Source organism: Hermetia illucens, chromosome 1 (assembly GCF_905115235.1).
Source record: "Hermetia illucens chromosome 1, iHerIll2.2.curated.20191125, whole genome shotgun sequence".
Taxonomy (NCBI): domain Eukaryota; kingdom Metazoa; phylum Arthropoda; class Insecta; order Diptera; family Stratiomyidae; genus Hermetia; species Hermetia illucens.
In genome coordinates, this window is record NC_051849.1 from 53,619,001 (window position 1) to 54,772,433 (window position 1,153,433).

The window sequence follows — 1,153,433 nt, forward strand, 5'->3', positions numbered from 1 at the left end:
ATGATACTCAGCAAAATGATACCTCTATTATACAATTGCTGCATTGCGTGATATCCCCCTTTTTATGTATAAGACAGTAGTCAGGTATTGATTCGCTGTCCCACTCCTTGAGCATCAGTTGATGATGGTCGCGTCCATATTTAACCAATTCGGCTGTAATTCCATCGGCTCCTGGCAACTAATCGTTTTTAAGCCGGTGCATTGCACGGACTGTTTCTTCGATGCTTGGTGGTGGCAGCATTTGTCCGTCGTGTGAAGTCGCTTCTCCGTTTGACGGAATTCTTGGTAGGTTCTTTGAGAGCGCCACATTACTCGTTATGCAGCATTCTTTCGTTCCGTTGCTTGCTTAGATTTATCCTGAAACAAGCCGTTCCAACTTTTCTTGCGACTGGAACCAAGTATGTTTATGGTCATATCAATGATAACGTTCTTCAGATGGTTGAGAAGATCATTTATTGATGCTTCACCTCCAGGACATCTGCTAGCTACGGTTACTGTGGCATCCATTTCCCACTTATAGGTATTATGGAGGACTGTGTTGTGAATGACTTCAGTATTCACTCTCACCTGATTGTCAGAGGAGATTGTAAGTGCAATTCGAGCTCGGAGCACTATGCCAACAAGGTAGTGATCCGAGTCTATGTTGGCCCCCCTATATGTTCTGGCATTCACCAAGGCTGAGAGATGGCGGCGTTCGATCAACACGTGGTCAATTCGGTTGAAATTCGTCCTGTCTGGAGAGGCCCACGTATGTTTGCGGACCGCTCTCTGCGCAAACGAGGTACTTCCATTTCTTGCGATCTGCAGTCCATTATCATTGGTGTCCCTATGTAAGCTATGGAAGCCGACGTATCGCCTGAATACCTCCAAGTATGACTTTTGGGGGGTCCGCTCAACTGCTTCGTAGAAGACATCCTTCTCCGATTATGCAGTCTCCTCTGTAGGGGCGTGAACATTTATGGTGCTTATATTTCTAAATTTGCCTCGCAAACGCAGAGTACATAGCCTTTTGCTTATATTTTGAAAGCTTTTGGCTGACTAAGAAACCTACTCCGAGCACATAGTTTACTGGATGGCCAATAATGTCATAATCACATCCGAAATGAGGACATCTGCGATCGATATGCACTGATGATGGAAAAGTTGCGAGAGAAGCGGATGGTATGAATAGTATATAAAAATCAGTGGCACCGGGCTCTAAAAACGCATCAGTTAAAGACTGAAATTGATATAAAGAGGACCAGAAAGCTTTGTAGAAGAACATACAATCGGCTAAATGACCATTTTGGAGACACATCGCCGAAGAAACAAGCTCGGTATCTATAAAAACAGATAATGCAGATTATCCATATCTGTATTCAGACGGGACTTCTGATGCTCTTTTCCGATAAAAAAACTTCTGTAGGGGTTAACAGATGTGTCTTGTCTTCCCCCAGCTTTCTTTCCCCACTTTTAAAAGCTCACCTAGGTGCTTGGGAAATCCTCGAAAGACACCCTAAAAATGCTGATTTTTAAGATTTTGCGAAAAACAAAATTTTCTTAAATTCGGTTTACTAACTCTCGGTCGGTCACAGGCACGTTTTTCAGAAACAGTTGTACCGATTGACACCAAAATCGGTAAGAAGGAAGAAACTGTGAACGCCCACGCAAGCAGTGAGTTATATCGCACTATGTGAAACTTGAGGGGTGCAAAAGGGTGGTGTACATTTTTTTTCCCTGAGGCTACCAAGTGAAAGGTCTCGATTAATACTTTTCATTGCTGGCCTCAGTTCTGACATTTAATGCAATAGGGGGAGAAAGGGGGCTGGAAATTGGTATTTTTTTCGCAGATACGTTTTCAGAACATACTCAATGCAAAAATCGAAATACCGTCCATACCAATATCTGTTTAAGTAAAGTTAATAATGAAGTTAATAATTTTCAGTATTTAAACAAAGTTAATAATTTTCAATAATTAACTGTCAAACCCAATCTCAAGTTCATCTTAGAATCATGAAAATTTGCAGTAATATAGGCATAGGTGTCCGGATGACTCAAGCGGTTAGAGCGCTGGACTGTCGTAACGGAAGATTGCGGTTCAAATATCACTGGCAGTGGAATTTGTATCGTGATTTGTAGTCGGATACCAGTCGACTCATTTATGAATGAGTAACTGAGTCAAATCGGGGTAATAATCTCAGTCGAGCGCAATGCTGACCACATTGTCTCCTACAGTGTACTGTAGTGTATCCTTACGGTCTTGAATAAAGTGCCCTAACACACTTCAAGGCCCTGATCCAATATGGATTGTTGTGCCAACAATTATTATTAATATAGGCATAGAGCATAATCCCACCAAGTTTGGTAGAAATCGCACTATTATTAACAAAGTTATAGTAGGTCAAAGTTGTCATTTCATTGCAAAATCTAACACTTTTAATGTCAGTATCACGTTAATGTGAATAATCTGAATAATATATTATATGTATATATATACATTACCCGCTAAGTACAAATAGAACAAATGTCCTCCTGTTTCCTCTTTGACCAAAATACGCACATTTCCGCCAGTTATGTTACACTAGCTTGCTTTGTGTCCTTATTCACACTTTCTTGCTGGAACTGGGTTGGGTTGTCACGTCATTAGCTTCCACCGTCTTCTGTTTTATCTCAAGGCTCGGTTCGACCAGCAACGGCCAAGCCCTCATTTACAGTGAAAGCTACCGAAGCCAATGGATGGGTCTTGTGTGACGACACCAATTCTTCCGGTTACGATACAGAGCAGTATGAGCAGCTAATGAGGAAACTCCTCTTAACTGTAAAGACTGCATCCTTGCAAAGGATGACACTACGCTTCGAGTCGGTAGGTGTATACCGTAAAATGTTACGGATAAACTTTGCAGACGAAAGCGCGAACAAGTGGCTTAGACAGTACCGCTCCAATTTCAACGATGAGCGCCACTAACAATGAAGAGGGTCTCCGAGCTATCGTCATTTAAGAAGTGCTTTCTCTGGCTTCCAGAGGAGAAGCGTAATAGTGCTGAGGTCCTGAAACAACTTGGAATCCAGAATAACCTCAACACCTCCTAGATGCCTAGATGCCAATAGGCAGTAAAACAGGAGGAAGAGCCGATAGCCCGGGAACTTTCCACGCTATCGACGTTCCTGAATCCGATATAAAAAATGCTCGCGAACAAACGGGCTAACGACTCTACTATGTTGGTGCGGAATTTAAGGACTTGTTGCATGCCAATCGAAGAAATAGATCCCGCTCCTGCATGGTGGTTTAAAAAGATCTCTAAACTATCTTGGTTAATGACCTATGTGATGGCGATACCACAACAATCAAATTGACCATGAAGAATCAACAGGTAGATAACGAGATTCTGTTTCTCTTATGACGTAGACGAAGTTGGCAGTGAGCATTCATCAGAACTAGCCAATATGTCAAAAATAAAGTTATGGGAATAATAGCAGGATGTGATGTTAACACCCACCATATATGCTGGGGAAGTTCCAACATCAAAGCAAGAGGATCGATACTAATGGAGTATCTAGTAGGACCGAATTGCATATCCACAATTTCGGTAATTAATCAACTTTCTTCAAAGTGGTCAGGCAATAGGTCATCGACATCATGGTCGCATGACATTGCGACTCTTATCGGAGAGGGAGAGTATCAAACGATAGCACGCTCTCGGATCACAGGCGAGTTTATTTCCTAATGGGCATAGATCTACTTTCACCCACTCCATTTCGGAATCCACTTAAGATCTCTGAAAGATGCAACAAATCCATTGCTGGAATTGAGAACCCAGATGATCATACCTATCATTAGAGAAGCTTTCGAACAGAGCTATCCACTCAAGATGTCAAAGAAGGGTAAAACACCATGGAACTCGGATTTAGCGAAACAGAAGAGAACGACAAGGGTGCTCCTCAACCGAGCACTAAAGATCATTGCTTCAGCCGCAGGTTGGCACATTGTTAATCAGTTGGATATTTCGCATGCTAGAGTAGAGAAAGAGTTGCCCACAGTAAAGGGTTCTCTCTCCACTATTATGTCCCCTGGTAAAGGGCACCTTGCTTTGGCTCCCGGATCACACAAAGGTCTTCGCACAAGCATTTACGGACGATATGTCCGCGATAATTATCGGCAAGTTTGCGGGCAGAGTATGTGGCCGACTGAATGCAATACCTCATGTAATCCACAGTTGGTGCCTCCATAACGGACTCACGGTGAACACTATTAAAACGGGACTAATTATGTTCACTAGAAACGCAGGTGGGGAATCTAGCTAACGTGGAAGCACAAAATCCACGAACAATACCATAAATCCTGCAAATTGCTCCAGTGTTGCACGATTGCGATAAAAAAGACCTGGGGACTTTCACCAAAAGCCCATTTTGTTGTATGCATCTGGTGGTCGAGACTGAACTTTGCTAACAGCAGGAAGCTGCTGACGCAGATTCAGAGGCTCGGTTGCCTGATTATTACTGCATTGTTCCAATAGTACGCTTCCCGCGGCACTCGAAGCTATTCTTAATTTACCCCCAGTCCATTTGGAGGTAAAACGGAAAGAAGCTAACGACGAATATATACTTGATACAATCATACGGTCATGCGTCCATCCATCCATTTTCTTGGCAAACATCAGGTCGCTCTGATGCCCGCCGATCATATGGTTTTCAGATTCGTCTTTGAAAAGACATACTCCATCGTAATCATAAAAAGAGAAGAATGGTCCATAAATGGTTACGAGTCTTTTGGGGCTAAAGGCTTAATAATCTTCACCGTCAGTATTGGAAAACGGATCGAGAGCAGGGGTGTTCTCGGGATATACGATTACGGAACTGGCTCGACCTCTCGGAAAAGTGGCAACCATATTCCAGGCGGAGATACATGCCATTTTATTGGCAGCAGAAGAATGTTTGCGTCAAAAATGAAGGGGTCGCCCCATTCAAATCTGCTCCGACTGAACGAAACGTTCCTAATGTGGAGGGCCTGAGTTGTTAGTGCTGTGGCGCCCCCCACTAAACTAACCTAAAGAAAACTAATTAAAAATACAAACAGCGCAGTGCATACCACTTTATTCGATACAAAATCATTTATTTTCATAAAATTGTTTTCAATTAACGTAACCTAATCAGAAAAATGTATATAAAAAAATAATTTTATTTAAAAATGGCGTCCAAATATCCCTGTCGCCAAGAGTGGTGAACTACATCCAAAATTATTTTGTTTGCTCTATCTCCGCCTATATGGTGGACAGCCTCTTTGAACTTTTCACAGAACATATCCTTTTCAAAGTAATACGAAACATAAGCACACTCTTTTTCCGAACACTCCATCCACGGAAGGAAATGAATGCAGATCAAGACTCCATAAAATGCGAACTTTTTAAAATGTTCATAGAAATTTTCGAAGCTGGGAAAAATAAAAAAAATAAATTAATGGGAATGATAAATGGAATTAATGTTTGTACAGGAGACATAATTCGACGTATAGTCTTGCGATATGGGATTTTCTTTTTCAAAACGGTCTTTCAAAGTGAAGAGGAAATAAGGTCAGTGGAATTTCTACTTTCAATGCAGGAGGAAATTGGGTTGTCCACTCTTGGTTAATTCTAGTCTAGGCTCCAGTATAGGTTTTATTTTATATAGAATTGGAAACAAAGGCAAGACCTAAAATTTTGATTGAAGTTATTGCACGAAATGGAAAGCATTTACACGATCAGTCTGATATGAATCATTCAAAATCACACCAAACTCATGTAAAATAATGACTGACGAACATTACAATTTTCAAATAAAATCACTCAGTCTGGTCAGACTGACGGCAGACTAAATGTAGCACATGTTGATCATTATGTCATCAGTCACTGCATGAATTCTCAATAACCCTGACGTACAATACAAAGTATCTGAAAACAACCACTTTGATTTACAACTTTGTAAATGGTCGCGTATCTCCATGTTATCGTGGAGGGTGCCTTCTTCCCCATAGTTGGGCCCTTCACTAGAGATAATACAGCGATATGGTATCCTTATCCACCCGCTATCATGGATGTATTTAATTACTCTGAATTGTAATTGAAATTGACTTATCTAGTAGTCGTATGTATCTACATTGCTTATCACCATTCTATTCGGGTGGATTGCATACATATCTTTATCTGAAAATTGTTCAAACAATGGCATATTTAGGGGAACCCATCGATGAATAATAAGTAATATTTCATAAATTGGTTGCTCATTTTCAAATAACAAATGAATTACTTATAATTGTTATTTGATACTTGCAACTAAATTTTGCATGGCACTAGGGCGGTGATTGACTTGTGTCTGGACTGATCGTGTAAGGCAACTCGTCATCATTAGCCAGTTTGTGGTGAATTAACTGATGCCAGGCTGATGATGTAAATGCCATCATAAACCTTGGGGACTTGTTCTGTTCTATTAGGAAGATTTTACTCCATTCTCATCAAGGTACTCTCACCTGTACTTCTTAAGGCTATCATGTTCTCCGGGGAGCTCAAATCCTAAAATATCACAGATAGAAGTGATAAGTGTCTCATGATAATACTTCAATAGCTCCATCCAAAATTCTTCCCGTATTGAAGGATGCATATTCATATACATGAAGAAGGATAAGTCGATAGCTGGAGAACCATACCGCATTTCCTGTAAAACAATAGAGGTGTTAGCTTCATCATTCAACCCATTTAATTTGTCTTTCCATTTATACCTGAAAATCAATCATTCGGATATCAGCTGGATTTTCAAATCCCTCCTTCTTATCATAGTGAAACAAGACATTGTTGCGATTATAATCCCCATGCAGGATCACTGAAAATGTTTCATCTACTTGACGAAACTGTTCAAGTAATTCAAGCGGTTTATCTCCATACAAGCTCTTAAACTTATTTAAAGCCTGAAGAAAGACAGGAGCACATTCGGAACCAATACGATCGACATACTGGAAAAATCGTGAAAAAGCTGGATAGTACACAGCCTCATATATATTTACACCTTCTTCCGTAGTGAACGGAAGTGGTATTATGCCACCAACGAGACTTTCGAATTCTTCGTCCCCTCGAATCCTGGATGCATACGTAACAGAATGGTATTCTGCTATCAATTTGATCATCAACTTCAAATGCTGTTTATCCAAATGCAAACGAGGTCCACCACGAAATCCGTGAGGAGACAAATTTTCAAGAACTAGGCAAGATTCATAGTTTCCTTTGCTGATAGGAGGTTCGGATGATTTTCCACTGAGCGATGTTATAATCGTGGAGTCAGGGGATTTGTTGAGCCCTGAAATGGACAGGAGATGAACAGATGCAAACCACATATTTCAATAAAGAGGCGTCTCTAGCCTGCTGTTCTCCTCTTTAAAAAGCAACATACCTGCAATATTGCCATATTCTGCGCAATACGTAGTTGGTATCCATTTATCAACGTCAATCTTGCACCTGGGTGAACCAGTAATCACTTCCTTATAGTATGGAATAATTTTTCCATACGCAAATATTTCATTTGCAAATTGTGTATATGCTCGCACTGATTTCCGGAAATTTTCGTCACCCTTCATGAATTTTATGAATAAGGAATGCTTAGTTACTCTGCAATAAAATCGCTGATATTTAGAAACTTATTCGAAATAGAACTGAATTCTATCTTACTTGCCAGTTGCAACATTTTTCGTTGAAAAGTTAAAATCATAGACGGCTGACATGAAGCCACTTAAGTCTGTTCTAGATCCTATTGACTCGTCAAGCAAGGACGTCTCATTTGGCATTTTCTCAAGGATTTTGTCCCTCAGTGTAGTTTGTATGTACTTTAGGTGAATATTTTTTAATTTGTTCTCCTCATCTGTTTCTGCGGTATCCCCTGCAACTTCTTCACGAGGGATTTCATAATCGAGGTCAGCCATTTTTATATCTATTGTAATACTGTAAAATAAATGGATGATATAATGTGACTCATGTATAACTGATCGACTGTCTGGAAGGAAAAAGTCCACTCTCAAAGTTAATTACTTCCCGATAGAAATAGAAAACCTTCAGTTCCACTCCCCCGAAGAAAAAATATCTACCTGTGTAGACTACTTCAGCCACTTATTCAGACCCAGGTCAAACGCGGACCCCATCTGAAACTCGGAAGTCACCACTGCAGTCAACGATAAAAGGATGAATATGCCTATGTCCTTTTTACCCCAGCCGCCCAACCGACATTGTCAGAATCGGCCCGTTCGCCTCCTCCTTTACCTCCCAAGGAGAAGTTCATCATCTAATCTAACAATAAAAAATTATCGGATCCTGACGGCATCTCCAACTTTATCCTACAGAAGTGCGCGCCCAATATCATCTTGCAATTCTCTTCAACAGCTGCCTGAATAACGAACACTTCTCTGTAACCTGCTGATACCTATTCCTGAGAAAGGTTGTTCTGGCGACCTCAAAAATATGAGGTCCACCTCTCTTCTATTCAATATTGGAGAAATTTCGGAGCGCATCTTACTAATCCACTTCAATAGGCACTACTCTTCTATCATCCCACTAAATCAATTCGGCTTCGAAAACCCCAGGTCCACTGAACAGGCAATGATTTATCTGCAAAACCACATCCTCAATCGCCTTGAGAACAGGCAATTCACTGTAGCCTCCGCCTTAAATTTTGAAAAGACATTCGATTCAGTCTGGAAAGAGGGCCTGCTCTTCAAGCTAATCCAGACCTAATTCGACCAATTCTGACCTATATTTTCCCAGCATGAGTTACCATGTTTCTAACGTAGCTGAAGCCCTTAAGCATCCTCACGACCAAAGCCAGCAGGCCGAATCTAAAATTACACTAAAAAATTTCTCCCCTACGCCCTTTCTGGGACATCCCACATATGATCAAACTATCACGCGTCAGACTGAAGGAGCTATCCCACCCTAAACCACTGATAAAAAATTTTGCCACACGTACCGTCTCATTTGACGAGCGGAGGTACTATGTGTCAGAGTTGGCGCTCCTCTTGGACAGTAATTCTGCGCTCAATCATCACGTTTTCCTTTCCTCTTTTATCTTTTCCTTTTATCAGGGGTCTTCCCCAGATTTTAACAGAGGCTAACCGCGTTCAGACAATGCTTCGAAAGTCAATCCTCGCGCAGGTGTTGATCATTTTAAATTAATTGCTAGATCTAGTCTAGATTAAGGTAGGCCTAGTGCCAAGTCTGTAGGTAGTATAGTATGAGATCCTTTTTGTTAACCTCTTCTCTGAATTAAGGCCATTCCCTTCACCAACTAGGGTCTCCAATCCACGTTTCCTCAATCCCTCAATCTTCTACATCCCCTCTTGCCTTTAGCGCTTGTTCTTATGTGGGGAAGCTAATACCAACCAGGAAGGACTGGACTTTACTCTCATCCCTTTGCTCAATCCCGCCCACCGGTGCCTAAAATCCCTCATCTTATCGTTTACTAGTACGGAGTACTGTTTTGTTTTGTGTTGACTGATTGTTTAGTTGTAAGTTCTAAATTATTCTTCGGTTTAAGTATATGATATGTCAGATGAACAATGACATTCACCACATCTCTACTATATGTCATGTTACATACTTTTTTTAGTCACGCTTGCGCTCTTAAGTGTATTATATATATATATATATCCCACGTGTTTTTGTTTTTCTTTGCTCAATAAATAAATCTGAAATCTGTACATACTTTCTTTTCAGACTATACATGGGCACGCGTTTGCTCATCTTTAGAATGTGCACCAAAATGGCTATGGGAAAGATGGGCAGAACATAAAACCAGAATGAAACACGAGGGAAAAGTTGCGTTGCAGTGGCTCGGAACTTAGTACCCGCGGTTTTTAGGAGTGAGAACATGAGTTCCGGCCGTCGATACCCCTCGACCGCAATGCCTCGGTGGTAAATAATGTGACCAACATGACATTTAATACCACAAGTGATCCAAATTTGTTGTAAGAAATGTTCAAGCGAAACACAGCCCTACCACAGGCACATATTCCGAAAGCGAAGAATAATATGCAGAAAGGAGACCCTCGTTCGATGAAGGCGGTTCCAATACCCACCGCATTAGTTCAAGCGGGACAACCGTAGGAGATACTCCAAGAAATTGATTCATTCAGGAGAAGCTCTTCAATTTTTAAGTCTCCACCAATGTCAAAGCCAGTAAAAAATCAAGCTGAGAGAAGCTCAACAAATGCCAAAAGTAAAGGAGTGTTTAGAAGGAGCTTGAAGCAAAAATATGTACTTGAGTTTCCTATGTTTAGCATGGAGAAGTACAACATGCACCAAGCCATTAAAAATGTGATGAGAACCAGTAGGATCATTTATAATAGTTCGTAATAGCAGGAAAGAGGTACCAGGAAAAAGTCGAAACCTGCGGCCCAATATTTCCAGCAAAGGCAATATGGGGTAAGCAGAGATGCTAAGAAAAGTCAAAGCTGACTCCAACCTAAAACCAACCACCCACGCGGAGCAATATCATCACGATCGGAAGAACCCAAAAAGGCAATATTTGAACTAAAATAATCAGCTTAGACACAATTTACCAACTTAAAACCTTGGGGAGAGTGTCACAGTACGGGCCCAGAAACAAGAGATCTTTATACAGTGTAGCATCCAGAGAAGAAATATATACTACATTAAAAAACCAATTAAGTTGGAGGAACTTGGGGAAATACCGATTGAATAGGAATTCGAAATGCATATTATACTAAGGAAAGAAGGGTTGAAATAATCAACATATTACCGGAAAGGGTAAATGGCCGGAATTTAGAAAAGCGCCAACTACTATGGGAAAAGGAAGTTTATTCAAATAAACCTCAATCCTTGCAGAGTCGCGCAGGATTTGCTTGAGCGGATCACCTTCGAATCCAAAATGGAAGTTTCCACTATAAGTCAACCCAACAGAAACTGTGATTGTCGCTTAAGGATCAAGATTTGTCCAGTGGATCGGCGATATGAGCATGGGGTCGTCAAGCTATACAAGGTATCACGAGTCAATCGACAAAAGGGGTTGCGGCTTATGATAAACCTAATACTATTCAGCCCTGAACTGGACTACACCAATGATGAGCACCCGACAATTAGGTTTCCATGTGGCTCAATGTGCCGGAAGTGACCAACAGCCAGTTGAATAGTGAACTAATCAGAATTCGATCAACTTGCTACCGAACCAGGCAAGCCGATCGAAGGGAGCTCCTTCCACCGTGGCGCCTGCCTGCCCAATTTTATGAAGGTTTGCCTATCCAAACCAGCCTGATGTCTTTCTCAACTTGCAGCCACGTTACGGGTCTTTGTATCGAAAAGCTGTGAATCATGCGATCAGCTTCATTAGCCGACTTCTGCAATGGAAATCATCAGAGATGGCGATGCCACCAAAATAAAGAAATTTATAGCCATTTTTATCGCGTTTGTGTTTTTTGTCGCAGGTTTTGGCACCAGACCATTGAGTTTCTTGTAGAGCGCAGATATCAACGCGCCTTTTCCGAAGGGCTCTTACGAGTTCCTCGGTTTTTTCCAGTGAGGGTGCTAATATTTAGCGTGTAGAAACGTATTTGTTTTACTCGAACTAACTTACTTACTTCCTGACGCCGTCCATGCGTCCAGAACCCTTTTCCATTGCTCGACAGGACCAAGGCCCGTCCTACTGCTTCAACTGAAGTGGACACCCCAGCATTTCTCTGAGGCTTGCGACTCAACCCCATCATTTTTTTTAACGACAACGGCCTGTCACGGAACCTGTCACCAAGAGAGATCAAGTAGAATTTTGCATAAAAAAAACAACCACAAGATGTCAACCTGTCATTCAGTCCAATTGCAAAACCACTAAAATTAATGATCGACGATTCAAGTGCATAACACAAAATCCAAAATTGGGAAATATAACTTTGGGCTCTTTTTATAAAAGTGTCATAATTTATTTCGTGAAAAAAAAAAATATTTTTCTAATGCGTTACTATTGCTTGGATTTTCCTCTGGCACGGTTTAGGAATGTATCCATTCCATGTTATGAGTTTCATGGTGTACCATTCATGACAGTATTGGCACCCACGAAAAACGTAGCAACCGTTTGTATAAACATAATTAAAAACACCAATATGATTGCGATGGACGCTATTGATGCAAGGCTAGTAAAAACTATGAACATACCTGGCTATGGTATAACAGAGAGGAGGCACCATGTCAAAACTATAGATCATTTACTATTTAAGAAAATTGAGATGTGTAAATCTACCCTAAACAGTTTACAGGGGATGTTGTAAAAAAATAATGAAACAAGCGAGATCTATGTACAGAATAATAATTTGAGCATGCGTAGAATTTGACAGTTTCCACACTTGCACCAATTTCCTTGCGAATAGATTCAACAGCTAACATGTGTTCTAATAATGTTTTGTCTTACACCAAGCCTAACAGGCATTGAAATCCATCTTTTTTAAGCCGCTTCAACAACTCCTCCAGATGGTCGCGATAAGTTGTTAAAAATCAATATTTTGATAAGAACAATTTCACTAACCTTTCGTAGGAACTGATTTCAATCGAGGCACTCACTGGACACTATCAAAGAACTGAATGTGCCACGCAAAGTGCTCTTTTACTTCCATGGCCAGCATGTGAGCTTTACTTTGTTTCGAATTTACCCCCTCGGGTTTCTCCCAACTTTGTAATTAGAATGCATACCATTCTGAGAAAGCAGTTACTTCCATTATAGGGATGTAAGAGGAAACGCACATACGTTTACATGATGGCGGTCTTACTTTTATCAAATGCGTGTATGGTATGAAAAGAACACCTGATAATTAGAATAAAATGTAGCATATAAAAGCTACTACAGTACAAACATTGACTTTGCATTGAAGTACATTAACCGCGGTGGTAATAGCAGTAACTAATGAAGTCATTGATTAAAAACGTTCAAAACCGACCTGAGTATCACTCACTCGAAGTCTGCTACCTCAGCAGCAGAAATGCAAAGCATTAAATTTCAAGTACAACATAGACGTACCAGGTAATATCCTTCCATCATAATTTGCTGGATTTACTGGAACAAGCAACCAATCGATCTTATGGAAATATATCAAAGGTTAATACGGCAAATTGTTAAATGGTCTTTTATACGCGTGTTTATTGGAATGGTCAGGATAGGTATGCATTGATTTGTATGATATGTCCATAAGAAGATGGCATTTTATTTGTGGGTAAATGTCCAGTCGCACTCCATCTGCCAGACACATCATCGTTAGATGCAGCATGAAATTGGCACCGAGTTTCTACGTTACCGTCATCATCTCCAACTCCAACGACTATGGTTTGATTACGAACTTGCAACTGGAAGAAGGGTTACTGGTGGAACTTGTCATTCAGTTACTACACATTCCTGTGTGGAGTGGCCAAATCTCCCATAAGGTGCGTCCCTTCATGCGGATAAGGGAACCTTCGGTAGATGCATTATGGGATAAACATGGGCTGTGGGAAGGACACCCAGAAATGAAACCAAATATGGAGGACGAGTAAGATAGTTTTTTACGGTGCAGGGCTTCGGAAACCCAATACCGGCGGTTTTTGGGAGTGACAACACGGGCTTCCGGCCGTGGTCGTCCAGCGACCACAGTGCCTCAATAGTGGGAAACTTTGCAAAGTTGACAAAGTATGTCATCTAATGCTACAAGAGGGCTTAGTGGAGTGGAAATGAGACCTACACCGGATCCTTTTCGTAAAAGCTTAAAACTTGGAAGGTCACCAATAAGGGCAACATTAACCCTAGTCAGTCGAGGGATTCGGAAAGGAACTTGGATAGACGATCGTGGAAGACGGCAAAATGCAACAACTATATTTCGCTGGGGAAATGAACTTTGTGAGTTCATCAAGGAGGCGGAATATCCACTGAAACTAAGTTAATTAAGTTGTCCTATATTAGGGTGATGGAGCCCAAGCGCTATGTGGCAAAGTCACGCGGAAGACGCAGGTGACGCCTTCTCAACATAAGGTAGATGAGAATGCGGGCAAACGGAGTAAGAATGTTATAAGTGAATTCCTTGGTACCCGATAAGCGGCAGCGGCATAGAACAAAGTGCCATCAAAAAGATGAAGAATACATATGGAGGTACACAGACCACTAATATTAGCTTGCCGATAGAATCAGAGAATAAACTGATTACCGTGGGCAAGGTAAGAATAGGTGGGGTAGTGTGTCGACTCAGGGAGCAAGTATCTCTCAACAGATGCTTCAGATGCCTCGATTTCGGTCACTCTGCAGCAGCATGTACTAGTGAGCACAATAGATCGTGAAAGTCCAGGAAGTGTGGAGAAGAAGGGCACCTTATCAAAGACTGCACGGGAGATCCACGATGCACGTTGGGCACAGGAAAAAAAGGAAACGAACAACCGGCACGTTGCAGGTGGTAGAAGGTGGCTAACATATAGGAGGGAGGTGAATCGTAGAACTGAATAAGGTTGACACAAATCAACCTCAACCATTGCGTAGCAGTTCAAAATTTGCTCTCGCAAACCATTCGAGAGTCGAATGTAGACGCGGCGGTAATATGTAAACCTTACTGAAATTACGTTAGTGCTATGTGGGTGAAAAACTCATCGGGAAACGCGGCGATATAGGCAAGCATTCTCAGGAGTCGGCTTTGTACAGGCGAAAGTCAACGGCGCCCATATCTACAGTTGTTATGCTCCTCCTAGTGCAATATTATAAGAACATGAAGAGATTCTAGACGGCTTGGTGTTGGACGCTCACCCCAAGTGATGGCACACGGTTGATATAGGAAGTACTTGCATTCCTTCGGATTGGATGAGTCCCCAGACTGAATGCGCCGCTACACCCGAGGACCCAGAACATGTTATGTTCCACTGTCCGAGATTCGCGAATGAATGTGGGAGGTTAAAAGACACCCTCAGCGCAGTTATCGGACCATAATTTCGTGGAGGAGATACTGACGTCCGAATCAAATTAGAGTGCGATAAACGTAACCTTAACTGCGATACGGGAATCCTGCAGGAACTGAAAGGAGCTCGAAAAGCGCGACGGTCGCGTGATTTAGTTGTGCTGATGTAAACCAGAGCCCTCCTTGCGAAGTAATACTTCACGGTGTCCCGTGGGATATGGGCGGAGAAGTGGGGGAGGGTTTAGTGGGTGAGAATCTCACACACTACCGCAACCTGGCGCAGCAGCATCTTTTTAAGATTTCCACCTCCGCCCATGAAAAAAACAAAAGCTACTACATATTACCGCCAGATAGGCATTGTTCTACTCCTGCAGAAACAAAAACCTAATGTAAAAGAAGGACAAAGACGGCTACGGCTTCGTACTAGGGCAGAGGCAACTCATCAGACGCTTCCTCACCTCTGCCCTGGGAGCAGCGTCACCGTCAGCAAAAAGCAAAAAGATTGCCGTTGAGGCATCCGCAATAGCAGGTAGGCTGGAAATATACAGATTGAATAGAACAGAACTAAGGCAGCTGCCTTGCGGTGAATCATTTTGAATCAGTGTCTGGCAGTTGCCAGCTCTTACTGTGCGCTCATGCAGGAAGTTTAGAATCCACGACGAAATGTCTATAAGAATAGCATGATATTTAAAGCAACATTTTTGTTAGTTTAGCTAAAGCTTTTCGTAGACATTTTGGATGTCAAAAGCAATTGCTGATGCATGCAATTTTTCCTATTTTTCCGAAGTTATGTGTAACAAAAGTTCATTGAGACATTTGCTTGTGGATTTATGCTTCCTATAAGCATAACTTCGGTTTGCAAACATTCAAAATCTTCTAGGAAATTGTAAAGCCGGTCTTTAACCATTGCATTTAGTGTTTTGGTAAAAACGTTGATTAGCAAAATTGGTCTGAAATCGCGGACGTCCGTGAAATCTTTTTTCTTTTTAGGATCGGAACTACACGCCACTCCGGTGGCACTGATTTCTGCGTCCATTAAGAATTTAACGCCTCTAACAGCTGTGTTTGAGCAGGCTGCGCAGTATGTCACCCTTCCCTGGAGCTAATGAGGAAACTGGATATATGTACCAACCACTTCCATTTTTAAGGTTTCATGTAAAACAAAACCTTGTTAAAATCGCTTCTCTGTCTGCCTGTCTGTCACACACGCTTTTCTCCGCAACGGCTAACCCGATCCGAACGAAATTTGGTGGACATATGAGAACTATAAAATCCCAAGCATACAGTGAGTAACTTAAATTTATGTGGAGTTTAGAGGGGCGCTCCCCAGGAGGGGGGTGATAACATTTTATTCATCGAATGTAGTCATGTGGGGTATCATTAAGTATCTGATATTAGTTCTGACATTTTGATTATTTGATATTCGGAGTCGTTCGGAAATGGCGCCGTAATAAAGCGCTTCGCTAAAATGCCAAGAATTGAAGCCAAGCGCGTACATGTGTTTCTTCAAAAAACCTAAGGTTTATGGACTAGGTATAGCAGATTAATGGTCAGTTAAGATTTTATGGCTAAAAATGGCATTCTACTTTTTAAATGCATTTTTCTCGAAACCGCATGTTGAAAATCGACTGCCACCATAGCCTAAAATCTATCCAACCAAATTCTTTGAAATTTCCACGACTTATTCAGAACATATTTCTACGGACCGCAAACTAGGATAATTGCGATTCATTCAGTAGTTTTTTTTTATTCATTGAAGAAGCTCTAAAAAAAAACCCAAATTCAAAAAAAAAATTTAACACGATATCAAAAATTTAGTTTTTAATATTTTTTAATAATCCTAGTTTGGGGACTGTAGTTAAGTCTGTACGTTAAAATGCCGTTTACTTTTTTTTTCATTAAGATCATCACAGCGCCCTCTAGCGTGGCAGCGGAAAAACACCTTTTTTGGAGATGAGTGTATAAATTGCCCTGTATTTCAATAACCAGCTATGTGATCGGGGTGGAAAAATTACTATGCACGCTCAAGATATTTATAAATCTATGGTGATATTTGTATCTTTATCCAAAAAAATTCTAAAAAAAGCCAAAAAAAACGGTATTCACACGGGATGACCCCCTTAAGTATGTACACGCGGAACTGTCATGCACTCATCGTTCCTCACATGGGGGAACTAATTTTTAGTCTTTTATCTTTCGAGTTTGTCACAATCTCGGTTGATGGTGGATTTTACCTAAAACCAAAACTAAGTACCAAACAGTTAGGCTCGGAAAGGCCCTTCTAAAGGCCGCCATCCACGTTCAATTCGGCCTGTGAGTTACGCTGAAAAAGCCCGGAGTACACCCGGTTGCCACTTGAATTGAAAGCACCATCAACACACGCCAAACCAAGCAGCGTCATTAGTTCAACCCTGGACGCAAAAGGCTGAGCATTTATGAACAAGTCGGGGTACTGGAAGCTGAGCCCTTCGGGTATAAAGATTTTGTGCTTATCTTATGTGGGAAACTCTCTATGTACGATTTTCCATTGGTACATAGATAAAAATACAAAATAATCCGTTATATTTTGCCAAACACCATACATACATATGCACATTCTATGATAATATACTATTATTAACTTTATTTTTGCAAATATCGGAACAGGATGTATTTTTATATAGATGCTCCACTGTGATTTTTCCGGATTTTTCGGTTGGATAGGATCTGAGAAGGAGAGCACACTTTTTGGAGCACACATTTTGAGCCCTCACATCCCAATGTTTCAGCCAATATCAGAAATGAGATTAGTCTTTAGTACTAATTGACTTTCATTTCCACATTCTGTGAAAAGAAAGTACACTCCCCTTTCGCATGTATGAGGAACTCCCCTTCAAACTCAACACAAAATGGCGCCATTCGCTGCATGCAAAAGGACGCAAAGACTACATATTCTCACCAAATTTCATGCCAATCAGTTCAGCCGTTTCCGAGTAAATCGGGCGTGACCGAAAGACACAGAGACAGACGCACGGACGGCCAGACGGGCAGACAGGCATTGGATCGATTTTAATAAGGTTTCGTTTTACACAAAACCTTAAAAACGCCTGGAAGGCCGTTACATGAAAACACCCCCTTAATCAAAAATTTTAAGATTCCTGAAAGTAATTATAAATTATTTATTTACTTTATATCAAGTACCTAAAGGTGCTTGTATCCAATGGAAATATTAATTTCTGCTTGTCATATATAAAATCAAAAACTCAATAGGTTTCTAATATGAAGTAAGAGCTTGAATTGATTTCTAATAAACCCATAGACTGGTCGTTATTCTACGTAATTGGTTTGTTGTTCAATCCAAAGTCAGCGAAAGAAAATCCAAATGGAGTGAGTATTTACTTGTAGTGAGCATTCTCTTCTTCAAAAATTATAAACACCATATGCATCGCCCGAAACAATAGTTCCTTACTGAGACTAATCACCAGAACTATGTTATCAAAAACAAACTTTACATGGGAGATAAGAAGATCATAAATTAAGCTTTCACTCGGTACCAGCCACATCGCCTTCTCTTGGAGGAACTATTGAATCTGTGAGATAGTTCACCCACTAGAAGGTATCGTGGAGCGCATGCTTGAATCATTCATGTGGGCTCCACTCTTTCAGATCAACCAACGATCAAGAGATCGAGATTGAGAACTGAAACGGCACTTTCGTTTTGTTTATCTCGTCTGAATTTAGTCACTTCAGAAGTAAATCCGCGGAAACTTTCCAGATAAGATAACACAATAGACAGCAAAAATATTCCATATGTACCATGATGTCCGCTACTGATTCTTAGCTCTAGCGACTAGAAAACGCTGCACAGTATAGACAATTTTTACAGCAAAAGACCTCAAAAACAGACCAATCTTCTGCACTTGTGGTAACTTTTTCTTAGAACGAGTACAGATATGTGTAATACTCAGTCATACCTTGTTCTTGAGGACAAATAAACAACACCTATCTCACTATAAGATCCCGATCGAAAAAGATACAACAATCAACGAAAACCGCAGGCGGAATACTGAGCTACCTCAGCGAGCTAGAACTAGCTGTTCTTTGACTTCAACAAGCTGATTGTGCATAGTAATAGTACACGTATTATCGCTATCAGAGCTGCCAATTGCGGCCACCTTTTTCGAGAGACCCTGGTTTCAAAGAGAGCGGCACCTAGGTATAGTGTAAGTTGCAACATCCACGTGAAAATTATAGTAGGAGGTAAAAAAGCTTCCATAGAAATCAAACATGAATGGATTTTTCAAGAAGTATGAATTCTTCGAAATTCCTCATATACAAGTAGTAGTCATTCATTCAGACTCTTTAAGCAGATTGTTCTGCTAATCATGTTCCAATAAAAATAACATGTATCTATTTGTCTATCCTACTATCATTAGATAACAGAGGGAAAAGCCCTTTAGCCGCCCTAATATGTGGTACATTCAGCCATGAATGAACCCAACAAATATTTAATATCGAATATTCCCAATTAAAATTTGGCATTGCTCGTCATGGAAGGAAAGCTATTTTTCAATAGTAGACTACTTCTATAATTTTCGACAATTTCAAGGTAATTGAAACATCTTTAAACCTTGCCTTTTTTAAATACACATCTGGCAACACGAGTGTACTATATCGTACGCATCTGAATGGAAACTCACTTTTAATCAATTGTGTTGTCAAGCTTCAATTGGCTGAAGATCGGGTTACTCAAGGCAGACGCTACGTTTACTGAGTCATGCTGTTTACTATACTACTCTCCACTAATACTAGCCAGGCAAATTTAGAAACAATATCAATCATTTTTAATTTACGAACAACCCTCCATAGGCACAATATTTAAACGGCCCATACGAAAGACAGTTTCCTCTTTGACCCCTACGCCAAAAGGTCACACTACAGCAGTCACTATGTCTGCTTGCCTCGCTCTTAAAATTTTTAAATAATATGTGTAGTCTGCCTCCGAATATGGGCACATGGGATACCAAATGAAAGGGTTAAATTAACGCTAACTTCTAATATTAGCGTAAAATAAGGGAGCCAAGACGCAAAATGTATGCACCATTAAGTCTAACAACAGCAAAAAAACTGAAAAAACACGATCTTCTTCTACAGCGTTTGTCCCGTTCAGAAGTGGAGCCGTCTCGTCTAGATCCGTTTTAAAGGTCTGATCATTGGTGGTCAAAGGGTAGTATAGGTTCCCAGGGCGAAATGTAGATTGGTACCCACGATGGAGCATAAAACCTGGGAAACGCCCACTGAACCAACACCAATAGCTCTACTACCAAACCCTATCTCCACCTCCACAAGGTGGCCGCTGGCAACTCTTTCTTAACGAAAAGCTGCAGACGGAGAAGGATGAAGGCGAGTCTCCTGCGCCTAAAAACGGGACAAATTGTACCAACCGGTTCTCCAGGTTGGGGGTTGGGTAGGGCTGATAACCCTACTTGGAAAACCGAAGTCACGAAGCCACAACAGGAGCCTCGGACTGGACGGATAACACAACGACGAACCCGACAACGACAAAGGAATAACCAATTGCGCATTTTCTCATGCAACATGCGCTCCCTGTACAGAGATGAAGCTGCCAAGCAGCTATCCGATACCCTGTGCGAATATAGGGCTGATTTAACAGCGTTACAGGAGATGCGTTGGGCAGGGACGGATTTCCTGGAGAAGAGTCACTACACCATATATTATAGCGGCCATCCAATAAACGATGTGCTCGGAGTAAGTTTCTTAGTCAGACAAAAAATTAAACCCGCTGTTATCGGCTTTGAAAACATAAGCGAACGCGGATGCCGCAATAACCGCAGTCAACAGAGATCCTGGAAATGAAGCATCAACAAATGAAAAATGATCTTCACAATCACTTGAAGAACGTTGTCATAAACACGGCCACAAACATACTTGGCCCGAGTCGCAAAAAGAGTCGGAGCGGCTGGTTTGACGATGAATATAAGCTAGCTACGGAACGGAAAAATGCTGCATTCTCAAAGAACGCGGGCACGCGCGGAGACTTATCACGAACTCCGGCGAGCGGAGAAGCGACTTCACAGACGGCAAAAGGAAGCCTGGGAGAACCAACAGGTCTGTGAACTCGAAAAGTACAGGGAGCAACCGCACTAGGTGCGGAAGTTTTACCAACAAGTTAGCAGGATGAAGCCTTACACACCTCGATGTTCATCCTGCTGAGACAAAGAGGGAAATCTGATTTCCGACAGAATGGGCATATTGGAGCGATGGGTTGAGTACTTTGATGAACTACTGAACAATCAGAACATCGGCGAATAGGAGGTCCCACCAACTGAAAACGATGGACAATTACTGCCACCACCAAGTATAGAAGAAACAGTCCGTGCAATTCATCGGCTTGAAAATCATAAGTCACAGGAGCCGATAGATTTCAGCCGAATTGGTTAAATATGGAGGCGACCAGTTACACCAAGTGGTTCATCAACTTGTGCTCAAGGTATGGGACAGCGAATCAATGCCTGACGATTGGCAACGAGGCATTATCTGTCTCATACATAAAAAGGGAGATATCACACAGTGCAGCAATTATACAGGTATCACGTTGCTGAGTACCAACTATAAGATATTCTCCGCTATCTTGCTAGGCCGGATAGCCCCATACGCCCAGAACATCATTGGCCCATACCAAAGAGGCTTCACTCCAGGCAAATCAACAACAGAGGATATCGAATTGGTGGACCTCGGCGCAAAACCAGGATGTCTGGAGTTCCTTATTAAGGCAGGCCTAGACCGGATGCCGGTTGTTGCGCCGTCGATGATGATGATGATGAAAGGTCTGATCTGGATGCAGTCACGAGGCTTTCAGATCACTATCCAACGGTGGCAGTCGCTCAGTTATGAATGACTATCTGAGCCAAATCAGGGCAATAATCTCGGGCGAGCGCAATGCAGGCCATATCGCTTTATACAGGATACTGTAATCACCTCCGTTACGGTCTTGAATGAAGTGGTCTAACACACTGCAAGGCTATCAACCAAATGGATTGTTGCGCGAACGATTATTATTATTTCTGAGTTGTCATAATCTCTGCAGATGCCGGATTTTACCTAATACTAGCATTAAGTGCCAAGCATTTAGGCTCAGACGAGCCTACCCATTTAAAAGAACAAGTCGGGAAACCGGAAACTTGACGGTTCAGATATAAAAGATTTTGTGTTTTCCTATGTGAGAAGCATAGCGCAGTTTTTTTTTGGCTGACAGCATTAACTCGAGATATTTAAATTGCCCAGTGCTCAACAACGTACCCAGAACTGATCGAATTAAATATCTCGGGTCAATGTTATCAGCCAATCGAGAATTGCGTTTTGAAATTGCTTCACACATTAATGCGACCTGGATGAAGTGGCATTCCACAACTGATGTTCTTTGGGATCCATGTATCATGTCTCAAATCTAAAATTTACCGCAATATCGTCCGTCTGCCACACTCTATAGTTCTGAGTGTTGGGCGACTATAAAAGACAGTGAAAGGCGTCTTGCGGTAATGGCGACGAAGATGTTGCATTACACTGGTGGCGTGACATGTTTTGATCACGTCCAAAATGAGGATAACCGCGATCGATATGGGGTTGCACCGATCGTGGAAAAATCACGTAATTCGCGCTAACGAAAATTCACTTGTCTGAACATCGAAGTCAACGGTAATCGACCAAAAAGTCAGCCGAAAGAACCGGAGCTTAATACGCTGGATAGGGATTTAAAAGCCTCGCGATTACATCCAGATCAGGCGTTTGATAAAATAAAATGACCCCGCTTGTGAATGGGACAAAGGCTGAAGAAACGATGTGAGGAGCGACGAGCGCATAACAGCTCTGTGTCACATAGTTAGAAATTCCTAGTTTTTAGAACGCGATTTAAATAAATCATCTAATGGAAAGCACAGTATTCATTCATTCATTCATTCAGTATCATACGCTTCACACTCTGAGTTTAATATTATTAGCAAATGCGAAGAATTTATCCTATAACAGATATAAACAAGTCGAGAAACCGGAAGCTGGGCGCTTCAGGTATGAGAGGTTTTGTGTATTTCCTTTATAAGGCATTTGAGCTTGAATTTGTCCCATTAGTAGATGACACGTAATATACACATATATTATGTAAGAATATCTGGGTATATTGACATTCAAAATCTTGAATTTCTAAGTGACAACTTTGACCTGATATAGCTTTGTTAACAATAGTGCTATCTCCTCCACTTGGTAGGATCAAGCTCTACATTATAGCCTACATTGTTGCATTGGCCAGTCACTAAAAATTATAGTAATTTACTATTATTAACCTTATATGAGAGGGATATCGGTATGGAAAGTATTTCGGAGCCTAGGCGCCATATAGTGGCAGCTTCTTGATTTTTTTCAGATTTTTCGTTTGGGCAGTTTCTGAGAATGGCCCCGTTAAATAAAAGATCAATTTCGACCCCGCAAACTCCCCCCTTTTCCAATAAATTTCAAAACTAAGGCCAGCTTCGGAAAGTACTAACTGAGACCTTTCATTTGATACCCCACATAACTACATTTGGCGAAAAAAAATGTACACCACCCTTTTTTGCATGTTAGGGGGCGTCCCCTTAAATTCGACGTAACAGGATGTATGCATGAGCGTTCACAGTTCCCACCTTCCCACTAAATTTCGTGTCAATCGCTGTCACAACCTCCAACAAAAATAGACAGACAAACAAACAGACAGACAGACTGTAAACCGATTTTAATAAGGTTTTGTTTTGCACAAAACCTGGGCTGGGGAGAAGTAGATTCTTCATGAATGGAATTTTAATATTTCATTCGAATGTCAATTATTCTCGTTAATTATGTCGTCAGCATCTTATTGAAAATTGCTAAGTTTGAACTGCTATAACTTTGGCGTTAATGGCCAGATTTCCATGAAATTTGGCACGTGTGTATTGTCCTCTATGTTGTTACGAAATTGGGGAGTCCTAGGATGAATTTAAGGGGAGTTTTCAGTAAATTTCTAAAAGTTTAGATTTCACCTAAGCGCACCACCCTGATTTTTTCGGATTTTTAGGTTGGATAGTTTCCGAAAATGAGTCCTTCAAGTGCGTACATTTTGACTCCTCACTCGTCCACTTTGCAATTCACGACAAAGCTAAAGTACTAATCGAGACCTTTCATTTGATACCCTGCACGACTGCATCTGGTGAAAAAAAATTGTTGAATCCCCCCTTTGCACGTATGGGGAGCCTCCTTTAAACTCCACCTAAATTTATACCACTCGCTGTATGCATGGGATTTTATAGGTGGGGACGCAGATGTAACGGCAAAGGGGCAATACAGTCATGTGAAAATCAAACCGTCCAAAAAGTGAAGGAGTTTTCAGAAATTATTATAGATTCGTCAGGGCAAAAATAGAGAGTTCGAGGAAATGCAAGGTATGTTAGTCTCGGATGCAAGAAATCGAAACCCCTTCACATAGCAAATGATTACAATGTATGTGCTGTGGGTTGGGGCAGTCGAATTACGAACACCAGCAGCCGTATTTTGCTCGAAGCTTTTGCGAAACTGGACTTGGTCCTAGCAAACACCGGAAATGTAGCCACTTTTCGAAGGATAGGCGCAGGCTCAATAGTCGATTTGGTATATGTTAGTACCACATTAGCGAAGAGAATGGTCTAGTTCGACAGTGAGCACTATACTCATAGCGACGACCAGATAATTGTCTTTCAAATCGAATATAGGTCACGCAACGAGGTGCGTTCCCGCGGAATTGGAAATCAGGGCTGATTCGTGAAAACCTTTGAAGGGGATGAATTAACAGAGATGCTACTAGGAGGCCATGGTCCCGATGGAATGGCTTCAGAAAAAGTAGCACAGATAATGAGGTGCATAACGAGAGCATGCGATGCTGCCACCTCCTCACCAATAGACGGTCAAATTATTGGTGGAACAAAGAAATCGTCGAGTTGCGGTTTGCACGCTTCCGAACACGAACGACCCGCTTACGATTTAGAAGAAAACCAGACTTCAATGTGAAATAAGAAGTATACGCGAACTTTCGAGGTAGACTTAAGCAGTCTGTACGGACCAGCAAGCGAGAATGTGCCAAGGAACTTTACACGGAGGCAGACCAAAATCCCTGGAGAACATAGTACAGGGTTGCTATGAAGAAGACAAGAGGACGAACACCACAACTGACCTGCCCGCATCTTCTTCTTGATATAATGATGGTTATCTGTCTCAAAAAATATAAACATGGTTTGGATGCTATTCTCAATAGAGCTCTTAAACTCGCTGTTAATACCAGGCCCGACTAGTTTATCAGCGTATTTTAGGCATGCTTGATAGAAGGAATTTTTCCCGATCGGTGGCAAAACTAGTGTGGCTCCCGAAGCTCAATAAACAGGATATCCATCATCATACTGCCAGATTTCTCTTATAAAACCGGTGCGAAAAATGTTCGGGGGTTATCTACAAAAATGCGTTCAATTCAGGCAACTAAGAATAGATAAAAAAATCACTGGCTAAAACGGGTGCCCCTAGTTATTTTACTAAGCTCCTCAAAAGTTATCTCTCGGAAAGGACACTTTGGTACTATACGGATGAGGGACCTAAGCAGTACACCGTAACAGCTCAGTGTTGGGTCCCCTCCTATTGAAGGTGATGTACAACGGGGTCGTTGACATTGCCGTGCGAATCCAGGCCATAATAATCGGCTTTGCAAATAATCTAGCCGTGGTTGTCGTCGCGAAATAACCTGAAGATGTTGGCGTATATGCCAGCGAAACCATCAGCGCCATTAAAGTGTGGGTAGACATGGCACAGCTTGACCTTGTGGAACAAAAGACGGAGGCGGTCTTGATTACCAACCGTAGGAAAAGGAATACCATTAGTATTCGAGTTGATGGTCTCATCATCACTTCAAAGCCGATCAAATATGTGAGAGTGATGATTGATACAAAGATCAATTTCGAGGAACATTTGGACTATGCCTATGAGAAACAGGCGAATACCAACTTATCGTTAGCGCGGATGATGCCTAACATTGGATGTCCAAGTTATAGCCGCAGATGACTCGTGGCCGGAGTGGTTCGATCTACCCTGTTAGACGCGGCACCAGCTTGGGAGGAAGCACCAGCCTCTGAGAACAATCGGCATTAAGGGTGTGCAGCGCCTTCAGGACAATTTCAGGCGAGGCAGCGTTTATCTTTGCGGGAATGATGGTCATTCTGGGAAGTTAGGCACACTGCCTGTTCGAGAAAAGGAGAATGAATCTACCAGAAAAATATATAGAATACCGAAAGGTAGCGGAACTCACTGAAAAAGTGGCAACAACGGTGGAATGACTCGCAATCTCCCACACTCTGATTCCATGTGGTGAGGAATGTATTCAGCTACGACACGACTAGATTAACTACCATCTGACTTAATTCTTGTCAGGGCATGGTGGTTATAGGAAGTATCTATACCGATTCAGGTTGAATGATTCACCGTTTTGCCCTGAATGTGGTTATATGCCTGAGGATCCGGATCATGTCATGATCTACTGTCCACAATTTTGCTCAGAGAAGATGAGCCTGAAAGAATTTCTTAAAATCAGCATAAGCCCTCAGAATATCGTCGGGGAAATACTGAAGACGGAGCAAACTGGTGCGCAGTGAATTCCGCAATCACAAGGATACAGGTCGAACTTAGAGAAGCGTTGCGTGCTTCGCAAAGAGCGGAAGGCTTGATCACAGGCTTTCGAGCGAAATAATGCTTTACGGCGGTCCCGCAGGGAAGGATTCTCGTAATCCTACTCAATCTCTCCTTCTTCTATCAGTTTTGCTGACTCCACTGCCAACTCCCTACAACAATCCTGCGACCTTCTCTGCACCTACTTCTCTTCCGTGTTTTATCACTCGACCCCTCCACCCTCTACGCCTCTTGTAACTGCAGACTGGTCCGAATCTCTGGCCATTCCTTTCCTTAAGCCTTCCTTGGTTGAGTTCTTCATTGGTAATCTTGACCCCAATCTCGGACCTGGCCCCCTGGGCTTCCTAACCTCTTCCTTCTTAACCGTAGAAAACATATTTCCCTCCCCCTGAGTATAATCTACAACAAAAGTCAAGATGAATGCTACTTCCCCCATCTCTGGAAAGAGGCCCTTATCATCCCTATCCTCAAGAGCGGAGACCCTCCTCTTGCTGTGAACTACCGCCCCATCTCTCTTCTTGATCCAAAATCAGCACCATGCACTTCGGTCACCTCATTGTCAAAGAGCAGCATGGTTTCGTGAAACATAGATCTTAGACTTGAAACCTTCTGGTCTTTACCAACTTCGTTGCTAAATGCTTTAATTCGCGACAGGGGGTACATGCTATTTGTACTGATTTCTCCAAAGCCTTTGATATCGTTGACCATAATATTCTCCTCTCTAAACCTCATTAATAAACTTCTCTTCCTCAGTCATTCCCTGGCTTTCCTTCTATCTCTCATATCGTTCCTGCAAAGTCTCTTTTCATGGTTACTCATCTCGTTCCTTCTTTCCTTCCTCTGGCGTTCCCCAATGCTCTATACTTGGCCCCCTACTCTTCCTGTTTTTCATCAATGACCTCGCCTCCATCCTCACCTGCCCGTGTTTGCTTTAGGCAGACGACCTCAAATTATTTGCCTGTTTCGTCTCTCTCTTAGAGACAACCCCTTTCACTACTGACCTCCTTCCAAGACCTGGATGTAATATTCGACGACAAACTTCGTTTCAATTTCCATTTGGTTGACATCATCAATAGAGCTTCCAAAATGTCTAGTTTTATCCTACGTTCTCCGTTCCGACTTTACCTCAATGCAGCCCTTTTTAACACTCTTCAATTCCCTTGTAAGAAACATCCGTGAATATTGCTGTGTAATCTGGTCCCGCTTCCGCATCTGTGACTGTCGCGCTTTTAAAATTGTACCACCCATTCACCCGGACTCTCTTTTATAAAAAGAACCCTCCACGATATTACTTTCCGCACCGCCTCTCATAACACACGGAGTACGGATACTTTTGAAATACCCATCGCGAAGCTCGAGATTTAGTTCCACTTCTCGATCCCGACAACGCCCTACAGTTTGGGTCCTTTAACGCTGTCTCCTTCTTCAGTTTCAAGCGTAAGATAAGCCATTTACTTGCTCCTTGCTCTGAGGACAATATGTAATAAGGAATTTGTTTTCTGTGTATTGTCTTCATTAAATAAACAAATAAAGTGGAGGTTGTTTTAGTTGATGAGAATCCCACACATGCAAATTGTCGCGGCGGTATCTCGATAAGATTTCCCCTTCACCAATAAACAAAGCAGACAGACAGTAAACCGATTTTAAAAACGTTTTGTTTTACACAAAACATTGAAAATATATATTTTTTCCATGGAGAATCAGACTGTTTTTCCCGTAGCTTCGAAACACCCTGTTTAGTCAGTAGTTTGCAATTTCGCAGTAAGATGACACTACCAGTTTGACACTTCTCACCCTCGCCCAATCCAATATGAAACTACTTCAACGGTTTCCCAATTGGAATCGGCAAAGGGCGATCTGCACGGTCGGTCGTTTTGCAGCTTGAAAGGTAGTCGGCGATTTGTTTTCATCTTATTTTGCGATTTTTCGTCATTCACTTAAGATAAATTTCCGTCGTTTCACCCAATAATTTCCAAATAGCTTCACAAACTCATTAACAACTCGCGGAGGCGAACAAATTCTGAATTTCTCGTGTGTTGCATTTCAGTTAGTGAGTGAGTGATAAGAAGTCACACCGGGGGAGCAATGGCACAGAGCAAACTGAACGATTTGGCTGGGAAATTCGGCAAAGGAGGTCCTCCAGGCCTGACGACGGGATTGAAGCTGTTGACCGCGGTCGGAGCCGCTGCGTACGGTGTCTCACAGTCGTTGTACACAGGTAAGTCGACCGGCGGCTGACCACGGGACGAAGTCCTCCTGACTTAACCTCAAACTGGCATTACCATGGTGTGGTGCGAATTGCGAAATGTATGGAGCAATTTACGTAATTATCTGCGATTGGGTCGGTTTTTGGATAAAAGCTTTGACGTCTATCGAAATATATGGGAAGTTGCGATTTCGACAATGTGAAGCAAAAACAATCATTTCGCCGGCTGTTGCGTAACTTAACTCGACTAACCTGTACTTGATGGGGATCCTTCACAGACTTGTTTACAACCAAACGGGATATTGTCTTCAAGTTTCTGTAATTGCAGGTCCTCCCGAATCCTGTCTATATACTACCAAGATTGGTTGGGTTGCTGTTGCGTGTTCACCTTGGAGTGTGAAATATAACCAAAAACAACCTTATATGCGAAAATAATCGAAGATTTTCACTTGTTTATTTCAATCTATTGAATTCTAGATGAGAATACTAAGCTTGAAAATGAGTGACAATTCGCAGGAATAATAAAGTCCCCTTCGATTCACCATATCAGATGTCTTTCGAGCGTCTTGAGGAAAGTAGCCATAACCCCCGCGGGAGCCAAGGATGTTTCCTTTCTTTTGGGGTCCATTTAAAAAAATTCTTCTATTAAAGAAATATTTTTGAGCAATGTGCGCAGAATTTAGATCATTGCCTCAATAATTTTTCATTGATCTCGGGAAGGATTTCGGCAGCGTTAACAGTGGGTGTATCTGGAACGCTCTATGCAAGGGGGTGGGGGCATTCCTGAGAAGCTAATAACTATGACTATAACGACATAGGCCTAGACCGGATATCAGTTGTTGCGCCGTTGATGATGATGGTGATAACGACATATGACACCGCAAAACGAACGTCACGTACTGCACGTTGAAGTCCAAAGTAAAGTCCGATTGAATTGCATCCTGTCATCGATATTATTTTTCTTTGTTATTGGTAACGTTTTTTACGCAAGATTGGCGGGGGACAAAGAGTGCTTAGTGGATCTTTCCTCAAATACCTCGAATATGCTGACGACATCTGTCTACTCTCGCCGCCTCGTGGACTTTAACCAAACGGCTCTTGGTTTGCATAAGGAGGCAAAGATAGTTGGACTGATACCAAAACAAGTCAAGAAACCGGAAGTTGGACGCTTCACGTATAAGAGGTTTCCCGTATTTCTTTTATAAAGACCTAGAACGTAATACATGCATAACATATATTACCTGATAACATTAGGAGGACATCATCCGCATGCTGGGTGAACAGAACTCGGGCATGGACTTTGGACATTGGAGGGTAAAGTTCATGAATGCCAGGAAGGACAAATCTACAAACGTGGGGAGTTTCATCTTGGTATTCGAACTGGACCAAACGAGTCAAGGTGCTCAGAGGAAAGCACCATATGGTGCTCCACTTTTTCCTAGATAGACTGAAATTCAGTCATTTCAGGAAACTGTAAAGCACTCCATTTTGAAAGCGAAGAACAATGAAGGTCTTCGACTCACACAATATAGAGCAAATTGCAGCATCTTCGGTGCGCTCTCTCACAATGGAGCTGCGCGCGGAGGATAGTGCGCAAAGGGACGGAACCCCCGTATGTGGGTTCGCATTGGTGAAGGAACTACAGAGTGAATCCTACCTGCTAGTAACTTCTCCTACACTACACTCCAGTTCAAGTGATCGAATCTATGCAAACCGGGCACCGCAAACCAATCAAGGTGCTAAATGGAAAACACGAATACGCTTCTGTTTTCCATAACACAATAGATTAAGTTCATGTTGAAAAACATAAAGATTGGTCAAATCAACCTGCAGCATGCCAAAGCCTCCTCCTAACTGTTGGCAGCGAGACTGACAAAGCTGCAGGATTTCCCCTACATCTTTCTGGTGCAAGAGCCGTGGGTTCAATTTAACAGAATCTCTAGCAATAGATCAGTAAAGGGAGCTAGGATCTTCTACGGTGACAGATCCATAAGACCGACAGCTTGCGCCCTGATGTCAAGACAGTTCTGTTCCCAGGACTTAGTTACGGTCATCGTACAATATCAGATAAATGGTGAGAGAAAAAACATCACAGTTGCCTCCGCTTATTTACCCTATGATCCTTTGTATCCTCCACCGACGCAAGAGCTTGGGGATCTGGTGGCGTATGCATAATCAAGTGGTATCGAACTCTTAATAGGTTGCGATGCGAATGCTCAACATATTTGTTGGGGCAGTAGCAAATGCAATCCAAAAGGAGAGAAGCAATTTGACTTCATCACTTCAGCTGGTTTTATGACTGCAAACGTAGGGTGTGCCCCTACGTTCGTGGGACCAAGAAGAAGCGAAGTAATTGACCTAACAATCTGTACCTCAAAAGTGTTAGAGTTGATTACACACTGGCGAGTGCTAGACGAGGTCTCACTGTCAGATCACCGATACCTAAAATTCAATCTGACTATTGCGGGCAAACAGTCTACAGAACAAAGACGGAACCCTACGAAAACGGATTGGACAAAATTCAATGAACTTCTTGGCAATAAAGTGCAGTTCCCTTGGCGACTAAGGATCTTTTGGCGCTGGAAGATGAATTGAAAACTCTGAACTGCACACTTTTAGAGTGCTATGAAGAGGCTTGTCCTATTTCCCGAGGTCAAAGTGGTAAAACGGTTCCTTGATTGGACCGCGAACTGCAAAAACTCAGGAAATCAACCAGGCGGCTTCTGAACCGTGCTTGCAAAAGTAATAAGAACGGAAACTGGTTAAATTTCAGGAATTCACAGCGAGAATATAAGAGGCTCGTTAGGTGTTCGAAACGAGACTCCTTTAGAGCGTACTGTGAGGAACTGGAAGGTGAAAGAGAGATTTGAAGGCTGTGCAGAGTCCTTAAAAGGGATGAGTCGGCCAAGTTGAATTCTCTTAGAAAATCCGACAGCACTTTCACGAGCTCCAATCTGGAGCCCTCCTGGAAGACACCACCCGGAAGAACGGGTGGGAGAAATGGCAGGGGGAGAGTTGACGGTTCTTGCAACCCATTCAACATGCAAGCGCTGCAAGAGGAACTGGAACACTGCGAAAGCGATTGTTACACATGAAAAGGTGAGAGCTGCCATACTGTCCTTTGAACATTTCAAAGCACCTGGCATGGATGGCATCTATCCGGCAATGCTAAAGGAAGGTATGGAGCACTTAGAGCAGCCTCTAAGAAATATTTTTTCGAGGATGTCTTGCTCTGGGCTATGTGCATTCCTCTTCGCAAAAGGTTAAAGTGGTGTTCATATCGAAACCTGGGAAAGATGATTATTCTAATCTAAAAAACTTCGGACAGATCAGCTTGATTTCATTCTTGCTGAAAGGTTTGGAGAGACTGGTGGAGCGTCACATTCGTGGAAACGCACTTAGGTCGCACCCACTTAATGAAAACCAACATGCTTACCAGTGTGGAAAGTCTTGTGTGTCTGTTCTTTATTCTTTGGTTACAAAGATAGAGGATGCAACTTTGAATGGTGAGTACGCGATGGGGGTGTTCGTGAACATTGAAAGGGCTTTTGACTGTGCATTTTCAAAAACTTTATGATGCCGCTAGGGCGCATGGTGTTGATGCTTTAATTAAAAGGATCCATGCTAGGCTAACGCAGAGATTGGAACTGGATGAACTTTGCCTCCCTGACATGAGGGGTACTATCCGTCAGCTCTCCGAAAAAATGAAATATCTGCGAGTCACTCTACATAAAAGAACTTCTTTGGAAGAAACATTTAGAGGTAAAGATGAAACGAGCTCTCACAGCTGGGGCGGTGCAGACAGACCTTTGCCTCGACATGGGGACTCAGCCCTCATGTGGTAATGTGGATATAGGTTGCTATCATTAGGCCGATGTTCGTTTATTCATCAGTGTGGTGGGTTAAGGTGGGACAAAAAGGCTTTCACCGTAAACTAACCGCACTGCAAAGAACTGTGTGTCTGGGTATTAATGGTGCCATGAGCACGACACCGGCGCAGCTCTAAAAATGCAATACTCAATTTGCAGCCCCTGGATATATTTACTGAAAGCACTTCAATGAGAGCAGTTCATAGCCTAATTCGATTAGATCTATGGGGAAACAATGGATGTGGGGGCGCAGAGCATTGGAAGAGTTGCTGGGAGTACTGAATCCAGTTTTTACAATTCCTTCCGATTCTCGTGTCCCCATACATCTGTTTGGTAGGAGATATGAAGTTACTCTGAAGCGTAGAGAGAACTGGAAAGTCCCAGAGGATTGCGTGGTGGGATATACAGAAGTCTTCTACACCAATGCCTCAAAAACAGAAGAGCGTTCTGGAGCCGTAGTTTACCTCTCGAATAAAAACGAGAAATGGGCTTTTCCTTTGGGGCAATATGCAACGGTTTTTAAAGCCGAAGTTTATGTGATCCTAAGGGCGACAAACTGTGTGATTGACAAGCGGTTGAAGGACAAGCGCATCGCAATCTGCAGTGATAGCCAAGCTGCATTGAGGGCGTTGAATAGTCCTTTGATCACCTCGAAAATCGTTCAGGAATGCAGAAACCGTTTAAACTCTTATCTCTAGATTCAATACGGTGGAACTACTCTGGGTACCTGGTCACTGTTGCATAGAGGGAAATGAAATCTCGGATGCTTTAGCGAAAGAGGGATCAATCTCGCCTATGCCGGCGCCGGAACCAGCAATTGGAGTAGCATTGGCTAAGTCTGTCTTCAAAAACTGGGAACAAGCTTCCCACAATGACAGGTGGCAGAGCCTAAATGCTGCTCGACACATCAAACTTTTCCTGCCAGAACCGAACATACGTACCGCAAAGTTTGTCCTGTCGGAAAGCAGGAGGACTAGTAGGCGTATTGTGGGCATTTAGACAGAATAGGAATTACTTAACACGATACGTGCCCCTCCTGTAATAAGGAAGCGGAATCCACGAAGCATTTCCTATGTGAATGTCCCGCCTATGGTCGCAGCAGGCATCAGATCTTTGGTGCCGATGTTCTCCAGTTACGACGGGTAGCGTTACATCCACTAACGGAAATCCTACGATACGTTAACGAATCTGGAATATTCTGTTAGATGGGGGTGGCGGTACAATGGGCCAACATGGCCTGAGTGCTCAGAAGCTGTAGCTTCTCCCCCACCACACACACACACGTGATAATATCCAATAATATCCACTTCCGGGTAATATTGACATTCAAAGACTTGAATTTGCAAGGAAGCGACAAATCTTTGTTAGCAATAGTGCGATTTCCACCAAACTTGGTGGGATCATGCTCTATGTTATAGTCTAGGTTGCTGCAGCCAATTATGAAAAAATTATAGTAATATACTATTGTTAACATTATTTGAACATAGCCATAGCGTAAGCGCCATATACAGTAGTGGTCAAAACTTTGGAAACTTCTCTGTGAGGAGAATCAAATGCTTGTGAAATTTTTATTTATGTATTTCAAAAAAATTTTTTTTTTGTGTTGAAGCTTTCTGTATTTGTTTTTGCATGGACATTATTGCTGTGAATTTAAATTTTCAAAAAACAAAAACCAAATTCAACAAAAATTCAAAATCGTAAAATGTTTAACCGGTCAAAACTGGGTAACTTTTTTTTAAGGTTGGATATTACAGTTTTTAAAAATGCCTCGTACTAAAATACTTTCACATGCGATAAAGGAACTAATGATAAATTCAATCGAGAATGGTAATACTTTAGGAGAAGTCGGAGTGCATTTTGGTGTCACAAATCTGCGCTATGGAGAGTCCATAAAAAACGGAAGGAAAGGGGTAGATTGTTCAAAAGGAGGTGGATGCCTAACTGCGCAGATCCTTGGTTACCGCTGTGCGTGACAATCTGCACAAAAATAGTATACGAGTACATGTTCGAAATTTGCGGAAACTCATAAAGGTTGAATAGTCGCTGATTGGGGTCGCGTGTTGTGGAGCAACGAAAACAAGCCTAATCGGTTTGGTACTGATGGAGTTAGATATGTTCGCCATCGAGGGTGGAGCCTGAAACGGCCCCAAGTACCCATAAAGAAGCATGGGGATGGAAACGTAATGATCTGGGGCTGATATCACTTTTGTGTGAAATTTTCGGTACTAACAACATTTGTTATATATTATTTATTATAGCATATGTTATTACATGCTCATAAAAAGATGGGAAAATACTGGGTCTTCTCACAGAATAGCGTTCCTAAGCACACTTCCAAGTTTGTTCATAATTGGCTAAACGACAACCAAATTGCAAAACTAACCTGGCCTTCTCAAAGAATTGATCGGAATCTTATTGAGCATCTTTGAGAAGAGTTAGACTAACGTATTTGAGACGTACTTCTAAAACAGCTGAATGGCTGCTCTCCAACAAATGGTTTACAACTCTAGTGGATGCAATAATGAGGTCAATTGAATCTATTCCACGAAGATGTGAAGTAGTAAGAAAGACTAAAACCTATTCATTAACCTATTACTCCTTTTTAAGGTTTTTTATGGTTGCTCCTGCTTGTTGTAGGAGGCAACTAAAAGGGATAGAAATGGCAGTGGATAGGTCACACTTTAAGGAAGCACGGCAATTGCAATGTGGGCTACACCATGCATCCATTCTCTCAAGATTGCCGACAAGTGGGTTACCACAAGGGCACTTGGGGCAGAACAGTAGAGGAGTTGAAGCGCATTTCAGATAACCGCGAGCGATGGTGCGTCAGTGTGGTTGACGCGCTATACCCCATCAAGGGGTGTATGCCAATCATATATATAACATATTAACTGAGGAACATGTTCTTTTCTTCAATATGAAGGTGAGGTGACTACTCTTGTCTGCAATTTATATCAAGTAAAGCAAAGGGCGGTGAACAATATTTTTGGGAATCCCCTGCGAAGTGATGCATGCAGATCTCCCTAGGCGAGATTTTCTCGAGTCCCAACATGAATGTTTGGCATTGAAGTCTCCAGCTACCCATAATTTTCTAAAGCTTCCCAATTGTTCTATAGAGATGCTAAGTCTCGGAAGGCAGTGTACAACAGAAATTGCAATAGGATGACCCCATTCGACTGTGTATATGAATGTGACTTCAGTATGGTCTTTAGCAACATGTTCCATGCAGAAGGAAACAAGAGGTTCTCCAAACATCGCTATATGCGTATAAAAATAAAATACATAAAAATTGTCCAATCATATCAACTAATAGATTCGCCAGAAACTGCAACGATAAAATATAATTGTCGATGGTTAAACGACTATCCTGAGTCGCTGGAGACGACCAAGAGGGGAGAGATATCTCAAAAATCTAAAAAAATTGCGAAATTGACCGTGCACGTTCGCTCGCGAATGATGGGAGTGGGTCCTTCGAACACTTCGATTCCTCACATGTCAATACACAAAAGTTCACGTGTCCTTGCCGGCGCATGGTGTGTACCGGATCCTGAAAGACAAATCAAACACGGGGATTCGCACGAGCCTAACGAAATAATAATAATCAATACGCCAGCTAAACCTGGAAATAAAAGAAATAAAAAAACGAGTCGACAGTGCGCGTGGAGCCGAAAAAGTCCGGACTCGAGTGCCTCGATCATTGTTTCTCCTGCCTCAGATGTTTAGTGAGGCGCGGCCTCTGAGGTTCTCTCCCTGCCTTGATATCCTCAGGCGATTATATTGGAGGGTGTTCCTTTTTCTGAGAGATTTTCGGGGTTAAGGAGGAGGATAGAAGAAGGAAGTTCTAAAAAAAATCAAAAATAATAAGTAATTAAAGAATTAAAAAGAAATTAAACATAATAAAAATAAATAATGTAAAAGGAAATAAGTAAAAATAATGAGAAGAAAAAAATAATATGCGTACGAAAATAAATTACAAAATTGTTCTACAAAAAAATTCACAATCCCTCACAACGAGCTTTGTGTGATGTTTGCCAAAGTCAGCTTCTAAACCTGCTTCATTTTTTTCATCATCATCAACGGCGCAACAACCGGTATCCGGTCTAGGCCTGCCTTAATAAGGAACTCCAAACATCCCGGTTTTGCGCCGAGGTCCACAAATTCAATATCCCTAAAAGCTGTCTGGCGTCCTCGCCTACGCCATCGCTCCATCTTAGGCAGGGTCTGCCTCGTCTTCTTTTTCTACCATAGATATTGCCCTTATAGACTTTCCGGGTGGGATCATTCTCATCCATACGGATTAAGTGACCCGCCCACCGTAACCTATTGAGCCGGATTTTATCCACAACCGAACGGTCATGGTATCGCTCATAGATTTCGTCATTATGTAGGCTACGGAATCGTCCATCCTCATGTAGGGGGCCAAAAATTCTTTGGAGGATTATTCTCTTGAACGCGGCCTAGAGTTCGCAATTCTTCTTGCTAAGGACCCAAGTCTCCGAGGAATACATGAGGACTGGCAAGATCATTGTCTTGTACAGTAAGAGCTTTGACCCTATGGTGAGACGTTTCGAGCGGAACAGTTTTTGTAAGCTGAAATAGGCTCTGTTGGCTGACAACCGTGCGCGGATTTCATCATCGTAGCTGTTATCGGTTGTGATTTTCGACCCTAGATAGGAGAAATTATCAACGGTCTCAAAGTTGTATTCTCCTATCCTGATCCTTCCTGTTTGACCAGTGCGGTTTGATGTTGTTGGTTGTTTCGCCTTCGGTCCTGACGTTGCCACCATATATTTTGTCTTGCTATCATTGATGTGCAGCCCAAGATCTCGCACCGATTGCCGCCTGCTCGATCTGAATGAAGGCAGTTTGTAGGTCTCAGATGGTTCTTCCCATGATGTCGATATCGTCAGCATAGGCCAATAGTTGGGTGGACTTAAAGAGGATCGTACCTCTTGCATTTACATCAGCATCACGGATCACTTTCTCGAGGGCTAGGTTAAAGAGGACGCATGATAGCGCATCCCCTTGTCGTAGACCGTTGTTGATGTCGAATGGGGCTATCCGGCCTAGCAAGATAGCGGAGAATATCTTATAGTTGGTACTCAGCAACGTGATACCTCTATAATTGCTGCACTGTGTGATATCTCCCATTTTATATATGATACAGACAATGCCTCGTTGCCAATCGTCAGGCATTGATTCGCTGTCCTATACCTTGAGCACAAGTTGATAAACCACTTGGTGTAACTGTTCGCCTCCCTATTTAACCAATTCGGCTGTAATTCCATCGGCTCCTGGCGACTTATGATTTTTTAGCCGATGAATTGCAATTTTTTTAGTTCAATTTAATTGTTTTTTTTTTAATATCGACTCCATTAGTGAAAATGAGTGATTCCCTCTAAAAATTGTAGAACATTGCCTGCAAAGCATGTAAGTTATGTTAGATTGGATCAATTTCATGCGTATATTGCCGATAGATGAAAGCCGCACATAACCGGCATCCGCGCATGTATGTAACGTTTATAATAGAGTGCGAATCAGAATCTCGGGAAACCGGCAAATTTAAATTTTTAGTTTAATTTCATTGTTGGCAAGACATCCGTATATACATCCCCATGCTAGTATATCTTTTTGAAATAGAGTTAAAATAATTGAAGACTGGAGTCCACAATGCTCTCAGAATTTTCGGGCTGATTAATTTAACCTCTTCGGTTGACTAAAATAAATATTATGTTTTCACCCAATTGGGATATTTTAATCCAGATGGGCGCTTCCTTATGGAATCTCGTTAAACTGTGAATTCGTACGAACTCAATTTCCCGTGTCTGTCAGTACAAAGGGGTATAATCCCGAGTCTTGGTGGATGCAAAGCACCCCCGCCAGCAACACCATTGCATGGGGTTATTTAGACTAAACTGTTCCTTGCAAGTCTTTCCCTGCCGGTGATTTCTTCTGCGATCAATACGCAGGTATCTAGCACTACTTATAGTTGTCCTGCACGGAACCAAGGACTTACCGTCCCGGGCACGGAACAGCAGTTGAAGGTACAACCCCTTCCAGCCGCGCATTGTCAAGTGCGGAAAATAAATTGAATCCTCCGCTCTTGCTTCCTGCTAAATTTTGGGTGCAGAGCTCTTTCCGCCACCAGAAAGAGTTAAAAGGTCAATACTGACGTCCAAAACCGTAGTTCACGCAATTCCTTTGAGTATTTCCCTTTGGTCACGTTTGTTTTTCACCAGTCACTGACACTGCAAGTCCTCCAATTTCCATCCTTTCAACTTCCGGATTCACTTTCACAAATTACACCTCACCTTTCGAGAATTGCTTAACGACTGGAGCTTATCGCCTGTAAATCTATCAGCCGGTCGCCGGTTCGGGTACTCTCTGCAGCAAAACTAGCCTCAACCAAAACAACTGTTACGCTTGTATTTTACAATTTATGACCCAGTCAAGTTTAAATGCCAAGTCAATGTTCCCTTTTGACCGGTTACAAAAAGTTCGAATATTGTTATTATGTACAAATGAACAAATATAGAAATGAGTTTAAGAAATTTTAGGGAAAGGTAACAGGTGGTAGGTTTTCGATGAATCAAATGAGTAATTTTTAAAATTTTAAATAGTTGATGTAAATGAATGCCGGAGATAGGAAAAAGGAAATTGGGAAAGGTAAAGGTCGTTAAAAATAGAAGAAAAAGGAAGAATATTGAATAAAAAGGCGAAGGAAAAACTGCATCTGTCGCACAGACGCGGACTCTATAAAACACAGTTAGTAGTTTGTAGTAGACTATCCGCACATGGGCTCGGCTGTTAAAAATCCTACATCAACGATTTCCATTCTGCAATAGTAGCTTCCCAGAAAATTTAATTACATGACAGTCACTTCGTTGCATATTGCCATTAGCCACTCTAAGTTTTAAAAATCTAACAAATTTTCTATATTTCCAGTCGAGGGTGGTCACCGTGCCATCATCTTCAGTCGTATTGGTGGAATCCAAAAAGAGATCTACCCCGAAGGCTTACATTTTCGCATTCCCTGGTTCCAGTATCCAATCATCTATGACATTCGTTCACGGCCCCGTAAGATCTCTTCACCCACTGGTTCCAAGGATCTTCAGATGGTGAATATTTCTTTGCGAGTTCTGTCACGGCCTGACTCCACACGATTGCCCGAATTGCATCGGCAACTTGGTCTCGACTACGACGAAAAAGTTTTGCCATCGATTTGCAACGAAGTGTTGAAGAGTGTTGTCGCCAAATTCAATGCATCTCAGTTAATTACACAACGACAAATGGTAACTTTTGAATTTGTAGGAAAGACCTCTTTTGTCACGTGTTCACCAACAATTTATTTTTTTAGGTTTCATTGCTCATCCGGAAAGAACTTGTGGAACGAGCTCGCGATTTCAATATCATCTTGGACGATGTGTCTTTAACTGAATTGAGTTTCGGAAAGGAATACACAGCTGCCGTCGAATCGAAGCAAGTCGCTCAACAGGAGGCACAGCGGGCCGTGTTCTTTGTCGAACGAGCGAAACAAGAGAAACAACAGAAAATCGTTCAAGCTGAGGGTGAAGCCGAAGCTGCAAAAATGATATCCTTTTCATATTCAATTCAATTTAAAGTGTTTGCATTTATTTATCAAAAGTTTCAATCGTTTCAATCAAGGAATTTTCCTTTAACTGATATGTTCACTTAGGTTTAGCTGTGTCACAAAATCCTGCGTACTTGAAATTGAGGAAAATCCGAGCAGCGCAAAGCATTGCTCGAACGGTGAGTGCCCTTTTCCTTTAGCTCCTCCGTGACTTTAAATATTCAAAATTCTAACAAACATTTATCCTTGCAGATTGCCAACTCACAGAACAAAGCCTTCCTCTCCGCGAACAGCCTTATGTTGAACATCCAGGACCCATCGTTCGACGATTTGAGTGAAAAAGTTAAAAGTAAGAAATAAAACTTACCATCACACGCGCGAATTAATCCTAGTGACTACGTTCGAACAGATAATTAAGACCAACTAAAACCGCTCGCCCCTGAATCTGTCGAGTCTAAAGTTCCAAAGTTTAACGGTTAAATCGTTGCAAATTAAATTGTCGTTCAGGGAAATTTATGAAATAATTTATCTTGCACTATTGCAAGCAATCAGAGCGAACGGCGTAGTCGAGTATGTAGTTTTCCAATGTTTTATCAAACAAAATACACTTTGCATTTGGTTTCTATAATTTTGTTAATTTTTAATATTTGTCAGCTCGGTATCTTTAAGTAGACGCGATTCAATTGAATTATTTTGGTCGCCCATGTTGTTAGGGAAGTTTATTGTTCCAAAAATCAGAAATATTGCAAATGAAATGTCTTATTTTTTACTGTGTTATATTCATTTCTATTTCCAATGTATCTTTTTTGGAAGCAGGAGCCAGAACAGATGGATCGCATTAAAAGAAATATTTGAAAATCAAGAAAACTTTCTTTCATTTCAAACACATCCTTCCTAGTCGCTTTCGTTCCCTTTCCATCCATAAATAAGTCATTTCATTTGGTTCATTTTGATCTATTTCGATTTTTCCCTTCCGTTCTTGATTCGGTTACTTTTCCTTTTTAAAATTTTATTTTGAAATGAATCAATGAAATGCAAAAATTCTTTCAGCGGATGGTCCTTGGATTCCACGCCAAATTACAAAGAATGGAGGGGGTGTGAACGGTGTCGCTCACGAAACTGCAACTCGAATTGTTTAACTTTTTGGGACATTCAGTTTATACAAATATTTTTTAATAGGCTTAACTGTTTATATGTAGCTTTCTATATTGTTTCAAATGTAGTGCAATAAAATTGTGGTTATTTTTTTAAATTCCGTTCATCATTTGCGCAGAATTTAATCGCACCATAAGTCATGCTTTCAATTCGTCGGTATGCGAAGCAGTAATTTATAGAGAATCGAGTATAGGACAAACGTGACAATGGACACATTAAAAAAGGCAGTTATTACTGCTGGACGTACTATAATAACGCAGAGGGTGCCTAGTTCTAAAGCTAAATGCCACAGCTGTAAACGAGTGAGAATTCCTAGGAAGAGTTAAAGGACTTAGCGACAAGGCAGGCAATGGTGGTAGCACGTCCACATTGTTTCTAATTAGGGGTTCAGTTAGGTAGTTATCAGTGGCCGCTCCGGGGAGCCGAATTAGCGCAGTGGTACCCCGTTTTCACGCGACCAACTCCTAAAAAATTATTGCTGGGGGGAGCGCAGAGCCAATTAGTAGCATTCATGAAAAATAGTAGCTCTCTTACCCTGCAGCTAGAGATCCTTGTGGTCCTCGAAGAATGATTTAAATGTGTGTCCATATCCTGACTCTAGCTAGAGCTGGGCAATCACAAAGGAAGTGCCTGAGGGCTTCTCCGACCTCTTCCCAGGTTCGACAGCCCGAATTGGAGGAATGGTCCGTCATAGGCCAGTGCCAGATGATGAGAACTCCTTTGTCTCGAGTCACAGTCCCCGCCGCGATCGACTATACGACAATCGCCGAGGCGCTACTTACTGGAAAATAATTCTGGCCGTCCAGGAACAAGGACGTAAACTCTTGGGCCAGACCGTGGATCGCGTGCAAAAATTGTAAGATCAGAAAGCACGTAAAAAGGGAAGTAGGTGTATTCCCTCGGTCGACCAAGCGCTTCTACACCATCCATCTCGACATCATTGTCCCTTTGTGATATTCACACGGATACAAGTATTGCCTCACAAACATCGGCAAGTTTACGTTTTCATGTGCCAAGGCCCTCTGTCGAGAGCGGATCCCGCGCTTTGGTGTCCAGCTGTAATCATCACGGACCAAGGAATGTAATTTGAGTCTACTCTTCCCTCAAAGTTAGGCAAGCTCATGGGTTTCAAACGCCAGATCCGCAGTCCAATTGAATGCTGGAACGTTGACACCGGACACTAGAAGCCACCTTAATTGCTCGTGACGATCCGTCGTGGTCGCAATCTTTGCCTTTCGTCCTCGGCATTCGCACAGCTCATTGAGAGAAGTTCACGGCCAGCTCCGCGGAAATGGTGTACGAGATGAGTCGGCGACTTCCCACCGACTCTGTGCTGGATATCAGAGCAGGGTTAAGTGACTCCCGCATGTTGGGTCTACTCAGGAACGAAATTTCGAAACTGCGGCCGATGTAGTCCTTAATATCTACGGCTATAAACCTCGAAAACGGATTATAAAAAAGTGAATCAAAACAAAGGGAAAGTAATTATAATATTTATAGCAGGAAAAATAAATTGTTATAGCAAATAATAATAAAGTCTATTGAATTGTTAAAACCATATGAGGTCAGCAGCTCTTAGATAGTACGAGAAACTCACCACTGACAGTCGCCAGCAAAAAACAAACTGCGCCTACCAAGGGTCTGCCAAGAGCAGAGTCCCGTCTGGTTAGTCCATCAGCCCGCTCATTCCCCTCTATGTTTTTATGACCGGGAACCCAGAGGAGCGTGACTTTGAGCGTGTCACCCAGGTTTTTGTGCGCGTCTCCAGCTTGGAAGATGTTGCGATTAAGTACAAAGTCTGAACGGCCCCCTGGCTGTCAGTCATATGTTACCCTCAGGACTTGGGTCGTACCCCAGCCATTGATAGGCTTCTAATATCGCCAGAACTTCCGCTTCGGATAAGCAGGCGAATTCCGGGAGACCATAGAACTCGGCTACTCTATGTGTATCCGAAACCTTTGCACCAACTCCACACACTATCTTGGATCCGTCGGTGAAGAATCCTGTATCATAACCTTGCAACGCATCAACTTTCCTTTTCTCTGCCCTGGTTAGAAAGTCGCAGTTGACTTACCTCGCTAGAGCCGAAGAGGAAAGGCTTAGCAGGAAATTCGCGGCAGTAGTGAAACTCCTGCGTTCCGCAACGTCCCTCCAGAAAAGCGAATTGATGGAAGGAAGTTCCGTAAAAACTGGGCCGATGGAACCGGAAGAACTTCGGCACCGCATTCCCCCCTACAGGCGAGCATAGACAGCAGCGATAAACACGCGAAAAGCAGAATCAGCCGCATTTTCAAACAGCCCACTGCACAGCGAATTAGAAGAAAAGCGGAAAGAGACAGATGCGTGTGGAGGAGACTTTATCCAAATAGTCTCTAATGCCCAAAAATAGAAGGTAAAGAAGGACAAAAAGAAGCATCCCACCATGCCGCCAGGAAACCATCTGTCCAAAGCCAAGGCGGTTACGAATGGATAATCACCAACGGAAATGCCTGGAAACGAAAAAGGACATGCCTCTGCTCATTTAGCAGACAAAGGGCAAGATATTTTCAGAAGTTCTCAGTGAAATCCGCTATACGATGAAGACCAAATACAGTGAAGCAGAAGTGTCTTCCATACGGAAAACGTTGAAGACAACTAACAAGAGTACGAAAGAAGCTCTCTCCCAATAACCTCTTGACCGCCTCGCAGAGTCAAGAGACTACTGGAGAAGAAGGTTCTCCATTCTAGCCTAGAAAATGAAATCTGACCTCCTCACTGTCTCAAATGTGTGGAGACAGCGCCCGAAGTTAACTAATGCCGGATCAGGTATCACCCCTGCGAATTGTCCAGGCTCAAAATTCGCTGTGGTGGAAGTCACCGACCAATCCGCGGGGAAACTCCTTAACAGCGGGAAAATCAAATTGGATTGGTAGTCTGAAGGATACAAATGCGGATAACCCCTTCCAAGTGTTACAGGTATTTAGACCATGGGCTCAAATCTACACTTTGTCAGGAACTCGACAGGATTACAGCATGCCGTCGGGTAGGTCATCTAACGAACAATGAAAAACAGAATTTTATACTCTGCAGGGACCGTTGTCCGTCTGGCAAGAGCGTTGTACACGTTTTTTAGCGCTTACCTAATACCGAATCAGAAGATGCTGGATTTTCGATGTAGGTTTGATACTCCGGAGGATCCTGTTTTGAACACGGAAGACCGAATCTTGATCAAGGTGGGGTTTTAATGCTAGGGCTCTTGTCTGGGGCATGCTTCACCCAAATTCCAGAGAAACTTATCCTGGAAATGGCAGCGAAGACCGGTTTTAAGCACAGGATCCACGACAAAGTTCCGGCGCCCAGGCTATGGACGTGGTGGCGTTGTAGCTGACACTCGTAAATTCAATGATGAACCCGATAACGACAGCTTGTGATCCTTCCAAGCCGTGACAAGCATTTTATATACTGGTGGACGGCAGGAGCTAGGAAAAAAGTGTCATAAGCTCCGCGTTAGGCCCAACGTTTACACGTCCGGAAAGAAGCATGCGCCACAATGGCAAACTACAGATCAGCTACAAGAAGACTTCATAGTGCAATAATCAAAAGCAAAGTACGCTGCTGGCAGGACCTAATAAACGAGGATCTGTGGGGAATCGATTATAAATTTGTCATCCGGAAAATCGGGGCTCCCCCGCTGCCCTCCAACGCATCACTCTTTACCTCTATGTCCTCCGCATCCATTATTAAACACAGTAACAGCGTCGACACTGAACTCCGCGATCTTATAAAACAGTTTTTGCTGTAGGAGCAGATATCTAGCAGTGACGGATGTCCACTGTGAGAGACTCATCCGCGTGCACCGGACGGGCGCTTCCTTCTCAGACGGCCGTTCAAAAAGGACGTATCACTCCTCGGTTCGTTTTCTTCTCATCAAAATGAAACGTTTCAAGCAGCAGCCTACCTTCAACATTCTCTATTGTAAATTCATGCAGGAGTATATTAACTTGAGATACATGAGCCCTTCGCCCGAGTCGTTGTCAACTTCGTAAGACAGGAAATCCTCCTTCCTTCCACATCATAGCATGCTGAAGATCATCCAAGTGAAGGAAAAGCTGCCTGCTTTATTCTTTCGCTTCTGTCATCTTCAATGGACTTTCTATCAACGAATGTCTGCACGTTAGATCGAAGGTTCAAAACTGACATCGAGAAGATTACTGGTAGATCGTCGTCGCCCCAAAGATGGTCAATACCAACAAATATATTGGCGCAACAATTCTCAATGTTCTACGGGCTTATATGCTAAGCACATTTATCTATTATTATTATATTACCGATTCTGCAAGCTCCCCGGGAGCTAGCCGAAGATGAGGCTACCAATTGTCCAGATCTGCTAGCGGGTGCTGATACATTCTCACAGCTCAGAGTTTGCGGAAGGAGCGCATAGCGTTGTTCAAGGTAGGCAGTTCCCCGCTAAGTAAATGGACAGCTAATGATCACAACGTCCTATTGTCCATTTCAACCTATCGGCTTGCCATCGCAGACTGTCGGACTGGCTTTGACTGTCACCCGATGATGCATTTCGTTTCCAGGTAATATTACCGACTTCCGAGAGTTCGGTCACCTTACGTCATGCGCTTTCTGTTATTGATCGTCTTTCTGATTCTTTAGGTTGGATCTTGGTTATTTTTAATATCTTTATGCAGGGCCTCTGTTCCCTGAAGATGCCGTGGGATGACTTGCTACTACCCACTTCGCGGGCCTGCTGGAATGTGTTGTTGCTCCGCCTTTTTGACCTTTCATAGGTGTCTGCACCACGTTGGATCGGTATGACCAAGGAGAATCATCAGCATTGGGGAGCACTTATCTCAAAGATAAAGGTGGCACCGCTTAAGATGGTATCGCTGCTACGCCACTAGCTGTACTGCACAGCTACTCGTTTGTCTGTTCGAAAGATACACCGCACTCTCGGTGGATGAACCAATCTATCATCTTTGTTTGGACTCTATGGTGAACCCTCATGGATCCGTGGGCAAAATACGCATCGGAAGAAATATGTGGCAATCGCATGGCTGACATACAACCTTCCGTGCATCACGCTTACTGGCACCATATTGCTAGTGTGGATAATCCCGCGGATATGGACTCATGCTGAGTCCGCTCGTGTCCTCATCGACTCGGAATGATTTTCGGCTTCGAGCTTCCTTTCTTGTCCGGCCGAGCCGTGGTAATGCCCGGATGATTTTGAGTTAGTCGGGTCCGTTCCCGAACAGCGTCCCGCCCCCAGCACGCCCGCTCACACAGAGTTCAAATTGTAACTCCAAAATTTACGTGCTGCCCTTCATATCCAGTTAAATTCTTGAGGGTCTTACGTGAGCACCTGTCTGGAAGATTTAATCCCACGGTCTTCTTAGGACACGGATTGATTTTGTGACCAGAATCAGAGCCCTACTGAGACAAGGCACAACGATACCGGTCTATACCAATTGCAAGGTTTAGCATTCATACTGGTGGATGCAAGACCTACTTAAATCTCTACCGAACAAAGGAGTACGGCACCCGTGTTGAAACGCAACCACGCCGAAGCCCGAAGGTCTCTTCTCGCTTGAGCATAACCAACAACCCCCATGAAGCTCCCGCTCGGGGGCCAACCGCAAATAACCGAGCTGTACTCACATACAACGGGAGTTCACCCGAAGTATGAGAGTCCAGGAGCTATCTCGGTTCCCATGGTACCAGTATACCCCTGGTGAGGTTTCGTGACCAATTTGTCACTTCAGATGAGTCCCCGTGCAGACTCGGGTCTGATCGCCCTGATTAGGCCTTTGGGGCATTCGCTACTGCATTACGGCCGGCAAGCCGAAGTGAGTATAGCGTCTCCCGGTGCCACCACTATGGAGGTTCTCCTCGGCCACTTGGTTTTCGTTTGGCCGACACGGTTGCCGCCCCGTCTTCCTCACCGCCACGTCTGACCACCCCCTTCATATCCAGTAATTCGCCGGAGTCCGGCGAAGACGAGCGATGTTTGAGAAGTAGCGGAGAATATCGACGCACGGACACTGTGGATGTCGCTGGCCATGCCACGGCCTTTCATCAGCCGTCTCTTCGGAACCGTCGCGTTTATAGTTGACTCAATAAAAATTTTGGTGAAAATTAAAAATTCAAATGTTTTGATTCTTCCCTCTCTCGCTTTCTAAGTGAAACGCCCGCAGCACTGTAATGTTTGTTTTGCTCTGGCGATATCAAAAAAACTTGGATAAAAAAAATCCTTTCATTTTGCCTATTGTTCTAAAAAGCTAATTTACACCATTTTGAATGGATTTATTGCTTCGGATGATATAAAATTGACATTAAATACTTTAAATAACATACTGAAAACAGAATAAATAAACTACAAATTTGAGGAATAAACACTTACATAAAAGCAAACTTTCTCTTTTCATAAAATAACATTCAAAACAATTTCAACTCGCTCAGCTAAAATCGATCTCATTACGGCCGTAATTTGTATCTTTTAAGTAGTACAGACTTTGATCATTGATAAGAGCCGTAATGATTTTCCGAAAACCTAAAAGAGATGCGAGTTTGTATCGTAAACTAATCGACTGCACCAATTCTACGACATGCGACATATTCTCTTCCATGGCGGGGGTCACATTAGTTAGCACTTGGAAGCTGTAGAAAAAATATGGAAACTACTTATTTGGTTTTTAGGGTATTGGTAATGTGTGTTACCTTTTCACGATATTTTCAATGGTGTTATCTTTTAAGTCAAAATAGTTACAATAATCGTCGATGTAGTCTCTTCTATCCAAGAGGATGTATTGATTAAGAATTGCCTCGGACCAGACGATTTCGTAGGAATACGCTCGTTGCAATATTAAAGCTTGGGGAATACTAGACACGGAGTAAAAGTTCGGTTTATTGTTCTGTGCTGAATACATTCTTTTTCAGGTTTAGTTACAAAGCAGTCAAGAGCAAATAAATATATCTACAATTGCGATTCAAGACTCACCTTAGATAATTATTAACCAACTCTCTGAAGACTGCATACTTTTGGATATTCAAAACGCATATGCAAGTTTCCTCGTTTGCAGCCAGCGCCGCGCTCGCCAAATGGTTCTGCATAGCAGCCAGTTCAGCTTGAGCCACAGTCTTCTGAGCAAGTTTCAATTTGTTATCCATCAAAAAATTTTCAGTGGCATGAGTGAAGTTCTCCATTGCATGGTTCAAATCGATTAGAAGTTCATTCGAACAACGTAGCCTGGATTTCTTCGACATCTTCCCGTCCTCTTGGTTCTTGGCCGGAGGTGGATCCTCAGCAACCTGATAATTTGATATGATTTTTGCGAATGTAGAATTTCCCTCAGTCTCCCACATTTCCGCTAGCTCCTTGAACATGGAAAAGTGCAAGGCAGTTAGACGGTAATATTCACGGTTTTGCGGGCATATCTCATGAATATATTGGATGATTGCTTGACGAAGTCCTTTGGCTTTATCTTCATCGAACTGTCCGAGTAAGGACTCGAATTGGTCGTTGCTGATCAAGGTATCGATGCAATAGTACATTTCCCGATATCGACCAATCCCTGTTAGTAATCTCACAATTAAGTTCCATGATTTTGCGGCACTTAGAATAGAGTTGAGGGTTTTTGCTCTGTTTAACACATTCGCGATCCCTTCCATGCACAGTTCATGCACGAAACATTCATGAGCCTTGATGAGAAGTTCTACGTATATTGTATTCTGTTTTTTATGTGACAAAACCTGCGCAATACATTATTTAATATTGTAAACATGTTTGCAAAGTGCAATCCACAAACCTGTGATGTTCCGGAATGGTTGGTTGGCAGTCCATAGCGTCGTATGATATCCCTGAGGCTATCAAAAGCATTGACAACTTGCTGATTTTCTTCAAGATCCCGTTCATAGTCTTTGTTGTCTTGGTACTTGCGATAAATTTTTAAAACATCACAATAATCGAGCAAACAGTTTCCTAGAAGGATACTATTTGTGCCTAGTTCGAGAATAAGATGAAAATCTTTTTCCAAATCAAATCCCCAAAGATTTGTTTGGATAGTTGGCAGAGTCGGATTGAGAATGTAGAAACGAGGTCTTATCACAGCCGTGGCGATTTCTGCGGATAAAAAGTCGGCAACCTGAAAGAGGAAACATGCCTGTATTTCAAACGTGTCCTTAGAGCCTAAACATTAAGAAGTGGGAAGTGAGTACTAAATTATGTAAGTGCCATTATATTTCAACATCAATCTTTGGTGCTAATAACGATGCAACGGTAAACTCCGGAAGACTACAAAGACAGTGATCATTTGCATATTAACTTGGACGGAACTCGTGTTTCTTGTTGGAATTCTGGACTGTTTTCCCGAAGAGGCATATGTTACACAAAGCTTGGACATGGGAAGAAAAAATGAAACTAGCACTAGGAAAGTTGTTGGTTTCTCATAGCCAGAAGGAAAGGAGGACCGGAGTTTGGTGGAGAACGAGATGCCTAAGGCACGAGATCACGAAGAAAAAACTCTGGCGCGGTCTCCACTGACACGTTTTTTGGCACTAATCGTCAAATGAAGACCACACTTGTGTGACAACTACAAGACAGGGGTGCAAGAAGGATGTTTCGTTTATTTGGGAGATGGAAAATTTCAGGACCATGTTTTGTTTTTTGTGCAGTGACTCGCAGACCAGTACCGCTTTATAACTTGCAGCGACACAATCCCGGCCATCAGCAAGGAGTGTGTTTGACTTGAGGTCACCGGGGAAACTGGTGACCGAACGTCGACGGGGGCAGAGGCACCACGCCGCACTGCAGGCAACAGTTTCAGTACTCGCCAAAGCACTCTTCTCCACCGTCCAGCTGAGGTTTCCGCTGAGGTTCGGGACGAATTCCAAAGAGCGTGTATAGAATTCTCGGAAATGGATCCTGTGTATAAACCAGATATTCCCAGGCTCTATGCATCTCCAGCAACTCCGGGAATTCTATCTCAAATCAATGATGAGATTGCATCTCGACTATGTGCAGATATGTCGTTGCTGCAACTACAATTACTTGTGTATTATGGTGCAGTTACGGCTGTTAGATTGCACGGTCAGAAGATTCGCTTTCATGTTATTGGTTTGAGTGACCGAAAAGATCCACAATGGAAATTTCTTCTGGAACGTCGGCGGGACTCATTAAGGCAGGACATTGCTAGACTGATTCAGATCAGCATTGGCAATGCCAGCAAACGGGTGAGAAACAAAATGCAGAGGGTTTACAGAAACTATCCAAATCCCAACAGAGCGACCAGACAGCGCAGTTTTCCGTAACGGAAGTGAAAGAATACTGGGGTGGACTTTGGCGGTTGCTCGCCCAGCATGCTGAGCATGCTGAGTGGATGACCCGCCATGCCAATACGCCTGGTATGAATTTTGGGAATGTTACCGAAGAGGAAGTTCGACGAACCATAAACAACTCGAAGAACTGGAGGGGCCCAAGTCTAGATCGGGTGCAGAAATTCTGGTATAAGAAATTTGCCAGCGTACACATTCGGTTGACACACAGCATTGGTTATGAATCGGCCGGAGGAATTTCTACCCTTCCTCACTGTGGGGATTACCTATATTATACCTACGAATAATACGGTGCAGGACCCTGCCGACACAAGACGGATTACTTGCTTAGTGGAAGGGTCAATGCGCACCTCCAGAGAAGGGGTGGCATACCACCTCATCAGTGCATACATCTGCGGGTGCTAATACCTTAGAGCCCATCCGTATACGGAGGGGCATCTTCCAGGGGGATTCGTTGAGTCCCCTTTGGTTTTGCATGGCACTGAACTCCATTTCATGGCTACTGAATGATGCTAGAGGGCATGGTTTTGCAATAAAGTATGGCCTACGTGCTAAGTGCGAACTGACACACTTGATGTACCTAGATGACATCAAGCTGTATGCTGGTACTGACAACCATCTTAGAAGTCTGTTGCAAATAGTAGAAATGTTCAGCTCTGATATTCGGATGGAGTTTGGATTGGACAAGTGTCGCATCCAAGTCATTCGCAAACGTCATCACGAGCCGCATGCCGGACATAGCATTGGTGACCTCCACATCCAAGCTATGACCGAGACAGACTTCTAAAAGTACCTAGGAATTCTGCAAGGAACCCATGCTCGAGTTGGTGATCTGAAGAGCACCCTTCCTGCTGTCCGAATTCCGGCGACGTGTAAAGCTGGTACTGAAATCACATCTCTCGGGGAAGAATAAAATAAGCGCGTTGAATGTATTCGCTATCCCTTCACTGGCTTACGCATTCGGAATATTGCCGTGGGCGAAGACCGATCTGGAAACGTCCAGCGGCGGATACGGACAACTATGTCCAAATTCCGAATGCATCATCCAAACTCTGCCGTGGAGCGGATGAACCTGCCTCGTGACATCGGAGGTAGGGGCGTAGTTGATGTGGCGGCACAACATCATCACCAAGTCGCAAATACTGCGAAAAGTGTAGGCGCAGTTACTGTTCCATGCTGTAATCCACTTAGAACATGAAATTCACTACTAGTAGTGAGACTTCCGTCCGTGATGACAAAGCACTTGCCATACAGCATACTAAACATTATCGCTACAAAGTGGCTGGAAAACTCGTTCTTCAGGAGGCTGAAAACCAGGCCATCCAACCAGATGGTATCAAAGGCTTTTCCCATGTCTATAAGGCAAGCGCCTACGCATTCACCATTGTTAATCCACCAAACGTTACCTTCGTTATTGCATGTATTGTCGAATTTCCAGACCGAAATCCGAATTGCGCATTTGACAATAATTCCTTCGTCTTGATTTGCCCGTTCAAGGCTTTCAATACCAAAAATGCTTGAGGTTACCAGATGATCTCTTGTTTACCCTTCTAAATATGGAAGTTAACTCCACACATGAGACAAGGTAATCAAGCAGATTATCACTCGGTATAAGATGAACCTGCAAGGCAGCGCTAAACTTGAGAACTGTATAGCCATTAATTTGAAATTGTGGACATCTCGTTCTACAATTTCCGAAGGTCAGGTTGGCTGTAAGTCCGTACTGGACCGATGCACCGACTCAAAGTGCTCCCCTTTAAGTTCGAGTTTCAGCGCATCATCCTGCTCTCAATAGTAATTGTTCAATACTGATCACAGTTCATTCATTTAAACTTGCAATTTGGCAATATGGCGCTCGTAGCAAGGGTACAGCTAAAGTTTTGCGCAAATGTTATGGCCTTGTGGTTTGTGGCCAATATTTGCCTACGGTGCTATCCCTAAAAACCGTATTGATTATCGCAGGTCAATTGTCCGCGCAGAAAATCGTGGTATTGCACATAATCTTCAAGTTTCTAAAATTAGCGTATGTATCTTCCTATATTGGATGTTATGAAGTTAATATAATTAAATGCCACTTTGAGTGCAGATAATAATAATAATAATCGTCGGCGCAACATTCCATATTGGATCAGAGCCTTGAAGTGTGTTGAGCACTTCATTCAAGACCGTAACGGTGTACTACAGGATTACAGTACCCTGTAGGAGGCAATGTGGTTGACATTGCGCTCGTCTGAGATTATTACCCTGATTTGACTCAGGCGAACACGAAAAGCGCGTCACGTATCGCAAAAGTTCAATTTTATGAGCTTTTTGCATGGGACTTGTTGTATATTGCTTCATATAAGTCCATGTGATTAACTTTATTTGACAGTTCTCTCACTCCGCACGCACGCCGTCATTCCGCTATTGTGTTTCGGCCTTATTGCAGCTTCACCCTTCAGAGCATACTTGACAGTGGATAGCCGGATGCCAAATGCTGGCTCTAGTCCCTCCATTATGGAACTATATCCTCGGCGAGTCAGTCCGTCAGCTCCATAATTACCAACGGTATTCCTCAGCAACTGGTAGCAATTTGACACCAACTGACTATATGCGGTGTTGCTATTAAGTGCTGATAACGCTGCTCAACTATCGGAACAGATTTGAATGATGTGCCAGCACCACCTCTGTCACAAACATTATCAAAATAAAATGGCATATATTATCGCTTGGAACATGGTCGTCGAACGTTTTCGAGAGATCGAGCCAGTCCTATAATCGGATTTTCCGAGACCACCACTGAGCCCGATTCGTCATGACTGACAGGTCGACGAAGATTAAGTTTTCCATTCCAAGGACTGGTGGCCATTTTACGACACTTTTTCTGTTTTTTAGATAACGATAGTGATAAAATATGGAAATCATATAATAGGTGCACATCAGAGTCATGTGATGTTTGCCCAGGGGCTTCCAGGTAGACGCAAGATCATATGATTGGCCGCCCTTCTAGACGCCAATGACATCAAACCTACTTAACATACAGCAGTTTCTTGCCGTTAGCAAAGTTCAGCCTCGGCAACCAGACAGTGAAATGCATGCACAAAATAGACTCCATTATGGAATCCGTTGTGGTGAAAACCCCAGGCATTACCGCAATCCTTAAACGCCAGAACAGTCTGCAAAATGTATGATATTGCTACTGAACATGACGCTTGCACTTTAAGTTAGAGTGCAGATGTCCAAATACTTGACTGTTTGTACCAGCTGGATTTTCCCCTTGATAAGATGGGTATTGTGTAGCTGACCCATCTAATATTTCTGATGAATATAATTAGTCCAGTCTACCTATCGTTCGCCGTAAGTCCATTACGGAGGCGTAGGTTGTCTTCGGAATTGTATCTAAGAGGTCACAAATGCTTGCTTTAGGACTTTTTGTCCTCCAGAAGTCATAACAAGGTGTCCATTACTAGGAGCCATAACAAAGAAGAGAAAACCCTTAGAACATCCTGTCTCGATAGACGTTCGACCAATATGTGGATCCTTCTCCACTCCGCCATGTTAAGAATTCAACGATTCCATGCTATTCTGGCGCGTAACAAATTGCTAAAAACCAAGCATGATTGAATGCAATTTGAATGTCCATAAATGCGCCTAAGATGTTTTTTTTTGGATATCGGCTTCTCATTTTTTTGCGGGAGCTCAGGGAGTGCTGCTGCATAGTATCTCCTGCCAATGGATCTATTAGTCTCTCCAGACCTTTTAGTCGAAAGGAAGACTGACTGGTTGGACGCTTTTGGCATCTTTGTAGGTAGGAAAGCTCTTTATTTGGAAATAAATATCACCTTTACATGAACCCAGATAATTCGACTAAGAGCGAATATATGTATACCACCCAGGAAGCGTGTATCCGTGTGCCACACAAACTCATCTCATCTCTCTCTACGAAAACATCTAACACCAGAAGAATACCTTGCGCTGCTTCAATTGCTCTATCACGATCCGAAAAGTAAATTTCGAAGTTTGGCGGGTGTATTCAAACCGCTTCGTGTTCCTGTCAGTGTTGATTAAGGAAACGCCCTCTCTCCACTCCTCTTTGTTTTGGCAATGGCCACACGAGACAATCCAATGTCCAATGTCTGCTTTATGCAGATGATGTTTCCCTAGCGTCTCATAGCAGAAAAGAACTTATTCAAAAATGGAATGATCGCCTCATGCAATACGGTTTTCGATTGAATCTGAATAAAACTGAATTCTTGACGACCAATCCCCATGAAACAGGCACAATCACTGTAAGCGACAGTAACCTGCCTAGAACTGTGGGATGTAAATAGCTCGGGTCAATGCTATCAGCCAATGGAAAACTGTGATGTGAAATTTCTTCAAGCATTAGTGCAACCTGGACGCAGTGGGATTCCACAACTGGTATTCTTTGTTATCGAGGTATCAACGATCGTCTCAAATCTAAAATTTACCGCAATGTCGTCCGCCCAGTCGCCTTCTATGGTTCTGTGTGTTGGCCGACTATAAAAGACAATGAACGGCATCTGGTGATAATAGAGACGAGGATGTTGCGTTGGACTAGTTGTGTGATACGGTTTCTTCGATGGTATGGTCACGTAATACGCACTAAGGAAGGCAAGTGACGACCGGCCGAAACAACGGTGGGTTGATACGCTTGATGGGGATTTAAAAGCCTCGCGATTGTATCCAGATCAGGCATTTAATAGAACAAAATGGCGCAACCGATCACCGCTTCAACTTCGAGGTCGCCTCGAGGGAGTACCTTTTTCCTCCGACCTTACGCTCTTCTTCAAAACTTTCTAAACCGTTGAAATCGACTTCAGAGCTCGGTTGAGGAATGTCTTTCTCACTTTCCTCTCTTTTGCCGATATCGAGTTCCACCATGGTTTTTTACCTTTCTTTGGAATACTGAGTGGAGAGCTCTCTTTAAGAGTCTCTTTTATACTAGTTGCGATCATCTGGGCTGTTTTCTCAATCCCAGCAATGGAATTGATATACGTCGCAGGGACATTAACCCTTTCAATCGTTCAATGCGATTCGGGGGATAACACGATGTTAGCACCTGCAAAAACTACGGTAGAAAGGCATCCAAACATTGTAAAAAAAAAAACTTCGAAAATGGCTCCAAAAATGTATTGAGATTTGTTGGCTAACTTTACTGCTTCTAGTCCCACTAAATTTATTATTCACGCAAATACGTATATTTATTTCTTTATGCAGAATTATCAGAATTTTTTCAACGCCTTTCACCAGGACATTAAGAAGATATGTATTTGAACTAGATAAAAATATTACTTACCTCTTGCTCGGACATCTGACTCGACATCAGAATATCACTTATCACAACCAACTTCTCCAGACAGTCCTCTTCAATCGCGTTTTTCAATAGGAATAGTGCATCTTTTGTCTTAAGCACATCCAAGTACTCCTTATCCAAGTGCATGGCCGCTCTATACACCATCAAAATCCTTTTACCAATATCAACGCCATGTTTTAAACGAAACACAATCCCCTGCAAAGCCTTCAAAACTTCTTGTTTCTCTCGAGAGGGAATCTCTTCGAATTCCAAGTTTGTTACACTGTCCACTACTGGAGGCTTTGCGGGTGGTACCATACCATCTGTTGAAGAATAACAAAAATAATGGCATTTTTGAAGTGAAATTTAAGGAAATATACAAGAGTTTATGGCAATTAATCGTTATTTTCAATATTTATTATAAAATGACACTTACGTTGACTTTTATTCCTTCCCAATATTCTCTTATTGAAATGCAGTGCATTGTTTTCCACGTCAATCAATAACTGCCTTAAATTATTCGGTAAATTGTAAATATGCGTTATGCCTTCTGCCATCGCCATACAGAACACAATAAAGTGCAGATCTATAGGTCGATAATCGAACATTGCCTGCTGTCGCAACGCTTGAACAATATCGCCATCATCCAGTAATCTATAAATTAATACTTCCAGTTTCAGTCTTGTAGTTTCCGTTAAATCAACTTTTTTGGCTTTAAGATTATCAACTCCAGACAACTCCTTCAGTTCTGGAAATGACTTGTAGAGAACGCAACGTTCCTGCACCAAAACTTTCTCATAGTAGTTTGAATGATACACCTCTATGTCATCGATAGTCAGATCACTTTCCAGATATGTGAGAATCATTTCAAACTCGACATTATCCCGATCGAAAAATTCATTGGGCAGATGAAGATTGCTTTTTATTACGTCTAGAGATTTTTTGAGGATATGATATCTCTGACTGTCTGAGATAAAATCTCTTGTAGACACGTAGAGATAGAAGTTGATGAGAATTTCCGGTGGCAGGATATAGGTTTCAGTCTCCTTTTCATATTGACTTAGATCTAGTTCTCCAGGGCCTTCCTCGACGCTGTTGACCCACTTTGCATAGACAATGTTGCTTATAGTCATGTTCAAGATTGTTGCTAGTTGGATTGCTTTCTCGAATTCTCTAACGTTTTCCAGAAACGAACAAATTTTCCGGCATTCACTGCGAATCGAATAGCCTGGTTCGGTTATCAGACGTTCGTAGTCAATTTCAGCTTTCGTGAACATAATTATTTCGGTAACTCTTTTGAGAAGTTCAAAATCATGCCTCGGTCTGCTTAAATTTGCCTTGCAAACAGTGTCTAGGAACATATGTCGATAGTGAGACGAACTGAAGTTATATTTCAAGTGGAGGAAGATGAGCTTTATGCTGAAATCGTTTAGACTATATTGGAAGGTATCGGTGAGTGGCAGAGTGATGCTCTCGTTGCTGACAGCTTGGAAATAAAATCTAAGGCAAGTGACGGTTTCATCTTCAAAAATATGCTCTGATGTATCGAGAAGGAATTTCGTTAAATAATTGAATTCGCTATCCTGTAAAAATATTAGAATTTACTTTGTTTCAGTTCTGAAAATAGTCCCCAGTTAAAACTTTTTCACACTTGCCTTGAAAAATATTTGAAAACTTTGATACAGCGTCCTCACATGCTGCGTCTTGACACTATATTCGATCAAAGAAAGGCAAAATTCCAATTCATCATTGCATCTTTGGGTTTTCTTCCCAAAATTCACAGAAGTGAGCAGCCACGTTGCCCAGCACCAATTCAAATTACGATCATTAGTATCTGCAGCTAGTATGGCGAGTATTGGGAAATTGTAAGTGATGGCGTTTCGTATGAGATTCAGGGACATGCTATATGACTGTCTATCATTTATTATCTGAATGAACTTTTGGTATGAGCCGATGTCTTCTTCGGAGGATTCACCAGCACTTAGCAAGATAACCGCGAAAATATCCTTTTCTTCGAATTGTTGTAGGAGTTTCAATTGATTCCGAGATTTTTGAAGATGAGTGGTGTCTCCAGATGATGAAGATGTAAAAGTGTCCATACTTGTTGCTTGCTGGAAAGTCAAATTAATAGGTTCATGAATAGAAACGAATTAAACATTAAATTTATCAATCAAATGCAGAGGTGCCATTACATAGTATAGCCGTAAGTTCTGTCAGTCAAACAAATGTTTACTTCTCACGAAGTAATAAACCAATCAAACCAAAAAATTTATTCAAAATGGTCGACGCTAGCAGCTATATAGGTCCGAAGTCTGTGAGGCCAAGCATCGATCGTTTCACGCACGGCTTTTCTCGAGCTGCATGCACGATGCTGGCCTTCAAACTCTTCAAATCTGTGTAAGTTCGATCGCAGGCAGTCTCTTCTAAGTTACACCAAAGGCTGTAGTCCAGAGGATTTAAATCTGGGCTGCCTGAGGCCCATTCATCCGCGATTATGAAGTCAGTAACATGCGCCACTGCTGAATTATCTTGGCTTTGTGAGTTGAGGCCGAGTCCTGCTGGAAGTACCACAGCTTTCCAACGAATAAAGATTCAGTCAATGGCTCGACTACATCCTCTAACATATTTTCGTATACGCTCGTAGTGGTTTTGACGCCGGCTTCGCAGGAATGAATATCATACTCCACGATATGAGACGCCCCATGACAGAAATCGGATGGTGACGACGTTGGGCACGCGGAGCATTTTCTTTGATTTCATAACAATTGTGAGCATATCAATCATTTTATCCGTTGAATTTTTCCTCGATGATTTCTACCATTTTTCTTCAGAAAGTAGAATTTTTCGATATTGTTTACCGGGAAATCGTTGCAGAAGAGCAACACACCGAGTTCGCCGTATTTCTCCTTCAGTTTTTGCGTTAACAGATGGCTAACGCACCGCCGGTACACACCGAAACCGAGATCTTCTTGTAAAATACGACTTATACTTCGAGTTGAAACGCCTATTTGCGCCTACATTCGTTTCTTCTTGCGGAGAGGATTGCGATGAACACGCTCACGTACAGCATGCACGACATTCGGGCAACCTACGGAACGCGGGCAGCTTTTTTAACAAACTATGAATCTTTTTCGCCGCATTCTCACATTGATGCAACGCAATAATCGCGATTCTTTTTTCATAGTTACTGAACTTCATCGTGTTGTCTTCCACGCACTACTGACCTTCGGAACCTGAAAGTCTGACGGAAGTGGGGTATGTTTAGGTACTGTCTGTGCGCAGTGTTACCAGTTTCGGCGGCCTAACATTTCTCGCTATACGCAACTACTGACAGAACTTACGGCTATACTATGTAATATCTTTGAAATTGAAATTTAAGTTTTCGTCAAAAGTTTCAAGATAGTTTTTAAATTATAATCTGTGATAATTCCAAAATGAGGCACGCATCAGAGGCCGCTCAGAGGAGACCAAATAGCGCTGTGGAGCACCGTTTTGAGAGGGGTCTACTCCCCCAGTTGGCTTAGATCTTCAGGGCCAGTCCGTAACATTTAACAAGGATAGTAGCTCCCTCACCCTGTGGCTAGAGATCTCTTTAAGGTCCTCAGATAGCCCACCTCTTGTTCGCAACCTGGCACTAGCTAGAGCTGGACAATCACAAAGGATATGCCTGAGGGTTTCTTCCTCCTCTCTGCAACTTCGATAATGCGAATTGTAAGGTAAAACGAGTCTTGTTATAGGCGGATCAAATCAGCCTCAATTTGGCTCAGGTAGTGGCCCTTCGCCATCTACCTTGCGTCCCAGCCATCGACAGGCTTCCAGTATCGCCAATACTTCTAATACACTGTGTGCATCCGCGAAATCCCGGAACCGACTTCACAGACAATCTGTGAATACTGTGTCATAAGCTGCAACACGTCGCTAGTCTTCCACTCTGTGCTGCTGGGAAAACGCAGAGCATTTTTTTTCGTGGAGCTCGGCTTGCCTGTGGTGTTCAGTTGGGAATACCCAGAGTTCTCGAGGTGGTTCGTCTAGAATGTCATTATCGCCGCACGGCTTCGCTGTCCAACATTCAGACTCGCGTAGTCTCAGAGCACTGCACGCTACAGCGTATTTAATGTGGAGGTTTAGAAGGATGAGGTGCAGCAGTACTTTGAGGATATCTGTCAGGCAAGGACTGCAGAGTTCCACCACACCAATATCACTAAGTCTTCGGCATACGCCACCACTTTCATCCCCCTCCCGTCCAATATCCGTAGAATTTCATCCACTAGTATCGGGCAGATCATTATCGTCCTTAGTAGATGTCTTTAACACAAAAAAGATGAGGCTGATTTTCCGAAAGTCCTTTATAGACTCATGACCACACCTACCCGTGCGCGTCTCCAGGAGTGCGGTACGTATCTGAAAGAAATGCAGCTTCGGTAAATGTCGAGAAGCTTTGCACAAAACTTTCTGAAACAGCCCGGAGATTTATATGCGGAAAAACTGTTTATAGCCCAGTTGATTTAATCCTCGGTAATTATCGATTTGATAATTTTAGACGAATGGGGTTGCATACCCTCCAAGCAAGGCTCTCTGCTGGCAGAGAAGTGGATTTGGGCTAGCAGCTCCAGGGTCAGGAAGATTTAGAACAATCGGAAGGATTCTGAACCCTTCGAATTTTTAAGAAAGGACGTGCTGTTATGTTCCTTGACTAGAATCTTATTCAGTCTCGCCGATTTGATGATGCTTTCAATGTTCTGAAAATAGTCCAGCCGGGACTGCTGGCAGGCTGAATGGCCAACTTGTACCTCTTTAGGCCTTTGTATGGCTGCTAGCATTTGCGCCTCTAGCCGTTGTTGAAGACCTCCCTGGCCAGCTTTTTGACGCTAGACGGATCTTCATTCCATCACGGTGACAATATCTTCTTCAGTATTTTTCGGGGCATGAGGCTTCGAAGGCGGTTTGGAATGCTTTTTTCCAGAGACCCGAATGTTGACTCTTTTTCGTCCGCCGGGACCATGGTTATAATTCGCAAAACCTGTTCTTGATAAAAACTTCTTCTCTTCTTCTCTGAAAGGGTTGGAGATCCCTATAGCGAGATTTAGACTGAAAAATATTCAACTGTGATCTGAGAAAGATCTCTAATCTCCACCCTGAAAAGTCCCTTGTCGATTAGTAGAGTAATATTAACGATCTCCTTCAACCGTCATAGTACACCGAGCTTGGGAAATGGAAGGTTAGTGTACTGTCCTTGTTACATATCGATAAGTTTGTGTTAATAATAGAGCCAAAGTCATCACTTTCGTTGATTTTAGGAAATTTAGATGCGTCGATCTCTTCTTCTCAAAGGAAGACCAGTAGATTAGCTGAAGCGCATTTCGAGTGTTGCATCTGAGGGCGTGGAGCGTCGGTCACCCAATTTCGCTGCTCTGGGTTCGAATCACAGTCGTAATGAATGTTTGTGTTCGTTTTGTGTTTGTCTCGCTTATCATTTGCACACCGTTATGTGTGGTGATAGTGAAACTGAAGCAGAATCTGTCTGTGTGAATGCCCTATGCATCACCAATGAGTGAACAGAAAACACTAAGCATTAGCAGCAAGAGAGGATCGACATAGAAAGCCAAGTAAAATATTCAGAAGACTTTCTCAAAAGAAAGAGGAGATCGTGCCTATTACTTAATTAGGATAACTAGTTCCATTCCTAAATCTGCACACAAAGCATCTTTTGAACACCACTTCCAGATGTGGTTGCGATCGTATATGTTGTCCTATAAAACAATATCATTGCGAGCGCAATGCTGACCACATTGTCTCCTACAGTATACTGTAGTGTACAGTTACGGACTTGAATGAAGGGCCCTAACACACTTCAAGGCCCTGATCCAATTGGATTGTTGCGCCAACGATTATTATTACTTAGGGGAGTGAAATGCACTGCATCGCGTAGCCAGCAATGCAATTGTCGTCCTTCCTCAATGTGTGACCTATCCAATGCCATTTTCGCCTTCCCATCACAAGTTCTTCGTTTTAAATAGTACCCGGCCAGCGTACCCTGACGGTAAGTCGCAGACAGGTGCTCATGAAGGGTTAGAGCTTTTGAGTGACAGTGGTGGTCACGTTTCATATGTTATTTCCATGTAGCAACACAGAAAGAAGACTAGCGCAGAACAGTCGAGCGACATCCAACTCGATACACCGTCGGTGGAAACTACTCTTCCTAGATATATAGGCATAAGTTATCTAGATAGCAGATGCCATGAGCGTAGTCTAGTTATTTGAGGAAGGATGTCATTGTGCATTGAACTCCTCCACGTTCTTCGGATAAGGCAGCATGTAGAACGTCACCGGTAACAAGAAGTAATAATGTTGGTGACAAGATGCAACTCTGGCAGATTTCGCTTTCAACCTCATATTCCTTTGAGATTTTACCTCGATGTAGCACGTGACAGCTCTGATTATAGCTATTAATTTCTCTAGAATGCCCCCCCCCCCCTCCTGCGTAAAGCACACCAGATAAACTTCCCGTCAACCAAAGCTTTCTTGAAATCGATGAAGAGCAGATGAAGCGAAGATCTAAATTCCGAACACTACTCCAAAATGATCAGCTAGGTTTTGATGTCGTTAATGCAGAAGGATCCAGAGCGGAAACCAGCCTGTTCTCTGTCGATTAAGCTTTCGAGGTGTCCTTTGATGCGTTTCAGGATTATTTTAACTATTATCTTTACGATGGCAGGGAGTACGAGGATACCAATACAATTGTCGCCTTCAAGACAGCTGCCCTTCTTTGAAATTTAAACGATCATCTTTTTTCCACCCTCTGGGAAAAGTCTCGGATTCTCAGGATTTCCGTACGATTGGAAGCAGTAGCAGCTGCAGATGTAGCGATAAATAACACCTACCGGCCCCATCACACGACCATTGAAAGATTTGCGATCTTATGCAATTTCCTTCGTAATGTGGTATACAGCTCTGAAATTATTGCATTCTGCACAACTTCCGCTTCTTTACGTCCCTTCCCCCACTGTCGAACGACAGCTGAATCGTATAAGTGGTCGGTGTTGAACATGCGGAGGAATCATCAGAATATCTTATAAACGGTACTCAGCGACGTGATACCTCTATATTTGCTGCACTACGTGATGGCCCCCCTTTTATGTATAGGACAGATAATGTCCCGTTGCCAGTCGTCAGGCATTGATTCTCCGTCCCATACTTTGAGCATCAGTTGATGAACCACTTGGTGTATTTGTTCGCCTCCATATTTAACCAATTCGGCTGTCATTCCATCGGCTCCTGGCGACTTATGGTTTTTAAGCCGGTGGATTGTACGTTTCTCCTATGCTTGATGGTGGCAGCATTTGTCCGTCGTCTTCAGTTGGTGGGACCACCAACTCGCTGATATTTTGGTTGTTGAGCAATTCATCAAAATACTCAGCCTCCAATATGTCCATTAGTAGTGGAGCTGTTGGTGTTGGTTCCGCAGGCGTTTCCCAGGTTTTATGCTCCATTGTGGGTACCAACCCTCGGTTCGTCCTGGGACCTATACTAGTCTTTGACCGCCCCCATACAGAAGGATCTCAGCTCTTTAACCCTGCGAGAAGCGGCGACCATTAAATGACGTCTCTCTTGCTACGCAAACCCAGAAGAGGGATCCTAAATTTATTGCTGATCGCGATGTGGTCAATCTGACAGGTGCGGACGAGGGTCGTCTGGGAGGTGTGGTTTTCATGTGGCGAAGGTCGTCTTTCAGCAGGCGCAGCAATCCCGAATCTGTGAGACCCGATCGCCTGTCGAAGACCGGATCACTTGGGAGTTTTGGGTTCTCCATAATGGCGGCTTTCAGCGTCCGGTGCCAACGTTCTAGTATCCCAATGGATTGCAGATGGTAAGCCGTAGTTCGCTGGCGTTTGAATCCCAGGAGTTTGCATAACTCCGAGAAAAGGGTGGACTCAAATTGCATTCCCTGGTCAGTGATGATCACTGCAGGGACGCTAAAGCGAGGGATCCACTCTCGAGAGAGAGTGCTTCGGCACAAGATTGCACCTTAATGTCCTTCAGAGGTATTGCCTCAGGCCACCGCGTAAACCTGTCGATGATTGTAAGGCAATACCTGTAACCGTGCGAGTGTCGCAAAGGTCCTACGATGCCGAGGTGTATGGTGTGGAACCACTTGGTAGTGCGGAGAAATGAGCCCACTTATTTTCTTACATGCTTGGTGACCTTACACTTTTGGCATGCGATGACCTCTCTGGTCGAGGAGTTATGTCCTTATTCATGGAGGGCCAGAAGTATTTCTCGGTGACTAACCGATTTGGCGTCCTGATGCCTGGATGCGCTACGTCGTGAACTGCGTGGAATACTTCCTTGTGAAAGGTGGCCAAATGTATGGCCTGGGTCTCTTTTCCGAGTATTCGCAGCAGACAGAGGTTCGAGCTTCAACTTCTTCAACATTTGACCGGTTCAAAAGCGGCTCATCTTAATCGGTTGCGCGATTTCGTTCTGCCAAAGGCTGAATCTGGATGCAGTCGCGAGGCTTTCAGATCACCATCCAGCATATCAAACAATCGTTGCTTCTTTCTCATCGACTTCGATCTTCGGACCCATGTTGGCAAGTGGATTCCCATTAGCGCGAATCGTAGACGCCACTTTCCCAATTTTTCTACGATCCGCCAAACCCTATATCGATCGCGAACATTTTTATTTCCGATGTGATCATAGCATTGTATGGCACTGGTTCAATGTGACATCTTCGTTTCCATTACCGCGAGACGCCGTTCATTGTCTTTTATAATCGGCCAACACTCACAACCCTAAAGGACGACAGGCCAGTAAACACTGTTTTAAATTTTCGACTTGAGACGTTCGTTGATACGCTGATCACAAAGAACGCCAGTTGGTAAACGCCCCTTCATCCAGGTTTCGCTAATGCGTGAAACAGTTTCATAACGTAGTTCACCATTGGCTGATAGTATTCATCCGAGATATTTAAATCGCTCAGCTCTGGTCAGGTCACTGCCTCTGACATTCATTAGGATTGGTCGTCACCAGATATTTGTGGACTTTAAATAAACATAGAACAGCATCGACCGACAATTTCTGTATAATATTATATTAACTCCTACGGAGCGAAGTCATTTTCTCTAGTCGGAGGAGTAACAGATGACAATACAAAATGAACTAACTAAACAAGACAATGACCTGGCCCCAATAATCTAATGCTAGGAGAGCTGGGCAATCGCAGAGAAAGTGCATGAGGGTTTCCCTTCCTTCTCCGCAGCTTCGGCAATGCGAGTTGTAGGGTAAGCCGAGCCTAGCGGCATGGTCCCCTATGGGCCAGTGCCCCGTGCAGACCGCCGTAATCTTGAATGCATTTGCACGCGTCTGACACAGGAGCTCTCGTGATCGGGCATTGTTATAAGCGGGCCAAATTCTCCTTGATTTGGCACAGCTTGTAAGCCTTCGCCATCTCAGGCCCGTGGCTGCTAGGTAGTGCGAGTAGACTCGGCCCCCGACAGCCGTCAGCGGAACACCAACTGTATTCCCCGAGGGACTGCCAAGAGCAGAGCCTTGGCTGGCCAATCCGTCAACCCGCTCATTCCCCTCTATGTTCCTATACCTGGGAACCCAGAGGAGAGTGACCTTGAGCGTGCCGCCCAGATGGTTGAGCGCGTCTCTGCACTGCCCCACCAGCCGGGAAGCTGTCGTCGTTGAGTACAAGGCCTTGATGGCCGCTTGGCTGTCGGTCAGAATGGCTATGTTACGCTTGGGGCTCGAATCACGCTACAGCCATCGACAGACTTCCAATATCGCCAGTACCTTCCGCCTGGAATACACTGGTGAAACCTGAGAGACCATACCATTTGGATACACCGTGTGTATTCGAGAAAACCCCCGCGCCAACTCTCCATAGGCCATCTTTGATCCGTCCGTAAAGAATACCGTGTCATAGTCTTGCAACACACCGCCGGTCTTCCACTTTGCCCTGGTGGGTAGGTCCACAGCAAAATTTCTCGTGAAGCTCAGCTTGCGTGTGACATAGTCCGTGGGGGATGCCCAGATTTCTGGAGGTATTTCATCTAGGATGTTGCTGTGGCCGTAGAACGTTGCTGCCCAGCATCCGGACTCGCGTAGTCTGATGGCGCTGCACGCTGCAACATATTTGATGTGGAGGTCTAGGGGGAGGAGATGCAGGAGTACATTGAGAGCATCTGCCGGGCAAGACTGCAGAGCCCCCGTAGCACCTGTACACGCGGTTCTTTGAATCCTATTAAGCTTCGTTATATTGTATTTAAAGCTTGGTACTTCAATATGTTGACGAAGGGTTATCAAAAGAATACCCAAACCCAAGAGGGGACTAGAAAACTCATTTCACGTGCCAAGCTGTCTCTTGCGGATATTGAGGGATTATCTGAAAGACCGTTCCCTGCTCTATGAGACGCTAGAAGGACAAAGGAGGATGGAAATCACGTCGGGAGTAGCACAGGGGATCCATCCCGAGGCCGAACCTCTGGAACGCTTCCTGCGATAGTCTGCTGAGACTCGATATGCCCGAAGAGTCGCGCCTGGTTGGTTATGACGACGACGTTGCGGCACTTGTTACTAGACCCACTGTTGAACAAGCGCAAAGCAGACTCTGCATATTGGTGCGACTGGTAAGCGGATGGATGACTGCTGACGGTTTCAACCTTGCGCTGGAAAAAACCGAAGTAGTCATCTTGACCAGAAGGAGAATCCCGACTCTGCGTCCCATATCGATCGGCGAGTTGACTATAGAGTCAAAACCAGCGGTTAAATACCTGACCTGCGGTTGACGCGGACTGCAAATCGGTTCTAAGATTTGAAAACGCGAACACTTGGTTATTGGAAGGAGAAAAAAAAAAGGCAAAGCATGCTGAAAGACAAGGCTGGATCATTGAAGAGGAACCTTTATAAAATAGAATAGCGGAGTTTTCTTATGAATGTGAATATCCTCATTAAATCAAGCTAAAAAAACAAGACATACAAAATAGCAATACATATTGTATGTCTCCTCTTGGCTCCTTTGCGGAGTAAAGGGCATCTACGCGGTTTTTTTTTGTTATTATTGTTTCACCCATCATCTCTATCATTTTTTTAGTGAGAGGGTTTCATTATCAACATTCGTTGGTAAAATCTTATTTGGGCTAGCATAAGTTTATATAGGAAAACAAGATACAAGATAGAATTAAACAAAATACTTACCATATTTTTCTCATCCCCCAAATTCTTGCTTCTCCTCTTGAACTCCTGCCTGGAAAAGCTTTGGTGTCGTTTTGGTTTCTCAACTACATTATCCTGACAGAAAGCGCGAATTAAGTGTTCTCCAATCGCCGGCGATTTGAACATCTTCGCAAATTTCGCCAAATGCGGCAGTGGAATGTCAAAGTACTGAGCAAAAAGTACAAAATGAAGCCAGTTATCCGCTGAGGCAATATCCGAAATATGAATGTCTGGCCAAATGTTAGTTTGAAGACTTTTCGCGATTGTAACAATGGCATTGTATGTACGAACTGGAAATTCTCCAGACGATTTGTGATAATCTTTGATGATTTTCCTTTCTGAGATCTTAATCAATTGGTCCGGAAGAGTGATTTTATCGTCAATGGTGTCGCATGATAGCTGCTTCAGTTTCAAATATGCTCTTATTGCTTTCGTATCGAAACCCAACATTTCAACAAAAGCTATGCAACTGAGCACAAAGTCTGGTTCATGGTTAGCTCTCAAAGCCATTTCAGTCACGTGCTCTGCAGATATGCATAACTGAGCCTTGGAAATTTTTGAATAATTGCCAAACTGATCTAACAAATGGCAATACACCGCATAAGCACTCCGATTCTGCCTTATGAAATCACAATAATTGAGCTGTATTTTTGACGCATATTTCTTGCTGAGTGTTTCGTTGGAAAAGCTGACTAGCTCGTCACCCAAATCTTCAGTGATTCGCCGCAGGTTAACTTTGTTGAATTTCTGCAGGAAATCTTCCATCGTAACTGTACACTCTGGTTGGGGACATTGTGCTCTTTTGATCGTCTCTTCAAGATACGGAAGTTTTTCGAGCAATTCCATGTTTTCTGGCTTCTTCATATCCTCAATCGTAACATTATCCGCTAAAAGTTCAAATAAACGAATCACTGGGTTGTCGGCGTACAAATTCGGCCGAAATTTCTGGAGATAGCTTCCTACGCTTCGCGAAACTTTCCCAAGTTGGTGTGGATCTTTTATGTCGTATGATTTAAGAGAGATAAGAAGAGCAATATCATCTTCGCGATTTGGAAACTGAGGTTTTACATCTTCAAGGTCCGCATTTAAGATTGGCTCCTCCAAAAGGATGTTAAGGTCATCATTTTTGATTATATATTGAATGAGCGGGAGCTCTTTGATTAGGTTGCGATTTTCCAAAAAGCTTTCCGTTGTAAAAAGTCTTAACAAAATCTTCTGCACATTTTCCTTTTCGTCTGGAAAGATGTAACCATTTGCAGCGAACATATTCCTTAATACTTCAGGTGGTTTCACGATTTGTAAAGCTTCTCTGAACATCTCATCGTCGACTTCCCAATCGTAGTAAGTTGGCCGTAACTGTGTACTGATTTCGATCTCTAAACTATACTTTTTACTGTAATATATCGTAGTCCAGATCAAGAGCTCATTGCAAAACTCCTTAGATACTAAATAACGCCAAGCTTGTATTCGATCAAGCAGTGGAATAAGCCAATCGACTCGTAACTCGTAGTACACTGACGCCACTAAACGTTTTCGGAAATCCTCCCCTTGGCTGTAGAGATTTTCTAACTTCAAGTCGCCTATGCTTTGAGTGATTCTCCGCATTAGCGATTCATTTTTCGCAATCTCCAACAGCATTCGACATTGAACTTCATATTCTTTTGAACGTCTCTCAAAATCTTTCGGATCTCGTTTTCTCAGGTGTTCCAAAAGGTCGATTTTTAAGGATAAATCTCCCGTCGAATGGGCTAACTGGAAATACACATGCTCGACATTTCTTCCAATGTTTTGGAGTACGTCTTGTGCTTTGCAGATGAGTCTTTCTTTCAGCAGGCGGGTGACATAGATATCGACATGGTGGTCGAAATATTTTCGACTTTCTTCCAATGATATGCGACGTTTGCCGGCCAGGTATTCAACACATAAATCAATGTAGCTTCCTTTGGTGGCGACATCTTTGATTACAGCAACATCATCAGAAATCTGTAAAAATGAGATTCATTCATTTAACTTTAATATTAACTTGAAGTACAATGGAAAATTATATAAACCTCAGCTTTGTATCGCTTTGAAACAAATACATTTTTTATGATAGGTGGTAGTTGGTCCAACAACCGTAGAGAGAAAATCGGAGCCCGTGGATAAAATTATACGAAGAGTGGGGCCCGGAGTGAGATTTTCTATTGAAATTTTTCTTCTGGGGGCCCGAGAAAATTTTAGGCCCAGGGGGCGCGCGATCTTCTGAACTAGGTCGGGCGCACCCACTAGAAACCACCCTCCGTTCCTCCAGCCAGAGCCCTGCGGAACCACCACTACTTCCGGGGTGGGTTTGCCCTTAAGCACTCGTGCTCTCCGCCCTTTGAGCTTTCTTTTAACTTACTTCCTTCATACTCTCATGCTCATTTTCAGCACTTGGGAAGTGAAACATCACATGCTCTGCGTCCTCCGGTGTACCACTGCATACAAAACAATTCAGCGAAGCATCCAGTCCAATGCGATGCAAATACCATGTGCCGTAAGAAACTGGAGCAAGGAGATAGTTGGTTTCTCCGTGCACAGAGCATTGGAAGAGCTATTGGGAGAACTGAATCCAGTTTTCGTAATGCCTCATGATTGTCGGATCCTCATACATCTGTTTGGTAGAAGATATGAAATTATCTTGAATCGAAGAAAAAACCGGGAAGAACCAGAATAATGCGCGTCAGGATGCGCCGAAGTCTTCTATCCCGATGGCATCAAAAATAGAACAGGGTTCCGGAGTAGCAGTCTATCTCTCGAATAAAAACGAGAAGTAGGATTTACGATTCTAAGGGAAGCAACCTGGATGATTGACGAGCGTTTGAAGGACAGAAAAGTCGCAATCTGTAACGATAGTCAAACTGTGATTGCGGGCGTTGAGCAGTCCTTTGATTTCTTCAAAAATCGTTCAAGAATGTAAAAACCGATTGAACTCTGTTTCTAGATTCAATACGGTGGAGCTACTTAGGGCACCCGATCATTGCGGTTTAGAGGGAACTGAAATCTCGCTTTAGTTGCTTTAGAAACAGAGGACTCAATCTACTCCATGCCAAGATCGGAACCAGCAATTGGGGTGTCAGTAGCATTGGTTAACGCTGCTATCAAAAACTGGTAACAGGTTGCTGAGTCTTAATGCTAAATACACTAGACTATTCCTGTCAGAACCAAACAAACATACGGCAAAGTTAATCCTCTCGAAAAGCAGGAAGACTTGCATAATTCCCTAGCTGGGCATATATTCAGAATAGGATTTTTTCAAGATGATACGTGTCCATCCGACTATGGACGTATGGGCAAATTTTTGGTGCTGGTGTGCTCTAATTGCAACGGCTGAAGACATTCGACAACATTCTTACAAGTGCTGCGGGTGCACTAGCTACCTTTTGACATGGATGCTCTACTCTCTTTTTTTATCCGCCAAGATCAACACGACATTTTCCAGCCAGACCTTTACCGCTCTTAACATCTCCGCCGGGTAAACCGCCATATCGTTTGGGTGCTTTGTTGCAAAAATCGACAAAGTCGACAATTTCCGACGAGATGCATAAGAGCTCCATTATATATGACATTTCAAAGCAGGAGAAGTAGTAGCGAGCCCCGTGATGATGTACTCTTTTGGACCACTTTGACGATGTACTGTTTGGAACACTCATCCGTGCTGTACTAAAGGCCTTGGATTGGTAATTCCCGACCAGCCTTACCAAATATCCAGGAACATCTATGCGCTTTCGATTCGGTCCCAGTTAACGTCATTGATTTTAATTTTAGCCTCCAGTTGCAATATGGCACAGTAACCACCAGAATTCAGTACACCTTTTGCCAGGCTTGCCACGATGATAATTGCATTCACCGTAGAGTGGACGCATCCAAACTCATACTAGCGCTAACAGTCTGATGTAGATGACTCTCTCCAACATCTTCCCCATTGTGCCAAGTAGACAGATCGGACGATATCATGCTGTTTCTCCGGGTGGCTTATTGCGTTGGGCTGCCAACATCCACTTTTGCTTTTTCCTCTAGGCAGGCAAAATTCCTTCTTTAAGCCCGCAGATGTTGGCGAAAAGGTCGAGCTGGGCTTGGTCTTCACTGTCAACTTCACAGCTCTGTTAGGAATGTCTGCTTGTCTCCCGCTCGATCGCCGCTGCTGTGTTTTCCCCTAAAGCCTCTTAGCTTCGGAATATCCGGCCTAACAAAGTTATAATTTCGTTTTTCTACCAGTAGTTGGGTTACCTCGTAGATATAGCAGTAACTCATGCTGCCACTTCCCACTCTATGGCTGTACCATTCAGGAATATATCATTCTCGAACGCCACAGAAAATGTGCCCGCTGCAAAGTGTTCAACATCCCCCCTGGCAACCCAGACGACACTCTGTAAGAGCTCTGTTTGAAGCTGAGCTCGCCGTTGGTCTACATACAGATTGCGTGGTAGTCACTGTGAGTGCAGTCCGCACTAATTTACCAAGCAACGCTTCTAATAAAAGCGGCGCTCACCGATATCAGGTCCAATGTAGACCCCAGGCCCGTTCCTCTGAAAGTGTATGAAGTCCCAACCTCCGCAGGTATCACGTTTAGCTCCGCGAATGCATCGAACAAAGCACGACCTCTTCTATTCGTTGTCTAGTTGCACGATTCAAAAACACGTGCAATAAAATCACTGTTATGATTATCGACAAATGTGCTCTTGCATCCAAAACTAGAGCGCTCAGCATTTGCTCATATTCGTCAAAGGTAGAGGGTGGTCCATTATTTCTTAGGAAGTTTGTCCTCCGCAAGCCTATAGGGCTGCTTGCCCCGTTTCATCCTTGACCCAAATGCCACCGCCGTGATTTGGATAGGATTCACTAATTATGGCCACATAATTTTCTCGCGGATGGTTTGCGATAATTGGTCCTGCACCGTCTGGCAATGGGTAAGGTTGATTTGTATTAACCTCATCTCTGATTTGCGTAGAGAATTCCTTGCATTCCGGGAACCTACTGCTGCCTGCAATGTGCCGGCGATCCAAACTCTCTTTGGCTTTGCACAGTGGGCAATTGGGATCCGTTCCACGGTCCTTGTTAATAACGCCCTCCGCTTCGCATCTCTTGCATTGCTTCGATCTGTCATCCGCACTGATACATGCCTTTGCGATATGACCGAAGCCATGGCATCTAAAGCACCATTTCAGTGCCAACTGCTCCCTAAGACGACACATAACTCATCCTATTCTTACTCGTCCTAATGCAGACAGTTTGAGTGCTGTCTCTTATGGAAGGCTGATGATGACGATTTGTGCTTCCCTATAGGCTTACCCTACCTGAATCTTGAAGGCTTCGCGTACCTCCTTTTTTGTGGAGACCTCATCTGTATCCTTACGGACTATAGAGATCTGCGGTCTGCTAGACCCTATTTCGATTTCATGTCCTAAAAAATTTCCAATTTGGCTCAACGGTTTGTTTGCCGTTATATCCTTCGATTTCTTCACCATCCATCTACAGCAACTTACGTTATCTCCCAAATTGGTGAGTTTTGGGTCTGCCTTCACTCTCCTGAGGATTATACCATATGACCCTTCGCCTTGATTGAAGATGATAATCAACTCCGGACGTATCTTCCTTTTGTCTTTGTTTTTCTGAGGTACCTCCTTCCTCCCATTCAAGCACCCACATCCTCTTTGTGAGGTCCATTTCTTCTCTCCGGAATTGCACCATCAGATTCAGCCGCCATCCCACCTCCTCGACTTTCTTGGAAGCTGAACCCTTTTTCCTCTCAGCGGTTTGCTGCCCCGTTGATTTATTCAACCGTTAAGCCTCCCCCCGGTTTCTCCTCTTCCAAGTTTTGAGTGGGCACCACTTGTGTTGCCTGGCTTAGTTTTCCACCGCCCGACCCCTTCAATACTCTTTAATCCTGGACCAAGTCGTACGCTATCGGGCGTTCCTTAATAAATTCGCAGAGTTCCGATTGATCGCTGTTACGTCACTTGGGTAGTTAGGAGTCATAGTTTGCTCCTTTCCGAATACCGCTACACTATCTCTTCCTTGGAAGTAGAACTTAAATTTGCAGGGGCTTGTGCCCGGAAAAGGCACTTCTGAACGCTCCTTCAAGTTCGTTTTATATATATACTTAGATATCCTTCCCATGGCTGATTTTTTGCGTTTTTGTTCGCACCTACCTGACCTGGGCATAAGTATACACGCACATCTCCAGATGCATACACATGCAAGCCCATAACACATCTGCCTAACGTCCTCTTGTCCGCACGAAGAGACGTGAATGATAGGGAGATCTAGCAACTCCGCATAGGATGCAGATATGTATTGATCAGAAAATGACCAAAGAGAGTGAATAGATAGGAAAGGTAATTCTGTTTCATAATCATGCATTTCGCTAGCAAGTGTTACTTCACCTACCATTTTCACTTGAGTTGACTTCTGGCTCTCATTTAATTTCTTCAATAAAATAAAAAAAACGCAGAAGGGTTCCCTTCAAGAAAATCGATAACAGATCTGATTTTCTCTCTGTGCCGTTTGTTGCGCGGTTGAGTATTATGTAATTCCGCTATATGAAATCCCAAGGATCTTAATCCCTTTTGAAGAAGTATCGAGTAGTGGATATTTTCCAAATATTAGTCCCACGAGTCCGCCCCTCCATATAGATAGAAACAGTGTAACACATTGTTAAGACCCAGTATCGCTATTTTTTCGACATTTATTTCCACTCCGTCTTTTTTAGAGCCAGGGTTGTTTAATAAAAGTCCATATCTTGGGAGAAGAACAAAAAAAGTATCTACTTAGGAGAGATGTTCGTATAAAGATGTGATCCTTGACATGTAAACTCAAATGTGAACTAGACTTCATGATAGAAGTTTCGGGGAAATCTGAGGCACACTGCCACGAACCAACCCCTATGGTGCATAGGCGAAATTGGCGGTGAGCTATTGAATATAGAGATTCGCGGCAGCCACAGGAGTATATTTCGGCATTTTTCATTAATTCTACGCCATTTGTCGATTGTTAATGAGTACGATTGAGAGTGATAATCTAACCAAGTGAAACCAATATACGGGACCATCGACTATTCACCAAACATTTAGTAGAACTCCATTCTAATAAAATTATGGCTTTGACGCCAAAACTTTGAGATCATTGCGACCCAGCCGTTGTTTTTCAGATGTATGATTGTTGCAGATGACCTACTTCTCATCACAATTTAGGATCAGTCCACCTGCCGTTTTTTAACGGATACAAAAACACCCTTTATTCGGAAAATAGATATTTTTTTTAATCCCCCCCCCCCCCCCGCTCATGTGTCACAATTTTTGCTGATTTCGGTGGTGTGACATTTAGGGTCCAGCAGCGAGTTTTCAAATTGTTTGGCCTAGTTTTGCTTCGATGGAGGCACTTCAAGACAGTTTCCTGTAGCATTCTCGCTTAAACCCCTTTCAGCCAGGTACCATAGCTGCTGCCTTGCATGTTGCGGAAACGTATTCCGGTCGCTAAAATAACCCTGGTAGGCAACATAAGCGACTGGAATACTAGTTCACAGGCGCCAGACTAACCGCTTGTCAAGGAACCACTAACATACGTTAAGTAGGCAACTGGACCTTGCCACCTCTTTCGATCAAAATAGTTATTATTTTCAGAAGGACCTTCTCTTTGTACTTTGTCATGTCTCGCTAATGTTGATGTATGATGAATTTCCAAGATTTCGATTACTGTATTCTTCTGTTTCTGTCAATGCTAAAAATATTTACGTCGGCATGTTACCGACTTTCACTGATATTTTCGCCTGCTCGATTTTTTCAGTGAAAAGACATTTTTTTCTTCTAAACAGTTCACTGGCATTTCAAGGATATTTTATTTCCTCCGTCTCTACCTATTTTATTAGGCGTAGTTAGCAATTGTGTGGCCTATCCGTTGCCACTTCCGCCGATGCATCCAATTCGGTGCCCCTCCCCCTTCTGGCAGCAAGCACGTTTCCAAGATATACAAATTGATCAACGCCTTCGATGATCCACCCATTAATGGAGAGTGCAATGACCCGTCAGACTGAGGACCTTGGTTTTGTTGGTCTGACACTATTTGCCTCTTTTCAAATTTAGAGCCACTTCGCCAAGGTCCATGACCCGATGAGAGGAAAAATAAATGTCATCAATGTAGTCGAGGAGTTTAAGGAGAGATATTATCGTCCATTGAACTCCTTCACGCCCTCCGGACAAGGCAACATGAACAACGTCACCCATAATATGAAGAAATGGTATCGATGACAAGATACGACTTTGGCGGACTCCGTTTTTCACCTCCAATTCCTCTAAGATTTTAATACTCCTCCTGCGTATAGCACGCTAGATACTTTGGCGGACCTCTGTTCACGCTGTCAAACGCTTTATCGAAATCGATGAAAAGCAGAAGAAGCGAAGATGTAAACTCCACGCATGTTTCAAAATGATCCGCAGGTTGTTGAAGTGATCAAGGCTAGTCTCTGTCGAGGAAGTGTTTGAGGTTTGATAAATTCCAACATTATTTTAGCTATAGTCTCTTGCAGCATTGGATGCCACAGAAGCTAAGTTGCTATTAACGACCGAGACCACATTGGATGTTGGCCTTTGACAGTAACTTTCCTACTTCAAGACAATTGTGAAGCATTTTCTACGTGAACATATTTTGCTTTTTGAGGTTACTACAATGGCATTACAGAAGAATATCAAAACAATTGCATTAATTTTTGAATTAAATATATACCGACTGATAACTCCTCTGGCTTCGAAAAGAATCGATCAATGTCATATTTTCCAATGAAAATATTTTCGTAACAATAATGTCTATACTGGGAAAGGTTAATAAAACGAATGAATTGTCAACCACAATCTATTGTCAGCACTCTGTTATGTAAATATTGATAGCAGCACAGCTTCAAATAGCAACTGTCCGCTTTTTTATAATTAACAACTTTAGATTCTATTCTTCTCGGTTGTTTTATGTTTTACAACAATACAGGCACCATAGGTCAGGTTGTTCCTTATCATGGAACTAATGTAACACTGCAACTGGGGCTCTGAATAAACATAACCAATGACCTTTCAATTAGCCTTTCATGAAAAGAATACTAATTACCATTAAATTGTTTTATTTTGTGGAATGTTTATTTGAAATATTCAATTGATAAAGATATTGCTGCTAACCAGATTAGATGCTGTAACTTTATTCTATGACCGATCAAATAACTTTGACTCACTTGAGCAGGTAAAATAGGATATTAAATGAAAAAAAAACTCTCAAATTATGTTGGTTGATCAATTTTCGTGTAAAGGTTATTTTTTAATTCTCGACGCAATTTTGGAAGCTTGCCCTCTTCTATGAGCTCACTGATTCGATGGGGAAAGGGAAATTGCTCTGTGTGGCAGTATCCTTAATCCCGGTAAAAATGATCTCAACGACGATTGAAAAAAGCATCAATCAGCGACAGATCAGATTTTCTCTCTCTCAGATGCACCATCTTTCCATCGAATTCAAGGCCATTTATGTTACATGGCCAGGGTGAAACTATATAGAGCCACGAAAGAATTCGGTTCCTGACAAAATTTATAAGATTGATTAGGCTGACCCTGACCAATGTGCTCTCGAGACGATTGAACGGTCTAAGATAAGGGGGTGCTCTATCATGCGTCCTCTTTAATCGTGATGCTGTAATTGCGAGAGAAACTATCCTCTTCAAGTCCACTCAACGATTTTGCTATGCTGACAATACTGACACTATGAGACCCTATATAGAAGAAACTTTAAACGGTTCCAAAACTGTATTTCTCTATTTTTATTATTTTCAGTTGTCCATCCATGATAGCACCATGTATTTTGCCCTCCTTTCACTAATATGCAGCCCAATACCTCACGTCGATTGTCATCTGTTCGATCTGGATGAAGGTAGTTTGTACATTTCCCTTGGTGCTGAGGTGGTGGTGAGGAAGACGGGGCGGCAATCCTGTCGGCCAAACCAAAACCAAGTGGCCGAGGAGAATCTCCATAGTGGTGGCACCGGAAGACGCTGTACTCACTTTGGCTTGCCGGCCGTGATGCAGTAGGCGAATGCTCCAAAGACCTAATCAGGGCGATCAGACCCGAGTCTGCAAGGGGACTCATCTGAAGTGGGAAATTGGTCACGAACCAGGGGTATACTGGTACCATGGGAACCGAAATAGCCCTTGGACTCTCATACTTCGGGTGAACTCCCGTTGTATATGAGTACAGCTCGGTTATTTGCGGTTGGCCCCCTAGTGGGAGCTTCATGGGGGTTGTTGGTTATGCTCAAGCGAGAAGAGACCTTCGGGCCTCGGCGTGGTGTTGCGTTTCAACACAGGTGCCGTACTCCTTAGTTCGGTAGAGATTTAGGTAGGTCTTGCATCCACCAGTATGAATGCTAAGCCATGCGCTTGGTATAGACTGGTACTGTTGTTGCTTGTCTCAGCGGGGCTCTGATTGTGGTCGAAAAATCAATCCGTGTCTTAAAAAGACCGTGGGATTAAATCGTCCAGACAGGTGCTCACGTTAAAACTCCAAGGACTCACTGTACATTTCCCGTAATTTGCCATAAATAACACACTTAAATCGTGGGTGTACAAGAAAAATTTGGTAAGTCCAAACCTTCTCGAAATGAGTTTAAAACTTCTTGGGTGATTTGCAGTTGGTGTACTAATCTCCAAGTACATAAAACATGTAGCATTTGCATAGTAAATGACAATTTTTTCCCTAAATTCAACATGTAGCCTTGTTTTTCCGACAATGAAAATCCACGAAGGACTAAATACCTTCAAATTTGTATTTGGTGGAAAAAAGTCATCAAGTGCACTTAGAAGATGTTGTCAATGCGTGGCAATCAATTCTTATAAACACAAATAATGCAGAAACCCATTAAGTTCGCTCTAGTGGCAAAAAACTTCGACATTTGGACAGATGTTACATCCATTGACCATAAAGCATTTCCCCAAACGACTTTTCCATTGTTCAAAACAGTTTCAAATTCACTTATCGGGGTGTTCTTTATGCTTTCCAGCAATTTTTGTTTTACCTCCTCCACAATGGCAAAACGCTTTCCGTTCATGTTCCTCTGGAGTCTGCGGAACAAAAAGAAATTCCAAATGGTGAAAAGGGGAAAATCGGTGTAATCCCGTTTTTAGTTAAAAACTACGATACAGAGAGCGCGGTGTAAGCCAGCACGTTGTCATAATAGAAGAGAAGAACAAAAACCAGACGGTTTGAAGATTGCAACTGTTTCATTAATGGTATAAAAACGACAGCAACCAAAGGAAGAGAGAAAGCTGCAACGCAGACAAATCTCATGCCAAAAGAACGAAATTCCTGTCAGTGACATTCGATTTGCAGTAAAAACAAGTCGGGAAACCGGAAGCTAGACGCTTCAGGTGTAAACGATTTTGTGTTTCCCTATGTGTACATAATTAAAAAAATCAATTGCCCTCTACCCTCAATTTATGTCACTCACTGATGTGTGGGATTTCATAGTTCTCATCTGTCCATCAGGTTTCGTTCGGATCGGTTTAGCGGTTTTGGAGAAAAGTGCCTGTGACAGACACACAGCCAAACGATTTTAATAGGATTTAGTTTTACACAAAACCTTGAAAATGTCGTTTACAAGCTCTCTATTTATGAAGCGGCACCCCCAAATGACGCTTACTGTTATTGCTGGGTCGAGTTGAACGGCAAAAGAGGAAGCTGCTTGTTTCAGTACCCAACATCCGCATTTCAAAATCGCTTTCCCCACTCTATAAACGAAACTTGTCCATGGACGCGCAAAAAAGTAGTATTTGATGAAACTATGCTACCCACCCATGGTTCCCGATTATTATCCAACTCCAGCAAGGTAAAAGACACCAAAACTAAATTACACAAAATAAACTTTCCTTCACAGAAATTAACAAAAACGGCCTACCAACAGCATTCAGCATCATCAAACAGATAAAGCTATAAACCACCCTCAGTAAGGACGAGAATAGCAGCATTATTAGCAGCGTAACCAATTTACATACGATGCTCTTATAATGCAGCACAACGATAAAATAAGCGTGGAACAGCCTCAGATTGATGTTGGCGTTGAGATAGCTGCAATTTCAGATTTTGGACAAAACTACGAAGGTGAACCTAATCTTCTTCTTCTTCAGCCTTTTTCCCGCTCAGAAGCGGGGTCAGTTCATCTTGATCGGTTGCGTCATCTGCTGGATGGAATTGAGCGGCTCTAAAATCGCCGTCCAGCATATCAAGCTATCGTTGTTTTACACGGCGTTTTGGTCGCTTCCCATCGACTTCGATATTCAGAACAATCTTGGCAAATGAGTTTTCGTTAGCGTAACTTACATGTCCATACTATCGAACATCACTCCCTCACAGTTTTTCTACGATTGGTGCAACCCCATTTCATTTAGGATGTGACCATGGATTTTTGTCTATTAAACCCCTCCACATTCTCAAGCCAAGATAGCATAAGGCCGTAACCGAGAAGAACGAGAAGAAAGGGTTCTGTGATAATATGCAACCCTAACGGAATCAATTCTCCTGAGAATTTAGCTTGCTACATCGTCATATGTCACTCTATTAACAATGTGAAATATCGATTATTCGTATATCCGGCTAATTCTTACAAATTTGCTCGGGGTCACCAGAGAAAATCCCGGTATGTGGTGATATAAGAACAATTTATTCAGAATTAATAATTCGTATTGTTTTTATTCGCAAGGTTATTAAAACGTCTTTGCATTTCCAGTTTAAAAACCTCGTTAAATCCTACAAATTCCAAGCAGGTGGAGGGGCTGCAGAGAATCTCTTTATTCTTCTTTTTCTCTAGGCTTTATCCCGTTCACAACGAGGTCGGCTCGTCGTGGTCGGTTGCGTCATTTTACTCTTTCATTTGCTTGATCTGGATGCATTCGCGAGGGGATCTGAACCCTTCCACCGTATTAAGCCACCATTGTTTCGGCTGGCCTTTTGATCGCTTCTCACTGATTTTGATGTTGCAACCAATTTTGCCAAGTAAATCCTCGTTAGTGCGAATTACCTTACCATATCATTGAAAACGCCTCTCTCGCAATTTTTTCATGATCGGTGAAACCCCATATCGATCGTAGACGTCGTTATAGTCCAACATAACATCTTCGTCTCCATTACTGCAAAATGCCGTTCATTGTCTTTTATAGTCGGAACACCGGAACGCCACTTCATCCAGGTTGCGTTAATGGTTGGAACAATTTTATAACGCACTTCTCCATTGGTTGATATCACTGACCGGAGATATTTAAATCGCAGTCACTGCCCAGTCATAGCCACTGACAGTGATAGCGCTTGTTTCACTTAGATCGGTTCCCAAAAATGCATTTTTTCAGATTCAATCTGAGAATGTGTTGCATGAGGCGATCTTTCCATTTTTGGACAAGCTGCTTGAGATAGCTCTTGTTATGAGACGCCAGAAAAACATCACCTGGATATCCCGTGTGACAGTGTCCATAACAAGAACAAAGAAGAGTAGTTGAGACTTAATGAACACGGATGAAGATACGAAGTGGTTTTTATACACCTGCCACACGCTTTCCAAAGCTCAGATACGTTGTCATAATGTCCTGTTGCTTTCCCCGATTTCATTCTTTTTATTGCTTCGTCGACTTCAATGTCGCTGACAGTGAAGACCATAGTGTTTTACGTAGGCACCTGTCGTGAGACTTAATCCTACAGTCCTCTTCAGACACGGATTGATTTTGTGACCACAATCAGAGCCCCGCTGAGACAAGTCACAACGGTACCAGTCTATACCAAGTGCATGGCTTAGCATTCATACTGGTGGATGCAAGAATTACCTAAATCTCTACCGAACTATGGAGTACGGCACCCGTGTTGATACGCAACACCACGTCGAGGCCCGAAGGTCTCTTCTTGCTTGAGCACAACCACAACCACCATGAAACTCCCACTAGGGGGGCCAACCGCAAATAACCGAGCTGTCCTCACATACAACAGGAGTTCACCCGAAGTATGTGAGTCCAGGGGCTTTCCCGGTTCCCATGGTACCAGTATACCCCTGGTAAGGTTTCGTGACCAATTTGCCACTTCAGATGAGTCCCCGTGCAGACTCGGGTCTGATCGCCCTAATTAGGTCTTTGGAGCATTCGCCTACTGAATCACGACCGGCAAACCAAAGTAATTACAGCGTATCCCGGTGCCACCACTATGGAGGTTCTCCTCGACCACTTGGTTTTGGTTTGGCCGATAGGGTTGCCGCCCCATCTTCCTCACCGCCACCTCTGAGCACCAATGTCGCTGACAGGTGGAATTGCTCCAAATGTAGGCAGTGCTTGCGGAAGTGGAGGATGAAGAAATTCTCCCATTGAAATCTGTTGGAAATATTCTCGCCGGTAAGCAAAGTGCCGTTCATGTCATTAACGCAGCAGACGTGTTCGATATCCTGTGTGCATTGCTGTCGGCTTTTGACAGGTCGAAACGGATCTTTCTCACCTTCCTAAATGTCTAGTTTATCGTAGAGATCTTGATTTGCAAGACAGCAATCAACGGGCAGGACGGCTTTGCAGTCAGGGTCGATCGTAAAATGTAAGTGCCTTATGAGAATATATTCGATTTACGTTTTACTGTTCCCACGATAAAATGTAGGACGATGAGGCAATCCATGCGCCAAGAACCTCTGGCCATTTCTAGACAAGACCGGGGCTCGACCTGGCGCGTTAGTGCCGAGCGACCGAAATGAACGCCCTAGCATTTCTCCAGGACTCGATATCTCAATACGATCATTTGTTTTTAATGACATTTAATGAATTTTCTTGGTCGGTTTGCCGCGAGACCTGTTATCGTGAGTGATCAGATAGGATTTAGCACAGTGAAGCAACTCCAACTATACTTTATTTATCTCTTTCCCTGATCTCAGCATTTTTTTATTACTGAGGAAAGTACAAAGTACGTACCAGCTCCATGCAGGAGGAATAGTTTCGCGGGAAGGTCACGAGTCCAAGACAAAGTCGGCGACCTTATCTTACATGAGTATTTAGTTATCATTCACGGAGGGTGGAAATTTACCAGACATTATTCGATTAACAATCGAGGTTCTTTCACCTGTTCGGCTGCTCAGCATTGTGCAACAAAAGAACTATGGAAAGGCATATGACCACCTGCAACTTCTTTCATAGCTTCTCTCGCAAACCCTCTGGTGCAATTCCTTTAGTCACAACGTATGCTACGCTGGACTCCTCGCACTCGTTCACAAACTGAGAAATTCAATAACGCGACGGTGAATCAAGCCGGGTTCCTCAAGCACTGCGGAACTACTAACACAATTCATGCTGCGTGTGAGAAGCATCGCCTTCTTTACATTGCATTTCTGGACAAACTCATCTGGTATGCTCTACGTTAATACCTAGTAACAAACCAGTTTGTGTGCTCGGTTAAATTGCTCTCCCACGATCTGGAAAATAAATTTCGAAGTGTGGCGGGCATATCAAAACCGCTTCATGTCTCTGTCCGGGTTCATCAAGGAAGCGCCCTCTCATCACTCCTCTGTGTTCTTGTTATGGACACCGTCAAACGGGACATCCAACGTCCAGCGCCCCATACAATGCAGATGATGTTTTCTTAGTGTGTCATAGCAAAGCTGATTTCGAGCAACTTTTTCAAAGGTTGATTGATCGCTACCAGTGTTGCCCAGAACTAAGCGATTTAAATATTCATTGAAGTCGCTTCACGCATCACCGCAACCTGGATGAAGTGGCGTTACACAACCGGCGTTTTTTTGTGGTCGACATATCAACGAACGTCTCAAGTCCAAAATTTACCGTAGTGTCGTCCGCCCCGTCGCACACTATGACAATAAACGGAGTTTCGCGATGATTGAGGCAAAGATGTTGCGATGGACTAATGGCGTAACACACCAAGATCCCATCGGAAATAAGAATATCCGCGATCGATATGGGGTTGTGCCGATCGTGGAAAAATTGCGAGAGAGGCGTCACGTAATTCGTCCTAACGAGAATTCATTTGCCGAACCTGGTCTGAACATCGAAATCAATGGGAAGTGACCAAACGGGCGCCGAAAGAGTAGTGATTTGATACGTTCGCGACTGCATTCAAATCAGACCTTTACCGGAGTAAAATGGCGCAACAAATGAAGACGCTTCTGAATGGGCCAAAGGCTGGCGAGGAAGATATTACCGGTGATAGAGCTTAGGCTTGTCGGACTCCACTGTAAACTTCAAATTCCCCTAGAATTTGTCTGGATGCAGCATGCGATATTTTACGTTGATAACAGGTATTAGTTCATTCGGAATACTTACTCATAATCGATAAGGAGCTGATGGAGCGGAGATCTTTGAACACTGTTCCACAAAGATCGGTTAAGAATTGATGTGGTCAGCGTAAAAGCATCCAGAACGAAATCTAACCTCCTCTTTGTCCGCTTTCGGATTGCTACCTCATGCATGCCCGGCTTTTTTGCAAAAATTTATTCCGCGTTTGGGATGTGACATTATTTTTGACTTCTGGCGCAAAACAAAGAAATCCTTCTTTCACGTTAGTGGTTAATTGCTCATAAGAATTCACATCATATTCATAAGTAGAAGTAACAATTTGTTTTTGATTGAAGGGGCAAGTAGTTAGCCTTCCTCACCCAAACTGGAGACTAAACTCCCTTAAACAAAACTCACGTAGTTATTAAAGCTCACACTTTTCACTTGATATGGAACTACACGAAGACAGTATATTGTAACATGAAACTGCATAGAAACATCTGAAAACTCCAGCCCCAAACATTCATGAAACATAAAAGAAATATCTTCAAAATAATTTCAATTTCATTACCTTCCATGCGCGCAAAATCACATCCTTCTCCGAGGCACTGGGCACTTTCTTACGCTGTCCACTCTCCATGTTCACGACAAACTGTTCATTCTTTGCTACACTTGGCGCCGATTGCTGCCCATTTTTATCAGTTCCTTCCACGGTTGACTAATTCTCGCCCGTCGCCACCATCATTAACGTTGATGCATTGCTCAAAACAATTCACTGGTCACTCTCTTTGTTTTTGCGTATTGTTTACAAGATTGTAGCAAAATTACAGCGAAGAGCTGATAACGCGAGTCTGCGTTGATTTATTGTGCAATTCCGGGCCTCCCTCGGCAGAGATAAGGGCCCCGGCGTGTAAGGAATGTCCCAAGCGACACAACCAAATCACTCCAATTGGGAAATGAAACACTTGAATGCGTTCTGAGTCATCTCCCCGTGTTTAGGGCGAAAGTCTCCACGATAATAAGCCTATTTAGCCTTTCATCGATATTTATTATAGGCTCTTTTCCTGGCTGGTATTTAAATTCAATTAGAATGGACGATAATTCACGGAAACACTTCTTTGTTTACTAGAGGCATCGCAACAAGTGTCACAATCAGATGTTTGTGCAAAGCAAACGTCAACTTGCTATAATTTGAGCAGCACGTTCAATGGAGGCGAGTCTTCGAAATTATGGTAAATATGGCGCGGAGAATAATAATTGTTAGCTAACGCCGATATTGTATGTTTGGCGAACTTTACAATCAAAATAATACCCTTGAGGTATGAAAGGGTTTTGTGTATTTTTTATATAAAAGTATTTGAGTGGATATTTGTACCTAGCTCGTAATGTATATGCATATATTATGTCAGAATATTCACTTTCGCGTGTTACTAACATTCAAAATCTTTGCACTGAAGCGGCAACTTTGGCCTATTATCGTAAGAATAGTGCGACTAAACCAAACTTGTTCAGATCATGCTTTCATGATTTTAGGATGAACTTAGACCTTTCATTTGATACACCACATGATTATATTTGGTAAAAAAATTTGGCTGGTCAAAGGGTAGTACAGGTCCCAGGGCGAAACGTGGATTGGTACTCACGATGGAGCATAAAACCTGGGAAACGCCTGCTGAACCAACACCAACAGCTTTACTACCAAACCTTATCTCCACCTCCATGTGGTGATCGCTGGGAGTTCTTTCTTAATAAAAAGCTGCAGACGGAGATGGATGAAGTCTCCCGCGCCTAAAAACAGAACAAATTATACCAACTGATCCTCCAAGTTGGAGGCTGGATAGGGTTGACAACCATACACGGAAAACCAGCGTTAGGAAGAAACAAAAGGAGTCTCACAGCACAACGACGAACCCGGCAACTAAAATGGAATAACGATTTGTGGATTTTTTCATGGAGAGGATGGAGAGGGAGCTGCCAAGCAGCAGCCGATACCATATTCCAATATAAAGCTGATGTAACAGCGTTGCAGGAGATGCGTTTGACAGTCACTACACCATATATTATAGTGGCCATCCAGCGAAATAATGTGCTCGGACTATGTTTCTTAGTCAGCCAAAAAATGGAACCTGCTATTATAGGCTTTGAAAACATAAGTGAACGGCTATACACTCTGCGCTTGCGAGGCAAATTTAGGAATATAAGCCTCATAAATGTTCACGCCCCTACAAAGGAGACTGCAGAATAGAAGAAGGATATCTTATACGAGGCAGAACAACGAAACGAAGTCTGTCCCAAGTATGATATCAAAATCATACTTGGGGATTTTAACAGTCAAGTATGGACGGAGTCCGTATTCAGGCGATACGCTGGCTCCCATAGCTAACATCAAAATACAAATGATAACAGACTGCGGATCATTCAATTCAATTATTGGAAACATAAACGCCTCTTTGAAAAGATTTAAGCCAATCTTGAAAAGTTTTCCAAACCATATATAATTTCTTGTGCCGACATTCAGCTGACCTAGCTTCTATAATTTCGTTATTTTGACAAATCATAGTTCCCCCGTACTGTTCTCCCCTTTTGAGAGGGTAGCTTTCAAGGCAGAGGTGAGGCTTTAGTTAATTAATTCAATTTTGGTTATTTAATTTAATTTTTTATTGTATTTTTATTTTATATTTCTTTGTAATTAATATATACTCTTAGAAATAATATTTTTAGAATATTAAAATCTGACCGGTTCCGTTATTATTGTTTTAAAAATATCTCAATAAAGGAAAAAAGATATTAAAAAATACTAAAGTACCAAAATGTGACTTTTCTCTCGCTTAAACATTAAGTCAGCAGTTTTTCACTATTATTTTTAAACCTTATTAGAATCGAGTCGATGGCTGTCTGTCCATCTGTCTTTTTTTTTATACGTTGGAAGATGGAAAGGTTCAAAACCTACAAACCTACCGCTAGCTCCTGCCATACGGTTATGTGAGACTTTTACTCACTAAAACCACCTCCTTTTCCTTCGCTTACCCCGCGGGACTGCCATTTCGGTATTACATCGCGGGGCAGGATCAGTTATGAACTGCGGCTCGTTATTTGGAACTTTCTTCCGAAGCTCCTCCCTTCTCAGCAGATTGTGGATCGCCTTCATTACTTTTTCCACCGCCCTCCAAAATGTTTCAGAGGTTAGCATGTGATCCACGATATTCTCGGGTGTTAACCGTGCCCCAGCGTCAATTTCCGCCTCCGCTCTGTGTGCGGCGAACCGCGGGCAGATAAAAACAACATGCTCCGCATTCTCCGGAGTCATCACGCTTGTCGGACAATACGGGGAGTCGTCACGCTCGAGGGGATAAAGGTATGCACCGTACCGTGTCCGCTTAGGAATTGAGTTAGGTAGGAACTAACCTCACCGTGCCTTCGTTTGATCCATTTAGAGACATCTGGAATAATCCTGTGTGTCCATCTTTTTTTGCCATTCCAAAATAGATAGGTATAGGACTTGCCGATTGCATATGATGGGTCATAAAGACGTCGACCCTCGTTCGCCAAGATGTCAATGGGGATCATGCCTGCTATCACACAAGCGGCTTCGTCTGATGTTGTACGGTAAGCGCACGACGTTTGCAATACACTCAATCGATATGGGGCTGCGATTTTTCTTCTATTTGCTTCCAACTGCAAAGACGGTGCCCAGACTGGAGCTGCATAAATCAAGATGGAGCTGACAACTCTCGAGATCAGGAGCCGACGGCTTTGCCTAGCCGTTTGTGAGCACCTTGATCTCATCAATATCTTGTGCCACGATAGTCACTCCGATATCGTCTGCGAAGCCAATGGTTGTCACTCCTTTGGGTAGTGGCAACTTTATAATTCCATCATACATTATTATAAACAAGAGAGGACTGAGGACTGATCCTTCTGGAACCCCGCAGCTTGTTGTATACGTCTTAGGTCCATCGTCCGAATCGTAACATAATATCCTCTCCCAGCGAAATTCCATGACTATATGCACCAGGTATTTAGGAGGCTAAAACTGCAATTATTTTGCTCCATTTTGCCGTATTAAAGGCATTCTTCACGTCGAGAGTAACTATCGAGCAAGATTTATTGGCTTCTATTGCTTGGTCTGCAATTTTCGTCACCGCGCTGATGGCATTGACGGTAGGTCTTGCTTTTCGGAATCCGAACTGCCTGTCTGAGAGACCTCCTTCTTTTCTGTGATTGGTACAAGCCTATTGAAGATGATCGATGCCGATGCCGTTTAGCAGGCATACAGGCTTATAAGACGAAGGATCACCCAAAGGTTTATTTGGCTTCGGGATTAACACAAGCTTCTGTTTCCTTCACTTTTCCGAGAAAATCCCATCTATGAGGCACGTCGTAAATGTTTCAGCGAACCATCTTGGAACTGTTTCGACAGCTACTGTCAGCACTTTATTCGGAATGCCGTCTAAACCTGGGGTTTTATTTTCGGCAATCTTCTTCGCGGCTTCCAGGACTTCCAGGACTTCTTCCTCGGGAATTTCGCCGAGATCTATCTGGACAGTGGGTAGGTTCGATTCACTTGAAACTGTCTGTCTGTCCGTCTGTCACACTCTATTTATTCGGAAACGGCTAGACCGATTGTCACGAAATTTGATACGAGCGTGTGATCTGTTGTTCCCTTTATATGCAGTAAGTAGCACCATTTTGTGTTAAGTTTAAGGGGGGGCTCCCAATACATGCAGGAATGCAGGGTGCAACATTTTTTTTTCCCAGAATGTAGCCATGTGGTGTATCAAATGAAAGGGTTCAATTAGTACTTTTCGACACTGGTTCCATATTTTATATCGGGTGAAACATAGGGGAGGGAGGGCTCAAAATATGACCATCAAAAGCTGTAACAGATTTCATTCTCAGAACCTATACAACCACACATCACAATGGTGTATCTCTACGAAATCTAGGCCTCAAAATACATCCGGTTCCGATATCTGCATAAATAAAGTTCAGCTGGAACTGCAAAAGTATATTATAATACGATTTGTATAAAGGATGACATAAGGCACAATTTGGTTAAGTTTGAAGAAAATGCAACCATTATTAACAAAGTTATAGTGGGTGAAACTTTGTCATTTGACGTCGCAATCCCATATCAATTCGTCAATATCACAACAGTCAGCTGATATGCATTTTATTTTTAGTGTTTGGGTCATTTGTATATCAATATCATTTACTCCAGACAGACATGTGTGTATGTAGGTGTACATGCGTTCTAATGAAGTTTTGCGGGTAGTTAATCCAGACAAATTAATTTGTACATTAAACCAGCCGCAATCAATATATGTACTACATATGTACATATGTATACTTTTGTATATAAAGTAAACCGGCAGTAAAGGCAGGTGCACGGATATGTACAATATTCGGTAATAGGTAGTTTGTTTGTTTAGGGTGAGAATAATATCTATGGCTGTAATATGTAGGCATATCTTGTAGTTTGGAAAAATGAGAAGGAATATGCTGGATTCTTAGCTATATACGGATGGAAAAATGTGCGTAGAAGTTTCTCACATGTTTTAAAATGAACATCATCAACGGCGCAACAACTGGTATCCGGTCTAGGCTTGCCTTAATAAGGAACTCCAGACATCCTGGTTTTGCGTCGAAGTCCACCAATTCGATGTCCTTAAAAGCTGTCTGGCGTCCTGACCTACGCCATCGCTCCATCTCAAGTAAGGTCTGCATCGCCTTCTTTTTCTACCATAGATATTGCCCTTATAGACTTTCCGGGTTGGATCATCTTCATCCATACGGACTAAGTGACCCGCCCATCGAAACCTATTGAGCCAGATTGGCGGACTTAAAGAGGATCGTATCTCTTGCATTTACCTCAGCATCACGGATCCCTTTCTCCAGGGCTAGGTTAAAGAGGACGCATAATAGGGCATCTCCTTGTCGTAGACCGTTGTTGATGTCGAATCGTCTTTAGAGTGATCCTGCTGCTTTTATCTGGCCTCGCACATTGGTCAGGGTCAGCCTAGTCAGTCTTATAAATTTCGTCGGGATACCGAATTCGCTCATGGCCGTATACAGTTTTACCCTGGCTATGCTATCATAGGCGGCTTTAAAGTCGATGAAAAGATGGTGCAACTGATGTCCATATTCCAACAGTTTTTCCATCGCCTACCGCAGGGAGAAAATCTGATTTGTTGCTGATTTGCCTGGAGTGAAGCCTCTTTGGTATGGGCCAATGATGTTCTGGGCGTATGGCGCTATCCGGCCTAGCAAGATAGCGGAGAATATCTTATAGATGGTACTCAGCAACGTGATACCTCTACAATTGTTGCACTGTGTGATATCTCCCTTTTTATGTATGAGACAGATAATGCCTTTTTGCCAGTCATTAGGCATTGATTCGCTGTCTCACACCTTGAGCACGATTTGATGAACCGCTTGGTGTAATTAGTTGCCTCCATATTTAACCCATTCGGCTGTAATTCTATCGGCTCCTGGCGACTTATGATGTCGGAAATCAGATTTCCCTCTTTGTCTCGGCAGGATGAACATCGAGGTGGGTAAAGCTTCATCCTGCTGACTTGTTGGTAAAATTCCCGCGCCTGGTGCGGTTGCTCTATGTACTTTTGCAGTTCACAGACTTGTTGGTTCTCCCAGGCTTCCTTTTTCCATCTGTGAAGTCGCTTCTCCGCTCGACGGAGTTCGTGATAAGTCTCCGCGCGTGCCCGCGTCCTTTGAAAATGCAACATAACTCGGTATGCAGCATTGTTCCTTCCGTTGCTAGCTTACATTCATTGTCAAACCAGCCGTTGCGACTTTTTTTGCGGCTGGGGCTAAGTATGTTTGTGGTCATATTTATGAAAACGTTCATCAGGTGATTGTGAAAATCATTTGTTGTTGCTTCGTCTCCAGGATCTTTGTTGACTGCAGTTATTGCGGCATTCATTTCCCTCTTATAGGTGTTGCCGCGGGCTGTGTTGTGGGTGGCTTCAGTGTTAACCCTCACCTGATTGTCAGAGGGGATTCTGGGTGGTGTTATTATTCGAGCTCGGAGAGTGTTTTCAAAGCCGATAACAGCAGGTTTCATTTTTGGCTGAATAAGAAACCTACTCTGAGCACATGGTTTACTGGATGGCCGCTTTAATATATGGTGTAGCGGCTCTTCTTCAGGAAACCGGTCCCTATCCTACGTATCATTGTAACGCTATTACATCAGGTCTATATTGGAACATGGTATCGGCAAGCTGCTTGGCAGCTTCATCTCTGTACAGGGAGGGCACCTTCCATGAGAAAATGCGCAACTCGTTATTCCTTTGTCGTTGCCGGGTTCGTCGTTGTGTTATCCGTCCAGTCCGAGGCTCCTTTTGTGGCTTCGTAACTTCGGTTTTCCGTGTAGAAGCCCTACTCAACCCCCAACCTTCATGACCAGTTTGTCCCGTTTTTAGGCGCGGGAGACTCGCCTTCATCCTTCTCCGTCTGCAGCTTTTCGTTAAGAAAGAGCACCCAGCGGTCACCACGTGGAGATGGAGATAGGGTTTGGTAGTAGAGCTGTTGGTGTTGGTTCAGCAGGCGTTTCCCAGGTTTTATGCTCCATCGTAGGTACCTATCCTCGTTTTGCCCTGGAACCTATACTACCCTTTGATCACTAAGATGAACATAAAACCTTTATACCCGAAGCGCGAGCTTCCGTAATTCCGACTTGTTACTTTTGAGAAAATGCTTTCCTTTTATGAAAAAAAAAAAGATATGTTAGGGAAAATTATATTTTTCTTCGAAACTATGCACTCTATCCACCAAATTTTTAGAATTTTTTTGTAGGTTGTTAAATACAGCGGGTTCTCAAAGGGTTCGACTTTCTTTCAATCTGTGTGAGAAAACCAGGTTTTGTTTTTGTTTATTTTTGTATAAAAAATTCAGGTAATTACATTATTTTGATCATAGCTCCGTTGCTATTATATTTATCACACTGACTTCTATCAAACCTTATTTTAAAAGCCTTTTCAAACACTTTAAGAGAGCATTTGACCAATTCTATTTTTCTATTTCAAGTTGCTGATTTTGCGTTATTCGACCTTGAAAGTATTAATTTTTTGTAGACATTAGGAATTTACGTTTGATTGGAAATAACTTAGTCGATTTTACACCTACAAAAAATAAACACCCCTCCAGGGGGAGGCGCAGATCGGCAGTTTATAACTTTTATTTCTTATATCATATTCTCCCCACTCCAAATTTCATGTTAACCGGTCTTGACTGCAAGAATTCGGAGGTTGAAAGCTTTAGGGACTGGACTATATAATTTGTTGAAATATTATTCATAACTACACTCTTTAGGTCGAATTAAACAAAAAAAACATTTTCTAATGTACATGTACGTATAATATTTCATTTAAGTTTATCATTCCAACTTCCATTGAAATTCTGTCGTTTTTCTAATCACTCTGTGCTTTAGTACAATAGTTTCTGTGTACGATTGTACGTTAAAAATGCATTTCCAAAGTTCAAATTTTCAAAATAAATTCTATTTTTGTTATTCGTGCAGATGATGAAAAGTTTTCATAGATATTCAACTTTATTCCATAAATTGACTTGGCATATATTACAACCCCGCGGCAATCGTATATAGCAAACATCTTTCAACAACAACAACATTTACCCACTTGGCGCCTGACCTCTACAGTTAATTCCGTCAACTAGATATAAAAACAAAATAAATAATTAACTTTTCATACAAACTTGCGCACAACCACTTGCTCGGGAGCCGTTGCTGCGCTCGTCTTTCCTAAGACACGGTCTCTCCTCAACAGCTCTATGCTTTCTCAAGACGGCTTCTCACCTTCGCAGGTAAGATGTGTGTGAACCTGATGCGATGCAGATACATCTACCAGCTCCACATTTACCTGTGCTCACTCTGTAAGAAGACATTGTGACTATACAGTTGTATGCAAACAGGTAATCGCGACTATGTAAATGTGAAGCAAAAGAACTGACCATTTTCCTGCATTTGATCGACACACATGCATTTTGCCACATGTGGGCTGAGGAAATGTGGATTTAATCAATGGCTGAGGAAAACCCATCATAAAACAGAGTTTTGATTCTACACTATCTGAATCTAAAGGGATAGTGATTAGATTTGTTGGTAAGGTAAGATATTTGTCGTTGGCACCTCGCTCCTGTAAAAGAAGGTGAGGGAGGCAAATCGGGCATAAGTTACGCGGTTGTACTGTAATTTAGAGGTCATAGTACCTGTTGCAAGAAGTAATGATTAACATATAATAGAATGTTTGGTTTTGAATATAATCCTTATCTGTGAAAATTCTTCTTTTATTTTGAAATTTCAGCAAGTAAATCGCTGGAGTTCTACCGAGTCTCTGGATAAATATCATAGAAATCAGTCACTTTTATAAGTAGATATCTTATCCTGTTAGATCACGATGCTCACAGGCAGGACTAAAGAAAGTCTGAATTCTTGATCCTTTGGTGGTTTCTATTCCCAGATTCTGCTAATTCAGCGTAATCTAACCATAAAACCGTCTTTTTTAATAAGGCGGACTACATTTTCCCCTCGAAGAAACTTCCGAAATCGAGTAGTAGATATTATAAAACTAGCTACATCTGAATCTATTTTTAGAAAAACCTAAACAACTAAATACCTAAAAACCTAAATACTAATACTTAATATTATTAGTTTTAATTATTTCATATCATTAGTTTCATCATTGATTGTCTGTCAAGCTCGTACACATAAGTTCGAACTATTTCTCGATCTTCACAAATCTTATATAATGCTACTATGTTAAATCAGGCTCCAGTAGTGTCATACTCCCACACTTTCAAATTTCAAGCAGCTGCAGGCCTTGTTATAATACTGTTATAATACTTTTCGGTAAGGATCTCTTCATTCAACCATTCCTATCTGGAAACCACCTTAAGTGTTTCGTTGTTGCTACCCCTAAAACCCTGCCACACCTGCTGTCGAAGTTACATATGAACGAAAACTGCAGCCAGTTTTTCCACCGGATAACTCTAACAATCATTCCTCAAGAAATATCCCCCCAACTTTATCTCGATAGTCCCTCATTTCATTGTAAGTAAAAGTTGCTCTTACTTCGACCCTTTCTTGATTCACAGGCAAAACCGAATTTTAGGCTCAAATTTTGGGATTAATGTGGTACTACGAACTCATTCACAAGCTAAAAGATATTCTTAACTCGCATCTCTGTAGCTTAATACTTGGTTTCCTAGATGGCCAGCAATTCTAAGTGAAAGTTAATTGCAAGCTGTCCATGTAGTAGCCCCGATAGGATTTATTAAGACTCTGTTTGCAACACTGCTTAGAAGAAGAATCCAATTAAGGTCCTGAAATATTTCGGTGATCTTATAATATATGTGCATTTGTATGAACAGAACAGAGTATTTTGTGAAAACGATCCGAACTTATATTGCACCACGCCATTCCAGTAAAAAGTTGGCTTTTACCTCTTAACAATATTCTTCCATCTGCTCCACTTTTAATTGTGTCCGCCGATATTTTTTTCGAGCTTGTGGGGTAATTAGAATGGACTTCTCCACTGTTTGGATTAGGATTTCATTACTGATTCGAAGAATATATGGTAATCCACTTTTCCTCAATTGTGACAATAATCATGTTCTGTTCATTAGGCAGTGTAGAACCCATCGAATCGCAAATTATTTTTCAAAATGTAGTAAACAGATGAAGTTGACACCCCGACAGCATGGGATGTCTTCTCAGGTTTTACTCGACAATCTACTTTGAGAAAATCGGACTCCGATTTCACATTTCGCTCGTCAATTCGTTATGGTTTCACCGCCTTTACGGAAACAGCGAGTCCAATACGACACTGAACTACAATCTAAAGTCCATTTCCTAAACATCTCAATTAAAGTCAGATGAATTTTTGTAAGGCTTTTGCCACGGGGGGTTTCAATTTTAGTAAAAGATTTCTGGATCTTAAAGTAATCACATGGAGTTCATGAAAGATATGAGGTCTCTTACCCTAAAATTAGTTATTGTTTTGAGGTCGCCAAAGAACGGTTTTCCTAGTGTCAGTTAGCTGGCTCTAATCAGAGCTGGACGATTAGAAAGGAAGTGCTTCAGGGTCTCATCATCCTTCGGCAGTGTGTATTGCATGCTATTCCAAGTCTGGCGCATGCTCTCCTATTTGCCAGTGCCCCGTGCTAGGAACGCTATGATTCTATAAGCATTCATTGACCGACCCGCTAATTTCTCTCTATATTCTAGTATGTAGGAATTCAGAACAAAGAGCCGTTGAGTGACTTTATAACTTCGATGACGATTTGGCTGTCAGTTGAAAGAAACTATATTTTGTTTAGGAGTTAATTAACCTTGGTATATTCAGGAAGGCTGAAGGATTCAGATATGTTGCTCCGACTCGACTGCCCGCTTTTAATCAGTCGATACATAACTTTGCCTTGCTTAGTAATCCCATATTAAAGTTTCCAGCCAGCTTTTGTGTAACGTAGTCTGTAGTATGTGAGGCTGAACTTTTTCTAGAAGAACATAGTCAAAAGGACTTCAGTTGACTATAATTCTGAAAATTTATCATGCAAGCTCCAGTAAACTAGATTTTTATCCATTGCTCCCTTTTTTCGTCTGTAGGCCTGATCTGGGAGGAGTTGGGAACCTCTCAAATCAATTTAACTAATGGGTCCTCATCAGAGCGAAAACTGAATTGTTGTACCAGAATATGTTGTCCTAATCCTACAAATGTCTTAAGTTTTTTTCGCTTGAAGTAAGGCGTGTTGCGTTCGATGTAACACCATTACCAAAAACTCCATTCTCCTTGTTCCTTTGTTCTCCCCTGTCCATCAGCCGCCTCTCGATCAGCCGGTCTCGCTAACCCTGGCCTTAAACTTCTCGAGTCCATGCTGTCAGCGACATGCGCAGTAGCGTTGACGGATGTCAGATCATTCCCCTCTGTCACGATCAATTCGTCCGGATGCATTTAATAATGTGCAATATGCGGCGAAATTTACGGTAAATTGCACACTATAGAATGCATTATTTGAGTAAATTAATCCCGAAAAAGACGAATGAAAGTCTGCTCCCGTCGCAACGCCGCCGCCACCACAAGTTAAAAGATATATATATAGATATGAAACACCCTTGATATTGCTGATAAGATCTACAATAGAAAAGCTACGAATGCAACTATTGTAAATGCAGCTAAATACATCCATAATAATGGTCAAAGGGTAGCGTGGTTTAGTACTCACGATGGAGCATAAAACCTGGGAAACGCCTGCTGAACCAATGCCAGCAGCTCTAGTACCAAACCTTATCTCTAACTCCACGAGAACGGAACCAATGCCAGCAGCTCTAGTACCAAACCTTATCTCTAACTCCACGAGAACGGAACGGGAAAAATTGTACCAACTATTCCTTCAGGTTGGGAATTAAGTTGGCCTCTACAGAGACCACTGCAGAGTTGGAGAAGGATACCTTCTACGAGGCAGTAGTACGAACCCTCAAAACTTGTCCCAAGTATAAAATTAAAATCATACTTGGGGATTCAGACGATACGCTGATACGATATTAAAATCATACGAAACCCTTATGCAGGCGATACGTTGGCTTCCATAGCTTGAATCAAAATACAAATGATAACGGACTGCGTATATTATTCAATTAGCAGTGTCAAAAGAAATGGTTGTTGTAAGTTTCTGGTTTCCGTAGAAAGCGGTGCACAAACATACGTGGGCCTCTCCAGACAAAACCACTTTCAACCAAACTGACCACGTGTTGATCGAACGCCACCACCTCTCAGCCTTGATGAATGTCAGAACATATAGGGGGGCCAATATATACTCGGATCACTATCTCGTTGACATGGTGATCCGAGCTAGGATAACAACAACGCCCAGAATCCCCTCTAACAGTCAGATAAGAGTTAACACTGAAGCCATCCACAACACAGTCCTCCATGACACCTATAAGAGGGAAATGGATGCCACAATAACCACAATCAACGGAGATCCTGCAAATGAAGCAAATGCAGCACAAATGATCTTCACAATCATCTGAAGAACGTTATCATAAATACGGCCACAAACATACTTGGCCCCAGCCGCAAAAAGAGTCGCAACGGCTGGTTGGCGATGAATATAAGCTAGCAACGGAACGGAAGAATGCTGTATACCAAGTAATGTTGCATTCTCAAAGAAAGCGGGCACGCGCGGAGACTCTTTACGAACTTCGTCGAGCGGAGAAGCGACTTCACAAACAGAATAAGGAACCCTGGGAGAACTAACAGGTTTGTTAACTCGAAAAGTGCAGGGAGTAACCGCACCAGGCGCAGGCGTTTTACCAACAAGTCAGTAGGATTAAGCCTCGATGCTCAGATGAAGCATCGACGCTTATCTTTCCGAGCTAAAGAGGGAAATCTGATTTCCTACAGAATGGGCATATTGGCGAGGGGTTAAGTACTGATGAACTGCTGGAAAACCAGAACATCGGCGAGCTGGAGGTCCCGCCAACTGAAGACGACGGACAAATACTGCTTAAAAAACATAAGTCGCCAGGAGCCTATGAAATTACAGCCGAGTCGATTAAATATGGAGGCGAACATTTATAGCGTTGGAAAAATTGTTGGAATATGGATATCGTCACCATTTATTCACCGACTTTAAGGCGGCCTATGATAACATAGCCAGCGTAAAACTGTACACGGCGAGAATTCGGTATTCCGACGAAATTGATAACACTGACTAGGTTGATTCTGACCAATGTGCGGTGCCAGATAAAAGCAGCAGGATCACCCTCGAGACCATTCGACATCAACAATGGTCTAAGACAAGGGAATGCCTTATCATGCGTCCTCTTTAGCCTGGCCCTGGAGAAAGTGATCCGTGATGCTGAGGTAAACCCCAGGGGTACGATCATCTTTCCGTTCACCCAACTACTGGTCTACGCTGACGATATCGACATCATGGGAAGAACGACCCGAGACGTACAAACTGCCTTCATCTAGATCGAGTAGGCGGCGCGATCATGGGCTGCACATCAATGAAGGCAAGCCCAAAACAACCAACTAACAACATCGAATCGCACTGGTCAAATGGGAAGAATAGAGATAGGAGACTACAACCCCTACATGAGGATGGACGAATCCGTAGCCTACATAATGACGAAATCTATGAACGTCTAGTTGTGGATAAAATCCGTCTGAACAGGTTGCGGTGGGCGAGTCACTTAATCCGTATGGATGAGGATGATCCGGTCCGGAAAGTCTATAAGGGCAACACCTATGGTTGAAAAAGAAAACGAAGCAGACCCTGCCTAACATGGAACGATAACGTAGGTCAGGACGCTAGACAGCTTTTAACTATATCGAATTGGTGGACCTCGGCGCAAAACCGGGATGTCTAGAATTTCTTATTAAGGCAGGCCCAGACTGGATATCGGTTGTTGCGCCGTTGATGATGATGATTAGCGCAACCTGGATGACGTGGCGTTCCACAACTGGTGTTTTTTGTAATCGATGTATCAACGAACGTTTCAAATCTAAAATTAACCGCAATGTCGTCCGACCTGTCGCTATCTATAGTTCTGAGTGTTGTAAAAGACAATTAATGCGTCTTGCGGTAATGGAGACGAAGATATTACGTTGGACTAGTGGCGTGACACGTTTTGATCACATTCGAAATGAGGATATCTGCGATCGGTATGGGGTTGCACCGATCGTGAAAAAATTGCAAGAGAGGCGTCTTGGATGGTATGATCACGTAATTCGCGCTAAAGAGAATTCACTTCGTTTTGAGAATGAAGGGGGTCCTAAGTCCGCATCAACTTAATGCAGGACCGGACCAATTGAGGAGCAACTTACTCCTTCTTTTCTGGTCCACGGACCCCTCGCAGGGCTTGCACCCAAACTTTTTTAAAAAAAGTCAAGCGACGACGGCTTTACGGTTTCTTACCGATTTGCCTCTGCCCTGGTAAGAAACCGTAAAGCCGTCGTCGCTTGACTTTTTTTAAAAAAGTTTGGGTGCAAGCCCTGCGAGGGGTCCGTGGACCAGAAAAGAAGGAGTAAGTTGCTCCTCAATTGGTCCGGTCCTGCATTAAGTTGATGCGGACTTAGGACGCCCTTCATTCTCAAAACGAATATTTCAGCCCTGGCCAGCTTTGGTCAACAAGGCGGATTTGCGCTCAATATAATTCGTAGGCATGTCGTGTTTTACGAATTATATAAAGGAGCATTCAACATCTGCGAGCCGCTACGGTCACGCTGCTCCCAGGGCAGAGGTGAGGCAGCATCTGACGATTTGCCTCTGCCCTGGTAAGAAACCGTAAAGCCGTCGTCGCTTGACTTTTTTTAGAGAATTCACTTGTTAAGATTGGTGTGAGCATCGAAGTCGATGGTAAGTGACAAAAGGCCGGCCGAAACAATGATGGTTTGCCACGCAAGATGGGAATTTGAGAGCCTCGCGATTGCACGCCGATCAGGCATGTGATAGAATTAAATGACGAAACCGATCACAACGAGCCAACTCCGTGTGTGAACTGGACAAAGGCCGAAGAAAAAATAGAAGAATAAAGCATTGCTTTATGGCGAAAAGAAATACTGTTGAAGACAAGGCTTGGCTTGATGAAAACATCGAAAATGTCCACAAAATAATTTTGGATGACCGCAAAGTGAAGTTGATCTAGATAGCTGAGGCATAAAAGCTGTCAAACGTGTTGCATATATCGTGCATGATTGTTTAGGTATGTGGAAGCACGGTTTTGTGGGTGCCGTCCGAGCTCACAACCGACGAATCAGAGCACTGTTTCAAGCTGTTGCTCCATAAAAAACCGAATTTATGCGTCGTTATGTGAGAATGGACGGAACACGGCTTCATTATTTCATACCAGAATCAAAACGATAGTCATCTGAGTGAACTGAACGTGGTCAACCGAGTCCAAAGCTTGTAAAAACGCAACAGTCGGTTGGCAAGACTATGAATCGCATCAGTATTTTAGGATGCGCTTGGTATAATTTTCATCGACTATCTTGAAAAGGGAAAAACCATCAACAGCAACTATTACGTACAGTTATTGGAGCATTTGAAGGATAAAATCGCGGAGAAACAGACACATTTGAAGAAAATTAAAGTGCTATTTCCTCAGGACAATGCAACGCATCACAGATTTTTACTCAGCGACTTTTTCATGTTCGCGGACTTCAAGAAAATGCTCGCTGAAAAGAAATTTAGTGCCAATGAAGAGGTAATCGCCGAAATTGAGGCCTATTTTGTGGCTAAAGACAAATCGTACTACAAAAATGGGGTCGAAAAGTTATATGACCGCTATTATCGTTGTATCGAACTCGTAGGCAACTACATTGAATAATAAAATCAAATTTGATCAAAAAGAAGTTTTTTTTCTAGGTTAGCCTATGAACTTTTCAGCCCAAGCGTTATATTGTCATTTTCTAACGTTTTCAGATGTTTTTCCTTCATATTTGCTTCTTTTCACAAATAAAACTGTAGAGGTTTGTATCTGCGCGATTACTTTAAAAATCAATATCCTGAGATCAATCTCAATGGTCCTCGTTAAATGAATAAAACCTTGATTAAGATTTTGTACTAAGGCGTTACAATTGTACCGCTAAACTCAGGTGTGCAATCGAAACGACCTTAAGAAGTCTTTGCCACCGAGCGCCGTGTGCCTGTGTGTGTTAATCAGGTTTACCTGGCGAGGTGTGCGTGGTGCACTGTCGAGACGGCCACCTTCGCGCCGCGGCAACATCTTTGGCCGCCGTGGATGTGACTTGGTCGGCTCTTGGCGATTTCGCAGCCACAATCCCGCAATAGTTGCCGTGTCGCTCTGCGCCGGAATGTTGTTCCTTCTCTCCCCGTTCCACGCGCGATTCAACAGTTGAGTGCGCCGTGCCGTGAGCTGTGCCGCGAACGCCATCGACAACAAATAGCCACAGACGATCCGTTGTCGCGAAAATCCGTTGGGTTCCAGCGCGATACTCCGGGACCCGCCATCGACCGCGACTCCATCTGCAACCAGTTGCGGAGCGCGGCTCCACGACCAGTCCAAGACGAGGTGAGCCCCCGCGGTCCCCAGCACAGCAGCAGCGGCAACCTGGTCGCGAACGCCAGTCTTGGGAAAAAACTGCAGAACGTCTCGCGAGGAAGAATCATTCGTTTCTTGACCGTCGCTCGGATGGACACCAGCGGACCGCCACTCGGCCACGGAAGCACGGCTCAAACAGGTCCCACGTCTTAACCCTTTTCGTCCAAAACTCCTTCTCCGGGCAGTTGTCCTGCAAGTGATCGAATCCTCGCGAGTGTTTCCGACTGCGATCCTGGCCCCGCAGTTCTGGCGGGAGACTTCCGGACGGGATTCCTGCGCTCCCCGAGGAATAGTGAGTTCGCGCGGATTAAGCCCGTCTTAGTGCATTGAGCGCGGCTGAGTCGGATCAAGGGATTTAGTGGAAGATTTAGTGAGTCTCGGATTTTTATGGTTCGTTCGCGGATTTTGTGGATTCTTTCCGGTCTGCCCAGCGGAGTGAAGGTCGGCTCGTCTGAAGTGACCCAGGGACGTCTTGGATGATTTGTTTTTGTGGTTTCGGTGCCTCTTGTGGTGCAACGCCTTAAGTAGAGTTACGTGTTCCGCCCGAATTTTATTGCGCTGTGATTGCCATTGGCCTTTGTGGAGCCCGCAACGGTCCAGGAGGACCTGCCCGTTCGGTGCGATTGAGTGTCCCGCGCAGGGAGTAGTGTGCAGTGTCCAAGTGCTCCGGGCACCCAACAATTGCGTTATCGGAATCAGTGTTTCAGTGCCAAACTCGTAAGTTGGAATGGAATGCAACGTTGATGGGATTAAACAAATGCAGCAGCCGCTCGCCGTCCGGAGTTAGCGGAAAAAGGTAGGATGATCGTTTCCTGTTCTCCAGGGGCCGCTCGCCCCGCCGAGGACCGTGCCAAGTGCAATGTCTGCCTTTGCCATTTTTGTCAGCGCTTTCTTGCCGAGTGAGTTCTGGTTTTTTGCCTGAGTTCGTTCTTTGCCCTCAGCTACGATTCGCTAGATGAGGTCGAACGATGACTTGGGCCGAGGAAGAGTTTACTTTCTTGGATGTGCAAGAAAGTTTCTTGTTTTGGCGTCGACCAAGTTCTCGGGATCACGGGGAAGAGTCTGGAATTCCATAGGGTTCAGGAAGTACTTTTTAAGAGTTGGGATCTTGCTAGTCAAGTTATTGGCTAAGATGTTGACGAAGTTCTGGGTTTTTTGTTTTCTTCTTGATGCGGATCCACGGTATTTTGTTCGTTTCGAATGACCTTTGTGGAGATGAAAGCGAATTTGTACCCGAGGGTCGTGATTCTATCTAGAAAGAGCTTACTCAGCCTTTCATTTGTCGATGATATATTCTAGGCGAGGAAACCTTTTTTCCCAAAAGATGATTTCCCATGTTCCTGAATTGGTGCTTAATTGCATTACAAATGACTGAAGGCTTCACACAATTCTGTGTTGGTTCCCAAAGTGGTAAATTTTCCTCAATCCTAGCGACGTTTCTAATTTTTGGTTGGTAATGTTTAATTTTTTTTAGTTTTGCGGCTAAGCATCAAGGAAACTGCCAACAAACTTAAAAGAAAAAACGAATGACGGAGAACATGGGAGAATTCTTTAAACCAATCGAAGAGTTTTAAGGAGAATTCTTAGCGTTATGTTAAGATTCGGTAAATTAAGAAGCAATTGCTGTAGGGTTCTCCTGTTCTTTCTTTGGTGCATCATTTTGAACTTCATTCCTTCTATTATCGCTGTTACTTCCTCAATATTGAGTGAGTTCTACACTCTTTTTAGGCCTGTCAATTAGGCGCGCTAAGATCGGGTTTGTCACTTCATTTGGTCATAAATTTGTCCATTGTATTGTGGTGAATAGAACAACTCGATCGTTAATTCTGCTAACAGAGCGACGGTGTGCACATATTTCCTATTATATCAAAGAATCATTTTCCAGAACTTCTCTGGTAACTCCACGCTAGTTGGTGTTTTTTAAAAAAGGAATCATCATCATCATCAACGGCGCAACAATCGGTATCCGGTCTAGGCCTGCCTTAATAAGGAACTTCAGACACCAATTTGATATCCCTAAAAAAGGAATCACTAACCTAATATCATGATAAGTGAAGCAGCTGCACTAGGGTTAACCGGCTCCTGGGGTTCGTATTTCCATGTCAGGTTGGACAACAGCGAGAATGAACCTCAAAAGTTACTGGTGGAAGTTGGAAAAAGCTATGAATTTCTAGGATGTTATTAAAGAGATGAAAAATGTATGTATGTATGATCTTTTACCTCTACAATAACATCCTAGAAACTCATAGCTTTTTTCATTAAGCGCACTCGACCTTGAAATTAAGTAAGTAATATTGTCTTTCAATATTGGTCGCGATAGACTGTGAGCTCTTTGTTCATCGTTGGGCAAATAATAAGGACCGATAATACGATGGTCGAAGTGTAGAATCTTCTACATCTACGAAACTACTAACCAGGGACGCTTCACCACTGAAGGCTTTCTTCGCAAAGTTAGGATCAGGCGCTAATTGCTCCAAAGCCCAGTACGCGAACATTTGACAAAGTTTGCCTTTGTTGACCATTAATTCTTCAATTAATCCGCCAAGTCCTTCTTCATGATACGAAATGGACTAACAGGCACGGCAATAATTTCTCTGAAGGATAGATCCTGCTACATGAGCTACCGTTCAAGCTGTCTTAAAATTACGGATTGTACGACTAATTACCGGTCTCTGCCGGACGACCACGAAGACCATACATTTGACGGACTACACGGAACATTTGGCGAACAGAGCACTGATTTTGATAATAAATTTTAACACGTGTTTAACACGTTGTTCTAAATTGAACTTAAGGGGGAGGGATCCCCATGCATGCAAAAGGGGGTGTACATTTTCTTCTCACTGAATATAGTCATGGGGGGTATCAAATGAAAAGTCTCCATTAGTACTTTGTTAAGGAAGGATTGCGGGGCCCGCACTGAATCACTTGTTTGAAGGACAAGTTTTCAGAGTTCGAAAAATCTGAAAAAATTATGGTGGGTGTTGCACATGGTATTTAGGCCCCAAATACTGTCCATTACGATATCTCCTCAAATAAAGTTAATAATAGTACACTATTATGTTTTGAAAATTTACTGCGACCCCTATTAAGTTCATTGTAAAGCACTATACTTCAAAATCTGGTGGAAAGCCTATTGCTCAAAACTGCTACTTCCACCTTAAAGTTCTATTCTCCACGAGATTAAATATTCACCGTACATATACTAAAAGTAGAAGTAGAACCACTGTGTACCCAAATATTTTTACACGAAAAAACAACAAAACCTTTCATACCTGAAGCGCAGAGTTTTCGGTTTTTGGCTAGTTTCAATTTTCTTCTGACGTTTCGACGAGTCGCCTCGGTACTGTCAGGAGTTAAGTATATGATGAAAGTCACTAAGGTTTGAGCTTCAGAAGTTTTGCTAATAAGTGGAAACAACTTCAGCAATTAACATGAAAGAAATATTTTGCCATATTTAAGGATTGAGTGCGCCCAGGTATGACGAGAGGGGACGGGTGGAAACCATTTCCCAAGGCCTGGAGCTTCTTCGGAGACCGGGATTTGAAATTTCAAAAAACGGCGGCCGCATAATTTTCACTCCATATTGTCGAAAGTGATCATTTCTTTAACGAGCCCATTCGCCGAAACTACCCAACCGAAAAATCTGAAAAAAATCAAGACGCTGCCACTATATGGTACCTAAGCTCCGAAATGCCCTTCATACCGATATCTATTCAAATAAAGTTAATGATAATATATTACTATAATTTTTAGTAATTGGCTGGAAAACCCCCTTTAAGTTCATTCTAGCACCACGCAGTAATATATACTATAATAAAGAACATGCTCCTACTAAGTTTAATGGAAACCGCATTATTACTAACAAAGTTAAAATAGGTCAAAGGTGTCGCCTCTTTGCAAATTCAAGGCTATGAATGTCAATATCACCCGAAAGTGGATATTTTCACCTAATATATGCATATATTACGTGCTAGGTACTAATGGGACAAATGCACACTCAAATATCTTAAACATAAGATACACAGAATTCAATGACCGGCGATACCTGCATGGAAATCGGCAAACACATCAGTTTACGCGCTTGTAATTTGCAATCTATGCAGGGCAATAATTTCCAAGGTAGTAAATTGCATTGTGTGCATTTTACTACGAATATACCATTCGCACGTGTATCTTACGTAGGCACAAAGCCTGTATTTAAAGAAATGTCGTTAATAAGGAATTGTCAGTCCGATCGATATAACCAAGCCTATCTGTGTCCGGATAGCTGAGTGGTTAGAGCACACGGCTGTCGTACGGAAGGTCGTGGTTCAAATCTCGCTGGCGGCACTGGGATTTGTATCGTGATTTGACGTCGGATACCAGTCGACTCAGCTGTGAATGAGTACCTGAGTCAAATCAGGGTAATAATCTCGGGCGAGCGTAATGCTGACCACATTGCCTCCTACAGTGTTCTGTAGTGTACCGTTACGGTCTTGAATGAAGTGCTCTAACACACTTCAAGGCCCTGATCCAATATGGATTGTTGTGGCAACGATTATTATTATTATTATCTTTTTATCCCTAGTGAGGCTGCTAGGAACGACCGATTTGACCTAAAGTTTGAATTGGTGCTTCACCAAAGAGTGTTTCGTTCAAATTCGCATTTAGAGCGTTTCTTCGGAATAGCTTACGTTTAATAGACGAAAACGTTATTTGATGCATTTTAGAGGCATTTATATCTATTCCATACTTTTTGGCCCATTCAACAATATTGTCAATCTGATCCTGTAAGTCCCTTGCCGTTGTTAAACAGTTGATATGAGAGAACAAACTGCTGCTAGTCGGTAGGTCAGCTGTATACAGTTGGTAGAGGATAGGTTCAAGTACACTTGCCCTGGGAGACCCCTGCCTTCATGGTTGCTCGAGGGATCGTTGTTTTTGACAACAACCGTAGATAGCTAATCAGGTTGCTTTGGAATTTTGGTGGTCGGTAGTTAGTGATTATTTCAGCCAGGCTAATCTACTCTGGACCCGCGAACTTCAATTGTGCAATGTGTGTGTTGATCTCGCTTTGGAAGGACTAGAATTCTCGCGTGTTTTGATATTACTGAGTTGCTTTAGGAATTCTTTTCTGGGTAATCTGGTGGGTTTGTTAGCTTTTTTCTTGGCTACATTTTTTTTTATATTTAGAACTTCTTTGTTAGGCTCAAGACTTCGGAAAAGTTTCAGTTTGTTATGAGTGACACGTTAAATAATTACCTAAATAATCTGCAATGGAAGATAATGGCAAACAGGATTTTGGATCTTCTTACGACCCTTCATATGAAGTAATTGCTGCTGCTGTTAAGTTGCCAACAAACGAGTCATTTTTTCGACTTTTATCAGCTATTTTCACTTCCTTACTTACTGACTGTGTGTAACGCAGGATTACCTTCCGAGGAGCAGCACGTGTTCTATATTTTCTACTGGCTTAAGTTTTATATGAGGGTAGTATTGAATCTCGAATTTTCATACAGAATTGTTCGCATGATGTTGAGTGAAGTAAAGGTTTTAGTTGAAATGCTGAGGCAGTCATGGCGCTATGCCTTCGATTAATCTATTATGATTATTGTGATGAACTGATTTCAAAAGTTTCGTATCCTGCCGGTGTCTCAAGCGAGAGATTGAAGCAACAAGAATAAAATTTATATTCTTTAGTGTTTTCTATAAGTTATTTCAGGAACCATTTGTATCCTTATTTCAGTGTTATGAAGTGTTATGGTGGACGTATAGTACTCTGTCACGATTGGGGCGCTTAAATTACCAAAAGACTTGATAGAGATATTTGGTTTACAAACTTTTTATATACATTGATTTTGGTATCGTTCGAGAGTTACCGGGACGAAGATTGAAAATAAGCCCATGAAAGTTTAAAATATGCATTCCGTAAAATTTCACAAAATTCACGGTGATAACCTCAAATATAATCTAGGCCTCAAAACCGAACTCATCTTGATATGAAGCATACTTATATACTCAAATAAAGTGTACAATAGTAATTGATAACATTTTAGAAGCTTGATAAAGAAACTTCCCAAGCGGAATATTTTCCAGTGCCCACGATCCTGGTAAATTTCGTGCAAATCGTAATGTAATCAGCAACCTTAAAGAGCTTGTGATGATAGTTTCATAATAAAGAGATGCGAGAGAGTATTTTGAGAATGCGTTATCAAGACTTGCGAATTCTCACGTATAACTCTGTGCAATTATGGTGTGGGAGAATTGACGCATCTTAAAAAATACGAGTAGTGCACACAATACTATATAACCAGGAAGCGTCTAATTCCGACTATTTGGCTTACCGAATGTTATAGGTTTGAGACTATATTTTGATATGTTGCCTTTTTTAAATTTCACTAGTCCATGATATTATTGAACGGGCTTTTCATATTCATTCGCATTAAGTAAGTTACAGTTGAATTTGGTTTCGTAGGTTTCACAAATATTATACCTTTACAGCGTCGTTTTACAGGTGACTTTCTAAAGAAATTGTTAGTTATTTTTTACTGATCGTTTCAAGTAATGCCAGTTGGCAGTAAGCGAGTTGATTCCAAATTAGAAAATGTGAATAAACTACCCATTAAGAATAGTTAACCATTCAATGTCAAGCCCTAGGTTGCAATGAAACTTTTTCCAAGGTTGGAGAGTGTGGATTAGTTAATCAGTAAATATCCGTCAATGGTTCGGGATTTGGGACTGTGTATCTTAAGGATGATATGAACCATTTGCTCTCGGAATAGTATAATTTCCAGTAAATGCGAACAATATTTGCAGGGTTTTTTTTCGTCCAAACGCTTCAATGATTGCTGGGATTACGGTACATCTTTCATCTTTATTGTGATTCAGGAGAAAACGGCAAGTTGGGTTCGCCTTTGTTTCTCTGTATCTACTTGAGTCCCAGGTCGACAAGGGTTGAAATCGCCAGCCGCAAACTTTTTAAGCCGACCATTTACTGGAGGCGGGTGATCCTGCGAGTTTTGTCGAATATGATGATTTTATGGCAAAACTCGAATTTCATCTCCTCCGATTTTTCCATTTTTCTTTTCATTTTTATTTTGACTGCGTGATGGTTGAGAGAGTAGAGCGTCAGTCTCTCAAACTCGTTGCTCTGGGTTCGAATTTCAGTCATCATGGATCTCTGTGTTTGTCTTGCTGCTTTGAGTTTATCATTTGTACAGCATTACGTGTGATGATAATGAAGCTGAAGTAGTCTTATCATAGAGTGCGTGGATGTCTCATACTCTACTAAGGTTTCAATGAGAAACTCGATTTAAATATGACAATTTCCCGGTAGTTACCGTTTGTTTTTAGTGTAAGGATAACAAAATCATGACTTTTAGTAGTATTATTTAAATGCTGAGTGAAAGGTACCATTTTCTGCTCTAAAATCTCCTATGTCGCAAATGCAATCCAAAATTTTGTACTCGGAAAAAATCTATGGTGGATTTGTGCTGTTATCAGAAGTGTCGTGTATGAAGTAATTTTTTCCTAATTATTCATTCCATAATTGATCGCAACTTATCTTCCATAGTGCTGTAGCCATCAGCTCCTCGCTCCCAGAACATAGCACCCATTCGTCGAATTGAAGAACACTCAGGATCTTTTTTCTCTTATATACCATGGTTTTGACATTGCTCGTGGACTACTAGTTGGACTTAATGAGTTGCTCATTATTTGCGAATATTAACGACGGAGGCATTCAGGTACTAAATAGAAGAAATTGGGAATTGCAAGGAAACCAACTTTCTGCCCTAGACTTGCGTTCGTGTGAGAGTAGTGGATCAGTTTCTTTGGTTCATGATTAAGAATTCGGTTTATTCCGTTGTCTTTTTGTTCACACGATCTGATGTTGATCGTCAATGCTGAATTGGATAGAAGTCACTTGATACCTGACCGGAGATTTGGCTTAAGAGCTGAGCACCAAGGTAGCTGTTGGGGTGTCAAAGTTTTTCAAAAGTTCTATTCTGGTTCGATAATTTGTGATTGACTCTCTCGTCTCATCCTGGCGTCTGGTGGAGGATTACAACTCCCTTATTTATGAGGAGGAGTTTCGAATTCTCATTAGAAATGATTCTGAGATTATGTTTCCAGTTTTTCTGATACATTATCTTCTTATATGATTTTTATCCATACATATATTCCTTTGGTTCCCTGAATATATCAGGGTAATTTTCTCGGTCTTATGCTTTGAGCTTTGGATAGTTTTAAGGCTAAATTGAATGGCAGTTAATAAGGAATCTTCAAATTGTTGGCAATTTAACCGCTGTTAAATTTTTTTCAACAGTTTTTTTTCATGCCTAATACTTATTCTACGACGTTTCATAGCAAATTTCAAGCTACTAAAATCGATATTTTCAGGAGGCTTTCCAATGGCGAATCGAAAAATCATGAAAAGTTTTGCTGAAACCATGATCCGATGATTAACTTACATTGGATAGAGGCATGGGGAAGTTTTAGGAGTCCAGTAAATATCATGATTTTGGGCAGGGATCAGCGGAATACACCTAAATACGCGTGCATTGTTTGGTCATATAATATGAAACTATTTTTCTGAATTGGGCAATAGAGAAGTGAAGGGACAATCTACTCGACTTCATTCTTAAGAACCAACCAAGCAAGCCACTCGATTAGAAACTGTGATTTTTATGAGCATTCCCAACGTCTTGGTTGATTCCCATACTTTTAGGTAGTCTGGGGATTTCTAAACTTTCGAAGATGTCCAACTTCTGTATTCCAGCGTTTTATGTTGTGTTTCTTATAGACTATATGCTTAACTATCGTTGATTTGAGTTCTTTTACTGTTCGCTCAATTCTTATTGGCGTATGTACGTCCCTAAGATGTTCTTTGATTCTGGTGGTTACAAGTTTTTCTGTTTTTCTGATGTAGATCTGGTCACATTCTGGTATCTTACAATAAATGTTGGTGTTGAGCACGGGATTTTTTTATTTTGATGTCTTCAGTTGACCTGTTTAGGGTCATTAATTCCTTTCTCTTTAGTTATATCTTGTTACAGCAAGTTGTCACTACACTTGGTTTTTCCGCCAGTGCTAAGGATGTATTTTTTTCCTTGACAAAGTTCTTCTTGCTTAGTAGAAGCATGTCAATTCGGTGGATCACGGAGTTGACAGGAGCCATTTTTTGACTCAGGGTGTTACTTCGAGGGCGATTTATTCCTTATTTATTATTTCTCAAGAAAGAGAGGCTATTTCTTCCCTTAATCTGTAAAGAATATTTCTGCGGAATTGCTGAGATGTTCCAGGCAGGTTTCAGCAAAACATTGTTGAAAGTTTTTTGGCAAGATTCATTCACATGTGTTGGTTAATTATCAAGGAACCTAATACCGGAAACGCAATGAAACCTTTTGAAGACTTAAATGTAGTTGATGGAATCTTGTGACTTGAATTCAATGAATGGTCTGTGAGGGGAGTTGGAAAAAAGGGTATGAGTTGAAAATTTAAAAAATTCAGATGGCTTAGTTGACGGGTAAGCAATTCAATGCTGTCACGACCAGTCAAACTTTCCTGTTTTACCAAACTTCCTAACTAGATTTTAAACTCTTATCTCAGCCACCAGCGCTCCTAAATCCTAATATAATCATTCTGCAATAGGTTGCTGACCACTAGTAATGTACAGATGCCTGCAGAAGTACGATAGTAGATCTTCCACATAAAATGTTGCTACAGGGAAGCTCTTTGCTTAAGGGATGCAACTAGAGTGAAATTTTCAGAAAGTCTTTTTTTTTCTTTTGGGTTTTTTCGATAGTTTAGAACAACATGTAACATTTTCTGGATCGTATCTCAAATAGTTTTTGAGTTACAACCTTCTAAGGGTAGCTGTTCGTCGGTAATAAATGTGCGCTACCTGAGGGGTGGTCCTTAACTTATTGCTTGGGCTACGCGGGCATTGTAAATAATCATAATAGTACTAGGGAGCACATACACGGATATATATATAAGTAGGTAATAATGTGGGAAATTTTTCGCATATATTTTATAGTATATTTATCGATTTACAACAATCAGATCAGTACTTTTATCTTTTCTTTTTTCTCAAAACTACATTTTTTTCAATTTACTGCAATTATAACCCGATAACATATCGCCCGATCTGCTTGGTTTTTTTAGCGTATTTGGTATATCTTTCTTTATACAATGATCCTCCAGCATTTTTGGCCAAAAACCATAAAATTTTTGGGAAACATTTTAAATGTTTTTTTTCAACTCCGTGTTTATTTTCTTCACAATTATGGCTCGTTGTATGAGTAAATAAAATTCTTTATCTTCTTCTTTCTTTCCTTTAGCCTTTGTCCCGTTTACAAGCGGGGTCGGCTCGTCGTGACCGGTTTCGCCATTTGGCTCTATCAAATGCCTGATCTGGTCGTTTACCATCGGGTTTAATGTTCAGACTAATCTTGGCAAGTGAATTCTCGTTAGCGCGAATTACGTGATCATACCATCGAAAACGCCTCTCTGGCCATTTTTCCATGATCGGTACAATCCCATATCGATCACGGATATCCTCATTTTGGATGTGATCAAAACGTGTCACGCCACTCGTCCTATGCAACATCTTCGTCTTCATTGCCGCAAGACGCGGTCATTGTCTTTTATAGTTTGCCAACACTCAGAACCATAGAGAGGGACAGGACGGACGACATTGCGGTAAATTTCAGATTTGAGACGTTCTTAGATACGTCGATCACAAAGAACACCAGTTGTGGAACGACACTAGTTTAACGAACTTTTTTATTTTTTTTTATTTCACGTACTGTGACTGATAATCACTGTAGCAGTGGGGGAGATTTTTTTTTGGAAGTTCCGGAGATTGCGGATAGTTTGCTGGGGGTCGAATATTTTCTTTCCAAAAATTTCGCTATTTGTACATTATATATCCAAAGATATACCATCAAAATTTCAAAAATTCGATTCATTAGTTTTTTCCGAAAAAAAAACTACCTTCCGTAGACTAACAGTTGAGCCCCGTAAGGGGAGATATATATGCACCTAGACGGTCGATCGAAATCTATTTTTTTGGCATTTTCATCAAGTTTGAGGTCTCCAGGATACCTGATAAAACGACAAGGTAACATTTCAATAAATAAACCAGTTACAGCAGAGAAAATGACACATATTTTACGAGGGTTTTATTCGTTTCCAAATTTTCAAACGCATTTTCCTCAAAACCTCGTTTTTTTAATCGGTACCAACAAAATTCTCGAAAACCAAAGAACCAAGTGCCTTTAGGTATTTTGTGGTTATTCTATACACCACTATTTAGGCATAGGATTTTTTTTCGGTTTCTTAGTTCTATTTTTATAGGAAAAGTAATTATTAATTTTTAGCCCAAAAATCATTATTTATAATTTTATGTCCACCATTTTTGTCATAAGTCGATATCAAAATCGGTTTTGATAAGTACTAGATTATAGCATCTATTATAATTTAATAATCTTTTTGGTTTTTTGGGATGATTTTTGAAACAACTCCAATGGGTGCCGTGTACGTAGGTTTTTTTTACAGTGCTCCAATAATTATATAAAATTCTTGTATATTTTTTATTATTTTAAATAAAAAGTTAAAATTAAAAATATTTTTGAATGTATATAATTTTAGATAATCAAACCCCCCACCACAGACACCTACTTTCACTATTCAAAGAAAAACTCCGAAATTGGTCTTCCGTTTCTTGTCAAACTGAAATTGACACTAACTTTATTTGTGCTGGAACATTTCAATTTATGCTTCCGAATATTGTAGTGAAACGCACCTTCTTTCAATGATGTGATACCGTGAAGTTCTCACTATACTGTGCAAACCACAATACAATATTTGCAATCAAAAGATAAGTCGGAGGACTTGAAGGCGGAGTCCCTACAAGGCTTGAGCTGTAGTGGAAAGTAGTTGTGGCGATGAGTCTTTCTCTGCAAAAGCTTACATACTTGCGACTTTAAGATTTCACGTTTGAAAATGTTTTAATGCATGCAAACCTGAAACTGAGAAGGCTGAGGAAATTACTTCTTCCAGTCGTCAATTTTCAACGGAGAATACTTTGAAGAAGCTACCGCAACTAATAAATGATGAAAAGATATGATTCAATAGTATCTTAATATTGTTTTATCAATCAAGAGATTTCTAAGACGCATAGTGCAGAAATTCGCACAGAATGATTCACTACCATCGTTTCTGAACATGTACTGGCGTTCGTTTGATATTTGTTTATGATTATTTAATAATGAAGTCATCTAAGCAACTCAACAGCCGCAAAAGTTAGATTGGAAGTAACTTTCCCAATACGGCAACTGGTTGAGCTCTACACTCATCTCACTTATGTACACTATGTATATGCATGGAATTATTATGAGCAACTAAATGACACCTGAAGCGTTCGCTTTATTGTTGTGAATCACAAATCAGAGGCAGATTTAGCGAATGTTGCCGTTTATGCGTTCGAATTCGTTTAGCACTGTAATGTTAACTCTGGGACCAGATAAAGTATCAAATTTAAACGTGGTCTCCCTAACACATGGTTGGCATTTCCGGCTCATGTCGTTCACCCAAAATGTCGAAAGTGCCATTTCTCATCAAGTCATATTTAATCTTCATCAAACAAATCCTCAAAAGGCACATCACGCACATCACAATTCATCTTCTAAACTTTTTAGCAACAAATTAGCGAATACCCAATCACAATATTTACCCGGCGATCTGAGTCATTACACGAAAGCCGGTAATATTGACCTCAACCGCGACTCGCTAAATAAGAAAAAAATATAAACATTACTGATATTGAAAATAAAAGTTGTTGCCCTCTTCATACATTACATATGCGCTCGCATATAAACGTAATTTACCGCATTCATACGACAGCGGACATATTAGGCTGCTCAACTTGACACACCGTTTTTCACGTAAATGTACTCGGCGGTATGTAATTTTCTTCATTTTTTCCAGCTTAGGTTGCGACCAGCGAGACCAAGTTTTTCTTGAAGGTCTACACGATCTGAAAACATTCCTATGTTCTCGTTATTGCATGAAATCGTTCAACTTACGCCGATTTGAATTAAGGGAAAAGGTATGCGAGCAGGTCCCAGGTAAGACAGTGCCGGGTGCAAGAAAGTCCCAAGGAGAAACTGTAGGAACTAATCTATTTTAAGAACCCTCGCAATCAGTCCAGAGCAAAACGATGACATATGCAAAAATTCCGAAAAAGAAATAAAATTCACCATTCATGTATGCAAGGTATATTTGTGGCTATGTCCACAGCTCTGGTCAGCGAAAAGCTAGTTTTGTTAGCAACGAGACTAGGCAGGAAGGCAGGCAACTAGGCAGGCAGCTGGGGCTCAGTGGTTGCCATCTTCTTGAAACTAATCGAAATAGCCATCGTCACACAGCATCTCTAAGCAGCGAACCACTACACAGCTAGAAATGCGAACAACAAAAAACCGCCTATGCGAAATAAAACACGTTTTGGAATTAATTATTTTTAAGCAGGTTTAAAGTCATGTTAGCCACATTTTTCTTGCAATACCAAACCGAAACAGCAACAACGAGATCAGACTTAGTCTCTTTGCTTCTATGTGTGCTGAGGTATGTTCTGCAATGGAAGAATTTAAGTCTAAGACTTAGCGGACGGGAGAGAAGGGACCAAAAGTCGGAAGAGCCAGATCGGATGGAGTGTAGAACTAGAACCAAGCCAAGTTTACTTGCTTCGGTAGATATGTAAGTGCGCGAAACGCACACATTACACCTCCATTTACTCTCTTCTGTGGCGGGTTAAACGGGGAGATCATAAATGATTTCGTAGAAATAGTTATTTTTTATTATGGGTGACCTGGATCGGTGCGAAAAAGCTTTTATCTTTAAGCCGGAAGGAAATTTCCAGTGAATACATCTGATTGCTGGAAAACATGCTCATTTTGTGACTCCCGGGGATGGTAACATAATCTCAAAAAGTAAGTCCTATTTTGTCAATAATTCTTTATTTTGCAGCCTATCGATCTTTACGGTTAAGGAAGGACCTTAAACTCATTGCAGAAGATTAGGTTTCATCTGTTCGCGAAAACCTTTCTACATTTCCCACTGCAACTTTTTTGAGGGCATGTTTTCAAGCAAAGTCTAGCTTTTCCTTATCATTTAAACTACGAAGTCTAGCCACCCACCTCAAAGCAGCCCACGGGGCTCCACACTGCACACTTGATTTTTTTTCTGTGGTTTGCGATAATACGGGCTGAGCACACTCGTTTACAATACGAACCTCATGGGTAGCCGGCCATCCCAATGTTGGTATAGGATCGTTGTTCTTGTCTCTACAAAAGATGCTCCTAAGAAGTCAACGATGTGGAGTTGCAATGGAGTTTGTAGTAGTAAGTAACATTCAGAAGCTCCTCGGTCAAGGAGAATGGTTGAAAACTGTACGGAAAATTGAAGTCGACCGGTATGAGATGATGATGATGTGATGCCGTGAGTAAACCGTATTAACTTGTTTGGCTGGCATTCGGCCATCATGGGAGTCTACCCAACTCCGTACTCGGTAAATATAAAATACAATATTGTACGCAATTATGTGCTTGCATTTGACCTTGCGCTCCTTAGTTGAGGTGTGTAAGCGAGCTGCTGGTAGTTAGCCGTTGAAATGTAAACCACACTATATGGTCCACTGTTGTGATGATTGACTTTTCTTTGGCCTCGCTACGCATGCATAATTACTTGATGGTTTGTGCCTGGACAAACAATTTAGAGCCTAACGAGTAGTGCTCCAAGGTAAGGAAAAGATGAAATGTTTCTGGCCAGTAGCAATGGGAATGGTAATACAACGGCTAAATTTATGGGAAGGCAGTGTTTGTGGTGGACGAAATTTGATAGCTGTTCAGTATTTTGAGGCAAATCTTATTATCGCCTTGGATGTTCGAAACGGACAAAACCGTCCAGTTTAATACAAATATTGAAATCCTATGCACGTATTATTGTGCAAAGACCCGAACATTGTTGCAGTTTATAATGGAATACATTGGACAAATTAACGCACGCTTTCCAAAAATAAATTCTTGGGAAAAAACGAGGACAGGCATTTTTACGGAGACGGTTTCAATATGACTGTATTTTGCAATGAATTTGTCAAAATTTGATGCCAAAATATTCCTTTGTGAGCAAAGAAGTTCTGGCTAAGCATCCAATAGATGATGGGTAGCTCCAAATAAAGAAAGTATCACCGACAATTTTGGTGTACAAACCAGTTTTTGGACAAAATACATCAGTTTTCGAAAATGTCTATCCTAGGAGTAACGTGGTCCTAAGAGTAGCCGGGTACTTATGGATGAATAAAAAGGGGCGAATGGGATACCTTTTGTCCTGGGCGAAACATTTAGTCAACAATTTCCAGATTGTTTCATGGGGTAATGAGCCGAGAAATTACATTAGAGGAAAGGATTCAATAATATTCAATAAACACTACTTTAAGTCCGATTTTTTTTTCAATTTCAAAGGTAACATGTGGAAAAAGTGACAACTGAAGTTAATCAGCATTGCTAGACGAATGTGCAACAAATAAGTGTAAAATCCTTATTTTTGAGCTGTCATTTATCGACTTGTTTTAGTTATCAGGTTTTTAATTAATATATGCGTGTCAATTTTGCTGTTATAAACTTGTTCATTGAACAATTATAAAGCCAAGAATTGGGTTTTGACAATCACGTGAGCAAAGCTAGATCTTACAAAGTATAAATTCCGAAACGGACTTCCTTGGTCCGCTAACACCATCAGCAGTGCAGCTAGACCGAAATATCGATAGATATGCGGTTCATTCCGCTATGATGTGCGTATCTGCATGCTCGGATCCTAGTGGTCCATTGTCATCAATTCCTCCCTCTAATAGAATATTCCGAATTTGTTCATTTCCGTTAGTGGATATGATGCTACCGTTGTAGTTGGACCCATCGGCTCCAAAAATTTGATGTCTGATGTATCACATAGAAAATGTTCCACAGATTCTGCTTCCCCCTGACAGGATGGACACGTATCATCTTGAAGAATCCCTGTACTAAACATATTCCCAGCTAGTGAATTATGATCAATCAGAATGTCCTCAATACTTCTGCATGTCTTTCTGTTTTTTTGACAGAATAAACTTTGTAGTATCTTTATTTGGTTCTGTCAAGGAAAGGTTGGGGTGTTTTGCAGCATTAAAGCTGAGCCACCTGCCTGAAGCAAAATTAGCCAATGCTACCGACGCCCCAATTGCTGATTTCAGGTTGCCGATCTTAGAATCGCACACATTTCAGCCTGAAAGACCTTTAAATATTGTCTCAAGGGAAAAGCCCACTTCTCGTTTTTATTCCACCTCTAGAATAAAAGCGTTGCTCCAGCACTCTGAGGTCCGCCTATATAGCCCAAAAGGATGCGAGAGCTCGTTGCATTTTTAGCTTTGTTCCAAAGAAACTTCTTGTTCAGGATAGCTCCCAGATATTTCACTTCTTCGGAGAGTTGAAGGGTCATCTCTGGAAAGCGCTTTGTATCCTTCTTTTGGTCAATAATACCATTGTGGTTTTATTTGGATTTACTGAAAGTCCATGCCATTCAATCCATCCAGTCAATTCAACGGTGCGTTCTGTATATCTACACACCGTTCCCATATCTCCAACAACAGTTACAGTTCGTGCAGTTCTCATAGTAGTGAGTTCATCATCATACTCCACAAAAGTGGCAATAGCACACCTTCTTGGTGGCAACCTTTCGTCGTTTCCGTTGTTAGGTAGCGATCAATACCCATTTCAGCACACAGTCTCTGCGATAGTATAGCATATATGCACTTAATAAACGTTTCATCAACATCATGCTCTCTGGCGGTATCACAAAGCTTCTGGAAAGGTACGCAGTCAAACGCCCCTTTAATGTCCACGAACGCTCCCATCGTGTTCTTGACTTTCAGGGTTGGATCCCTAATCTTTGAAACCAAAGACTGAAGAGCAGACTCACAATCTCCGCTATGATAGTCAGGGAATTTGCGCGAGTTCTTGTCGTTTCTACCTCTGGGTCTATGATCCTAAAACTTCTGGAAGTCAATAGAACAATCTGAAGTGTCAACCCATCCTGATATCCAAATATTAATTACTATTACTACTTACTGCCAATTGAAATAATCCCTGCCTCTGGTTTGCTTGGATCAAATACTTTAATGGATTTCGGCAATTTTATTTGTTTTACCCGTTTTAATGTGCATGCTAATATCTATCAGGGATAATATTCTTAAAATTACAAACGGAGTAGCGAGAAATGGTGGCGAGTGCACCCACTTTATAAGTAGGCCGCTGATTACGGCTGCGTTTTCTTTTTGTCCCTGAAATTAAAAGATTTTATTTTATATTTTGAGTGGTAGACACTGTGGATTTTATTTTCCGCATAGCTGATTTTACTCAAGTCTTTGGGGAGTGCCGCCCCCACATGCTTGCGGGAGGTGATCAGATCCGAGTCTGCAAGGAACTCGTCTGAGCTGGCTCTTGTTTTGATGATTTTCAAATAAACAGGATAACAAAATAATGCGATTTAAACCTTTTGTGGGTCTTCTTCCCTCTTCCTTCTCCTCTTAAAACATCACTTCGATTATTTCGTCTTATTTACTAATTTACCCGACATTCTCTGCAAAATATTGCTTGAAACAACTTTTTGTATGAGCCGTAGGTTGTATGTTGATGGAGCTTATACTATATCTGATAAAACAATGTTAACATTGCTCGTCCTTCACTTGTGACGTGTCAATACTGTTCCTGTTTCTTTGTTTCGAAGTTATCGATCTTGGTTACTGGCTATGCCCTCCTTTTGAGGTAGTAGGAGGAGTTTGCGAGCTTTTTCCCTGTTAATTATTTGAAGGTCTAGTGGGTTTAGTTGTAGTTTTTTTTTGTAAAAGGAATCACGGAATACATGAAACTCTTTCAGTTCAGCTCGACAGTTTAGCTTAGCTTTTCTCTCATGAGTAAATTTTGATGATGTCAGGCGCCAATCGTTCTTTTTTATATAGCAAGGCTAGACGTGGGCATTTTATGGTTTTGTGAAAAACAAACTCTTATTAAAAGAGGTTTATTGTCTATCTGTTTGTCCATCTATCTATCCAGTTTAGCTGAAGTTAGGTGAAAACCTTGGAAGGAAACTGCTTCAGGAGCGTAGTGCAGTATGTGAGATTCTTATCCATGAAAACCACCACCAGTTTCTACTTCTTTCTTCAAATCCTGCTAAGCATTGCTCCGCAAGGAGGGCTTCGCTTTCACAAGTTACGTCCGACTCAATAACACACGTTGTCCCTCCTGCAAGTGTCCTGAAGGCACGCCTACACATTGCTTGCACCACTGAGCGGTAATTTAGGTTTACCTTCGTTCGATTACTCTCACATTCTAATGCTTCTTGCCAGACTGGTGTGTAAAATAGTGTACAGTGCACCACATCGGTCAAAATTAACATATGGCTGTATCTCGAGCCTCCACTATTAGTTAGTCATCATCCGTGCTAACGGCATACTGGTATTTCCCACTTTTTTGGCTTCAATAGTCCCCCGTTCCCCCACTTATTTGATAACCGGCTTTGAAGTGATGCATACTAATCCTATTTCTTCCCCTACGGTTGGTATTCAAAAACACCTCTGCTTTTCGTTCGGCAAGGTCAAGTCCAGTGCATGTGGTTCAAGGTTGTTTCGTGACGACAATGCCAGCCAGATCGTCTTTCCGAAACTGATTATTGTAACCTTTGTCCTTCTGCCTGTTTGTCTGTCACAAGCATTTTTTAAGTAGCGGTTATATTAACTGATACAAAATTGGGCGAAAATATTTGTACTATGAACCCACGCGCTCTGGTTGAATGATATCGTGTTACGTCGAGTATGCAGGGGGCGCGATGCAATAAATGTAGCCTTGTGGCACAGCAAATGAAAGGTCTCGAATACTGAACTTTAAAGCAGATTTTAATATCAGTTGAAAAAGGGGTGCAGGTTTTGGAAACCGGTAACTTATTTCATAATAGAAAATCGAAGAAAAATAATGGTGGTACCTATGTGCGACATTTAGGCGGGAAAATATTCTTCATCTCTCCAACCAAGTAAAGAACCGGCGATGTGTTGCAGGGTTACGATACGGTATATTTTACCGACGGATCAAAAATGGTCTACGGAGCAGTTGCAGTAGCGCTCTCCAATACGCACAGTGTAGTTGAGTCTTATGGTCTCCCAGAATACGATAGTGTATTTCTAAAGAAGGTTCAAGCGATACGAGCTCCAAGTGTAATATAGCCATTCTACCTGACAACCAAGTTGTCAAAAAGGCTTTGTGCAAAGTGGCATCACCCTCAAGTGCAGAGACGTGCTAAACAGTTTCCGGTCATAGAGACTTAAAGGAAAGTGAGCAAGCCTACAATTCATTTGATGGGGTTTGACGATGGTGGCTGTAAAGAAAGAAATCCACTTTTACTACTTGACAGCTGCTGATCCCAGGTGACGAAGGTTCATCACCTACAGCAAAACCCAACTATAATTGCTTTTTTTACCAGAAGTACTGGTCTGTTGGGAACTTTGTCGGAGAGGAGGAAGAAATTCTCAGGTACTGCCTCTGCGAATTGCCGGCTCTAACTAGAGCCAGACTGCGGGTATTAAGTAAATAATTCTTCGTGGATTTCAAATAGATCTCTGGGGGAGTTGCTATTCTTCATGAACGCTGTCAGTTATCCTTGAAGATCGGTTAGATTCTGCACTAAGCCTCACAGAATTTCTCGCAGCAGTCGTAGTTTGAGGAGTTTTGACCAATTTTGCGGTAATATAGGTAATTTTTTTATTTGAAGCAATCGCATTTATTTCTTTATTTGACAAAATATTTATTATTCATAAGATTTTCCGCCGTTAGCTATAATCTTGGCTTATGTTTCTGGTAGCATATGTGTTCCGCGTCGAAAGAATTCTTCATATTGGCTGGCGATTGGCGTACCCATTTTTGGGCACTTACTGCAGACTCGAAACGCTGGTTAGCTAATCCGTGAGCCATCGACCGAAACAAATGGAAGTCTGATGGGGCAATGTCTGGTGAATAAGGCGGGTGGGGTAACACCACCCAGACGAGTATTTGCATGGTAGATCACCTTTGTGGCATGCAGCCTTTTATTATCGTGCTGGAAAATGACCTTGTCGCGTCTGCGCTTCCATTCGGGTCGTTTTTCTTGCAGCGTATGATTCAGATGCAATAGTTGCCGCCGCTGAAGGTCTGCCGTCACCGTTTGACTAGGTTTCAAGACCTCGTGCTGGATCACTTCTTTCTGGTTCCACCAGAAGCACAGCAATTTCTTCTTACCGCGGATGTTCGCCTTTGATTAGGATGGTAATGGTTGGCCTCGTAAACCTCCTGATTTTTTGCACTTGGAAGTGTCGTGGCAGGTCCTCTTTTCGTCATCCATTTCGATGCAAGAACTACTTTTTTTCATGCCCTTCAAGAATCAATTCTTAGACTTGCAGATGTCTTCCAATGGCTCTCTCACAAATGACGTCTTACAGGCACAACACTTGACATTTTCACGCTACAAATACACTTGTTGAGAGGATAAAGAAATAATGTGAATTGCGTTAGATAGCTGACACATAGGCCTTTCGGATGCAGATGTTGTCATCTGTCGGCAATGCGAACAGTTATTTTCCCGCACCTAATGCTTAGCACCATACTGGAAATTTTAGTGAGACATAATATGTCAATATCATATTGTGTGAAGTGTATAGAAAGTTTTCTATAATTTAGCTACCGGTTCTCGATTCCTTTAAGATTGCATTAAAATATTCGACTTCCACGTACAAGTTCTTTAACTTCGTTACGTTCCCCGTGGTTAAATCGTGTAAACATTTGGCTCTATTTTTTGATTCTGAGTTCATGGTTGCTCATCCAATGTAATCCTATAATTGTTGGTGCTAACCGCCAAATTTTGGTCCAATGTGGAAGCTTCCTACTAAGACGTTAACCAGGTAGAACATCTTCTGCGAGGTTCAGAATGAACTTGTCGGAAATTAGTTGCTCTAATAAATAAACCGCATGAATTTTGCGAAGTGTCCATTGAACTTTGATTGGGAAACTGTTGGGGGTCTTATGGCTTTCCAAAATGAATGCCCTTGAACTTGAGAGCTCTGCTGCAATATTGTCTTACTTTTTGATGATGGTATCTAAAATCTAGCAGTCAATCCTATCACGTAGTATCGTTTGGGGTAGGGTTTTCATAGCTACTGGATATTATCTATGCAATCTGATGCTTGGCGACAAGCTCTTAATGTTGCTTGTTCAACATGGCTCTTAAAACTGCATGATTTTCTCAATTTGTACATAAGGATTGCTCTGAAAGTACACAGAATCACTGTGAATTTTCCCAAACCGGCATAGTTCATCATGATCAGATGGGAAAGTTTTCAACTTTTCATCTAGCGCAGTCAGACATTTCTTGGTATACTTGATCATATTCCGAACTTTACTATCTTTTCAAAGTGAGCATAGCTTTGTGGGACCTTTTCATCAAGGCTGCTCTGGGCCTGTGCCAGCATCCCTCAGGGATTTAAGTCGAATATGTATGATACCAAAAGAAGCAAGTGTGATAAATAGAGTCTTCTTAAGATGATGGCGTTTTGGGTCCATTTTCAACATCTACAAATGCTTTCCACCGTCACTTCATGAATTTTTGACTCTATCTCCTCCCAAAAACATTAAAATGTTTCATCATACGCAGTAGAAATAAATCAACCATGACGTCATCCACAATCAATTATTGCAATCTTTCCTCAGCACAGATAAAAATATTTAATTTTTACCGGTCTTTCTTCTCCAAAACACTGACGTGTGTGGGTGTGACTCTACGAAATACATCTCAAAGTAGCGTTATTATACAATTTCCTGTCCAACAGACATTTTTAAAAGTTTCATTGTTTCGTTTCTTTTTGCATGTTTAGCTACATTCAAATATCAAATAGATGAAAATGGCGTAGATCACAGCAGGTCATCTAGTTGCTAGAAAGATGGTCAGATCATCATAAATTGGAAGCACGTTCGCAATGCGTCCAGTAACTCATTCAAAAGTATAAATATGCGAATGTCTTGGGATTTATGAACTTTGCTTGAAGGTTTCAGATAATTTTCCCACCATTAGAAGGTGTTTGTTGGCTTATTATTTGTCAGGTGGTTGTGTAAATAGTGTATGTCTACTCCTTAAGCTTTGGTGGGGCGTGACTAAAGTGTGAGATCATGTACCTAGGTTTTTTGTACCGATTGATAGATTGGATGAAGGTTACGTTGATATCTCCCACCCGAAGACTGCACTTAAGCATTGAAGGTTGATTGAAAGTTAGGTTAAGTAAACTTTTCTACAACCCTTAAGATAAATCTAGTCCTAGCCAATTAAATTGAACCATTTTTAGAGGGAAAATAATAAAGAAAAACATATCTTTTTCCGATCAAATATGAGAAATTGAGCTTACTTCATTTGCAATAGGTTTTAGTCTTTTGAGCGGAAGTCATCATTCCGCAGAAACTGTACATGCTTCGTGGCGGAAGTATGAAGAGACGGGAAGTGTGTATGTTAAAAGTCGTTTCATATATCTTTCCATTTTTTCGTACAAACCATGCTAAAGGTTGCTAAAAAAAGTACTAAAATTTGATTGAGAAAGTCTAATAAAGCAAATTTTCAATGAATTCAAACCACAATTAATAAAAATTATTACCGCCTGCAGGTGAGAAAATATTTCAATATTTCTTTTTATAATGCCAAAACTTGGTCATATTGAATCCAAATGTTGTGTCTGTTGTTAAAGATCAGCGGAAAACATTAACAGTTCCATCATCATCACCGCATTATACAATAATTTCGCAATTACACAATATTTATAAAAAGTGTAAGTGTGAAAGAGGCGGCGCAGCGAGGTGGTAAATGACAAGCAATCAACAAACGGCGATATGCTGACCACAGTTTATCTCGAACCCAATTCATCACCGTTACATCAGTTACGTTGGTTCGGTAATGACATCGTCCATACATTCAGTTATCACTTACAAAGAACGAGTTACCACCTTACTGTTTGCATCTTTGAGCCCGGTGACCGGACATTCCATTGTACCCGTCGAAAGGTGATAATCGAAATTAGCAAAAACATAATAAAGCCCAGCAACCATTGAAATGAAACCATATTCGAAACGAAATAAGTCCGACAAGGCTAACGACTTCCAATCGCCGATTCTGGTCCAACAAACAAGGTACTTATTTCTACCCCGGATTGTCTTTTTTTCACGCAGATTATTATCAAAAGATTTAAGCCAGAAACTTGCTTTTCGACTGCAATGAACTCAAATTCATTTGTACATGTTCCCCCGGCCCGGCTTGAAGGACGTTCACCTCATACAAAATCACCACCACCTGATGATACCGGTAACAACCTATCAACAGATTAAGACGAGGTGTACAAGTGAAACGAGCCAGAGTATCAGTCAGAACGGCAATGGCAACAACAACAGCGACTTCTTCAACACCACCGGCAAGAGCCAACAACAATAACAACCAATCGAAAGAAAAATTCCCTCCCGATGAATACAAATCAACAATAAGAACGGCAGTGAGAGATCTACCTGCAAAAAATGATAAAGCAGCCGAAATGTGGCGGGATTTGAGGAAAGGTGGAATAGCTGGCTTTAATCTGTGACAGGGAGTAATTGAAAGGAGGAAAAGTGAGAGGGAGCGAGGAGATAAACATGGGGCGGTTGGGTAGAACAAAACGAATGCATGCATACCTGCGCATTAAAAATTTGATTGAGGGTTTCGACGGATATCTGCCCCTGGATCGCATCGTTTTGTTACGTTTCATCCAGGCGAACTAAAGCTCAAATCAAAGAATCTTTTTCCATAGCCGCACTGGACTGACCATCATCGATATGGATTAGTATGATCATTCCACGATTATCGCACCAATAGCACTAATGGCAATAATCATAATTCGATACGTTACAGGAGGAAATATAGAAAAAATTTGAATATCTGCTTAATTTTGTTTTTCGACTTTTTTGTGGAGTGAAGTAGCGAAACGATTGGTTCTAGTTTCGGCCGGGATTGATTCTAGAGTTTGGTAGAAGATTCGAAGAATTGTTCGGCACGTTTGCACGGATTTTCTCCAATGAGCAGATGCGGCTAAAATAAGTGATTAGTTTACGTTTGTTCCTAACATAAATTCGAAATGCCACCCTTTGGTTTTGGTTATTTTTGTTGTGAGCATTAAAGGCGGGGCGTGCGTGGCTAACAACGCTAATGAAATTCTGGTTGGGAGAGTAGTTTTTGGTTTTTGTTTTATAGCTAGAATATTCATACCCCTTTTAAATTTATCTTCTCTAAAGTGGGTTGTGATAAACAGGAGGGTTGGACATTTTATGCGCAATATGCATTGGAAGAGCAAACAGATGCTATTTCATTATCTTAAAACAGATGCTCTTCTTCTTCTACTTTGCAACAGTTCGATGATAGCAGTTGAATTCCCGAACACTTCGTCCTGACTTCGCTCAGTCGAGATACGGGGTCTCCCAATTTCGGAAATCGAGCAGTGCGTGAGCATTATCAGTTGAATCCTCTCATCAGCTTTTGGGGGTTTCCTAGTGGCCGTTTACCCCTGCTTTTGAGTGGTATTTGTAGTTCTCGTGTTTACTCCTTTGTGGAGTATAGGGTATCAATACAGACTCCGGTTTCAAATGCTTCAGTTTCATTATCATCATCAGTGGCGCAACAACCGGAGTCCGGTCAAGGCTTGCCTTAATAAGGAACTCCAGACACCCCTTTTTTGTGCCCAGGTCCACCAATTCAATATCCCTTAAAGGCGTCTACGCCATCGCTCCAAGATATTGCCCGTATAGACTTACCGGGCTGGATCATCCTCATCCATACGTATTAGGTGACCCGCCCACCGCAATCTATCGAGCCGAACTTAATCTACGTGGTATCGCTCATAGATTTCGTGTAGGCTACGGAATCGTCCATCCTCATGTAGAGGGCCAAAAATTCTTTGGAGGAGGAGGAACGCGGCTAAAAGTTCGCAGTTTTTTTCCTAAGAACCCAAGACTCCGAGGAATACACAACGGTCTTAAAGTTGTAGTCTCCTATCTTTATTATTTTCGTTTGACCAATGCGATTCGATGTTGCTCGTGCTTTCGTTTTTGACGCTGACGTTGTCAGGCAAGACGAAATGTATCGTCTTGCCTTCATTCAGTTTCATTATCCTCACACTTGATGTTGTGCAAGTGAAAAGCTTATAGCAGCGGGACAGTACAAATATGAACACAAACATCCAAGACCGGAACTTGAACTTGGCGTAATGAGAGCGAGAGGCTGACGCGCAACCAGCTCGACTACCGCACCCACTTTGAGCAGGTGTATTATAATTACAACTCACTGTTGTATCTCAGTCCTCATCCGTCGTCTACCCTGACCGAACCTAAACTTCTCGTTCAGACTTGACATTCGAAAGCATTGATCTTTTGCTGTCCGGCCTGTTTCATCGTCCGCATTTCGCTACACAACATAGGACCATCTGAATCAATGTTTCATATATTGTGAACTTGGTTTTCCCTGTAAACATTTCTACGTTATATAGGGTGCGGCAGCATAACTTCCTTTTTTCAAAACTCAATAAAAACTACTGTATGCATCGGAAAATATTTATTTATTTTTTATAATGTAGGTACATGTCTAAAGTTTTTACTTACATTGTTTTGAAGATCAAATCTGTTAGATGATGTCCCCCATTCTCCATACATTGCGTAAACCGATTTCTGGCGTTTGTCATGACTCTTGTTAGCAACATTGACGCTCTCACTGCTTCAATGTTCTCAGGTGATCTAACGGGCCGAGGGACTCCAGTTCTTCTTTTTGTCGCACTTGCAGTTTGTCTGAATGTAGTGACCCATGTAACAATTGATTTGCGATTCCGAAATGCACGCTGTGTTGCAATAACCGAACATTCGCTTGAAAAGTAAACCTCAACGGCAAAGGCACGCTCCTCACTATTCCAACGCATGATGGCGACTGAACCGTGTCGGGACAAATCTTTACTGTATCCCCTCTTGAACGAGACTACTAGCGCTCCGCTATGACATCAAGTGGCGCGCATTTTAAAAAAGGAAGTTATGCTGCCGCACCCTGTATAATTGTTAGTACGAGGTAAAATGTTTTATTTGCAAATCTGATCCGCCTGTTGATTTTACCTATTTGGTTGCTGTCATTTGTGAGAGCTGTGCCTAACTACACAAAACTGTCGACTTTTTCGAAGTTGTTATCGTTTATTGTCATGTTTTGTCGCATTGACGGTTTTTTTTTAGGCCAATTTCGTTCGGAACTTCGTGAAGGTTCACGACGGTTTCTTCGCGCTTTGTTTATCAGGATATTTGTATCATTGCCGTAGGCCACTGCTTGGGACGATTTATACATTTGCGTACTATTTAGATCCACTGGCATCTTTCGAATGATTCACTCCTGAGTGGTATTGAATAATGTTGGGGCATTACTTTAATTTAGGTCTGTGCCGAAGTATCTTGCTAGCTGGTTTTGTAACTTTATTTGAACGCTAGATTGACTCATTGTTATTGTGATGAGTCTAATAATTTTCCCTGGAACTTGAAATTTGGGTAATGTTTTGTACAGCACCGAGCGATTGATATTATCATATACCTTTTTAAGACGATGGACATCATGGTTATATTCCCAACATCTTCAGACTGTTTGCTTCACTAATAATATCTGACTAACCTTTGATTTACCACGTTCGAAGCTTCCTTGATATTCGGCAAAAAGATTTTTTGAGATAGGTTTAACCCTGCTTTAGATAAGTTTTCATGGCGCTTTAGGTATATGTTGTTTACAATGATGACATGCTTCCATAGTTCTCACAGCAAAGTTTGTCTCATTTTTTATAAATGCTGCAACAGGCACTTTTGCGCCAATCCCCCAGCCTAACTTTATCAGACTAAATAGTGTTTATGAGCTTATGAAGCTTGTTTGCTATTCTTTCATTCTCTGTGGTGATTTTAATCTTCCTATGTTCTCCTGGCCTACCACTCCCGGACTTCCCTCCTTCCCCAATAAATCCACCCACCCTTCCCTTCCTTTATCTACTTTCATGTACACCTGTGCCACCCTTCCTCCAAACCTCTTTTGCTTAAAATTGGTCAGTCTATCTCCCTTCCCTTATTTTCAACAAAAGCCCCGAAGTGAATCATTTTCCCGGCTTGTGCAAAGAGGCTCTCATCATTTCCACTCACAAAAGGGGCGATCATACGCTTGCCAAGAATTACCGTCCCATTTCCATCCTCTCGTCCTGTTCCAAAATCTTGGAAAGATATATCCGCGAATGCTTCTGTTGTTTCTGAGGGTCTTAAGTGAAACCGTGACTTCTTCGGCCTCACTTCACGTCAGTGCAATCGCATCCTGGTGTTGGTTTAGCGTCTGCAGAATTTGCTCTTTCAAGGCTCCGATGCCATGTCTTCGCTCTGAACCTTTTCAGTATCAAAGCTAGCAGCTTGTATGCGCCTAGTACTCTCATTATTTGGTGATTGCCATGGACATTTTGCTCTAGTGAGGTGCTCCTCAATGAGGACATAATTAACTGTTTAGATGAATTTCCATCTGACCAGGACCGTGTCCTTTTGTGGTACCGGCGCTATCAGACGCAAAGCGATGAAATTTGCACGTTTCTCCTGTAAACGAATTTTCTGAGCCTGCTTCTGTTCTCACTAGTTATATCATGGATACTATGGCTCCCAGCATTTCGACAATTGATTTTGGGTATAGGTTTGATTTTCCAATCTTTGCATTAAAGTGGCCAAGTACTGTTTTCACGTCATTCGAGGGCAATGAATGAATTACTAACTTAAGGCAACTACAGGATTCGTCTTTTTTATAGAACTACCTTTGTTTTCTGTTAAAGTTGGTTTTTACTCGAAGTGCGCCAATTCTCCCGTTGATTGGTCTGAGGTCTGCGATATTCCAGACGAAATTCTTGTGAACAATAAAAGCTTTGCCGCTTTTTTGCATTTCGGAGTTTTTTGCGCTTTTGAAAATAGTGTACACTTCCTGCAAGGCTCTAATACACTTCCTTATCCATTGCTTCAGAAATAGAGCAAAGCATTGAATAATGATTCAACGCTTTGAATAATTCAAGTTGCAAATGGTTTCATATTTGCGGGGAAAAAAATTACCAAGAGGTTTCGAAAAACTCCGCGAATATATCCTTCTCTCCTCAGTTGGAGACAAGGTTAGTAGTGACGACCGTGGGGCTCATATACTTGAAACCTTTCCCTGGAGAAATGTTTGCATTCTTCCTGATCACGGGGCTGTCATGGTAGAATAAAATTTGACGAGTTTCAAAAGTCTCTTCGTTTCTGCCTGAATAGAGCTTAGTAGCTGCGGTAGTACATAATGGATAAAGAGAGGCTTAGATAAGTCAAGGCTTTGCCTAAGTGAGACTTGTTTTTAGAGTGTATATGATTGAATTAGTCCCCTCAGTTCAACGAAGCTGACTGTGCTTGTAAAGGATGTCTGTCAGCAGTGGAGTTACCGAAACGTAATTGGGGACAAATTGTTGATATCGGTCCTCTACTCCGTTTTTTTGTTTTTTTTGGACTTTGCAAGCGTTCATTTGCAAGCGCCTGTATCTTTTGTATTTTCACGAGTATTTGAAAGATTCACTTGTTCCCTTTCAGCTCCTCTTTCCAGATTGCTCGCCATATACTCGGTGGCGAGGTGCATACTCCACTTAACTTTGGCGAATTTAGATAACTCAATCATTTTCCAAATGCACGGAGTAAATTTACATAAATCTTTATGTGAATTCTGCTCCTTTTTTAATTAGTGGCGCTCATTCTCTGCCCTTCAGGATTGTGGAAAACTTGCCTTTTGCCTTTTATGATCTTCAAAAGTGAAGTCGGGATTGTCGAGGTTTTGCTAAATAAATACATTATTTCTGGCCTGGGACCGTCAGTGCTGTCGAAATTTAAGTTAAAACTTGTTCCTTTGACTTTACTGTGAGTATTGGCGAAAGTGGTATCCTTCTTTGAAGGAACTATTAACGACCAAGCATTCGGTTTCTCATTCCCAGAAACTGTCAATACTGGCACTTACTCCCTTGTCCTGAATTAGTTTTCGGAGAGTTCTTTTTATTATCCATCCTGCGTCCGTCAATTGCAGAGGATTGGTTTATTTGTAGTAGGAGATTGCAATACGTGCTCCGCGGAATTGTATGGCTTATGGTGTTCGCCATTGTAACTCTCTAGCAGCTTATATCGGGGGAGGGGGGGAGCAAACAAAGTTTTGGTGGTTTACTGGTCTACCAGTTTTTGAGCCAGCTGCTTTTGTGGTATATTCTTCCATAATGTGACGAGTTCTCTCCTTAGATATGGTTGATGTACTAGGTTAGGCCGGCGAAATTATCATAATGAAATACTTATCTATTATTTCTCCTGGCTAGCCGGATATAATCCTTATGTTAGGAATACGTTTCTTGGTTCTTAACGTGGTCGCCTCTACGTAATAGGGATTATAACTTTACCCATAAATTTGGAGAATATTATGGACCAAAAGGGCACTCGCTCTAGTTTATTACACCATTTGCTTTGAGGATATAGGTAACGTTGGCGTACCTTATTATCCAATAACTTCCAATGGTTTAAAGTGCACCTGATGCTATTGAGCGTTATGTTTTGACAAAGTGGGTAAACTAGTCCCACACAACAAACCCAGTGCTTGAAATAAATATGTTATAAATAGCCCAGGTCGGGGAGGTTCAGATTAACACCTTGAAGGTTTTGTTTTACATAAAATCGGTTTACCGTGTGTCTGCCTGTCTGTCATACCTATTATCTCAGAACCGGTTATTCTTATTGATACGGAATTTGGTAGAAAGGTGGGACCTTTGAATCCCACTGCATGCATTGAGTAAGATAGTTCCACTTTGAGTTTACGAGGACGCATCCATGCAAAAGTGTGAAAAGTTTTCTCATCAATGATAGTCGTGTTGGATATCAAATGAAAGGTCTAGATCAGTACTTTGAAATTGGTATTAGTTTTGACACTGGTTGCAAATGGGACGAATTTGCGGTCCAAAAGTCTATATTATAGTTTGGTGGAAAACGCAATATCACTAACAGAATTATAATAGGTCACAGTTGCCACTTTTGTGCAATTTTTTTTTTGTATTCTAAGGCTTTGAATTTCAATATCATAATAAGGGGAATGGTTTGACAAACTAAACGCATAAATATTACGAAGCAGGTACAAATGGGATAAATACCCACTTAAATATGCTTATATAAGCAACACTCAAAACCTTTCATACCTGAAGCGCTTAGCTTACGATTTCTGACTCGTTTAATTTTCGAAATAATGCAACCCTAAGGTATTGATATGTTCTATCACACAAGGTAGGTCCACTGAAGGAAGGCAGGGACTCAATAATAAGTGGCTTTGCTTGTTGCAACGACGTAAACGGATGCAGCAAAGAAATAACACTCTCTTTAGGGAGACTCATTAAAGTTAGCTTAATAATAAAACGCTTCTTAGAGACAATGAGAGCCTTTCTTTTGTCACGCTGGATGAAGACAGTTGTAATGGTTTCAATTGGTATCCTTGTGAGGGTTCAAAATTAAGACCTTCAGTTTTGATTTAAAATTATTATTATATATATATCTTTTCGTTTTTATTTCTTACAACGGCTTCAAAAAATGCTTGCTCCTGACAGCGGGAAAAGAAAATTGTCAGTACCAGCACCTGACAACCTCAGTAGAAATTTGTTCCATTACACGACACAAAAATGGACTCATGAAAACATCGGAAACAAACACCCTCGAAAAAGATGGGTCCATTTTCAAAAGGAAACGTGAGAGCTCAATTCCACTTCAGAAGATCGTTCATTGTCTCCAACCCCAAATTCATCTCTAAGCATTGGGAAGATAGTGATGGACGTAGGTAGCGGTTTGATCATCACAAAGTCTGCCCGTTTGAAATAGGACAGGAAGGCAAATGAAGGTTCATAGTCAACGATCTACATATCTTTGAAAGAGATCGAATCTGGAAGGTGATAATTCTGGGTGTCAGCCCTTTTTGAGCTCATTACAGCATTCAAGGAACTTATCAAAGGATTAGCTTGTTTACCTTCCAAGATTAAATATCTTATTTGGGATTCCCAAACATTAATACAGAAACTTCTAGTACATCCACTTTTATCTATTTCATCGTAAAACCAATCTCTAATCTGCAAAGTCGTCACAAGATCACAGATCGTGCAAAACTTGAAAATTCACCAAATGCTTTCGAAGAATTCAAATGAAAACAAGTTTAAAAATCCAATCATTTTTTTCTGCAACATTGTCCACTTGCTTAACCACTAACCGTCACCCGCCCGCTTCTGAATAATTTCAAGAGCGCCTGGACAATGATCTTGCCAACTAGCCAAATCTAGAATCCATGATCGCTGATCGTGTCACTTTTTTTCTCGTTATTATAACGCCGGGCATTATATTATGATACTTGGGTTCAAAAAAAGACAGTAACCTTGCAAAAACTAAACGATGTTATAACTTAAATCGTTTCTTTGCTTGTTTTTGGTACCATCAGATTTATCTTGTATCTGTTTAATTATAGATTTAAGATTTTGCACTAGAGAAAGGTTAGAATTGATGATCTAAGAATTAGGGATGTTATGATATGAGGTAGGAACGAGTTTAAGATGTAGTTATGAGTTCTAAGAAGAGTGACGTAAGTTGTGAACAAGGATTTAAGCTGGCTACTGCAGTCAATTTTATAGGTACGAGACATTCGAAAGGGTACATTCGGGGTTATATTTTTGGTTGTTTTTGATTTACTGTACCATTCTAAGTTAAGTTGCTACCAATTTTGTTGGTCGGTTTTCCATTGAGTTTGCTCTGTGTGTTCGTTACCCTTCCATGATGAAGAACTTTTCAGCCAAGAACTGTTCGATATCTCCGCAATCAATTACTCGAACATTGAACTTTCTACGTCCTTCAGTTTCCTTTGACCCTGAAACTGGTCATTCATTGCTCATTTCTTCCTAAGCTTCCCAAACTAATAACTTAATATTAATGCTCATTGACAGTAATACGATCCTAATCACTTCAAACTAATCGCAATGATAATAATGAGAGACAAAAACACTTCACAGCTTGAAAAAAAAGTCATGAGGGTCACAAAAAAATGATATCTTAAGTAGTGAAAGCAAAATTCCGTGTCTGCTACTCGACCGAGGCTCTCAATAGACCTCCGACAATGTCATCACCAGTTGTAAGGATATTGAAGGATCGAATTTCAGCCTCTTAACTCAGCTCGCAGGTAGGTAAGACTGTGGGCAGACAGGTAGACCACCACCATTTTTACTCACCTTTTGCCGAGGTAATTCGGTTCGACGAAGCGGCAATCATCTTTCAAGTCTCGTGCTATTTACGTGCAATTGCCCTTTTTGATTAGATTTTTTTGTAGTATGTTGATAAGAAGGGTTACTGTTAAAAGTATGATTTTTTTAACGAAGTGTTTCAAAGAAAAAGGTTTAGTTTATTGTGACTTGTTTTTGGGAGGAAACAATTGGAGGGCTTCTTGCTTGGGATACAAAAAACGCAGGATTGAACTTAGAAATGTAGAAAAATTATTATCGTACCTGAGTTTTACACCTTAGATCACTCACCTGATATGCTCGGGTATGATTTTCTGCCATTCTATCTCCGCTTCTATATGAAAGTTTTGAAAATGTTATAAAAATTGGCAACCCTAAAATGCATCTGATGATCTGAAAGGATGAATTTGTCCTTGGTTGCGCCCATGCATTCTTTCTTGTCTCATCCACGTGCAATTATTGAATTTGTGCTGTTTGTGGTTTTCAGGGCGTATTAGCCGGTTTGCTCTTGTACATCCATATAAGCTGGACTTCTCCACGCTACCATCAGTTTGTATGAAATTTACGCTACTCTTCATTGATTAGCTTCCACACAGCCATTCCTTCTGTTTGTTGTACCAGGGCAGCGCCAGTAGTGCTGGCGAAATGCAGCCCTATTGTGTCGCCTTCAAACAAAATATCTATAACAATAAATTCGATTTACTTGCCGTGCTGTAGGTAGGTAGCTCTCAGTGATTTTTTTTGCCAGATACATTTTCACAATATTTCTTTTTCGTAATATCGTGTCAGATACAATAGGTGGAAATATTTCACTCTAATTTTCTATTGTATCAACGTTATTGACTTTGGAATTAGATGGTGTTTTGTGCGGAGATTGTGTGGTTATAAAATTGAAGTGGTTGCTGTTATTGGACCGATATTGCACGAAAGTGGTGGAGTTATAAAATTTTTTTGTTACAACGGAAAGTGGTTTCTATTTAAGGCTCTTAATTAATTTTTTACGAATTGGATTTTCAAAGGCAACAGCGGGTTGACCTTGCCTTCGACTTTTGTGTCAATATGGGTATAGTAAGTTTTATTGCGTGCGCTACTAGACAATTTGATACGTCAAATTAACGATCAATTATAATTCCATGAACAATAGACCTGTTGCAACTAATGTTAGTCATAGGAAACTTTTATTCTTTACCTCCACTCTGTAGATTTTCTACTTAGTAAATTAGTGTAGAGTAGGTGATCTTTGCTTTTACCAAAAAAGGCAATTTTTGATTTGATCAACAATGAGCTTAAAATTTATATGTTTCGCCACTTTATCGGAGCGTAAAGCTATAATTCCGGAATCGCAGAATCAAGGAACTGCTAGGGCATAGAATAAAGTTGGACCTTTAGTTCTGATGTGAACCAAGGTATTACTTGTTGTCGTTGTTGAGGCCCTAAATCCCGGTTTGGACCTTCACCTTCAGAATGCACTGCCTCTGAAAGTCTTGAATCCGAGCATGCACTATTTTCGTCTGATAAATGCACTCAGCGTTTTCCACTGGTTCCACTGTCCTTCGGGTTTTCCCTCGAAGAACTGTTTAGGTATTCGATTGTCCATGGCGTTTGACCACGCTTCGCCCCGATAATGCTTCTCAGAATCTTCTTTCAAAAGCGTTCATAATGTTCTTAGATACTTATGTGAAATATATGTTTTACAAAAAGCATAACGCAGGTCTTCCAATTGATTGGTAGGCGCGAAGCTTCGTACTCATGCGTATAAACCAGGACGGAGTAGAACCCTTAATATTTGAATGGAAGCCCCTCTTGTACCCGCCAATTGTTTTGTCGGCATACACACTGATCTTACGTTTTCCTAATATTGCAAAGGACTTTTAGGACGTATAAAGCAGATGATTCTGTAATTTGCGCACTGTAGGTTGTCCCTTTTTTTGGATAGGACAGATAACAGACTTTAACCACTCGCGCGGCATTTACCCTTGACCCCAGACATTGTGGAGTAGGTTTTTGGTTGTTTAATAAGTTCTACTGGCATATCATCAATACATGGTCCTGGTTTTGCTGGCTTTTTATAGTATCAATGTATTATTCGTCAACTAGTCTTGTTCCTTCGAGTGATTGGATTGCGGGTGCAAGGTTAAATGGATCCCTTTACAGAGTGTAGTTTTTAACGCTTATCCTCTTTTACAAAGTGTAGTTTTTTTAAGAGGTGGAAATCTTCAAATGACTAGCCTTTAGGGCTCATGAGGGATTTTTACCAACTAAAACCACCTCTCGCCAAGCTGCAACTCAGATTTCCCCATCCAGCATATTTAGGTTTCGTTTTTATTAAGAAAAGATCCTGTGGTGCACCCCAGCACTTTGGTTAACTTCGCTGAGTAACTGGCTGGTCCTCAGTAGCTTATATCTTTAGGCATCTTTTATATTAGTAGGTCGTTTGGCTTTACTCCTTTCAGTCGTCTTAGGGTTTAGGGTTTTTTCCTTTCCGTTGTGCGGTTTCTTTGCCATAGTTTGCGAGCTCTACGTTTCTCTGCAATTAGTACGCTAACCTCCTATACATAGGACAGTCAGTATATTTTTTATTCAGCCCATGATGGGTACAGGTGCCTTTTGTATCTTTATTGTTAGCAGATCGATCTCCTCCTTGAGTTGATATGCAGTGTCGATTTGGTAACTTATGCAAACGATTTCTTTGATGTGCTTTAGAATACTGTCCATTTTGTTTGTCTATTAGTCGGCTTGGAGGGATTGCCTTTTTTCCTCACTTTTTCGCTGATAAGCATCATACAGTCGAGTGGTCGAACATTATATTTTCTTTATTGACAACATGGATGTATTCGTCTGAAATCCTCTTAGTTACGAAGAAATCAATGACATCGGGTGTTTTTCTTACGCCAGTTGGCCAGTATGTAGGTTTACCTCTGGAGTGGGAACTGCACTTTTGTGTTCTTCCTGCTTCAAATAATGCTCTGCATCTGGATGTTGTTAACCTAGATCTCCAGAATCCATTTTTTGCGTTCAAGTCACCTCCTAAAATGAAGGGTGTTCCGATGAACTGGAAAAGCCGAGTGAAATCTTCTTTTTTAACACGGGGGCGGGGCGGATAAAGAGTAGTAGAGAGTGTAGTTTGTAATACAAGCCCCCTCCCGGCTTTCCACTACTTTGCAGATTTTCCTCAGCTCGTTATCACCATGACTCCTTTTTTGCCTCAATGTCCTATTTCCTGTTCATCTGAGGCTAAATTTCTTTTCCTTTATTCTTGCGTTTCGTTCTGAGTACTTCCTTCCTTCCTTCTCCAACACTTTCTGGCGCTTCCTGGGGTGTAATCTACGGGCATCAAGTCGAAGTAAATTCTTGCGTATTTGGATGTGTAGTGGCCTGCCTTTTACTCCCTTTGTCTTTGACATACGACACCTGCATATGGTTTCAACCGGAAGTCCGTTCGTCGAAATGATCTAACATCTAGAATGCTAGAGAACAATCTTTTCTGGATGAGGATATGCTTTGTTTTTTTTTAATAGAGTGCTATCTAGAAATGCCAAGGTTTTTTTATGGATACGCTTATGCTGAAAGTATCTACATCGATTTTATGATTAGATTTTTGCTATATGCGAAACAAATGACGTGTTTGATGTTATCATTCGATGCATTACGACGGCTGTAGCCATCAATTGCTCATCTGGGTGTCCTCTCATTTCCGACTTTTGCGTTAAGTCGGCAGTGAATCCAAAAATCTCCCCAGTCTATCGCCTTTAATATTGTCGTCTTTTTCTTCAGTTGACGAGTGGACATTCGTATAGCTATGTAAGTGTGCATTTTTACCCTTGAAATCGACTCCAAACGATCGGGTTCTGGATAGCTTCCCTTTGTTGAAAATCATGCCTGATCTCAGGTCAGTAATTTCGCGGTCAATCCATTTCGTTTTCTGGACTGCTAGCACTTTCAGTCTGTAGCTGTCTAGTAAAGGAGACTTAACAGCACCAGTTCTGCTAGGCGATCTAACATTCCAGCATCGCTTCCGTAGTATCAATCTCTTCCAGGTTTTAAGCCAATCGTTCCGAAAATCACCATCTGGAGGAGGCAGACTTATTGTTTTCGATTCGCGGAAAATTCGATTGTCACCCTTATTCATTTGCAACTCGTGAGATTCCGTATCGCGAGTTATACAAACTTTGATTGCCAATTGCTGGTAATTATATTATTTAAGTTATACAATATCATCACATACTTCGAAAAGGAGCAGCAAGATGAATGCAGGAATAATATACATCAAGGAAGAACTTGAAAGTTGTCGTTAACTTGTCCGATGACATAATTCAAAACTCAAAATCAGTCACTCTCAATCATGAGCCACTTAATAGGATTATCATAATTCAATATTTCCCAATGTTTTTCCAAATCGGGGTCAATTAAATCGGAAAACAATAAACCAAGATACTTTTAAAACACATTAGACAGCACATAGTATATTACACAAGTATAGTACATATAAGACGACTACGGTTTCGTTCAGGGCAGAGGCAAATTCTCAGACGCTGGCTCCCAGGGCAGAGGCAAAGGTAGCGTCTGATGACGCTACGCCTCTGCGGTGGACAAAACCGTAGTCGTCTTTAAAAAAATTAACTTTGGGTGTAAGCCCCAAACGACGAAAAAAAGGGAGAGGCAGTTTCCCTCCAATTGGTCTGGTCTGCCATCAAGTGGATGACGGATTCAGGGTTCCCCCCATTCAAAACAAGCGACCAAGATACGTTTGTAATACATTGTTTTTGTACTCTGAATGCTTTACTTTTGATACTTAAAGGTGACAATGGATGTGGCTCTATCTTTGCTAAATTGTGACAAAAGTCACACATATAAAAATTTGTTGCATTTCCTGTTATAAAGTAATTCTATTCGGCTTCTCAAAGTTTATGATTCTATTTTTTCGATTGCGCGATCACATCTTTCAGTTAGTGAGGCCGAGAAGCGTAGGGCTTTCATTGTCTGGTAAACACTGCCATATGTTTTTTTGAGCACCTATCATACACTCGTTATAAATTGTCTGTCCACTAGAGCTTACTCTACAGCGCTGCCATAATATCACAACTATCAAAGTCTCTTCACTTTAATTTTTTGTTTTTTGCATTGTTCCGTTGCGATATTCTGGAATCTTCTCCAGATAAATAAACCATGTTCTGTCAAAAGTTTGAGTACTTGAAGTACTTCCTGTTTTTTCTACAGTCCTATGACTTCCTAAATTTCCATTATATTTCCTAGTCGTCTTGAAATGCCTGTATTCCTTGGCATATGCCTTGGTCCCTTAGACTTACGGCAAAGGGGGAGGGGGGGGGGTCTCTTGGTTTAGTATTCAACCCTTAGAAAGTCCGCCGGCCAACACTGTACTTTTTCATACTTGTCTATTTGCCAAACTCCATAGTGGAGGCTTTTATATTGTTCGTAGGTGATAGCGACATCAACTACTTTTTTATGAACCGCTTGTGACAGCTAGATCTGGCCAACATGGTATTAATTTAAGTTTAGCTGTGGAATTTTATTTGCACAGCATACTTGGGATTTGCCTGTGGTCTGAACTTATGATGGTATCCATCTGTTATATGCTTAGTGTTGTGATTCTGGACGTCCCTGCAAGTTGAGCAGTGACGGCCATTGTTCGGTGTTCATGTCTTCTATTGTAAGCCTATCATTTGCACAACACTAAGTTGATGAGCAACCGGAAATTGGATGTTGAATACAGTTCCGATATGAACGGAGGGTTGTGTAGATGCTCTATGATCTGCAAAGAAGTGAACAGAACGCATTTAATTCACCTAAAGTGAAGAAAATCACCCTCAGTACAAGATCAGAGTTGGTTTAACCTGTTAAAAGGGAACATTTAGAAAAGTGGTTGCTTTGGATGGACTTTAAGTTTTATGTACATGGAAAGCATGATTTAGATTAGTAGATATAAAGTGAATAGTACGTCGTTTCACACATCGTTGGATGCTTTGGCGATGTCTGCTACTACAGAAAGGGGCTACAGAAAATTTGCGGAAGAGTTATTGGTAGCAAGGCGTCGAATTTAAATGGCCTTCCCGACAGTGCACTGTTGAAATTATATCGGAAGCCTTCACCGGAGTCATCAAAGTATTTTTGATTGAAGGAATTTTCCTCCATTATGAAAAATAGGAGTGAGAGCGAGGGGATACTATAAAAAAATTGCAAAAAGGCTACTCCCTATCATCGAAAAGGAATTATAGTGTAGTGTAGTAAACATAGTGTAGGCGCGATGCTTCCTAGTGAATGCTGCGAATTTAGCCAGGCGGAGACAGGGCTGAACAGACGCTGTATGGAATTGGGTTTCCGAGCTGGTTGTCTAACTTCGTAGGGGGATATTCCGCTATGAAACGAAAGATGAATCATAAGAGGCGCGCATGGTAGGGTCAGAGGTGCAGTGGTGGAGGAGAAACGGAGGGGGGATTCCTCCGATCTGGGAATAGAGAAATTTAATCAAATTAACTGAATCGATTTCAACATCATTTTCATCGTTGGCCCGTTTTTTCCTTCCTTCGACCCTAGGTAGGACAACAACACGATTCTGTTGCCTCTCTTGTGAAATGTCATTCACAGTGGCATACTTGACTTACCTGGTATGTATGTTTGTGTTCGCCGATGAACGACCTCGGTTGCAGCTTCGAAAGATCTTATGGCTAGAATGAATTGTTCAAGATCTGAAGGAGGAAAAGGCCGAGGAACGAAGGAAAAGGAACGAGACAGGCTTACCAGCACCCAGGGCGCCTTTATTGAATTTGTTTATATTATGACTTGTGCGAAGTTGAGTTCCAATGCACAATGGCAAGGATGATGCCTAATAAATGTGGATCAAGAAAAATGCGGAAGCTACTTAAAGTTGGTGTAGCACCAGTTTTAGCGAAGGGATTAGCCTTAAAAACCAACCCTAGGTGAGTTACTTCAGCCTTGACCACGACAAAGGCCGTATTCTACCTAACGTATGCACTATTTATGTGAGATCAGAGTGCACCATCTACTCGAGACACCAGCAGAACAGGCTTAATATAAGAGTAGAACTCTATGTAATAATTTGGATTCGGTGATCAATCCGAGAAACTATAAAAGACGCTTAAATCAGAGGAATGCTGGTTGACAGTAAAATAAGGCAATCCAAGAAGAATTGTGGAGGGAGGCGGATATGAAAGAGTGTGGAGACCTGTTAAATGGTTGGATTAAAGCCCAATTAATGGTGGGATTATTGAACAAATTGAGGAGAAAAAGAGGAGGAAGTCGATTTTTAGTGAGGAAAATCGCGACATGTGGCTGAATTCAGGTGCAGACGTGTCTTCTTAAAATCCCTCCTTGATCAGGCATCCAAACTCACAAATTTCACGCCGAGTACATGTTGCAAGAAAATATCTGCACACCACACTGTAATTATAATTTGTTCACGAAAGTAGTGAACTTGCGGCGATCCAACATTTCTTGATAATAGAATATACTCTGAAGCTAATGAACTAATTGTTCAAATGGGTAGCGATTTTATATCATCATAATCAAAAATAGAAGCCTAAATTTTACTGGCAAACTGGTACTGGACCATTTGAAATCATGCCGAGATGATGTTTTACCTGATAGGCACTACGGTCTAGACTCTGGCGTCGCTTCTCATAGGTCGAATTTAACTGGCGTTTGAGTAAATCACGGTTAATCTATACCGTGATGCTGGGAAGAGAACAATGATAATCCATTTCAGTACATGGGACAATATATACCGATCCAAGTTAGGGTAAGAAGGTCTAGATTACGGTCAATATGATTTCCAACAAGATTGCAGCGTCCATATCTTCTCAAGGCATCTCGAGAAGTCCTCAACTATTTGGCGTTATACTATTCTAGATAACTTTTTAGGAAAAGTTGAATTTTATAACGGTAGAGTTTAATTTTAAATTGCACTCCGTTCGTGGAAACAGAAACAGGACATCTTTTTCCAGCTCGGTTGAAAAATCGGGATAGTCACCGGCCCCTAACAGGTTTGTGCCACCTCAGTGAAGTAAAATCCGACCTCCGAAAGAGCAAGCCTAGTGAGAACAACCTTTCTCCAAACCCCAATTCTTCCTCTTTCACCCGTGAGTACGGTAGGATAGCGTAGAAAATTCAAACTTCACCATGATGTTTTTGATGGGGCGCGACTGCTACGGGTTTTTCTTGGGGATTGAAGAAGGTACTTCGTTGAAGAGAAGTCCTCTCAGTATAATGTGAGATGAAATTGGCAATTCACTCTCATTGGGAACCATCCAACGCAGCCTAGATCACACTTCTTCTAACATGCCTGACTGTAGCCTTTGTTCATATCCTTATATATGACTATTCTCTCACTGGTATCATGGTACGCATTAATCGTGACTCATAAGTCCGCTCTGGGATGAGATCGAAAGTTGAACATTTACCAGCTTCTTAATTAATTGATCGATTAGAAAATATGAAATGCAAAATTTTGAAGGCAAAAGCCTAGGCGGTTTTCGCTTTCTCCACTATCAAAACACATTTTTTTTCAGGTCGTGGTTAAGAAGTCACCTCTACAAGTGCGAATACTAAAAGTGCACATGTACCCGTATGTACGGAGCTCAATTATTTTCGAATTATTTCAATCTTTTGCCTCCTGAACAGCTTAACAAAAGTTAACCTACTCTCGTTTCCTCCATGCATTCCTTCATTCAAGATCGTATAATAAATCACTGAAAATTCTTCCAAACCCAAACCCCAGCAGCAAAATTTCTCTCTCTCTATCTTTCTGTCTCAAATTAAGTTAAAAAAAATTAAAATCTTAATAAAACCTCATAAATAATTGAAAATTAACGTCTAATTGAATATTTCTCAAACACTGGACTGAAAAAAATGAACCAAAACGAATCATTTCTGCGGCATTGCTATCGTGTCGGCAACACATTTCTTCGCATTTATCATCTTTTATGAATGCCTGATGATGAACGACTTCTTGGAAAATGGCAGTGCCAAAAAAAAAAAATCATTGATTTTTTCACGGTGAAAAACTTTCTATTTCAACACGGTTGCAAGTGGAGGAGAGAAGGCGAAGGAGGAGCTGATATGTTGGCTGATCCATTTTCCTAAAACCGCGTAATATTGGCACACGCCATAGTCAAGTCAGTCATGGCTACTAACATCGGTAGCATAACAATATCTTCACTGCAGGTATCTATGTGGCATTTATAATTATTCTGAGATGCCTATTCAAGTGAAATACCTTCGTTTTAGATAAGGTTCAGGTGAGCTCTACGAGAGTGTGTGCACGTAGTGTGCGGTACGAAAAAGTATGTAGTTTTAGAGCCGCGGAAGTGAAACTCCATTGATAGGATTGCGTCATTGGATCAGCAGAATAGCCAAAAGTGATGATAGAAGCTTTCAGGAAGTGAGAACAATTCAGCTCTATATTTGGTCTCCGGGATCCTTACAATGGGAATTAGGTAATTTGTGTGTGCTCAAATTAGAGTCTTTGGGTTTACAAAGATAATTTCCTTTAAAAACTGAGTAAGCCTACACATGCTTCGTTTTCGTTATGCCACGGGAGAGCCTCTTCATATCAAGAAATTTTTAGGTGTGAACTTTACCCACATACCATTAGTCCACTCGAAAACGTTCAAGGCAACCGTCCTAGTAACCATAATAGATTGTCTATCATAACGAAACAGAAAGTGTATGCTATGCCAGTTCCCATATAAATAACCGTTTTAAGTAATGCCTCCCAATTCATGCAAACCCTCCACTGGCGTCTATTATTTGTGCGTGTCAGAGGTTTGATGCAAAAACCTTACATTTGAACAATACCATCTGTTGAAATTGTTAAAACTATCCATTAGCGGTGAAACCATTACCGTCCCAATGAATGAATTCTGCACCCAAAAAGAAATCAAAATGTGTTGATGGATGTAATAAATAACTCCTCATTTAAGTACGGGCGTTGAATAGGGCCCGAGTTCAATTCGAGAGCAGAAAATTTGGAACAGTTTTCAATAAATTAAAGCCTTCAACCGAAACATCATTGTATGTGCCGCCTTGCGTTATAACTATTATTACTAACATTCAATAAAGTATCTGTTGTGCAAACAGTACTCACAATAATAATAATTTCTTTACGCCTTCACCTTTGACCGAAAATACATGGTTGGATTCAGTTAACCCTTTTGCGATAGAAGGTGTTATGCCTACGGAGCTGAAGTCCTAGAGGAGCTTAAAACTTGTTTAGCAGAGAATCTTTGAATCTTTTTATTTTTAATAAAACTGAAGATCTCCCAGGGAGACAGCGATTGGTTGGGAATTTCCAAAAACGATATATATTTGAAAATTGAAACAACACAAAGGACCTCCACCTCGCGGGTTAATACCTCTTTTAAATTCGAGTTGAAATATCTTTTTAAGCATTTATTAATTTCCACACACTCACGTATGTACGTTTTTAATTACATCTTTCTCTGCAATTTCCTTTTCATTTCAGATTTAATCCCCCGCAGAAATTTCCAGCTAACAATAATGTGATTATAAATGTAAGTTTTCGCTATTAAGTGAGTAATACATTCAATAAAACATAATAATAGTAAAAACGACAATAAAAGCATTTTAAAGAATTCCTTAAACGACTACGCAACCATAATCGCGAAACGGAAAGCGGTACGCGAACGCCTTTTTCACATAATCGGTTTATTAGATAATGAGAAACTTAATGGAAAATTCACGATTTTAAGTTTTTACTTTTCATTTTAAATTCTTTCAAAAATGTCGGGCTCGTCGACTACCACGAACGCGACTACCAATGCGCAAAAGGATTATCTCACGTTGAATAACCACACAAGTAGTAGCCATCAGCATCCGCATCAACATTTAAATCGGTTGAAGAGTAATAGTAATAGTAGCATCAATAGTAGTAGTAATAGTGGCAATATAACGGGCAATAATAGTGTTCTAAGTAATGGTGGAAGTAGTGTGAGTAGTAAGCGATCCTCGTTGATAATTGGTGATGCAAGTTGTCCTGGAATTGAGCCACAGCCACAACAGCAGCAAAAACAGCCAATTCATCATTTGCATCCACATCAGCAACAACAGAAACCTTCGGGAGTGTCAAATGGAATGTTTGTGATGAATCCTTATCGTCAAACGCATCATCACAATCATCAACGCGGCAGCAATAATAATAGCAGTTTGAGCAGTGGCAGCAGTATCAGTTCGAATATGAGGAAATCTTATCCGTCCAGTGATCCTAGCAATTCCAGTTTTAGTTCAGCATCTGTAGCTGGTTCTATACAGGTAAGTTTGAGTTTTTGATATGACTTTCTTTCATTCATAGTAACAATATTAATATTACTCCTGATGAGAGGGAAGAATAAATGCCAGTTTGTCACTGGTAAACCTTACATTTCTAACGAGGAAAGAACGGAAAAAAACGAGAAATATTTTCTGACCGTGAACTATTTTCTATGGAGCATAACCGATTATCTGTCGCTCATTCAATTCCCAAATTATGACTATGAGTGCTGTCGGAAAGATACTAGATTTAGATTTCATCTGAAGTCAAAATTAAGCCTGCGAACTCCCATTAGAAATGTTGAAAACAGTCCGTTTTTAAGTCTTTCAAATATCCAAAACGACGTGATAGTGCTTTGCCTCATAATGGGTGCCAGAATACGACCTGATTACTCTCAAAAAACTCCATCAGTTAGAAGTTACCTTCAAACTATAATTATTTCAAAGAATGACGAAGATAACTCCAAAAGCTGAAAGTTATCCCAAAAAATGATTCGCGAAAAGGTTATTCCTTGGAAACTGGCAGCCTTTTATTGGCTACAATTCAGCTCTAATTAAGCAAAGACAATTACATCATCTCATGAATTTAGGTTCTAGAAAAAGCACATACTTCTTGACTAAGATTGTCGCCTAATTAAGAAAATAAACAGCACTTTCAGAGCAAGAAATCATTGATCGGTTTGGCACGATGGTTCTTCTTTGCAAATGTTCGCAGATTCGAGGGACCTTATCTTATAGGCAAAAGTTACATTCTCAAACTCATTGATCAAGGCTAAAGTGCCTCAAGACAACATACTTCTTCCTACCTTTTTACTTAGACCTGCTATTTACGGGCGATCTTCCTACAGATGTCTACTTTGTAATTTTTGTGGATTGGAGTATCCATTCCGTAAGCTACTGAAATTAAATGAGATAGGAAAATGATTTGATGGAAACAGATTGAAACGAAAAAGGTCCAGATCAGAGATTCTAAAATATATTCTAGTGCTACAATCGATATTCCCAGCTTCAACTGGAATCAACGGTCTTGATGTATAAGGCAATTTTAATACCAATTTGGAAACGAGGAATTTAGCTCTGGGGCTTTTCACGTTTGCCAAACATCTAAGTCCTGCAAAAAATGCAATCGAAATTATTAGGGCACATTGCCATCTTGGTTTGTTGAAAAATCCACTCGTTATGGAAATCTGAGAATTCCATTTATCGAAAATGGGGTTTTTGGACTAGAAGCATCACTCAAAAAATTTGCCATCATATCCCGTAAAAAACTTGCTTACCATCCAAAAACAACCTCTTGCAAAATAGATAAGCTGGTTGGTTGGTTTACGTGCCCGCTCTCTTTCGTAGGCTACGAAAATAATTCCTTGTGGTGTCTCAAATCTTATAGGGGGTGCTATCCTGGTTCTGATTTTCAAGTCCAATTGCTTCGTCCAAGAAAATTAGGAGTAGGGGGTATCTTTTCCGATGAAACCCCGCTCTATGTCCACTGCTTGGCCTTCGGTATAGCCCGGGCAATTGCATATGAAGTTTGCAAGGACTTGCATTGTGTTGTATTGTGAGGTAAGCTCGTTATGCATGGTAAACCAAAGTAAGCCCTTCATTTTTGCTGAGTTGCATGATAGCCACATCTTGCCACCTGGTATTGATGCATTGAGCAATCAGAATTACATTTTATAGAAATAGGCGGAGGTTTGACCGCCAGTCATATTTTGCCCGTCCAAACTTTGTTTGATTAGCGCATTCGCTCGTTAGCTTTCGTCTATGAACCTGTAATCGGGAGCCAACATAATCCAGGCACGGAGCAAATCACATATACAGATCAATGCGATATGGCCTCGTTTTCGCCAACGATAAAGTAAGTAGTGGACTTTAACGCTTTTTTCCGCTAGGCTGTCTGCACAAATTGCTATGTTTCTCAGCTTACCAAGAGTTCCAATTGAAAAACATGGGCTGCCAGGCTAAATGACTCTCAGAGGCCATGTATGTTAGCTAAAGAAAAAGGAGAAGAATGCCATGCGGCTCTAAGGAGATCTCTGCTCGCTGCTTTACCACTACTATAACTTTACCATTCTCCGACATCTTTCTAGTTTCTAACTTTTGGTGAAGCTAATCATTCTTGTGGTACCGACTGGCATGGTGTCGGCACATGCAGCTCTCTGTACGCTGTTGAGCTTCTTTATATTGTGGTTTTACCTCGGGCCACCATACAATCGGTGCCAAAATGTGAATGGCACATACTATGGTGGTGGAGCGAGCAACTTGCGTGTCGAACGCACGCAAATGTTAATCGCGGTGGCCATGACATCAAAAAACCATTTTTGACCAGCTCCAAATACACATTCGGGGAGTCTCATATCTTCGGCTAAAAATTCAGTATATACTGCGTGGCCTCAGGCAAGGGACCAAGGCTACATATTCTGGCCGATTTCCGAAAGCAAGTTTGTCGCGTGTTCACGATCTAGCGCACCTAGGCATTCGGACAATGAATCGGTAGTCACCGTAAAATAAGGACCTTAATTCTTGGGACGGACCGTGCATCACATGTCAGAAGTGCAAGACTACAAAGCATACGAGAAAGAGGTAGATGTATTCCTTCGGTCCACCAAGCGTCTTCACTCAATCCACCACGATTTAATTGGCCCTCCGTCGAGAATGGATGCTATGCTTTGACATGCCCTGAATTATAATCACAGACCGGGGAATGTAGTTTGAGTCCTCTTTTTCCTCAGACGTCGGCTACAAACGCCACCGTACAACAGCGTGGGATGCTTGAATGTTGACACAGGACGCTGAAGGTCGTTATAATAGCCGACGCGGCCCCTTCGAAGTCCTCGAGCAAGGCCGGAATCATTATAGTCTCAACGTCAGGGGCACATTCAAGAAGGTTTCCTTCGCTCGTCTAAAGGGATTTGCATGTCGAATAACACAAATGCAAATGAAGACTGCCATGACACTACTGCCGTGCCCAAAAAGCTACCTTTGGTTGCAGTACCTGTGTTTCTTGAAAAGTAGTTTTGCAGGTGTAGTAAGCTATTATGGCTTTCTTGGTCCGAAATTCCATATTTTGTTTCCATTTAAGGTCAGTATTGAGGCAAAATATTTCGCACTAGTAAACTCTGGCCACTCACTCATGGCAGGCTGAAGTCCGGTATTTTGGTTTTAGTGGTAAATAGAATTATGTCACTGCTTACAGAGGGAAATAGCCCTGAAATTAATAACACCACGTCATGCGTGTACCCTGCAACTCTTACCCAAGTTTTCTAGTTTGTTCAGGATGTTATCCATAATCAGTAATTAGAGGATAGGAAGAATGGCTTCAGTTTGGTAAATTAACTGTCCTCCTTAGCGTAATTGGCGAATCTAAGGCATTGCAAGGTTTTCAGTACAACTGGAGTAAAGCTCTGAAGTTCTTCTTGCAGCTTCACTTTTCAACCTTCAAGATGAAAACAATTCCTAGTTGTCTCCAAAATCATGAAATGCATACAAGCCGTTGGAGGACTACTGTCTGTATTTGCTTCAGCAGCAGGATTAGCAATTTTTCGTTGAAGCTAGGGAACTAGTATTGCGGGAAGTTATTTAAAGTCAATTTTATCCTTTGTTCTGCAAGAATTAATGAAGCATCTATAATTGTTCGGCTCAATGTGCTACACTTCTGGTCGGCATTGTGGGCTGCACTAGATAAGAGATGTACGTTCTGTAAAAATTTCACATTTGGTAAAACAGCTATATCCAAGTCCGGTTAAATTACTTCAGGGAGGACGGATTTCTGTGTTTCTTGAACAGAATCTTACTAAGTCTTGACATGTCGCTGTTGTTTTCGATGATTGATGGAGAGCCAAGAAATCTCAGAGAGGTCTTCAATCTACTAAAGTGCTGCAGTGGCTGCAAGAATTTATGACTTTAGCGGATATTAACGATGCCTCTAGTTAGTTTTCCAGATCAGAGGTCTTCAGTCCTGCACAGTAGTATTTCTTGGGACAGGGGGACTGTAACCTTTGAATCTATATTTCCAGGAACGCCTATATAAGGATTAGTTGTTATTGCTAGTTTAGATTTTAAGACCTGAAAACAGTCAAATCCCCTGGGGTTTCTGAAAGTTGTCGATGCATAGATCGGGGCATAGAAAAGTTATTAAGTCCTTCTTTGCTTTATGGCATGTTGCCTCTTATATGCATGTTGATACAAGAATAATAATAATCGTTGGCATGATAATCCAATTGGTTCAAGGCCTTGGAGTGTGTTAGAGCATATCATTCAAGACCATAACGGTACGCTACAGGATTAAAATAGCCTGTAGTAGACAATGCCCACCCCCTTAATTATTACTCTAATTTAACTCAGTCAGTGGTATGCGATGTCAAGTCACGACGCAAAACCCATTATCACCAGTAAAATTTGAACCGTATGACAGCCTAGCGAAGAATAGTTTATAATATTTTTCTTGGAGTGCTATAATGGTTGAGTCCCTGACCAGTGACTCCTGAAGTACCATAGCACTATGTCGATATTCTCCTTCTTCATAAAAGCGAACAGGTAAAATATGTGTCGAATGTCAAACCCTTTCAGAAGAGAGGGTTGATGTCCTCACCGGAACGTTGAATCCGATTTCAGCAAGCCATTTGTACTGTCGATAGGGTTAAGGTTTTTATCTGACTTTGAGGGTCGAAATACCTTCATTTCTACATAGTGCTGAATATTAGATTGTAGTCCGCATTTTTAGTTTTCTCAGACAGCCCTCGCTAGTATGAATAAGGAGAGGTAGACTACTTTCTCCATGATTTTCCAGTCTGCCAAGGGAATAAGGTAGTTTTGAGGGAGCAGCCTACCTCCACTAATAATAACCTTCTGCAAACTAATTTCGTCAATATACCTCCTGGAGATCTCGGTTTGAACTTTAAATCGCTCATCTTAGCTACAGAATCCCGCCACGTTTACCCCTAGTACGTGATAATATTACATGTATTACTGAATCATGCGGTTAGATCAAGTTAGATCGTGAAAGGGAGGCTCCCCAAAACATAACTCAAAAATCCGTAAAGGAAAAACAGAGAAATCGTTAAACTTTGATAGCTTGCAGTTTCCTTCCACGGTTGAAACAGGTTATGACTTTTTTCAACTACAGAGGAAGGGGAGGTTTCTGACAGCTTTCCGCCCACTGTTTCATGCCAAATGGTTGGAACATTGAAAATGTAAATATAAGGTTTTAGAAAATAGATACTGGCTTCAAATTTCGTTTTTGGACTGCTGTCATTTCTATGACAATTAGTCGGTCAAAACTTGGTTTCCGGTCTCGCTTTGGATGTAATTTGTCGTGAATCTGATGTGTAAGTATGGATGAACAGCTAACCCGAGAATCTATAGAAACAAACATGGAGTATCCCAATTCGAGAAAATCCTCAACTCTACTGCAATTTAACTGATGTCCATTGAAAAAATGGATTTCACTATTATCAGCTTGAAATCGAACAAAAGGAAGGAGCGCAAGCAAGAGAAGAAACTCCAGGGTAATTGTTGTGGTAACATCATTCACCGTATCCACAAAAAAAGGCGACAAACTGGTGTGCGAAAATAACAGAGGCATCTTACTGCTACGCGTTGCCAGCAAAGTATTCTCAGGAATTTGGGGAAGGGACTCAGACTGGAAAAATGTTATACGTGAATATCAAAGCAGCGTTAGAGTTGAACGATCTGCAGCAGGCCAAAAATTTATGGTTAAGTAGGTGTTAAGGAAATGCTTGGAATGTCAAATATGTGGAGACTTCAAACAGACTTTTGATAGTAAAGATCGTGCAGAACTGGGTTAACCATGCCAGCAAAATTAGTCTGGCTTATAAAATCGACGATCGTTTTCATAATAGCTCCAGAATACGCTGACTAACCCATTTGGCTCCGGAGATCTTAACCGGCTGGATTCCGCTCCCTTTGCCCTTCCGAAAGCAATCACGGTCTTGAGAGATTGTGACATCAAAACAATGTCGATTAAGCTTTTCAGAGCGGCTGCTGATACTTACCAGCCAACCTATTTGTCATTTAAACAGGGTTAAAACATGAATATTACTTCATTGTGCTTTCCGCTTTCCGTCGACTACTGTTTAAGTCGTACTAGATGGTGGCCAATGTTTATAATATCTTGCCCCGATACTTTGTTGTTGCAAAAGAACTCTTGGTAGACCTTGAAATATCAGTAAGTTTGCTCGGATTTAGAATAAATGAAAATAAAACGGAGGCAGTTATGTACACCAGAGAAGAGACGCCACATTGACGTAATAATAATACTAACGAACGTCATTTTGAAAGCATTGAAAATTTCACATACTAGGATGAGATAACAAAACACAAATGGACAACAGCAAATTATGAACCGAGGAGATGGCAAAAACATTTTTGTGCAGAACATTGAGAGTAGTTCGCTTTGAAGATGCAATGACTTCAGAGGATTGGTCATCTGGATCGTAGCAGCATCGCTAGAATCTCCAAAAGAGTATTCAAAGCGGAAAATTGACAAAAGGAGGCCAGTCTGCAATGTGAAAATAGTGGCAGACACAATGGACACTGATAGTGAAATACAATTATGTGTAACGAATAGTCATTGAACCGAAGGAAAAGAAAGGAAGCCAGGGTCTAAAAACAGCTGCAGCCTTACAAAGAAACAGAAAAGACTCTTTCAGCTGTTGCCAGTTTTTCTGTCGTCGGACACACATCCCTGGCTTATTGTCTTTATTGAGAAGAATTTTATCTTTTCGGTCATGTGAAGGCATTTTCGAGAGTTGATATTTCGGATATTAAGGCTAGTAGCTCAATTCCTCCTCTACTTTGGCTATCAGGCTCTGAGAGTGATTTTCTCCGTAGTGAAGCTCGATTATTCTCGTTGTGGGTGATTCTAATTGCGGCAAATCTTGACAATTTTTTCTCGCCCTCTCTCGACCTTTGGGACTGCTTTCCATAATATAGCAATGTCCTGACTGTAACAGAACTGAGCTATTGTAATATTCTTGAAATAAAGTTTCCTCCATTTTTCGTATAGAATAATAATGGCGAATAGCTACTCTACCACTAAGTTGGTAGTAAGAAAATAAAAACGTCTGCCTTATCGTTACCAAGGGCAAGAAGCCGGCCACATAAACGTTTCCCCAAAAATGGTCCCAGTGACAAAAAGTTATTGAAAATAATGTTTTGTCAAATTAGTCCTTTCTCGCCGAAGCTGTAAATATGCTTTCTTTTTTCTTTAACACTCCTAAGTCCAAGAAAACAAAATATTACGATATATTGTCCGTAAGCCATGCGTCTTACTCACTCGCCAGGTATGCGCGGTGTCGTTCTGTATCTAGATTGAAACTCAGCACTCAATCCAGCCGGCTTTGTGGGACGCTTTTTTTATGGTGATGTATAGAAATTTTGTTTTTTTTTTGTGCTTTTGCAGCTGACCTCTTATTCATTCATTCAAGTATCCTTCAAAGCAGTTTCTTGGTAATCTGGAAATATTTGATAAGCCAGGTGTCGCAGAGTAAAGTTTATCCCTGAACAGCAAAACGGAATTCAGAATCTTTTCGAATCTTACATTTTAATCTAATTATAATAGAAAGAAACAAACCCTGAAATTCTCAATGTCTTTCTGGCAAGAAAACAAGATCTGTATTCCATGTCACTCATCAACACACATAGCAATTGGCTTATCAAAAAGTAAACAGTGCTTAGCCTAAAATCCAATTTTTTTCTTCTTCTGGTTTTCTTCATAATTCCTAGACAGAAAATCACAATGTCGTCGTCAACTTGTTCCTCCTTCATATGTTATTTGAAAAGTATGTTCGTATCACCCTCTACCGCGCCTTGAGCAACAGTCAGCCTACCATACATGAAATATTGTAAAAAACGTAACACAGAAAAGAATTTGGAGCACTTGGGTGGGTGGAAGTGAACATACTTACCGCATGTCATACATGCACGAATTTTTTTCATTGGAAATTCTCTACGTTCACCTTCGAGACTGTATTTCACTCTATGCGTCAATCGATAAAAGATTTGGGGCTGGTTCATTGAGAAATTATCTGTGCATATATGTAGGCATATATGCAACATGGTGATTTCGCTGGAATTGCAAAAAATAAGGTTTCTGACATACAATCTTGGTAACAAAGTAGATAGTGTGAATCATACAGTCGCCACACTCGTCTACAGACTTAAATTTTGATAAAAGATTCGTATACAACGCTTTGGCACTTTATGAATCATACGACCATCATCACATCTTCGGAAAAAGATTGAAATGAAATTAATGGTAGCGATAGAACCTTTTGGCACATAACTGTTAACGACTCAGAACTATCTGTTCTAAGGTAGATCAGATAAGGTCAGAAATAGATGACAAAGTTTGTTCCAGTACAAGAGGTTAACTCGTATCTAATGCTATCAAACTCCATAGGTCAACAAAATAGCCTCGAACATGGTGGCATTAACGGATTCTAGCCCAATGATGGATGGTTTTAAGTTGATTAGGGGTAAATAAATGATGCATGTCACTTCAGTGATTTTATCAGTTTGGAGCGAAAGATGGTTGAATGGCTTTTCTTGGGGCTATATGTATATATCTTCAGAGACTTTAGAAAAGATACACAATTTATCTTTAACAACAGATGCATTTAATTCCGTCATCATTTTCCAACCATTTCAGCTCTGATTTCCTCCCTGTAATCGATACCGCTAGTATGTGAAAGTTTCCTTCCCATTGCTGCGGAAGCTCATAAACCAGCCGCACACATATGACAGCGAAAAAACCCGCAATGGCATGAAGTGTCCCCGCAGAACCGCACTCACATATGATCACCTATTTAATTTATGACTAATCACCCATTGTTTATGGTAAAAAATCATACTTGCCCGGCAGTGTGGAATTCTCCCAGCTAACTTTATCGGACCCGAGCTGGTAAGTCTTCCAAGCGTTCATACCACAGTTGTAAGACGGGGGAAGAAAGCCACAAAGAATCGATTTCTTCCATAAAATAATAATGAAACTTGGCGCAAGTTGCGGATGGTTCGGTTACGAAGCTAACAAATTGCATTTCATTGCATCTGAAAATATACGCGCTCAATTGATCCGCATCCGCTGTAGTTGGATAAGTGGATATAGGTTCACTCAGGGCGGACGATGTTAAGTTCTGCTCTGCGTCTAGCGTATGCGAAACCCAACCGAAAAAAAACAATCATCAGAAACCGTGGTTTTTCTTTAATTAAATCTCTAATCCGTTTGATTAGATGACGGCTATATGTGTGCCTGCGTCCGTATCGAGCGGGGTACGACTGTGTTCCGATCTTCTAAAGTCAATAGAAAGTATCTGAGCAAGCACATATACTTAGGTCCGTATTTTCTAAGTTGCGGTTACACTTTTTTCCAAAGTCTTTTGTAATTAATTTTTGTAAGGTGCAGTGTGGGTACAGAAATTATTATGGGATTTTTAGGTTTCACGCATTTTGCTGAGGGACTGAATAAAAAACTTTTAGATTCGTCGATGACATTAGAAAACAGATGTAACGCAAGAAATTCTTTTGATTCAATCAGGTTGGAACATAGATTGCTAGCACGTTTTCAATTCGATGGGAAATGAGAAATTGAGTTGTAAGCAAATGGTCATGGTGCTTTTGCTTCTTGCAGAGACGACATTGTTTTCAATTGTCTTCTGGGAGAACATAATTAGAAATTTCGATTCAGTCATTCGATTGTGGGACTAATTTGTTGGGTGGTTTCCTGTGGTAGAAATGCTTTTTACAGAAAGTAAAATCACTCACAATTGTCGGAAACAATTTCACTCTTAATTACACTACCACGTATAGGAGAAACACATTGTTAAATCTAAATTGATTAGAGAAAATTTCTATCGGTAAAATTGATCCCAATTCCATTTTAAAAGTTTTGTGTAAAACAAAACCAGGTAGTCACATCTTTTGAAACGACTCTAAACGCAACACATACCCTTATGGTTGTTCTACAGTTTCTCTTTATGTATATTAGATAACCTATGTTGTGCCCCTCCCAAACTGCCACTATGTAGAGGAAGCTGCAACTTGCGCCCTTGGCTATAAGTAATTTACTAAAATAATGGGGTTTTCCCACATTGAGCATTTTTCTTGTCAAAATCATATTTATGTTAGATATATATCATATATGGTAGCCCTTCACCCCTTGATGGGGTATAGTGCGTCAACCACACCTATGCGCTTTCGATCGCGGTTACCTGAAATGCCCTTCAGCACCCCCACGACTTAGTGAGAGGCGCGTACTCGTCCTCTACTGTTCTGTGCCAAGTTCCCCTGGGGTGACCCATTCGTCGGCATCTTGTGAGAGTGGATGTCACAGTATACTGTAGCCTGCAATAAAATTGTAGTCTCTCCTTAATGTGCAACCTATCTACTACCACTTCCGTCTTCCGATCACAGTGTATAAGAGTGTCAGGCCTGTGCGGCGAACAAGTTCTTCATTTGAGTTAGGCCAGCGTACTCCGATGATATGGTGCAGTATGGTGTCCACAAGCGCTTAGAGTTTTTAAGTAACAGTGGAGTTCACTTTCTATGTGCTGCTATATGGGAATATAGCAACACAGAAAGAACACTACCACAGAATAGTCTCAAATTGATCTTGTCATTGTCCATGGAACTCTCCCACGTCCTCCGGGCAGGCAGCATGAAGAACGTCACAGATCACGAGAAGAAATAATATCGGTGACAGGATGTAACCCTGCCGAACTTTGCTTTGAACCTCAAAATCTTCCGAGATTTTACCTCAATGTAGCACCTGACATTTTGGGCCATCATATGTCGCTCTGATAATAGCTATTAGTTTCTCGAAATCGATTAAAAGCAGGTGCAGCGAAAATCTAAATTCAGGATTATTTTAGCTATTATCTTTTCCACGGCAGGGAGTACGCAGATACCCCTTTAATTGTCTCGAAGTCGGTCCCCATCTTTGGGATTTTGATGATCATCCCCTTCTTCCACTCTCTGGGAAAGGTTTCGGATTCCCAAGAATTTCGTGCTAGTGGAAGTAGCAAATCTGCAATAATTGGAGGTGCAACGATAAATAATTCTGCGGGGAGAGCTTCAACTCCAGCAGCTTTGCTGCGAACCTCACCGAATGTGATACGGTTAACAACCATGGTGAAGTGCTCTTTCACTTTTTCAATTGTTCATCATCGAGGATGAGAAGTCGACACTGACCTTCTTCACAGGGCCATCAAACGATTTGCGATCACATATAAGCTCTTTCATGATGCGGTATACCAGTTCTGAAATCTTTCCGATCTGCGTCATCTTGTGCTTCCATGACCAGCGTAATAACAAAATCACTATCCTAAGCAAAAATTCTCTTTTATCACGGCGTACTCTATGCTGAACTTCTTGGGATTTCACTCAGTATCAGAGTTCGAACGCGTCACGCCCGCCATCACTCGTTTCGGTCAGTAGAGCCTTCAATCACTTCCGTTCATTGATCCACTTCCACGACTCCGCAGTCAGCCAGATCTTATGATGCCCTTTCGGGACGTAGCCAACGACCTATGCAGCACTCGAGAAACGAGCATTTTTGATGGCAGCCCAATGCTCATGGATATTCTCAGGAGCGTTACTCAGTAGATCTGCCGGTTGATACCAAGATGGCTTTCCCCCTGTCGAGCGACAGCTAGGTTATACAAGCGGTCAATGTTGAACTTAGGGGGTCGCAGCTCCCCAACCCTACAAGAAGTGGTGGACGCAAGACGCAAGCGACCGTTCGATGGTGATCCCTTTCGAGGCCGATGTCAGCGCCTCTTATGTTAAGCACAACCAGAAGACAACTCGTAAAACGACTGCGGATCACTTCTACCCACGTTTTCTATTCCTCCAGTAAGTAGGGTTTCGACCATAAAATGTATGTTCCTTTGACATTGACGCGTTACATATTTTTGTGATGCATTGTGTTATATGGATAGTTCGGTGCTTGGTATATTAGGATGGTCTTACTCATACATCTATGAAGAATTCCTCACCCGCTGTCTTCATAGTTCAAAAATTGTCTGGTGGTGCTATGAGTGCATATTTTCTAAGGTATCAGGACATGTTAGGCACGCAGGGTACAAGTTTCTAAAAGATTGGCAAAATTGGCGTTCTCAGGTCACATTTATTAGATGAATTAACACTTATCAGCATTTAAAAAGTTTGAAATAAAGTTTTCGACAAGAAGATTGTTTGTATAATGTCGCAAATATCTGAACACGAAATGAAATTTAAAAGAAAAAACGCTATTATATCGGATAAGTCAGAGAATATGACGTTGTAGTAAGGGTCTCACAAGATTCGGCACTGGGACCTTTGTCGTGGAATGGGATGTATGATAAAGTTCCTGTGACGATTGTCGATTTTTTAGAGGAATTGTCCTTTGGTGTGGTGTAATGGCTCAAATTGGATTGCGATGGTCAAGAACCGTCCTAAGTGGCCGGAGACGACCAAGAGGGGAGCTACCCCAAAAAACTAAGAAGATGGCGAGTTGACCCGCAAATATTGAAGCTCCATTGAAGTGCTCCGTCGTGCTTGCGCGACTCTGATCCTGAAAAATAGTAGTATCTACCGACAACAACACGCTAGCTAAAACTCAAAATACAAAAAAATAATGGCTCGACCGCGTGCATGGAGCCGTAAAACTCCGGACCTGAGTGCCGCGATCGAAAGTGAGGATTCGCGACGGATCACATCCTTGATCTATGTTCCCGCTGCCTCAGATATATAATAACGCGCGGTCTTCGAGGTTCCCTCCCTACCTTGACATCCTCAGGCCATTCTATACGAGGATGTGAATTGTTGTTCTGGCGTGGCCTACGCATTGGAAAGGACACGTGTTTTTTTTGCAAAATGACACGTGAGGGATCGAATTACTCAAAGGAGCTTCACATTGACGAACCTGACTAGCATATGGGCGTTTCGGCGGAGCACTTCGATGGAACTTCAATATTTGCGGACGGTTACGGTTCACGGTCAATTTCGTCATCTTTTTAGGTTTTGCGGATAGCTTTTCCCTCTTAGTCTTATCCGACTACTTCGGATGGTCGTTTGACCAGCGTCAATTCCATTTTATCCTTAAAGTAGTACTAAAGCATCCTACAGATGTGAACTTTTATGCAACGGACCGCAAAAATAGCTAGTGCCAACATGAAGTCGATGAACATACGGTGATCTGCAAGCCTGCTCCCTAATATTGGAGGATGGTGACTGGTTGGCAGGTTAAGAGGCACATAGAGTATGCTTGACAATGGACACGACCGCTGAATTTGCAAAAATGCTGCCGATGCCAGTGGGCCGAAACACTATCGGTGATTGCTCATATTTGAAGTGTTGTGATCCATTCTGCTTACGTGAGCAGAAATTCTTGAAAATCCCCACAGATGAAAGCCGGAGAGTTTGGTTTACGGCCTGATGGCTCTGACGTCTGCAGAAAGACATCATAAGAGAAGTTGTTGGTTTTGGCGGGCATGATCTCAGTCAATGTACTTGTGCGAGAAATGAGTGCGAAGGTATCGGGATGGGTGCACAAGTTGCAGGAATGCGGCAAAGTTGGGGCCGCATGGTCATTGGCAACGCAGATAGGACGAGTCGAAGAATAGGTGGGCACACAATGTTATTCCTGGGGAAAAAGACGTGGCTTCAGTTCCTGATTTAAGCTAATGCCAGGCCTTCAAAAACGAACTGCATAAAGTGAAAAGCCAAGAAGCGTGATTCACAACTTACAAGTGAATATCCATAAGAGTGGAATTGGTCACAAATTAGTTGGGCAGATAGTACTAGAGAAAAGAGCCGATTTGTTGCTTTTCCACTACCAGTATCAAGATTGAGGTTAACGCTCGTCATATTATGATATATTTGGTGCCGCTGCCATCTTAGTTCGAGATGTGAATGCAGGGACATGACCAGGGAAATGATTTCGTCCAGTTTCCAGCATTTGCCCCACCCCAAGCGATTTTATACCTTCTTTTCGGGAAAAGCTCGACCCCTTGAGGGACGATATTGGAAATAAGGGAAGGCACAGTTTTAGTTGGAGGTGAATTAACGCTAGACCTCATGAGTAGGGTATAGTTGAGCCTCTTAGGAATGTGACACCTAGTGATGGTCACCAGAGCGGAGTTTTATATTTCGACATTTCAGCGAAGTGGTTGCGAGGGCACTATACAAAACGTAACTTTTTCTACGTAGCAGCTAGTGCAAGCAGTGTAGCGGTGGAGAGTACTTAGGTAAGTCGTGATGGTTATATGCGATTACCTGCCATGTCTACCTAACCCAACGGTTATCGTCGGACACAAAATAATTTGGAGATCACAGTCGGAGCCCTGCTGTGACTGGCAGAGCGGCACAGTTTTATACTGAGTGCATGTATGCAGTATGCGAAGCCTTTCTAATACCTCTACTGCAACTAAGGGATATGTCGCCCGAGTTGTACGGGACAATCTCACGCTTAAGCCCACAAGAAGCTCTGAACGCGGTATATATATAGCCACTATGAAATTACCACAAAGGGGCCAAACCCAAATAACCGGGCCGGGAACACATCCCAAGGAAATTCTTTTCAGGCATATGAATTCGGAGGGATCTTCCGGTTGCTTAGTCCCAGATAAACTCTGGTGAGGCCTCGTCGTCAAAGTCATTTCAGTTGTATCCTTTGCAGACTCGGGTCGTCTGTTGCTCCTGGGCAATCCATTCGTTCTTCTTGTCAGAGCAATTTGTCCTTTGCTAATAAACGTCATTTTCGTACTTCCCCCACTCCCTTCAAATCGATTCAGCTATTAGTTTCTGACTCGAACACAATCAATCATATATAAATACCTTAGATTTTTCAAATGTTAGTCATCAGGATACAAGTTAACAACGGTCGACAATGATAAATTAGATGCCAAGGAACAGTTGAAAACTAATTGTAAAAGCATGTGCGTACTACGGTTGAAAACCTGACCAACGAAAGAGAAAAACTTCTGATATGACACGCAGAAATTGTGTAATTTAACGAGTTAGGGTAGTCGCATATTTCTAGTGGACTTGTACATGTCTTGAAGTGCCTCCTAAGATCTAAACACTATGCTGATACCGTACATGCTCATCAAATCAAATTCAAATTACGATAGCTGCTCCTACTTCTAAATTCTCAGACAATTTCTCTGTGGCTCTAAGTCTTCACCACCAACAAGGCTTTCAGTGATGAATAACATCGCCTATGCATATTTACATTTTGTCCATTTAGGTGATAATTGCATTCCCACATGCCTTGATTACCATCCCGATGTTGTTGTTGTTATTGCCAAGCCCACCTATCCTCGTCGGCGTTTTATTGCTGCTGTTTGCTGTTGCTCCTGCAACTTTTCCAGCAATTCCCAATACCCAGCCCCACGCATGCAAACGGTCCGATGGTGATCAGAAGACATGCTCCACGATGCACTCAGCGACGCCGCAACATCTTAGCCGACGCACCATTTTAAGGAACATTACGGCCATGTCTCTAGCAAAGGTGCTAATTGGACCTTGAAATATCTTAAGACAGTGGTGAAGTTGCCGCATTAGAAAAATCACTATTTCAGCTGCTATGGTTGGATGGCTGGTCAATAATATGAGAAACGTTCAAATGGACATGCACTGATGCAGAAAACTCCTCATTCTGTGTCCATTTGGTGTCCGGTAAGTGAGCATGGCATGGAGTGGTGTGAGTCGCTACAAGCAGTTTTTGGACTGAAGTGTTATGAAACATCGGCTAGGAATTTCGATGAAAAATCCAAGAGGAATGTGGAAAATGCATTGAGTTCCAATGACCAGAGTTAAGTTGATATGCGATGATGTAGGATGTGGTTTGGTCTGTCCAAAGGGGGCACTAGATGATTGTAGCAATTGGTTCTTGGATACTTATCGTTTGGGATACCAAATGTGAAAGAATCTTGGAGGAGAGTATCTTTGATTGAGTGGTTATAGAGCATCTTTCAAAGTTCTTTGACTTTTTCAACATTTTTTATCGATGAATCCATTACTAAGGGGAGGATGTTTACTCGTCCTAAGCTTGCTTGTAGTATCCATTTATGGAAGTGAACTCGATATTTAGAAATTTATGGTTGTTCCGTTTTCATGTTGGCGCTTACGATGATTTCATCATGGAGAAATTTTTAAGTGTTATAGCGTTGCATCGCCCCTAAACTTACAGAGTCAAGAGTGGATCGTTTTCGTTATGCATTGTTAAGCAATCAAAGAATTCGCAAAAGCAATCAACAGAAAAATTAGATTTGGATATAGTGAGTCAATTACACTTGAAGCCTATTCACTGCGAGCCGATCATCTAAATATTGCGATACTTCAACTTAATTTCGGGCATACTCAATAAACGATCTCAGACAATAGAAAGCAAGCCGCCGCTATTCCCTTGCATATATTGCTTTATATAACAGTCTCCACGCTGAAGTCTATAAACACCAAGTATCATCCATCCAATTTCTTAAATGACGGACAAGAAGGCCCTTCAGAAAATTTCGTTTCCGAAGAAAAAACAAAACCAATCGGCAATCTCACGCTAGTTCCAAATTAGGTTGATAATAATATTACACATAAGCCGTATTAGCTGGAGTGCCATTGAGCCTGTCTTTGTCCAGACAGTACTTGCGATACCTTCACTTTGTACCCTTAAAATCAACAATCAACATTTCCAGCCAATGGTAACCGGCCCAAGATGATTTACTTGATCATTGACTTTCTCATAATGAATGCAAAAATTATTCAAAAATATCTTGAACTTCTGGTTGAGCCATTCAAGAAATTTATTTTCAAGTTATCGGTCGTGTTGCTTCGATTGCATACAAATGATCGAGTGACATAAAATATTTTTGGAAAAATATTTTGAAAAAGATATCGCTGAGATTCGGAGGTTGGCGCGTTTGTTGAACTTGTTGAAATGGACGAGTTTTTTTTGGTTGACTTCTGTAGTGTAATCAAGAACTGGAAATAAAATTTAATTTTCTCTTATTGTTTAGTAGACATTCTGGATATTCACATTTTTGTGTCAGATGCATATGGATACTGTAGCTACCCTAATGAGTATTTATGCATTCTATGAAAAAATATGTTAATTCATTGAAATGTGCCTGGAGTAAACTCATTTCGTTCATTTCCACGTTTACATATCTATGTATGCATGGAAACTGTCATCGAATGAAGTATCCTAAAATTTGCATTTCCAATTGGCTGCTGCATTTGGTTCTGTTTTAAAAATGCTTGAATTGCCATGAGATCGATGAAAGTATTCAAAAGTAGGCGATAAAACAGTTTAAGATAAATAAAACTAATTTATTTTGACATTGGCTTACATTTCCACATGTGGCTGTGTTTTGAAACGTGAAACGTGAAACATGTGCTTCTTTCTCTGTTTTCAAATTTTGTTGTTACATAAGCATTAATAAAAGAGAAATAATGTTGATGCATAGAATCATCTGTGATTTTGGATGCCTTCAGGATACAGGTCACTTTAGCGCTAACATGAAATCGATCGGTACCAGCGTTTTTGCTGTTATATAATATGGAGGAGCTACTGTCCTATTATGTCATAGAATTCGTGCACTGAGTGAGGTTGATGAGTTCTTGCGAAAAAGCAGGAGTCAGAGCATTGCATCCCCTTAGGGGTTTCGCCCAGGGCAGAGGCAACTCATCGGACGGTGCTTCACCTCTACCCTGGGAGTACCGCGACTGAAAGTGACGACAGGTGGTAATATATATAATCGCAAACACGAAGTGAGTGCAAATTATATTGAAGTGACATCCGTCGTATGTTAAGGCCTAAACTAGGCCGAAGTGAATTTTTTGTTGAGGTTGCAAGGAGTCCTGAGTCTGCATCCACTTGATGACTGACTGGACCACTTGGGAAGCAACTTAGTTCCTCTCTTGTGGTCCACGAATCCCTCTTTTTGAGTTAAACACTCAGCCTCCAGGACAAAAGTGAAGCCGCATCTGATAAGTTGCCTGTGCCCTGGACTAAACCGTCACTCAACATTTTTTAAAAAACTTCGGTGTTTAACTCAAAAAGAGGGGTTCTTGGACCACAAGAGAGGAAGTAAGTTGCTTCCCAAGTGGTCCGGTCTGTCATCAAGTGGATACGGATTCAGGACTCCTGGCATCCTCAACGAAATCCAATGTGCTTACAAACGTGGCAGGGTTGATAAAAATCATGATGTTTTTATTTCTGACAGATTTTATTGATTTAAAAAAAACAAGTCGTAATACCGGAAGACGGGCGCTCGGTTATAAAGATTTTGTGTTCATCTTATGTGAGAAATTCGCTATGTACGATTTTCCATTCATATATAGCTAAAAATACAAAATATTCTGTCATATTTTGCCAAACCCCAAGATACGCATATATACATACAAATGTACGACGTAAATAAACAAACAATGTCTATTACCGTGTATACATACACATATCTACCTGGAGTAATTGTAAAAAAAGTCAAAAAAGGAAAACATATCTTGGGTGCAATAAATTTACCTGAAATGACCTTCTATACCTTTGCTAATAATAGTCGTATTGCTTTCAAATTTTTCAGGATTATGTCCTATCTTATCATCTATACTGATGTGCTCCTGGGATGAACTTAAGGAGCGCTTTCCGGCAAATTTCCAAAACATGGGAATATACTGTTATTAATTTTATTTAGATATCGGAATGGGGTGTATTTTGAGGCCTAGATTTCATATAGTTGCATCACTGTGATTTTTTTCAGATTTTTTGGTTGGATAGGGTTTGAGAACGAGACCTGTTTCACTTTTTGGGGCACACATTTTGTGCTCTATCTCCCCTATGTTTCACCCAATATCAAAAAAAAGATCAGTTTCGAGAAGTACTAATTGATCCCTTTCATTTGATACTCCCCATGACGATATTGTGTGGAAAAAATTTACACTCTCCTTTCGCATGTTTGTATGGGGAGCCGGCCTTAAAATTTAACTCAAAATAGTGCCACTCGCTGCATGTAAAAGGACATACAGATCATAGGTTCTCACCAAATTCCATAACAATCCTTTCAGCCGTTCCTGAGTAAATCGGGTGTGACAGGCAGACATGCAGACTGAAATTGAACCGATTCTAATGAGGTTTTGTGTTCACACAAAATAAATCGTGATTTTTTTTATATTTATAGCAAATTTATCTTAATAAAAAGGTGGGCAGGTAGGTAGGTATCAGTGGCCGTGTCGAGGAGCCCAATTAGCGCTGTGGTTCTTCGTTTTGATGCCACAAACTCCTAACGCCATGACTATATAGTTACTCACAGTCTCGCCTTCGTTTACATCTTCGAAACAGGCTGGGTAATGAAAGGCAACAAAATTGGTATTCTTTTTTAAAATTCCAACGTAGAATGTCTTAAGCGAGGAGGATGGTCACCAAATAGGTTGTGAATTTGTGCTCAACCATCTTCATTCGATAAGGTTTGTCGAAAAATTGGGGACTTGGATGCTTCACGAACTCAACGAAGAAACGGAGTAAAGACGCTTTCAAATTGGCTTTCAGCATTGTGCCTGCACAGAACACAAGCAATATTTCTTTTACCGAATGGCTCCCGGCTCCAACACCGAACGTCAAGCAGAACCTTCAACCAAGAAGAAGAATTTGCGCTTGGTAGTACTAGAGAGGTATATTGCATTGGAAGATAATTGAAAGAAACAGTATGGTCAGCAGGGAACTATAGATTGCCACGTAAATGAAGCAGTTCAACTGAAAAGAGCAGAGCGACCAGGTTAAAATATACTACTTTACAACAACCCTAGGCCTGATGTTGCAAAAGTGGTGAAGAGTGCAGTCTAAGAGGTCCGATAGAAGGTTTTTTACCATTCACCATATTTTCCAGATCTTGTGGTATCTTTTCCGTTCCCCTCAACTTTCCGATGAAATGAAATATCTGGGATTTATTCCAGATAAGAAGCTACTTCTGAACAAAGACGAAGATAAAACGAGCTCCTACAGCCTAAAAGGTATGTCGGAGGACCTTTGATTGACATAGGGAGTCAGACTTTATGTAATAATGTGGATACATGGTCCTATCGTTAGGCTGATGTTCGCATCTTTGGTGTGGTGGGCCAAGGCGACTGAAAATAGTATCCACCATAAGCTAGTCTCCTTAAGCTAAATGTCTCGGACGGACGGAAGCATTGGTCATAAGGGCCTGAAGCATTAAAAGACACACTAGCAAAATTGATTCCAGTGCTCGATTGATTTCGGATTCCCATACGTTTGTTTCATAGTAGATATAAAGTAAGCCTGAAGTGCAGAGAAAATTGAGATAGACCAAAAGAACTCATGGCCTAAAACTGAGCAGGGCTCTGCAGGGATTTACCAATCAGATAAAAACAAAAAATGGGTTTTTATTCTTTAGGACAATATCCAACGGTCTTTCAGACTCAAGTATAAGAGCAGTATAACCTGGGTATTTGGCAAAAGATTGAAGGACAAGCGCGTTGCAATCTACACCAACAGCTCAGAAACCTTGAGGGCGTTGAATAGTCCTTTCATCAACTCAAAAATGGTTAGAAATATGGAACTCGTTTGAACTACATATTTGGACTCGATCCGGTGCATGTACTCTGACCATGTAATAGCTGCATTGACAAATATATGAGAATATATGCAGGGAAATTGTGGCCGTTCCTACTGACCATAACTAATTGTTTGACCATATGTGCAGAATTTTGGTATTACAAGATAACACCTGTTTATCCTGTAATGCAGAAGCGGAATCTTCGGAACACTTCCTATGTGACCCGTCTGTATCAATTGTTGGTCCTGATGTTTTCTAGTAGCAGAAGTGGGTTTAATTCGCCTTTTTATAGTTGTATCGCGGTTAACTGTTTTATAGAGTTATCTTGCAACAAAAGGAAAGGAAGGAGGAAAAAAAAATTGAAATAAAGCAAGAACAGGGTGAGATATTAAACTGATTATGTTTTTCTATTGAAGTTAAATTCATGTCATTATGTATATAATAGCACTCCTTTCTGGCAGTACTTCAAGTGGTCAGCCCCATTTTTGACAGCTCGGTCCAATATGTACTGCGTTTTTAGCACCTCGAATGTGAACTTCGAGCCTGTCCAAAATAGTTGTTTGCAATTTGCGTATATTGAGGGTTTGACATCAACCCAAAGAAAATACCAGCGTTTTGTTGGTACTACATGCCTCCTTTCTCACTTCGGAAGAAATAGGGCCTGATGATGCCAGGATGCCATAAACCGTGTCAGAGTATCAATGATCGAACACTAGTTAGTTGGTGAACATAACCACTTAGCTGAAAAGGAGTCTTATCCGAGTATATGCTTTTGCCATTGCGTTGTCTATGGTCGCTCTGGTTCAATTCCTACGTCAGGATAGTTTTATAGGAATATATGCCCAAATACAACCGGAAAATAAACCCAGCATTTCTGAGTCTGATCCGATGCTGATTGCTATGGGTATTGTGTTTCCATTACTTCGTACTGATCTCCGTTTAGCTCGTGGCTTAAAGTCCAAAAGGGTGTACTGCCAAAATTTTCCACGGTACGGTGAGTCGCTACCTACTGAAGTCATAATTTGTACCAAGCTCACGACGAAATTACGTTGCACATTTACAACTGAGCCGAAATTTCAATAATAGTTTTCAGTAGTTTCCATATGTTCAACAAGATGATTCATGATGAAATGGTAAAGCTTACCGAACATTTTTGCAGTTGAATGTCATTGATAACTTTTGGATTACTTTTGTTTTTGAAAACCGACGATCCTACAAACCCTGAAATTTAAGTGTGTAAGGAAACTTCCGGAGTTTGTAACATGAAGAAACCTCGTGATGCCAGGTTGATAGGTGCCAAGTTTTCGTAAGCCTTTGTAGGGCTTGGTTATCATGATATAACTCATTGAGTCTGATCATGGCCAACCAAGAGAGGAGAGGTTTCTAAAAACTTAAAGAGAAGAGGTAAAGTTGAAAATACAGGTTTGCCACTCCACTGAAATGTCCCGCCGTAGAGTAGAAAATAAACATATCATGGAAAAAGGGAACTGCGAGAATCCGAATTTCCTCGTTTGCCGAACTCTATCAAAGTTTCATCCCATCTGTTACTTTATTCTGAAGAAGAAGAAAGGATGTTAAAAATTCTTCATACCAATTCAACAAAGAGATTGTCCCCTAGTATACAGTTTGGGAAGGACACTTCTCAGAAGCTCGGACGGGAAAACTTTTCAGCATATGGCGGCTCGAAGGCAATCATCAACGCGAGCTTAAATCTCAAAACAAGTACGAAAATGCCGAGATCTCGAAGTATGTTAATCAAGGGGCGGGAAAGAAAACTATACTCTATCCAAAACTAAAGAATTGAAGGTAAGTGCAGGTGAGGCCTTGCCGAGCACATAGTTGAGACACTGATGTATTTTTATCTGACACACTAAAACGAAGTTAGGAGTCTTCCACAGGTTTACTTAGTTGGAACCCAATGTTGGATGCAATTTGTAATGAGCGGCAAAATGGCGGATGGCCAGAGTGGCCATTGGGGCTGACCATGATAAATCACGAAGACGGCAGAACTATTCCAAAAACCTAAATAGAAGTGGTGAAGTTAATTATAGAGTTCGCCATCCTCAACTACCCAGCTGATTACACTGTGCCAAAATTTGTATCTGTCTCAAAGCATCTTCTTTTCCAGGCACTTACATTTGAAACTTCAAACGGAAGTGCCAGAGTGGCAGATGAAATACTTGCAAGAGAATCAGGACGAACTAGCAGCAAGTGTCGCAGATCTGTCACCAGAGACTGGTTAACTAAGGTGACATTGATATTTAGATGTAAAACTGAAAGTTACGATTATACTGAGGAAATTGTGTGAAAGCCTAGACCTCAACATTAGGTCAGGGATCTCCCTTGCAAGGTATGCGTGCCAGGAATCTCTCCCATGTATTTGACTTTAATGTGCCAACTATGGTTGAAAATGTCGTGGAACAACTGTGTCTATTTGTTCTAGGTTTTGTGAAGAAGCTGATCTGTTGGGAGTTGGTGTTTTGTGGACTACAAACGTTATGTCTAACAATCAGGTTAGAAAACTGAAGAAATCTACCCTGCAAAGAGATTTCGGGCTACTGAGTACTCATCTGCATACGGGTTTTGAACGTCAAATTGAACTAATATTTGTCTGTCCGTTAATTCTTATGACCCTCTTTCGGTAAGATTGTTCGTCATCAGTTTAACCATCTAAGTGACTGGAAAATCATTGAGCTGATAAACCATCAATTTGTACGTTATCATAAATACATGCTGCCAATCCAATTGTTTAGGACATTTCCTAACGGGCGGTACATACATATATAAGGTGATGAAATTGTGTCAATTAAAACCATATCTGCCGTACTAGATCCTTTATTTTTCGGCTAGTATAGTTTGCGAGCTGCGCAGGTTAATGCAGCAGGGTAAAAACGTAAAGAAACGTCTCTGACTGAGCCATTCCCAAAATTTTAAAGATTTTCTGGTGAAATAAGCACCTAACTCATCTGCCGAAGTCCACGCTTTGAAGATTATTTTTGGGTTCGATTTTGGTTACTGTAATTGTTTGTAAATTGAAAATTTTCTGGAAGAGTGCTGCAGTGAACACTAACTTTTCTGCTAAAGTTCTAGGCTTTCTAATATAATACAAAAGTACCAAAGTTAACATTGCCGATATGTCTTACACAATGGCTGCGAAATTATCGCAGCATATTAAGGGAGCTTGCTCCTTTAGAAATTATCAGAAATTCAATGCTTTCAGTTTTCGTGGGGGATTGAATCTTCGATTTAGTAATTCTATCGATGCGAAAACCCAAACATATTTCACTTCGCTTGCACGAATATTGGCGGTATTTAATGGGTAATAGGCAACTCTCCTATTTCGTTCAAAGAAGAAGCGACTCATGAGTCGATGCCACATCTTTCCCCTCACAGCAACGTGATTAGGTGTTGGTTGCTCCCTTATTTACACTGATGTATACAATTTGAGTGCGAATTATATTCAGAACGTAAGCAACCTGGTTCAGGCCTTAGCATAACCCTAAACGAAGGTATCAGTCGGGATGAACATTTTTTGTAGAATCTTCTGGCATCTTGGCCAGGAAATGGTAAACTGACCCAAATAATTGAAAGCTTTCTAAGAGTGCTCTAGGCAACTTTGCTTCATTTGGGAAAAAAGAGCCTGGAAAATCAGTGAAGGTGTTTCAAATTGAAATATTGAACTCTAATCCAAGAGGCGCGGAAGAGATCCTGAACAATTCTACTGAGAAAAGCTAAATTCAAGTGTCACTATATTGAGCTGGTCTTAACGCTTTACAGTCTGAATGGGAAAGATTTTTTTGGCATAGTCCTTGCTGTAAAACGCTACAAGAAGTCTGTTTATGGATTGAGGGGATGCTTAGTCCGCATTTACTTGATGACAGATCGGATCAATTGAGGAGAAACTTTCTACTTCTTTTCTTGGTTCATGGACCTCTCTTTTTGGGCTAAACATCTAACTTAAAAAAGTGGACCGACTTTTTTTCGTAAATAAAAAACGTACTTCAGTCAAGCTGGGGCATGAACAAGTCAGTTTCTGCACTCATGTTGCATTTGCGAATGTATTTATAATTGGGAGTCACTTTTGGTCATGCTACTCCTAGGTTACGGTAGGACTTGCAGAGCTGCCTCTGCCCTAGACGGGAATGTCAGTCGCCTCTTTTGTACAAGTCTGCCATTCGATGGCATATGGTATGAAACAACAAAAAACAAATATTCTTCTCCTACCTCCTGGTCGACCCAATCTGTGGCGTGTCATGTGACTATTCATAAATTATGAAAACGACTGGTGCATGTATTTCAGAAAAGGCAAATATCTGCAGTGGAGCCTTTTAAATCGTGAATTTCGTATGCCTTTCATCACAAATGAACAAAGATCGGTCGCGATAGGATTTCAGATAAATTTTTATTCTAGAAGATTTGCACTACAAGAGTAGCTCCGTCCTTCCTTGTGAAATCTTACCGGTCTTATCATTTGGATATGGAAGGAGTAAGAATCCAAGTCTGGGTTCCTAAATAGAGAAACATAAGGGGTTTGAAAAACGGAGAGAGTAATTTCTTTGCTGCATATTTTTTGCCTCATATTTTTTCATAAAATAAAATCTTTTTTTTTTTTATTTTCAGGTGAGTCAGTTCAACTCAAAGTCAAAGTCACCTTTTTGGTAAGTTTCATAGAATGCATTTTTCCAACTATTTCATCTCCGCGTAAAAGACAGAATTACTCCGAGCTGAAGATCACCTATTCGAGGTTGTTTTTCACATGAATATCTTTTATTATGGTAAAAAACGAAGGAAAGGGGCAGAAAATTGAACTGTTTGCACAATTACAAGGAAAGGAGATATATAAATTAATTGTTTGCGATTAAGAGTAAAAATAAGTCAATAAATCAAGTAGCACCGATATTATGAAATATGAATTACTCAAAAGCAAGCTTCTTTGATGCAGTGAGTAGTTTCATGGATCTATCTACGAAGAATTACCGAAGGTTATCTGGTACCACAGAAACAAGGAAATTGAAACCATTACCTATTGCTTCAGGCTTTGTGTTACTTTGTAGCTTTGAGCCAAAAGCTGGATCTTGGAGAACATGCAGAATAATCTTATTGCAGGTGTTTAGTTCCGGTTCCGGTTCTTCACCTATTATTAGTTCTTGAAGATGTCTTATAGCTCATTTCTATCGATCTCGCTCTTAAGTGTTTTATCGTTTTTCGTGTTGTTTTCCTGGTGGATCTATTGTAGCTTTTCCGAAATAACCAAATCTTTTGTTTTAAATACAAAGAATTTTTTTCTTGCATTACTCAAATAAAGCAACTCTTTAGACTTCCTCTACCACTTTCATTGACCCACTCTGAGTAGCTCATAAACCAATGAACCATTTGTTCAAACCCAGTCAGTCTCAAGAATTTAAATTAACTGTGATACGAAAAAAAGTTAAAAGGTTATCCTCACTCACCTTCAAATGAATAAAAGGCAAACGAGTCTATAAGAGAAACCATTTCAAATAAAAACACTAAGCAATACTTAATGAATTAAACACTTGAAAATTTTTACTTTCTTGAAAAGTCATATAAACAATTTGGATCATTGAATGACATTGTGAATTCACCATCTTTTTCCTGCAAATTTATGCATACAAAGTTTTTACTGACTTCTATTTTTATGATGCAACTTTTTTTATGCGGAAATGTAGTTTAATTAATTTACGGAAAAGATCATGCGAATGCAGACACCTGTTCAAAGATAAGTGAAATGAGAATTTTTTTGTAAAATGTAAATCTAAAGAAAACACTGCCTTTTGGGGACTTTTTACTGAATTTCCGCATACAGGGGATTTCGGGAATCAAACGGGAATAGTCTTTATTAATTTAATGTTTAAGACTGCAATTTGTCTGTCCATCTGTCGGTCTGTCACATGCACTTTTCTCAAAAACGCTTATACCTATTGACACGAAATTCGGTGGAAAGGTTGGAACATATAGGAGGAGTGTGGGGATCGGCAACGGGTCTAGGCTCCGAAATATTCTACGTTTTGATATCTGCTCAAATAAAGTTAGTAGTAGTATTTTATTAAATTTTGAAATTTTTTTACGGAACTCCCTTAAGTTCATCCTAGACCCGTAACGTTTTGCAGTAATATAAGATTCAATATGAAGTATCATACTAGAAGGTTTGGTTGACCTCCTCCTAATATTAAGAAGGTTGTGGAAGGTTGAAATTGCCTTTTCCGCGTCAAACTGGTACTCCCTAAGAGATAAAATGTTAGTTGAATTGAATATCGGGCAAAGTAAAAGTATATACTCTACGATCTATATATAATTGGAGTCATCGTGTACCCAAATATTCTTATACAAAAAATCAACAAAACCTTTCTTACCTGAAGCGCCGAGCTTTCGGTTTCCCTTCTTGTTAATTTTGTCAGCGATTTATCCTTTTCTCATCCTAAATAGAGCATTTTGACAGTTTTCTTCTAGGTTATGCTGGATGACAAAGAAGCTGATTGTTAGTAGGTACTTTAACTTGTTGCGGAAGTTAGAAATATGGTTCCGTGCCTAAATATTTTCATTTAAAAATTTGTCCGTAGGCTCTACAATGCCGTCAAAATGCCAAAACCGTTTTCTGAAATTGTGCCAAAAATTGTTTTCTCCAGATACTATTATCCCCATCCAACAATTGTTTCGGTTCCTGGAAAAGGAGTGCTTTGCCATACCAGGTCATATGGTAATTCACGAACATCTATTGGGAATTCGGTCGTCGATATGAAGGTTGGAATCCCGAAAAATGTCTAAAAAATCTGTCATAAAAGTGTTTCCCTTCCCGGTTCGCTAGGCTGCGTAGGCGTTAAAATGTACCCTTCAATAGCACCTTAAATTGTCATATAATATTAATTCGACAAGATTTCTTTAGCGAAAGTGGTGCCTGCGATACTTTGGCCTGAATATCCAAATGGATAGGGAACGGCCCAAAAGCAAGTCGAAACACCAATAAGTTGATACACTAGACGGTGATCTAAGAGCCTCTCGACTCCACTAAAAAATCAAGTCCAACGTTAAGCATTGGAAAAGTACCTCAAATATTTTCGAGAAGTGTCGAACCTATGTCCGTAACTTCGCACTAGTATTATTTCGTTATTGCCTACCCATTGAAGCAATCACTTTTTGACTGAATAAATACACCCATCGGTGTTTTCAGAGGATGAGTACACTTGTTGCATTCGTTTGACTCGCCTGTCATATAGAATAGTCAAAAAAGGCAGGACCAACAGTCATAAATTTGACAAAAATGCTGTCTCTTTCTTCCCACAGCGTCGCACACTCTCTTTAGAACTTCAAGATAAAATAACAACAACATTATAATTGGAGAAAATAATTTAAAGGATTTCGTACCACTCCAACTTTTATGTGTTTATTTCAGCTCCTGAGGACAGTTTTCAGAGACTACAATTCAATTCAATTGCTTCTCAATTGTTACCCAAAAAAAAAATCGTTCCATTACAATCTGGCAGACAAAATTTGCAACGATCCTTTCCACAAACAATAACATCTATAGTTGACACGACATAGGTATTTTGCAATCTGGTTCAATTAAACATTTTATTATGTTCATAAGCTTCTCAAAAGATTTTCAAATATCAAGAAAGAAGGTTTTTGTCTTCTTCATAAATTGCTTTGCCCGCCCTTTTACGTGCCCATGCTATATGTTAACAAACGTATTTTCGACTAGCAGATCCGCTTAGGCAATTGCGAAACATCCATGTATTTGTATTTTAGTTTCTGGTGCTACCCCACGCATCGGCTCAAGTTCACGCGAAAATTTTGTAAATGACTTGGGATAGATTGAAATGTTAAAAGGACCTCCCCGCCACTCTACATTCCCGCGAATGGCGGCGGAACACTTCAGTGAAGTTGCATTATTCACAGGCGGTCCGTCATTGGCAATTTCACCAATTTCTTTAGTTTGTTTGAGTAGTTCAACTTCAGCCAACTTAGATGGTCATTTTGGCAACATATCATGTCGTTACTACGGGTAGTTGCTTCATACCAAACGTGTTAGATTTCATTGCTGCGGTAGTTTACAACTTCTGACTGTTGATTAGTTCGTGATCTTCGTTCGCCCCTTAAAGTACTACCCATCAATTTTTGCTTTATATTTAACTAGGTATTCTTCGATAGATGCGAAGGTTTATTATTTTGTATTTAGGGAGGAATATGCCTTTTGCGCATCCATACAGTATATTTCTTTCTTATTTCCGAGTTGTCACAATGTCGGCAGATGCCGGATTTTACCTAATATTAGCACTTAGTGCCAAGCATTTAGGCTCGGACGATCCTACCTACTTAAAAACTAAAGGGTGGCCGATGGTAGGTTAATGGGAGAATCCATCGAGAATTCCCCGAAGCATCGAGCACGGAAATCAGAATGGTTTACTTCTGCATGCTTTGAACCAGATTGTGCGAAAGTCCCAGGACATCAAGGAAAGCCGTGAAGGATTTAGGTACAATACTTGTAGCTGACAATATTATGGGGACTACACCCACCCGCTCGAGACGCCAAACTTCTTTCATTTCCCGCCTCTGCAGCTCTGCCATGCAAAACCAAAGGGGACTCAACGAAACCCCCGGGAAGATATACGTATACGTATGGGCTCTGAGGTATTAGCACTCTCAAATGTACGCACTGATAAGGTGGTATGTCACTCTTCTATGACTGTCGCCGTAGTTTCAAATCAATGCGATACACATGTAGGGCATCGATTCGCTAGGTATGCGGGACGCTATCGAAAGCCTTGTTATAATCGATATAGCAACTAAAGAGGTTTCTTTGGCCTCTGGTTGCTTGTCCTACAACTAACGAGTCGACAATGAGTTGCTCTTTGCAAACCCTTGACCCAACTCAGCAAGGCTTCTGCTCCTCGGACAGAATGTTGTTGGTCTCGAGGTGCGCATTGACTAAGAATGGACGCATTCCACTAAGAATGGACGTAACGAATCTGTAGAGGGTTGGGAAACAAGTAATCGGTTTTGTGTCTGCGGAGTCCTGCACCGTGTTCTTTTTAGGGATAAGGGAGGCAATCCCCGCAGTGAGGAAGGGTGGAAATTCCTCCGGCCGACTCATGACCTGATTTATACTCTGTGCCAACGGACTGTGTACGCTGGTAAATTTCTTATAGCAGAAATTCTGCACTCCATCCAGACCTGGGCCCCTCCAGTTCTTCGAGCTGTTTATGGCTCGTCGAACTTCCTCTTCGGTAACATCCGCAAAATTCATGGCAGGCGTATTGGCATGGCGGGTGCCTTCGGCGGTGATCCACTCAGCATTCTTAGCATGCTGCGCGAGTAACCGCCAAAGCCCACCTCAATACTTTTTCGCTTCCGTCATCGAAAACTGTACTGTCTGGACGCTCTGTTGGGATTCGTTGAGAGATTTGAAAAATCTCCGCTGGTTCCTGGTGTATGTTGCATTCTTTAGTGTGCCCAGAATTTCAACTACGGGTGTCTCACTCTTATTATTATTTTCATTTCATTCTTAACGAAATTATGCTTAGGTTTGATTATCACACTGCAAATGATGAGCTTACATTAGTGAGATATGGCACAAACATGGGTACAAACGATCATGGTGCAATCGGAACTCGAAGCAGGGACAACGAGAGGCTGATAGCCAACCAACTTGGCCATCGCGCTGCTTGCCTGCCGTTTTAAGATAGGTTATAGAGAGATAGAGATGATAAGGTACAATGCATTTCCTACAGCGTGTCTGATTATTGCGCCCTCCAGTTTGAAAAGCCCAGAATCGATCTTCTATCTGCGTCAATTGAACCTTGTTACGCGTTTCTTCTTCTTTTCCTGTCATCAACAGTGGCTAAACCAGTATCGAGTTCTTAATACCTCTCCGCTGAATAGTTCGTTCACTTATCGGATAACTTTCCACCTAAACATAACCAGACTTTAGCGTCCACCTGTCGTATTCAAATAGTAGCACAAGGCGTAATAGTCTCTTGTAGATGCCTACCTTGTTTTCTTCTGGACATTCAGGGCAACGTTGACTTTCTAAGTGTTCATTGTCATCCTTAGTGAGAAGGGTACCTACGTAGGCAAGTTGGTCTACTCGCTCCAAATTGTATTCTTAAAATGGGATAATCTGCCTCATGGGGGTCGTGGTATTTGCTTTTCATCTCAATGATCATAGGTCCTACTTCACCTGGCGCGGACTTCAACGCTTGGTACTTCTCTTAGTACAAAATATTTATCGGGCTGTAACACATACGTCGTCCCACATACGTTTTTGATTGTGTGGATTTCACGAGTATTGTATCTCCGGGATCCTTTTGAGTTTTGACACATAGTTTTGGGTCAGTTCGTTTTGGATTTTCAAATGGATCTCATTAGTCAAATTGTGATCTTTATTAATTGAACTAGTTCGACCAGTATTTTGGGAAGGAGTTTACAGTCGATTCCGTCCTAAACTTGTCAGAATCGCGAAACAGAAGGTGTAGGCGTATGTCGTATTCCAAGTACTTTTCAAAAACTGTTTTACTTAAAATAATTGAGCCATTTTCGAATGTTTATATTTGAAGCTCAGTGGTAGTCCCTGATGGTATTTGACAGCAAATTCTTACAGTTGTCCTTCCATAATATTCATTAACATGTTACAACACGTACATGTCAATCGGATTCTTTCATAGATTTCGCAATAGAGACGGCCATTCCTTTCGCATACTGGAAATATAATGTTTTTTTCGCTAGTATTGCTAGACTACCTTCTTTTGCCCAACTCCAGGAGTATTATTTAGTATTAAACTATGTAGGACTGCTTTTGCTTCGTGTTATGATAATTTGGAGCTTTTGAGCATGACCTTCTTTTGGATCGTTCAAAATAATAAAGAATCGGTTTGTGACGTTGTCAGGTTCAGAAGTTTTTGAAAGTGTTGAACCCATTTTAAAGAGAGTCGTCTGCGGCTTTTGACCTTGTTTGATTTGCTTCACATATTCCATACTGCCGTTTTGTGTCGTTTTTATTCATGTTTGTTTGCTTTTTGCTATTGGTAAAAATTGTGAAGTTGGGAGAATGTGAGGGGTCTGGAATGGATGAAGTAGCTTAAGAATAACATAAGCCCCTTGGTTTGGGTGAGGCAAGGATAGGATTTGCCTACTCTCTGCCAGTCAAAAATTTGGTTATCATTTCTACATTAAATGACGATTTAGGGTAACTTTTTCTAATGGTGAAAATTTCCTTGCTGATTTCAATCCCCAGAAACTCATGATTGTCCAATTTCTGTGGGTTATGGTATGACTGACACAGCTCAAGTAAATTTAGCGCGTGTTTGACCATGACTTTATTAATGGGGGTGTTTTGGAGATATCGTAGAGGATTTGGTTAAGTATAGCATTTATATTATGGTCGTTTTGAATATGCCGAGTATTTCCTCAACGCATAGCCTCTCCACTTGATAAGGGCAGGTGTTGATTCAGATAATGAAACTGGAAATAATTAGGAATTGTTTATAGCAGAATATCTTGACATTTGCGGGAGTGGGCTCATTGATTGGATACTGGGGTGTGGGAATTTAAAGGCGCTGTTTACATGAGGTAGAGCCTTAATGTGGGGAAATTGGCACTCAACATCAAAATATTACTGTGATTGGCATTGAAGGAGTTTGAGTTCCCCTCTTATTGTGAGAAGCTCCTGGAGAAGCTTTTTTTAAGATAAAAGGATATGTAGATAATGCGGTCATAAATATCACAGGACAGATAAACTCTACACTATTTTTTCAAACGTCTAATTGCAATTAATGATCCTCAAAGTTAACCAATGGAGATTGGAGTCGCTTTCAAACCATCTACCAACAGTCGTGTTCGCAGATGGAATTTGGTACCCAAGATTGCAGATCATTCCTCTGATGATTGCCTATTGAACTGTTGAGGGAAAACAGGTTCATATTCTATGTAACTTTGATGCGGTTCAATGCAAACTTTGGGGTAGACTATTCTGTCTTTGGATGTACGAGGGTTTTTTTTCCAGGCGTGAGGAATTTTTTGTTAAAAAAAGGAATGCACCTTTGGAAATATCGCCGCAAGGCTGCGACTTCCCTGCCAAATCTTTCGATTAAATCCTTCGTTTGTTGCGAGGCATATAGACGCGGATTGTGGCGGTGCAGTCTTACGCCTTTGGTCACTTTTCCCCTACGACGATTTTGGATTGCCCGTCTGAGCTTTTCCAAGGTTTCACAATAACTTGTCCAGTTTATTGTGGTCACTCTAGGCACAAACTCGATAAGCAGTACATGATGCCGATCTCTGCTGCTTAAACTTCTTTGGTTTGGGCGACTCGGTATGTTTCATCCCCAGTAATAATGGAGTCTAAGAAGACTTCGGTATATTTTTGCGTGCAAAAATCGGATGACCGCACGAATTTTGCACTTGGCAGTGACGGCGATAACGGGCTCCACCACGGATGGCTGTCATATCTGACCAACACAGTCGCGCGATTGTTGTTGCGATCGGTGCTGGGAGAATCAGTGAACAAGGAGGGGGGGGGGGGTGAGTTACAGCCTTGGGAATCTTATTTTTGAAACAAGTCACGTATCCTGTTTTAGTTCCAGAGCACTAGGAACTGAATAGGTTGATCATCACATGTACGAAATATTTAAAGATGGTGATGAAATTGGACAGGTTGGGTCAGTGAGGAGCAGCACTGATAAATGATCTTCATCTGGTCGCCTCTCCTTAACTCCCTAATTTGTTTGTAATATGGTAATGTTTGTTGTAGTTACTTGCTTGTATTGCAATTCACTTATTACTTCCTTTTTTTACCTCGACATGTGTCGACATTTAACGACCACATACTTGAGTTCTGGGAATTTTAACAATTGACTGTCAAAACACCACTTTCCGTGTTTCAGCCATTGGTTCGCTTAAAGCCACGTTATGGATTTTCTGGAATGTTCAACGTTGTACCTACATCAGAGCGAAATTTAGCACCGTAGTCGATTTGAAGGTCGCCTTCTCTAAGTTATGTAGACAAGCCAACCGTAACACAGCCCTGCTTTTGGCTTTCCCACACCTTTATTTTCACTCGGTTTCATTTCTCTTTCCTGGTAGGAATTTTTGCAAAGGTGTTTTCGGTCGACTCAACATGTTGAGAAACAAATTAGCGAATTCCTGAACTACCTACTTGATCGCCAACTCATCATTTTTACTTTAGTGGAAAGAATGTTCAAGCAATTTAGTTCTCCTTTATAATTGGTCCTACATAGCGTAATAGCTCATATAATGAGTCTTTAAACATTTTAAATATTTTCTGAATAATTATATTTGTTCATATTTTTTTGTTCCGCTTTTATTCGATTCTCACTCTTTGTTTTATTGTTGGAAACTTTACGATTGTTCCATGTGCCGTGAATAATTCGAAGTATATAGTTTTCTACAATTTTCTTTTTGTTTCATTTCATTCATTGTGTTCTGCTTTTATTTCGCGGAAAAAAAAACTGAAAGAAGAATCAAGTTACCACCAGCCAGGAGTGACTCTTTTTAAAGAATTTTATGCATGGTTTTGTTTTAAGAGGTGTATACGTACACCTATAACTTGATAATGTATCTAAGCACAAACATATGTCGGATCCCAGAGGTAACACGACAATCAACAAGTCTTTGTTTCTTGTAAGGAGGTAAAAAAGAATTTCAACAATTCTTCATCCATATAAACATCAAGAATGTTGTGCTCAGTGGAATGTCGGCTCAAAGGTGGATTTTATTTATTATAGAATAGTTTTGGTATGGACAAGAAGAACCGGTGGAATTGGAGACTTCATTTGAGGAGTAAGAGTCGTAAATATGTGACTGAAAAGTGACCACGCATTGGGTACACGAACAGACTTCTGAAGAGGACACAAACAATTTCCTGGAAAACGAAAGACCATTTAAGTTCAAATATTAAGATTTCAAGACCAGTGAACTTGGTGATCTATAAATTCACTTAATAAAGTCTTTCAATTTCAATTCTCGGTAACATTCAAATGCGAATAAACCTCCTCTGCACCTACATGAATTACAATCGAAATTCCATGAAAGTTCCTCCATACGACTTACTTACCCCGGCATCATTACTGCACGTGAAGAGGTCATGGCAATGGCAAGCTCTAGATCGGCCGTTGAAATACTGAAATAATAATCCAAAACCTGAATTGAATCCATAACCAAAAGTAATCCAATGAAAGGTGACAAATAAAATGAAAAACGACCAGGAGAAAAATGCTGAAGAAAAAGAAAATCCAACGTCCAGTACCAGCCTGTACAATGGAATGTACCCAAAGTATGATTGCTATTTTATAGACCCGATCAAAGAGACCCACATATATTGATCGTGTCCCGCCTTGCGAACTCCAGGCCTCACTTCTATGTACTCATACATGACCATAATATAATACATAGTATATGCTGAGGTTGACTAAAAATAGAGACGACAGTCAATAGCCAGACTTGTTTTCTGACTAATATAGCAAAATCCTAAGTCTTGAACGGAGAAAATGCAATCATTGCAGAATTTACTCACATACATAATAGCAGTATTTTATGCAATTGATGCTATTACGTGGCATACCCGTACACCTCATGCTGCATGAGATCAAGTGAGCTTTATATGATCATTGGCGCTTCTTCATCATTTACGGCATTACATGGCATGAGGAGAATTGCGAGCAGCAATGATCAATGGTAATGATGGTGATCATCTTCATCATCATCATCATCGTGGCTGTACGATGGATGGTGCATCTTGGAATCAATGATATCGACTGCAACACTGACCTCCAAAAATTGTTTGAGTTTTATTTTGGCTGAAATATCATTTGGAAGTCAAAACAAGATTTGTGAACTTGATCGGTGAATTAGTTCATGTTTTGAAAGTAGTTTTTATTTATCAGAGTTACCGAACGCATTTTTTGAATCTGAATCTGAATCTGAATGCATTACTTAGAACTTTCAAGTAAGGACCAAAAGGCTCACTTTGAAGTGCTTTTGCTGTAGCGGATCTCAAGAGTTATTAAATTAAGCAACCTCAGGCAGTAAGAGTGATATATGCCTAGTGGGGTTTAACGCGACACTGTTCTCTAAACTATCACATGGCTACCTGCAACTACCTCGGAAAAGCTTTAATCAACAAGGGTTCATAACGCTTCCCACTTATAGAAGAGTTCCGTAGATTCAAAAACCTCCGGGTGTTGCAGGCAGCGAACCGTCCGAACAAGTGCATGCGGAGAGAGCAATGGTTCTAACCTATGATACTTTTGTACATGGAGGTGCGGTTCCTTCCCTTCCCTCTACCCAGCTTAAGCTAGTGAACGGATAGATGGCGAGAATACTTCGAGCAGATTTTAATTGAAAAATTTGCGCATCCTCCACTTCCACAATCATTGCCGACATTTAGAACAGTGCCACCTGTTAGCGCAACTGAAGTCGAGGAGGCAATAAAAAGAATGAAACCGGGGAAAGCCACAGGACCTGACGACATCGCATCTGAGCTCTGGGAAGCGAAGAGCCGAAACCCAACCCTGTGGCTCAGTGAATTTTTCAATCGGGTTATTCAGGAAGGAAGAACACCATCTGACTGGCAACAAAGTACCACAGTTCCAATATGGAAAAAGAAAGGAAGTCCAGCAGAATGTTCAAATTACCGTCCGACTCGGTTACTTTCCCATACCATGAAGATTTTTCAACGCATTCTTGACAACCGTATTCGCAAAATCGTTGAAACAATCGTGAACTAAACCGAATTTGTCAAAAACTGCGGAACTACAGACGCAATACACGCAGCGTGGTTACTCATGGATAAACACCGTCAGAAGAATCGCTGCTACAGTCTCCGAGAAAAATGCGTGTGATGGATAGACAGACAGACAGTAAACGGATTTTAATAAGGTGTTGTTTTACACAAAACCTTAAAAAGGAGAGAGTTGCGATCCCTCTAACTACCGAATAATAGCATTAACTCAAACCACCTTATCAGCGACAATCAATACGGATTTCATTCTATGTGCTCGACCGGTGACTTGATGACACTTCTCACGAAAAATCTTCGGCATTGCGAAAAATGCGAGGGAATGTTTAGAGTTTCTGAATCGTTGCAAAAAAAGATTTTTTACCATTCGACTTAGCGTAAATGTAAAACACTCACGTTGGACCTAGACTCAAATACAACTCCCACATTTGGGCGAGTACAGGTATAACTGCACTGTCGGCTATCATGAGCTGAGTTCAACAAAAAGCTTTTAGACTCATCGGTGATGTGAGAATTATATCACAAATTGAGCCCCTCGAGCGCAGATGAAATGTTGGATGTCCTTCTGTCCTCTATCGTTATTATAACGGTCACTGCTCCCTGGAAATATCAGGTCTTATACCTTGTACAGCCTCTCCCAAACGCAACACACGGCTAAGTAGCCGCTACCATCCCCATACTCTAAGGCTCAGTGCTAGTCCCACCATGAAATACCACCTCTTTATCTCGGACTATACAAATGTGGAACAGACTACCATCTTCTATCTTCTCGTCTGAGTGCAACGTACCCATGTTTAGGCAAGGAGTGCATCGCTACTTTCTTCACGATCAACCCCTTCCCTATTCCCACCTCTAATTTCTTTCCTCCTCGCCAAGGCTGTGCTATAGCTTTATAGCATCAAAGGGCATCCCCTGAGCTTTAGCATCATCATAAAAAAAAATAGTTCTCAGGATATCATCGTTCGCGTACATATGCATCTGCTTCTTCCAGGTTCCTGAGCATTTCAGCTATACCACCTCCCAAAAAAAAAGTTTTTCCTTTTGGATAATCGAATGCCTTGTGGAATCAGGGCCCTAGGATCGTCTGTGACGCGACTCCATGAGGTTAATTTAGGAAAACATTACAACTTCCTCCATGTTATGACACTGTTAAATTACATATCGAGACACGTTTTGATGGACCCAACATTCAGTTTTGCGCCCGCTTCAAATTTCTCTCGTTATTGCCTTTAGACTATATACAAGTGCTAAAGAACTGACAAAGCCAATGATCCAGTCAACTGATCTGTACATCATCAGCGGGTCTGACTAACTTTTACTCAATTGACAACAGACTACAGTGAAACCAATCTTTCACTATCTCCCATTTGATGTTTTAAAAAACACTTGCATCTCACATCCGTATGGAGGAGGAGAGGCTCTCCTATTTTGATAATGTTGTACACAGTAAAGATCTATATAGCTTAGGAAGTAGTTACCATACGCCATATGAACCCGATTAGCTTCGTAGTTTCGTAGGTGAGAGGCAAGGAAGTACAGTCTACACCTAAAACCATACCAGGAGGGAAACCTTACAGCATCACCTTCGAAATCGGGTAGTGGAAATAAAGGTCGAACTTCGCGAAGGCCACTTGGAAAGTCTCTTCGTTATGCGTGCCACTCGAAGCCGTAAAGAAGGTGATGTTAATAAAGGAAGAGAGGAAAGGAGTGGGATATGCAATCATCTAGTGAAATATTGCAGGGACAGTTAGAGTGGGAGAAGGCGAACCATGTAATGAGTGACATGAAGGTCCTGGGGTTTAGCATGAGTATCTGTCATGTAGGCACAATCCCAAGGTTCTCTTCGGACATGGAACGATTTGGCGACTCCCGCCTTGGCTAGCACAGTGGTAGGCTACTAATAGGTATGGCGCTGGAGTTGTAAATGTGTTACATGAGAATGGTAAGTTAGGCGAGATTAAACAAAAGTATCGTGTGTTTGGCAGAATCAATGATCATAAAGAAAAATCCGTGTACTTCGTGCCGGCAATTTGGACAATAGTCCACGAAATTGATTTAATCTAGTAGGGTGGTAGCAGTTGATGGACGTATGGCAAAGCCCTGTTGTTCTTTAGCTACAATGTGGTCAAGTGAACAGTCAACCAATCGCTGACATACCTTTCAAGGATCTTACAGCAGGAGGAAACGAGGGAAATAAGACGGTAATACTTGAAGAGTGCATGATTACCTTTCTTGTGTAGTCATGAGACCCTTGAGGGTTTGTTCCCATATTCTAAAATGACCTTCCAAGCTTTTGTTAAAAATTATGCAGAGATGAAGGGAAATGAATTGATTGCTTATTAGGAAAAAGGCCAAAAATGGTAATGAGGTACTCGAACAAGGCGGGGATAAGGAAGGGTTATGTTAACTTTTCATATTCACCGTCGCTAATGCAAGCATACTTACGATTTTTGTTTTTCTTTGGATGTTAATTTTTACTATATTAACGTATGCACACTACATCCAACTAAGATAGAGTCAGTGGATGAATGATATCAAACTAAGTTATACCCTTAATCAATTGATATGTATGATAAGTTCGCAAATGCTTCGATGCTGCTCTTTCTGCTTTGTCAATGAAATGGGATCCGATAGTATCGCCGCTTATTTATTGATGCCCTCTCAACCCTTTCCTTTGTTCTTAACGCGTTGCGGACATTAACGCACCCAATACAATATTGGGATCCTTTATAGTTGTAATAATGTAGAACTTGGAAGTGTCTCACATGTGTCGAATTTCATGTGTTTCATCTCTGAGCAGAGCTTCTCACCTCAGGATGCGTGAATATAGTTTTTGTTGTAAACTATATAGTATGACCAGTAAGAAAAGCATCGCAGCTTTATGCCATGCCTGTGAATTATGCGTTAAAGTAGCGCTTCATTTGGGGATGTGGCGCGGCAGGATTCGCAACATTCGAAATTTATTTCGAATGTTGCGAGCGAATAGATGGCGCGGATCTATCCACTTTGCGTGGCACACCAAGGGAGTGGAAGATCGCAGTAATTATGTTTTTCAGACCTGTCACTGAATTTAATTATTAAGTTGAAAATTGCTAAAGAATATGGAAGTCCTTTTTGAAAATAGAATTTGAGTTGAGTTTACTGTATAGAATTCGCGTTGAGTTTGCTGTATAAAATTCGCATTGAGTTCGCTTAAATATTTCAATAAAAATAATAAGTAATCATAATTACTTAATTGGATTACTTAATTGGTGACCCCGGAACTCGCACCAACAGCATCAACAACTGGGATCCCGAATTCCCAGAACCTGCAAAATTGAAAAACTCAAGCACATCATCATCCCCATCAACAAATCGCAGTCTGCGCAAGCACAATCGCCCAGCAGGCAGCCGCAACAACCGATTGGAGATAAATAAGAGTTCCGCAGCCGCAGCCGCCATCGCTGCCGCAGCCACTTTCGCCGCCGCACTCAACTCCACCATCGCCGACATTGGTGAAGTTCTATTAATGACAAAAATTCGTCCGAACAACACGGCAGAAATAGAACTTCCAAGGACTGAGAAATCCTTCCAAAACATCAGTAGACCGTACGGCAAGCGATTTTCACGCGTTCGCATCTACAGTTGAGTGTGGAGTGCCGTGGTAAACATCACGAAAACGTGTCACATCTCCACATCCCGAGTCGGAGCAGAGGCAAGAAAGAAAAACGCGAGAAAACCTTCTCTACACAGTGTACTGCGCGACACACGTCGGACCCTCACCAGAAGTGGATTTTCACGCGACTTCCCGTACGCACGCCCTCCTGCACAACACCTTTCACGCACCGAACTAGTCATCATTGCCACAACGATCAACAACGGCAACAAACGGACGTCCCCAGCACCGCCAACGCCGCAGCTACAGCCGACAAACAACGAGGAGTTATTCTTAAGAGAAGTTATTATTCATTTATATATAATATATTATTTATTCAGTTAAAAAAAAAAAATAGTAATAAAAAAATTGAAATCGCTGCAAGAGACGGCGTGCAGGTGTTTAGCATCGCGAGTCCTCCATTCTCATTGGTGGTGTTTTTTTTGGTCTGCGCTGGATAGCGTCCGCTTCGTTTTTTCTCGTTTCGTGCGTGCATTTGTGGGTGCGGCCTGCCGTGTCGGTGTAAAGTTCACCGCGTTTCAGAATAAACTCACCGCGTTTGCATTTCAATCTCGTACTTTTCGTGAAACAAGATGTCTTTTGACAATAAAGACGCAGCAGGCCCATCGAACCCACAAGTGACCGCCCTCGCCGTACGCGTTCCTCCGTTTTGGCGGCGGAACCCCGAACTGTGGTTCGTGCATCTGGAAGCACAGTTCCAAATGTCCGGCATCACATCGGACGCGACCCGTTTCAACTACGCGGTGATCGGCCTGGACGAAGAGTCCATACTTCTGGTGTCCGACGTGGTGAAGTTGACATCGTATGTGCAGCTCAAGAGCGAGTTGATCAGGCGCCTGTCGGCAAGCGAGTCGGCAAAATTAGACCACTTGCTGGCAGGTTTAACCTTAGGTGATCGAACTCCCAGCCAATTGCTTCGTGAAATGAGGCAATTGGGTGGGAGTAAGATCGGCGAAGACCTGATCAAGTCGCTCTGGCTGCGTCGGCTCCCGGAGGGCACCCAGGCGATCCTCGCTTGCGTCTCCGGTTCCTTGGAGGAACTGGCAGCGACGGCCGACCAGGTTCAGGAGGTGTACGTACGCCCAACCTTGGCGGCCGTTCAACCACCGTCGGATGAGGTGGGTGAATTGAGGCGCGGGATTGCTGCATTAACAGCCAGTATGGCCGAGATGCGGGCGACGTTGGACGCTCAGCGTTCGGGCGCCAGATCGCGAGCACGCTCGCGGTCTGCCATCCGAAAAGGGCGATCAGGTAGCAGGTCGTCAAGACAGTCCACGGACCCAGGGATTTGCTGGTACCACCGCAGATTCGGGGATAAAGCGACAAGATGTACGCTACCGTGTAGATTCTCTTCTACCGCAAAAAACTAGGTCCGCGGGGGGTTTTGGCGGCGGCCACCCAGAACGCAGCACCACGTCGCCTAACTATTTTTGACCCCCTCAGCAGGCGCAACTACCTCGTCGACACGGGTGCGGAGGTTTCGGTTCTTCCCGTACCCCAGCATCATCAACTTTTCCCTCAACCGCTCAAACTTGCGGCAGCAAATTCCTCCCGCATAAACACGTACGGGTATAGGCAAGTGGACGTGAGTCTTGGCTTGCGTAGGACGTTTTCGTGGCGTTTCATCCTGGCGGATGTCAGCTTCCCCATACTAGGCGCAGACTTCCTGTGTCACTATGGATTGCTGGTGGACTTGCAAAACAAGTCTCTTATAGATTCCACGACCAACCTTAATACGTCGGGACATATGGTATCTCACCCAGGCAATAATCTTTCCGTTCTTTTAGAAGACATTACCGACTCTCGTGTTCGGGCACTTCTCCAAAAGTTCAGCCAGATTACTACCAACTGTAGTCTCTCCAAACCAGTGAAGCACAATGTGCAGCACCACATTATCACTACTGGTTCCCCGATCTTCTCGAAGGTGCGTCCTCTACCATCTCAGAAACTGGCAATTGCACGGAAAGAGTTTGAACAACTCGTTCAACAGGGTATCTGCAGGCCCTCAAACAGCTGTTGGTCTTCCCCACTGCATATGGTCCCTAAGCCAAACGGCGAAGTGATGTGGCGCGGCAGGATTCGCAACATTCGAAATTTATTTCGAATGTTGCGAGCGAATAGATGGCGCGGATCTATCCACTTTGCGTGGCACACCAAGGGAGTGGAAGATCGCAGTAATTATGTTTTTCAGACCTGTCACTGAATTTAATTATTAAGTTGAAAATTGCTAAAGAATATGGAAGTCCTTTTTGAAAATAGAATTTGAGTTGAGTTTACTGTATAGAATTCGCGTTGAGTTTGCTGTATAAAATTCGCATTGAGTTCGCTTAAATATTTCAATAAAAATAATAAGTAATCATAATTACTTAATTGGATTACTTAAGGGATACCTTCAATAAGACCACTTCTGGGATTCGTCTAATACCGAAGATAATAGTTTGGCCCTTTTTGTTGGTAAGGGGAATTATTTGCATAGAAGAAGAATGTCAGTACCGAACAATTCCAACTTGACAGCTGTGTCGAAATAACTGCCTTTTCAAAGCTCAAATAAGAGTTAAGTCTAATATCATCTGTTATTCTACTGCCTGTAACCCCTAAAACAGCTTTCTTCTCTTTTATTTTTAGGTGGTTTTTAGTTCTGCAAAATATCGTAGTTTTGTGGAGATACCAATTGAGCAAAGTAGTAAAGAGGATCTACGAAATTTGCCTGTTGTGAACTGGCCAGGTTGGGATCTCTTCTTGGCAGTCCCTCGATGCGTGCTGCTGGCGACTGTCAGTAGCGAAATCTACTCGCACTACTTAGTAGTCGCTGACTTCAGATGATGATTTGGCCCGCTTATAACAATATCTGATCGCAAGAGCTTTTGAGCCAGACACGTGCAACTGGTGTCCTTTGTGATCGACGTATCAACGAACGTCTCAAATCTAAAATTTACCGCAATGTTGTCCGTCCAGTCGCTCTCTATGGTTCTGAGTGTTGGCCAACCATAAAAGACAATGAACGGCGTCTCGCGGTAATGGAGACGAAGATGCTACGTTGGACTAGTGGCGTCACACGTTTAGATCACATCCGAAATGAGGATATCCGCGATCGTTATGGGGTTGCACCGATCGTGGAAAAGTTGCGAGAGAGGCGTCTTCGATAGTATGGTCACGCAATTCGTGCAAACGAGAATTCACTTGCAAAGATTGGTCTGAACATCGAAGTCGATGGTAAACGACCAAAAGGCAGACCTAAGCAACGGTGGCTTGATACGCTGGATGGGGATTTGAAAGCCTCGAGATTGCACCCAGATCAGGCATTCGATAGAGCCAAATGGCGAAGCCGATCACGACGAGCCGACCCCGCTTGTGAACGGGACAAAGGCTGAAGAAAAAAGACGTGCAAATGCATATAAGATTATGATGGCTTATAGTGGACCATACCCCTGACTCGGTATATCTTACAATGCACATTACCGGAGCTGCGGAGAGGAGGAAGAAACCCTCACTTTGCCCAGTTCTAGCTAAAGCCAGACTACTAGCACTAGGTAAACGATCCTTTGCAGAGCCAAGGGCCCCTATTTTTTCTTACCACAGTCGTCGTGACCCTAGGAGTTTCTGGCATCAAAACGGTATACCACAGCGCTAATTGGGCTCCCCGGAGCAGCCAGTGATACTTACTTATCTCTGCTTCAATGAAGAGTTTCTCAGTTAACAATTGTAGCATTAATCGGCAGTTAAAATACACTGATACACGCTATTTCTCGATCTTGTAACCTACCTGCATACCTACCTATCTTTCACTGCACACGCTTCGCAATTTCGTTACTATTTTCTACTCTCTGTTTTCTTTTTAGACATATGCTTCATCAATACCAGTCAAAGCTTCTATCTCACACAGAATACTCTGAATGATTAAAACTGGAGAATTGTTTGTTTGTTCCTAAATATTAGCCAGCTTCGCCAGTTCAAGCTTTCAAAATAAATTTTCGTTACTAATTTACCATACTTCGTATAAGCAGAAATTCCCACGAGGTCCTTCTCCAGAATTCCGAAGAAAATATTAAAATTCCCACCCACATCAAATTTAGTGTTCGAGAAGGTGCTTCCTAAGAAAACCATTCGCCAATCATTCATTTCCGGATCTTGGAAAATTCCATGTAAATTTCACATTGAGAAGGGAACAACTGCTTCTCGAAATACTGTATATGTGAAAATGAAGTAAAATTTTTTTGTCTGGTTTTCCACAAAAGTAGGCTGCGGTTTCGTCTAGGGCAGGCAGCTCTTCAAACGAGTGGCAGTCAGATACCACTTAGATTAACTCATTAGACGCTGTCTCACCTGTGCCCTGATCCCAGGCAGAGGCAACTCATTAGACGCTGCCTCACTTTTGCCCTGGGAGCACCGTGACCGAAAGTGGCAACAGATGGGAAACTCTCCTTTATATAATCGGGCCAAGTGGGAAGAAATTTACTTCCACGTTTTAGGAACCACAGACCCTTCGTTTGGGGCATAATACCCAAGTATATAAAAAGAAAGACTAAGAGTTTGGTCCGGTCCAATATAAAGTGGATCTGGACTTAGGATCCCCCATATCACAAACAAACAAAAATCGGTTTGATGGTTTGATCTTACCTTTTATTTACTAAAATATTTCCCAGAACTTCCTGTGGCTGATCTGGTATTTGATAACTTTGAGTTCTGTGTTTTCTATGTGAAGCCCTACCAATGGAATATCGATTGGTATGATTAAAGAATCTTCTTCCTTTCTTGGCTGTAAAGTTTAATAAACATAATATGATATTTTGGGAATTAGTTGTTACCTTCTTTAATGTGTTCCTTCTCTCTTATTTTGGGTACTTAAATTTACTTCACACTGGATAGTTTTCATTTTTGTGATCCCGGGCAATATCTTGCGTCTAGCTTATGCCACCCTTATGACGCTTGAGTTGGTATTTCGTCCTTTGTTGCACTTTAGTATTGCCACTGACTTCACCACAAGCTAAATTTTAAATATATTTTTACACATTGGTGGTGAGAAGGCAAATCTCCTCGGGATTTTTTCAAAATAATTCCAACTTTCCTCTGACCGACGGGAATTGATGATGACAATTAGTAGGATGAGTCCTTAGTAGGATTATCTAGCCCGTGGTGTTCGTTTACTGTCCTATGAGCTTGCGCGAGTTCACCTTAGTGCCTGTAACTATTCTGCTTTGAAATTGATGACATGGCTACTGCATATAAGTTTGGGACTTGCCTTGCACAGGCAACTTCTAGTAACATTGGAGTCATTATACCATTTAAAGTTGATGGTCGGTCATCTATATTCTTTGTGTTTTGATCGGATAAATCTGGCCCTTGGAGAGTTTATCTGACTCAAAATCACTAATCAGCACCTTGATTTAAAATCAATAGTTTGACGTGGAGGTTCCCAAGGAAGAACACCATGCATGGCTGATGTGTATTTAATGTCCTATGTATTCATTTAATTCCAACCTTCAGGAACATAGTCTTTTCTTTCCATGGATCAGTAAAGTAGTAATTAAACTTGGGAGTACATATCCCCTTTTATATATTCCTTATCCTGTGGTTTGCGGTAGTTGCTTAAATATGACTTTTAACCATCTAGCTGGAAAGAATGGATTTATGTGAATGAGAAGCCATTTCTTCAGTCTCTGTCACCTCTCCCTGTCATCTTGGTTTAGGTAGAATCGAAAATTTATTTTCTAATCCTTTCCGGAACAAATCTGAAGCAGTTGGCTGTGTTTGGTTGATGTGGCATTGATTCTTTATAATTAGGTTTCATGAGTGGTATTAGCTCTCCTTAAAATTTTTCTATGATTTAGGGAACGTACTCTACAGCCAAAATACGCTTTTCAGAAGATAAACTTTCATACGGATTACGAAATATATTTTTTTAGAACATTCATATAGCTTAAAGTCATGTACATATATTCCACTTGATCCTCTCAGGCCTGAAGATTTTTGTTGTCGTTTCAATTAAAAGGGAGTGACCTAGTTCATTGAAGTAACCCTGTTGAGAGTGGTGCGGGATGATTGCTGCTGATTGTTTTTTGAAAAAAAGGGGCATTGTCCTAGTCAGGTCTTTTTTATTTGTTGTATTATCCAGTAGGTTGCTAGTTAGCATCCTTTTCCAGCAAAGTACATTATTTGAGGTGGTTGACTACGGAGCGACTTCGTAAATTTTGGCTATTCAGCTTAACTAAGTGGACTGAAAAATGTATGTTATTTTAGTTTCAAGAATACCTGTTTCTTCTTGCAGAAGGTCCTGGTAAAGGTCTTATTAAAGTATGCTCTAATCTTCGGGTTTATTCATATGACACAGATATTGTAAGGCCTGCCAGTGTATTTATCCTCCATTGAGGAATTATGAACTGTTGCGTGTGTGTATGTTGGAGGAGAAGCTACAGCTTCTGAGCACTCAGGCCGTGTTGGCCCATTGTACTCGCCACCCCATCTAACGGAATATTCCGGATTCGTTAACGTATCGTGGGATTTCCGTTAGTGGATGTGATGCTTGTCGCAACTGCAGAACATCGGCACCAAAGACCTGATGCCTGATGCATCCATAGGAAATGCTCCATGGATTCCGCTTCCTTATTACACGAGGGGCACGTATTATCTTGAGTAATTCCAATTCTGGACATATGCCCAGCTAGTGAATTATGGCCTGTCAGAATGCGCACAATACACCTGTTCCTGCTTTTCGACAGGTTAAACTCTGCGGTACGCATGTTCGGTTCTGTCAGGAAAAGTTTGGTGTGTCGAGCAGCATTTAGGCTCTGCCACATCTGCCTCTTTCGCTAAAGCATCCGAAATTTCATTTCCCTTTACGCCACAGTGACCAGGTACCCAGAGTAGTTCCACCGCATTGAATCTAGAGATAGAGTTCAAACGGTTCTGAAATAATAAAAAAACTTGTTAATTTCACTCAGTTCAAACGGTTTCTGCATTCCTGAACGATTTTGGAGGTGATCAAAGGACTACTCAATGCCCTCAATGCAGCTTGGCTGTCACTGCAGATTGCGATGCGCCTACCCTTCAACCGCTCGTCAATCACCCAGTTTGCCGCCCTTAGGATCGCATAAACTTCGGCTTGAAAAACTGTTGTATATTGTCCCAAAGAAAAAGCCCACTTCTCGTTTTTATTTGAGAGGCAGACTCCGGCTCTAGAACCCTCTTCTGTTTTTGAATCATCGGTGTAGAAGACTTCCGTATATCCCGCCATGTATTCCTCTAGGTCTTCCCAGTCCTCTCTACGCTTCAGGGCAACTTGATATCTTCTACCAAACGGATGCATGGGGACACGAGAATCGGAAGGCATCATAAGAGCTGGATTCAGTCCTCCCAGTAGCTCTTCCAATGCTCTGTGCCCCCCACATCCGTCGTTTCCCCATATATCTAATCGAATTAGTCTATGAGCTGCTCTCATTGGAGTGCTTTGACTAAATATATCCAGGGGCTGCAAATTGAGGAGTGCATTCAGAGCTGCGCCGGATGTCGTGCTCATGGCACCAGTCATACCCAGACACACAGTTCTTTGCAGTGCGGCTAGTTTACGGTGAAAACCTTTTTGTCTCACCTTAACGCACCACACTAGGGATGCATATACGAACATCTGCTTAATGATGGCAACGTATATCCACATTATCACATGAGGTCTGAGTCCCCATGTCGAGGCAAAAGTCCGTCTGCACAGCCCATAAGCTCTACATGTTTGTTCCAAAGAAGTTTTTTATTTAGAGTGACTCCCAGATATTTCACTTCTTCGGAGATTTGAAGGGTAGCAAAATCCATCCAGTTTTCTTCTTTTTGTGAATAAAACCATTGTGGTTTTATTTGGACTAACTGACAGATCATGTCTGCGACATCAGCTGTCTATTAAAGCAATGGCACGTTGTATATTCCTACACACCGTTCCAAGATCCCGATCAACAGCAAGCCCAGCCACGTCATGGGCATAAGCTTGATCGTGAATTGGCAAATTTTGCAGTTCGGATAGTAGTGAGTCGATCAGCATGCTCCACAGAAGTGGCGAAAGTACACCTCCTTGGTGGCAGCCCTTCGTTGCTTCTGCAGTCAGGTAGCGATCGACACCCACCTCAGCGCACAGCAATCTTTGCGTTAGCATAGCATGGATCCGCTTAATTAAAGCATCATCAACACCATGCGCTCTGGCGGCATCACAAAATTTTTGAAAAGGCGCACAGTCAAAAGCTCCTTCAATATCTACGAACAAACCCGTCGCGTACTCACCATTCAAAGTTGCATCCTCTATCTTTGTGACCAAAGAATGAAGAGCAAACTCACAGGACTTTCCACGTTGGTAAGCATGTTGGTTTTCACTAAGTGGGTGTGACCTAAGTGCGTTTCCACGAATCTGACGCTCCACCAGCCTCTCCAAACCTTCTAGCAAGAACGAAGTCAAGCTGATCTGTCTGAACTATTACTGACATATGTTATGGGTGATGGTTATGGATGACATGAGTCATTATCCTTTCTACATCTTTCATATCCTTGAGTATCAATAGAATGAAATTAAATGAAAAGTCGATGTTTGTGTCTTCGATTTTATGTGAACTACTTTGCTTTGGTGTCTATTGAATACCTTCTTCGGGGCCAGGGGATGAACTACATTTTTCATCTGGCAGCAGTATTATGCGGGCGTGTGGGTCATATTCATATTTTTACTGCGTTTCATTTTTCAAAATACCCAATCATTAACTTAGAACTAAATTAACGAAAATTATTGATGTTCTGCAACATATAGGAGGAAAAAGTTACAGCCAAATATTTGATAGACGTACCCCTTAATATTGTCTGTGTAGTTTCGGCATATTCTATCAAAATAACCGAGAAGCAAAACAGTTATATAATTTTATTCCTTTCATTTAAGAACGCTAAAATCCGTGTAAAATTTTTCAGTTAATTCAGGTTAATTGTACATTTCCACATATCAACGATCCCCTTAAATAGATTTTTCATCAAAGCAAAGACGCATACCTCCCATTTTTACTGAAAATATTGGCTGAGGCAAAAAATGGCATTCCTTTTCACTTACTTCATCATTAATCACTTTCCTTCTATCCATACTCGTGCATGTGATAACGCTTCAATCGATCTAAATAGATCAACACCATATAATTAACTGTCCAATGTTTTCCCTTCAGCTCTAATCCTCACGTAGGCCAACACTTTTCACACCATACGGGCAAATTCAAGACGGCAATAATGTAAAAAGCATCTAAAAAATAAGATATCCAAAAAAACACGGAATACCCCTGGAATCCAAAACATTTACCGAATTCCAGAAATTAATTACCAATTAAACACGAACTAGAGGATTTTTTCAGTTGCTTACTAGAATTCATTGCCAGAGTGGCGGAATTAACTTCTAAGTAATATCGCAAAAGATGGTATCGGGGGAGAAGGGGTGGCTGGAGGTTGTGAATTATCTACTGGGTTTGTACTCAAGTCGTCAGATATGTACATACATTACGATTTAGGCTAAATTAAAGATGGAATAGTTAGATATTTATGGCATTTTGAAATTTCGATGAGGCGCCAAAACTAGTGAAAAATTGCTGGAATGTTTGTTGATTTAGTTTAGTGCCTTGGCGTTGTTCGATTGTTTGCCCAATAAGCAGAATAGCTGGGAAACAATAGGCAGGCAACTGACCTTGGTTAGACATTATTCTCTCATGGTAAGCTTAGGTTTTTACCGAATTCACTAATTCTTCAAAGATATTATGATTTTGGCGGAACTGAGCCAGTTTGCGTTGCTGTTTGTGCTGCAAATAGCCAACCGTAAAGACACAGGAGGAGTCTGTTTTTATATTGTCGCGCAATGATAAGGTTCCTTATTTTCAATTTCACTTTGTTTATACACTACTTATGAATACGCATCCGTATTCAATTTCATGAGTTTTCTGTAAATAATGAATTTATGTTTCTATAGTCCTTAGCATAATATGCTCCTCTGAACTACATAAATATGTACATATGTAGGAGTAGGTGTAGTTTACTGCTTCAATGACTATCAACTTCCGTCTAAATATTTGGTTGGTGTTCAGTTTTTGGTAGTTTTCGTAAGAGTTTTGTTGTGGTCGAAGTCCATTTGTAGTTTTACGTGACAATGTCCTCTTAAACAATCTATTTCGTTAAACCTGCTCCTCCAGCCCTAAAAGAAACCATTTTCAAACCTGTTGCAAAAAAGCCTCTTTATTTTCTCACCCCAAAGCAGCCGAGAATCACTGTCTTATTTCATCTTTTACCTCTTGTCATACAATGTCTTCCAAATTTTCATCTAACCTCTTCTTTTTCTTCAGCCTTTGTTCCGTTCACAAGCGGGGTCGGCTTGTCGTGATTGGTTTCGCCATTTGGCTCTATCAAAGGCTTGATCTGGATGCAATCTCTAGGCTTTTAAGTCCTGATCCAGCGTATCAAGACACCATTGTTTCGACCTGCCTACATTTCTAACCGATCCTCAGAATATCTTTTAGTAGTTGCCCTTGGCCCAGGGAAAGTGTATGTCGTAGGGGTTCATTCTGGCCCTTCTGCGATTTTTACCCTCTGTCCAGACAGTAAGGCTTTATTGCGTGCTGACCCTTACACTGTTTTCCCCTGCTTCCTGACTGATAGACTTTTCGCAGAAGCAGGCCAATTTCAACGGTAAGCTCGGTTTTATTGACTTCAACTCGACCAAACCCCAATACTATTCATTCAGAATCCTGGAGCATTGCTCTATAATCTAGCTTTCCTTCCGCAATTGTGACTGATTAACATCTTAAAAAGAACAAGCAAATTTATTCAATCATTTTTTTTCTTAAGAAGAGCTTCCGGCACACCCAATATTCTGCTAGTCTGCGCTTCTATAATCTTCTTTGTCTACACTCTCCTTGATGTCTGTACCCCCTCCACACTCCATTTTAACCTTATGGTTTCATCTCTATTGACAAAAGCTACCGCATGCCATTCTGTACAGAAAGCGCAAAATTTTCGGGGTCCTCTTCGTGTGGCTCGAAATCTTTTTTCACTTTGCGCTTTTCACGCTATGTTGGTGTTACTACGTATTGTAGTTTAGTCCTTTGCATTTCAAACCACGGTCGTAATTCCTTGTTGTGGCCCTGACGTAGCCATCGCTCCACTGAAGGCAGGACCTACCTTACGATTTTCCGTGTATAATCTCCGTCAACAATCCCGATCAAGTAATTCTCCCACCGAAGTTTGATGTGCCTTATTTTATTTGCACAGGACGAAATATTTTGTCATCATGCAAGCATCAAAGTCCTAATGCAGCGTGCTGAAAGTCTTCGAAGGATCTTTTGTTTATGACCCAACTTTTCGAAGAATACCAGAGGAAGTTTGTATCGTAAGAAATTTGATGCTATAGGGAAGGCCTTATGTAGGCTAAAATAGACTCTGGTTACTTACAAAAGCCCTTTACGGAACTCTTCATTCATGTTGTTTCCATCTGCGATAGGAGAATTATTTAATTGTCTGAAAGTTGTATGAGTCTTCCCACTTTTAGTTTGTATATAAGCTGCTAATTTTGCTTCCATACATTTTTTGGTTAATTTCGTTGTTGCCCCCATACATAATACTAATATCATCAGTATAGACCAACAATTGGATATTCAATGTACTCACTCCTGTGTTTAGGATAATTTTTTTCCGTTGCCAGGTTAAAGAGGATGCATGATGTCGTGTTTCTTTGTTTCAGCCTTTTGGGCATAATAACTACTATCGACAGTGAGCTGGTTCTTTTAACCTTCATCATTTTTTTCATGGTCATGGAAGGTTTTATTTTAGGCCTTTATCCCGATGAAAGGGTAGTATAATTTCTGATGGTTTCTAGAAGTCAATTCTGCTTATTTCTGTGGGGTGAATCCTCAATGATATGGATCAATTACCTTTGGAGTGTATGGGGCTATCCCCTCAAATATGATAAGGAATCGTCTGGCATTCATCGTCCCATACTTCAAAAACCACATGATGAAGTTTGTGGCCTTTGTATTTAATTAGCCTTATTGAAGTAACAACGGTTTCACGATTTTTTCAGTGGTGATCTTTGGGAATGACTACTGCATGGTCCGGTGGGGAGCATTCTTTGAAAAGCGATGGCTTGCGATTTCGTCCACTGCATTCTTTTGTTTTGTAGTTAGTTTGAAATTATCATCAAATTAGTCCTTCCGATCCCTTTTCCGACTGGTGCTAGAGCACTTCACCCATTTACGGTGTCAGCAGCGCATTTTTGTAATCGTTCCGCAGCTGTTCGTCCTATCTTCGTAGCCGTATTAGTCTTAAACTGTAGTACAGTGGTATTTTCTTCCTGGGAGTTATAAAACCTAGCCCCTTATTGGGTGCCAGGGTTCGTGGTATTTCCGTGTCGAATGGTCAATCTGACTGGAAATGATGACGAGGAAGTGCTGTTGCTATTGGAAGGACAGGGGTATTCCATGATAGGTATTCTACAAGTTTTGTCGCTTTTGCCAATGGAATCCCCAAGACCATGTCAAACAATATCAGTATTTTGACACCCGCTTATGTACCAATCAAAGTCCAAAGTAAGGCCAATTTCGGACAGTATTGACTAGGACTCCTTAGTGGATAACTTCGACGGGGAATATTGTTGTTAAGAGGTGTAGGTGCTGTGGGAATACAACGTAGATTAATTAATCTTTAAGATTGAGATCACAAGCTGAGTAACTGAAATATGATATGAGATGGAAGTAAGCATCGATTTAAAGATACGTAAAACGAATTACTTAGAAATATGGAGAAGCTTTTATTTGGGATATTGGCGAATATTTAGCAAAAGATTCATTAATTGTGATTGCTGAGATGAATATTGATTTTTAAACGGAGCAAAAAAGGCAGAAAGGTCTTGGAAATTTTTCCAATTTCAAAATTGTTGTAAGATAAAATTGTGATGTGGAGACAGATAACCTATCTGTATGTACATTAATCACCCTAAAGTGAAATATCATAATACCATCATCGCGCGATCCAAATAAAGATCCCAACATCATAACATCACTTAACATTTCAAAATTACTCAACATCACAGTATCACCGCAACACCACCGAGAAGAGAAGGCGTCTTCTTCGTCTTCAGCCTTGGTCCCATTCAGAAGCGGGGTGAGCTCGAAAGTGATGATGATATTAATTATGCGATAAGACATTGCAAAACATCACCAAACTTCATTATATTCATAAGAGAAGCGGCTGTGCTGATGCCGACTATCGCTTGCGAATCTGTTAGTGCTATGATTCCCTGTTTTCTTCGCAGGATTTGGGCTGAAAAAATGAGTGATATATAAAACGGTTGCGGATTCGTTGCTTTAAATGAACTTTTGATTTCTAACGTTATCGCTCAGTAAAGAATGTCGCCTGCTGATTGATGTGTGTATGGTGGTGGTCTAGGTTATATTGTAATGTATTGTTCAATATATTATACCGTTCTTTCTAGTCAAAGTGATGGCAGTGACAGTCGAGTGCCGATGCCAACTTTCGATTGCGAATTAGTTAGTGTTGTTTCTTATCATTATTTGCATGCAAGGTTCCTTCTTCATTCATTCCTACTTTGCGCTACCGTACAATTTACTTTATAACTGTGATAAGCGCTGTGTAAATATCACTCTAGTAATAATATTGACTGCGGGGAATAGTATGTGATGTTGGTGATACAGCACCCAATGCACAATTAGGGTAATGACATATAATGTTTGCGATATTACTTTGGGAATCCTCCATTTTTATGGCCTGCGTATGCCAATGCAGGGTGGAAAACCAAAAGTCCGCGGTTCATGGACGCCTGAGGCACGAGAAGCATCGATTGAGGATGTGATCCATCGACGATCTTCCCTCTCGACTACGGCACTCGGATTCGGATTTTTCGGGATCCGCGCGCGTTGTTGAACCTTTGTTTTTGTTTTCTTTTGTGTTTTATTTCCAGCTTAACACTTTCCCGATCGCCCGCTCAGTAGCGGATCCTTCCTTCTTCTTGGCGACTTGTTTAGACTGCCGCACGGGAGTATTTCTGCGTTTCGTATGATTAGACGAAATTGTCCGCTTCCTGCCATATGAAAAATAATACGTATATTTACACATACTTCAAATAAGATCGATATTACTTGTTTTTCGTAATCTTTTGAATCACAATATCTTTGTGACAATGTAGAAGCTCGCTTCTGAACTACTCGTATTATATCCCTGCCACCAATTTTATCATCACTATTATTTCCTGAATAACTGTCAGAATAATCTGATAAATTGTTTAAATAAAAATTTTATCGCGATTGGCAAATTTTTTAAAATGATAGGCAAATTTACGAGCTCACAAAGCAACGGAGCTAACGCAATTCAATGCGGATCTCAGTACTAAATAACAAATTGCTGCTACTATGATAATAATTGTTTATCGTCATGGCAACCGCGTAATAGAAAATTAAAAGTCAAGACGGCTAAATGGTTCCGTATCAGGGCAGAGGCAACTCGTCAGATGCTGCCTCACTCTGCGTTTTCGTTTTTTATTTTTTGAAGCTTGGACCAAGAAAAGAGTAAGTTGTTCTTCATTTGGTTCGGTCCGACATCAAGTGGATGTGGACTTAGGACCCCTTAATCCACAAACAAAAAAACTGATTATTAAGTAATCGGTGAGTAACTTTCAACCATAAAATGCTTATTAATAGGCTATGGGTCGGTAAAGTGTTAAGCTGTGTGCTTCCTCCCGTTAGGCACGCGCGACATCCTGATACTTGTTTGTTTGTTAGGTTCTGGTACGATCCCACGCATCGCTGAAAGGACATGTGAAATTTTGTCAAATGACAGGTGAGGGGCTGAAGTGTTCAAAGGGCACCCCCTCCTCATTCTTGAGCCTGGCTAGCAAAGAGGTAAGCGTGCGCGGGTCGACGGAATACTTCCGTAGAACTTCAGCATTTGCGGGCGGACCTCCACGATCAATTTCATAAATAAAATACAATAAACATCAGCAGGGTCGTTTCCAAATATCCGAGTCCATACGAAAATATAAGCTGGTAATTGTCTGCAGGCTACAAATTTTGCTCCCTCAACTTTTTCTAACTTTCCAGAAGTAGGCAATGGTTTTCATAATTGCTAATTGTGGAAATTTCTACGCCTTCCTTAAAAAGTCAGTACCACTTAGCCCTCACATTTGTCGAGGTTTCCGTAATTATTTCATCATATTCGCATCAGTGAGAAACTGAACGTCCCATACCCTGGACCTCCAGACTTCTTTCTCACGATGTTACAGAGAAGCTTCCTGTTTATTTTGATGTCTTTTTTCAATTCCTTGAATCGAGGATTTGAAATTTCAAGGAATTCCAAACGGCTCTGTGGAGTTTTGATTGAAATTAATAGGCTTCTAATTTCTAGAATCTTCTGCTAGTTGCATTTCTTATGTTTTTTTTTTATTTTTGGGTAGGGCGGTTGGATGGTTTTTCGCATTGAGGATTAGATTCCTGTAAAGGTAAGTTGGTAGATTGCCAACTAAACGCCTCCCCGTTATCAAAGGGCTAGCTTGGAACCGTTTGGCACCTTTAATTCGAGCTAGTTTTCCCGCTTTTCCGCCTTCCACCAGAAAAGAAGGTGTAATCATCATCTACCACCCCATTGTAAAATACATAGTCGGAGGATCGTGCCTTCGCAATCTCGTGCAGATAAGAGCCCACTTAGAATCTAGGTAAAAAATAATATCATTATGTTTTCGGTATAACTGACGATTATCCCTTGCAAACTTCTATTCATTCGGTGTACGTTGCCGTTCTTTATGAGCAATCGCATTCCTTGAGTTATCTCTCTTGCATTTGGTTATGTTTCGGAGACAGTACAGTAGGCAGACGACACCCGCAAAGCCTATATATTTGCTGAAAGTGGTTACGATACCCCTGCTTGCCAAGAGCATCTGCCCATATTTCCGCGCCCTAGACTCTGACTAAAGGTAGGACTTAAATCCGAAACTCTTGCTGCAGTAATCCAGTGTACCTTTGATTTCAATTCGGTGGTCGGGATTTTTTTTAATCAAGCAGTTTTTTTCAGAGCAAGGCTGAGACCATGGGCAGTCATCTGTGTGCTCATTGCATCAATATGCCAAGCCTACTTTGGGCCTGTTTGATATTAACAAGGATAAAGACCTCAACATCATTTAGTGTGAATCCTCTGGCATGTTAAGTCTTTCCAGACCATCTTACTGTCACGGAATTGCTACGTTTATGTGGGGTTTTATTGTCAAGTATTCTAACTAAAAATTCGCCCTTCTATTATAAAATTCAATTTGTGTATGCTGATCAGTGCTATGATTTTAATTGACATAACACATATTCTTTAAAGAGTGATTTTCGTCACAGTAAGCTTTCCGAAATCCGGCCCTAGGATTGAATTCTGTGCTACCCCCGAAGAGATAGGAAGCAGATTTTCCTTGGCCGCCCAGTATCTCATAGAGCAAGGAGTGGCCGCTCAGATAGTCTTTCGTTATTCGCAAGAGGTAGTCTGGAACATGGAACGACTTTTGCTAAAGGAACAAGCATATCTGCCTATCTTAACAACAACCTCAAACGTTACGAGGAGCACTACTCGTCGTGATCGACGGTTGTGTCTTTCAGTTCGATGAACCCCACCCATGGCCTCTATGACAGGATTCACCGAGAATCATTCCGCTCTCAAACCAAATTGCCTTGCGCATAAGTCCCCTTCGCAAGGTTAAATTTTGAGGGTGAAAGGTAAGAAAATACCAAGCATCAACGAGGAAATGTACGTTGATCGCAAATAGTAGGTCTCCCTCCCATAGTTCAAGCATAGTAATAAATTCGCAGGGTCTTTATTTCTTTGCAATCTATATTTTACCTCCTCCTTCCTGCACTTTGTGTTTGCCTATGTTGATCGCTGATTGCGGAACCGTATATTTTCAATGACTGATATGTATCTATGTCTCAGATGTAATCTCTGGTCTGGTCTTCAGTTTGCGAATCTTTCCAGGCAGTTGATTGCTATAAATTAGAGCATGTGTGAAGTAAATCCAGCAGGATTCCATGAAATTATTCATACAGAAATTGCCAATTAGTATTGTATTTTCTTCGCAATTTCCGGCTAAACAGTGCGGAACATCAACATAATCGTATTTTAATGAATGCCCGTTGGCTAAAAAAATTGATTTGTTACAACACCTTTAAAATTAACAACCAGACATTAATAATTCTGCAAAGTTCGATTTTATTACATTCTTCCATCGTTGATTGCATTCAGTAAAAAAAAATCACTGCCTACTACCTTTCCAAACTTACCACGCTTCAATCCCATGATTGATACTTCATTTGAGAATCGCCCATAAATAGCAATCTTTTCGTTATCTTAATTTTTCATGCATCCACCACACTCGTTTCGTATATTTTAGCACGTAATCGGCTTCTTCCATGAGAACTACTGCAATATAATGGATACCTACGCTGCTATTTCCACAAATCGAAAATTTTTATGATCTACGTATGAAGAACAAGTTACGCCTCCTCCCGGCCATTCTTAAGAATCTTTACTGCACCTACTTGAATCGATCCTCAAAGCGAATGTGTAAAGCCATTACCATCATAAATGAATTTTAATATTGTTGTCTAGGAGGCGAAATACAGTTGGTTCGAATGCCTGCAGCCATCATAGCGGGGCTGCGGATACAGCACGTTCACATAAACCTCCAGATATTTCGGTTTGAATTCTGTGGTGTGTTCTGTGCATTTTCTAAAATTACCTTTATAGATCACACCTCATTATCCCAACTTCACGGACCAATTCAATTCAATTTTGCGGCCATTGATCCGCCACTTTCGCTTTGACTGACTGTCTTGACGCTGTGGACCTGAACTCGCCGGTCATTTGTCAAAAATCTTAAATTGATATTGAGAATCCATTCGAAGGCAGTTTTTTCCATATTTCAAAGTTCTTTATGGTCCATAAGAGTCTAGTGGCGGATTGGTAAAGGTGCGCATATGGCCAAGACGCGGCGCGGTAACTGGGATGGTGTAATGTGCAGATATTGTATCTGAAATCAGTACCACAATCATGATCGTGCCATCAGCGTTAGTTTCATCTTTTTGTTATTGCTCACGAACCTCTGCAGTCACTTGAAAAACTTCGGTATTTTTCCTTTTCCACTTGAGGTACGGAGCTGTTGGTTCACCGCGGTTATGATTGTGTTTTCTTTCGTCGGCTCCTCTGCTTAAATTTCGCCTAATAGTGACTGAGTACCGACTGAAAATGGAAGTATTTTTTGAATACGTACCATAAAACCATTTCTGGAGAATCAAGTCGGGGCACTTAAGATAAAGAAAACATTAAAACATGCTATCTAGGCTATGAAATAGTGACTGCATCAGATACTTGGCTACTGGGCTACGCAAATCCAAACATGCTTCAGAGAAAGAGACGATCAAGTCAAAAGAGATTAGGATCAACTGGTCCCAGTGATCGTTGGTTGCCTAACGTATATTGTACAGTTCCGTTTGTGTCGACACAAAAAAATAAAGAAGAAAACAGAATTCAACACTCCTAGGCCAGCAATTCGATCGTTAATCCACCTCCAAACTATTTTTCTTAAGTAAAACACCTTCAGGTAAAACCAACAACTCATAATTTATATTAACAAAAACGCTTTGGACATCCAGCGTCAATTGCCTGGTATTTTATCTTTTAGATACTCCGGAGAAAAATTGCGGATCCGAGAGATATATGTACATCTATTAGGCATTTGACCGGATAGTGTTTGGATGATTGCAAGAAGGTCGCCTCCATTTCAGATATTTAGCTCGGCTTAGATAAGGATCGTTTGTGATGTTACTACAGTCGTTGCTTGATTTGAGAATCTAGCACTTTCTGCAACTCGTACCCCAAAGACAAGCGTTCCAGCTGAAAACTTCTCTATTTCCCTGCTGGACACTATGCAATCAAAACCACTTGAAATGGTATAATCTCGACTGTGATCCAGAGTGCTGAGTATCTCTGATGAAATATTTACAATGCAAATCGTGAAACGTGAAAATTTCCCTTACCTTTATGTTTCCTAACGATCAGTGACTCTACCATTTGGAGGTTGAAGTTGGGTCCATATCGTTCGTTATGTGTAGCGCAAACAGATCGCACAAACTCATAAAATGGGTTCAGTTTTGCTGTTCAGATACTTTACGAAAGATTTTTAAGATGATATGGGAGAATGAACCATTTCTTCTCATGTATCGGTTGTTTGTTTGTTGCTGTAGATATATGTAGTTTAGCAATTAACATTCCAGACCATATGACTAACTGATGAACGGCAGATGAGTGGTTGGGTTCCGAGTCCTCCATTACTCTATCGACATTTAGGAGTTATGTATGTTTCGGGTTCTTTCAATGGGAACAGTGTGTGCAGGGAAAGATTTAAAGGGGATGTTGTTCATAGCAAGAGGACCTTTAATTCGACAACAGTCGCAATGTTCGATATTCGACTAATCAAACCAAGAAGAAAACCCAACTTTGAGCAGTGATAAATGTAAACTCGTAAATAAAATTTCGATTTTTTTCTTGCATCGTGGCTGAAACCTCTCGCTCAGAAATGGCATGAAAAACACACTTTCTTTGAATTGTGATTACTTCTGGCCTATTTGAATCCTCCTTGCTTTGCATCACATCAGACCCTTCATCGATCTTCCTAACAAAATCGAGTTGGGCCTTCCATATTGACTAGGACCAGTTGTATCGATCCTAGTCAACGTAATCCTTTAGTCTACACTTCTTTTATTGGTCCCAAGAAGAGTGCACATAGGAGATGCGTCTCCCGGCGCATTGCTTGAATTTTTATGGTGGGAGGACAGCATTGCGTATGTTCGACGTTCTTTGATCACTTGCGTGTGAAAAATGTCGCGCATTTACTCTGGTGTTAGCTTTGTGCATGTCATTCAGTGCATTGGTGTGCGGTCAAGTAGGCTGCCAGTACGTGGCAGTATGTGTCATAACAATTGAAGCAAGCGGCACACTGCCATCGGCACACCAATTCACGAATCACCTCATACCTATCCCGCGAATACGCAATGATATTCCGTGTTCGCTAGAAATTTGATTTATTTCACCCGTGTATAGATTCTTGATTGGTCCCAATATGCTTGGTAGTAGACAGTGTTCGAAAGCAACAGTAACTCGTTCAGAGTTGTGCATTAAGGGTCAACTACTTCGCAATCTTACAGGAGCTTTTTCTACTTCTTCAGCCGTTGCCCCGCGGGGTTGGTTCGTCTTGATCCGTAATGTTATTTTTTCATATAAAGTCCCAATTTAAGTTAAATCGACCGGCCATTAAATCATCGTCTGGGTTTTCGGTCCATCTCTTGGGTTATTTCTTACCAGATTCGGTATTCAGACCAATCTGAGCTAGTGATTTGTAGCCTTGAACTTTTTGGTTGTCTTCATGAATGAAAAGAAAAGACTGTTTCTTGACTAGGGACAACTCTATTATATTTATTCGCAAATATCGATATTTCGGGAGCCAGTTGCTCCCTCCTTAGTGCTTACAATCTGAGCTAATAAGTTCTCGGCAGCACGAATTACATAACCAGACCATTGAATTTTCCCACGACCGATGCAACCCCATATTGAGAACGAATGCCCTTAGTTGGAATATGATCATGTCGTGTTACGGCCAAAAACAGTGGCGTGCCATTCATTGCTGATGATAGCCGGATTGCACACAGAAACAGGGTAGTAAATTTTGGGTTTGAGACGTTTTTTGATGCTGCTGACTAGTTGTGAAATTGCGCTAATTCGTGAAGCTGTTTCATGGCGTAGTTTACCGTTGGTTGACAACATCGATCTGAGATATTTCAATCGCTCAGTTCTCAGCAGGTCGTTGCCATTGGCATGTTCATTGGGGTCGGTCGTCAAAAATGTTATTTTATTCAGATTCAGTCGTGCCGCGTTACGTGAAGCGGTCTTTCCATTTTTGGGGAAGTTGATTGTTGTTGTGAAACACTAGGCAAACGTCATCACAATGTCCATGACAAGAACAAAGAGGGGAAACAGAGGGTTTATCTCCCCAGTGCACTTGATTCGACTTTATCATCGTTTTCTGCTCAAGAAACGTTCTTTTGACCCGCCATAACATTTTTGTCATCAACATACATTACTGTTTGGGTAGACTTAAATAATAGCACTACTGCGTTGTTTATTACCTTCATAAGCGGTCCATTAGTAAAAAATTCCAGACATCCCGATTTGCATCGTTGTCCATCAATTCCAATTCCATCTGAGCCAGGGTCTACCACGTCTTTTTTTCCTACTGCGCTGTTGATGGGTATTTTTCTAATAACGTGCTCCAGGGCTATGTTAAAAATCAAAGTGGCAGAACCATCTCTCTGCTCCAGGCCTTAGTCAGTTTTTTGACAGTACTGACAGTTCTGTCTCTGTGTAGGTTGGTTAATATCATATATATTGTTCATAAGGCACCATTTTCTTTTTGGCGGCATCGCTTCTTTTCGCTGACTTCGTCACTTCAGTTTTTTCCTACAAGCGTATTGGTTCTAGCACTGATTGAAGGTCCTCCAGGGGTCTGCTTCTCAAAGAATCTGTGAGTTCTGAGGTGGTATACACAATATACAGGCAGCTTCTATTTGTTTGATTGTGTTGTATTTGAGAGCGTTACTTCGTCCTGACGGGTATTTAACTGATATTTCGTACGATCTCACTGTGAGGATATTAGTAGCAATCTTTTTCTCAATTAGTAGATGGTCCATCTGATTGAATGTGAGACTCATAGGTGTCTCCGAAATATGTTTATGAATGTCGCGATCTGAGAGACGTGTGGAGCTCATAATCGTATTCATACTGGAAGCAAAGTCAACAAGCTACTGCCCATTATTAGCGATGCTATGGAGGCTAAGCCTCATTGACGAAGTTGCTTAGTAAGATGTCATCCAAAGGCAACAAATCATAAGTCCTTTCGAAGTGGTAATAGGCCTCTTTTTTGCCGACTTCTTACTTTTTTTGGGGTGGGGAACGGCTAATCAGTCAGACATTAAAATAATCATTTTCATACGGATCGCTTATAGTGTTGATGGTCCAACTTACCTGAAAGCGTTTCGGTCCTGGTTGCGGAATTTCCCCCCTGGATTATGGTCCAACCTCTAACTTCGTGGAAATGAGTCTTCTCTATTATGATAACATCTGTTCCACTGAGAAGAAATATTACTAGTGGCAAAAAATTTGGCAAAGGTTGTCCGAAATAATTTTGTAAAGTGACAATCAACGTCGCTGGCCTTATTTAGTTTACGAGTAACGATGGTTCATACAATTTTATTTGACTAGGCGATGTTGCTCTTATCTGTATTCCATATGATCCAGGAGTTGCATCGTGGGTTACCGAACAGACTGCGATTTATAAGCGTGTTGGAGTGCTCTTTCAGCAGTTTGACTTGAACAACCGGAAATCCGACCCTAACGTACATAAACCGAAAATGAGAGGGCGGTGCAATATACAGAGACCAAGTAATTCCTCCTATGGTATCGAATTTTGCCGCGTGGACAGACTAACAACGACTAACTTGTCTCACTTATTACGTTGGTGTAGCTGTTATATATGTACTCGTATATTGTATAATCCACGAAGGATGGAGCTGTACAAAATAATGCATGATCTTAACAGCCCAGAAGTTCTTCTTCCGTTTCTTGGGAGAGGTAAACTTGGGCAACTAGCGACCCGCCGTAAGCCTGCATCAGCAAAGCATTTAAAGATGAAATCTAATTAATTTCTATTCGTTTTTATATAATCGAAATTCCAGCGTGCCATGCTAGGCCCCATTCAAAACAACCAATCAATCCTCTTTCGGATATTCTTCCTAGTTCTGACTTGAATTTGGTATGCATCAGAAGCAAATGTATATACTTTTGATACGGATCCAGCGTTCGTTGATATTGAGGGTAAGTTACATTGGATAACATAGGTCACATGGATAACATGGTGTTTCTCCTATTGAATGATGAGAACCAGATTCCTGAGACGTGTAAATCTGATCTCAAGAGGCTGAAACTGCCGGTAGAAAGCGTTCACTCTTCTGCATGTTTGAGGATTGGGAGATCCTAAGTTCGCACCCACTTTTTTTGGTCCACGAACTCCTCGTTTGGGTTTTAGTACCCAAACTTCAGAAAGTAAAAAGCGAAGACGGCTTGACGGCTTCGTGCCCACATCAAGTGGATGCAGACTTAGGATCAATACTCGAACAAAATATTTTAACGCTGGCCAAAGTATTGATTGATTTACGCGTAATAAAATTTGTAGTCATATCATGCTCCTTAATTATATAATGGAATATTTTACATCTGTGACCCGCTTGGATCATGCTGCTCCCAAGGCAGGGGTGAGGCAGGGTCTGACGAGCTGCCTTGAAGTATTGTGGAATATTCTATTATTCTAAGCATAGTGTTGGCATTACACTCCTTGTGATTTTGGACATCCTTTCCGTCTCGGGTTGTCAACCCTACCCAACCCCCAACTTGCAGTACCAGTTGGGTCATCCTTCTACGTCTGTAGCTTTCTGTTAAGAAACACCTTCCAGCGATTACCACTTGGAGATGGAGATAGGATTTGGTAATAAAACTGCTGATGTTGGTTCAGCAGGCGTTTCCCAGGTGATATGCTCCATCGTGTGTACCAGCCCATGTTTCGCTCTGGAACCAATACTACGCTTTGACTGTAGAATACTGTAGTATACTATAGATCAAAGTAGTTTCCTGGGTGATGTTGGGAATGTTTCACATTGGATTTCGCGGATGTCGTATTTGGCTTTTAGTTATACTACTTCTTTCTACGCTCAGTTTATTTTCTCAATGAGCCCCTGAAGACAAACACACCTTCAAGAGCACATACAAATTTTAAAGAGGAATACTTGTACAATTTTTTTAAGAAGTCATGAATGATCCACATTTGTTTTGACTTTGAGTGCATCTCGCCTTTCTTTCATAAAACCAAACACGCTGACGTCAATCCTAAAAATTTCTCAAATGTTATCATAAACTTTTTTTTATGGAAAACCTGTAAACTCATTTCAGCACTCAACGGAAAAACTCCAAAACGTCTGGCGACGATGCTGTAATTAATTGCGGAATTGTTGCCGTTACTGAGTAGCTCCTATCTTATTACGTCTGTTAGTTCCGTCGCCAGCCAAATAACCTTCCATTCAATATCTACCAGGAAAAATCTCGATTTTGGGGCTTATGGGTCACTAGATGGACTGTTTTCTTTTTCACTCCATTCAATGTCCACTATCCAAACCGAGGCAGACGGAAGCCAAATAAATATTGTTGGCCCTAATTCTGAACCTTGTGATAATGCCAAGTGAGCATGCATTAAAGAAGTGGCACTCCACTTAAATGGAATGCAGTCAATTTGGGTTCCCTTCAATGATATAATGCGACATTCTTTATCCAGTAAAAGTAAAAGTGATTAATTGCCCTTGGTCAACCGAAGAAGGATGTCTATTTGATGTGGGCCTTTTAAGATGTCCTAAAACCTGTCGTTCTAAATCGATTAAGTCGGGGATAATACCGGCAACGTTTTGAGTTGCTGAGTGGCTGGGTGAAAGGATTTTCAGTAATTGTTTTCACTTAAGTGTCCTTTAGGATATTGAATGACCCGTTTTTTAGTCCACAAAGAAGATTATTGCTGGTCGTGATGTTACCACCGAGAACCGGCTTAGAGGAAGATTCAGACAGAAGACAAAGTAACGAACGTATCTCTGCATCTGCGGTAGAAATGAGAAATCAGATATCTAATTTCCTTAGTAGCCACAAATTCATTCATTAGAGTGACAGAAATGTGAAAACGAAGAATAATGGCGGATAATTTTTCATTCTCACTCTAATCTCTATCATTGCCTTTGTTGCCGTTGCTGCCGTTTTTCTTGCCGCAGATATGATTTTTCTTACTCGCCAGTATTTCGGTTGTTTCATTAACAAGAAAATGTGAAACTGAATTACAAGAAGGCATTTTAAATAATGCATTTACATTTTGATTTAATGTTAAATTAAGCGTTGGTAGTGTTTAAGAAAGTATTGGGTTATGGATGGACATACAGACGTTCATAACATATATAGTACCGACGGAGGATTTTCGACAGGTTGACGATACGCCATTTAGTGTTGAATTTGGAAGAGAAGTAATGAAAAAGAATGTTTAGAAAAAACAAATTTATTGCTAATGATTGTTCCTTGATTGGGCTTTAATTCATTTGCTATTAATTATTTCGTTTCGTTGTAAAACAGCAACGGACAAGTTTTAAAAGTATGTAATTGTTTTGTATCGGCCTTGCTTGGTTTCTACTGACGAATCCGTTTCTCAAGTTTGATGTTGGGCCTGGCTGATTTATTACAATCATTTTTAGGCATGGAACTGTTAAATCTGTCATCGGTTAGTGGTCAAGGAGAGGTTTGAGACTAAGGGCATTTGGTTAGACCTACTGGCACTTTCAGCAGTACTAGATTTTTCCAATAAATCTTCAGAGAGCTTGCAGCTGGCTGGCCCTCAAACTGAATAAAGCAAATAAAGGTTTCATTTAGTTGTAATAAGGGCTTTCAATAGTTAACTCAATTGGTTTAAGTTAAGTTTCACTATGCTCTGTTATGTGGCATTTTCACTTATATAGTCTGGTCTAGAAACTCAGAGTTGCGAGTGGGTCTTTGTCTAGTCCAACTCCAAATCTTCTTTTTGATGTGGATTCATCCGAACGGTATCGTCAAAACTACTTTAATTGCAAATCTAAATTGAATTGATTTGTAATGTCTCTCCCACATCTGACAATAAAAATGATGTACTTTCTTCATTCCATCAAATGGCTAAGTTTTACAATGTCTTCATCAGGATCATGTTCTGCAAATGGTAAACAAGTCGGGAAACCGGAAGCTTTACGCTTCAGGTATAAAAGGTTTTGTGCTTCCCTTTGTGAGGAGCATACCGCAGTTCTCCATTGGCTGATAGCATTTACTCGAGATATTTACATTGCTCAGCGCTATCAGCTGCAGTACCCAGAACTGTGTGAATTAAATATTTCGGGTCAATGCTATCAGCCATTGGAGAACTGCGTAATGAAATTGGTTCACGCATTAATGCGACCTGGATGAAGTGGCTTTCCACAACTGGCGTTCTTTGTGATCGACGTATCAGCGAACGTCTCAAATCTAAAGTTTACCGCAATGTCGTCCGTCTGCCACTCTCTATAGTTGTGAGTGTTGGCCGACTATAAAAGACAATTAACGCCGTCTTGCGTTAATGGGGATGAAGATGTTGCATGAGACTGGTGGTGTGACAAGTTTTTGATTACATCCGAAATGAGGATATTCGCGATCGATATGACGTTGCACGATCGGAGAAAGTCCGCGGAAGGCATCTTCGATGGTATGGTTACGTAATTTGCATTAGCGAGGATTCACTTACCAAGATTGCTCTGAACATCGAAGTTAATGGTAACCGACCAAAAGGCCGGCCGAAACAACGCTGGCTTGATGCGCTAAATGTGCATTTAAAAAACTCGAAATTGCATCCAGATCAGGCATTTTATAAAATCAAATGGCGTTTTACACAAAACCTTAATAAAAAACATAATGTTTGTCATGAAAAAATTGGATCATCGACGGCGCAACAACTGGTATAGGTATAGGCCTGCCTTTATAAGGAACTCCAGACACCCCGGTTTTGCGCCGGGGTCTACCAATTCGATTTCCCTAAAAAGCTCTCTGGCGTCCTGACCTACGTCATCGCTCCATCCTAGGTAGGGTCTGCCTCGTCTTCTTTTTCTACCATAGATATTGCCTTTATAGACTTTGCGGGCTGAATCATCCTCATCCACACGGATTAAGTGATCCGCACACTGCAACCTGTTGAGCCGGATTTCATCCACAACCACACGGTCATGGTATCGCTCATAGATTTCGTCGTTACGTAGACTACGGCCGGTGGAGGGAAAGGAATAAACTCCACCTCCTGGGAGACTCAGTACCACTCTTATTGTCTAGACTCAGCCAGACAAGGTCAACAGTAACGGAGATTCGTTCAATATAATTAATACCCATGTCATGCTTTTGAATGAAATCATGTGTATATTGGAGCCAACAACACCTGTAACCGCTTTCTTTTAAGGGGAGATATGCATACAGCAAGTGGTCAAAAAAATCTATCTTCTTTCTGCATTTTCTTGAAGTTTGATGTGTACAGAACATCTGGTGAAAGCGACAAGGTAATGTTTCGTTAATTAAACCAGTAGCCGAGAAGGTTAAAAGTGTTTTACGACGGTTTTATTCATCCCTAAATTGTCAAACGGATTTTTCTCAAAACTAGGTTTTTCTAATCGGTATCAAATATTCTCAAAAACCAATGAACCGATTGCCTTGGGATTTTTTTGTGGTTATTCTATAGACCAATGTCTAGTACTTGTCCTAGGATTTTTTTCTGTTACTCAGTTCTTGTTTTATAGGCAAAATAATAATTAATTGGAAATCATTATTTATATTCAAGCGCCCGCCATTTTATAATAAATCGATATTTTCAAAAATCGGCTATAATAAGTGCTCTAAAATATTATATAATATCTTTGTACAGTTTTGATGTTTTTAAATAAAAAAAATTAGACCTATTTTGAATGTATATTCTTTTGGGCAATTCAAACCCTAATCCAAAATTTCAAATAGTTTCCTTGAAAAAAATCCCCAAAAATGACTTTTTTATTCTCCGGTTCCTAGTTGTATATTTCCACTTAAGCTGCTCCGCAAGTAGAGGTGAAACAGCGTCCGACGAGGTTGCGTCTCCTTCAACCACGAAATTGTCAGTATACATTTTGGAAATTGTACGGTCGTTTTGAAGAAAGTAAAAGATGTTGGCGGGTACAATGGGCCACTAGGGTCTGGGTGCTCCAAGGCTTGGTTCCTCTCCCATCACACAAAGGATGTTGGCTTTAATAGTCGTATTGGAACTATATACCACTAGAAGTTTTAGATCTTTAATAACTTTAAAAATTGAGGTCCTTCGATAAGAGGAAATTCATATGTTATCCCTTCTGTCAGATGAGCGGAAGTCATTACAGCTAAGGGTAATTTAATTTTGGCCAGCTGCTTCATTGAAAAGTTCAAAGTTGACATTCTGGATGGTCGAACTAATAAGGTGGGGGTGGACTACTAGTCCACGGTTGTGGAAAAATTAACAGCATTACAAAAACTTTGAAACAAATGAAGCTCCACCTTCGGTTGATGAAATCTCTTTTGTGATTGCTACATTCGGATGTAGACCAAATTTCAAAATACGGTCGAATTTGCTAATCATGGTTATTTTCAAGTCGAATAAAAATGTCGGGTTTCCCGGTCTTCCCGCATGCATGTCTCATGCATATTCTACTTTCCATGGGGCTACTGAAAACACTCAACCCTAGGTTAAATTTAGACGAAGGAATCAACATGGAGAGCTATAATGAATAGAAATGCCATCTGGAATTTGAATTGAAATTGAATTGAATTTTGTTAGTCATGAAGCTAGAGCTACGTGCATCGTACTTTGGAAGTTGGCCAATAGTGACCATGTAGGTTCAATCGCATCTAAATTATTTTTGGTAGGTCAAAATGTTTGGTATTTCAACTCCATCATTTAAAAAATTCTTAGCTTCATCCGTAATATAAAATAATTTTGGAAAAAATGTAAGCAAAAGTATAAATTCCATCGTTCGTTCAAATTTTCTTTATTGGAAATAGAAATCTATACAAAAATGAAACGCATGGATTAAAGATAAAACATCAGCCAATTACTCCCTACTTCCACCAATATGAATATTGTTGAAAGAAAGAAGAAAAGATTACGCGAAAGTCTGCAAAATTCAATAGGAAAGAATATTATCAAGCTTGTCAGGTCATCAAGAAAAAGAAAGAAAGGAAGCTGCAAAGTTACATAAGTTTTGAGTGGCAAGAAAGGATGTTGGGACAATCGTGTCGCCTAAATTGTTTGTAATGATTTAAAGGGGGATTTGCATGGTCAGCCGATTCCAAAAGTGGATTATAATCCTACACTGAGGTCAACGAAAGTCAAATAGATATATTTATTCGGATACCGCATTATTTTCCCAGCAATTACGAAGGATTGAGAAGTGTGGCGTCATGGTTCAAATTCTTACTTTCAATATACTTGACAGCGTGCTGAAAGTTTCTGCACCTACGCAGAAGAAAATAATGAGACGTATTGTTGCGCTGTTTAGTTTGCCCATATCATTTTTATGGGCATTTGTTACCCAATATAGATGGGTAGGTGATGCACGTAATATGGCAAAGTGACACCACCTTAAGGGGGTCATCCCGTGTGAAGGCCGTTTTTTTTTTGTCTTTTTTTGAAGAATTAATATTTACTGATATCTCTACTATATGTGGTAAATTTTTCAGCTTGATATCGTAGCTAGTTTTCAGAATACGTGTCAATTTATGCACCCATCTCCAAAAAAAGGTGTTTTTCTGCTGCTACGCTGGTGGGCGTTGTGTTCATCTGAGGAAAAAAAACTAAATGGCATTTTAATGTGGACAATATTCCACGGTTCGCAAACTAGGATAATTAGAAATATTAAAAGGTAAATTTTTGGTGGGCTTTGGCAACTTAATTTTTTGGATTTTGGTGTTTTTTTACGGCTTTTTTTTATGAATAAAAAAAACGAGCCGTCCGATTGCAATTATCCTAGTTTGCGGACCGTAGAAATACATGTTAAAGAAGTCGTGAAAATTTCAAAGAATTTGGTTGGATAGATTTTGAGCTATGGTGGCAGCCGATTTTCAAGATGCAGTTTCGAGAAAAACGCATTTAAACGCAATTTAAATGTGATTATCAACAGTAAAATTTTAGCTCACCATTAATCCTCCTCCTTTAAAAAAGTTTTGTAAGGCCGATTGTTGCTCTCTGGTTTCAATTCTGGCTCTTTTATCGAGGTCAGTCGATCGTCGTTCGGACCGCCAAATTCGCGTTTCATTACGGCGGTCGGCATAAACCTGACATATGTGACCAACTTGACATCCCATTGTCACTACGATTGTGAGAATGCCATTGAATCCTTCATTGAAAATAATTACAGCCAGAAAAGTGGCTATTTCTACGACCTTGGCCCCAGAATGAAGGTGTTTAGGAGCGAAAGTCCAGATCAATGCATTTAGCGACTCATTGTTATTCTGGGTCTCTGCTCCTAAACATCTGTTCAAGAGATCATCTCGTGACAAATCTTCGTAGATTGGTTTGATGACTGTTTGAACTTCTTCAGTCAAAGGTGCCTTCTCGTGGTGGAAACTATCCAGTTCTCCTTTAGTTTCCGCTTTGCGCCATTTGCACCAACTGTCCTCGTCTGCTGGACAATTTTGATGCTGAGGATTGTCGTCTGTAGAACATTTATGGAAGAAAGTTACCCAAATTTCTTGCTTCATTCCTTCTATCGAATTTGCGTGTCGACGAATAGCTAGCCCAAAGAATGTAGTGAGGTCGTTAATAACCTTATCAGTAAGTTTTCCAGCCCTTTTCACCAATGCCTTTGTGATTCTTCTCTGCATTTCCAAGCCGCGTTCCCATTTATTTCTCGACATATCCTACGTATTCCTTTTTTACTACTACGTATATTTTATTATTTGCAGAAATTTGCAGAAATACCGGAGAAAACTCCAGCAAAATCCCATATACAATATACAAAACTTGTCGCATTGGAACATCCATGTTCATGCTTGCTAAAAGTTTCTTTGCTGATGTTGATACGAAGTCTTTTTTCTTCTCTAATAAGTATCGATTCCCATGAAATACTCGTTTTTTAGTGCGAGCATGACGTTGAACGTTAAAAAGATCTCCCTTCGTAAGATCCATTTAAAAAAACCACTGAACACACAAACAGCACAATACTTAGAACAAAATATAACTGAGTATAGTTTGAAAGCCTTTCAGTACTCTTTCTAGACTGGATTATCCTTTTTATTCCAAACAGCAAATAAGTTTAGACAATTGATTGGTTTTCCATCTTTCTATATTTATACCTGTGTTCGAATTTATAAGGCTCAGGTAAAAAACTAACAGGTAGAAAAAGATTCAATGCTCTTTCTCGTCGAGTACTCTAGCCGCGGCTGCAAACTCCTTACTTGTTTAACACTGTAATTTCTGAACGGCTCGGAATATCGGAAAATCCCTTTGCCCACATATTCTCCACTATATATAGATACAATTCATGCAAAAAAAATCAATTTCTCCAACCCGACACACGGGATGACCCCCTTAAGGTGTCATATCATATTACCACCACCGGACGCGATCCAAACATCACTTCATCACCTTTTGTAATGTCTGTTTCAATGTTGATGTTTGATGTTTTGTGAGCAAAGCGCAAACCAGAGAGCAAAAGATGCTCTCTGGTTAACTATGTGCGGTCCCATATGTTTTTCCCTTGTGTTTGTTTTTGATACTTTGGTCGTCATTATCCTCGTCGCTTTGTTCGCCATTTCACCATGTTTTGAGCCTTAGCCAGATGTATCAGCTGAACCCAGCCTTGAACTTATTTGGCGTTCTGATTTTTTTGGGCTTTTTTCACCATTTCTCACACGACAACAAAGATACAGTCTGACCAAACAAATCATGTGCTATTTCTTAGTTATAATAAGACGATAGATTTATGCTCCACCTCTATTCTCTTTCCATAATATCCTCTTGCTAAGCAAGATCCAATCGAAGGACATGACAATCTGAGGCTTGTACTTCTACGTAATGACCAATGGTTGGATTGGGCGTAAGCCAAGGAGTTTGATTCGCTTGGTGTTTGTTTCTTTATACTTGTTCCAGAAAAGTCTCTTACTTAAGACCACGATTAAAAATTTTATTTTGTCTGATTCTTCAAACGACTCCCTTGTTGTTAAAAGGTGGAAGTCCTTTCGTTAAAATAAAATTGCGTTACCGTTTTGTATGGATATTCTCATGGCGTTAAATTCCCGATAAAAAGGTAGTATAATTACGTCACAGTATGTATTTGAAAGTGAGTTCCTATATGCTAGAGCTTTAAAGATGAGCCGATAGGAATATTCTAAAATAGTGAAGAAAAATTTTTTTCTAAAGGCATGCTTTCGTTTCCTTAGTTCTCTGGTAGTCAACATCCACTCCCCCATTATTACCACTCTGAATTAACTCAAGTATTTATTTAGGGCTGGTCGGTTTGATATTCATGTTTCTTGTTCACTTCTTTTCTGGAGTATAGGACCTGCGAGTGGTTACCCAAATGAAACTAACCTCCTTTAATACTGCTTTCTATCGGGATCACATTCGAATTAGCAAACCAGGCGCCATAGTAGAAGGACAGTGTGATGCTTCTGATGTTTCTTATAAGCGGTTGTTTTTGCAGCCAAGCAGTTAAGTAGATCTCCTATTCAAAAAATAATAAAATGTGGTGTCATAGTGTGAGGCTGTCTGGTGTAGTTTGGGGTTCTGCTCAGCAAATTCTCATGGGCGTTTTGAGGACGACAAAACTGACTGAGATATTTATTCCTTATTTTTAGCCAGTTTAAAAAATTTACAAGCCATTCAAAAAGTTACATTTAATAATATTACTGCTACAACACTAAAACAAAACAGCAATTACGTCAGTGGAATGTTCCAAACTAGCCTCATCCCCCTCATTTAAAATCTGTTCCGCAGAATTCTTTAGTTGATAAAACTTTCTCCCTGGTAGGATTTTATAAGCGACGCCTTTCAACATGGAAAGGATAGCGATTTTGACCAGGAAGAAGCCCTGATCTGTACAAGCTGCGCGACTAATTCTTCTGTGAAACCGCTTCGACTCACATATCACCTGTACGTAAATTTTGGACTGAAAATGGCATCATCTCTATGTATCTCCGCTCCTATTTTAATCCTTGCGAAATTTCATATATACCCGAATAAAAGGCGATATAAAAGCAAAGCACTTTACTGACTTTGCTGAGCTAAAAAAGTGAATTGGTATTAGCTATCAAAAAAAGCTGAATTTAAAAAAATATTTTGAAGAATGGAACGGCTTCGATCATAAGATGTACTTTTGAGCAAAAAATATTTATAATAATATTCTTTTTAAATAAGTTTAGCCTCTTTTTAGCATCCTGTCATAAACCAGGGCAGCATAAATCCAGACACTTATCCCTTAAATTCATCCGAAATAATTATGATTTTTTTTACTCACCTCAGCAATTAACTTTTTGGCTTAAATTTGCTCATTTAAAGTAAGAAAATTGTCTCCTTTTACTTTCCTTGCTGTATTTAGGCATTAAATGAATAAAAATCCTTAACTTTAACCGTCCTCGATGGACGCAGCGGACGTCCTACTGGCGACTGTGAAGAATAGAATCTACTCATATTACTTGCCTTACATTAGCTTCAGAGCGTTTACAGCATATGCTAAGACTAAAGGATTTGGTCCTCCCGCAACACACCCCGATAATGAGAGTCTCTCCGGGGCGTACAAAAATACGACAGCGATCACGGGGGTATCATATTTTCGCCCCTTTCATTACAGTGATTGAATTTGTTAGAAGGTTAAATTCACAGTGGATGGGGCAGTTATTGACTGATAGAAACGTTTACATTCCTGACCTCTTCAATAGTAAAAATACTCATTGTCGACGTGACACCTTCAAGAGGCTTTTACGCCTCCTGGACAATGGTTTTCGTAGTTTTTATTAAATATAGTTCATCACAATGTTGGTTCTTAAATATGTTTTTTGGATTTTTTGCTATCTGTTTTTGGTATTTTTTTGCTTTAAGAGATGAGCGAAGACCGAAACAAGGACAAAATTTACGAGAGTAGATCTGTCAAGGAGTTCACGGTCTTTGGACCAAAACGCTTGGAGACGTATGATAAAAGAAACTGGGGCTTGTTTTGGGGGCAAATTATAATTTACTCTTTTTTTCGGAACGCGTTTTATTTTCGAGGATGTCAGAGTTTGAATTCCTTCTTCTGGGAGACCCGCATCTAATTTTCATTTCCTGCTAAGATAAATGGTTGCCTGGTTTCTGAACTAGAAACTCCATATCTTCTAACTGAGAGAAGGGAAAAAATTCTCGTTCATAGCGGCTGTAGCTTTTTTCGTTATTCAGTGGAAACTACAATATGCTGAGGGCTTACTCAGGAATTACATTCGATAGTTCTTCATTTATAAAGAACTAAAAAAAAGGGATGTGTCAACCATGTATAGAGAATACACAACAGAATTGAGCAATTAAATTTATTTTTCTTCTATAGTATGGGTTCTAAATGTATTCATCAGATAAGAGACCATATTCAGAATACTGTCATTCGAAATCCTTCTGGTTTTAAAATTTAAAGGTCCATTTTTTGAAGCGAAAAATGATTCATACGCGGAATCCACTGGTTAAGGATGGTAAATTAACATCTCAAAACTTGAGTGATTCAGAAAGAGCCGTACCGTAAGATGGTAACTTATGTCCATACTTAAACACTTGAGAAACCGGATGCAATCATCACCTTAAATATAAGTAAATATTGGTCTTTAAATATCTGAGAACCTGAAATAATTTCGAGATTAAAATAAAAAAAAAATAGTAGTTTTCTTTCAAGTTTTCGCCAAAGATAAATATGTACCTCAAAAAAGACAAGTCCTTTGTGGATAAACTGTGAAATTTCCCACCGTCTGAGGATCACAAACCAAACTAGTCATGTCCTTTACGAAAATGCATCCAGAAATCCAAGAAATGAGCAAAAAACAAACTAAGGTTTTCCATATGATGTCAAATAGATCTAAGCAAGTTTATCTTTTGACAATACAGATAACATCTTATATCCCTTGTACACTTGCAATACATCGCAAGTGTGGAAGGTAACATGCCTATGTACCATGCATACAAATAAGCTAACCTCAGGTATGTGCACGTCTTCTAACATGTGTCCAGGCCTATGTTAACTGTGTCAAGGATGCAAATAAGGGCCCGCTAGGACGTGACATTACTGACCTGTTTACCATAACAAGCGATGTGTCTTCAAAATCCTTGTCATTGTTGTCTGGCCTTGCACATCCTTTTTGTTCTGTCCTTCAGTTAAAAGACAGTTACCGAGTATTTACCATTGAATAGACAACGGAACGGAAAATGCGTACCTGCCTTATGCAAATTTAAACGGCAAACAGAAATTCCCAGCCTTGAGCACATGTGTACTGACATATAATGACAAAGCGCCTAGGCCCTCCCCGATTGAACGTTCCCCATTACATATTCTGGTGAGGTAATGCACAATCTGCCCATAGGTTAGTGTTCGTTTATTTTATGCATTAAGCAAATTATTCTTCACTCTTTTATGACTTTTATTTTACTGATTTACATTCAATTTGTATACGTTCAAATTGTTTTGTGACTAATGTCCGCCTGCGCTTTCTATGGAAGCAAGCGTGGTACATATGGTGTATTGTGGGGTTACCAATGTGGACTAGTGTATTTCTCGCTGGAGGAGCAATCTTGCCTCTTTCAAACATTCTAAAACCATTGGTTTCCAAGATCTGGCCTCCTGAAAATGTGCAAGGTTCGACTGCCTTGCTGAGTACCTTCCCTTGGAAAATCAGCTCTTACCTCCATTCCAACACGCCGACAACACCACCAACCTGACTAATGTTTACTCAGTAAATACGCACTAGATCAATATATGGCATATCGTCCAATTGTGAATAATTTTTTCTCACCTGATTTAAAATTCATGTCACACCGCCAGGTAAGACGTCCAGGACAAAACGACGAACGTGCCCGCGATATTGTTCAATAATTAGTTTTGTGATTTATCAAATTTGGAAATGAGAATGTAAACACCTGGAAAGTTTGATTGTAGCCTGCGGAGCCGGTTGCAGAGCGATTCGGTCAAGCGGGATCAAGTAAAAGTATCACCTCCGTATCTGCTTACACCATAAATTCAAAACGTAGACCCCAAACGTATTTGTACATACATAATTTATTAATCCATACATAACTTAGATCAGGTGCATTTGGTACGTGGTACAGTGAAATGCTGAAAGATTGTTTTATTTGAATCTACCGTTCGTTGGTGGATAACGTGGATAACGGGTCATCGGTTGGTTGGATACTATCCACTTTTGGTCTGGAATGGCCTTTAGTGGTTCTCTAAAGTGTTATGAATGGGAATCTGATCAGAAAAGATAATTTTCCAGAAGAAAATATTTGAATATAAAGGTAAAGTATGGAGTCTTTTTATTATGCATGCTTTTGCGCTATATTTGGTTAGTTAAATATGGTGTACTCTCTGATTTAACGCTTCGGTGGCTTCTGGAATAATTTGTACATTTTTCTCCATTAAAACATTTGATGCAATGTAGACTGAATTGAGAATGAACTATGTCGGGCAGTAAAAGTCAAAAGATAGCTTGTTCTCACGTTGATGGGAACAGCAAATTAAAAAAGATAAAAAAGTACGGGTGCTGGACGATAGATAGATTTATGAAAACAGCGGCAATAATTTGAACGTTGCCAGCTGTTTTTTCGTTGAAGGGTAGTTCTAATCTGTTGAAATTAGTAAAGTAATTCAGTCCAAATTTAGTAAAATTGGGGGCAGAACTTTGAAATACCGAACAGCAGTAAGAGCAACACTACTAACTAAGAGTAACACTAAATCTGTGCCACTGAGTCAGTGAAGCAAGGGAAGACTTCTAGAAGTTCTATCTCACAACAATTTCAAGTACAAACTGAAGTATGCGCTTTCTACAATACAAAGTACCGATTCGTTTATTGCTAATTCCTGAGAAGATTTGACATTCGAATAACACATGCAGCTTCATTGGACCAATGGCGTCTAACAGAAATCTTCCTATTGACGGAAATACACAAATACATTCAGCATGTTGCTTTGTATCCATCAAAGGGATTGATTCTCGCGGCTGTATCAAAAGTGGTCGTGGAGTAGCACAGTCACAGGGGGATCTCCAAAAATGGCTTGTCTGTTAATGTGCTATCATTTCTTCTGTGCTCTAAGCCAAGCATGATATGATACATTCGAGAAATTTAACAGTTCATTAACTCGAACCCCTAAGGACGTAGCAATTACTCGGTGTAGGAATTGACGTAGGAATTGTTCGGTGTATAAGAGCATCTATTCCTTCAGTCGATGTCAGAAAGATAGTGAGAAAGTGACTTTGGCGGGTTTCCCCAGGAAAGATCCGAAAGGCAAAACGTTCAGCAACTCTGGTGTAAATTGACATTGATAACTTAGTATTGGCCACGTAAAGTAGCACTGCCGTTTTGTCGGAGTTAAATGTTTCTTGAGTCAACGGCCTAAGATCCCAAACTGATGCAGAATTTCATTGGTCATTTCATACGGGTTTGACACTGTCTTCTAGAAGTGCCTATGAAAAAGGAATTTACCGAACGTCCCGTCTCCTTCAAATTCCGTTTTCCAGCTTCTAGAGGGCGTTCAAATAAGCCTCTCCAAGAATAATCTCATATACCTTTTCGAACTACCTTTTATTTTCACTTTGACAGCCCACTGACAGCTCAAGATAAATGTAAAGAGAAACAAACCTACCTAGTAATCCGCTTGGGTTTTGTAATATCTGTTTTGGTTTTTCCAGAAATGCCATTCGTCATCGCCTTCATCTACAAACCCCATATCAGTCTAGATTGTAGGGCGAAGGTTGAACAGACTTCGTTTTTCACGTTGAATAGAGCCCAAAGAAAGGTGTTTCAGTCATACACAATGAGGTATAATAATAAACAATGTTGGAGAGCCCCTTTAATGCTGTTTCTGTAGTCATTGTTCTAACAAAATATTTAGTCTGCTTCCTTGTAAAACACTCTGAGGAGCCTTCTTTTATAAATATGGAAGAAACTCGCCTTTTGGTTTTCCTCTAACTTATAAACAAGATGCGTTCAGGCAAAATTTTCGATTATGCCCCCGTTAATTGGTTTTCATAAGATTAGAGACAGCTTTGGTGATGATCCTGACAAAAATTTTATACTGAAATCGAGCCTGCTAAGTAAAAATACGGAAATAAAGAAACAGGACCATAATTTACAAAGTTTTAGTATTTTATTTTGGTTGACTAACTGTGTTAGCCTGATTTTTGTTGTATGCATATGTTGGGTCGTTTGTATATTTAACGAGTGTACGCATATGTTAGAAAAAAAAATTCTCTAAAAACAGACGGCTTGCGATTTTGTCTAAGTCAAAAGCAGCTCATTAGATGCACCTCTGCTCTGGGAGCAGCATGACCGAAGTGGTTACAAGGTGTTACTTGCCATGCACTTGATCGAAAGCCTGACTAATTGTTGAGAAACTTTCTCCCAATTTGTATGGTCCACAGACAAAACCGTAAGTCATATGTTTTTGAAAAATGGGGAGTCAGTCCAAAACAGTAGGCTCCAGTTTCGGGCAGAAACCAAGGTTTCTCCTCAGTTGGTCGGGTCTGTCACTATGTTTGTATTTTGTAACTTCTTGATTTTAGCTGTAAAAGGTGGAAGATAGATAGTCCACACATTTTCTTGCCTTTGGATTGCATTTTCCAAGTATGAAACGATCATCCTAATTTGTGGCAGCCCACATTGATCCTTCGTTTATAATACCAACGGTTGCGTCTCTTCATTGTTTCCCGTGATTGGCCGTTAATTATAATGACAATAATGGGTGAAGCAACAGTCTGAATTGGATCTAAGTCTGGAAATGCGTTAGAATCATCATCCAGAATCTAACTCAGGAATTCATTCACAACTGAGTTGATTAATGTCTGCCTTCGAGCTTTGATACAAAGTCGCCTGTTACCAGTTTCCGTCTTAGTCCCATTCCCAGTTAGTTAACTGCTTGTAAATTTGTTTTTCATGGGGCATCAATGAGAGGTATCACGTTGCTGAGTACTATCTATAAGATATTCTCCACTATCTTGCTAGGCCGGATAGCCCCATACGCCCAGAACATTATTGGTCCATACCAAAGAGGCTTCACTCCAGGCAAATCAGCAACAGATCAGATTTTCTCTCTGCGGCAGGCGATGGAGAAACTGTTGGAATATGGACAACAGTTGCACCATCTGTTCATCGACTTTAAAGCCGCCTATGATAGCATAGCCAGGGTAAAACTGTACACGGCCATGAGGGAATTCGGTATCCCGACGAAATTAATAAGACTGACTAGGCTGACCCTGACCAATGTGCGAGGCCAGATAAAAGCAGCAGGATCACTCTCAAGACCATTCGACATCAACAACGGTCTACGACAAGAGGATGCGCTATCATGCGTCCTCTTTAACCTGGCCCTCGAGAAGGTGATCCGTGATGCTGAGGTGAATGCAAGAGGTACGATCCTCTTCAAGTCCACCCAACTACTGGCCTATGCTGACGATATCGACATCATGGGAAGAACCACCCGAGACGTTCAAACTGCCTTCATCCAGATCGAGCAGGCGGCGCGAGATCTTGGGCTGCACATCAATGAAGGCAAGACAAAATACATGGTGGCAACGTCAGCACCGAAGACGAATCAACCAACAACATCAAACCGCACTGGTCAAACACAAGCACGAACAAGAATAAGGATAGGGGAATACAACTTTGAGACCGTTGACAATTTCTCCTATCTAGGGTCGAAAATCACAACCGATAACAACTACGATGATGAAATCCGCGCACGGTTGTTGTCAGCCAACAGAGCCTATTTCAGCTTACAAAGATTGTTCCGCTCGAAACGTCTCACCATAGGGTCAAAGCTCTTACTGTACAAGACTATGATCTTGCCAGTCCTCATGTATTCCTCGGAAACTTGGGTTCTTAGCAAGAAAAATTGCGAACTCTTGGTCGCGTTCGAGAGAAGAATCCTCCGAAGAATTTTTGGCCCCCTACATGAGGATGGACGATTCCGTAGCCTACACAATGACGAAATCTATGAGCGATACCATGACCGTCCGGTTGTGGATAAAATCCGGCTCAATAGGTTACGGTGGGCGGGTCACTTAATCCGTATGGATGAAGATGATCCCACCCGGAGAGTCTATAAGGGCAATATCTATGGTAGGAAAAGAAGACGAGGCAGACCCTGCCTAAGATGGAGCGATGGCGTGGGCCAGGACGCCAGACAACTTTTAGGGATATCGAATTGGTGGACCTCGGCGCAAAACCGGGATGTCTGGAGTTCCTTATTAAGGCAGGCCTAGACCGGATACCGGTTGTTGCGCCGTTGATGATGATGATCAATGAACCCCCTTGCTCTATGTGACCATATGATACCCCATCAATCCTCACACTGTCTCTATCTTACTGAAAAGTACAGATGGTTTTAATTACTCGTAGTTCGTAGAATTTACACTTTTCAACATGAGCTGAACAAATTTATCCCATGTCCGCTTAATGTCACTTGAACTGCGAATAATGTACTTCGTCTTTGCACAGTCAGTTTGGAGTTAATGATCTTCTTTTCCCCTGCTCTCCCCTTTTAACGCTGCATATACAACACGTGACTTTTCTCAATTCTTTTTCACGGACGGATATTTCCAATGTGGTTTTATTAAGGTTTTGTGTAAAATAATTCGTTGTATCGGAAGTCAGCGGAGATACAATGTTGCTAGTGGAGTCAATCAGATAAAAGACATTGTCACTTGTAACTATACCGAAGTTGTGCTTTCATTTTACTTTTTCATGGGTCTTCCAATGTCCCAATGTACAAATTTGCTGGATTGTTACATTTTTAGATAGCGAAAAGTTAGATGTCCTTACTATGTTAGACTGTTGCAGAATTCATCCTGGATCCTTAATTTCCTTAGGTAATAGTATTCTCTTTTCCGCCAGTAAACGAATTGAGTTTTACTTAACAAGCTCGTCCGCTTCTAACATCTCGGGGTATTGTCAGTAGTGCTTTATTTAATAATACCGGCATCTTCGTCTCCTTTCTGTCTCTTTCCTCATTAATAATCCATTAATAAGTAATATCGGACCTTGATTTCTTGTTACAGCTACCTTACTTTGTTAAAGGAGATTGTGTCAAATAAAAGTACAATTTGTTTATTTAAATTATAACTCTATGTACTTTTGTTAACCAATCTACCATCCTAGAAATAAACTAAACTAAGCTCCTTACCGTAATAAACTGCGCCTCACATAGCAGCTGCTGGAATATAAACCTCTTCTCACGTTGGCCGTCGTTGTCCTTAGAAAGCGGTAAACAAACTTATTAGATAATAGTTCTGAACTGAAACAATTTAAATTTTGTGAGAACTCCTTACGCGGGTGGCATTATTTTGCTCTGGGAGGATATTGCGGCGATAAGGAGGCTCATCATATATGCGAAAGGGAAGTGTTAATTTTTTTTTTCGCCATGTTTTTTATGGCCATCTGCGATATCAAATGAAAGGACTTGATTAGTACTTTTTTAAACTGATCCTATTATTGATACCGAGTGAAACATAGGAGAGTGAGCGGTCAAAATGTATGCCTTAAAAAGTGTAACAGGTGTCGAATAATCTGGAAAATTTCATTATGGTACATTCATACAAAATCTAGGCCTCAAAATACATCCTATTCCGATATCTGCTTAAATAAAATTAATAATACTATATTATCATATTTTAGAAATTCACCCGAAACCCTCTTTAAATTCATCTTAGAAGTACAAAATTGGCTAAAGTTGTAAGTAATAACATAATGTATAATTTTAGAAACTTCGACATAAATCCAACTATTATTAACGAAGTTATAGAAAGCCAAAATTCTGTATTTCACGGGAATTTATCACACCCAAAGCGAAGCGTCCAGCTTCTGGTATTCCGACTTCTTTAGTATTTTTTCTTCTGAAGTCAGAATGTTTCACATTGACTTTGTCCAAACGTGCCAATAGATCTTCAGGTCATCTTTCTTGAGGCAGCTTCGCTGTTCGCAGTTCGCTGTCTGATATAAGTTTTCCCGAGAGTTTCGCTTCAAGCAGGCAACTTTCGAGATCCAAATTTAATACTTACCTCACCGTACTTCTTCATTTAGTTACATATAATCAAACTTCAGATATTTAAGTTGAGATTTAGTTAAGGTTTTACTGATTTACCCTACCCAGAATTCCGAAATTTAGCACTCTACAATTACGATTAGATAAATCTTATTTGACATTATCCTGGGATTTCGTTATATCGCCATCGGCAGAAACTCATACCGATCCTCTAGACTACGAAGTGGCGACATTTATCTAATTGATATCATGTTTCGACAGCTAGATGGATTATAATGTTAATTGTAACTAACGCTCAGTCTCTATTTGATTGGCGTAGTTCGTATTTTTGATACCTTCTTTAAATAGCAGCCTCCATGAGCCCAGATGAACATAAGTAGTAAGTACAGTACTGATGTTTGCCTACTCCATTGTGCACATCGAAATACGGGAATTTTTTAGTAGTGTCCTTCCCATTAGGATAGGACAGTATTTTTGTACAATTTTGCTTGTATAATTGACGCTTAACGCTGTTCTTTCTTTTTTAAATGAGGATTGAAATTTCTAAAAGACACTGGCCTATCCCTTTACCCATGGAACCATTATCAAGAGGCAGATCCAGCTCACCTTAGCTAAGGTTACTTTCCACCATAGGCGCAATTGGTATTTGCACCTTCTTAGCCTTCTCTCTTGCTGAGAATTCACGCTGGATAGGACTGGCAGTATTCCCCGTAATAAAATTTTCCGTACCATCCTTACATTTAGAGCTTTTTCTATTTTTTCCTTTCCTTGATAAATCTCGGATAGTGGACGAGTATGTGTTCCGAATCCTTCCACACAACATCGTTGCTTGAACAATCGAATAAAGTATGCAATTAAGACTTGTAAAGGTAGTCATTGGTATTCTTCATGCCTCACCAAAATCTCGGTGAGATTATAGCTGATTTTCCCATGCTTTGCTCTGTGACCACCTCATGGACGATCTAAATATTGTAAAATGATTTAAAATCCGCCAATCGAGTAGGAGAGAGACATTAGTCACAACTAGCATTCATTGGTTTCGTGGCCGTTGTTTACTTATAGATCTCTTCCTTTTGGGAATCTTTATCTGAGATGCTAAGCAGCTACTGTAGCTACTGTACCATTATTTGGGTTTTCTTGTATGGAACGCGATTTTTTTGACATTCCCAGTTACACACCTTTACGATGCATTGTATTATATTTAGAATCGTCTCTGTGGTGATGGTAGCTTATTTGAGTCATGCAAATTTGTTTGTCCATTGCTTGTGCGAATAGACCTGACGTTGGATTTGGAACTTCCAACGATTATGCCTCTTTCTAGTTTAAAAAAAGTGCTGCTGACCATAGTGGAGTCATCCCTGCTAATCTATGAAACCATACTTTGCGCCGATTTAGCATTGATGAAAGTCAGATCTACAATTGTGCCAAAGCAAACAAACCTCTAATGAATTGTGTCCCCTTGTGTTACGACTGCACACAGCAAACTATCGAAATGATGTATCTATAGTCCAAACTGTCATAAATTACTGCTAACGTTTCTGTAGGATTTACTTAATATAGCAATTTTGATCTGCAATTTGGGGACAATTTGTTTAATGCCCCTTTGTGTTATGCAAGAATACAGACCTTTGACAGCGAGCTGACGAAACCCATTACAATGAGCCTCTGAAAATGCCAACGAGCAACCTTTCGAAGGAGAGGACAGCCTTTTTTTCAAATTTTCAAAAAATTGAGTTTCAAATGGTCTTGGTTTAGGGCCATTGTTATTCATAGACTACTCTGCAGGTCTAGTGAATCAGTACAATTTGCTCCTATTGTAGGATTGGATGATGGGAACAAACGGAATAGATGATAATTGCTAATATAGTGTTTTCCCGCCTTCGCAGTGCGTTCGACTCTCGTCAAAATAATCCGTACTCCTTTCACACCATGCATCCTAGCCTACCAGCCAACGTTGCAAACAAAGTCGATTTTATTTTTGTCTAACTTGCCTTTACCCCATGGGTTTCTCTTTTCCAAGGTTCTGAAGAGGACATCTGTAGAAGTTCTGCATAAATCGCTTCCATTGATGGCCGTCAATGCCCGGCACCTTATTGATTTTCCGGCCTTTGTGACTCATTCCACTTCTCCCAATATTTTCTGTGTGTTCGACCGCTGTTCCTGTCAGTCAAGTGACAGTGTGAATGTCGCTGATGATTGATTACATTGTATGTGTGAGATTGGGGGTCCTTTGAAGTACGCTGCCTATTCCTGAGACGTTTCGGTATCTTCCTCTGTGAGTGCGCCTTGCTGCTTTCTACTAAGGGCGCTTTTCGACTGGTAACCATGCCTCCAGTTTTTCACTACCTTGCGATTTTCGCTGTTATTTGGTACTCTAGTTTTTTAGTTTCAAATTGAAGGACTGGGTTAGTTTTAACTTAGTAAGTCATTGAGATTCGTCTCGTATGCTGGAACACCACCTTGTAGTGATGAAAATGAATGTATCTGTGTGGTAAGAACATTTGTTTTATTTGTGCTACGTGCAAGCTCAACAAGACGTTGTCATTTAATGTGTCCCGTAGAAAATGCCCTCCCATTTTTCGTTGATATATTTCCAAGTTACCAACTTTGTAGCTTCATTCCAAGGCAATAAGTCATAAAATGCTATCCAGACTGTCGTAGAAATATTCTTTGATTGATTGATTGATTTGATTTACCTCATTCAGGGTATGTAAGCTGGTAATTAAAGGTTTTGCTAACAGTGAAGTTGATAACCCTTGATTTGAAATCCCTATCCAATATGAAACTGACTCAAAACTCGCGACTTTATTCCTCCACTTTTGAAAACTATGTATGTGGGTAATCTGGGAACCATTTTTGGATTGGTAGCACTTTAGGTTTGTTAAATCAAATTTCCTGGAAGAGAAATTCAACAGCAGCTTATTAAGTTCACATTCTATCGGTTTGCATGGTCATTTCCTTCCCAGGCTTTTATCCTGTTTCTTCTTGTATTTGCGTTCCTGAATTACTGCGATTAGTTTTTGATGGATCACTCAAAATCACAAAAGGGGGGAGGGAGGGCAATGTCAGTGTTGACTTATGGGCCGCCCCCTTGACGAACGATTGGGACCAGGTAGAATTTAGTATGGTGAAGTTGTTTCACCTATGATGGTCGTCATCCTATACTTCTTTGCTTTCCTTCCATTCTATCCATTGAGTATCCTACTTGTTGTGAGAAAACGTACTTAGTATTATCTTCAATAAAATCATTGACTGTCGTAACAAAAATGACCATGCCAATAAAAAAGCTGCAGAAAATTATGAGGGTGTCCGTCTTACTTGACACAGCAGGACGGGCTCCAGACCTGTCAATCATTGAGCAACAGTTCTTGACACGTGGATGGCGTCAGGATGTAAGCAAATTAGGCTGCGCCACAATTCTTTGCCTCTGTATTGGTATCCGTCTTACTATTGAGACAATAATTAGAGTCGGAAGATACACATCGATGTCTGCGCTCTGCAAGAAAGTTGATGGTGTGATGCCAAAAACTGCGGCATACAAGTAGAACGCGAACGTGGTAGAACTTCTTAAGAAAGAATCTAGTTTAGCAGCCCTGCGCTTAATATGGTGTTAGCATTACTAGCTATGATCTCAGCTGAACGTACGATTGATTTCTTTGCTGCAGACGCACCACAAACAGGTCGAGTAGATGCCGAGAAAGACGTCTTCTGGTAACTGTTTGACACAAACTCCTGTAACGTCATTGCGGGTGATCTTGATGGTAATGTGGTCGAAAATGCAGACGGAAAGGGAGGAAAGGCTTTAGGACACGTAATGAGGGTGCGGAACTTGTCGTCGATTTTGTCAAGACTCATGAACTTATAAGATATTGTTTATTAAGCAGTTGTTTAATCTTCTTATATTTAATAATTGGAGCAATAAGATGGAAATTGATTGCTGCACTCCTCCACCACTAATTAAATGATGAAAACTCGTGAGTGAAGGGAAGAAATCCTTCAGGACATTAAGCGTGGTAAGCGGTTCATCAACCGAAATACCTGACTTTGGAATAACGATGTCCAATTGAAGGTCGATAAAAGTAAACACTTCTATCGGAAGCTTCTTGTAGAGAAAACATTCGCTAAGTGGCAAATTTATAAGAATGCGAACAGGGAAGCAATGAAGGCGGTTGTTGTTACCGGAGCAAGAAACTACAAAAATCTTTACAATAGATTTGACGCTAACCGAAATAAAAAGTGGATAAAAACTTGAGCCTTTAGCAGATATGTAATACTCATTTATTAAACACTTCTCGTTTAGAAAATAATATCTGTAGATAATCTTCATAGAGTGGAATAATATCATCAATAGTCAAAACAGTTTCTTGTGTGACAGGGAGTTTGACGTTTATCGATAAATTGCTGTGACCAACCAGAAAAAGAAGAACTTCACTGGATAGAGTATAATTCAACCGCTTGAAAATATTATATTTTTCTGATGAAATTTGCAAAATTAAGATTATTTTTACTGAGAAAACATAATTGCCTGATCAGCTCACTGATATTTATATATACAGTCGAACCTGGATATAAGGAATTGCAAGGGAAACTCACTTAAATTCCTTATAAACAAGTTTTCCATTTATCCAGTTTTCCTTATACAGAGGCTTTCAGCAAAAAATTCCTTTTATCCAGGTTTTTAAAATCACCTGGTGTATTTAGTATTACAGCAACTTTGAGTTTTCATTTAAATACAAATAAATAATCCGCATGATAAATAAAATTAAAAAGAGTATATCAATATCAAAGATTCTTTATTTCATAAGTCGTCACTGTAATCAGTCGAATACATAAATGGAATGAGTGTCTATCTCATAGATATTAAGTTTTGAAAAAATCAAATATTTTTGTTTGTTTATCAGTGACCACATTTTCAACGTTTCTTTCAAGAGCGATAATATTTTCGAATATCTTTGGTTCGGTTTCACGCTGTTCAAAAAATTTTGTTAAAGTATGCAGTGCCTCTAACGCTTCCCTCTTCTTTACAAGTTTTATTTCAAGAGTATCGCCGTGATCTTCATCACTATCGTTTTCATTGGTGTCACACATTTGGAGGGTGCTCACAATGTCGTCGACTGTTTGCTCTCCTGTAACCTCGATATTTTCATCGACGTTTACATAATCTTCGAAGCTAGGTACCCTCTCACCGGCATTGGAAGTTAATTCAGACCACTCTTGGAATGAAGGCCGTAACTCCTCATGTGAAGAGTCCCATTCGGAATATTGGGGCTCTTGTAAACCATTTATCCTGAACCCTGCTTTCATAAAACAGTTAGCTATAGTGGTCTGGGTTACAGATAACCATGTTTTTTTCACAAATCTCATTGCGATGAGAACGTTTATTTCCAAGCTACCGTTGCTTTCGAGATTTGTTAAAATATGGCGAACAACCTCCCGACGATAATTAATTTTAAAATTTTGAATCACTCCCTGATCTAGGGGCTGCAGCTTGCTGGTGGAGTTTGGAGGTAGGTAGACAACTTTTATGTGTTGTAGTTCATCTGAGCTGTAATGGGCAGTACAATTATCGATAAAAAGTAAAATTTTCCTATTTTCGAGGCGCATCTGAATATCGATTTTCTTAAGCCATTCCGAAAAAAGTGCTGCAGTCATCCATGCTTTGCTATTGTTTTTGTATTCAACAGGAAGAGTTATCACGCCTAAAACAGAAAAAAATCTATAGTATTTTAACTATCGACTCATAACCTTTATTCTGTTAATGTCATTTATACAGTAACAGCGAACGAAGAATCTTTTACTCACCTGCAAAACATCTGGGTTTCCTTGACTTGCCGATAAGAAAAACGGGTAATTTCTCAGTGCCAGTCATGTTCGCACATAAAAGAATAGTGACACGTTCCTTGCTGTACTTCCCACCATGACACGAAATTCCCTTAAAGGTAAAGGTCTTATCTGGCAAGCATTTAAAAAAGAGCCCTGTTTCGTCTGCATTGAAAATGTCGTTAGGAGAATAATCTCCCAGCAAAGCGGGAAGATCGTTTATCCACTGGCTACATGCGTTGATGTCTACAGCACCACTTTCACCAGAAATTTTTTTAAAAATAAGATCATTTCTTTTTTTAAAGCCATCCAACCAACCGTTGCTGGCGCAAAAACCGCCAATCGTCAACTTCCTAGCAAATTCTTCAGCTTTTTCTTTCAAAATCGGTCCATTTACAGGTACATTCTTGCTTTGGCACTGTTTCAACCACTCCACTAAACACTGTTCCAGATTCGGATATTCCGAATTACGATTTCTTTTTATTTTGCCATGTCCTTCAGAACACTCTTGTTTGATTTTGTCGCTTTCTTTTAAAATACGACACAATGTCGACAGCGGCACGAAATATTCCGCGGATATTGCATTCCGAGTTTTTCCGTTTTCAAACTCCTTTATCAATTTCAATTTCTCACTTAAACTTAAATTTTTTCTCTTGTTTTCGGACATGACAGCCTTTTATTATTAAAAGAAACAAAAGTTATAGCGGCAAAGGAACAGTAAAAGGTTTAATTTGCAAGTGAAAGAATCGTCACCACTATCACCGAGTTTCAAATTAAACTTTGAATAAACAAAAAATTTCAAAACGTGTCACAATAGAAAATTGCACGATTCTAAGAAAAAAAAAGACCTTCCCTTTTTGTCGTTCAGGGGAAAATTCCATATATAGAGGTCATGACAACTGAATAACATAAAAATTTCCATTTATAGAGGCTCCGGAAAAAAAATGAATTCCTTATAAAGAGGTTTTCTATTCCATATATAGAAGTTCGAAAAATTGAAAAATGTTATTTTTTCTTTGAAAATTGAAGGTGCACGAAAAAATGTTCCATTTAAAGAAGTTTTCCTTATATCCAAGTTCCTTATATCCAGGTTCGACTGTATATTCTTTCGGTTCCATTTACCCTACCCTCGACTTCATGAGTTTTCATGCAATATTACAATTCTTGTGTACCGCATTAGGTACCACTCCATCTTAATCCTTTACATTTTGCGTTTGTTGATTCGCCTTTTTTGGGGACGCTTTGCTCATTAAGGCAAGTTGTGCCGATGCCTGGAGGATTGAGACTCCCGGTAGAATGATGAAATATAATTGAACTCTCGACTTGAGAAACACCCACTTGTAAAAAATATCAAAGAACTAAATATTTTGAAGACCTTGATCAGTTTAAACTTTTCGGTCCTCCGTTTATTAAAGCCTTGGATTGACCCCTACTTTGGCCAAAGTGTCGTGTATTTATTTTGTCCTAACAGTCTTCATAGTTACTTTTATATCAAAAGGAATCGGAACTCTTAGGCTCGGATTTACTCTCTTTCCAACAGTACTGGTTATTTGTAATCACACCTCCATGAGTCCCTTCTGGAAGGTTCAAGAAAAGGAGTTCCGTATATATTTGATATACTCATTCATCTTTAGACATTTTCCGTTACAAAGTCTCCTTTCTGAGTTCACTTCATCCCTCCTAACTTCACCCCTTCCCTTTTTCTTCGGGTTTGGACAGATGATAGGTGATAAAGCCCTGTTCATCTGGAGGAGGGAAAGGTGAAGTTCCTACAGTTGTCAGATAATTGGAATTTTTGTCGTCTTATCCCTCACACTCGACTGACGTGATTTTTTTCTACCCCTTCTCTAACCGGTATGGAGCTGTCTACAACCGGCAATTTTTATTTTATGTTTTTAATATCTCAATACATTCTTACCTTTAATAGCTTGCAAAATAATAATTCTCATTTCTTTCTACTTTCAGGTATGTAAGCTTATAATCTTTGTAGTATGCTGAAGTCAATGAACTGTAAGTACCAACTGTCAATAAATAAATAGTCCCATATATTCACCAAGCTGCAAATCAGCTACGTCAGGAATATTATTCAACCTTTAACTGCTTATTATATATTCCTCGGTTTCACTCGAAAACCAATTCTTTGGAAAAACATTCACAGCCTACTCCTCTGTTATTCATCTTAATTCTTCTGAATTCTTTCCGATTCCTTGAAATATCGCAACCACCAGTTTTCACGGTTCGTCAAAGACTTCCAACCTACTTACACCTATTGTAAATTGATTAAATTTCATGGAAGTCTCAATATCAACATATGCCCGAGCAATTTCCACAGAACCATATGCTCCTTCTTGAAAAACGTCCTGAATTTTTTCACTTTTTGTCCTGCTACTTTGCTAGCCATCTTAGTTTCCAATGAAAGAATTCCGGTATTTCGAGGTATCTGCTCATGTCCAGAATATCTTCATAAAGAAATCTTCAAAACAAGTCATCGTTAGCATTTTTCTTCATATGACACCACAATGACCACTTCTTGGAGCCTTTCTTGTTCATAAGAAATTAGTTCTAGCGAAGATGCTATCTTGTGCCAACGAGAAGCTCACTCATATCGCCGGGGCTATTGCCTATAGCATTCTATGTACCCCAGGCTAGCAACCCTCGACCTTTAAACTTGTAGCTTCCAAAAAATAAAAGAGGTAATGCTCGTGTTCATCTTCATATGTATCTCCGTATAAAATATGTATGAGCATCTGCTATGGTGCAGACATAGTTTGTGTATCTCCTTCAAGATACCATACCCTCACTGCTGATTCAGAATCAGTTTCGTAAGAATTCCTTTCCAAAACGAAGGCGGCAGATGAATATTTCGTGGAGCTACCAAAAAGACCTTGAAGGTTGTTGTTTACCAAATCGTGTTGCAATTCTTGGAAACCTGATAGTGGTGGATCGAAAACAGGTGTCTTCATTAAGTATACGTTTACAAACTTCCGTAACTTTAAACGGTCTGGTTAGTCTTCCGATCAATTAACTTTTGTCGTTGGCAATTTGCCTAAGATCCACTGATGACTGACCACCCGGGTGGTTACGGAAAGGAATGCGAAGCTTAATTTTTGCAAGGTAAGGGAGATTTGTAGGATTTTCGTCCTTAATAGAGTGACATTCTGGGACTTCAAATGCGAGGGGTTGAAAGTTGAACATGATTATTTCTTGGATATCAAATGACATAAGAAAAGTTGAGACATTAAACAGCTCCATTGGATAAGTGACTAGCATTTCCTGTAAAAGTACATATTGTCGGAGTTCTCACACGAGGTCGATTTATCTTTTTTTCCCTATGATATGCTGAGTAGTCTTCGCTGAGTACTGATCATATTCTTATTATTATCGAGCAAAACGATTTATGATTACACTTTCTGTATTTTTCTGCTTACATATCTAAGATGTTCTTCATTTTCCCCGACATCTAGTGTATTTCCAGCAGCTTGAAGAATTCCCTGCTTCCGTTTACAAGGGCAAACATTTCGCATCCTCAGTTCAACGGACAAGCAATAAGTCGTGTTGCATTCGATATTTTTTCTCAATGCAAGTGACTATGTATGTAAGTTTAAACAATGCTTCTACATACAGCTCTTAACTTACCGGGGGTTCCAGTAAATTGTCTAGTTATGACTGGGTTTGCGCAGGCTTCCTGTGAACTGTTGTATGTACATAACAGTTCTACGTTGGAATATTTTCTACAATTCTTCTATCCATTCTAACGTTTTTAAGATAGTACAGACTGAAAACCACAGTTGCAATCAAATCGGGCAAATGATGAACCTGGGGACCATGGAAAATGTTGATTTGATACTGTATATGACACATGAGACGGAGGGCAAAGTGTTTAATAAATCGACATGCATCTTCTTCATCATTAACGACATTAACATCCATCAAGCATTGTGCATGAGACGATCAGCATGTGGACGTTGGAGATAGGCTGTTGCTTGGTAGCTCTGTAGGGAAGTGTGGTGATTTGTTTTGAAGTTCTAACTAAGCTTGCTAGTAGAGTCATAATCCTTCTCTTTGCTTCCCTTGCTGCTTTGGTTCCAAGAAGTTAGCACCAATATTTTCGCAATCATGGAAAAATCTTCATCATCAGGTCATTCAATATCAGCCCAAAGCGCCCAGCATTTCCCTACCTCCCCTATCATTCATTACTGATATTTGATAACCCAAAAGAATACTACTTACCTGTGTCTTTACCATGTCTCTGCACTGATGATTTTTCTCAATTGATGAATGGATTGATCGAATAGAAGACATATTGATGGTTAGGAAATCCGATGAAGAAACATTTTCTTGGATCATTTAGCGGTTGTTATGTGGTAGTTAGCTGGAAGAAAAATGAACTGAGAAAGAAAAGACGAAATGCTCTCAAGAAGTTTGCAAGGAAAATGTGATTTTGTCGGTCAATCAACTGTGGTAAGTGATAATTCTTGATGTGTTTTTTCTCAGGCATAGCGTTTGATATGGCTTCGATGGTGGTCATATTTTTTTTATTATTCGTATTTCCATAAATGATGATTTGTTTGTCATGTGTATGACTCTTGGTACTGGTTTATCTGTCATTTTTTGTGGTACATATGTGAACCTGCTCTTCGTACTTGAAACCTGATCATTTTTACAATGTTTCAGTAGCTGCATCCCCTTCTATTGCAGGACAATGAGGAGGATTTGTTAAAATTCATTATACAATGTAATCTCGAATCCTGACAGTGTTTGATCTATTTTTGTTGCTTAGCTTGGGATTAGGCTAGCTAAGAAGGAACTTTTTACTTGGCCCTCTGTACTGTCCCCTGAAATTGCCGGCCTCCCGCTTGCGGCATTTGTAGGTTCGAATCTGAGAATGTCGACCAGAGGCAGAGGGTGCGTAGATTCTTCACTGAAGAATGCCGAAAAGAATTCAATTCTCTTCATTCGACTGTAAGAACCCTTGCAACATTATCTAGCGCAGATTGTTACTTCTGGTTCCAACATTGATGAGCCAGACTCGTGGTGGGCCAATCTGTCAGCCTCCTCTTTCCCAGTAATGTTCGGATGCCCTGGAACCCACATCAGCAATGTTTCGTTCAGTCGGCCAAGTTTTGCCCGCAACTGGTGTCAATTCTACATCTAGTGCTGATAATGCTGCATGACTGTCGGAACAAATTCGGACCATACGACCCTGCTATTTTTGTTGAAAGCATTCTTCTACTGCCAAAAAATGGCATATACTTCCGCCTAAAATGTAATTGTCAATTTTGCAACTTACATTCGAATTTTTCGAAAACACTCCTGAGCCAGATCAGTCTTCCTCGATTGACCTCTTGGTGAAGATTATTAGGTCTGTAGTTCCAAAAGTTTGTTATATCGTCTTAAACATAAATCTGAAAAATATGTGATCGGGAGGTATTAGAGAAGAAGAAGTTTAACTCGAAGTTTAACGCATCATGTAGTCGAGATAAGCTTCTGAATACCTAACTGTTTATACCAGCTGGATTAATATCTCTGATAAGATGAGTAGTGTGTGACTCCCCCTCCGCCTAATGATCTTAGTAAACATAACTAGTCCAGTCTTCCTAGCGTTCACTGTGATGCACTTTCTTTGGATTATCTGCGTATTCAATCGTTCATATACTGTATCTGCAAATTTTCCATTAATTATTATGACTAGATCGTCTGCAAATTTTCCATTAATTATTATGACTAGATCGTCTGCGAATGATGGCGCGAACATCTTCATGTCCTGCAGGATGTGTGTTAAGGGAAAGGCAGCCATCCGCGTCACTTTCAGCCCCTAAGACGTCCTGCCTCAATGTTGGTAGTTGCCTTGGTTTTGGGTACCATCGATGTTGATTATATCTAGTATTTTAGGTTTTTCGACATCGTGGTTACATACATATTATATTTCTTTCAGCTATTGGAGTCATCTTGGCAAACTACATTCCAAGTCACTTTGAATAGAGATTCATAGCCTTAAAAGAAAAGACATCCCACCTATTCGGAGCTGTGTTCGGGGCTCGGTTTTCTATTGGGGAAGTCCGCTTTTTTGGAGGCACTGCAAGGTATTTCGGCTCTTCAATTCGTTACATATTCCCGCTATGACTAACGAAGAAGTTCAGGCCTAGCATTTACCGCTCTGCCTTCTGGCTCATGTTATTCCTGTTTGGCATCCCTACGGTAGCATATTTCATTGTAAACCAGGTCCCACGACAAAACAAAGTTGTTGACTTATTTCATTTTTTTTTCAACGCTTCTTCTGGAGTTTTTCTGTTCTCAGATTTCAAATGGGCAGAAATTGTCACACTTCTGCAGGGGAAGAGTAGTGCGTCCTTTTTATATTTATAAGTTACGAAAATCTTAAACACCACTAGGTGTGGCTTCCCTTTTCTCTTGAAAGAGGCATAGTCAATGATGTTTGCAGTTTTGGTAAAGGGATGAATAAAGTGGAGTGGGTGGGGGGATATACTGCGAGAACTGCTTTCCCACTGAAGTGAAGTTTAAATTTACAACTCTACCTCGGGACAGGGCATCCATCGTTGAAAAAGGTCAGTAAGGGAAAGGCTACCCTCCAACCGCCTCCAAAATCGAGCGGCCAGGTCTGAGTAATCAGACCATAGTGGTCCATTGTACTCGATTCTCACGTATAACGGTATATCTTGGATTCGTTCATGTATCTCAGTTCTAGCACTTCAGCACCAACAATCTGATGTCTGATAGGCGGGGCACTCACATAGAAAATGTTCCGTGGATCCTACTTCCTCTCCTCAGGATAGGCACGTATCATCTTAGGGAATTCCTATCCTGAGCATATGCCCAACTAGTGATTTATGGCGAGTTAGAATGCCTACAATACTCCTGCAAATTTTCTTGCTTTTCGACAGGATAAACTTTGCCGTATGTTTGTTTGGTTCTGACGGGACAAGTTTGGTTAGCAGTATTAAGACTCTGCCATCTGTCATTAGGGAAGTTGTGCCCAGTTCAGGCGTTATTAGCAAATGCTACTTTCACCCCCCACATTTCCGATCCGGATATGGGGGAAATTCAACCATCTTTTGCTAAAGCATCCGAGATTTCATTTCCCTCTACATAACAATGACCGGGTACCCAGAGTAGTTCTACCGCATTGAATCTAGAAACAGAGTTCAATCAGTTTCTACATTCCTGAACAATTTATGAAGTAATGAAAGGACTGCACAACACCCTCAACGCAATTTGATTATCGTTACAGATTGCGGCGCGTCTGCCCTTCAATCGCTCGTCAATCATCCAGGTTATCGTCCTTTGGAACGCATACGCTTCAGCCTGGAAGACAGTTGCATATTATCCAAAAAGAAAAGTCCATTTATCGTTTTTATTCGATAAGTAGACTCCTACTCCAGAACTCTGTTCTGTTTCCGAGCCATCGGTGACGACTTCTAGCCAGTATATCCTATAAAGTATTCTTCTGGTTCTTTCCAGTTTTCTCTTCGTTTCAAGATAACTTCATGTCTTCTATCAAACAGATGTATGGGGATCCGATAATTAAAGCAATCTCTGCATTAGTATAGCATATAATAATAATAATAATCGTTGGCGCAACAATCCATGTTGGATCAGGGCATTGAAGTGTGTTAGAGCACTTCATTCAAGACCGTAACGGTACACTAGGAGGCAATGTCAGCTCGCCCGAAATTATTCCCCTGATTTGACTCAGGTACTCATTCACAGCTGAGTCGACTGGTATCCGACGTCAAATCACGATACAAATTCCACTGCCACCAGTGAGATTTGAACCGCGACCTCCCGTACGACAGCCTTGCGCTTTAACTACTCAGCTATCCAGCACTGTAGCAGCATAGCATAGGTCCACCTAATTAAAGCCAAACAGTGAACGACAGATTCACAGGATTTTCCACGCTGGTGTTGGTTTTCATTTCGTTGGTGCAATCTTAGAGCCTTCTCGCGAAAGTGATGTTCAACCAGGCTTTCCAGACATTTCAGCGAAAATGCTGTTAAGCTGATTTGTCTGAAGTTCTTTAGATTTGAATCTTTCTTAGGCTTAGGTATGATGACTACTTAACCTTCTCCCAAAAGGTAGGCACGTAGCCCAGAATAAAAAATCCTCGAAAAATATTTCTTAGAAGTTACTCTAAGCGCTTTATAGTTTCCTTTAGCATCACTGGTCAATGCCAGATGCTTTTATGTGTTCGAAGGATTTGAAGGGTTTGCAGAAATCAATGCCAGATGCTTTTATGTGTTCGAAGGACTTGAAGGGTTTGCAGAAACCGCCAATTTTCTACCTCCCACTTCTGACACTTGCCCTCCCGAATCGTGTACTTCAAAGAGTGTCTCTATAGACTCAACTCTGGAGTTCGTGAAAGTTCCATCCGGTTTTCTAAGAGAGCCTAACTTGGCCGACTTTTCAAGGATTTTGCACAGCCTGAAAATCTTTCCTTCCAGTTCTTCACAGTATGCTCTAAAGGAGTGTTGTTTCGATCGTTTTACGACCCTCTTGTATTTACGCTGTGAGTTTCGAACGTTCCACCAGTCTTCAGTCTTTTTCCTTTTGCAAGCGATTTAAAGGTCATCTGGTTGATTTCCTGAGTCATTGCAGTTTTGCTGGAACCGTTTTTCCGCTTTGGGCTCGGGAAATATGACTCTTCAAAACACTCTAAAAGAGTGCGATTCAGAGTTTCCAATTGATCTTCTATCGCCAAAGGTGTCCTTAGTCTAAGAGGTTAGATATTGTCTTCTATTTGTAGTTAAGTCTGAAATTGATAGACCAGTAGCTTACTTCAAACTACAATTTTGTTTTATAGTCTATATATATATATATATTTAGGGAGCTAGCTTTGTACTGATGAAAGGGGTAAGTTCCTCCCGAAATATATATATACACTATAAAATAAAATTGTAGTTTGGAGTAAGCTATTGTCCTTAGTCGCCTAGGAAACTCTACTTTGTTGCCAAGAAGTTCAGTGAATTTTGTCCAATCCGTTTTGCGTCTTTGTATTATAGACTGCTCGCCTGCAATAGTCAGACTAAATTCTAAGTAACGGTAATCTAAGAGTGAGACTTCATCTAGTATTCGCCAGTCTCTAATCAATTCTAACTACTTCAATCATAAGTAAGTAGAGGCAACTATGACGTTTCTCCAGTTGTCATTAACCTGATATTGTAAGTTTACCGCAACTAGGTCCTGAGAAGAGGATTGCCTCAGCATAGTTACCTCTAACAATTTTGACATCGGGACGCAGGCTCTCGGTCTCGAGGATCTCTCATCGAAGAAGATCCCAGTCCCATTTAACGATCCAATACCACTGATTTTATTAAAACGAACTCGTGGCTCTTATATCAGAAGTGTATAAGGACAATCCTGCAATTTTGCTATCCTCGCTGCCAGTAGATAGGGAGAGGCTTTGGCATACTGCAGGTTAATTTGAGTATCCTTTATATTTGGAGACGTGAGTGTAATCTGATGTGAAAACCGCCACCAACTGAAGACTGTGGTCCGTCCATTGTGGATCTCAGCAGGGACACCAACTTTTCCTCTCCTGCCACCACACTTCTTGATATAGCCACGCCCATGCCTCCATGTCCAAGGAACTTCGCCTTCTTTCACATTGCCTGTGTTACCGTCGGCTGGAAAGCCTGTCAAGTTCACGGTGTCCCGGCTGCATGAACCTGTTTCCACATACCGGAATTAGACCAGCTTCTATTTTAAGGCTCCATAACTTTGTGAAGTGAGTGATCGTCGCAATTCTTCCTGGGGTTTGCAAGGAGTGATCTTCTTCTACTTTTTACTCATACTACTCATTCTCCCCTATTTCGGGGGTAGGATTGAAAATTCAAGCTTTTAAGCAATGATTTCAAAAAGCCCATCCTCTCTCTCCATATTTTCTGCTTCTTGATGCACTTGATGGAACCCAGCAGAATCCTTTGTATTGGGGGCTTGTCATCCGCTAAAGCAGTTCAGGTCCTTACTTTGTGGCGCTCTACCACACAATTTAAAAACACCTAGAAATAATAGTTCAAATCACATAAGAAATATATTAAAAAATTATTATCCCATCACAACCAAATTCTGCGACCTACGCTGCTATCTTCTCATTTAGTTCAAATAAATTGCATTTTTTTCTTTAACCCACTTCCTGACTTAAGTCTTAGCTCAAGTCATGTGGACTCAATCCTCAATTTTATCTAATGCAAATTAATATTTAAAGAATTACAAATGCGTGCATCAAATTCATCGTTACAGCTGGCAGGCACAATACAAACGGATCTGGAGATTTCGCCATAAGGCAAATTCAGACAAATTACGCTTCAATGTCCAGCCAAGTGAAAATATTCGCGGGCTTAAATGCGAGCACTAATCTCTTTCATTTTGATTGCAAATTGCTGACTACAATCAAAACAGAAAGTGCAGTTATGACCGATTTTTCCGTCGAAGATGAAACAGCCATCATAGATTGTACGTACATAGTTAGTGGATACCCTAGATCAAGATAGGTTCGCCGATAGTAACCAGCATCTTATCTTAAGCCATTACGGAGTTTGTCTAGTTCAGACGGGCTCCATTCTATTCTTCTTTCTTCCACCTCAGGTATTTGTTTTTCATCGATGGGAAAAGAAAAAATGTTTCTTAGCAATTTACGTTGGAATCTGGCACAAAGTCATCTTTTCTAATCCACTTGGACGGAAACTGGCTATGCAAATAGAATATACGTTAAAGGTGTTAATCCACACATGATTTGCTCAGTGGTGGTCGGTTTAATCTTAAGCTGCAATTTAAATAGGAAATACTCATACGAAGGTGCGCAGTGAATTTTTTTCTCGTAAAAAGTTTGTTCTTAGAAGCAGGTGATGAACACTCATCGCAAGAAATAGAATGGAATTCTTTACTCAAAGTATTTCGCCCCGGGGTTGAGATTAATATGTTGAATGTTGCGAAAATGGAATAAGGTTATTGTTACAGGTGAAGGTTTTCGGCAGACGCTTTTCGCGCTGTTGCAGACACTAATTGTGCCCCTTCGTATGAGGTCTGGGGAATTTTATCTGATTGAAAGTCTTCAAACCAGTGCAAGGTGCATTACATATGAGCAGAAAGCTCATTTTTTAAGCCTCATTTAAATCATATGATATTACTATCCATCCTCAACCACTTTTTTCCAGCTCCCAACATCTGATGCAATCCCAAAACCAGAAATCATTGTTCGTATCTAGCAAGAAAGATCCATCATTGATACCAATGATAAAATTCCATTCTTACTTTCTAGACCAGTTCATCCTTAACCCCTTCAGATTGCCAAGGGTCAAACTTTTTGTTCCTCTCGATTCCCGAATTCCATGCAGAGGTACTACGTAATGTTCACTAAAACCATATCTTAACTTGTAGTTGGTAATCTTGAAACGTTGTCTATTTCATCTGGAGATCAATCTTCAGTTCAACTAACTTCACCTGCACTATCCACTCCGTACATATTATGTTCTTGTGCTGAGCGCACGGATTCGACATGTTCAATTTTCCTCGGTCCAAAATGCCAAACGATTAGTGGTCAATCAACTTTTTGAGTCATCATCATCATCATCATTCTTAACCGAAACTGAAAGGTAGAATCATCATGATTCCGCCGATGTCGATTGCTTAAGAAATACAAATGAAAATCAGAGTGAGAAAAAGAAGAAATGAATGTGCAAGAAAGCAACTTTTTGATATGACACAACATTGTCCATTTGATTTTTTTTTTCTGGAAGGAGGAGGTTTGTGACAAGATGGTAAGAAGTTAGAATTGTTATGGATGAGTTTGGGAGGGTATAGCAGAGCGTGGGAGATTGGGGGTAAATTGTTTGTAGATACATTTGGTGTCTTATCCACCTTGCTCGACGCAGACTTTCACATACATATCTTATAGATATTGTTCACCATTTTGAACGTAAAATCCTTAAGATGCACATTTGAACCTCAATGACGTATTGAATCATAGAACCGAATAGGAAAGCGCCTCAGAATTTTCCTATTTGTTCTTATATGGTCTAGTAATTGGAGCAGACCAGATACACGGTAATATTTCTCATAATATAATAATACTCGAAAACTGTATAAAGTTCATTTTCAAACCACGGCCCGTCAGCAGTCATTTTCACGACTATCTTGTCATCAATCTTTTAAATCGAAACAATTAGAAGATTTTTCTGTTCTTGGCAATTTTTTTTCTTTCAAAAACGTACATGTACATTGTTTCAGGAGCTTTCATCGTCGTTGTAACACCTGCTGAATCAACACTAACAGCTCTACTATCAAACCTCTGGGAGCTCTTTCATAATGAAAAGCTGCAGACGGGGGGACAAATTGTACCAACTGGTCCTCCAGGTTGGGGGTTGGGTAGGGCTGACAACCCTACAAGGAAAACAACTTGTTACGAAGCCGCAACAGGAGCCTTGGACAGGATGGATTTCAAAACGACGAACCCGGCAACGACAAAGGAATAACAATTTGCGCATTTTCTCATGGAACGTGCGCTCCCGGTACAGAAATGAAGCTGCTGAACAGCTAGCCGATACCCTGTCCCAATATAGGGCTGATATAACAGCGTTACAGGAGATGCATTGGACAGGGACCGGTTTCCTGGAGAAGAGTCGCTACACCATATATTATAGCTCGGAGTAGGTTTCTTAGTCAGCCAAAAACTGAAATCTGCTGTTATCGGCTATGAAAACATAAGTGCCCCAGCCGCAAAAGGAGTCGGAACGGCTGGTTTGACGATGAATGTAAGCTAGCAACGGAACGGAAGAATGCCGCATACCGAGTAATGTTGCATTGTCAAAGAACGCGGGCACGCGCAGAGACTTATCTCGAACTCCGTCGAGCGGAGAAGCAACTTCACAGACGGAAAAAGAAAACCTGGGAGAACCAACAAGTCTGTGAATTAGAAAAGTACAGGAAGCAACCGCACCAGGCGCAGAAGTTTTACCAGCAAGTCAGCAGGATGAATCCTTATACACCTCGATGCTCATCCCGCTGAGACAAAGACGGAAATCTGATTTCCGACAGAATGGGCATATTAGAGCGATGGATTGAGTACTTTGATGAGCTACTGAACAACCAGAACATCGGCGAGTTGGAGGTCCCGCCAACTGAAGACGACGGACAAATACTGCCACCACCAAGTTTAGGAGAAACAGTCCGTGCAATTCATCGGCTAAAAAATCATAAGTCGCCAGGAGCCGATGGAATTACAGCTGAATTGGTTAAATATGGAGGCGACCAGTTACACCAAGTGGTTCATCAACTTGTGCTCAAGATATGGGACAGCGAATCAATGCCTGACGATTGGCAACGAGGCATTATCTGCCTCATACATGAAAAGGGAGATATCACACAGTGCAGCAATTATAGAGGTATCCCGTTGCTGAGTACCATCTATAAGATATTTTCCACTATCTTGGAACTGTTGGAATATGGACAACAGTTGCACCATCTCTTCATTGACTTTAAAGCCGCCTATGATAGCATAGCCAGGGTAAAACTGTACACGGCCATGAGAGAATTCGGTATCCCAACGAAATTAATAAGACTGACTAGGCTGACCCTGACCAATGTGCGAGGCCAGATAAAAGCAGCAGGATCACTCTCAAGACCATTTGACATCAACAACGGTCTACGACAAGGGGATGCCCTATCATGCGTCCTCTTTAACCTGGCCCTCGAGAAAGTGATCCGTGATGCTGAGGTAAATGCAAGAGATACGATCCTCTTCAAGTCCACCCAACTACTGGCCTATGCTGACGATATCGACATCATGGGAAGAACCACCCGAGACGTACAAACTGCCTTCATCCAGATCGAGCAGGCGCTGATTGGCGCGAGATCTTGAGCTGCACATCAATGAAGGCAAGACAAAATATATGGTGGCAACGTCAGCACCGAAGACGAATCAACCAACAACATCAAACCGCACTGGTCAAACACAAAGAAGAATAAGGATCGGAGAATACAACTTTGAGACCGTTGACAATTTCTCCCATCTAGGGTCGGAAGTCACAACCGATAACAGCTACGACGATGAAATCCACGCACGGTTGTTTGCCAGCCAACAGAGCCTATTTCAGCTTACAAAAATTGTTCCGTTCGAAACGTCCCACCATAGGGTCAAAGCTCTTACCGTACAAGACAATGATCTTGCCAGTCCTCATGTATTCCTTGGGTTGGGTTCTTAGGAAGAAAAATTTGCGAACCCTTGGCCGCGTTCGAGAGAAGAATTTTTGGCCCCCTACATGAGGATGGACGATTCCGTAGCCTACATAACGACGAAATCTTTGAGCGATACCATGACCATCAGGTTGTGGATAAAATCCGGCTCAATAGGTTATGGTGGGCGTATGAATGAGGATGTCGCTAAGGAGGTGAGACAGGAATAACCGCCAAAGGTTCCGAACTGTCTAGCAGGGAAGCTCGTGTTGACAGGTGCTCCATTCAAAACTTTTTCAGTTTTGTTGTGAAACTTTTCCAGGCAGTTTTGGAGTACATAAAGATAGGGAGAACATTTTAATGAACAATTCCTAATTCACAAACCTTGTTAAATAAGAATTGCATATCTTCAGCTGAACGCACTTTTAAGCGTCACTATAGCAAATCGATTGATGATCGTACATCCTCTGTAAACTGTGACATTGTTCGTATATATAGCGGTGTGGCATATCAGAATATCTTGATTAACGCTATTTGAAATAGGTTTAAGGTTTTTATAAATAAGGACCCTAAGGTCATGAAGTATACGTATTTCGGGCACCAACCGTCCCCTTCTTCGGTGTTTTATCAGTGTTTTCCTTCAAGATAAAACACTGAGGAAGGGGACAGTTGATCTCCGAAATAAGTATTTGTATAAATTAGATACTTTTAGCCAATAAAAAGGAAAAATATCCTCGAAGGCAATCTTTCATTTTTTTAAGGTTTTGTGTAAAACAAAACCTTATTAAAATCGATTCAATGTCTGTCTATCTGTCACACGCATTTTTCTTCAAAACGGCTAAACCGATCCAAACGAAATTTGGTGGACAGATGGGAACTATGAAATCCCACGCATACAGCGAGTGGCATAAATTTAGATGGAGTTTAAAGGGGCGCTCCCCATACATGCAAAGGGGGGATTCAAAAATTTTTTTCACCGGATATAGTTGTGTAGGGTATCAAATGAAAGGTCTCGATTTGTACTTTCCGAAACTGACATTAGTTTTGGCACAAATTGCAAAGTGCGTGAGTAAGGAGTCAAAATGTACGCATTTGAAGTGAGATAGGACTCATTTTCGGAAATTACCCAACCTAAAAATCCGGAAAAAATCAGGGTGGTGCGCCTAGATGAAATCTAGGCCTCAAAATATGTCCCATTCCGATATCTGCTCAAATAAACTTACTAATAGTATATTACTACTTTTTAGAAATTTACTGAAAAACCCCCCTTAAATTCATCAAATTTTGTGCCAGCATAGGGGACAATATATCGTATATATGTGCTAAATTTCATGGAAATGAGGCAATTAACGCCAAAGTTGTAGCAGTTCAAACTTAGCAATTTCGCGGGAGTTTACTGCTTCCAAAGCCATGCAAATCAGATGCTGACGTCATGATTACCCGGAAAAATTGACATTCGCGTGGAATATTAAAGTTACATTTATGAAGAATCTATTTATCTGCAGCCCTTTTTAAGGTTTTGTGTAAAACACTTATGTGAAATCTAATCTTCGAGAGATGTCCCATTCCGGTATCTGCTCAAAAAATTTACTAATAGTATATTATCAACTTTCAGAAATAGACTAAAAAACTCCCCTTGAGTTCATCCTAAGTGTACTAAATTTTGCACCGACATAGAGGACAACCTCGTGCATACACATGCCAGGTTTCATGAAAATCCAACTATTAGTGGGAAAGTTATAGCAGTTCAAACTTATCAATTTCGTGCTAATTAACAGCATTCTAAGCCATACAAATAAGATGCTGACGTCATAATTAACGAGAATAATTGAAATTCGAGTGAAATATTAAAATTCCATTCAAGAAGAATCCAATTTTCCCTAGCCCTTTTTAAGGTTTTGTGTAAACACAAAACCTTATTAAAATCGGTTTACCGTCTGTCTGTCCGTCTGTCTGTCTGTCTGTCTCTGTCTGTCCGTCACACGCATTTTTCTCGGAAACGGTTACAGCGATTGACACCAAACTTGGTAGAAAGGTGGGAACTGTGAACGCTCACGCATACAGTGAGTTACGTTCTTTTACGTTGAATTTAAGCGGGGTCCTCATACATGCAAAAGGAGGGTATACATTTTTTTTTCATCAAATATACTCATGTGGGGCATCAAATTAAAGGTCTCGGTTAGTACTTTTCGAAGCCGGTCTTAGTTTTGACATTTGTTAGAAAGGTGGGGAGTGCGGGAGTTGAAAGTGACCATTCCTTTAAGGGGGCCATTCTCAGAATCTACCCAATCGAAAAATCTGAAAAAAATCAGGAGGCTGTCACTATATGGTGCCTGGGCTCCGAAATACCTTCCATACTGATATCTGTACAAATAAAGTTAATAGTATATTACCATAATTTTTAGTAATTGGCTGCAAAACCCCCCTTAAGTTCATGTTAGCAACATGAAATTTCGCAATAATATAGGGTATAACATACCCGAACACGATCTCACCAAGTTTGGTCGAAATACCACTATTACTAACAAAGTTCTAATACGTCAAAGTTGTCACTTCCTTGTAAATTCAAGACTATGAATGTCAATGTCATCCGAAAGTGGATATTCTCAGATAATATATGCATATATTACGTGCTACGTACAAAGAAATACACAAAACCTTTCGTACCTGAAGCGTCCAGCTTCCGGTTTCCCGACTTGTTTATATTTGATGTTGGTTAAATTGTTTTCATTCGCTAATAATATTAAACTGAGCGCGTGAAGCGTATGAGGTTGACCATTATCAACATAGGGCTTTCCATCAAATGATTTATTTAAATCGCTTTCTAGAAAATAGAGAGCAATGGAATTTTTAGCTATATTACACGGAGCTGTCGTGCACTCGTCGCTCCTCACATCATTTTCTTTTTCTTCAGCCTTCAGTTCACAAGCGGGGTCGGCTCGTGATGATCGGTTTCGTCATTTTATTTTATCAAATGCCTGATCAGGATGTAATCGCGAGACCTTTAAATCCCCATCCAGCGTATCAAGCCACCATTGTTTTGGCCGGCTTTTTGGTTGCTTACCATTGCTCTCGATGTGCTGACCAATACTGGTTGTTGAATTCTCGTTAGCGTGAATTACGTGACCACACCATCGAAAACGCCTCTTTTGCAGTTTTTCCACGATCGATGCAAACCTATATCGATCGCGGATATTTTCATTTCAGACGTAATCAAAACGTGTCACGCCACCAGTGCAATGCAACATCTTCGTCCCCATTACCGCAAGACGCCGTTCATTGTCCTTTATAGTCGGCCAACACTCAGAACTATAGAGAGTGGCAGACGGACGACATTGCAGTAATTTTTAGATTTGGGACGTGCGCTGATACATCGATCACAAAGAACACCAGTTGGGGAACGCCACTTCATTCAGGTTGCATTAATGCGTGAAACAATTACGCAGTTCTCCATTGGCTGATAGCGTTGACTCGAGATATTTAAATCGCTCAGTTCTGGCAATGGCAGTAACCTGCCCAGAACTGAACGATTTCAATATCTCGGGTCAATGCTATAAGCCAATGGAGAACTACGTTATGCTGCTTACATAGGGAAACACAAAACCTTTTATACTTGAAGCGTCAAGCTTCCAGTTTCCCGACTTGTTTAATTATTAAAATTCATTTAATAAACGGTTTCAAAATTATCAGTTATTTATCTATAAACATTGCATCAAGTAAGCAATATTTGTAGAAACTTTTATGGACTAAATTCTAAAGGTGGTTAGAAGAAAAGACAGCTCCTCGCCTGATCACCGACATTAAGTGTTGTTGAAAGTAGTTATTACTTAGACGCAGGATCGTAGTGTACCTAGACTTCTTGGGGAGGCATAATGTCAAAATACTTCACCGTTTTAAACATAAAAAATTATCTTCTTATAGAATCTTATGATTGACATTCTATAAATAAAATTGTTTTAAATTAAATCCACTGACAACGGTTTTCGTCTAAACTTTGTATTTTTAGCTATCATTTTATTGAATTTTTCTAAAGCATGTGTAGCCCTCCTGAAGAGTTGAAAGTACTAAATAACGTTTAATAACTAATTCACGTTTTAAAAAGAGTCTAGTAAACCCAGCACTACGTTATCATGCTGATATTTTATTGTCCATACTGTCTAAATTCCTACAACAAACTTTTTTATTCTTTCCATGTTCGCATCTTTAATCTTTTGCCGTATTCGTTCCACCATAATCTCGTTTTGTCTTCACTGGGTTTGGTTTGATTAACGAGTTTTGAACGATAGTCCCCAAATTTCTTAGAAGATGCGAATCTCAGATATTCTTGGACTCGAACTTGGATCAGGCTTCATTCGTTTGTATGAATTTCAGGACAGCTTCACAAAAAAATTGTTGCCAAAATGTATATCTACCGCTGGAGATATTTGTTTTAATACTTTCGGTATCTTTTGCTGGAGTATTCTCTGGCTTTTTGCTCGCACGTTTATGTGTTATTCGATATTTGCTGCAACCTGCTGTTAATGCAGATCAAAACATAAATATTAATTTCTTCTGTTTGGGCTTTCTAATGAATCTTGGAGACGATGATGGTGCTTTTGAAGGATGAGGGCTGGTTTAAGCAAGTTTAATAGTTTCACTAGTTGGTCCAGACGCCCGGATGTGCCATGTATTTTGATGGAATTGATAAATTTTTATGTTGGGGCTTGGCTTGTAGTTGATGACCACATGAGAAAAAATAGACAAATTCCTTGAATTTTCGTAAACCGAGAATGGTGGAGTTTCGGTTACATTTAATCGCGTTTTGCTGAATTTGAATGTTTGATTACGTTTGTGAAGCTCGTAAAATTTTGAGATTAGGGTAGAATTTCTGCTGTTGTGTCTGATGAAGTGAAAAAACAAAAGTGCTTAAAGATCAACAACTTTGTTGTGATGCATTCACCTGGGTGTTCATATGTAATTAACTTGTTTTGACTCTTCTATGCAAATATTGTATTTATTTTCGCCTAACCCAATATAATAAGAAATAAGTTTCTTACTTCTCCACCCATGTTTGTTTTTAAATTTACGTCAAAGTCTTGTTGATGTTCATCATGATCATAGCCTTTTAAACATTCTATATAGATGGCTTCGTTCTGAATCCATACAATTTCTGCAACTTTGGGAACGTATCCGTAACCCTCGATAATAAAGACATTTCAAAGCGTACCCATTTTATTTTATATAAGTTTTATGACCCTTAGAATTCCAATTTTATAAAATAAGCATTTTATTCTACTTAGAACTCATAAAAAATATCCCCAACCCACTTGAAAGAGAATGCCCTAACCATTCCAGACAGGACCACCAAAGTCGATCAAATAAATTTTTTTGTTCTCCTCCTACGTCCAATCATCTCTATCCCTCTGTTTTGAGCCCGATTCCTCCACGTTTTTAATTTACTCAAAACCATGCACCATTCTCTCTAAAACAATATAAATACTAAAAACTTGAAAGAAATGCATTTTTTTCTGCAAAATCCATAAATCAGTCTGCCATAGTTGAATCACAACAAATTTAAAATTATATTTATGACTGCCTACGATAAATGTCTTGTGTTTTGCTTTTTGTTGATATTTGATATATCGAACGTGATAAATATAAAAAACAATTGAATTACTGGCACGAGCAAATCATTGAAAGTGACTGGAAAAAAGATTGAATGTATTTGAAATTGAATCAAATAAACAGTTGGGGGTCCTTTGGGTTTTTATATGTGTATCGCAGAGGGCATTGTGTTGAGATTGCTGGTATGGCTGGTACAAGACAAATTAAAAGCAAAAGTTCGTTTTTGTTGGCGGCATGTACGGACTTTTGATGGTGAATGAGATTTGGGAATTCATGCCAATTTCAACTTGTCTATATGCTCCTGAGTCTATCAAGTAAATAGTATTGTTTGTGATCTCTGTTCAGCGCATAGAAGATTTTCACTAGTTCTGCTTAATACCTCGAGATTTTTTCATAAATTCTGGACTCTTTATAATCGACCAATGGATAGAGGTGTAAATAAAAAAGAAGAAGTTGACTAAAAGTGAACCTTCGTTGACTTCTCCCTTGATTGCCAGTAAGTATTTTTTTTAGAAAACAGGTAAACGTCTGGCCTTCAAGTCAAATTCTCTGTGCTAAGAATGCTGGCCTACCAGCTGCTAACATTAGCTTCGAATACTTGTCGGGAAAACATTTTTTTTACGCAGGAATACTCCTATTAATACTAAATTTGTTCCATATCCCTGTATGACAGCAGATATACTGCTGCCCCATTCAAATCTCGCTGGCCAAATCTCTTATGGAATCAAGCTGGCAGGATATCGTGGTTTCAGCACATTACATTGCAACCGCTCGACAGAACTCGACTTAAGCTCTACTTAGTTCACCATTTTGTCCATAGCCGATGCTTTGATGTTATGATCAACTTAGAGATTTCAAGATCAGATGTCAGATGAACATTTTTTGAAAAATAATTTTAGTTCAACACCAAAATTTGATTGAGGGGACGAAAGGGGTTCAAATTTTTATTTTTTGTCTTTTGTTCAAACGATTTATTCTTTGACAAAAAGACAGATATTTGGATGAAATTTTGTATATATATATTGCCATAATAGTTTAAGTTTAAACAAAGGATTTATGAAATTTTCCAGACTGGTTTTTGTTTCCAACACATTTTTTAATAAAATGTCAAAAATTGACGGCGTTCGTGATTTCGAGTCACAGAGACGTTAAAAAAAAAAACAAAAAAATGTGGTTTTAATCAGCATAAAGCTCTCTACAGAATGAACCACAATCAAAAAATTTCACCAAAAAATAACAAAACGGTTTTTGGCGCCAAAAACCCTGATTTGAATCAAAATATTTAGCACTTATTTTCGTCTCTGAGGTTCATTCTATTGCTTTGAATACGATAACATATTAAAATTTCAAAGCGAATAGTCAATGGTTTTTTTTAGTCCTCCACGCCAATCCAAAAAACATCGTTTTGAAAAAAAAAAATGCGTTAAAAAGTTTATTGCAATATTGAAAATAGTCACATTTCAGTACACAATCCGAATCATAACTGGTAAAACTAGTTTCCAAGTCTAGTCCAGTTCTATTTATCACCATCATCATCAACGAAGTAACAACCGGTATCCGGTCTAGGCCTGCCTCCGGACATCCCGGTTTTGCGCCGAGATGCACCTAATTCGATATCCCTAAAAGCTGTCTGGCGTCCTGACCTACGCCATCGCTCCATCTTAGGCAGGGTCTACCTCGTCTTCTTTTTCTACCATAGATATTGCCCTTATAGACTTTCCGGCTGGATCATCCTCATCCATACGCCCACCGTAATCTATTGAGTCGGATTTTATCAACAATCTGACGGTCATAGTATCGTTCATAGATTTCGTCGTTATGTAGGCTACAGAATCGTCCATCCTCATGCAGGCGGCCAAAAAGGCTATGGTAGGCTCCGGAATCGTCCAACAATTCTTCGGAGGATTCTTCTCTCCAACCCGGCCAAGAGTTCGCAATTTTTCTTGCTAAGAACCCAAGTCTTCAAGGAATACATATGGACTGGCAAGATCATTGTCTTCTACAGTAAGAGCTTTGACCCTATGGTGAGACGTTTCGAGCGGAACAGTTTTTGTAAGCTCAAATAGGCTCTGTTGGTTCACAACAATGGTGCGCGGATTTCATCATCGTAGCTGTTATTGGTTGTGATTTTCGACTCTAAACAAGAGAGATTATCAACGGTCTCAAAGTTGTATTGTCCTATCTTTATTCTTCCCGTTTGACTAGTGCGGTTTGATGTTGTTGGTTGGTTGGTTTTTCGTGCTGACGTTGTCACCATATATTTTGTCTTGCCTTCATCAATGTGTAGCCCAAGATCTCGTGCCGCCTGCTCGATCTAGATGAAGGCAGTTTGTACGTCTCGAGTCGTTCTTCCCAAGATGTCTATATCGTCAGCATAGGCCAGCAGTTCGGTGTATTTAAAGAGGATCGTACCTCTTGCATTTACCTCATCATCACGGATTACTCTCTCGAGGGCCAGGTTAAAGAGGACACATGATAGGACATCCCCTTGCCGTAGACCGTTGTTGATGTCGAATGGTCTTGAGAGTGATCCTGCTGCTTTTATTGGTCAGGGTCAGCCTAGTCAGTCTTATCAATTTCTTTGGGATAACGAATTCTCTCATGGCCGTGTACAGTTTTACCTTAGCTATGCCATCATACGTGGCCTTAAAGTCGATCAAAAGATGGTGCAACTGATGTCCATATGCCAATAGTTTTTCCATCGCTTGCCGCAGAGAGAAAATCTGATCTGTTGCTGATTTGCCTGGAGGGAAGCTGCACTGTGTGATATTTTCCTTTTATGTATGAGGCACTATCTGTCTGTTGCCAGTCGTCAGGCATTGATTCGCTGTCCCATACTCTGAGTACAAATTGATGAACCACTTGGTGTAATTAGTGGCCTCTATATTTAATCAATTCGGCTGTAATTCCATCGGCTCCTGGCGAATTATGATTTTTAAGCCGATGAATTGCACGTACTGTTTCTTCTATACTTGGTGGAGGCAGTATTTGTGCTTCGCCTTCAGTTGGCGGGCTCTCCAACTCGCCGATGTTCTGGTTGTTCAGTAGTTCATCAAACTACTCAACCCATCACTCCAATATGCTCATTCTGTCAGAAATCAGATTTCTCTCTTTGTCTCGACAGGATGAACATCGGGGTGTAGAAGCTTCATCCTGCTGACTTGTTCTGTCTGTGAAGTCGCTTCTCCGCTCGCCGGAGTTCGTGATAAGTCTCCACGCGTGCCCGTGTTCTTTGAGAATGAAACATTACACGGTATGCAGCATTCTTCCGTTCCGTTGCTAGTTTACATTCATCGTCAAACCAGCCGTTCCTACTCTTTTTACGGCTGGGGCCAAGTATGTTTGGGGCCGTATTTATGATAACGTTCTTCAGGTGATTGTGAAGGTCATTTGTTGATGCTTCATCTCCAAGATTTCTGTTGACTACGGTTATTGTAGCATCCATTTTACTTTTATAGTTGTTGCGGAGGGCTATACTGTGGATGGCTTGAGTGTTAACTCTCACCTGATTGTTAGAGGGGATTCTGGCTGGTATTGTTATTTGAGCTCGGAGCAGCATTCCAACGAGATAGTGATCCGAGCCTACATTGGCGTCCCTATATTGTCTGACATTCTTCAAGGCTGATAGGTGGCGGTGTTTGATGAACACGTGGTCAATTTGGTTGAAAGTGGTCCCGTCTGGAGAGGCTCACGTATGTTTGTGGACCGCTTTCCACGCAAACCAGGTACTTCCAACAACCATTTCGCGTGACACTGCTAATTGAATGCTCCATTACGAAATCAATGCGTTTGAGATCCGAGAGTGTGATGCCGTTTGACATTCTCCACTCTCCGACCAGGGTTGAGATGTCAAGAGATGCCACCGTGGTGTCGATGACCTCTCGCCTGACCACGTCAAAGAAGGTGGGTTCATTACCCAAATTAAGGATCTGCAAATCGGTTGCTACTAGATACTCCAGTAGTCTCGATGCTCTTGCATTGATGTTCGAACTTCCCCAGCATATGTGTGACCGTTGATATCACATTCTGCTATTACCCCCATGCCTCTACTTTTGGCATATTGGATAGCTCTGATGAATGTTCCACTGGGAACGTCTTCTGCGTCATAGGTGAAATATGCAGAGCACCATAGTATCCCTTTATCTCCCTGTTGACTTTTCATGGTTAGCTTAGCCGATGTGGTGTCGGCATTACATAGGTCGGTAACCATATTAGCTTTTAAGTTTTTTGAGACTACCATGCAGGAGTGGGGTCGATCACTTCCATTGGCATACAACAGGTCAGCATGTTGGAATTTTAGGTCGACAACCCACGGCTCTTGTATGAGGTATATAAACGTCTTGCAGCTATTGATCCGACGACTGATAAGTGCAGTCGCCGCTTTACAATGCTGCAAATTTATTTGGGGTGCCGAGGGCTGCACGTTCCCTTCAATGGTTTTAGGAGCCGACTTTTGTGACGGTCCCGAGCACCTAGTCAAGCCGGCAGCCCGATTTTTTCCGAACCTTCTCAACATCGGGGTCGGGAACGCCGATAGTGAGAAAAGTTCCCGACCTATCGGCCCTCTTTCCTGTTTTGCGGCTTAGCAGCATCCGGGTGGAAGTGTTGAGGTTATTCCGCACACCAAGTTGTTCTAGAACGTCAGGACCATTTCGCTCTTCTTCTGGAAGCCAGACGAAGCACTTTTTTAACGATGGTAGCTCAGAGACTCTTTTCAAGGTTAGTCGCGCACCCTGCCACATATCGTTGAGGGAGGAGCAGTACTGCCTAAGCAACTCGTTCGTGTCTTCGTCGGCAAAGTTTAGCCGCAACATTTTACGGTATACACCTACCGACTCAAAGCAAAGCTTAATGTCTTGCGAGGATGCAATCCCTACAGCTAGGAGGAGTTTCTTCCTAAGTTGTTCGCATTGCTCAGTATTGTACTCAAATGGATTAGAGTCGTCATCCTCTCCGTCGTCTTCGATAGCATTGGCTGCAAATGAAGGCCTAGCGATTGCTGGCCGAGTCCTCTCTGCTGCCTTTTATGCCGAAGAGTTAGGATCGTTCAAGGATCGCTGCCGCTTCGGTTTCCTCTTAGCCGCAGGTACCCCGAATGAACCCCCCCCACCCCCCCCCCCCCCCCCCCTTGGATTGTGCCTTACCAGGAGGAAATTTGTTTGCTGTCCGTGGATAGGTGCTTACCCATGGGCAAGACTTTGGCCTCAGCAGGTGACACCGATTGAAGCCTGGGGTCAGAAGTGCTGACAGAAGGGGCCTGCTTCGGCTCGTCCGTTAAGGACTTGGTCCCAATTAGATTGGTTCCCAATTGAGTAAGTGGAAAATCTGAGTCTAGACGCGGGTTCTCCATCGATAAGTCAGACCTCGGCACGGTAGTCACACCCTGGTTTTGATTACCGCGTGGCTTCAAGTGTCTCGAAGTTCTTTAATTTACCTGTGTTTTCTTATACCTTTCATACCGATAAATAAATAAATGTCAAATAAGGAAAAACGCGGAAATTATTCCAATACTTCCGCCAAAAGTGCAATCACTTCTGGTTCTATAACATTCGCCTCTAATCACTGACTCGAACAAGCTTCATTGAGCAAATTTGTAACCATCGAGTGTTGTGATTCCAATTACAGGCACACCACCCAATTACTTTCAGATATCCACCAAACTTACGTGCACAAAGTCAACGGAACTGTTTTCCGTATTGATCGCAAACAAAGACAAGACACCGTATGGCGGCGAGAGAGTGTCAGTTAGTATGCAAGGAAATCACGAAATGCATTCAGAAAGTAATTCCAGCATTATTTCGTCAATTCCTTTCTGCTGCAACACGTTGGGGCCTTGTGATTTGAATTGCCCCTGCAGACTGACGACAACCGACCAAGTAGTCCCGTTCAAAATGGGCAACAGGCCAATCTTCCAATCTCCAAACTAGTCGTGGCTAATAATAACAATACGCCAATAGTTTACATAAGAAACGGGTGCTGGTAAGGAGTGGAGGGGATTGTGGTAAAGTGATTCAAGGATTTCTTAAGGAAGTTGTGGGTATGAGGGCTGGATTTCTACAATTCTTCTTCTACAATGTCTTCAGTTCAATTGAAATCTTTGGAATTTTTTATGGCTATCTAAGCTGAGCTTGGAGAATATCCAGGTCCTTTCCTGGCTTTTCTGAGAAAAATAAAATAAAGCCGCTCAAAAGTAGAGTTAGCCTCACAATATTTAGTATTTTTGACTTTCAACTTTTTGGATCCAATTATTAGTTGAACTAGATTCTCCTTTCCTCCCTCATCCCCTATATCCTCCAATTTACAAGTACTTCAAACTAGACTTGCTATTCTCAGTCATAGGTCGGAAAAAACTCCAATTTATAGGAAATACTCGAAGAAAGTGCCGCCAGCAAAAAACTCAATCAGTACAAAGACAAAAACTACAATGGATAGAACACAAGAAAAGTACATCCATTCGCATAAAACAAGGAAAATTGAAAATTAAACGAGTGCACGATTATGTTCCTCTAACTACTCGCACGGCACGATTTCGATCCCTGTTCCAGGGATCTATTTTCATTCTAAAGGGAGACCAATCACTGTCAATCCAATCCATCTAAAGTCGGAATACTAAGCGGGTAGCGGGTTTCGAAGTATTCCTCTGGCTCCAGCTACAGATAGCTGGCAACCGTTACCAGTCGGTAGTGTTAAGACTAGGTCACCAGGGTCTCTTCAATTCAATGAATTTCTAAAATTGCATGCAAGAATTCTGACATGATGACTTTGAAGTGTTGCATCTGAATCGAATGTCGGGTGTCTATTCTTTCGTTGTGTTATTGTAGGTACCATATGAGCTAAAGATACATAATTGCATTTAAGATCGCCTCGAAGCGGGTGAGATTAAGATTTTTGCTGATGTGGTGGTAGTGTTAGGAAGTTGATTGTAGAGCAAATGTTGCTTTCAGGAAATATTGTTAAATTGTGTTACTTTGTGACGGTAATTGATAACCATTGTAGAAGGTGGAAGAGTTACGAAAGATGTGATCTTTAAAGTGGGAGCAACTGATGGGAAAATGCAGTTTTATGGAATGCATCACTCAAAGAATGACCGGTTTTGTTGATTATCTTTCAATATGTGACCTACATGTACTGTAGTAATAATTACGTAACCAAAACCAACATAGTTGGCCAACTTTCATGAGAGTAAACTTCCTACAACGTTATTACGCACCTAAAAAAAAGGGAAACAAGTAGTTATAGCATGAATAAAAAATTTTGCTAATTAGGTGTGGAAAGCAAATGAAAATCAGGTACAAGTATCTATATTTTGGAGCAAAGATTAAAAAAGAACATAAGATACCGACAAACCACTTCATCATTTCCTTCAGCGCCCTTTATGAACAAACATTTTCTTCTACCTATAATGTACGATCAAAAATCAACTCTAAACGCTGGGGATCCTCGAAACCAATCCCCATATCTAGAGGTTTATAATCTTTGCGTTACAAAAACCTACAGCATTTTATTTTACTTCGAAAACACAGTCAGTACTGCTCCTCCCGTAAGATGTGCGGAAGGGTGCACGACTAATTCTGAAAAGGTGAACATCTGAGGTGAACATCGTTTAAAATGTGTTTCTCTAGTTTATAGAGGAGGGGCGTAATGGTATTAAAGTCTTGGAACAACTTGTCGAGAATAACCTCAACGCCCCTAGCTGCTGGAGCTGATGGGCAGCAAAGTAGGAGAGGGCCGATAGGCCGAAAACTTTCCTTACTATTGGCATTTCTAAATCGGTTCAAGAACGGCTCTACTACGGGATCATGGTGGTCACGTTACAAGTGTGGGCTCCTAAAACCACTGAAGTCACTTTGAAGTCCCCGGAATCTTCATCTGACGCGTTGTAAAACGACGACTGCCCTTGCCAGTCGTCGGATCAATAGCTGCAAGACTTTTGTATGTATACCTCTTGGCTTCGCGAACAGTAGAAATTTTGTCGTAATCTCCACATTCTTCCCGTACCGGCGCATTCACAAACTTCACCAGACGGATATACCGCAACATAGATGTACACGGATTCTAGGGAGAACTTAAAAGCACCATCAAGGAAGTCGCAGAGAAGGTCGTGGGATACAAATCCCGTTGGTTTCATCGCGCGGTCACTGAAATCAAATAAAGCGTCGGGTGCGACGAGATTCTGTTAAAGCTGTTAAATTCCGATGAAACGGGTCTGATAAGTGCGATCCACCAACTACTGCTGCAAATTTGGTAGGACGAGGAGATCCCAGACGACTGGTGCAGTAGCATCATCTGTCCCTTTCACAAAAAAGGAGGGTTGACGTGTACCAAAACTTTGTCGACTTCAAGTAGGCATACGACAGTATAGATCGTGGAGTTCTGTACAACATAATGCTGCAATTTGGTGTACCAGCTAAACTAGTACGACTGACGAAGATGATTATGACCAAATCTACCTGACAGGTCAGGATTCAGAACAAGTTGACTGATTCTTTTGAAACATATACTGATTTGAAGCAGGGCGATGAACTGGCGCCGATGCTCTTCAATCCAACACTCGAATACGCTATCCGAGCAATGGATAGCAACACCAGCGGGACGCTACTCATTAAGTCGACACAATTGTTAGCGTACGCAGATAACATCAATATCATGTCTCGAAAACTAACCGACGCAGAGAAACGTCTGCATACTCTTGATACTGCTGCGAAAGAAGTTGAACTATTCATCAATGAGGACAAAACGAAAAAACTGATCCAATCAAGAAGTAGGACGTCAGTTCAGTCAGTTCATTCAACATCACCGTAGTGGAACTCAACATCGAATTCGTAGATAGCTTTATATCTGGGTAGCAGCCTGTTAAAGGCCACCAATGAAACTGACGAGGTCAAGCGACGGGTACAGCTAGCGAATAGGACTTTCTTTTGGGTCCTTCCCATAATAAAATTGAGGCATGTGCACGAAAACACGAAGCTCTGTGCATTCAAAACCACCATGGGTGCGAAACCTGGACCTTGATCCAAGGTTCAGAAATTTGCTAAACACATTCGAAAGGAAAGTCCTTCTGCAAATTTTCGGAACAATTCGCGAAGTCTCGAAATTCGTTAAAACGCCGTCAATGGGCAGGGCATGTCCCACGAATGAGGGACGATCGCATGCATAAAAAGGTTACGAGCGGAAGATACGTGTCAACGGAGTAAGACTACGAGGAAGAGCACAATGTATACAGGCGGCGAGCAACTATTGGACTTCCAAGATTGAAGGACGCGGTCACGCGACCAAGATAATTGGAGGACAACGATCCAGGGGACCAGGCCCAATAGCCCCAGTAGTGCCACAATGATAATGATGATGATAGGATTTGGTCCAGTCTTGTCTGGTTGTTCGTGTGTTTATCTAACAGAGCTCGGTCTGTCCATGCATGCAGCCGGGCTTCCAGTATTCGATTTATTTTTCTACTGTTTATAGCCAGATTTTCAAAGCAAACTTAGTCTTCCCACAGTGACATCCCTATAAAATCGTGAAATTGTGCCAAACTGATTTTTGGAGCGGGTTTTCCGGCATTAATAGGTGTTTACCTCAAAATATGGAACTCGGTCTTATTTTTCTTTGTTTGTTTTTTAGTGGTTTCGAAATACAGTAGATTCTTGTAAGTCGTAAGTTGTGTTCATAGGTTCAAATATGGTGAAGTTTATGTGTCTTGATTTAATTTATTGATAAATTGAGTAATTTAGAAGCATGTTCATTCATATTTGAAGAAAGTTGCTGAAAGTATTCTGTTTTCGTTGCAGGTGAGTTCAGCCAAACTAAATAACTATTGACCTTTGGTAAGTTATAACATTAACATTATACTGTAAATAAACGTAAACGACGCCCAGTCCTGGAGAAGATGGTAAGTGGTGCTTGAATTATAGGCGCGTATTATGGTGGTGGTCAGAATTTGGCAGGGCGTTAAGAATGTGGTCATTGAGACTGTGCATCCTTGTTGGTACAGAAGCTTCATCAATGGGTTTAGATGATGGTCAATTTTCTGAGGAATCTGTCTACCAAACTATGAACGTTGGAAGTAGGGAAGATTGTCTATTTAGCTGTATCTTCTTTTGAACCAACAGCAGACCCGACAGTCGGGTTACTGCTAAGTGGATGGCTGTTGAATTGAGGGCCAAAAGATCTTTCAAATTCCAGCGCTTTCTTTCCGTCACTTCAGATTGGTTTCCTGTTTATGATCAGGATGATATGCGATTTGCTGTCAGCCCTTATAACTGTCAAAAGTATCATGATTTCGTGCGTCAGATGCTAGTAGCCTGTCGAATTCATTGTCTTTTCTGACTAATAGTGCGCCTTTATTGATGTCAATTCGAATAATATTATGTCATGCCTCTGAAATATAGTAGAACTATGATTTCGGATTATCAACCATGATAGTGCAGGATTTCCATGGCGGGGATGGCTCTTTGTGCACTTTATTCATTAATAAGCAATTTTGGGCGTCGTGCTCAAAGGTTTGATAGTCATAATATGTGCAGCATTATTTCTGGCCTTGCCTTTGTAACTTTCTGGTGAAGCATATATTTTGTGACAGCTTTGGGCTCCTAAGAATGGATAAATTTTAAAGGTTTGCCTTACTCTTTCTCGCGCGTATTAACTTTCACTGGCTCGCCCCTCCTTTCTTACATTAAGGAGCTGTTGTTGCCTCTGATCCGACTGTAGTCAGGTACCACCCACTTGCATAGTAATATTATTGCTGCTCTTAATTTGAAATCTTAGGAGTTGACTGCTTTCGCACATATCACACATGTGAAGTTGCTTATATTCTTTCCTGAGGTTCATGATCCTCTGGGCGAGATGGCATAGTCAACTCCTCTAACATGCTATCCTCTGAGAGGTTTTTTAGGAAGTGGGTTTCGTTGGGGCCGCTTATTTTGAAGTGCTTAGAGCCGCAAACGAACCAGTTTCTATAATAACACGAATCATCCATAAGAATAGTGTGTAACTATTAACTTCTGGCTATGGCGCTACGTAGAGCGGCCGAATAGCACATGAGGTCCTCGGGAAAGCCAGTCCTTGGAAGTTACAGAATTTTTAAGAGCGATTCCAATGGTCGCATGAAACAATTTTCTCAATTCTGGTCGTAGATGACTTTTTGATGGGCTGCTCTGAGCTAGTTGTGACAGTGTATGCGCAACTAATGCATGGTGGCGATGAAGTTTATGGGGAAAATCAGGTTTTTAATCAGAATCCTCAGTATCCATCTTGCATACACCTTCCGGAATTTCAACTCTTCTTCTTCTTCTTCTTCTTCTTCTTCTTCTTCTTCTTCTTCTTTGTAGCTATTATACATAAAATTTAATTTTTGTGAATGGTTCGCTTAACCAAGACATTTGTCGGAAATGAATAGCCTCTCGCCCTTGTTTTCATGGTGAGTTTCAATACGGTTAGCTATGAAATGTTATGTTACTTTCGAATGCATTCCATCATCTATTTGAAACTGCGATGTAAGTATTGGCACCTATATGGGCCTGTCCAACATTAATTCTGAATGGTCCCTTTCCGCTGGATGCTGGAAGTTATGTACTCTTCATCTTCATGTTCAATATGACATCCTGAATATGAGGAAGAAAGGGAATCGCCTTGACTTTGTAGGTCCACATCAAAAATGATACAGATATAGCCGGTATCTATTACAGTAAAAGCAAAATCAGCCCTTAGTGAACATTGTCGCATATCCAACCCTGTAAATTTAGGATTAGGATTTAGGATTAACCAATGCTGGTTGCTCCCTTTATGAGAGGCATTCCGACGTTCTGCTACAACTTGATAGTACGTATTGGTTCCTTTGGTCGCCTGCAGGTATCTATAGTACGGTAGTTGGCAGTATTCCAACAAAACAATCAGTAACGTAAAGATATTCTGGAAATGATACTTTTAATATCCAAAATGGTAAATCTATCTAAAGGTAGCGAAAATGGCGAACTTGGCGTGGTTTCTGCAATTATAAATAATCAATATTCTGGGAATCAATGAACGCAAATAGGCTTAAAAACCTTGACGGTCTTGGCATTGATTCTTAACCCGTCTATCTTTGTCTGTTTTTCCAGAGTCGTTTAACTAAGGTTCATGAATTCATGGCGGAGCAAGCAAATGTAATGTGAAAGATTCAGTCATTTGTAAAAAAATAACATTGTCCATTAAACTCCCTCACGATTTCCTTAAGGAGCATTGCATAACTGCCGAAATAGTGCCAGTGATGCCATGAAGAAACGAACCGACCAAATTGAGTAACGCCAAGCGATGATACTGGAGAGCGCCAGTCGAGGCAGCATTACTGACCGGAACTAGTGGACGAAACTAGGACACATATGTATTAGGGAACTACATACTTCATTGTGGAATGCTCTACTATGCCAGCCAAAGAGTTGCCATTGCATTTTGCATGTTTCCAGATTTCCCTAAGCTAGGTTAGTTTTGGTTTAACTAATCCGCGGATTATTAGTTACATCTTGGAAGAGGGAGAGAGTATTGTTTATACGCATTATTTTGTTTACCTGAACGGTATCTTCGTGTCTTTGAGGGACGCTATCTCCACATTTTCCGGGTTAGTGAGTCACCAAATTCTTCTTAGTAGAGTTTGCCAGGATTCTACCATAAGGCGGCATAATATAGAGTACGCTGCGGGTAGACATAAGTTGTGTTCGTAGAGAACGATGCAAGATATTGTGTTTTCCAGTAGCTTTCAGCAATATCTAGCAATAATAATACTAGAATCATATTACCAACGTGTGAACAGGGGCGTGATTCTATTGTAATAGAATCTGAATTTGATTTTTGTCCAAAAAACTCTTGACAAGTGGTTTTCACACATACTACGTTGATTATTGATTGAACCTCACTTACTACATAATCGCTAAATCTCTTATTAGTCATCAGGTATTCTAGATCGTTCAACCTCTGCAGTTGGAAGGTATGGGTGGCAAAAAATTCAGATACTTTTCTGTCTCTGCCAAGAATTCTGATTATCTGATCCGTATTGGCATAAATTTATTTTTCTTCCTTGGTACTTCCTGGGTCTTTTCTCTATTTATTTTGGGTCTCCTAAGCAAGTCCTTATGAGTGCTCCTTTGAAATTCAGAAGTGAAATGAATCCCATATGAATTAAGAACGAAGTAGAATACACACTTTCGAATGTGATCCACTATGGAAAAATCAAAGGTTCCGCAAATGCTATCAACATCTCCATGCTAACAGCTAGAGCCCTGCGCTGGTGTACTCTATTCCACAACACTATCCGTTCCAAACCTCGAAACTGAAGCACTTTTCATTTAACTAGCCACGAAGAGAAAGTGGAAAAATTGACTTCAACCAGATTTTTTTCTAACATTTCTGAACCGCAACCACACGGTGACTCCAACCAAGCTAACAAACTGAAAAAAGAACAATTTGTGATCATCATCTAGGTCTGTTGATATTCGCAAGATTACGCGCTAGGTCCGCTATTGTTCCGTGAATTTTACCTTTCATTCAGTTTGGTACACCACGAAAGGTACCAGCTCAGTCAGGTCGAGTTGTATGCTAATTTCGCCCAGGCACCAGAGGCAAGGGTTGCCTAAGTTCAATCGCGCGCTTCGAGGCCAAAGTTGGGAATGTTCTCTAGTCACGAATTCGCTCAGAAAGATTGAAGATGATCTCCTTCTTGGTGTGTTACATGATTGCAATGAAAATACAAATATTACAGACTCACGGTTGTACTTTTTTCTTAGTCGCCTCGTTATGGCTACGTGGTATTGCTTCAGTCCGCGAGAAGCCAATTTTTCACTGTCCCTTACCGCGTTTAAAACTTCACAACTCAATTGCAATAGTGAACTGATAAATTGATAAGCTCCTTTGACTGGCGAATTATCTGACCAAATGGTCTGTAACCTCAGCTTCAGAGCTAAGAGTGTTGGTATCTGTATCCACGAAAAAACTACGATACCACACGATTTGTTGTGTTTACAGTTAAATGGTTTCGGGCGAAAATTGACTTGTACATTTTCAATCTAAATCTCCAGGCTCTTCCATCGAAATTAGACTGGAAATTACTTTATTGTGTTTGGGTGTAAAATTGGAATTGAGCGCTAAGTGTATGTATTAAGTACTGTTCGGATAATAGGAAATTGCTAAAAGTATGACGTGAAATATTGGCTACTAATGGTAGTTTGCCTAGTTGGTCGCTGGATTCGTGCACTCGCTACCCCATTCTCTCAGCCATATTTCATACGATTCGAACGTCTATTACCTATATGGAAATACCTTGACCCAGTTCGTTTGCACTAGACGCTTAGAATTGATTGATTGGATAATCTAGACCTTCGTGATTACATCGATTATGGTTTTGTATCCAACATAATCGCTATTACCTATACGTACTTTTGTGGGTACCCAAATGTCTGGGATACGATGGCTACTTCATCATAGAAGCGTAAATCATATGCCCGTAAGATACTGTGGCCAAGTGTTTTAAGTAGGCTCGGAAGGATATCGTGTGGATGGAAATTGTTAGGTAATTGGTGTACACTCCTTTTGATCACGTACGGGCTAATCAGCTTGATAATGACGATTTGGTATGAGCAAGTCGATTATGTTGTCAGGCAAAGCAATATTCAGCTATCACAAATCTAATTTATTATTGGAGATTTTAGATGCATATTTGGTGGTAAACAGTTAGGGAAGAGACTGTAATATATGCATTTAGTAGGTAAGATTCATGAGCTGTTTCCGCATTGTATCGATGAGTAGGAGCACCAGTAAGACATACAATTCGATAGAGGGGCCCTGAGGATGGGTTTTGTCACAATAAGTAGGGCAAGTTGTAGATATAAAGATAGTTATGCCAACTGTTCTCTGAAACGGTTTAGTTATTGTCAAGATCCTTCCATAATGACATTAACTGATAATGCCTCTACAAGATGCTGACCCTAGTGAGTGCATCTTGGGTTAGTATCTTGTAGAGGCGTTATCAGTTAATGTCATCTTGTTTTCAGGAAGTAGAACAATCTAGGTGAACAAGGCTATTTCTTCTTTGAGTGTTTTTGGCTAGAATGACTCGAGAAAAAATGTTTGTTGTTGTTTCCGTTTTCGGCTAAAGCAAATTTATTCCTCGCAGACACTGTATTTCGGGAACCAACTGCTCCTTTCTTCAGTGTCTTATATTCTGTTACATTCTGTAACCGTTCCCTTCCTTCTTCAGTGTGTTCTGTAAGGGACAATTGGTTACACTCCGTATCCCATTGGAGAAGGGAACAGTTGGTTCCCGAAATACAATGCCTGCCAGGAATAAATTTACTTTAGCCAAAAACGGATAAAACACATTTTTCTCCAGATTTCAAACATTGCCTGATAGTAATGACGGTAGTTTTCCTTTAATCTAAAAAGGTGCTTTAAAGTTTTCTGTAGTTTTTACTACTTAGGTCGGATTTAATTGATTGAATTTCTAAGCGCTTATATCAAAACGTTAGAATTTCACTATATTTAGACAATTTATTTCAACGGCACAATGAACAACAACTGACGAAAATATAACTCGCAATAAGATAAATCCATACGGTGCAAATTCACATGATTTAAATTTTTTATTGCAACCATAACGTTTAGTTCTTCTCCTATGTTATGCCATCGGACTGATCATACAGTGAAGTAATTTGCCTTCCTTTACTTTTAACTTCAATCTTAAGTCTACAGCATACGCTGTGCCATTTTTAAAGGGTCGGAATCGTTCCGCTCATTCGATGGATACTTCCATACTAAGTGTCGAATAACAACTATCGCTGTAACGTTTGCTGCGGTACTATGCTCTCTTGTCCAGGGTAGCTATCGCATTGTCAAGCTGTGGCGTTAGCGGTGATCAAACAGGTAGTTCATACGGTCCCCGGCAGCCACTGGCAGCTTCCTTCGTCATATCACTTTTCCCGGCTGTGTATGTTTCCTCGGGAACTGACCCACCCAAACCTCCATCTAGACCCCCATCTCCCCTATGTCGTCCCGGACGACCAATTTTCCTCCCTTGCCTGCTCTACATTGTACGGTGAGACTCCAAATGCTGCCGACAATTCAACGATCGCTCCAAACCAAGTTTCGTGCACAATCTGTACTGAATTAGTGGCCCATGGCACGTTGGAGTCCAGATCAGTTGACGTTAAACCGATAGCAACACGCTTCATCTCCTGCTGTCATTCGGGACTCCTATGGTACTTATTTCAACGACCTGCTTCTGCTAGTCGCTTCACCACCAAAGCAACTCTTCATATCCGGACTGGCTTATACTATCTTTTCGGACGACATTTTTGAATGCATCAGGAGCAAAACCAGCACATCTTTGGCGCCTCTCTTGTGTTAAAAGCTGAGAATGTCATAAATGAAATAGATTCTTTCAAGGAGATGTATTCCAACAAATCCGACAACTTCTTCCGACCTTTCATTTGCTCGCATTTTTCCCCTTTTCCCTTACATGTTTGTAATTATATGTATTTCTCGGTGCTAAGTGAATTCATTTTTGTGTATATTGGTCCGGATGGCTCAAGTGGTTAGAGCGCTGGGCTGTCGTAGCGGAAGGTCGCGGTTCAAATCTCGCTGGGGGCAGAGGAATTTGTTATTGTAATTGGATGTCGGACACCAGTCGACTCAGCTGTGAATGAGTACCTGAGTCAAATCAGGGTAATAATCTCGGGCGAGCGCAATGCTGACCACATTGCCTCCCACAGTGTACTGTGGTGTACCGTTACGGTCTTGAATGAAGTGCTCTAACACACTTCAAGGCCTAGATCCAATATGGATTGTTGCGCCAACGATTATTATTATTATTATTATCAGCCCCTGATATGAAAGGAGAATTATTCGACAATAGCGAAAATTATAACTATATAATTATAACTATAAGAGAGGAAAACCATCTCTTCAGTTCATTGCTTATGGTGACTTTAATTCCTACGCCTATCGCCCCCAAACCTCTTGGATCTCCACTCCTCTAATTCGCCCTAACTCCTTCCAACTTCCTCTCCCATTATGCAACTTCATGAACACCTCTGTCTCAACTCTCCCATATTATGCGCAAGCTTGTTAAATTCAACCTTCGATTACCGCAAACCCTTTTCCTTTGTATCACTCTCAACCAACTATATCTTTTTAAAACTCAACCTAGCTACTCTGCCTCACTGTTGCTCTGTTATTAATTTAGTACTATGCTCCAATGAACGTCTCAAATCTAAAATTTACCGCAATGTCGTCCATCCTGTCCTATGGTTCTGAGTGTTGGCCGACTATAAAAGACAATGAACGGAGTCTTGCGGTAATGGAGACGAAGATTTTGTGTTGTACTATTGGCGTGATACGTTTTGATCACATCCGAAATGAGGTTATCCGCGATCGTTATGGGGTTGCATCGGTCGTGAGAGAGGCGTCTTCGATGGTATGGTCACGCAATTCGTGCTAACGAAAATTCACTTGCCAATATTGGTCTGAATATCGAAATCGATGGTAAACGACCAAAAGGCAGGCCGAAACAACGGTGGATTTATACGCTGGATGGGGATTTGAAAGCCTCAAGATTGCACCCAGATCAGGCATTCGATAGAGCCAAATGGCGAAACCGATCACGACAAGCCGACCCCGCTTGTGAACGGAACAAAGGCTGAAGAAAAAGAAGAAGTCACTCACTATGCTAGTTGCTTAAAACCTCTCAAACTCACTTGGCGGATATCCATTATTATGTACATCTGAGCTTTAATCAAGATCTTGAAGTAACCTCGAGAGCCACTGCCCTAATGGTATCGTCGTGCTTCGAGAATGACTGGCTTCATACTAACAGAAGAACATGTTCTGATTTTGAATCTACCCAACCCTTCTTAGCACCACTTAAACCTTTGGTTGGAAGCATCCTCGGTTGATCTGACCCTTTTCACGTAACCGTGATTGTCATGCTCTTGAAAAATTGAGCCCAAATTTGACTGATCCCTTTTCTTTGAGAGGCACATTGTCATCGGCACTGTCCTGCCTGTCTCCACTCTTAATCTTTCCTTAAACTAGGCAGAATAATTCTTGATACGTGTCGCGGTGGTTCAACTTCATTTTCACTACTCGATTCCAAGGGGATGTCGCTGCTATAACTTAGCAGGGCTTGGTTCCTTATAAAGTTTTTTACAATTTCCTCCTTGGAGGACGGGGGGAGGACAGCGTAGAATTGGATTATCTCTATATTGTCCTCTATAAATAAATCTAATAATCTGAGTGTAATTACGCGGTATTTCTAGCGATTAAATTATTTGAAATAATAAAAACTTGTTTCTCCTATTTATTTTTAATTTAATAATTGTGTCACTTTTACCTCACCTGTTATTGTTCTTTTTTGAAAAAAATGATGAGTTGACCAAAAAATACAGCATCAACTAATTTCGCTACCATTCGGACTGATTTTGCCTAAATTACACTGTCGAAAGCCACTCTAGATTGTTTTAGAAAAAAGTCTGCTAGACACCATGGTGAAGTTATCAAAGAGGGTTATATTGTGATAGGCTGTTTCCCCCATTGTGACTTTTGCTTGCCCGTCCTATGCTTGATGAGGTCAGCAATTGCCGCGGACAAGGCTTGCAAAACGATTGCCTTTGAAAAGTGGCTATGTAGTAGTAATACTGGATTTTAACTTCCAGTATTACTACCACATAAGATTTTAATGCAGCCATGTAGAATCGGATACTTTCCTCAAATTAGGGATCCCTAGATTCTCAATTCTTATAATCAGAAATGAGGTCTCAGAAATTGTTTTCTGATACTAGACTGCAGTGAGCCAAGAGAGTACTACGTATATCGTTATGTCAGGAGTTTATCAATGTTTCGGGTTGGGACCTTTTTTGTGGAACGTGTTGTACAATTTAGAGTTCTGACCGCATGAACTGTGTAAAGAAGTCATTTAATCGTCCTGACGGCAATTATAGTTACAAAGCCCAAGCATTAGAGAAGGCAATGGTGATCAGTTTCATCTGAATGTCAAACACCGTGAGGTGACAATCTTTAGTAGCCTAAGAGGGGCACTTGAATTACATGTGAAAGAATTCAGGATCGGGAAAGTAAACTGCACCCGAATAGCTGCGCATGATCTCCTATTTGAGTAAGAGTATTGGTCAACGCCGTAAATCAGAGAGGTGATAATTTTGCATAAGGCGCACCATTTGTTTGCAGTGTATTTAGAACAACAAAGTGTAAGACAGTGTGTGTCAAAGCGAAAATAATCTCTTCGATTTTGCACTACCTACACAAAAGAACGAGACTGAATCTGTTAAATCTGGCTGAAGAAGAAAAGAATACCTGAAAGATGGCAGCGGTAATGTAATTCTAAAAAAGGTCGTTCGAATCCTACACAAAATGTGCGGTTACAGCGGAGAGTTAATATTTCCTTTGATGTCTAACATTTGTGAAGGACAATGAGAGAGCTAATGAAGGTGGGTCATAAGATTTCACTGTTTAACCGAGGAGATGCTAAGGTGAACACATTTGCTTTATCGGTTGGCTACCCGCTCGCTAAAAAATTTTGTAAAACAAGCAGTGCGTCAAGGAATCATGCGTCAAGTCCTGGAGATACCACTTATCGATCAACAATCAACATTTTTTATTGAGAAGCTGCTCTGAATCTGGTATTATTTTCGAGTGCCATCAGGAGGCCTAATTATAATGGGAATACCACCTATTACGAGCTTACACATTTTTATTTGTCAACTCCGTTTTGTTGGGTAAAATAGTTTTCACCAAGAAATCTTTTCAGGTCCTTTTGATTCGTTTTGCTTCCTGCGGTTTTTCTGGTTGTGCTGTTCCACGAAATTTTTCTTTGGGCTACAAAGTGGTACTATTTATTGATCCATGTATTAAATCAAGACAACGCCTATCCGTTTAGCTATTAATTTCAGGTGCGTCTGTGATCTTTATTATCAACATTTAAGGGGTTTTAGCGCCAAACTATCAAACTCTTCCTTTTTCGCTTTTTTCTTAACGATACCACTTCCCAATACACCGTTTGTGCATGGCTGAATGATATGATAGAATAGTAAGAAAGGGTTTTAATTGCGCGCGGAGATAATATTTGCTTCCCAAATCTATTTCTATGACTGCACTTTTCTTCAGGGAACGCCCATATTTTATGAGTGCATTTCTCTTATAGAAGTTTGCCTGTTTTATAAAATGAATCTTTTAAATCGCTCTCCCGAAATCTTGACACCTAAATTCAACTCTCAAATCAAGAGGAGGAGGGGGAGTGGATGAATTTTGTGGGATGCTTTCAAGAAAATGCAAAATGAACTTAAATTCATATTCCCAGCTGAAAGTAGTTATTCTGATGTTGAAGTCTTAAGCTCAGTAACTATCAATTAGGGAGCTATGAACACTAAACAAATATTGAGAAGTTATCTAAGTGATCAACCAAAACGGCTTAAACATACATTGTCATTGAAGAGCATCCCCCTTCACATCATATTGCAAGCATGAGCCAACTTTAGTAGTGCCGCATTGTGAAATAACACCATTTTCTGTAGTGTCCAATTTAGCATAGTAGTAACTAAGTTGTAGATGAATCGGTTTTATAACCGACAACATGGAAAGAAAGCAATCGCTGTTACCCAAGCAGTCTGGTCACTCGGGATGGCGAAAAAGATCTGTATCGTACATCTCGTTAAACGCCCATATCAACGCAAACAGGATATTGAACACTTCCGTTGTGTTAATGAGAAGAACCTTACTTTGCTTACAGTATGACGATCCGCATCGGATAGATGGCGTGAATATTTCGAGCAGATTTCAACGAAAGAATTTGTCCATCCTCCACTTCTACAAATACTGCCGACATTTGGAGTAATTCCACCAGTCAGCGCGACTGAAATCGAGGAAGCAATATGAAGTCGGGGAAAGCAATGGACCTGACGACAATGCGTCTGATCTCTGGAAAGTCAATAGCGGGAAACCAACACTTAGGCTCAGTCAATTCTTCAATCGGGCTATTGAGGAGGGTCGAACACCATCTGACTGGCAAGAAAGTACCACAGTTCCAATATTGAAAAAGAAAGGTAGTTCAGCAGAATGTTCAAATTTCCGCTCGATCCGATTGTTGTCCCATATCGCGAAGATTTTTGAACGCATTCCTAACAACCATATTGACGACATCGTTTAAATAACCGTAAATCAAACCGGGTTTGTCAAGAACTGCGAAACTATTGACGCACATCGGGAGAAACATCGCCCTTTTTACAATGCATTTATGTATCTGGAAAAAGCTTTTGACTGTGTGCCACACGAATCATCTGGTAGGCTCTATGACAACACCTAGTACCAGAAGGTTAAATAGGTTTACCAAGATCCGAAAAGTAAGTGGCCGCCATGTCAAAACCGCTTCGTGCCTCTGTTCGCAAGATGATCTCGAGTAACTTGCCCAAAAATGGAATGATCACCTTATGCAAAGTTTAGTTTGAATCTGAATAAAACTGAATTCTTTCAATGGATCCCCATGAAACAGGCACTATCACTGACAGAATCGGTAAGTATCCAGAACTGAGTGATTTAAATATCTTGGATTAATACTATCAGCCAATGGAGAACTGCGTTGTGAAATTTTTTCAGGAATTTGCGCAAGCTGGATGAAGTGGCGTTTTAAACCTAGTGTTCCCTGTGATTGACGTATGAACGATCTAAAATTTACCTAAATGTCGTCCGCCTTGTCGCCCTCTATGGTTCTGAGTGCTGGCCGATTATAAAAGGCAAAGAACGGCGTCTGGTGGTAATGGGGACGAAGATGTTGTGTTGGACTAGTGGCTTACCACGTCATGATCTCATTCGAAGTGAGGATATACGCGATTGGTAGGGGCCTTCGATGGTATGGTCATGTAATTCGCGCGAACGATTACTTGCCAAGATCGGTCAAAACATCGAATTAGATAGGAAAGAACCAAAAACAAATGGATCGTACTATCATTAACAAAGTCATAGTAAGTAAAAGTCCTTCCATTCGCATCAAATAACTACTTTCTAAGAGATAAAATGTCAGTACCACGTCGAATTGAATATCGGGTATATTCAACGTATTTACACTACGAGTTATATATAGGTGGAACCATCGTGTAGCCAAATATTTTTACATAACGAATCAGAATCTTTCATACCTGGGGCGCCGAGCTTCCGGTTTCCGACTTTTTGGTTTTTAATATGCCTCAAGCTGGAAGACGAGCATAAAAACAAACCGCAACTTTCATTAAGGGTACCAGAATTCCAACTCGATGCTCACGATCAAATATCTCGGCTATTGCATCTTCACCTTTTGCGAAAATTGTTTTAAATTGCAGATATCCCCATTAATTTTAGGAAGTTTTTTGAACAAATTATATATCTGAGCTTATATCCGGTTATTGCTTTGAATTCTAGGAGTATTTATGCTTTATATAATATAATAGATTGGTATGTAGCATTAAGCACCACTATATTACATTACCAATTTTTTAAACAATTTCGTTAGTTGCAAGTTGGCTCACCGAGTGAAGCGGTGGTTGTTCTGTTACTAAGCGCTGGAGTGGTTATGTAGTACTTTGATGGAGGATCAGATAACTTTTTTTCTCTTATGATTAATTATAACCATATCGCAATATACTATAAATATGAGACGTTATCAATTAAACCTTTTGGTTGTAGCGAAATTCTGGTTCTCCGATCATCGAGGTTAAGTGCTTGTGAGGCGGATTAATACTGAGATGGGGCACCATGAAGTAGAGTGTCTCTTTTTGAACTTTTTACGTATCTTTCTAAAAATATTCCTTTCTTCTTGCTCCTGGGTTGTAACAAAATATACAGATAATGCTTTTCAAACTTCCTGATTTGATTCGGTTTCGTCCATTTTAGGGCATCATTACTACTTCTATTTTTAAGCGAGCTTCGGAAAACCTGTGCTCTTAGCACGGACATGTATTCAAAAAGGGATTTCTCAATAAAAAAATAAGATTTTATTATTTTAGATACATCTGTCTTGGCCTGAAAAAATATATAATATATATTACCTCGGTTCATAAGTTTTTTTTTGTAAACTGGGACAATATTGAAAAGTGGTCCAAAACCATGTTGTCTCCATTTACACCGATGCGTCTGTAAACAATTTGTTTAATTTCCTAAAAAGCATGCGTATCCGTTCTTTACGCCTTACGTACTTCCACGAAATGGGCTCAAAGAAAGTCCATAAAAATTGGTGAATTTCTTCCCGACAAATGTTTATTCAGCAAAAAAAGCCAGAACCATGAACGTTACAAACTTCACTTCATGTCTACAATTATAAAACGTGACTTCTCTAGAACATCTTCATTTGTTATTCATCTCCAAGAAATTTTTTCTCCAATGGTTACCACAAACGGACTTATTTCTGAGCAAACGTGGTCCCCATCATTTTCATCTTCTTCAACATTTCCAACATCATCATCAAATTACTACTACAAAACTCCCATAAATTTGCCCCGTCATTGCCCTCTGCGTTTGCGTATGCCCTCATGCATACATACATATGTAATTTAGTATATAAACTTGAACTTATTGAAAATAAAATAAATTTCCTTTTTTTTCTCTATTTTTTTATTTCTTTATTCATAACATTTCTATATGCAAACTTTCAGGGTCAAGAAAGCCAAAGTGCGGCGCGTCAAAAATGAAAACTTTCTAAACACAATGTCATACTATACAAATGGCAATAAACAAATACATTGACAGCAGTTATTATTCTCCATTCATGTTATATTAAAATCATTTCACACATAGTTCAGAGGAAATATTCGTTACTGATGAGTGTCATAAATAGGACTAGCTACACACGTATGTAGATGTGCCGAACAAATATCTTTTTATCTAAATATTTTATTTCGATAAATCAATCTAAATGAGTTTGTGAACGTATGTCGGAATGATATTCTTGGGGTTCAATGTTACTCATATTTTTTTGATAGGAAGGCGAAATGTAGAGCACTAAATTGCAACGAGGTGACTATACTCAGATGATTTACTTCTGAAGTGAAAGTGTGTCTGTCTCATTATGGGATTGATTTGATATTATTTATTGGATAAAATATTGATGATAAATTAGAAGAGGTGAGGCAGGTGAACGCCAGGAAGGCGATGGTAGTAGTCTCAATGTCAAAAGGTCGGGTTCATAGAAAATTTCAATCGGAAAGATATCAAGATCGAATTGAAAAATTAATTGAGTTATATTTAATTTGAAAAGATTGTCTAAAATGGAGAGTAGTATTTCACTTGTGCTGGTTGGGAAATATTCTGAGGGGAAAAAATTAACCAATTTGGGAGGACGGTTGAAATTTGCTTCGTAAATTGGTTTCACCCAACAGCACTTGCTCGGAAAGTAACAGGCGACGTATCTTGTCGCTCGTCTACAGACGTCGTATTTTGATGAAATTGAAAGTAATAAATATATAATAACAATGTAAGAAAATGATACCTATTGATTTATTTCTGAAAATAATATGCTTTCTCATTTCTCATATCTCACATGGCACATTCTGAACAGTTCAAATTAGAGATCAAAAACAAAGTCCGTTGGATCAGACAGCTTTGCCGGACTTTACAACAATATGCAAGGATGACAGCGCTTTACATAAATCTGATGGTAAAAATCCCGCCATCGAAATCACTGGCAACAACTCGGGTAAAGGTTGAATTTTCGGTGCCATCCCCTGAGGGGGTGGAAAGTTTATGGAGGAAGAGAGGTGAGGACCTCGCTCGAGCCGGCCAGTCATCTACCTACAATTATGATCCCTTAAATTGTTGTTTCCTCACTTCCTTTCATCTTCTGTGGCGACTTTAATCTTCCAATGCTCTCCTGACCCATTACTCCTGGCCCTCCTTCCCTCCCTAATAACTCCACCCACACTTCCCTTCTTCTATCCACTTTCATGTACACCTGTGGCGCCCTCCAGTTTAACCTATCTAGAAACTACTTAGATCGCACTCTTGACCTTGTCCTCCTAACCTTTCTGTGTGTTGCCGTTCCCAATCCCTTCATGCCCCGTTTTACGTTGCCCTTGACGCTCATCGTCCTGCTCCCGAGTTCGACACTCTCCTGTCGCTCGCAAGCCTTCCAAGTTCAATTTTCGTAAGGCGAACTTCGAAGGTTTGAACTCAGCCCTGGCGGCAACTGGCTCCCCCTTCTCTCTCCATTTACGTGGGACCAAGCACTCAACACCTTCTGTACCATTGATCTTCTTCCTTGTTACGTTCCCTCCTCTCCTAAGTGCTTACGCTCTTCCTGTCTTCTAGAACGTATGCTGACTTAGTTTTTTTCAAATCTCTACGTTCCTCGGTCAAATCCTTAATACGTAAGTCCAAAAACGAATATTTGACCGGTGTGGAAGACTCACTAAAGCGCGGAAACCTCAAACATCTTTGGTCCCACATTTGCAACTTCAGCTGTCCTGCCCAGTTATTCCCTCTGTCCATTAAATTCTCTGGCACCTCAGTTAACTCGCCACAACTATAATATTTTGTGATTTACTCTGCTGGTACTTTTCCTCAGTCTATGTTCCCCCTCCTTCCTCCGAATCCCTCCCGATAGTGGATGTAGCCTGCCTCGCATCGCCTTTTACCCCTATCCTTGTCGGGTTGGCAAATTTGATGCCAATGTCGCCCTTGACTACGATGGTCTTCCAAACCTCTTTTTGTTCAAAATTGGCAAGTCCATTTCTCTTCCCATATCTCTTATTTTCAACAAAAGCCTCGAAGAGAATCATTTTCCCGGCTCGTGGAAAGAGGCTCTCATCATCCCCATACAAGAAAGTGGCGATCGTACGTTTGCCGAGAATTATCGTCTCATTTCCCTCCTCTCCTCCTCTTTCAAAATCCTGCAAAGATACCACTTGTTTCCCCTTCAATCTAACCTAAACACTCTGGTTCGTTGGTGCTCGACTAATGGTTTAGCGCTAAACGACAGAAAGTGTCACTCTATGTGCTACTCTCTAAAATCCCCACCTACTTCTTTCTCCTAATCTCTTAACGGACATTTGTTATCCTGCTCAAATTCCACTCAAGACTTCGGAGTCACTTTCGACAATAAGCTCCGCTTTGAGACCCATTGCCTCGAAGTCACCAAACGAGCAGCAAAATTGTCAGGCTTTATACTTCGCTCCTCCTCTTATTCCGACTCCATCCAACCCTCCTTGGCTCTCTTCAATTTCCTCGTGAGTAATATCCTCGAGTACTGCCCCGTGATCTGGTCACCCACCCGTAACTGTGATTGTCTTGCCCTTGAAAATGTGCAACGTAAATTCACCCTTTCCCTCTGCTTTAAGAAAAGCTTGCCTCGTGTTGACTTCCCCTCCCGCCTCGCCTTCCCTTCCCGCCTCGCCTTCCCCTTCCCTTCCTACAACTGCGTAGATTTTATCTGGATCTATGTACTTTTTTTAAACTTTCCTCGGGTCTGATGGACTGTTCCGCCGCTAGCGACATCACCTGCGTCTTATAACACACGTAACGCAGACATTTCACTGTGCCCTTCGCAGAGCTCGAAGTCTACTTTCATTCCCCGATTCCTAGGCTTTGCCGAAATTACAACGCACAACAGTTTGGTCCTTTTAACTTCTCTACTTTTAGTAGTTTCTCTTCCTACTGAGGACAATAAGTAATTGGAGCTTACTCTGCTTGTTGTCCGTTAAATTAAATAAATAAATTAGGGGTTTTCAGATATCATAAAAAGTTTAAAAGTTTGGATGGGCATTACAATAGGAAGAAGAGAGAGAGGGAAATAAGAAGCTCTCTCCTCTCTAACCCTGTTAAAAAATTGCAGTGGCCATCTGCCCTTAAAAAGTTATGGCACCCCAAAGTACGGCTATGGCTATGTCAAAACAGTAGAGTCTAACTCCAAACTCCATCCCCATGGTATAGAAAAGTATGACCGGAGAAGGGGGATTCATTTCTCGCATCCCGCATCGAGAAGTTACGGCGTCATCATCATCATTATCAACGACGCAACAACCGGTATCCGTCATTATACATAACAAATCCAAACCGTTTCTGTTTATTTTCCTAAAAACGTAGACAACAGTGTACCGCGGTTCGACGACGCGATTATATTCCAAAAATTTTCACCAAATATACTTCTTTGTATTATAATATAGATAGTAGTTTGCCATTAAGTCAAAGTATATAGAAGAGAATGGCTAAGGCGTTTCCAGGATTTTATTTCCCCAAAAGAGCTCAGCTCAGCAAATTAGATTTCATAATTTCTATATACTTGCAGTATGCTGAGGTATTTGTATATTTCGTTTGAATTTGTACCTTCAATTTGAATAAAATTTTTGGCTGCATTCTTTGTCGTCGATGTGTTTTCCAAGAATTACTATTTCCATGCGACGTTTTTCCATCCAGTTCAGTAGGAATATCAACATGCAATTTGCTTTCATGCAAAGGATGGAATAAAGGATTAAATTCCATGCAAAGCCGCAGTGGGCTAAGAGAATCAACTTAGTAGATTCCCTGCCTAATTGGTTTCCCCTGATGTTTGCAAGGATTCCGATAGCTTCGTACCCAAATTCTTCATCACTGTTCTCAAGAGAATTATTCATTTATTTTGTATGCCTGCTTTACAACTGCTGTATCAATTGTAATCTATTCTTTACAGCCTATGGAGCCTTTTGCGCATCGTTTTGCTGCTTTAAAAAGCAGTTTCAAGTGATTAGTGCCAACTGAATTCAAAAGAGGTTTTTTGGTTGAAAAGTCTTCTCCCATAATTCTTCACTATTACTCGTTACTGGTTAAAAACATTCTTTTCCGAAAGTTGACTTAGATCTGGGAAACCGACTATGAATGTTTACTGGAGCCAAGATCTGTATCTTCTGCTCTAGGTCTACCAGAGCAGTATACGCGGACGACGCATTTGATTCATTCAATAGGTTTGTCAAATCATACGATACTTAAGTCATCCCCCCTGGTGGATAAGCATACTAACGTCAAAAAGTCCACGGCCGGAAATCCAATGTTCTGTTCGTCTTTGTGCTTGTCTCGGCTGCTGTAAGCTTATCACTTGCACTAAGTATGATAACAGTGCAACTGAAACACAGTCTGATCGACAACAAAAGTGTGAAAAAGAAAATAATAACAACGAATAGACTGTGATTTTTGTTTTGTATGAAACAAAACCTCCATCTGTCCATCTGTCTGTCTGTCACAGCCAATTTACTCGGAAACCGCCGAACCGATTGTCACGAAATTTGGTGAGAACATGTGGTCTGTATGCCCCTTTACATGCAGTGAGTAGCGTCATTCTGTGTTGAGTTTTAAGTGGGGCTTCCAATACATACATTTTTTTCACAAAGTATGATCATGTGGGGTATCAAATGAAAGGGCTCGATTAGTACTTTCCGAAACTGGTCTCATTTCTGATATTAGATGAAACATAGGGGAGTGAACGCTCAAAATGTGTGTCCCAAAAATTGAAACAGGCCTCGTTCTCAGAATCTACCCAACTGAAAAATTTGAAAAAATCACAGTGATGCATCGATACGAAATTTAGGCCTCAAAATATATCCCGTTCCGATATCTGCACAAATAAAGTTAATAATAGTATATTACCATGTTTTAGAAATTTACCGAAAACCGCCAACCCCCTAGACATTTGGCAAAGTTTGAATGCAAAATTTTATTAACTAAGTTATTGGAAGTCAAATTATTGCATTTCATGTAAATTTATTGCATTCTATGATCTGTAAGGCGTCATCATCATATGTGTGAACTTATTTGAAAGGCGGGGTCCATGGAGACATTTCAGCTTTTTTTGGTTTCTCAGATGGCCTCAAAGGCCGCGCCTCACAATACGACTGATTCAGGAGGAACTTTAATCGAGGATGCGATGTGTCATGGATCCTCCCTTTCGATTGGGGCATTCGGATCTGGAATTGTACTTCTTCGCACGCGCGGTCCAGCGGGTTTTTTTTTATTTCCTTCAATTTTCAGGTTTAGTTCGCGTGTTGTTTATTCCGATAGGCTTGCGCGAAACCCCGTGCTTAGCACAGAGGCGTGCAAGTATGCGCCGACGGAGCGCTTCGATGGAGCTTCAATATTTGCGGGCGCACCTTCTTTTTAGGCTTTTGGGATAGCTCTCCCTCTCAATCGTCTCCGGCCACTTAGGATTGTCTTTTGATCAACGCCAGTTTTATTTTGCATTGCAACCGATCCTAATGAAATAGGGACTATCACGTCAGTGGCAGTGACCTTTCCAGAACTGATCGATTTAAAAATCTCGGATTAATGATGTCAGTCTTCACCATTGACTTTGACTTTGACATTGACTTCCTTGAAAACGTTTGAAGTAAACATACTTCCTCTATCACGAATGATTCTGGTGCTATCCTGGAGACGACAGATTGCTTGTGCAGGCGATTCAAAATCTTATGTGCGGTGACCTGATAAAATATAGCAAGGCAGATTTCACATGGTATCTTCCTTGATGGCTGAAATTGACCCGACAAAGTTGATGTTGTTTGTATCCACATAGTCTGCTTTGTTGATTGTGTCGTTTAGGCTTCTTCTTGGCCACGATACATCCTAGAAAAGTACTAATACAAAATAGGCACTGAAGAAGGATACGTGTTGTGTCCGAAACACGTGTTTGCTACCTTAAAATAAATATAGTTAAATTGGAAACTTTTCCTTTTAATAGTTTTATCTAAAAAAAACTAAGGAACCAATGTACCTTTCAAGGTTTTCATCGATAGGCGCAGCTTGAAAAGTGTCTTAAAAAACTCATATTATGTGGGAACTGCTAGAAGCGCTTGTTGTCTTGCTTTTGTTAATCAAACGTGAGGGCCTCGTTGTTTCATTTTATGCCCATATTTTGATACACATCCACACTCATGCCCCTCCCACAAGCTTTCTTCTGACCGGGTGCCAAAGATCACAGAGTTAGATAGACTTGACATTCACTGTTATAAACGTCAGGACCAGTACCCTAGGCACACTATGTGGGTGGTGAGACTAGGCTTTACGGTAGGCATCAGTAGCCGGTCCGAGAAGCCCAATTAGTGTTGTGGTTCACCGTTTTGTTGCTACAAATTTAGACCGTGACTGGCGGTTGGAGTTCATCATCATATTTTTGTTCTCTCGCTCTTTCCTTTCTTTGGGCAGACCTTGAAGAGGATCCTTTTGTACTCAAATATTCTCCCTATCTTTTCAAAATTTGCTGAGTGCTGTGACTTTCAGATTACGTTTTTTTCTTATTTATTTAAATATAATTTTACGTTGATTCGAACCACAATTCCTAATTTATGCAAGCTAAAAAAAATACACGCGTGTAGAAAAATACCCACTTAGTGCAGATCAATAAGAAAATCCAACAGTTTTTTCGGGGATTTAGTGAGAAGAATTTTGAATTAACATACCTACATAATTGGAAGTTACCGGATTCACCTGTTTTCTAATTAATTTTTTAGCAATTTTCGATTGTAACTAATGAACAATGATCTGGTTGAAGCTGCTCAATTCATTCAAGGAGATTTCTTCTTACTTTTACCCCAATTGCGATTTAATTAGCGGCAATAGTTTGAAATCTACAACCAAAAGGTGAAAACATCCCAACCAATCAAATTTTCCTAATGGCTTACCAGTTAAACATATTAATTAACATGAGGTTGTGCTACTAATTTAGTGCATCGAATAGTTAATTCGATCTCGTAGATTTGAATCTTAGAGAGTGCAAGAAAGGAAAACAAAGAGGTTTTACATACGCTATACTGATACACGTGCTCTCCTGAAAATACTGTAAGTGGAAGTACATTTAGTGGCTCTGAAGATGAAGTCATATCGTCGGAATGTCCTTTCTAGCTTTTTTTGAAAGGATTGATTTCTAGGTCAGAAGCAATGAAAGTTCTGAATGGATTTCAGAAAATGGAGTATATTTTAGCATTTGTCGGCCTTGCCTCGGCAATGGATTTGTCCTCTTTTTCGTCCTAAATATTCAAAGAAAGTACGATTATGTTTTCTTTTCTGGCGGCTGTTTGACCTGCAAGCTTTTTTATGGTGTCCTCAGGGCAGCAGGACAATTTTATTAAAGTCTATTCTAAGTTCACATTATTTACTGGCCAAGAGAGAAAATTGTGGATTTTCAATTAAAAGCTGAGTATTTTTATTAATGGGGTAATTTTAACTTGTTTCGATTTGATGAATCTACCATGAAATACACTTCTCGTAATTCAAAAATAATAACAAAAAAAATAATTTATATTCCATGAAACTTGCCGAATTCTAAGAAAGGCGTGTGCGGATGACCAGACGGAAGTGGGATAATTGGTCCGCCAGCTCTTAGTGTGGCTAACCGCAAAAGCCCCGTCGACACGTGCTTGCTCTGTATTGCCTCTGTATTAACCAGGCTTGGGAATGTTGACGTACTTCTTTGGGTACTTCAGCTCCTTACACGTTGTTTACAAAGTCATATGGCTTGATGCACGGTGTGTTGGGGGTTCGCACGGAAAGATGAAATGCACAAAAAATTAAAAAAATTTCCGGCGATTTCCTTCCGAGGAGGTAAGGGAGACACGATCGAGAAAAGGAAATCCATGCCGAATTGAATCCATTCTTCTTAAGGTTTCAGGAACAACCTTTGTATTTCCCACCCTACCTTGGAACTTTCTGGCGGCAATATATGGAGATGTCCCTTTTTTATTAATTTTTGGGTTGGTCTCTCATTTTGGCCTCATCATAAAAGATGCATTACAGGACGTGAACGATACCAATTCTTCCACGTTGCAGGAGTCTTAGAAGGGGAATGAGAAGTCTTTACCTGTGCAACCGATATGGAATGATGAACTGCCACCGAGCTCGTCGAGCGTGGGTCGGAGCTATTCCGGAGGCCCGGAGGCTCAGCTGATTTTCACATCGGACCAAGTCGCAGAATATACCAAAGAACTCGAAAATATCGAATTTTGGCAGTCAGTATTCAGACCAGTATTATTAGGACCAGTGTTATCTGTTTTCTCCATAATCCCTACTATTCTGCGCCAAGCACCTCGATGTGAACCTACCCGGCGGCCATCTTGGGATAGCATAATGAATGATTTTTACTGGTATTTTGGGGTTGTGCACCAATGTACTTCTTCTATCGAGATGAGCTTAAACCAAAATCCTCCGTTGTCACGTCGCAGACACTAGCTGATAAAATTTCCCAGTTTGGTCCCCATAGGACGATCTAAAATGCGAATTGGCCTGCACTTTGTTGATCAGGTTGTCGGCATGGTCTTCTATTCAGTATACGAAAGTTATTTCAATTAGCGGTCATTTCCGCTTTCCAGATTACTGCTCAACTTCCATTTGTCATGGCATTCGCAATGCTGTCATGGGGACATTCGACATATAGGAGAAGAATGCTTCTGTCGAGCAATTACATTCAGTCTAGGCTCTCTAAAGTCGACCTCACAAAATTAAATCTTTTCAGATCAGTCTACGATTTTGATTGCAACCTTGCCTACTTTCACTTGTGTTCCGCATTTATCTACTTACAGGATCGGACAATCAATACAGGTCCATTTTGGGATCTGTTTGCCGGTCAGCAATAGGCGATCTTTATTGTTGCGAACAACTCGTTCGAAAAAATTGTTGACCATTGGAACGGCATTAGAAATGCTTTGGTTTATAGGGGGGAATTACATTATCAGGAAAAAAGAAATCTGATGTCTGCTTCTTTCGAGCCTGATTAGCATCATCGCCACCTCCAATCATCCGCATCCGATGTTATTTGACCCTGTGATGCACGTTATGCACTCTAGAGGGTAAAAATTTACTGGAGTGAAAAGATTCCTGCCTATAGACAGTGTTTTATATCGAGTACAGATAAGCCGCCTGTCATTGAATCCGAAGGAGACCAAGTTCGTGGTGATAAACATAGAAAGTCGTGATGTTTTTTTTAAAAATAAATCAATGTTCCAATATCATAAATTTAATAGACAACTTAGTGTTGGAATGCTTAGTTGCTAGCCATTTTCTGAGTTATTATATGGTGGTAAAACATGGTCATGACTGCGCGACGGTTGACGGGTAGAACTTCAGCCTCCCAATCTCACTGCTCTAGGTTCGAATCCTAGTCGTCATGGGTGCCTGTGTTTGCGTTGTGTTTGTCTTGTTGCTGTGAGCGCAGCTTTAAGTGGGATGGTAGTGCGACTGAAGCACAATCTGACTGTATGGATGCCTTATACTCCAGCAAGGAGTCAATCGAAATGTATTTATATAGACTGATGTTTAGAATAAGCATGGTCATGGGAATATCACAGGTCCAGGGGAGGTGTAGTTAGCCAAATCTTCGGGAAACCCTCAGAGATCAATTTCAGGATCGATTGTTGGTCATGGATCCCAAGATCGCATCCGAAGTGGCATCCAACAAGAGCTGATATTATTCAAAGATTATTATAGAGGAATTAAAAAAATAGTTTCACAGCAACCTCCGCAGGAATGGAACCTGTGAGAACTTTCCGACGAAGTTTACGATCGAGACTGATGCAGACCTTGTTTCCGCTAGCAATAATTACCGTAAGCGAATTACATGCCCGTATGTATATACGGAAGCGAGTAGAATCGCCTCCTAGTAATTCATTTTCTGATTCGGCTATAGTGGGGTGTACATGTTTAAGCCACACTGCTGACAATGTTGCAATCTGAAAAATGCCCAGATTTGGGAAAGTGCTGGAAGATCGAGCGAAATAATCATATCCGGGCCTTCTCACTTTATAAGTTTGACTCATCGGTTCGGTTCCTATGCCTCTGAACGGACCTTAAAACAAGTCGGGAAACCGGTAGCTAAGCGCTTCATATTTAAGCGGGCATGTGTTCCATTTGTACCTAGCTCGTAAGGTTTATGCATTTCGTTTGTCAAATTATTCACTCTAGTATGATACTGACATTCAAATCCTAGAATGCAAGCAATTTTCACAAAAGTGACATCTTTAATATATTATAACTCTAGTGATGGTACGATTTCCACCAAACTTGGTAGTATTATGCTCTATGGTATGGCCTATATTACTGCTTTGATGATTCTACGATAAACAGGTATCGGTATGGTATTTTGAGGCCTAGATACCATGTGCATGAGCCACCATATTTCTTTTCTCTTACAAGGACATTCCAGCTGTCATCATCATCTGCGGCTCCATCAAACGGAACATATCCAGTTCGCCTTTCAGACTCTTACAAGGACATTCCAGCTGTCGTGGTGTGCTTGCGCTTCCGAACCGATATGCAACGGAACTCAGACTAGAGCCGCCGCGTCCCCAACTTTAACAAGTGTATAGACACCCAGAAAGCATAAAGAACTGAAAAGTTCCCCAATCACCGGCCAAAGGATCTATGTTTTGTACGGCGGCACCATTTAGTTCCGAAGTTATAAGACAGTTGAGGATTGCATTTATATCGACGCTAGTGAAATCAACCTGTTGATGAGAACCAAATTCATCGCAAAAGGAGAGACCGTTGATGAAAGCCCCAACCTACATTTATTTTTATTTTATATATTTATTTATGTAAAAATTGTTACATATTTAAAGTATTGTGAAAAGTAAAAAATGTTACGCCGTAGGAGCCGGCGCAAGGTTTTTTTTTAAGATAAAGTTGGGCACACTGTGGCCTCAGGCGCTCCGCTAGTTCTCCTCGTTCCTCATCCTGTTATTAACATTGGGGTTCCAGTGGTTTCGCTTCTGGGGATGAGTTCTGCCTCGATCGTGACATAGTTAAATTTTACGACTTCCGCTTGTTGTGGGACTCGGAGGATTCTTCGCTAGTAAATTTAGTTTAGATTTGCACTCCCCGTGGCAGCAGTGGCGGTATGGGTGCTACCGTTTCTGCAATGTGACCCGAAGGCCTGGTTCCGCCTGATTTAATGACGCGTTCGTCCACCTGGGCGAGGAGTACTTCTACTCAAAGTTAAAGGGCAGCCTCATCAAGCGACTGTCGGTAAGTGAGTCAGTAAAGTTGAATCACTTACTGACGGAACTCACCTTAAGCAACCGCTCCCCGAGCAAACTGCTGCGTGCGATGAAGAGTTGGGTGAGGGTAAGGTCGGGGTTGAGCTTCTGAAGTTACTGTAGTTGCAGCGACTTCCAGAGAGCACCCAGGCTATCTTGGCCTGTGTGAACTTCGGGTCTTTGGAAGTGTTAGCGAACACCGCTGGAAAGATCCACGAGGTGTGGTCAGTGGAGTTGTACAGTCTTGGGTGCAAGGTCTTTAGAAAGGGCGAAAAGACTTTAGAATTTATTAGTACTGGAGCCACCTACTACAATTGGTTTTATTGTTGTGTATATGCATGCAGTTCGGGATCGATTTACTCCCTTCCTCTGTACAACTGCTGGAAGTAGCAGTGGGTTATTATAATCAATTACCCCGCGTCAGGACCTCAATTCAATTCTGCGTTCGATCTTGAATTTTTGCCTTTTTAGTGCTGTAGTAATTACAAAACTGCAACATCCTTTATATATCAAAAAAGGAAAGAATATTTGGATGCTCAGACAGGCGGACGGTCATAGCCAACTCAGATTTCTATCACACTAAACACCGCAGGGGTAGGCAATAAGAAATCACGATATTCATAAGCATCCAAGAAAGACGACAAAACTGAACAACTCAAAACCTTGTCCATCGTCAGCTCTGTATAACCCATCAAGAGTGGTGACGGTGACCTCCTGACGTCACTCAAGTGCGGGTCCATCTTTTGTATTTAAACGTTTTACCAAATATCTATGTTGTTCCGATAGCTGAGGCTTGTTAGAAAGCATCAAGCAGTGAAAGTTAATAAGCAAATTTTACAAATATTTCTCTGCCTCCTAAATTAATCAAATTCAGTTTGCTTCGATGAAAATAGCGTAAATTCTAACTATTATCCACTCAGTTCAAAGTTCTAATAATAATTAAACTAAAAATGAAAACGAAAATAAAACCTAAAGATTCTCCTTCTTCCCAGAAAAAAACTAAAAGTCTTTCACCTCAACCTCAGAGTAAGACTTTCATCTGCGCATCTATGTATCTTCCAGATCAAAACGGTAGTTTACAACAGAATGAATAATTTTTTTCGCATTAGCATCTATTCTACGGTTATAGTCGTTCATCCAATTTTTTAATAGCCAAGCAGTGTGCATTCTTGCTAAAAGTCCGCCCGTTTTGTGCTCTTTTTGCTGTTATAGACACATTAGAGAAATTTTATGTTCTTAATTTGGCATACAAGCACAAACGCGATCTTCCAAAATTACAAGCCAATTACTCAAGATGAAGCGGATTAGACCAAAGGCGTACGAAATTGAAATTAGTCCAAAAATTCTTGAGCGGATGCTGTGTGCAGTTATTCAATGGCTGGTGTTTAGCGCAGCATATAGTCTGGAATTTGGTAGCTTAAAGATGGTGGGCGAAGTGTTGTCGATTGTGGTAATCAACAGGTATACATATGCAATTTATACAAAAATAAATAGAACTAACTTTAATTAACTAAAGCAGAGCAGATGCCGGTGCTCATTATCAGCTGAGTCTGGATGCAATCACCGAATTTGGTAAGATATGGAAGCAATCAAATCGGATGAACAGTGACTATTCACCCTCTACACTTAGTGAGAACCCGTGATATATACAATCTGGAGGAAACAAATTTTGTCCGCGAACATAAAACCCAAAGATATTTGTTATCAGTTAAAACAAGGTATCACGCTAGCTCGGGTTCGAACCCCAGTTCGTCATGCATCTTTGTGCATGCCCCGTTGTTGTAAGTTTATCACTTGCACAGTATTCGACTGTGGGTATAGTGACATCGAAGCAAGATCTTATTGTAAATAAAATGTGGAAGGAAAAATAAAATGTAGCAATAATGATGAGACTGTTTAATTGCCCTATACTGCACAAAGGAGTGAACAGAAGTCATGTAAAATAAGGGAAATTTGACTTTTCGAAATATTCATCTTAGTGAATGCAGAGCACACTGTTAAGAATCCCTTTTTGATGTCACCAATTCCCAATAAAGATTCCATAAATCAACTATTGCAGAAGGGAGGTTCCTACGTGGATTTGCAATATTATTGCGTTGTCTATCCTTCCAATTTAACTTACTGAAAGTCAGTTTTTGTCATCAAAATTGCTTCTGCTATTCCTTCTGGATTCATTCATCATCATCATCAACGGCGCAACAACCGGTATCCGATCTAGGCTTGCCTTAATAAGGAACTCCAGACATCCCGGTTTTGCGACGAGGTCCACCAATTCGATATCGCTCCATCTTAGGCAGAGTCTGCTTCGTCTTTCTTTTTCTACCATAGATATTGCCCTTATAGACTTTCCGGGTGGGATCACCCTCATCCATACGGGTTAATTGACCCGCCCACCGTAACCTATTGAGCCGGTTTTTTTCCACAACCGGACGATCATGGTATCGCTTATAGATTTCGTCGTTATGTAGAAAATTGATAGACCAGTAGCTTACTCCAAACTATCATACAATTTTATTTTATTATGTATTTATATATTTCGGGAGCAACTTACTCCCTTCATCAGTACAAAGCTACTGAAAACAATTGCGATTCTACAACAAATTCAACAAGTAACGACTATTGGGGATTTACTAAAAATTTTGCTATTCTGTCAGACTGATTTGGAAGAAATTAAGAGCCGCATTGTGACGTTGATAAAACCTAGGATCTATAGTCCAAGCCAAACTCGATGTAGCGGATGAAAAGGGTCTGTATGAAATCAAATTAGACAAGTCTTTAGTGAATCACTGGATTGGACGATGATTAAAAGGCCATTCTAGTTGCTCGCAGTCGACCAAGAGCTGTCCCAAAACCCTAAAAAGTTACTGAAACCATGAAAGTTCGCTCGCAAAAACTGAAGTTCCACTGAAGTATCCCATTGACACGGCCCTTCTATGCTAGCTAAGCTTGGAAATTTTGGGGTTGTTCCTTTTGGACACTTTGGTCCCTCTCGTCTCATTTACCATGTGATTGAACCGATGCGTGGGACCACACCGGGATTTCAAAAATAAACAAGAAAACATTAGACCGATCTATCGAAATAAAAATCGCGCGAGGCTAGAATTTAGAAAAATAAGAAAAAATCGGGATAACCGCGCATTGATCTTTACAACTTGGGACCCAAGTTCTTCGATCCAGAGGGGAAGATCACTTCCCGTTCTTCTGCTTCGCTTCTCTAACTCCCGCGAGCTCACGCTATTAAGGGCATGTTCAGTTATTATGATATGATAATACCAGTCGACTCAGCTGTGACTGAGTACCTGAGTCAAATGAGGGTAATAATCTCGGGCGAGCGCAATGCTGACCACATTGCCTCCTAGTGTACCGTTACGGTCTTGAATGAAGTGCTCTAACACACTTCAATTCCCTGATCCAATATGGATTGTTGCGCCAACGATTATTATTATTATTATTAATATCAAGGCCAGGTGGGAACTTCAAAGTCCGTGCCTCATGAATATTGGCAGGAGAAGCATCAATTGAGGATGTGGTCCCTTGTGCATCTTCCATCTTGATCGCAGCGCTCGATCCTGAATATAAATCATATGAAAGGTACTAGTTAATAGATGAATATCGCGTGAGCTCGTTTTCTTCCTTTTTCTTGTGACCAACAGAGGATAACCATTGACGAGATGCACCCTTGCATAATGCATTCCGTTTTATCAAATCTGAGGTTGGGATAAATCAATCAAGTATGCATCTCTTTATTAATATTTGACCGCCTGGTCCACGATTTTGAGCAGTTATAGGTTATATATATTATATATGGTTATAGTGGCCCTACTGAAGACAAAAGAGGTCATTCGATAGTTGTTGCGAATCTTAAAAGTCATGAAGTAAGAAATGTGATTTTTTTAAAATTACGTTAGTGATAAAGGATTTAAAAAATAGATATGCAAGTGCTAACTCTGCTCTCCCATTTGTCCTGCGCAATCAAAACCCACTGCAACTACTATAAAGCAATATGTAGTGGGGTCCGTGAAGAACCAATCAATTTCCCATTCTTCCATTGACTATACCGGCAATCTTCCTTCCCTTTTCATTTCCTTTTTCTGCACTTTAACGGAGCCAGTCATAATATTGGTCGTACCTTCTTTCCAGGCAAGCAATAACATATTCCCACAAATTTTGGGGCTAGTGCACAGCTTGATATGGTACGATTTTTCCCTTTGTGAATAAATCTTCATGGAAGGGGATCACGTACCTAATGGGCTAAGAGCTCTATTGATTGACGCGTTACAGTTTTATTACCGCAACAAAGCAAGAGAAGTGCAGCGTAGTATATGCCATGACAATAGGAATTCCACTATTATGTTGGTGCGGGAAGAGGAAGCTGCCACAAATAGCAACAATTGGTCTACTACATACTGTGTCACCACCTTACCATGGTCCTAGGAAGGACGCCAATAGTTGATCCACGAGGATGAGCAGCTAAAAAAGTTGGAGTACTTCACCTTGATTCTAAATTCTATAATATCCGGTAAAGTTGCACCTTTTGTAGATGATATAGCAGGGCATACGGATGCGAAGTAATCCTCCTAGAACTAGAAGTGGAATAATCGCGACCATTAACGCACCCATGGACGATTCCGTTGACTATATAAAGTTGAAATTTATGAGAGATACCACGACCATTTGATTATGGATAAAATTTGATTCAATAGCCTGCGTGGTCTGGTCAACTAATCCATATGGGGTATTATCTAATGTAGAAAAGGAATGAAGCGGGGTTCTCATGAGGAGCGACTGCATCGGTCAGGGTGCCAGATAGCTGCTGGTGATTGTTTAGGATATGCCATCCTACATCATAAGTCCACATCCACATGATGGTGGACCGGACCAAATGGGGAGCAGCTGAATCCCATGTTTTTTGGTCCACAGATCCTTAGTTTGGGGCAGTCAAAAATCAATCAGTCAAAACAAAAATGACTAACGGGGCAGAGGCAACTCTTCAGTCCCTGCCTCATCTCTGCCCCCCAGCTGATTTTCAACATGCAGCTTCGAGAAAAACGCATTTGAAAAGTAGAATGCGATTTTCAATCATAAAATCTTAACTGACCGTTAATCTGCCGTACCTATTGCATAAACCTCAGGTTTCTCGAAGAAACACATGTAAAGCCTTGGCTTCAATTTTTATGATTTTAGCGAAGTCATTCAAACGTCATTTAGACCGATAAATACGCGCTTTATTACCGCAAAATAGTGCTAGAACACACTCTGAAAGCTAAATCGAAAGAGATCAGGCAGGGTTTTGTTCTCGATCTTTCAGTATCGCACTAGCATCCTTGTAATCATTGTAAAGCAGTGTGTGAGGTTTAGATCCCCACTTTACCCGCATTTCGTCGATTTCAAAAAAGCTTTCAACAGTGTTTACAAGAAGTATATTTGAAATACTCTTCGCAAGGAGGCATTCCGGAGAAAGTAACTGCTATTATCAGAGCATTGTATGATGTCGTAAATCGAGATGTAAAATCTCGGAGGAATTTGATGTTCAAAGCGGAACCCCGTCGATCTGAGGGACGTGAAGGTTTTTAAGGTCCTGCAGTATTTGCCCTCAAACAACTCGAATACGCTGATGGTATCAGCTTCCTTTCTCACTGAGTTCCACACATTTGGCAAACAGCTTTAAATTTGAGGAAGGAAGCAGGCAAAGTCAGGCTAAAAATAAATTTCAACAAAACCAGATGGCAGTTGTGGTACTAAATAATAGAATATAAATAGTCCAACATTTGCTCATTATACCATTTTAGTTTTAAATATCTATTTGGTAGTGGATGGAAAAAGAGAAAACGCATGAACGCGAACCAAAAACGTGTACTTTTCCTTTAAAATTGGTCGCAACACGACCACACCATACTGTGGCGGTTCAAAGAATTTCGGTCAAGCAACATGACTTTTCACGGTGAGCCACGTGCCCAGTCAGAAGTATCGTACGACGGCGATGAGCTGCTTATTCTGTTAGAATTAGACACACGTGTATCTGTAGGAGAATTTGCAGGTAAATTGGACACGTATTATTTGAGAGTTTCCCGCCACTTGTAATAGCTTAGAAAGAAGAAGAAGAAGAAATTGACTGTCCCCTGCTTTCCCGTAACTCTCTGCACAGAATAGTGACATATGATCTAAAGTGGATATAGTACAATGAGTGCTACAGGTCAGCACAATGGCTAGAAGCCGATGAGGCTCCAAAACACATTCCAAAACTGTATACAAAAATGGTGACTTTTTGATGGTCTGCAGCTGGAGTTATTCGCTATTGGTTATGTTATGTGGTTAAGCGATGAATGAACAGAAATACTGTGCCTACCAGATAAAATGAACGGAAAGTTACGTATAAGACAGCCTATATTGTTCAGCAGATGAGGTGACACTTCCCCATGACATCGCATAACCTCGTATATCCAGAATAATCGCGGAAAAATTAATTATTATTAATTACAGAGTCTGCCTCACCCCCCATATTCACCCGCATGAGGCATTAACAGTCTAAATCCGCTTTCGCTATTTTATCTAAATCCCAGGGCTATTTCAACATCAAGATCAAAGCTCCAAGTTTTCATCAACTCACGTTTGCATTATGACATTGGGGTATTCTAGCATGAGATAATATCAAACCAAGAATTCCTTTGGTATACGGGCCAGATATTCCTGGATGGGTTGATCAGAAGGTGGCAGTGGAAGTGGGTAAGTCAAGCATTAAAAAATACGAAAAATCCATTCTGGCTTTTCCTGACGCACTATCCTAGAATGACCAACGAGTGGGGTGCAGAATAGTAGGGGAAGGTGTATGTTTCTTGGTCAACAATGGTGGTGGGGTGAGCTTGATGCGCTATGCTCTGCAATGGCAACCATTATATATTGCGTCACAAAGGAATCGGATTTCGTTAGCCAGCAGATGTGGATACGAACCACACTTGCTCTCACAAGTATTATTCTACCGGATGTTGTTCAATCCCGACATTGTGTTCACTTACTTCTTACTTCTCCTAATAATTACTTACACTGGGGTTTGGTATAATAAGACCGAATTAACAACTCTTGGAATAAAGAATCGGTTACTTTGCATGTGCGGTTGATATTTGGGTCAACTACTAATACTAATAACTTGTTTACGAAGATCTCAATTTCTTCCGGGCTTTGTCGTGCAATAGTCACTCCAATGTGATCTGCGACGCATATTTTGATTAGATCAATAGAGCGCTGTATACTCAATATGCTGTTACAAATTATAAATTAGGGTAGGGTAGGTAGGGTAGATCCTCATGGAAGACCCCGGATTTTCGGATATATTTTTTGTTCATTGTTCAGATCGCAGCACAGCAGCCTTTCCGGGTAGGACTGAATACAAATGCTCTCCAGGTATTTGTGAACTTCTTCTTTGTTTAAGGTGCATTCAAAGTAATTTTTTTGTTGAATTTATTATTTATCTACCGCAATTTCGCACTCAATCGTTTTTGTTATTATGTTGATTGCATCGACTAAAGTTGTAGGCAGAAAATCGCGGGCTTGGTATAAAAATTGTGTTGGTCTCTCTTTCCCTTAGAAATCTAACTTTGTTGGAATTTCCATTGTCGGCCCTCGAGAAAGCTCCGGAGCTGTGGTACACACCTCCTCCTCGTGTCGACTATGTATGGATAGGTTTCACGTTTCGAAATCCAAACTGCTTGTCTGAGTCGAAATAAGTTTATTCTAGATTATCTAATCGAGTATCTTACCTATAGTGTCTGAAAGGTACATTGCGGAAAGAATGGCCTTGTTTCTGTTATTTTTACTAGGGGAGAGAAGAAGTTCTTTATTTTAGGCATGCCGCGAGGATTTGAATCAACAAATTTAGTGTTGTATTGACGGCGACTAACACAGCTTTGTTCGGGATGTCATTTAAGCCTGGGGTTTCATTTTAGACATTGTTTATCGCATCGTCAGTAACTTTCTCTGTAGTCATGTCGGGGTCTATCTGAACGGTGCATTGATGTGTCTCACTCAGAATATCCGGAACAAGATTAGTAGCTAAATCTTGCAGAAAGTCTAGGTTGGTGATGTGCGCTGAACAATTATCCTTCATCGATAACATGACCGCCTTATATGATAAATGTTACAGGTCGGAGTCGGCTACCTTGCATAATCCAAGTTGATTTCAATTGGCTTGACTGTGCCTTATAACTTCAAGAACTTCGCGGTGGCATGACTTTTATGTCGATGCGGTTGTCCCCATTTCAGATGTGTTCGTGACAAGTTGCGTCACTGGTTCAACGTCGTATCTATGTCTCCTTTACTGCGAGGCGTCGCTCACTGTCTTTGACAGTCAGTCATTACTCAGTACCATAAGGGGAACTGGGCGGACTACACTGCGGTAAAATTTGAATTTTGGGCGTTCACTGATACGCCGATCAACAAGAGCGCCAAATCACTCGGTAGTGCTTCTTTTATTGGGGTCGGTCGTCAAAAATTCTGTTTTGTCCAGTTCCGGTTTCAGGCCGTGCTGCATAAATCCATCATTCTACTTTTGTATGAATTCCCTGGACATTAGCTTTATTCTGCGACGCTTGGAAATCATCATCATCATCTGAATAGAAAAGTATATAGGACTCTGATCGTTGTCGCGGTAACAAGTTCTATGATAAGAACACAGAGGCGTGGCTAAACGGCGTTTCCTTGATATACATCGGCATGACTCTGTGCTGTAATTTGAAAATTATCAAATTTTATATATGAATGACATGATTTTGCATGGAGTTTGTGTCAAATTTTTCCCGCTGAAGGGTTTGATTATAAACGAGAGGGTAAAAGTGGTTCCTATTGCTCAGCTTGATTATCCGATTATAGCCGGAGGAATCTTTTTTTTTTAATTCTGGGCACTATGTCTTTGATTTTTGCGCTCATGTTAAGCATTTTGATACTGTGACCTTTGCGAACTTTTCTAGAAAGCCATCTTCCAGAATTTCTTTTATAACGCGCCGCGCCTTATATAAGGAACTTAATACCCTTGTTAAACGAACTCCGCCATGCTATTAACATAGTATGCTGGTCCCAAGCACAGGTAAAGGAGGAGGGTTTGAGGCAACGTACTCTGTACTATCCTCAGTAAAACAAAAATAAAATGCTGAGATCAGGGAAAGAGATAAATAGAGTATAGTTGGAGTTATTCTACTATGCTAAATCCTACCTGATCTCTTTTGGTGACAGGCCCCGCGACAGGTCGACCAAGAAAATGCATAGAATGTCGTTACAAACATGATGATCGGATTAAGTCACAGGCCTCGGAGAAATGCTAGGGCGTCCACCTCAGTCGACGCGGTAGGATGGGTCCCGGTCCTGTCGAGAAATGGGCAAGGTTCTTGACGCATGGACGGCGTCAGGACGTAAGCAAGTTAGTCCACACACAACGAACAAAACAAATACGTGTCTGCACGCTAAATGTTGGTACCCTAACTGGAAAGACCGAGGAACTCGCAAGAGCCCTTCGGAAAAGGTGCATTGACATCTGCGCTCTGCAAGAAACTGGATGGTCTGGTTCCAAAAGCTGCGACATTGAACGCGAACGCGGTAAAAATGGCTATAAACTTCTCTATTTTGGTAGCCCACACACTCAATATGGTGTTGGCATTGCCATCTCAGAGGGTTTCCGTGATGCCATTAAAGAAGTCGAACGATTTGATGATCGGCTGATGAAGGTCACCATTATATCAGCTAATCGCACTATTCACTTCTTCACCGCATATGCACCACAGACAGGCCGACCTGATGCCGAGAAAGATGCCTTCTGGCAACTTCTCGATGAAAAGACTTGTCACATGCCTGCTGACGATTACATAATCATTGCCGGCGACCTTAATGGGCATGTGGGTGAAAAGGCAGACGGTAACAGGTGCCATGGAGGAAAGGGGTTCGGAGCGCGCAATGAAGGTGGCGAACGTATAATCGATTTTGCGGACACCCATGACCTTGTACTTATGAATACATGGTTCATCAAACGATTGTCTCATCTTCCCACATTTTATAGTGGGAACAATAAAACGCAAATCGACTATATTCTCATAAAACGCCAACATTTTACCACTGTCACTGATTGCAAAGTCGTTCCCTATGAGACCGTCGCACCTCAACATCGGCCGTTGATTGCTGTCCTGCGAATTAAGCCACCGATAAAACAGCGTGAGGAACGCACTGGCCCGCTGCGCATTAAATGGTGGCGATTTGGTGAGAAGAAAGAAGAAACGGTCTCACTCATACGATTGCCAACCATTACAAATGTGGAAGAATCATGGAACCAAATGAAAGACACGATCCACAAAACGGCCTCTGCAACCCTCGGGGTCACCAAGCCGGGTAAGCGGTACATCAATCGAGATACTTGGCTTTGGAATGATGATGTTTAAATGAAGGTCCGTGAAAAGAAACGCCTCTACCACAAATTTCTCGACGATAAAACGCCTGCTAATTGGCAAATTTATAAGAACGCCAACCGGGAAGCAAAGAAAGCGGTCGCTATCACCCGAGCGAACCATTTCAAAAATCTTTACGATAAACTGGATACTCGGGATGGCGAGAGAGACCTGTATCGACTTCCTAAAAGCCATGATGAACGCACACAGGATATCGAACACTTCTGTTGTGTTAATGACAAGTACGGTACTTTGCTTACCAACCGTCGAGCCGCAACGGATAGATGGCGAGAATACTTCGAGCAGATTTCAACTGAAGAATTTGCTCATCCTCCACTTCCACAATCATTGCCGACATTTGGAGCAGTTCCACCAGTCAGCGCAACTGAAGTCGAGGAGGCAATAAAACAAATGAAATCGGGGAAAGCAACAGGACCTGACGACATCGCATCTGAGCTCTGGAAAGCGAAGAGCTGGGACCCAACACTGTGGCTCAGTGAATTCTTTAACCGGGTTATTCAGGAAGGAAGAACACCATCTGACTGGCAAGAAAGTACCACTGTTCCAGTATGGAAAAAGAAAGGTAGCCCAGCAGAATGTTCAAATTACCGTCCGATCCGGTTACTTGCCCATACCATGAAGATTTTTGAACGCATTCTTGACAACCGTATTCGCGAAATCGTTGAAATAACCGTGAATCAAGCCGGATTTGTCAAGAACTGCGGAACTACTGACGCAATACACGCTGCGTGGTTACTCATGGAGAAACACCGTGAGAAGCATCGCCCTCTTTACATTGCCTTTCTGGGTCTAGAGAAAGCGTTTGACCGTGTACCACACGAACTCATCTGGTATGCTTTACGACAACACTTCGTGCCAGAAGAACTCGTGCGCTGGGTTCAATTGCTCTACCACGATCCGAAAAGTACAGTTCAAAGTATGGCCGGTGTATCAAAACCGCTTCGTGTCTCTGTTGGAGTTCATCAAGGAAGTGCCCTCTCATCACTCCTCTTTGTTCTTATTATGGACACCGTCACACGGGATATCCAACGTCCAGCGCCCTACACACTGCTTTATGCAGATGATGTTTTCCTAGCATCTGATAGCAAAAATGATCTCGAGCAACTTATTCAAAAATGGAATGATCGCCTCATGCAACACGGTGTCAGATTGAATTTAAACAAAACTGAATTTTTGACGACCGATCCCCATAAAACAGGCACAATCACTGTCAGCGGCAATGATCTGCCCAGAACTGAGCGATTTAAATACCTCGGGTCAACGCTATCAGCCAATGGAGAGCTGCGTTATGAAATTGCCTCACGCATTAACGCAACCTGAATGAAGTGGCCTTCCACAACTGGTGTCCTTTGTGATCGACGTATCAACGAACGTCTCAAATTTAAAATTTACCGCAATGTCGTCCGTCCAGTCGCTCTCTATGGTTCTGAGTGTTGGCCGACCATAAAAGACAATGAACGGCGTCTTGCGGTAATGGAGACGAAGATACTACGTTGGACTAGTGGCGTCACACGTTTAGATCACATCCGAAATGAGGATATCTGCGATCGTTATGGGGTTGCACCGATCATGGAAAAGTTGCGAGAGAGGCGTCTTCGGTGGTATGGTCACGCAATTCGTGCAAACGAGAATTCACTTGCAAAGATTGGTCTGAACATCGAAGTCGATGGTAAACGACCAAAAGGCAGGCCTAAGCAACGGTGGCTTGATACGCTGGATGGGGATTTGAAACCCTCGAGATTGCACCCAGATCAGGCACTCGATAGAGCCAAATGGCGAAGCCGATCACGACGAGCCGACCCCGCTTGTGAACGGGACAAAGGCTGAAGAAAAAGAAGAATACCCTTGTTAAACGTAGTTAGCTATCAGTTCCTCTGTCACTAACCGCCTATCTGAAAACAGTTTGCCAGAACAATCATCGAATTACTGAACTTGCTGCTAGTGCAGTAATTTTTCGGAACCTTTATGTTATTTTAGATTTTCTCACAATCCGTTGATCGCCTGGCTCCATGAGAATTTATTTACTGGTGGCAATCTTATGAAGGTGGCACGGGGATATGGTTGGCTTTGGGAGACGATGACGTTGGTGCAAATTTTCATTAAAAAAATTCAACAGTTCAATAAATTTCGTTTGATAAAGGCTACCGAGTGCATCGAAATATCACAAATATGAAAAAAACTGGAACAGTATCTCTGAAAATTCCGTTTGAAATAAAATATCTACCGCGAAGCTTCTTATCAAAGTGTAAAAATTTTTGAAATTGGCAATCTAAACCAAAGCTCGCAAATAGCCGATACTCCCGATTCAGGTGAACGGGCATTACATAATCCAATGTTCCGATTCTTCCACATGTGCACGGATTAATTCCTCTAATAAAGTGATTCATTTCCCGCTGTGCTGAACTAATTTTGTCGTCAGTAAAAAGTACGTGATGAAATAATAATCAGTTCTTCCGTATGTTACATTTACGTCTAACATTCCAAAAAAAACAGTAACCCAAAGGTAGATCCAGGCTGCGATTATCAAATGAGCGTAATGGAAAGCACAAACAAATTTTCAATCAGTCCCGTAACGGAATTATAAGCAAATTATGTAATGTTGTTCATTATTGTGAATAATTTCAATTAACCGATGTACATAATTGTAATTATTTTCTAAATTGAGCCCCTTAAGACCATTTTCAATTAAAAAATCAAACTCTGTACTTCTTTCTGGAGCGACTAAGCTTGGGTTACAATGAAAAAATTGAATTGATTCAAATCAACCACCTGGCGAGAAGAATTTCTTTGTTTAACCAGGTAGGTCCTCTGTTTTGTGCGGAACTTTCACTTTAAAAAGATACATATGTCGCCTTAGATATTATGATGGGATTCAAAATGGTTTTGCATTTTTTTCTTCATTAGCCAATATTTGGGAAGTATGAGAAGTGCTTTTTGAGGAAGAGTTTTCGTTTTCTGTTTGTTTTTAATAAATATCAGGTCGGAGATATCTTCCAGATGGAAATTCCTTTGCAGATCTATTACTTCACTGGAAAAAGATTTGTATAAGAGTTTATATGAAAAAACCGCAGGTAAGCAAGCACATTCAAAACATACAAAATAGTTAAGCTATTCCCCGTTCCTTTAGATTACTCAACACCAATTATCATTTGTCTTCTATATTGTCCATTCTAGTATTCAATTGAATAATAATAAGAAAAAAAAAGCAATTTCACTTTTATTCAGTGATATTTTCTTGAATGTTTTTTATTGCTATCTTAGTAATAAATTTGCTACGTCTTAAACTATCTGAATCTCGTGAAATATGGGCGTTAATCGTCGCAATCTGCATAAAATACATAATTCGTCTTGTGCCATTGAACTATTTGAATTTTTTCAACGGAAATGGCACGATAGGCAATAATTTTTTGCTGGTCCCAATCAGATAAAAACTAATGAGAAAAACTCCGACAAAAACCAATGCATTTTATTAGATAATTAAGAAAAGTAAAATACGACAAAGTCCCTATTTAACGTTGCATAAATTATAATAAATAAAAAATCAAATTGAATTCAAATCGTTGTCCATTCAAACTAACAATTTATGCATATATAGTACTCATATCTTTTTGAATCCTCTCTTTTTGTCCACCGATCGCAGCACCAATCATCTAACTTCATTAGGTTTAAGTGTTATGTTGCAGATATTCTCTTTATGTAACTGGGTATCGTGCTTTAAAGTTCAAAAACAGGAAACATTTAAAGATAATAGATTGAAGATAATACGATTTTGGTGTGGGCGGATGCTTTCTTGTCCGCTCAATGAAACTTAACAAATTCTGCAAATAACAACAATCGGGGGCTAGGCTTTGATGCAGTCAGTGTATATGTGAAAAACGGAAAAGAACTGTTCGGCAGACTTACAAGCACCGTCTCTACGTAGAGCGAAGGAAATGAGGTTAAAGATGTCTTAAAAAATTTGATATTTTGAAAACGATCTTTACTGTTAGCCATAAATCTTACAAATTTCTATGGGTACATGCTTCAGAATAGAGATTTTCGGATTTGGAGAAGATCGTAATTCTTTTTATTATTGAATTTTATTTTCGGTGATCTATTAGTTCGTTTCTAGTGTTGCAGTGCGAAATGTGTTTTGTTATGTTTTAGAGGGTCAATGTACCTACGTTTCAGAACGTATGTTATTGACAAAAGAAAGTTAGGATGACGTAAATGCATTTTGTTCTGAAGAAAATATGGTTACAGTAGGCAGAATCCCATGATTTATTGAATTGCTTGCTGCAGATTCCTGAAGGCGGTCTTTTAGCGGACTTTATTGTTGGTACATTTGATATTATCAAAAATCGTACCTCAGAAATAGAATCCTTCAAAGTCTGACTACATTATTTATTTCTATGCCAGAACCGAGAACACTACATACAGAAGATTGATTTTCCGGCGCATTGTTTGAATTTGTATGGTGGAAAAAAGGCAATGCGCATTTTCGACTTTTTCAATCACTTGCGCGTGAAAAATTACTATGGTGCTAGTGTTGATGTATAGGGTTGGGAAATATATGCAAGAAAACTATCTAGGCGTCATCGGCACGCACGTCTGTTAGCTACCTCGTATCCAACCCGCGTATTTGCAATAACATTCAAGACCTAGGAACTTGATTTGCTCCCCCTGGATGTAGTCTTCTTGACCAGAATCTTTGTCTTATTTTATTTTCAAGCAATCTCGGAAAATGCGATTACTTGTCTTTTGAAATGTTGATATCCAATCTATGATAGATGATAATAAATTTCGAGCCTTAGATATAAGTACAAATCTATCATTTTTCTATAATAGGCAGCAATTCAGCATCTGGGTCGCTATCTTACAAATAGAAATAAACAAAGTGATAGTGCAGGGGTTGATATCCTATTAACAAGTTCCTTACTCGGATGGAAGTATAGCCTTAATAATAATGGCTTTATTTCGTTGGTTTTGGGTTACACGTCCTGTCCTTTGAAGCAAGTGTTTGTAAGCCTCGCTCCCATATTCTCTTAAAGAATTGAGTTTCTCTCGTTTCCTAAGTAGCTTATTATTAAAGTCCAGTTGCTCTTTTGTCTTTGGTGTTGCTTTGAGTTGAAGTGTGAACATCACAATGGAAGTCTGTCAGCTATTTCTAAAGGTGCATCCAGATTCTAGGAGGTGTCTGGGAATACGGGTCTCTGGAATACTGGTCATGCCGGGTTGAGTCTGTAAGGTCATGTCGTTCGCGCTCTTATGAACTGGTCCTTATGTGAATGTTGATTCTTTCCCTAACTTTCGACGTGCAGTTACTCATGTTTTCTTTCTTGTGGCTAAGGAAAAGCTGATAGTCTGCGAGTATTTGCTTTGAAACGAGAGTTTGAGAGTCTCTAATACTTGGTGTTCGGTCAGTTTAATGAATTCCAGCAAGGAAGAAGACTGAAAAATACAACATTTCTTCTTTTATGTTGGGTTAAATAAACGGCAAGAATGGAAAGGGAGGGTTGTAGCGAGATGCTATGCCTACGTCCAGAATATATCGCTCGTTCTCCTTTTCTTTTCATTCATAGTCAGAAGGAAGATGTTGTGTCGGGGCAGGTATACGGTTGGTAACGGAAATACTTGGCGGGAAACTATGCCTTATTGTCGATAATACTTAATCCCAAGGCAAAGCAAAGGCTGCATTGAAGTGCATTTCGTCATGATTTTGTTTTTTTCCTATTTCTTTGTGGGGAATAAGGAACAGATTCATTCAACATTTGGTTGGAATTGCAACTAGGCGCTGGATCTGGCCGCCTCTAATGGTGCATTTTTTTGTCGGATCCTTAGAGAGAGAGAGTGGGGTGGGGTAGAGTGATTTCTCGCGTTTTCCCTTTTGATTTTTCTCATTTCATCTTGCTGCTCTACGCTGAGGAGCAACTCGTTCGATGCTTCTTTTACTAGTGTATTTTTTGCATATTTTGTAAATTTAGATAATGGCACTTTGCCATCAGAGTTTTGCTGACAAAAGAGTCGCATTGTCAAGTATTATGGCTAGAGGGTGCCATAAGATAGGTAGGATTTCCCTCTTTGCCAATATTGGGGTCGTATCGAAGACGAAAGGAAATGAAGGAGCTGAGGTAGTTTAGAAGTTAAGAACAATAATGCTCACTGGTTATAACACTTCATTTATTTCATAAAAACAATGGCACTGACAACTTCAACAATGGATGAATTTCATAGAAACTTTAGTTGATGCTGAGTGTGAGGAAATGCTGACCTATATATCAAGGTCAGATATAGATAGAATTTGTTCCGAAATCATATAGTTTTCACAGAAGACTTCTAGACTCCAAAAGAGCGAATTTGGTGCGCATTACTACTCGAACATCGAAATTGGGGAATATCATTTTAATAGGTCATATATCACTGAGTATTCGTAATTACTTTAGTAATGGATTCCCCTAAGAATGTGTGACTTTGCATACTTCGTGAGCATCCATTCTTGAAGCGTAGGGTAACCGAATTTTAAAGATTTTGTATAAAAGAAAATCTAATTAAAATCAATTTACTGTCTGTCTGTCCCCTTGTTTGTCTGCTTGTCGCTTACCATGGACTCAGAAACTACACAACTGAAAAATCTAAAAAACCATTAAGTCACCCCTGACGATAGGCCTTAAAATACTCTTCTTGCCAATATATGCTCAAATCAAGTTAATAAAAGTATATTACTATATTTAATTTATTCATTCCGAATAGATAGTTCCACAATAAATTTTATTTTATTATAATATTTTCCCTGTTTTACTAATTTTGTTTGATATATTTATAATTTTGAATTATTCTAATCATATTTTTTTTTTCAGGTGAGTTCAACGTTTTTCTGCACTTCCCGGTAAGCTTACTTTCCACTTTCTAATTGAAATGTGTATAATCTGTTAGCCAATATTCAAATGATTTCTAATGACGCACTGCAGAAATGAGTAGCTGGTTCCCGGAATATTGTGTCCCATTCGATTTTTCAGCCTATTTTTATTAGGGAACGGATTATATTCTAAATTCTCAGGGATGCGAAATGAAAGTTTATTTATTCTTATTGGATAAGAGAAGCTTTCCAAAATTCGAAAATATCTATTCCGTGAGGCTATTATTGAGCATGAATAGGATATAAGGTTAAAGGATTCGGCATGCTTACACTCAGAAGGAGTAAGGGAGACTGCAACTAAAAAACATGTCGAACATGAGTATAGGAACACTTATTTAAAATTGAAGTGATAACTAAGTCCCTCCGCAGGAACATAAATTATGACTAAGTAGGTAGAATAGATGGAGAAGAAGAAAATATGATTCAGGGTAAATAGATATAGAAAGCTTTCAAATATCCTTCACTTACAAAATATGGAACTTTCAGTGCAAATAGCAAATATCGCGTGCGTGCGTAGGTGCATTGACCCTATAAAATCACAAAATGTTCTGGAAAGTGGCTTAGTAAACAATTCTTTCCAAAGAATTGGAGGTAATATTGATGAGGTCATGTTCATAATATTACAAAAGTGATATCACCCGAATTATCACAATATCACCCTATTTTACTATATTTTACTGTAGTGGATGGACATTTTGCCTTCTTTCTTGTCTTAAATGAAAAGTTTATTCTTCATTCATTACCTATTGGACACTGCTGTACATTTTACACTAGGTTTGTGATGTATGTTGTGCAGGGCGAGTATCACTCTAACAATAAGTAATATTTGGTATCGATCGAGACTAATAGTGTTGGTCACACGTACTGTTAGGGTAATGCAAAGTGAGGTTTTGTGATAATAATAATAATCGTTGGCGCAACAATCCATATTGGATGAGGGCCTTGAAGTGTGTTAGAGCACTTCATTCAAGACCGTAACGGTACACCACAGTAGACTGTAAGAGGCAATGTGGTCAGCATTGCGCTCGCCCGAGATTGTTACCCTGATTTGACTCAGGTACTCATTCACAGCTGAGTCGGCTGGTATCCGACGTCAAATCACGATACAAATCCCATTGCCACCAGTGTGATTTGAATCGCGACCTTCCGTACGAGAGCCTTGTGCTCTAACCACTCAGCCATCCGGACAGGATGTTTTGTGGTAATACTTTGTAATGTGACATTACTTTGTAATATCACATCTCTCAAAAATGATATGATATCAGTTTACTGACTAAGACATTCTTCTGGCCTAATCGTGTTGGCGACGCTCTTTCTCTAGTAAAGTATTGCGGGAGTGAAAGAGAGGGTAGGGGGATCTCCGAATTTTTGATAGAAATATCGAAAATTCATTATAATTCAAGAAAACCATGAAAAACACATTAAAATCGGTTTACTGTCTGTCTGTCTGTCTGTCCGTCACACGCATTTTTCTCGGAGACGGTTATAGCGATTGACACCAAATGGTTGAAAGGTGGGATTTGTCGCTTACGCATATACGTAGATTTTACGTCGAATTTAAGGAGGGGTTCCTATACATGCAAAAGAGGGGTGTACATTTTTTTTTCATCAAATATAGTCATGTGGGGTATCAAATTAAGTCTTACTTTTGATATTTGTTGGAAAGGTGGGGAGTGTGGGGGTTGAAAGTGATAATTTCTTCAAGGGGCCCATTCTCAGAAACTACCCAACCGAAAAATCGGGAAAGAATCAAGAAGCTGTCACTGTATGGTGCCTAGGCTCAGAAATACCTTCCATACCGATATCCCTTCAAATAAAGTTAATAAGAGTAGATTACTATAATTTTTAGTTATTTGCTGGAAAACCCCCCTTAGGTTCACCCTAGAATTATGTAGGCTACAGCGTAGAATATGATCCTACCAAATTTTCTGAGAATCGCACTATTACTAACAAAAACTTTGAATGTCAATATCACTTGGAAGTGGATTTTTTCACATAATATATGCATATATTACGTGTTATATAATAATGGGATAAATGCACACTCAAATCTCTTTATAATAGAAATACACAAAACCTTTCATATCTGAAGTGTCTAGTTTCCGGTTTCCCGACTTGTTTTTTTTGCGACTTTTGGCTGCTTAAGTCAAAAGGTGTGAGTAAGGTACTCCCTAATTGGTTACTCCAATATCAGCTGGATTTAAGTTACTTGTTCTTCACTACTATGTGCCCATCTCAGGCAAACTTTTACCGAGGTATATTGCCAGGTATTTATTGATTGGTGTGATTGTACAAACAGTTTATGGAAATGACTGAGGAGTAAACCTTCCACTGTTTAAATTAAAAACCTGCGTTTCAAATTTTATTGAATGCTTGGGTCATAGCTATGAAAACTGCGATGTAATATCTTCCTTCTTCGAGAGCATTGATCATTTTCGATATCATCCAGCGAACTTGTGCTCCTTCCTAAATTCAAACGGATGATTTGCTCAGGTATTACATTTTTGTTCCGTAGGATTGGCGATAGTTTGCAGGGCAGCACTTGTTCCAATACCTTGGACGTGGTGGAGCAGGATTTACCAGCCTGTGTGCTTTTTGATTGTCGCATTCGCATTTTTCCAATAGTTTACTAAGTAAATATAGCAAAGCAGTTTGGTAACATTTATTGGCAACTATTTCAAAATGAAAATAGTGACTAAGTTATGTGCTAGGGCCCTTCCAAGAGGAACTTTTTTTAAGTAATGCTTTATATTTACTTCACATGTGCAGGGTTTTTAGCTTGGGATTGATAAAAGATATGAACGTTCGATTAATCTGATTTCCTCCAATTGTCATAAACTAGTTTCTTTCGGCAGCGCTAAACCAAGTCTCTTTCATTCTTTGTATTGATTATTTTATTAACAAATTTCAATGACGAGTATTCAATGGACTTACGAGTAGGTGGCCCGTCCAAGAATGACTCCTTATCTGCTAAACCTAAGCGTTGTTTTGATTTTGTTGAGTTGCTGGTATTTGTGAGTTTTGGACGAAACGCGTGAAAGAATGTTCTCTGATATATTTATCCTTAAAGATGAAAGAAAAAATCTTCTCCTTCTAATTAGTCTTCTTCTTTTTCTTTAGCCTTTAGCCCGTTCACAAGCGGGGTGGACTCGTCGTGATCAGTTGCGCCATTTTATTTTATCAAAATCCTAATCTGGATGTAGTCGCGAGGTCTTCAAATCACTATCTTAAGCTACCGTTACCACGTCTTAAGCCACCGTTGCTTCGGCCAACCTTTTGGTCGCTTACTATCGACTTCGATCTTCGGACCCATCTTGGCAAGTTAATTCTCATTAGCGCGAATTACGTGATCCAAGATCGGTGCAACCCCATACCGATCGCGGATATCCTCATTTCGGATTTGATGAAGGCGAGTTGAGCCACTAGTCCAACGCTACATCTTCGCCTCCGTTACCGCAAAACGCCGTTCATTGTTTTCTGTAGTCGGTCAACACTCAGAACCATAAAGAGCGACAAGCTCACTCTTAATAGCGAGTGATAGTGCTTTTCCTTTAATTAGTATTCGTAAGAAATGGTTTTAGATTATGCTCCCCTGTTTGCTTTTATTTTGTCATGTTTACCCGCTCTTTTGCTGTTTCCTAAATTTATTTCACGTGGAAACCCCATTTTAAGATTGCTATTGCTACCATATCTCCATCAAAAAAACCTGGTAAAATATTTTAATTTGTAAACTTTAAAGATTATCTAAAGTCTGACCGCATGGGATCTTTAATAAATTGTTTTGACGTATGTATACTTCGAGTACACATTTTTAGATAATCCCAGCATCACAATTCCCAAATTGTAACCTTGGCTCCAAAGCTCATCATCAACTTCACATAAGCATTGTTTCCCAATCTCATCTCAAGCACACTCCAAAGTTACTTTTTCACACTATACCATTTACCAGCCGAATCTCAAAACCACACACAATTTTTCAAAATGACCAGCAACCATCATAAAACAGTTAAAAATTGTTCACCACTTCCATCAACAATCGCATAAACTAACCGTTTATTATGAGACATTAGCCTGGATATTTTGAAACGCATCCAAAACATTTATCATTGAAACATGTTGTTTTCATAACTGATACTTAGGATGCTACTTACGGCATGAAAAAAGAAGTTAGATTTGCGCTTCCACGTACTTGGATCTAAAATTTTAATTGTGGGAATCACTACAATGGTCTTCATATTATTACTCGACTATTAACAAGTGGGCATAGTCTCTCATGAGATGAAATTTTAAGTCAAGTTAATAATTATTAGGAAAACAAAAGCCTCTTTTTCTAGGAGCTTGGGAGAACGTTTTTGGTGAAGGTGCTTTTTTCTGGACCACTCTCTCTTTTTATATGGGCGTTCTAGGCTGTTGCGGAAAGCCTACATTTATTTGAAAAACAAACATTGAAGTTTGCCTGGATAATTTGATGGATCATTATTCGGATGGCAGCATTCGAATGGCTTGTTTTCGCTCCCGGGGTTATAATTTAGCTCTGCCTTTTTTGGAGAAATGCTACTTCAATGTAGTGTTGGATTCTGTATCTACGAGTCGGCGACATGATCAACTCTGGTATGCGGGAGATGAAGATGCGCATAAATTTTATCAAATAATTACATTCATCTAATCTGGGTAACCGAAAAATGTGGGGTAATCATTTTGCGCAGCGGCTCACCTTGTAAGACGGTAGAACAATGCCGGTTACTGGCGCTACTGTTACGCCGAAAGACTCATTTCATCTCAGACCTTCTCTTGAAAAAAACGCGAAGAACTGTTAAAAGCATTCACCCGAAAATAGAATCCACTTAAACACACAGTTAGCTCTTAACGAACGTCGCTGTTTTTTCATCTATAAGTGAACTTTCCACTATTGCACTTTTTAGAGCATTTCCATCTCGAAGTGAAATTATCAGTTGAAGAATCACCGAAAAAAGATTTCTTCGCGGAAACAAAAAAGGCACTAACCCAACATAAACGGAATATCAGTGCACATTGATGGCCGACCATAGTCGTGTAGTGCTTGGAAATGCTAAAACTGTTTGTAATTACTGACTTTATGAGGGTACTATTACTACACGCCACAACGGAATCCCCAAAATCTTTGAAACAACAAAAAGTTGAGGCAACAACACACTTTTGCTGTTTTAAGACAAAAGTGCTTTCGGTTTGTTGTTTTGCGGAGAGATTTTGGTAGAGACTCCTACAATTATCTTGTAAAGAATATGAAAATCTTAAGATTGAGGCAATTATATTGTTTTTGGGGGGAAAATTAGTTGTCTCGATTACGGAGTGTAGGAGGATCGTATTTGAGAAAATATGTATATGAAATTGCAGCGAAAAATTATCTAGATGTTGACGCATTATACAATGGAATTGTTGAACTACTTTCTATTGACAGGCAAATGTGATTTATGTAGTTTAGCAGTTCTGCCTTCGGGTTTGGGTGGTTTGCAAGCCCCAAATTAATATTATATAAACCGATGGGGTCGTAATGAATGAGGCTATTCATTGAATGCTGACAACAATTTCTGTTTTCAGCTGTTTGAGAATATGGACGGAAAATTTATGTAAGCTATAAATGATGATCGGCAAAAAATGGTTGTATTTTTTAACAAATTCAGTCATTCGGATAGAACATTATTCAATGCGTTGTGGGGTTCAACGAATGTAATGTGTATGGCTCTATCCAAACTGCTCTAAGAAAATGGTTAGAGTCTCTATATCTCATACAATTTGCATTTTTGGTTGGTGCTTATAACCAAAAGTAACTGCGCTATACACATAAGGACACATCAGATATCGCTAACACAAAGTCTGCGGCGGTGTCTTATGGAGAAAACAATGTCTGTCTAGTCCTTTCCAATCTAGGGTAGGTAGGTATCAGTGGCCGCTCCGAGGAGCTCAATTAGCGCTTTGGTGCGCCGTTTTGATGCCACAAACTCCTAACACCGTGACCGTTGTTATGGGAGCAGGGAAGCAGCGTCCAGCCGGCTCGGATCTGCAGAGCCAGCCCGTAGCATTCACGAAAGACAGCAGCTCTCCCATTCTGCAGCTAGAAATCTCTCTGAGGTCCCCAAAGAATCGTTTACCCAGTGTCCGCAGCCTGACTCTGGCCAGAGCTGGGCACTCGTAGAGAAAGTGCATGAGGATTTCCCTTCCTTCTCCGCAGCTTCAGCAATGCGAGTTGTAGGGTAAGCCGACCCTAGCGGCATGGTCCCTTATGGGCCAGTGCCCCGTGCAGACTGCCATAATCTTGAATGCATTTGCACGCGTCTGGCACAGGAGCTCTCGTGATCGGGCTATGTTATAAGCGGCCCAAATTCTCCTTAACTTGGCACAGCTTGGAAGCCTTCACCATGTCAGGCCCGCGGCTGCTAGGTAGTGCGGTAGGCTCCCGACAGCCGCCAGCGGAACACCGACTGTATTCGCCGAAGGACTGCCAAGAGCAGAGTCTTGCCTAGCCAATCTGTCATCAGAGGGGAGTGACCTTGGGCGTGCCGCCCTGACGGTTCAGCGCGTCTCTGCACTGCCCCACCAGCCTGGAAGATATCGTCGCTGAGTACAAGGCCTTAATGGCCGCTTGGCTGTCGATCAGAATGGCTATGTTACGCTTAGGGCTCGAGTCACGCTCCAGTCATCGACAGACTTCTTTCCTATCTAAATATCTAAAGTCTGTCTACTTACGATTACTGAAGAAAGTTTGTTCTAGCAGATCAGCGCAGAAACTTCTTAAAAACGCCTGGCAAATTTACTTGCAAACATACTGTACATCGCCTCGTACGATATTATCCCCGCCTCGGACTTACTGTCGCTGGATGTTTAGTAATCCTTATACTGCAAGAGCTGGTTATATTTTAACTACCCCGCATACAGGTCGGCTTCAAAATGGTGATGCTTACGAAAATCTAACTTCTTTCATGGGGCTTTGTGATGAAAAGTACTGTTTACGTTTTTTAATAATAGTAATCGTTGGCGCAACAATCCATATTGGATCAGGGCCTTGAAGTGTGTTAGAGCACTTCATTCAAGACCGAAACGGTACACTACAGTATATTGTAGGAGGCAATGTGGTCAGCATTCCGCTCACCCGAGATTATTACCCTGATTTGACTTAGGTACTCATTCACAGCTGAGTCGACTGGTATCCGACGTCAAGTCACGATACAAATCCCACTGTCACCAGCGAGATTTGAACCGCGGCCTTCCTGCTCTAACCACTGAGCTATTCGCATACTTATGTTTTTTGCCCCGCGAATTTCTTTCTTCACTTGAGCACAGTTCTTAAGATATTTCGTCGCCTCAACCAATGCTACTTTTGGCGTTATCCAGTTTTTGAACGCTAATCGCGGTATTGTACGTTCCACAATAGTGAGATATCTGTGAAGGCAATGTTCTTTAAGTCCATCATCAGACGGGTGTCGAGAAAATGAACGTCAGACAATTTGATTCTAGTTGGCCGAATTTGATGCATTCCGCAAATCCACATAGTTTCAGGCAAGCCGTGAGCCAAGTGAGATCGATTTACAGAAAAACGATTGCCAATCTCAAAGTTTTCTATGCCATTCTATGCAACCCAGAACTGCAAATAACGCTCTTTGTATTACCAAACAAACTCAATCGTCTTAAAGTTCTTTTCCGAACCTTTGGGAACTCTCCACGCCCGGAGAGATCAAAGCTTCACGCTCCGCTCTCGCCAGGCCTACCTACGCTTCACGTAGAACTAAACAAAAACATATAAGTTCGCTGTAGAGAGAAGCGTGGAAGTTGTAGATTATGTTTGCCAGAGTGGTTTAGAATCCATTATCGTTATTAGGGTGTAAATGCTTCAACTGACTGAAAACGTTAACTGTGTTAGAGCAAGGTTTGGCTTAGCATTTCTTGGGAGCCCATGTTTTCGTCAGGATTGCACATACAAGCGAAAATTCTGCCTAAGTCAACTGTAGTTTTTTGGTAGGCCTTTTGAGCAGTTATCCTACAAATAGAAGTTACTGCAATTATTTGGCTAAGGAACCAAATGACGGCGCGATGGTTGAAGGGATAGAGCGTCTCAATCTCGCTGCTCTGGGTTGTGGTTGTCTCGTTGCCGTGAGCTTGTCACTTGCACAGCGTTAAGTGTGATGATAGCGAAACTGAAATACATTCTGATTGTGCGGACACTCTATACTCCACTAAGGAGTGAAGAGGAAAAGCTTCTATTAAATCAATTGTGGAAAATCTCTTTGTCTATTTTCTTGGAACGTGTTCTAACACCCTAACCGTACCCTGGGAAGCAATGTGATCTGTATTCCGCTTGCCAGCGATTATTGTCTCAGTTTTATCCAGGTACTCATTCACCACTGAGCCGATTGATACCCGACATCCTATGCTATCCTGCCTATGCTAGAAATCTATCATCTATCATTATGGTATTGTGAAAACAATATATATAAGCTGAAGGTTGGCTTCTCTAAATCACGTCTCATAGGTTAGCTCGTCTAAAACACGTCCCCGACATAAATAAGTAATTTGAATTCTTAAGCGGTGGAAAAGAAAATTTCATCAGAATTTATTATTTTGACAAATCACAAGAAATGAAAGTTTTATCAGAAGGTATAATTTTGAGAAATCAAAGGTTCGCCCTGAATGAAAACATCCCATCTGATGTCGGAAGGGCAGTATGGCTTCCGAACTAACCGGTCCACTGACAGAACTGAATGCATGTGAGCAACTTTATTGCTCCTTGTGTTTGCAAATACGTTTTCACGGTATGGTAGGACGGCTTTGAGTGTATAGCTCGACCTGAGTAAGCGACACAAAAAATAATTCCTTGGACCGTCATTCAATAATTAAAAAGGCAGATTATTCTGGAAGCTGCATGCCTGCAAGTCTATTTGTTGATGGTTTCCGGGATTAGTTAAGCAAAGTTGGGATGCCCTTTGTCGGGCTGAAGAATCACACTTCCCTCTGAAATCACTGACTTCTCTCTTTCATAACTAGGTTCACTTTTTTGAAATCCATATCTGAGTAACACTCATTGTTCAAACCATATTGGTCGTTGGGATATCTCAAAAAACCGCACCTTCAACATATGAAGACTCAATTTCAGCGTTATAGACAAAGAAATGTTGTTGCCAACTGATCGGGGCTCATCTGATGCCAATTTAAACTACTAAACAGAAATAGGTGGCCTATAAAAGGTTTTTCCTTCAGATATCGAATACCGGAGCCTAATACTCTTCACTACTGTACTGGAGTTACTTATGGATAATTCGAACGCACCTTTCATATCCACATATTTCAAAAACCTAATCGTTAGAACGCTCCACCACAAATTGCCGATTCGGCCTCATATTCCGACAAATTCATGGAGAAATTGCAGTAGCTTCTTTTTTATCACTCCGTTCAATTTCCGCTTTTTTTAGTCGTCGTTCATATGTTTCACCATTGCAACCGCTGTACTTCACGCTGTACCCGATTCCACCATATAGCTTTTCAAATTTTGCTCTATCCTTGGCTCAGTCTTGACTCTTTTTCTTGTGCTTTTGAATCTTGATTAGGGGCAGAAAACGTATTCGCTATCTGTAGCTGCACCTTCGTACGTAGAATAACCAGGTTATTCATCCAGACCGAATCAACGGAAGTACTTTCGGTACTCACCGTGTCCGCTTAAGAACTGAGTCAGGTCATAAGTCGGCTCGCCATTCGTATCGTATCCTATAGTAGCTTTCGTTGCCGAAAGTAGTCAAAGATTATATTTAGTACGCAGTTTGGCGTTTCTATTCCGATGAGCACTTCGATGATACAGCATCAGGTTTTATAATTCCCAATCTGTGGGGAAAGACCTTTTTTTAAGCAGTCTGTGGATATCTGTGCGGTCGTATTTCGTGTCATTGTAATTGACAGTTTCAGTGCTTTTTTGGGGATTGAATCAATTCAGAGGGCTGCATTTCTTGGACACTTTTCATTGTATCCTGAACTTCGTCTTCGGTCGCTGAGAGATCTCTTCGATACTTGTTTATATTATAGGGCAGGTTCCCGGATGTTGGGTAAACTATCTCTTATAGCAATCTAGGGCACATTATGGGAGAGGACTTTTTACATTCTATTGCCAACATTAATGGTTTCTACGCATGGAAGTATTTCACGCTCGATATATTTGTTGGGGCAACTGTGACGGCTTTCCTACAGCCTCTCCAGTAAACTTGGTATTCCACAGCGGTACTTCAAGAAATGTATGCTCATCAAATGATCTCTTCAGGTTAGGGTCTATTACTCTACTATGCCAGCATAGGGCTTGTCAATATAAACGTTTGGCTAGCGACTTCGAGTAAAAACGTTTCCCTTTTACTCATTTCCTCTCTTTCCCACTCCACGACGTGAGCGTTGAAGTCACCAGAAATGCGTCTCTTGTTTGTCTACCCAGCATATTGCAATGCTTTGGAATTATCAAACTTGATGCTGAAAGACAGCTGCTAATGTAGAGCTCATCGATCATAACCATCCAAAATCGTGTTTTCAACGCTTCATTAATTGCTCTAAAGCTTCATGTGTTTATGTGAATATGGTTTCACTAATTCATTTTATGATTTTTTTTTTATTGGCTTTGATGGAACTCCTCGAGGCTGGGTATCGAAAAAATCCCTTCGGTGAAACACCAAAATTGAAAATTTCTGAGTGACTCTGCTCTTTCCGTCGTCGTCCCCTTTGGCAGTGGTGGGCAAACCTTGCCAAGTTCCCCGCGGGGTTTGTGGAAGGAAGCTATGATGTTCCGTGCCCGGTTTTTGATGCTTGGTGCACATTATTTGGCGGTTTGAGGTATTCTGTGGGCCTGCTTGTCTGTCACATGCGGTTTTCTTAGAAATGGTTCTACCAATTAAAAAGAAATCTTGTGAGAGGGTTGAGTGTGAACCTCCACATTTGCAGGAAGTAAAAATTTTGTACTTTTAGTTTAAGCGTGGGTGCCATTCATTGGGGTCTGCAATTTTTGTTCGTCGAATATGTGGAATACTTTTCGAAACAGAAGAAGATTTAATATCTTTTTCATTCTTTTGAGCGCTTCGATCCTTCACGTTTCATTCTTCGAAATTCGCGTGTCTATACCGATGCATGGGTCTGTACCGGATCTTGAAAATAATCACACAAACAAAGGGAATTCACGCAAGCCTAACGAAATAAACCAATACGGGAGCTAAAACCTAAAAATAAAAATAAAAAAAACGACAACTCGACCGCATGCGTGGACCCATAAATATCCGGACCCGAGTGCCGCAATCGAGGAGGAAGATCCACGACGGATCACAGCCTCAGTCCTTGTTTCTTCTGCCTCAGATTTGCATTGAGGCGCGAAAGCGGAGGTTTCCTTATGCACATAAATCACTATCCAAACGAAATTGTTGATCGAAAGAATTTCGGAATCAACTAGTTTGGCGCGGATTGCGACAGTTGCTCTAACGAGTACAATCCAACGCACACAAGGAGGATGGACGGAAACAAGTTTAGAAAACAGATTTGCCTTCAAAAAAGAGCGATACACCTTTTAAATCCCATAATGGAATTTGCAGCTTTACGGTCCTTGCTTCATCATGCTGGACGGAAATCTTAATTTACACACTCCAGAACTATCGTCACTGACCTTTTTGCGTCTGATCGTAAATTTTGAACAAACAGAGCCTGTGGTATCTTTTTTTTGAGTAAATTGGAGGTGCACGTTTGGAATAACTTTCTTCCAAAGATACCCTGTACTTGAATCCCATCCTACTCCAATTGCACTACTCACTCCGCTCCTAACTCACTATTCAACAGCCAAAAACGATCTCCTTTTTTTCATCAAAAACCGGTTCTTCCATCCCATCTCCCGCTCATTAGTTGTTCTCAAATCAGCCGGTCTCGGTTGACCTGCCTGGAATTTCGAAGTTCATGCCGGCTCAGCAACAAGCAAGCTATGTTGGAACCTTGCGTTGCGATAAGAAAAAGAAGATGTTGTCAATGTCGCAAGACCGTGGCCACTTGAAAATGTTAACAGGAATGTTAATTTTAATAATGTGGATTCAGTAAATGAAGACAGCTATTGGGAATTTGGGACCAAGGATAGGGTGTTGCTAGCTAGATGGGTGATGTCGGAGAGAGCCGTAGCAGAGATTCTATGCAGGTCGTCGAAGGGTTGATCACTGGATCGGATGAGGAATGTTTTCTTTTTGTTGACTAAGCCTCACTTTTGCTTTTTTGATTTCGAAAGGATTATTCGTTTATTTCCTTATCATGTTGCCTAATACATTTCGATTTCGAATTCAAGAAGAAGACGGCGATGGTGAAATTATTGTTTGCATCTTGAAAAACAATGACTTAAGATAATCCATGATGATATTGGCCAGATGCATGAATGATTCGTTCATCTCAAAGAAACTGCCGATTCAATGAATTCAACGAGTTCATTGTCAGCATAACCACATGTGCACTTTCCCAAAGTTTTCATCAAATTCCAAAGCCTCCACTTTACTGAGAAGACAAACAAGACTTGATGTCAATGCAGCGAAAGTATTCTACAAACAGAACCTCTAATAACTCTGGAAACTTATTTACCATTCCTCGTGGGGTGTTTGCTTATTGACCAAATCCAATCAAAGAATAAAATCGAAAGCAATTCACCAAATTCAAATTACAAACAATAATTTATCTTCTCATTATTTACAGACACACTAGACATGTCTGCAATGCACACACAGTAGGTGCTTTTCAGGCATAATTTCGTCAAGAATGCATGAAAAGTGTCCCAAAAGTGAATGTGTATTTGGTCAAATCCAAAGCAAACACACTCCATTGAAAGGTTAAATTAAAAATTAAGAAGGCAGGACTGAGTGTGAAGCGGTGGGACGGGACGGAAAGGAGGGACAGCGGCGCTTATTTGTTGAATTTATTTTAAATCTTAATTACTTCTGAATTAGGACAAGTAGTCCAAGGAATTTTTATTGATTCACAGAACGCCTACGCCAGAGAGTTTCCAAAGATGAATTTTTGACATTGTCATTGTGGTCTTATCTGAAGCTGCGAGGCTTTTTGAGGCCTTGCGCATTTTTGAAATCGTCGTACTACCATGACGATGACTGTTGCAGAGATGACGGTTAAGTGACTGACAATCACCTGGTGTCAGGTGTATCTTACGAGCAATCTTCAAATAATTTCAATAATAAGATAATAAGGCTGAGCGAAAGTGAGGGAATCCAAGTTTTGTGCAGTACATCGGACATCAGTCCTGCTTTTATGCCGTCTAATCGCGACAGGCTCTTGCTTTCGACAATGACAATATTGATATAGCAAAAGAAAGGGCAAATAGCATGCGATTAGTGCTGAATTATGGTGAAAAACAAATTGAAAGTCAGAACTCATGTTTCTTAGCATCCAACCTATTATACGAGGGCCGTAAAAGTGAGTGTCATTACTCTTGCAATTGTAAATAATGATGGAGTACACGACCTGTTACCGCTCTGGCAGCTTGGATGCAGGAACAGTATTTATCTTCCTAACTGCACATCCAAATCATGCAGTGCAAATTAATTTTCTTCTCGAAATTTATTGATCATCTGGCTCACTCGACTACAATGCTGTGTTTGATTATTGATATTGCACTGTACCTATTCAAGAATTTACAGCCTTTCATGACTATTAACTGACGGAAAAAACAGTAGCTCGTATTTATTATCTGCGTTTTTTCCTCTCTTAGCTTGGAGATTCTGTAAAATTGTGAATATTAAGCTTGGATGGTACCTGACTTCGTGCTGAAATGCTATACGGTTTTGGCAGACTGGATTAATGGTTCCCAGACTACGGTTGTTATAAAATTCGTAAACGTGCGAAATTTTCGGTGGTAGGTCCTTCTGTTCATAATCAATTTGTTAATGATAGGTTACGGTAACGTGTTGGTTTCTGATTTTCAACAAAACGTGAAATTTATAATTTGTAGTTAAACACATGAGGCGTATTGAGGACAATGTGATGAGATGAGTAGTGAGCTGGTAATGAAACTGGTTAATGATGTTTCGCACGAGTTAATGGCCGATCAAGCTCAAGTTTTGCGGTTTTGATTTAGACTGTTATGAAATGGGTACTTTTGGTGGTTTCAGTAACTATGGTACTAATATCGGTTATTACGGATATCATTTATTACTTTGAAAAACTGGGAAAACCACTCAAAGAGCACCTTCACATAGTCCATACCCTTAATCGATCTTTTTTTTGTGAATAGAGCGTTTGAGATCATACAAATGCTATTGCCGTTCTGCGGTCGATATTCAATGACCGAACCCAAACAGAAAGTAATCACCATTGATCCTAGTGTTAGTTTAGTTTAGTTTACTGGGGGGAGCCAGCTCAGGCCATTGTTAGGCCCATTGTACTATCCCCGTAAATCGCCTATTCAATAGCTTCCCACCTACGGTGTTCGCAGGGTTTAGCGAATCTGAGAACATTCTCCAGAGGCAGAGAGTGTGCAGATTCTTCATTGAAGAAAACGTTGCCAAGGTGCCTTCGTCTAAGATCTGAGGAGGCCGGGCAGCTACATAAAAAGTGCAGGGCTGTCTCCTCCTCCTCCTCATATTGGCTGTACATAGCCGAAATCATCGCCTCAATCTTTTCCATATGGTAGTTTAAGGAGCAGTGTTCCATTAAAAGTCCAACTAGGGTTTTCATGTCCCATTTCTTAAGGGACAGTAAAAATACCGCTCTAGTGACCGTAGGCTCTTTCACAAGGATTTCAACCTGCTAGCTAGAGTCCAAATTTCCCCACTCGGCTGTGTGAATCCTTGCAATTTCACCCTTCAGAGTAGACTTGACAGTAGATGGTTGGATTCAAAGAGCTGGTTCTGGTCCCACTATTGTGGTTTCAGACCCTCGGCGAGCCAGTTTGTCAGCCTCCTCATTATCAGCGATGTTTGAGTGTCCCAGCACCCACATCAGGAATGTTTGATTCAGTCACCCAAGTTTGAGCAGCACCTGATGACAACTCCACACCAACGGGCTTGATATGTCGTTACTGTTTAGTGCTGACTGTCGGAACAGATTCGAATAGTGCTACCCCTCCATTTTTGTCGCAAGCATTCTTTGCTGCGAATGAAATGGCATATATGGTCGTCATTTTTCCGAGGGGTCGGGCCAGTTCTATAATTGGATTGCCCTTAGATACCCCTGCGCCCGATCCGCCCTCTATGACTGACTGAAGAGGCTACTTGTCGACCATTTTTCTCTTTCGGTGATTACGACAGTGTATGTCTTTTCAAAGACGAATCTGGAAACCATATGATCGGTCGGCATTAGGGCTACCAGATGTTTTTCAAGGAATTTCCAGATAGACGCATGACCGTGTGATTGGCCGCCTTTCCACGCCCCAATGGTATCGAGCCTATCTGCGTCGTTGGCTGCTTTCCGTTTCACCTCCAAGTGGTTATGGGGTAAATTTAGGATAGCTTCAAGTGCCAGTAATACTTGGCCAACCAAGTCTCTGAATCTGCGTTAGCAGCTTCCTGCTGTTAGCAAAGTTCAGTCTTAGCCACCAGGCGATTCATGCATACATCAAAATGGATTTTATTATGGATGTTTACATCCAGTATATCCGTTTTGGTGAAAGTCTTAGCTCTTACCTATCGCATTCCTACAGCACCAGAGGAATCTGCAGGATTTCTGATATTGTTCCTGGATGTGGTGCTTCCACGTTAACTTGGAGTCGAAATGTACTCCTAGATACTTGACTGTTTGTGCCAGCTGAATTTCCTCCCTGCTAAGGTGGGCTGCGTATAGCTGCCCCACCTGACGTTCCTAGTGAACATAACTAGTCCGATCTTCCTAGCGTTCAGCGTGAGTCCATTGCGAAAGAAACAGCTGTGGATTTCATGCAGAATTGCCTTCAAACGGTCACATTCTGTGTCCGCAAACTTACCGGTAATTATTACGGTTGGGTCAACCCCAAGTGCTTGCGCGAAGACCTTTTTGTCCTCCAGGAGCCACAGCAGGATATCCATTAGCAACAGCCATAACAGTGGAGAGAGAACCCCTCCCTGTGGGCAGCCCCAGAGAAATCCTGCTCCAATAGACTTCTGGCAGACCGATATGAGGATTTTTCTCCACACTAGCATGTGAAGCATCCAACTGATTAGCAGCGGTTCGATTCCATGCTGTCTTGCCGCATCACAAATTGCCGCGTATGAGGCATAATCGATGTCCATAAATGCGCCTAAGGCGTATTCTTTTTCTGACATCGCTTTTTTCAATTTTTGCCGTAAGTTCATGGAGTGCTGTCTCCGTGGATTTGGCATTCTGGTAGGCGTGTTGCCTATGGTGGAGTGACCATTTAGGAACTTGTGTATCCCTTATGAACCGATCTACTAGTCTCTCTAGTCCTTTTAGCCGAAAGGACGTTAGACTGATCGGTCGGAAGCTTTTTGCGTCTGTGTTGGTGGGTTTTCCTGGTTTGGGAATGAATAACACCTTCACATCACGCCATTTAATTGGAATATAAGCATGTGCTAGGCATGCGCGATATATATTCCGAATATGTAGACCCAGAGTATTCATTCTCTCTATTACTAGCGCAGGAATGATGCCCTCCGGACCTGCAGACTTGCATCTATGGAACGAGTTAAGTGCCCATGTTAGTCGCTCCAGTGATACTACTTTGCATGCCAGATTCCAGTCTCTCGGTTGAGGGCTATATGCACCTGTTGGCCCCGAGATTAGATTTTGGATGCTACCTAATCCTAGTGTACGTTCTATGCATGTGAAAAATTTGAAATTACTATATATGTCTCCTGTTTATTCCTTCGTGGAGTATAAAGCATTCATACATCCCTTTCCTTACTATTGTGTATCCTTCCTATTTTATTTTCGATGAGACTGTATCTCAGTTTCATTATTACCATAATGTCGTGCAAGTGATAAGCAGCAGTAAGACATGCACAAAGATGAAACAAGGCGTGAAACCGGAAACACGGCGCTTCAGGTATGGAAGGTTTTGTTTGTTTCTTCTGTGTATATATTTGATGCAGAACTATCCCATTTGTACGGAGCTCGTTATGTATATGCATTTAACATTTTTACTCACTTTAGTGTGATATTGATATTTAGTTGCAGTAAATTTACACGGTAAAGTCAACTTTGAGCTACTGTAACTTTGTTAGTAATAGTCTGATCAAACTTGGAGACTACTACAAATAATCTATATCTACTACATATTGTAATCTATATCTACTATAAATTCTTATAAATCTAGGATAAATTTATGTGGGGTTTTACTCAATTCCATGGTCAATATAGTAATATACTATTATTAATTTAATTTGAGCAGATATTGACATGGAGAGTATTTTGCGGCTTGGACACCGTATAGACGCAGTTTTTTTTAGTTGGGTAGTTTCTGAGAATGGGTCTGTCAAGAAATCATCACTTTCGACCCCTTCCACTACCCACCTTGCCATCAAATGTCAAAACGGCATCAAAAAGTACTAATCAAGACCGACTATATTTGGTGAGAGCAAACTTTACACCCCCCTTTGGCATGTATGAGGGGGGATCTCAACGCAGAAAGATGTTACTTACTACATGTCTGGGCGTTCATAGTTCACACTTTCTCTCAAAATTTCGTGTCAATCGGTATAGCCGACAGATTGCACTAAATTCCTGGATCCTTTGCTTTCATACAGAGCAATATTCAAGGAATGTCCGGATAGCTGAGTGGTTAGAGCGCAAGGCTGTCTTACGGAAGGTCGCGGTTCAAATCTCAATGGTGGCAGTGGGATTTGTATCGTGATTTGACGTCGGACACCAGTCGACTCAGCTGTGAATGAGTACCTGAGTCAAATCAGGGTAATAATCTCGGGCGAGCGCAATGCTGACCACATTGCCTCCTAGTGTACCGTTACGGTCCTGAATGAAGTGCTCTAACACACTTCAAGGCCCTCATCCAATATGGATTGTTGCGCCAACGATTATTATTATTATTAATATTCAAGGATATTTCTAATGCAGAGGTAAAGTCAGAAGAGGAACATAGGATTAAACCGCATATTTTGGAAGCACGACTGACGATGTCAACCGGGTGGAAATTGAAATAAAGCTTGTCATGGAAGGCCCGATGGAAAGGGGGAATCACCCCCCCCCCCCCTTCTGAATTAAATGTCAACATTGACAGACAGACAGTAAACCGATTTCAATAAGGTTTTGCTTTGCGTAAAATCACAGAAAGGGATAATAGTCGAATACGGATTGTTTTCCTTCCGAAACTGTAAAATGTCCACATTGGGGCCCATTTTTCAACATCATTTTCACCTCGGGCCACGATTTCCCTCCACCGCCCTGCACCGAGGGACACGGATTCCGTCGCTTATTTCGCGTATTTCGAGAAAAAGTTAGTTTTTTAGTTTCTTCACTAGGAACAACGGAAATACATATTAATGACAAATAAATGTTGGAAATGGTTTGGGCGAGTAACACATTGAGCAGTATTTGGTGACATTTAGGAGCGGCTTTTTCACAAAGCACCAATACACCAGTCTCTATATTCAATTGTAAAAAACACAGAAAGTCGTCTATGCAAACTAAGTACTGCCAGGTGAAAAAAAAGGACGGTCGCTAATAAAAAATTGAAATAAGAGCAGGTCTAGTGTAGAACCTGATTGAACTCATGGAGGAGAGGATAAATTGGATGAAGAATCATTAAAAGAAACTCTGCAAAATTGCTTCGAAAGGTATGAGGCCAGCAATGGGATAATTGATGGTGATAATAAGTGAAAATTAAGTTTGCGGAGGAATATGTTGCAAATGATGGGGTTAAAGGCTATAGAGAAATCGGTATAAACAACATCACTTACCGTGAATTAACACATCAAGTAACGATAGTCCAGGAGGTTAAAAATAGTCGATTCATAAATCACAGAGGGACCTGTTACACTTTTTGATGGTCTTATTTTGAGCCCTCACTTCCCTATGTTTCAACCGATATCAAATATGGAACCAGTTTCGAAAAGTACTAATTGAGCTCTTTCATTTGATACCTCACATGGCCACATTTTATAAAAAAAAATTTGCACCCTCCATTCACATATATGGGAAACCCCCTATAACTTCACACAAAATGGTGCTACTTGCTGTATCTAAAGCCATTTCCGAATAAATTGGCTGTGAGAGACAGACAGACACCGATTCGATTCTAATAAGGTTTTGTGTTTACGCAAAACCTTAAAAAGGAAATCATTCTGGTTGAACTTTGGAAGAGCAGAGCAGAACGGGAAAGGTACTTCCTACCCGAGCCATGAAGAGTAAACCAAAACTGGTTCCAAGGAGTTCCAAATACTATAATGAATAGAATAATAGAGCTAAACGGCAATCCTTAAGAGGGTTTTGTAAAGGTACAGACTTACTCGAGGTAACTTCGAAAATAAAATGGATTCAAAGGATTCTTCACATGGCAAAATAAGAGAATACCCACATAGTTGTTGATAGAAAGTCGTTTGCCGAAAGGTGGGGATTTTCATAACAATGGGGTCATTGAGTACGCATAACCATAATAAAGGCCGTTGTAATACATGTATGTACCGCCAAGAGACGTGAACTAAGCTTTGTTGAAACTGGGATTCTGTTAGCACAAATACAAAAACTCGGCTACGTAAGCATTACTAAGGCGACGAAAAACGAAAGTGGAATAGCATTAGCCTTTGAACAGGGGTTCGGATCGCATGATCGGAAAACTCGAATTTTTACTAATTGGGGCTGGGTATAGGGGTTTTTCGAAAAAAAAAAATGGAACTGGTTCAAGCCCTCGGCTAGGTGACACCATTCAAATCCATTAACGCAATTAACAATAACAGTACGAAAAGGAAACACGACATCAAGCCTGATGTGGTTGATAAACAGGTGTGCGGATTCGCTCCCAAATGGTTCGGTTTTATCACGGAGAAACCAGAGCTAGGTTTTAATAACGTACCATCCACTATCAAAACGATTATGAGAACCATATTGCAAGGCAGGCCAAGGGTTTTTCGAAGAAGGTAGAGGCCACTATATCGGCATTCTTACTGTACTGTAAAAGATATAAAAATCCTAATAAAGCCTCCATTGAGGAGGAGCCTAGCTATCACTTTAAGCTTTGATCTGCTATTTGCAGCCAGCCAACGGATTACTCACTCCTCCTCGCAGCTTCTGTAATGCGAATTGTAAGCTATACCGAGGGTGGTTGTATGGTCCCCTGCAAGCCAGTGCCACGTGCACTTTGTATGCGTTTCCACGGGTTTGCCACAAGAGCTCTTCCGATCCGATTTTGTTATAGACGAGCCAAATCCTCCCTGGGCCTCCCCGGGCTGTTAAGTAGTGCGAGTAGATTCCGCTCCCAGTAACGCGCAGAATGTGCCTGCCGAGGACCTGCAAAGAGCAGAGCCCCGTCTGGTCAGTCCCACAGTTCATTTATTTCCTCCTATGTTCCTATGATCGGCAACCCAGAAAAGTGATTTTGAGCATACCACCTAAACTGCTCAGCGCGTCCCCACAGCCAGGAGAATTTCGCCGCTGAATACAAACCCCGTATGGCCGCTTTGCTGTGGATCAAAATGGCTATGTTACACTTGGGACTCAGCTCCTATCCCAGCTATCCAGAGGGTGGCAGTATCCCCAGTACCTCTGCTTGGAATTCATTGGTGAATCCTGGGAGACCAAACGACTCGGCGAAGCTACGTATATCCGAGGAATCCTCCGTACTAGCCCAACAGACCATTTTCGATCCAGGTATCCTTTTCTCGAAATTCACAGTGACATTATTCCCTTTTTTCGAAATTTCACTCTCGATCGCAGATTTCAGGGCCTCGATGTCTCTTGGCTTGTTCAAATGCGGCCTGATTTTCAGATGGGCCCACAAAACAAAAGCAGTATAAGATCTGGTTTGCCCGCCCATCAAGAAACTCCGTTCTTTTATGGAAATCAACGGATTCGGGAACTTCTCTTTCAGTCGGTCTAAAACTTCGGTAGTTGTTGGCGAAGTCGCTCTGTCTTGTTTGAATCAAATTCTCGACAGATATATTCATCTGGGACACAAAAAGAGGCCTCGGTCCATATGCCCTGGTGGCGGCTGGTGTGACCAGTGACGTTTAAATCCATCTCTTTGAAAAGTAGAGCTCGTTGATCACCTTGACCGAGATCGCACATCAGTTTCCCAGTAGGGGATTTAAGCATGTTTAATTTTTTGACTTTCCCTTGTGAATCGAAGTGAGGTTCGTCACTGAAAACAAACACTTTCTCATGACGTTTTACATTAAATTCTCTCTTTTGAAGGCGCGCTGCACCACAACCTTCAGTATACTGCTCGACGCCAAATGCATATTATCCTTGAATCTATGGAAAGATGAATACTAAACAATTATTTTCGCAGACAGGGTCTGATGATTTACCCCTGCCCTGGTAAGAAATCGAAAATGTTCTTCATCATCATCAACGGCGCAATAACCGGTATCCAGTCCAAGCCTGTCTTAATAAGGAATTCCAGACGGTCTTGGTATCGCTCATAGATTTCGTCGTTATGTAGGCTACGAAATCGCCCATCCTCATGTAGGGAGCCAAAAATTCATCAGAGGATTCTTCTCTCGAATGCGGGCAAGATTTCGCGGTTTTTTGCTAAAAACCCAAGTCTCCGAGGAATACATAAGGACTGGCAAGATCATAGTCTTGTACAGTAAGAGCTTTGACCCTATGGTGAGACGTTTTGAGCGAAAGCTGAAATAGGCTATGTTGGCTGGCAACAACTGTGCGCGGATTTTATCGCCATAGCTGTTATCGGTTGTGATTTTCGACCCTAGATAAGAGAAACTTTCAACGGTCTCAAAGTTGTAGTCTCCTATCTTCATTGTTTTCGTTTGACCAGTGCGAGTCGATGTTGTTCGTTCTTTTGGTTTTGGCGCCGACGCTGACACCATGTACTTCGTCTTGCTTTCATTAATGCGCAGCCCAAGATCTCGCACCGTCTGCTCGATCAGGATAAAGGTAGACTGTACATTTCGCCTAATATTTTTTTACGTTTGCATGCTAACCTCTAAACGAGAGGTCCCTGGACCAAAAAAAGTTAGTAAGTTGCTCCCCATTTGGTCCGGTCCGACATCAAGTGGATGCGGACTTTGGACTCCTTAATCATTAAACAAAATATTTTCGTATAAAAAAGCATCGTTTTGCTACCTAGGAGTTCTAGTTTTATACCCTAACCCTAATAGCTTTTCTAAGCTACACTTTTATATTATACTGCCGCAAAACCCGAGACTTTGGCAGTCGACCTCTCTCTACGTAATTCTCAATACTCGTACGGATTGTGCACTCTATTTCCGTCGATCCGTATCACTGGATTGTGAAGCGTACTAACATTTTATTCGTTTTATTTACAATTAACTACATCTGAGGCGTATTGTTCTAATTCTGAAATTAGACTTGCTCTGGCAAAGGGCCTCAAGCCCATTTATGCTTCAGTGAATGTTGCAAAAACATGCACGAATGGTACGTAGGTGGTTATCAGCGGCTACTCCGAGGAGTCCAATTAGCGTTTTGATGCCACAAACTCCTAACATCGTGACTGCTGGCGAAAGGGCAAGGGAAGCAGAATCCAGCCTGTTCAGATTCTCCTAAATAATCAAACTCTGAGACTAGGTTCGGGATCGGCCACAAAATCGCTCTTCCATTTGAAATACTACTTAATCTCTATCCTCTACTACTAATTACGCGGTATTTCTAGCGATTAAATTATTTGAAATAATAAAAACTAGCTTCTTCTATCCGCTAGTATTAATTTATTGGACGTGCAAATACCAATATTTCGGGAACCATTTGTTCCCTTCGTCTGTGCTAAAAAGTCAAAGAGCGAATAGAAAAAGCAAGTTTCTATTATTTCAAACTTTCTTTCTAAATTTTTGCTTGTATATGACATTTTCAGTATCACGTAATCGAAGTTGTTCCACAAACATCTTGTTTTCCGCAATCTTTTCCATGGCACCATATTGACATTCCCCTTACCGCCATAATCTTACGTACAATCTTACATCTTGAACCACTTAGAAGTCATTGCACTCTTTCATCTGATCGAAATTGACAATCATTCATTCACTCCCAACCAAAAATCTGTACCTAACACTTTTCGATAATCAATCTGCCATGATTCCCATCGACAAGAGCATATTTTTTTTTCATAGATACAATTTTACGTTATGTATCTAGTGAGAGAATTAAGGCTTATCATTTTAACATGTCATCTGAATCCCATTATTTTGTAGTGAACATGTCACTAAGAATTCCACATGGTTGGATATCTTCAATCATGATCGGACCTCACATTGGACACTGATCACTTTGATCGGGTTAGCTTAAACATTGACCGATACGTGTGCATTTCTGCCTGCATCCGGTTACCCCTCGCAGACGACTATATGTCGAAAAAGTGCATCTGAATACTGTCTTGACATTAGTATGCACCGTTATATGTTAACCGTTTGTTGGCCCTTCTTATGAACTTGCGGCGTCTACGTTGGTGATATTGTTGATTAATGACCTTCGAATTCTGTTTGTTATTCGAGACAAGAAGTAGGAACACTTGAGATGGCTTTGAAGGGTTTAAAAGACTAACCGCCTCAATTTTGCAGTTACAGCCCGGATTTCTCGGTACACGATGTACCAGAAAACTATCGAAAAGGCAGACATTAAAGTCAACAAGATATCTGAGCTTTAGATACTTGATGTAAAGTTTCAGAGTCAATAGATTCCCATTAAAGATAGCCCATTTAGTCATTGCAACTTCAAATCCTCTTCCATATGTGATCACCTGACCAATCCTCGTCCACTCCATGGCTTTCTGTGCACTCGAGTTTTTGTACCACCGGAGGATTACTATCTATCGAAATGTTAGGTTGTCCGGTGCCGTTGCATTTAGTTAATTCCGTGAAAGTGAAATATTTATTAGGGAACAAATTTGAGGAAAATCCGTTGTCCAACTGAAATTTATGCAAAGCAGGGAAACATTAGTTCCAGCTTGTAATCACATGCATACATCTATGCAGTAATCTTTGAATGGCGCCACGATGTAAGTCTCATATGCCATCATTAACACTAATAAATAGCTAATCATTTGATCTTTGTCACATAAATTGGATACAATTTCATTTCACTGGATGTGGAAGCGAGGGTGAAAATGGAATTAATGAAATCGCGATGCTGATCAAGCTATACCGTTTTTGGTATGAGAATAAGATTGCGGTAAGCTATGTGAATCGGATTGGTGTGGAGAAATTTTCCGACCTCAGATGGAGGTAGCACTACGGGAGAACTGTTACTCTATGGATGGGTGGCATATGATTGTGGCGGTTTCCTTTTTCTTCAAAGCTACTACAGCTCCAATAGGATCAATGCTGGAAAACCCATTAAATCCATGTATAAAGAAGGCTTATCACAAAACCAACTTACGTGGTTAACAACATCTTAATTAAATATGACCCAACCGAAGGTTAGTCCCAATTACTATTAGTTCATCGGCATAGCCTTCTGTGTCTGGGTCAAGATCTACCTCAGCGCCCTTATTCCGATCAGAACATGAAAGCAAGAACAGTTCGAGGTTATGCCCCGAATTAAATGTTCCCTACGTAACGTGGCGATTATTTATGGGTTACGCCGCATAAATCAAAGTCTCTCCATCAAGCGTCTGTTCTCAACTTGGAAGCTAAACATGGCCTGGTAATAACCGATAACATGAGCCTTACATTTCACTTTGAAGATTGCAATTAATTTCGGTATTTACGAGCAGTGCTGCATCAGTTGCATCGCTGCTGCCTCAGTAGTTCCAGCTAGTAACTAGGTACATGGAGGCAGATTCTCATCGATCTTGCTCTTCTCGTGCGCCGTAAATACATATCTGTATCTGATCTATGCCTTTCCTGGATTCGAACTTGAATAACTGCCGATGCCTGACGCGGCTAACATGGTCGATTGCTGCGCGCCATCGTCATCGTCGTTCATGTCTTCATTATTACAGAATCTCACGGGCATGCAATCTTTATCTGGCGGCGCTTCTTCTCAAAAGAAAATATGTAACATGGGATATATGAATGTATCTAGTATATCCAGCTAATCGAGGAATAACATGTGAAATTGGGTTACTTCCATGTTACTGTGTCTGTAATGTCTGGTGGGTAATCTTAGCTGGGAATTTTTCATGCTGGATGTCAGTAGGTATTCCGCTAAATTGAGTATGGAAAGAAATGTTAAGATCAGTGATACGAGGGCTCTCTAGATCTAGTTCCACTGACACTTGTCGTTAAGAACGTGGGTTGTAGATATGCTGGGTATGAAAACCCAGGGGCTAAACCTTATTGTCCTTCAGGTACTTGCTGCCACTGTGAAGGTAGTCTGCATACTAATTTACACTTGTTGCTCTCCGCCCTTCCAAATACCTCTCTGATTCTAGTCGTAGTACCAGATAGGAGCTCATTAAGTACGTGCAAATGCTACTGTCGTGCAACCGAGCCCTATCTTGATCTTTGAATGATCAAGAAGTAATAACATGAGGAAATGCTATGAGTACGAAATTAATGCGTAACGTCTTCTGTTGTTCCATTCATTTCGCGCTTTAGGTGTCAGCAACTATTTCCTGGCGTAACATGATGTTCAATACATCACTAGGATTTAGTCTGATCTGGGATCCAAAACTATAAATTATGAAAAAATAATTATAAAATTAAAAACAAAATCCGGTCGATTCCGAAATATTTTCCAAGAAAATATGGACAAGGACAGTTAATTGTTTTCTTCCGAATGACAAGGACATCTGTTCAGGATACAAAGTCTAGAACAGTATCTTTTGCGCAGAAGAATTCTTCAGAATATGGGTGTATGCACTTTATACGGAACTACGATAATTGAGGTGGTTTAGCTTCAGGATCTCGACCTTGTACCCACATTTGAAGTCTTTACTCTGTTGGGGAATTACCATTTACACAGCTTTAACTATTATGATACTCGCGCACAGTGTCATTGAAAATGAAGTAGCGGACAAAAAGTCAAAAAGAATAAACCCTACAGAGGTCCTACGTCATTTGCAGAAGTGAATCTTTGCAAGCGTTCAGCATTTTAAAAATTTTCGGGGACTACGTTGGACACCGGATAATTAAATGACGGGTTAACTAGGATCCACCACGGGGGCTAAGCGACCGCAAAACCTAAAGATATGCCTAAATTTACCGTGAAGGTCCACCCGCGCCTGAATGCAGCTGTACTGAAGTGTCCTGTGGATAGACGTGTGCACACCTTTTAATATGGAATTGGATTGGAATTTGGAATTTTTTGAGAGTTATTTAACTGAGTCTGTAGAACTTCAATCAACACAACAAAAAAATAAAAAACAACAACGCGGATAAAATAATATATGAAACGATGATGTAAATAAAATTCAGAATAAACACGCAAGTAAAATAAGGAACAAGGAAAATTAAAATAATGGACGGAAATGAAAATCCGTAGGTTTCCCAAAAAATTTTAGGCTAATAAAGCTCAAGGAATTTACATACTGAGATCTTTCATTTGTTATGCTCCAAAATCGAACGAGATTTCGCCATCGATATCGCGCCCGGAATTAGATCAATGAACCTTCGTAATCTCCCCTAAATAAGTTTCTCCTTACCCGACTCGCGTGTACAGTATTTAGCTTTGATCAGCTGGATCGTTACAAAGTTTTTCAGTCGACCCAGAGGTACAGAGGTTTCATCACATTCCGCACAGAACCTGCATGCAGTGTCCGTTGATATCCCTAGCTTCCCTAGGTGATAGTTTAGACGACAGTGAGCAGTGACAATTCTGGAATAATAAAAACTTGTTGTTTCTTTTTCGTTGGTGTTAATATTTATTCTTGCAAACACCGATATTTCGGGAACCACTAGTTCCCTTCATCAGTGCTAACAAGTTTGAAAAAGTTTTTATTATTCCAAATAATTAATCGTTTGAAACACCGCATAATTTCACTCAGACAGTGAGAATTCCCACAATGAATCGGAGATTCTTTTTGATGAGGTTTAAGCAATCCTTTGTGCGTATGGGTTCGTACCCCTCTATAAGCACCCTGGACTGCTCTATTCTTGGTAGGCCCAGCCAGTATAGTTTCCTCAACTGTTCCTTCATTAATGTCATAGACATGAAACCGTTTCCGATTCCACAGAAGGGTTCTGGCTGCTATCGGTGAGAATAGAAATGTTCTGCTCCCTGTAGTTTCTTTGGAGATTAAAAGATCTGGCGTATATTTCCGTCTGGAATATGCTAGTGTACCTACCCATTGGCTCCAAGTACATTTTCCTTGGAGCAATGACACCGCCAGCCGCCCCCTCTGCTGAGGGATCTGTCAGTGTACCAAGTAATCGGTTCCTGAGTTAAGCCGTATGTCCCAACGACGAGCTCCGAGTTTGCCTTGTTACTCCAACGTGTTTCAAACTTCTTATCAAAGTGAAACCACGTTGTCATGTTATCCCTTGGTATGAGCAATTCGAAATACCGCCTAGAAAGATTTAGTGCGAAAAGGATCTTTTTATCCCATGGCTTTGTTGTCCTTTAGCACCCTCGGAAGAGAATCAAAGATCTAAGGCCTCTCTGGACTAATGCTGGGAAAATATCATCTACTTCGGGTGATTCAGGGGGTTTAAAAGTTCCCATTGCCCACCTTATCCTACCTTCTGAGCATATCTTTGCTAGTTTCCAGTTCTCCTTTCTTCCCCTTTTATTCGTTGTTGGGGTGTTGGGCAGAACGTTGTCGTCTGGCGCCGAGGGGGTAGCACCCCGGAAAATGAGTTCTGAGAAGCAGGTGTACCCTGCCTTCCTCATTCTTGATAAACGTCCTATCTCCTTTCTTCAAACAGTCTGATGATGTTGTCCCGCCTTTGGCTACAGCTTTGTAAAGCCTAGTTACTTCTATGATCTTTTCGATCCCTTCACAGAATTCCCTGAGACTGTTCTGTTTTGCTTCCCTGATCGCGTTGCTATACGTCGTGAGTGCACTTTTGTACCTCTGCCAGTCTCTGGTTTGTTTTGCCCGGTTCCGGTACCTCTGTTCTTATTCTGGATAAGTTCCTGACCGCATATGCGTCAATGATGACTGTGTTGTGGTTTTCCACCATTGATTTTAGTTCCAGTTCGCCCCTGATGTCACCGCCCTATGATGGTGGGCCATGTTGTTGCTCAGGGGCGTTACATAGGATTCCCAATCCGGTCTCCTAGGATTGCTTATTATTCCTTTTTTTCACTCAATGCCAAATCTAATTATTATAGAGGGCTCATCCGACACCCTCCAATTCCTGACCAACCTGTTCATTAGATATTTCCTAGAGTTATGTCTAGTGCTGGTCACAAATGTTGGAGTGTTCCCTAAGTTATATATTTGTAAATTATTGCTAAAAACAGATTCAAGAAGGTACTCACCTCTTCGATTGGTGGCGCTGCTTCCCTAGACTTCATGATGGGCGTTGCCATCGCAGCCGAGGAGAAGTGGTGACGCCCTCTTCTCACAGTACTTCACCAGTTTAGCGGCTTGTTTCGGTGGAACCCGAATATCGTCTTCAGGGAAATATCCCGACGCCACGACTGACTGCTTTTTCTCAGCCTGGATTGTTGGGAGTATTCCTTTCATGCGGGCTAATCTCTGCTGCTCGCCGTTTTCTTGGCTCGGATAAAGAAGGCTTAGTTCTATTCTGAGCCTTCTTAAGGGCCTCTTCCGATTTCAGACCTTCCTTCAGGTAGCGTCTGATATATTTATCTCAAACGTGCTTTTGCTGGTCCCTGCTCTTTGTTGTTTTGTGTGTTTGTTGGTTGTTGTTCTCGCAATATACCAATGTTGACCTTGCATCCACTGCTTGACGTCCCAAATTCTCCCTTCTTTGGTGTAATCACCTGGCTCTCAGTATTTCGGAGATGTGCCTCCGCCTGATTAACCAGTTTGTTTGCGGCACAGGGTCCCGATTTATTGGCTGAAGTTTTTTTTATTTTATTACGGGTACTCATTTGATTCCCACGAGTATGGGGGCTAGGAGGTTCGCCGTGCCATATCCCCCCGTAGCACGGTAAGGTCTAACTTACTCACTGTTGTCCAGGTGTCAGTGAAATTCCGTTCGAATACAGTCAGTTAACCTCAACTGCAAACTATCCAATGGGCACGGTTCACATGACACCCTGGGGTGGGGGAGGCGTTTTTTCGACTCCCCAGTCTAGGTCCGTAGCGTGGCTATCACCACTTACCGACGGTCTTGGTAGACGGGGGCTTGACACCTGGAAAGTCACGCATCGCCCTAGAGGAGAGGCAACTCACCCTCAAAGAGAGATAGGTTGACCCCAGAGAGTTATATTCCGCGTCAGTTTCTCCTGCAGTGCATTGCTTGATCCCTAACTTACATATAAATTCCTTCGTCGCGAAGACGTATCTGTTTTAATAATGTTCAATAACTTTCCTCTTCATATTAATTTCCATATTCACCATAAAAGGAACAGTTATAAGTCGAATCGATCAGATCACTGGTCTAGCATGATGAACTTTAAATTTCAAATAAACTTCCTCCCATGGTCAGCTCATTCTCCTCTCATCATATAAAAAGATTTCTGTATTGTTTTTACCGTCCCGAGAAAATGTATCCGATGACAAGCAATTGGGAGAAAAATCCAAGTTCAGGAAAGGCGCAGATATAGCCGTTTTTTTTACTTCATTCTTCCCTTTGCCATTCGAAACAATATCCCACCTTCCAGTAATGCCTAGCAGAGAGGCAAGGACCAACGAAAAGTGTGAATTATAGGAGCTTCTCCGAAGTAACCAGAATATTGGGTGTAACTTTGTCATCATGATGGATGATCTAAATGCCGACGTCTTTCGGATATCTGATAGGGAAACATAATTTCAAGAACCATAATAGTGAAACGTTTTGAAAATTTTCGTAGTTTCCACCGTCGTCATTGATCACACATTTTTTGAATGCAGAGCTTGCTGTAGTTTGATGTTAATTGATCGGTAGCATGCGACAATCAAATTGACTATATCACAACCAGCGCCAGCTTTAGATTTAGAAGTGACTGCCTTCATCATGGTGTACATTGAAAATTTACTTGATACCCCTTCTTTGAAACTTTATATGTTTCCTCTTTACTCATTTCTGGAATAGAGGGCATCCACACACAGCATACACGTTAATATTTTCGAAGTACCATTTGCGGAGCTCAGTTCTGAAGGTTAAAATACTTCCACAATATTTGAATTTTTCGCCATTCTGGGAAGCAGATCGCCTTCAGCGGGGACTTTGATTTACAACCTTGTAATCCAGGTGGGATCCACGATAATTGCTCATAAAGGGAAGACTTGTGGGATGCATTCAGCCAAGGTTCCAGACGAGTCACTGTCTCTGCTGAACACTCAGTATATGAGTAAACCAAAGGCAAATCTCGAATCTCATTGGTTTTGGTATAACGCAAAACGTGGGACGAAAAGCTTGTCGCTTCTAATGCAGGAGGATTTCTCCGCGATTGCTATGAGCTATTTTCAAACCATATGTAGGCAGCTAATGGTGTAAACTAGTAACCAAATTGATCAACAGGCTGAAGTATATAAAGTCAAACATTCTTGAAAATTCAAAATGAAATGAACAACACTTTTTAAGGTTTTGTGTAAAACGAAACCTTAGTAAAATCAGTTTACTGTTTGTCTGTACATCTGTCTGTCTGTCACACGCACTTTTCTCGTAAACGCTTATCGCGATTGACACCACACTTAATGGAAAAGTGGGAACTGTGAACGCTCTCGCATTCAGTGAGTTACATCATTCTACGTCGAATTTAAAGGGGGTGAGGTCTCCATGCATGGAAAAGGCCGGTGTAAATTTTTTTTCACCGAATACAGTCATGTGGGGTATCGAATGAAAGATCTCGGTTAGTACTTCCGAAGCCGATCTTAGTTTTGTCATTTGTTCTCAAGGTATGGAGTGTGGGGGCGAAATTGATAATTTCTTCGACGGACACATTCTCAGAAACTACCCAACCGATAAATTCAGAAAAAAATCAAGAGACTGCCAACATATAATTCCTTGGTTCCGAAAAACCCTCAATATCGACATCTGTTGAAATGAAGTTAATAATAGTATATTACTATAATTTTTTAATAATTGGCTGGAAAACCCCCCTTAACTTCATGCTTACACCACGAAATTTTGCGGCAATCTAGGCTTAATATAGAGCATGATCCTCCCAAATTTGGTAGAAATCGCAATATTACTTACAGAGTTATAATAGGTCAAAGTTACCCCTCCTGTGCAAATTCAAGACTTTGAATGTCAATATCACGCCAAAGTTGATATTCTCGCATAATATATCATGATCATCATCAACGGCGCAATAACCGGTATCCGGTCTAGGCCTGCCCTAATAAGGAACTCCAGAAGCCGGGTTTTGCGTCGAGGTTCACAAATTGGATATCCGTAAAAGGTGTTTGGTGTCCCGACCTACGCCATCAGTTCATCTCAAGCAGGGTCTGTTTCATCTTCTTTTGCTACCATGGATGTTGCCGTTATAGACTTTTCGGGCTGGATCATATGTGCATATATTAGGTGCTGGATTTTAATAGGGCAAATATCGACTCAAATGTTTTTATAAAAGAAATACACAAAACCTTTCATACCTGAAGCATCCAGCTTTCGTTTTTCTGATATCTAGTCAATCTCATCTTCACCCCCAACCCCGCATTTTCTGGGGAGGAATAGAGGCTTCCACAAAATTAGTTTGTTATGGTTTGTGAGGAGGGATCGTATAATTTTTACTCTGGATCTGGGTTTTTCCCTAACGACCCTAACTATGGCATCCAAAATTCTGAAGTTAGTCTAAGGAAAACGTACAGTTTGTATAGTTTGACTCATTCGATAGAACAACTAGCCCAAGCAAGTAGATCGCTTCATGAAGCCCTTAAAATCGACAAGAGCACGAATTGAGACATTGTCCTTTTTAGGTCAAATCAAATCCGCCGGTCCAACTATAAAGGAACACAGTGTTTGAAATAAATAAAGTCAAAGGCATTTTGGCATAGGATTTTTTATGTATTTTATGATCGAAACTGAAAACTCTCCTGTTTTTCAAAGGTGTTCATGAATGTATGCTACTTAACCCCCTAAAGATTCTAAGATATACTTCGTTAATACTTGTATCACTATGAAGCCTTGCAAAGAAGTATCTTTTTTTCAAGCGTAGACTACCTCTTGCCGGTATAAGATCCCCTTTGGCTGTCTTCCTAATATGCCACGCATGATAGCCTACATCCATGAACTCAGGCGCAATTTCAGCTTTTCATGTCGCCATCTGTCATGTTGCTATTAGTTCTGATGACCGACGCATTAGACCATGGTATCTTTTCTGCTTCCTAATCCATCTTTGCTTGAAAAGGAAACAACATAAAGGGTGTTAATGTCCATGGTGAATTGTGCCAACTCTAGCTAGCGTATTCCAACTGTCGGGCCGCCAAATCATGCTCCTACGACTGTTACAAACATTGACTATGCTTTCAACACCACGCAAATTCTCAATGGCTCAGCTCTTCATGTGCCGTTTACTGCACGCTTTTCATCTCTCTAAAAAAGATTTATTACCTTCAAGGTATGCTTTTACAAACATACAAACATATATCTCGTTCGGCAGTTACCCGACTGGCTTATTTAGCGCTTGTCTCTCATCTTTGCGGTGTCTTCCCAGATCTCGTGGTCGAGTTTTGACCCGTTTGGATGCTCAAAACGGCTTATCTGCATGTCGGATCACTTTGTTTTTGCTTAAGGGAAGATGACGATGGCATTGATAGCGTCGTGATGATGATAGCGCGATGATGAAGTCAAAGACGACTTAAGAGGAGGCAAAAAGCCAAAACAATTCATTTCAAAAGAGACAGAGGAACACGTCCGTACTTACAGCGGATATCATGTGCAAGGTAATGCAGCAGCGAAAACACGAGCAATTTTGCAACGTAAACCAATTTGCAAGTACTTAAAACAAAACTCATTTTGCTTTTCACGAATCCGCCATTTGTTACAATGGCTGCAATATATTGTCCATTTCTTCATTGGTTTCGTCTACTTGCAGGCCCGGCCGTTGCGGATTCTTGGTGTGATGTAAGGGAAAAAGACAGTTATGGCATAATAATAATCTCGTACGTACAATGTAACGTAGAATGTGCACGTTGCTCTCACTATTTCTTACGTTCTACGGACTTAGTGGGGTCTTTGTTGTCCCCATCGTGTCTTCCACCATTCCTCCCAGTGTAGCATGTTTCCACGTTTCTTTTTTCTTGAAAGAACTTAAATTCAATTTAGCGGCAGATTTTAATCTGTTGTCGGGAAACACTTTATTATTAGGGCAAACTACGGTATATTTTTTTCAGAATAATGTGATCCAATTTATGCGCGGTTATGGGGGAGAATCGATAGTAATCGATTTTTTAATATGTGCTCAAGGCAAATGATCCAGAAGTGACTGAAGCCTCCCACTGTTTCCGGGTTGTGGTTTAGGTCACGCGAGTTGTAGGGTCAAACATGAGGCTTTCGTTAAGGTTATGCGGCCACGAATGTAGTAATCTAGAAGACGTTCTGCCGCAATTCCTTTCTTCCATTCAAGGAAATGACACTTATTCTTTATTAATAGAGTTTCCTAGAAAATTCTTTATTCCGCACCGCTCAGCTTCCAAAATTACTCAAATTGATTTATTACCTTTCCAGTTGCGCCTATTTCATTGTAATTTATGCTTCATTGTTATCTTCTCGCAACGACCTGAAAGCCTACACTTTTCGTGTCTTTTCACATCTAGCTGTTATGCACTTTTTAGATCGTTGCATGCCCATAAACTCTTTGTCTTGAGGACTGTACCGACGACCGAGCCCATATGGCTAGACTGGCTAGAATATCTGCCTGACGGGACGGTGCGCCCTTACAAAACTCCTCAGACTAAAGCGTTAATTAACGGACGATCATTAAAATTAATGCTTATTACTCACTACCTACCACCTGCTTATTCCTGGCGCTTTTTCCTACTCCCATTTTTCACACGACCTGTTCGCATTCGCACCGCTCACCTTTGTGGACAGAAATAATCGTAAAAAGATACTTTCATACAGCAATAGTGTACAGAATTAAAAAGCTGAAGTGCTTAAAGAATGAGAAGAAGATTGTCTTATGGTGCGTATAGTCTGAGTGGAATAAATGAGGATTCTTGGACACCTTTCTCAGTGCTTTGCTAAAAATTATGTAAGAGCCTAAATCATTGCGGGCGATCGAAGCAGCAGCGTTCATTCTTCCTCTGGAAAAATGGTACCAAATGACTTTTAGTATGTGAGAAGCTTGGCGTCTACATATGCTGTGAAATGTATCGTTTAATGTCTGCCCCAGGTTGACCACTTGCCGCTTTGTCACTCAACGCACCGCTGATGGATACTTGATGTGCGCAAGATGACAAAGTCACCTGGATGGTAACTTGACCCTTGATAACATTGTGCCACCATCGGTCAGCCGACTTGGTCGGAATATTTAACGTTTGGACAAAAGACTTGAGGAATGCTGCGGAATGCTTTAAAGAGTGTATTTGTGTATTTCTGGGCATGATGTCATGATAAAAGAAGCCCCATCAGAGCTCGTGGAAGCATTGAAATTTGTTTTTTGCTTCCGCTCCTTGTGTTCTACCGCTAGCATGACATTTTTTTCTGGTGCAGTTCTGAAGAATGCGTCAGGTAGTGGTGATCTGTTTTTTATACACTACTTGAAACTTTGCGATCATCCTATGACTAAATGCTCTTTCTTTTTACAAACGAACGGGAGGAACCATTTGAGGAAATTGTCATAACTATGGTAAAGTAATATTAGGCGCCCAACGTGGGTGAAATTGTTGAACAAAAGTGGGGAGATAAGTTGTGGTTCAATGCATATATATATATAGTTAAAAAAGCCCACGGACCCTCTTCTTGCCCAACCGGACCGAGGGGCGACCAACCTAAGGTTTGGCTGAAGGCATCATCCAAAGGCCCGCATCACAGTGATGATGCGTTTTAACGCAAAGTGTGTGCCACCATGCGAAAATGTATTACTACATCCCGATTGTCGCAAACACTTCAGCCAATGACGCGAAGGTTCTACACTACAGAGACATGGATCTTCTATTGAAGACAGTACGAATCAATACTGAAACCCATTAGATCAGATTGTTAGCGGACAGGACTCTTCGGACTAAAGCACAGGTTGGAACGATAATCGCTTTTTGCATCTCCATGTATAGTCTAGCCCTAGATCGAGCATTTTCAGCGCTTTATGTAAATTCTGCAGGACTAATCCCGTCGCTGAAATTACCACTGGGACTACTTCGATCTTTTGTAGTCTGCCAAGGGGCCGTAGTTCCGGATTTTTTCGTGCTATTTTTCAACAGTGTTCCGGTCCAACGGTACGGCTACATCGATTATAAAGCACACTCGTTCTTCCTTCAGAAGCAGAACTAGATCGGGTCTGTTATGATTAACACTGTGGTCGGTGGCAATAGTGTGATCCCACAGTAATTTGACCCGATCATTTTCCAAGATTCTCTGCGGAGTATACTTATAGTAAGGATGCTAGGTTGCCACTAAGTTATACTTCAACGCAAGGTTTTGATGGAGAATCTTGCAGACGGAGTTATGACGATTGGTGTACTCGTTACTGCTCAACATCCTGCACGCAGATGTTATGTGCTGGATGGTCTCCTCTTCACAGTTACATAACCTACAGCTGGTGATGAATGAAGAATGTATCGTTTATAATTTTTTGTTGGGAGTGAAGCATCCTCAATTGAAGTTAGGAATGCTTCGGTCTCATAGAAGAGTACATTAGTCAACCATTTGTTGGAGGCTTCGATGACAATGCCTGCCAACAACAAATTTTTTATATGACCTCCGTGAATGGGTTTTTCTTTCCACATGTCGATCTTCTGTTGGACTGAAGTAACATTCGACATGGGATCCCATTCTCTGCTTCTCAAGTTCAAAGGAGATAATTTATTATCTGCCATGGCGGTAGCCTGATGTATTTGGCTAGAGGATTGTTTCTTATAGAAAAACTCACGAAGAGAATGCACTTGATTGTAGTGCATCGTTTTTAAATCAAGTACCCCCCTTTCTCCCTGATGACGTGAGATAGTGATGCTCAATTTTTCGGCAGCTCTATTGTGCATGTTGTTGTTTTCAAGAACTACCCTTACCCGTCTATTGACAGATTCTAAATCCTTATTACTCCACTGTATCACACCGAAAGTATTGTTACGAAAATCACTTTGGAAAATTATGTGTGACATCAATGTGAATCGTAGTTATGACAATTAGCCAAGACACCAAAATTGTATAACAGTAGGGCGAATATTTAGTTACGATAATTGTCAACAAATGACTCTAATGCCGGTAGAAAGATCCTGTCGCAAAGTAGTTTTCTAGTAAAGTGTTTACATACCTTCCTGGAATGTTCCGCGGAGTATAAAAGGGCCGGAAATCCGCCCACAAAGTCAGTCTGGTTCTAGAGTTAGAACAGATCGCGTCGAGTATTAATACGCCTCGAATTGTACTAGTTCTAGTTCTATAATTAGTTGTGCAGTGCGTTTGTATAATTTAATGTTTAATAAACGCTTGTACTAAAGTTATAGAACGCATTTTTGGTTTAGTGCCACGCAATCCAGTGATACGAGCCTACGCAAAGCAACTAACGTAACTAGTGACTAGTACGAATAGCTAAGAACGTAACAATTGGTGACAGCGACGGGGTTACGTATAGGAAATCGTAAGAATTGGTGACAGTAGTAGAAGTACGTAAAAGCAAATTCGTAACAGTATATAGAAAGACGGGAATGGCGAAGTTGTTGATTGCCATGATTTTATTTTTCCCGTACAGCTCAGTTTCAAGGACAAGAGTCAGCTCCAGATTTGATTATTGCCACAGCAGGTGTTGTTGCTTGCAATATGCCTCAATTCGGATGTTATTTTGGCTGTATCCTTCATTGTCGGTGTGTTTTCCCCGAACAATTGTTTTTATGCGACATTTTTCCAAACCCAGCTACATGCCGATATCTTTGCTGAACTGGTGATGGTGATGTCCAGCAAGGAGCGAAGTTGGTTCTTGTCTTTGGCATACAATTTGATGTCGCCAATATAAATTAAATGGCTTAATGTACATTTCGAAAATATGCCATGTTTGATTTGGAACCCGTATTTGCTTTCATGCAGAAAATGGGGTAGCGGATTCAAAGCCAAACAAAACCACAGCGGGCTTAGAGAGTCGCCTTGGAAAATAACACGTCTGATTGGTATCTCTCCTGATGTTTGTGAGAATACCGATAGCTTCGTCCTCCAATTCTTCATCACTGTTCTCAGGAGAAGAATAACATTCGGGTTGATTTTATACAAGCGTAACACTTGTAATAACCATGAATGCTATATGGAGTCAAAGGCTGATTTATAATCGATGTAGACTGTCGAGATATTTCGATTTTGGTGGACAGCCTGCTTTACAGCTACCGTATCGATTATAAGCTTTTCTTTACAGTCTCCGGAGCCTTTTGCGCATCCTTTTTGCTCCTCAGCTATCAATTTATGAACATCAAGATGTGTTGAGATGTTCGCGCACAGAACTTAAGTGCAAACCTTGTAGATAGTAGGAAGACAAGTAATTGGTCAACATTTCTAAGGGCAAGAGGCACCCTGTTCCTTCGGAATGAGGAAAGTTACCCCCTTGGTGCAAAGTTCTGGAGCTAATTCAAGATCGGTAATCATCTGATTAAAATGATTTGCCAATATCCTGTGAGTGCTCTTGAACGGCTTCAGCCAGCATTTGTGAATTTTTTCAACTCCTGGCTCCTTCAATTACCTGCTTTTTCAATGGTTACTTCTACGTTATCTGCAGTTATGTCAACCATGGTCATTTCGGGGAGGGCTTCGTATGAACGCATAAGGTGGAAGCTACGCCGTTTCTAAATTGCAATGGCTGGGTTCGCTCCAAACACCAGAAATCTTCTGCCTGATCCAGATCGAGGTTATTTTCAAGACCTGAGTTAGTGAGATTTTTATAGAATCCCCGTTGAAAGCTTTTCTGATGCGATTGGAACAGCAAATTTCTGCTTCAGCAAATGGATGATTTCTTCGATTAGCACATCGTTGAAGAAGTGGTAGTTTCCAATGATGTTAGCAACGCAACTGTGCACTCTTGGTGATGGATTTCTAAGATGTGCTTGCGTGACACGACTCTTTTGAGAGTCGAAATACCCAGAACGGTAAATTCTTCCTGCGCTTAATTCTGTTATTCGTGGCAGCTGCAACATATACCAGGCTATGGCCCCTGCCGCAGAAATCTCGCTAGTCAAGCAATCAGCCGTAGTTGCTGAAGTAAACTTTAGTTTTGGGATCCTTGGCCTAGCGTCCGGGAGAATCTCAGCATATTCTATGAAAGCGACCTGGAATGCGGTCAAAGCCTCATTATAAATTTAATCGACATCCTCAATCACTAAGCTTCTCCTGATTACTGGGTTCATGAAGTGCCTAACAGGGTGAGTAGTTGACGACTTCAAACTGAGCTCAAGTAAAACTTCGTGGAAAATTTGTTGCTTAGTTGGTAGGGCAACCCGATTATTTTTCAATATCACACGGTATTTATTGATGACGTTCTGCTTCGTGTTGCGTGGACGATAAATTTGTTAAGTTGGTTCGTCCAAACCATGCGACGCCAGGCCTCCCGTCCCTGGTGGTTGACGCTAAACCCCCAAAACATCTAAGGCCAAAGAGCCGCCGTTGCGTTGTTGAGCGACTCTTAACCGGATTGGGTCCTTTCTTCGTGCCTTTAAAAGAATTTAAAGAAATGTCCCCAGTTTTATTCCCACGAGTAATGGGGAACCAGTCAGCCCTGTAATGTTGCAATGCCCAATGGTTACCTTCAAAGCTAGGGAAGCCATTTAGAGGGGGGCTGCTGAAATACACTGTAACGTCACTACAATTCATCCGATAGGCGCGTCGATTCCTCCACAACGGATTACGGATTTGTTAAGAAGGTTTACTTCCCTAGAAAGGGAAGAATAGGTAAGGGAAGACGAACACAAATGAAAACGTTCTGCTTGTCCGCGGCAAGTTATTTACAATATCATCTTGCGATATTTGTAGTTGAACCGGTGGGTCATGTCACTATCCGTAACCCATGACACGCGCCTGGTCGCATGCAGCTCTGCGTTTGCAGCTCAGGTCAGGATTAACCTGGTACGCCAGGTATATATATCTATTATTATTATATCTACAAATTATTATTATTATTCTGTTTAGGGAAAATCGCATCGCGTTCTTGAAGAACTATTGTGCCCCTTTTACTGGTTATACGAGTAGTGTACCTATTGATCATAGTATCTCAAGCAGGCCTATAACCGTTAGGAACTTTAGTATGTTCCCTACTTCTAGATCTTTCAGCCTTGCATCTGGTAGTAAGTGTTCTCCCAGATGCCCTCGACCTACTTTGCACAAGTGCCGGACACTGTTCCAGGACGTGTATAGAGGTTTCGTCCTCCTCCTCACAAAACCTGCAGGCAGTGGCCGTACATATCCCTAGTTTCCCTAGGAGATAGTTCAGCCGACAATGACCAGTGAGAATTCCCACAATGATTCGGAATTTCTTTTTGGTGAGGTTTAAGCAACCCTTTCTGCGTATGGGTTCGTATCCCCCAATAAGCACCCTGGACTGCTCCATTCCCGCTAGGCCCGCCCAGTATAGTCCCCTCCACCGTTCCTCTTCATTTCTTAGATTCATAGCCATGAAACCGTTTCCGATTCCACAGAAGGGTTCTGGCCAGTGTAAAGGCCTCCCTGCTCCCTTCTTGGCTAGTTCGTCCGCTGCCTCGTTGCCTTCTAACCCAGCATGGCCTGGAACCCAAAGTATCGAGACCTTGTTGGACGAGCCAAGTGTATTCTGTCTCTCAACGCATTCCCACACCAATTTAGAGTTCACCTGGTTGGACCTAAGTGCCTTGATCGCTGCTTGGCTATCGGTGAGAATAGCTATGTTCTGCCCCCTGTAGTTCCTTTGCAGATTAAAGGAGATACATTTGTCTGTGGCGTATATTTGCGCCTCGAATATGCTAGTGTACCTGCCCATTGGCTCAAAGTACATTTTCCTTGGACCAATGACACCGGTACCCGCTCCTTCTGCTGTGTGCTGGTTTAAGCCGTATGTCGCAGCCACGCTCTCCCAGTTTGCCTTGTTACTCCAACGTGTTTCAAACTTCTTATCGAAGTGAAACCTCATTGTCATGTTATCCCTTGCTATCAGTAATTCGGGATACCGCCTAGAAAGAATATCGATCTTCCTTCGATTTAGGCAGCTCCTCGCCTCACTCATACAGCAGGCCATCCTGGATATTACCCTCCTTGCCTGTATTTGTATGTGAAGATGGAGAGGGGTTAATCCTAGAAGGACCTCCAGGGATGCCGTTGGGCATGTCCGCATTGCCCCACTGATACACGCACAAGCCTGCCTTTGGAGCTTATGTAATTCCCTGGCTTGTGTGCTGAGTTGGGTTCTTTCTGCCCAGATTACCGCTCCATAGGTAATCATTGGCTTTACTATTGCAGTATATATCCAAAATAGTACCTTCGGGCTGCAACCCCATATTTTTCCTGCTATGGATCTGCAAGTCATCAGAGTCCTCGTGACTTCCCGACAAGTGTTTCGGACATGTGTCTTCCAGAGTAATTTTTGGTCTAGCGTAATTCCCAAATATTTGACCTCTGTTTCTCGTTTCACCTTAATATCATGTAATGTTATGGCTCTCAGGTGATCAAGCTTACGCCTCCTAGTGAATGGTACTATGGTGGTTTTGGCTGAGTAGATCCGCAGTCCCACCTTCCTGCACAAGGCACTAGTAATCCTTAGTCCAGTTTGGTTTCTATCACATAGGGTATCTTCATATTTACCCCTACATATTAAAACAATGTCGTCCGCGTAACCCTGGACTTGTATTCCAGTATTAGTTAACACGTCCAGGAGTTCATCCACTACTATACTCCACATCAGCGGCGATAGCACCCCACCCTGTGGACAGTCTTGAGTGCACTCCCGTGCGGCTCAGGGCATCTTGTATCTCAGTGTGTGATGTGTTGTGGAATGCTCCTTCGATATCCAAAAACGCACACAGTCCCATTTTTTTTCGTTTCTATGGCATCCCGTAGTACCTCTGTCAGGTGATACTGAGTAGTTTCAGTTGACCGTTCTGCCTGGTAAGCGTGTTGACAGTGTTGTAGGGGATTACGCTTTAGAACGTTAGTTTGAATACAGTTGTCTTCTCCACCGTTTTGAGTATGAACGATGTTAGGCAAATTGGTCTGAAAGATTTAGAGTGAAAAGGATGCTTTTTACCGATTTTCAGAATAAAGACTACTTTTGCCCGTCTCCATGCTCTTGGTATGTATCCAATCCTATGCCCCCCCTTACCACCCTCAGAAGAGACTCTATGATGATTCCTAGGCTTCTCTGGATTAGTGCTGGGAAAACGACATATACTCCGGGTGATTTCAGTGGTTTAAAAGTTCCCACTGCCCACCTTACCCTAGCTTCTGAGCATAATTTTTTGGTAGTTTCCAGTTCTCCTTTCGTCCCATTTTATTCGTTGTTCGGGTGACAGGCAGAGTATTGTCGCCTGCCACTGTGGGATGGGATCTCGGGAAATGAGTTCTGAGAAGCAGGTGTACTCTGTCCTCCTCATTCTCGGTAAATGTACCATCTTCCTTCTTCAAACAGACAGAGGATATTGCCCTGTCTTTGGCTACAGCCTTGTAAAGCCTGGTTGCTTCGATTAGTGTTGCCGCTTCCCTAGACTTCGTGATGGGCGTTGCCGTCGCAACTGAGGAGAGGTGGTAATGCCCTCTTCTCACAATACTTCACCAGTTTAGCGACTTGTTCCGGTGGAGCCCGGATTTCGTCTCCTGTGAAGTCTCCCGATGCCACGACTGCCTCTCGGCTGTCAATGAGATTTGGATAGCCACAAGGTTCAGGAACTCTGAAAGACATACTATATCTTTTAAATTACGTTTAAGAATTTGGTTTTTCACAAGAGAAGTCCCAAATTACCTGCATGCATCCTCCTTGTAGACCGCGAATCTGCTCCCGGTACACCCAGGGCTTCTGAGGTAACTCTATTCCAATGTTCTCTTTGGAACTTGCCCTTGCAATTACCGCAGCTTTCGCATGGTGGAGGTTTATCTGGGCTATCTTAGTGCTGGCCATTGGCTCCGTTATTGTTTGGAGCTCTTCTCCACTGGCAGAGTATCGTCCTCCGTCGTAGATACATAAATAAATACAACAAAGTAAAAATCGATGTCTTGAAATCGCAAGTGCAGAACCTCCCCTTAAGTTAAGCGTTGAAGAAAATGGGTATGGGATGGTGGACGAACTGGGTTTCGTCTTAGTTCTAATTTCTCTAAGCTTTTGAAATGAAACCTATCAAACCTACAAAAGGAAAGTACATAGATTACATTTCCTTTAGTACATGATATATAATACAAATTTGCTGAAAGGGAGAATGTATTATCTTTCGAGTACAGAGGTTAAGCTTTTCTGAAAAGAACCAACAGTTGGATGGGGGACCGGTTGTATTGTTATTATAAAGCTCAAATTATTATACTATATATATGTTATTATTATATCTACTGACAGCTATCAACTCAATTCTGACCAAGAACTCTCATTTTTTTTCTTTCCAGGTAAGGATCTTCAGGTTTTCTGTTTATTACCCATAATTTTGCAAGTTCAGCACTCTGAGTGCAAGTAAGGTTATTTCATAGCCTCTTGATTCAAAACTGGTGAGCAACGACTCTTTTTAAAAAGCTATTATTGAACATGGAAGAATTATGAGGCTATATACCAGGCGAGACATTAAGCAAAAATTTATCTGTAACAATCGTTACAAATCGTCTTAGTTCTCATCAAACTAAGGATTCTTGTAAGGAACAAACGATTTCACATGAGAATTTAACGAGTGTTTAAGATAGAAATTGTACCGATGGAAGTGTTAACTAGTGGTGGTCGACTTGTATTCGGTAAACTATGAATTAGTTTTAATGATACAGATATAGTTTGGAGCTTACATTGTCGCCATAAACTGGCAAATGCCTTGTTTTTGTTACGCCCCAAAAGTGCGAAGTTTACGTTTAACTCGAAGACGAAACTATCTTAAAATACATTTTTGAATTTTATGGAACTAAAGGCTCACTATCTACTGTAATTATCTTTATTATTGTAAAGGCTTCGTAATTTATTGTTAAACGTGCCATAAAATTTATTACCTTGTTCGAAGGAGAACTTTTCCTTTTTCGTTGTTAAACTGGGTAATATTTTACACCATTAGGCTGATGCACAAATGGAAAAATAAACGAAGGTCATTCATCTAGTGGTTCGCTGATTGCAGTGAAATAGAAAGGATATGTTGGACTTACAAAGCATAGGGTGAATATACACGCATGTGCATATATGTGGACTGAATAAGATGCGAAAGAGCAGATGAAACGAGAGTAGACGAACCTAAAGAATGCAGCCAATGCAAGTGTGTCTATTTTGATAGGGATAAACTGGTTAGGAAATGTGCTGACTTTTTTAATTTTGCTGTACAGGAAGCAGTGTCCAAGGAATATATAAAGTAGTTTAAACTATCGTGGAATAATAAATTACATCTCCGCCATCCACACCCTGTAAACAGCTAAAAAATTATTATGTATTGGATTCCATGAAAAGCGAATAAACTGCTTCACTAATTGATCACAAATCTACAACTTCCTTGTTGATTGTGGTTTTCAACAAGCTTTTATCTACATTCTCTGATTTCTCACTTGAATAATAATCGTAGTTGCGATCTATGGAAATTGAATAGCCTGAGAGCATAATATTAACGTGATGTCATACTTGGACGTTATTAGATACAACTGTTGCGCTAGATTCAGTACAATCTCCAGGAAAAATTCGGTCCATTTGCGCGGCATGTAAGCCATAAATCAATCTGATGAATTCAGAAATAATTTTGCATTATTGTTATTAGGATTTGTATGACTTTAGAGGCAGATACTGGTCTTGATTGTTACTTTTTGTCTCCTGGCCTTTGAGCCCAAGCAACATTATTGAAAAATGATTTTAACATTTTGTTTTTCTTGCATTCCAAAAGAAATCTAATTCTGACGTCTATGAGTCAGCATCATTTTGGTGACTATGTAAGAGGAGCCATTGCTGGAGAGAATTTTATTTTATTTATTATTTGAAAATGAAGTGTTGAAGCATATTTCCTCTCCTTTTGCATGTTCCTTGTGGTTATTCTGATATTCTGAACTCATTTGAGTAATGAAAACAGTTCTGAGACTACTGGCTTGGTTTCTGGGATTATAAGTTTTTAGACCTCAGGAGAACGAAAATAAAATTTGACCGTTGATTGCTTCTCCTTTATCTGATGAATATTAAGGTGGACTAAAAAGTTATAAAACTTTAAAATTTGTCAGAAAACTTCGTCCATCCCCGTTTTATCGGTCCCATTATGTACCATTCATTGTCGAAGATTTGTCACAATTCCGGTTTCTTCACCTCATCTTCATATTTATGTTTCCAATCCTAAACTTTAAATTTTCCAGATTTCAAGTCTATTTTCGCAAAAATCTAAAAACTATCATCTCTGCACAGCATCACTCCACTATCTTGGCTCACCAGTATGTCTTAACGGAAAATTAATAGTGTGCCACAAGTTCTTTGGCTGAGGCCTTTACAATTCAGTTTATGGTTAGGCTAGAATTTATTAAAGATTCTTATCTGATGATACCCAGCGAGGGTGCAAAGAATAGTGACTTGATAATAGGTTTTCTATAAAACGGTTAAGTTTTAAGCAACAGAGAAACATATCGGTCATTGCATGAGTTGAACGAACGATAGACAATAGTATCTGTGTGCCTGTGCGTGTGGGAGATTTGTTTGCATTTCCGAAGATTAATAGCTCCATCAATGTTTGCTTCTAAGGAAATTCATTCTCATCTTCTTTCCTTCATTGGAAATACAACAATGGGTGGTTTGGACAATGCGAAAATATTTCGTGGTTTGTAGGTACGTAATCAACGGTGGAAGTGTTGAGAATTGATATGTATTTGGATTTGGTTCAATAATAAATAAACGGATCATGTGGCTCATGTATTTATTTGTTGAGAATTTTTGGGGATGACTGCGCTTTTCGGTTCTTTATTTTCTAAGGTGAAGACGGAAATTATTTGCCTTTTTGTTTTGGCTTCAATATTCACTTTCAACGGGAAATGTATTTGCTGCTTTGTATTAACCTAGAAAACAGACTGGTATCTCTAAAGAGATGACGCTGGTGGAGTCCTCTTTTTTCTATTTTTAGTCCCTTTAATTTACTACATATTTGCACAAAATGAAACGTGAATTAATTAGCTTACTGGAGATGGATTTTTATCTGTCATATTAGGCTTGTCTGCACAAAAACCAAAGGGAGGGGGGTAGGCTAGGTAGATGTATTTACGCACAGAGTGTTGGACTTCCGCAATGGAACGCCGTCAGACTACGTACTCAACACTTTTCCCCATCGACAGAGAGCTAACCTGGAACCGTTTGTCACATTACTTTGAGCTATCCCGTGAGCTCTCCCGCACCACGGAGCCTTCAGATCAACCGCTTACTATCGGGCCCTTTCACCGGTGGAACTTTAACTTCTTTGCAACGAGAGGAACCCGAACCGAAAGAGATCCCCTGTGTTTAAATAGAGCTTCTGACGAATCCCATCTCACCTTCTACCTTCTTCCTTGCTCCATTGCAAACATTGGTAAGACTGAAAACGTCCACTTCGAAGCTGGGTACGGAAATATTCAGTCTCACCATGTTTCCGATTCAGCCATGCACCTAAGTTACGAATAAGCCGCGCAGTCCATTTGCCCCTAGTCTCATTTTGCTAAGAGGGTTGCCATTCATCTAGTGTACTTTGCTGTTCTTCATGAGCAATCACTTCCCTTGCGCTCGTATATGGTTTTCCGCTCTTTAGCAAGAAGGACAACAGGGTTCACTCCCGCGATCGCCATCACGGCCGGTTGAGAGAGAGTACGGTACGCAGACGCTCTCTTCTCTGCAAGACGCTTACGATATACTTCCTTGTCAAGACCGTCAGCCCATACCTCTGCGTCGTAGAGCAGGGTAGACTGCATCGAACTCATCAGGGGACGTCTTAAGGTCGAAACTCCAGCTGCTGCTTTGATTGAAAAAGCTCATCTTTGAGTGAAGAGTCAGTCCAAGGTGCTTTACCATTGGTTTTGATTCAATTATCGACTCGCCGATCGATATGGGGCGCACGATCGGAACTCTCTTTTTTGACGGGATGATTACTTCGGTTAAAGTGTTGGAACACTTCATCATCTACGACATCATCTACATAACCGACCAGGCGCGACTCTCTTGGCATGTTGAGTCCATATGATAATCTATAGGAGGCGTTCCAGAAGTCCGGCCCAAGTAGATCTCTGCGCTATCCCCGACGTGACCTCATCCCTTCTCTGACCCTCTAGTGTTTCATAGAGTAGGGAGCGGTTCCTCAAATAGTTCCGCGTCAATGTTTTGTTGGAAAGTGATCGCCATTGTCACACAGAAGCTTCAAACTTTAATCAACTCATATTGGCGTCGTGTCATCGGCTGTCTCATGTAGGGGTTTATTGCAATCATATGCGTGCATATATATCTTCGCTGGCCTGCTTAGTTTGCAAGGCTATGATGGAAAGTGTGAGGCTTTCCTGTAAAAAAAAATTCAAAACTATCAAAACTATTCACGAAAATAACTCCTTCTACTTGAACATCGATGGTTATTTGCTGTTATAGCTAAGCCTTCTTATCATATTTGGTAGATTATGTGTATAGAATATGGGTAATCCAGCTTTGAACTGGAGTCCGTCTATTGCCAATAACTGCGATTTGTAAATTTCGTAAAACGAAGAGAAGGCAGATAGGGAGAAAGAGATCAGTTATCATTCCGAATGCAAGCAATTCCGAATATTCAAAACTGAAACCTTAGTTTAAGCATTTGAAATACTCCAAAACCGAAGTAACTCCTTTAGGAGTGGCAGCATCTGATTTGTGTTCACCTTTTGGTCCTTTTTCCACTTTAATGGACTGGAACACGGTTTCTCCGTGATCATAGATTATTCTAGCTACCAAAGTATCCGCGAGCCTTGAGTTGAAGATGCCCACGAATTTTACCTGGATGTTCCAAAAGACTTTCAAATCATGACGTACTTGTTCAGTTCAGGATCCATACTTAATATACAGGGAAATATAAATAAAACGCCTATTATCAGTGATTTTCACATTGGCACAACAGCATGATAAGTGAGCAGATTCTCGATGATGACTTCCTCAAAATCATAATCTTTCTTCAGTAAAAGGGCAGCGCCGGTGATCGAACCATTTCGAGTAATTTTATATTTTGTGAAGTTGACATTATGGCTTCTCCTTAAATGTGTCTCGGAAAAATCAAAGTGGGCGTGCTTTCAAATAAAAAACAACCAATAGTTGTGTAGGCCGGGTTCGTGAAATCAGGGTCGTGAAGTTAAACGATGTTTCACCTCCATAAATTTATGATAAGTTTGACATTATTGAACTGTCGCTGTTATCCTCTGCTATTTTTGGCTAAACTGAGGTCTTCAATCTAATGTTGAACTGAGGGAATGGGGATAGTTTGGCCTGAAATTGCAGTGAAACATGTTCCCTAGCGGCTTCTACGTTCGAAAGAGTTGCTTTAGCAAAACATTTGCAAAATTCTTTGTTTGGCCATGTCATGTCGCTTATTTTCCGTTTTTGCCAGTTTCCCTATACCCTATACCTGCGGTAGTTGGTGGGATATCCTATTTAACCACAGTGCAGTAGCGTGGTGTTTCTGTTTTGGGTCTTGGTCATTCCCCACTAGGATAGTTTTTTGTGCACTGGACGTACTTGTGTACGATCGAACTGTTTTGTGCAATATCCCCAAAGTTTTAACACAATACCCACCATTAATGCATATCCCCCCCCCTCCCTCTCTCCAAGAGCAATATTCTGGTAAAAGGTAGACTTCACTCCGAAAATCTGACCGAATTCTTGACAGGTATCGAAAAGTGTTTATTGGAACATTCCCGATTTGGACTTTATTGTGAACGAAAGAATGTGAAGAGCCTTGTCCTTCTATGTTACAAAATTAGCAACGGTAACAATTTTAATGGAGCGCCTTCCATTGTAAAATCCGAAAGGGTATCATTCGGGTCAGTTTTCCTATAGTGGCCTCTGATAATGAAGGGGCTGATTACTTAGAGCTGGTGGCATGCCTGTTAAAACGTTTCAGTCTCTCAATTCTGAATTCTATGTTGATATTCCCGGTGGACACTCTTTGTGTTGGCCTCTTTTGCTTGGATGTGGACTGTTGAGATACAAGTAGCTGTCTGAACTTGGAGTGAGGGGGGGGGCATCAATTCTCTGACTTTCACTATATCCTTGAATTCGCTGAATGATTTCATTAACTACCCCATTTGTTCAAATTGAGTTACATTTTGTATTTCTATTCGTGTTAGAAGGTCCTCCCTGTTATCAAGCATAGAGTCCTGAATTTAAAACAACTACATATAGAAAAAGTAATTATAGAAGACAGAACTACTAGCTTTGTCTGAGGTATAGAACCCTGCCATATGGGCCTGAAATTTCTTGGTGCACTTTCTACCATAAATCTGTGAATAGGCAGGTTTCCAGGAAAGGCAGTCGCAAAAAATTAACTTTTAGGAATGAATATTCAACTGATGGAAAAGTGAATTTGATTCACAGGAGCCGGAGCTAGAATGAATCCTTCTTGAATGGATGAGGTGATCTACTTTGGCAGTTGTTTTGAGCAGAATGGATTCTAATGTAATAATGTGTTTGGTAATTTCCCTGGAAATGTAGCCAACCTGTTGACGTGCTTATTTAATAACAACTCTTTACAGCCCGTCCGTATATCAAAAGGGAGGGATTAGTTGAGTCCCCTTTAGCTTTTCATGATGTTGAACTTCCTTTAAGCGGCTAATGAATGATAGAATGGCTTCGTCAGTAAATATGGACTACCTGCTAGGTACGCGTTGGCCCATCTGATGACATAAAGCTGTAAGCTGCTAATGATGATTATCACAAAGCCGTGTTCCACATAATTACTGTGTTTAACCGTGATCTTCTAGGACAACGGTCGAGTTAAAGCAATTCACAAGGTTATCACAAGGAGCAAGCAAGTCGTGAAGATATCTCCAAAAAATATATTCGGGGCGCATCAGGAAATACACCAAAAGCCTGATCAACAGAAGGAAAGCTGGTTTCTGCTCTACATCTTCGCTGAGTACTTAACACTTTGACACCTTTCGGCTCATTGAAGTGCATTGTTTGGAATTTAGGAAATCGTTCCACTTGCTCTTGGTCGATTTTGAGAAGGCATCCGACGGCGCAAACAGGAAGTGCACCTAGAATATCATACGCAGGAGGGATATTCCGGGGAAACTATTATACTACATATTATCACAGAATGGCGCAAAATGTCACGTTATGGAACGAGGTGGAATCTCTGAGGTATTTAAAGTCAAAGGCGAAATTCACCACAGTATCATTTTGTTGGCGATACTTTTTCTTCACGTTGTCGGTGGTGTTCTTTATACTCCCTTGGCTATAGGGCGTGGATAGGTCCAATTTCCATTTTTCCTCAAAAATCTCGGCTATGCTGGTAATACCTGTTTACTCCCTCCCAAATGGCTATGAATCTGAAGAATCATCATTCATCAACATGCTGCGATGATTAGCATCAGACGTTGTAGTTTATTTGGTGGAGCTGATTGGTCGTGAGGAGATATACACGTTCTTCTCTCTCGCTTGCTGCAGTTTTGCCACGTCACCTTATTGTTCCGATCAGTATTTTCTGCGTAATTGTCGAACAAGTTTTAATATTTGCTTTGGAGTCCTTTGATGATACGGCCTTCTCCGATTCACGGCACCTGTATCAACGTCTTCTTCCCGAAGAAAGACCAATAATTTAACTGAAGAATACTTCGCGTGGAGGGACACACTGTTTGCGTGGAGGGATCCAGACTGGAAACCACTGCTGGTTGCTACATAGAGTTGCCACGCCTGAAAGTGACTGTACTGTCCTTGAAGGTTAGTAACTCCTGTCTGAATGCTACCACGTCACTCTCCAATGATACTTCTTCTTTTATTGTCAACCGTTTTCTTTTTTAATTAGAGTCCAGGTCTTGGTCCCAAGACTAATCCGTGAAACAAATCCACCCTGCTTGCCGCCACCAAGGTAAGAGTGTTAATTGAAAATGAAGATGGTCAAGGTATTCAGAGTCCACACACTGGAGACCAAGCTCTCCTTTGGCTATGCATTCTTCAGCGTATGCTGTTCCACTCTGGCTTGGACGATCTCCGGGCTGTTATTTAGGTTCATCTCCAGAAAGTACCACTTGCTGCTAAAATATGACTACCAGGCAAACAGAACCTTGTTGTTTAGATGACCCTATCCTCATGCCCATCTAGCGGCCACCCCGGGGAAGTCGTATGAGGACTTGCCTAATTATGCAATCTTAACTTGAAGCATAGTCGGCTGCCTAATGACAATTACTGTGAATTTGATTTTATGGACCCACCATAGTTTTTTGCTATTTCCACGTATTTTTTCTCCATTCTCTTCAGACGGGCAAACAAAAAATGCTAATTTGGCTAGAAAATTCTTAAGCTGCATTTAGATGTCAGCCAAACTGCACAGTTTTTTGGTATAGTATCTGACTTGTTTATTAGGCTGTTTTGCTTTTCTCACGATAAAAGCCTATTATCAAATCAGATAATCAATTTTAATTGGTTCCTTCTATTTAGTTAGAGCTCAAAATTCAAACGGACTAAATTCATAAATTCATTCGATAAAAATATCAGATTAAACGATGTCTCGGCCAGATAGGTGAATATATCCATGTTTGCATGCATAAATATATAAATCCTTTTGTGAATTATGGCAGAAACGCTCCAATAGTTTATGCAACATTCGAAAGACAGATAAAAGATCCAGAGAGACCCCTTGTCTCCTTAGATACATACTTAATTTTGCGTATGTAAATCTTCATCGTTTTTCAATAGAAAGTCGCACAGGATGGGTAGAATCTTTTGAAAACTAAGTTGTTATGCGACTAAATTTATTCTGATACATGCAAATTCGGCTCTTGACATTCTCTATTCGTATTGCAAAATCTAATAAAAATGGAAACATAATATTCATATCTTATTTAATAGCTTATCCAGAGAAAATAAGAAGAGATCAGTGAACATCTCAAAATGTCGCGAAGACAATGTCAAGTTCAAAACTGAATAATGGAATGTATCGTCGCAGCAGATTGTATAGAAACAGGTTGTTTATGAGTTGAATGGACGTGGAGAAACGGTCAATAAACGAATAAGTACACAGGAGGTAAGGTGTATTGGAATATATCAGATAGATCTCTTATTTAACCCAGAAACATCACTATCATAATCTGCCTTGACTTCTCTAAGGGATAGAGGAAGACCGCAATTGCTGATGCAGCTTCTGGGATCAAGAGATATTTGCTGTAGGGGTCAAGTAGGTATTTTGATCCTGTGACTTCTTTCATTGTTTCAAGACAATTTATCGTGTGGTTAGTGCTTACTTCCAACAAAGTAGGTTTGGCTATTTCAAAGGTTTCCTTCAAACGAATTTGTGTACTATATCAAGTGGCTCCCAGGCTCTTAGCGACTGCTTTCATTTTAAAATAGTATTACGACTCTCAGGTCACTGGTCCAAGTTAAGTATATTCACTATCGCGATCATGTGGGAGCGGCTATTCTCTGCATGAACAACCGACCTGCGCCGCAGTCTCCCCTAAATACGTTTCTCATTGTAAAACTTAACTATTTATAGATGTCACCAAGCAAAATAGCAAATACCCAACTGGCTATATAGCAATATAAAGATAGATTTAAATAAATTGATAACCTCCCATGCTATTCTCTCATTTTCCATTTTCCGCAACAGAGTCCACTGCATCCATGCAGGAAGAGGTTTTAAATTTTTCTTATTTGCTCATTTTTCACAAAACAAAATGAAGGAGGAATAAAAAACTGAGAAAGGAAAAGATTGGTAACGGTACGAGTGTGACATCGTTGAGATCGCAATATCTTCTGGATTGTATCTTTGTGATGTCGTTTGATTGAGCACGATAAAAGGAAGACATTAAAATTTAAGACGATGATATTCCACTACTATACATTTGTACCCTGCACTCGTCGATATGTTTATAGAAGTGCGGCATAGTAAAATTGAACATTGAGCGCAGAATTGTACAACATGAGGACCAGAATACAACAACCGCTACGAAATGTGGAAAGGAGGTCTTAATACTTAAAAATGATGTTATGCACTATTCTACTTTATTTTTATTCCTGTAATATTCCTGTTGATATATGGAAAGCCATGATCGTGGAAAATTGATTTTGACATTGTCGACAATGGGTGCTTGACTGCGCTGGAATTCAGGAAATGGATTCAACATGAAATGATATGATTATGACATTCCTGGCTTGCATTCGTCGAGAAAAAATGTTTTCCCATCAAAGTCATTACATGTCTCCAAATCAGTCATCCGAAAGACACTCTTATAACTTAAGTAAATGCATCTTAATACTCGTATAATACCAAATTTTCTAGACCCAGATATCATCCCATTATCATGTGTTGGCGTATCAGCAAATAACCCAACAAAGTTCATTTCAAATGTTAATTTATATACAAAAGGCCTTTATCCAATTGAATAATTGAATTAAATATGAAAAAGATAGTGGAGATTTTCTAAGTAGCCCATTGAATTGATAATTTGTTCAGTTCACAGTTAGGTTGAAGCATGCTTGAATGAGTCGAAGGGAAAATGTGAAAGAAATGATGATATGAAAGCCTATTCTTCCTGGTTTTTTCGGCTAATCATTGATCCATACACCTTCGAAATCCCCTAATCAATTTTCAATTTCTTTAGATTATTGAACGATTTCACCTGTATCTCAATGATTTAGAACGAATTTATGCAAGTTTGGCTTCTTGAATGGGTTAAAATATTGGCACAAATGGCTCCAGATATTAAGTATCACAATCAGAGCCGCTTCTCTAGTGAAAATTATCTCAACGCATGTTTAATATTTAGATTCAGTGGAATGAAAAAAATTTGCATAACTATTGAAAATCATTCCTGTTATATTGGGCATTGAGGTTTCGAAAAATCGTTACCAGCCTCCGTAATTTCGGCTACTCATTAAGAGTATAGAAAATTTTCGCCAGGATTTTTGCGGAGAAAATGCCGAGCTAATTGGAAAACTTTATTGTTGCGCACATTAGCAATCAGCCCCGATATACACAAGACTTTTATTAGGAGACCAGTAATATTTCCTTGCCACAAGAGACAAATTGTGAAAAGGTTGAGAAATACTTAGTAAAATGTGTATACACTTCCTGGGAGTTTGTTCACACAGTTTACCTACTCTACTATCGGTTAAAAATTGAACCATAAGCAATTCAAACGCATTTAATGAATTCTATCACTATTTTTCCATTAAAAATGAGATCGATTACGTGGAGTACCTAAAACTTACTTCAAATGTTTCGATCCATTGAAAAATTTTATATGTATCGCGTTGTGTAAGTCCGGATTAGATTAGATGGCACTGGGAAGATGACAAAAGGACTAGCAATGCATATTAGTGAGGTAAACGGTATTCGTTCTGGACCTCCCATTACGCTTAGCAATCCTCTGCGCCGGACCAATTGTAGAAAATGTTTCTCCCATTCCTCTCAATGGGACCAGGATCAGGCCGCGTTTAGTGTTTAATTTAGTTTAGTTAGGTGATGGAGCAAGCCATTCAAGCCTTTGTTAGTTTCATTATACTGTCCGCTAAAGTTGCCCATTTAGTGACCTGTCGCCTGCGCCGTTGGCCGATTATTTCAAATCTGATCAGCTCTTTCAAAGGCAGCGGTCTCCTCTTCCTCAAATTGGCTACATATAGCCGATACTATCACGTCAATTTTTCTCATGTCGTAGTTTGAGAAGCAGTGTCCCGGTAAGGGTTTTCATGGTCCAATTCTTAGGAGATAATAAAAATACTGCTCTAAGGTCTTGGGGTATTTCACAGAGTCTGCAGACAGGAGTTCATTTGGTTGTGCGAATTCCTGTTATTTCATCCTTCACAGAAAACTTGACAGTGGGTGGCCAGATGTCAAATGCTGGCTCTGGCCAGCTTATTAGCTTCCTCATTACCTCCGATGTTCGAATGTTCTGGCACCTACATCCGGAATGATTAGTCCAATCGATCAAGTTTTGGCAGCAATTGGTGACAACTACACACGTGGCTTGTTATGTTGTAGTCACTTAGTACTGATAACGCTGCTCAGCTGCCGAATAAATTGCCATTTTTACCGCAAATATTCTTCTGTTGTCAATAAAATGGCATATTTCTTCGCCTGGAATATACTCATCATTGTGCGAAGAGGTTGGGCTAGTTTCATAATAGGGTTTTCCGAGAATACCTCTGAGTCCGGTCCGGCTTCTGTAACTGACCATTCGGTGAAGTTTGTTGGTAGTGTGACCATGGAGTTCTCTTCTTTTTCTTTAGCTTTTATCCCGTTCACAAGCGGGGTCGGCTCGTCATAATCGGCTGCGCCAGTTTATTTTATCAAATGCCTGATCTGGATGTAATCATGTAATCGCGAGGCTTTTAAATCACCACCCAGCGTTTCGGCTGGCGTTTTGGTCGCTTACTATCGACTTCGATGTTCAGACCAATCTTGGTAAGCGCATTCGCGTTAGCGTGGGCTCCAGAACCACCATATATTTTCCAAAGTATTTTAGATGAACGCATGGCCGCATGATTGGTCGTCTTTTGTCGCCTTTCCATGAGATAATGATGTCGAACCTAAATATTAGGTTGTTGCACATGAAATGGCCGATTTGGCAATCAAGGGAAGTTAGTTGCGATTTTGCTGTATCAAATCACCATCAGTTGGCGCTGTTGGTGTCAGATAATGAAGTATAGATACTCCTATATTTAATCAAGGAGTTATTTCAGTTTTCACCATCGTTGTGTGAACAGTGAATAAAAAGGAAAAAAGGATGGAAAAGAGCCAAGAACGTATACTTTTTCTGTATGAGTTCAAACTTGGTCATAAAACAGCGGAGGCGACTAGAAACATTAACAGCTGGAGCTGATATGGTAAGCGGACGAAGCACACGGCGGTGGTTCGAAAAATTCCGGTCAGGCGCCGTAAACCTTCAAAGTGAGCCACGTGGACATCCAGGACCATCGATTGACAACGACGAGCTGCGTTTGCTAGTTGAATCCGACACACGTTAGTCTGTGAGAGACGTTGCAGAGAAAGTGGACGTATACTATTCGATAGTTTCCCTGCAGTTGCAACAACTTGAAAAGGTGAAAAAGCTTGACAAATGGGTTTCTCATATCCTTACGGAGCCAAACATGGCGCTTCGAATGGAAATTTGCAGTTCTTTACTCTCCCGCAAGAGAAGCGATCCCTTTTTGCTCAGAATAGTGACATGTGATGAAAAGTGGATGTCAGGCGATGACGGCTTTACGGTTTCTTACCAGGGCAGCGGCAAATCGTCAGATGCTGCCTCACCTCTGCCCTGGTCCGGCATTAAATTGATGCGGATTTAGGACCACACAATTCTCAAAAAAATATTTTCAGCTCTGCCCAAGCTCTGGTCAATAAGGCGGATTTGCGCTCAATATAATTCGTAGGCATGTCGTGTTCTGTGACTTATATAAAGAAGCATTTACCATCTGCGAGCTGCTGCGGTCACGCTGCTCCCAGGGCAGAGATGAGGCAGCTTCTGACGATTTGCCTCTGCCCTGGTAAGAAACCGTAAAGCCGTCATCCCCTGACATTTTTATTTTGATTAATTAAATACATTTTTGTAAGCTTTACAGTCGTTTCAAATTTTAGTACCAAATCGGCCATTTCATGTGCAACAACCTACTAAATCATTAACTGCTTTCCGATGTATGCATACATCAGAATGGGCTTCATCATATGGATGTGAACACCCTCCGAAACGCAGGTCTTGCCTATGACAGTTCTACAGCACCAACACAATCTGTAGATTTCTGACATTGTTCCTGGATATGGTACTTCCACGGTAACTTGGAGTAGAAATGTACTCCTAAACACTTGACAGCTTGTACCAGTTTGATTTCTATCTGCATTAAAGCGGGTAGCAGCCTAGGAGAATGAGGCATATCCATGAATACGCGTAACCCCGCCATTCACGTTCAGTTTGGTCTGCCAATTACGTGAATGGGATGCAGTTGGTCTGCCGGTTTTGACTGGCTGAGCGAGAATTTTATATTAATATTTATCGCTGGTGAACATTTTTGATAAACGTCTCAAGGCCTTCTACATCCAGGGTTGAACTAATGATATTGCCGGTTGATGGATGGTACATTCAGTTCAACTGGCAAGCCGGAATGAACATGAATGGTGGGCTTAAGGGGTATTTTTTTCGGATATTGTCTTCTCCAGCCTTGCAGTGAACTCATGGAGTGCTGTCTTCGTGGATTTGCCTTTCTGGTATACATACCAGTTGAAAGCAATTTAGACTGATTATTTGGAAACTTTTTATATCCGTGTAGGTGGGGAATAAATGTCGCCTTCATATTATGGTAAGCATGTGCATCATATATTCCTGCGCAACCATGCCCTGTATTACTAGACTGGAAATGATGCTAACTGAGCCCGCAGATTTGTATGTTTGCGACGAGTTAAATACCTATTTTACTTGCTCAAGTAATCCGTCAGGTTCTACATTGATGAGCTCAGGGTTGTCCCCTCACTCAGGGTTGGATCATTATTATCTAAAATTGGTTTTGTTTGTGTTTTTTTAAAAATTTTTTCATAGTTGGCTGCCGTACCCTTGGTTTAACTGGGGAAAGTAAGCCATTATCGGCAGAGCCCTTTCTTGCCGAGCCAGGGTTAAAATTGAGGGTTACCTGGTACCCAGCGTTCACTATTCATATATTAAACTCGTGTGATCATTCAGCCCTCGGCATGGTGGCCACACTTTGGCTTAGGGTTTTAATTACCGCTTAGTTTCAGGTTTCACCTCTGGTTCCCCAGGGAATGGTTCTTATGTAGTTCCTTCATCACGACAAGGTAAGGGTAATTGTCGAGGAAGTAGTGTAGTGTTTGTATCTTTCATATTTCAAAGGAGCATATAATAGGCGGAGTTTACTTTTTATTTTTTCCTTCTTTTGTTCTGTGAAGGCGTGGAGACAAAGTCCAGACACGTTACGTTTGCAACTAAGTCAAGAAGTAGCTACAGCTAGCAATGTTTTAAATATATGTTTGCGTTGGAGGCATGGCCGATCAAATCTCTGTAAATACAAAGATGGAAATTCTGATGCAAATACAATGTAATGTACATCCATGGAATTTCACGCCGTTTACCCCTAAAGAAAGACAGTTATGGAATACACCAGCTTGCAAACACCAGGTCATATGGATGGATGTCAAAAATGCATTCAATCCCCCCAGCCAGGGCCGCATTAAAAGCTGGCTGATAAAAGTGCTCCTGGAAGTTGCAGGAAAGCTCAAAGGACGAGCATCATAAGGGCCTAATGGTAAACTCACCACACGAAGTAATATCTAAATTATAATCTCGCGAGGCTGGGGTTGGAGAGACCGAGAGTAGTTTCTAATGAGTGCGAATCCCACACGCGCGTTTTAGGTCCGTCGTTTGTGCGGTGGAGCTGGAGCATACTGATTTTCCATCTTCGTGTACGCACAAAAGAAAAAAAGATATTTAGTATGTTAGATTATTCGCTTTAGTGTGATACTGATATCCAGTCTTTGATTGCAGTAAATTTGCACAAAAAAAAACAACTTTGACCTATAATAACTTTGGTAGTAACAATGCTTGTCCTATCACGGTAGTATTATGTCTACATATAAAATCTATATTACTGCAAAACTTGGTGATTATAGAGTAAACGCAATGGTAGTTTGCAGTCGATTTCCAAAAAATATAGTAACAATAAATCTAGTAAAGTCAGTAAAGCAGTCAGATGTCCTTTGAAAAGCAAAAGTGAAGTAGATTAAATTCAAGCAACGACTGACTGTGTCGTAAGCATCATAGATTGTTATAGTTGTCCAAGTTAAACACACGTCGAAAAAGAAGTCACAAGGCCACATATCTTCAGACCTTAAGGAGTAACTAGCTAGGAAAGTCGATCGTTCCTTGATATTTTGTTTGCGGCAAACCATTAAAAGGGTGAAGAGATTTGTTCAGTGCAAATCATCACCATGATTCACAAATGGTAGCAGTTAGGTATTCTCTCCCCCCTTTATTGAAGAAATCAAATATCCAAATATATCTATCCTACAAGTCCATCTTAGAACATTATTGAAAATAATATTTGCAGCTATAACCGGCTAAATGGTCATAGTGATGATATGCAGTAGATTTATAAAGAAAAGGGTATGCCTCCAGTTCCCACCTTCGGGAAATTCTATCTCTTCCGTTTTATGGTATTTTTTTTCTTAATTGATTTCAATAAGACTATGCGGGTTTATTACCGCTGTATTTAATGCTTTACAACTGATTAACCTAGAGCAGTGGCACAAATACTAAAATTACTATAAACATCCTAGACGCAATCGAGATTGGATATCGTGAGGTTGCCGTTCGATGTTCCTCTTTTATCGAAGCGAGCTTTTTTCGCAATGGTGAAGGGAACAGTTAATTCCTAATAAGCTTTTTTAGCAAAAATAACCATTCCATGGAAGCAGGCGTCTTCGATGGTATGGTCATGTAATTCGCACTAACGAGAATTCACTTGCCAAGATTTGTCTAAACATCGAAGTCGAAGGTATGCGACCAAAAGGCTGACCAAAATAACGGTGGCTTGATGCGCTGGATTGGGATTTGAAAACCTCGCGACGACATCCAGGTCAGACCTTTGAGAAAGCAAAATGGCGCAACCGATCACGATGAACCGACCCGGCTTGTGAATGGGATAAAGGCTAAAGAAAAATTAGAAGGAAAAATAAAAAAATCTTCCTAACAAGAAAGGAAAGTAACCTATTGAGCCGGATTTTATCCATAACTTGACGGCTATGGAATCACTCATAAATTTCGTCGTTATGTAGGTTACGGAATCGTTCATCTTCATGAATGGGGCCAAAAATTCTTCGGAGGATTTTGTTATCGAACGCGGCCAAGAGTTTCAATTTTTCTTACTAAGAACCAAAGTTTCCGAGGAATACATTAGGACTGATCATTGTCTTGTACAATAAGAGCTTTGACCCTATGGTGAGACGTTTCGAGCGGAACATTTTTTGTAAGCTGAAATCGGCTCTGTTGGCAGCGGATTTCATCATCGTAGCTGTTATTGGTTGTGATTTTCGACCCTAAATAAGAGAAATTATCAACGGTCTCAAAGTTGTAGTCTCCTATCTTTATTCTTCCCGTTTGACCAATGCGGTTTGATGTTGTTGGTTGGTTGGAATTTGGTGCTGACGTTGCCACCATATACTTTGTCTTGCCTTCATTGATTTTCGGCCCAAGATCTTGCGCCGCCTGCTCGATCTGGATGAAGGCAATTTGTATGTCTCGGGTGGTTCTTCCCATGATGTCGATATCGTCAGCATAGACCAGTAGTTGGGTGAACTTAAAGAAGATCGTACCTCTTGCATTTACCTCAGCACCACGGATCACTTTCTCGAGGGCCAGGTTAAAGAGGACGCATGATAGGGCATCCCCTTATCGTAGACCGTTATTGATGTCGAATGGTCTTGAGAGTGATCCTGCTGCTTTTATCTGGCCTTGCACATTGGTCAGAGTCAACCTAGTTAGTCTTATCAATTTCCTCGGGATACCGAGTTCTCTCATGGCCATGTAAAGTTTTACTCTGGCTATGCTATCATTGATTCTTGTTGGCTCGCCGAAATATGTTTAAGCTCCTTCAGCCCTTCCTGGAAAGCCTGCACTTCCCTGCTGTTCCGCGTTAAGAGTTTTTGGAGCGGTTCAAACGTCGGCGATCCTGGGATAGTGACTATAACATGCATTGGAGTTGTCCTCCTTTCTTGAACTATGACCTATTCATTATCATTTCCAGTCATACATTGTCCGTATCTATCAATATAGATAAATTAATTGACGTCTTGCAAGTTCTGCCCGTTAATTCAATTAGGAAGAATGCAATGTGTAATGATCAGTTAGACCTTTGCTTTGTTGGAATTTACCTTGCTCTGACTCCTTCCTTCCTTTTCCAAATCCAGAGCCATTGGGCCAACCAAGGTTCACGACTTGGTGATAAAGCGAACAGGTGTCATCAGCGTATCGAGTTGTTTGAGGAAGGGTCATAGTTTCCTGAAACTGTTCTCTGGAGTGTCTCTATTACATAGAAGATTTCATACACACTTGTTCGCATTGTCGAAGCTTTCTCCATCATGGACTCTGGTAAAAGCCTGGCTCCATTCTCCTCATTCGAGGGGCAGAAGGATACTTAACTTTTAGGAAACCAGGATACCACTTTTAGTATTTGTGAAAGTGACGAAATTTCATGATATGCATTGTAGATACTCGATTTGTATTCAAGCATAATACTGAAGATAATATCCCATGTTTCCCGTGAACAAATAAATTAGTTTAAAATTGAATCTTTCAGTAAAGAACAATACTGAACATTTAAGCCTCGAAAGCCTACACTTCGTAAAACGAACATGCTAACCACATGCTTCGCACCACAGGGATCAAACTTTTCCTTTTCAATTCAGGCCCATGTTTTTGTCCAAACTTTCTTTCATTTTTCAACGGAATCCATTGTGAACAAAAGAATTATGTCTCCGTGTACCAACAGGCGCCATAATATTTTTTAATCGATCTACTCTTGCGCCATTTCACCAATTATTGTATTATCTGAATATCGAAATTATAAATCATGAAAAAAATGTACTTTACATTTGCATGACATGGTCATACCTTCAAAAAATTCCGAAATATAACCAGCCAAAAGATGTAGGTGGACATTGTCATGTCGCACGCGGCACGATATCCAATTCCGTCATAATTATAAAGATATTCTCTTGAAATTTTCTTTATTGCATAACAACCACAATAATAATTACCTGACATGGCGACATTGGCCGAAAGCGGTTGCGATTATGAGTTGTACTTAAATATCGCAAGCAAGACCCCTGAAAATATTTGAAATGTACAACTGAGCTTGGAGTAACAAACAAAAACACAAAAAAGAGCCAAGCGGGTGGATGATGTCCGGAGCAGAAAAAAGTCAGTAGGAGCAAAAGAAAGGGTGACCTCACGAATTGACCAAGTAGTGAAATTGACGGAGAAGTTGTTTTTTGTTCTCCGGGTTCTCTACATGTCAAGACAAAAAGGAAAAATTACTTTTATGTGGATGATATTGAGTCGTGCTTTTGCTTGGGATACTTTTTTATCTGAGATATACCACTGTGAGATTGCTCGTTTTTCATCTTAAGAAGTCATTTATTTGGCGAACAGGTCAAAATTCTTCAGAGAATCTAAATTGACAAAATGGAATTTACTTGCGGTGATGGTTACGATGCGAAAATTATGCAAATAGCGAAAGTTGATAAAAGGGACAGAGTAATATTGGCGTGGGAGATTTTTTTCCAAATAGTGCTAAACGATGTCAGTTGAGTTAATAAATATGATTGATTTATTTGAAGAGTCTGGACTTATTTTTGAATTGTTTTTCTGATGGAGTGAGTTCCAAATTAAACAGGACCAAACGCTAGTTAAGTGGAGAACTCCCAAAGAACACCTTGTTTTTGGTCTAAGATATCTAGTTCACTCCTTTCTTTACTGTCGTTAGCTTCTAGTAGCTAAATTTAGATTTTCTAGCCTCTAAATATAGAGTTGATATTGACAATGCAGTTTTTTTTTCGGAAAACATTAGAAGTGAAAATTTGCTGAATTTGTGCACTAGTTTGATGACTGTTTGCAATAAATTGACGTAAAGGGAAGAGAAAGTCCAAAATATACAATGCCTAACATATAAGCAAGCAAATACTTTAGTGAAACTAATAAGTTGCAAATTTAATAAAAAGCATATTCCACAAAACATTGGATAATTAATTGATTTGGAGCAAATTTACGCAACAGTCTCACATAATTTCTCTGCAGAAAATGATGTGAAAGTCACCTGGGCTTCCTAGAGGATTTACGGCCTTAAAATAGATAATTAATTCAATAATTATATTAATTACGGCTGGAGAGTGTAATAAACAGCTTTTTATCTAACTTGCAGTACGAATCTCTGAATGACTATCCCGCTCAAACCACGAATGTAAACGTTACAATTGGTAACTGGGTTTTATATTCTTACACACACTTAAGTATAGCTTCTGGATTTCGATTAATCAGAAATGTAGTTACACCCTACTAATAGGACCATTCACTTTTAGGTGACATTACATAACAAAACTCTAGAAGAATACTACCTTCCCCACACCGGAAGGTGGCCCTTATCATCCCTGACCTGAAGAGCGGAGACCCTTTTCTTGTTGTGAACTAGCGCCCCATCTCTCTTCTCTCGTCTTGCTTCAAAATCTGGAGAGATACGGCAACGATTGGCTGACCACGTACTTCGGTCACGTCATTTTCAAAGAGCAGTATGGTTTTCTGAAATATAGACTAGTCTTTACCAACTTCGTTGCTAAATGGTTTACTTTACGACAGGAGGTACATGCTATTTATACTTATTTCTCCAAAGCCTTTAATACCGTTTATCATAATATTCTCCTCTCCAAACTCTCTCCACACAACTTCCCTCACTCAATCATCTCCTGGTTTCCTCCCATCTCTCATACCCGTTTCCATGTTTACTCACCTCGTTGCTTTACTCCTTCCCCTGGTGTTCCCCATATATATTTGGTTTCCTACTCTTCCTGTTTTTTATCAATGACCTCGCCTCCACCCGCACTTGTCCGTGTTCGCTTTACGCAGACGTCCTTAAATTGTTTACTTCTGTTTCGTCTCCGCTGGAGTGTGCCCTCTTGCAGTCCAACCTTGATACTCGTGTTCAGTTACTGAATGTCACCAAATGCCACTGGATGTGCTATTGGCTTAAACCCTCCCCAAAATCCTTTTCTTATTCTCTTAGTGGATAACCCCTTTCACTACTCACCTCCTTTCAAAACCTGGGTGTAATATTCGATGATAAATTTCGTTTCAATTCCCACTCTATTGACATCATCAACTGAGCTTCCAAAATTTCTTGGTTTATTCTACATTCCGCTTCCGACTTTATCTCAATACAACTCTCCTTAATACTATATTCTTATAGTATAATATTAATAATATTGCTGTATAGTCTGCTTCCTCTTCCGCATCCGTGACTGCTGTGCTCTTGAAGTTGTACAACGTAAATCCACCCGGACTGCTTTTTTTTCAAAAGAATATTCCACGGGTTGACTATCCATCACAGCTCCGCACTCAAAACCTCCCGTCCCTGCAGCAACGCCGCATCTTCCTTCATTTGTGTCCCCTTTTCAAACTTTGTTATTGCCTGATGGACTGCTCTGCCCATTCGGATATTATTTTCCGGATCGCCTCTCATAATACACGTTGTGCAGACATTTCTGAAGTACTCTTCGAAGAGCTCGACATCTACCTTCACCCCTGATCCCGAGGTTATGCCGGTCTTACAACGCCCTACATCTTGGATGGTGCGATTTTTAAGTTATAAGTCGATTTTTAAGTTAATTTCGCAGACGCGAAATTTCCGCAATTAACCTTTAATTTCGCCTCGAAGGGAACAGATTTTCATGCTGGAAACTACTCTATTGGAAGCAAACTTTTTATTTTGAAAATCAAATCTTCGCGCTCTACCTTCGTAGTTTCCAATGGACTTTTTATTTTAAATGACCCTTTTGTGAACTTTATGGCATATAGATTAGGTTTCTTACTTCTCTCGGTGTAACCGGAGTTAAGGGATTTTTACTTTATATTTGCTCCTCTGTTCGTTTGTCCGAATGTCTATTTGCTTGTTATGCTCATTTAATTCGGAAGCGATTACACCTATCAATGGAAGATTCAGTGGAAACTGTGACCCCAGACATGCCGCATCGCTTTATGTTGAGTTTTACGGAGGGTCAAATATGTACGCAAAAGGGAAAGACAAATTATGTTTTACCAAACATATTCATGTGGGACACCAAAGGTATTTTTCGATGCAGGCACCAGTTTTGTCGTTGCTTTAGTTTGGTCGGTTGCAAGGACCCATTGTCAGAGAGTACCCCACCGATAAATTTGAAAATGATGACTCCTAATGTCTTAAAACACACGCCAATTTTATGCCGGCTCAAATAAAGTTAATATCAACATTTGGCAATTTTGCAACTAAACAAGGACCACACAGGGGTGAAAAGTTGTCGCTTAAAAGAAATGTTACAACAAACAGACATGAGTATATGCATCAAGGGTGAAATTCGGAAGTCTGGAATAAGAAATAGGCCGAAGTATGATGAAAGGGAGGTTAACGTATCATCAAGTCACAGTGCGATCAAGAGCAAGTTGGAATATCAGCAAGTCTTCAAGTGAAGCTAGCGGAAACTTTTTTGCTTTATGCAAACTATCACTTAGTGAAGTCCGTGGTTTATTGACTAATATTGTATTAGTTTCTTTCAGATTGTCTTCAAAAACGTGGACGCAAATGCTATTATTTTACAGCCTAAATTTAATCTATTATTGTGCCTACTCTCACTACCGTTCCCCTCTTGTCACGCAAACATTATTATACGGAAGTGGAATTACGTATATAACTTTTGCTGCCATCTCTTGTACAGCTCCTTCCTAGTCGCTTTGCGGAAGTCTGCTATTTCTCTAACCGGTTTCCCCCCCTTTGTCCCATCCACAAGCGGGGTCACCTCGGACAATATTGGTTTTCCGGTATTGGCAATACGGAACGCCTTTGCTTTTTCATCCTCCAGGTTCACTTTAACCATTTCTGATCATGATTGTATGGCACGTCTTTGGGCTGCTTAATATCTACGAACACCGTCACGTCGTCTGAGATACCAGACATGCGAAGGCCAAGCACTCCATCATACATATGGTCCAAAACGGGACTTTGTGGAACACCTGCTATCACATCTCGCCTTCGAACATCTCGTCCTACAGAAAAAACTGCCGACTGATCGAGCTAGGTAACCTCTTTGGTTTCCAAATTAGCAAGTTTAGCCAAGGTGTCCTTAATCCAGCAACAGTTGAATGAATTGAAGGCATTATTGACATCTAACGTCACCATCGCTCAACGTTTACCAACAACCAACACTTCCCGAGCCAGATCCGCGAGTACTTAGGTTATACTAATATGAAAAGCTGGATTTGTGTGACTGACCTTAGGAAGAATAGAAGAATTCCGCAGTGCATGATACGTATGGAGAAGATAGAGACATTTAGTATCCGAAGGCCTGAACTTCATGATAGGGTTGATGCTTTAGAGAGGATTTTCAGATGTCGGCCTACTATTACAGTTTTAATCCATTACCAAGTCAATTTACTGATTTTTCCAATGGTTTAAAGAAGCTTCATTGATTCTCCACATTCTAAACATATTTTAATTGCTTTATCTTTGCAACTCGCAAACTTTACATTGCTAAGAACGACAGGCAAACTTCTGACCGATTTTCTTGGCTCATCGTCAATCTGAAAATATGCTGCTCGAATGGTTTATGCTAGTGTTTTATTATAAATGAATTTTCTTTAGAGTATATCTTCTATCTCTCTACCTAATGGAAATTTTGAGTGCAATCTAATTCTATAATTCCGGGGTTACTGAAGATAAATAAAACCTAGATGCAGCAGGTCTAAGCATTTCCTTTTACATATTGTCTTTTGGATGAACTTCGGAAAGGAATTCTACCTCATAGTGAAAAGTATCGCTTCGGTAAAAATTTAGACTACTTTCCATAAAAGGAGCTTAAGATATTGGCTACACACTTTCTTATGTTTAGGGATTTTAGCAGAAATTTTTCAATCCTCGCCGCGAGTGAATTTTGCAAATTTGGGACTACAGTAATTGACGACTCGTACCTCGTTCTTAAGTACTCTATGAACTCTCAACAATCTCCCACTTTCCTTAGTTGTCTTTTAAGAAGTTATGGAGGTATTAGGCCAAGCCTTAGCTCACTCTTCTCCTACCTTGTTCACCTTTATTCTACTGGCTCCTTCGGCGTTTTATTCATGCTGACCGGGATTCAAGTCTGGAGTAATGAGGTCAAGAGGCTGATGCTCAATATCTCGACCACCACATCGGTTTTGGATGAAAGAGCGTCTTTAATATGAAGCGGCTAAAGAATGCCACAGGCTGCACAATACCAGCTCAGGAAGAAGTGGTATCAGATGAGAATACCAGCCATTGTGAATTCCCTCTCTTGCAAGCATGCGATCGAAAAATTTACTTTTTTCCGCCTTTTACGTATTTCGTCCACACTGTATCAAATTTTATCGTGATATCGATAAATGATTGAATTTTAATACAAATTTGGACGAAAATTCCGTTGCTTTGGATTTGGGACACATTACGCTGAGGGATTGAAGTACCAAAGACCCACCCTTCTTAACTGGTTAGGGCGGGACAAGCGACCGCATACCTATGGGTGCTTCATTGGTACTAGACTTAGGTTCTGCAGGACCCGGTTTTCATATTGTTGTATAGCACTGCCTTCATAGTTGAGAACAGTCACTTTGGATACCTCTTTTGAACATCCCCTATACTTTAAGTTAATTATAGACCTCCATAGCATATGATTTCCTAATGCCATAATATTTATTATTATTATTTCGCTGTACAAAAGAAATAACACTGTCAATGTGATCGTTGTATCGCTTTACTGAAAGAGTTCTTGCCAGCTATAAATGGCCCTTCATTTGGAAACACAGTCTTTTTTGGTTTTGGATAAACGATGGTTGATCCTAGAGCCGTTTCTAATTCTTACTAGTTTAGAAATACCAGAATAAAATTGGCCCAATTTTTGGGAGTTGTAGAACGCCTTATACATTATACCACCCTTTTCTAACTATCTTCTAAGTAATTTAACCAACGGTATCACTCCTTTTTCATGATTAACGATACCATATGCATAAAACCATTAGTCAAATTTATGACCTAATAACCACATGCTAATTATTTTATTACAATGCAAAGTCGATATGTAATTGCACCGTTTAACTCAATCACTTCAATTACAATGTAAACAACCATCGCAGTAGAAAGAAATTAATTTCGAACTGTGTTTTTTACCATTGTATAACACATACGCTCCATGTACGGTTTTGCATGAGCCGTTCGCCTACAAAGCAGTGGGTACCAGTTGCACTGAGTTTAGTGGCTTAATTTGCATTAACAATAGATTACAGAAAAGCACCGCGCCCAATTCGGAACAAATTGAAAAATCAAACAAAGCAATAAGATTTTAGATAGCCGAGCGAAAACAACTAAATCCCGTGAATGACGACTACTGATCCCAAAATCTCGATAATATTTTACATCCACTTCGTTTTTCTCTTTGTCAATAAACTAGTTTTCGATCAATGTCAAGAGCACTTGTCATAATTCCAAAAACGAAAAACAGAAATGAGAACATTTCTCAGATAGAAAAGCAGGAAAAAAACTAACAATGTTTATGCAAATTGACAAAGATTTTTATCTTTTGTGAGTAAATGCCGGAATATATTTTGAATTTGATCTAAATTAAGAAAAAAAACAAAAGCTTTTTGTAAGGGTCCCAAATTGAATATTTCATTCAAAAATTATTTCTTTTGTGTGATCCTAACATAAATAAATGACCAAGTTCTCCAGCTCAATATATTTAAATCCGACCTTCGACAACAAGCATTCACTCTGGAGTATTTCTATTTGGAGATTTCGAGAGGTTTGGAAGATTAATGGTGCATTACTCATCTAGGAAGCGAGTAAACAAGCCGGCGATAATCAGATCATGTCACTTAAAGTTTTATACCCATAATGCCCGCAATTAACCCTGTAATACGAATTGACTTTAATTCCTTGAGTGCTTGTTGAGGAGTTCGAAAAATGTGTCTGAAGGTCATTGTACGGGTGACATATTTTCGTTTGACAGATTGCAGTTTGCTTAGCGTGTAGCCCATATCCGGCATTTAGGTGTTTGCTCCTGATATAAATAAGTAGTTTGTTCTCATTGAAATTCTGCAAAAGTATGATCATCAGTGGAGTCATCCAAAATTATGGAATTGGAAAATCTGAAAGTTAATTATTTTTTTAATTCAATTGCGAACACTATTGCTGAGCTAAGGTCTCTCTCAAACTTCACACCTACGCATGTACAGAGGAACTTGATCTCGATTATCCTCTTCATCCAAAGCATCTCTAGACAGTGAATTCTATCTTCCGAAAATTAAGGGTTAAGATGATATTTATAAATAAGCGATGACGAATCTTTCAATGTGTTATGTTTGTTAAGCCTTCCATTGAGTTGTTGATGACTTATCCACACATTAATTGGACGCACGGGAAGAAATGAATAATCCACAAAAAGAAATTTTCATTTTGACGAACAAATTGTGTCGATGACAAAGGCTTATTTGCCGAGTGGTGACAAACCATTTCTTTTCTGCTCACTATAATTTTGTTCATTGAAAATAAGAAATCCCTTAGAGAGATTATTAAGTAAAAAAATGCTTTAGTTGATTTGAAGGTCGTGGTATCAGTATCTTCTAAATGTTTATGAAGCAGTTCCAAAGAATCTGGGGTGCTTTCCGCCGTCGAACTTCTAAATTCAGAAAACCTACCGCTTGCGATTTTATCCCAGGCATCAGGCGCTGCCTCACCTCTGTCCTGAAAGCAGCCTCACGCACTAGTGCAGCACACTAATTGGAGAGAAACATTCTCCTTAATTTTTGGTCTGGGGCCCTTCTTTTTGGGACGCTTCTAGACACTGGGCGCTTTCAAATTTTGGAGGAGGACATCCGCAGCTGCAGCAAGATAGGATGGGTAACTTCCTACTTTTTCTTCTAAAAAAGCTTTTCACCAAGGATCAAAAAGAATTAGCGGATATGGGTTTGAACTTCGCACGCCAGCGACCATATCTGACTAAGGAAGAGATCACTCCCAATAATGAGGCAGGTATTTAATTTAAAAACAGTGAATTGATAGATACAATCTGAAATAATGTGGTTGATATTCTCATATAATAAACTGAACTTCAGTAAACTGAGGAAAGCCTATAAACAAATAAAAATAACCAATCAGTTGCAAAAAATGTCCATGTTTTATATAAAACCAGACAAAGGGAATGTGGTAGTGATAATGGAGAAAACAGGTTACAACATAATTTCAATTGAGGAAAGATTTTTTGCCGGATTCAATTAAAAGTGTAGAAAAGCCTCCAGTGAGGGCCGCTACTTCATCAAAAATCCAGCCAACCTCCTACTGTCGAGAACAAAGGTTCTGCCTCAGATTCACAAACCTGAAGATCTATTAGAAATAGAGAAGAACTCATTAAGAAGCTAAAGGACGTGTCTCCGGGTAAATGATTAGTGTCATGTCACATGGAAGTCTGGTTTCCGAGCATCCTAATGATAAAAAAGTTCTTTAATCTGCAAGATGTGAAAAATCTATATCCTTGACGTAGAAAGCTAAAACCAGTATCTTCATGAAACTTGCCGGAAGAGTTATCTGGTGGGGATGCAATGGGGAATACACTGTCACCCTTTTTGAGTGACTTATTTATGAATAGAACCGAGAGTGATCTACAGTCCAAAGGCTTATTTCTTAAAATATGTACAAGATATATAGATGACACTTATACCATTGTACATAAAAATAAGGTTTTGTTTCACACAAAACTTTAAAAATGGAGGAAATGCTGGATGTTCAGAACAAGACGCATCGGAGCTTACGACTCATGATTGTTAAATTGAGCAGAGTGGAAAATGCCCATTCTTTGGATTAAAAATCATTAGAGGAGAAAAAAGGACTCTATTTGACATCCTTGGGAAACGCATCCACACAGAACAAACTATTCTGGAAAACACATACTACTTCTGTCCACAAGAAATGGCACCTTTTCTTGCATATATCCATAGATTGTTCTCAATGCCCGTCAGTAAAGAAAAGATTGAAAAGGAGACAGGATATATCATCGGAACTGGGATCAAAAGCGGCTTCAAACCATTGTTCAATAACCAATAACCATCATAAAGAAAAAAAAATTAAAAATGGAAGTAAATGTTACACATCTTTTTAATAACATCGAAATGAAAAGAAAAATGGGGATCACGTGCTAAGCGGTTTCGTCAAAACTGATGAAAGGTTTGGAAATCGACATCCAGTAGAATACATCAAATCAACACTGGACTAGGATACCCCAAAGACTAAAAATTGAAACACGAGTCCAACAGCGTATACAAATTAAACATCCAGATTGCGAGAAGAATTACATAGCGTAAACCGGTCCTTTGCAGAGAGTATTCAAGAGAAGCGGAAACGTTCAAAAAATAAAAGGGAAAGTGTTTGGAATAATTAAGACTTGCTTCTTTCTATTCGTTAATGGTATCTATTGGGCTTGCAAATACCGATATTTCGGGAACCATTTGTTCCCTTCATCAGTGCTAGCAAGTCTAGACTAGACTAGACTAGGCGCTCCGGGTACAAGTTTTTGAGTTCATCTTATATGAGAATGTTTCTACGCACATTTTTCCATTTATATGTGGCTAAAAACCCAGTATATTCCCTCATACCTGGAGTAATTGACATTGGTATATAAATGATTAAAAAACTAAAACAAAATGTTTCCCTGCGATCTCCCATTCACGTGCGCTCACTTTGTTGCGGTTTTGACGAATTGATATGTTATGGTGACATCATACACGTTACACAAAATGTAAGTTTCACCTTCTACAACCTTGTTAATAATAGTTGGACTTTCTTCAAACTTGTCAGAGTTATACCTTGTGTTATCCGTTATGCAAGTGCCAAATTTTACAGTTCTAGCATGGACTTAACGGGGGTTTCCGACTAAATTTCTAAAATATGCTAATATGCTATTAGTGTCTTTATTTCTGCAGATATCGGAACGGAATGTATTTTGCGGCCTAGATTTCGTTTAGATATACCAATGTGATTTTTTTTCAGATTTTTCGGTTGGATAGGTTCTGAAAACGAGGCCTGTTACACTTTTTGGGAGTCACATTTTGAGCCATCACTCTCCTACGCTTCACCTACTATCAGAAGAGAAGTACTAATTGAGCCCTTTCGTTTGATACCGCACATGGCCATATTCTGTGAAAAAATTTGCACTCTCCATTGACATGTAGGAATATGGGCCAATTGAAAAAGTTCTTCCTCTGTTTTCGGCCCACGGAGCTTCTGTTCTGGAGTAGAATTCAAGTTTTCACAAAAATAGACGACGAGTTCGTTCAGAGCAGGGGCAACTCATCAGACGCTGCCTCACCTCTTCCCTCAAAGTAGCATGACTGAAGTGGTTACTAGATGTTGTTTGTCCTTCTAAACTATTCATAACACGACATGGGCAGGAATTATATTGGATCTATAACTTAATTCGCGCCGTTAGTTAAGAGATGGCGTAACTTGATTATTATTCCATCGTTCCAATATTCCGTACGTGCGTTGGAAAGCTACTGTCATTGTGCGTCGTTTTCAGTTCATTTGAAGTGTACACAACTATAATTTTTTTTCACTCAAATATTTGTATTTGGTGGGATCTGAGGGATGTTCTGTATTATGAGCTGCTAAAACTGGGTAAAAACATCAACGGAGAACGCTATCAAACACAATTAATCTATATGACGAGAGCAATAGCCGAAAAACGCCCGGAATATGCGACCAGACATGAGCCCATAATTTTCCATCATGACAACGCTCGGCCTCATGTGACAACGTCGGTCAAATACTATTTGGAAAACAGCGGCTGAGAAGTTTTAGCTCACCTGCCTTATAGTCCAGACCTTGCCCCGTCCGAATGCCATTTTTTCCGATCGATGCAGGATGCCCTTACGTGAATACGGTTCACATCAGAACAGGATATCAAAAATTGACTCGATTCATTCTTGTCCGCCAAGCCGGCGCAGTTTTTTTTAGGATGGAATCCACGCATTGCCGGGAAAATGGGAAAAAGTCATAGATTCAGAAGGACAATACTTTGAATAATACTATTTTCATGCCTTTCTTTTGAAAAGAAAAACGGCACGAATTATGTTATACATCCAATATTTTTTAAATATTATATTATTACGCTGCGTATTCTTTGAAGTCTACGGTACGGTAGTGTACCGTTCCGGTCTTCAATGAAGTGCTCTAACACACTTCAAGGCCCCGATCCTATGGATTGTTGCACCAACGATTATTATTGTCATTATTCTTTGAAAAACAGAGGCCGAGATAAGCTTCCAAAGTTTCAATGAATCGAAATTTTCTGCATTGTTGACCTTTGATTCGTATTCATTTACTAAATAGAACCTCTGATGATACTGAACCGACTAACTATTTAGCATTCGTGGTTTGCTTTTTGGATCTAACCTATCTTTCCATTATCTACCGTGAGCCTATTACCAGCACGGATACCTTTGGAATGATTCATGAGGAAAATGGACGCTTCAAGGTCCTTAGCCTTATACTGTTCTATTAAATATAATATGAAAATGCGGTTTGGTCGATAAAAATGTATAGATACCGTGTAAACTACATAACACACTGCTAGAATGCATAAGTTTCATGTCAGGTCGGGAGTTCGAATCTAGCTGTGCAGCTACGTGTAGGGGGTCCTGTATGAAAATCGGGTCCTTCTACCGAGCTTGTTTGTATAAACCACCAACTAACTGTGTTCCTAAACTGCTATCATGTGTAGGGAGAGTTTTGTAGAACTTTCTTCGCTAGTTCTTCTTGAATCCATTAACAATGAGGCTATTTTTAAAGTCTCCTCCACGAAGTTTTATCTTCAAAATTAGCTTCTGTTTCCTGCTCTTATTTTGCTTACCATTAGTCATAAAAGCCTTCAATAGAGTTTTTGAAGCTAGAAGGATGGCTTACAGAGGATGTGGCTAGGAATATGTGTAACTGGACTTTCTACGATAACATAATATTAAAGCTGGGACTGCTATTTTTGTTTTTTGTCACTTCTTGTGTACACTTTGTAGAGCTTGGATTCCAAAACATAATCAATCTCGTTTTCATGGTTCTTTTATTCTTAGTTAGCTTCCGGTCAGCAGGCCTAAAGGCGGAGGAAACGGGGGATTCGGTATAGGCACGGGGTATTTTTGAGGGGAGGGGAGAAGTAATAGAAATTCCAATGATAAAAGGGCGAATAACGGGGGCGGCACATCATTTTGACTTCAACCTCCGTTTTTCTACAAAATTTTTATCTCGCACTAGGATTCTCTTTCTGTGGCCCTGCCTATGAGATTTTGCGTCAATTTCATCATCAGCGTACTTTACGCCATGTGAGTGACAAGCACAAAGTATAGACACAAACATTCGTGACGCAACCAGGATGCAAACCTGGGTCACACTATTGAGAAGTTACCGTCTAGTCCCCTTGGCAATGGTCCCATATTATTTGAACAAATTTGCACATTGTATATAATCCAGGTATCTTGCCATCCATTCTATGATAAATTGTTAGCTTAAGCGGTGAGGTCATTCGAAATCACTTCGAGCTCCCATCTGTTAAAAGGCACTTTGTACAACCATAATAGTTAATCTTTGATTCAGGATTGTTTGTGCTGGCTTAATTAAGGCAGTTCCGATGTTTTGAAACTACAGTTTCGTTGGCCTACCTGCGCAATACGCATTATTCACCTCCCTGCTTTTTATACTCCGAAAAAAACATTCAAATAAACTAAATAATCCTGTGGTCAGCGGAATTCATGAGATATTCTGGGAACGCCCTGCCCAAAGTCTACTGCTTGGTCCTCGCTAGAGTCTTCTTCTGCAACTGTGTTTGTTGTGAGGTGAGTCCATTCGTGATTAATAATCTCCAATGGTAGATATAGTAGAATGGTTATCTAGCATATATTCTCCAGTACTTGCTCCGTGATAAAACAATGGGAGAAAATTGTATATCTTTTGTTATTTAAGAGAGTTTGTACTTACTTCCCTGTCATATTTTGCACACTAAATGTTATCAGGCCGGCAAGTTCATCTCCTTATTCTTTGCTCTGCCTTTAAGACAATAACCTCACGAAAAGCCGACGAAGTTATCTCCGAGATGGGATGAAGGTCGTGGGGATTCCTTCCGAACATGATTGCTAGTACCGCCATGACTGGCGCAGAGATACGGATTTGTACTGAGTGCGAGCATTGATACCGTTTGGTGCAAGGCCCATCTAACACTTCTGCCATATTTAAGGGGTACGGTGCCTGAATTGTACAGTGCAATTCTACGCTTGAGTTCGTAAGGAACTTTGCCTGCGATATGAAGACAACCACCATGAAACTCCGACAAGGGAATGCAAATAACCGGTGCCGAGAAAACATCTTTCAAAAATTCTCCTGGAACATATGCTCTCAGAGGACCATCCCGGCTCCCATAGCACCATTAGATGCTTCTTGCAGAACCCCCGAGCATTTCTTGATTACAAAGCATTTCATTTTTTCCAAATAATACTTACAAAGTAGTTCGGCCATAGAAAGGCGGAGCTATTTTTTGCAGCCGTGATATAGTTCTTGGAAAGCTTTAACCTATATAGTCATACTCTTTTCAATACAGTTCCCAAAATGCGGTTCTTTTAAGACAATTTTGAGTTTGGAGAAAAAGCCACAAGGACTGAGATGAGGCGAATAAAGCAGCTAGGGTAGGCACACCATTTAAAGCCAAGAATAGCATAACTAATGGCGTTGTCGTAATGTGTATGTCTGCAACATCTGGTCTTAAAAGAATCACCCTTCTTGTGGTCCGTTCAGTGAAGCCAATCAGCATTGGTTTGATCTTTGATGTGACATTTCTGAGTGTGCCCCATTGTTTTATTGACAATTCTTTGAAGAAAATTAAGGCAGTACCGCTTTCGTAGCTGAGTTGTTGCACAAGGCTGTCGTACGGAAGGTCGCGGTTCAATTCTCACTGTCAAGTCTTCCTTGAGCGAGGTTCATCTTGAATTAATTCTCAGCCATCCTAAAATGGTGGCTTCTATAGGATATCACAATTTTCAAAGATTACACTTGCAGATTTCCCGAGTTTATATAATTTCTCTAAATTGCGCCGTTTTATTTTGCGTGGCCCAAAAAAAAACTTAAAAGACACTAATTTCCCATCCCCTTGCATACATATGTAGAACTAGTTCAAAATCCATCTTCTGCTGCATATTCAGTTCTTCATTTCAAGGTTTTCCACAACTGCCAATTTTAGCAATATTTTCCCACCCGAGCCACTCATCGTCAGCATCATCATCACCACAATTCGTATCACTCATCAAGACTCAACGCATCTCTTTGTTCCAATTTTAACTTCGGGGCGGGTGGTATCTTAACTGCGCGGTGAAACCACAAACTAATTAAAACTTCCAATACAGTAATTCAGAAAAAACTTTTTGCAGACCATTAAAAATGCATCCAATTATTTGCTTCCTCCCACCCTCTGGCTGCAATTTGGCAATCGTAAACTTAATGTCTCATTGAGTCCTTTTAATGCTGCAGCGGTTTTTTTGGTTTCACTCGGGCTCTTACTAGGGGCAAGATTGATGAATATCATAGAATGGAATAATAAATTATAAATTCGATATTAAATTCAGTTGAGTGGAGTCTTAAGACGGCCGTTTATTGGGGATAGTGCATTGATTAAGTTGTGTAAGAATGCATTTTGATTCCAATTAAATTTTTATTATCGTCTTGACCTCAATTTGGAAGAAATTTATCAGTCTAGTGCCTTCACTTCCCTGTTAAATAACGGTGCAGTGGAGGTGGGCGTTTGTTGGGTTTCCTTGTCGGATTTAGTGTTTATTAAGTACGAAATTTGATACTTAGTCATTTTGAATGTAATTTTTTTGTCTTTTAACCTCCATTCATCAGCGGGTCCGTTCAAAATTAAGATTGTATGCAAGTAACAGGTGAGTGGCAGGCAAATTATGTAGATACACTACCCCATGAGGTTCCACCGATTTACTAATAATGAACCCTTTCTATTTTAGGAATTATACCAGCGAAATACCTTGTCCTAGCTTTTAATAATGAACTTCATATTAAATTTATATCGTTTCGGTGTATAGACTTCCATTAATATTTTATTGTTGCTTTCTGTGCCATTAATAATCCGTTGCGCATGTTTTAGTTAAATTCAGATTTTCAGGGTGCATTCTCTTTGGGTTAGAGAGGCAACAATTAACCTTAAGTTGAACCCGTAATGCAGAATAAAACCAATTTGCTTACCTCTTTTGAAGATGCCCAACTTATTTACTCTCTTAAAGTAACTTTTCCTTACCCTATTGATCGGAGAGCTTCGGTATGTGCACTTTTTGAACCACATATCTATTTACATTTATTTGTTGTCATGCACGTGAAGGATATGTGGACTTTGCCCAGTGTGGCAAAATTCACTTGATCTTCGGGGATATCGTTTCTAAGTTTTTTTTAAGGTTTTGTGTAAAACAAAACCTTATTAAAATCGATTCAATGTCTGTCTGTCTGTCACACGCACTTTTCTCCCAAACGGCTAAACCGATTCGAACGAAATTCGGTGGACAGATGGGAACTATGAAATCCCACGCATACAGCGAGTGGCATAAATTTAGGTGGAGTTTAAAGAGGGGGCTCCCCATACATGCAAAGGGGGGATTCAAAAAATTTTTTCACCGGATATAGTCGTGTAGGGTGTCAAATGAAAGGTCTCGATTTGTACTTTCCGAAGTTGACATTAGTTTTGGCTTGAATTGCAAAGTACGTAAGTAACGAGTCAAAATGCACGCACTTAAAGTGAGACAGGACTCATTTTCGGAATCTGCCCAACCTAAAAATCCGAAAAAAATCAGGGTGGTGTGCCTAGATGAAATCTAGGCCTCAAAATATTTTCCATTCCGATATCTGCTCAACTAAACTTACTAATAGTATATTACCAACTTTCTGAAATTTACTGAAAAACCACCCTTTATCCTAGGACTTCCGAATTTCGTACCCGCATAGAGGACAATATTTCGTATATATGTGCTAAATTTCATGGAAATCTGGCCATTAACACCAAAGTTATAGCAATTCAAACTTTACAATTTCGCGCGAATTTACCGCTTCCAAAGCCATGCAAATAAGATGCTGACGTCATAATTAACGGGAATAATTGACATTCGCGTGAAATATTAAAGTCGCATTTATGAAGAATCTGCTGCCCTTTTTAAGATTTTGTGTAAAACACTTATGTGAAATCTAATCTTCGAGATATTCCGGTATCTGCTCAAAAAATTCACTAATAGTATATTATCAACTTTTAATAAATTGACAAAAAACCACCTCTTAAGTTCATCCTAGGTGTTCTAAATTTTACACCGACATAGAGGACAGCCTCGTGCATACACATGCCAAGTTTCATGAAAATCGAACTATTAGTGGGAAAGTTATAGCAGTTCAAACTTATCAATTTCGTGCTAATTCTTCGCTCGCGCTCAGTTCTGGCAGTGGCAGTAACCTGCCCAGAACTGAGCGATTTCAATATCTCGGGTCAATGCTATAACCCAATGCGTTATGCTCCTCACATAGGGAAACACAAAACCTTTTATACCTGAAGCGTCAAGCTTCCGGTTTCCCGACTTGTTTCATCTTTAGTTCCGTTCTGGGTTCGGCTCGTCTTGATCGGCTCCCCCTTTTTCTTTGTCAAAGGCTTCATCTGGGTGCATTGGCCAAGCTTTCAAATCACTATCCAGCGGATACGGCACCTAAATGCAATCCCGCACAAATGCCTACCCACATGTACTTGTATCTAACTTACTGGGCGGTGTTCTGAGCAGTACTACTAATACGCCGATTATACTTTCAGGAGCAAAAGTTCAGCCACGACTGATACCCATCAATCATGGATATCATTAGATGTGGCGCTGGAGTTTTCTTTTTTCAAGCAACTTTGGGTCGGACTATAAGACTGAATTCAGAAAGATAAGATGATTCAAAGTAATCGTGAAATTTCTCTCCTTTAATGGTAACTACTGAGTCGCATACGCAAATTTAAAGCATTCGTTTAGGAGATAGAAGCAAAGCCACAAAGGCTGGTGAACAATGTGACGCAAACGAGTTGAACGTCCAGAACTGTTATTGCTGACATTGTTATGCATGCGAATGTAATGTGTGAATGTATGAAGCATGTATTTTTTTAGACCCTTACTTTTAAGGAGTGCGTTCAGAATGTTGTCATCAGCCCACCACGTCTAGTATTCACCACAATTCCTTTTCTATCTGTTCAAGAAAATTGTAATAATTTTGTGCTGAGCGAGGGCTGTACAAGCTCTTCCAGCTGGGGAGCACCAGAATATTTTAACGGATAGAGTAATTTTCCTGATAAGAATTTTCAAGGCAGCAAAACCCCTCTCTTCGAAGACTTATCAAGTGACTGTTGCAGGTTCCTTCAGTGTTTCTCTCACAAAAAAAAGGAAAAACTACCACTAATTGAGTTTCCAAAGGTAATTTGAACGGACCTCGAAGGGTAGCTTCTTGATTGCTGCTGTTTTCTAAAATTGTTTATTTAACTCAATAACAACTAGTGCAAAGTGGGCATGGCAAGATCCTGCGTTGAATGTAATAAATCATTTCTTTACCGGCGAATTTTGTAATTCTGTCTAGGAAACACATAAAATTTGGATTATTCATGGCAATTCATGAGTTCGAGATACTTCACAATCTTTCACTTCGGTTTTGGAATGAAAACTACTCCAAGCGTTCAATTTCAGAAAACATGCAAACATACGAGTATCAATACTCCCAAAGTGAAGATACCGTTGACTTGCGATGCATAGCATATCAACAATAACTACGTGTCGTCAAGCCGATTCCCAGATTTGACAGTACTTCATCCACGGGGCTGAGAAAGATTAACTGTATTTCCCCCGAGGTAAACGACACAAGAGCAAAAGACAGGATTATGATGAAAATCCATATTCCTTCAAAGTCTTAGGAAGTCTATAAAATGTCTTCATTCCTCACAGTTCTGGGACTTCTCTCCAAACGCGCTTCAGCTTCTGTGCATCTCGTTGTGGATGTTTTGCTTACAAGCCGCTCTCGATCCACTGCATTTCGGTTATTGTTTCGTCTGCGTCTCTCCAACTTGCTTCCGACGTCAACATCTTCTCTACGAGATTATGGAGCCCAATAACTACGATGAGGGCGCCATTCATACTGCCTTTTCCATCGTCGAATCTTGGACAATAAGACTTAAAATGTTTCGGGTCCTTAAATATCGTATTCTCCCGTATAGTTCTTTCCTAGTTTCTCTTCGGAAATACACAGTCACCTCGGGTGTATTCGCCCTATTTCTCTGCAAAGATAGTGATCTCATGTGCTAGAAGATCCAAGAGAATCATCGCCGCGATGTGATACCCTGCCTCACTTGATAGTATCCTAAATGCGCTGCACACTCTCAGGGCGATCGGTCGGTATGCCGAACTCACCCTTTCCCGGTCAACAGTGTTGTCCAGTGCTCCTGCCCAGCTATGAGTCGCGTATAATAGGATGGATTTCACTACCCCTGCGATTAACAGTTGGCGAGTACACTTTGGCCTTCGAATATTAGGCATCATCCTTGCTAGAAATGCACTAGCCTTTGTTACCTCATCTCGCATATAGTCCAACTGGACCTTGGAACTCAACTTGGCTTAGATCATTACTCCAAGGCATCATCCTTGCTAGAAATGAACTAACCTTTGCTAGCTTATTTCGCATATAGTCCACCTGGACCTTGAAACTCAACTTGCCATAGATCATTACCTCAAAGTGTCTAATAACCGGCTTTGAATCGATTTTGTGATTACTAACCCAGATTTTCGAAATTTTTTCCTGCAATTGGTAATAAAGACCACGAGCATCTTTGCGTCTGCCAGGTACAATTTAACATGCTTTGATGGTATGAACGATTTGAGTTCCATAAAGTTTCACTTTCTCGGTGTGTTTCGCAATTGCAACCAACGCCAAGTCGTGTGCAAAGTCCGTCAATGTTTCTAGTATACAAAGCCCAGGCACTCCATCACACATTATGTTAGAAAACAAAGACCCAAATATGGAGCCTTGAGAAACATCTGATGTCGCATAGTATTCCTTTCGCCCGTCATACTAAAGAATTCTCCGAATTCCTCACATCTAGCGTCACCACCACCCAATGGACGAGACTTTCTGAGCCAGACCCATGGCCATTGCCTTCGACCTTAGAGCGGGCTCGCCAAAACCAATACTGCTGGTCTGATAGACCACCCACTAGTTCGACGAATGGAAGCTACCTGTCGTATATCACCCTTTCCAACATCTCCCCCATAATGTCTAAAAAGTACATAGGGCGATATGAAAAGTGTACATTAGATGGTTTTTGAGGTTTTTTTAGCCGGACCTACTTGCACCTTTTATACTGTGCATGAACACATGCTCATCAATCATTCGGGGCCGATTTTCACTGTCAACTTTAGCGCTGTAGTTCCTTTTCAGTAACCAAGGGGATCGATGTTGAGGTCTCCTTTTTTCGTATTGTGAGAAAAGAATTGTCATTATTTTCAACAAGAGACATTGGAACGTCATTTAATGTGATTTTTGCTACCAACCTTGTGTCATTACAATCTGGTAGGCAGCCTCCCACGGATTCTTGTCTCGTTTCCCGTATTGTCTTCTTAAGGCCACTACGAAGATCACGATATTCTTTCTCCAGCTCCAGCTGGCTTTTTCTCTTGTCCTTTGGCAAAATCTTTTCGCTTGCAGAAACGATGGTCTCAACACCGAAATTTCCTGGTTTCACCAGTATTTTGGTTTCCTACTGTGCTGGAAATGCCGCTACAGCATTCTAGAATGCCATGCGTTAATTACCTGCTAACATAATTGACTCACATTTTCCAGCGACTCACTTTTTTTCAGTTCTTTGGACCCTTCGGATGTCGCCTCCTTTGTTTCTAATCTTGAAAAAGATGGCCTGGTGGTCACTGTGTGTATAGTATTCGCTCGCTCGCCATACCATTCCCAACGTTACTGAGGTAAATCATATTGACGATCGAGCTTAACCCTGCGCTTCGAGGTCTGGCGCACATCCAATGTTGGTTAGTTAAATGTCCAGCGTCTTAAAGGTTTCAAGTAGGATTTCGCTCCGTCATTCGGCTCCTTACTCCAAGATCCACGCATTGAAATTGCCGGCAATAATTTTAAGGCTGCGGTCTTTAGTATTTAATATCAAGCTGTCTACCATCACCTCATATTGCGCCATTGTTACACTAGTAGAAGCATAAACGCTGTAGATATGGACACCGTTGACCTTTGCCCTTAGAAAGTCGGCTCCCGGGAATATCATTGTTTCTTATATGACTTTTCAGATGTATGGTTCATCCATGTGGCACTATCGTAATTTCCGTAAGGTTTGCAGATTACTGTCAAGTCTACATTCAGCTCTCAAATAATTTATAAGAGCAGGTCCTGAGCCATCTCGTGATAGCTGGAATTGCTTTGTATCAATCTCATTTAGTCCTATTTATTTCCGCCTATATGCTAGACACCCGCCACTATTTGCAGCGTGCTGGTCATCTATTCTCTTTGCACAATAAGCACCTTGTATCTCTAGCACAATTTTTGATCAGATACCACTTTCCTCTCACTTCCTGCACCTTTTAGATTGTGTTGACTAGTGCATGTTGCTGAAAAATTAAGGAAAATGGAGCATCCAAAGCACCTCTTAAAAGATACTTTGCCCGCGGTTACCAATTTAGCCGCTAATTCTACCGGCACGCTATAGAGATTTTCCAGGACGAGTCATTTTCATTCATACGAATTAGGTAACCTTCCCTGTGCCGCCTATTGAGCTAGATTTTGTCCCAAACGAAGCTGCTGTAAGATTGCTCATAAATTTCGTCGTTCCATGGGTAACGGAGTGCTGCATCTTTTCCTTCTTCGGAGGTCTCTCCTCTTCACCGCTACTAAGAGTCACTGTCTTCTAAGGTAAAAGCTTTTTGAACTAACAACTCCCTTCCTCCTCTCACGTAACTGAAAGGAATTCTCTGGCTTAAAGGTTGGCAAAGCCGGGAGGGGAAGGCCAGCTCGAAGTAATGTGTCAAGCGGTTTCAGGCTAGTTCTTTGATGACAGGGAGGTGTTTAGTTGGTAGTCCGGGGGTCCAACACTCTGTGCGTAAACGCATTCACTTTGCCTACTCCCGCAACAAAAAAGAAGGTAAGAGCTTTGTCTCCATGATGAGACGTTGCACCTGAAACAGTTTCTGTAAGTTGGAATAGGTTGTATTGGGTGACAGCAATCGTATGAGGATTTCGTCGTTTTAACTGTTATAGCTGCTAATCGGTTGTGATTTTCGACCTTTAATTTGAGCAATTTTCAATGGTTTCCAAATTGTACATACCTATCTTTATTGTTTTCGGCTGACCGGTGCTAGTTGATGTTTATGTTGTTTTAGTTTTTGGTGTTAACGTTGTATTTTATATTTCGGGTGTTTATTTATTTATTTAATGAGGACAATACATAGAAAACCAATTCCTTATTACATATTGTCCTCAGAGGGAGGAGCAAGAGAATGGCTTATTTTACGCTTAAAACTAAAAAAGGAAATAGAGTCGAAGGACCCAAGCTGTAGGGCGTTGTAGGACCGGCATAGCCTCGGGATCGGAGAGTGGAAGTAAATTTCGAGCTCCGCGAAGGGCACATCAAAAGTTTCCACACTATCCGATTTGGCGGAGCAGTCCATCAGACAATTGCAGAGTTTGAAAAGGGTACACATATCAAGGAAGATATGGCGTTGCTGTAGGAAGGGGAGATTGAGGGTCGTCGGTCGATTGAGGGAGTCGTGACGGATAATCAATCCCTGGAAGGTTTTTCTTGTAAAATAGGGACCGGGTGAATTTGCGTTGTACAGCTTCAAGAGCGCGGCAGCCTGGAAGAAGGGTCATAACAGGTGAGGAGATCGGACAGGATATTGTAAAACGTATCTAGAGCTTGGTCACACGATGAGTTTCTTAATATATGTACCCAGTTGAAAGACGCTAAAGCTGAGTTCAGACCGTCAAAATTGGCTTTGCGGAAGTTGAACTTAGTGGATTCACGCTTGGTTTTGGGATTTGAACGAGAGAGCTCCGCTTAAAATTCAAACGCGGCGTGGTGAGCGTCAGTTTTGACATACGAGGATGTGTGTGGCGCTCGGGGAGGTTGGAAAGGAAGAGATGCGGTTTTTGGTGGTATTGAAATTCATGGCAGGTGTTCATAAAGGAAGAAAGTGGAAGAGAAGAATGGGAGAGGTTGTTGGAAGGAATTGGAAGGCTGGGATGATTAGGCCAGTGGAGTATAGGGAGGTTGAAATCTCCGGAAAGGAAGAAAGGGAGGTAAGGGAATCTGACAGTAAGGAGTTCAGACAAACTGTCAAACAATTCTTCATACAGGTGAGAAGGGTAAGCACGGGGGACATATACACAAGGCAGAATGAACGGGAGGAAGTTTGGCGGGGAGACACAAAGAGCAACACGATCAAATTGACGGCCAGAGGAGGAGAAGATGAGTTCGGCGGTGAAATATTACAATTAGGACCCCACCGCCGGCGGACTTACGAGATGCATCCCGGTCCCTATCAGAGCGGAAAGTGGAGTACCCTTCGGGGAGCTCAGAGTTTAATGTGGCATCGTCCAGCCAGGCTTCGGAGATACAGATGGCATGGTGTTGCTGAGCCAGCGCGGATAAATTGAAGGCCCCCAGCTTGATTCTTAAACACCTAACATTCTGATAAATGGACGGACAGTAAACATGGATCCAGTTATATAGCAGGCAGGCGGGTTGCCTTGTTATGTTCTTCCCGTTATGCCATTATCGAAAGTGTAAATCAGCAGTTGAGTGAACTTGAAGATGAACGTGCCTATCGCGGATCATTTTTTTCGAGGCCAAATTAAAAAGGATGAATGGTGGAGTTTCCCATAGTTCTAGATGGTTGTCAATGGTGAAGGGATTCGATGGTGATTCTAGTGCTTTTATCTGTCCTCGCATATTAGTTAGGGTAAGTCTAGTCTTGAATTCGATGAAAAGGTGTTAGAACTGGTGGCCATATTCCAACAGAGAGAGAGAGAATCTAATCTGTTGCTAGTTTACCTGGAGTAAAGCCTGTTTGTTATGAGCCGATGATGTTTTGAGCGTATGGGGCTATATGATCAAGCAAGGTTTCGGGTTAGAAAGCGGCAACCTAATTCAAAGATCCATTCTCAGAAGATGATACCCAACCCAGAAATCTGAAAAAATACATGGTGGTGTCTGGATATCTAGTCCTCAAAATACTTTCCATATCAAAATCTGTCGAAATAAAGTGAATAATGGTATATTATCCGATTTCTGACTTTTTTTATATGTGGCCAAATTTTGCACATAAGCTGGTTAGTGTAGTTCGTTGCCTGCATATTTAAAGCCATTTAACTCTACATCTATCGGGTCTAGGTGACTTAAACCGATGAATTGCACAGACCGTTTCCTCCATGTTTGGAGGTGGCTGACTGTCTGTATAATGTCGGTTAAAAATTGATAAGCAAAAGTTCAGCTTAGGAATTAACTGTTTTCGACAATATCACTAAAAACATGCTCACCTGCAGGTTTTATAGATAAGTTATGTAATGCTTTCTTTAAATAAGTTTTTGGGTATGTGCGGTACAATTTCCAGCAATTGAAAATGTGTTTTCCGTGATGCTGATAGACCGAAAGTAGCATGTCATTTTCACAAAATTTCATTACGTAAATCATCTACAAAGCCCTTCATACCAAAACACGTAGCTTTGAGTCAATTAATTTCAATTACGTAAGGATCTACTTAATCAATAAATAATTTTACCGTGTAAATTGCAATTATTCAACAAATCATCCAGCGTTTTTTCACACAAGACGGCCTAAACAAAAATCTGATCAATGCCCAATCGTCCATTGTTCCAAAGACCTTATTTGGATGGGGCGAGTACAAACACTATTATCTATAAATAATACAATCAATAACATTGTTCGGTTTCAAAATCAATCTTCGCTTTCCAAAAATTAAGCTATAAAATTACGGACGATTTTTCCTTTTCCAAACCATATCCGTGACTGACGTGTTCTAACAATGCTCACACTCCATGGAATTTATGATTTTACATTAGCGACGTCCATTATACAAAATTAATTCATTTTTCTTGTAAGCGATCACTACTTACCTCACTAACTACTATTGTGAATCTTTTCCGTGGATTTAAAGATTTTTTCAAAACTTTCGATTTTGCGTAGGCGCTTGACGTCCATTTAAAGTAATGGCCGTTTTCCCATTTTTGTTTTGACGACTGTTACCTTTTATTTACTCCGTCGTCATTTTATTATGTGTTCAGTCAAAATGTAATTTATAGTGTGAAAATATCTTGAATAATAAAAAGATCCAGTTTAATCGTCTATAGACAGTTTTATTTCATTATGGTTCGTTTCTAAACTAATTTTCCATTCAATGCTGAAAAGATGAGACTCTTTTGATTTGCATTTGATTCATCGTTTCATCCATGTTGTTACTATCTACCTTGCAAATCAGGTAAGAAAATATAAAAAAAATTATGATGGGTAATTTGAATGTTCCTAGGAATATTTATCATAATAAAGTTGGATGCTGCAGGGAGTGGACTGCATTGGAAATGTTTTGGCCTTTCAGAGTAGAAAATAAAAAACTGATTGAGTTCGCTTATTAATATGGTCCATGTTTTGCATATCTCCGTTATTGTAGTGCTATCCTATTAACTTTTCGTATTGAACCAGTTTGAATCGTGAATCTTTTCTAAAAGTAATTTGAGGAAGGTGAAAAGTATCTGCATATAGAAATGCTGCCATTCATTTTTTTACTTTCCCTTTCAACTCTTCATTTAACAAATAGGATTTGTCTAAAAGTGCACTATAAAGTAATGATTCACAAATCGAGATGCAATCTATCTCCCGCCGGGAAATGAAGGTTTATTTTAAGGAAAGGAAGATTTTTGCGGTGAAATTTTTCTCTCTCCAAAGAAACTAGGTCGCTTAAACTATAGCAGAAATGTAGAACACAGTATACTGTCATTCAATGCCAGGTCGCCTGCAAATCCTATATTGTCAAAATTCAACCTTAAAAGCTAGCTCGGGAGATGAACGCATTCTGTAGTTTTCATAAATATTGGACATACGATTTGGACTTTGGAGCTTACTAATATAAATAAATAAAATCTCCGAATTTGTAGCGAGGGAAAGAGCAGTTTTTTATGACAATGTGCTTCAGTTGCTTTCATGACTTTTTGACAAACTTGCGCACAGAGTATTGGACTCCCGCAACAGCACGCTGTTGGACTACCAACTAAACACCTCTCTGTCATCAGAGAAATAGCCTGGTATCGTTTGACACATTACTTCGGGTTAGCCCTCCCGCTCTCCCGGCTTTGGGAGACTTCAAGTCAGGGAATTCCTTTCACCAACGGAAGGGGAGGGGATGAAGGGAGTTGTCAGTTCAGAGAACCCCTTACCATCCGATATCTCCGCCGGTCAAGTTCAATTCCAACTACCGGCTCTCTTCTGCATCTCTCTCTGACAATTTTGTCTAGAGAGAGCTCCCCTGTGTCTGCATAAAGCTGCTGACGAAAGCCGTTTCACCTCTTGCAAGAGAAAAAGATGTGTTCAGCGTCGTCCGCCACTCCATTGCAGAACACACAATCAAGAGATCGCGCCTTTCCCAGAGGGTGGTTCTTCCCATGATGTCGACATCGTCAGCATATGCCAGTAGTTACGTGGGCTTGAGGATGGTGCCTTTCGCATTAACGTCTGCATTGTGACTAACTTTTTCCAGGGCCAAGCTAAGGAGAATGAATAATAAAGCATCCCCTTGTCGAGAGTAATCCTGCTGCTTTTTTCTGGGCTCTCACATTGGGGCAGCCAGGTCAGTTTTATTAATGTCGTCGGGAAGTCGAATTCTTTCATGACCGTGTACAGTTTTTCCCTGGCTATGTTATCAAAGGTGGTCTTGAAGTCGAACCCTCTAAAATTAAGTGAATTTTAAGAGGAAATTCGGTTGAAAAAAAGTTTAATTAAAGGCAGCTCCTAGGTTTTTTTATTCCGTTTTTTTTTTAAGAATCGAGGGATTCTTAAGTCCATCCACTTAATGGCGGACCAGGCCAGTGGGAAAATAATATGCTTTCTCGGTTCTGGCCTTTGTTGTTGTCTTCAATATAATTCATACACATGTCGTGTTTTTGAATTAATATAAGAGAGCAAATATCAACTTGTAATCACTTCGGTCACGCTCCTCCCATGGCAGAGGTGAGGCAGTGTCTGATGAGTTACCCCTGCCCTGCACGAAACCGCAAGTTATATGATTTTTTTTGTTGTTATTTTTGAACTGCAAGTGGTTTACGACATTACTGAAGTCCTAAGTGAAAATGAGAATCTAAACTATTTGTCATATTTCGTTGGGTTTTCCATTGTTGAGATTGATCGGATTTTGGACTGTGTTTTCTGGGGCCCGATATTATCACGATAACTTTCTGGTATTAGTTCGAGATCTGGTTCCTTTCGATACCATCGGTCATCGTGACAGGCATAAGCACTATGATGTTGTGATCCGTAAATAGTCTGATGTTCTGCCCAGCAAGTTTAACCATCCAAAACTTTTAAGAAGTGACAATCCAACACCGTATCCGTCGCTAGAAGTATAATATACCGGTATTATACACTCGGAATTGAAGAAGGGAGCAAGTTGTTCCCGACATATCTACATATGCTGAACAAAAATTTCTTCTAGCGACGGAGACGGTGTTAATTTCTATTTCTTAAAACATTTTGTTGGAAATGCCGCGGATTACATCCAAAACTTGCCTGGATGGATTACATCCAAAGTTTGCCTGTTCTGTTGTTGAGCCAATATTTTACAGAGTCTCCAGTGCGTCATTACATATGAAAACATGGCGTGCTATCGCCATTTCGTACTATCGGTCGACTTCCATTGAATACGCGTAACATTTGCAGATACTGTCCTGACTCGGTGGTGAAGCTCTATCCATTTGAGCCATCCGGACACCGTCTTTGTATTTCGGAGTATGGATTAACATATATGTCGTTATCTGCGTCTACGAGGCACCATTTAGCATAAACAAGCTTCATGAAGAACATGAAGCGAGGTCATTCTTATCGTTTGACAACCCCCGATGGCCACTTACATGCTGTTGCGTACTGGTCTGCTTCGGAATTAAATATCCAGTAAAATCTACATTCACTAGGAAGGAAAACTTTTGGACGTGATGTAGACCCGATCTTGACCAACAACATTGACATTTTTGCGATCACGGGTGAGCTTCCTGTTTGACTGCGTGTAGCTCTATCCGAAACTCTGTGGGTTTGTTTGACGATTGTTGAAATAGCTGCGTTAAGTGTATATCTGTTATTGAGAGCAAGGATGTTTATTTATTTAGTTAGTTAATTAATTTAACGGACAACAAACGGAGTAAACTCCAATAACTTATTGTCCTCAGGAGGAGGAGAAAGCAATAATCTTATCCTATGCTTAAAACTACTTAAAGTAGAGTAACTAAAAGGACCAAGCTGTTGTGCGTTGTAATTTCGGCAAAGCCTAGGAATCGGGGAATGAAAGTAGACTTCGAGCTCTGCGAAGGGCACGATTAAAATGTGTGCGCTACGTGTGTTATTAAACGCAGGGCGGCAGGTGATGTCGTTAGCGGCGGAGCAGTCCAACAAACCCGAGGAAAGTTTAAAAAATGTGCATAGATCCAGATAGGATATACGCTGTTGTAGGAAGGGGAGGTTCAGAAACCGGACGCGGGAGGGGTAGTCCACACGAGGGAAACTTTTCTTAAAAAAGAGGGAACGGGTGAATTTACGTTGCACATTTTCAAAGGCAAGACAATCACTGTTACGGAAGAGTGACCAGATCACGGAGCAGTACTCGAGGGTGTACCTCACGAGGGGATTGAAGAGAGCTAAGGAGGGTTGGATGGAGTCAAAGTCAGTGAAGGAGCGAAGTATAAAGCCTGACAATTTTGCTGCTCGATTGGTGATTTCGAGGCAATGGGTGTCAAAGCGCTTATTGAAGAAAGTGACTCCGAGGTCTTGAGTGGAATTTAAGCCGAATAAGGAATGTCCGTAAAGAGAATAGGAGAAAGAAGTGGGTGACTATTTTAGAGAGTAACACATCGAATGATACTTTCTGACGTTTAGTGCCAAACCATTAGTCGAGCACCAACAAACCAGAGTGTGTAGGTTAGATTGAAGGGAAACATAGTCTATAGGCGACGGTATAGCGGAAAACAGCTTAAGGTCGTCTGCATAGAGCAAACAGGGACAAGTAAGGAGGAGGGAAGGTCGTTAATAAAAAATAAAAATAACAAAGGGCCTAGAATAGATCGCTGTGGGACGCCAGAGGAGGAGGTGAAGGAGCGGGAAGTGCAGCCGGATGGAAAGGTAAGAGGTAAGCCATAAAACAAGTGTTATGAGAACGCTTAGAGACGAGAGTTTGGATATTTTGATCTTGATTTACAGTGTCGAAGGCTTTAGCGAAATCATTTAGGTATGCACTTCTTGCCATGAATTTAGAGGGTTGGCGAAAAAGTTGGTAAAGTCAAGCAGACTGGATGCAGTGCATCCACGCTTAACGAACGTTATGTTATGTTTGACATTGTTTACGCGATGTCGGTATTAAAGGAAGGCGGCGTATATCTTGTCAACTAAATTATCTGACTTTACTTTTCATTCGCGTGCGTTATTGTACGAGCTATCTCTCCCCGGTTCTGCAATACTGTTGCGGAGTTCAGTGATATACCGCGGTGGAAATACAGTAATGATTTTTATATGTTACCGTTGTGGATGTGTTATCTTATTCCTCGCGAATTTTTCTTCACTATTTTAAACCAAATTTTGGGGTCATGGGATTGAAGTCTGGAAAACTCTGGTCACTGGACTGGAGTTCACTAGTCGGACTGTTATTATTAGCGTGTTGCATGCTCCCGGCGTCCTCGTTGCTACTGCTTGATCGTTTATCTTCAATTCTAGAAGGAGTTTCTTTTTAGAATGAGAAGAACCAGGAACGGATCAAAAGGCAAGTGGCGAAGAAGCGAAATTAGGGATTACGAAACGTACACGTAGTAGAAGAATTAAAAGTAGAAAGTTTCACCGAAGTAATTAAAGAACAGGTTGAATGCTTTAAATCTATTATTGAAGGAATGTGTGAACTTCTTTTGAAGAGGAAGTTTCTCCAACATTTGTCTTATAAACGGCAATGCTTTAACTTCTCCAAAACTTGATCAACCATCCTTTGACAGAAAAATTCGAAATGCTCTTAAATTCCAAATGGAAGTCTTCATCTCTAGTTTTGAGTATTTTAGATGTCTCAGACGAGCAATATGCGGTAACTGTAAATATTGATGAGGCAGTAGCATCAAATAAGGTTCTTCGTGCCGTTTGGATTACAGCAAAACTCCTGAAGGCAGTTCCTTTTACACAAATCTACTATACAACATATTTAGATGTCGTAATATTATGCCTTAATCCATGAGGTAAATAACAGAGGTGTTCCTGGAGCGGCTGAACCCTCTAGAGGAATGTTAGTGAAAGATTACCGAAAAATAGACTATTTGGGCAGGACGTTATCATCGACCAATTTAAATTTAAGAAAGTGAAGCATTTAGTTTATTTTGTGTATTACTTTTTAAAGGATGCAAATGAAAACTGTAGAATTCAGCAGTCTTTAATACTCTTAAAAAAATTATTCTGGGTTATTTTGTTGGGCCCATTCGACAGATACATACTGTATTCGCAATGAGTGAGTTGAGAGTTGATTCAACTTTTCATTGATCGACCAGTTTCAGCTTTGACCAAACTTCGAAAGCTACAAGCGGCTGGCCCTATCGAACGGACAGCAGAGGCAAGGATATTCAAAGGTGACTAAAGGGCAAATTCAAGCCAATTTACCAATGGGAAGCCATGGAATTGTTCAAATTGGAGGCCGCAATCACATACTGAGGCTTCATCCACTTTAATCTGTGATTTCCTCCTCCAATTTACTAAAGTCCAAATTAGATTGTGACCCTATTGAAGACTTAAGACTAGCAACAGGATTTTGTCCGGACAGACCAAATATACAAGTTGAGGTCAGCCTGATATTCAATGGTTTAGATAGTTTAGCGGCAATCTAGTTCATGTCTACCGTCGATGCTGCATAAGCTATGATTTCGTGATACCCAACGGATTTGGAAAATTTTTTAAGTTCATGTCTGCACCTGGAATGGTCTATTTGCGATTCTTCACATTTTTGGTTATTCATTGTAGTGATCTACATATGCTACTACTTACTGAGATTGTCGTTGCTCCTTATAACGAAAAATTGGCAGATTTGTACAGATCGCTTCATACCTGCAACACTGAAGAACTTATTCTGCACCATTGAATCCTCTTCATCAGTAATCCATTTTAAGGGATTATTTTAATACGTTAATAAGTTCGTTAGTGTTTGCAATGACTTAATCAATATCTGAATCTAGAAAGCTTCCGTGCCTTATAACTTTACATTGGTTTCGTCTGTTTGGTTGCCCTTGCATTTTCAGTTAGTTTAGCTAACCTCCAGTGCAGGCTTTTTGGTGGCTAAGGTAGTAACCCCGTAGTGTTCCATATATTCTCCAGTTTTAATTTTCAAACTAGTCACATCCATTCATAAGGGTACCAATGTTAAATCAAATACAATTGAAAAGTTAGATTAGTACAACTCACTGAAAATCATTGTATAATTTGTACCATTGGCGGTTGGACTTTTTGTGACCCTTTTATGGTTAACTTTCTAACTCGTCTTAATGGAGACATATAAATTACGTCATTTTGAAACCTCCCCGTTTGATCTAGTGACGAGTTGAAATCTTTCTATACACGTCAATTTGATTTCAAAAATGGGATTTTTTGCTGAATCATGCCCTTAACACTTCGTAAATAATGAGACAAATATGACAAGGCCCTTTTCACGTAGTTTTCCTTATACATATGATGCAACATCGGAAGAATCAATAAAAAGAACTTGTATAACTTTATTGAAGAAAATAACAAGAAATTATTGAAAAGAAAATATTCTTTGATTGATTGTTAGAAACTGAAAGGAGTGAGATTGACGTTGTGGCAGTGACTTGATTTCAAACCAATAATCATATCTGATAGATGCAGAACCATGCATTATATAAAGGTGCATTACTGTTCGTATCTCTTTGGTTTGGATCACTATTTCTTTTTAGATGAACTTTACCTTCCAATGAAAGTATGACGTACGATTGAAAAGTTTACATCATATGAATCTATTGTTAAGAGATGTTTTCAAGAAACGATAAATAAGATACACAAAATAAATGACAACGGGGTCACGTCTGTCGTTTAAGGTTCGAAATGCTTAGAGGTTTATTTAAAGCACACGAAAGATGCATTGTGCCCAATGCGGATTTTCTGAAGATCACAAACTCAAAGGGAGCAAATGATTTTCGAAGAACTGCATATGTGTCTTTGGCAGGAGGGTAACGACTATGTTGTCAGTATTATCAGAAGCGATTGCTGAACTGTTTAGTTTGAGTCCATCCCACCCCTGAACTGCCAATCTAGCTGACCATTGGGGTAATAATAACATTAATAACATAGCAACCATATGTGAAATTTAAACTAATAATTATATCGAGGCGATGTAATCAACGTTCCTGGCGGGGATAATAAATTGGAATAGGTTTATTAAGGTTTAATTTTAAACATGAATTTCCGTTGAGGGAAAGTAGAATCAGTTTGTTTGTTCGGACATAAATTCAGCCAATGTAAATACGGCGGGCGCAACTGGCAATACCATATAAAATAATTGAAAAAGGAGAGAAAATGAAAAAAAATAATGAAAGCGAAACCAAAATTCTTATATAAAAGAATATTAAATAATATAATAATACAAAATGATAAATAATAATAAAATCAAAAGAAAAAAGAAACATACAGGAATATTGGCCCTCTCGAGTTCTAATGGTACAATTCAGAAGAATTGTTTAAAAACTTGTCAGATTTAATTATAGTATTTTTCTAAGGCTTTCATATCCGTACACAGTTTATTTACTCCTCGCCTACTGTTGTCCAATTATTTCCCTAAGCTGCACCACAAGTCAAGCTAAATGCATTCAATCGTACCGAAGCGAGATCCTTCATCGATGAACTCCTGTACTGCCATTCCCATCAGATTGAATTAAATCTTCCCCTTCTGTGACCAAACCGAACTCCTGTAAGTCAAAGTATATTAATTCTCACTGTACGAATTCTCACTGATGGAGGAAGAAAAACGCACAAAACCCAACGCACTGACCTCACTTCGAAGTGACTTCCCTAATGGATATACTTTTCAGACCAAACTGAAGTACCCGATCCAGCTGTTCAGATGCCCATCCTTCAGCCGGTCCCGGTCCTGTTTATTTCTAATTCCCTAAACATAGCCTTAGAAAACTTTGAAGTTGGTACCAGCTCAGCGACATCATCAACACTCCATGCCTCGCTTAAAAGCAAAAGAACGCTATGTTCGAACGTTGCGTTGTGAAAACAACAGCAACGATCTACAATTAGATACAAGCCAGTGAGGTGCATGTTCATTTACATCGTTCAATATTGGCTTCCACTAATTGATAATTCTAAAAAAATGCCGAATTGTTGGAAATGTAAATGAATTCTTGGGGTTAGGGGAAAGCAACCAGTTATTAGGCTTTCTGTAAAATAAATGAAATTACTCAATTTAAAAGCTACATGTTGAAGTTGAAAGTGGGAGTTGGTAAATCGAAAGGAGTAAATTGGGAAATCTAAGGAGTGTTAGGACGGGAGAAAACGAAGGAATATTGCATATTATTGAATACATTCTTCCGTTAGATTGTCCACGGACAAAGCAAAGAAAATGTTGTCAAAGCTGCGGCCACTACAAGTTATGGAATAGATGAAGATGCCAAAGAAGAAAATATTACTATTGTAGTAAACGAAATGATATCAAGACTAGATGGGTTCAATTTTGCGTCTGAGTTTCACTCCAGCTTCCGCCCAAACAATCATCATTCAGTTAGGTTGAAGCAGCCTTACACGATTAGAGGGGTAACAAAGCTCCTGGTGTTGATAGAATATCGATGAAACCATGGAGAACGGCGGAGCAAACTTTACAGCACTCCTAAGGATGAATGAAAGAATACCCATTATATAAGAAGGAAGATAGACTCCGGTACAACAATTACAGAGGCGTTCCGCTGTTGTGTTTGTCATACAGAATCCTGACGAAAGCTATTCGAAAAAAAAGTTACGTACATGTTCAGAGAAGATCATTAGTGAATATCGAGGTGGCTTCAGAACTGGGCGATCTACAACTGAGCAACTGATAGATAGGATTGACGGTAGCATACTGTATAAAGTAATGTTAGATTTTAAAATCCCCTGGAATGCTGAAACTGACAATAGGCAGCACAGAATCAAGGTCACAGTTAAAGATTAAAGGAAACTTGAGACAGAGCTTCAGTAGAGACTTGAGTTTGAAGCAAGTAGACGGTTTTACTCCTACTTTATTAACTATATGTCAAAGTTGCAGAAACTTTTTTAGATGTGGAGTTTGTAGCAAACTTGCGTTATTGTTTATCATAGAAACTGTTTAACATAGAACCATGGTAAAGCATCTGATTCCTTTAACGCATACTTGGTCTGATGTCGAACGAATCAGATTGCTCCATTCATATTCCATTGCACATTTATGCTCCAATCCTAAGTTCATACAAGAGCTGAAGCATCCTTCAGAGGAAACAATGAAGCAAATTATTCAAAGGATAATACGTGTGCCCAATTCAGATGCTACTAGTCTTTTGCACTCCTGTGTCTAACAGTTGGTATTGACGATGTATGTGATTTTTGACATGAAGATATTTTCTGGTTCCTGGCGGTCTAGATGGGGCCGGACTGTAATTGGAATTGGATTTCTTTGGAAAGGTATTTCAGACGTTTTGGATACATCTCGGAGTCATCCTGCATTGAATTTCTTTGCAAGTACCATTATTCATTCCATTAGATATTGTCAATAAGTTTAACGAAGGAATTATCCAGCTTTCAATCGGTGGAATTTCTGAAAAAACATATTATTGCTATTATTGACAAATTATGATAGCTTCACATTCCTATGTTTCCCACTATGATAATCGTATCTTTTTGAATCTAATTACCATTCTGATTATGTACCCGTACAAAAGACACAGTTTCTTAAATCCACTATCTGCATCCGCTAAGAAATTTATTACGGCGTTACCACCTGCTTAATTTATTCATAATTATCATATTTGCCATCAATGAATTAAGTACGCATATTTCTAATGTTTTGCATTTCTAACGGATTTTGCAAGCTACATAACCACGGAAAGAATTTTAAAGTAAATTTGTGAAAAGGTAATCTTCTGGATAACATGAGCAATTAATACTGCCCAGTGTCCGCATATGCAGCCATTTTATAAAGGTCCAAACGAACCTACATTGACCTTCTATGGTTTAATTTTTCCCATCTTAAGAACCCAGCGTGCATCCGTTTATGCTAATTGTATCCATTAAAGAAAGAGAAAACTTTGCATGGTGCCTGGAACAATCAAATTATAATATCAGCGATCCCTCTGGGGTGTAAGATATGTTGATTTTATGAGTCATTATACTTGGAACTACGTAAAGAATTGGGTGAATTGGGAAGGCTATGTTCATAAATTAGAAGTGCGAGCTGGGGGTCACACGTGCAATGAGTCCAGGATCTGTAGAAACTCTTAGAGAAATTGCTTATGTGCAAATGAACATTAAATTCTCACGAACTTGTACCTAAACAAATTCTCCGGATCAGATAAATTCCCAACTTGACAAATTGTTCATTGCCAAATTCATGACTGAACTTTCTGATGACACCACATTTCACTTCCATTTTCTCATTTCCGCATCTCCACTGCCTGCACCCCGTGTTCAAACGTGAAACTACCAATCCTCAAGCTTATGATTAATGTTCTGCGCAACGATTTCGAGAAAGCATTTTAAGGACAGCTCGTAGCTACTGCATTTTTTTTCTCAAAACATAAATCATGCCATTTGGAGGTCATCGCAGTTGCTATCTTTAGGAGAGATAATTGCCAAGAAAGAACCTCGAGCTGTACTCGTGGTCTCCGATCGAGTGGATTTTTAGCCTCTAACAGTCAAATGGCTATTGTAGGTCACCCAGATGGCGACTGTAGCTTCTGCTGCTGCTGCTGATTCCTTTCTTTTCTTTCTCTCATTACAATTGACTTATTGATAATTACCTGTTTTTGATCGAGAAGTCGAGTCAATTAGTCAATGTATGAAAAGGAGGTGTGGACGCTTCTTACTTGATGTGAATGAATTGCTGGCAGCTTAATTGGATAATTAATATTTTGTGATTGGTAGGCAACTTGTTGTTGGTACAGGAATTGAAAGGCAATGCAGCTGGTTGGAAATAACTGCAGGGTAGGCTTGTTTGTGGAAATGCTGAGTGCGATTTCATAAAATTTGTGAACTTAAAGTTAAGCACGAGGAAGCTCTTTCTGAAGACTGCATAAAAAGAAACAAGGTTCACTGTCTGTCGCACGCAATGACGTGATTTTATGTTGAGTCTAAGAGGGCACCCGTAAATGAAAAGCATATTACCTTTTTTTGATTACATCCTTGTGGGGTATCAAATGAAAGGTCTCGGTTCCTATCACTCGTTATAATATTTGCTCAAATAAAGTTATTAGTAGTATATTGCTGTATTTTAGAAGCTTATCAATAAATTCCCAGATCCGTTTGTGTCGAGCACAATATTGGAAAGTTTGGTGGAAATCCTACTATTATTAACAAAGTCGCGTCAGATCATGTGTCTGTGTGTACATCTACTGCAACTGCAACTTGATGATTATAATGTACCAATGTATGTCGATGCAGACAAATATCCCTAGATTCCTCAGGTAGCTGTTCAGCCTACAGTTATCATTAAGCACTCCTACCTTTTGGTTAGATTTAAGCAGTTCTCCGAGCGCTTCAGTTCAAATCCCGATGAGAACCCTAAACTGCTCTATTCAATCCTTCATCTTCCTTCCTCATTTTCATAACCGTAAATCACTTAAAGATTCCGCAGAAATGTTCTGCTCCAAAAACAGCATTTTAACTCCTTTCGTAGGTAGTTCGTCTGCTGGCCCCATTTCCTTCGAATCGAACATGATTTGGAACGCAAAGTATTGTGCAAGGCAGATGTATTCACTTTATTAGAGTTTAGAATTCACCTTGTTGGGCCCCAGTCCCTTGGTAGTCGCCTGCCTGCCGTTGCTCCAAAAGTTTTCGAAGGTAAAATTTGGCATAGCTGTTTATAGAATATACTTTCGCAGAAATATACTGGTATAACTATCCATTGGTCAGAAGTACGCTTTGCTTCGAACAACGACCCCCGCGCTGGCTTTATCAGCCTTGAGAGATCCGTAAGATCACTGCCACGAGCTAACCGTCTTCTCTATTGCTCCATCATCATTTAAATTTTTTCGCGAAACGAAACTTCATTGTCATGCTATTCGTCAGTATCAGTAAGGATGAGTTAATCCTAGAAGATCCTCCAGAGTCTGTTGTGCGTGTTCAGAAACACTAGTCAGTTTTTCAAGTTTATGTCACTTAATCTCTTTACTATGTCCGAACAAAAAACAAATACCGGAACCTAAAAAACCAATAAAGGGCGCGCGAATCTATCGAAAAGAGACGCTGTAAGTTAAACCTCAAGTGCTAATAAAATACCTGCTCGACCGAGGCCGAGACCTGAGTGCCGCAATCAATCGATGCTTCTGCTACCTCAGATATTGATGGGGTGCGGTCTTTGGGATTCCCACCCTTCCTTGACATTTTTAGACCTTAAAAATGGAGGTTATTCTCCACTGTTTTCAGTACAAAAGAATGTTTGGGAGATCGACCTGAAAAATTTAATATGGAAAGGACCCTTTATATTCTCTTTCGGAAAACCACTTTTGCATGTCTCAGTGTCTTTGGAGTTGGTTCCATGGCTATATTTGCTCTTTACCATCCTTAGCAAGAAACCTAAAATGCTCTTTAGGCCACGTCGGAGGAGTGCTGAGATGCCATCTACTCCTGGTCATTTCAGTGGTTTAAACGTTTCCACTGCACATCTTACTTTAACTTCCCAGCATATCTCCTTTCCTACTTTGTCATTTTCCTTTTGAAGCTTTTATTGAAAACAAAACCTTATTAAAATCGGCTGACTGTCAGTCTGTTCGTCTGTCTGTATGTCACACGTAGTTTTCTCAAAAACGGCTGCACTGATTCACACGGAATTCGGTGGAAACTTTTAACCTCATGTTAAATGTGGTGAATAACACTGTTTGAATTGAATTATACCCTGAATTTAAGGGGGCATTTTTTTAATAGAATATGGTCATATGGGTATCAAATAGATTAGTATTTTTCGAAGTAGATACAAGTTTTGTGATTTGAGAGGGGAGAATTGTGGGGCCCGTAACGGGTTAATTAAAAATTTAAAAAAAAAAGATGGCGGTCTATGCACATAGTATCTAGGCATCAAAGTACTCCCCGCTACGATATCTGCTGAAATAAAGTTAGTAGTATATTATTCTATTTCGAAAATTTACTGCTAATTCATCTTTAGTTCATCCTAGATCCGTTAAATTGCAGTAAGACAAGCTTTAATAGGAAACACTATACTGCAAAGTTTGGTGAAAATCCTACTATTATTAACAAAGTTATAGTAGGTCGAAGTTGCCTCTTTCGCATCAAATTACTATTCTACTGCGCCGAGCTTCCGGTTTCCGACTTCTTTGCCTCTGTGTCTGGCGCTGGGCCTCTCTCAAAAATACTGTTGTTGACCCTGAGAAATAAATTTTGAAAAGTAAATGTGCCTTATCGACCTCATTGTCGTACCTTGGCTAGTCTCCGGTTTCTTTCGTCCCGTTGAATTGTATTCGAACCTTTGCTCTTATTCTAGTTATGTTTCTGTTTCACCAGGATAAAGCCTGTGATGACATTACTGGTTTAATCGGACCGCTGACCTCGTATGCATTAAGTGCATCTCTATTGAGGTCTTCCATTATCTCTACTTCTACTTCACTCCTGACATCACCGAGTACCCTTGATGAGTCGTGTTATTGCTCAGGTACCTTTTATAGAAGTCCCTTCGCCCGGGATTCCTTACTACTATTTCAACTTTAGAGTTGCCCTCAATGTCGAATCTTATTATTCTGCGGTTCGACATATCCGGTTTATCCGACACCCTCCAATTCTTCACCAGCCCATTCGTAAGAACATTCCATAGAGTTATATCTAGTACGCCTTGCCTGGTACGATCATGAATATTAGCGTGTTCCCTACTTATATATTTCTAACTTATTGCTAAGGATCCGACTCCGCCGGTTTTGAACGGGACCAAGGCTGACCACGAAGAAGAACTTATTGTTAAGGAAAAATTTAAGAACGTACTCACATCTTCGATTAGTGTCGCTATTTCCTCAGATCTTACTATGCATCATAGTTAGGGAGAAGTGGTAACGAGGAATTCCGCTGCATCCGGGTGTCGTCACCTAGGAAGTAGCTGATGCCAAAACTGCTTCTCGAGTTCTCCTGCCGATTTCTAGTTAGGCGATCTCAGCAGCTCCAAAAGATATGTACACATATTTTAATTTGAATTCAAGAATGCTGGAAGCTCATGATTATTCAAATGAGGAGAGTGAGAAGTATGGGCTAATGTTTAATCCGCAGTCAAAACCCGAAAGGTAATTTTTTTTATGTTTTTTTTTTTTGAGAGTTTCACTTACGTCGCTTAGTTGGGACCATTCTGGAGACACAATTTTCTGTCTTTCTGGAGAAAAGGTGTTCTGTTCAACTTAGCTAGGGGGAGGGTTTCTCCGCCTATTTCTTGTTGACTGAGTTCCCCCTTTGATTTGATTTTGATGATTCGGATGGAACTAAATGGGAATGCCTATTCGCTTTTCATGAAACGCTTCTTCAAAGCTTCGCTGGACCAATTTTTCTATGTTCTTTAGATTCATCTGTCTCTAACAAGCTAAGGTAATATTAGGTTGAGGAATTGAATTGAGTCGCAGCTCCAAGCACTCAGGCCGAAAGGGCTGTACTATTCTGAATCGCCTATTCAAAGGCCTGGTATTTGTGGAGTTGGCAGGCTTTTGCGGATCTGAAAACGTCTTCCAGAGACAGAACGTGCGTAGATCCTTCATTGACAAAAACCCTTCTGGCGTATCTTCGTGTTAGGTTTAAAGTCACCGGGCGTTGCATATGAAATGCTAGGTCGTATCTCTCAACGGGCTTTTATGTGTCGTTACCAGCTTTTTTCACCTCCAAATGAATGAAAGGTAGATTTAAGGTTGTTATTGTGGCTTTAAGTGTCACGGATGACGTAGTGCTCGTTGCTCCTGTAATGCTCAGGCAACCGAAATTTCGGATTTTTGTTGGCAGCTACCCGAAGTTAGCATAGTTTAGCACTTGCCACTAAACGATGCATGCGTACATCTAAATGGATTTTATGGTGGATCGGTACATGTACTAAACTTGCTGTTGTGGTAGTCCCTAGTTCTTATCCATCGCAGCCCTAAGGCACAGGTAGAGTAATCCGCAGAATTTCCACTATTGTCTCAGGATACGATGCTTCATTGTCAGCTTTGAACGAGACTTTCGACTGTTTTCACCAACTGAATTTTCATCCCTGATAGTCCTAACGCTCTTAGTGAATATAATTAGTGCAGCCTTCCCAGCGTTCACCGTGAATCCGTTATGGAAGCTTCAATCACAGATTGTCTGTGGAGTTGCGTACGGGCGGTCACATACTACGCCCGTTAACTTGCCGATTATTATTACGGTTAGGTCGTCTGCAAATGCTTACGGAAAGGTATTCTTCTTCATAACATCTTCTAGCTACCAAAAGTGGCACTGTATATAGCCGATCCTAAGCTGTGATTTTGGATTCTGCCTGGAAAATTCGCTTCCTTTCCTCCTAGATTTCCATGATGATCGCCAACCTTTTGCTCCTACAGAGCCTTTTGAGGGTCCTTGTATCGATTGTAGCCCACAGTTGAATCAGACCTCTGAGCGCGGCTGGGGAGAGCTTTTTCGTTTTCTACTATTTGGCTAAATCAGGGTTCAACCATGGTAATTTGTCTTTCCTTGCCGCCCTGAATAGATAGTTTCTTTGAAGATTGTTTTTTACACTATTTGTGATCATCTGGGTGGTTTTCTCAATTTCGTATATGAATGCGTCTCCCGGATGTCGTAACTCGGACACTCACTACTAGTTTGTATATTGTCCAATTTGCGTTCTGTGGATTTTCAATTAGGGTAGTTCAAGGTGGTTTCACGCCTATTATGAAAAAATGCATCTGATCGGACAGCGTGATATCGTTTGGTACTCGCCGCTATGTCAGGGGATACCACTGAGATGTCGATGACTTTTTACATGGCCGTACTGAAGAAAGTGGGTTTATTTTTCAAGTTCACCAATCATCTATTGGCTTAGGGCACCCTATTCCCCAGGGTTCTTTTCAGTAATACTGGAAGGGTTTTCCTGAAAGTAAAAATTATGAAAACAATTGCCACGGAGAAAAGATATTGGAAAGTGTAAAGCAAAAGTGTAGTGGGTAGCTCGAGGTTAGCGAACCATTGAAAAATCTTTAATTTTTTGGAGTTACTTCTTTGCACATAATGTTGCCATAACCAATTAAGTGATTAACTTGATCTGATTTCCTGCATCTTCCATTCTGGTAAGAGCTATACTTAATGTGACGTGATGGCTTAGCTCAGATATAATCCTGGATGAATATATATAAATCTACTTATGCATATAGAAATTGTGGCAGTCACTAAAGCCATTGAAATGACTAACTTTCTACTAAACTAGACTTAATATAAATTCTATCTTAAAGTGGCTACTCATAAAAAACCTTGCATCACACCAATTACATTGCATAACGCTACTACATTAGAAACTCGATATGCCTAATTACTCAGCACCTAATCGGTCCAATTTCAAGCTTTAAATAGGCAACTTGACCTCAAAGCTACTTTGACCTTGCTTTGTAATAGAATTTCAATTCAACACAACGAAATCACACCCTAAATTTTAAAACAATTAAATCTGAAGAGACGAAAAAGATAATTAGTTAAATCCACTTAATTTATCTTACGATCAGTGGTTTTTGTTCGCTACTATCTGCAATTTAATTTTTTTATTTTCTCTTGCATTGCAGGACGATAACATGAGTGATCAATGTAACAACGGCAGTAGCGGTGGCCTAACACAGGCTGGCCTCGAAGAGTATAACAGTCGATCATACTATGATCAACCGGTATTCCATCACCAGAAGCAGTCATCTTATGCACAATCTGAAGGCTATCATAGTTATGTCTCGAGTTCGGATTCAAGTTCAGCAACTCCATTCCTAGATCGGTAAGTCCAATTATTTTGTATACATGCCTAGTTCGGAGAGGATAAGAGTAGTAAAGATAAGAACGTAAAGACCCACATTGGTGCATTGAGCCTCGTTAGTCCCAGTTGGTAAAGCCTGAAGATCTCTGAAGTTTCGAATAAAATTATCTGACTAGGTGATTAAGGTAAGTATCTTTGATGATTTTTTGGTCCTTGAAATACTTTCACGAAGTATTACACAAGAGAATATCTAGAAAAAAGATATTAAATAAAATGTTGAGGTTCCATAAAAACAACGGAAGGCCCCACAGGGCTAAACTCCATTCTCAACTTACATTCGGTCGGCTTGACACATCATTCACTAACAAGCTGGACAAAAAGCGTAATCCTAGCAAGGAATTCGAAATAATGATACGGTCATTGAAAAAATCTCAAATACAACCTAAAATTTCTCCTCCACAATATGCATAAATCATACTGGAGTATTTTTTCGCACATACTCATTATGTGAAGGCCTCCTCAAGCTGTCGATCAAGGTATCAATTGACAGAGAGCACCGTAATAGATCGCGCCGATCACTGATGACATTGCATATTATTACATAGTATTAGCATCGAATTACATGGCCATTAATCACTAAGTTAATTATAAAGTCCCACCCGAAATGAAATAATCGTGAAAATGTGATCTAGTTAATAAGTTGTTGGTGTATTATACGCATGTGTGTTTTTTTAATTAAATGATATAATCTGAGAATGAGAGCGTGGGATGCGGTATGCGGAATGCTTGAATGGGCGAGTGGCTGAGGTGGAAGTGTCTTCTTGATGAGCAAAATTGAGGATGTCATAATGGATTATAAGGTCTGGGCTTGTTCCTGAGCAAAATACTAGCATGGGATTAATTTTTAATTAAATTCTGTAGTTGTGCTCAGTTTATATATCAACAAAGTGGTCGTTTAGAAATCAGGCGGAAGTTTATATGATTTTCATTTCCAGAATTATGGCTTGCTAGAATTCAAGTTTAGGTTATTCTATAAAGTCTGGATGTTGTCCTACTCTTACTACTCTCAATTCAGCATGGTTGTTCAAACAAAATTCTAATTTAACCAGTATTCTGTTTTGTAGACTTTGTGGCGGCAGACGTAGCACACAAGTAGGTTGATTAACTAGGATGGTTGGCAACATAGTACAAGAGAAATTATTGCTTAAATGACATTCTTTACCTTTTGATTGTGTCAATATGGTTTCCCTTTTCCGCCCAAACTTCCAGCACACATCTCAGTGTTGAAAAATATTACTTTGAAAGAACTTTTCAGTAATGAACTCACAAGGCTGTCCAAACTACTGCGACATTGAAACTAACAAATAATAATCGTTGGCACAACAATCCCTATTGGATCAGGGCCTTGAAATGTGTTGGATCACTTCATTCAAGACCGTCACGGTACACTACACTACTGTAGGAGGCAATATGGTCAGCATTACGCTCGCCCGAGATTATTACCCTGATTTGACTCAGGGACTCATTCACAGCTGAGTCGACTGGTGTCCGACGTCAAATCACGATAGAAATCCGCGACCTTCCGTTCGAAAGCCTTGTGAAACTGACAAATCCTTACTTTAAATATTAAAATGGCCTCATATGCCTTGTTTCCGTTTTATTCTCTTCATTCTATTAGCATTTCAAAGAGTAATTCATCAGATTCGAAAGTGAGGCAGGGCTGCTTGCTATGCGACTCTTGCAGGATACAAAGAAAGACCGTGCAGGGTACAGATACACACAGTATTCGGCGAGACTTCTGTCAATGTTTTTCGGGTAGTGAGAAACCCGAATGAATTAATATCCAAACATTCCTCTTTCTCTATGCTCAGTGACCATACAGAGAAAGGATACTAAATAGATTTCAATCGCTTTTGCTTTCCATACTTACAGACTCCATAAATCTAATAATATATTCTTGAATGGTTCAGCGGGGTTGGCTCGATTAGTCGAACGATCACTTATTTTCGGTGGTATGGTGCACCCTCTCACCTGAACGCAATTTACGCATCCTTTTGATAATTACTTCACTCGCTGCTGCATTGCAGCAATAACATTCTTTTCTTGGATAACCCTCATTGTGAGTCCTGTACTAATCGTGAACGTTGCGTATAAGAAATTCTATCAAGTGGAATTAGGCAAAAATGATTGGATGCTTTAGACCAAATAGCAATTATGTCCTTCGCACCTTCTTCCTATCCGAGAAGTATGTTGAAAGGCGATATCTGGTGATGCCTCTGACCAAGAAGCATCTTTTTAGGAGTTAGAATTGCTTCTCGGATTATTTTATTCTGACTTGCCGCTCTGCATTTTCCAACTTTTCAACTGATAGTAGACCTGATTATTTTGTTCTCCACCTCGAGCAGCATGGAACTGTGTGGACAAGCCAAGGGAATAATTGGTCAATTCGGAAATATCGGTAGCTTCTTGTGATCCTGTGGTAAATTTCGCATTATTCGAATGATTTTTCTGTGACGCCGGCAACTCTCCTTTTAGAAACTGTGATTTGACGTTTTCATGATATGCATACCTGGGACGAACGATTTTCCGAAAGACTGTCCGTCTAACCCATTTGTTCCCAATTTTCCGTTGGGTGCGGGTCCAGCACGTTGCTACTTTGGAGCGCGTAAACGCATTAAAATGCATCGAAATATCTCCAAGACTGTCTTATATATCCTGATAGAATTTTGACAGGATCACAAAGTGCAACAATCTCTAGTTTGGAGATTGTACAGACTTCTGGATTCGATTGATTCGAGTTTTAAGAGGGGTCACTTGTGTCAACAATTCGAAATAATAATCTGGTTCGACTATACATGAAAGCGACTTATCCGTGTCTGCAGGTATCGCTAAAGCATATAATTTCATGCTTATTTCTACGGGTACTCCAAACCAGTCCAACGTGGCAGTTTCGTGGAATTCAGACCGTCCAACGTGCAAATTTGTTCCTCTTTTGGGGGGCTCCCTTGTAATCCTGACTAACGGTAGTATTCTAGTCGTACTTTTTTACCACTAACTCTGGAACTCCATCTTGAGTTTCATTTCGGAAGGGAGTAGTCAAATTGTGGGGTCATGTAAATAAGCGACTGTGTGTGTGTAGTATACCCTGCAATCTCAGCTGGCTTAATTTGATGCAGGTAATAATCTTCTTGGAGAATATAATGGATCCCCAGCATCTCAAAACCAGCTCAGTTTTCTTCCAATTCGTGGTTCATTTTATTAAGGAAAATTTTCCGTTTTGCCTGGGGTTTTGTGATCGATGGATTCATGCTTTTGCTCCAGATTGCTCGTCCCATATATAATGTCTTGCAGCATTTTCAGTTATCGAATTGGTCTCCTCATTGGAGACCTAATCGTCGGCTTTCTGATGGAGGGTCCTAATAGCCTGGCATGAAGCAATAATCTCTGATGGGATATTTTCGGTTGTTCTTCGTAGGATTGTAAGTTTTAGCTTATCCTCTACCTTTTGAAGGATTTCTCGCTACATGTTGGCGATATCATCACGGTAAACAAATTCGAATTTCCGTATAATCCTTCTTCTTTCTCTTTAGCCTTTGTTCTGATTTCAAATGAGGTCGGGTCAGCTTTCAGATTCCAGACAATCATAAAGAACACCAGTTGTGGAATGCCACTTCATTCAGGTTGCGCTAAGGCGTGAAGCAATTTCATAAGGCAGTTCTCCATTAGCTGATAGCATTGCCCCGATATAATTAAATTGCTCAGTTTTGGGCAGGGCACAGCAATTCATAGCGCTTGTTTGATGGGAATCGTTAAAATTCAGTTTTATTTAGATTCAATCTGATACCGTGTTCCATGAAGCAATCATTCCATTTTTAGACAAGTTGCTCGAGGTGGTCTTTGCTATGAAACGCCAGGAAAGCATCACCTCCATAAAGTGAATAGGACGGTGGACGATGGATGTCCCGTATGACGGCGTCCATAACTCCCTTTCTCCTATCTCGACTCATAGATGCTCCTTCATCTGGTTTTATTCCCCCATTTATGTCGCGGTTGAATGTTTATTGTGCAGGATTTTTTTCTTAGTAATCGTATGTGTAAACGTTAGAAGATATTGGTAAGTAAGTTGTAATGAACCTTAGTGCTTAGCGCTGATGAAACGACCGTTTCGAATTGGTTTTTCTGAACTAAGAGATCTGCCTCGCAATAGCACGGATTACCTCCTGGCTTGAACTTTGCTTAAGTTTCAAATAAAAAAAGCGAGGACTTCTCCACATTGAAATCTCTTGGTTTGAATCCTATCAGCTTCTATCTAACTTCTTTTGAAGCCCTCTTGGAGTTAGGTTGCGAGTAATCATCTGAGGCCAGCAGTTTCAATAGTCATTATTCATTTGAAAGTTCGGAAGCTTTCGATGACAAGCAAAGGAGAGTATCAGCCTTACAAATACTTACTTCTAAGATGGTTTTCAGCTACTTTTACACCTTCTTCTGCAAAGAATTGTATTGTTAACTTCCAAGTCAATTCCAAGCGTTCAAGGGGCTATCAGGCTCCTTTGAAGTGGCTCTTGCCACAAAGCCTCACCAGAGTTTATCTAGTACCACAACACCGGGACGACTATCAAAGCTTTAAGTTTTTGTGACTTGATTAAATAGAGATTGATTATATAGAGAATAGGATTTTGAGGCGCGGGAGTACGGGAACTTACAACTAGGAGGAGACGAATGGGCGTGAATGGTTCTATGCGTTCGCTGGAAAAACGGGCATTGGAAACAACAAATTTTGCCACGTCGATTTTCCGGATGTTTCACCCGGAAGGTCTTTGCCGAACGGCAGAACATTGGGAAAAGTCGTTTGTCACTTTGAAGGAAATGTTCTGATTCCACTGGCCGTGAAATCTGCACTCCTATGCATGTTTGCTTGCAGGACGTGAATCATGATAATTGACTTTTCGCTTTCTGTAAATCTTCCTTAAAGACCTGGCAACGCTTAGAACCGGGAGCATGAGCCACATCTTCTTTTTGCAGACCGCAGTCCTTGCAAAGGACATTACACATTCACAAGTCTTCGCTTTGTGCCCAGGTTCGTCATGCTTATAACAGAAAGTGCTTGTGCCGTGCCCCTTGCAAGCCCCTGCTATATGTCCCCATGCTCAGCACTTAAAACAGTGGGTTGCAACTGCCCTTGGCTTTATTCTGCAAATAATCCACTCGATCTTCATTTTCTCCCAAACAACAGCCAATTTTGTTCCTCCGGTGTTGACAGACATAACTCCCACCTTAATCATCATCATCATCAACGGCGCAACAACCGGTATCCGGTCTAGGCCTGCCTTAATAAGGAACTCCAGACATCCCGGTTTTGCGCCGAGGTCCACCAATTCGATATCCCTAAAAGCTGTCTGGCGTCCTGGCCCACGCCATCGCTCCATCTTAGGCAGGGTCTGCCTCGTTTTCTTTTCCTACCATAGATATTGCCCTTATAGACTTTCCGGGTGGGATCATCTTCATCCATACGGATTAAGTGACCCGCCCACCGTAACCTATTGAGCCGGATTTTATCCACAACCGGACGGTCATGGTATCGCTCATAGATTTCGTCATTGTGTAGACTACGGAATCGTCCATCCTCATGTAGGGGGCCAAAAATTCTTCGGAGGATTCTTCTCTCGAACGCGGCCAAGAGTTCGCAATTTTTCTTGCTAAGAACCCAAGTTTCCGAGAAATACATGAGGACTGGCAAGATCATAGTCTTGTACAGTAAGAGCTTTGACCCTATGGTGAGACGTTTCGAGCGGAACAGTCTTTGTAAGCTGAAGTAGGCTCTGTTGGCTGACAACAACCGTGCGCGGATTTCATCATCGTAGTTGTTATCGGTTGTGATTTTCGACCCTAGATAGGAGAAATTGTCAACGGTCTCAAAGTTGTATTCCCCTATCCTTATTCTTGTTCGTGCTTGTGTTTGACCAGTGCGGTTTGATGTTGTTGGTTGATTCGTCTTCGGTGCTGACGTTGCCACCATGTATTTTGTCTTGCCTTCATTGATGTGCAGCCCAAGATCTCGCGCCGCCTGCTCGATCTGGATGAAGGCAGTTTGAACGTCTCGGGTGGTTCTTCCCATGATGTCGATATCGTCAACATAGGCCAGTAGTTGGGTGGACTTGAAGAGGATCGTACCTCTTGCATTCACCTCAGCATCACGGATCACCTTCTCGAGGGCCAGGTTAAAGAGGACGCATGATAGGGCATCCCCTTGTCGTAGACCGTTGTTGATGTCGAATGGTCTTGGTCATATCTGGGTTATCTCTTTTTATCGCCTCGTCCACCTCTTCCATATTTGTGAGACAATCCAGATCCCTTATTTCAAAGGTGCACATGGGTTCTAGGCTGAAAACCACTGCCTTCGTGCCTAGAATGTTCTGGACTGTCTCTCAGAACGTACTCTTCTTTTCGGTCTTCGACCCAAGCTCTAGAAGTTTATCCCCAGGTCCAGTCCGCCGGATAGATTTAATATCTACCCCAGTGTCTACTGGTTTAGCGTTGTTCCGGACTTCTCGCAGAACTTCCGCCTTTGACCATGGTTTGCCCCTTTTCCTTTTCTTTGTTACGGTGTAACCACTGCTGTCGCTATTCAACCTGTGTTGTTGTTGCTGAATTTTCTCCTGTTTTCGACGCTGCTAGTTCCGCTTGGTTACCACTTTGCGGAATTTTTTCTGTTGCATCTTCGTCAACAGATCTACGCTGTTATCCCCTCGCCTTATGGAAGTTTGTGTTCAGACCCAGGATCGGTCAGTATTCGTGGTAGTTCATTGACAAATTGATTTTACTGCCTTCATACAACTTTCCACTAATATCTAATTCAGAGGTCCTTGTATATAAACTTCTACTTTTCGAATGACATTCTTAAGAAGCCCACTAGCAGTTTACAGACTTTCATCACTATTTGGGAAACATTTGAATTCATCTGCTGGGCTACTTAATAGCTTCGCTCTCTTCCAAAATCGATTTTAGTTTTGGGATCAACATTTCATCAAATCTGGAATTATTCACGCTCATATGTTGCATTGTTGCTGGTTTGTTTTCTTTTTTGGTTTGTTTTTTTTTTTGGTCTAAGAACTACAAGATTTATGACAATCTGTACTTTAATGTTACTAATATTACGTTACCTTATATTTTCTTGATTTTCTTTTGGATCTACTGAATGCAAAATCCTAATAAAGTCTATCTATCTATAGAATTCTTCAAAGGGTAGTATTGGTTCGAACCAAACACGATGGAGTATAGAACGCCTGCTGAACCAACACCAAAAGTAAACCACTTGTTCGGAGTAGGTTTTCTAATCAGCCTGAAAATGAAGCTTTGAAATATAAATTTCATTAACATTTAAGACCCTACAGAGTAGCCTGCAGAGTCGGAGAAGTACACCTTCTAACAAGGAGTAGAGTGGACCCTTGATCGTTTTGATCGAAAGCCGCCACCTTTCAGCCTTGATGAATCCCAGAAAATATAAGAGGGTCAATAAAGATTCGGACCACTATCTCTTTGGCATGGTGCTCCGATCCCGAATAGCAATACTACCTCGAATCCCCTCTGACAATCAGGTGAGATTGAGCACTAAAGCATAACAGAGTCTCCCGTAACACCTATAAAGGGGAAGTGGGCGGCGCAATACCTGCAGCTAACAGATGTCCTGAAGATGAAGCATCACCAAGTGATCTTCACCACTACCTGAGGGATTTTGTCATTGCTATGCCACGGACATATTTTACCACAGTCGTAAAAACAGTCGATTGATTCGACGATGAATAAAAGTTAGGAACTGAACGGAAGAATGCTGAATAGCGGGTAATGCTGCACTTTCAAAGAACGTGGGCACGAACTGCGTTGAATGGTGAAGCAACTTCACAAACACAAAAATTAAACCCTGGGAGAACTAATAGGTCTGTAAACTCGAATAGTATATGAAGCAACCACACGTAAGTTTTACCAAAAAATCAGCAGGAAGCCTTATATACCTCGTTGCTCATCCTGCCGAAATCACGAGGAAAATCTGATTTCCGGCCGTATAGGCATGTCAGAACGATGGTTTGATTAAATTGCTTAACAACCAAAATCTCGACTTGTTGAAGCCAACTGAAGACGACGGACAAACATTGCTACCAGTAAACATGGAACAAATAGTACGTGCAGTCATAAGACGCCAGGAGCCAATGGAATTACGACTGGAACTGGTTCAAAAAGGAGGCGACCAATTACATTTAGTGGTTCAGCATGTTATGCTCAAGGTGTGGAACAGCGAATTAACGCCTGACATTTGGCAACCAGGCATTATCTGTGCCATACGTAAAAAGGGGGATATCGAGGTACCATGTTGCTGAGTACCACCTACAAGATACTTTCTCCTACGCAAATTAGTAACAGATCAGATTTTCTCTCTGCGGCAAGCAATGAAAAAAATGTTGGAATATGTTCATCAGTTGTACCATGTTTTCATCGACTTCAAGGCCGTGATAGCACCATTCTCTTCAAATCCACCCAACTATTGGCATATGCTGGTGATCCTGGTATCCAGATCGAGCAGGTGGCGTGAGATTTTGGGCTGCACATTAGTGAAGGCAAGACGAAGTACATGGTGGTAATGTCAGCACCAAAAAGCCAGTAGAACTTATTTCAGCTTAAGAAAACAGTTTGACTCGAAACGTCTCACTATAGGATCAGAGCTCTTAGTGTACAAGGCATTGATCTTACCAGTCCTCATGTATTCCTCGGAGACTCAAGGTCTTAGCCGCTTTCGACAGAAGAATCCTCCGAAGAATTTTTGCCCCCCCTACAAGAGTATGGACGATTCCTTAGCCTCTATTGCGATGAAATTAATGAGTGATACCAGAACTGTCTGGCTGTGGATAAAATCTGGCTCAATAGGTTTCGGTGGGCAGATCATTTAATCCGTATGAGTGAGAAATCTGGAGGAAAATCTGTAAAGACAATATATATGGGTCGGAAAAGAAAACGAGTCCGACTTTGCCTGAGATGGAACGATGACGTAGGCGAGGAGTTTTTAGGGATGTCGAATTGGTAAACCTCGTCGTAAAATCTGGATGTCTGGAGTTCCTTACTAAAGCAGGTTTGGACCGAATACCGGTTGTTGCGCCGTTGGTGATGATGGCTTTCTTCAGCTTAGTTTCATATGTGAAAGTATGTAGAATATATTCTGCGATGGTGCGTAATTTACGATCATTCAAGTCGAACTTTCTACCAGATTTGATTTACTGTCGGATGGTTATTGCCTTCATTCTCCATCTTTATTTTCTAACAGTGAGGCAATTCATGCTGAACACTAATTGAAAGTAAAATGTTACGTGATTTGTCCTTCGTTACTACTTGATATGGAATGTTAGTTCCGTGATCAACTTGAGTTTCCTAACGGATACATAACCTTTAATTAATTCAATTTAAAGTCAATTCCCTGTCATTTATCCAACTGTTTTTCTCATTCCCGTGCGCCAATCAGCTACAGTTCACTTCGCTCACTGACAATAAGCATAAGAAGATTAATGTTTTTAATTATGTTTCCGAAACATAACCGTTCCGCTTCATAAACACCTTAATGTGAATGCTTTAACACTGTAATTGCTCCCATGTCACATAGGAGTTAAAATCTGCGAAAAAAAGTTCCAAAATATTCTTGGAAGACATGCGAGAAGTCCCAAAATTAGAAAAAAAGCAAACATAATTACCGCACAGTGAAAATTGAATTTCGCTGAGACAATGGTCAATGGTCTTCTATTTGCAGATGGTGTTTTCTCTGATTGAACTCCTGCTGTTTCTAGTAATGAAATTAGTTTAATGTTTCTCCTTTACAGAATTGCTAATGAGAAGTGATTTAACCGGTGACCGGTGTAGGGCCATAATCTTATGAAATTTCCTTTTAAGGTACTCACATGCGCATGTTAAATTTGGGTAGTGTTTCTCACACGAAATTGGAAAGCTTAGCTACCACTTGAATTTATATGGAAAATCAACTGAATCTAATTTATTTCTTGATTAAATCAATGCAGATAACGGTGAAAGACAGGTAGTAAGTCCGTGTTCCTTAAACCAAAAAGGAATGAAACAGGAAAGTCACAACGTTTGTCTCTTTTAGAACTCGAATTCTATTATTCCAGGGACAACTAAAAAGAAGTGCTATCATGCCCTTACTTTTGTCCTGAGAGTGAGAAAATGTATCACTTTTAAGTGAGAAAATGTATCACTTTTTAATGCTCCACTGTCCATCTAATTGTCACCTATTTTAAAAATAAAGACTACACTTTCTTCTTAACTTGAAGAATTGAACAGATACGTCCAGCTTAGGAGATTTGTATCCAACATTCACCTTAACACACTGTACCACCTCCTCATCAAAACCGGTGAGAAAATTGATTCAAACAATAGCCATGTCGCGGTGCTCGACCCAATGGTACATTTTCTTCAGCTTTTCCGATCTCGTTACGTGAAAATTAGCTGCCTGGCTAATGATCTCTATTCTTCGTTCTAGATTTCAAATATTAGATGCTTGAGCCTATTGAAATCCAACTTGTGTTTTTTTTGTTTCACTACGCTTTTTGAGCCAACTGAGCGAGCGAATACTGCGGACGATCGATCATCAACCGCTTGACCGTCCGTCACCTCTAATAATCATAACCAGCACCGTAGGTTTGTATGCTCGGTTCCAATAATGAACCAGAAATTCTTTTCTATTTTGATTGATTACGTGATCAACCATTTTACAATATCGTAACTTGATTCTCGTTTTGTAATATCTAATATTGCATTTGACTCTTGTGTTTATAATTTGCCTCCTTAGGAGTATTACTCGCATTTTAGTTGCCTATCGATTGGAGTATCCATGGCGTTCTGGATAATGGTGGTAATGGTAGTTGTTAGCGATTAGTTTTGGAACGTTTTCAATTTGCAAAAAGACCCAAACCTGGGGGCCGGTCATTATTAAGGTCGTGTACTAAATTGATGTGTTTTTCTTTCTCTGTGTTTTTTTCTCATTCTAAATGATCATTCTGGCATATTTGTACAGCTACTGAAATGCCTGATAGATGATAATAGTAATGATTTCAGCTGGTTTTGATTTTTTATTTAACTCAGGTTCTATTTTGATAATAAGTTTCAGATGTATGGGAACGGGAATGGGTATTTTTCTTCTCTGTGATCGTCATTTCGATAAATTTCAGTTAATGAAACTTTTTATAGGTTCATCACAATTGAATGATTGCACCGGAAAGCTATCTTTTTTTTACCAAAAGTGTTTTTGATTTTCAATCGCAATAGTCATGTGATTTCTAATGTTTTTATATAAGTCTACATTGAAAAGTAAAGAGCTACAATTTTTGACTATGAACAATTTTTAGCGGTTTGTAATCGAATGGCAAGTCTAATGTGCATTACCAAATATCATGTATATATTGTAAAATACACCTCTGATATTGTAATCAAAGCGTCATGAAAGATACAAGAGGTATTAACATTTATCTTCACCTAGTACCGTTGAATTTATGATAAACATGTTTTGATTTATTGATTTGATTTTTATAGTTCCATTAAAACAGATCTGCTATAGTTTGATCGGCATAGCTTGCATATACTAAATTCGAAATTAATGGTTTGATGCTTACATTTTATCGACATTTTAAAATTTTCTTATATATTGCCTTTTTTAGAACAGTATCTTAAATCAGGTTACCCGCTTAAGTCTTTTGTTTTGTTCCTTGTTCTTGTTAGATAATGGAGTAAGTAGTTTTCTCTTTAAATATCTAATGATAATAATACAATGAAATAATTTATTAGTGTTTCGTTTACAATAACTGTACATTTATGGCAATTTCATTTTTGCATTTTCTTTAGAAATAATGCGCGTTTGCCCACTTTCATGCTTCGGGCAATATTCCATCTTCACAGTTTGTACCGTATGTAAAAACTGCAAGGTACTAGCTAATAGTGGTAATCGTCATCATCATCATCGACGGCGTAACAATCGGTATCCGGTCCACTCCTGCCTTAATAAAGAACTCCAGCCATCCCGGTTTTCCGCCGAGGTCCACCAATTCGATATCCCTAAAAGCTGTCTCACGTCCTGACCTACGCCATCGCTCTATCTCAGACATGGTCTGCCTCGTCTTCTTTTTCTACCATAGATATTGCCCTTATAGACTTTCCGGGCTGGATCATCCTCATCCATACGGATTAAGTGACCCGACCACCGCAACCTGTTCAGCTGGATTTTATCCCAATCAGACGGTCGTGGTATCGCTCGTAGATTTCTTCGTTATATAGGCTACGAAATCGTCCATCCTCGTGTAGGGGGCCAAGAATTCTTCGGAGGATTCTTCTCTCGAACGCGGCCAAGCGTTCACTAAGAACCCAAGGCTCCGAGGAATACATGAGGACTGGCAAGATCATAGTCTTGTACAGTAAGAGCTTTGACCCTACAACAACCGTGTGTGGATTTCGTTGTCATAGCTGTTATCGGTTGTGATTTTCGACACTAGATAGCAGAAATTATCAACGGCCTCACAGTTGTATTCTCCTATCTTTATTGTTCCCGTTTGACCAGTGCGGTTTGATGTTGTTAATTGGTTGGTTTTCGGTGCTGACGTTGCCACCATATACTTTGTCCTGCCTTCATTGATGTGCAGCCCAAGATCTCGCGCTGATTGCCGCCTGCTCGATCTAAATGAAGGCAGCTTATACGTTCGTCGTTCTTTCCATGATGTCGATATCGTAAGCATAGGCCAGTAGTTGGGTGAACTTAAAGAGGGTTGCACCCCTCGCATTTATCTCAGTATCACAGATCACTTTCTCGAGGGCCAGGTTAAAGAGAACGCGTTATAGAGCATCCCCTTGTCATAGACCGTTGTTGATGTCGAATGGTCTTAGTAGTGATCCTGCTGCTTTTATCTGGCCTCGCACATTGGTCAGGGTTGGCCTAGTCAGTCTTACCAATTTCGTCGGGATACCGAATTCTCTCAGGGACGTATACAGCTTTACCCTGGCTATGCAATCATAGACAGCTTGAAAGTCGATGAAGATATGGTGCAACTGATGTTCGTATTCCAACAGTTCTTCCATCGCTTGAGAGAAAATCTGATCTGTTGCTGATTTGCCTGGAGTGAAGCCTCTTTGGTATGGGCCAATGATGTTCTGGGCGTAGGGGGCTATCCGGTCTAGCAAGATAGCGGAGAATATCTTATCTTATCTTACCTCTATAATTGCTGCATTGTGTGATATCTCCCTTTTTATGTATGAGACAGATAGTGCCTCGTTGCCAATCGTCAGGCATTGATTCGTTGTCCCATACCTTGAGCACAAGTTGATGAACCACTTGGTGTAACTGGTCGCTTCCATATTTAACCAATTGTGCTGTAATTCCATCGGCTCCTGGCGACTTATGATTTTTTAGCCGATGAATTGCACGGACTGTTTCTCCTAAACTTGGTGGTGGCAGTATTTGTCCGTCGTCTTCAGTTGGCGGGGCCTTCAACTCGCCGATGTTCTGGTTGTTCAGTAGTTGATCAAAGTACTCAACCCATCGCTCTAATATTCCCATTTTGTCGGAAATCAGATTTCCCTCTTTGTCTCGGCAGGATGAACGTTGTTATTCGAGCTCGGAGCACCATGTCAACGAGATAGTGATGCAAGTCTATATTGGCCCCCCTATATGTTTCTACATTCATCAAGGCTAAGGGGTAGTGGCGTTCGTCTGGAGAGGCCCTTGTATGTTTGTGAACCGCTTTCCCCACAAACCAGGTACTTCCAACAACCATTTCTTGTGACACTGCTCATTGAATAATCCGTAGTCCGTTATCATTTGTATTTTGATGTAACCCATGAGAGCTTACTTATCGCCTGAATATGGGCCCCGCCCCTACTTGACTGTTAAAATCCTCAAGTATGATTTTGATATTATATCTGGGACAGGCGTCGAGGGTTCGTTCTGCTGCCTCGTATAAGGTATCCTTTTCCGACTCTGCAATGTCCTCTGTTGGGGCGTGAACGTTAATGAGTGCATAGCCGTTCGTTTATGTTTTCAAAGCCGATAACAGCAGGTTTCATTTTTTGGCTGACTAAGAAACCTACTCCGAGCACATGTACAGTATATGGTGTAGCGACTCTTCTCCAGGAAACCGGTCCTTGTCCAGCTCATCTCCTGTAACGCGGTTGCATCAGCCCTATGTTGGGACAGGGTACCGGCTTGCTGCTTGGCGACTCCATCTCTGTACAGGGAGCGCACGTTCCATGAGAAAATGCGCAAATCATTATTCCTTTGTCGTTGCCGGGTTCGTCGTTGTGTTATCAGTCCAGTCCGAGGTTCCTGTTGTGGCTTCGTAGCTTCGGTTTTCCATATAGAGTTGTCAGCCCTACCCAACCCCCAACCAGGTGGACCAGTTGGTACAATTTGTCCCGTTTTTAAGGGCGAGAGACCCGCTTTCATTCTCCTCCGTCTGCAGCTTTCCGTTAAGCTAAGCGGCCACCACGTGGAGATGGAGATACGGTTTGGTAATAGAGCTGTTGGTGTTGGTTCAGCAGGCGTTTCCCAGGTTTTATGCTCGATCGTGGGAAACAATTCACGTTTCGCCCTGGGACCTATACTACTCTTTGACCACCAGCATTTCACTGCTGGTGATATGTAAAAAAATATTACAAAATGTAAAAAAATATTACAAGATTTGCAACTAACTGAAGCGTAAAAGATAAGATGCTCTAACAATGGTTTATATCTTTTTGCTGATGAGGGCAGAAAAAGAGTGAAGTGGGAAATAATGAATCCAGAAAATTGAGGACGGAAAAAATCAATTAAAAAACTGTGAGAAAAACAGAAGTAGTATTGAAACGGCATTTAAAAGTTTATTAATGAATATGAATACGCTCAAAGATGTCACGAAGTGTTCTTGTTATATTTTGAATAATCCAAATAAACGATGTTCAAATGAGCATACTTTTGAACCCCTTGCGAGCATAATGTTTTGCTCTAGTGGGGCGAACGTATTGTAGGTAATTGAGAAGAAGAAGAATGAGAAGGACCCAGACCGACTGACAAGGTTGGACGTTGTTCAGGAGATCGCTTTTGTTTGAGGTAGAGAGCTGTCAATTGGAGAAGCAGGATGGTGGTATTGGAGCTTTTGGGGGATTGGAGTTTAAGGTGCATTGCAGGGAAAAAGAAGGAAAACAAAATAGTCGTGATCATTATGCTTCCGTGTACTGTACTGGGAATGAAATGATTGAAGGTGAAGGGTGCAGAATTTCGACATTGCTGGCTTACGCGCGCGCAAGTGTATTTTGTGAAAGAAGTTGCGAATTAGGATAGCCTTTCGTCCTTCACTGTGGTGGGGGCTTGGTTAGTCATCTTCTGGGCGATAAATTGAACGTCAACATATTCTCTCCACCCACTCCATGAAAAGTAGGGCAGATTGAGTAAATTGAACGTAAAGCTGCTTATAGACAAGCCCATCCCATTATCAACCCATTGGAATATGCCTTACGAATTGGAGAACCGGTAATAGGAGGCTTAGAATACTGATCAATCCAACTAATCTTGATACGATAGGTACAAAAAATCTATTTACGGTGACATAATAATGCTGTAGTATTAGAGGATGCTAAGGCCGGAAGAAAGCCTTCCAGGCCGCGCCTCACTTTCATCTGAGGCAGGAGGAAGATCAATCGAGAATGTGGTCGTCGTGGATCCCCTGTTTCGATCGCGCTACTAGGGTTCGGAGTTTTGTCGCACCACGCGCGCGGTCATGCCGTTATTTTTTTTTTTCATATACAGGTTTAGCTCCCGTGTTGGTACCAGTAGGCTCGCGAAAATCCGCACGCATCGGACAGGACACATGCATTTTTGAAATAGTGGCACGTGAGGGATCAAAGCACACCAGGAACACCGCCCCCCTTCCCTTCGCCTCCATCCCGAGTCTGGCTAGTGCAGAGGCACGCAAGCACATGTCGATGGAGCTTAGCAAGGGGACTTCCACGGTCAATTTCGCCACCTTTTTAGCCTTTTGAGATGGCTCTCCCCTCGTGGTCGTCCCCGGCCACTCAAGATGGTCGTTCGACCATCGCCCATTCCATATTATGTCATTACATACACCTGAGGAAGCTATCTGGTGTTTACTATGCTATCGTTTGGTTTTACTCTTAGTTTTTAGCCTAGAAAAGTTTCAAACCTACATATGCAACCTGACCATTTAGAAGTTTATTAAAGTGTTTTTTTTTACTGGGTACTGGATGCTTCGATCGAACGAGGAAATGCCGTGGCAAATTGCATTTTCGTTTTATACTATTTATCAGACGTCGGCTGTGTGGCATCTTATGGTGTAAATAAATTGATATGCGCTCAGTCAACGTCGAGCTGTTGGAATGGATCCCCAAATCAAGGATATGTTGAGCCACGCAAATTTGGTATCAGTAATTGTTCATGTACAAAACTAGACATGCAATGCCTAATATTATATGCTTAAAAGAGGAAACTTTATTTTAAATAAAACTGTCAAATTGTCTGCCCAGTGTTCCTTGTCTCCCCGCTCCGTTATGAACGTTGCCATTGATGTGACATGGTAGCTTCAGCACTCTTTCCTTAGTCGTAAACCCACTTGGTTCCTCTTTGTCAATGAAAAATAATCACCCCTTCGGCAAGATTTCATTTATTTTTCTCCTCTTTCCAGGAGGGAAGTAAAAAGCGATGATGATCCACACCCACCTGACTCTCCTCTCTCTCAATTGACCACTGGAATTATGTGCTTTGCAGTACATTTACTGCTTCGTTTTTTGGAATGTTTTCCTTTAAATTTTTTATCTGGTTTCAATTTGTTTTCTTTTTAAGTCTACAAATGCTGACTTCAAAAAAATTTTGTTCCTTTTAGTTTTAAGCAGCATAAAACTGGGGGTTAATTCAATTTAATTTCATTTCATTTCTGCCACATGTTGTGCTTTTTCTTGATATCGCTTTTTTTTCTCAGTTCACGGTCAACAAATCTTTATAAACCGAATCCGAGCTGACAGCTAAGACTTATTCCTTTCCAACAGCAAGCTATATATCAATCTCCCAGGAAAAGCGTTAAAGTTCGCCACCGTTCAACTAGTTGTCCATAGTGGAAGCAATAGCACAACAACAATATCAAAGAAATAATATGTGAATAAAGGTTGCTTTGTTAGTAAGCTGAACGTTATTTAATTTAGGAAACTAGTATTCGAGATACTCTAAAAATAAAAATACCCAGGTTCAGTTAGGTCACTGAATATTTGTTTTTTCCCGTATACGTATTCCGACAGCCACTTGCTACCTTCATCGGCAGTAGAAAAAACGTGTGACTGTGTACGAGTTTTGGGCAAACGGAACACACTAACTGCTGACTGACTGTGGTAGGAGGAGAGGATTAGGGTGACTAGATATACATCCCTGCTGATAAAGGGCAAGACGCCGTATAACTCCACATTTTCTTACCAATTTTAATGAGTTTGTGCTCTCCTCCGCTCTCCTTTGCCTTCCGTTTTTAAGAATAGGGGCGACATCAGCCTCTCACTATATTTTCTGTGGTTGATTGTTTTGTACTAGGAATATTGTCTGTTCAGCACGGATGTTAGTTGGCCGGATCTTTGGGCAACTCGTGGATGTTGATTCAATTATCGGCTATTGTATTGTTTGGAAATGCATTCAAAACTAGACTCAACAAAGTCATGAGTAATTTACAAACTATTTACGTGAAATTCAAAAAATTGTGCCTAGATTGCAGCACTCGCTATGTAAACTGAAGCTGGTTGAAACCCTGCGTTGCAATCAGAACTCACGAAAGTCTTCTTCACCACGGCGAGGTATCTACACAATTTGAACAACAAGCCATAACTCGACGACGGTTAATAGTTTTTATCTCGAAGCGCTAACTGTAAGAACTGAACTCAAGCTAACCGCGGGGCGGGACGCCGAGAAAGGGTGGGCTCGTCATAGGTCGAGTTACTCGACAACTGAGGTGAAGTAAGCATCGAATGGGGTTGTCATCCATCGTGCAGCCTTCCTCTTTGATTAGCGGCATCCAGGTCATCGAGCCTTCTGGCTCCACGTGCACTTGAATTATTATTTTTTTATTTCAGTTTCCACTTCGTATTTATTTTAGTATTCTCACGTAGCTTTCTCATTAAGCTATCGACATAATCAAAAACCTTGACCTATCTTTGCGAGCCTGTCCGTTATAAAAGCATTCAAGGGGGCGTAAATGAAGCAGTACTCGGACTACATTTAGATATGGGCAAACCTGATCAATCGAATTTCGCAATGTCTTCGGTGGACTTTGGTGATTGGCAATGATCAACCCGGGTGCTCATTTTCAGTATCACTTAGCATCGTCGTTCATTATAAATTTTCATGTGGCCTTATTATTCATTGACTCGTCCATAGCATCTAGATTCATGAAAGGAAAGTCTGTACTTCAAAACACTTTATATTACACTTTTTCATGAGCAACGAAATAATTTATATTTCAGCCGAAAGGTTCCCATTATCAGTTGCTACTATGGTCCTTTATATATTTTGACAGTCTCTTCAGACAATTTGCCTTCGCCTAGGCAAAACACGTATTACGCCAGGTCAACGGGTTGTCGGGTTACATTGTTAATGGCTCATGGGGTAACAGACAAAAAGATTAGATAGGAAAGTAACATTATATTATCTTGGGAATATGCTGAAGCAAGTACAATAAGGGTTTGTAAATACTGACCGGTAATGAAATTGGAGAGAAGGAGACCAGAGAACCAAAGCAGGCTTGGTCTTTTTACGAAATTGATACAAATTTTCAAGCCCTTCATATTTAATTTTATCTACCTGCTTAAAAAGTACAAAGCTAACTTACTTTCAATTTCAGAAATTCCTAATTCCATTTAAATTAAAATTAGAATTTAAAAGGATAATTTACCTCATGCTTAAATATGTTAAGGGGCGGAAAATCTACTTTTAGATGTTTTGTGGGGGACCCGAGCATTTTTGCCTAAATGAGTCCTCCAAATAAGCAAAAATATAAAATAACCACAAGATATCATTTTTCAATATCCATCACATTGTATGGAATATCCTTAGAGTAGTTATTCCACAGTTCTATCTTTGAGTTAGGATAGATAACTTCTATTTACAGGGTGCTCGCTTGAATGTTTTGTATAATGAAAGTTGGTTTTGGTTTTTGTATACATACTTATATTTATTGCACTTGCCGTCCGGTGCCATTTCATATGAAAGACCAGTTTCTACTACCTTTACTGCATTAACTTTCAGAATAAGTATGACCACTCTATTGCATAACATATATTAATGTCAAGGTCTTTATCATTTCACAAGACTTACTTCTGAAATACCTAAAATTAATGAAGGGCACTTCTAAATCGACTGGGGGTCAAATAATATTGAATTAAATCTCTACACACAACAGAATGCACTTCCTTTTCAATTAGCCGAAACTACGATATATCCGATTACACCCACTTAGAAAAAAATCATTTATTAAATCTTAATTCACTTCCTCGGTACCTATCAACGGCTCAAGATAATTTCATCTACTACGGTTCCTATCCATTTAGCAGCAATCATGCTAGCCAGTTTCGATGATTTGTTACGTCATCGTATTTTGCATAAAGGTTAGAGATACATAAAAATATTGAAATCTAACAATTCACCGATATTCTCATCGACGTCATCAATAGTATGCCGGGTTGGGTAAAATTTCCGTGTTGAAGTAGATATAGGCGAAATTACCGTCATCAGTACTCGAAGTAACGTAGAAGCAGATAGCCACGATAACTATCTTCGGTACTGATCAGAAAGAAGTATCTAGTTTTATTATAATATAAGTATCTATAAGTGTATCTTCTTCATTGCGTGTCCGAAATGAACATCTATAATAGATAGATCACCGCCCTTTGGGCGATCGATTCTCAGGCCGAGATCAGTAAAGGTGAGCAATCTATTCTTATAGTTAGAAACCAGTAGCATAACGACTAGTCAAAGAACCTTTAATGGAGCCTCAGTGAATTAGAAGAAAGTACTTAACATTACCATCCCTCTCTCTTCATACTTCGCAGTCAGATCTGGCATGATCGATTGAGATATATGCGAAGATTTTATTCTTAGCCTTAATCTGCTTCTCAGCTGAGAGTATGGGAACTCTTAACCGTCCTCCAGCACAATAGCTGATTATTAATCGTTAATCCTTCTATTCAACTCGCAGATCATGCGAGAAGAAAAACACGTTTCAATGCACCAAATTAAGAACTCTTAAGTATGGTCTCCTATTTACGTGGAGATGCTCAAATCTTGAAACTTCTTCTTTTCATTCTATAATTTCTCAATATTTTCGTTCTTTATTTGTCTTCAATGGAATTCAATTTTATTTTATTTTTTATTCACAAATTTCCTTGAAAATTTTCCAGATTGCGTCAGGAAACCGAACTTCTATCAAGACAATCGCATCATTGGTCGCAGAATGACTTATCGTCGCCAACATCGGCTAATAATAATCCAACCGGTTGCCCGACAAATCCGACAATTGACAATAATAGTAATGAAAGCACGTCTTCAACTGAGACACTTAAGTGGTTGGGCTCAACAAGCGACATTTCAGTAGCTAGTCACGCAACTAATTCATCTGCCATATCAGGATCAGGTAAGTCTGCATGATTGTCAACGTTTTAGGATTGTCAGAGGATCTTTTTTTCGTTTAATGGTTCTATTTGAAATCTTAATGTGTTCAGCGAGGTCAGATACAAGCAAAAAGATAAATTCTACATATAGCTTAGGATAGGTTACTAGATTCCGTTGGCTTTGGTAAATCACATCAAACTTGATAGGATGTGATTCTTTCAACGCTAATGACTTAGCAGCTGTTCTGACTCTTTAGTTTCTCTAATGTTTTATTTATTGAAGACGTTCTTATCACTGCATTCAGACATCTCTTATGATTGAAATGCTTCTTATGATGTGTAACTTTCCATTATTATTGAACAATTCAATGTTTTAGTTCCCCGTTACTGTGCTTACAATGACGGAGTGATTGTACACCAAAGAGGACCTTCATTGTTTCAGTGCAGCTGACTTTCAAAATGCCGTCGGGATTAGTCTGATTGTCTATTGTTGCTTAAGATCGTAACAGATCCTCATTTATTCAATCGGTAATTCCAATTAATTGCCATTTGTTTGTATTTGCTCTAATTTTCCTTTTACAATGAACGATGATTGCAAAATTTGCAATAGTACCTGCGAGCACTTTTTCTGGAATGGTTTCGCAGTGGACAAGAGTGCACACTTTCTTGTAGTGACGAATGATCATTTGTCATGAATTAATCCCGTCGATATGCAAGAATACAGTAAATTATACCTCTTCATGTTTGACATCTTATTAAAGTGAAATCTGTCGGAGTCCTTCACTTTAGAAACTTCCTTTATGTTATTTTATCCAGGCCTACAGGAGTTTTCCAAAATTCTACTTAATTTCTTTGCTTGTAGACGATTTCCAGTGTTTGTTTTTGTGGTTATTAATTACTCTTTTAAATAGTCCAAGTATAATCAACGGTATTGCAAATCATCTTGCATTTGATGATTCTGAAATTTTCTTCCATTATTACAGGATAAATCATTATAGCCTATAAGCTAGTCTTTTTGACTGACTACACCTTCATTTTAAAAAGCTCCCCAATTGTTCACACTTTTTTGTCCTTGATATTTCTGGCTTCTGGTTTTTGGACGCGGGAAGCTTGTGATTGCTTGTACCTTGTCTGGGTCGGGCTGTATTCCTTCAGAGGAAATGGAGTGGCCGAGGAATCTCACCTGTTTTTGAAGGAATTTGCATTTCTCAACGTTTAAGACTAAACCGGCCTCAAGGAGACGTTGAAAAATGCACTCGAGATGGGCTAAGTGCTCAGACTCAGTAGAAGAAGCGACCAAAACATCATCCAAATAGACGAAACAGAAATCGAGGTTTCGCAGGACTGAGTGAATGAACCTTTGAAAGGTTTGCGCCGCATTGCACAATCCGAAAGTCATTCGGGTGAACTCGAAGAGTCCAAAGGGTGTGCATATTGCCGTCTTTGGAATGTCTTCAGGAGCTACTGGGATTTGGTGGTATGCCTTGGCTAAGTCCAAGGTCGAAAAGATGCGGCAATTCGCGAGGTGATGCGCAAAGTCGTGGATGAGTGGAATCGGATATCGGTCAGGAACAGTCTGTGCGTTTAGCCTTCTGTAATCCCCACAGGGACGCCATTCGCCATTTGGCTTAGGGACCATATGTAAAGGGGAAGACCAACAGCTGTTTGAGGGCCTGCAGATACCCTGTTGAACAAGTTGTTCAAATTCTTTCCGCGCGATAGCAAGTTTCTGGGGTGGTAGAGGACGCACCTTTGAGAAAATCGGGGAACCAGTAGTATTTATGTGGTGCTGCACATTGTGCTTTACTGGTTTCGAGAGACTACACTCGGTAGTTATCTGGCTGAACTTTTGGAGGAGTGTCCGAACACGAGAGTCGGAGATGTCTTCCAAAAGAACGGAAAGGTTATTGTCAGCGTGAGATACCATTTGGCCCGACGAATTTAGTTTGGTTGTGGGGTCTATAAGGGACTTATTTTGCAAGTCCACCAGAAACCCATAGTGACACAAGAAGTCTGCGCCTAATATGGGGAAGCTGACATCCGCCAGGATGAAACGCCACGGAAACGTCCTACGCAAGCCAAGACTCACGTCCACTTGCCTGTACCCGTATGTATTGATGCGGGAGGAATTTGCTGCCGCCAGTTTGAGGGGTTGTGGGTATAGTCGATGATGCTGGGGTACGGGAAGAACCGAAACCTCCGCACCCGTGTCGACGAGGTAGTTGCGCCTGCTGAGGGGGTCGAAAATAGTTAGGCGACGTGGCGCTGCGCTCTGGGTGGCCGTCGCCAAGACCCCCCGCGGACCTAGTTTTTTGTGGTAGGCGCGAATTTGCAAGGTAGCGTACATCTTGTCGCTTTATCTCCGAAGTTACGATGATACCAGTAAATACCCTGGTCCGCAGGCTGTCTTGACGACCTGCTACCCGAACGCCCTTTTCGTGTGGCAGACCGTGAGCGAGCTCGCGGCCTGGCACTCGAACGCTGAGCGTCCAACGTCGCCCGCATCTCGGCCACGCTGGCAGTTAAGGCCGCGATCTCGCGCCGTAAGTCGCTGACTTCATCCAACGGTGGTTGAACGGCCGCTATGGTTGGGCGAACGTACACCTCCTGTACCTGATCGGCCGTTGCTGCCAGTTCCTCCAAGGAACCGGAGACGCAGGCTAGGATCGCCTGGGTGCCCTCCGGGAGCCGACGCAGCCAGAGCGACTTGATCAGGTCGTCGCCGATCTTGCTCCCACCCAATTGCCTCATTTCACGAAGCAATTGGCTGGGAGTTCGATCACCCAACGTTAAACCCGCCAGCAAGTGGTCTAATTTTGCCGACTCGCTTGCCGACAGGCGCCTGATCAACTCGCTCTTGAGCTGAGCGTACGATGCCGACTTCACTACGTCGGACACCAGAAGTATGGACTCTTCGTCCAGGCCAACCACCGCGTAGTTGAAACGGGTCGCGTCCGATGTGATGCCGGACATTTGGAACTGCGCTTCCAAATGCACGAACCACAGCTCGGGGTTCCGACGCCAAAACGGAGGAACGCGTACGGCGAGGGCGGTCACTTGTGGGTCCGATGGGCCTGCCGCGTCTTTATTGTCAAACGACATTTTTCCTACCGAGAAGTACGAGATTGTGATGCAGACGCGGTGAGTTTATACTGAAACGCGGTGAAATTTACACCGACACGGCAGGCCGTACTCACAAATGCACGCACGAACCGAGAAAAACGACGACCGAAGCGGACGCTCTTCAGCGCAGACCAAAAACACCGGGAAAACAGAGAACTCGCGATTCGAAACACCTCAACGCCGTCTCTTGCAGCGGCTTTAATTTTATTATCACTTTTTAATATAACGAATAATTCGTGCAAATATTGCACAACTAATGCTACAATACAATGGATAAAAATTATTACAGAGGTGAGATAAATATATTTAATAATTTCCAGCCGAGCTGGGGTCCTCCTCGACGGCGGCGCTGGTTCAATTTCGTCGGGCTGTAGCTGCGGCGTTGGCGGTGCTGGGGACGTCCGTTTGCTGCAAAATGACGACGGCAATGACGCGGCCACTGACTGCGAGGAGACCGGGCGGTTGTTCAACTTATCCTTTCCGAACGCTGCAGCGCCCAATTGCTCTGAACCTGATCGCGGGCTGGACTCTGCCCAATTCTGATTTTTCCTTTTGTCCACGAGCCGTTGTCCAAGATGAAAAGAAAATGCAGAAAGAGCGGCGCGAGCTGGGCACGGACTCGGAACAGTTGCGAGCGACACAGCCACAATTCAAAGCGATTACCAAGAATGTCCGCTACTCTGGCGTTTACAGGAATGCAATATGGAGATCTCGTCGACACTTTCTTTTTGTTGACGAACGTCGTCAGACTTTTACGCCATTAATCCGCCCACACACATTGGGAACACTTCTGAAGCGCGGATAGTATTTCCTGCAAAGATTGTCGGAAGGTCGTGGCAATGATGGCTGATCCGGTGTGTGAAAGGTGTTTGGAAGTTCTATTTCTGCCGTGTTGCTCGGACGAATTTTGTCGTCAATAGAACTTCACCAATGGCGGCGATGGCGGATAATTTGTTACTTTTTCCTATCGGGGTCACCACTTTAACTAATCGTCACTGTGTCTTGGTTACTTTAACTAATCTTCACTGTGTCTTGGTTCTTTCAAATTAATTTAAAATAAATTATAACCCGTTTTCTTATTTTTTTATTATCGAGCCGAAGTGTTCGTAGCCGCGGTTGGAAACAGAAGAGACCGACTTATTTCCATGCGGTCCTTACTGTCCCAACCAACGGCATTTTTTTACCGCTGGCTCTCCACTCCCCCGGTGCGTTCTGAAAACGAGTGAGTGGAGAGTTTCCGCGTTCAGCGCCATCTACCCGTCCGCATCCGCAACATCCGAAATAAATTTCGAATGCTGCAGATCCTGCCGCGCCACATAGTTGTCAAATTAAGAAAGGAGGATTAGGTACTAGCACTGAGGAAGGAGGCACGTGGTCTCTGAAACAATTGTATGCGGGGGAAAAAATAAAAATATTTACAGGATAAAGAAAAACACGTAGTCCTTTTCTCAACTTATATACCATCTGTAAAAAAAACCATGGACATTAATTTCAACTTAAGAAAAACTGTTGACAGTCTAAATTTACTATCGTGCAATAATTTCATCACCAGACGCTCCATTGGATTGGAGAGGTTACCACCTGTCGCTACTTTCGATCATGCTGCTCCCAGGGCAAAGGTGAGGTAGCGTCTGAAGAGTTGCCTCTGCCCTGAACGAAACTGTCAGTCAAGATTTTTGATAAACTTGGGTGTTTAACCCAAAAAGAGGAGTGCGTGGACCACAAGAAGGAAAGTAAGTTGCTTCCCAAGTGGTCTGATCCGTCATCAAGTGGATGTCAACTCAAGACTCCCAGTGTCCTCAACAAAAACCTTCGACGGGGCCATCTGCATCTCCAAGCGGGTGCCTGAATTGTGCTTTCATGTTGGCTCCACATAACTTTTCCATAGGTGAAATGATATAAGTGGGGTTATCTATTTGGTCTTTGGGACTGCTATGGCAACTTTCTCCGAAATTGTAACACGACGAGCCCTACGGAATAAGATTTCGTAATCTGAGTTGAAGACAGATTTTATCTGTGGTGATGAACGAAAGCGCCACTTAAAAATTTTTAGCTAACACCAATTTCTGTCTTTTCTTTCACTTGGACCAAAAATAAGTACTGCATCTAAAACATAATGGCATGAATACCCAATGAGCTAATCATCCTTAGCAGTCACCTCAAGAACTCTGCTCAGGATTTCGGCCAATTTCGAAGCTTTCACATATGTATATGAGTCCGAAAATTGAACGTTACTGCCTTCTTCAGAAAGTACTCCCGTATCATATGCATTTGCTCCGTGATGTTTGCCTTTCGAGAACTACAATTCAAGTTTCGGGAATACGGAATTTGGAAAAATCTTCGTTTCTTGAAACGCTGTGCTATATTTCCTCTTACATAGTAGCACTTCATGTTATAACCAAACTGTTCCCAGATACCACGATGCTAACATTCAGCTTTCTAATAATTTGCGAAAGCAGATCCTGAAGTGACTGATAATGTCTAAAGTTGGTTTGGATCAAGCCAACGGTTTGGACCATTTTACACCGCTTTTCTTCTTCAGCCTTTGCCTGTTTAGAAGCAGTCTCGATCATATGTGCTATGGTGCTCGGTCATAGACCTGGTCTGGATGAATCCGAGAGATTCTCAAATCACCATCTACCGTATCAAACCATCGTGGTTTCAGTCGGCCCTTTGGTCGTTTCCGATCGACTTCGACTTTCAGGCTAACTATAATATGTTAAAATGTCAAATTTCGCAGTATTCTTCTAGCACTGTAAGCAGCATGACTTCACTTCCCTTTAGTTTACGCAGATGACCTATCTTCGAACTCAAACGGGGCTAGTACGGTAGAATAGACTACACCACATGAAATAGAGTTGCAGTTTACGAACGCACCTTGGACTCATGATGCTTGGCACATCGTTGCTTGCTCCATCAAGCTAATCTAGGTTGTCTTCAGTGCTTTTGGATTCAAATTGGATCCAAAACCGGTAGTGGGAATCAAATTGATTTTGTAATCGTCCATAGAAACCGTCATCATTTATGTGACACTCTATCTTTGGTGAATTTCGAGACATTCCTCCTCATTTACTTCAAAGTAGAAAATCCCTACATTCACTGCTAATCGGTGCTTATCAAAAGGCGTCGTAAAGTGAATGTCTCGGAAAGTCCTACCATAATGATGAACTCGCCCACAGTGCAGTGGAGCCAAACTGGTTTTTCATGAGAAAATCCGTAATCTTAGAAACACACAACTACGTCTGATTGTAGCAGTTTATAGGATTCATATCCACCAAAACCTCCCCTCCTTGCTTTTTGCCGCCACCTCTGCCGAACTTTCTGAAGATGCTACTTTGGAGGCAGGACTCTGGCTGTGTTTGCTGCTTTTCGGGGATGCTCTAGTTTGTGCACCGTGCTCTGTTGTTGAAGCCTTTGAAACGGTCCACCACTCCTCTAATTTCATATCCCCATTCAGATTGCCCGGTTATATCCTCCCTCCTCTGTAAACCTCGGGCAAAAATACTCAGGTATAGCATTGCATTCAGAACACCTGCAAGGCTAAGTGATGCAAATAATATTGGGGTCATGTTCCATAAGAAATTGCATGATGTAGGAACTAACTTCTCTGTACTGTCATTGGTCCTTTTTTCAAGACATTGAATCAATATATAGGCTTACTGCAGCTGTCATTATCTGTACAATTCGCTTCTAGTAGCTTTTCGAAGCCCTAGGCCACATAAAATGGGTAAGTTCTCCTGATGATAGTGGACGCTACCATATCCTAAAAGTACTGCACACTACCAGCAATAAGACAGTATAACAAACTCAGCTTTCTCTGATGCATGGCGTCGGAGAATGCTCTAGCCCAGATTGCGGCCGTATAATGAATAACACAGATAGTATGAATCATATTTCCTGCATATAGCTTCATTTTTTGCTTCGCCACTGCAACTGCCACACCGTAGATCGCCAACAGAATCGACCTCCATTTTCTCGAGTGTGAGCGCCAAGTATTCCATCGTAAAAAAATCCTAACACGGGACTTTGAGGAAATTCTGCCGTAACAATTTGCCCCTTTGTCGCTTCAATCACTTTGTACTGTTGGAGTCTTTTCGAGGAAGCACTAGATTAGTCGAGATAAATAGCGAGAGACACCTGCTTTCGCCAAAATGCCCTTAATTTGGTTCCAGTTGACCAAATTGAAAGTATTCTCTTTGGCCATCATTACCACCGAAAGTCATTGTAGTCCAAGTCAAATCGAAGACCCTTGCTATTGCAAGCCACCTATACTATCGGTCTGATAAATCAGCAGCTTCTTTGATAAACAGGGAAAGCCTATTATATACCATTCTCGCCCCCCTCTCCCTTTGTGATTTAAATGGAGTATATCTGATGGTTTTTGAGGTTTCGGTGGTAAAATCAACTTTTATCCTCTCCCATGGGCGGGAAGCACTCTTTTCTCCATGTATGGATGAAAGCGCTAAAAAATTGGACCTGGTGTAAATATTACAGTTTGAGAACTCTATTCGGAATTCTATCCAACTCCGAAGTTGTATTGCCTTCAAGGCATGCACAGATCTTCTGCAGTTATTTTTTTGTTGCTGGGGAAGTAAAGTTATCCAGTTGGGCTTGGGATGGCCGAGAAATGGGATTATATTATTGTGGACAAGGCTCAGAACTGGTCACTTGAAGTGAGTTTCTTCCATATACCTTGTTTGAAACAGTGCCCAACAAAGTTGTGTTCGGATCAGGACACTGTTTTTTTGTAGCATTACCGCTTGATCGCCTGTATATCTTATTTAAATTGTTTACAAAATTTAAACATTTTTAAAGCCTCTGGTAATCTGATTCCTCTCTTTCCCTTTGACATGCCCTCTCCATACTGTGGTAATATTGTCTTCATATCCCTATTTCTATGTTTAATCAATAGTTTGCTGGTTCGAAAAAGTTCTATAATAGGCACACAGCTGGATCGACATTTTTTTCTATCACGGTGGCTATTGAACAAACTAAATTAAATCGATTTTGCAACTTTGACAGGGTACTAATATTTTGAAAGAAGGGGAGCGACCTAATATCTGTCCTTACCGCAAATATATCTCCCGTAATTTTCCATCTGGTACAAAAAGATGGGCAGGCAGAATCGACAATTGACTACTCTTTCTCGTATTTCGAGCAAAAGGTGGATATTCTTCCTAAGGAATCGTGTGGACAGATCACTAAAGGTATTATTTCCTTACCTTCTTCCTTATTCTTTTCCTCTTTTTATTTCAAGGTACAACCTCTCCCTTAGTTCATAGCACTTCGGAAAATTTTATATTTTTCTAGGGTCTATGTCACTGTAAATTGCTTCCATGCTGTTAACGTTACTTATTAGGTTTTCTTTCCTGTCAGAGCCCACTCTCTTAAATTTTTCGTATCAACCAGGTAAGCTAGCCAGATACTCTATCTTTCCCGTTATACCAAGCATTTCTAACCTTGAAGTATCTCCATTGCAGCAGAGATGCTTATATCTTGAGTCAATAATTGAACCTAATCCTCTCCTCTGGTAAATGAATACATTTTTAAATGTTATCCAGGAGAATAGATTTCTTTCGCTGTTTTTCTTACTTATCTCCTCCAACAAAATTATGCGTTGGGGTGCCAGAGATATTTCATATGTGGTAAGGCAGGATCTGTTTAGACTGAAAATGACCTGATAGGCTTTTGATTTTTATTTAAAGACCCACCTCTTCAGGTAGCGGTGGGCGGGTTACCTAATGCGTATGGATGAGGATGATGCAGGAGGAAAGTCTATAAGTTATGGTAGGAAAAGAATACGACTCAGACCCAGCCAGAGATGGATGTTCTTCATTTGCAGAAATTAGCTGTCCAATTCCTTTCAAAAGAAATGAGGGACACTTCTAAAGTTGCTCAATGTCCTGTTCATTCGCTGCTGCTCCACCCTCAATTTTTGTAGAGGAACATCGGTTGTTGCATCCCTTGCCTTCTTGATAATGGTAATGGTTGCAAACTGCCACAATAACCTTAAACTATCAATGGTTTCTGAAAAGTAAGTTTTAAGCTGCTTGCAAGTATATATACAATATATGCCACCATTTCGACACCCTCTAGAATATATATTTGACTTTTCCCTCTTCGCCTATGTTCGAGCCACACGAAACATAATCCTTCCTTTCCCTTACACTCAAGCGCCATCATTGGTTGACTTTATCTCCGGTAATCAGTTTAAACGCTCCTCACTGGATTGTTTTATTTTCAACATCAGGCCCTCTATGTTTGGCTATAACGTGACATTGGGTCGTTGGAATCTCTTTGTTGCTTATGGAACCATGTTTCACCGCGCCATAATCTCTTGTGATATTGGATTACCCAAGCGTCGCCTGCGCACATTGCAAAGTTATTAGATTCGCTAAATATTGACTACCTGGAAGCTACTTTTCCATTCACAAAAACCGCTCATATTGGAGTTCCGAAGTCTTCTACCATGTCGTCCTTAATCTTTTCTACACTGTAGACTAGAAATATTTGCTTCGAACAGATTGTTGGAGTTCATAATTGAAAGAATCGTTTTGACTTTGCAATTATACATATCACCTGTCAGATTCATTTCCTTCGAGAAAAATAAAAAATTAAGTATGCCATAAGTAATTGGTAGCGGGGCTGGAAGAAATATTTCCAGAAATGATGGAAATGAAAGGATGGCCTCTCCTATTGACGAGGTAAATGAGTCAAATTATTCAAATAGGAATATAACACGGCATATATGGTACGAGGTTGAAACATTCAATTCCATAACAAACTTAACTTGAGTCATTAAGAGAGGTCCTGAATTCGCATCCACTTGATGACGGACTGGACCAATTGGAAAGAAACTTCCTCCCACTTTGTTTGCCGGACGGAACGCTCTTTTTTGGCACAGTAACCAGCTTTGTCAAAAGAGAACAAAGACGACTGATGTCCCTGAACGAAATCGCAACCCTTTTTCTTTGTAAATTGACCGCTGTGGAAAGTAGTATAAAACTACTATTAAAAAAAAACAATCTGCTGAAGTAGGAGAGCTAAACATGTTAGGCGACGTCTAGAGATAGTAGTTTATCTTCAACTTGGTACTACCAAAAGATGTTAGCATTCGGGTAAAAGACTAGAGGCAAGTTGAAGAATGGCCAAGTTTGGAATTGATTTTAATAGGCATTTGATTTTTATTTAAAGACCCATCTCTTCAGATAGCGGGGGGCGGGTCACCCAATCCGTATTGATGAGGATGATGCAGGCAGGAAAGTCTATAAGTCTATGGTAGGAAACCAAAACCACCATAGTACCATTCACTAGGAGGCGTAAGCTGGATCACCTGAAAGCCATAACATTACATGATATGGAGGTGAAACGAGAAACAGAGGTCAAATATTTGGGAATTACACTAGACCAAAAATTACTCTGGAAGACACATGTCGGAAACACTTGTCGAAAAGCCACGAGGGCTCTGATGACTTGCAGATCCATAGCAGGAAAAAAATGGGGTTGTAGCCCGAAGATACTACTTTGGATATATACTGCAATAGTAAGGCCAATGATTACCTATGGAGCGGTAATCTGGACAGAAATAACCCAACTCAGCACACAAGCCAGAGAATTACATAAGCTCCAAAGGCTGGCTTGCGTGTGTATCAGTGGGGAATGAGGACATGCTCAACGGCATCCCTGGAGGTCCTTCTGGGATTAACCCCTCTCCATCTGCACATACAGATGCAGGCAAGGAGATCAATATTCAGGATGGCCGGTAGCATGGGTGAGGCGGGGAGCTGCCTAAATCGAAGGAAGATTGATATCCTTTCTAGGCGGTACCCCGAATTACTGATACCGAGGGACAACATGACAACGAGGTTTCACTTCGATAAGAAGTTTGAAACACGTTGGAGTAACAAGGCAAACTGAGAGAGCGTGGCTGCGACATACGGCTTAAACCAGCAACTGATTACTTGGTACACTGACTGTCATTGGACCAAGGAAAATGTACTTTGAGCCAATGGGCAGGTACACTAGCATATTCCAGGCGGAAATTTACGCCATTGACAAATTTGCCTCCTTTAATCTGCAAAGGAACTACAGGGGGCAGAACATAGCTATTCTCACCGATAGGCAAGCAGCGATCAAGGCACTTAGGTCCAACCAGGTGAACTCTCAACTGGCATGGGAATGCCTTGAGAGACTGAATACACTAGGCTCGTCCAACAAGGTCTGGATACTTTGGGTTCCAGGCCATGCTGGGTTGGAAGGCAATGAGGCAGCGGGTGAACTAGCCAAGAAGGGAGCAGGGATGCCTTTACACGGGCCAGAACCCTTCTGTGGAATCGAAAACGGTTTCATAGCTATGAATCTAAGAAACGAAGAGAAACGGTTGAGGGAACTATATTGGGCGGGCCTACCTGGGATGGAGCAGTCCAAGGTGCTTATTGGGGGATACGAACCCACAATCTCACAAGAGATTGCTTAAACCTCACCAAGAAGAACCTCCGAATCATAGTGGGAATTCTCACTGGTCATTGTCGGCTGAACTATCACCTAGGGAAGCTAGGGATATCTACGGACATTGCCTGCAGGTTCTGTGAGGAGGAGGACGAAACCTCTATGCACATCCTGGGACAGTGTCCGGCACTTGTGCAAAGTAGATCGATACATCTGGGAGAACACTTAATACCAGATGCAAAGCTGAAACTTCTGGAAGTGGGGAACATACTAAAGTTCGTAACGGTTACAGACCTACTTGAGATACTATAATCAACAGGTACACGATAACCAGTAAAAGGGGCACAATAGTTCTTCAAGGACGCGGTGCGACTTTCCCTTAACAGAATAATAATAATAAAAACTCCGCCGAAGCCGGTCCCAAGCCCGGTTGTGAAAGGAGGAGGGATGGATAGCTTCAGTCTGAATGGCTGTACGCCACCGCAGCGTCTCAGGGGGTAGGTGAGGAAAGTGCAGGAACTTTGCAGACTTGCAGATTACTCACTAAGGAAGCTATCTACACACCTGGCAGCTAGGGTTAAAATGCACCACCAAAAATGAGAAGAAGGAGAAATTTAAGGTCCGGTACGGATAACCGGCGGGAGTCGTCTGACTTGGTGACTGGGTCGGGCTCTCGTAATGGACAGCACGGCGTCGAAACCGCTAGTCGTGGGGCGGTTCGACGTCTAGGCGCCACGACGACCAGGAGCACAGCTCCGCCTGCTGCAGCTGTTTCGCCACAACCTGTGGCGACCACTTCAGCAGGTTCGCGTAGGAAGCGGATGAAATGGACTGAAGAAATGAACCTCTTCATCATCCGCTCCTACTACGAAATAACGGCGGGGGCGGGTACAACATCTTACCGCCCCTTGTTGCACCAGAGATTCGTCGAGCGTTTCCCGCAATTCGCGCACGTGACTGTGCAGCGAGTCGCAGACCAGTACCGCTTTATTACTCGCAGCGACACAATCCCGGCCACCATCAGGGAACGTGTTCGACTTGAAGTCATCGGGGAAACTGGTGACCGAGAGTCGATGGGGGCAGAGGCGGCGGCATCAACAACATCACGCCGCACTGCAGGCAACAGGTTCAGTACTCGCCGAAGCACTCTTCTCCACCGTCCAGCTGAGGTTTCCGCTGAGGTTCGGGACGAATTCCAAAGAGCGTGTATAGAATTCTCGGATATGGATCCTTTGCATAGACCAGGCATTCCCAGGCTCTATGCATCTCCAGCAACTCCGGGAATTCTATCTCAAATCAATGATGAGATTGCATCTCGACTGTGTGCTGATATGTCGCTGCTGCAACTACAATCACTTGTGTATTGTGGTGCAGTTGCGGCTATCAGATTGCACGGTCAGAAGATTCGCTTTCGTGTTATTGGTTTGAGTGACAAAAGAGATCCACCATGGAAAATTCGTCTGGAACGTCGGCGGGACTCACTAAGGCAGGACATTGCTAGACTGATTCAGATCAGCACTGGCAATGCCAGCCGACGGGTGAGAAACAAAGTGCAGAGGGTTTACCGGAACTATGCCATCCCCTGTGAGACACCCGTTTTTGAAATTCTGGACACACTAAAACAGAAACTTTCTGTCATATGCAGTCGGTTACGGCGGTATGGCGAAAGTTATTTCAGACGTGTCCAGAATGCAACATACGCGAGGAATCAGCGGAGCTTTTTCAGATCTCTCAACGAATCCCAACAGAGCGCCCAGACAATACAGTTCTCGGTGACGGAAGCGAAAGAGTATTGGGGTGGACTTTGGGGGTTACCTGCCCAGCATGCTGAGCATGCTGAGTGGATCACCGCCGAAGGCACCCGCCATGTCAATACACCTGGCATGAATTTCGCGGATGTTACCGAAGAGGAAGTTCGACGAGCCATAAACAGCTCGAAGAACTGGAGGGGCCCAGGTCTGGATCGGGTGCAGAATTTCTGGTATAAGAAATTTACCAGCGTACACAGTCGGTTGGCACGCAGTATAAATGAGGTCATGAGTCGGCCGGAGGAATTTCCACCTTTCCTCACTGCGGGGATTACCTACCTTGTCCCTAAGAAGGACACGGTGCAGGACCCCGCAGACACAAGACCGATCACTTGCTTACCAACCCTCTACAAATTCATTACGTCCATTATTAGTGGAAGGATCAATGCGCACCTCGAGACCAACAACATTCTGTCCGAGGAGCAGAAGGGCTGCCGAGTTGGGTCAAGGGGTTGCAAAGAGCAACTCATTATCGACTCGGTAGTTGTAGGACAAGCAACTAGAGGCCAAAGAAACCTCTTCAGTTGCTATATCGATTATGCCAAGGCTTTTGATAGCGTTCCGCATACCTGGCTAATCGACATCCTACATCTGTATCGCATTGATCCGAAACTAATAAAGTTTTTGGCGACAGTCATGGAAGGGTGGCATACCACCTTATCAGTCCGTACATCTGAGGGTGCTAATACCTCAGAGCCCATCCGTATACGGAGGGGCATCTTCCAGGGGGATTCATTGAGTCCTCTTTGGTTTTGTATGGCACTGAATCCCCTTTCATGGCTACTGAATGATGCTAGAGGGCATGGTTTTGCAATAAAATATGGCCTACGTGCTAAGTGCGAACTGACACACTTGATGTACCTAGATGATATCAAGCTGTATGCTGGTACTGACAACCATCTCAGAAGTCTGTTGAGAATAATAGACATGTTCAGCCGTGATATTCGGATGGAGTTTGGATTAGACAAATGTCGAATCCAAGCCATCCGCAAAGGTCATCACGAGCCGCATGCCGGACATAGCATTGGTGACCTCCACATCGAAGCTATGACCGAGACAGACTTCTACAAGTACCTAGGAATTCTGCAAGGAACCCATGCTCGAGTTGGTGATCTGAAGGAAGCTCTGCTGTCCGAATTCCTGCGACGTGTAAAGCTGGTGCTGAAATCGCATCTCTCGGGGAAGAATAAAATAAGCGCGTTGAATGTATTCGCTATCCCTTCACTGGCTTATGCATTCGGAATATTGCCGTGGACGAAGACCGACCTGGAAAACGTCCAGCGGCGGATACGGACAACTATGTCCAAATTCCGAATGCATCACCCAAAGTCTGCCGTGGAGCGGATGAACCTGCCTCGTGACATCGGAGGTAGGGGCGTGGTTGACGTGGCGGCACAACATCATCGCCAAGTCGACTCGCTGCGCGCTTATTTTTACAGCAAAGAGCAGGCGAGTCCCTTGCATGCGGCTGTCTGTAAGGCAGACTGTGGACTGACTCCACTTAACTTGAAGGATCGATCTTTCAATCCTCTGAGTGGGGTGAAGTCGGACCAAGAGCGGATCGAGGAATGGAAGTCGAAGGCAATGCACGGTAAACACCTGAATTGTCTTTGGCAGCCATTTGTCGATTTGCATCTGTCGAACAGATGGCTGTGTGCTGGGGAGCTCTTTGCTGAGACGGAGGGGTTCATGTGTGCCATTCAGGATGGCGTGGTCGCCACCCGAGCTTATAAAAAGCTCATCATGAAAGAACGGGTGGAGAACGACCAGTGCAGAATGTGTGGTTCGGCGTTAGAGACGTTGGACCATCTCATTTCTGGCTGTACTGTTATGGCACCGGTGCAGTACATCACCAGGCATAATGCTGTATGTAAGGTTATCCATCAAAACCTTGCATACAAGCATGGGCTGATCACGGGGACATGTCCGGTTTACCGATACGAGCCGCAAGCAGTACTTGATAGTTCTGCTTACAGCATGTATTGGGACCGGCAAGTTCTGACTGATCGCCATACCGCACACAACAAGCCTGACGTACTGTTAGTTGACAAGACAGGTCGCTCCGCGTATATTATTGATGTTGCTATCCCCCATAATAGCAACATTGAACGGAAATACGTGGAGAAGAAGGTGAACTATGAGCCATTGGCTCGGGAAATCAAAGAAATTTGGCGTCTCGAGCGGGTGGTTGTAGTTCCCATAATATTGTCAGCTACAGGTATTGTACCTAAATCCCTCACGGCTTCCCTTGATGTCCTGGGACTTTCGCACAGTCTGGTTCAAACCATGCAGAAGTACACCATTCTGCATACGTGCTCGATGTTGCGGGGAGTACTGGACGGATTCTCCCACTGACCTACCACCGGCCACCACCACCAGTGCCCCTTTAGTTTTTAAGTAGGTAGGATCGTCCGAGCCTAAATGCTTGGCACTTAGTGCTAGTATTAGGTAAAATCCGGCATCTGCCGAGATTGTGATAACTCGGAAATAATAATGGTAGGAAAAGAAGACAATCCGGACCCAGGCAGAGATGGCGTAGGTCAAGATGCCAGGCAGTTTTTAAGGATATCGAGCTGGTGTACCTCGGCCCAAAACCGTGATGTCGGGGAGTTCCTTACTAAGGCAGGCCACGACGGGTTGTTGCGCCGTTGATGATGATGATCTCTTCTTTCTCCCTATGCCTTCTTCTTACGAAACAAATTTCATAAACTAACCTTGCAAAAACCTTTTCACTATATTTAATAGAAAAAAAGCTACTTTTAAAAAATAAGATACTTCGACTAATCAAATGCTTTACGTTAAGCTAACCAAATTGCGTTATCGCAAGCGCCTGAATGCACCACATCCAAAACAATCACCATCGTATCCAATTATTTCGAAACCAATCTTGCATTCAAATGTGATTTATGAGAATTTTCTCATTCTTGAAGCCATCGAACGCAATCCATCATAAATCTTTTTCTTTTTCTCACAATTATCTTTATTATGACGATGATAAATTTAGTTTGCGTCACTAATCGCGTTTGACCTTACCGCACTTAAAGATATTACCGCTGCTGATCTGATTTACTCTGTTCAATGGTCGTCATTGAACTATGCAAAACTCAATTTATATCAATCCAAATTAAATTGGAGAGGAAAAAAAAGACGACTAAGATAAAAGCGTTTGGGTAATGGTTATGTTTTGTATAGCATACATTAGTGTGCCGCGAGGTTGCATTCAATTTAGATGATATAATTAGTCTGAATTGCATGTCGGAATGGTTGATTGCATTTGCTTTTCTTGGCTAGGGTGAAACAGTTTGTGTTAGGAAGGAGGAGTATGATGCATTCAAAAATTGAGTAAGTAAAGTGATCTGTCAGATTTTATCATTGTCAGGATTAAAGCAACCCTTTAAGGAATATTTTTGTATAACATTAGTCTAAGCCGTTTAAATTATCCACTGATGCATGATTTAACAAAGCTTGTTTATTATAAAGAAGTCCTTCATTCACCCGAATAATTATCCGTACCCCCACCTACCAAGCAAGGGTCAGATCAACATTGATCGGAGAAAGTCCCTCGTTCCTTCTAAAGCTAATCTGCGTTCGTACCAATATTTATCATTACTTCAGTAATCTGTCGTGAAGCCGATCTGCCTAGAACTGAGAGCTGTAGGTATCTCGGGTTGTAGCTGTCCACCAATAGACCACTACTCCATCGAAATTCGTCACGTATCATACTTGCGTCCTTTTTATTCGGTGTATCGATGAGCGTCTAAAATCCAAAATCTATTGCAGCGTGAGTTCCTAATAGGTACCAAACACTTCGAACAGCACTTTTCCGCTATGGAGATGAAGATGTCGTCCTGGATCAGTCGTACAAATCGCAAAAAAACATCTATCAAATTTGTAATAACAATAATTTTTTTGTCGATGGTCAAAGAATCATCATAAGTGACCAGAGACAATCTACAGGGAATAACTACCCCAAAAACCTAAAAAATATTGACTAAATTGAGCGTGAAGGGTCGCCCGCAAATTTTGAAGCTCCATGGTAGCGCTCCATGGACACGTGCTTCCACGCCTTTGGGCTTGCAAGGCTCGGGAATGTGGGGGAGTCCTTATAGCACTTCGACCCTTAACGCGCCGCACGATTCTGAAAATTACTTAAACAAACGCGGAGATTCGCGTGCACCTAAAGAAATAAACACACACGAGTTAAACTTGCAAGTAAAAATTAAAAACAAGACAGCTCGACCGTGCGCGTCGAGCCATAGAACTCTAGACCCGTGTACCGCGATCGAAAAGGAGGATCCAAGAAGGATCACATATTTCCCCTGTCTCAAATGTTTTGTGAGTCGCAGCTTCTGAGATTCTCACCCTTCCTTGACATCGTCAGAGCAGAGAGCTTTTGAGGACGTCCCTATATTGTAAGAGCGGGCTAAGGAGGAGGAAAAAATCCCTTTTATAACTAAACTAAAAGCTGCTTTTTCTTATGTTCACGATTTCAAGTAACAATTAAAAATGAAAGAAAAGTGCGTTAGTGTTCATTTATTGTTTAATTCTTTGTTACGCTTCTTGTTAAGAATATTTTTGTTTCCTGTTCACATGAGAAGTCGCCGCACCGAAATGATATGTGTTCGATGAACGAACAAGAACAAAACCAGATCATAGACTTTTACTATCCTTCCTCAAGAAAACTCAAACCTCTGTTTACTGTTGCCTGACAACTTATAATTGTTTCCCTTGTTTTCCGCTCCTCCGATTTAAACAACATATTCACTCTAAATTACTCAAATTAATTTAATTTCATTATTTTCCCTACGTTATACAATGATACTTCTTTTTAAATTTCCACATCCGTTGAAAGTTTTGCTCAAACTCTCCTTTCATTTTCAAATCGCTCTTGTCAAGACACTCCCGCAGAATCCTTTTTTCACGACTAATCTTCTCCTTCAGCAAAAAAGATTTTCCGATTGCATATTCTGCTTATCAGCGGTCTCTCGGATCAGCGGGCCCCGCTTCCATTCACTTTTAATTCCACCGATTCGGCCTTGAACTTCAAATTCAAGTCAGTTCAGCGGAAAAAAAATCAACTCACATTTTATCAAGGCATACTCATTCTAACCTAGGCTAGATGTGCCTATGTGCATTCAACAATACGTAACTGGGGCTAGCTAAAGTACCAACAAAAAAAGTGGACGTACATTTTCCCCGGTCAATGTTCGCTGGCAATCCAGAATTGTTAGTAAATGCAAATTGCGATTTGTTCAAATGAAAAGGGATATTTAAAGTTAGGGGAAAGCGACCAGGTGTTTTTTTTTTAAATAATTACAATTAAGTATTCTAAATGGTAAATGTTTGATCCAAAGGAAGGTCAGGGTAGGAATTATGCAATTGAGGGGGGCAATCGGGGAAGTTAGGGGGTGTTATAATGAAAAAAAGGAAGATTCCATGCTATTGAATGCACCCGCTCCTATCAGATAGAACCTGGGAAAGGCGAACGACATACCAAGCATATTGTAAAACCGCGGACACTACAAATTAGGATATTCGTAGCCGGTATAGCACTGCGCCCATCGTAAGGAAGCTGCCAGAGAAACATCTTCAATGATGTGATCATAAAGTCCACAAGAGTTATTACTTGCTAGCTGAGATTGGCGTGAGTATCCATGTCAATGGGAAGCAATCCAAAAGTGCACTCTGCCGAAAGCAGCCTAATGGTTGAGAAAAACTAAGAACGCGATCCAGATAAGTCGACTTCTTTCCCTACCAGGCAATAGCTAATGAAGAAACAGATAACACTGACAGGCAGTTCTCTTTTCGGGAACCAATTATGCGTTCACGTTTCAAACAAGAGAAAATCTCGTTTCCGAAGTACTATACATGCGGAAATTAAATACCATATTAATTCTCACCATACAAGGAAATGCCGTTCTTGAATTGTTCTTTAGGGTCTTTACCCGAAAATCAAACGATTTGTATGCAAGATTCATGCAGATATTAAGGCTCCCTAGAAATCTACAATGGGAGGCCAGATCCCGAGTTTGAAAGGGCTATAGGAGAGCTTATTTGAAAGGAGGATCATCAAGGTTTTTGGGTGTCAAATCTTTTTGAAATTAGAGCTTTAATTAAACCATCATTTTTGTTTTTGGGTTTTGTAATAAAGACCAACAATTCATACTTCTGCGATTCTGTATCATGAGCGTAACATAGCCATTCTGACCGACAGTCAAGCGGCAATCAAGGGCTTGTACTCAGCGACGACATCTTCTAGGCTGGTGGGGCAGTGCAGAGACGCGCTGAATCGTCTGGGCGGCACGCTCAAGGTCACCCTCCTCTGGGCTCCAGGGCATAGGAACATAGAGGGGAATGAGCGGGCTGACAGATTGGCCAGGCGAGGCTCTGCTCTTGGCAGTCCTTCGACGAATACAGTCGGTGTTCGGCTGGCGGCTGCCGGGGACCGAGTCTACTCTCACTACCTAGCAGCCGCGGGCCTAAGATCGCCAATACTTACGAGCTGTACCAAATCAAGGAGAAATTCTACACTACGTCAGTAGCACTAAAGCTAGCTCAGGCTGGGAAAACAAACAAGCGATTATTTGTTCATTGCTTAAAAAAAGTAAAAAAGACCCATCTTAACACCGACACTGAGAAAAGTTTTTTAATAATATTTCAGTCTTTCGGTCTGCATTTTAAGTTCGTTTGATGTATTTCATTTACTTGGTATTTTTTAAAGAAAAAGGCATTCGTGACGAGACGGGAAAAGGTTTTTTGCATTACCAGATTCCGAACAAATGAATAATTTGCTCAAAGCCCGCTGTTGATTTTATTTTTTTTAATACAATTGGAAGTAATGACAGAAATGTATCTTTTTCGACCCAGACTATATCGAAATGCTCACAACACTTTTCTTTCTCCAACAAATCTTGATTATTTCAAACCTTTTCGTCGCTTTCAATTCATCGGATCACATAATCACAAGCTCGTCCTTCATATTACATAAAATTTATTCATGATTTGATTTTACTTTTCATTCACAACAGTTGATGATGGCAAATTGTTTGTGTATCTTATTGATATTCGGGAAGTTAACTGAGACTTGTGTGTGTGTAATCATTGATCATTTTGTGAAGATAATAAATAACTCAATTGATTTCTCCGGTGTCTGTTGAACAAGTATCTTTATCCAAACAATTCAAGATGATTACAAGAAAATGGGACAGTGAATAATTTTCAACCCACACATTACACTGTTATTACTCCTTTGTTGCGGCATATTGACTTTGATTTATAGCCTTGATCGTGCCAATATCTTTAATCGAATATTTTGTGTGCTAATTGATCAATTAGAGAATGTAGATCCGGTTTTTCTGTTCAAGTTGAATTAATTGAAATATTCGAGTATTTGATTTACCGATTGGACTCAAAAATATTCCCTGGAATGTTTGACATTACTTTTTTAATTTAAATTTTTGAATTGATTGATTGACTGTAGTTGGGTTCAACGTAGGTACATGCCGTTGAAGCCCTTAAGATGCAACGGTACCGGTTGAGCTAATTAAAATCTCTGCCACTAATAAAGAACACTCCCCCGGATTAGAAAGCGCAGCTCAATACTTAGGAGAGCGTTGGTCAGAGTATCGTAGCAGTCACACTCACTACAAGAAAGCAAAAAAAACTGCTTTTTGGGAACTTCAATTTTTTCAAAAACCTTTCGGTCGGGTTTCGTAATCATAGGCTAATTCAGATTATGTCAACTGAATGTTCGGGTCTCATCACCTTCCTGCACTATGTGGCGATGGCAGAACCGAAATAAATTTCATCAAAATCAGCTTTAGCCTTCGAGGCGCTACCTCCAGATTAAAAAAGAAAACAGTCAGCAAAATATGTATAGCTTCTGTAATGGCGCCGTACCAAAAAGACTACATATAAGAGATTCGACTCCTGGCGCATTGCTCGAAATTGTATGGTGAAAAAAAATCAGTGCGCATGTTCAACCTTCTTCGGTACATATATATGGCTTGCTAGATGGGATGGGGAAACACAAACAAGAAAATCAACTAGGCGCCATCGAGACACTGATACACCAGTCGGTATGTCAATGACATTCGGTGACCCTTAGACAGTTGATTTTCTCCTCCTGTGTATAGTCGCCTTGCGTCAGAAATTGATGAATTTTTATATTAAATTCACAATACGTAAGATCCGCAAGCAACTATAAAAAGCCCTTCGTAGGCATTGCGAGCTTTGTTTGGGTAGGGTGGGTGAATGAGCTTACATGCTGAGTGTGGGACCCGCGCTACGATAAGGACTACTAACTAAACCCCGTTCCCGTTATTAAATAACTAGCCTGAAACTGTTTGACATATAACTTCCAGATGGCACTCCCACTCAAATCAGGGAATTTTTTCCCAATGCGAGGCAAGAGAAGAATGGAAAGTTGTTAGCTCCAAGATCCCCGTATCATACCGTTCCTCCCCAGGTTCAACTCAATTTTCACTGTCAGAAGAAAGACTTGAACCTAATGTACAACATCCCTCCATCTATCAACGTTCTTTATTATTCCCTCGACAATGTTGTCCACCTTCTATAAGTAAAAAGAAAGATGTGATCGGCATCGTCCACTAAATCATTGCATAACACACAAAAAACGGTTCGTGCCTTACTAATTTAGCGTAGGTAAAACTGAAAACATCCATGCTCGCTTTGGAGCTCAGTAAGGAAATAATCAATCCCACTCTGTTTTCTGCTCAACCACGGACTGGTTTTTTTTCAAGAGAGTTACCGTCTATTAGGCGGTTGCCTTGCTTCACGAAGTAGGGTAGAACGGGCCGGCGATTTTTTTGCTGTTGTTTGAATTTGCGGAAAGAAGGTCGATATCCGTTTGATTTGACTCTATAATTCTATCACCGATCTACCATGCGGCACATTTTTGGGATTCTCTTCGTAATCAAAATGAGTACTTGAGTTTTTTTCAGCGCAAGGTTACTTTTCGTTGCATTAATTGCTAGGCTTGCTTTTCGCCTGTTCAACAGTGTATCGTGGAACAGTATCGAAGCATCATCTGCATAAGCGACCTTGTCGAGTCTTCATAGATTATCAGATGTAAGTTTCCAGGAATTTGGCCCTAGGATGGACCCCGGGTTACTTTCCCGTGTTCTCCATGCTCCTCTGACCCTCCAGTGCCTCATAGTGAATGAGTATGAGTACGTTTCTGGAATATCTGCCCATCACTCGAATTGAAGGCATTTCTCAGATCAAGAGGTAATAGGGAACTGTTCATGTCAGCTGAATAAATCCTATTCACAAGTTCGATGACATCATCAACAGAAAACACCCTTGTTCTAAAACTGAGTTCCCTCCGAGAGAGAGTTAGAGTTAGAGTTCTCGACAGAATGTATCGCTTCAGCAAGTCTTCTCTTGATGAGCTTTTCGAGCACTTTCCTGGCTATGTCATTCTTATAGAGTGGTCAGTATGAAGGCGGCAGTTCAGGGTTTGCTTTGCTTTTATTGATCAGCGCGAGTTTTCATCAACAAGGAAAAATCCATCCTTCGGGCAATCACCGATGCTTAAGTACTTCTACTAGGGCACCCTCAAGTCATGACGCCACGTTGCAGCTCCTTTGTGGTGATTAGTGGGCAATCGTCAGCACTTTTTAAGCTATTGGTACCACCCTGAATGGATGCGTATCCATCTGTTCGACATTAAGTGAAACCCCCCATTTTTCACATGACAAGTTTGTAACAAACTCCATGGGTCCTCATCCAATCGTTTCGTAATTGATGACGGCTCGGAAACGAAGCTCGCTCCGCTTCACCACTTCGGCTCTAACTGAAATCAAAGGGTTACGGTAAGAAGACCCTTGTCGTCATCACTCGGCTGCAATGGACGTGGGACCAAGGGATAGCATCGACTACTTCGAACGTCACATTTTCACCGATGACATTATCGAATCTGACGCAAAGGATACGTCAAGAATGCTGCCTTTACAGTTTGTGAAACATTGTCATAGATCTTTAGAGTCAGAGGGAGGCACACCCTATTTAGGTGCTCCGGCATTGAAGGTAGTGGGTGTCTGAAGTGCAATAACTGCATAGTGAAATAGCAAGGCACGATTCCTTTCAATTTCCATTCAACCTTTGGATCTATGTTTAACCTTGTTCTAGAGCAATAATTCTTTCAAACAGGAGCGTGCGATTCAGAAATGATGCTTCTTTGGAAGGTATATCTAAGTCGTCAAACTGCATTCGGTCTAAAACCTAAGGAATAATTTCTCCATTTCACATGTTGGGTTCCGCTGTGTAGGTAGTTATTAGCTATATCCGTTCAGCCTTTGTTTTGTTATAGCTGACGAATGCCCACTGACAGTTGATTGTACAGAAAAAGTAGCTCTTTGAACAACGTGTTGAAAGGCTGGTGTTTTGCTATGATTATTGATGAACCTGACTGTTTTTATTTTTGCATAGGCACTACATTCTTGATATCCCGAAGTTTCCACCTCCATTCTTCTCTACCGAACGACCGTTTGTCCCAACTGGTGAAGCTGTGCGATAAGTGGATTTAATTGTCCATTCCATTCTTCAATCTTTCTTTGAGGTTTTTGTCTTCCTTTTGAAGTAGCTCTTGCCAAGAAGTCTCATCGGAGGTTATTTGGCACCATAGCGACCGGAACGGCCCTCTGAGATCAAATCCGCCAGGCAAGGATGGAGGATGTGCTCTCGACCCGTTTAATTGTGGTGATGGTGTGAAAGTTTGGGACCCATACCCATTAGTTGCGACAGAGATGTTAGCTAAGTCTCGCAATCCTTGAAGTGAATGCAAAACCTGCACTCAGTAGAAACAAATACCGTTGTGCTAGCTACGATGGAACTCTGATTGTGGTGCTGACATGAAATCTACAGGACGTTCATGTCAACGATCTTACTGTCCATTGTAGCCTTCGAGTTTTTTCCGAGGACTCAAGGCGGGAAGTCATTGATAGCTTGATCATTTACCTTGATTTAATTACGATCATTACGACCCTGCTTCTTAGAAAGTGATTTCGCGGAATGATCTGACCAATTTGTTTTCTCTGTCCTTAATACATATATCAAATCATGTTGCACCATCACTTCAAATAAATGTTATTATTTAGACAGGAATGCGGTTCGAAAGTGCATTTCAACTTAAATTTACGTTACGCTATTAAAGCCTTGTTGATAGTCTGCACATGACCTTTATATATGAATCAAGAATGAATTACTTGCATCTGCGTCTGTAACGTAGTATTTGGTTCAGATGGTTACCACTTTCTATCCTCCATCTATAAAATATCGGACTCTGTTCGCATGGATATATCATGACATCATTCACTAATCTCTGCAAACAATAATTTGATCTGGCGCCTGATATTGTTCCGCCTGCTGTGCGGTTGTCGTGTGAGATGGTAGCAAATGGCTCGAGGGAAACATTTAAGAAAATTTTTAATGGTCTCGTATGCTATATGGTGAATAAATGAAGCTTGTTACCTTGAGGATCTTGGAGTATTGGAGCTTTACAGTTGTTATTTAGTGGCTTGTTAACGACCCCACGAACGATGCGTTAGTTGTGATAATCTCTGGGGAGTCAGTAGTGCATCAGTCTCTATCTAAGATCACTTTGGTCTCTGCAAATGCTCTTTTTCAAATGCAAAGCAATACAGCAGCAAATGGCATCTGCCACATGACATTTCCAATCAAAGTTGACTGCTTGTTGACGCAGATGTGCTTGAAGGATCGCATTTTCCTTTCTCTATGATATTTTAATAATTTCAGATTATTTCAGAAACACAAGAAGGTGCTCTATAAGTATTCACATTAATTCTGATTTTTACGAAATTGCACGTACTTCTTGCCGTTTAGAAAGTGCAGTCTCTTTTTGTTCTTGTGGAGACCATAGAATTAATCACGTAGCTTTGCAATACCATATACTTATTATAAAATCCCAACATTAATATCCTCCGATTGCTCTCTTCCTGTTCCTATGATTGATAATCGAGGTCCCCTCCGTAATTTTTTTATATTCCTGTCGTGACGGTCTGCTACTTACGTCCCTACTCCGTATTATACTAAAGGGAAAACTCTTTCTACTATGCATGCCTCAAATATGCTGATTGACCAGTTGGCTGTGGTCTTAACAGAGTAACTTTACGGCAGCTTTATTACCACCCTTTCTTCGGCAAACCTTTACAAGTTCCTCCTCAGTCTTTGTGCTCTCTTCTATGTGGGGAAAGATACGCGCAGGTCAGTTGTTGTGTTCGTCCCCTCATCTTCTTCATAACAACCCTGCACGCTGTTTTCTAAGGGTTTGGGTCTGCCTCCACGCAAAGTTCGCCAAATCAATCTCGTTGGCTTGTACGCATAGTCTGCTTAGGCTCACCTCTAAGATTCGCGTTTAACTCCCGTTTCTCACCTCTAGATCTCTAATAGAGCCTTCGTGCTGGTGGTAGTATGGTTAGAATCATGAGTCCGCGTGCATACACGCACTTTTTTTCGACAACTAAACCAATCTGAACAAAATTTGGTGGACATATGGGAACTATGAAATCAAACGCATACAGCGAATAACATAATTTACGTGGAGCTTAAAGGGGGGTCCTCATACATACAAAGGGGGAATGTAAATTTTTTTTTATCGATTTTTCATCAACTGAAAGGTCTCGATTAGTGCTTTCCGAATCTGATATCAGTTTTGATGTGCGCAAGTAAGGAGCCAAAAGTGTACAGTTAAAGTGAGAATTTCGGAAAATACCCAACCTAAAAATCCGAAAAAAACAGAATGGGGCGATTATATAAATTCTAGGACTCAAAATATGTCTTATTGCGACATCTGCTCAAATAAACTTAAACTTACTTAGAAATTGATTAAAAAACCCCTTAAATTCATTCTAGGAGTAATTTTGGTCGGACATTGAGGATAATGCTCTCGTCAGAAATTAACTAGAATAATTGACATTCGAGTGAAATATTAAAGCCCCATATATGAAGAAGTTACTTTCCTTCGGCTCTTTTATCATTTGCTGCTCTTAGGTGAGCCCTTTTCAAGGTTTTCTGTAAAATAAAACCTTACTAAAATCGGATTACTGTCTGTCTGTCTATCTGTCACACGCATTTTTCTTGGAGACGAATATTGCGATCGATACTACATTTGATGGAAAGGTGGGAACTGTATTCGCTCACGCATACAGTGAGTTACATCATTCTACGTCGAATTTAAGGGTGAGATCCAAATACATGGAAAAGGGAATGTACATTTGTTTCCACGAAATATAGTCGTCTAGGGTATCAAATGAAAGGTCTCGTTTAACAGGTTCCGAAGCCGTTGCGCCGTTTGTTGGCAGGGTGGGCAGTGCGTTCGGTCGAAATTGATAATTTCTTTAACGGAGTCATTCTCAGAAACAACACATCCGAAAAATCTGAAGAAATCAAGAGGCTGGGAATAAATACTGCCCAGGCTCCCTCCATGCCAATATCTATCCAAATAAAGTTAATAGTAGTATACTACTATAATTTTTAGTAATTGACTTCAAAAGTACATCCTAAAAGCACGAAACTTCAATATAGAGGATGATTCTACGAAGTTTGATGGAACTCGCACTATTACTAACAAAGTTATAGTTGGTCAAACTTGTCGCTTCTTTGCAAATTCATGCCAATATCACGCGGAAGTGGGTATTCTCACATACTATATGCATATATTACGTGCTACTTACTAATCGAACAAATGCACACTCAAATGGCTTGATGAAAGAAATTCAGGTACACAAAACCTTTCATAGTTGACGCGTCCAGTTTCCGACTTGTTTGCATCTGTTTTTGATGAACTTCTTCACATTTGAATTAACCATAATCGACAGAGTACTTTGCAGACCAAATTATTTGTGTGCGCCAACACGATTACGTACACAACAACTGGGGCCTCACATTGGGCACCAGTTCTGTTACGTATGCAACAACTATGGCCCCACGTTGGGTGCCAACTTTGTTCCGATGAGAGTATGACGTTGCATCACTGTGACACCAAAACGGTCACCAAGACTGTCAACTAACCAAATTCCCCTAAAAGTTTGCCAATCGGGAACACTGACTGCGCGAGAAAATATGTGGAACCGGACAGCACGTGCTTGCCTGCCGAGGTTCTTGGTTCTCAAATATTACCTCCCTGTCAGGACACAGAGATTTTATCATGGGCCTTGGCTCAATAGTTAAAAAAATAAACCCATCCGAGGTAAATTACTCTAAAAGAGACGCGGACTACTCTAATGAGGCGGACTGCAGACGTTAAATGCAACTCTAGAATTATTGCATTGCAAAGGAACTATGCCTGATGATACAAACGGTCTATGGATCTGACAAATCGGTGAATTAATGGGTACAGTGTGTCCTATGTTCTGGGATCGCCACCAGTCTGGCGATGGGAAGCTATTGGTAGTAAGGTGCTCTCCTTCTGACCGTTTTTTGATGCACACACAGTGTAATCAGGTTTGTAAGTGTTCGGTGGGCTGCATGCGTAGCAAAATACCATACAAAGCGCCCGACACATATCCCGGCAATTCCAGCGCAGTGGAGCAGACATTATAGCCTTTAGCTGATTATCAACCTCCTTGACTTGAAATTGGAAATTCGAAATCACTGGAGACCTCACTCAAGATGGGTCTGAGAGCTGGATCAAAAGAAGGATGGAGTGAAGGGTTCGACTTCCGAGAAGTTACAAACCTGGCCTTCATCGCTCCTCCCTATCCAAGAACTCTTATTCTCCAGCTGCCTGATGAAGTCACAGTACGGTGCTAAAGCGTTGTTTGAGCAGTACTCCGGTGAGAACCTAAGTGGCCGAATCTTCTCCCGTAACCGCTTAATCTACTGGACCAGCGCAGAGAATCGCTCTGTCTGTGTAGGTTCCGTCTGGTATTTACTTTCTGAAAGGGAGTGTTTTTAAGTCAGCGCTAGATCCACTGAAGGTGCTGAAAAGGTTGCTCTGGCTCCTTTTCCAATCTTATGTCTCATTTTGGGCACAACTTAGACCGGTTTCGATTCTTCCTCCTCATTCTTCTCCACCCGTAGGCATACAGAGGCTTCTTTAAAAGTCATCATGAGATTTGATTTTGAGATATACAAAAAAATTAACTGCGAAAGTTCGCTTATCCATGCGTCTACCCAACTCCCAGAAAACGTCGGTTTCAATAAGGAATAAAAAGGATAGGGCTGGTAAACTTTAGGTTTTGTGAGGAATCTGATCGCAATCACAGACTTGAGTTCCTCCCAGACAAGGGATGGGGTGATGGCACGGCCATCCTCCCGACTTCGACTGGTCCGATCGAAACTCAAAGTCACGACCCACAAATTCAACAAAACGCGATATTGAACTTTACTTTTTGAAGTGTGATGAGTCAATGATTTGAGCTAACTTCTCGGGAAACATTTAAAAGGTGGAACTATAGCTTCGGATGGACAAGTGAATGGACAAAGTCCATTCTACTTCTTTCTACACCCTCCCCTCTGCCGGCTATGTAGAGGAATCTGCTGAACAATCCTGTTTTAAGCATCAAGCGCGAACCTAAATGTTGTTCACCTGATGAACAAAATTCTCCTAAGTTCGTTTAGGCTCGGAGTATTCGCAAACGCAGGAAGTTTTGGACCTAATACCACCAAGTCCGGTGGAAGTAAACCCCAAAAGATGGCGGGAATGCCACCTTTCAGACCCCAACTTTGGGCGCCAATTTTGTTACGTTCGCAAGACGTAGGGTGCCAACTCTGTTACATACGCAACAACTGTGAACCCACGTTGGGCCTAACGTACATAACAGAGTTGGCACCTTACGTGTTGAGCACGCAACAGAGTTGGCGTCCAACGCGGGGCCACAGTTGTTGTGTACGTAACAGGTATGTGGTATCCCATTACTCTGATTTCCTATTTATTCGTCAATCGCGTGAGTAATGTCTTCCAGCTTATATAATTTCTTGGCCTTAGGATTCCACGGAGATAATCCGCACGCTGTGAAGCTGTTTTGAATAATGCTTGGGTTGATGTCATTCTGTACTTGTTATAACAGAGGACAAAAGTCCTTCCCCTTTATAAATGGATTATTGGTGTTTTTAAACCTTCATTCTTGGACTTCTTTTGCTATTTTTCCTTCAAAAATCGAAACACCGCGATGTCCATAGGCTGTATGAGATGAGATGCGTTAGGATGAAAGACCGATAATAACTCCGTTTTTGTCACAGAACTCACTTGTTTGAAAAGTTAAATGTGAACAACATCCATCAACGAATGATATAACTGGAAGCTCTATTTTTAGTCGACCAATCAGAGGTGTAATAAATTTACAATATATTCGTAACCACCATTTTCTTGGAAGTATTTTGAAATTGCGTCAAACCATGATTCTAAATGGTTGACTGTCATAGATAGAAACGTAAAACCGCTTCTTACTTAGTCTACTATTTAAAGACTTTGTATCCCCCATCTATTAATTTTTTGACATTTTCAATTAGCTGATCTTTCCTGATGGGAAAATGAGCTGCAGCAAAAGATGAAACCCATTTTACCTGTACAGTCAATACAGGTTGAGAACACATGCGTGTTACTGTGGAATTTTTCCTTTTTATTTTATCCTTGAAGGTATTTCGAGGTACGTCATTTTTTTCATTTTTCATTTTATTTTTTCCAATTGGTGTCTTACATCTGATACATTTTGCTTAAAAGTAGCTTAGAGTTAGCTTTGCTAGCTTAGAATTATTACAATAGGTGGCTATACATTGTTTGGCCTACCCGACCTTCTCTGTAATTAACTTTATTATGTAAAAACAAACTGTAATTTACAACGTTCCTTCGCTTTGTATTTAATTAAAACATTACTTAACCAATTTTCAAAACTGCGTCCGCACTAATAACGCGAGAAGGTTTTGTTTTACTTACTTACATCTACCTTATTACTACTTATATTTATATTTACTTACATAAATACTTAATTTTGCTATATACAATAGCACTTAATATTCATATAGTGCTTAGCCTCTTTGCACTCCTACCAGGCAAGGTGTGTCGAAGAGGGACAGAATTATTGATTTTAGGTCAGGGTTCAGTATCTGGCACGGCCTAAGGAAAGTCACTAGTGGGATTGTTTTGCCCTGCTCATGCAGTCTTCTAATTTTTGGGTTTGGATGGTTTTCAAGTTTATTGAAAAACCGCTCCGTAATGCTGAGAATATATTCTCTAATGTTGTCTATATTTGCTCGCCGGTATACTATGGCGTTCCTGCCGCACTTCTTAGTCTTCCAATTGTAAGACAATCCTGTGCAATGTCTTAATACACGGCGTTCGAAAGACATGCATTTATTCATGGCTTTCGAAGAGCAAGTGATCCACGAAGGGGCTCCGTAGCATATGATGGGCCTGATGAGAGTCTTATATAGGATCAGCTTAGTTTTGGTGCTTAGACCCACTTTTTTGCGAAGAAGAAAGTAGATCTTGCGCAATGCACCATTTGCTTTGCCAATGGCGAGTTTAACATGGTCGTTAAATCTTAGGAATTCGTTGAAATTGATTCCTAGATATTTGATCGATTTCGACCCTCTTACTATTGTATTCCCTATTTCTAGTTTCTATATCGCTAACTGTCTTGTCTGGGCGAAAATTAGAGGAGTAGACGAATATGTCGTCGCCATACTTCATAAGTTCTGTACCGACCTCAGGGGGGGGGGACATCAGCAGTGAAAATGTTGTATAAAGTAGGACCAGAAATGGATCCCTGCGGCACCCCAGAAGTAACCGGCAAGAGATCGGAAATCTCATTTCCGACACTGACGTAAAAATGTCTATGCTCGAAAAAACTGATGGCAAGTCTGATCGTCGGGATTGGGAATTCGTATTTGATCAGTTTGTAGATTGGCCCGTTTATCCAGACGGAATCAAAGGCCTTTTCTAAATCCAGAGCGCAAGCTACCGTGGGTTTGTTATTGACGTTTAGTCTGCCGGCCACAGTATCGTGGAGGTAGCTCAGGGCGTGCTGTGTTCCGTGCTTAGCACGGAAACCGAATTGATGGTCTGGAATAATGTTGTTAAGATTGCAGTGTTGGTCCAGCCCTACGGTCCATGCTCTCTCAAAAAGTTTCCCCAGGTTAGATAGAAGTGAAACGGGTCTGAAGTTGCCAGGTTCACAGGAGGCACCTCCTTTCCGAATGACTATAATTTTGGCTATTTTCCAGGTGGATAGGAAGTACCCAATATTAATGCAGTTATTAAAAACCGCAAGCAGGAACTTAATGGAGGTTACTGGAAGATTTTTTAAGACGAAATTCGTAATTCCATCTCGGCCTGCTGACTTTTTACCGTTAAGATTATGGGTAATAGCAGTGAGTTGTGATAAACTCAGAAATTTGCTCGAATCAGTAGGCTTGTTGGAAAGGTTCTGGGCAGAAAAGGACATGATTCTGTAGCAGAAGTGAAATCTCTGACTATTGAATCAACAGTCTTAGTGAGAGCCATTCTGTTGCTCGGAGGTATTGCGTTGAGCTGCCGTTTAAAGAATTCCCCAAGTGTTTTTGCTTTCCCAGCATCACTTCAGACTCGCACTTTGTTTTGGGTTAGAACAAAGTTGCGGGCTTTGCATTTCCCGGTTAGCCTGTTGATATTTTGGAACATATTAGCTCCAGGCTTAATGTCTGCAAGTTTGCGGGTCAATTCCTTGCTACGGAAGGTCGCCACCATACCACGGATTAGCGTACTGAGACAGTTAATCCGGGAGAGTAATGCTTTATATTCCGCATTTATTTTATTCCCGTGCTCGTGAAATTTGCGCTTGAGATTACGCCTCCAAATCTGCCTAACTTTCAAGTGGAGCATTATCTCATGTGGAAGACAATTAAATTGAGCAGTGTCAATAGCGTCAGACGCCAAGTTAATAGCCTCGTCGATTTCTTTGTCCGACAGATTGCGATTATTTGAGAGCTTTTTCAAGTTGAGTTTTGGTGCTAACTCAGCCCTGAATTTATCCCAGTCAGTGTGGGCGAAAGACCTAATTGTGGTCATTATTCTCTTTTTCAGAGAAAGAGGTGAGGACAGTTTGAGATTGACCGCGAAATGGTCTGACATGCCTGGCAAGGTATCACATGAAAGCTTTGCTTCATTTCCATAGACAGAAGAAAGTAGTCTAATATAGATTGACTACTGGGCCTTGACGGAGAATTCGGCAAGACCATCATGAGATTGGTAGGCGAGAAAGGGTCGTGGATCCATTTGAGCAGGGTTTTCCCATTACAGTTAATGGCCGTGTCGCCCCAGTGAGTGTGCCTGGAGTTGAAGTCGCCTCCAAAGACAAGGTAATTATCATAGATTTCAACTGGAGATGGCTCAAGACTTTTAAGTCATGGCCCAGTTCCTCATTTCTAGATTGGCACCTAATATAAACGGAGGCAATGAGAATCCGTTTTTGCCAGCCGTTTTAATGAAAGCCGCCGCAGCGGAACAGGTTAGCAGGTTGTCTATGGCGGCTTCCTCGAATTCATAATCTTTTTTGATTAATAGGGCAGAGCCGGTGTTGTTATCGTCCCGGGTGGTATTATATCCGGTGAAGTTCACGTTATGCCTGCTTTTAAGATGGGTCTCCGAAACGCAATGAATGTCTGCTTTCAGAGAGTCGATCAACACCTGGGCAGTGGCACGTTTGGCGTGAGATACAAGGGATGCGGAGTTAAAAGTAACGATACTTAACTCCATAAATTAAGAATGAGTTTAATGGCAGCGAATTGCCGTTGTTCATTCGTGCTGGCTGAGGTGAGGGCTCCAACCAATTCACGGAATGCAGCCGGCTGGTTTGGGAGAGACTTTGTTAGAGGGGTACAGGGGCCACCCCGAGGTACGTCACGTTTTTTTTTTGCAGCAGTAGCCACTGGCACTCCTTTGCTCTTGACGCCATCTATAGCTGAAGTTTTGCTAGCCTGAGAGTGTTTCAGGATTTTTTCGGGGCCGTGTTTAACAATTCGCAGCCTCAAACGAAGACTATCAATCTGATAACATGGGCGTTGAAATCACAACTTAGCGAACAGCTTCACCCAAAACAGTTGTTTACAATGTTTCATCTGTCCAGTTTTATTAAAAACACGACAGGACATTCTACAAATAAAATAGTATCGTTGTCAACGAGAAAAGAGCGCCAAAGGTGGCGGACACTTGTAAAAAACGACAAAAATGGAACCAGCATCCACGATCCCTAACAATCAGCTAAGTAATAAACAAATAAAAAAAACTATATATCAGAGGCAATTTATGCTTGACGAAAGTAAGATCTGTTGCTTTGATAAGACTGCTAAGTTTGGTGAAAATCATACTTTCATCAACATAGTTATAATACATCAAAATGGTCACTTTTGTAAATTTTTTGTAACCTAAAGCATTGAATATCAACATGATATTATAGTATGTTGAGGGAGCTTTCAATTTTTTTAGAATGAAGGTTTGTATCCGTCTTCATCGGCATAAGTTTTATAGTTTTAGGTTAATTTAGTTTAAAATTGCATTTCTCCGTGATTTTTGCTCTCAGGTGTCATAATACAGGTTCATATCTGAAGCATAACGTATCTTCTTGCTATTATCTGTTGCCAGTCCAAAATGGTGTTGAAATTAGCACCTCTTGGCTCATTATCTCATCTTCCACATCAGATTCTATAATTTAATTTCAATATAAACTCCTGAAGAAACACGTTCTTACCGTCAAACCAATTTCCCGGCAGAGTGCATTCTTCAAATATGATATGTTGGTGCGCTAATTGAAGTGAAGGTTCCGTTGATTAGTCAATCCAATAGACGTGCAGATGATCATCAACATTGACGCGTGGATAGATAACTGTGCCACAACGGATATTTTATCAATAATTTCAGTGATTCGATTAAGCCGGACGATAACGACATAAAATTGATCGTTGAGCTAATTGTGCAGCTTTGGCCGCATACAAACATGCACTGCGGAATTCTGTGGGACAACGCATCGATGATCGACTTGTGATCCATATGAGTTAATACATGCCATCAGATGTGCAAGAACCTCTGACTAACTAGCGACTTGTTGGTCAAGGTCCGCTCGTTATGCGTATACGATCGGTATAGGCAAGCAGTAGACAAGACCTATTAAAGTTTGTCCCATCCAGTGCAGATAACAAGATTTATATCCAAGCACCGGCAATTTATGATCGTTCCGATATCATGAGTGCACTCAATGATTTATCCGTGGTACTCGTATACTTGGGTACATTGCCATTCGGTGATTGTGCGATATTGTTGATATGCGTTTAGTGGACATTGGAAATACCAATCGTTTACAGTTGAGTGAAGTCATGTAAGTGCACATTGCATTATTAAAATGACAGTCCAGGTTTCAATTTAAAATAGACCATGCGTGAACCCTTTCTTCTTTCGAGGAAGAGCTGTTCCAGCACTCAGACCTATTTTCCCAGAGTCATCACTCTTTCCTTTTCCTGAGAATCATGAAATTTTATTAATTTAATCAACGTAAATCAGGAATGCACCGCATATTTCTATCGCCACCTTTCTGTGCTCGAAATAAGTTTCAAACCAAGGCTTGCTATATGTTCACGCATAAATTAGGACCGCCTATACGATTATACTGTAGAATCTTCAGAATACTTTCATCGAAATCTAAATTAAAATCCAATAAAATTTATGAATATTACAAAGTCACCACTCCATGGATCTCAATTTAGATGCTATTAAATCCTCCGGCCCAAATGGTTGGTTGGCTGCTGAAATATTTTGCATTTCTCCAACCGCATCTATCTTAATTCCGCTGCGTATGCCTACGTTCCTTCAACAAGTATCTGAGAACGAGTTAAAGGGCAGCAAACTGGCCAGGAAACCGCTGCATTGCGTAGCTTAAATATGATGTTATGCACCGGGACAACATGCACAAAATGCAAAATCAATTCCAATGGACAGGTTTATAAATTGCTCATATAAACTTGAGCACCTTCCGGGTTATTAAAAGTCTTTTCATGCTCGATTATATGCTTGTTTGTATTTTCGATATTTATTTTGATTTGTTTCGAGTATCTTGCGCTGGGTATGGAAGGGAAACGATGAGAATATTCAAGGTGAAGTTTATTGAAATGTTATTTTTGTTAATTGGGATAGGTTTTAGTGGAGAAGATGTTTCATATTTCTCATATGTACAGTCATTGAAGTGGAAGCCTATCTTCTTTTTATTGCACTTAGCATTGTAACGATTCCATTTGGCCGTGATTTTGTTTTCATTTTTTTGAGTGCAAAATTGAATTTTTCCAAGAAGTACCAATTTATCGAAAAACTCCCGCACCAATGTTTTTTGGGAGTAGGGTAGGTGAATGCGTTTACGCAACAGCACGCTGGCGGACTACCAACTAAACACCTCCCTGTCATCAGAGAACTAGCCTGGAAATGTTTGACACATTACTTCGGGCTAGCCCTCCCGCTCTCCCGGCTTTGGGAGCCTTCAAGTCAGGGAATTCCTTTCACCAACGGAAGGGGAGGCGAGGAAGGGAGTTGTTGTTAGTTCAGGGAACCCCTTACCGTCCGATCCCTCCGCCGGTCGAGTTCAATCTTCTTCGTAATAAGAAGAGCCCGAACATAATGCGCAATACGATTCTAGCTGCCAGCGCTCTTCAGCATCTCTCTGACAATGTTGTCTGGAGAGAGTTCCCCTGCGTCTGCACGAAGCTGCTGACGGGGGCCGTCCCACCTCTCGTAAGAGAAAAACGTGTGTTCAGCGTCATCCGCCACTCTATTGCAGAACACACAATCAAGAGATCGCGCCTCCCTAATCCTGTGCAGGTAAGACTGAAAACCTCCATGCCCACTTAGAAGTTGGGTAAGGAAGTAATCAATCTCGCCGTGCGTTCTGTTCAACCACGGGTCTAATTTGTCGATGAACCGCGCAGTCCACTCACCCCTTGGCTCATTTTGCCAAGAAAGTTGCCACTCGCTAAGGGTGCGTTGACGTTTTTCACGGGCAACCACTTCTCTTAAGTTTTCACCCTTACGGCGATAGATAGCTATGCACTCCTTGAGCGAGGCGTTTACGATGCACCTCCTTGTCGAGGGCATCAGCCCATACCTCCGCACCATAGGGAAAAATGGACTGCGTTGCTCCCATGAGGAGACGTCTCCTAGTTGATATAGGGCCTCCGTCATTCGCCATTAGCCGACTCAAGGCCGCGACTCCAGCTGCAGCCCTATCCGCTGCTGCTTTGATTTCCTCGAAGAAGCTCATCTTCGAGTCGAGCATTAAACCAAGGTATTTAATCGCTGGTTTTGACTCTATAGTCAACTCGCCGATCAATGTGGGACGCAGTGTCGGGATTCTCCTTCTGGTCAGGATGAGTACTTCGGTTTTTTCCAGCGCAAGGTTGAAACCGTGAGCAGTCATCCATCCGCTTACCCGTCGCATCAATATACCAAGTCTGCTTTGCGCCTGTTCAGCAGTGCGTCCGGCAACAAGTGCCGCAACGTCGTCTGCATAACCGGGCATATCGAGTCTCAGCAGACTATCGTAGGAAGCGTTCCAGAGGTCCGGCCCTAGGATAGATCCCTGTGCTACTCCCGACGTGCACTCATTACACCGGTAAACGGTGTTCATCCTTTTTAATGTAAGCAACCGCTTGAAAGTAATATTCATCTGTTCATTTGAGGAATGCCTTGTAGCAAAGAGTACATCTCCTCATATGAGAGTGATAGTAAGAAAAATATCTAAAATTTTCGTAACAAGCCGCATTAGCGAGAAACTGAGCTATTGTTGCATTTTGTGTTCTAACCAGGCATTTGAGCTTTGGAAAGCGAAGAACTGGTACCTAACACTGTGGATCAGTGAGTTCTTCAATCGGGTTATTGAGGACGGTAGAACACTATCTGCGAAATAGGTACCATCTGACCCGGTTCTTGCGCGAGGCGGAATTCGCGACATCGTTAAAATATCCGTGAATCAATCCAAATTTGTCAAAAACTGCAGAACTATTGACGCCATATTCGCTCACAGTTAGTCATGGCGAAACACCGTGGGAAGCATCGACTTCATTATATTGCATTTTTGGATCTAGAGAGGCGTGTGTCACATGGACTCATCTGGCATACTCTGCGGCAACAGATAGTACCAGAAGAACTCGTACGTTGGGTTAAATTGCTCTACTACGATCCGAAAAATAAAGTGTGAAGTGTGGCGGGCATATCAAAACCACTTCGTGTCTCTGTCGGTATTCAACAACCCTATCACCACTTCTCTTTGTTCTCTATGAACAATGTTTTATACAGCGTTTAATAGCAAAACTGATCTCTGATGAAACGAGACTCCTTTAGAGCATACTGTGAGGAATTGGAAAGTAAAAGGGAGACTTTCAGGCTGTGCAGAGTCCTTAATAAGGATGAGTCAACCAAATTGGACTCTCTTATAAAATCGGATGGTACTTTCACGAACTCCAGAGTTGCGTCTATACACACTCTCTTGGAAGTATACCACGCAGGAGTACAGATCTCAGAAGTGGAACAGAAAAAGGAAAAAGATCGATGGTTTCTGCAAACCTTTCAACACGCAAGGGTTGCAATGGGAATTGGAACGCTGGGAAAGCGGCTGGGCTACTTATATTCCTCTTGGCAGAAGGTGTAGGTAGTCCTCATAGCTAAACCTGGGAAAGACTATTCAAATCCAAAGAATTTCAGGCAAATCAGCTTAACATCATTTTCGCTGAAATGTCGGATGATGTGGCTCTGCTGATTGTTGGTCGAAATCTCGGAACGGTGTGTAGAAATACACAACGCATCGTTGATTTGATTGAGTTTCAGTAAATCCAAATAAAACAACAATGGTATTATTTACGAAAAGAAGGAAATGAAATAGTCTTGGCCTTCCAGCGGTGAGGAGTACAACCCGTCAACTCTCCGAAGAAGTGAAATAACTTGGAGTTAGACAAGAAGCTTCTTTGGAACAAACATGTAGAGATAAAGATGAAACGAGCTCTCACAGCTTTTGAGCTGTTCAGCCGGACCTTTGCATCGAGATGGCGACTGAGGCCTCAGATAGTAATGTGGATATATGTCGATATCATTAGGCAGATGTTCGCTTTTACATCCGTAGCGTGGTGGGTTAAGTTGAAACCAAAGAGTTTTCGCTGTAAACTAGTCACATTGCAAATAACTGTGTGTCTGGGTATTACCGGTGCCTGGAACACAACATCCGGCGCAGCTCTGAATGCATTACTCGATTTGCTGCCCTTGAATTTGTTTATTCAGAGGATTGCAATGAGAGCAGCTCATATACTAATTCGATTGGATCTTTGGGGAAACAATGGACGTGGGGAACAGCATTTTGGAAGAGTTATTGGCAGAACTGAATACAATTTTCGGAATGCCTTTTGATTCTCGGATGCCCATACATCTGATTGGTAGAAGATATGAGGTCATCTTGAAACGAAGAGAAAACGGGAGGAACCAGAACCGATCTTCTACACCGATGGTTTAAAAAGAGAAAATGATTCTGGAGCAAGAGTCTACCTCTCGAATAAAAACGGGAAGTGGGCTTTTGCTTTGGGATTATTATTATTCTGTTAAGGGAAAGTCGTACCGCGTCCATGAAGAACTATTGTGCCCCTTTTACTGGTTATAGTGTACCTGTTGATCATAGTATCTCAAGCAGGCCTGTAACCGTTAAGAACTTTAGTATGTTCCCCACTTCCAGAAGTTTCAGCTTTGCATCTGGTATTAAGTGTTCTCCCAGATGTATCGACCTACTTTGCACAAGTGCCGGACACTGTCCCAGGACGTGCATAGAGGTTTCGTCCTCCTCCTCACAGAACCTGCAGGCAGTGTCCGTAGATATCCCTAGCTTCCCTAGGTGATAGTTCAGCCGACAATGACCAGTGAGAATTCCCACTATGATTCGGAGGTTCTTTTTGGTGAGGTTTAAGCAATCCTTTGTGCGCATGGGTTCGTATCCCCCAATAAGCACCCTGGACTAATCCTTTCCTGGTAGACCCGCCCAATATAGTTCCTTCAATCGTTTCTCTTCGTTTCTTAGATTCATAGCCATGAAACCGTTTCCGATTCCACAGAAGGGTTCTGGCCCGTGTAAAGGCATCCCTGCTCCCTTCTTGGCTAGTTCATCCCCTGCCTAATTGCCTTCCAACCCAGCATGGCCTGGAACCCAAAGTGTCTAGACCTTGTTGGACGGTATTCAGTCTCTCAAGGCATTCCCATACCAGTTTAGAGTTCACCTGGTTGGACCTAAGTGCCTTGATTGCTGCTTGGCTATCGGTGAGAATAGCTATGTTCTGCCCCCTGTAGTTCCTTTGCAGATTAAAGGAGGCAAATTTGTCTATGGCGTAAATTTCCGTCTGGAATATGCTAGTGTACCTGCTCATTGGCTCAAAGTACATTTTCCTTGGACCAATGACACCGGCACTCGCTCCCTCTGCTGTGAGGGATCCGTCAGTGTACCAAGTAATCAGTTGCTGGTTTAAGCCGTATGTCGCAGCCACGCTCTCCCAGTTTGCCTTGTTACTCCAACGTGTTTCAAACTTCTTATCGAAGTGAAACCTCGTTGTCATGTTGTCCCTCGGTATCAGTGATTCGGGATACCGCCTGGAAAGGATATCAATCCTCCTTCGATTTAGGCAGCTCCCCGCCTCACTCATGCTACCGGCCATCCTGAATATTGATCTCCTTGTGTGTATCTGTATGTGCAGATGGAGAGGGGTTAATCCCAGAAGGACCTCCAGGGATGCCGTTGGGCATGTCCTCATTGCCCCACTGATACACACGCAAGGCAGCCTTTGGAGCTTATGTAATTCCCTGGCTTGTGTGCTGAGTTCGGTTCTTTCTGCCCACATTACCGCTCCATAGGTAATCATTGGTCTTATTATTGCAGTATATATCCAAAGTAGTATCTTCGGGCTGCAACCCCATTTTTTTCCTGCTATGGATCTGCACGTCATCAGAGCCCTCGTGGCTTTTCGACAAGTGTTTCCGACATGTGTCTTCCAGAGTAATTTTTGGTCTAGCGTGATTCTCAAATATTTGACCTCTGTTTCTCGTTTCACCTCCACATCATGTAATGTTATGGCTTTCAGGTGATCCAACTTACGCCTCCTAGTGAATGGTACTATGGTGGTTTTGGTTGGGTTGATCCGCAGTCCCACCTTCCTGCGCCAGGCACTAGTAACCCTTAATCCAGTTTGGATTCTATCACATAGGGTATCTTCATATTTGCCCCTACAGACTTGTATTCCAGTATTAGTTGTATTCCAGTATTAGTTAACACGTCCAGGAGTTCATCCACTACCATACTCCACATCAGCGGCGATAGTACTCCACTCTGTGGACAGCCTTGAGTGGTGTTCATGATAATAGAATTTGTACCTGTTTGTACCTCTATTTGTCTGCTTTCTAGCATTTTCTCCACCCAGAGTGCCAGGGTGTTTCTCACTCCTTTGCGGCTCAGGGCATCTTGTATCTCTGTGTGCGATGTGTTGTCGAATGCTCCTTCGATATCCAAAAACGCGCACAGTGCAATTTCTTTTGTTTCTATGGCGTCCCGTGGTACCTCTGTCAGCTGATACAGAGCAGTTTCAGTTGACCTTCCTGCCCGGTAAGCGTGTTGACAGTGATGTAAGGGATTACGCTTTAGAACTTTAGTTCTAATATAGTTGTCTATGACCTTCTCCACCGTTTTGAGTACGAACGATGTTAGGCAGATTGGTCTGAAAGATTTAGGGTGAAAAGGATCCTTTTTACCCGCCTTCGGAGTAAAGACCACTTTTGCCCGTCTCCATACCCTTGGTATGTAACCCAGTGCTATGCTCCCCCTTACCACCCTCAGAAGAGACTCTAAGATAATTCCTAGGCCTCTCTGGATAAGTGCTGGGAAAATGCCATCTACTCCGGGAGATTTCATTGGTTGAAAAGTTCCCACTGCCCATCTTAGCCTAGCTTCTGAGCATACCTCTTTTGCTAGTTTCCAGCTCTTTTTCCTTCCCCTTTTATTCGTTGTTGGGGTGTCAGGCAGATTATTGTCGCCTGCCACCGAGGGGTAGACCCCGGGAAATGAGTTCTGAGAAGCAGGTATACCCTGTCCTCCTCATTCTCGGTGAATATCCCATCTTCCTTTTTCAAGCAGACAGAGGATATTCCCCCGTCTTTGGCTACAGCCTTGTACAGCCTGGTTGCTTCTGTGATCTGTTCAATCCCTTCACAGAATTCCCTAAAGCTGTTCCGTTTCGCTTCCCTGATGGCGTTGCTATACGCAGTCAGTGCATTTTTATACCTCCGCCAGTCCCCGGTTCGTTTTGCCCGGTTAAAGAGTTTTCGTGCCTCCGTTCTCATTCTGGCTAAGTTCCTGTTCCACCATGGTACATCCCTTGATGACTTGACTATCTTGGCCGGACAGCTGGCCTCATATGCGTCAATGACGATTGTGTTGAGGTCTTCCACGACCGTTTCTAATTCCAATTCGCTCCTGATGTCACCGCCCCCTTGAAGGTGGGCAATGTTGTTGCTCAGGTGCATTGTGTAGGATTCCCAATCCGTTCTCTTGGGACTCCTTATTATTCTTATTATTTCGGAGTTACCCTCAATGTCGAATCTGATTATCCTGTGATCAGATATTGAGGGTTCATCCGACACCCTCCAATTACTGACCATCCCGTTCATTAGGGTATTTCCTAGAATTATATCTAGTACCTCTTGTCTGGTGCTGGTCACAAATGTTGGAGTGTTCCCTACGTTGTATATTTCTAACTTATTACTAAGAATAAATTCGAGAAGGTACTCACCTCTACGATTAGTGTCGTTGTTTCCCCACACTTCGTGGTGGGCGTTAGCATCGCAACCGAGAAGAAGTGGTAACGCCCTCTCCTCGCAGTACTTCGTCAGCTTTGCGACTTATTCCGGTGGAGCCCGGCTCTCGTCTCCTGGGAAGTATCCCGATGGTACAACTGCCTCTCGAGTGCTCCTCCCGGCTTCCAATGAGACTTGGATAGCCACAGCTCTCGCATGGTGGAGGTTTAGTGCTAGTGCTGACCATTGGCTCCGTTATTGTTTGGAGTTCTTCTCCACTGTCGGAGTGTCACCCTCCTCCTCCGACATGGCGCTTTCCTGCGCGTCGCTGTCCACCCCGAGCCCTAGGAGTCCTAGGTCTAGGTCGTCCAGCTTCTGCTCTTCACTGGGCAGTAGGTCTATTTCCCTGGTTGATCCAGTTCTTTCCGCCTCTATGGCTTCCGCGACTTCTTCAGGGACCTCGGTAAGTTTTCCACCCGATGCCTCCTCCGAGGTCTCTTTCCTTGGCTTTTCCTTGTGCACATACACGGGTATGTTGCCAAATCGGTAGTTGATATGTCAACTCCGACCTTTAATTGCCTCCAGGGATCGGTCATCTACCCCGATCGTGAGGAGTTTACTCTTTCCCTCCACCTTGCTTCTGAAGACTCTCCATAGTCGAGCATGGAGATCTTCATTCTGAGCAATTAGGAGTCTCATAAGGTCTTCTGTTACTATTGCCGCGGCCTTTGGGAGAAAAACTGTCACCATGTGGGCTCCTGGTATATCATCTCCAGCACATGTTGACAGTTCCACCCCTTCCCAGCCTGGCAATCTAGGAATTATGGTTCTAACCCATTCTGCGGTACCTTCCGTCGCGCAGTCTACCAGTATAAGGCCTGGTCGAAAGCGTATCCCGGTGAACACCAGTTTCGACGTCCAACCCTTGATCATCTGCTTGACGACAAGTTCCTCAATGATTTCCTGTTCCTCCCGAGTGAGTATTTGCTCGGGAAACCTTTTTGGCAGTATGGCCAGTCGAATGTCCTTGACCGCACTAGCATAGCTAATGCCGGGCTTCCTGTGTCCTGCCTTCACTCCTGACCTGCCCGGCTTTTCTCCTCCCGTGGGTTCAGGTCTGGGTTTTTTGGGAGCATTCCCTTCATGCGGGCTGATCTCTGCTGCCCGCTTTCTCGGCTCCGGTAGAGATGGCTTAGGTCTATCCTGAGCCTTCTTAAGTGCCTCTTCTGCTTAGGGATAATATACATCGGTCTATCAGGCTGAAGTGTATGCGACCCTAAGGGCGGCAAACTGGATGATGGACGAACGGTTGAATGGCAGGCACATCGCAATCTGTAGCGATAGTCAAGTTGCATTGATGGTATTGAGCAGTCCTTTGATCACTTCGAAAATCGTTCAGGAATGTAGAAATCGATTAAACTCTGTTTCTAGATTCAATACGGAGGAACTACTCTGGATACCCGGTCATTGTGGGGTAGAGGGAAATAAAATCTCCGGTGCTTTAGTAAAAGAAGGTTCATTTTCCCCCATATCCGCACCGGAACCAGCAATTGGAGTGTCAGTTGCATTGGCTAATGCTGCTTCCAAAACTGGGATCAATCTTCCCGTAATGATAGGTGGCTGAGCCTTAATACTGCCAAACACATCAAACTTTTCCTGTCCTGTCTTCTGGTGCTCAGAGGTGGTGGTGAGGAAGACGGGGCGGCAACCCTGTCGTCCAAACCAAACTTCTGGCTATGAACTTATTACAGGTAAAATACTAAAAGAATTTTCAGAAAAGGGTCTAGTCAAATTATTACAAATAATTAATGGAGCTTTCAGATTAAAATACGTCTCTCGATAATGGAAAGTGGCCGAAGATATAATGGTCTCCAAACCAGGAAAGAAGCCAAGTAGAGTTGAATCCTATCGGTCAATATCGCTACTCCCTACTACAGTCAAACTTCTCCTCAAGAGACTGAAGCAAATCATTGTGGATCGAAATCTAATACCGCCCCACCAATTTCCGCGAAAAGCATTCCACAATCCAACAGGTGGACAGAATCACGAATCTGATAGAAAATGCAATGGAAAAAAACCATTTTTCTCGGTGTCGGCCAGGTGATAAAGTGTAGCATCAAGGTCTGTTGTATAAATTGCATAGCGACCTCCCAGAAGAATTCTTCGCTAATCTTATGTATCAGAGCGCCTATCCAGAGTGAAATACGAAGGAACCTGCTCTGAACTGAAAAAAATTGCAGGCCAGTGTTTTGGGCCCAGCACTGTTTCGCCTGTATACCAAAAGTAAAGTTACAAACTGCTATTGACAGTATTTTAGAATGAACCGAGAAATGGAAAATAAAATTAAACGGGAGCAAGTCAAAGTACATTAACTAATGATGTGCCTCAGGCGATTGATGCCAATATTTAGGTACGATACTAAATTCAGCTGGAAAAGGCGCATCCTAGGGAAGAAAGACGAGCTTGGGGAGGAACTTCCAGCTGACCATCGACAACATTCTGCTTATTTATAAGCAGATTTTAATTCCCATATCGACGTACAGCATCCAGCTCCGGGGTTGTGCCGAAGAATCAAACCTGAAAATCATACAAACGTTGCAAAATAAATTGGTTCGCATAGAAAACGCTCCGTGATTCAGTCGTAGTGAGGAAGCTGGTTAGTGGAGTAATCAGAGACCACCGACTATGATGGCTATGTTTAATAGCCATCATAGTCGGTGGCTGAGAATAACGAAGTCCGAAAATTTACTGATATCGTTGATACAATGAGATGACTGAAAAGTATAAAGTCAAATGACTTGCTAACATAAAGGATGTCTAAAGATATAAGCCACTGAGGAACAGCCAGTTCCGCAGCGAAGCCAACCAAAGTGCTAGGGTCATCTCCCTCATAAAAACGAAACCTAAATATGCAAAGAAAGCAGCTTGATGGGAAAATCTCATTTCTGGTCCATTGCCTTAAGCTTTACTACATGACGCATCTAAAAAGCACCAAACTATCGAATTTCAGTTTACAGAGCTTTATAAAAAATGATGTTGTACGTTTGCTTCATAGGCCATCGCCTGTTCGACCTTTCTTTGATTAATCCCAATGACAGTTCGATCTTTGAGCTGGTTGAGCGCCAGTGTCTCGATAGTGTTGTCTAGAATTGAATCCAAGTCATCATGGATGTATGTGTTCACCTTTATGTTATCCCACTGTCGAAGGCTTTTCACTTCAGCAACGTCAAATATGATGATTATGAAACCGGAGTTGGGTCTCATTGAAAATCAAATAGGAAAACATACAAGCTGAAAAAAGGGACTGCGTGCCCTATACTCCGCAAGGAAATAAACAGAAGGCGTATTAACGTTCAAGTATTCTCTATCAGAACCCCAGAATAGTGACCTACAGTTCTGAATTGCCTATGGACGTAGTTCCAAGGTAAACTGTCTCACTTTCCAAATTCCCCCCCCCCCTTTCTTATATTTTATCTGTTTGGATCGTTCTTGCTAGTTTAGATTATGAGTTTAGTTTTATTCTCATTAAACTTTAATAAGATCCCATTTGCGAGTGAGTCTGTACTCAAAATAACTTTTTGTTCAGACATGTGATGGTGAAACACGGTCTTGGTGATCGCCACGATAATAGTGGACGCTTTGCAAATTTCTGCAATTTCCATCGCTCGTTGTTAGTGGCACATTGTTCAAGCTCAGAGTTTACCATAGGATCAATTGAGCTTTAACTGATCGAAGGCCTCTCGAAGGCCCGATCGACATGCCATGCGGAGTCCACCATGGTTGCACCTTTTCACCGATATTATTTCTCCCTTGTCTAGAGTACGGGGACTCCGCTCAAAACATCTGCTTGCTCTCTCACCGAGTTATTATCTTTGGTCAAGTGGCTCAGGATTTGGAAAAAGAGGCAAGTAGATTTGGATCAAGTGAATCAAGGTTTTGAAGGTCATCTTCCCATCTGCCTTAATGGGCAGAACGTCAAAGCCTTTGATCAAATTGAACATCTCAGCAGCGTGGTTTCTGCCGAAAGTGGCGCCGAACTTGAAGTCTCTCGGCGCATCAACAGTGCTAGATTTACCTTTGCGGCTTTGACCATGCTCAGAAGGGTTGAATGGTGGTGGCATCGATTAAACATTCGGGACTACAGACATACCCGGAGCTGCGGGTCGTTTTCGTTAACCGCTTGTAATCTCGAGCAATATGTACGAGTTGGTAACTGAAAATACCTTATTTATGAAAAATTCTCTTAGACAAATATTGAAGGGCAGGCAAGGCAGGACACCGATCGTTCAGTCGGTGTCTTCAAGCTTGAAAATCTCAAATTTGAGAATATGATCCGTAACTCGTAATCAGTATCCCATTGAAGAACTACTAGATGCAGATTAAGGCTCATTTTATCGCTTTTATGCGATCGAATTGTTTGACGTTGAACACTGTTGTAGCAAAGCATTCTACGGTGACGCCTTAGCCTTTGAGCTCCTCGATCTCCCGTGCAGAGGAAGTGTTTTTAGGGCCTAGGGAAGGACGTATGCGGAGATATTGCATTTTATTAATCGTTAGAAGGTTCTCATTGGTTCTTTGATTGAAGATTTGCACATTCTGACTTTTGGTCAGAAAGAACAAGCTTTGGCAAGCATTTCTTGTCTACCTTGTCCTCTTGTTGTATATATGTGATGGTCGTTAGCGAATGCTTAATATATTATAGGTTTTATTGATACTGGTCTTAGCTGGAGCGGTAGCAAGTTATGTCGTGTCCCGTCGGTTCCATTGATTGAGACTGGCATCCACCCTATAGGTAAGATACATTCGGTGATACTCCTGATGGTAGCCTCGAGTGGAGTGACCACTTTTAAATATTTCTTCGAATGCCGGAAATAGAAACTTATTGTCGTTTGTCTCCCCTCGAATTATCTGGGGGGATCAAAACGGTCAAAAGCCATACAGTATAAAAATGCGAGGGAATTTGTTGATTATGGAAAAACTCGAGAATAGAAAGCAAAAATAGCGACTGTTCATTGCGGGTCAAAAGATCGATTCCTTGTCCCTGTTGAGTTGACTGGTCATTGTGGATGCGCTGGCAGCCAACATGCCAATTTACCAAAAAAGTTAATTTAAATCAACCTATATGAACATATGTAAAAAATGCGAAACAATTAAGATGTTGCGATGCATGAATAAATGAGAGACAAGAATGAAATGTTAGCTCTATTCATTGCAGATCAAAACTAGCCCATTCAGCAGTTAGGCCCTTGTTTCCTGCCGTGTTAATTAAACATATGTTAAGTCGAATACCGTAACTATCATCAGATTTGTCTATTCGGTTGATTTCAAGACAGTCTAATTAATACCGGTTATTTATGTAAATAAATAACTATCTCCAATCTAAAATGAATAAACAACATTTTTCTTGCCGCGTTCACCGTAAAATTGCTCATGTTGAATTATGCGAACGCACTTCCTGGAATCTACAAGATCGCTGTGGGCGTTATATTTGAAATAAAGCTATTCGAATAGTTATGTATATAGATCTGGGGTATGATAGCTTCGAATAAATTCGATTTAGAATAATGTACACATACTTTGCGATATACTCAAATGGAGCTAAATCTAGAACTCATCCCGTACGCCTGCACCATCCTTAATCAACTGTAACTGCCAATCCCGTCAATTAGTACCAGCTTGTCCGGCCCAGGCATCACTTAAATTAAAAAACTAAAAGAAAATAAGAGTTACAACGGGAGTTTCATTTGCACCGTCATGTCCGGCTGTGGTGTATCTAGAATCAGACTTGAAACGCACAGGAAAAAAAAGGTGCAGCCGTTGCAAGATTCAAAAACGAAAAGATCACCGCAGACATCCGATCTATGGACAGTGTCAGATTAGGTAACTTGAGAGCTGAAAATTAAATTTTAAATTTTCCATTCGTTTTCTATAGGAAATTGTAGGAGATGATAGCCAGAAAAATAAATAACTCTTGATGAAAGCAAGAAGATCCTAAAATGCTCTATTGGGGGGTTATTTGAGAGGTTGAACGAATTCCTCATTATACCTTAAAAATGGAAAGAAAATTGATTTGATCCAGGCATATTGGGGTAAAAATTTAATAACCTAATGGCAAAAATATTGGCTGCAAATAATTCATTTTCCGCGATGTGGTGTTGGTGGTATTGGCTGTAAGCCTGGGATATGTGACCCTCAACAACCCTCCAAAAGTTCTCAGCAGTTTTTTTTCGAAAACTGTCCATTATTTGCTTAATTCTTGGGCTCAGCAGAACCACAGACATTCTATCTCATGGTCTATGATGGGCTCATTTGTTATTTTAGACCACATTCCCCTGACTTGAATAAAACAACTGCAAAGATATTCAGTACTTGAAAAGGAAAACGATTTTCAATGTAGGCAAGCAACTGAAAACATTCCTGAGGAGAAGGTGGGTGTTACGACATACTATATAGCGTGTGTTGCGCACGATTTCTGATAAACGACGGAGCGGCCAGTCAGGCTTGGTTTGAGCGGGTCCAGCGTCCGAGGTTAGCCCATTAGTCTACTACGAAACTAGCCCCTGTTAATGAAGTATGCATTATGCAGACACTTAAGAACCTTGAAAAGATCAATAAAATATGTAAGAAATAATAATGATCTCAAAAAAAGTAACTAAACGCATTATGTTGTATTTAATAATGACCATAAGAACAAGCAGATTTAAATTGTTGTAATTAAGAACAAACTGTTGGCCGGTAGCAAATTCGAATGGAAGGGGATTCAAATTTGCGCTTTAGGGATAAGCGCATTTTAGGCATAATTGGAAAGATAGATTTGGGATCTATATTTTTTCTCTCTTATTTTGAAAAGATACTAGCAAATAACACTGTGAATCGGAGTAGTATTACCTTTTAGACGAGGAAGTATAATCATATGAATATGTGGCTGACCTCAGTTGATACCCCACTTAGGATTGAACTCGTAATTGTTATCTAATATTCTCCCTCACCTTTTAACTGTGATTCAAACACAGTAATTTCATAGGACCGATGACATCTGCTAACAAATCCTTTATATTATCTTTATAGTGCCATCGGTAGCTTCAATAATAAAATGCTCGGACAATAGAGTCACTTTCACCTGTGTCCTATCACCCCTAGCAGGTAGATAATCATCAGTGACCACTCCGAGGAGCTCAATTAGTGCGGTGGTGGTTTTAAGATCATGACTGTTGTGATAAGAGCAAGCAGGCAGAGTCTACCCAGCTCAGATCTTCAGAGCTCCTTGACTTCGCAGCTGTTAAGTAGTGCGAATAGTCGACAGTCGCGGGCAGGACACGCCAAAGGACTGTCAAGACTAGAGTCCCGCCTGGCCAGTCCGTGAGCCCGCTCATTCCCCTCTATTTTCGTATGACCGGGAACGTAGAGGATGGTGACATCGAGAGTGCCGCCTAGACTGTTTTGCGCTATCTCACCAGCCTGGACGACATCGCCGCTTAATACAAAGCATACATAATACAGTCATCTACATCAGTATGGCCAATATTTCCACTTGGAATGCACTGATGAAACTTCGGAGACCGTACTACACTTTTGCACCAATTCCACAGACCATTTTTAATCCGTCGCTGAAGAACACTATGTGCCAGTGTTTTTACACGCCGCCGGTCTTCCACTCTGCCCTGGTGCAAACGTAGTCCGTGGACAATGCACAGAGCTCCTGAGGTACTTCGTCTACTGTGACTATAGGGCTTCACTATCCAGCTTCCAGGCTCACGTAGTCTGAGAGCACCGTACGCTACAACGTATTTAATGTGGAGATCTGGGGGAGGAGATGTAGAAATACATCTGTTGGGTAGAACTGCAGAGCCTCTGTAGCACCTCCAAGCGCAATTCTTAGAATCCTATTAAGCTACACTCTATTGTACTTTTGCTTAGCGGCTGCCATCATATAATAGTGCTGTATGTTGGGATGGCACCACAGCTGTGTAGAACCCATTTCTTTGCAGAGTCCTCTCGCAGGCATAGAAGACTATAGGGGTTTTCTTTTAACCCTAAGTTCTGGTCAGTTCTGTTTTGGTTGGATTTATCCCGAGTCCACATCTTGCGGCCCACAGGCACAACTTTCCCAATGCTCGTTCCATGATGTCACTCATAATCGAGGAAAACATCCCTGACATCAATATCACCAAGTCGTCGGCATACGTCACCACCTTCACTCCCATTCTGTGCTATACCCATACAATTTCGTCCATCACTATCAACTAGAATACTGGAGGGATGGCGCCGCCCGGGGGCGGGTCCCTGCCTACAGCTCTGGTAAAGTGAGGCAATCTCTCCATAATCGTCCTTAAGTGGATGTCAACGACGCGATCTAGGGTCTTCAACACGAAAGGGATCGAGTGTGATTGATTGATCGAAAGTCCGTCCCGTACTTATGACCGCACCTGTCTCGCTTCGATATGAAAATCACTCGTGTGCGCCTCTAAGACTGCGGTAAGTAGCGCAAAGAGATACCGCCTCGGGGAAATCTCGATAAGCCGAGAGATAGGGCATGATTGGGATTGGGCGCAGAGATTTATATGCGGAGAAGTTGTTTATAGGCTAACCGATTTTATCTTCGGTAATTACCGATTTGATAATCTCGCACAACAAGGGCTGCATGTCCTCCAAGCAGGCTGGAAAGTACATCTGAACTAGCAGTTTCACCAGAAAATTGTGTCCAGGATTCTTCCGACTTTTCAAAAAAGAGTGGTCTGTACCTTGGACAGAATCTTACTAGGTCTCGCTGATTCGCTGGTGCTTTCAATGTTCTGACAATAGTTCAAATTTTCCCCTGAACGGTTAAGTTTAATGGTGGAAAGTGTAGAAAATTTTCATATTATTTGTCCAAGAAAGCATCACTGCCAAGATGTCATATGCACTATCTAAACCTGGAGTTTAGTGGGGTACATCTGAATGTATTATAATTTATAAAGAAGCTCCCTTTTTTGGCGATAATATTCTTATTGTAGTACGGTGTATTCTTCGCTTCATTTGTCCTTTTTGGTGCCCAGATTTCACGCGTAAGCAGGAAACAAGTTGTTCCTGAAGTATTGTATGTGAGGCGTGAGATTTTTTGCGGATACAGATAAAACCAATTTATTTAGTCAATTTTTGTGTCGATTTTTCAATTTTTCATAGCCCTAGGAAGCCACAACTCGATTTTTGCTAATTTATACAAATTTAAAATTAGTAATTATTAAAAAAACAAAAGGCCTGCAGGGATATCTGAAGAATTATGTGAAGAAGCATTGTGCAAAATTTCAAAACGATCGGTACAGTTGAATTCGAGTTATAACGTACAGGGACTTCAAAACAACAAGTTTCAAAAAGGGATTGTGCACACTAAAAAACTCGGCTTAGACCGACATACGTTCAAATACTCATATGCTACAGGTTTCTATACCCTGTTCTCAAACACTTCAGCCGTCAACTTTTACAACTACACCCCCTTTCCCAATGCCTAACCATTTAAAAGGCCTCGTCCCTTTAAGCTGCGATTTCTGAACCAACAACTGAAAGTCTAGAAAGAGAAATGAGTGTCTGTGGAGCACCAACTCGAACTTAAGCTCCAGCTGCTAATTCTTCGTCTCTATATTCACTTCTATCGGTGTGCGGTCCCCGGTATTTAACGTCATCTGATTGAAGTTTAGTGAAGTTATTCATTTACCTTCATCCTCCACAACTGAATGCAGTTCTCCTTTACCTTAGACGCTATTTCACTTCGAAAGAGGCCAATTTTGGATCTGCAAGTGAACTTAACATTGTTCTATTGTCAGCAATGGCAGCTGTTGTCGTTGGCTCTCGAATGGATTTTATCTTCCTCAGTGAGATCATCTTTGTATTTCATATAGAATCTGGGTTGTGTTAAATACTCGTCTTGTCACGGCAGAGGCAACTCGCCAGAAGTGGCCTAATTTCCGCAAATGTTAAATACTTCTTTATATAATTCGCAGAACACGAATGACTTCGAATTATATTGAGCGTAAATCTTCCCCCACTTTAGGCCAAAGCCGAAAATATTTTATTCAAGGATTGAGGGGTCCTAAGTCCGCATCCACTAAATGGGCTAAATGGAGAGCAACTTACTCCCCTTGGCGACAGTTCTGTGAATTACATAAAGGAGTCCCAAAGCAGAGGTGAGTTGCCTTTGCCATGGTAGTACACCGAGAAACCATTTTTGCTAACCTTTTTGTTAAGTTTGGATGCTAAACCAAAACTGGGGGTCCGTGAACCAGAAAAAAAGATAGAGTAAGTTGCTCCCCATTTGGTACTGTCTGATATCGAGTAGATGCGGGCCCTTGATTTTTTTTTATAAGGCCGAATGTTTTCGCATCCTTACGCACATCTAGGGACATTGCTATACAATATCTCTTCCTTCAAAATCCTTGCCTATTTCTGATACAATTCGGGGAACTCAACTTATCGTATTGTAGTACTTTCAAAATACAAATTGAAGATCTGATATCACGTTGTTGGCTAAGATTGGCGATCCTCAAGATTCCGTTAAAAATATAGCACAACAGTTCGAAAGAAAAGACCGAATCATACAGTGGAGTTTTTGGGATTGACTTTTTCTCTCATGAAACCTTCAGTTCCTTTCCAGTATGTTCGCAACTGATTTGGTTTGGTATTAATTGAACATCTGTAAAGAACCAGTGGCAGTTAGGGTTCGGTTAATCTTGTTAGCTGTTTTCCACACTGACTAGTTAGTGGACTCAACTTGACTAACGTCTACGACCCTACGTTAGATCCTCTGCAAACGTTGCTTGCGACTTCTTTAAATATTGAACCCACGAAGTTGCCTACGCTCGACTCTTCTGTCTTACTTTAATTTTTCTAGTCTCTCGGCTTCAATGAGGCTGTGCTCCTATTTCATCATCATCACACTTAATACTATACAAGTGCTAAGCCTACACAGCATTACAAGCACAAAGACGAACACGACTAACCATGATGGATCCAGATTCGAATGTAAGAGATGGAGAGGCTAACAGTCTACCAACTCGACTATCACACCATCAAAGAAGTGAAAGGTGCATGCATATTTTTTGTAATGATGATTCATTACATATTAGGACATCTTTCCTATATATTTTTGATAAATTTTTCGCAATTCATGGCGCTCTGTTTCTTGAACAAAGATCGAATTTCATAAGCTTAAGAAGACTATCGGCGACTGCTCAATTACGTGCGTATAACATAGGACCCAACCAATAGCGCTGTGGTTACCTTTGTTGGCATAATTCTTCCTCCGTTTGCGGGTAATAGGGAACTGGCAGATGAAAAATCCAGCACGGTACATTAGTGAGTACTACAGTATCGGGACTGGCATAATGACAGAAATTATGTTCATTGCACAACTGTGTATTCCTTATCTTTCCAAACTATTGCCAAGCGCTACTAAGCGCCATTCACTAGCATTATTATCCGTTGCAACGTTATTGGCAATAATTGCCCAGTCAAAGTGATCGCTCAAATCTTTCTCCAAAATATCCGCTAATTGTATATTAATAAATTAAAATTAATATATTATAAAAAAATCATAAAATTAATTAAAAACTAAAATGTTTTTCGGTGGTCAAAAAACCATTAGGAGTGAATCTCTCAAAGTCTGTGCGAAACTAACATTTAATATTCATTGGCTACCATATTGGCAGACATAAACTCATTCGACTTTACCATCTCAAGGATATTTGACCTAATGGCTTGGGCTAATCCTCAGACTATACTGTTGGAGGTAATTTGAACTTATGCATGCCTTCCTTGATCAGCTCTCACAGCCCTTCCGGGCTTGTGTTATGAATCATCCACTTCCAACAATGACGCTGTCTAAATGAGAAGCTTAAAGAACATATTAAGCCTTTTGTATGGGGCGTTGTAAAAACTTTCCTCCTTCATATTAGTGAATCTTCAACGTTAAAATTGGAAACTCTTTTGTGGATGCTGTTTTAATGCACATTTATTTTAATTGAAAAATGCAATAAATTTAACTTGGTCATATACTGGAGAGTGTACGGGCACATGTCCACAATTAGTCTTAGCTCATAAACAGGTATATATTGGTAAAGTTCATTGAAGCCTTAAAACCAGCGTCCTTTTCAAGTCGACGTTTTTAACCGAGCAGCAAAGGGAAAATTGCTGCATACAAGGCGTCGAAGAATTGAGGGCAGATGGGTCAACTTATCTACCTTAAAGCGATTCCCTCTAAGACAAGCTGGAAGAAATAATGCAGACATAATAAAAAGAGGATAAAAAGTTCTGAACCAGATATACTGAGATCTGCCTGGAAGAAAAATTTGATATCGTCAAGCCAACATCCGTAAATCGACCATATACTTCTTTATGCATATGAAAATGGCAACTATTATAATGATTAAAAATCCAAAGTAAACCAAATCTAAAATTGAACCACAGCCGCTGAAGTACTGTGGAAAGTCTTATGTGAAGTCTTTGGATGGAGAAACTATAGACTTCCTCTTATATCCAAACAAATTAGGTGTAATTTTTGCTAACGACAGGCTCATTTTTGCTTCCATGGTCTATATCCCACTCACCTAAATATCCATTGAGCGCTTCGTCTTTAAACCAACATAACATCATAACGAACATAATTAATTACTTCATATCTTATCTTTTATTTTCACTTACAGTTTCGTCTTCATCACAACTGATCGCCCACAGTTCGCGTGTTCTGACGCCCAAACGTCACAATAGCGAAAGTGTCCTGTACATGAACGATGATCAGATGAGCGTGACGAGTGAGGCAAACATAGTAAATTGTAACAAAACGTCCGTTCTATATCAGCAGCAACATTCGCATCAACACTACCATCCTCCACCATCGACGATAGTGTCGTCTAGCCATCACAAGGCCAGTGGTACAGTGGATCATCTTCACAGTCATCCACATCATCATCATCACTATCAGAGCCCCTCAAGCGTGGCCTCACCGCCAACGTCTAGCCTTGGCGGTTCGGCTCCTTCGCCTGGATCATTGTCATCATTGTCGAGTTCGCCAACGTCCATTTCGCTGTCATCGGCGGCAACAGCGACATCAACCGCAACCTCGACCACAGTAGTAACAGCAACTGCCGTCTCGACGTCCTATCGTAGTAACCATAGATTGTTTCCTGTTAGTACCTACACTGAACCAGTTAATGGTACTACGACGGAGTATCAGCATCAGGTCCACCCGACTCAGCATCATCATCAAAATCAACAACAACAGCCACAAACAGCCCAACCGCAACTGCAAAGCAATTCACAGCAGCCGATGACTCCCATGAAGTAAGTGAATATTTATTTATTTGCAATTGGGGTGCCCATTCAGAAAATTGAAAATTGTTCTAGCGCCAAGAATCAAAATAAAGAAAAATCAAACTGAGACGTAATACGATCCACAATAATTATCCTTGGTTAGATTCTCTTGAAAGAATCATATCCAAAGCATATTAATTTTACTTCCAAAAAGATGGGCCCCAATTTTTAAGGTTACGTGTAGAACAAAAACTTATTAAAGCCTAAACTTATTAGTCTGCCTTTTTGAAGGAGATTGATGCCTTCAAATGACTCTGGACTGGACACGTTAGAGTCTGGGATTTTTACTCACTAAAACCACCTCCGACTCCCCTTTCCTCCTGTATCACAGAACCACCATCACATCATGGAGCGGAGTACGCTCGCTAGCTAGGTGTCCTTTCTTCTATCCGCGGCGTTCGTAACCATCATCATCATCATGGAGTTCATCGCATCCTAATCCTCCTGGCAAGCTACCATTCTCCGCACAAAATTTTCCGATGATAGCACTTCACCTAGAGTTTCCTCTAAGTTCCACCTTTCTTCCATGAACCTCGGGAATACGTGCGTTGGGTCCTTCGGAACGCCACTGCAATCAGATGTGCTGTCCAGTTGAAACCTACACCGGAATTTACCCTGTTCTCCATAGCCGGTGAGAAACTGGGTGAGCTTTTAATTGATCTCTCCATGCTTTCTCTCTAGCCATTCCTTGATGGAAGGAATCAACCTCTAAATACAACGACCCTTTTCTCACTGGTACAATCGCATTTGTCATCTGTGTATAGATTCCTCCCTTTTGGTTGTTTTCACCTGCGATAAAAGGGAGAAGAATCTGATGTTATATATGTTAATCATCTTGTCTGTCAGGATGTCGGCATCATTCCTGAAGACAGAAGATACTTTTAGGGCTATTCTTCTGTAGAACGCACGCAGGTTATGTGTGTTACATAAAACATGTGGTGCTGATCCCCAAATTGGGACTGCAGACATCAAGATGGAACTCAGCACCCTGGTTATAAGTAACGTATAGTAAGTAGAGTATACTCCATGCGCTACTTAAAATTAAGTTTTCCATCAATCATCACTCCCAAGTATATAATGGCTTGGAGGCGATGATCTGATTCCCAATTCGAATAAGGGTGTAATTTTCATTGTGACGCTTATTATTATTTGTTAAGGGAAAGTCGCACCGCGTCCTTGAAGAACTATTGTGCCCCTTTTACTGGTTATAGTGTACCCGTTGATCATAGTATCTCAAGCAGGCCAGTAACCGTTAGGAACTTTAGTATGTTCCCCACTTCCAGAAGTTTCAGCTTTGCATCTGGTATTAAGTGTTCTCCCAGATGTATCGACCTACTTTGCACAAGTGCTGGACACTGTCCCAGGACGTGCATAGAGGTTTCGTCCTCCTCCTCACAGAACCTGCAGGCAGTGTCCGTAGATATCCCTAGCTTCCCTAGGTGGTAGTTCAGCCGACAATGACCAGTGAGAATTCCCACTATGATTCGGAGGTTCTTTTTGGTGAGGTTTAAGCAATCCTTTGTGCGCATGGGTTCGTATCCCCCAATAAGCACCCTGGACTGCTCCATCCCTGGTAGGCCCGCCCAATATAGTTCCCTCAGCCGTTTTTCTTCGTTTCTTAGATTCATAGCCATGAAATCGTTTCCGATGCCACAGAAGGGTTCTGGCCCGTATAAAGGCATCCCTGCTCCCTTCTTGGCTAGTTCATCCGCTGCCTCATTGCCTTCCAGCCCAGCATGGCCTGGAACCCAAAGTATCCAGACCTTGTTGGACGAGCCGAGTGTATTCAGTCTCTCAAGGCATTCCCATACCAGTTTAGAGTTCACCTGGTTGGACCTAAGTGCCTTGATCGCTGCTTGGCTATCGGTGAGAATAGCTATGTTCTGCCCCCTGTAGTTCCTTTGCAGATTAAAGGAGGCACATTTGTCTATGGCGTAAATTTCCGCCTGGAATATGCTAGTGTACCTGCCCATTGGCTCAAAGTACATTTTCCTTGGACCAATGACACCGGCACCCGCTCCCTCTGCTGTGAGGGATCCGTCAGTGTACCAAGTAATCAGTTGCTGGTTTAAGCCGTATGTCGCAGCCACGCTTTCCCAGTTTGTCTTGTTACTCCAACGTGTTTCAAACTTCTTATCGAAGTGAAACCTCGTTGTCATGTTGTCCCTCGGTATCAGTAATTCGGGATACCGCCTAGAAAGGATATCAATCTTCCTTCGATTTAGGCAGCTCCCCGCCTCACTCATGCTACCGGCCATCCTGAATATTGATCTCCTTGCCTGCATCTGTATGTGTAGATGGAGAGGGGTTAATCCCAGAAGGACCTCCAGGGATGCCGTTGGGCATGTCCTCATTGCCCCACTGATACACACGCAAGGCAGCCTTTGGAGCTTATGTAATTCCCTGGCTTGTGTGCTGAGTTGGGTTCTTTCTGCCCAGATTACCGCTCCATAGGTAATCATTGGTCTTACTATTGCAGTATATATCCAAAGTAGTATCTTCGGGCTACAACCCCATTTTTTTCCTGCTATGGATCTGCAAGTCATCAGAGCCCTCGTGGCTTTCCGACAAGTGTTTCCGACATGTGTCTTCCAGAGTAATTTTTGGTCTAGCGTGTAATTGTGACGCTTAGTAAGGTGAACAGTTTTTTCCGCCGCAGGTGCCATCCAGCGCTGTCTAACCATGCCTTATCAGCACTGATTGTTTTTCTTGAGTACAACTCCGCATCTTCGAGTTGCTTTCCGACTGCAACCAGTGCTATGTCATCGTTGGAATCCACTACCGTGGCCTCCACCGGAATCGGTACATAATGTTTCACAGTATATTAGGGGGCCCAGTATATGTGGGACCCCCGCGGATACAATGTATTCCTTATGCCCACCATCGGTGTCATTCCAAAGCGTCGGCTCTCACAGATAGCTAGTGGCAAGATAGGTGGAAACATCAATCATCACTAGGGACTTTTGCATAAGCTTCCAATTGGCCCAATTAAATTCATTCCTCACATCCAGCGTCATGAATTGCGTTGCCCTTCCATGAATTGCATTTTTGGCTTTATGGACGATCGGGAGTGATCTAGTGTACATTACTCCCTCCAACATTTTCCCTATAGTGTCTAGAAGACATGAGGGTCTACCTGGAGGTTTATCAGCCTTTAACAGCAGTACTAGCTTTTGCGGCTTCCATGCTGTAAGGAATATCCCTTCAGGCACGCACGCTTCGAACAACTCCGCAGGAATATCCGCTTTGAAATACACGGCAAGCTTGAGGACCTTTTTGGTATGCCATCCAAACGAGGGCTTTTTTGTCCACTATTTTACCGCCGATTGCCTGCAGCTCGTCTCTGCCGGAATTGGTCCTATATTCAAGCGTCGCTTGAACGTGTCAATACCCCTGCTGGGGAAATAATACCAGGATGATTTTAAACAAGAGAGTAGAGATAATTTGCGGAGATGAACGGCTTCTGAATCGTTCCATCACGATTTTATAAGCACTAACCCACAGATTTCTGACCGCCTGCGAACAGAGCTCCAAAAAAAACTTCCCTCTGGGAAGGTTGCGAGCTTGAGGTACTTGTGGGCTTCTCTATAGGCATGCTTCTTTTGCCCTTGATCGATTCTACCTATTGCCCTCTGAGCCATTCTTCTCGCTCGATGGCAAGTCGATCGAAGGCTGATTAGTTAAGTATTCCACCAGTAGTTGGGCCTTCTAGTGGGGAATCCTGGCGTTCTTTTCGAATTTGACTTGCTGTGGATGGGCCTCCTGCCTCCTTCTTAGTTCAAAGATGATTGCCTACGTTTATCTTTGCCCACACCAAGCTACTAGTTACTTGACCCTAATATATTGTATGGCTCTGTATGGTTTACTTATAATGGCAGTCTGCATCGCGGAATCGTAAGTGGTTTGCCCAAACAAATCCTGTGTGACCCTGCAGTGATTTAGGTTTATTTATATTAACCCCGTTTTTGGATTGCAGTTAACGCCTCCCTAAATTTCAGGCATTTTCCACTTGTGGCAATGTGCTCCTTTCCTGAGTACAAAATACATTTTATGTCCCTATTGCACTCCTTGCCATATGTCGTTTTTCCCCACACTTTCGACTTCGAACCGGCCGAAATGTCCACATAAAGCATTTGAAGCACCCTTTAGAGAGATCTGTTCTCTTAGACGGTAAACAACCCATTCCATACGAACTTTCCCTAAGGCCAACAACTTCGCCGCTGTTTCCAATGGCAGTTGCATTGTGGCTGTTTGAGTGCCATCATAAGCTTTTCTAGCACTCACGATGGATTCTTCTCCGAATTCCTTCAACTTGAATTCTTGTCCTGCACCTCCTATAGGACCTTGCACTTTATATAGGACTCATGTGTTTGGGAACGTACTGCGATATTCTCCCCAAACGACCTTATAACTTGATTGCGAAGTCAGTGTCAGTTTCAGTTTTTCCCACGCTGGATTTTTTTAGCTCCGGATTTCACCGAAATTTTCCCCTAGGTCTTTTAGGTCGGGGTCAGCTTTGACCTTTTTTAGTATCGCCACATAATAGATTTCCTTTGCTGGAGGTTATAATTGGCTGGGGGGCGAATTCGCACCTTTGCTTTCTTGTTTCTCCTTTTATTTCCGACCTTAGTCCATCCAATGTTTTTACTTTCCTTATGCTTCGCTTCGCTGGCCGAAATTCACACTTTGGGCACACATTTTCACCCTTCTGAACTTTAAATTTTTTCCTTTCTCTGAAGCTTCCCCCACTTTTTCTCATTCTCTTTTATTTGAGTGAAGGGGGCGCGTGTGACACTGTTATACTAAACAGCAATTTTTAACTTTTTCTTAGGTACTCTTTGTTCTTCCTGCTACCTTTTAAAAAGCATCCTGGTGGCTTGGTGCACGTTCTGCTTCTCCTTGATAAATTCAGACAGCTCAACTACTTTAGCTACAAGCTACATGAAAGGCAAATCTTCCTGGTCAGAATAGAGCAAACTACTTCTATTACAGAATCTTACGCCTTATCATTTGCTGAGCTTTCATGAGGAGATTTCAAATCCGACGAGCTTCACCTGAATGAGTCTATTTATTGGTCTTGGAAGTCGCCTCTTTTGGTCTTTTTTGAACCCATCATTCTTTGCCTTTGTTTTTGGCAAAGTTGTGTTTCGGTTGAATATCTCCTTTCCGAAGTCTAAAGCACTTGTACGATGCCACGGTAGCCAACTTGTCTACCACCGAGTTACTGCGGTCGAGGGATATCCGCGCTCGGGATCCCGATTGTTTACTCTCGAAAACCGCAAGACTGTCCGTTTCTCTGCCTACCTGTCTGCCACACATACTTTTCTCAGAAACGATTGTATACTAAATTTGGTGGGGAGGTGGCCACTCTGAACACCCACGCATGGCTACGTACAATTTAAGAGGGCAAACGGGTGGAGTAAAAAAATTTCTTTTCACCAAATATAGTCATGTGGTGGAAGATGGAGACAAAAGCGGCGAGGGGGTTCGGAATCGTAAACATCCGACCTCCTCAGAGCTGGGTAGAACAACTTTCGTAAAGCTCTTCACATCGAAGAATTTGCACAACCTCCAACAGGAAACTTAAGTGAATAGGGTGATAAGGGAGTATGTTTCAGGATTATGGCCTGAGTACTTCTAAATGTAGCCCCTTCCATTTTGATTAGGAGTGTAAAAGAAAGAGGCAACCTGGCGTAGTGCACGTTCATGTTGAAAGTGGCTTAAATGACAGCCGGACTAACTATTTTTACCTTCTGGGACTATTCAGCAAGTCCCTCAAATCATGTGCAAAGTTCCACGTGTCTTATACATCGTACTTTGAGATCACACCAGAATTTGAAATAATAAAAATTTGCAGGAAATTATGAAAATATTCGTCACAATAAATGCTTGACTGCTCGGGTGGATCTGAAAAATGCAGGGCTCTTGTACCACGAACGATGGAAGAAAATCCACTATGGATCACGTCCCCATTCAATATTTCTCCGGTTTCAAGTGTTGGTAAGGCGGAGTCTACGGGGTTCCCTTTCTGCATTGATGTCGTAAGATATGCAGATGCCCCTATAAAATGTGAAATTTAAGGAAAACTGGTAGAAGTGGGGATTCTGTCCTCACATTAAGAGCATTTATTACCGCGAATTTGTCTTTCTCCTTCTGTAAGGGATTACTAAAATATCCGTACAAAATAAAATAACAACTATGGTAAGAGAATAAATTGAAATAAAATAAATATGAAGTAAAAAAAAAACAGAACAACGAAGGGAAAAAACAACAGCAAATCAAATGACATAGGTATTTTACTACGAAAATTTTCAACTTTTTCGGGAATTCAACTGGTACTGCGTCAGCGGCAATGTTTCTTCGGAACTAACAGTCAAAAACAAAAAAAATTAACGAATATCATCTATCCGCGGTGTTACAGGGTGAATTTGTTACAAAATACTTGCGCTGGGTTTTCCGTCAATCCCGCGGGAGCCGCTTGTTAACAAACATCAGCACCGCGGCGTGTTCTACATTTTCTCTCAGTGGACAGCGAGGAAGATTGGTCTCGTGTCCGGCAGCGCAGAACACTAAACGCGGCTATAAATTTTCGATTAGACTATCTCAATTTTGGCGAGGACGACTTCATGCGTTTTTTCAATCGACCGTTCGATCCGATAGAAACTGAGCTTAGGCCAAATGCATCCAATTGTGCACAACCAGGAAATGCATAGCATTGGAATTACGAGAGATGAAAAGGAGTCAATAATTATTTTTGTTTTATTATAGAAGCAGCTGCTTTTCGGATTAAATGGGTTTGGGGAAGCATTTTGAGAAAAAGATAATATGACCATTTAAAATAAATATTTAAAGGGCACTAATTGAATTTTGCAATCGGCAATGGAAAGAGGAAATATGAAATAGGATTGTGGAAATAATAAAAATGCTACCTGGTAGGAAAAGGAAATCTTGCAAGAAAATTAAGTTTCCTGCGAGTCCCGCACAAGACAATAACAAAGCAATATACTTCAAGGTTCAAGATTGAACTCTAGCTAGTGGATATCTAGACCTTAACAATCAGGTCATTACTTAGGACACCAAGCGTGGTGGGAAGTTTATGTGCTTGATAATTATGGTGCGTTTTCCATACCTTACTTCACTTGAAACCATTCCTTTTGGCAGACATAAGGCATCTGAGTGTAATTCCGCAGTATTTCTAGCGATTAAGTTATTTGAAATAATGAAAACTTATTTTACCTATTCCCTAGTCTCGAGTCTTATTAGCACTGATGAAGGGAACAAGTGATTCCCGAAATATCGGTATTTGCAAGACCAATAAATCAACACCAGCGAATAGGAAAAACAAGTTTTTATTATTTCAAAAAGACATAAGTCAGCCCAGCTCGTAGGTGCAAGTGACAACCTCCTAATCAATAAGAAATTGGTAAAGTTGAGTTTGAGAAAAGATGGAAATATGTGTGTAGAATGGTTTCATGGAATCAACACGACGCTGGATATCTCAAAATACATAAGAAGAAAAGAACACATCTTTTCGAGCTAGCAGCCAATTTTTAAAAGGACGAACGGTTTGCAATTTCATACCGGGGGCTGATTAATCAGCAGTTGGATGGAAATATAGGATCAGGAGCAAATCTAAGCGGGGTGAAGGAAATAAAAAAGGCGGCAGGTGATTGACAATGACATTATAAAAATTAAAATAGAAGCAGAATATGAGCTTTTCGGCTAAACTCCAAGAAAGCGAAGCTTTTCCCTACTTTTTTGGTCGGCGAGGAACGACGTGTAGTATTGTTAGGGGCAAAGGAGGCACTTTCGCCACGCTGTTCCCAGAGAGGGGTGAGGCAGCATCTGATAAGTGGCCTCTGCCTGCATGAAACTACAAGTCGTTCTTTCACAATTGGCGGCTGAGCCAAAAAGTGGAACATCGACTAGAGGAGGCTGACGGTTAAAATCCTACCGTTTACGTAATCAAATGCTCCAATTTATAGTTTGTTAGCTGTCGATATAAGGACATACAATAAAGCAAATAAAATGCGGGACATCTATACTAAGGAATATTTTTTGTCATCAGCAGTTGCAGAAAAAGTCAAACATTTGCGTTAAACCGATATTTTTTTTAGATTTCTTATTCGACTTGCCTAGTTTCCAGTTGTAATCAGATGTTAAGAAATTCTTATTGAAACTTGCAAATTATCCTCTGATGGTAACACATCTTGCAACACCTCAATATGTATCAATATCCCAACAAACATCTTCAATTTCAATTATACTCGTCTAGGTATTGGCGCTACCTAGATGCCTTGTGGTTTTAGGTATCTACTCGTCGCCAATTCATTTTCTAATCTATCTTGTGAATTGCAATTTTCCAACTCATACTCTGGAATTAATTAATTAGTTCGTACCATTAATTGATGTGTGGATTTTTCGAGTTTTATGCTAATTGCGCAAATTAAAGTTAATTACATACAAAGCTGTAATGAGAATGATAGATATCAATTGAAATGATTTCCAAGCTTTGCATTTCAAATAGTTGTGACATGTTAACGATATCAATTAATGAATATCATTTTAATGATGGCGTTTTATGCAGATAATGGAATTTAGAGTTTGCGTTTGGATCCCATTTAAATTGAAATTGATATATCGGTACACACTACTTTCAATCGTTTCCGAGGCATTCTGCACACTAGTAATAATAAAATAAATAAATTTACGACAATAACTTCAATATTCTGAGCCATGTTTAATGTAAAATTAAAGATTTACAAAGTAAACTCTCCTATTCGACTCAAGAAAGGAGCTATTATTTCAATATCACTGAAGTACTTCGTTTGTCTGAATAGCAATACATGTGGCTTTTAACAATAAAGTATAAATTCGAAATAAGCATTGAAATTGGAGCCAAATAACCATGAATTGAAAAATTCATAACATTATGAGAAATTTTCAAATAACTATGGCGTCTCTAACATTTTTTTCATTTCTTACAGATTACCGTCACCACAATCACACAATTGGCAATCTGTCGCAGATCGTATTAGTGATTTCGAGCGTCAACAGCAGCATTTATCCCCAGTACCAAGCTCACATCATCACCATAATCACCATCCACCTCAACAGCAAGCACAGCAACAGAAGTACACATTCATTGACCCGAGTAAAACTCATCGCGTCCCAAATCCAGCGTTAAAAGCCTTCCAAAAGAACGCCGTCCAATCATACTTTGAACGCCAACAACAGAACGCCCATAAGGATACCAACGGAAAAACATCTCAGCAACCCCCGCCTTTGCCACCGCCAAACGCAAATCAACAAAGCCGTCCACAATCTCTAAATCTTCCCAGCACCCAGAAGGAAGCCATTCCACAAATGAGAACTTCACTGCCGAACAACTGCCCGGGGTCGAATTATTCTAGCCCCAAAGGTCCTAGTGCCCAACAAATTATCAACAGTAGTCATTTAAGATCGCCTGTAAATGATGATAGTTCTCCGTATATAGAATGTGGTGGCGGAGCTCCACCACCACCGCCACCACGATCGCGATCCTTAATGCCTCTTAGGAGGTCGTCATCCGGATCAGAGTATGCTGAGTTTCGTGAAAGCTTCATTCGTGCCAAGGATAAACCCAATTTAAGTACGGTTACGTCGCCTGAAAAGTTATCGTTTAATGATTGTCGAGTGCCTCCGCCTCCACCGCCGCCACCCAGGGGGCGAGTATCAATGCCGGTGCGTAGAACAAGTTCTGCCTCAGAATATGTAGCTTTCCGGGAGAAAAATTTGAAAGCAAGGCAACATTATGCGAAGGACTTCCACGGAGCGGTAATCATGGGTCCAATAATATCGGTAGATGATTGGGTTCCGGAGAGACCTCCGAAAAACCCAAATTTGCGAATCCCAAGTCCAGATTTGCCACCACCACCATTAATGGTCGTAGATACAGAAACAAATCTGCCGAATCAAGATGAACCTCTTCCACCACCTCCACCAGAAATTCTGCGTCACATGCGTCAAAGCTCTGATGGCGAACATAAACCACCACCACAAAGTCGGCGGAATAGTTTTGCCGGATCAACCAGTCAAAAGTCGTTATACAGAGCATCGACATTTGAAAACTTGTCACCACCGATTGTTCCGAAAAAGCCCTCTCCAGCCGACTTAATGCAAGCCCGTCCTGCTTCAAGTATGGCGCACTCACATAAGGCGCATAAGGTGATACTGAATGGAAAGCTGGAGAGTCCTACTTCTCCAAAGTGTCCGAAGCCACCTAGTACTCCGCAATTGCCGGATCCATCGATGCCTCGCGCTATTGACCCGAGAGCATCTATAAGAAAACGAAGCCATAATACATACTCAATACCATCACCAAGTGTTGATGTGAAATCATCCTCCGGGAAATTAAATACTCCACACACTCCGATTAGTGTGAAATCACCGCCGCCGTTGAAACCAAGGATGCCAATAGCTGGACAGGAGATGCGTGCGTCATCAGTGGCCATAAGTAGTAAATTAAGGTAGGTGGACATTTTATTTGAAATAGTTAAATATGTGACGTGCAATTTTTAATTAGTCTAATATATCATTCAGAATGAAATTTCTCCTCATTAAAAAATATTGTGCAACTTATTGCATCTCATCCTTCTTGGGGCTTAAACATTCGTGGAATAAACGCACCTCCTCTCTTTGAAGTTATCTCAAGTTTTCGCAGTACTTAGCAAATATCGGATATAGAAAAATTACATGTGTCAAATGTTCATTTTCAATCGGATATTAAAGACAAAGGGGAACATCTGCATTGCATCACATCATCCAACTCTGTATATTTAAGGCCAAGCTGCACCCTCGCCACCATTCTTCCTTCGATCATCTTTTTTAAATTTTCGCCATCATATTCTGTCAAATATTAATCTTTTTCGAAAGATACCAGCAGCTCAGAACGCACTTAGCCGATACAACGTTCCCTTTAAGGACTCTTGTCTACACTGGCGTTTCATATAAGGCTGACTTATGTATCAACTGTTGCCAACAACATTCTTTTCTTTGGCTTGGGTTCTTCAATGTTGCCCATCTTCTCCTTTTGCCATCACGTGATTGTGATCTACTTTAAAGTTTGGGTGGTGATCTAGTATCACACCGAGGTATAGAATGCCTGAAATAGAATTGATGGTGCTTCCTTCACGAGACTTCAGGGTCCCTTTCAATTTCACACTGCTAATTAGTGTAGCCTCTGTCTTATTTCTTATGTTAAGTCCATGTGGTTCCAGCCAATCTTTGGTAAGCCTAGCCGCTGCTCCACATGCCCACCTTACTCGTACAACTTAAAAGTGTTTATCAACTTCCACGATTGCAATGCCCTCGGCAGAGCTTATAAGTGCAGCCTGCCAGCCTGTTTTGATACTCAGGATGTGTTTGAACATGACCTGATAAAGTAGTAAGGAAAGCAGTGCAGATACTTGAAGTACTCCACCGGTTACTTCCGATTCCACTGCCGCTGTGTTGTAGAGGAGCTGTCTATTTGCGAAGCAGTTGACGATAATTCTGTATAAAGGCAGGTGAATTCAACCTACTTAGGGAACCTATGATGTGCAACCATTTGCTAGAGTTAAAGAAGTTATCACCCTGTAAGGGGATAGGCACGTAGAATTCCTTCGCACTGTCTTCCCACCTTGTGATCCTAATTAATTTTTCTGTTGAACAACCCAAATCCTTCATGGGGTATATTATTGATTGAGTATCATCAAATCCAGAATATTGCTCCGACATACCTAGGGAGACCTCGTTTGTGGCAAACCACATTTACTGCCGTTTCAACTGGCTTTGAAAAATTCCTTCTTAGAACCAACCATCTTTATAGCTACGGTGTGTATATGGCCCAGATTCTCGATGTCCTTTAATTTTGCGCAAACAATGCTCAGCTCACTTTCACTTTCTGTAAGAAATGATGTTTCGGTTGGACATTCAGTTTCCTGTCGTTACCCGAGGTTAATAGGGGAGCCCACGAACAAAACGCAACCTGCGCAGTAATCTGAGCGCTTTTTTAGAGTGAGCACCCACACTGTGAACAGCAATTTACAGGTGTTATGACGGTCACCATGGAGTGCAATCTCGAACAGCACTACAACGTGAAGGTTTGCTCTTAACTTGGAAAACTAGGCGTACAAAGATATTGCCTTGAACGGCTCAAGGGTGTGGTATAAATTGTTTCAAGAAGAGGGGAACCTCTTTGAGGATAATGAACATGGTCGTCGCCCGTCAACACTAAGGGTTCGGAAAGTATAACGAAAGCGATACGATCATCATTTAGCGAAGCCTCTGTTTGTGAGCAGTTAAATCTTTTTTGCCGGTCCGTTCAAATCATCCATCATCACACAAAATTTGACAATGAGGAATCTGTGTGCGAAGATTTTTGAGTAATAAACAAAAACCGAATCATTTGCAAGTTTCAATAGATATTTTAAAATGCGTTACAGGAAACCCACTTTTTTTCTCTAACCTGGTTACTGAAGACAAAACCTAGAGCTTCCAGTGCGTCCTGAAAACCAAACGCCAAAGTTCAGACAAGCACACAATCAATCCACCTCGTCCAAAAAATTCCCGAATGAACAAGTCCAAGGTGAAAACCACTTTTCTGGCTTTTCTAATCATGGTGGTGTCCTTTACAAATAGTTTTCACAACCTGGGTAAACCGTGAATACATCTTACTCGGAAGTACTCGGCAATCTTCATTATGGCCGGGAGTATCAGCGAGTCTAGGAGCCGCTTAAATCGAAAAAACATTGATATTCTCTGTAGGTGGTACCCTGGAGTATTGGTACCAAGGAATAACATGGCAACGAGGTTTCACTTCCCTAAGAATTTTGAAACACCTTAGGGTAATAGGGCAAACTGGGCGAGCGTGGGATTGACGCACGGTTTAAACCAGCCAAGCGACGATCAAGCCACTTAGTTCAAACTAGGTGAACTCTAAACTGGTATGGGAATGCCTTGAGAGACTGAATATGCTCGGCTCGCACAATAAGGTCTGAACACTCTGGGTTTCAGGCTATGTTGCGAGAACGAGCCAACCACGTACAGTCGGACATCACAACTTCGTAAAAGCTCCACCATGGGTCATGGCACGTTGGCTCCCCTCTCTCCTTCATAGCCAAGACCTAGCTCTATCGGACATTTTTCTCTACCCTGGCCCATAGGGAGAGAGGTCATAAGGACTCTCGGTAGCATTCATTGATGTTATACCCGATGTGTCCAGAGGGTTCCGTTTTGAAAACTATTAACGTTTCATAATTATATTAGTAAGTCAATCAAGTCAATCAATCTCGCAAAAATTACTCTGAAAGACGCATGTCGGATACACTTGTCGGAAAACGAAGAGGGCTCTGATGATGGCTACACCCCTAAGATACTACCTATACTTTACGGATATACACTACAATAGTAAGGCCCATGATTGCCTATGGGGGGCAAAGACGGGCTTGCATGTGCAGTACAGTGCAGTGAGTACATGCCCAACAGCATCCCTGGAGATCCTTCTGGGATTAACTGTACTCCATCTGCAAGCAAGGAGGACAATCCTCAGGATAGCTGGGAGTATCAGTGAGGCGGGGAGCAGCCTAAATCAAAGGAAGATTGGTATTCTTTCTAGGTGGTACCCCGAATTATTGATACTGAAGGTTAACATGACTACGCTTGGATAAGAAGTTCGAAACCCATTGGAGTAACAAAGCAGTCTGGGAGAACGTGGTTGTGACATACATATGCTTAAACCAGAAACTGATTACTTGGTACTTTGACGGATCCCTCATAGCAGCGGGAGCAGATGTCGGGGTCATTGGTCCGAAGAAAATGTACTTGGAGTCAATGGGTAAGCATACTAGCATATTCCAACTCTAAATTGCCATGGGAATGCCTTGAGAGACTGAATACGCCCGGCTGGCACAATAAGATCTAGATACTCTGAGTTCTAGGGTATGTTGGGTTGGAAGCCAATGAGACAGCGGTCGAACTGGCCAAGATGGGACCTATACTAGGCGAGCCTACCAGGAATGGAGCAGTCCAAGGTGCTTATTGGGGGATACGAACCAAAGCGGACAAAGAAACTCATCAAGAACCTTCGCATCATAGTGGGAATTCTCACTGGTTACTGCTGACTAAATTATCACCTATTGAATCTAAGGATACCTACGGACACTGCCTGCAAGTTCTGTGCGTAGTGTGTCGAAACCTCTATACACGCACCTGGGAGAATATTTAATACCCAGATGCAAAAAGACTTGGAAGTAGTGAATACACTAAAATTCCTAACAGTTATAGGTTTGTTTGACTTACTATAGTGAATAGGTACACTATAGCCAGTACAAAGGCACAATAGTTCTTTAAGGAGGCAATGTGACTTCCCCTTAACAAAATAATAATCTCCCAACTTTCTCTTCCAGATCTTTTCTATAGCTTGTCTTAAAGAAAAATCACGTGTATTTTTGGCACATCGGCATCTTTTTCTAGCTGAAAACACTCAAAGCGCACCCTAAACTCTTTATTTCAACATGCCTTTCATTCGTCGTCCCTAGCAGTAGTAGGTTGTCTTTGAATATTTGCAAGAACCCTTCTTTGCCAAACAACTTTGAGTTTCTTCTTTTCGGGCCATATGGTGTCCTGTTCCTCAGGACAATACAGTCTTTTCGTTAACATTCAACGATATTGCTTGGTCATCACTATGAACTGACTTTCTAAGTGGGTTTCCCTTCCGGAACAGTCATTATGAACGTTATGTCAATCATTGTAGCCTTTTTACCTTTAGAAAGAATGAAAATATCTTCAATGTTAGCAAGAACACCATTTTACGATGAAGAAGCGTCTAGGGCTATCAATTCCCCGCTGTTTAAAATTTTGCTAGGCCACTTTGTGGACTATGTGCGGAAGTCCCTCTCAATGATGAAAGGAAGCAAAAAAATCAGTCGTACTTCTCAATTGTGAGTGACTGCAGGTGAAGCGATAAATAATTCCGCAGAGAGTGTGAAGCCCAGCGGTTTTACTCCGTTTGAGTGCATTCGCCGAAGTGATGTTCCTTCTATTTGGAAGAGCAATTCATATCCGTTGTTGTGGTGACCAGTTATTTCATCCCTAAAAGGAGAAACCTTACCCGATGCGATACCGTTAAGAACCCTGGTGAAGTGTTCGTTCCCTTCGTTACTCGTGAACGTGGATGATGAGTCAACCGTTAACGTCTTTCACATGACCATCAAAAGATATGCGATAACGTGCAAGTTCTTTCGTGATGCGGTATACACTTTTGAAATAATAGCGATCTACGATGCTTCGCTGACCGACGCAATAGCAAATTCTTTTTTGTCACTTTAGCGCACACTACCAGGATCCGCTCGATATCGAGTTTGCGCACATTAACTCCAGTGGCCAATAGGGCGTTCAACCTCTTGCGTTCATCGATCCGCTTCCATGTTGCCACAGTTATCCATATCTTATGACGATCCTTCGGAACGTGAGGAAGGAACATTTTTGATGATGGGGGCAGGGTTTGGTCGCAGCGCTCCAACCCTGCGAGAAGTGGTGGATGCACCAGGCGAACGATCGTAAGCGACCATCAGATGGTAATGTTTTCCGGGCATTGTTAGGATCTTCTGACTCCCAACCGGGAGACAACTCTTAAGTCTATTGCTGATTGCAGGATGCTCTGTGCTCAAACAATGTGCCACCAATAACGAGATGGTGGATGCTGCAGAAATCCATAAACCTCCCAACGTTATCGTTACGGTCACCAAGATATGTGATGGGGAAGCACGATCTTGGTGGTCCGAATAAGGTGTTGTCAGAACTCACTTTGGCATTCAGATCATTCATCATGATCACAATATCAACTTTAGGAAGTTTCCACTGAATTGCTTATAATTGCTCATAGAAAGCATCCTTCTCCATTATAGTATCCTTTGGAGCATAACACTGTACAAAAGCAAGCATATAATCACAAGAGGTAGATGAATACTCTCCCACAATCTTACTTCGCTTTGGCCCAGAAGGTCCTGCTCATATTGTTGGAATTCTTGCTCAAATTGGGGACCCTCGATACCGGTGCCGAGTAGCGGACGCATATTTCGGAAATGAATCGTAATTCGTTTTCGATAACCGAAGGTCTTCGCCATAAGGTTAGCCCCTCTTCGAAACAATGTTGAGGTTTCGGTTGCAGTGAAGTTTCAAAATTTGCAGGTTTCGAGCCCACCAATTTTTATTTTTTTTAGTCAAGACGACTTTGAGTGTATTTTTAAGCTCCAACTCACAGGGCCCACCTATAACGGGGGGAAATAGTATCGGTAACAAAATGCATTCTCGGGGGCTGATAACAGTTGTTGGTTAATTTGTCACTTCCTGTTCCTTCACTTGCTTCTTCTGTTCCCTCGGGAAAAAACTTAGATCCTCAGGATTTGTGGATAAGTGAAACTAACTGAAGCGTTTATGTGGCAATTGTAACACATTGACACATCGGAAGTAGGCTATGTCTAATCATTAATGAACTTAACCCATTTTAAATGAAAGTCTACTTTCCTAGGTATTTCTTGTAACCAACGAACTAACAAAACGAAAATTTAGAATCTGCAATATCGGAGGAACCTCGAGACCTTTTAGGTTTATGGAAATATTCGAGTAATTCTAATTAAGCTCTTGCAATGCTCTTCAAACCTACAGCCTACCTCTCCACAGCACACCTCTGCAAAATGCAGAAAAACGTTACAGTCAGATCAAAATCAATTCCGTAGTAAGATTGTTCCATCCAATTAAATTTTACAACCTGACATTTCCCATAATTACATCGTGATTTATGATGTAATTGTCATTATAACAAGGCGACATGTAACCGGTCCAATAAAAACTCAATTCACTTTCAAAGCTCGTGTAATTGTTAGGACACACAATGGGCAAAAAAAGACCGATACGGCATACTCCAAATATCTTTTGCCAACTTACAAATCGTTCAACATTTATCGGAACTGTCTCATCGCTGATCGCGAGGTGATCTACTTGGGCATGATCCTCAAAACGTGCATGACTTTTTCGACCACGCCAAGATCAAGTCAAAACCTCTGGTAACGACAATTGTCGTAGTCGTCATCACATCATTTAGCCTGCCATTAACTGGGCGACTGGTATTTCAACATCATGTAACTGAGTAGGTACCAAGTGTACCAAAGTGATTGCAGGAGCTATATGGTTGCTACAACCTGAAAGATCACCACTGCGGGGACCATGAAAACAGGCGGCTGCTTGGAAGGCGTCTCGGTGCCGGAGTTCAGCTGGATCTTAAGACGTTTAACTTTTACCAACATTTTACTAAAAAAATCTTTGCGGAAAATATCAATGCAAATCTGAGGCCAACCATGTAGCAGTTGCGCCTGGCTATGTTTTTCGTGATCAGGGGATTTGAAGGTATCGTTTTCGAACGGATTTTGGTAATAATTTGTCGAGGGCTAGGCAAAGAAAGTCCGCGGATTCAAATGCGGCTAGAAGGTGTGTAGTTATGAGGGCATTCGTTAATTCTCTTCGAAGCACTTGTGTATCTACTATCGATATAATATCTTTTTTGAAGGGTGCATATCGCAGTCACGAGACTCTCAACTTGAGCTCGTGGTACCCTAAAGTTTTGAAATCTCTGCTTCCAAGCCACACCAAATAGACAGGTACGATAAAATCGCTCCTCACAGCAAAAAGGCTACCACAACTTGCTAAATGCTTTGACAAAAATCCTAAATCTCAGCACCATGACAATCCGCTCCACGAGCCATTGCAGTGTCATTATAAAGAGCATGGTGTCAGTATAGCAGTTGGAAAAGGGGAAAAAATCAAAATTGCCAGCAATAAGAATTTGAAAAATCTTTTTCGTTACAGATTTTCCAACAATCACGAACTGTTGCGCAATCTTGGCCGCGCTTTTGTTATTATATCATTTGCTGTGGCGCGCGCCATAAGTTACCCAGTCTTCGCCTGCGCAAATATCCGAAACTAGTCGTCACCTTAGCTCCTAAAAACTAGATCAAAGTGAACTCTACGATCTCGGTTAAACTGAATCTAGGTGTGCTAATATTTTAAGGTAACGACAGCGGACAGTTCCGACATATTGAAACAGTTTTCCAAACTCCAACCGAGTTTTGGGTGGTTACATATGAGAACCATATGTGTGATATGAGGTAAATTTGATCTGACTGTAATGCGCTGTGAAGGTACTTGATTTGCAGTTGATTATGGGCGGTTAGGGTTGTCAGCAAGGCAGGATAGTTAATATACATATTTCTTGCATTAAAGGGTCCTTTTTAACGAATAACTGAAGTCTAGAGCAAATTGTGGAGTTCTGTCGTTATTTTCAACCCCGTTCATGTTCCTTGAAATAATCGAGCTCCAGACCATGCTAGACGTTAATATTATCTTCAGTCTCCTTCCTTCCCTTCATTCTATTATCCTTCTGTTTGCACTATCTAAAAGTGGATACTGACTCCAATTCCTAGATGCCACAACTCCACATACCTTAAATAATATCCTCTCGGACAGCCGGCGATAGCACCAATGGGGTCAATCTGAAAGATAAACAAACAATGGGTGGCATGGTTCGAGCTTAATTAAAAATCAGCACATACGGAAAGGATTGATTTGAACTGGATGAATATGGGTCTGTTTGGTGGTAGCTATGACTGCCTTCGGACAACCTGACTGCCACCGTCTTGAATCGGCGATGCCAAAGTCAGTTTGAAGAAAGGTCACCTGCGAGGTTGGAGACCGATAAATTGATTTCTACATATTCTTCGTCCGTTGAATTGATTCGATACGGTGCAGTGTACGATTCGGACACAGTTGGAGGCTGAAAGTCAAAAGACGATGGGGAAAAAATAAAGTTTCCTGTACTTGTACTTGTTGTCTTGTTAAAATGTATCTTTCAACTGTTATCGCAACTATATGGAACAACTGCGCGCTCGTAGTGATATTGATTTAGAAAGGGCGTTTTAAAGATCGCTTTGTAAATTGCAATATCATGTATTGCATTAAATTTATGAGATTTTAAAATTTTAAGTGGTTCCAGTTTCAATTGGCTTATTTGTGGGTTTATTGTTAGTTGAATGGAGTCGAAAATTGTGGGTTATTGGATTACGAAAATTTGTGTCATTTTGTTCGGTCCGGGAGCAACTATTTCCTAGAAAATTAGTGAGCTTAACATTGAGAAATGTTACCTTTCATGCTATCAGTCAGGTTAATTTTGTTGCAGTTGTCAGTTACCTGCCGATGTTTTAAAACATAAACGTTTACGTAATCTTTCGTGACTAAGCAATCGTTACCAAAGCTTGAAAGCACTTAGGTCAAATCTGTATTAGCATACATCTTCGTTACCTTCTGACGTCTGCACTAGAGTTCAAATTTTCATTGTTATTTTGAGTTGCTGTTATTCTTACACTCTTTCTTGAGAAAGTTTTCAAATTTCTCTTCAACTAGTTATATTCTCAAAATTTTCCGATATAATACTAAATATGCTAGATAGATATTTAGAAAATATGATATTTTAGGTTGACCAGCCGGAGTTTCTAGAGTAGACTGTAGTGCCCGCGGCTTTGCGACATTAACAGCATTTTATGACGGGAGAATGCATTTAATAATATGCAATATTTCTTCTTTTTCAGCCGTCCTAGCACCCCTTAGCTTTTACTTTACCGATTGGCATCCTTACGTTCCATTTTGAACTTGTAACTTTTAAATTGAATAATTTTATTTATTCTATAAAAAAAATAAAAACTGGTCCCTTTCCCCTAATTCCAAGAATTTATTTACATTTGCATAATTCCAAATTTTATTTTAATTCCCTAAATAGCGCACGCCCATATTGAACGATGATAATATACACTCAATTCATTTGTTTGTATCTTCTTAATTCTGGAACGTTGTTGTTGTTTTCACACCGCAACGTTTCTACGTGGCGAAGGGGTCAGCATATTGTCCGGTGCTTGATCTAGCTATTCTTTTGTTTCTGAGCGAGGTAAGTGTGTTGTAGCTGAGCCGGCATGAACTTCTAAGTTCAAAGCCCTTTTTAGCGAAATCACAATGGACGGGACCAAGACCGACTGATCGCAAAGACAGTGGATGAGCGGGAGATAGGATTGGATTGTGGAGTGCGGAGGAATAAATGGTTCTGCTATGATGACGTGAGGGAGCTGACAGGTTTGGAATTATTTGGCGATTATTGACATCAAGGTGTTGAAATTGAGGGTTTTAAGATTTAAAATTGTTACAGTTATCGGCAAATTTTTAGTACTTGAAGTTCAAATAATTCAATTTTAACAATTAATTACCCGGAAATAAGAGTTACGCACATTGCAAGGAATTTTTTTTTTGTTATGTCGGAGCCGAAAAAAATTGGGGAATATTTCTTGTGACCCAGCATTGGCGGCGGTTTCAAATTAACTTGAATGACAAGTGCATTGGTTGTTACCTTTCAACAAAAGGAGCTCTGCAGAGACTATTGATGTACAACAAAAATTGAAGTCTGAAGTATTTCCGTTCAATGTTGCTATTATGGGGGATAGCAACATCAATAATGTTGGCGGAGCGACCCATTTTGTCAACTAATAGCACATCAGGCTTGTTGTTCGATACGTGGCGATCAGTTAGAACTTCTAATACATGCTGTAAGCAGAACTATCAAGTACTACTTGCAGCTCATATCGGTAAACCGGACATGTTCCCGTGATAAGCTTATGTTTGTATGCAAGGTTTTGATGGGTCACCTTATATACAGCATTTTGCATGGTGGTGTATTACACCGGTGCCGTTACAGTCCAGCCAGAAATGAGGCGATCCAACGTCTCTAACGCCGAACCACACATTTTGCACTGGTCGTTCTCCATCCGCTCTTTCATGATGAGCTTTTTATAAGCTCCGGTAGCGTCCACGCCGTCCTGAATGGCACAGAAGAATCCCTCCGTCTCAGCAAAGAGCTCCCCAGCACACATCCATCTGTTCGATAAATGCAAGTCGACAAATGGCTACCAAATACTTCCATTCACTCAAAGGATTGAAAGATCGATCTTTCAAGTTAAGTGGAGTCAATCCACAGTCTGCCTTACAGACAGTCGCATGCAAGGGACTCGCCTGTTTTTTGCTGTAAAAATAAGTGCGCAGCGAGTCGACTTGGCGATGATATTGTGATGCCACGTCAACCACGTCCCAACCTCCGATGTCATGAGGCAGGTTCATCCGCGCCACGGCAAACTTTGAATGATGCATTCGGAATTTGGACATTGTTCTTCGTCCACGGAAATATTCCGAATGCACAAGCCAGTTAAGGGATAGCGAAAACATTCAATGCGCTTATTTTAATCTTCCCCGAGAGATGCGTTTTCGATGCGGACAGCAGAGCATCCTTCAGATTACCAACTCGAGCATGGGTTCCTTGCAGAATTCCTACGTACTTGTAAAAGTCTGTCTCGGTCATAGCTTGGATGTGGATATCACCAATGCTATGTCCAGCATGCGGCTCGTGATGACCTATGCGGATGGCTTGGACTCGACACTTGTCTAATCCAAACTCCATCCGAATATCACGGCTGAACATGTTTATTATCCGCAACAGACTTCTACAGTGAACGTCAGTACGAGCATACAACTTGATGTCATCTAAGTACATCAAGTATGTCAGTTTGCACTTAGCACGTAGGCCATACTTTATTGCAAAACCACGCCCTCTAGCATCATTCAGTAGCCATGAAAGAGGGTTCAGTGCCATACAAAAGGGATTCAACGAATACTTGAATATTTGAAGTTCAAATAGAAGATGCCCCTCCGTATACGGATGGGCTCTGAGGTATTAGCACCCTCAGATGTACGGACTGATAAAGTGGTATGCCACCCTTCCATGACTGTCGCCAAAAACTTTATTAGTTTCGGATCAATGCGGTACAGATGTAGGATATAGCCAGGTATGCGGAACGCTATCAAAAGCCTTAGCATAATCGATATAGCAACTAAAGAGGTTTCTTTGGCCTCTAGTTGCTTGTTCTACAACTACCGAGTCGATTATGAATTGCTCTTTGCAACCCCTTGACCCAACTCGGCACCCTTTCTGCTCCTCGGACAGAATGTTGTTGGTCTCGCATTGACCCTTCCACTAACAATGGACGTTATGAATTTGTAGAGGGGTAAGCAAGAAACCGGTCTTGTGTCTGCGGGGTCCTGCACCGTGTCCTTAGGGATAAGGTAGGCAATTCCCCACAGTGAGGAAAGGTAGAAATTCCTCCGGCCGACTCATAACCGTGTTTATACTGTGTGCCAACCGGCTGTGTACGCTGGTAAATTTCTTATACTAGAAATTCTGCACCCGATCCAGACCTGGGCCCCTTCAGTTCTTCGAGCTGTTTATGGCTCGTCGAACTTCCTCTGCTGTAACATCCGCAAAATTCATGCCAGACGGTGGTGATCCACTCGGAAGGCAACCCCAAAGTCCACACAATACTCCTTCGCTTACGTCACCGAAAACTGTACTGTCTGGGCGCTCTATTGGGATTCGTTGAGAGATCTGAAGAAGGTCCGCTGGTTCCTCGTATATGTTGCATTCTGGACAAGTCTGAATGCCTTTCGCCATACCGTCATAACCGACTGCATATGACATGAAGTTTCTGTTTTAGTGGGTCCAGAATTTCAATTACGGGTGTCTCACTGGGGATGGCATAGTTCCGGTAAACCCTCTGCACTTTATTCTTCACCGGTCTGCTGGCATTGCCAGTCAGCAGTGTCCATGCCTCAGTGAGTCCCGCCGACGTTGCAGACGAATTTTCCATGGTGGATCTCTTTGGTCACTCAAACCAATAACATGAAAGCGAATCTTCTGACCGTGCACAAGTGATTGAAGTTGCAGCAGCGACATATCAGCACACAGACGAAATGCAATCTCATCATTGATTTGAGATAAAATTCCCGGAGTTGCTGAAGATGCATAGAGCCTGGCAATACCTGGTCTATGCAAAGGATCCACATCCGAGAATTCCATACACGCGCTTTGGAATTCGTCCCGAACCTCCACGGAAACCTCAGAGAAGAGTGCTTCGGCGTGTACTGAAACTGAAGCCTGTAGTGCGGGGTGGTGTTGTTGATGCCGCCGCCTCTGCCCCCATCGACTCTAGGTCACCAGTTTTCCCGATAATCTCAAGTCGAACACGCACCCTGATGGTGGCCGGGACTGTGTTGCTGTCAGTAGTAAAGCGGTACTGGTCTGCGACTCGCTGCACAGTCATGTGCGCGAATTGCGGGAAACGCTCGATGAATCTCTGGTGCAACAAGGGGCGGTAAGATGTTGTACTCGCACCCGCCGTTATTTCGTAGTAGGAGTGGATGATAAAGAGGTTCATTTCTTCAGTCCACTTCATCCACTGCCTACGCGAACCTGCTGAAGTGGCTGCCACAGATTGTGGCGAAACAGCTGCAACAGGCGGAGCAATGCTTCTGTTCCTCGTGACGCCTAGACGTCGAACCGCGATACGACTAGCGGCTTCAACGCCGTGCTGTCCATTACGAGAGTCCGATCCAGTTACCAAGTCAGACGGCTCCCGCCGGTTATCCGTACCGGGTCTTAAATTTCCCCTTCTTGCCATTTGGTGGTGCATATTAACCCTAACTGCTAGGTGTTGCTTCCTCAGTGAGTAATCTGCAAGACTGTAAAGTTCCTGCACTTTCCTCACCTACCCCCGAGTCGCTGCGGTGGCCTACAGCCATTCAGACTAAAGCTATACATCCCTCCTCCTTTCACAACCGGGCCTGGGAGCGGCTACGGCGAAATTCATTCATTTTATTATATTTTTTTAATTTTATTTAAGGATTTTATATTTATTTATTTCTTTTCTTGAATATTACCCTTGCATGATTTTTGTTGTTTTAACTGCTCAAATTTTTATATCCCATGAATCCTAACTAAATCTATTTAATTTGAGGACTTCCTCTCCACCTATTCCTCTCTGGTCCCGCAAAACTCTCTCTTTATAGGGGATATTCTGTAATATAGCGACCTGAGGTTGTCAAAACTAGGTGGGGACCTTAAAGGTCACGCCTCACAATATATATTAGGCAGGGGAACATCGATGGAGGATGTGATCCGTCATGGATCCTTCTTTTCGATCGTGACACTCTTGTTCGGAGTTTTACAACTCCACGCACGGTTTAGCTCTCGTGGTTGTTATTTCGATTGGTCGCGCGAATACCCCTTTGTGTTTATTTTTCAGGATCCGATGCTGACCTACTTGTCGGAGAGGACACATAAATTTTGGTAAAATGACACATGAGGGATCGAAGTGCACAAAGGACCTTCTCTCCACATTCCCGAGCCTGGCTAGCACAGAGGCATGCAAGCACGGTCCGACAGAGCGCTTCGATGGAGCTTCGGTATTTGCGGGCGGACCATCACCGCAAATTTCACCATCTTTTTTGAATAGCTCTCCCCTCTTGCTCTAGATCCGTAGTTAGGCGCCACCTTGAGAAGGATGTGCGGGATATATTATATTGGCTCACCCAGAGTTTTATTTCGCATCGGTATTCTCTAAAGTCCAACTCTTCACTCTTGTTCCATTCAAAAAAGCTTTCTGAGAGTAGAGTATTATGGAAAAAAGGGAAACTGGGACGTCAGAGATTTTGAGGCAATGCAGAAAGTTTTATATATTTCGAAATGAGTGATAAGTACTGAAACGACTTCTGGCCTAACAAACTCCAGTCGAGTTGAAGAGCCTTAATTGTAAAAGTCTCCATAATGTACGCGCAGCTACCACCTTTTCTCCCAAAAAGAAACACGCGAAACTCAATATGTTTACAAACTCGACTTTTCAATGGGAAGCGGGATCAATCAATTGTGTAAAGCCAAATTTACATTGTTTCGAACTTTGTATTACAATATTGTAAATTAGGCACTCCATGTTTTCAGGTGTTGAATGTACACTAATTATAAGACCTCTTGATACATTCAGGTAATAAAGGAATTCTTTTTCTTCGATTTGAAGAGAAACTCTGAGCACTTGAATGTGATTCAGCGAAACTACTGCTGAATATTCCGAAATTTAATTTAACTGTATCTCGCCAGAACAAAGGCTCTCCAATTGTTTCAAGTATTGTCAAAAGCACGTGCAATTAATCTTCTCCTTCTAAGGCGAATTACCTCACGAAGAAAAAACAACCGTTTTCTAAAATTTGTTATTTCGAATAGGGTCAAGTAATTAAAAAAAAAAATCAGAAAAAAACTCCATCTTTCAATACAGAATAGAATCTTCTGAAATTGATGCGCGAACCATAGATACGTGTATCTTTTTTGAGGTGCCAAAATTGCAATTGCCGGAGAATTCACACATTCTATACTAGGGCTATCCATCATGTGGAGAATTTTGTCAAGTATCTTTCATTTTCTGAAGCACTCTTCACGTATTGGATACCTTGGAAACGGAGCCATCTCCGCTAATGACTGTTAACTGTCTGGAGATTTTTTTCTTGCCGCCAAGATATCCGTTGGTTCTGAGGTGAAAATCGCGTGTAATGATGATCCCAAGGAGACCTGGAAATGAGTTGAACAATAACCAAGAACAACAGTTTCTTACATTGCACATATTATGAATGCTGATGAGTGCTGATGAGTGAGGGTGGTCATTGCGCTATGTACGACCGCAGCGTACCAGGGCTTGATGATTTTCATAACGGAACTGTGAAGTCTTCTTTTTTTTGGTGCGGGTCTAATCTTAATTTTTTCTTGTGTTTTGATCTATTGTTGGTTTAATACTATTGAATGGTGGATGCAATGGATGAGTTCAAGTGCGCGGCTGTGTGAATTCGCCATAAACTGTCTTAACCCTTGAGATGAATTCAAACGATTGAAAGCCGAAGAGTTTTTCACAAAGATTGAGAGACAAATGGAGTTTGAAACTGAAAATACTTTCCGCATTATTGTAAAGATAACAAATGAAGGGAGAAAATCGGATCAGTTCTCAAATTTATTAAACCCGGTTTAGAGTCTGCCTTTTTTTGTCATCGTTGAAATCTAGAAAGGTTTAAAACCTACCGCTGACTGCTACCCCGCGGTCATGTGTGATTCTTGCTCGCTAATACCGTCTTCTACAGCTACTCCCCTTACGTTAGCTCTTCGTGAATACTTTGCAACACCTTTTCAATTAGATTTCAAACGCTTATCGTCTCCAGTATGAGTTCCATAATATTTTCAGGTTTAAGCGTCTTCCTACGACAGACTACAATCTTGTTCGGTGCGCACTAAACCTTGACCGAATGAACTACAGCATATTCCACATTCTCAATCATATAACACATTTCGGGAAGTATGGTGAATCGTTATGACCAAATCGATAACTTCCATGTTCACTCAAGAATTGTGTCATATACTAACTTAACTCTCTCGGGATTTCCCGAGATGCTCGCACTCCTCCTCAACTGCTCTGTGCCAAGTATTCTTGGGACTACCCACTCGTCAGCCATCATGGGAGAGTGGAATCCACTGCATGGCATAGCCAACAATGCAATTTTAGTCCCTTCTTAATGTGTAACTTATCCACCGCCACTTGCGCTTTCCGATCACTGGTACGGGTGCCAAGCCTGTGCGCAAACCAATTTCTCGGCTTGAACGATGTAATAATATCAGATCTCCGATGATGCGACGCAAATAATCACAAGGCTTGGAGCTTTCGTAGGACAGTGAAAATCACCTTCCATATTCTACTCGTATATAGCAACACAGAAAGAACACTAGCACAGAAGAGTCTCAACTTGATGTTAGTGTTGAGATAACTATATTTTCAGATTTTAGGAACTATATTTTCAGATTTTAGGCAAGGCAGCGAAAGTGGATCGAGGGCTGTTAATGCACTGGGCAACATACATTTCGGTGCCATCATCGGCGGAAACAACGTATTGCCTTATATGTATATGCCTTCGGTGACCCGTCAAACTGAGAACATTGGCTTTGTTGGTGGTTATCTTTAGTCTAACTCTGCTTGCCTCTCTTTCCATGATCCAGTGAGAGAACAAACAGATGTCATCAACTTTTTCGAGAAAAGATGCAAAAGTGCAATGAACCGCACTCCTTCACTTTCTCTGGACAATCAATAATATCGATGACAAGATTCAACTCAGGGGGCTCTGCTTTGGACATAAAGTTCCTCTAAGATTTCACCTCCTTGCAGCACATGACAGATTCCTCGATTGCATATATTTTGTCATACAGACACCAGCCTTCTTTCGTCAGCATGCCTGTGGGGAGAATCATACTAATATGTATGTTGCCTCTCCTGATTTTGTCCGGCAAGCACTGCATGTCCGGAGTAACATTCGGTAGGCCATTGTTGGCATCCTATATTTTTAATTGTTTTGCAGCCAAGTTGCCTAAACTGGAGCTGCGTAGATTAGAAGGGAACTAACTATCTTTAAAATAAAGGAACTTCAGTTCTGTCTTGGCCCACCAATGTTCGGTAAAATCCTCGGGACCGGTACAGTGATGAAAGAGGCTTTAATCGCTGCTGTGTTTGTTGAAGCTAAGCGTTTACCAATCAGAACTACTTCTGCTTTATATTCAGCAAGCGATAAACCGAAAGTTGTCAATTGATATCGGCTCGTTTCCACAAATCTCGATTTTATCTGGGCGTTTTTCTACTATTGCTTCTCCAATATCATCCACGAACCCAACGTTAGGAAGCTTTAATGCCAATGGCGCTTGAACAGAGCCTTGTGACACATTGCCGTTAGCGAGAATATTTTCAGTTCAGTGTCTGAGTCGCAGTATTATTTTTTCGCCAGCATAAGTTTGACAAGAATGAATATAATGTATATATTTATGAGTCTTTACTTTTACTGGGACTTCAATGATTTTCTTCCATTTTGAACTAGAGCTATCATAGCGCACCACTACGCCTTAGTCCCCGTATTGACCGCATCGACAGCTAATTCCGTCAAATGCAAACTGCTCTTAGAAAGGCGTCTCTTCTTTTCTGTATTAAGACCAGCCTAGTGTATAGTATTCGTTCAGTTTGCTAATTGTTTTGACTAGACATATCGGTCTCTATAAAAAGGGTGACCCAACGGTTTACCTGACTTCAAAATGTGCGTCAGCATTTCTAGTTTCCATTGCTCGGGGAATACTGTCCGGACTTCTTCTTTGAGGGTGATATTCGTGCGCAGACTATTCATTCCAGCGATTTTTTTTACGGCTTATAAAACTTCCTCAACTATAGGAAGTTCGTCGGAGTCCATATGTTCTACAGGTATACAAGTATAAGCCACATCTTCTGGAAAAAGGATATTCACTATATTCTGCACCAACTTTGGAAAAAGAATCGGTAGGGAGCGTTCGCCATTTAGTGGTAGCATCATCCATCTGGGTAGATGGTCGCGGTTTAAATCTCACTGGTGGCAGTCGGATCTGTATCGTGATTTGACGTCGGAAACCAGTCGACTCAGTGTACCGCTAGGGTCTTGAATGAAGTGCTCTAGCACACTTCAAGGCCGTGATCCAATATGGGTTGTTCGGCCAACGATTATTATTATTATCACTCATCTGCTTACGCCACCCGGTCAATTTTGTTCTTCGTGATAGGCAAAATTTTTCCCCGGCGTTTCTGTGTTGCACATGTAGGCCCTCCTTCAGAATGGTTCCCTCTGCGCTGAGAGCAACTTCTAGTATTGAGACAGTTTTTTCGATACCCAAGAGGGGTGTAACACTTTTTATCTCAAATGTGTCCATGTGGGATATCAAAATAAAAATCTCAATTTGTACTTTCACCGGTAATCTTAATTTTGTCGAAAAATTGGGGAGTAGAAACAACGTGATCGGTTTCGCTATTTGGCTGTATCGAATGTCTGATCTGGGTGCGATCTCGAGGCTTTTAAATCCGTATCCAGCGTATCAAGCCACCGTTGTTTTGGGCCTGCCTTTTGGTCGTTTACCATCGACTTCAATGCTCAGACCAACCTTGGCAAGTGAATTCTCGTTAGAACGAATTGCGTGATCATACCATCGAAGACGCCTCTCTTGCAATTTTTTCACATTCGATGCAACCCCATAACGATCGCAGATATCCTCATTTCGAATGTGATCAAAACATGTCACGCCACTAGACCAACGCAACATATTCGTGTCCATTACCGCAAGACGCCTCATTTCCGGAACAGCCTAACCGAAAAATCTGAAGAAATTAACGCGCGTATATAAAGGTTTCAAAATACATCCCATTTCAACATCTACTTGAATAAATTTGCGATGCAGACGTCATCGTCAACAAGAATAGTTAATGCAAGGCACGTCCAGATAGCACTGGAGCGCTCAAGGCTGCAGAGAATGGTTTTTTAACATGTTGACAACATTGCCGTGTAGCCTAACTCCTCCCTTTTAAAGTGGGATCGATGCAAGGTTCGTTTGTTCAAAACTCTTGATCCGGGATCATCTCTTGCGAAAAATGTTGATCCAAATTCCCGCCAAGTTCGAAATCTGTGCCATCATCAGCTACCTTTTTCTGAAGTAAAAACTCCAATTGAGATTTTTAGTGAAGTTAAAACTGTTTACGAGGTGGCCCGCTACACACCTGAAACCACTCAACATTGGTGTCGTCTCCGCCTCCGCAAAAAAATTAAAACCGATTTCAGCCAAAAAATTATGGCATCTATGTCCTAGAACTATTTTGATTGAATATCTGGCTAAGAGACAAAGTCAACGGGTGAGACGCTAAGCAAGTTGAACAGGTCGATTCAAAATAAAAGGAGGGACAGGGTGCACGACAATTTCAGACCTCATACGGCCAACGCAACGAGGCAATTCCTGGACTTGTTTGGATGGGAAGTTTGGACTTCCCTTGTCTTGACACATTCAGATTATCATTTGTCCACTTCTCTGAAATAGAAATGCGTGGAAAAGGAATTCCATCGAACGAAGAAGTGAAGAGAGAGGAAGAAGTGAGTCAAGGAGCTGACGGGAAGGTTTTTTGAGGAGGCATCTAAAAAGAGTTACTCGCCTTACTACTTGCATCGAAATGAATGGAGACTCTGTTGAAAATATAACCATGTACACATTCAAGTACTATATACTTGCCTTCTCGAAGTGTCTCATATATAGTACTAAAGATCCATATATGAAGTAGCTATTTTTCTCCATTCTTTTTTGAGGTCGTTTCAAGTGAACTTCGGCATTCGAGCTGAATAATGTGCATCCCCCACTGTGAAGCCAAATATTAACTACTAAATGCTACTAAGTGGAGTATTGTCGATGTAGTATTTTGTGGAAAACTTTAATGATATAAATGATTGTTAGCTGAGTCAATACTAAGTGGCCAAGGGAAATCGTGAAACGCTTGTTGGTCGAGATAGGCGAATGCTCTGAGGCCTGGCCTAGCTAGAGCGATCAGACCCGAGTCTGCACAGGAACTCATTTGAAGTATCTCCGGCCACGAAGCCTCACCAGAGGTTACATAGTACCATGGAAACTGGGACAGCCCTCCGGCGGCATATGTCTCAGTAGAATTGCTGGAGGATGTGTTCTCGACCGAGTTATTTGCAACTGCCCCCCTGACGGCTGTGATTGTGCTCACGTCGCGAGGAGAGCTTAACTCAACCACTTAGTTCCAGTAGAGGCTTTAGGTAATCCTCGCACTCGACAATCAATCATTCTCTGAGGAGGATCGTGGAGTTACGCCGACACGGCGGGTACTCACATAAAACCATCAGGATTCAACCGTATAAAAGGATATTGGAAAAATAGTGCACACGCTACAACAGTTCCCATTCATTAAAAGAAAAATTATAAAATCTAAAGGGATTATCAGTCCTTGAATAAAAGATAGCCATATGCAATGTACCAAATTTGTCTGTTCTATGTGCTTCTAATTAGCTTCCAGGCTGTTTCAAGGGGTTAATCAAACCGTAATTGAAACACCACAGACTGGTTTAGAACACCAGACCCAATCCAAGACATGTGCTAACCATTTGTATACCGGCATATTAATATCCCCGAAGAATGACTAGGAGTAATTCAACTGTAATTGATAGATCCAAAGTTTTTTTTCTCCTTCACCTTAGCTGAATTCCACTCAACTCCACTTCATCCCATTTCGAGAGTCATTCTGCGAATTAATTTGTTTGCGGTTTTGTAAGACGATATTCACGATTTTGGGTCAACGCAATTCACCCTGCCTCGAAAATTACTCAAGAGTTACAAAGAACACTATTATATAACTGCTCCAAGATTCGCTCGGGGGTAAGACAAATAATAATGGATCAAACGTTAATCTTGACGTCCGAACAAATTGTCTAGTTGAATTGGACACATTTAATTATTTCAAGGGCAATGCTGGCAGTATTAGCTAATGTACAAGCGCATGCGGTGTATCCCTATCTCGATCAATTTCAATTTGCATGGCGATCGGATTTGTTGTGAGTGAAGTTAGCCACATGATTTATTTGATGCTAGAGTCAAGTATGACTCTTCGGAATTTTGATGGTATTGAAGCCTTATTGAAGCACTAGAAAAAATACTAGAGCAGATCTCAGTGCTTTATCAACTCACTTGGTCTTTACTCTAAATCAAAGGCATTCCAAGAGCCGACTTCGACTATTACCAAGGTCGAAAAACTTAAGACAGCTCCCAGGCTGCAAAAACTCGTAATTTAAATATAATAAAGGCGGAGAGAGGTCTAACAATATTATAATATCTGTTTAATGGTCAATGTAGTCATCAATCAAAACGTTAGTACGTAAATGTCGAAGAGCATTTGAAATATGTTTTGACTAATAGCAAATTGGACGAATCAATGATGCCGGCATGGAATATAATTAATTACATCAAAACAAAAATGATACCTCATAAATCACCATTAAAGGAATTGATAAGACAGTTATTAGCGTAAAGAGTGAGCATGACAATTCGGATTGCAAATAAATCTAGGGAAGAGTAGAAAGTGAAACTGATGAAAACTACGAAGCTTCTGGGTTTGCTTGTTTTCTGATGTGTTTTGAGGAAAGTAACATTTATCAACTAAAGAATGCGACTACAATGACTGAATGGTAAAGTAGGGTGCTGTCTATGAGTCCTATTTTTGGAAATCAAACTCCAAATCGACTAGCTAATATGAAAGAAGAATAACGGAAAAATCACATAAATTTGTAGTGAACTAAATACCTTAGGAGGTCAGAAAGACCTTTTTGAGTTGAATGTTGCCAATCACACAAAAAAGTGTGAAAAAGGTTAGTGAAAGTTAATCAAAAATAAAACAAATCAATTGAAAACTCAAAGATCTATGCAATGGTCGCCAGTATCGGGGATAGCTAGGATAATCATCCGTGTTGGCTGGAATCGACCATCAGAGCGGAGGTATTCCAAAATTCCCAAAAGTGGGGAAAGTTGACCTTGGTGCTATGCCATATAACATGTACGTGCAATCCTGCTGAACTCTAGGTTTCTATGCTAGCTATGCTCGGATTCAGATCCTCACGCATCTTATACAAATGTCAGGTAACTGAAAGCGTTTTACGTTAGGTTCTCGCCAAAGAGAATCTGAAATAGTAAAACCGTGGAGCAGTATCCAAACAGGCGCTCTATATTTTTAAATGAAATCTAGGATTCGAGTTTGCGGTAGAGGTTGAATGCCCTTGGTCGCTTTTATTAGGCACTACAACCTTATCCGTTGCACTCCTCTTCCAACTATAGTTGCAAGCTTCGGCTAAGTTTTCTACTATCTCCATATACAAAGAGGAATTCGCTTAGGACCATTTAATTCGTCGTAGTCAAACGATTTCTAGGCTTCTGATATTCGGTAGCCAAACTTCGTTTCTTAACTTTACATCATCCTGAATTTATATTTGAAATATTTCTTCCAGATGTATGTTGAACTCAATATAGTACTCTTCGGTTTTAACTATTTTATTACTGACGTTTCCACTTTTGGAGCAATAAAGAAAAAACAAATCTCTTTTCTTAATTTTCGCAATAATATGTTCCCTCGCTTCCAGATTCACATATCCATTTGGAATGTCCTTGCAAGTGGGGTAGGCGAAATAGATATCTATGTCCGCCTCCTATACAATGGATATGTTATATCCTAGCCCCAGCCAAGGCCTTCGTATATAACTTCTAGGCTCCATTGTGTGATCCACGATAGTCCCACAATAATAGCGGATCGTGTAATCGAGATAATTAACTTTTAATAATAATAATCGTCGACGCAGCAATCCAATTAGATCAGGGCCTTGAAGTGATCTTTATTCAAGACCGTAACGGCACACTACATGATAACAGTACCCTATAGGGGCAATATGGTCAGCATTGCGTTCACCCGAGATTATTACCCTGATTTGACTCAGACACTCACTCCTAGCTGAGTAGACTGGTATCCGCCATCAAATCACGATACAAATTCCACTGCCAGATAATGAACTCTTGTGAGTTAAAATTCATTGAAAGAGAAGGATTTTCGAAACCATAATTCGTTTCACCATTAGTAAAGCAAACATGTACATATAGTGTTCGCATCGAACAGGGTCGATTGTCCCATATCTGGAATAGAATTCGAAGTCGGACCCATTTGCTAATTACCATTGAAACATCCACTCGATGGTGGTAAGATTCTAATAGTATCTTTCAAAAGAAATGGTAGTTCCAGAAACCCTACCACGCACTTAACAACTCAATTTAATGAGGTTGTTATTTCTACATTGGAAGCAACAGGACCTTTTGATTAAATGCAAGCCGTTAGTTTAGCTATGAGACGATACGTTTTCGAGTTGAACTCTGACATTTTCGAGGGGGTGCAAGTCCACCATAACCACCATAAGCTTTGGAAGTTATAAATACTCTCTACTGTTGGACTGAAACTGGCAGCAGTTGAGGCCTACCTGTTTGGAGTACCTGAAGTGTGGGGTGTGGGCTTCCAGATGTATCCAAACCCCATAAAAATCATGCTTGGATTAAAAAAACCCCGCAAGTCCAAAGTCGCCGAGTTATTGGGAAACCTCACCACTTGGGCCTTAGGATCGAATGTTACCAAACCCAAAATTACCACCTATTAAGGGAAAAGGGGGTCGCTTGATGTATTGCTTTAATTTAATAATGAGGGATACTCTAAAGGAAGGACAAAGCTCTTCCTCCGTTCAAAACGTGCACAGGACTGAAGTATACTCCACGAGTTTGGCTGGGATAGAGGCGTGTAAACGCGTGTCAATGGGGCAGTCCAGTGAAACTCATAGGTATTGGTGGGCCGTGCAGTCAACTTTCGCCACTTTTCAAGTTTTTGGAATAGCATTACCCTGTAATGACTGAACTGGAATTGACGGTGGTCAAAAGACCATCCTAAATGGCGAAGACGACTAAGATGGGAGAGCTATCCTAAAAACCTAAAAAGATGGCGAAATTGAACGAAAAGGGCCGTCCGCAAATATTGAAGCTCCATCGAAGTGCTCCATCGCCACGTGCTTGCGCGCCTCTGCGGCAGTTAAGCTCGGGAATGTGGGGGTCCTTCGAACACTTCGATCCCTTACGTGAAGTTTTACAGAAATTCACCTGTCTTTCCGGTGTGTGGGTCCGCGTCGAATCCTGAAAGATAAATTAAGAGGGAGATTTATGCACACCTAACGAATGACCAGCACGGGAGCTAAATGTGAAAATGAAAAAAAAAAAAATCCTCAGCGCACGTGGAGCCGTAAGACTTCGGATCCGAGTGCCGTGATCCAAAAGGAGGATCCACGATGGTTCGCACCTTCAACCGATGTTCCTCCTTCCTCAGATATGGGATGACGTTTTTAGGTTTTTGGGATAGTTTTCCCGTCTTGGTCATCTCCGACCATTTAGGTTAGACTTTAGGCCATCGCCAAACCCGATTTGTCATGACAACCCTCATTGTTGACTCAAATCACCCCAGATAGTCATCACTGGCCATCCACCGAAAACGACGTCCACTATATATAATCGCAAAAATTTAACATATTCCGTTTAAAAAAAATCGAAAGAGGACGTAAGGTCAAATGATGTCGATTATAAATTCGATGTCGTTTTTGTCGTTGTCTCCTTATACCCCACGCAAATGTTCTTCAAGATTTTAACGAAGATTGAGAGAATGGTTTTCAGCTATTTGGAAGAAGAGGGTATTCCTTTTTTTTGGCCAGTCGATCACCTCCTTTAAGCGAGAATTCCAGTGCAATTTCTTATATCCGCTAAATTCAAGGTAATGTGCACACGCATACCCATATATGGCTTGAGCCGGCCTGGCTTAGGCAAAATTCATTTAACTGTCCACAAGCAGAAGAACAGACAACATTCCAACGATGAAAAATCACAATAATCACTTAGGGTTGAGAAAGATTTTAGGACTAAATGGGCTTGGGTAGATGGAACAAAGCTACTGCAAGTGTTTAAATTAAATAAGTAAGGAACGTTAATGTTAATATTCTAATACAGGAGACGAGAAATGTGGTATTGTAAGAGGATGGTGTATGGCAGAAAAAGGAGAGGTGCAAGTAATTAAATAAACTTTTCCGTCAACCCAAAACACGGCAATTTAGTAATGAAGGTGACATACACGTCGTAAAATCAGCAGGTGTTGCCATTGTTGAAATTCAATAGCAAGGTGTATAGGCTCATTACCGCAATTAAGTCGTAAGGGTTGGTCTCGACATTCCTCGAGTTTGCCAGCTGTATTAAAAAGGACATTCAGTTGTACGTGGAAGTCGGTCTCTTCCTGGAATTTTACTTGGTTGAGAAGGGTAGCCTTTTGTCGAACCTTGTGTATGCTTTTCTGTTTGATTTATACCTCTTCGTTTTGTAAGTCTTCACTATTTTCAATTCTGGCAAGCAAATGTTCAGAATAATATCTGACCCCGTCTGGATAGGTTTTCTGAAATTTCTCTGGGATAGTTAGTTTAGTTTGACACTCTGTTAGCGGATTTATAGAAGGAAAAGAGGTAACGTTCCCCCACTGGCATACTACATTTGATTATGCTTCCCATACCTGCAAGAAATTCATACTATCTGAATACGGCTTCCTTTATCGTTGATATTTTGAATTCGTCACTCATATCTTAGAGTAACAAATTTTTAATAATTAGACGTTCAATTGGACTTAATCCACTGTTTTCAGTGCATTGCATGTTCGAATTTCGCCGCACCAGACCCAACCACCCATTCTCACTCCTTTTTGTCCCAGACACCGAAGGATGCGGATGGAGCCCAACCGAGGGATCGCAGATTTTGTTCCTGCCTATGCCTCGTAATCGATTGTTGCCTTCCTTTTTTATCCACACATTTTTGCCCATGTTTAAACATTATCGGTAAAGTAATAATATTTAAAAATAAAATACTTTATATTTATAACTCTCCTTATCGTTTTAAAGCAGTCGCTAGCCACACTTCTAAGTGCCATGTCATTTTACGCCGCCGAAACCCTTCAAACCTTGGTTGCATTGCTCATCACTAAACAAGCATTTCACGAAAATGGCATCATAAATGATTTGATTCTCTTTGATTTAGAGTACATTCAAAAGGTAGATGAGGTTACCTCTACTTTGGAAAAAGCACACTCCGCTTCAAATGGAAGAAGACTGAATATCAACACATTCCTTGGCTTCCATACATTTCCATTTCCTATTACTACACCTGTTACTCTATTCGAAAGTGTTGACCCATAGTGTGCATCTACCTCTTGAAATAAAGTGGAACACGAGAAAGCTTGTTCTCCCCAAAGGGACACAGAATTCTGAATATGAGGCCCCAAAAACTCTTTCATTTCAGGACATTTGGGCTAGGTGCTTTTTGACAGCAATTTAAAGATTCTGGTCTACCTAAAATCGTGACTCGCTACACAAGGCTCCCATCAAAAACTGGTATCCAATAGAAGGAAGAAAGCGCTGAAAAAGTGGATTAAACAATTAAACGCGTTCTCATCTATCTTGAACAAATTGCACTATATGAGATTCCATTGGGAGTATCAAATCCAACAACAATCAATCTTCCTTTGAGATAATCCTGAAGAATCTAGTAAAAAGGCATCTACTTTCTTATCGTAAACTTATGGTGTAAAGTCTTTGTCTAAAACCCAAATCAATCAGAAACATTTTTTCACTTAAGGATCCAGTGATCAATGCTAAGTCGTGTCAGAACCAACTGTCGAAAAGTTCTGCATCCGCGTTGTGTTAAAATAGTAAAATTATGTTTGCTATTTGACGGGTTGCAAGGATATAATATTCAAGCAGAAGATCTGAGTGGTTGTGCAGCTATCTGCTGAGGAACGAAGGCTTTTCTTTTTCTAGCTTACCTATGAACCACTTAGCGCTAGTTGATCAATTGCAAAGATTATCATTTGGGATAATGTTCCTTTTTTCAAAACGTAACGAAACTCATTGTGTAGATCAGAAATATTTCATTTTCCCTCTTCCTCCTATATTATAGGTGCTTGTCTAAAGTTCTGATTCAAATCGTTTCGAAGATTAAATCACCTAGGGGACGTCCTCCACTCTCAATACACTGAGTAAACCGATTTCTGGTGTATCTTATGACCAGCATAGCAGGCGTTATGTTCTTTTTCCTAGATATTGATCTTCAAATCTTATATGATCCATCGATGGTTCATACAGACAAGGGATTTCAAGAAACCCTACAGTAAAAATCACAAGGGATTAAATCGGGAGAACTCGGTGGCCATCCCAAATCGCTCCTAACTTAGATATGACGCTCTGGGATGGTTTCCCTCAAAACAACCATAAAGTATATCCCGTCGCACCGTCTTGTTGGAACCAAATGTACCCTATGTCTAACTCATCTAGCCGTGGGGAACTGCCATGGTATTGGTTTGAATTCACTGTCACTGCGTCTTCATTTTCCTAAAAGAACTAGGGACCAATAATTCCAGCTAAAGAAATAGCACACAATACACTGACTTTAGGTGAGTGCAAACGTCTTTGATGCAATTTTCGAGGATTGGTGTCAGTTCAGTAGCGCTTGTTTTGTTTGTTGGCGATCGCCATAAATTAAAATGAGCTTCATCACTAAACAATTCGGAAACCGGAAGCTGGGGCGCTTTAAGTATAAAGGATATGTGATTATCTTACAAATTCAAAATATTCTTTCATATATGTATTTCCAAACTTTCTAGAATGAACTTAAGGGGGGTTTTCGGGTAAATTTCTAAAATGTAGTTATATGCTATTATTTCCTTTTTTCAGCAGATATGGGGGATGGGATGGGGATGCTTTTTGAGGCTCAAATTTTATATCGAAACATAACTGATTTTTTCAGATCCTGCGGTTGGATAGGTTCTGACAACGAGACCGGTTTCATTTTTTGGTGGACACATTTTGAGTCCTCAACTCCTATGTTTCACCCAATATAAAAAAGAGGAGGAGGTTTGATAACCTACATGACTATATTCTGTGAAAAAAATTCTGGTCGGCTCTTTCGCATATATGGGGAGCTCCTCCTTAAACCCTGCATAAAATGATGCCACTCATTGCACAGTGTAGACCACAGATTCTCACCAAACTTTGTGATGCTCCAGCCGTTTCCGAGAAAATCTCGTTGACAGACGAGCAGATAGGCAGATAGATAGAGAGACATTGAATTTCGACCAAGAAAATGCATAGAATGTCGTTACAAACATGATGATCGGATTAAGTCACAGGCCTCGGAGAAATGCTAGGGCGTCCACCTCAGTCGACGCGGCAGGACGGGCCCCGGTCCTGTCGAGAAATGGGCAAGGGTTCTTGACGCATGGACGGCGTCAGGACGTAAGCAAGTTAGTCCGCACACAACGAACAAAACAAATACGTGTCTGCACGCTAAATGTTGGTACCCTAACTGGAAAGACCGAGGAACTCGCAAGAGCCCTTCGGAAAAGGTGCATTGACATCTGCGCTCTGCAAGAAACCCGATGGTCTGGTTCCAAAAGCTGCGACATTGAACGCGAACGCGGTAAAAATGGCTACAAACTTCTCTATTTTGGTAACCCACACACTCAATATGGTGTTGGCATTGCCATCTTAGAGGGTTTCCGTGATGCCATTAAAGAAGTCGAACGATTTGATGATCGGCTGATGAAGCTCACCATTATATCAGCTGATCGCACTATTCACTTCTTCACCGCGTATGCACCACAGACAGGCCGACCTGATGCCGAGAAAGATGCCTTCTGGCAACTTCTCGATGAAAAGACTTGTCACGTGCCTGCTGACGATTACATAATCATTGCCGGCGACCTTAATGGCCATGTGGGTGAAAAGGCAGACGGTAACAGGTGCCATGGGGGAAAGGGGTTCGGAGCGCGCAACGAAGGTGGCGAGCGTATAATCGATTTTGCGGACACCCATGACCTTGTACTTATGAATACATGGTTCATCAAACGATTGTCTCATCTTCCCACATTTTATAGTGGGAACAATAAAACGCAAATCGACTATATTCTCATAAGACGTCAACATTTTACCACTGTCATTGATTGCAAAGTCGTTCCCTATGAGACCATCGCACCTCAACATCGGCCATTGATTGCTGTCCTGCGAATTAAGCCACCGATAAAACGGCGTGAGGAACGCACTGGCCCGCCGCGCATTAAATGGTGGCGATTTGGTGAGAAGAACGAAGAAACGGTCTCACTCATACGATTGCCAACCATTACGAATGTGGAAGAATCATGGAACCAAATGAAAGACACGATCCACAAAGCGGCCTCTGCAACCCTCGGGGTCACCAAGCCGGGTAAGCGGTACATCAACCGAGATACTTGGCTTTGGAATGATGATGTTGAAATGAAGGTCCGTGAAAAGAAACGCCTCTACCACAAATTTCTCGACGATAAAACGCCTGCTAATTGGCAAATTTATAAGAATGCCAAGCAAAGAAAGCGGTCGCTGTCACCCGAGCGAACCATTTCAAAAATCTTTACGATAAACTGGACACTCGGGATGGCGAGAGAGATCTGTACCGACTTGCTAAAAGCCGTGATGAACGCACACAGGATATCGAACACTTCTGTTGTGTTAATGACAAGAACGGTACTTTGCTTACTGATCGTCGAGCCGCGACGGATAGATGGCGAGAATACTTCGAGCAGATTTCAACTGAAGAATTTGCTCATCCTCCACTTCCACAATCATTGCCGACGTTTGGAGCAGTTCCACCAGTCAGCGCAACTGAAGTCGAGGAGGCAATAAAACAAATGAAATCGGGGAAAGCAACAGGACCTGACGACATCGCATCTGAGCTCTGGAAAGCAAAGAGCTGGGACCCAACACCGTGGCTGAGTGAATTCTTTAACCGGGTTATTCAGGAAGGAAGAACACCATCTGACTGGCAAGAAAGTACCACTGTTCCAATATGGAAAAAGAAAGGTAGTCCAGCAGAATGTTCAAATTACCGTCCGATCCGGTTACTTTCCCATACCATGAAGATTTTTGAACGCATTCTTGACAACCGTATTCGCGAAATCGTTGAAATAACCGTGAATCAAGCCGGATTTGTCAAGAACTGTGGAACTACTGACGCAATACACGCTGCGCGGTTACTCATGGAGAAACACCGTGAGAAGCATCGCCCTCTTTACATTGCCTTTCTGGATCTAGAGAAAGCGTTTGACCGTGTACCACACGAACTCATCTGGTATGCTTTACGACAACACTTCGTGCCAGAAGAACTCGTGCGCTGGGTTCAATTGCTCTACCACGATCCGAAAAGTAAAGTTCGAAGTATGGCGGGTGTATCAAAACCGCTTCGCGTCTCTGTTGGAGTTCATCAAGGAAGTGCCCTCTCACCACTCCTCTTTGTCCTTGTTATGGACACCGTCACACGGGATATCCAACGTCCAGCGCCCTACACACTGCTTTATGCAGATGATGTTTTCCTAGCATCTGATAGCAAAAATGATCTCAAGCAACTTGTTCAAAAATGGAATGATCGCCTCATGCAACACGGTCTCAGATTGAATTTAAACAAAACTGAATTTTTGACGACCGATCCCCATGAAACAGGCACAATCATTGTCAGCGGCAGTGATCTGCCCAGATCTGAGCGATTTAAATACCTCGGGTCAACGCTATCAGCCAATGGAGAGCTCCGTTATGAAATTGCTTCACGCATTAACGCAACCTGGATGAAGTGGCGTTCCACAACTGGTGTCCTTTGTGATCGACGTATCAACGAACGTCTCAAATCTAAAATTTACCGCAATGTTGTCCGTCCAGTCGCTCTCTATGGTTCTGAGTGTTGGCCGACCATAAAAGACAATGAACGGCGTCTCGCGGTAATGGAGACGAAGATGCTACGTTGGACTAGTGGCGTCACACGTTTAGATCACATCCGAAATGAGGATATCCGCGATCGTTATGGGGTTGCACCGATCGTGGAAAAGTTGCGAGAGAGGCGTCTTCGATGGTATGGTCACGCAATTCGTACTAACGAGAATTCGCTTGCAAAGATTGGTCTGAACATCGAAGTCGATGGTAAACGACCAAAAGGCAGACCTAAGCAACGGTGGCTTGATACGCTGGATGGGGATTTGAAAGCCTCGAGATTGCACCCAGATCAGGCTTTCGATAGAGCCAAATGGCGAAGCCGATCACGACGAGCCGACCCCGCTTGTGAACGGGACAAAGGCTGAAGAAAAAGAAGATAGAGAGACATTGAATTGCTTGTAATAAGGTTTTGTTGTATAAAAAAAACCTTAAAAAACAATAGTGCCCTCAGGAATGGCTTCGAGCGTTCATCCGAGAATGGAAGTCACTTTCTGGAAGTTTTTGTACAATCACCATTGTGGAAGGATGGAAATGAAGATCAACATGAGAAATTCTCCCTACAGAACGACCAAAAATTCCAAGGGTGGGCGCGTGTTTGGCGATCATGATTGAAACTCTTACTGCCTCAATATTCTCTGGTGATCGAATGGATCAGGGACTCCAATTCTTCGTTTTGTAACATTTGCAGTTTATCTGAACGTAGTGACTCAGGCAACATTTGATTTCGGGCCTGGGACAGGGGCAATCAGGGCTGAAGTAAAGCGATACCGGGAGGCACCCTGGGTTGCGATGATAGAACATCCGCTCGTATAGTGAGGCTCAACAATGAAAGCACGCTCCCTACTGCTTCAACGCATGATAGCAACTGAACTGTATCGTGACAAAATTTTATAGTCCCCCTTTCGAACAAGACCACTAACGCTCCGCTACGGCTAAATGCCGCGCATTTTAAACAAGTCGGGAAACCGGAAACTCGGAGGTTTAGGTATGAAAGGTTTTGTTGATTTTTCGTGTCATAATATTCGAATACACGATGATCTCATTATACATAGTTTGTAATATATGTACGTAAAGCGTACCCGATTTTCAATTCGATGTGTTACTGACAGTTCATCTCTTAGGGAGTAACAATTTAATGCAAAAGACGTAACTTTAACCGGCTGTCAATTTGTTAAGAATTGTATGATCTCCACCAAACTTTCCACTAGGCTACTCCATATTAAAGCCTATATTAATGCAATGCGGGTTTAGGATGAACCTAAGAGGGGTTCGCAGTAAATTTTAAAAATATATTAATATACTATTATTAACTTGATTTTAGCAGATATCGTCATATAGAAGCACCATCATCATTTTTTTCTGATTTTTCTGGTGGGTAGTTTCTGAGGATGGCCCCTTAATTTAAGCAACCCTTTTATAACGCCAATATTTCCCGTTTTGCAATGGGCTTCAAATCTAAAACTTCGTTTGGAGGGTATTAATCGAGACCTTTCATTTGGATGACTTAATTCGATGAAAAAAAATGTACACCCCTCTTTTACATACATGTGGCCTCCTCTTAAATTCCACATAGAACGATGTAACTCACTGTATTCCCACCTGAGAAAAGCGCGCGTAAAAGACAGACAGACTGACAAACAGTCAGATAGACAGACAGTAAACCGTTTTGAATAAGGTTTTGTTTTCAACGAAACCTTAAAAAGGAAGTTACGCTGCCGCACCTTGTAAAATGGTGATTTGATCCCAGCCCGCGTTTCATACAGGACCAAAAAGAAGAGGAGGGAAAAGGAGGTCGCCGTATATATGCACGTTATTGTATGTATATTTATATTTTTTACCCTTCGCATCCCCCCCACCACCGATCTTTCAAACAAACGCACTTACTATGCATAGTATAAATATTTTATCAACCTTCCCTTGTGGTATGGCAAACACTGTCCACCTCCTTTGCAACAAAATAATTTCAATGAAGCAATGGCAGTTCTGAAGCGATTCCACCAACATACCTTAGTGCCATATTGAAGGTCGTACTGTTCTTACTTAACAGTAAACATTCTTCCTATATTATTTGAAATTGACCTACTTATAAGGACAGCAAACAATTAACGTTAGTCTGCTGGTATTTTCATCGTTTTGCATTATCTTCAGTTTGCTTAGCTAACTTATTACATCCGGAGTTTTTTATGTCCAATACTTCTTCAGTTGCTCCTCCTTCATTTATAATTTCACAGTACATTTTTCCCAAAGAAGAGCTATAAGAAATTGTTTAAAAGTTGTTATTCTTCAATTTAACAGAAAGCATCGTACACTCACCTTCCACTCACCGCATTATATAATTGGTGTGTCTAACCCTCAAGACATTTAACTCATTAATCAACAAATTTTGTATATAAAAAGCGTACTATTGTCGCCTTCCCATTTCCATTGAACATATATCATTAACATTTTCATTAAAAAAGAACTTCCTAAGATTTATCTTACTTATTTCTAATGCCATTGGTGCACATACATACATAGTTCAATCACCTCTTGCAAATTTCCCACACTTGAATAACTGAAAAAAACGGTGTCTTCCAAGACATCGAATGTGTAATATGTACAACACCAACTAACCAGTGATTAATCTGTATCGTATAAGTCAGATAATGATCAACCAGTGTCTTCTTTTATTTCATTAGTCTGAATAATTGGCACAAATCTTCGCACATCCATCTTCTATCTTTTTGTATAAAATCAGTTGGATTTTGCAGCTGCAAGCTTAGCTTCTGTGGGCTACATATAGCTGCAAAAAAGTATGTTGATTTTCACCAAATATCTATCTAAGCTTTTTCTTCCGTAAATCTTTACATTGTACCTATTTGGAACTAATCTTAAAGAAAAAAATTCAGTTAATTAGGAAAACTGTCCAAAAACAGAGAGGCTTCCGGATTCCATTTCAGGGGGCTCAAAAAACGATCAGCAACTATTCTTTGAAAGTTCTGAATCACTTACGGTTGTAATGATTGCCGAAATAAACAGTGGGTGGGTCTCATCTCAAGCTTTTCTCTCTGGGATAGTTGCCATTTCAAGGTCTTTTGTTCGCGATGAACTGTACAATTTGTTAATTTTTCAAAGTAGCACCGCCGCTAAGTTCTTTCATATTCAGGTGCAGAGGGGCTTCGAGTTTGTCCTATATTCATAGTACATTTATACGTACGTACCACGTTAGTAAGCACATACATATGTTTATGCACGTACCGTATCTTCGATATCTTATATCTTCTATCTTCAGATCTCAAGTTCAACAGAGCCTGGAGGTAGGCAAGGTAAAAATTATGTGAAAAATTATTTAATCTTAGCTTACTAAGTTACTGGTCTATGATAGTTACATTTCGAAGCTTTTTAGAACGAAGCTTAGAAAGTTAAGGCATTTGGCTTGGTAAAACAGATATGAATACGTTGTGATACGATTACTGAACTTTTTCTGTTAATAATAGGAAAAATGAAATAAATTGAAAGAAAAATTACGTTATAAAGCTTCCCTTGAACTTTATTTTTTTTTTGTACTTTTTTTCGCATTCAGACGATTGATTCACATTTATTTTTTCGGCTTTCGCCTACTAAACCCTAACATTGATGTCACAACTCAATATTCATGTTGGTCACTATTTACCAATTCAAAAAGTTCGCGTTGTTATGGTCCGCGAAAGGATCACTTGGGATATACCACATTATTATATATGCCGACAAAAAAAATTTAATAGAAATTCTCCGACCCATCTTTTTAGGAAGTCAACAATCGCCTAGAAAACGAAATTATCTGTAAATTCTTCGGCTATCAAAGTCGAATTTCAATTCAAAACGGCTGTAAATTTGACCATTTATTAAAACCATCCGTACGACTTTTTTACAGAAAAGTTTAAAAATTCTGTTTGGAAAGCTGGCTAAAGTACCAAAAATGCGTTTTTATCTCATCTACTTGAGATCCATGACGGGAAAATACAAAGTCATAGTGAAATTATGCGGTGTTTCCAACGATTAATTAATTGAAATAATAAAAACTTGTTGTTTCTTTTTCGTTGGTGTGGGTATTTATTCTTGCAAATACCGATATTTCGGGAACCACTTGTTCCCTTCATCAGTGCAAACAAGTTTCTTGACTGATCAGTTTACCAGGTTCATAAAGGACACATACTTCCCTAACTGGCCCCTTCACTATATGCAACATACTCATCAGAAAGGAAAATCCACGAAAACAGCACTGCTTAAGCTAACGACAACAATTAAACAGGCGAAGTCCGATTAAGAATACGCCTTAGCCGCATTCATGGGCATCGAAGGACGATTTGTAACGCGCAAAACAACATGGAATCGATCCGCTGTTAATCAGTTGGATTGTTCACATGCTTGAGTGGAAAAAGATTCATAGTCGGACAGAGGTCTAATGAGCCAAGATGAGCCAAGGGATACCTACAGGGAGGGATTCTGTTATCATTCCTGGTTATGGACACGCTATGCTATGGCTGCTAGGGGACACAAAGGTCTTCGTACAAGCATTTGCAGACGATCTAGCCGCAATAATTATTGACAAGTTCGTGGGCATAGTATGTGACCGCTTAAATGCAACACTGCCTGTAATCCACTGAAAGACTGAACTAGTTACGTTCACTAGGAACGTCAGAAGAGGCAGCTACACGTTACTCACCCTAGCAGCGGTGGAAATCTAGCTGGCACAAACAATTAAATATTTACGAGTACATTTCGGCTGCAAGTTAACGTAGAAACACGATATCCAGGAACAATACCAGAAATACTGCAGATTGCTCTGGTGCTGCAAGACTGCAATAGGTAAGACATGGGGACTTTCACCAAAACGAATCCATTGGAAGTATTCATTCATAATAAAACCCAGTTTGATGTATGCTTGCATCGTTTGCTGGCTGAGATTGAACTTTGCTAATACCTGGACACTACTGACCTAGGTTCAGAAGCTCGGTTGCCTAGTTATTATTGGAATAATAGGGACATGAAGACCCATGTAGGGTTTAAAAGGGACACTGCTCCTTAAACTGTATGGCTATATCAAGCCAATGTGAGGAGGAAGAAAAGACGATCGAATTTATTTCTTTTCTCCACTCCTTTTGTGTTTAGGTCGTCCATATAATCTCAGTTCTCAATGAGATCGTGGTTCAGCTTTATTACTACCGCACGTAATGGTTCAGTCGAGGTTGATAAAATTTTACGAAGACACTGCTCCCTCAACGTTTTCTTTTTTTTTTTTTGTGGGAGTAGGGTAGGTGAATGCGTTTACGCACAGAGTGTTGGACTCCCGCAACAGCACGCTGGCGGACTACCAACTAAACACCTCCCTGTCATCAGAGAACTAGCCTGGAACCGTCTGACACATTACTTCGGGCTAGCCCTCCCGCTCTCCCGGCTTTGGGAGCCTTCAAGTCAGGGAATTCCTTTCACCAACGGGAGGTGAGGGGAGGAAGGGAGTTGTTGTTAGTTCAGGGAACCCCTTACCGTCCGATCCCTCCGCCCGTCGAGTTCGATCTTCTTCGTAATAAGAAGAGCCCGAACATAATGCGCAATACAATTCCAGCTGCCAGCGCTCTTCAGCATCTCTCTGACAATGTTGTCTGGAAGCCCATGGTGTTTTACGTAGGCACCTGTCGTGAGACTTAATCCTATGGTCCTCTTCAGACACGGATTGATTTTGTGACCACAATCAGAGCCCCGCTGAGACAAGCAACAACGGTACCAGTCTATACCAAGTGCATGGCTTAGCATTCATACTGGTGGATGCAAGAATTACCTAAATCTCTACCGAACTATGGAGTACACCGTGTTGAAACACCACGCCGAGGCCCGAAGGTCTCTTCTCGCTTGAGCATAACCACAACCACCATGAAACTCCCACTAGGGGGGCCAACCGCAAATAACCGAGCTGTCCTCACATACAACAGGAGTTCACCCGAAGTATGTGAGTCCAGGGGCTTTCCCGGTTCCCATGGTACCAGTATACCCCTGGTAAGGTTTCGTAACCAATTTGCCACTTCAGATGAGTCCCCGTGCAGACTCGGGTCTGATCGCCCTGATTAGGCCGGCAAACCAAAGTGATTACAGCGTCTCCCGGTGCCACCACTATGGAGGTTCTCCTCGGCCACTTGGTTTTGGTTTAGCCGATAGGGTTGCCGCCCCATCTTCCTCGCCGCCATCTCTGAGCACCAATGTTGTCTGGAGAGAGCTCCCCTGTGTCTGCATAAAGCTGCTGGCGGAGGCCGTCCCACCTCTCGCAAGAGAAAAAGGTGTGTTCAGCGTCATCCGCCACTCTGTTGCAGAGCACACAATCAGGAGATTGCGCCTTCCCAATCCTGTGCAGGTAAGACTGAAAACCTCCATACCCACTTAGAAGTTGGGTAAGGAGGTAATCAATCTCACCGCTCAACGTTAACCGTTACAAAGTGAGCAACTGAACTTCAATGTGGCCGCACGTTTCCCGAAGTTAAGAATGGTCAAAAACCACAACAACACCGGGAACCATCAAAAAAGCGCAAGCATATCAAGTTGAAGGATAGGCAAGTGAAAGCGAATGAGATAACTTAGGTTGTATCGATATCGGTAAAAAGAATGGGAAACATCTTGCGCAAAGAATTAGAAATGCGAAGGTTCAGTGCGAGACAGGTGTCGGATTTGCTGAATGCCGCTCAAAAGTACTGATACTGATGTTGAAGAAACCCTAAATTACAATGGCTATGAATCTAAGAAATGAAGAGAAACGGTTGAGGGAACTATATTGGGCGGGCCTACCAGAGATGGAGCAGTCCAGGGTGCTTATTGGGGGATACGAACCCATGCGCACAAAGGATTGCTTAAACCTCACCGAAAAGAACATGTCCTGGGACAGTGTCCGGCACCTGTGCAAAGTAGGTGTAATGATAAGAGTGGCGATAGGAGATCAAGTCGATCCCTTGTGTGGCCGATAACGACCTAGAGGGCAGAGCTATCCCAAAAAGATAAACAAATTGGCAAAATTTGACCGTGAAGGTCCGCCCACAAAGATTGCAGCTCTATCAAAGCTCTCGGTCGACACGTTCTTGCACGCCTCTGTGCTAGCCAGGCTCGGGAATGTGGGGGGGTCCTTTGAGCGCTTTGTCTCCTCCACTCCAAACGAAAAGACTCCCTTCGTGCTCTTCCTCCGTTGCTCCTCCAATCTTTCCACTTCCTCGTTTTCTTTTCCCCGACTTCTCCCAGTCTTTTCATCTTCTTGCTCCTTCAACCTGTCCACCTACTCTCTTTCCTTTCTCCAACCTCTCCAAATCTTTCCTCTTCTTGTTGCTCCTTCAACTTGTCCAACTCCTTCAACGCCAAATCCAAAAACTGCCAGTTATTTTTCTGTGCACCGTTTCCCTCACCAAGCAACACTCTCCTCGTTCTCTCTTCGTGCACGGCTTCTATTCCCGCTACATAGCCTTTCTCACTCGCTAGGCAATGTTGCGGCAACATGCGCATGCGCCTGCGGATGCGGCAAATCATTCGCCTCTTGTCAAGATCAATTCGCTCGAATGCATTCAATAATGTGCAATCTGCGGCGAACATTAAGGCAATTGCACACTATTAAATGCATTGTTTAAGCAAATTAATTAAGAAAGAGCCGAATGAAATTCCGCTCCCGTCGCGCAGCCGCGGTCACTACAGGGCAGCTGGGTTTTCGAGACCCGCTCGAGGAAAGAAAGCTGAAGACCAGTGAGGGCCTCACTGCTGATAGCGGCTGAGTGTTAGCGCTTACGAGGAAAGGTAGACCGAGATCCAAACCCACATTAGGCCTTGAGGTCCTTCGCGTGAGCGATGCCCGGGTTACGACCCTCCATGTCCTCCAGCTCGTATTGAACCGTTCCGACTCGACCGATGACCTTCGCCTTCACGAACTTCCGGTCCAATTTGGCATTATATCGTTTTGCTGCACTGCTTAAGTTGAAGAGCCGCTTATACACGATATCTCCGACCTGAAATTCACGAGCTCGGGATCGCAAGTTGTAACCCCTTTCCTGTGTCTCTCTTGCCTGGAGGATTCGCCCTTGAACCTCTGCTCTCAGAATAGCAAGTTTATCCTGAGAACAGATCTCCAAGGTCGCATCAGGTAAGGCGTTCAGGCGTCGTAAAAGGGCGTAGGTACTCCCATGGGTGACCATGCTTTGCCCAAAAACGACGTGATAGGGTGATGTCCCTATCGAGACGTGTTTCGCTGAACGCAAGGCACAGTTGATGGATGACAACTTGTTATCCCAATCTCTTTGATCAGGACTGATAAAAAGCGCGTATTGCAGCCAACAGTGAGCGATTTACTCGCTCCGAGGCGTTTGCCTGCGGGGAGTATAAAGCGGTGTAAATGTGTTGAATGCCATACTGGTTCAGAAGATCGTTGAAAGCCACGGATTTGAACTGTACCCCATTATCAGATGTGATCGACTCAGGGATTCCAAACACATGAAAGATTCTCTTCTCCAAGTATTCGGTCAGCACGTTTGCGGTAAACCGTTTAATCGGCTCCACAAATGAAAACTTTGAGAGAGAATCGAGAACGACTATTGCTCCGATATTTCCGGCGCGAGATCTGGGGTATGGGCCGATCAAATCGATATACAAACGTTGAAATACCCGATCGGAGATGAGCGCTTTTCCCATTAGAGGTTGGAGCGTTTGGTTGGGAGCTTTTGACGTCTTGCACGTTTCACAATTGCGGATATAGTCCTTGACCTGTGAAACCATTTTAGGCCAATAAAACCACAACCGCAGTCTACCCAAGGTTTTACCAACCCCCCCATGTGCACTCAAAGGATGATCATGGGCACGGGTGATCACCTCCATCGTCAGCTCCTCCGGAATCCAAAGCTTCCAAGCCTGTTGTTCCTGCATCTCATCTCCTGAAGCATGATTGGTTCGTTTGTATACCAATCCATCGCATACCTGCAGATCAGGGAGTTTGTTGGAATTCTCCCTAATACGCTCTATTAATTGCAAATAGTTCGCAGACCGAAAATGTGGTGAATTAAAATCCACGTCTGCGTTGTTCCCACTTCTCTCCAAAGCATCCACCTCCGCTGGTGAATACATTCGAGATAGAGAATCCGGGACCAGATGTTGTGATCCCTTTCTGTGTTTAATGATGAACGAGAATCCTTGAAGCTTCAATGCCCATCTGGCCAGTCTGCCGTGAAGGTCGGACTGGTTCATCAGCCATTTGAGCGAAGCGTGGTCAGTTACCACTTCGAATGTTGTGCCTTCAACATACGCTCGGAATTTGCGCACTGCCTCCACCGCTGCCAGACATTCCTGCTCAGTGACAGTGTAGTTTCGCTGAGGCTGTGTAAGCTTCTTCGACATATACGCTATAGGAACTTCATGTCCCTCCTCTGTCTTCTGCATCAGCACCGCTCCTATACCATGTTGACTTGCGTCACAATGTATGGCGAAAGGCTTGGAGAAGTCGGGGCTGTGCAGAACTGGAGCCGAGGAGAGACTCGTTTTCAGAGCGTCGAAGGCCGAGATAGCTTCTTCAGACCAGCAAAACTGCCGCTTCTTCTGAAGCATGTCTGTCAACGGTGCAGTCAGCGAAGCGTAATTTGGCACAAATCGCTGATACCACCCACACATCCCAAGAAACCGCCGCAGTTGCCTGACGGTCTTCGGCCGCGGAAAATCTTTGATGGCGTGTACCTTGTCGGGATCGGTACAAATCGTCCCGTTACCGATGATGTGCCCCAAGTATCGAACTTCCTTCATGACAAACTTGCTCTTCCGGATGTTCAACGTCAAGCCAGCGCGTCTCATACAGAGAGCCACTTCGCTTAAGAGCAGCAGGTGCTGGTCGAAGGTCTCTGTAATAAGCAGCAAGTCATCTAAATATACAAAGACTTGATGACGTAAGTGGGCAGGGATAACCTTATCCATCAGTCGCTGCATGGTTTGAGGTGCATTGCAGAGCCCAAACGGCATGGTCACAAACTGATAGAGTGGCCGACCTGGGACGGCGAAGGCAGTCTTATCCTTGGACGCCTCATCAAGAGGAATTTGCCAGAACGCATCCTTCAGATCTAGACTCGTAATGAATCTAGCCTTCGGGAGACGACTGAAAATCCCCTCGATGAGAGGTAAAGGATAAGCGTCCTTCACTGTTACACTATTCACTTTACGTGCATCAAGGCAAAGTCGCACTTTACCAGGTTTCACCACAAGGGTAACTGGCGAAGACCAGGCGCTTTGCGATTCTTCGATGACTCCCAAAGCCAGCATCCTATCAATCTCTTCGTAGAGGAGCTTTTCGATGGCGGGAGAGACTGAGAAGTGTCTCTGTTTAATCGGTTTGTTACCGCCGACATCGATGACGTGTGTCGTGAGACTTGTACGTCCTAAGCCCTCCGACTCGAAAGATGGAAAACTGCCAATGACAGCCTCGAGCCTTGCTCGCTGGTGTGTCGTCAACTGGTGTTGATTGACGTTCTCAACATTTTCGATAGAACAAACGGAAGGTACAAATAAGTCCTGTGCGAGATCGAACTTGCGCACAAAATCAGCTCCAAGGTAAAGATTTTGCGTTAACGACGGGATAAGGAGGAACGACATCGATTCCGTCCGATCACGAAACGTGATGTCAGCTGACACTCTGCCTACTGTCGAGTGGCTAGTCCCGTCAGCTGTCCTGAGATCGATGCGTAATCTCTCCCACTTGTACCGACCGTCGTTAATAATTTTCCGGGCGAAATCCGAAGCTAAGCAACTTACAGTGGCTCCGGTATCAATCAGTCCTGAAACACGCTCACCCAAAACTGTGACATCCGCATACGGGCGAATATCGTTATTGGGCCGACTCGTGAAAATGGCAGAGTAGTAAAGACGACGGTTGCGCATTATTCGCATCCAATAATGGCGTAAGCGAAGAGTTGAGCGCTTCGGTTTTTTCGTCGCCATCGCTGCTACTCCGAAGATCCGTTCTCTGGCCGCTTGATATTGTTGCAGTCTTACGTGCAACGGCCTCAGAACCGAAAGCATCGGTTTCCTTGAAATAATTGGTGGTGGGGTCAAATCCGGGTAGGTCATATCTATTTTGTCGGACCGCTTCAACACGGTAGGTGGACCGAGAGTCGAGGAGACTAGTGTTGTTGTGGCATTTGAGGTTTGCGACTCCCTTCCCCGAGGGAGCGATTTGTCCAGTTTTTTTTTTTGCACTGAACAACGAGGACATTGTGGCTTCATGATATTAGGAGTTCCGCAACCGTAGCAAAATCGACGCAACTCCCCCATACAATCCTGCCATTGGTGTCCTAACTCCCCACAATTCCAACAACCCCTGGGCTGTACCGCTTCGACCTCTGCTTCGAGCATGTCATGGCGACTCAAGCTGCTGCGTACGCCAAAAGGTTCGGTAGCGTCCACTTCCGACAAATGTCGCTTCGGACCCGAAAATTTAGCCAATTGGCGTACGGCCAAGCGGTCTTGCTCATTCTCGAACTTTTCAACCCATTCACGCAATTCACGAATTGTCGCTAGGTGAATGGGGAAAATAGCCCGCATGATTTCCGACCGGAAATTGCGCCGTAGAGTTTCCACTAACTCAGCTTCTTTAGGCGGTTGTTGGAGTCGGGACACCCAACGTCGGACGTCCTTATAAAATTCATTAAAGGGTTCCCGATCCTTTTGAGTCCGGCTCCGAATTCGCTCCCAAAGATCAATGTCCGGGAAACGATCTCGGAATTGATCTCGGAGAGCGTCCCGCAGATCCGTCCATTGCCCGTCAGGGTTGCCTTGCCGATACTCCCAATACCAGTCAGCCGTTTCCCCAGAGAACAAGGTGTAGGCGAACTCCAAGAGAAGAGAAAAGTTCCCCTGCAGAGTCGAATGAGTCAAAGATTCGACTCTGAAAAGGAACTTCTCTATCGGCAGCGATCCCTCAGAGCCGTCATATTTTAAACCCCACGAGTTTATGATGTGAGTAATTTTGTCTGGGGACATCATGCTGCGTAGTCGTCCTGATGAATTGGAAGGGAGAGTTAACGGGGGTAATGGCGATGAAAGAGAAACAGGTGCCGGGGGGCGATCCACTCTCGGAGGATGTTTAAGTGTGGAAGAACGCTGTTCCTCGTCCAGCACCTCCTTCACAAACATGCTTAATCGCGACATTAATCTAGCTTCTAGATATGACACCGACGGTGATTCCGGTGTCACATCATACGGTCCTCTAACTTGAGTCGTTGTGCTAGAAGTTCCCTGTTGGGTGTTGTCTGTCGCCGGATAAGCGGAATCTTCGCAGGTGGCCGAAATCCAACGCTGCTTTGTTCGCGCTCCTCGATTATGGGTCGACGCCCAGGCCCCTGCCCCTCGTTCATCTCCATTCGGCATTGGGTCACCCTCGTTCTCGGACATTTTGAATGCGAAGAAAAAGAAAATGAATACTGATAAAACAAAAAAAAAAAACAAAAACCGAATTTATCTGTCAGACAACCCGAAAAATCCGAGCAAAAATAAAAGAAAGAAAAACAACAGCCAAATAAAACCAAAAATGCAGTAAAATGTACTCTGAGGACTCCTCCCTCTCTCTAATTTGTCAACTCCATAGTCAACTCCCGCAGAACTCTCGGATGACTAAAATGCCATCCCAACCTCATAAATTTTCTCATCTGTGTGCAGAACTTCCACACACAGTGTTTTCCAAGAAGAGACAACAATCGAGTTGCTCCCCGTCGCAGAATATTAAATAAAAGAACCCAAGCAAAAAGGAATCGCGAGAATTCAATCTTCCTCGTCTGGAGTCAGAGAACAAAGTGAAGATGAATCATTGAGGACGGAATGGCACAGCATATAGCCGACTACCTCCGTATTCCATCAAGGATCCATCTCACCCGTCACTTCCTCCCTACGAAGAAGAAAGAATATTTAATTTTCTTTAAAATTCCGAAACGAAGAGATAGCCGTTTCACATTAAGGTAGGGAAGGACACTCCTCAGAAGCTCGGACGGCAATACCTTTCAGCTTATAGCCGCAAAGGCCCGTAGATCCAGAGACTTCTGGGAGGCAATCACCTACGAGACGTTAAGTCTCAAGACAAACACAACAAACGACTAGCTCTTTTGGTATTCTACCAAGGATAGAGCAGGAAACTCTACGTTACAAGGTGGGAAAGGAAATTGAGGCTTAGGAACACTTGCTTCCGGGGAAAAAGGCGTGAAACCTAAAACTAGAAATCTGAAGACAAGTGTACGTGGAGCCTAGCCGGGAACAATATTGAGAATCTATTGATTCTCTATCCGACACCACCAAACGAAGTTGTGAGCCGGAATAGGCTATCTTCCACTTGATTCAGGAAACCTGTAAATAATAATTAAATAGGCTTGAATCCAGGATATGTCGGGCCCCACGTTGGGCGCCATTTGTAATGATAAGAGTGGCGATAGGAGATCAAGTCGATCCCTTGTGTGGCCGATAACGACCTAGAGGGCAGAGCTATCCCAAAAAGATAAACAAATTGGCAAAATTTGACCGTGAAGGTCCGCCCACAAAGATTGCAGCTCTATCAAAGCTCTCGGTCGACACGTTCTTGCACGCCTCTGTGCTAGCCAGGCTCGGGAATGTGGGAGCGCTTTGTTTGTTTGAGCGCTTTGTCTCCTCCACTCCAAACGAAAAGACTCCCTTCGTGCTCTTCCTCCGTTGCTCCTCCAATCTTTCCACTTCCTCGTTTTCTTTTCCCCGACTTCTCCCAGTCTTTTCACCTTCTTGCTCCTTCAACCTGTCCACCTACTCTCTTTCCTTTCTCCAACCTCTCCAAATCTTTCCTCTTCTTGTTGCTCCTTCAACTTGTCCAACTCCTTCAACGCCAAATCCAAAAACTGCCAGTTATTTTTCTGTGCACCGTTTCCCTCACCAAGCAACACTCTCCTCGTTCTCTCTTCGTGCACGGCTTCTATTCCCGCTACATAGCCTTTCTCACTCGCTAGGCAATGTTGCGGCAACATGCGCATGCGCCTGCGGATGCGGTAAATCATTCGCCTCTTGTCAAGATCAATTCGCTCGAATGCATTCAATAATGTGCAATCTGCGGCGAACATTAAGGCAATTGCACACTATTAAATGCATTGTTTAAGCAAATTAATTAAGAAAGAGCCGAATGAAATTCCGCTCCCGTCGCGCAGCCGCGGTCACTACATAGGTCGAGACATCTGGGAGAACGCTTAATACCATATGCAAAGCTGAAAGATCTGGAAGTAGGGAACATACTAAAGTTCCTAACGGTTGCAGGCCTGCTTGAGATACTATGATCAATAAGTACACTATACCCAGTAAAAGGGGCACAATAGTTCTTCAAGGACGCGGTGAGACTTTCCCTTAACAGAATAATAATAACAATATCCCTAAATTATTTTTGAACTGAAAATGGCAGTGTTTCATTATCAGATTGCAAATATTTCACTTTACTCTAATATCCATTATTTTCGACTTCAGCCTTTGTCCCGAATGTTCACTGACTCCATATCTTGACAAAACATAAAGTCAATGCCTTTGCACTTGCACATTCTTCGAAGCGATTTTCAAATTCCGACAGATGTAAAGGCTAACTATAACCCACATTAATGCTATTAGATACTATTAGGAGTAATTGTCATCTCAAATATGAAAAGTTTCCATCTTCTCCATCCAGCAGAAAATGCGCTTTATTGCTAAAAAATTTCTTGAAGTAGGGAGGGTCTCCTAATACTTATCGACCCCGTTGGCGAAAAGTCGGTGTGTGCCATAGTCCTCGATTTTAGACTTAAAGTCAACCTAGTTTTGACGATGTTAAGCATAATTTTATCAGGTTTCAGTATGAAGCAGGGCGACTACCTCCGAAAAAAAAACAATCTAAAGGACTTTCTTCTCACACATTTTTTTCAACATGCAATTCTCTTTCGACTGAGTACTTCGGCGACAGGAACAAGCTTCTTTTTAGACGTCTCTGTGTCAAATACGAAAGCCGAAATAGCCCTTCACAAGCAAACTTTTCCAAAAATTATTCGGGAGTTTCATGCTAACCGTGGTTGATCCTCTAAGCCCAACCATTGGTGAGTGATTACCACTTCTCAGATTCACCAACCTTTGCCTGTTTTGCATCAGTAGGAGCCAAACTGACCTATCAGACAGCAACCCTTTTAACAAGTTCCGAAGTAGTTTAGTTTAGGTAACTGGGGGGAGCCGCAGCTCCGAGCACTCAGGCGATTGTTAGGCCCATTGTACTATCCCCGTAAGTTGCCTATTCAATAGCTCCCCGCCTACGGTGTTCGCAGGCTTTAGTGGATCTTAGAACATTCTCCATAGGCAAAGAGTTTGCGGATTCTTCATTGAAGAAAACCTTGCCAAGGTGTCTTCGTCTGAGATCTGAGGATGCCGGGCAGCTGCATAAAAAGTGCAGGGCCGTCTCCTCCTCCTCCTCCCATTGGCTGCACACAGCCGAAGTAAGTGGGTAGAGAAGCACAGCGCATCAACCAAGTCTAGGCACAATCGTCGCCGGTTTAACGAAATATACTTCGCCTCTTTCTAAGTCTTCCCGGACATTATGCCCTCTTCCTTCCTTGTTCCCGCCTCTGACTTCTTCAGGTGCTCTCCGAGATGTGTCCCTACTGTCCTCTCGTCTGTCCGGTCTAGACTTTGTTGCAATAGGCACAAGAAATTTGGCTATTTAATCCTTAATTGATTTCGAAAGATATTTGAGCTACTCGTTCCTACTGCTGAAAGCTACTCCCAAACTCTGTTTCCCAGCTTTCATTGCAACGAAAGGGAGTTTTGGTTAAATTTCAAAGCTATTCTCCTTTTGGGTTGTTGATCAGGAGTAAACGTTATGAGGGCCGGTGTTGAAGAGTTCTTTTCCGTTTGTTGATCAAACTGCTGAAGGTCTGGTCAGTGTATCCAATTTCCTGTAGATCTCCAGGCCTAATACCTTCTGTTCCTTCCTCAATAATAGATCTAAGAATGATAGTTGTCCTTCCTTTTCTATTTCAAAGGTAAATTCAATATTTGGATGTTATCTAAGTATGTGTGTGTGATTTAAGCGTATTTTAAACTTCATTTTCAAGCACATGCAAGCGTGATTTCCCAACAAAATTGTTTAGGCACTTCTATAGAATCACGTAACAACGTTGACTTGCAATTGGTATGAAAGCTACGGTCAAGCTTTTTTCAGAAACGGTCGTCAAGCCGATATATTTTTTAATAGATGCCCTTTTTAAAATGGTAGCTGTGGTGTAAAAAGGTAGTTCAGAGTAAGGGATAAATTTGGTCGTTTTGGTTTCCCAATTTCTGCTAATCGGATTTTATTAAAAAACACTCCTAATCAATTATTCCTTTCCTCAGTATATTTGCTACTAACTCCATTTGTTCATTATAAGGTCTTATATATGGCTAAAATTATTGCTTCTAGTTGCATGGTCTCAGTTACAAACACTTAATCAACATCGTATGTTGTCGTTCTTCACGTGGAACCAACCCTTTGAGTTTTCTCTCTTGCGCTTCGACATGTCCTACATCCCTTAGCAATGAAGTCAACGTGGATCCCTCCAACGGTCACCATAACAGCCTGTGCGAAGATAAATTAATAGGCATACGCCAGTCACAAAGCTTCCTGTTTCTGTATTTGCGCAAGACGTTTAATATAATATAATATAGCTCCTTACCAAGAGCATCATCCCATGCCTCCGCGTCATACAGCAGAACGAACTAGGTTGAACTTATGGGAAGACGTCTCTTTATACTCGAGATGACTACTTCGGTTTTAGCGCAAACCTGGAGCCATGAGCAGTCATCCATTCGCTATTTCACAATGTGCCCGGCAGCAAGTACGGCAACTTCATCTGGCCAGTTGACCATGACCGATTCTTCAACCGTGTCGGATCTGAGCAGACTATTTTAGGAAGCGCTTCAGAGGTGCGAGCCTAGGCTCTGTCTTATTCTCGACGTGATTACCATTCTCTTCTGACAGGGAGCCGACACGTGGAATGAATTTTCTAATATGTCTAACATATTTGGCTATCTTCTGGAATTGAGGCTATTTCTAACATCATGCATTACGAGGAGGACTACTCGTCAAGATCAGCTCAATGAACCGCATCCGCGGCTTCCATAACACGATCCCCGTGAATTTCCCTGTTTTAAAACCAAACTATCTTGTGGATATGTCCCCGCTGGCACGTATCGCTTCAACAAGTCTACTCCCGACGAACTTTTTAATCACTTTTCCGGCGGTGTCAGACATATGGAGGATCTGCTTGCCCTTTGTTAATCAACAGAAGCCTCGAACTTGCGGCGACAAGCAAGTAGGCGTTGAATGCGAAAATCTGCAGATATGGCCGATGGTAGAACACCAGTTTATATAGTTCTGCTGGAATACCATCAGAATCTGACGTGTGCCTCTTTCGCTTCCAGCTTTTTAATGATGAACAATAGATAATCCTCGGTGGCTTCTACGTTAGCCTGAATGTGATGTTTAGAGAGTAATATCCATAGAATAAGACCTATTTGTCCGTCATTACTTTTTCCACAGAACCCCGATTTCCTGAGTCTCCACGAATCTCTATCCATCTTGTTGACTAGGTCGTATTAGCAACTGGCTTTGTTTTTGTTTATCGATTCTTTTAAGCTAATTTGTACTCTGTCATTGTGGTGCATGCCTCCTCCTAATTGTTCAAACGTTGTGCTAATCGGCAGAGCTTATGACACTTCTTCTACAGGTCAGTAATTTTCACAGTCCACCAACATAGAGAAAAGTTGTCACGGCTGGGTGCCCTCCAGTACATGGAAGTTCCGCGCGTTTATAGATGAGTTTCTACGAATTTCCCGATATTCAACTTCGCGATGTTCCATGTTGCTGAGAAGTACTCCAGATATCGCCTCCCGTCGACCTATCACGCCAGTGTGTGAACCAGCACATTGGCAAGAACCCGGGATTTAAAACTACGAGCTCCTTGCTCGCTGATATTTGGCCGATCCGTTTCCCTCTGAACTCTGAATGAAGCATGCCCTTTTTGAATGATAGGGAGTTAAAATCACTCCCAATGGGGATCCACCGCTCAAGATAACGTTCTCTAGAGCATCAACCTTATGTAAAAAATCTGGCGTCGTCTGATTGGTCTTAGAATCCAGACGAAGCCTTGCCTTTGGTACTACCACAACAAAAAATTGTGCGCGTCTCGAACATTCCCCCTCCAATTAGCATTAGATCAGCTTTCATCTCCGCTGCGAAATGCGCTAGCAATTTGTGAGCAGTCGCACTCCGGTGCATGTTTGCATCATGTTAGCCGAGTTCTAACTCTTTCCAGTTCCGCTATGAAGACTGAACACGGTGTAGCAGGTTGTAGACGTTATCCGGATTCTCAACCTACATAATCCACAAACAATTCTGATTCTGATCACATACAGCTCGATAACTTCCACCACAGTGGGAGCCTTGGGAGTTCACAGAGGTGATACCTAATCCAGGCATTCATTACCGGTACCTTTGGACATTTAGGCTCTATCCACTCTTCCCCTTCGATCTTTTCTGTAAGATAATCAAGATTTCATATTTCTAGAGAAACCCGATTTTTCTCTTCTAGTAACCCCATTTGACCGGCAACCGTAACCTGGATGGGATGCAGTTGATCTGCCAGTTTTGACTGTTTAGGCTAGACATGTTTCTTCAGACTGTGAGCGAGGATTTTTTTTTGTTGAGGCTGTCAGCGAGAAAGTTTTGGGCATCTTTATCGCTGGTGAAATTTTTTTAAAAAATACTCACACATAAAAGGAGTTTAAATTCTCGTCTCAAGGCCTTCCACGTCCAGAATTCAACTGTCAGCTCTTCCGGCGTAACTGGTAGGCCGCACAGCAATGCTAAAGGCAAATTGCGACGGATAAACGGACATCGTGAATGCTTAGTTTTTTAAGCTAGATTCTCTTACCGTCATTTTCCACTAGAAAAACTATATTGCATTCAATTTATTCAATACACTTTTCTAACTCATTTACGCACTAATATCATTAAACGATTTATTCAAGGAAAAAAAACATCAAACCTCTTACAATGGCTTTTTAAATTTACTACCCAATTTACCTTCAATACCAACTACGTAAATAGGCCTCCAATTTCAACTCCTCCGATGCACCGATGCAGTTCCCTGTACAATAGTTATTTGAGTGCATCAATTTGCCTATATTGGAATCGCGAAGTTAATTTTCTACTTCCAATTCATGAATTTCCCTTTGCCGATATATTTTCTGTCGCACTAATTGGAATGACATTGTGCCCCGGTCGAAACAAGTGACCAACAACGGAAGATTGGCTCTAGATTGCCCACTTATTGTTCCAACACTCTTGTTCCTCAGAAGAAAAATTATAAAGGTGAAATCGTAAAATTGATGCACTTGTCCGCTTTGCTACGGATCCAGGCAAATGCTGCACATCTGGTCGACGTATGTAAATTTAGCAGAAGTCTTCAATTTTCTTAGATACATATGTGGGAATGTACGAGGAGTTTTCTACTTGCAGCATTAGCCATAGAAGCGATACGGACCGAAACTGTAAAAGGCGCGAGATGATCTTTTATTGGAAGTTAATTTAAGTTTACGCAGAAGTTATGTCTGCACAGAAGCTGGCAAATGATCTCAAAGTATTGCTGTTGCCTTTGTGTTTTCTTAAAATAGCCATAAACATAAAATTGCATAGATATATTGGCGAAAATGTATCCGCAATGTTAGATGCGAGATACTATTGTTCTTGGGGCAAAAATAGATCCATTTGCATCCTTTTTGCAGATAAGTCCGATGTAGTTGTCTTCTCTTTTGTGCGAATAGAGTGAAAGTGTTGCGAAAATGGTCCCAGTTTTTCTCACGCATAATCCAAATCAAACGTTGAAAAGGCACATTTAGATAAAGCGAGTTCTCATTACCTAATTAAAAATTATGAATACACCACGACTCTCAACCTGGATCTCCTCAACAGCCCAACGTACGAGCAGCATCACATGTCGTGACTTCTCCATTAAAGTCATAATTCCACGTACAAACCTAAATTTTTGCGATCTGATTTCCTCACTTAATATTCACACGGTTCATGCAGCATGACCGATTTCGTTGAAAAATTTGAAGACATCCTGGAGATGGCATGTGTGGATTTTACCCGGTTACTTCAAAATATTTGTTAACTTGCTGCAAGACAGTCTTTCAATAAAAACGTTTGAAATTTGCAGATGCGGAAAATGACATAGTTAGCGATTGGTTAGAACTATCCCAGGGTGCTTCTTTGGTCTAGTTTCATTCCAAAGTTTCTAAATTATAGATACAAAAGTGTAGATCAATCTTTGCCTTCCTTTCTTTCCTTATGTGATATAAGATGATCATTCATAAAAATTCGACTGCGAAAACTTCTTCAATGAAGTCTGTACCAGTCGCATAGCTAATTAGGTGAAAATCACGAGCACAATCTTCACGATGATGGGAATGATCTCCTTACGTGACACTTGGACGTAATTTAGAAATCTTAGCGAGCAACTGTTGCATGTATATCACATGATTCCTTCAGGGAAGGATTCTGAAATCGTCTCACCTAATCTTCATTGGTATCTGAAAACCTTCGTCAGACTAGGAAATGCCTGCGCACGTACACAAGATAATTTGCCCATGGCCTCTGGTGACAATTAATCTTTCTGCTCCTCTGAGGATTGTGGCAATAAATTTCACGATTAAGGTGATTTTAATGAAGATTCTAGTGCAATTTATTGGTTAGTTATGTTTACATTTGAAATTTAAAAGTTCACCACCTGAAGGTTCCGTGAGGCATTAGAGAGTGTAAGGAGAATGTGGACAAGAAATGTATCACCTACGTCATCAATTGATGATATATTTTGCTCCGTTTCCCCCGGGGGATGCACAACTAATATTAATACAAACTGTTGAAATGATGAATGATCGTTCAAATTAGTGCAAAGTAGATTGGTATGAAAGTTGGAATACCGCCGAAGGTTTCTTGATAACTGTCTTATGAGCAAAATAAACGCAAGATTGAGACAACTGAAATCAATTGAATAATTGTAATTTATAACTCTATAGAATATTTGCATCTTTATTAGCTAACGGATTTTATTGCTCTACTTTGTATTGGAAAATATATTAAAGCGGCAAGTAAAACATTAAAACAATGTTTTCGGAATTTAATTAAGGGATCAGCATCGCACCGTCGTATTCAGTGAGGGTTTCCAATCTTTTTAGCGAAAAAATCCACGAAGTGTAGTATCCACCTTTTCATGACAATCAAACCATGAAATGAATGAAAAGTAAAGAAAGTATTATAAAAATGTACTCCTGAGTAAAATTGATTGAAACCCAAATCTTCGTAAAATTAAAATGATCAGCAATGCAGACAAGTAGCATAGCAATACAGGAAGAGTGTATTGCCATGCTACTTGTCTGCATTGCTAGTGTGTAATTCCATGTATTTTGCCTAAGCGGTTCTTCTCGAGCAAAACCGAGGCATTTACGTGTCTTATATTGTGAAGCGAATGCGCTTGATGTTGTCATGCCGATGATACGACGCATAGAGACGTTCACGAAGGGTTGGAACTTTCCAGTAACAGCAGTGGTCACTTTCTATATGCTACTACAGTTCGGTGGCTCCATCGGTACAAACAAAATGACCAGTGCCTTTGGTGCTATCCAATTAATGAAATGCCCTGCCAGGCTAAAAATCTTAGTTTTCTTGGTGTTTATTTCTAGTCCAACTCTACTTGCCTCTCTTTCCAAATCCAGAGTCATTTGGCTAAGGTTCATGACTTGGTGAAAGAGTAAACTGATATCGTCAGAACATAGTTGATATTTCTGAGGAAAAATATCATGGTCCACTGAACTCCTCTACGTCCTCCGGACAAGGCAGCATGAAGAAAGTCACTGATAACAAAAAGAAATAAAATCGTTAACAACATGCGACTCTGGTGGGCTCTAGTTTCAACCACAAATCTCTCTGAGATTTTACCGCGGTGCAGCACATGCATTTTGTGCCTTCATATGTCGCTCTGGTAATAGCTCTGGAATGCTCCTCCTGCATAGAGCACTCCAGATACACTCCCTGTTTTCAAAATCAATGAAGAGCAGGTGAAATGAAGACCTAAATTCCACGCACTGTTTCCAAATGATCAATGGGGTGTTGGGTTCTTCAATGCAGGAGGATCCGAAACGGGGACCGGCCTGGTCTCTGTCATTCAAACTTTATGATGAAATGAGAGGAATTGAGATGGCCAAACGACCATCCTGAGCGACCGAGGACGACCTGGAGGGAAGAGCTACCCCAAAAATTTAAAAGGATGGCAAAATTAATCGTGAAGGCCTGTCCGCAAATACTGAAACAGCAATCGAGTTGCTCTCGGCGTAGAGAATTAGATAACCAAAAACAAACAAAAGGAATCGCGAGAATTTAGTTTTCTTCGTTTGGAATCAGAGAGCAAAGTGAGGATGAATCATTCAGAACAGAACGGCACAACATCTCACCCGTCACTTCATCCCAACGAAGAAAAAAGAATATTGTTTTTTCAAAATCTGGAACGAAGAGATAGTCATTTAACATAAAGGTAGGGAAAAGCACTTCACAGAAGCTCGGGCGGCAATACCTTTCAACATATAACCGCAAAGGCCGTAGTTCCAGAGACTTTTGGAAGGCAATCACCTACGAGATGTAAGTAAGATAAACACAACAAACGACTAGCTCTGGTGATATTCTACCAAGGAAAGGGCAAGAAACTCTACTCTGTATAGTGGGAAGGAAAAATTGAGGCTTAGGAACACTTGTCACGTTTTATGTCATTTGTAATGAACTAAAGGGAATTGACATGGTCAACCGACCACCCTAAGTATTCGAGGACGACCGAGAGGGAAGACCTAAAAAGATGGCAAAATGTGTGAAGGTTCGCCCGCAAATACTGAAGCTCCATCCAAGCGTCCTGTCGACACGTGATTGCACGTCGCATTCAAAATAATGGCCGGAGGGTGTTAAGGAAAGGAGACAACTTCAAAGGCCGCACCTTACTAAAGATCTGAGGCAAAAGAAACGAGGATTGAGGCTGTGATTCGTCGTGATTCTTCTCCCCTCGACCGCGCCACTCGCGCGGTCCAGCCGCGGTTTCTTTTTAAGGTTTTGTGTGAAACAAAACCTTATTAGAATCGATTCGATGTCTGTCTGTCCGTCTGTCTGTCTGTCTGTCTGTCTGTCTGTCTGTCTGTCTGTCTGTCTGTCTGTCACACCCGATTTATTCGGAAACGGCTGAACCGATTGTCACGAAAATTGGTAGGAGTATGTAATCTGCCGTTCCCTTTACATGCAGCAACTGACGCCATTTTGTGTTAAGCTTAAGGGGGGGATCCCCATACATGTGAAAGGAGGGTGCAACATTTTTTTTCATAAAATGTGGCTATGTGGGATATCAAATGAAAGGTCTCAATTAGTACTTTTCGAAACTGGTTCAATATTTGACATTGGGTGAAACATAGGGGAGTGAGGGTTCAAAATATGACCCCCAAAAAGTGTAACAGGTCTCGTTCTCAGAACCTATCCAACCGAAAAATCTGAAAAAAATCTCAATAGTGCATCTCTACGAAATCTAGGCCTCAAAATATATCCGGTTCCGATATCTGCACAAATAAAGTTAATAATAGTATATTTCCACATTTTAGAAATTTACCCGGCAACCCCCCTTATATTCATCACAGAAGTACAAAATTCGGCATGCGTATAGTAAAGAACATACTGCACAAGCTAGTCAAGTTTGAAGAAAATCCAACTATTATTGACAAAGTTATAGGGGGTAAAACTTTACCATTTTTTGTGAATTTCGGGCACTCTTCATGCATGACTGCATGACGTCATCATCACATATCAATTCGTCAATACCACAACCAAATGAGTTCTTATGAATGGGGTTCCAAAGAATTATTTTGTTTTAGTTTTTTAGTCATTTGTTCATATACAATTGTATATGTAGGTATATAGTATATGCGTGCTAATGAACTTTGGGGGTAGTGCCTAATTCAAATAGATATAAGAAGTACATCGGAAATATGGGTAAGATCAATTTATATACGTGCATATATGTGTACAGTATTCGGAAATAGGTAGTTTGTTTGTTTAGGGTGAGCGTAATATCTATGGCTGTAATATGTACGTATGTCTCGTAGTTTGGCAAAATATGAAGGATTATGTTGGATTTGTAGCTATATACGGACAGAAAAATGTGCGTCTCTTACATAAGATGAACACAAAACCTTTATACCCGAAGCGCGAGCTTCCGGTATTCCGACTTGTTTTTATTTTAGTTTTTCAGGTGTTAGTTCGCGTTTTGGGTTTATCTTAGTAGACTTACGCGAATCCTCATGTTTGTGTGGTTATTTTCCAGATCCGATGCGGACCCACGCACTAGTATATGTGAAATTTATTTAATCAAACGTGAGGGATCGGAGCGCGATTGTGATTTCGCACGGTATTGGAGTTTGGGTGTATCACTAGCGCCATCAGTCTCAGTGGGCAATAGAGCTTTCAATCCCTTCTGTTCATCAATCCATTTCCACGATTTTACAGTCAGCCAGATCTTAGGACACCATTCGGGATGACTTGCGCAGCAAAGAAGAATAAAATATTTTTGATGGTGGCCAAATGTTCATTGATATTCTCACGCGGGTTACTCAGTATATCTGTCGTTCGATCAGTAAGATAGCTCTCCCATTGTCGAGTGATAGCTGGATTATACAAACAGTCAATGTTGAACTTGGGGTGTTGCAGCTCGTCAACCCTGCGGGAAGTGGTAGACGCAACACGCCACCTTTAGGCGCCGGTCTATTTCTGATCCCAAAGTGGTTAACATGATTGCTCGTACGGTGTCGGGCAGTTGAAACTCAACTGACCTTATGGCAAGCTCTAGGTTCGAACAATGGCTCAACAATGATGAGGCGGTGGAAGCTGCAAAAATCCACAAACTTCCCACCATTATCCTTACGGTCGCCATGACCGTGTTTCCCCATCATATGTCTGAGAAAAATGTTTCAGAGCCCACCCTGGCATTCAGATCATCCATTCCAATCGCAAGCCTCTTCTCCACTGTATAGAAAGTCTCCGGTGGTACGTAGCACTGTTCAATTGTGGTGCTCGTTAACCTGAGCCCGAATCTTGCAGTCAGAAATCTGTCAGAAACCGGCTCCCAGATCAAGAGGAAAAAGAATACTCGTCAGAGCCCTACTATTTTAATTCGCTTAGGCCCAGAATGTTCAACTTATATCGGTGGATTTTTCGCTTGAGTTAGAAGAAGGGGGCATTTTTTGAACACTCAATACTGTTTTCGAGCTTTTCACTTGCGTTTGGTTCAGCCCCTCAACCTAGCGAACCAGGAAAATGACTGACTATGAAAGCAATTGAAAGATTTTAGTCCTTGATAAGGAGTTCTGTTTATGACCAGGTGTACTGGAAATGCAGTGGGTTGACCAGCTTAATTTTGAGATGCGTGAATACCGCAGTGAGTCCGATCCTAGCCCTATGATGATTGTTACTGTCCTAAAAGACTGGTTATTTTTGATAAAAAAAATTCTGGTGAAATGTATGATTCATTCACTGACACGAGAAACTTGTCAGGTGCTGTGTTCTCGTATTATTGCAAGAAGTATCATTGATCCAAATTGGGCCTTTGATATTAGGAGTAGTGAAAGAGTAAATAAGATTATTTGTCGTACTATAAACACTATTTTGAAATTTTTTTCTAAACATGTGATCCAAAAAGCAAAAAAAGTTGGCTGACGGTTTCGGCCAGGGCAGAGGCAACTCATCATACGTCATCAGCGTCTGATGAGTTGCCTCTGCCCTGGACAAAACCGACAGTAAAATTTTTTTGCTTTTTTGAAAACTTGGGCTTAACTCAAAAAAGAGGAGTCCGTGAATTACAAAAGAGGAAGTAAGTTGCTTCCCAAGTGTTTCGATCCTAAATAAATAAAAAAAAAAATTTTCTTTCTGTTTCAAACTTTTGACCAAAATTTTTTTTTATTTATAATTTCAGGTAAGCTCATATGACATTCCTTCATTCTGGTAAGTTTTCTCCAACTTCAACGATCGTTGCGTAGATGGGTCAGAAGTTTGTTCTCTTTATTATACAACGTTTATATTCAATTATATTGTGTATAGCTAGGAAGGTGAATATTGTGTTTGTTTTTTTATTTGGTTTGTAGGAGTGTCGAATCCGCAGTCGAATAATTTCAAACAGGAACAATTGGGGGGGGGGGGGGGAAACTGCATTCGACTTTTCTGCCCACGAAGCTTTTGTTTTTGACAAAGCACCCATTTGTCAGTCGGATTTCGGCCAACATAATTTTCGCTCATTTCGTGTTTGTGAATGGATTTAAGGGAGTAATTAGAACCCGGCAATCACTTATTCACGCCGCTCCAAGGATAGAGACGAGACAACGTCTGATAAGTTGCCTCTGACTGTTCCCCGTTATTATTCTCATGGGAACATCATTTCTGACTATGCTTAATTGTATACACTTTGATGACCTCATTCACCGTCTGCATTCGTAGGTCCTTCATTTCAAATGTACCAGGGAGTTAGTAATTCGTTTATGTTGAGGCCAAACCACTAGCCTGTGGTACACCAGCTGCAATGTTCTTTAATTGTTTCATTGTAATTCACCTTAGCTGCCCAGACACATAAAATTCTAGGATCTCAAAGATTTCTTCCGGAAAGTTCCTATGCAGTACGTAAAGGATTCCTTGAATCGAACGCCTGAAAAACCCTCAGTATATCCTGCTATACATTCATTTAGTCTGCTCCAATTTTCTCTGCGCTTCACGATAGTTTATATCTCCTACCAAACAAATGTATAGTTGTCCAAGAAACAGAAGGCATGATTTGAGCTAGAGTGAGCTCTTCTAACACCTTTTTGCTCACATCCTCTGTTCCCTCAGGACTACCTGCATAGTTAATAAGCTCCAGAGAGCTCGTTTCATATTTGCCCCTACGCAATTGTTAAAATCAAGCCTCTTATCTAGCTTCCCAATATTTAATTTCTCTGGAAACTTGAAGGATTATCACCCGCGTCTATGTGAAATGAAGATCCTTCAGTATCTTCCTTTCTGCAAAATTATAGTACTGTAGGTTTATTTGAATTTTCTGAAAAGCAACGCGCGAGGCACCAATTGTAAATCGAATTAACGGCGCCTTTTATATTTCTACACATCGCTGCCCGGTTTCGGTCAACTGCCAGTGCATCCACCTCAGCCATATATGTTTGCGCCCAGTTTGGGCAGGAATGAATCAATCAGCATACTCCATAGAAGTGGCGATAGCACCCTACTTGGAGGTAGCCTTTCATTACTTCTGTCACCAGGTAGCGATCCATACCTACTTCTAACCACAGTAGTCAAAGACCCCTTCAATGTCCAAAAACACCCTCATCAGAGAGCGGACAGTCAGAACTTTCCACGATGGGAAGCATGTTGGTTTGCAATTTGTGGGCGGGGCGTTATCACCTTTTCGCGAATATGACGCTAAACCGAAGCTATTATATCTAAAGTTTTTCGAATTAGATATAATACTTTAATATGAAGACTACCGTATCCTTCCAAGAGGGCCTAACCTAATTAGACCCGTCAGAAAAAAAATGCTAGAAGTTGCTCTAGACGCCATCTAGTTAATTATTTTTTCACGGGTGACCTTCGTTGTCATAATATTCCACTTTTTCTTACAACACTTTCAGATTGGACGGTTCAGATAAACCACCCTGCCTAATTCAAACACCTATTTTTCGGGATGGTGTACTTCCAAGAGAGTCTACACTGACTTGGCACTCTAGTCTGTGAAAGGTTTTCTAAGAATTATTCCTTTTGAGGTCCCTACAGTCTTGAAGTTCATTTTCCCCTTTCAATTCCTTACTGTATCATCTTTTTTAAGGTTTTGTGTGAAACAAAACCTTATTAGAATCGAGACGGTGTCTGTCTGTCCGTCTGTCTGTCTGTCTGTCTTTTTTTTTTTTTTTTTTTTCGGCGTTGGAAGGTGGAAAGGTTCAAAACCTACTGCTGGCTCCTGCCATGCAGTTATGTGAGACTTCTACTCACTAAAACCACCTCCTTCTCATTCCACTCTCCCCACGGAACTCCTATCAAGTATTGCATCGCGGGGCTGGATCAGCTTTTAACTGCGGCTCATTATGGTTCTCTCCCTTCCTTGTTTTCGTCGTAGTTCTTCCTGCCTAAGCTGTTGGTGAATAGCTTGCAGTTCCCTTACAACCTGGTTCCAGGCATCCGTTGACTCCAGCATAAACTCCACAATGTTTTCGGGTGTTAAACGCCTGTCTGCGACCGCTTCCATTCTTGCTCGGTGCGCGGTGAACCTGGGGCAATCAAATATGACATGCTCCGCATTCTCAGCCACGTTACCACATCTTGGGCAGCATGGTGATTCGTCGTGACCAAATCGATGTAAATAGGCACGATAACCTCCATGTCCACTCAAGAATTGTGTTAACTCGTGGCTTAATTCCCCATGGTTTCGTTCAAACCATCTCCGAATATCCGGAATGATGCGGTATGTCCAACGACCAGTTTGGGACTCGTCCCATCGCTGTTGCCACCGTTCGATAGATTCCCACCGTGCCAGCTGCCGTCGAAATGCGCTAGACTCTCCAGCTGCATACGTTTTGTCGTAGAGTCGCCGACTTTCCTTCGCCAAGATGTCTATGGGGAGCATCCCTGCTAGTACATATGCCGCTTCTCCTGATGTTGTCCGATATGCACTGCATACCCGGAGTGCACTTAACCGATATGCCATTCCCAATTTTCGGCAGTTCACTTTGTTATTCAGAGCAGTTGCCCAAACTGGAGCTGCGTAGAGTAGCACGGAGCTGACTACCCTGGAGAGCAGAAGACGTCGACTTTGTCTTGGCCCACCAATGTTCGGTAGTATCCTCGAGATCGTTGTAGCGATGGAAGACGCTTTAGTTGCGGCGTACTCAATGTGTCTTTTGAAGTTGAGTCTTCTGTCAATAATTACTCCCAAGTATTTGAGCGATGGTTGGGAGTAAATTGTTTTTCCGCCAACTTTGATTTTCACAGTTGTGTTCTTTCTTCTCTTGCTAATGAGAACTACTTCTGTTTTATGCTCGGCTGTCTGTCTGTCTGTCTGTTTGTCTGTCTGTCTGTCTGTCTGTCTGTCTGTCTGTCTGTCACACCCGATTTATTCGGAAACGGCTGGACCGATTGTCACGAAAATTGGTGAGAATATGTAATCTGGTGATCCCTTTACATGCAGTAAGTGGCGCCATCTTGTGTTAAGTTTAAGGGGGGCTCTCCGTACATGTGAATGGAGGGTGCAAATTTTTTTTTCACAGAATGTAGCCATGTAGGGTATCAAATGAAAGGTCTCAATTAGTACTTTTCGAATCTGGTTCAATATTTGATATTAGATGAAACATAGGGGAGTGAGGGTTCAAAATATGACCCACAAAAAGTGTAACAGGTCTCGTTCTCAGAACTTATCCAACCGAAAAATCTGAAAAAAATCACAGTAGTGCATCTCTACGAAATCTAGGCCTCAAAATATATCCGGTTCAGATATCTGCACAAATAAAGTTAATAATAGTATATTTCCACATTTTAGAAATTTACCCGGCATCCCCTCTTATGTTCATCCCAGAAGTACAAAATTTGGCATGCGTGTAATGAAGAATATAATGCACAGTTTGGTCAAGTTTGAAGAAAATCCAACTATTATTAACAAAGTTATAGGGGGTGAAACTTTACAATTTTTTGTGAATTTCGTTCACTCTACAACCCGCATGACGTCGTCATCACATATCAATTCGTCAATATCACAACGAAATGAGTTCTTACGAATTGGGTCGCAGACAATTATTTTGTTTTAGTTTTTTAGTTATTTGTCAACCAGACATGTGTGTATGTAGGTATATAATATATGCGTGCTAATGAACTTTGCGGGTAGTGCCTAATTCAGATAGATATAAGACGTAAATCGGAAATATGTGTACAGCAGGTAATAGGCAGTTTGTTTGTTTAGGGTGAGCGTGATATCTATGGCTCTAATATGTACGTATGTCACGTAGTTTGGAAAAATATGAAGGATTATGTTGGATTTGTAGCTATATACGGACAGAAAAATGTGCGTCTCTTACATAAGATGAACACAAAACCTTTATACCCGAAGCGCGAGCTTCCGGTATTCCGACTTGTTTTTTTATGGATGGAGGTGGAAATCTTAGAAAGACGCTGCTGCGCCAGGTTGCAGCAGTGTTTGGGATTCGCACCCACTAAAACCACCCCCACTCTTCCGCCCCTCCCCGCGGGACCACCGTGAAGTATTACTTCGCGGAGGAGGCTCTGGTTCGCTACACCAGTTCGTCCATGTTACGTCTCCGTCGCGCCGCCTTCCGAGCTCGATCCAACTCCAGGAGTTTTGTCTGCACCACGGCTACTGCCTCATTTACCGCCATCCAGTTTTCCTCCGACTTCAGCATCTCTTCCACCAGGTTGGAGGGCTCGATGTGCGCCTCTAAGATGCTGTTCAGCCTCCTTTTCTGCTGCAGAAATCTGGGACAATGGAACATAACGTGCTCCGGGTCCTCGCGTGTAGCACCGCATTCACGACAGTTGGGAGACTCGTCCAACTCGAAGCGATGCAAGTACTTCCTATAGCCACCGTGTCCCGTAAGGAACTGTGTCAGGTGGTAATTCAATTCTCCGTGCTTTCGGTTGACCCACTTCTCGATACACGGGATCAATGTATGGGTCCACCGGTCCTTGTCGGAGTTATTCCATCGTTGCTGCCACTTCCCACACAACTTTCTCCTGATGGCTTTTCGGAAATTCGCATTCACCTCGGCTGGATTTGCCTTCCGTTTTTCGTAGAGCCAGCGTGCCTCGCAATTGGCCGGTATACCGAACTTATCTCTTACTGTATCATCTAAAGCATTGCCAAGAATTTATAGCCCATTTCAGACTTTGGCCTTCAGGATATCCTCCCTCCAACCATCTCGATACATTGATCGCGTCCTCCTTATTTTCAAATCCGAGCATCGCCTCTACACTGGGCGTGGCAAGCGCATTGAAATTTCCCAAGTTTTATTATAATAATTTGGAGACTTTATCTAATTCACCCATTGGTCGTCCTCACATTTAGCTCCTATTATTCTCCTCAGGACGCTCGTCACGAAGTTATTGACTAGTTTTTCGAAAGTTTGTATTAGAGTCCATTTTTCAAATAGCATAGCACGGGTCCTGCTTTCCTATGTATGCTTTCAATTTCGGCAGAACCAAGTAGAAGACACTGTTCGCGAACTAAATTTGTCGTTTTATTTCCTCAATTGCCTTTTCATTTTTCGTTAGTCGTACGGGTAAGTATATAACGTTGTCTACCTTTTCTAAGTTGTACTCCTTAATCATTATATTTTCTCTGGTGGGCATCCTTTGTCTCATTTGTGTTATAATTTTTGTCTTGTTTTTGTTAATTGGTAGGCCAACTTCGTTTTCTGTTTTGCCAACGTTAACAAAAATCCCTTTTGTTGATGTGGAAGATCGCACCATGATGTTTATATTGTCCGCATATGCAACGATTTGGTAAGACTTATACATCGGCGTGCTTTTCGTGTCCACAGGCAACTTTTGTATAACCTGCTTCAGTGCCAGAGAGTAGGAGTGCCAGCCCTTCTCCTTGTTTTAATCCGACGTTTGTCTCAAACGCATCTTTTCATTTTTCTAACACCTGTTTGATCGTAAATAGCTCAATTGCCGATCTTCCAGTCTGAAAGCTCCTTTGACATTCAGCAATCATTTTATCGGTGTGCAGTATAATTCTTCTCTCTAGACTTTTTGTGGAGATTTATAAGACGTAAAAAGTAGTGAGATGCTACTGTAATTGTCACGTGGAACTTGTCACCTTTCTTGTAAATAGGGCATATCACACATTTGACCATTCTTGCGGGATCTGTTCAAGGTTCCAAATGGGGAGAATCCAATTATGGATAGCTTTCATAGTTTATGGACTACCTGATTTGATGAGTTCAGCGGGGATGTCATGGCCTGCACCTTGTTCTTTTTTTGACATTTGTTTGCTGATTCTATTTTTTCCAATACTGACGCTGACCTCTTCATCAGTACTTCTAGCTACTGGCTACTAGCTTTGTACTGATGAAGGGGGTAAGTCGCTCCCAAAATATATATTTACATTTAAAACTTAAAATTGTAGTATGGAGGAAGCTACCCCTTGTCTATCAGTCTTCGTCAAAGTTTTTGGTTTTTTGCCTTAATTTCTGTAATTTTCTCTTCTCATCCTTGGTATTTTGTTCTTGTCAAGCGCTTCCTTGCATTCATGGTCAAATCAATCTTTTCTGCGATGCAGGGATTCACATCCAACCACTTTTTCGGCTGTTGAGCGTTTCAGGCCACACCAGACTTCCCCGTCTGATGTTGGAGAATAAGACCTACTCATTCTTCCAGTTTTGCTTGTATTTTCGCCCTATTAAATCATTAGTGCCGCAAATTTTCGAAGTGAGTTGGTTTTTATTCGGCATGTCCTTGAATTTTTTTTATCATGCAGTGGTCGGAGTCACAGTTTGCTACTCGATATGATTTCACTCAAGGACGCTGGACCATCTTTTAGTGATGAGAACGTGGTCTATCTAGTCGAAGGTACTGCCACCTGGAGATCACGCTCTTGTGAATGCGATTAGGTGTGGAAACTGTCAATGTTTTACAGTCTGTGCGTCCACAGTATTCAAACTGAGCTCTAAGTCACGGGGGTCTGGCAGTGAAATTTCGTCTCGCACCTGCCAGTCTCTAATCAATCACTGTTTTTCCAAGCATAAACTGTTTTTGGCCCGGTGAGCGTTTCGATGCACTCTACGTTTACAATCATGAGACCAACTGAAGTGTTGAAATCAAATAGCTTTTCTCCCTTAGGATTCCATTTTCTAGTTCCTCAACAAATATGTTGGGCGTCTAGTTCCTGAGACCACTATCTCTTAGTTCTTGTGTCTGCGGGTTTGGAATAGGCGTGGACGTGAATTTTTGTAAAATAAGGAAGCGAATACAACAGCGAGTGCTCGGATGCAGGATGACGTGGCGCAGTTTGAGGGCATAGCGCTTTCACTAGTTACTACAACCTGCGCTGAGTGAAAACTAACAAGAATCGACTTGAGGAATCAAGGAATTGTTGATGCATACCACAGTAATATTTTTTATATTGTTCATTAGAAAATTCGTCCTTAACGATAAATTCTCCGTTATCTTTTTTAAGTAATTGCTCTAGTTTCTAGGAAATATTACTGGATTTTTTTTTTATATGCGTAAGACAAACCAAATTTCGAACTTAAACATTCATTATATGTATTTGTGCAGTAGATATATCGTACATTGATGACAAAGTGGCAGAAGAACTGCCTCTCAACTTTTGCTTTACCTACGCGTAGACGATATCACTTCCTGCTTTCCTGCGTCTCAATATGAGAACGGCCAAAGTGTAGTCCTATATATGATTGCTTCGTTCATTCGCCACCTTTGGCCGAGGGTTCTGATTATTTACGTTCGGTTCCTCCGAATATTGCTACACCTAGCAATGCCCATGATCTGAAAGAGCTCCGCCTTCTCTCATAACGCCTTCCTCTATCGTTCCAAGTTCCCAAGTTCGCAATGTCCGCTCTGTTTTCGTATACCGGTATTAGACCAATGGCATTCACATCACCAACGCTCCTTTTTAAGGTTTCGTGTAAAACAAAACCTTATTAGAATCGATTCGAAGGCTGCCTGTTCGCCTGTCTATCTCGAACACCCGATTTACTTAGAAACGGCTAAACCAATTGTCACGAAATTTGGTGGTAAATTGTAGTCTGTAAACTCCTTTACATACAACAGTTGACATCATTTTACGCTGGGTTACATGCGAAGGGTAGTTGTATTTTTTTTTTCAAAGAATATAGTCGTGTGAGGTATCAACTGAAAGGGCTCTATTGATATTTTTCGAAACAAATATATTTTTAGACTGGGTGAAACATAGGGGCGTAGGGCTGAACATTTTTACCCCAAAAAGTGTAACAGATCTCGTTTTCCGAACCCATCCAATTAAAAATCTGAAAAAAAATCAGAATACAATACGAAATGTAGACCTTAAATATATCCCGTTCCTATATGTGTCTAAAGTTAATCAAAGTGTTTTACCATATTTTAGAAATTTACCCGAAAACCCCCCGTAGGTCCGTTCTAGAAGTACAAACGTTGTAAGTAATAACATAATGCATAATTTTTGAAAGTTTGACAAAAATCCAATTATTATTAACAAAGTTATACAAGGTCAAAGTTGTGTATTTCACATGAATTTATCATACTCTAAGCCATGTATGTCGTTATCATCATATAAAGTGAACTCATATGAACGGCGGATTTTGGAAACACATACATATGTGTATCAAAGAATATTTTTGATTGGAGGTATGTGTAAATGGGAAAACGTGAAAAGGGAATTTCTCACACAAGTTGAACACAAAACCTTTATATCCGAAGCGCCCAGGTTCTGATATTCCGAACTGAGAGACAAGGCTCTGAGAGGTAAAATTCAGCATGTGACTGGGAATGGAAGATTTAGCCAATAGTGTCGGAGAAATATCGGTAGTAGTCGAAGTTGGTATAGCTGTATTCTCCTTTTTGACTAACTACGTCGTAAGCATTATATATAGACTTTCCACTCAAGTGTAGAGCATGTTGAGGGGGGGGGCAAAAATTTGGTGAGGCCTGCAGAATCCTACATCCAAATTTGGTGAGGCCGACAAAATCCTTATCCTGTATATAATAGAAGTGACAAAAAGATGGTCGACTCTCTTACTGAAACCTATGAAACTTGTGTTCTAATCTCTGCTGAGTTAAGGGGGTCATCCCGTGTGTCGGGTTGGAGAAATCGATTTTTTTTTGCATGAATTGTATCTATATATAGTGGAAAATATGTGGGCAAAGGGATTTTCCGATATTCCGAGTCGTTCAGAAATTACAGGGTTAAACAGGTAAGGAGTTTGCAGCCGCGGCTAGAGTACTCGATGAGAAAGAGCATCGAATCTTTTTTTACCTGGTAGTTTTTTACCTGAGCCTTATAAATTCGAACACAATAAATATAAAAAGATGGAAAACCAATCAATTGTCTAAACGTATTTGCTGTTTGGAATAAAAAGGATAATCCAGTCTAGAGTGCGCACTGAAAGGCTTTCATGCTCAGTTATATTTTGTTGTTAGTATTGTACTGTTTGTGTGTTCAGTGAATTTTTTAAATGGATTGTACGAAGGGAGATCGCTTTAACGTTCAACGTCATGCTGGCACTAAAAAACGAGTATTTCATGGGAATTGATAGTTATCAGAGAAGGAAAAGGACCTCGCATCAACATCAGCAAAGAAACTTTTAGCAAGCATGAACATGGATGTTCCAATTGCGACAAGTTTTCTATATTGTATATGGGATTTTGCCGGAGTTTTCTCCGTTATTTCTGCAAATTTCTGCAAATAATAAAATATACGTAGTAGTAAAAAAGGAATACGTAGGACATGTCGAGAAAAGAATGGGAACGGGGCTTAGAAAAGGGGGCAAAGAAGAATCACAAAGGCATTAGTGGAAAGGGGCTGGAAAACTTACTGATAAGGAACTCACTACATTTTCTGGGCTAGCTATTCGTCGACACGCGAATTCGATAGAAGGAATGAAGCAACAAATTTGGGAAACTTTCTTCCATAAATGTTCTACAGACGAAAATCCTCAGCATCAAAATTGTCCAGCAGGCGAGGACATTTGGTGCAAATGGCGCAAAGCGGAAGCTAAAGGAGAACTGGATAGTTTTCACCACGAGAAGGCACCTTTGACTGAAGAAGTTCAAACAGTTATCAAACCAAACCACGAAGATTTGACAGATGATCTCTTGAACAGATGTTTAGGAGCAGAAACCCAGAATAATAATGAGTCGTTAAATGCATTGATCTGGACTTTCGCTCCTAAACACCTTCATTTTGGGGCCAAGGTCATAGAAATAGCCACTTTTCTGGCTGTAATTATTTTCAATGAAGGATTCAATGGCATTCTCAAAATCCTAGTGACAATGGGATGTCAAGTTGGTCACATATGTCAGTTTTATGCCGACCGCCATAATGAAGCGCGAGTTTGGCGGTCCGAACGACGATCGACTGACCTCTCTAAAAGAGCCACAATTGACACCAGAGAGCAACAATCGGCCTTACAAGACTTTTTTGAAGAAACGGAAGGTGCTCTCTATGGACCAGGTATAGCATATTAATGGTGAGTTAAAATTTTACTGTTGATAATCACATTTAAATTTTCAAATGCGTTTTTCTCGAAACTGCATCTTGAAAATCGACTGCCACCATAGCTCAAAATCTATCTAACCAAATTCTTTGAAATTTTCACGGCTTCTTTAGTACATATTTCTACGGTCCGGATAATTGCAATCGGACTGGTAGTTTTTTTTTTTGTTCATAAAAAAAGCCGTAAAAAAACACCAAAATCCAAAAAATTAAGTTTAAAAGCCCACCAAAAATTTACCTTTTAATATTTTTTAATTATCTTAGTTTGCGGACCGTAGAATATTGTCCACATTAAAATTCCGTTTAGTTTTTTCCCTCAGATAAACACAGCGCCCTCCAGGGTGGCAGCAGAAAAACACCTTTTTTTGGAGGTGGGTGCATAAATTAACACCTATTCCGAAAATTAGCTAGGAAATCAAGCTTAAAAATTTATCACATATACTAGAGATATCAATAAACATATGGTGAAAAAATCACGTTTCTATCTTTATCCAGTCCTTCAAAATAATTTTTCAAAAAAAGGCAAAAAACGGCCTTCACATGGGATGACCCCCTTAACTATTCCTTTCCTATTATAATTCTACAAATTTTCTGTAAAAGCAATTAATTTAAGTACTTTGCCCTTATACATAAGAAAAAAGCAATTTTATCATCGTATTGGGTTCGTAATGCATCTTCAAAGCCTTGAGTAACGAAACCATGCAATCACCACTATAAAACTATTTGTAGAAATACCATATCGAATGTCTCTGCTACTCTTTCGTCTGACGGCTTCTGTCATTATGACATACGTTATTGACTAGTAATGACTGCATAAAAACGATTCTTTTCATAATATCGAAACAAAAAACAGTTGCTTATCGTAGTGTCTAATTTTAATGGGCTCAGAATAATAGAACATTGAAACTATCCAGACAACAAAGCTACTAAACGAAGTATTGACCTCTAGATCAAGCACAATTTAAAAAAGTCGATACTCAGCCCAATTAATTCCTTTGAAATTGCAACAATTATTCTTTTAATGCCTGAATCTATGTTTTTACTTATCATCGAAATTACCAAGGAGTGCCTCTAACTAAACAAAAGTCATATTATTTTAGCTACTATTCAGATACTTGAACTTAAATGCCGATTGGGCAAATATAGATATGAAACCTATCCGTAGACATGTGGGTATGTACTATATTTGCTACCTCATCCCCCCTCTTTGATCGGCTACTCGGTATCATACCCTAAACGATCTAATTCCAATTATTAATACAATAAAAACAAATTACCCAGCGCAGAAAGGTAAATAACAACAAAGTTTCCTGGTAATTTTATTCAAGAGGACAAAATGGATCGCGCTGATCTTGACTCTTGGCTACCAGATTGACTTAGTGATATACAAATTTTGTTATAAGTCTGCCATGTAGGACAGTAAAAACTGCTTGTCTATGGTGCACGTGTCAAGTGTCGGTTACCATTAGATTTGACCTCAGGCCAAATACTAATTTGATTTATCCAGCATACGAGCCCGTGCATTGGTGGTTAAAGTTCAAAATCTGTGTAAATTCAATTCATGCCAGTCGTACCGTTCAGTTTTGCCTCAAATTCTGTGTAACAGTGGCTCGACTTAGCTCTAGGAGATAGGTTAAGGTATACAAGGCTAGAGATACATCCAAAAAAAGATTCGGTTCTGCTGCATTAAAGGAGTAGTATCATGCCAGGTAGGTACATTATCTGTAACCTTTTTCTCCGAAAATTGATCTGAACAGAAATTTCTGTGTCAGATTTCGGTTCTCTTTTTACAATCTGTACTGTATCTGTGTAAGTCTCGAAGAAATAATTTGAAAAAATTGGTCCTTATTTCTTAAATTAAGATTGTCCCATGTTTTGAAATTCCCATATCGGTAACACCTACAATATAGATATTTCCACAGCCTGCGAGGGAATGGATAATTGTTGCAATTGCCTGGAAATAATTTATAGCACCAGATCTAAGACTTGATGCTTGAAGTTCGACTCTTATTTCTTTTATAAACATGAGCCGCTGATCGATATCAAGACCGATTTCATACAGCGAAAAACCTTGAGATGACCGTTCTCAACTTAAACGTTTAGTGGCTTATGGATTTCCAAGCTAAGCTCGAGACTAATTCAATCTGAGTCTGGGACCTCTTCCGCGTACATGCCTCGTTAAATGCTCCACCACAGGCAACGGTAGCTCAAGCCAGCAAAAACGGCAGCGTTTCAAGTACTTGAACCCCTCAACAGATTGAAATCTAAAATCGGCGCACAAGAAGAACTAGAACAAAAAATAGTCCATTCTGTAATAATTGTAACTCTTGACTGGAACAATAAACATGACTCCCACAAAGATTATGCAAATCACCGACCAATGAACTGCGAACATATCTTTTCGAGAATTTCAAATTTGTCACGCCTGCACATATTTTAGCGGAGTTGATTGATTTGTGCTACCATCTATGTTCAAGGTGTGTTACTTTCAAATTTGTCTTGTGTTTTTATGAAGACGTTGAGATACCTGGATGAGCTTTTGGACCGGTTCGATTTTTTACCTGTGGAAGCTCAATCGAACCGATTCGCAGGTGAAAATTATGATGTACACTTGTAGGTGCTTGGAATCCGAAAGGTGAAATGAACTTTCCAAGCAGTTTGAAGAAAGCTCTGTACAGTATTCGCTAAAAGTGGGTACAATTTTCCTACTTCCGGTTTCTCTATGAATGTGGTGTTTAACATTTCATGAATTTTGAAACGAAGGGGTTCGGCGTTTTACTCCCTTATATACCTTGCCAAATAATGAACACACCTGACTTTTAGTCCAAGCCAAATTTGAAAATATATGTATGTTGCGATGCTATGCTATACTCTGCTGTTGCGGCTATACGGAGAAAAATCTTCCTCCAAACATCTTTAACGGGGTAGGAGCAGCATTGTTATTCTAAATGCAATTACTACGTTTTAATTCTACAAAATCAAGAATTCTTTCCAAAACCTTTCACCTTCTTTCTGAAATAGTAGCTCCCGAGAGTTCTCATTTAATCGTATCTTATATCTTTATGTTAAGTATAAGATGTTCTAGCAGTTGTTCTGGGCATATTAATAATTATTTACGTTCAGCTAGCTGATCGAAGATGCGTTTAGACAAGGATTTCAGTCCATTTACCATTTCCAGGTTTTAATTGCGGTTTACGTTGCTTCTGCTGCCTTTTATTTTCCGTGGCTTTTCATAACGAGCATTTATATTCAATCATAGCGCTTCGTTAAGCTTCTAGTGAACCTATTCCTAGCTTTGGTTGATTGCCGTCAATCTGATTATTGTCATTCTTGGCTATTCAGTTGTCGAGAGAAGAAGAAATACAAATGGTGCCATCCCGAGTTGTAATAAGTCCTGACCGATACGGTATATTTTAAACTGGTTAACAATAGAACAAGAAATATCTACTGAGGAGAAAAAAATATGGCACCTTAAAACGGGTTTTATCATTGTCCAGTTAGAATTTTCATGAACGGTGAGAGGGAAAACAAGGTATATACATACAAGGAAGAGATTGGGCTTTTCTTCCTAACCCCGCAAAAGCATTTCCCACCACCCATTCTTAAATCTAAGTAGAACTACTTTGATGATTTAATTTGGAGCTCTATCCCTGAACCGGGGGAGGAGGACATAAAATGAGAAACATTCTTTTCTTCAACGAGAATGAAATTATTGCCTTATCAATAAACTTATTAATATGAAAATTGTCCCTTGTACATATTTTTTTTTAAAGCGAGGTAACCGTCAGATTTTATAGCAGGGCTCTCTTCTCTCTGCATATCTTTCTTACGCCGTTGCCCCTCCGGTTTGGGTTTGGCAAATCGTTCTCCATTTGAACCGCTTTAGCTTTAGCTTTTAGGAGGGTGACCGCCGCGAATTTTTAACGAAGTTGTGGAGAGAGGATCTCTTACTTCTTCCATCATGCTTCCTTTATTTCCTCCGGGATGTGGTTCCGCATTAAATCCTACCATTATGACATGAAATGTAATGAAATGTAAGTATCGTGACCTTTTGAAGGAGGGAGTGTAGATGTCGCAATTTATCCACGAGATCAGAGAAGACGGTCTTCCCCTTCCTCCCACATACATACTCTCTCCATTTTTCCCCTTCCGGGAGTTTGCATTGGACATTCAAAATGTGCCATTGTGATGTAAAAAGATGTCCAATTTTAGGGCGCCTCAACCTTTTAAGAGGGTGAATGCTACGAATTTTCTTCAGAATTAAAGGGAGGAAACCTTTCGTTCCTTCCCCCTTCCTCCTTTACAATTTTTTTTCTTCTGGGGATAGTAGCAGGTAGACATTATGTATATATACATCGAGGGTTCATTGTTAAACTCTCATTTTGATTCTAATTAACCTGGTGGTTCGAAGTTTCTCAGCTGGCATCCTATCAACGTATCAACATCGCCAAGTTAACCCAGGGTGGTCCAGTGTCAATCTTCCGATCTGGTTATCCCAGGTTCTAATCCCGTTATCATAGAATCCGTGTTCGCTTTTGTACAGAGTGCGCTCCAAAAATACTAGAACTAGAAGAAATTTATTAACGGTATATAGTAACTTAATACTCTTCAAACTAAGACTTTTGTACGTCAATGCATTGCTGCCAGCGAATTTTCCGAACTTTATAGGGCCCCTAGAACTCCGCTATCAGAATGCTTTTCAAAGGTCGTGTCAAAACTACCTGTGGAACTACCGTAACTCTTACATAAGATTTCATATCCCATTTCATAAGGAAGAGCAATTAGGTCAGAGGGAGCCACATCAGAACTGTAGGGAATGCGGCTTACAGCAGCGTTGCGTTCTTGTGTCGCACCAAAACCTCGCTGACGATGAACGACGTCTGAATCGATGGGTCTTAATAGAGGATCCAATCATCGGCGGCTCCGGGCGGGCTCTGCGGACCCGACTCTTCAAACGGCATAGCACTGCTGTGTAAAACTGTCCAGTAACAGTCTCTTCAGTAAATAGAAACTCCTTGTGAATCACTCCCTTCGCTTCGAATGACCATACTTTTGACGCATTCGAAGTGCTAGACGCGACATCAAATAACACACTCACTCAACGCACGTTCCAATTCTTTCAGCGGCCTGAAGCATATTGTGGACCTTTTTCTCGCTTTGTTGAGCACCCTTTATCAATCTTTCTCACAGCACCCGTTCTGTACGCCGCTTTTTGACCAACAAAAAATCAGTCCCAATATTTTTGGAACGCACCCGGTACTATCCCCGCTGTAAATTCATCACTTACGCAACATGTGATGACATTGAAACTGCAGATTTGAATATGACAAATCAAGAGAGTGGACATTTATGTCAGAATATCCACTTTCGCGTGCTGCAGACATTCGAAGTTTTAGAATTTGAACAGAAGCGACAAACTTGATCTACCATAACTTTGTTAGTGATAATGCGATTTCCACTAAACTTGGTAAGATCATGCTCTTTATCATAGCCTCCATTGCTGTAATTTTATGATTATGATTTTATAATTAAGGAGGTTCTGCAGTCAATTACTAAAAAGTATAGTCATATACTATTAACTTTATTTAAATAGATGGAGGGTATTTGGGAGCTTATACATCATAAAATGGCAACTTCCCAATTTTTTCAGATTTTTCGGTCGAGTAGGTTCTGAGAATGGACCCGTAAAAGAAGTGACCACTTCACAGCCCCCGCACTCCCCCCGGCGAATTAAATGTTAGACTGTGGAATGTGGACTGTGGTGGTGCCTTATATTTCAATAAGAAGGGTGAACAGTCAAGTTGTTTCTGGCCGTAAATTTGCAACTAATGGCCGTGATACCAACACTGTTCCGTAGGAATGTCAGAAAGATCATATCAATCTTCAGTCAATAATAACACTCGGAATTCAACTTTGTTCTGTGCCTAAAGTAATTTCCTGGTTCAACCGCCCAATATCTAGAATTCCATGCTTCCATTATAAGTCAGGAGAGAGTAAGGGTAGGTAAGCAAGTATGTCTATTTCTAGAAAATTGAACAAACAAAGTTGCATAGTATTTAATTTTTTTCTATGATTCACTACCATACGTATCTACTTTTTTTCTGTGACTATCTTTCCAAATTCCATTCCCGCAATCAGCTCACAAACGAGCATCTGTGAGAGAAGGCATATTTGCTCATTTTAGTTAGTATATTATCCTGTTCTTAGTGACTTTGGCTATACGAGGGATAACAATAGATACCACAAAGACGCACAACTCCCGGAAGCTAGCGATATTCCCTCTTTGAAATGATAACTTAAGGAGAATAATAATAATAATCGTTGGCACAACAATTTGTATTGGATCAGGGCCTAGAAGTGTGTTAGAGCACTTCATTCAAGACCGTAACGGTACACTACAGAACACTGTAGGAGGCAATGTGGTCAGCATTACGCTCGCCCGGGATTATAACCCTGATTTGACTCAGGTACTCATTCACAGCTGAGTCGACTGGTATCCGACGTCAAATCACGATACAAATCCCACTGTCGCCAGCGAGATTTGAACCGCGACCTTCCGTACGAGAGCCTTGTGCTCTAAAAACTCAGCTATCCGGACACTTTAAGGAGAATAGACAGTGAAAAAACTTCAACTGTTCTTCTGTCAATAAAGATTGTTAAATGCAACCAATTGAGATTGTATCCAGTTGCCAATCATATTCGAAACAGGGACTTGTAGGACACGAAGATTTTCTTGTCTAAAATCTAATGATCCTATGAATTGGAGATGCTGAAAATGATGCTAAAATTACATGACAGACATCAATCATTTCAGATGATTATGACTTATTCCAAATGACACCCAACGTCAGCTCCTTAAATTCACAAAATTCAGACAATTTTTCTTCTTCGAGTTCGAACAGAGATCCCAAAAAAATTCGCTCTCAACTTGATTCCCGACTTGAGTAAACTTCATTGCAACTTCACAGCAATCTACGCCTGGTTCGCCATAAATCAAGTATCCTTTCTCTTTATTTCTATGAAGTCTTGTACAGTAGGGTGTCCTATACTGTCATGTAATTGAGTATGTTTAATATCTTTTATAAACAGTTAAGTTTCAAATTCCACAAGCAGTGCCTTCTAGATCATTCAGAAATACGTGATTGGAGACCGACAATTTTTCCCATTATTGTTCTAGGAACTGCCATTTTCTTTCTTTTGTTGCAGCAAGAATTCCATCTTAACCTTCCTAAGTAAATCAGATCTTGCCCAACACAATCGATAATCTCTGAAATTATAATCTCCCCGTGCATCTTCCAAAGTTTGAACAGCAAAACCACAGAATTATCGCTACATAGTCACTCCTATTCATGTCAAAGGAACTGTCTTTCTTTTCCTTTCGTAGTTATTTTAAGGTTTTAATTTTCCCTTTTCTTTGCTAGTCTGTACTGGTGGTATAGAAGAAACAGTCCGTGCAATTCTTCGGCTTAAAAGTCATAAATCGCCAGGGCCCGATGGAATTGTAGCCGAATCGGTTAAATATGAGGCGGTCAATTATACCAAGCGGTACATCAACTAATGCTCAAGGTGTGGGACAACGAATCAATGTCTGACACCTGGCCACGAAACATTATCTATCCCATACATAAAAAGGGAGATATCACGCAGCGCAGCAATTATTGAGGTATCACGTTCCTGAGTACCATCTATAAGATATTCTCCGCTATCTTGCTAGGTTGGATAGCCCAATATGCTCAGAACATCATTAGCCCATGCCAAAGAGGCTTCACTCCAGGCAAATCCGCGATAGATCAGCGATGGAAAACCTGTTGGAATATGGACATCATTTGCATCATCTTTTCATCGATTTTGAGGCAGTCTATGACAGCATAGCCAGGGTAAAACTCTTCACGGCCATGAGAGAAATCGGTATCCCGACGAAATTGATAAGACTGACTAGGTTGACCCTAACCAATCTGTGAAGCCAGATAAAAGCCGCGATCTATACCTTTAATCGGGCGGAGATCATTGAAATTAATTTGCCGTAACCAAACAATCCCACCATCCGAAGTGCTATGGGTAGGCAGACCTCACTATTTACGTTGGGCTGAGATTATATCGTTAAAAAACGCATATACTCTTTTTCAGGAACAAATTCTCCTCTTATCAGCACGCTTGCAAGACGAATGGTTCCCAAAATACAGTATATGTATCTTTAGTGATACAAATTTTTGGATGTCAAGAACAAATGTCGAGGAAGGAGGGCCATAGTTAGGGAAAATGAAGAGAGTTATTTATTAGAATTTTTCAATTCATTTTTCAATAATTAGAATCAATAAAAAAAACCTTGCAAAAAAATTGGAAAACCAATAAGATATTGTATTGATAGGAAATGGCTATTTTCTTAAATAGTTTTCATATTGCATCACTGTGAAGCTTTCTCCTGAAGGCTGGTCTTTCTACTGCAATGTAGGATGAGTCAAAGGAGGAAAGAAGTGGTAAAAAGAACCCCAAGTGAGTAGATTTTCATGAATAGAGAAGATAGATCTGAAATCTACATAAAAAATTGGCGAATAGTAACCATGCATCTCTACCCGCTCCTATGTTAGTTCTCACTCCCCCTTCTTGGCTGAAGAAAAATTCACGGATGATATTTTAGCGAGCTCAATACGCATACATAATTAGAGAAGTCGTCTAATTCAGTCTTTTAGGTAGTTTAGTTTAGTGGCCCTTTATATCGTCTATTTAACAACCATGCGCCTACCTAATGGTATCCTAGACGCCCCGGGTTTCTTCGCAACAAATTTCGTTTAATGACACGAATTCAAATTTCTCAAATCGGCTGTGTGAATGCTTCCATCTTGACCCTTCAGAGTAGGTGGATGGCCAGATGCCAAATGCGGGGTTTGGTCCTACCATTGTAGAGCCAGACCCTTGTGCGGGTCAGTCTGTCAGCCTCCTCATTACCAGCGATATTCCAGTACCCTGGCAGCCATATCAGGGATTTTTCGTTTAGTGGATCAGGTTTCACCATGAAATGGTGGGAACTCCGCTCCAGTTGGTTTGATATGGTGTTGCCATCTAGTGCTGATAACGCCGCTCAACTGTCGGAACCAATTCTAATGTGTAGAGATAGAGATAGAGATAGATTTCCTGCAGACATTCTTCTGCTGCCAACAGAATGGCATATATCTCCAGCTGGAATATGGTCCTCATTTTTCCGAAAAGATGGACCCGTCCCATACTCGGGTTTCCCGGGAACATTTCTGAGCTTAATCTGTCTTCTATTACTGACCCATTGATGAAGATTATTAACTCTGTCTGTCATTGTCTCCTTTTGGTGATTACGACATAGTACATCTTTTCAAACGCAAATTTAGAAACCATGAGATCAGCGGGCATCAAAACCACCTGAGTATTCCTAGGGATCTCCAGATGAGCGCATTAGCCGTATGATTGGTTGTGTTTCTACGAGCCAAAGGCATCAAGCCTATATTCATCGTTAGCTGCTTTCTGTTTCTGTGTCCAGCTATTATTACTGGAGTAAACATTTACGAAATCCGAGCCCACAGATGTACGGAATGAGTTAAATGCCCATAGTACTCACTCAAGCGAAATTATTTTGTATGCCAACTCTTGTCTCCCAGTTGAGGGTTGTCTACGATTTTCGTTTTTGGGCTGAGATTTGCACTTCAAGAGGGATGATTTGCTGCCGTTGCTGGTTACTTCCTTTCGGAATCGCCTCAAGCGACTTAGCCTCTTCACAAAAGCGTCTCCATGGTGATCATTTAGGTGAATGTATTCCACTCAACAACTGAACCTTCCTTGGCGTAGTAAATGAATGCTTCTTTTTGAAAGCCACTTACTAGCTTTAGGGTTTTAATATACACATTTATTTCGATCTAGGGGATATCAGGATGACTAGGCTAAAATCACATCCCAGGCTATGGATGAATCAAATGGTGGTAAGACTTGCTGTCATTGTTGACCCATATTGGTAACGCGTAGCTCAGATTAACGGTCGGCCGGTTTTAGTTCAATAAACTGAATAATAATCAGGTCTAATCCCATAGTTTTGTGGTCCTATGGAGAACATAATCGCAGCTCCTATAATTTTAGAATTGAATTGAATTGAATCATTGATTATCTCAGAAGCGACGGACTATAGCACGTAAATTTTTCTATAATATCCTAAAAGAGCAGAAGAATCAGGATCGTGTCTGAAAAAATTGACTCGAAGGTGATGTTTTGGCTCTCTCCTAACCAAACCATATTCAGTCACTATGCCTCCATCACTAACACCAGTTCAAACAGAAAAATCTTTAGTACATTTGGAATCACATTAGGTGAAGTCGAGTAAAACGCAGAAGATTAAATGCAATGCAATACCCGGAAGTCAATAGTTCGAACATCATCATCATCATCATGTGACGAAGTTGGGGAGAACATATGGCCTGTGAGTCCTTTTACATATAACGGCTGGCATCATTCTGCATTGAGTTTAAGGGGGGGCCATACATGTGAAAGAGGGTTGTACATTTTTTTTTGACTGGGTATTGTCGTGTAGGGTATCAAATGGAAAGCATCAATTAGTACTTTTCGAAACTAATGATATTATTGATACCGGGTGAAACATAGGGGAGTGAAGGTTTAAAATTTGTGCCCCAAAAAGTGTAACAGATTTCGTTCTCAAGACCTATCAAACTGAAAAATCTGAAAAAATCATGATTGGGCATCCATACGAAATCTAGGCTTCACAGTTATAAGTTAATAATAGTATATTACCATATTTTAGAAATTTACCCAAAAGCCCTCCTTAAGTTCATCAGTACAAAAAATGGTAGTGTTACAAATAATGACATAATTCATAATTCTGAAAAGTTTGATAAAAATTGAACTATTATTAACAAAGAAGTTAGAAGGTCAAACTTATGTATTTCACATGAATTTATCGTACTCTAAGACGTGTATGCTGTCATCATTATATAAAGTGATATCATATGAACGGCGGAGTTAGGGTTTAGCAATATAAGTGTATATCAAACAATTTTTTGATTTGGAGGTATACGCGAATTTCGACTCCGTCCATTAATTTAAATTTAATTCCCTTAACATATAGAAACAGTATGGAAGTAATAACTGAGCTTTGCTAGAAATGTGTTCGAATTACCTTTGGATTAATACGATGAAATGCCACCCACCTAAGGACTCTAATTTACATATATACATACTTTCACCTGACAAATACCATACCAGGCAGACTAGGATTACGTCTGACAATCGCAGTGAATTAAATCAGGATACAATTCGTCGTCAGTATTCCTCCGCGACGGTGGTAATAATGCAAGAAAACGATGAAGCAAGTACACCTGAATTAAACTGTATTGTCTATTTGATTTTGATGAATAACTTTTCCACAATATATTGTTGAATTCAAATTCGAGGTTTCGCGGAGTATAACTAACAATTTTTCTTGAAGCATACACAAAAGCGTACTTTATTCAAAAGCTTTAAAGGCCTTACACCCGCACATACCCTTCGAAACGAAACAAATCTTCCATCCAAAGACGCAAACCAAAAATCTATCTTTCCACTTTCTTATTCCAACGAATCGGTTCACTTCTTGAAAACATTAAGATACTCAGAAGCTCGAATGACATGGAAAGTGTTTGGAGCTTTTCCACGATACAGCAAACGGGGAGCTCTGCGAACGGAAAACTGGTTCTTCGTCATTGTAACCGCTGAACAGCTCTCTTCTGATGGAGTCTCCTCATATGTATGTTAGCCGCGACGTGGTACACATGGGAGATAGTCTATCGTTTAAAGATTTCGGATCAACGGTTTTCGTACTATCACGCGGATTTTCCACAATTTTTAACTGAAAATTTCTCAGAGAAGATCGCAGGTGGCATATGTGAAAGCAAATTTTAAATTCAGCCTCGAATCAAAAACCGTCCCATGTCCTTTAATTTATACAATTATAAATAAAAAGGACACACTGTTGTGAAGTGTTAATAATCCTTGACGAGGGTTTGTTTATAGGCTCGGTGTTTCGATTGGAAAAGTGCATTCTGTGTAACCGAATCCACACAGCGTAGTGCGGTAAACATAAAGATTTTCGTAACACCTCAGCGGGAATTGATTTCAAAATTTGATGTAACCAATTAAAGCCTACATATCTGCTGTTTTCCGGGTGTATGCAATTTTTTCGGATCTCAGCTGTTATGAATTTCCCAAAACGTTGAAAAAGTCGCAATGACTTTCAGCTGCGTTTGTTGTTTTCGCTTTTCTGAAATCTTCGAGCACATCACCTAGAAAACCACTTCAGAGCTCCAAACGGCTGGATTCATTTGCAGATTTCAGATGCATCCACTTTCGCATCAAGACGTTCAGTTCAAAAAATTTTCAAATTCAACAGAAAAAAATTACAATTTTCAAAAGTGATTTCAACAACAATCATCTATTCATCTAGAAACACTGCTGTATCTACTCATCAAACTGTCCGTGAAAGTGATTTGTGCAAAGTGTAGTGTATGCATGTATATATGCAGAAATTCACTGAAAAGTGTCTAAAATTTTGAATAGTTAATTGTTCCCATGTTAAACGCGTCTCTTCAAAAAAATGTAAACAACTCTCTTGTAAAATTTAGAAGCTCCACTCGTACTTAGGTTAACTAGGTACAGTCAAAAAGTTTCACGTATTGAAATAGAAGTTACAGTGAAGCAATCCACCAACAAAAAGATACAAATTTGCATGCGTAAAAGAAGAAAAGATTGTCTGGTGGGCTTGGAATTCAACAGCTGAATTTCTAACATTTTAAGTTTGGATTACCTGCACTACCGCTTCACCGGCCGCATCATCGTGTTTCACCTGTTCGCCACCCTCTTTGTTGTTTTATTCCGAGGGGACTTGATTTCTCAAGGAGGCAGAAACAGCACAAGACGGATTTCAAGATGGTTTTCGGCGGTCGATTTCGTTTAAGAAGGTGAGAATTTGTTTATTTCGTGTAGTTCGCACTGTTGGGATGGTGTTGAAATGATTTTATTACTTTATTACTTTGTTTCAAGTAGAATGGTTGGAAATGGTCATCAAACGCTCACTTAATGGTTTATTAAAATTTTGCGAATTTGCTAGTTTAATGAGAAGTGGTTGGCAGTTGAATGGGATGTGAATTCCTTTCGGTTTGGAGTGGAACAGAAGCTCACCTTGACAAAACCATGTTTTTAATTTGTGTGTGACCCATGCGCACGGGACATTAAGTGGACATGAAGTACTTGACCCGGAGCTGACCAAGTGGTTTATAGTAATTTCTCTTAGTTTAGTTGAGTGTTCCAAGCTCGGACGTTGGAATACAAGAGTTCATTTCTAAGGAATTAGATATTTAGGAGAAAACTAAATATCTTTTTATTAGAAAAGCTAGCTTTGTTTATTTGAAACACTTGAATTGATTGAATTTTCAACCATGTTAACCTTTAGGGATTAGTTACTTCCGGACTACAATTATATTTGTTTGCTTGACGCATCGTTGCTGACTACTATTGGTGAGTCCAGTCATTCGAATTCTTAGACTATCAGATGCACGAAAAAATATCTATCTACTTACTCTTTAGTGGGCGTCCCTTTATTAAAACTAGCTGTCTCCTCGAGAAACGAATCAACCCGATAAACAATGGCCAATGACATATATTGAGAGAGAGGATGGCAAAAACTTGGGAGAAATCGAGGATAATGCTTAGGGGATAATTTTAGAACAGTACGCCGCAGATAATCATCGTTTGAGTCCTGGTTTTAGTTTATATGAGGATTCAGGTTCCCATTTCAAACTCGCGCACAGATAAAGCCGCTTTCCTTTTCATATTTCAACCCCCATACCTTTAACTCATCACTCTTCATCACTCTATGAAGTTACGAGGTTCCGTGCAAATTTACCATTTATTGATCTATTAGACCGTAACCTCCTTCCCTGTCTCTCCTCTGACGGCACGATTACCTCTTATATTGGAATGCATTTTAACGAGCATTTATTTCTGTAACTAATAGTTACGCTGGAAAATCAACTTGGTTTAACCTTCATATCAACCCATTCACTATTTTTGGCAGAGCTTACATAATCTCCTAGAGTTCTTTGCCTTAATGGGGATAAATTAGAAAAGCTAAGCACCATCAAGAAATACAACTTCGATTGTTCCAGGCAAAGGATATCCCGTGAATTGTTTTTTTGCTGAAATTTCGGATCCGACCATCCTACTCCTAATCTTTAATCCAAATTCGAAAGATAGCGTAGTCGAAGGTTAAGGACCCACTAAACCGTCTAATGAACAACCTGAAAGATTCAGAGAGCAACTTTTAGAACAGTGTGTCCTTGAGTTTCTAGGTGAACACATTTGGCTCAACCCTGAAACTTTTGCTAATAGGGAAGGCCGAAGAGCTGAAAAAAGCTAACGGAGAAAATCTGCACAGTGTTATGTAAGTTGGGGGTCCTAAAATTTAGAATAACGAAATGATGAAATATTCTGAAAATTCTCGGGAAGCTAATGAAATTTTTGATCACGACGTTCGAGGGAAACAAGCTGGAAGGTCTGTGCTTCAAGTATGAACGGTTTTGTGGATTTCTTATGATAGAATACAATGACTCATAAAATTTATCACGCTCGAATTATTTATACTTGTATCTTAAATGTGCTCTAATCTACAAATCACATTTTATAGTTTTCTTGCTTAATATTTGAGCTTCTGTTACCAAAACTTAAAAATAAAGTTTAAAATTCATCATTAAAGTGTTTGGTATCGTCGGTAGGCATGGAAAAAAGAACACGATCTTAAGGAACAACATTTGTGAAGAAATTGAGGATATACCGCGTAGTGGTAACACACGTCGGCGGATTTCAATCTAAAATAAGGCCGGCCACAAGTAGATTTTTAGCGGAATCTAGAAGTAGTAGCTTCTGAGAGGTATAAGAAGTAGTAAATATGAAACCTCAACCCAGTAGAAATACGTTGCGGTCTTGAACACACTGACGAATTGGAAATATGCTCAGACACTGCTTGACGAACACTGAAAAATGCTGGTCTTAGAAGACGCGCAAAACTTAAGAAATCCCATGCTAACAGAGAGACATCAGAAATTGCAATGGGCGTTCGCAAAAGTGTAAAAGCTGGGCTGATCGGGCCAAGGTTATATGGCGAAATAAAACCAAAATAAACCATTTCGGTTGGTTGCGGATGATTGGAGTATGCATCATCAGACCGATATGAATATGCAAAAATTGTATGTGAAAAATTATTATCCAGTGTCAAAACGACCCGCGTCGAAAAGTTATGTATCCTGCGAATGGATACGAAGGAGAGGAAAAATGCAACCATACAATGCAAAGCAAACTGTGAATATGAAAAGAGCTTTAATTATGGTTTTGGGATCTTATGACAAGAAACGGAACTGGGGGATTGGAGAAGATTGTAGAAAGAATGACAGCAGATCCTTATATTAAAATTTGATGTGATCATTTGTTTGACACCATGGAAGATTTAATAGTTAATGTTTGAGACATTGTCTTTATACAGGACAATAATCCGAAGCTTACAACAAAATCAACCACCAAATGGGTCTAGGAATGCGGTTTAAAACTAACTTCCCCAATCTCCACACCTAAACATAAAATGCGCGCCACTCAGTTAGTTGATGTCATAGCGGAGCGCTAGTGGTCTCCTTCAAGAGGGGATACTGTAAAATTTTGTCCCGACACGGTTCAGTCGCCATCATGCGTTGGAATAGTGAAGAGCGTGCCTTTCCCGTTGAGGTTTACTTTTTAAGCGGATGTTCGGTTATTGCATTTCGGAATAACAAACAAAACATGCGCTACTGGGCTGACACCAACCCTCGAGAATTGCATCAAAAGCCTTTGCATTCACCCAAAGTCACAGTGTGGTGTGCAATTTCCTCAGCTGGAATTATTGGTCCCTGGTTTTTTGAGGAAAATGAGGTTATAGTGACAGTGAATTCGGACCGGTATGTAAACATGCTACAGCATTTTTTTTCCCACGGCTAGAAAATTTGGATTTGGGGGACACTTGGTTCCAACAAGACGGTGCAACAGCACACACTTCAAGAGCATCGATGGCTGTTTTGAGGGAACATTTTCCAGAGCGTCTTATCTCAATTAGAGGCGATTTGGAATGGCCGGCACGCTCTCCCGATCTGTCCCCTTGTGATTTTTTTCTATGGGGTTTTTTTGAAATCCCGTGTTTATGTGAACTGTCCAAGAACACTACAAGCTTTGAAGACCAACATCCAAGAAGAAATTGCCAACATAACACCTAATATGCTAACAAGAGTCATGACAAACCCCAACACTTTCTTTACAACTTAAGTCAAAACTAAGATTCTTTACGCATTAACAGTAAACACGTCTCGCTATGTGAGTCTCCCCAAACAGGGAAAGAGGATTGAGGAATGCTTAACTTATTATTTTAGAAATATGCAATTGGTCAGATCGATTCTGAGCTCTGTATCTAACATAATTAAGCTTTATAATTCTACTTCCGCAGCAATGACGTTCTGTACTAAATGGGATTATCTCCTGTTCCTATTCGCTGTTTGCCTACTGCTAAAGTACATTTTAAACGTTAGTCAATTGGGAAACCCAGAAGTATTTCGTTATCTACATTAATCATCGATACATCCAGTCATTCATCTATTACCTCGAGGAGAAACTTACCTGGTACCCTTTGGCCATTGGTTGTCCGGATAGCTAGGTGGTTAGAGCACAAGGCTGTCGTATGGAAGGTCGCGGTTTAAATCTCAATGGTGGCAGTGGGATTTGTATCGTGATTTGACGTCGGATACCAGTCGACTCAGCTGTAAATGAGTCAAATCAGGGTAATCATCTTGGGCGAGCGCAATGCCGACCATATTGCCTCCTACAGTGTACTGTAGTGTACCGTTACGATCTTCAATGAATTGCTCTAACACACTTCAAGGCCCTGATCCAATATGGATGGTTGCACTAACGATTATTATTATTATTATCCTTTGGCCGTGAAAATTTTTCTGATTTCTGTTTGCGCTGCAAATTTTCTGCTCTAATTAATAAGTTACCTTGTTGGGCCACTGAAGCGGTCATATAAGTTCAGGACAGAGTTTATATCACTGCTACCAACCTGAAATTTCTTATCAGGTAATGATTTATGCAAATCTTTTGAACATATGATTACTTTTCTTGCAACTGCCAATCAATCCACTATTAGTACAAGTCATGGAAGGCATTCCCAACCTATTATAGTAATTAAGAGCGAACAAATAAGATAAACCATTCCGGAAATTGTCCAAAAGCAATATGCAAACATAGCCTTGAATCAAGTCAGACTCACTCTCCCCTACGGCAGAGAACCGAACCTGTAGAAGAGAATGTAGTTACCAAAGAAATTAACACATTTTCGCGGAGACCTAATATACTTTTTTTCTAAAAAAATCACTTTCTAAGAAGTACGTGTCTGTATTTATTAGGAAATCCTAAAATTGAGAGCATATCGAACTACTAAATTTATCCAGGTAACCCAAATAGAAAATCAACGGTAAGATTGATGGAGAAACCCAGCCAAACTTCTGAATGATATCTCCTATCATCAGAACTCAAGTAGTTATTCGGATATATTATCACCAATTTAGACGGCTCTCGCGAATATTTCATAACATTTGCAACCTTGTCATACCCTGATAAATTATAAATTCTGGAAGCCTATCTTAAATCTACTTACTAAACGCTATGTACTTTGTGGTTGGCGTTGTTGATGTTTTCCTCTCACGATTATCTTCAGTTCCCGATGATCCGCCACGTGCAAATGATTCACTGAATAAATAGATATGACTAGAGTGACTCGCAAATCTGAGTGTTGATTTAAATCGGAAATAAACGTAATCATAGCAGACATAACTACATGAAACGTGAAATACGAGAACTGACTTCAATGATGTTTTACATAAATACTCGTACTTTTCCCTCAATTAGAAAACAAGCGGTACATTCATTGCATCCTACAATCAGTCATGGGAGTCTTGAATAAAATTTCTTCGTCATTGGCAATGGAAATAGTCATGAATAGAATTAAAGATAAACGGCAGAAGTAAACTTTTTCAAACCTAAATTTCCAGGGACATTTTAGGGCCCAGATATTCTAAAACTGCTTCCCGAAATTTGGACCAGATAGAAATGAGGTAAAATCTTTTGCTAGAAAAATGCATAAAAATCTTTGCGTCATACTTAAAGTTAGAAAATTGGTTAACAACCTTATGCCATGTGCCAACTATGATCATTTTCAGATTGGTAAGTTGAGGTCGGAAAAGTAGTTCGTAGCAAAGTCCGATATTTGCCACCACGCTACAAACGTCTTAACATTGACACCAACGAAAGTTAGCTAAGCGAGATGCGAGTGTCATGCCTTCAAAAAGGCACCGATTGGTCATGGAAAAAACACTGAGTTTGAACAATTGGCTGTCAAACGTCTCTCGGTGATTCCTACTATGTGCGAAGTACCTGGAAAAGCAATGAACGCTTTTATAAATAAGTGCAAACATCGAGATCGATAGCGCGCTTAGTTAAATCAGAACCTCTTAAAAAACCAACAGCAAAGGAAGAAATACTCACCTGATGAAGCCATTTAACCATTCCAGGAATTAATTTACAGATGAATGTAATATAATGGGAGCGAGGTAGTGAGAAAAAACCCTTGATTCGCGAGTACAGAAAATTGAAGGTTTGTGGAGATTCAAATCTGGGCAGTGGAGCGACTTAGTGGAACGTAGGAACATTAATATAAAAAGTAGCAGTTGACACAAGGGTTGTGCAAAGAAGCCTCTGAAATTCCGTGAAGGAAGTTTTATTATTATTATTATTATAAAACCGAGTGCCAGCTCAGGTTAGAATCCCTCCATTGTCGTCTCTCTCTAGATCGTAACATCCTGGCTATTGAGTTGGCCGGTGCTACATACGCAGTCGGACCATTTATTTCCTTTTATTTCTATTTTTCATAGTAGTCGGTATCACACAATATTCTGAGTTGTAGCAACCCTTTCGGGTGCAAATTCATTGGTCCTAATTTTTTATTAATTACAAAATCTAGGCGTAAAAATGCAGTTCTTATCGGTACTTTCTCTTTTTGATAAAGATATTTTGTCTTATTTTCGAGGCAATTGAAGGAGCCGAGCTTTCTACACCTGTGTAATTGTATTGCAAACAGGTAAACTGAGTTTGGTGCAAATCTTACCATCGCTAGCGAAGTTTTAGCAGATGAAGGTATGGAAATCTAACACTTGCTTCCTTTGCTAAAAAGTAGATACGGATCTTCAGTTCCTTCTGACCATGAAACAGTGCCTGTGCATGTATAGAGAGGCTAATTTCGTTTGCGGTTGAACTTTTAGGCTACTCTTGCATAGGTTCCAAATGACGTAACTACACCTCACATTCCCTCATAGGGATACCAAGGAAAAATAGCGCTAACGTGAAACAAAGAAAGTTTTCTGTTGAGTGGATTCCCAAAAGGTTTTCAACTCTTCATTTTAGGACCGTGCAAGGCTAATTTCCCTTACTGTTGAACTACATAGATCCTAACTGACGTAACCGCACCTCAAATTCATGTAGCACTTGCCTTATGGAGACACTCAGGAAAAAAGAGCTCTACCGCCAAACGGCCGTATTATGTCGTTACCCCGAAATTGGGTTTCTTCTTTAAGCTCGTGAAACAACTTTGTGAAGTTTCTTTTAAAGATTTGCTACTATTCTAAGGCTAACTTCTTACATTTTTTTATTAAAAATTGATCTGTGTATAACATGGGTGAACTGGGTAATTACGAATTCGTAGCTGTTTCCCTCAGTTCGTCCCCTTCTTGATCTATTTTCGGGAAACTCCTCAAGCGAGGAAACGAAGAATTTCATATTGATCCATTCTTTTAATAGGTTCCGATAAGGATTCATGCTTTAGTATGAAATATCCTCCTCTCTCAAGTTTCAAGCATGCTAAGTTATCATAGCGCTCCTTATCCATGTTACTAGCTTTGTTCGCTTGTATACACATAAATTTTTACATCGAACCGTCAATAATTTCTGTATATTATGCTCCACTTGTTACTGGTGGTTTCTAATCAATTTCACCAACCCCATTGGAACCTTTTCCTCTATTTCCTTGGAATAAAGACAGTTACCAAGGGTAGGTATCTCCCTGCTGCGAAATTCCATCCCTTGTTCAACACCAATCTATTGTAATAACTCCACAACCGTAGCAAACGAATCAAAGGTCCTTCAAATAGTCTTCATGCATATGTTTCTAATCGATTGGCTGGCGAATGCACAGCTTTCAGATAGTTGTCCTCGTATGGACCTTGAGTGCGGCCTCGCATCGCTTCAAAGAGGGAGTAGGGACCCATTAGATTACTGAGATTCTAATGGGTCCCTAAATTGGTAGTGAAGAGCTTCACGAAAAGAGGTGCACTCGATTCGATTGACATACTGGTACTATTCCTAATACCAATCTGCTGCTCCACCTCTGAAAAAGGCGTCTGTATGTGCACAGCAATCTGAAATCCCTGGGTAGATTCGCTTCGCTAATGTTTCCACATGGGAAAGGAACTAGCTGATGGGCAAAGATTAATTGGTGTGCCATCATAAACCAGATCCTGCGATTGTGTAGACAGGCTTCTCATAGACGGAATTAAGCAGACATGCCTGGTCTCATATTGATACATGTAATTAGGTTCAAATCTGTCGTCAAGACCGTTAAAGTTGTAACTACCCCTTTCATCGTCATGTCTGCTGGTCAAATGTGCCACATGAGTTGCAGCAGACAGACCTTCCACTGTGTGTGTTCGGGTTCGAGAGTTGAAACGAAACAAGTGACTCTCGAACCAATCCTTCAACTCGTGACATCGACCCTTGCATCCTTTCATAGCAGAATCATTCCACTAACAAAAGTCATTACACCTTCTTTTTCCGAGATTTCAACAGTGAATTTATTAATCACTCATTTAGGTAGTACCCTTCCTTCTGTTTGCTGAACATCAGGAAGTTCAGAAGAGGGGGCTTCTAGGTTTTTGGGAAAAACTTTGCGCTTTCTCAGCGTTTAACATATCTAGGCTCTTTGAATGGCTGCATGTGAGTTCTTAACATAGGAAAAAACTACCCGTTGGTTTTACTGAGTTACTTAATGGAAATACATTGACACGTGTTTCAGATACAACGTGTGCCCTTCTTCAGTGCTACTTCTAAAAGCATTGCATCCTCCATTTTAATGGCCTGAGTATGCCCAAGCAGGATGGGGATCCCCAAGGCCGCGCCTCTTGAACTTTCGCAGGAGAAGTATCGATTGAGGATGTGATCTGTCGGGATCTTTCCTCTCCATTGCGGCATTTAGGCTCGAAAGTTTATGGCTCTACACGTGCGGTCGGGCTGTTAATTCCGCCATACCTTGGCATTCTTTAAAATGGAGGATACCCCTTGTATATAGTGTTGCAATACTTGTAGAAGCAGCGCAGATGAAGGACACATATTGTGTCCAAACACGTGTCTGCAATAAATTCAAAAAAAATCTACAATCTAACTGGAATACGTTTTTAAGTGTTTCAATGAGTATCCGTTTTTCATGTTGTTTCCTTCTAAAAAGTTAACACAAGAAAACCATAAAACGCTTCACACTTGAAGCTTTCATCCTCCAGTTTTGGCTTCTGTAGTCTTCTCTCCTGAAGCAAAAGGTAAAAGAATCTGACATCCATCGGTTGACTTAGCGTAGCAGCGGCTATATATGCGCGAATGTGGGCAGGAAGTGATAGTTGTGTCGTCCGTGCTACTGAGCAAACTCGCTTACCCATAAAATTTTTGTCACACCAACTTTATCGTTGCTACAAAGGAATGCCTTGATAAGATATTGACTTTGAAGTGATAGGAAATTTTCGATTATTTTTATATTTATCCTGCCTTTGTTCATAGTTTTGCATTTTTTATCAGTTTTTATTGTGCTCCGGGCCTTGAGAATTACTCTTTTTTCCAATCCATCTCGCCAATATTCATCATGCAAAATTTCTTGAAGTATGTCAACCGAAGCAGCGTGGGTTTCAGAAATTCTTGCCAAGGAAATGTAATCCTTTTTCATACCACCGTCAATTGAACTAATGTCAGCGCCATTTTTCTGTTACACAGTACTCAGGATAGTAGAGCCCTTTTTCCATTTCTACGATCTGTCAACATTGAAGGTCTAGAAGAATGGAAAACAATTCTTGCTTTACCACCGTTGGGATTTACTATCTCCGAAATGATTTTATAGGACAGTGATAATTCCTAAGCTAAGGTCGAACACACATCCTACCTGCACCTGGTGATTCTTTGGTGTGCGCTCGAAGGAGAGCGTCCTTTGTGGCAATCGCACTTCACGTAATTTGGGTATCTCTGTGCAAAAGCTGGATGAACACTACGTTTTAATTATCCGGCTGCTAGCTGCATTTCTATAGGATTCAATTCTAGGGAGAGGCCTAACATTATCGTCCTTGGCCTTGATGGTGTGTTTCCATTTTGACGGCTAGTTGACAGAACTGTTGATACATTGGGACGGCGCACTGGGTGAAATTTGAGTGAATTTCATATTCACTGCGGGCGAGCACAGGGAAGTTAACAATTTTCTGAAACCGTGCCTGTGAAGGTAAATCACTGTTGTTTCTGAAATTCAATTAGAATAGTAAATACTACCTCCCTGAGGATATGACTTTCTTTTGAATCCTAAATAAACCTAAGCACGATCTATATCTAACTTCCCCATTTGACGTCGCCCGGTTCCAAACCATTGCGCGATTGTTCAGATTCAGATTATCCAATAGGATGCCCCATATTCCTGTGCCTGGCTAGCACAAAGGCAAGCAACCGCTTATCGCTTGGACACCTCACTGGGACTGCAGTTTCCCCCTTTTCCTTTAGTTTTTAGAATAGCTATGATCTCGGGTTTACCATGGGCTAGCCTAATGGTTATAGGGATCACCCCAACATCAACGTTTATTACAATGTGGTCAGCATTGCGCTCGCCCGAGATTATTACTCTGATTTGACTCAGGTACTCATTCACAGCTGAGTCGACTGGTATCCGACGTCAAGTCACAATACAAATCCCACTGCCACCAACGAGGTTTGAACGGCGGCCTTCCGTATGACAACCCAGTGCTTTAACCACTGAGCTATCCGGACAGCGTCTTGTTTGCTTCTATGTAATATGTGTCATCATTGACAAAACCTAGAACTACAAAGTTGTTGAGCAGTTAATGCTAGCGGGTCGACTTAAAATAGCTAATTTTGCCAAAAACCTTCTGAGTATGTCATTGCCCGTCTTGCCTTCCATCTTCAGGACCCTAATCCAGAGAACTACACAAGTCTCTAACACACTGGAAGGATTCTTAGGTTCCGCTTATTTCCCGTGGTTGGTGTACTTTAGGCTTTCATTATTACAGCTAGCTAATCAAGACATAAGCCTATGAAAACATTCCGAAAGCAAGTTTTTCACTTAGGTGCTAAGTGACCTTTTCGATCTCGCGTGGAGTCATTGACATTAGTGAATATTCGAGCCGTTTTGAGCCTTGTTGAAGCCTTTATTGTTGCTTCCAAGATAAATATTTCGCATCAAGTAATAAACAAAGCTATGCAAAAATTAGACTCCTAATTTCCGAGAAAATAGCGGAACAAAACTGGAAGCGTATTCAAAAGTCATCTAAACGAATATCCGTGCTTCAGCTGCGATTTTGGACCTTTACTGTAAAAAAATGACTCTCGGCGTTGCTTTTTCATCTATCGTGCTTGAAGTATTGATGCATATTTTAATTGAAGACATCTTTTGTTTAAGACGATTTCTAGTGTTATAATGCGGGAAGAGCCTTGATTCTCAGAAAGTACAAGAAAAGTGATTTTTCTCATGATGCACAAATATATTTTTGTGTTGGTCAACTGTTCATGCTATATTTGCTACTAGCACCTTATTCAATTGTAAATTTTCGTGAAACACTAACCAATTTCGGTAAAATCAAGTCTTCCCATGTTTTCTCAACCTTCATCTGGACAGAAACATTTCCGAATATTCCCATCACTGTTCATGTTAATCATGCTCTGCGGCTAATTTGCATGTATCTACAATATAAGAGAAACATTCAACATGCACTTATTAACATATCTATGAACCATTACCACGACTGTGAGAACTCTTGAAATTTAACATATCACTGAAGTCGAGGTTAAGTATCCAGGACCGACCATCTACTTACCATTTGTCTATCTCTCCCGAGTACAATTGTCTTGGTTGTTGTCTTCTCGAGACAAGACTTATTCCGTTTTCTAGATTGATTTATGCATGGGCACAGTGCCATTGGTCCGAAAAGAGTAGAATTGCAATTGTATAACATCTTATTCAGTAACATCTCACCGTTCCAAGGAGAAACGCAATGTTGTGTGTAAGAACGAATAACATTGGCAAGACCATCCACCAATATCAGCACTACTGCTGCGGTGGCGGGCGTACAACTTCCTCATTTTCAATGACATTACCCAAGACCTTCGGCACTGGGTTATTGTCCCATTCTTAACAAAGTATGACGACAGAGGCATAATTCAGTTAATTTGTGTGGACAATAAATTATCCGTGGAGAAAGAAGAGGAAAAAAGAATTCTTAGCTCCTAGCGGGCGACAGCTAATTAATACTTTGCGAATGGCGCTGCGCTGAGCCGCACCTACCTACATGCTGTCCGTTTTAATAGGCTCGTTAATATCAATTATTTACATAATTTCAATCTATAATAATTTTTGATTTGTCATGCTCAATGCTGTGAGGCTTAGTGGCTGAAGGTCGATGGCTGGGTGAACGGGAAGAATTCAGCGCTATATGAGGCGGTGGTAATTTTTTAAAGAATTTATTGTTTCCTAGTAGACATAGCCGTTATTTTTGCTGGAGGTAAGGAATTTGCAATAAAACCAAGTAAGGATTTCTGCAAAATCCTAAAATCTAGATTACACTCGAAATGCTGCAATCAAAAGCTTAGCAAAATCTGTGTAGGTATTTTCAATTTGAAATGCGACGAAAACAGAACTAATAGACTTGATCTTAATTCTGTTCCTAGGTCGCCGACGAAAAATCTTATCGCATAAGTCAAAATTAAATAACCTAATCAAAGCGCAATTTCGCCTAAGTAAGCACGCATTACACGAAAATAAGACCCTAGCTCTGCCCTTCATGTGTTGGCCTTTGCATAAAAAGTCTGGCTTTTGATTGTTAATCTCAGTTGGTTTGTATGATTGAATGTATTGTCAAATGAAAAAAAGATGAACACAATAGAGTCTGAACATTGATTTTCTACCACAAAAGTAATTTTACTTTTACTTCCTCTCTAGAAAGCTAATCGGCTAACACCTTTCCTCAATAAAAGACCTTATTTCAATAAGAAACTCTAAAGCCTCTTTCCCAATCAAAAACCCAAACAATTCTTTATTATTCGTATCAGAAACACATGCTTGATTGTTTATAAACAAAAAATCACGTTGGTTTTTGATTCTTCTTTGTTAGTGGTGTCTTTGTTTTATATCGAACAACAAAGAACTTGGCGCGATTATACTCTTATTATTATAATATAAGCTGGAATGGGTCAATTCGCATTTGACCTTTTCTTGTTGTTAGATTCTATAACTCGAGAAATATCACGATTTGTATACATTTTATCTAAAAAGCTTCAATAAACATTTATTATGGCTTTTGTTTAAATATGATCCTTTGTTTTAGATAAATGGTTGCAAATTATGAATGCATTTCCCATCGAAGATTTTATGATAGTGCAATTGGATATCTTTTTGAGAGAAAATTCTTTTGAGTCTTTAATTGGTTCGCCAAGCGATAGTAAGTTAGGTATAAAATGCTGATGCTTTGTTTTAAGCCAATCTATTCCATTAAGATGCGCAGATTTTAGCATAGTTCTGTAGTAAAATGAAATAAACTTTCCTTTTCTATCTTTTGTTCAGAAGCTGAACTATTAAGGACAGTTTCTTACCGATTTCGGCTTTCTTTCAATCTATATCTTTTATTTTTATATGGTTGTCTAAAATATTATTGATAAATCATAATAAGAGATCTAGGCAGACTATGAATATAATTTACAGACTATTTTTCTTAAACCTAAATATTTCATTGATTTAAGCACAATGAAATCAGTTTATCAGCTCAGCTAACTGAATGGGAAATGATTGGACCCTGGTATGCGACCAGCCTTTACCAGCGATTATGAAGGAGAAATTGTTCGTTTATATTTTTTATAATTGCCATACATACCTTTTGCAATCACGACCGGGTACATTGCGATGCATTGAGTCGCTCGAATTGCTTTATACGGTTTTTTTAACTGGTGTGACGATGATTTCTTCTTTACTTTATCTTCTTCTTCTTTAGCTTTTGCCCCGTTCACAACCATTCTTCGCAAGTGAATTCTCCTCATCTCCCGAATCAAGCGACCATACTATCGAAGACGCCTCTTTCGCAATTTTTCCACGATCGGTTCAACCCCATATCGATCGGATGTGATCAAAATGCGTCACGCCACTAGACCAACGCAACATCTTCATCTCCATTACTCCAACATGCCGTTCATTTCCTTTTATAGTCGGCCAACACTTAGAACCATAGAGGACAATAGGGCGGACGACATTGCGATACATTTTAGATTTGAGACGATGATTGATCACATTGATCACCAGTTGTAGAACGCCGATTCATCCAGGTTGTGCTAACGCGTAAAACAATTTTATAGCGCAGTTCGTCCCGAGATGTTTAAATCGCTCAGTTTTGGGCAGATTACTGCTGCTGACAGTGATTGTGCTTGTTTCATAGCGATCGGTCGTCAAAAATTCAGTTTTTTTCAGATTCAATCTAAGACCGTGTTGCATGAGGCGATCATTACATTTTTAAAAAAGTTGCTCGAGATCATTTTTGCTATTAGATGCTAAGAAAACATCATCTGCTTAAAGCAGGGTATAGGCCGCTGGACGTTGGATGTTCCGTGCGGCAGTGTCCATAACAAGAACAAATAGGGGTGGTGAGAGGGCGCTTCCTTAATGAACATCGACAGAAGTACGAAGCGGTTTTGATACACCTACTTCGTGTTTCTGTCGATGTTAATCAAGGAAGCGCCCTCTCTCTATTGCAAACAAAAGACTCGAAGCGGTTTTGATACATCCGTCATCGTCGAACTTTACGCGGACAAGTTCCTCTGGCACTAGGTGTTGTCGTACAGCATATCACATGGGTTTGTATGACACATCGTCAAAAGCTTTCTCCAGATCCAAAAATGCAATGTAAAAAGGCGATGTTTCTCACGGTGTTTCTCCATGCGTAACTGCGCTGCTTGTATTGCGTCAGTAGTTCCGCAGATCTTGGTAAACCTGGCTTCACGGTTATTTGAACCATTTCACGAGTACGGTTGTCAAGAATGGGTTCAAAAATCTTCATGTTATGGACAGCAACCGGATTAGACGGTAATTTAAACATTCTGCTGGACTATCCTTCTATTTCAATGTTGGCTTCATCACCTAGATGACCGCACTTCTTTAATGGAATCGCGGAAACCCTTAGAGATAGCACTGCCAACACTGTGGGAGTTTGTGGGTTACCGAAATGGGGAAGTTTATAGCCGTTCGCGTTCTATATCGCAGCTTTTGGCACCAGACCCTTGGATTTCTTGCAAAGCGCAGATATCAATGCGCCTTTTCCGAAGGGCTCTTGCCAACCCATATTTGTTTTGCTCGGAATTTCTTACGTTTCGACGCCGTCCATGCGTCAAGAACCCTTGCCCATTTCTCGACACGACCGGGGACCGTTCTGCCGCGTCGACTGAGGTGAACGTCGTAGCATTTTTCCTAGGCGATCACTTTGTTTTTCACGACGTTGGATGCATTTGCCTGGTCGGTCTATCGCGGGATCTGTCACCAACAGAGATCAGGTAGGATTTAGCATTGTGGAATAACTCCAGCTATACTTTATTTAGTTGTTTCTCTGATCTCAGCATTTTATTTTTGTTTTACTGAGGATATATAAAGTACGTTGCCTCACCTCCTATAATTGGGCTTGGGACCAGCATGCTATGTAGATAACATTGTATTAATGCATAATTTCAGTATGAAAAACCAACCTGTAACGAAATATTAAAAGAAAAAAACATGTTTGGCTTACTTATCCTCTGCGCAATCCAAATAAAGGCAGATGTCATTGCCTCCTTTAAGTTTAGCCATCCAGTATCCAAGTGGGTATATCCTAATTCTGCTTCGCATCATTTACCTCTAGCTGGAGTCATTTTTATGGTGTTCACGCGGGAAAACACACTCAGAATTAATTTGCAGAGCTGGCATTTCGATTACCATTTTCAAGATCTAGAATTCTCCAAAAAAAAAAACTAGAATCTAAGGAAATTCGAGGTTAAACAAGAGATGTAGAATAAGGTTCATGGGAGAAAAAATGTTTTTTAAGCCTAGATGCGAGAATAAGACGAAGTGTGTGAAGTTCCACTAACATAAGAAGCGTATAAATTCCTAGCGCTATTGTGTAAACTATTGCACTTGAGATCGCTGCGCATTTTATGGAAAGCTAAGCCTTTTATGAAGCTTTAAGTACCCTATTGATATTTTTGCCTTGTTCACTATAATTATTATTTTTTCCCCTATGCTTTGCTTGATTAACATTATCATCACATTTAATGGTGTCCAATTGATGAGCCCAACAGCAATGCGTCCCTGTTTTTAAAGTAAAAATCGAAGCGATTGTTTCGACTTGCTTGCCGTTTTATTTATCCATGTCGGCCTTTCTTTAGAGAGAATCTCGCTCTAGTGCCTAAGAACATCACGAATCATTTCGAAGATTTTGAAAGCCCTAAGTACAAGCAAACATTGGTGCAGCATTAGACAGGGAGAACGCTTGGCTCACAACATGCAAACTGTCCACTCTAAGCACGGATTAGGTCCCATCAACAATTTTGTGAAACCAAGCCCAAAAGCCGTATTACAACGTGGAACATAGCAATCAAGAGAAGTCAGAAATCAACGTTAAACTGAACAAAAGCTACACCAACACCACTCAATTGAATCAGCCAAGATACAGGGATTTCGCCCCTAATACTCGTTATTGTTTTGACGCTGAAAACGAGGTCCAAAAAAATGTTGTGCTTTCAGGACACTCCATCAACGCTACTGATTAGTTGAGCATCCTCTTGGACTTCTTGAAATCGGTGCTACCTGGGTGGCCTTTTTCATAATATTTCTTGCTACATCGGTCTATAAATTTCTGATAAAGCACAACTTGCGAACGCGGACCTGATTTACAGTTCCATGCTAGCATCGCAAACTTGTCTTTGGTTCCGAAACTTGAAACGACTTTGATACCATTTTTTCGTAATTGAGGTCGCTACAATCACTGTGTCAATTGCTTCGAACTACATGTGTAGCGTACTTAAAAAAATGATTTCTGACTCAGTGAAGTGACCGCTTTATATCTTGGATTTTCCGAGTGCTTAAATTCCTTCTATAAATAATATCCAATTCTAAGCAATAAAAAAAGTTTACGATGCAATGACCCAGTGGGTTGAATGTCAGCTTCTCGATTTCGTTACATTAGGTTCGAATCCCAGTTCTTCATGAAGAAGTCTGAATACCGGGATCGAGACCGAACAGGAAAATACAGTTTCAATGTTATATATAAATACGAAAAAATAAATAAGTGAAACAATAACCACTACCGATATTTCGGGAACCACTCCTCTCTTCCGAAATGATGGAGATCTGCTTCGATGACAACAATTACTCAGCACTGAAGAGGAATTTCTTGAGCCATTGTACTTTTTGATGCAGACCACCAGCCCCATTATAATGCTACCATGAAATATAAGAAAGGAGTCACGTCCAAAATAAATTCAAAATTGCTTACTTTTGTTGGCAAATATGTAAGTTATTCCTCGAGTTCCATTTAAGATATAAGCCGCAGCACAAGCTTTTTAGTATGCGAACTCACCAGCGACTCGATTTAATTTATTTTGTTTTGTCAATTGTTTTAGAACCCATTAGGGCGGTTTCTGGTGAGATTCATCTAAAGGGTAGTGGAAATATTGCAGAAACGTCATCCACTGTCAATCGCCGGTCTTCGCAAAAAATTTTCTCCTTTTTTTGTTAACTTTTCGTTTAAAATGAAAGGGTTTCTACACCTCTGATCGTCGTTAACATCCTTCCTGTCTTTATTATATTTACGAAACGTCTTGACTATGTTTCGACAGAACTCATTCGCCAGAACCAGTTTTGATCCTTATGAGGTGGTTTTTTACCTTTAGAGAAAAGGAACATGGTGACATCTCGCATTTGGGGCTATTTGTCGATATATAGTATCTCACATGAAAGACTACTTCGCGAGCGATTTCATACTAGCTAACCTGTACTCGTTTAGTGCAGGAGAACTCCTGTTATCCGTTAGTCCTGCTAACCTCAAAAGAAATTTTCACAGCACGTGAGGTTAAGAAACTTGATTTGATAATATTATAGTAATTGATGATGACGATTCCGTAGCCTACACAATGACGAAATCTATGAGCTATACCATGACCATCCGGTTGTGGATAAAATCCGGCTCAATAGATTACGGTGGGCGGTTCACTTAATCCGTATGGATGAGGATGATCCCACCCGGAAAGTCTATAAGGGCAATATCTATGGTAGAAAAAGAAGACGAGGCAGACCCTGCCTAAGATGGAGCGATGGCGTAGGTCAGGACGCCAGACAGCTTTTAGGGATATCGAATTGGTGGACCTCGGCGCAAAATCGGGATGTGTGGAGTTCCTTATTAAGGCAGGCCTAGACCGGATATCGGTTGTTGCGCCGTTGATGATGAATTGATGACACACCAATTTATTTTAGATTTACGCCTGAAACATGTTAAAGGACTTCGTTTCAAAACAATAATGGTACATTACGAGGCAATATGGTCAGCATTATCCTCGCCTGGGATTCTTCCCTGATCTGACTTAGGTATTCATTCACAGCTGGGTCGTTTGGTATCAGACTTTTTTTCACGAAGCAAGTTACCCTCCCCTGTTGTCAGTGAGATTTGATCAGCGATCTTTTGTTGCTTTTTAATGTAAACCAATTTCAGAAACCATCCACCAAGAGAACAATTTCATTTCATTTCACTTTGATCAATTTTCAAGCACCTGGTTCCAACCGACATGGGCATTCAAATTAATTGTGGTTCCGTTTGCACGAGCAGGCAGATACTAGTGAATCACTGAAAAGATATTGCCCTTTGGATGAGTCGATACTTATGGCCGATATGCATTTCTCCCGTTTTTGTGCTTCAAATTTTTCCACAAAGGCGAAGGGGAAAAGTTAGTGAAGATGAAAAATGGATCTATGTTCTTGGACAGTCTTGAACAATTAATGAAATGATGATTTCACGTGCAGCAGGTTGATCGACTTACCTTGATTATTAATGCTACTTTTTACGTCTCCCAGGGAGACTATAGACTAACAATCTAATCGATAACACTCCATTGTCTAGTAATCCAGGAAATCAGCTCCTAATTTCAAGATATTTTCCTGCAATAATTTTTTCAGTAATCACTTTCCGGTTCATTTTCATTTCTTTGAAAAGATTAGACCTGTAATGAATTCTCATTAATATGGACAATAAATATTATTTGTGCTTACTTCTAATTGCTTGCCGTTATTAAACTAATCATTGTCGATTAGAGATACCCTATTAGATTACGTTCATTTTTTTTATCTTTATCTATAAATAGCTCAAATAAACTGCATACTTCTGACTATTCGGTCTGAGGTTTTCGCGTAAAAAAACTGTTTATCTCAATATGTGTAATCTATATGTGCTAACTCTGGGGATTTTTTCACTGCAAAAAATAAATACAATTAAAGTAAATATCTCGCTTCCGCAATGTCTACAACCTCCATACATTTCAACAATGAAAACACGACAGAATCTGGTGTTCAACGTTTCCCCATGCTTTCCCATACATAAAATACGTTCATCATACATAGAACCGCCCGCTGTCTTGGAACTCTCAAAAGATTTTCTGAATAGATTGAAACTTGTTTTCGACGATTTAATGCAAAAATTATGCAGATCAGCATGCGCTGACCCGATTCCGATAAATGCAAATCAATTTGGCGGACGAAATTAAAGAGAAGAAAAAACTGTGACATCCGAATCTGAAAGCTGAGTCAAATAAATTATACTCAGTAAGTCACCAGGGGAGCAGGAGAATCGCAAGGTATTTCTTTAAAGACGTCTAGATCTGTGATACAGATAGGAACAGATAAAAGATGGACAGCTGAAAGAAAGGTTGCTATTCATCATTTTTAGAAATCGACTGAATGGGAATGGGAAAGAATGCGTAACGAGGAATGGATCTTAGGTCGATTTTTTATAAGCGTATGGTTTTAGTTTGCGCTCTTTGTCGGCTTTATTTTTTATTATCTGCCATATCGTTCTAATTACGAGTTTCCGCACTGGGAATATAAGAGAAATTATTGCAAAAAAAATATCAAGAGCACTATACACTTTCTAGAAAGTATGATATCTCCATAAATCTGAGTGTTCCTACGGTTGAACAGTTCTAAATAGCAACGGTTCTAGTAAGTCAACTCAGCCTTTTACACAAATGATTAAACAACCACATCGAAAAGTCAATTTTCTGTTATTTATACAACCTTTTTGTGATACTTGAAGCCGGTAATTAAGATTTTGCAAAAACGCACAATGGCTAAGTGCACTCGTTCCAATGGTGGACTCGGTTCAATGAATTCCACTGAATTCCCTGCGATAGCTGACTGAGTGCAACACCGTAAAAATGTCGGTCACCATCATTGCTTTAGAATAATCAAGTTAGACTTTTACAATAGCCACACCTGTAAGTGACTTAGTTCCGGCTATGACAGGTGGATTTTCCCGCAAGAATAGGGCGCTTCCATAAGGAAATATTTTTTTTTCTCTTCGTGTAGAGCTCATCGTTGTTATCTTCAACCATACCAAATTCGTTCCACTTTATGAGCTGGTGCTTAACAATGGTGGACAAAAAATATTGTGTATTGCTCGGATGAGGTAGAATGGTTGACGTATAATACTTAATTTGATGATTAAATTAAATTTATCATTATATGCAACAGTTAGTTAGTCAGTTTTCTTACGATTGCTTTTTTGAAGAGTATCTTTGCTGTTACTTTAATGCTTTTCACCTTTGTTTCACCTTCACCCCCATGTTCCGTTAAATTCGTTTAACAGAGTTGTGAAGTGTTGTGGACAATTTCTGACTAATGTCTACGTAGCGTAGTTTTTGATTGCAATTCCTAATCTTGGCAAATACGGCAAACCATTAGAAAATTTACCTTACATGAACCAAATTATTTGGATTAGAATGGGTAGAGCACCTAGTATGAATGTCCAAATCCTTGGTGAAAGTTCTTGCCAATTAGGTCCATCGAGTGAAGATAGGGGGTGGTTTCCATGGGCCTGGAAGTATATAATATAAAAATTCAAATAATAATAATAAAATAAAATAAAGGAGGCAAATGGTTTTCACACCAAACACCAATTTTTTCGGCCTTATGTTATGCTGTTTATTGCAAACCATTAAGATCTATTTTTGTACTCTTTATAGCGACATTTGATAGGTCATGAAATCCTATAAAATCTTTGCGTAGTCTCCCAGAACCTTACTTCGTGAATGGAGTGATAAATTAGTCAAACTTTGTCCAGGATATTTCTTTCTACTTTGTCAGAGTAGGGCTTTGCTATATCTGGAAATGCCTAGATCATTATTCCTAGAAAAACTTCACCCAATCTGCCTATTTTCATCTTTTCGAAATTCCATATAAACGCCGCAAGGCAGTGAAATGCTTTTTTTTATAGAATTTGATAATTTCAATGCTACATTCTGTGTTGCACCTTTAAAGTTTTCTAGAGTTTGTGTCAGACTATAACTGACTCAAGACAACATGCTTTTAAACCTTCCAGTCAAAGTAAGTTTTCATACCAAGCTGGGTTATAGGATGGGCTGGAATTTATTGTCTTTAAAGTCCACTGAATAGGAAGGCAGTCTGCTGACAGTCACTGGCTATTCTACTGGGATTATTCGCTCCTGTCTGATGCTCACTAACTATTCTGATGCAAAGTTTGAACGCAACCAATTCACGAGCATACTTGTCTTTCTCAAGAATTAGACTGTAATATACCATGTTTGGGAGTTAATTTTTTTGTAGTGTCTTCTAACGAAGACTTGCCTTTTTGTATTTCGAGCTTCGTCTTCCCGAATCCAACTAAGCCCAAATTAGGTAAACACGTCAAACACTTGGGTGTCACAGGCGAGATTGTTTATTCTGAAACAAGGGTTAAAATTATGGGGATTTCCTTCGGCCAAAATGTGTTCAAGTCTATATTACCCGTTCCCCCGGGAAAACTTCGGGCCCGAGGATAATCAGCTTGCCCCCCCCCCCACACCTCTTTCTTTTCCTGCAAGTTTGCCCATGAAGATCAAATTGAAGCATGATTTGTTCGAAAGCTCGTAATTGCCTGTCAGTTTCCGTCCTTTTGCAGCCTAAGTTAAGATTTATACGAAGAATGAACTATTATATGATACAATATTATGTGAATTATATGCCATTGGAAGTGGCAACTTTAACCCATTTTTCCGGCAGCATTCGGGCTTCTCTGACGAAAAATTCGGGTTCTTTTCACTAGATCCATTCGTTGATTTGCGATGCTTTCGTAAGAAGTGAACCGCTCTTCAGTAAGGGCTGATTACATTGATCTAAATAGATGATAATCCGAAGGTGCAATATTTGGAGAATACGGGGGCACCGGTTTAGCAACGTGGCCAGGCCTTGCAATGCAACAAAATGAATTTATCATGTCTACCGTCCCATTCCGGCCGTTTCTCTTTGAGAGCTAGATTCAAATGCATTAGCTACACTCGGTAACGGCCGCTAGTAATAGTCTCAGGCGGTTTAGATGTCACCCTTCTGATCCCACCAGATGCACCTTTGAAATATGAATATTTTTTTTTCGGTGCCGATGGACCTAGTTCACCTGACAGCCAACTTTTTTTACACTTAGGGCTATCATAATAGATCCATTTTCATCGCCAGTGACGATGGGATGCAGATAACCTTTCCTTTTGTATCGTTCAAGAAGCATATCGCATGTTACCAAACGTCTCTCGATATCCCTATCCTTCAACTGATGTGGCACCAGATTACCTAATTTCTGCACCATACCCATCCCGTGCAAACGTCTACCGACGGTTGATCTGTCAACATGCAACTCTTTGGATAATTCGTCAAGGATTCGGTATGCGTCTTCATCCAATAACTTTTGTAGTTGAGTATCTTCGATTTTTTTCCGTTCCCCGCGTCCTTCATCACTTACAAGTTGTAAAACTAAAAGCGACTCAAAGAATCCCCCTGGAAAATGCCTCTCCATGTATGAATAGGCTCTGAGGTATTAGCACCCTCGGATAAACGCACTGATAAGGTGGTATGCCACCCTTTCTTGACTGTCGCCAAAAACTTTATTGATTTGGGATCGATGCAAGACAGACGTAAAACATTGATTAGCCAGGTATGCGGGACTCCATCGAAAGCCTTGGCATAATTGATATAGTAACTAAACAGATTTCTTCGGCCTCTAGTTGCTTGTCTTACAACGTCCTCAATAATGAATTGCTCTTTGCAATCCCTTGAGTCGACTCAGCAGCCTTTCTGCTCCTCGGACAGAATGTTGTTAGTCTCGAGGTACGCATTGACCCGTCCACTAATAATGGACGTTATGAATTTGTAGAGGTTTGGCAACGGTGATCCACTCAGCATGGGGGGCGGGTAACCCCCAAAGTCCACCCCAATATTATTTCGGTTCCGTCATCGAAACCTGTGCTGTCTGGACCCTCTGTTGGAGTTGTGTGACCTATCCAATGCCACTTCCGGCTTTCGATCACATTGCATACTGGAGCCAGGTCTGTGTATCGACAAAGTTCTCCGTTTGGAATAATAGCAGGCAAGTGTACTGCGATAATACGATGCAAACAGCTTTTGATGAAGGATTAGGGCTCTCGAGTAACAGTGCGGGCCATTTTCCATATGATGCTAGCATAAAACAACACAGCAAGAACACTCGCACGGAACAGTTTCTTGATCTTAGTGTTGAAGTAACTGTATTTCCAGTTCGATGCCCCCGTCGGTAGAAACCAAGCTTACATGGAGCGTCATCACCATTTAACGAATATCAACCACTGCGATTAAAACTTTACGCATATACCTTCAAATCACGTAGAGTCCTAGAGGGAACACAAAATAGTATCAGCAGGGATACTCCTTTTACTAGGCGGAAACTTATTTCCATACCCAATAAACTATCAGATTTATATCCAGATTTACTTAACAGAATAAAATACATCAAACAGTAAAGTATTTCGAATAAGGTCAGAGCTACACCAAAAATAATGGTGCAAATGACGGTGAAGTTCCACCCACAAATACTGTAACCTGACTGAAGTACCTGGCCGACAACTGAATCTGTGCAGCCAAATCTGCTACAGTTAATGCAGCACCTACGAAATATGATTGTTATATAAAAGGCTGGGACGATATTTAGTTGAAAGCCGGGCGATTGCATCATAGAACATATTTGCGTCTGTTGGCCAACTACTGGCAAATACAAAGCGTATCATGAGACAACCTTAGAAATATTCAGTTCTTTATTTCTTTTTATCTTTCGCGCTTGCCTGAATTCGAATGCGGTTTTATCATAAACTCACTTGAGTGCGCAGTGCCCGCTTTTATACTAGTCCACAATCACGGTAATAAGTGTTTTCCCAGAATTTTCGACTGAAAACCGCAAGTTTTTTAACTTTCACGGCGCTAACGGTTCGCCTCGCAAACCAGATTCAAATCCCACCGGTCTACTTCTACTTGTCCCAAGGTCCAAAAGCTGACTCACTTTTCACATTCGCGGGACAATGTTCCCTTCCCGTCAGGTGATAGCACGCCCATCCGTGCGCGCCATGCAGTGTATAAGTAAAACAACAACAAAAATGGCTAATGATGAATTCAACCTCATTCAGGCTACGCTTTTCTCGCTCTTCACTTTGTGTCGGTTACTCTTTATGAGGTGCTAGATATATTCTAAGCGATGTTCCTCGGCATGCATAGCATGGGAGGAAGAAAAAAAAAATTTCAAAAACAATACTTCCGAAAGTATTATATTATTTCAAATTAAAAATTTACTGTGTAATATCACTGTAAGTTATGCGGTAAATTGCTTAAATTTAAATACAGCTTGAAATTCGGAATTCGGATCTTTTATTTATTATACCTAATAACACACCACTTTTCATATATTTTTTCGCGCATCTAACAGAATTCATTTTAATCGGTTGAATATAGATGCACCTAAAAGATTCCCATGAAATTTTAAAAGCAACAAATTAAAAATACACATATAATTCAAGTTGTTCCTAATTTTTGTTACTAAAGGTGGCAATGAACCGCAATGAACAAGCATTTTACACTGATAATAACAAACAAACATGATTCTACCCCAAAAATAACCGTTTTTGACATAGGTGCGATTATAGCTCTCACGAAAAACCATATATTATTAGCTTTTTTTTACTCCTCCATACAGATTGGATTTGCTTATCAGGGAATTTGTTCGGACCCTAGTTCCCAGCTTACTCGGACACACAAACAAATTGCAAATTTATTGTTTGTATATATATTTCATGTTTACGGCAACAAATCAGCATTTAATTGGGTGTTAAGAATTGTCACTCCATTATCTTGCTTTGAGAAGTTTTTTCTAAACTCAAATGTATACTAATCGCCACAAAATTATTATTAGAATACGATAGTTTAAAATCTTCACATCATGGGAAATTGTTTCTAATTATATGAACTGATTTGCATATTTATGGATAACGGTGTATCCGGAATTAAATGGTATCTTGTTGGGCATACTCGCGTGTGGGAACGTAGGAATGAAAACTGCTTAAGTTCTTTATCACTGATGCATTTTCTGGCTTAATCGATAAGTTCTTAATTTTTTTTTATAGTCTGGGAATATTTCGAAATGAGGCTATCTGAAAGCCTCCAGAGAAGTTTCTAAAATATTTAGATACAAATGATCCACTTTCATCAAACTAAAGTCTATGTGAATAAATTACTCCGCATTTTGTGATTTCATCTGCGTCAGTCTAGTATAAGAGGATCAAATTATTCAAAAAATAAAAACAGAGACGTCATTTGGTTCACTAGTGAGATTTTCTTTTTAACAAAGGACCGATATCTCGGGGACAATTTATTTCCTCTTTCAGTGCTAAGTGTCTCAAATGGGAAAAATGGTTTTTACTTTTCCAATTATGATTTTTATATCTTCATTGCTGAAAACACATTTCGCAAAATTAGTCATTTATCATAAAATGTTTTTGAAAGGATTGGATCCAAGAAAGAAACAAAACATTGTCAGGTCATTATCCAAGAAAAGTAATTGGAAATATTATATTTGTACAGAGTCTTAAGTAACACCTCATGTTAATTTTTTTCATTTCAATTAAACCAAGCTTCCTGAATAGACCATACCATACACAATAGACAAATTGGGCTGTACAATAAATTTAATCCAAAGCTAGCCAGTTTACTATGGTATTCCATGGCTTCCACAACTCAACTGCATCGAAAGCCTCTTTCAATATACACTAAAGATGCCAAACAACCTGTTCTTCAGAACTAAAAATTGTCATGGGTCAAAAGAAAAGATGGAGTCTATTTTTACCCTTCAATGATGAATAAGTTTTTGTTTATGCATAATTAGTTTTAGACAAAGCAAAGCTGGTATGAGCTAAAAATATAGACAATGGTATTGCAGAGGAACCCTGAACAGAATTTACTCTGTCCTATCAGACAGAATGTAATTTTGTTGATTTATTATCATTTGGACTATTCTCTCGCGGCCATCGGTCAGTTTAATGCCAAAAATAGCTGAGATTCTTTTTTAAATTATACTTTTAATGCGAAATTAGATTTAGCAAAGTCTTGCTAATAGTTCTGCATGTTTCTAATGATAATGGGTTGTTTAATAAACAATTGCTGATTATGATTTGTATCTGTATTAAACAATTGCTAATTTAAAAATTCAAAATTGTGCCATTTTTCTCATTGAATTTTATATTTTTTCCTTTCAGGTAATTATCTTCACCTTTTCTTGTGTAATTCAGACCACGGTAAGCTGGATAAATGTAGATTTCTATTTAACCACTATCTTCACTATCCTTCCAGCGCATTCTCGGTTGTTTTTGCCCCCTTCTATAACTGGTAAACGTTACAAATTCTTTTAAATCTTCCATAAAAAATTTCTTGATATCAATCATCTGGCTCATTTGAATTAGATTTTACTCCAATAAATAATTTGAAAACATGCATTCACTCGATTAATACTACTAAAAAAACATCTTTAGATGTATCTAAAAAACGATGGAATAATAAGATATGCTATTCGTTCATTTAATTGGTATCATTCTTCCATTAGAATTTAAAATTTGTAACCCAAATAATATCAAAATTGACTTGGATAACACCGAAAAACAGTTTGATATAAAGTTCAAAATGCAAACTACTTTTTGGAAATTTTAGTTCTCACGTATTCCATTTTCTTTCTCAAATCCCTTAGGTGAGAATTTTCCTGGATACGAATTTAATTAAAAATATTTGTCCAAGGATTTGCTGTTCATTTTAATTTTTAAAATATTACGCAAAAACAAAGCCTTATCAAGATTGGTTTACTGCCTTTTTTATTGAATCGGAAGGCCCACTGGTTAGCTACTTTTTCTTAGACTTTTAGCTACAAAACCACCTCCTCCTCATTCCAATCTCCTCGCGGGATTGCCAGATGATATTACATCGCGGGGCTGGATCAGAATTTATTTAATGCTCGTGCTCACGTCCATATCTTTGTCCCATTCCTCCTCTTGATGGCCCTTTCGATTCTAGTCAACATATCCTTCGACTTCAGCAAGTGCTTCATGATGTTTTCGAGTGTTAGATAATCCCCAGTTTTAACTTCCAATTCGGCCCCTGGAAATGCGAACTTTGTCATGTCCAAATTAAAAGAAGCATTGGCCATAGAGTCCCCTCAAAAGCTATATCAGATCGAACCCTACTTCGGTTGATCCATCTTGAAGTATCCCGTGCAATTCTATAGGTCCAGGAGTCTTTTTCGGAATAGTTCGACATCTTCTGTCATAGAGATTGTTTCTCTCCATGCTAACTGCCGCCGGAGAGCAGAAAATTCTCCGACAACATAGACTTATCATCAATATATTGTCCTTCTTCCACCGTAATATTAATTAGGATAATTTCTGCTATCACTTAAGTAACCCCGTCGGATATTTTTACCTAGGCGATATGTAAATTTTTTAAGGTTTTGCTTACAAAACTGTCTTTTTTTTGCTGGGGGAAATCCATCATAGATACGAATCTGGAATCTAGAACATGCATTTCGGACTTTTACGGACTAAAACCTCCCATATTTTCTCCACATTCTCCCCGCGGGATCACCGTTCTGGTATTGGTTCGCGGGGCTGTTCAGTACTTAGCTGTTCCCTCTAAAAGAACTGCTATCTCTTTGCGTGGCGTTAATTGCAGTAGCTTCCCTTCTATGTCTCCACTGCGCTTCTGCTGCTTTTAGCTGCTGGTTGATCCGTTTCACTATTGCAACTACCACGTCCTATGCTGTATCTGATTGCATCGTGTACCCAATCAGTTTTTTCACCGTTAAACTGGTAGCTCTGTTTCAAACTTTCTTCTTAAGCTATTAAATCTCGGGCAGGCAAAGAAGACGTGTTCTGCATTTTCGGCTGTACCTTCATACGTAGGACAATCGGATAAGCCTGTGTGTCGACTTACCATTCTCCACCTGGTCCCATGCTGCTTGCCATGCAGCCAATGGTTGCATACGCTCACTTTGCTTGTTTAGGCTCGCTTCCTAATTCTCGTGCAAATGACTTGCCTTATCGGTTAAATATCCACCGGGATCATCCCCGCAATCACGCATGCCGCCGCATAAAATGTTGTTCGGTAGGCGCAACATGTTCGGAGAGGGCTTAACCGATATGCAGCTTGAAGCTGTCTGCGATTTTCTTCGATTTTTATCGCCGACGCCCACACTTGTGCCGCGAATAATCATGGACTGTGTTTCAGGCCGCCTACAGGAAGCATCCTTGTCAGTGTTGCCCAGTAAGTTTTAAGTGGGGTCTAAAGCTCAGCCTGGGGTCGAATGTTCCTCCCAGGTATTTCAGCGATGGCTTAGAGCTAACGACATGCGCTCCGATGCAAATTTGAACAGCCAAGTCAAGTCCGTATAGTCTGTCTGTCCGCGTGGCTGTGCATCGCGAAAGTAATTAAATATTCTAATTCCAGACAAGTATCTGGAAGTAATTAACACCGCCGCAATTCGTTTAGGCTATAAGTTTCAATTCGAATCTCAAGCCATTTGTTAGAATGAAACCGCATTGTCATATCATCTTTCAGTATTAATGTTTCAGGGTATTACCTTAAACCTTACCTGTCCTAGCCTCTACTCGATGAGCGCTCGGTCCTGCGCTCATAAAATCATTCCTTTCGATTTTATAAGCGTAAAACCGAGTGCTTGTCGGATAAAAAGAGGATTTCGACTAGTGTTTTCTGGGACAGGAAGCAACAAAAAATTGATTTTTTGAATCTTTTTATCTGGTTTCCCCTTTAATGGTACCTCTGGCTTCCTTAATGAGAAAAAGATTGTTTGTAAGGTTCTATCCAGAAGGAGGTGGAAACCTTCAAACGACACTGCCCCGAACACGCCAGTGTGTCCAATTTTTACTTACCAAAATCACCCCCGATTTCTCTTCTCACCCAGTGGAACCACCATTAGGTATTACATTATGGGGTTCATTTTAGCTAGGTCTACCTTCTTCTATGCGCGGCGTTCGTAACCGCATTTTATTCCCCTCCTCCGCTTTTCGCAGTTTACTTCAAGTCAACTGTCCAATTTAAACCTGTACAAGATACCTATGAGGTAGAACCTTAAGTCCACATCTGACTTTCCAGTAGCAGGTGTGGGGCATTGAACAGTTTGGAAGACTACTGTTTCGTGCGAATATATCGTTATGTTCAAATAGATTCATAGATTCATTGGCTTTAGTTGCAAATTCCTACGAAGGTTACACCCCCGCATCCAAAATGACGCGCTTCTAAGTTCTCATACATAATCATCGTTTACTAGTCTAGACAACTACCGAACGTATCTTCCGGAAAAACAACGCTAGCTAGTTTATGACTTAATGAAGCCACACGACGCTAAATGTGACCAAAATGCGGAAGGGTTGTAGGGAATCAACATACATCTCAAACATAGGTAGAAACATACAGAGGGTAAAGATGATCTGCGCGAAAAATTTTAATGGCATTCTAAATCACTTTGGAATCTAATGGATTTTCGTCGCCATTTTTTTAAGCAACCCTGCTGTTAGATTTCTTAAGGAATATGTGTAACAATTCATACGATTTATTTTTGAGCTTGCTTCAAATTATATGGAATCCAAAAACTACAAAGTTTTTTTCACTCCTGAATCCTAACGTAAAATTGTGTAAAGCTTACTTCTTGCAATACACAAAGATGCTTCTGCCTCGTGGTATGTCACAGGCCGATCCCCTTCAGGTATTTATCTAATAACTTTCATATTTGAAGAAACAGCAGCAATGGAAAGTGTTCACGGAATTAATACTTTAAAACGTTCTTAAAATAAAGCTACTGAGTAAAATTTGATTTGCCAATCATCATCATCTACGGCGCAACAACCGGTATCCGGTCGAGGCCAGCCTTAATAAAGAACTCCGGATACCCCGGTTTTGCGCCAAGGTCCACCAATTCGTCCTGACCTACGCCATCGCTCCATCTCAGGCAGGGTCTGCCTCGTCTTCTTTTTCTACCATAGGTATTGCCCTTATAGACTTTCCGTGCTAGATCATCCTCATCAACACGGATTAAGTGACCCGCCCACCGCAACCTCGGCAGGTTGAGCATCGAAGTATATAAAGTTTCATTCTGTTGGCTTCCGCGCCTGGTGTGGTTGCTCCTTGTAGTTTTCGAGTTCACAGACTTGTTAATTCTCCCAGCCTTCCTTCTTCCGTCAATGAAGTCGTTTCTCCGCTCGACGGAGTTCGTGATAAGTCTTTGCGTGTGCCCGCGTTCTTTGAGAATGCAACATTACTCGGTATGCAGAATTCTTCCGTTCCGTTGCTAGCTTACATTCATCGTCAAACCAGCCGTTCCGACTTTTTTTGCGGCTGGGATCAAGTATGTTTGTGGCCGTATCAATGATATCGTTCGTCAGGTAGTTGTGAAGATCATTTGTTGATGCTTTATCTCCAGGATCTCTGTTCACTGCGGATATTGCGGGATCCATTTCGCCCTTATAAGTGTCGCGGAGGGCTGTGTTGTGAATGACTTCGGTATTCACTCTCACCTGATTGTCAGAGGGGATTGTAGGTGGTGTCGTAATTCGAGCTCAGAGCACTATGCGAACGTGATAGTGGTCTGAGTCTATATTGGCCCCCCTATATGTTCAGAAATTCATCAAGGCTGAGAAATCTTCTCTGGTCTTGTCTTGAGAGGCTCACGTATGTTTGTGGACCACTTTCCGCGAAAACCAGGTACTTCCAACAACCATTTCGCGCGCTACTGCTAACTGAATAATCCACAGTTCGTTATCATTGGTATCCCCTTGTTAGCTGTGGGAGCCGACATATCGCCTGAATACGGACTCCGTCCCTACCTGACTGTTGAAATCTCCAAGTATGATTTTGATATCATATTTGGGACAGGCTTCGAGGGATGTGAACGTTATGAGACTTATATTTCTAAATTTGCCTCGCAAGCGCAGAGTGCATAGCCTTTCGCTTATATTTTCAAGACCAATAACAACAGGTTTCCTTTTTTGGCTGACTTCGTACAGGTAGCGCACTTTCTATAAGAAAATGCGCAAATCATTATTCCGATGTCATTGCTGGGTTCATCGTTTCAAAGTCTATCCTGTTTGAGGCTCCTTTTGTGGCTGTTTGACGTTAGTTTTCCGTGTAGGATTGTCAGCCCCATCCAACTCCCAATCTGGAGGACCAGTTAGTACAATTTGTTCAATTTTGAGGCGGGGGAGACTCGCCTTTATCCTTCTCCGTCTGCAGCTTTTCGTTAGGAAAGAGCTCCTAGCGGTCACCACGTGGAGGTAGAGAGGGGTTTGGTAGTAGAGCGGTTGGTGTTGGTTCAGCAAGCTTTCCCCAGGTTTTATATTCCATTGTTGGTACTAATCCACGTTTTGCCCTAGGACCTTATACTACCCTTGACCAATGACGTTTACTATCTAAGTTTCAGATTTTATGGAAACCATACTGATACATCGGGTAAGACTGTCAGGTTCTCACTTCCGAGAAGTTTTAGAACTATCCTTAATGCCAATTCTTCCGTCCATGGCGTCAATGCACTTAGGTGGTATCAGTTTTGAGAAAATATAAGTTGATATCGAAAGTAGGGTCTCCTTCTTGGTCTTTAATCAAACCAACTAAGCTTTGTTTTGGTCCTGAAATTCATTTTATTTACTACATATATGAAACAACAAATAATTATGCTAAGCTTAAAATGTATGTATATTTGTTTTTCAAGAAGTTTCAACTCACTTTTATCAAACCAGATGAAGCGTTACGAATTGATCAAAAATACGCAACTCAGTTTTATGGGAAATTGAAGATATGTACAGTGAAGCTTATTGTAAAAGTATATGAAATAACTGAAAAAGCTATGGACATAATAAATCCTTTGCCCTGTCTCCTGCCTCCTCCTAATGGAGTACAGAAAGTCTCTTCTTCCTTGTCAAGATTTTTCTCCTTTCGATTGTGAATCAGTTTATGCCATAGAAATGATAAGCCGAAAACGTCAGGGCAAGCACAAAAGTAAACACTAATGTCATAATGCAACCAGAATTCGAACCCAAAGCACGAGGTCGAGATACTGGCGTTCAATCACCTCGGCTATGGCACCGTCAAAATATCGAAGTACAACTATTATATTACGAACAATTTTTTTTTGGAATAGTATTTCTAAATGATTTTTTTAAATTAAAATATTTCTGATATGCCCTGTAGTCAATAATTGGAATTTCCGATTCGCAGCAAAAGAACTACGTAGTTTTGAATTTGACGAAAAATATTGATGCAACCAACATTCCAATTACATCAAATAGCATCACCATTTAAAAATACAATTTCATATTATTCCTGCTATTTCATTATACAATGTCATATGAACTTTTTGTGATCACAATCAGATATGAACATTCCCGTAGCATTCATTATACTTCTGTAAATTTCAAACCCATCATTTAATAATGTTCAGATTCTGATCGGCTCGAAAAAAACTGCAAATAATTAGTCATAATTGGAGAATCTCAAAAAATGCAATAAAAAGCCTTGAGGGAAATATTAGACTTTGTTTTTTTTTATGATGATATCTTCTAATCCAAGTGTTTTCCCTCACATTAATTATTAGTAATAAGCTGCACATATTAGATACAGTGAACCACCCTATCCGCAGCCGCTTATTCACATACGCGTTAGACTGGGTCTATTTACCTGCATTCGCGCTTATGATAAGAGCCACTATGCCCAGTACTTTGTATTGTCTTTTATTACAGAACACAGCTATTCTTTAATATATTCCCTACTTTGCAAGCGATAACACCGGGCTTAATTAACATTTACGACGTAATTATTGAAAAATTTCCTCATTACTCCCAGCCGGGCATGTTGGCACTATCGGCAATTTTCACATTGTCTGGGAAATAGATAGTCCGAAATGATGTCAGCTTTCGCATTGATTAAACTTACAAACAATTTAGTTTAAGTTGCGTAAGTTCTCAGTGGGCTTTGATTCAAGAGGATACTAATGAGCATCATTGATGCAAAAGTCAAAAGTTACATCATCACAACATATGGCAGCTGAATTGTGTGTGATGCACTCGCAAGATCATTCCATGTCGATGAGTTTTCAAGTACGCTCGGACCTCCAACGAATCTGAAGGTTTGCTGAGCCTTATGTTTATCGAATACCGATGACCAGTCTGTGGTTCGATTAACCTATTGGTAACCAGAAAGCCTCATCGTTCTCGATGTGATAATTAAAATCCTTGTTTGGTAAAATGAATAGTTCATGTAGCCGCGAATTGTGATAATCACACCTAACCCGTTATGCTTGTTAAAATTTAATTTGAAATTTAGAGAATCTGATGTGTTAATATATTTAATATGTGCCTACGCATATATACGTGTATGTATGCGCCCAATTTACGTAAACCTTATGAAGAAAACCATTTCCTTCCTCCTGCATCAACCCAGGGCGAACCACTTTCTGTGAGCCCTTCATGGAAACTTTCGTTGCAACATAATCAATTTCCCTGCCAGCATCTTTTGAAAATCGAAGGGTTAACCAAGCTCCGCTCTGTACGATTGAAGTTAAATTAATTGTTTAATGCTGCTGTACTTCTGCAGTAGTCACAACTAAATATGGCCACGTAGACCCTAACAACATGTCTGATAATGTGGAGGATGATGATGATGATCACCGTCATGATCATCAACATCAAACATGACGATGCAATGTCGCAAATGACAGAGGGTCCAGCTCTCTTCCGAACGGGAAATGTGTTAAGCGAGCGTAATGCAGTAGTGGTCATGACTCGTGACTAGTTGAAGCTAATTGAAGCTATGATAAGCCCATGGGATCTTAATTAAGTCATTTTATGACAAGCAGGCAGGAGGTAAATACTCATCATCGTAAAAAACATTCGGATTGACCCTATACTCCGCTCCTTTAATGTAACCCTGGCTGGTTGATGGCGATGTTACTTGGTTCAATTATTACTATTAGATCTTGTTACGGAAATTCCAGTGTAATTGTTGCGATTAAAATGATGTTAGTTTTATCGCCAATCGACATTTTCATATAGAGAAGTGAAAATACTTTTTTCTTAGTGGTTCATCTGTTAAGTGCATGTATCTATGTACCTGCAAAGAGCAGCTGCCGACCCAGCTTCTATCATACTTTTTTCACTTCCTTTCGGTACTCGACGGGTTATGAAAGGTAGATGTTTACAAGTGAGTTTGTACTGATAATTTCGCTTTCACGATAATAATGGCTGACCCATTATAATCATGTTAGTTTAAATTACATTTGTTGATACGATACAGCTTTTTACCTCTCAAAAAGCGGTAGACATTTTTCATAACTTCACTATTTCATAGCATCTTTTTTCTTTTTTTTAAATTTCTCTTAACATCAGATTGAAATCCGAAAATTCAAACTGCAATAAGGAAATTATGCAATTATTGTAGTATTTCCCACCAATTTTATATCATAATTTCTTTATGAATTTCCAAGGTCTTTCGCATAATTCTATACCTTTTAATCTCAACAGTGATAGACATCTTCTCTGCCACCAGGTAATCTATGACTCAACGTCAAGAACTTCCTCGCCCTTTTACTGTAATTGACGTCTATAACATGAAAATCATGCAAAGCTGTGAGCTATTATCACGACAGTTTATTGATATCATAAAACCCAACACTCAATATTTATGATGAGAGTACAAGTGCACGCCAAATTGCACTTAATTACATAATTGATTGACATCTCGTCCGATAAGCACTCGCATATCTATCTGAATTCATATGTCGCCTGTTTGGCGTTCTGCTTCAAGTTCATTTAAATTTTAAATAAGTAAAACAATTATTTTTAATGAGTGCTCATCAGGTTTGGTTGTAGGTAATTTTCCTTTTTAGTTTATTTGAATTCCTTAGGTGATGGTATCATGTTTGTAACCAAACCAGACATGTCATAATATCTACACGTGTTATGTAATTATGTAAGTACCTTTCATCCCATAAATGATTACATTTGTCGTGCATAATTACTTGCGGAAATGCCTGTATAATATTCTTATCACGAAAACCCACAAATGCCTGGTGTTAATTTAAATAGAGAAGGACGAAAGATGAAACAATAAGAAACCCTGATTGTAATCTTTTTAGCTTGCCAGAGATTTTTAATATCTGTAAGAATAAATACAATCCCGGAGCATTACAGGATATGCAGGCAATGTCAGCAGCAGTCGTATGTTGGATTCAAAGTACACTTCTTAATTCTTTTTCTTTAACAACACTAGTTCGCAAAACACTCAATTCCCTGAGATCGCTTTAAGCACCTAAAAATCTACCACTTTTAGGTTACAATGCCTCTGTGAATTCGTTTTGATTTGACTTGCATCCCCACGTCCTTCTGTTGAAAAATATGATAAAAATTTTGATCGAAAATTACAAGGAAGTATTAAAGCGATTAAACGTTTGTGAACACCACCATCAGTCGTCAGACTTTGTGTGTAGTACTCGTAATTCTGTACTAAAGATGGAGTTATGTTCTTAATACACCACGCTGATAGTTGGTAAAATCACATCGGTACCTATATTACTAGACGCTACTTGTCAATCAGAAGTATATATATTATCTTACTATTGCTTTGCTGAGCATTGTAAGATATAATTAAAAACGAGGTATCATACAGCCGAAACCTCTTTTTCAGGCAGAAGTTAGCACGAGAAAATGGAATGATAACACTAACAGATTCACAAACGATAGTTTCCATAAGTACTCAGCTGCCAAAACCGCTATTTGTACTAAGAAGAACGTTGTGATGTATAGAGCGATATATTCCAGTATTACCCAGTGATATTTAGTGATGGCGCATCGACACGGCAATGACAAATCATTACTTATCACAAGAATAACATACCATCACTTCTTTACTAAGTAATGGTGCGGTCCTGTTGTGATATTTAGTGATATGATGTTTGGTGTTTGCATCCGGTGATAATAATGTGATATTACAGTCAACTCACCTGTAAATGAGTACCTGAGTCAAATCAGCGTAATAATTTCGGGCGGGCGCAATACTGACCACTTTGTCTCCTACAGAGTACTGCAACCCTGTAGTGTACCGTTACGGTCATGAATAAAATGCTCCAACACACTTCAAGGCCCTGATCCAATTAGAATGTGGCGCCAACGATTATTATTATTGTTTAGGATAGAGAGGGATCCTAAGTCCACATCCACTTGATGTTGGACCTGACGAAATGAAGAGCGACTTATTCTCACGTTTCTTGGTCCACGGATCCCTCGGTTGGGGCATAGCATTTAACAATATGAACTCCAAAGCAAATCTCCCAGGGCAGAGGTGAGGCAGCGTCTGATGAGTTGCCTCTGCCCTGGACGAAACCGTTAGTCCATATTTTTAGATTATTATTATTAATTTAATAGAAGTGATTATGTTTCAGTGCCTCCCAGCGGCTGATGTAAAATTGAAAATTACAAAGCTCACCGTTTGAAAAACGCTGTTCAGAGAAAACTTGCTATCATCCTTGAACGCCTGAGCCAATATTGCTCACAAATATATTTTTCTTCCATTTTCATCAAGTTAATTTGCCTCATCTGCCGTATCTTCTACTCCTCAGTTTCCTCACGGTGCTAATTTTGAATCCGGTCCTGATTGCCTTCCTTCATTTGTCCAGATTTGAGAGTGCCTTCTTACTTACTCAAAAAGGGCGATCAGAATTGAGCCTACAAGTGTCGGGGAGCGTTTTCTCACCTATTCAAAGAGGGCGGACGCGAATTTGCAGGACTTTTACCCAAGGTTTTCAACTTTCCTGCCTAAAAAGCAAAAACGCTTTTGCTTAAAATTATAGTTTTATCTACACTTCTCATCCTGTTTGAAAACTATTGTCTACTTCGATCTAATCTCATTCCTACTATTGTTACAATGACTACTTTTATTAGTTTCCTTGGGACAGCATTTTACTAGTTTACTTACTTATGTGCTTAATTTTCGGCCCACTTTGAAGTTTTGTGTGTTCACCGTTTCACTTTGAATTCTCATAGGTGTCGAAATAGATACTTATGAGTTCATATCTGATTATATTTTGTACCTCCACCAAGTTTAAATAGAGCTTAGCTTTCTCTGTCCACTCTTTAGTGGAGAATAAGGCATCCGCACAGTCGGGCTCTGCTTAAGTTTCACTATTATCGGACCCAACGCTATTCAAGTGATAAGCTCACTACAGCGATGCAGACATCCATGACGGCTGGGATTCTAACCAAGAGCAACGAGAGCTAAAAATAAACCACCATTGAATTCAATTTAATGAACAAATTATGATACTGAATAAATTCAATCGACTGCTTTATATAATTGCCTCTGCCAGTTATGTGTTTAGCAGCATTACATTTCTTCAAAGGTTTAATTTCCTAGAAATCTGATTAGTTACATAGAAGTCTAGTTTGCTTTGAACTACCAAGTTCTATCAATTATTAAACGCTAGAAGTAAGCATTTCATTTAACGCCAGGGAGATATACCTATTATACCACCCATTCAACATTAGAAAGTTCCCGCGGTCAGACCATTTAAAGTATACAAAAAATTATATAGAAATTTGTTTCATATTGCTTAATCTTGGACCTACTCTCATGGATACTGCTTCGAAAGCCTTCTAAAAATCCTTTCACGCTTATTCAAAAGCAAGGTGGAGGGTAAGCTAGTATCTGCAAAACTGTATAACAGAGGGGGTTCTACGGACAATGCGAGCAACACATTGCTCTGCTTAGCTTCTGATAATAGTGCCATAATGGGAAGGTAACATGCAAAATCACTTTCTATTCAGGATTAATATTATCACTGCTATTTCTTTTCATATCTAATTGAAAGTCTCGGATAATCTGAGGTTTCTAAAGTTACGGCCTAGTAGCAGAAGATATCAGTATTTTTTAGCAGGATTACTATGTAATTTATCGACCAGCCCTGAGAATGAATAGGGACTAAACATTTCTTGACATTTCTTGGAATAGCATTCAACAGGGGAAAGTTTCTCCTGGAACCGGAGTTTTCTAGGCAGCTCGGAAAGTCAAAAAATCAGTTAAGGTGTATAACCTAACTTTGTTGCTCCTAGTATTTCATGTAACAAAATTAAAAAAAGTTTTCCCTTTTTGGCTACAAATTGACTTATCAAGCAAACACCGTATTTCGTGAATCAGTTCCTTATTCCTTCCATGCTTTTGCTCTTTGTAGTATAGCAACTTATTGAAAGTTTTCCTTCTTGAAGAAGATGGAAACATACTGCAGAAGAAAAAGAAAAAGGAACAACACTAAAGCCGAAGAAGGAAAAACACTTAAGAAGAGATTAATCTTCAAGAAAGTAAAACCATAAAGAAGGAAGCAACTGATTGACAAATCACTCTGCAAACGAAAACAGGAAGAACTTTCGTTAATTTCATACTAGTTATCACGTCAATAATTCCTGGTGTAGTTGTGTGGGTTTCTCTATCCAGCCAGTGACATCAACAAGAGAGACTCCTTCGACCATTTGGCGTTTGACATGATGCTGAACTACAGCCTTAGCTGGAACTCTCAATGTAACATATATAAGAATTAAGGTACATGGGTGCCTTTCATCCGCTAATATCACTTCTTTCACTCTTCTATCCTATTGCCGTAAAGTACTGTACATATAAAAGACGCATCTTCGCATCTTTCTGAAAACATTCGGTTGTATATTTGGCCACCATCTCTCAAAAAAATTCTTATCTGTTTGAGTAGTACTGGAGGTAGTCTATGTTTTTTAATGAATTGTTTTTGAAGTTGAGGACTTGACTAGTTTTTTCCATAGCCTTCTCAATAAGTCCGGCAATAATTCCCCTTCAAAGTTTGACTGCAAATTTACTATGAACGCATTCTTAATAATAACAGATCTTTTGCTGGTGTAATCAACAATTTTAGCACCGTTTAGACGATTCTATTGAGAAGCTATGGTGGGGGCTTTTCGAAAGGATAGAGGCTCCGATATGAATCCATGCATAGGTCGTCAAGTTACTTTTACTTTTTGGGCGATTATAGGCTACGATACGTTTGGTATCACCTAAGAACCTCGAAATGATAAAAAGGCCACTGTACACTTAACATTGAGTTCATCTGTGATTGTATAGCCATGATCCTTTCAACAACCTTCTCTTCTTCTCGTCACCTCTTTCCTTTCTCTTTTCGTCCTCTCCTCCCTCCTTCTCTTCCTCTCCTCCCCATTTCCCCTTATTCATTCTTCTCCTATCCTCTCCAACTTTCATCTCCCTTCCTCTCACCTTTCTTTCTCGTCTACTCTACTCTTCTCTTCCTTCTTTATCTACCATCTTCGTGTCCTCCCTCCTCTCTTATTCTCCGTCATTACTCTTCTCCTTCACTCTTTTTAAGTGGAGAAAACACATGATAATCACGCGGGGTTGCAAATCGAGACTAGAGGGAGGGTGAGTGGTCTCTAATGCAATTCTATACTACAATGTTTCTAGACTAAAAACATCCATGCTTTCGGGGATATACACATCCTGTGGCACCCGAAAGAACGTAGCATTACTATAAGATAATGATATGGCGTTCATGAAGAAAATCGATGATAATCATAAGATTTTTTAATCCCGAAGAAAAACATCATAAGAACATTTCCTGCTGACTACCGAGATTTAGCTTTGATTGAAGTGGCCTCCATTTTTTCCATATCTCCATTCTCATGTGGCGCGGCAGGATTCGCAGCATTCGAAATTTATTTCGAATGTTGCGAGTGCAAGCGAATAGATGGCGCGGATCTATCCACTTTGCGTAGCACGCCAAGGGAGTGGAAGATCTCAGAAAAGTGTGCGATGAGTAGTTTTGTTTGAGGCGAAAAATGTCACTGATATGAAATGTTCACGAAAATAAGATTATTAAGTTGAACTTGAAAAGATTAGAAAGTTTAGATAATATTAAAGAATTTATTGCTTGAATTGTTAATGAAGTGCGGAGTAATGGAATAGATAGTCTGTTGTATTATCAAGTGAAGTAGCAAAATTGAAGGATTACTTAATTGGTGACCCCGGAACTCGCACCAACAGCATCAACAACTACGACCCCTGCTTCCACAACTTCCCAACAGCGCAACCACCAGTTCAACTACCTCAAGTTCATCTAGCACTTCGACCACCTCAACTTCAACAACGCCAATTCCAAGTACCCCAACAACCCCAACGACGCCTCCTAGTCCCAGCACAACAACCACGGTCAAGCCTCCTCCGAATTGCCGCCACTTCGATGGACCCTCGTTCATCGGAGGAATCGTCCTTACCATTGGCCTGCTAGCCATCTCCTTCGTGGCCTACAAATTCTACAAGGCTCGAAATGAACGCAACTACCATACGCTTTAAGAACTTCCAAGGACTGAGAAATTCTTCCAAAACATCAGTAGACCGTACGGCAAGCGATTTTCACGCGTTCGCATCTACAGTTGAGTGTGGAGTGCCGTGGTAAACATCCCGAGTCGGAGCAGAGGCAAGAAAGAAAAACGCGAGAAAACCTTCTCTACACAGTGTACTGCGCGACACACGTCGGACCCTCACCAGAAGTGGATTTTCACGCGACTTCCCGTACGCACGCCCTCCTGCACAACACCTTTCACGCACCGGACTAGTCATCATTGCCGCAACAATCAACAACGGCAACAAACGGACCTCCCCAGCACCGCCAACGCCGCAGCTACAGCCGACAAACAACGAGGAGTTATTCTTAAGTGAAATTATTGTTCATTTATATATAATATTTATTTATTTATTCAGTTAAAAAAATAGTAATAAAAAAATTGAAATCGCTGCAAGAGACGGCGTGCAGGTGTTTAGCATCGCGAGTCCTCCATTCTCATTGGTGGTGTTTTTGGTCTGCGCTGGATAGCGTCCGCTTCGTTTTTTCTCGTTTCGTGCGTGCATTTGTGGGTGCGGCCTGCCGTGTCGGAGTAAAGTTCACCGCGTTTCAGAATAAACTCACCGTGTTTGCATTTCAATCTCGTACTTTTCGTGAAACAAGATGTCTTTTGACAATAGGGACGCGGCGGGCCCATCGAACCCGCAAGTGACCGCCCTCGCCGTACGCGTTCCTCCGTTTTGGCGGCGGAACCCCGAACTGTGGTTCGTGCATCTGGAAGCACAGTTCCAAATGTCCGGCATCACATCGGACGCGACCCGCTTCAACTACGCGGTGGTCGGCCTGGACGAAGAGTCCATACTTCTGGTGTCCGACGTGGTGAAGTCGACATCGTATGTGCAGCTCAAGAGTGAGTTGATCAGGCGCCTGTCGGCAAGCGAGTCGGCAAAATTAGACCACTTGCTGGCAGGTTTAACCTTAGGTGATCGAACTCCCAGCCAATTGCTTCGTGAAATGAGGCAATTGGGTGGGAGTAAGATCGGCGAAGACCTGATCAAGTCGCTCTGGCTGCGTCGGCTCCCGGAGGGCACCCAGGCGATCCTCGCTTGCGTCTCCGGTTCCTTGGAGGAACTGGCAGCGACGGCCGACCAGGTCCAGGAGGTGTACGTACGCCCAACCTTGGCGGCCGTTCAACCACCGTCAGATGAGCTGGGTGAATTGAGGCGCGAGATTGCTGCGTTAACAGCCAGCATGGCCGAGATGCGGGCGACGTTGGACGCTCAGCGTTCGGGCGCCAGATCGCGAGCACGCTCGCGGTCTGCCATCCGAAAAGGGCGATCAGGTAGCAGGTCGTCAAGACAGTCCACGGACCCAGGGATTTGCTGGTACCACCGCAGATTCGGGGATAAAGCGACAAGATGTACGCTACCGTGTAGATTCTCTCCTACCGCAAAAAACTAGGTCCGCGGGGGGTCTTGGCGGCGGCCACCCAGAACGCAGCGCCACGTCGCCTAACTATTTTCGACCCTCTCAGCAGGCGTAACTACCTCGTCGACACGGGTGCGGAGGTTTCGGTCCTTCCCGTACCCCAGCATCATCAACTTTTCCCTCAACCGCTCAAACTTGCGGCAGCAAATTCCTCCCGCATAAACACGTACGGGTATAGGCAAGTGGACGTGAGTCTTGGCTTGCGTAGGACGTTTTCGTGGCGTTTCATCCTGGCGGATGTCAGCTTCCCCATACTAGGCGCAGACTTCCTGTGTCACTATGGATTGCTGGTGGACTTGCAAAACAAGTCTCTTATAGATTCCACGACCAAACTTAATTCGTCGGGACATATGGTATCTCACCCAGGCAATAATCTTTCCGTTCTTTTAGAAGACATTACCGACTCTCGTGTTCGGGCACTTCTCCAAAAGTTCAGCCAGATTACTACCAACTGTGGTCTCTCCAAACCAGTGAAGCACAATGTGCAGCACCACATTATCACTACTGGTTCCCCGATCTTCTCGAAGGTGCGTCCTCTACCATCTCAGAAACTGGCAATTGCACGGAAAGAGTTTGAACAACTCGTTCAACAGGGTATCTGCAGGCCCTCAAACAGCTGTTGGTCTTCCCCACTGCATATGGTCCCTAAGCCAAACGGCGAATGGCGCCCATGTGGGGATTACAGAAGGCTAAATGCACAGACTGTTCCTGACCGATATCCAATTCCACTCATCCACGACTTTGCGCATCACCTCGCGAATTGCCGCATCTTTTCGACCTTGGACTTAACCAAGGCTTATCACCAAATTCCAGTAGCTCCTGAAGACATTCCAAAGACGGCAATATGCACACCCTTTGGACTCTTCGAGTTCACCCGGATGACTTTCGGATTGTGCAACGCGGCGCAAACCTTTCAAAGGTTCATTCACTCAGTCCTGCGAAACCTCGAATTCTGTTTCGTATATTTGGATGATGTTTTGGTCGCTTCTTCCACTGAGTCTGAGCACTTAGCCCATCTCGAGTGCATTTTTCAACGTCTCCTGGAGGCCGGTTTAGTCCTAAACGTTGAGAAATGCAAATTCCTTCAACAACAGGTGAGATTCCTCGGCCATTTCATTTCCCCTGAAGGAATACAGCCCGACCCAGACAAGGTGCAAGCGATATCAAGCTTCCCGCGTCCAAAGACAGTGAGGGAGTTGAGGAGGTTCTTGGGCATGCTAAACTTCTACCGTCGTTTTCTGCCCAAGGCCGCCCATCTCCAGTCCATTTTGAACGCGTACTTGTCTGGCCCCAAAACTAAGGACACACGAGAGATCGTGTGGTCTGAAGAGGCTATCTGCGCGTTTGACAAATCTCGTCAACAACTGGCTGACGCTACGCTCTTGGCATTTCCTCTGCAAGATGCACCCCTAGCCGTTTTTGTTGATGCCTCTGACATCGCAGTAGGTGCTGCCCTTCACCAAAAGGTGGACCAAGTTTGGCAGCCGTTGAGCTTCTTCTCGAAGCAGTTGAATCCCGCTCAACGGAACTACAGCACCTACGATCGCGAACTGCTCGCCGCATACCTGTCCATCAAATACTTCCATTTCTCCCTAGAAGGCAGGCCGTTCACAGTGTTCACGGACCATAAGCCTCTCACGTTCGCTTTGAAACAGAAGCCCGACAAAGCGTCCCCTCGTCAGCTTCGACACCTGAGCTTCATAAGCCAGTTTACGTCGGACATCCAGCACGTGTCCGGGAAGGACAACATTGTTGCTGACGCTTTGTCTCGTGTCTCCGAAGTTAACATCCCCGCCTCACTCGATTTCTCGGCTATTGCCAAGGCGCAAGTGGATGACGCAGCACTTCAGAGCCTCAAGTCCAACCCCAAATACAAATTTCGGGAGTTGCCCATCTTCGGCTCAAACCTCTCGCTCTGCTGCGAAGACTCGGAAAAGGGACCTCGGCCATACATTCCGGCCACATTTCGCAAGGAAGTGTTCCACGCAGTTCACGACTTGGCGCACCCCGGCATCAGGACAACAAACCGGTTAGTCACCGGAAAATACTTCTGGCCCTCCATGAACAAGGATATCAATTCCTGGGCCAGAGAGTGCATCGCATGCCAAAAGTGTAAAGTCTCCAGGCATGTAAGGAAAGAAGTGGGCTCATTCCCCCGCACTACCAAGCGTTTCCACACCATACACCTCGACATTATAGGGCCTTTGCGAGACTCGCATGGTTATAAGTATTGCCTCACAATCATCGACAGGTTCACGCGGTGGCCTGAGGCAATACCTCTGAAAGACATCACGGCGCAATCATGTGCTGAAGCCCTCTGTCGAGAGTGGATACCTCGCTTTGGCGTCCCTGCAGTGGTCATCACTGACCAGGGAATGCAATTTGAGTCCACCCTTTTCTCCGAGTTAGGCAAACTCCTTGGTTTTAAACGCCAGCGGACTACGGCATACCACCCACAATCCAATGGGATGTTGGAACGTTGGCACCGGACGCTGAAAGCCGCCATTATGGCACGCGACGACCCGTCCTGGACGCAAGTCTTGCCTCTCGTCCTACTCGGCCTTCGTACAACCCGCCGAGAGGAATTTGCTGCCAGCCCCGCGGAGCTGGTTTACGGGGAGAACCCAAGACTCCCAAGCGATCCGGTCTTCGACAAGAGATCGGGTCTCACGGAGTCGGGGTTGGTGCGTCTGCTGAGGGACAATCTCCGGCGCATCAAGGCGCCACCACCCACTCGACACTCGTCCATACCTGCTTGTTCGCCCAAGGAACTGGACACATGCACGCATGTGCTGATCAGAACGGATGCCGTCCGGAAGCCGCTGCAGCCTCCATATGAGGGCCCGTACCGCGTTCTCGAGCGGGGAGAACATTTCTTCCAGCTCGAGATCGGTGGTCACAAAAAGGCGGTCTCTTTGTCCAGGCTGAAACCCGCGTGCGCCCCGAAGCAACGTCGTGTCCGCTTTGTGGATTAGCGGCGAACGAAGTTCGGGGATCAGTCGCTGAAACCCCTAGGTTTCATCTGGGGGCGGAGTGATGTGGCGCGGCAGGATTCGCAGCATTCGAAATTTATTTCGAATGTTGCGAGTGCAAGCGAATAGATGGCGCGGATCTATCCACTTTGCGTAGCACGCCAAGGGAGTGGAAGATCTCAGAAAAGTGTGCGATGAGTAGTTTTGTTTGAGGCGAAAAATGTCACTGATATGAAATGTTCACGAAAATAAGATTATTAAGTTGAACTTGAAAAGATTAGAAAGTTTAGATAATATTAAAGAATTTATTGCTTGAATTGTTAATGAAGTGCGGAGTAATGGAATAGATAGTCTGTTGTATTATCAAGTGAAGTAGCAAAATTGAAGGATTACTTAACTCACCTGCTTACTGTCAACCACCTAGTGACGTACCGCCTCTAGATGCTGTTGTTTGCATTCTTTAGTGAGAGGTCTTCTAGTTCTTCTGTCAAAAAATTTTCAATAACTTGGTTTATCAACAATGATCCTCCGTTGACTCCCCTAATTGAACTCTCCACCCACCATTTAAATGATAATTATTATCAATGAAAAGCTCAGAAGCGTCATTGGTTTCGTCAGTCACATTCGTCTTTGGTCTAACCGCAAATGCACAACTTTACATTGATTTTCATATTCTCTTGATTTTGGTTGAGTGACAAATATATCTTCTATTCGTCCTCAATTGAAATCTGGAATATTTTTCCAGATGTTACTATTGTAATATCTTAGTGGATTGCCAGATGGGCAAAAATACATCCGAGTTGCTGGAGCCAACTACGGGGTACAGCTACCTCCAAAAACCTAAAGAAGTGACGAAATTGACCATGAGTGCTCACCCGCAATTATTGCAGTGCTTCTAAAGTGGCCGTCTAGAAGCGCTTGCTCGCCTCGATGCTAGCCAGCCTCAGGAATATAGTGTCTTCTGTGCTGTTCGTCAACATCCCTCTCTTGTCGAGGGAAAAACTCGATAATGATAAAATGAGTGCGCATGATTCCTTGTACGGATTTTAAGTGAACCAATCACAATTATTTGGAGACCCGCAATTAACTTATTTTCGCCTAATTCATTTCGCTATACAACTAATTTGAAGCTCCCACCCATCGTCGTCTGGGCAATTATTTACTGTAATTTCAATTATGTAATCCATCCCTTGCTGGGATTTGAGGCCCTGTCGCCCTCCTTGGCAAAACACCATATAAAAGACTCTAAACAAAGAATCTGGGCCCAGAGGTCCTCTATATTGCTGAAATATCTCTCCCATTTTATCAGTCTCCGTTCTAGTCTTTCGAGAAAGCTCCGGAATCGTCGAGAGTCACCCACTTCCCCCCTTGCTCTCGTCACGGACACAATTACTTTTATTGCGATTATATCAATATTTCGAGAGCGAGTTGGTGCCTTCTGGAGTCCTTGAAAATATTTTTCACTTAAGGAAACATTTCGGAAGTAGTTGTCCTCCACAGGGATGAGGTAGAAACTGGTCATTTGCTTCACTCATTCCTCTCAATCAAGAATATATGTGGACATGCATAATTACAATACTTTCGGACTATCTAAACGGACTTTTTGGATTGAAAAAAGATTCTGTCTTATATTTGTCAATTGTGTACCCTGCAGGGGCTAAAAACTAAATCCCAGTCTGGAGTTAATTAGTACATATTCAATATTGAACAACAAGTTTCATTAGAACAAGAAACAAAGTAAATCAACATTACAAAAGCATATTTTGCTTCCTAAAGCTCAGTTCATGCATGCACGAGCACTTTGTTCGCCAATTCAAGTCAGTTTGATCTTTTTCCATAGAAAGATATATACCGAGATAAGTATGGAGTAAATATCAACAATTCCGTAGTCTATATTGTATTATTGTAAAAAAAACCACGCAACTAAATGCAATCTTGAAAGTAATTTTATCTCTTTGCAAGCATATTACATCACGAAATATTTCAAATAGTTCTTAGTGAATGGGAAATACATATTTCGTATACAAGATTGTTTTAATTGTTTGGGTCTGGAATGTATGCATGTTACTATCTAAGATTACTCTTTGATATTATATTTCTAATGGACGCACATGGGAGTATCCATGCAAACCTAAGTGAATGCAATGCTCACAGCTTACCGGTCTTTAGAGATAAAACCGACTCAAAAATGAAAAGACTGGGACAAGGTGTGAAGGTGAAACTCATTGCACAAGTCCTGTTTAGTTTTATGTAAAATATGCAATCATGCAGAGTACTAGATAAAATATTGTCGCCATTACCCCCAGATAAGTCATATCATGTTGACCTAGTATGAGCAACGATGCTTGGAGCAAAAAAAATAAAACAATTTAGATTTTTTCCTGGCAACGGTTAATATTATAGAATTAGCTTCAAACAAGTGAGAAATGAAAATAACAAGAAAAATCTTTTACCGCTTTCATATTCCGTGAAAAATACTTCCATTAATCAACTGCCCACAAATCATTGTGTTGAAAATTTATCTAATTTCTCAGATATTATCAACTGAAATTCCTCTTCTGCCAGCGGGATTTAGTTCAATGGAAGGTATGAATAAAAAATGAAAAATTCGTATATAATTCAAAAAGATTTTCGAAATAGTAAAATAATTTAGCCAACCTCAACCCATTTATCAACGCATCAATCTTGAATGGCCATTAAAAATGCTTTAATGATTATGTATGTTGCAGAGAAAAAAAAAAGATACAATGTAAAAACTCAAAATTGATTATTTATTTTTATTTATATATTTCTTGGTTCTCCACTCCAATCGCAATTAACCTTGGACTTCATATTTCCTTCCATTCAACAAGAATTTGCCAAGTCTATTTAGAAAGGGGAAGAATATATGTTTTCACGAAAATTAAGCTATTTCCATCACGCAATTTCCGTTCTCTGCATGACTAATAGATTGCACAAAGTAGGAATATTTCATGCATTAATACTTGCTTTTTCTGGTTATTTTTCTCTGGAATGAATAGAACTTAGACACGCAAACTATTCATTTTCCGCTAAATTAGTGCACTTTCTATTAGGTTGCCCCCTTTGGATATGTCCGGAAGGGAAAAAACATTTTTCCCACTAGCTTTAGAGGAACGCAAGCAATTTAAGTGGGATAGGGAATGGATTCCTTCTGTGGAAAGGGCGTCGGCTATGAAAAACTATCTTCCCTGTTCTTCATACGTGCTAATTGGCTTGGTTGCTTTTAGCGTGCATACTGACACGAAACTAATAAACGAATTGGTTGGGTTTATATATATATATATCGTCAAGACAAAGTTTGGTTAGCAAAAATTACATATTGAAAATAGGACGCTTTGCATTATACATTATTAATGCGACAATTTGGGCTAACCTAAATTCAATATGTATTAAATTCAATATATATTAAAATGAATTTTGCCTATTTGGATAGAATGTTCTATTCAAAGCTGGAAATAATCTAAATATTTTTCCTCAAATCAAATGTACCGTCGCTGACCTGCTATGGCCCACATAGGGTGTATGGCAACCATATATAAATGCAACTTCTATTATCCATAGTGACAACATCAATATGATATTAAGATAATATATAAGATAGATATTTAGGCGTTCTAATATTACTTGAAAAATCAAGAATTCCTACCAGATCCCCCTAAAAATAAATAATTCAAAATTATGACCGCATAACAAAATTCTTCTAAATCTGATACTGTTATTTATTCTTTGCAATGAGATACAAAAGAAATATTTCTAGATATACTATAACAATAAATATAATATTACGTCAAGAGCACGCTCCTTAAAAGTATAATAGAATTATTGAGTGCCAAGGTGGTCATAGTGGTTCTGAGTGTTTACAATGCAGAAATTGGCTTTTTTCTGAATGGAGGTGTAAATTATGCAGACATTGGTGGACTATAGAGGCATTGTTGATCTAAGTTATAAATGTTGCATTGTGTTCAATGGGTAAAACAAACATATTAGGTGCAAAGTAAACTACGAAGGCAGTCCAAGGGCAACTCAGAAATCGATCCGCCTTCGAAATAATCAAGAGGAAATTTGCATTTCAGAGAATTAGTCATAATTGCAGGAACGAAAAAGAAAAATTATTCATTCTTTAATTGAACTATGAAAATTAATTTGAAGATTATGTAGCAACAAATATGGATCATACCTACGCAAAGACGGATGGATTGTGGAGAGTGGCGTGTGAAGATTTAAGTCAAGTTTTGATGCAAATGAGGAGCTTTTGAGATGATTCCATTCAATAAAATAATGTTAGCAATTGATGAATCTGAAAGGATTGTACAGAAAGCCCACTTCCCAAAGCAGCTCTAAGAAACAAAAATGGTACGCTCCCCGCTGATATTTTGCTTTTAACATCCTTTACCCTTATCAATAGGACTAAATAGGACTTTATTAAAAGGGTTCAATACAAGGTATTTAAGAAAATAACCACATAATTTGTTCCTTATGTAGTCCTTTTTGGGAGAGGGCTTTTTAGCTACCTAGCAAATTTCCCCAAACCTACGCTTTTGAGTAACCTTTGAATTGGTCCTATTGATTTAAGTCACTCCTTGAGATCAGATTTCCAAACATTCCGACTCCATAGTTTGGATTTGTCCTAATTCACTTTAAGAATTTAATTATAGTAAAAATGAAAACTTTCGAGGCACAGTTAAATCTTGGGAGTGTTGTCCAATCTCCACTGTCTGCCTACTGAATTAATTCATCTCCCATCCAGTACAGGATGATATAACCTCTATATCGGGAATAAATATTGCCGACAGGGTAATTCCGATGGCACTCAGACCAAGTTGCCTGGGAATTTCTATTGCATTATCCAAGCCCACAATGCTTGCCTAAATAGCTTTCAATGTGGTTCCTTGGAAAAAACCATCTCCTTCTCCTTCGCTGCAGTATTAATGTATTACTTATCATCTTCCTCCGAAGTTCCTCTTTCCATAGCGGATTATGATCGCCTTCATTAGTTTTTCCGCCGCCCGTCAAGATGTTCCAGGAGCTAGTATGTGGTTCACGATATTCTGCGGGGACAATGGAGCCCCGGTGAAACTTTCCACTTCATCATCAAAGCGAGCGATAATGATATGCGCGATACGCTCCGTGTTCACTTATGAATTGGGTTAAGTCGTAGCTAACTCCTCCTCCCTTCTGCCAGTCAAGTATTGCTTCAGTTCGTACCAAATGTCAACGATAGGTTTAAGATTCGCCGACTGCTTACGTTGGGTCATTGAGGTATCGATCCACGTTCGCCAAAATGCCGACGAGGATCGTGCCTGCTAACACGCTGCTTCGTCAGAGGTTGTACTGTCGGCGCACTTTTTCCTATTTGCTTCATGTCCCAGACAAGAGTTGGATTAAGCAAAGCCAAGCTAATGACTCTACAGATAAGGAGCCGATGGCTTTGTCTTGGGCCGCCTATATTTGGTAACATTTTTGCAATAACCTTGTGACTCCGTATGCCTTTGTTGCTAAATTTTCAAAATCTGGCTTGAAGTTTAACTTTTGGTCAATCATTACTCCAAGATATTTGAGCGGTGATTGCGAATGTATGGTTTTGCGCCAATTCTAATCTTTGTCGACGTTCGGTGATTTGGACAACCTCCGTTTTATGCTCTGCGAGCGCGGAACCAGCGCCAGGATTTGATTCCCAAAATTGCCTCGTTTGTCAAAATCTCGATCTCATAAAGTCTTATACCACGATATCACCGATGTCATCTGCGAAATCGATAAGGGTCACCCTTCTGAAGAGCTCTTACCTCAAAATTCGATAGTATATATCCACAGAAGATGGCCAAGAACTGACATTTTCCGGGAAAATACCTTCTTGGAAGCATGCCGTGAATATTTGAGCGAGCCAATTTATAACTGTCTTAATTGGCACTAGCAACGCCTTACTCGGGATGCCGCCTAAGCCTGAAGTTTTATTTTCGCAAGTCTTCTTCGCGGCATCAAGCACCTCTTCGGTGGTTACCCTGGGAATTTCATCGGCATCTACCTAAGCAGCGGGTAGATGCGATTCACTTGGAACTTGTGGGAAAAGGACACTAATGATATCTTGTAGCCATCTTGGTTCGTGATCGGCGGTAAGCGTTTATCCTCGATCGATGCCATGACTGCTTTGTACGCACCCATGTCTGTCTATTTATCTGTAACAGCCGATTTACTCGGAACCGACTGAGGCTATTGTCACAAACATGATGTGGTCTGTGGATCCCTTTACATACGTGGCGTAAGTGGCGTAATATTCTGTTGAATTTAAAGTGCTCACCATATATGCGAAAGAGCGTTGTAACATTCTTTTACATCAAATGAAATGGCTCTATTGTTACTTTCCGGAACTGGTCTCGTTTTTAATGTTAACTGAAACATAGCGGAGTGAGAGCTCCAAATGTGTAATCAAACCGAAAAATCTGAAAAAAATCACAATTGTGTACCTATACAAAACCTGAGGCTTAATACACCCCGTTCCGTTAATAACAACAGCTCAGTTCATTCTAGAAGTATAAAATTTGGCACCACTGTAAGTAATAACTTGGCACACAATTTTGAAAAGTTCGAAGGAAAACCAACAATTATTAACAAATTTATAAATGGTCAAAATTTTGTATTTCACGTGAATTTATCCCAATCTAAGACGTGTATAACGTCATCATCGTATGAACGGCGGAGTTGAAAATCTCAAGGAATATTTGGAATTTTTGTGAATAGGAAATTCCTCGCATAAGATGAACACAAAACCGTTATACCCGAAACTGAAGTTGATACTACTCAACAATCAAATGAACCAAGTCCTGATATCTTTGCAAGAGCGTTACCTTTTCCTGGAGGACGTTGCTAGGGTACTAAACAGTTCAAGTACCTTCGTTTCTTTTTTATGTCATATAGCATTTTCGTCATCTCCATAATCCTCATTCCTATCTCCTTTCCTAAATTCAAAATATCAAAACGGCGCCTTTCTTAAATCTTATTTAAAAGCACTTTAACCTTATTTTCAAATTTCTTCCAAAATCCTGAATCCAGTAACTTTCCTCCCTATCTTGCTCATTGTTAATAACAAAGATTAGAAAATAATTGTTGGCCTTTTGTCACTTTACAAAAATTCAAGCTTCAACTGTGGTATCCCAAAAAATCGCTCTGTAGTTGCTTCATATTTCAACAGCCTTACGTGTAATGGCATCAAAGTTGATAGCCGCGGTGATTTGCTCTACAGCCAATGATAAGATGTCAATCAAATCCTCTTTATTGTACGATGCATGAGATCATAGCATTAAGGTATGAATATAGTAGAAAATTATTTCCAGAATAAGGACAATTTGGCAGAAAATTCAATTTGAAAATTGACGCAGTGTAAAGCATAATAACCAATTATCATATTTTGACGTTCTTTGAAGCCACTAATTGATAATTTAATAAGCAACCACAGGCTACGACAAGAACAGATCATTTTTGGGAAAGTTTTCAGCGATTCTAGCGTAATCTGGGTCCACGGATGTCGCTCATTCGAAGAGTTTCTGTGTGAGTTAACCAGCCGTGGTGTGCCTTCCGCCACCGATGACAATGTCCCAGACTTGATGGAGATGGTATCATTTGGTGAAACGACAAAGTTATCCATTTTAAGTATCACAGGCTGCGGCGACCAATTATCTGAAGTTGCTTTTTATCGCGAATAATTTTTGCCAAGGGTCCGGATGGCTCCAGTGGTTAGAGCGCTGGGCTGTCGTAGGGGAAAGTCGCGGTTCAAATCTCACTGGTGGCAGGGGGATTTGTAATCGTGATTGGATATCAGACACTCAGCTGCGAATGAGTACCTGAGTCAAATCAAGGTAATAATTTCGGGCGAGCGCAATGCTGACCACATTGCCTTCTACAGTGCATTGTAGTGTACCGTTACGGTCTTGAATAAAGTGCTCTAACACACTTCAAGGCTCTGATCCAATATGGATTGTTGTGTCAACGATTATTTCCGGGTTGTCACAATCTCGGCAGATGCCGGATTTTACCTAATACTAGCACTAAATGCCAAGCATTTAGGCTCGGACGATCCTACTGACTTGAAACTAAACGGGCGCTGGTTTTGATGGATCACCTTACATACAGTATTATGCCTGGTAATGTATTGCACCGGTGCCATAATAGTGCAATCAGAAATAAAAACCAAAAATAAATTTTCAAATCTTAGAGCTCAAATTCAATCTCCTGGCTAAGAAGATGGGAAGCTAACCTTTCTTATACTTTGCCACCTTGAATGAAATCTCCTCTCTCAGTGTTGTCCCTGTGGGTGTTTTCGTTTTTCTTTCACAAAGGTGCACCCAAGAGCATCCGTAGTATCCTGGACTGGGCTCTCTGTAGCAACTCGATGTTCGAGGCACGCTGAGCCTTACAGTTAATTTCTGTTAGTCTACATTGGCTTTATGACGACTTTGTAGAGCAGCCGATTGTAGTCGAGTCCCAGCATAGAGTTTTCGTTTAGAAGCCAATACACATTTTTTGTTCAAAGCTTCATTTGCATTGCCTTCGTCAAAGACCAAACCAAGGTATTTTACCCCATTCTGCTGAGGGATCGCTACACCATTTATTGAGACCTTAGCGCTGTTTTGCCAGTTCAAGGTGAAAGGGACGTGACAGTACTTCGTATCGCTTATGCGAATTTTCCATTTTGTAAAACCTTTTTCAATTCGTCTTTGATAGATTTGTAAGGTTTATGATGCGATCTGAGCATTGGTGTGAATACTTAAAATGGCAGTAGTTTCTGCAAACGTTGAAGTTATCAGATTAGGATCAGTTGGTAGACCCGAGATATAGCTGAGGTAGAATGTCGGTCCAAGGACACTGCTTGGATGTCGTACTCGCGAGAGATAAAGCTTTTCTATTTCACCCTGAATTTCTTCCAAGAGAAAATATTCAAAAATTCCACGAAACAGTGCTGGAAACAAACTCTTTATTTTAGAAATCAAACCACTTTGCCACACTTTGTCAAAGGCTTGCTCCACATCAAAAAAGACCGCTGAGCAATACTTTCTATTCCCCAGTGCGCTCCTTATCTCAGTGACGATCCTGTGCACTTGTTTAATTGTACCATGCTTCTCTCGAAAGCTAAGCTGATGCTGAGGCATTACTTTGTGCTCCACTAAGGTGGTGTTATTTTTGAAAGTGCTAATTTTTCGAAGACCTTTGAGAGGATGGACCTGCGCTTGGTCCTTCCAAAATTTCGGAGTCATTCTAACTTCTGAAACCATAGAATTGTGTGAATTATGTGAGTGATTGCGATAGCTGGAAGTTTCTTCAAAATCTTTCCCGTGATTAGGTCATACCCTGGAGCTTTCTTTGGGTCCACTTGTTTTGTCTTTTCTTCGTCATCATTTCTTGCCCAGCTGCCATCTGCTGGTCCCAGTAGGGATTTGCATTGAGCAAGTTCCATCAACTATCTTCTTGTTTTCCACAGAGAAAAATCAGTTGATGCAGTAAGCGGTAAACCTCGTAAGCAAATTTGTAGGTCATGTTCGCGTAAAAAAAACGAGACTAAAGAATGGATTTTAGAAAGAGGCACCAAGTAAACCTCTTAGGTCTAGTCCTTCATAGCTAATATTCCTACGCACCTTGAATCTCTATGCTGCACATGAGTGATAATGAGACTAGTAAAGGCACATGGGAAGCAGAGTAATCCAGTATTCTTTATTGATCTGGCTGCCCGAGTTAAAACCCCGTCGTCTTGATGTTTGTGTTCGTCTTGGTGCTTGTCTCGGTACTGTAGGCTTGTGCAACATTAAGTCTGAATGCAACAAAGCGTTGTACGACTAAAAAAGGATCTCTACAGGGAAGCACACAAAAGACATAGGCTTCCCGCCGATCTTGACTGAGCTTCTGGTAACGGGACCTTAATTAGAAATAAATATAAAAGGCTCCAAAGGTTCCAAAATAGCTAAAATAACAATGACGTGGGTACAATAAGGGGCTTTGGTTTCACAAAGGTTCGTAGTCTAAAGTGGAGCTCATTTAGGTTACATGGTATCACTAAAAATATTTGTTTTTTATATTTTCTATTAATGCATTAATTAAGACAAAAGGATGCCAAATTTATCGAATTACCAAATTTTGATGAAACTAACATAAAACTGAATCTGCTTCAGTCAAACTTCCAAAAATATTCAACTTAAGTCAAATTCATTATTTCTCACAACATTCCATAATAGAAAGTGTGAAGTCACATCCTTTTTGATTATTGTTTTCTGACTATTTTCAGATTCAGATTAAAATTTTCAATTTAACGATGTTGATATTTCGTCTTTCTAAAAATAATTTAATTTCGAACCAAAATAAAAAATAAAATAAAAATAAATTTCACTTCATTGCTTTGCATATGGTTCTTGGCAAAAATTTCTTTTAGACATCGATCTAAGGCTCAAAGATTTTCTCAGCGAAATGTAGAAAGTGATTCACACAAGTTTCAGTTGTGTTCCCAAATACTTTTTTTTCTATTCGCGTCTATATAAATGTACATATCCACCTATCTACATGTACTGCACATGTTCAATTGATAGTCTAAACAGAATTTGCTTTATTGATCTTCATCCAAGCGCGTCGCGTGAATTTCTTTTTTTAATCAAATTTTATGGCATAAACAAGATTGAACGTAGTAATTTCAAAAATAAAATTTCAAGTGCACGAGTTCTTTCTAATTTAATGTGTAATAGATGACATCAGACGATGGTGCTGAAATTAGCCCCTCTGATGATGAATTTCACGTTAATTTGTGCTAAAATTGTTGATATGACATAAACTGTTTGAGAGAAGTTCGACTGATGGATGAAGAAGCAAAATGTTTATTTAGAAAGTGTTTCTTGCAGGTATTATGGACAGGAGGCAGGACGTTTTCATATAAAGTTCTTTATATTAATTCACGGAAACGCTGTAACTCTAATTAGACGTACCTGGCATAGTTGGGTGTAGCAGCAACTGCAAAGCTCAATCATTCGGAAATTGTATCTTTTCAGCTAATTCCGACATAAACTTCCCTAATGCCTACCAGGCTACCGCATTCCTTTCATAAAATCGCCCAGATTCCACCCGTTGAGCAATACCATCTGATGCATCTAAAACTTTCTAATTCTATCCGCGGGAATCCTCCAATTTCCACCTCGCCCTGCATAGCATGAATTCAAATCTGATCTATTTCAGACATTTAACCTGTCACGACATCAATTCATTCTCTATTTTGCACTACATACAAGATGCACAAACCTTAAGCATTTGTTAGAAATTCTTCGGATGATTGTTGCCTCCTGGCTAGTGGCCATCTTTGTCTCTGTCAGCAAGTGCATAAGGAGTCATCTTAGAAATGCTATGTCTCTCTGGCTGTCTATGGAAGCGATAAAACGTACGGAATCACTGAGATTTTTCATAATCCGAAAATAGAGTCTATCCTACACAGATTATTCTATCAGAATAAATGTGTTGTTGACCAACATATAACAGCGGGAACAGATTATAATTTAGATGAGTTGCGGATGTTTTAAAGGCGATCGGTGCACATCAAGTGGACTGTGTCTATCTTTTTGGCACGCGATCTATTCGTACTTCATCGCAGCAATTAGAAATATTTATAGATGGTGATCAGGATGGTGGTGTCATCGATCGCGATGCAAAAATCTAAATATACCGTGGACGAGCTGAGACTTTGTGCAATTGCGATGACGCCATTTGCTGTAACGCTCCAAAAAATTTGCCGCCAATATGACTTGTTTGATATTTCCCTGCAGACACTGAAGAGAGATGAAGGCATTGCGTCAAAGTGATCTTGCCAAAGCTGGGCTGAGGTACGTAATATGTAGAATTGCATGTGCTCACTGTCTGGTTGGGAAAAAACCAGCGCACTTATCGATCACAAGAATAGACTTCAATTGGGTATTTATTTATGGATTGCTCTGTGTAATAAACGTAGTGCAACCAATGCAGATCTTAGAGTTTTGAATACATGGGTTCGAGCCATAATTTGAAAGTATTTTCAATAGCGGATCGTCTTATAATTCTGAAGCTACACTTCCTCTGCGAAATAGTATCTTTCTCGATTTTGAATTCTAGAATCTCTCAAAAGTGCAGTCAAACACTATCCATATAAAGACAATCCAATGTGAAACCATCTTCATTACATGCAATGTCCCTGAAGATGCGACCCTATTTCTAGATCTCAAGACTGCACTTATGTTCCCATCTTTCTAGCCTAAATCATGCATGTGCACATTCAACATTGCCTGCAACTTGATGCCGCATCGTTCGTTGTTGATCAAAAGATTGAGAATCAATCATATCGTCTTGGCTGTCCGATCAATTGGCATTGCTTGTGAGGAATTCTTCTGGCCTTATTCTCATTGCAATCTTGACAATAAACAGAAAACAGAACGCGTCGTTCTATTTAGCGCATGGCGCATTGCATTCAATGCTTTTGATCATTCCACATTTGGATTTTCCAGAATTACATATAAACTTGAGGGAACGATCGATGGAGGATTGAGTTACTGAGGCTGCTAGCACACAACTGAGGAGTTCCCAGTAACTGAGAAAAATTCGTATTTTATATGCCAGACATAGATTGATATAAAAATAACAATCAAATTTTTTAAACCAAGGAAAGAAGGAATTTATCGGATGCGTATGCATTCGGTAAGCACATATTTTCAAATGCATATTTACAGTGTGTTTTGTAAGAAACCATCAAAATCGAAACTTGGGCTACAAAGTAGAAAAGTGCATAGAATAAATTAATGAACATTTTCATATCGATCTATCTAATATTTCGTAATATCTTATCTATGAAGTAAGTCTGGCCAATTTTCAAGAAAGCCTAGTGGGTGTTTGCCGTATAGGCTAGTTGCTTCAGATGTTTTATTTTGTACGAACGCTATAACACAGCGCTTGCTGAAATCCAGTGTACAATCATGTGGTTTTTCGGCATACAAAGCGCTATGATGCGTGCAACGCTCCATGGTGGCTCTTTGCTCCCTGCGTCCTGGGTGCTGTTTCTGATTATTCTTTCTAGTATCTACTGAAGTTTTCAACAAATTTCTCGGCAGAATTTTAGTGCTAAACGGGAAAACATGTATTTAGAGAACTTACCAATCGTTATCCGGTGGCCAATTCGAGTTGAATTTTGCAAGTACTTGGAGGTCAGGTTAGCAGTTTTAACTGGCACCTCCAGGGTAGTTAAACAATTCCAAAAAATAAGTTTTTGATAGAACCTGAAACCATCATTTCGTCTTCAAGGTATATGCTAGTATCACTGTAGATTCAACGCCGACGCCGCTAAATGCATGAAACTGTTTAACTGGACTTCGGGTAATATCATCGTGAACCGTTAAAGGTGACAAAGGGCCCCGTTTCATCGTGTTCATGCCGTCTGTTTACATTCGACAAAAATACGAAAACACCGTTCCTCATAGACAGAGGTATCGATATATGCATTTATCCACCCTCAAAATTCCAAGGCTCCTATAGAAAGGCACGGTTCGAACTTTCGGCTGACAACGGGATACCAATTGCCACATACGGAATCGTTAAACTCCACCCATACTTCGAGCCAATTTGTTTGCACATTACGGACTCTGTGCAGATTTTCAGCACGGTTGTTCCTGTATCAATCAAAGTCAAAGCCATCCAGTCATACGCGCAACGAACCCACGTGATTTTATTTTTACAGAAGGTTTATACCCAGAGCAACAAGAGTACCGTCACCACTCAACGAGATTCTTCACAGCAAAATTAAACGAAACTCGCCGATCAACTGGACCAGCGAATCTACCGCAGCTTTTGAACCTACTAAAGGTGCACTGGAACAGGCTATACTGCTTGTACATTCAAAATCTGACGCACCTTTGGTCATCTTCTGCGATGCATCTGATTTTGGACGACTGAAGCAGTTCTTTAACAGCGGAATAACTGTTGCTGGTAAACATTGACTTCAGAGTACCGGCGTAGATAGCATCCGACCGTAAACTAGTGGCTATCTACCTAGCGATAAAATACTTTCGTCATATGGTTGCGACAAGGGAGTTCACCATTTTTACGGATCATATGTCGTTAACTTTTGCTTTCAATAAAAAGAACGAGTGCTTACCACGTCGCCATCTAGATTATATTGAGCAGCTTACCACCGATATTCAGTACGTATTCGGTTGCGACAACGTTGTCATAAACGCATTGTTACGAGTTGAGGATTGGCAACCAAATATGAATTACGCAAACCTTGCAGTATCTTAGCCCGCGGACGAAGAGCTCAAAATGCTACAACAAGATAAGACAGGGCTTCGATTAAAGTAACTCTAGGTGCCAGGGGTCAGCTGCAAGCTATGGTGTGATATGTGTACTGGTACCATCCGATCTTACGTCATTTACCCATTCCGAAAAACTGTTTTCCACAGCGTACGCTACTTATCCCATCCAGGAACAAACGCCACCGTTAAACTGGTAAGGCAGATGTATGTTAAGTCATCTGTCAAAACCGATAACAGGAATTAATCAAAATTGACTCGTCATGTAACTGCAACATCTGTACTAGGGTCTATACAAGATGACCAGTAGAAAGTTAAGTTTGAAGTTCAAATTGCTGGACATTTCATTACACTATCCATCAGTCAACTCAAACCTGCTTACACGATGGCCGACGACATTGAAGGGAACGTGATCTCGGACCAACAACAGGAAGCCTCCCTGGCAATTCCCACTCCCCAGAGAGATATCCGGAAAATTGTTCAAGCTCCCGTTCAACAACCGGAAGTGGTAAACTCAATGAAATCTGTCAGATGGGTTAGACTTTCTGATCGTTATCAGGCAGATATTCAATAGTTCAACAATAACAATGCCATAGATTCACTGCAGTCATCACGACACGGCCAGCTGAACCGTCGTAATTTCCTTGCACTCAATCACTGGCAGGGAAGTGCTGTGGTGGTGACCCCTCCAGACACTTACCTGAAGTAAGAAAGTTGGAAACTAACTGAAGTAATTTAATTAAATATATCTAAGGTTAAGTAGAGATTTAGTATGCTCACAGCTCTCGCTTTATGAGCACCACAATGAGGAGCAGAATCGATATTGCATTTAAAGAAACAAATCAAATATATAAACATGGCGTTCATTCATTTCTGCTATTAACCTCACCTGGTAATTCCCAATCGTCTTTATAATTGTATTTGTGTTGACCTAACTAGCTTCATAGTGAGGAATTTGTCTATAGTTTCTGGTAACCAGTGGATGTTCCTCCTTATCCGTCATCTATTATTTTCTTGAAAACCTGGTACCACCTAAACTTGTTCGATTGACTTAGTGATTAGACCCTTACATTTTTGGAGCGGAACACACTGAACAACTGATAGAGGGGTTTGTACCTTGGGCAACCAAACTAGGGTAATAATCTGGGGCGTACCAATGCTGACCACATCGATTTCTATTATACCGTTACGATTTAGAAATGAATTGCTATAATATGCTTTAGGACCTATGCTCAAATTGGACTGTCACGTCACTCGCTACTATCATTTACACTTTGTTGCAAACTATTCAGAATATTTTATATGGTTGCCTTATCGTTAACACACCACGCCTACATGTTATCGCTGTCGTTCCGCTGAAATGTATTTCAGCCCGCTTCGGTTCTCCCAAAAAGCTTGTAGCCATCCTCGACTGTCCAGGGTCGTGTTTCTGAGGCGGCCCACTCGTCAACCGATCTGAAATAACGGATTCCGTTCCGTAGCATAGCCAATCTGCCGACCTTTCTTAAACTGGGGCCTATCCACCGCCACTTCTGACGTATGAGATTATGATGTGCCATAGCATCTCGATGACTTGGCAGGGTCTTAACTAAGGGGTTTCCCGCTTTGAATAAGTTAGGATCCTCATTAGAAGTGGCACCCATTAAATTCTCCTCCCAACTAAATTTGCTGTGATACATTTATATCGCTGTTGCATATTAACGTAAGTATTCTCTGCCTCGGCGTCTAGGATTTCTGGTTATCTTGACTTTAGACAGACTTTGGGGCAGCATTTCAGATATCATATTGAAGGTTAATCGGACAAAAACAAATCTCAAAATGCAGTGACCATGTATGCACCATCTCAAATTATCATAGCAGATCTGGATGGGTAAACCACACAATAGAATGTGCCATAGAATTCACTTTCCTGAAGGATTTTCATACTTGACGGTATTATACTTTTACCCCCAGGAGACCTTGTTTACATAAGTGTGCTTATTAATCTTTTCCTGTAGTCAGTAGCCTGACACCATTATTAGAGAGTAATTGCCAGGCTCTATACTTGCATGGATCATATTACTAAGGGCTGCAATTGCCACGCATGTATTTACTGTGATATAGTTGAGTTTAAAACAGATTTCTATCTGACAGTATCAAAATTTTGCTACCTCAGACGACCCACGTCTCTGGATTCCATTAATATTTGTTCCGGGAAATGTGGCGTGTTCATTGAAAAGTTTGATTGTCCAGAAAGTGCATGCGTGAAGCTTCACATAAATCAGATGAAATTATTCTAAATTCGGCAATTTTTAAAAGCTATTTGAAATTACTTGGCGAATTTAGTCGCCACTTGAAAACTGATTCTGTTTATGTCAGATTTTCTCAACTTATTGGGATGTTTTTTTAGAAAATTGCAGGCAGCTGTTTTCATTTCTTCTTACCTCAATTCTTTAATCCTTTAGCAAGTTCTGGTACGAAAGGTTTTGTGGTGGTTTGGAACAGTATTTTGACACAAAAGGAAACTATCTACTATAATTTTGCTAATAATGGTGGGATTTCCACCAAACTTTCCAGTACGGTGCTCTATACTCAAATCTATACTACTGGTATTTTATAGTTCTACGATAAACTTTAAAGCACACTCGAGACATTGAAAGTAAACAACGGAAAAACGGGTTCATTGTTTTATACATTAAACTTAGTTTTGACAAAATTGTCAATTTAAATAAAAGAAACCTTCACTAATCCATCGGTACTCAAATGGTGCCTAATTTTAGCTTTCAAGGTGGAATAAAACATATGCCAATTTTTAAAGTTTTGTTTTTCACAAGACCTGCATTTTGGTATTTATTAAGGGGGGTATATAGCCACGATTGAGAGTAATCAACACAGTGAATTTGCCAGTACCTAGAGAGAGCTCCGCCATATAAAAGTTGCACCTTAAGAGAATTGTCCCCACTTTCCGAAACTGACTAGCAACGAGTAATTAGAGACATTAAATAGTCATTCCTGGAACTATGAAAGATACGAGAAGATGGTCAATAGTATGCTTTAATTTGGTAGTCTTCCTCCCAGATTTAGAAAGCCACAACAATAGAACTACTCTCTTCACTTATCTGCCAAACTGAACACCATGAGTTCAGAGATCTAGAAAAACCCAAGAAACCAAATGCATTAGAGAGGCTGCCCTGATTAAAACTTCAATTGAAAACATTTATATCCCTTCCTCGTCAAACATCCTTCAACTCCTTTCCTCCATCCATTTCTGCGGTACAAACTGTATTTTGCACCATCCAATTGCACTTAAAACTACATTCATCAACATCTCAGCGCGGTACAAATCCTTTCAATCTCTTATGATGGATCAAGATCAAGATCTCAACTATATCATTCCAATAAACATTTCTTTCGCTTTCAATTCCCAAGAGTGATTTTCTAGTTAAAATCATCGTCAAGTTTTCAAGTGGGAAATTTGTTTCTTCCACTTAATCCCGCGGCCACTTACCATGATCGATTGTAAGGAAATTTTTTTGCATTGATGTGTTATGCAGAATCTTTTTGCTGCAAGACCCTCCATAGTTACCGAGGATGACTGCATTCGAATGGAAATTATGTTTTTTCTTGCATTTTTAGTTGTAGATTCAATGGTGATATATCTTATTTTATTGATTTTTAATGTTTCTTTATTTTTGTATCTTTTCAGGTAAGTGATGGGAATATGATGTTGTTTTTCACGTTGGATCGTCTCTGGGAAAATGTTACTGGATTCGATTCAGTTGGCATTGTTGCCGTGTGTCTTGAGGTATTTGGAACAATACAATTTTTCATAGAATTATTCATGAATACATTGATGAAAAACAGTTCGATGAAGACTTTTTATTCAGTAAAACCTGGAAGAGAAAATTTGCATTCAGTTTGATTTTTAATGATTGACAGACATCCTCTACTAAGGTATAAACAAATGAATCCATTAAGATGCAGCCTTTCAGCCATTTTTTCAAGTTTCAAAAAACAGTTTTACTTTTAGATACAAACATATAGTCGAATCCGCTACGGAATAAGTGTGTGTGTTTGGGGTGAGGGAGAGGTAAAGCCTCTGAGCACTCAGATCCTGTAGTCCATTGTACTCGACTCCCCCGTCTAACGGAATATCCCGGTTTCCCCGGATGTGATGCTACCTGCTGCAGTTGTAGCAGATCTGTACCAAACATCTGGTGTCTGATGAACCCATAGGCGGGCCACTCACATGGAAAATGTTCCGTGGATTCCGCTTCCTCATTACTAGGTGGACACGTATCAACTTGAAGAATTCCTATTCTGAACATATGCCCAACTAGTGAATTATTGCCGGTTAGAATGCCCACAATACTTCTGCAAGTATTCCGGCTTTTCGTCAGGATAAACTTTGAAGTATGTTTGTTTGGTTCTGACAGGAAAAGTTTGGTGTATTTAGCAACATTAAGACCCAGCCACCTGTCATTATGGTAAGCTTGCTGCCAGTTTTTGATAGCAGTCTCTGACACTCCAATTGCTGGTTCCGGTTCGGGCATGGGGGAGTTGAACTCTTTTTTGTTAAAGCATCCGAGATTCCATTTTTCTCTACACCACAATGATCGGGTACCCAGAGTAGTTCCACCGTATTTAATCTAGAAACAGAATCGATTTCTACATTCGTAAAGGATTTTTTAAGTGATTGCTCAACGCACTCAACGCTTGACTATCTTCAATCGCTTCGTCAATCATCCAGGTTGCCGACCGGAAGATTGCATAGACTTCAGCCTAAAATACAGTTGCATGTTATCCTAAAGCAAAAGCCCACTTCTCGTTTTTATTCGAGAAGTAGACTTCCGCTCCAAACCCTGTTCTGTATCGAATCCATCGGTGTAGAAGACGTCAGTGTATCACGCATTCTTCTGGTTCGTCGCAGTTTTCAAGATAACTTCATATCTTCTAGTAAACGGATATATAGGGATCTGAGAATCAGAAGACATTGCGAAAACTGGATTGAGTACCTCCTCGTCCATTGTTTCCCCATAGACTTAATCGAATTAGTGTAAGGCTGCAAATTGGGTAATGCATTTAGAGCTGCACCGGATGTTGTGCCAATGTCACTGATAATACCTATACATACAGTTCTTTGAAGTATAGCTAGTTTACAGCGAAAACTATTTTGTTTCACCTTAACCCATCCCCCTACGGATGCATAAGCGAACATCGGCCTAATGATAGCAACATATATCCACATTACTACTTGAGGCTGAAGTCCCCATGTCGAGGCAAAGGTTCGCCTACACAGCCCATAAGTTGTGAGAGTTTGTTTCATTTTTACCTCTACCTGCTAACTTCAAAGAAGCTTCTTGTCTAGAATAACTTTCTTCTCTTCTTTTTTGTAAATAATTCCGTTACGGTTTTATTTCGATTTACTGAAAGTCCATATCTGATACACGAATTGTTAATAAAATCGACGGCGTGTTGTGTGTTTCTGGATATGGTTTCAAGATCTCGACCAACAACTACCACGGCCACATCACCCGTATGAGTTTGAGCGTGTATTGACAGATTTTGCTGCTCGCATAGTAGTGAGTCAATCAACATTTTCCATTGAAGCGGCAATAGCACACCTTCTTGGGGGCAGCCTTTCTTCGCTTTCATTGTTAGGTAGCGATCAACACCCTTCTCAGTAAGCAGCAACCTCCGCGTTAGCATCGCATAGATCCACTTAATTAAAATTCCATCAACACCATGCTCTCTGGCAGGCGCACAATAAGATCCCCTTTCAAAGTCCACAAACACGCCCATGGCGTACTCGCCTTTCGAAGTTGCATCCTCTATCTTTGAAACCAGTCAGTAAAGAGGAGACTTATAGGACTTTCAACGTTAATAAACATGTTGAGTTTCATTTAGTGGGTGTGACCTTAACGCTTTCTGGCGCTCAACCAGTCTTTCCAGACATTTCCGCGGAAATACATCATTTCAGTTGATTTGTCTAAATTTTTTTCGGTTTGAATAGTAATCTTTCCCAAATTTCGGTATCAAGACAACTTAAGCTTTTACCAAGAGGTGGGCGCGTAGCCGGGATCAAAACATTTTCGAAGAATATTTCTTGGAAGCTGCCTTAAGTGGTCTGTACGATCCTTTAGCATCGCTGGATAGGTGTTACCCATGGCAGGTGCTTTGAAATGTTCAAAAGATAGTATAACAACTCTCTCTCATTGGTAACAACCGCTCTGGCAGTGTGTCGATTCCCCTTACAACACCTTTGTGATGAAACGTTTGCAGAAACCGCCAATTTTCTCATTCCTACTTCTGAAACCTTTTCTCTCGACTATTTCCACGAGAGTTGGTATAGACTCAACTTGGCGAACTCATCCTTATTAGGGACTCTGCACAACCTGGAAGTCTCCCTGTCATCTTTCAGTTCCTCACAGTATGCTCTAAACGCGTCTCATTTCAAACGTTCACGAACCTCTTATATTTACTCTGCATGTTCCGGAAGTTCAACCAGTGTTCATTCTTATTGCTTTTGCAAACACAGTTTTCTAGTCGTCTGATTGATTTCCTGAGTCTTGGCAGTTCTCAGTTCTACCATGAAACCGTTTTACCACTTTGGCCTCGGGAAATAGGACAAGCCTCTTCAAAGTACTCTAAAAGAGTGCAATTCTGGGTTTCCAATTGATCTTTTATCGCCAAGCGAGGCCTTAGTTACGTAGGAAGTTCGACTTTGTTAGCAAGAAGTATTGAACTTTGTCCAATCCGTTCTTCTGGGATTTCGTTTCTGTGTTATAACTGTTCGCCTGCAATAATTATAATCTTTGGCGCTACAATCCAATTGGATCAGGACCTTCAAGTGTGTTAAGGCACTTCATTGAAAACCGTACCAGTACACTATCGGTTCACATTACCCGGTAGGAGACAATGTGGTTAACGTTGCGCTCGCCCATGATTATTATGCTGATTTTACTCAGTGCCTCGGTCTCGAGAGCCTCTCATCGAAGAAGATCCTAATCCCCTTTATTGATCCAAATACCACAGATTTAATTAAAACGAACCCCAGCTCTTGCACCAATATATAGGAAGAGGCTTTGGGATCTTGCAGGTTAATTTGACTAACTGTTATATTTTTAGACATAAGTATAGTCTAATTTGGAAACTGCCGCGAACTGAAAAGTCTGCTGCGTCCAGTGTGCGTATTACCGCGGTTACCAGCTTATCCTCACCTTTTGCGAAAAGTTCCGCTTCCTTGCATCCGATTTCTCTGAATATCGCCACACTAGGTAGTGTAGCAGTGCCATGTCTCTTCTCTTCGGAGTGTCTTCCGTTATCGTCGGCTGAGAACCCTGCCAGGTTCAGGGCTGCATGGATCTACTTGCAGAGGCTGGAATTAAAATTGCATCCGAATCACCAGCTTCGCTTCCGCTTTTCCTGGCAGAGGTGGAGGAGAGGGTTCTGACAGGCAAGTCTGTAGTCCCGTCTCCTTTGTGACTGAAGTCTCTTTCTGCCCCACCTTTCTTCGGTTTTCTGAAAGAGTTAGGCAACAGTATCACCGGCCGGCCGTGGTCTGGTTTCCACTTCCTCTCATTAAGGGTGTTTCTGTACTATCCTTTTTAGCTGACCACGCCGTAGACACCGGGTGCAGATTTTCCACTGAAGTGGGTGGAGAACATATCTTCCACAGATTTTTCCGTGCTTCGACCCCAACCTTATTTCTCAAAGTTGTCGGTGGATTCGAAGTCTGCGACTTCTTACCGTTTAGAGAGTTACAATCCATTGCTTATCACTCCAAATTTGTGTCCCGATCCCACAATTTGTATGTCGAACCTTTTGTGCATTTTATATGCTTGGACAGATTTGAGAAGGTAACGCTTGATCTTCTTGATGTGGTAGAAGTCAATTGTTGGCTATACAGTGTAGTGAGGTTACTACGTTCTATTCTTCGTGCGTGTCTCCTGATCATCGTGTTTATCGTGGTGCTTATGCACCCGTTCTTCCTTACAATGTCCATAATGTAGTGATTTATCATCTCGTAGTCTTCCTCTGTGAGTGGGATTGTTAGAAGGCGGTGGATCATAGTGCCATAGGCTACCATTTTATGCTGGTAACTATGGAACGAAATTACCGGGATTGTCCGCTGGGTGCTGGTGGATTTCCTGTAAATAGAACAAGTCAGGAAACCGGAAGCTCTGCGCTTCAGGTATGAACGGTTTTGTGTATTTCTTTTATAAAAAGATTTGAGTGTGCCTTTGTCTCATGTAGCACGTAAACTATGCATATATTATGTGAAAATTTGAATTTGCAGAGAAGCGGCAGTTTTGACCTAGTATAACTTTGTTAGTAATAGTATGATTTTAACCAAATTTGGCAGGATCATGCTCTATGCAATAGCCTACATTGCTGCAAGGGGGGTTTTCCTGTCAATTACTAAAAAATCTGGTTATGTACTATTATTAACATTATTTTAACAGGTATCGGCATGAAGGGTATTTCGGAGCCTAGGTACCATATAGTGGCAGCCCCTTGCTTTTTTTCAAATTTTTCGGTTGGGTAGTTTCTGAGAATGGGTTCGTTAAAGAAATGACCACTTTCAACCCCCCGCACTCACCACCTTTTCAACAAATGTCAAAACTAAGACCAGCTTCTGAAAGTACTAACCGAGACCGACGACTATATTTGATGAAAAAAAATTTACACCCCCCTTTTGCATGTATGGGGACCCTCCTTTAAATTCTACGTAAACGGATGTAACTCACTATATGCGTGAGTGTTCACAGTTCCCACCTTTCTACCAAATTTGGTGTCAATCGCTATAACCGTCTCCGAGACAAATGCGTGTGACGGACAGACAGACAGACAGACGGACAGACAGACAGACAATAAACCGATTTTAATAAACATGTAAACACAAAACCTTAAAAAGAGAGTTGTCCGTTGAGTTAAATGTAGAAATGAGTAAGTAGCGTTTAATTACGAAGTGCAGAAGAAGCATCTTAAACTTTGTCAGCCCGCCTGAACAAGTACTAGCTCACTCAGCTGACAACCATTTTTGCTAAGTTACGCACAAAATAGGATGACGTTGCCAAAGTTAGGGATTATAGTTGGGATTGTATCTTGATTACCCTCTCAGGCTACTTAAACACAGCGATACTATTTTTCTACTAATGAATTCTCAGTGGTAGACATAAACAACTATATGAACTCCATGTGAAGTTGGCATGTTTACCATCATTATCAGGGAGAATCGTCATTAATCTCAAATTTGATGGACCATAAACCTGCTCATAATTTTCTCTGCAATTCGTCGAATCCTCAGCATTCTAGCACAATGAATCTTCCGAATTCTAGATAAAATACTTCAAAATATCTAGAACGGAAGTTATTAACAGACCTCGGGGATAGAAAAACAAAGTATCAACCTCATAAATTCAGCCTTAAAAAATTACTCCCAGCCAAATTATATTTCATTGTCCATAATTGATAAAACTTTAATCAAATGACCCAATTTGTGTAAATGCTGGACTCTTCTAATTTAAATTCAACTAATTTACTTCCCTGAGATTATGCCTCCAAAATGGTTTCTTTGTTACAATTTATTACGCCTTTTAAGACCCTCTGAAAACTTCATCAAGAAGACATCAGACATTTCACGTATTAAGGGCGTTGTGCATGTGCCATGACCAAGCTTTCGCATTATAATAAAAGACACCCAATCTCATGTGCACAATGCATTGGGTGCCCCCTTTACGATCTAATTGACCTTTTTCCATAGACACGACTCCACGTCTGCTGCTCAGCTACCACAAACTTTATGTCCACTATCACGTTTCATCGCCAACCTCAGAGGAAAATGAATGAGTGACCATGGTTCCAACAGAAGCCCTCTTCCACTTTTAATATATTACATTGTTCATAGTTAGACCATACACGAAATTGACCGTTGTAAACTTGATATCAAAAACAAAAGGCTTCGGTGCGATAACTTCATTAGAAGAAAATCACCTTTAGTGCGATGTGGGCTTGAACAAAAGAAATAAAACTAAATAAAAAAAACCTGGAAAGAAATCACATCTGGAGTTCTTCAATGAGAGTTCGGATGCAGTGTAGATTCAAGATAGCTTGATAATTAGCTATATGTGAAGGTCTCCCCCTGGTAAAACATTTATAAATTAAAAATCAGTCGACGTAAACTGGCTCGGTTTGACCGACCTTACCCAGCTGGATATTTATGGCTGGATACAAATTCGGCCGTCATTGAGCCATTCATCCCGTACGTATCTGAAGTACACAATTTTTGGAAGAACTAATTAGACGAAAGGTCTCTGGTGAACTCCAAAAATTAATTCATTTCCACCCGAAAAAAGAGGCCTGGGAAAAAGAAACATTGAATCCGGTGGTTACCTATGTGTCCCTGGTGCCCATGCTTAGCGATGCTATTAACTTTTTCTAGGGTCAAATAAAGTATGCACACGTATTGACCCTGGAAAAAAAACAATCAGGCAATCTCTTCACTTTCTACACGAGTAGGTACGACTACGCAGCATTTTTTCTTGAAAGTATTATACGTATCTGAATTCTTAGGCAATCTTAGCACTGAATGTCATTAGACATCAAAGATGACAAAGTTCCATCCAATATGTATCTCAGATGATTCGTCAATCGTTTCGCTAAGCAAACAACCTTGAGTCGATCATTTGTTTACTGTGCGTTTCCACATTATTTTCAAAGATGCTGATAGTTTATGTTCATGATGAATTCCTCTGAGTTTAATCAAATTAAGTACGCTGACATTGTATGTGGCATCTCTAGAAAAACGACCCATCCAACTGTGACCACTTTTGCTGTAACTGTCAGTCTTCATCTTGTTGGTTAAAGATCGTCTTACGAGTAGCCGATGTAGTTGTGCAAAACAGAGAAAACATGGAAAGCAATATATTTGCACTTTGGAAAAATAAGATACAGCCACACGACAGTCGTAGAACATGATCCCGCAGCCTGTCACATACTTGGAGTAATTACCGCCATATCTGTATTATATGGTTGTAATAAAAAGCATGGATAATGCGAGGATTCACTAGAACTGGCAATAGGGTCCAATGTCAGCGATATGTAAGCAACTATACGCTTTATCAATTATTCGCTTTATGTTGATTTAGCGTGATCTCCCGTGATCATTGACAATACAGAACAAGCAATCGGATTGTTGGCAAATAATCCATAAACGGACAGACTTAATTATTCCATGTTTTCTTTGCGAATAGTCCATTTAACGGATAGTAAAATGAGGTTAAACGGATAATTTTTGTAAAGATTGCCGATGTGGTTTTCATGCGTATAAAATGAAAGGTTCAATACTTCAAATTCTAACTGGCTTGAAAATCTATCAATAGATCCAGTGAAGTTGTTGAAGGTCAAGACCCTCATTTCTTCGGAATTATATTCCTCGGAGCCATATTTTCATATCGCTAATATCAAAATATTAGCCAATCTGCTGGCGCCTGGGCTATTCCCTCACTGATTCTTTGATCAACAGATTCTGGCCCAGCCTTTTAACTGATCTTGCCCGAAGCACCTGAAACCTTCAATAGCGCAAAATAACAACGACAAAAGCACTTCAATATCCATAAACTACGGCAAACATACTAGAATAAAAAATCTATAGAATGATCTAAGCATTCTACTTGAATCTGGATCTGATCGTGGCAAGTACAAATGTTCCTTAGTTAAAACGCAAGATCACCAGCATTAAGTGATCGTGAACAATAATTTAAATCTTGAGCGAGACCTTGATACGATTCAATTTCAACGATCAATTGTTTTATTAAAATTCAATTTTAATCTCAGAATTGTGTGGTGATCGCATTCTGAAAACTATTTACCATTGAATATCAATATCTGAAGAATTTATTGACGAAAGCGTACGTAAATGTGGAATGTCATTGGCACAATCACAAATCAACATTCAAAGGAGTAGGATTGAAACGATGACGTGTTTATTGTCTTTTCTGGGTGGAGTGTGTATTATTTCAAATGTTCTTGAAAAAAAATATTGAATGCTTAGTGAAATATTTGATTAATGATATTAGGAATAGGAGCCGGATCAATGCTTCGGTGACAGACGGAATTTATGTATATCCAGATATGACTGGCAGAAACAATTGTTCATACCGGAACAATGTGCACAATGGAATGTACTGGCTTAGTAATGACAAAAGCTCTGCTCTGCTGAATCTAGCCAATTTTTCCAATCCTGATTGCATTATCATCGGTTTATGCTACTACCTCTATTATTCAGCTCTCGTCAGGCATTATTTTGAAATTTATTGGACCTACAATTCATCGGTAATGGTAGAAAGGTAGGTTTCACTGTGACGTGACGCGACCCTAATAATCCTCTTGAAGGCGCCAAAGTACCCGGTAGATAACTGTCACCGACAATTTGATTGCTTCCCTGCAGGAGACTAGATCGACCACTGGAATTGCGGTAGCCTCTTAGAAGTGGAACTTGTAGGAAGTCCCAACCAAATTATTTCAATTACTTCAAAAAGTGGTCTCAGGGTCATCGTTAGGGCCGAGGCAACTCTTTAGGCGTTATCTCACCTCGTTTCTGCGGAGCGAGGTGACCAAAAGTAGCTAGCAGGCGTTGTTTGCACGAAATATACAATATTAGTTCAAAACCACGACATGAAAATAAATTATGTAGATCGAACACCGACCTTAGCTGACCTGAGCCTAGATAACAACTTTTTTGTTTGCGAAATACGACTTCGTCGTCAAAACATGCAGATTTTCAGTTAGCCTCTTTGAACGAGTTGCTTACTGCTTGTGATTGATATTTGCAATCACGAGAATTGCTAAACCATCTTTAATAAGATAGAGGTAGAGATAGAGAGAGAAAATAATATTTTTAATAGGATACGAAATATCCATCATGGTCCGTAAGGTAGAATGAAGCTGATGGGCGTTCCTCATTTCATGTTTTCGTCTCATAAGATAGAAGTTATCTTCTCCTTCGGCCACACCTTGCATTAATGTTGCAGTCAGTATTTCAGCTACACACCTTAGAGACATGTCGCACAAAAGAGCTGACAAAAACTCAAAACGTTTGAGTGACAGTGACAACCACCTATTATACCTAGTACAGTAGCATCCATAACACATAGATAAAACAATGGCACCGGTTAGCCTGGATGATGGTGACAATTCAGGTATTTCAAAGTGTGTTTTATTTGCTGATCGACCTAGAATTCTCTTTGTAGACAGGCATACTGATAAACATTTTCAAGATTCTGTTTATCAGCATAGATAGAAAGAATGCCATGATCCGTTCGACTTGGAAAAGTTGTTTGTCTTCCCAGATAGTTCTTTGAGAGAAGGTAAGATTTTGCAGGCCACATTTTTATGCACTACTCATAAAAAGTTTATGTTACCTGCATCAATTCTTATACCAATTATATAGGCCATGAACTTTATGCAGAATACAGTGCGGGAGTGCGTCCTTGAATCTGAAGTAGCTCTTGTCAAAAAGGCTCACCGCTAAGTGGCCCTCTGACAGCATATGTTCCCGGTGAAATCTTGATTATTTGCGGTTGACCCCTGGCGGGATGTTAATATTGGTTGTCACGTACGTATGGCGGAGAGAACTCCAGAGCCATACTCTTGAATTACGGCTGAGATGTTGGATAGGATGACCGTGTAATTATGGGTACATGGCAGGTACTCACGTTAATTGTTCGAGAAAATTAAAACTGAGTTCATATACCTGACCAAGCAATTATCCTGTTTATAATCAACGAGCTCTGCAATTCTATTGCTTACGGGTGCAAGTTTTAAGTGCTTACTTCCAGTAGTGAAGGCAATGGAAATTACCACAATGGACACAAAAGATTTGGTTTAGTAGCTCAAATTTGTCGGGACAAGTGTCACCCCGTGCTGAGAAATCGATGGCCTTAAGTAAAATATTCAGAGATAATGGCAAATGGATCAGAATAACTAAACTCGACACTCCTCGAATATTTCGATGTACTTTGCCTAATGCTGATGAGCCTTCTGGTGGACCTCATAGTCCAGACCTATATATCTGTCAGATACTGTGAAGAAAATGCGGGAGCGAATAGTCTACAATTATCGACTACTACTACTATCGACGTTACCATACTCATTACTACCACAGGAAGTCCTACCAATTATTGTGCAGGGATAATCGTTGATGTCCAAAATGCATTCAACTCTATCAATTAGAAACTAATAAGCAGGTCTCTGGTGACAATTAGTATATCCTAATTTCCTGCCTGGCTGCTCTTATCGATAGGACAGGGCGAACGCAAAACTGACTGCATTGCCTTTTAGTGTACTGTTACGGTCTTGAAATGGATTACTCTAACACGGTTGAAAGCTTACATCCAAATTGGATTGTAGTTCCATCTATTATTATTATTACCAAGGAGGATGGATAAAGGAAGTACGTTATCTCCACGGGTTTTCTGCTAGGCGAGGGGCTTCGTGTATTATGGTGTCTACAACGTTCCAGATGCTGAGTCGACGATAGAAGGTTACGCCGATGGCATAGCGGCGAATTTAGTTGTTAAACACTTCGCTAATGTTAAGTTGCATTCATCTACAGTAATCACTACTGTAAAGGGGACACTGAAAAATGCTGGTATCACACCCGAGATAGACGAAACGAATGCCGTAATGATAGTGAACCGTTGTAAAAAAACGACCTTTCATATCCGAGTGAGGAACCACATCATCACTTTAAAGCCAACAATCAAATTCCTTGGAGTGATGATAAATGGCAGGCTCAATTTCAAGTAACAACATGCTTACCCAAAAGCATGTTCCTGAAATGGATGATACCAAACACTAGGGGTCCGTGATACTCATAGAGGCTGCTCATGGTTAGACTGATGAGTTCTATATTACTTTGCGAAGTCATTTTGGGGAACTGCTCTCCATACCACATGCAAAGTCCAGAAAATGTTTGCAGTTTGGAGGAAGGTCACATTAAGAGTATGTACCTTCCGATCAATATGGCATTCGTGATAGTTTGAGTTATGTCTATTGAGATTCTGGTCAATGAGGGGACACGCATTTAAAACCGGCCTGGATCTGGAATTCGCGAAAAGTGTCAAAAGGAAAGAAGGAGAGGTGGCGATAACGATAGGAACGGGGGTAACTAAAATCTCACGATTTTCCACTGAGCATAGTGGATACCGCAGATACCCATATTGACAATTTACCTACCTGTACCAGCTATGACGGTATCCAGAGGTAGCCATAGTATATTTTCTTCTATTGTTCTAGATTGATGGAGAAGAGGAAGAGTCTTGGTAAGACATTGGGGAGTACAGTGGCGCCAGAACTTCTAATTGAGGAAATTAGATTCCATTCATAGACACTTTCAGTCTAGTAATAAGTTAGAAACCGTAGAAAACAAAGTCGAGATGGTAAAGAAGTTGGCGCAGCACGGGTGTTGTGTTTGGCCAAGAAACCATAATTGCTAAAATTACGTGTACAGAATGAGCAGGCACTTTATGACGTCCGGAAGATCGCGTCTCACTGCACCACGAAGGCGATGCATCACCATTTGGGAATTATGATGCCGTGTGGAGTGTTCTCGTGGTGAGCCACGCTGCTGACCGCGAAAAAGCTAATCAGCAGGACTATGACATTGCGGTACAAGTGCTTGCTGTTGCGTGCCCAAAAATTCAACAGTCCCCTGCGTCCAATCAAATCGTTTCTGCTGAATAGCCAGCAATTGTTAATAAATTTAGCTGAGATAATTGAAGGGACAAATTTTTAGTTGACATTGAACTATCCGGTCGAAACACGCTTTCATGCCTTTATGCGCAGAAATGTGGAGGGGTCCTTCTGGACACTTCGGTGGGCCATCACGGCCAATTTTGCCACCAACCAACCAATTGGTTTTTGAAGTAGCCCTACCCTCTTGCTTGACTTGTCTGTGTTCGAAAGTTTGCGAACTGACTTCGCGCAATGACTTCGCCGGAAAGATTAGTTTACCCCTAGAGAGATTAGTCTCATTCCAGATTCAAATTAAATTTTTCCCTTTTAAACCTTTGTCCCCAGCAGGGTCGGCTGTTCCTGGATCCAAATTGCCATTTTTTTCGGTCATAGACTTTGTCCGAGTAGTATCACCATCTAACGTATTAGACCATCGTTGTTTTGGCCGACCGAATTGCATAACCATAGCAACGGGAGCAATCCCATATCGACCGTGTTGCAACACTGGTTCAACGTAACATCTTCGTATCCATTACCCCGAGACGAGGTTCATTGTCCTTGGTAGTCGATCATCACTAAGAACCATAGAAATTAACAGGGCGAACGTTGGATATTTCGCGTGAAAGTGTTCATGACAAGAACAAAAATGCGGCTGGACACCGGTTTTGATATGCCTGCCATACTTTAGAATTTTATCTTCGCGCTAGGGTAATTTACCCCGGTGATACTTGGTGTAACCCCAAAGTATGCCACATGAAGTACGACATAACTACCGAATTGGATGGTAATTTGAATATTCTGCTGGACTCCCTTGCTTGTAGATGATTGCTCATGACCTCGTTCTACCCTCCTGAACAGCTCAATTGAAGGACTCACTGAGGCAGAAAGTTTAATCCTAGCCCTTCGCTTTCCAGAACTCCGCTGTGATATGGTCAAGTCCTGTTGCTGCTATCCTGGATCTCATTCAATCAGCTCTTCAACTTTTAAGCCGCTGACAGGTGCTTCAAGTGCTTCAGAAGTGCTAGTGGTCAAATTCTCTTGTTGAAATCTGCTCGAAGTACTCCTACCATTGGGTTCAATATCCTCCATTGCATTGGTGTCAGCTTTTGTCAAGTCTCTCGCCATCCCAAGTGTCCAGTTTATAATAAAAATCTGCCGAAAAATACGACAATAAAGATGAGGTACGCCGCAATCCGGGAAGCGTCTATACATGGTGTCAAAAGCTGCTCGCGGAAGGTTTCCTCAGTTAAATCCATTCAGTTTACTTAGCTCTTGCCTGAAGAACGTAGTCGTTACAGTGTACCTCCGATGTATGCATCTTTATTTTTCTCTTGGATTGGGTTTCCCCTTTTATTCGTTTTTGTCTGCCAATCTATTGCTTTTTAGAGAATTTATCGAGTTATAGGGAACCAAATAGTTACTACTATGCTCGGCTTCCAGTCAGTGAGCCAATATAATATCTCTATTTATATTTGGAAATGCAATGTAATCTTGCTGTTCTGAATATAATCTCTCTTTTTTGTTCCCTTTCAAAAATCCATAGTTTATTATGTATTGTATTTTGTCCTTTTTTTTTTTTTAATTATCTTATAGGGTATCTTTCTAACGTTCATATTTGATGAGATACTACCAAACAGTTGTAAGGTCATGATTTTGACTTCGCTTTACACTCCTACGGTCTTTATTCTCGACCATTAAAACCCATAAGTAAAAGTTCTACATTTCCAGTCGCTAGATGGACCAATCACCAATGGAGAATGCTTAGTTAGGTATAAAGTAAAAAAGATTCATTCATCTATGGCGGAATAGTCCCAAAACATGGCTTTCTATAATGGCTTTTTCGAGTTTTGTACTGCTACCATATGTATGTTAAGCCTTGACACTATGCCTCAGGATCCTAGAACCTGGTCCATTTTCATTGCATAAGGGGAATTAAACCCTATATAGATTGCTAATTTTCAAATTTCCCATATAAATTAGAAGTGCTTTATCATGATTTCGGCAACATTATCTAATTTCTAAGCAAAGGTTAATACCCTTCAATGGAAAAATGAAAATAGCACTTTCTAAGAATTTCATAACTTTTTTCATAAAAATTTCGTATTTATTACCTCTTCGTGAAGTGAATATCCGCATCAGTTCTTAATTATACCTTAGAGAGATGAGCAGAAATCAAGTCTTCGATCATTGACCAATGAAACCATTCAACTCCTTCTATTTCTATTCGGCAATAAAAACATTATTGCGGGATCTTTCACTGAGGGATGGCTGTAAGGAGAGTAAGTCTGGCAATTTTATTAATTCTTCATAATCTTTTGATTCTGTTCTAGTGGCTTCGAATAGATGGTTAACCCCAGATAAGATGCAAAAGGTTTCGGAGAAGGGGAGCACTTTACTTAATTATTATGAATCCTCAAATAATATCATGGTTTTATGCAAGAAGTTGAAAACAACACCCTTAACCTTAGGAACGTCAATAATAAAAAAAAACTACGCAAATTTTTAACCGAAAATCTCTACAATGCTTCATTGTCCAAATATTCAAAATTCGAGGTGTCAATAGCATTCTGGTGTAGCGGCATTAGCTCCCCAGAGTTCTACGTAAATTCTTTCTTCAAAAGATTGAATAAACTTAAAGGAAACTGTGCGAACAGAACAGTTCAATGAAATCAATTTCATTCTCTATTACGTGCTGGATCAACATCGAGAAAGCAAAGAATACCAAGAAATCGAGGGAATTGATCCCTTGGAAAGTTCTAACAAAAAAGAGCCTGAATGCCATTGGGAAGTGATTTTTCGCCTGTCATGGCATAATTTTTGCAATTTTTCGATACCAACTCTTAACGTACATATTTACCATTTCATGCGGCAATATCGCAGAAAATTTCGAACCTTCATATTTACCATGTTAACAAATAAATATCATTCACATTGTTCTGCCAAATATTCGTACGGTTAGACCCTGACTTCAGGTGTGTACACTGGCAGGTTCACTAACATCTTCCTTCTAATGGGCAGCAACGTCTCTTTTGAGTTCAAGATACATATCTTTGGCAATTATAATGGATTACATTACATTAATTTGATGGAATGCCTAAAATGAATTTAAATTCAATTTTTTATCCGGAGTTTTTTTTGCGTTATTATATCTTTTTTCTTGGGATTTCTGCTAGTATAGTCCGCAAAAGTATTTTCATTGTGAAGGTCATTGGATGAAAGTTTTCGGTAGAATTCATGGTAAGAGGGCAGGTGCGGAACCAATGTGCAAATATTTACTCAAGAATCACTTTAATGGGTTAATGATCGAAGGTGCTTCTGTGAATTTTCTGTAGATATTGTACGATAATGTGATAAAAAAGGTTTAACACCAAACTACATACTTTTTATCTAAATTCTGAGTCTATTGTGGCCTAAGTGGGCATTTATGGATAGACTGGGTTTGGAAAATTTCAATTATTTGGTAAATAACAAGATGAGTGATTATCTGAGAAATGAGTCTGCAGATAATGAGCTCGCTCCGACCTTGAATTAAGTTTTTAAACAGGAACTATAAATAAAATTAATTCGCATTACAAATCGAAAATTTTTATTTGACTTAGATTCATTGCTATCTTGTTATTTAAAAAATAAGTGGTAAATTTCAAGAAGAGGGGAAAAAACTACATTCCACAAGTATTCTGGTGATTTGGAAGTATTAACAAAGTAAACTGTGAAATAAAAAGTTCACAGATGAAACCTGGGGGGTAAAACTACCATTTTTACGATTTCTGGGTAATAATTGTAAAAGAGAATGTTCACGTTGTTACAATAATTAGCTCAAAATTATTTTTTAAAATTATAACAGACTTTCATTTAAGCCAATTTTCATAATTTTTTTTGTAAGTGTGTTATGTTTTAAATGTTCTAAATAATCTGGTCATAGTTAATTATATTTAAGTGAAATATTTCATTTTTGCCTTATTCTTAAAAGACCAAAATGACGGTAATATTTGGATTTATTTCAAGGACGTCGCAATCGGAATGCAAAACGGTGTGCAATTTAACGTCCTTAACATTTATCTGGAAAAATAAAAAAATTCGCAATTTATTATAAAAAAAAAACTTTCAAATAAAATTTGAAAGCTTCAAACAAAAAAGTGGGAATTTTTAGCAAAAAATTAATATTTTCTTTTATTTATTTTTTTTTTAATTAATATTTTCTTTTAATTAATTTTTTTATTTTTTGGTTCAACTAGAAGGTACCATTTGTGTGTGCAATATTTTAGCATAATGAAAAACGTGCTTTTTGAACTATCTTGCGCAGTAATTTTCAAATTTTGAGAAAAACGTGTTTTTTCAATAATTATAAGAACTTACGGCCATTCATCTCTTGCATCCTATACTGTAATCCTTCAGCTTCCTCCTCAAGGTCGGTATATACCTGTAAATATGCATGCCGAAAAGGTTGGCACTCTCTCTCTAGGCAGGGCTATTTCGAGAATTATAACTTCAAAATTAATTCGACTCGAAATGTTCGCAAGATTAGGCAACATATGGGCCTGGAAGAATAAATTAATATTCAAAAGAAAAAAGAATATATAGGAGAAAATACCACTTTATAGCCACTTCGGTCACGCTGTTCCCTGGGCAGAGGTGGGGTAGCGTCTAATGAGTTGCTTCTGCCGTGGATGAAACAGCAAGTCTAATTTTTGGCATCTAAAGTGCTTGTCGAAAACTGAGCGATCCGTGGACCGCAACCGTAGTAGAAGTAAGTTTCTTTCCAACTGGTCCGGTCCGTCATCAAGTAGGTGACGGACTTAGGACTCCCTCAATTCCTAAACAAAATTTAAAATTTTGTCATTAGAGCTTTATCAGTATTTGTGCTTCTCTAGAAGGCTTTGCGCAGTAGTTCGTTTTGGGCGTATATAGCATACCCTCTCAACTAAAAAAGTGTAGAGAGACCATTTACCATTTTATTCAATACAACCATTTATTTAATAAAATAGCATCAATTTTAATTTGCCAATTTTAGATTAGAAATTTCTTTATGGGTAGTCTCAGTCAAAATATGATAAAAATTCACCAAAGTTGTATTATCTTGAGAAAAATCCGCATCTTACAGGGATAATTTTGGGAAAAAAACCCCAAAGCAGTCATCATAGTAAAAGTTATTTATTAGTCAGTAGTTCAATCAAAGCAGCAAATTCAAAGGGAATTTTCTCCTAATCACGAATTTTTTCTATTTCAAATCACAAATACTAACTATATTAAGGTTTTGTGTGGAACAAAACCTTATTAGAATCGATTCGATGTTTGTCTGTCCGTCTGCCTGTCTCTCTGTCACACCCAATTTATTCGGAAACAGCTGGATCAATTGTCACGAAAATTGGTGAGAGCGTGTGGTCTGATGCAATTTTTTTCACAGAATGTGGTCATATGGGATCTCAAATGAAAAGGCTCAATTAGTACTTTTCGAAACTGACCCCACATTTGACATCGGGTGAAACTTAGGGGAATGAGCGCTCAAAATATGACCCTCAAAATGTGTGACAAGTCTCGTTCTCAGAACCTATTCAATCGAAAAATCACAGTGGTGTATCTAAACGAAATCTAGGACTTAAAATACATCCCGTTCCGATATCTGCATGAGCAAAGTTAATAATAGTATATTAGCATATTTTAGAAATTTAGCCGGAAACCCCCCTTAAGTTCGTGCTAGAACTACATGCATGCAACCGCATTTATATAAAGGACGAGATAAGGCACAAGATGGTCAAGTTTGAAGAAAATCCAACTATTATTAAAAAAGTTATATAGGGTGAAACTTTGCCATTTGTTGTGAATTTCGTGTACTCTACAACGTGAACGTACGCATATCTTGTAGTTTGGAAAAATATGAAGAAATGTGTTGGATTGTAGCTATATACGGATAGAAAAATGTGCGTTTCTTACATACGATGAACGCAAAACCTTTATACCCGAAGCGCGAACTTCCCATATTCCGACTTGTTCCTTATGTTAGTACAGGTGTTTTTGTTTTTAATTTAGTATTCTACTGTTCATCTTATCTTGCCTTCTTTTTCATTGGAAACATTTTCATTCTTCCATTGCCCACCTTAGATTCCAAAGGGTACCTAATTCTAGCACAACTTCCTGTGCAGTTGAAATCATCTATTAAGGCTTATATTCCTCGTATCGGCAAGTGGATCATTCTTTTGCATTTGCTTCCTTTGTACTGTCTTCAAAAATACATACAGCAGATGGAGCAAATTCCAGCTTGCATGTGGCACCAGCAGGGTATTCTCCGAAGGAAAATAGAGCATGAAACGCCGGATGTCCAAGAATCTCCATCCGCAACTTATGTAACTTCAAGAAAGATGGTTTACCTAAAAACAAATAGGAAGAAATTTTAAACCGAACACTAATCCTTTATAAATCTATACGTACATATGTACATATACACGATTTGAATCGAAAGGTATCCAGAATTTATTTAGAAAATAAAAATATGTATAATAATATATGTTTGACAAAATTGATATTGCTCCCTGAAAAGTAATCCTTCCCGACTAAAACGTATACGAATACCATCACTTCACCCAATCCTCCAAAGGTTTGTTATACTTGTTGCTTGGTGTGAACATCAGAGCCACCTTCGATTTTTCTACGACTTCTTCGTAATGGTTTTTTTTTAAGTAGGGATCTAAATCAGGTAGCTTCGGTGATGGATAATGATAACATTTTGCTACGGTAGGTTATGACATCAAAATCCACAACATATTGGTGCGAAAACCCTTCCCTTCACACTAGTATCTCATAACACCTAAACTATACTATTTGTTCACTATTTGACTTTTCTATAAGAAACCTATAACGCCCAATGTCATTGCAATGGGTGGAAACCATGAGTGTCGCCGTCTTTTTCGACTGAAATCGACGTACGGTCTCAGCATTCGTAACCTCACGTCTTGCCCCTCTCATTTGATGTATATTGGGTCGGATTTAGCCATGGAAATTATAACTTAATTCACATTCAACATATCGCCTAAAATTTACGTAAAGAAGGGACAAAAGTATGTCGTATGGTTAAATCCAAAAGATATCAAGGGAAATTCTGGTTTTAAGCACAAACAGGTTGGTGACAATTGTGAGGCTCGGGGGCACAAAGTACCCTTCACCTACCCTTCCTAATCTAATATCCAAAGCTCCACTTTTAACCCAAATATTACGAAATTTATCCATCATCAATAAAATTCGAAGACTCGAATCACCCACCTATAATTACCTGGTTCTGAGATTGCTATCACTAATTCTTGGTCATTCATCGAGAAGATTCATAGGCTGTTCGCTCCTAAAACAGGCATTTGGCTAAGAAAATCGCTGGATAGGTTCCTAATTCATCTTCGCTATCTATTTTGTGGAGATATCATTAGTTGTATCGATGGTGCCAGAAATACCGTAAAAAACAAGGATACTTACGTTCCTCGGTTGTCACCAGTTTTGGGGTTGATGTTATTTTCTTGATATTTCGCTTTAAGATTTCGGCCCTGGCACCAAACACCTTCCATTCTCGTGACAATGGCCGTACCGCTGGGTTTGTATAGTTTACCACCTTTTTAGTCATTGGAAAATAAACCTCGAATTAGCTCGGCAGAACGTAAACAAGCCGAAAGTGCATTATGTCAGGCTTTCATCATGTCGACACGTCCGACGACAAATATAATATTATGTGTAGAAAACGAGAGCCAACCCACACTCCTCATACTCCCATAAAGTTTTGAATGAACCGAGAAACTTTGACAGGCACTGGAAATATAGTATTTGTGCTGCAATTAATAACAAATTCACGTAAATTATACTGTAAAGGCTCGAAGACAAAGGGGGCCACCTTATTCTTCTATAGGTGCTGTCCTGTTTATGCCCAAAAGAGGACCAAGACAAACCGGATCGAAATTCTACCTCTCCTGGCTACAGGTAGCAAGGCTAACTTTTCCCAAGAAATCTGGCCTTTCTGTCTTTTTGCTGAAATCCTTTGAAGAGTTTATAACAATGACGGACCTAATATACAGATTCTAAATGTAGTATTGGACCAGTACCTGATTTGTAAATGAAAGCTAAGCAATTAAGATGGTAAAAAACGCCTTTACTAGTCATTTATTCGCACATTGTTCTCGGCAATAATTTTCCGATGTTCAACCGATTTATGAAAGCCACATTTGAAAAATTCGCGTGGTGTAGAGTAAAAAAAATGTTGATCTGATATTGACGGCCTCCAAAGAATTAAAGCTTAAAATGATTCGTAATGATTGGGACAACTAATAAAATTTGAGGGAAAATAAGGTAGATGCAATAAAGTTTCCCACTTGAACTGTTTCACTTTATCGAGTCATTTTCGGACATGTGATGTGACGCTATTGAAGAAACGGCCTTTACGATTAACCAAGGTCATGCAGGTTTCTCGGTAATTTTGTGGTGTGTTCTCAAGCATTTGACGTTTGTATGCATGGCCCATTTTTCGCTGCCAAGGTCCAAAAACTCTTTTCCAAAACAACCAAACAAAGAAACGGATATGGGGATACCATCCAACTTGTTTTTTTCGGACAACGAGGTACCAAAATATTGAAATTTAAGGTGACGCCCATCTTATTTGAATTTCGAAACGCGGTTGATTGATTAATTTAACATCAACCTCCGTTGAAATTCGTGCATTGTTTGATGTTATTGTTCGCAAAACGTCGTCATAGATATTGGAGAGACGCTCAGGACAACGTTCGTCTTTAATGTTAATATCGTCATCATGGAATTTACCAAAACAGTTCTTTTTAGCTTGAATAAACCACTTGCACGTTTTTGCTGCAGTGCCCATCCTTATTCGCCTCCAAAACTCGCACAGCTTTACATGTAGACAATACAACTTCTCTTTGTCCACGTTCAATGATTTTTAATTAAGATTTTCTTTTTCGGAATTCAATTTATTTTTTCTAAAGTTATTATGTATTCAGAGCCGAATGTATAAAGTTTACAAAAATTGGGACGATTATAATATAAGCAGAACATTGGGCTCCGTTAAGGTACACACAAACCTAGCCCGGTTACGTGTCACTAATTTTACAGGGTGAGATGTACTTCAGACAATAGTCAAGTAAGGATGATTGCTTAATCATCCCCAAACACTATGCCGATTATAATAGGCAATATTTACACTTCAGGCAGACGCCTTAAATTTCTTTTTGTAAAACTACCAAGTTTTCCGCATGCCGTCTCGATAACATCACCATTTTTGCGTTCCAAGATTCAAATTGATTTCATTGATAGAATGGTTGGTCGAAAACTTAGGCCAAAGCTCATGATTATTTAGATTCTGCTTCTGAGAATAAAGAGTCGCACTACACTACAATCCAAGAACTGTAGCCGAAGCCCGATAAAGGTTACATTCTTCAAGATACTCATTTTCTATTGACCGGTAACGCAGGATCTTGATCTAGCGAAAATCATTCTTCCTGAAATTGATATATCGAATGGAAGCCTAATTTCAAACGGAGCCCAATGTGAGAGAAGAAAAAACACGAAAATCACATATACAATCACCATTTTTCCTTGAAAAGAACAGGGAATCATGATTCTTGCGAACAAGAATTGTTGATCACTTCCAAGTATACGCAATTTCCATTTCCATTAGCACACAAACTTGAACTCATTTTTGCAAGCTAAAATCATAATGCAGATAAATTCACAAGCGACAGTCAACATTGATTCGGCAGGCGCCAACCGGTACCGCCACCTGTACTATGAGGAACGGTGATGTTTGTTGATGTTTTGTAATGTGATATCACAGTGGCATGGATACAACAAAACATTACTTATCACGAGAGTAATATCATCATCACTTCTCTACTGGGAGCTGATGTTGGGATATTAAGTGATATTGTCATACTTGGACCACATTCGGTGATTGTAATGTGATATTGTACTTTAAATTGATATCACATTTGTAGCATTATATACATCACCAACATATCTTCACTCTTCAGACTTCAATCAATTACCCTCGATTTCATTTAGATTTTCTCTTAATTTTCAACTCCATATTAGGTAATTTCAAAGCGACCGCGAGTGCCACCTTGGTAGAAACATTCTGAATACTTTTTCTTCTGAATACTTTCTGCTTCTCTAAATATGTACGACATTCTGATATCAAACGGTAATAGAATGTAGAGTCGCATATTCTGTGGAAAAACACTAACACCATAAATATGAAAAAGTGCGTGGAAAGGGGGCCATCTTTCAAGGATTTACTGTGCGTGACCAGGTCAGGTATGATTTGTGTCACAAAAACCAAAAGTAAAAAATGTCAGCTCATACAATAAATGTCTATGCATTTCAATTCCCATGGCCCTTTTATTATTGCATGTATTAAATTCAATGCTCAAACTTGAAGCGAACACACAATGCTTGAAATTGCAATGTATTCAGTAATTACCGGTGGTCACGGAATCCGAAATCATATATTTCCATTTACATTTATCTAAATTTAATTGATAGTTGCTGACAATAGCGCACAAATGCTTCCCCAGTGTCCGCCTACCCCAAACCTTGTCCTATCATCAACCATTTTTGATGCTTTCACTTAGCATGTTATGCAATCATAATCATTTCGTTAGAAAATCTCGGGAAAAAAGTAATTTCCAATTTTCACGGCATCAGACCTAACCTTGGGCGAATATCACTGTAAACATCATAACGTACCTTCGAAGTGAAAAGTATGATCACATTAAAAGATACTTTCGTAGGTTTCTTTGCCCTGCCTTCCACATTAGCTATTGTTTTTCTCCAGGAAAGCGTTTGAGGAGTTTTGATAAACTTGAACATTTTCCCAAGAGTCGCGATCGTTTCGTTAAGTGATCATTAGCTAACAACCAACGTGCCATCATGGAATATCTGATGATAAGGGCGTCACGATTTATTAGAAATATCAAATAAAAGCGATAAAAATGAAAAGGTGACCACCTATACTTTGTTGCGGATAGATTCTCTGAACATTTCAAAGTCACTTTTAACGATATTGTTAAGGAAAGGCCATAAGATACGGAGAAGCGAAAACAAAGTTATTGATGATACCCATTAGAGAAAATTGAATGGTTCAACTGATTCAGATTCCAAACTTGCAACGATTTATCTTAATTTTATTGATTCCGATGCAAACAGGAAGCAATCTTAGTGTTCAAGGAGAGTAAATACTCCGCGCGTTTTGGTATCAATCATAATTTCACTGAATTTGCTCAATTTCGATTAAGCAATGATGGACGGAGCAGATCAGTGCGTACGAGTGGAGTATCTTGACCGACCATAAAGCATGAAGTAAGGTCAAGGAAGACGAACTTGAATAATCTTTAACGCCTGACTCGAGGAGCTTTTCATAGTAATTATGGATTTCGGCTTGATTTGCGGAACCTTCAAGTAATTAGTGAATTCACGGCTTCTTATAAGTTTTTTGAAAGGAAAAATTGTTTTGATTCGCACAGCATTTTCATTTGCGCTGACAAATGGGAATTTCAATGAACTGGAGTAGATTTCATTATTTACAAAAATCTTAATGGAATTACACTAAAATGAGCAATATTGCGACGGCCCTCAAAGCCTCTGATAGGAATTCCAAACTGGAGCCGGAATGAAGGTCAAATTAAATTGAAGTTCTGCTGCCTCTCGAAACTCGTACTGAAATTGACCCAATAGTTAAGACCAACAGCATCTTCAACGCTGATGACACCGCTCGATTTCCGATCGATAAATGCATTTGCTTCTTTCCCAAGCCAAATATTTCCCTTTGTTTTTCACGAAAGAAAGTAAATCTTACAGTTAGAAAACTTGTATCAACAACCTACATTTTCAGACAGATAAACTTGTTCACGAGTGTAACGACTGCTTGTTTGTCTCATTTACATGGCAGCTACTTCTTTGTGAACTTATGAGCTTACGCTTACTTTTTGGGTGAATCATTACCGGTAAATTATCACTGCAAACGATCACGCCATAACCGGTATTGCTCGATCTGTGTAGGCTTTATATCAAGGCTAATAACTTTTGATTAATCACAGCAGAGTGGTACAGAGTCGCGTACGATTTAGTAATCTTTCTTAAGCATCTCCTTTGGTACTTCTTCCTGGTGTATTCAAAATTTAAAATTTTTGTCATAGTTTATACTTGTATTGATTTTTTTTGGATCGTGTGAATGCGTTTCAGGTAATAAACCTCATCAAAATAAACTTTAATTTATTGGCGGTCAGTTCTGGGTGATGTGGTATATTTTGGGGTACTTCGCACATGGAATTCTTTCCTGTCTCGTTATGTCATTCCGGAAATTGAATCAATGTCAGGAAGTTCAACTGCACTGGAGTCTACTTGCTAAGTTGAAGGCGAAAGGGGAGCCATTTACCATCTGCTATAGTTTTAGATATGCAGCTTTTGGATAGTTACATAAGTACAATCTTTTTATTCATACTGCCAACATGAGACATTCTCCCTTCACGCCGGGACTATATTAAGACCTCCTTAAAATGGGTATATGAATCTATTCCGGAAAGACAGGTATTCTTTGAAAAATTGACAGTCGAAATAGTTTAAGATTGTTAAAAATAGCATACATTATTTATGCTATATTCTAAGTAAGTTCGTTGAAAGTAGAAGGCTCAAATCTCGAGCCTTAAGCCATGAATTGCACTCACATAATTGCTCGTAACTGTAAAGAAATCACATCTGGACATACGAGTATTTGATTCCAATCTGTTTTGTAGCGGCTCATGTGGCTTAAATATCTACTTTGCAGCGACGAAAACGGTCAATACTTGAAATGAAGTTCGGTGTTAAAAATAATGCCCTAAGTTTATAATTTTTCAATTGTTAATTTTGAATGATGAATAAAATGGAGCAAAACGACGAACGCGAGAATCAATTGCGTATAGTGACGGATAATAGGAATAACGGGTTTACCAATAGAACGCCCTTTTTTAAGGGTTTGTGTAAACACAAAACCTGATTAAAATCGGTTTACTGTCTGTCTGTCCGTCACACGCATTTTACCGAAGACGATTACAGCGATTGATACCAAATTTGGTAGAAAGGTGGGAACTGTGAACGCTCACGCATACAGTGAGTTACATCCTTTTACGGCGAATTTAAGACCCCATTCATGCAAAAGGGGGGATGTAAATGATTTTCATCAAATATAGTCGTGTGGGGTATCAAATTAAAGGTCTTGGTTAGTACTTTTCGGAGCCGGTCTTGGTTTTAACATTTGTTGAAAAGGTGGGGAGTTCGGGGGGTTGAAAGTGATCATTCATTTAAGGGGGCCATTCTCAGAAACTACCCAACCGAAAAATCTGAAAAAAATCAGGAGGCGGCCACTATATGGTGCCTGGGCTCCGAAATAACTTCCATACTGATATCTGTACAAATAAAGTTAATAATAGTAGACAGACAGTAGGCATCCAGTTTCAAAAAACCCCTATCATGAAGGATAAAAATGTTTCCGTGTCGATTGAAGCCTCCCATACCAGACGAGGTTATCTTTTAAATCACTTTCCTTAAACAAGTCCTTTTATAAATCGTTTTAGAGTTCAGTTCTTTGGCAATTATTCGTCGGTTTGTACAGACCAACTTCCGTAATTTTATATATTTTAATGCTTGTGGTTCATCAAATAACTTGAACATGTCTTGGTTGAACCTAGCTTACCACGCATCTCCGCACTTTATGGATGAGAACATCTTTCGCAAGTCTTCCTCCTTAACTGTGTGCATCTTGCATTCGCTGAGGTCACTTTTCTGAGAAAAGATTTGGAGAGTGTGGGAGCGAGCCCATTTCACTCTTTTGGTCTTACGTCAGCTCGGAAGCTGGGAGTCACCTCGTTCTAGATTCTCTGGATCTGTTATTGGCGGCAAGCGATGGAAAAACTGTTGGAATATGGACAACAGTTGCACCATCTATTCATCGACTTTAAAGCCGCCTATGATAGCATAACCAGGGTAAAACTGTACACGGCCATGGGGGAATTCGGTATCCCGACGAAATTAATAAGACTGACTAGGCTGACACTAATCAACCTGCGAGGCCAGATAAAAGCAGCAGGATCACTCTCAAGACCATTCGACATCAACAACGGTCTACGAAAAGGGGATGCCCTGTCATGCGTCCTCTTTAACCTGGCCCTCGAGAAAGTGATCCGTGATGCTGATGTAAATGCAAGTGGTATGATCCTCTTTAAGTCCACCCAACTACTGGCCTATGCTGACGATATCGACATCATGGGAAGAACCACCCGAGTCGTACAAACTGCCTTCATCCAGATCGAGCAGGCGGCAATCGGGGCGAGATCTTAGGCTGCACATCAATGAAGGCAAGACAAAATATATGGTGGCAACGTCAGCACCGAAGACGAATCAACTAACAACTTCAAACCACACTGGTCAAACAGGAAGAATAAGGATAGGTGAATACAACTTTGAGACCGTTGACAATTTCTCCTATCTAGGGTCGAAAATCACAACCGACAACAGGTACGATGATGAAATCCGCGCACAGTTGTTGTCAGCCAACAGAGCCTATTTCAGCTTACAAAAACTGTTCCGCTCGAAACGTCTCACCATAGGGTCAAAGCTCTTACTGTACAAGACTATGATCTTGCCAGTTCTCATGTATTCCTCGGAAACTTGGGTTCTTAGCAAGAAAAAATGTGAACTCTTGGCCGCGTTCGAGAGAAGAATCCGAAGAATTTTTGGCCCCCTACATGAGGATGGACGATTCCGTAGCCTACATAGCGACGAAATGTATGAGCGATACCATGACGGTCCGGTTGTGGATAAAATCTGACTCAATAGGTTACGGTGGGCGGGTCACTTAATCCGTATGGATGAGGATGATCCCACCCGGAAAGTCTATAAGGGCAGTATTTATGGTAGAAATAGAAGACGAGGCAGACCCTGCCTAAGATGGAGCAATGGCGTAGGCCAGGACGCCAGACAGCTTTTAGAGATATCGAATTGGTGGACCTCGGCGCAAAACCGGGATGTCTGGAGTTCCTTATTAAGGAAGGCCTAGACCGGATACCGGTTGTTGCGCCGTTGATGATGATGTTATTGGCTTTATTTTACAAGGAATTCTAGCTTCAATATGTATTGTAAGATACGCACAACAAGGATGTTCCTCCGCAGTTTCCATATTTCAAACGGTCTTTTTCATAGATTCAAAAAAAATGCTATAGAAATGGGCCAATCGCTTGCAGGATGTGGATGTGAATCATGGTGTTTGAGTTCTCACTTTTTACAACTATTCTTTGAAGAGCTGGCACCATCTGCAACCGGAAACATAAGCCACATCTTCTTTCCGCAGATCGGTGCCACATATTTGTAACACAATGTGCCTTTACGAACCCTGGGTATCTGTCCGTAGGCCTAGCACTTAGAGCAGCGAGTTGGAAGCGCCCTTTGCTATAGCCTGCAAAAAGATGTACCCGATATCTATTTTCCAGCAATCAGGAAATTGACTCGCTGGTTTCTTAGGGAAAGTAGGACGTCTGGGTAATTCCTTTTTATTCAAAAGAAGGACGAAGATGGCTACGGTTTCGTACCAGGGAAGAGGCAACTCATCAGACTCTGCCTAACCTCTCCTTGGGAGCAGCGTGACCGAAGCGCTAGCAGGTCTTATACGCTCCCTTTTATAATTCGCAAAACACGGCAAGGTGCAAATTATATTCAACGTGGCCGTAGCTAGATAATTTTTGTTCAGGGATTGAGGAGTCCAAAGTTCGCATCCACTTGATGTCGGACCGAAACCAAATTGAGAGCAACTTATTTCCACTTTTTATGAGTGAAGTGAGGAAGCGTCGGATGAGTTGCCTCTGCCCTGGTACGAAACCGTCCCTCTTTTCATTTTTGAACTTTGGGTGTTAAACCCTAAAAGTGGAATCCGTGGACCATAAAGAGTGGAAGTAAGTTGTTCTCTCCCTAAACAAAAATTATCCTGTTTATTACTTCCGTCACCCCCTTTTTAACAAGATACACGTCGCTATTCAGCTTACGTTGTTGCCGTTGAATTTTCGCGTTTTTTTATATTGAAGGTTTAAAACACGTAGTTTCGTCTATCATTTTTAGGTTTGGCTTAAAGGTTTCCTCTTCTATGTGGTATAAATTCCAAGCGGAGATTAAGTAAACTAAAATTCATGTCACAATGGTATATCAGTTTATTTACAACGCCTCACATGAATCGTTTTACAGAGTGCAGCTACATAGGAAGGATAAAGATGGTGAATCAAAAATGAAAGACCAATAAAGGCGGTAATCTAAACCTACATTGCTTTCTTTGACACCTACTACAACCCTACTGGCAGTTTTTTCGCAATGGTTAGCAAAGAGTCTTCAGCCAAATTTACTAGGCTCGTTAATGAAATAATTCACCATCTTTATCGAAGGATAAAGATGGTGAATCATTTCCTCCATGAAAGTTTGGAAATGAATCACACTAACCACTAAATTTTTGAAATTTGAAATTACCGAGAGGTTCGAAAGGATAAAAAATTCAAGGATGTCTCGTTGATAATGAATCTCAAATTCATTCCTGTAATCCGCAGAGCTCAGCGTAGATGACCAGACTGGAATCATTTGTAGGCACTGGGGATAAGGGTAAGATAGAGGTTATCCCAAGATAGGGTTTATGCGAAATCGTAGGAAGTGGTAAAAGGCGGAAGGGTATATAAAAAAATATGATTCGAACGAGATATGTGTCCTTCATGTTGGTAACAGTACGATTTTCCAGTTTTTTAAACGCACGTCCAGCAGCATTTGCTTTACGAAAATTCTGCAAAGTTTGAAGTCGAGCATCGGTTGAACAATTGCAAAAACTAAAGTTTGGCTCGAAGTGGCACAAACATTTAAAAGAGCGAACAATTCCGTCCTGTATCGTTTTAGAAATTTGCCTACAAGATAAACTATTCTCGAATGGTTCGAAGATTGTTTGAGTTGTAGAGCTCTTGAAATCAGGAGCAATTCCCAATCGCTCCGACTTTCTCCCACTAGTTCTTAGTAAAGTCATTGGAGATATCAGCGGCTGACATTGTGTTTGACAGACAATATGGCTTGCGAGACGGTAGATACCGATCTCTCACCACTTCTAGATGGTCTTTTGACCATTCCACACTACCGTCAATTTTTTTGCTTGTAGATTCAATAGTTATATATCTTTTTTGATTGATTTTTAACATTTTTTTTTGTATCTTTTCAGGTAAGTGATGGAAATATGTTTTTCGTGTTGGATCATCTCTGGGAAAATATTGTTGGAAAGGATCTATATAGAGTTGGCATTATCTAATATGCCCGGAGGTATTTGAATTGATGATTGAGAGTCAGCCTTTCGATCTCATTGCCCAGGTGCGGGTCTCGGTCGTCATGTGTTAATCTTTGTGTTGTCCCACTGCTGTAAGTCTATCACTTGCACATCATTTAGAGTGAGTGTAATGAGACCGAAACACAATCTTATTGAAAATGAAATGGCGAAAAAAATAAGAAAAAGGAGGAAAGAACTTTGTGAATTATATGTAGAGTAAGGTATTCATTCCACTAAGAAATAAATAGGATGTAGACATCCCCGTGCGGATCATCTATTTCTGGAGATAAGAAGAAAATCTAAGATTATTGTAAGCTAAAAACATTTCGTGAGGAGACGCTACTAGGTTGGAAAACAGCCAGTCATTTTTTGTTCAAAGGCAAATAATATGAAAGCACTTATATTCAAGGAGCCGAAATTTAGCAGACATTGCACAAACTGATCATGAAATTTCCGCATGATCTAACAAAGTTGTCTTCACTCTAGTCTCAGCCTCCACTTACTACACCACGGTTACTCAAAGGAAGGCAGGGCCAGGTTACATTTCTTCTCATCTTCACCGAGCATCACTTACATAAAAATCTTATCTATAAGCATTAAGTAACAGATTTTCGCTCCAATTTCAAGAAAATCACATGAGATGATGAGATCACCTTACATGATTTCTAATCAACTGTAACAAATTATAACAACATAAAATCACACTCTCGTTACACTTTACCGCGTTTACCTCAATTTTAAGAAAACCCAGGCGGCATTACCTTCGCACCAGCAATAACAACAACTGAAAGTGCGCTGACATCATTCACGTCTCTTCTAAGGTAAAAGTAACCGAAAAAAAATTGAGGCCAATCCGCCGATTACGATCACACGTTCATAGTTAGCCGATCTTGTCCCATGCACTTTCGAGCGGAAAACTTTTCTTTTCGACTGAACGGATAGAAAATCAGTTTCGATTTTTTCATTTTCCATTGGAGTTATGCACTTTTTTGGGAAATTATCAAAATTTATATCGAAAATCTAAGCAGGGAAAATCCTTGGTCTCGAATCAAATTAAGCTGAAGCGATTTTTGGCAGTCCATTGACTCCGTTTGGTTTTGCTTTCAATATTCCAGTCACGACCGCTGTGTTCTAAAGAACTGTTTGGATTGAATGTTTTCGATATTATTTTATTGGAATGGTTCTTAAGCTTCATGAAGGTATCTGAGACTGGTGTACAGCAAGCTCATTCTTGAGTAACCGCAAGTTTGTAACTACAAGCCATTGGTATCTAACTGTATTTGGTTGCTGTTTCCACAAATTTTGGAATTTTGACTGATTTGGAGGCAATGGTTAACCTCGAGTAGGGGCTAAAAAGATCCGAAGAAAATTAATGAGTGGTAGCCTAGTTGGGGTTATTTCAGATATGGACACAGAAACCTATCGGAAACTGCTGGATTTATATTTCTTTTTCTACGGATAAGTCTGTTCCCTACAATTGTTCGATTGGAAATGAGCCTATCCAACCAGTTTGACGGTGGCGCATCTTGACCGAAATTTTCAGGTTTTCGAACTCCTACGCAGAAACCGTTCGAATAGATCAAATTAGAAATGACAAGTTCAAGATGCATGTCTCCTATAATTTATGAATATTTCAATTTCGTATAAACAATAGTGAAACTACGAAAACCGTCGTCCGTCGATGATCCATCATCACAATCATCATCAACTGGATGAGAGTGAAATTCGTTAAAAAAAAAGTATCTCTACGTGGGCGGAGTTCTCAAGGTGATAGATCGCCTCTACAAATCACAATTGCAATAATCAAAAGAACGAGTTTCATTTTCTCGGACAATAAAAACCGCAGACGAAATAACCACTGCGAAATCAGGTTACGAGGTTGCGCTGCTCAAGTGCGTGCCAGGCGATAATGCGATGCACGTTGCAAACCGCACTTTGAGCGCATAAAGTAAACCCCAAGAGCTTCTTTTTGGTAAATTTTGGAGTTTTCTGGACAAAATCTGATTTACGCCGTGTCGTCCCCATGATCATCTTTATCTGCGTCCTCATCATTATTGTGGTAATGATCGTGGTCATAATCATCATCAAGATCGTCGTCGGAGAACCTATAACTTAACTGCGGTCGTTATGAACGTTTGCACTGTTGTTGGACAGGAGGTTGCCTTCTTGAATAATAATCAGGTGCAAAATATATGCAAGGTATTTCGCAATACGCCTCCGTATCGACCTGCGTTAGGTTTGAAAGGTGTTTTTTGGAAAAAAGCAGTTGGTTCTGTCGAAAAATTCAAGTTCCCACAGTGTGTTGTCCCGCGATCTTTCGGGTTGTATTATTATCGTCATAACAATTTTCAAAGCATATAATTTCGAGAAGGGAAATTATTGTTTATAGCATTTTCCTTGCAAAGAGGAGTTTGCATTTCGAGCCTATAGGCGAAAGATGTTTTGATAGCAATCAATTATAATTGGGAATATATTAAAAACAGTTAATTTTCTTTTTGGCAACAAGCCAACTGTGTTAACAAAGTTTCCCGACATGTTATTTTATGCAGAACGTTGATGTTATCAGGGAATATTCAGTTAGTCATTATCAAAGGAATGCAATCTTCGCTGTTTTGAAAATGGGCCATTTTTGATATTTTTGAATATATGTATATCTTACTAACTTCCGTTCAATTATAATTGAGTAGGAACTCAAGCCCCATAATTACGATTTATAGGGGATGGCTAATTTGGAAGTTTCCAGACTTTCTTTTGAGTTTAGGTTTTTAGTTCCTCTTTGAGCACAGTTATGACATTTCTGGTCCTTTTTCTAAGATCTGTCTCGACTGTGACGATTGGATTTGCGCCTCTTTTACATAATTACCATAATTATTCCTTGTTTGCCATTGGTCAACTAAGATATCTCGAATCTTAGAAAGTTGACCAGGAAGATCTTCAACATCTGCTACAACCATAAATATTGGCAGTCATACAAGGCTGCCTGAAGAGGTATAAGTCGGTCATTAGAACTACGAGTCAAAATAGGAACCCATCCTTTCTTAAAAAGTTGGATAGAATTTTTTGATGAGAGTGAGACCCTGGAGCTGCTACCCCAGATGCAATTCCCCGTCAAAAAGGGGGGTTATGAATCAAAACCTTGAAGGTTTATTTATTTATTTTAATTTTATTGATTAAAGATAATATGCTGAAAGTAAATTCCTCGTTACTTATTGTCCTCAGAGGAGTAAGTAAATGGCTTAACTTACGCTTAAAGCTAAGGATGGAAACTGAGCCAAAGGACCCAACCTATAGAGCGTTGTAGGACTAGCATACCCTCGGGATCAGGGTGAAAGTAGGTGCTGAGCTCCACGAAGGATATTTCAAAAATGCCCAAAATACGTGTCCTACGAAAGGCCATGCCGAAAATAATATCGGAGTTGGCTGAGCAGCCCATCAAGCAATTACAGAATTTGAAAAGTGTGCACATATCAAGTAGATGCGGCGTCGCTGCAGGGAAAGGAGATTGATGGTGCCGAGCCGTGACAGATAGTTCACCCTGGGAAGGTTATTTTTGAAAAAGAGGGTCGGGGTGAACTCGCCTTGTACAGCTTTAATAGCACGATAGTGAAGGGGGCGGAAGGGGAATCAGACTGCACAGCAATATTCAAGAATGTTTCTGACAAGGGAGTGGAAAAGTGTTAAGGGGGGCTAAATTGAGGCAAAGTCGAAACAGGAATGTAGAATAATAAATGAAGTGGGAACAAAACGAAGTTTGTCATCGAATATTACACCCAGGTCTTAAAAGGACGTGAGTAGTGAAAGAGGTTGGCCGCCAAGAGAATAGGAAAAGGATATTGAAGAGGGTTTAAGTGAATAGCGCATCCAGTGGCATTTGCTGACATTCAGTGCCAGCTTGTTAACCGAGCAGCAACGGACGAAGGTGTGAAAACTGACCTTCAAGAGAGGAGAACCTAGCGAAAACGAAACAGAGGCAAATGATTTCAAGTGGTCAGCGTTCCGCAAACCCAGATAGGTGAGGGTGGGGAGGAGATGATTGGCAAAAAGGACAAGTAGTAGGGAGCCAAGTACGCAACCTTGGGCAATATCAGAGGAGGGAGAGAAGGAACTGGATGAGTCTCCAGGAAAAGAAACTCTGTGGGAATGGTTTGAGAGGCCGAGTTGGAAATCTCGGCCTCTCATACCATTCCTGCAGAGAAACTCAATTAAGGAGGACGTGGAGAAATGAGCAGTCTGGATCAAGAAGAGGCGTAGAGGGCGCAGTGGTTGAGGGAATGAACACTGAAGAGAAGTAAGAGCAAAGGAAGTCAGAGAATTGTTGTGGGGATTTGGCAGTGGAATCAACCAAGTTGATGAAAGAGGGGAAATATTGGGTGGGGTTTCAGGAATGGCGAGTGCGGTGCCAAAACGGTTTCAAGTTACTGCAAGCAAGGGCGGCCTTGATGCTCAGCAAGTATCTTTTATGCGCTATTTAAATCATCGACTTCACAGTGAAACGCATAGCCTTGAAATGAGCAAGGTCGGCGTCATTTTTTTAAATCCGAAACTTCTTTCGCAATGCATGTTTCAAGCGGATGTTATTAACGATTTTCGTTCTGAACCAAGTTTGGTAAACACGAAGAAAAGTAGGAGAAGAAGGGACATAACAGGAGAGTAGATAGGATAAGTTATTTTAAAAGGTACCAACAGCTTGATCACACGTAGAGTTTGATAATATGTGATCAAATTTGATTGACGGTAACGCTAAGATGAGATCCTCAAAGTTGGATTTCCGAAAATTGAATTTAACAGAATTCCGCGCAGTTTTGGCACCTAAATGAGAGAGTCTGTTTCAAATTCAAGTGGGTGGTGGTGAGCGCCTATTTTGACATACAAGGATGGGCGAGGAAATAGAGCGCGGTGGTGTTCAAGGAGGTTGGAATGAAACAAAAGCAGAGTGCTTCCCAAGAATTTTTTTAAGGTACTGAAATTCAACAACGATTGTACCAAAGCCATAAAGGAGGTCCTAACAAGAATACAATTGGGCGAGCGTATCTTACACAATGCTAAGAGCCAGAATAATTTGACATTATCTGGAAGGTAGACGCTTGGTCGGAGCTGTGAGTAGAGATAATAGACAATAGCAGGGTGAACGGGCTGGCGTATCCCGCCGAAATCGTGGCATTGATGTCAAGAATGGAGATTGTGGACGGCTTAAATCCGGTCAAAACAGTTGATGCTGTACCTTCATTTCACCTCCTGCGGCTAATTTTCTCCAATGTAAAGCAGACCAAACATAGGAAAACTGGATGTACAAAACCCTGATCCCACCCTAGCATAGAGTGCAATTGGCGCTGAGCAGGTAATAAAATAACACCGATCTTAACAGGATCGAGAGAGCCGCATGAGCAGGTTTTATTGAGGCGATGCGATGTGTTCCTACATCTTCTCCTCTGGACCTCTATATTAATTACGCTGTCTGTGGGCCATAATCCCACCCCAAGTAAGATAGTCGTATGGTCGAATTTGGGGAGAGGAGAGAAAAATCCTTAGCAACTTCCTTTACGAATGCCTATGTCCTACTAGAACCAGGCTGCGGTCACTGAGTAAGAAAAAAATGTGGGCAACTCAAAGAGAGAGAGAGAGAGAGATCTTCGGTTTCAGGGAAGCAAAGCTGCTATCATTCATGACTCTGTTGATCTCAATCTCCCAGATTGTGCTGCCTTTACTCTTCCCAGATCAGTCGCAGCCTTAGAAGCTTGCAGCATTGAAATAGTGCACCACAACATCGGGCTCCTCGAAGTGGCCACTTGCACCTACCTATCCCCTTCCTTTGCCATAAATACATGGATAGGATTTATTGATTTTATTTACTTAAAGCAATACAATAAAAGGAGGGGTCCTCCAGTAATATTTTGTGCTTTTGAATGTGACCATGCAAAATTAACTTTACATTCCGAACGCCACAAAAAGATGAAGTGAAAAGACCAATCTGAAAGTGATTATAGTCACGTAATATTTTAGGTATAAAATGCAAGGTGTAAATGCAAAGCAAGACCTTCGCAAAAATACTTTGAAAACCGAAAAGGATTGCTAGATCAGCGATTGCAAAGTTTGAAAATGAAGCTAAAAAGTATTTAACTGTGTGTTAGAAAAACCAAACGAACCAAAAATTGACGGGGACGGCAAGCTGGAACGAGAGAACTAAAAGGGTTCCCATTTCCTTCAAAAATTTATTAGGCATAAGCATTTGTGGCTATTTTTGTAGACGAACATAAGGCTTTAAAGTTGACTCAACCTTCGGTATTTCCATAACGAGGGAATATCAACTGAAATTAGCGTAGCTCTTCGCCAATTTCAACAACATTATTTGTAATCATAAGGATATAATTAATTATCAATAACCCTTTCCGTGAAGGTTGCTGATTCGGTGACGCAGTTGATGGAACTCCTTTCTAAATAAGTTCAGGCATGGATCTATGGGTTGTATTTTCTATATAGTGTGCTCCACGTCGGGTGCAGCGAGGCTTGACAAAGGGATTGGAAATTTCGGCGAAAATTAGGGTTAATATGAAGCCCGCATAATTTTCACCCAGCCCTCATTTTCCGCATAAGTTCCCGGGTCCGTCATTTTTTTCTTTACGTCCCTGGGTACAGCAACCATGTTCTAGACACACCTAGGATGGCAAGTATAGATAAAGTAGATGAACTGCAATCGAGAAGTTTCCAATCACCATTCAAGCACCATCGACAATCTAAATGGGACTCAAAGCAACAAACAACGCTAGGTCATGTTCACGGTAAATTTTGTTCGAATATTCAAAAGCACTGCAGGAACATTAATATTTTGAATACAACCTGTTTTTTCCAAATCGTTCCTTTTGTTTTTTACCGAGTCAAGATTATTCAATAGCCAATTTTCGGGCCTGCTTGACAAAATTTTCATACCTAGGTTATCAAACCTCCCGGATTTATTGGTTGCCACGAAGCGGGTAACAGCAACTCTCTGCCTTTTGTTTTTACCATGAAAAATGGTTAGCTAGCCCATTCTCATAAATTTTCTTTTACTTCTCAAGTTAGATTTGATTACCAGAGAATTGTACCTGAGAACTTGGTTCCGTTGCCTGGTGTGTTGATAGGAGACCATTCTAACTGACATTAAATAATACGAAAATAAAACGATGGTTTGAATTAACACACGCTCCAGTTACTAATTCATAGCAGTTACTAATTTCCATATAAAAATAACATCTCAATGGCTGATAAAGAAACTAACGCATTTACTACGATCACGAGATAGAAGGTAGCGCTAATCATTAAGCAAAGATCTATGTCACTAACAAGAGGCTTTGACAAAATTCAAGAAGACCATTCTTGGCAACAGAGTGAAAAGGTGAAATAAAAAATCACATTAGCACACGTTTGCGTAAACAAGGGATGTCATATTAAAAGAATACATCGGGAATACCTATGGAAAAAAATGTGTAAGGTGTTCTACGTCGCCATCATCCTTTTAATTTGCTTTCACCCTCTTAGCCGAGTTTTCACTACACACAACCTTCTTAAAAGAATCAAAAATATCCCAGAATGCAGCTTATCTTGCCGTACAACAGTTAATATTGGCGGTTGATACTTCGTTAAGTTCCAAGATAATGCTACAAAATAGGGCCATTACAAGGCTAGGTTGGAAGATTGCAGTAGTTGCAACTTTGAGCACTCAGGCAGCGCTTAGGTTCAAAATATTACCCGGAGAATTGCTTATTGCTCAACCCTTTGCCATCAGCGTTGGCAACTTTCAGCGAATCTAAAAACTTTTTTCAAAAATTATTTTAGAAGTTTAATGTCTTAGGGCCGTCTCCTCCTCTTCCTCATCACCATTTTTCGCATATGCTAGTTTACGGAACTCCTCCTTTTCCATCTTGTAAAAGGGCAATAAAAGTGGCGATTTAGAAGCCTCGCATTCTTTCGCAAAGGTTTTCTTCTGTCGCCACGAATTCAAATTTCTCCATTTGGTTGGGTGAATCCTTGCGACTTCAGCTTTCAATCTACATTTCGCACTGACTGAGCTGATGCCAAATACCTGGCCTCAATATTATGAAACCTCTTCGCTCCAGAGGCAAACTAGCCTGCCAGCCTCCTAATTGCCAGTCATGTTCAGATGCCCTGACACACACATGTTTCGTTCAGTGGATAAAGTCTTAAAGTCTTAACAATAAGTGCTGGCAGTTCCACCCCAACTGCAATACAAATCACGCCTCTTGACTGTCGAAGCAGGAGGTTAGTGTGGAATGTGGGGGGGGGGGCATTTTTTCGAGAATTTCCACCAGCTCCATAATCGGGTTACTCGAAAACACCCCCGATGCCTATCCGCTTTCCGTGGCTTATCCGTCAGTGAAGATTATTAAATCTGCAATTCTCTTTTGGTGATTACGGGAAAGTCTTCTCAAAGATAAATTTGGAAACCGCATGATCAACATTGAGAGATTATCAGTACTTCATGAGACAGTCGTCTGTACTTTCATCGACAGATCATTACAATGGTGCCAACATGAAAAACAAAAGGTTTGAAATGATTCATGAAGGCGATCAATTAGTTTGTATCAGTCAAAATTTATCTTTTATACAATAGATCTTTTGGAAAGCCAAAAAGTCAGAACTTTGCTAAGAATGTATGGAAACCAAGGAGTATTCGAATAATCTCAAAATGCTCCCGGTTTCCAAGGTTGAAATTTAAATGGTAATCGGATAAATCACCACTAGAAAACCATGCATCAATAATAATCTTATATATGGGCCACTCAATTTTCCCAATATAACTCTTGATCCAGCCCATAACTTCTTGCCGTATCTTCTTTGTGAAGAAACTCCTTTTTTACTGCATCCGCCACAATAATCAATTGCGCTGTAACAACTTCTTGCCTTGACATTTCGTTACAGACTAAAATTGAATGCCTACAATAATCAATAACAATAAAATCCTCCAAATATGGATTTTCAGCTTGCTGGATGGATTTTACGATCGCACCTCAGTGATGCATTTTCTAGTAACCTCTTTCGGCTTGTGGAGCTTTTCCTCCATCATCATTGGGGCAATCTACAAATAAAAAAGAAACAGAAAACTCTCAAACAACGTTCCCGTTGTTCAACACCGCCGCCAATCTGAACTCTCTAAAATGGGAAATTCATGCTGTAGATACATTTCTTGTTGTATCTTTTTCCATTCCGATGACGATATTCTTTTATATTATTTTTATTATTCCTTTATTATTTATTCATCTGATTAACAAACATCTAATAGCTTTCTGTCGGTCCATGTCACGATTTGCACCGATCGAGTGTGTTGCACGGCACCGATTTTTAACACCTGACTTTTTGGATCTCGCCCCCTGCCTACATTGATCATGGCGTGATTATAGGTTCAGTCAAAAGATTGTGGTTTTGTTTTGAGAAAATTGGTACAATCGCCAGGTTTTCGATATTTCAATGCAAATTTTATCGTGATTTTTGATGGCGATATTGATCTTAAATTGTTTATTGTTTTCGGAAGTGTTGGCTAAGGTTTTAGATTTAAATTTTACATCTGTTTTCGTAGTCGAGCCACTAAAGTGCAAATCGCCCATTTTTGTAGCAATGCAATGTAGTGATGGTTGGCACGGTTAATCTTAGATTCAGCAAAGTTTTGAGTTGTAGATAATCCAAAATGTCGAAACACAATCGTTAATTCTGGCATTTATCCAAATATGAATGTGGTTATAAATTTATGAATTCTCATATTTAGCATTTAAAGAGGAAGATAAATAGTTTTATGTCTAACAACTGTTAAAACGATCGCTAAAGTTTTGGAAGCTAGAAAGCGATTTAACGGAATTTCGAGAAATTTTCGCGCATGTGGTGTTCATTTTTAAAAACAGTCTCTAATCTAAATTTCTAGCCCGAAGGATATTCGCCAAGTGTTTATATACATACGTTTTTACGTCCACTTAGGTTTTAGATATATCATTGCTTTCGCTTTTAATCGAAATTACGTTTTTGGTGGTCGTTTGAACTCAAACAAGCACTCACTGATTCTCACTCATTGCAGGTACTTTTACCCATAGTTTTAAGTCATAACGTATCATATTTATCTTAATTCGTGTACATTTGCGCATATGAATGCATGTTCAAAGAAAAAGATAAATACTTCAGAAGTATTTGCCTGAGGAAATAATAATTAATTCAATTTGCATTTTAAGTTAAATTCATCTAGAAGATGTTAACTTCGTCCAGTTAAAGAAGCAGAAAAGATGAGGCAAAACTAATGATAAATATTTACAAACTGTGTATTGACTGCTTATCATAATTTTACTGTAAGCACTATAATCACCGTTAAAGCCGAAAGATTCATTATTATTATTAATTAATTTTTTCGCTCTCGAACTCATTGATACTCGAATTAAAGGCGGTTCTTCCCTTTTTGCCTGTACTATCAGGAAAGAAATAAGCACTGAATGAGGGAATAACTAATTCCTGAAACACGGCATTTGTACCAATAAAATAAATTGTAACCAAGAAGGAAGAACAATCTTTTTACTTAAGATGCTGACTATAAAACCACTCCAAAAATTACAAATTTGAATGCACTATATGATAGTTCAATAAGATATTGAGTTTCAGTCAGTGGTATGAGCGTGGAGCTTTGTGAGAGAGGCATAGTAATACAGAAAGAATATAATATAATATATATTCAGATGCAAATACAGGTCTACCTCAACTTAGGGCATTTCCACTCACGTTATTTTCACTTGCAATACCTGGGAAATTGGAGTACATCTCCGTATATCGACATACAGTCTTTGTAATTTGACTTCAACACAAATTTTAGCACTATCTTTCCAATTTCGGAAGAAATTATATGAACACCTTTTGCTCTTCGGTTTGGATCATTTTCGAGTAAGGATACGTTTTCATGGAACCAACTATGGTCGTAAATCGGCTACAAGGAGCAAACCGAAAAAAACAATGATTACGCCCAGGCCAAATCCTCTTCACTAGCCAAATAAATTCGTAACTGTTTCACAAATGCGAATAGAACTACTAGAGGCAATAATGATGTCGATTAGCGTAAGAAAAGTCAAATGAAGGTTGAATGAAATGGCTCCTTCAAGCCCGAAGACAAATTAAAACACTGTTGTTAATGAAGCATACCCAAGAAAAAGTCAGGAGTCGATGTTTGGGGGAGGATTCCTTTCACCAAAGACGCAAAATTTATTTGATTAACATATGGCCGCCCTTGAGAAATTTGACTCCTAATGTTTTGTACCAACAGTGCCTCATCTTCAGTAATAAAACGGGGAGCCATGACCTTTAAAGGGTCTGACCGCCCGTAGTCCCCAACAAGTAATGCCGACCAAGAAGAGTGTTTGAAAAAATGATTGACAGAAACATTCTGCCAACTATAGGAGCAATTTATGAATAATTCTATCAACCGATATTGGAGGACTATCCTGTTCTCTTTTTGAGGTTTTGGAATGAACCTCGACATGCAGTCGCTTCTCTGGTTAAGAAATTGTCCAGCTCAAAGGCTACAAACAATGGCAATCTCGGAACACTAGCTAAGAACAAATTATTAGGGAAGAAAGCGAGTTTGAAAAACATTTACAGAAGATGTGACTAAATTAAAATCGTCGTTACTTTAATAGATGCTACTTTTTAGGAATATTCAATACAAAAATGTTTAATGAAAATTATTTGTGTACATGAGTATTTTCTACATATTTTATCTCCTACCAATAAATCGCACACAACCGTTTACTAAATACGGACATTAGCCAAAAACTTCTATTCTGTGAGTATCTTTGTGTCGATGTGAACAAAAAAGTGCACATTTTTCCTCCTCTCTAGATGTTGTCCCGCTCGGTACCTGGGTCGATTCATCCAGACTTCGGTCCTTTCCTCAGTTATAAACGAGTAGTCGAGAGGCTCTCAAATCACCATTAAACGTGTCGCTTCGGTCGCTTCCTAGCGACTTTGATCTTGACTAACTAACTAACTAATGAATTTTCATCGTCGTCGTTGTGTTGAAGGCTCTATAGCCCATTTCGGACGTTGGCCTTCAGAATGTTCTTTCTTCAACCATCTCGATCTACCGATTGCGTCTTCCAACTTTGAAATCCGAACAGTGATGCGTGTCTTGGCCAAGAGAATCTGTCCAGCGCTTTTGGAAACTTCCTACTGATTTTTGTCCTCCTGTCCTCCTTCTAAGTATCCGACTGACGTCTACATGCTGAACGTGAGCAGCCCATTGCAACTTCCTAAGTTTTATTAATTTGGAGACTTCAAGGTCGTCAAATATTTGATACAGCTCATGACTGTATCTGATCCGCCATTAGTCGTCCTCTTGTTTAACTCCTATTATTCTCCTCAGGGCCCTCCTCTCGAAGGTATTGACCAGTTTTGCCCAGGTCTTATTATCGTTTTTTATACTTGAAGCTTTGCCTTCCTGTCTATGCAGCTGGCTTTTAAAATCGATAAGAACGAGTAGAAGGCTCTGCTTGTCAATTGTTACATTGTATTCTTGTTTCCGCCATAATTTTCTGTTGTTTTCGTTCAATGTTGTCGGAAGCGGAAAAATTATGGTACAAACAAAATGTGCCAAAAAGTACTAAATGTACTCCTGCTGTTGCATTTTGTGTCATACCCATGTATATCGTGTAATCTGGCTACCAATATTGTTGGTACATTATTTTAAGACGAAAGAAGGTTTGAAGAGCGCCCATAGAAGATGATATAATGAAAAACCGACGCGTAATACAGTGCAAGGAAGACAAAGAAAATAAACATAACCGAGTACCAAAAGAATATTAGCACAATAAGAAAAATAAACAGATTCTAATTAAAAACCAATCAAATTTGAAGTTCAATTTTAATGATATTACACAGTTGCAACTATAAGGCAGCAAAGCTTCGAATTGAAAAGGTATCGAATTACATTGGGGAAATTTCGTTCGTAGCTTCCTAGAGCATCTTCTCGAAATCGCATTTGGACAATACACATGTCGTGTATTGACCTGGAGTTCTAGCAAATTTAAAGACAAAAGGTTGTTCTATGCCTATGGTGGCGTTTTGTGGCCAACTTAAGCACAGACCAGTACAAAAAGTCAATAAATAGTAACTTTGAAACCCCAAATGATTCCCGCCGCCAGGCCTAATGGTTGCGATTAGGTCGTAAGTTTTAAGCTTCGTATTAGGTTATCTACAAAACCCTGTTTTTACTTTTGCCATACCACAGAACTGTATAACAACAAATCAAAAATTTTGATAGCTACTGCTATCCTTTTTCGCGACGAAAATTTGGAAGTGACCACAGGCAGCGAAATGTCATCTTTCAATTTTTCGGCCATCTGTCATTTAGCAGAAAAAAAATATTAACTTCGTTTTGGTTTTTGATGTTAGTGTTGAAAAGTGTATATTTTATTAAATAAAAGTCCTAAAAAGTGAGAGAAATACTAAGGTACTAATGAGCTTCAAAAGGTACTAACTTTAGTACTTTTGGTACTAAAAAGTCGACATTGTTTTCGTTAAATCGTAAAACAACTTCATTTGCTGCTTTATCGAGGTTTAAAAAAATCCCCTTTGCTTATGCGAAAGATTGTGCCATGAGTTTATATAGATTTGGCAGGACTTATGGCATCCACAGGCAACTTTCATATAACCTACTCCAGCGACAGATTGAACAGTAGACGCTAGCTTTCGTCAATGCCCATTACATGACCATACATTGAAGACGCCTCTCTTGCAATCATTCGACGATATTTGCAACCCCATATCGATCGCGTGTGTCCTCATTCCGGATGTGGACGTGTCACGTTATGCCATTGCCCAACACACTATATTCCCGTTCATTACTGCGAGGCGCCATTGCCTTTGACAGTCAACCAGCACACCGAACCATAGAAGTAGATTTGGAATTTGTGACATTCAGTGATGCGTTGATCACAAGGAGCTGCAGTTGAGGACCGCCACTTTATCTAAGCTTCTTCGAGGTCGATCGTGTTGTGTAGGACAATTTTTTTCAACTAGAAAAACAACATCTGCACAAAAAGAAGTGGGGAGAGGATACTGCCTTGATAAACACTTTCAGAGACTCTTTCCTCTGGCACTAGGTATTGTCGCAATAGATACCAGATAAGTGTCTGTCAAACAACTCCTCGGGTGGGCATTACTTCTCACGGTGATTCTCCTTGAGTTACTTGACAGCGTGTATCGCGTCAATAGGTTCGCAGTTCTTGACAATTCTCGCCTTTCTATATTGCTATCTTCAGTAACACGATTGGAGAACTGACCGGGCCTGAATTTTGTGCCCCACTCTTGCTCTTTGCAGAGGCCAGCTGCGATATTGTCGAATCCTGTTGCTTTCCCCGATTTCATTCGTTTGATTACCTCTTTCATTTTTGTGACCGGTGAAAATGCTCAAAATGTTGTCTTAGCATCGATATCTTGTCTGCGTTGGTATTGGCTGTTTACAATTCCGTGGAAATTACTCTCACCGCCCAGATCTTTATAGACTGCTCGATGAGTGACACTAATGGCTTTTCTCTTTCCACTTCACATTCTTATAAATCTGCGACTCACTCTGCCACCACCAAAGGCGTGTAGCAAAGCCATCAACTTGCGCGACGAACGTAGGCAATTGTAACTTCGAAAAACAATTTTTGACAGTAAAAATTGTTGCTGACTACCGCTAGTCAAAATGGATTCCTTGCGCGCCTCTTTTCTCGGCTGTTCTTCCTTCCGGGAAAAAGACTCTAGCCGGCCAGAAATACGTCCTTGATCTTACCTCCGACGTTGAGACTAAAATGGTGCGAGCCTCGCTTGAGAACCTCAATGGACCCTCGTAAGATGGCTCTAGCGGCCTCCAGGAGGCGTCCTTCCTTATTAGGACATGCGTGCAGGGGTCGAGACCCCTTCATCGACCAGAAACGTATAACAGGGGAGTTTCTTCTTACTAATCTTGATTTAGGCATCGTCATTGAAAAGCCAAGTACCCCGGTTGAAGGACCAGTGATTAGGCTCAGTGACCCCGAGTGTTGTGTACGCTGCTTTGTGGACCGTATTTTTCTTTTGATTCTTGATTTCTTCGACGCTCGTATTTGTCGATGGACGCATAAGTGAGACCAATTTTTCTCACAATATCGCCAGCATTTTGTGCGCGTAGCCACTGCGTTCGCCATGCTTTTTTAAGGATGACTTGATTCAAAGAACAGCAGTCAACAGCCAACCGCTGAGGTACGATGGTTTCGCTAAGAATGACATTACTTTCTATGATGGTGAGAAAATGGCGGCATCTTATGAGAATATAGCCAGTTGGATGACTATATTCTCATAAGAAGGGTAGGAAGCATTTAATGAATAAATAAAATTTAGTAATATCACCTTTTAACAAACCATGTATTGACAAGTACAAGGTAATGAGTGATTCGAATTATCATTACTTTTGACAAACCTTTGACTGGAAACAAGTTACGGTCTGCTTTTTGCCGAAATGACCACTAAAGTTCTCCACAATGACGATAGTCATCACCAGGTACTATGAAGGTCTTTATGTTATGTGTATTGGGTCGGCTTCAACAAACCGTCTTCAAATGGGTTAGTTTCTTTAATACCATCATAAAAACTGAGAGTAGACATCATATATAGCACGTGAGTCAGAAGTTTGAAGCTATTTCGACTGAGTTCTATGCCGCAACTTTTGGAACCAGACCATCGAGTTTCTTGCAGAGCACAAGTATCGAAGCGCTTTTACTAGTTCTTACTTCTTCCTAGTAAAAGGACTAATAGTTAGCATACAGCGACAAATTTTGTAGTTTCGTCCTGATGTCTTTCACGCATCAAGAACACTTCCTCATTTTCCGACATAAATGGGGCCCTTTCTGCTACATCGACTGGATGTGGAATTGAATGCATTGAATGCGTTTTCCCGGTCAGCCTGTGGCGGGACCTGTTACCATGAGAGATTGGGCAGGATTTAGCGTAGTGGATCAAATCCAGGTACACTTTCTTCTATCTCTCTCCCGGGTATCAGCATTTTATTTATATTGTAGGAGGACAGTATTAAATACTTTGCATCAAATCCTCCTCCTTTATTTGGGGTTGAGACCATCATGTTATGTAAATAGTATGGCCGAATTAAATAAGGAACATAGTATAACAACAAAAGCAAATATATGAAAATATTGCGTGAAAATAAAAGGAAATGTACGATGATATTTAGGAAAATTAAGTAAAAAATTTGACTTTAACGAAAAACGACCAGCAAGAAACTCTACCTATGAGCCTTAGAAACTTGCATGTTTCCATAAAGGATGCGCATAAGAAATAAGTCTTTCATTACTAACATACTTAATTGAAATTACACTATAAATAGCAAACCCAACCATTTCGTAGAATAATAAGCGTCCAGCATCATAGTTAAGTAGCTCCAGGGCCAACTACCAAAATATTCTAATGGGCGAACACGAAATAGCAAACTAAACTCCACAAAAAATGCAATAACCCCCAGTTTCGCAAATAGAAAATCACTGGGTCCTACAAAACTATCATATCTTTAATTTCGCAATTGAAACGGAAACCATTTGAAATTCCAAAAGAAGATTTGATTGCCACCAAGTCTATTTTGTATTGATTCTCTTTGATGCCCCAGACAATACTTCACTTCACTTGACGGAGACAAGAATATATTTGTCATGCCGAAACTAAACCTCCTGATTCATTCCAAATACTCCAAAACGTAAAGCGTTTCAGCCTTACGAATTTACTTTGACTGCACTTTCTACGGAATCTACGAATTGTTTCCCAGCCACCAGGCGAGCACTCAAAAACAATTTGATCCCCAATTCTATCATGAAATTCCAGAAAAGTCAATTTAATTATCAACTAGCAACTGCTTCGGACTAGTTCAGTTGCAATCTTCCAAAAAAGTCGCTGAATTTTTCAAGGTTGATTTACATGATTTTTCCAATTTCCTAAGCCTCTCAGAACTTTCTACGGCTTTTTTCCTAGCTTCATTACGCAACTGTCATTATCTTGATGGAAAAATTGTTCTCCTGACTATCAGCCAGATCATCAGTCCCCCGAAACAAAGAACAAAATCCCGTTTTTCCCTGAACATCTGATCGAAATTCCAACCCCGCGCGCAATAAAAAAAGTTAGCGGTATTCAAATAGTGCAGTCCGCATATATTTTTCTATTGCCTGCATCGATCCGTTAGGTAAAATTGCACTTAATTGTACACTAGCATGAAAATGAACATGATATTATAAGGAAAAAGGGTCGATGATGATTTTAGTTTTCAATTGCATTCAATTTTATAAGTATTATGTAAGATTTATGGTCACGGGAGATGTTAAGGTTGATGGATTATAAATAACGATTTTTAAATGAAGCTAACATGATTTTTTAAAAGTAAATATTTAAAGAGTTTTATCTTTTTTATATCGTGGGTTCGAGATAGTTTACAGGAAACGAGAAATGAGATGATGATAACGATAGGAAATGCTATGTAGTTGGGAAGACTAGAATCAAATGATTCTATCCACCACCAGCAAGGAAATAAAGAGACAACGATAATGCACTTGTCATATAACTATGGGGTACTACAAAGCTGTACTCGTGAAAAGATAGCCGAAGAACATGTCGTGTGTTTCGTCCATTGCCAATGAAATCCACATCGACATTAACCTTTGACTATAAGATTATTAAAAATGTGACTACGTTCTAGATAGAACCACAAAAGAAAGACCAGCTCAACCATTGCTGAGGAATTAGGACATCTTCTTTTGATTCACTTTCAACTTCGAATATGTTATCAGGGTGGCCTCCCACCAAGATATCTTTCGGACTTAAAATATGAAATGCACTTTTTCGAAAAAATTTCTTATTAGGAGCTAAATAGGAAAAGAAAAGCTAAAAGAAAATGGAAGGCTTGTTATTTCGCAACGAGCACTTTGGAAAACGTAATGGCAGGAATTATGTGTTTGACGGGCGCGATAGTTGAGCTGGTTGGAAGTCAGCCTCTCAATCTCATTGCCCAAGGTCGAATTCCTTCATCCATGGATAGTTGTGTTCATCTTTGTACTTGTCTCTCCGCTGTACAACTATTAATTCTGCAATATCTGATGTGATGATAATGAAAGAGAAGCATATTCTGATTGAAAATAAAATGGGAAAAAATAACAAAGACTGTATGTGCCCTACATTCCACAAAAGGGCCAACAAGAAACGTACATGTGTTTCGGGTTCATCAAAGTGATAAAGAAGCGGATTAGGTCATCTCCTAATTGTTAAAGCTTGTCTCGCCTGTATCTAAAGCTTTAATGCGAGCATATAATATGTATTAACCAACTGCATATGGCATTCTATTAAACGAATGATTTGAGTTTTTATTCGGTAAACTTTAACGCCACATAACAGTTGCGTCTCTGTGGTTTTATGTGATTACCTGTCGAATTGATTTAATTCCACGGCCTTCTTAAGGCACGGATTGATTTTGTGATCACAATCATAGACAGGCGCAACTGTACCAGTCTATAATAAGTGCATAGCTCAGTTTAGTCATACTGGTGCATTCAAAACCTACCTAAATCTCTATCGAACTAAGGAGTAGGGCAGCCGCGTTGAAACGCACCACCGTGCCGTGGCCCGAAGGTCTCTGTTCCCTTGAATGTAACCACAACCCTCATGAAAGTCTCAATAGGGGGCCGAGCTGAATGCATATGAGACAGGGATTCTCCTGAGAAATGTGAATTCACAGTCTATACCGATTCCCATGATGCCAGTATGCCTCTGGTAAGGTTTCGTGAATTGTTACCACTTTAGATGAGTCCCCGTGCAGACTCGGATCTGATCGCTCTAATTAGTCCTTTGGAACATTGGCCTACTGCATAACGACCAGGAAACCACAGTAGGTGCAGCGTATCCCAGTGCCACCACCTGAAGGTTCTCCTCGCCCACTTGGTTTTGGTCCGCACGACAGGGTTGCTGCCCGTTTTCTTCGCCGCCACCTCAGAGTACCGGCTTTTGTCAGCATATAATATTTGCCTCCGTTAATCAGAATTTTTTTTATAAACGGCCTTTCCTACTATGTACATATTGTCAAGATGAAAAAAAACCGCCCCAAACAAATAAGCAATAAATAACTCACTGAGAAAAGTTGCTTTCCAAAGTTGAATACCATCTTCCGCCTACACCTGCAGCTTTACTTCTATCGGCCAAATTATCATTTCCGCCTCTAGATGTAGCCTCAAATGTATTTTATTGCGTTACCAACAATTTGCCTACGTTAAATTCTCTAGAAAATTGTTTCAATCTGAATAGTACAATTGTCCTTACATTCCCATGCCCAAATAAATCAGAATCATCACGAAACTTTCACTTTATCTTGAGTGTTAAAGATGATGTCTTCCTCAAAATAAATAGGAAGATTATACCAAATTTATATGACAAAATGACCCATCGTAACGATCGACTTAAGTGGTTGTCGCTCCGATGCATCTCCGTAAACAAAAACATCTGAAAGATTACAACGAACTACTTTCATCGCAGAATGAAATTATAAACGAAACAATAAATTTCGTTGCTGAAAGCTCTCCCCGTCGATGCTGATTGATGCATTGAGCATCAAACTAATGACAAGAAACTGCAAATAATGCAAAAATGTGCATTTTTAGCTGGAATAGTTCATTCGTTCAACTTGGATTGAAAAGCAAAAGTGTGTGAAGGTGACAACCACCTACATGAGCCAAGTACCTAATGCTTGCGTCCTCGTAGCACGATCGCTCACTCTTGCTCTCCTGAATGGGGCTAGAACTTGTTCTAGAAAATGTTGCTTTCAGTTGCAAGTGCAGTCTTTGAATCGTGCTGATTTGCAATGTGGATTAACCACAATCCAATGTCCATTTTATAGAGTGCATTTGCAAAGTAACCAGTCAACAGTGGCAGCGAGATGACATTCCAGCGACAATGACCGCAAATGCATGCTTAACCTCGAGTTGTCGCATTTCGGGATTGTAAGATTCAATTAGTGTTGCGGAGAGAAATGCCACGCTAGTTGAGAAGGTTCTCTGACGCAGCATGCATGGGTACCAGAGAAATTGCAAAGTATGGTCTTTCCATGATATTGACTTTTTTATCCGAAGCTTTTTGCCGGCATTTAGATACTTGTATCTAAAAAGACATAATCGTATGCCTATGTAGTTTGCACCCAGTCTTCACTACATCCCCCTAAAAGGGTTAACTAACATTAAAACCTACGCGAAATTATCGAATCGCATCAGCGTAAACTGGGAACCTGAATTCGGAAAACCAGCTTCGCTTCAGTCCAGCATGAAACTGGCCGAACACTTTCGCCTTTCACGTGCGTTAATGTTTAGGCGAAGGTGCGTATCTGGTTGCGCACATGCGGTGGACACTGTGGTCAAGTTGTGCTTTTATACGCCATTATTATTAGTTTTGTTATTGTTGTTGTTATTGTTAATGGCCTACACGATCTCCCTTCATGCACTCGCGGCAAGCCGCATTGTCCATGCTCCGCAAGGTGAGTTTCGAACAGGTGCTGTGCGTCTCAATGACAGGTATTTCTACTTCTGTGGAAGACACGTACAATTTTTTCCTACAACTCCGCCAGCCAGTTAATTTACTTTCTCAAGTGCAGAGGCCATTGTATTGTGTGGTCATTATGACTGCATTGCATGCATTTTATGGAGGAGAGTGTTGCTAGTGAAGACCCGTTGTAGGAAAGTAAATTGTTCATATTGCCAAATTGAGTTTGATAGGGTGGAAAACTATTGAAAGTGGCTGGGATGGCTTAGCTACGCCTGTTCATCTCTTTCGATGAAAATTAAAGTTTTGTCTACAAACGAAATCCTCAGAAGGAGTCAGAAAGTCACAGTACGACAAAACCTAAGCCAGGATCTGGTAGAAGTTGCTCCTTTCTTTCAACGAGCATAACACCAGCAAGGTTCGCTGGGACGACAGGTTGGCCATAGAATCGCAGCTTATTAGATACAAATCAAAGACATTTTCAAATTAAAACAATATTCCCCTAACCAGTTCGTTCGCCAAAAACAGTGTTTATCACACGAACCCTATCACTTAGCCTCCATATATTACCACCGCACATAAGACAGGTGTGCAACACGTCTAAACATGGCACCGGGCTTTCATCGCGTTGACTGGGGAGAGAGGTGATTGCTCCAGTTTTGGGAGCACGTTGAACATTTGTTCCATGTCGTGCCGCCGTCAATTTTAAGGTCAGGGAAGTCTTGTGTGTGCACACGTTGTTCAACTCCACTCACATATCATGATTATTGGGAATAGACATGCACAGTGGATATACCCCACTGATAGCATGTGACCCATGCTAACGATCGAGCTAGAGGCGAAATGTGTATAATTTTAGACCGGATGACCATTGACCATGTTCAGACTACGTGAAATTGTTCAAAGCGATTTTCTCTCTTGGGAGCATCTTTAGTTTTTCGGCACTTCCGGCGTCTTGGAAGTAGTCATTGAGCGATGCACATCCAGATTTGCCATGAGATATACTAATGTATTTCCGTTATCTATTCTTTTTTATTCGTCTGCACTGTTTTTATACACTTTGGAAGAGTAAATTTATGCATGTAGGTTGCTCATTCGAAATCTATGAAAATTTCAAGAAAATGAATGTTTTACTTCTGGACAAACCGTGCATGCTTTCATTGGAATTAGATTTCATTTTTTTGCTTGAATGCGAGATCTCTTCAGGCGGAAAAAATGGTTTTTAGAATCTTTTGAATAAAGAAAATTTCCCATTTTGCCGTACTTCAAGTGAGAGTGAAATAAGAAAGTGTTACACATGAGAGAGTCAGAGAAGAGATCTGTTATTGGCATACTATGCATGTATGGATTTTTGGCTTACCACCGGCTTTTCCAAATGTTTACCCAGGAAAACGTTTTCATACACAAATGGGCATGACCATGTTAAAAAACTGCGCAATGGAAGCTGAAAATAGTAATTATGCAAGCATATGTGGATACCGCATAGAGCACTATTTTGCGTTTTAGCTGTTGCTAAAGATGCTCGGTCGGAATTAAATCCGCAGATTGTAGTGGCCAATCGTCAAATTATTATTTAGAACAGCAATGTAGCACTGCGCAGTCGTCCTTCCTCATACCCTCTCAAACATACCAACCCCCTCTGGCGGCATGCAACAACATCATCCAATTACTCCCACCGACCTTAAACGATTCTTTAACAATATGTGATGTCAATTTTTCTTCTGTACCGCGCCATGTCCACTCACTTTCGATCTCATCCATAGTTTTTCGTGAAGCTAAGCCTTAGTTTCCGGTGACGTTTTATGAATATTACTTTTAAATTTGGTGGAAAGTTGGAAACTACACACGCGTACAGTAAGTTACATCCTTCTACGTCGAATTTAAGGGGGGTGTAATTTTTTTTCACCAAATATAGTCATGTGGGGTATCAAATGAAAGGCCTCAGTTTGTTCTTTCCGAAGCCGGTGACAGTTTTAACATTTGTTGAAAAGGCGGGGGAGTACGGAGGGTCGAAAGTGACCATTTCTTTAGCGGATCCATTCTCAGAAACTACCTATCCAAAAAATCTGAAAAAAATCACGCTGCCACTATATGGTACCTAGGCTCCGAAATACCCTCCATCCTGTCCAAATAAAGTTAATAATAGTATATTACTATAACCTTTAGTAATTGGCTGCGAAAACCCCCCCCCCCTAAATTCATACTAGAATCACGAAAGAGCAATGCAGACCTTAATATGGACCATGATCTTGCCGAGTTTGGTGGAAATTGCAATATTACTAACAAAGTTATAACAGGTCAAAGTTGCCGTTTCTGTGCAAATTTTTAATCTTAGAGAGACACGTCCGCCGCAGCTCCGCCGCCCGAACGCCAGAGCTACAGCGGGCGCGTGTGGGATTCGCATCCACTAAAAATCACCCCCGGTCTTTCCAGCCCCAGCCCCAGCCCCGCGGGACAACCATTGAGGCATTACTTCGCGGGGTAGGTTTGCCCTTAGGCACTCGTTATTCTCCTATTTGCGGCTATCCTCCTTCTTTGTTCCTTCAGCAATTCCTCCTGCATTTGGATGATTGCGGAGCCAACCGTAAGCCACTTCTCCTCGCACTCCAGCATCTCCGCAACCAAGCTCTCCGGGGTCACGCTCCTGCCCAGCACTTGGTTTAAGCTCCTTCTCTCCATCGCAAATCGTGGGCAGTGAAACATCACATGCTCTGGATCCTCCGGTATGCCATCGCATCTGGGACAATTTGGAGAAACATCCAACCCAAAGCGGTGCAGATACTGCTTGTAGTAGCCACCGTGTCCCGTGAGAAACTGGGTAATGTGGTAGTTGGTCTCCCCATGTTTTCGCTCAAGCCACACCCTAATGTTGGGAATGAGCCTATGCGTCCACCGACCTTTCGTAGAGTCGTCCTATCTACGTTGCCAGAGATCATGCGACTCTGACCTTGCCGCATTTCTACGCTGTGCATGCCCCTCCATACGTCTTGCATGGTACAGGCCACTCATTTCTTTAAAGAGAATGTCGACAGGGATCATGCCTGCCACCACCAATACTGCCTCATCTGATGTGGTTCTATAAGCACTGCAAACCCTGAAAGCCATCAGCCGATAAACTGAGTTCATCTGCTGCTGCCTCTGAGAGTTTGCAAGAGCCTCTGCCCACACAGGTCACGAGTAGAGCAGCATGAAGCGCACCACTCCGGCTAGCCCCAACCTCCGGCAATGTTTCGGCCCACTAATATTTGGCAACATTTTTGGAAGTGCCGGGGTGGCACTGGCTGCCTTTTGGCATGCATACTCTAGGTGTACCCTAAAACTCAATTTGGTATTAATTATTACCCCCAGGTATTTGATAGCCGGCTTTGATACGACCGTATGTCCACCGACCTCCACTTTCATAGTGTCATTTTTCCTGCAGCTCGTTATTAAGACCGCTTCCGTTTTCGTGTCCGCCAAGGTCAGCCAGGCCTTTTCTAGCCAGGACTTTACTGCTCTCACTGTTGCCGTTGCGTAAACCTCCACATCTTCTGGGTGTTTTGCTGCAACAACCGCAACTAGGTCATCAGCAAAGCCGACAATCGTAGTCCCCTCTGGGACGGGAAGAGCAGGCACCCCATGATATTCCACAACAGGCGACCAAGTACCGATCCCTGTGGTACCCCGGCTGTGACAATGTATTCTTTGGGGCCCTCATCCGTCCCGTTCCAGAAAGTCCTCTCTGAGAGGTAGTTTTCCACTAGATTCGCTAAATATCCGGGGATATCTATGTCAGCCAACGCGCCTTTAATTCTATTCCAGTTGGCCGAGTTGAATGCATTTTTGACATCCAGCGCCACCACGGCACAGCAGCCGCCAGTAATCAGTGCACCTTTTGCCAGGTTTACCACCATGTCAATTGCGTCCACTGTAGAGTGGGCGCGTCGGAAACCAAACTGGCGTTCCGACAAGCCATTGCTGGCTTCGACGATGAGCAGGAGTCTGTTGTAGATGACTCTCTCCATCATCTTCCCCATCGTATCCAGCAGGCAGATAGGACGATACGACGCTGGGTTTCCAGGTGGCTTGCCAGGCTTCGGAAACAACACCAACTTTTGCGTTTTTCCACTGGGCAAGGAATATTCCTTCTTTTAGGCACGCCTCGAAGGTGTGGGCGAAAAGGTCGGGCCTAGTCTTCACTGTCAGTTTCAAAGCTAGGTTGGGGATGCCATCTAAACCTGGGGCCTTGTTATCACCGAGCCTACCACATATTTCCCGCAGCTCCTCGACAGTTACTGGGGGCATTGTGCCCTCATTTAGCTGGACAACCATTTGCCTTCCCCTATTTTCGTGGTGAGGGAACAGAGTGGTAACAATCTGTTTCAGGAGGCGCGGACAGGTCACCTGGGGTGATTTCCGCAGCCTTTTCATTACCACTCTGTAAGCCTCGCCCCAAGGGTTTATGTCAGCATGGTCACACAGCTGTTTGAAGTAGTTTTTTTTGCTCCTCTGAATGACTTCCTTTAGGCGACCACGCAATTGTCTGTGTGCCTTCTCTCGACCGTCGCCACCCAGCACTCTGCGAGAACTCTTTGTCGAACTCGATCCGCCCTTGATTTCTATGCAGATTGCCTGGTGGCCGCTATGAGTATAGTCATCACTGACATGCCATGCGACTCTACTGGCTAAAGTGGCGCTCACGTATATCAGGACCACTATAGACGCCAGGCCCCTTCCCCGGAAGGTGTAAGAAGACCCAACATTCGCCAGTACCACGTCGAGCTCCGCGAATGCTTCGAGGAGAACACCTCCACTCACATTAGTTACCCGGCTGCCCCATTCAAGAGCCCACGCATTGAAATCGCCTGCTATTATGGTCGGCCAACGTCCTCTTGCATCCAAAACAAGGGCGGCAAGCATCTGCTCATACCTGACGAGTGTAGCGCTGGGTGGAGCATAGCAGCTATATATGTGGACGCCCTTCACCTTCGCTCTGATGAAGCCCTCCTCCGGGTGCTCCATATATATATAGTGGGACAAATGCACACTTAAATTGCTTTATAAAAGAAATACACAAAACCTTTCATACCTAAAGCGTCCACCGTCCGGTTTCCCGACTTGTCTTCTTCACTCAGACTCAACGCACTGTTTCTATATAATATATTAATATATTCGTTCTCCAGTCTTAATCAGTCGCACAATTTTATACTGCATCACGTCAGATAATATGGTATTACATCCAAGTCTTCTTTTATGATCCGCCTTATTGACCAGAGCTGGCCAGAGCTGAAAATATTTTGAGAATGCGCTCAATATAATTCGCAGTCATGTCGTGTTCTACGAATTACATAAACGAGCATTTAATATCTGCGAGCCACTTCGGTCACGCTGCTCCCAGGGCAGAGGTGAGGCAACGTCTGCCGATTTGGCTCTGCCCTGGTAAGAAACCGTAAAGCTGTCATCGCTTGACATTTCTGTGAAGTTTGGGTGCAAGCCCTAAGCGAGGGATCCGTGGACCAGGAAAGAGGGAGTAAGTTGCTCCCCATTTGGTCCGGTCCAGCATTAAGTTGATGCAGACTTAGGACCCCATCATTCTCAAAATACTGCAAGAATTTTTTGTTTTCGGTAGAGATTTGAGTGAGTGCTATTAGTCAAATACAGCAATGATATTGGATAAGCAACGCATTCACTAGTATGAATTGCTTAATCGCGCATTTGATATAGTTCGGTGCTTCGAGAGAGAAGAATTCCTCCCATTTTAATCTCTAGGTTAGGCTAAGAGGTAGCTATAATAGAAATTCAGAAACACTCAGTTTTCTCTCCGTCTTACTGCACAAACCGGTGGTATGTGTTCACACACTCCAACGTCAGTCAGTCAGAGTGGTAAAATGAGACTAATATTTGCAGAAACAAACTGAAAGATATCTAAATAAGCTGGCGCGGCGACAAATCTTTTTTAAACACACCAAAGGCTTTTGTCTGCAGCAGAGAATTTTCTCTTTCTTCATTGCAAAGTGGAAAAGATTAAATTTTGATGTCGTAATTACGAATTTGTTGTGGAAGAGCGAAGAGGGCGGGTGAAATAGTACCTTACAGGAAAGTCTTTACTATGATGGAAGCGCTAAAGTCTATGGGTAAACCACTTTACGATTGGCTGCATCAGATTGTTCCAGGAGGGTGCGAAAAATTGATTCTTGAAGTAATCTTCATCGAAATTTTATTTAGTATTATTGGAAAGAATCGTTATACATATCAACTGGAACTCCTACACTGGGTTAAGTTGTTCTATCGCGAATGAGAAGTTGGAAGTTTGAAGTGTGTTAGTAATATCAAAATCGCTCCGTGTCTTTGTCAGCGCTCATCAGAAAATTCCCTTTCGCCATTCTTCTCTGTTTTTATCTTGAATTTGCTTCATGTGTAAACGTAACTTGGATGAACGCTCTTCGACTGGTTTACTTTACAATCGACGCAGTAAATATTTCAAATCTTGAATGTACCGTCGTATCGTTTACCTTGACGTCTTCTATAATTCCGAGTGCTTGTCGGCCACCAAAATAAATGAACGCCGCATCGTGATAATGAATAATAATTTGAGAATATCCACGATCAATATGAGATATTGTGCTCATTGTGAGAAAAATACAGAAGGTGGTGTGATCATACAATCAATTTAACTTCTCGCGGGCAAACGCTATAGCTAAGAAAAGTGAGGAACTCGACCTAGATAAACCGACCGAACCCCGAAAGGGATAAAAGCAAAAGAAAAAGAAGAAATCGGTCAATGGTTTCCTGTTTTTGATGGGAAATGAATGAAGTTGGCGATGAAACAAACATCTCTGTTGATCTACACTACAGGTGTCGGAAAATACTTGCTTCTAAATTGAGGATGGTGACTTAAGATGAGCAAAATTTCATAATGTGAGTTGAAATCGACTATTTTTTAGCAAACATGTGAACACATGCAAAGTAGGATATTAAATCTTTTTCGTTATATAATTACAATTCTTTACTATTATATTGCTATTTTTATAACCTGGTCTTCCATTTCACTAATTTATATTTTGTTCTTTCCAGGTAAATATATCTCGATTAATTGTATTAGTTACAACTTACTTGGTAAGTGATAAGATTGTGTACCTTTTTGCCAATATCCAATAAATTTTTCTGTCAAAAGGAAGGTTGACTTTTGGTTTTAGAGCAGTTTTTTATCTATAATACTTTACGTTTTACCTCCTTACCATAGTACGGGATGATTGTTTGCGATTGGTCGAAACGAGTCATACATCTCGATCTCTTGGCCCTGCTCAATTAGTCCCAGTTTGAGTTTTGAATCATCTCGTCCAGCTTAAACTAAATTATGCCATAAGTGACAAAGATTTTTATCCTAAGCAAATGGCTTCAATAACCAATTGCGCTTTTTTATTTGTTTATAATATAGTCCGTCCAGATTGAACATTCTATCACATTTCGAAATACTTTAACTATTTCTTTTTCCGATGGTTGAGGGTCAATGTCAAAGCATGCAAATTCCTTGTTGAAAACAGCCCTTTCGGCAAATCTCGGCTCTATCTTCTACTAAGCCTATTCAATGTTTTGGAATTTTCCTTCACCTACTCAAGTTCTGTGTCACTTTTTTGAGTGATGAAAAACACTGGAATTGGGCTCGACATGCATCGAACTAGTCCTTGTGAAATGCCGCTACCAATTAAACCCCCGATCAACAGAGGAATAGATGAGCTAGTTGAGTTTCTGATTCTCGTATATTGTGTTTCAAGTTGAAATATTGGCGCGTGAATGGTCATGGATGTATATGTTTCCCCTTTGTGCTTGCTCTGATGTTTGTGTCTGTATGTGAGCCTTTTTGGACCTTTAGTCAAATGCAATTTACGAAAATTGTCAAAACTATCGTCCCAAGTTTCGCTGGAAAAGTAAGTTATGCAATTTGGCAATAAGCTTTCATCAGGATTTTTTTCACTGAAAAGTGGGAGCAGTCTTTTCAAAATAATTCCCAATAGATATTATACACTTCTACTAGCCATTTTTCCAATCCACGATTCAGAAAATCACTGTTTTGTATAGTTTCAACTCCCTGTGGTGTACTCTTTTAGTTTAATTTATGCTCGCAAATTTAGGTGCTCCTAAAGGTCTCTTTTTTGGGAACAAGGAAATGTCACACGGAACCAAGTTGAGTATGCGGAGACTATGTCATCACCATTGCCAAAAAAAAAACACAGAACAGCAAGAAATGAAGTGCTAATAGAGTTATATATATATGGTTGCCTTTCACCCGTCGCGACAATCCGTCAAACTAAGAAACTTGGTTTTCTTGGTGTTTATCTTCAATCCAACTTACTTGTCTCTCTTTCAAAATCCAGGGTCATTTGGTCAACGTCCATGAGCCGATAATAGCTATTAGTTTCTTCAAAACGCCTTTCCTGCATAAAACAAAAATCGATGAAGAGCCTGCTCTTTGTCAATCAAACCTTCGAGATGTTCTTTGCTGCGTTCCAGGATTATTTTAGGTATTATCTTTGCGACGATAGGGAACAAACAGATACCTCTCCAACTATCTTACTCCAATTCTTTCAAAACATAGTTATCTGTTTCAAAATAGTTCCTATCAGTTCCTACCTATGCATGCAAATCTACAGACCTTTAAACATCTCTTCATTTTTGGTAACAAATTAAAAATTTATTCGGAATTATACTCCCCGAATACAAAGGCTGCGATATCTTCCTACAGTGTTGCTTTACTTAAAAAAAAATACGAAATGATCAAAAGTCATCACAAATCAAAGCTATTTTTGTTTTTCAAATTAGTAGTTTTTGTTTTTCTCACATCCACACAAGCGGTTTTGACCTTGTAAGTAGTTCTGCTTATTGGCAGCTTGATCTCATGGTGAGTTCTTGTTACTAGGTCTTTAAAACCGAAGAACATATTTAACTCCTCGAAGGAAACATTCACGGAATGTAACTACACTTATGGAGCTTCCTCTTTGTTTGGCGATCCAGAATGCCTCTACTGGAACAATCGAACCTTGGTTTCTATGTCATTTTCATAAGCCCATGTTTTACCTTTTATGATGCTTCAATAGCTTCGCATCCGTTAGGGAGTGCTGTCCCCACGTACTCAATGAGAGCTATCAGACTAGAGGGAGGAAGCACTTCTAGAGACTCATCTTAAGTGACTCTTCCTACGAAGCCTCTGGTACCATGGGAACTAGGATGGTCCTCTAAACGCTTCTTCACCCAATATAAACCAGTACCGCTAAGCCAATCATTGTGGGACTCTGACTCTCCAAATCAATATGTGTCCGAAGACGACCGTGGGTATATAAGAACACCGGAGATACTCACGTGAAACCCCGAGGACCTATGGTAATTCTACATCTGTATTTACTCTTGTAGGGTACGTCTTCGGGAGCTACTTCCTTTTGTAGTGCGTTAGCTACTTCTGAAATACACAAAATAACATTTTTTTTAGGGGAAAAGCTATGTGTTTTCTTACTAACGACTACTAATTATAACCACTAGCAATGATAACCATTTCATCTCTCAGATTAAGCTCTACAACCAAGGGGGGAGGGGGGTGGACATGGCTATCATAATCCTTCCTTGCTAACTTCTCAAAAAATGCTCTTAACGCTTTCCACAAGCTTTAATATTAATTAGATTGTTCCTTCCTCTTATGTTTAAATTTGACTTGATCAAAGCTGGAGTAAGCCAAAACATTACAAGGACATCAAGGGGTTCTTGTAAAATTTTGCATTTGGAAAAACCTGCCCTGTGAAAATGTTCACCAAATCATTGGACTTGCTTTTGAAGAATCCATTTTGTAAATGGTCTGCTTACGTATACTGGACTGAGGCAAGTTTTTGTAAAGGAGTTGTTAGACAGAAAATGTAATTCTCTTGATTAAATTAGGACAGAGAAGTTCGAGAGAGAATTTCGCTCCTAAAAACACTTGAATTCAAACCACAAGTTTGGGTGTCTATAATCTAATCCCAGCATGGGCAATTCTTTCAAATATTCAAAAAGCATAAATTGTTTATTATTATTTAACGATTTTGTATTTTATAGGTTTTACAATGAAGGCCCAGTTACATTTTATTTATCTCTTTGCATCCAATGTCCCTTCATTTTTAACAAGTGGTGTGGTCCCAGAGAATGATTAAAGAACACTATTATCTCCCCCAAAGGTAGTAAGCCCAATTTTATTAGCTTCTTTGCGGTAGATTATTAATAAAATTTTATTTATTGCTGTTTAAATCGTTACTCCTAAATGTCAGCTTAAATGGATTATCGAAGGGAAATAGGCGTTATGAGCGACCAAATTCATCATAGACAATTTCACGATTAGTTACTTTCCATATTCCAATCATTTAGAAATTATTTAAAGTCCATAAATTTTAAAATCTGATCAAACCCGAGCAATCGCTACTTCTATCTCAAATTAATCAATAAAAAGCGCAAAGTATAGATAATTGCGGATAATGGGTTCTCAAGTCGATTGAATTAATTCTAATTCAGAAATCAATTAGAACATTTCCTTCGTGGGGAGCATCCTATAACTGATAATCAAAAGAGTAACAGCAACCTCAACGTTTTTACGGATTTCAATTCATTAGCTACACTTTAGGGATTATAGGTTGTAAATCATACGCTTTAAGTACGATAATGAGAAATAGATACAAAAATCTTCTCGATGAGAACCATCGCATAATCTATGGAAGAAGGTAGAAAATATCAAACGCTGAAAAAAAATCAAATCAACTTTCATTAAATGCAAATGGAGAAATTTTTTAAATACAGCTTAGGAATTAGTAATGATGTGGAAGAAACTTGTAAAAAGTCAATGATATTCCCAAAAGTCCACACATTCATAAAATGAAGATATATTCACTCGGAAATTAGTTTTTGTTGTTCTACTCAAATTAGATATTTTGGTCATAAATGTCTATAAAAATGCAAATATATATTTTTTTATGGCGAAGGAATATGGGAAGTGGAGTTTGATTTGGGCCTGGGTATGGTCTTAGGCCATTATTCATATTTTTGCCGTTCACAGTGAAAAAAACAGCTTTACTGAGAATTCTTAAAAACTGTATTCTGGACTGTGGCTAGGTTCATTTTGCTGTGTGGTGCATACACTTATATAAACATATATACAATCCTTGAATTAAGGTCACACGAATTGTTTCTTCATTTCCTCTGCGCTCTTGACATGGCTACAAGACCAGTAGAAAAAAACTTCACTAAATTGGCATTAACCGATATTTGCAACAGTTTCCCAAACACGCTATTTTGTTTTGTCGCAAATCCGAAAAATAAATCGCAGCATTTTATGGGACCTATTTCAACACATTTGAACGAAATTGTTGCATGCACATTAAAAATTCATCAGCGACGTCCAAAATAGGAGTCTTGTTGCACATGAAACAAGCCAATCCGTCTTGTCGTTTATATAAAATATAATATTTAGTTTTAAGCTGGTTTCGGTGAAATTTCATGTAATAGATTCTATGATTCATCCAAAAAGAAATCTTATTTTCTTATATAACTCTTCCTCGTGTAACGGCTCCCATCATCTCGGTAACATTTTCCAATCTAATTGTAGTCGGCATTGTCCCTGGCCACCTTCCACCCCACGTAATGCAGAATACATTTCAACTTTGACATCAATTTATCCGTCTATCAAATGGATTATTGTCAGGTGCCAAATTGAGATACAATCCAATCGATTTCGCTGCCGCTATCTTGGATACTTCCTCCTGCATTCGCTATTTTGCACATTGTAAATAACAAACGCTTGCAATCCATACCCTTTATTAAAAATGTCGGGTCGTCCCATCATACCTAAATCGTGAACTCGAACAAATACAAATTTAGTCAATTATCATTATGAAAAGGTGTTGGATCAGAGAGGAAGCCTTTTATTCGATGGCATAATATCTTGTGATTTATATAATCGACGCGATCTATTTTGAGTGTGAACTAATGTATCTGCGTCAGGCATGGATTTTGAAAAATTGGCATTAGATGTCAGGGAAACCGCGAAAACCTCGTAGCCAGAGACTCATTAACCTTCTTTTTATTTATGGGGGTTTACAGCAAAGGTTTTATTTTTTTCGTGATATGCCTACGATACGTTGACGTACCGGTTTTGGGGATTTATGATATTGGTCTTGGTTTGCTCGAAAAGTAATAGTTTGTGTGGTTTTTTTTAATTTCAGCGGTTATTGTCAACCAGTTTTTATGTTTTCCTCAATTATTATTTTTAGCCCTTTTATGATATTTCCGTGATTAAAGCTTCATGTACATTTTTCAATGTGATGTAATGCACATACATACATATGTGGCGTAATAGTAATGTATTACAGCAAAATATTTTATGGAAAGAATTGAATTTCCTTATTGTTTTCTGCTTATATTTCACATACTGCAAACCTTACGTGTGAGTGAAATGCAGAAATAATAAATGCTTTCATAATCAGCATAAATAAATAAAACGACCGTTCATAATATGTAGAGTCATAGAGATTTCCCACCAAGAAATCGCCTTCTTACAATTTGGGTTTAAACTGTAGTTTTCAACAAGTTAGTAAAGTACAATCTACTGTCCAGAATCTCAGGACAGTGGTGGCATCCGTGCACACCAAGTAATCCGACGTCATCTCTTTTCATTTTCCGCAAAATTTAATCAACAAATTTTTTAAAAGATCAAACAATGAAGAATAGTACTAGGAATCGGCAGGATGTCATCGATATGTAGCGGCCCATTTAGGACTTCATCATAATTAGAGAAATTACAAAAAAATATTATTATCATAGTATCGCGCTGTACCGGTCTCAGGGTTTAAGAGTGGGTGTTTGGACAATGGACGTGGAAATAGACTTTTATCGACAACCAAACGGTCGTGGTATGGCTCATAGATTTCGTCATTATGTAGGCTACGGAATCGTCCATCCTCATGTAGGGGGCCAAAAATTCTTCGGAGATTTCTTCTCTCGAACGCGGCCAAGAGTTCTCAATTTTTCTTGTTAAGTCTCCGAGGAATACATAAGGACTGGCAAGATCATAGTCTTGTACAGTAAGAGCTTTGACCCTATGATGGTCCTTCTCGACCTGTTTGCCTCTGGGAAGTTTATCCTCTGATCGATGTTGTAGTTGGAGTTGCTCGGAACTCTTTTGAAAGAATTCTCTAAAATCTGATCCCCCAAGCTTCTAATCCCAGTTGCAGGTAAATTTATGGGGTCTACTTCCGAGCTGAAAGGCCAAGTCTGTCTTTGGAAATTAATGGGAAACGAACTACGCTTTTTTTAGGAATGCTGTATTTTTGATAATTAACGATCGCAGGACGTCATTCATCTCTTTGCTGCAAAAGTGTCACAAACATTCGAACTTCAATCTATTTTTTCACCTAAAACATCTATGCTTTAAAAATGTACCGACATGTTTATTAAATTACCCGCGAATTCTGATTAAATTCTTCAAATATTCTTGTAGAAATCATACCACAAAATCAAACGGTGACGGTGTAAAAGGTGATTGGAAAACCTTGCGATCTAACCCGAAGTACCAGATCGTTGAACTCCCCTTCCTTATGAAATCGTGTTGAGTTGGATTGTTGACATCCAAAATTAGATCCTTTTGTGAAAGAATTTACACTTGAAAAAGCACCCGAAAGGAAGCAGTGTCTACGCATCGTTAAAGGGACTGATGTCGCTGTATTTCGGATTCCATATAGCTAAGAATCAAATCAATCAAATGACATATTTCTGATAATCACAAGATTCCAAATATGTAAAACGGAGAAAATCGTTTATTTTGGATACAGCTAAAAATTGCTGTACCCACAGCTGCTTTATAAACTAAATTGAATCCAAATCTCTCGCTACTTAATCATCGTAAGGTGTATCCTTATTAACTTGGGTGTTCTCCAATCAAAGACCATCTTGTTGAAATTTATCTTAAAATTGCAACTTAGGTTTTGTAAGTAAAATAAAATCAAGCTATTGCCTAGAGTGTATGTACGTATTCCGTTGCCAATTTCACGTTTTGTAATGTCTTAAGAAATTTGTGATTAGACGCAAATTACTATCGACGATAGGCACTCTTCGCAATGCTGTTTACAGGACGGATCTGTCGCCAAAAAAGAGAATGCTTGAGGCGTTAGCTTTCACAATTATTTTTTCGTCCAGTGGGTACCCACTTAGCGGTATTTTCTCAAAAATCGTCCCACTAATGAAAGATTTCGGCTTTTTCTGCGACTAGGGCGACAAGTATGTTTGTGGCCGTATCAATGATAACGTTTTTCAGGTGATTGTCAAGATCATTCGCCGATGTTTCATCTCCAGGACCTCCATCGACTGAGATTATTGCGGCGTCCATTGTTGTAGATGGCGTCCGGATAGCTGAGTGGTTAGAGCACAAGGCTGTCGTACGGAAGGTCGCGGTTTAAATCTCGCTGGCGGCAGTGGGATTTGCATCGCGATTTAACGTTGGATACCAGTCGACTCAGCTGTGAATGAGTACCTGAGTGAAATCAGGGTAATAATCTCGGGCGAGCGTAATGCTGACCACATTGCCTCCTACAGTGTTCTGTAGTTTACCGTTACGGTCTTGAATGCAGTGCTCTAACACACTTTAAGGCCCTGATCCAATATGGATTATTGTGCCAACGATTATTATTATTATAATGAAAGATGGCTATCGCACATTTTGCGATATGACAAACACTTCCCTTATCCTTGCAATCACTGCAGATGCAGCTCTTGCATGGTTGAGGTTTACCTAGGCTATATTATTGCTGCCCATTACTTCAATTAGTGTTTACACCTCTTCCACATTTTCGGGATGTCATCTTGCTTCTTCAACAAGACACTTTCCTGCGTATCACTCTTCGCCTTGAGTTCTAGAAGATCCAAGTCTAGATCGCCCAGTTTCTCCTCTCGTCCTTGTCAACCTCTATGGCCGTGGTGATTTTTTCGGGTATCTCGGTAGACTTTTCACCCGATATATCCCCCCAAGTATTTTTCCTCGACTACTCCTTATCAAATGCATAGGTACGTATGTTTCCAAATCTGTAATTGATAACGAAGTTCAATTGCCTCCAAAAGACGTCGGTCATCTACTGCATTCGTGAGGAGTTTGTATTTGTCCTCCTCCTGGCTTCTAGAAGCTCTATACAGCCGCCTAGCAATTTGGGGACTATGCCTGCGCCAGTTCGCGCATGTTCTGCGTCGCGAAGTCACCGGTGTAAGACCTTATCGAAAGCGTATGCCAGTGAACGCTAGCTCCGTACTTCATCCCTTGTACATCTCTGTGACGGACTTTCCGGTAACGACCTCCGGCTATTGTGTCAGGACTCGAGTTGGTTTTTGGAGTGGGCATAGGCTCGTCGATAACAATAGTGAGGGCTTCTAGATTTTCTTGTGTTTTCCAATTGCATAATTTCCAACATTACAGGCTGGACATTCTGAGGTTAATCGAGGTTTTAGCGTGGAGCTCTGGAGAGCCCTCCTCCCATTTTTGTGGCACTGTGCTTTTATATTCTGAAAAGCCTGACGGAAGCAAGCGTTGATTTGATGCCTACGGTGACCGTAAGGGAGACGATTTCAGAGAGGGAACTAACTGGAAGATTCCGGCTCAAAATGAGAAACATTTCAACAATGCAATTTTACGCATCAGTGGAGATTTCCAATTCAAATGAGAAGGAGGTTGCTCATGAGCAAATGAATGCGGCCCAGGAGAGGTTTCCTAGAGGTGGTATAATTTTGGTGATGATCTGAATGGGGGCTTTGGCAATATCCAGCTCGAACACACGATGTAGAGACACAATTTTGGCTACCATAACGACAATGGTGGGAAAAGTGCGGATTTCTTCAGGTTTCACCACACCGTCGTTGGTGGCATGTTGCTGGAGCGCAGAACTTTCCATTGTTAGCTGGATTAGCTGGATTTCAATTGGTCGGGAACAAACAAGCAATCAGATTGATTACATTGCGTTCAGCAATGACTTTAGGAGCTGCCTTCTGGGTGTGCGTACCAAGAGAGACGCGGAAACCACCCTGTAATTTACCTTCGCTTGCACATTGTGTCCGTCGGTTTCCAGCCACAGATTCAGCAGCAAATCTATACTGCCGATGAGCCATTTTCTCAAAAAATATCAACCCGGTTAGTGTGCATTGCATTCTTCGCCGGCAACTACTTCTCTTAAGTCTTAAATCTTGCGGTAGTAGATGGAGCAATGAGCGGACAACCCGTCCATATCCGCAGGAATAGCTGGCACGTGAAGGGAAGTTTCTATAGCACCCAGCATAGCCGTCCACCTTACAGAATTGAAGGCATTTCTAATATACGGTTTATACGCTATACCCCACCAAGTGGTGAATGACAACCCATAAAAATTGAATTTTATATGAGAGCTAATTTTTAACAAAAAGTTTCCTACCTTAACAGGTATGTATATACAAGTATCCATCTACACCTACCACTTTGTGATTTCAAAACATTTTCAATCCATTTTTGACTTCTTCGATCGTAAAAAATGGAAGTACATTCGGCCAAAATGCCTATTTTTCCTATGCCTTTTAATCTGTGTTTAAACTTTCGTGTTTCCTATTCGATGCGGCATTATCTCCGCGTGGCAGTTGAGTTGAGTTTATAAGAAAAAGGAAAGAAGGCAATTCAACACGCCATCTTTTCGACTTGAATAAGAGAAATATTTTAAAAGATTTTGAATGCATCAAGAGATTGGTGATCATCATTATTGATTTATGGGTATAAAAATGTTAACCAATTACATGCTTGTTTATTAATTGCATTGGGTCCACTTTATTCAGAACTGACTGTAATTTATCTGCTAATTTTTTTTGTCTCTCTTTAGCAACCAAGGCACATGCATTTTATTTTTTTCTACTTTGCCCGGGTTCACCGCCACATATCATACGAAGCTAGACCAATATTCACTTCCTGCGCTATAAATCATATGTAAATTTTCCCATAACACCATTTAAGCCTGCTAAAAACGATAATATCCTAATAAGTTTACATTTTTTGTGTAAAGAATTATCTCTAAAAACTTGCGTTGTGCGATTATCAACATTCCACATGCATCAAATGATATCAAACTGGCAATCATTAGTTATGCAAATATCTGCATATTCAGGTTATTACTGTTTCCTGGACTATTTCTTTTGCTAATTTATTTACCTGTCTTGTATCAGAGAAAGCTTTTGGATCTAAACAACTGTGCAAAGCAACATCCAAATAAGAACAGAGAAGTCCAAATGAGAACTAAGAACTTTGGCAGGTGCCATGTTTTTGTATGAAATTTACTAAATTTCCGGGATATATTCTACACCGTCCTCTAAACCCTTCTGATTAGTAATTTAATAGGATTATTCCATGGTTAAGAAAATATACACTAAAGATAAAAGGTAAAGGTATATTGGACAGTTGGTTGGCCACGAAATTTAAATTGGCCGCAATACGCAAAAAATTGCTTGAATTGTTTATTCGGACCTTCAATCAAAATTGCCAAAGGTGGTACTACTGTATAAAATCCTCAAGATTAAAAATTCAACAATATTTTGCTGGAGGAGAAAACAACATAAATTGGAAAGAGAACTGACTCGAGATGCAACCTATTAAGGATCAAACCTGATAAACGAACTACCACAGTAATTAACGGATCAAATGTATCTTTGAAAGCGCATGAGAAATCCCAGGGGTTGTTGATCCGTGTCAGCAGAAACTGTCAACGCTGTCAAGCTTTCATTTCAAATGAAATTTCCAACGTGGTGTAGTCGTTTGCTTCAATCTTCCATCTACACACGTACATGCATATGAATCTTCATAAATTCAATTAACCAGTATAATGAGCAATGAATCCATTTTCCACTAAATTATACGTTCATCTAATTCAATATGAGTTTTCCAGTGCATAGGAGGTAATCATCACTATAATAAAATCTTCATCGTCAAACCGATTCCGGCACTTGAGTATTTTATAAATGCATTTGACTGCAAGTAACCTTTCATTTCCTGCCATTCTTCATCTCGGCCATGGCAAACTGCACAAACGGATAGTGCAGATAGTGAAGATGGACATCGTAAATTGGATGACCTTAACCAAAAGAGTCATACCATCATCAACTGTAAGATACTCGAACCTCTATTTGCTTTCCTTTCAAATGCTAAGGTTTCGATAGACTTATTCTAATGCGTCAATTAACTATCAAGTTAAAGCGAAATAGTGCATCATCCGGTCTAGTGAGCGTGAAAAATTCTCCATCCCATATGACGGAAAGGCATTCGCGCCAAGAAAACACTTTGTACACTCGTGGTATTCGCATTCCCGCTGCTGGGAAAATATCTCACAAGAGAAGTAATCACCAGAGCAGAAAAGAATTCTGATTCTATCTTATATAATCCGTCACTAATCTGATTTTCAAATTAACTTCGATCTAGTCTTGTGCTGTGAAACGTTCCTTCGATGCAGATGGCGATCAGATAATTTCTGGTTAGAAGTAGTAAAAATATTTAAACGATATCATTAGATACGCATGAAGCTAGCGTTGAATTTGTTTTTATGAGCAAATCCATGATAATCCCACATTTTACGGAGAATTGAGTGTTCAATGAAGAGTTAAAATCCTCTTGGCACATACAACCATCTTATGTTTTCCTTCAACGTTTTTTCCCAGCACCACGCAAAATGTCATGGCGAGGCTCAGGTTCCAGATGCAACAGTTCTGCAACTCAGCATGCGTGGGTGTTATGTAATTAATCCAAAGCATCTTACGTTGATCACGATCTTCGTTTTAAACTGAAACAGATGATCGATCGGCTAACCTTGGAGGATATTTCTCGGGATGTGACCCCAAAAATCAAGACAATGAGCAAACTTATCGTGCAGTCGCGAGGTTTGTGCGAGGGTGCTGAAAACCTTTAATTTTCAAAGAAATCTCAACAAACGCTTCAATAATCTCCCATTGATCTCGATGATTGATTTGCACTTCCTAATTGACTCCATTGTTTTTGATGGTTGAATTGCATTCAGTGGTGAAAAATTGAGTGCACAATTGGGTGGTTCGGCTCGTTGATATCATGAATCTCAATAAGAAAATTCGGCGATCATATGCACGAATGTATGATATACGCAACCGCCAATTGACCCCCGGGGGCCATTTCATAAGTGATCTCGAAAAAGAGTCGCAAAATGAACTGCAACAAAACAAATTTCGAAATTGATCTGGCGCCCGGCAAATCGATTATGTAATAAAGTTGTCAATTTATACTTAAATTCAAAATTATTGATTTATTCGATGAAGTCACGCTATTTACGCGTGCCAGTATATTTGCATGGAATTGAAAAAATTGGATAATGCAAATTCGAGGAATTGCTGTTGTTATTACATATCCATGTCAGTAAGTGCAAATTTTGGGTAGACATTGTGGACTTGATCCAGAGTAAATGAAAATATAAACATAGCGAACAGGAGTTTGTAAACATGACTCTCATGGGGAAGGGGAAATTCCTGCCTTCCATCGCTGCAAATCCACGTCCCCCATTCTCCTCAAAAGTGGTGGTGGGTCAAAAAGTGGAGGTATCTATCTGTCGTTAATGGCCGTCCTGCTAAGACAATTATCTAGATATATCTGTTCAAATGTACCACGTAAGAAATAATTCAGGATGGCACAAATTTGAGCCCCCACACCTTCTTAGGAGGGGTGATCATTGTGATTTGGCGAAGGCAGTGAATATTGCCCCCCGCTTCTTCCGATTAGAATTTTAAGTAATAGAGCCTTTCATGCATCATTGAAAAAGTTCCGCTTTAGTCTGTGTTCTGTTCAGTAGTGAAGTCGGCTCGTTTACTTTAAACTCGACACTTTCCTTGGTCATACACTTGATCCGGAAGGAGTCATGAGGTTTTGCATTCATCATCTAGCGTATGAAGCCATCTCTTTTTCAATCGGTCTTTTGGTCATTTCCTATCGACTTTGATTTTCAGACTAATCTTAGCTAGTGTGTTCTCATCACGTGAACTATGTGACCATATCATCGAACACGCCTGTCTCGTAATTTTTCCACGGTAGGTCCAGCCCCAATCGTTGGAGGATGTCCTCATTTCGAGTGTGATATAGCGTGTTTAGCCACCGATTGAACGCAATACGTTCATCTCCAATAAGGCGAGAGGATGTTCATTATCTTTGGTAGTCAACCAACACTCAGGACTAGTTATTGTTTAGAATAGTAACGGATCCTAAGTCCACATCCCCTCGATGTTGGACCGGACCAAATGGAAAGCAACTTACTCTCACGTTTCTTGGTCCGCGGATCCCTTAGAACTAGGGATTGTAACAGGGCGTCGAAAATTTTAGATTTGAAACGATCGTTGATGTGTCGATAAAAAAAACAGTTGTGCAAACCGACTTGCCTAGATACTTCCTGTGAACCTCAAGTACGACCCTTCGTCAACTAAATATTAGTGATCCTGTCATTCTGTCAATATTGAAATTTTATATGGACATTCTTCTCTCGGTTGACAGTGAGTAGCACCCCAGCTCACTCCTTTGTGGATTAAAGGTCTTCCACACAGTATCTATTTCGTATTGTTGACTGGACTATGACTGGGCTTCATTTTATGATATTATCATGGCGCATCATAATATACAAGTGATAAGCCAAACACAAAGACGAGCAGAACCATATGTAACGGACTGGATGGTCGACGAACTCAGCTATGGCACCAAATAATTTCGAAAGAGATGATTATATAAATTTCTCGGAAATAAGGAGTGCCGATGGAAAAAGTTCATTGTCCCAATATCAGATAATTTTCGGTATAGTTTTCTGCCAAAAACTACTTCAGATGAGTCCTTACGCATTCAAGTCTGATCGTCCTTATCACAAACATGGGGACGGCATTCCCTCACGGTTACTCTTTAGAAAGGAACGAAGAAAGCGAAAAATACATTGAAATATAAATTCGCAAGTCCGGAGCATTTAATGTCAATCTTCCTTATTGAATTTACTGTGATCTTGCGCAGTTGGACATTGTAATGTTCAATGAAAACGATGTGAATACATAACGAGAGAGGAATGCTTCAGTTGAGAATCCGCTTACGTTGGACTGGTACATAGCATATCTTGGCACTTAACGGAAATTATTCCCACAACGACTATTAGCCAATTTTATTCCAACTAGGAAGGAATCTAAATAGTAAAAAATGGGGAGGCTGTCAAACTGAATAGCGGGGCATGTTGGTACCATCGTAGGTTCGCCAACAAGACTAAGAAATGTACCAGCCCCCATTTCTCACCAAAAAACCAGACTTCCCCGGAGCTCTAGCGACTGCTACCTAAACTGCAGCACAATGTCGCCTCGCAGTCTACGACGCCTTGAGCCACCGCAACTACTTGGTCGATACATGCGCTGAATTGTCATTTCTTCCTTTATCCCGGCATCATAATTTAATACCGCAATCGTTAAAACTCGCGACAGCAAATTCTTCATCGATTCACACGTATGGCTATAGGCTGGTATACTTGAGTCTAGGACTTCGACAAGGGTTTTCTTGGCACTTCGTTATCGCAGACATCAGTGTTCCCATGTTAAGCGTGGATTTCCTATGCCACTATGGATTGCTAGTGGATCTACATAACAGGTCCCTTATTGACCAAACAACTTCCCTTTGCTAACCCACGCAGAAGCTCACAATTGCACGGAAAGAGTACGAAGAACTTCATAACTTAGGCATTTGTAGACCTGCAGTTTATTGGTCTTTGCCAATTCACATGGTTGCTAAACCCAATGGCAAAAGACGACCACAGACGTCTAAGCGCTTTATTGATTCAAAACCGATACCCCATTCCACTTATCCACTTATCGCAAATCGCTGCATTTTCCCGAGCTTGGACTTAGTCAAGGCATACCATGAAATCGCTGTAGCTCCCGAAAACATTCCAAAAACGACAATATGCGCATCTTTCGGACTCTTCAAGTTAACTAGGATGACTTTTGGATCCTTTTTGTGCTGCGAAATTTAAACTTCTGTTTCATATATTTGGATGATGTTCTGGTCTCGTCTTCCTCGGAGTTCGAGCAACGTCTGCTTGAGGCCGGTCCAGTACTTAACGTTGAGAAATGCAAATTTTTGCAATTGCAGGTGAGATTTCAACGCCACCTGATTACCCCTGAAGTCATCCCATCGGACCTAGTCAAAGTGCAAGTGATTTCGAACTTTTGGCTTCCAAAAACTGTTGAGGATTTGAGAAGGTTCCGGGCATTTTAAACTTCTATCGTCGTTTCTTGCTCAAGGCGGCTCACCATCAGTCGATCCTTAGTGCCTTCTGGGCGAAGAACAAAGTTTGGTTTTCAGAGGCTGTCCAGGCGTTTGAGACCAAAAACAACAGCTAGTGGATTCTACGCTTTTGGCATTCCCTCAGCCCCAGCGGTATTCACCGATGTCGCAGACATTGCCGTAGATGCTGTTCTTCACCAAAAAGGGAACCAAATCTGGCAGCCGTTGAGCTGCTTCTCCAAACAACTGAATCCACTCAACGGAACTGCAGTATTTATGTTCGTAAGCTATTACCCACGTACGGTGCAATTAAATATTTCCGGTATTCCCCTGAAGACAGGCCGTTCACAGTGCTCACGGGCCATAAGCTACTCATATTTGCTTTGAAGCAAAAGCCCGATAAACTGCCCCCTCGCAAACTTCAGCACGTGAGCTTTATCAGCCTGTTCGCTTCCGACATTCAGCACGTGTTGCAAAAGTCAAGATCGCCGACACCTTCGATTCTCGCCGATGCGCAGACGGACGACGGAATTCTTCAGAGCCTGAGGACCAACTCCAAATTCACAATCACTATCTTCGGCTCAACATCATCAACATCATATATTCCCGCCGATTTCCGAAAGAAAGTATTTCATGCCGTTCACGATCTTGTGTAACCAAACATTCAGGCAACGGATCGATTAGTCACCGTAAAGTATTTCTTGCATTAATTCTTGGGACAGACAGTGCATCGCATGCCAGAGATGTAGGAAGACAAAAGATGTAAGGAAAGTGCTAGGCGTATTGTTTCCTCGGTCTACCAAGAGTTTCCACACAATCTACCTCGATTTAATTGGCCCTTTGCGAGACTCGCACGGTTTCAGGTATTACCTCACAATCATCTTCAGGCTCACGTTGTGGCAGTGCGTAGATGCTGCGGCGATATCTCTGAAAGACATTACTGCACAATCGTGCAAGCTCCTCGGCTTCAAACGCCACAGAACAACCGCGTGCCACCCGCAGTCCAATAGTGGAAAGGTGGCCCAGAACAATGAAGGCCGCTATATTAGCCGAAGACGATTCTTCTTAGTTGCAGGTACTGCTACTCGTACTATTTGGTGTCCGGACAGCCAATGAAGAAGAATTCGTTGCTAGTCTCGCGGAATGGGTATACGTAGGAAATTTGAAACTTCTCAGCAATTTTGTACTCGACATCACATCGGGACTCAATACTGCCGGTTTGTTGCATCTGCTGAAAGATCCAATGTCAAAAGTTGATGCCGCTACAACACGTGAACCAGGGCTGACGGGCAAAGGGATCTCGATTCCTACACAAATGTCCTAATTAGACCCTACGCCTCTCGGAAGCCACTGCTGCCACCTAAGAGGACCTCTTCGAATGGGGGCCAGACCACTATAGCCTCAACGTTGGGGGCACAGTCATATTATCTAATTTCAACCCTTTATATGGGCAAACAGACTTTCTCGAGAATCAAACCTGGAAACTATTCAATTTTTTGGTAACCGCTTGTGTTTCATTTAGGGATATATATTTTGCGAACAAATGAGCAAACAATTAGACAGTTGTTTCTGAAATAATATATGCTCAGATACTCTCAAATAAGAGCGCCATTTTTTCGAAATAAATGAAAGAATTTATTTGCTCTCGTGGTTAAAAAAATTTAATTCACTTCAATATATGCAGTGTTTCGGGAACCACTTCTAATATGTTATATTCAAATTGTTACAGCTTTTGCTTTTCGGTGTAAATTGAGGAACGGAACTCTCGCCGGAGCTGTTGAAATCTCTTCAACGAGGACTACCTAGGACTACCTTTTCAAATGCAGTTCATGGTTTTTTTTTTTTTGACTTTGTTATTCTTTCGAAATTGGGGAACTGCATAAGTTTTCGAATGTACAGTCCAGAAAAGGCGTCCGTTTTTAGCTTAGTTTCAGACAAATGATGAAATTTTGAAGGCAGGTACTGAGAACAAGATCCAGTTGGACCATGTGGGAAAGCTCAACTATTCATTCAACTACGACTTAGATTGAACAGTTTACAAAGCTGTTAGAGAATGATGTAGAAAGAGGAGTACGCTCAATGATTCAGAGATCATGAAAGAAACCTTAAGACTTGGTGCACAAAGGCTTCGATCACGGCGATTCGATTCCAATATTTTGGCACACTAAGCCCAGAAGTTTGGGAGGTGTTGATCTGTTCCTAATATTTCGGTTTCGCTAATTGCAATCACTATAAAACAGAAAGTACCAAAGTCTAGTTGTAAGGCATATGGTACCGAGATTTTCTGGTTATTCCTGAAGTAAAGTTGTTTGATGTCATCCTATGTCCATACTCCAAAACATGCGACCATGCCAAATCAAAACAGAAGGAAAAGCACACCTAGCCGGTCCTCTGAACTTTATAATGAACCCCACTTTTTCGGGCCACTTTGGTAGTGAAACTCGATAGTGTGTTTGGCTGAATCCAACTTGCAGATCTCGCTCCCCACAATTTTGCGCTGAGGGAGCATATAAAAAAGTGGTCATACCATAAATTCTTCGAACAAAAATCTTCAGATACGGAAAGGGTGCATTCAAGCAAAAATTTTGGATTGAAATCCTACGCGATTAGAAAAATCACTACATTGTATAGTCTTACAAAAGCGCGTGAAGCTAATCCCATTTAACACTTTCTAATCTCTAAATCCTGTCAAAACAAAACTAGCTTAAGCATATACATCGGCTTATCTTTAATTGTAACAAATGGTGTCATTTCGAATACTATTTATTAGTAACATTACACGACAATAGCGTCCATACATGCTGTATACATCTGCATAACACTTCCATCTTGCCCACAGTCATTCAACCAGGCCAGCGCAAAATTTAGAGCAATTAGAGTCCATAAAAGATTGAAGCAAGCGAAAAGGCATTCGAGATATTTAGAGTGCTCATAGTGATTTTAGCGCAGCTGACACTGACAATAATCGAGGATTGCCGCCAGATACCCGAGACTCGGGTCTAAAGTGAAAATCAACCTCCATCATCTCATCTGGCAAATTACAACAATGTTCTTGCATAAAATTTGTTATGCTTATCAAATTTTTCGTTTTATGTTAAAGACAAAAGGCCGACCAGGCGGTCTAACTTGAGGTTGTCTTCCTAACGATCTTTTTATAATCCATTAATGTGTGACCAAGATCTTAGATCGTGTGCGTCCATTTGGTCTATAACGTATGGATCCCAGCTCTTTCGGTCGCCTATGCTGGAAGTATACTTTCGCAGTACATGAGTACAAGAGGCATCACTGGATTCTCTTGCTGGATGCCGGCAACATTAAGTAAATATCTAGATAAAGATTCAAGCTTGCCGAGCGAACAAATGAAACCTGGACTTTAGTCAGTACCGGCGATGTTTGGAAGCAGGCTGGCTGTATTTGAAACGATTTTCCACGCTAATCTGTTGACCACGGCCAGCCAATAAACAAACATAGTTCAATTAGCGTATGACGGCTTTCCAACGGCCGTTTTGTAGGTGAATGACTAAGGGTAAGTGAGCCAACATAAGTTGGCTTGATGAGCGAGATTTGCGTAGCTTTTTTATGGAAAATCACTGTGGATATGTCGCACAACGTTGTATGTGGCGGGGTGGATTATAAGGTTTGGTACGAAGGAAAACATTATAAACTTCACTTCTGTCCTCCGAAAAAGGTTTCTTCAAAAAGACCTCTAGGAGTCATATTTTTGAAAATACCTACCACCGATGAACTTTACCAATATTCATTTCTCTGTGTAGAATTTTATGTAGTATTTATTGCTCCCATTTGCTTGGACCACCCTCATAACGCCACCTCCAAATAAACCTTTTCCACAATCTTCACTTCAGGCGCAGCTCCATAGAAAGATACATAAATATCTAGATGGATGTACTATTTATATTCGCCGTGCAGCATAATTGCCCGGCCCATTTGGTGGAAATAGTGTGCATTTAGACGAAGCATTAAATCATGGTAAATGTTCAATTTTTGCATTAACATTACTCTCTCGTCGTAGTTTAGCCGGTGTAATTACACACCTTGCAAACAATCCGAATCCACTTGGAGCACCGTTTAAAACACAAACGTTGTTTAGGATATCGTTTTATAGCTTTTTGTCTATCTGAAAAGATACAAAAGTATTTCGATTGTATGGTAAATAGCCAATGCTACGAGTATCTTTCGGTATGGCGTTAAGCGCAGGCAGTTCACCTGAGCTGTTTCTTTTCTCCTGCAAATCCATGAGGTGGAGGGAAGCGTTGTGAAAATTATGAACAATTTCAGCGGCAAATATATAGAAGAATGTGCAGTTGATGTCATTTTATAGGCACTAGCGTAATAGATGTATTTTATTGGCGGTTTTGTGTTCGCATTTGAATTTGCATTCACATGAATTAAGGGCTGTGTAGCGGTCATGGCAGTTATGATACCTTTACGGAATAATTAACTATCAGGAAATTCATCCAAAACTACTGAGGGAATTCTACTTAGGGGTCAACGTTTTCTTGAAGGAAGGAAGTATTGAGAAGGAAAACTGCTATTGCTAAATCACTTGCTTTTATTGCACAATCTTTGCTCCTTTTTGAAAGTCAGTCGCACTATTTTAATATTACTTCATTGGCATTAGGGAACCCCAATACGATTCAATGATTTCTACAAATTCTTCGCCGATTCACGAATTAAACAGATATTAACGAAAGGAGAACGGTAAATGGGAGCAGCTTCGATGAACATCTTCATGCTGCCTTAGGCTTGGGCATCCTTCTGGAGCAACGCCAAAACAAAAATGGCAAATCAGATCCCGAAAATACTCAGCTTCCTCCAATATTTAAGATACGTTTCTAGCATTAATCTTAAGGAAAGTATCAGAAATGCTGTGGGAGAAACAGCCACTTTTTAAAAAATGTTCGTACTGTCTTCGAAGTCCATATGAAACTCTCCTTCTTTTGAGGTAACCACGGGGGGGGGGGGGGGACATAGCATTGAACAATACTGATAAAGAAGACAGAAGGAGGTTGAAGTTCCGTACACATCGAGAAAGCCATCTAAAGCTTACCGCAATTACACTGTGCCAGAGCAGGAATGATTGTCAGCGGTGAAATCATTGCTTAAATTTCCGCGTACATTCAAGATACAACAAAACTAAAGTAACGTACAAAACGTGCTAGGCTGCGGTAGACCGGTACAGACGGAATAGCTCTGCTCTCGTGGTTGACCAGAAAAAATTCACAACAGTCAACACTGGTCCTCCAAACCCATTCATACATATATGATTATCAATATGCCCGAAGTGAGGCATAGCACGTCAATCATGCCCAGGGGCCGTCGCTGCCGATTCCCCGAAATGTGCTTCAACTATCCCCAAGTATTCCTGAGCCTACACTCCTGCTCTATCATACTACTCCAAGTAACTACCACTAAATCGTCGACTATTTAATAATTGTCATCCTTTCTTAAAATTTAACCTAACCACTGTCACTTTCGCCTTCTAGCCGGCATAACGACGAAGCTCTTCGTTTGAGATTGTACTAGGTTAAGTGCACAGATAATACGCCGGAGACGGATGATGAAGTAGGCGTAGAGCCTTTAAGTAACAGTGGCCACTTTTCATGTGCTGCTCCCATATAACAGCACAGTACGCGAAACAACCTCAGCTTGAGGTTGACGTCGAAGTGTCCATATTTTAGAGAAAACATGGAAGCTCGATCTAGCACTATTATTACGTTAAGTAATATCAAGCACAATGCCACCAACAATAGAAACGACACTATTAACGCAGACAAACTGATCGCCGCATTCGATATTTTACCTGCCAAAGCAGCTAGGAAGGACATATAATGATCCGATAGAGACAACTTGGGCTTTGTTGGTATTTATCTTCAGTCCGACTCTGCTTGCCTTCTTCCTCAAAAGTAGAGCCATTTCGCCAAGAACCATGACCCTATGGAAAAGCAATCAGGTGTCATCAACGTATTTAAGGTATTTGAGGAACAGAAACATAGTCCTTTTTTTTTTTTTTTTTATGGATGGAGGTGGAAATCTTAGAAAGACGCTGCTGCGCCAGGTTGCAGCAGTGTGTGGGATTCACACTCACTAAAACCACCCCCACTCTTCCGCCCCTCCCCGCGGGACCACCGTGAAGTATTACTTCGCGGGGGAGGCTCTGGTTCGCTATACCAGCTCGTCCATGTTACGTCTCCGTCGCGCCGCCTTCCGAGCTCGATCCAACTCCAGGAGTTTTGTCTGCACCACGGCTACTACCTCATTTACCGCCATCCAGTTTTCCTCCGACTTCAACTTCTCTTCATCTTGTTCAACCTCCTTTTCTGCTGCAGAAATCTGGGACAATAGAACATAACGTGCTCCGGGTCCTCGAGTGTAGCACCGCATTCAGGACAGTTGGGAGACTCGTCCAACTCGAAGCGATGCAAGTACTTCTTATAGCCACCGTGTCCCGTAAGGAACTGTGTCAGGTGGTAATTCAATTCTCCGTGCTTTCGGTTGACCCATTTCTCGATGCACGGGATCAATGTATGAGTCCACCTACCCTTGTCGGAGTTATCCCATCGTTGTTGCCACTTGCCACACAACTCTCTCCTGATGGCTTTTCGGAAATCCGCATTCACCTCTGCTGGATTTGCCTTCCGTTTTTCGTAGAGCCAGTGTGCCTCGCTCGCTAGAAGATCTATAGGGATCATTCCTGCGATAACACACACTGCCTCCGTCGACGCCGTCCTAAATGCGCTGCACACCCTTAGCGCAATTGGCCGGTATGCCGAACATATCTTCCTCCGGTTAACAGCGTGGTTCAACGCTCCCGCCCAGACAGGGGCCGCGTATAGCAGGATCGACCTCACCACTCCCGCGATGAGTAGCCTGCGACTATACTTCGGCCCTCCCACGTTAGGCATCGTCCTTGCAAGGGATGAGCTGGCATTTGCTGCCTTTTCTCGCGCATAATCCAAGTGTCCCTTGAAACTCAGCTTGGCATCGATCATCACCCCCAGGTATTTGGCAACCGATTTTGAGACGACCTCACGATTACCAACCCGGATGGTAACCGTGTTGTTCTTCCTACGGTTGGTAATGAGGACCGCCTCCGTCTTTTCGTCCGCCAGGTCCAGCTCGACCATTCGTAACCATGACTTGATGGTATGAATGGCTTCATTTGCATAAAGCTCCACGTCCTCGGGATGCTTTGCAATTGCAACTACCGCCAAGTCGTCCGCAAAACCAATCAGCGTTGTCTCCTCCGGCACGCGAAGGCCAAGCACTCCGTCGTACATTATGTTCCACAGCAGCGGTCCCAATACAGAACCTTGAGGCACACCTGCTGTCACAATGTACTCCTTCGGCCCGTCGTCCGTCTCGTACCAGAGAAGTCTATCCGAAAAGTAACTTTCGATGAGCCGAGCCAAGTAGCTAGGAACACCCAGTTTGGCCAAAACGCCCCTAATCCAGCCCCAGTTGGCTGAGTTAAAAGCATTTTTGACGTCCAGCGTCACCAGAGCACAGCATTTGCCCATGGCCATCGCATTTCGAGCCAATTCCACGACCTTTGCTACTGCATCGACCGTAGAACAGGCTCGCCGAAACTCATATTGCCGCTCTGAAAGACCACCCGCAAGCTCGATGAACGGGAGCAGCCTGTTGTATATCACCCTCTCCAACATCTTCCCCATGGTGTCTAAGAGACAAATAGGGCGATATGTAGAGGGCACGCCGGGTGGTTTTCGAGGCTTCGGTAGCAAGACCAGTTTCTGCCTCTTCCACTGGGCGGGAAACACTCCTTCCGCCATGCACGATTCGAATGTGCTTGCGAACCACCTTGGTCTGGCCTTGACCGCCACCTTCAGAGCCCTGTTCGGAATTCCGTCCAATCCCGGAGCCTTGCTGTCCCCAATACGTCTGCAGATTTCCCAAAGTTCCTCTTCGGTAACATCAGGGATCGAGAAGACGTCCTGCTGAGCTGCCAGTTGGCGTTCTCTTTCGTCCTGCTCCTGCTGCGGGAAAAGAGTTGCAATTATTTGCAACAAGAGCCGTGGGCATGTCACCTGAGGTGATTTTCGCCCGCGGATCTTCTTCATTACAACTTGGTAGGCTGTACCCCACGGATTCGTATTAGCCTCCATGCAGAGCTTCTGGTAGCATTCCCGCTTGCTTCTCCGAATGGCCTTCTTAAGGTTGCTTCGCATATCCCTGTATTCCTCCTCACGCTCCTAGTGCTCTGGCCTTCCTCTTGTCCTGTGGGAAAGTCTCCTCGCTCGGAGACAAGAGGATCTCAGGGCAGCGATCTCCGTGTTCCACCAGTAGTTTGGCCTCTTGCCGTGGTGCAAACGTCGTCGTGGCATCGTAGCGTCGCATGCTTCGGTTACACGCTGAGACAGCTGTGTGACCCTTTCCACCGCTGTTCCATCCGGATCATGGGCTCCCTCCAATGCGGCCAGGAATGTCTCCTCGTCGAAAGCTCCGATAGACCATTGTATCCCTGCAACCAAGGCGGCATGACGAACATTTCTTATAACCCAAAACAATTATATCGTCGACAGATTGTAATTTTGTCTGATCATATATCGCTCTTATAATTAATATTAGTTTCTTCGGAATGTTCCTCCTGTGTAGAGCGAGCGAGCAAATACCACTCCAATTGTCAGACTCGTCACCTCACCGAGAAAAATTTCATTATTTATGAATGAGTAGAAGTAGCAGCCCTGCTGAGACTGCGGGGATCCACCCAAGAGAGATTTCGATCGGGGGTCGTCAAGGCCAGTGAACTTGCCCCGCTTGAAGGCATTAATACTCAAGAATATGTTACTATTGTTTGCAACAGCAGTTCGTATTCACATATTATAGTGGCTTAGAGGAAGAACTTCGTCGGATATTATACGATATTATACGATTCATTTTGGTGCAATTTGCTTTGTTTGTTATTTGCGGTAATAGCGAAGTCCCTTTCGACGTGGTACATACTATGCTACACTTTCCGAGATCTGCCGCGGTACCGAAGCCCAGTCAAGTCACGTTCTACTCCTTCCTAAGAGGTTAGATATTGTCTTCTGTTTGTAGTTAAGTCTAAAATTGATAGACCAGTAGCTTACTCCAAACTACAATTTTATTTTATTATGTATATATATATTTCGGGAGCAACTTACTCCCTTCATCAGTACAAAGCTAGCTAGCTTTATTAGCTACATAATAAAATAAAATTGTAGTTTGGAATAAGCTGCTGGTCCAACAATTTCCTCCTTCCTAGCCACAACAAGAGCCTTGAGTTCATGTTGCTCGTGGAATCGTTTCCAAGTTTCAGCAGTCAGTCAAATCTTATGGCGTCCCTTCAGAACGGGTTCTTCATTTGTGCCAGAGAAGAGAACACTTTCATAACGCCTCAATAATCATCAATATTTCCCGAGCAGATGTCTGCCGTCCAAATAGCAAGATAGTTTTGCCGCTGCTCAACGATCCTGAAAAGAACTGACTCATTTCCGTACTCTACGCTCGAACCGTGTGCCGCCAATGTGCTATGTAGAGATATTCCTCGTTTTGGAACGGAACCCCGTAGTTAATATTCTGTTTGATGACGGCTCCTAGGATATGATGGTGCGCTTAACCAATGCGGTAGGTATTAATTCGACATTAGATTCATGCTTATCCCCAACAGATTATTCAAAACACCTCTCTGAAGCTATAACAAACAAGCATTCGCATTCGCACATTCCACAATACAATCAAAAACCATTGCCGACAGCAAAAACCCGTAGCCGAAAAACGAGGCTGCTTTCAGAATCTTTAATGAGGACTATTAATCAGAATCATGGCTTGCTATTCAGTTCTAGTCATTTTCGACGCATTACGTTTCCCCTGATTTCGTTTTCCGTTTTCTCAACTCCCAATATCACAAATTTTCGGAACTTTTCCCTTTGCTTGCAAATTTAATTTCGGCGCACCAGACGAAACAAATGTTCAAAACTTATGCTTCTGAAATAAGGATATTTCCACCAGAATAGATTTCATCAACGAAGAAAAAGGTTTTCTATTTCTCCCTTTAATGACCACATATATACCATTTGCCAATTGCATTATAGAAGCTATGTGGATAGTTGGTGTTTATGGGGGAGCAATAAGGGATCTATGGAAAGTAGTCAATTATTGAGGATTCTTAATCTTAAAGTAAAATTTAGATATACCTGAGATATCAACTAATGCCAGCACAATCCCGATTATTTCGGAAAAGAAGCAAAACTCAGTTGTCCCACAAATGGTCTTTAAATATCGTAACTTCCCCAACGCCCTACCATTAGCTGAATGCAAAATGAGGCGAACCCCTGGTCTACATCAGAACGATTAAATCACGTGTTCGTCGCTCTTTTCGGGCTCGGTGACTCATGGGATCCGATAGTTATTGACGGCATCGTTTAATCTTCCTCTTCTATCCGCGAATCTCGGATAATAACACATAAAATGCTCCGGGTCCTCTGATGTAACAGCACATTCGACACTGTCGGGGAACTCGTCCAATTCGAAGCGATGCAAGTACTTTTTGTATCCGTGCCCCATAAGGAACTGTGTTAGGTTGTAATTCAATGCTCCGTGATTTCGTTTGACTCTTTTCTCAATGCACGAAATCAGTGTCTGGACCAAATGGCCTTTTCTGGAATTATTCCACCGTTGCTGCCGTCTTCTGTGCAGCTCCTTCGTAGCGGCTTTTCGAATTCAGATCACATTAGGCGGATGTACCCTTCTTCGGTTCACCGCTTTAACCTAGCTGCTCTTTCTCGCATATAGTCCAAGTGCCCTTTGAAGTTCAGCTTGTCATTGACCATTACCCCCAGGTATCTAAAGATCGATTTCGAAACGACGTCGTGATTACTAACTCGGATTTAGACAGTATTCTTTTTTCTGCTATTGGTAATAAGGACTACTTCGACCTTTACTTCCCCAGGTCCTATCTAACCATCCGTAACCAAGCTTTAATGGCATGAATGATTTCACTTCAATAAACTGCAACGTTGGGGTGCCTTGCAAATGCTACCACCTGCTTCCTTTAACACTCGAATACCAAGCACTCCGTTATCTATTATCTTCCACAGCAAGAAATCAGCCTTGTGGAACTCCTGCTGTCATAGCACACTCTTTCGGCCGGTCATCCGTCTCGTACCAGAACGAAGTCCCTCCGAGAGGTCCACCACAAGTCTCCACCAGGGGCACTCAGTTTAGCCAAGATACCTGCAATCCAAGCTTAATTAGCTGAATTAAAAGGGCTCCTGAAATCTAGTGTCACTACTACGTAGCACTTATTAACAGTCGATCCCGGCCGAGCCAGATCACCGAGTGTTGCCATTCCGATGACCGTAGAATGATTCCGCCGAAATTCAAATTGCCATACACCACCCGCCAGCTTGACGAACGGAAGCAGTCTCTTGTATACCTCCCTCTCTATCATCTTCTCCCTAGTGACAGCTGGGGCATTATGAACGAGGAACACCAGGTGGTTTTTCCTTTTGAACTCCTTGTGACATTCTCGGGGCCTTATTATCCCTAATTCATACATAGATCTCTTGTCACACTGGCATTCGAGAAGACGGCGCGGCGTGGTGAACCGGAAGTACCTATGGGGTTTGAATGATATTACCGACCTGCCAATGGGCAAATAACCGATTCGTGTTGTGAGAAAGGAATAAAAATTATTCTGGACATGGGTCGCCGGCGCGTCACTTCGGGTAATTTTTGCCTACAAATCTTATTCGTTACAGCCTTATAGACAGTGCTCCAAGGGTTCATATTTGCTCTAAAGAAGAGCCGCCTGTAACAATTTCTCTTACTTTAAGTACGGCCTCCTTCAGGCTACTTCGAAGATCAGATATTCTTTCCCCATCTGCTCTGTTCTGGCTTTCCTCTTATCATTTAGCAAAGTCGCCCGCAGACCCGCTGATCTTAACTGCTAGGTTTCCTGATTCCACCAGTAGTTTCTGCTGTCGGGGAAACCCCGCCGTGGCTTTGTAGAACCAAATGTCGCCATTACCCACTGACATAGCTAAATCACCATCCAGCGCCGTTCACTTCAGGTCACGACCTTCTTCATCTCTTGAAAGATACTTGCTGCATAGTACGACATACGACCCAACCTATTCTTACGGTAATAATAGCGATCTGCGGTCCCCTACATGCTTTTTCCGTCCTCTTTGCCGCACTTTCTTCTATTCCACTAAGGTTTAATTGTGCCCTTAGTCCAAAATAGATATTCTCCCATGATTCATTTTCACTTGTGCCACCACCTTTTCCACCCTGTCTGCGAAAAGTATCCACCGACTTCTCGTCATCTTTATTCAGCTCCAGCATTAGATGCGTTCGGCTGATAGGATTCATAGTACCGCCCAAGTCTGTCCATTCCCGATCGGCTTTGATTTTCCGAAGAATATCGACGCAGGACATATCTCCTTTCTTGGAAATAACGACTTTTTTCGGACGAATCTCCTTTCTCATTTTTTGCCGCCTTTTGCTGCGCACCTTTGTTCATTGCTCGGGTTTATGAATTGCCGATTCTTCCCCTTTTGTCAATGTTTAGATCATAATCGACAAACTGCCAGCTTCATCACCAACGGCGCAACAACCGGTATCTGGTCTAGGCCTGCCTTAATAAGGAACTCCAGACATCCCGGTTTTGCGCCGAGGTCCACCAATTCGATATCCCTAAACGCTGCCTGGCGTCCTGACCTGCACCATCGCTCCATCTTAGGCAGGGTCTGCCGCGTCTTCTTTTTCTACCATAGATATTGCCCTTATAGACTTTCCGGGTGGAGTCATCCTCATCCATACGGATTAAGTGACCCGCCCACCGTAACCTATTGAGCCGGATTTTATCCACAACCGGATGGTCATGGTATCGCTCATAGTGTAGGCTACGGAATCGTCCATCTTCATGTAGGGGGACAAAAATTCTTCGGATGATTCTTCTCTCGAACGCGGCCAAGTGTTCACAATTTTTCTTGCTAAGAACCCAAGTTTCCGAGGAATACATGAGGACTGGCAAGATCATAGTCTTGTACAGTAAGAGCTTTGACCCTATGGTGAGACGTTTTGAGCGGAACAGTCTTTGTAAGCTGAAATAGGCTCTGTTGGCTGACAACAACCGTGCGCGGATTTCATCATCGTAGCTGTTATCGATTGTGATTTTCGACCCAAGATAGGAGAAATTGTCAACGTTCTCAAAGTTGTATTCTCCTATCCTTATTCTTCTTCGTGTTTGTGTTTGACTAGTGCGGTTGATGTTGTTGGTTGATTCGTCTTCGGTGCTGACGTTGCCACCTTATATTTTGTCTTGCCTTCATTGATGTGCAGCCCAAGATCTCGCGCCGCCTGCTCGATCTGGATGAAGGCAGTTTGTACGTCTCGAGTGGTCCTTCCCATGATGTCGATATCGTCAGCATAGGCCAGTAGTTGGGTGGACTTGAAGAGGATCGTACCTCTTGCATTTACCTCAGCATCACGGATCACTTTCTCGTGGGCCAGGTTAAAGAGGACGCATGACTGCCAGCTTGCCTTGGAATTTTCGCATGATCAGCGTTTTTGATGACGAGGTTTTTTTCTTCTTGGCCCCTTACTGGACAACAACGAGTTTTTCTACTTTACTATTATAATATAGGACAACAATGCCGCCTCTTCTTGATGAACTCACAGAGTTCATTAATGCGTCCTCCCAGTAAATGAAACGGTGTTCCAGTTTGCTGCTCTCTTTGTTCGTCTTTTACAATAGCAGCATTAATCCGGGGACTATCCGTATTCCTTTCCGCTTCCTTCCATTACTATTCGCGCACTTGTCCTGGTGCGTACGCCGACCGTTTCCTTATCTGGATGAAGAGAGGTGCCTGGTGGGATATTTGCTAACTCCCCTTCTATAATGCTGTGGGTCTCCTGTCATTCCTTCAAGTTGCGGGAGTAGCGATAACTCAAGCAAATGCACGTGAAACCACTAAATTTGCGCAGAAACTTTTTGGAGTTCAAAGCTAGAAAACCGCTAGTGTTACTACTAGGCCAGATACGCGAAAATTATATGATGTATTGAAGGGTCTAATTCCTGCTGCACTTGATGGTATTCTCATTGCATACATTATGAACTTCTCGGACAAACACCTCGAGGTCAGCAATGCGTAACTCATTTTGAAGGGAAAATATGCATTCTATTCACGTTGCAATTATCTATGATGTACCGTCTAACTGGAAGCGAATTCACCCGACGCAGTGTGAATGCTGTTTATCAAACGAGCAGACTCCAGCGTTATTGGACCTTAAAATTGCAGACTCTCTTATTGAATGCTATTAGCTGTTAGTTTTATTAGACATTCAAATCGAAGAAGACAACGTACCCGAGAACAACAACGCCAACGTCAGCTCCAAGCCCCAAGCAAAGGCCCATCTTGTGTGTTGTTATGGATTCAAAAAGATCAACCGAACCGAACCGTATCAACGACCTGCTCCCAGCATGGCGAAAAGAGAGAGAATACAAAGGGTTAATTATAGTAAATTTATGCGCGAAAGACAAAAATTTTGCAGTAGGAAAATATTCTTGTAGGAAGTGAATGTTTCCATGGTTTATTGCATTGCGAGTGCAATTGCTTGTGAGGCCTTACAGCATCTTGGCTAGTTGGAAATGCTTAAAATGTTGATGGTTTGTTGCATTCTTTTTTCTTGGTGGAAAACCACACTGTGCAGAATTTAGCAGATGAGGCGGAATATGGCGAGGGTACATGATACGCCGTGTAATACTAAATTATTAGAAAACATTGTTTTAATGGACGCTGTAAAAATGCTTCCCGCTGCTGGAAATCTTGGAGTTGTTATTACTGTTGCAGTGGAAATGTGAACATGGGTCGTAAATAAATATGGGGTTGTTACAATATTATCAATGGGGCGGGTCAGAGGTTCGACTCAATTGTTATGACTTCGAAATGAATTTGAACGATTTCGTTGCAGTTCAAAGGCCTTTCGTCAGAGAGTCGAACTTATGGAGGGTCACAAAATAAGGAGTCCACCTGTATTTTTTTAAATAATATGGATGCCTGCTAGATGCTAGATATGTCTAGATAGAACCAAAAGTATCTAATGAACTTCAGTTTTGGGTTTCGCACTCCGAGTGATATTGAGACTAAGCTTTGGCTCTCTTTCGAAAAGATCGTTCACCACATCTTCGACGGTGAATAAAACGCCGCATGACGCGCAAACGCCTTCTGAAGCCCGTCTCCACTTGAGAAGGTTGGTCGTGTTGCAACAATGCGTATAGTCAAACCGCAACACGAATACAACCCGCTTCTGAACCCTTCAGTCAGTTGTGTCAAAGGACTCGCGGGTAATCCATGTTCCTTGCAAGTAATCCATGTTCCTTGCATTCCATCCCCTCTTAAAAAGTTAAGACCCCTCAAATTGGGTTATTTTTGGTATCATCATGGTCAATAAAAGGGAAATGTCCCGCATTTCTAATCCTGTTAAAGAATTGCGCCCGTCACCCATCCCTCTTAACAAGACATGGCGCCTCAAAGTGGGGTTATTTTCATGCTATGCGTGATGATTCAATTGTGAACCTTTCCGTCGTAAAGGAAAGAAGGGTTGCAAGGACACGCTGGAAATCCTCTCTCTTAAATCGCAGCGGCATGAGTTTTCATCGTCTTTGAAGAGCTCGCACTTCCCCTCTCCGCCGCTATAAATTCCTCGCCCCCTTCGGGGATGGGTTCAACCTTTACTCATTTTTTTTATTTTAATTGTGTTGCGTTTTGTTATCAATTTGCGCTGAAGCTTCCCGGCATTGATCTCCGCTTATTCTCATTAGTGATAACCTCGATGCGGGTCGGTGAAACATTGGAATTAAAACAACAACAAAAGGCTGAAGTGAAAAAAAGCTTAGCTCGTCGTATCTATCATTTAGCAAAGCGTAATTTATAAGAGTAAATTCGTTGACCTGATAGCGTGAAAGTGCTAATCTCCTCCCATTGTCAACAACATCTCTGTTTAATGTATAACACTCAATAAACAATATCTTCCTCCAAACAACAACTCACCAGCCAACATAAGCATGCAGCGAACATGTTTATCAACAAACCAAAAGAGTGAAGAAAAAATCCGGGCCATAACAAAAATATGTCGAAAGGAAAAGCCACTCTCCGCCTTCTTGATAAAACCAGTAGCCATTCGCTTGTGGTTCTTCTGATCAAATGAAAAAAGTTATTTCAAATTGAGTCATTCAGTAAAATGTTCAGTTGAAAAAAGACGCATGGAATCACATTGCGGATTGGGCTAGGAACAAGTTTTTGTTATTTTTACCGACTCAATTCAAGCTTGGCCAGATCAAGGTGATCATCAATTCTCACTTAAATGACAGTGAAAAGAGCAATTTCTTTTCGGTTTCTTTATTTCAAATGTAAATTGTTGGTGGAATGCTGACGATGTTTGAACAATTTAAGATAAGTATTTAATTCAATGTAGGAGACACATAAACCAGTTTTCTTTAATGAGGTACACACATGAGTGCGTTTTGCTGGGATGTTGAAATACGATGTTAACCCATGTCAATAAATTAGACATAATGAAACCAAATTTTGTAGTTTTGTTTTACAGAAACTATGAAGACGTCCTAGATTACAAAAACTGCAAAATTTGGATTATTTAGAAGCGCTATAACACCGTAATTGCCTTTGACGCCAAGGGCGGCGAGTATGCGGTGACTCCGGGAAACCAGACATCTAAATCGCAAAACCAGAAGTTGGATTTTATTATTCTGTAGATAAGTTACTTCTTGACTTTTCGGTGACCCAATTGGTTGAAGATGATTCTCCCGGTTTTGAACCTGCTTCTCCCACTGTTGTAGGCTTGTCACTTGCGCAACAATAAATATGAATATAATCCAAGTGGAACATGTCCCATTGAAAGATAAATGGGGGAAAATGGCATTATAAACAGAATATGTGAATGTTCTGTATGACACAGAAAACGGAGTTGAAAACATATAACACATCGTTCAATAAGTCCCGGGACTAACTATGAAAACAACATTTTATCGGCAAAATTCTTTATTATTCATCAACATAATCTCCTTCAAGTGTAATACAATCATTCCAACGATTCTCTAACTTTTCAATGCCATGTTTGTAAAACGATTTGCCTTTTGACTCAAAATGAGCCTCAGTAGCAGCGATCACCTCCTGATTTGAGCCAAATCTTTTTCCCTGGAGCATCTTTTTGAGATCCGCAAAGAGCCAGCAGTCGCTGGGGGCCAGATCCGGCGAGTACAGAGGATGGGGAAGCAATTGGAAGCCTAATTCGTTGAATTTGGTCATCGTTTTGATTGACTTGTGGCACGATGCGTTGTCTTGATGAAAGATGACTTTCTTCTTCTTCACGTGTGGGCGTTTTTTTCGCTATTTCGGCCTTCAAACGATCCAATAACACCATGTAGTAGTCGCTATTGATGGTTTTTCCTTTTTCGAGGTAGTCAATGAAAATTATACCATTCGCATCCCAGAATACGGACGCCATCACTTTGCCGGCCGACTGTTGTGTTTTTGGACGCTTCGGGCGGCTTTCACCGGTCGTACGCCATTCAGCTGACTGCCGACTTGACTCCGGAGTGAAATGGTGAATCCATGTTTCGTCCACTGTCACATATCGACGCAAAAAATCCTGTTTATTGCGAGTAAACAGTGCCAAACAGCTCTCCGAATCATTGATACGTTGTTGCTTTTGTTCCATTGTGAGCAAACGCGGCAGCCATTTGGAAAAAACCATTTTCATAGCCAATTTTTGGTGCAAAATAGTAAATGCACTACCAGTTGATATGCTCACGATGTTAGCTATCTCGCGCACTTTCATTTTGCGGTCACCCATCACGATTTTCAATACTTGCTTGGTGTTTTCGGGAGTTACTGCCTCATTTGGCCGACCCGAACGTTCCGCATCATTTGTATCAGCACGACCGCGTTTCAAGTCAGCATACCATCGACAAATGGTTGTTTTCGACGGAGTAGACTCCGGATAACGTTTTTCAAGCCATTGCTGAGCTTGAACAGTGTTTTTTCCCCATTAGAAAACAGTGTTTTATCAACACACGAAACTCGTTTTGGTCCATTTTTTCACGATTGCAAAGGTAGCGTCACTTTAACCACTATAGCTTTCGTGGTTATGGTCCGAATTATATCAAATTTTGACACATCTCATCTGAAGGTTAGTACTTCTGAACCTTGGTATATAAATGGCATTATTAGCGCCATCGCTACCCTAGTCCCGGGACTTATTGAACTATGTGTTAGAAGGCTTGCCAAAACAGGAAAGGAAAACACAGTCATGTTGGAGTTGACAAAATCTAACTCAAGTCCCAGCAGATCTCCACAACAAAGGCAGTAGAGCCTAGCCCTACTCGTTAGATTAGGTCCGAAGACAACCGATAAGTGTACTTTCTGTGAGACGGGAAAACTCTAGTTTTTATCTTGATTGTTTTACAGAATAGACCGAAGTAGAAAAGACCATCAAGTGTGAATGCCGAGAGATAATCAATAACCGGATGGACATCGTCCCTGCGAATTCTTTAGGCAATACACTAAATAATACCGCAGGAAAATCAGAATTCGTTGGGAGATATGTTGGATCCTATGACGGCTAGCCCCCATCAAATGTTACAGATGTTTGAATTACTGACACACATCTACAACCTGCCGGGAATCTGACAAGGAAACAACATGTTGTGGGTGGGGACTAATAGGCCCTACAGCGACTTCTTAAAAAAACAGAGGATGCTCCTTGCGTGCCCGGTACTCAGGGTGGAACTGCGAAGCTAATAGCTCGCCTAATGCAAATCAGCGGGCAACACAGGAACAAGGACGAAGCTTTGTTTCATCTCAACTCATCAAGTTCGGGTATATGCCCGACCTCGCCGTTTTTAGCAACAATCTGACACCGAATGAAACAATGTTGGACTTTCGACGCAAAGTTGAATCTCTCTGTACATAAGAGCAGATCTTGGTTGAGGAGACTTTAGTGCCACATCCTGTAGTTGACACTGTCGTAAATTGAGTTATAAACTGAACGGGGCATCCATACCCCAGCCGGAACCTGCTATGATAAGCCTTCAATGTATTTGTGAACAGTGTAAATTTCCGAGCTGCGGAAGGAATGTTATTTGGTAATGCGTTCAGACGCACGAGAAATGCATGGACCAATATGCCAAACTACCGATCAGCTAAAAACAAGACTCCGCAGTGCAACAATTACAAGCTCACCTCGCTGCTGAAAAGAGCTAGATGACGAAATTAATTTAAAAACCCTCTTCAATTTCTTGCTAAACAGATGGATCGTATCGGCATATGGTTCCCTGCGCAATAATGTTAACATCGTAAAAGGCAAGGAAGATTGCCCAACTTTTCTGTGGGAGACTTCGAAAACAAAACCTCCTACAGAAAAAAACAAATAAGAAGGCGTCAGAGAGGGGCACACAAACTAGTGTTCAATATGGGCCAGCAAAAGCAATTAAAATTCTGAACTGCCGCCTGCACGCCGACAATTTTTATACTGACACAATAGGTAAGATGCTCAAAAACCTCACGAGGAGTAAATTATCCGTGCTTCGGAAGAGCTACCCCAAGGAGGTTTCGGAGCAGGAACATGCACACCCATGGAAATGGTTGTTGTGGTTTGCCGTACAGCCGTTGTTCTGAATGATTAGTGCCCCTCAAAATGCTAGATATTATAAACGCCTTAAATCCCACATCTTCTTCTTTTTCTTGAACTATTGTCCCCTTCACAAGCGGGGTCGGCTCGTCGTGATCGGTTTCGCCATTTTGTTTTATCAAAAGCCTAATCTAGATACCCTCGCGAGGCTTTCAAATCCCCATCTAGCGCATCAAACCACCCTTGTTGGACAGTGAATTCCTGTTAGCGCGAATTACGTGACCATCGAATACGCAGTGGACAGGCTGTGGTTTAAAAACGGGCGACAACTAGGCCTACGACTATTCCATGCAGTGCCGTCTCCCCCCTCCCAGAGTGGGCGACAAGAATCACGTAGCATAAAATAGTTGAGAAACAGTGCCAGCTTTTCGGGAAGATTTACATGGAGCTGAAGTACATTCCACCGGATCCGTAGCAATGGCATGTAGATGTGGTTGACGCATTATGTTCCATTTTGGGGATCACCATATATAAGATATTAGTTGGGCAGCCATTCGTGATAGAGTCTCCATTTCATTCTCCTGCTAGTTGTGAATTTTGCGCCGTGATACGTCTTTCTGAGTATCACAAGCAACCACTTCAATTATACATATATTCCGTCAGTTCTGCGAAGTTTACGGTCTACAAAGTGCATCATAAGGTGCAAGGAAAACATTTGAATGTCCAAGGAGGACAGTATTCCCCGTAGGCCTCCTGTTACCGATGAATAGACTGTGGAAGTGAAGATCAGGGTGTGATGGTCGCGAATTGTGTAAATTGCTCCTTGACGAAAATTACGATTGACAAGATTTTGACAGATATTATCCAGAAAGCACAACCAAGGGTGTTAGCGGAAACGCGTTGAATCGGCAATGGATTTTTTGAATGCTTCACAGAACAGGTTAAAAACATACACTTGACGACACCTTAAACTGTGTTAGGACAGAGTGTGCTTTCATCACAAAAAATGCTGACTTCTATAGCACTTTTCAACAGTTGGCCTCCGAAATTGGTAACGCTATCTAGCAGTGGCGTCAACTTCTCCCATGGATAAACCTAATATATGTGAAAGAATTGGTGCGGATAAGGATCTACCTTCCGTCGCTTGAAACAACGGCCTCAGTGTGCGCATTGTATCGCCTACTGTGTGTTCATTTGGATCATCCTGCTGAAATTAATTCTATCTAGCCCAACCACGTTTCTCGGTCCACTAGGAATAGCTGATGGGCTGCCTGCACTTTGTAAGAGAACATCTTCAAATCTTTATTTAAAATGCACTATAGACACGACAGTAAAAGGTCCAATTGTGTCACACGTTGTCTAGTTCATGTTGTTGCGTCTTGCACCACATCTTAAGCAACAGAAGTGATATTCTGGAGAGAAAGAGCAATTTGGGGTCTCCCACTGTGCAATAAATTCCTTGTTTATCCTATCTCCCCAGGTTAAACGGCGGAATAACGACGCAAATCACTGACAAATTATTCCGCAAAAAAAGGTAGGTAGAATCATTCCACATTCTTGAGGAATGTCGCACTGGTTTCTTCACACAAATTCTATGTTTACTTTGCAAATGTCATAAATGATGCAATTTAGTTAACGAGAATTCACTCGCCAAGATTGGTCCGAACATCGGAGTCGGTGGTAAACGACCAAAGGGTTGGCCGAAACAACGATGGTTTGATGCCCTGGATGGGGATTTAAAAGCCTCGAAATTGCACCTGGATCAGGCATCCGATAGCGCCAAATGGCAAAGCCGATCACGGTGAGCCGACCCCGCTTGGGAACAGGAAAAAGGCTGAAGAAAAAGAAGATAAATGATGCAATTTAGTTACACAGTGCTTCAGTTTCACTATCATCACATTTAACGCTATGCAACTGGTAAGCTCACAAACCAAATACAAAGCGAACATAGACCCCATGCCGTTTTTGATTCGATCCCAGAAGCGAGATTGAGAGAGGCTCACACGCTACTCAGTTATTTCATACACAATATATACGAAAATCTTCAAGGGGAAAACATTAAACCTATGAAGATACTGACATCTTATTATAAGTGGTCCAGTTCACATGCATTAAAGAGCGATTCCGATGGTGGAAAAACAGTACTAGAACTGGCTAAATGTTTATCCTCAGCAAACTAGAAACCAAATGATTTGTATTTCAAATCGGAAGGTTGCGATCTTAGGGTTCAGAAAATTCAAAAAGCTCAACTTTGACTTATTTTAATTTGATTATTAATGGTACAGTCTCTACCAAACTTTCCAGTAGTATGAGGTCAGTTTTTTACCAAATACTTAAAAATGGAAGAGCAAGTGCTTAGAGACTTGCCCCCTCCCTTTCACAAAAGGACATAAATGGAATCACAAAAAAAAATAGTATACATTCCCTTTTATATAGTTAAAAAGCTACAATCTAAATAAGTGAAAATGATTCATTTTTTCCAAATAATTTCGCAGACCTGTCAATCATAATGAGCTTACCATTATTTTTTCAAATACCCATTGAAGAAGCTTCTTTTTTTCTTTAGCTAGTTTATTAAAATAGCACAATAGCAACTACCAACATTCATAATTTCATGATTTGAACACGCGTGACAAAGTGAAATCACGCATAGCCTTCAATGGAAGACGTCCCCGTAATAGAAAAAGTATGAAGATATTAATGAAACGAGCAATAAAACTTGCAAAAAAGCAAGCAGCCACTGAAATAAGAAGAAATTACCATTCAGAATGTCATATTTATCATTCAACCGACCACGTCATTTATAAATAACGCATCACAATACTAATCATAGTTTTTTCTGATTACTTGACAATAAAGCTGGAGGAGTAAATGGATAATATACGCCGGGACACCGACCTCTGCTGGTTATTCAAATAGATAGATAGATGTGCTGATGATCTGCGGTTTCTAGGCATTATCCGTTCCATCTATCTGTCCATCGATTTATCTGTATGACGTGCTGAAAGCGCCTCAATCTAATTAAACTTTCACTGGAAAATTCAATAATGCACATTTTGTCTTTTTACCGATGAAATTCACACGTGTTTTTAATTATCCACTCAATTCCACCATTATTCTGATTGCACGTTATTATTTACAAAGATACTAAGGGAATGGAGTGATTATTTAATTTAGATAATAGAAACTAACAATAAAGGGGCATGGATGATATTTCGGTCCAGGTATTTTGGAAAAACAAACAATCAATTCGATTTGAGTGGTAAATGTTTGGCCTAAACAAAAGTAGTGGCCCGAGTTCGGTGCCTTGCGGCAGTTCTCACAAACATTGGCTGCGCCATTATGAATACAATCTACTGTTGAAATAATAACACAATAATTAATTAGAAATTTATTTTCGTTTGTATCTTGAAGCATTTCTAATTTTAGCGCATGAATTGCAAAGATTTGTATGTACTTTGGGAAATACCTTATAATTAATGATGTGTCTACGCGGAAACATAGTACGAATACCAACAGGGAATTAAAATTAACGTAATATCCGTTCCAGATTAACCAAGCGGCCTGGGATGAAAATCATTTAGAGCGGCGGAAACACTATCGAAATTTTTGAGTTGGTAGAGGCAATTTGTTGTTTTCATTTTCTTTAATTTGAAATAGTTGAGTAAATTTTTGGGGTGGAAATTTTTGTAACGAAAATAAATATTTTTTGAAAGGAACAAACGACAGAGATCAGTTTGGAAAATGAAAGTTTACTTTACTGAGATTTATGTGGAAAATAAATGTTATTCATTGCGTTTGAAACATATTTGGGAAGTTTATGGTTTCCATCACGTTGAAATATTAAAACTCAGATTCCGTCATGAGAACGTTAACCAGATGGCTTTTATCAAATGTATAAACTTCCTTTTAATGAAGGCAAAAATGCTATCAAAATAATGTGATACTACCCCACCCCACACTTGCAGACATATTCATATAATTACAGTCAAAACTTGCGGACGATGTAGTCCTTGCCCTTTCCATTTTTCTTGTTTTGTTTAGTTTACATTGCCGCTCGTACCAAGTAACCTAGCGAAGGTATTGCCCAGGGCATTATACAGATAGACAAAGAGGTGTTAAAACAGGATTGCACTACTAAAATCAATCTACATCGAAGCTGCGAAAATTTACCACTCATAGGAGGAGGCAATGCCAACACACGAAGTTAAGTCCTTGTGGTTTCACATGGGTGCTCGCCATGTCCCTATGGTCCTCTTCGGACACTTATTTATACGGAATGCTGACTGAATATTCCCACCGTTGTATGCGAGTCCAACCTTAGGGGTACTGCGCCCGAAGTATACAGCACAACTTCACGCTGGAGCCCACAAGGATGCTAGGAATGGAATTGTCACATCAATGTCTTAGGGCAACTTACATGGAGCAGTTCGAACTTGCTGTCGGTCTTGAAACACTTTGACCCTTAAAAATAGACATTAGGCAAATGTTCGTCACATTTTTTATTTTGCGAAAAAATCTTAATTTGAATTGGACCACCATTCTAATGGTAGCCTCTGCGAAGGCTAAATTTTCTTTCTAATTTAAGTTTGTGTAACATATGAGAATAGTTCGATATCATCTCTACTTTCCTCATAGAATTTTGTTATGTTTCGGTTTGCTGGCCTTCTACGACGTACGAATATGAAATTATCGATGGTGCTATTTACGAGTTCTAACTGAAGACGCCATTTGACGTCTTCCATTTTTCATGATAGCATATCTTTGTTCGTTTTGGAGTATCAAATAGTATTGATAAATATATCCTTAATGCACTGTTACTGAATGCTCTAGATGGACGTACCCCGAAGAGCAAATCTTTCTAATGTAGATTTCAAAGCAAAAACTTGACAATACATACAATCGGAAAACTGACGTTTGGCACTTTTTGGCGAGCCTGTAATATACTCTTTAGGAGCCATTATTAATGTGGCCGGCGCGATAATTAGGTTGGTTAAAGGTCAGTCTCTCGCTCTCGTTGCCTCGGGTCTGAATTCCTATCGCCATGGATCTTCGTGTTCGACTTTGTGCTTGCTTCTCTGCTATAGGCTTATGACAGGACAGCATTAATGATAATGATAATGAACTGGTGTACTGCTGGTGGTATCCTGTATTACACGAAGTATGGAAAAGGTTATGCGTTAAACAACGATCGCAAGTCATTCAAATCTCTTCAAAAGCATTCCTGTGACGCTTCCGTTATAAGAGGATTCTAGGGTGTTATCTTCCTCGTGAAGACAATACTCACTTATGATAATTCTTTTTGATTTTGTCAGAGCATTAAATAATTAGAGGCAGCGGATTTTTCCGGGGTTGAGGGGAGGGCGGGGGGATTAATTTTTCCTGAAGGATAATAATTGGCAAAGATTTTCAGATGTACGCAAGTCGTTCTTTTGAGGACTGTGAAAATCTTTAGATTCAGTTTACCCAAATGCAAAGCACATTTATGTATGTTTAAAGTATTTTTTTTAAGAATGATGGGGTCCCAAGTCCGCATCAACTTAATGCTGGACCGGTGGTGAGGTGAGGCAGCGTCTGGCGATTTGCCTCTGCCCTGGTAAGAAATCGTAAAGCCGTCGTCGCTTGATATGTTTAAAGTGATTTTATCCCAGTAAGTCTTCTTTTCTGGCTCAAGTGCCATGTCTTCAAAACTAATTTTCTATGAAAACCTCATCCTTACTTTAAGGTCATAGGTTCCAAAGTTAGCGCTCCATGTTACATCTGGAATATCCCAGCCTTTCCCAAATTTTTTTTTTAGCACACCGTTCCACTTGGACCTTTCCTTTGGTTTTTTTCATCCTTAACTATGGAAGTACTTGCTGCTGCATACTCCGTGAGAAACTAAATAAGATTGGTAATTGTTGTGGTGACTCCATTGTCGTTCACGCCAAAAAGCTAATCTAGCTGAGCAAACACTGGATGCAGCCATATCCAAGCAAAAACATTCGTCCGGAGGGGGGTTGGTATCAGCGGCTGCTAGGAGGTGCCCAATTAGCGCTATAGTGTGCCGTTTTGATGCCACAAACTCCTATGACTGCTGTGGTTAGGACCAAGGGGCAGAGTCCAACCGGCTCAGGTTTTCAGAGCCAGCCCGTAGCATTCACAAAGGACAGCAGCTCTCCCATCATGCAATTAGAGATCTCCCTGATGTTCTCAAAAACTAACAGCCTGACTCTAGCTACAAGAAGAAGCGTGTGACGGTTTCTTCTCCGCAGCTTCGGCAATCGGAATTGTAGGCTATGTAAGTCTGCCAGGATGGTCCCGCGATCGGGTTTTGATATAGGAGGGCCAAATCCTTCTCGACTTAGCACACATGGTGAGCCTTCTCCATCTGAAGTCAGTGGCTGAAATTACGCAAATTATTTTATACCGAATAGCCATCCTTTCAAGAATAATTTTTATGCAAATAAAGCACCCCTTACCTATGGGTTTAATATGATTTATCAAATCATTTTTTGCATGTTTAATCACTGGCCTCATATTCAATTCATTCTGATATTTTTATATTTTATTCCTAGTTTTTCTAGGAGATTTATTGATTCTATTTATTTATGTAACCTCTTTAGCATCAAACAAAATAGTAGAAGTAGATTCCGCTCTTGAAAGTCGCCAGTGGGACACAGACTGTGCCCATCGGAGGACTCCCAATAACGGAGCCTCGCCTGGTCAGTCATCAGCTCGCTAATTCCCGCTTATGTTCCTACGCCCTGGAACTCAGACGAGGCTGCCACCCAGATTGTTCAACGCGTTCCTGTACTGTCCCACCAGCCTGGAGGATATTGGCACTGAGTCGGTCAGAATGGCTATGTTGCACTTTGAGCTTGAATTATCGCAAATACGCTGGCGAATTCTGGTGGACCCTATGTATCGGCTACTCTGTGTGTATCCGAAAAAACACCGCGCCGCGGTCCGCCGGTGTAGCATACTATGTCATAGCCTTACAACACAAAGTTCCTTATGAAACTCAAACTGCTTGTTGCGTGTTTATTCTAGATAGTTCAAAATTCGAATAAATCAAATCTGCAGAAATCCCATCGTTTTAAAATCATGTCGTCTGAGATTAATCATAGTGTCAAGGGAAGGAAGTTGCACCGCAACCCAAAACTACCGCGCCTCATGTAGGTTCAAGTAAACCTAGTAACTATAGTATGTCGATCAAGCCGCCAACCGGCACGAATTTCTGCCGGGGATTTAGTTTTAAAAATAATTCCTATGTGCCTTAATCTACTTTGCACAAGTACCAGACAGCGTCTCACCGCATTTATGAAGATTTCGTTATTCTCCTCATAGAATCTCTCGGCAGTGTCCGTAGATATCCCTAGCTTCCCCAGCTGATAACTTGAAATGGCCAGTTCCTACCATCATCCTAAAGCTCTTCTTGGTGGAGTTTAAACTATCTTTCGAGGGGGGGGTTATTGAGGGTGGAGTTCATAAGAGCGTTGTTTTGTACTGGAGAACCTTTAGTCATTTGTTTGATATAGTAATGGCCTTCAACGAATACTGTGTGAACCACATTTATCTTTGGTAATGTCATAGTGTTTCTTTCATTCATTCTCGCCTCCCGAGGAAATTTTTGTACTTCATCTAGCTTTATAGTAAAAAAGACCACTCCATTGAGAATTTAACTTGACCCACAAAATTGATGTTTAACAACTGGGTGATCATTAGGGATTGTTTTGCACAAAGCCGAAGACAAGACGAGAGTCGATAAACATTTGATACTAAGAATTTCAGGTAAATCAAATTTCCGAGTGGTGCCAAAAGATTTTTCTACTTAAAAGCATGCTATTCAAGATTACAAGATCAGGTCAACATAGTATCTATCGTTTATGTATGTTTTTCTATCGTAATTCATTCACATTGGTCTACTTTAGCTTGCCCTCTCGTTTTTCTGCTGTGTAGAACAAGTTACGTAACATTCTAAAATACTCATAATCCTTGTAGATAAAGATATCGTAAGAATTCAAGTCGCTTTTCGAATAAGAGATCAAAGCGGTTTCTTAGCACCTATGTTCGAGCTGCACTTAGATACTGCAGATTTGTTCCAAGAGTTTATCTGGTTTATTTCAAAGCCAACTTTTCCCGAAAACGGGACTCTACCTCAGTGGTTATATCGAATAGTTGATTCAAAAACTGAACTTCAAAATTTGTAGGATGAGCGAAGTAAGACAATTCTATGAAATGAGGTTTATTGACCCCCTGAGTGGGCTTGTCTATTTTTGTTCAAAATTCGAAGATGATTGAGAATTCTTTCTTTTTTTTTTGAGAGATGGCCCGTCTTTTATTTTGAAAATTAATAATAACCGCTGTTGTGGCCTTAGAACGTACTTGGTCATAGTACCATCACTGAAATAAGAATAATCGGTGGCGCAACAATCCAATTAGATTAAGGCCTTGAAGTGTATTAGAGCACTTCACTCAAGACCTACTATCTAATCCTGTAGTGTACCATTACAGGGTTATAGCACCCTATAGGAGAAAATATGGTCAGCATTGCGCCCGCTCGAGATTATTACCCTGAGTTGACCTAGGTACTCATTTACAGGTGAGTCGACTGGTATCCGACGTCAAATCACGACACAAATTCCAGTGCTACCAAAGAGATTTGAACCGCGATCTTCCGGTTCTTGTGCTCTAACCACTCAGCTATCCAGACACTGTAAGAAGCAAACTAAAAATAGAAAAATTATTGGAAGAATTCCTGTTTGTAAATTGTATGGGAAAGATATAATTTCATTGCAATTTTGCGCCAAATTTTAGCGTAACTTCTTTGCCCTGAGTTACATTTTAACATTTTAAAAGTTACCTGATTCCGCCAGCATAAAAAATGAAGATTGAGTCTATGACCAGTTGCGCATAAAGAGGAGTTCAGCTTGTCTTAGCTTTTACTGGTACAAGTCCTGTACCAGACACCTGCAAATCCATACAAGATTACGACGGTCTTCACGGGGCACCGGCCCATAGGAAACCATACCCAGGCTCGTCATACCCTACAGTTTGTATTGCCCAAGCTGCGGAGAAGGGGGGGAAACCCTCAGACACTTTCTTTGTCAGGCTACGGACACAAGGTAGACCATTCTTTGCTGGAGCTCAGAGAGATTTCTGGCTGCAAGGTGAGAGAGCTGCTTTCCTCCGTGAATGCTACGAGCTGACTCCGACGATCTGAGCTAGAGTCTGCCTCCCTGCTTTCATAGCAGCAGTCACGGTCTTAGGAGTTGGTGGCATCAAAATGGCGCACCGTAGCGCTAATTGGCCTCCTCGGAGCGGCCACTGGTACCTATCTACCTACATACCCTTACTGGTACAGCGTCAGACATCCATCCCTCTTCTTTGTATTACTTCTTGATGAACCACTTTACGAGAGCTGCCAGTCTTCTTCTTTGCAGGATAATAGACAAAAAAGCTCTGACAAATCTCCAAACGGGATTTTTCTCAGAAGAAAAGGAATTTACGATACCAATCCGAAATCTTTGTGAAACAAAGGTTCTCGCTGGTTATTAAGCGAGCACTCGCATGTGTTAGGCCTACCGAAGAAACAACATCATCAGGGCACCGACCTTTCTTCAAACGCTCCTCTATGGCTCCAAACACTCTTTTATTGTTTCAAGCATATCTCTATTGCCAGTCTTCTTTCAAACGCTCCTTTACTTTCATCTGTGATGGAGGACCAGGGACGCGATCGTCCCTTTGATTTTTCACTGCTTCCATTCTTTGAGAAAGGCTTTGATTGCACTCGCATATAAACTCCTAAACGAATTGAAATTTCTGAGCATCTGACTTCTTCTGTTCTCAGAAATTTTATAATAATCTGTTGTGCGCAACGGAAGTGGGAACCTTTTGGTCAGTTATTGCTGTACTATCATGGAAAAGTCCTTCATTCTCTGAGTCTATTGGGCTTGATAAAGAAATTATCTTTTATATTTAATTGTAATTTGTTATTAATTGTATAGTAGCTGCTTCGTGGAGCATAGGGTATCTGTAGTATTGTTGTTATTTATTATTCTTTTTTCGTTTCATTTTCCATAAGACTATGCTTCGATATCATTACCATTACGCTTAACACTAAGCAAATGATAAACCAACAGCAGCAACACATATATGTATGTTACTTTTACATTTGATTGACAATATTTTTCTTTAAATTTGTCATTATTCATTCGGTGATTGATACTGTCTACTGCTATCCACTGGGGCTAAGTTAATTAAAAACTATACCCGTTGAAATTATATAACACAATGTCAACCAGATCATTATTGCTCTAAAAGCTTAGTACTAAGCAAATCAAACAAATGTCAATACATTCACATTATACGTAATTATCTCTTCGTACTTTCTACATCAGCTACAATTTCATGTAACATTAAACAATGCGAGTGCAAGTCACTCCAGATGCTACTGCACTTCGCATTGCGCGGTCCATTTAAAACGCTGTTTCCACAGAAGCTCCCGCATCTGCGCTATTCCAATAAAAAACGACGGCAGAAAAATAAGCGTAATCAATTTATAGCTAATTTTTGTTTTAACGTTACGCTTGTCATTTTGTCAATTTTGATACAATCAACTTGCTGCCACTTCGTTTAGTTGATCAGTTAATTGATATTGTGTTTACGTATATATTTCGCTCACGATGCCTCTATTGAAACGTCTATTAAGTCAACTTTAAAAGAAATTAGAAAAGAAATAAAAAGAGAAAAAATTGGAAATAAAAAGATACTATAAGACATCTAGAAGAAGATTGATACGACTCAATCAATTATATCTATCTTTAAGTGTAAGCAATCGGGAACTCTTAATTTTTTTTTGGAGAATCGAAAGAAAAAAAACATTTTGTGAATATATTATTGGCAGATTATCCGGTTAAATGAATCTATTTTATTTTCACTTGCGTTTAACTAATAGTAAACGCAATTACTATTCAAATTAGAAAAGATGTTTATACATTATGCTGTGTTATTATTACTTTAAATTGGGCACTTAGCCATCAATCTTTCTTCGGTCGTGAAGTTTATTTCGTATTCAATTGCTGGAATGATTTGCGCTTGAAATTAGATTTTGAAGAAAGATAGGTTGGTAATATATTTCATGTCGTTTATTTTTGTTTTTATTTTTTTGAAAAAAGGTTACTGTTTTAAAAATAAAACTGTAGCCCTTCCAAAAGTAGACCCGACAAATATCAATCCTTTATCGAAGCCACGTTTTCAACATTTCAACAAAGCAGAGAAAGTTTTTTTAATTCGAGGAAGTGTTTCAATCTGAACTATCTGAAATTCTACTTGAACAAATTTGCCCAGCCTCATTTAAATATAATCTGCCATAGCCAAAATTTCCCTATAAACAATGAAAATTTGGTTAATTAAAATGAGCACAGCCAAACAATTCAAATTTAACTCGCCCAAGCCATCGGCACAGATACAGAAGTTCTATTGCAAAATGTGGAAAATATTTCCGTTTCAGCAATTTCAAAGAGAGTTTGCTCTAGAAAACAAATCGTAATGCGAAAATTTATGTTCCAAACTCATTTATTCCTTGATGGCACCAAAACTCTTTCTTGTCTTTATTCTACTCTAGATTGTATCTGGGAATGTATTTATTCAGTTGTTGCAAACATCATCGTTATTATGTCGTGTGTGAGGAGACTACGCCGAACGTGGCTTTGTTATTAATTTATCATTCTATTCTGAGCCGCTTTTAGTCATATTTCATAGACACTCATATGTATCATGTGAATATTGTTTATTGTTGGCATTGCTATGTGGCAGCTACTCGATATGTACACGAGCAACAGCAGAAGTTCACATATCGTTCTAAAATGGGTTCTAGGAATTTCCTTTGAATTTGTTCTATATTCTCATTTTTTACTCAAAGTGCATTGTATTAATTCGAGGTATTTCCTTTTTCTTTCAGGTGAGTTAAATATTGATTCAGGTGTTAAACGAACAAGGGAACTTTAAGTGAGTACATAATGGGGAACGCACCGTGTACTTTAGCTGTAAAAATATGATGGGAAATATTCAAAAGAATAATTTGGGAGAGTTCATTGAACACGGTCTCTAATTAAATCTAGAATTTTTAATTAAGATTTGGTTCCTCATTTCGGTACATAAAATTATCACTTTATACTCCTAAGGACCAAGGTAACTTTCAGAATTCTGCTTGTTTATCTAACATGAGCACTTTCCTTTGAAGTTAAACATTGAATACCAAATAAAGTCATAAAAACATTAATTGAAAAAGATATTACACTTGCAAAGGAATAGTAATAAACGTGGATTGAATTAACATTAACCAAAAACAATAGTAATAATACAAAAGTATAATGGAAATATGTGCATTCAATTTCAAGAAACAGAACTGAAGCTAGTAAAATATAAATTTCTTTTGTGTCTCCTAAACACCTTCCACGATTCTTTTACAAACTTCTTTGAAATTTCCGGCAAACTATCTAACCAGAAATGTTAATAAATGGAATAAATGGTTTTGCTAAAAAAAATAATTGAAACAATTTCAAAAACAAATGCCAATAATCAATAAATGGTGATCAACAGATTCAAATATATCTACATATGTGCGGAGATTTTAGCATTAGCAAAAAACTGTTGAAGATCATTCCAAGGTTATTCATTCGACAGTGACCTTAGGCAAATGTTATATTTTTAGTTTTCTTTTTTAGTTCATATTCCGTGTCTTTCATGCTTTTCCACTGACGGGAATGATTTTTGAATTTTGATTTCATAATTATGGAACTATTTCATGCTTTCTTGAAAACTACAATTTCTTGAAATTGGAGCATTTTTCTTATCTGAACTGGTTTTATTTGCATAGATTCTTTTTATATATAAGATTTTTGTTTTTGTATGACCTAAATTCCAGACTTATTCCTCACTTCAGATTTGATTTGGGTAATTCACTTTCAATGCTTGAACTGCGAATGGGCACAGGTTTATTATTTAGGGCGGTAGGTGTTCAATTCAGACTTGGGCCTACTTAAAATACTTAAGCGGTAATTCCAATAAGTGTAGTGGAGCGAAGGGTACACTGAATGTATATATCTAATTTAGTTGTTGTCAACCATGAGGGAAAGCTAAGATACCATGCCGAAAAAGAGGAATTTTAACCTATCATTTCCGCCAACAACTAAGAGCTATACCAATGAAGCTCCTCTCAACAAGTGCGTGTTTACCTACTTCTTAGCTAACAAATTGGATCGCCTGTCATCATCATTTATAAAAATGGTTTTAAAGGGTCATCCCGTGTAAACGCCGTTTTTTTTCACTTTTTTTACAAATTTTTTTGTGAAGAATTGGATAAAGATACAAATGCGAATTTTTCACCATATATTTACTAATATCTTGAACATGTGTGATAATGTTTCCTGCTCGATAGCATAGTTCATTATTTAAATACAGAGCAATTTATACACCCATCTCCAAAAAAAGGTGTTTTTCTGCTGCCCGCTAGATGGCGCACCGATCATCTTAAAGAAAAAAGAGTAAACGGCATTTTAACGTGCAGAGTAGGATTATTAAAAAATATTAAAAGTTAAATTTTTGGTGCCCGGTTATTTTTTTTTTTTTTGTGTTTTTAAGGCTTCTTTAGTGAATAAAAAAACTACTGAATGAATCGCAATTATCCTAATTTGCGGACCGTAGAAATATGTTCTGAGTAAGTCCTGAAAATTTCAAAGATTTTCGTTAGATAGATTTTAGGCGAGAAAAACGCATTTAAAAAGTAGAATGCGATTTTTAGCCATAAAATCTTAAATGATCATTAATTTGCTATACCTAGTCCATTAACGTTAGGTTTCTTGAAGAAACACATGTATGGCCTTGGCTTCAATTATTGTCCTTTCAGCGAAGTCATTTGAACGTTATTCGGACCGATCAATACGCACTTTATTACGGAGATCGACATAAATCTTCAAATCTTCTTCAACTTTTATGAAAACCTTCATCGCGTACTTGCCTTTCAGATTACATCCTCCATGTTGGAAACTAAGGAATAAAGAGCACACTCAAAGGAATTCCCATGCTAATAAGCATGTTATACCGCCTTCTCCCGAATGTAACGCTCAACTAGTCTCTCCAAACAAAGTTCTTTCCTTTTGAATAGTAATCTTTACCAGAGCTGCGTATGAAGACTACCTTAAACTCCTGCCCATAGGGCACATAAGCCAGAGAAAAACATGCTACGAAAATATTTCCTAGAAGATGATTTAGGTACTCTCTCCATCCATGCCAGATGCTTTAAAATGCTAGAAGGATAGTATATTAACTCTTCCTTTTTAACTGATAACCATCGCTCTCGCAGTGTTCCAAAATATTTTGTTTCAGTTTCGTGGCGAAAAATTTGAAGGAACCGCTAATTCTTCCGCCTGGCTTGTGTAACTTCACTGAATCAATTCTGGAATTTGTGAACTTTCTATCCGGTTTTCTCAGAGAGTTCAGTTTTCGCCTTCCAGTTGCTCACAATATCTTCTAAAAGAATTTCATTTCGAACTTCTTACAAATCTCTTATATTCGTCTTTTGAGTTCCTAAATTTAACCAATTTAAATTCTTATTGCTTCTACAATTCAGAAGCCATCTGGTTGATAACTCAAGTTTTTGTATTTTTCGGTTCCACCCGGGAACGGTTTCACCGCATTTACCTCGAATTGTACTCCAAACTCTTCGAAGTACTCTAAAAGTGTGCGATCTCGAGCTTCCAATCAATCCTTTATTGCCCTAGCGGGCCAAGAAAGTCATTAAAATTTGTCCCTTTTCCCGGGATTACGTCTTTATGTGCTCACCTCCGATAGTCAGACTAAATTCTAAGCAACGGTGATTTGCCAGTGAGACTTTCCCTACCACCTACCAATTTCTTACCAATTTTAAAGTCTTTGAAGTACAAATTGTTATGTCAATAGTTTCATTTCTCCTTAGTCCCACGAAAGTAGCAGCGCACTCTATGCTCGCAACCATGGCATTAGCTGAAGTAATGAAATCAAATAGCTTCCCTTCTCTAGGATTGCATTTGCTACTTCCCCAAAAAATATATTGGGCGCTCACATCACAACGTATTTAGAAATCATGACCAATTGACTCCACATACGAGACCTGATCCCTTAGTTCCTACGTCGGGGGAGGACAACCGGAATCATCGAATAGGTATGCATAGGCAACTAAAGCACTTTCTACTGTTAATCTGGTGTCGACAAGATCCTGGGCACAGAATTGTCTCAGCATGGTTACTTCTAACAAATTTTGATATCAGGAGACAGGCCTCGGACTTATTAATCTTTCTTCCGAAAAGACCTTGAACCATTACCCCAGAATTTGTAAAGTTGATCCCGCGCCTCTTGGATCAGAAGGATATAAAGACTGTTCTGCAACTTTGCTTGCCTTAATGCTAGCAGAAAGGACAGGGCTTTCGCATGCTGCAAATTAATGTGCCTAACGTGCATGTTTTTAAACATGAGTGTAGTCTTGTGTTTGCTGAATAACAGCTGCTGTATGAATAATCTGCTGTATCCCGTATGGATCTCAACGGGGTTGGCAGTTTGTCCCCACCTTTTTGCCATGGTTTTCCGGTCCTTGCCATATCTGTGGTGTAACTACGCAAATGTTCTCTTTCAACGGAAGCTTCGCCTAGGTTAGCAATGCTTTTCGTTGCTGTCGACTTTCATTTTTATGAAGCAGTAAACAATGAAATCGACTTGTGGTTCTCCTAAAAAGGACAAGTGGCTTACGATGGGCAAAACTTTAAATCATAAATATATAGTCAATTTTTTGCTTTTCTTCCTTAGCCTTTGCCCTGTTCAGTACGGGGTCGGCACGAATTTTGAAATGAAAATTGCGGGTTATATACCTAACATTTTTTTGAAAGAAAAACTTACAATGACCTTTTTTCAAAACCTCAACCCAATAATCATAAAATAAATAAGCCAAAACTGAAAGATACCACAATGTGTTTTACTACAAAAAATTTACGCTTTCTCAGTTTTTGATTGTAAAGGTAAAATGACATTTATTTTTTTTAAACCCTTATATCTTACTCAGGGTCATAGAGAGAAAATCCGAGCCGGGGGTGAAAATTAGGCGTCGCGTTCGCCGTCTCTAGTCCGGGGCCTGAGAATACCGCCAGTCAGGAAAAACCCATCTGCTTTCATTTGACTCTCGCCAGGCCTAACTTCACCTACTTGAAACTTGCTTTTCATTCATAAGAAGGGTGTAGGGCATCCAAACGGTCTCTTTTTCGAATTTTATTTTTTGATTTATAATTTTGATTTAATTTCAGTAAAACTGTGCTTCAGTTTTATTATCTATTGAGTAGAGGGAATAGGTAAAATTTTGGAAGCAAGAGAAGAAACTTGCTGGCATGTCTCAGCATATTGTCGTTAGGAAACTACCCAAACCACCGGTAACAATTATAGTTATTTGCATTCTTTGCAGTTTTCCAGCATTGATAGTGTTTAAACTGTCATGAAAAACAATATCTTCAAACAGCCTCTTATTCGTGCTACTTCAATACTCTTCTTTAATACCTTTCACGTTGAATTGCGGTTCTCAGTTTATGTAAGTTGCGGTTCACAGTCTGATTCGAGTAAACGTGAAAGGAGGGATGCTCTAAATGATCTAGATAGGATCAAGGACTGGAAAGTACCCTGACCAATAGAGAAAATTTGGTCTGCGAACTTGTGGGACGAGCTGTAGTTTTCATGAACCACCGCAATGTTCTGGTTAAAAATTAGTGCCTCGCCATGGTCGTTGAAGAAGAGTATAAGACACGCTTCACTTATTTCCTAACGCTAAACGCTATTCGATGAAAACTGCCTGAAGTTTTTAGCTTCCATGTCACTAAGCCGTTGTTGCCCAAATTACTCCTCGGAATACGTGATAAATCTTTAGGCAGACTGTGACAGCAGTTATCAATTTTATCGAGTTCGTTTAATTTCAACCATTTTTGCCGCCTAAAATGACATAACAAAAGCAAAAACATGACTTAGTCCTTCCTTTGATTTTCTTCCTTCATCGTGGCAACTTCTTCTCGATTTATTCATGACTACTTCAGCAAATTCGTATCTTCTCATTCTCATCTCTGTATTGTGTTTTTTCTATTTTTGATTATAAGGTGTGCGGATACGAATTGATTTCGTTTTCCACATCTGGTGGAGCCACATTTAGATTGAGATCATTTTGAATTTGCACGATTGACCGCAATGAGCAAATTGTTTGCAGTACTACTCCATTGTCAACGCACCGTCAAAATTGTTGACTCAACCCAGAATACAAAAGGCTGTTGATAGGTGGAATTTTTCTTAAACATAAATAAAAAATATTTAAAAAAAATATACGGATAACACAAACCAAGAATTTATTTTGTTTTGGACTGGAAAATATCTTCCATTACGTAAATACCGCATTTCGTGAACTAGCTGTTCGTTTCTTCGGTGCGTCAAAAAGACGAAACTTTTACCAAAAATGGAAAATGTTTCTTCATTTATATTTAGGCTTTGAATACTGGCTAACAAATTATTCAACATAATTTGAAGGTCAAAAAACTAGATAAGCCAACCTTCATTCAAAATGTTAACTTACCTAGATACTCTCTGTCACGTGCCATCCAAAAGTAAAAAACACAACTCCGCAAGTCTGTAGGATGACGTTACTGTATACAGTTGTCATTCAAGCAATGCGGAAACCAAGTAAAATAAAATTTAAATTAGATCATTATCCGTGGCAAGCTAAACTTTTTATCGTGACAACCTAAAAAAAAGATTTGCTGCGGGTTCATATCGTAATTAGAACTAAGAACTCCTTGCTAAATGCCGCAGTTGAAAAAAAATTTATTTCACCGAGCATAGTCGTGTGGGATATCAAATGAAAGGTCTCGATTAGTACTTTAGGCCAGTATTAGTTTTGACATTGGTTGTAAAGTGGAGAAGTGCGGAGTCCCAAAAGAGTCAATTACTTCAAGGACCCATTCTCCGAAACTACCGAACGGAACGTCAAAATACTCTCCATAATAATACCGGTTTAGATAAAGTTAATAATAGTAGATTACCATATTTATTATAAGTACATTCCTTATAAATTGAATGGAAACCCCCCTTAAGTTTATCCTGAAATCGTTAACTTTTGCAGTAATATCGACTATACCATAGAGCATGATACTGCCATACTTGTGGAAATCGCACTATTACTAACAAAGTTATAATAGGTCGAAGTTGTTTCTTTTGTGCAAATCTCGTGCATTGTAAAACTTTGAATGCTCTCTCTCTCTGACAAACTAAATGCATAAACGTTACGAGTTAGGTACAAATGGGACGAATGGCCACTCAAATGTGCTTATGTAAGCAATAAACAAAGTCTTTCATACGTGAAGTATTCAGCTTCCGGTTTCCCAACTTGTTTAATGACTTGTCCTCGTATCCTACCATATATTCTTACCAAAATGAACTTTGTATAACTGCTTTGGGGTCGAAAAAATACCAAACGTAAGTTCTTCAAGCGGCTAATCTGGCGAGTCGATAGTGCAGTCCACCTAGGTCACTTTTTATGAAGTAGAAGACTGTTTTAAACCTAGGCTTCCATCCCGAACCTAGTGTCTGTCGTAATCTATGTATGTAGATAGTTTTATTTGAGGCACATTACTGACCTGAGAACCTTTCATTATTTTGTTTTCTGTTCGAATTAACACTAATCTCCTCTATAATTTACTGTGCCCTGTCTAAATGTTTTCAGCATAGTCACTACTTAATTTCTTGTGATAAGCCTGTTTCTCTTCTTCAGCAGGGCGAGAAAATGTGTTAAACAGAAGCAACCTTCACAATGAAAACAGCCTTCGAAGAATAATAAAAATTAAAGCTGGAAATCGGAAACGACCTCCGAATTCTTTCAGTGAGGACCGATTTACATGAAATTTGGGGTGGGGGTAAAGGGTGACATAAGAAAGAAAAGCTATATGGCGTCGATGGGGACCTGCCCCCGGCGGGGGTTGGCACCCTTCTCCAGGATGAACATTTTTTTTTTCGAAAAATCTTCAGAAATAAATTAAATGGTCAATTCTAAGAACCCCAAATTTCATATCAATCGGTCTTGACTGAAATAATTGGAAGCTTGGAAGCTTTAATGACTGGACTATAAAGATGATTGCGATTGCACCCGCTGGGATATATTCCGAAAGTATCAAAGAAAACATTTTTCTTGTTTTGGTTCTCACGGCCTTAAGGGGGTCATCCCGTGTGGAGGGCGTTTTTTTCCACTTTTTTGTGAAGGACTAGATAAAGATACAAATACGAATTTTTCACCATATATTCATTGATATCTTGAACATGCTTAGTAATTTTTCCAGCCTAAGAGCATAGTTCGTTATCGAAATACAGTGCAACATATACACCCATCTCCAAAAAAGGTGTTTTTCTGCTATCACGCTAGAGGGCGCAGTAATTATTTTAAAGAAACTGCATTTTAACGTGCCGGCTTAACCACAGTCCGCAAACTAGGTTTATTAAAAAATATTGAAAGCTAAAATTTTGGTGCCTTCTTAAATTTTATTTTGTAAATTTTGGTCGAGAAAATTTCAAAGAATTTCGTTGGTTAGCTTGTGAGCTACAGTCGCAGAAGATTTTCAACATGAAATTTCGAGAAAAACGCATTTAAAAAGTAAAATATGATTTTTAACCACAAAATCTTAACTGACCATTAATATACTATATCCGTAAACCTTAAAGTTCTTCAAGAAACACATGTACAGTCTTGGTTTCAATTCGTGTCCTTTTAGCGAAGTCATTCGAACGTAATTCTGACCGATAAATACGAGCTTTCTTACGGCGATCGACATAAACATATTATCTGTTTTACGGGATAATTTTCAGACGACTCCGAATATCAAAAAAGCACTTATTCCATATATTTTACTGTATCTAGATACAATTGTTGCCAAAAAAAATCTATTCCTCGGATACGACCCCCTTAAAACAATCAGATATCAAGCACTACTGAATTTATAATTCAAACAGGAATTCCTCAAGCTTTTGCATCATGAAGTGATATTTGTGAACGAAGTGCACATCAGAAGCAGAGTTAAAGGGAAGATTAATAAGTTTACACCGAGGAAGAACTGAACATATAAGAGAATGACAGAAATGAACTTCTAGAAATGTAAAACATTTCTCGAAACCAAGTCTCTAAAATTTAGCACTACCACTAAGCCAATTGCTATCTTCCAAGGAAATTATGTTACGCCAAACACATATTTCAAGTTTAAAATCGCCCGGGGAGTACAATTGGTAAAAAAATTACTTCTAAAACGCAGAGTCTAACTCCCGAAATAGACGAACGCTTGGGAATATTATTGCAAACTCACACCACCACCACAGCTACATTAAATTTCCAAGAAAGAAAAGAATAGAATATTTTAATTCTAGGAAATATCATTCACCAACTTCCTTAAAAGATTCTTAACGCGTCAACAAACAATCTGGAGTCAACGTCTTTTATGGCGTATTTTATAAATGCAGATCATCCAGTTTCCTAGAGTTGAAGTCGATCTTGTCGTACGTCTTTTGCGTAGAGAATGAATATTAGTCATTGATGTTTCGATGCTTACTAGATTCAAATTCTTGTGTGATGCAACCGGCACATCCGAGCCAAGTCGAGTATTACTTGTTTCCGAATAAACAAGCCGGATTGACCAGTGCGGCGATGATAATTATAATTTTGATGACTAGAAATTCACGAAAGTGAAATGAAAGAAATTAAGATTACAGTCGTTTCAAGAACCCCAAAATAAGAAATAACCTTAATTTTTGCAAAATAAGTTAAGTTATGCAATCAACCGGGTCCCAAAAGAGAACCTTCATCAAAATCTAGTAACGCCCTAAACCGTAATTATTACGCATGCTAGTGGATCTCAGTATAAGGACTATAAAATCTGCATACGAAAAAGGATAGGTTGCCAAATGTACTAACCCTCAAAGAAGAGCCCAGAGTCCCTGAAACAATTTGAGATCCCTGGAGTAGTATGGATGAAATTGTATCCTATTCGGCCAAGGACCCAAACAGGAGTGGGATTGGGATAAAATCAAGGGGAGAGTTACTGATTACTAGCTATAATTAGAAATTGCAAAAAAAGAAGGTACGTATGTATTCGGTGTTGCAGATAGCATTTTCAAGCTCAGAATTTTCATTCCTTTTGGTCATCAAGTTTAGTTCAATAATAACTATAATAAAATAAAAATAACAATACATTTTCACACATTATATAACCTGATCCTTCGGAATTTACTATAATTTACTTAATTATTTTGGAACACAGGACAACCTCCTTTATGCAGTTTCTTGTTATATATATAGTGGTTCACTTGTTAGATAGACTCCAGATGAAGATTAGAAATCACCCATTTTTACCTTTTATGGAAAGAGATATTTTATAGTGAAATCTGAACGAGTACTTTTTCGATTGCCAATCATGAGATTCATCTTGTGCTAGGAATTGTTAATTGAGAGTCACTCTGGAACCTCTTTACGTAATTCCCGCAAATATTAAACTGTTGCTAAATTTTCAAAATCCCACGCCAATTTGCAATGACTTTTAGTTTATCCAATTCGCCATCAGCGGTAGAAACAATTAGGTTTTCGTTACCACACAACGAGAAAACCTACAAAAGAACATATGCTTCACTACAGCGAAGCGAAGGACAAGAACATTAGACATCTGCTTGGGAAAGCACTTCAAATTCATATAGTTTGTTACCTAATTATAAATTCTCTCCAATAACAGCAACCTCATGAACTCATTTATTTTGCACTTTACATCCTATAAATGGAGTCGAGTGAACATTTTCGCATCATTAAAAACGTGGGCATTCCATACAAAACGCTGCGCTACACCTAAATCTGGACCGCCTCAATCCATATTTCCGTAAAAGGTGTTCGTTTGCCGCTAACATTTTCCGAGCAACTACAATAATCTATTTATTATTACATAAAACTGAAGTACCTGACATTGCTGGAATCTATGTATGCACCATTTATGAGTATTACAATCACTAACGATCACTAATCGTTTGAATTATTTTAAGTGTTGCTGGCGATTGAAATGAATGAGTTGTGACACCTCCGTAACAACATCGATGTGAAGTGTCTTGGGCTAAAATTGAAAGTTAAATATTTTCATTTAGAGTGAAGGTTAGCAAAATACTTGCACTTTTTAATCATGGTTGAATGATTAATTGATATGCATTAATGGTGGTTTGTTTTTGCACTGATTAATTGGGAACTGGATATATGTTAAGGTGGGTCGTTTTTTCTCTTGGCGGATGACATACGTGTGTAGGTTTCTAGTATTTCGACAATGAAATGTACCCCATGTGGACTTTTAGGTCTCTCATGGATATTCTGTTGTTATAAACTATTTTTATTTCATGTACTATACCTTTTTAGACTAAACTTCAGTTTCATTATCTTTACAAACATATCGTAGATGGTGTAGGCTTTCTACAAATAGGACACACGCAAAAATCCATTCTCTTAACTAAACTAGGATTCGGACAGATTATCGACACCGACACCTTCTATCCACTCAACCAGTTCGCGAAACATGAAGCAGCAATTTTTGAGAAACAATATCGGAGAATGTATTAATTATATCACCTTCAATTGAGTTAGGAATTCGTAGTGTGATGGAAATATAATCTTACGCAATGTATGAAGGGTCTTGAAACTATATGTAACGAGCTTTGCTCGATATATACCTTGACGCACCTGCATGTTTACGGGAGAAATATTAAGCCACTTCCTTTGCTAGTAAAGTTTTTGTTGGTGTTACAAAAGCAGCTTCTTCTCTCCATCAATGTTGGCTGTCTCTTCTGTCTTACCTCTATATTCCATACTATATTTGATGTAAGACCTTCAAAATCTAAATTTTATCCAGATCGAAAAATGCACCTAATGTTTGCTGCTAAGCTCCTGAATACTGAAATAGGAGTGATTTTCTGTAAGGTTGGTATGGAATTGATATCAAAGAAGAAAAGTAATTTATGAGAAACCAGTTGGGAAATTAGTTGTTGTGCCAACGAATAACAAAATTTCTTTCGGCATTCAACTATTTTTCCACTATTCGAAAAGTGCTTTAAAAGTTAATAAAGTATGAAGCCTAGGCAAGGTGAACTTTCCAGCATATGAGCGAGTATCACCATCCAATTTTTCATACATGAAAACCTTACGTTCATCGAAGAAAGGAGTCTGCTTCTTAAGCCATCGAAAATGATCCTATTTGTTCTGAAGTAATAGGGTTCAACGAGAATCCTGTTGCAGATAAGTGTAAGGTCCTGCTACAGTCTAATGTGAATGAGCAGCAGAAATGGAGTAGATTGCAATGTTATTCTGATTCCGTGATGCTTAGATACTAAGCTGCTCTTGAAGAGTGATTGGTAGAGTGGTAATCTAGAAGAAAGGGCTTTCATTGTCCAAAAATGCCGTGTTTCCTGAAATTGAGGAATATAGTTTTAATCCCGATGTGTGAAGATAACTGCCCAAATCCCGGAAGCGTACCTAGATAGTGTCAAAATTAAGGGATTGAGTTTAAAACCAGCCCTCTATACATGCAGAGAATGTACATTTTTTCTAAAATATAGTCATGCATGATCTGACATGCAAAGGAAGGGAGTTTGAGGTAGGAGGAGGGGAACTTGAGGTAAAGGGGAAAACCACATTAGGAGGTTTTCAGAATCGACTTTTTTTATTGCGTAGATCGTTAAGCTAACTATGCTCCAGTGAAATTCGTGTTCGATTAGATTTGATGGGCGTAGAATTAAGCGATTATGGAGTGCAGGCTCAGGGTCGAACGCCAGGATGTAGCCGTTTTATATCCTTCCGAAATTTCGTAACGCTATGTAAATAGTGTACTTATAAATACTTGCCATGAGCCCTTTCTACGAGTGCATTTATATTTATTGTAACTGTTTTTTGTTTGTATTATAATTAAGGCTGGTAAATTTCTTCATACTCGAAAGGAATTTTTCAGACAACTTTTTTTTCAAACGAGTATTTCTCAGAATAGCGTTTTTCAAATTCGCGGGAATACTAACTCAAAAAGTAAGGAATCGATCATTATGAAATTCGGAAGTAATGACGTCCCGCAGTTGAATAACTGTAGTCTCGACTTTCAGCGGAATAATGTCGCATAACTTTTTTATCTTTGGCCTTATATTTTTCAAAAACAAATCTCAAAAGTTATTCGGAATATGACTAATATAAGGTTCAAATTTGATTGAATGCCAAATAATTGTTCCCAATCAAAAAAAATCGCAATCGAAAAAACGTGTCAAAAATAGCTTTCTAATGTGGTTTCCCCCTTAAATCTAGGTCAAATCAGGGGAACATCCTATCTAAGAATGAAAAAATTCCATGCTTAAATAAGGTTAATAATAGTATACTCCTACGAAATATGTTGGAGATTGACTGGAAGTTACCCTTTAAATGTATCCTAAAATGCAAAACTTCGCCCTAGTTTATTAAACGAAACTTGGGGGGGGGGGGGGGGGAAATCCCACTATTATTAACAAAGTTATAGTGGGACAAAGTTGCCTCTTCATTACCCTAGTAGGAAATATATATCACATCACATCACAAAACAGTGGTATATGAAAGTAATATCACAAATGTACATGTGATATTGTATCACCATGATCACATATTGTACTAGATGGCTAATATTATCAAATATTACTTACCACTAGAGTGATATTTGTAGTAAGTATTTACACATGCAAATAACAGGGAATCATGATTCTTGCGAAAAATGGTTATTTATCACCAGGAAGTACAGTAAATGTACATGCTTGGCTTCGCTCGACTTTGCAAGGAATCTCTATAATAATAATAATCGTTGGCGCAACAATCCATTCTGGGACAGGGCCTTGAAGTGTGTTAGAGCACTTTATTCAAGACCGTAATGGTACACTACAGAACACTATAGGAGGCAATGTGGTCAGCATTGCGCTCGCCCGAGATTATTACCCTGGTTTGCCTCAGGAACTCATTCACAGCTAAGTCGATTGCTATTCGACGTCAAGTCACGATACAAATCCCGCTGCCACCAGCGAGATTTGGACCGCGGCCTTCCGTATGACAACCCAGTGCTCTAACCACTGAGCTATCCGGAATCTCTATAGTTGATATTTATCACCCACAAACCCGAAATCATTTTTCAGGCAAATGTCAGGCAAGAAAACGTGGAATCACACTAATAAACAATAGTCGCCATCTGCACTCAACAACCGCCATCGCCAATTGTACTAAGAAGAACGATGTGATGTGTCGGGCAATAGATTAAACTATTACTCTGTCTTGTAATGTCACATCGCCATGGCCATTACAAAACATTAACTATACCAACAATAATATCATAATCACTTGTATACTGAGTACGGTGATGTTGTAATGAAATGTTAAATGATGTTGTGATGCTAAGTAATGTTGTGGCGTGTGGTGATATTCGGTTCGCCTTCAGGGATAGTGATGCGATGTTACACTTTATATTGATTGATATTTGTTTTGTGATAATATGCATTTGCCACTCAGTTTTACTACTTTAAGACATGATAAGAGGAGTCTAATTTTCATGCAATTCATCTGAATTTTGAGGGAAAAAATTGAATTTGAGCTAACTAACTAATTGAATTTGAACTAACTCACTAGTTACTTTTATTTCTGCTTCAGTTCAGCAGATGAGTAAGCACCTATCTGAGGAGATGCCGGATAATCGGTTTAGGGCCCATAAAATCAGAACGAATTCGATTTTTGCTGTTAAAGCTTGGCAACGTATTCTTGAATAGTTACACATATTAACAATGTATATAATAAAATCCTTCGTTAAATTAATAAGTTTAATATACTAAATGCACAAATAATGGACCGTGGGTCACACTCACATGGAATCATCATTCACCAAAATAAACCATAACTAAAATCTTTCATTCCAGCGAAGGGAAACTTCCGGTTGATGCTGTTTGGAAAGCAAAAACTTCATGTCGATAAACTAGGGAACAATTTAATTTTTCGGCTTTACATGAATTTTCTTTTAATCTCTTTTTTACAAATTTTTTTATTTGTTTTTGTCTATTTTCTTGGTTAGGTTTGTTTTTTTTTCCAGTCTCATGAACTACTTTGTGACTATCATATTTTATTTATTAGATTTTTCCATGTACCTTATATTTTAGGGTGGTATCTCTTTATTATTTACTAGTTTTTTTCCTTTTTTAATTACAGAAATCTTTCTTCCCCTTTCAAAAACTTCAGTATCCTAGCCTAACACTGGCCATACCATGATGAAGTACCCTTTCAGTTTGTTTTTCCCCGACATAAAATTAATTTTTAAAGTAATTGGTCAGTGTAGAAAAGGTTTTGGCAACTTGCATCCTCTGAAATATAGCTATTTGCACCAAGTTATCGTCGTATACCTTACTGCCAATGTATGATATGTTCTCCACCGTCTGAAAGGTTCTCATCCTAATGTTTTGTGTGTAAAACATGCTGTTTAGCTGTTGCAAACTATAATGATGTTGTTGACAAACCACATAAAACAGCTGCTTCTGTGCAAGTCGGTTGTAATGCCGCCGAAATCGCCGCTTTTCACAAACTATGTAAAGTAGATAAATAGTACAAGGAGATCGATATTATAGTCATAACATTTCTCTATATTTGCTTTACAACGGTTGGATCGCCGTCAATTTTTCAGTGTTAAATCCACGCGAAAATCAAGGAGTAACGCTTCAATAGGATTCATTGCTTCACAAAACCTCTATACTATTCGAAGTAGCCTCCTCCAGCATGAATATACTGGTCTCCTTTTGGTTTGTTCGTGCAGTAAGATTCCATTTTCCGTCAAAAACTGCATCGCAAAAAGGGTCGACCAGCACTGTTATGATGAAGAATACTGATGTCGTCGTCGGAAGCCCTCTCAGGACTTATCTTACCAATTCGGTCTTGCGATTTTCGCATCATGCCTTGCTGTTTTTTAAGTTTTGCCAAAGCAGCTGATAAGCGCATTATTTTCGGTCGGCTACTTCATTCTTCGTCATCCACTGCCACACGCCTCTCCTGAAGCCACCTAGCTCATTCGCAATTTAGATTTCCACCACCAAATAAATCGTCATGTGTGTTAATATTAAATTTTGATTCTAGAAAAGATAATCTTACCTATGTGTACATTTGAAGGATTCACCAACAAATTCTATCCCCGTTTCGTCTGATTTGGTATGTGAGAAGATATTCTTTGGACAATTGACTGGAATCTAGCCTGAATCATTTTTCTTTTGACTTGATGACATACCAGTATGGCTGCCATTGCTGGGAAACTAGGAATGTAGAAGTCATCTGAACTATATATCCAGATTCAGTACCCGGGTGCCTGGTAACTGTGGCGTGGCCCTTCGAGGATGTGATCGAAATGTTATTGCTAATAGGCAGGCTTCGATATGTTGGAGATGGCCCTTTAGTATTTAACGATCTCTAGTTCTGACATTTGTTATTTCCTTCTCAGTAGTAAATCTAACAAGTCAGAATTCCGCAACCTGGACGCTTCAGGTATAAAGGTTCTATGTTCATCTTGGGTGAGAAATTTCGTATTCGTATTTTTCCATTCGCATATACCTCCAATTCAAAATATTCTTTGCTATACATATGTATTTCCAAATCCCAAGTCCGCCCTTCATATGATATCACTTTGTTTAATGACGACGTCATACACGTCTTAGAGTGCGATAGAGACAGAATTTATGAGAAATACATAATTTTCAGCTTCTATGGCTTTATTGAAAATAGTTCGATTTCTGTCAAACTTTCCAAAATTATGTATTAGAATCGTATTATTACTTATAACCTATCAAACGGGGCATACATTTTGAGCTCTCACTCCCTATGTTACACCCAGTATCAAAAATATCATCAGTTTCAAAAAGTACTAATTGAGCCATTTGATTTGATACCGACCATATCCTGTAAAAAAATGTATACTCCCCTCTCACATGAATGGGGAACCCCCTTAAATCCAGGAGAAAATGATGCTACCTGTTGTATGTAAAAGATTCACAGACCAAATGTTTTCACTAAATTTTATGACAATTGGTAAAATGGTAACTGTTCTTCCTTTTCTATCTCAAAGGTGAACTCTATATTTTGATGTAATCTGTTGAAAGAATTAAGACTGGCTTTAATTTTCTCTGCTTTATTATTATCTCAAATGTTACCACTTATTTCCTCCAAAATCTTAGCTTCAGATCTGCCGAAGCGATTTTTAGTTTGTTCATAACGATTTCGTTGAAGAGCAGGGAATGGAGGTTGACCATGCTTAGAGTATTTACTGTTGCTTCACTTTACCTTTCCAGTGTGGACCACTTTGCAGCTGACTTTTAACCAGTTTTCTAAAAGAGCGATTACTTCTTTAATCGGAGTTCTCAAAAGAAAAAGTTTGACGTCAAAGGAAACCAGGACATTGTCTTCCTCAAATATCGCTATTAACTGAAGAATCTGTGCACTTCAAGTTCAAATTCGCTTAAGTTCTTAACCGATTTCATCTGAAATCTTTCACAAACTGGGGAGTCATTTCCCCTTTAACGATTCCTCTCATTTGCTTGCTTAGTTTACAGTTTGCTTTAATCCTAGACAGTTTGGAAAAGAAACTTTGTTTGTTTTCATTTATATGAAACCGTTAGCTGTACGAAGAATAAAGATAGGAGACTGGAACTTTGAAACCGTTGATAATTTCTCCTATCTAGGGTCGAAAATTACAACCGATAACAGCTACGATGATGAAATCCGAGCACGGTTGTTGTCAGCCAACAGAGCCTATTTCAGCTTACAAAAACTGTTCCGCTCGAAACGTCTCACCATAGGGTCAAAGCTCTTATTGTACAAGACAATGATCTTGCCTTTGACTGAGACTTTGGTTCTTAATAATAATAATAATAATAATCGTTGGCGCAACAATCCATATTGGATCAGGGCCTTGAAGTGTGTTAGAGCACTTCATTCAAGACCGTAACGGTACACTAGGAGGCAATGTGGTCAGCATTGCGCTCACCCGAGATTATTACCCTGATTTGACTCAGGTACTCATTCACAGCTGAGTCGACTGGTATCCGACGTCAAATCACGATGCAAATTCCACTGCCACCAGTGAGATTTGAACCGCGACCTTCCGTATGACAGCCTAGTGCTCTAACCACTGAGCTATCCGGACACAGCGGACACACATCCGGTTCTTAGCAAGAAAAATTGTAAACTCTTGGCCGCGTTCGAGAGAAGAATCCTCTGATGAATTTTTGGCCCCTACATGAGGATGGACGATTCCGTAGCCTACATAATGACGAAATCTATGAACGATACCATGACCGTCGAGTTGTGGATAAAATTCGGTTCAATAGGTTATGGTGGGCGGGTCACTTAATCCGTATAGATGCGGATGATCCAGCCCGGAAAGTCTATAAAGGCAATATCTAGGGTAGCAAAAGAAGACAAGGCAGACCCTGCCTGAGATGGAGCGATGGCGTAGGCCAGGACGTTACACAGCTTTTAGGGATATCGAATTGGTGGACTTCGGCACAAAACCGGGATGTCTGGAGTTCCTTATTAAGGTAGGCCTAGACCGGATACCGGTTGTTGCACCGTTGATGATGCTGATGTTAGCTATACGAGAAAAGTGTCAGCAAATTGTCAGTTAAATTGTCATATCCTTACTTTGTATTTCTATTTTTTCAACCTAACCATTTATACCTAGGCTAACGTCCCATCTTACTAGTTGTTCAGTAAGATGAATACTCATCGGCAAGTGAATGCCACATCGGTACCTATAACCACTAATTTCATATGCAAAAAAAAACATTTCTTAAGCAAATTGCAAGCACCTGTAATCACGAACGTTTTGTAAACAAATTCCATTTTAATATTCACTAATTAACACTTGACTGAGACCATCATGACATACATTAAATTCACCGACAAAAAAATTAACCTGCTAAACCCCCATAACAAATATGGGTAATGCTGTTACGAAAATTAAGCAATACAAATACACACAGATACATTCGTATAATGAAAGCGAAATACCAATCAGCGGAGATCAGAACTTGAACTCGATACTCATTAATCTTATTTCATGTTACTTTCACACTATCTGCTACACGCGATGCAGCGTAACACTTGCAGTTAGCCAAGTTATCTAAGAAAATTGAGGCTTCTTTCTGGTGTTTGACCGCTTCCTTGCATATGTTATTCAGTTTTTGCTATCTACTGGTCGAAATGTACATAATCACGATTTTTACAACAAATTTGCAATTTACATTGTTTTAAACCGTGACAACGATCGTTTATATGGATTTCTAAATGGTAGTAACATGAAATACTGAAAATGAAGTAGTAGGCAAGGTCGCTTCTGTGTTCCTAGTTAAAATAATATTCCCATCTTGATTCTTTATGGCGTAACGCCATTTTAGGGCGATATACACAGTGAATCAGGACTTTAGTTCAACATTATATGGAACGACTTGTCTGAAAAATCCAGCCCCTACCACGATTTGGTCGAACTATGAAGGATTTACGCTAATTATAATCCGTACTCATATTGCGTTTTGCGAATCTATGAAAAGGACCATTAACATCTGCGAACCGCTTCGGTCACGTTGGTCCAAGGACAGAAACCGAATGCCATCTACGTCCCTGATTTTTATTTGAAGAATTAAATTTTTGTCTCGATTTCATTAATTTCACCTCTCCAACTATATATTTCTGGAGCGAGAGAATCAAATTAAACACAGAAATTATAAAATAAAATACCGATGATGACAAAAATCTTAAGACAAAGAATGAAATTTTCCAACCTCAAATAATTCGTTTCGTTTTCAAGCGACGATATCTCATTTTTAAGGTTTTGTGTAAAACAAAACCTTATTAAAATCGATTTACTGTCTGTCTGTCTATCTTTTTTTTTGAGGAGGTGGAAATCTTCAAAAGACACTGGCGTGGACATGCCAGCGTGTGAGGTTCTTACCCACTAAAATCACCCCGACTCCTCCCAAACCCTGTGGAACCACCGTACCGTATTACATCACTCGGCGGAGTCAGCTCATTTTAGCTTGGTCCCCTTTCGTCTCTACGCGGCGTTCGTAACCGCGCTTTTCTAGTATTCTCTGCCTTGCGCAGTTTGCTCTGGGTAGATACTACCATGGAGTTGATCGCATCCCAGTCTTCCTGACATACTAACATTCTTCGCACCAAATTCTCTGGTACGAGCACCCCTCCTAGAGTCTCCTCCAGGTTCTTCCTTTCCTTCCTTCCTTGGACAGTGGAAGAATACATGCTCTGGGTCCTCTGGAACTCCATCGCAGTTTGGACAATCGGGTGAGGTATCTAGTTTAAACCTGAAGAGATACTGTCGATATATTCCATGCCCCGTGAGAAACTGAGTAAGATTATAATTAATCTCACCGTCCCGTCTCTCCAACCACTCCTTGATGGTAGGGATGAGCCTGTGTGTCCACCGGCCCTTTCCCGAGCGTTCCCAACGCTCTTGCCATCTATTTAGAGATCTCTCCCTTTCGGCGTTCTTCGTCTGCCATAAAGGAGAGATAGACTTCGCATTATATATATTCGTTATCTCATCTGCCAAGATGTCAATGGGCATCATTCCAGAGATGACGAATGCTACATAATCTGAGACAGTCCTGAATACCGAGCACATCCTTAGGGCTGTTCTTCTGTAGACTGAACCCAGTTTGTTAGCGTTAAATGTAACCTGCAATACGTTTCCCCAAACTGGAGCTGCATAGAGCAGGATCGCACACACTACCCTACCTATAAGCAACCTGAAGGCTCGCCGTGCCCTCCCACGCTTTGTCATAAACATACTGCACATGTTGCTTATAGCTAAGCTTCCCGTCTATCATTACTCCTAAGTATTTGAGGCTTAGAAGTGATGATATGATTCCCAATTTGAATACGGGCAAAATTTCTTTTACGGCGCTTGGTGATAAGGATCGCTTCCGTTTTTTCCTCCGCAAGTGGCAGATCATCATTTTCTAGCCAACCCTTAACAGCACTGATTGCTTCGCATGAGTATAACTCAGCATTTTCGAGGTGCTTTACGACTACAACCAGCGCCCGCCACCGCGGCTTCCTCCGGAAGAGGAAAGAGGAGCACTGTGGGACACCCGATTAGATTACTCGCTCTAGCATTTTGCCCACAGTGTCCAAAAGACAAATAGATCTATAGAAGGCTCACCTGGAGGTTTGCCAGCCTTAGGCAGTAGCAACTTTTGTCGTTTCCATGCTTACGCATACAGAGAGTTACATCCTGTTACGTCGAATTTAAGTTGAGGTCCAAATACATGGAAAAGGGGGGCTTACATTTTTTTTTACCAAATATAGTCATGTGGGGTATCAATTAAAATGTTTCGGGTGGTACTTTCCGAAGCTCGTCTTAGTTTTGTTGGAAAGGCGGAGCGTGCGGCGGGTTGAAATTGATCGTTTATTTAATGAGGCCATTCTCAGAACCAAAAAGTCTGAAAAAAATCAAGAGGCTGCCACCATATGGTGACGTACTATACCAATATCCCTTCAAATAAAGTTGCAGAACCCATCTTAAGTTCATCCTAGAACCACGAAAGTGGTTGGTGGTGGGAGTGTAAGCTATAATATAGCGCTTGATCCTACCAAGTGTGGTGGAAATTGTACTATTACTAACAAAGTTGTCGCTTCTTTGGAACTTCAAGATTTTGAATGTCAATATCACGCAAAAGTGGATATTCTTAGATAATATATGCGTATATTACGGTTTACGTACTAATGGGGAAAATTCACACTCAAATGTTTTTATAAAAGAAATACACAAAACCTTTCATACCGGGAGCGTTGAGCTACCGGTTTCCCACCTTTTTTACTCTTACGAATTTGAACTGATCCGAATAAAAGGGAAACTGGTTCCCGAAATACAATATCTTTAATGTGGGATTCTTATATAAAATAAAACCTTATTTTCTTCGAGAATAAATTTAAATTTTCGTTAAGGTTTGTCAACGACAATTGGTAAAACCAAACAAAATTTTCTGCGAATATTGTCGTGAGATCATGTGGACACTGTCTTCTACTTAAGTCCGCTTTCGAGTTTACGTAATATAATGGAAATAACATAAATAAGGCGAAATAGTACAATTCTGTGCTGTGAAGCCCTCAATGGAATTTATTTCAACATTAATTGGAAAAACAAACTTCACTCGATTTTTACGTCAAATCAGTGAATGGTTGATTTTTACTTGGTTCCTAATGACACATGAACGACCACTTCAAACGAATGAATTATTCAATCCCAAACGGCTTGTCAATCAAACGTAAATCTAATATTGGACGAAGTAGCAGAAAATGGCAAAAGTATTTATTTAAACATTACATTCATGTGTTTAAGGCTAAGACGCCTTAGAATAGAACTGCGGAGCCCCCTGACTCAATTCTATCATTTATAAAGCTCCAAGAGAACGTCAGCTTAACGTTTAGCAAGAAATGATTAATGCAAATTTGAAACATTCATATAAATCCATATAAATCCAACAGCTTTGAGCAACATGCATTCCAACAAAAAGATACAAGACAACTATCAGCTCACGTCATACCTGCAGTCAACCAGGAAATTATTGGGCTGGAAAAAAATTATGTGATTTTCCTATTTAATTACCCAATAAAAAGGCAACCAAAAAAGGCAGCTCATATGGAGTTTTTTTGCCCCTAAGGTCATAGCGGTATTTACAATGTGTACAATATCACACCACGCCAGCAAATCCGTAATTGTTAATTATAGGTATCAGAATAAAGACCTAAATTTTCAGAGGCGGCTCCAGGCACCGTAATCATAAATATTGATTTCAAATCATTCTAAGTGAAAAACTCGGGAAAAAAGTGTTTTCATTTCGGCTACGTTCAGCTGGAAACTCAGCAATGACCGTATGGTAGTAAGCGTGATTCGGTAAATTATATTGATTCGGTATGTTTACGCGGAAGTGTGGTTGAAGAAAAATATAGTTTATGAAAGATATAATAACGGTTAAGTTTATCTAATTCATCACAGAATTCACGTTATGTCGATTGTCATAGAAAATAAAATGGGTATGGGAAAATGGAATATGGGTGGTCTTATGGTGTTAAAAAAATGCTTAATAATTGGAATTTACTGTTAAGGTCTCATTGTGATTGATATGGCCCTAAGATCTTCAAGAACAAATCCAATTCTAGGAAGGAACATTGACATGCATGACCTTAAACCTTCCTTTCACGCGTGCTTTCAATTAGTTCCCATTCTGTTTGATATTCTGATACCCTAAGGGGTCTTTGATGTACTTAACATTAGAGAATAACAATTAAGCCTCTAATGAATTATTGTGATACGAGACAAAACCACTTGCCTTATTTGTTGCACTAATAAGAAGTTACCGAGGGCCTGTGAAGGTTTTCGGAATCAGAGATATCCGGGTTGCTTGAATATTGCAGGCAGCATTCTCCCAACCGGACAAAGATATTAGGAAACTATTCTACCTTGTTGTAATTGCAATCCTCATCATCAACGACGTAACAACCGGTATCCGATCTAGGTCTGACTTAATAAGAAACTCCAGACATTCCGGTGTTGCGTCAAGGTACACCAATGCGATATCCCTAAAAGCTGTCTGGCGTTCTGGCCTACGTCATCAATCCATCTGATGCAGGGTCTACCTCGTCTTCTTTTTCAACTATAAATATTGTTCTTATGGATCTTCCTCATCCATACGGATTAAGCGACCCGCCCACCAAAACCTATTCAGTCGAATTTTATTCACAACCAGCCAATCATGGTATTGCTAATAGATTTGGTCCTTATATAGGCTACCGAATCGTCCATCCTCTCTAAGGGAAACAAAAATTCTTCCGCGGATTCTTGTCTCCAACAGGGCTAAAAGTTTGCAATTTTTTTTGTTAACTACTCAAGTCCCCATGGAATACATGAAAACTGGCAAGATCATTGTCTTGTACAGTAGTCGATGTCGCTTCTTTGTTCTTAAGTGCTGACGCTGCCACTATGTACTTCCTCTTCCCTTCGATAATGTGCAGCCCAAGATATCGCGCCGCCTACTCGATCTGGATGAAGGCAGTATGTACGTCTCGGGTCGTTCTTCCCATAATGTCGATATCGTCAACATAGGCCACTAGTTGAGTGGACTTGAAAAGGATCGTGCCTCTCGCATTTCCGTCAGCATCACGGATCACTTTTTTCAGGGCTGGGTTACTAAGGGTGAACGATAGGAAAGCTCCTTGTCTTAGATCATTGTTGATGTCAAATGGTCTCCAGAGTAATACTGTTGCTTTTATCTGGCCTAGTACATTGTTCAGGATCAGCCTAGTCAGTCTTATCAATTTCGCCGTGCTACATTCTTTCATGGCCGTGTACGTTGGCTTGAAGTGGATGAAAAAATGGTGCCGCAGAGAGAAAATCTGATCTGTTGCTATTTGCCTGGAGTGCAGCCACTTTGGTATGGGCCAATGATGTTCTGGGCGTACAAGGCTATCCGTTCTAGCAAAATAGCAGAGAATAATAATGCCCCTTTGCCAGTCATAAGGCATTGATTGATTTGCTGCCCCATACTTTGAGGAGCAGTTGATAAGCCGCTTACCATAATTGGTGGCCTCAATATTTAACCAGCTCGTTAATAATTCCATCGGTTCCTGGTGACTTATGATTTTTAAGCCGATGAGTTGCACGGAATGTTCCTTCTAGTTCAGTTCACTTGTAGACTTGTTGGCAAAAATTCTCCACCTGGTGGTCCCTGTACCTTTCAAATTCACAAACTTGTTGGTTATCCCAGGCTTCCTTTTTCCGTCTCGCTTTTCCGCTCGACGAAGTTCGTGATAAGTCCCCGCTCATGTTCTTTGAAAATACAACATTACTCAGTATGCAGCATCTTTCCCATCCGTCGCTAGCTTACATTCATTATCGAACCAGCCATTTCGACTTTTTCTGCGACTAGGGCAACAAGTATTTTTGTGGCCGTATCAATTATAACGTTTTTCAGGTGATTGTGAAGATCATTTGCCGATGTTTTACCTCCAGTACCTCTGTCGACTGCGGTTATTGCGGCATCCATTGTTGTGGATGGCTTCAGCCTCCATTTTCACCTGATTATCAGAGGGTATTCTAAGCACTGTTGTGATTCGAATCCGAAACATCACACAAAGAAAAAATGATCGATATTGGCCTTCTTATATGTTCGGACATTCATCGAGGCTTAAAAGTGGCGCCTTTTAATTAACACGTGGTCAATTTAGTTAAAAGTGGTCCCGTATGGAAAAGCCCACGTTTGTTTGTGGGCTGCTTTCCGTGCACACCAGGTACTTCCAATAACAATTTCGTGTGACACTGCTCATTGAATAATCCGTAGTCCGTTGTCATTGGTATTTATGCACGCTTTGGTAGCCAACGTAAAGCCAAAATACGAGCTCCGTTACTACTTGGCTGATAAAATCGACAAGTATGGTTTCGATATTATACCTGGGACAGGCTTCTGCCTCGTAAAAGGCATCCTTTTCCGGAACTTTCTCTGTATAGACCTGAACATTAATAGGGCTTATATTTCCAAATTTTCCTCGCAAGCGCTTGTGTTTTCAAAACAGATAACAGCAGGTTTATCTTCAAGAATCTCGATCTGCATGGCTTTGAAGACGAGAGAATTGGGATGGGATTGACACTTGACCAGAAAATTGAGGACATGGCGGGCAAGGAAGGCATCAATACGTGGGGTTTGGCAGGACTCGTAGAGGATCTGGTTGAAAATGTACTTGGAGCGGTCTTCGTTTTTAAAAATGTTGACGCAGTGGCGAAAAACCTGCGCTCCTAAAGGCGGAGTCGTTCCATTTGGGATGGGGAGCAATCCGACCAGAAAATTAAGCCGAAAATAATGAGTGGGCGGATAAGCTGCTTATAACGAAACAACTTAATCCTTTTTGAAGTAGGGATATTGTATTTAAGGATAGGATACAAGGACATGAAGGCACTAGTTGCACGGCCTAGTCATCATCATCATCATCAACGGGGCAACAACCGGTATCCGGTCTAGGCCTGCCTTAATAAGGAACTCCAGACATCCCGGTTTTGCGCCGTGGTGCACGGCCTAGTGCCTTCGTTATATGAGGGACGTGGGTGAGGCGGGAATTCATTGTCACTCCGAGGTAAGTGGCTTCTTTTACAGTAGGAACGGGATCGTCGTAGTTTGTAAGTGAAAAAGATCTAATGTCACTTCACATTTTCGGCGTCACTCTCACTCTGTTTAGATGGAAGACAATGGTCTCGCACTTGTCGGGATTTAAGGAGAGTTTCTAACGGGTGAAATAATGGTAAAGTTCGTCTAAGTGAGAATTCAGACGCGCTCCGCCGCGAGAGATGTCTTTGGTGGCGGTGTAAAGGATTAGGTCATCCATGTATTGAAGGACCCGAACAGGACACAGGTGAGGAGTTGGCCGAAGTGAATTTATGCAACTATTGTAATTTTTACCATTTTCTGGTGTTTGAAATGTTGGAATTTTTCTGATTTCATGATTCACGCCAAAACTGCTAGATGTCTTTCTTTTCTTTGGAAAAAATAACACTTTTTACTTGTGAATGATGGAATCTACTCGCAGTACTTCATGCTACGGATCGACTCTGAAGATATTAAATCGCTTTTCCTCCCCTTTCCCTTCGAGCAGCAGTCGCGCTCTCAGGAGTTTGTAGTATTAAAACGGCAGACCACACCGCTCATTGGGCCCATCGGAGCGGCTACTGATTGCTAAGTAGGTATCACCCCAACACCCGCCCTGCTTGAATCAAATTTGAATCGCCGACATTATTTCCATACTATTCATATTATGGAAAACAATGCATGTATCATTCCGACATTGTAATCGTAATAATTTTGCATAAACGGCATCAGCAACTCGCGGAAACAATTGTTCTTTCGTAAAGCCCATGAACAATTGATTAGTTCACTTGGCCATACCTTGTTTACTTGTCTTGGGAACCATAGGTACCTAGCGGTGCACTTCTGACCCCATACTATCCCTCTTTTATATTGAAATTCCGATTCCGGGCCTTGAGTACCCCCTCTCGTGAAGCCTGCATGATCATCTTAAAGTCTAACCCGAAAAATGATCTAGAATATTTAAGACAACAAGAAAAAGTGACGCCTTCAAATTTGCCAAACCCGATATGAGGAGTTGTCGCCATTAATCATGATCGTTCTGATTTGGATGATCGACCTATTTTTGAAACTGTCAAATCAAGTTAGGCAACTTTTGTTCAAGCTTTGTATGGTATATGTATGTAGAAATCATAATATAATTAGTTGGAAGAGATCTTTGGTCCAAATTCCGAATTTTCATCTGCAACCAGGGGATAAGGTTACACGAAAAGCCAGACAATTATTTGAGCTTACCAGAATCAATTATTAAACCCAGCAGGGTCTATGATCTTGTAATTTGCTTCGATCAATGTGGGTAATGATTTACAGATATTTATCTGACAATATGAAAAAAAAAACAAATTGTTCTTTATTCTTTTAAGCTCCCTGTTTATAGTCACAATTATATTTTATGAAATTAAGGTCCAATCAGGTAGTCTCCCCAATATAAAGACTGCCGATGAAGCTAGCTACCTTCTGTACTACATGTTCACCCATTAGCCCACAAAGTTTCAAACGGAAACAGCAATCTTTCAAAATTGCTAACAACATCTATCACTGCTCTCATGTCTAATATCATTTCTAATAATTCAGCATCGGATTGCTTGGTACCTCATCACATAAACGACCAATACAGTTAGTTATGATGTATCGCAAAGACACAATACACATGGCCCAAAAGGAAAAAACAGTGTCAAACATATCAAAATGCCATCAAACCACAACACTATAATTGCAGCAATTTGATAGTGGGCTCATCTGCGGCCTGCCCGAATAAGACATCATTTTTATGGGTACCACACTTTGCACGCTTTTGTACGACCCAATTCCTTAAAAAGTAAGATAGCATGTCTAAGTGCCACAGTGTCAGCACTTAGTAATTTTACATATTTCGGGACAAGATCCGTTAGAGTTGAAATGTTTCCTGACATTAGGGGCGTTAGATGGAGGAATTGCCCAAAGGTATGGTTAAGCCATGTTTGGGCATATGTTTGCAGTGAGCCTTTTGTTACTATCTTTACGACGTGCTAAGTATATTGTTTCATGACTATCGTGAGTAGATCCGTCGCTTGTGAGTACGATTGTTTGTGGGCTTTGAGCTTAGCGTTAGATGGAAATATTACCCAATTTTGGGTCACATATGTTTTCGATAATAGTTCATTCACGATTCTAACCCATGATACATTCTTGACCGTGCTTTTTCAATAAAATGACTCCCGCAAACATCATTCTTTTGAAAGCAGCGATTATTGCATAGCCATAATGGAATTTTTTTTTAAATATACAAGCGTCGCTCGGTATCTATCTGGGATCCTTACATCATGATCTGTTGAAGCATTCTTCATGCAATCAAACCACACCTCAGGTTGCCAATTTCCAATTCCAAAAACTTGACCAAACCGCCCCTAAACTAAAGCCGCCTGATCATTGAGCAAAGTTGCACTCGGCAAGATACAATGATAAACATCACCATAAAAGTCGCCCCAATGGAAAACCTTCCCCGAATGGATCGGTTTTTTTTCAGAACAGAACGATATTCCGGCAAAACTGTGTTGTTCGTGCCTAGACAGTTTGGCTACGGTTCGTTAAGCAGCACGTTACCGAAAAAGCCCAAAACAACCAAGGCTCATAATATAACACCAAAATCCACGGGAGAAATGTACGCGAAAAAAAGATACATTGCATCAATCTGAAAGATAGTTTGGACACTACTTGTATGTTGTTGTATAATAATGTCTGAGACTATTATCTTAGATTATTTCTTCACAAGGAACGAAATCACCTGGTGGCTTTTTCTACATTTATGTAATCACGTAAGATCAAGTTCTTTGACTTTAGTTCGGTTTGAGTGCATAACAGCGGTCCGTTAGTTGGGAAGAATTTTGAGGAGAACAATGATCTTTAGAAATAATTATCATGCTCCGATTAAAGGTAAAATTTGTTTATGGTTACCTGGATTTGTCAACTTAATGGAGTTTCGTGCAAAGTGTCTACCTCTTTACGTGAGTGGTTTTTTACAATAAAACAACTGTAGTACATATGTGAATCTATTTTGAGTGCGGACTACTTTTGACCTCAATATATCTTTTCTCATCTAAATGGTTTCTCTCTCTCAAAAGCGGCGCTGACGAGAGAGTGGGAAAAGGGATGAGTCCCCCCGGTCCGAAGTTTCTTCGGAGGCCCGGATGGTGGTTATGGTGTTCTGCCATCCATTGTTTCAAGCCATGGAGATAACAATTTTCACTTAATGTAAGACACGATTTAGCCAATCCTTTGTAAACTTTGTGAAATTCCCTAGAACAAATAAACTTCCCCTAGAATAATCTATTTTACGTTCGTCAAGTTTGTCAGACCAGGGTTTTTTGTAACTGAAAATACCTAAGTGATTCTTATTAGAAAAGGCTCGATCTTTCCAAGTTAATCTTTTTAAAATTTCGGATAAACATCGTACGACATTGAGGCCTTCGTCTACCTGGAAATTTAGAAATACGAGAACTTACTCAAGGTGACACGCCTTTGAGAAAGGAAGACATTCACTGGGTATAGCGAACAATAAAGCCATAAAATGTAGCTTCACCACTACATTAGGGTGGGGGTTTCTTATTTTTCATTGATAAGTATTCATCGCCCGATTTCGACAAAGAGGCAGAAATATTCTGCTTGTTCCCCTCAGCTGAGCGTGGGGATGGCAGGAGAGATATTTTAGCTATTTTCTTTGTTGTTATCACCTCCATTGAACGGAATGATTCAAGCGCCTAAAAAAGAATTTATTTTTGAGCCTTTATGAAGTCTCTTTGTATTGATGCACACCTTCATATTCCCGTAACTCAGAAATTTTATTTTATTTTGGGATTTGACGCTTAACGACATTAGTCGGAATCTATGACCATTCTCATGTAGACCAGCAATCAGTCATAGGGAGAAACTCCGTACCCAATGAGAAATTTATGCGGGCACACTCCAATTTCAAAAGCATCCTAATTCTAATGAAATTTTTCATCCCAAGATTCCTCAGAAAACTGTCGATCTGTGATCATCCCCTTCCTATTTGAAAGCATTTGCGTCTAAGCCACAAGGAATCCTTCGATGAACCTCTCTACGTTGACCTTTTCAATCTTTTAGATACGTTCCTTACGTTAAAACGCTGGGAATAGTCTTTGTTTGCTCTGGAAAGCACGAAGGTCACTGGCTATTCCACTAAAAAATGTTGTCGCCTCTAGATTGTAAATAAGAACTCCGGTGCAAAATTAGCTCCGTAATAGTTTCTCTATAAGCAGATTATGGAGATGTTAGAGTGTTACTGCGGTTCAGGATGTAATTACCTTTCACGTATGCCTGATTTGAAGGCTCATTCTTTGAAATTTTCGTCAGCAAGGACAAAATACGGTATCAAACATCATCAAACATCAAGCTTACCCATGTCAAACCATTTCCCTAAGCACTTGTGTGCTACGGTGCTAGGGTCATAGGCGGAAACTCCAGGTCCGGAGTAAGAATATGTCCCACCTTCAACGGTCATCCATTTTGGCTTCCGAAAGAACTCCTAGCTCGTAGAAGTCACCTCTGTCCGCCCAGCCCATCTCGATGGCTTCCGCAGGAACTTTTTAATTTTTAATTCTTGTCTTCCGAGGAGTTGCTCCATATTATTCCTGAGAACATGACTGAGGATAGATTTATGTTGAGTTACACAAACTTCAAAGACTGGTTTTACGTGTGTGTCAATGGGGTAATGAAAACTTGCCTAATGACATCCTTAGAGGTTCTTCTAGGATTAGCTTCTCTCCATCTGCACATATAGATGTAGGCAAGAGGGCGATCTTCAAAATGTCATCAGTATCAGTAAGACAGGGAGTTGCCTAAATTAAAGGAAAATTGATATTCTTTCTTGTTGGTATCCCGAATTGCTGATAGCAAGGGATAACATAACAAATAAAGCAGCAACGGGCTGGTGAGGAAAGGAACAGCGACGCCGCTATACGGGCGAGAAATATTCTGTAGGGTCGGAAATAGGTTCATGGTCACGACAAGTGAAGAGGGACTGCTGAGGGAACTTCACTGGGTGAACCTAGCAGAAATGGAACAGTCCAGGGGGCTCATAGGGAATACGAACCAAAGCACTCGAAAGATTGTTAAAAGGTTAAGAAGAACTTCCCGGTCATAGTGGGAACACTCACTGGTCACTGCAGGCTAAACTACTACCTGGGAAAGCTAGGGACATCTGCGGACACTGTCTGTAGATTCTGTGAGGAGAGTAATGAAACCTCCACATATGTTTTGGGAGAGTGTCCGGTACTTGTACAAAGTGGGTTCAGACACCTGGGAGAATATTTAATACCAAATGCCAGGTTGAAATACTTGGAAGTGGGGAACATAACAAAGTTTCTATCAGTTATAGATTTAAACGACATACCATAGTTTATAGGTATACTGTAATCAGAAAAGTGATACAATAGTTCTTTTAGGACGCAGTGGGACATCCCTTGACAATAATCTTTGATAAGCATGGGACAGTACATAGAAATACTTCTCTCCTCCCGTGGCAGCATAAATCGATCGACAAAATTCTCATCTTTGTTTTGCAACTTTTCCGATCTGTTGCGGTTTATCAGCTCGGCTTTGAAAAATTGGCGTCCCACATTCTTTGACCCTTTCTCCTCACTTCTTCTTCGGCGTATCTAAGGCACGCGGAAGATATCGTGTTCAATCGACTTTGCAGTTGGAATATCTGTAAATTAAGTGTTAATGTCAAAACTAGCGGTAGCATAAGATGAATCTCACATTCGCTTTCCCTCTCATATACATTTGGATGGTTCATCTAGCCCTTTTAACATAAGCGAAGACCTGCTTCCTTCTTCGTTTGACAAGCAATGGCCTTATCCACATCAGTTGTTTTACTAAGTCGTATCTTAAAATTACATACCATGTTAGTATTTGGTCTTGTGGCCACGATTTTCAATGGCTGCTTGGCATCTGCGTGACAGGCTCTCCACTAATTTTTGGCACTGACTTGGGGTATGGAGAACCACGCTTCTTGAATATCTGCCCAACGTTTGTTGCTGTTTTTGTATTTGTTCTGTCCGATTCGGTCCTTAACATTCTTCCGAATATTTTCGATCGGGTTAAGATCAAGAATTTGGGCTAACCAATGGGGAACTCCAATTTTTTCAGCCGACAACCACGATTTCACCAATTTAGGTGCATCGTTATCGTGCATAAAAATCTAATCTATTGGCATGCAACTAGAAGCAAATGGTTGCATGGTATTCTTTAGTATATTTAAATACCCATTTTTGTCCATTACATCCTCAATTCTGGCCAACGCCCCGTGTTCAGCTGTAATACGCTCTACAGTGAGTTAAATGGCCAACGACAAAACTTATGAATGACAACGGTATATATTTTAACGTTATTTTTTTGTGCGTCAATGAGTACAGCATTGGACTAGTGGCGTGGCACGTTTTGATTACATCCGAAATGATGATATCCGCGATCGATATGGGGTTGCATCGATCGTGGGAAAACTATGAGAGAAGCGTCCTCGATGGTATCGTTACGTAATTCGTGCTAACTAGAATTGACTTGCCAAAATTGGCCTGACCATCAAAGTCGATGGTAAACGTCCAAAAGGTCGGCCGAAACAACGGTGGTTTGATAAGCTGAATGGGGATTTAAAAGCCTCAAGATTGCATCCACAGCCATTTGGTAAAATAAAGTGGCGAAACTGATCACGACAAGCCGACGCCGCGTGTGAACAAAACAAAGGATGAAGAAGACAAACTCTGGGAGTACGCCATGGGGCTTTGGGAGCAAACTACTTTGTCAAATGACTAGGTCTCCGGTGGGCTAAATTGTCCAAGGTCTGAGCGGAGATCTTTGGCGAATCCAGCAGTAGACGTTGATTAAATTCCCCCTGTTTTGTGATTGTTTGAAGTTTGACTGACACGACATAGCCTTCAATTGAGGGCGAAAGCTCTTAGTGTGACGATAATGACCGATATTGCATTGCCCTCGAAGATTTGTACATAGAAAGTGTGCATCAAACTGGCCGCAAACGTCTTCATCATCAACGGCACAACAACCGGTATCCGGTCTAGACCTGCCTTAATAAGGAACTCCACATATCCCAGTTTTGCGCTGAGGTCCACCAATTCGATATCCCTAAAAGCTGTCTGGCGTCCTGACCTACCGCATCGCTCCATGTTAGGCAGAGTCTGCCTCGTCTTTTTTTTCTACCATAGATATTGTGGCCTTATAGACTTTCTGGGTGGGATCATCCTCATCCATACGGATTAAGTGACCCGCCCACCATAACCTATTGAGCCGGATTTTATCTACAACCGGACAGTCATGGTATCGCTCATAGATTTCGTCATTGTGTAGGCTACGGAATCGTCCATCCTCATGTAGGGGGCCAAAAATTCTTCGGAGGATTCTTCTCTCGAACGCGTGTGGTATGGATAAATATCAGCAAAGCGTGCTCTTCCTGTCTATTTCTTCCAGTCTCCACTTCGGCATTGCTTGCCGCAACTCTTTCCACCAATACCGTCTTCCCGGCCTGCGTACCAACGCTATATAAATACATATTTCCTAGCTTTCGTAATTTTCAAATTTTGGACTAATTGACTTACGGCATCCCTTTCGTCAAAAAAACCTAATTCAATTCTCAGTAGAATCCTATGACATTCTTTCTTATAGCGAATTCTCAGATTAACGATTTATCGAGGAACCTACCACCAGTGGTGACGCTAAACATGGTCAAACTATGTCACTTTATTTACCGCTTTCCCTGATCTCAAAACTTTTATTTTTTTCCTGAGAGAACTAGGTGGATTGGAAATTTAGACCAGAACATGATATCAAACGTCTGTATCACTGCCCGCAGTTGCCAATGCCAAAGAAGGTTAAATTGTTACAAAAATTATAGCAATTTAAAAAAATATCTAACTTTCCACTCGCATATGATCTAACCATGCCTGATCGCTTGCATTTTCCATAGACTCCAGCTATGACGTCTGCGGAAAATATTTATTTTGATTACGATCATTGACGATATCGAATTGGTAATAAGTTAACTGCAAGTAATAGTTACACTACTGTATTCCCCGTACAATGAGACTTTCGTTTAATATAATATAAATCTCAAGATCATAGCCTGTGATCGCATGAATTTATGCGAAAAGCCATCGATAAATCGTAAAGATAAAACCACCAAAGGAAAATCTCGTTTCTGGACGAAAATGCCAGATTGTGAGCCTGAGACTGAGAGGAATCTATGTACGGTAGTTGTGGGCTAGTGAAGCAGTCAGGAAACCAATGGTGGATATAATTTTTCGCAATGTGCCTTTCATAATGCGCCAAATGTTGTTGGGAACGGCCTGGCATACCTGACACGATACCTTTCTAAGGTGGATGCACTTGTTTGGCGACGATTGTGCACGGTGCACTATTGAATGCATTGAATGAATGTATCAATCTGAGAGTTGCTTGCGAGTTTGTGGAACTCGTTTGGCGGCATATTTTTGCCGATTAGGAGAAATACAAATTCACCTTCCTGATAAACGGCTGCGGGAATGATAACCTCGAGATGTTATTATACGGATTTGCTGTATCTTATGAAAGTTGTATTTTTTCAATTAATATCGAAAAAATGGTGTTCACATTTGTCCGTGGTATCTTGAACGATTTGTCCCATCTGTCTCATTCATTTGATCATTCCTGGAGGAGGGTCCCTTTTTACTGGCCTCCAATCAAATTCAGATTATTCACATTAGTTGACTGTACATTCTATATTGAATACACTCGATGGATGACATGATTTCATGGTAGAAAATTGTGTGTTTGATTAGCCGTGCTTCTCATCATTTTAATATAACATCCTGTGACAATAAGACACCGAAGCTCCTAACAACCCCGTACGTAATCTTTGCAAGCGACGCACTGACTTAGGGAACCTTCAACAAAGAATCATCGAAGCGGATCGAATCGAAAATTGGATATTTTGCTAACGACTACCCATTATCCCCTCTTCAGAGTTTGACTCACAACTGAAAGTTATTTGAAGTGCATCCTATTTCATAGGTTAGGTTGAGTGAGGGAAGTGGTGGGAGTGGAAAGTCTAGGAACTCAGGCCTTCTGTGCTAAGCTTACTGTGCTTACTCAAACGACGCAATGCCTTCTACCTACCACGCTTGTAGGATTTTACGAATGTAGAACGTTTTGCAGAGATGTAAGTACGCGGGTTCTTCCTTGAAGAATATCTTATCTACTTAACACGAAGATATATGTGTTAGTTTTGGCGATATCCAGCAGCTAAATATAAAGTGCGTAGCCAGCTCCCTCACCCTCTCTTATTGGTGTGTCCCAGGAAAAATCTACTAGAATGATATCTACGGTCAAAGAGGAAAAGCTAAAATCTGGAAAATTGCATTACCAACACCATTTGGTAGTAAGGTTCTCGGTTGACAGTAAGGTTCTAATTCGCTGGATGTACAAGCTCACAATATAGCCTGCAAGCATCATCTGGTAGCCAAACTAGCTGAACTTTCTGAAAACTTGGAAGCTAGTAACACCGATCCAAAGACTCAGTTGTCTAAATGTCATTAGATCGATAAGAAACTCACCCCCCCCCCCTCCTCGCCATTCATTTCATGGTGAAAAACCGACTGCTGACACTTGATACCAATGATGCCATGGAAAAGCGACCAATCATCTATCTGAAAACCGAATGCTGTCCGGATTTGTGCTGGAGAAGGCACACTTTGTTGTAATCACAAAGGAGAAGAATTGCCGAAAAATGGGACAAGTTGTAACGAGAATAATAATCTTCACTGGATGAAGACAAAATAGTCCTGATTATGGAGTCCGATCTTTCGAAGAAATGAGGACCATATTCTCGGTAGGAATATGTGCCATATGTGAAGGGGGGGGGGGGGGGGGGGGGTTGAATCTGTTCCAACAGTCATGCAACATTATCCGCGACAAATAGCAACACCATGTCATCATCTGTTGGTGTTGAGTTGCCACCAATTGCTGTCGAAATTTTACCGACTGAACGAAACATTCTAAGTTGTGGATGTCAGGGCAAAGTGAGAGGATTTACAGACTGATTTCTGCCTCCGGACGAAGGCAACGGGCCGCTAAATAGACGCATTTTGGAGGGCCTGAAGATCGGAATGCTTGAAGCTCGCCAATCTCTCAACCTAACCTTACCTAAGGTTTTTGTGGGCCTATGTCTTCCACTTGATCGAAAGACACAATAAAACACATTCCTTGAAATTTTGCCATGCAGAACTAATGTTACACATTCTCTCTATACAATTAAAATTGTTCGTGCACGCCATTCAATAGGACTTGTCGTTTTATCTTCTGGCATTTCAAAAAATCAAAGCAAATCGCAGCGATCACAAAAGGTGATTGGCGCAAATTGAAAGGGCGTACAGTGAAAATCTTGGCAATGGAAAATGTTTGACAGTGACAAAAGCACATTTCACATGCTGTCCAATAGTAATTTTTAAAATTAGGCATTTTGGGAATGAATTTGGTAGCCTTTCTAGGTATTTTTTGTGGCCAAAAATGGAAAATCCTTCTTTTAAAGATTTTGTGGAGAACAAAACCATATTAAAACTGGTTTACTGTCTGTCTGTCTGTCACACGTTTTTTTCTCGGTGACGGTTATACCGATTGGCACACAATTTTGTGGGAATTTTGAACGGAGGCACATACTGTGAGTTACATTGTTCTACATCGAATTTAAGGGGGGGGGGCATACAGGCAAAAGGGGCCATACAAATTTTGCTTATAAAATATAGCCATGTGGAATCAAATGAAAGGTCATTTCTATCACGGATCCATTCTCAGACTCTACCCAACGCAAAAATCTGACAATCAGTGAGCTGCCACTAGTTTTGTGAAAATCACACTATTACTAATAAAGTTATTATAGGTCAAAGTTGTCCATTCTGTTCGAATTTTAAAGCATTGAGTGTCAGTAGCACGCAAAGCTCACCTTTGTTGACAATCGAAGAAAACCAACGTTCCAACTGGCACAATATGCTATAATTTTCACCTGGAGCGCAAGATCGAGAGGCATATGCTTTACCGATGCGACCAGCAATGTTAACAGTTTCATACCAGAAAAACGTCTCTTTGCCAAGAACACTTGCCATAGATTTAAACTACTTCACCAACTTCGTGCTTATTTTGCTAAATCATGGTATTCAATCCAAATAAAAAAAATCAATAAAAAAAAATACGAAAAATTCTCTTTTGATGGTAAATTATCACAATAAACTGGTTCTCGAAATGTGGTATGTGCCAGTTGCCTAAAAAGAAACCTTTTGTATTTTTAAATTAATTTTAGAAAATTAGCTGCCAAACTGTTGAGATAGATCCAAAAATTTCTTCATCATCCACCCTATCACGGCATTTGTATATAAACAACCTACACAAGGATTTTAGATCGTATCTTCACCTATCACTCTGATGTTAGGCCCTGAAAAGAAGCTATAATCGACCAACTTTGCGCCGGAAAACCACTAAAAGAAATTATTAATTTGGATACAAAAAAAAGAGACAACCGCACAATGTTAACGAGGCGCTGGCAAAAATTCCTCTGAGCGGAAAAACAAAATTCCATTGTTCGGTTCTGATCCATGTGGTCGTCAGCAGAAAAGAAAATGTTATGCGACCCCAGTCCTTTGATGAAAGCCCAAGAATTAATGCCCATGGACCAAGACGGTGGTAATGATGAATGAACAAACTGGGAGCAGGAAGAAAGTAGATCTTCCGTCAGGACTCAACACCCGTTCACAACGCGAATCAATGGTCTCCAGATCTAGGCCATTGTCTAGCCAAGACTTCAGACCCTTTGACTACTACATGAGGGGGTAGTTGACATCTAGGTTAATGCTTAATCCTACGCGTTGAACGCCACCGTTTCTAAAGTAATAACCAACATAGATAAGGAAGAATTAAAAAGCACATTTGGTCAGTTTCGGTCGAAACTCGTGAAGGTCTAAAATTTGTCATACATGACGGATCATTGTTACGAAGAAAACCGATCCATCTTTCGTGGGTGATCGGAAACAGCTTGTTAACTAACGCGTTTTAGATTTGGCAAAGTGGCGAAGATGTCTAAACTTTATGCATTGGTCCGACATCTGTTTTCTCAGAACTACATGTCATACTTGTCCACCTGGTAATGTTTTTCGACAGACACCACTATATCTGTTTAGACATGACCTTTGGTCCCTTGGCTAGACTATTGGTCAATCTGAAACATGGTCAAGGCTAATGCTAATACTAAATAAAAGAAACAGTGAAGTTTAGGTTGTGGTGAATAACTAGCGGAAGTATCCTATCCAGTGTAATGGTAAGCGATTTGTCTGGAGCGTTTGTATTCTGTTGTCAAAGTTGTTAATCTATACGTTGATTTGCACAGCTTGTATGTTATTACAGTTTACTCAATAAATCATGATATATGATGTATACTAGAACCGCTCTTTGAGGTTAAACAGAAAAGCGGATTATTAGTAGAGTAAGTGTGACCCCTGCCCAAGGGAACTTATCGGTAGACTCTGAAAGTACCATGTTTTCATTGCAGAGCGAGCCATTTTCTATAGGTTCTTTTGAGAGCCCTTGCTGCGTAGTTCAAGATACATGACTATAATAACTGAAATAATAAGTTCATTATAGATTTCTGGTTTCAGGGGTAAAATGAGAGTTATTCTGATTTAATTTGGCAGGCTTTTCTAGAAAGGGGATGGTCGCATTAAAAACTCTCAACATTTTATTAAAAAAAGATATTAACAGCGTAATGGTGCCAGTGAAAACAAAGGGAAGACTTGTTGAATACCTGCCGATTTGGTTCCAACTTTCCGAATTTGATGCAGTCCAAGCGAGTTCGATGGACTTATTAAGATTGCCTTCAAAATTTAGAAGTTTTCCTTCCCCATATTCTACTGCAGATTTCCAATAGCTCCTCTCTGGTCATGGCGGTTATTAATATTACCTTTCTTGTGTCTTGTTGATTTACGATCCCTTCCCTGTTGAAGAAATAAATAAGCTCCCTGAGTGTATTGCTCTCTGTAGATTGCTCATGCTTTCAAGAGTCTCCATCACTTCGCTACTTAACTAACTTAAAATGACTAGGCTTTCTCATACTCTTCCAATTTCCTTTCCAATCAACTTACCTACCACTGTCTGGGCAGCTGTTTGGTTCTGCGACAACTCAAGTGAAGATATGGCAGTTCACTATTCCACCAATAGTTGAATTTTCTACTGGAAAGTGTGCAACATTCTAATATTTAATCACATGTAATTCCGTAGAAAATTCTGTTTGTGCGGCCCTTGATCTAACCACACCTATACAAAAGACCGCCTTTTCATTACCCATCCATGCTATTTTGGTTGGCTAGCCCCTGTTCAATTTTCCACAACCTGGCAATAAGCTGAACTTTTCTGGGCTTTCACTGGTTATCGGGAATCATGAACGTACGAGAGTAGGACGCCGAAACATTTGTTGATATCTATCAAAATAAGACATGAAGAAGCGTGCCAACTATATACTCGTACATACACGCTGCCCTCCGCAGCTGCAATTCTGTGTGGTTTAGCCGCTGAACGTTCATGTTGCGGTCTCACCAGTCCAATCTGTGATTCATACATCATTGTCAATATTCCTGTAGGTTTCGCTTGAGTTAGTGGTCTGAAAATGAAAATCCTTACTCTTACCTTAGTCTTCAAAGGTTAACGTCGAATCAATTCACAGTTCTGAGTATTTGTCACTAGGAGCAATTATGTCAACCTTCCATCGTGACGCACTCCTTCTCAATTTTCCCAACTTCTGCATCGAACGAAGCTATCAAAGCCTTTTGCATGCCTCCTCGAAATTACCATAAATGTGGCAGTCCTGTAATCAGAGAATCTGCGCCCAAGGTAAATAGAGCCTCTCTTTTGGCCCTACGAAGAACCCCTTTCCCACCCTCTTTAGTTAACATCACAAGTAACCTGAATTTTAACACAATTTCTGTTCTCAATAATCGATACCTGTCTGTACGAATATTTCGATGGTTCTAAACTTCTTCTTGCGAAATTAATGTCACTTACACAATTTTGGCCGTAAACCTTCACAAACTCTTTTATATATCCTGAATAGTCGAGGAGATTTTGTGCAAGCCAAGGTGTTTATCTAATAAAAAGCAAATGTTTTCGATTATGACATACCCCCCAGAAAATTCGCGCGAAAACTGCGTTCCCATACTTGCAAAAGGGGGGTGCACATTTTTTTCCCAAAAATACTCATGTGAGATGCCAAATGAAAGGTCTCGATTAGTACTTTCTGAAGCTGGTCTTAATTTTGAAATTTGTGGGAAAGGTGTGGAGTGTAGAAGTCGAATTTGACCATTTCCTTCACGGACCCGTTCTCAGAAGTTACTCACCCGAAAATCTTAAAAAAATCAAAAAGCTGCCACTATATGGTGTCTGCGAAATACCCTCCATACCGATACCTGTTCCTTATAAAGTTAATAATAGTATGTTACTATAATTTTTAATAATTGACTACAAAGCCCCTTTAAGTTCATCCATTCCTTCATCAGGAAATTGCACAATATAGGCTATAATATAGAGATGATCCTACCAAGTTTTGTGGAAATCGCACCATTAGTAACAAAGTTATAATAGGTGAAAGTTGTCGGATATTCTGATATAATATATACATATATTACGTGCAACGTACTAACAAATGCACACTCAAATCTGTTTATAAAAGAAATACACAAAACCTTCCATACCTGCAGCGTCCAGCTTCCGGTTTCCCGACTTGTTTTTTATTGAAGACTAAGAGTTTTATTAACTTAAACTATTTCACTACTATCAGAATTTTATCTTTATTCATTGAGTAGTCGATCGGGCATCTGTACACCCTTCGTACTATTCATCGTAAATATTTGACTTTATTTAAGGATGATTATCAGAACTTTAGATGCACACGATTACTTTCTACTATTATTTACATGATTTCTAACGTACGATTCTACTTTTTTTTAATAAGGTTTTCTTAATTAAGTAATTTTATTTCAATTTAACAGGAAAGGGCTTTCGGGTTCATTGATTCTAGGAACGGTACTCACCGTTTTCTTTAAAAACTATAATGGATATAGTATACCACACACTGTAAAGTGCAATAGCCCATCTGTAATTAAAGTCCACTAACATCAGAAAAGGTCCGCTTAACGCATTGTTCCAATTTGGTCACGCATTGTATCTTGACTTCCACTGGGCATAGCATTCTCTTATTCCTATGTTAATGCCAACCATGAAATCAGCCTCCTGAACCACTGAATCACAACAAAATATAAATTTGAATGCAAAAACCAACCAACATACTCACCTCCGGTTCGGCTAGATCAAAATCCAGGCTTAGTAGAGTCGAAAAAAAAACAATAAAACGCCGCCCGCCCATAATAACATTAACATTAAAAGAAAGAGCATTCATCCGAGTGCCATGATAGCATATGTTATGTGGGTACAATGACATTGAGATTTTTAACCCTAACACCGAAAATTTATCATAAACATTCGTGCGAATACGTAAACATTCCCATTGTGCATATTATCCGTGTTTGGGGTCAGGCCGGAGACATCTGAAAAATGGCAAAATGCTGCAAGGTCACATGGAAATTGCACAATCAATAAATAACTATTAGATCGCTACTGATAAGATTAACCTTGTTTTATACGCTTAATGCCCTGCAACGCGATTTATAGGAACCAGAGTGGAGATAGCGAATAAATAAATCAGATGACCCGTGACATGGAGGCAGCGGAGATATGGACTTCTTGGAAAGTAAGCGTCATTAATATTTCCTCCCCAAATATGCATTTGGTGTCATATGGAAATGCATTGTAGGTGGAAGCAGCAGGTATGGGCACAAGGAGAAGTGAACGGGGACTTGAGCGGGCACTAATCAATTGCGTTGGCTGCAGGAATGTAAAGTGCATTTATGAAGTAAGAAATGATAAAGTTTATGGCTTTTGTCGATAAAGTGAATTTTATGTTCAGTTTTCATGACGAAAGCGTATCTTATAAAATGCAATAAGATTAGATGTTTTGAATCTGAATTAAGTAAATTTTCAATCATACTAACTCGAAACCTGGTTCCGTTTTCGAGTTCTATGATAGCCGAAGAACACCTAGTCAAAATGAGTGCTAGTGTGAGGGGGATTTGAATTGGCCTATAACATTGTAAGAGAACTATCTTGACCTTAATTAAAACCCCCATTTTCAGTCCTTACCCACAGCCTTTGTACTTCTACTTTAGATACAACTACTTCTGGAAAATTCTTTAAAAAACTGGAGAAAACTGTGAAGTTTGCACTTTGGGCTAAAAGTTTTTGGAGATTTCGGATCTAAGTCGTTATATATATATAATATATACCTAGGTACACAATCGTCACTGCAAGTCCGGATGTTCTCGGTACAACCAAGGCAATGAAACAAAAACTAAAATCTTAACAATTCCACAGCTTTCATGTCAAGTTACATATTGGTATAATTTTCCATCGTTGGGATTTATGACCATACTACCTTCTTGGTCCCAAAATAAGAAGTACAATAAGGGAATCACGATTCACAAAGTTATGAATTAAATCATAGCTAATTGCTTCCCTCAGACCATAAATTTGGAGGACCCCAAGGAAGGATGGGAACCCCCAACCGTGTCGCTTCCTGAATATATGAAGCAAAGGAAGCTTCGATAGAGAGTGCGATCCGCGATATTCTCCGTTTGTATTTCAGATTTCGGTGTGGCTCCAAGCATAGACTAAAGGAGACGTAAAGTTTTGTCAATAATGCGAAAGGGACTGTAGCGTCCAAAAGAATCACCCACATTCCGGAGCCAGCCAGGCTCGGAACATTTGAATTGAGCTTGAATTTACGGGGGGTCAAACTCATAAGTCATTACAAATCAGTGGCTGAGCATAGTACTTCAATATTGTAGGGTGAGGAAGCGGTATGGTGAGAACCCTAATGGCTGCGCCTCTTCAAAATCATCAGCCGTAGATCTTTCCCCACGATCATGGCACTCGGGTCTTGAGGTTCACCATTCCACCCGCGTGGTCTTCTTCTTCTAACTTCGCATTCGTTTCTAGTTGGACTTTACGTGATATCCTGAATTTGTTGTTATTGTCAGGGAGGGACTATCAGTGTCAAAAGGCCTGGCTAACACAAAAACATGCAAGCGCGCATCGACGGGACACTTCAGTGGCGTCAACTTCATGGTCTGTCCTCTTGGTTAACTTCGGTCACTCCCAATTCCATTGCTCATTACAAGATTGACGCAGAATTTCGCATAAATTCAGGTCTAATACTGAGAAATGGTACCGCGTATATGATGTTCTTTTCAATTCAGTGCTTATGAATGTCGCTAGCAGGGTTCATTTTCCCACCTTCGACATTCATTCCAATTTACTCAGCTAGTAGCATAGATGGACATAGACACAGCATTAAATACATGGAAACGTTAGCTTACCTTGGAACACAACTGCTGTGAAATGTCTGAACTTCCAAACAATCACAGACAACCATACTTTGGGGATGTGGACCGAACTAAAATGACGGGAGGACTCAATCGGCACAGATAGTAAATTTAGATTCTCAAAATGAAGGACCCGTTAATTCGAGACCTCTATCCTGCAAGCTTGATTTGAATCAAAGCAACGTTGAAGAGATTTACTGGCTAGGCAGCTAAGACAAAAGGAAGGCGGTTCTAATATGGATAACGCTTGATTTCATCAGGGAGCGGGAAAACAAGGAATCTTGAATTTAGGTTTAGAGTAAAAACGACCTTAAGTTAGGTGTTTCGAATTTTTTTAATTGAATTGAATTTTTGAGACGTATACTTGTAGATATATTTTATAAATAATATTTTTCTTTTCGGTTTTGAAGCTAGTCGTCATTTACGAACAGCTGATTGGCGAATTACAATAAATATTGGCTAGGTTAGGAATCCGTTGCATCGGGCACTTGCTAATGTAATCCGATATCATCAGAATATGAACTGGACATTGCCCTAATCTACAAAAAATAGTATGTCAACCCGAATTAGCAGCTTTATTTGTCATAATTCACAGTCGCTGTCAGATTAGCAACAAAACACTTCCCTGTCATCAGAGGGTTTACAAATTAATGAAAAGATGCAGCCAACTTCTTGCTACCGCTTTGAGTGAAGCTATTTTCAGCACTGAGGTAAGGAAGCTTCTGATTAACTGCCTTTGCCCTGGATCAAACGATGACCATTTTTTGAGAAGCTGGTACATTTTGCGGGTGAAGCCTCTCCACCAAAAAAAGATGAAAACAATTTCTCCCTTAATGGTATGGTACGGCAGCAAACGGATATGGCTCGGTAGTCAGTCTACAAAATAAAAGTGATTGGTTCTTTAGACTTTGGTCACAACAACAGTGAATGATTCAGAATGATTGAGTCTCCTTTCTCCATTTAGTTCATGCACGTTACCAGGTTAATCGTTTTACAACATACGGAGAACATATTTTACATATTTGGCGAGCCCTGCTTGTCTGGATTAGTCAAGAATTTATCGAATTGCATCCTGTTTGCTTTTTCCATGAAAATATGCCGAAATAAAAGGAGTACCACAGCTATGAGGAACCACTCACAATGCAAAACTTAGCGACTTAAGTTTCCAGACCAGAACCTAATTGTATACAACAATAGGGTTCATCATAGTTGGGTTTATCATAGTGTATTGAAACCTTCTTTGTGAGTTGTGTTTGATGGGCAGGCCTGAAAATGGCGGTGAGAAGGGGCAATTTTCCCCTGGCCCGTAGTTTTTAGAGCGCCCAGAATTGAAATATCAATGAAAAGAAAGGGGGCTCGTTAATTTCCCTGACCCGTATAATTTTCTTCCCGGGCCCCGTGAATAGAAACCGTAGAAAATAACGTTTTCAAAGTGCTGCGTGGTCGATAGAACTAACTGGAACGAAAGTCTTTGGATCATGCCACCAACTTCACATTATGGCTAGTGAAAAAATAGTGGGAGCTTTTGTTAAAATGTAATCAAACTATAAAAGAAATTCCACTTTTAAAAAATTTTCCCTATTTTCCTAATCGCATGAATTGCGAAGTGTCTATCTAGATTTTACTGGATTTTTAGTGTATACCCGAATATAATTTCGATTCCTATTCAACATAAAATTTGAAGCCAATTTAGCAGATGGCACCTTTCCTACTTTTAACAGAAGCTTCTTACCTAACTCCCCCGTAAGTACTTAAAACTACCAAGTAGCTTATAACACATCGTTCAATAAGTCCCGGGACTAGCGTAGAAATGGCGCTAATAATGCCATTTATATACCAAGGTTCAGAAATACCAACCTTCAAATAAGATGTGTCAAAATTTGATGTAATTCGAAACACAACCAAGAAAGCTATAGTGGTTAAAGTGACGCTACCTTCGCAATCGTGAAAAAATGGACCAAAACGAGTTTCGTGTGTTGATAAAACATTGTTTTCTAATGGGGAAAAAACACTGTTCAAGCTCAGCAATGGCTTGAAAAACGTTATCCGGACTCTACGCCGTCGAAAACAACCATTTGTCGGTGGTTTCCGACGTGAAACGCGGTCGTGCTGATACAAATGATGCGGAAAGGTAGTGCATTTATTATTTTGCACCAAAAATTGGCTATGAAAAAGGTTTTTTTCCAAATGGCTGCCGCGTTTGCTCACAATGGAACAAAAGCAACAACGTATCAATGATTCGGAGAGCTGTTTGGCACTGTTTACTCGCAATAAACAGGATTTTTTGCATCGATATGTGACAATGGACGAAACATGGATTGACCATTTCACTCCGGAGTCAAGTCGGCAGTCAGCTGAATGACGTACGACCGGTAAAAGCCGCCCGAAGCGTCCAAAAACACAACAGTCGGCCGGCAAAATGATGGCGTCCGTATTCTGGGATGCGAATGGTATAATTTTCATTGACTACCTCGAAAAAGGAAAAACCATCAATAGCGACTACTACATGGTGTTATTGGATCGTTTGAAGGCCGAAATAGTGAAAAAACGCCCACACATGAAGAAGAAGAAAGTCATCTTTCATCAAGACAACGCACCGTGCCACAAGTCAATCAAAACGATGACCAAATTCAACGAATTAGGCTTCCAACTGCTTCCTCATCCTCCGTACTCGCCGGATCTGGCCCCCAGCGACTGCTGGCTCTTTGCGGATCTCAAAAGGATGCTCCAGGGAAAAAGATTTGGCTCAAATGAGGAGGTGATCGCTGCTGCTGAGGCTCATTTTGAGTCAAAAGACAAATCGTTCTACAAACATGGCATTGAAAAGTTAGAGAAGCATTGGAATGATTGTATAACCCTTCAAGGAGATTATGTTGATGAATAATAGAGAATTTTGCCGATAAAATGTTGTTTTCATAGTTAGTCCCGGGACTTATTGAACGATGTGTTAGCTTCGTCATTGTTATCGTCGTCAGCCCATTCAGGACGTTGGCTTTCAAAATGCACGGTCTCCAAAACTCTTGATACTTCATTCACATTCTCCCATTTCTGATCCCGAGCAGTGATGTGCTATCTTCCTCTATTGATCCGCCCAACATTTGTATCTTGTTGGTTGTGGCAACTTTTCGCTCATCAAATACTTCGTACAGCTCATGGTTATACCTGATTCGCTATCGGTCTCCATCACTTGCACGTTATTGTCAGGGCTCTGCCTTTATAGATCCAGTCTTTGTCAAAGCCACTGTCACACTGACGTCCAGAATAAATTTCATTGTAGTATCTCTAATAGTACAGCAAAGATCAACTGTTTCAAACGAAATGGGAATCCAAACGACTTTGTTATCAATTAGTGGAAGAAGCTTTTAAGCATATAAATCTAAGGGAAACAACTACGCACGAAAAATTTTATTAGACTTAGGGCTGAGTAGGCAATTCCTAGAATATATTTCGCAAGCTCCATCTCCGCTTCCAACTCACACAATTTCTGAGCTGGGTAATATGGAAAGATGTCAAGAGGAAGGCCTGAGTGATAACACCTGACAAGTTTAATATGCTTCGCTGACTTACTCCTGATCCTCCCTGGACCTAAAAAAATCACAGTTCACTGTAGAATTCAAGCACTCCTAGACACGCTTGCCAAGCGGAGCGGGGAACTGGCACAGTAAAACTGGCATCAAGGAGAAACGACATCAGGAGGAACAATTCGCTTCGATCGCGGGAATGACAGAGAAAATGAATACCGCTTGTAATCTCGTACTAAAAGCATTATTCGAAGTATAAGGGATAAGCATCGATGCGGTTAGAGCCTTCTTATCAAGTCGGAAAACCGGAAACTGAGTACTTCACGTATAAAAAGCTTTTTGTATTTCTTATGTAAAAATTTTCTAGTTCACTTTGAACATTGTTATCTGCCTTCACGGTGAAAGTTCAGCTTTTTCTAGAAATAACTACAAAAGCTGTTGCTGAAATGTTCCCGTCCGTTCCTCTATTTAAATAAATATTGTATTAACCACTCCCAACAGCGCTCAACGGCAAAAGAAGGAAAGAGCCCGATAAAGATAATTTTGGCCCATTGTTAGTTTGGCCACAATAGTAAAATTTCCTAAAAACTTTTCAATATCGTATCAAATGCTTTGAAACTGTTTTATAATTAACTAAAATAAAAGTGAAAAATAAGTTCCCGTCCGGTCATCCATCAAAGTACTATCATACTCGACGATGCTTAACCTCAGTGATCGAACATGGGTAGTTAGTACAGTGCATGCTACACTATTCTCCATACGGTGAGATTCTATAATATCTTGAAGCAGAGCATTTTCACACGAAAAAAACACCTTTGATATACAATTTTGTTAATGTAATAATGCTAGGATCGTTTTGTTCTCGTGTTTGCTTTTTTAATCAGACTTGTGCTCAGCTACCCTGTTTTTCAACAGCTACTTTTTTGTTCGGGCATACACTACCCCAACGCAATCTACAAGATCCCAACCTGTTCTAACAGAACAATGGACATTTACGTCTCATGCTACATACTCTACAGAATTAAACTCGCAAAATGCATAGTTCGTAAAAATACTTTAAACTTCCTACAAGCTATGTAGATATAATACACTGACATACTACGAATACGTATTTATAAATCATCGTCTTTTGATTTAGCTTTTGGTAAACTGAGTGTAATTACGCGGTACTTCTAGCGATTAAATTATTTGAAATAATAACAACTTGTCAACAACAAGTCAACAAGGACTTGTTAGCACTGATGAAGGGAACAAGTGGTTACCGAAATATCGATATTTGCAAGACCAATAAATCAACAGTAGTGAGTAGGAAAAACAAGTTTTTATTATTTCAAATGCTTTTGGTAATGTTTGTGGTTTAATCCTTTTCTTCACAAAGTGAGAATTTTTTTTGTCGCTTACCATTCAAATCCACATATAGTGCATCAAACTTAAACACAAACGATTCCGTAGCCTGCATAACGACGAAATCTATGAACAATACCATGACCGTCCGGTTATTGATAAAATCCGGCTCAATAAGTTGCAGTGGGTGGGTCACTTAATCCGTATGGATGAGGATGATCCAGAATGGAAAGTCTATAAAGGCAATATCTATCGTAGAAAAAGAAGACGAGGAAGCACCTGCCTGAGATGAAAGCGATGAAGTAGGTCAGGACGTCAGACAACTTTTAGGGATATTGAATTGGTGGACCTCGGCACAAAACCGGGATGTCTGGAGCTCCTTATTAAGGAAGAACGGATACCGGTTGTTTCTATAGTAGATATTCAAACAAAAAATAGGATTCGGAAAAAAATCGCAAAGCTATGCGAATAAATTTATTATTATATTTTTCCTTCCAATATCAGCACCAATTAGATAAAACATTCAAACCAGTAAATCAAATCTTCTGTAGACAACCCATATTAGATCTTATCTAATTTTATTCCTTTTCTTCTCAAATAATAACAAACTGAAACACAGTTGAGTCGGAGATACAGGAAGCCAAGGTTATGTCCTACGTGCTATGAACATGGAATTTCAATAGGAGCCGTCTGAACCAGTATCTTTCGAAGTTTATCACATTAGAACATTGTTTTACGATGGTTGCTCGTGTAATCGTTAAAGACAGAAATGCACCCAATATTTATATACCAAGCAGATATGTAGCTATAAAAAAAGAAATTTATAGTTTAAAGGTTGAAAACGATTTATATATTTATATATTTATATCAAAAATTCTAGAATTCAACAGATAACACTTGAGCTTAACGCTGCTTGGTATTAAGGTAAAGCGAACAATCAGTCATGGGAAAAACTGTCTATGGCCAAATATCAATCAATCCAAAAGTCAACGGCTAACAAATTAGCATTCTACTAATTATACCGCAACTCCCAGCATCTATAAATAATCCTCTCAGATTACACTATTCTGAGGGCATAAATCAACTTTAGGTTTTTGCACTGCTTTTGGCTGCTCTAAAACGTAAAATGCTCTCGACTGGCTGACTTTTGGTTAACTGATTGACTTGTATCTTTCAATTCGCCAACATGCCCCCATAACGACTAGTTTTTAGCAACTAATCAAAATCAAGTTGACCGCATTCCTTTTTTTTCGGACAGTATCGGTATTTGCATGCAGCCATGTTCTTGAACAACCTGCAGATTAGTCGCGTAAACAGTTTAGCTAAATTGGGATCAAATTACTAATTACAATCTAAACAGCAATTCAGAGTGTCAAACTCTAACGGAACCCATTATAATATTGTTGACTGCAAGAAAGCTTGAGATAAGTATCTGTGGTACTTGGCTAGGATAATAAGAGTACAATGCAACGTTCAGTTTAATGTCTTTTAAATGGAGTTGACGATTTAATAAGCTGCTGAATGAAGGTCATTTTTGTGTCAATTAGTGTACAATTTATTGATACTTGATTGAACTGCATGGCGGCATGGACAAATGAAAAGTCGGGGATATAAGTGGTCGTTAAGTTGAATTTAACGCACTCGAAATAGGAATAGTATCTTGAAGTAAGGTGGTTTTGAACAAGGAAGTACAACTAAAGTGCATGCCACAAGAGAAACATAATCATGCAAGATGAATGAGAAGTAGGTACCACGTCTACTAAATGTCTTGAATGGAAGCTTCCCAGTTCAGCGAAGATTCCAGATCTTCAATACGATCTTTTTAAAATATCTTCATTAATAGTACTGCCTCCCTTCCCTTCCCTTCTATTACTGCTCCTAAGTGAAACCAATTATTAAGAAAATTAAGTGTTATCGAACGAGACTGCAGCAATATACATCTACAGATTTCTGAATTTAATCAGGAAAGGCTCCTTTTATTCTGTACTTTCTGCAAGCTACGCTCGTGTAAAAAGTTGACATTTTGACATAGAAAAACCTTATTCGGGCCATGTTGGTCTTAGAATAAAAGATTCTGGTAGGGTTACGTTTTATCTGCACTCTAATAGGAAATTGATTAATTATCCACCTGAGCGTGGAGCGAAACTGAACAAGCAAATAGACTAAAATGGGGACCTTTAATTTTTTTCGTCAGATGGAAAAACTGTATTTAGTAAACCACTAGCTCCATATATCAGCATGCGCATAGATTAGTGTATTTTAAGTTTATATCGCTATTTCCACGACATAATTTACAATTTTATTAATTTATATTCCGTTCTTTCCAGGTAAATATATTTCAATTATTTCTGCTGATTATCATCTTAATGGTAAGTGACAGTAATAAGTATTTGTCAGCGGCTAACAACTTATTTCGGAAGAAAGGACTGATTCCGGGAGAACTGTTCCTGTCTGTGAGCAATTTTTTTGCTGTACCTTTGGTTTTCCTTGGTACTTTACGATGATTCTTTGCGGTTGATCAAAGGCGGGTATTTATCGTGAGAAATTAGTAGAGATTAATAAACCGTCTAGAGGTTAAACGCTTAGGCACCAGTATATTCAATTCATTACCTATCAACTACTCTATTATTCTGTTACGCTTCGTTCACACACTTTTGCAGATTTAAGGACGTCTCCTAAAAGCAGAAAGCGCGCAGATTTTTCCTTGAAGAAGATCCATCCGAGGGCTCTTCGCATTCCTTAACTTGCTGATGACAATAGGCTCTGCAGATCGTCTGGGCCTTGGAAAGTCTATTAAATACTCGTTTACCCACTATTGGCCGAGAGCGTAGTCGAAAAACCATCTACGGACCATTTAGCCAGGAAGAAAATGTAAAGCAACGTTAAAAACATGTCTGGGAGTCTAGACTATGTGTTAATAAGTGTCCTCGTCGCCAAGATTGGAACTTTTCCGTTTACACTACGGGATTCTCAGCAAAAATATTTCAGGATAATTGACCAGTGTGGCAAAAGTAGCGGAATCCCAATATAACAAGCATATTATCCTCTAGGCTTCGGACCAACTCAACGAAAATATTAGGGCCAAATCAGAAGAAAGTCATAGAAATTGGCAAAATAATATGAAAAGAAATTTTTTTATTTAAGGGGGTCATCCCGTGGAAAGGCCGTTTTTTGACTTTTTTTAGCAATTTTTTGTGAAGAACCGTATAAAGATACAAATATGAATTTTTTACCATAGATCCATTAATATTTTGAGCGTACATAGTAATTTTTCCAGCCCGATAAAATAGTTTGTTATTGAAATCCAGAGCAATTTATACACCCATTTCCAAACAAGGTGTTTTTCTGTTGCCACACTAGGGGGCGCTGCGATCATCTTAAAGAAAAAATGTAAACGGAATCGTAATATACAGACTTAACTACAGTCCGCAAACTAGGATTATTAAAAGATATTAAAAGCTACATTTTTGTTGTCATGTTAAACTTTTTTTTTGTGAATTTTGGTGATTTTTTAAGGCTTCTTTAGTGAATAAGAAAAACTACTGAATCAATCGCAATTATCCTAATGTGCAGACCGTAGAAACATGTTCTGAATAAGTCGTGAGAATTTCAAAGAATTTCGATGGGTAGATTTTGCGCTACGTTGGCAACAGAATAGAATGCTATTTCTAGCCATAAAACCTTAACTGACCATTAATCTGCTATACCTAGTCCACAAACTTTAGGTTTCTTCAAGAAACACATGTATAGCCTGAAGTCAAGGCTTTTGTTGTCCTTTTAGCGAAATCATTCGAACGTCATTGGGCTCGATAAATACGAGCTTTATTACGGCGATCGACATAAATGTGACATGTGACTTATCACGTGTTTAACACTATATTTCCGAACGACTCCGAACATCAAAAAATCTCTTTGCCCATATATTCTACACTATATCTAGATACAATTGATGCCGAAAAAAAAATTCGATTTCTCGGATCCGATACACAGGATGACCCCCTTGAAGACAAACTGAATCTTGTATAGGCGACGAGGACGAATCAGATCGACTGTGACATCGTATCTCAAATATTTCAGCGTAGATGAGATATGTTTTCTTTCTTACTTATGTTAGTCATGGCTCATGAAAGGAAGAGAAACTAGGGATCTGGGTAGCCACATATGTAAATTTATACCTTTTTTCCATCACTAATGTTGGCCAGTAAGTTTATAAAACAAAAAGCAACAATAAAACACATCGATAGGTATAAAATAGGCTTAAAGACATTATCCTTTAGAACTCACCGTCGAAGGATTTGAGTGTCCGGCCCATAGCATGTTTTGGATTCCAAGCGTTCCAAGTGATCCGCATCTAAAATAGTCTTCACCACCTGTCGATAGCTGTTATTGCTAGAACTGTGCTTAGATGGTGATTATGTGATCGTTTGCCTGCTTTTTCACATTAAGGAGGAAACCCGGACAACCCGGCAACATTTGCCTTGCTGCGGATAGTACAGCTATGTTAGTTGTAACAATTGTAGGGGCAGTTAGGTACTTTTGGGCATATTGGAAGTAACCGCAGTCATGCAAAATCTTAGAGAGCAGTAATTTGATGCGAAATTTGACCTGTAATAACTTTGTTAATAGTTAATAGGATTTGAACCAAACTTCCCAGCATGATGATTCTTATTAAAGCTTATACTATTACGGAACTTAAAGGTGGGGGTTGCAGGTAATTCCGTAAATATAATAATGCCTAAATCCAGATTAGGCATTTGATAGAACCGATTGGCGAAACTGATCACGACGAGCTGACCCTTCTTGTGAACGTGACATAGGCTAAAGAAAAAAACGAATAATTTTATTTGAGCAGATATCGGAGAGTATTTTGAGGTCTAGACACCACGTGCGAGGACTACCATTGTTTTGCAGATTTTCCTACTAGGTAGTTTCCAAAAAAGGTCCTTAAAGTGATTGATCCTTTACGAGCCCCTGCCCTCCCCTCTTTGAAACCAATGTCAAAACTAACATTTGCTTCGAAAAATACTAATCGAGAACGGCTATATTCGGTGAAAAAAATTCGCTGTATGTATGAGGGTTCACAATTCCAACTTTTCTAACAAATTTAGTGAAAATAGATGTAACTGTTTCTGAGAAAAATGCGTGTGACAGACAGATAGATAAACTGACAGACAGTGAACCGATTTTAATAAAGTTTTGTATTCAACAAAATCTTAAAAACTCGATAAGGCCACAATGGCAATAGATTTTAATGAATATTATGGTTGTGACCAGGCCTCAAATATCCATCCAGAGGAGTCACTCGCGAGAACAGATATATCTCAAACACTGGAAAAGTACTAAAAGTTAAACATACGGCTCCACCCTGTCGATATACGCTTGCATATCAGCAAAACAAGAAATGAAGTTTTATGCTGGAATAAGCCATCTTCCACATGTTTAGCATTTTGAAACCTAACGAATATTTGGGACCACATTGAACGCTATTTGCAATGACAATAATGATTGAAGATGGACAAGAAATCACTATCCACGATTGACCATATTCATTCCAAATAGCCATTTTGGCTTTATCGGTATATTTTCTTGCTTCACACAAGCCATGGTTAATTTTCGTAAACCCAAAATCATTATTCTCAAATCAACCTCAGCGTTAATCGACTGGGATTACATCATCACGAGCTTAACATGCTATTAAGCTTTCGCCGTTTTTGCACTATCCTAGATGATCTGCTCGTCAATTACGCTGATACTTCCTGCGCTCTTATCCAATTTTGTTCACTATGGAGATTCAAACAAAGCTAAAACACGCAATAAGAGAGAAGTTCTTGTCTTTCGGAAATCTGACTAATTTTACTCATTTTAAAGCTCTGCACTCCTTCGTAAAATTAGTGTTTAATGAGGCCTCGGAGAGATATTTATTTAATAAGCGCGCTCCTTCCTCTCTACTCCCATTCAGTCCTTCGCCACTTGGATTATATTCGTGATTCTGCCACCAACTGAGCACAATTATATTGTTCTTTGTTGGCCTTACTTCTAAATTGTTGTACAACCCCTTCACCTTCCTTGTTTTCTACTCTCTGATTGGGTTTAGACTGTGTTGTGTCTTTACATCCTTATCCCCTCGCTGTTTGAGCTTCTCATTGACTAATTTTATGAAAATATCTATCTGGTACTAACATTATCCCACTAAACACTAACTAGCACATCTTCTTCCTTCTAAACGCTGTCTTCAGCCAAAATCTCGAGCAGAATTATTTCCTAAGAGAGGCTCATCATTCATATTCACAACAGCGGAAACTCGATTCTTAGTGAAAATTGCCACCCTACTTCACTCGCCTCCATGGGACCCACATGATCCAACATCAGTCTGGTGTTCCTAGAGAAATCTACTAACTTCTTTATGCAAATCATTTACATACATTTGTCTAAGGCCTTAATTCGGGCAGTCGTAAACTACTTGTATTTAAAATTACTTCACTCAACCTCCTTCACTTCCCAACTTTTAATCGATCCTGCAAAGTGTTTTCTCCTTCCTCACCATGCAGTGAAGAAAGGAACAACTTATTGCCGAAATATCGGTGTATACGTCTATAAAAAAAACGACGGAAACAGCGCCTCTAATCCATTTTCTTTCAAGTTTTTCAAGGCTTTATTCTTGGACCTATTTCATATATTCATATTTCTACTTTTTATTAACGACCTCCCTCCTTTCCCGCGTTTCTGTGCTTGCTCTTAGTTTCGTCCCCGTTGGTTTTGTGTGAATAAGTTGACCCCAAAGTCCATAAATGCCTCTCAATATGTTGCTGTCCTCCCTCCTTTGCTAGTAAGCAACACCACACCTGAGCTCATTACAAGATCTCGGCGTAACCTGGACTACGAGCCCCATTTTAATTACCATTTCTTCAATATTGTCATTCCTAATCTTTTTTAACTCCTTCACTAGAAATACAACATCTTCGAATATTACTCTATAATTTTGTCTCCCTTCTGCAATTCTGACTGCTTTACTTATGAAGCAATAAAACACAACTTCACGCAATCGCTTTTCTTTAAGAAGAACTTTCCTCGCATGAATTGCCCTACTGATCATGGGGTTGCCAAGAACCCTTACCTAATCCTTTCGTAAATAAGATGAGCCGAAGTACCTATCCTACCTCTCAATTTCTAGTTGACAAGCTTCTCTGTTGAGACTTAAATCAAGGTCCAAAAATAACCCCTCTCTCATAAATGTCCATCCGAAACCCTTATAGGTAATTATGCATTGCCGACTACTGACGCTATATCTCCCCACCACCGTGGTCATAATTGGCTTTCTGGACGATTTTGGACTGACATTTGTTTCATGTGTCCGGATAGCTGAGTGGTTAGAGCGCAAGGCTGTCGTACGGAAGGTTGCGGTTCAAATCTCATTGGTGGCAGTGGAATTTGTATCGTGATTTGGCGTCGGACACCAGTCGACTCAGCTGTGAATGAGTACCTGAGTCAAATCAGGGTAATAATCTCGGGCGAGCGCAATGCTGACCACATTGCCTCCTACAGGGTACTGTAGTGTACCGTTACGGTCTTGAATGAAGTACTCTAACACACTTCAAGGCCCTGATCCAATATGGATGGTTGCGCCAACGATTATTATTATTATTATTATATTTGTTTCATGCTTTGTAATGATAGGTTTGGGGATAGGAGATCAAGTCGATCCCTTGAGTGGCCGATACCGACCTAGAGGGCAGAGCTATCCCAAAAAAACTAAACAAATTGGCAAAATTTGACCGTGAAGGTCCGCCCACAAAGATTGCAGCTCTATCAAAGTGCTCGGTCGACACGTTCTTGCACGCCTCTGTGCTAGCCAGGCTCGGGAATGTGGGGGGGTCCTTTGAGCGCTTTGATCCCTCACGCTTCATTACTAAAAACAACGTGCCTTTTCCGATGCGTGGGTCCGCACCGGATTTTAAAATCGATTTTAGGTAGGAATTCGCGACGGCCTATCGAATGAAAACCAGAACGCGAGCTAAATTGGAAAATAAAAAAAAAAAAAACCGGCTCGACCGCGCGCGTGGAGCCGTTTGTCTCCGGACCCGAGTGCCGCGATCAAGTAGGGGAAGATCCACGACGGATCACCGTCCCGATTGCCGTCCCTTCCGCCTCAGATCTTGTACGAGGCGCGGCCGGTGAGGTTCCCACCCTTCCTCGACATCCTCCGGCCAGTTATTCGATTAGAGGATGTCCCTTTCATATGAATTCCGCGGGAGTAAGGAGGAATTAAGGGGAGGAAGTCCTCAAACTACTTCATATTATTCACACATTATTTATAAGAGTTCAAGATCATAACAATAAAAAAAAATAAATTGAAAAAAAAAATTATGGTAAAATTTAAAGAAAGAAAAATTCAAAATTCAATTCAAAGAAAAAAAATATGGTAAAATTCAACTAATAATAATAAAAAAAAAACAACAAAAAAAAGAAAAATAAATGATAGAAAAATGATAACCAGGACTCACCCAGTTCGTCCCTCCGAGCTCGGCTGGCGGCTGGTGTAACAGGTTCTAAAAAAAAAGATTTATATCACAAAAAAAAAACAATTAAGTACTATTAATCATTAATAATAACATGTTCGAACTCGCACGTTTCCCAGCCTTATTGTTCCTTTTGTGTTTCTTCTCACAAACTGGTCACTTTCCGAAAAACCACCTCCGAAACATCCAAAAATTCTCCGTCACCACCAAAACTTCTTGACACAGCCCGATGAGCAACCTTCTCTTGATATTCCTCCTCAGAATTTTCCTCCGAATTCTCCGCCAAGACCAAAACTTCTAGCCACAGCCCGATGAATCACCTTCTCTTGATCTTTTTTCCTCCGAATTCTCCGCCAAGACCAAAACTTCTAGCCACAGCCCGATGAATCACCTTTTCTTGATCTTTTTTCCTCCGAATTCTCCGCCAAGACCAAAACTTCAGCCACAGCCCGATGAATCACCTTCTCTTGATCTTTTTTCCTCCGAATTCTCCGCCAAGACCAAAACTTCAGCCACCGTCCTCCAGCTCCCAAACCAAACTCCTCTTTCTTCCCGCCAAAAACCTTCTCCCTAGCAACATTCTCGCTGCCTTTGTTCGTGCACCGCTTTTATTCCCGCTACCACAGTAGATCTACTATAGGCAGTACCCTTACAAAAATGACCCCACTTGCAAATGTGCTTGCAGAAGCTTATCTGTACACATCAGAGACGCTAAACAAGGAAAACCCATAATCTTCGTCAAATCGTATTGGTAAGAGAGAGATCGGTGAGCTTTTGCTATTCTGGTACTACGGCGTGCTCACCCATATAGCAAAAAGTTGTTTCACGTATTCACTTATACATAAGCAAAAACTTGCCAATCTCACCAATACATTGGCAATTCCGGGCGGTATGTCAAACACAGCTGATCGGGTTTTCGGTACATCTCGCTCATGCTCAAGGGCAAAACAATTTGAAATCGTGTGTACTCGCACTGATTTCCCCCCGTGAGGGGCAAGGGGGAGTGAGGTAGCTGTCTAGTATCTAACTGTGCCCGCTACATAGCCTTTCTCACTCGGCAGTGTTGCGGCAACATGCGCATGCGCCTGCAGATGCGGCAAATCATTCCCCTCCTGTCAAGATCAATTCGCTTGAATACATTGAATAATGTGCAATCTGCGGCGAACTTTAAGGCAATTGCACACTATTAAATTGCATTGTTTAAGCAAATTAATTAAGAAAGAGCCGAATGAAATTCCGCTCCCGTCGCGCAGCCGCGGTCACTACAGCTTCCTGTAAGAGATCGGTATTTACGCAAAAGGAATAATTTATGAGTCCTAGTTAGAAAATATTGATCTGTCGCTCGCATAGGGCGAAATTAGTACTCGTTGCTAGGCACAGAACCGGAACGTTTACAAAAACCAAAGTTAGGACAAAAGTCATCCATTCGTTGTCTGCGCTCAAATACTTAAAAGTAATGATCCTCCAGAAACTAAATTTCAAACCACATTTAAATAGGGCAGCAACGGTTGCACCTGATAATTGATCGCTTAATTACGACCAAACAAAGATAGCCCAAAGCAAGGCATCGCATTTTTAACTCAAGAGTAGCTAGGTCATACCTAACATAACAGCAGCCTCAGTCTGGGCAAACATATTGGGAAATAAAGTAGGAAAAATATAAATTAGAGTTGCATATATCCTAGGTGCACCCCGAACATGTAGCACTCACCGAACTATACTCAATGAACTGAACAGAGTAGGGATGATACCAATGGATATATTGGCGAATGAGGATCGACGTCCTTATGGGCGACGGTATTCCATGAAAGTCTTCAAGCTCTTCAAAGGGTTCAAAAATTGCAGAAGGCGCAAAATATCTCTTGTTGCAACGCCCGGTGTTCAAAGAGTCGAATTGCAAACTGCAACTACAACTGGTGAGCACTTGATACCCGAAAACATGAAGCATAGGTTCAAGTCAAAGGGTCATGGACCAAAGTTAAACAAGCTTAGGCTGGAGAAAATCGAAATTGGAAAAAGGAAAGAGAGAGGCAGACAAACTTAGGGATGACAGCCAGATAAATTTTGATCTATCCGTGGAAATAGAAAAACGTGGCATTAGTTAGTAAGCGTAGACATCTGGCAGATGTCTGCTGTAGTTACATCTCCAATTCCCCTGTCATTAGAAAAGAGCCTCCCCATATGTATATACCCTTTTCAAACTTTTAAATTACCTGATGTGCTGCTTCACCTATGCCGATATCATCTCCACAATGCGTCATACAATAAATTCAGTGGGCATAATTTCAAGGTGCTCTTCGCGGAACTCGATATCTACTCTACTCCCCGATTTTATGGCCACTATAATATTGGTTCAGGGTACCGGCTACCTCCAAACACTAGATTAGATTAGATTAGATTGAAGAAAAATGTACTCCTGAGAATGATTGTAATTGTGTAATAAATTTCGCGGTATAAACTGCAAGGGTTGTTTCAAAAATAAGGTACCCACATTTTCTTCAGGCACGAGGAATTTTTTGTATTGAAAAAAAAACAAATACACCATTGGAAACGTTGATCTTTAAACTATTTTTCTACATAGTCGTCATTTTTTCTACGCATTTTTTTTTGACGGGTAAATCCGCTTTTGCATTCCCGCCTCAAGGAAGTCCGCCACCGACCCGTTGAGAAACCTTGAAATTTCCTCTTGCACCTCGTCGTCCGTCCCGAATCGTTAATCGCCTAGGTGCTCCTTCAATTTCGGAAACAGATGGAAATTGCTAGGTGCAATGTCGGGGCTGTAAGGGGGATAGGCAATGACTTCCCAGCGAAATCCCTCGATTAAGTCCTTCGTTTGTTTCAAGACATACGGACACGCCTTCTATGCCTTCAAGAGAACCTTTGCAAAGAAATGGGGTCTCCGGCCGAGGATGGTTCTCTGGATATTCCCCGCTGTAGTGCGTCCGATCCTAACCTACGCCTCTATTGTATTGTATTGGCTTTCCCCACAGACTATGCCACACGCAAGCTGAACTTCACGAGAAACTTTGCTGTGGACTTTCCAATCAGGGCAAAGTTGAAGACCGGCAGCGTATTGCAAGGTTATGACACAGAAGCCTTTACGGACGGATCAAAGATGGCCTGTGGAGTCGACGCGGGGGTTTTCTCCAATGCACACGGTGTATCCAAATCGTATGGTCTCTCAGGTTTCGCCAGTGTATTCCAGGCGGAAGTACTGGCGATATTGGAAGTCTGTGAGATTCGAACCCCAAGCGTAACATAGCCATTCTGACCGACAGCCGACAAGCGGCCATCAAGGCCTTGTACTCAGCGACGACATCTTCCAGGCTGGTGGAACATAACAACAGTCACGGTCTTAGGAGTTTGTGGCATCAAAACAGCGCACCAAAGCGCTAATTGGGTTCCTCGGATACCTACCTACCCTACTGGTTGGTTTCTTAATCGAGATGGTGATTTCACCCCTCCTTCATCATACAACTATATAGTCCAATTTATAGCAGTCCTTCTGTTCTTGTTTACGTTTGACTTCTTTCGCAGCGAGTTATTGTTAACGCTTTCATTCAAATCGTATCAGCTACAAACATTTTTCGGGCCATTCAAATGAAGTTACCCGTATCTCGTCAGATCAATGATAAATTAAACAACCTCAACTTTTAACTAACAGCAAACGCCCGAATTTAATTCACTTGTGAAAATTGAAGGCGTACCCTTCAAGGGTGATTAATGATTGACGAAACACAGTCCATTCTCAATGTTACGGCGGCTAAGGTTTAATTAACATCGTAAATCGACACCGAAAATCTCTATCACATATTCCCATCTTATGTGAGTTTTTTCGTAATACCTTCAAGCCAAATTGTGTTCAGTCTATCTGTATCTAAAGCATATGCAGTACGTATGGGGATATCCAGCTTATTCTTAGAATAGGACTTGGGTACGCAAAAAACTTGCTATTGCCGTTACCGCAATGCCGATTTTAGACCCGTAAAGGAACGAATTATTGCACAAAAGGTAACAATTAAATTGCTGAACATGTGGTGAATCGTGTTTGCAAAAAAACAGCGGCATGCTATCTGGTGGTAGTAACTAGATAAGAAGTACACCTTCTAATTTATTTGTACCATGCGAACTTAGATACATGATTGCGTTTTTCAACCTGCTACCAGAGCTGGATTAGTGGGTTTGATGTTTTATTGCTGTTTGGGTTTCGCTCCTGTTTTGCATGGTCTCTAGTTTCAAACTAGAACCTGGGGTGGGAAGTGAATAGTGTAGATTGGAATCTATTTCAGAACCGGAAAACGGTCCACAGTGGGGACAGAGTAAGGTGGATGGTTCCCTATCTCGAAACCGAACCATTTTGAGGTAGGCTTCAACCTACACTGGTCATTTCTTAAAAGTTTTGCGAAATTTCCTAATTGCCTTCAAGTGTCCTTTTTCGTTCAGGCATTCTGAACTTTGAAGTGTGAGCCACCACATTCAGATTGCATATTTCAACTTTATTGCTCCCAGCCTGCTTGCGTCAGTTTTCGACCTCCAAGGTTTAATTGAGCCACCCCACTCACCACCGCAAGTACCTCGATCCGTCCCTGCTTACCACGCTACTAAAACACTCTTTTTTCACCAAACACCATTGCACGCAGCAAATTCAACTAGAAAATAAATTTAAATCAATGTCAAATAAGTTAGGAAAGAAGTCAGAAGTGCATACTGTACGTGTGCAGTGCAATGCAACATTGTCGCAGCAACTCCACTCGATCCTTGGATTGCCAATTAGTCTGACAATAATTGCATGGGCTGCAGTTATTTACATTCACTTCTTTTCACAGCTGGTAGTATCTTGTTACTGTTTTTATTTCAATTTACCCATCTTTATCGTGAAGTCACTTGAAATGTAGACAAATCCGCACTTAATGTTGCTTTAATGCAGATGAAAGAAAGAAAAACTGGTTGAGCCAAGGCACTGGGGAAATGAATTTTAAAATAAAAAAATATCGAAAATCATTTACATCTGCCAATGAATATTGAAATTATTGGGCTTTCCAGTGAATAAATGAATTATGCAATAGAACGAGGTATCGGGGCAAGGAGCCATGACTGAGTTGGAAGTGAGGCTGCAATTAAGAAATCAAAAGTTGCTGAAGAACGATTGCGTGTGGTTCTTTCGGCTCTAAATTTGTCTGTGTGAAAATCGAGATGCTACTCACGCTTCGTAGATAGTTTACATATTTAATTTCGGTTGACATCAGATTCCATATTTGCGAATTCAATTTACATGTTTTCTTCGTTTGGGCTACTGTTGAAAAAATGCACGGGAGAAATAGAGTAAGCTTTTGTAGTAAGCCGACCTTTGTCGCAATTTAGTGGCCGGAATGGAAATTTAGTAGTTAATGAGGTTTTATTTGCATACCAATGAAAGTCTACCCTACTAAGCATGGAAGTTCGACTTCTTGCATCATTCTGATATCTGCTGAAATAAGTCGCGAAATATCAACTTTTTAGGTCTACATGTGAATAACTATAACTGGCACAGTTTGAAGTTATTGGTGAAACGAATAATTCCTATTGAATAGACCTAACATATCACATCTCCTGCTGCTCATTCGCACTATGGCTTTCATCGAACTTTAGTCCCTAGGATTTCTAGTGGGTAAAGCCTTATATCCTTATATATAGTACCGGGGTTGTTCAAATAAATTTGCCTGCGAATCGATTTATGTTATTCCAATATATTATAATGAACTAGGACCTTCAACTTTCGAGTCATTTGATGCAAAGGGTGAACAGGGAACGCAAAAATAAAAAAATGATTCCTTAATCATCATCATCAACGGCGCAACAACCGGTATCCGGTCTAGGCCTGCCTTAATAAGGAACTCCAGGTTTTGCGCCGAGGTCCACCAATTCGATATCCCTAAAAGCTGTCTGGCGTCCTGACCTACGCCATCCCTCCATCTTAGGCAGGGTCTACCTTGTCTTCTTTTTCTACCATAGATATTGCCCGTATAGACTTTCCGGGTGGGATCATCCTCATCCATACGAATTAAGTAACCCGCCCACCATAACCTATTGAGCCGGATTTTATCCACAACCGGACGGTCATGGTATCGCTCATAGATTTCGTCATTGTGTAAGCTGCGGAATCGTCCATCTTCATGTAGGGGCCAAAAATTCTTCGGAGGATTCTTCTCTCGAATGCGGCAAAGAGTTCGTAATCTTTCTCGCTAAAAACCCAAGTTTCCAAGGAGTAGATGAGGACTGGCAAGATCATAGTCTTGTACAGTAAGAGCTGTGACCCTATGGTGAGACATTTCGAGCGGAACAGTTTTTGTAAGCTGAAATAGGCTCTGTTGGCTGACAACAACCGTGCACGAATTTCATCATCGTAGCAGTTATCGGTTGTGATTTTCGACCCTAGATAGGATAAATTGTCAACGTTTTCAAAGTTGTATTCACTATCCTTATTCTTCCTGTTTGACCAGTGCGGTTTGATGTTCTTGGTTGGTTCGTCTTGTGTGTTGACGTTATCACCATATATTTTGTCTTGCCTTCATTGATGTACGGCCCAAGATCTCGCGCCAAACACCGCCTGCTCGATCCGGATGAAGGCAGTTTGTACGTCTCGAGTGGTTCTTCCCATGATGTCGGTATTGTCAGCATGGGCCAGTAGCTGGGTGGACTTAAAGAAGATCGTACCTCTTGCATTTACATCAGTATCACGAATCACTTTCTCGAGGATCAGGTTAAAGAGGATGCATGATAGGGCATCCCCTTGTCGTAGACCGTTGTTGATGTCGAATGGTCTTGAGAATGATCCTGCTGCTTTTATCTGGCCTCACACATTGGTCAGGGTCAGCATAATCAGTCATATTAGTTTTGGCGGGATACCGAATCTCTCATGGTCGTGTACACTTTTACCCCGGCTATGCTATCATAGGCGGCTTTAAAGTCGATGAATAGATGGTGCAACTGTTGTCCATATTCCAACAGTTTTTTCATCGCTTGCCGCAGAGAGAAAATCTGATCTGTTGCTGATTTGCCTGGAGTGAAGCCTCTTTGGTATGGGCCAATGATTTTCTGGGCGTATGGGGCTATCCGGCCTAGCAAGATAGCGCAGAATATCTTTTAGATGGTACTCAGCAACGTGATACCTCTATAATTGCTGCACTGTGTGATATCTTCCTTTTTATGTATGAGACAGATAATGTCTCGTTGCCAATCGTCAGGCATTGATTCGCTGTCCCATATCTTGAGCACAAGTTGATGAAGCACTTGGTGTAACTGGTCGCCTCCATATTTAACCAATTCGGCTGTAATTCCATCGGCTCCTGGCGACTTATGATTTTTTAGCCGTTCGGTTCGGTTCCTTAATAACGAGGCCAAACTCCTCTTTCCAGCAAGATACAATTAACAAAATTGCTCAGATATAGATATAACCCTAGATCAAATAAAGTTGAATCACATCAATTGACAAATTGTGTTTCCACTTAATATATGTATACATAAACCCATAGTTTTATAGAAATCCTCCAATATTTTAAGAATTGAAAAATTTGAAAATTAATAGTTTCGTTTAAACCAGGGATAATTGCTACAGTATATATCTGGTTTACGAAGCAATCATAGAGCTTGGAGGATGGTTTGAAACCCAACTACCAAGAGCTAAACTCCATTTTGAAAAATTGGCAATTAACCATCATTTGGGTCTTCCCACTCAGCTTCAAAGCACCTGTACTTAAACACAAATGGTTGTTCGGGCCTACATCCAGTTGGAGTTTTAGACGATACTGACTAAAAAATAACTATTTATGAAGCATTTGTTCGCCTTCTTAAGTTCAACCTCCAATGCCACTTAAATCAGAAATCAATGAAAGCGTAACATGCACTCAATTAGTTTAGTTTAGTAGGAGAGTCATAGCTCCAAGCAATCAGGCCTTTTATTAGGCCCATTGTACTATCCCCGGAGATAGCTTATGCGGCGTTAGTCTGGTTCTTTCACAAAGATTTTCGCTTACCGGCCAGATGCCAAAAGCTAGCTCTGGCTCAACGTTGTCGATCCGAGCCAATCTACTATCAACTTCCTCATTACCAGCGATGTTCGAGTAACCTGGCACCCTCATTAGGAATGTTTTGTCCAGCCGCCCAAGTTTCAGCAGCAACTGATGGCAAAATGACCTCTTCGAATAGAGAAAAGGAGGTCAGTTTCTCCACAGAAAAAGATACTGCTTGTTCTTCGCCACCTTGAAATCAGAATAGGCGCCGCTCGAACCAATGGAATTTTAACGGCAGATTGTCATTTCGGCTGATGAGTGTCGTTGGGAACAATGAAATTCTCTGCCCCCCTTGTATTTTTTTTTTTTATGAATGACCTGATACTAGTACTGAAACATTATCCTCATCCTGGAGGATCAACAGCATAATTGGACACTCCTTTCTGCCCTCCAACTACTACAGCACACAAAATGAACTGAAGATTAGTGAATTAACTTTCACAAAATAAATACGTCAATACCTCCAACTAAAACAACTAATTGGTTCCAACGTAATGACGTAAATCAAAGCTAAATAACTATTTATATAATTGTTTATATAATGGCCTCGCAAATTAAAAATATAACGCCAAAAATTACGTTATTAAAGCCTGTTGAACTGAAAGCACCATCAACGCACCGGCAAGCCTCGACATCATTAATTCAACTTTGGACTTGGAAGGCCTTGAGAGGAGAATTTGCGATAGAAAGTGCGACCCCATTATTTTCTGGGAGGCTCGGAATATATAATAAATTTCAATAAAAAAACAATGCAAATAGGAGAGGTCGCATAATTTTCATCCCGGGCCCAATTTTTTCGTGTGATTTTCACCCCGTCTTCGGATTTTCTTTCGACAGCCCTGGAGGTATAATTTTCCAGCATGTATTTTTGCTTTAGTTAATATTAAAATATAATGAAATTTGCTTATAGTTAATATTAAAATAAGATTGAAAGAAGAACCTATTTTTCATCGTAAATGGCAAGGTACTTACCGGCCTATATGCGGAGGAATGATGATCATCTTTCTCCAAGTTTCGAAATTTATTCTCTCAACAGGGACACGAATTTTATTATACACTGCTGTTACTCTCCCGGCGAGTAAGAACAACAGACAAACAAAAGGCTCCTTTTTTTCTTTGCATTTTCAAAGAAGTGAAGTGAAGTGTGAGGTCTAAAATATCAGCGCATGGTTTTTAAGGTGGACAGACAGATCTTCATCTATTTATCTGTCACTCCTTCTATCACACGAGATTTACTCCAAAGCGACTGGAGCAATCATCCCCAATTTTGATGAAAATATATCGTCTGCGAACCGCTACACATACTGGCATCGTTTTGTGTTGGGGTTAAGGAGGGCGGCTACACATATATGGGAAGGGAGGGCAATATTTTTTTTTGCACAGAATATGATCATGTAGGCCATCAATTTGTGCTTCTCGAAAATGACCATCACTCTTATATTGTGTGAAACACAGTGGAGGTGGGAGGAGTCAAAATGCATGCTCCAAAAGTTAAAACAGGTCTCGTTCTTAGAACCTAGGCAACCAAAGAATCTGAAAAAATCACGTAATGCAAGGAAATCTAACCCTCATATATCCCATTACGATATCTGCCCCAATAAATTTAATAATAGCATATAACTATGTTTTATAAATTCACCCCCTTAAGTTCATTCTAGTAGTATGAAATCAGTATAAGTTTGAAGGCAATCCAATTATTACTAACAAAATTATAGAAGGTCAGAGTTTTGTGTTCCGTGTTATTCACTGTAGTCCAATGGTCCTGAAGTCACCATTTACTAAAGGCCAGCCGGACCAATTTAGATAGGAACTCGCCCCGCACTGCTCTTCAGTTGAAGGCAGGCTCAGGACTACAGAACCTTAAAAAAAATAGTTGTATCAGCTGAAACTAGCCTAGACCTGGCTTTCGAACAATAATTCATATCCTTGCCGGGTTTTGAATTAAACGAAAATAGATCAAAATGCCACCTTTAGTCGGTTTCGGTTATGCTGCTCCTCAGGGTGGAGGCCCGAGGCAGCATTTGATGGGATCGCCTCCATTCTGTGATCGAAACCGAGCAGCCACAAACATTATGTACATATGTACATGTCGCGCATGCAAGTGAAATATTCAGATGCGTGCACATCATCATCACCATCAACGGCGCAACAACCGGTATCCGGTCTAGACCTGCCTTAATAAGGAACTCCAGACATCACAGTTTTGCGCCGAGGTCCACCAATTCGCTATCCCTAAAAGCTGTCTGGCGTCCTGACCTACGTCATCGCTCCACATCGGCCAAGGTCTGCCTCGTCTTCTTTTTCTACCATAGATATTACCGTTATAGACTTTCCGGGCTGGATCATCCTCATCCATACGGATTAAGTGATCCGCCCACCGTAACCTATTGAGCCGGATTTTATCCACAACCTGACGGTCATGCTATCGCTCGTAAACTCCGTCGTTATGTAAGCTGCGGAATCATCCATCCTCATGTAGGGGGCCAAAAAATGTACCCATCAGTATGCGTAATAGACAATGTTTGTTTAGGGTGAGCATAATATTTATGTCTTCCAAATATCTGAAAGTTGGGAAATATATGAAGGAATTGTTGAATTTGTAGTTATCTGCGTGAAGAAAAACATGCATAGAAAGTTCCTCACATAAAATGAATACAAAGCCTTTACACCTGAAGCACCCAGCTCCCGCTATTCCGACTTGTTTTCTATTTCATTTTCAATCAAACTGTCCCTCAAATTCATTATCGTCATACTTAGTGATACGCAGGCGCCTTCAAAACACAAAAACAAATACCTACGATGTCACCGGGATTTATACTCGGAGCTGCAGGATCAAAGAGTAGCTCACCCCTCTCATGGCATTATCAAAATTTCACACGTCCCTTATTCGATGTTTAACACCGCACTAAAACCCTGGGATACATAAGGAATATCACATGAGGTTATGCAAACGCACGCGATGCTAAATCGGAGAGTTAAAAATAGCTTAACTATGGACTTTGGACTCTCCACCCTACTGTTGCATCTTCTGGCCTTAGTAATTGGTGATGCCTCTTTCACCACTCCGACTCTCCCGTTAAACCCAATGATGACATCATATCTCCAAAATTTACATAATTTTCTAAGTGCACGCTAATAGCAAAAACTCCGTACGAGCGGGGGGAAAAGGGAAAACGGAAACCAAAAAGCAAATGCACTCTTCAGGAGGCGGACTTGTTCAGCACCAGCAACCCCCGTTGTCCCAGCAAATGTTCTGCGCACCTATTCATTCCCGCTTCCCTAGAGAAAAGGAAAATTATAACGAAAGCACGACGAAATCCGCGCCAGTTTAGTTTCGGCAGTTTGCAGTCAGAAAGTTGACCGAAGACGAAGTATTTGGAACAGCGAGTCGCACGATAAATGACCCTGCTTTCAACCGGATACTCGCCACCAACCAACCTTTCTTAAAAAAAGCAAAAAAAAAATATATCTCTTCATTACATCATGATTATCAAAAGACGAACAACTCCACTTCCATATATGACATCCGAAACGAGAAACAGCGAAATATGAAGTAAAGCCAGCCTTAGCCTTACCTTACGTATCTCGTTTTGCGACCTGTTATTCGCTCTCTCCGTTTTTTGAACCCTGCACCGAAGTAGAAATATTTTATTTCACACTCTCCGTTCTTGCTTGGATCCAGAAAATTAAATGTAAACTATTGAGGATGGCCAAACACAACCTCACCCTACGTACCTCCGTTTCCAACCTAATGCCTGCAAACTATCAGCTCATTCTTCAACTCACAAGGAGGGCTAGACTTTCATCATATGCTATTCAGGAAAGGATAGGAAACTCTACTCTATCTGGTGGTGGAATATAGTCAAAAAGAGGATCGTCACACTCTTTTAATGTCTGATCAATCGACTGCTTGCACATTAAGGACCTATCCACTGCCACTTCAGCCTTCTGATTAACTTCTTCAGCATGCATATCTCATGTATGAGGTCTGTTCACACAGTGCAGACACTGACGTCATAAACCAAAATGTATTTTATTTAGAGGTTGCATGCCTGTGCCCCTGCAAAGGACTCTCTTTCGCACTGCGCACACTTATTCCATCGCTATTTCCACTTTTAGTACGCTTCTTTTCTAATGTCTTTCAACTTCATCACGTTTGCCAATCATAGAAACCATCTGAAATCTTCTGCCTTTGAAGGGTCTTTTCATTTTAGAGAATAAAAAAAATCACAAAGACAAGGCCAGTTGAGTAGGGTGAATAGAGAAGAACAGTAATCGAAAGTTCTCCGGAACACTGCTCCACCTTTTTGACGTTTATCAGCAGATAACATCCCTCAGATATTTCAGAAATTCAACGTGGTAGGTCGTGGTGGACGACATCCCCATATCAGAACAGACTAGCAGTATAGTTTTAATATTGGATTGAACTTAGCGTGCTTTCTTAAGTTATTTCTAAATAAAGACTGCTAAGGGTTTCATCCAGAGCAGAAGCAACTCATACCCTGTCTCACCGCTGCCCTGCCAAAATAACAAAAAGGAATAGGTGGACCAAAAAGAGTGCGACCAAGTTCCTCTCGTTGACGTCCGGTCGGACATATAGATGCGACTTAGGATCACTAAATTCTGCAACAAAACAACTCAAATTTTTTGTTTGGCGATTTAGGGAGTGCTGCGGACCAGACCATCTGGAGAGTAATTTGCTCCCACTGTGTATAGTCCACGAGCCCCTCTTATTTGGGCTAGTACTTAATCTCTCGAAAGGGGTGACATGCAGTTTCGGCCACCAACTTATCTCTTTTTACAGATTTAGATCCATTTAGACAAGGTTCATTGCCCGGTAAGGGAGCAAACAAATACCATCAGTTTAGTAAGTGTTTGAGGGATTGTGTTCTGCCCTGTTGACATTAGGCCCTCCATGCCTTCTAGGTGAGGAAACAAAAAATTAAATCTCCGATCTTAAAAGGAAACAATCTCGGTGCACATATTCCGTAAAATTTCGTACTGAAAACGCTTCTATGATAAATTTTATTACTGACAATAGAAGCTTGTCTTTTGCAATTAAATATTAACATAATTCCTGTTTTTCTATTTCAGGTAAGCTCGAACAACTAGCCATAAACCTTGAAGTGCGCTCAAGTAAGTAAATGCCGTAATCTTCAAATTCTCTCATATCATTAACTGATTTATAACAAGGAAGGCAATCAGTAGCCTAAGCAAACAAACAAGCCATTTGTTGTTAACGATATGCCCAATCTATTATACATAAACGACAAGCGGTCAAGGCGACCAGTTTCTGCAACGTAACAATTTTTCAACTTTATATACGTCACCGGGCAAATAATTTCAGAAATACGTAAAAAATCCAGGAAGTTGCAATGTTTCGCCATGTTGTAGGCCCCTATCAAATGTTTTCATCTGAACTGTAACGAGCAACAGCAACAGGTAAAACTCCATTGAAACAGACCAAAAGCTAGACTTTGCTTAGCATTCAACACTTGCCCCATTACGAGTCGAAGAAAATCAATTCTAAATGCACGACACTCGAATAAATTGCAAACAATCGAACCTGGAAATCCACTTTGCAGACAGCCCGCAAATACCTCTCTTGGTTTACATATGTCTACAGCCGTCACAGCAACCGTGGACAGGAAGTGTTAATTAGCATAACACGTAGAAATATCTAATTGTTGTCAAGATACTTAAGGTGCCGACAATGCACTGCTCAAGACACTTCTCCGGCCACATATGCAGCGCATGCGATATCTTGAAATCGATGTCCAACAGTTCAGCTCTCACTCATTCATCAAACTCTTTAGTGGGCTCAATATGGAAGTGTCCATATCTACTCGGCCAAAACTGGTCATGAACTTGACTTAGTTTCAGTGTCGTTTCTGTATTTTCTCTAATGACCACGGCAAACATCTATAAACATCCGAATTGATGGCGGATTCGTTAACGAATTGAACCTGATGACCAGCAGGAAAATACAGAAAATATTAAGGAAAGAAAAAATATTGATGCGATTGCAGGTCAAGTCCAGCAAATTGATTAGATGCTGCTGCTTCGGATGCTTTTTAAAATGTTGATGGGTTCGCCCCCGGCATCTTGATAGTTTGGGGATACCGTCTCTTGGTGAAAGCTGTTTTGGATAAATATTTTGATTGAACATCCATAAAAGATACTTTTCAATCTAGCTGAAGTTGCGCTTTGATTAGTAAATTGACGCCGTTTGCTGACTTATAACCGCACACATATTACATTCAATTCCATTTGTCCAGTTTATTAAACGACAACATCTAATTTCTTCAAAAATAAATCCAAGATCTGAACACGTATTACTTTATTTCTGTTATCTAAGAAGGAGGAAATATTGGCAAGGGTGACTTCGACTTTAGATTGAGTGATCTTCTATCTTAATTGATTGTCTCACATGAATGGGCTATTGGAGGTCATAAAACCACCCACTCAGACCAGACGGTAACACTCAACACTCCACTCACGACTGGTCAACAATTATTCATCGAATCCATCTAAATGATCATCACACCAAAAACTTCAGTGCCATCAGATGGTGATGTCTTTTTTGCTCACCAACAAGCGCAACTTTCACAATAATCACGTTTTCAAGGTTCGTGGAGTCGTGCCCGCCAAATGCAAAGCGCCTTCTTTCCCAAGTAGGGGCTATGGCTGCCTCGCTTGAGTTCAAATCTAAATTCTGGTATAGTACTCGATTACTAAGGCACTACCCACTTATCAGAATTAATAATATGGCGATTAAAAATTGGTGGAGATGCAACAATTTCATGGGATGCTTTCGTCGTTTTTCTGAACGACTAAATTAGCTGTTCCGCAGATCGGACATGTTGGAAGAAAGTATGAGCATGAATAATGCATTTCTGTATGGATTTTTGATAGGTGCATACTCGTGAGTGATGATGGATGAATAGAAAGTAATTAGAAAATTCTGATGAAAGGGAAAATTTATTGGTGAATGAAGTGTTGAACTTAGGCTTTTTGGGGACAAGATGAACAAGTGCTGAATTGATGAGAAAGAAATAATGATTGGTGAGATTAAATGAGTGTCCAACACATCTTAATAAACAGCCAACAGACACCGGCGCCCTTTGCAATGATCAAACACACTATTTCAATTATTTTTTCAGCTCAATACTCGCCTACAGATAAGCAGATTGCTTAAAAGTAATATATATTTCGAGGTGGTTATTACATTTTTCTTTTTCAATAACTTTGAGTCACCTAAAGCTGATAAGCCTATGAAAGCAGGAGGAGCACAAAAAGCAAGCAGAAACATCCACGATGCAACCTAGATTGAACCTAGGGCACATATCTAAATATAGATAGTTTATCGATACAAGCAAAAAAGAAATCCGACAATTTTAGCAGTATATCTTCTCTTCTCACGTGCACGTCAGGTTGCTCTAAGGATTCCATCCTCTTTTGACACGGCATATTACCGAGATGGAAAAACGAAACCGGCCCTATGGATTATTCAAACCGGTATGTCATTTGAAGATGCTCTCTTTTAGAGATCGCGGTCGTGAAATAAACTCAAGACTTTTCTAGCGGTTGACCCTTTAGCAACACAAACGTCGAGTATCAACCGTGTAGAACTAAGTAATTAATAATTTCACTAACGAGCAAAAAGATAAAAGCCAACCAAATAAATAGATTAGTCGCAGATGCACTGACTTTTACATTGACTGAAAGGTTCAACCACTTGAATTAAAGTTGTAATTACGTTCAGCATCATCAACGCCGTAACAGCAAATGTTCGTTCCAGCCCTACGTTAATAAAAAACTTCGAATATCCCAGTCTGTGTTGAGGTTCAACAATTCGATGTCTCTCGTAGCTATCTGTCATCATAGTCCACGCCATCACTCTATCTATGGTAGCGTCTGCCACGTCTTCTTTCTCTACCATTTCATCAGGATTAAATAACCCGCCTACCGTAATCTATTCAAGCGAGTTTTGATATCGCTCACATATTTGTTTGTTTTGTAGGCTACAAGCTGTTCATCCTCCTATAGCGGCCAAAAATTCCTCAGAGGATTCTCCTCTCGAACAACGTTGAGTCACTTTAATATAGAGGGCAAACCCGAACGACTTCGGTGAAAATAGAAACTTTATCAATATAAGTAACGAAATCGGGAATTTTGATTATGGTTCCTGCAATATACCGCCCACTGAAAACTACCGGACTTACCATCTCCTCGGAGCAATTTAAAAGCTTCTTTAAAACACTTAGACTCAGGTTCTATTTCTATTTCTCTTCTATTTCTATTTTCTATTTTTCTCAAATCATGCTAACGACTTTGAACTCTTTCACTTATAAGATCGACAGGCCTAGATATCGATAGTGTATTAACCTACCTACCTAGTAATAAATACGATTGCAAAATCAGGGGTCCATTTAGGACTAATTTTTCTGTTGATCATCCCATGTCAGCTGCATAGCACGTTACATAAAAATATTTAAAGCTGTTTCCGCAGTTTCTCAAAATGCATGTTTTAATCCCTGTGTGAGCTCATTAACTCCGCTTATGTTGTCTGTCTTCAAATAGTAAGCCCTAGCTGATCCCACTGCTTGGTCTATCCTTCACCTTCAACTTGCGATATATCCACTGCTGCTTGTGATTTATAATTAATAATTGATGAGCTTAGAGGTTAGAGTTTAGAAAAAAGAGCAATTGAAACGTCGTCGCCATCTCAAAAATATGGTGGAAACTAGCTAACATATTACTGTTGAAACCACTGCAACAAAAACCTGATCATTTGCTCAACATTTAGGAGCCATATTTCTCCCTATCGCTCGGCGCTTCCACTTCCTGCTCTTCAAGAAGCATCTGAATCAGTCAACGTTAAAATCTCCTATGAAACGGTGCGAGAATGCATTGACCCCGAAAAGTTGCCTAAAAAGAACCTAATTACGGTCAAATTGATTAAAGAGCTCCCTCCATCTCCTGTCCTTCAAAAAACGTAAACACCCAACAGTATGCGCCAAAGTTTTCGTCGAACATCACTTTCGCTACAACGTTTGACACGACTCTTGCTTCTCTGATGCCAAACAACTGGTGACCAAGACACTGTGGCGGCAGAGGGGATCCAACCGACAAGCAGCATGGTTCCTTCCATTTTCTTGTTACTGAGAGCCTTTTTCGCTACATAACTCCTCTCGGCTGCCTCAGCTGGTGGCAATGTCTTCTCAGCAGATTGAGATGCACCTGCTTTGCAACACATCTGGTGCGACGCAGATTTTAATGTTAGTACTAGTGTTATAACTAACTCACCTCGGACGGCCTCCTTCCTTATCCAAGTATTTTGTCCTCCTTGTTTTGCTCTACGTATTTCTTCGCCTAACTCATGTCGATTTATTATTTCCTGTGTATACTTCCACTGTCTTAGCTCATCCCTTCTTACCGGAAATCGGAAATTGTAGTTTTCCGCGCTTTCCTTTTCATCACTTATATTGGCTTTGATCTCGCCATGCCTACTTAGCTCAATATTTCAGGCTCTTTATACTTATCAAGAATTCCCTCCCCCTCCACTTCCTTTATACACCTTCGTGACCACATTACCTTAGAGATTTCCGCGTCGTATGTACCATAAAGTTCCTTGTTATGTCTTATTTTCCATCCATCATCTTCTTGAATTGCTGCTTTTCTCAACATCTTCCTTTTAAAGGTGTTTACAATTTTTTAAATATCTCAGTCAAACTTCTTCTAGGAATCTCAGTCAAAAATTCTTCTAGGATTCTTCTCTATAACACGGTCAAGCGTTCATGAGATTTTCTCTTGCTTAGAACTCAAGAAAAGTCAAGCGACGACGGTTTTACGGTTTCTTACCAAGGCAGAGGCAAATCGTCAGACGCTGCCTCACCCCTGCCCTGGGAGCAGCGTGACCGTAGCGGCTCGCAGCAAAACAATAATTTTTCGCAAAACAACAATTTTTATTAACCCTATAAAATTACAATACTAAATTAACCTAACTTATGTACTACCTTAACAGCTGAGCTTAATCTAAGGTACAAACTATGGCTTAAACTAACTTAGCACTAAAGAATGCATTGAGAATCCTATAACAAAGTATTTGGAACCGTAGCGGCTCGCAGATGTTGAATGCTCCTTTATATAATTCGTAGAACACGACATGCCTACGAATTATATTGAGCGCAAATCCGCCTTATTGACCAGAGCTTGGCCAGAGCTAAAATATTCGTTTTGAGAATGATGGAGTCCTAAGTCCGCATCAACTTAATGCTGGACCGGACCAAATGGGAAGCAACTTACTCCCTCTTTCCTGGTCCACTTACCCCTCGCTTAGGGCTTGCACCCAAACTTTTAAAAAAAAGTCAAACGACGACGGCTTTACGGTTTCTTACCAGAGCAGAGGCAAATAAGAACTCAAGTCTCCAAGGAATACATAAGGCCTGGTAAGATCATTTTCTTGTACAGTAAGAACTTTGACACTATGGTGAGACGTTTCGAGCGAAACAGTTTTATAATAATAATAATAATCGTTGGCGCAACAATCCATATTGGATCAGGGCCTTGAAGTGTGTTAGAGCACTTCATTCAAGACCGTAACGGTACACTAGAGTGAACTGTAGGAGGCAACGTCGTCAGCATTGCGCTCGCCCGAGATTATTACCCTGATTTGACTCAGGTACTCAGCTGAGTCGACTGGCATCCGACGTCAAGTCACGATACAAATCCCACTGCCACCAGCGAGATTTGAACCGCGGCCTTCCGTATGACAACCCAGTGTTTTGAAACAGTTTTCGTAAGCTGAAATAGGTTCTGTTGGCTGCCAACAACCGCGCGCAGATTTCATCATCGTAGCTGTTATCGGTTGTGATTTTCGACCCTAGATAGGAGAAATTATCAACGATCTTAAAGTTGTAGTCTCCTATCTTTGTTCTTCCCGTTTGACCAGTGCGGTTTGATATTGGTAGGTTGGTTTTTGGTGCTGACGTTGCCACCATATACTTTGTCTTGCCTTCATTGATATGCAGCCCAAGATCTCGCCGCACATGCAGCCTGCTCGATCTGGATAAAGGCAGTTTGTACGTCTTGTACGTCTCGTCAGCATAGGCCAGTAGTTGGATGGGCTTAAAGAGGATCGTACGACTCACATTTACCTCAGCATCACAGATCACTGTTTTTATGGCCAAGTTAAAGAGAACGCATGAAAGGGCATCCCCTGTTCTTTCATGCTGTTGATGTTAAATGGTCTTCAGAGTGATCCTGCTGCTTTTATCTGTCCTTGGAGATTGGTCAGGGCCAGCCTAGCCAGTCTTATTAATTTTGTCAGGATACTGAATTCTCTCATGGCCGTGTACAGTTTTACCCTGGCTATGTTATCATAGGCCTCTTTAAAGTCGATGAACAGATGGTGCAACTGATGGCCATATTCCAACCGTTTTCCATCGCTTGCTGCAGAGAGAAAATCTGATCTGCTGCTGATTTGCCTGGAGTGAAGCCATTTTGGTATGGGCCAATGATGTTCTGCGCGTATGGGGCTGTCCGGCCTAGATAGATAGCGAAGAATATCTTATAGATGTTACTCAGCAACGTAATAGCCCTAGAATTGCTGCACTGCGTGATATCCCCCTTTTTATGTATGGGGCTGATAATATCTCGTTGCCAATCGTCAGGCATTAATTCGCTGTGCCACACCTTGAGAGTTGATGAACCATTTGGTGTAGTTGATCGCCTCCATATTTAACCAATTCGGCTGTAATTCCATCGGTTCCTGGCGACTTATGGTTTTTAAGCCGGTGTGGTCCCGTCTGAAGAGGCCCACGTATGTTTGTGGACCGCTTTCCGCACAAACCAGGTACTTCCAACAACCATTTCGTGCGATACTGCTAACTGAATAATCCACAGTCCGTTATCATTGTAAGCTATGGGAGCCGACGGTACCAATCCACGTTTCGCCGTGGGAATTATGCTAGCCTTTGACCACCAGTCATTTTTAGAGCGAGTTTTGTAGCTAGTCTTTTACCTGTTTCGTAACTGAGCGAATTATCACAAGTCTTTGATTTGGCTGAGTTGTTGAATGAAAGCATAACTTTACGTATTCTTCCACGATTTCTTCGGTTTTCCTGTTAGACATTTAGTTGTGAATTCTCTTCTGATTTCTAGTGATCCTTATTTATTATTTGAATAGATGCCAAACTTGTTTTTGAAGAATCGTAAATGGTTCGGTTTTCTCTACTCCTTTCCATCACAGTTTCTTTCTTTTTCTCGAAGAGCCTTTCCTCCTTTTAACATGCCGTTTTCATTTCTCGTGCAGATTCTTTCTGTTCAGTATGATCACCTTCTTTTCCGCGTTGAATACCTTTCTAAGCTTTTGTGTAAAACAAAACCTTATTAAATTATATTTAGTGTCTGTCTGTCACACGTATTTTTCTCAGAAACGGTTATACTGATTGACACCAAATTTGGCGGAAAGTTAAGAACCGTGAGCGCCCACCCATATAGTGAGTTACATCGTTCTGTGTGAAATTTATGGTGGGCAGGGTCTCCGTACTTGCAAAAGGAGGGTGTGCATTTTTTCATCGAATATTGCCACTTGAGGTATCAATTAAAAGGTCTCGATTAGTAATTTCCAAAGCTGTTCCAGTTCTGGCATTCAATGCACAAGGAGGAGGCGGGGGTTGGAAAGTGGTCATTTATTTTACGGACCCACTTTCAGAACCTACCCAATCGAAAAATCGAAAAAAAATCTCTAAATTGCTACTAAACGATGCCTAGGCTTTGAAATACTCTCCATATCAATATCTGTTCAATCTGTTCAAGTTAATAATAGTATTATACATTACTATAAATTCAGTAATTGACCGCAAGTCCTACCCTTAACTTCATCCTAGAATCATGAACATGTAGTCATGTAGACTATAATATAGAGGATGATGCTACCAAGTTTGATGGAAATCGCACGATTATTATTAGGTCAAATTTGTCGCTTCGCTGCAAATTCTAAGACTAGCAGCGTGCGGAAGTGAATATCACGATTAATGTATGCATATACGTGCTAGGTACCAACGGGACAAATCCCCACTCGAAGTTTCTTTTATAAGAAATACAGAAAACCTTTTATATCTGAAGCATAACGATAACGTAAAATGATGAAATGTATATGCATTGTGATATCCTGGGACGTAATAGTCGCCGTGATAAACTAGAACATTTATTAAATCCACTTTCGGGGAATTCTTTCTCAGTTTTGAGACAAAAGGACACAGAAGAAAATCAAAACACATACTTTCCTTAGCATTTCCCTCATGAAAACTGTTAATCTACTACTGTCTGCTGTTAAGAAAAGAATTTATCCATTCCACGAATGAAAATCACGTATATTCGTCGTGTAAGTAACAAATAAAAGATTTTGTAGAAACGATTTCTATTTGAATATCTTTTGTTGAAACTGTCGTAGCACTAGTTATGCAAAAAGCATACCTTGACTCTATAGCACAGAACCTTGTTAAGGCCATCAATGGTGAATGCATTTACACACACAGTGTTGCACTCCTGATTCGGTACGTCGTCGGACTACCAACTAAACACCTCCCCATCGTCAGAGACCTAGCCTGGAACCCTTTGTCACATTACTTCGGGGTAGTCCTCGAACTCTCCCGCCTTGCGGAGCCTTCAGATCAGGGAATTCCTTTCACCAACGGAAGGGGAGAGGAGGAAAGGAACTGTCAGTTCAAGGAACACCCTGCCATCCGACTCCTCCACCGGTCGAGTTCTATCTTCTTAGCAACGAGACGGGCCCGAACGTAATGGGCAACACGGTTCCACCTGTCAGCAGTCCTCAGCATCTCTTCGACAATGTTGTCTGAAGAGAGATAGCCTGTGTTTAAATAGAACTGCTGACGAACCCCATCCCACCTTCCACAAGAAAAAAAAGTGTGTTGGGCGTCGTCCACAACTCCATTGCAAAACACACAATCCGGAGAACGCGCCTTTCCAATCTTGTGCAGGTAAGACTGAAAACTTCCATGCCCACTTAAAAATTGGGTAAGGAAATAGTGAGTCTCACCATGCTTCCGATTCAGCCATGCAGCTAAGTTGCCGATGAGCCGCGCAGTCCATCTGCCTCTAGTTTCATTATGCCAAGAGAGCTGCCACTCGTCTAGAGTATGATGCCGTTCTTCACGAACAACCACCTCCCGTGGCTCATCTCCCTTGCGCTTGTATATGGCCTGACGCTCCCTAGCAAGAAGGGCAACGGGGATCACTCCCGCGATCACCATCACGGCCGGTTCAGAGACGGTACGGTACGCAGACGCCACCCGTAGAGCTCCCCGTCTCTGTACTTGCACGAAGCGTTTACGGTATACCTCCTTGTTAAGGGCGCCAGCCCATACCTCTGCATCGTAGAGCAGGACGGACTGCGTTGAACTCATCAGGAGACGTCGCCTGCTAGACGTAGGACCCAATGATTGCCATTAACCTACTTAACGCCGAAACTCCAGCTGCAGCCTTGTTCGCTGCTGCTTTGATTTGCTCAGAAAAGCTCATCTTTGACTTAAGAGTCAACCCGAGGTACTTTACCGCTGATTTTGACTCGATTATCGACTCGCCGAACGATATAGGACGCAGGGTCGGAATTCTCTTTTTATTCAGGATGACTACTTCGGTTTTTTCCAGTGCAAGGTTGAAACCATGAGTAGTCATCCATCCGCTTATCCGTCGCATCAATATGCCGAGTCTGCTTTGCGCCTGTTCGTCAGTGCGTCCAGCAACAAGCGCTGCGACATCATCTGCATAGCCGACCAGGCCGACCGGTTTGTAACCGAGTCCCCACGGATCCCCATTCACCTCGTCGACCAAATCTTGCCAGCAGCGAACTTTGCTCTTGTTTATTGCCCTGCGGAGTCTCCTTTTGGCTGATTGATACTCCATCGTTATGGTACACGCCTCCTCCCGGTCGCCTAGTCGTTGTGTTAAGCGGAGGAGCCTGTGACACTCCTTCCAGAGCTCTGCAGACCGTTGTTATCAGGTTCATAACTGAATTTACGACAGTGCCAGCTGCGGCGCCACCGCCCCTAGGAGTACCCTCCAGCGTGGCCCCACCTATTCCCAGGGTTTCGACAAACTTCCCGGTGTTCACTTTCGCGACGTTCCATGCACAGAAAGATCGCTGGGGTGGCGCACACCGAGAGGTTGTGTCCACCACTTCGCTGGAATTCCTTGGGCTCATCGAAAAGCAACAGAGCGGAGGTTCCTAAATCCCTTTGGATAGCCTTGACCAGACTCAATGTCGATAAACCCTGATTACGCAAAAGCCCTACTAGTGATGAAACCCTAATTCAACAATCATATCAAAGCCTATTATTTTTTAGGCTCGAGTAACCTTGGTTTGCTTAGTAAAGTACAAAGCTTTCGTTGTATCTTTTAAAAACATGGAATGCACTCTTTACCGACTTTTCGATCACGCTACTCAAAATCATATTCAAATCCGATAATATCTCGAGAAAATGTCTAACCATAGCCATAAATAAAAACTAATTTCCAAACAATGAATAAGATACGACCTAAATACAAATCGTGATCAGAATTAAATCATATTCACACCAGACAATTATTCAAATTCAATTAAGTGCATTTCTTATCGTCACTGATCAAATCCGAAAGACAAGACAATGAAAAGTCGAGCCCACATTTTTTTTATTCCAATTTTTTTGATTAATTTACATTCAAGTTCACTTTTTGTCGACAGGCGAGAGAAAGTGTTTTGTTTTACCTCTTCTGCTGCTGCCTATAAACAAGATACCTGAAAGAATGAAGCAACCTCACCTCGCACGCATAATAGAACATCAAACGTACATAAACAATAAACATTAGGCCCAAGAAAACATGACACTCAATGAACATTAACTATGTAGCAGACGCTATCGTTATTGTATCCGGTTGTATCTTTGCGGACAAAGCTATTCGAAAAGTAGTTCATAATTAAGATGACAACAAAGCTACAAAGTGAAATGAAAAACCTACGAGAGTGAATTATGTTACAAATTGCAATAAGATATTGTTACAGTTTTACAAGAGCCGACGCTGTCGTCGGGGACGAGGTTGCTGAAACCATGTGGGTCTTCACTATTTGCCGGAGATGTTGGATGGAATATGGTCGGGTATAGTGTAACATTCAGACACACTTTTTACTGTTTTCAATGTTGTTAACAGCAAACAGGGTAGGTTGGGCGATGGTAGTAATAAAAGACATAAGCAGAAATGACGGCGAGAATTTAAAGTTGAGGGAAAATAGCTGACGTATTATCAGTAGCGCCTTGAATTTTCACATTTCTGTGGTTGAAATCAAGACCATTCGGATTATCCGATGTTATTGTCTAATTAGCTCGCTTTCTTTCCATATCTGGGTACGATTTATAGCTGCGAATACCACGGTTCCTATGTCCTGATTTTATGAAGCAACGAGGCTCCTGGGAAACAAACCTGGACCGAGAACGAATATGCTTTTTGAACCAATGTTTCCTTTCGAACCTTCCGTCGTTGAAGTAATCAAGATGAAACCGAGACTCTCACAATAATTTCATAAATAAAAACCAACATTCGCTCCAAGACAATGCCTTTCACTCTACTTTACATGCTAATTACAACACTCTCTGCAGCCGCTTCACATTCACCAGCAGCACGAAAGTGAATGCATGTTAAACTCATCGAAATTTAATACCAAATTTCATAAAACCAGAATAGGTGTAGTAACAAAATTACCACCATACACAGAACAAAATCAAGACCCGCGGATACCGTTGTCTATAAAGTAAAAGGCTCAATGGCGACGTGGAGACACCATTCTCGCAAAACGGGGAAGTGATCTTTGAACATTGTAAACGATCCCGAAAAAGGTCAAATGAAGTAGAAGATTGAAAACAGTGATCAGATCGATCCTTTCCACTAAAAGTTGCGATTGTTGCACATTAACCTATCTATCTCGAGTCGGCTAGACCTACAGCATTTACTAGAACAAATCGTGAAGTGTGGCTGGCTGACTGCTTGACTGATTCCTCGCGTAAGACCATTATTCACAGACCTCGCCCATTCGGGGACCTTACAATGACCCACGAAGAGGACAAGGAAACGATATTCCACAAGCAGAATGGGTTTAAACTGGGAAAGATCTATAGCGTGAAGATAAAGTCAAATTGAGGAGACTTTGAATATTATTGGCTTGCAGAAGGTACAGGGTAGCGAGATGTATTGGACTATGGGAGAAGCAACCATAAAATATGTTAGCTGACCATTTGCGAAGACCGAACCCTATTGAATCATGAAGTCTGGAGAGAATACCCTCCAACACCTCCTCCCTCCCATGTCAGGAGATCTATGGTTCTGATTTTAAATCAGCTCAACCCTCTTCTCTATCACCCTGCCAACCTCCATCCAGCTCTATCTCTCCGGGATCATTCTACACAGTTTCGCCTTAGTGAATTGGAACAGCCATAATGTAGGCATTGGAGGCAGTGGGTTATGGTATTGGTTGGCTTTTGTGCTGCCATTCAAAGACCTCCGCGGTAACGACAGAACGGATCGATTACATAAATTTGACTTTTAGTTTAGTTTCAGATTTACATTCGCTCCGCAAGTGTTGAGTATTGACTATCATCCGCTGAATATTGAGACTAGCACGAATGGCAATCAGCGGGTAATTGAATCACTTAGTCCAAGATCGGCGAGTACTGATAGTTGGCTGCATTAGCGAAGGATTGACGATGACGCGACTGTGAGGTCAGAGGTTTCAAATTTGCTATACTGTCTGCAATTATTATTTTCCTTTTCAGATTCTGAGATTTGTAGGCAGATCGGCAACTTTGTTGAAAAGTACAATATTCAAATATATAATTGGATGAAGGCGTATAACGAGAAGTTCAGTTCGAACAAGAGCGGTAGTTGTACCTCCCACATTTTGGCAGATTTGATCAATAACGGTTCAGCATTCGTTGGAGATATTCGTAGGGTCATAAGTTATCTAAATGACAGCAGCTTCTATTGAATTCAAAAACTAAATATCAACATATATCAACATATCGTAAACCACACTACATAGATATATTCGCCATATCACATATATAATACTTTCCCCTTGAGAAGATATGGTGAAGATATGTGATACGTTTCATACGTTTTCTGTTAAAAACTCAAATTTGCTAATACAAGTTTGCTCCTGCCAATACTGTCTACCTTTTTCAATAATTTTCCCCCCTTTCCCCCTGATTTCTTAAATGAAATTAAATTTTCCTGTTTACTTTCTGAAATTCCTATAAATCGGACTTAATTTCATCAACAGTATTTCTTTTCTTTGCAGGTATGTTTTTCGAAGAGCCAATTATTCAACCACGGTTAATTGCCAACATTATCCCAGGTAATATTTTAGTTAACTGCTGCTGTCTTCACACAACTGGGTTTAGATTCAAATAGCATATCCACAGAGGTTTGGTTTTTTCGAAGGTTTCATTCATTAACTTTTTTCTTTTCTTTTCTTGAGTAAGGCTTAGTCCTTTTCTGACTGTCTGTTTGAGAATTAGATTAGAACCACAAGATCAACGAACCTCCATGCAAATATTCGCCATTCCTTTGAAACGAAGATAAACTTTCCGAAACTCCTGCTGTAAAGATATCAATTTAGGAATATAGGGAAATGGCGCTCTCCAAATCTACTTAGTTTGAGTATGAATTCCTATTCCTTCAGCATAGACATTGATGGAAAAATGAGCACATAACTCTTTGCAAGAAGAAAAAAATCTTGACTGACGGTTTCGTCCAGGGAGAGGCACCTCATCAGACGCTACCTCATCTCAGCCCTGGGAGCAGCGTGACCGAAAGTGGCGACAGGTGGTAATGGCTCCATTTATATATAATCGCAAACACGACATAAGTACGAATTATTTTGAAGGGAAATCCGTCCCAATTTCAAACCTAGACCAGGCCGAAGTGAATTTTTTTGTTGGGGATGCTGAGATTGAGCTGGGCATTGCGAATTTCAGCTCCAAATAAACTAAAGATTGAAGTGGTAATAGCCTGGATGGTCAACCTACAAAGTAGTTTGCCCAGTTTTTGCGGATTTTCTGCACCATTTATAAAAAAAATAGAAACTATTAAATTCTAAAACGGAACGTTGGTTAAAAATCCATCAAAAGCAGCTTCTTATGTACACTTGGTACAGCTGCAACAATAACAGAATAATCCATGAATGCCTAAAGCGATTGTGCCTGTTACTGAGTAGGACCATCCTTTGTATTAGCCAAATTAACAACATACTGCAGGAAACTGCTGCTAGCCGTGTTGAGTAGATAAAGTATATCTCCGGAACTTGGACATGCGGACACCTTTAAACAAAATAATACTATTTATTCGTCGGCGGTCTTGGGATAGTGGATTCCACTGCATGGCATAAGCCGCAATGCAATTGTTGCCCCTCCTTAATGTGTGAACTATTCACTGCCACTTCCGATACGACATACGGCATACGAGTGCCTGACCTGTGCGCCGACCAAGTTCTTCGTTTAAGATAGTGTCAGGCCAGCGTACTGCTATGATGCGACGCAGACAGATATTGACAAGAGCCTGGAGCTTTCGAGTAAAAGTGGAGTTCACCTTCCATATGCTACTCCCATATAGGAGCACAGGAATAATACAGAACAATGTCAACTTGACCTTAGTGTTGAGATAACTGCATTTTCAAAGTTTATACAGGGCAGCGAAAGCGGATCTAGCGCTGTTAATGCGTCGGGGAACATCTAGTTCGGTGCCGCCGTCGGCAGAAACCAAGCTTCCTAGATATACAAATTGACTGACGCCTTCGATTCTCTGCCCATTAATGCAGATAGGGAAATTGCAATGACCCGTCGGACTGAGCTATTAGTTTCTCTGGAAGGCCCCTCCTACGTAGACCACTCCAGATACACTCCCTATTCACGTTATCGAAAGCTTTCTCGAAATCAGGCGGATCGAAGATCTAAATTCCGCGGACTGTTTCAAAATTATTCGTAGTGAGTTGATGTGGTCAATGCAGGAGTATCTGGAGCGGAAACCAGCCTGCTCTCTGTCAATCAAGCTTTCGAGATGTCCTTTGACGCATTCCGGGATTGTTTTAGCAATTATCTTTGTGACAACAGGAAGCACGCAGATACCCCGCCGATAAATAGATCTGCGGGGAGACCGTCAAGCCCAACGGCCTTACTTACTATGGAGGAACATTCATTATCCACTTGTTACGGTGACTAACCATTTCATACGCAAGAAGAGAAACTTCACCAAATGTGATACTGTTAAGAATAGTGGTGAAGTGTTCTTTCCATCTCTCTAGTTTTCTATCATCGTGGCTGAAAAGTCGACCATTGACGTCCTTCACAGGACCATCGAAAGATTTGTGACCACATGGAAGCTCTTTCCTGATGCGGTATACATTCTTGAAATCGCTCGGTATCGGAGTTCGCCACCGCTCGCAGCGGTCAGTGGAGTCTCCAACCCTCTCAATTCATCAATCCGCTTGCATAATTCCGCAGTGAGCCAAATGTAGCACCCGAGAAAAGAACATTTTTGATGGCGGCCCAATGCTCATTGATGTTCTCAGGCGCGTTATTCAGTAGATCTGCCGTTCAATAGTTCTCCTACTATCGAAAGACAGCTAGGTCGTACAGATACGCAAACGAAGAAAGCGACCATCAGATGGTGATCCCTTCCCAGGCCGAAGTCAGCGCCTTTATTGTTACGCACATCCAGAAGACAACTCCTAAATCTACTGTTGATCGCAAAGTGGTCGATCTGATTTGCTCGTACGGTGTCGGTCAGTTGAAATCCAAATGACCCTATGACAGGCTCTGTGCTCGATCAGTGTGCCAAGTTGCAGAAATCCACCAACCTGCCACCATGGCGGTTCAAGTCAAGGTTCAAGTTTGGAGTTTGCGCAATCTTTTCAGAAAAAAATGAACAGATTTTTATTTTAATAACATTTATCATGTTTCGAGAAACATTTGTTCTCTTCTTTAGTGGAAAATCTTCTAATGGCTTTAACGAGGATTTCATACGGAAGTGGGCGCAAATGGTTCCCGAAGCTCGACTTCTTCTTTTTCTTTAGCCTTTGTCCTGTTCACAACTGCGGTCCTGAAATTCGGCATGCTTTTGGAACAAAAATGTTAGCCTGCAACGAAAAAAAATCTTGTAATTGTTTTAATTCTGTACTCATTTACGGATTAAGTTTTAGATTCTCCTGAATTGAGGAATACTCCGCTACATACTATGAACTTGTGACATCGCAAATGCTTGGTCCAAGGCGTAGGCTTAAGGAAAGACTGTCAACTAAGCACCTTTTCCTTCTCCAGCCTCTATCCTTTGTTTGGTAATGAGATCTCCTCGTGTAAATCGGATTATTTTCTGGATCGTAAACTTGGCCCACATTTACCACAAACTAACATTAAGTTGAACAACTAACAGCTTCTAGACGATGATCTTCTCGTATTAGACATTTTCATTGAAAATTACACCGCTAATCTAGTGCACAACTGCGCTGCCAAAGTCACGAACAAGCATTCGTTTTATTTGCTGGCTTACCAGTACCCAAATCAAAAATCGTCCAGTAAATTTTATTTTGACTTCTTCATTGGTCAGACGACCGTTTCTAATATGGATAAACCCGTTCAGATCAATTTTTTGCATAGTGGTATAGGCTTCTGAGGGGAGGTTAATTTCTTGTGGTTTTCAGACACGGACTGATTTATACACCACGACCAGAGCATCGCTGTAACGGTACTGGTTTACACTGAGTGCAATCTCAGTATTTATATCAGCGGATGCGAGATGTACCTAAAGTGTCTACCGCGATTAAGGAGCTCTCTTCTTACATTGTACCAGATAACCTCTGATAAGGCTTTGTGACAGGAGTTATTTCAGATAACCCTCGTGCTGACTTGGGCCTGATCACTCTACTATACCTCAGTGCATTCGCATACAGTCAGTCATTGTGAATACAGTGTTTCCCGATGCCACCACTTGGAAGTTCTCTTTTGACCATTTGGTATTAATTCAGCCAGCAGGGTTGATTGCCCCGCCTGCCTCATCGCTACCTCTGAGTACCTCTGTGGAGTAGGTTGCACGCATTCTCAAGATGATGGTTAAGCTGCTCGATCCAGGGAACAGCGCAGGTTAATATGACGAATGAACTTCGCGGGACACTAGATGTTTTCACAGTGTATACCAAATAGGTAGAGGATGACAATATTGAGAAACTCATGCCTCTCAGCGTAGCATTTCCGAACAGACTCCGTTGGATTGTACAGATTTTACTAGTGTGTTACATCGAACGATACTTTAATAATTCCATCAGATTGCTCTTTTCCCTGCCTATTGCGCGGATATTTACTAATTAGAAAACAGCACGATTGATAAAGGGCTTGTCCTCCATGTCGACTTCGAGCACTTTGTAAATCGTGTTTTTACTTCAGTTCCTCATTTGTTCAACACTTGTAATGGTCGACGATCGCGCGAGTCGATCATTTTGTGAATTTCCTAACGGAATCTCTACCATTTGATTAAGGTTAGGCAGATGTCCATCACCGGTTTTTTCAATGGGGTGTAATGGATAGATGAACGATCAATGGCTGATAATGAGATGAAAGCCACCTTCTAAAATGAGGTGAGCGAAACACCATTTCTCAACAAGTGGCACACTTCGACCTCCAAAAAGGACTATAGAATGCAGATTGTTGAAATTCTAACCGATCTATCCAAACATTCAAACCTGGAACCTGAAATTAATACAAGAGGTAATATCGGAGGAGATAACCTAAGAAAAAAGAGCAGAAACCTCGTTCTATATAGTAAAACTCATCTGAAGAAGTAAGAAGCTTTCTCGAAAAAACAAGGGCATTTAACTGAACCAACTAGTTAAGCTTATCAAGCAAAGAACAGTTGAGTGTATTTGCGGGAACACATAAATCATAATTCTCACTGAATTGTATCAATATAAGAAGAACCTTTGGATCATAGGGAGTATACTCACAGGTCACTGTCGCCTATACTAACATACACGTAATTAAGTTACAGATAGAAAACGACATTCTAGTGAGGAGGAATTTAGGACCTGCATAAATATCCTTTGACAACATTCACTAGTGCACAGTAGGAAAAGACACATGGGAGAATATTTAATATTAGGTGGAAAGATAATGGACATCTTACTTTTCTTGGTGATCATAGGATAGACGCACTATGACCATGGAAAAGACAGAACAGATCGCACTAGGTCCCCCTGTCCCAAGCTGGCTGACGAGTGGGTCGCCCCAAGAGCATTTGTCTCAGAACAGTGGAGGAAAAGTGCGGGTGCCTCAGGAAATCCTGAGAAGAGCTCAAACGCATTCCGACGAACGGTGAGCGTTGTTGTCGTTGACACGCAATTACACAACAAGGGCTGAATGGCAACCGTATAAATTAGTTTTTCGTCGGTTCAATTTTTTCTTTGTCTGTTCAAAATATTATCGAATTATCAGGAAAATATTGCCAAGCTGAGGCTCTCTGAACTTGATTTCAATCATGAAACTTTCTGTCTTGTATATGATTGTGCTAAAACAGGGCAAAAATGCCACCCTAAACTTCAGTTTTTTTCTTCAATTTCTTCGCATTATGTAGCCAACTATTACTGTGCGGAAAATCGCCTTCATCGTGCTTTCAAACATTGCCATTGGTAAAAATTTCCGATTTTGTCGTCAAAACCCCAAGTATCCGTCCCGAGCCGTTACCACTTCTGTGTGCGTTCCACGTAATCCGAGCCGCAAAATCAAAAAACGTCAAATAATGAAAGATATTTTTTCATCCACTTCGCGGATAAACCGGATCGCGGTTCATCGCTCAAATTGAAGAAATTGTTTTTGAACTTGCGAAATTAAACTTCTCCCATGCCAAACAATGTAGTAGGCCATCGCCTCACATTTATTTGTTACGTAAAATGGAAGTAGTTTGAACCGAGCTTCATATTACGAAAAGAGTAAAATGTGGCATCTCAATAGATATGTGCCGTAACAAACCACCGCAATTTGGCAAGCTCTCGTGAAACGGAACTGGAAAATGCTATGCCCTGCACATATGAGCAGTATCTGAAATTAGCCTGCGTAGTTAAAAAACGGAATCGCAACAAGCAAAGCAAAGATTTTCAGCGCGAAAAGAAATTTAGGACATCAATAACAACCCAAAGAAGAACACTGACAAAACCAAAATCATCCCCAACTTCGTCGCCAACTGGTCCAAGAAAAAAAATTTCTGAAAAAAAACAGCTGTCATAATTTAATCATACAATTCTGGATATCCAAACAATCATTCAGCTATACCCAACCAAGAGAATTGGAGCGAAAAAGAGTAGCGAAAATAACTTACAATATAAAAATAAAAATAAAACCGGAATAAGGAGCAAAGAGGGAAGTGTCATCCAAAATCTAAGGTAAAAACCCGCATATTACCTAAACGCATATAAAGGAAACGTATCATATTCGTGAGGCTATCAAGATTCCTAATCAGAGTCCCGTAGCTTGCCAATTACAGATCTGGCAACCGAGTTCCCCCAAGCAAATGTTTACCATACTCTGAAATCCTTGATCTACTCGCAAAGTCGCTTCAATTTTGCTTCTATAAACCTAAAACCAACCGCCCATTATAAAGTTGCATGAAACAACATCAAATCCTTTGCAATGCATAATTTCATTTGTACTGAAATAATTGGTGTATAATTTATCGCAGGACATATAAAATCGTGTTGCACTCCAAAGCCTGAGGAACATTCCCGTGGGGTTCACAACCAATTATACACGGGTTGAGTTTTTGAGAGCCTTTGTTAGCAATGATTTGACTTTTTTCGCTTCTCATAAAATTTCCTTCTTCGTCCTCTTTTTCAGCCTTTGTCCAGTTCAGAGGCGCGAACAGTTTATCGTAATCGATTGCACCATTTTACTCGATACTATTTCTGAACTGAATGTAGTCTTAAATCACCATCTAACGTCGCAAGGTAACGTTGTTTCGGGAGGCCTTTTGATCGTTTTCCATCGACTTCGATGTTTAGACCAATCTTAACAAGTGAGTTTTCATCAGCACAAAGGTATATCCATGCCACCGAAGACGCTTCTCTTGAAATTTTTCCACGATTGGTGCTACGCCATATCGATCGCGAATATCTTTATTTCGACCATGGCGTTTCACGCCACTGGTTCAAAGCAACATTTTCATCTCCATTACCGCGAGGCGACGTTCAGTGTATAGTGATCTAGTGTATAGTTGTATAGTTGACCAAAACTTAGGGTAACATCGCTGTAAATTTTGGTTTTGAAACGTCCATTGATACGTCGATCACAAAGAACGCCTGTTGTGGAAGGCGACTCCAAAGAGAAATACTATGCAATTATGTCGTTTCTACTTGCAGACCCTTTAGTGAGGTGGTCGCTAATAACATCATGGTAAATAATCATAACAAATGTCCAGAGTAAATCGCTTCATACAACTCGTTTTTCCCAATTTTCCATAGTCCACCCAAATATTTTATCCCAATAAATGCATTTGATCATTATAAAATTTTCATTAAAAATCGTAGATTTTTTCTAACACATATCAGACAGTGAAGAAACTCAACAAGTCGGCCTTGAATCTTCACCTAATTCAATTTATCTTAATCCTCGTGACTGGATTTTTCTGCATTCCAACCATTGTTATCTGATTAAATGAGTATGTAATTTATAAAAAGAAAAATTTTCTCATACACAAATCAAAACTGAAAATCCGTTTCTAATCTAACTGTATCACGTATTCGTGTGAGCATTCATATGGATAAACTTCAAATTGAAAATGTCGAACAATTTAGTCTTCTTTCAATCAATCCACGCACATCTGAGAAATGTCTAGGAATGAATAGTAAATGCTCAATTTTAATTTCACCCGAACGTGATTTATTCACCTATTCCTCCGGTTCATGTTGCTTATGATCATGTTTTTCCCAATCCATTGTTGTCAGTTACTTAATTAGTGATTCAATCGGGTGTTGTTGTGGCCGAGATATATGAGGATCTATGAAAATATCTGAACCGTCTTTTGATGGTGAACTCACGATTGGATCATTAGGGAGTAGTAATCTACACCTTGTCCACGCCTGTCCACCCACAGAGAGTATGCCTGTGCGTATTTTACTCTTTGTATGTACTCAACCCAAACTTTTTTCCGAACATCAAAAATTTCTATTCAAAATCTTGGATAATATTAAGGATCTGGGTGTGCTCATTAAACCATTGCTTCGAGTTTGTTTTTAGCTCCACTAGTAGATGAGTTATTGATTTCTTTAGTAAAGCTAGGTTTATGTAACATACATACTATATGTAGCGTCAGTCGTGCAGGTCCAAATCCAATTGTTGCTTGCTTTGGTCCCTGACCATAATGGGTCTAACACCCTCTTCTTCGTACTGAAAAACTTCGCGCTAATAGACAAGATAAATTAGCCATTTTGCCGGAAATAATATAAGTTTTCTCATATCTAACGATTCCATCCTCTAAAATCTGCTTTACTTGGGGTTCATATCAAGTTCTTCTGATCCATCCGTCATGACCATTCAGTTCTTTTTAACACAACCCATTAATCTATCAGCGAATACATCATTTCGCACATGACAGACATCGCTTTACATCAAGCAGTTGGATTGATTGTGATTTATTAAGATTAATCGAGATTACAAACGGTTGAAAAGGGTACGGCATTTGCGGCCACCATTCTTCCTGTTCAAATGGTTCGCAGAGTTAACAATTGAATGGGTTCGCGACCGCCTCCTCGCGTAAACAATACCATCAGCAATATCTTTAAAGCATCAATCCGTAAAGCACCATTCATTCCGCGCCATTATTATTTTTCATTTACTTAATCACTTAATCGGTAATTAGATTTCCAAGGAAATTTTTTTGCAACAGTTGAACAGATTACGTTGTTACAGTAGAATCATTTCTACTGTCTTCAATTGTTGCGGTTACGCATCTTTCTTCGTTTTTCTGATTGAGATTTTTGGATGAAAACAAAGACAGTAAAGATGCAAATTTACTTTTACTTTTCACCTTGTCTATCAACGACCAACGAAATGACGGCCAAAGGAAGAAAGTGAATTTTCGGTTGAAAGTGAAATTACGAGAGGCGACCGCATCATTAAAATAATTGGGGTTGCAAAATTAAAAAATAATATTGTCGTCTCTTCATTGAGCTTTTTCGCGAAGAATATTTCATAATCTTTCTGTGAATAGTATAAAAATTATATAGTATGCCACTGTTATTTGCAAGATTAGTTGTTTGCCAAAAACGGATACCTCAATTTTATTACGTTTTATAGACGCAATCTTCAGTCCTCTCTAGTCATGGTTTCTAATGAGGTACTAAGCGGACGTCTGTGCTTCGTACTTCCTTTGGCCCATGCTTTCGACCATATTTCGAATATATTTTGGACAGAGAACTTATTATGATTGAATAAGTTCTAGCAAGATTATCTGAGGCAGAAGATATTTGTATTTGAAATAATAAAACTTGTTGAACGAAACTTGTTTGCACTGATGAAGGGAACAAGTGGTTCCCGAAATATCGGTATTTGCAAGAATAAATACCCACACCAACGAAAAAGAAACAACAAGTTTTATTATTTCAATTAATTAATCGTTGGAAACACCGCATAATTTCACTCTGAGATATTTGTAGTCTGCAATTAAAGGGTGGTCGTAATATAATTTTTCCATTTATAATGCCCTTTAAATTTATTGATTTCCTATTCATAAATAACACATGGTAATATCTATTACGTCCCGGCACTAACTAGAAAACCTTGGGACAACAAAATTACTTTCGCGAGCACTACCTAAAGGCATCACCTTCTTCTAATCATGACTATTCTTCTTCTTCAGCTTTTGACCCGTTCAGAAGCGGGGCCGCTTGTCTTGATCGCTTGAGCTTGAGCGCTGTTTAGCTCAGTCGTAACGTTGATCTGGATATAGGAAAGAAGCTCCCAAATTACGTATTAAGCCAACCTCATTTCGGACGGGCGTTTGGTCTTTTCCCATCTACTTCGATGTTCAGTCTAATCATGGCAAGTCAATACTCATCACAACGAATCAAATGTACATTTGAAAAGTTAGTTAGTATGTCGACCACAAAGAACGACATTTCTGGAACACCACATCACCGAAATGGCAGAGACACATGACGCAATTTCATAACGCGGTTCGACATCGACTGATAGCGTTGATCCGCGATATTTAGTTCTGTTTGTGGTAAAAATTGTTTTATTACGGCCGGTCTTTCGAAATTTCTGTTTTATTCAATTCAATCTCCAACCGTGTTGCCTGAGAACAGCTGACGTTCTTGAAAAACCCGGCTTGGTTCACTGCTATTTGAATGATGTTGCGAACACAGTTATGAAAATCGCGCTCAAAAATCTTAATGGCGTGGAACAATAACCGGATCGAACAGTAATTTGAACGTTCTGCTGGTTTGCATTTCTTCTTCTATATTGGAATGATCATCAATCAACTGATGTTCTACCCTCCCCAACCACCCGAAAATAAAAACTCAGTGAGATACAGCTCTTCGCTCTTCAGAATTCAGCTGTAATGTCGTCAGGTCCTGATGATTTCTAGGTTATCATTTGATTCATTGCTTTTTGGACTTCAGTGACGATGACAGGTGATATAACATCTAATGTCGCACAGTAGCTAAGGGAGGATGAGCAATTTCCTTTGCTGAAATCTACTTGAAATATTCCCGCCATGAATCCGTTACGGCTCGTCGATCAGTGAACAAAATGCAGTTCTTGTCATTAATGCAACAGAGGTGCTCGATATCATGTATTTTAGCAATTGACAAGTCGATCGACCGTTGAAAAATCGATAGAGATCTCTCTCGCCATCTCGAATTCATCATCATCAACGCGCAACAACCGGTATCTGGTCTAAGGTCCACCAATTCGATATCCCTAAAAGCCGTCTGGCGTCCTGATCTACGCCATCGCTCCATTTCAGGCAGGGTCATCTCGAATTCCCAGCATATAATGTAGGAAAATGAGAGAATAATTTGATAAACCAGGTATTGACAAGTACAAGGTCGTTAGTGTCAGCAAAATCGACTATAAGTTCACCACCCTAATCATTTGCTCCAAATCCTTTACCTCATTTCACCTGTTGCCGTCTTCCTTTTTACATGCAAGACAATTAAAATCGAGGACAAGAACAATATAGTGATTGACAGGTATGCTGCAGGTCTTTGTGTCAAGTAGGTGCCAAAAATCATCATTCCCGGCATCCGGTCGACCTGTTTATAATGAATGTGCGATGCAAAAATGAATCGAGTGATCAGCTGATGTGATAATGAGCTTCATCTGGCGGTCATAGAATCATTTGACTTTCCATTCCTCAGGGATGGCAATTTCATCCAATCGCGAAGTTGTGATCGATTTTGGAAGGTAAAACAAAAGTGCATTCAAACGGTATGAAAAAAACGATGCCGATGGTGGCACAGCGCATCAACCTACGCGCAATCGTTGCCGGTCCTTAGCAATATTCTTCAACTCCCTGCACGATTTGTCGAGAGGCTTTCACTCCTCCTCCTCTGTTCTATGTCACGTAGTTCCTCGTCGACCATCATAGGATAGTGGACTCCATTGTATGGTGTATCCAACAGTAGATTTATTCCCCTTCTTCAATTTGTGACCTACCCACTACCACTTCCGCATCTTCATCTCCACAGGTATGGTCCGTACACTGACCAGGACCAAGTGTTATTGCGTTCACCGACATCAGCAACATAGTCGAAGTGTTTGAGGAAAGATGACGTAGTCCATTAAACGCCTCTGCATCTTCGAGCCAAAGCAGCATGAAGAACGTTACCAATAACGAAAAGGAAAAGTATCGATGGCAAGATGCAAACCCAGCGGACTCCGTTTTCGACTTCAAATTCCTCTAAGATTTTACCTCCATGCATCACCTGACATCATCATTCCTTTTCCTGTGTATTGCATTCCAGATACGCTCTCTGGTCACGCTCTCGAAAGCCTTCTCAAAATCAACGAAAAGCAGGTGGAGCGATAAGCTAGAATCCGCACGATGCCCGACAATCACCAGTAGGGTGTTAATGTGGTGAATACAGGAGAATCCAGAGCAGAAACCAACCTGCTCCTGATGTACTCCAGTATTATTTTGCTAATTAGCTTCGGACATTAAGGAGCATATCAAAGAACTCCCCAACCGTCGCACTCAAGACGGGTATCCTCCTTCGCAATCTCAACGGTCATCCTTTTCTTTTCTTCTTTATCACTCTCTGGAAAATATCTCAGACTCGAGGATTTCCGACTAAATAGAAGCAGCAACTCTGCAGAAACTGTAGCAACTACGGGTTTTCTCCTTTTAAACGCGCCGGTAATTTCACTTGCATTTGCAAGAGCGATGGTGGAGGGGTAGACCATTAGCCTCCCAATTTCGTTGCACTGGGTTCGAATCCCGGTTTGTTATGGATGTTTTTGTTTGTTCTTGTGCTGTTCCGCTGCTGTAGACTTATCATTTGAAAGCATTGAGTGTAATGATAATGAAGCTGAAGCTCAGTTTTACGAATGAATAAAATGTTAATCCAATAATTGTAATCATAAATTAGAAACTCTTTGAATGGCCGATGCTTCACAAAGAAGTGAACAAGAGATATTAATCCCTATCTATGCGTTACGGTGAGTTGCCATATCATCCACAAAAGATGGGACGTCATCGGATATTATACTATTGACAATCATGGTGGAGTGCCCCTTCTACCTCTTCAGCTGCTCATTTTCGTGAAGAGAGGCCTACCGTTTACAACAAACTGTAACCTCCTTCGTGATGCGATAGGTATCATAACTCTTTTTTTTATTATTATTTGCGGGTACAAGTGTATTTTCAAATTTTCGGAAAAATTTCTGTCAAATAATATTTTTGAAACTGACGACTGCGATGGTCACGCTAATTGAACACCAGCCTCCCGATGCCACTGGTCTGCGCTGGAATCCCGGTCATCACTGTTATTTGTCCTTGTGCTGTCCTGTTGCTATAGGTTTACCACTTTCGCAGTATTAACCGTGAAAATAACAAAACTGTACCATAGTGTCATTGAAAAATGAGACTGCTTTTTCCCTATAGTCCGCAGAAGAGTGAACAGAAGGTACACAAATGATGTTATTTCAGCGCCACAGTTTATACCACTCGAGTGCAAATAGTTCACCCAAATCTTTTGTTTAAAAGTTAGTTGAGACCGAAGCATTAGTTCGTTACCCCAATCTCTTTGATCTTCGAAGAAATGGGCAATGATTAGGAACAAATTTTTGCCTCTAAAACTGTTAAGCTAGAACGGCAAGAAGGAGTAACGAACCAAGGAATAAAAAGTTTTTTCGCTATTGGAGTCGATTGACCTACATCGGATTCGGCATTTTTCTGAGTCATAAAGTTGATTGGAAGGAAAGGCGCTCGAATCGCTCTCTAGTATATGTACCTTTCACCGCTATTTCGATCGACCTTTTTTGCCATTTCCTATCGAGTTTGGTGTTCAGTCTCATCTAATGAGCTCTCGGCAGTGCGAATTACATGACTATACCATCGTAGACACCTCTCTCGCAAATTCTTTGCAATGGGTGAAGCTCAATTTCGATCCCGGATGCTTTCGTTTCAAATGTGATCACAGTGTGTTATATTACTGATCCAAGACAGCATTTTCATCTCCGTTACCTAAAGGCGATGTTCATTTGTTCATTGCCGTTGGTAGCCTGTTACCACTCGAAACTGTAGAGGCAGTAGGCTAACAACTCTGCGATAAATTTTGAATTTGAGACCTTCATTGATACGCGGATTAAAAAGTGTGTCAGTTGCGGGACGCCACTTCCCCCAGGTTACGCTTATACAGGAAAAGCTTACCGTTGACTGATAACATTGATCCAAGATGATCGTTATCACTTACAATGATAATACCTATTTCATTGGGGTTGATCGTCAAAAACGCTATTTTATTCAGATTCAATCGGAAATCCTGCTATGGCGAATGATGTATGGATATATAATTGAGAGCAACTCATAGAATAATTCATATAGGTCTACAAGGAAACGTCGGCCATAGCAGGCATAAAGCATGGAAGAGAGATTGGGAAAACTGAATTGAGCTCTTGTAATGTCTTCTGATTCTCGAATCACTTGACAGCGTATTCATTTTGTAGAGGAACAGAACAGAAAAAAATTTACAACGACGTCTCGAAAACACAACAGCAGGAGTTAGTAGGAGTAGGAGTTAATCTCTCAAACTAAAGTGTATGCAATTCTAAGAGCGACGACTTAGGTAATCGACAAGCAATTAAAGGAAAAGCAACCCTTGAACAGTCCCTTAATAAATATCACTCACTATCCTAAACAATAAGTCCCTTGATCACCTCAAACAAATGTTCAGAAATGTAGAACTCGTTCGAACTCTATATTGAGATTCAATACAGTGAAACTACTCTGGGTGCCTGGTCATTGCGAGGGAAAAGTGAAATCTCGGATGCCTTAGGTAAAGAGGTTTCCATCTCTCAAATGCCGGGACGAAAGTCTGAAATATAAACAGGTATCCTGCTAAAGCTAAACAAATATACACAAATGTGATGGGCATTTTAAATAGACATAACTCACTAGCTCGACATAAATTCAGAATAGGAGTATTAGAAGATAATACACGTTTATCGAATCAATGTACCACGTCCTTGTAAATGTCCCGTTTATGGACTCATCAGATATCAACATTTTTGGTGCTGATGTATTGCAGGTTGCAAAGGGTAGCATCATATTCACTAATGGAACTCCTGCCATACATAAACGAACCTGGAATATTCCATTAGACAGAACATCTGAGTTCTGAGGTTCAAACTCTGTATGAGGTGGCGCCATACACGTATGCCCTTCGAATAAAGTCTAGTTCTTAATAAAGTCAATTTCAGCATCACTTGCGCCCTGCGAGTTGGAGTTTAAGAGTACACTCAAAGCCTTCCCTGCTTGTCGTAAGAGGCAACTAAAAGGGATAGAAATTTGTGGGTTAACAACCTTCAAATTTTGAAACCCTACTGCTATCGAAACGTCAAGAACGGTAACGACCTTTGGCTATCAAAAACAGATTATGATTGGTTTCTCGAATGTGCGCACGCTCCTTGACAACGGTAGCGAGGGTTCCCAGAATGCTCGCTTTCTCCAACTTGAGCGAGAATTCTAGCAATATAAGCCGGACATTTGGGACCTAAGCGAAGTAAGATGCTGGGACTCTGAAGAGTACCTGACAAGAGAGAATTTGCTATTGTGCAGGTCAGGGAAGCGGAAGATGCCGCAGATCACAATGGTTTCAGAATTGTATACCGCATCACGAGAGAGCTTGCATGTGGTCGCAAACCTTTCGATACTCCTGTGAAGGATGTCAGCGGTCGAGTTTTCATCCACGATGATGAACACCTGAAGAGGTGGAAAGAACACTTCACCACGGCCCTTAACCGTATTACATCCGATGAGATTCCTCCTCTTGTGGATGAAATACATACATACATACATACGGATACGAACATTTCGGGCATCAATGCATTCAAGCGAAATTTAGCCGTTGGACTTGGCGGTCTCCACGCAGGGTTACTTATCGCTGCAGCCGCAGTTACTGCAGATCTGCTGCTTCCACTCGTACGAAAATCTTGGGAATCCGAGACCTTTCCCAGAGAGTGGAAGAAGGAGATGATCGTCAAGATTGCAAAAATGTCACCTCTTGTGAGCGTGACAATTGGAGGGGAATCTGCTTGCCGTTGCAAAGATAATAACTAAAATAATCCTGGAACGCATCAAAGAACATCTCGAAAACTTAATCGACTGAGAGCAGGCGGGGTTCCGCTGTGGTTCTTTCTGCATCGACCACATCAACACACTACGGACCATTTTGGAACAATACACGGAATTTAGGACTAATGTATCTGGAGTGCTCTACCCAGGAGGAGCATTTCGGAGAAACCAATAGCTATTATTAGACCGACATATGATGACACAAGATTCTCAATATGACCGGTCATCGCACTCTCCCAATCTGTATTAATTGGCAGAGCATCGAAAGTGTCGATCAGTTTGTATATCTAGGGAGCGTGGTCTCCGCCGACGGTGGCACCGTACTAGATGTTGCCCGACGCATTAACAGCGCTAGATCTACCTTCGCTGCCCTGCCTAAAATCTGGAAATGTAATTATCTCAACACTAAGCTCAAGATAAAACTGTTCTGTGCTAGTGTTGTTCCTAAGCTGCTATATGGAAGTAGCACATGGAAGTTGAAATCCACTGTTACTCAAAAGCTCCAAGCTTTGGTCACTATCTGTCTGCGTCATATCATCGGAGTACGCTGGCCTGACGCTATCTCAAACAAAGAACTTGGTCAGCGCACAGGCTTGGCACTCGTATGCGATGTGATAGGAAGACGAAAGTGGCAGTGAATAGGTCACACATTAAGGAGGGACGGCATTGCGGCCTATGCCAAAGTTTGAAAGGCATCCATATATCGTATTAGCATTATTCGACTATACCCTGTACAGGCTAGACTAGACTAGCTTCCTTTTCTCATGAAAAATTCCATACTTTCTACATGGTGGAAATGACACCGTGCGGCAATATTTGATATAGGTAGACAGGTACTGGTATAGATAGGTATATACTTGATTAATCAGAGATGTAACTTCAAAGGCCCTGATACTCTCTTATATGAAATTACTATGGGTTTATGGGATCTGAGGAGAATATGTTGGTAAATCGTGAAAACGGCGGCTTCCGAAATATACATAGTAAAACTTCTTTAAATTAATTCCCTTGTGCTGAAAGTTTCATCAAAAATCGAGCCACTTGATTCGCTTCGTTTGTCGCCAGATTGGGGTACAAACGAAATCTTTACAAAACAAAATTTAGATTTCAAAAATATGCAACAATAGCGACTAACGTGACTAATATCAGCTGAATTACATCTAAACGAACATTTCATTATTGGAAACGTAGTTACAAAATCTACCGCTCAAAATCTCCCCATCGTGATTAGATCCATCTTACAAACCTTACATACATATCTAAACCCACTCACACGGGATTAATTTTCATGAATTAGCTAAATATTGATTGCAGCTTAACTTTGGCGGAGACTAGGCCTTGATATTTACATTTCGTCTGTAAAACACTAAACGAATATTTAGAGCATGATCAATTTTGTCGTCATGTGGTACCACGGGGCTGAATGCTCCATAAAAATGCAACGGAGCTCGTTGGAAGACCTTCAAATCTTATGGCGGATTATAATAATTTCTCATTGCTTTCCGCAAGCGTGTCTTACTCTTTTTCAATTGAATGCGTAGTAACTTGTGTAGTCAACTTGTGAGGTATGGAGCAACCAAAGAATCACATGAACCTGGTGGATTATTTTGGATATTCGATGCTATCGTGTTGCTTTGTGGGCTTACTAATTAGTAAGTCAATCCCAATTGATAGCCTACTGGATTAAAGAGATAGGATTGAACGCTCAGAAATATTGGATTTGATTCTAATGGGATCATAGGTGATTGAAGTTAAAGGTAGTCCTCTTCATCATACATATTAAACGTAGAGCCGAGGAAGATATTTACGTTTTTGGCTAAAGATGTTGGTTGAAGTACTCCATATGCAGACTTTCAGAAACTACTTAGTGCCCTCCTGATAATTGTTCGGAAGATTCCATTACTGAAGAGAACTCATATAATACTGTGAAAGCTTTGCTTTGAAAATACAAATAAGAGATCCTTGAAGTTTCAGTTGATTTTAACCAAACCAAAGAAAAAATCAATCTCAAATTATAAAGATACAATTTCTCTCCTCAGAAGCGAAAGTTATTGCTTTCGTTTATGTCCATACAAGCAATGTATTGTTTCTTGCATTTTAAAACAAGAAATGTTGCTATGACTGTTTTTATCTCCCGAATCTTAAAGAAAAAAATTTAAAAAAAAAGCTAAAAACAAACGATAATTCCCTCCCTCACCACCATCGAAATGAAGATACTTTAAAACATTAGTCTCATCCCGTGCACATTGGGACTGTGTAAAGTAGCTTCAGGCTCTGTAGATTGCATATCGAATCGGTTTTACTTTCCTTTAAGCAACTGGTAATTTCTAAGATGCGATTGAAGTGATTTTACTGACTTGGATGGCACTAGATGACTCTCCAATTTCGCTAGTGAAGCAAATGCCTCGTTGCTGCTTGGGATTCTCAAGCACCCAATCGTGGTCGTTTCAAAGCGATCTTATATAGCGATTCGCGACGCCAGTGATCATATTCTACTGTTTTTGCTGCATGGTCTATTATTATCTTCTTACTGATTTTACTGATATTGGTCGGTTGCTGGAGAGGTACACTGGTAGGTGCTCAATTACTTTCCCATGAAGAATTATTTGAATTACTGTAATATGGCTCCTGTTAAATTGCGGTAAAAGCTTTTTATTTGCTTGCAGCCATGAACTGGGTAAGGTAGTGAAGTGGTCCTCCTTTTCAGCCCCTCATGAATTTGGCTAGAAAAACGTGCAAACTAAAAACAGAACGGAACTGAATAGAACTATATTAATATTTGCCAATGTCATTGTCAGTCGTCCTTTGAAAAGTTAATTCCATCGTCCATTCGTGAACCAAAAAAGAAGTCGAATAAAGTTGCCTAGCCCCCACCCCCTTCATCAAGTCGATTCGGACTCAGGACCCCTTCATTCTTTAAACAAAACGAACTCGACCATTATCATGGTTAACAATAATCTGATGAACGCATTTTAGACAACGAATGTGGCCAATGTGGATGACACTAAAGTCATCCTTCGTGTCACAACAACAAAACCAAAATAAAATAACCCAAATCCTAAAAATGATGCCCATCAGACCATCACAATCGGCAAACAAAATACGAACGAGAAATTTTAACGACGATCGTGGAAAAGGATTTCAGCTCGGCAATAAAACTTTCTATTCCGCCCCGGTAATTTTAGAGGCCAGGAAGCTTCATACTTGCAAATGAATTGTTGGGCCTACGTTATGCTTGGATGCGTAACATGGACCCTCAAGCATGCATCTGAGAAGATGCTGGATGAATTTGAAGCAGAATTCTGAGAAGAATTATCGGAAAAGTGGGATGAGACCTGCGAATCAGATAGAACCATTCCAGCCAGAAGATCACGATCAGGATGCGGAAGTTGTGATGGCCACGTCCAACTCAACACTTGAATATCTTTTTAAGGAAGACCCGAAGGACAGGTAGGAAAACCAAGGAAACGAAGAGAAATTCGAAACACGAATAAAACCACGTAATGACTGCACATTAATGAAGAGAAGAGGAAGAACATGGTGGCAACGTCAGCGACAAAGAGCAAAGAACCAACAGCATCGAATTGTACAGGTCAAACGAAAACAATAAAAATAGGAGACTACAACTTCGAGACCGTTGAAAATTTTTCCCATCTAGGGTCAAAAATCACAACCGATCAGAGCTATGACGATTAAATCCGCGCACGGTGGTTCGCTGCCTACAGAGCCTATTTCCACATGATTCCGTAGTCTACATAACGACGAAATCTATGAGCGATACCACGACCGTCTAGTTTTGCATAAAATCCGGCTCAACGAGTTTCGGTGGGCAGGTCAGCAATATCTATGGTAATTAAGTCCTTGAGGGTTTTACGTGAGCACCTGTCTGGAAAAGTTAATCCCACGGTCTTCTTAGGACACGGACTGATTTTATGATCACAATCAGAGCCCCGCTGAGACAAGCAACAACAGTACCAGCCTATACCAAGTGCATGGCTTACCATTCATACTGGTGGATGCAAGACCTACCTAAATCTCTACCGAACTAAGGAGTACGACACTCGTGTTAAAACGCAATACCACGCCCACGGCCGAAGGTCTCTTCTCGCTTGAGCATAACCAACAACCCCCATGAAACTCCCACTAGGGGGCCAACCGCAAATAACCGAGCTGTACTCACATACAACGGGAGTTCACCCGAAGTATGAGAGTCCAGGGGCTATCTCGGTTCCCATGGTACCAGTATACCCCTGGTAAGGATCGTGACCAATTTGCCACTTTAGATTAGTCGCCGTGCAGACTCGGGTCTGATCGCCTGATTAGACCTTTGGAGCATTCGTCTACTGCATCACGGCCGGCAAGCCAAAGTGAGTACAGCGTCTCCCGGTGCCACCACTATGGAGGTTCTCCTCGGCCACTTGGTTTTGGTTTGGCCGACAGGGTTGCCGCCCCGTCTTCCTCACCGCGACCTCTGAGCACCAATATCTATGGTAGATAAAGAAGACTAGGCAAACCCGGCCTGAGGAGCGATGGCGCAGGTCTGGACGCCAGACAGCTTTTACGAATGTTGAATTGGTGGGGCTCGCCGCAAAACCGGGGTATCTAGAGTTCCTTACTAAGGCAGTCCTAGAGGGGATGCCGGTTGTAGCGTCGTTGATGATGATATATGTACATGGTTCATTTTAGTTGTAATACGATATGTAACAAATCTCGTGATCAAAAAATTATGCGATATCAATCAGATTTCCAGGAAATTTCTTGACGGTCTCGTAGATACAAGTCATCTTGGCAAATCCCCCACTTACTTATCCTTCTAGCACAAATCTGGAAAGTATTCGAGCAGTCGCCAATGCACCCTTGACATTGCTGGACATCGCTGTTAGTTACCCTTTCAACGATTTGATCGAGGTCTATTAATGGGTTGGTGGTTCCAAAATGAATTGTTTGACTGAGTGTTTAATGATTGATTCGCTGATTCATTCAATCATTCAAAAAAATTATTGCATCAAGTAAGAAAATTTTAAAGTCCATAAGATTATTTTCAATGATGCAGCATTCTTTTCTGATACTTATATTTTTAGACATTTAATTACACTTTGATTCATAGGTTGAATCATAAAAGTTGCGTTGGGAAGGAAGAATGCTAATTTTATGTTTTGCAGACCGCTTACGTTGGGATCCGCCGGACAGTTGTCTATAGGGAGCAGAATTTCCATGTTTTTCTTTTTCAACTGGTTGTCTCAAGTTTTGAGTTAATTTTCGAAAATTGGCGATGCCATCCACACTGTCTTATTTGCATGTGTGTAATTTACACGTAACTTACTGCTCAGAAGCTAGGCTAAGGTAAGGTGGGTGGGTAGATGGCATTTTCCCAGCACTAATCCAGAGAGGCCTAGGAATCATCATAGAGACTTTTCTGAGGCTGGTAAGAGGGAGCATAGCACTGGGATACATACCAAGGGCGTGGAGACGGGCAAAAGTTGTCTTTATTCCGAGAGCGGATAAAGAGATTCCTTTTCACCCTAAATCTTTCCGACCAATTTGCCTAACATCGTTCCTGGTCAAAACGGTGGAGAAGGTCATATACAACTATATTAGAACTACAGTTCTAAAGCGTAATCCCCTACATCTCTGTCAACACACTTACCGGGCAGGACAGTCAACTGAAACTGCTCCGTATCAACTGACAGATGTACTACGGGTTGCCATAGAAACAAAACAAATAGCACTGTGCGCGTTTTTGGATATCGAAGGAGCATTCAACAACACATCGCACACAGAGATACAAGATGACCTGAGCCGCAAGGGAGTGGAAACGCCCTGGCATTCTGGTTGGGTAAAATGCTAGAACGCAGGCAAATAGAAGTACTGAAAGGTACGAATTCCATTGTCATGAACACTAGTCAAGGTTGTTCACAGGGCGGGGTACTATCACCGATTATGTGGAGTATGGTAGTGGACGAACTCCTGGACGTGCTAACAAATACTGGAATTCAAGCCTAGGGTTACGTGGACGAAATTGTTTTAATCTGTAGGGGCAAATATGAAGATACCTTATGTGATAGAATCCAAACTGGACTAAGGATTACTAGGGCCTGGTGCAGGAAGGTGGGACTACGAATCAATCCAGCCAAAACCACCGTAGTACCATTAACTAGAAGACGTAATCTTGATCACCTGAGAGCCGTAAGATTACATGATATGGAGGTGGAACGAGAAACAGAGGTCAGGATACGAACCCATGCGCATAAAGGATTGCTTAAACCTCACCAAAAAGAACCTCCGAATCATAGTGGAAATTCTCACTGGTCACTGTCGCCTAAATTATCACCTAGGGAAGCTAGGGATATGTACGGACGCTGCCTGCATCTTTTGTGTAGTGTGTGACAAAATCTCTATACACGTCCTGGGACAGTGTCCGGCACTTGTGCAAAGTAGGTCGATGCATCTGGGAGAATACTTAATACCAGATGCAAAGTTGAAAGATAGGGAAGGGAATATGCTAAAGTTCCTGACGGTTATAGGCTTGCTTGAAATACTATGATTAATAGGTACACTATAACCAGTAAAAAGTGGCACAATAGCTCTTTAAGGATGCGGTGTGACTTTCCCTTAACAGAATAATAATAATATAGGTAACTTTTTACGTTCTTAAAACAGCAAGGGCGTTGTAATTTACCAACCACAAGGAGTTTCTGTTTTGCAGTTCCAATTGTATCAGGACAAATAAACACTTTGAACCTGTCCTTCACCATTTTTTCAACCACACATTTTCCCCTTTGAACTTGAACATTTCATCTGTTTTTTTCTTGAAGAGAAGCCCAGTTTCATCACCATTAAAAATGTCGTCTTCTGAATAGCCTTCTGAAATTTTCGGCCTTACCTCACTAAGCCAAGATTTAATGGCATTCAAATGTAAGTCACTTGCTTGCCCACTTATCTTCCCAAAAACAATGTTGTGTCTTTGTTTGAACTTCGACAACTAGCCTTCTGAAACCTTGAAGTTGCTCAGATTCAATTGTGTGGTGGACCGCTCAGCTTTTACTTTAATAATGAACCCACTTTTTAGTACATTTAGTGCTCGTTGTTGGTTAAACCATACCAGCCTTGCCTCATCTACTTGTTCAAAGTCAGGCTTCCTAAGTTTCTTCCTTTTTCCCCGACTTCGTCAAATTCCTTCAAAATGTTACCACGGTTTTTCAAAATTGTGCACACGCTCAGAGTTCGCGATCCATATTCTTTACAGACTTCCTCATTTTTTACACCCGTGTCAATAATATATAATGCAGAGCTTTTCGTCGAGAGACAACACCTTTCTCCTTTCCATTTTGTAGCAATCTGCCAGGTATACACAAACTGACACGATTCGGTAATGTTCATAGGAGAATAAAATGTTAACGATAAATGAAGGGTAGTTGAAGGGGGAGAAAGCCAAACAATTTTTTTTCTCTGCCTTCACTTCTAGCTACTCACTATAGAGGGGCGCGTGCTCGTTGAAGTGGAAGTTGTAAACATATGTTTTCTATGAAATGTACTGGAACCTAGACTTTTCCTCGGAATAGGGAGAGACGCGTCACAGAGAGTCGTTATGGAAAGAGTCGACTGTAAATCTACATAGTTCTTAAAGGCCTTTACACCTCAGAATCAACAATATTCTGAGAGATGTAATCGAGATGTGTAGAATTGTCAATAACGGTGATAACCAAAGAAATGGTGAAGTAATTTCAGGTCAAACATATACATATTTTACAGTCCCCAGGGACCTGAATTTCCGACTATGCACCTATTTACAGAACACGTTAGTGTCTCTTACCTGTTGCCAGTTACGTTCCAGTATTTGACATATTGATTTCCTCTGACCAAGTGCCACTCCAACCCCAAAAGTCTTACAATTAACATAAAGTGCATCTACCAAAGAAAAAAGTATCAGATGAGCTGGTCTTCTTAGCGAACTATACGACAATGTAATTCAACAATAGGGAAATCGTGAAAATCAGGACATAGGCTGGCTTCCTCAGTATTTCCAACTCATCTATTCCTTCTTCCGGCGATGGAAAAAGTTTTCAAATAACCGAAAGAAAAGATTGTTACTTCACACAAAGGTAAGAAAAGATACCTCTCTAAAGTTCAAATGACAACACCTTTCATCGTCTAGCCGCAAAGACCAGTATTTCCAGAGATTTCGAGAAGGTAATCACATGCGAACTTATAATAACAAGCTGTTGTGTTATTTCACCAAAGGAAAGGGAAAGAGAACAATGTTTTGCAAACAAAGATGAGAACGAAACAAAAGAATACTTGCTTCACTGGAAAAGGCGAATAGCCCAAAACTGAGAGAATGAAGACCCATCAATATGCAGCCCATCTGGGAGCAAAATTGACAGCATGATGGCATCTCTATCTGGCACACCAAAACGAATCCTAAAGTTGGTGCAGACTGTTTTCCGCGGGTTCACTGTTATGAAATCTAATAAAGGTTTGATCCTTATGATAAACATATGTGGATGACAATGGACAAAAAACTATCCTAATTTACTGTTGTCAATTACCAGAGTAATGGACGATTCCGTAGCATACATCACGACGAACTTATGAGCAATACCACGACCATCTGGTTGTGGATAAAATCCGGCTCCATAGGTTGCGTATGGGCGAGGATAATGCCGCCTGGAAAGTATCTAAGAGCAATATCTATGGTAGAAAAAGAAGAAGTGGTAAACTCTGCCTGGGATGGAGAGATAGCGTAGGCCAAGTCCCCTCACAGCTTTTAAGGATATCAAATTGGTAGACCTCGGAACAAAACGGATGTCTGCAGTTGTCGGATATCGGTTGCTGCGCCCTAGATGGTGATGAATCACGGGGGTAGAGTTATCCTAAAAAAGAGCAAATCGACCATGCAGGTCCAAAATTTAGGATGGGGTGGTGCCACAATAAGGCAGGATTTACATACGCCACACCTCACCGATATCTATGACAAATGAAGCATCGGATGAGGGTGCGATCTGTCGTGGATTTTGCCTCCTTGATCGCTGCTCATGAGTCCTGAATTTTCCTTCTCCACGCGCGGTTTAGCAAGCATTTTTCTGCGTCTGTTTTATCTTTCTATTCGTTTAGTAAATTTTCGCGTTTCCCTAAAACTTTTATGGATTCGAGGTCCTGGTTCTATCCCTAAACACCATGTATGAAAAAAGTAAATAACGCGCCATGTATACGACATTGTACATGATATAAGGAGAAGTAATGTGTCCAAATGACCCTCCCTCATTTCCGAGCTTGGCTTACACAAAGTCACAGGCGTGTCAATGGAACACTTCGATGGACTTTGTCTTCGAGCTGGCAGTCCTGTACCACTTCTCTGGCTGAGATAGCCGTAGTTAATGCAGATGGGTATTCTGACCATCCCCAAATGTCAACGTTTAGAATTTATTAGCCACTATTTTATTATAGATTCATACTCAATACACTTTATTACAGTTAACTGATATGCTAAGGTAAATCTAGTATTGCTGGAGTTGTATTGGTTAAATGCTTGGAATTTTAAAGTGAATCTGGTTTTCCACTTTCATACAAAACTCTGGTTAGGAGTATTAAGCTTAGCAATATTGCAAGAGTATCTCAAGTGGGGCTTCTGATCATTCTAATATCTTATAGTTTCTATTATAATAGTGCGAGGAAACAGCAGTAGCAAAGTAAGAGTTTGCTTTTCTATGATTCGGCGATGGATTTGGAAAATATGTTACTAGTCAGATGATATTTTTTTTCGCTTCAAAAGTCACAGAACTTATTCCAATCACTCGGAACCTGAAAATGTACCAAAAAGATCGAAAACAAATAACAATGGAACAAAAATACTGTAGTTTGGCTAATCATCTCGCTTGTTTACACTATAAGTCATAGGCTACCATTGGCTATGTTGGGCATAGTACGCCAACCACACCCACGAACCATCGCTGTCGGTTCCCGGCAAAATGCCACAACTGCCTCCATGATGCACTCCTCCTCCACTATTCCAGGGCAATCCGCTCGTCGGCCATTCTAGGATCGTGGATTCCTATCCTATCTCCTGCTACTCGGCCAAAGAGGTATGGCCGTACCTCGACCGATCTCTTTCTTAGGTATTATCTTAGGCCAGAATACCTCTATGACACAACGCAAATATGAGTTGAGGAAAAGTTAGAACTTCCGAGTAACAATGGTGACTACATTCCATGTCCTGCTCCCCTGCACAGGGAGAACATTAACAAGGAATAACCTCAACTTGATGTTAGTGTTGTGACAGGTTAATGTTGAGACAGCTACCCAATAAGGCAAAGAGGAAGAGTACGATGACCAGTCAGACAGCTGGAGATTCCCCCCAGGCCCGGAGTTTTCTAAAGAGCGCAGAATAAACATTTCTATTTAAAAATAGGTGGAATGGAGGCCCACACAATTTTCACTTCAGAACCGTTTAATTTTCACTGAGCCCATTTTTTGGCACAATTTTCACCCCGGATTTTCTTTCTACAGTCCTGACTCCTTGTAATATCTAATTATGATATAAAAGCTCATTGACCACTAAGATTTTGCATGATATGATTTCATTTATAAGAAGACAACCTGATTTGAGCCGACGAAACAGAGGTTAATTTTCCTTTATTGGAATGCTAAACAATGGTTGCACCTAACTTAAATTATCTCTATTTTTTTTTAAGAAAGCCTGAATCTCATACAAATCTAAGTTATCATCAAAAGCTACTCCTTCAAATTTAGTGACGCTGCTCAGATACTCCAGACTTTAAGCACATCACTTCCATAATCTAAAACCTTACCAAATCAGATTATCTCCAGGTGTTTGTAACGCTATTTTTCCCTAAGTTCCTCTCATGATATCTATTCTTAATTTAAATCATGATCTAATGAACATCTTAGCCAGCTCAGATCGTATGTTTTTAATGGCATAACGGACAATCGAAAGTGTTTTCCCTCTCAACTAACCAGAATGACGCCAGCAATCCTATAATTTTTTCTCTTTAGCCGCAGGGTGGGATCTCTGAAAGCACGCGGCCTTGTACTTCGGGTTTTCTGCACATCTTTCTCCATGTGTTAATTGAATTTACCGTTTTCGCATTTTACATTATTTATCTTACGGCGATCAATGATGATCATTGCAGTTTTCATACATTCAATTCAGGTGTGGATGAATGGTGTGGAGACAGCAAGCAAGAAGCTTCAATCAGTGCCAAAGGCAATCACCAACTGCTAAAAATCAATTTTTGGGTTCGGTTTTTTTTAATTATACATTGATTAACTTTCAATTTGTCAATTTGATTCATGCGGATAAGTGATATTCATGATTTATATGAACAAGTGTTGTTTCCGCGACATTTAGTATAACATACATGTTTGGTTCCTGTTATCATGTCGCTTGCGCAGATGAACTCAAAATAAACTAGATGAACATAATTCCAATTCAGATATGCGCGATCTAGATAATCAGTTGAAGTTCAAAAATTTAAATAAAGATTGCCCACAATTAAAAATAATGACTTTAATTCGGAACGATATTCTGCTCATTCCTTTTCTAAGATACTGGGACCAATTTTTGTCCTTGGTTTCACAAATTCATCACACTGTGTCAACCACATTCTCCTTGATTCCAAACTATAAGAGGCTTGTCTAGCTATGAGGATCTTCTCATCTTCTCAAAGTTTTGCGTCAAATTAGATTCAATGTCTGTTTGCCCGCCCGTCTCCCTGTCTGTCTGTCCGCTCGTCTCTGTCTGCCTGTCACACTCAAATTATGGTACTAGGAAACGGCTGATGCTACTGTTGCGAAAATTGGTAAAATATGTATCTTGCGAAACCATTTACATATAACGAGTAGCATAATTTGTGGTAAATTTAAAAGGGACTCCCCATAAAAACGAAGGTGAAGGGATAGTATAAAATGTTTTTCCCAGAATATGGGTATGTGGGGTATCAAACGAATGGGTTTAATTAGTAATTTTCGAAAATAATCTTATTTATGATATCGCCTAAAATGTAGGGCGTAAAGGTTCAAAATGTGTGCCCAAAAATGAAACAGTCACTTTTTGGACAAACAAGGTTCCAGCAGTGCCACACAGGGCAATAAGAAAACAAATACGTCCGGAAACCTTGGATGGATTCTGTATTCGAACCTCCAAAGATTGCAATAAAACCCATAAAATAAAATGAAATGAAGTGAGCTTCTTGATCAAAATATTTCTCCGTAGCTTGTGCTGAAATATCCGAATCAAAACAGATTCTAGTGCATTATTGTAAACGGAATCATTATTCATCCTAGACTGGCAAAACACTTAATTCTACAAGGTCTATCGGAGTTTAGCAGTTCTTCTTTTTCTTCAGCCTTTGTCCCGTTCGCAAGCGGGGTCGGCTCGTCGTGATCAGTTTCGCCATTTGGCTCTATTGAATGCCTGATCTGGGTGCAATCTCGAGGCATTTAAATCCCCATCCAGCGTATCAAGCCACCGTTGTTTAGACCTGCCTTTTGGTCGTTTACCATCGACTTTGATGTTCAGACCAATCTTTGCAAGTGAATTCTCGTTTGCACGAATTGCGTGACCATACCATCGAAGACGCCTCTCTCGCAACTTTTCCACGATTTCGGATGTGATCAAAACGTGTCACGCCACTAGTACAACGTAACATCTTCGTCTCCATTACCGCAAGACGCCGTTCATTGTCTTTTATAGTCGGCCAACACTCAGAACCATAGAGAGCGACAGGACGGACAACACTACGGTAAATTTTTGATTTGAGACGTTCATTGATACGTCGTTCACAAAGAACACCAGTTGTGGAACGCCACTTCATCCAGGTTGCGTTAATGCGTGAAGCAATTTCATAACGCAATTCTCTATTGGCTGATACCGTTGATCCGAGGTATTTAAATCGCTCAGTTCTGGGCAGATCACTCCGCTGACAGTGATTGTGCCTGTTTCATGGGGATCCATCGGTCGTCAAAAATTCAGTTTTTTTAAGTTCAATCAGAGACCGTGTTGCATAAGGTGATCATTCCATTTTTGGACAAGTTGCTTGAGATCATTTTTGCTATCAGATGCTAGGAAAACATCATCTGCATAAAGCAGTGTGTAGGGCGCTGGACGTTGGATATCCCGTGTGACGGTGTCCATAACAAGAACAAAGAGGAGTGGTGATAGGGCGCTTCCTTGATGAACACCAACAGAGACACGAAGCGGTTTTGGTACACCCGCCATACTTCGAACTTTACTTTTCGGATCATGGTAGAGCAATTGAACCAGCGCACTAGTTCTTCTGGCACGAAGTGTTGTCGTAAAGCATACCAGATGAGTCCGTGTGGTACACGGTCAAACGCTTTCTTTAGATCCAGAAATGCAATGTAAAGAGGGTGATGCATCTCACGGTGTTTCTCCATGAGTAACCGCGCAGTGTGTATTGTGTCAGTAGTTCCGCAGTTTTTGACAAATCCGACTTGATTCACGGTTATTTCAACGATTTTGCGAATACGGTTGTCAAGAATGCGTTCAAAAATCTTCATGATATGGGAAAGTAATTGGATCGGACGGTAATTTGAATATTCTGCTGGACTACCTTTCTTTTTCCATATTGGAATAGTGTTACTTTCTTGCTAGTCAGATGGTGTTCTTCCTTCCTGAATAACCCGATTAAAGAATTCACTGAGCCACAGTGTTGGGTCCCAGCTCTTCGCATTCCAGAGCTCAGATGCGATATCGTCAGGTCCTGTGGCTTTCCCCAATTTCATTCGTTTTATTGCCTCCTCGACTTCAGTTGCGCTGACAGGTGGAACTGGTCCAAATATCGGCAATAATTGTGGAAATGGAGGATGAGCAAATTCTTCAGTTGAAATCTGCTCAAAGTATTCTCGCCATCTATCCGTTGCGGCTCGACAGTTGGGAAGCAAAGTACCGTTCCTGTCATTAACACAACAGAAGTGTTCGATATCCTGTGTGCGTTCGTTACGGCTTTTAGCAAGTCGATAGAGATCTCTCTCACCATCCCGAGTGTCCAGTTTATCGCAAAGATTTCTGTAATGGTCCGCTCGGGTGACAGCGACTGCTTTCCTTGCTTCCCGGTTGGTATTCTTATAAATTTGCCAATTTGTCGTCCAAAAATTTGTGATAGAGGCGTTTCTTTTCACGGACCTTCATTTCAACATCATCCTTCCAAAGCTAAATATCTCGGTTGATGTACCGCTTACCCGGCTTGGTGACTCCGAGGGCTGCAGAGGCCGCTTTGTGGGTCGTGTTTTTCATTTGGTTCCACGATTCTTCCACATTCGTAATGGTCGGTAATCGTGTGAGTGAGATCGTTTCTTCTTTCTTCTCACCAAATCGCCACCATTTAATGCGCGGCGGGCCAGTGCATTCCTCACGCTGTTTTATCGATGGCTTAATTCGCAGGACCGCAATCAATGGCCGATGTTGAGGTGCGATGGTCTCTTAGGGAACGGTTTTGCAATCAGTGACAGTGGTAAAATGTCGGCGTCTTATGAGAATATAGTCGATTTGCGTTTTACTGTCCCTACTATAAAATGTAGGAAGATGAGACAATCGTTTGATGAATCATGTATTCCTAAGTACAAGGTCATGGGTGTCAACAAAATCCATTATACGTTCGCCACCCTCATTTAGCACTCCGAAGCTCTTTCCCCCATGGCACCTGTTACCGTCTGCCTTTTCACCCACATGACCATTGAGGTCGCCGGCCATGATGATATAGTCGTCAACAGGCACGTGACAAGTCTTTTCATCGAGATATTGCCAGAAGGCATCTTTCTCGGCATGAGGTCGACCTGTCTGTGGTGCGTACGTGGTGAAGAAGTGAATAGTGCGATCAGCTGATATAATGGTGAGCTTCATCAGCCGATCATCAACTCGTTCCACTTCTTTACTGGCATCACGGAAACCCTCTAAGATGGCAACGCCAACACCATATTGAGTGTGTGGGTTACCAAAATAGAGAAGCTTATAGCCATTTTTATCGCGTTCGCGTTCAATGTCGCTGCTTTTGGCACCAGACCATCGGGCTTTTTGTAGAGCGCAGATATCAATGCGTCTTTTCCGAAGGGCTCTGACGAGTTCCTCCGTCTTTCCCGTTAAGGTACCAACTTTTAGCGTGCAGACACGTATTTGTTTTGTTTGTTGTGTTCGGACTAACTTGCTTACGTCCTGTCGCGTCGACTGAGGTGGACGCCATAGCATTTCTCCGAGGCTTGTGACTCAATCCGATCATCATGTTTGTAACGACATTGTATGCATTTTCTTGGTCGACCTGTCGTGGGCCCTGTCACCAAGAGAGATCAGGTAGGATTTAGCATAGTAGAATAACTCCAACTTTACTCTATTTATCTCTTTCCCCGATCTCAGCATTTTATATTTGTTTTACTGAGGATAGTAAAGAGTACGTTGCCTCAAACCCTCGTCCTTTACCTGGGCTTGGGACCAGCATACTATGTTATCGGATTTGTTTATCGGAGTTTAGCAGTAAAACCCTTTTAATGGAAGGAAGCACTACTTAGAACCCACCATCTTATCCGGCATAAACCTAGCGGGTTATATCCCTGGAGCCTTTATTTGCAGGATTCATTTTCCCAGCATCCCCGACATCAATATTTTATCCTACCTTTTTTTGTTACCAAATCAGGGTCCCACCCTGTCAGGATAATGTTCTTTGTCATATACTTTTCTACAACAAAAATTGAAAGAATATCTTAGGCACCATAGAAACGTTACCTATTTGGGGTTCAAGTCGAACATCCATTCCAAAATTCTAACGTTGCCCTCCTCGAAATTTCCTTTGAGAGTAAAAATCAAGTACTGCCACAAAATCATTTGAAAATTTATCCTTTCCGTAGTCATGCTCGGCAGGAGTACATACATTCTGTACCCAAGTGCGGAAAAATACAGCCTTTATTTGAAGGGGAGCATAATATAATAGTCCGCAGTTTCCACTATCCAAAGGTCTTTCGAAATTTCGAAAAGGGTAACTTAATTCCAAATAAAGGTATTTTCTCCTAGCCCTCTGAGCAGATGCAATAACATCTCACAAGCCTTTACTATAACACTTATTGCTGCTACAGAAGTACATCGTGATGCATATTTTTGCATGAAACGGAGATTTGCATCATGGACCAGCGCTACAGTAGCAATGAACGCTAAAATAATCATACAACGAGCATACCATGTCGGATTAAAGAAGATTACACCACAATCAACTTGAATTGTGCGAAGTCAGTTCAAATATTTAATACGTGCAAAACGTTGCTAAATCTGGAGTTACATCAGAGAAAAAAGCATGCGATTTTACGATTAAAGGCTTATGCATTTATGCCATGAATTTCGTACGAAAATTCAGTAATGTTGATATTTATATATTTAACTTCGTCGCATCGTAATTTCAATGTGTCGAAAGTAATCCTTTTATTTAGATCGTAATTCGCAGATGTACTACGTATTTTGCAATTTTGTCATGTCTAGATGTTTCGATAAATATTTGGTTATTATATTTAGTCATATTTGAATTTATCCAGACGAGAAAATTGGGCAATTTAGATGCCAAAAAAACGAAAGTACATACTTGAGTGTAATTTTGATAAAAAATAAGTATTCATACTCAAAAGTGATTAGTAATACTTTTCGAATAAATGTATTAAATCGAAGTGATAAACAACTATCTAGTCCGCATCGACTAAGTTAACTTTTATCTAATTACAAGTCTAGTATAGCTTCCAAAAAGACGTGAAATAAAATGAATATTTTGGAGTTATTCCGTCCGTACTCAAACTTCTTTGGTTTTTAGATGAAGGGGGATATGATCGTTGCTAGCAAAGCAATTTCTCATAATGCCTCTTTATACATGTTCCAGATTTATTTCGATTTCAAAGTTAACATTACCATTCGTCTTTCTCCATATTTAAAAACTGAATTCTTACAGCTACGGTATATGTGTAGTTTAAACCACTTCTACCTTACATTCTAGAAAAAGAACAATATTATGATGAAAACAGCAAAAATGGGGTCAACACTAACACTGTTTTCCTGTTTGAGTGTAGTGGAACATTCACCCGATGAATGCGAGAGAACCCTTTTTTTAATCTCCTTTTCTTCTAGCCGTAAGGAGTCATTTGATAAAACTGTGATGCGGACCAGATCGAACTGCTCTAAGAACGTGCCCACGTCAAAGATGAATTAGTGATATAACAGCTTTGCCCTATTCTCACAACCCTCCTTGAAATGTATCTGGCCGCACCTCACTCTCAGGGATTTGCACTCAAAACGCTATTTGACATCTCAAACACTAACTATTAATTTTAGTTATGAACCTTGCCTTAGATCCCAAGTGACTTGTAGGCACAAAATCCACATTATGTATCATACATTCAGTATTGAAGAATTACTAGACGTCCGCACTCACTACTTTCGCCTACCTATCTTGTAACGACAATTCCAACGAACGATCCTCGAAAAGTCGATTTTTACGAGACAAATAATACCTTGGCGAAGGTAAAAATACGTAACCTCCTCGCAGCCTTAAATCTTAGCCTTTTTAAGTCGAAAGTGATCATGTCTTTAAAAGACCTGTTCTCAGAAATTACCCAACCAATAAACTGAAAAAAATCGAGAGACTGCCACTATATGAGACCTAGGCTCCGAAATACCCTCCATACCTATATCTGTGTAAATAAAGTTAATAATAAATAGTATATTACTATAATGCAGTAATGTCGGCTATAATATAGAACATGATCCTACCAAGTTTGGTGGATATCACACTATTACTAACAAAATTATAATAGGTCAAAGTTGTCGCTTCTTTACAAATTCAAGACTATGAATGTCCATATCATCCGAAAGTGGATACTCTCACATAATATATGCATATATTACGTTCTACGTACTAATAGGGTAAAAACACAGTCATATGTCTTTATGTAAGAAATACACAAAATCTTTCATACCTGAACCTTATTTCTTTTAATTTCGTTTCATCCACTGCCTAATATGAGGAATATGTTTGTACCTCTGTCGATCTTTTGGGAACTTCTCCCACCTGTGCTGGCTGTAATTACCCAACTGCATTCTGTTAGGCCGCCATTGCTCACAAGAAACACTTATCCCCGCAATCTACTTTTTTGGGTTGCTTACAATAATAGCGAGTTGAACTACATCCTTCAATTGGATAGGAAGATGGTTATCCCCTTAATAGGACTAGAAGAAAAAACATGGATTCTTCGTGGTCACATTTGAATTAAATTGCTGCCTCTCTCCTCTTGGTTTCCTTTCTTCCTTATTAATCATTAAATCTCGTCTGATGTTCCTCCTAGGGGCTTGGATTGCGCAGATAGATTGAATAACCTATATCTCATGTTTACTCCTTTATAGAACAAAATACATCCAGACAGTCCCTTCTTTCTTATTGTTAATTTTTAAGGTTTTGTGAAAACACAACTGGATTGGCAAAGATTTCGCACGACTGTTTCTGCTTCTCCAGCCTTCTCCCTCCCGTAACGGACCAGCTATGCGTCGAATGACTCGAGACTCAAAAATGTTAATGGCACTTTTTGATGCTTTTGTCAAGGTCCAAGTTTTACAGACAAACATATGCCTGATACTAATCGTCTCACAATTATTCGGAACATGCTGTAATACGTATTTATTCTCGTTATATTATACGTATATTTGTTTTGATCCCAAAGTTAGGAAAGTTGTAAATTTTCCGGACCAGAACGGTGTATATTTTCTGAATAATATAATATATATATATATATAAGGCTGCATATAGAAAATACTCTTATCCTTATCCCTTATATTTTTGAAAAAAAATACTCGCATTGCAAAAGTTAATTTTTATAACTTCCCAGGCTTAAATACTAATTAAAAGCTGGTAAATATAATATTGTGTCTTCATTTTCGTCTACATAGGATCCAATTTAAGGAACATTATTAACGCATTTTAGGTTTCCTGCGCAAAGAGGAAATCTCTTTATATATCTGTTTACATCAAAATCACGGTTTAAGTCATCCCCGTGTCTGAACCTCGAGCTCTTCCCAGACTTTCAAGAGCACAGAAGTAGAATTTTTTTTGCTTCACATTTCTTACTTCATCAAGCGTATTAAATGCTTCCAATGCTATTCAACGAAGCCCATCATAGTTGATCAATGGAGTGAGTTTATTAGTCAACTGTAATAAATTACGTGAATTGGCTGATTACGAAAAAGCCATTCTGTATGGTCGCAGGAAACCAAGTGGTGAAAACTATTCGAAAAACCTGAAAAGTTGGTGAAAATTTGCCGTGAAGGTTAACCTGAAAATTTCAAAGCTCCTCTTTGCTAGTCAGGATATGAGTCGGGACCTTTAGAGTTCTACCATCCCTTGCACCCTCACGACATTATAGCGAAAGATGTCCCTTTTTACTTTCAGCTTTGTTAGGTAAATAAGACCACCTTGGCACCCTCACGCTATTATATCAGAAGATGTCTCTTTTTACTGTCAGGTTTGCCAGTTAATAAGACCAGTTTTACCTTTTAAGTATACACGGAAAATGGGTTAACTCAACTCTTCAAAAAATGGCATACTACTTGATACTAGTCTAGTACAGAAACTGCTGACAAAGAAAACTAAATGAAGTGCAACGAATTCGCAGTTACAATGCAACTCAACTCCACAAGTACAAAATGGCAAAACTTAGTAGAATCATCAAATGCCAATGCACAAGTGGTCGCATTTGCATTGGTCATGCTACGTGCCAATGATGGAAAACTGTGGGTATCATCAATCTAATGATTTTTGATTCAGGACATGAAATTTCAAGAATACGAATACGTTGGCACGACCATTTACATCCAGCGCAGTATCCGCAGAAGTCAATTTCCGCGATAGCCGTGCGATCCCCGAAATCTGATAATCTTTCGATTCATATGATAGTATCTCTCTCTGCCATTTGACGATAATAATAATAATAATAATCGTTGGCGCAACAATCCATATTAGATCAGGGCCTTGAAGTGCGTTAGAGCACTTCATTCAAGACCGTAACGGTACACCACAGTACACTGTGGGAGGCAATGTGGTCAGCATTGCGCTCGCCCGAGATTATTACCCTGATTTGACTCAGGTACTCATTCACAGCTGAGTCGACTGGTGTCCGACATCCAATCACGATAACAAATTCCTCTGCCCCCAGCGAGATTTGAACCGCGACCTTCCGCTACGACAGCCCAGCGCTCTAACCACTTGAGCCATCCGGAGCCATCCATTTGACGATATTCCTGAAAATGTGGGTCCTCCTTAAATCTTGTAATAATCCACTGCGTTGACTATTTGAGCCACGCTGATACCTTGCCCCGTCTATTGAAGGAAACTCATATGTCATTCTCTCAACGTGATCGAAAAGTTTCCTTTCTTCAAGTTCCTGATTAGAAGAATATACACAGTCAAGTCGTCTGATGGCTTTGTCTACATTATTTACTTACATTGATTTTTCACTCACTTTCCAGCTCACTGCTAGCGTTGTTACAATAATATCCAAAAAAAATAATTAAATTTCGAGGAATCACATAAAACACGATTTTGAAGGAAAACTATAATCATATAATCGATTTTCCCCAAAACTCCAAAATAGAAAAAAAGATTCTCCCCCAAAACTAAACCGGCACTGGCCTCAAGCCTTCAGCTGTCGACATCAAACGAGTCCCCCCTTAACAACCGAAAATTCCGCAATCTTAGCTATCTTTGCACGATACTTGCATACATAAAGTAGCTGCAACTTTCAGAGACAAATGCTAAAAATGTATTTGTAATACACAGAATAATCAGGTCTATAGTAAAAGCAACAACAAAAACGTTAATGACCATTTTTGAAATGTTAGAAAATTTGTATATTAACCTTGAAAATATTTAAATAAATTTTAAAGTTTTGAGGGGGTTGAAAGGTTTGAGCGCTTTGTAGATAAAATTAGAAAATGGAAAACAATTTTTTCAAATATAAGTGAAAATCGGAATGGGAAATAAGAAATTGGAAGGAGTGTAAAGAGGAAGCTGAAGATACTAAAACCTGGAAAGGAAATATATTGTATATTAGAAACTGAATGTTCTCGTCAGCTCGCCACCGGAAAAAGGAAGCTAAGAGAACTTCAACTCAAAATTGTACCTCACTTCCGTGCATACCATATTCTGGAAACTAGTTGCTTTGTGCGAGACGATTAAGATGGAAAAGATCGCATTTAGAGTATGTCTGTAAGCAGGGTTAAGTATCTTATGGATGTTATCTGAAGTCTTTGATGAAAATGATGTCGGAACATCTAAAAATTCAGTCTTTCTTTCTTCGCTGACGGCATTTGCAGGCTTCGCGAATCTGGGAACATTATCCAGAGGCAGAGAATGCACAGACGCTTCGTTGAAGAAAACCTTACCAAGTTATCTGAGGTCTGAGGAGGCCGGACAGCTCCATACGAAGTGCAAGGCCGTCTCTTCTTCCTCTTCGCATGGGCTGCTTATGGCCGAGACCACGACTCCGATTTTTTCCATGTAATAGTTTAAGAGGCAGCCCTACTAGGATTTCCATGTCACACTTCTTAAGAGACAAAAAAAACGCCGCTCTAGCGACCCAAGGTTCCTTCGCAAAGATTTTCACATGCCGGCAGAAGTTCAAATTTCTTCATTCGGCAGCGTGCATCATTGCCATTTCCCCCTTCAGAGTAGATTTGACAGTAGATGGACGGATGGCAAAAGCTGGTTCTGCCCCCACCGTTGTGGTTTCAGGACCTTAGGGAGCCTGTCTGTCAACTTCCTCATTACCAGCGATGTTTGAGTGCCCTGGCACCCACATCAAGAATTTTCCGTTCAGTTGACCAAGTTCCAGCAGCATCTGATGACAACTCAAAACCACCACTTATGAAGCAATTTACTTCCTCTCACGTGGTCCACGGAACCCTCTTTTTGAGTTAAACACACGAGTTTTTAAAAAAAAAGATTGGGGAAGGGTCCGTGCAACAGAGAAGAAGTAAGTTGCTTCCCAAGCGGTCCGAATGCGGATTCAGGACTCCCTGCATCCTCAACAAGAAAAGGAAACATTGATTAAAATATAGTTTGAACCAGACTAAGAAAGCAAGGGGTTATTTCAGCGTTGCAGATTATAAACGAGCTGCTAATAAGCTTTCTTCTGTAGTATCGACTCCATCTGTGGTCGACGCCAGCGATGAATCCAACTAAACATGAAGGTCCCGGAAACAAGCTCAAACTATTAATGAGAATCTAATATGGTCTATTCAACCTGAAACTAGTAGCATTCATTATGTACGTACATTAGTAATTTGGTAACGACAACTGAAGAAACCACCATATTAAGGCATTGCTTTCCAATTTATCTAATAGCTTTCAAGTAAGTGACTGTAATCTGTAATAATCTATAATCATTTATTGCTCAAACTTCTTATATCTTCATGATTTCACAAAGCGTTGTTATGCATAGAAACCACGAAATACTATTTATCCTACCTCAACCGGGTGGTTGCTAACACATTGCACCACATTATTTGGGTAAAGTTCTTACTCAAGAACTAAAGGTCGTATATTCTCTGCTGGAAGGACACCGAAATTACCCAAGATCTCATTAAAATTCCCAATAACTGGAATTAGCTATATTTTCGAAAATACAGAAATGTTACAAAATAAACATGACTTTGAAATTTTCCAATACTCCAATATCAATAATTCAAAGGGTTTCCCACCGACGACGAATTCTTACTAACCTTGCCCCACATATACCAGAATAGATAGAATACAAGTACAAGAAAAGAAAACATTGAAAACCGAATACCAAGCACACCTTAAGCAAGTTTATTTGTTGACTCAAAAGTATCTTTTTTGTTGTGTAAACAAAATCCAAATGGTCCAAACCATATCAATCGAAACACGAAAAGTACATCGAATCCCATTCACCAGTTTTTTCAGATATATCCCCGACCAGATAATAAATAAACGCTTGCCAAGATAGCCCTAGAAGATTTGGTATGTTTGGAGGTATTTCGTAAGAGAATTTATTTATATTTTTTCTAGTGGAGTTGAAGATCATCATATTTGAAGAGCATTAAAGTATCTTCCCGTGACAAAGAGGACCTGCCGACAATTTTAAGTGAATTTCCATGTCAATTACCAATTTACCAACTGCCTGTGGCCTTCGAGTTGTACGGAAAGGTGTTTCTGTGCATAAGAATGGTAATTGTAATGATCGTAAAATAGTCAGGTTGCGTCACTCTGTAATGATGGTTACATCGAATGGATTAGTTTGACCTGAAACTGGAAAAGTGTAGCTTGTAGATACTCTGCAGGTTTCATACGAACATGTCCTAACCAGCCACCTCACATTGCTCATTAGCTCTCTGTTGAGGTGCAAAATAGTCTTCACTCGGGGCAACTCGAGGTAATTGGAGCAATTGCAGATATTAGATACAAAGTATATGGCAACGGATTGGAAATCTTATACTGATTTCAGTCTGCCTTGGGACTATGCGAAACTCGCGCAGCACTCACTGTGTAAGAATACAGACAGCCAGTAACCATTACTCAAACCAACGATACGTGTTAATACATAATTGCGACCATGCATAATTTTCAGCTCATCGAAGGTTGAACTTTATATGAAAATTTGACTCCATAGGGTAAAAGCAATGACATTATGTTTTGGAGAACGTTCGGGTTACCGATCAGTTCTCGCGGTATAAACTCCGCACAGCACCTTGCCATCATTGATTATCCATACAACATTCGAAAGGATGATTCCACCGATTCCGCAAAACAAGTCACGATCCTCACACTCAACACAAAAATCCCCTCGAGAAATATTAACGCAAGAGCACAAAAAATCAATGAAATTTCACAATTCCAGTCACAACCAAGAAAGCAGAAATTAGTGACTATTAAACACAACTATTTCATTGTCCTATAATTTGAGATAAGTTAATTTAGTTATTACTGGCTGCATTTTGCAATTTATCACCATATGAGCCCGAATATTTGAGCGTTGCAGCCACAATAGATTGTCGGCCCAGGGGATTAAAAGCCTTTAGTGGCCCAGTGGAGTGATTTTGTGCTAAGAACATAATGAAAGCGTGATGTGGTTAATATGAGTTCACTTTTATTTGAAGAAAAACCAAACAATTTGGAGTCATTTGTGCCGAAGACGAAATACCTCAAAAGTTATATTGATAACAGCAGGTATTCACTCGATAATTGAGTTATTAGAGTGAAGCAAAGAAACTCAAATTTCGTGAAAAACAGATTTCAGTGCAGTTTGCCAACTTGCTGCTGTGATGGCACAACCTTGTGTCATTTAGCGGTTGCATGTACTTAACTGGAATTGGGTCACTGAATCGTTTTTCAGCAAAAAAGTATTGTTTACTTTCCAAAATTTATTCTACTCACACTAGATTATTCTTTCTTTCCAGGCGCAATTCAAAGGCATCATACTTACCACGACAAACAACCGACAAACTCATCAATGCAACTGACCCAGATCATGGGAGCTACAAGCTTACCCTCACCTCGAATGAGGACAGCATCAATCACAGCAGCTCATCCTACCATGAAGACATCCTTTCATCCAAATGCAACAACCTGCCTGATGTATTGCCAGTGGGTGTTAAAATGCAACCTTCGCCACCCTCGTCGTCATCCTCATCACCTCGCTACGGATCCAATAATAACATAAACATGGTCACTCCACCACACACTGCACCCGCACTAATTTCAGGAGGTTACCCAATGAAATCCATGTTCCATTTTCAGCCTCCATCATCACAAGCTTCACATCATCAACACCACAATAATCGCCTCGCCACATCCCCAATCGCCACCAGTCCACCCTCATATTCGATGGCGGCTTTAAATCGAAGCACGAGCTCCCCTATGAATTCAAGTGATTCGATCAGTCCTAAATACATGTCCCAGTCGACAATTGATTTGAAGAAAACGCATATTTTCGAATCAACAGAGGAACATGCCAAAGTACTGTCCCCCGCTCAGTCGGAAAGCAATATCACAGCCCAGGACAAACCTCGGTCGCCATATTCGTCGAAAAGAGAATACCGAAAGGCTGAGGTTGCGCGTAAATTGAGTTTGGAAGATCAGAACAAAGACGAAGGCCGTATAGTGAGAGCCGAGTTAGTAAACACAGTGCTGTCCTCATCACCACCTACCACCAAATCAGAAGAGAAGGCTATTCGCAAAGACAGCCTCCGTGGAAACATTGAAAAGATTACTCAGTTACAGTCTAAACTCATGTCCGCCCATCTTGTAGAAAACGGAGCAGATCGAACACTTCTAGGTTACACATCGAAAACCGTTGAAATCAAATCCAAAATCATTGAGAAGGAGCCAATCAAAACCCCTGAACCGAAATCTCCTCCTCCTCAAACCAAAACTGTGTCTTCTCCTGTACCCGAAACACCAGAATCCGAGAGAATATCACAAATGGACACAGAAATAGATGGTCTAAAACTCATGCAAAGAACTGAAATCATCCTGCGATTGAACGCTCCCACCATGGAAGCAGCCTCGCAAACAGATGAAACCCTCGAAACAGAGCTCTCTCGCATAAAATTAGGAGATGCGCCAAAACAAGATTCGGATGAAACCAAAACCGAAGACTTGAAAACTCCCCCGCCAATTGAATTGAGACCCCGTCAAAAACATCCTGAGGAGATTGATTGTGATAACCTTTCAAAGGACCTAGTAAGCCATTTGTCCCCATCAGATAAGCTACATCAAATTTTGGCACCAAAAATATTCAAATCGACCGCGGACTATGTGAACGGTTTATATAATCCAAAGATTATGATGCGACCGGTTAAAAGGGATGTTGGCACTTCAACGCCCGGGTCCAATGAAGGTGATACCACCCCTGCTGATGATAAATCTGATAAGTCTGTTGGCTGTGAACTTAAGAAATCTACTAGTTTAGAAAATTCGATTAAGTTGGAGACGTTGAAGGATATGACGACGAGGAGTTCGTCACCCACTGGTGGAGTTGAGACTAAAGCAAAGATTGTGACGAGGTTTAGTCAGGAAGTGACTTTGGTTAATGGCGGAGATTGTGGCGATTTAATGAAGAAGAAGGTAAGTGCTTACATTTTTAGTGGGGGTAAGTTTTCTTGAAATTTTTCATTGGTTTTGAATTCAGTTCGTCAATATTCCCGAAAAAATCGATTTCTAAAGGAGTTAAACAACTTGGAATTCCCCGAAAACTCAGTCGCCGACCTGAAAGATTACAGTCTATAGACACTTTCCAATGAAAATCTTGCACAACTTCTCGTTCTGCAATAGCTCGACAAACTTTGATTATGATAGTCAACAGCATTATACCTCAATTTTAACTTAGGCTTTGAAGCATGCCGGGATATATCATTTCAAGATAATAAAGGTATCCGATTCGCCAATATGGTCATCCTTACGATCATCCGGAATACTGTAATTTCACTTAGAAACTCATGCATAGCTAAGTCTATCAATATCCAATATCTACCCTACAATATAAATCCCTCTGCCACCAGTGAAGTTTCAACAGCAACCCTCCGTTGCAAAAACTTGGATATGTATTACCAATGCCTTGGGTGCTGCCTTCTTATTTAAAGTACCGTGCTGAAGGCTTTAAATGTTTCCTTAAAACAGATAAAAAATTGGAAGCGTTTTAAAGAAAGACTTAGCGCCGGTATTCGCCCAAACGCGCACGAACTTTTTATTCTACTGCTTCCTTTCAAAACACTACCTACCAAGCACTCCCTTGAACAAAACATGCACATTTGAATTGTATGCTGAAAATTCTGGCGGGGTAGTAAACCTGGTGAATTTGAATCTGAAACGGTACCCCAAGCCCTCACTCCACTTGCGTACCTGGGGTCTAGATCGATGCCTTTCTTAAGCATCATACTAGAAATGTCAGAAGACATGAACATACCTAAATCGGATAGGGGAAACGAGCCTCCCCTGTCATCTGATCGAGTGATAGAGGTTATCCATTCTTAGGGGTTAACATTCATTGGGACTCAAGGATCCCTGCCGATAGACCGCTTTTTAAATCGAGTGAAACGTTGACATCAACGCTGCCAGGTTGACATTCTAATTGATCAGAAACCATTTTCAGGATTGATTTTCGGACATTGGCCTCTGAGAGCGGATCAGTAAGCGCACCCAACAAGGCAAAAAATAATTCGAAAAATACTCCCGGACGGTTAAAAAATGGTTTATCGTCTGCATCCTTCGTAAAAGATGAAACTTTTGGAAAGGCTCCTCTTGCGCTCGAAGTTGACGCAGGCCTTGTCTCCTATAGCAATAGTTACCATCAGGGAACCGAACGGTTGAGAACCTGCATAATCGTTAGATTTTACAGCGAAATGTCATATCATCCTTCTCCTTTCGATAATTTTTCCAATTGAACAGCGAAGCTTCCATTAGAGTCAATTTATTTAGAATACTGGAACTGACGCTAACGCGGACGCAAATACTAGAAATACCTCGGAATAAAGTTTTCTGCTTCGGCTAAACTTGGCGAGGCCTTTCAAGCCACAGCGCATAAAATTGTCTTACACAGACAACGCCCGGTGTGAAAAACCGCTGGCAGATCGTAGGAAATTTTCCCGTCGTCTTCTCAGCATCAAACTTCTTGCACTCATCAATTCGACTGGTGCACCTATCTAATATTTCTGGCTGGACTTAGAACCGAAACTTGGTGTTCGTATTCAATAGAAAGGAGCAAGGATCAAGGATCGATACTGTCACTGCCACTTTTCCTTTCCTTCAGGCTGAACAACGTACACGTCTCACGGCCCAGGTCATCGATGTCGATGTTAGCAAATCAATTATTGGAGGTACGCTTTTCACTCCCTCAATGCCGATGGTAAAATACCAATTAAACAGAGATACCTATCAATTTCCTTACCATTGAAAACCTTCTCTATAGTGAGGCTGATCGGATCCTGCCTTTGAAAGTCATCGTGAAGTCGCGAAGCGCCTTGTCCTCGCCAGTCACCCTAGTAATAAAATCTATTAATGTGTGTCTTTCACTTGATACGCGTAAGGTGGAAAATCCCACGTGAAACGCGCTATCCTACTACTACGATCCTACCTGGAGACTGCTTTCTAACAAATTTTAGTGGATTAGGCATATAAAAACTGCCTTCAAAGTTCCAGAAAGGCGGCTCTATCATCCCGTGACCATGCTCTTTGGGTTGAGAAATGCACCTCAAACCATGTAGCGGTTGATAGGCAGTTATCCTCCTCATTACAGAAATGTTTGGTCTGCATTTACTGCTCGCATGTTTCTCCGCATCCGGATATTGAACCTCAAGAAAAACAAGCTCCTAATGAAAGAGGTTCGATACTTGACGCATATCATCGTGGTAGAGCGATGAATACCAATTGTCAAAGGGTGGGTACTATTTCCAGATTTTCACAACTTACCTACGGCAGTTTTTTGAAATGTGTGAATGCACTTAATCACAATCCGCTAATTGCTCCACTGACACTTCTTCAGGGGTAAAGTGAGTTTTGCTGGTCTGAGGAAGCGCCCTACCCGTTAGTTGCGGCAGCAATGTTAGATAGGTCTCGCATCCGCTGAATGCTAAGCCTGCACTCAGTATAAACCAGTACCACGATGCTGATCAGGGCAGCATCGTGGTACTGGTGGTACCATGGTGGTGGTTCAAATCGATCCGTGTTCGAAGAAAACCACGACATAATGCCTACAGGTAGGTACTCACATTAAAGCCCCATGACCTTCGTAGTCGGAGGATACAGTTAAGTCTCCCTTCGATTATGATATTGTAAACTTCTCACCATACATTATGACGCAAGTCAACACTATATAGGAACAGTACTGATGCAGGGGACAGAGGGAGGAGATGAAGTTGCTAGCATACATACTATAGAAGCTTACTTAGGCTCAGCGAACCTACATTTACAATTACTGCGTAAAAATATCTAGGAGCACCGGAAACAGAGCGCAACGTTGGAGTGATTCAAAATGAAGATATACCGCTCTTGACTCAAACAACCAATGAAGCAGTCAGAGCTCCACCATAGACTGGCCAGATGGACACTGAAACTTCAAGAATTTTCGGTCATCATCACAGATGGAAAAGGCTCTAAACATCTTGTGCATATTCTTTATCTCGCAGATATTCACCAGCAGAGGTGGATGCTTCAAAGAAAAGCGAGAACACCGTGATTTCGCAACATAGCTGAAAGGTGGGTTGGCCTGAGGTACAGTGGACAGATGTTGTTTCATGAAACTTCAACCAGTTGGTTCATTCAACTGCCGTTCCCCCTTGTTGTCAACATGTCCACGGGTGATTGGTCTGAGCAGCGACTAAATTCTCGTTCGAAATATTTTCAGGCCAACGTACACCGATGACACATCGCAAGCAAATTTTGACAAAGGCTTGAAACTTTTGAGTAACAGTGGTGATCACTTTCATGTACTACTCCCATATATCAATACAGGAAGAATACTAACTGAACACTCTTAACTTGATCATGGTATTGAGAAAAATGCATTGTCAGGCAAGGCAGCGAAAACGGATCTGACGCTGTTAATGCATTGAGGGACACCGTCGACAGGAACCACGGTTCCTAGACATACAAATTGATCAACACCTTCAATGCTCTGGGAACCTTAGTTTTGCTGGTTTTTTATATTCATCAGCGTAGTCGAGGTGCCTGCCATGGTCCATTGAAACCCTCCACGTCTCCGGACAAAGCAACGAACGTCACCGATAATGTCAGTGACAACCTACAAACCTGACTGAGTGTGCTTTGGATGTCAAATTTCTCCTAGATTTTACCTCGGGACAGCATCTGACATTTTTCACCATCATATGTCACTCTGATAATAGCTATTAATTTCTCCGGAATGCCCCCGAAGCGGAGATCTAAACTCCGTAGGGTGTTGACGTGGTCAATACAGAAGAATCCTGAGCGGAAAGTAACCTAGTCTCTGTCATTATTTTTGCTATTATCTTAGCAGTAGTAGATCTAGAGCAGCGCTAAATAGTTCGGCGGAGAGACCATCAAGCCCAGCGGCTTTACTTCTTTTGAGTGCATTGATAGCCGAGATGATTTCGCTTCTATTCGGGGGAGCAGTCCCTATCGGCATATTACGGTGACGAGATGAGGCATAACTTCACCGGATGTGATATGGTTAAATACCGTGATAAAACGTTCCTTCCACCTCTTCCACTGTTCCTCGTCATTAACACTGTATGAAATGCTGCTTATCTTTTCGTTCAACCATTTTGAAAATTTCTTTCTTCGTGGGCATGAGTTTAAACTTCTCATGGAAAAATGAGGCAGTGGACCCATACTGCGCATTACCGTGCTTAACAGCAGATCCTCATTCTGTTCCCTGATTCCAAACAAGTAGCTTGGTGATTTATATTGTATTATCTGAGATTCCATAACATAGAGTGGGTCGTACCGTTCTTGTCTAATTTGAAGCGCTGTGCGGACTACTCTTATATATTTGATAACATTTTAGCCGCCAGCGCTCTATTATTATATACCTTGGTTGCTGCAACTTCTCATGTGATTTGAAGTTTAGCCTCTGGTCGATCATTTCAACTAAATACTTGAGCGCAGGCTGGGAATGTACTGTTGTTATTCCCACTTTGCTCTTCATAGACGTGTTTTTTCTTCCCTTGGTAATAACTACTACTTCCGCCTTATGTTCTCTGAGCGATAGACCAGCATTTTCTAACCAGAACTTAATATCATAATCTTGTTCATTCACATAAGGTTCGACGTCTTCGAGAAGGCGTGCAACAATGGTCATTCCAATATCATTCGTCATTCCAGGCCACACCAGTAAGGAGATCTAACGTCAGCACCCCGTTACACATAATTATCCACAATAGTGGGCGTAGAAGAGACCCTTATGGAACTCTGCATGTCGTTCGGTATAGTTTCAGCCCTTCATATGATTCTCAGCGCAAAAGCTTATCGATTAAGACGTCTTCACCGATACGCACCAGGTATCCCGGTCCGCCTAAGTTGATTAGGGACTCAAGTATTTTACCCCTTCTCCCGGAATTTAAGACATTCTTCACACCGAGTGTTATCATTGCACAGAATTTCTCCTCTTCAAGTACGGCTTTAGATATGTTCCACCAGGTTAACTACATGAGTCGTAGACCTCCTCTTTCAAAATCCAAACTAATTCTCGAGAAACCGCCTTCCTCTCCGGCAATCGAAAATAATCTTTTATAGATTATTATAGGACGAAGGTTGACCCAGAGGTTTGTTTGTCTTGGAAATTAGTATTAGTTTCTGCTTTCCATTGTGTGGGAGATGCTCCTTCTTTAAAACATGGGATAAATGCCTTGCCAAACATATGCGGCGATATTTGGACTGCTGCCTTAAGAGCTTTGTTCGGGATGCTATCCAAGCCAGGCACTTTATTTTCGGCTATTTTCTTCGCAGCTTCTAGGACCTCCTACCCCTTATCATAGGAGCTTCGGTGGTGCCTATCGCGACAGTTACCAGTACTCGCATTCTGTGGGAAAAGCTTTGTCACTATTTCACCCCCTTTCTATCTGCTTGTCTGTCTTTCATGCACACCTTTTTCAAAAAGGATGTATCGATTGGCACGAAATCTGGTACGAAGGTGATGAATACATGAAGTGAATAACATCACTCTACGTTGGGCTGAAGGGAGGTCCGTTTGTCTGTCTTTTCGTCTGTCCGTCTGTCCGTATGCCAATATGTCCGTCTGTCCATATGCCTGTCTGTTTGACTGCCTTTCATACATTGAAAGCCCACTCATTCAGTGTGTCAGATTGCTCTACGTTGGATTTAAGGGGGCTCTCCATACATTCAACGGAAGTTGATTTTTTTTTACCAAATATATCAAATAGAGTATCAAATGAATGGCCCCGATTGGTTATTTTCAAAGCCGGAATTGGTTTTGACAGTGTGGGGTTGAGAGCGATAATTTCTTTCACGGGCCCATTCTCACAAACTACCAAATAGAAAAAAATTACGAAGCTGGTCATATATGCGGCTTATAATTCCCTCCATACCGATATCTACTCAAATAAAGTTAATAATAGTATATTACTGTATTTTTAGAAAATTGAGTGGAAAACTCCCTTAAGTGCATCATAGCATGAAAGTTTGATGTTTAATGAAAATTTCACTATTACTGATTTAGTAGCTACTTACTGATATAGTAGCTCAAAGTTGTCTCTATTATATAGGTTTACTGCAACCCAAAACATTGAATGTCAATATCTCATTATAGAGAGTAGTCTGACATGCTAAATGCATATACATTATGAGCTATGAAGAAATGGAACAGTTCTATACTCAAATATTCTTACAGAAGAAATACACAAAACCTTTCATACTTAAAGCGCTGAGCTTCCGGTTTTCGGCTTGATCTATTTTTAGAATAGCTTTGTACTTGTGGTTGACTATAGTCAAACCGTATCGTAAGAGCCGATGTACCCGGAGCGTTCCGAGTTCTGCGTTCTTTGTAATAAGGACTTCCTTAACCAGATCCTGAGTTATGTGAACTTAATTAAGGTTTTTTTTGCAGACGATATTTGGGGCTTCCAATCGTAAATATGGTTTGAACAGACAAGTTGACCTAGTGCACTGTTGTGATTTTTACAACACGCCTTTTTGGCTCAGTTCTAACTAACAAGCATTGTCAATTGTAACGCCGGAGGCACTCCTAATCTCCTCTATCCTGCTACCCACTCTTCCCGTGTGTTTTTTCATTTGACTGAACGCTCTCTACAAACGATATCAACCACTGACCTAAAAATTACATAATAAAGACGCAGTGAGCTCCTTCCCATAAAACACTGATCAAATCTAGTCTTTCCACTGTTAATTCAAGACTACATTCTTGTTTTTACAGTTAAAGTCATAGACCTCCTTACCCGAGAGAGGTTTTCCAAAAATGTCCGGTTAATCTTGTGGGCGACAATGCGAAACAAAGTCGTTGATAATTTAAGATCACCAGAGGAAATACATAAGATCTGATGGCTAATTTGTGTAGCTTTGTTCTAAATAAGAATAAGTAGGAGCCAGACTGTCTACAAACTTGTTTACAAAGATTCATAAACTTGTTTGATAAAAAGGCTCTTATTCCAATAATACTAATCCAATCTAGATTTCCTCTTTCTCATCCATTTTAAATAATATTAATGTATAAAATAAATTTAACTTTATAGTCAATTCGAAGAAATTCATTGGCCAGACGTCATCAAGCCGGATTAGTCTGAATTCGTTTAATATTTCGATGAACATTCTCCAAAACTAATTAAACCCAAAAAGTATCTTATCTTAATAAGACATTAAGAGTATACCCAGAGAGCATTAATTCGCCGCTTTTAATATATTGATCCCTTGACACATATTCCTTGTATTCATGAGAGTAAATGCAGAGCTTTAGTAGTTTTATAAGACTTTTTTTTGCATATATAAATGCAAAATTGTGTGAATTAGTATAAATTAAACGATCCGTGTGTATACGATTTCCACCATCATTATGGTACCATACAAAGAGGAAGGCTAGAAACGAGCCGGGTCTAACATTTTCCTGACTAATTCAAATGCTTTGTGTGAAAATTCAAGTTTTTCGTGTAAAATAACATTTTTATTTTTATATAAACTATTTTAACCCTGATCTCTCACGTAGGTGATCATGAACTGCTTCGATGTGGTTATAATCGTTGGTTGATGAATTGTATTTTTTATTTAAATAAAATTGAGAGGCGGCTGATTTGAAACGATTGATCATTGGTTATTGTTTCTATTTTAAGCTAATAATAAGAGAAAAAAAAACAATTAGTTGGAATAATTTTAAAAAAAGTTGTCATCAAGGTGCAAAGTCAAGGAAAGCATCCGGCGAAATTTGTCATGGATATTTCTTGCAAAATGTTAATTTTATGGAAGCAATTCTTGAAGGTCAATGGGCTGTGCTAATGGTCTGTGTTATTAGTTTGATGAATTAATTTTCAATATCGGGGGTAAGATTAATTATTCTGTTTCCTGTTTAACTTTAGTTTTTTGCTCGAGTTTCCAAAATCTTATCTTGGCCACAATATTTCTCTTTCATCTTTACTAACTTGCACATATCTACAGAAAATAGTGGGCTCTGCTGCATCCTCTTGACAGTACACTTACTACCAGCAGCTAAATCACGGAAAATGCTATTTTTTATTACTAATTGTATTTCATTGTCCACTCATTGCTTTTATTGCATTTTAGGAGGAACTGATCAATCGCCTAACGAAGAAACTGTTGGTGCTTAGCAAGGAACAAACTACGATTGCTGAAGAAAGTTCGACAAATGACCAACTTGGGAGTGAACTTGCTACAAAGGTGGCCGAGAAATTGCGTCCCATTGATGCTACAAAGTTCCGAGCCTATATCGATGATGTGGGCCATATAACGATGCTATTACTATCGCTGTCCGGACGTCTAGCCAGAGTTGAAAACACACTTCACAATAATATTGAGAATAGTGCTGAAAAAGTAAGTATAGATAAAGCTTCCGGGAAAAGATTGTGAAATGTTTGTGATTCTTGGTGTTGAAATAAAGGAAGAAGAAGAATGAGCCTTTTCACTGTAAAAATGGCCAATATCCTAATTACTATTCTGCTTCTCCGCGTAATCTTCCAATTTTGAAACGAAGAAAATACACATTCATCAAAATTCATCTCGCAGTGGAGCAAACATATGATAGTCGTTTAGGGACAAGTCGAAAGGTCGAAATTGAAAAGTGAAAGATCTCGCGCCGAAGAAAGCAGCAAGTGGTTCCAAAAATACTGTATCTGCTGCAATTAAAAAAAAAATCTTACATAAAAAAATTAATTTCATCAATTATTTATCATAAAAAGGGGATGTTCAAATGCTGTGGAGAACAAATATTCGAGTTTGGAGGATGCCTTGAGGTTCCCCCTTTTGAAGCAAAAAAAAAATGTATGGATTTATGAATTCCCCGCAAATGTGCAGATTTCTCATGTCCAAACGTATGAGGATGTGGTTAGAACAAATAGTGCAGCTTCCGTGGATAAATGTAGTGTCATCTACAGTATTTCGGGAACCAATTCTTACTTTCTTCAATGTGAAATCCTCTAAATTATAACTCGTTTTATCATCGCGTAGTTGAATTATTTCTAATGTTTGGATTAAGCGTGGTTAATTGTTATCCACATTCATGCTTAACCTTTGATAATTATCTTTTATCTAGAGTAACAATCTCAATCTCACATTACTCAAAATTTACAAAATCTACTGTGTAAACAGAGAACAGGCATTCATAACCAGCAAAAAAATATAATTAAGAGTCGAGCTGGATTCCATCAGGTACCAAAAAGAGAAACATGAGAAAAACGAAATTTAGAAAACTAACCGTCCAAACGGCAACAGGGCACACTAAGTACAAAATAAAAGGCGGAAACATAGAAGGAGCGCCAAAAGTGACAAAATGCATATATTGAAGAGGAGGGATAATAATATAATAATAACATGAGGAAAATGCAGGATTCAGCAAAAAGATAAACGGCAAGGAAAATCTCGACCCATACGAAAGCTGTACTATCTTTGTCGATCGTGAATCTAATACTGGTTACACACGTTTGGCACTTGCCGCAAACTCCAAATCTCCACAGACAAATGTTGCCATCCAAGTGCGGCTATGTTTTCGAAGCAGGCAAGCAAATTCCCTTTGATTTGTTCAAAAAGCCCACACTTGATCAGATCGGCGGCAAGCGCTTCCTCTATCCACACTTTTGAATTTGGGGTAGCTTGTTGAGGTTAAGCAAAGATTTGGATTCGGCATAAGTGGTTTCCCCCGAAATTTGATTTTTGGTAACTTTTTTAATGGTACCCCAAAAACCCAAAAAGCATGCAATACCGACGTTGAAAAGTTACAAAAATAAACGGACGGCCAATTCTTTTACAGGCTTGGGAGTGACACTTGTGGCATGTCTCCGAAATCCAAGCGACCACTGGATCCGTCATGATTTTTGGGGGAATTATGGCGTCAACTTTCCTGCCTTCTGATTTATTGTATAGGAACAGAAATGCTAAAACCCGTCTTCGTATGGTAAAAAATCTTTAGGTTACCCTTACTGTCAGCCTATGTGATAGCGACATTAGAATACGCAAATTGGTCATTCAGAGCTAATAGGAATGACAATAAGGTTTTTTTTTTCATATTCTGAGCACTTCCTTTACGACAGGCAGGAAATTCCTACCGGAACAGATCACACTCTCGGACTACACGATTATAGATTTTTTTGTAAGCATGGAACCAATTCCAGCTCTCACTCGAGTCGCGATTCCTAAGGAGTCCATGAAAATTTATTCCCCATAGAGAAAGCAGCCCAGGACAGGTAAACGGGAGACAAAAGGCTCAAACAGCTCTAAAGAAGAGCATAAAATCGGCTAAACGATCATGATAGAGAGAGAGTTTTTGTGAAAACACAAACTTGCTTGATATTTAACCTCGATGTAGTTAAAGTTGATGCTAGCTAAAAAACCTAAGAAGCAACTGGACAGTATGAGGAATACGCTGATAACGATGAGAAAGCGGACAGGCTAAGCCGATTTTCCAGACGTATTTATGTTAGTTAGTGTATAGTTCCTGTCGTAGTAGTAGAAGGAATGGGGTTTCTAGGTCTGCTTCCTAGGAAAACATACCGCGCATATTTGGAGCACCCTTGAATTCAAATAACCTTATGGTATTGAAGGTACTCTTTATTTTCAAATCAGGAAAACGCACCACCTGCACGCAAAAAGCTTCGGACCGAATAATTCAACCTCCTTTCTCCTGAAACCATTGTAATGATTAATCTAGCGGTACATAAGGAATATGATTCCAAGCGGCCGCTTCTCTCCAGGCAACGTACTTGCTAGAAAAGCAAATCCACGAAGATGGGACTTCACAAGTTGATGACAAAAACTGTGAAGGCGATCTCTGAAGGGAAAATCTTTCTGGGTATATTAATGGATCTCGAAGTTGCATTTAATTATGCATCCTTCGAAACGCTTAGTAAGAGGGCAAGATGCCAGGGATTCGATCTGCTCTGGATCAGTCGGACTCTACTCATGCTGATTGTCGCAAGGATGGCATAAATCGAAGCCTGGAATATGGTCCTCATTTTTCTATGGGGTCTGTCTGTAATCCCAAAAGACTGATGCCCATTTATCGACCATTCTTCTCTTTTGGTGATTACGGGAAAGTATAGCTTTTCAAAGACGAATCTGGAAACCACATGATCAGAGCAGCAGATGTTTTTCAAGGAACTTCCAGATGGACCGTATGATTAGCCGCCACTTACCTCGTGGTACTGGTACCCGGTCTATATGCGTCGTTGGTTGCTTTCCGTTTCAAATCCAAATAAATGGGTGCAGTACTCATAGCTCTAGTAATATTTAAGCAACTGAGCTTCTAAATCTGCGTTAGCGGCTTGCTGCTATTAGCAAAGTTCAGTCTCGGCCACCAGACGATGCAAGCATACATCAAAATGGGTTTTATTATGGATGTATACATCCAATGAATCCATTTTAGTGAAAACCCCAGTTCTTAGCTATCGCAGGATTTCTGGTATTGTCCCTGAATATGGTATTTCCAGCTTAACTTGGAGACGAAATGTTCCTCTAAATATTTGACTGCTTTTACCAACCGGATTTCCGCCCCTGCTAAGGTGCGTTACGTCTGGCTGTCCCACTTGACGTTCCTAGTGAATATAACTAGTCCAATTTTTCTAGCGTTCACCGTGAATTCATTACGGAGGTACCAATTTTAGATTACTTGTACTGTTGCATTCAAGCGGTCACATATTGTGCTGGCAATCTTGCCGATAACTATTGCGGCTAGATCGTACGCGAATGCTTGGGCGAAGACCTTTGTTTCCTCCAGGAGCCATACCAAGGTGTCCATAATCAGTTGCCCATAACAGAAGCGTCTCTCTGTGGACAACCCCTAAGACAGCCAGCCTCAATAGACTTTTGCCCGAGCAATATATGAATGTTTCTCCAATCTAGCATGTGAAGAATTCAACTGATTAACAGCAGATCGAATCAGTGCTGTCTTACCGCGTTGGAAATCGCCGCGAATGTGCCATAACTGAAGGCACTTTCCATGTCCACGAATACGCTTAAAGCATATTCTTTATTGTACATCGCCTTATCAATATATGCGTTTGCTTCTGGAGGGCTGTATCCGTGTATTTGCCTTTCTGGTAGGCATGTTGCCTACAGTGAAATGGGTACATAGGGATGTATGTATCCCTTATGAACCGATCTGCTAGTCTTTCCAGTCCTTTAGAAGTTAGACTGATCAGTCAGAAGTTTTTGCGTCTGTTTAGGTAAGTTTCCCTCGTTAAGGAATAAATATTACCTTCACATCACACTAGTTAATTGAAATAGAAGCGTATGGTAGGCAAGCACGGTATATACCTGAATTCCGAATATGTAGACCTAGGGCATCCATTCTCTCTACTACTAGATAAGGAATATTGCCATCCGGACCCGCAGGCTTGTATCTATGGAATGAGTTAAATGCCCATATCACACGTTCCAGTGATTCTACTTTGCATGCCAGAGTCTAATATTTCGGTTGAGGGCTGTATGCACCTGTCGGCCCCGAGATGATATGATGCGTGGGAAGCGTATTTCAAGCAAATTGTTTGCAGTTTCTTCATCGTTTTTTGTGTACGTCCCGCTTCATAGACGCGAGTAGCCCAGCCGCTGACTACGTTCTTTGATAAGGATCCACGTCAGCTTAGAAGTTACCTCAAGAGAATTGGTTTCTTCGCAAAAGCGTCTTGATGATTGTTTAGCCGATCTTTTGCTCTTCTTTAGAGTTTTTTGAGCCTCTTCGAAAGCTTCCCTCATGCTAGTTATGATCATCTGTGTTTCTCAATTCTGCAATTCCTGCAATGGATTTGATGCGTCTCCCAGGGATCGTAATTCGGATGCTTAGTTTTGTTTTGCACGTCGTCAAATCTGTCTTGGATTCCGAATTCCGAAATGGAGTGAATGCAGATGAATCTATGCCCATTACGAAATCAAGGCGTCTGTAATCCGAGAGTGTGATATCGTTACGATACTCTCCACTCTCCGACAAGAGCCGCAATGTCAGGGGATGCCACCGTGATGTCGATAACCTCTTGCCTGGCCCCGTTGACGAAAGTTGGTTCATTACCTAAATCGAGGATCCTACCAGATACGCCAGTAGTCCTGCCCGTCTCGTGTTGATGTTGGAACTTCCCCAGCATATATGGTGGGCGTTCATATTACATCCTGCTATCATTCCCATGCCTTTACTTTTCGCACATTGGTAAATTCGGATGAATATTCCACTGGGAACTTCGTCTACGTCATAAGGAAGATAAGTAGAGCACCACAGAATCTCCTTATCTCCCTGTCGACTTTTTATGATCGATTTGATCGTTGTGGTGTCGCCATCACAAAAGTCATTAACCAAAATAGCTTGGAGGTCTTTTGAAACCACCATACACTTCCACTGGCATACAACAAGTAAACATGTCGGAAGTTTAAGCCCCTAATTTCCTCACCAACAACCCACGGTGCTTGTATGAGGTATATACATGTCTCGCCGCTATTGTTCCAACGACTGATAAGTGGAGTCGTCGCTTTGCAATGATGCAAATTTATTTAAGGGATATTGCACCTCATCTATGTTTCAGATGAAGATGCCGTAGGCTGCACGTCAGAGAGTACTTGTGATGTGATGGTCCCAGGTCTCCAGTAGAGCCGGCAGCCAGTTTGTTCCCGAACCTTTTTAATATCCGATTCAGGAACGCCAATAATAAAAAAAGTTCCCGTCCTATCGACTCTTCCTCCTGCTTTGCTGCGTAACAATATTCAGGTAGAGGGAGAAAGCTCGGCAACTACTGTTAATACTCGGAGGTCTCTGTTTAAATAATTAAGTTTTTATAGCGATTCTGGTGGTAGCTGCTTTTCTCTAAAAAATTATAAGAAACAAAATCCTTTCCGGGTAAAGTTGAAGTCTTGGTGGTAAACCGTATGCACTTAGGGGTGTAATCCTCAATCAACTCTGAATTGAGGAGGACCGAAAACTCCGCTCTTTTATCACCAAGTTACAAATTTTTCACTTCAAATTTCAAATGAAATAAAATACATTAATTCAATTTTTTTCCTTTTTCCGTAGAAAATTCTCGAAGTGAAGCGTGATCGACTAGCAGAGCAACTGGAAGAGGCCAAGCGACTGAAAGAGGATATTGATCGTCGTGGTACTATCGTTAGTAAAATACTCGAGAAAAACCTGGCTGCCGACGAAAATGCTGACTATGATTACTTTATAAATATGAAAGCTAAATTGATAGTGGACTCTCGAGAGATAGCTGATAAGATAAAAGTGAGCGAAGAACAATTGAAAGCCTTAAAGGATACTCTTGTTCAAAGTGAATGTTAACTTGTTTTTCTTTGATCGTTTTTGTAGGCTTTGATTTGATTTTTAATCCATATTCTAGGAGTACTTTAAAATGTTATGCAATTATTGCGCGATACACACTATTACTCTTAAGCATTTGAACGAATATTGTTTGAATATTTTTCGAGAGTCTTTAAGAATCAATTATTTAGTAATTTTCGTAGTTGTAGACAGTAGGATACATCTAAGTCGACGCCCCTGTGTGTTAGGGTTTAGTTTTAATTTTGTAATTAACTTATGTATGTATATTTTCGCTTTAAGTTTAATTTTCAGATCGATTTAGAAGAAAATACTTCAAAAATTAAAGCTTAGTTATGGTTTTACACTCAAATGTAAAAAAATCAGAAAAATTTATCAATCGGCATTTAACTTGTAAAATTAATTGTTTTAAAATATTTTTGTAAATTTCAAACTACTGACGTTGTCGGCAGGCTCCAAAGCCTCGTTTGTAGAAAGGAGTACTATCAGACTTTCCTATAAATCAAATACATGACTTAACACTTTAAAGGACAGGGACGAGACCTCAAGCGACTTGCGAAAGTCCTTTGTTAGAAACAATAAAAATAGTGACGCATGCGCTTGTGCTGTAGTAAAAAAACGTTAAGACAATGATGAACCCCATATTCACGGAACATCCCATCACGGAAGTGAGAATCATTGTTGCAGCAACAAGTGAGAATTCGTCAAATAATCTAATAAACAAATAAACAATGTATAATATTTAATGTGTGTATGTCATTTCACCGAATTTTGATCGTTTTTATATTCTTTTCCCAAATTTCAATGCATCGTTGAAATACACTGGGAGAAAATATTAAAAAATTCACACAAAAATCAAATGGAAACTGAAATTTGTTATACGAGTAATTATCGGTTTTGAAAGAAAAGATACAAATAAAGCCTATCGTCTTGTCTCTGTCTTGATTCCTCCAGAATTTGTGGCTCTCCACCAAGTTTATTATCAGAAAACTACGTAGTATAATCACTCGATACTTTTGCTGTGAATAAACTAACTTCTGTATACGCAATAGTGAACTTTCAAGGACATTTTAGAGTTTTAAAGGAACCCAGTAATGATGTAACGTATCCTGTGCCTCTTATACAGTTAGAGATAATCATATACATATTCTACACCTATGCAGACATCTCGTACAGTGAATTTGTTAGGTGCTTTATCAGAGTAATGTTTGCCTTGGAATTGCATTTTCATATTATATTCTACGTAAATATTAAGGATTCAACGCAAAGAAAGCAAAATAACGAAGGGAATTTTTCATTTGTTTGTTTGCTTCTGTGTACTAAATGAGTAAAGTATGGGCTGCAAAAAAATTAGTAACAAGTTGAAAAATCTAAAAAAATTTGCTTGATTTTGGAACAGAGTGTAGAGAACTATAGGGCACAGTACATTTATAATTGATAAATATGTATTTTAAAATGTATGCCTTAAAATATATTGTATTTTGTGATTTTATTATATACTTATTATCAAGTTATAAAATATACAAAGTGATTGAAAATTGAATTGCTGCGTTTTAAATCCTAATTAGCATTAGCATATTTTATTTACTTAGCCTTACAAAGGGGCGTTCCCAAGTACCTACAACCTTCAATCTTAAACTAGTAATGAAAGCATGTCAGCTTCTAATATTGCCACACCACACTAGAGGTAAAAAATCTTAACATTTTATGAGATCTGATCCTGGAGACCGGCCCCCTGCGAGCGTAGGTGACATTGTTTCCTCAAAAAGCGGAATCGAAAATGAAGGAGTGCATGACATCAGGAGAGACGCTTCCGACCAGCTAACCAGCAGAAATGCAGATAGGAAGCAATTAAAACAAGATTTAATGAGTTTGATTCTTTGTTTTGTATATAAAAATTGAAAAAGTTTTTGACAAATCATAACTTGACGCATCCTCCGCGATGCTCGACTTTTCCTTCAAACATCAGGTACTGCTCCGGCGGCTGGCTGATTTTATCCAGCTGACGTTGTGTTTTCACTTTTTCGGCGAACCATTTGGGGAGGTTTCAGACGATGCCATCTTTAAATGAGACGGCCAGTCACTGCCCGTGGGCTGTTTTTACAAATCTAAATGTCTTGATCACAACAGCCTTTCGGAACCAAGGTTTTGCAACAGCTATCTGAGAAGTTTTGTGTGATACAAAACCTTATTAGAATCGATTCGATGTCTGTCTACCCGTCTGTCTCTTTTTTCTTGAGGAGGTGGAAATTTCCAAAAGACACTTGTCTGGACACACCAACGTGTGGGATTTTTGCCCACTAAAACCACCCCCGACTCCCTCCCTGTTCCGCGGAACCACCACAAGGTATTACATCACGGGGCGGAGTCAGCTCATTCTAGCTTAGTCACCTTTCTTCTATACGCGGGGCACGTGACCACGCTTTTCTCCTCTCCTCTGCCTTTCGCAGTTTGGTTTGGATAGATGGAGTTCACTGCATCCCAATTTTCTTGATGTGCTACCATTTTCGGCACCAGATTTTCTAATATCTTAAATCCTATAAATTCCTCCTTTCTTCCATAAATCTCGGACAGTGGAAGAATACATGCTCTGGGTCCTCTGGGACTTCATCGCAATTTGAGCAGTCGGGTGAGGTCTCCAATTTAAACCTGTGAAGGTATTGGAGATATCCTCCATGCCCCGTGAGAAACTGGGTGAGATTATAATTAATCTCACCATGTCGTCTCTCCAACCACTCCTTGATGGCAGGAATAAGCCTATGAGTCCACCGACCCTTTCCCGAGCGTTCTCACCGCCCTTGCCACCTATTTATGGATCTCTCCCTTTCAGTCTTCTTCGTCCGCGATGAGGAAGAGGTTGGCTTCGCATTGTATATGTTCGGCATCATTCCAGAGATGACGAATGCTGCATCATCTGAGACAGTCTTGAAGGCAGAGAATACCCTCAAGGCTGTCCTCCTGTAGACTGGACTCAGTTTGGTAGCGTTCCCTGACATCCGCAACGCCTCCCTTCAAACTGGGGTCGCATAGAGCATGATCGAGGTCACCACCCTGGCTATAAGCAACCTATAGGTATGCCGTGGCCCTACCACGTTCGGCATCATCCTTGCCAGGGCCATACTTACAGTTGATGATTTGTTGCAAACATACCGCACATGTTGCTTATAGCTAAGCTTCTGTCTGTCCGTCTGCCAGTCTGTCTGTCTGTCACATCCGATTTATTCGGAAATGACTAGAATGATTGTCACGAAAATTGGTGAAAACGTGTGGTCTGTTGTTGCCTTTTCATGCAGTAAGTGGCACCATTTTATGTTAAGTTTGAGTATGTAACCATGTCGGCTAGAAATGAAAGGGTTCAATTAGTACTGGTCTCATATTTGATATCAGATGGAAGGTAAGGGAGCGAGGGCCTAAAATATGACCCTCAAAAAGTGTAATGGGTCTCGATCTCAGAACCTATCCAAACGACAAATCTGAAAAAAAAAATCACAGTGGTGTATCTAAACGAAATCTAGGCCTCAAAATACATCCTGTTCCCATATTTGCACAAGTGAAGTTAATAATACAGGGTGCGGCAGCATAACTTCCTTTTTTAAAATGCGCGCCACTCAGTTAGTTGATGTCATCGCGGAGCGCTAGTGGTCTCGTTCAAGAGGGGATACTGTAAAGTTTTGTCCCGACACGGTTCAGTCGTCATCATGCGTTGGAATAGTGAGGAGCGTGCCTTTGCCGTTGAGGTTTACTTTTCAAGCGGATGTTCGGTTATTGCAACACAGCATGCATTTCGGAATCGCTTTAATTTAGCCCCGTGGGCTCCCGTCCCAGACCGCAAATCAATTGTTACATGGGTCACTATATTCAGACAAACTGCAAGTGCGACAAAAGGAAGAACTGGAGTCCCTCGGCCCGTTAGATCACCTGAGAACATTGAAGCAGTGAGAGCGTCAATGTTGCGATTGCCACGGCGTTCTGCGCGCAAACACGCATCTTCCCTTGGACTATCCGATCGTTCTGTGAGAAGAATTCTTCGTGATGATCTTCATTTTCATCCCTATAAGATGGCGATAGTGCAGGAACTTTCTGAACGTGACTTCAATTCTCGGATGAACGCGTGTGAGCTACTTCTTGATGTCGTTCCCGAGGGTGCTATTGTTTTTTTTAGCGATGAAGCCCATTTTCATTAGTGTGGGTCGGTTAACAAACAAAACATGCGCTACTGGGCTGACACCAACCCTCGAGAATTGCATCAAAAGCCTTTGCATTCACTCAAAGTAACAGTGTGGTGTGCAATTTCCTCAGCTGGAATTATTGGTACCTGGTTTTTTGAGGAAAATGAGGTTACAGTGTCAGTGAATTCGGACCGGTATGTAAACATGCTACAGAATTTTTTTTCTCCCACGGCTAGAAAATTTGGATTTGGGGGACACTTGATTCCAACAAGACGGTGCAACAGCACACACTTTAAGAGCATCGATGGCTGTTTTGAGGGAACACTTTCCAGAGCGCCTTATCTCAATTAGAGGCGATTTGGAATAGCCGGCACGCTCTCCCGATCTGTCCCCTTGAGATTTTTTTCTATGGGGTTTTTTGAAATCCCGTGTTTATGTGAACCGTCCAAGAACCCTACAAGATTTGAAGACCAACATACAAGAAGAAATTGTCAACATAACACCTGCTATGCTAACAAGAGTCATGACAAACGCCAGAAATCGGTTTACGCAATGTATGGAGAATGGGGGACGTCACCTAACAGATTTGATCTTCAAAACAATGTAAATAAAAACTTTAGACATGTACCTACATTATAAAAAATAAATATTATAAATATTTTCCGATGCATACAATGGTTTTTATTGAGTTTTGAAAAAAGGAAGTTATGCTGCCGCACCCTGTAGTATACTAACACATTTTAGAAATTTGACCGGAAACATCCCTTTAGTTCATGATAGAACTACAAAATTTGGTGCCTGCGTAAAGAATAATATAAGGCATAACTTTGAAAAGTTTGAAGGAAATCCAACTATTATTAACAATATTATAAAAGGTGAAACTTTTACATTTTTTGCATTCTAAAACATGTATGACGTCATCATAACATATCAATTTGTCAATACCACACCAAAGTGAGCGCACGTGAATGAGAAACATATTCCTTGAGTTCTGGCTCTTACGCTATTTGATGGCTTTACCTTCCTTAGCAAGAAGGGCAGCCGAAATCACTCCCCCGATCATCATCACGGTCAGTTCTGAGACATCGCTGTAGGAAGACGCCACCGGCAAAGCTCGACGTCTCTGTACTTGCGCACGTCGTTCACGATACACCTCATTGCCAAGAAACTCAGCCTATAGCTCCGCGTTGTGAAGCGGAATAACTGCGTAGTAATCATGAGAAGATGTCTCCTAAGGCTCCTAGAGGCAGAAGCAACGTTTTCCATTACCCGACTTACATGTGAAATTACTTTAATTTTGAAATCATGCGCCTACCTGTTACATCAACCAGCCAACTCTGCTTTGCGCCTGTTCAACAGTGCGTCCAAAAACAAGTGCCATAACATCGTCTCCATAATTAACCAAGACCCACCCTTCTGGCATATTTAATCTTAGCGGATAATCATAGGAAGCATTCTAGAGGACCGGCTCTAGAATTGACCCTTGTGCCATCCCCAACGTGATCTCTACCATTCTTTGACCCCCAGCATCTCATAAAGTAGGAAACAGTCCCTGAGATAATCCCTAAATGCTGCAATAATGAAGAAACGACGAAGACAGCTTACGATTCTGACTAGAGTAGAGGCTTCACCTCAGCCTAAAGAGCTCTATATCATGTTTTGCGAATTATACAAGGGAATGTTTACCAGCTGCGAACCACTTCGGTGACACTGCCCCCAGGACAGAGTTAAAACAGCGTCTGATGAGTTGTCGCCTTTTGATTTTTGATGCTTGGATGTTAAAACGGAAAAAGTAGGAACTCGTTGCTCAGCATTTGGACCGGTTCAACATCGAGTGAATGTGGACTTAGGACCCCTCAGTTTTTAAACAAAGAAAAAGTAAAAAAACCGCAATAAGTAGCCCGGTACATGGAAAGAATTTTCTAGTATGCCTAGCATGTCCACCCATCTTACCGTCGAGAGCAACGACTATACAAAACAGCTCGAAGAACCGCATCCACGAATTTCCTGCTCTAAAACCGAACTGCTTTGGGGATAAGTCCCCGACGACGCACGTCACTTCGGTGAGTCTACCCTTAAATAGTTTTCGCGCACTTTCCCGGTTAAGTCAACCAAGGAAACTGGCGGTATACAGACGATGGCTGAGGGCCTTCTTTACGGTTGATGGTCAGCACGAACCTCGCCAACTTCCACCGACAAGGAAAAATATCTTTCTTCTACCTGAAGTATGAATGCGTCGGGCAGCAATTTTGGTCAATGGTGAAACACCAGTTTATATACTTTTACCTGGATAGCATCGAGTCTCACCACTTTCTTAGTTTTCATAGAGAGGACTGTCCCTTCCTCCCCTTTCGTGCTGACAAATGGGCAATTTTCGTGCTTTCCAGGATACTATAATCACCCCGAACGAAGATATGCAGAGAATAATACCCGTATAATGCGTTTCATTTGTTTGGTATTAAGTGAAGTTCTGCAGAACTCCGATTTTTCGAGTGACCAATTTATAATCAAGCCCCCATATTTTAACGTTATACCAAATACCGAAATTAATAAAAAAAGCGTTTGCTGACGGTTTGAATCATCGATATAAAGGCAAACTCGCCAGACGTTGTTTCACTTCTGTTTCTGACGACTTGGGTATGGATTATAACGACCGTAAAACTGTTTCAAACTTTGCTGATCTAAACTCAGACAAGAACCATATTTTAGTTCGGGAATTAAGCAAATATCACTAGCTTCACAGGTCGACAATTTCTGTCGCCCCCAGGACAAAGAATGCTTAACACAGCTGGGTGCCCTCCGGGACATGGAAGATCCGAAGATTCCCGTTATCAGCGTCATATCTGAAGGTTCGACAGAAAATGCCATCTAGCCATCCAAAAACTTCGACGAGTCACACGATTTTCGTCTTCACAATGTTCCATTTGGAGAAAGACCGCTAGGATGAGGCAAAACGATAGATAGCACTAACCTCTTCGACGTATTGATGATCGTTTGTCCAGAAGTCTCTACTCGTCCACCGACGCTGAAGTTACTTCGCTCAACTTGGGCTCCACAACATTGGCGTGCATTCGGTGCTTAAATTGCGAGCCTCGTTCTCGTGGCTTTCCAGGATTCGTGTCAATCTAGAGTATTTATGCCCTTTTCAGAGAGAGCGGCCTCTAGAGCATCAAGGCTGCGTCGAAAGTCCGGCATCGTCTTATTGAGTATTATATAGACGCTGAGAAACCTTATCCTTAAACTATCAATCCAGGAAAAACCATTCCCTCGACCTTGGGCTCCAACCAGCAATCCAGTACCGTCAAGAATACAGTTGACATGGGTCCTTGTTCCCGCATTGTTCACTTATTAGCACTAGATCAGCATTCACCTCCGCACCAAACTATGATAGCACATCAGCCAGCTCGTATCTTGCACAGGGAGAGCAGGATACAGGAGAAAATTGCAAATCTTTCTCATTTCCGCCATTGTATAGGTTACGGATACAACCTACAAACTTTGCATCATTTACCTGCTTTAGGATTTACATCAATCATGTGTTTTTCTTTCGATTTGGTGACAGGTCTCGCGACAGGGCGACCAAGCAAATGCATCCAATGTCGTTAAAAACAAAATTATCGTGTTGATGCTCGGAAAAAATCCTTGAGCGTTGCTCTCAGTCGACGCTGCAGGAGTGGCCTCGGTCCTGTCCAGAATAGCCCTTCCTGTCCACAAGAGCCCTTCCGAAAAGGCGCATTGATATCTGTCCTCTGTAAGAAACCTGACGGTTTGGTGCCAAAAGCAGCGACATAAACGCAGTAAAAATGGCTACTACTATCCCCCTCTCAAAGGGTTTTCGTGACGCGATTAAAGAAGTCGACCGGTTTGATAACCGGCTGATGAAGCTGACCACTATATCAGCTGATCGTACTTTTTCACCACATACGCACCACAGACAGATCTAGCTAATGCCGAAAAGGATACCTTCTGGCAACTTCTCGATGCAAAAGCCAGTAACGTGCTCGCTGATGACTATGTCATCATTGCAGGTGACCTTTATGGTCATGTGGGTGAAAAGCAGGTGTCATGAAGGAAATGAGTTTGGAGTGCCCGATGAGGGAGGCAGGCGTCGATTTGGCGGTCAACCATGACCCTGTAATTCCTACATTTTATATTTGAAACAATAAAACGAAAATCGACTGAAAAATCTCATAAGACGACGAGATTTTACCACCGCCACTGACTGCAGAGCCGTTCCTGTGAAGCCATCGCACCTCAACATCAACCATTGATTGCTGTCTTGCGAATCAAACCACCGATAAAACAGCGTGAGGAACGCACTGGTCTTCCACACATTAAATGGTGATGATTTCTTGAAAAGAAAGAAGAAATGATCTCACTTACACGATTACCAGCCATTACGAATTTGGGTGAATTGTGAAATCAAGTTAAAGACATGAACAACAAACCGCCCTCTGCAACCTTTGGAATTTCCAAGCCAGGTAAGTGGTTCATCAACCGATTAGAATGACGATGTTGAAATTAAAGTCCGTGAAAGAAACGCTTCAATCAAAAGTTTCTCAACAATAAAACGCTGGCCAATTGGCAAATCTACAAGAATGCCAACCGGGAAACCAAGGAAATGATCACTGCCACCAGAGCGATGCAATAAAAAGATCTTTACGTTAAACCGGTCACTCTAACACACACAGGAAATCGAACACTTCTGTTGCGTTAACGACAAGAACGGTACTTTGATTACGGACCGCGACAGATAAATGGAATTCGAGCAGATTTCAAATGAAGAATTTGTTCATCCTCCACTTCCACAAGCACTGCCGATATTTGGAGCAGTTCCACCTGTCAACGCAACTGAAGCTGAGGAAGCAATAAAACCAATTAAATTGGGGAAAGCAACAGGACCTGAAGACACCGTATCCGAGCTCTGGAAAGCGAAGAGCTGGAACCCAACACTGTGACTCAGTAAATTCTTCAATCGGGTTATTGAGGAAGGTAGAACATCACCTGACTGGCAAGAAAGTATCACAATTCCAAGAAAGGAAGTCCAGCAAAATGTTAAAATTACCGTCCGATCCGGTTACTGTCCCACACCATGACGATTTTTGAATACATCCTTCACAACCGTATTCGCGAAATCGTTCAAATAACCATGAATCAAGTCGGTTTTGTCAAGAACTGCGGAACTAATGACGCAATACACGCTGCGCGATTACTCATGGAAGAACACCGTGAGGAACATCGCCTTCTTTACCCTGCATTTGTGTATCTGGAGAAACCGTTTGACCGTGTACCACATGAACTTATCAGGTTTGCTCTACGACAACACCTAGGACCAGAGAAACTCGTTCGTTGGATTTAATTGCCCTACCACGATGTGAAAAGTAAATTTCGAAATGTGGCGGATGTATCAAACCGCTTTGCTTCTCTGTCGGTGTTCATCAAAGAAGCACCCTTCCCTGTTATGGACACTGTCATACGGGACATCCAACGTTCAGCGCTCTATATACTGCTTCATACAGATGATGTTTTCCTGGTGTCTCATAGCAAAAATGATCTCGAGCAACTTGGTCAAAAGTGGATGATCGCCTCATGCGACACGCTGTCATATTGAATTTGAATAGCACTGAATTTTTGATGACCGATCCCCAATGGCACTGACTTGCCCAGAGCTGAGCGATTTAAATATCTCGAGTCAATGCTACCTGTCAATGGAGAACTGCGTTATGAAATTGCTTCACGCATTAACCCAACCTGGATGAAGTGGCGTTCCACAAATAGGTTGTGATCGACGTCGCCCTCTATGGTTCTGAATGTTGGCCGATGATAAACGTTGTGCGGTGATAGAAGCCAAAACGTTGCGTTGAACTAGCGGTGTGACATGCCTAGATCACATCCGAAATGAAGATATCCACGATCGATATGGGGCTGCACCGATCGTAGCAAAATTGCGAGAGAGGTTTCCTCGATGGTATGAACATGTAGTTCACGCTAATGAGAATTCACTTGCCAAAATTGGTCTGAATATCGAAGTCGATCGTAAGCAACCAAAAGCCGGGCCGAAACAACCGTGGCTTGATACGTTGGATGGTGAAGACCTCATTACTACATCCAGATCAGGCCTGTAATAGAATAAAATGACGCAACCGATGACGACGAACCGACCCCGCTTGTGAATGGGACAAAAGGTAAAGAAAAAGAAGAAGATGTGTTTATGTTCTGATAAATTCCCGTGAAAAAAACTACTTTGTTTCTCATTTCTTTTTACATTTATTTCTAGAAAATTATCATTATCCATGTTGTTAATATAAACAATTTTCATCAAAAATAAGAAATACACATCTTATTTCTTCCTAACGGTCACCTAAATTTAAAATGTTCATTTTCTCTTTCTTGGTGTCAATAAATTTGGCTATAAACAACAATTCAGAAAGTAACTATGGATCGAATCTGAACAGAACACGATGAGTCGAGAATGCACTAAACGATTAACTAACGGCGACTAAAAATAATTATCGTAATAAATTTTAGATTGATTATGGCCACCACGCACAATATCTAACTACACTTAGAACTTAGATGGGATTTTTTCACATTATTACTGATTCTTAAAGCATTCAGGATGAATTGATTTTAGCACTTTCTTTAGACTTAGATCCTTTTGTCAGGGTCTGTCAGGACATCAGTTAATGTTAAACATTTTTATTTGTTTTCTTTGGGAACAATTTTGATTGATCTTTTTTATATCGGACCAGAATTTCCCTTTTGAAAGTATCAAATTTTTTGCGGTTTGCATTATTTTGTTGCTCTCTCCAGTCAGGACGCGTCTTCTTCACCTGCAAGCCCCAATGACATGTGAAGATTGGCGATAGAACCTTGAAGGTGTAGCCAGCAACGAACATCTCATATACCTTGGATACAGATACAGATAATTTCGTCAAATTCAAATGATAACTTGGTTATCCTAAATGAAGAAATGTGGGTGAGTTACCTGCGAATTTCTTGTAAATCCATATCCTATGAATCGTTCATCGTGAGGGGGCACCTTATCATCAGCAACATAAAACGGTTCGTATAAAAATTCAAAGTTTGTTACTGTATGACTTATATGAGTTTCATCCTCCTTCCCCGGGATAGACTTATCGCTTTGCCACCTGGAAACCATTGTCATCCCATGAATATTCAAAGTGGGGATTTATGAGGGGTAGCAGAGACCTACCTTGAAAAATTCGTGGCATATTGATTGTAGATGAAGACCTTTTGATGGAAAGGTCGGGCCAGCCCCTTCTTCACCAGCCTCAGTAAGTCGTCTTTACTGCTTGGGAATCGTACACGCAAATCAATTTCATACGTCGGTATCACGTAGGCACATAGTTTTGTACATTTCACATTACGTAAAAATTTATCCAAATTTTCGGTAAAATTATAACTCGGTATAATATCTACATCAGTTAAAAATACATTATCACTTTGGCAGCCTTTTCTCGCCAAGTTGCGCAGATGATTCTGCGGATACAGATTTTTGATCCGCCATTTCTCAGTTTCACTTGATCGCCTCCTTACTAGCCTTTTCAGTACTATGTCCGGCCTATCGCATATGTTCGAGCGAAATAAATGCTTAGCCCAGCGGTTTATCGTTGGCAGTCGTGCCTTTGGAAAGGCCAAATGAAAACTCACGTTTTCACGAACGGCTGGGAAGCATTTTCGCAGATAGGTCACATAAAGCTGCAACAGTTGGAACTCATCGTCTCCAGCTGCAAAGACGGCCACAGATATAGGGCCAGTCCAATGGTCGGCCACCTGTACAAGTGAGTCGAGCCGCTCCAGCGAACTTTGTGTTGCAAGGCATACCGCAAACTGTTCGCTGAGTTCACTGAATTTCTCACCAACAATGGCGAAATCGAAGTACTTGTAGAGTCGCTGATTATCCCACCTTCCTGTATTGAAATCAATGTCCGAAAAGGCGGTTTTCTCTCCGTTCGCTGTCAAATCATCAGATAGCTGATATTGTTGGTAGACGCAGGTAGGTGTTGTGATTTGTGGAGCTTTGGGAATGGTTGCTGTGTCTTTCGGTAGGTCTGGAATCAGGCGGATCTGCTGGTCTGAATCCCTGCAGCCTGGCAAGTGCAGGAAACGCAATGTCAAAATTACGTTGTACGTTGTCAGAATGAGGACGCAAAGAGTGCTTACAACTCGGATGGGATGTGCCTGGAATAGAAACAATGCGTTATCCATCTAACATTGGGACTACAGTAATCCATGGTTAATAAAAAACTTCTAATTAGAAAACTCTTTGGGGAGACTCGTGAGGAAGACAGACACCTCATGCACCAATTCACTAAGTCTCCCCTCATATGAAAACCACCAACAACACAATATTTACCAGACACTTTGCAACAATCATAACGCAAAAGTATTCATTGGCTTCGTTCATCAATCGATCCTTTTATCTGGTATATTTCCCAACACCACCACTTCACGCCACCCAAATAACATCTACGATGTTGATGTTGATGACACACTTCACATAGCTTTATCTCACGACATCATTGAAGAATTCAAAATAAATGATTCCTCACTCATTTAAAATGCTCTGGCTAAGATCTTAAGGACACACTTGAGAGGCGAGTTGACAAACCCCGGTCCTGCGCAAACACGATGTCGTGGGTGAATATGTGTGGCGGCTGGAATTCACACTCGGAAAAATCAATACGAAAGGATACGAGTACTATATGAGAGGAAAAGTGCATCGGAGGGAATCCATTTGAAATGAGGTATTATTAGATAGCACTAAATATAATACGAGACCACTTCAGTGTCGTAAGAGGACACAAGTATATTGTTTAGTAAATATTTAATCAGCAGGTTGAGTTGTTGGAAAAACTGGTGGATTGTGGGAATGCGGGGACAATTTTGAAAATGCCTTCAATAGTTCAATTGCACCACTCGTACCTGGTCTGCCATCATTATCCAAATGACCCGGTTTTCTAGTGGATGCCTAGTTCGATGCATAATTAAAGAACATAATTAGCACGGAGAAAATGAAAACATCGCTAATTAGCGAAGAACATCCACTCTGTTTTCATTGGGCGTAAAAAAAGTTAATTTACCAACCTCCAACGGTTGCAAAGAATGTCTAGCGACCTTGCATATTAGACTCTTATCTTTAAGTACCTCGAATTGATTGGCGACGTGTACAAATTAGATGTCTAGCTATGAATCTCATATTTATGAGGACGAAATAGCCTACAAGACTAACGGAATGGAAGGGAAGTATTATCGGACACCTAATCCTCAAAAAATTATTGAATTCGACCTCATTTAAGTCTATATATTTCCGTAGCAAACTCGACAGCCCTACTCCCATTTTCGAGCACTGGAGTTCCTGCATAAACTAAAGCCGAGACTTCATTAGTGTATCCTTCAAATTATACACCAAAAAATTGTAATGCCAAAGTGGGATGGAGCGATAATCTTAACTAACAACATATAACAAAAACCTAAAAGGAAATGGTGAAATTAGTGTGAATGTCCACCCCCAAATATGGAAACTCTATAGAAGTATTCCGTCGACACATGCTTGCATGCCTCTGTGCCAGCTAGGCTCGAGAATGTGAGGGCTTTCTTTGAATTCTTGGGTCCTCCACTTGCCATTATACAAAACTTGACGCGCACCCGAATCCTGAAAATGCACAAACCGCGTGCTTCCAAATTCTACCAGAAAGCAGAAGAGGCAGGAAACACAAAAGAGAGTGTATTACACGCTAAATCTTGCCTGTCAAAACCTTCCTTTTCACCTCTACTAGGAAAAGCAGAAGAGAGGGAAACTAATGATGTGAACGCAACTGGTATATTGTCTTCTTGAGACTGACGCCATAGACGTTACTGCACCATCAAGTGCAGTTACTCTGGTAAGAGCCACATTGGACGCAGCAGGCTCTTGAGTTCACTCCTACGTAGCATAAAAGTCAGTCATATTAACTTGCAGTTCCCCACAGCTTCTTCCTTTCTACTAGCAAAGATCCAGGACTGCCCCTATATATAGTTTTCTTTTTTTGTACACGAAGGTGCAAAGTCTTAGAAAGACACGTCCGCTCCGGCCCCGCTCTACAAACGACGGAGTTAGAGTGCACAGGTGGGATTCTCACCCACAAAAACCAGCCTCAATTCCGCGGAACCTCCATTTAGGTATTACTTCGCGTAGTAGACTTGCCTTTAGGCAATCACGATTGTCGTCCTTTGAACTTTCCTCATTCTTCGATCCTTCACCAACTCATTCTGTATAGTTACAATTGCAAAGGAAACCATGGGCTAGCTTTCATTTGAGCTCTCTCCGGATAGCTAACTGGTTAGAGAACAAGGCTGCCGTACGGAAGGTCGAATTTCAAATCTCACTGGTGGCAGTGGAATTTGTATCGCGATTTGATGTCAGATACCAGTCGGCTCAGCTGTGAATAAGTACCTGAGTCAAATCAGGTGATAATCTCGGGCGAGCGCAATGCTAACCACATTGCCTCCTACAGTGTTCCGTAGTGTACCGTTACGGTCTTGAATGAAGTGCTCTAATACACTTCAAGGCCCTGATCCAATATGGATTGTTGCGCCAACGATTATTATTTTTCGAGTTGTCACAATCTCGGCAGGTGCCGCATTTTATCTAATACTAGCACTAAGTGCCAAGCATTTAGGCTCGGACGGTCTTACCTACTTAAAAACTGAAGAGGCGCCGATGGTAGGTCAATGGCAGAATTCATCGAGAGTTCCCCGCAACATCTAGCTCGTATGCAGAATGGTGTACTTCTGCATGGTTTGAACCAGACTAGGGGGGATAGCCACATCAATTATGTACGCGGACCTACCCAGGCTTGTTATGTGGAGTATGGCGATCAGTCAGAACTTGCCGGTTCCAACATATGCTATAAGCAGAACTATCAAGTGCTGCTTGCGGTTCATATCGGTAAACCTAACATGTTCCCGTGATCAGCCCATGCTTGTATGTAAGATTTTGATGGATAACCTTACATACAGCATTATGCCTGGTGATGTATTGCACCAGTGCCATAACAGCACAGCCAAGAATGAGATGTTCCAACATCTCTAATACCGAACCACATATTCTGGACTGGTCGTTCTCCACCTGTTCCTTCATGATGAGCTTTTTATAAGCTCGGGTGGCAATAACGCCGTCCTGAATGGCACAGATAAATCCCTCCGTCTCAGCAAAGAGCAGGTTCATCCACTCCACCGAGTTGGAATGATGCATTCGGAATTTGGACATAGTTATCCATATCCGCCGCTGGATGTTTTTCAGATCGTTCTTCGTCCACGGCAATATTCCGAATGCACAAGCCAATGGAGGAATAGCGAATGCATTCAACGCGCTTATTTTATTCTTCCTCGACAGATGCGATTTGAGCATCAGCTTCACACGTCGCAGGAATTCGGACAGCAGAGCATCGTTCAGATCACCAACTCGAGTATGGGTTCCTTGCAGAATTCTTCTCCTTTCCTTTATGTCAATGATTTTAATTTAGTTTATTTCCCCGAATACGGATTTCGGCAGCCACTTGCTGCTTTCTTCAGAGGAAGGTTGCAAGTGGCTGCCGGAATACATATTCGGGGAAATAAACTAAATTAAAATCGTCGACATAAAGGAAAGTAGAATCAGGTTATTTGTTCGGACATGAATTCGGACAATCTAAACACGCAGGGCGCAACACGCAATACCACTGGTTCCCTTCAAAATGTTTACTGCGTTTCGTCATGCCCTTCCATGCAATACTGCCTCATGTACTATGGTTCTAAAGGCACTGCTAGCTGCTTTTTAACATGTTTGGCGTCGATTATCACACCTCTCCCCCCCCCCCTTGATGGCCGGCTTGGAGATGACCATATATACACCGGCTTCCACCTTCACAGTGTTTTGTTTTATTGCTTCGTTATTAAGGCCACTTCCGTTTTTTACCCACCAGGTTCACCAACCCGTACTGGCGCTGCGGCAGGTCACTGCTGTTTTCGATGAAGGGGGAATCTGTTTCCAGGTGGCTTATTGGGTTTGGGAACCAACACCAACTTTTGCATTTTCCACTGGGCAAGGAATATTCCTTGTTTTAAGCACTTCTTGAAGATGTTGACAAAAATGTCGGGCCTTGTCTTAGGAATACTGTGCAAACCTGGGGCCTTATTGTCACCAATCATACCACATATTTCACGTAGCTCCTCCTGGTAACTAGTCCACCGTTTGTCTTACGCTGGTAACAATTTCTTTCTGCCCTTATATATGTACTTCTAGTACAAGAGCCACAGGTTCGGTTAAAACAATTTTATAAAAGAAGGCTAGGGTCTTCTTCAGGTGATGCAAGAACTACTACTACTAGACTTCTTGGCGATAGAAGATCATTTGGAAACTCTGAATGGCACACCTATAGAGAGTCTTGAAGAAGCTTGTCCTATTTCTCGAAGCAAAATCGGTAAAACAGCCCTCTGGGGGAAACGAGAACTGCAAGAACTCAGGTAATCAATCAGAAGTCATCTGAATCTTGCTTGTAAAATTCCTCCCGAAACTCACAGCAAAATATAAGAAGTTTGTTAAGTGCTCGAAATGAGACTCATTTAGAGCATACTGTGAGAAACTGGAGGGCAAAAGAGGAACATCAAGGCTGTGAAGAGTCCTTAAAAGGAATGAGTCGGCCAAGTTGGACTCTCTTAGAATATTGGATGGAACTTTCACGAAATTAAGAGTGGAGTCTGTACATACTCCTACCATCCCGATGGGGAGGGAGTTGGAGGTTCATGGAACACTGCGAGGACAGTGGTTACCAATGAAAAAGCGAGAGCTGCTATAATGAACACTTCTGTATGCATGCAACCATGCTGAATGAGGGTATAGAGTACTTGGAACGACTTCTAGGAAATATTTTTCTGGCAAGTCTTACTCCGGGTGACGTGCTTACCTATTGGCAGAAGGTTAAGGTAGGCTTTATAGTTAACCCTGGGACATACACCCACCACTCTTGCTAAAATATATGGAGAGGCAGATTGAGCATCACACTCGCAGGAAAACTCTAAGGGCGAACCCACTTAATGAAAACCAACATGGTTAACAGCGTGGAAAGTCATTTGCGTCTGCTCTTCATTATTTAATTTCAAAGATAGTAGATGGAATTCTGAAAGGTGAGCATACAATAGGACGTTCGTACGCATTGAAGGAGCCTTTGCCGTACGCCCTTTCAAAAACTTGTTATTCCAAAGGAGAGCGTGGTGTCGATGGTACTTTAATCAAGTAGATCAACACCATTCTAATGTAGAGGTTTCTGTATACTAAAATAAGTGTTGAGCGCTATCTGACAAAAGAAGCAGTGAAAGGCTGTCCCCATAGGAGCATAGTATCGCCTCTTCTTTTTTTTTTGGATTAACAGTTGGCATCTAAATCATGGATTTTCAGTAAATCTAAATCAAACCGCGATGGTTTTATTTACCAAAAGAAGTAACTGAAGGGTTTTTGCCTTCCAAAAGTTTCGTAAAAATAATAAGGTTAACCACAAACATATAGAAAACTGTGACGAACCAGAAGAATACATGTATGAGTGCTCAGAGACTTCGCCACTTCTCTTTTAGTACTTCCTGGCTGAAATTCGAGGACCTAGTCCAAGTATATATCCAAAAAGACTCCTGCTGAGGCAGATGCGAAGGAAGTGAAGGGGGGAAATTCTCAGAAAGGAAAGAAATTATTTATGTATAATATTAATTTAATTATCTCCCCAAAAGAAAAGATAAAATGTTGGAAATAAAATAAAATTTTGGAAATCGTCAAAGACACTGTATGTTGATATTGGCAGTATTAATTCTTCATAAACCTGAACCTACTTCATCATCATCAACGGCACAACAACCGGTATCAGGTCTAGGCCTGCCTTAATAAGGAACTCCAGACACCCCGATTTTGTGCCCCACCAATTCAATATCTCTAAAAGCTCTCTGGCTTCCTGACCTACGCCATTGCTTCATCTCAGGCAAGGTCTGCCTTGTCTCCTTTTCCTACCATAGATATTGCCCTTATAGACTTTTCGGGATGGATCACACTCATCCATGCTGATTAAGTGACCACCACCCACTACAACCTGTTGAGCCGGATTTTATCCACAACCTGACGGTCAATGTATCACTCATAGATTTCGTTGTTATGTAGGCTACGGAATCGTCCATCCTCACGTAAGGGGCCAAAAGTTCTACGGCCAAGAGTTCGCAATTTTTCTTGCTAAGAGCCCAGTTTCCGAGGAATACATGAGGACTGGCAAGATCATTGTTGATGTTTCGAGCGGAACAGTTTTTGTAAGCTGAAATAGGCTCTGTTGGCTGACAACAACCGTGCGCGGATTTCATCGTCATAGCTATTATGAGTTGCGATTTTCGACCCTAGATAGGAGAAATTTCCAAGCGTCTCAAAGTTGTAATCTCCTATCCTTATTCTTCTTCGTGTTTGACCAATGCGGTTTGATGTTGTTAGTTGCTTGGTATTCGGTGCTGATGTTGCCACCATATATTTTGTCTTCCCTTCATTGATGTGCAGCCCAAGATCTCGCGCCGTCTGCTCGATCTGGATGAAGGCACTTTGTACGTCTCGGGTGGTTCTTCCCATGATGTCGATATTGTCAGCATAGGCCAGTAGTTGGGTGGACTTAAAGAGGATCGTACCTCTTGTATTTACCTCAGCATCACGGATCACTTTCTCGAAGGCCAGGTTAAAGAGGACGCATGATAGGGCATCCCCTTGTCGTAGACCGTTGTTGATGTCGAATGGTCTTGAGAGTGATCCTGCTGTTTTTATCTGGCCTCGCACATTGGTCATGGTCATTCTAGTCATTCTTATCAATTTCGTCAGGATACCGAATTCTCTCATGGCCGTGTACAGTTTTACCCTGGCTATGCTATCATAAGCGGCTTTAAAGTCGATGAACAGATGGTGCAACTGTTGTCCATATTCCAACACCTTTTTCATCGCTTGCCGCAGAGAGAAAATCTGATCTGTTGCTGATTTGCCTGGAGTGAAACCTCTTTGGTATGGGCCAATGATGTTCTGGGCATATGGGGCTATCCGGCCTAGCAAGATAGTGGAGAATATCTTATAGACGGTACTCAGCAACATGATACCTCTACGTGATATCCCTCTTTTTATATACGAGACAGATAATGCCTCTTTGCCAGTCGTCAGGCATTGATTCGCTGTCCCACACCTTGAGCAAAAGTTGATGAACCACTTGTATAATTGGTCGCCTCCACATTTAATCTATTCGGCTGTAATTCCATCGGCTCCTGGCAACTTACGGTTTTCAAGCTGATGAATTGCACGGACTGTTTCTCCTATACTCGTCATCTTCAGTTGACGAGACCTACAACTCGCCGAAGTTCTGATTGTTCAGATCAGATTTCCCTCTTTGTCTCGGGAGGATGAACATCGAGGTGTGTAAGGCTTCATCCTGCTGACATGTTAGTAAAATTTGGGCATCTGATGTGGTTGCTCCCTGTACTTTTCGAGTTCACAGACTTGTTGTTTCTCCCAGGCTTCCTTCTTCTATCTGTGAAGTCGCTTCTCCGCTCGATGAACTTCTTGGTAAATCTCTGCGCCTGCCCGCGTTCTTTGCGAATGCAACGTTACCCGGTATGCAATATTCTTCCATTCCGTTCCTAGCTTACATTCATCGCCAAAAAAGCCATTCCGATTTTTCTTGCGGCTGGGGCCAAGTGTGTTTGTGCTCGTATCAATGATAACGCTCTTCAGGTGGTTGTGTATAGCATTGTTGATGCTTTGTCTCCAGGGAATCTATAAGCTGTAGTTATTGGGCATCCATTTCCCCGTTATAGGTGTTACAGATTGATGTGTTGTCGATGGCTTCAGTATTCATTCTTACGTGATTATCAGAGGGGATTGTAAGTGGGGTTGTAATTCGAGCCCGGGGCGCCATGCCAACGAGATAGTGATCCGAGTCTATATTGGCCCCCCTATATGTTCTGACATTCATCAAGGCTGAGAAGTGGCGGCGTTCAATCAGCACGTGGTCAATTTGGTTGAAAGTGGTCCCGTCTGGAGAGGTCCACGTATGTTTGTGGGCCACTTTCCACGCAAACCAGGGATTTCCAACCATCATTTCGTGCAATACTGCTAACTGAATAATCCGCAGTCCGTTATCATTGGTATCCCTATGTAAGCTATGGGAGACAACATATCGCCCGAATAAGGGCGACTCTTCTCCAGGAAACCGGTCTCTGTCCAACGCATTTCCTGCAACGCCGTTATATCAGCCCCATAATGGGACAAGGTATCGGCTAACTGCATTTCTGTATAAGAAGCGCACGTTCCATGAGAAAATGCGCAAATCATTATTCCGTTGTCGGTACCGGGTTCATCGTTGTAAAGTCCGTCCTGTCAGAGGCTCCTTCCGTGCCTTCGTAACATATTGTTTTCCGTGTAGGGTTGTCAGCCATACCCAAACCCCAACCACGTTTCGCCCTGGGACCTATACTACCCTTTAACACCAATTACAAGATTATACAGTACTTTAACTAAACACGTTTGGTTTTTTCAATTTTAATAACCCAGTGCAGAGATATCGTGCACACCGCAAGTCATCTTGTTTCAGAGGAGCCCCCGGAGATCGGCTCTAGTAGCTTTCGAAATAATTTTTTTTACACATAAAAATTTTTAAGATACTGTTAAAGCTATACCAAATATTTGCACATATTTTCACATTAATAAATGAAAAGATCTTTTCAGAAAAAATTCTTAAAAAATCGTTTTTTGTTTTTGGTCTCCTGACTAAATATAACCCCTTAAGTTTATCATAGAGCTATAAAAATGTGTAGCAATATAAACTATAGTATTGAGTTTGCCTTTTCCGTGTAAATTTACTGCAACCCAAAATACTAAATATCAATATCACACTAAAGTAAATAGTTTGACATAGTAGACATATATATAGATCCGGTCGTTTATGGATCTTCCCACTTGGTTGCGGCTTTGACGACATTATGCGCGGGGTCTAGCCGCCATGTTTCATTTCCAAATTTACCTCGCGTATTTATCTTTGGCAATGTCACAAGGAGCCGACGTAGACCCTCACATCGGTATAAAACCACGTAAAATTTTGTAAATATGCACGTAAAGAACTGAAGTGCTCAAATAATCCCCCACATTCCCGAGTCTGGCTAGCAAAGAAGCAAGCAAACCCATGTCAACGGAACACTTCGGCAAAGCTTCAATATTTGCGGACAGGCATTCGCCAACTTTTTTCAGACTTTCATTACAAAATCTGGCGTTGGAATATAACTTAGTGGCCAACTATCATCATTATTAAAAATAAACTCCTCAGAGAAGCTGGAAATTAATCAAAAAAGACCGCAAAATCTACATAGACCGCTGAAAACCCTCGATCAAAGTGCCGAACTATACACGGGGAAGCAGGAAACTGTCATTCTTCCAGCCTGTGCTATAGTCCTAAGGATTCTGTCTGGTAGTAGTCTGGACCAACAACATCAAACTGCACTGGTCAAACGGGAAGAATAAAGATAGGAGACTACAACTTTAAGATCGTTGATAATTTCTCCTATCTAGGGTCGAAAATCGCAACTCATAACAGCTATGACGATGAAATCCGCGCACGGTTGTTGTCAGCCAACAGAACATATTTCAACTTACAAAAACCGTTCCGCTCGAAACGTCTCAGCATAAGGTCAAAGCTCTTACTGTACAAGACTATGATCTTGCCAGTCCTCATGTATTCCTCGGAAACTTGGGTTCTTAGCAAGAAGAATTGCGAACTCTTGGCCGCGTTCGAGGGAAGAATCCTCCGAAGAATTTTTGGCCCCCTATATGAGAATGGACGATTCCGTAGCCTACATGATGACGAAATCTATGAGCGATACCATGACCGTCAGGTTGTGGATAAAATCCGGCTCAATAGGTTACGGTGGGCGGGTCATTTAATCCGTATGGATGAGGACGATTCAGCGCGGAAAGTCTATAAGGGCAATATCTATGGTATGAAAAGAAGACGAGGCAGACCCTGCCTAAGATGGAGTGATAGCGTAGGTCAGGACGCCAGACAGCTTTTAGGGATATCGAATTGGTGGACCTCGGCGCAAAACCGGGATGTCTGGAGTTCCTTGTTAAGGCAGGCCTAGACCTGATACCGGTTGTTGCGTCGTTGATGATGAATAGTCTGGCTTAGTGGCCTCTGCACTATCTTTTATTTACCAAAGACATAAGTCTCCGCGGTTAAAAACTAGCGTGTCACCGATTGAAATATCTGCGACAATCGGAAATATAGTAATATATGTATGTATTTTCACAAGCAGCCGGAACTCACACTCAATTACAATCACATTGTCTCATCCTAATCAAATTGAATTAACATCTCTGAAATCATACGCATATTTATCTGAATCTGACGGAAATGTTTTCACATATTATTTAAATATTATATTATTTAATTTTTTCCAGTTTATAATTTATAAGCCGATGTTGAACACACAGAGTTACATAAAATATGACTGCATACCAATTTAGCGACAGCTCAATGGTCGCCCGTAGTACCCAAGGTCATTTAGTTGCCGGTGGTCAGTTTTTACAAGCCTATATGCATACATACTATAATAATTACGAAATTTCGGAAAGTGGTTCATGTACAAAACTCCCCCGCAACTAATTCATTCAGTTTCGGAAGGCAGACGAGGGCACCGATAATCCACTGGAATTTCGATATATCCATTATTCCGTGAAAAAAATTAGAGGATTTACAACTATGCAAATTGGCACCTCGACTGCAGATGTGCCATCAAACTCGTAACTGGTTTGGAAATCTCCTTTGTCGAAACTTCGTCTTTAATTGTCGATTGTTTGGCTTGGAATTGAATTGGATTTCGAAGCGATGACACCTCTTAGTTTCTTAATTTACACCGTGCAATCTAGTTTAGGTATTGTCTATTCTCGAGTGGGTAAAAGGCCGCCGTGAAGACGTTGAGAAAGTGTAATTACTTGCGGAAGTGTATTGTCTGAGTGATTGATGATCATTGGAGTGAAAGGGCGTCATTCGTTAAATTTGGAAATGCAAGTTCAACCGTCACCTATAGAGCAAACCTAATTGTGCGGAAATATGCAATTCTTTTAAATGCCCAATAATAAGTTTTTTTGTCTCATATACCGGTATTTCGAGGACCAGTTGTCCTCTTCCTTAGTGAGTTTTTTCTGAACTGCTTATTGTCCAGCTTGTCCTTAAATGTGCAAATCCAGACTTTCATTGCTAGTTAATTTATTATAATTACTTACGTAATTAACCCAAAAAAAGCCAACGGTAGACGTTTTCTAAATCACTGTTAATTCTTTTTTCCTCCTGTATTTTGTGGATGATGAAACCTTCTAATGCGTGCAATTTGCGGAAACCATTAACATCCTTAATTACCCTTAGGTTATCCTGCGTTATTGCATGCATACCAATAATTTGAGGACATGTGTTGGTCTGCTTTCTCCTTTCGCCAGATTTGCTACCCCTATATGTTCGTTGAACCTCGTTCTTATTAATCTTCTAGTTTGCCCTATATATAATTTTCTTCATTTTCTCGCTGGCAACCTTGCGGTCCTTGACGCTTCCTAATCGTATCTTCAGTTGATGTGGTCTGCTGGTAGAATCACTTCGATGTCACGTTTCCTTAGGATATTTTTCACCTAGTAACTAATTTGGAAAAGGATGTTAGGAACTCCACGTTTTTTAGATGGTCCCGCTTGTGCAAATAATGTCGTCAGGTTATTCCTTTCCATTTTCGTCATTTTTTATGGTTTTGTATAAAACAAAACCTTATTAAAATCGATTCACTGTCTGTCTGTCTATCACACATACTTTTCTCCAAACGCCTAAACCGATCCGAACGAAATTTGGTGGATAGATGGAAACTTTGAAATACAGCGAGTGACATAAATCTAAGTGGAGTTTAAAAGGGGGGCTCCCCTTACATGCTAAGGGGGGATTTAAAAAAATATTCACCAGATATAGTCGTGTAGGTTATCAAATGAAAGGCTTCCATCAGTACTCTCAGAAATTTGCATTAGTTTTGGCGTGAATTGCAAAGTGTGCGAGTACGGAGTCAAAATGTACGCACTTAAAGTGAGACAGGAATCATTTTCGGAAACTACTCAACCCAAAAATCCGAAAAAAATCCGGATGGTGCGCTTAGATGAAATCTAGGACTCAAAATATGTTCGATATCTGCTCAACTAAACGTACTAATAGTATATTACCAACTTTTACAAATTTACTGGAAAACCCCTTTTAAATTCACCATAACGCTACCAAATTTCATACCAGCATAGAGGACCATATTTCGCATACACATGCCAAATTTTATGAAAATCTGGCTATTAACGCCAAAAAATTTCGCGCAAATTTACTGCTTCTATAGCCATGCAAATAAAATGCCGACGTCATAGTTAACGAAAATAATTGATAACCACGTGAAATATTAGATCCGTATTTATGAAGAATCTACTTTTACCTAGACCTTTTTAAGGTTTTGTGTAAAACACTTATCTGAAATTTAAGCCTCGAAAAATGTCCCATTCCCCCCTGCTCAAATAAATTTACTAATAGTACATTACCAACTTTTAGAAATTAACTGAAAGCCCCCCTTAAGTTCATCCTTGGAGTACCGAAATGGGGGACTGTCTCGTGCATATACATGCCACATCTTATGGAAACTTATCAATTTCGTGCGAATTAACAGCCTCCTAAGCCATAATTAACGAAAATAATTCACATTCAAATCAAATATTAAAATTCTACTCATGAAGAATCTACTTCTCCCTAGCCCTTTTTAAGGTTTTGTTTGCAAAACAAAACATTATTAAAGTCGTTTGAATGTCTGTCTGTCTGTCTGTCTGTCCGTCTTTTTTTTCGACGTTGGAAGGTGGGAAGGTTCAAAACCTATTGCTGGCTCCGGCCACGCAGATATGTGAGACTTCTACTCACTAAAACCACCTCCTTCTCAACCCACTCTCCCCACGGAAGTCCTATAAAGTATTGCGTCGCGGGGTTGGTTCAGCTTTTAACTGCGACTCATTATGGTTCTCTCCCTTCCTTGTTTTCGTTATAGTTCTTCCTGCCTAAGCTGTTGGTGAATAGCTTGCAGTTCCCTTACAACCTCGTTCCAGGCATCCGTTGACTCCAGCATGAACTCCACAATGTTTTCGGGTGTTGAACGTCTGTCTGCGACCGCTTCCATTCTTGTTCGGTGCGCGGTGAACCCGGGACAATCAAATATGACATGCTCCGCATTCTCAGCCACGTTACCACATCTTGGGCAGCATGGTGATTCGTCGTGACCAAATCGATGTAAATAAGTACGATAACCTCCATGACCACTTAAGAATTGTATTAACTCCTAGCTTAATTCCTCATGTTTTCGTTCAAACCATCTCCGAATATCCGGAATGATGCGGTATGTCCAACGACCAGTTTGTGACTCGTCCCATCACTTTTGCCACCCTTTGATAGATTCCCACCATGCCAGCTGCTGTCGAAATGCGCTAGACTCTCCAGCTGCATACGTTTTCATTCGCCAAGATGTCTATGGGGAGCATTGCTGCTAGTACATATACTGCTTCTCCTGATATTGTCCGATACGCACTGCATACCCAGAGTGCACTTAGCCGATACGCCATTCCCAATTTTCGTCAGTTCACTTTGTTATCCAGACCAGTTGCCCAAACTGAAGCTGCGTAGAGTAGCACGGAGCTGATTACCCTAGAGAGCAGAAGACGTCGACTTTGTCTTGGCCAACCAATGTTCGGTAATATCCTCGAGATCGTTGCAGCGATGGAAGACACTTTAGTTGCGGCGTACTCAATGTGTCTTTTGAAGTTGAGTCTTCTGTCAATAATTACTCCCAAGTAATTGAGCCATGATTGGGAGTATATTGTTTTTTTCGCCAGCTTTGATTTTCACAGTTGTGTTCTTTCTTCTCTTGCTAATGAGAACTACTTCTGCTTTATGTTCAGCAAGTGAGAGACCAGAATTTCTCAACCAGGAATTGATCTCCCATATCGCTTCATTTAAATAGATCTCGATCTCGTCTTGGGGCTTTGCAACGACTGTTATTCCGATATCATCGGCGAAGCCAATAGTTGTCACGTTGTCTGGTAGGGGTAACGTCAACACTCCATTATACATAATTAACCACAGCACGGGACCGAGGATAGAATCCTGTGGCACTCCACAAGATGTCGGGAATATTTTTAACCCATCGTCCGAGTCGCAGTAAAGTCTTCTCCCTATCCGTCTGCCCGTCAGTTCGTCTGTTCGTCTGTCCGTCTGTCTGTCTGTCTGTCTGTTTGTTTGTCTAAATATCAATATCACATTAAAGAAGGTAGTCAGACATACTAAATGCATATACATAACGGGCTACGTGCAAATTGGATAGTTCTACACTCAAATTTACTCACAGAAGAAGCAAACGCATCCAGCTTCCGGTTTTCCGACTTGTTTGTATCTGTTGCGGATTAAATTAACATTAGACTCAGAGTCTGAACCGTATGAGGTTGAATACTATCAATACAGAGCTTTCCATTAAATGATTTATTTAAATCGCTTTCTAAAAAGTAGAGGGCGATGAATTTTTTAACTATGCGACACGGAACTATCATGCACTCGCCACTTCTCACATCTTCTTTTTCTTCAGCCTTTGTCCCGTTCACAAGCGGGATCGGCTCGTCGTGATCAGTTTCGTCATTTGGCTCTATCGAATGCCTGATCTGGATGCAATATCGTGACCATACCATCGAAGACGCCTTCCTCGGATTTTCTCCACGACCAGTGCAACCCCATATCGATCGCGGATATACTCATTTCGGATGTAATCAAAACAAGTCACGCCACTAGTCCAGTGCAACATCTTCGTCTCCATTATCACGAGACGCGATTCATTGTCTTTTATTGTCGGCCAACACTCAGAACTATAAAGAGCGGTAGACGGACGACATTGCGGTAAATTTTAGGTTTGAAACGTTCGCTGATATGTCGATCACAAGAAACACCAGTTGTGGAATGCCACTTCATCCAGGTCGCATGATTGCGTGAAACCATTTCAAAACTCAGTTCCCCATTGGCTGATAGCTTTGACCCGAGACATGTAATTCGCTCAGTTCTGGGCAGGTCACTGCCATTGACAGAACTAAGCGATTTAAATATCTCGAGTCAATGCTATCAGCCAATGGAGAACTGTGGTATGCTCCTCACAAAGGGAAACACAAAACCTTTAATACCTGAAGCGTCAATCTTCCGGTGTCCCGACTTGTTTATTAATACTTCTATCGTCTTCCTCCTGAACCCATTAGCTAGTAGTAACATGTGATGGAGCATTGCGTTGTACGGTGCCTTTTTTTGTGAGAAAGATTGTTTTGATGTTGCTGGGATGGTTCTCTGGGTGCGTGCGTGATTTTCGGTTAATGCCGAATTCGATGTTTCTTCTGTTGTTGATGATGAGTAAGTCCAAGAAGGGTAGTTGGTGATTGTATTCGACTTCCGTGGTGAATGTAATGCTCTTGTGTACCGTATTCAATTTGTTGAGTATGGTATTTAAGGATAAGCTGGACCATAAGCTGTTCAAAAAAATAAAATTTGTCTTTTTTTCCATTATAAAAAAGCTGAAAAAACGACATAAAAAACTCAAGAAATTACTATGGAATTAAATTTTCACACGATGAGTACTCATATCTTGTTCCCTTTTTTTTTAAATGGTAATATCTCAAGTTGCTTTCTCGTACAATTATGTCAATATAAAATGAAAAATTGAAAATATGAAGCAAATTATTATTATTTGCGGTATGAATATGACGTGGACAACATTGCCCATTACCTGGAAGAATTAACCAAATTTTCAAAAAGACAAAGTTCTATGACGTAGGTTTTTGCATGATCAATTTCAAAAGATGCGAATATAAATGCTCTAATATGCATAAGTCCTGCAAATCTGCTTACACAGTTACATCAAGGTTACTTAAAATCGCCTACCCAAATTGAACTTATTCATATAAAGTCAAATTAAGCCATGGTCTCGAATCTCATCTGCACCTTAGTAAAATACAATTGAATATGGCGCTGTTGGTTTCAAAGTAAAAGATTACGAAATCCTGTAACAAACTATTTCTTTCATTATAAAATTCAAATTTCCAAAACAGTATCTGAGTTTTTTTACGTGTACTTACAAACTATCGAACGCAACACGAGCTAAGCAGCAAAAAATAATGTTTTTTTTTGTCTTCATTGGTCTATATCACTTTTTAGTTAATTTATGGCATATTGCCGTCAGTCATTATAAATTCGAATTTCTTAGTTTTGGATTAATTTTTCAATTTTATATGAATGTGACAATAAATTGATAAAAATGATTCATTTCCAGGGGATATGGCTAAATTTCATTCAAAAATGATATATTTCCCAAGTTGATAATTTTTTTTTAAATTTGGAAGATTTCAAATCAATTATTGGACACAAATTATCAATACCAATTTTTGTTTTGAAAACTTGTAAAAGGCTTTTCAATGTAATAGAAACCTAACAATTGTTATTTTCCAGGAGGCAACTTCAGTGTAAACCAGTGAGTATATTTTATTGCCAACAAGGTAAACCTTGGACGTGCACTTCACGGTGCAGAGACCGAGTTAGTTAACTTTTTGAAATTTATAATAGGAGACGAACCGAAAACAGCATAGAACTGCCACCAAAGACGCAGTAATCCGCAAGGTGATAACCAAATGGACCAAAAAGAGTCGAAAAAAGATGAAAACACAATTCCCTCAAAGTAAGTAAGCGACTCCACTATACCAAAGTCGAAGCCAAATGGGAAAAAGAGATTGTCCAAACCAAAGGCAGAGCGCCCTTCTCATCAAGCCGAACGGAGGGAGATTTTTCGCGCAAGTTCTTTGAGAAATCCCCAAAAACGCCAAACCAGAAAACGGGAACGCAGAACATATTCTCCATATCAGTCTTCCACACAGGTTCTAGTCCGCGGATAGATTCGGCTTCTACTCCAGCGGTTTCTCATTGAAAACACGAAAGCAATGGTTTTCAGCGTAGAACACCCTCGAAATAATGTATTCACACTTTCTCGCGAACAAAGAAGAGGTGGAGGAAGCGATAAAAAGGGATTATCCACATGTAAGCAAACTCAAGGTAAGAGTTACATTTGTCAACCCCAGAGAACCAAAATTGGCCCTTGCAGTGTTAAAAGTATAGCGAACTCGGATACAAAGCGAAAACTGCCGGGTCGGAAAAATGATGTATCCATTGCAAAGACCGCGGTCTGCAGAAAAAAGGTGTGGCTCATGTTCCCGATTCCAGGCAAGGTCTTCAAAAAAGGAGTGCTATGTGAAAATTCAAGCACCATAATCCTGCAAGCAAACTTGCATAGGAGTGCAACTGTTTTCGACCAGCTGGGGCCGATAGAGAAGGACTGACTTGTTGTTCCTTAACTACGATCTGGGCGGCAGATACGGTCAACTTACGAGTGCGGAACTGGAAGTGCGGAAGTGACTTTTTCAGCGTTTACGTCACACCGAACGGTTCTATCTATGAAGAGATTCGAAACACAGAAAGGAGATTTCTGCTAGAAGGAGACTTTAACGCCTGAGCTTTCGAATGATGAGCATGGATAAGACTTCTGTTCGAAATATCGTTATCGAATTGTTAGTGAACTCAAAAATGAGCCTTTCAACTTACCACAACATGCGATGCATCGGCACCCGAAAGGAAAAACTGTCACGGGAAATCACTTGTGTATTGATGGTGACCGAAATTATAAGTCTACGATTCGCCAGATTGCACAGCGTTCAAGAGACCAAGATAAGGTAACCTTTATACCCACAGAATACAAGAAAGCAAAGAAACTGCACCTCGAAATCAACAGACAAAAAGCACGCTGCTGGCAGAAGTTAAGCAGTGACGTTAACAGGTATAAGTTAGTTACCAAAAACTTCGATGCTCATCGAACACTTTGTTCCGTGGAAGCAGTGAAAATGGAAGAAATCATGCAGTTGTTTTTTTCTGTCTACCGCATTCGAGCTGACGCTACCGATGAGAGGATGAACGCTGAGGAAAGCCCACTCTCCCCTGTAAAGGAACACACACACAGCAATAACATCCATAGGAAGAAAACGTTAATAATAACAGTTGTAATATTAACAAAGCGACAAAGAATAATAACATATGTAGGCGACAAGATTTACATAGGGCAAACAAAACGACTAGGCCACACCAGGGTATTAGAACACTTAAGCAGGCCGAATTCGCTGAAAATAAGAATAATCCACACATAAGTTCCGCAGTTGCCAGACATATAATAGAGCAGGGACACCATTTGTCATTGGACAACGCCAATATCTTGAAGGAGGTGAACGAAGTTAGGAGACTAGATTCCTATGAGAGTCTCCACATCTGGAAAATTCCCCCCGAAAACAGGCTTAACACGGATATGGCCAAATTTTTTCCTGCTGGCGGTCTAGTTAGAAACCAGCGGCATATATATAGCAATACCTTCAGTAGTGTGTCTAGGAGTTTTTTTTGGATGCGCTTTATGAAAGCATGAGTAAAATAGAGAATGATTCATCATTTTATACATCTAAACAAAAACTTTATTTCGGCCTAGTTTAGGTCTGAACATAAGTCGGTTTGCGGTTTGCTCCCAGGGTAGAGCAGAAACAGCGTCTGATGTGTTGCCTCCTATGGACGAAATCGTCAGCCCTCCTTTTTGAAAACTTGGATAGTTCGGCTAAACTAAGGGGTCCGATGACTACAAGAGTGCATGAAAGTTTCTTCCCAATCGGTCCGGTCGGCCATCAAGTGGATGTGGACTCAGGACTCTTTCAATGCCTAAATAAAACAAGTCGGGAAACCGGAAGCTCAACGCTTCAGGTATAAAAGGTTTTGTGTTTCCCTATGTGAGGAGCATAACGTAGTTCTCCATTGCCTGACCCCATTGACTCCAGATATTTAAATTGCTCAGTGCTGTCAGCTTCAGTAACCTGCCCAGAACTGAGCGATTTAAATATCTCGGGTCAATGCTATCAGCCAATGGAGAACTGCGTAATGAATTTGCTTCACGCATTAATCGAACCTGGATGAAGTGGCATTCCACAACTGGTGTTCTTTATGATCAACGTATCAGCGAACGTCTCAAATCTAAAATTTACCGCAATGTCGTCCGTCTGCCGCTCTCTATAGTTCAGAGTGTTGGCTGACTATAAAAGACAATGAACGACGTCTTGCGGTAGTGGAGGCGAAGATGTTGCATTGGACTGGTGGCGTGACACGTTTTGATTACATCTGAAATGAGGATATCCGCGATCGATATGGGTTTGCACCGATCGTGGAAAAATTGCGAGAGAAGCGTTTTTGATTGTGTGGTCACGTAATTCACGCTAACGAGAATGCACTTACCAATATTGTTCTGAACATCGAAATCAATGGTAAGCAACCAAAAAACCGGCCGAAACAACGGTGGCTTGATACGCTAGATGGGGATTTAAAGGCCTCGCGATTACATCCTAATCACGCATTTGATAAAATAAAATGATGAAACCGATCACAACGAGCCGACCTCGCTTGTGAAAGGGACAAACGCTGCAGAAAAAGAAAAAGATGTGAGGAGCGACGAGTGCACGATAGCTCCGTGTCACATAGCTAAAAATTCCATTGCCCTCTATTTTTTAGAAAGCGATTTAAATAAATCATTTGATGGAAAGCCCTGTATTGATAACAGTCAACCTCATACGCTTTACACTCTGAGTTTAATATTATTGGCAAATGTCAAGAATGTAACTTACATCAAATATAAAAAAAGGCAGGGGAGAATTAGATTCTTCTTGAATGGAATTTTAATATTTCACTCGAATTTTAATTATTCTCGTTAATTATGACGTCAGCATCTTATTTGTAAGGCTTAGGATGCTCGTAATTCGCACAAAATTGATAAGTTTGAACTGCTACAAGTTTGACACTAATAGTTGGATTTTCATGAAGCTTGGCATGTCTATGCACGAGGCTGTCCTCTATTTCAGTGCAATTTTGTACACCTAGGATGAACTTAAGGGAAGTCTTTTTGTCAATTTCTAAAAGTTGATAATATAATATTAGTAAATTTATCTGAGCAGATACCGAAATGGGATATCTCTCGAAGAATAGATCTCACCTAAGTGTTTTACATAAAACCTCAAAAAGTGCTGCAGATAAGTAGATTCTTCATAAATGCGACTTTAATATTTCACGCGAGTGTCAATTATTCCGGTTAATTATGACGTCAGCATCTTATTTGCATGGCTTTGGAAGCAGTAAATTCGCGCGAAATATACGAAATATTATCCTCTATGCTGGTACAAAATTCAGAAGTCTTAGGATGAATTTGAAGGGGCTTTTCAGTAACTTTCTAAAAAGTGGTAATATACTATTAGTAAATTTATTTGAGCAAATATCGGAATGGGTCATATTTTGAGGCCTAGATTTCATCTAAGCGCACCACCCTGATTTTTTTCGGATTTTTAAGTTGGGTAGTTTCCGAAAATGAGTCTTGTCTCACTTTAAGTGCGTACATTTTGACTCCTTACTCACGCACTTTGTAATTCACGCCAAAACTAATATCAGTTTCGGAAAGTACAAATGGAGACCTTTTATTTAATGCCCTACACGACCATATCCGGCAAAAAAAATTTTTGAATACCCCCTTTGCATGTATGGGGAGCCCCCCTTTAAACTCCACCTAAATTTATGCCACTCACTGTATGCGTGGGATTTCATAGTTCCCGTCCGCCCACCAAATTTCGTTTGGATCGGTTTAGCCGTTTTGGAGAAAAGTACGTGTGACAGACAGACAGACGGACAGACGTTGAATCGATTTTAATAAGGTTTTGTTTTACATAAAACCTTTAAAACCACATAAGCTTTTCTTGAAAAATTTCGTTGTTTTATTACTTGAATATGAAAACAGGTTCAAAAAACATTATAAAAGAAGTAAATTACAACACTAGACACGTTGTTTCGATCACTGTCCCGACTAGTACTAAAGGTCTTCATGGTCGTACCAATTATAGAATCCTTGAGATGTCTCCTAACTTCGTATTATGTGCTTCGTTTAAGCACCCTCCTTGTATTACGTCCATATTAATCGCAACATAAACTATCGTGATGCTTTGCTTCTTGAAATTCTAAAACCTGGCTGCAAATATCACTCTAGCGGTATACTCGGTCCAACGTACTTTCAGTTCGAGAATTGGCGGTGTTCGATTAACACATTATCATCATCATCAACGGCGCAACAACCAGTATCCGATCTAAGCCTGCCTTAATAAGGAACTCAGACATGCCGGTTTTACGCCGGAGTCCAAAAGTTCGATATTCCTAAAAGCTGTCTAGCGTCCTCGCCTACGCCATCGATCCATTTCAGGCAGCGTCTGCCTCGTCTTCTTTTTCTACCATAGATATTATCCTTATAGATATCCATACGAATTAAGTGGCCCGCCCACCGTAACCTATCCACAACCAGACCATCGTGATATCGCTCACAGATTTCGTCGTTATGTAGGCTACGGAATCGTCCACCCTCATGAAGGGGGTCAAAAATTCTGCGAAGGGTTCTTCTCTCGAACGTGGCTAAAAGTTTGCAAATTTTTCTTGCCAAGAACCAAAGTCTCCGAGAAATAGATGAGGACTGGCAAGATCATTGTCTTGTACAGTAAGAGCTCTGACCCTACGGTGAAACGTTTCGAGCGAAACAGGTTTTGTAATCTAAAATAGGCTCTGCAGATAGCCAGCAACCGTGCCCGGATTTCATCGTCGTCGCTGTCATCAATTGTAATTTTCAACCCTAGATAGGAGAAATTATCAACGGTCTCAAAGTTGTAGCCTCCGATTTTTATTATTCCTGTTTGACCAGTGCAATGTTGTTGGTTGGTTGGTTTTTGGTGTCGACGTTGCCGGCATATATTTCGTCTTGCCTTCATTAATTTTTCTTCAGCCTTTGTCGCGTTCACAAGCGGGGTTGGCGCGTCGTGATCGGTTTCGCCATTTGACTCTATCAAATGGCTGATAGAGATTCAATCGCGAGGCTTTTAAATCCCCATTCAGCGTATCAAGTTACCGTTGTTAAGGACGTCGCTTTGGTCGTTTACCATTCACTTCGATCGGTGAAACCCCATATTGTTCGCGGATATCCTCATTTCAAATGTAATCAAAACGTGTCACGCCACTAGTCCAATGCAACATTTTCGTCTTCACTACCGTAAAACGCCGTTCAGTGTCTTTTATAGTCGGCCAATACTCAGAACCATAAAGAGCGACAGGAAGGACGACATTGCGGTAAATTTTAGATTTGAGACGTTCATTGATACGTCGATCACAAAGAACACCCATTGTGGGACGCCACTTCATCTAGGTTGCGTTAATGCGTGAAGCAATTTCATCGCGCAATTCTCCATTTGCTGGTAGCATTGCCCCGAAAGCTTTAAATCGCTCAGTTCTGGGCAGGTCCCTGCCACTGACAGTGATTGTGCCTATTTCATGGGGACCGGTCGTCAAAAACTCAGTTTTATTCAGATTCAATCTGAGACCGCGTTGTGTGAGGCCATCATTCCATTTTTAGGCAAGTTGCTCGAGATCATTTTTGCTATTCGACTGTAGGAGAACATCATCTGCATAAAGCAGTGTATAGGGCGCTGGATGTTGGATGTCCCGTCTGACAGTGTCCATACCAAGAACAAGGAGGAGTGGTGAGATGACGCTTTCTTGACACGGAGCGGTTTTGATACACCCGTCACACTTCGAACTTTACTTTTCGGATCCTGGTAGAGCAATTGAACCCAGTGCACGAGCTGTTCTGGCACTAAGTGTTGTCGTAGAGCATACCAGATGGGCTCATGTGGTACACAATCAAACGCTTTCTCGCGAATACGGTTGTAAAGAATACGTTCAAAAATCTTCATGGTATGGGAAAGTAACCGGATCGGAGGGTAATTTGAACACTGTGTTGACTACCTTTCTTTTTCCATATTTGAACTGTGGTAGTTTCTTGCCAGTCAGATAGTGTTCTACCTTCCTGAATAACCTGATTAAAGAATTCACTGAGCCAAAGTGTTGGGTCCCAGCATTCATTAATATGCTGCCAAAAATCTCGCACCGCCTACTCTATCTGGATGAAGGCAGTTTGTACGTCGTGTCGTGTAGACGATTCCGTCCGAAAATATCTACATATTTTGGTATAGGTAGGTCTTCCAGACAAATCTGACACTTCCATTGACCATTCAGTTTTGTCTACATTAAATTAGTAATCAATCAACGTGCACTAAAAATAATTTGAAAAAACGTCCTTTGAAAAGACAGTGACATTCCATAATATTGGCAAGAAACCGAAACCGTCTAGTTCTCTTCTAAGATCTGAAAACTCATTGTGAACTTCGAATGTATAAAAAGGTGTAATAATAAGGAGGCTTATCCTATGTTATCATCCACATATTAAGTCAACATATATTAAGTCAATAAACCCAACTTTGGTGTCATACCTGGGGAAAATGTGAAGAATTCATTCCCACTTCTTAAAAATGACATCTTTTTTACCAGCGGTGGTAAAGGTTGAACTTTCAGCCACATATCCAGAAAGAGTGGAAAGTTAATGTAGGGGGAGGGGTCCTCGCTTTAAAATACCATGATGAACCAAAGTGGTGCTATTTTCATGTCAAAGCAGTAGGGTTTAACTTTGAATCCTCTCCCCGCAGGGATGAAAAAGATTATGAAGGGAAAAGCGTGAGGTTCCGTTTCAAACACCATTGAAACATGGCCGGAGTCACCCCTCTCCCCCATTAAAAAGTTAAAGCCCTTTAAGGGAGAGTATTTGAGTATTTTGATATCATTATTAATCATTAATTTTGCCAACCTCACCCCCAAGAGAGGAGGGATAAAGAGGGTATGTAAAAGAAAGAAAAAGTTCCGCCTGTCTACCACCACTAAAAACATGCATTGAGGCATAAATATTGATGAGTGCGATATTACGAAATTCGCCTTGCAAGCGCAGGGCACCTAGCCTTTCATTTACTGCAATAATAGCGGACTTTTTTGCTAACTAAGAAACCTGTTCGAAGCTCATGGCGCTGTGGATGACAACTCTAATAGATACTGGAGTCGCTTTTCTCCGAAATGGTATTCCCTGCAGCGTGATGTCAGTTTTATATGTGGACAGCTATCGGTCTGCTGTTGTGTAAGACGAGCTTTCTATAGGGAGCATATATTCCACGGGAAAATGCACATTCAATGTTTGCTTTTCGTTCCCGCTTAGTCCATCCATTTCCGTTTCGCACAGTTTTCAGTCTTCCTGATGGATTAGGCAAATCTGTCTCTTTTATCCCCAGAAAACTACGAATATGACCTAAGACCCATCATATACAATTATATCCTCCACCATAAATTATCCTATCATGTGAGATATGTAAAACAAAATGCTATAAATATATTTCGCCGATAATAAATTTAGTCATAGGTATTTAATATAATTAACATCTAGTTAAGGATGCAAGTTATAAAATATCAATCACGCTTTTTCCTGATTCGCTTCTTCATGTCAAGGTCACCGGGTAGGAATGATCGGATTAACATGGGTATTAAACCGCGTCTTATGCAAACGAGCCCTTCATTCACTTCGATCTCATTCGCTTGTGGCTTCCCACCAGCTTCTATAAGACAACGGGGGACAAGACCATTGGAAGAGATATTTTAATTTGCAGTTCAATTTCCACTTACATACTTTGAATAATTTATTGACCGAGGCAGCCCATTCCAGATGGATATTATGAAATGATCGCGGCTGGCTAAGAGGCAGATAGTGCCAAAATGCAGATGAGCTGATGGAATACCAACTGAAACTATATAACAGACCGCCAAATTTTGGGCAATGCCCAGTTTATGTTGATCATTTCGCCGAGTGGACCATGCGTAAGATAGTAATGGAGATGCGAACGATATCGCTAGTAAGTTGCGTGCAAATTGATTCGCTATTGTGCCACCCTCTCACCAATTCGGTATGTTCGTTTCTAGATAGTGCTCGGTATAGTGTCGGTTTTAGCGATCAAACCGATTCCTGACAGAGATGCGAAAATCGTGAAGCAGACGCTGGACATACATCCTGATGGATCATACAAACATGCCTACGAACTATCGTCAGGAGCATATGCATCAGAGGAAGGAGTTGGAGGCGTCTCTGCAATCGGCCAGTTTGGGTATTTCGCTCCAGATGGGACTCCTTTTTATATCAGCTACACCGCGGACGAGAATGGATTTAAGGCCTATGGAAACCACCTACCAACACCACCCCCAATTCCAGAGGCGATACAAAGGGCACTGGATTATATAAAAGCGCATGCACCTCGGCAGACTTGATAATATCTGAGTGATTGTGTCTTATCAGTTGTTATTTTATGAATGTGTTCTTAGTAGCATTAACCTAATCCTAATGTACCATATGTATACATAAGTGTTGTGTAGAACGAAAACAGTTTTCAAATAGTGCATGATATAGTCCATTGATAGTAAGCGAACTACTCCAAGACAGTATTTCAAAAAAAAATTCATACATTCTTCATCTGAACCTATGATTTTAATGCAGAATTACAATTACAAGTGTTTTCAGTGAAAAAGGCATATCAATCTATCTATCAACCGCATTAGAGAGTATTTAAATCAAACAGTTTAGATATACATACGCACATTCCTACCGAATCCCAAGGTTATTACATCTGCTCCGTCTAGGTTGCCTTCAAGTGAATCTATAATTTGTCCACCTAAGTGTGTTCCTGCAGTGTTTCTAGCGATTAAATTAAAATGTGAATATCGTGGCGATTCCCTTTTCGCTAGTTGCTATTTATTTTGGTACGCATATGCCGATAGTTCAGGAACAATTTATTTTCTTCGTCAGTGCTATACGTCATATACGCGTACCAAACAGAATAACCACTAGTCTCAGTTAGCATTCAGTTCACAAGTTTTTAATTAAGAAGAGGGGTCACTACTATTATACCTATATTTTTTGACAATAGAAGATCAATCGCCACTTTACGGTAAATTTAATAACTCTCTCGCATTCCAAAAAATAATCATTTTTTCAAAGCGAACAATTTTAGTTCCAACCAAATTTCAAACGGAAAATTGCAATCTTCCTGCGAAAAGTATAGTCTCCCTCCCCCGATGTAAACAAACCGGAAGTTGTTAGCTTTAGGTAATAAGGAGTATTATATTTCGAATAAAAACTTAATAAGAAGCATCACGTCTCATTAAAAATATGTGTTTGAGCTAATGTGACTTTGTTAATAAGTGATATGACTTGCACCAAACTTTCCAGTTTCATTATTTTCATCGCTCTTCATACTGGAGAAAAAAGGATTCTTACAAATAACAAATAATTGCTTACTTGACTTCTAAAATACAAGCAATCTTATTTTTTAAGATCTATATATACATAGTCATTTTTCAGATTTTTAGTTGGATAACTTCGCAAAAATGTCCACACTGCAAGATTAGCGCCCTTTGACAACTCACTTCTCTCTATTACCACCAACATAAAACAAGTCAAAAAACGGAAACTCGGCGCTTCAGATATGGAAAATTTTGCAAATTTTTTACGTAAAAATACACTGACTCACAAAATTTATCATGCTCGAATTAGTTACGATTTTTATTTAATGTTGTAGCTTCAATGTGTACCAATCTACAAATACTATTTAATATTTCTGTTGTTTAGTATTTGGACTTCCATTGTCAGCCAGAACTAATAATAATAATAATCGTTGGCGTAACAATTTATATTGGATCAGGGCCTTGAAGTGTGTTAAAGCACTTCATTCAAGACCGTAACGGTACACTACAGTATATTGTAAAAGACAATGTGGTCAGCATTACGCTCGCCCGAGATTATTACCCTGATTTGACTCAGGTACTCATTCACAGCTGAGTCGACTGGTATCTGACGTCAAATCACGATACAAATTCCACTGCCACCAGTGAGATTTGAACCGCAACCTTCCATACGACAGCCTTGTGCTCTAATCACTCAGCTATCGGGACGACGCCAGAACTAATGGTATATTAATTTTAGATTGTTTTGCAAATGATCGCATGATTAATTTTGTAAGTTCCTCGCATGGAGTAAAGGTGTTAACCACCTGCTGACAGCTGTATTCGTTTTTTAACAAAGGTATCTAATGAAAAATATAACATTAATATCAAGGTAAGGTAAGACATACAAATAAATTTAAAACTGATCATTAAGGTGCTTGTCATTACCGGTAGATATAGGAAAAGGAAACAAGACCGTAACCAGTAAGCAAAATCTGTTGAAAAATTCGCTATTTACGACAAACTTCAAGCGAATTCTTAGCCACGTCTAGGATCAGGAACTCTTGAGGGGTATAAGCAACAATGGAATAGAAATATGGCACAGTTTCCAACACATTGACAAATCGAAAATATTGTCAGAAGCTGTTCGACAGACAATACGAAAGGCTGGTCTGAAAGAGAGTGCAAATAGAGAAGAGTGCAATAATATGGAAGGAAGAATGACGGTAGGCTCTTATGTTAAGGTTTTACAGGATCTTTTATTTAACACAGTGAAAAATTTAAGAGTTAATGCTTTAGCCATTGCCTTTCAACAGGACAATGATTGGCAGCGCCAAGAAAAATCGACCTCCAAATAGCTCCTGGAGTGCGGAATTAAAACGTTAGGCTGAACTCTGCCAATATCCTGACCTCATCCAACCAAAGACCTCTGGACGGTCACAGGAAAGTTGGGGACACTAACCCAATCGTGGCTCGATGTCCATGCATCCTGGAACGCATGATTATGAGAATCCAGGACGTACTGAATGCCAGCTTTACTCTTCCACATAGTCGAGTATAGTAACAAAATTGATCACGCTCGATTTCGGGACGAATTCCAAAAAGCGTGTGTAGAATTCTCGGAAATGGATCCTTTGCATAGACCTTTGCAGGTATTCCCAGGTTCTATGCATCTCCAGCAACTCTCAATGATGAGATTGCATCTCGACAATGCTGATATGTCAATGCTGCAGCTACAATCACTTTTGTATTGTGGTTGCAGTTACGGCTGTCAGATTGCACGGGCAGAAGATTCGCTTTCGTGTTATTGGTTTGAGTGGCCGAAGAGATCCACCATGGAAAATTCGTCTGGAACGTCGGCGGGGCTCACTAAGGCAGGACATTGCTAGACTGATTTAGATCACCACTGGCAATGCCAACAGACAGGTGAGAAATAGTGCAGAGGTTTTACAGAAACTATGCCATCTCCAGCGAGACACCCATAGTGGAAATTCTAGACACACTTTCTTTCATATGCAGTCGGTTACGACGGTATGGCGAAAGTCATTCCAGACGTATCCAGAATGCAATTTACACGAGGAACGAGCGGAGCTTTTTCAGATTTCTCAACGAATCCCAACAGAGCGTCTAGACATTGCAGTTTTCGGTAACGGAAGCGAAAGGATACTGGGGTGGACTTTGGGAGTTACCCGCCCAGCATGCTGAGTGGATCACCAACGGAGGCACCCACTATGCCAATACGCCTGGCATTAATTTTGCGCATGTTACCGAAGAGGAAGTTCAACGAGCCATAAGCAGCTCGAAGAACTGGAGAGGCACAGGTCGGGATCGAGTACAGAACTTCTGGTTCAAAAAGTTCACTAGTATACATGGTCGGTTACCCACAGCATAAATCGGGTCATGAGTCAGCCGGAGTAATTTTCACCCCTCCTCACTGCGGCGATTACCTACCTTATCCCTAAGAAGGACACAGTACAGGACCGCGCAGACACAAAACCTAGGAAACCTCTTCAGTTGCTATATCGATTATGCCAGGCTTTTGATAGCGTACCTGACTAATCGATGTCCTAGGTCTGTATCACATTGACCCGAAACTAACAAGGATACGGAGTGGCATTTTCCATCTTCGTTGAGTCCCCTTTGGTTTTGCATGGCACTGAACAACTGCTCTGCTGTTCGAATTCCTGCGACGTGTAAAGCTCGTACTCAAATCGTATCTCTCGGGGAAGAAGAAAATAAGCGTATTGAATGCATTCGCTATCCCTTCACTGGCTTATGCATTCGGAATATTGCCGTGAGAGAAGACCGCTCTGGAAAACGTCCAGCGGCGGATACGGACAACTATGTCCAAATTCCGAATGCATCATCCAAACTCTGCCGAGGAACGAATGAACCTGCCTCGTGACATCGGAGGTAGGAGCATGGTTGACGAAGCGGCACAACATCATCGCCAAGTCGACTCGCTACGTGCTTATTTTTACAGCAAAGAGCAGGCGAGTCCCTTGCATGCGGCTGTATGTAAGGCAGACTGTGAGCTAACTCCACTTAACTTGAAGGATCGATCTTTCAATCCTCTGAGTGGGGTGAAGTCGGCGAAGGCAATGCACGGGAAACACGTGAATTGTCTTTGGCAGCCATTTGTCGGTTTGCATTTTTCGAACAGATGGCTGTGTGCTGGGGAGCTCTTTGCTGAGACGGAGGGGTTCATCTGTGCCATTCGGGACGGCGTGGTCGCCACCCGAGCTTATAAAAAGCTCATAATGAAAGAACGGGTGGAGAACGACCAGTGAAGAATGTGTGCTTCGGCGTTAGAGATGTTGGACCATCTCATTTCTGGCTATACTGTTATGGCACCGGTGCAATATATCACCAGGCATAATACTGTATGTAAGATTATCCATCAAAACCTTGCACATAAGCATCGGCTGATCACGGGAACATGTCCGGTTTACCGATATGAGCCGCAAGCAGTACTTGATGGGGGGGGGGGGGGGGGGGGCGGATTCCCCTAACAGCAATATCGAACGGAAATACGTGGAGAAGAAGGTGAACTATGAGCCATTGGCTCGGGAAATCAAAGAAATTTGGCATCTCGAACAAGTGGTTGTAGTTCCCATAATATTGTCAGGTATTGTACCTAAATCCGTCACGGCTTCCCTTGATGTTCTGGGACTTTTGTACAGTCTGGTTCAAACAATGCAGAAGTACACCATTCCGCATGCGTGCTCGATATTACGGGGAGTTCTCTACGGATTCTCCCTTTGACCTACCACCGGCCAATACCAGTAGCGTCCCTTCAGTTTTTAAATAGGAGTGCTTGGCACTCAATGCTAGTTTTAGGTAAAATCCGGCATCTGTTGAGATTGTGATAACTCGGAAATAATATATTATTATAATTTTAAGTAATTGGCTGCAACTCCACCCCCCTTGAGTTCATCCTAATGCGTGAAATTTTGCAGCAATGTGAGCTATGACATATAGCATGATCTTGCCAAGTTTGGTGGAAATCGCACTATTACTAACAAATTTATAATAGGTCGAAGTTGTCGCTTCTGTGCAAATTCAAAACTTTAAATGTCAGCATCATGCGGAAGTGAGTATTCTAACATAACATATGCATATATTACGTGCTAGGTTCTAAGGGGGCAAATGTCCATTCCAATATTTTTATATAAGAAATACGCAAAACTTTTCATACCTGGAGCGTCCAGCTTCCGGTTTCCCGACTCGTTTTTTCTTGTACTGAAGAAATTTATTTAAACAATTTTCTTACTTTTGTTCTTTTCTAATTATTGTTTGAATAAAATAAATATTTTAAGAAAATATCACAACGTTTTTGTATTTTTTAATAATAGATTCCATTTACAACGAGAGCGTGGTCAATTTTGTGAGTCAATGTATTTGGGTGCACAATGGTTCCATTTGTACAAAGCTATATGGATATATTAAGTAAGACTATCCACTTTAATATAGCATTTTTCGTACACGGAGGTGTGTGAATCTTAGGTAGATACGTCCGCTTCAGCTCCGCCGCGCGAACTTCGGGGCAAGACCGGACACTTCTGGGAATTACACCCATTAAAAATCAGCCCTGGTGTCTCCAGCCACATCCCAGCGAGATCACCATTTAGGTATTGCTTCGCGGGGTGTGTTTGCCTTTAGGCATTCGTGTCTCTGCTCCTGCTTTCCTCTTTCGTGCTTTCTTCAGCGCCTCGGTCTGTAATTTCTCGATTGTGGAGGAAAACATAGGATTTTGTTTAGCTTTACACACAGTTCCTCATTTTCCATTACCTGATATGTTTTCGCTACATTACTAGTTGGTTTTACAGTTTGGTGTTAGTGATTTTTTTTTGTTATTTAGTTACGTTTTTGGTCGATGGTGGTGATCTTATAACCCTCGAACTGCTGCTGAAGTTCGATCAAATGCCCTAAAATGTCGTCCCCTGAATCCGTAGGACCAACTGCTTATGAGGTTCGAGTTCCAATACAACTGGCACCTGGGGTATCCCATTGTTTTGTCCCATTACATATGGATGGATGCAATTTGTACGTCTTGCCAGGTTGTATAATGGTTATCCAGGGCTACCACTGGAAGGTGTGAGCTGACTTGATCCGAACATGGAACGTTAATGAGCCTTATATTTAGAAATCCGCCTGGTAAACGTAGAGTACATAGCCTTTCGCTTACGCTTTAAAAGCCGATAAGAAAGCAAGCGAGGGTGAATAGCAGATATATATCATATATATATATCACATTGAAAACCTTAAGGGATATCAAAATTGATAATAGAACATATCAAAACAGTGCAATTAGTGATTTTAGAAGTAATTCATTGTCCTTTGCCTTGTGTGTTTGGTGCACTACTTCAGGATTTCTGGCAAAGATTATCACATTTACATGTTTTATATGTGTTTCATGATTACAATCCTATATGTAAACGGAGAAAAAAAAATAATATTAATGAAAAAATGGTATCCATCTTATTTTAAATATATCATAGGCTTTATTCTCAAAACACACACTAAACTTTTCTAGCAAAAAATTTACAAAAAACACAACAAAATCTATTTTAACCATAACTTTTCAATAAACACAGAATATATGAAACACTTTTTAATTACTACACTAGAATATTCTCGTAACTATGAATAAGTACTTTTATATAATAATCAATAATTACTTCCATTAACATTTTGTTTATTGACACTCATTGCAGAAAGTGTACTATGATAAGATTTTTATACCCCGGAAAATACCAGAATTTACGGTGTTTGGAATAAAAAATAAAAATTTATTTTCCGTGTAAAAGAAAAGATTTGATGCAAATAAAATATTGATTTACAATTAAGTAGGGTCATTAATGAACGCATAAAAGAAATGAATTCATTAATTAAATCCAGTAAAAAACATCCCGTTTTTGACTAAATTTCGTTTTTCTTTCACATATAGACGTAATTCGAGAACTATAACTTTCCTTCCTAAGTGAGGGATCTTGAAATCGAATTGTTTATTGGAAGATCTCAAATGGTTCCCGAAATACTCTATGTGCCATAGAAAAATATGATTTTGCCAAAAGTGCAATAACTTTATACTGGTTTTAATTAAAAGATAGAATATCAAAGACATTCCATACTCACCAAAGTGTCAAATAAAATAGGAGAATTCACATATTTTTTTTTTATGAAAAAAAACTCTCCTTTCCTTCAATTATTGATCAATGCATTTTCTTTAGAAGATTTACATAATATCCACCTACTCTGAATTATCCCAAATAAAACTGAACAACATATTTAAATTTGAGGTCACTACCAATGCAAAGCGATAGAATATTTTTGCATTCTATGGAAATATTTGTAATTTGTACTTTCTTCGAAACCGTTTCTGCATGTAATGACATTATTTTATCCAAATTTAATAAAAAAAGAAAATGATATTTGGAATATTTGACGAAATAAAAAAATATAAGTTTATTGCAAAGAAAAAGAGGAACTCTCATTTGAAAAATTCCTAAAATACTGTAAATGGGCAACAAATGAAAAAAACTAAAAGAAACTTCGACTAGAATTGGCTAGAATTGTTTATTTGTAGGTGTTTCCCAAATACTGTATTTTGGAAGCCAACAATCCTCTTCATCAGTGCGCTCACTTCCGAATTGTCCTAAAGTCGACTCTCAATAATTTGATGCTCGATAATTTGAATCTCTTAATAATTTGAAATATTTTCTCGGTCCCTTGAATTCCCTTCATAATTTCAAAAATATCAGTGTATTTTGGTCTCCTTGGTAATTTGAAATGGAAAAGAGTGCTTGTTACCCGTCAAAACTCTATAATTCGAAGTTGTCTCACCCCAACTCGCTTTAATTTGAATTCTCTTTCTTCTCTATTTGTTTTTTTTTTATTCTCGCTGTTGTTTGTTTACCTTTATGTATATATATAGAATTCAGTTCAGCCTTTAGTCTGCTTCCGTTGTGTGTGAAACAAAACCTTATTAAACTTGATTCAATGTCTGTCTCTCTGTCAGTCTGTCACACCCAATTTGCTCAGAAATGGCTGAACCGATTATCATGAAATTTGAGAACATGTGGCCGTTGTGTGAAATTTGAAGGGGGCTCCCCATACATACATACGAAAAGATGGGGGTGTAATTTTTTTTTCACAGAATATGGTCAAATGGGGGGGGGAGTCAAATGAAAGGGCACCCTAAGACGTCTGTGACGTCATCATCATATTAAGTGAACTTATGCGAACGGCAGGATCCATGGGGACATTTTAGTCTTCCTTTCTTGGCTAAAAAATCTTGCTGATAGTAACCAATATAATAGGCATGTGAGTACCTGGTTATAAGCGGTTTTTAATTTACGTACATGCTGTTGCGCACGGAGTAAAGTGGAAATGCGTGCGGACGTGGACAATGTCTCTTTATTTAGAATGAACATGTGTATCTTGGCGTTTGGCAAAATATGACCGAATGGGTTGTATTTAGCTATGTACGAATGGAAAATCGTGCATAGTGAGTTTCTCACATAATATGAGCACAAAACTTTTATATCAGAGGCGCCCAGCTTCCGGTATCCCGATTTGTTTTTTAATTCGTGCCGCTTTTGAGGTTTTGCGTAAAACGGAACCTTATTAAAATCGGTTGACTGTCTGTCTGTCTGTGACACGCATTTTTCTCGGAAACGGTTATACCGATTGACACCAAATTTGGTGGAAAAGTGAGAACTGTGAATGTTTACGCATACAGTGAGTTACAGCATTTTACATCAAATTTAAGGAGGGACGGCCCATACATGCCAAAGGGGGTGTAATTTTTTTTTCATCAAATATACTCATATGGGGTATCAAATGAAAGGTCTTGGTTAATGCTTTCCGAAGCCGGTCTTAATTTCGTCGGAAAAGGGAGAAGCGCGCGGGTGAAAATTGATCGTTCCTTTCACGGACGCATTCTCAGAACCTACCCAACCGAAAATATGAAAAAAATCCAGAGGCTGCATTATATTGTGCCTGGGCTCCGAAATACCCTCCATATCGAGATTTATTAAAATAAAGATAATAATAGTATGTTACTATAATTTTTAGTAATTGACCCCATAAGTTCATCCTAGAATCAGAAAATTACGCTGCAACGTTGACTATAACAGAACATTTTACCAAGTTTAGTGGAAATCACTCTGTTATTAATTAGTTATAATAGGTCAAAGTTGTCGCTTCGGTGCAAATTCAAGACTTTGAATGTCAGTATCACCCGCATTCTCACATAACATATGCACATGCATACGTGCTAAGTTCTAAAGGAACAAATGTCCACTGAAACGTTTTATAAAAGAAATACACAAAACCTTTCACACCTGAAGCGTTCAGCTTCCCGACTTGTTTATTTAGCTCATGTGCTATGAACTTTATAGGAAACAAGTGTCTGTCCATTGAATAAAATGTGGCAGGACAGTTCGATATTTTACTATCTACTTTTTCGATGATTTTAAAAAATAAAGATCGTGTCACCGGAAGTGCCTTAAGGGCAGGGTGAAAAAGGACCCATCAGTGCGAGATGCCCCATCTTGAAGAGTGCTTGGTGAAATGAATCGACAAAACGTTCCCGTCGGTGGTTTCATATTGAAGGAAAAAGCCAAGTCTTTCGCTCAGTCACTTGGGATTAAAAAATTTGCAGCGAGTGAGAGGTGGCTCTCGAATTTAAAAAGCGTCACATCATCACGTTCAGAAAAAATTGCGGTGAGAGCGCCAGTGTGTCCAGCTCGCTTTGTTCTGCACTGCATGGATGGATAAACTTATTTGAATGGATACGACTCGTGCAACATATCCAACAAAGATGAAATTGGCCTATTTTATAAATGTCCTCCTGACCGTACCCTGACATTCAAGTACGAAAAATGTCATGAGGATGATGACAGAATTATTCAATGAATGGTTGATCTCAATTAACAGTGATATGAAGAAGCAGAATCGCAAAATTTTATGGTTTTTGGACAGCTTCATTAGATCACATAAAGTTAATATTTCTCCCGCCCAACACGGCATCGACAGACATCAGCCGTTCGACGAGGTCATCATCCAAAATTTTAAAACCCTTTACTGCAGAGAAATTCACTTGTATTGTATAGTAGTTCCGCAGTTGTTGTTGGCAAATCGGTGAATCAAGCCGGATTTGTCAAAAACTGCGGAATTACTGACCCAATACACACTGCCCGTGAAAGCGTTTGACCGTGTGCCTCACGAACTCATCTAGTACGATTTACGACACCCTTAGTACCATAAAAACTCGTGCGATGGGTTCAATTACTCTAGTACGATCCGAAAAGTAAAGTTCGAAGTGCGGCGGATGTATCAAAACTGTTTCGTGTCTCTTGGAGGAAGCGCCCTTTCACCACTCCTCTTTGTTCTTGTTGTGGACACTGTCACACGGGAAATCCAACGTCCAATGCCCTATGCACTGCTTTATGCAGATGATGTTTCCCTAGCATATAATAGCAAAAATGATCTCGACCAACTTCTCCAAAAGTGGAATGATCGCCTCATTCAACACTGTCTCAGATTGAATCTAAACAGAACTGAATTTTTGAAGACCCCCCCCCCCCCCCCATGAAACAGGCACAATGACTGTCAGTGGCAGTGATCTGCCCAGAACTGAACGATTTAAATATCTCGGGTCAACGCTATTAGCCAATGGAAGACTGCGTTATGAAATTCCTTTACGCATTAACGCAACCTGGATGAAGTGGCGTTCAACAACTGGTGTTCTTTGTGATCGCCTTGGAGTTAAAGATTTCGCTGCATCTAACGGTTGGCTGCAAAAATTTCGCAGTAAATACAGCATAGCATTTCGATGCGTGTCTGGTGAAACCTCTGCTGTTAATCCAGAAGACCTTGAACAGTTTTTAAATAACAAGTCGGGAAACCGGAAGCTCGGCGCTTCTGGTATGAAAGGTTTTCTTTGCTTTTTCTATGAGTATATTTGAGTGCAGAGCTATTCCATTTGTACGTAGCCCGTTATGTATTAAATGCATATACATGCATGTCAGGCTGCTCACTTTAGTATGATATTGATATTTAGTTGCAGTAAATTTACACGGTAAAGTCTTGAACTTAAACTTTGAGCTACTGTAACTTTGTTAGTAATAGTATGATTTTGATCAAACTTGGGGATAATATCACATTATATTCTATACTACTACTTTTATAACTCCGGAGCAAACTTATTTTACTCAATTTTCCCAAAAATATAGAAATATACTATTAATAATTTAATTAGAGCAGATATCGATATGGAGAGTATTTTGAGGCCTGGACACCATATAGAGGCAGCTTCATAATTTTTTTCAGATTTTTCGGTTTAGTAGATTCTGAGAATGGACCCGTTAAAGATATCATTACTTTCCACCCCTCCCAGTCCCCGCCTTTCTAACAAATTTCAAAACTAAGACCGGCTTCGAGAGGTACTAATCAAGACCTTTCATTACTTTCATACTAATCGAGACCTTTCATTTGATCCCCAACATGACTATTGTCATGAAAATTGTATATCCCCCTTTTGCATATGTGGGGACCCCCTTAATCTCAACGTAGAAGATATCACTCACTACATGTCTGGGCGTTCACAGTTTCCACTTTTTCACGAAATTTCGTGTCAATCGGTATAGCCGTTTCTGAGAAAAGTGCGTGTGGCAGACAGACAGGCACACAGACGGACAGACAGACAGACATTGAACCCATTTTAATAAGGTTTTGCTTTGCAAAACAAACAAACCTTAAAAACCTTCCAGCACTTCTAATTGATTATAGACCCCAGGACATTATAATGCCGACGAACCAGGTCTTTTCTTTAGAACATCACCCAATAAAACACTTACTCTCAAATCGGATAAGTGTTACTATGGAAACTTATCCAAAGAAAGGTTAAAAATTTTACTGTGCGCTAATTTAGCAGAAGAAAACTGATTGGGAAAACTCGACGTCCCAGAGCATTTGCCTCCATGGACTTCAAGCGGTTGGCAATAATTTGGCATTTTAATAAAAAGGCGCGGATGACACGCGAGTTAATGACTGTGGCTAGTGGAATTCGACCGAAAAATTAGGCCGCAAAAAAGGAAAATTTTACTTTTCCTAGACAATGCAACTTCGCATCCTCGCGACTTGCAATTACAAAATATACAAATTATTTTTCTTCCAAGCAACACAACATCTGCTGGCCGTTAGATCAGGGCGTTATTAAAAATTTCAAAGTTCACCATGGAAGCGTGCATGTTAAACACATCTTGACAAGCATTGACACTTCTTCGGCGAGGAAACCAATTAAAGTCTTGGAGGCTGTGCATTTCATAAAAGCAGCCTGGATAAAGGTGCAGCCAGTAACAATTATAAACTGCTTTAGAAAAGCTGGATTTGACAAAAATTTCTGAAATTCTGAAGTGGAATTCAACCCTGAAGAAACACTTTGGGAGGGCTATTCCGACGCAACAGAATTCCTGGAAATCGATAAAGAATTAGCCACTGAGTCTCCATCAAAACTCCCAAAGCTTGAGGTCGACTATTCCAGTAACAAAATCTGCTTAGATTAGGATTCCGACACTGAACAACCTGAGGAAGAAGTGTTGTTAAATTAGGCTGCTTTGAAAACAATTTCAACCAGAAAGTTTTTTTGCAAAAACGACTATATTGCCTTCGAGCATTTAAAAACTTTAGAGGGACGTATTCAAACACAGTTCTTGGAGGAAAAACAGAATATGTTACGTCAGTCCAGAATTTCTGAGTTTTTTGAAAAATGTAATCTAAATAAAAATTAGATAAATCTTTAGTTTAAGTTTTACCTGGTAAAGAATGGAAGAAACATTTTGTCATGTATTTAGAAAGTATATTCATTTGCTTAAAAAGGTGAGCTCCCTCGACAGATTTGTTTTGAAAAATTGTATTATTCCTGCTTATGACAGACGACCCTTTTGAGCGGACAAAAATTGCTCGACGGTCGATGTCCGCCCATGGGAGTTTTCACTGTATATGAACTTCCAATCAAATTCTCGTTTATTTGAATTTTTCCTCCCTCTCTTTCGAACGTTTTGTATTTTGAACTTTCAGTATTTTGCAGTTTTTCGCAATTTGGGTCCCCTGGGTTTCAAATTATCGAGAGTATCGGGAGTATCTGTCTGTATCTATTTCGGAAACAAAACAAATTATCTTTATCATTCCGCTTTCTTCTACATTTTTCTATGTAGGAGGGAGTACGCTGATGGAGATGATAGTTAGTTCCCGAAATACGGTATTTCTGAACTGCAAAAAATTATATTTTATCCAAGTTTTTTTTACTTTTTATTCATTTGTTGAACATTATCTAAAAAATTTCTTTGAAACTTATTAAATTGTATCTGGGATATTTCAATTAAAATGTTTACCCAAAAAAGAAACTTCTTCGGTTGATTTATAATAATTTGAAACTTCGGAGTTTTTATCAACGGAATGTACATAATGCTTAATTCTGCATAATTAAACTACAATTGAGCATATTAACCGCTGCTTACAACTACTATATAGAGTGAAATTGAAGGAAACCAACATCTTCAAAACCAGGAATGGACGACTCGTTTATATGTATATACAATTATGTATAGATAACCCACCGCTTACAAAACACAACAGCAAACATTGTCCAAAACATTTTTTTTTTCTATTATAAAAATCTATACAATTGTTAATTATCAACGTGTATGCGTGTACAAAAATTTAATAAGTGATATAAAGTTATCATAATTTCTTTAGCAAATTACATTAGATTGGTCCATTAGTTTTCATATTTTATGTTGCATATCAAATCGAAATTTCATATGCAGCATTCAAATTTATCACACTCTTCCCGTTCTCTACGTCTTACTAATTCTGTTTTATAAAGAGTTCATCAACAATAGATTGAATGAAATGCAAGACGAACACTAGCTTCTTAAAGATTTTTCAAAGTTTTGAATGAAGTCACTTACAGAAAAAATGAAAACGTTATCTGCGAGAGAATTCTGTGAATGCACTTCTAACACGAGGAAAATGCAATAATAAATTAGCGGAATAACATCGTTTTACAGCTAAGCTAGAATTGAAGCGTGGAAAATACCTATTTGAACTTAGTTAATTTCACTTTACACGAACATTTGGTTTTTCTAGAACGTTTGATTCACCACACTTGATAGCTATCGGGCTGTAGGTGCAATCTGTACATAAATTAGGAGAAGGAGGCTTTTATTTGAATTGTACGCCAAAACCATTTAAACACAGAGGACTTCTCTACGGCTAGAATAACCTGGTGAGACAAATTTTAGACTAAATAATAGAATAATAGTTATAGTGTGATGCATATTAAAAGCTTATGAAATACAACACTGAGAAGACATTTCATCGAATAGTTCTGGCAGCTGGAAAATCTAGTCCCTGTAAAGCTTTGCAGGGACTAGATTTTCTAGCCCGTTGTGAGCGAAAATAAATGGTGTATATGTGTACACCTGCTATACTCCACCAAATTCGAAACTGTCTGAATCTAAGGAAATGTTTAACGATCTTGTTCTCAACGCAAGGCGATAAAGTCTAAATGTGATTGCCGAAGAAGCAAATGAAAGCGGGTGCACGAAGGTAATGTAAACCCTTTTCGGAAAAAAGGTCTAGCTCGATTGTAGACCTGACCTTTGTCAACCCTGCACTGCTGCGTGGTATGTCCTGGTGTGTTAACGAGGACTATAGCCACAGCCATTATCAGCCAATCTCCTTCAAACTATGGGTGGAGCCAAAGCGCAGAGAGCCAGCAGTCGAAACTGAGAAAGATGTCTGGTTCGTCTGCAAAAGCTTTGGATGAGTAAACCTTTATACAGGGATGGTTAAACCAACTCCATAAAGTAGGACCTCTACGAAAAGTGACTGTGACTCAGTTGAAGGAGCTCTGTTCGTATACGGACCTAAAACCATGGGGGGGCCTTTAGAATCTTGAAGGGGCAATTCAGCGGCTATTCATCTCCACAGATCATGCGTCTTAATCTGTTGCTCAAAATAATCTCGGGGTTATTGCCCCAGCAAGAGGAGGGCAAGAAGGCCCTTAAGCTTGCCCTGAAATGCAGACCTGATATATTCGCTGAGTTGTTCGAGAGTGCATATTCAAGGGGTTATTTCCTGAGGCATAGAAGCGGCAGCAATTGGTACCGCTGCCTAAGTTTGGTAAACCTACAGGTGAACAATCTTCATACAGATCCATTTATCTTCTAGACAATATGAGAAAAATGTTAAAGTGAGTTATTTACAATAGATTATTTCTGGTTGTTGGGAACCAAAGAGGCCTTTCAGATCGACACTTTGAATTCCGGAAAGCCAGATCAACCATTAAAATCATCAAATTCGTTACTGATTTAGTGGAAGATGACCTTCGGCAAATATTGCGTGCTAGTGACCCTAGACGTGAAGAATGCATGCAATTCGGCCAATTTGATTCTAGTCCCTGGCAAAAATTGATATTCCCACTTATATCGCAGCTATTGCCGATAGTGGCCCCGATGACGAACCCCAGAAGCATCTTCTCCGCGGATGTCCCACAGCCCACTTTGTACGACGTCATGTACAACGACGTATTTAATTTTCCCTTTCCAGAGGAAGCCACGATGCTGGGTTACGCTGACGACATTGGTTGTGGTCGCAAAGCATCCGAGTTATAGTCAGGCGAAGCAGCATGTACTGTTAAGGGATACTCAGAGAGTTCTGGTCTGATACTTGCGGAGGAAAAAACGAAATTATGCCTGCATTCAAATTGGGAATGATATCATCACCTCCAAGGCTGCCATTAAATATTTGGGAGTAATGATAGACGCGAAACTCAGTTATAGACAACACATGATTATTCGGTAGGGAATGAGGTTGATAGATTCATATTCAGAGTCGTAGAGGGAAAATCCGGACCGGGGGTGAATATTTTGCAAAATACGAAGCCCGGGGTGAAGATTCTGGTCTGTTGGTCTGCGGTGAAAATTATGCTCGGCGAAATTCCCATTTCGGACCCTGAGAAAACTACGGGTCCTAGGGGCAAACCTCCCTTTCCACCCGTCTCTCGTCAGGCCTGTTCATATTAGAATAACCACACAAAACACATACTCAATTATGATGTAAATTGAATGAATTTTAAATTACTTGATTGACAATATTTAAAAAACTCTCCTCGGCAGTCACACCTCATTAAAAAATTACCCCAAAGTATTGAAGAATTTTATGCGCTTGTCCTCTTAGTTTTAAGTGTCCATCTACAGACTACAGGCACAGATTATTCTTTACGAGAAGCTCAAATGCGAGCTACGGGAGTTGAGGAGAAAGGCCATGGAACTACCTATGGACTATACACTTAACTTCCTGGGTCTCTACTCAAACATTATCTGTCATTTTCGTTCTAGATTGTCTTCAATTTGGACACAGAAAAGAAAAATTAAAAGACCTATTTCCCGAAGCTATGCGTTGAGAAACTTATTCTAGCAGGAAGTGAGAGGGTAACAGCTGGCATCGGCATGCGTGTAAGATAGCAGTACCAGTATGTGACGAGTTAACATATCCAGCTAGCACGTCCTACCCTAGAGTGAACTGTTGCTACCTCAGATGCCCAGTTTGAAGGAAGCACCACTTCAAATAATAAAAACTATCTCTCCTTTACGATATTTGGCACCTACAACGGCCAAATTAGAGTACTCACAGTGGAGCTTGGGAAGGGCATCTCTGATTTCTGCACTACAAAATCATACCACGGTACTGATATTAAATACGTCTTAGGTAACCTAATCTTGGGGATACGAAAGACAAACATTGCCTGAAGGTTTGGTTGGAGTGTTATGCAGCTCTTTATCTACTAATAACAGCCCTGGATATCAGTTTTATTTGCCTTAAGGGGGTCATCCGGTGGGAAAGCCGTTTTTTCGCTTTTTTAGAAATTGTTCACCATATATTTATTAATATCTTCAGCATGCGTAATAATTTTTCCAGTCCGATAACATAGTTCATTATTGTAATACAGATAAATTTATACACCCATCTCCAAAAAAAAGGTGTTTTTCTGCTGACACGCTAGAGGGCGCTGCAATCATCTTAAAGAAAAAAGTAAACGGCATTCTAAGGTGCAGACTTAACTACAGTCCGCAAACTAGGATGATTAAAAAATATTAAAAGCTAAATTTTTGGCGCCGTGTTAAACCTTTTTTGTGAATTTTGGTATTTTTTAAGGCTTCTTTAATGAATAAAAAAAAAACTACTGAATGAATCGCAATTATCCTAGTTTCTGGACCGTAGAAATATGTTCTGAATAAGTCGTGAAAATTTCAAAGAATTTCGTTGGAAAGATTTTGGGTTATGGTGGCAGCAGATTTTCAATATGCAGTTTTGAGAAAAACGCATTTAAAAAGTCGAATGCGATTTTTAGTCATAAAATCTAAACTGACCATTAATCTGCTGTACCTAGTCCATAAATCTTAGTTTTCTTCGAGAAACACATGTACAGCCTTAACTTTAATTCTTGTCCTTTTAGTGAAGTCATTCGAACGTCATTCAGATCGATAAATGCGCGCTTTATTACGGCGATCGACATAAATCCGGCATGTGACTTATTACGTGTTTAACACTATTATTTCCGAACGACTCCGAATATCCAAAAATCACTTTGCCCATATTTTCCACACTATATCTAGATACAATTGATGCCAAAAAAAATCGATTCCGCGGATCCGACACACGACCCCCTTAAAGGTGTTATTGAGTCCAGATATGCATGTAACAATCAATTGTATGAAATATTTCCAAAAAAGGAAGAGATTATGAATGAGGGGATATTAAATGTTTGTCTAGCAGATGAATTTTCTTCTTAAATGGGAAAACCTAAGTTTTCAAGCCAATTTTGGTAAATCTCTACCAAGCAAATACAGTTATACTCAGCCCATACTTTTGGCGAATTTGAATCAAACTTAAAATAATCCCACGTTTTAATAATACCATTATGCTCTAGCCCTGTGAGTTGGTACTAAAGAATACACGAAAAGTCTTCCCTGCTTGTCGTAAGAGGCGATTAAAAGGGATTGAAATTTGTCCGCTAGCAACCTGCAAATGTTGAAACTTTATTGCTAACATCAACAACGCCGCGGATAGGGACTGACCTCACGGCTACGACCTTTGACTATCGAAAACGCACTACAATTGGTTTCTGGAATGTCCGCACGCTCCTAGACAACCGTAAAGGGGTCCCTCAAAATGCTCGCTTTCTCCAACATGAGCGAGAATTCCAGCGATATAAACTGGACATTGTAGACCTGAGCGAAATAAGATGGTGGGAATATGGAGAGTATTCCTCTCCCTCTTGCCACACTTATGGTAATGCGCTTTTGTACTCTGGAAAGCCAAGTGGTAGCAGTTGCAAATCCGGTATCGTGTTCTTTCTGACGACTACCGCAAAGCACAGTCCCTTGACCTTGGAACTGTTTCTGACAAACTTCTACCTTCAAGACTACGGTCCAGAGTAAAAAGTATCACAATTGTACAATGTTACTCATCAACGAACACTTCCGATATAGTGGAGAAGGATGCTTTCTATGAGCAATTAAACGCAGTTCGGAGCAAGCTTCTTAGAAGTGACATTGTGAATGTGATAGGTGATCTAAATACCAAGGCAGTATCTAACAATACTTTGCTCGGATATTCGATGGGAAAACACAGTCTGGGCGACCGCAACGGTAATGGTGGGAGGTTCGTGGATTTCTGCAACTTTCACCGCCTCATCATTGGTGGCACATCGTTCGAGCACAGTTGGGCTTCAACTGACCGTCGCCGTATGAACAATCATATCGACAACTTCGCATTTAGGGTTTACAATATATGCATGAAAAGGCCTCGAATTGGATTACCATGTGTTACATCCGTCAATTGTCGTAGGTTTAGGGAGCTGCGACCCCTCAAAGTTCAACGTTGACCGCTTGTATGACCCACCTGTCGCTCGACTGTGGGAGAGCTACCTTGCTGATCGGTCGGCAAATATACCGAGTAACCCGCCTGAGAATATCGATGTGCATTGGGCCACCATCGAAAATGATCTTTTCTCGACCATGATAAGATCTGGACGACTGGATCGATGAATTGAAGGGGTAGAAAGCTCTATTGAACGTTCCGAGTGATGACGGGCATAACGCGCTTGAACTCCATTATCGATCGAAACCCCAGACAGTTCAGCATAGTGTGCGCCGTGACAACAAAGAATTTGCTATAACGCTGGTCAGGTCGTCGACCACATTCCGTCATAAGATCTGAGTGACTGCGCAATCGTCGAAATGGATCGATGAACGGAAGGACATGATGCGCCCAAACTCCGATACCGAGCGAAATCTCGAGAAATTCCGCGTAATGTACGCCATCACAAGAGAGAGTTTGCTATTACACTGGTCAGGGAAGCCGAAGATGCTGCAGACCGCAATGATTTTTGCACCGCATACCGGGCTACTCCAGAGAAAATAATAGCCCTTATCAGAGAGACATATGATGGGGCAAAATGTCACGTGCTGATTTTGAGGGGAGAAGCAGAGTCCACCAGGGTTGCAACTTGCCACTGATATCATTTCTTCTTGCTATCGGTGACGTTCTTCATGGTGCCTTATCAGGAGGATTTGGCGAAATTCAATGGATGATGACATCTTTCCTCAAACACCTCGACTACGCTGATGGCATCTGTTTGCCCTCTCACCGGGTCGTGGACCATGGCCAAATGGCACCAAACAGAACAGACCCAACGTCTCGGGCTACATCTAGACCCGACACTTTAACAGCGTTAGATCGGCTTTCGCTGCCCTATCTTAATTCTGGAAATGCAGTTATTTCAACACTAATACAAGTTGAGGCTGTTCTGTGCTATTGTTCTTTCTGTGTTGCTACATGCGGATAGCACATGGAAAGTGAACTCCACTGTTACGCAAAAGCTCTAAGCTTTCGTCAATACCTGTCTACGTCGTATCGTCGTTGCACGCCGGCCTATCTCAAACGAAGAACTTGTGCGACGCATAAGCCTCGCACTCGTAGGCACTGTAATCGAAAGGCGGAAATGGCAATGGATAGGTTACATATTAAAGACAATTACATTTGCGGGTTACGCCATGCAGAAGAATCCATTCTCTCAAGATTGCCGATGACGCAGAACAGTAAAGGAGGAGTGCGAGCATCTCAGGAAGTTGTGGAGGGAGCTGAAGAGCATTCCAGGTAACCAGAAACGATGGCGCGTAAATGTGATTGCCGCGTTATACCCCATCAAAGGACGAGTGGCAACCATATATAATGGCATTTGGACAAGAGGAAGCAGGATTGTTTTGACGAGGAGTGCCAAAAAAAAGGAGTAGGGCAACCAATACTTACATACAATATATGTATATAACGTACTACCTACTAGACTACGAAAAATTAATATGATGGCTTTCGGACAATGGCAAATTAGATAGGAGTCAAGCCACCAGATAGATGCAGCGATAAAGACCTGAAAACAAACAATGGAATCAATAATATGCCCTAGCTATTAAAAGGCAGCAACAATTACAAGAGGAATATCATCCACATACTTATCCAGCAAATATGGAAAAGGGGAATCCCGGTAAAAAGGCGTCAAGGAATTACCTATCGATACAAAAGGCCAGTATGTGACAATTACAAGGGCATCACACTGCTTTGCATGATTCCACGAAAATCTGAAGCCTTACGCGAGAAGTCATTGGGAAGTCCCATGGCGGTGTGAGACAAGAGTGCTCGAGGAGTGCTGGGGGTTCAATGTCAACGTGGATTTCAAACGTGGGAAAGTAAGTGATCGAAGAACGCATAGGTGTAGCCGTTTCCCAGAAAAATGCGTATGACAGACGGACAGTAAATTGATTTAAAAAAAAATTATTTCTACACAAAACGTTGGAAACAGAAATCCGAATAGGTAATTTCTTCGATGAGTTTGGGATTCTTATTATCAATGAAGCAAGTAAAAATATAGTGTTCTCTGGACACCCTTTAGTTAGCATTTATATTTTATGGGGGGTCAAGGAAAAAACAAACTAAATTCGTCATAATCAAAAGCGAATAACATGGATAAAGCCTTAATTGCAATGAAAGCACATTCCATATAATTTACATTTTATCAAAGTACCCAAATTATATAATTTTAGAATTTGAATGGAACAACAACCAAAATTAGATCGAAAATATCAAAGCATGTAATCCCGCTTCCGCTTTACCATTGATTAATTGACCGTTAAAAATCTCATCGCAACTATTAGATGGTGGTTTTCACAACATTAGGACCATCTCTGATTTGGTTAGTTTTTTTTTCTTGAAGAAGGACTTCCTAAAACCATTACCAACACTATTACAAAAAATTGGCAAAATAATAAATTTGGCGACGCAATGGTTAAATTGATAGAATGCAACTCTCTTCATCTCGTTGCCCTGGGTTCGAATCGCAGTCGACATGGATGTTTGTGGTCGTCTTGCGTTTATCTCGCTACTGTGAGCTTATCAATTGTACAATATTAAGAAAAATAATAGTGAAACTGAAGCACAGTCTCTATGAAATTGCAGGAAAAGTACGATAACAACAAACAGACTATGTGAATATCTTATTTTAAAGGAGTGACCAAAAGATATATGTATCATAAACATCGGAAATTCAACCATTTCCTAACTATGGAAAGAGTTTCTGATACAGCAAAGTTATAGATGAAAAATTACAATTAACATTAAATAGATACCTAATAATCTGCAAGTTTCTAGAGTGGTAAATAAATTCGATGGTGACCGGGTATATGACTAGTACAAATCCTTGAAACGGCTCCAGTATTTTAATATCGACAGCTTTGCTATCGAATCCTATCCCCACCTCCACGCGGTGACCACTGGGTGTTTTGCATCAAAACAGCAGACGGAGGAGGGTGAAGGCGAGCTATCCCCGCCTTATATCGGAAAAAAATATACAGACTGACCCTCCTGGTAGGGGATTGAGCGAAGGGCTGACAACGCTTTCTAAAAAAATATCAACCTGTTTAGGAACCCAGGATGCAGCCTCGGATTGGACGGATCAAACGGCAACCACTTCGACAACGTCAAACGGACTACGCTTTTGGTACCTGGGATATTCGCTCTCTTTTTCGAACCGATACGGGGGGAGCTTCCCCACGGAGTAACAACGTCTGAGAAAGTGTACAGACAACATCAACGGGTATACCATGGTGGTTTCAGATCTGGACGATCGACAATGGACCAGATATACGCTTGAAAAGTGCTGACAATATGACATCGATGTGCACCAACTATTCGTTGTCAGGCGTACGATAGTGTAAATGACAATCCTCTGTACAGAATAATGATCGAGCTCAAAATCCCACCGCAGCTAGTCCCACTATTGAAAGGGCCAGGTCCAGGGTCCAAAATGAACTGAAACAAAGCTTTCCTATTGTGTCGGGACTGAAACAACTTGGTGCTCGAATACGTCGTCAGGAAGGTGGTCTCAGTCGATACCGGAGTTACGTTACTCATAAAGTCCGCGCAACTGGTGGCGTAGGTAAACGACGTGGATATTCTTGCCCGATCGATGCTTCGTATGAAGGAAGGGTTCAAGACAGCAGCGAGTTAAGTGGGGCTCAGGGTCAATGAATCCAAAACGAAATACATAACCTAAACTCGAAAGGCAGCAGCTAGTATGCAGAACATTGCAATGGGCGAGCATAATTTCGAACAGGTGAACCAATTCTACCTAGGAACCCTATTTTCGAAGGACGGAAACGAAAAACACGAAATCCAAAGGAGGATTAGTACTGCTCATAAAGCATTTTATGCGGCCCGTCCCACAGTGAGATCGAGCAAAGTACATAGAGACTGTAAACTATGCAATAATTCGTCTCATGGACGTGGACGCAAATGTCAGAAAAGTAGATCCACATCTTCGAGAGAAAAGTTCTCTGAAAGATTTTCGGAGCCATAAAGGGATGCCTGGCAAATCAGATACACTCATAAATTGTATGAATTATTTGACGGCCCACCAGCATCGACACTAGTCAAACCCCGGAAATTTCAATGGTCTAGCCGGATCGAACGAATGCACAAAACGAGTAGGAAACGTTAGACGTGACTCAGTGGACGCAGTTTGTAGATCGATCCCATAATCCCAATCAAATAAAATTCTTCAAGAACAACAAGTTTCATTTCGCTTAAATTACAGCGAGAGATGGGACCAGCTAAATTAGAGAAGTTTCAATAATTAAGAAACGCATCATACGTTATAAAAATTATTAATTTTGATATCTGTTTCAAAACTATTCAATACTGCTGCTTCTATTGGTTATGGATTTCATGAATTATACATTTTATCGATTCAAATACAATAGAAACGCTTGCTCTCTCACCTAGTAATGGCTCTTAACCAAGTGACCCTGACAGTAAACACCAACAAAACTAAGGTTCTTAGTCCGACTAGTCATCGCACTCCTCATCCTGTTTGCGTTAATGGGCAAAATTTCGAAGGAGCTAATGGAGTTGATACTGCTCCACACGTGAACAACGCGTTTTCGCTGTTTTGTCTTAAATCTGGAAATCCAGCTATCTCAAGAGCAACATCAAGCTGAGACTGTCCGCGCCAAAGTTTTCGCTATGCTGCTATATGGGAGTAATACATGGAAAGTGATGAGTTCCACTCCTTCCCAATTCATGTCTACATTGTGCCATTAGCATATCCTGAGCTAAGACAATATCAAATGAAGAACTTGCTCGGTGTACCGCCAGATAGCCGTGGTGATGAGAAAGCGGAACAGTGGTTGGTGTGAACATCACCCTATTTCCTCGTAGCATAGAACAGTAGATGACAGTCGCAAATTTCTCAGAAAATCTAACTAGAATAGATTAGTGATGGAAGATTGTCATGCTTTTTCTAAAATGGATCAAATCAACAGTTCCTCCCAACTAGATAACAGATGGAACTACAATCTCCCCTATTAAATAAATCCGTCTCCAGGTTGTTTCAATATATTTTTAACTTCTATGGTATAACTCATTATTATCTATTATCTGATATAATGAAAGCGCTTCAGAATATCACGTGCTTCGCCGGTTGCCACAATGAAATTTCAAACTCATTCACATCCCGGTCACTCATTTATTACTCTCTGAAATAGATAGCAATCAAAAGAAGCGATAAAGCATCGTGAAACGTTAGTATTTTTTTGTTTTGCAAGGCTTCTGCAAAACACTCCAATCAATTCTGAAATCTTATATAATCAGTGTCTTATCAAATTGCAATATTGACATTCCCGGCTGTCCATCACTACTATCTGCGAGTATACCTGGTTTTTTTCCTTGTATGAACTACTTTAAACGGACAATATGACCGTGATGCGAAGCAATTGAAACAAAGTACAAGTTTTATCGGCCCAGATACCTATTTTTAAATATATAGACGAGTTCAATGGAATTTTTTTATGATGATAGGAAGACAACACAGATTGCATTCAATTCTGATTAAGGAATGAAATTTTTATTAAAGCAAATGTATAGAAGCTTTGGAGGAAAAATTTACACCAAACTTCCACGATTTATCGCTCATATTATTAAAGTAACATTTATATATATGTACAGGTTGTGCAAGTCAAATTCAGAATTATCCAAACTAATTTCAGAAATTTTCAAACTAACTTCAGACTTTTCCAAATCAATTTCAGAATTTTCTATTTCAAGTTCAGATTTTTCCGTTCCAAAATTCTGAAATGGATATGGAAAACTCTGAAGTTATTTTAAAAAATTCTGAAATTACTTTGGAAAATTCTGAATTGGTTTAGAAAATTCTGAACCAGACAAAATCTATATACGCATTGAAAAATGCTGACCTCCTGAAGCTTATTGAAAGAGCGGTGAAGTTTTCTAGAATATTCAAAAATACTATTCCCAATTTTATTTAATCCGATATTGGAATGGATTTGTTCACTTAGAGACGTCTCCTTAATTACCTTTTCGAAATGTTCTGTTGTGTGTGATCATTTTGATTACGAGTTCTGTTACTCCCACCAGCCTCGCATGTTGAAAACTCACTCCTCCTCCTTTCCTTTTAACACATCCAAATTTCCAACTCAATCCTAGATGGTGAATACTTTTCTACTGAAATGCAAGGCAAAGATCTAAAGAAAGTAATGCATATAAGTAAGGCCAAAAAGTTCATTACCAGTGCCCTCAAGACTATATGTAAAGCTACAACTGTCCAGATCACTTAACCAACAACAACAAAGTAGTGTCTTTACAAAATATTAGGCGAAGATGGTTTCACGGTTTCTTACCAGGACAGAGGCAAATCGTCAGACGCTGCTTCTCCTCTACCCCGGCAGCAGCATGACAAAAGCGGCTCGCAAATGTTAAATGCAGAAAACGACATGACTGTAAATTATATTGAACGTAAATCCGCCCAACCGAACCGTCAAAATAATGTGACGACGCCAAAAAGCATATATGAACGAGCACCTAAGAGTCACATTTCCATTTTCCAACAAAAAATTTCAATTATAGACAGGCCCGTCCAAGAAAGGGTAGGAAAGGGGGATTTTCTCAGACCCGAAGCTTTCTCGAAAGGCCTAGGAATAGAGTCATGACCATGGTTATAAAAAGAAGTCCGGAAATGATATGATGACTTTTCTAGCAAAATCGTTGGAAATTGTCCAGCAATTGAAACATTAAAATGAGATCATTTTCAACTTAACAGTTATTTCGAAAGTTTGGTATCATTTCCTGCTAGATACAACCACCCTAGCCAATTTGCAGGCAACTTTGAATATGGATAAGAGCTGCATGAGGTCTCAAAGGAAAGTCAAAGTAGTGGAAGAGCTTATAGCTAACTATCCTTTTTCAAAAAAGAAAGGAGAAGAAAAGACAGCTTCGGCGAATGGCGACAAAAAGGTATAATTGGAAAGAGTGATTAGGCTTGGTTTCGAAACAGCAATCATGCTTTTTGTTCCCAATTTTCAAATGAAGTTGTTTTCATTAGAAGGAGAGACTGATCTTGATTACGAGACGAACATACATAATAAATATCGCACCTTCACTGACGAACCAGCAATTAGCTTCAGGCAAGAGCAACCCCCCCCCCACTCGCCAAAAAAGTGGCACAGTTAACCAAATTTTTCAGTTTTCCAAGAAAACTTTGGATCCAGAGGAATCACCCCTGGGTCGCTACTCATTCTTAACGGTCCAGTGTACATGGGGTCGAAATCGATACAGGGACGTCAGTGAAACTTTGGAAATGATTGCCTTCAAAAAGCAAAAACCCGTTGCCTTCAACTGCAAACTCGAGGCGCACTTCAAGCAAAAATTTCCTCGCTAGTGGTGAGTATGATACTACGTTCGAGAGAACCAACCCCAAGCGCAATGTTCTAACAAGGCCACCATGAAGGCTTCTACAACCACCGCAATAGGCAGCGGAAAAGAAGCTTATAAGTACCAAAATTCTTCCATTTGTGGTTGTTAACCACGCTGAAAATTTCACCCGCATCATCATCTCTCAGCCAGTAACAAACAACTTCCTCGTCAAAAAAACAGGAAACTTGAACCATCGAATCCTCCTCAAAAATAAAGAACACCACATTACAACGAAAACTATTCTCTGGGGAACAAGGCGAGGTTCTTCACACATACTCAGAGTAATCTGACTAATTATTCGTGGCACTAAAAGTATAAGTCATCTCCACTGTCAATCCGAACTCGTCACTCGGTTGAGAATGCCCTTCTACTTGATATAATGAAACTTTTCTTCTCTGAATGGCAATACGAACTCGTTTATAAGCTTGACATCTTTCATTTCCAGCAGCACATCAACAAGAAAATTTTTAGTTCTCTAGGGAAGCATAAATGCTAAAAAAAATTCAGGTTCCATGCACCACTCCAGTTAGAGTCCCACAAGATTTTGTTTTCTCGGTAAACCTTTCACACACTTGATACTCTGGATATCCAGAAACCCCATCCCAACCAAATTAAAATGCTAGAGCTCGTCTGAATACATATTTGGATAAACCCTACTGATACCTCAAGAAGTTGAAACTAGCCCTAATCTCGTAAAAACGCAAAGCAATTATTTTTAAAATGAGAAATAAAGGCAATACCGAAAATGGTTTCCAATTTCAAAACCTGTTCTTAAGAATCCGCATGAACTTCTCTCATCCCATATTGAACCAGATCATCAATATGCTTCACATCAACGAGGCTGTAAACGGTGTAAATAGCACCCGCAACTTGTTATACTCCATTCTCCGCTTTAACAACCCCTTTCATCCACGGTCAAGATTTTTTGCTACAAACAGTTAACTCAACTAATAATCTTCAGCTTACAAAAACTATTTCGCTCGAAACGTTTCACCATAGGGTCACAGCTTTAACTGTACAAGACTATGATCTTCCCAGTCCTTATGTATTCCTCGGAGACTTGGGTTCTTAGCAAAAAAATGCGAACTCTGGGCCACGCTTGAGGGAAGAATCCTCAGAAGAATTTTTGGCCCCTACATGAGGATGAACGATTCCATAGCCTACTCAACGACGAAATTTATGAGGGATACCGCAACCGTCTGGTTGTGGATAAAATCCGGCTCAACAGGCTGCGGGTGCCGAGTCACTTAATCCGAATGGATGAGGATGGTCCTGCCGGAAATTTTATAATATCTATGATAGAAAAAGAAGACGAAGCAGACCCTGCCTGAGATGAAGCAATGGCGTTGGTCAGGACGCTAGACAGCTTTTAAGGATATCGAATTGGTGGACCTCGGCGCAAAGCCGGGGTCTCTGGAGTTCCTTACCAAGGGAGACTGGATACCGGTTGTTGCGCCGTTAATGATGATGATGAATAATCTTCAAAATTGACACTTCTGCTCATTAGATGCAGAGCCTGCGCCTCGAGGAAGGGCCAATCCTCGGTCACTCCAGAGATATATTCAAAAACGAGGATGGTATGAACATGGTACATATCCAACCAGATCCTCTGAGAAACCTCTGAAATATCTCACATCGATGCTGTCATGCCCGGATACGGACTGAAATTGTTCAAGAGAGCCAATCACATGAAAATTCTTTAGTTGCAGAAATTCTGATTGTGATCGAACAAGAAAATTTCTTTCGTTCGAACCAATTTCCACCAATCCTGCATTCCTATTGAAGTGACAACCGCTCTTGCGGCAAGGAAAATAGAGAAATTTGCTACGCAAGTCGCCACTCCCATACCTTATACTTTCCTCCAACGAATGGAAACGGACCACGACTCTCCCAACGCCCGCCATTTACGTTCAGTTCGGGTTGTCAGTTACGCCTGACGAGTTCGCATTTGACCGTCGCGCGACCGTAACGTAAATGCAATGTAGTTGGTCTGTCACTTTTAACTGTTCAGACGGTCGATGGTCGAATGAAAATGGTTCAGCCCACCGGCCACACATGTTTCTTTAGGCTGTGAGCGAGAATTTTATGGGCATCTTTATCGCTGGTGAACATTTTTGATAAATGCTCACACAGAAAAATATCTCAAGGTCTTCCACGTCTGGCCGAACTGAATGTGGATGACAGGCCTTACCTTCTCTTTTCCAATTCTGATCGCATTTTTGCTTTTAAAATTTCCCTTTTGTATACTTCACCAAAGGAAAATTAGTGGTAACAGTTAACATCAAGAAATGGGAGTCGCTAGTCTCTCTCTCGCATTCTTAGATGCTTCTTAGTTGTTCCAAATTGTTCAACTATTCATGTATCTTTATTGTATCGTCCTTTGGTTTGAGAAATCTATGGTAACTTTTGTTGTCAATGTGAAGAAAAAGCGAATGACCTACCAAGAAACACATTAACAACGCGAAGCAGAAGCCATGCAAACAATAGGTCAAGTCAACTGACCACAAGGTACCAGCCGGCCAAAGAGTGATTGGCAACAATATGTCTATAAAATAGAATAGAAGAGCTGTTTGCAAGAAACGTCCGTTTTCATGTATCATCAATGTAAACTTGATGAATGCCTGTTCTGACATTGGCGGCATGGAAGTAGTTGAAAAAACAAGGATGCGCCACAAAAGTATATAAAAAATTCAGTTAAATTTCGAAATGAACAAAGAGTTAAGCTTTCCATTTCATGCGGTAGTAGAGACTTTAACCTGCTTGGTCATAGAAAAAACCCAAGTACAGCGCTTATACCATAAACGCAGTACACCCGATTATGATGGGCATAGGATTTTTTCTAGAAATTTGAAAGTCGTTCAATCATCATCAGTTGGAGATTTGAGTACCAGAAATTATTTGCGTCTGACTGTCTCCTTTTTTGAAAATGGCATCGGCAGCTGGCTATCAAAAGCACCGAGTTGGAATACGAATACATAGTTACATTTGTAACTATGGGAGCTATTTTTCAACATCATCGCAATCCATTTCGATGCAGCTGGTGAGGGGAATTAGTTTTGATGCCTCCTCGGAAAAAAAACCCTACCATTACTCACTTTTCCACCTCCCCCCTAACTTCTTCCAGTGGAAACAATTTTGCACTGATGTGCACTTTCAGGAAGGTAGACGGATGTTAATCTAAAAGCCCCAACTCAGGTGAGTACGGGTGGTAGTTCAAAATGTCCCATCTAAACGAGATTAGGAATTTGGCCTGGCCATGTGAGGTCTGGAATTGTGATGCAGCAGGCGGACTCCGCTTGCCACTCCTTTTATTCTGGTTCGACCTTTCCAATTTTTTAGGGTATCACAGTATCTTGCGGGTTGATAGTGTTCCCCTTAGCCAGATATTTCATTAAAATTGTTCATTTTACGGTCCTAAAAGATGGATGTCATGATTTCCTGGTAACTGTGGTTTTGAATTTTTTGGCAGAGAGTGGCGCCATTGCTGAGACTGTATTTTGGCTTCAAACAGTTTTAACCTCATTAAAAATCCCAACTGAAGTTTTTTGCTATCAACAAGGTACGATTTTTTTCGCAAAGGATAATTCAGGGTCAAGAGTTTTCAACATACTAACGTCGAATTGACTTAATTTTGAGCTCCTTTAATTTTTATGGTGGTCCTGATTCAATCGCCTGCACGTAAACCGTTTCCTCAGTTCCGCGCATTCCTCTAAAAATTCAAAGAAATCATCCGGCCATTCGTAATTCTAAGTCCCACTAGGATCGTTCACATTCCTGGTGTCGTATGTGCGATATAGTGGGATGGACAACTGGACATTTAAGCCCACAAAGAACTCTGCCCGCGATATAGGCGCAACCAAATAACCGGGCGAGGAACACATTCCGCATTCCGGGAATAATATATATGATTAGAAAGCTGTAAACGGATTTTATACTTATATGCGTAAAAATTTGAAGGAGTCGAAAACTCTCGCAGCACAGTTCGGTCAAAACTCCAAAATAATAAAGAAAACAATTGGAAGATTTTTCGTTAAACACTCAAGTATTTTACTAGCACACATTTACCATTTTTCAGGAATCATTTGATTGACGCATGGACAGTAAGTTAGTCTCAGCAAAACAAATACGCGTCTGCACGCTAAATGTTAGCACCCTATCTGAAAAGACCGAAGAACCCGCAAGAGCCCCTCGGAAAAGGCCCATTGATATCTGCGTTCTGCAAGATACCCGATGGTCTGGTGCCAAAAGCTGCGACATAGAACGCGAACGCGGTAAAAATGGATATAAACTTCTCAATTTTGGTAGCCCATACACTTAATATGGTGTTGGCATTGCCATCTCAGAGGGTTTGTTGAACGATTTGATGATGGCTGATGAAGCCACCATTATATCAGTTGATCGCACTATTCACTTCTTCATCGCATACGCACCACAGACACGTCGACCTGATGCCGAGAAAGATGCCTTCTGGCAACTTTTCGATGTAAAGACTTGTAACGTGCTTGCTATAGTAATCATCATTGCCAGGAACCTTAATGGTCATGTGAAAAGGCAAACGGTAACAGGTGCCATGGGTGAAAGGAGTTTGGAGCGCACAATGAGGGTGGTGAGCGTATAAACGATTTTGCGGACACCCATGCATGACGTTGTACCTATCAATACATGATTCATCAAACAATTATCTTATCTTCCTGCATTTTATAGTCGGAACAGTGAAGCGCAAATCGACTGTATTCTCATAAGACGACGACATTTTATCACTGTCTCTGATTGCAAAGCCATTCCCTATGAAACCATCGCACCTCGACATCTGCCGTTGATTGCCGTGCTGCGAATTAAGCCACCGATAAAACAGCGTGAGGAACACACTAGCCCGCCGTGCATTAAATGGTGGCGATTTCGTGAGAACAAAGAAATGATATCACGAGATTACCAACCATTACGAATATGGAAGAAACGTGGAATCAAATGAAAAACACGATCCACAAAGCGGCGTCTGCAACCGTCGGGATCACCAAGCCAGTTAGACGGTACATCAACCGAGATACTTGGCTTTGGAATGACGATGTTGAAATGAAGATCCGTCAAAAGAAACTCCTCTATCACAAGTTTCTCAACGATAAAACGGTGGCCAATTGGCAAATTTATAAGAATGCAAACGGAGCAATCCGTGCTACCCGAGTGTCCCATTATAAAAATCTTTACGATAAAGTGAACACTCGGAATGGCGAGAGAGATCTCTGCCGATTTGCCAAAAGCCGAAATGAAAGCACACAAGATGTCGAACACTCCTGTTGCGTTAATGACAAGAACGATACTTTCCTTACCAACCGTCGAGCCGCGACGGATAGATGGCGAGAATATTTCGAAGAATGAAAAATTTCCTCATCCTCCACTTCCACAATCATTGCCGGCATGAGGAGCAGTTCAACCTGTCAGCGCAACTGTTGCTCAGAGGTCGCGGTGAGGAAGACGAGGCGAGAACCCTGTCGGCTGAAACAAAACCAAGTAGCCAAGAAGAACCTCCATAATGGTGGCACCAGGAGACACTGTATCACATTGTTTTGCCGGCCGTGATGCAATAGGCGAATGCTCCAAAGACCTAATTAGGGCGATCAGACCCGAGTCTGCACGGGGACTCATCTGAAGTGGCAATAAGTCACGAAACCTTACCAGGAGTACACTGGTACCACGGGAACCGGGATAGCCCCTGAATTCACATACTTCAGGAGGATTTCTGTTGTATGTGCGTTCAGCTCGGTTGTTGCGGTTGTGGAAGCTTCCTGGGGGTTGTTGGTTACCTTCGGGACTCAACGTGGTGTTGCGTTTCAACACGGGAATCATACTCCTTATTTCGGTGGAGCTTTAGGTAGGTCTTGCATCCACCAGTATGAATGCTAAGCCAGGCACTTGCTACAGACTGGTACCGTTGTAGCTTGTTGCAGCGGGGTCACAAAATCAATCCATGCCTTAAGAAGACCTTTGGATTAAGTCCCCGAGACAGGTACCCACAAAAAACTACACAGACGTAACTGAAACCGACCCCGCTTGTGATTTGATTCCTTCTTCTTTTCGTCTCTACGATCTATACTAAATAGAGAAATCATATGGTTCTCGTATTCCATATAAATGTATCCAACCAAAATACTTTACCCTACAATGGAAAGCATTGAAACTATAGTCCGAGACTCAACTATGATATTAAGGTAAATTATGTCAACACATTAGAAAATCAAGCCGAAATTTTCAGCACTTAAAAAACAATACCTTAAATGAATGCCTCCTAATTCCAAATTTAATTTGATTTTTAATTCCAATTTTAACTAATTTGAAAATTTTTATTATTTTTAGGCAAGGATTTGGAGTATTGACCCTTTCTGTAAAATGTTTAAGTTACTATTAAAAAGAAGTCAAAGATGGAACAAAAAATTCCTTTTTCTCAACCATTGTCACCAGCAAGATCAGTTCCATATAAATGAACTCTTTGAGTTGATACCCAAGGTAAAAAAAATGCCAAACCCACTTTTCGCATTTATTCTCCTCCTCAACATTAGCGTAAAATCATTTCATTATTAACTGTATGCATAAGCTTTCATAACAAATAACATACTTGAGGAAGAGTTCGACCGAATGATGGATGCGAAGCGAATCGACTCCAATATGTTTTACTTGCCCCGAACATCCAAGTAAACGGGAAACAGCCCAAAGGTCGATCGAAACAGCGATGACTGGATACGATACGACGGCAATTCGAGAACACCTTGACTCCTCCCGGAACAGGTTAAAAAAGAACGAGAGATGCAATGAATCCAAACGAAACGAGCTGGTTACGCTAATGACAAAGACTAAAGAAGAAGGGTGTACTTAATGCTTTTAAAAATGAACAGTAAAAGTAGTATCATGCGCAAAAGGTGAAGGCATTGAATTTCATTCAAAATAAGATCGAATTCGTGATTCGTCCTGTAACGCGCGATGCACCTGAGTTTAACAAGATGAAATTGCAGTTCTTCTTGACATAATGAATAAATTTCGATAAAAGGTAACTTCCGACATTTAAACAAACCAATCGAATGTATCAATTTTTATAAATTCTCTCGAAGAATCCATTACACACATTTTTATACACAACATTTCAAATACAGCAAACAAAAGGAGAAAAATAAAGATCCTCTAACAAAACCACCTAAAACATAACAAACTAACAAGAAACTACCATTTTAAACAGAAATGCAACTGATAATCATCACCCTGTCATTGTACTTACAATTATATATATATAACATAAAGCGTTAAAAATAAATCAAAAGTCTTATTCAAACCAATAAACAATAACTACAATAATAAATACATCTCTGGTTTAAAAATTAACGGCAATATTTTGATTTCATGTTTTTTGATTTTAACTTTAAGTTCATTTTGCATTGCAAACTCTTTATAAACACCCTAAAATATATGATTCATTGAACGCTTCATTCTTAATAGTGTTGTTTCCGTTGAAATATCATTTTTTGGAAAATAGATAAAACACTTATCCGACAAAAATAGTTCATTCAAATAAATACATTTTTTGGATATTCTCATGCTTTGTAAATATTATAATTTCAGCTTATATCGGTATATCTTTGGTTATTTAAAACTATCAAACCTTTGATTTTTACTATTTTGGTAAAGTGAGATTCAAATACTTGAAGATAATTTACTCTTCGTATGAATGCATAGCTTTTTGGTTTGGTTTTAATTTAAGACAGGTTGAGCTCAAATTAAATTTGAAAAACCTCCCTCTAGGAACACATAAATTTCAATCATTAACTGCCGGTGCCCATTTAAAAATTGAGAGTATGAGACGAAACGTGCAACATTCATTCAGTGCAAAAAGAAAAAAAGCTATCCAAATGAACAATTTTAAAATATAGCGAAATTCTCTATCGGAACGAGCTTTTTATGAATTTTTTGATTAGTCTCAAGTTTTGCTCGTTATTCGCACATTACTCCCGTTATTTAAGTACTAAACTAAAACAAATAACAACTTGGCACTTATATAAATGCCGTTTACATCACTCTGAGCAGATATTTCCCGCAAATTTTGTAAAAGTGAAAGTAAAACGAAGGGTACGAATCAAAATCAAAACAGGAATGCAAATTAATCTAAAGCCCTCTTCAAGTGTCGCACACAGATTACTTTAAAGGCCGAACCAACCCCCTTAAACCTTAAAATTTTACGAACAAGAGCCGATTTTGAACTGTTTACTCCGCTTTATAAATTTATCTTTCAACTTGGATAATAACAATTTTTTGGTCATTCCGTCTTTCAACTGTTGCCTCTGACCTTTCCGTCTTTTCAGGATATACTTTCTATATTTTTTACAAATTTTGTCGATTATGAATATTTTTAAATAATTACTCTTTTGTATATATTTATTTTGAAGATATTTTAACAATCTTTCATTCTCGAATGCATGTAAGTTATCAGGTACGATTTCTTCATGATGTATTGCAGAGAAATCTCTTGAATTTTCATCGGATGTTAAACAAATTTCCGCCAGGGAATCATCTAAAATATTACAATCATCATTAGCGCTAATTATGCTACTACCACTACAAATAGAATCATTAACATCCGCCGATGCCATCATCGAATCGTTTTCGCAGTCGTTCGCATTGTTATTACATGCGGCATCGCCCTCGGATTCATCGTCAATATATAACTCAATGAAGTCGCTTTCATTTAAGTTACCCCCGTCCGTGTTTACAACATTTTCATTAATATCACATTCAATAAAATATAAATTACTATCTAAGTCATCTAGGTTTAACAGTAAAATGTTTTTCTCTTCGTAAAAATTGTTTAAGGCGTATTCGCAAAGTGCACTTAGTTTTGGTATAGCTGATGGTTTTGATTGTTGATTCAGTTCACCCGACGATGGATCGTCCGACACGACGACGCGACTGGCGCGATCCTCCTTCGTTAGCCAATCCCGACCAAATTCGGAATTGAAAAAACTTATACAAATATCCTTAAGAGTCTTCGGATTGAATAAGGAATGTGGTGATTTCTTGGGTTGATCTTTGGAATGATCTGAGGTGGCTGCAATAGGCATTGTCTTTTTTGTTGATAAATTTCGTCGTTTCATCGAATTTTTCATTACTTTTCTGATTCGAATTGATTTTCCACTTTTTGTCTTTATAATTTTCCCAAACATTCGATATTTGATCTTCGTTCGATCTGCGATTTTCGGCTTAACTATCCGTTTCCGTCGTTTCAGTTTTAGGGTTGTTTTCACAGGTTCTACTCGATCTTGTTTGATTTTCTCAGACTCAATAACATTTTCTGCGATATTGGTCAATGCACCATTCGGGACTTCCAGCAGCGGCTCGGGAGTAGCATCGGGAACTTCCCTTGCATCGACCATCAGCACGTCTTCTATAACTTTCTCCTGAGTTTCATCAGTTGACATTACTACCTCTTCCGATAGAGGTGCAGACACGGTTGAGAGATCATGCAAACGGTCAACCGGAGCCTCCAATAGACTAATGTTGCCATACTGCGCAATATCAGTTACTGGTACATCTACCGATTCTAACACAACAAGTTTTTCAGCATTTCCACTCTGCGCGGTTCCGATCGAGTGTGATATGAGATCAGTGTCTTTTGATTTTTCGATATCAATAATGATATCTGGCAAATTGATGTACTGATTATTCGCCACATTGCTGTCGACAGTGATTCCGACATGAATTTTGGGCCTAGTATTAAACGACCCCTTGAACTGGAGATGATTTTCACCCGAAGTGTTTTCCACTTCTATGTTCGTTTGCTGCACGTACAGCTGGCTCTCACTTTCATCCATCTTTTCAGCTCCATCCTCCTCGTCCTCATTCCACGTAGAAAGGAATTCCCGCAGATTTTGGCCTTTCCCAAGTGAGGATTTGGTTTTATCGGTACAGACGGTGCTTTGTGACAAAGACACTTGATTCGCATGTGCATTGGTGTGGGCATAATAGCCTCCCTCTAAAGGCTGGGTATATATAGCGTCTTTATTCATCATCTCATTCGAGGTGGATATGTTTCGAACGCCTGGAACTACACCCATATTATAGCCCATCGTATGCCTTGTGTCTCGCAAGCATTGTTGAGAATAAGGATCCTGAAACTCAGCCGTACTCATTTGATCATTACAAACATAATATGGCTGAGAATTGCAAAAATCGTTCGGCATCGCAGCAGTGGATCTGATATGTTTTTGAACAGGCGTGTTAACGAGACCTGGTTTGCCATAAGCAGGATGATGATATGCTGAGCCATTATCTTGGCGCTGCGAGCAATAGTCGTAAGTTTGTGCGGCTTCATTACCAATGTAATTGTAGCGATGATCGTATGGAGGGATCACCATGTTCTGAGACATCGCCTGATGGTATTTATAATCCACGGGCAAACATCTAGATCGAGAATTATACAAACTGTCCGACGGAACATGCGAATTCATCGAATACATGACTTTCTCTCGTGTTCGCATCCCCTCTGATGTGTGATATGCGTGATAAGCCGCACTTGAGCCATAGTAATCAGTGTAATTGTTTTTCAGCGGACAATTTGTTTGTGGCATAGGTGGGACTGTCGGCGTTTGCACAGCTGCAGGTGGGGCCGTCGTTGGTGGCGGAATATACGATGACATTAACCTTCGATTGGTCTGATATTCATCCCACAACATTCGAGCATCATCATTACAACCTTGTGCATATGAGCAATAATTTTGATTGGGGAAAGAAGCTGGTTGAGGATACCCATAACAGTTCGGATACACGGGAAATTGCGATAATTGCGAGGAATTCGTAGATTTACCGAGACTTGACTTCGCTACAAGGTTTGTATCCTCACAGTAGGAAGATGCGCCAAGCTTCGGATCCGGATATATTCCCGGACTATAGTTCTGATGATAGTTTGTATCTTTTCCAGTTTTCCCATAACTTGCAGGGGATACTCCCAGGCCCATGTTGAATTTGTACTGATCATAGTAACCCGTCGTCGGCGTATACTGCGTGCTATCTTTGTAATTTTGATAATTATAGTTCGCATACGGATTAATTACCGGTTGGGGCTTTTCGTTAGGCTTGTAAGTTTGTTGATGGTAATCTGTTTTCGCGTAATTTTGATGGTACTGTAAATTTGGAACTGGTTGCGCTTGTTGCGGTGCTTGTGTCTGTTGCAATACTGCTCCCGTTGCTGATGAAAGTTGGTATCTCTTATCTTTAAGTTCATCTTCGAATGGATATGTTAGTTGGTAAATATCGCCATAGGTGGAGTTCGGTGATGTGTAGTTTACTGGATCCTTGTAGTAGCCGTAATTATTTGTCGCAGCAGCAGGATTCCGTTCCATTTCGGCATTATTTCGTTTCAGTGTCTGAAAAAAAAAGCAATGTTAATTGACTTGATAGGGGTTATAGGTATGGATGCATTGTAAAAAATACGACGATCGTTATGAAAACGTGAAAAAAAAAACGATTTGATCAAATAGAAGTGTCGTTAAATCAAACTGTTGAATGAGAAAAAAGAAATGTTTAATGTCGTCGGTCTAGAAACGCCCTGGGCGTGATACATATTCTTGGAAATACCGAATAAGAAATAAAACATATTTGGGATGTTCCGTTAAAAGCGCCCAATCTTGGCTTAGAGGTGCAATCAAAAGTTTTCTACTCTCCTCCAATTTTAATTCAGCAATGAATCGTAAAATGTTAGGAATGCTGGATCTAATCACAATCAAATATCACAAATTCTCATCGATAAAGAATTACTGTTTTCGTTAGACCCATGAGGTGTGGAAGGAACTTATTCCTTGCGATGCAATCAGACGCGGATTTAGTATTATTATTCTGTTAAGAGAAGTTAGATTTCATCTGGACATCAAGCAAGCATATAACCGTCAAGAATGTTAATTTATTCCCTACTCCCGAGAATTTCAACTTGGCATCTGATATTAAGTATTCCGCCAGGTGGCGCGATCTGCTTTGGACAAGTGCCGGACACTGTCCCAGAATGTGTATGGAGGTTTCGACACACTCCGCACAGAACCAACAAGCAGTGTCCGTAGATATCCCTAGCTTCCCCCGGCAATAGTTTAGTCGGCAGTGAGTATTCCTACTATAATCCAAATATTCGCTTGGATTCGTGTCCCCCCATAAGTTCCCTGAACTGGTCCATTTCTGGAAAGCTCGCCCAGTATAGTTCCCTCAACCGTTCCTCTCCATTTCTTAGATTCATAGCCATGAAACCGTTTCCGATTCCACAGAAGGGTTCTGGCCCATGTAGAGGCGTCCCCGCTTCCTTCTTGGTCAATTCGTTCGTTGCCTCATTGCCTTCCAACCTAACATGGCTTAGAACCCGAAGTATCCACACCCAGGGATGCCGTTGGACATGTCCTCATTGCCTCGCTGATACACACGGAGGCCAGTCTTCGGAGTTTGTTTAATTGTGTGCTGAATTGAGTTCTTTCTGCCTTATTGTTGCAGTATATATCCAAAGTAGTATCTTTGAGGTGAAACTCCATTTTTTTGCTGGTATGGACCTGCAAGTCATCAGAGCCCTCGTAACTTTCCGGCAAGTGTTTCCGACATGAGTCTTTCAGAGTAATTTTTGGTGTAGTCTAAATCCCAAATATTACCTGTTTCTCGTTTCACCTCTATGACATGTAACTTTCTAGCTCTCAATTGATCCAACTCACACTTCATAGTGAATGATATTATGGTGGTTTTCGCCATCCTGCACCAAGCACTAGTAGCCCTTAGTCCAGTTTGCATTCTACCACATAGGGTATCCTCATATTTGCCCCTACATATTAAAACAATGTCGTCAGCATAACCCTGGACTTGTATTCCAATATTTGTTAGCTCGTGATTCTGCCCATCCAGAAAGCCGGGATGTTTTCCACTCCCTACGAATCAGGGCATCTTGTATCTCTGTTTGCGATGTGTTATCGAATGCTCCTTCGATATCCAAAAAAGCACACAGTGCTAATTTTTCTGTTTCTATGATATCCCGTAATGCATCCACCAGCTGATACAGAGCAGTTTCGGTTGACCGTCCTGGGGATTAAGCATTAGAACGATTCTCCACCGTTTTGAGTACGAACGATGTCAGGCAAATAGATCTGAAAGATTTGGTGTGAAAAGAATCCTTTTTTACTCGCTTTCGGAATAAAGACCAATTTTGGCCGCCTCCATGCCCTTGGTATATGTCCCAAGGCTACGCTGACCCTGAGAATAGACTCTAAGATGCTCTCTAGGCCTCTCTGGAGTAGTGCTGGGAAGATCCCATCTACTCCCTAGCTTCCGAGAAGAATACCTCTTTGCTAGTTTCTAATTCTCTTTTCTTCCCCTTTTGTTCTTTGTTGGGATGTCAGGCAGAATAGACTCCAACTAAATTTCTAATCCAATTTACCATATCACCTGCAATAGATGAGATTGAGTTTGGCTATCAAATGAATTTCATTGAGTTCATAAGGAATCCAAATCCAGTTTGCTTACGTATCCAAGCTCCTTTAGGAGGAAGCGATCAATCATCAATATATCTTGAATCTCTCAATATGTTAGTTCTTCATAAGTTGAACCCGAAAAATATGCCAAATATTTACAATAAGTAGTCAACATGATGTTAGAAAATCGTTTCAAAAACGTATCATTACTGGTCCTAAAAACTGAATCACAAACGACAGTAGGACGGATCAATGTACAATTTGGGATGACTAAAAACTAAGCCTAGAATGGCGGCAAAGAAAGTGAAACCGTTTGTGTGATAGGACCAAGAAGACCACAAGCAGAAAAAACAAATCAAGTTTCTAGGAGGCACGGAATTATATTAATCACGTATGGTACGAAATAGCTAACCGATTGCCTGACTGAGCATGGCCAAAAATACTGCGCGTGATTTGATATATTGGTATTGGTGTATTGATAGCGCCAGTTGATTTTCTTGTGTAGCGATTGAGGAACGGCGAACATGTGCGATGCTTTTCTTCCACCATATCAATTCAAGCGATGCGCCGGGAGACGAACCTCTTGTATGTAGTCTTTTTCGATATGACAAAAAGGAAATTGCTCACTACCAGGTACTTCTCCTTACTTTGACAACGTCTTAAGTCTCCCCGGACAGAGCTTACGATTGAAAGTTATTAACCCGATGCAGACAAGCAGACTCAGCTACTGACCGAGACAAAAGCTAAAAAACAAGATATTTCTTTTTGAGCAAGTGATTGCTTCTCGACTGCACTATAAACTAGAAACATTGCATCAAGCGATTGAATTGATCCATACATAAGCTAATATTCCTGATCGCATAACAAGACAACACTATTGTTTAATATCCCCAAAAATTGGGCTGGGGAATTCTGATGCATCCGCCATATAACTAAGCACTACATCCTCGGGATACCACTCGCTCCTATCTCCGCAGAACTCACTCAATAGATTTGAACCAGATATAACTTTCATAGCAGACTATGCAAACCATCTGACTTTTCCCAACGGCAACTACAGTACCCCTCATCGATGGCAATATGATCCTAACCGAAAAACATGATCAAAATTAATCCACTTTTATACTGTAACTGTTGTAATTCACTAAAAAATGGTAGAATTTTTCAGAAGGCCGCATTTCTACGGACACATGATTACAAGAAAGATTAGCACAGCCTGCAAACAAAAACTGAACCAGACTCTTCCAATTTCAAAATTAAACATCTAATAAAAACGAATGGCAAGAAAATGAGCTACCTTATGAACAGCAAGATAGAACGGCTGGTTTGACGATAAATATAAGCTAGCAATGGAACGGAAGAATGCCGCATACCGAGTAATGTTGCATTCTCAAAGGACGTGGCCACGCGCGGAGACTTATCACTCCGGCGAGCGGAGAAGCGACTTCACAGACGAAAAAAGGAAGCCTGTGGGAATCAATAGCTCTGTCAACTCTAAAAGTGCAGGGAGCAACCGTACCAGGCACGCAAGTTTTACCAACAAGTCAGCAGGATGAAGCCTTACGCACTTCGATGTTCATCCAGCCGAGACAAAGAGGGAAATCTAATTTCCGACAGAATGGGCATATTAGAGCGATGGGTTGAGTACTTTGATGAACTACTGAACAACCAGAACATCGGCGAGTTGGAGGTCCCGCCAACTGAAGACGACGGACAAATTCTGCCACCACCAGAAACAGTCCGTGCAATTCATCAGCTTAAGGGGGTTACCCTGTGTGTCGGATCCGAGGAATCGAATTTTCTTTGGCATCAATTGTATCTAGATATAGTGTAAAATATATGGGCAAAGTGATTTGTTGATATTCAGAGTCGTTCGGAAATTATAGTGGTAAACACGTGATAAGTCACATGCTAGATTTATGTCGATCCCCGTACTAAAGCTCGTATTTATCGGTCCGAATCACGTTCGAATGACTTCGCTAAAAGGACAAGAATTGAAGCCAAGGCTGTAAATGTGTTTGTTCAAAAAACCTAAGGTCTATGGACTAGGTATAGCAGATTAATGGTCAGTTTAGGTTTTATGGCTAAAAATCGCATTCTACTTTTTAAATGCGTTTTTCTCGAAACCGCATGTTGAAAATCGGCTGCTACCATAGCAAAATCTATCCAACCAAATTCTTTGAAATTTTCACGACTTATTCAGAACATATTTCTACGGTCCGCAAACCAGGATAACTGCGATTCATTCAGTAGTTTTTTTTTTATTCATTGAAAAAGCCGTAAAAAAGCACCAAAATTAAAAAAAAAGGTTTAAGACGGCACCAAAAATTTAGTTCTTAATATTTTTCAATAATCCTATTTTGCGGATTGTAGTTAAGTCTGTACGTTAAAATGCCGTTTACTCTAAGACAATCGCAGCGCCCTCTAGCGTGGCAGCAAAAAAACACATTTTTTGGAGATGCGTGTATAAATTGCTCTGTATTTCTGGAAAAATTTATATGCACGCTCAAGATATTAATAAATCTATGGTGAAAAATTAATATTTGCATCTTTACCCAGTTCTTCACAAAAAATTTCTAAAAAATGCCAAAGAAAAGGGGGCTTTCACCCGGGATGACCCCCTTAAAAACCATAAGTCACAGCCGAATTGGTTAAATATGGAGACGACCAATTACACCAAGTGGTTCATCAACTTGTGCTCAAGGTATGGGACTGCGAATCAATGCCTGACGATTGGCAAAGAGGCATTATCTGTCTCATACATAAAAAGGGAGATATCACGCAGTGCAGCAATTATAGAGATATCACGTTGCTGAGTACCATCTATACGATATTCTCCTCTATCTGGCTAGGCCGGATAGCCCCATACGCCCAGAACATCATTGGTCCATACCAAAGAGGCTTCACTCCAGGCAAATCAGCAATAGATCAGATTTTCTCTATGCTGTTGGAATATGGACATCAGTTGCACCATCTTTTCATCGACTTGAAGACCGCCTATGATAGCATAGGCAGGGTGAAACTGTACACGGCCATGAGAGAATTCGGTATCCCAACGAAATTAATAAAATTGACTAGACTGACCCTGACGAATGTGCGAAGCCAGCTAAAAACGACAGGATCACTCTTAAGACCATTCAACATCAACAACGGTCTAAGACAAGGGGATCTGGCCCGGGAGAAAGTGATTCGCGATGTAAATGCGAGAGGCACCATTCTCTTCAAGTCCACCCAATTACACGCTGACGATATTGATATCATGGGACGAACAAACCGAGATGTACAGTCTACCTTCATCCAGATCACGCAGGCGGCGCGAGATTTTGGGCTACACATTAATGAAGGCAAGACGAAGTACATGGTGGCAACGTCAGCGCCAAAACGAAAAGAACGAACAACATCGAATCGCACTGGTAAAAGGAAAACAATGAAGATATGAAACTACTCGAGACCGTTGAAAATCGTATCTAGAGTCGAAAATCACAACCGATAACAGCTATGACCGAATCCGCGCACGGTTGTTGGCTACCAACAGAGCCTACTTCGGCTCAAAAAAACTGTTTCTCTCCAAATTTCTACCCATAGGGTCATAGCTCTTATTGTACAAGCGAATGATCTTGCCAGTCCTCATGTATTCCTTGGAGACTTGGGTTCTTAGAAAAAAAAACTGCGAACTGTTGGCCATCTTCGAGAGAAGAATCCTCCGAAGAATTTTTGGCCCCCTACATGAGGATGAACGATTCCGTAGCCTACACAATGACCAAATCTATGAGCGATACCACGACCGTCTTGTTGTGGATAAAATCCGGCTCAATAGGTTACGGTGGCCGGGTCACTTAATCCGTATGGATGAGGATGATCCAGCCCGGAAAATCTATAAGGGCAATATCTATGGTAGGAAAAGGAGACGAGACAGACCCCGCCTCAGATGGAGCGATGGCGTAGGCCAGGACGCCAGACAGCTTTCAGGAAGATTGAATTGGTGGAGCTCAGCGCAAAACCGGGGGTTCCTTATTAAGGCAGGCCTAGACCGGACACCGGTTGTTGCGCCGTTGATGATGATGATATTACTGTTTTCAATAAACAATGTTATTCCTTGTAATAATTGCTCATTTTCATTTGATTTCGTCTTGTATTTTACAGGTACTTTCCAAATTATTGCTTAAAATGATGGTGTACGAATACGGATTTTGCATAGTGTAGCACTAAATAAAATTTTGGCTACTCTCCAGCACTCCAAAAAGGTTCGAAACTCCACCAATATCTCCAGATTGGAAAATGAAACAAAAATGACTTAAGAATTGCTCTTCAGGAAGAATGGATAACCATTTCAAGAGATACAACAGAAAATCTCGTAAATTCACTGCCAAGCTCACTACGAACCAAAATGTTTTGAAAGTACCGTTTTCTGGTAATATTTCAAGAGAAAATGCATAGAAGTAAATACTTTTTTGGTGTGTAATACTGGCATGTACTTTGTGTTTTTGTTTTTTCTAAATAACAATGGAGTGGAGTGCTTATTTTTCAATTAATTTCTAAATAATAGATAATAGAGAAAAATTGAGGACATGAACTGAACATTTTCTTTTTTATTAAGTTTTTTGTAAAACAAAACCTTATTAAAATCGATTCACTGTCTGTCTGTCTGTCCGTCACACACACTTTTCTCCAAAACGGCTAAACCGATCGGAACGAAATTTGGTGGACGGATGGGAACTATGAAATCCCACGCATACAGCGAGTGGCATAAATTTAGGTGGATATGTATGCAAAGGGGGGATTCAAAAATTTTTTTCACCGGATATAGTTGTGTAGGATATCAAATGAAAGGTATCGATTAGTACTTTCCGCAACTGATATTAGTTTATTCGTGAATTGCAAAGTACACCAGTAAGGAATCAAAATGTACGCACCTAAAGTGAGACAGGACTCACCCAACCTAAAAGTCCGAAAAAAATAAGGGTGGTGCGCTTAGATGAAATCCAGGCCTCAAAATATGTCCCATTCCGATATCTGCTCAAATAAACTTACTAATAGTATATTACCAACTTTTAGAAAAACTCCCTTAAGTTCATGAAAATCTAACTATTGGTGTCAAAGTTATAGGAGTTCAAGCTTATCAATTTCGTGCTAATTAGCAGCATCCTAAGCCATACAAATAAGATGCTGACGTCATAATTAACGAGAATAATTGACATTCGAGTGAAATATAAAATTGCGATATCTTCATCTCCATTACCGCAAGACGCCGTTCATTGCCTTTTATAGGCGACCAACACTCAGAACTATAGAGAGCGGCAGACGGACGACATTGCAGTAAATTGTAGATTTGAGATGTTCGCTAATACGTCGATCACAAAGAACACCAGTTCTGGAATGCCACTTCATCCAGGCTGCGTTAATGCGTGAAGCAATTTCATTACACAGTTCTCCATTGGCTGATAGCATTGACCCGAGATATTTAAATCGCTCAATTCTGGGCAGGTCACTGTCATCTCGCGTCAATGCTATCAGCCAATGGAGAACTGCGTTATGCTCCTCACATAGAGAAACACAAAACCTTTTATACCTGAAGCGTCAAGCTTCCGGTTTCCCGACTTGTTTTTAAATAACAACGGAGTGAAGTGCTTATTTTTCATTTAATTTGTAAAGCGTAGATAATAGAGAAAACAGGACATGAACTGAACATTTTCCCTTTTATTTAATTATGAAAAACTTAAGTTAATCACGGAAAGGTAAGCAGGCGAATCCTTTTTTGATCTGATGGCGGAAAGCTGATGGAAATGAATTAAGGGGGTCAACCCGTGTATCGGGTTGGAGAAATCGATTTTTTTTGCATGAATTGTATCTATATATAGTGGAGAATATGTGGGCAAAGGGATTTTCCGATATTCCGAGTCGTTCAGAAATTACAGTGTTAAACAGGTAAGGAGTTTGCAGCCGCGGCTAGAGTACTCGATGAGAAAGAGCATCGAATCTTTTTTTACCTGTTAGTTTTTTACCTGAGCCTTATAAATTCGAACACAATAAATATAAAAAGATGAAAAACCAATCAATTGTCTAAACTTATTTGCTGTTTGGAATAAAATGGATAATCCAGTCTAGAGTGAGCACTAAAAGGCTTTCAAGCTATACTTAGTTATATTTTGTTGTAAGTATTGTGCTGTTTGTGTGTTCAGTGATTTTTTTAAATGGATCGTACGAAGGGAGATCGCTTTAACGTTCAACGTCATGCTCGCACTAAAAAACGAGTATTTCATGGGAATCGATACTTATCAGAGAAGAAAAAGGACTTCGCATCAACATCAGCAAAGAAACTTTTAGCAAGCATGAACATGAATGTTCCAATTGCGACAAGTTTTGTATATTGTATATTGGATTTTGCTGGAGTTTTCTCCGGTATTTCTGCAAATTTCTGCAAATAATAAAATATACGTAGTAGTAAAAAAGGAATGTGTAGGACATGTCGAGAAAAGAATGAGAACGCGGCTTAAAAATGCAAAGGCATTGGTGGAAAAGGGGCTGGAAAACTTACTGATAATATTATTAACGACCTCACTACATTTTTTGGGCTAGCTATTCGTCAACGCGCAAATTCGATAGAAGGAATGAAGCAAGAAATTTGGGCAACTTTCTTCCATAAATGTTCTACATACGAAAATCCTTAGCATCAAAATTGTCCAGCAGGCGAGGACAGTTGGTGCAAATGGCGCAAAGCGGAAGCTAAAGGAGAACTGGATAGTTTCCACCACGAGAAGGCACCTTTGACTGAAAAAGTTCAAACAGTCATCAAATCAATCTACGAAGATTTGTCACGAGATGATCTCTTGAACAGATGTTTAGGAGCAGAGACCCAAAATAACAATGAGTCGTTAAATGCTTTGATCTGGACTTTCGCTCCTAAACACCTTCATTTTGGGGCCAAGAACGTAGGAATAGCCACTTTTCTGGCTGTAATTATTTTCAATGAAGGATTCAATGGCATTCTCAAAATCCTAGTGACAATGGGAAGTCAAGTTGGTTACATATGTCAGGTTTATACCGACCGCCGTAATGAAGCGCGTATTTGGCGGTTCGAACGACGATCGGCTGACTTCGCCAAAAGAGCAGATAGCAACAATCGGCCTTACAAGATTTTTTTGAAGAAACTAGGATAATTGCAATCGGACGGGTCGTTTCTTTTATTCATAAAAAAAGCCGTAAAAAACACCAAAATCCAAAAAATTAAGTTTAAAAGCCCACCAAAAATTTACCTTTTAATGGAGATGGCTGCATAAATTGAATACGTGATTCCGAAAACTAGCCACGATATCACGTATACTAGAGATATCAATAAACATATGGTGGAAAAATCACGTTTCTATCTTTATCCAGTCTTCCAAAATAATTTTTCAAAAAAAGGCAAAAAAAACGGCCATCACAGGGGATGACCCCCTTAAAGTATGGCAACTTCATTCTTGGAAGTCTTACGCTAAGGAAAAATGACAATGCGTGGGAACTTAAAATTTACCCTGATTTTTTCTTTTAATTATACTTAATGGATACCATTTGTAAACAACGTCATCTAAGAAAGTGGCATGTTTCCCTGAAAGCAAAGACTTGTTTTGGTTCACATATTCTTCCCAAAATGACTGCCCAAAATCTGAAACTTTCTGGGCGCATGATTTAATCCCATGTTTTCGTGGATCCTTAAAAGTTGTGGGTAATATATTTCAAGCCAGAAATCAACAGCTGAAAACGTCTCCTATCTGTCGACCACTTGCCAAAAAGAATAATTAGCAAATGCTCAAAAAAGTAGTTGATGTCGAAATAACTTTCAAAAAGACTTCATAGTTGCCTTCTAGTAGGTAACCTCTGAGCAGGCTAGAATTTTCATGGATACGAGTGACAACATTCAATCGATAGTTGCTGACTTAGGATTACAAATGGGGAATTCCCGAAATCGGGTCAGTTTTCTAATGCGCCTTCGATATTCAGACTCTTCCGTAGAAACTCCTGTTAATAAATTACTCCTTACTAAACGGCCATGACACAATAACAGAAGAGTTCTCTGTCGCCAACCACGGAAAATAGTGTGTCACTCAAGACTCTTGCTACAATCAATCAACAAACTGCTAACTGTTTTCATAACTCTTCGTCTAGAACGTCTTATTGTGGAATTATTAAACCAACATTCAGTCCATATCCATTCCATCCGACTTTCTTGTCATATTTTTGTTCCATTTCAGTTATTACTAGGCACTATGAAAATTCATTCCGAATGCTCGTACGTGCAATTTTCCGCACCAACGATTCTTGTACAAAACCATAATGTAATTCGTTACAGTCACAAACAACACTTATTTTACTTATACAAATTCTAAAAAACATCGAGGGAAATTATAGTAATATTATTCTCACCATGTTCAATTATAGTGACAACGTTTCCGCGGAAATCCATGAATGTGTATAGAAGGAAATTGAATAATTTCACACTGACCGCGGGACACTTGGTCAAAAAAACACAACCGGCCAGATTTCTCCTAAAGTTTATTTAAAATATCCCGGGACGATAAGAAATCAGTGAACTGTTAAACCTCTGGTTCGGCTGACACTCTTCTGGACAGTTTGTTTCAGAACTGATGACTTTTTAGATATATTTCTCGGGGGTTTCACGTATGTACGAAGACCCCCATATTCAGCCAGGGCTAGAGGGCATATAACATACAACGGCGAACGTATTGTAAGAGCAGTGATACCGAACGTTTTTATTCTGTGCTGTCTTTTATACACTAAATTGAAGAATTAGATATAAAATGAAAGTACCCAAAGAAGAGAGGCAGAGCGGATGATCTCATTTGCTATCTCTCGGTTAAATGGCAGAAAAGCATGTTACCAAAAGCAGAAAAAAGATATGAAATGGTACACACAGGTCACCTTAACTCTACAAAAGTCCTCCATCCTTTTAGGAGTACCGTGTTTGACCATTCTTTGCGGAGATTATTAACTTTTTCAAAGAAATTTCTCAAAACGACAGTACAGTCAATTAGTCGAAACAAGGTGATCCGAAATCGGCTCAATCCTTCACAATCCCAAAATTACTCTGTGTAATTATTTACCATTTGCTCTTAAAATGAATGAAATCTTCAATGGTCCTCAGAATCAACCAAAGGCTAGTCACAAGATGAACTTTTCGCTTTCCTTCATAAAAAGCTATAAATATTTAAGTTCTCCAAACTAAAGGAGAAGAGTTCCTACTTCATTTACCCAACTCAAAGGCTTAGAATGTAAACCACGAAAGTTTTGAAGCCTCAAAGTAATTCGAGCACTTCACTAGGACGGAAATAGCACTCATCTCTGTTATAATCGAATCCACTTGAAGTTTCGAGCCCCTGCATATCAAGCAGTCACATGTGTCGATCTGATTAACATAAAGGTAGCGTCAAATTTCGTACGCGATTGTAAGTTCATGGTCTTCGACTTAACACATACTCTTTTCACGAAAATCGATAAATCTTGCAGGAGTTCGATCACATTCCTCCAGTAAACGCACTCTGTGACGGGGCTCTCGGCAATAACAAAGTCATGTGTGGTGATCGATTTGTTTATTTACAATTATAGAATAACTGGATCTTTCAAAAGAAGTAGCTTGAGACGCTACAGATATTCTGATGAATTTTTAAAGATAAGGTTCGATGATCTGAGAACGTTTGGATAACAAATATGAGCAATAAGTGATAATGAGAATGGAACACATGAATGGAGACCACCTAATTGAATTATCATTTCCGCACGATAAATGGTAATTGAGATGCATGGTCAATTGATGAATTTGTGTAACTAGTGTACAGGCAACGGTTCTTTTTTACGGGGACAGTGTTATAATTTTATCCCAAGTTGCAATGGAAGACCGTGTGTGAAGCAAAAATGTGTCATCCACGTAAAGCGAAGCTTCCTAAAATCATGAATAACTCGAAGGAGGCGTTAATAAAAAAAAATCGACTTCACCTAATACGGGGACCTCCGTATTTGACCAAACTCGAAGTGATCAAAAGAAGGATATATGTGTAAACCGATCTTAATGATCACGCAAAATCTGCAGATTAAGGTAGGTAAAATATGGGAATTTCATACCTTCAAGGTGCTATCGCGATAGCTGACAGAAAATTATGACTCGCGATTTCGTAAAGGGTAAAGGCAACTTATCAAACGCTGGCAAAACCCTCAGTCCTCGTTTTGGAAAAATTCACTGCTTGTCCATGAACCAAAAAAAGTGAAAAAAGTTTGTCCCCAGTCAAAAGTGAACTCAGGGTGCGCTCAATCCTTGTGTGTAAACACAAAACCTTATTAAAATCGGTTTACTGTCTGTCTGTCTGTTAGGAGACGGTTATAGTGACTGATACCAAATTTGGTGGAAATTGGGAACTGTGAACGCCAGCCTTGGGCTCTAACCACTCAGCTATCCAGACAAAATCAAAATGATCCGATGAATCAATAGTGAAGCGCGAACTGCTATCATTGTTCTGTATAGTGAAAACAAATCCAAACGTAAGATTGCATCTCACCTTAGTAGTAATCACTATCGTCCTCGCTCTGGGAGGCTGAGCACTGCCACTTCTAGCAAGAATAAACTTATAATTTTTACCAGCAAGCGAAATACACGCGTAACAGCCCCTAAATTCGCGCAGAACTCAATAAATCTCGTTCCAAACACGAAACAAGTCGGGAAACCGGAAGCTCGGCGCATCAGGTATGAAAGGTTTTGTGTATTTCTTTTATAAAGACATTTGAATGTGAATTTGTCCCATTAGTACGCAACACATAATGTACGCATAAATTATGTGCGAATATTCACTTCCGGGTGATACTGACATTCAAAATCTTGTATTTCCAAAGAAATGACAAATTTGACCTATTATGACTTCATCAGTGATACTGCGATTTCCACCAAACTTGGTAGGATTAAGCACTAGATTATAGCCTAAATTGCTGCAAAAATTCATAGTGCTAGGATGAACTTAAGGGGGGTTCTGCAGCCAATTACTGAAAATTATAGTAATATACTATTATTAACTTTATTTGAAGGGATAATGTACACCCACCTTATGCATGTATGGGAACCCCCTCCCCCCTTAAATTCGACGTAAAAGGATGTATACGTGAGCGTTCACAGTTGCCACCCTTCCACCAAATTTGGTGTCAATCGCTGCTTGTCTCCGAGAAAAATGCGCGTGACGGACAGACAGACAGACAAACGAACAGGCAGACAGACAGTTGATCAGCGGGCAGTAGGTAGAGTCGATAAGGAGCAGAAAGAGTGCGCCTATAAGGCAGCCCGCAAAACCCTCAAGCTCGCCATCCAGCGAAGCAAGAGGAAGTGCTTTAAAGAGCTCTGCTCAGAAGCGGACTTAAACCCGTGGGGGTGCTTATAGAATCGTGATGGGACGTTCCAGAGGCCTTAAGCTTGCCGTAAAATCCAGGCCGGACATGTTCGCTGAGTTATTTGAAGCGTGCATGTCCAAGGGAATATTTCCAGCGGTTTGAAAGCGGCAGAAGTTGGTCCTTCTGCCTAAGCCTGATAAACCTCCAGGTAAACCATCCTCATACCGATCCATACGTCTTTGGGGCACTGGGGGGAAAATGTTAGAGCGCGTAATCTATAATAGATTACTCCCTGTTGTTGAGAGCCAAGGCGGCCTTTCAGATCGGCAGTATGGATTCCGTAAAACCAGATCACCCATTGATGCCATCAAATTGGTTGCTGCCTTGGCCGAAGATGCAATCCACGGAAAGGGTAGTGCCAAATATTGCTTGGTAGTAACCCTGGACGTGAAAAATGCATTCAATTCGGCCAATTGGAATCTAATACACAAATCCCTAGCGAAGGTTGGTATTCCCGCATATATCCCTGCTATCGTCGATAGTTATTCAACTGAAAGGAGGCTCTGGTATGACACCGATGACGGACTCCAGGAGTACGTTGTTCCCGCGGGTGTCCCGCTGGGCTCCATATTGGGGCCACATCTATGGAACATCATGTACAACGATGTACTTAATCTTCCCCTTCCAGAGGAAACCACAGTGCCGACGACATAGCGCTGGTTGTTGTCGCAAAGTATCTTGAAGATGCTGAGTTATACTCAAGATCAGTGCTGTTAAAAGTTGGCTAAAGAGCTCTAATCTGACACTTGCAGAGGAAAAAACAGAAGCGGTCCTCATCACTAAGCGCCAAAAGAGAAATTACACCTGTATTAGAATCGGGAATAATATCATCACTTCTAAGCCGACCATCAAATACTTGCGGGTGGTAATAGACAGGAAACTCAGCTATAAGCAACACGTACAGTATGTTCGCGATAAATCATCCACTGCTAATATGGCCCTGGCGAGGATGATACCTAACGTGAGAGGGCCACGGCATACCTCTAGGTTGCTTATAGCCAGGGTAATAACCTCAATCATGCTCTATGCAACCCCAGTTTGGAGAGAGGCGTTGCATATGTTAGTTAACACTAACAAACTTAGTGTAGTCTACCGGAGGACAGCCCTGAGGGTATGCTCTACCTTCAGGACTGTCTCAGATCATGCAGCATTCGTCATCTCTGGAATGATGCCGATTGACATCTTGGCAGATGAGATGGCGAATATATACAATGCGAAGCCAATCTCTCCCTTATCGCAGACGAAGAACGCTGAGTGAGAGATCCATAAATAAATGGCAAGAGTGGTGGAAACGCTTAAGAAAGGGTCGGTCGACTCACAGGCCCATTCCTGCCATAAAGGAGTGGTTAGAGAGACGACACTCTGAGATTAATTATAATCTCATCCAGTTAGGCATAGAGGATATCGCCAATACCTGCACAGGTCTAAATTGGAAACCTCACCCGACTGTCCAAATTGCGATGGAGTCCCAGAGGACCCAGACCCACTATCCGAGATTTGTGGAAGAAAGGAGGAATTCAGAAGAGACTCTAGGAGAGGTGCTGGTACTAGAAAATCTGGTACGGAAAATGGTAGCACATCAAGAAAATTGGGATGCATCTATCCAAACTGAACTGCGAAAGGCAGAGGAGAGGAGAAAAGCGCGGTCACGTGCGCCGCGTATAGAAGAAAGGTGACTAAGCTAGAATGAGCTGACTCCGTCCGTGATGTAATACCTTATGGTGGTTCCGCGGAGCAGGGATGGAGTCGGGGGTGGTATTAGTGGGTAAAAATCCCATACGCTGATGTGTTCAGACCAGTGTCTTTTGAAGATTTCCACATCCTGAAAAAAAAGACAGACAGACAGACAGTAAACCGATTTTAATAAGGTTTTGTTTTACACAAAACCTTAAAAAAGAAGATTTCTTTGGAATGCCAAATCGCAATTATTTTCGCTCGTCGTAACGCCGAAAAAAGATAAAGCCAGATTGTGTGGTTTTAACATGATAATGGCTTTATTTTGGTGTAGGGTTGTTTCTCTGCTCATCGAACTGGAGATTTGATACGAATTGAAGAAACTATGAAAAAGGACGCCAGACAGCTTTTAGGAATATCGAATTGGTTGACCTCGGTGCAAAACCGGGATGTCTGGAGTTCCTTATTAAGGAACCGGATACCGGTTGTTGCGCCATTGATGATGATGGAAAAGGATCAGTATAAAATAATTTAAGAGACAAATTCTATTACTTCCCGACTACATTTAACGGCCAATGGTTTCATTTTTCACGATAATGATCAAACTACGATTGAAGATTATGTAGAGGTTTCTTGTCAACCTCATAGACCTTTTGTGGGAAGGGTTCCATCTAAACAACCGTGATCGATGTCCCCGTTCATATCAGGACACGTTGAACACTTTGCGAGAAAGCTAGAAGAATGTCCCTCGAGAGACAGTAAATAAATTTATTGCCAAAACGCCCAGATTGATGAGAAAAGTAATTCAATGCAAACATATTCGAATGAAAAATGAGTTTAAAGTTGTCTTTTTCTTTGTCATTTTCAATTTGAGGCTCTTCCGCGATCTGACTATTGTCCAGCAGCGGACAAATTTTCTTACTACGTAAAGGACACAAACAACCCGAAGGACGATAGATACGGACGGATAGCCAAAAGGAGTAAAATCGCCGACCTTGACGGTCGCTCCGTGGAACTTTTCCGAAGATGCTACTTCTACTCCTTCGTAAATCCTGGGAATCTAAAAGATTTCCCAGTGAATGGAAGAAAGGAACCGCCCTTAAAATTCCGAAAAAGGCTCCCGTCTTGAATGTGAGAGCTGGAGGGGTATTTACATGCATCGTACTATCAAGGAGATATTAGCTAAAATTATCCTGCTACGCATCAAGAAACACCTTCCAACCCTAATATTTTCATGGGAGGCTCTTCCCAAAATGATCACGTCTTATATTTGTGAAGTGACATTAGAATAGAATTTGGAAACGCCAGGAATTCTGCTAAATCTTTCTCAATTGATTGACGATTTTCTAGCTGCATAACCTTTATTTCTACTATAGTTTCTGTTCGTGGTGTACTTTTTGAACATCCTTGACATTGATCGACTTCAACAGTAGTATGACATCTAAATCTTAGTAACCCATCTTCCGACAATGAAGGTGAAGTTAATCGGTCACGAATTTGTTTTGGAATAACTCCTTTAAAAAATAGAAATGTTTATCACGTTTGTCGTTTGATAGATAAACTTATTGAACAACCTCATACGTATATCTCAATGATCGCTTTACAGTTAGAGAAAAAAACCGTTTCATATTTATTTCGGATTGGCATCGATACAATCATAAACTTTGGTTTTGATGAGTCTAAAAATTGGTGACAATCTTCATGTTCTGCACAAAATGAGACAAATAATTTCTACAAAACTCGGAAATCGGGAAATTTGGAGACACCCGTATAAGCTGTAATAGCGATCGAAACCTTAAACAACAATGAAACAAGCTATCTTTAGCAACTTCACGAGAACAGTGGAATCAGTTGTATGAAAAAGGCAGCTCCCCCTTTCCCCGGTTTCTGAATCATATCTCGACGAGCCGACCCCGCGAAGTGCAAACATCGTAAAAAACTGTGTTGCGTGAACTTTTAGCTAGAGGGCGATTCTTCCACTCTGATTTTTGACACAAAAAAAAATTGGGTGTAGTAGCAGTTTCTAGTTTGGCCACACACATTATGTGTCTTCCCAGAACCCAGTACTCGCAGTTAATCATGCGAATGAGGCTAGATACATTAGAATATGCAGTCAATTAAGTCACCATAAAAATGTATTTTTCAAGTTCTTATGCCTTATGGCTCATGAATTCCAATATCTTGCAGGAAATCGTTACTACGTCTACACTAGAACTCACTGATCAAATCTGCAAATTGCAGATGAAATCTACATATCCGCCCCCAAGCATGAAGAAATTATTGAATTGACGAATGGAAATAACGAAAGATTTTTTCTAAACGTCAATCAGCGCAAGTCAACATCGTTGTTGGCTTCAACGCTCGAGCCACCTTCACCTCTCAGAATGGGTTCACCACGCAAATTACAATGATAACTTCGACATCATCTTGAAAGCAAATGTGGACTGACTTTTATACCTGTACTCTGCAAGCTGCTGATGCAGTCAGTGCAGGAGCATCCAAAGCAGAAACCAGCCGTTGAAGTGTTCTTTAATGCGTTCCAAGGTCATTGTGTGGCGGCAAAGAGCAAATAAATATTCCACCAATTATCGAACTCAAAACGAGAGCCTCTTTCTCCTTCCACTCCTTGGGAAAGATCTTAGATTCCCAGAATTTACAGTTAAACGGATATAGCAACTCTGCAGAAATTGCAGAACTGCAAGAATAATTTCGCGAGGAGACCGCCAAACTCGACAATTTACCCGATTTGAGTGCATTAATAGCGAAAATAATTTAACTTCTGGTTGGAGAAGCAATCCATATCCACATGTTAGGTTGACAAGCAATCTTTTCCACCAGAGAAATTCACCGGATGTCGCCCAATTGAGAGTCGTAATGAAGAGCTCCTTCCACCCCTTAAGCTGCGCACCATCCTCATGAAGAGCCTACAATTAACATCCTGGGCCGAACCGTTGGAAGAGTTACCACTACCTGCAAATTTTTTCATGATGCGGTATACGGTGCTGAAATTAAGATTGTTTGCGGCAGCGTCTACTTCGCTAATCAGCACACGCACAATTTTTCGAGGTACTGGAACTCAACAAGTGCATCACGTTTACCTCTACGTGATACGGCAATAAGAGCCTTTATTCTTTATGATCGTCGACCCACTTCCATGTTCCACATAGCAAGATCTTATGGAATCTACCTTCCGAGTTTTACCGACAACCAGACGATCGTGGTATCGCTTATCAATTTCAGCGTTATATAAGCTACGGAATCGTTTATTCTTACATAGAGGACCAACTATTCTTCGAAGGATAATTCTCTCGAACGCAATTTCCTTACTAAGAACCCAACTCTTCGAGGAATAGATGTGGCAAGATTTGTATCTTGTGTAGTAAAAGTTTTGACTCAATAGTGAACCAGTCCCAATAGTGTTCGCTCGTAGCTGCTATCGATTGTGATTTATCCTAGATAGGAGAACGGTTTCAAAGTTGTAGTTTCCCACCTTTATTATTCTCATTTGATCGTTTCGGGGCTGACGTTGCCACTATGTAGTTCGCCTTACCTTCATTAATGGGTAGCCTAAGATCACGTGCCAATCTTTGTCTGCTCGATCAGGATAAAGGCAGACGTTATATATCGAGTAGTTCTCCCCATAATGTCAATATCGTCAGCAGAGGCCAGTAGTGATATGTGACATTTCTATAATTTCTGCACTACGAGATATCCCCTTTTTGCGTATGGGTCAGATAGTGCCTCGTTCCCAGTCGTCGGACATTGATTCGCTGTCCCGCCACTTAGTATAGTTGGTCGCCTCCACATTTAACCAATTCGGATGTAATTTCATCGGCTTCTGGCGACTTATGATGAAGCTAATGAATTGCATAGATTCTTTTTTGAATGCTTGGTGGTGACATTATTTGTCCATCGTCTTCAGTTGGCGGAACCTTCAGCTCGCCGATATTTTGGTTCTTCAACAGTTCATCAAAATACTCAATCGATCACTCTAATATGTCCACAGGGTCGGAAATCAGATTACCTTCTTTGTCTCGGCAGGATGAGCATCGAGGTATATAATGCTTCATCCTGCTGACGTGTTGGTAAAAGTTCCGCGCCTGGTCCGTTTGGTCCCTGTACTTCTCGAAATCGACAATTTGTTAGTTCTTTCAGGCTTCCTTTTTTCTCTATAAAGTCGTTTTTTCCACTTGATGGAATTCGTGATAGATCAGTGCGCGTACCCGTGCACTTTGAGAGTGCAGTATTGCTCGGTATGCAGCATTCTTCCGTTCCGTTGATAGCTTTTTTCATCGACAAGCCAGTCATTTCCACTTTCTTGCGACTAGGGCTGTTTGTAGCCGTACCAATGATAACGTCCTTCAGGTGGTTGTGAAGATCATTTGTCGATGCTTAATCTCCAGGCAAGCCCGACGAGAGAGAGATGGAAAGGGAGATTCCCCCCGAGCCCACACTTTTCTCAGAATAGAAATTTCAAAACAAAAAAAGATATCGCACGAGGCTGATATCAGTTGCCTCAACAGTTTTTATTTAATTAAATAAATGAATAAGTACTCAAAAGCAATACTTTTTGTGGATAAATAGATTGCTTGATTAAACTATTACAGTGCACACGACCGTCAACAAAAAATAGCAATTAATTAAAATTGCGAGAGAATTAATTGAAAATCCATCAATCCAAATGAGGCGATTAAATTTTTAAACTTGTAAAATTTCGTTATTTATAACTAAAATCAGTCGTATTGCAGCCCGCATCATCCCTACCATTAACATGGAACTTATTAAATCCACCGTTTCCCAACAATAGAATGGCGAAAATTTCAGAGGATGTCCCTAGATCCGCTAATCACGAAAGGATCGCTAATATTGATGGCATTTTAATGAGTGCAGCATACAGAAATTGACAATAATATTGATAGCTGCCTTTGACAGATTTTTCGACTTTTCCAAATTGATAAAATTTTGAAAAAAAAATCCTAAAAATAACACAACGCTTCATCCGAACTAAGAGCCAAGATATTAAAAACTAATCCCTCCTGAAATTCAATATCGTTCATGATAAGGAAGGATCGAGTTTCGTTGCATGTTAGCTAGAAGGTTTCCATATGGAATTCAAACTATGGTTCCCTGTAATGTATACCGTAACACAAATAACTAGGCGAGATATTCGTCTACTAGAAGTCCACGGACGGTTTTTTACATATTAATTGAGATATATAAGTGAACACAATGTGTCCAACAAAACGAAGGGAAGCGATTGCAAACGTTCTCATAACTAAATGACCACATCAACAACAGAATATCTTCGAGCCAAGCAGACATGCTCATTCCCAATGTCATTGGTATCTTTCCTAAAGATAAATTGCGGTCTGCATTCCGTGAAGCGGCCTCTGAACTGATACGATTCGAGATTAGTGACCTATTCTAGTCGAGACTGAACACACCAATTCACTCCGATAGTGCATCTGTCCAAATTTCCACCGTTCAATCCGGCTGACATCGAGTCAGTAATTATGAATATCTTGGCCCCGTAATTGATTACCTTTAATTTATTACTTCCAGACACTTAAAAGAGCAATAAAGTTAATTGTCGGGAATATTTGCTTCGCGGTAGATATAGAAAAATAGAAAAGTTTCTAGATTAAAGTCAATAAAGTAGAATCTATATTGTAGCCAGTCGAACGGCATAATTATAGCAATTGCCAAAATATCTTTACGATCCCTATCTTTATTCATTTTATTAGAACTAATATAACGGAAATACCTGTAATTATTGACGACACTAGCACATCAGACCAAAGCATAAAAAGTGTGAAATAGGTTCGAAATTAAAGAAGTTTTTCACAGAAAGTAATTTTGAGGAAAGTCAAGGCCTCAATATATATTTTTACGGTAGAAAAAGCAGCACTACCGGTCCTCTGAAAATAATTGAAGCTAATTTATCAAAATCGGAATGATTTTTAGTATATAGAACGAAAACTATAAACTTTTAGATAAAGAATGGAAGGAAAAGAAATTTTCCACTTTACGCCTGTACATATTTATACATAAATATATAAAGAAATGTGTTACCGTTGGCGCAATCGATAAGGCTTTGCGTGAAACAAAATTTTACTAAAATCAGTTTACTGTCCACCTATCACACGGACTTTTCTTATTATCTGCTAGACGTATTGACCCGAAATTGGAAGAGAAGGTGGGAGCTGTGAACGAAACGTATGCAGTGAGTTACATCGTTCTACATTGAGTTTAAGGGCGGTCCCCATACACGCAAAAGGGCACTATATTTTTTTTCAATCGAACTCATGTGGGGTATCAAAGGTATTGATTAGTACTTTTCAATGCTGCCCTCAGTTCTACTATTTGATTCAAAAGGCTCGGAAGAAATCATTTCTTTCACGAACCCATTCTCAGAGGCTACTCAGCCGGAAAATCTGGAAAAAAAATCACGAAGTTGTCACTATATAATGTCTAGGCTCTAAAATGCCCTCCATATAATACTATTTGTTTGAAAATTGCTTAAAGGTTATCCGAGAATGTAAGCTTTAATATATAGCATGACACTGCCAAGTTTGGTGGGCATCGCACTATTACTAATAAAATTATAATAGGTCAAATTTGCAGCTTTTATGCAAATTTACTGTAATCGAAGCCAGAATGTGAATATCATACTAAAGTAAATAGTCTGACATAATATATAAATATATGTACATTACGGGACGATTACATCAGACACAACTGAGGGCAAATGTCCAAACATCCTTATACAGTGAAATCCTGTTTATTCGTACCTAAATTATTCGTATATGCAATTAATTCGTACATACTTGCCGATCCCCAGAGTTAACTTTATTTAATTTGTACTCTCGATAATTGGTAATTCCCATAATTCGTACCAAACCGGTATAGTCCTTTGGCTATACGGATTATCGGGATTCTACTGTATAAGAAATACACAAAACCTTTCGTTTCTTAAGCGCCGAGCCCCTGAATTCTCGACTTGTTATTTTTGGAAGAAGCCAACTGGTAGTTCAATACGGATTACGAATCTGAATTACTAAGCAAATTTGTGAAATTCGAGTAATCGAGATACAAAATATCAGAATTCCACTATGCATGCATTGATAGTACCCACGAACTTCATATTGCCTATATACATATGTTTATGTATGTCTCGAATAACTGAGGCTGATGTACAAATAACCAAAAAAGCCACAGAAAAGTGAAAATAAGACAATCCCATACGATTCTCCGTATATGTATGTGAATTCTAACATCTCAAACTGTTCACTATGACATATCAGTATACTATATATGTATATAGAATATATTCTTTTATAATTATTATTATTTTTTTTTTATTCGTACACGGAGGTGGAAAATCTTTAAAAGGCGCCCCAGCACAGCCGCATGATCCAATGTCAACGCGGCACAGCAAGCACTAAACTCCAACCTGTCTTTTGCCAAATTCACCGTCATGGTAATGGCGTGCACCGTAGAGTGGAAGACGATAGGTAGCAATCTGACGTAGATGACTTAAGCAGGGAATATTTCCTCTTTTATGCACACCTCGAAGGTGTCAGCGGAAAGATGGGATCTGTCTACATTACCACCTAAACATGGGATCCTGTCGCCGATCCTACCACATATTTCCCGCAGTCCCTCCTCTATTATTGTAGGGATCACAAACTCGTTCCACTGTTTTGGTGATTAGGGAACAGAACAACAATATTTTTTAGAAGGCGCGGACAAGGTACAGTTGGTCTTCACAGACCTTTCGTCGCCACCCTGTAGATCCCACCCCAAGGGTTTATATCGCTATGTTCCCACAATTGTTTGAAGCAGTTGTTATTGTTCCTCCGAATGGCCTCTTTTAAACGACCTCTTGAACGTTCTTACTGGGCTTTCCTTTAAGTCTCTGAGAAAGCCGTCTTGCCCGAAAACATGCGGCTCGCAAAGGTGTGATTTTGTTGTTCCACCAATAATCTATCAACGATTGCAGTCGCCTTCTGGGCGTAACAGCATTGTATGCTTCCATCACCCATCGGGTGATTTGGTTGACTTTTTTATGGCGGTACGATACAGGGATATATTGAGGTTGGACACTGCGCAAAACACTTTCCCCTCAAAAGCTTTCACCATCCATCTGGACAATCCACCCAACATTCTGCGAGAGCCTTTTCTCGAGCATGATTTCACCTTGATTTCTATGCAGATTGCCTGGCGGTCGCTAGGATTATAGTCTTCACTGTCTTGTTAGGGACGGTCAAACGGTAGTATAGGTCCCAGGGCGAAAAGTAGATTGGTACCCAAGATGAAGCATAAAACCTGGGAAACGCCTGCTAAACCAAAACCCACTACCAAAACCCTATCCCCACTCCCACGTGGTGATCGGCGGAAGTTCTTTCTTAACAAAAAGCTGATGAAGAAGGATGAAAGCGAGTCTCCTGCGCCTAAAAAATCGGGACAAGTTGTACCAACTGGTCCTCCAGGTTGGGGATTGGGTAGGGCTGACAGCCCCACACTAAAAACAACTTGTTTTACAACGATGAACCCGACAAAGAAAACGGACAAATGATTTGCACATTTTCTCATGGAACGTGCGCTCCCTGTACAAATGGTGCCTGGCAGCTGGCCGTTACCCTGTCCCAATGCAAGGCTGATGCAACAGCATTACAAAAAATGCGCTGGACAGGGACCAATTTCCTGGAGAGGAGCTACTACACCATATATTATAGTGGCGATACATTGGCTCCCATAGCTTACATACGGATACCAATGATAACGGACGCCGGATTATTCAATTAGCTTTGTCACACGAAATGGTTGTTGGAAGTACCTGGTTTGCGCGGAAAACGGTCCACAAACATATATGGGCCTCTCCACACGGGACCACTTTCAACCAAATTGACCACGTGCTGATCGAACGCCGCCACATCTCAACCTTGATGAATGTCAGAACATATAGTAGGGCCAATGTAGACTGGCACCACTATCTCGTTAGCATAGTGCTCCGGGCTCGAATAATAACACCGGCAAGAATCCCCTGAGACAATCAGGTGAGAGTTAACACTGAAGCCATCTATAACACAGCCTTCCGTAACACCTTCAAGGGGGAAATGGATGCCGCAATCTAGAGAGGTCTTGCAGATGAAGCATCACTAAATGATCTTCATAACCACCTGAAGAACGTTACCATTATTACGGCCACAAACATACTTGGTCCCAGCCGTAAAAAAAGACGGAACGGCTGTTTCGACGATAAGTGTAAGCTAGTGACGGAAGCGAAAAATACTGCATACCGAGTAATGTTGCATTATCAAGGAGCACGGGCACGCGCAGATCCTTATAACGAACTCCATCGAGGGGAGAAACAACTTCACAGACGGAAAAAGGAAGGCAACAGGTCTGTGAACTCGAAAAGTTTTATCAACCAGTCAGCAGGATGAAACCTTATACACCTCGATGCTCATACCCAGACAAAGAGGGAAATCTGATTTCGAGGGAATAAGCATATTGAAGCGATGGGTTGAGTATTTTGATGTAATGGTGAACAACCAGAATATCGGCGAGTTGGAGGATCAACCAACTGAAAACGACGGACAAATAATGCCACCACCAAGTATGGCAAAAACAATCCATGCAATTCATCGGCTTAATCATAAGTCACCAGGAGCCGATAGCATTATATCCGAGCATCCAGATCGAGCAAGCCGCGCAAGACAAAATATATCTGGTGATAAGTCAGCACCAAAAACCAAGGAACCAACAACATCAAATCGCACTGGTCAAATAAGAACAGTAGAGATAGGAGACTACAACTCTGACATCGTTGATAATTTCGCCTATCTAGAGTCAAAAATTGCAACTGATAACAGCTATAACGATGAAATCCGCACACGGTTGGTTGCTAACAGAGCCTATTTCAGTTTACAAAAACAGTTTTGGCCGCCTAGATTGATCAAACACCCCTATGTGCGACGGTTGAATGAATTAGGACTCAGAGCTCGAAGGCCAGTAAAAAAGCCGATTTTAACGAAGGCTCAAGGAAAGGCTGAATTGGATATTGAAACGACGTAACTGGACTGTGGACGATTGGAGGGAAAATTGTGTTCTCTGATGAGTCTCAATTCAATTTGCTGGGATCTGACAGTCCGTTCCCAGTGTGAAGTAGGAAAGGAGAGAGATTTGACCCCCAATGTGTAGTACACGCACGTCGACGAATACATTCTCTCTCAGTAATGGTGCATAACATTCAAAGGAATCGGCAGTTTTTCGTTTCTAAGCGGTGCTGTCAACGCAGAAAAGTACAAAAAAGTTATCAACGATTGCGTTGTTCAGACAGTAGAAGCATGAGCACTTTGATGAAGTAATGTTTCAGGACGATTCGGCTCCGTAGAGCTCATACTGTAAGTAAACGAAATTTTTCTCGTGTCAAATTTTTATCCGTTTTATTCTCAATATAGTTCTTATTTACAGGTAACATCTTGGAAAGAGGAACTTGGCATACAATTGCTATCATGGCCAAGAAACAGTCCAGTTTTGAACCCCATAGAGCATTTATAGGCGTTCATGAAGCGGCGACTACAACATAGATCGATAAGGAACAAAGCAAATCTAGAAAAAACTCTAAAAAGGATATGACTAAATGAAATTCCGGACGCACAAGTTGCAGAGGTGGTTAGAGCGAAAAAAAGGGGAAAATTAATTTTTTCTAATTTGACATTTATAGATACCTTCATTGAAAAAAAAATCGTTTAACAAATTGTGTACGTGTTTACTTTCGATGTTTTTTTGTACTCTACTATTAACACACAAATCTTCGACGAACATACCTTTTCCCTCAAGACTTCAACTTTCCTTTCCACAATATTCTGTAAATAGAACTTCTGCTGGTGTAAATAATAAGAACTTTACATACAATCACATCCAATCCCATGAAGCACAACTTTATTCTCCAGCTTCATGATAAACCCCAAAAACCCCTTCTGAACTTGAATTTTGTTTCACACTCGTAATGCGAACATTTTTTTGTCGGGCACTGTATATGCACATATTTACAAGCGTGTCGGTTGCAAGCCGAAAGGACGAACTGAGATACGCACAAATATATGAATCTGAAACAACGTACTTTGTAAAAATAAAATTCTGAGATCATGGAAAGAGATAAATAGAGTATAGTTGGAGTCATTCCACTATGCTAAATCTTACCTGATCTCTCTTGGTGACAGGTCTCGCGACAGGCCGATCAAGAAAATTCATATAATGTCGTTAGAAACAAGATGATCGGATTGAATCACAAGCCTTAGAAAAATGCTAGGGCGTTGTAATGAGTTAAGAGGGTAAAAGTTCTCAGATCCGGACCTGTCGTCAAGTCCGCAAAAATCAACGTCACGTCTATGGTCATGTCTGGAAAAATTGTCTTTTTTCTGTCCATAGTTACGTCTGTCTTCAAAATGTACTGCACGAGTTGAAGCAGGCTGATGTTGAGCTGCCTGATGCACTGAGTTCGTGTTCGGGTTCGAGTCTCGAAGCACAACAAATTGCTTTCGAACCAATCCTTCAACTCGTGAAGCGTCCGTCGCCCTAGCATCCCGCGCGGAAGGATCAACCCAACCCACAGGACCTCTCCTCGCCGCTTCATGCCACCGTCAGTCGTCACGGCGTGTGGCAGGTCAAGCTCAGCAGAGCTCCATTTACCTGGAGGTAGCGTGAAAGGGAGACGATAAAGGTCGCGAGACCCGTGTTCTCGTCGATGTGACATGTTGTTAATTAAGACAAAATTGGAAACGACCAAAAAGAAGTACAAAAAAAGCGAAACGAAATTCTAAGGCAAAAAGAAGCAATAAATTGGAAAAAGAAACGAAGTATATATAAAAAGAGTAAACTGATGGAATCAAGCGAAAAGAAGAAATGAAGAAAAAAAAAATAAGGCAAAGGAAAGGAAATAAAAAAAAAATTAACTAATATAATAATCTAAATCGAACCAATTAATCACACATCCGCGATAAGAAAAGAAAAATGAATTACGAGGATGCCTCTCTCTCTAAATTGTCTCCATATTCAATTCCCGCAAAACTCTCGGATGACCAAAATGTCATCCTACCCGCTTAATTCATTACAGCGTCCATCTCAGACGACGCGGCAGGACGGGCCCCGATCCTGTCGAGAAATGGGCAAAGGTTCTTGACGCACGGATCGTGTCAGGACGTAAGCAAGTTAGTCCGAACAAAACAAATATGTGACTGCACGCTAAATGTTGGCACCCTAACTGGAAAGACCGAGGAACTCGCAAGAGCCCTTCGGAAAAGGCGCATTGATATCTGCACTCTACAAGAAACTCGATGGTCTGATGCCAAAAGCTGCGACATTGAACTTGAACGCGGTATTGGCATTGCCATTTCAGAGGATTTCCGTGATGCCATTAAAGAATTCGAACGATTTGATGATCGTCTAATGAAGCTCACCATTGTATCAGCTGATCCACTATTCACTTCTTCACCGCGTACGTGAGGAACGCAACGGCTCATGGCGCATTAAATGGTGGCAATTTCGTGAGAAGAAAGAAGAAACGATCTCACTCACACGATTACTGACCATTATGAGTGTGGAAGAATCATGGAACCAAATGAAAGACACAATCCACAAAGTGGCCTCGGCAACCCTCGGGGTCACCAAACCAGGTAAGCGGTACATTAATCGAGATACTTTGGAATGACGATGTTGAAATGAAGGTCTTTGAAAAGAAACGCCCCTACCACAAATTTCTTGACGATAAAACATTGGCCAATTGGCAAATTTATAAGAATGCCAACCGGGAAGCCAAGAAAACGCCGTCACCCGAGCGGACCATTACACAAATCTTTACGATAAACTGGACACTCGAGATGGCGAGAAAGATCTGTATCGACTTGCTAAAAGCCGTAACGAACGCAGACAGGACATCGAACACTTCTGCTGCGTTAATGACAGGAGCGGTACTTTGTTTACCAACCTTCGACCCGCGACGGATAGATGGCGAAAATACTTCGAGCAAATTTCAACTGAAGAATTTGCTCATCCTCCACTTCCACAATCATTGCCGACATTTAGACCAGTCCCACCTGTCAGCGCAACCGAAGTCGAGGAGGCAATAAAACGAATGAAATCGAGGAAAGCAACAGGGTCTGACTACATCGCATTTGAGCTCTGGAAAGCGAAGAGCTGGGACCCAACATTGTGGCTCAATGAATTCTTTAATCGGGTTATTTAGGAAGGTAGAACACCATCTGACTGACAAAAAAGTTCCAATATGGAAAAAGGAAGTTAATCCAACAGAATGTTCAAATTATCGTCCGATTCGGTTATTTTCCCAGACCATGAAGATTTTTGAACGCACTCTTGACAACCGCATTCGCGAAATCTTTGAAATAACCGTAAATCAAGCCGCATTTGTCAAAAACTGCGGAACTACTGACGCAATTAACGCGGTTACTCATGGAGAAACACCGTGAGAAGCCTCGCCCTCTTTACATTGCTTTTCTGAGCCTAAAGAAAGCGTTTGACCGTGTGCCACGCGAACTCATCTGGTATGCTTTACGACAACACTTAGTCTGAGAAGAACTCTTGCGCTGGGTTCAATTGCTCTAGTACGATTCGAAAAGTAAAGTTCGAGGTATGGCGGGTGTATCAAAACCGCTTCGTGTCTCGGTTGATGTTCATCAAGGAAGCGCCCCTCACCACTCCTCTTCGTTCTTGTTATGGACACCGTCACACGGGACATCCACCGCCATATACAATGCTTTATGCAGATGTTTTCCTAGCATCTAATAGCAAAAATGATGTCGAGCAACTTGTCCAAAAATGGAATGATCGCCTCATGCAACACGGTCTCAGTAGGTCAGTAGTGAATCTAAACGAAACTGAATTTTTGACGACCGATTCCCATGAAACAGGCACAGTCACTGTCAGAACTGAGAGATTTAAATACCTAGGGTCAATGCTGTCGCTAATGGAGAACTGCGTTATGAAATTGCTTCACGCATTAACGCAACCTGGATGAAGTGGCGTTCCACAACTGGTGTTCTTTGTGATCTTATAAGCTTCAAATCCAAAATTTACCGCAATGTCGTCCATCCTGTCACCCTCTATGGTTCTGAGTGTTGGCCGACTATAAAAGGCAATGAACGGCGTCTTGCGGTAATGGAGATGGAGATGTTGCGTTGGACTAGTGGCGTGGCACGATTTGATCACATCCGAAATGAGGATATCCGCGATCGTTATGGGGTTGCACCGATCGTGAAAAATTTGCAAGAGAGGCGTCTTCAATGGTATGGTCACGCAACCGCGCTAACGAGAATTCACTCGCTAAATGGCGAAACCAATCACGACGAGCCGACCCCGCTTGTGAACGGTACAAAGGCTGAAGAAAAGAAGAAGAATATGTGCGCACTGTGGGTGCCTATTACCCTTTTAGAAACTTAAATATTTATATGAATATGCGTATTTCGTAAGTGACAATTATTTATATGCACGCACTGTGTGAGGTTTGCTTTAGCCACAGACATCTGTCTGCCTGTTGTCTGATACAGACTGTGATGTCTGAGATAGAGTCAGACATTTGTCTGAGGCAGCCTTAGACATTTATCTAATACAGAAGCAGACATCGCCTGAAATAGTCATTTATCAGAAACAGACATTTATCTGAAACAGACATTTGTTTGACACAGACATTTGCCTGTCTGACGTCTGATACAGGCATTTACCTACATCTACCCTACAACATGATAAGATCACTAAGGCGCTAATAATCGCTATCCGTACCGCGTATTCGCACTTGGAAATATTTGTTTTAATCCCACAGAATTTGCATTCGTAAATACGATATCCATTAATAGTTCTCGATCAGCTTTCACCCAAGAGTAAGCAGCCTCTGAATTCTTACAAGGACGTCCAAGTCTTCATTTCAATGAATCGCACTCCCTCCGTTTCCAGCATATTTTTATATTTTTTACGAAAAAATGAAGACTACGTCATGTTCTCCCACAAAAAGATAACATTATCCAGCTTGCTCCATTTCATCAACTCGCCGAGTTGAACCTAAAAACGCAAAGGAACTAATTTGGATAATTCATGCATACTTAAATCGGTCGTTAGTTCTCAATTTCCCGCCTGGAATGCATATTAAACCGAAAAAAATCAATCGATTTCGGAGTCCATATGCAACGGCGAAAAGGGCGTGTGAAACGGGGCCACATATGCTAGCGCGTTATCCACAGAGATCAATCCGAATTTCGTCGCAGTGTTTTGCTCCATTTGTTCTCGACGTTTGTCTGGCACCTTCTCGTTCTGATCTGGAGCGTGTTGGCTCCGAACGCACGAATGGATCTGCTTCGGCCGTGTGTAGACCCAATTGCGCCCCATCTGGCTCGCGAACGCGCGACACGGCACCAACGTCGCGCCAAAGGTAAATATCACGAAATTCCAGCAACATCACGTACTCTAATTGCACACTTACGTACGACTCCAATGCCGAAGCGCTGGCGCTGCCAAGGTCCCGCCGGGCGCTGGAAATTACTAAATTGTCACCAAATTGCTGCAATCCGCCAATGGACTATGAAAACGCGATCCAAGCAGCGACGAGCACTGGGACGACTGGGGCTGACCCGAAATCGCGACAATCAGGTGTTTTGGAATGCAGCGGGCGCGAGACCGCGAGGCGGGCTCGGGGCTCTGACCTGGTCGCCGTCGGAACCGTTACCGCCGCAGCCGATACAAGATAAAATTGCCAATAAAAATTCAAGAGATGTTTACAGAACTTTCGACGTCACTCGAGCACACAATTCGCGCGTCATGTTTACTGGCAGACGCAGCCTGACAGGGCCAACAGGTGCAGGTCGCGCGGTCGCAGGTCGGGGACAGGACGCACGCGGCACGTGGGAGTACGCAGGGCATCCTGCCAGTGAGTCGTAGGCGCGTAAATGCCTGCATATCCTGCCTGTCCATCACCCCAGCCCCGATGCATATTTCATTCACAACGGCCCCCAACAAGCCGATCGCCATGACGACCCCGCCAGCAAAACTTAATTTACTAAATTGTCATCGCCGCTGTCTCGCGCCTCCGCCACCGAAGCCTGCGCTCACTCCTGACCCGTGCCACCCCTTCGCAGGGGGAAGATTCACTTTTCCGATAAGTTCTCCATGATTACTCACAAATCGAAGCCAATTTGCCTAAGTGGAAACTGTTGGTCGTGTCGTGACTTCGATTTTCCACTCAGACGCCGTCACCGCCGACCCAGCTTTTATTCAACTTCGTCGCCACAACACTTCCGATACGAAATTCGCTTACCTGATTATTGCGAACGGGACCCAATTGGGGACACAACTTTGCACACACGAAAACAAAGTCTCTCTCGGGTCGGCCAAGTCAGCAATTAAGAAATTTATAAAACAATTTCGGAATTTTCACAACCAAAATGCACACGAAACGACAATAAAGGTGCAGAGACGAACACGAACGGAAAGAAAACAAACGTATCGAAATGCCAAGTGGAAAATATCGCACGACGAAATGAATAAAAACGACGAGAACTCTATGCCCGCGCGACCACCTCGCTCTGCGCGCTGACAACCTTTTCAATGGATGGAATGTTTGTTTTGACAGTTTTATGACAATGATAAGTGGTATGGCTAGTAGTGGCCAGGTGGCGGTAAGGCGGTTGAAAGAACACAATGAAAAGTAAAGTGTTTGCCAATTTAACGTTGAATTCGTACAACAATTAGAAGATTATATCAATATTGGCATAAAATATCACTACTATTATCTACGAGCACCTGAAAATAGCAAAACTTGGACTAAACACCTGCAATAAATTGTTAACATTTCGTCCCTTATCTTCAGAAGAGAATAAAATATACGCAGCACCAATTACAATGTCAAAAACAAGAAGAAGCATACTTCATGTACAGTTTTCATTGAAGTTTTTATCCTCGGGCAGGTTGTTGGTGCACTTGCCGGTGTTTTGTTGCATTTGTTCGGCCCTAGTAGTGCAGTCAAGGTCCAAGTCTACTCCGAATACTGTTAGTCGTACTACGTGCATTAACCCCGCAGTGCTCGCTTGGTGTAAAACCCTTTCGGCTATCAATTTTCGTGATATTTTGTGATACAGTGAATAGAAGTCCTTTTGCAGCCATGGCAGATGAATGGCCGCCGAATCAAACTTTCCGGCAAAGTGTCATCCAGAAAATGTAAGCATACAATATTCTAATGATTTGAGGAATATATTCAGATGGACTTGGTTTTTTACAGCAACGAAGTACTGCAAAACACATCGGCGGATCCTTCGAAAAATGGCACCGTCATGGAGGGTCATGTCTTCAAGAAATCTCACTCGCGCGAGGAATATCTTAATTTGATTGGGAAATTGTTCATGCATCTCAGAGAAAACTTTAATCGTAAGTAAATAGCGATTAAGTTATAACCTCGCCACCTTGTTTATGCATAGATAATTGATTGAACGCCGAAATGAGGTCATTCAATGCAGAAGCTGAGATGCTTGTCGAATTGCCACGACCCGTGACCTGATTGACTTTCCAAATTTGCTCGGGAACCCGACTCTCCTCGAATTTGTGAAAAATCATTCAAAATGTAGCCTAGTTAGCTCAAGTGTTATCTCGATGCCTGCGCGAAACCATAAATAGGGCCTAGCGGCTGACCAGACCAAGTTTTCTACGTCTTTATCGCGCTCGTTTTTTATTGACAACAAAAACACTTCTTACTATAAAATGTTATCGCTTTCGCTTGACTCGTTCATAATGTCAGCAGTGTCAATCGCTTTTACGGCATTTAATTCTGTCAGTCTTCTCCCGCACTTTTGTCACCAACCCAATTTCTTCAACACGACGGAAGAGTATAATACGCCTAACCCACTGGTGCATTACGTCTTAGCGTTTGTTGTAGTAAAACTCTAGGAGCGCATTTCATGAGAAGCCAGAGATTTTTATTTCCACCATGAAAACCAACCACTGCGAAATAAGTGGATGTGATGGTACCCGCTGCAACTGGGACAATTAGCTCCAGAAATCTCATGTCTGATACCTCCATAAGTATGGATCCCGCTTCCTCATTACAACATATGTTCAGCTAGTGAATTAGGGCCAGTCAGAATGCCCACAATACTTTTCCAAGTCTTCCTGTTTTTAAACCCCCAGACCACACTTGCGGTCATTCCGATCTCATGTCTTCCCAGCGGCCCCCTAATAAACGCCACCGAAACAACTATTCTCCAGGCTAGCGTATCTCAAGAGGTCCAAATCCGACGATATTCTGGCCTAGATCAAGAGCAAGGCCAACTCAACTTTGTCACCTCTCAGCTAAAAAAGGATGGCTCTCCAGACGAGTGATATGTTCAGAGGCTAAACAAGGTGAGGAAAATATGCGATCTCGTCATTTGTAATGAAAACTACGAGAAATAGGATGATCAAACGATCATCCTGAGTGGTCGAATACGACCTAGAGGGAACAGCTATCCAAGAAACCTCAAAAGTTGGCGAAATTGCCCGTGAAGGTCCGCCCACAAAGTCTGAAGCTCCATCAAAATGCTCGGTTGACACGTACTTGTACGCCTCTGTGCTAACCAGGCTCGGGATTGATTGGTCCTTCACGTGTCATTAGTACAAAATTATGGTGTCTATACCAATCCGTGGGTCCGCACCGGATCTAAAATGAGACAACGAACAAAGGAGTTCGCGACGGCCTAACACAAAATTAAAAAAGGGGCTCGAGCGCGTGTAGCCGTAAATCTCCGGACCCGAGTGCCGCGATCGAGAGGGAAGATCCACGCGAATCACAGTCCCGATCACTGCTTCTTCTGCCTCAGATGGTTATTGAAACGCGGCCCCTGAGGTCCCCTCCCATCCTTGACATCCGCAGGCCATTATTTAGAGGATGTCTCTACTAAGGTTTTGCGGGGTCAAGAAGGAGGAGAAAGAGAAGAAGTCCTCAAATTAAAAAAAAAATTAACTCGAATTCATCATCATCATCAACGGCGCAACAACCGGTATCCGGTCTAGGCCTGCCTTAATAAGGAACTCCAGACATCCGGGTTTTGCGCCGAGATGCCACCAATTCGATATCCCTAAAAGCAGTCTGGCGTCCTGACCTACACCATCGCTCCATCTCAGGCAGGATCTGCTTTGTTTTCTTTTTCTACCATAGATATTGCCCTTATAGACTTTCCGGGTGGGATCATCCTCATCCATACGGATTAAGTGACTCGCCCACCGTAACCTATGAAGCCGTATTTTATCCACAACCGGACGGTCATGGTATCGCTCATAGATTTCGTCATTGTGTAGGCTACGGAATCGTCCATTCTCATGTAGGGGGCCAAAAATTCTTCGGAGGATTCTTCTCTCGAACGTGGCCGATGTCGAATGGTCTTGAGTGTGATCTTGCTGCTTTTATCTAGCCTCGCACATTGGTCAGGGTCAGCCTAGTCAGTCTTATCAATTTCGTTGGGATATCGAATTCTCTCATGGCCGTCTACAGGCTATGCCATCATAGGCGGCTTTAAAGTCGATAAAGAGTTGGTGCAACTGATAGCCGCATCGCTTGCCGCAGAGAGAAAATCTGATCTGTTGCCGATTTGCTTGGAGTGAAGTCTGTTTGGTATGGACCAATGATGTTCTGGGCGTATGGGGCTATCCGGCCTAGTAAGATAGCGGAGAATATCTTATACTCAGCTAGGTGATACCTCTATAATTGCTGCACCGTGTGATATCTCCCTTTTTATGTATGTGAGAGGTAATGCCTCTTTGCCAATCGTCAAGCATTGATTCGCTGTCCCATACCTTGAGCACAAGTTGATGAACCACTTGATGTAATTCCATCGGCTCCTGGCGACTTATGATTTTTAAGCCAATGAATTGCACGGACTGTTTCTTCTATACTTGGTGGTGGCATATTTGTCCGTCGTCTTCAGTTGGCGGGACCTCCAACTCGCCGATGTTCTGGTTGTTCAGTAGTTCTTCAAAGCACTCAGCCCGTCGCTCCAATATGTCCATTTTGTCGGAAATCAGATTTCCCTGTTTATCTCGGCGGGATGAACATTGAGATGTGTAAGGCTTCATCCTGCTGACTTGTTGGTGAAACTTGCGCGCCTGGTGCGGTTGCTCCCTGTACTTTTCAAGTTCACAGAAAGATTCCAGGATACTAACTATGCACCTTGATGCGGATATGCACAGCATTTGCAATCATCTGAGCTCTCTCCCTTGGCTTAATAGCCGATATTCAAGCACTGTAGAGCAGAATAGAGCAAAGCAAGCATAGACCAATATTGTGCCGGTAAGAGTTGCATAGATCACAGTGGCCCCCATTCATCCACGAGTAATTTGTGGCTACACCATGTTCCTCCAACGCTAGCCACTAGTTTTGTGAGAAATGGCTTATCCTCTACTCCCTTCTTATGCTTTTAACTAAAAACCCAGGCATGCTATATTCGATAGGGATCTCAGAGCCATCACCCCAGATTTGTCTGTTTGAGGTGATGGAGAGGAAAAACCTCCAAGAACTTAAACCCTAATCAAGAAGTATTCTGGGCATTCTGACTGGTCACTAGCTGGACATTTGTTGTAATGAGGAAGCGGGATCCACAGAGTATTTCATGTGAGTGCTCCGCGTGTGGACGTATTAGATATCAGATTTTTGATGCTGAGTATGCCAGTTGCCTTGAAGTGTGTTAGAGTACTTCATTCAAGACCGTAACGGTACACTAGGAGGCAATGTGGTCAGCATTGCGCTCGCCCGAGATTATTACCCTGATTTGACTCAGGTACTCATTCACAGCTGAGTCGACTGGTATCCGACGTCAAATCACGATACAAATTCCACTGCCACCAGTAAGATTTGAACCGCGACCTTCCGTACGACAGACTTGCGCTCTAACCACTCAGCTATCCGGACACTTGGAGAGAATAAGCTCTGCAGTATGTTTGTTAGGTTCTGACAGGAAAGGTTTGGTGTCTCCAGCAGCATTAAAACTGTGCCACCTGCCATTATGAGAAGCTTGTTCCCAGGTTTTAATAGCAGCATTAGCCAATACTACTGACACTCTAATTTATAGTTCCGGTCCCGATATGAGTGAAATTGAACCTTCTTTTGCTAAGGCACAAGCCCGATGATGTCCCCAAGCCAAATTAACGATCGCCCTTCATCCAAGGAATTAGTTCCCTTCTCGGCATCGGCTGCGCTTCGCAGCTTCGACGATCGTCCTACTGTCGCTACATGAGCACCACCGCGCGCTCTATCCAGCGTCTCATCGATGCCCGCCACCGCTGAACCGATCTTTGCTTCATCATCGAAAAACTATTCGTGTAGAGGTTAGCGTATCTCAAGACCATATTCTGGCCTACATCAAAAGCAAGAGCAACTCAACTCTGTCACCTCTCTCATCAGTGCAGCTGACGAAAGATAGCTATCACGACCGAGTGATATGCTCAGAAGCTGAACAAATTGAGGTTAATATGTAGGCTCCTCATTTTTTCCTCTCTTGGCCAATATTTTGGTGGTTTCATTGGTGAATTACCAACTCGCTTTTGGGCGGTCTTTCTTCATTCTGTTGTCTGCTCCAATAAAATTTTAACCATGATCACTGTAAATCTCCCTGCTTTAGTTGCCATGTCGCTAACAAGCTGCAGATGATCTTTATGGGTGGAGGTGGAAATCTTAAAAAGGTGCTGCTGCGCCAGGTTGCAGCAGTGTGTGGGACAATAACCCACTAAAATCACCCCCACTTCTCCGCCCATATCCTCGCGGGACCACCGTGGGCTCTGGTTTACACCAGCACGGCTAAGTCACGCGTCCGCCGCGCTCCCCAGGCTCAGTAGCTTTTCCTGTATCGCAGTTACTTTTGCGTTTATCGCACTCCAGTCTGCTCCCAACCTCAGCATTTCCTCCACGAAATTGTGGGATCCTATAACTGCGTCGAGGGCATCGGTTATCGTCCCTCTTTCAATCGCAAATCTCGGACAATAGAACATAGCATGCTCCGGGTCTTCGAGGATAACGGCGCATTCGGGACAGGTATTTATCCTATTTGAAGCGATGCAAGTACATACTTCTTATATCCACCGTGTCCCATAACGGAACTGTGTTAGCTGGTAATTCAACTCTCTCTGCTTGCGCTCGACCCATCTCTCAATACACGGGCTTTTTCAGAATTATTCCACCGTTGCTGCCAGTTCTTGTACAGCTCCTTCCTAGTGGTTTTCTGGAAGCTCGAAGTCAGTCGGATTTGTTCTCCTTCTCCGGTGTGCTTCATTCGCTAGAAGATCCAAAGGATTCATACCCGCGATGACGCACACTGCCTCACCAGATACTGCCCTATATGCACTGCACACCCTGCGCGACCTGCCGAACTCACGCTTCCCTGTATCACTGTGTTATCCAGTGCGTATGCCCAGGTAGGGGCCTATAGCAGGATGGATTACGATAAGCAGCCAGTCAGATTTTGGCCCTTCAATGTTAGGCACCGTCCTTGCTATAGATGAGCTACCCTTTGCTGCCTTTTCGCGCGTCTTTCAGGTGCCCCTTGAAAGGCATTGATAACGATCATCAATCAGGTATCTAAGGATCAATTTTGAAACGACCTCGTAATTATCAACCCGGATTTTGACAGTATTGTTTTTCCTGCGATTGGTACCACGCAGCTACTACCACCGCCATGTCGTCTGTAAAACCAATCAATGCTCCCTCTTTTGGCACGCAAAAGACCAAGCACTCCGTCATACATTATATTCCACAGCAGCGGCCGCAATATGCACCCTTGGGGAACACCTGCTGCCACAACATAATCCTTCGGACCGTTATCCGTATCGTACCAAAGAAGTCTCTACGAGAGGTAGCTCTCGATTATCAGAGCTAACTAACCAGGGATACCCCATTTCGCCACGATTACATCCAGCGTCATAAACCTGCAGCACTTACCGACACCTGGAGATCCACAACCGTTGCTATTGCATCGACAGTGGGCCGTACCCTGCGAAACCCATACTGGCACTCCGATAGACCACCCGCTAACTTGACGAACAAAAGCTGCCTGTTGTATATCACCATCTCCAACGTTTTCCCCATAATGTCTAAAAGACAGATAGGCGATATGGAGAGGGTTCGCCCGGTGGGTTTTGATGCTTCGGTAGCAGAACCAACCTCTGCTTTTCCACTGGTCGAGAAACAGTTCTTCCACCATACACGATTCAAATGTGCTTATGAACCATGAGGGCCTGAGTTCGGAATCTCGTCCAATCCTGAAAGTCCACAAATATTTCGAAGTTCCTCCTCGATCACCCTGGGGAATGAACCGCCGGCTGCGGTCTACTTTTTTCCTGTTGCGAGAAAAAGATTGGTATTATTTTGAACAAGAGTCACGCGCATGTCACTTGGGGTGATTTTTGTCCACGAATCTTGTTCATTTCAATCTTGTGTGCAACGCCCCCGGATTCGTATTTGCCTAAAGGCACAAATGCTTGTAGCAATTTCGGTTACTTTTCCGTATAGCCTTCTTAAAACTATTACAAAGATCGCGGTATTCTTTCTCCGACTACCAATGCTCTGGCTTCCCTCTTGTTCTTTGGCAAAACCTCCTCGCTCGCACACACAATGCTTCCAACAGCGGGATTTCTTGGTTCCAAAAATAGTTTGGTTTCCTGCTTTGGTGGACCTTCTATCGCGACATTATAAAATCATATGCCTCAGTTACCCGCTGACATAGCTGGCTTACTTTTTCCAGCACCGTTCCCTTCGAATCATAACCTCCCTGGCCCTGCATTCGCAAGGTTTATTCGCAGCTAAGTCTCACATCAGTGTATTGTTGTTTGAGGTTGCGTGTCTGCAGCAAGTTAAACATTTATAGAGCTCGCTCCGAATAATCTTTTGATCATTAATTATCCAGTATCACATAAACAGATATTTCCGTACCAGTAGGAGAGCTCCATGCATTGTCTTCTTGTGTGCATCTCTTATGATCAGAAATGTAACGTGATGGTGTTGTGGAAGGAGAATGATCGTCTTTCAAGGTGTCCACATTTCGAAGTCTACCACTAACTCGCAGAATCCCTTCTTCATCTAAAAAAAGGGTGGAATTATTTTAGCCTGCCCTTAAAGAGGGTTTTCAACAGCTCGATTTTCTCTCAGATTATTAATTTAGAGGTATTGCTATTATAGTTTTAAAGTTTGAGTAGCGTTCTAAAATTTATGGCTCAGCTATGGACGTTGCAAGAGTGTTGACGCTTCCTATAGTGACTGGTGGTGTTGTTACTATCGGTGCGATATCTACTATTTGCGTCATTCATTCTGGGCCAGTTAACCGAAGTTTATGGTTAGCATGATGCCTCTGGAGGCGCAATCAGCGATTATCCTTAGATCTAACGTGGCCCCATTTCCAATTTTTGTTTATTTTGTGGATCTTGAACACCCTATTAGCAAGTTTCTATGCAGAAGGTTCTTTAGTTAGCCATCCTAGAACTATGCTGGAGTCATTCTAACAGTAAATTTCGTTGCAGCGTATGCCCAACAAGGAATTTGCTTGATGCATCAGTCTGACTAGTAACAGGGCTCCATTTAGTTCGACTTTCGTTTTTGCGCAGATCATGCTAGTTTTGGGGTTGATGTCGTTAGCTATGACTTTAGTGTCAATGACCGCTACGTAAGCGAATTCCGAGGCAGAAAATCCATCTAGTTCTATTTTGCAGTTATTAATGTTTTAAATCTGTCGTAGAATCCTAATGTTTTCCAGCGCCAGGAGATCTGCCTCTAATTGCTCCCAATCGTACAAGATTCATATGTTAAAGATTCGTTATAATCTGCTCCGGCTTTCCAAACCTGTTGCATAGTTACGGCAGCTAGTCATTGAAGCGAATCATAAACCGTCGCTATATTAGCTGGAGCTACCCGATTTCTTTGTATAGGCATCGAATACCACCCGTACTTTTGACGTAGTGCGGCTTTGCTTAAAGGCAAGACGGTGAGGTAAATAGAAAACATTTCTTTCATCTCCAACGTCTGACAGTGCCTTTTCCATATGACCCAGCTCGATGAAAGTCATGATGGGCTTTAGCCAGCTCTGCATGTTTTTTAAGCCGTTTTTCCAGCTGTATGATCTGAAAACTACCATGTTTCTAAAATTTTCTAGGGCTTTTAAAAACGCTCCGTCCTTAAATGGTAATTTCAATTCATATTGTCCGTTTGGTTTTCGTTAGACTCCTCACATTTTGCTTCTGCTGGACTCGGTTCCCTTTCGGCTTCTTCAATTAAATTCCATGAACTTTGTCATATTTCCTCAAATACCTCGACTACGCTGATGACATCTGGTTGCTCCCTCACGAGGTGATGGCCAAATGGCTCTGGATTTAGAAAGTTAAATTGAAGATAAACACCAAGGTTCTCAGTATGACGGATCATCACACTCTCCCTATCTGCATTAATGGGCAGAGCTTTGAAGGCATCAGTCAATTTGTATATCTAGTAAGCATGGTTTCTGCCGAAGGTGGCATCGAATTAGATGTTTCCCAATGCATTAATAGCGCTAGATCCGCTTTTTCCGCCTTGTTTCAATTCTGAAATTGCAGATATCTCCACCTGAGATTGTTCTGTAGTAGTGTTCTTTCTGTGTTGCTATATGGGGATAGTACATGGAAAGTGAACCCCACTGTTATTCAAAACCTCCAAACCAGTGTCGTATTATCGCAGTACGCTGGTCTGATACTATCTCAAACGAAGAACTTGTGCGGCGTACAGGCCTGACACTAATATGCACTGCGATGGGAAGGGGGAAGTGGCAGGGGTAGGTCACACATTAAGGAGGGGCGACAATTGCATTGCCCCATTCAGTAGATTACACTCTCCCAAGATGGCGGACGGGTGGGCACTTGGTGCAGAACACAAGAAAAGAAGCGCATCTCAGAAAATCGTTGAGGAACTGAAGGGCATTTCAGGTAAACGCAAACGATGGTGCATAGGTGTGGTTGACGTCAAGGAATGAATGGTAACCATATACATTTTCTTGCGTCCTCATTCCCAAGAAACTTCGCCTTCTTTCGGCGTACCATCTGCTGTCGTCGGTTAAGAACCTTCCCAGATTTACGGCGTTCGTGCTGCGTTGATACGTTTCCAAATATCTGTATTAGACCACTTACTGTCATATCACCAGCTTCCACTTTTCTTTGTAGTCCCCTCTCATTTGCAGCTGAAGTTCCCTTTTGCCGAGCCTTCCTCTCCCGTTTTCTGGAAGAATTAGTGCCACCGATAGGCCGGCCTTAGTCAGGCTTCTAACTGCTCTCGCCTAACGGTGCCGTGGACACTGAGTACAGATTTGGCACTGAAGTGGAATGCATGTCTTCCACAGATTGCTCCATGAGGGAACATGAATATGATGAGACCTGCCAAATTCTTTTCTCGGCCGCGACTTGATTGCTCAAAGTCGCGGATAAATTCGAAGCCTGTGACCCCTTACCACTTGGAGAGTTAAAATCCGATGCTTCCATCTTCATGTGTTTTGGGCGCCCATAATGCACCTCATCACAACAAAGTGGTGTCCTCAAGAAGTCAGGCTAATATGCTCCTCTTAGATACCAGTGGTGCTTGCATACGACTCGCTAGCCAAGGTACCCTCAGGGAAAGCAGGCTTTTGTCTTTCGACGTTGCCGGTGATGTTTTTGGAGAAGTGACTCGTACGTATTCCTTCTGGAAGTATTTCCATCTCCTCATATAATCTCTTTCTGTTGTTTCCGGTGCTACCCCAACCTTAATGAGTAGTCGACCACAGACTGGCGTTCATAGATGGTGCGATCTGTGGATCATATAGGGAATAGTCTGGTGTTGCAAAGTAGTCCCCGTTTAGGTCAAATAATGTCATTTAGTGGTGTTTCAATTTCGGATTTGATGAATGTCAAATAGTTATAGTAGTAATAGTTATTGTAGTATAGTAGTAGTAGTAGTATAGTAGTAGTAGTCGGAGTTGCCATTCACGTCCTGTTTGGAACCAATCACTTTCCACTCTTCGCAATTGATGTTTTCCTAATCCACCCGAATTCAAGATGTCCGTGTTCGGGATCTCTCTAGGCTCGCCAACCAGAAGAATTGCATCACTTCATGGCGCGACAAGCGGTGTGGTGACCCCCGTCCAATATTTAATCGACTGATTCGCTCGGCATATAATCAAGACTCCTCTGTCCGAATAGCGTGGGAAAGCACCACAGTTATGGAGATGAAGAGAGAAATAAATAAAAATTATTCACTGACTTAAAGGAAGAGGTTTTATTGTTATTTCAAGTAACTGAAATCCGAGGTTAAAAAATTCTGAATAAGTCTGCGTCGGTAGTTCAGAGATTTTCATTTGTATTCGCCGCGACCAGCAGCAATTGATTACAGACGCATTCGTTATAATATTCGGCGCAGTTGCCTTAGGCTACCGCCGAATGTTTTTGCTTCAACTAAGGGTTTTAAGGTTTAGCTCAGGCTCAATTGCCTCGGCCCGTGAGAGCGATGAAAAAACCGGATATCGAAATTACCTTCTTTGTTCCAAAAGTAAATAAAGTTTCGATCTACGAATATATTGAAGGTCCAAAAGCACAATTGATCTATAATATTTCCGGCATCCGAATGTTTCCCGCTTGATTTCAAGTATATATACTATGGGAAATAGGGTAGTTATTTTTATTGTTCTACTTAAACTTAAAACCTTTTTTCAATCTATTAAATTTTGTAATTCAATTTAGGAACCAACAAAGCTCAACCACAAAGCCAAGAGATGGGCGGAGGTAACATGATGCAAGATCCTATTAACGCTCTTCAGAACCTGGCGAGTCAAGGAACCAGAAACACCCAAATGATGGCAAATCCAAATAGTCAAATATCACCTGGAACGGTAATGGGCTCCGGCAACGTACCAGCTTCCAATTTGTTACAAACGCTCACTCAGGTAATTATAGGTTTGTTATGCAACTAGGCTGTCGAATTTGTAGTCTCAAATGTTTAACTTTTACATTATTCAACTGCTTATTCTTCTTATCAATTCTCCACATAATAACTTTCCTTAGCGTCCTGGACAACAAATGCAAAACATGCAGGGTATTCGCGGGCAAATGAATGTCGGACCAATGGGAGGGAATATGCTACAAACTGGAATCGGTCCAAACGCAATGGGCAATCATATGGCCAACACAATGGCCAATATGAATCCTTCAATGAATATGCCCGTGAATCAAATGGCAAATCAACCGAACTTAATGGCCAATAACATGCCCGGTCAAATGAATCAATTGCCAATAAGCCAAATGCAAATGAATCCTGCGATGCAAGGTCAACCCATCACTACCATGAACAGTGTCTCCTCGTTACCCATAAACCAAATCAACCAGAACCAAATGAATGTAAATGACTTTGCGAACAGTAGAAATCTTTATACTTCAATAATTATTTACAGATTGGTGTTAATCACTCACAGTTGAATCAAATGATGAACCGAATGAACCCGAATCAGGCAGTTAGTAACGTACCAAGTCAGACAACGCAAGGCGGCATGCCTAATCAAATGGCTGTGGGTGGAATTGGTAACCAGACCCAGTTACCGAATCCGACAGTCAACCCAGGCGTTCAGGTCTCCATGGGCCAGAATGCAGGACAAATGAATCCTGCAGGTAAGTTATGTAAATGGCAAGCAGCCCCTTCCGAAACAAAAAAAAATATATCGTTATCATAAACGCCTATGCGGGCCATATATCGTCAAGCTTTTCTTCTAAATATTCTTAGCGTTTCGCTTCTATAAACATAAATCAACATCGAAAATTTCAGTAAACACGAGCGGAACGATGTTTCCAAACAATCGCAATGTTGGACAAAATCAATTTCTGCGTCAAAGTCCGAGTCCAACCGTGCAATCGCCTGCAAGTTTAGGTCAGCAGCATCAAACGCCACAGATGATATCAAGTCCAGCATTAGTGCCAACATCAAGTCCGCAGATGTCAAACATTATGGCAAGCAATCAGCGAACAGGTAGCTATTTCTTCTCGTGCAATTGGTATTATTATTCATGAATAACATTTAACTTTCAGCACTCCGACAATCTCCAAACGCTCCACTGAATACTCCAGGACAGGTGACGGGATCGAGTCCATTCAACGCCCAAGAAGATCAAATGTACAGAGAGAAATACAAGCAGCTCACAAAATACATTGAGCCGTTAAAACGCATGGTCGCGAAAATCGGAAATGATGGTAGGACACTGAAGTAGTTAGAATTAAAGTTTTTGAGTTTTCTTAAATGAAAATAATTTTCCAGACACCGAAAAAATCATGAAAATGAACAAATTACTGGAGATATTATGTAATCCTCATCAGCGCATTCCTCTTGAAACGCTGCTTAAGTGTGAGAAAGCTTTAGAAATGATGGACTTCAAATCTTGTCTCCTATCGAGTAATCAGTTTGCAGTAAGTCTCTGTTCCCGCTAATAATAGACGCAAGACCCCCTGCATTGACACTTTGAATTTATATTAAACACAACACATTGAATAACGTATTTTTTTCAGAGCGGCAACCCATTGATCGAAGCCTTAAGTGCTACACTACAAAATCCTAACAGAAATCACACTTTGCAGCGTACTTTCCGGCCTTCACTAGAAGCCTTGTTTGGGACTGATATAAAGTTAGTACCTCAATTCACTAATGAGTTACTTTCATAGAAAGATGCCTAGAATTGATTTCTTAAAATTTTCATCGAATTACAGATGCGCACCGCCACCGGTTAAAAGGCAAAAAGTGGTGCAAGAAGACAACACGTCCCTTGAAATACCGCACGTACTTCAGGGCGAGATCGCCCGGTTGGACCAGAAATTCAAAGTTTCTTTGGACTCCGCTTCACAAAACAATAACAAGACAATAAAGTTAATATGCTGCTTGGATGACAGACGTTTGCCGTGCGTACCTCCAATAAGCGTGACTATACCAGGTACGCATTTCCAGACTTCCTAACGATAATGGTCCCTTCAAAATACATCATTTTCATTCATTCCACAGAAGAGTATCCCATGATGTCGCCGAGTTGTTCACTTTCGGAACAAGAATATTTGGCCACGCCTTTCCTCACTGCTGTCCAGACTGTGTTCGTAGCGCGTGTGTGTAAGTTACCGAAATGTCACTCCCTATCCCACGTACTCGACACCTGGGAAATGGCTGTTCGTCAAGCGTGTTCGCCGAATTCTGTTGCCCCAACTAGTATTACGACTTTTTTGGGTATCTAGACGGAAACCATAAGTTAATGGCTGTACTGTACGAATATTGACGAAGTGAATATGTACCACTAGCGAGAAATTTATAACTTTGTTTTAAAAATATATTTTTAAGGATAAATTTTTACCGATTTTTTGTAGGTATTATATAATAAAGACATATCATTACTTTCACATTATTTGTTTAATTATTTAAAAATTTTGCTTATTCAGATTTCAGATTTTTATTGAGCAAAGAAAAAAAAGTACAAGCAAAAATACAGGACAAAAATTGAATCATCCGGTTTGAGGCGGAGTCAAGATCGCAGTGCCTTCTGCGCTGTTTCTATAGCACTTCGGTGTGTGCGAATCCATGTAACTAAGCACCCAGCAACAAACAACCAATGCATCCATACATAAATATATAGGAAATTGAAAAAGTGGCATTGCGATATTATTCGGATCGCCGCACACTGGGGCCTTTTCTTCGGAAATACCGCTCAAAACCTCAATTTTAATTTCACGTTATTTTGAATTTATTATATGACTGAAACAAACAATGTGAACAATTGTTTACTTTCATCATTTTTAGTCCCTGTCATTTCCCGCTGGTGTTAGACTTAATTATTACATATATACGAAGGTCCAAATAAATTAAATGTGAAGGGAAAAGTGAAATCTCTTTGCGCAAAAGTTTGTGCCTCGTTTTTGCAATTAAAACTAATGTGGATAAGCTGCAATAGACATAAGGACGGATTTTTTCAAACAGAAAAGAGATGGCTAGAAGGGTCCTGAGTACTTCAAACCAACCGACATTCAAGAGATGGTTACGGTCGGCCGCTATTAGAGTTCCAAGCAACGTACGACGAAACGTACAAAAATAGCAGTTTTGCATGCTTGAAGTCACCCGGGTGTTTTTATTCTACGCAAATGCAATTGATAGAAAATTTGAAGGAGACGCGGTGAAGAAAGAAACCGGAATACCCTACATTTGCTCAAAAACACGCAAGAGAAAGTCAACATATTTGCCAGTAACTGATGTCCTGTCTATGATAATTGACGCTGAATTGTCAAAGAAACAATATAACGTAATCTGAAGTTATGTGAAGCAAATGTTCCCGCCTTACAAACTTGTCCACAAAGAAAAATTAAAATGTTACCCAGAAAATATTTCATTAAAAGAAAGTGAAGCTGAGGTACTATTACAATCAACTTTAGACTATACTGCCTGTCGGTTACTGTCAACTCAAAAAGATGTCATAGGAAGTTTAGATCCATCGGATTCCCTAACCCTAATTTCAAAGTGGGGTTTCGATGGTAGTTCCAGTCACATGCAGTAGAAACAAAAATTCATATCAGAACTTGACGATGATAACTTCGTGTTCATAACATCTCTTGTTCCATTACGGCTAGAATCGGCAATTAATAAAAATATTGTAGCCTGGAATAATCCTCGGCCATCGTCTTCTCGTTATTGTATCTATCTATTTATGCGGTACCACATCTAAAGATTTTAACAACTTACAGCAAATGTTATCCAGAAGTGTCGATGATGGCTTCTTGTCGTTTGGTATTTGTGTGTTACACTCATGGATAAGAACATTTGATTTTTACTGCAACTAGCGTATAAATTACCGATCAAGCTTGTAGTGACCGCGGCTTCGCGACGGGAGCGGAATCTCATTCGCCTCTTTCTGAATTAATTTGCTCAAAATAATGCATTTCATAATGTGCAATTACCCTAATGTTCGCCGCAGATTGTACATTATTGAATGCATTCGGGCGAATTAATCTTGATAGAGGCGAATGATTTGCCGTAGGCGCATGTGCATGGCAACCTAGCGGCGAAGCGGGAAGCGATTCTAGGGTGGGAAGAGGCGACAGGTCGAAGGCCGAGGAGTTTTTTTGACTTGTGGTGGGTGGATTGGAGTGTAGGATTTAGAGGAGAAATTTTGGAGATTAAGGCAGAGGAAGAACTGGAGCCGCGCATATCGGGACTCTTAAGGGGATCTTTTTGGACATCGACAGAGACAGGAGAGTACGTTGGAGCAGAGGAAGTTGGCTGTTAAAGGCGCCGATGGAATATTATCCCAGCGGACGTGCCACGTAAACCGAAAAGGACTCAAGTGATTGGTTCAACACCAATGCTCTTATCGTTCGCGACTTGACTTCGGTCATTGTGGACAATTGTGATTATTATAAATCTTATGAACTCGTGAGTATTAATTGCCGCAGAAGTGCTAAAATCCAAAAGAAAGGATTAACCTCGTCGTCTCTCTGGTGTTTCAATTTTGGATATTGTCCTTGCTCAAAGGTTCATTTCGGATCTATGTAAAGTTGGTGTGAATACCGTTGTTATTCCGGTGATCGATGGACATTCTGGAGTTACAATTGTTCCGGTGAAAAGTGTCATTTTCGCAGCACGATCTTTAAAATTCCCGCGCGCAGCATATGTAGAAGCGACCGAACTCTAAAAGGTTTTCTTTTTTTATTTAAAAAACCAAAAAAAAAACAAATGAAATAGTAAAGTGTAAAATTCTATTTTGTAAATTTACCTTGTAATGTTCTGAATGTTTTCTTTTTAGCGCAGAATCAGCATCAACTAGTTACACGCCACACCGAGCTCGGAGTGTTTGCATGCGTAAGTTTTTAAAATTTCTTTTGATTGGAGTTCATTTTTCTTCTAGTTTTTTTTTATTATTTTTCTACTTTCTTTGATTTTAATTAATTTTTTTTCTTTCCATTAATATAATAATATATAAAATATCAAATTATTATTTACAATTTTTCTTTTATTTTTATGTGTTTTTTTTTTGGAGTAAGTAATATATCATGAATTTTGAATAATTTTTGATTGATTTGAGGACATCCTCCCTCTCTCTTTCTTCTTGATCCCGCAAAACCTGCAAGGGACATCCTCTAAATGACGAAACGGCCTGAGGATGTCAAGGAAGGGAGGGAACCTCAGGGGCCGCGCCTCAATCAGGATCTGAGGCAGAGGAGGCAGTAATCGGGATTGTGATCCGTCGTGGATTCCCCGCCCCCCCCCCCCCCCCCCTCGACGCGGCACTCGGGTCCGGAGATTTACGGCTCCACGAGCGCGGTCGATCCGTTTATTTTTATTTTGCCATTTTAGCTCGCGTTCTGGTTATTATTCGTTAGGCCGTCGCGAATTCCTTGTGTTATCTATTTTGAAATCCGGTACGGACCCACGCATCGGTATAGACACATTGATTTTGTATTAATGACACGTGAGGGATCAAAGAGCTGAAAGGACCTCCTCCCATATTCCCGAGCCTGGCTAGCATAGAGGCGTACAAGAACGTGTCGACCGAGCACTTTTATGGAGCTTCAATCTTTGCGGGCGGACCTTTACGGTCAATTTCGCCAACTTTTTAGGTTTCTGAGATAGCTCTGCCTTCTAGGTTATTATCGGTCACTTAGGATAATCGTCTGATCCTATTTCCCATAGTTTCATTACAAACTTTGGCAAATCACAAACGAACCCAAAAAAAATCTTCAAGAAAAATTTAGGAAAAAAATGTCGATAATAGGAACGTAGCCAGGAAGTTTTTTCAAAATTTTAAAGAATCCGGAACTATTTTTGGAGTTGATAAGGAACTTATTAAACTTATTAGACGATTTTACATGATTCTACATACAACTGCAAGTGGTTTCGATAAAATAAAGAAAAATTCAAAATTTATTGTTTAGAGGCGGCCAATTATACATACGATTATATCCATGGAACTAGATGAGTTCGACTGTGCATGAGATTTTAATTCACGGCCCAGAAATTATTTCGCACGCATTGTTACCAATCGGACAGCTTAGCGAGGAAGCAAGCATAAGGTGCCCGAAAGAAAGATTTTAAGACTAGGGAACATTTTAGTCGAAATTTTTCAAGGCTTCACAATATTACAGACACTTTTAATAGACTCTCAATTTCTTCTGATGGCTTGATTACTAACCTACGAAAACTATCAACTCGAAAGAGAAAATCACTCCATAGGGAGCTTTGTGATATGTTAACGGTGGAATTGGATAATTCAGCTTCAACGTCATTACAAGACCTTCAAATCACGGATTCTGATGATTTCGCCGATTCAAAATTTATCACTGGCTCTAAAATGAATGAAGTGCAAAAAATATACGGTTTTTTTATTGTGGCCATTTTTTATTGAAATGATCCTTATCTTAATATTTTACTTTACTTACTGTTCTTAACTCAAGCAAGCTTTGAACACATATATTATGCGAAATTACGTCTTTTTATAGTTTATCCATGCTTTTATCCCATTATTCATTATTTACAATAAGATTTTAATACGAAAAAAGTGGTTTTGAAGTTTTTAGCACGAGCGCCTGTAAAGGCTCTCTCTGAATAGCCTCGCCCACCGGACGCCATATTTTTTGTCCCCCAAAACTTCAGGGTTTACCTAGGCAGTTTAATTTCCTGTCTATAGTTTTCTTGGATACAAAATAGAATATACTTGAGAGCGCAAGCGTGACTAAAAAAGTATGTAACCCCTTACCTAAGAAAGTATCTGGCGTAACCGGTGACACGACATATAAAAGAAATGTAGGGAATGTATACCTTTTACTCAATTTATTCATTTATTTATTTAAACCAAACAAGGCATATACTGCATTTATAATATATTTGCAATAAATTATAATAATATAAATATAACTCCGCCGTAGCCGGTCCCAAACCTGGTTGTGAAAGGAGAAGGGATGGATAGCTTCATTCTGAATGGCTGTACGCCACCGCAGCTTCTCAGGGGGTAGGTGAGGAAAGTGCAGGAACTTTGAAGTCTTGCAGATCACTCACTGAGGCAGCTATCACCACACCTGGCAGCTACGCAAATCCATCTAATGAGAAGAAGGAGAAATTTGAGGGCGGGAGCCGTCTGACTTGGTGACTGGGTCGGGCTCTCTTAATGGACAGCACGGCGTCGAAACCGCTAGTCGTGGGGCGGTTCGACGTCTAGGCGCCAAGACGACGAACCTCTTCATCATCCGCTCCTACTACGAAATAACGGCGGGGGCGGGTACATCATCTTACCGCCCCTTGTTCCACCAGAGATTCGTCGATCGGTTTCCGCAATTCGTGCACGTGACCGCAGCGAATCGCAGACCAGTACCGCTTTATAACTCGCAGCGATACAATCCCGGCCAACATCAGGGAGCGTACTCGACTTGAGGTAATCGCGGAAACTAGTGATCGAGAGTCGATAGGAGCAGAGGCGGCGGCATCAGTACATCAGTACAGTTGCCGCACTGCAGGCAACAGTTCCAGTACTCACCCAAGCACTCTTCTCCACCGACTAGCTGAGGTTCGGGACGAATTCCAAAGAGCGTGTATAGAATTCTCGGAAATGGATCCTTTGCATAAACTAGGTATTCCCAGGTTCTGTGCATCTCCGGCAACTCCGGGCGGGACTCACTAAGGCGAGACATTGCTAGGCTGACCTCAGCTCTGGCAATGCCAGTTGACGGGTGAAAAATAAAGTGCAGAGTGTTTACTGGAACTATGCCATCCCCAGTAAAATACACGTAGTTGAAATGTTGGACACACTAAAGCAGAAACTTTCTGTCATATGCAGTCGGTTACGACGGTATGGTGAATAAATCAGGTCATGAGTCCGGAGGAATTTCCACCCTTCCTCGCTGCGGGAATTATCTACCTTATCCCTAAGAAGGACACGTTGCAGGACCCTGCAGACGCAAGACCGTACTTGCTTACCAACACTTTAAAATTGCATAACGTCCATCATTGGTGGAAGGGTCAAGCGTACCTGGAGACCAATAACATTCTGTCCGAAGAGCAGAAGAGCTGCCGAGTTGGGTCAAGTGGTTGCAAAGAGCTGCTTATTATCGACTCGGTAGTTGTAGGACCAACAACTTGAGGCCAAAGAAACCTCTTGCTATATCGATTACGCCAAGGCTTTTGACAGCGTTCCGCATACCTCGCTAATCGATATCCTACATCTGTATCGCATTGATCCGAAACTAATAAAGTTTTTGGCATACCACCTTATCAGTACGTAGATCTGAGGGTGCTAATACCTCAGAGCCCATCCATATACGGAGGGGCATCTTCCAGGGGGATTCGTTGAGTCTCCTTTAGTTTTGTATGGCACTGAAACCCCTTGCATGGCTACTGAATGATGCTACATCGACAAGTCGACTCGCTGCACGCTTTTTTTTTTACAGCCAAGAACAGACAGACCTGCCTGCCTTAATACAGCTTCACTATCGCTACAGATTGAGATACGCTTGCCCTTCAACCGCTCGTCAATCACCCAGGTTACTTACTTTTAAAAGGGAGAAGCCTATAGTGGTGAATCCATCAACATACTGCACAAAAGTGGCGTCACTTTCATTGTTAGGTAGCGATCAATACCCACTTCAGCACACAGCAATCTCTGCGTTAGCATAGCGTAGATCCACTTAATTAAAGTTTCATTAATACCATGGTCTCTGGCGGCATCATAGAGCTTTTGGAAGAGCGCACGCAATACTCACGAACACCCCCATCGCGTGCTCAGCTTTTAGAGTTACGTCCTCTATCTTTTAAACCAAAGAGTTACGAGTTGACTCATAAGATTTTCCATGCTGGTAACCACGTTGGTTTTCATTTAGTGGGTGCGACCTTAGCATGATTTGTCTAAAGTTCTTTGGATTTGAATAGTCATTATTCCACTACCTTCACCTTCTGTCAAGAGGAGGCACGTATGTAGCCCAGAGCAAGATATCCTCGAAAAATATTTCTTAGAAAGTGCCATAAATGCTGTATTCCCTCCTTAAGCATCGGTGGATAGATGTCATCCATGCCAGGTGCTTTGAATTATTGAAAGGATAGTATAGCAGCTCTCGCCTTGTTGTTGGTAACAAACACTCTCGCCGTGTTCCAATTCCTCTTGCAACATTTTCGTTTTGAAGGGTTTGCAAAAATCGCCAATTCCCTCCCTCCTACTTCTGCCACCTTTTCTCCCGAATGGTGTTTTTGATTAATCAACACTTTATTTCATATTTGGTTACGGATTAATTTACATTTCCTGTTATATCAGGAATGTTTGAAATGAAATTGACGGCCTTTAACTAATTAACTATATTTTGAGTTAAATACAATTGAAACAATAAATTGCAGAACAACTCTCCGGAAATTCCGATTCCTCTTTTCTCGTCCTTGTGGCTTCGAATTTCGAATGTTGTTAGCCTCGCTACGCCACAGTGTATTTCCAAGAGAATCTGGATAGACTCAACTCTGGAGTTCGTGAAAGTTCTATCTGAGAGTCGTCGAACTTGGCCCACTCATCCTTATTAAAGACTCTGCTCAGCCTGGAAGTCTCCCTTTCACCTTCCCGTTTCTTACTTTATGTTCTAAAGTAGTCGCGTTGCGCAAGTTTTATAAAAGGCTTATATATTCACGCTGTAAGTTTCGGAGGCTTAACCAGTCTTCATTCTTGCTGCCTTTGCAAGCACGACTTGGAAGTTGTCTGGTTGATTTCCTAGCTCTTTGTGAGTCTCCGTTCCGTCATTGAACCATTTTACAGCTTCCGCCTGGGCATATAGAACAAGCCTCTTTAAAGTACTCTAAAAGTGTGCGATTCAGAGTTTGCAATTAATCTTCTATCGCCACAGGAGCCCTTAGTCGCCTAGAGAGCTTCATTTCGTTGCCAAGAAATTCATTGAACTTTGTCCAATCCGTTTTCCTATGATTCCGTCTTTGTATTACAGACTATTCGCCTGCAATAGTTAAACTAAATTCTAAGTAACGGTGATCTTCATATATTATAACATTCGCCAGTCTCTAATCAACTCTAACAACTTTGAAGTGCAGATTGTATTTACTTCACTTCTTCTTGGATCCACGAACGTAGGGGAGCACTCTATGTTCGCGGTCCCAGTCTGGACTGAACTGATAAAATCAAACAGCTTTTCTACTCTAGGATTGCCTTTACTACTACCCAAACAAATATGGTGAGCGTTCGCATCACAAACTATTAAGAATTCAAGGTCCTTTTAATTCTGCATAAACTACCAGAACCCTTAGTTCTTGCGTCGGCGGTGGACATAAAGAGTCATAGGATAAGTAAGCAGAAGCAACTATGCCGTTTCTCCTCTTGCTATCAACCTGGTATCACAAATTGACCGCAACAATGTCACCGACAGGTCGAATATAGTCAGGTTTCAAGTTCTTCTCATTAAGAGAGTTGCTGTACTATCCTCTCTGGCTGACCGCGCCGTAGGCACCGGGTGAGGTTTTTCACTGAAGTAGAGAGCCTGCCTTTCGCAGATTTCTCCGTGGAACTTGCTAAAGCCTCCAAAAACCGTGCCTCAGCCACAACCTGATTTCTCAAAGTCGAGGGTGGATTCGAAGTCTGGGAGTTTTTATCACTTAGAAAGTTACAATCCATTGCTTCCATCTTCATGCATTTTGGACATCATCCCCACCCCTAATGTAGTGGTAAACCACCGCAGGCTCCCCCCACCACGACAAGGTGGTGTCCAAGCGCGGGGTTGGACTAATATCTATTTTAGGTGGATATTTTATGAAGCAAAGTGTTATGCTGCATCAAGATAAAATCCTAGAGGAATTTGAAGTTCAAAGTAGAGCCGACTAGGATCGCATCAAACAGTTTGTATCTGGGAAGGTAGCGTTGTTTCTGTCGATGGAGACATTGATCTTGACGTTGCTCAGCTCATTAACAACGCTAAATCCGTCTTCACTGTTTTGTCCAAAATTTATGTATGCAACTATCTCAGCGTCAAATTGAGACTGTTCTGCGTCAGTATTCTCTCCAAACCTCAAGCTGTTATAAACGCTCTTTAGTTATCTGGCACAGAACAGTGATGGAAGAATGAAAACTTGTCGGAAAATCGTGGAGGGAGCTGAAGCAGCATTGCCAGGGACCGACACGAAAGTGTGAAGACGTTGTTAACGCCCTGTACCAACATACGTTAAGATTATTAAATTTGAAGGATATTCCCCTTTTCTGAATAATTACCAAATGCAAAACAACAAATGTGGCGTGGTTTGAAACTCCAGTATAGTAAAGCAGCAACAACCACCGCTTAGCATACAATCCCTAATGAATTTTAACCAAGTTGGCAATCAGGTTGCGTTGTGTCCGAAACTACCGGTATAATCAACCACCCGTTAATTTGGGTCAGCAGCATTAAAAACGTTTCAGATGATACTAAGCGTTAGTATCAATATTGAGTCCACGATATCAAGCGGGATGGCGAGTAATCAGAGAACAGGTAACTGATTATTCCTCGTACATTCACAATCTATTGCTAAAAAGTAACATTTAATTTCTGTAGCGCTTCAGCAATCTCCGAAAACTCCATTAAGAACTCCTGGGCAGGTAACCGGGTCGAATTCATCCAATGCCCAAGAACATCAACTGTGCCAAGAAAAGTACAAGCAGCTTGCAAAGTACATAGAACCGTTAAAACTCCTGATCACGCATATCCAAGATGACGAGAGTACGATGAAATAATTAAAATTTTAATTTAATTTCTAAGTTGAGGATCATTTTCCAGACACTGAACGAGTTGATACAATGATGAAATTACTAACGATATTGTGTTGTCGCCATCCTCGCGTCACTCTTTCGACGCTCCTTAGATGTGAACAGGCTTTAGCAAGGGTAGACTTCGAATCTTACATTCAATCAAGCAATCAGCTTGCAGCACTCGTAAAAATACACTTCGCAGGAGTAGAAATGGAAATTATTGAATAATTTGTCTCTTTCAGAGTAGCCATCCATTGATCGAAGCCTTGCGTACTACGTTACGAAATCCCGATAGGAATCAAATTTTACAGCGTACCTTCCAACCTTGCGTAGAAGATTTATTTGGGACTGACATACAGTGAGTGTCTCAAAGCAGCAATGAGCTCAGATTGAAAAAACTATTCCCAAAATTGAACTACTAAAATATTCATCAATTTCTAGATGCCTACCTCCAGTTAAACCTCAGAGAATGGAGCAAGAAGACAATTCGTTCCTTGAAATTCCACATGTACTGCAGGGCGAGATCGCTCGTTTGGACCAGAAGTTTACAGTTTCGTTGGACTCTGTTTCACAAATCGCTGTTAGCAAGAGAATAAACCTAATATGTCGCTTGAATGACAAACTTTTGCCATGCGTACCTCCAATAGGCGTCACTATACCGGGTACGTATTTCCAGACTTCCTAGTGAAAGCTATCCTTTGACGGTATTTTCTTCATTTTCACAGAAAAGTATCCAACGAAATCGCCGATCCTTTCAATTCCAAAACAGGAGTACTCGGCCACGCCTTTCCTACGTGCTGTGCAGGCTGCGTTCGCGGCGCGTGCTCGTAAATCTCCGGAATTCCATTCGCTAACGCACGTGCTCAATAACTGGGAAATAGCTATTCGTCAAGCCTGTTCACCAAATTCGGTTGCCCCAAATAGAGTTTCAACTTTGTTGGGCATCTAGACGAGTAAAGCAAGTTAATGGCTGTGATGTGCTAATGTTGTCGAAGTGGGGAGGTACCAACAGCGGAAAATTAATAAATTAGTTTCTATTACAATTATAGCCTTATTTGTAACTCTCCATATGAAGTTATAGGATGGACGAATCCTCTTTCATATCTTAATAATGTTGTCAGGGGATGCGCACTTCGTCCTAAAAGAACTATTCTGCCCCTTTAATGTTTATAAAATACCTATAAACTATTGTATGTCGTTTATGGCGCTAACCGACCACTTCGTTATGTTCCCTACTTCCAAGAGTTTTAACCTACTATCCGGTATTAAGTATACTTTCAGGTGCTTGACAATTGCACAAATGCCAGACACAGTTCCAAAACATGTGCTCATCACTCTCTCAACAGAATCTACAGACAGTGTCCGTAAATATCCTTAGCTCCCCCAAGTGATAGTTTAGCCTGCAGATACCAGTGAATATTCCCACAACGATCCGGAAGCTCTTATGTTTAAAGAATCTTTGAACACTCAGGTTCGAATTGCGCCATGCTATTAACGTAGCATGCTGGTCCCAAGCCCAGGTAAAAGAGGAGCGTTTTTTTGGGTAGGGTAGGTGAATGCATTTACGCACACAGTGTTGGACTCCCGGTTCGGTACGTCGTCGGACTACCAATTAAACACCTCCCCATCGTCAGAGAGCTAGCCTGGAACCGTTTGTCACATTACTTCGGGCTAGTCCCCGAACTCTCCCGCCTTGCGGAGCCTTCAAATCAGGGAATTCCTTTCACTAACGGGAGGAGAGAGGAGGAAGGGAACTTTCAGTTCAAGGAACCCCCTACAATCCGGCTCCTCCACCGGTCGAGTTCTATCTTCCTAGCAACGAGAAGGGCCCGAACGTAATGGGCAACACGGCTCCACCTGTCAGCAGTCCTCAGCATCTCTTCGACAATGTTGTCTGGAGAGAGATCCCCTGTGTTTAAATAGAGCTGCTGACGAACCCCATCCCACTTTCCACAAGAAAAAAAAGTGTGGTGGGCGTCGTCCACAACTCCATTGCAAAACACACAATTCGGAGGTCGCCCCTTTCCAATCTTGTGCCGTTCTTCGCGAGCAACCACCTACTTTGGCTCATCTCCGTTGCGCTTGTATATGGCTTGACGCTCCTTAGCAAGAAAGGCAACGGGGATCACTCCCGCGATCACCATCACGGTCGGTTCAGAGACAGTGCGATACGTAGACGCCACTCGCAAAGCTCCCCGTCTATGTACTTGCGCGAGGCGTTTACGATATACCTCCTTGTTAAGAGCGTCAGCCCATACCTCTCCGCCGTAGAACAGGACAGACTGCGTTGAACTCATCAGGAGACGTCGCCTGCTAGACGTAGGACCCCCAATGTTTGCCATTAGCCTATTTAACGCCGAAACTGAAGTTGCAGCCTTGGTCGCTGCTGCTATGATTTGCTCAAAAAAGGTCTTTGAGTCAAGAGACAACCCGAGGTACTTTACTGCTGATTTTGACTCGATTATCGACTCGCCGAACGATATGGGACGCAGGGTTGGAATTCTCTTTTTAGTCAGGATGACTATTTCGGTTTTTCCATTGCAAGGTTGAAACTATGAGTATCCATCCGCTTACCCGTCGCATCAATATGCCAAATCTGCTTTGGGCTTGTTCGACAGTGCGTCCAGCAACAAGTGCTGCGATATCATCTGCATAGCCGACGAGGCGCGACTCTTCTGGCATGTCGAGTTCAAGTAGAATGTCATAGGTAGCGTTCCAGAGGTCCAGCCCTAGGATGGATTTCTATGCTACCCCCGACGTGACCTCGATCCTCCTTTGACCCTCTAGTCTTTCATAAAGCGGTTCGTCAGATAGTCGCTCAATATCCGTAAGAGATAATTTGGCACGTTGAAAGTATTGTCTAGTGTGCCTAGAATGTCTTTCCATCTTACAAAGGAGGAGGGTTGGTACTATCCTCAGTAATACAAAAATTAAATGCTGTGATCAGGGAAAGAGCTAAATAAAATATAGTTGGAGTTATTCCACTATGCTAAATGCCACCCGATCTATCTTGGTGACAGGTCCCGCGACAGGCCAACCAGGAAAATGCATTCAGTGTCACTAAAAATAAAATTATCGTGTTGAGTCATAAGCCTCGGAAAAATGTTAGCACGTTCACTTCTGCCGACGCGGCAGGTCGAGCCCCGGTCATGTCGGGAAATAGTTAAGAGTTCTTGACGCATAAACGGCGTCAGGACATAAGTAAGTTAGTCCGAACAAAACAAATGCGTGTCCGCACGCTAAATGTTGGCACCTTAACTGAAAAAACCGAGGAACTTGCAAGAGCCCTTCAGGAAGGGCGCACTGATATCTGCACTCTGCAAGAAACCCGATGGTCTGGTGCCAACAGCTGCGACATTGAACGCGAACGCGGTAAAAATGACTATAAAATTCTCTATTTTGGTACCCCACACAGTCAATACGGTGCTGCCATTGCCATCTCAGAGGGTTTCCGGGATGCCATTAAAAAACTCGAACGATTTGATGATAGGCCGATGAAGCTCACCATGGGGTGTAATGGGGAAAGGAATTTGAAGCATGCAATGAAGGAGCGTATAATGGATTTTGCGGACACACATGACCTTGTACTTATGAATACATGGTTCATCAAACGATCGCTTCATCTTCCTATATTTTATAGTGGGAATCGTAAAACGCAAATCGACTATATTCTCTCTCTCGCCAACATTTTACCACCGTCACTGATTGCAAACCCGTTCGCTATGAGACCATCGCACCTCAACATCGGCCGTTGATCGCTGAATCAAGCCACCGATAAAACAGCGTGAGGAACGAACTGGCCCGCCGCGCATTAAATGGTGGCGATTTCGTGAGAAAAAAGAAGAAATGATCTCACTAACGCGATTACCAACCATCGTGGAACTAAATTAAAGACACGATTTACAAAGCGGCTGCTGCAACCCTCGGGGCTACCAAGGTAAGCAGTACATCAACCGAGATACTTGGCTTTTAGAATGACGATGTTAAAATGAAGGTAAGTGAAAAGAAACGCCCATACCACAAATTTCTCAACGATAAAACGCTCGGCAATTGGCAAGTTTATAAGAATGTCAAATGGAAAGCAAAGGAAGCAATCGCTGCCACCGGAGCGGTCCATTACAAAAATCTTTACGATAAACTAGGCGCTCGGCATGGCGAAAGAGATCTATATCGACTTGCCAAAAGCCGGCACGAGCGCACGCAGGATATCGAACACTTCTATTGCGTTAATGACAGGAACGATACTTTGCTCATCGACCGTTGAGCCGCGACGTATAGATAGCGAGAATCTTTCGAGCAGATTTAAACTGAAGAATTTGCTCATCCTCCACTTCCACAATCATTGCCGACATTTGGAGCAGTTCCGCTTGTCAGCACACTTGGAGTCAGGGAAGCAATAAAACGAATGAAATCGGGGAAAGCAACAGGACCTGACGACATCGCATCTGAGGTCTTGAAAGCGAAGAGCTGAGACCCAACATTGTGGCTCAGTGAATTCTTTAATCGAGTTATTCGGGAAGGTAGAACATCATCTGACTGGTAAGAAAGTACCATTGTTCCAATATGGAAAAAGAAAGGTAGTCCAATAGAATGTTCAAATTACCGTCTAATTCGGTTACTTTTCCATACCATGAAGATTTTTGAGCGTATTCTTGACAAGCATATTCGCGAAATCGTTGAAATAACCGTGAATCAAGCCGGGTTTGTCAAGAACTGCGGAACTACTGACACAATACGCGCTGCGCGGTTACTCATGAAGAAACACCGTGAGAAGCATCGCTCCCTCGAATTCATATGGTATGCTCTGCGATAACACTTAGGCACAATCATTGTCAGCGGCAGTGACCTGCCCAGAACTGAACGATTTAAAAATCTCGGGTCAATGCTATCAGCCAATGGAGAACTGCACTATGAAATTGCTTCACGCCCATCAGGTGCGACCCCAGGTGGCGGATAGGGGCATCCTTATTGATGTGTAAATATGTGTTCATGCACTTTTCTTTTCTAACTGTGCATAGGCTAGTTTTTGCTCATCCCTAATGCGTAGACCAAAATGGCTATAGGAAGGACACCCACAAAATAAAACCAAGATGGCCGAATTCAGAAGGAGTAAAGTTACGGTGCAGGGGCTTGGAACCCCAGTACCGGTGGCTTTTGGGAGTCAGCAAGCGGGTTCCCGGCCGTCGATGTCCTTCCTTCCTTCGTCGGTGGTGGACAACTTGGCCACCGTGGCATCTAATACTACAAGTGTTTTAGATTTGAAGAAGGAGCTGTTCAAACGAAACACAGCTCTATCAAGAACACCAATTGCAAAGGCAAAGGTTGATGGGCTAAAAGGAAATAGCTGGCCAAAAAAGGCGGTTTCAGGAGAAGCTCATCAATTTTACGATCTCCTCCAATACCAAAGCCGGCAAAAGAGAAAGCTCATGGGAGCTCAGAAATTGAAAAAGGTGAAGGAGTCAGTAAAAGGAGTAATATGACCAAGACTCACCGAGAACAAAGCCCTGACCCAGAAGAACTACCTTTTATGCAACTTGGGACTAAAATAGTTGAGCTGTCCGAATTCATCATAGTCAAGCACAACGTGCATGAAGCCATTAAGAACATGGTGAGAGCCTGTTTTACAATAAGTCCTAAGGAAAAGCCGGACATCCCAGCCCCAACAGTGTCACAAGCGATCCAATTGACACCAAGCACAAGATTATCGATCAAGAGAGTGCGAGACAAAGAAGAGGAAGCTTTGGGGAATTAACAGGCACCAAAAAGGAAAAACAGAGTCTTGAGCAGTCCAGCTAAAAGTTCAGAAGGGCCCAAAGTGCCCAAGGTAGGAATTTCGGCTAGCGAAGCGAAACCGAAGGAAAATAAGAGCGATGGTTGGGATAAGGTCGTGAACAAAAAAAAAAGGAACAAGAAACCAGAGGTGCGCATTCACCCAGAGGTAATTGTACTCTACAGCAGAAGACATCTAACATATGCGGAAATACTGAAGAAGGTGAAATCTTACCCCGACCTAAAAGACCTAGGCGGAATTGTCAGCAAAATCCGGAGGACCCAGAAGGGGGTCACATGTTTGAGCTGAAAAAATCCAGCGTGGGGAGAACTGATGGCTTTCGTAACCAAGTTATAAACTCACTTGGGGAGAATGTCGCGGTTCGTTCCCAAAAACATGAGACCTATATCCAGTGCAAGGATTTGGATGAGGTAACATCCAGAGAAGAGATCTGCCCTGAATTGGAGCAACAATTCAAGTTGGAGGAATTCAGCTAAGTATCTATCGTGAGCCTAAGAAAAGCTTACGGCGGTACTAAAACGGCCACAATACGACTGCCAATGGAGTCAGCGCGGAAGTTGTTGGGGGAAGGTTCGAATTGGAAGGGTTGTTTGGCGACTAAGGGAGCAGATCTCTTTAAATGTTTGGACACTTCGCGAAGGCGTGCACTAGCGGCATCGATTGATCCGATCGATGTCGAAGGTGTGGGGAGAAAGGACATATTGCCAAGGAGTGCAATAGGAAGGAAAGGAGAGACGGGATAACCGGCATATTGCTAGAAGTGGTAAGTGCCCGGAATTTAGGATGGCGTTAATTGCAGTGAAAAAATGAGGTTAATACAAATAAACCACAATCATCGCAGGGCCACACAAGATTTACTTGCGCAGACCACTTACGAATCTGCGATGGAGGCTGCTATCATTAGTGAACCGTACAAAAATCTCTACAGTAGTGTATGGGTCACAGATTCAACTGGTGGAGCGTCGATATGGCCGTGCGGTAATCAATCCATACAATATAGCATGCGTCAGACAGCTAGTGGCTTTGTGTGGGCAAAAATAAGCGGTATATTCGTATACAGCTGCTGCGCCGCACCGAGCCTCACAGTGCCTGAGTTTGATGACCTGTTAGACGATCTTGTTCAGGACGCAAGGAGATGAGGTCCAAAGGTGATAGCCGGTGACATCAATGCGTGGGCTATCGAGTGGGGCAGCAAAGGGAGTAACACAAGGGGGCGGTGCTTATTAGAAGCATTTGCCCAGTTGGATGTAGTTCTGGCCAACGAAGGCGATGTAAACACTTATCGGAAAGGGGGAACTGGTTCAATTGTAGATCTGCCTTTTGTCAGTCCTGCGGTAGCACGTGACATGTCCAGGCAAGTTAGTGAGAACTTCACGTACAGCGACCACCAAGCAATCACTTTTAAACTAAGGGTAGAGCCACAAGGCAGGAGACCCGCACCCCGGAAGCCGAAATCCAAAAGAACACCAAGATGGTCTGCAAAAGCGATGGATGAGCAAACATTCATGGAAGTGTGGCTAGACCTGCCTAGTAAAGCAGCCACCTCTACGGATAGAGCTCCCCATGTTACACAAAGCATCTCTAAAGCATGTGACGCTTCGATGCCTAGGAGATGCTCATTCCCCACTAGAAGACCCAATTATTGGTGGAATAGTGAACATCCCCGCCTTCGAACAGCTCAGAGGGCAATAGGTAGGATCGACCAGGGGCAAAAGGAGCAAAAGGAGCCCGCAAGAACCTCAAGCTCGCTATCCGGCGAAGTAAGAGGGAATGTTTTAAGGAATTCTGTTTGGAAGCGGACATAAATCCGTGGAGTAGCCGTCAAATGTAGACCAGATATGTTTGCGGAGCTGTCCGAAACGTGCATGTCTGAGGGTATCTTTCCTGCACCATGGAAGCGGCAGAAGCTGGCGCTGCTGCCTAAGGCTGGCAAACCTTCAGGGGAGCCGTCCTCCTATAAACCCATATGTCTTCTAGACACTATGGGGAAAATGTTGGAGCGGACTATTTATAACAGATTACTCCCAGTCGTCGAGAACCAAGGGGGTTTTTCAGATAGGCAGTATGGGTCCCGTAAAGCTAGGTCAACCATTGATGCCATCAAAATTCACGGAAGGGGTTGTATCAGCAAATTTATGTGGTGGTGACCCTGGATGTGAGGAATGCATTCAACTCGGCCAATTGGAACCTTATACGAAAGTCTCTGGCGACCATTAGTATTCCCACCTACCTCGCCGCTATTATCGACAGCTACTTGAATGAGCGAACACTCTGGTATAATACCGATGATGGCTCTGTACTGGGGCCACTACTATGGAACATCATGTATAATGATGTACTTAACTTTCCGGTTCCGGAGGAGGCCACGGTGGTGGGTTAAGCTGATGATATAGCATCTCGAGAATGTTGAGTTGTAGTCAAGCGAAACAATAAGTGTTGTTAAGGCTTGGTTAGAGAGTGCTGGACTGGCACTTGCGGAGGAAAAGACGGAAGCGGTCCTCATCACTAAGCGCCGGAAAAGAAATTACGCCTGCATTAGAATCGGGAATCGTATTATCACTTCCAAGCCGGCCATCAAATACTTGGGGGTGGTGATAGACGGAAAACTGAATTTTAAAAAGCATCCACTACTAGTATGGCTTTTCAAGGATGACGCCGAACGTAGGTGGACCGCGGCATACTTGCAGGCACAGCCAAGGTGATAAGTTCTATCATGCCGTATGCAGTCCCAGTTTGAGGAAAAGCGCTGCAGGTTTTAGGCAATACACACAAACTGAGTACGGTTTACAGAAGAACAGCCTTAAGGGTGTGTTCTGCCTTCAGGAGCGTCTCAAACGATGCAGCGTTCGTCATCTCGGGGATGATGCCGATTGACATCCTGACAACCGAAATGATGAACATTTATAACACCAGGTCCATCTTTCTCTTATTGCAGGTGAAAAAAGCCGAAAGGGAGAGATCCATAAGCAGATGGCAACAGCGATGGGACTAGTCAGAAAAGGGTCGCTGGACTTACAGGTTGATCCCTTCCATCGGGGAATGGCTGGAGAGAAAGCATGGGGAGATCAATTATAATCTCATCGGCTATGGAGGATACCGTCAATACCTGTACAGGTTTAAATTGGACACCTCGCTTAATTGTCCAAACTGCGACGGGGTCCCAGAGGACCCAGCGTTGGTTGGGTAGTTGGGGTTGGTTTTAGTGGGTAAAAATCCCACATTGTGGCGTGCCCAGGAGAGAGTCTTTTGAAGATTTCCACTTCCTTAAAAAAAAAAGACAGACAGACACCGTCTCGATTCTAATAAGGTTTTGTTTCACACAAAACCTTAAAAAGAATCAAACTTACTAAATTTGTGTTTGGCTGCCATCAGTGCTGTTGGTGTACTTCAAGGGTGGTGTCAGGTCCTGTTTGGACTGTTAGCTTGCTGGACCCCCAAAAAAACAAAAGCAACAAGTTCCCAATTATGTATGTTGACTCTGGGAAAAGTATATACAACCAAAAAGAATTTTCCAGTGTGCTGGTTAATTTCTTTTTCAAATTATTATTGATTGGGCTGTATTTAAGCCTTATAAGGTATCTACTTTTTGCAGACAGAAGAAATATGCTCAGAAGCTCGAAGTTCATTCAAAATCCTAATTAAAGAAATAGTCGCCTCGAAATTAGACGTATGGTAATCGAAAAGTTTTTCTCAAATCCTACTGGGAGGCATCCTTGGAACGGGCGAGGTTTTTGAAGTAGATGTCGTTATACAAATTACTCAATCGACTCAAGCGACTGAACTTTGGTTTGGTAATTTGTGTATCCTTTAGTAGTTGAACCCTCTGATGCTGATGCTCTACTTTGATTTCATAGTTGACAAAAGTAACGGTAACTTTCAGTGCAACGACAGTGGCGGTAGCTGGATAGCTGGACATTACTATAGAAGTTTATGTCACATCATTGGGTTTGTGTCTGTAAGGTTGAGTTCTTCCCGTGAATAAAACTAATCGTCTAAATAAGATCTCGGCTACTTTCCCATAGAAATTATTTGCGAAGTTATTTCGTTTGTTGTGTCTCCAGAGTAACATTGTTTTCCTGCATACAAATACCCTTAATGTTGAACGGAATGTTTTCAAGTGAATGAAATACAAAGATATTCTTTCAATGCGTCTGTTTTATTTCTGCTTATTATGGTTATTGCAAATGCAAATCAGAAATAAAATTAAATAAACGTTTGATATTATTTTTATGCATTTACTTCATTTATATTGGTAAGTCCTGAGAATATAATACACAATAATGTTAAACTTGGTTGCTTTTATTATTGTTGTTTGTGCGAAAGCATTTTCAATTTTTTCTTTGTTTCTTTATATATTTTTGATTACGCCATTTAACATAATTGTTATTTTCCATTTTCGTTTTTTTATTCTATTAGTGTTGCTATAATTTATTTGTAATTTTATCATATGAATATGTCCTGCAACTTGTTTTAGGTATTTAGTTGTTATTTTGTTCATTTCTAAATCCTTACTTACTAGAATTCATATGCTAGATCTAACGTATTAACCTTAGAATGAAATTAAAGTTTAATTCAGCACTAACACTATAATAATAAAACACTAAATCATTGATGATGATCACCAAAAAAAGTCAAAATACTGGCACAATATCCGTTCTATTGTTTTTCATGTCACATGTTGCGTGTTTTTTGTTGTGGATAACGGAAATATATTTAGTTTTCCTGCGTGAAAAAAACCTGAATGTCCTTGAATAAATATTTTCTTAGTGTTTGCGGGCAGTTTAAAGATAATAATTAAACTAAACTGGTGGTATAAGCTTCGCTATTTGTCTAGTGTTTCGTCTTTCGAATGAACAACAAAACTCAAATCACTAATCCCAATGTCCAACTGGGATAATCGAAAAAATAAGAGAGTCCAAATAAAATTTGATTAAATCACGTAAAAGTAATGATAAACCAAAAAAATTCATATTAAACTCAGTATACTTGGATACGGTCAAAAAAATTGACGTAATTGTTTTTTAAAACGAAAAATAAAATGTATAACATTTAACAACTTAACTAAATGAGAAAATGAAACGTAATCACCTTTAATTGTTTCGAAGCAATTGCGCCATTACAATCGAGAATTTCTTCTAGTCCGCAGCAGCAGTAATTATTATAATAGTCTTATACACGGTGATGGATTAATGCAATGACTTGGAGACGTGCGTCTGAGCATCAACTTCAATACCTTAAAATTCATCTAGTTTAACTATATATTCTTCGTCTAGCAATGATGCGGATTTGCTTCTTTTTGTTTTAACCCTTCAATCAAATAACAACTAAATAAATTGAATTGTAATTAAAAACAATGAATTGAATTTTGTATCTAATCACGGACAAGTAAATACAAAATAAAATTCGGGAAAACAAATCTATAATTCGAATAAATTTACTACGTTTGGCTTTGTATTCTCTCTTCTTTTCACTTTCGCTCTACACCTAAATAAGTTTGATGGGAATGTATAAATCTATGCTTACGACAATCGTAGTGAACATAAAAATATTGGAGAGTAAAATATAATAATAAATAGAGGATAAACATAAACGATCAATATCAGTATCAAAAAAGAAATAGCAATCAAAACTATTCCTATATTCTTTTTGTTTTTTTTTTTTTTAATATTTAAGGTAGATCTGCTTATATAAATTGAAATCTTTGGCGCACTTGTCGAACTAACTTCTTCTTGCCCTTATAAGCGACAGTGATATTCTCTATAAGTCTTGAAAAGTGTGTAGGACCATCTCGAGCCAAGATAAACGTATCTCGGGCTTTGCTTAGAAAATCAATAAAATCACCGTAGTGACGGGGTGAAATATGCGATAATCTGGAAAAGAAGGCGAGGAATTAATATTGGAAACCGAAACATTTTTGAAACTTAAACTAGAAAAATAATCATGGAAGAAACGATCTGAAAGCACCAGGGGCGATGGGAAGTGAGTCCTAGGGGGTTTTAAGTGAGTACCTGTCTCGTGGACTTAATCCCACGGTCTCCTTAAGACGGGTGACTTTGTGACCACACTCAAAGCCCCGCTGTGACAAGCAACAACGGTAGCAGTCTATACCGAGTGCATGGTTCAGCATTCATACTGCATACATGCAAGACCTACCAAAATCTCTACCGAACTAAGGAGTACGGCACCCGTGTTGAAACGCAACACCACACTGAGACCCGAAGGTCTCTGTTCGCTTGAACGCAACCACAACCCCCATGAAGCTCCCACTAGGAGGCCAACCGCAAACACCCGAGCTGAACGCACATACAACAAGAATTCTCCAGAAGTATGTGAGTCCAGGGGCTATCCCGGTTCCCATGGTACCAGGATATCCCTGGTAAGGTTTCGTGACTATTGCCACTTCAGATGAGTCCCCGTGCAGACTCGGGTCTCATTGCCCTAATTAGGCCTTTGGAGCATTCGTCTACTGCATCACGGCCGGCAACCCAATGCGTCTCTCGATGCCACCACTATGGAGGTTTTGCTCAGCCACTTGGTTTTGGTTCAGCTGACAGGGTTACCGCCCCGTTTTCCTTCCCGCCACCTCTGAGCAGCAGGGGCGATGGGAAAACAAAGATTTGCGAATAAGAAATTGACCCACTGTAACTGATTGAGTTGGGATTAAATACTCCTAAGCCCAGCCAAATGATTAGTTCTAATTTCTACTGCCAGTAACTAAAAAGACTGAGCAAAACAATGAAGGAAGGCCAACCAACAGTGCCAAAATCTTGAGATATCATCTTCCAGGACACATTTTCGATGATTGAACCAAAAATAAGGGAACTGGGCTGGAAAATTTTTATAAAGCTATTGTGCCGTGTGACATTGCAGATCATCTATTATGCCAATCTCTCTATTCACACTACTAGTAAAAACAATGAATTTAGAAAGTAACTGTGAGAAGTAATTGTCGGATTTTCTGTGGCCAGAAACCACAGAACTTTTATGCAGATGAACTCATGGCTTTGTCCACACGATATGGAAAGGTCATAGATCATTTTCCGACAAGTTGTTGCAGCTTTTATCTTTTGAATTTGAATGCGCATACCTTAGCTAGAGCAAAACTTACATACTCACGCGCCATAGGACATATTTCACTGAGATGCACTCCAACTCCTGCCAGAACTTCCTCCTAATCAACTCATCCACGGGTAAACGGTCTATGCGCCGACCATGTTCTTTGTTTGATGTATCTTGAGGATACATCGCAGGCAAATGCAAGTGTTAACGAAGGCTTGGAGGTTTGGAGTAACCATAAGGATCACTTTCTATGTGCTGCTCCCATATATGTAATACAGTGAAACTTCTCCTAACGGGCACCTCCATTTACCGGACCTCTTTTAATACCGGACAATATCTATTGCAACGGCCCAGAGATAATTTGTTTAACACAACAGTTCCTCTATTTAGCGAACCTTCTGAATAACGGACGTGGACACTAATAACCATCGGAATTATATCACGCATTTTTAGCTCTCAATAAAGGACAGCAGGAGTCGAGTTTTCTCATTTTTTCGGAAGTACATAATCGTTAATTGGAATCTCGGAAAATCCCTCATCTGGGACTCTTTACCTTTTTTATGAACTACATCCTGTTTCGTTTCTGTGGAAATAATATTGTTTCTTTGAGTTTATACTTTCTCAAGCCCAGTCCAGTTCTGTTCTTTTTAAATATCACTTAATGATGGTTTTTTTTATTATATTCCCCACGTATGTTCCACCCTCCCTTTTATTACATCGTATATGTGACACCTCCATTTAACGGACGCCTCCGAATAACGGACAAAATGACGTGCTCCTAGGGTGTCTGGTTAATAGAGATTTCAATGTAATAATAGTTGGCGCGATAATTCCATTGAATCAGGGCCTTGAAGTGTGTGAGAGCACTTCATTCAAGACCGCAACGGTACATTAAGGGACTATGGTATACTGTAGGAGACAATGTCGTCAGCATTGCGCTCGGTCGTGATTATTACCCTGATTGACTTCAGATACTCATCACACCTAGGACGACTGGTATCCAATATCCAGTCATGATACAAGTCCCCATGTCATTAGTGAGATTTCAACCACGGCTTCCCGCTACGACGCCTAGCACTCTAACCACTGATCCATGCGGGCGGCTACTCCATATAGCAACACAGAAGCATTAGCGCACAACAGATTGAGAGCCTTGGTTTTATTGATGTTTATCTTCAATCCCACTCTGTTTGCCTCCCTTTTAAATTCAAAGCCGGCTAATCAAAGTCCATGACTCATTGAAAGAGAAGCAAATAGATGTCATCAGCATATTCGAGGTGTTTGAAGAAAAATATCATATTCCATTAAACTCCTCCACGTCCTGCGAACAATGTAGCATGAAGAATGCCACCGAATTACCTGTTCACGTCGTTGAAAGCTTTCTAGAAATCGATGAAGAGCAGGTGAAGCTTAGATCTAAACTCCGCGCACTCAATCCAGGAAGATCCAGAGCAGAAACCGTCCTGTTCTCTGTTGATCAAACTTTCGAGATGTTCTTTGATGCATTTCAGGATTATTTTAGTCATCACCTTTGCGGGAGGTGCCCTTTTTGGAATCTCAACGACCATCCTCTTCCTCCATTCTTTGGGAAAGATCTCAGATTTCCAAGATTTCCATACGAGTGAAAGAAGCAGATTTGAAGAAATCGCAGGAGCAGCGATGTATAGCTCTACGCGAAGAGCAGCAAGCTCAGCGACTCTACTATGTTTGAGTGGATTGATGGCCGAGATGATTTCTCTTCTATTGGGAGGAGCAGTCCACGACGTAAAAATGGAATACGAGGTTAGACAATTAAGTAATGAGACTGATTTTATCGCCGTGCTTGTGGTAAACCTGCAACCTTCAAATTCCCTTCCCCTTCCCGGGCATCCTTCCCCTCTCCATTGATATAACTTGTTTAGTTCGCCTGCTGTGTCGTGTTGAGTAAACGTGTGTTACTCGCCACGAAAATTGAGAAACGAAATCTAGAGCAATGCGTCGCGATAAAATTTTGCGCCAGATTAAGCGAAACAGCTTCGGAAACGTGCGCTAAAATTGTAAAACTGCATGGTGATAGTGCTCTTAGTCGTGCTCAGGTTTTTCGATGGTTTAAGGAGGGGCGTGAAAGCGTGGAAGACGAGGCGCGGAGTGAGAAACCAGTCGAGGTGCGGACTGACTAATCCGTGAAGATCGGTGTTTAGCAATTCGAATGTTGGCCTCGAAACTGGGTATGAACTGTGAAACAGTCAGACAAATTTTGACAGGTGATTTCGGGATGAAAAAGTTGCGTGCGGAGATGGTTCCAAAGAACCTTTCTGAGGAGCAAAAGCAGCATCGAATGACGGTCGCAGAAGACTGTTTGGAACAAGTGAAAAACGATCCCCCGCTGCTTGATCGAGTTATTACAGGCGATGGGAGCTGGTTTTTCCAATACGACCCGGAAATCAAACGCCAAAGCTCAGAATGGTTGTCTCCGCACGACTCCCGCCCGAAAAAATCAAGTCTACTATCGCCAAGTACTTGAAGCATTTCGAAAACGAGTCAACAGGGTGCCCCCGCTCGTAACTGGATCCTTCATCACGACAACGCGCCGTGCGTAACGAGTGTACTCGCAGACATCCCAATCGAAGCGTCCCAGAAATGTTAGGAAGAGTGGAAAACGCGCTGGAATCGCTGTATAGATGCCCAAGAGGACTATTTTGAAGGGGATGACAGAGTTCTAAAATAATTTTTAAATATACGGTTTTCATGGAATCAGTCTCATTACTTAATTGTCAAACTTCGTATCTGGAGTTTCTTACTCAGATAGTCTTAGACCGTCTACCGGTTGTTGCGCCGTTGATGTTGTGGTTTTCAATTTTTAAACTAAAATTGACATACCTTACCTCAAACGAAACTTTATTAATCGAAATAAAAAATTTTCCCGTGAAGATTCAGGAAGCTGTGGAAAATGAGACCAACCCCAGGTTACCAAAGTTACCATTATCTTCCTCTTGTGCAATTTCAGCTACCATGGAGCTTCGCAGGCGTTCAGCCATGGAGCCGGTAGTCGCAAATTATCCACTTTTCATTACAAGTCACAATGCGATCAAAAATGGATTGTTCCTAATGCACAAGGTGAGAGAAGCCACAATTGCAAAACTGATTTTTTAACGATTATTTGGTGTGGTATCTATTTATAAAGGTCGTTTCGTTGTTCAGAGTGTCGTATAGGTTAAGCCTCATTCAGAAGCAGCCTCCCGAACTTCAACATATGGTTTGACGTTGATTAATGCCCCCTAAACAATTGGGGGCATTAATCAACACATTTGAAATTACAATAAAATAACCAAGATCGCAAGAATTCTCATAGCAATGCCTCCTGTTCTTTCATCCACGCAGCCTCTTTATTATTGCACTTTTTCACCTTTATTTGTTCAATGAGGCTGTGCTTCAGCTTCACTTGCGGTCGGTGCAATGGTTGAGGGGGTAGAGCGAACCTCTCGAGGAGAGGAGAGGAGGAGGAGGTGGAGCGGAGGAGGAGGAGACGGAGCGAAGTTCTCGAAGGGGCGGGAGGAAGAAGAACTTTAACTTCTCGTTGCTCCAGGTTTGAATCCCGCCCGTCATGAATGTGTTGTGTTCGTTCTTGTGCTTGTATCCACTGTCAGAAACTTATCACTTGCACCATAAGGGATGTTCCGTGTGTCTAATGATAGTAAAACTCTCATTGAAAAAAAAAAATTTCAAGAAAAAATAACAACAACAATGATTAGACTATGTGAATGCCCTATACTCCACAAAGGAGGGGACAGTAAACAAGCAACACTTATAATCATATACAAGATGAACAGAAAACTCAACGACGACTGAAATCCGAACCCAAGGCAAAGGGATTGAGCGACTACTGCTTCCCTTCGATCATCGCAACAATCTAATAAAATAAAACAAATCGAGTCCACTCGAAAAATATTAAGCGAATTTTTCCACAACCTAATATATGACGTGTCCGTGTGGCTTAGCTGTAAATGTCAGATATCAGTCGACTCAGTTGTGAATCACGGACGAGCGCAATGCTGACCATATTGCCTCCTATAGTATAACGTTACGGTTTTGAAGTGATTTAACCGCTTCAAGACTCACTCTTAGGCTTGTTTCACACTAAAGGTTTCTATTTAGTTGAATCACAACCGAAAGCCAACCGACCTGAGTGAAATCCTTTCAGACGTACACAGTCCCTATTCGGTAAACGGCTCATTTCACACAAATCAAACTCGACAGCTTTTAACAACTTATCATTAAAATCCACTCGTTGTGAGCTGAAAACCTAAAGTGAATCATGCGTGTGGGAGAGCCTTGATTGTTCTTCGTTCCCTATACACAAATTCGAACGGTATTAAAAGATGATAAAATCTAATGATGTGGTGGAAACACTTTTTACGTTTTCCATTAGGTACCGAATAGAAACCGAAAAACCGTTTCACACTTGTCAGCAGTGAAAGTGAACCTAAATTGAACTGAACCGATTGGAAGTGTGAAACGAGCCTTAGGTCCGAACAAAATGTAAAAATACATGCAAAACAGTCTTGCTACGAATAACAGTTGTTTGATGGATACTTGATTACCCTACAATGAAGAAGACGAGTCCAAAAAGGAGCACAATTGCAATGGCAGCATCTCGACGCTAACGAATTAGGAAGACAAAGAGTTCCTCTAAGAATACAATTGCTCCTGCTCGGGAGATTTTTTTTGCAACAATTATCGTTTCGATTCAACCCGACCCAAACAACCCGAAGAAGATTAATCGACTATGAATTTAAATTATAGTGTCACTTCAAAAATATGCTCTATTACTCACCGAGAATGAGTGGTGTTTACGTAAGCTGCAACGGCAGCTTCCAGAAGTTGCCGTAATGGTGCTCTGTCATAGCTCAGCTTTTGGTAAGATCTTATATTATTTCCTGCAATTTGAAAAATTCCTATTAGTTTCCACAATATCTGCAAAAAGGTATTCTTCTTCAACTCACCTCTATGCATTGAATTGAAATGCGGGACTCCCGGCGATGGAATGCTGCAACTACGAAGTATATCCGAAAGTACAGTGGCACATTGAACATTCTTAATAACGAGAGGTATAATGTTTGATAGTTCAGCTTTGCCTAGAGAATGTGCAAGTGCACAAGCCCAGTGGATGTCGTTGATTGCTGGGTGTGAATCTTGGTTGTACGCCAAATTGACGTTTTTCATAGCTAATATAGCAAGTTTGTATGCACGTGAAGCGTATCCTCGATGTTCCATATAACGGGCAATCGTAAATAGTTGACTAGAGTTCATTATGTGCTGAGCTGCATCAATAACAATTTGATAGGCCGTTTCAAATGCCATTGGATCGTTTTCGCATAAGGTTAAAGCGTTCAAAGCACAGTTTGGAGGATCTTTAGTTGCACATTGTAAAGCTAACGTTCGGGCGCAATTGGCGAGTTCTTCTTGTTGCTGTAAATTTAAGATATTCATTAAATTATTGCCAAAGTGATATTAAGAGCGATAAAGATGGGGAAATGAAAAAATGGCAACTTACCATTATATTCAAATTCATTCGATTGGAATTTGTCATAATCGCGTTCGCTACTGATCCTGTGGCTTCGGTTGGTGAGAAATATTGATACCAATTTTGCATGATAGAAAGGAGAGCATCCAACCCTAGTTGGGTTGCACAGGTGACCAACCAACGAACCATTTCACGTCGCCTCCAATTTACGCAAGTCAATGTCATTCGCATCACCTGCATCAATTAAAAGAATAAAACATAAGTTATTGTCAACCAAATCCAATTCTGTGGGAGTAATTTTACAATTAACTTCATTAAGCTCTAAAGAGCAATCAGACCACCTGCTGACTTGAGGCATGACTGTTGATATTTTATCGTGCCGCTCTGCTTTTAAATCATTTTTGCTATTCGCTTATGGAATCTTACTGTTATGTCTCTTTAAGTCAGTATGCAGTTGCTGAGACTTGCGATTCAGCATGCTAATGGTGCCTGGCACAATACTTTGAATATACATGATTTGAACTGCCTGCCTAGATTTGACATTATGAAGCTGCTCGTCCTAAATCAGGAAATTGGAGGCATATGTAGAATACAAGAAACTGCTACACCACTGCCGTAAAATCTCATTCTATCGAGATCGTTTCCCCAATTTATGCTGGTGGCCAGATTGAATTGCAGAAATTGATTGCAAAATCCTTTGTGTCTGGTTCCATGCATACATACATTTTTAGCTCGGTGGGCTCTGAGATAGTTGTGACAGCTTCATCTGAAATCAAGTGAAGGATATGATAGCACCATAGTAGAGAAAACATCCCGAGTTCAAGGTGAATTATGCCGGCCTTTTAACCTTTCACGCTGTTCGTTATCCAAGAAAACTCCGGGCCCGATAGGAATCACCTTCGTCTACCCTTCTCCTAAGACATGAGCGGCATTATTTTCTCGACAGCTTCAAAACTGAACCCACTTGAGAAAGGAGAAGGGACAAGTCACTATAATCTGAATGGCCGTGTAATCCCCAGGCATCTCAGGAAGTAAGTGGAGCCAGGGCCTCCAATGATATTCGTTAGTAATTTATTGCATCTAAAAGGGATACACATCTGTGAGCAAGTAGCCAGCAGATTTCGAAAATTCTCTTTTACAATAGAACATGTTTCGGATAACCTTTGTCTACCGTACCAGAATACGAGTTGGTTTTTGGAATATTCGTACATTCCTCAAGAACGGTTTCGAGGGCCCGCAGAGCATTGACTTTCACGAACCAGCGTTACGGGCTGTGTATTCTGGGATTAAGAGAGATTAGATCATGCGATTCTGGAGAGCACTCCTCCCCCTCTTGTAGCACTGCGCCATGGTATTCCGCGAAGCCTGACGGAAGCAAGCGCGAATCCGCACTTAGATTAATGTTTACAGCAACCAATACGGATGCTCTTATTACTTGGGAGCCGGTTTTGGACATGATACTGCCTCCGAGATTCCGGTCCGGAATGAGGCACATTTCAGTAGTGCCAGATTAGTAGAAGGATTTCCATAAGCACCCAATGCGGTCTAGAAGAGACTTGCTAAATGTGAAAATGTGATGTGATGTGTTCTGAATGGAATTGTGGGTTCTGACAAGTTTGGTGAAGTACTGTCTCTTGTGTATGAAATTGCTAATCACCGCAACGCAGATATGAACTGTTCCTCCAAAAAAAACTGTAATGAACTTGGCCATCAATGCACTTGAAGGGCTTCCCGCAGCACTATTTATCACTGTTTTTCTAGTTCCTGCAGAGTGCTTTTTGGAAACCAGATCGCTAATTCTAAAAGCTACTAAGCTATCAACATCATAGAGCTGCCATCCGTTTCAGCACAAAGATGAATAAGACAAAACTAGCCTAGAAGTTTACCAGCGTCTGCGGCTCTCACGAAGGGGTGAAAATCTCCTATACAATGTAGGTTCCGTAGAATTTGGTGAACGTATCGCGCCTTGGCTTCATCGCGAACGTGAAGACCCTATTAGGTTTACCACCCAGGTCCGAAGCTTTGATTCCCTTATTCTGAATTTCCAGCCGCTTCCGAGGGTGCTTACAATCGCTCCCTCGTTAGAGGAACAACAGCTGGATATTTTTCAGCACAAAATTCACGTAAATCATTGGAGTACTTGTCTTTTGTGTGGAGTCATCACAACCCTCCAGAGATCAACCACAAATCTATGTTCGTCTTTGAGCAGAGTCTCTTCGAACGCCTTCCTTACCCCCCTGCACAGCTAGACTTCTATGTAATTGTTTAACTCAATGGCGACCCTAATGTGATGTGTCACCTTATGTGGTTGTTGCCAGTCCACTTGGCAATCCCTGTGATGTGCCACCTTATGTGATTGTTGCCAATCCACTCGGCAATACCTTATTCTTCTTTCTTTCTAGATTAGATTATGGTTAGTCGGAGCAGCTAAATGCCAAAACTCCAGACTAACCAGTTATGGGAGCAGCAATTGCCTGAACTCCACAATGACCTAATCAAGCAGTGTAAATTATGGGAGCAGCGAATTGCTTGGACTCCACAGAATGAAACACGTTAAGCTTGAGTTTGATAGTTCCAACGAACTACGTATTTTTAATTTATATTTCCTTTTTTATACAATTTTTACCTATACTTAGTAGGCCGGTACATATCAATTTACAGTATTTTAGGAAAAATATTACATAGTAGGCAATGATAAGTTTACAGTATTTTTAGAGAAAATAATACATAGTAGGCGATGATAAAGTGAATAAGTTTACAGTATTTTACACTAACCACGAGTTCACTGGTGAGGAATCTGCATCATCTCGGCATTAAGTCACATTTTGTCCTGTAGAAATTCCTTTCTCTCTGCATCTAATCTGATCACTCCTCTGCAAAAATTTGATCCGCCATCGCTTTCGCTGACTTGGGAAATATTTACAGGGGTGATAACCCAGACCCCCCCCCTTTTCGGTAGGCATTCAAATTTGGGCCAAATCTAACCATGACCTGCGCTTTCTTGGATTTTTGCTGGTCATCCGGACTCAGTTAAGCTCCGGAGAGCAAGCTTCCGAAGCATGTTTTCGAATTCAGTCTTACCTGACACAAATATGTCAAATACAATCCCGTTTGGTTTGGCTCTCACACACTCATCTTTCTACTGCACGAGCCTAATCTGTGCCATCTTAAGCGACTCTTCAAAGGGCGAGGTCGAATTGATTTTACTTTTCTATACCAGTTAACATCTAGCTCAGTTCCGTGCCTTTAGGGCTCATTATGGCTATTACGTAAACTTTCATTTGCTTCGCACAACATGGAGTTAAGGCACTGTCGGACTCTTTGGATATATGCTCTATATCCCCGTACCTTTTACAAACAATAACTGATCAACAACCATTTGTACGCCCCTCTATTTTATTAAAACAATTTAATGTTTTGTTATGAATGAGTTGTCCTGTGTATTGTATTAGCTGGAACCAGTCTAGGTGCCACCAGGTGGTTTCGATTAATATAATTCCTACACTTGTCAGGCTTTGAAATAAATAAAAAACGCCAAATGCCACCTGTAGCCGTTTTCAGTCACGTTGCTCCGCAGGGTAGAAGCGCTGAAGGAGCGTCTAATGAGATCGCCTCTGCCCTGCGATCGTAACCGACCAAGCCAAAAAAGCGGACAATTGAATGTTGTTAACGCTTCTATTCCAGGCTTTCGAGAAACTATGGTCACGGGGGATTCATCAATTAAAATTTGAAAGTATTGACAACAAATTCAATTGGATAAAAGTGTACGTCGTATAAAATAAAAACAGACGCTAATAGTTTCCATGAACAAGCGGAAGCCCACGAACAACCCGAGAGAGAAATTAGAGGTTTCTACAAACTTGCGGAACCTACGATGTAGTATTTATGCCATTCCAGATTCGATATTCATGCGCCCCGCTGGATGCTGTGAGGAGTGCGGTCCATTCACGCTACTTTTGAGCTGCAGACTCCAGATAACGCTGAGTTACGACTTTTATTAAATCGAGAAAAAAATGCTTTCCTTCTCCAAGACGCGAGAGTTTACAATCCGGGCATGTATGAACCCGTACAGGATTACGGTGGTCTTCACGGGATATTACCCAATCCTGCCGGAAGACTTTTTTGTAGAGTATAGGGCATCTACACGGATTCCTGATTGTTTTTCTTTTTTATTTTTCCATTTACAATGGAAGTGTCCTTCAATTCTATTATCATCACACTTAATGCTGTGCAAGTTATAAACTCACATCAGGGCAACGAAACTGAGAGGCTGGTGTTCTCCCACCCTCAACCTTCGCCCAGTGTAAGACTTGACATACTACGGAAATTAACGAGAGACACCTAAATACGCTACTACCAGTTGTGTGATTGCCCAGCTCCAACTGGAGCGAAGTAAAGGACATAAGGTAAACCTTCCTTTGGCGAGTAGGATAGGTAGGAAGAGTATGGGTTTATATCTTTTGTGGTCTAACCTAATTTCCCTTCCTCTCTTTCCAACTACAAAAGTCACGGTCTTATCATTTGTGGTATCGAAATAGCACACCATAGCGCTAATTGTGTTCTGATTTGCACAGGTAATCACAGGCTTTGATACTTGCGCTAATAACCCTCCATGTTGAAATGTAGAACAAAGTTAAACGCAGAAATCTAACAGTGTTAACAATAATTTAAGCGTTTCGTGAGTGACGAAATTCCCCTTTCATCCTTGCTTTTAGAATGAGGACAATTGGCAGTTGTCATGCTCAATACCATTTTGATTGAGGATCGCCATAGGGTTACAGGAATTTACAGTCGTAGTGTCGATATACCGAGTAGCTATTCGGAATATATGCCCAATGTTGTTCACATGTATTGCCGTAACCCGAATCGACTCCACCAAAGAGTTCAACGCCTGCCGATTATTCATCATCATCAACGGCGCAACAACCGGTATCCGGTCTTGACCTGCCTTAATAAGGAACTCCAGACATCCCGGTTTTGCACCGAGGTCTACCAGTTCAATATCCCTAAAAGCTGTCTGGTGTCCTGACCCACACCATCGCTCCATCTCAGGCAGGGTCTGGCTCGTCTTCTTTTCCTACCATAGATAATGCCCTTTATAAACTTTCCGGGCTGGATCATCCTCATCCATGCGGATTAAGTGACCCGCCCACCGTAACCTATTGAGCCGGATTTTATCCACAACCTGACGGTCATGCTATTGCTCATAGATTTCATCGTTATGTAGGCTACGAAATCGTCCGCCTATTATTAGATATTTCAAATTACTACTACCAAACTTTATACAACAAAAACATATACAAATACGCTAAAAATACAAACTTATTGTAAATTCAAAAATTACCTGAAGTCCTAATTCGAAAGCGACACCCAATAATGTTTGGCTGCGTGGATCCGTCTCAGGTGAAGCAAAACGAAATGCATCCAATGCCAGCTTGTACAAATGGCAAGAACTGTGTATATTTTTTCTGGCACTTTCCAATATCTGCGATAGCCGAATGGAATCACCCTTGGCTGCGCTAAGCATAGTCGAACTCAACGAGCATTGCTGTGTTTCCAAATGACCCAGGGTCCACCATCTAATCAGAAAAAATTTCTCGTTAATAACGAGTCTTACATGAATTTTAATATTTCTCAAACCTTGGATATCTTGAAAGCCCGAATCCTTCACGTTGGCAATTGTTGTCATACTCATTATTACCGTCCTTTGATTGTTCATTTGATTCTTCTAGAATCGGTAGACGCATTGCTCGTAAACCAGCACGAAATGCCAAGTCAGGATATTGATTTAATAGTGATGCAAATAGGAATCTGGCTAGTGTATGCATAGGAACTGACTCCGGATGAATTTTAACGCCTAAATGAACAGAATGCAGCAAATTGTAGAAAAAGATATGCTAAAGATGTCAAAAGATTTTAGTACTCACCAAAACCGCTAGTCGGTCCACCATCCAACATTTGTAGAGTCAAATTTTTCAGGACTTCGACTAGAGTTCTATCCAAATCGATCTGCCTCAGACGTGCGATCAATTGTTCTTGTTGCTTGCAAATTAGTTGCTGGGCATAGAATCCTTGTGGCATTATGCGTTGCTTGCCCAAGGCTAATACAGCGGCCTGAAAAGAAGGATGAAATTAGTCTACCGTTTTTCCCATTGCATATACTTTTGAATACCTCAAATGCTAGCGTCAAATATGTTTCACGTTTATCTACAGAATCAGGAACTTGAACATGTTGATACCTGGAGGAGAAAATATACAGTGTTTCTTCGAGTTGTTTAATATTTCATATTTGATACATACCTTGGAGGAATAATATTTGAATCTTCATTTGTAGCAGTGATATTTTCAAACGTAAGCCGATTCATCTCAACACCGCTTCTAGGATCACTTACAATACACGCTTCGGATAGGCAATCGAAAATACAGGCCACAGCATCAAGAGGAAAATCAACTGTAAAAATGAACTTACATTTAAACTTTAGCTTTGGAAAAAGGACCACAGCTAAATTACCTTCACATCCAATCGAACAATCAAAACAATTAGCTACGCATGTTGGTTTCCGTTTCTTATATATATCGCTAGGCGGGTTTATCGCAGCAAGTGCATCTTTAGAAGTTGACGCGCCATAATTCACCATGTTAATCTCAGGATTGTCAGAAATTTTGCTTTGTTTCGAAGGACCCGCAACTGCAGCGCTGCTGCTAGAGCAAGGTTCGGCCAATGGCGGTTTAAGCACTGGATGGCAATTTTTATTCATTGCATTACTACTTGAAGCAGCGCTACTTGTCATAGGAACGCACTTTCGACAATATTTATGCGCCATGGGATCGTACAAGTTCTGACAGCACGTTGATTTTGTGCAAAATGGATCGCCCCGTTTCAACTGAGGAGGCTGAGGTTGCGGTGCCGCTTGGGCATGAGGCTGCGGACACGCCGATGACGGTTTAATGCACTTTTCGGACATTTCATTAGGCCGTTTTTCGATAGGCATTGGATTCTTAAAGCATCCACAAATATTGCTAGGGGGAGGATTCATCTGTTGAACGGGTAAGTCCTTGGAACTTTCACCGCCGCCATGATATTTGATTTGCGGGTACGAATATAGGTTGCTATAATGCTTATTACAGTTTGGATAGTGACTGTTATACGGGTAAACATCCTGGTGGTGATTTATATTATGTGGCACGCGACAATGCTCCAGAGCATTTGCATTTGTATTCGAACGATAATGATTCATATAATAGTGGGGAAGCCGTGAACTAGAACTATAGGAAGAATTCCCGTAAGGCATATCGACTACGGGGTGGTATGGCATATTGGAATGATTCATTGAATTAAAGCGGTTATACTCGGTATGATGGCGATTATCGGCATATAAATAATTGTTTGATTTTCTCTCTGAACTATATTCACTATGGTGAGAAGCGGCTATGCATTTTTGGCAACTACGACTAAAGTTACGAAGATCTTTCTTGGGCATGTAATTATGTTGAAGTGGCGGCGGATGCGGAGGTTTGATTGGATTTGCTGGCTGATACACTGGTGGCGGTGGAGGCCTGTACATCTCAGGACGTGGTGGCTTCTCTATTCGGCAACAACATAAAATCTCCTTTTGTGGCTCATCCGGGTCCGGGCACTTGGGCTGAGATGGATCCATTTGACTCTGCTGCCATAGCGACTGAGCATCCTTCTGAATTTGCTTCATCGTCCGAACCACACTTACCGATAACCGAAGTGCAGCTTCCGAATGGCCATGAGATCGTAGAGAATCAATTCTAGCAGCACACATGGAAAGTGGCTCATGCCATAGTGGTTGATTTTCTTTGTTGAATTTGGGCTTCGCACCACCTGCTGTTATTGGAATCAAACTCTGTCCAGTACTGGAACTAGAGCCTGCCATAGCCGAAACGCTTTCTTTAGAGCCAAAATGAGCCGACAGTATGTTTTGTAAGTGCATATCATCCCAGGTCATACTCACTGCATCCAAAGCCTTATGGAAAATGGTTCTCGGAGTTTTATTTTTACTAGATGAGCTACCATTGTTCAATTTCATTTTCTTAGCAGGACGCGGATTGTCGTCGCCAATACTATCCCGATTTCTTACATTTACTTTCTGCGTAGGTCCAGCTACAACTTCGTTAATTTCTTTTTTCGTTTCTAATTCAACTTTTTCAACACTCGGAACTACTTCTGGTGGAATTTTAGTTTTCTGAGAGCACTTTTCACATTCTAGCTTAGCTAGTGCCTCCCACATTTTCGAAGAATGCCCATTTACATGATCCAGTTTTTCTATATAACACATACAACCTGGCTTTTCTACAATGGATGCATCTGCCTTAGAATTATCATTATTTAAAGTATCAGTCATAGTAACATTGCTTAAATCATCTTTTTGGGATTGCTTATTATCATGATCATCACTAGTTATAAGGGTTTCCATATTTTCTTCGGGCTGCCTGGAACCGACTTCCAACATTTCAATGTCACTTTTATCCTCAGTTCCGGCATTGATATCAAAAAGTTCATTGGCTGCAGAAGTATCACACAATTGCCGATCGGTTGGAAAAAGACATTTATTACATCTGCAATCTATAATCTGTTTGGATTCATCGAAGTTAGTGTCGTCTGTGAGTCGCAAGCACTCAAAGTCTTTATTATCGAAAAACTTTTCATTTGCTTTCGTGTCCTGTGACGTTTCCTCTGGAGCTATATTCAAATTATTTGCAGCCAGCTCTTTTCTTACTCCTGCATCCGGGAAGTCCATACCATTATCATCGTCGGTATCCATGGACTCACGAGAGCTTTCATCGTTCTCCGGTGGGGCGATAATTCTTGAACACGTTGCATCTTTGTCCTCAAATGACCGACTACTCTCCCCGAAACCAAGCGACTCTGGTAGCACGACTGCATCGCTGTTATTTGCTTCATTCTCATTCTTTTCATCAGCATTTTGAAGGAAATCCATTCGATCCATAATGATATCACGGCGATCCTCTTGAGGAATGTCATTCTCTTCATTTTCATCTTCAGCTTCACTTTCCGAATCAGACTCAGAACTTTCCTCTTCCTCCTCATTGTTGTTGTTATTGTTATTGTAAGCGACGTTTCGATTTTCTTGATTCCGATGTATGATGTTGCGAATATTATTTTCTCGGAAAAACCGATTACGATCCCGTTGGCGTTCACGAAGGGACATTTCCCTGTACTAAATTTGATAAAAATATGCATTAGAATATTAGACCGTATGGGGTAAAAGTTAACATACATTATCTCTTCCAGGTGGCCGGAAATCAGGATCTTCTTGTGGGCAAACTTCACTTTTCGACCATTTCTCCAACAACCCCTTCCAGTAAAGCCTTTCTGTTGGCAATGCTCGAGGATTCAGTACAATACAAACCCAAAGTGCTCCTACGGACCATAGAAAATATTTACTATGCACTAAGAAACTTTAATCTTGTTAAGCTTACCTAACTGATCCCATAACTGACGGCATTTATCGCTCATAGCTGTGCCTTGATTTTTCCATACAATGAGTCGAGGATCGCTTAAAAATTGCTCAGTAATAAGAGTCAACATTCTTGCACCGTTTGAATCTTGCGCCCGTAACATCTCACGGACTTTCGAAAACAATGAATTTAATTGCTTATTCCCGTTATAATAACTTCCTTGACCTAAATATGATTTAACAGCCTCGCAAACTTGCGACTCATCCAAATGCCATGAATGATCATCATCAATTGCTGCTCCAGCAGTTGGATCTGGTGCTCCACAAATAGCATTTATTTCTATAGAAGATAATTAATTCCGATGAGACGAATACTTCTCATCTATAATAGCAATCCGAATATTTACCAGACTTTTGTTGTAAGATTTCATCAGCAAGTTCCTGTGCTGTAGGTAGAACTTCTGTGTGATGAGCTGAGATCAAATATTGTACGAATTTTTGCAGTTGTTGTCTACTCATTTGTAGCAACGTTTCGGATATAGGAACCCTCAATTTTATCGTTTCGGCCTTTCGTATTCGGTATATTGACAGTGCGACTACATGATGACACCAAAAAATATCCTTTGTGTCGCAGCTACATGTGACTGAGGTTATTTTACATCTAAGAAAAAAGATATTAAGATATTGAGACCCTATGGAATATTTCATGGTTCATCTTTTAATACCAACCTATCAAAGCTAACGGACACTTTGTATTTCTTGTTTTCTTCCCCGTTGAATGTATTGCCGCTGCTATTCTGTGCATCTGATTCGCAAAATCTCCCTGCTGAGTGATGAGTATTACCATAGTTTCCGCCCTGATAACTATTACTTCCACTGATGGAATGTGAAGGAACATTGTTTTTGTGGACATCATGTTTACCAGGAGGATATGTCCACACTATACCGCTCAAATGGAATCCTTGGGTTGGGATAAATACAATTTTTATTAATTTTGAATACTTAATATTTAATATTTAATCAAGGCATAATAGGGGGGAATCCTTGACTGCGGGTTAAAAAAATATCCTTTCATTTTCTAAATCCTTTTGTTTTTTCTTGATTTGATGAGAGAGAGAGAGAGAGAGAGCGATGATATTTTTATCAGTTTTTTAATAACCCACGAACGCAGTATCCAGAAGGAGTCACGTCACGAATTTCATCCTTTCTGCGCAGTATTTGCAGAAATGGTTGCGAACGTGAAAATCTCAGTTATACCTAACAAAAGGTAGCTAAATTAGCCAAAATAACAATCGATGCTGCTATTCACGCTCATAATTTTAATACGGCCAACACCAATAATGGCAAATATATCAAATTATGGAGCTACCATTCAATGATAGGTTACAGTTTCGCTTAAGATGTGGGCGCATCAACCCCATACATGTGAACGGAGAGCGTAATTTTTTTTTTCCTAAAATGTGACCATGAAAGGGCTCAATTAGTACTTCTCGAAACTGGTTCCATATTTGATATCGAGTGAAACGTAGGGAAGTGGGGGCTCTAAATATGACCCCCAAAAAGTATAATAGATCTCGTTCTAAGAACCTATCCAACCGAAAAATCTGAAAAAAATCACAGTGGTGCATCTATACGAAGCCTAGGCCTTAAAATACATCTGGTTCCGATATTTGCACAAATAAAGTTAATAATAGCATATTTACACATTATAGAAATTTACCCGGCAACTCAAAATTCAGTACGAGGATAAGGGATAACATAGTGCACAGTTTGGTCAAGTTTGAAGAAAATCCAAGTATTATTAACAAAGTTATAGTGGGTGAAACTTTGCCATTTTCAGTGAATTGCATTCTACAACGTGTATGACGTCATCATCACATATCAATTCGTCAATACCACACCGAAGGAGTTCATATGAATGAAGTCGCAAAGAATTATTTTGTTTTAGTTTTTTAGTAATTTATTTATCAACATCAATTACTCCAGACGTACGTGTGTATATAGGTATGCAGGTAATGTCTAATTCAGATAGATATATTTGTACATTAAACTAGCGATATTCAATATACGTACTATATATGTACATATGTATGCTTTTATGCACGAAGTTAATCGGAAATATGGGTAGCACCAATTGATGTACGGGCATGTGTATCTACAGCACTCGCTTAGTTTGTTTGTTTAGGGTGAGGATAATATATATCTGTTTGGAAAAATATGAAGGAATATGTGGAATTTGTAGCTAGATACTGATGGAAAAATGTGCGTAGAAGTTTCTCACATAAGATGAACACAAAGCCGTTATATCTGAAGCGTGAACTTTCGGTATTCCGACTTGTTTTCACCTAATATAGTCATATGGGGTATAAAATGAAAGGCCTTGATTAGTACTTTCCGTCTTAGTCTTAATTTTGACATTTGTTGGAAAGGTGGGGTGCGGGGGCCGAAGGTGATAGTTTCTTGCACGGCTTCATTCTCAGAAACTATCCAACCGAAAAATACGAAAAAAAAATCAGGAAGCTGCCACTATATGGTGCCTAGGCTCCAAAATACCCTCCGAACCGATATCAGTTCAAATAAAATTAATAATAGTATATTACTACAATTTTTAGTAATTGACTGTAAGCCCCCAATTAAGTTCATCCTAGAATCGTGAAATTGCAGCAATATATGCTACAATATAGGGCATCATCCTTCCAAGTTTGGTAGAAATAGCACTATTGTTAACAAGGTTATAATAGATGCCCGGATAGCTGAGTGGTTAGAGCACAAGGCTGTCGTACGAAAGGTCGCCGTTCAACTCTCACTGGAGGCAGTAGATTTTCGTCGGATACCAGTCGACTCAGCTGTGAATGAGTACCTGAGTCAAATCAGGGTAATAATCTTGGGCGAGCGCAACGCTGACCACGTTACCTCCTACAGTGTACTGTAGTGTACGGTTATGGTCTTGAATGAAGTGCTCTAACACACTTCAAGGCCCTGATCCAATATAGATTGTTGCGCCAACGATCATTATTATAATAGGTCAAAGTTGTAGGCAAATTCAAGATTTTGAATGTCAGTATCATGCGGAAGTGGATATTCTCATACATAATATACGCATATATTACGTGCTAGTTATTAATGGGACAAACTTCCATCCAAATGTTTTATAAAAGCAATATACAAAACCTTTCATACCTGAAGCATCCAGTTTCCGGTTTCCCGACTTGTTTTTAATTATTCTACAATAGAAACTGTGTAGCCAGTAGTCCCCCTTTTGCACAACACAGAGAAGAGCCAGGGCAGGAAAGCATCCCATTCCTTCATTTCTATATGCGGCATGGTAAAGATGAATTTGGCATCACTTATAATTCGAATGAAGGAACCGAAGTAACAATCTTGACTAAAAAGACAATCCCCACCCTATGTCCCGTGTCAATCCTAAATGTCTTGTGCAGGTACAGACATGGACTGCTTTGCAAGTGTCATTTACCTACTGCGCTGTCTCAGGACCGAGTGCGATAGTGATCGCGGGAGTGATCCCCGTTGTCCTCCTTGCTAAGGAACGCAATACCAATCACAAGCGCAAGGGAAGTGGTTGCTCGTGAAAAACGACACCATACACTAAATTAGTAAACTCTCTTGGGAAAACAAGTCAAGAAACAAGTGGACTGCACGACTCAGCGACAACTCAGGTCGAGGCCAAATTTAAAAGTATGATGAGATTGTTTCCTGACCCAATTTCTAAGCTGGCATGGAGGTTTTCAGTTTTATCTGCACAAAATTGGGAAAGTAGGATTTCCTGACTGTGTTTTTTGCAATGGCAAACAAGGATGACATATTTTTCTTGTAGAAAGTGGGATGGGATTCGTCAATAACTTTATGCATATACAAGGGAGTTCTTTCTGGAAAACATTGTCATACAGATAGAACCACTGACAGATTGGGTCGCTTTGCGCATTACGTTCATGTTTTTATTCTCGCGAAGAAGAAACCTTGACCGAACTAACAATTCCTTTCTTCCTCTCCCCTCTCTTTGGTGGAAGAAATTGTCTGAGTTGAAACTGGAAAAGCTAACCCAAAATAATGTGTCTATTAGTTCTCTAATGTCGGTGAGTTTAGTTGCTGGTCCACCGGTTTACGGTTGCGGAAGTCCAGAACTCAGTGACGCGCATTCACCTACCCTACCCAAAGAAAAAAACGGGAACTGAGCCCTTTCATTTGGTACTCCACACGACCATATTTTGTGAAAAAAAAATGTACACCCCTCCTTCACATAAATGAGGAGCCCCCCTTAAATCCAGTGGAAAATTATGTCACCCGTTGCATATGAATGGATTCACAGACTACACGTTTTCACCAAATTTCAAATCTGATTCGCATCAGGTCGCTTAATTACCAGCCAATTCATTTTTAGCGTATGCTGAGGGACGAAAGAGCCCGTGCAGAAGATGCCAGCGCTATGGTCACTCGTGAGTGAACTCTCAAATGACCTTGCGATGTGTAAAGTGCGGCAAAGACCATGTCACAGCCAAATGTTCGCTGACTAAAGGTCACAAAGCAGCAGATGCCGAGATCGGCCCAAGGACGAAGATGTCAGCGACGTTGGGCAGTTCCGTCCCTTCGACACCAATTATCCCGGGGATCCCGTTTGCAGGAATATCACACCATCTCTGTTGACTAATCTCGGCCGTTGAATGCTCAATCTTTGGTGCATTTCCTCGAGTTGGGCACAGTATTTCTGTTCATTTATCATTTCTCCAGGTGCCAAAAAGAATAGTGGACAACTCCAGCTGCAGACCGCCAAACAGTCACCATTACCTTCTTCGGATGGAGCCTCGGTTTCGGCATATGCTTCGGTGACTCATCAGCATCTAGCCATTCTGCTGATCGGCGACGATTGTCGTATAATATCCACTTTTCACCACTTGTTACTATTCTGTGCAAAAAGGGATCACTTCTGTTGCGGGAAAGTAAAGAACTGGAAATTTCCATTCGAAACGCCATGTTTTGCCTCGTAAGGTCATGCGTAACCCATTTGTCGAGCTTTTTCACCTTGCCAAGTTGTTGCAAGTGGCGGGAAGCTGTCAAATACTGTACGCCCAATTTCTCTGCAATGTCTCTCACAGACTAACGTGTGTCGGATTCGACCAGCAAACGCAACTCGTCCTTGTCAATCGATGGTCCTAGATGTCCACGTGGATCACGTTGAAGGTTTACATCGCCTAACCGGAATTTTTTGAATCACCGCCATGTGGTTCGTTCACTTACCGTATCAGCTCCTAATGCGCTGTTAATGTTCCTGATCGCCTCCGCAGCTTTATGACTGAGTTTGAACTCATACAGAAAAAGTATACGTTCTTGGCTCTTTTCCATCCTTTTTTCCTTTTTATTCACCGTTATCACAACGGTGGTCAAAACTGAAATGACTCCTTGATTAAATGTAGAAGTATTTATACTTCATTATCCGACACCAACAGCGCCAACTGGTGGCGCAGCTAACTTCATTTGATTGCCAAATAGGCCATTTCATGTGGAACAACCTAACATCTATCTGAATTGGGCACTACCCCAAAGCTTCATTAGCATATATGTCAATATATATGTCCCGAGTAATTGATAATGATAATATCATTAGTAATTGTAATGATAATAATACCTCAGAGCCCATCCGTATACGGAGGGGCATCTTCCAGGGGGATTCGTTGAGCCCCCTTTGGTTTTGTATGGCACTGAACCCCCTTTCATGGCTACTGAATGATGCTAGAGGGCATGGTTTTGCAATAAAGTATAGCCTACGTGCTAAGTGCGAACTGACACACTTGATGTACCTAGATGACATCAAGCTGTATGCTGGTACTGACAACCATCTTAGAAGTCTGTTGCGCATAATAGACTTGTTCAGCCGTGATATTCGGATGGAGTTTGGATTAGACAAGTGTCGAATCCAAGCCATCCGCAAAGGTCATCACGAGCCACATGCCGAACATAGCATTGGTGACCTCCACATCGAAGCTATGACCGAGGCAGACTTCTACAAGTACCTAGGAATTCTGCAAGGAACCCATGCTCGAGTTGGTGATCTGAAGGAAGCTCTGCTGTCCGAATTCCTGCGACGTGTAAAGCTGGTGCTGAAATCGCATCTCTCGGGGAAGAATAAAATAAGCGCGTTGAATGTATTCGCTATCCCTTCACTGGCTTATGCATTCGGAATATTGCCGTGGACGAAGACCGATCTGGAAAACGTCCAGCGGCGGATACGGACAACTATGTCCAAATTCCGAATGCATCACCCAAAGTCTGCCGTGGAGCGGATGAACCTGCCTCGTGACATCGGAGGTAGGGGCGTGGTTGACATGGCGGCACAACATCATCGCCAAGTCGACTCGCTGCGCGCTTATTTTTACAGTAAAGAGCAGGCGAGCCCTTTGCATGCGGCTGTCTGTAAGGCAGACTGTGGACTGACCCCACTTAACTTGAAATCAAAGAAATTTGGCGTCTCGAGCGGGTGGTTGTAGTTCCCATAATATTGTCAGCTACAGGTATTGTACCTAAATCCCTGACGGCTTCCCTTGATGTCCTGGGACTTTCGCACAGTCTGGTTCAAACCATGCAGAAGTACACCATTCTGCATACGTGCTCGATGTTGCGGGGAGTACTCGACGGATTCTCCCACTGACCTACCACCGGCCACCATCACCAGCGCCCTTTTAGTTTTTAAGTAGGTAGGATCGTCCGAGCCTAAATGCTTGGCACTTAGTGCTAGTATTAGGTAAAATCCGGCATCTGCCGAGATTGTGATAACTCGGAAATATTATGATTAGAAACTTAAAACGAAATGTTTCCCTGCGACCCCCAATTCATATGCGTTCACTTTGCTGTGGTATTGACGAATTGATATGTTATGATGACGTCGGACATGTTTGAGAATACCCGAAATTAAGATAAAACGTAAATGTTTCACCTTCTGTAACTTTGTTAATACTAATTGGATTTCCTTCAAACTGACCAAAGTTATGCCTTATTTCTTATATCACTGCCAAATTTTGTACTTTAGAATGAACCTAGGGGAGGTTTCCGGTTAAATTTCTAAAATATAGTAATATACTATTATTAACTTTTTTGTGCAGATATCGAATGTATCTTGAGGTCTAGATTTCGTTTAGGTATATCAGTTTCGAAAACTGTTAATCAAACCCTTTCATTTGATACCCCACGTGGCTATATTCTGTAAAAAAAATGTTGCACTTCCCTTTCGCATGTGTGGAGAGCCCCCTTACACCCAACACAAAATGGCGCCACTTGCTACATGTAAAGAGATTCACGTTCTCACCAAATTTCGTGACAATCGGTTTAGCCGTTTGCGAATAAATTGGGTGTGACAGGCAGACAGACAGACGGACAAACAGACATCGACTCCATTCTAATAAGGTTTTGTTTCAAACAAGACCTTAGAAAATACTTTATTTGAGTAGATATTGAAATGAAATACTTAAGTGCATCATTGTGATTTTTATCAGATTGAGAACAAGAAATATTACAGTTTCTGGTACGTATAGTTTGGATCCTTATTCCCTTAACCTTCTGCTGGCATTGATACCCCACGCCCCCCTTAAACTCAATTCATGTAAAGCATTTCTTAAACCGAACATTCCAAACCAAATTTCGTAACAATAGAATCAGCTGTCTCCAAGTAAATTTAGTGTGACAAACCGGCGAACGGACAGACGGACATTGAACAGATTTTAAAAAGGTTTTAATAGGTTTTTTTGTGGTCTTCATAAGGGCAATTTGCAAAATAAATACTTCGCCTAAGACGTTATCAAAATCACCAATATGCAAGATGTGGTGATATTATCCATTCGTTTTAGCTCAGAATTATGACTTTAAAATGCACACGTGTCTAATCTAATATTGTTTATAATAAAAATGGAAATGAAGCTTTATATCCAAAAGACTAAGAAGCAGATGTCCACATTTGGAGGCAGGAGAAAAACATGAAATAATTCATTCAACTATTCATAGCTCTAAATAATACATAAGTTTTCTTAGTTTTTTTCTCCGACTTTTATTTATAGTGAATAAGAATGTCTTTTAATTCCATATACTTTTATCAGATCTACACTGGCCTTTATTGAAATTTCCACACACTTTTCATTTGTTTTGATTTCATACATTTTTAAATAGTTCATTTTCATAATCCATCGTAATAAAAATTTGTGAGAATAAATTCAATTTTTCATATTATACATGAAAACCATTTAACTTCTATGTAGATATGATTTTACGGTTAGGTTTATTTGAATATTGTCATAGTTCTGTGATTTTCTGAAATAATAGTTCTACCAAAAAAACAAAGATATGCAAATCAACAAGATTGTTAAATTTTCTCCGTATCTTTTTCTGTGAGTGAAGCTCAGAGCGAAATTATTCAACTCATGGGCAATCTATAAATTACCATGAGAGCTGGAATCTACTGGAAATACGAACTCAAATTTGTTGATTGCTCAGTCATAGCGAATTTATGCACTATTATCATTACTATTAACGGGAAAAAACTATTTCAATTTAAATTTCTTGGTTCTTATACAATTTTATTTACACATCTTCAACAAGATGAAGGCGTTGTGTTGGAGTCTTGAAATCTTTATGATTGGGCAAATAATTTTTTCGCGTAGCGGAATGAGGGAACAGAAATGCCTCTAATTTATTTTGCATAATGAGCAGAGCTAATGCTTCTAGGCTTATATAACCTTAGTTTCGTGAGATTGAATATATGCGTTCATGGAGAGTGTTTATTCATCATGCAATTTTCAAATGAAAATGGACAATTTCCGCATGTTTCAAAAGCGTTTGAAAATTCCTTAGAAAACTAATAGACCAAAATGCCCTAACAAGTTGCCATGACAAATTCGAAACAAAAATTAATGATTCAAACAAACGGACTTTTTTTTCTATCAGAAGCCAATCGTCATCACCTATTCTCAGCAAAATTTAAATGTGGGCTATCGTAACGGAAAGTAAATAAAAAAAAATAATCGATAAATATATGGCATAAAGAGAATATTAAAGAAACTAACACTGGTTTATCGTTGTTGGGTTTTGAATTGAAGTTTTTATTCTACCTGATCCTACGACATCTCGCAAAGAAGGAGAAACAAATTGGTCCCGAAATATCGATCTTTGCAAACAGAATAAATACACTAGTGAAAGGGATCGATAGTGGTTGTTTCAAGCCAGCGACGGCGAGTCTAGAATAAGCCTTTTCTAGGAATTCTCGTGATAAAAATGAAGTCGAAAGAATTTCACCAAGCTTACGACCGAGAGTACTTACAAACCCAAGAACAACGCTTTTCGAGGATTTTTCACACTAATAGAACCGTACGAATTCGAAAATTGATAGTAAAGTTCCTGTTCATTGAATGAAGACCATTGATGTTTTCCCAATCTCCGTAATTTGGATATTTTCACTTCATAACTGTAATGGTTTTCAATGGAATATGAAATAAACGGAAAATTTGAGGTCCCTGTTCTTTTAGGAAGAGGTCTTTAAGCTGTACTCCCATTTATGTATGCATATTGATGATTCATGATTGTATGTATGAAGCCATATGAAAAAATTCGATATCGAGGCTGCCAAAAGAATGGAGAAATACTTGGTACTTCACTGCTTCCACTATTGAGGCATTAGGCTAAATGGGGCGAAAACGCAATTCTGTGGTTTCAAGTGATAGTCTAAATACTTAGGTACTAGAAGTGTCCATAAGAATGCCAAACGTTTACTTGAGAGTTAAGTTTCACGAGCTCCTCAAGTTTAAACCACAGCTGGGACTCGTAATCAGGAAATCAATAAGGCACAGAGTGCAGTAAGTTGAATCTACCATCTTCTTTGCAAGAAAATAGGTCTTCACACCAAAACCAAACTAATTCTCTGCAAAACTCTGATAAGACCGCTCATCTGTTACAGAGCACCTACGAGGATCACTTGTCATAAGTAAGCCATAACTGAATGCAAAGCATTTGAATGCCGAATACTAAGACATTGCATTGGTTTGTTTTGTAACTGGAAGAACGCCAAAGCATACCGACAAGTAAAACTGAAACCACTTCAAGAATACGTTCTCAATTTTATGGAAAGTATCTTAGCAAAAGATGGAAGACCACTAAAATCCACTAATTCTTACAGAGGAGCGGAGCCCCTTGGATATATCTCTTTTACTTTGCGAAATTTGGAGTAATAACCTAAATCTCTCCACCCTGGTAGAGGTATTTAGAGAATAAGTAAAAGATATCGTAAGCTAAAACTAAGCATATAAATAGTAATTTTTAAATTTTTTGTGAGCGCTTTGTTCAAATTAAATTAACCTTTCTTAACTAAAAAATGTCAAGATTGATGTATGTACATATGACCGGCTCAGGAAATCCGTGGTCGGTGATGAAGGAAAGTGACACTGAGAGTGCATCCAGCGATGCAGCCATGAAGAAATAATTGCAGCTACTTCAACATGTATCTCTAAAAAAAGAAAGAAAGGTGAAGCTTCCAGACAGCCTATAGATGTGCCTGTTCCAAGTGCTAGTTCGCAGCCGAGTCAGGTACAACCTCTGCACAACCTTCTGTTTTACTTGAATCATCCCCTGAAGATGTATCTCGAGACCATTCAACATCAACAACGGTCTAAGACAAGGGAGCGCTGGAATGTAGATGCAAGAGGCACCATCCTCTTAAAGTCCACCCAACTACTGGCCTACGCTAACGATATTGACATTCTAGGAAGAACAAACCGAGATGTACAGTCTACCTTCATCTAGATCGAGCAGGCGGCGTTGGGTGCGAGATCTCGGGCTGCACAATAATGAAGGCAAGACGAAGTACATGAAGGCAACGTCAGCGCCGAAAAACTTCGAATCGCACCGGTTAGACGAAAATAATAAAGATAGGAAACTACAACTTTGAGACCGTTGAAAATTTCTATATAGGGTCGAGAATCACAACCGATAACAGCTATGACGATTATGTATTCCTCGGAGGCCTGGGTTCTTAGTAAGAGAAACTGCGAACTCTTGGCTGCGTTCGAGAGAAGAATCCTCCGAAGAATTTTCGGCCCCCTACCGGTTACGGTGGGCGGGCCACTTAATCCGTATGGATGAGAATGATCCAGCCCGGAGAGTCTATAAGTCTATGGTAAAAAAAGAAGATGAGGCAGGCCTTGTCTGAGATGGAGTGATGGTGTAGGTCAGGACGGGATATCGAATCGGTGGACCTCGGCACAAAAACCGGGGTGTTTGGAGTTTCTTACTAAGGCAGGCCTAGACCGGATACCGGTTGTTGCGCCCTTGATGATAACTTCTACATAAAACGCATAGTTTTCGAGTTATCTGCGAGTTTTTTCGATGAAGAAACGACATGTTTGAATAAACAAAATTCCATACTACCTTTTTTTTAGTATTGACCATTTATTGAATCGAAGTGGGGTGCCATGACACAAGAGGTAAACCTTCAAATTCAAAGTAAATGTAGGTGAAGATGCGCAAAACACATCTGCGGCATTAATTGAACAGCCGACATCAATTATGTCCTATAAAAACTACCTAAGCAGTTTTGTATGTACAGCCTTCTTGCACTTAATATGTATAATAATTCTTCGGTAGCACTATTGAACTTGAGAAATGAACAAGGGATCTTGACGCAACAGCGGTATTACGACATAAGCAAATCAATCCGAGTACCAACAATTCGTGTCTGCATGCTTAACGCGTAGGGAATATTTGTATGTCTTTTTGCTTATATCACAGCAGTTTGTTTGTCACAACTAAACATAATCCCATGGGAAATGGGACAATAATAGCAATGAGAGTATGTAAATGACTTATAGTTCACATTATTGGTAAGGAAGAGGAATTTGCAGTATCATTCGAACGAGACATAACTATATCTGTGCTCTGCAAGAAACTCGGTGGTGTGGTGCCAAGAGCTGTGATATTGAAAGTGAACGCGGTAAAAAAGTCTGGAATCTCTTCTATTCTGGTAAACCACACATTTGATATGGCATCGACATGAATCTCCGCAGTTGACTGCCCGATTCATTTCTTCAACGCTTACGCACCACAGACGTTGAGCCACGTTGAATTCGTTGTCGCCGTCAAGAGAAACAAGCGTTACCAAGTTATACAAACTGATCAGCGCTTTCCCATTAAGGAGGGTAACGTTAATTCGTGCAGTAAAAGGCATATTACTATGATTTTTTTGACGATACAGTTAAAACTTATTTATTGCAACCAATCGTACATTAAGATATGACATTCGAAAAATATTGTGTAAAATTTTCATAATGACATATTAAAAAAAAATTGGCAATTGCAGCAATTATTCGAAAGGATCTCAAAAAATTTAAATTGTGGTGTCCCTCATAACTCGGTGTTTCATTAAATAGTTGCTATTTTCGCTATTTTTCGAAATTTCAATTTTTCACTTTTTGGGAACACTTTGAAATAAAAAACGCAATTTTTGCATAAAAAATCGGCTAATTTATTATTGCAAAATACAAAATATTAATAATTTTGAAAAAAAAAATCTCCAGCGTTTCCTCGTAAATCATGCACAGAAATAGCATTGAAAATTTCAAAACGATCGAAAGGAGTCATGAGGGGCGTCGACTTTGAAAACGTGACTAGTAGGAAAAATGCTTTAAAGTTTTGAACACTAAAAAATTTGGAATCGTTGCCAGGTCTACAAAGGATGGTGCTATCATCTATGATGTCTAAAGCATCTTTTTGCTTTTGGTAAGGTTACGGAAAGCGGAACAACTGCCAGGTAACAATAGCGCGCTCGAACCAGGCAGGCATTTACTAATTCGCTGAGTTATATATGAGGTGTGGTTGCTTAATCCACTGTATCTTTAAGAAGGTTAAGGTTAAGAATAACAAAAATCCAATCCAAAAGTTTAAAAAGCATTACCCGTTTAACACAAATAGGAAGACTGCCATGAGCAGTGAGACTGAAAACCTTGGTTTTGTTAATATTTATCTTCATCCCGAATTTAATTGTCTTCTCTTCCAAATCCAGAGCCTTTTCACCAAGATATATGTCTCAATATGAGAGCAAGCAGATAAGACCACTGTATTCGCGATGTTCGAGAAAAGATGGCGCATTCAAGCTCCCGGACAAGGCAGCATGAAGGACGTCACCGATGACAAGTAGGAATAATATCGGTGATAGAATACTGTCCTGCCAGACTTCGCTTTGGACTTCAAATTACTCTAAAATTTCATCTCCATGCAGCACGTGACTTTTGCCACATCATATGTCACTCAGGATCATATCTATTGGTTTCTCCGGAATTCTAATCCTGCGCAAACTGTCGATAAACTCACTGTTAACGCTACCAAAAGTGGAAACTAGCTTGTCCTCTATCTATCAAGCATGCGAGCTGTTTTTAATGCGCTCCAGGATTATTTTAACTATTATCTTTGCAACAGCAGAGAGCCGCAAAATCCCCTGTAATTGTCGCACTTAAGATTGGTGTTTTTTTTCTTCCTCTTACTAGAAAAAATCTCGCACAGTTCCACGGGGAGATGGTCAAGTTCAGCGGATTTGTTCCGCTTGAAGGCATTGATGGCCAATGTGAGTTCACTTTTCTTTGGAAAAGGAGTGCATATCGGCATGTTGCAGTGGCTTGTCATTTCATCCCAATGAGGTGGAACTTCACCGGATGTTATACGGTGGCTCCCAACCGTTAAGCGTTCTTTCCAACTTCTAAGCTGCTCAACATCGTGGATGAAGAGAAACTAGATAACCTCACTCATCTGAAGGCTTACAACCTCTTGCAAACTTTTTTGTGATGCAATATACGATGGCCCTGGATGAAATTGGACCTCGGCCGCCTGCAAATTTGTTCATGATGTAGTATATAATACTGAAATTACTGTTATTTATGGAAGCTTCTGGTTATCTGATAATAATTTTTTTTTTGTTATAATGTACACTACATTGCGCTTTCCAACATTTGGCGCAGTACCGAAATTCGAGCCAATCACGGCCCCATCAGCAGATCTTATGGCATGCTTGCAGGTCGTAGTTAACAACAGGGCAAGGAAAGAGTTTTGAGACACTTTTTATGAAGGCCCCATGTTAACCAATATACTCTGGCGAGTTGTTCAAGATGTTTGCCATTTGGTCAGAAACATAGTTTTCCCACTGCCGAAAAACATCCAGGGCACGTAAATGTGTACTCGAACAGTATGGCGTCCCGGTGGACACTGTAGAAACCACTAACCTCCCACCATTATCATTACGGTCACCAAGACCGTATTTTCACATGCCCCTGCAAGGTGTTATCAAAGTCCATCACGATTGCAATGTCACATTTAGGGAGCCTCTTCTGAATTGTATTCAGTTGCTCATAGAAAGTATAATTCTCCTCTGTATTGGAAGTCACCGTTCGTTCTATTGAAATGTCCCTCATTCTCGACCGAAATCGCGCAGCCAATATTCTTTGATACCAATTCCCAGGGCATGAGGGCGCGCCTTGAAAATACAATAAGCATCAATCTGACATTAACACAATACTACAGGGGATTGGGGATCCTCTCCAGAGTCCTTGCTTAACTACATAATGTCCAGCCTTCATCGCGAAAATTCGAAAATTCGCAGCAAACGGGAATTCTGTCGTCCAGGAGCGTTCGCACAGTACAGAATCCAATCACAAGCCATTGACGAGAGCCAAAGGTCATAGATTCATTGCATAATAAATAATCGTAACAATAAATATATGTTGGTTTACTTGTACAGGCCACTTTTTCCTCGGGTATCAATAGGTACCCCAGAATTAAAGAAAATTTCATATCGTATGTTGCAGTTTGCTGCAAAGTGAAAATAAAACCAACCCGTTAGCTCGATAAATAAAAGTGAAAGCAAAGGTCAATAAGCTGATGTAGTATACGAAACCAAAAGAAGAAAATGTATCCTAATAAGCAATTTTTTTGCCTCGATTTACAATGAATATTATGCATATTATGCGTTAAAAATGAATTCATATAGCTCAACAATATCACACTTTTCAATTGAGCTGCGTAGTATTTTATAATTGTAAACAGATCACAAAATTTATAAACATCGATGCCTACGATATGCCTCGCAGCTCTCAATCCATAAAATGTTATCGAATTTCATTGATGGCAATGATCTCAGTATGGAAAAAACTAAATACGATTTTCAATAAAATATCACACAAGGTATAAGAAAACCTGACCAATCGTTTTCATTAAAGCTAGCGTTCATTGCCAGTTTAACCTACACAATATTTCCCAAAGATTTCAGATTCCTATAAAATCAAAATTCAATAATAAAACCTCCCAAGTACTCGTAGACATTCAAATCAGCTACAAACTGCACAAATTCGGTCATTGTCTACAATTGACTTACAATGCGAAGTAAAAGTCCTCAACATATATGTAATACTTAAAACAGAAATTGACGTGCAATTAAATTTCCATTTGCATATGATCGGAAAAACCTAATACGGATCAATTTATCGCATTGGTGACAGACACACTGGGTTGTAATGCATTTCGAAACGCAAATTTAATGTGTAGTTCTAAGTAATCCGATTTGAAATGTTGCTCATTAGCCCAGTAAGTATAGGAGGAACTTAAAAGATAGTCTAGGACAGTTATTATAGTTTCCTATGGTCGTTACTGAAGGTCATTTTGAAAGCAACACAAATGAGTCTTTATCTGCTTCTGCATTTTTAGAAGCGAGTGACCCCAAAAACGATTGCAATTATAAAATAATTGGTCAGTATTAAGGAAAATGGATGGCCTGCGTTCGTAATATGATTTACATTTCAAAGGGCAGAACTGGAAACAAAAATCAGATCAACTTACCAACTTGTAGTACATTTTCTACACAACCAGCCTCGAACAGTTTCATACCCTTGCAAAAGCTGATGTTTTGCGTTTCGCCAGAAGATGTTGTCCTGCAAAAATCAACATATTAGTTACAGTTATACTATCCTGTCTTGCAACTTAAAAAACTGTCACAAAACAATACACTTTCCTGTTTTCCAAAACAAAAAATTTAATAAAACGGACAACACTCACCTTGACAAGGAGCTGTACATGCAAATATCCCTTTCATTGCGTGGAAAAGACCAGAAGATGATCCGCCGTTGAACCGGTTCCGGTATCCTTTCGTAACGTTCCTCGATTCTTTGGAAGGGTTCATTTTGTGCTACAATTCGCGCCGTTATATCAAGTAAACTGTCGGGTTGTTGTTGATTCAAATTGGAACCACCTCCCGATGGACAATTAGGATCACCAAATGATCGCAACGATCGTGAATGATGCATCTGTTGGAGTTGATGGAAACACGATGCATCTGTGCATTTAGCTGGAAAACTTCGACTACAAAACGACATTGTTATCGGCTCCCACGGGTTTTCGTGTCGTCAGTCTGTTTTCTCTTATCGATTGTCAAAGTTGTGTAACAATTGATCTTCTTAGTAATTGCATTACAATATGCTGAATTTCAAGATATGCGCCTGAATAATGTTGTTTATTGCACGACACACCGAACGCACCGAAAATGTATCTCGAAATCGAAATGAAATGAATGGAAAATGTATGCGCTGGCACAAGCGGCTGAAAATAGACGATAATAAATTTTCTTAGTGAATATAATTAATTACACGGTCTGGGGTATATGTTCTATCAAGTCGAGAATTTTCTTACAAGTAATAAAGAAAATTTGTGGTAGTGGAATTTTTTTTAGAAAATTAAAAATCAATATTACAGGAACCCATTTGATTGTTTTGCTGCATGTTAACAATGTAATTATCGTTCATGCAGTAATGGCTTTTGGAGAAAGTGATTCCAAACAGTGACATTAACTCAAAGTTGAATTGTACTACGTGAAATAGACACTCGTTATTATCAATCACAATACGTACACATCAAAGTGTATTGTTTTCGTTCGAAGTATGGCTTAACGCTCTGTCGCCGTTACTGAAACACTGCATTAATGATAAGAAAGCATGAACATTGAATGCGAACAATCAAATTGAAAACTTTAGAAATTTGTCCGTTGGTGTAAGTAACTGGCAAAATTCAGAGTAATTGAAATATGGAAAATCATATTGGAGCACATTTGTAGAGGATAGCAACAAGACATACAAAAGTTGAAATAATTCTATTCGCTAGTCATATTTATTACGATTTAAAATACCGATATTTCGGGGACCACTTGTTCCCTTCATCAGTGCTAACAAGGCAAAATATGGAAGAAACATTTTCAATTGTTGAATATTTTGAGACAAGTAGACATTCTAGACCATAATTATTTTATGACGATATAGTCCGAGCTAGTTTGTTAATAGAGCTGGTAGGCCAATTTTACGGCCCACTGAGAGTTTTGTTAGCGGTAGAAGAATTTTCTATAAAATACTTGGAAATAAATTATTTGTGAGATTTCATAATTGAACAATACATAGTGCGGGCCAGAAGTTCAACCCTTAGTCCGAAAACCTGGGTCGTTTGTATCCGACCGAAAATCAAATGTAGCTGTATTTTTTGGAAAAAGTAAGCATAAAGTCAAATTTCGTTGCGACGAAAAAGACACGTTTACGGGGAATATGTGTCGAAAGTGTAAGTATTTTTTTCAAATTACGTTTTAAAATGTTTATTGTGAGCGGAAATGCTCCAGAAAAAGTCCCGGCACACAATAAAATAAATTATTTGATCAGACTCTTCGGAAAAAATGGAGCAGCGGTCGGACGAAGAAGTTGATCGCATATAGCGTCCTCGAAAGAAAGTAAATTATTTCGATGGTGAGGACAGTGAAGACGAAATTGATGCTGTAGAAGAAGATGACAGCTGCAGTTCCGAAGCAGGCGTGTCCGATATACAATCTGAAGAAGTGGACGATGACGGATCGGACGAAAAGCAACAACATGCTCCAACAAGAAGACGGAAATATGCCTATGGCAAAGGCAAACATAAATGGTGCCTCCAGGCTTCAGAAGTATGAGGACGCTAATCATCGATAACAGAAATTTTGACTAAAGTTTTTGATGTTGCCACCTCGGGTACACTACTAGAAACTTGGAGCGCGTTGTTTACGCATGCGATTCTGGAGGTAATTTTAAAAAATACGACCGCTGAAATCGAAAGATACTTGGCTGCCCAACCGGATACTAATAATTCTGCGACTTTTGTATTATTTAGGAGTAAACAAAAGCAATCGGGTGGATGTAAAACAGTTGTTAGCACATGATTTCGGAACTATGCTCTTTAAAGTCACGATGTCACAATTTATTAGCTGTCGAATTAGATTTGACGATAAAAACACTCGAGTTCAAAGACGCGCTGGAGATGTTCTAGCACCAATTCGCGAAATTTGGCACATTTTTGTGTTAAACTGCCAAAATAATTATCAGGCAAGTGATTTTTTGATCATAGGGGAACAGTTCTCAGAGTTCCGCGGCTGTTTTTCTGCGTGCGTGTGTATAAAATCGAAATCGGCGCGTTATGGAATTAAAATTGTTTCGATGAATGATGCCAAAACATATTAATAATAATAACCGTTGGTGGAACAATCCAATTGGATCAGCGACTTGAACTGTGTTAGAGCACTTCATTCAAGACCGTAACAGTACACTACATGATAACAGTACCCTGTAGAAGGCAATGTGGTCAACATTGCGCTCGCCCGAGATTATTACCCTGATTTGACTCAGGCACTGATTCATAGCTGAGTCGACTGGTATCCGACGTCAAATCACGATACAAACCCCACTGCCACCAGTGAGATTTGAACCTCCCGTACGACAGCCTTGTGCTCTAACGACTCAGCTATCCGGACACCGCCAAAACGTATTACGTGCATAAATTGAGTGAGCCGATTCATGATACTCCTCGAAATATCATATGTGAAAACTGGTTCACATCTATCTCCCATTTAGCATGTCAGATTTAGTACTTCGGGTTGGAAATTTACACGGTAAAGACAACTTTGAGGTACTGTAACTTTATTACTAATAGTATGATTTTGATCAAAGTTGGGGGGGGGGGATAATATGCTTCATATTATATTTTATACTACTACCAACTTTTATAACTCTGAGGTCAACTTAAGGGGGGTCTTACTCAATTTTCCCAAAAATATGGTAATATACTATTATTAACTTAATTTGAACAGATATCGATACAGAGAGTATTTTGAGGCCTGGGCACCATATAGAGGCAGCTTCATGATTTTTTTTTCAGTTGGGTAGGTTCTGAGAATGGGTCCGTTAAAGAAATCATCACTTTCCACCCCTCCCACCTCCCGCCTTTTTAACAAAAACTAAGACCAGCTTCGAAAAGTATTAAGTAAGACCTTTCATTTGATACCCACATGACTATATTTGGTGAAAAAAAATTTTACACCCCCCTTTTACATGTATGGGGACCCCCCTAAATCTAAACGTAGAAGGATATCACTCACTGCATGTCTGGGGGTCCACAGTCCCAGCTTCTCACCAAATTTCGTGTCAATCCGTTAAGCCGAGAAAAGTGCCTGTGAAAGACAGACAGACATTGAACCGATTTTAATAAGGGTTTGTTTTGCAAACAAAACCTTAAAAACAAGCGTGGCATTCCGCAATTTTTCAAATATAATTCTTCGATTGGTACAACCAGATATGGATATGACGGGGATAATATTTTGCTTTCTTCTTGTCAAAAAAAGAAGTTGTTTTGATGTTGTCCTCGAAGCACAAGATGGGAAAACAATGCGCAGACAAGGATAAGCCAGAGACGATTGTTTTCTACAATAAACATAAAAAGTGTGGGAGAGATGTCTGATCAACTGTGCTCGAACTACACATTCGACGAAGTAACCGATGGCCGATGCATTTTTTTGGGAACGATTGATCAAGCCGGCGTGAATTCATGCATATTGCAAAATTCTCCGGAAAGAAAATGACAGTTTAGATAGGGGATAATCTTTGAAAAACCTTGCGTTATCGCTTATTAAACCGCATCTTGCAGAGCGCGCACACAGCCTGGAATTCATAGATTGCTATTCTAGAATATCCGCGAGGTGCTTGGTACCAACGATGTAAATCGACCCGATGTAGAAGTCGGCTCGAATGAGTTAAAGAAAAGAAAGCTATGTTTTTTTTTGTCCGACAAAGATCGTAAAACTAACATTTTATGCGTGAAATGCTAAAAGCCAACATGCGACGATCATCGTACTTGGTGCTGCAGAATGTGCTTCTCGTAAGTTTTTTGTACAAAATTTGAAAATTTTGATTTCGAAATATGTACCTTTTCTTCAATAAAAAATTATTATCACACGTGAGAGTTTCATTAATAACATTAGCAGATTTTGGACAGATATATTTTTTACAGCTTCGACCACATACTTTCAGGAAAATTTTTAGCGACTTTGAGGCTTTTTTTTCCTTCAAAAGTCTTGTTTCAATTATTAAGCATTATTATTCGTCTAGAAGTTATAATTTAAATAAAAGCAAGTCGGAATACCGGAAGCTGTTGTTTCAGGTATAAAGGTTTTATGTTCATCTTATGTGAAAAACTGTCTACGCACATTTTTCCATTCGTATATGACTAAAAACCCAAAATATTCCTTCATATTTTTTTCAAACCACAAGATATACGTGCATATTATAGACGTAGATATTATCCTCACCCTAAACAAACAAATACCGTCTATTACCGAATACTGTATTCTATATGCATATATATAAATTGATCGTACACCTATTTTCGATTTACTTCGTGCATAAAAGTGTATATATGTACATATAAAGTACGTATATTGACCACCGTTTGTTCAATTTACAAAATATCTCTGAATTAGGCACTACCCCGAAGTTTCATTTACATATATATATCGTATAAACACATACATATGCCTGGCTTGAGTAATTGATATTGATAAATAAATGATTAAAAGTACTAAAACGAAATGTTTCCCTGCCGCCTCCCATTCACGTTAGTTCACTTTGTTCTGGTTTTGAGGAATTGATATGTTATACTGACGTCATACACGTTTTAAAATGCACGAAATTCACACAAAATGTGAAAGTTTCACCTTCTATAACTTTGTTAATAATAGTTGCATTTCCTTCAAACTTTGTAGTTCTAGCATGGAATCAAGGGGGGTTTCCGGAAAAATTTCTAAAATATGCTAATATACTATTATTAACTTTATTTGTGCAGATATCGGAACGGGATATATTTTGAGGCCTAGATTTCATTTAGATACATCATTGTGTTTTCTTTTCAGATTTTTCTGTTGGATAGGTTCTGAGAACGAGACCTGTTACACTTTTTGAGGGTCACATTTTGAGCCCTCACTCCCCTACGTTTCACCCGAGATCAAATATGGGACCAATTTCAAAAAGTTCTAATTGAAACTTTTCATTTGATACCCCACATGGCCACATTCCGTGAAAAAATGCTGTATCCTCCATTGACATGTATGGGAATATTTTTATAATATCGTTTGCGATTCTTTAAATAAGAAGGCTTGAGCACTTTCGTGAATTTTTTTTAGATTTTTTGCAGCATTCCCAAAACTTTTATAAACATCATGACAAAAAGGACCCATCTTTAACCTGTAAAGGGTTAAAGGTACCAAAAAAACGTTTACGAACTAAGGGTGAACGGTCAGAGTAGTACGAGCTATGGTATACAGAAGTACAATCACAAGTCAAAAAAAAATACAAACAATTCGAAAATTTGATAAAGCTTTTATTTAAATATATTTTTCATTAAGAAAACTGATATATTCATCAAAAATTTATATACAGGGTGTCCCATTTATGATGGTACAAATTCTAGTGGTGGACAATATCACTTGTTTAAGGAAAATTGGTCCATGGCATTCTATCTTATACCGTTACAAAGTTATACCGTTTTTCGTGAATAGTGTCCAAAAAGCTTGACCTTCCCAAAAAAAAATAACAATTTCCACCACCATCAATCATTTAATCCCAGGTTTGATACCATTTTCGGAATTCGCAGTTTTGTTACTATACTTTAAATTTATAAACCTGCAAAGTTGATAAAAGTGCATATACATTATGTGCTAGGTACAAATGGAACACCTTTTTTTTACACCACTGCTATAGCATACATTATTCACAAAGTAAGATTACAGATTAGTCTAGATACACAGCGTTTTGTTTGTCTTTAATTGCATTCTAGAATGTTTATTTTTTCAAGCGACTTCCCCTAGGCTGTTGTAGCAGTCTCCTGGCTAAGGGGTTTAGATGGGAAGTTAACCTTCCTTTGTACTTTGCCACCTGGAATGAGATCTCCTCCTCACTGTCGTAATTTGAAGACCTTTGTGAATGTTTCCGTTTCTCATATACCAAGGTGCACCGGTGATCATCCGCAGTATCCTGGAATAACTGGCCTTAATACTATATTTGCAGAATAAGAATATTTTAAGTGAAAACGAATTTCTACTTTTATAGAGTTCAAGAGTTCTTAAGAATGCAACCCGGTCCACTTATTCTTTTTGACTACAAGCTCATTACTGAATAAAATCTTTTGACTCGCCAAACGCCGCTTTCAGAGGAACAAATCCCTAACAAAGCTGAACCGACTCTCCAGAGTTCGAACTTCATTTCAGAAATTTCATTGTTTGATGCTACCACTTCTCCAAAAGGTGGAAGTTTAGCGATTTTCTACGTATCGATGAACTTATCAGTTTTCCCCAAAGTTGACTTACACGCTTATAGAAATATACACCCTTATTTGCATACATGCGAGTCCCAGACTAAAAAGTGCATATCTATAACTACGAGTACCTATATATGACATTTTCCATTATGCAATAGTCTTACCGAATTTCCAATTATAAACTAAACCATTTCAAAGGAAATTTACATGGCAGGTGGGCAAACAAACAGACAAAGCAATACTGAGTCACAATTATTAAAAGAAAGAAGAAATAATAGTGCCGAATTCGAATTCTTGATAAACACAATTACATTGATATCTGATACTTGTAGGCTGCAGGCTGTAGCTACCATTTTCGATAAAAAAGTTTACTGCCTTTCACGATTGATATTGTGAATCATTAGACAGGAAACGACATCAGTTTTAAGAGTAAATTACAAAGAATTCTTCCACATCATTCACTCGTGCCTCAGCTTAGAAGTATATACAAGCAATTGAATGATAAATTAAACTGTTGTTTGCGTTTCGCTAGACATACTCGTATATATTCCTATTTAGAGAACATAACGTGCCTCCAGCCTTTAATTCATATTAAAATTTTATATATAATAGGAATATGCTTCAGTATCGCCAGTATTATGATTAATAATTATTCATGTTCTAACCCGGGACGTGAATTCGGGTTTTGTGACTCCAAAAAATTGCATATCAGCATTTATCTCATATACATATTTTCCGAGGTACGATTGTGGTAATTTTCTTTTATTGGGGATTTATTCGATTCGGAGGCAGATAGTCTTTGAAAACGAAAGGCAATCAAATCTTTACGAGATAATATATTTCTAAAAACTAAATAAGTAGAAAAGCGTTGTGCGAAGCACAGGAAAAATATATGATAAATAAATCATTCCCGATCATTATTTTATAGTAATAGGCAATGTGGCCGAATTGGAAGATTACAAAGCAAATTTTATATGATCAATTAAAAATGTACCCAATCCGAAAGCAGACGGAGTATATCAAAATATAGCTTCTAACTAAAGAAACTGACGATGCAACCAAACATTCGTTTATACATACTCTAAGTACTTCCTAAAACATAATCCCAAAACGACGTTAAAATACTACGTAGACATTAAAACGAAAATACTAGAAGCATCATGGAACCATAAGATGATATAATAGAAACAGAATAGGACAGAAATAAAACACCAGTGACTCGCATGCAGTAAGTTACATCCTTCTACGTCGAATTTAAGGAGGGCTCCCCATACATGCAAAAGGGGGGTGTACATTTTTTTTTTCACCAAATATAGTCATGTGGGATATCAAATGAAGTGTCTTGGTTAGTACTTTTCCAAGCCGGGTCTAGTTTAGTGGGGAGTCCGTGGGGTCGAAAATGATCATTTCTTTAAAGAATGTATTCCGAAACTACCCAACCAAAAAATCTGAAAAAAGTCAGGAGGCTGCCACCATGTGGTGCCAAGGCTCTGAAATAGCCTTCATATTGATATCTGTTCAAATAAAGTTAATAATAGTATATTAATATAATTTTTAATAATTGACTGCAAGCCCCTCTTAAGTTCATCTTAGAAACATGAAATGCAGGCTATAGTATAGAGCATGATCCGACCAAGTTTGGTGGAAATCGCACTATTACTAACGAAGTTATCACAGGTCAAATTTTAAGACTTTGAAGCGTCCAACTTCCTGTTTCCCGACTTGTTCTTTATTATTATTTTACACTAAGCTTCAATTTCATTACCATCTCACTTAATGCTATGCAAATACTAAGATTTCAAAAGAAAAAGGGCTTCAATCGGTACGCTGATCCGGGACACAGATATTGAAAGGTTGACACTTAACTACCTACTAATTATTCACCTCTTAATGTTCAGTTGGATAGGCAAGTTTGTTAACCTCACGATTTGAATCCAGCGCAATACCCTGGATTCAAATTCCGGTTGTCATGAATGTTTGATCATCTTACAGAAAAAAGTGAACGGCATTTTAACGTACAGTCTTAAATGCAGTCCGCAAACTAGGATTATTAAAAAATATTAAAAACTAAATTTTTGGTGCCTTGTTAAACTTTTTTTTTAAATTTTGGTGTTTTTTTCAAGGCTTTTTCAATGAATAAAAGAAAAACTACTGAATGAATCGCAATTATCCTAGTTTGCGGACCGTAGTAATATGTTCTGAATAAGTCGTGAAAATTTCAAAGAATTTCGTTGGATAGATTTTGGGCTATGGTGGCAGCCGATTTTCAACATGCAGTTGCGAGAAAAACGCATTTAAAAAGTAGAATGCGATTTTTAGCCATAAAACCTTAACTGACCATTAATCTGCTATACCTAGTACATAAACCTTAAGTTTCTTGAAGAAACACAGCCTTGGCTTCAATGCATATCCTTTTAGCGAAGTCATTCGGACCGATAAATACGAGCTTTATTACAACGATCAACATAAATCTAGCATCTGACTTATCACGTGTTTAACACTATAAAACCCGAAGGACTCCGAATATCAAAGGAGCACAGTCTAAATGAAAATAAAGTGTCAAAAAAATTGTGCGAAGCACTAAAAGAAGTGCAGTCGAAAGATGGGTGGACCTGTAACCAAATGGAGTATGTTTAAACTCAGAAAATCTTCTACTATGTAATCCAATGTGTAATCAAAAAAACAACTGGTGAAACTGATTGCCCAGTAAAAGCTACCTATCGTCCCCGTCCTCATATACTGGAATACATCTAACCTGTTGTAATCTTAACGTCGGCTTCAACTACAGTAAACGATCTACTATGGAAACTACCAAATAGAAAAACTACTGAAATGCACAAAGTTGATGCTAAAGTCAAAAAAAAATTAACGTAGAATTAGAACCACCATTAGATCAATCAATTAGAAAGAACATCCCGATGATTTGCTTCCATGTTTTAAAGACCCAAGCAGTCCCTTTTTAGAAACCACGTTCTGTTGCTATCCTCCCTCCGGCCCTCCATATGAGACATAAAACCTTCTACTTTACGACAATCTTCTTCCAAGTTCATTCGTTATCACCTCACTGAGTGAATTTAACCCAACAAAACCGTTGAACTCCTGGGAGAGCAGCTAAGCCTTATGACGCCAACTACCATCTATACTTTTAGGCAATTAGCATGGCTTAGCAGTCATTTTTAAGGTTTTGTATAAACACAAAATCTTGTTAAAATCGGTTTACTGTCTGTCTGTCTGTCCGTCACACGCATTTTTCTCGGAGACGGTTGTAGCGATTGGCACCAAATTTGGTAGAAAGGTAGGAAGTGTGAACACTCACGCATATAGCGAATTACATCCTTTTACGTCGAATTTAAGGGGGGGGGGGGGGGGGGGGTGTACATTTTTTTTTCATCAAATATAGTCATATGGGGTATCAAATTAAAGGTTAGTACTTTTCGAAACTGGTCTTAGTTTTGACATTTGTTAGAAAGGTGGGGAGTGCGGGGGGTTGAAAGTGATCTTTTTTTTTTAGTAACCCATTCTCAGAAACTACCCAACCGAAAAATCTGATAAAAATCAGGGGGTTGCCACTATATAGTGCCTAGGCTCCGAAATACCCTCCATGCCGATACCTGTTCGAATTAAGTTAATAATAGCACATTACTATAATTTTTAGTAATTGACACGAAAACCCCCCTTAAGTTCACCCTAGAACCACGAAATAACATAGGCTACAGCATGGAGCATGAATTTCGTGCACATACGGGAACTATAAGATCCCACGCATACAGTGAGCGACATAAATTTAGGTGCAATTTAAAGATGGGCACCCCACATGCAAAGAAGGGATGTAAATTTTTTTCACTTAATGCTCCCTTGTGTGATATCAAATTAGAGGTCTCGATGAGTACTTCCACAAGTACCTACTTGACGCAAATTGTGAGACAGGGATCATTTTTTGGAGCTACTCAGCCCAAAACTTTAAAAAAAAATCAGGTTCATGCGTTTATATGAAATCTAGGCCCATCCCGATATCTCCTCAAGTAAACTTAATATACCATTACCGACTTTTTGAAGTTAACCAGAAACCCCCTTTAAGCTCGTCCTAAGTGTTGTTTAAATTAACATTAAAATTACATTAAAAATAAAAGAGACTCAAAAAAATATTAAATTTGATAAATAGCCCAATTTCATTGCTTGAATTTTGTCCCGCAATTGCAAATATATAAAGCATCTTATCTATTTTATCTATTCAAAATCTAACTTCCTTTAATAACTCTGTACATACAGTGCGCGACAATAAGATGGCACACCTGGAAATTTATCATTATTTCATAAACTACTGGATGCAGGTCAGTAAGATGTGCTACAAAGTGGGCAGATCGACCAAAATACACATTTCTATCCGAAAATAATTAGGTTTTTCCCAAAAATTGAACTTTTAGGCCGAATTTTATGGTTTTTAGATTAGGCAAAAAGATAGCCTACCTAAAGAAAATAACGAATAAAAAGTCAAATATAAGATTATTTTTATCTTTATTTCTACACTAATACTTAGTTGAACTTCTTTTATTTGCAACAACAGAGCACATTCTTTTTGGAAGGCTGTTATACAATTTTTTTATATATTTTCGGGAAATTTCTCCCCAACCTCTAATTATTGCTGTTTTCAGCTCTTCCACTGTTGCATATTGTTTTCTGCCGATGTAAACAAGTCGAGCCAGCTGTGCCCAACAATTTTCTATTATGTTGAGATCAAGTGAACATGCCGGCCAATTGAGAAACTCAATTTCTTTCTCCTGGAAGAAAGGTTTTACATTCCTCGCGGTAGGTAAAGACGCATTGTCCTGTTGAAAAATCGGTGGAGCGACTGCGATGGACATCAGGCCGCCAGATATTTGTTCCTCCAATAACTGCACGTACTTTTCAGAGTTCATTTTCCTGCTAATGAGCGCTAATTCGGCGCGACCGTTAAATCCGATAGCACCCCAGATCAGTAGGGAGCCTCCAACATGCTGCCGCTTACTTAAAATTACTTCCTTTTTTGTGATGTCATGGAAATAATATGCCCAGCCGTCCGGAGTATTCAAATTGAATTTCTTCTCATCTGAAAATATCACAAGTCTCTACTTTTTTTTCACTGAATATGGCGGGTGCAAAACGCTTTCGCTTCAGTTTCCGGCGTTTAATAAACGGTGACTTTTTAATTACCCTCTGTATATTACGGATATGCTTTTTTATGCCATGGGGGGTCCTTACGCATTGGAGAATATCCATGCTAAGAACTAGGATAATACAGTCTGATCTGGGATGTAACCACTTGACCAAAGCTGTGAGCAAGGGTACGCTGCAAGGTGCAAAGTGGTACTCTGCATGTGCACAGTCGTAGTTCATCCCACCCGAACGTACGATTCTATTGTGTGATGGCAGCTGCTGAGAAAGAAGTACAATAGAACCAAGCTTAACAGAATTGAAAAAACTTTGTTCGCAAATGCTACTGAGGCTCTGCCCTCCTGCTCGTCAGATGCCCTTAATGTTCTCCTACATTTCCTCCCCGTGGGCCTCCACATTAAAAACACTGTAGCGTGCAGTGCTGTCACACTACGTGTGTCTGGATGTTGACCAGCGAAACCCTACGACCACAGTAACATTCAAGACGAGATACCTCGGGAACGTTGGGCACTTCCAAGGGACTACGCCACACGCAAGTCGAACTTTGGTGTGGACTTTCCAACCAGAGCAGAGTGGAGGACCTACGACGTATTGTAAGGTTATGACACAATATTCCTCATCAATAGATCAAAAATGCCTATGGAGTCGGTATGGAAGTTTTCTTGAATAGGCATAGCGTAGCCAAATCATACGGCCACTTTCTCAGAATTTGCCAGTGTGTTCCAGGCGGAAGTATTGGCGATACTGAAAGCATTTCGATGCCCGAGGCATGATTCGAGCTACAAGCATGACAGTAAAGGGACGCGCTGAACAGTCTGCGAGACACGCTCAAAATCACCCTTCTCTGGGTCCCCGGTCATAGGGACATAGAGGGGAGTGAGCGAGCTGACGGACTGACTGGACAAGGTTCTGCTCTAGCTCCTCGGTGGACACAATTGTAGCCCCGCTTGCAATTGTCAGGAGTGAAACCTACTCGCACTATTTAGCAGGAGACACACATAGGCAATCACGCTATCATCGCTGAAAGTGGCAAAAGATGAAGGATTTGTATGTTCTCTAAAAATCCAAAAACGCGGACAAACAAGGAACACCCTGTTATTAATTGAAAAGAAAATGGGAGAACTAAATTTACCCGGGGGTAAAGAAAATGGAGTCAGCCGGATTCACCATTATTAAGCATAAATTAGGCTTCTTGATGCTGTTAATGGATTAATTGGATTAAACTTAGCCATTGTTACACTCAATCCGCATTTGTTTGCTGCTAAATTTCCAATATACACAACCCCTTTTCTTCTTGAACCACAATTTTACAGTATTACGAGAGGACACTGAAACACAGAATCTCAAATCAAACTTTTTAGGACTTCTTAGCCGTAAATTGTTGAAACGTATAAAAATTCCTGTTTTCCGTAGATATTTATCACACACGAATGCGCACTGTGGCGCACTCCACAACTGAATCTAAGCCTTACGTTGCCTATTTTCATCAGCCTACTTTGAAAGACTCCTCCTCTATTCGTCCGCGCATATGGTAAATTCAAAATGTGCCAGGTTCGTTTGGAATATCCTGCTCTTATTTTCTAGGAAAGCTCCAAAACAGCCACTCAAATTCTTACAGGGCAAATTATTAAGGTCTGAAAGGGGCACGGAAGACATTCTACGTTTTTTCGTAAAATCTTTGGAAAGAAAGCTTAGGTATGAAAATCGCCTAAGATAGCAAAAGGATTGGCGAGATGGCTGATATTGAAACATGTATGTAGTACTAATTTTCCGATAAAAACATTCGGAAAGGTTTGGTTTACTTTATGAGAAAAAGAAATAAAGCCATTATCGAGGACTAAATTATTAGGCATAAATTACTTGGAGCAAAGGGGTTTTGGCCCATACAGTAATTCTCCCTATTAAAAATTATCACGTATTTGGCATTCCTAGAAATTATGACGAAAATATGGAGACCATGAAAACAGCCATTTGGGCAATATATTTTCATATCATTTCTTTAGGTGAGCAGGTGAGACCTGGGGTAATTACCATAAATTGTCAATGGAAAATAAATATTACAGACGTGACAACTGGTTCCAAGCCAACAAAAGAGGCAATGAAGCGGATTTGGTCAATCCATAACTGTTACAACATGTTTCCATTCAAGAATACAAAGTTTGAATGAACCATACAATAGTAGTGTAGTCGGCATTCCTAAAAAGAGTGTTTACTTCATTGAGTACTTTGGCATGGGGTACGTATTAAGTTGCTTCAATTAGCGATGAAGGACCAATTATAAAATGTAAAGTCCTACCAAATTAGGCATTAAAAGTAGAGCTCATTGTGTAAGCGACCAGGTCATTGGCGTATCAAATTCCTGGAAAGCGCAAAAGAGACCAGAATTTTTTCATCCTTTCGACTTTTTTTTTCATTTGATTTCATAAATGTGTGTTAAGAAGAGTGTATAGTTCCATACAATAAATAAGTCGGAATACCAGAAGCTGCACGCAACGAGTATAAAGGTTTTGTGTTTATCTTATGTGAGAAATTTTCTGTGTACATTTTTCCATTTGGTATTGTAATGACGCCACACACGTCTTAGAATGCGATAAATTCACGTGAAATACAAAATTTTGATCTTCTATAAGTTTTTTAATAACAATTGCATTTGCATCAAGCCTTCCAAAATTATGTACATATTATATTATTATTTATAACGATACCAAAGCTTGTACTTCTAGGATGAACTTAGGTTTTCGGGCAAATTTCTAAAGTATGGTATTATGCTATTATTAACTTTATTTGAGAAGGTATCGGGATGGGATGTACTGTGATGGCTAGATTTTTCCTAGGTGCACCATTAAGTATTTTTCCAAATTTTTCAATTGGATAGGTTCTGAGAATGAGACCTCTTATACTTTCCAGCGGATACATTTTGAGCCTCCACTCCCCTATGTTTCACCCAATATCAAAAATAGAACTAGTTTCGAACTAATGAAACCCTTTCATTTGATACCCCACATGACCATATTTTGTGAAAAAAATTACAACCCTCCTTTCGCATGAGCCCCCCTTAAATTCAACAAAAAATGGCGTCACATACTATATGTAAAGGGATTCACGGACCACATCTTCTCGCCAAATTTTGTGACAGTAGCTTCAGACGTTTCCGAATAAATTGGGTGTTACAGCCAAGCAGACGTTTAATCGATTCTAATAAAATTTTGCGTGAAACAAAAAGGAAGATTTTGGTCATATTGAGGGGTCAAATCTCCTGTAAATGTTTGCCTTCTATATAGTTTTTGAATATCTGAAATGAGCATATTTTCGTAAATCGTCACGAAGACTAAAATTCGAAGAACTGCGGGCTCTAATTGTAAATAATGGGATGTATCGTTTCATACTCCAAAGATTTTTTTCCGATTCATATTGCGCAAAGTGTACAAAGCACAAATTTTTGGGTATTGTTTTAGTATAATTTGAAGGCAATGTAGAAGTAAAAGTTTAGCTGAAACTCGAGCAATTAATAACCTGTGGTGTCATCTGCAATAAACTGATAAACTCAATAAGCTTTAATAAATATTTAAAGTTTTAGAGGCAAGGAATTAACATCCGGCACATGCTGTGTAAATTTAGATAAAGAACATCGTTATCAGTCGCAACTGTCCACTTAGAGGAAAGTAAAGGAAACTTACAACATGTTGAAACTCGAAGGGTCTTGCTGTTTGGGAAACACCAAGTCACACCTAAGTAAACTGAATCAATAGTACACGGAAACCGTCCGAAGTTCACTTAAGTAGAATTCGTATGACAAATTCAAATAGAAATTATCTATTTATTGAAAAAAGACTGCATACACGCTTTTCAAATATTAAACTAATCCGCAGTTTGCGTGAAAAATACCAAATATCAATTTTCAGATTATCATATAAATCTATTCGAAAATCTGAAAGCATTTTTTAAAATAAAATTGTTTTTCTATCGTGTAAAACAAGCTACTTTGTAGAAATGTATTAGCGTCTCTTTTCTTGTTTCATGCAAGGTTGAGGAATGTCGAAAGTCTGCCCTTTATGCCGAATTCACTCACTGTAAGGTCATAAAATTTAGAAATCCATTTCATATGACTACCATTGTTGTTTTAATGCTGCAGTTGGTCTTTCTGGCTCATGTAGATCGAATTCGTCATGCTCCTCGGTCATTTGTTTGGTCCGATTGGAGTCTAGAGGTTCCCAAATCACCGTCTAGCGTATCAGGTCATCATTGTTTCGATCGGCATTCTGGTCGTTTACCATCGGTATTCAGGCCTATTTAGCTAGTGTGTTCTCGTCAACGAGAATTACATCCATACCATCGCAGGCGCCCCTCTAACAATTTTTTCACGAGCCCCATGTTGAGGTATAGCGCGTCAACCACACCTACGCACCATCGCTCGCGATTACCTAAAATGCGCTTCAGCCCCCCTCCCCCACCACTTCCCAAAACGCTCGCACTCGTCCTCGGCTGTTCTGCGTCAAGTGGTCTTGGGACGACCCACTCGTCGGCCATCTTGTGAGAGTAGATTCCACTGCATAGCATAGCCTGCAATGCAATTGCCGCCCCTCCTTAATGTGTGACCTATCCACTGCCACTTCCGTCTTTCTATCACATCGCATACGAATACCAAGCTTGTGCGCCGACCAAGTTGTTCGTTTGCCATAGGGTCAGGCCAGCGTACTCCGGTGATACAACGCAGACAGGTATTCACGAAAGCTTGGAGCTTTTGCGTAACAGTGGAGTTCACCTTTCATGTAGTACTCCCATATAGCAACACAGAAACAGCGCCAGCACAGAACAATCTCAACTTGATATTAGTGTTGAAATAACAGCATTTCCAGATTTTAGACAGGGCAGCGAAAGCGGATCTAACGCTTCTAATGCGTGAGGCAACATATAGTTCGGTGTCGCCGCCGACCGAAACCACGCTTCCTAAATATATAAATTGATCGACGGGGGGAGGGAGAGTGCCATAACTCGTCAGACTGAGAACTTTGGTTTTGTTGGTATTTATCTTCTACTTGCTTCTCTTTCCAAACCCAGAGCCATTTGACCAAGGTCCATGACCCGGTGAGAGAACAAACAGATGTCATCAGCGTAATCGAGGTGTTTGAGGAAAGATGTCATCCTCCGGACAGGGCAGCATGAAGAACGTCACCGATAACAAGAAGAAGTAATATCGATGACAGAATACAACCCGCTTTCGACCTCAACATCCTCCGAGATTTTACCTCGATGCAGCACATGACATTTTGCGCCATCGTATGTCGCTCCGATAAGAGCTATTAGTTTCTCCGGAATGCGCTTCCTACGTAGAGCACTCCACTGTTTCGTAGAGTGTTGATGTGGTCGATGCAGGAGGATCTAGAGTGGAACCCAACCTGTTCTCTGTCGATCAAGCTATCGAGATGTTTTTTGATGCGTTCCAGGATTATGTTACCTATTATCTTTGCGGCGGCAGGGAGCACGCAGATACAATTGCCACACTCAAAACAGATGCCCTTTTTTGGAATCTGAACGATCACCCCCATCGTGGATAACTTCATCTGTCTTTGATAGGCGGCGAACACTCGAAAAGTATAGACGACATCAGGAGTCCGTCCTGATGTCGACATCGCAATAAATTTTGTTGTGGAACATTAGTTCTTCCAAGTTGCGCTGATGTGTAAAACAATTTCATAGCACATTTCAATATGAACTGATAGCATTGATTTAATATATTGAAATTTTAGGGTCGATCGTCAAAAACTGTTTTACTTACTTTCATAAACAGACCGTATTCCATGGGGCGACCATTCCACTTTTGGACAAGTTGAGAGACGTCCCCATAGAGCAGTGTATAGGGCGTTAGACGTGAGATGATCCGTGTAATGGTGTCCGTGCGATATACGGATTCCCGCTTCTAGTTGCTTTTATTAAGTCAAATATTTCCAAATATCTATCCTGTACTATGAATTCAAAATTCGCCTCAAATCTCCTTAGAGTAACGAATTGAATTAAAATTATGCTTTGTTCCGGGAATCGAGTTTACGCCGTTTGCACACACTGCGTCAGAAAATTATACGCAGCATCAGAATGGTCATTTATTGCTTTATTTGAATTTAAAATGAATTCATTTAAATTAACATCATTTAGGCATTCAAACTAGTGTGCTTACTCATAGCACAACGTAAAATTTCAGTGGAATTTGAAGTCCAAAACGGAGTCCGCCAGGGTTACATTTTGTTATCGATATTTTTTCTTCTTGTTACCAGTGACGTCCTTCATGCTGCCTTGGCTGAATGACGAGGAGAAGTTCAATGGACGACAGTGTTTACTCTCTCATCGAGCTATGGAACTTAGCCAAATGACTAGATTTTTAGAATGCAAACAAAGCCGATCTAAGACAAATAGCAACAAGACCGATTTTCCGACATCATTGACCCATATAAACAAAACTTCACCCCGGGAAAGTGAACAGCAGATCAGATATTCTTCATACGGCGTGGAGTAAAACTTCACACGACCATGAGAGAACAACATCTTAACAAACCTAATTAGACTGAGTAGGATGAACATGTACGAAGCCAAGTCACCATCGCCAAAGGACTGCAACGGGGAAATCCTCTTTAATCTGGCGTTAGAAAAACTGACCTGTGACTCATAAGTGAATACGAGGGCTACCATCCTCATCAAGCCCACTCAGCCTTCGCCTAGATTGAGCAGACGGCACATCTGCATATCAAAGGAAACCGGCTCAAATTTATGGCGGCGATATCAGTATCGAGAATAGTAATGAAACCTACTGATCAATTACAACACAACATCGAAAAAGTTAAATTATTTTCCTGTTTGGAATGAAAAGTCACGCGAAGTCAACAACATGGGTGATAAAATCCACATATGGCTATTCTTTCGCTCAAAATATCTCTTAATAGAGTCAAATCAATCACTGTACAATACCATATCTACCGGTCCTCATGTATGCTTCGGAAGATTGGCAAACCAAATTGCAAACTCTTAGCCATGGTCGAGAGGAATGTCCCTTAGTGAGGATAGACGACGTCTGTATAACGACAAATCTGTGAGAGCTATTGTAAATATACACAGTTCTTCCTAGAATTGACTACTCTTAATCGATATCGAGAAGGCTTCCCACAGTGTCAACAGGGAGTGTATCTAGTGTGCTCTATGCAGAAGGAGCATTTCAGAGAAACTGATAGCTATTATCATGGCAACATCCGATAGCGCGGAATGCCATGTACTGCACCAAGGTAAAATCTCAGAGGAACTTGAAATTCAAAGTCTGTCAAGGTTGTATCTTGTCACCGACGTTATTTCTTCTTGTTATCGGTGAGATTCCTCATGCTTCCTTGCCTGGCGCACGTGGAGGGCTTCAGTGGACCATAATATTTTTCTATTTGGTTGCTCTCTCAGAGATTCATGCAACCAAAAGGTTCTGTCAGTGTTACTGAAATTGAGGAAACAATCGAACGAATGAAATCGAAAAAAGCAACACAACACTATGGCTCAGTGAGTTCTTCGATCAGGTTATTAAGAAGAGTAGAACATGATGTTACTGGTAAGAAAGCACCAACAATCAAATAAGGAAAAAGAAAGATAGTGCAGAAAGCTGGCGAGATAGCAGCGTTCAAATCACCGTCCGATCCGGTTGCTGTCCCATGTCATTAAGATTTTTATATGCATTCTTCAGACACATTCTTTGGGGCATCACTGAAATAAGGATAAATCAAACCGGATTTGTCAAGAACTGTGCAATTACTCATGAAGAAATTCCGTAAAATGAATCTCTACATGGTATTTCTGAATCTAGAGAAGACGTTTCTCCATGTGTCACACATTCTACACATACTAATCTTATATACTTTGCGGCAGCACCTAGTGCCTGAAGAACTCATTCGCTGGGTTAAATTACTCTACGAGCAAAGTTCGAAGTGTCGCAGACATATCAAAACCGCTTTGTGTCTCTCTCAGTGTTCTTCAAGAAAGCGCACTCTCGCCACTCACCTTTGTTCACTGTCACACGGGACATCCAACGTCCTACACAACGCTCATGTAGCGCGGTATCAGATTAATCTGAATTTTTTGACGACCGAACCCAATGGGACAAGCACTATTATTATATGTGGCAGTAATCTGCCCAGAACTGACCGATTGAAGTATGAGGTATGAAATTATCATCGCGACAATGAACATCCAAATCTAAAATTTACCGCAGTCTCGTTTGCCCTGTCACGCTCTATGGTACTGAGTGCTATCCGACTAAAAGACAATGAACGGTGCCTCGTAAACCTCGGGCTGAAGGCCGGCCGAAACAACGATGACTTGAGACGCTAGATAATAATAATCGTTGGCACAACATTCCATATTGGATCAGAGCCTTGAAGTGTATCAGAGCACTTCATTCAAGACCGTAACGGCACACTATAGGATTACAGTACCCTATAGGAGACAATGCGGTCAGCATTGCGTTCGCCCGAGATTATTACCCTGATTTGACTCAGGTACTCATTCACAGCTGAGTCGACTGTTATCCGACGTCAAATCACGATACAAATTCCACTGTCACCAGTGAGATTTGAACCGCAGCGTTCCGTACGACAGCCTTGCGCTCTAATCACTCAGCTATCCTGGATGGTGGTGGTCAAAGGGTAGTATAGGTCCCAGGGCGAAACTTGGATTGGTACCCACGATAGAGCATAAAACCTGGGAAATGCCTGCTGAACCAACACCAACAACTCTACTACCAAACCTTATCTCCACCTCCACGTGGTGACCGCTGGGCGCTCTTTCTTAACGAAAAACTGCAGACGGAGAAGGATGAAGGTAAGTCTCCCGCGCCTAAAAACGGGACAAACTGTACCAACTGGTCTTCCAGGTTGGGGGTTGGGTAGGGCTGACAACCCTACACGGAAAGCCGATGTTACGGAGCCACGAGAGGAGCCTCGGCAACGACAACGGATTAACGATTTGCACATTTTCTCATGGAACGTGCGCTCCCTGTACAGAGATAAAGCTGATGAGCAGCTAGCCGATACCCTGTCCCAATACAGGGCTGATATAACAGCGTTACAAGAGATGCGATGAACAGGGACCGGTTTCCTGGAGAAGAACCGCTACACCATATATTATAGCGGTCATCCAGTAAACCATGTGCTCGGAGTAGGTTTCTTAGTCAGCCAAAAAATGAAACCTGCTGTTATCGGCTTTGAAAACATTAGCGAATGGCTATGCACTCTGCGCTTGCGAGGCAAGTTTAGAAATATAAGCCTCATTAACGTTCACGCCCCTACAGAGGAGACTGCAGTCGGAGGATACCTTCTACGAGGCAGTAGAACGAACCCTCGAAGCCTGATATGATATTAAAATCATACTTGGGGATTTTAACAGCCAAGTAGGGAAGGAGCCCGTATTCAGGCGATACGTTGGCTCCCATAGCTTACACGAAAAAACAAATGATAACGGACTGCGGATTATTCAATTAGCAGGGTCACACGAAATGGTTGTTGGAAGTACCTGGTTTTCGCGGAAAGCGGTCCACAAACATACGTGGGCCTCTCCAGACGGGACCACTTTCAACCAAATTGACCACGTGTTGATCGAACGCCGCCACCTCTCAGCCTTGATGAATGTCAGAACATATAGGGGGGCCAATCTAGACTCGGATCACTATCTCGTTGGCATGGTGCTCCGAACTCGAATAACAATACCACCTAGAATCCCCTCTGACAATCAGGTGAGAGTGAACACTGAAGCCATCCACAACACAACCCTCCGCGACACCTATAAGAGGGAAATGGATGCCGCAATAACTGCAGTCAACAGAGGACCTGGAGATGAAGCATCAACAAATGATCTTCACAATCACCTGAAGAACGTTATCATGGATACGGTCACAAACATACTTGGCCCCAGCCGCCAGAAAAGTCGGAACGGCTGATTTGACGATGAATGTAAGCTAGCAACGGAACGGAAGAATGCCGCATACCGAGTAATGTTGCATTCTCAAAGAACGCGGGCACGCGCAGAGACTTATCACGAACTCCGTCGAGCGGAGAAGCGACTTCACAGACGGAAAAAGGAAGCCTGGGAGAACCAACAAGTCTGTGAACTAGAAAAGTACAGGGAGCAACCGCACCAGGCGCGCAAGTTTTACCAACAAGTCAGCAGGATGAAGCCTTATACACCTCGATGCTCATCCTGCCGAGACAAAGAGGGAAATCTGATTTCCGACAGAATGGGCATATTAGAGCGATGAGTTGAGTACTTTGATGAGCTACTGAACAACCAGAACACCGGCGAGTTGGAGGTCCCGCTAACTGAAGACGACGGACAAATACTGCCACCATCAAGTTTAGGAGAAACAGTCCGTGCAATTCATCGGCTAAAAAATCATAAGTCGCCAGGAGCCAATGAAATTACAGCCGAATTGGATAAATATGGAGGCGACCAGTTACACCAAGTGGTTCAACAACTTGTGCTTAAGGTATGGGGCAGCGAATCAATGCCTGACGATTGGCAACGAGGCATTATCTGTCTCATACATAAAAAGGGAGATATCACACAGTGCAGCAATTATAGAGGTATCACGTTGCTTAGTACCATCTATAAGATATTCTCCGCTATCTTGCTAGGCCGGATAGCCCCATACGCCCAGAACACCACTGGCCCATACCAAAGAGGCTTCACTCCAGGCAAATCAGCAACAGATCAGATTTTCTCTCTGCGGCAAGCAATGGAAAAACAACAGTTGCACCATCTGCTCATCGACTTTAAAGCCGCCTATGATAGCATAGCCAGGGTAAAACTGTATACGGTCATGAGAGAATTCGGTATCCCGACGAAATTAATAAGACTGACTAGGCTGACCCTGACCAATGTGCGAGGCCAGATAAAAGCAGCAGGATCACTCTCAAGACCATTCGACATAAACAACAGTCTACGACAAGGGGATGCCCTATCATGCGTCCTCTTTAACCTGCCCTTCGAGAAAGGGATCCGTGATGCTGAGGTAAATGCAAGAGGTACGATCCTCTTCAAGTCCACCCAACTACTGGCCTATGCTGACGATATCGACATCATGGGAAGAACCACCCGAGACGTACAAACTGCCTTCATCTAGATCGAGCAGGCGGCGCGAAATCTTGGGCTGTACATCAATGAAGGCAAGACAAAATATATGGTGGCAACGTCAACACCGAAGACGAATCAACCAACAACATCAAACCGCACTGGTCAAACACGAAGAAGAATAAGGATAGGAGAATACAACTTTGAGACCGTTGACAATTTCTCCTATCTAGGGTCGAAAATCACAACCGATAACAGCTACGATGATGAAATCCGCGCACGGTTGTTGTCAGCCAACAGAGCCTATTTCCGCTTACAAACACTGTTTCGCTCGAAACGTCTCACCATAGGGTCAAAGCTCTTACTGTACAAGACTATGATCTTGTCAGTCCTTAGCAAGAAGAATTGGGAACTCTTGGCCGCGTTCGAGAGAAGAATCCTCCGAAGAATTTTTGGCCCCCTACATGAGGATGGACGATTCCGTAGCCTACATAACGACGAAATCTATGAGCGATGCCATGACTGTCCGGTTGTGGATAAAATCCGGCTCAATAGATTACGGTGGGCGGGTCACTTAATCCATATGGATGAGGATGATCCAGCCGAAAAAGAAGACGAGGCAGACCCTGCCTAAGATGGAGCGATGGCGTAAGTCAGGACGTCAGACAGCTTTTAGGGATATCGAATTGGTAGACCTCGGCGCAAAACCGGGATGTCTGGAGTTCCTTATTAAGGCAGGCCTAGACCGGATACCGGTTGTTGCACCGTTGATGATGATGATATCCTGGATGGTGATTTGAAAGCTTCGTGTCTCCATCCAAATCAGGCCTTTGACCGTCGACCCTGTTTCTGAACAGGACAAAGCGTGAAGAAGAAGAATCTGAACATGGGGTAATAAACATTATGTGGTCAACCTATTGACATTCCATTCCATTAAAATCTATATTCATGACCGCCAAGAATCTCTGGATTGGAGGGAATCACCTTCTTTTCCTCCTTTCTCCTCAGATCTGCCTGTAAACCAGGACTCCATGTACTACATCATCACACCCAAGGGGTGTGGCCCTCATGTTACTGGATTCCGGAAATAAGTAAATCGCACAACCATCGAGATTTCCAAAATATCCATTAAGCCACGCATTGTAGAGTAGATAATTTTGTAAATGGGGTTCCGATGCCTGGATCAACAAAGGTGATCCTTTTCTAATTTTGTGTGCACTTCCAAATGTTAGGGGGGGATGCAACCAAATATGGTACAATTAAAGCTAATTTTGTTGAGATTTTCAACCTTAGAAGTTCGTGTGTAACCCCTGAATTAGACTAACGTCTTGCCTGCAGCAATAGTCGGGTCTAGTGAACTATCAAACCCATGCGCACTCAGTGTTGATTTCAAACTCAACCTAGTATTTGCAGATACAGTCATCATTATCGACACTCCCAGAACACCACAATTAATCCGAAATCAGCTGTCATATGTGATGGAGCAATAGACGAGACGCTTATATTTGCCTCACGAACATTTACCAATCTGGGTCCCTGAATCGATGCGTCATTCGAAAGTATAGTAACCAATGGCCAACCTTTTTGTAATAGGGGATGCGCCTGGTAATAGAGTATGCAATATGCTCACTGATTTGCATAATTAATATCATCTTCCACCGTTCATTCTTGCACTTCCAACAGTTTCAGAGGTAATTGCTTAGAACAAACTGGCAGGCATGAGGCAAGCTGGGCTCAACTGGCTCCAATTCCCTTAAACTCATTAAATCATCGTTAACCTGCATAATCTGTAAACATAATGACTTCCAAGGCCTGCGCCCCAGTGCACACTTTCATAGTTTCAAATGCTCCAACGGCCAAATGCCGATCACTGCATATCTCACCTCGCGGAACACAATGGGAGCGACGAGTGAATGCTAATCACATCACAGAACCACGAACGGATCGATTCTGGGTAAATACGCGAGAAAGCTCGACGACTTTTCAGGAATGCACGACCAAACCTTTCGCCACTCCGCGGAACATGAAAGACACTAAGTACCGAGCGGGTGCGTGCCACCATCAACACTGGCTTACTAATGGCCCTGCTATTTCCGGAATCGCTTCTTTGACCAAGTCCATCCGAAAATTACGAAACACCATCCAATGTGGGATGCACACTACACCGAGGAACAATGGAAAACCCCGTCGCGGTCGAATACCGGAAAATGCATATCATGCCGATAGCTCCTCGCGTGGAAAGTGAAAACTATTTTCCCTGCTGCACTCGGCCAGGCCGCAACTTCCGCTCCTCTCGCGAACGACTCGATTGGCAATCGATAGCGCAGCAATTTCCGCAGCGATTCGCGAGGAGCAGCGGCAATTATTCACAAAATTCCTCCGAATTACACCTGGAGCTGTCGTCGCAATCGGCGTATCTTTTTTCTGGTCTCGTCACGATGAGAAATCAGATCGAAATTCGACCGAAAAGAAAAAACGAGTCGCAGACCACAAGAGTCAGCGAAGTCAGCACAAAAAATGCACTTGGAATCCCGAGTCCGTTGAGACCACGCTCGGGGGCCCCCCGGAGCAGACCCTTCCAAGGAAATTGGGCAATAATTACACTGCGGCGGCCGAGAAACGCGACCACGGCCGCGAGACGGGCCCAGGCGGTAGACGGATCAACGGACGGCCAGTGGCCTGGCCGCCTGCCACCGTCCTCGCTCGCTGCACCACTTGGCTGCCTGCCTGCCGCCTCGCTGGGTTCCAAGGAGCCCCGCGAGTGCTCCTGCACGCTGCGTCCTGTGGCTCCTCTCGCGGCTCCTAGCAGCCGCAGCACTGCACCCGCGGCCAAAGCTGCGCACACAACCCTGCTCCGAGGAAGATTTATTCAAATTTAATTTCACACCCTGAAATATTAATTAATTCTCGCCCCGAGTCGTCGCTCGCTCTCGCACGGCCGGTGCAGGGCGGCCGTCCCGACGGGGAGGCGAGCAACCCTTCCGCCAGCCACTCCAGTCGCCAATCAATTTTTCAGCTCCCCGAATTCCCATAAAAGCAACGGTCGCGGCCAGGCAGATATGTAAATACGCTTGGCTCATGATAATTATTTACCTCGGGGCTCCAATTGGCTGTCCGCCGCGGGCACTCGGCGCGGCCTGGGCTGCTGGGGCTCCGCTTTCCGCTACGCTGCTGCACGGGCCGGAGTGGCCCCGAACTTGTAATCTGCTCGCGTACTTTTCAACTATTTACGGAAATCACTCGCGAGTCTGCATAATTCACTAGACCACATCATCGCCTTTCCTGATTCACTGCGTTTTTCGCACGGGAACACTTCGCGGCCAGGCCAAACCCTGCTCCAGAAATTATTGCTCTTCCGTGGCTGGCCAAAAAATCGACATCGACCGTCCCGTAATCAATTTTACTTACAAATCCACTTCCAGTTTCCAATTCCTGCCTGAACGTCGCTTTTTCGTCGCCGCTCCTCTCGCCCGCGCCGCTCCCCTACTCCATCGTCTCCTATCGTCTTTTGAAGTTCAATTCATATTCAACGACTCGTGCGTCCTGCTCGCGCCCGCCTTAATTTCCATGCTCTACTCGCGTCGCACAGTTTATTGTCATTCCCATACGTTCTCTAGAAGAGCTCTGGCGTTTTTTCGTATTCTTCCTGCTCCATCGACTAAACAATTATCGCAACTCGTCTCGCACGCTGTCCGTCCGTCGCATACCAATGTAAACAATGGCCGAAGCACACAGCTCGTGCACGGTCGGCTGGTCCTCGGGTGAACAGATGGTGCGCCGCGCACGCATACCAGCGCCCGGGAGCCGCATGTAATTTATCAAATGTCATCAAAATTATGCTATCCACGATAATCGCTTTTGCTGGGGTTGTCGTGCTTCCACGACTGGCACTGGTCGGTGGGTTGTGGGAAGAGAATCGATTTGGATGTGGAAAGAGTGCCGTGCACTTCCATTGATTTGAAGAGCAGGTGGCATGGCTGAGTTTCAGCTGATCGGCTCGAATTTCTGAGTGAAAGATGGTCGAAAAGCAAATCAAAAAAGATCCACGCGAGGGTAGATAACAGAAAACCGACAGAGAAAGAGAATTCGAGGCAAACGCCGAAGACAATGCAACCCATTCAAAATCTCATTAACCGTAGACACAAACCCGACTGGAAGGCAAACAAGTGCACATTCTGTGGACGGATGGGAATGCACCTGCTGGAAGGAGATTGAATGTGCAGAGGGAAACAAAGGATGAAATACGCAACGGACAGTGTTCGTTGGGCAATTTCGTTGCGATTCGAATTTTGATAATTTTCGGGGTGTGAAGTTGGTGCAACGAATCGTAATTTCGAGGATAAGGTTGAGTGAAGAAAATCTTGCCAAGTAAGTACCTATGTAGTCAGCATTTGATGTTTTCGCGAAATTCGTCGAGCCCTGCTACTCTCCCAATAAGCTTTTAACCCTTTAGTAGGAGAATAGTTTTGAAGGTGTTTACACACTTAGGAAAGACCTATTTTCATAACTTGCCTTCTGTTAAGGGAGGAAAGCGTCTCTTCCTATCGCGCACATAGAAGAATTTGTCCCAAAAAATACAGACAGAATTATTTTATGATCTGAGTATTGTGGCTAATCTAGCAATGAAAGACATAAGGCTCCCAAATAAAATTACATTTTCTACAGAAACATATTTATTTTACATTTTATACATTTTCCAAAAAAAAATTTGATTATATTTTAAATAAGAAAAAGTCATGGACAGGTAGATAGGTGTCAGCAGCCGCTCCGAGGACCCCAATTAGCGCTTTGGTGCGCCGTTTTGATGCCACAAATTCCTAAGACCGTGACTGTTGTTATGGGAGTAGTGAAACAGAGTTCAGCCAGCTCGGATCTTCAGAGCCAGACCGTAGCACTCACGAAGGAAAGCAGTTCTCCGACCCTGCAGCTAGAAATCTCTCTGAGGTCCCCAAAGAATGGTTTACCCAGTGTCCGCAGCCTGACTCTAGCCAGAGCTGGGCAATCGCAGAGAAAGTGCATGAGGGTTTCCCTTCCTCCTCCGCAGCTTCAGCAATGCGGGTTGTAGGGTATGCCGAGCCTAGCGGCATGGTCCCCTATGGGCCAGTGCCCCATGTAGATCGCCGTAATTTTGAATGCATTTGCATGCATCTGGCACAGGAGCTCTCGTGATCGGGCTATATTATAAGCGGGCCAAATCCTCCTTGACTTGTGGCACAGGTGGTAAGCCTTCGCCATCTAAGGGCCCGCGGCTGCTAAGTAGATTTCGCCCTTAACAGCCGGCAATGAGACACCGACTATACTCACCGAAGGGTTGCCAAGAACAAAGCCCCGCCTGGCTAATCCGTCAGCCCGCTCATTCCCACCTATGTTCCTATGCCCGGGAACCCAGAGTGTGTCGCCCAGACTGGTCGGCGCGTTTCTGCACCCACCAGCCTCGAGGATGTCATCGCTGAATATAAGGCCTTTATGGCCGCTTGGCTGTCGGTTAGAATGGCTATGTTACGCTTGGGACTCGGATCATGCTCCAGCCATGGATAGACTTCCAGTATCGCCAGTACTTCCGCTTGGAATACACTGGCGAAACGTGGGAGACCATACGACTCAGATGCACTGTGTGTATTCGAGAAAACTTCCGCGCCGACTCCACAGACCATCTTTGATCCATCGATGAAGAATACTGGGTCATAACCTTACAACACGACGCCAATCTTCCACTCTGCCCTGGTTGGAAAGTCCACATCATTTCATCTAGGATGTACTATGGCCGTAGGGCTTCGCTGTCCAGCATCCGGGCTCACGTAGTCTGACCGCACTGCACGCTGCAACGTATTTAATGTGGAGGTCTAGGAGGAGGAAATGCAAGAGTACATTAAGAGCATCTGTCGGGCAGGAGTGCAGAGCCCTAGTAGCACACGCGGTTCTTTGAATCCTATTAAGCTTCGTTCTATTGTATCTTTTGCTCAAAGCCTGCCACCATACAATAGAGTCGTACGTAAGGATTGGACGCATGGCGGTAAACATCAAGAGGATCATCCTCGGTCGGAGATCCCATTTCTTTACAAAGATTCTCTTACAGGCATAGAAGGCTATATAGGTCTTCTTAACCCTCAGTTTCATGTTTAATCTCCAATTTAGTTTTGGCTACAGGATTACATCCAAATACTCTACAATGGAGCCATAGTTGGTGGAATTCAGGTACCCTTGTCTTGGTGGTGAATAGCATCAGTTCCGTTCTGGTTGGGTTCATGCCAAGTCCGCATCCTGCGGCCCACAGACACACCTTTCACAACGCTCCTTCCATCATGTCGCCCATAATGGACGGAAACATCCCTGACACTAATATCATCAAGTTGTCGGAATACGACACTACCTTCACCCCGCTGCTATCCAATATTCGTAAAATTTTGTCCATCACTATTAATCAGAGCACCGGAGAGATGGCGCCACTCCGAGGTTAAGTGGTTTCCTTCCAGATCCGGCTGGATTATCCTAGTAATTAGCATAGATATAATCCAATGCGTAAGATACCCCTCCAATCCAATACTGGTCAAGGCTTTTTTGATCGCGTTGGTACTAACGTTGTTGAATGCTCCCTCCATATCCAAGAAAGCAGCTAGGGCATACTGCTTGTAGTGCAGTGACCGCTTAACCGTATCAATTACCTCGTGGAGAGCAGTTTCACTGGATTTGCCTTTGAGTTAGGCATGCTGGGACTTAGAGAAAGGCGTTCTCTTCATTATCTCAACAAGCTGCGGCAAAACCCTAGAGGCGTTTTCTCCATAATCTCAACAAGCTATGGCAAAACCCTTTCCTGCTACTTCTGTAGCATGACTGGTATTATGCATGACAATTTATATGCGAAGAAGCTGTTTATAGCCCAGTCGATCTTATCCTCCGTAATTACCGATTTGGTACTCTCGCGCGGCTGGGGTGACTGCTTCTTGCCGGTCTTGATAGTCGACTTGTACTTCTTCAGGCAATCCTTGTGACGCTGCCAATTTTATGCCTGTGTGGCGCAGCGGGGTTAAAAACATTCGAAATTTATTTCAAATGTTGTTAATTCGATTGACAATGGCCACCATCGGTGTTCTCCGTGGCGGAGCAGGCCATGATTAGTTAATTTTTTTTTTTCTCTATTAGCGTATATATTTAATAAACATTTGAGATTCAATCGTCCTCCGCGTCGGAGAACTGCTCATCATCCTCGTTCAAATTCAAATTGCGCATATTCTCCTGGCCAACCTCGTTCTTGGCGTCCTCCTCCATGCCCATGAACCCTCCCTCGTTCTCTGAGATGCTATCACATGGGTCCGGGTTCATCATCATGGACTGGAAGATCACATCCACTGTGTTGGGGTCGTTGGGAATCACCAGAACTCGGTGATTTCTGGCTCGCAGTATGATTCGTTGCCCTCATCCTCGTCATCGGAACCCGAGGCATTCCCGGCGCCTTCCTGCTGCTTCCTGTTCCCGTTTGCCCGTACGCTGGGATCGTAGACTCCCGGCCACGACCCCGCATTTTCCATCATGAAATAAATGCATTTTGTGGGGTTGTTCCCTATAGCGTGCACGCCAATCTCCGGCCAAGAGAGGGAGGTCGATTCCGGCAGGTCCAGGACAGTGAACTCTCGGTGATGTACAATGTCCCGTTTGACAGGATCCGATCTCCATGTAATGAGTATATTTTTGTCTTCAGTGGATTTGCAATTCAATTAAGCTCTCCAAAGTGTCATGTAGTGGCTAACATGTCTGAAGTTAGTGCCAAGGAAGAATTTTCACGAGACGAGAAATTTTCTGGTATTTAAACATCACCACTCACTGAAGCACAATATCTGGTTCTGTCCGGTATTCCGAATAAAGACGCTCAAAATGATGTGTGGCTTTACCTAATAAGGTAGAACTACACTGTAGCAGATGTTAAAGATTTCTCTGGTCAGCTGAGGTTGGAGGATCTTCATTTCACCTCGGTGGCAGTGTCTTCTTGCTGTACTTAGCAGGGCATGAGACTTTAAAGGCGGTATAGAATGCCTTTTCTAGGGCCCCGACCTTTGACTCCAGTTCGTCTGTCGTGCCAATCTTGTCAATTTGCGCACCGGAGAGTTTGTTCTTAATTATTTGACCAAACTTTCTCCAGTCGACACTCCTGGGGTCTCTGAAGGGTTTGGAGATGCGGCGAGATCTAGACTGAAAAGTATCCAACTGTGATCTGAGAAGGATCTCTGATCAGACACTCGCCAGTTCTCCAACCTAAGAATCCCATCATCTGTTATTAGGGTGATTTCAAGGACCTCCTCTCAACCGTCACAGCTCTCCGAGCTGGGGAAATGGAAGGTTGATGTATTGCCTCTGTTACACACCGATAGGTCTCTAAGCCGCAGAACTCACTCTAATCAGGGGCATCCTCCAATGTCCTGGCCTCAGGATGCCAAGGGTGGGTGTCAACTCCAAAGGCTGCTACTCACTGTACATCTCAGGCAGAGAAGAGTCGATGAGGATGCGTTTCTTCGTGGATCTTTCTTCTCAATCACAGCTGTTGTTGGTGCTGTTTTGTTAGGTGCGCGTGATTTCCTATGTTTGTTGGTGTTTCAGGTTCCGGTGCAGACCCACGTATCGATTGAGGACATGTGAAGATTTTGCAAAATTGTACGTAAGGGACTGGAATGTCCAAAAGACCCACTATATTCCCGAATCTGACCAGCATAGAGGCAAGCAACAGCTTGTCAATGGAACACTTTGGTGAAACTTTAGTGTTTGTGGGTGGACCCTCGCGGTTATTTTCGTCAACTATTGTAGTTTCGCCAGATGCATCTTCCTTTTTGGGAACAACTCAAACAGGTGTATTATATCGCGATCTTGTTTGTTTAATGTGTGTTTGATGACCCCATTAAGGAGAGGAGGATATGGATAAGATTTAATACATTTAATACATATACAAAATCATTTGTAGTCGTTCGAATTTCATGTTTAACAACTGTCATATAAGGATGTCTTTTATGTTTCTCTTTTAACTTTGGCCGTATGACTAGTGATTAATCGTATTGGAAACCTTTTGTTTCATAGAAGTATGAAGGGCTGAGTAGCTTAGTAGTAAAGAAGCCCTGGCTAAGATTCATAGCCGATAATTTATATTAGCTTCTGAGCCTTTTGCATGTCAGATATCAGGTTCAATACATAACCGATAAAAGATTTTTTTCAGGAATTTGGTAGTCCTAAGTCCGCGTCAACTTGATGCTGGACCGGACCAAATGAAGAGCAACTTGCTCCCACTATCTATAGTCCACGGACTCTTCTTTTTGAGTTTAACACCCAAGGTTCAAAAAGTAAAAGAGGGACGAAGACGGTTTCGTACCAGGGCACAGGCAACTCATCAGACGCTGCCTCACCTCTGCCCTGGGAGCAGCCTGACCGAAGCGGATCGCAGATATTGTACGCTCCCTTTTATAATTCGCAAGACACGACAAAGGTGCGAATTATATTCAACGTAAATCTGCCCACAGTTCAGGCCAAAGTTTGACCGGAGCTATTGTTTTTTGTAAGGAATTTGGGGGTCCTAGGAGTGTCTAACTCCGGCTAAGCTTTGGCCTGAGCTGTGGGGGGATTTACGTTGAATATAATTCGCACTTTTGTCGTGTTTTGCGAATTATAAAAGGGAGCGTATAACACCTACGTGCCGCTTCGGTCACGCTGCTCCCAGGGCAGAGGTAAGGCAACGTCTGATGAGTTGCCTCTGCCCTGGTACGAAACCGTCGTCGTCTTCGTCCCTCTTTTACTCGATAAAAGCATTGAAAGCTGGCAATCGAAAGGTTGGTATCAACCTACAGGCTCAATGAACTCACAGAACTTCGTTTCAGAGCAATAAATTTCTAAGTAAAGTCGGTAAAAGGACGAAATGAAATATACGAAGGGCGACTGTTAAGTTCGTGGCCTAAGGTACTTAATGAATGGAAAGCATAGTTCTATGTATTTTATCCGTAACTTCTACAATGATAACTATTTTTTCAAAGAAAGGTTCACGTCCAGCGTTGGGGGATGAACCACAGCAGCTGAAGAGGCCATAACCATCTGGGAAAAACTGGTTTTCACACAATAAAGATAGTATTACATGCTGAGTTTAGCTTGGTTGTATCGACTATATTACGAGTTGTAGTTCAAAAATAAAAATTCCCTGTTTCCTTTGAGTCGACGAATTTGTTGAAGAAGGCAGAAACTGATTGCGGAAATAACATACGTAGTCAGAAGAATAAAAAGTACAATCTTCAACTGTAAGGAAACTGGTTATTTTTATTTTTCGATTATGACTTGCCACAATGGAAAAGAGAGTAGATAGGAAGAAGTACAGGAAGTCAATTAACTAGGTCAGGACTGGCTCCCATCCTCAGATTGATTGCCAATCGATTAAACTGCGTAGTTTCTCGCCCTCTCCTAGCGTATATAAAGGGGTAATCATATCTAAGCCTAAAAAGTAGAAAAAACATGTGACCACAACGGATAGTAAATGTGGGACTATCTCAACAGATTATTTTTAGCTACTGCTCAAAATTACTCGTAATTTGAGCTATTATTAGAAATTATTGGCTTTTGCCTTCACTAATAAAATGAGGTAAAACCTCATTTTGCTATTTATGACTACCAGAAAAAAAGCTATATAAACTCAATCTTTTCAACATCAATTATGTATGTTTATTTAAATATTTTTTCATTATAACACAAAGTAAGTTCAATTTGAATTCAGTGATAAGAAACGTATAAATGTAAACAAGAGTTATTCGGCGTACAAAAAAGTTTTGGAGACTTGCCAGTGGACAATACTGTTTACCTATCAAATGTGTATGTATTACAATATCTTTATCAGAATTTTCTTAATGTTTTTGATCATTCTGGTCGGTCCATTTTGACGAGATTGTGCCAATTACCAATCTCCAAAAGCGGGAGCTGCTCTCCAAAAGAGTGAACTGTTTCAAAAATGGCTGCAAAATCACAATAGTCGAAGTTGTGCAAAGTAACGCATGGACACCCTCGTCAAGTTAAATGAAGTAGTCGAAAATTGCAAATTCGACACTTCAGGTATGGACGGTTTTGTGCATTTCTTGTGTAAGTATATTTATGCTATTCTATTTGTACGTAGCTTGTAATGAATACGCTTTTAGCATGTCAGACTACTCACTTCAGTTTGATAGTGATATTCAATGTTTTGGGTGGCAGCAAATTTTCCCGGGAGAGACAATTTTGTCAGTAATAGTACGATTTTGACTAAACTTGAGGATATCATGCTTCATAGTATAGTCTACCTTTCTACTCTAGGATAAACTTAAGGGAGGTTTCTTGTCTATTTCCCCAAAAACTTAGAAGGATAGTATTATTAGCTTAATTTGAGTAGATATCGTAGTTTTGAGTAGTTTTGAGAATGGATCTGTGAAAGAAATGATCACTCTTGACCCCCTGCACAAGCAATGTCAAAACTAGGACCAGCTTCGAAAACTACTACGATACCTTTAATTTGATAACCCATACGACTATATTTGGCGAAAATAAATGTATATGATGATGAGAATGGGCCCCTAATGTATATGACCCACTTCTAACTTGGCCACAACCTCAATTTGGTCATCAAAACTAAGTCCTGCATCAATTTAGGCCATTCATTTGATATCCCACATGCTCGGTGAAAAAAATGTACATCCCCTTTTGTATGTTTGAATCCCCTTGAACTCAACATATGATGATGTCATTCATTGCATACGTGCGGGTTCAGCATACGGGGCAAGGTGGCAATTTCCACTAAATTTCGTGTCACTATGTATAACCGTTTCTAAGAAAAGTGCATGTGACCGACTAACAGACTTGCAAAAACAGAGGCTCTGTTCAATGATGAACCCATGGAATACATTGCCTCCCTGGTTGTCACACAGGGCTCTGTACTGAGCTCACTATTATGGAACACCATGTGCAATGCTTCACTTAAAATTCCGATTCCGAAGGAGGCCAATCAGTGCTGTTGACGTTTGGTTAGAGATCGCTGGGCTGGAACTTGCGGAAGAAAACGCGGAAGTGGTTCTCATCACCAAGGGAGAGAAATTATCCTTGCCTGAGAATTAAGAGTCATAGGATCACTTCACTTCACACAAATCGGCCATCAAATAATTGCGAGTGATTATAGATGCAAAACTGAATTTTAAGCAACACATCGCTGCCTCGAGATCCTCTTGTCTTCGAGCGAGGAGACTTTCCCACAGGACAAGGGGAAGGCCGGAGCACCGGGAGCGTGAGGAGGAATACAGTGATCTGCGAAGCAACCTTAAAAAGGCCATTCAGAGAAGCAAGCGGGAATGCTACCAGAAGCTCTTCATGGAGGCTAATACGAATCCGTGGGGTGCAGCCTACCAAGTGGTAATGAAGAAGATCCGCCGGCGAAAATTACCTCAAGTGACATGCCCACGGCTCTTGTTGCAAATAATTACAACTCTTTGAAATAATAAAAACTTGTTGTTTCTTTTTCGTTGGTGTGGGTATTTATTGCACTGATGAAGGGAACAAGTGGTTCCCGAAATATCGGTATTTGCAAGAATAAATACCCACACCAACGAAAAAGAAACAACAAGTTTTTATTATTTCAATTAATTAATCGTTGGAAACACCGCATAATTTCACTCTGTACAACTCTTTTCCCGTAGCAGGAGCAGGACGAAAGAGAAGCCCAACTGGCAGCTCAGCAGGACGTCTTCTCGATCCCTGATGTTACCGAAGAGAAACTTTGGGAAATCTGCAGACGTATTGGGGACAGCAAGGCTCCGGGATTGGACGGAATTCCGAACAGGGCTCTGAGGGTGGCGGTCAAGGCCAGACCAAGGTGGTTCGCAAGCACATTCGAATCGTGTATGGCGGAAGGAGTGTTTCCCGCCCAGTGGAAGAGGCAGAAGCTGGTGTTGCTACCGAAGTCCCGAAAACCACCCGGCGTGCCCTCTTCATATCGCCCTATTTGTCTCTTGGACACTATGGGGAAGATGTTGGAGAGGGTGATATACAACAGGCTGCTCCCGTTCATCGAGCTTGCGGGTGGTCTTTCAGAGCGGCAATATGGGTTTCGGCGAGCCCGTTCTATGATCGATGCAGTAGCAAAGGTCGTGGAATTGACTCGAAATGCAAAGGCCAGGGGCAAATGCTGTGCTCTGGTGACGCTGGACGTCAAAAATGCTTTTAACTCAGCGAACTGGGGCTGGATTAAAGGCGCTTTGGCCAAACAGGGTGTTCCTAGCTACTTGGCTCGGCTCATCGAGAGTTACTTTTCGGACAGACTTCTCTGGTACGAGACGGACGACGAGCCGAAGGAGTACATTGTGACAGCAGGTGTGCCTCAAGGTTCTGTATTGGGACCACTGCTGTGGAACATAATGTACGACGGAGTGCTTGGCCTTCGCGTACCGGAGGAGACAACGCTGATTGGTTTTGCGGACGACATGGCGGTAGTTGTAATTGCAAAGCATCCCGAGGACGTGGAGCTTTATGCAAATGAAGCCATTCATACCATCAAGTCATGGTTACGAATGGCCAAGCTGGACCTGGCGGACGAAAAGACGGAGGCGGTCCTCATTACCAACCGTAGGAAGAACAACACGGGTACCATCCAGGTTGGTGTCGTGAGGTCGTCTCAAAATCGGTTGTCAAATACCTGGGGGTGATGATCGATGCCAAGCTGAGTTTCAAGGGATACTTGGATTATGCGCGAGAGAAGGCAGCAAATGCCAGCTCATCCCTTGCAAGGATGATGCCTAACGTGGCAGGGCCGAAGTATAGTCGCAGGCTACTCATCGTGGGAGTGGTGAGGTCGATCCTGCTATACGCGGCCCTTGTCTGGGCGGGAGCGTTGAACCACGCTGTCAACCGGAGGAAGATAGGTTCGGCATAGCGGCCAATTGCGCTAAAGGTGTGCAGCGCATTTAGGACGGCGTCGACGGAGGCAGTGTGTGGCATCGCAGGAATGATCCCTATAGATCTTCTAGCGGGCGAGGCACACTGGCTCTACGAAAAACGGAAGGCAAATCCAGCCGAGGTGAATGCGGATTTCCGAAAAGCCATCAGGAGAGAGTTGTGTGGCAAGTGGCAACAACGATAGGATAACTCCGACAAGGGCCGGTGGACCCATACATTGATCTCGTGTATCGAGAAATGGGTCAACCGAAAGCACGGAGAATTGAATTACCACCTGACACAGTTCCTTACGGGACACGGTGGCTATAGGAAGTACTTGCATCGCTTTGAGTTGGACGCGTCTCCCAACTGTCCTGAATGCGGTGCTACACCCGAGGACCTGGAGCACGTTATGTTCCATTGCCCCAGATTTCTGCAGCAGAAAAGGAGGTTGAACAGCATCTTAGGGGCGGACATCGAGCCCTCGAACCTGGTGGAAGAGATGCTGAAGTCGGAGGAAAACTGGATGGCGGTAAATGAGGCAGTAGCCGTGGTGCAGACAAAACTCCTGGAGTTGGATCGAGCTCGGAAGGCGGCGCGACGGAGACGTGACATGGTCGAGCTGGTATAGCGAACCACAGCCTCCCCCGCGAAGTAATACTTCACGGTGGTCCCGCGGGGAGGGGCGGAAGAGTGGGGGTGGTTTTAGTTGGTGCGAGTCCCACACACTGCTGCAACCTGGCGCAGCAGCGTCTTTCTAAGATTTCCACCTCCATCCATAAAAAAAAAAGCAACACATAGAGTATACTTGCTAAAAGCATCCATTACGAGTATAGCTCTAGCAAGAATTATGCCGAATGCTCCTTATAGCCAGGATGGTGACTGCTATCTTGGGAAACAGCGCTGCGTGTTTTATGTAGCGCACATAAACTCAATGCTGTGTTCATAAAAACAGCCTTAGGGGCGTATTCTAAGACGAAAAGTTAAGGAAGGTGCAGTTACGAACGCAGTGCAGAAGAAAGGAGACGTAGCTAAACTCCGTCCCGTGAAGTAATATCTAAGAGTGTTTCACGCGACGAGGAAGGGAGTTAGAGGTGGTTTTAGTGGGCAAAAATCTCATACATTGACGTATCCAGGCCAATGTCTTTCAACGATTTATTTTCCACAAAACTCTAAAAAAACTGTACGCTATATACCCCGGGTAAGGGGAACGCACTTACTATAAGGGCTAAAAGGGAATACGACACACTGCTAGGAAAATATTAATGCGCTCTGGGTTCCAAATCCGGCAAGGATACAAAATGTTTATGGGGCACCTTGAGAAGCAATTGGCGGCTGACAACCAAGAAGATGAATCCGATGTCTTCATCTTTATCACGAACGAGAAGACACCCTGTACAACTCTCTTTCTTTAATTTATAGATGAACAATCAAGAACGACTTTAACGACTTCGCATGCATGATGAATTTGATGTCGTCACCATTATCACGAACGAGAACCCAAAATGACACCATACCACTCCATGATAATCGAAGTGCTTTCACTTTTCACTCCAAAGTCTTCTATGTTTGTCGTAAAAGGTGGCTAAAAGGGGTAGAAATTTGTGGGCTAGCAACATGCAAATTTTAAAACTTTACTGCTACCGAAACGTCAACAACGCCTCGAATAGGGGCTGACCTCACCCTGAAGAAGCTGCCGAAAACGGACTATGATCGGCATCTGGAATGTGCGCACGCTCCTCGACAACGGCAGCGATGGTCCTCAGAATACTCGCTTTCCCCAGCTCGAGCGAGACTTCCAACGATAGAAACTAGATATTGTGGGCCTAAAGAAAATAAGATGGTGGCACTCTGGAGAGTACACTTTTCCCTCTTGCGACAATGTACTTTTGCACTCTGGAAAGTCAAGTGGTAGTAGATTTGAATCCGGTATCTAATTATTTCTGATGACTACTGCAAAGCACGCTCTCTTGACCTGGGAGTGGATTTCGGGCAGAATTCTAACTGCAAAGTTCCGGTCCAGGTTAAAAAGCATCACGCTTCCGATAGAGTGGAGAAGGATATTTTCTACGAGCAATTACACGCAGCTTAAGAGAGGCTTCCTATAGGTGATATTGCGATCGTGATGGATGATCTGAATGTGAAAGTAGGCTCTGACAACACGTTGGTAATGTGATAGGGAAGCATAGTCTTGGCGACCGTAATCATAATGGAAGGTTTGTGGCTTTCTAACTTCCGACTGCTTACCTACCGTAAGCCCACATCGCCGCTCTATCAGTCGAGTCTGTGGCCCATACGCCCTCGTCAAGGTTCTTCTATAGTTCACTGACAATGGCAATTTCCATCTCAGACTCCTGGGCAGTCTATTCAAGTAAACCTTGAGCGACCCTGTAATGATTAAGGTTTATTTGAATGAACCTCATTTTTTCATTGCAGTCAAGGCCGGAGAACTTGCCATAAGATCAGTTGGGTTTCAACTAACTTACAGCGTACGAGCAATCAGATTGACCACTTTCATGTCATTGACCACGTCCCGAAGGGGTGTCATAAGATCTGGCCGACGGTGGAATCGTGCAACCAGATCGATGAACGAAAGGGATTAAAGGCCCTATTGCCCGCTGCGAGTGAACTTCGATACCGTGCAAAATTACAAGGGGTGAAAAACAATCATATCAATATTATTAATTTAATATAATAAAAGCAATAATTTATTATTGGTAGGTAAGTAGCCAGCGAAACATCGTGTACCTTTTAATAAATAAAAATTTTTCGTGAACAGGAAAAATTCAATCTATTTTTTTAGCATCTGATGTCTGGATAGCTGAGTGGTTAGAGCACAATACTGTCGTACGGAAGGTCGAAGTTCAAATCTCACTGATGGCAATTTGTATCGAGATTTAACGTCGAATATCAGTCGATTCAGCTGTGAATGACTACCTGAGTCAAATCAGGGTAATAATCTCGGGCGAGCGCAATGCTGTCCACTTTGCCTCCTACAGGGTACTGGAATCCTATAGTGTACCGTTATGGTCTTGAATGAAGTGCCCTAAAACACTTCAAGGCCCTGATATAATTAGAATGTTGCGCCAACGATTATTATTATCTGATGGTCAGTCAATTCTTTCCTCACAGCCTTCTGTTTGGTCATCATCATCAACGGCGCAACAACCGGTATCCGGTCTAGGCCTGCCTTGATAAGGAATTCCAGACATCCCGGTTTTGCGCCGAGGTCCACCAATTCGATATCCCTAAAAGCTGCCTGGCGTCCTGACATACTCCCTCGTTCCATCTCAGGCAGTGTTTGCCTCGTCTTCTTTTCCTACCATAGATATTGCCCTTATAGACTTTCCGGGCTGGATCATCCTCATCCATACGGATTAAGTGACCCGCACACAACTTGACGGTCATGGTATCGTTCATAGATTTCGCCGTTGTATAGGCTACGGAATCGTCCATCCTCATGTAAGGGGGCAAAAATTCTTCGGAGGATTCTTCTCCCGAACGCGGCTAAAGAGTTCGTAATTTTTCTTGCTAAGAACCCAAGTTTCCGAGGAATACGAGGACTGGCAAGATCATAGTCTTGTACAGTAAGAGCTTTGACTCTATGGTGAGACTTTTGAGCGGAACAGCTTTTGTAAGCTGAAATAGGCTCTGTTGGCTGATAACAACCGTGCGCGGATTTCGTCATCGTAGTTGTTATCGGTTGTGATTTTCGACCCCAGATAGAAGAAATTATCAACGGCCTCAAAGTTGTAGTCTCCTATCTTTATCCTTCCCCGTTGACCAGAACGGTTTAATGTTGTCGGTTGGTTGGTTTTTGGTGCTGTGGAGGTCTGTGTTGTGGATGGCTTCAGTATTAACTTTCACCTGATTGTCAGAGGGGATTCTGGATGGTGTTATTATTCGAGCTCGGAGCACCATGCCGACGAGATGGTGATCCGAGTCTATATTGGCCCCCCTATATATTCGGACATTCATCAAGGCTGAGAAGTGGCGGCGTTCGATCAGCACGTGGTCAATTTGGGCGAAAGTGGTCCCGTCTGGAGAGGCCCACATATGTTTGTGGACCGCTTTTCGCGCAAACCAAGTACTTCCAACAACCATTTCGTGTGACACTGCTAACGGTCCGCAGTCCGTTATCATTTGTATTTTGGTGTAAGCTATGTGAGCCAACGTATCGCCTGAATACGGGCTCCGTACCTACTTGACTGTTAAAATCCCCAAGTATGATTTTGATATCATACCTGAGACAAGCTTCGAGGGTTCGTTCTACTGCCTCGTCGAAGGTATCCTCCTCCGACTCTGCAGTCTCCTCTGTAGGGGCGTGAACGTTAATGAGGCTTATATTTCTAAACTTTCCTCGCAAGCGCAGAGTCCATAGCCGTTCGCTTACTGGATGGTCACTGTAATATATGGTGTAGCGACTCTTCTCCAGGAAACCGGTCCCTGTCCAACGCATCTCCTGTAACGCTGTTACATCAGCTCTGTATTGAGACAGGGTATCGGCTAGCTGCTCAGCAGCTTTATTTCTGTACAGGGAGCGCACGTTCCATGAGGGTTCGTCGTTGTGTAATCAGTCCAGTCCGAGGCTCCTGTTGTGGCTTCGTAACTTCGATTTTCCGTGTAGGGTTGTCAGCCCTACCCAACCCCCAACCTCGAGGACTAGTTGGTACAATTTGTCCCGTTTTTAGGCACGGGATACTCGCCTTCATCCTTCTCCGTCTGCAGCTTTTCGTTAGGAAAGAGCTCCCAGCGGTCACCACGTGGAGGTGGAGATAGGGTTTGGTAGTAGAGCTGTTGGTGTTGATTGGTTCAGCAGGCGTTTCCCAGGTTTTATGCTCCATCGTGGGTACCAATCCACGTTTCGCCCTGTGACCTATACTACCTGGTTTCCTTTCCTGGTGGTTTCCTCCTCCATTGCTTGCCTTTTTCCTGTCCTGCGATGTCCATTATGATGTCTTCTTTACGAAAAGTAACATCTTTGATGGTTTAGTCCTTTGTTGAGTATTTATTTATATTATTTATCACATCTGTTGATTACATATTTAGGGAGAGTTCTTCCTCAGATTTCTCGCATAGCAATTTATCTGGCCTTTTTGTGTTGTGATGGGCGCTATGAGCTTCTTTCCTCATATGCTCCTTTTTATGGTAGATGTAGGCTTTGCTAATATACCCTCATAAAGCGTCCATTTCATCCGTTTCCCCGTGGGAGTGTGTTAAACTTCAAGTAGGGAAAATATGTTTATTGCTTGTTTTCCGAAATTTCACACATAGAATAAGTCAGTACAGAGGCAGATCATCAGATGTTGCCTTGCCTCTGCTGTGAAAACAGTGCCACCGAAATTGATTCCCAGGTCTTGTTAGCTTCCGTATATGTAACCACAGACACGAAACGATTGTGAATCACATTCAGGGTGAAAAGCCTAGTTCAGTCTAAATGGGTTGAAGACGAAGTAACTCTGATCTGGATTGAAGGAGTCCTAAATCCGCATTAACTTGATGGAAACTGTTTCCCACTTTGTTAGGACCACGGACTCTTTATTTTGGGTAAGGCTAGGCATTTACGTCTTGAATAGGATTCACACCCATGTCGTGCTAGAGCGAATAACATCTGGAAACCATTTTCGGTCATGCTATTCCCAAGATAAAGGTGAGGCAGTTGCCCTGGATGAAGTCGTTAGTTCTCAAAATTTGAAAAAATCGGGCGGCTCGTGGACGAAGTAAAGTGCACCGCTTCCCTATTAAGCGGATGCAAACGGGGGATTCTCTCAAAAAATGTTTCTATGATAAATTTTCTAACATGCATAAACCAGATAAATCAATACTCCTACGCTCTAATTGACAATATTTATCATAAATTTTTTGAAAGATATTTTCTCCCATAAAGAAAATAATATAGTAAAAAACTGTTCGTTTCTATCTAAAAGCCTCCATTTGCGAGCGTGCCAAAAATGAAATACCACTTCTGACGGCTACTTCCTTATTCTATTATGCACATAGATGTATTACCACGTGCGATTCCGACCCTTTGCGTCAAATATCGATAATTACTCACAACTTATTTGTAAACCCAACCATATTGTTTTTATATACTGATCAAGAAAATTGTTCGAAGTTATCGTAAAGACAATTAAAATGGAAATTCCTCCTCTAAATGTTTGAAAAAAAGAACTTTTGTTATCGATGGAAAATAATCATTCTTGTTAAATTCTTTGAAATAATTAAATTACGATCACTCTTGATAAAACAAAACAAAAAAAAGAAAAGAATTATTCAATTACTTTACGTACATAAGCATAAAAGTGCCATATTTGCAGGTACATTTGGCACATTTTTTTTAGATATCCTTGACGTCATACCCGATCATTTGCCATGCCAATGACGTAAAACACTTTCTCAAGAACTGCTTCACACGAGATTTGCTTAACAAATAATTAGCTCTGCTTCGAAATGTATATTGCGGTTCCCATAAAATATTATAATTTATCTTAATATTGTTCAATTATACGTGTATTATCAAGCATTTGAAATTATGATCTATTTTCACTTGATGTATTTTTTGTTAGTGGAGGTCAGTTTCGAAGAAGAGCTGAAGAAGCGATTATCCAGCGTTTTTTGCTCGCTCTTTTTATTAACGTCAATTTTGTTTATTTATTAAATATTTTATGGATGCTATTGTGGGTACGCCCGCCTGGGCAGAGATCAAAACAGAAATTCTTAAGCTGCCAAGATGGTGATTAGAATAATGGGAAATGCTATTTCTGCTTTGATTTAGATAATCTTATCTTATGCGGTTGGCAAATTGAAATCGTTTTGGAGGAAATTCTTGTAGCAACGCAATTTTTTGATAGAATACAAGATGTTGAGCTACATGCGAATAAATTTTAATAAAAAGTGTAATAAAATGCTCACACTATTTATATATATTTTATGCATTTTCTTCGGTTGGAGGTTAAGATTTTCTCGTTTTGGATGGCCGTAGATCGGGTTGATGAACGTATGAATGGCTCCACCAAGGGGCGGAACCACTAATGTGTTCTGATGCCGAGGCAAAGTCCGATAAGTGTAGCGTAATTTGTACCGCGGTGATAAAGAGGAGTATTATCACGCTCGACAATGAGGCAAGGAATAGCGTAAATAGAAATGATTTTTATTCCGTGAACTTCATCCTGAAATCTTTTAATCGTCTGTTGAAGATATGATGGTGCTTAGTCATTATGACGAATTAATTAAGAGACAGAAGAGAGCTTGGACGTGGTTCCAAATTAAATTAAGAATAAGAGTCACACCTCCAAATAAAGGGGAGAACAAGAGATGGAATATCTCGAAAAGAGGAGCTCATATGATAACGGTTTTTTTCGTCGGAAAATATGTTGTTAAAATATGCAATAATTGATATTACATATGGACTACCTCAAAGCTTCTCCCCATTCTCCAATATCAGATCATTTCAGATTCCAATGGCTTTAATATTTGTTTTGAAGTATTTTCAAAGAGAGGAGACTGCAGAGTTGGAGAAGGATACTGCCTCGTAGACAGTTGAGCGGACTCTTCGAGCCAGTCCCAAGTATGATATCAAAATCATCATTTCAACAGTCAAGTGGGGAAGGAGCCCGTATTCAGGCGATATTCGGCTCACATAGCTTGCATAGGGATACCAATGATAACGGGCTGCGGATTATTCAGTTAGCAGTATCACACGAAGTGGTTGTTGGAAGTACCTGGTTTGCGCGGAACGCGGTCCACAAACATACGTGTGCCTCTCCAGACGAGATTACTTTCAAATTGATCACGTGCTGATTAAACGCCGCCATCTCCCAGCCTTGATGAATGTTAAAACACATTAGGGGGGCCAATATAGACTCGAACCACTATCTCGTTGGCATAGTGCTCCGAGCTCGAATTACGACACCACCTATAATCCCCTCTGACAATTAGGTAAGAGGGAATACCGAAGCCATTCACGACACAGCGCTCCACAATACCTATAAGGGCGAAATAGGTGCCGCAAGAACCGCAGTGAACAGAGATCCTGGAGATGAAGCATCAACAAATAATCGTCACAATCACCTGAAGAGCATTATCATTGATACAGCCACAAAGATACTTCGCCCTAGCCGCCAGAAAAGTCGAAACGGCTGGTTTGATGATGAATGTAAACTAGCTACGGGACGGAAGAAGGCCGCATACCGAGTAATGTTGCATTCTCAAAGAACGGGGGCACGCGCAGGAACTGATCACGAACTCCATCGAGCGGAGAAGCGACTTCACAGACGGAAAAAAGGAAGCCTGAGAAACAACAAATCTGTGAACTAGAAAAGTACAGGGAGCCACCGCACCAGGCGCGCAAGTTTTACCAACAAGTCAGCATAATGAATGCCTTATACACCTCGATGCTCATCCTGCCGAGACAAAGAGGGAAATCTGATTTCCGACAGAATGGGCATATTAGAGCGATGGGTTGAGTACTTTGATGAGCTACTGAACAACCAAAATATCGGCGATTTGGAGATCCCGCCAACTGGAAACGACGGACAAATACTGCCACCACCAAGTATAGGAGAAACAGTTCGTGCAATTCATCGACTTAGAAATCGTAAGTCGCCAGAAGCCGATAGAATTACAACCGAATTAGTTAAATATGGAGGCGACCAGTTACACCAAGTGGTTCATCAACTTGTACTCAAGGCATGGAACAGCGAATCAATGCCTGACGACTGGCAAAGAGGCATTATCTGTCTCATACATAAAAAGGGAGATATCACACAGTGCAGCAATTATAGAGGTATCACGTTGCTGAGTACCATCTATAAGATATTCTCCACTATCTTGCTAGGCCGAATAGCCCCATATGCCCAGAACATCATTGGCCCATACAAAAGAGGCTCCACTCCAGGCAAATCAGTAACAGATCAGATTTTCTCTCTGCGGAAAACGATGGAAAAATTGTTGGAATATGGACATCAACTTTAAAAGTCCCCCTTGATCATAAATAGATGAATCACTTGACGTAGTTGGTTGCCTCAATATTTAACCAAATCGGCTGTAATTCCATTGGCTTCTGGCGACTTATGGTTTTTAAGCCGATGAATTGCACGGGCTGTTTCTTCCATGCTTTTTGGTGGGAGCATTTGTCCGTCGCCTTCAGTTGGTGTGACCTCCAACTCGCCGCGTTCTTTGAGAATGCAACATTACTCGGTATGCAGCATTCTTCAGCATAGAAGCCAAGATCACTCGTCTCCCGGCTTTAATTTTTATGGCGAAAGAAAATATACAGCGTTTCGCACATCCTAGTAGGACTCTCTGCAAGTATTTCATTCTTGCATCAATGATTTCATCAATACAAACTGATGAAAAATGAATGCATATGAAATTAGTATCGGCAAATGCAACTACAATTATTTCTTCTGCATGATATTATAATCATTCGTTTGTTTATCCAACATCATCAACGGCGCAACAACCGGTATTCGGTCTAGGCCTGCCTTAATAAGGAACTCCAGACATCCCGGTTTTGCGCCGAGGTCCACCAATTCGATATCCCTAAAAGCTGTCTGGCGTCCTGGCCTACGCCATCGCTCCATCTTAGGCATAGTCTGCTTCGTCTTCTTTTTCTACCATAGATATTACCCTTATAGACTTTCCGGGTGGGATCATCCTCATCCATACGGATTAAGTGACTCGCCCACCGTAACCTATGAAGCCGGATTTTATCCACAACCGGACGGTCATGGTATCGCTCATAGATTTCGTCATTGTGTAGGCTACGGAATCGTCCATCCTCATATAGGGGGCCAAAAATTCTTCGGAGGATTCTTCTCTAGAACGCGGCCAAGAGTTCGCAATTTTTCTTGCTAAGAACCCAAGTTTCCGAGGAATACATGAGGACTGGCAAGATCATAGTCTTGTACAGTAAAAGCTTTGACCCTATGGTAAAACGTTTCGAGCGGAACAGTCTTTGTAAGCTGAAATAGGCTCTGTTGGCTGACAACAACCGTGCGCGGATTTCATCATCGTAGTTGTTATCGGTTGTGATTTTCGACCCTAGATAGGAGAAATTGTCAACGGTCTCAAAGGTGTATTCTCCTATCCTTATTCTTCTTCGTGTTTGACCATTGCGGTTTGATGTTGTTGGTTGATTCGTCTTCGGTGCTGACGTTGCCACCATATATTTTGTCTTGCCTTCATTGATGTGCAGCCCAAGATCTCGCGTCGGTTGCCGCCTGCTCGATCTGGATGAAGGCAGTTTGTACGTCTCGGGTGGTTCTTCCCATGATGTCGATATCGTCAGCATAGGCCAGTAGTTGGGTGGACTTGACGAGGATCGTACCTCTTGCATTCACCTCAGTATCACGGATCACTTTCTCGAGGGCCAGGTTAAAGAGGACGCATGATAGCGCATCCCCTTGTCTGAGACCGTTGTTGATGTCGAATGGTCTTGAGAGTGATCCTGCTGCTTTTATCTGGCCTCTCACATTGGTCAGGGTCAGCCTAGTCAGTCTTATTAATTTCGTCGGGATACCGAATTGTCTCATGACCGTGTACAGTTTTACCCTGGCTATGCTATCATAGGCGGCTTTAAAGTCGATGAACAGATGGTGCAACTGTTGTCCATATTCCAACAGTTTTTCCATTCAATTTTCAACTGCCGCAGAGAGAAAATCTGATCTGTTGCTGATTTGCTTGGAGTGAAGCCTCTTTGGTATGGGCCAAAGATGTTCTGGGCGTACGGGGCTATCCGGCCTAGCAAGATAGTGGAGAATATCTTATAGATGGTACTCAGCAACGTGATACCTCTATAATTGCTGCACTGTGTGATATCTCCCTTTTTATGTATGAGACAGATAATGCCTCGTTGCCAATCGTCAGGCATTGATTCGCTGCCCCATACCTTGAGCACAAGTTGATGAACCACTTGGTGTAATTGGTCGCCTCCATATTTAACCAATTCGGCTGTAATTCCATCGGCTCCTTATGATTTTTTAGCCCTTGAATTGCACGGACTGTTTCTCCTAAACTTGGTGGTGGCAGTATTTATCCGTCGTCTTCAGTTGGCGAGACCTCCAACTCGCCGATGTTCTGGTTGTTCAGTAGCTCATCAAAGTACTCAACCCATCGCTCTAAGATGCCCATTCTGTCGGAAATCAGATTTCCCTCTTTGTCTCGGCAGGATCAGCATCGAGGTGTATAAGGCATTCATCCTGCTGACTTGTTGGTAAAACTTGCGCGCCTGGTGCGGTTGCTCCCTGTACTTTTCTAGTTCACAGATTTGTTGTTTCTCCCAGGCTTCCTTTTTCCGTCTGTGAAGTCGCTTTTCCGCTCGACGGAGTTCGTGATCAGTCCCTGCGTGTGCCCTCGTTCTTTGAGAATGCAACATTACTCGGTATGCGGCATTCTTCCGTTCCGTTGCTAGCTTACATTCATCGTCAAACCAGCCGTTCCGACTTTTCTGGCGGCTAGGGCCAAGTATGTTTGTTTATGGAACCACTTTATATTTGCGAAAATTATGCTTGAATTCCTGAGAGGTATATTTTGATATAGACTCCGACGGAACAATTCCTACAAAAACTCATGGGCATGTCCATGCTTCACCTCCAATGGAATGGCTTTTCAATTTCAATATAGAGGCAGCTCCCAGCACCGGGAGAAATATATGCAAAAATTCTGACCTGTGTTGGGCTGTGTCTGTGCGAATCCGGAGCGCCTGTTGTTGGATCGTATAAATACTCTCAGAGCAAATGTATGGAACATTTCTCTTGTTGCTGCCCAATGCAGTGCAGTCCTGAAAAACAGAAGTATAGTATTATTGTCCGGATGGCTTAAGTGGTTGGAGCGCTGGGCTGTCGTAGCGGAAGATCGTGGTTCAAATCTCACTGGTAGCAGAGGAATTTGTTATCGTGACTGGATGTCGGATACCAGTCGACTCAGCCGTGGGTACCTGAGTCAAAGCAGGGTAATAATCTCGGCCAAGCGCAATACTGACCACATTGCCTCCTACAGTGTACTGTGCTCTAACACACTTTAAGGCCTTGATCCAATATGGATTGTTGCGCCAACGATTATTATTATGGAGTGATGGACACGCTAGCTACTGAATCGTATGAGCTTCCATCTCTTCAATTCCACGAAAATAGAAAATGCACGTACCAAAAAAATGACGATGGTAATCAAATACTGAAATAGACTTGCCATTTTAAATGGAAGACTTGACAAATAGCAAATAGTAAACAAACAAATTTTTGACAAATTTAGCAGTGTAACGTAAGGAGACAAAAATATAATAAGAGAACCAATTGACAAATGTCCTGAAAATCGTAACGTGGAATGCAAATGGACTGGGACAGTACCTACGAGAATTGGAAGTCTTTCTTAGTACTGAAAAGATAGACATATATCTTATCTCACCCCAGTCAACAAGTCAGAAGGGAAACTACAATCTTCGGTAAAGAGGATATCAGACACAATCAAGCATAGAAAATTGAAGACGAATAAATGCAGATTGTCACTATTGATGTACAACTATTGAATAAAGTTATGAAGATCTCTTAAATATACTGTCCCCTCCGTTCTGGTGTTAAAAAAGCAGATTTCGCTCGAGTCTGCCAGTTCATTGGAAGCTCCTTCATTTTAGGAGGTGACTTTAACGTAAACAAGTCGGGACACCGGAAGCTAGACCCTTCGGGTATGAAAGGTTTTGTGTATTTCTTTTATAAAGAGATTTAATTTGATTTGAAAATGGATTCTGAGGGTCTAGGTTAACAACATCCGGAGGCAGAACATTATTTGAAGCAGGAAGAGCACAAAAATGCAAAAGTTCCACTCCAACGGTAAGCCTACATACTGGTCGACTGACGTAACAAAAACACTCGATGTCATTGATTTCTTCGTAACTAAGGGGATTTCGGACATCCACGTTTTCACTAATGAAAATCCGAACCGACCATTATGATGCCTATTATGATGCTGTTCAGCGTGTGGGGAGAAAAGACTATCCTCCCAGGCTGACTAACAGACAAACAAAGTGGGCAGTATCCAAAAAGCACAGCCAAGAAAACGTTTGCATAAATGGTCAAATCAACACTCTTTATCAACTCGAGGAGGAGGAGACCGTTCTGCTAACGATGAAGATACAACAGGCGGCTTGGAAAAGCACCTCTACTGATGATAATAATCCTTGGTGCAACAATCCAATTGGATCAGGGCAAGTGTGTTAGAGCACTTCATTCAAGACCGTAACGGTATACTACAGGATTACAGTATCCGCCCGAGATTATTATCCTGATTTGACTCAGGTACTCATTTACAGCTAAGTCGACTGGTATCCGACGTGAAATCACAATACAAATCCCACTGCCACTACTGATTATGAACTGAATAAAAAATATACGAATTGTCCTGCAGGGAAACGGGCTCAGCTATTTTTCTCGATGTTGCCCAGGCGCTTGATAAGGTGTGGCATGAAGATTTGTTGTAAAAATTGGATAGGGATGATATCTTGAAATTATCTTAAAATTATATGTAGCAGAGCGCCTATTCGAGTGAAATACACTGTTAATCACACTGTTAATCCTGTATACCAATTACATGCCTTGCTGCGAAGAATCCAAAATAGCGACATTTGCGGACAACACTGCTATCCTTACCACAGGTGAAACTACAAAGAAGCAAAAATAAAGTTACAAACTACTATCAACAACACTGTAGAATGGATCAAGAAATGGAAAATAAAATTAAATGAAAGCAACTCAAAGTACATTTACTTAAAAAACAAAAAAGAGAATTCAGCTAAAGTCATCATAAACGGACAAGATATACCATAGACGAGTAAGGTCAAATATTTAGGTATGACACTCGATGCTAAGCTCATCTCATCCTAAGAAAGAAGGACGAACTAGATGCCAGATACAGACAGGTGTACTGGCTATTGGGGAGGAATTCCCAGCTGACTATCAACAACAAGCTGCTAATTTTTGACAGATCCTAAGCCCCATATGGACGTACGGTAGCTCTGGGGCTGTGCTAGAGAATCAAACATCATAAACGTTCCAAAATAAAGTGCTTAGAAGCAAAGTAGACGCTCCCTGGTTCATTCGTAACGAGGATCTGCATAGCGACCTGAAAGTACAGTTGGTTAGTGAAGTCATTAAAGACCAAGAAACATAGCCACCGACTACGATCACATGAGAATAACGAAGTTCAAAAATTGACAGATATCGCTGATATAATGAGACGACCGAAGAGAGTAAAGCCGGGCGACTTGCTAACATAAAGGATGACTAAAGATATAAGCTACTGAGCGATAGCCAGTTCCTCAGTGAAGCCAACCAAAGCACTGAGGTGGACCACATGGCCTTCTCCCAATACTTACGAAGCCTAAAGATGCAAAAAAGCTACTAGATGGCGATGGCACTCTCAGTAATCGTGAACCCTCAAGCTAGTCTTTTGAAGATGTGACGATTTTAAAAAATTGATTTTTTTTTACATATTTCGAAAAAACACGTAGTTTTCAGTCGAAAATGAAGGGGATGCTATCGGTTTTCAAGGTTTTGTGTAAACATAAAACCTTACTAAAATCGATTCAATGTCTGTCTGTCACCCGTTTGAAGGGGGGCTCCCCATAGATGCAAAAGGGGGGTGTAAATTTTTTTCACGGAATATTTTTGTGGCGCAGCGGCGTTAACAGCATTCGAAATTTATTGCGAATGTTGTTAATTCGATTGACAGTGGCCACCATCGGTGTTCTCCGTGGCGGAGCAGGCCGTGATTTAAAAAAAAATAATTGAATTTGAAAAATGAATTTAATGTAATATCAATTTTAAGGACGAGAGTTTAAAAAAAGTTTTGGTTCCTCTTATATAATAAACTTATTTACATTCAGTTGCATTGAAGTCTTGCGGAAAGCTCAAGATTTGCTCGAACGAGTTGCATTGAAGACTTACGGAAAACTCAAGATATCCTCGAAATGGTCATGTGGGGTATAAAATGAAAGGACTCGATTAGTACTTTTCGAAAACCATACTTTTGATATTGAGTGAAACATAGCAGAATTAGGGCTCAAAATTTGACCGCCAAAAAGTGAAGCAGCTCTCGTTATCAGAACCTATCCAACCGAAAAATCTGAAAAAAATTCACAGTGATGCACCTATATAAAATCTAGGCCTCAAAATACATCCGTTCCAATATCTGCACAAAATAAAGTTAATAAAATTGTATTATCGGGTTTTAGAAATTTACCCGAAAACCCCATTAATTTCAGTCTAGAAGTATACAATTTAGTAACAGTATAGGCGATACTAAACTGTAGTAGCCTGAACGCAATCTAACTATTATTAACAAAGTTATTAAAAGTTCAATTCCGGCATTTCACGTAAATTTATTGCATTCTAAGACATGTATGTATATAAAGTGGATTTATCTGAGGGGCGGGGTTCCTGGGATCATTTTCGTTTTTCTTTTTTAGCTGTTTTTAGTTATAATATTTGAATGTCAGTGTCAATTACTCTTGTCCGGATAACGGAGTGGTTAGGGCACAAGGCTATCGTACGGAAGGTCGCCGTTCAAATCTCACTGGTGACAGTGGAAACTGTATTATGATTTGACGTCGGATACCAGTGGACTCAGCTGCGAATGAGTACCTGAGTCAAATCAAGGTAATAGTCTTGGGCGAGCGCAATGCTGGCCACATTGCTGTAATCCTGTAGTGTGCGGTTACCGTCTTGAATGAAGTCCTGTAACACAGTTCAAGGCCCTGATCCAATTGGATTGTTGCCCCAACGATTATTATTATTGTTATCAATTACTGGTGACAGGCATGTGTATGTATATATATGTGCTAACGGAGTTTGTGGGTAGTGTTTAATAAGTTGAACATGTGTGTACGTATGTAACATATGGTGTTGTGCATAAAGTAAAGTGAACGTACGTACGATGAACACAATATTTGCATATACCTTTGATATGTATTGTACATCCATATACATCTTATAGTTTGGCAAAATATGAAGGAATATTTTATATTCTTAGCTATGTACGAATGGAAAAACGTGCATACATAAAATGAAAACAAAACCTTTTACTTCAAGCTCCAAGCTTCCGGTATTCCAAGTTGTTTTAAATAAATTTCGGGAAGTTTTTGATTAAAGTAATATTTTTCACGGATTAAATTTTTATATTCACCAGGAATTCAGAATCTTTATTTTACTCAAAATTGATTAGAACATTTTGATAGATTTTTCCTCATTAGTGCATTTATTTTGTAGCTATAATATTAGGTGATTCTTGTTACTTTTTTTATCTGTTCAAAATTTTGAAGAATAACGATCATCATCAGCGGCACAACAACCGGTATTCGGTCTAGGCCTGCCTTAGTAAGGAATTCCAGACACCCCGGTTTTGCGCCGAGATCCATCAATTCAATATCCCTAACATCTGTCTGGCGTCCTGACCTACGTCATCACTCCATCTCAGGCAGAGTCTGCCGCGTCTTCTTTTTCTACCATAGATATTGAAGTTATAGACTTTCCCGACTGGATCATCCTCATCCATACGGATTAGGTGATCCGCCCACCACAACCTGTTGAGCCGGATTTTATCCACAACCTGACAGATTTCCGAAGAATACATAAGCACTGGCAAAATGATAGTTTTTGGCGCTGATGTTGCCACCATGTACTTCATTTTGCTTCATGTGCACCCCGAGATCTCGCGCCGCCTGCTGGATGAAAGTAAACTGTACATCTCGGTTTGTTCTTCCCATAGTGTCAATATCGTAAGCGTAGGTCAGCAGTTGAAAGGACTGGACGAGGATGGTGCCCTTCGTATTCACATCTGCATAGCGGATCACTTTCTTCAGGGCTGCATGTTATCCCTTTTTTTATGTAAAGGACAGATAATGCCTCGTTGCCAGTCGTCAGGTATTGGTTCGTTGTCCCACACCTTGAGCATCAGTTGATGAACCGCTCGGCGTAGTTGGTCGCCTCCATATTTGACAAATTAGGCTGTAATTCCATCGGCTCCTGACGACTTTTGGTTTTAAACCGGTGTGCAGCATTGTCCGTCGTTTCCAGTTGGCGTGACCTCCAACTCGCCGATATTTTGGTTTTTGAGCAGTTCATCAAAATATTCAACCTATCACTCCCAATATGCCCACTCTGTCGGAAATCAGAATTCCCCTCTTTGTCTCGGCAGGATGAGCAGCGAATTGTATAAGGCTTCATCCTGCTGACTGGTCGATAAAGAATAACTATGTCCATCCATATCGGTCTCTTTCAGTTTTTTTAACTTTTTTCGAAAATTTCAAGATGTTTTTTCGTTTAATTATGTTATCAATCCATTGTGGCCTGAAAAGAGTATCAGCGGGGATATAATCTGTCTTGGACTTTCTCTTTCTCGATCTATATATCCAGATTAAGTAATATTCCGCTCCATGTATATACTTTTCTAACTTTTTCTTCTTTAAGTTGTCAGTGTGAATGCGCTTTCTGATGCGGCTTCAATTGAATTTTGGGTGGCAAAGTCCATTCTAGTGTAAGTCCTAGATACTCCTGTCTTAAGACACGTGCATTCTCTTAATGATCTATAAGGAGACGAAATACCATTCAGCGAACCAATAGGTATTGGCGGGTACTTCAGTGGATCTTATTCTGCCGTCAAAGTTGATTTTGATCAACTCGGATGATAATTCGATCACTCCTTAGCTTCTTATTCATTACAGACTATAGGATATAAGCCGAATGGGAGCTCCTTTCGGTTGGAGGGGATCCATGACGTGAATAATTTACGTGATACTGAACAAACTGCTTTCTTATTATTCTGGTATATTTTCGTAAAGTTACCGTCCATTTTCACTACTTACTTTTTGTGTTATGAAGGTCAGTTTTGAAAAAAGCTCAAAGAGCATCCAGTAATCACTCATACATTTCATTTGCGTCAATTTTGTTTTTTGTTTGTAAATATTTTTACGATTATTAATATGAGTACACCCGCCTAGGCAGAGACAAAAATTTGAATTCCCAAACTGTTTGTGGAGTGATTAGAAATGTGGAAAATATTTGTGCTTTAAGTCAAATAATTTTATGTAGTTGGTGAAATGAAATTATTTCAAAGAAATCTTCGTTAGACGGCAATTCTTCAAGATTGAAAGGAAACTAAAATATATGTAGAAGATATGAAGATTACTCTCAATTCGTCCATTCAATGCATAATTTTATAAATTATATATTTATCACAATCCTTTACTTTATAATTGTCATATATGTAAAAAATTTTGTTCAAATGCAATTCCAATAACCACTGTCAATATGTAAAATTAAGATATTCAGATATTCAGTTCTATTCTATTCAATTCAAAATTTACATTGCGAATTTGGAAGCACCTAGGAAAACTCCAACTTATGCATGTAAATGAAAGCAAGACCAGTTCTAGACTAGTCTATTTTATTGAGTCACATTTTCATTGATGTCAGCAAGAACTATGAATGAAAATTCAACCCCTGAATATTTAAGGCTTATATTGCATTATGTATCACTGTATTAAAACAATACGGAACTGTCTGAACTGAAACTCAAACAAATAATATAAATATGTACCTTGCCCTTTACGTAGTTTGGCAATGCATATGTATATTGATGAACTGTTTGCTTAACACTTGTTTAAATTACGGAAGAACCGCACGCCCAGGTCTGACGGGAGGGGGTGGAAAAGGAGGGTTCCTTGCAGGCACGGAGTTTTTTTCGGAGGCTCAGAATAGGAAATGCAATGAAAATAAGCCGGGAAACCGGAAGCTGGACGCTTCGGGTATGAAAGGTTTTGTGTATTCCTTTTATAAAGACATTCGAGTGTGCATTTGCCCCACCCGTGTCCGGATAGCTGAGTGGTAAGAGCACCGGAAAGTCGTGGTTCAAATCTCGCTGACGGCAGTGGGATTTGTATCGTGATTTGACGCCGGATACCATTCGACTCAGCTGTGAATGAGCACCTGAGTCAAATCAGGGTAATAATCTCGGGCGATCGCAATGCTGACCACATTGCCTCCTATAGTGTATTGTAGTGTACCGTTACGGTCTTGGATGAAGTGCTCTAACACACTTCAAGGCCCTGATCCCATATGGATTGTTGCGATAAGCGGTTATTATATTATTAATAATAGTGCGATTTCCACCAAACTTGGTAGGATCATGTTCTATATTATAGCCTACATTGCTACAGTTTCATGGTTCTAGGATGAACTCAAAGGGGGTTTTATTGCTAATAACTAAAAATTATGATAATATACAATTATTAACTTTATTTGAACAGATATCGGTATGAAAGATATTTCGAAACCTGTGAGCCTCGTGATTTTTTTACAGATTTTTCAGTTGAGAGAATGGGTCCATTAAAGAAATGATCACTTTCAACCCCCCGGTCCTCCAACAGATTTCAAAACTAAGACCGGCTTTGCATGAATTTTCCGTAGAACTATGTAACTCACTTTATGCGTAAGCGTTCAAAAGTTCCCACCTTTTCACCAAATTTGATGTCAATCGCTATCGCTGTGACAGACAGTAAACCGATTTTAATAACTTACCACTATTTTTACCCCGGGCCCAGTTTTACCGTATAGTTTTTACCTCGGGTCCGGATGAATAGTTTTTCGAACAACTTCTCTTTTGTCGGTGGAAGGCCTATTATCTAAGCTATCTAAGCCGTTCCCCCATTCGAAAAGCTTTCTTCTAATTAATAATTTTGAGGGATTATAGACAGTTGTGATGGCCGGGAAAATCGATTTTCTTCTCCCTCATTAAGTACATTTTCTGAGAATATTATCACCAAATTTCAAAACGATTGAAGCATTGGTTCCTAAGTTGTAGCTTTCTATGACGCGTTACCTAGCATATCCAGCCTACTTTTTTGAACCCGTTCGCCTCTTCATATACCTCTAAATCAAAAGTTTTCTTCCATTTTTGGATTTCATACAGATTCTTTGAAATATATAGCAAATCTTACATAGATCAGGGTCATAGTGGCAAAAGTCCGGAGTCAAGGTGAAAATTATGTGGGCCCCCTTCAATTTCAAATTCAACTTAATTTCTTCATTTCCAGGCCTCCTAAGAAAACTCCGGGACTCGGGGCAATCAAGCCTGCCTATGTTGATCTTTTCAATGTCTCAAATATGTACATTCCACATCTTGGAATAGTTTTTAAGTGCCAGGGAAAGCAGTATCCCAATGGTTACAATATATTTTGCTAAACGTTTTGTCCGGTATGTGATTTTGATTGCAAAGTTAAGCTCAGAAACGGTTTCTTGGCAACCAGTTCATCATCATACTTGAGCCTCTTTTGAGGCCTCGTTTTCAAGGTTTTGTGTATAGCAAAACCTTATTAAAATCGGTTTTCTGTCTGTCTGTTGCTGGGAGAAATCCATCTGGAATCTAGGACACGCATGTCGGACTCTTACCGACTAAAACCTCCCATATTTTCTCTACACTCTCCCCGGAGGACCACCGTTTTGGTATTCGCTCGCGGAGCTGTTCAGTGCTTAGCTGTTCACTCTAAACGAGCTGCTACCACTTTGCGTGGCGTTAATTGCAGTAGCTTCCCTTCTATGTTTCCGCTGCGGTTCTGCTACTTTTAGCTGCCGGTGGATCCGTTTTACCATTTCAACTACCGTGTCCCATGCTGTATTTGATTGAACCATGTTTCAAGCTTTCTCCTTGAGCTGTTAAACCTTGGGCAGGCGAAAAAGACGTGTTCTGCATTTTCGGCTGCACCTTCATACGTAGGACAATCGGGCGATTCATTTACACCGAACCTATAAAGGTAATTCCTGTATCCACCGTACACATACTTATGTATGAGATAAGCCTGTGTGTCTACGGGCCATTCTCCGCCTAATCCCATGCTGTTTGCCATGCAGCTAATGACTGAATACGGTCACTTTGCTTGTTTAGGCAATCTTCCCAATTCTCCCTCATAAGATGATGTTCGATAGGCGCAAAATGTTTGGAGAGCGCTTAATCGATATGCAGCTTGAAGCTGTCTGCGATTTCCTCCGATTTTTATCGCCGACGCCCACACTGGTGCCGCGTATAAAAGTACAGAGCTGATGACTCGCGATAAGAACAATCGTGGACTGTGTTTCGGGCCGCCTACATTTGGAAGTATCCTTGCCAGTGTTGAGCTGATAGTCGCCGCTTTCTGCCCGGTAAGCTTTAAGTGGGGTTTGAAGCTCAGCTTGGAGTCAAATCTTACTCCCAAGTATTTCAGCGATGGCTGATAGCTAACGACATGCGCCCCGATGCAAATTTCAATAGTTTTCTGTTTCCGCCGCTTTGTAAAGAGCACCAACTCCGTCTTGTGTTCGGCAAGCTTCAGCCCGTGGCCTTTAAGTCAAGACTTGATCGTCCGTATAGTTTGGTTCGCATATATCTATACTTTGTCGGGGTGATTGGATGTTATGGCCACTCCAACTGCGAATCCGACGACAACGGCTTGTTTAGCTACTAGAAGCCGTAAAACGGCTTTATACATTAAGGTCCATAGTAGAGGGCCCAGAACAGACCCCTGCGGAATTCTTGCCGTTATTACATACATCTTAGATACTTCATCCTTAACATAAAGTAGCTTCCACTGTCGGAAGTAATCGAAGATTATATTTAATATATATTTTGAGGTTTGTGCCGCGGTGAGCACTTCAATGATATGGTTTCATCTGCCAGAATTGAACGCGTTCTTGATGTCAACAGTCACCAGTGCGCAGTATTTCCCTTCGTCGTAGACTTTTCTGGCTAGCTCGAAAAGAAGTTTGGTAGCATTAACCACATTAGCCTTTCGGAAGCTAAACTGCCTATTTAGTAAACAACCGCCACTATCAAATAATGGATATAGCCGGTTATAGATTACCCGCTCGCTTATTGTATTCAGAAGACGATGTTGGTTTACCTACCAGCTTACCTGTCTTCAGGATCAATACAAGCTTTTGTATTTTCCATTCTGGTGGAAGGACCCTTTTTTTAGGCAGACTGTAAATACGCGTCCGAATATATCCGTGTCTGTCCGTCACACGCATTTTTCTCGGAGACAGTTTTAACGATTCCCACTAAATTTGGTAGAAAGGTGAGAACTGTGAACGATCACGCATACAGTGAGTTACATAATTCAACATTGAATTTAAGGGGGGTCCCCATACATGCAAAAGGGGGGGTGTACATTTTTTTTTCATCAAATACAGTCAAATATAGTCTCGGTTAGTACTTTCCGAATCCAGTTTTAGTTTCGACATTTGTTGGAAAAGTGGGGAGTGCCGGGGTTAAAAGTGATAATTTCTTTAATGAACCCATTCTCAGAAACTACTCAAATGAAAAATGTGAACAAAAATCAATAGGCTGCCACCGTCCAGTTTCCGGTTTCCCGACTTGTTTAGAATGTCTTCGAACAATTACCTGTTTCTGTATTGCAAACTTCAGATAACAAAGTGTATAACAAATGAAGCTATTTCGCCAAGCACTTGCGTTCTACTGGAAGCGAAAAATTATTATTATAAGCATTCCGATTGGTAAATTGCCAGCAGCCATGAAAAACCGATGCACACTTGGCATATACATAGATCCAGGGATACAAATTTTCCACTAGTTTGATTATTAGTTGATAATCCAGGAGAATCGAAATAAAAAAGATGTTACGCATAACCTTCTGAGAAGCTATACGAAAAATGTACATGAAGCATTACCGTCGTTTGTAGTATTGTGGCCAGAAGTATAGAGAGAACATCTGGGCCCGGAGTGTGTGTATGCATGCGGCCTCTCTATTATCTCCTTAGCTACCTATACCTATTTCGTTGCATTTCCCTAATCCACGCTCCCACAGTTCCGTGGAAAATCGCCCCTTCTCCACTCTTCTTCTCAAAGCCGAGCAACTTAAAAATATGCCTCATACCTTTGCGTTCAATATCATCCTCTACTGGACCATACTCTCACTGGATGTTTTTCAACCAGTGTACTGCAGGAACTGAATAAAATTTAACTTTGCGTTTATCACCACTTCCGTATATCGAGTAACTTATAAGTAGTGATGTAATTCCCAATGGCAGTGGAAACATAATTTCTCTTACAGCGCTTCGTTTTGATGAGTAGCATCCCCACTTTCTCCCCCAGAAGTTTGTTGTCACATGAGTGCAACTCAACATCCTTAAAATGTTTTCAAACTAGGATCCATGCCATCTTTACGTCCACTACCGTGGCTTATAGTGAGCGCAATACAGTGTTCTATTGGAGACCCATGGAGACAATGTACTCCTTGAGTTCATCATCAGAGAGAATCAATTAAAGTTTTTTGTTCTTTGGGTAGTTCTCGACAGAAGCAACAAGATGACTGAAAATATCGATTATCACTTGGTTCCAGCTGGGAGAATTTGATGCACTCTTCACATTCATACATGCATTCTGGGACCGCAGTTTTGTTCTCCCATATTCTGCTGCAATTCTCTCTCGCATCAAGGAAATCTCGATGCGGTTGCTGTAGTATTATTTCCCAAGACTCTTACAGTAGTCACGATCCTTTCCTGAAGATATAGCCCCTGGATCATTGCTGTCGAGTAAATGGATCACATCCGTCTATCTATGTCTCCACCATAAACTAAATAAGTAAATTACAGAGTTTTAGGCTTTTCTATAGGCTATGATGATGAACATCATCAACAGTACAACAATCGGTGTTCGGTCCAGGAACTCCATACATCCCGATTTCGCGTCGAAGTCCACCAATTCACCTTGATAACCATCTGGCATTCTGGTCTACCCCATCGATACATCTGAGGTAGGGTCTGCCACGTCTTCTTGTTTTACCATGAATACCGTTCCGGCTGATTAGGTGGCCTGCTCAGAGTAGACTTTTGAGCCGTATTCAATTTACAATCAAATGGCCGTTAAATCGTTCATAAATATTTTCGTTACATAAATTACGGCTGGTGTAATAGACATATCAAATTCGTCCGAGCTTAAAATGTCTCGAGTTGCTTTGGTTCCCGCCTTGTATCATTTACAATGAGCGTGCTACCAATTTGCCCCTTTCGTGAAGTAACAGGCTTTACTTTCTCTACTCTACGTCATACCACCTCAACAAAAAATTGCATTAACATCCTCTCTCATCGTTTTGTTATACAATTATAAATGTACAGTCTCTTCTGCAATTTGCTCTCAATAAAGGTTTTATTTTATCCTTTTCGTTAATTTCGCATGGTATCCAACAGGCTTTACTTTACATTCTTGTACTCCATTTCTGAATACTTGTGTAGTTCTTAAGACGGTGTTCGGATTTCCCCTAGAATGGTGATAAATGAACCATTACACTAAGAGGGGAATCCCCAGACTCAATGCTCTCCCGACAACTCCGAGAATCTTCTGAGCGTTTTGACAATACATTGAAACTGCAACCACAGTTGATTGAAGTGTAATAACGTCGATCGTACTGTATAAATAAAAATTAGCACATACGTTATTTGCTTTAATTGACGATAAGATATACATACACAGGTAAGTAGTAAGTGTTTAGATCCGTAAAGGCTCTGTTTTCCGTATTACGGCAAATGGAGAATTTCGTTGAACAATGAAATTTTTCGTCAGACAATATTGTTATGTAATTGACGTCATCAAGATTGGACTTAAGTCCAGTGAATTTAAGTTTAGATAAGGTGGAACAGATTGAAGGTAAATACCCAAAAATTCAATACTCCCAATGATTTGACGGGCACATTCTTTCTTCCGTTAACCCTTAAATGGAGTCTTGGGGTCAAAATAGACCCCACAGTCCCCATTTTTGCTCCAATATTTAAATTTTTGACCTTTCACGCTGCGCGGTTGCCGAACGAAAGGACAGTTAGTTTTTGCTAGAAGCAGAAATACAGGTTGGTGGTTCAAAGGGGTTCCTCCTCTTTAATAACCAACCAGTTGCTCATGGAGTTTTGAAGACACAACGATTGGACGAGGTTGTGATGATTCATGTGAATCTTGGATAGCCAAATGTGAATGATCGGTCTCCTGGGAATCTCGTCGTGTGGGATAACTAGACGTAAGTGACGGCCGTTACTTTTACAGAGCTAGCTTGGCGTCCAAGCCTTGGACACTCTGCTCTTCTTGTTGTGCTGTTCGATCTCATTTTGAGACTGATTGCGCTTGAAGGCGGTGGACTTCGCCTTCTGCTGGGATCCCAGGTGTTTGTTATTGCATTTCTTTGACAATCGCCTGACATTTAGTGAAGCCCTTTTCATCCCGCTTATCGACAGTGCCGAACTTCTTATTTTTCGCAATCTTGCTCAGAACATGTATGGCCTTCTGATACTGGCTCTTAAGGAGAACTCCAGTGGCCCTCCGCTTCTTCACTGACTTCTGGTATCCGACATTTTTATTATGCCTTTGTTTTTGGAAGACCCCCCATATCGACGGTTTCCGTTAGGAATATTCTGGTTGGAACTCGTTACCTCCCGTCCATCTTCCGCCTTGCTCCCGAAGGTCCCTATTGTTGGCTTCTGCACAGCTTTGCTACGATTGACAACGAATGTACTGCCCTCGACGGCTACTGTCTCTTGTTGAATGCCAGCGCATCCGATGATGCACCTGACATCATCACCTCTTCTTCCCCTACCGTCCGTTTTTATTTATATCTGTATAGTCCATGTCTTGGTCTCACGAGTAGTCCGTGAAAAATGTCCACAATGGCAAGTTAGATCACCAGAGTAAGGGTCTTACTTGAATCTGAAAGTGCCCATGGTATTCAGAGTCCGCATACTAGAGACCGAACTTAACATTGGCCATGTAGCCTTTAGCGTATGCTGTTTCACCTTGGCATGGAATCCTATTAGCAGCTTTTCCAGTGCAGGGAGGACGATCGCCGGGCTGTTGGATGAGAAGCGAATGCTAGCGGATCAATAAAAGAGAATAACTGAACCGCCTAACCAGGGACATTCACCGATGGCGGGTAGTGTGGTTGAAGTTCTGCGCCCTACATTTGGGTTTATAGTAACCATATGGATATATAATTGGAAAACTGATAAAATCTTATTATTTGCTATTAAATTTTCTTTTTAGAGGAGCGGAAACTACCGAAAGGAAGTTTTCAATCAATTGTCCGCTACTGAATGTGTAAAAATCTGTTAGTTACACACTTTTTTACATAAAATTCTTATCTTATAACTAGCTAATAATATTTTGGTTTTCTCAAGACCAGGAGTTACTATAAGCGAAGGCGTAGGCATATTATCGCATCTTTGTTGAACCTACATAAACAAATCTTTCTTTTTGAAAGTTCCCAAACAAATTATTCTGACTACCAAAAAAATTGAATCGGAAAATTTTCGAGATTAAATTGAATTGCGTTCAAAGTAAACAGATTAATTGATAGACACAAATTTATGCATATATACCTGAAAGTGTTACAAAATATCTTTGAATGCGGATGGCATTTATCAGATATATATAACGCGTTACAATAGAGTAATCTGCCTGATACAATACCTCAGCAATATTAAATCATACTTTCCAGCAAAGACTATAAATATTTAAAAGTAATGTTATTAACCCATAAATAACCGTCCTCATCACCTTGTATCGGGCTCGCGATTATCGACACTACCAACTGGTTTGTCTTAGAGAACTGCTGTCGATTACCTGCCCCAATATTGATAAAAAGTTTCATCATCTTCTTGCCTGACCACTATCCGTGCCCATTAAATCTGCATATCATTTTATTTCGTCTTTTTCGTTTGCGAGAATTTTTACGAATAGTACGTATCTTCAGTGTGGGGCCAAAAAAAAAATAAATAGAAAACGTAAACACGGTTCGCCTTCCTATCGATGACCTAGACAAGCGACCAGATGAACAACAGAGTATTCTACGCTAAAAGGTCCAAAGGTCTCAAAACTGACCAGAGCAAAGAAACTAACAACAAAGTAGAGGCGTGGGAAGAGAAAAACAACTGTTTATAGTAAATATATCTTTTGGATTATGTTTATTGCTAAATATATAGATATTTGTTTTCTTATGACAATAAATAATTACTAAACCTAAACATTTTTATCACAGATAGAAAACATAACTCCAATAATGAATCTTTAGACGCACATATTTAAGAATTACACTTGTTTCAAAGGAGTCATTTAAATTAATGGTACTTTAAGTTATTTCTTTAATTTTTTGGAATGATAGGATCCCACACTGAAGGACTATAAACATGTTTTGAAAGCAAAGTAGGTGGGAATTTGGAGAAGGAAGTAAATTCCTGTTGAATCATTATTTCAAAAATTATAATGAATAAAAGTAGATAAATGTAGCTTCAAAGTATGAACAAAAACCAAATAGTCTTCAACCTTCAAAAAAACATCTTGTTTGCTTCCTTCTTCAAGCCTGTTCCATCCATTTGGGATCATTGCAGTTTAGACAAGATTCTGAACTTGCAACGCGAACGATTGATCATTGCAGATATGTACTTGCACCGGGGCTGGAACAATCGGGCGAAGGTGTATTATGGAGTTCCCGTTTTGCACCGAACCTGTCTTATCTTTTCCGTGACGTTTTACATGTTTCGAAAGGTGGTCACTTCGCATGAACTTCTTCTGGCATACGTGACAAATGAATTTCTTTTCGCCAGTATGAGTTCGTTTGTGCCGGGATAGCTCGTCCGATCGTGAGAATCTCCTATCACAGTTCTCCCATTTGCAAATAAATGGTCGCTCACCAGTATGAACACGCTGATGAGCCTTGAGATGGCTTGATTTGAAATAATTCTTTCCGCAATTTGGATGTTGGCATTCATAGACCCGTCTTCGTTCCTGTTGCGTCTGTTGTTTGGGTTGTGGCTGGGGTGTAGGCTGAGCGAAAGCAGGAATTGGTCCAGCAGTTGAATTAATCAGGACGAACTGGGCAGGAATGATGTTTGAAGGGGGCTTTGCTGCCGTTATACAGTAGACATTTTTTGGTGCAATCATTGGATAAGTCTTTTTCGGGGCTCCAATGGCCGATTCCTTTGGCTTTGGTGACTCTAATGTTGTGTAGGTTTTCTCGGCTTGTTGGGGAGGAGTTTGATCACGGGTATGTTGTAGTTCACCTTGAGTCCGGTTTGTATTTTGATGGATTTGTGGTGCAGGTTCTACTCTCACAATCTCAGATGTGGTTTCGGCGTGTTCCACTTTTACAGGGCTACTGGGGCTGGTTCGTCCCATTTTGAATTTAACTTGTCTGAAAACATTCACTGAATCGTATTGGGATTCATTCAGTGCTTCAGATGACTGTGAGTTATCTTCTGATAGGACGGGATGGATTCCATTGCGGCTTGCATGCATAATAACACTCGCTCGTACTGGTTGTTGTGGTTGCTGCTGGATTTGTTGATAATCTCGACTGTCGATATAATTCATGTGATCCTTTGTGATTTCTTGAATATCACTACGTGCAGATAAGACGACGTCGTTGATCATGCTTTCGGGTGGTGGAGTGAGCGATGGTTGCACTAGTCCAAATTGTTCAGGCGTAGAAAGTCTGGCACGTTTGCATGATGGTGGCTCAATGTCATCTTCGGAGTCGGACGGGTTTGGAGTGATGACACCTTTGATTGGGATGTGATCAGCTTTCATGCATTGCGATAAAATCATTTTATTTTGCTTTTCCGATATCTGAAATTCAAAAGAAAGATGTTGTTAATAAGGAACCTTAACGCTTGGTATGATTGTAAATAATAGTTTTGCCCTGATTTATTTTAGGAACGGTGGACTCACAAGAAACTCAATTTCCAAACAGACACCTCAACAGGAAGGATAACCCAGAACCAACTAGTAAAAATTAATATAATTACCAACAACTATTAGCCCAACATCTAAAAAGGACTAGTGAAGATTACGCTGAATTTGCTGGCACATTTCGCATATAAAAAAATTCAAGGTAAGTGGTTGAAATCTGAACTTCTTCTAATACTAATAATTTCTTTTTTTCTAGGAAGGATCTATAGAGTTCTAATTGAAAACATGAACAAAGTCACATGATCCCTTTAACAGCGAAAATTCTGGTCGCATAGTGAACTTCGGCTTGAACCCACTCATGCCTCGTCTATGGAAAGTAGCAATACTAAATTTCTTACAACTAAACTAAGTTCGATTAAGAGTTCTCTATATTTGCCCTATGCACCCAATTAGCATCTGAGCAGTCGCTTGAAATAGACCGATCCGTTATAACCCAAATCTAATTTGGGATCCTTGGCATCAAATGCCAAATCCTCTCTATGTATGTATATAGTCTGTGGACATAACTTAGAAATCTCATAGCAAATTAACAGCTCTTCTGCAGGTATAATGAAATAATTCGCATTCTGACGTCATTGTGCCCACATCGAGCGAGTGTCAGCTATTTTTGGTTCCGGTCACCGCTTCGATGAGCCCCTTGTTTTCATAAGTTGGGCGTGAAAGACACCCACCCAGTTGGCCTTTGTGCATGCCATGAAATGTATGCACGCCGCGTAGTCGTGATATGGGAATGCTGCTGCTGCTCAGCACATACTCCACACCCACTTGTATGGCAGTTTTACTAACAATGTCAATCTAGTTTCATAGCGTCCCTAGCACCCGGGAGTCTGTTGCTTTTTTCAACACCCAGAGCTGTGGACATTTCAATTATCAATATCTGATTCGGCGTTGATGACCCTCAAAGATAATTCAAATTAGCCCAGCAGATGCAAACATAATCTAACATAATCAGTTATTATTAGATCCACCATCAGAGCCCAAAGTATGTAGTCATAAACGGAGGTGCGACTGTAAGTTCCCCACATAGAACGTGCCTCGGTCTGCACTCTTGAGCGCTTCGCCTCCACTGCAGACATAGCGAACGAACTCGCTTCAGTTCACTTGCCACAAGCTCGCTTTCGAGATACCGTACTTCCCACCTCTGCAATTAACGAATGCCATCGTATTCATTCGTAATAGCATTGAGTCGACAAAGCGTATCTACGTCATTGCTGAAAAGGGGGTCTGCCTTTGGCACTGATTGTGGACATGCGGGCAAAGTGTGACACAGAATGTTCACGTGAACACCAGCTGATAGCAGAGTGTACACTGCGTGATCAATGCATGACTGTGAGTCAGAGCGAGATAGTGAACGTTTGTTTTTACGATGCACGTTGGAACGACAAGGAGAGGAGCACGTCGCGCGGATGACGATTTTTTATATTTATATTTCGTCCCATATTTCTTTTTTCCTGGTCACACAACGATTTAATGCAATGTTTTCATTGTCCCTGGATTTTTCCCGGATACCGTGGTGATACGAACCGCAGCAATAATAACTCACGAACTATTTTTTCAAGAAGAGGCGTCACTACCAAACTAGGATATCCCAGTAAATTCTACTAACGAATATGAGGAAAATGTTAGTGGAAAACTTACATTAATATCCCCCAGGGGAGGAGTTGCAGGCGGCGACGGTAAGATCTGATATTCCATGACTCTCTGTTATATTCTTCCGGTCGCTAATTTCCAATTTCTTTCTAGTTTAACTTAACTTTTAATAGAACTTTCTCTTGCAATTGCCGTAAACTCGTAAGAGCGCACAAGTTTTCACACTTCACTGTTCAGTGTTCCATGAACGAATGAACTGACTGTCGAATGGAAACGCGCGGCGTACCTTCTTCAGAGTCAGCTTGTGCTGGCTGGCTTCTGGGCTGTTGGACGTGCCTTCTTTGCACGAGTGTTTTGTGTATATGTCGATGTAGGGTGTTGTTGAAGATGGATTCGTTTTTAGTTTTGGGATGGTGGAAAGTTACTTTGTACTTAGTGCCAAATATCGCGAGAGGAACGAAGTAGGGATATCGAAGTTGAATACTCATCAGGTGCTATCTCATCACATATTTTGCGAGCAAACAGCATTTTTACCTTTTTATAAACTTTCCAGAATTCCAAATTTATTGCGGACAGGCTTTAAATTCTCGAATGAATCGATTTAATGGGATACTGAAATCGAAACGCTCATACTGTTCTATATTGCTTACCAAATATATCTCCTACCTTTTAGGGAAGTAGTAGGATACCATAGCATTGGAAATATGATAGTAAAATAGGTCACTTAGCTTAAGGTCCCTGGGTAGATGTTCTCTAGCTTGCCGACAATGACAATAACCGAAAAAAGTTGGGACAAATGGGACCGTATCCTCAACAAATGAGAAAATCAAGGCGTCAGTGGTCAGTTGTTTAGAACCAGCAAATGACTAACCGAATATGTATTTTTTGACTAGGCGAAAGTTAACAACATTTCTATAATATTCGTATATCAATTTGGATAAGAAATTACCTGAATCCGCCATCCTCTCGATAGCAGGCTTGATCGGATCAGTTGGGGAGAAACTTTCTCCCTTTGTGATGCCTCTGGGCCAGCGACCAACTTGCAAAGATAGACGATTTGCAGTTTCGTCTAGGACAGATGCAATTTACCAGAAACGGGAAGGGAGGGGGGCAACGTGACTAAAGTGGCTACAAGCTGGCATTTATCTAAATTCAGAAATATGATGTGAGTATAAATTATATAATAATAATAATCGTTGGCGCAACAATCCATGTTGGATCAGGGCCTTGAAGTGTGTTAGAGCACTTCATTCAAGACCGTAACGGTACACTAGGAGGCAATGTGGTCAGCATTGCGCTCGGAGTATAAATTATATTCCGGAGAAAAACCGCTTAGTATAATTCAGGCCTAAGTCGACCGAAGCAGATCTAAACTTTGTTTAGGAATTGCAAAGATATATATTATTCTGTGCATTTTTGAGCATAATGATATATGCAAAGGAACCTGGAAAATTCCAGGAAGGTATAAAGTTAACTACTGGACTACGTGTTAACGAGTAAAAGACTTGCCTTATCTGATAGATAGATGCAAAGGACTCTAGAAAGGCGTCAGACGTACATTGAAACATGGTGTGGGTAGCGAGACGAAGAAAGATGCAAGTGAAAAGGAGAATTGAAAATAACGAAAAATTAATTAATGATACAGCAACCAAAGCAACAAAGGGAAACAAATCGGGAAACAGGAAGCTGAATGCTCCAAGTATGAAAGGTTAAAAAAGGCTTCCAGGGGATTTGGAAAAATATAGTAATATACTATTATTAACCTTATTCGAGCAGATATCGATATGGAGGGTATTTCGGACTGTAGACACTGTATAGTAGCAGCTTCGTCTTTTTGGTTGAGTAGCTTTCGAAAATGAGTCCGTACAAGAAATGGTCACTTTCTAGCCCCGGCATTCCCCCTTTCATTTGGTACTCTACAGGTTTAGTTCCGGTAAAAAAAACATTTACACCTTCCTTTTGTCTGTATAGAGAGCCCCCTCAAACGCAATTATCCCCAATAGAAGGTCTGGAACTGCGTCATCTTCGGTTGGCGTGTTATCGGGCCTGTCGAGTGGCCCAGAGAGCAATGGATAGGATTGCCAAGGAAGTAAAACAGCGTGCCTACAAGGAAGCTCGACGATACCTCAAGCTACCTAAACAGCGAAGCAATAGGGACTGCTTCAAACTACTCTGCACAGCGGCGGATATAAGCACATGGGGAAGCGTCTACAGGGTTGTAATGAGGAGATTTAAAGGTCAGGTAGCTCCACGAATTGCTTGTTCTAATCTCCTACTGGAAATTTGCAGAGTTGTTTGAAGCATGCGTGGTGGACAGGATCTTTCCAGCTGCGACGGTATTCCGGAGGAACCAGAGCATATCTCCTTCTATTGTCCTAGATTCGCAGAGGAAAAAAAGGGTCTAGGAACAGAGGCACTGGGAGGAACAGTAACACCGCAAAATCTGATTGGGAAAATGCTTGTTAGGAGTTGTAGTTAACCACATTTTTGGTCGGATTCAGTGCAGGTTGTGAGTAAAATAGTGGAAATACGTTGCAAATCAAAGAAAAAATCTGAGCTGGAGAAAAAAATTACAGAAACAATAAAATTATCAAAAAACTTTCGCAAAAACGCCCAATTGGAAATCAAAGTTTCCAACCAGAATAACAAGTAAAAATGAAAATATTCTATTAGAAGAAAGTAATTTTAAGGCGAAAAGAATATCTTCATTAATTACTAAATAGAAAGAAGAGTTCGACTTTACGTAACAATTGCAAACTTCGTCCAACCACCCTAAAAATGTATAACATGCAAAATGGAAAAATACTTGGGGAGTTCAAGTGCTACCCAATGAAGCATGGCTATAATTCACTGAGACAAATTAATAACCAACAACAAGATAAATGAAGAACTTCCAGAAAAATAGAGAATTAGAATTATTCGTTCCATATTCGAGGAAGAAGACAAAAAAATGCGGTTATTATAGTTTCATTACTTATACGCATATTCATAAGCGAATATCAACGAAAATTTAGAAAGGGACGAAAAACAGCCGATTAGTAGTTGAACTATCTATTCGCGTAAAGTAAGCATTTGACATGGTTACAGTTCTGTCGAAAGGGGGAAGAGAAAAGGGGATCCTCGGGGGATTCCTCCGCTCATTGGCAATCGGAAGAATTGACGATAGCCCTCTGGACACGCCAATCGATATCTTCGTTTTATAAAAAAATCGATGGAGTGGTATCAATAATTACCACATGGAATACGAATGTGGCGAAAACATATACCATAAACCACTGTACATTGGTAATCCATGCACTCAATATGGTATTAGCCTCTGAGAGTTTCTGCAATGCCTTCAAAGAAGTTGAGCGATTTGGTGGCTGGCGGTTAAAAATTGTTATCATATCACCTGATTGCGCAATTGAATTCTTCAAAATCTAGACATTATTGGCAGGATGTCCCAATGCAGCAAGGGGATAAACGCTTCCTTGCAAGTAACGAGGGTGGCAAACGTATTCTGACACCAGAACCATGTACTTGGAAATAAGAAATATGAAATGAAATGAAGAAAAAGGAAATCGAGCCAAGGACACGATTTACAAAGTCACTTACGCAACTCCCAGAGTCACTATGCCCGGCCAGCGATTCCATGATTACATGATACTTATCTTTAGAATGACCACGTTCAAATGATGGTCATTGACAAGAAACGCCCCTATCACAAGCTACTTATGATCCATTTGTAGTTTGGCTGAATATTATTCCCTTTGAGTTGTGTCGAAAGTTGTGATTAAGTCCGTCGAGCGAAGAGAGAAAAAGGGGGAGGAGTACTTCTGCGAAAAGAGCAACTTTAAAAAATTGATAAATTATGCGATGATCGGAGGAATTAGGCCCGGTTGTGTTGCCAAAATTAATAAAAGAGAAAAAAGGTAGCAACTAGATAATTATGATAGATACGTGGTTTTTGGCGTCGAATCTTTCCGTTGTTCTCAGTGTTTAATTTGTAGGTACTCAGGAGGGAAGCAGCTGACTAACGAAATATCGATATCTGCGATAGGGTTGTTCCTTTCTTTCTTTTCGTTTCATAAATAATTAGAGTTTTTTGAGGACTCCAACACTCAAGCCTCTGTTGACCCATTGTACTATATATGTATCTATCCTACTTTAGACAATCACAAACATCTATACCCGTGGCCGAAATTCGAACCCTAGACACAATATCGAAATTGTGAAACTGACTCATCAAACATGACCATCCTACTACCTAATTACAAGTTATTTAAATACCAGTTAATGCTAGATTGAGTCTTAATAGCCATGATTGAATATTTCTGGTGTATACGTTGATATTTTCATCCAACAGGATTTTGAATTTTTTTCTTTGTTCTTCTGGACATCTAGTTCTCCTAATTGGCGAGTGTTCTGTTTTATCCGTTAATCTGTCGTTTTAAAATTTTAAAAGTTTTCTTCTTGTCATACCATTGATCAGTTCCTCCTGAAATTTATTTTTCTAGCCATATACAGTATAAAACTCTCCTCTTTCTGGCAAGTGGACTTGCTTGAAGGGATTGTGAACAAAAATCAATACCCCTCCAATTCCGCTATAAACTTTATGTTTTATGTACTCGTGCTCAAATCTCTTCCATTGCTTCTTGGATTTGTCTATGAAAATATCAATAATCAATGTAGATGGTGGGTTTCCTATGGTATCTGTCGACGCGCCTTTGATACAATTTCCTCTAAAATTGAGTAGGCTTCCTGTTCATTGTTATCAGTTTTATATAGGCTCGAGCGTTTGTTTTCCATTTGCTGTTTTGAAACTCTTGATTGTTGATTTGTTCTATAAAGTTTGCTGGGGCTTGCTTCACCATTCAACTCAACTATTCGATATTTCTCTTTTCAAAATTTTGATGAGATCTCCGCTATTCATAATGAAACGTACTTCGGATTATCCCATTTTATTGAGTTCCTCTAGAAGCCATTGCTCAATTTTATGCGATTTTATGATGTGTCGTCAATTGTGATTTAATAATCTGCTAGGACAACTGAGCGAGTTGCGGTACTATATTCTTCAGGGCTTTACAGTAATGTTTCCATAAATCTTGGTGGCGGGTGTAGACTGCGGTCTATTCGATGGCATTACTAATGTTCTCTGCATTCGAAATCCTAATTTGACTTTTTTCAGTCAGTTAACACTCTTCCTTTTAGCATAAGAAATCAGTTAGTGATTTAAATTCGCACAAGGAAATGATTTACTACAGCAATGACATTGTGAGGTTACAATTATGAAACAGCTTCAAATCAGATTTTCTATTTTATTTCGCACATAATTTATTAAAATGATTAACTTTGCTTGATGGTGGGTTCTTTTAGTAACTAAATGCAGTAATTCAATTTGAAGCGGGATTGATGATTTATATCAGGTGATTTTTTATAAAAATCAAGATTTATATCAAATTTGATTTTTTTAAGGTTTTGTGTGAAACAAAACCTTATTAGAATCGATTCGATGTCTGTCTGTCCGTCTGTCTGTCTGTCTGTCTGTCTGTCTGTCTGTCACACCCGATTTATTCGGAAACGGCTGAACCGATTGTCACGAAAATTGGTAGAAGTATGTAATCTGCCGTTCCCTTTACATGCAGCAACTGACGCCATTTTGTGTTAAGTTTAAGGGGGGGCTCCCCATACATGTGAAAGGGGGTTGCAAAATTTTTTTTCATAAAATGTAGCCATGTGGGGTATCAAATGAAAGGTCTCAATTAGTACTTTCCGAAACTGGTTCAATATTTGATATTGGGTGAAACATAGGGGAGTAAGGGCTCAAAATATGACCCCCAAAAAGTGTAACAGGTCTCGTTCTCAGAACCTATCCAACCAAAAAATCTGAAAAAAAATCTCAATAGTGCATCTCTACGAAATCTAGGCCTCAAAATATATCCGGTTCCGATATCTGCACAAATAAAGTTAATAATAGTATATTTCCACATTTTAGAAATTTACCCGGCAACCCCCCTTATATTCATCCCAGAAGTACAAAACTTGGCATGCGTATAATAAAGAACATAGTGCACAAGCTAGTCAAGTTTGAAGAAAATCCAACCATTATTGATAAAGTTATAGGGGGTAAAACTTTACCATTTTTTGTGAATTTCGGGCACTCTTCATGCATGACGTCATCATCACATATCAATTCGTCAATACCACAACGAAATGAGTTCTTATGAATGGGGTCCCAAAGAATTATTTTGTTTTAGTTTTTTAGTCATTTGTATATGAATATCAACTGTGTATGTAGGTATATAGTATCTGCGTGCTAATGAACTTTGTGGGTAGTGCCTATTCAGATAGATATAAGAAGTAAATCGGAAATATGGGTACGATCAATTTATATACGTGCATATATGTGTACAATATTCGGAAATAGGCAGTTTGTTTGTTTAGGGTGAGCGTAATGTTTATGTATGTCTGGTAGTTTGGAAAAATATAAAGGATTATGTTGGATTTGTAGCTATATACGGATAGAAAAATGTGCGTTGAAATTTCTTACATAAGATGAACACAAAACCTTTATACCCGAAGCGCGAGCTTCCGGTATTCCGACTTGTTTCACACTTAAAATAATAAAATAGAAACAATACTTATTTGAGTGTGCAATTTATTGTTTTTAGCTGAGTGGTTAGAACACAAGGCTGTCGTACGGAAGGTCGCGATTCAAATCTCGCTGGCGTCAGTGGGATTTGTATCGTGATTTGACGTCGGATTCCAGTATAAATCAGGGTAATAATCTCGGATGAGCGAAATGCTGACCACATTGCCTCCTGTAATTACGGTCTTGAATGAAATGCTCTAACACAACGATTATTATTATTGTTTTATTAATGTAATCTATTTGGCTATGTTATACAAAGATATGTTCCTTGGGTTTATTTCAAAGAGTTTTATTTGAACAAAAAACAATAATTATAAGAATAAAATTCTAATATATTGGCCATTATTGCTTACGGCCTGTTCCCATCTTTCGAACAATTTTTTTATCACATTTCGGCAAAAAAATTTTCTGTTTTGCGTCGAAGAAGCTCTTGAGTCAGTTGTTGGTTTGACAGAGGGGGGAAAAGATAGAAATTCATATTTTTTTCATCCAATTTATCACCTCATTGGTGACCCTCTTTCTTTAATGGTGCTTTGTGACGATCTTCATCGAATTTTAGAAGGTCGTCCCATACGATCCGTATTGTCAAGGTCAACGTCGCTCTTTTTGAATTTAGCGAACCATTTTCGTATTGTTAACATGCCCATGAATTTGATAATGATGTTATACTTATAAAACGCACTTTATACTATTGATACTGTCGATAAGATTAGGGAATGATACGATGGTCCATTTAGTATCATCCAGATAAGGTATCATGAACTTCGTCATCGATTATAGGATGGAAACGGAAGTGAAATTGAGGAATCTTGCCTAGCGATAAAGTGGGATTTCGTAGAAATGTTTAAACAGATCATAAAATTGTGCTAAGTCTACAGGCTATTTATTTTATAATGAAATGTAAGGTCGTTGTTTAGCATAGTTTAGATGGAAGAGACGAAGACTACTAACAATTTTGTCAAAGGTAGAGGCTTATTTAGTTTAGTTTACTGGGGGGAGCCGCAGCTCCGAGCACTCAGATCCTTGTTAGGCCCATTGTACTATCCCCATAAATCAGGTAGAGAGGTTATTTATCAGGCGGTGTCTCACCCTTGCCATGGGGGGCAGTTTGACAGAAAGTGAAAACAGGTGGTAGTCGCTCATTTGAACATAATCGGAAACACGACGTGGGTGCGAATTATATTAAACCTAAAATCACCAAAGCTCGAGCCCAAACAGAAAGATCACAGATATTTCAAATTCTATTGAATTGGCCGAATTATAATTCTTAAATTCTTTTTTTCTCCTTAGAAATATTAACATTCAACCGCTACACCACATACAACCACATCATTTCAAACTAAATTCGGCTCACCCTGTAACCATTTGTTTATACTATGTTGTTGCTTTATTGGAACATTGCGGGTGATTTTTAATGTACGGTTCGAAATGCATATCGAGTTCTGTAGGTGGCGCTCACCCTCATTTATATTGCTACATACATCAATACGTATAGCGTCTTTCTGTGTACTACGACGCGGCAAGCATCAAACGCCGTAGACCCCCGAGCGCGAGACGAGCGTGCACGAAGCTACTGTCTGATTATTTCTCACACTCTCGGCGAGTACACGCTTCTATCACCGCTCGGCCCAGCAGCAACACAAGACAGAAAACGGCAGACGTATCGGGGGCTCGTTCGTCATAGCCAATCAAAGAGGCGGATTAGACTTAGCATGGTCACGCAGTGACCTCATGAACAGCGACGGCTGTTCACGTGAACAGTTCAAGGGTCCGCATGGCCTGGCTGTGCGCTCTGTGCCGGACGGCCGGGGAGTTTTGCGCGGTGCGACTGCTGCGCCTCATTTTGGCTCGCGGTACATTCGTGGAAAAGTGCGGTGGATGGATTTTTTTCTGGTGGCTCGCTTGATTCACTTTTTTGTGTGGGCACGTCACGTATGTACGTAGTGCTGCCTTCGTGCCATTCAATTATGCTACGGGAGGCGGTTGTGGCTGCGGATTAGGGGCAACATTTCTCGAATTATGTAGGAGGTTGTAGATGCTTTGTGGGCGGATAAATAGGAATCTTCCTCAAATTTCTCACACCTACCCTGCACTTGGTAAATTCACTACCTACACATAAAGATTCTAAAGGTCCTCAATGAAATCCAAAACCTTTCTTAACTCCAAATATTCTGTTATGCAGGATGAAAATGATAACGAGGTTACTGCATCGGAGCCAATTCCGTTCTCCCAAAAACATAATATGCAATTTATAGTTAATGTAAAAATTGGGGATGGTCATAATGTCCATACAGTTGACTATGGCCAACCAGGAGGACATGTTATCCCAAGAAATCGGGAACTGGAAGCCCAGCGTTTCGGGCATGAAAGATTGTATGTATTTCTTATCTAAGAATATTTCGGTTCCCGACGGTTCCGAGAGTACATAGCAAGTAGGTCATAAAGTATATGGCTTTAATATGTTGGGATACAGTTAATTTACAGGAAAAGTTGTCCATATTGTGACTTCGTTAGTAATAGTATAGTTTTCTTCAAACTTTCCAATATTGTGGTTTCTATAATGTTTCTTCAAAATCTTATAATTTTATGAATAATTTAAGGAGAATTTCGTAGTAAATTTCGAAAACATAGTTACATACTATTTCCAGCTTTAGCAGAGATTGAAATGGGATATTTTACAAGACCTAGATAAGATAGATAGAAGCACCGTTATGATTTCAATTGAAATTTTTCGGATGGGCATTTTTTAAAAATGAATCTATTTCCCTAATGTGTAACAGATGCCGAATCTATGGCGTGTTTCATAAAGTACTAATCGAGATATTTTATTTGATACCCCAAATTGCTATATTCAGCGAGAAAAATGTACACCTCCTTTTCTCTTCTATGGGGACCACTTCAGAGTCCACATAAAGACCACCTTATTCACGCACTATTGCACCAAAATCTGAAAACGCAAAAATTTATGAAACAGCGAATAACCGTTTGACCGAGACCCGAGCCTCAATCGAAGAGGAAAGATCCGCGATGGATGATATCTTTATCCATGTTGTTTTGTTCAAGTCAATGAAGCCTAGCTTTTGAAGCTACCATCCATTTGCCTGGCGTGGCATTTCTTCTCTATAAAATACATACAAAATACATCCTCAAAATTTTCAATTTTCTTTTTACAAGCCTTCAATGAGACACAATTTCATACATACAAAATTCGTAAAAAAAATAGATAATACAAAATACTCTCTGTCAATTTTCGTGCCAATAGATGTAACCATTTGTGAGAGGAGTACATGTTGTTTATTCCCCCAGACCGGGAGTTTTCTCGGGGCCCGGAATAGAAATTTTATGGAAAAAGTAGATAAGATGGGGGTCCGTATAATTTTCACCGCAGACCCGTATAATTTTCATCCCTGAACCTCTTTTCCGCATAATTTTCATCCCGCGTTCGGATTTTCTCCCTACGGTCCTGGTTCATTCGGAGCGAAACATCGTCTATGACACATCGGAACAAGTTCGCATAGAGCACTTTAATCTTGCCTGTTTTTTCTCTTCATAGCTTATAAGCTGTTAAAAGTAAAACAGAAAGAATGCTAAACAAACCTTACTCGATTGTCTGGTTTTGTCCTCATGCCTACCAAATTCATAGAATCAAGGCTCGGGGTGCGAATGCTACGCCCCTTTCTTCGAAATGCACAATCAAACATTGCTAAAGATTTTCCATTCGGAGGCCCCGAGGAAAATCGCCCCTTTCCTCTCTTTACCTCTCAACGAGTCCCCTCATCAAAAATAAAAAAAAATTTTGGTGGGCACTCTATCATTGGTATTGGTAGAACTGCACTTAGATGCTGGGCAAGCTTCATCTCTCAACCAACCAATTGGTTGCCAATGAGGAAAAATTAACTTTGTAACTACTGGAACATTGTGCACACATTTTATTTTCTTTTCAAAGTATTAAAAGACGTTCTTAAGGACGACTTAAATAGAATATGAAAATAATGATTCCTCTCTCTTAAGTTTGAAGGGTCTATGTGGCAATAATTATGTCAACAGTTAACGTAGCTATTTCGAATGCATTAATTGCCCTAGTAAGATAGTGATCCCGAATATATCCGATGGGGAGTAAGTATTCATTTACTATTTCATAGGGAACTGGTTCACAAAGTCGGATACCAGCCGACTCAACTGTGAATGAGTACCTGAGTGATCAGGGTGATAATCTCGGTGAGTGCCATGCTGACCACATTGCCTCCTACAGTGTACTGTAGTGTACCGCTACGGTCTCGAATGAAGTGCTCTAACACACTTCCAGGCTCTGAGCCAATATGGATTATTATTATTAATACCACAAACATTACCTTCCATTATCTTAACCGTACATATAATAATAATAATCGTTGGCGCAACAATCCGTATTGGATCAGGGCCCTGAAGTATGTTAGAGCACTTCATTCAAGACCGTAACGGTACACTACAGAATAGCCTGTAGAAGGCAATGTGGTCAGCATTGTGCTCGAACCGTACATATGATATTATATAATCAACATCATATATTAAAGTTCAGCCTTATATTAAAATATTACTTATTACTAGAATAATTTGGCGCGCATTTATTACATTCAAAACGCAAAATATACAACAGCGCCAAATAAGTATGTTATCAATAAAGAAGGAACAAAAAAACAAAACATCCCATAGGGATACAGGTAGTCAATATTTTCAAATGAAAAGAACAGGAAATCATGATTTTTGCGAACGAGCATTATTTCATGTAGATGTTGTTTTTACTTGACGTAATTCAAATTTGCCTTACACACACAAAATCACCTTTTCACATCAAAGCCAGCCGCGAGAACAGATTGACTCGATACTCGCCTCGGCCGCTTGTACAAGGAAATATCAGCAACTGACATGCATTCCAATGCGTAAAATAACAGATCAATAACCTAAAGCCAAGAATCTGCATCTTCATATACACATGCATTCGAAATCATTTGCTAGCCCAAAACCAGCAAGAAGCCAATCTATAGCAAACCCAAAACCAGCCTGATGTTTGGCGTCGGAATCGACAACTGCCGCCGCACTTGTACTATGAAGGGCGCTGATGATAGGTGACGCTATATTACAACATCACTTTTATAATGCGATGATGCTTGGTAATGTTAATTACAATATCACTTTTGTAATTCGATGGTATTTGGTAATGCGGTAATGTTGGGTGATGTTGTAATGTTTGGATCGCGCTCGGTAATGATAACGTAAGGTGATATCACCTTTGTAATATTACATATATCGTCTCCCCATTTCTAATTTGAAAGGAACCCAGCTGCCTGCAATTTAGACGCAGCTTCGCTCCCATATTTTCCTTTTGTTGATAGCGCGCTGGTCGGGTTGGTTGAGCGTCAGCCTTTCACTTCCGTTATCCAGATTCAAATCCCGGTTCTTATCAGTATTTGTGTTTTTGGCTTTGTACTGTCCTGTGGCTCGTGATTAACACTTATCCAGCATTAAGTGTGATGATAATGCAACTGATGCACAGTCTCATTGAAAATAGATGGAGAAAGAAAAATTATAGAAATTAAAGTAAGAAGAAACTTTTTCGATGCCCAATATTTTACACCCACACCTTATGTGTTAATGCGAGCATTCCTCGGAATGACTACCCCTGATATATCTGAAAATGACATCGATGTAGTCCTCTAAAGGCAGGTAATTGGGACGCGGCGAAGGTTGATAAAATATACAATATCGGGCTAAAATGATTCAACAAGACTTTCAGCGAATTGGCAGCCCACTTTAATCAGATGATTGCTTATTCAAATCTAGTTCCACTATTCTTTACTGATGAGGTAACATATCTCCTTCCCAAGGAAAATGTTGATCAATTACTTTATTTCCACCATTCACAAAGTTCTTTTCAGTTCTCTGCGTGACAATCTCAAAATATGTTGATATTCATAAATTGATAGCTGAGAAGCAAAAGGATGGGCAAAAGGCTTCAGAGGCTGAAAAGAACCGCTTATAATATGGAGCCGGCTGTATACTAAAGACGAAACATTTCAGCATGGAGATGGTTTTTTGGAATGCGTGTGGGATAATTTTCATTGACTACCTTGAGCAAAAAATCTGACTAAGAAGAAAATGTTGTTTCATCAAGACATTGTAATGTCCAAAATTAATGAATTGTAGTTTGAATTGCTACCTCATGCACCATATTCGCTATATTTAGCCCTTCCAATTATTTTCTTGAAAAAACGCCTCAGTGGTCTAAGATATTCCAACGATGAAAAAGTGATTTCGGCCGGTAATGACTGCTTTAAGAAGCAAGTCAATTCTTATTATAAAAAGAGCGTCGAACATCGCTGGGAAAAGTGTAAAGTATTGAAAGGAGATTATGTTGAAAATAAATACATTTTTTCCAAAATGTTTGTGTTTTCTTTGTTGAGCGGGTACTTTTGGGACAACCCTCGTATCATGTAGCATTGTCTCTGCCGATGGTCATTATGGATCAGCAACTCTAAATCCGCTTTCGCTGTTTTCGTGTCAGCAAAGCACTTTGTCCTAATACAATCTCGAACGAAAAATCACATCGACGAATAGGCCAGACCCCTGAAAACATGTTGATAAGAAAGCAAAAATGGTAGTGGGTAGGTCACACACTGTATTACAAAATATGCCATACAGTGGAGCTTACTATCCTAGAATGGCCAATGAGTGAGTTGCCCTAGCACTACGTGGCGCAGAATAGTCGAGGAAGAGTACAAGTTTCTTGGGAAACCTTGGTAGAAACTGGAACACATCACTAGAAATTATAAATGATAGCTTTCCGATGCACCTCGGCAGTCATGGTAATTGTATTTTTTACCCTTCAGTCCGGAATATTTTGCGTTATTCATTGGGAACGAACATTATTGTAAAAAGTCCAAGTGACTCCAATTTCCCCTATACTACAAAAAACGACCTTTCGGTATCAGTTGTTGAATAATTCACGTTTTGGCGGCAAAGGTAGAATAGTCAATTCAAAGGTACTTGACGTAAATACGTTACTTTGTTGTGTTGATAGCGTTAATCTTTTTTTTTTAATGAAACTCTGCTAGTGGCAATTGCAACTTATATTTCAGATGAAGCGAGAAGCCGACGTCACAGAATCTCATGAGCTACGAGGAGGTACCTTCGCTTCGCATGGTCCACGTAGGAAAAGCGTCAGCGAATGATCATTTAAAAGTTTTATATAATGACCTGTAATGACCAGGTTTTCGTACGCGACATGTGGTTCTGCGGGGTTGACGGTGTGTTGCGTTGGTACCCAAGGTTGCCGGTTGCATGATTCAGAGTCGTGTCTGTGTCGCTGTTGATTTCAATTTCAACGCAATAATTGCGCTGTTGGAGGGTGTGACTAACTCATCAGAATTTCTCGGCTTTCGACTTTTTCAATGACTCGATCGAGCGGAAATTCAAGGAAGTTCAAAATCCCATTGACAAGGGAATGACTCCTAAGACGACGACATAGGCCATTTGCATAGTTCAACGGAATTTCAATGTTTATCGAGTTTCGTTTCCAAATCAAATTTAGTTTTTTCTGGTGCATAGAATCGTTTGTGCATTCTTCACGCTTTGCCTCCATATTTATCAATTCGTTCAAGGCGTCCAACTATGATAATAGAGGCATACGTGACTGGGTAAGGCTACGCTTCTTATGTTGATCACCACAATCTATGGATGTTGTGAAATCGGCCACTAATGCCAAGTCCAAACAAAATGTGTTCCTAAAATATGAAATTCTTGTAAAATCTACTCCGAGCAGGGGGTCAGTGAGAAAACATGATTTACAAGTCAGTTGTAAGTTTTTGAATGTGCTATGAGCATATTTTTAGTCGAAATAAATTTAAGTCAAATTCCGGGGTTTCCCAATGGAAAAGTACCGACGGTCACCGAACAAACTGAGCCAACCATGCCAGACGATTTGTTGGGCATATCTCACGGCAGATTTAGTAAAAAATATTTTATCATCTAAGAAGTCGTGGATGTTTTGGTGGCATCTTTATTTCACTTAATGCATTCCAGAAAATTTGGGTACAGTGGAAATTTAATATATTCCCTGTATAACAGAAATTAAAATAAAGGGAGTGAATATGAACTAATAGGAGGATTCATTGCAATTTGAAGTACGCTGATTAAACACATCACACTATATGCACGCATATAAAGGCACCTTAAAGAACAATGCAACCACTTCCTGAGAAGATCACATTCCCAGGGCGACCATCGTACACGGTCTGCTGAAATGCACTTCAGCACCGTCCAAGACTTCCCAAGACGCCCACACTCCTCTTCTACGTGAAAAGCGATACTACGGTAACATCTTCCACTAGACCATCGAAAGATTTGCGCCCACTTACAAGTGCTTTTGTTCTACTTTTTGCTTGCCTGACGAGCGCATCCTTTTGTCATGATGTAAATAACGTTAAGCTTTCTAATACTTCCTGGAATTGCAGCACGAGCAGGTCATGTTCACTGCCATTCGTGACCACGATGGCACTTTCAATCCATTTCGTTCTTCGATCCGCTTCCATGATTCCGCAGTCAGTCAGGTCTTGTGACGTTTCTTTACGACGTTGCCGATGGCGCAGTCAGGGTAGCGTGCAAGACAATTCGTTTCGACGGCGATGGGAGTGCCCCTCTGTTGCTCTCCAAAATCCGCATATCAACGGCTCCTAAACCGAACCTCTTCCCTCCCGGACTACATTCAGGTGTTTATAAGCAGCTTGCTTTTCTTCTATATTGATAGCCTCCGTCGATGCATAGCAATTCACTATAGAAATGTTCCTCATTCTGGACCGGATCTACCAAATCGGCCTCCCGGAAGTAAAAACGCGCCTTACCGTAAGCATTATCTAGACAACGTATTCACACTTACTTCCGCCAGGCTTCTCGGAGTACAGTAAAGAGTCCTACTTCAGGCGTGACAAAAGTTGGGTAGAGAGGGGGATTTCTGCCGGGTCCGGAGCCTAATAATAATCACCTCAGACCCGTATAATTTTCACTTTGAACCTAGTTTTTCCACTTTATTTTCACCTCGGACCTAGCCTTTCTCTCTACGGCCCTGCTCTATCTTATAACCTTGTCTAATCCCCGAAGCCCATCTTGTAGCGGTTGAATGCTCACTCAAGTTGGAAAAAGTGACCATTTTGGTGGACTTCGATGCTGTCATCGAGAAACGTATGCACATTACAAAAACCAATGCCTTTGCATGATAATTGAAGTTCGTAATCAAAAATTTCGTCCTTCTCTGACGCATGGATAACATTTCATTAGCAAGAAGAAGAAATGAAATTTGCAGGTCGCAAGTCCACAAGTGGCTATATTTGCCTCGATTACACTTGTTTTCATTGCTAGAAGGAAGAAAATGGTTCAAGGTCTATTGTTGAATGATCAGCAATGTCTGTTAACATTTCTTAAAATTTCACCTGGAAGATTCGCCTGGTTCACGTAGATAGGAGGAAGCAGTCACTTATCAACCGGCTTGCAGGCCTTGTAGGAGAATCTCGAAAAATTGTTCCATGACTTACGGCTTATGCATCCTCTTTTTTATCCTTGTCCTATTTGGGGTTCGTCATTTTTCAAGGTCGTAACCTTGGTCCTTGACAGCATGATGGTTGAGGGGGTAGAGGATCAGTTTCAATCTCGCTGCTCTGGGTTCGTGGGTGTTTGTGTTCGTCTTGATTTTGTCTTGCAGCTGTGAGCATATCACTTACACAGCGTTATGTGTAATGATAGCAGAATTGAAGCACACACTAAGGAGTGAATAGGAAACACTACTACTAACCTTAGCCCGGGTAAAGTCAAGAAGTTTTCAATTAAGCATGTATCAATATCAATGAATCATTGCTTTTAATGTATTCCTTTGGATCGGGTCCCCTTGACTTTAATATTCGGGTGGGTGTAAGGTCAGAAGAATCGCGAACGTCCTCATTTCGACTGTGATCGTAGCGTGTAATGCCACTGACTATCTTCGTCTCCAGTTCCATAGCCGGCCAATGCTCGAAACCAATTGCCAATTGGTCAACATTTTCTCGACGAGGACTTTGTGAAAGAGGCATTCCTCCTTACGGACCTCCATTTGAGCAGTGTCGTTCAAAAACAAAGTATCACGGTAAAAGCAGTTACCGGGCTTAGTGACTCCAAGTATAACTTAGGCCTGTTGTGGAACATGATTCCATTCCATGGTTTTTCGGCGCTTGTTTAGGTCGGCAACCACGTGAGTGATATAATTTCATTTGATTTCTCTCCATCATTCCATCTCCAACAGGGCAGCAATCAACAGTCGATATTGAGGCGCAACAATCTCGTAGAGCACGAATCTACAGTCAGTAGTAGTTGAAAAATGGTGGCGTCTTCCAGGTAAGCCGATATTCGAGATGTTTTCCTAAATATTTTACTACTGGTGTTGTTAGATTTTTTGGTGTTGTTTATACGTCTGCAGGTTTGTTTTTTAGCGTAAAGGTTATTGTTTGTGTTTTTCTCATTGATTCTTTTCCACGAATTTCTCCTCTGTTTGTTCTCACGGGTCATTGACCTTTGCCAAATGGCTCTGGTTTTGGAAAAAGAGGCAAGTAGAGTTGCACTGAAGATAAATACCAACATAACCAAGGTTCTCAGTCTGATGGCCCATCGCATTCCCCCTATCCGCACTAATGGGTAGAGCATCAAATTGTTGCCCGACGAATTAACACCTTGTCTAAAATCTAGAAATGGAGCTGTCTCAAAACCTAGATCAAGGCTGTTCTGTTCTAGTGTCATTTTTGTGTTGCTATATGGTGGCTATATAGTGATCCCACTGTTACTCAAAGGGTCCTGTCTATCTGTATCACAAACGAAGAATTTGTTCGGTGCATAGGCTTATCACCCGTAGACATGTGATCGGAAGACGGAAGTGGCAGTGGATAAGTCACACATTAACAAGGGGCAACAATTGCATTGCTTGCTACGCCATGTAGTGGAACCCTCTGTCCCAAGACAAGTGGGTCACTTCAAGAAGACTTGGGGCAGAACAGTAGAGGAGTTGTGTGGGTGCCTCGGGAAGTCCTGGGGGAGATGAAGCGCATTTTAGCGAACCGTGAATGATTCTACGTAGATGTGGCTGACGCACTATACCCCACCTAGGGGTGAAAGGCAACCGGTGATACCGTTGGCATTCCATTGAGTTAGCAATTTATTCATTTAGGTAGCTCTGGAGATTGTCGTATGTTTTTTTTGAGTTTTTATATAAACAGTTATCGGTATATGCAAAATAAAAAGCTTTACTAGCGACGGAAACGGAGTCTACAATTAAATTTATTTACTTTCCTCGCAAGAAGCGTGAAAATGCACATTGATGCGTCGTATCTAACCAGTTAGCAGCTTAACAATATTTAGCTTAGTCACCATTTTGCAATTTTGTTCTATAACATAAAATGTTGCTCCTTTTCAGGTGAACCTCGTAGAAACCATATACGCCCATTAGGTCCTTGACCTAGCTTCTGACGCTTGAGCCGACGGACGTTTCTTTTGTACGGTTTTCCTCTGGTTTTTTGACGTATGAATGCCCTCCTTTTTTCTCATCAAAACCGAAATCTGTCCTACGTCTTCGACGGAGGCGGAGTGCCTAGCACTTTCTCGAGGCATAAGAATTTTATTATTAGTTGGCACGATCTTTTTGTTTTATTATCGAACTGGTTAGTTGGGATAGAATCTAGCATAGTGGAAAAGTCCCACATATACTATATCTATTTCTTTCCCTAATCTCAGTATTTTGCTTTTATTTTTCTGAGGATATATGGTGTTGAGTATACGAATCTTCCATCTTTATCTGAGCTTGCGGCTAGCATTTTACGTAAATATCATAGCGGAGTTAGATGGGGTAGTATATGAGAAGCATTAATCCATTTTCATAGAATTTTCTAATTATGCGGCAATCGCTTCAGGAAGTGTGCTTCGGGTTAAAGTAGCTTCATTTTGACTGAAGATTGGTCAAGTTTTTTAAGTTTTTATAATTAGAAGGAAGAGATTTTGAGTTTGCAATAGGGTGGAGGATGGTTGAGACAAAATGAAATCTTGTCGGGAATTACCAGCACCCATATAAATTTCCTAAAAGATTTCCTTTGTTCATATGCCTTACTTAATCAAAATGGCGAGTACCTGGATGTATCGAGCACTTTATAAATTAGTTTTGAAATCTTAATATTAATTTTACTTCATATAATTTTAAAGTTCTTATTTATGACTATTAATTCTAATAACTAATTGGAATTCTTCATTACTATTGGATATGAGCACAGTATCTACTCATAGATCTACGGATTAGCGGCTCGTCTAGAATACTGAACGCCGGCATTAATTACGTTATCGCCTGCTTTGATTATACGTTTGCAAATAAAATTGAGTGAGAACATTTGATAAATTTATGTATTTATTTTACGTATTTATTGTGCAAAACTAAGCTTCTAATTGCGGTAATATAAAAACTTAAAAATGCAGCTGCACTTCTAGATACGATTGTAAAGTAAAACAAACAAATTTCCAGCAACCATAAGTGCAGCTCCGCAAGTTTTTGTTGATAATGCACTTAGAGCCACTACATGGATGTGCAAATGCTAGTATAAAACAATATTCACGCTGGAATTTTGCCAATAGCAAATTCCGTTTCTGTGGGCGTATCCAGATAGGAGCAATTAATATTGTTATGTGAAAAAACGTCATAAGCGGCCTTACATTATCGCGGTTAGAAATACGTGTCCATATTTAAAAATCATTTGCATATGTAGTCATTGAAATGTCGTTTTACAATGCATTTACGGTTGGGAAAACAGGGGAAATGAGTATATTTATGAGCAGCTATTTGGCATGTGTAAAGGTTGCTTTGAAAAGTTCATAATATTTAAAAATAAAGCTCGATTAAAATTGAGTTACAGGTGCCATTAAGGGTTTTTATTTGAATGATTTATGAGCTATGCATCTCTGTAACAAAAGGAATAGGATAGATGTGCACGTGTTTCGGTTCTGTTCCCTGGTTATGTTGGATGAGATATCAAATCGATTTTCATAAAAAACTATCATCAGTACGGTGCAACAACCGGTATCCGGTTTAGGCCTACCTTAATAAGGAACTCCAGATATCCCGGTTTAGCGGGGAGCTCCACTAATTCGATATCCCTAAAAGCTGTTTGGCATCCTCGTCTACGTCATCGCTCCAACTAATACAGATTATGCCACGTGTTCTTTTTCTACCATAGATATTGCTCTTAAAGACTTTCCGGACTGGATCATCCTCACCCACACGGATTAAGTGATGTACCCACCGCAACCTGTTGAGCTGAATTTTATCTACAACGAGGCGGTCGTGGCATCGCTCATAAATTTCATCGTTATAGAGGCCACGGAATCGTCCATCCTTGTGTAGGGGGTCAAAAATTCTTCTCTCGAACGCGGCCAAGAGTTCGTAATTTTTCTTATTAAGAACCCAGGTCCTCGAAGAATAAATGAGGACTGGTAAGATCATTGTCTTGTATGCACAGTAAGAGCTTTGACCCTATGGTGAGACGTTTCGAGCGAAACAGTTGTTGTAAGCTGAAATAAGCTCTGGTAGCAGCCAACAGCCGTGCGCGGGTTTCGTCGCCATAGCTGTTATCAGTTGTCATTTTCGACCCTGAGAGGAGAAATTATCAATTATTATTGGTATCCTATCTTTATTGTTCTTGTTTGGCCAGTGCCATTGGATGTTGTTGGTTCTTTCGTTTTCGGTGCTGATGTTGCCACCATGTACTTCGCCTTGCCTTCATTAATGTGCAACCCAATTCCTCGCGCCGCCCGCTCGATGTGGATGAAGGTAGACTGCACACCTCGTTGTGTTCTGCCCATAATATCAATATCGTCGTCAGCATAGGCCAGTATTTGGGTGGACTTGAAGGGGATGGTGCCTCCAGGGCTAAGTTAACGAGGATACATGATAGGGTATCCCCTTGTCTTAGACCGTTGTTGATGTTAAATGGTCTCACCTGCTGGTTTTATCTGGCTTCGCACATTGGTCAGAGTCAACTTAGTCTTATCAATTTCGTCGAAATACCGAATTCTCTTATGGCATTGTACAGTTTTACCCTAGCTATGCTATCATAGGTGGCCTTGAAGTCGATGAAAACATGGCGCAGCGGATGACCATATACCAACAGTTTTCCATCGCTTGCCGCAGAGAAAATCTTTTGCGGAATTGTTTGGCGTGAAGCTTCTTGGGCTTAGGCCAATGATGGCATGCGGCTATCCGGCTTAGCAAGATAGCGGAAAATATCTTATAAATAGAACTCAGCAACGTGATACCTCTATAATTGATGCACTGCGTGATATCCCTCTTTTTATGTGTAGGATAGATAATGCTTCGTGGCCAGTCGTCAGCCATTGATTCGCTGTCCCATACCTTGAGCATCGGTTGATGAACCGCTTGGTGTAGTTGGTCGCCTCCATATTCAACCAATCCGGTTGTAATTCCATCGACTCCTAGCATTTTATGGTTTTTAAGCCTGCACAGACTGTTTCTTTCATGCTTGGTGGTGGCCGCATTTGTCGGTTTGCGGGACCTCCAACTCGCTATTTTAGTTATTCAGCAGTTCATCAAAGTATTCCACTCATTGCGCCAATATGCCCATACGGTCGGAAATCAGATTTTCCTCTTTATTTCGGCAGAATGAGCATTGTGGTGTATAACGCTTCATTCTGCTGGCTTGTTTGTAAAACTTCTGCGACTGGTGCGGTTGCTTCTTGTAATTCTCGAGTTCACAGACTTATTTGTTCTCGCAAGCTTCCTTTTTCTGTCTGTGAAGTCACTTCTCCACTCGACGAAGTTCGTGATAGGCCTCTGCACGTGCCCGCGTTCTTTGAAAGTGCAGCATTGCCCAGTATGTAGCACTCTTCGGTTCCGCTACTAGCTTATATTAATCGTCGAACTAGCCCTGCTGACTTACTGGGCAGCGCATTGAAGGCGTCGATAAAGTAGTATATGTTTGAAGTGTTGTTTCTGCTGATAACAACATCGCACTAAATATTAATCGAAGTATTAAAGTAGGAAAGGCGGATTTAACTTTCCTGTTTTGTAGCAAGTTTGGATATGAACGAGTAAATACCTCAACACTAACATCAAGTCGAAATTGTTCCACACCACTCCGTGCTGTTATATACGTTACTATTACTTGAAAGCTCCAAGCCTACCTTAAGATCTGTCTTCGCCATGTCACAAGGATACTCTGACTTCACACCAGAAGAAAGAAGAAGAAATACATCAGCATTCAAGGACTATACTTATACTGGCCGTGTCCTGCAATGAAATCAATTATCCCAGAGTGGCCGATGAGTGCATCTCCATAGAAACATGTTGCACAGAACAGTAAACAGTAGACTTCTCAAGAAGCCTTGGAGGAATCCAAAGTATATTTCAGTGAATCGACAGCGATGGCGCGTAGACGTAGGTTACGCACTATACCCCGTTTAGGGGTTAATGGCAAGCAAGTATAGGAACTCTGTTCTTATACTCGGGATGACTTCATCGAAAAAGAAGTTCATGACTCTCGCCTGGCATTTATCTTGGGCCCATCAGTGGAAATTTCACAATTGAAACCACCTGCCTAATAGTTTGTTTAGACAATGTTGACTAAAAAATTAATTTCCAGACATTGTGTAGCTCACAAATCATTGTCAAATTATCGGTAAGAATTGGAGCTAGCATAACTAGCTATGAGTCACAAAGTATTTCAAAACGTGCAGTTTTAAAAAGGGGATTACCGATCAATTTGGGGAAGTAAGATTAACATATGTTGGACGATAGATAAGGTAGTAATATCTGAAATTTTGACAGAATATTATCACTAAGAGCAAAGTTCTTCAAACATAATCTAAAGGTGGATGACGTAGTAAGAAGACTAAACTCTATCTAGAAACACAACAAAATCTGATAGATATCAGTTTATTCAAGTTAGATAAAAGTAATTCAGATAACGTCAGAATATAATACGGTCTCATAGTAACTGTAACGTAGCTCCAAATGTAGAAGCGAGTTTTAACTTAATAGTGTTTTTCGTTCCTGGTCTAGACGCTTTCTCGTTGTTTTGCAAGTTGTGATATTTGTATAATAGGTCATATTAGGAAAGGTTTACCCAAGCCTACTTAGGTGAGAAGAGGAGCCAAGCACACTCGATATATAATGATAATGCAAAGTTTATACTTAGTTTCTCGTTTTCCAGTTTGACTTCTCGCTATCCATAATCGATAAAGCTTCCCACGCAATAGTTCGATAAGGGGGACTGCAATGCTATGGTTCTATTTTGTCTAAACTGACTTTTGTATGTTTGTCGTTGTGATTTTGCAAAACTCATTGGAATTGAGTGCGAACCAATTGTCTGGAGTATTTCCATGACCAGCTCACGAACTTTACCAACACCGCAACTTGCCATTTAATTCAACTACAACAGTTACTATTTTAATCATATTTTATCTGGAACTTCCCGATGGTTTAAAGAAGTAAAATATTTTGGTAGTTTCTCCTAAAACTGGATTGAATTTATTTTTCGTATGTGCCCATTTGGGGCACAAATTGTGATATTCTCAAGAATAATATCAATTACTCTTATTAGGCTTGATTCTGCTATTTATATATTTAATCTTAATTGTGAGTTCTTAATTACTCGTGATATGCAGGTTAAATAAATTAAGAAACTCTCCCCTCGAACATTCCTTGTCGTGGTGGGGTTGACTGTAGTAGCTCATTACTACTAACAGTCTGAAAAACGCATGAAGATGGAAGCAGTGGATTGTAACTTTCAAGTTCCCCTAGGTACAAATCTGTCGAAGACGTGCTCTCCGCTTCAGTGTCTACGGCGCGATAGGGCAGGGAAGAGAGTACATCAACTCCGATAATGAAAGGAATTGGAAACCTGACTATGGTTGGTCTGCCGGTGGCATTGTTGCTTAATTCGGGACAGGAAGACTCAGCAGAAGGAAACTTCAGTCGCAAAAAAGAGGGTACTACAGATGGAATCTTGCCTGTCAGAACCTTCTCTTTCGCCTCTATCAGGAAAAGTGGGAGAACGCAACTGGTTTTATATCGGTATGTAGAAAATGATTAATGCAGCCCGAGTACCGTTATCCTGGGAAGGCTCTCAGCCGACAACAGAGAAAAGAAGGCGAAGTTTTTCGGGAATGAAGACATGGGTCATTTTGCACTACCAAGGCAACAATATCCACAGAAATCGGACGCAAGGAAACTGAACGGGGACAAGTTGGTAACCCCGGTGAACTTTTAGGTTAGCAGCAGTTTTCACATTAAATTACACTTATGTCTACAACCATAAAGGTTAGTCAAATTAACCTTAATAAGTTGTGATGCGAATGTTTAGCATATTTATTGCAATCCTAGAGGAGAGAATCTATTTGATTTTATCACTTCATCTGGACTACTTTGAAGGGGCTTGTCCTATTACCCAAGGGAAACACGGTAAAACGGTTTCCTGGTGGTACCGAGCACTGCAAAAACTTAGGAAATCAACCAGATGACTTCGTGCTTGTAAAATTAATAAGAAATTGTCAAATTTTTGAAACTCGCAGCGTAAATATAAGCACCAAGTTCGAATCGAGATTCCTTTAGAGCATACTGTGAGAAACTGGAAGGCAGAAGAGAGACTGTCCAAAGTTCTTAAGAGGGATGAGCTGACCAAGTTGAACTTCCTTAAAAAACTGAATGAAAATTTCACGTACTCCAGAGTTGAGTCTGTACAACGTGCCATTCTTTGATTGAGAGTTTGCGCCTCAGGCTTTCAATAAATCCAAACAAAACCACAATGGTACCATTTACAACAAGTCGGGAAACCGGAAGCTGGACGCTTCAGGTGCGAAAGGTTTTCTGTATTTCTTAGTACGTAGCACGTTATATACACATATATTATTTGAGAATATCCACTTTCGGATGATATTGACATTCATAGTCTTGAATATGCAAAGAAGCAACAACTTTGACGTATTATTACTTTGTTAGTAATAGTGCGATTTCCACCAAATTTGGTGAGATCATGCTCCATGTTATACTCTATATTGTTGCGTGGTGCTAGCATGAACTTACAGTATGGAAGGTATTTTGGAGCCCAGGCACCATATAGTGGCAGCCTCCTGATTTTTTTTCAGATTTTTCGGTTAGGTAGTTTGTGAGAATGGTCCCCTTAAAGGAATGACTACTTTCAACCCCCCGCACTCCCCACCTTTCTAACAAATGTCAAAACTAAGATCGGCTTCGAAAAGGACTAACCGAGACCTTAAATTCATCGTCTGCGTCTGACGGACAGACAGACAGACAAACAGACAACAAACCGATTTTAATTAGGTTTTGTGTTTACGCAAAACCTTAAAAAGGAGGAAACTGAATGATCTTTACTTTTCAAAGGTGAGCGGTACAACCCTTCAACTCTGCGAAGAGGGAGGGGGGAGTTATTCTAGACAAGAAGCTTCTTCAGAATAAACATTTGGAAATAAAGATGAAACGAGGTCTCACAGCTTATGTGGCTCTCATTAGACTAATATTTATTTATGCATCTGTAGTGTGGTGCGTTAGGGTGAAACAAAACAGTTTTCACAGCAAGCTGGCCTTACTCCTTGGGACAATATGTAACAGGTTTTCAGGCTGAAGTGTATGCAATCCAAAGGGTAATCTGGGATATTGATAGTGAACCTGCACTTCAGGCGATGAGTAGTCCTTTGATTACCTCAAAAATCGTTTAGAAATGTAGAAACCGACGGAACTCTATTTCTAGGTTCAATAAGGTGGAATTACTCTGGGCATTTGGTCACTGTAGTGTAGAGGGAAATGAAATCTCTGATGACTTGGCAAGGAAGGTTTCTATTTCTCCCATGCCGGAGCCGGAATCAACAATTGGAGTGTCTATAACATTGGCTAATACTGCTATTAAAAACTAGTAACAAGCTCCCCATAATGACTAGTGGCTAATGCCACTAGATACGCCAAACTTTTCTTGTCAGAATCAAACAAACATGCTGCAAAATTTTTCTTGTCGAAAAGCAGGAAAACTTGTATTGTGGAAATTCTGGCTTGACAAATGTTCGGAATAGAATGTAATGGGGAACATTTTCTATATGAGTGTCGGGCATATGAGCGCACCAGACATCAAATTCCACTAACGAAAATCATGCGATACAGAAACGAATCCGAGATATTCCGTTGGACGGGAGAATCGAGTACCATGGACCATTAGAGTATGAGTGCTCACAGACTTTGCCTCTCCCCCATCTCGATCACACCCACACAAAGCAAAAATCCAGGAATGGGGTGAAACTTGAAAGATACCCTTAGTGTTGAATATTAGGTAGATGTCAAGTAATTTATTAGATGATTTTCCTGATTTTCCCAACTCGGAGCAACCTCATTTGTATATTATCGAAATAGTCTATTGTTTTATCCTATATAAAGCTTCTTGCACTCTGGACACGTTGTTTTATGTATGCCACTGGACTCGCGTTTTAATTTTTGGTCTTTGGGTGTTGTCAGTTTGATTTTGACCTGGTGTATCCTACTAGATGACACCATATCGATTTTCAAGCCTTTCATTATTCTTTTGAGTTTTCACGAAACTGCTGAGTTCTTCTTCTCCTCAATTTCTTATTGTTAACGAGGTAGGCCAAAGACCACATTTCTTTGTGTTTTGCTTTTTACTTATGAGGCCTGCAATAACATCGGTGTCGACGATAAACTTTTTCCACTTTTTGAATCTTTCTGGAGTTTAGGTAACTAACTTTATGTCATGTATATCCTGTCATCATATATCGGTTCCTCATTTCCATGCCAAGGATGTGAGATTTTACTTTAAAAGGCATTCTTCCAGGTAAAAGAACACCTCCTTCATCAGGATGCTTGGAAACAAGGCTTCCAGGTCGTATAACACTAAACGTTCATCTGACGACGTAAACCCCATATTCTCCTAGCTTTATTATAAGGTCCTTTCTATATCCAATGAATCTTCTAAGAGTCCAGTTCATCTAGCTCATTGAATCTACCTAGCAGCTAGTTGGTGATATTTTGCGCTAGCGAATCAGAAGTTGCTGATTTGTGAGTCTTGGATAGACCCCTTTTTACTTGGCAAATCCGCAAAGTAGAATTTGAGCCTTTTTTTATTGGAAATGTCCATTGAATATCAAGTTCATAATCTTTTTTTAAAAAAGGTAATTATCTTTCAGTACCATAAGAGCAATCGGGCCTTCATTATCTGTGAAGAGATAAGACAATGATGGTACACACACCCACCGATTTAAATACGCAATCAATTGAAACTTATCGTCTATGTTATTTATCATGTGTATTATTACGATCATGAGTGCTAATTATTATTAGCATTCTTCTATAAGCCTAGTTTGATTGATAAAGGTTATTTGTTTACGATTTTGTCGAGCATTAAAAATAAATCCATCCTTTTAAACCACGTCTTACGTACAAATGCTTTACTGAAAATGTATTGGTGTTATCTACAATGCAATTCAACTTGATTTTTAGTTGTCGTCAGAAAACACTAATTTTATCTTATCTGATGAGAAACACTTCTAATTGAATCATAAAACACAAAAGACTTACAAAGAATTCGTTAAATGTTATCTCCGCGTGCTAGCCCAAATAGTGTCACGACAAAATATCTACGTTATGTGTATTACTTGGAAAGTCTGATACGACTCTGGATTGCATGAAGGCTCGTTAAATAATCACACAGTACAGTAGAGCACGTGTAAGAGTTTTTATTTTAGCAGGGAAGGACAAGGACAAGCAACTCTTCCTAGTAATGGAGAAATAAACTAATTTTTCAGTTGCTCTGGAAAAAGATTTTTTTATGGGTGAATGTTAGTCTAACTTACTGTCCAGCTTGCCTTTTAAAAAAATTAAATAAACTGTTATTACCTAGATCACCGTTAATTCTTTTGTTTTCAAGTATTCTGTTACTTGTAAGGCTTCCCAAGGCTACTTATTTGCAAGTTATCAACTTCCTGAATTACTTTTAAATTATCCTTATCCTCTCAAATAGAGGAATTCTGGCGTGCAAAGTGGATAATCCAAAAGAAACTGCATCCAGGACAACATCTTTTTTGATGTTCAAATTTTTAAATTCTTTTGGTGTAGCTCCACAAATGTGGGCGTACTTTTTGTAGCGGCACTACCCACTTTTGCGTCCTCCATTGGTAAGCATTATTGTATGTTTTCCTGAATACAATTATCCTTCCAGTAAAAATGTCGTATTTTGTAAAGTTGTGATGGCATTTTGCATATATTCAATTTGTTCTTGGGTTATATCCACAGTTTATTTTACGAATCTGATTCGAATAGGTCGACAATATCGTGGTGATGATGGGGTTGGATTTTCCCATAGTGTTCTTTATTTTTTTATACCATATATAGTCCAGCCATTAAAGTTTTCAACCTCTCAACTCTTTGAGTCAAGACCGATTGACATGAAATTTGGGCTGAGGGTAGATAGTGACACAAGAAATAAAGGTTATATAGGACCGGTGTGCGCCTCTTCCCTGGAGGGGTGTGGCACTCCCCTTTCGGGGTGATTTTTTTTGTCGATTAATCGACTAAATGGTCGATTCTAAGCAAAAAATGTCTAGGAAACATTTTTTTATACTGTTAGTAATTTTCGAATTATTTATGTTCAAACATGTCGTTTTTTCATCGAAAAAATGCAGGTTTCTCAACAGTTTGTCGTAAATAACTCGAAAATCATTCATTTCATGTAGAAATGATGTTAAACAGAAACAAAGCATATTAAATAGCAAAACGAATGGATCCTTTTATTTATTTGTACGTAACGTAAATTTGTAATGTCTAAAAAAATAATACTTTGAAGGTCAAATAATTCAAAATCAGTAACAGATCTAAAGCTCTTTTAAAGTGGTTGAAAAGGCCTTTAAAATGTAGTATGATAGTCATTGGCCCATACCAAAGAGGCTTCACTCCAGGCAAATCAGCAACAGATCAGATTTTCTCTCTGCGGCAAGCGATGGAAAAACTGTTGGAATATGGACAACAGTTGCAGCATCTGTTCATCGACTTTAAAGCCGCCTATGATAGCATAGACAGGGTAAAACTGTACACGGCCATGAGAGAATTCGGTATCCCGACGAAATTGATAAGACTGACTAGGCTGACCCTGACCAATGTGCAAGGCCAGATAAAAGCAGCAGGATCACTCTCAACACCATTCGACATCAACAACGGTCTACGACAAGGGGATGCCCTATCATGCGTCCTCTTTAACCTGGCCCTCGAGAAAGTGATCCGTGATGCTGAGGTAAATGCAAGAGGTACAATCCTCTTCAAGTCCACCCAACTACTGGCCTATGCTGACGATATCGACATCATGGGAAGAACCACCCGAGACGTACAAACTGCCTTCATCTAGATCGAGCAGGCGGCGCGAGATCTTGGGCTGCACATCAATGAAGGCAAGACAAAATATATGGTGGCAACGTCAGCACCGAAGATGAATCAACCAACAACATCAAACCGCACTGGTCAAACACGAAGAAGAACAAGGATAGGAGAATACAACTTTGAGACCGTTGAAAATTTCTCCTATCTAGGGTCGAAAATCACAACCGATAACAGCTACGATGATGAAATTCGCGCACGGTTGTTGTCAGCCAATAGAGCCTATTTCAGCCTACAAAGACTGTTCCGCTCGAAACGTCTCACCATAGGGTCAAAGCTCTTACTGTACAAAACTGTGATCTTGCCAGTCCTCATGTATTCCTCGGAAACTTCCAGGTTCTTAGCAAGAAAAATTGCGAACTCTTGGCCGCGTTCGAGAGAAGAATCCTCCGAAGAATTTTTGGCCCCCTATATGAGGATGGACGATTCCGTAGCCTACACAATGACGAAATCTATGAGCGATACCATGACGTCCGGTTGTGGATAAAATCCGGCTCAATAGGTTACGGTGGGCGGGTTACTTAATCCGTAGGGATGAGGATAATCCCACCCGGAAAGTCTATAAGGGCAATATCTATGGTAGAAAAAGAAGACGAGGCAGACCCTGCCTAAGATGGAGCGATGGCGTAGGTTAGGACGCCAGACAGCTTTTAGGGATATCGAATTGGTAGACCTCGGCGCAAAACCGGGATGTCTGGAGTTCCTTATTAAGGCAGGCCTAGACCGGATATCGGTGGTTGCGCCGTTGATGATGATGGTGATGATGATGATAGTCAGTGAAGTAAATAATAACGGAGCTATGATCAATAAAAACAAAACCTGGTATTCTCATATAAATTGAAAGTAAGTCGAATCCTTTAAGAATCTAACCCCTTGCAATAAATTCTGAAAATTTGGTAGATATAGAGTTCGTAACGTTCGTTTTTTGAACGAAAAAATCTTTTTTAAGATATTTCAAAAAATAAAACAAACGTTTCGAGTATAAAGGTTTTGTATTCATCTTATGTAAGAAACTTCAACGCACATTTTTCTATCCCTATATAGCTACAAATCCAACATATTCCTTCATATTTTTCCAAACGACAAGACATGCGTACATATTACAGCTATAGGTATTATCCTCACCCTGAACAAACAAACTGACTATTTCCGAATACTGTACATATATATGCACGTATATAAATTGATCGTACCGATATTTTCGATTTAATTCGTGCGCAAAAACATACCTATGTACATATGAGTACATATATTAAATACGGCTGGCTTAATAATCAAATATATCTATCTAAATTAGAAACTACCCGCAAACTTCATTAGCACGCATATACTATATACCTATATACACACACGTTTCCGAATAAATGGGGTGACAAACAGACGGACAGATAGACACCGATTCGATTTTAATAAGGTTTTGTTTCACACAAAAGGTAATTTAAAAGAAGCGGTAATCAAACAAAATCTTATCAATAAAAAATATTTCAGATGTATGCTCTCTTACCTGCTTTATCCAGATTCAATATTCTTAAACGAACAACTGATCACAAAAATATTCACTTTTGAAATCATGAACCTAGAAAGCCAAGAAATATAGGTACACTTCGAGGAATGGTGAAGTTCCGACTTAAACTAGAGTATGGGTGCAGCCGATAAGGAACCGGTAATGGCTGCCTATTGTTCTCTATTTACTTAACGTTAATGATCAGTTTCTTTCTTCCGGATGACGATGAATATGGCTTCGAAAATAAATCAATGATTTGAGAATTTTCTTGAGTTTTCTTTTCAACCAAATTGACCACGTGCTAATTGAACGTCACTATTTCTCAGCCTTGGTAATTATCAGAACATTTAGGAGGCCCAAAATAGACTCGAATCAGTATCTTTTTGAGATGGTGCTCCGGAATCCAATAACAACACCGCCTCGAATCCCTTTCCTCCCAGTTCCTCACAGTATATTCGAAAGGAGTCTCGCTTTGAGCCGTTTGCTAGCCTCTTATATTCAAGTTGTCAGTTCCTAAACTCATTTGGTTGATTTTTTGAGTTTTTGCAGTTCAGGGTTCAACCAGGAAATCGTTTTACCGCTTTTTGACTCGGGTAATATGGTAGGAAAAGCTTCTTCGAAGCACTCTAAAAGTATCTGTCCTCAGTCGCCTAAGGAACTACAATTTATTGCCAAGAGGCTCATTGAACTTTGCCCAACCCGGTTTCCTAGAATTATATTACAGTTTGTTCGGCTGCAATAGTCAGACTGAATCCTAGGCAACGGTGGTCTGACGTTCAGATTTCATCTAGTATCCGTCTGTTTTTAACCAACTTTAACACCTTGAAGTGCCTATTGTTAAGTCAATTACTTCACTTCTTCTTGGCTCCACAGGAAAAGTTTGGTCTGTCTAGCAGCATTAAGACTTCGCCACCTGTCATTATGGGAAGCTTGTTTCTAGTTTTTGATTGCCATTACTCTGATATTATAAAATGGCCGCAATTAGGGCTTGGTAATAGAACAGCCGGGTTTTCCTGACATTCTACCGTCATTTATGGTTGCAAATGTCCTCATCTGCAAAGGATCTCGTATCTTCATGCAAAGGATTCCTTGAAATAAATTCTAAAAATTTAGTGCATATACAACCTGTAGTTTCGAAGAAAAGTGTGATTTACCTCAACTACTACTTGTACAAAAAATGTTCACTAAACGTTTTTTGCTTATTATCGACCATTTAATCGATTTCAGTGGGGTGCCACACCACTTCGGGGGGAGGCGCACATCGGCGCTATATAACTTTTGTTTCTTACCCCAAATTTCATGTCAATCGGACTGGACTAAAAGAATTCAGAGGTCGCACCCGATTTTCGGCTTTAATGACTGAACTATGGTGTAAGGACTACAGAACCAATTTTGCCTGTTAGTAACTTCTCCTAATCCTTCAACGAGGCAAGTGAAAGAAGCTTTGCTTCGCCCTGTAGTCCCTTCGCCAGTGCGAGGCCTCATACAGGGATTCCGCCACCGTTCACGCGTAGATCCATGCAGGAGAAACGGACTGAAGGTGTTGCAATTTGATATATTTTCTATGAGTCGAACACCATCATTGTTTTTCATTCTCTCTCGATCATTAACGCCTTCAAACTCTTTTGGTCCAGTTCGAACAGCAAGCTGAAACCCTACACGTTTGTGGATTTGTCCTTCCTAGCATTCACGGAGTTTACCCTGCAGTGTACGAGATCAACGTCCGGGTTCTGTTCCGTTTGCCTTCCTTCGAGTGCCGGGTATCCAAAATCTTGCACAGCTCGTTGTTCACAATAGTGGAATAGGGTGACCGACTAGAACTAAAAGCTGAGGTTATCTGCTTGAGCCACTTTATTCACTTTTAATCACCTCGCGGCATACCGGTTCTAGTCCTTGCGATAAGTGTAGGAATACTTTCAGATGCGATGGTCTTACACTTCACATCTCGCGAGGCAGTCGTGGCATCGGAATACTTCGGACACCCGGATATCGCAGGAGTTAATTGTTAGACTGGCGAAATTTTGCGATAGGAAGCCGCTACCAGAACACCAGGCAAGAGGCACTAGACATTATTCTAATGAACGGGCTGGTAATCAGCTTGATATTAAGGGTAACCCGGAAGTAGAAGGAATAGCAAGGAATCCCGGGAGAACAGATTGTGACTACTACACAAGGCACCTAAGTAACAAGATGGTTCATCTACAGGTGGCCGATGACATCTTGAGGCGAAATAAAGCTGGAAATAGTAGCGGCAGATCTTATCAGAGCTGTTATTGAGGCATATGAGATCAGTTGTCCGGCTAAGACAGTCACGTTAAAAGGATTGTACCCATGTGGAACAGGAATCTAACCAGAATGAGAATGCTGGTCCGAAAACTCTTCAATCGGGCGAAATA

The 1,153,433-nt window shown here is 40.9% G+C and overlaps 12 protein-coding genes and 3 long non-coding RNA genes across 28 annotated transcripts; 8 read left to right on the top strand and 7 right to left on the bottom strand.

Moving 5' to 3' along the window:
• Positions 1 to 5,054: 5,054 nt before the first annotated feature.
• LOC119661720 lies at positions 5,055 to 18,978 on the bottom strand. Of its 2 annotated transcripts, none has more exons than XM_038071174.1 (6): positions 18,847 to 18,978; positions 7,668 to 7,937; positions 7,393 to 7,607; positions 6,728 to 7,299; positions 6,479 to 6,663; positions 5,055 to 5,407 (listed from the first exon to the last, which is right to left on the bottom strand). In XM_038071174.1, exons 2-6 carry the CDS (start codon positions 7,916 to 7,918, stop codon positions 5,155 to 5,157), a joined length of 1,476 nt encoding a protein of 491 aa, XP_037927102.1. In that variant the 5' UTR covers positions 7,919 to 7,937; positions 18,847 to 18,978; the 3' UTR covers positions 5,055 to 5,154. The 2 variants fall into 2 exon arrangements, with proteins under 2 accessions (XP_037927102.1, XP_037927103.1); XM_038071175.1 differs by lacking the exon at positions 18,847 to 18,978 and adding an exon at positions 12,517 to 12,602.
• Positions 18,979 to 28,370: 9,392 nt separating this feature from the next.
• LOC119661100 (prohibitin-2) lies at positions 28,371 to 41,514 on the top strand. Of its 3 annotated transcripts, none has more exons than XM_038070287.1 (7): positions 28,371 to 28,484; positions 28,644 to 28,814; positions 39,617 to 39,963; positions 40,029 to 40,262; positions 40,364 to 40,441; positions 40,515 to 40,611; positions 41,313 to 41,514. In XM_038070287.1, the coding sequence occupies exons 2-7, from the start codon at positions 28,682 to 28,684 to the stop codon at positions 41,399 to 41,401; spliced, it is 978 nt and encodes a 325-aa protein (XP_037926215.1). In that variant the 5' UTR covers positions 28,371 to 28,484; positions 28,644 to 28,681; the 3' UTR covers positions 41,402 to 41,514. The 3 variants fall into 3 exon arrangements, with proteins under 3 accessions (XP_037926215.1, XP_037926217.1, XP_037926216.1); XM_038070289.1 differs by having other exon boundaries at positions 28,466 to 28,484; positions 28,577 to 28,814; XM_038070288.1 differs by lacking the exon at positions 28,371 to 28,484 and having other exon boundaries at positions 28,491 to 28,814.
• A 6,182-nt stretch (positions 41,515 to 47,696) lies between these two features.
• LOC119661198 lies at positions 47,697 to 84,668 on the bottom strand. Its single transcript, XM_038070420.1, has 9 exons — positions 84,106 to 84,668; positions 67,237 to 69,237; positions 57,690 to 58,145; positions 56,471 to 57,617; positions 56,038 to 56,357; positions 49,214 to 49,549; positions 48,406 to 49,157; positions 48,126 to 48,287; positions 47,697 to 48,065 (listed from the first exon to the last, which is right to left on the bottom strand). The coding sequence occupies exons 1-9, from the start codon at positions 84,172 to 84,174 to the stop codon at positions 47,864 to 47,866; spliced, it is 5,445 nt and encodes a 1,814-aa protein (XP_037926348.1). The 5' UTR covers positions 84,175 to 84,668; the 3' UTR covers positions 47,697 to 47,863.
• Positions 84,669 to 100,308: 15,640 nt separating this feature from the next.
• Positions 100,309 to 880,696, top strand: LOC119647243 (protein Shroom). Of its 2 annotated transcripts, none has more exons than XM_038048109.1 (9): positions 100,309 to 101,434; positions 143,577 to 144,382; positions 406,847 to 407,046; positions 427,477 to 427,709; positions 482,547 to 483,183; positions 492,201 to 493,721; positions 863,132 to 864,800; positions 872,955 to 873,225; positions 878,893 to 879,066. In XM_038048109.1, exons 2-9 carry the CDS (start codon positions 143,855 to 143,857, stop codon positions 878,913 to 878,915), a joined length of 5,082 nt encoding a protein of 1,693 aa, XP_037904037.1. In that variant the 5' UTR covers positions 100,309 to 101,434; positions 143,577 to 143,854; the 3' UTR covers positions 878,916 to 879,066. The 2 variants fall into 2 exon arrangements, with proteins under 2 accessions (XP_037904037.1, XP_037904036.1); XM_038048108.1 differs by having other exon boundaries at positions 100,310 to 101,434; positions 872,955 to 873,221; positions 878,893 to 880,696.
• Positions 234,098 to 288,794, top strand: LOC119647244. 6 transcript variants are annotated; one of them, XM_038048114.1, is made up of 5 exons: positions 234,133 to 234,151; positions 236,437 to 236,602; positions 288,122 to 288,370; positions 288,426 to 288,481; positions 288,540 to 288,794. In XM_038048114.1, the coding sequence occupies exons 3-5, from the start codon at positions 288,204 to 288,206 to the stop codon at positions 288,692 to 288,694; spliced, it is 378 nt and encodes a 125-aa protein (XP_037904042.1). In that variant the 5' UTR covers positions 234,133 to 234,151; positions 236,437 to 236,602; positions 288,122 to 288,203; the 3' UTR covers positions 288,695 to 288,794. The 6 variants fall into 6 exon arrangements, with proteins under 6 accessions (XP_037904041.1, XP_037904042.1, XP_037904039.1 ...); XM_038048111.1 differs by lacking the exons at positions 234,133 to 234,151; positions 236,437 to 236,602 and adding exons at positions 261,440 to 261,576; positions 261,719 to 261,819; XM_038048110.1 differs by lacking the exons at positions 234,133 to 234,151; positions 236,437 to 236,602 and adding exons at positions 261,440 to 261,576; positions 261,719 to 261,754.
• Positions 880,697 to 889,569: 8,873 nt separating the features above from the next.
• LOC119658741 (beta-1,4-glucuronyltransferase 1) lies at positions 889,570 to 891,952 on the bottom strand. The gene is made up of 4 exons (XM_038066419.1): positions 891,703 to 891,952; positions 890,539 to 891,527; positions 890,311 to 890,473; positions 889,570 to 890,230 (listed from the first exon to the last, which is right to left on the bottom strand). The coding sequence occupies exons 1-4, from the start codon at positions 891,751 to 891,753 to the stop codon at positions 890,012 to 890,014; spliced, it is 1,422 nt and encodes a 473-aa protein (XP_037922347.1). The 5' UTR covers positions 891,754 to 891,952; the 3' UTR covers positions 889,570 to 890,011.
• Positions 891,953 to 916,203: 24,251 nt separating this feature from the next.
• On the top strand, positions 916,204 to 917,681 carry LOC119661308 (endocuticle structural glycoprotein SgAbd-3-like). The gene is made up of 2 exons (XM_038070600.1): positions 916,204 to 916,362; positions 916,430 to 917,681. Exons 1-2 carry the CDS (start codon positions 916,240 to 916,242, stop codon positions 916,769 to 916,771), a joined length of 465 nt encoding a protein of 154 aa, XP_037926528.1. The 5' UTR covers positions 916,204 to 916,239; the 3' UTR covers positions 916,772 to 917,681.
• Positions 917,682 to 930,893: 13,212 nt separating this feature from the next.
• Positions 930,894 to 951,748, top strand: LOC119649245. The gene is made up of 3 exons (XR_005249108.1): positions 930,894 to 931,019; positions 949,472 to 949,621; positions 951,618 to 951,748. It is a non-coding gene; the product is annotated as an uncharacterized LOC119649245 (long non-coding RNA).
• On the bottom strand, positions 950,187 to 986,320 carry LOC119649227. 3 transcript variants are annotated; one of them, XM_038051297.1, is made up of 2 exons: positions 986,009 to 986,320; positions 950,187 to 954,519 (listed from the first exon to the last, which is right to left on the bottom strand). In XM_038051297.1, exon 2 carries the CDS (start codon positions 954,493 to 954,495, stop codon positions 951,337 to 951,339), a length of 3,159 nt encoding a protein of 1,052 aa, XP_037907225.1. In that variant the 5' UTR covers positions 954,496 to 954,519; positions 986,009 to 986,320; the 3' UTR covers positions 950,187 to 951,336. The 3 variants fall into 3 exon arrangements, with proteins under 3 accessions (XP_037907225.1, XP_037907233.1, XP_037907217.1); XM_038051305.1 differs by lacking the exon at positions 986,009 to 986,320 and adding an exon at positions 985,178 to 985,990; XM_038051289.1 differs by lacking the exon at positions 986,009 to 986,320 and adding an exon at positions 964,987 to 965,257.
• A 309-nt stretch (positions 986,321 to 986,629) lies between these two features.
• Positions 986,630 to 1,000,113, top strand: LOC119646591 (mediator of RNA polymerase II transcription subunit 15-like). Its single transcript, XM_038047084.1, has 11 exons — positions 986,630 to 986,907; positions 986,969 to 987,114; positions 997,432 to 997,634; positions 997,753 to 998,085; positions 998,139 to 998,352; positions 998,507 to 998,707; positions 998,767 to 998,928; positions 998,993 to 999,141; positions 999,241 to 999,356; positions 999,439 to 999,659; positions 999,728 to 1,000,113. Exons 1-11 carry the CDS (start codon positions 986,852 to 986,854, stop codon positions 999,949 to 999,951), a joined length of 2,025 nt encoding a protein of 674 aa, XP_037903012.1. The 5' UTR covers positions 986,630 to 986,851; the 3' UTR covers positions 999,952 to 1,000,113.
• An 8,926-nt stretch (positions 1,000,114 to 1,009,039) lies between these two features.
• LOC119647236 (mediator of RNA polymerase II transcription subunit 15-like) lies at positions 1,009,040 to 1,010,491 on the top strand. Of its 2 annotated transcripts, none has more exons than XM_038048097.1 (6): positions 1,009,040 to 1,009,191; positions 1,009,255 to 1,009,419; positions 1,009,477 to 1,009,631; positions 1,009,691 to 1,009,806; positions 1,009,890 to 1,010,110; positions 1,010,174 to 1,010,491. In XM_038048097.1, the coding sequence occupies exons 1-6, from the start codon at positions 1,009,122 to 1,009,124 to the stop codon at positions 1,010,395 to 1,010,397; spliced, it is 951 nt and encodes a 316-aa protein (XP_037904025.1). In that variant the 5' UTR covers positions 1,009,040 to 1,009,121; the 3' UTR covers positions 1,010,398 to 1,010,491. The 2 variants fall into 2 exon arrangements, with proteins under 2 accessions (XP_037904025.1, XP_037904026.1); XM_038048098.1 differs by having other exon boundaries at positions 1,009,477 to 1,009,583.
• Positions 1,010,492 to 1,019,376: 8,885 nt separating this feature from the next.
• On the bottom strand, positions 1,019,377 to 1,079,768 carry LOC119650788 (zinc finger SWIM domain-containing protein 4-like). 2 transcript variants are annotated; one of them, XM_038053920.1, is made up of 17 exons: positions 1,079,248 to 1,079,768; positions 1,053,328 to 1,053,867; positions 1,053,112 to 1,053,203; positions 1,037,977 to 1,038,208; positions 1,037,655 to 1,037,908; positions 1,037,270 to 1,037,587; positions 1,037,068 to 1,037,210; positions 1,034,313 to 1,037,007; positions 1,034,102 to 1,034,252; positions 1,033,974 to 1,034,040; positions 1,033,729 to 1,033,915; positions 1,033,442 to 1,033,658; positions 1,033,146 to 1,033,380; positions 1,027,832 to 1,028,035; positions 1,027,281 to 1,027,746; positions 1,027,112 to 1,027,214; positions 1,019,377 to 1,021,109 (listed from the first exon to the last, which is right to left on the bottom strand). In XM_038053920.1, the coding sequence occupies exons 2-17, from the start codon at positions 1,053,642 to 1,053,644 to the stop codon at positions 1,020,923 to 1,020,925; spliced, it is 5,868 nt and encodes a 1,955-aa protein (XP_037909848.1). In that variant the 5' UTR covers positions 1,053,645 to 1,053,867; positions 1,079,248 to 1,079,768; the 3' UTR covers positions 1,019,377 to 1,020,922. The 2 variants fall into 2 exon arrangements, with proteins under 2 accessions (XP_037909848.1, XP_037909840.1); XM_038053912.1 differs by lacking the exon at positions 1,079,248 to 1,079,768 and adding an exon at positions 1,078,038 to 1,079,013 and having other exon boundaries at positions 1,020,923 to 1,021,109.
• Positions 1,079,769 to 1,103,789: 24,021 nt separating this feature from the next.
• On the bottom strand, positions 1,103,790 to 1,104,429 carry LOC119659802. The gene is made up of 2 exons (XR_005250377.1): positions 1,104,231 to 1,104,429; positions 1,103,790 to 1,104,174 (listed from the first exon to the last, which is right to left on the bottom strand). It is a non-coding gene; the product is annotated as an uncharacterized LOC119659802 (long non-coding RNA).
• A 12,581-nt stretch (positions 1,104,430 to 1,117,010) lies between these two features.
• LOC119659792 (Krueppel-like factor 10) lies at positions 1,117,011 to 1,120,706 on the bottom strand. Its single transcript, XM_038068066.1, has 2 exons — positions 1,120,462 to 1,120,706; positions 1,117,011 to 1,118,700 (listed from the first exon to the last, which is right to left on the bottom strand). The coding sequence occupies exons 1-2, from the start codon at positions 1,120,516 to 1,120,518 to the stop codon at positions 1,117,465 to 1,117,467; spliced, it is 1,293 nt and encodes a 430-aa protein (XP_037923994.1). The 5' UTR covers positions 1,120,519 to 1,120,706; the 3' UTR covers positions 1,117,011 to 1,117,464.
• Positions 1,120,707 to 1,143,052: 22,346 nt separating this feature from the next.
• Positions 1,143,053 to 1,143,606, top strand: LOC119657666. Its single transcript, XR_005250159.1, has 2 exons — positions 1,143,053 to 1,143,227; positions 1,143,301 to 1,143,606. It is a non-coding gene; the product is annotated as an uncharacterized LOC119657666 (long non-coding RNA).
• Positions 1,143,607 to 1,153,433: the final 9,827 nt, after the last annotated feature.

What these genes read in the sequence shown, in the direction of transcription:
- LOC119647236 (XM_038048097.1), top strand. Translation starts at nt 1,009,122, where the DNA reads ATGATACTAAGCGTTAGTATCAATATTGAGTCCACGATATCAAGCGGG. An exon ending in GCATATCCAAGATGACGAGA is followed by an intron (nt 1,009,420 to 1,009,476) that starts GTACGATGAAAT and finishes ATCATTTTCCAG; the next exon opens with ACACTGAACGAGTTGATACA. An exon ending in AATAGGCGTCACTATACCGG is followed by an intron (nt 1,010,111 to 1,010,173) that starts GTACGTATTTCC and finishes TCATTTTCACAG; the next exon opens with AAAAGTATCCAACGAAATCG.
- LOC119661198 (XM_038070420.1), bottom strand. Translation starts at nt 84,174, where the DNA reads ATGGAGAGTGGACAGCGTAAGAAAGTGCCCAGTGCCTCGGAGAAGGAT. An exon ending in TGATTTTGCGCGCATGGAAG is followed by an intron (nt 69,238 to 84,105) that starts GTAATGAAATTG and finishes TCATTTTTACAG; the next exon opens with ATTTCTGATGATGTTGCTGT. An exon ending in TTGGTTAATAATTATCTAAG is followed by an intron (nt 48,288 to 48,405) that starts GTGAGTCTTGAA and finishes CTCCGTGTCTAG; the next exon opens with TATTCCCCAAGCTTTAATAT.
- LOC119647243 (XM_038048108.1), top strand. Translation starts at nt 143,855, where the DNA reads ATGTCGGGCTCGTCGACTACCACGAACGCGACTACCAATGCGCAAAAG. An exon ending in GCAACTCCATTCCTAGATCG is followed by an intron (nt 407,047 to 427,476) that starts GTAAGTCCAATT and finishes AAAATTTTCCAG; the next exon opens with ATTGCGTCAGGAAACCGAAC. An exon ending in ATCTGCCATATCAGGATCAG is followed by an intron (nt 427,710 to 482,546) that starts GTAAGTCTGCAT and finishes TTTCACTTACAG; the next exon opens with TTTCGTCTTCATCACAACTG.
- LOC119658741 (XM_038066419.1), bottom strand. Translation starts at nt 891,753, where the DNA reads ATGAACGAAGCCAATGAATACTTTTGCGTTATGATTGTTGCAAAGTGT. An exon ending in TGATTGTTGCAAAGTGTCTG is followed by an intron (nt 891,528 to 891,702) that starts GTAAATATTGTG and finishes TTTCTATTCCAG; the next exon opens with GCACATCCCATCCGAGTTGT. An exon ending in GATTTACAAGAAATTCGCAG is followed by an intron (nt 890,231 to 890,310) that starts GTAACTCACCCA and finishes TCTGTATCCAAG; the next exon opens with GTATATGAGATGTTCGTTGC.
- LOC119646591 (XM_038047084.1), top strand. Translation starts at nt 986,852, where the DNA reads ATGGCAGATGAATGGCCGCCGAATCAAACTTTCCGGCAAAGTGTCATC. An exon ending in CAAAGTGTCATCCAGAAAAT is followed by an intron (nt 986,908 to 986,968) that starts GTAAGCATACAA and finishes GGTTTTTTACAG; the next exon opens with CAACGAAGTACTGCAAAACA. An exon ending in AGGACAAATGAATCCTGCAG is followed by an intron (nt 998,353 to 998,506) that starts GTAAGTTATGTA and finishes CGAAAATTTCAG; the next exon opens with TAAACACGAGCGGAACGATG.
- LOC119659792 (XM_038068066.1), bottom strand. Translation starts at nt 1,120,518, where the DNA reads ATGGAATATCAGATCTTACCGTCGCCGCCTGCAACTCCTCCCCTGGGG. An exon ending in CTCCCCTGGGGGATATTAAT is followed by an intron (nt 1,118,701 to 1,120,461) that starts GTAAGTTTTCCA and finishes TTTGAATTTCAG; the next exon opens with ATATCGGAAAAGCAAAATAA.
- LOC119661720 (XM_038071174.1), bottom strand. Translation starts at nt 7,918, where the DNA reads ATGGCTGACCTCGATTATGAAATCCCTCGTGAAGAAGTTGCAGGGGAT. An exon ending in AAAAATGTTGCAACTGGCAA is followed by an intron (nt 7,608 to 7,667) that starts GTAAGATAGAAT and finishes ATTTTATTGCAG; the next exon opens with AGTAACTAAGCATTCCTTAT. An exon ending in TCCGAATGATTGATTTTCAG is followed by an intron (nt 6,664 to 6,727) that starts GTATAAATGGAA and finishes ATTGTTTTACAG; the next exon opens with GAAATGCGGTATGGTTCTCC.
- LOC119661100 (XM_038070287.1), top strand. Translation starts at nt 28,682, where the DNA reads ATGGCACAGAGCAAACTGAACGATTTGGCTGGGAAATTCGGCAAAGGA. An exon ending in AAGCCGAAGCTGCAAAAATG is followed by an intron (nt 40,263 to 40,363) that starts ATATCCTTTTCA and finishes TGATATGTTCAC; the next exon opens with TTAGGTTTAGCTGTGTCACA. An exon ending in CGCAAAGCATTGCTCGAACG is followed by an intron (nt 40,442 to 40,514) that starts GTGAGTGCCCTT and finishes TTATCCTTGCAG; the next exon opens with ATTGCCAACTCACAGAACAA.
- LOC119647244 (XM_038048113.1), top strand. Translation starts at nt 288,204, where the DNA reads ATGAAGCGGATTAGACCAAAGGCGTACGAAATTGAAATTAGTCCAAAA. An exon ending in TCGATTGTGGTAATCAACAG is followed by an intron (nt 288,371 to 288,425) that starts GTATACATATGC and finishes AATTAACTAAAG; the next exon opens with CAGAGCAGATGCCGGTGCTC. An exon ending in GGATGCAATCACCGAATTTG is followed by an intron (nt 288,482 to 288,539) that starts GTAAGATATGGA and finishes CTCTACACTTAG; the next exon opens with TGAGAACCCGTGATATATAC.
- LOC119650788 (XM_038053920.1), bottom strand. Translation starts at nt 1,053,644, where the DNA reads ATGTCGTTTTGTAGTCGAAGTTTTCCAGCTAAATGCACAGATGCATCG. An exon ending in AGAAAATGTACTACAAGTTG is followed by an intron (nt 1,038,209 to 1,053,111) that starts GTAAGTTGATCT and finishes TCCCAACCCAAG; the next exon opens with GATTCCATTTGAGCGGTATA. An exon ending in GAATGAATTTGAATATAATG is followed by an intron (nt 1,027,747 to 1,027,831) that starts GTAAGTTGCCAT and finishes TTAAATTTACAG; the next exon opens with CAACAAGAAGAACTCGCCAA.
- LOC119661308 (XM_038070600.1), top strand. Translation starts at nt 916,240, where the DNA reads ATGGAATACCAACTGAAACTATATAACAGACCGCCAAATTTTGGGCAA. An exon ending in AGATGCGAACGATATCGCTA is followed by an intron (nt 916,363 to 916,429) that starts GTAAGTTGCGTG and finishes GTTCGTTTCTAG; the next exon opens with ATAGTGCTCGGTATAGTGTC.